The sequence below is a fragment of the Schistocerca piceifrons genome, chromosome 4 (assembly GCF_021461385.2).
Source record: "Schistocerca piceifrons isolate TAMUIC-IGC-003096 chromosome 4, iqSchPice1.1, whole genome shotgun sequence".
Lineage (NCBI taxonomy): Eukaryota > Metazoa > Arthropoda > Insecta > Orthoptera > Acrididae > Schistocerca > Schistocerca piceifrons.
The window spans coordinates 410940423-411936294 of NC_060141.1; the positions used below are offsets into that span (position 1 = coordinate 410940423).

Below are 995872 nucleotides of genomic sequence, written 5' to 3' on the forward strand. Positions count from 1 at the left end.
TCTCACTGCAAGGAAAAGCGTTTTATCTTTAACCCATGTTTACATATTTCCTGAGGAATGTGGCCACATTTACAAATTTGTTATACTTAAATATTTCGTCAATATAAAGATAATTAGAGATGAATCATTAATTCACATGGATAAGCAGGGCTCAGGAAATTTACGTCGAACTATCCCAAGACATCACGTTGAAATTCACGTGACATGTTTTTCCAATACTGCATAAAACATAAATCATGGCTAAATGTGGATATGACACCAGATTCTTTCGAATACCGTAAATGGTGCACTACTTTGATCTATAACATTGTTCAATAATTATGACAAAAGCAGTGAAGTGATATAGTGCTATATATATATATATATATATATATATATATATATATATATATATATATATATATATATGGACTGATTTCAACCAAATTTGGCGCATATAGTCCTTATTGTGTGGAAAGAAGTGCTTTAGGGCAAAGTGCCACCCAGCTCTGACAAGAGTGGGTTTGATAGTGAAAAAGTTTCGATAATGCTTGACATTTAGGCTGCCCTGCATGACTGGCATGTTGTGTGGCAAGTAGCAGAATGCATTCAGTGTCGATACACATGTGGATGGTTATGGCTGAGCAGTAGCGGGGGAGATGTTCAGACAGATAGTGAGAGGAGAAGTACGAGATGGACAAAGAAAGGTGAGAGAAGAAGGTGGACAGACATAGATGTGGAGGGAGAAATGGAGAGATAGAGGTGGGAGGATGAGATGGAAAAGAGAGAGGGGGGGGAAGCAGGAGGAGATAGACAGGGAGGCTAAATGAGGAGGAGCACAGAGGAGGGAGGAGGAGGTGGATAGGAAGAGGGAGAGGATAGAGAGAGGGTGAGGAAAAGATGGGCAGAGAGGGGTAGACATAAGTGGACAGAGAGAGGAAGAAGAAGAGATGTACAGAGAGGGGGGAGGAGGATATTTAATGAACAAGAGGGTGCATGAGATGATCAGAGAGAGGGTGATGGATGGGGAGAAGGCGAAGGAGATGGAGTAAGAGAGAGGGCAAGAGGAGTTGTGTGCTGTACTTGTGCTGCGCATAAATACAGGTGAAGCCACAAGTAAAAGAATAGAATCTCTGTATATAAATGGATGTATGTATGTTCAAGTTCTGCTCCCAAACTACTGGACTGATTTCAGTCAAATTTGATAGACATAATACATAGGTATTTTATGTGAGGGTAAGATTGACCTTGCTCCCTTCGAGGTGAAGGTAAATTAGTGGGCAGACAGAGACAGGTGGATAGTAGCGATAGACAGTGATCGGTGTGTTGCCCCAACAGACATGGAGAGTGAAGAGGAGGACAGAGTGAGGGGGAAGAAGAAGATGGACTGAAAGTGGGGGCAGGATGACATGGACAGAGAGGGGAATGGAGAGGATGGACAGAGAAAGGGTGAGGAAGAGACTGAGAGTGGTTGAAGAAGACATGGACAGAGATGAGGAGGAGATACACAGAGAGGTGGGAGAAGCAGATGGTCCAAGGGAAGTGGAGGAGGAGATGGACAGGAAAGGGGGGAGGAGATGAACAAAGGGAAAGGAGGAAATTGACTGACAGAGGTCATAGGACGAGCCTGACAGAGGCAGGTGGGAGGAGGAGTTGAGCAGAAAGAGGGGGAAGAGCAGATGGACAGAGAGAGGGGAGAGAAGGAGAAGGACAAAGAGTAGGAGGAGGGGATGGACAGATAGAGGGGAGAAGGAGATGGACAGAGATAGGTGGAAGGAGGAGATGGGTGGAGAGAGGAGGAGGAAGAGGAGGCGCACTGACTAAGGGGATAAGAGGAGACTGGTGTAGAAAGGGGGCAGGAAATGGACAGAGAGAGTGGGAGGATGAGATGGACAGTGACCATGGGAAGGTGAAGATGGACAGAGAGAGGAGGAGAAGGAGTGGTGGCATAGAGTAACGAAGAGGATAATGTGTGTAATATATGTAACATACACAAGTTAGGAGGGGGTCAGAAACAGGTGGATGGTGGTAATAGACATGGAATGGAAGACGAAACATACATGACGAGTGAGGAATAGGAGAAGGACCGAGTGAGCGGGAAGAAGCCATGGATAAAAAGCGAGTATGTTATAAAAATGGATGTATGCATGTATCTTCCACATCTCCTCCTAAATCACTGGATCGATTCAAACCGAACTTGATGCACATATCACTTATTGTCTGGAATGAAACACTATGCACTATGAGGGTAAGAATCACTTCCCATAGGAGTAGTGGTGGTGGTGAAAGCGGGTTGATATAGGAAACAGTGGGTGGAACAGATGGACAGAAAGTGGGGGGGGGGGGAGGAGGAGATAGATTGAGGGAGGGGAACTTTGTGGTGGACAGAGGGAAGCGGAGGAGGACATAGACAGAGGGGAGAGGGTGTGAGGAGATGGACAGAGATAATTAAAAATGATCGGAACCTATTCTATATACGAGCACGAAACTCGTACCAATATTGTTAACTTGGCTATGGGTGTAACTTCTCTGTGTTTGCATACATATCCTATAGATTGAATTTATTTTTGTGTGTCCTTATGAAAACGTTCTCTGAAACAATTAACTATCACAGTATAATAATATTCGTATTTTGAGTAGGTCTGAAATAACGTTAAATTACTCGTTGTTTCATTTTAAATAATACATCAGTGTCATTGAGAGTAAAACTAAGAGCCTTAACGGCGAGTAAATCAGTGCTTATCATATGCATTATGTTTCAAAACACAGAGATTGGGTAATTCAGATGAATGAAAAAATTCAGTCTGCATTCACAGAAACAGATTATTTAAATCATGGTGAATGATTGTCTGAGTTCTACAGCATCTATATCTGTCCTCTGATCTGACCTCTGGCAACAAAGGTAATCCATAACTAGAATTACAGGACTTACTGTAGTTTCAGATTAGAGTGGGTAGCCTACGAGATATTCAACACAATGTGCATCAGCAAGCTGCTTTCAGAGAAGTGGGCGGAAATGTAACAGCAGATGTAAAACAAGAAGAAGAAATCGATTAATCTGTTGCCAGTGATCAAATCATCGCATTCACACCGAAGTCCTTATACACTGTGTTATCAAAAGTATCCGGACACCCGCAAAACATAAGTTTTTCATATTAGATGCCTTGTGCTGCCACCTGGTGCCAAGTACGCCATATCACTGACCTCAGTAGTCATTAGACTTCCTGAGCGAGCAGAATGGGGCGCTCCACGGAACTTACGGACTTCGAACGTGGTCAGGCGATTGGGTGTCACTTGTGTCATACGTCTGTACGCGAGATTTCCACTGTTTTCCGATGTGACACTGAAGTGGAAACGTGAAGGTACACGTACAGCACAAAATCGTACAGGCCGACCTCGTTTGTTGACTGACAGAGACCGCCGACAGTTGAAGAGAGTCGTAATGTATAATGGGCAGACATCTATCCACATCATCACACAGTAATTCACAACTGCATCAGGATCCAGTGCAAGTACTATGACAGTTAGGCGGGTGGCGGGAAAACTTGGGTTTGATGGTCGAGCAGTTGCTCATAACCATACATCACGCCGGTAAATGCCAGACGACGCCGCGCTTGGTGTAAGTAGCGTAAATACTGGACAATGGAACAATGGAAGAGAAACGTTGTGTGGAATGACGAATCACAATACACAATGTGGCCATCTGATGGCAGGATGTGGTTATGGCGAATGCCCGGTGAACGTAATCTGCCAGTGTGCATAGTGCCAACAGTGAAATTCGGAGACGATGGTGTTATGGTGTGGTCGTGTTTTTCACGAGGGGGGGCTGCACCCCTTGTTGTTTTGCGTGGCATTGTCACAGCACATGCCTACATTGATGTTTTAAGCACCTTTTGCTTCCCACTGTTGAAGAGCAGTTCGAGGACGGCTACTGCATCTTTCAACACGATTGAGCACCTGTTCGTAATGCACGGCCTGTGGCGGAGTGGTTGCACGACAATAACATCCCTGTAATGGACTGGCCTGCACAAAGTCCTGGCCTGAATCCTCACTCATTGTAAAAGACGAGTAATTGTATAGGGACTCGTGAACTACACATTTGCGACAGTGGCAGAGCATACTGTTGCGTGAAGTGAGAGGTGTAACGCTGCGGTGTCAGTGGGGCCTACATGTGGGGATTCCGCCGACAACCGGCATAGAGTGATCTTTTCAAGTCAGTATACCGGCACGTGCGCTGCCTCAGTGCGGCCGGCCTCAGCGCCCGAACATACGGTCTATGGTATTCAAATCAGTTTGTTTCTTTGGTCGAATCGGACGACGATCTCAAGTACAAAAACTTGACTGTGAGAAACTCATAAGTTTAGTATAAGAAAGAAGTAGTTCGTCGCATCATGGCGATGACAATACTGATATGTCTCGGAATATGTGGTCTAAAACGTCTTCTTTATTAGGAATCACAAGTTTAGAGCCACTTATTCTTTTTAGTCATAGACCTTCGTCTGCCACGGGTTCCTCTTCTGTGCAAACATTCTCATTTCAAAGTAGCATTTGAAACCTACGTCGTCAATTAACTAAGCGCTTACTCGCCCGGCTGGGCTGTCTGTATATTTGCGACCCTACAAAATATATAAGCACGTCTAAAATTTGCAGATTATTCAACAATCAGTTGAGAATTGCTTCTTCCTGTTTACCTACACTGAAGTCCTAGTCGTTCCCTGCACACCCTCCCAGTACGAATGAAATCGGTGAAAGGAAGTTCGTACGGTCCCCATTTAAGGTCAAGATGATGCCTCATGTCAACGTCTGTTTAATGATCCGATCTATTTACTTCATATCTTTGAAGTGTGATTAATATTATTAATGTTTTCAGTGTTTAAATTATGTTAACGAGTTATTCTGGCTGTTGTAACGCCAGTTTTGAATTGTATATTTTTTCAGTGTTAAGATGCCGCTGGGCCGAATAAGTATTGTTAAATGCCTTTTGTTTTCCGGGTCCAGCAGTTTACAACTACCAGCTCCACGCTTCCCATCATTTCAATATCGTAGCCTGATTTCGCTTTCAGATCTGAATTTCCCACTATGCACATTAGATCTAGTACAAGCATACATTCTTCACAACACTCACGCGGTTAAATAAAAGTCTTGTTTCTCAAGTGTTGTTCGTAAAGCTTTTGTTGCAGTGTTGAGGCCAAAGTTTTCCCAGAAATCTATGAGAATGAGGCAAATAATAAATCATACTCTTTCTTCCGTTCTTTAATTTCATTCAAGGCTTGCAAATGTTCCAATGTGCTATAATCATTTCAAAAGCCAGAATCTTCCTTTGGTTCACTGAAATATGCTGCTTTTTTGTGTGATTGGTATGGCAGTGGAACAAGGAGAAGGGACTGAAAGGCTTATAACTTTTTATGTCTTGTCTACCTCTTTCCCTGTGAAGAAGAATAACTGCTGTTGCATTTTTATTTAAACATTATCAGCACAGAGCGTCTCTTCTATGTTAACGCCTTGTATGATTTCATACGCCTCATCATGTGTTATCCTCAGAATGCCAATATTTTAATTATTATTAGCGTTCCTGATTATCTCTTTAAACAATTTGAACAATTAAAGGAATTTTCGACTGATTGTACCAGTCTGTCGTTGCGTTTAGTTACTGTATCATCTTCACAAACAAAACAGGCATTGTGGTCGATTATAAATACTTTATTAAATAAGTAATTTGTATTGTCAAATGGGATAATGTTGACCTATTTTGTAATTTAAACTTAATTATTTCCGAAACCAATAAAAATAATAAATTGGTTTTTCTTGGTATGGGTGTTAGCTTGTAGTAATGAAATTTCTCTTCTTTATTACCTTTTCCTGTAACAGACCGGAAAATTGAAACAAAAAGAAATTGTGTAATTAACTTCAGCCCATGTGGGAGCGAATTTGACCGATTATCAACTGTGTGATATTTATGGATTGATTATGATCCTAGGGAGATAATAATTGTTCTGAAACCTTTTCAATAACTGGAAAATAAATCTGGAATATTATTTAGATCTTAATACTAATTTCAGAAAAAACATACGAAGAAAGTTAAAGAACAAAAGAGTCTGATCAAAAATTTGCTTTCTGAAATTCCGAAGAAACACACAGAAACATGTCTACTGTACACTGCACCCCTAAGATGTCAACTACAAAAGGGAAAAATCCCCCCTTCTTATAACTATTATGTATGGTAAATTATTTACAAAATCTGAAACCTTGTTTTTAACTTTGCGGTCGATTTCACCCCAGCGAACTTCATCCCAGTTGCCGGTAACATGTGAAAATAAACATCTAGGCTATATTTCTTCCATTCAACCGATTTACATTTGGACACACGTGGCGTTTAAACAATGACAACTCTTACGACTTCAGATGTATGGTACTACAAAATGAACTGTGGCCTCTTTGACAAATACATTAGTTAATAGACAAACACTTGTGGCAGTAATTCCTCCACTCCATGATTAGACTGTTATAGACAGTTGTTGCTGCATACACTGTATCACATTGTTTCAGCGTTCAATAGGTCACATTCTTGTCGCATTCACGAATATTTGTTCATAAAAGAACCGCTCGACAAAAGACAGTCAACTTAACCCCAAATTTCTCAGATGGTCAGCTTCACCCCAAATTTCTCAGATGGTCAACTTCACCCCGATTCCTCCAAGAGTTTGCGAAGTTTTATTTACTTGTCTGTAAATGGGCAAGTATACTAGATTAACATTTATTATTGCTCTAGTTGTCGTTGTGAAGGATAAATGCACGGCATACATCAGATCTAGGCACATCAGTTGCCTTAAAAGGCATTCACACGAAGAAAAGTTACAGCTCATCAAAAAAGTTTAAAAAATCAGTCCTTCTGAAAACGATTGGTATTCAGATACATGTTCAGAATACTATACATTGTACTATATCATAAATATAATACTTAAAAATAAAACAGTTTTCAGCGCCAATTTGTAGTTATTTAAAACAAATTTCTCTGAACTTTTCGGCCAACTTCACCCCAGCAATCAACTTCACCCCACTTGACGGTAATGTTACTGCTACAATGTACTTTCTTTCACTGCAGTTATGTAAGGGGAAAAATTTACTTAAGAACATCAATATCTATTTACTCATCAATACGATAATGTACTGGGAAGTTATAATTAAACTGTAGTTACTCGCAGAGGTCCAGTGCGAGCTGTAATTGTTGTGTGCCAGTGAAGATAATATGAAACCAATTTACGCTGGAAACAAATTAATTCGAAATTCGTCCACCAGGTGCAAGTCTGTCGCTGTGAATGCAAGAAACACGTATAGGAATGTCTCTATATGTAATATACTAGGAACAGGACACGGCCAGAAAAGGTCAAACGAATGAGAAAGACATAATGTTTATTTTATTATTAACTGTCGCTTACAGAACTGGTTCAGTATGAGCGCCGGAGATATCGACGAGATGCTGTATAGCGCCAGATTAACACCTGCTGGCAGAAATTTTAACCAATTCTTTTCCAGCGTAAATCGGTTCGTAATTAAGGCAACAGCGCATCTACCAAGTTTCGCGGCCATACGGTGATTACAGCCCACACCCGACCACAGTGAGTACCTGCACTTTAATTATAACCACCCAGTATATTCTTACAGATGGCGTACCATAGATAACAGCTAAAACTGACATTTTTGAAAGTGTAAAAAGAAGCAAAAGTATTCCAGTAAAAATGGGTCCGCAAACAAGCTGTTTACGAGATAATTGCAAATGCGTGGTTATGAATTAGCACTTACTGTAGTATTAAACGTTGTTCTAGTTAGTAATAATGTATTTGAAATAGAAGTCTTCCGATTAAGTTCCCGTTTAAGCAGGCTAAAATTACACCCATGGTCTGCCTTAACAATAATCGCAATGCCACTTGAGCACGTCACACGTTACAGTTTAGTGTACACTCGTACCCGTGTAAAGAGATGTTCCACGTGTTTTTCCCGCTTTCTGATGCAGTACTGCACTCACCTCTGCAGTGTGTTACGAATCCGTTCAAACATCCCCAGATCATATTTTGACCAGACTATACAGCTTCTCCTTCACGATATTAACGGCTTATGCTTATGAGATGACCCCAAACAGAAAAGCCTAGACGATTGAGTTAGTCTCTACTCGACCTATGCGTCTTGGTCCATATCTTCGTGATGGATGTCTCGTATCATCAAACGTCCTGCTTCCCCATAGTGCATATACCATATTCCCCAACCACGTATCGTGGGTGAAATTAAGCCCAATTCGATGGGGGCGTAACTGACAAGTTTGCTTTTCAGATACATTTACAGTAGCTGTGTCTATGTTTCATGGGGTGGGTGCGGGTAAAATTACGCATTTTTGGTTGCAGTAAATATCTAACAAATCTCGCAGCAATATTATATCAGTTACGCATGCAACCCCTAGTCTGACATCTTGTAACATTGTGTAAAATATTTATTGTTGTCCAATTGTTATTAGGGGAATAATAAGTTTTCCTAGAAAATAATTTTGCGTGCTGTTATCCCATGCTGTAGGGTGAGAGTACTCACACGTGGGGAAAACCCAAATAAAAGTACTACAAATAAACATATGGAAAAATAAATTAGGAACTCTTATTTTTCTGTGAATACAAAAAGTGAATGTCGTAGTGATCTGAGAGTAAGGCCGAAAAAACGTTAATCGATGGAAATGTCGTGCTGCATTATTTCTTGTTCTTCCTCCAACGCAAAAGGTTTTATGAATCGGCCGAAGTGGTTACTACCTTTGCCGGTTTTAAGACGTTTTGTTAAGGCAGCCTCTGAAGAGCAGGTAGCTTTGGATGCTTGCCGTACTGTGTCCCCATTTCAACAAGGCCAAGCTCTTGATGGAAGAGCGCCTCTGTTAATGGCTGTCGAGTTAATGTTCTCGGTTGGTTTCTGGAAAAGAATCTCTAGGTAAGACACAAGACGTGATTATATTCGAATAGTGTTTGAGAGGTAGGTATGTTTAAAACAAGCACCACCCAACGAAAGAAACTACGGAAGAGGAAAATTAATACTAATTCTCTAAGGCGGATAAAAAGGCATTCAAGGTGAATAAACACCAATAACAAATGCCTGAATACGCTAGAAGGGGCTAGACAAGTCAAGAGTACAGGTTAGGAGGTAAAAGTTCGCAAACAGTTTCTTGATGGAGTGAAAGTACGCTCTGCGAACATTTACTTCATTACACCTGCTTACTTTTACCCCATTCCGCCATTTTATTTTCGGCAATCTACAGATAACACACACCACTATAGTCGTGGAGATGAACAATGTTATTGGAAGTTAATAGGCGACAAATCCGGTATCTCGTGTATCTAATTTTTAAACAGATCTATGTTAGCCTAACACACATTCAAAAGTGTATACATTTTCCGTCGAAAACGTACAACAGTTGTTTACCGCATTTGCTCCAACTGTATGTGTCGACTGCCGCGAGGTTCCAAAGTACTAGAATTAAGGAGATGATGCCTTATGCACTGCTTGGTCGGAGAGTGATGAACTCCCTCTTAAGGGACTTGAGAACTTGATGTACACTTCTGTCCCATGCGTACTTTTATCCACAACATACTCTACTAATGACAGTGGCGGGCCGTAACCATATACAGAGAACATTCCCTAATACCCCTACCTCCTATGTTGCCAATTAATAGAGTAAGAAATTCGATATAAGAACAACAAGTATAATTTTGCTTCAATTAGGGAATAAATATGAGAGACTGGATTAAATCTTATGAACAAACAGTAAACTTAATGTTGTGTCTATCTGGATGAAATTATTCTTCAGTGATGTTCCAATCAAGGTAAGGAAATTTTCTGGTGTACACCCGTGACTCTCAACGGCTGACACTGAATGCTGGGCGTGCCTTTGGTAATCCCAGCCTCTCCGCCTTATACTAGATGACTTGCTACGTGTCAGTACAAGAGGGGCACGCCATCCGCTCAGTAGCTCGCTATCACTCGGGTTTTGCTGGCAACGTCCGCATCGTGATGTAACTACTGTTTGCAACGAACGTTGTTCAAAACATGCACCCTCTGGCTCGCAGCAGGCAGCTTTGCTATATAGGCTCGACAGCTTGCTGTCGGAAACACTTACCTTACTCACTGAGGTGACAAATATCGTGGTATACCTCCTAATATCGTGCCGGATCTACTTTTGCCAGGCGTAGTGCACCAACTCGACGTGGCACGGACTCAACAAGTCGTTGGAAGTCCCCTGCAGAATAACTAAGTCATGCAGCCTCTACAGCCATCCATAATTACGAAAGTGTTGCGGTGTTGAGGGCGAACTAATCTCTCGATTATTTCCCACAAATGTTCGATGGGATTCGTGTCGGGTGATCTGGGTGGCCAAATCATTCACTCGGAAGTCCATATGTTCTTCTAACCAACCGCGAACAGCCGTGGCCCGGTGAATGGCGCATTTCAGCCATAAATATTCCACGGTTGTTTGAGAACATGAAGTCAACGAATGGCTGCAAATAGTCTCAAAGTAGCCGAACATAACCAGGATACAGCCCATTCCATGTAAACACAGCCCACAAAATTATGGAGCCACCACCAGCTTGCCCAGTGCCTTGTTGGCAACTTGGGACCATGGCTTCGTGGTGTCGGTGCCACATTCGAACACAACCATCAGCTCTCACCAACTGAAATCGGGGCTGACCTAACCAGACCACCGTTTTCTAGTGACTTAGGGCCCAACCGATTTGGTCACGAGCCCAGAAGACCCAGATCCGTTCCGTGTGAACACAGCCCACACCATTATGGAGCCACCACCAGCTTGCACAGTGCCTTGTTGGCAACTTTACTCCATGGCTTCGTTGGCTTTACACCATACTCGAACCGTACCATCAGCTGTTACCAAATGAAATCGGGACTCATCTGACCGGGCCATGGTTTTCCAGTCGTCTAGGGTTCAACAGATATGGTCACGAGCCCAGGAGATGCGCTGCAGGCTATGCCGTGGGATTAGCAAAGGCATTCACATCGGTGGTCTGCTGCCACAAACCGTTAACGCCAAATTGCGCCGCACTGTCCTAACGGATACGTTCGGCCTACGTCCCACATTGATTTCTGCCGTTATTTCACGCAATGTTGCTTGTCTGTTAGCACTGAAAACTCTACGTAAACGCTGCTGCTCTCGCCCGTTAAATGAAGGACGTGGTGAGAGCCTGAAGTTTGGTATTCTCGGCACACGCTTGACCCTGTGGATCTCGGAGTACTGGATTTCCTAACGATTTCCAAAATGGAATGTCCCATGCATGTAGCTCTAACTTCCATTCCGTGTTCAAAGTCTGTTAATTCCCGTCGTTCGGCCCTAATCATGTCGGCAACCTTTTCACATCAATCACCTGGGTGCAATTGAAAGCTCCGCCAATGCACTGTCCTTTCATGCATTATGTACACGATACCACCGCCATCTATATATGTGCATATCGCTAGCCCTTGACTTTCGTCATCTCAGTTTATACTGGGTGAGGCAATTTAAAAGGGCCTCCCCAAAAATAGCTAGAATGACTAAATGTATCGAGGTGCGGTTTTCACCAATGTATAGTGGACATTATGGCGAATTTCATAACGGTCGCAAGTACTTTTTGTCATTCATACACTCCGAATCAGGACACAGACTTTGTTTTCCCTAATGAAACTAAATACTTTTTTCTGTGGCATTTGAAAGAAGCTTCTAATAGAACGTCAACGACATAGCGACTATGGGACTCGAACAAACAGTAGCAAGATAACACGTCCGCAAACCACTGTGCTGCGTCAGGAGCAGAGGTTTCACAAACGCCTGCCCTGTTGTATCAAATGTAAGCTAACATGTAACTCAGGTACTGTTCGTGTAGTTACTGTCACGGCTGTCGTGTCAAAGGCAGGTGAGTGTCCAGGGGCGGACACTCACCTGAAGATGGCAAAATATTGTGGCAGGAAGTCAACATGATGAGGCTACAATCCCGAAACCTCATCACTGCTCAAACTGTCGACCTCAAGCATTGCTACACGCTATAAATTGATTCTGGAGAAGCAATACTGCACATTAAATTTAGTCTAGAGCAAACGGCAGGCACGTGTTATAAGGCGTATCGTATCTTTGGGTGTCTTCGGTGTTTCCTAATAGACTTCTTGTTTTAATTTTCGGCAGAGATAGAAGTATGGAAGTCTGGTGAGTTTGCAGACCATATTGCGCTTCAAGAACGACCATTGTAATGCTATCCAAATGTTCTCTTAAGAGGGTCTATGATTACATGTGCGGAATGGGAGGTGTACCCGTGCTGCCTGTACCACAATGATAGCCTTATGTCCAGTGAGATACCTTCCAATAACTGCAGCAGCGGCATATCTGACGAGCCCTAAATACTCGAGTGTATTTAGAGTCCCACCAACAGAACAGGGACCAATGATGCAGGTCTTCAAAAACACGCACCAAATGTTGATAGACAAAGAGCGTTGCTTTTATGGAGTTCTTTGTGTCAGCGTGCATTTTCAACTGACGATTAGTGCATACTGCGAAGACTAATTTGTTCATGGTTTGTAAACGACGCTTCTTTCTTAAGCAAAATTTGGCATAGATATGGCACACCATTTTTCACTTTTAGTAAATAACATTCGGGGAACTGTAACCAATCTTCGAAGTGATAGCCATGAAGCTATAGACGTAGGTACGTTATTCTCCACACTTCCTGCTCCTAGGACGTTTTTCATAATGCTTTTCATCACACAACCGCACCGCTGCTCTAATAGTTTGTCGACATTTTCAGTAAACTTTATTCACTTTTTTTCACTGTGAGTGTCTGAATAGCTTTTTTGAGCAAGTTATCTGATTGCTACCACAGCAGAACACAGACTGATGGGCTTCAAGCTCACAGGTAAATTCACCATATTAGCAGCTGTAGCTTGGTGAAAACCGTACCTCGATACGTTTATTGTTTCTGTATATATCTGGGGTAGCCTATCTTAGGTGCTTCAGCCTGTATACACTGCTGAGAGGTGATTGTGGAGGTCAAGGCACAGACTGCACTCGAGTACCCATCTTAATCCTATCATCGAAAAACCAAAATTACGTAATTAATATTCTGCCTGTTTGGAGATCTGTGTCGGCACTTCTGATCCGCACAGAAATAGGCTCGCTACAGTACTTTAGTATGTTGTAGAGAAACCAAAAGGAAATGTCGGAGACCATTGATGAAACAGAGTGACGTGTGGTGATTAGTTTCCTACAGTTGGTTGGCAACAATCCCTCTACGATTCGTCCTGAGTTGGTGGAAGCGTACGGCAACAATTCACCGTCATACGTCATAGAGGTCCAGTGGCACAGATACTTCCAGTATACGTAAATAAGACCGAACGACGGAGAACGAAGCGGCAGACCGTCTCTCTGTGAAGAGAGAAGAAAAAAATAAAAGGAATCGCAAGAGGAGTCGCTAGTTCTCCAAGATCATGAAGCCCATTGTGTGACAATGTACACCAAAGACGAAAACGTCAAAATGAGTCATGGAACGGAGCTCTCACCGAAAGATTTAAGTGTTCGTTTTTTTCCGCAAGCTGTTCGAGAGTGAAACGACAGAAAAATTGACTGGAGGTGGTCCGATGAACCCTCTGCCAGCCATTTAATTTTGATTTGCAGAGTAGTGGTGTAGACGTAGATTTAGACCAGTTTTCAACACCGTGCACAACTTGTGAACAGGACAAAGGTCTTCGCCCGTTTATTCCCTCGACAGCTTCACAAGCACTCAAAAAGCCTGGTGAACCGAGGCGGGAGCGAAGATGCTATAGCCATGTCTGGCCAGTCCAAGTGACTTCTTTGGCCGCCTAATCACCACATACAAGTAGTGGATGTATCACTATCACAGCAACACAAAGCTGCAAAGCAAACGGTGGAAACATGGGGATTCGTCACCGGCGAAAAAGATGAAGACACATGCATCATCGAGCATGGTGACATCGAGTGTGTATTTGGACTGCCACAGTGTATGCTAACAGATTATGCTCGTAAGGGGAAAACCGTCACAGGAGTGTACCATGGAAATCTCCTCACCATCTGTGAAGACGAAATGTTGCGGAAAGCCGTCCGAAGGTGTGTTTATTGCTCCATAACAACGATCTTGATCCTAGCGCACAGAATGCAGACACCACACGGTGTTTTTGTGGGATATCAGATTTTACCTCAACGTGGCCTACGCTACTAAGTGACTCCATTTCCTTTCCTCAGATGAAGAAACCATTGCATGGCAGGCATCCCCAGAATGCCCATGAGATGATTGTAAAAGTGGAAGTTCCACAATCGAAGTCTCCTTCAAGTCTTCCCTTTGGAAAATGTGTAGCACTGAAGGGCGAGTATGTAGAGAAGAATTAACAGCACATTTCATACTCTCACCTCGATTGTTTCTAGATGACTAAACCTTTCTGACTACCCTTCGTGCCGGCCGCGGTGGTCTCGCGGTTCTAGGCGCGCGGTCCGGAACCGTGTGACTGCTACGGTCGCAGGTTCGAATCCTGCCTCGGGCATGGATGTTTGTGATGTCCTTAGGTTAGTTAGGTTTAAGTAGTTCTAAGTTCTAGGGGATTAATGACCACAGCAGTTGAGTCCCATAGTGCTCAGAGCCATTTGACCCATTTTGAACTACCCTTCGTAATGAGGCTATTCCCAATTTTTCATAATCTATTCAAGATATAGACATAAGGTTTCCCACAAGTAACTGAGCCAAGAAGAAAGATCAATTTTTGGTACATTTGTATCTTGTTAAAGTATTAGCTACTATGGTACAGAAGCAGCTGCTATTATTTCAGGGAAGAACTATACTTTGTTAATCAATAAGTGAGACCTTTTGAAAACTGAAATATAGCACTTAGTTGCCTTTTAATGTTAGCGAGGGGAAAGGCTGTAAGAATACAGCAACATGTTTCTGCAGATAGTAAATTACCTTCTTGAAGCCACGTTGAATGAGAAAATGGTTGGAGAAATCTAATAAGTGAAACTGTATACCAGACTTCACAACGGAAACAAAATCACTTGAAACGAGGTACTGAAGTGCAGGTCACATCCAAGTGATGATACGGATTCGCTTCATGCCCTAATGCTGATGAGCTCTCTTAAATTCAAACTAATGTGAATCAAGAGCAAAAGTGTTGGTAGAGTGATGCTGACAATTTCAGCAGAAATAAAATATTCTAAAGTCTTCGAGACTGTGGTAAGCAATAACTATAATTCAACTGAGGAGGAGCCCAGGAAAATGAAGAGGGAAACTACTGACGCCAGTGAGGTCATCACAGCTGGGAAATCCTAAGTGATGAAAAAACATCAGTTTGTCATTCAGAGAAGCAAACCTCAAGTGAGACAACAGTGTTTAGGATAGCCACCAGTGTACAGGGTGTATCATAATTAATGGCATTAAAGCATACAGTTGAAAATACACGATATTAGAAGGAAAAAAGTGTGATTCACGGACTCTAAAACGCATACCTTAAAATCTAAGAGCGCTTCGTCGATACCGTGAAAAGAATCTCTTCTGCTACAAGGTCTTTGCTTTTCATATTCTGGCAGGTGGTGTTTGCTGTGTCGACCGAACCATACATAACCAAGGCAAAAGCACCAAAGGCGCAAAGATGCGAGCTGCTGCCAGTGCCATGCAGACTTGCCACTTATGCGAGTTGCACCAGCACCACGGGCCAACTGCGGGCCGAGTACAATCCGCCAAAGACCAGACGACAACGGACAGAAGCCTGCTCGGAAGATAGGAGAGCAAGTCTCACCCACTTGGCTACAGATCATCGTCCAGGGCTGACCTAGACAGAAACTTCGTTTAGTGAACTCTTAGAGGTGAACAGGCAGTTGTTGTAAATTGCATTTGCTATGTACTGTGAAGTTTACCTACGATTATTTGCACTTAGCCATTGAGGGCCTCTTTTGTGTTACGCTACATGCAGTGCTGCAGATTTCATTATTCGACAAGTCACAAAAGATAAGTAAACCTTTTAAATTCATTTGTGTGACTTTCTTACTAATTTGTTGGTGGTTGTAGAACCTTCGTTCTCATATCCTGTTATTTGTTCCTGGGGCATAGCTGTGTGACAGTAGCAGGGAGAAATTGTCTTAGCGGTATACTGCACCAGAAGCCGTTTCACGAACTCACAAACTCGGCCTACCGTAACAACAATGGCAACTCGGCCTCCACAGCAGCAGTGACGAAGCCTTTACAAAACTGGCGACGAGAGTTAACAAAAGTATTATGGACCAAAACAATAAAAAAAGCCCCCGTAAATATCATCTCTAAAATGCATACGTTAAGAGCTATGCCTGCTTGTTCATCACCACTATTGCGAAACTCTCTCTCCTGTTAGACAAGTGCTCCTAGCATAGTTATGCATTTCACAGCCCATATTTATCACACAATTTTTTCTTGCTGTGGTCCATGCTACCTTTTCCCAAGCTATGGAAGGCAAAAATCTTGCAGTACTTATCGAAGAGTCTAAGGCGCTGCAGTCATGGACTGTGGGGCTGGTCCCGGCGGAGGTTCGAGGCCTCCCTCGGGCATGGGTGTGTGTGTGTTTGTCCTTAGGATAATTTAGGTTAATTAGCGTGTAAGCTTAGGGACTGATGACCTTAGCAGTTAAGTCCCATAAGATTTCACACACATCTGAACATTTTTGTATCGAAGATGTACTGCTCATAGCTCTCAAGATATGTATTCTAGAGCTAATATTTCCCAGATTTTTTTGCTTCTAGTATCAAGTACTTTCAACTATATGTGTTTACGCCATTCATTATGATACAGCCTGTATACTGCTAATGGGTGAAATACACATCATCAATAAGCGACATCGGAAGAACCAAGTGATCCCTGGTAAATTATTGGTTGTAGAAAGCATACACAAGATTAATTGCAGGTCCACAGAGTGAAAAGGAATATATTAGCTTGCAAAGGGCGGATGAGAAACAATGTCAAGGACAGAGGAGGGAGCAGACAAATGGAAAAATGTGTGACATGTGGACGTCATCTGGTCCACATGCCAGACAGGATGTTTACAGAGTCGCAATAGACGCTGTTAACTCTAACTGTTTTGTCTTTCTACGTGTACTCCACTGAAAATATCTGCACAACAGTCCAAGTATCGAAGATATGCACAGTGTATCTTGTTTGGAAACAAACTTGTTCCATTCACTCACGGTACTTTCTGTTGATAACAGCAACGCCTACTTTACTCTTCGTTCTCAGGCTTGCATTCAGTACTGCACGATTCTGCGTAGAGTTTGTTTTCTCCAGCAGTGTCAGTTGTACAGTAACGGCGAAACATTACAACGTCTCGTAAAGCTCTCATAACGATACGTCAACCCAACATTGCAGCAACCAGAGGTACATTTCTTCACCGGCAGATGGCCAGTCACCGGGGCGTTATTTATATGCGCCAATCGAGTCACCAGGAAGTTCGAGCCGGGGCCGTAACCAGATGGACGCCATGCTGCAGGACTCCACAGCATTCCCTGAACAGCCACTGTCATCACCAGCTTACCATACCAAGGTCCGGAGTTTGGTTCGCCATGCGCCCAGCCTTCAAGCTGCAGTCTTCGCTTACACTGGCGGCATTGCCAGCCACAGCGGTCTGCAGAAATGCCGTGCTAGCCTCAACCGGTCGCCTTTTCCACTCAGCGCCGAAGTCAGCGCACTGGCTGCCAGCACCATGAGTGGCATTCAGGGGCGTCCACCACTTCTACTGTACCAGCACGAAGACGCGCACGTGTATCTGCTCTAGCTGCTGCACAAAGAGTTGTCATGAAAGCTGTCTGTCTTGGTGGATCCACCTTCACCACCGAAAGATTCTCAGATTCCCTGCCAATCCATCAAACCCATAACATCCAGTTCAGAGAGCTGAAAGCCATCCAGACAGAATCGAAGAACAGCTCTACCACCACCCGCCGTAGAAATCACCACGTCCAAGGCCTCTACTGCAGTATGGAAAGGTTTAGTGTTGAAGAGTCGGTAAGTTTGCACTTACAAGGAGACTACCTGCCAAACGGATTTTTGTAATTTTTTGTATTTATGGTACGTTAAGTTCAGAACTAAAATGTCAATATCCCGAAGCAGTTCGATTCAACTTTCCTGATACAACCTTGCTGCTCGTCGCCCGTTGCCAATTGCCTTTCCGTAAGTAAACACCATGCCGGCAAGCTCTCGATTCGACTACGGTACCACTGTATACAACGCTGTATCACATCCACTACAGGGTGAGTCAGCAAGAGAAGTGATTCGGACACTGGATTACCAATTACTATGGCAGCAGAGGGCGCTAGGACACGACGTATGGGGAGCACAACCAGCCTAGAGGAGGAAACAATGCATACTGTAACTGTGGCTGCATGGCACGGCAGCAAGACCGCAGTCTCTACTAGGGTTTGTACCACCCTGTAGAAGACTTTCCTATACTATTAAAACAATTATGAGACATTGTTGTGTAAGTGACGCTCAAATAGTTTCCGTTCGAAGGCCATACAGTCCAGTATCGGTATGCCAATCGTGCAATAATGCCATGAGCACTGAGGCAAACGTCCCATCGGCGCACCAGGCTGAAGATCACGTATGGTAAAACACTGTGTCCTACAGTGTGAAGAATTGCGTAACTGCCTGCTGCACGTCCTTGTCCGAGAGGAATTTTCGACTCTTCAATGTCTTTTTTAATGGACCGAAGGGATGATAATCGCATGGGAAGAGATCAGGGATCCTGGGCGTTTCCTTGAGCGTCTTCCACTTGAGTAGTTGCAAATTCTGGATTACGATGTTTGCGGTATGGGGACGTGCGTGATTATGAACTTGGCCCACAGTTCCACAACTGTGGTTTCCGACAGATATGCTGTCCCATACATATTCTTCATGTCCGATGGATGTTTGCCAATGTGTGTCCAACTTCGAATGGCTCCAAGCAGTATGGGACTTAACATCCGAGGTCATCAGTCCCCTAGACTTAGAACTAATTAAACCTAACTAGCCTAAGAACATCACACACATCCACACCCGAGGCAGTATTCGAACCTGCGACCGTAGCAGCAGCGCGGTTCCGGACTGAAACGTCTGCAACCGCTCGGCCACAGCGCCGGCAATTTGTATCCTTTAGCAGCCGAGAAAAGAATAACATTACGTTGGTCCTGTTAGGACGCATTTAGTAATAACGTCGGGCATAGTTCACGTTTCTCCATTTACTGCACACACGTCGGAAAGACACGAATGACACACTAATCCTTTACCCTCATAGGGGCCGTCCTAAGTTGCATATACACTGCAACAACGTCCTCAAATGGATATTTTTTAATCGCCAATTTAAACGCCTGTTAACAGAAGATCGTATTGTATTGTATTGTATGCTAACCGAGGATCTAGAAACGACGGAGAGGCTTCGTCCCCGCCGCAACCGCAGTGGTACACAACCCCACGACGACAGCCGCAGTTCACCTCACCCCTCCGCCGCCCCACACCGAACCACTCTTTCAGTGTTATTGTGAGATTCGGCCCCCGGTGGACCCTCCCAGGGAACGTCGCACACCAGATGAGTGTAACCCCTATGTTTGCGTGGTAGAGTAATGGTGGTGTACGCGTACGTGGAGAAGTTGTTTGCGCAGCAATCGCCAACATAGTGTAGCTGAGGCGGAATAAGGAGAACTAGCCCACATTTGCCGAGGCAGATGGAAAACCGCCTAAAAACCATCCACAGACTGGCCGGCTCACCGGACCTCGACATAAGTCCGCCGGGCGGATTCGTGCCAGAGACCAGGCGCTCCTTCCCACTCTGGAAAGCAGTGCGTTAGACCGCTGGGCTAACCGGGCGGGCCTAACAGAAGATAGCCAGCTGGAATCAAGCACAACACAATTTTCATGAAACTCTCCCGAGAAGTGTCAGAACACGACCATCTTATTATAATAATACACTCCTGGAAATGGAAAAAAGAACACATTGACACCGGTGTGTCAGACCCACCATACTTGCTCCGGACACTGCGAGAGGGCTGTACAAGCAATGATCACACGCACGGCACAGCGGACACACCAGGAACCGCGGTGTTGGCCGTCGAATGGCGCTAGCTGCGCAGCATTTGTGCACCGCCGCCGTCAGTGTCAGCCAGTTTGCCGTGGCATACGGAGCTCAATCGCAGTCTTTAACACTGGTAGCATGCCGCGACAGCGTGGACGTGAACCGTATGTGCAGTTGACGGACTTTGAGCGAGGGCGTATAGTGGGCATGCGGGAGGCCGGGTGGACGTACCCCCGAATTGCTCAACACGTGGGGCGTGAGGTCTCCACAGTACATCGATGTTGTCGCCAGTGGTCGGCGGAAGGTGCACGTGCCCGTCGACCTGGGACCGGACCGCAGCGACGCACGGATGCACGCCAAGACCGTAGGATCCTACGCAGTGCCGTAGGGGACCGCACCGCCACTTCCCAGCAAATTAGGGACACTGTTGCTCCTGGGGTATCGGCGAGGACCATTCGCAACCGTCTCCATGAAGCTGGGCTACGGTCCCGCACACCGTTAGGCCGTCTTCCGCTCACGCCCCAACATCGTGCAGCCCGCCTCCAGTGGTGTCGCGACAGGCGTGAATGGAGGGACGAATGGAGACGTGTCGTCTTCAGCGATGAGAGTCGCTTCTGCCTTGGTGCCAATGATGGTCGTATGCGTGTTTGGCGCCGTGCAGGTGAGCGCCACAATCAGGACTGCATACGACCGAGGCACACAGGGCCAACACCCGGCATCATGGTGTGGGGAGCGATCTCCTACACTGGCCGTACACCACTGGTGATCGTCGAGGGGACACTGAATAGTGCACGGTACATCCAAACCGTCATCGAACCCATCGTTCTACCATTCATAGACCGGCAAGGGAACTTGCTGTTCCAACAGGACAATGCACGTCCGCATGTATCCCGTGCCACCCAACGTGCTCTAGAAGGTGTAAGTCAACTACTCTGGCCCTCAAGATCTCCGGATCTGTCCCCCATTGAGCATGTCTGGGACTGGATGAAGCGTCGTCTCACGCGGTCTGCACGTCCAGCACGAACGCTGGTCCAACTGAGGCGCCAAGTCGAAATGGCATGGCAAGCCGTTCCACAGGACTACATCCAGCATCTCTACGATCGTCTCCATGGGAGAATAGCAGCCTGCATTGCTGCGAAAGGTGGATATACACTGTACTAGTGCCGACATTGTGCATGCTCTGTTGCCTGTGTCTATGTGCCTGTGGTTCTGTCAGTGTGATCATGTGATGTATCTGACCCCAGGAATGTGTCAATAAAGTTTCCCCTTCCTGGGACAATGAATTCACGTTGTTCTTATTTCAATTTCCAGGAGTGTACTTAGAATCTGAAGACCGTTATTTAGCTACAAATTATTGCTTGTGTAATGAACACTAAAATGTGTTGATACTGTTGGGGCTTGGAAGGATCTCAGCAATTATGCAAGAATCAGCTTTACAAAAGTAAGGATGAAACACCGCTTCCTTCCTCTAGGCATAAGTTGAGAGTGATGAGCTGACTGAAATCGAGTGCTGGACTGCTAGGAAGGCATGCCTGAATGAATTAGATTTTATTCAATTTAGGTACAGAGCTGTTGTCGCCGCTAGAGTGGTGGCTATTGGCCACGGGATGGCGTAGAGAGCTGCACAATCTCAGCAAGCTGTCTTCAGCATGGCCACATGGACAGTGGCATGAATAAAACTAGTGTCACCGGCTGATGTCACAGCATGGCAGTAGCAACAGGGACTGTGTACCATGACCGATGAATGACAACCACGTACAGGCCACTTGCCTGCTTTGCGCCGTGGAATGTAGCACAGGAAAGAACAGTACTCAAACCATAATCCCCAGCATAGCTAACGTTGAAGCGGTGTGCCTTCCATGGGTGATGGTCAGTGACAAGGTGGTCGACAAGATCCCGAGTGGAGCGACAGGGTAGTCAGGCAGCTACCAGTCTGGACTTGAACACACGTCCCACCAAGCAGGTGGCCGTCCTGACGAGGCAATTACCCAGTTGGGGACTCGTTACAGTGATATCACCAGGTAATCTGCATACAACAGTCTGATGTGGTGAATGCCTGTAGCTTCTGTAGCCTAAGTCCAGGGTAAATGACTGGTTGCATAGCTGTACTGCAGTTAGTGATTCCCTCAGAGTTAGAGGTTGGCATACCTCAGCATCGCGAAGACACGTGGATACTGCCTGAGAACACTTGAACACATTGAGAAAGACGGTCCGATTCAAGTACTGTTTATGCAGACCAAGTTGGCTGGTGTTTTTCTCTCGCCAGTGCTTTAGCCTGAAAACTAAAACATGTCAGCACACTTGCTCAGCATTGTGAAGCAATGATGACTTCTCTTGGTGTACTTTCTCGTGCAGTCACTTTTCTGGACGTCTTGTCGTAGCTGAAAGTTGTCTCAAATTCACTGTTCAGAAGCTATGGAGGGTATACTTTGCAGCGTCGACATAATGAATAAGTGTTCTTGCACCCTAAATGTAGTATCTTCTTACGTCATGGTACATGGTCACCATAATGACAGCGTCTCCCTATGATGTCCTTTTGCCAAATTTCCTGGTAGTTCAGTGCTCCAGACTTGGTAAAGGCGCAAGACAACCATAATATTAAAATTATAGCATGCTTAGGCTGTGGGGCCAACTGCACTATTGTGGTCCCAGATGATTAATGAAAAAATGAAATTACTGATAATTGCTACAGTTCGAAAAGAAGTGCTAATGTGAGAACTGTAAAGGCAGTTTCGAATTCTTTATCACTAAATCAACAATGTTTACCCCATTTTGTTTCCATAACATCGTATATCATGAACAGTATTATCAGTTTGCCATCACTTTTTACTTTATTAATGCTTCATAAATCCTCTGCTTTTCGGAATCAGCAGCATGTCAGTTTGAGCAACAGTGGCTGATTTTAAATCTAAAATTCTAAGACGCGTCCCATATACTACGGAATGCAATTCCGTCTAGCTGAAATAGTCTGTTTGTTACTGTGGGTAACGTCAGGTTAATTAAAATTGTTGTAGCTTACACATAAAGCATTACATGGAGCTGAAATGTCCGCAGCCACGAGTACACCATGTTAACCGTATTACTCACTAATTTATTCTTTCCTATGATAAACGTTTTGCTCGTTATAAGGCCCCGTCCCCCCTATAAGGGTGCTTACGACCGCATGCGCCTCTTTCAGGAGAGTATGCGCTAGCTTTGTATGTTAGTGAATCATTAGTGAATCATGGGCTGCGGGAAAACCGGAAGAGAAGAGATTCGAAGTGTTTCAGATGTGATGCTATAGAAGAACGATGAAAATTAGGTTAACTGATAGGTTAAGGAATGAAAAGGTTTTCCGCAGATTCGACGAAAGAAGGAAAATGTGAAAAACTCTGACAAGAAGAACGAATAATTTGATAGCACATACATCAAGACACCACTGGTCCCGCATGTATCACGTCTCGCAGCCATCAATCTCCTCATAATAGATACGAGGCGGATACACGCTGTGTCGTCATCCGGGCCCATCTTTGGCCACAGGATTTACAACTACTTTGTCGCGGATGGAAGTCCGTTTCAGGGGGGAGGGGTTTGGGACCCTGGCCCGGCGATTTTGGCATCCCGCCGGACAGCACACAACTGTGTCTTCGCCGCTAGGCGGAGCTGCTGGAAACCCTGGTGCCAGCTTCGCTGTGCTATGGCGCTACACGCCATTCAGCCGGCTACTTACAGCTCGAGGCCGTCTTATAAGTTACTCCATGCAGCTGCACGAGGCTCAATGACGTATTCTCTTGCCTATCGTCCCGATGTCGTAACACACTGTTGGTCTTTGTCTCAGTTTTAGCTACGTCCCTACGTCTACAGCATACTCCGCAAGGCACTTAACAATGTGTGACGGAGGGTACTTTTGCACCATTAAATGAGCCCTCCATTCCTGTTGTTGGTAAGCCTCTGTATTGGCTCTAATTTCTCAAATTTTCTCCTCGTGGTTATTGCGCGAGAAGTATGCGGTGGGAAGTAATATGTTGACCTACTCTTACCGGAAAGCGCTCTCTCGAAATTTCAATAGCAAATCTCTTCGTGATGCGCATCGCCTCTCTTGTTATGTCTGCCAGCGGAGTTTGTTCAGCATTTCCGTAACGCTCTCGCGCCGGTTAAACGATCCCATGACGAAACGCGTCGCTCTTCGTAGGATCTTCTCTATCTCTTCGATCAGCGCTACATGGTAGGGATCCCAGACAGATCAACAATACTCAATAATCGGTCAACAAGCGCCTTAAAAGCTACTTCCTTTGTGGACAAGCTACATTTCCTTAAGATTCTTTCTACGAACCTGAGTCAGGCATCTGCTTTATCGACTATTTGTTTTATGTGGTCATTCCACCTAAGCTTGCTCTGGATACTAACTCCTTTGTATTTTGAGTTAGAGGGATACTATTTCCAGCGGTTTGTCATCGATAGTGTAGCTGTACATTAGTAAATTTCTTTTCCACTATATGCGGAATATTATGTTACATATATTTACATTCAGGGTCAACTGCCATAGCCAGCAGCATTCATAAATTCTCTGGATGTCACTCTAAAAATCGTTACTACTTTCTAGCGTTGCTACTTTGTTACAGACAACCGCATTATCTGTAGACAGCCTTAAACAGCAACCGACGCTTTCTACTATGTCATTTATATATACTGTAAACATTAACGGTCCTGTCACACTTTCTTGGAGTCCTCCAGAAATTACCTGTACAAGTGTGGATCTTGTACCATTAAAAGTGACATGCTGAGTTCTGTCTGCAAGGAAGTTCTGAATCCAGTCGCAAATGTGCTCCGATGCTCTATAGCTCCAGCTCGTATTTTTTTCACTAAACGGCACTGCGGGACGGCGTCAAATGCCTTCCTGACGTCTACAGCGTCAAACTGAGCGCCATTGCCTACAGCGCTGTGGATCTTGTAGAGGAACAGAGCGCGCTGACTTTCACAGGATCTCTAGTGGATCTCTATTGGCGGAATCCATGTCGATTTTTATAGAGAGGATATTCATTTTCCAAAAACGTCATAATTCGTGAGCATTAAACACGTTTCATAATTCTAAAACAGATTTATGTCAACGATATCGGTCTATAATTGTGTTCATCTGTCCTACGGCCCGTCTTAAAAACGAGAATGACCTGCGCTGTGTACCTTTCATTGCTCAAGCGATCTAGGCTAAATTACTGCAAGAAGGGGAGCAAGTTCTTAGGCATAATCTTTGTACAATCTTATAGGTATCACATATGGTCTTGACGCCCTTCCACTACTAATCGATTGTAGTTATTTTTCTATTCCGCGATCGGTTATCTCAACGCCTGTCATTTCGACGTTCGTACGACGAGTGAAAGGAGTTTCCTCTCTCCGGATTATTCGTTGGACTTCCTTTTTCCGTAATGCCGTCTCCATACCACCGTTTTTTTTAATGTTTGTCATGCCATTCGCCGATCCGTTCATCCCATATTGATGACCCCAGACCCACCGATCCAGCCTCACTGGGTTGCTGTTGCGTTGTTCTCGACATTCAGTCTAATCTAGGTCACAATAAATATCTCGATTAAAATCATTTGAAACGATTAGCGAAGCTTTCCACTGAATTCTATTCAGTACCTCTTCATTAGTTGCGTGATCCACCCATCTAATCTTGAGCATTCTTCTGTAGCACCACGTTCCGAATGCCTCTATACTCTTCTTGTCTAAACTATTTATGATCTATGTTTCACTTCCATGCACGTTATACTCCATAAAATTCTTTCAAAAAGACTACCTGCCACTTAAATCTATATTCGATGTTAACAAATTTCTCTTCTTCAGAAACGATTTCCATGCCATTGCTCGTCTACATTTCATATCCTCTCTACTTCGATCATCATCAGTTATTTTGCTCCCCAACCAGCAAAACTCCATTACTACTTTAAGTGTCTCATTTCCTAATCTAATTCACTCAGCATCACCCGACTTAATTCGACTACATTCCATTATCCTCGTTTTGATTTTGTAGATGTTCATCTTATATCCTCCTTTCAAGACACTGTCCATTCCGTTCAACTGCTCTTCCAGGTCCTTTGCTGTCTCTGACAGAATTACAATGTCATCGGCGAACCTCAAAGTTTTTATTTCTTCTCCATGGATTTTAATTCCGACTCCGAACTTTTCTTTCGTTTCCTTTATTGCTTGCTCAATATACAGATTAAATAACACCGGGGATAGGCTACAACCCTGTCTTACTCCCTTCCCAACCACTGACTCCCTTTCATGCCCCTCGATTCTTACAACTACCATCCGCTTTCTGTACAGATTGTAAATAGCCTTTCGCTCCCTGTATTTTACCCCTGCCACTTTCAGAATCTGAAAGAGAGTATTCCAGTCACCATTGTCAAAAGTTTTCTCTAAGTCTATCAATGCTAGAAACGAAGGTTTTCCTTTCTTTAATCTATCTTCTAAGATAAGTCATAGGGTCAGTATTGCTTCACGTGTTCAAACATTTCTACGGAATCCAAACTGATCTTTCTCGAGGTCGGCTTCTACCAGTTTTTCCATTCGTCTGTAAGGAATTCGCGTTAGTATTTTGCAGCTGTGACTTATTAAACAGATAGTTCGGTAATTTTCACATCTGTCAACACCTGGTTTCTTTGGGATTGGAATTATTACATTCTTCTTGAAGTCTGAGGGCATTTCGCCTGTCTCATTCATCTTGCTCACCAGATGGTAGAGTTTTGTCAGGACTGGCTCTCCCAAGGCTGTCAATAGTTCTAATGGAATGTTGTCTACTCCCGGGGCCTTTTTTCGACTTAGGTATTTCAGTGTTCTGTCAAACTCTTCACGCACTATCGTATCTCCCATTTCATCTTCATCTACATTCTCTTCCATTTCCATGTATATGCAGCAAAAATGAGAACCCTTGAAAACATTGAGGAATGTTTTTTTTATGCTTATGAGTGTGTTGCTTATGAGGAATGAATGGAGAGTGAAGTGGATAACATGTTCACGATAAGGAACCTTGTTTTCGTCAAGAAACTCTCTACCTTTCTGATAACTCATCTGATACGCTTTTAATTTCAAAATAATTTCTTTCATGCAAGATGATGGCTTCCAAAGTGGCCGTCATGTTGCTAAAATGACTAATACGTTTTCCTCCTCTCTCATGTAACACACTCTAAATTTCTGTTTATCCACCAATTTCAGTTTTAGAAGGCTAGTTCCAAACCTGTGTAACAGTTCTGCGACTGTGACGAGTGTGTGTTACTTGTAGTGTTTGTCTTGGTTCTCGCGACTGTGACAGAAGGGAAAGAGCAGCGTTAGTGCCTGCTCAGAGCCTATTCCTCGCGATTAACATCAAATGGACTACTACTCGTACGTTTAATGCCCCCTTCTGAAGGACGCATCTCCATCAAAAGTGTCGCATGCCTTTCTCTGGAAGATGCTGCGGAGAGGTTTGGAATTTAACCAAGAACTTTGGCGTAAGGTCTTGGGATCAATAGACTGATAATTTCATCTCTCCCCTCCTCTCCTTGCCAGCCAAATACTGGTGATGATTTTGTTTTTCACCACATGATTCGAAATAACTGTCTCCAGGAACAGCACCACCTCACGAGCGTGCGTTAACAGCTCGGCTACGCGAGTGTAGTAATATTCAGAAGACGCTCGGGATTATATGGGTTAACGGTGGGTCTATAATTTCATGAACATTGAAAGGATTGCAAGCGCTACTGCCAGTACGCATGGATAATCGATTTTTATGATTTGCCATGTCTCGCGTCCGGATCTCCATAAAGACTCAAAAAAATTGCACCAGCTGGAAGTTCATCAATAATCAACTACTAGGCGTGCACATAACCTCTTTATTTTGAATATAACAAGCTCAATTGACATAATAGTGCTACCGTCGAGATTTATCTAGGAAATGAATGTTAAAATTTATCATTATACTGCAGCCAAATAGTTACGACGTAGAGTCTCATTCATCATTAGTGTCTTTCTGTGTCTAACATTTTATTCTGCCTCCATGTATTACTTACTGTCACGGACACAAAAGCTGTATGTACACTACTGGCCATTAAAATTGCTACACCAAGAAGAAAAGCAGATGATAAACGGGTATTCATTGGACAAATATATTATACTAGAACTGACATGTGATTACATTTTCACGCAATTTGGGTGAATAGATCCTGAGAAATCAGTACCCGGAACAACCACCTCTGGCCGTAATAACGGCCTTGATACGCCTGGGCATTGAGTCAAACAGAGCTTGGATGGCGTGTACAGGTACAGCTGCCCATGCAGCTTCGACACGATACCACAGTTAATCAAGAGTAGTGACTGGCGTATTGTGACGAGCCAGTTGCTTGGCCACCATTGACCAGACGTTTTCAGTTGGTGAGAGATCTGGAGAATGTGCTGGCCAGGGCAGCAGTGGAACATTTTCTGTATCCAGAAAGGCGCGTACAGGACCTGCAACATGCGGTCGAGCATTATTCTGCTGAAATGTAGGGTTTCGCAGGGATCGAATGAAGGGTAGAGCCCCGGGTCGTAACACATCTGAAATGTAACGTCCACTGTTCAAAGTGCCGTCAATGCGAACAAGACGTGACCTGGATGTGTAACCAGTGGCACCCCATACCATCACGCCGGATTATACGCCAGTATGGCGACGACGAATACACGCTTCCAATGTGAGTTCACCGCGATGTCGCCAAACACAGATGTGACAATCATGATGCTGTAATCAGAACCTGGATTCATCCAAAAAAAAAGACGGTTTGCCATTCGTGCACCCAGGTTCTTCGTTGAGTACACCATCGCAGGCGCTCCTGTCTGTGATGCAGCGTCAAGGGTAACCGCAGCCATGGTGTCCGAGCGGTTAGTCCGTGCTGCTGCAAACGTCAGCGAACTGTTCGTGCAGATGGTTGTTGTCTTGCAAACGTCCCCATCTGATGACTCAGGGATCGAGACGTGGCTGCACGATCCGTTACAGCCATGCGGATAAGATGCCTGTCATCTCGCCTGCTAGTGATACGAGGCCGTTGGGATCCAGCACGGCATTCCGTATTACCCTCCTGAACCCATCGATTTCATATTCTGCTAACAGTCATTGGATCTCGACCAACGCGAGCAGCAATGTCGCGATACGATAAACAGTAATCGCGATAGGCTACAATCCGAGGATTATCAAAGTCGGAAACTTGATGGTACGCATTTCTCCTCCTTACACGAGGCATCACAACAACGTTTCACCAGGCAGAGCCGGTCGACTACTGTTTGTGTTTGAGAAATCGGTTGGAAACTTTCCTCATGTCAGCACGTTGTAGGTGTCGCCACCGGCCCCAACCTTGTGTGAATGCTCTGAAAAGCTAATCATTCACATAGCACAGCATCTTCTTCCTGTCGGTTAACTTTCGCGTCTGTAGCACGTCATCTTCGTGGTGTAGCAATTTTGATGGTCAGTAGCGTAAGTTGCAAAAGCTGTGAGCTACCTGTAATTCGCTATACTCATTTGTGTAACATGCCCTTGGATCGAAATAGCGCAAAAAACTGCATATTCCGTAAGGCGAGGGAAAAACTGCAAACAAAAAACGCCTACGTAGCCGAAGTCGCTAACTCACACATGTGCAGTGGCGCTCCATTCGAAGATTCCTAAATAGAAACCTCAAATTTTTTTCCGTCAGCGTTTGGACAGCATGAGAAGGAGATGGGTGGCATAGAGTTCCTGATCATCAGGTTTACGCTATTGTCCTGGAACAAATTATAAAACTTTCCAGAATGTCTCGTTCAGTGAGGGCACGTTTCGCTGTTGACAATGATCCGTCCACCTGATGGATGTGTTAACGTCGGCGCCCCGTTTCCTGATATTCAAGAAGAGTAGGTAATTTGTTCCATATTTTGCCTTCTATCATTACCGTGACGCAGATACGACACAAACACTGTACAAGCATTCATTAGTCACTTACAATCAATTTTGGACGAAATGAAATAGTATTTGGGATGTCTTAGCAAAAAATGTCAAACGACTCGTTCTTTTCTTTATCACAAATATACAGGCGGTCTACACAGCTGGAAGAGAATTAGTACACTTGGAAAGACGAAGTTGATTTTGATCTGATGACGGCATATACCTGGGGGATAGTAGATGTAATGATAATTGTTTCTGCGTCGTTCACCAACAGATAGCGTAGTGCGCCATCTGTGTCTACCCTTTAATAAGGAATGCTTAGAGCCAAAAGGCTCATGTGATGCAAGCGTGTGAAGCAAGTAGACAACCATGCCACGGGGACGCATTCGTACTTCCTACAGCCAACTGAGCGAGTTTAAAAGGGGACAAACTGTGGCCTTCCGAGTGGCGAGATGGTCCTGTCAGATAATCACCACACAAGATCGACTGCTGCGTCAGTCGTGCAACGATGCTGGTATCGGTGGTCACGTGAACATTCTCACACCCGTAACGAGATTCTGGACGTCCACACAGCACAGACGCCCGCCAGAATCTTCGTGTTGTAAGGGCAGCAGCGGCATATCGTATAGCTAATACAGCACGGAGAAGAGGGCTTCTGAGTTCAGACGTGTCAACACGAACTTTTTCGAACCGGTTATTAGCGTGGGACTATGGGCACATACATCTACAGCTCGTGTTTCACTCAAGCCACTGCATCGATGTGTAGGGCTCCACTGGTGCCGTCAGAGGATCGCATGGAAGAGTGAATGAGGTGCTGTGTTCTTCAGCGATGAAAGCAGGTTCTGTCTGCACGCAAATTATGGTCGTTTGCAGATACGCCGTAGAACTGGTGAGCGCTGCCTCGTGGAGTGCATTCGTCCAAGACAGACTGGTCCCACCCATCCCAGGCCTTCTGCTTTGGGGTGCGATAAGCTACAACTGTCATTCACCATTGGTGATCCCAGAGAGGTCGCTAACCAGCCCTCGGTACGAGTAGAATGTTGTTAAACCCTTTCCTGCAACAGGAAGGTGATGTACTGTTCCAACAGGATAATGCTCGCTCACACACTGCCATTGAAACTCGACGTGCTCTGCAAGATGTGAAGCAATACGCATGCCCAGCACGTTCTCAAGATTCGTCTCCAATTGAGAACGTGTGGGATATGATGCGACGAGAAACGACTCGTGCGACTCGTCAGCCAGCAAATCTTACAGAACTAGGTGAACAGGTCGAGCAGGCGGGGCTTAACGTATCCCAGGACGGTATTCGCAATGTGTAGCGCCTGCATTGCTGTCCGTGAGCACTAATATGGGCGTCTCAACATCGATCGATATCTGGTATGTCAGAACCGCTTGTGCTGTTGATCTGTAAATGTCATAATTTCATGTACTTCATATGCACTTCCACAACAATAAATCTTGAGTGAATAGGAAACCTCTAAAAAAGTGTACTAATTTTTTCTCTGCCAGTGTATTATCTTCCCACTTCCGGAGTCTCATAGCTTTATGATATTATTACTACCCTTCTGTAGCAGGTATTGGATATTTTATGAAGATAAGTGACAGCAGAGAAAACGAAAGATGAAGTGAAAGATTCCTGATGTATAATAAGCAAGATTTCCCAAGGTGCCGAAACAACGGAAGTGTGAGCGTAAACTGGTAGGGCAGAGAGTGTAACAACTTTTATAATGTCTAAGATTCACTTTTGACGGAAGTAAGGTAAGGGCTTAACGTCACTTCGACAACAAGGTCATTAAAGACAGATTGGAGAAAGATGGGGAGGAAAGTTAGTCTTGTCTAGTACTGCAAAACTACCGTAGATTATCGTAAGCAAGCGTAGACTACGGTAGTTTTCCTAGCAGCTTCGGTCTGTTAACAGTACTAATATGGGCGTCAGAACCGCATCTCGCCATCTACATCAGGAGGGTGACAGAAGATGAGTGCCCGGGAGTTGCAGATGTCAAACTTCTATGAGATGTTTGTATTAAACTTCGCAAAATGGAAATCTTCGACATTCACGACATGGGTAAAACAAAGCGTTAACTTGCACCATGAACACTGAATGAAAAATGTTGCACCACAGTTATCATAAAGGTTCGCACCATCAAAATTGAAGTTGCAAACTGTGCAGGACGTTCAGCTACATATCTATAATGCATACAGAGTAATATTGGTATAACAGGGTGTTGAGAACTGGTGGCACGCAACCGAATGCGAAACAGTCTGTCGTAGAGCTTATCGTGAAACTGGCTAGCCTTTACCAGTTGCTGTAGATAGTGCGATAATGTGTTTTATAGGCACAGAAAATAAAGATCGAGAGGTTCAATTTGTTCAGTAGTTCCAGGTAGTACGAATTGCAGAGTCACACAATTTTCAGGAGGGATAGTCTGTTCTAAAGAAGTGTGATTTTTATACGCAGACCGGGAATCAAGCAAAAGCAAGTTACTTTGACCAGCTATTGGCCAAAAGTAGTGGTAATATAGTTGTAGTTCTCTTACGCCCATTTTCCCACTCTTTCTTGCTCTGACGTAAATATTCCCCACATCCCTTGCAAGATTACGCATACGAGGAAGAATCATAGGGGGCAGAGCACCTCCAACATCTTGCAGCCCAATGAATAACTTTTCAGCCCCTTTACCATCCACATTAATATTCAGCTTAATTGTATACAAATGTGTTAAGACACAGATGTTAGTTGACCTTGATACAACTTTCTTGGTGCCTCTAATTTTCAGGGTTCCTTCCATATGCATTTCCTCTTCAAATACTGATTGGTGGGAGCTGAAAACATATTCCTTCCTGAATGGTGGGATAAATTTGTCTCATCTACAAATTTTCGTCTCGATTCCGCCGTTTGTTGTCCATTATCAAGCTGACACTTCGTTTGAATTTTTTTTTATCTTAGACCTTACAGTTCTGTGGCACTGTTTGAAAATATGGAACCATCCACTGCTTTCCTTGAAATAACTGTAAACTATGTACGTAACGTAGTAAATTGCATCGAGTATCTTTAAAACAGCAAACACCAGTTTTTGTAACAATTGCGCCTTGTCCTCCCTTGTATATACCTAGTTTTTCTTATGCGCTACAGAGTTATTCGAAATCTGTTCATAACTGTTTGTTTACTCTGCTGCGGACGGTCTTCCATGTGCGTAATTATGTTTAGTACCCGCTCCTTGGACATACATTGTCCTTTACTACGTTTCACTGGAGACGTGATATGTTGCTCCCTATCTGACAAGGATGATGAAGTACATGGCTCGATACTTGTTTCAATATCACTTTCGCTTGTTAAGCAGGTATCGTCATCAGTGTACAAGTCATGTACATTGCTCGCACAGTCGAACGTATACGCCACCACACATTCCACTGCCTCATCTCGAAGAACGGCTTATATTTCACATGCCACTTCTCTCTCACTCTGTGAAATTCCTTGGGCTACTTTCTGACGAAGTGTCAATTTCGACAATAGTTGTTGTAGATACAATGCGATGTTTGGTTTGTCGTTGACATAGCTCTCCTGTATATCAACACCACTAGCACTGTAACACTGTTGTGAGTTACTCGTCGAAGAAGCAGTTCAACTAGGCTCCGTAGCTTCATACTGTGCTACAGCTGGATACCTCCAATTACCGTCCCCTGTTACCATCGGCAGCCAATATTGTGTTTGCATGGTAGACGATATGTGGGGCGTTGAATACAGTGAACACCAGTGGTCTTTTGCGACCTCACACTTAAGGGATTCTTTATCCGTCCTGCTATTCGCATGTCCTGATTTTACGGAAGCTGTTAACCAAAAGGAGAATACGAGAACGTGGATTTAAAATATCGTTGTTGCAAATACGTTCCCGCGTCCTAACCACTGCTCCATCTCATTTTGTCTGTCCGGATGTGGTGTAGATATGGTTGCACAGGAGTCGATTTGGGAGGACCAGTGTTTGACTCTCCATCCAGTCAACCAGACTTAATTTTCCGTAGTTCTCCTAAAACAATCATGATGCCTGATCTTCCTTCTTCTCTAAGGCGTCTAGAAATACCACATCGGTTCTGCCCATTGAGGTAAATCATAAATAAAACAAACTGTTAGTGACAGGACGATCATCTAGAAGAGTTATATGAACCAGTTGCGGTAATGTAACAGGCCCTAGGTTTTATAGAACTGAAAGATACTAGAAGCTGCACTTTTCGGTACCTTCTGACCATATTTTTTATCATTTCATTCCCTGACATCCCGTAGCTGGAAATGTGATTCTTATTTGCACTAGACGAATCACTTTGAGCTTGCATTCCATCTGTTTCTAGAACGATTCAAGACGTAGAATCGATTGCTTTACAGTTGATAGAAGGCATAAGCCCACGTCTTGTGGGACAGGCAATGTCATAAAGTAGAGGATAGAATGATGGGGTGACTGTGCGTGCCCTGGCACTGTGTCAGTAAGTGTGAAGGCACAGCAGGAATGCTGAAAAGTGGTGGTTAATAGGTGAAGGTGCTGCTGCCTTGTGGGATGTGAGGTTGGCTCCGCAAAACTTAACGGAAGAAAACTCTGACTGGAGATTACCCATCCTCGTAGAGGTTGGACATAGAGCTGGCGGCACACTCCACAAAAAGAACTCAAGTCGCAGAAGTTCAACAACAGGAAGCTGTGCCGATAAATGGTGACAAACATGACAATGGAAAGGACAATCATAATGAACAAACAAGGGGTTTAAATATCAAGGTTCGACAGTCATCCACTCAAATGATACCTCACATAATATTTAACAGATATTATACCAAATTAACTAAAAGATTATTTGGTGGAAATCCAGGAAACTAAAGAGGACGTGGTCTACCAGGAAACAAATGGAGAGATGGAGTCACAGTGGGCCAGAATATTGAAAACTTCACCAGAATTGCGAAGTCTGCTCCAATAGGGCCAAAAATGGGTACAATGACAACGATTTGTATATCAAAATTGAAAAATTCAAAATGGCGGATCCAGTAAGGCGACAAGAAGCTGGAAAAAATAAATGAAGTGAACAAAAACTGTTCTCGGTGAACATTTACAATTTCAACCGTAAAATTTATCAGTAAGCTGCCCCTATTACTATCTTTATTACAGTGAATGTATGTTAGTAACAAAAATTGAAATATATAAAAGCTTTCTTAATGTTCCTCCTCTTGTGCTTCTTGTTCATCTTCAGTTCCTTCGTCATTTTCTTGCTCACCAACATTTCTCTCCTCTTCGTCATCCACATCCATGGGATTCCTTATAATACTCCGCAGAAGGTACCAAGCGGGCAACACTTTCCGATGACAAAGTTTTCATTTTCCTTGGGGCATAGTTTCTGCAAAGAAGATACGGTGTAATAGTAAAATATAGTTAAAAATAATTAAATTTATCAAGGAAAAGCTTATGAATATAAAATAATTATTTTACAAAGAGTACTTTTTATGTTTCTAATATATTTAATGTATATCTTCTGATATTGATTAATGGCGTTTTTATTTTGTAATAGCTTATTAGCAATGTTATAGGAATAACGATCGTATATTCGTGTGTGCATATGTGTTTTATCTGCCGGCCACAGTGGCCGAACGGTTCTAGGCGCTTCTGTCCGGAACCGCGCGACAGCTATGATGGCAGGTTCGAATCCTGCCTCGGGCATGGATGTGTGTGATGTCCTAAGGTTAGCTAGGTTTAAGTAGTTCTAAACCTCAGATGGTAAGTCCCATAGTGCTCAGAGCCATCTGAAGCATTTTTTGGTGTTTTATCCGTATTTTAGTAAATTTTTTTAGTGTGAATAACGGCATTTTGCAATTGTCGCTTAAAAAAGGACCCAAAGCCGGAGTTGCGACTAGTAGCTGGATTGTAAGGTTGAATCGCGTAGACAATAGTACATACTTAAGGACAGAATGAAAAAGAAGCCAGACAGTTGTGGAACCTAAAACTTCTCCTTTTTTCTCTTCCGTTCTTCAAATTTTTTGCTTGCATTACGGTAAGAAGTTAATGAACAAAAACCATTTGTTAATTAACGGCTAAAAATGACAAAAGTGTTTGTAATTAACTTCCATTTTTAAAAAACCGGTATGATTTCGTTCAGCAAAAATTTTTCACCCGAACGAAATTCGACCTTCGGAGGAAGCAGCTGGCCGCTTCTAAAACCGGGATTCAATAGTCCCAACGTTATTCTCGCCACCCTACTACACGAAGCTTCTTTATTCCGAACTTTATTTATGGTCACATTTTCTGGATTGTGCCCCAGTGTGGGTAGTGGGGGATCTGCAAAAAATCTACTGTATGGGTGGAAACCTCGAGCGTCAAATCGTGATAACTGGCGAAGAATTTTTGAAGAGGCCAAAGTTCACAACGAACTACAGAGCCACAGAAAAAGAGGAAGAAGAAATAGGCAGCGAGCAAGTAATTTTGTTGTACAGGTTTCTTATCTATTCTGTCAACAGAGATCCTGAAACTAGCTTTTTAAAATGGGAAATAGAATGACGTACTTTGTTAACGGCACTCGAAAGCTCTTGAACACACGAGTACGATGATATAATGTTCGTCAATGTTGACGTTTATGCTTTTCTTAAACGTGTCCGTGATATGTCCTAAAATTTAAAGGCAAGACGACCAGAATTCATTATTCTTGAGAAGAAATAGCTGGGTGTGGAACATACAGAAGTTTGGTGTGGACCTGGAAGCATGCTCGGATAGCCTGAATGGTAAGGCGAACGCTCGCGATAAGTGAGAAATCCGGGTTCGAGTCGTGTCGTCTTATACCTATTAAACTCGAACCCGGATTTCCCACTTATCGCGAGCGTTCGCCTTACCATTCAGGCTATCCGAGCATGCTTCCGGGCCTTTCAATGTATCAGCTGATACAAGAGTATATTACCCATACAACCAAATTGCGTGACATCCGCCTACTATCATTCGTCGAAAACTACGATTCGATATACTGAATCGTTGACGAATTGAAAGAGACACAAATTTTAAATGATTTGCTTTATATAAATTTTCCTTAAATCGACAAACATAAGATGAGAAAATATTTTATTTGAAAATAAGTCTTTTTTTCAAAATAGGAACTATACAGCCGAATGCTTGCAAGTAACGGTTGGTATAATCGACCTAGGTTTCGACACCTACTAAGGGTGTCTTCATCAGAATGAAATTTGGAGGAACCCTATTAAATAATACACTGAAAATTAAGAATGACTGAACACACATTAACCAAGATGACAATTGTCATGACGTACAAGTGTTACTTACATAAAATTACATAGCGAGAAAGCAGTGGTCGGAATGTAGAGCAGCTATTTTCTAGTCAAAAATAAAATAAAATACGTTCTAGCCTTGTCACGTACATATAGTAAAAACTATTGCAATTAATAATGGCTATGATCCCTCGATAGTTGACAAGGTCTTCAAACTTCAGACTGACACAAAAGTGACCACTTTAGGCATCAGTCCTGTTTCTGACAGTAACGAGCACAAAAATATTTTCTCGATTCGAATTCTAGTCCCTGTTTCTTATAAATGTCTTTGCCTTCTTACTAATAAATACGGATCCAAAGTTACCTTTTCCACTAACAATAATCTGCATAAAAATCGTATTCACAATGTCAAGTCAACAGCTACTCAAATGCACAATTCAGGAGTGATACGTGTCTCGTTTATTGTGTTGGACAAACTAGAAGATCTTTTAGTGTCTGGTAAAAAGAACGTTTATTGGGAAAAAGAGCAACTAATGTACATAATTCCACTTTTATTGATCACCTGTTAATTTCCAGCCACAAACCGAAAAGTGTTGAAGAAATTTCCATTTTACATAGAGAAAAGGAAGGTCATAGACTGGACGTACTCGAAAAGTTGGAGATTTTAAAGTATATTTCTAAGAGCGATGGTCTCATCCTCAATGAACAGTTAGTTACGTAACAAAATATTTTTCAATGGTTTTAATCCACTACTTGCAGAATTGTGATTTCTCTATTTTTTTACTATATTTTTCTGCTTCTAGTTCCAAAACATTATTTTCTTCGAATCTGCTATAGTTACCGTTATATGAATATATTTTTGATTGTAAAGCTGTTTATATAAATTTTCCAAATTATTCGTAATAGTAATTTTTGTAAAGCCTAATAGATGGCTCTTATAATTCATCTGTTGGACTACTAGGTAATTCTAAAAGTACATTAAGCTCCCTTTCTTTATAATTTGGTTCTATAATTAGCTGTCTTTTTTCAGTTATGTCTGTTATACGAGGTGCATTCAAGTTCTAAGGCCTCCGATTATTTTTCTAATTAACTACTCACCCGAAATCGATGAAACTGGCGTTACTTCTCGACGTAATCGCCCTGCAGACGTACACATTTTTCACAACGCTGACCCCATGATTCCATGGCAGCGGCGAAGGCTTCTTTAGGAGTCTGTTTTGACCACTGGAAAATCGCTGAGGCAATAGCAGCACGGCTGGTGAATGTGCGGCCACGGAGAGTGTCTTTCATTGTTGGAAAAAGCCAAAAGTCACTAGGAGCCAGGTCAGGTGAGTAGGGAGCATGAGGAATCACTTCAAAGTTGTTATCACGAGGAAACTGTTGCGTAACGTTAGCTCGATGTGCGGGTGCGTTGTCTTGGTGAAACAGCACACGCGCAGCCCTTCCCGGACGTTTTTGTTGCAGTGCAGGAAGGAATTTGTTCTTCAAAACATTTTCGTAGGATGCACCTGTTACCATAGTGCCCTTTGGAACGCAATGGGTAAGGATTACGCCCTCGCTGTCCCAGAACATGGACACCATCATTTTTTCAGCACTGGCGGTTACCCGAAATTTTTTTGGAGGCGGTGAATCTGTGTGCTTCCATTGAGCTGACTGGCGCTTTGTTTCTGGCTTGAAAAATGGCATCCACGTCTCATCCATTGTCACAACCGACGAAAAGAAAGTCCCATTCATGCTGTCGTTGCACGTCAACATTGCTTGGCAACATGCCACACGGGCAGCCATGTGGTCGTCCGTAAGCATTCGTGGCACCCACCTGGATGACACTTTTCGCATTTTCAGGTCGTCATGCAGGATTGTGTGCACACAACCCACAGAAATGCCAACTCTGGAGGGGATCTGTTCAACAGTCATTCGGCGATCCCCCAAAACAATTCTCTCTCGATCATGTCGTCAGACCGGCTTGTGCGAGCCCGAGGTTGTTGCGGTTTGTTGTCACACGATGTTCTGCCTTTATTAAACTGTCGCACCCACGAACGCACTTTCGACACATCCATAACTCCATCACTACATGTCTCCTACAACTGTCGATGAATTTCAATTGGTTTCACACCACGCAAATTCAGAAAACGAAAGATTGCACGCTGTTCAAGTAAGGAAAACGTCGCAATTTTAAGTATTTAAAACACTTCTCATTCTCGCCGCTGGTGGTAAAATTCCATCTGCCGTACAGTGCTACCATCTCTGGGACGTATTGACAATGAACGCGGCCTCATTTTATAACAATGCGTATGTTTCTATCTCTTTCCAGTCCGGAGAAAAAAAATCGGAGGCCTTACAACTTGAATGCACCTCGTAATGTTTCAGATGAGCACATGTCATTGTCCGCGTCCAATGGGTGGCGCTACTTGTATTGTTTTCGAGATAGCAATGTAAGCCACTGGTCCGATCAGTCAGATGTCGTTCCTAGCTAGGCGTACGTGATAGGACAGGAACGTATTTTATTTTTGACTTTAGCATAGCAGCTCTAAATTCCGACCATTGTTTTCTGGCAATGTAATTTTACGTAAGTAACGTTTGTACGTCAAGACGAGTGTAGTCTTGGTTCATGTGTTTTTCGCCATACTTAATTTTCAGTGTATTATTTTATAGGGTTTCACAAAATTGCATTCTGATGAAGACGTCCTTATTAGGTGTCGAACGCGGGTCAGTTATTTGTATCCGGTTGGCTGCAAAAATGGAAATGTCGTGTGGCTAGGGCCTCCGTCGGGTAGACCGGTCGCCTGGTGCAAGTCTTTTCAGTTGACGCCTCTTCGGTGACTTGCACGTCGATGGGGATGAGATTATGATGATTAGGACAACACAACACCCAGTCCCTGAGCGGAGAAAATCTCCGACTCAGCCGGGAATCGAACCCGGGCCCCTTGGCATGACAGTCCGTCGCACTGAGCACTTTTTCCCCCCTCATTCAGTTTTTTGGGTATTGTTTGTTTCGTTTGGTCTGGGCGGACGTCACATGACAGCCGTTCAAGTTGATAATTGATTTTTTTACTCAGTTTTTTTTTATTACAGAGCACAGTTGGCAATCTGACTAAACACGCTGAGCTACCGTGCCGCCACCACTCAGCTATCGGGGCACACGGTTGGCTGTAAAATTCCTATGTTTGAAAATTGTATACGATTGCTGAGAAACAGCCACGTTTAAAACTATAAAAAGTCTCCTTATTTTAGCATCCAATGTTGTGGAACGTCTGCACTTTGCGGTAGACGTTTATGCTTGTCTCACACCTCTGACTACGAAAAGAAAATATCTGAAAAGGACACGTTTTCGGTACTTGCTCTGTCGTTTTTCTTTGGCTCATAACAATCCGTAATTGCCGCTTTGTTTCCAGCAATCACTATATGGCGAAGATCTTCCGGTATGCTATTATACCAGTCATTCGTGTGCACTTGATTTGCTCTTCCAGTGAGCGTGTCTACACCTTTTATTTGTTTCCTTTGGCTATCAAGGTGAAGGTAACAGTCACCTACGTAATTACATCTTCCGCTTGCGTCCTCCATCCTCCATCAAAAAGGAGCAAATAGACGAGCTATCGTAATCTTCTATTTCAGGCAATGTGGGTACCATTTGCAATTTTTGTGTCCTTATGTTTTCTCTGCGTCGATTCTTGATGCATTATTCGCTATCCAGTGGTTCAACGATCAACAGACGTTCCTGACGGTATGTAGTACCTCATTCTTTCTGCTAAAGACATCTTTTGTTCCGCAGAATTTCGTTCACAAAATGTAAAACGTGCCGTCATACCATTTAGTGAACAGTAACATACATTTTGCGTTATAGTATTAAATACTATTAAATCTTACGCCCCTTTTTGTGGGAATCTGGCACAATAAAACATTTCCTCACACTTTTCTCCAAGATGAAGGTTCGATAGAGAGTGCAACAGAAAAACAATACGCAATACGGTGAACAATTAGATATTATCCGTGACTGTGTATTATCCGACCACGACATTATTGCACTTGGCCTCCCGTGGCCGATATCGGAAAGGCCCGTGACGTTACAACAAACAAGTACAGTGGTGACCAAGGAAAATGCATCGCATTGTGAGTTACTTCCAGACAGCTGTGCATACACTATCAAGTGGTTCAGCGTGTCCTCGTGAAATATCAGGACAAAAAATCGTGATAAGCCGACTGAAGTTCCCTAACACACTGGTGCAGTAATACTGTAGTCGACTTATAGGAACGTCACCCGCTTTGGTAGCTATAAGAGTGTCCCGCCGGTTCTTTCTCTTCATCAATAACGCAGACACAACACTAAGCTGTAAGCCTGCTCGTCAAGCGCCAGCATGAGAAAGTGCTAGTAACAATAACAGTACTCACAGTTTGCAAACCAAGACAGTCTTTATGTTTGGAAATAAATTAAACATTTATCGATTTACTTATCATATTCCGTAAAACCACCCAGAAAGAGACGTTTCTTCGATGTGGAACATATCATGTCATGTTAAGAGGCAAAACCAGCCACTACAAACTATTACTGTGAAGTATATTAACAACCAATTATGGATAGGATTGATCTACTCATACTGACATTAATGATACTGACAATTCAGTAAAGAGGGTGCGCAAAAACATGGGAAACACTACAAACACAACACATTGTCATGCCTAATAAGGGGTTGCAAAACTGTTGGCATTCAAATGAGCTTCCAGTCGTCTCGTAATTCCTAAATACAGGTCCTGTATGGTTTGCAGGGGAATATTATACCATTCCTCCTGCAAAATAATGGCAAGTTCAACTAACGATGACAGAGGGGGAAAGCGATCGCGCACTCTTCTCTACAAAGTAGACCACAAAGGATCAATCATATTGTGATTTGGTGACTGCAGAGGCTGACATAACCAGTCATGGACGATGCGAGTTGTGTGAACAGGGGCCCTGACCTCTTGGAACACAGCATCACGATTGGAGAACAAATATTGTACCATGTGATGGACCTGAACAGGCAAAATAGTCACATAATCCTTGGCAGTAATACGACGTTGCAGAGTAGCCATGGGGCCAAATCATCATCGAACTCCCGTCATGTTTCGCTTTTGGAGCGTAATCCCGGCCAGAAGCTGAAAACCATGTGAAACAAGACTCATCCGACCAAATTACATACTTTTATTGCTGCACAGTCCAGATTTCAACGTTTCGGCACCACGTTTTCCTGTTACGGGCATTTGCATCACTGATGAGTGGTTTTGAATTACAGCTCGCCCTGCAATTTTATGCTTATGGAGTTCCCTTCGTGTTGATTTGTTTCACGAGAGCGACATTCGGTTGTGCAGCGACTTTTGCAGCTCTTTCCCTCTAATTTTTTTATCACAATCCTCTTCAGTGACCGTCTGTCATGATCACTCAACATACAATTTGTCCGCATTGTGAGTTAGTGGATGATGTTCTGCTTTCCCTGTATGCGGTATAAATGATCTATACGATGCCTCTTGAAACACCAAATACTTTGGCTACCTTGGTTACGGAAGCACCTACAGTGCAATCACCAACAATTTGCCAATGTTCGAATTCACTTACCTTCGACATAACGCTCTTATTATGTAAGGTGGTGTGGTCTCCCGACCTTCATTTCTTACATATTCCGTCCTCACAATCGTATTCTGTGCATCAAGATGCTTCATTCGAACCCAAACTCGATAAGGTAGAGTCAATTTTGTATGAATTCAAGTAAGCGATATGCAAATCTAAGAAGTAAATCGCAAGTGCACACTGAGGTTCAAAAAGTCGAGGCTGGCGTACACGACATGATGGCCACAGGAATTTTCGTTCTAAAGAGGCAACCAGCCCACTGGGAGGCTCATCCCTTCAGAGGGGTGAGTGAAAACACACCTACTTTGGCTGGAACAACTGCCCAGAGAGTGGACAGCTTTTGCCAGAGCGAAGGGATAACGACCCTCGTGTTCGACTTAAAAGCAAATTCTGCTACATTGTGTAGGAGTGCCCAGAAGACGCATTTTTTGACGGACCGACTGCATGGTTATGGAGTTCTCACAGAAGGACAGTCTACACCTAACAGAGATGCTACATATTTCCGCATTGGTCAACTTAAACGAAACGTCATTCTCCCGTTTAAAAGAGCAACGCTGATTGGCGGAATATTTCTGATGCAAAGAACCAGAGGAGTGAGGGAAGACAGCGAATGATATACCCTTGCAATTTTTCCAGAAAAAGGGGCCGTTCCGTTGTCACTCTTGGAGCAGTAACACGTTACGAGAGCGAGTGCGTTCATAAGTGTACACAAAGAGCGAGGAACAAAGTCTCTCCTCAGTACTTCACTGGGAGAGCACCTCTGTCATTAGCAAATCGTAGTGATGCTCTATATTGAGTCGCTCGCGATTAAGCATTGTTCACTGTGTCGGCCGCCACCATTATTATGTGGTGTGAACACAGAGTACTAGTTAAACGCTTGTGAGCCAGTATTGAGTGGCATCGCGGTAGACTGGTTATCTGACCGGTGTACCACGCCAATCGTTAGACTAGGGGCGAATAGGAGTCGTTGACTTCATCAAGGCGTAGGGAGAGTTTGATTGGCAAAGGTCAATCCAGATAGAAGGAGATAGTTGTGTTATTTTTCAGCAGCAAGCGACCCAGGCAGCAGTCGTCACAGCTCACAGTATTGTGCGCTACAGTGTGTGCGAGCCCCATCTGTCCTCCATAACAGTACACTACATTACATTTCTCACGCAACAGCCTTGTCCGTACCTAGAAACATTATTCAAGTTGTGTAGGCTCGGGTCTCAGCCATTGTGCCAAGTCAATAAAATTCTTAAAGAAAAGGGAGAAAAGAACCTTTCCATACTTTGTAAGATAATAGCATTCCTATCCATAAGAGACAATCTACTGTTCCAAAAAGAACCCAGAAATTTATTAATTTATAAGAAAAAGTTTCACTTGATTTCTCAGAATTTTTTTTACAATGAGTAATATTTTTTGTTCATTTAAGGTTTTTCTTAGATTAACTAGCAATACTCCAGTACCCAAGTATTCCACTAGTTACGTAAGAATATAGAATATTTTGGTGTCTTTTCCTTACAGCAGATGACTCCAGAAGATATTTGTTGCTGAATGTTTTTCAAGCAGTTCTTGTTGGTACATCAGGAGTGTCTGTATAACTTCTGTAGTAGTGTGAGGTGGAAATTGTTTCTTGCATGAGCCAACGGGCACTTGTTGGATCAATCCATTGCACAATTTGACAGAAATAAAACCCACACACCTGCAATAACTACTCAGAACGCTGTTCTGACCGCTAGTGGCAGTCGCAAAGTTGTAAGGACATTGCACAGATGCTGTTCCTGGTCAAATACACCCAGAGACAAAAAAAAAGAAAAAATATGTACCACTATGAAGTTTCCTGACCGGCACAAAAATCGGTAGATGTGATATGCACATAGCAACAAACAAATGATTACAGTTTCAGAATAATTGGGTGATGCATTCAATAAAAAGGGCATCACAAATTGAGCAAGTCGGTATCATGTTGGTCGACTTCTGGCCCTTAAGCGGGCAGTTTTCGTCTTGGCATTGATTGACAGAGTTGTTAGCTGTCCTCCAGAGGGATATCGTGCCACATTCTGTGCAATTGGAGCGTTAGACCGTCAAACGGCTGAGCTGGTAGGGGGGGCCCTGCCCATAATGCTCGAAATGTTCTCAATTGTGAAGAAATGTGGCAAACTCGCTGGCCAAAGTTTGGTTTGGCAATCACGAAGACAAGCAGTAGAAACTCACGCCGTATGCAGACAGGTATTGGTTCAAAAATGGTTCAAATGGCTCTGAGCACTATGGGACTCAACTTCTGAGGTCATTAGTCCCCTAGAACTGAGAACTAGTTAAACCTAACTAACCTAAGGACATCACACACATCCATGCCCGAGGCAGGATTCGAACCTACGACCGTAGCGGTCTCGCGGTTCCAGACTGCAGCGCCTAGAAATGCACGGCCACTTCGGCCGGCGGGCAGGTATTACCTTGCTGAAATGTAAGCCCGGGGTTGCTAGCCATGAGGGGCAGCAAAACGTGGGTAGATTGTCATCGATGTACCGCTGTGCTGTAAGGGTGCCACGGATGACAACCAAAGTGATCCTGCTATGAAATGGCACCCCAAACCATCACTACTGGTTGTCGGGTCGTATGGCAGGTGACAATCAGTCATCCCACCACTTTACGGGGCGTCTCCGGACACGTCTTCGCTGTTCATCGGGGCTCAGTTCGAAGCGTGGCTCATCACTGAAGACAATTCTACTCCAACCAATGAGATTCCCGGTCGAAGACCAATGTAAAGTTGTTTCCCAGTTTCATATGTCACAAGTGTCTTACATCAAGCTTTTCATCCCGCCATGCCTTGCATCACTATGTTACTTTGCAAAAAGTTATCGTTTACACCCTGTATATATGTACGCCAAACTAAACATTTATAGGGCGCTGATAACCTCGACGTTGAGCGCCCCTATATCTCTCTCGCACACACACACACACACACACACACACACACACACCAACATAAACATCTTTGTAACTTTATTAATTTCAAAGAACGCTATCATCAGTGTGAATATGATTTCAGAGAGATACATCCTCAAGTACAACTACTCTGATAAACTATACGAGTGACTAGTAAGCTACTCGGTTAGCCCCCAGGAGCTGTGTGGTCAATGTGACAGAATGTCAATCCTAAGTTAGGTTAGTGGTGTTTTAACGTCCCGTCGACAACGAGGTCATTAGAGACGGAGCGCAAGCTCGGGTTAGGGAAGGATGGGGAACGAAATCGGCAGTGCCCTTTCGTCAATCCTAAGGACCTGGGTTCGATTCCCGGTTGGGTTGGAGATTTTCTCCGCTCAGGGACTGGGTGTTGTGTTGTCCTAGTCATCATCATTTCATCCCCATACGGAAATAACGAAAGACACTTCATATCGAAAGACTTGCACCCGGCGAACGATATACCTGACGGGAGGCCCTAGTCACACATTTTATTTACTCTGTTGCTTTGAAATTCTGGGCGCTTTACAATTTCCGCCTGATATTTGCTGGCAACTTACAAAAATCGTCTGCATCAGGATATAAAACTCCATTCTCACCGATAGATTGGTACGCAATGGTGTATGCAGAAATTATTTTTACTTCTTGTATTATTAGATGAATAACATTCAGGATGAAATGAAATGAACGGATCGATGGTGTTGAAGTCAATGAGTACACAGTGGTAAGAATTGATATCAATGAAAACCACAGAGAGAGGATGAACCATAAAGTAATTTTCGGACTTCCAGCATGCTGCAAATGGTAAATAGGTGAGCAACTTGTCTTATAATTGAAATAATTTGTTGTAGCTCTGACATAAGATGCATTAGGAAGTATCTTTTTGTATTTATTGAAGGTGAATAATTCAGGAAACCTGTGTCCATTTTCAAACTATCCGCATCGTAGGTATGACAGATATAGTCCTCTAATGTTAGTCCTATGTGATGTATTTACTGTAGTTGAGTCGGTTACAAGTCCCCTTTGATCATCCCTGTAAGATATCGCCTGCATTTGTCACACATATGACACGGATTGTTTGAAAATGGACACAGGTGTCCGAAACTAGACACCATCCGGAAATAACGAAAGACACTTCTCAATGCAGCTTATAACGGAGCTAAAAACTTTTACTTTACAAGTAATTTTCGGTCTTCATGGCTTACTTGTAGCAATGAGGTTGCGAACTTGAGAGATCGTTCTAAATTCACTCTCATTTTTAACCACAAATATCATCAAGGAGTATACAAGGTGCGATCAAAAAGTAAGGGGTATCTTCGTTTTTCTTATAGAATCTTTACTTCATCAACACCAACTTTGTCTCTTCCAAAGCAATCTCCCTCAGATATAATACACGAGTGCCAACGCATTTCCAATTCTTGGAAACACTTGTGCTACTCACTTTTCGTTATGGTTTTCAGCTTCTGTTGCGGGTCTGTTTTTATCTCGTAAATGGTGGCAAAACAACGTCCTTTCATGGTTCTCTTCAGCCTCGGGAATCAAAAGTAGTCGCAGAGGCTCACGTATGGCGAATACGGTGGCTGCGTCGAATACGATTAGCTGAGGCAATATAATGATTATGTTTTTTGCCAAAAAATCACGACCAAGCATTGAGGTGTGAGTGGTAGCATTAACGTGATACAATTTCCACGAGTGGTTTTGTCACAATTCTGGTCGTTTTCTTCGGATTGCTTCAGACAAACGGCACCTAACTTTCAGGTAGTATTCCTTACTGATCGTACGACCATAAGGCATGGACTTACGATGCACTATCCCATTTTAATAAACGAAAACAGAGAGGAGACCTTACATGTGATTCATCTTGTCGAATTTTTTTCGGTCTTGGCTTTTCAGGCAGTATTCATTGGGACAATTGGCCCTTAGTTTCGACGGCACACCAGTATATCCATGTTTTGCCTCATGTCATAACTTTCTTTAGAATTTCTGGATCGTTGTCGGCTTTATTCAGCAATTCCTAAGCGATGTCTACGCTACGTCGTTTTTGGTCGAAATTCAACAATTTCGGAATAAACTTTGTTGCTACACGTTCCATGTCCAAACAATCAGAAAAAATTGCTTGGCACGAGTCAAAGGATACGCTGACATCATCAGCAACATCTCTGATGGTGATTCGGCGATTTTCCAGAACCATTTTTACTTCTTCCACATTGTCGTTAGTAACTGATTCGCTAGGCCGTCCACGGTGGTGGTCGTCTTCGACGTCTTTTCGACCCTCTGTGAAACGTTTATACCACTCGTAAACTTTTATCACTCACAGAAAATTCGTCAAAAAGCCAAAGTTAATATTTCGAATGCGATGCTGCACTTTATTCCATTTTCCAAGCAAAATTTAATGCAAATTCTTTGAACATCTTTTTCGAAAGTAAAAACTGGATGAGCACTCGAGAACACGCATAACTTTTCTACTGTCAACAACATGCGAAATATTAAAAACAACTGAAAATGCAAACATACATCAGAAACACGTGTACCATCAAGTTAGAAGAAATTGCAAATTTGACGTATAATGTCTGAGAAATTAAAAAATTTCAGTTACTCTTTGATCACATCTCGTTTGTATTGAGAGATGAATGAAGGAATTCCAAGGTCTTGGAGATACCTCTCCATGATGTTCAGTATTCGATTTTACATAATATTCTTGCCACATGTTTCAACAGAATACCTATTTTTTTGCCTAAGCTATATTGCTCCAGAGTATTACAGTGAAAATGGTATCGGGTGAAGGCATTCAGAGTATGCTTTCACATACTGGGATTCAGTCAGAGTGCACCCTTTGATCCCTATATCTGGAACGCGTAGGTTAAGGTGAAGCTGGCTGTGTCAGATATGAATGTGCCTGACTTACAAACAGCATACTTGTCTCACGAGCAAACATCACTGTTTCTGAAGAGTCCTCCAATGTCTGCCAATGTGGGCCAAGTACCGAACCATAGGAGAGATTATATTACATGTTTCGCCACCCCATTTTAAATTTTGTGGTGTCAATTCTCAGTGTACTGCAGTATTTTCTGTCATTAGAATATGATTCAGATCCTTGAAGGAAGATGTCCTTAACAACATAACCTTTCCTTTTTCCTAGTAAAATTTGATGGTCAACACAATCGAAGGGTTGACAAGATTATAGGAAATGTTAACAGGACATTTTTTCTTGTTTAGGGCTACATCTATCATAACGGCGTATCTGCAGTCATAAATTACTTTCTCCGCATAAAGTCCTATAGGAAATGCAAATTGAACAGATTTTAAAAGGCTGTAGTCAGAAAAGTGGCTCCGTATGAACTTATAAATTACCTTCTCTCATTCTACGCGCTCGTGAAAAATGGTTCAAATGGCTCTGAGCACTATGGGACTTAAGATCTGTGGTCATCAGTCCCCTAGAACTTAGAAATACTGAAACCTACCTAACCTAAGGACAGCACACACATCCATGCCCGAGGCAGGATTCGAACCTGCGACCGTAGCGGTCACGTGATTCCAGACTGAAGCGCCTAGAACCGCACGGCCACACCGGCCGGCTCGCGCTCGTGAATGCACTTCTAGTTGTTAAAGGTGTAAAATGGTTGAAATGAATAGTGGTTGAGATTAAAGAATAGTTTACCGACGCGCAGTTCTTCGATCGCTTCGTGACTGTACTTTACAATGTATCTCACACTCCACGTTTGACAAAACGCTCTGCGTGCGCTGTTCGTCTAAGGCACACAATTCAATAATTTTTTACACAAAACTCTGCTTTGACGCTGAATTTATTCCTTACATTCCTGATTGGTTTCGTTAATGTCTTCATTTTGGCATGAAAATTTCTCCGCCTGTCGTTTTTTACAGATCGTCAAACCGACTGCACCTGCACTATCTCTAACTCCATTTTCTACAGATTATTTCATTTATGTTCCACCATAACTCGACTGCTTGAATTTTTATGATTCTCCCTCACACAACTTAATCCGCATATTCAGCGCCCGCACCCGCATTACTATTTCAATTCGAAAATACCTCTCTGCTACAAACATTTCATATTTTCTATAGACAGTTCATGTTTTCGACTATCTTCTTGGTATTTAGCAACGGTCTTTTCTGCTTGTTGGGCAGTTTATTATCGAGATTTTTTGCCCTGTTTCGTATGTTATTGTTTATATCTTTCTAGTGTCCTTTCCACTGCTTCGGCTGAATTCTCGCGTGACGCGATCAGAGCGCAGAACTGATACTAATTCACTCCCGCATTCTTCGAAGCTGTTCGCATTTGCCTTGTGAGACTGGCTGTTGGGCTTCCTGATCACGCCATTTCCCAAGAAACCGGAATCTCTAGTATGCTGCCGCGTTCTCGGCCTTAACCTGCATTCCCACTCATTTAACAGCTACTGTGTTCAGACCAGTGTCAGCATTACTTGAACGAGGCCTCTAACTACACTGCTGCAGATTCGCTTCAGCTCTGCCGGATGACATGAGGAGACTCGAACTCAGGAACTTTTGATGACCATAATAACGGTTCTGTCAAAGGATCAGTTAATCCTAAATTCTAACTCGGCAACCCTGTACGCCGGTAGCAGGACAACCCGGCTCTAGGTATAAGTGCACCTGGTGGTGTTCTTGTCCCTAACCGAACTCGTCAGTTGTATGAACGACAGCAGCTTGCCAACATCTATCCATAATCACACAGTGTTTGTTGAATAATTCATGTTGGTCATCGATGCGAGAGATATGGCAAAAAGTCACGTTTTTAACCTGTTTTTAGTGATCGTGGTAATATACATTCAATATGCGATAGTTATAAATTGAAACCTTACAAGAAAGTTGTGGCACTAGAGAACGTGGATAGCGATGCTGCGGAAAAAGTTCACTGTGTTCTGTTAAATTATTTGCAGTAGGCAGCGAAAACTTATTTTCGCATTCGGAAGTCACTCGTGAACACAGCAGTTCCAGATTACTTGTTAAAAGAAGAATGATAGCGAATTATGTTGAAATAAATGGTGAAGCTACGTACCAAAGGCTACCAAAGTTTAACGCATATAAGTACAAGGCAATTTGTCAGCCGAAGAATTTAACAAGAAAGAATGCAAGGTTCATTCGCAACAATATTACCCACACTCGTTCGAAGAGTATGCCGAAACTGCCAAAATCCGATATGCAAATTCGGGTTGCCTTATTGTAGACGGAGGTAACAACTACAAAAGTCGAAGCCTTGGTCGTTAATAATGGCACTGAAAATGGTCATGTTCTTTTCAAACGGTTTCCAAACAACAGTACCTATGTCAGCAGGAAACTACTCGTATACTGGTAGATGGTACTTTTCAAGATGCAGTTAAACACTTTCTCCGGTTACTTACGATCCGCAATTGATCTGGAGGTTCTTACATACCGTTAGGCTTCAGCCTTATAAAAGATAAGAAGAAGCAAAAATATTTGAAAGTTATACAGTGCGTTCAAGATGAGTGTTGGATGAACCAACTGTGCTTTAATCCAAAACCGGTGGTATGTGACTTCGAATGGTTCATACATGAGAGTATCAAGGTTGTCTTCCTGTCAGTCAAGATTATTGATTGTCGGATTCACCTGGCTCAATCTTGGTAAATACAATTGTAATTGCTATTCTAAGGTAACCATAATATTGTTGAGAGATAAACGGCCATAATTAGAATAGAATATTATTTCCCCTTTTTTAAATACTGTAGAAGATAGTTATTCCTAAAACTACGTTATTCCTAAAATTAGCTATACATTATTCATGCCACCAAGGGAGTTGTACATTGCTTAGGTCAAGGACCATACAAAACTTTTGCCTTTTAAACTACCGCACGCATTTCTGTTGTCTAAATATTTGAGGTAACGAAGAATGAAAACACTTCGTTTGGCTTAGATACACAAAGACCAGAACAGTCAAAAAGGCCAGTGGCTGCATTACATGGGATTAGTTACTTAAACCTTCAAGATGTTTCTGATGTCTTTTCTCACCTAGTCGGCATACAGCCACAAGACCAAAAACTCACCAAATTTGCCTATTATGTAACTGAAAGTTACATAGTTGACAAAGATGTGCTATTTCCTCCTCACGTTTGGCAGCAAACTGTGTTTCCTTAAGGAGAACAGATAACGCTTGTGGAAGCTGTCATTCCTGTTTCAGTGCTTCGTGTGAATCTTCTCACTCAAACATCTTCAAGTTTGTGAAATGTCCGCAGCATGAACCAACTGATATCTACATGAGAATTAACTCTGCAAGAAATGGTCACATCATCTAAAAGTACTCATAAACCAGAAAGAGGAAAGATTTCTTACAACAAAAATTAGATTCCCAATTTTGTCATAGATAGACGTGGCTGGAGACCGTGTATATAAAATAAAATAAATTGTTGGTAGTGAACAGACTCGCTCAGAATGGGTGAAATTGGCAAATAACAAGTCTTAATGTGAGAGCAGAACATAAGATAAAGGAAAAAGAACTGTTTTCAGAAAATATTTTTGTACGAAAAATTTGTAACAAAACCTTTGTGTTTATGCATAATTTTTTCTTTCACGTCTTATTCATTGTTTCAGAGTTTACCATATTATTTAAGAACGTTGTAAACAGTGGCGGAGGGAGTGCGCTTGCTCCGTTCAGGTTTGGAAGAGTTCGCCAAGTCTGTATGTTTGGACTGCCACGGGTCGGTGGAATCGCCCAGTTCGGGCGAGCCGGGTGGTCCGCATCGACTGCGATTGTTGACGATCAGTTATAAGCCTCGATATCCTCTAGACGGGTCCCATACTAGGTAGTTCCTTACCATCGGCCAGAAGTAATTATGTCAGGAAACTAAGATGTTGATAGAAGGAAGTCATGATTAAATTTTATCATCACAATGTATTCTGCTAATGGGGTAATCTACTGATAGAAGTGTAACATTCTCCATTGCTGCCTCATTCAGTCACAGTTTTAGTTTAGATTTGTGTCAAATTTACCCTGGTAACAAGTATCTACAGGGTGTTTCAAAAATGACCGGTATATTAGAAACGGCAATAAAAACTAAACGAGCAGCAATAGAAATACACCGTTTGTTGCAATATGCTTGGGACAACAGTACATTTTCTGGCGGACAAACTTTCGAAATTACAGTAGTTACAATTTTCAACAACAGATGGCGCTGCAAGTGATGTGAAAGATATAGAAGACAACGCGGTCTGTGGGTGCGCCATTCTGTACGTCGTCTTTCTGCTGTAAGTGTGTGCTGTTCACAACGTGCAAGTGTGCTGTGGACAACATGGTTTATTCCTTAGAACAGAGGATTTTTCTGGTGTTGGAATTCCACCGCCTAGAACACAGTGTTGTTGCAACAAGACGAAGTTTTCAACGGAGGTTTAATGTAACCAAAGGACCGAAAAGCGATACAATAAAGGATCTGTTTGAAAAATTTCAACGGACTGGGAACGTGACGGATGAACGTGCTGGAAAGGTAGGGCGACCGCGTACGGCAACCACAGAGGGCAACGCGCAGCTAGTGCAGCAGGTGATCCAACAGCGGCCTCGGGTTTCATTCGCCGTGTTGCAGCTGCGGCCCAAATGACGCCAACGTCCACGTATCGTCTCATGCGCCAGAGCTTACACCTCAATCCATACAAAATTCAAATGCGGCAACCCCTCAGCGCCGCTACCATTGCTGCACGAGAGACATTCGCTAACGATATAGTGCACAGGATTGATGACGGCGATATGCATGCGGGCAGCATTTGGTTAACTGACGAAGCTTATTTTTACCTGGACGGCTTCGTCAATAAACAGAACTGGCGCATATGGGGAACCGAAAAGCCCCATGTTGCAGTCCCATCGTCCCTGCATCCTCAAAAAGTACTCGTCTGGGCCGCCATTTCTTCCAAAGGAATCATTGGTCCATTTTTCAGATCCGAAACGATTACTGCATCTCACTATCTGGACATTCTTCGTGAATTTGTGGCGGTACAAACTGCCTTAGACGACACTGCGAACACCTCGTGGTTTATGCAAGATGGTGCCCGGCCACATCGCACGGCCGACGTCTTTAATTTCCTGAATGAATATTTCGATGATCGTGTGATTGCTTTGGGCTATCCGAAACATACAGGAGGCGGCGTGGATTGGCCTCCCTATTCGCCAGACATGAACCCCTGTGACTTCTTTCTGTGGGGACACGTGAAAGACCAGGTGTACCGCCAGAATCCAGAAACAATTGAACAGCTGAAGCAGTACATCTCATCTGCATGTGAAGCCATTCCGCCAGACACGTTGTCAAAGGTTTCGGGTAATTTCATTCAGAGACTACGCCACATTATTGCTACGCATGGTGGATATGTGGAAAATATCGTACTATAGAGTTTCCCAGACCGCAGCGCCATCTGTTGTTGACAATTGTAACTACTGTAATTTCGAAAGTTTGTCCGCCTGAAAATGTACTGTTGTCCCAAGCATATTGCAACAAACAGTGTATTTCTATCGCTGCTCGTTTAGTTTTTATTGCCGTTTCAAATATACCGGTCATTTTTGAAACACCCTGTACTTTGTTCATAGACCAGCAGCTCACTTACAGACTTTATTTTGCTATCCAGTATATTTTTACTGAATGTACTAAAAATTATGTAGTGACGCCACTATTGTTTAGGCGTTACCATAGAATGTAGCACTCAGTTTATAGCACCTGAAATCAACCAAAAGCACTAAAGCGTCAGCAGGCCAGCTTTTTATATAGAACGATGTAGGCTATAGTTCGGCCCGCCAGGTTACCGAGCGCGCTAACGCGCTGCTTCCTGGACTCGGGTAGGCGCGCCGGCCCCGGATCAAATCCGCCCGGCAGATCAACGACGAGGGCCGGTGTGCCGGCCAACCTGGATGTGGTTTTCAGCCGGTTTTCCACGTCCCCCTAGGTGAATACCTGGATGGTCCCCACGTTCCGCCTCAGTTACACGGCTCGCAGACATCTGAACACTTTCGCACTATTCCACAGATTACACTAGTCGCAGATAGTTGTGGTACACTAATTCCTTCCCGGGGAGTACAGGGTGGCTGCAGGAAGGGCATCCTGCCACCCTTTCAACTAACATTGCAACATCCGATTAACCATGCTGACCCTGAGTATCCGCGGGAAAAAAGGCACAAGCAAAAGAAGAAAAAAAAAGAGGTAGGCTATAGTCCATGAGACAAATGAATGGCGTTGACACCACAGGCTGTCAGAGAGAAATGTAATCGGATACAGGGTACAGTAACTCACACCCAGTCGCTACTACTCTAGTGGCAAAAACAAAAGCCAGCAGATCATGTTTGTACATGTGGACTTATCCAGAATTTCTATATATCATACATGAACTGGAAAAATTGATAAGACCTATTTAATATCTAATATGCTACAATATCATAAAGTGATTTATTATACTTTGCAATAAAAATAAAAACTATTTGTGCAGATCTTCAAACATTTTCATTTCTTGTTTTCATTCTGAAATATTTGCATTATCAATTAGTTATACAATGAGCAACAGAATAATATATTAATAGCTGTAACACAATGATGTGACAAAAGTTGTTGGATAACGATATGCACATATACAGATGGCGGTAGTCTCGCATACACAAGGCATAATAGCGCAATCCAATGGCGGCGCTCTAATTTATAATGAGGTGCTTCAGGCGAAAAGATTTCCGACGCGATTATGGTCGCATGCTAGGAATTGACAGACTTTGAACGTGGAATGGTAGTTGGAGCTAGATGCATGGGACATTCCATTTCGGAAATCGTTAGGGAATTCAAGATTCCGAGACCAACAGTGTGAAGATTGTGCCGAGAATAACAAATTTTAGGCTTCACCTCTCACCATGGACAACACAGTGGCCGGCGGCCTTCACTTAACGACCGAAAGCAGCGAAGTTTGCGGAGAGTTGTCAGTGGTAACAGACAAGCAATACTGCGTGAAATAACCGCAGAAATCAATGTGGGACATATTACGAACGTGTCCGTTAGAACAGAGCGGCAAAATTTGGCGTTAATGAGCTGTGGCACCAGACACACGACGGGAGTGCCTTTGCTAACAGCTCGACATCGCCTGCAGCGCCTCTCCTGGTCTCGTGACCATATCGGTTGAACCACAGACGACTGGAAAAGAGTGGCCTGGTCAGACATGTCCAGATTTCAGTTGGTAAGAGCTGATGGTAAAGTTAGAGTGTGACACATACCTCACACGAAGCCATGGACCCAAGTTTTCAACAAGGCATTGTGCAAGCTGTTGATGGTTCCGTAATGGTGTGGGCTGTGGTTACACGGAATAGGCTGGATCCTCTGGACAAGCTGAACAGATCACTGACTGGAAAATGTTCGGCTACTTGAAGACCATATGCAGCCATTCGTGGACTTAATGTTCCCAAACAGCGGTGGAATTTTTATGGTTAAGAATGCGCCATGCCACCGGGCCATAATCGTTTGCAAATGGTTTGAAGAATATTCTGGATACCTTGAGCGAATGATTTGGCCCTCCAGATCGCCCCACGTGAATGCCATCGAACATTTATGGGACATAATCGATAGGTTAATTCGTGGATAGAATTCTGCACTGGCAACACTTTTGTCATTACAGACAGCTATAGAGGTAACATGCCCAATATTCTGCAGGAGACCTACAACGACTTTGGAGTCCCTGTCACGTCAAGTTACTGCACTTCGCAGGGACAGTCGTCACTATATTAGGAGTCATCCTGTGACTTTTGTAAGATCAGTGTAATCTGAAGAAAGTATTCACAATGTCGTGAGAAGTCGATGGAATGTTCCCGTCTTACATTTCTGATTGTGTTGTAATTATGCTAATGGGAAGACAGAACTTAAATTGCTGGCAGAAACTAGTTTAAAATACGCCTGTGTTATTCCGAATTACTATACAATGTTCCTTCGGCCATGAGCATGATAGCTACCAAAGATACTCTCCCAGACAACAGGCCAAGCTCCGCAACAACGGTACTAAGAGGTAAAACGGAGATCTTGCAGGACGAGCCAAGCCGTTTCCACGCCATCTGGCCCCAAATTTGTTGCTCCGAGCACAACTGGAAACTGCGCGTCGACACTGACGGGCCGCGAATCGGTATAAATCCAGCAGCGCCTATGGGGACGAGAGAGCCACGCCCGATGACAGGGCGATATGGGATAGCATGCAACCACAAGAAATTCGGACCTCCAACAGTGCACCTTCTTCTAGTGCTCAATCGTCTTTCTTGGAGTTGGCCTTCTCCATCGGCGGGCCACCTCTTGGTCCACTCCTACAGCAGCCAGACTCGTACCCCGCAGGAGAGCGGGACTAGACCAGTGCGACAAAGGCTCCCGCCCTTCCGCGCTGTTGCGGGCACCTACGCGCCACATGCTGTCACTCACATTGGTGAAATCCACCACTGGTTGGCTGCCTTCCCCTAAAAGCAATCCAGCAGTCAGTGCCGCTGACTCAACCCGCAAGTGGCCGTGCCCCGCTAGTTGCAGCCCAGGCCACTGCGTAAGCTTCTGGAGTCAGCATTCCTGGGCGCCAGCGTTACAGCTCGGTAACCACCAGTTCGCCGCCATCACGTGCTGTCCTTGCTACGTTCGGTGAAGGGTCGTGGCCACCACCTCCACCGAGTTGCTACGTGGGTAGTCACGTAAGTTCAAATGGTTCAAATGGCTCTGAGCACTATGGGACTTAACATCTATGGTCATCAGTCCCCTAGAACTTAGAACTACTTAAACCTAACTAACCTCAGAACATGACACACACCCGGTCATCACGAGGCAGAGAAAATCCCTGACCCCGCGGGGAATCGAGCCCGGGAACCCGGGCGCGGGAAGCGAGAACGCTACTGCACGACCACGAGCTGCGGACAGTCACGTAAGTGTTAATGAAATGTTTCGAATTTTGATACTGTTTGTCTAAGCCTGCTCTCACGCCCCACCACTCCACAGCGACCCTACTTTGCACAGAAGCGGCCCTACGCTTGCGGACTGCTTCAGTTGTCAAAAATGCTAAAGTCGAATTTAGCTGGACTTCAATGCACTTCAGAAAGTCCGACCACCCCTCATCACAACATTACAGCCGTAAGTTTCAGTCGTTGTACAACGGGGTGAGTGAGTGAACTGTCGATTCTACTTGTGTGTATGGAAGAGATGGGGTCCAGACGAGAGGTATACGGGAACTTGAATGTTACGTTACTCAAATTAGCAGAACTGGCAGACGTGTTGAAGTTTCGTGGGGACCATATAGAGCACTATTTGCAACCTAGCAGGTATTATCAATTTAATCTGCTAGACGGTAGAAACCTTGTGCAGAATCACTGCCAGTATAATGTTTTACATGTCACTGTCATGACCATAGTACCAGGTGGCGTACTGCACCTGGCTGGTTGATAGTAAGGCACAGGGTACTATTTGATTTTGATACTGCGTACGTGCGAATTATTGTGCATTGATATTGTGTTGTACTTGTTGTGAATGGAAGTTAAATGTTTTGCAATGGCAGAGTCAGGGACGCAGGATTTTTCCAAGTGCTAGACTTTCAGGTGTTACTAGATAAAGTAGCACTGTAAACCACATATAAGTTACTAGGCCAAATGGCAATTAAGAACGAATAGTTAACGACAGTCCCATCGTCAGAGTAGATCCTGCAGTAGAACCGGCAGCCGTCAGTTTGGTTACTCCTTTTTCTGGTACGTCAGTTGAGAATGTATCGTCTTTCCCGAAGAAATTGTAAACGTCGACAGGGATCGGAGGTTGGTTAGACAGTCAGCAGTTGCAAATGAAGAAGTTACGGTTGGTACAAGAGGTAAAAACTTTTGTTAAATGTTTGGAGGTGTTGAAAAGTTCGAAGACATTTGGGCAATTGGAACAGGGCCTCCTGAAACAGTGTAGGAATCAAAACAGTGTGAAGTTTTTTCAGGAATGATTAAGCGAAATTATGAAAAGGTACGGTGTGCGACTGGAGGATTTCGCAGATGTGATACGTAAAATTAATGTACAAACACGTTATAATGCTGAGACGAATACGTTTATATTTCAGGAAGCCAAGCAAAGAGTGGTTGACGCCTTCCTGAGGAGGCTTTCAACTTATTTATCGAGTTAGGTTCGGACTGACGCCCTCAAAAGATCTGTGTCTGCTGCCATACTGGCTACAGAATTTGGGGGGATTGATATGGAACAGGAGTGTGTGGTAAACGCGAAGTGTTCTCCACTAATGTGTAGTGATATAGGTGTGACAAATGGGGCGTATCCAGAGACAGTGTTCACAGCCTTAGTGCGGTGGAAAGGGTGGTTATCAGCAATAGAATGGTGGAAGCAATAACAGAGTTAGGCATGGGGGAAATGGACAAGCGTTAAATGCGTGAAGGAATCCCAAGTCCGCTGAGTGCCGTTCCCAGTAAAGTTTGATGCAGCGAATACATATTCAGAGGCAGAATGTGCCATAAAAGGAATTGTGAAGGTTTTGTTGCATACAGGATGCATGTTTCGGTAGCGAGTAGTGACCTCGTGGGTCAAAAGCGATTGAACTCACCACTGTGTAAGTTGTGTGGGGTGAGAGACAATGATGTGAGGCCATCAGATTCAGTGGCGTTTAGTTTTCGCGTTGGGGCGGTTCAGTTTGAGCAGTTCGTGGAAGTAGTGACTCATGTAAGTGAAGAATACTGTATGATCCTAGGGTTGGAAACTTCCGAAAAGCCGTTGGCAGGTACGGCTCTGCGGGCTGTCGACGAATGTCTGAGCATAGGAATTAGGTTCCCTAATATGTGAGTAGCTCAAAGACTTCTTAAGTAATGGAACCCAGTGTGTTGTCCTCCACAGTAAGTTTTTATCACAGACAAGGGTATCGTCAGAATTGCCCCAGGGATGTGAGATAGGACAGTACTTATTCTCTGTATACATAAATGATCTGATGAATGCAGTACACAGTAATTTACAGCTGTTTGCTGATGACACTGTGGTGTACGGGAAGGTGTCATCGTTGAGTGACTGTAGGCGAATACAGGGTGACTTAGACAGAATTTCTAGTTGTTGTGATGAATGATAGTTTACTCTGAATGTAGATCAATGTAATTTAATGCGGATTAGCAGGAAAAACAATCCTATAACATCCGAATACCGCATTAGTAGTGTGATAATTGACTCAGTCTGTCTCGTAAACTGACATACGGCCGGGAGAGCGGTCTGCTGACCACATGCCCCTCCATATCCGCATCCAGTGATGCCTGTGGGCTGAGGTTGACACGGTGGACGGTCGGTACCGTTGGGATTTCATGGCTTGTTCAGACGGAATATAGTTTTTTTAGTTTAGTAAGTGACTCAGTCACATTGATTAAATATCTATGTGTAATGTTGCAAAGTAGTATGAAATGGGCTGCGCGGGATTAGCCGAGTGGTCAAGGCCTTGCAGTCATAGACTGTGCGGCTGGTCCCGGCCGAGGTTCGAGTCCTCCCTCGGGCATGGGTGTGTGTTTGTCCTTAGGATAATTTAGGTTAAGTACTGTGTAAGCTTAGGGACTGATGATCTTAGCAGTTAAGTCCCATAAGATTTCACACACACACACACACACACAGTATGAAATGGAATGAGCAAATCAGGTTGGTAGGAGGTAAGGCAAACGCTCGACTTTCCTTTTTTTGGGAGAATTTTGAGAAAGTGTAGCTCATCTATAAAGAAGACAGCAGACAGAGAGCTAGTCCGACCCACTTTTGAGTACTTCTTGAGTGTTTCGCGTCCCCATCATGCCGGATCAAAGGAAGGCATCGAAGACATTCAGGGGCATGCTGCTAGATTTATTACCCGTAAGTTTGATCAACATGCATGTATTACAGATGTGCTTCATGAACTGAAATGGGAATTCATAGAGAGAAGACAACGCTCTTTTTGCGGGGTATTATTGCGCAAGTGTAGGGAACTGGCATTTGACACCGACTGCAGGTCGATTCTACTGCCGCCAGTGTACATTTACGTAAGCGCCATGAAGATACCAAGGGAGAAATTGGGGGCTTTATGGAGGCTTACAGACAGTCGTCTTTCCCTGGCTCTGTTTCGAGTGGAACAGGAGAGAAAATAACTAGTAACTATATATAGTATGCTCTGCCATGCACCATATGGTAGCTTGCGGAGTATGTATGTAGATGGAGATGTATAACCATCATGCCAAAGTTGCGCAAACTTATATGGAACCAGCTGGGGGAAGCTGTCCTGTCTCAGGGTGCGTCTATCTAAAGGTACAAACCAGCTGAATTGCATAGAAAGACACTAAGGCTTGATTCACATGATATTGTGCGAGAGGACACCGGAAAGTTGCTTTGTGTGAGTGTGGAATCAGGGTTGCCTGTTGATATGTTGTTTCTAACAGAGCTACTAAAAGTTAACGTTTTATTGGGGGCATCAAGTTGTTTTGTAAAGAGGGGAATTGTACACATACAGGAGGAAGGTTGCCGGAAATTTGTACCTGAGAACCTGGATAACTTTGGCGCCGGTGGAGTGAGGCTAAAAAAGGGCCTTTAAGTAGTGAATTTCGACATCCTGAAGGGGAATGTTTGGGACACACCAGCTATGAACTATAGTCAGCCACAGGTCGATACTAAAACTGCATTACGTAAAAAGCTTGAGCATGTGGAATGAAAGAAAGACAGAAATGGAGAAGTTACTACTGGAGTTCAAGGGCTTGTCTTATTCTCTGGGTCCATTGCAAGTTATACCTGTGACACAACATCAAAGTCCAATGTGGAATGAAGCACCAGCACGTCATAAACAATATACCTCAGCATTTAGAGTCAATTACGGAGAATTTCATAAAGCAGTAGTTACCTGAAGAGATAATAAATGAGAGCACTATTAAATGGGGGCTCGCATTGTGGTCATGCAAAAAGATCAAAAGACGGTTCCAGGAAGTACAGGTTTTTCTGTGACTATTGCCATCTTAATAGTAAAACAGTAATCGACACATATTCCATACCCTGGACAAAGTAGGTCATTGGTAACTTGGAACAATGCCTGTAATTGTTACTACTGATTTATGGAGTGGGTACTATCAGTTATAGGTGGCTCCAGAAGACTAACCAAAAACAATAGTTTTGTTTCTTTGTAGTTATTACCGCTACCAAAGGCTGCCATTCGCATTGAAGAACGTGCTAGCAAAGTTTCAGCAGTCGCTGGACAGGACACTAAAGCTGTTAAAACCTCATTAGTTGTTTGTATACCTTGATGATATAATGATATAATTGTGTAACGATTGTGAAATGAACTTAAAAGTTTGTGGGCTGCACATCTGGTGTTGAGCATGGAAAAACGTCATTCTGCATTGCAGAAAATGGGTTACTTGGGGCATGTAATTAGCAAAGAAGTGGTATTGAAAGACCCAAGATTGATGCGAATGGTACAGGATTTTCCAGTTCCTAGGGGGCTCTAGGCACTATGGGACTGGAAAACAACGCTCTGGTGGGTGGTTTGTGGGTTTAAATCACCTCGGGGTATGACCATGCGGTGCATTTGACCTGCGGTGGTCGCGCGGTGGCGCTGGCAGCAATCAACATATGCAGAGGTGTGTTGGTGCATGTCAAATGGTTCAAATGGCTCTGAGCACTATGGGACTTAACATCTGAGGTCATCAGTCCCCTAGACTTAGAACTACGTAAGCCTTACTAACCTAAGGACATCACACATCCATGCCCGAGGCAGAATTCGAACCAGAGACAGCAGCAGCAGCGCGGTTCCGGACTGAAGCGCCTAGAACCGCTCTGCCACAGCGGTCGACTCCAGTTCCTAAGTCAATTAAAGAACTACAGCCATTTTTCGGGCTTTCAAGTTGTTATAGGAAATATGTGAAAGGGTTCACAGATGTGGTATCACTTCTCATGCACCTGTTTAAAGACTGCGTAAAATTTGAGTGGATATAGGAGTGTCAAGTGGCATTAGATAGACTGAAGAAAGCTTTGATGTCAAACCCAGTTTTGATTTTCCTGGACTATCAGAAGGAATTTGTGCTGTAATGTGACACATCTAGTCAGATGTTAATGTATTTTGAGTCAGGTGACTAATGGTGAGGAACATACTGTGGTTTATGCTTTGTGGCAGTTGAATAAAGTGGAGAAGAACTGTTCCATCGAAGAGAAAGAAATACTCAGATTGATGTATGGAGTTGGGTATTTTTGGTGCTTATTACATGGGAAAAGTGCTACTTACATGGAAAAAAATTTAAGGCAGTAACTGATCAAGCAGCTCCAAAATGGTTACTAGGGCTGAAGGACCTTTCTAGCAGACTGTCAAGATGGGCATTAAGACTCAGTGAGCTTGATTATGAAGTGGTGTTCAGGCTAGGAAAGCAGCACAGGAACACATGGGTTGGGCAGAAAGTTAGTGGTAATACAGGCAATGAAATGTGGCCTTGTAAACCACTGACACTCACTGGAAACTATGCATAACAAAGATACAGTTCAGTGTAGATGATGGTCTGATGTGTAAGTCAACAAGATTATTGCCATATGTGGTATTACTGGCTAAATTCAAGGGGAAAGTATTGAAGGAAGAGCATGATCACAAGTTTTCCAGACATGGGGGTTGTAGGGTAATGAGGCGGATGGTTGCAGAAAAATATTGGTGGAATTGGAGAAAGAGAGACGTGGACTAATATGTGAGGAGTTTTTTACAGTGTGTGCAACATGCAGACATGAAGCGTAAGCATGCACCACTGCAAAAGTTACTAGAAGCGACAGAAGCGTTAGAAATGACCGGGGCAATTGTGTTAGATCCATACATCCAGACTCCAATGGGAAAGCATTTTGACTTAACGATTACGGACCACTTCTCTCGTAATGTGGGAATGGCCACCTTTCCAAAGTAGTAAGCCACTGTGATGGTGCAAGCAATAGTTAACAACTGGTTGCTCATGTCTGCAGTCTCAAATCATGATCACGGTTCAAGATGCAAATGTCATGTTGGATTGATGAAACAACTGTTTCGTTTGCTACAGGTCTGACAATTAAGAACTAGTCCGCTGGACCCACTGGCCAGTGGCAGAACAAAGTGGGTACACCACACTATTGGTGGGATATTGAGTTACTATGTGAACTCTCACCACAATAACTGAGGTATGTATCTGTTATTTGATGTGAGCTTACAACTCGAAAGCCTACACTAGGAAAAGGCTATCCCCCACTGTGGATTCAGGGCTGGAAAGAAAGCCAATGTGCCGGGGGCCCTCATCCGACATGTGGAGGCGGCACACAGTCATGCGAAATACTTTTGAACACGTTTTCTGAGAACTGTCTTGAATAGCCCACACGCAATGGAAATATCTTAGACCTTGTCGCTACAAATAAGCCGGACCTTATCGACAATGTCAGTGCAGAAACTGGGATTAACAAATGATGTCATTATAGCAATTATGATTAAGAAAGTTAATAAATCAGTCAAGAAGTCTAGGAGAGTGTTTCTGCTAGATAGAGCAGATAAGCAGTTATTAACATCTCATTTAGACAGTTAATCGGCATCATTTAGCTCCAGTAAGATGGATGTAGAGGAATTATGGGCAAAGCTTAATCAGATTGTAAATCATGGTCTACAGAGTTACAAGTGGATAAAGGATGGAAAAGGTCCACTATGGTTTAAGAACGAAACTCGGCGGATGCTGAGGAAGCAGAGGCTGTTGCACTCTAGGTTCAAAAAGGGACACACAAATGACGGCAAACGAAGGTTAGTAGAGATTCGTGCGTCTGTGAAAATATCTATGCGCAAAGCATACAACAACTACCGTCGTCACACCTGAATAAAAGATCTGGCAGAGAAGCCAAGAAAATTCTGGTCCTATGTAAAATCGCTAAGGCTTCCATTGAGTACCTTGTTGACCAGTCTCGTGTGTCAGTTCAAGATAGCAAAACGAAAACTGATGTTTTAAATTACACGTTCAAGAACTCGTTCACATAGGAGAACCGTATAAACATACCGCCATTTGACAGTCGGGCAGACTAACGTATGAACAAAATAGAAATAAGCGTATCTGGCGTAGAGAAACACCTAAAAGATTTGAAAACAAATAAGTCCCAATTCGATTTTACAAAGAGTATTCTACGGCATTGATCCCTTACCTAGCTTGCAATTATCGTGAATCTCTAGCCCAGCTTAAAGTCCCAAGCGACTGGAAAAAAGTGCAGGTGACTCCAGTATATAAGGAAGGTAGAAGAACGGACCCGCAAAATTGCAGACCAATATCCCTAACTTACGTTTACTAGTGAACATATTCTCAGTTCGAATATAATTAACTTTCTTGAGACTAAGAAGCTTATGTTCACGAATCAGCGTGGTTTTAGAAAGCCTCGCTCGGGCTAAGCTCAGATTGCCCTTTTCTCACATGATATATTGAGAACTATGGATGAAGGGCAACAGGCAGATTCTATATTTCTAGATTTCCGGAAAGAATTTGACACGATGCCCCTTTGGAGGCTGTTTACGAAGGTGCGAGCGTATGGAATAAGTTCACAGATATGTGAGTGGCTCGAAGACTTCTTAATTAATACAACGCAGTATGTTGTCCTCGGCGGCGAGTGTTCATCAGAGACAAGGGTATCGTCAGGAGTGCCCCAGGGAAGTGTGATAGGACCGTTGTTGTTCTCTGTATTCATAAATGATTTGGCAGACAGGGTGGGCAGTACTATGCGGTTGTTTGCTGATGATACTGATGGTGTATGGTAAGGTATCGAAGTTGAGTGACTGTGGGAAGATACAAGACGACGTAGATAAAATTTCCAGTTGGTGTAATAAACAGCAGGTAGCCCTAAATGTGGGAAAATATATGTTAATATGGATGAGTAAGAAGAAAAAACCTGTAATTTTCGGATACAGTATTACTTGTGTCCTGCTTGACGCATCAAGTCTATTAAATATCTAGACCTAACGTTTCAGAGCGATATGAGGTGGAACGAGCATGTGAAAACAGTGGTGGAGAAATCTAATGTCGACTTCGGTTTATTGGGAGAATTTTAGAAAAGAGTGTTTCACTCGTAAACGAGACCGCATATAGGACGCTGGTGCGAGCTTTTCTTGAGTACTGCTCGAGTGTTTGGGATCCATACCAAATCGGATTGAAACAAGACATAGAAGCAATTCAGCGGAGGGCGGCTAGATTTGTTACCGGTAGGTTCGAACAACCCATAAATGTCACGGAGATGCTTCGGGAACTCAAATGGGAATCCCAGGAGGGAAGGCGACGTTCTTTTTGAGAAACACTATTGAGAAAATTTAGAAAATCGGCCATCTGTGCCTGACTGCCGAACAATTATACGGCTGCCAACATAGATCGCGTATAAGGACCACGATGATAAGATACGAGAAATTAGTACTCATACGGGGGCGTACATACAGTCGTTTTTGCTCGCTCTATTTGCGATTGGAACAGGAGGGGACATGACAAGCAGTAGTACAGGGTACCCACCGCCACGCACCGTACGCTGGCTTGCGGAGTATCTATGTAAATCTATATGTACACTACTTGCCATTATAAACGGGTATTCATTGGACAAATATATTATACTAGCACTGACATGTGATTACATTTTCACGCAATTTTGGTGCATAGATCCTGAGAAATCAGTACCCAGAACAACCACCTTTGGCCGTAATAACGGCCTTGATACGCCTGGGCATTGAGTCAGACAGAGCTTGGATGGCGTGTACAGGTACAGCTGCCCATGCAGCTTCAACATGATACCACAGTTCATCAAGAGTAGTGGCTGGCGTATTGTGACGAGCCAGTTGCTGGGCCACCATTGACCAGACGTTTTCTGTTGGTGAGAGATCTGGAGAATGTGCTGGCCAGGGCAGCAGTCGAACATTTTCTGTATCCAGAAAGGCCCGTACAGGACCTGCAACATGCGGTCGTGCATTATCCTGTTGAAATGTAGGGTTTCGCAGGGATCGAATGAAGGGTAGAGCCACGGGTCGTAACACATCTGAAATGTAACGTCCACTGTTCAAAGTGCCGTCAATGCGAACAAGAGGTGACCGAGACGTGTAACCAATGCAACCCCACACCATCACGCCAGGTGATAGGCCAGTATGGCGATGACGAATACATGCTTCCAATGTGCGTTCACCGCGATGACACCAATCACGGATGCGACCATCATGATGCTGTAAAGAGAACCTGGATTCATCCGAAACAATGACGTTTTGCCATTCGTGCGCCCAGGTTCGTCGTTGAGTACACCATCGCAGGCGCTCCTGTCTGTGATGCAGCGCCAGTCTTTGCTGTTGCAAACGTCGTCGAACTGTTCGTGCAGATGGTTGTTGTCTTGCAAACGTCCCCATCTGTTGACTCAGGGATCGAGACGTGGCTCCACGATCCGTTACAGCCATGCGGATAAGATGCCTGTCATCTCGACTGCTAGTGATGCGAGGCCGTTGGGATCCAGCACGGCGTTCCGTATTACCCTCCTGAACCCACCGATTCCATATTCTGCTAACAGTCATTGGATCTCGAGCAACGCCAGCAGCAATGTCGCGATACGATAAACCGCAATCGCGATGGGCTACAATCCGACCTTTATGAAAGTCGGAAACGTGATGGTACGCATTCTCCTCCTTACACGAGGCATCACAACAACGTTTCACCAGGCAACGCCAGTCAACTGCTGTTTGTGTATGAGATATCGGTTGGAAATTTCCTCATGTCAGCACGTTGTAGGTGTCGCCACCGGTGCCAACCTTGTGTGAATGCTCTGAAAAGGTAATCATTTGCATATCACAGCATCTTCTTCCTGTCGGTTAAATTTCGCGTCTGTAGCACGTCATCTTCGTGGTGTAGCAATTTTAATGGCCAGTAGCGTGTAATTTCTTACAAAACCTACTCTTAATGTTAGCTCGTTGTAGGAACAGGACATAATTTATTTCGTCATAGGTTTTTTAAAAACTTCGTAGTTAAAATACGTGAAGGCTTTACATCGTTTAATTAAAACACAGATGGCGTGACATTCTGCCAACTTTACACATAAGTGTTCTGAGCGCGACTGGAAGCAATATGTTGGCACAAAAAGTGATCCGTGAACCACTATAAGTGACCATTAATTTTAGCAGAGGAGAGAGCAGTCCAGCAGCACCTGTGGGGGATTTAGAAGAGGGTCACACTGGGCGGCCTGACGATACGGGACTGCATGTAGCCACTACAGGTCTGGGCCTCCACTGCTACACATTCAACTAGAGTCAAGTCCTGCTTCTTGGAACTGGCACTTCACCACCGGCGTGCTGCCTCCTGGACCACTCTTGCAGCAGCCAGACTCCTGCTCTGGATGGCAGTGAAAAGAGACCAGGACGACACCCTTCTGTGCTGGTGCAGGCACCTAGGAGCAACACTCTGTCGCGAACAGGGCGAGATAAACCACCAAGAGCTGGCTTCGCTGCAAGCAACCTGGCAGTCTTCAGCGCCAATGGCTCCATCCACGAGTGGACCTTTCCTGCTAACTGTGGCACTCGCCGCTGTGTAAACGTCTGGAGTTATCATTCCTGGGCGCCAACATCATGCCTCGATATCTGTCAGCTCGACATTGCCGTACACCATCCTTACCATGTCCTGTGACAAGATGTCTCCACTGCCTCCACAGATCTGCTACAAATGTAGAAGATTGATGTTCATAAAATGTTTTGGCAACTGATGCAGCTTGTCTAAGCTACCAATGGTCAGCTCCCACACTCCGGCAGACTGCCATGACTGTACCGTGCACGGAACTGGTCCTATATTCTCAGACCATTTCAGTTTGTTTTCCTGCGCTTGGTCGTCGTTGGAGACTGCATTACCTCACTCCCCCTTTTAACAGCACATCCATGCTACGTCTGTCTTTCCAGTGTACTCCTATCTTCACCCATGCCGATATTTAGATGGCTTCTAAACGGTGTTTTGACAAATCTTTCCACAGCAGACTCTGGATAAACTGTCCTCTCAATCACATATCCACGTGTGGGACGTTGTGGAAAGGAATTTTAGGGGAAACGCGTATATTTGAGAGATAAGACACCCATTAAACCAGTTTAATTCTTTTGTGTGAGTTCTGATTTGGCAAAGTGCAACTACATTCGTATTACTTTCAGTAACAGATAGTTGCAGAACTGGTGCTCATGCACTTAAGTCAGCTAGCGCTCTTTCAGCCAATGCCTACAGGTGACCAACATTATATAATATTGTTAACGAGTAAAGTCACATTGGTGGATCAGGAGTTATTACATCCTGATAGTCATCTTCATGATACAGTTTTAATTAATTTCATAAGCGTCAATAGCCACCTTTTGCAGAGCGAGACGTGCAGGAAGAGAGTCAGTGAGGTTCTGGAAGGTACTGACAGTAATTTGGAGCCATGGTAACTGAAATGCCGTGGCCAGCTGTGCTCGGTTTCTCAGCTGGAGATCCACGACACGAGCAGCCCGATCAAGGTGGTCCCACAGATTCTCGATTAGGTTTAAATCCTGGTACTTTGGTGGCTGGGTGAGTACGATTAACTCATCCCAATGCTCTTTAAATCACTCACCCACATTGCGAGCAGCGTGACATGTTACACTGTCCTGCTGACAGACACCATCACCACGGCGAAAAACAAACTGCATTTGGAGGTGGGCATGGTCCCCATGGATAGATGCATACTTATGTTCATCCTTGTTCCTTCCAGAATAATAAGATCACCCAAATAACACGAAAACATTTCCCAGACCATAACACTGCAGGCTGTTTGCTTTAAGACATTTCTGCCATACATGCCAACAGTCATCTCTCTGATGGAGCATAAGAACTCATTCATCTGAAAAGGCCAGTTGTTGCAGTAGATGCCCAGTTGCGGTATTGACTTCGTCGCCAATGAACAGCAGTCAGCATGGGTGTATGAACCATGCACCTGCTGTGGGGGCACATACGCAGCAACGTTCGTTGGAGGGTCGTTGACGAGGCACTGTTGGTAGCCCCTTTGTTCATCTGGTCAGCTGCTCAAGAGTTTTTATTCGCCCATACGCATCTCCACAGTCGTCGTTCACCTCTATCACCACTGTTGCCTTGGCGCCAGTTTTGAATAGCGTCATTTTGCATGGGGGGCATAGTTTAATCACAGTGGCACACCAACATTTTACGAACTTAGCCGTTTCGGATATGCTTCCACCATTTTCCTGGAAACCAATGATCATCTGCTTCCACCTACTGTCTGTGAGTGGTTGTCGTTGCACATTGATGTCGAACATAGGCAATTGCCACATCAGTGTGGCTGGACTACATAGCTAGAACAAGCTCGATTACTGTAGAGTAAATATTGTGAGTACTGCAACCTTACAAGATCCTTGAAGGACGTAGGACCTACTTGTGCTGCAGACTACTATCCACTTATGTTTTGATGACGTTATCGACTGTTTTGAAAGATCGTAAGGGGAAGATCATTCAGATAAATCAGTTGAAACTTTGGATGATTATATTAGAAATGGATTTGACCACAAAGAGTTTTAAAGAAATTACGAACGTGAACAATGACCTAATATTCACCATGCCAAGAACGACTGCAAAATAGATTGCAGAAAGTAACCTTAGACTCCATTATCTAAAAGGCCTCGAAATTCACAGTAATGTAAATAAAGTGCAAATGTGCAAAGTCAGCATCGATCTGACCATAGTCCACAAGTCAGCTGCCCATTTCACTATCACAGCACAAAGTAATATCTCCAAAATCCGCCTCAGTTGCGAAATGTTGCTGGTCTTTACCCAAGTTTCAGCTAGAGTAATCTAGTCTTCAGAAGCATAAAATAAACTAATACATGCCAGAATAAGGCATGGTCAAACATAACAAGCTAAAGTACCGTGGTTCCATGTCAAGCTACATTACTTATCTGAGGAACAGCCCCGGCCCCACTTCATGGAAAGCGGTCGGTTAGCCGCGGACGCTACGTTGGAATTGACTGTGGCACGCGGATATGTACCTAGCGAGCATAGAAAGTCAAGGGTGCCTGCCATTGGCTGTCTTTATGTTATGTACTGGAAAATTACCTACAATGTTAAACAGTAATTTGTGAGAGAACAAGGCACTAAGTAGATAGAATCCCGATGAGCATAAACTGTAAACCGGGACATTATTAACTGATAAGAAATTTACTTAGACGTTAAGCTCAGTGTGTTAGATTAAAAAAAAACACATATGATCATCGCTGTGTTGTATGGTTCCGCACGATCTCGTGTGGGGGTGAACAAGGTTATATGTCCGTAACGCGAGAATTTCTCAGGGTTAGGAGAAGGTGGAAATAAAACAATTTCCATTATACATGAAGTAATGCGTCGATTTCTTAACGCGAAATTTGACTAACGTTGTTATGTTACGGCACTATATTGCTACGCATTTATGATTGATTGGGTGTGTAAAGCTTAGGGCATCATTTATGACTTTATGCACAGATGGTCAACGTTGTGTTTAGGAAACCTGAAACAACTTAACCTAACATACAACAAATATAAACATTACGTAAGACCGTCCACTATATGTAGACACAAGGGTGACGTGGAACAAACTCTTAAGGCAAAAGATTAATTATTAGTTAGTAGGTTATGCCACCCTAACTGTCGAAATACACACTCTAGTGCATCAGATATTTCCTATCTACACTAATGTAGCTTGACATGGTACCACGGTATTTTAGCTCCTTATGTTTAACCGTGCCTTATTCTGGCATGTATTAGTTTATTTTATGCTTCTGAAGAAGGCTAGATTACTCTAGCTGAAACCTGGGTAAAGATCACTAACATTTCGGAGCTGAGGCGGATTTTTGACATATTAATTTATCACAGTTGCTGACAGGGCTGCAACATGTTAAAAATTCTTACAACACAAAGTGTCAATACTGCACGGCAAATGGACACTTCTAGTCGTCACAGCAGCAGGGCCAGCAGCAGAGTGTCCCTTTGTGTTGTGACCACGAGACTTCGATATCGAAATAAACCACCCAGCATTTTGATTGGTCGAAGCCTGACACAACTCACTCGTGCCATCGAGATATGCCTTGCAGTTCCTACTCAGAAATGTACCACGCTAGCAGACAGATAGGTAACTGCAGATCTTTGAGGCTGAGAAGTGACTGTCGTAGCACACGAGAACACGCTGAAGAAAGTAGTTTTCACCGAAGCAGATGCCTTTCTGATTCAGTACCGTATCGTTCTATCCCAAGGAGGTATTTAAGCCGCCCTACTCTTCGTCAGCGGCCCTCCTGAGATCATCTGAGGGGGTTCCTGAAAGGCCACAACCACATTTTCATATATCTAACCATGGTGAATAGGGTTCGTGTCTGCAGGTACCGCAGGCCATTCCATCCGATTGAGTTCTGTCTCGGGTACTCGCTGTGCTCGTGCTTCATCGTCTTGAGAGATGAACCATCGATGAAATGTTGGATGTAGGGGTGGACAATAGGTGGAGGATCTTCCCCAGATACTGCACAGCTTCCACTTGTGTAGCGATGAGAGGTGTCCAGCGTTTGTGCATCATACTGACCCGAAACATGACGACCCACATGCCTGTAGTACGACTGGGGCTGTAATCTGAGACGTGATTTAGATCATGGCCACATCCACACTCTTCTGTGATGGCCATCAGGCATCAGATAATTATGCACACCTAGATGAATAGAAGCTAACACCCTGATCCAGGTTCCCATTCGAGATTTTTCCCTGCCCCTCGTCTTCGAGGGGCACGGTACGACGAGTGGTTCATATCGTTTGTAGCAGACACGTACAAGCAAAACTGATCATGTGGAGACGGTTTTATAGTGTCGGGTTCAGAATATGCTTCCCACTTACCACCTAAAAGATTCTGTTGAAATATCTTCGGTGACCCACATGCCATAATTTGAAGGCAGCTGTCATCAGCTGGAGTTGTTGATCTCTGACTGTCGTCGATGTGTTGTATGCCAATTCTGTGGACAATTATCTGTGCTGACTTCGTACAATAAATTGACAACGCCTGCACGGTCAATGGTTATGCTTTTGAGGCATGAAGACAGACTGAACAGTGTTCATAAGCCTCTTTGTCCCATGCACAACTGGAGATAAAGCACATTCTACTAAACTTCACTGGGAACGTAAGTTTATTTTTATCTCTGACACACAGATAGCTTGTATGTTTCCTGTCAGACTTAGGAGTAGGATACCTTGTGAAAGTAAATCCGAATATGCCCTCTCATATACAAAAGTTTTAACCAATGAATCAAGATTAGTAGCACCATCTGAGTCGAAAGAAATAGAAATTTACTCTGAGAGTGACCACGTACATTAGGAGGGGAACAGTTTATAGTGCGCAAAACAGAAACTGAACTGAAGACGAACAATGTTATCAGTTATCTCAACTAGATGACAAAAGTCATGGGATAGCGAATGCAGGTGTAAAGATGGCGGTAGTATCGTGTACACGAGGTATAAAACGACAGTTGCACTTGTGGAGCTGTGATTTGTACTCAAGTGATTCAGGCGAAAAGGTTGCCGACGTGATTGAAGCAGCACCGTGGGAATTAACAGACTTTTAACACGGAATGGTGGCTGGACCTAGATGCATGCGACATTTCATTTCGGAAATCGTTAGGGAATTGAATATTCCGAGGTCAACAGTGTCAAGAGTGTGCCGAGAAACCCAAATTTCAGGCATTATCTCTCACCACTGACAGTGCAGTGGCCGAGGCCTTCATTTAGCGACCGAAAGCTGCGGCTTTTGCGTAGAGTTGTCAGTGTTCCTAGACTACCGACAATGCGTGAAATAACAGCAGAAATCAATGTGGGACATATCACGAACGAATCCGTTGTTGTTGTGGTCTTCAGTCCTGAGACTGGTTTGATGCAGCTCTCCATGCTACCCTATCCTGTGCAAGCTCCTTCATCTCCCAGTACCTACTGCAACCCACATCCTTCTGAATCTGCTTAGAGTATTCATCTCTTGGTCTCCCTCTACGATTTTTACCCTCCACGCTGCTCTCCAATGCTAAATTTGAGATCCCTTGATGCCTCAGAGCATGTCCTACTAACCGGTCACTTCTTTTTGTCAAGTTGTGCCACATACTCCTCCCCAATTCTATTCAATACCTCCTCATCAGTTACGTGATCTACCCATATACTCTTCAGCATTCTTCTGTAGCACCACATTTCAAAAGCTTCTATTCTCTTCTTGTCGAAACTATTTATCGTCCATGTTTCACTTCCATACATGGCTACACTCCATACAAATACTTTCAGAAACGACCTCCTGACACAAATCTGTACTCGATGTTAACAAATTTCTCTTCTTCAGAAACGCTTTCCTTGCCATTGCCAGTCTACATTTTATATCTTCTCTACTTCGACCATCATCAGTTATCAGTGTCTCATTTCCTAATCTAATTCCCTCAGCATCACCCGACTTAATTCGACCACATTCCATTATCCTCGTTTTGCTTTTGTTGATGTTCATCTTATATCCTCCTTTCAAGACACTGTCCATTCCGTTCAACTGCTCTACCAAGTCCTTTGCTGTCTCTGATAGAATTACAATGTCATCGGCGAACCTCAAAGTTTTTATTTGTTCTCCATGGATTTTAATACCTACTCCGAATTTTTCTTTTGTTTCCTTCACTGCTTGCTCAATATACAGATTGAATAACATCGGGGGGAGGCTACAACCCGGTCTCACTCCCTTCCCAACCACTGCCTCCCTTTCATGCCCCTCGACTCTTATAACTGCCATCTGGTTTCTGTACAAATTGTAAATAGCCTTTCGCTCCCTGTATTTTACCTCTGCCACCTTCATAATTTGAAAGAGAGTATTCCAGTCACCATTGTCAAAAGCTTTCTCTAAGTCTACAAATACTAGAAACGTAGGTTTGCCTTTCCGTAATCTTTCTTCTAAGATAAGTCGTAGGGTCAGTATTGCCTCACGTGTTCCAACATTTCTACGGAATCCAAACTGATGTTCCCCGAGGTCGGCTTCCACCAGATTTTCCATTCGTCTGTAAAGAATTCGCATCAGTACTTTTCAGCTGTGACTTATTAAACTGATAGTTTGGTAATTTTCACGTCTGTCAACACCTGCTTTCTTTGGGATTGGAATTATTATATTCTTCTTGAAGCCTGAGGGTATTTCGCCTGTCTCATACATCTTGCTTACCAGATGGTAGAGTTTTGTCAGGACTGGCTCTCCCAAGGCCGTCAGTAGTTCTAATGGAATGTTGTCTACTCCTGGGGCCTTGTTTCGACTCAGGTCTTTCAGTGCTCTGTCAAACTCTTCACGCAGTATCGTATCTCCCATTTCATCTTCATCTACATCCTCTTCTATTTCCATAATATTGTCCTCAAGTACATCGCCCTAGTATAGACCCTCTATATACTCTTTCCACCTTTCTGCTTTCCCTTCTTTGCTTAGTACTGGGTTTCCATCTGAGCTCTTGATATTCATGCAAGTGGTTCTCTTTTCTCCAAAGGTCTCTTTAATTTTCCTGTAGGCAGTATCTATCTTACCCCTAGTGAGATAAGCCTCTACATCCTTACATTTGTCCTCTAGCCATCCCTGCTTAGCCATTTTGCACTTCCTGTCTATCTCATTTTTGAGACATCTGTATTACTTTTTGCCTGCTTCATTTACTGCATTTTTATAATTTTATCTTTCATCAATTAAATTCCCAAGGAGTTCTACTAGCCCTCGTCTTTTTACCTACTTGATCCTCTGCTGCCTTCACTACTTCATCCCTCAGAGCTACCCATTCTTCTTCTACTGTACTTCTTTCCCCCATTCCTGTCAATTGTTCCCTTATGCTCTCCCTGAAACTCTCTACAACCTCTGGTTCTTTCAGTTTATCCAGGTCCCATCTCCTTAAATTCCCACCTTTTTGCAGTTTCTTCAGTTTTAATCTACAATTCATAACCAATAGATTGTGGTCAGAGTCCACATCTGCCCTTGGAAACGTCTTACAATTTAAAACCTGGTTCCTAAATCTAATTATATAATCTATCTTACCTTCTAGTATCTCCAGGATTCTTCCATGTATATAACCTTCTTTATGATTCTTGAACCAAGTGTTAACTATGATTAAGTTATGCTCTGTGCAAAACTCCACCAGGCGACTTCCTCTTTCATTTCTTAGCCCAAATCCATATATCACCTACTATGTTTCCGTTAGCATAGTGCGGTGAAATCTGGCGTTAGTGGGTATGGCAGCATACGACTGAGGCAAGTACCTTTGCTAACAGCACGACTTCGCCTACAGCATCTGGGCTTGTGACCATATTGGTTGGATGCTGCACGACTGGAAGACCGTAGCCTCGTCAGATGAGTCTCCATTTCAGTTGGTAAGAGCTGATGGTTGAGTCCGAGTACGGCGCAGACGACATCAAGCCATGGACGCAAGTTGTCAACAAGGCACTGTGGAAATTGTGTTGGCGCTATAATGGTGGGGGCTGTGTTTATATGGAACTGAACTGATCATTGACTGGAAACGATTGTGTTCGGCTACTTGGAGATCATTCGCAGTCTTTCATGTACTTCATGTTGCGAGAAAAAATGGAATTTTTGTAGATGACAATGCGCCATGTCGCTGTGCCACGTTTGTTCTGGACAGTTCGACCGAATGATTTGGCGACCCCGATCGCCCGACATGAATCCCATCGATCATTTATGGGACATATTCGAGAGGTCAGTTCGCGCACAAAATCTTGCAGAGGAAATATTTTCGCAGTTATGACGGCTGTAGAGGCAGTATGGCTCAATATTTCTGCAGGGGACTTCCAGACACTTGTTTAGTCCATGCCATGTCGAGCTGCTGCACTACACCGAGTAAAAGGAGGTCCTACACGATATTGCGATGCAGCCTGTGTATTTTGCCACCTCAATGTATAGCACCAAGTTTTCAAACAACGTGGCTTACAGCCTGCTGTGGTGCAATAGGAATGTGAGCACCAACCTGCTACAATAACACTCAAACACACAGCATCGAACATACGAGGGCAGTTCAATAAGTAATGCAACACATTTTTTTTCTCGGCCAATTTTGGTTGAAAAAGCCGGAAATTTCTTGTGGAATATTTTCAAACATTCACGCTTCGTCTCGTATAGTTTCATTGACTTCCGATAGGTGGCAGCGCTGTACGGAGCTGTTAAAATGGCGTCTGTAACGGATGTGCGTTGCAAACAACGGGCAGTGATCGAGTTTCTTTTGGCGGAAAACCAGGGCATCTCAGATATTCATAGGCACTTGCAGAATGTCTACGGTGATCTGGCAGTGGACAAAAGCACGGTGAGTCGTTGGGCAAAGCGTGTGTCATCATCGCCGCAAGGTCAACCAAGACTGTCTGATCTCCCGCGTGCGGGCCGGCCGTGCACAGCTGTGACTCCTGCAATGGCGGAGCGTGCGAACACACTCGTTCGAGATGATCGACGGATCACCATCAAACAACTCAGTGCTCAACTTGACATCTCTGTTGGTAGTGCTGTCACAATTGTTCACCAGTTGGGATATTCAAAGGTTTGTTCCCGCTGGGTCCCTCGTTGTCTAACCGAACACCATAAAGAGCAAAGGAGAACCATCTGTGCGGAATTGCTTGCTCGTCATGTGGCTGAGGGTGACAACTTCTTGTCAAAGATTGTTACAGGCGATGAAACATGGGTTCATCACTTCGAACCTGAAACAAAACGGCAATCAATGGAGTGGCGCCACACCCACTCCCCTACCAAGAAAAAGTTTAAAGCCATACCCTCAGCCGGTAAAGTCATGGTTACAGTCTTCTGGGACGCTGAAGGGGTTATTCTGTTCGATGTCCTTCCCCATGGTCAAACGATCAACTCTGAAGTGTATTGTGCTACTCTTCAGAAATTGAAGAAACGACTTCAGCGTGTTCGTAGGCACAAAAATCTGAACGAACTTCTCCTTCTTCATGACAACGCAAGACCTCACACAAGTCTTCGCACCCGAGAGGAGCTCACAAAACTTCAGTGGACTGTTCTTCCTCATGCACCCTACAGCCCCGATCTCGCACCGTCGGATTTCCATATGTTTGGCCCAATGAAGGACGCAATCCGTGGGAGGCACTACGCGGATGATGAAGAAGTTATTGATGCAGTACGACGTTGGCTCCGACATCGACCAGTGGAATGGTACCGTGCAGGCATACAGGCCCTCATTTCAAGGTGGCGTAAGGCCGTAGCATTGAATGGAGATTACGTTGAAAAATAGTGTTGTGTAGCTAAAAGATTGGGGAATAACCTGGTGCATTTCAATGCTGAATAAAACAACCCCTGTTTCAGAAAAAAATGTGTTGCATTACTTATTGAACAGCCCTCGTATACGCCTATTTGGAGAACAAAGCGTAGCACGAGGGTCGATATGTAAATTATCTGCTGAAAATCATGCAAACAGTGGGATGTACAATATTCAAGGATATTCATCATTTTCATTTGCAGCTCCTTGTGTTGGCCGTGTTTGCAGTTACAATTGCTGGATGTGAGGTCCGCCAGTTACGCAAAACACCGTTTTTCCTCAACACCCAAACATGTTTCGGCACCACGCACAAGTGATCCAGAAAATTCATGCACGCCAAATGTAAAGATTAAATAAAAACGAAATTCCACTGATGAGGGCACAGTGGTGCCGAAAAATGTTTGGTTGCTGAGAAAAAACGGTGTTTTGCGGAACTGGCGGACCTCACATCCAACAATATTCCATGAGACTGATATCAGCTTTGATGTAAATTGTATTAATAAACTAGTACCATTATTACCATATGCTGAAGGTACATGGTTCGTTTCGCACAGTGCTATTGTCTAGGGAATGGAGAGTGCAGCTTGCACCAATTATTTCAAACAGAGAAACGAGGTGGAAGAAAACTTGAATGGCAAGTGAAAGGTAAGGAGCGAGTAGCTAGGAGCAGAAGTTGCCAGGCCAAGAAAAACCATCATTCCCCCGGTGGAAACCAAAATTTTATTCACTCAGGACAGCACTGCAATAATCAGATAAGAAACACTAATAGTTGCTGAAAGGCTTACAAAAAAAGAAAAAGAAATAAACACACCCACACATACACTAACGACAAGGAGATAGCAGGTACGTTTACAGCAAGATGGATAGTCTATACAACCGGAAGACGGCCCCAGCCACCAGCACTGGACGCGAACCCTGCTCGGATCCCTGATTAAGTTCCCTTAGCAACTGGCTGTACCGTAACATTCAAGAAAACAGCTCATTAAAACTTAGCCATAACAACTTTACACAAATAAGCGTGGAGAAGGTTTTCATGAGCTCTTAAGCCCCAGAAGAATCTAAATATTATTAAATATCAATAAACATTAATGAAACTGCCTTCTCTCTAACTAATACAATCAGTAGAATGATTAATACACGGCAAACACCCAGCGGCTGGCCAGAGTGGACGAGCGGTTCTAAGCGCTTCAGTCTGGAACCGCGCAACCGCTACGGTCGCAGGTTCGAATCCTGCCTCGGCATGGATGTGTGTGATGTCCTTAAGTTAGTTAGGTTTAAGTTGTTCTAAGTTCAAGGGGAATGATTACCTCAGAAGTTAAGTCCCATAGTGCTCAGAGCCATTTGAACCAAACACCCAGAAAAATAACGAGATTACAATTCTGACTTTAGAAAAAAAAAAAAACAAAGTAAAATCAGTCAGTTTGCTAAGCTCGTAAACACGCAGCAAAATTAATGAGATAACAATACTAACTTCAGAAAAACACAAGATAAAGGTTAATCAGTTTGTTAAGCTCCAAAACACAGTATAAAATTAACGAAATAACAGTTTTGAACCTTAGGAGCACCAAAGGCGCTCTAAAATATAGAATAGGCCTCAATTAATCCCAGTTCAAAGCCCTCTACAGTGCGCGGCACCTAGTACAATACCAGAAAGAGTCGTTGCAGCAATTGAAAAAGCTTGACAGCCTAAACAAAAATGGCCAGGATAAGGTACGCTCTTCGGAACGTAGAAACGTCGCAATCAAATATTCAGAAACGTGATCAGCAGTTTTATGTGCCCTGGCGATGGCAGCCGGCGCTTGAGATGGAGGCAGCAGCTGAAGTCCCTCAGACTGTTCAGCCTCTGTCTGCCACTAGCCAGTGTTCTCGGAGTACCACGTATCGTTTATTTGCTGCAACGACGTCATAACTGGAAAACCATCGCTTTTCATATAGGTACGGAATGAAAATTTCCTTCAACTACCTGCTTGCAACTACTTTTCAAGGTCACCGATTTACACACCTCTCATAGGAGTTCAGTGACCTTTAAAAGTAGTTGAAACTGGGTAGTTCAAGGCAAGGCAACCATCGCTTCGTACTTATACGAAAAATTAAGATTTTCGGGTTATGACGTCGCAACTAATGAGCGATATTTTCGGAGTATATACTGATGCCATCACTTCCGCTCCCTCCTGCAAGTCTGCCCAGCTCAGGCGCTCAGCTCTCGGCAGGCACTGCCGTGTCCATCCGCTACAGTCCATACGCCGAAACAGAATAAATCTAGCCTGCACGGCGAGGCCTGTAAAAACCTCGCAGGCGGACAGGTCACGCCTTCTCATGGCACGTGGCCAAGCCCATTACTGGGTAACTACCACGGATAAAAGAGTGGACAACCTCTATCGATACAAGCCGTCACGGCCCAGCAAGAACATTTGAATACTCGTATAAACTCATATAATCGACTTCAGAAAAGGAAGTAAAAAACAATAGTACGTGTACTGTTAGCGCACAAGGAGCACGTTACATGCAGAGTTCCAGTACGGGAATAAATCAATCAAAAAAGGTTCAGTATAATTCCTAAGGCATTTACAATGATTCACTGACAGAGAGAGCAATTACTTTGACTGCACTACGGTCAGGGTGAACTGACACCAAGCAGGTTCCGTGCCAAGCGCAGAAATGAACTCGCTTTAATCAAGTTTTCTCAGGCTTCCAGTCGCGACAGGTGGTTAAAATCCCACGAGCTTTCGACCGAGCTCTCCCCAGTTCCGTGAGGCGTTGCTCCACTGTGCGTGCTGTTTGGCCGACGTAGTAACAGTCACACTGACGTGTATCTTACACACTCCAGGCGTTCTAAGCCCCTGATCGTCCTTTACAGGCCTGATGAGCTGTCCTATTTTTGCTGGGGGGCTGAACACCGATGAGATGTTATATCTCTTCAGGAGCCGGCTAATCTTTCCCGACACAGTACCAAAGAAAGCCAAAAACATAAGTTTCTTGCTTTCTTCTTCGGTGGTGTTCTCTTCTCTGTCTTCTCTGAGGTGCTTACGCCTATGCTATCTAGAAAAATCAGCCGTGGCAGAACACGCATTAGAAAATGGACACCGAATTCTGTTCGACAAAACATCTGAGGACGAAGGGATTTGGGGATAGCGTCATAAAAGAAGCTACTGAAATAAAAACCTCTGAAAACACCATCAGCAAGGACGGTGGTTTGCACCTCAGCACAGCCTGGGACCTGGCTATCGCGAGGTTAAAACGGGCGCGACGGACGCGGGATAAAAACATTACCATATACGGCAAGGAAGAGAGCACCAGTGACGTCACAGCCAGCAGTGCGGCTACTTAACGACGCGGCCACGGCGACACAGCAGTCAGTCTTACCACTTGACAATGACGGAGGAGAGTTCGGTCGAAAGCTCGTGGGATTTCAACCACCTGACGCGGCTGGAAGCCCAAGAAAACTTTATTAATTCATATCGCCGCGAAACCATGCATTCATACATGAACTCGCTTGACAAAGGAACCGATGTCTACATGTAGCGTGCGTGTCCACCACACGAAAGCTGTAGCAACTTCGTGATGCGAACTAAAAAATTATTTAAGCAACAACCAGACATTTCTCGTTGTAACAAAATCTTGTAGCAAGTACGCTTTCCATACCCACAGCTTAACAATATCTCACCACATCACTGACTAGCGATCAACGCCCTGCGCGCTCTGTCACTAACACGTCCTTCCACTATGCGGCAGTAGACAAGATTGTTCTTAATCAAACTCGAGCCCCAGCGTTCCTAGTTCGGCGGAGAGCGATTTGATTGGCTCCCTCCCCTGGAAACAAAAAGCCTACATCCCCTATGCTTCACAGACATCCCAAAACTAATCAAGCTAGTTAGCTAACGATACTTGTTTCAGAGCAGCGCCTTTGCACTGAGTCTGCAACGACTAGTGCACAAATAAATCAAATGTAGTAATGGCAAACTGAAAAATGAAAGTTACAAGATAACGAGCAACTTTCAAGCTGTACGAAGCTTGTTCTTGTGGTCAAAAGAGAAATGAGAAAGAATTTCCGAAGAAACTCAAACTAAGCGTATCATGAGATTGGTGGAAAATATTATTTGAGAAGTTTGTGAAGACATATTTTTTACTGAAAATCACAGACTTCGAAATTCTCCGTAAACACACACAGTGACACCAATGGTGGTGCAACCAAGCCAACTCAGGCGACCCGGTATTGATTACATTAGACATCATAAAAGCAGTCTCGCCACCTTGTTTATTGTGTAGTAAATCTTCGAAATTACACACAGTTTACTACCCAAACGAGTGTTTGTCGTCCCGGTGTGCAGCGTCAAGGTCGCTGCAGATAACGCAATGTGTTGTAAGAACTCATGCTGTGAATCACCTTTTCACCCTTCCCATGGCCATGTACAGTATCCTTCCCGGTTAAACCCATGTTCGTTATGTGCATCTTGCTTGGCCTACCCCAGCGCCGACCTCAGACATTTTGAAGCCCTTGGCGAAGAACGTCTTTCGCGGATCATAATAAGTTTTTTATTCGATAAGTTAACGCATCACAAGTTAATTTAATCATGCACAATATCGCAGAAAGTGGCGACAGAGAGCCAAAGCAGAGGACTCCGCCAGTACGTGGGACAGACTCTGGCAGAAGCAGACCCACTCATCGTGTGGGATATTTGATTATAAAAAAGCACAGCAAGTCAGTAATAATAACAAACATCATCATCGCAATTTTCGCATTTCAGCAACGTAGGTGAGGTTGTAGATAAGCCTCCTCCAACTTTTCCTGCTACAGCTGTTTCCGGTGCCAGTTGGCACTTCCAATTTTGTCCTTGAGAATCTGCTTACCTCAGCTTTCACAAGGTCTTCCACTTGTTCTCTTCACTGAGACACTTGGTGAAAGTAAGTCCGAAGGCTCCTGCGGGATGCCATACTTCTGCAAACGGCCGTACAATTGCAGTCCCTTCAGTTCAAAATGGTTCAAATGGCTCTGAGCACTATGGGACTCAACTTCTAAGGTCATCAGTCCTCTAGAACTTAGAACTACTTAAACCTAACTAACCTAAGGACATCACACACATCCATGCCCGAGGCAGGATTCGAACCTGCGACCGTAGCGGTTGCGCGGTTCCAAACTGTAGCGCCTAGAACCGCTCCGCCACCCCGGCCGGCAGTCCCTTCAGTTCACGGATCTCCAACCAGCTTCTTCCTAATTCTTGATATTAACACGCCCATTCCGTATTTTATCTACAGGGTGATTATAATAAAGTTAAACATTCAAAACACTGTAGAAATAACACCACTGTTCAGAATGACGTCAAACTACAACGGAATGTTATCGGAGAAGGAGGAAAACGTATGACAGAAGAAAAAAAAGTGTGAAAATTGATCAATAGATGACGCTGTATGTGTCAGAATACGTAAATGAAAACACTTGTCATGGGCACGACCCCCTGAAGTTGATATAAACACGCCGGGTACACGGCTTTTCCTCCTTTTCCGTCTGCAACGTTCGCCATGACTGTCTCAATGCAGGATCGCGCTCTGCTTGTAAAGGTGTATTACAACAATGATGACTGTGCACACGTCACTCTGCAGAAGTTCCGGAGACTGAAGAGTTTGAAAAAAAAAAGGCGATGGTCAGCTGACTACCATGGCTTGGCAGAAAACTATTCGGAAATTCGAAAAGTCGGGTTCTTTTGGTGTGCAACCAGGTAGAGGGAGGAAACGAATTGATTCGACGTCAGTGGAAGCAGTGGCCACAGCAACACAGGAGGAGACGAATGGTGGTGTGTAGACGTGTACTGCACAGAGAATTGCCCGAACATTGGACATACCCATGAGCACGGTGCGTAAAATCCTACGAAACATCCTTTTTTGTATCCATTCAAAACTACCCATGTGCACGAGTTGCTTTCTGTTGACCTGCCAGCAAGAGAGACCTTTGCTTTAGATTTCTTGGTCGCATGGAAGTGGACAATGATTGGCCGTGGAATATTTTGTAGACAGACGAAGCCCATTTCCATCTGACAGGATATGTAAATACATGGCATTGTCGAAAATGGCCTACGGAAAAGCCACACGTAAATCAACCAGTACCACTTCATCCTGAGAAGGTCACTGAGTGGTGCAGGTTTATGGCATCATTTATCATAGGTCCACAGGTGCTTCCGGTCCTGTTATCTGTACCTTCACTGGTAAGTACTTTGAGTGTATTTTGCACAAGCACGTCATTCCAACTCTCCAACAGCGTGGATCTGAGGATGGAATCATTTTTATGCAAGATGGCGCAACTCTGCACAGTGCAAATCCAGTTAAGCAGCTGCTGAAGCTCCATTTCGGAAATGCTAGAATTATCAGCCGCCATTTCCCAACAGCCTGGCCGTCCCGACCACCTAATTTTAATCCGTGTGACTTCTGGCTGAGGGGCTATCTGAAAGACGGTGTGTTCAGTGTTCCGATTACAAACTCGGCTGCACTGAAGGCACGCATTGCACAGCACATTCTGACCATGACCCCGGAATCTTGTGGAACACGCTGTTTCTCTATTTCAACTTGTTGCAGGAAACGGTGGACAGCAAATTGAACATGTTTTGCGGCAGTCACACAGAAATTAATAACCCGATTTGATTTTGATTTATGCTTTCTATGCGGTTCTTGGACTCAGGACAGTTAAAAACCGATGTGATTGGTGCTTTTTATGCGGTTTTTGGCCTCTCAGGACAATTAAAAACCGATTTTTCCCATTCGAGATGATGTGACCTTGCCGTGGTGGACGGGCTTACATAACTAACAGTATCAGTCTGTACACCCATGCGCACTCAGTAGTACAGTTTTTTTAACGTCAAACGTACGCCTTAGGCATTGTTGTCTGATTCATTCGTCATTTCTCAATATATTTAAATGATCTAATAGAAAGCGTCGGATGCTCTTTAAGGCTATTAGATGATGATGCAGCTGTTTATACCAAAGTAGCAACGCCAGAAGATAGTAAGAATTTGCGGAACGGCCTGCAGAGAATTAATGAATGGTGCAGACTCTGGCAGTTGACCCTTAACGTAAATAAATGTAACATATTGCGCGTTCATAGGAAAAGAAATCCACTACTATACTGCTTCACTACTGATGACAAACAGTTGGAGACAGCGTCTGCCGTAAAATATCTCGGTGTAACCATCCAGAGCGACCTTAAGTGGAATGACCATATAAAATCAGACACAAGACTCAGATTCATCGGAAGAATCTCAAGGAAATGTAACTCATCCATGAAAGAAGTGGCTTATAAGGCCCTTGTTGGCACGATTCTTGAGAATTGTTCATCTATCTTGGTTCCCTATCAGGTAGGACTGATAGAGGAGATAGAGGAAATCCAACGAAGAGCGGCGCGTTTGTCACGGCATCGTTTAGCTGGCGAGAGAGCGTGACGGAGGTGCTAAGGAAACTCCACTGGCAGACGTTACAAGAGAGACGTTGTGCATCACGGAGAGATTTACTATTGAAATTTCGGAGGAGTCAAACAACATATTCCATCCCCCCACATACATCTCGCGTATTGACCACGAGAAGAAAGCTGTGCACTTTAACTGTATGTACAAACACATCGTACAAACAAAGTAGACCAATAAAAAAAAATGTTTTGTCCCTTTGTAGTTACGTACAGTACAATACTGTTTAGAATTTAGCCTCTTTAAATATTCACCCCCGGCCCTCAGAATAGCTGTACAAACTCTTGGCACTCTGGAGGTATTGCAGAGAAGAGAACGTTTCTTGAACATACCTCTTGGATGTCGTTATCAGGAATTTCCTTGGACCTCGGACATCCCCATACATGCCTGCGTGGTACATGGTCACATGCTTTCTTGAGCTGTACTCTAGAAGAAATAGTTACAATACGTTAACAAAATATTAGAATTATGGTAAACAAGAAGCAATCATAATGATGCTGATTGGCTCTCAGACACCGTGTGATCCTACAGTGGTCAGCTTCTAGTCAATGTTATTTTCAATTCGTAGCACTACTCAAAATTTATGTTCGAAATCAGTGGTTAAAATTTTGCCACGACTGCCTAAAGATAACCCAAGGTTCTTTTAGATTCCGTATTTTTGTTCGACAGGGCTTGCGAGTGTGGCAAAAATCTACATTCCTCCAACCGAGAGGACGACACGATAAGCGCAATCCACCAGCAATAATAATAAAAATAACCATCTAACTCCTAATTAAGCTTCCAGGAAATTAGGATTAATTATGGGAACTAAGATATACGTTAACGAAGTAGAAACAGTTTTCGGTACCTGTTTTTGGTCTACAGCACTTTTGATATGTACCTGATTTTTTTTACGTTGCATAGGAAGGACTCTTCTAGTCCAGCAGGTCGGGCGCTCACTTGTCAGGCGCTCTCGTGGCCAGAAAAGGGGGTCCTTTCGTGCCGTTAGGTGAAACTGATAATAACGTAAGCTGACAGACCTACTTCGTGGAAGTTTTCTGGACATTTCCCAACATTTGGCTCACCCCCAAGTTTGGCGACCTTCAGGAATGTTAATGTCCACAAATCATTGCCTCACATACGCTGCTTCATGACAGGGTGCATTGTCATGTTTATAGGGTCATCATCCCTCAGCTGTTGTTTACAGTACGCAATGCACAATTTTTGTCACACTGAAGAGCCAAAGAAACTGGCACACCTGCCTAATATCGAGTAGGGCTTCGCGAGCACGCAGAAGTGCCGCAGTACGACATGCCGTGGACTCGACTAATGACTAAAGTAGTGCTGGAGGGAATTGACACCATGAATCCTGCAGGGCTGTTCATAAATCCGTAAGACTACGATGGGATGGAGATATCTTCTGAATAGCACGTTACAAGGCATCCCACATATGTTCAATAATGTTCATTATCTGGGGAATTTGGTGGCCAGCAGAAGTGTTTAAACTCAAAAGAGTGTTCATAGAGCCACTCTGTAGAAATACTTGACGTGTGGGGTGTCGCATCGTCCTGCTGGAATCGTCCAAGTCCGTCGGAATGCACACTGGACATGAATGGATGCAGGTGATCAGACACGTTTCTTATGTGTGTGTCACCTGTCAGTGTCGTATGTAAACGTATCAGGGGTCCAATTATCACTCCACCTGCACACGCCCCACACCATTACAGATCCTCCACCAGCTTGAACAGTCTCCTGCTGACATACAGAGTCCATGCATTCATGAGGTTGTCTCCATACCCGTACACGTCCATCTGCTCGATACAATTGGAAACGAGACTCGTCCGACCAGGCAACGTGTTTCCAGTCATCAACAGTCAAGTGTCGGTGTTGACGGGCCCCGGAATCGTAAAGCTTTGTGTCGTGCAGTCATCAAGGGTACGCTCCGAAAGCCCATATGGATGATGTTTCGCTGAATGGTTCGCTCCCTGACATTTGTTGATGGTTTTGCATTGAAATCTGCAGTAATTTGCGGAAGGGTTGCACTTCTGTCACGTTGAACGATTATCTTCAGTCGTCGTTGGTAACGTTCTTACAGGATCTTTTTCTGGCCCTGGTGATGTAGAACGTTCGATGTTTTACCAGATTCCTGATATTCACGATTCACTCTTGAAATGGCCGTACGGGAGAGTCCTCACTTGATCGCTACCTCGGAGATGCTGTGTCGCACCGCTCGTGCGCCGACTATAATATCATATTCAGACTCGCTTACATCTCGATGAGCTGCCATTGTAGCAGCAGTAACCGATCTAACAACTGCGCCAGACACGTGTTGTTTTATATAGCTAGCGCCGTATTGTGCCTGTTTACACATCTCTGTATTTGAATATGTATGCCTATACCAGTTTCTTTGGTGCTTTAGTGTATCTTACCCACAGTTACACATAATTTTTCACAGCATAGTCCACGGAGGGCAGCGACCTGATTCTATTGTTAAAAACGAACAGTTCAGATCGCAATAACCGGTTTCGGCTTATCTACAAGCAATCCTTCTCTCTATTGTATTTTTATATTTTATTTCATCCGTTAAATTAAATACCTAGTGTGTGATCCAAGTATTGGTACTGTGCGTTGTCATTTTGCCTACTCGGTTGTCTACTGCCTTCACTATTTCACCTCGCTAAGCTACGGATTCGTCTTCTATTGCATTCGTTTCCCATGTTTACTTAACGCTCCCTTTGAAACCTTTGCCAAACTCTCGTTCTTTCAGTTTCCTACATTTATGTAAATTTTTCAGTTTTAACCTGAAGTTCGAAAGTAATGCTGTAATTCAGTGTCAACATATGCCCATGGAAATATCTTGCAGTCCTAAAGAAATCTGTTTCTTGCCATTACACAATGCATCTAAAATCCCTCGGCGACTTCAAGTCTCTTCCATGTATACAGTCCACTCTCGAAACAAGTGTTAGAAACGGTTAAATTGCCATCATTGTAAGTTTTACAAGGTGGCTTTCCCTTCCGTTCATTTCCCTAGTGCAGTCCCTTACTACAGTTAAACTTTCGTCCACCTCCTCTGCATACTTCACTGTTGGCACTACGCAAAGTGGAAGGCAATGTTCTCCATGCATTTGCCAAACCCAACTCGTTCTATCGTACTGCCACATGACAGGGCGTGATTCGTCACTCCAAATCACTTGTTTCCAGCCATGCACTGTCCAGTGGCGTCGCTGTTTACACCACTTAGCACAGAGTACAGAAACGTGTGGCTTATGAGAAGCTGCTTGTCCGCTGTAACCCATCCCTTTTAGCTCCTAATGCACTGTCATTGGGCTAGGTGGACTGTTGGTAGTACTTTGGAACTCACGAGTGATTCCCTCCACTGATTTCATGCGGTTTTGTACAACCATCCACTCTGCTGAGTCAGTATTTATGAGCCAATGTTTGCAACTACCAAGTTCATTCGGGATGTTGGATATAATAATGCCTGTCAGAATGTGTATATATTGCTAAAATGAATGTTTATTAGTGCATATGCTTATTAGACTGTTTGGGTTGCATTCATGATATTTGTTATGAATTGCAAGTGTTATGCCAACTGTAGTTCTGTTTGAAACTTTCTGGCAGATTAAAACTGTGTACCCGACCGAGACTCGAACTCGGGACCTTTGCCTTTCGCGGGCAAGTGCTCTACCGTCTGAGCTACCCAAGCACGACTCACGCCACGTCCTCACAGCTTCACTTATGCCAGGACCTCGCCTCCTACCTTCCAAACTTTGGTAGAGCACTTGCCCGCGAAAGGCAAAGGTCACGAGTTCGAGTCTCGGTCCGGCACACAGTTTTAATGTGCCAGGAAGTTTCATATCAGCGCACACTCCGCTGCAGGGTCAAAATCTCATTCTGGAAACATCCCCCAGCCTGTGGCTAAGCCATGTCTCCGCAATATCCTTTCTTTCATGAGTGCTAGTTCTGCAAGGTTCACAGGGGAGCTTCTGTAAAGTTTGGAAGGTAGGAGGCGAGGTCCTGGCAGAAGTAAAGCTGTGAGGACCGGGCGTGAGTCGTACATGGGTAGCTCAGATGGTAGAGCACTTGCCCGCGAAAGCCAAATGTCCCCAGTTCAAGTCTCGGTCCGGCACACGGTTTTAATTTACCAGGAAGTTTCATATCAGTGCACACTCCGCTGCAGAGTGAAAAATCTCATTCTGTAGTTCTGTTTCTTCCTTTAAAATGTTTTCATTTGTGTGTGACTCAATAATATTCATTGGCATGGACGGGAAGGCAACAACACTGTTCCTCTTTGAAATAAAAAGATTATTGACGATGTGTGTTACCTTCCGAAGCTGTCTCACCGCCACGCTAATGCGTGATAAGCCGAGTATTTGTATGGATAATCTCTGATGAACCCTAAATAGAACGTGTACATTCCTAAACGCTATGAACGCGAGCAGTGGGGCTCGAAGACTTCACAATTGTCAGCAGTGTGCACATAACTCCAACGTGACGTATTCTAAAGAAGTGCCCTAGTTCTTATCAATCACACATTCCAACAGACATCACTGGAATTCGGAAATGAGTTGTTCGGCTCGTAACAGGTCGGTATAGTTCATATGAAGTGGTAACGAAGATGCTCACTATATTAAACGTAAATCTTTGGACTAAAGACGACTTTGCTCTCTCGAAAACCTGTTTGGTAAACATGAAGAACCGGCGTTTGTATAGGAATGAGCAACAATTCTGCTGCTCCCTTACATAGAGTGATTGAGAGTAACAGACGTAAGATTTGAAGGATATGCCGAGACATACAGTAGTTTTTCGCTCGCTCTAAGTTATACCTAAAAACAAAATTACTAATATTAGTGCGGAGAGTGGTTTAATGCGCATGTACATTAAGGTCGAAAACATGATTCCATAAAGCGAAGAATCTACAAGGAACGTTATCTTGTCTGAAGAGGTGCAATTAAACTGGACTGTAGTATCGAACACCACAATTGTGTGTACCGGCTCCTGAAAACCACACATTTCTATGGATGATGAAATTAATCTACTTATATTTAATACGTGACGTGGCCTATCATCGCTCGCTTCTTTACAATTATCACAACAAGGTGTATCTTGGCACGCTCCAAACAGCGTTTTTCCTCGCCATCCGAGAGTTTTTGGAAGTTACAACCAGGTGGTCTCTGTCACAGTACCATCTATTTATGGTCTTGGATGTCATTACCTCACGATGACGGATCGAAGTGATGTTCTTCCATACACATCGTTATTTCCAGAACAAAACCTCTCGATATCTGTGTATCTCTAAGGACGAAGTTCTTAGACCAATACTAGCTACACAAAAGAGGCTACGACAAAACATAAATTCCTCGTGTATAGCCGTCATATCTAATACTTCGACAAGCGCAGTTTATTCAGATTTCGGTGGCATTAATACAGTCCTGTGACTGGTGGTGGCCGTTTCTGGAGCCTAAAATGGCCCGACAATGAAGTAACTTCATTTTTTCACAAAACATTAAGAGAGACTACCTGTTTTCTTTATTTTGTTTTTCCTCTTTTATTTTCCCTTAAATGCTTAAGAGGGAAGGAACTATAATCCCTTACGTTTGCCCATCTCAAGAAGCTATAATGTGTTTCGGTAAATAAAATTTAACTGCTGCAAACAGGTTTTTATAGAGTCGTAAACGTTTATTTACAGTTGTTTCATATAAGCGTCTGTATTGCAATACCTGTGATTATTTGATGACTTGTTTGTCGTTATTTTGTGCTTTCAGATTGGTTATTGCCGTTAAAGACGTAGGTAATTGCACGTGATGTTACCAGAATTGTTTGACACTAAATCTATTTTAAATGATCCGCATCTCAACGTTGAGTGCTGGCTGTCGTCTGTAATTCCCTATAAGGTATAATTTTTTTTGTTCCTGACGGATATGTACACACACACACCCGGTGCCAACAACATATTTGGGCTCTGCGACGTGCGTCATAGCGGGAGGGTCACGTGATACTACAAGTCTTACGAGTTCCAGCTACCGTCTCCGACTGTGAGCAAGTTACGCCAATATTGCATACCAGTTTAATAACTCGTAAATATAACACATGACAAATTTAAGGCCATTAATGGGTTCATTACTATTCATTCATATCTCGATTTTACCAGCGTCATAAAACTTCTAATAATGTAAATTGTATTGCAGCACCTCCTCCTGCAGTTTTTCTGCAAGTGATAAAAACGAGCGAAAGCATATACTTCTGTTTCAAATTGCTTTCAGGTAGAAAACATTCCTGCATGTCATTGTACGCCGTTTGCAGCTCACTGTATATGAAATAGTTCCTGTCTGAAGCGAAGGTTACGGACAACAAACATAAAAAATAATATAAATACAGTACATGAATAAATGAGGTTACAAATGCCTCTGGTTTTCGTTTCTAACCACCGGAGTATCAGTAGAACTGGAAGCAAAGTAAAAAATTAAAGAGAAGAAGTTGAAAGAAAAAACTGTAGCCTCCAAAATCTACTAAACTCTAAGATCAATCAGTGACAAATTTTCTACGAGACATTCACTAATCACCGAAGTGAGCAAATAATAAATTCTCCACTCACAGACTGAGATAGCTTTGTGGGGATCAACAAAATTTTGTCAAACATATGCGGTCTCCTCCTTACCAAACCAACACAGAACACAAAAATCACACACACACACACACACAGAGAGAGCATATTAATTTATTTGCAGTAAGAAAACAAAATAAAATCATAATCATAAACATTTCAGCAGTTACATACTCATTCTTCAATCTATAGGCGAGTCCAATTTTTAAGTGCTTTTGAAGTGCTCTGATCGTCTATTCTTGCATCATTCATTATCTTCTCAAAGTTGTTGATCAGTATCTTGCATGTAGAAAGAGAGACATCTTTCATTTTGTCCAACAGCCTGTTGCAGAGCAAACAATGGCACTTAGTATAACTGAACTTACTTTTCGTTAATCTTGTAGTGGCTAAATTGAGAAAAATAGGTAGCTGTTTGGCATATGTAATAAACAGCTGAAGAGAAACGTTTAAAAGTACAGATATTGTATGCCACAAAAACCCAACAGTGAACACTACTTCCTCAGAGGCCAGAGTTAGTGTACCTCTGATCAGGTCCATAACAAAGTTATATGACAGGTCTCCTTCACTTCTTCATTTGTCTGCAGCCATAAAGTACACGTATCACACTTTCATTTTTACAGAAGTTATAGGTAGTAATCAGCGATGAAAGTATGACTAACGATTTCCATCTTACGCCACTTCCTACAGAAGTCCCCGGAACACTTGAAGACATTTCCACTGTCTCCAGACCTTGATCAAACGTACGATGAGAGTCCTTAGAATAGAAAAGCCTTGTGAAAGCATTTTGTACTGAAAAGGAAGAAATCTGTTTTGGACTTCACCGCCGAAATACCTGTTTCATTGTAACAAAACAGAGAACACTGCCTAGAGAGTACTAAATAAGCATTCAAAAGTGGGTAATATAAAAACAATGTTAAGTAGTTTTTCGTGTAAAAATACAGCAGTATCAAACTTAGTTACATATTAGTTGAAAGAAACCTAGGACTAACGAATAAGTGGATATCCTGGCAAGGTGAGTTAAGTGAAAGTAATTTATTGTTAATGAATATGTGAATAACATCCTGGAAGGTTGAGCTAATTGAAAGAAGTTTGTAATATGTCGTGAGTAACCAAGTAAGCTGTTGCTGTTTGTTTCTACTATTGGGTCGACACAAGGCTCGCTAGGTGCCTGAGCGTCAATGATTAATACAAAAAAATGAAAAGATCCTATGGCCTGTAGACTGACCGAGAACTATCTGATATTTTAAACAAGATTTGCACCATAGAATTGTCAGTCCGTCACCTACGAGAAGTATGGCTGGTGGCCTTGGTTAACCTATATTCAAAATGGCATGGATCAATTAACTACCTAAATGCTATCAAGCAGAACTCAATTGTTACACATTTATTTTACAGTATCTACACAAATAAAGAAACTGAACATGATGAACATCTTCGTTCACAAAAATTAAGAAACACATGAAGTATTAAACGTCTCAGTTACAACTAACGCATGTATGGTCGGTCCATAAGGTACTGTGAAACACGGTGTAAAAGAGGCATTACTTCCAGAGATCGAGACTGAATTTACTTTAAATGATGTGGCAGAAGTGACTGCTTTTCTCATGATAGTAAGGAGATGTTAGACATGTGGCAGAATTAATGTTTATAATGGGTGAGTTACATAGGAAGTCAATGGTAACTCAAGATTCACTGTAGCAAACACTGAGTCCCGCATCGCAAAAGAATTGAAATCAAAAGTTAAAAGTCATGCCTACTGTTCTGAAACGACTCTAACTTAATCGCAGGGTTTCTAAATTTCACACGATTCCGATCTCAGTTAAAGACTAATATTACTGCAGGGACAATACTCACCTTTCTACCTGCCATCTCATATCTAGAGCGAAACAAACTCCTCTACACTGATCTCCGACACTGACCGTTCTCTTTCCTGTTTCTCTAACTCTGCCGTCTCAACAAATATAATTCTGCGTCAGCGGACCAAGTCTCATGGTTACTCGTTTGACATACCAGAATGGAGAAAATTTTACCCTTCTCTCGTTTTACCAACTTCGGATAGATCTACGTCACATAAAGCGGTACAGTGAGAGGTCTAGCCTTGGCGTTAGCCTATGTGAAATTACAAAATGCTCGTTTCTCTCCCTACCATCCTGAACATTTTTTGAAAACGTCTTACCTCTTCCCGCCATATTCGTGAACACCTTTGGCGTCGGTATGTCTGCTGGGAGATAACTTCCTACTTAATCAGCTGCCTGTCAACTTTTTACTGGCGCCAGTATGTCGCCTGGGGTCATACACGATCGTCAGTTTCTGAGCCGCCTTTTCGGGGATGGGTCCATCGCCTCTGCAAGAGGCATGTCTCCACTGTTAACGATGAAGTATCCTCGCCCGTTCTATGACAAACCCCTAAGAGACTTGTAAAGCATATCTAATATCTAACTTGCTTGTTCCTTAACGTGTTTTGAGGAGTATCAAACTGTCTGCATAGGTTCTATTATAAGGAGCTAATTACGATAGTGACAAATTATTTCTGCTATATCCACACTGAAATGAATTGTGGAAACCGATATTAACTGACTTCTAATCAGAGCAGGCTGATGTCTCGGTCAAAATGCAAATAGTGACACACACGCTAGCATCTTCCGGTGTTCGTTTGATTAATCTACCTCTTTGTCACGTGTTGTCAGACTAGATTTTCATATTAGTTGGATTACGAAGGAAATGAGGAGTGCGGACCCAGATTATCTTTATCACATATGCAAACATAAATAAAACAATGGCATTCTTCTTTCCGAGAGGTCGGCTATTTTCGCAAGCATTGGGAAGTGGCAAGAGCCAATGAACAGTTTATGAAGACAAAAACGTGAGAGGGATCTGATAGATCTCTCATAGCAAAGTTATTTATTAGCCTTAAGATTTAAGTTTTACATTGCAGGTAAGAGTAACATCAACATGCGCTATGTGACTCCTCTGATGACGTTGTTACCCTCTGTGAAAGTGAGGAAAAATTTCGGGACCTGTTGTATGGATTGAACAGCCTACTGACGACTGAACGACGATGAAAATAAACGAAAGAAAGGTTTAATTATTGAGGAGCAGCACATAAAAGGTTAAAGTAAAAACAAAAGTGGGGCCACATAGTAGACGAAATGTACGACTTCTGCGTCCAAGGATGCATTAAGCATTACCAAAGCAGTAAGGAGAAGATAAGACCGACACAGGGAGATTCCTGACAAATGAAGTCAACGGCTGTCAAACGTAGCTCTTATTTCAGGAAGAAATTTGCTACGATGTGCTTCTGGGGCACAGTATTGTATGCTCGTGAATATTCGACTGTGTAAAATCCGAAAAAGTAGGGGAACCGAACATTTGAGATCTGGCATTACAGAATGAGGCTGAAAATTAAATGGACTGATAAGAAAACAAATAATGAGGTTCCTGACAGACTCGATGAGAAAAGAAATTGTGCAAAAACACTAGAATGAATCATAGGATGATAGGACATGTTAAGGCATGTTAAGACATCAAGATAAAATTTCCTTGGTACTAGAGAAAACTGCAAGGAGGAAAAATTTGTAGGGAATAAAGGGATTGCAATGTACTGACCAATTGATGGAATATGTTGGCTGCAAAAGTGTCACTCTAAGGGAAAGAGATTTTCACAGTAGAGGGATTCTTGCCAGAGTACGTGGCATGAGTCAGGTTAGTGACTTCCTAGAAAAACTTACACGTATGATTACAAAGGTTAAATCTTCGAAACAACCATCTGATTTTACAAGGAAAGCCTTTTTACATGCATGCAAATACGACCTCAAGATACATTTTCACAAATTCGTTTAGGATCGAAGTTTGCATTTCCCTTTCACAAACGTTCAGTGTTTCGTTCACGAAACGCACAACAAACATCTAGCAACAAAATAACTCCTTGCATATTTCTGCGAGCGTATCTGGTGTTACTGCGTTCGTTATTGTTGCTATGCGACGTCACAGTGCACACGAAGTTATAGTGGGTGGAGTTAAGCACAGGAGACATTCCCAAGCTCGCACAGATCAGGCGAACTTCGAAACCAATGGTCTGATTTGGTGCCATCGTCGTGTGCTTCGAGTTGTAGGAGGGTCAGCGCTCTACTTAAAAAGAGAGTCGTGAGGTACAGCTGCAACCGAATTACACGCATAAACGTTTCAAGTAAGTCAGCTCTTACTGCTATCAAATATTAAAGAAAAGACGTTTGAACATCAAAGCTTCTGTTTATTTATCGGCTGACTAATTTCGGACTGTGCCCACTTTCAAGAGCCACGTATTTGTAATCAGCATATGGTTAGTGTCGACATTTCCACTTACTCTCTTAAGACAAAACGAAGCGCCATGAATGGGATGAACATCGGCATGTCATGTACATGTACACACAAACAAATGATTGCAATTTCAAAAAAATTGGATGATTTATTCAAGACAAAAAGATTCACAAATTGAGCAAGTCATCTCCGGCTCTTATGCAAGTAGTTGCTTGGTTTAGCATTGGCTGACTGATTTATTTATTGGATGTCCTCCTGAAGGACATCCTGCCAAATTCTGTCCAACTGGCGCGTTATTTCGACAAACTCCCGGTATGGTTGCAAGCCTCTGCCCATAATGCTCCACGCGTTCTCACCTGGAGAGATATATACAGACTTGCTGGTCGTGGTAGGTTTTGGCAAGCGCGAAGACAAGCAGCAGAAACTCTGCCGTGCGCGAGTGAGCATTATCTTGCTGAAGTGTAACCATAGGCTTGCCATGTAGGGCAACAAAACGGGGCGCTGAACATCGCCGACGTACCGCTGTGCTGTGAGGGGGCCGCAGATGACAGCCAAAAGGGTCCTGCTGCGAAATGAAATGGAACCCCAGATCGTCAAGGCTGGTTGTATGGGCCGTTTGGTGGGCGACAGTGAGGTTGGTATCCCACCGCAGTCCGGCCCGTCTCCAAACACGTGTTCGGCCTGGAATCTCATTGACTGGAATAGAATTGTCTTCCGTGTTAAGTACCACTTTGTATTGAGTCCCAACGACGAGCGGTACGTGGACGATATTCTTCGTTCCGTTTTGTTGCCCTTCATGCCAAGCCATCCTGTGTTTACATCTCAGCAAGCTAACGCCCGCCCGCACGCGGAGAGACTTATTTACTGCTTGCTAAAGCCTGCCTTGGCCAGCAAGGTCGCCGGATCTCTCTCTAATCCAGAATTTATGGAGCATTATGGGCGGGGCCCTCATACCATTTCGAGAATCTGACTCTCTAATGCGCCAGTTGAACAGAATTTGGCACGATATTCCTCAGGAAGACATCCATCAACCTTATCAATCAATGTGTAGCCGAATCACTGCTTGCATAAGGGCCAGAGGTGGACCAACGCATTATTAACTTGCTCAATTTATGAAGCTTATTTTCTTGACTAAATTATCCAGTTTTTCAGAAACTATAATAATTTGTTTGTATGTACATGTACATCACATCTACCAATTTCCTTCCCACTCGTATAGTTCCTTCGATTTGCGTCTTTTTTTTCTTAGAGTGTATGTCATTACACACAACATATACAATAAATAAGCCAGCATGGCACACAGTATAGAAAATAAGAAAAATATTTTCCACTGTGTATACAATAGTGTTATCAGTGGATCACATCATGCAGGATAATGAAGATATGAGATACATTGAAGTGTGAGGACATAAACTCAACTGTCTGCATCAGCCCTAACCGAAATACAAATACGTGGCTTGCGAAAATTGGAAAAGCTTGAAACTAGTCAGCCAGTAAATAAACAGCAGCTTAGTTAGTTAGTTAGTTCATTGTGTGTTCCATTGATCAATTGCACGCAGAAGCCGTTATGACGTGGAACGTGTCAGCTGCTCAAGAAATACACATATGATACAAGATACATATATATATATATATATATATATATATATATATATATATATATATTACAGTACAGTCTTAAACATTAATATTTCTATTATTTATCCCATTCCCTTAAATGGCACAACATGCGTATACTATATTAATAGATTTATTTATTCCTATTCAAGAATTCATCTATGGTATAGAAGGAAAGGTCAAGGAGATATGATTTCAATTTATTTTTGAAGCTATTACTGCTGTATGTCAGACAATTCATTTCATCTCGTAATTTGGTAAAAAAATTTATAGCTGCATATTTTACCCCTTTCTGTGACAAAGATAGATTGAGTAAAGGATAGCGTAAGTCTTTCTTTTTTCTGATATTATAATCATGAATGTCACTTGTTTTTAAACTGGTCCATGTGGTTGAGAACAAATTTCATTAATGAGTAAATGTACTGTGAGGCTGTTGTAAGAACTCCCAATCTCTTAAAAAGATACCTACAAGATGTGCGACTATGAACCCCACACATTATTCTAACCACTTTCTCTTTTCCAGTGCATACTTTTTGTCTAAGTATTGAGTTACCCCAAAATATTATTCCGTATGACATCAGAGAGTGAAAATATGCAAAGTATGTTAGCTTACTTATTACAATATCCTCAAAACTGGCAATTATTCTGATTGCAAAAGTTACTAAACCTAGTGGCCTTAGAAGATCCAAAATATAAATTTTCCAATTAAGATTCTCATCTATATGTACACCCAAAAACTTAATATGCTCTACCCTGTCTACAGTTTTCTGTTGATGTGTTATATTTCTTGAAGAAACTGTGCTTTCTGCAGCAGAAAATTGGATGCACAGTGTTTTTTCAAAGTTTAGAGCAAGTCCATTTGCAGAAAACCAATTAATGACTTTTCCAAAGACCTTATATGTATCATTTTCAATTGGAGTTTCTTTTAGTGGATTAATAATGATTCTTGTATCATCAGAAAACAGTGTCGGTTCAGCTTCTTGTTTCAGATAAGAAGGGAGGTCGTTCACATATATCAAGAACAGAATGGGGCCCATGATTGAACCCTGTGGCACAGCTATTGCAATTTCACCCCAGTTAGACGAAGTGGCAAACTTATTTCAATCATTTGATCCAAATGAAGAAACTTTTGTTTCCTGTCCTGTAGGTATGATTTAAACCACTCATATGCTATTCCATTTATACCGTAGAACTTTAATTTCTGTAACATAATGTCATGGATCACACAGTCAAATGCTTTGGGCAAGTCACGGAAAATTCCTATTGGTAACGTTTTACTATTATGTGGACAGTGAAACTGTATGTTGCTGTCTCAGTGGAACAGCATTTTTGAAATCCAAACTGTGATTTACTAAGTATCCCATTACTGTTGAGATTGCTAACCACTCTTGAGTGCATTATTTTGGTGTTAAAATGGCTTTTCTTGATTTACACGTGTCGAAAGAGATGAAACAAATGCCCTTTGTTGCATTATTATTACCATACCAACTCGATGTATCTTGCACGAGTGAGCGAGCAAGCTGCATCCGAGAGTTTCTGTCTTCCTTTGCATTGTGAAGTCGGATGAATATTTTTGAAACATTGTGCTAATCTAGAGACCTGCAGAGTACTTGTATATATAAAAAATAAATGCTTGTAGAGCTAACTAAGCGATAAAAATGATGAAGTGATGAAAATTATAGAGAAGCAAGTTCTACTTATTAAGGAGTTTAAGTGTTGATACAGAGAATTCAAAAATAATCAGTATGCTTTATGGTAACAACAGAAGTAGACAACAATCTATTGCTGGTGCGAACAACATTCCCATTGAGTTAAAAACCTGAAAGGTCTAATGATAACGAAAGACGTTGTTGTCAGTGGGGAAAATAATTTATCGCAATGAGGTGAGTATTAGACTGCGGTGACAAAATTCATGGGATAGCTATATGAATGTATAAAGATGGCAGAAGTATCGCTTACACAACGTATAAAAGGCCAGTGCATTGGCAGGACTGTCATTTGTACCCAGGTGATTCATGTGAAAAGATTTCCAACGCGATTATGGACGCACGACGGGAACTAACAGGCTTTGAATGAGGAATGGTAGATAGTGCTAGACGCATGGGACATTCCATTTCGGAAATCGTTAGGGAATTCGAAAGTCTCAGATCCAGAGTTTCAAGATTATGCACAGATTACAAAACTTCAGGCGTTACCTGTCGCCACGGACAACGCAGTGGCCAACACCCTTCACTTAATGACCGAGAGCAGCGACGTTTGAGTAGAGTTATCAGTGCTGATAAACAGCAACACTATGTGAAATAACCGCAGAAATCAATGCCAAACCCCGTGTGACGAACGTACCAGTTACGGCAGTGTGACGACATTTGGCGTGAATGGTCTATGGCAGCAAACGACAGACGCGAGTGACTCTGATAACAGTACGACATTGCCTGCAGCGCCGCTCCTGGGTTCGTGATCATATCGGTTGGACCCTAGGCGAATGGAAAACCGTGACCTGGTTAGATGAGTCCCAATTTCAGTTGGTAAGAGCTGATGATAAAGGTTTGATTGTGGCGCAGACCCCACGAAGCCATAGACACAAATTGCAGCAAGGCACTGTGCAAGCTGGCGGTGGCTCTGTAATGGTGTGAGCAGTGTTTACATGGAATAGACTTGGTCCTCTGTTCCAACTGAACCTATCATTGACTGGAAATGGTTATGTTCGGCTACTTGAAGGCCGTTATCAGACATTCATGGACTTCATTTTTATGGATGACAGCGTGCCATATCATGGGGTCACAGTTGTTCGCAGTTAGTTTGAAGAATAGTTTGGACAATTCGAGACAATAAAATGGCCACACGGATTGCGCAACATGTATCCCATCGAACACTTATGGGACATAATCGAGAGGTCAGTTCATGCACAAACTCCTACATCGGCAACAATTTCGCAGTTATGGACAGCTATAAAGGCAGCATGGCTCAATACTTCTGCAGAGGACTGCCAGCGCCTTTTTGAGTCCATGCCACGTCGAGTTGCTGCATACGCTAGGCAAAAGGAAGTCCGACACGATATTAGCAGGTATCCCATGATTTTTCTCATCTATTCTATTCTATTCTATTCTATTCTATCGCTTGTGCCTTGTCCAGTGGTGACGCAGGGCCGGCCATGGTTACTGGATTTGGCATGTTAATTTTAAGGGGTGGCCGGATCCCCTTCCTGCCGCCACCCTGTACCCCCCAGGACCGTGTACCCCAGCTGTCTGTGTCGAGTGTAAATCGTGAAATAGTGTGAATGTGTTTCAGATGTCTGTGAGTCGTGTAACTGAGGCGGGACGTGGGGACCAGCCCGGTATTCACTTAGTAGGATGTGGAAAACCGCCTAAAGACCACATCCAGGCTGACCGGCACACCGGCCGTCGTCGTTAATCCGCTGGGCGGATTCGATCTGGGGCCGGTGCGCCTACCCGAGTCCAAGAAGCAGCGCCTTAGCGCTCTCGGCTATCCTGGAGGGTCCCATGATTCTTCACAGGTGTAGACAAGGAAGGTGTTCAAAAGAAGTTTCCCATTATCGAAAATATTCAGATGGATCACCATGGATGATAACGTACTCATCATTTCAATACTAGGCTTAAGAACGTATGAAAAATTTCTTTTTTTTTTTCTTCTCGTACCCTTCCTTTTTCACAATTTCTAAGGCTCTTATTTCATTAGAGCATAGGAAGCAGCAAAAAAAGCGGGGGAACTGTATGGCAATCTTACACTGTCTTGTCTCCAAAGAAAAGGAAGAGGATCATGTAGGTAAAGGAGAAAAAATTTGGAATGATCTAAATCATACTCGAACATGCAGCTGCTGGCTAGCAGCATCTTGTCTTAACAAGCGCAGTTAAACGGATCGGTAGCTGTTGACCCATCACAGCAAAACAAATGGTATGCGAGTCAGTGACTTAACCAGTAAACCAACTCGGTCGCAGGTACAGGTGGCGAAATGCCAAACGATGCTTAAGAACCTCATCTTTAGCAAACAGACACAGCACAGCTGGAAGCGTGCAAATCACTAGCTGACCCACACTTCTTTTCCTGTTCGGGTATTCTTCCGAAGCAGCTTCACGTGGTGGCGGATTCGCAGGACATCTCGGAGGAGCGCAGAATGAACGCGGCGCTTTAATTTCCCCCACTCGTCCTTGTACCTAATTGAAACAAAAGTGAGACTGCTGGTTTCCCAGCGTCTTGCCTTCGTGACGAGCCGCGGACGCTTTCTCGTTTTTCAGCGAGACGAGGCGACGATGAGGAAACAGCTGGCAGCAGCCGGGCAGGCTCTCTCCAAGGCCACCTCGCCGCCGTGCTGGGCGACCCTTCCTCTGGTTGTGGATACACTAAGCAGTGCCACACGCCTCTGTATCAGGCGTGTTAAGTAGCAAACCTCCCTGTAGCGTTCCATAGGGGGACTTACAATCGTAAACCTTCCATCATGTGTGAACACTACGTGGAAACATTTCAGGCATTCCGTTTCACTCTCGACATATTTTTAACGTCCCAAGCATACGCAATAACGAAACACTATACACTGAAGCGCCAAAGAAACTGGTATAGGCATGAGTATTCAAATACAGAGATACGTAAACATGCAGAATACGGCGCTGCGGTCAGCAATGCCTATATAAGGCAACAAGTTTCTGGCGCAGTTGTTAAATCGGTTACTGCTGCTACAATGGAAGGTTCTCAAGAGTTACGTGAGTCGAACGTGATGTTATAGTCGGCGCACGAGCGATGGAACACAGCATCTCCGAGATAGCGATGAAGTGAGGATTTCCCCATACGACCATTTCACGAGTGCACCGTGAATGTCAGTAATCCGGTAAAACATCAAATCTCCGACATCGCTGCGGCCGGGAAAAGATCCTGAAAGAACGGAACCAACGGTGTCTGAAATCCGCAAAATCATGCAGTGCTCGGCGATCAACAAGCGTCAGCGTGTGAACCATTCAACGAAACATCGTCGGTATGGACTTTCGGAGCCGAAGGCCCACTCGTGTACCTTTGACGACTGCACGACACAAAGCTTTACGTCTCGCTTGGGCCCGTCGACACCGACATTGCACAGTTGATGACTGGAAACTTGTTGCCTGGTCGAACGAGCCTCGTTTCAAATTGTATCGAGCGGAAGGATGTGTACGGGTGTGGAGACAGCCTCATGAATCCATGGAGCCTACATGTCAGCAGGAGACTGTTCAAGCTAGTGGAGGCTCTGTAATGGTGTGGGGCGTGTGCAGTTGGAGTGATGTGAGACAAATGATACATCTAGATACAACTCTGACAGGTGAAACGTACGTAAACATCCTGTCTTATTATTTTCATCCATTCATGTCCATTGTGCATTCCGACGGACTGGAGCAATTCCAACAGGACGATACCACACCCCAGAATTGCTATAGAGTAGCTCCAAGAATACTTTTCTGAGTTTAAACACTGGCCAAACAATCTCCCCAGACATTAACATTATTAAGCATATCTGGGATGCAACGTGCTGTTCAGAAGAGATCTCCAACACTTCGTACTCTTACGGACTTATGGACAGCTCTGCAGGCTTCATGGTGTCAGTTCCCTCTAGCACTACTTCAGACATTAGTTGAGTTCATGCCACGTCGTGTTGCGGCACTTCTGCTTACTCGCGTGGTCCCTTCAAGCTATTAGGCAGTTGTACCTGTTTCTTTGGTTCTTAAGTGTGTTTCACAAGGACACATGAGGTTCACTCACGCAATACACGCTCGACACTCTTCACTGAGAAAGGGATGAGGGGACACAGTTGCGAACAGGCAGTTAGTTATTGTCCCAATTATTTGGCTACAAAATGATATCTGTTTCATTCAGATTTCATGATTAGAAACGATTAATTTTTGTATGCTGTGTGGTAACTTAGTGCCACACCCACGTTTGCTCTGTCTTGCTGAGCAGTTACTACAGTACAGGAAATATTTATGTTCCAGAGCAGCAAAAGAAGCTTAATCATTCAGAATCCAACCCAACGCATATTGTTGCTGGTTCCGATCGCAGATGGCAGAAACGTGGACATGTATCTCTCAATGACACTGTGTCAGCAACCACTATTGATGCTGGAAAGTTTCTGGTTGTTTAAATAATTACTTAACTCTGTAACATCTGTAGCAAAAATCCCATTATGCAAAATTTGTGCAAAAAGGACTATAGTGTTTCTAGTGGAGGCATGGACGTGGCTGGTGTTTTTAACATTTTCAGAAGGTTTAAGTAGTCAAGAGGTGTCCTGTATATATACAGACTAGCTTGGAGATGGGAACAGTATCGCTTATCAAAAAATGGTAGAAAAGAAGCCATGTGGATCCACAGTAAAAATTAATAAACTGGAATGTATAGGGCGTGCACAGAAAAGAATGAGATCACGAGCCGGCCTGTGCGACCGAGCGGTTCTAGGCGCCTCAGTCTGGAACCGCGCGACCGCTACGGTCGCAGGTTCGAATCCTGCCTCGGGCATGGATGTGAGTGATGTCCTTAGGTTCGTTAGGTTTAAGTAGTTCTAAGTTCTAGGGGACTGATGACCTTAGATGTTAAGTCCCATAGTGCCCAGAGCCTTTTGAACCACTTTTGAGGTCACGAATTCTGTAGATAAGTAAGGAAAAAAACTACGTGCTGTAAATGGCCTGACAGAGGATGAAACAGCAGAGGCCAGAAGCAATGAGAAGAGCTATCTGGGCTATATTCTTTCATAAGATTTCAACTTACGATAAACCACAACATCACCTTCACCCACAGGCACCCGACAGTTGGTGCAAATTCAACAACCCAACTACAGTTTCCAATTATAAGAATAAACATACAGTTGCTGTCAAACCTGTTTTCAGAACATTACCCAGCAAGCGCTCTTAAAAATGTGTCTCCATGGTAAAACTCAGAATCAAAATGAAAGTCAAATTCAGTTATTTGGACAAGGCTACCAAAAGCTAGATACGAAGGACTAAAGTTTGGTGTTCATGATGAAGTCAGTAGTAGGGAGATGGGGCTATGGGTGCAATTTTGTTATCAAATTGCTATGCAAATTAATTAACTTGATCAATTAATCACCTTCTACCCTCGACCACACCCGCATCTGACCACACCCACCCACCCCTCCCCCAAATGATAACACGTGTTTTTCTCATCCTGCATGTGGGGCCCAGCACCCTCCCCCCTCCACATACTCCCCCTCCTCCAACCTACCCTATTGGTGGGAATTTGAAATTTTGACGGGAATTTCTTTGTCCCATGGCTGTGTTGATGTCCAACCCCCCCCCCCCCCCCCACCCCTAGGAATTGGCGGCAAATTAAAATTGGCAGTATCGTTTCTGTGATTCGAATCCTGGTCCTCCTGGACAGAAAGCGCAAGTGCACCCTCCTAACACAATTAAACTACCAGAGGCACTCGGAACGGATGGGAAATTAAAAATGGTGGTGCCCTTTCTGGGACTCGAACCCTAACTCTATTGGCTGGAAAGCCCAAGTGCATCCCCCAACACATGGAAACTGTCCAGATGCAGAAGAGGAAGGTTAGGTTAATGTACTTTATTTATTTTGGTGAGGAAACTAAAGTAAAGATAGGTCCCAATTATGTATTTGATCATAAATATTGGGCCTAATTACACACCTATATGCACAGTGCTACCAAGAACGGCGTAAAATCGCAATATAGCTCAAAAACTGACGATACCATACAACTGGTGTTATCCTGCTGGGAAAAATTTCGCAATACCACTCGAAACTAAGGACAGACACACACAACTCTACCCTTCACCGGTGGTGGGAAGAAGGCAGTGGAGTAAGGTACTATCTTAATTCTTTTTGGTGGGAATTATGTTCAACTGATGAGATGCCGGTGGGACAGAGAGCAGTTTAAAAAGTGTATTACCAGTATTACAGTATCTATCGTTGTATGATGTCAGAGTTCACTGCAGATGCCTATTCAAAAACCACCCTGCAGCCCAGCAAACTGAAGCCAATACATGATACCACAACTGATGGAAACATATGCATCACAGTTCTAATTACACTTCGAAATTGTGAAAAAAAACAGCACTCGTAATGAATGAGTGATAATGCAGCACATGTACATGGGAAAATCGTCGTCCTAAAAGACTGCAATGCAGCGTAGTTGAACGTCTGTTCTCCTCAGTGTACAATCACAAACTGCCGAAAATCTAGACCCGCTCCCCTCTCCCTCCCTGCACCTCTCCAGCCACGTACAGGGAGGACACATGCCTCTTCAAGCGGCCAGCTGCTCTGCCGACCGCCTCGCGGCAAGTGTAGGCCGCTGTCTGCCCTTTGCTGTTTTTTCTGTAGCTCAACTGCCACCCCTCTATGGCTGCTAGCCTCACCAGGCACTCCACCGTCACTTGCAATACGCATGATGCCTTGAGGTGAGGTTCCTAGACAACCCAAAATGGAAATTTTGAATCACAACCCTGTCCATTCGGAGAATGCTCCAGATGGCATTTTCAAAAGTCATCAGCTTGCAAAACATGAATCTCCTTCTGCCTAAAGCGACCGCAGCCTCACAGCACAGTGTCTTCAGTACAATGCTGTGTGGTCACGTTACAACAGAGTGCTAAGCCAACATCCCTGAGAACAAAGCCGTGATAAACGGGGGTATCCCAAACATGGGTTGTTTCTCGTAAGTGACAGCTGCTGCCTGTTACGGAATTCGCATGCAGCAGCCCACCATTCAGCTCTGGAGAACAGTTGTATTTGGCATCAACGCATCTATAATCAAACATCTATTAAATAAATGAAAACACAATTGCGATGATAATGAATGTCTTCTTTCCATGAAAATAGGCACAGTCCATTTATTTTTAGTTTTATGAGCAAAATCGGTATCGCTTTTACATTCAACTGCAAGATAGAATACGCATCTCATTATTTTGCGTCATCCAGCGAAGTGTGTCGCCGCCGTTTACATATGAACAGTAGAGACATGCCCACACTTCGTAAAGTCAAGAAAAAAACTTCGACTAATTTGCTGCGAAAACTACTGATCACCGCGGAAGATCCTCGTTATTTCGAAACCATAATCAAGATAAAGAAAAAGCAATAGTTTAAACTCTTAAGAAAAACATCTATATTAAGCAATTTCTTTCAGGTTGATCGACAAATAACACGACCTGACAATGTCTCTTGCGTTCAGTGTCTGTAAATAAACTGTCATGCACGTGTGTATTAAAAACACTTCAGACATGTGAAATAACATTAGACAATACAATCTTTCACACCAATGGCTCACATGTCGGAAAAAACACAATCATTTTACATTCGACAACAACTATCTATAATTCAAGAGAACATAACTGTTTTGTTCACTATGACAGGTACACTTTCACCAGCCCACACAGTTAGCCATGCGGTCTAATGCACAGCTTTCCAGATTGGGAAGGAGCGCCTGGTCCCCAGCACGAATCCGCCCAGTGGACTTGTGTCGAAGTCCGGTGAGCTGGCCAGTCTGTGGATGGTTTTCAGGCGGTTTTCCATCTACCTCAGTGAATGCGGGCTGGTTTCCCTTATTCCACCTCAGCTGTACTATGATGTCGATAGCTGTGCAAACAAGTTCTCCACGCACGGGTACACCACCATTACTCTACCACGCAGACGTAGGTGTTACACTCGTCTAGTGTGAGACGTTCCCTGGGGGGAGGCGGGGGGGGGGGGTCAACCGGGGGCCGAACCGCACAATAACCCTGAAAGAGTGGTTCCGTGTGGAGCAGCAGAGGGGTGAAGTGGACTGCGGTAGTCTTCGTGGAGTTGTAGACCACTGCAGCTGCAGAGGGGACGGAGCTTCTCTGTCGTTTCTAGGCCCCTGGTTAACATACAATACAATACCCGTTCACCAACGCAATGCTATATCATACTACAGTTTAAGAAACAAATCGCGAGGGCCGGTCTCGCCCTGTGTCGGTGGAAAGTTGAAATTTCGTTAAAATAAACCACTGCAATGAAAAAAAAAAAAAAAAAAAAGAAATGCCTATCAAGAACCATTCCTCTTAAACCCAACAAGTGACAAGTCATTATTGCCAAACTGATAGGCTAATTAATTAAATTGATCATGAGAGTCACTTTTCGTTGCGAGTAATTCTTTTTTCAGTAGTCACATTACACTCACTAGGTAGATCAAATGGGAAAATGGGAATCCATGGAGTGAAGACAATGTTATTTCGAGGAACACTATTGAGAACTGACATTCGAAGCTGACTGCAAATGGGATTCTACTGCCCACAACATACATTTCGCCAAAAGACTGTGCTATTAAATACACGATTTTAAGGAATATGTTACCATCACCCTGCATAAAAAGCAGTCTTGAGTTTACAGACACACACGGGGCGCTGGTAGTGTTACGCTTTCTGGTAGAAATGCTGTCCATGATTCGGAATCAAGTATATCTATTCAACCACATATTTGCATTGGATCCTGTAGAGACGTCTTTTAATAATTACAACCACTCTGGAATCATATTTATGCCACTCTCATATCTTTAAACGAGTCACCTTTTGCGAACATGTCTGTTTAGGACCCCATAGAGTAAAAACTGTTTTTTAGACAGTCCCTCTGCAACTTGTAACTGCTTCTCAGTCTCTGCCCCCACTATCCCGGCAGCTTCGTCCATGTGAGCGCGGTTTCACCACTCGGTGTAAATGGGAACATGTCGTAGCTCCACCAAACATGTACAGTGTGTAACGCCAGCACCAAACGAAGCTTTCCCCCGCAAAACGAGGTAGTAGAAAAGATAATACAAGCAGCGACGGTGGTGTTTCTTGTTGGGAAAATTAGGAAGACTCTACATCATACACAGTATGAAGGAAGAACGAGGATTTTGTACTGCATTGCAACCCATCTCCAAACTACATACAGATACTGCAGTCCTAAGGAGATCTGTGTCTCTAGGGGGCATTCATGTCTGTTGTTGTGGTCTTCAGTCCTCAGACTGGTTTGATGCAGCTCTCCATGCTACTCTATCCTGTGCAAGCTTCTTCATCTCCCAGTACCTACAGCAACCTACATCCTTCTGAATCAGCTTGGTGTATTCATCTCTTGGTCTCCCTCTACGATTTTTACCCACCGCGCTGCCCTCCAATACTAAATTGCTGATCCCTTGATGCCTCAGAATATGTCCTACCAACCGATCCCTTCTTCTAGTCATGTTGTGCCACAAACTCTTCTTCTCCCCAATTCTATTCAACACCTTCTCATTAGTTATGTGATCTACCTATTTAACCTCCAGCATTCTTCTGTAGCACCACATTTCGAAAGCCTCTATTCTCTTCTTGTCTAAACTATTTATCATCCATGTTTCACATCCATACACGGCTACACTCCATACAAATTCTTTCAGAAACGACTTCCTGACACTTAAATCTACACTGGATGTTAACAAATTTCTCTTCTTTAGAAACGCTTTCCTTCCCATTGCCAGTCTACATTTTATATCCTCTCTACTTCGACCATCATCAGTTGTTTTGCTTCCCAAATAGCAAAACACCTTTACTACTTTAAGTGTATCATTTCCTAATCTAATCCCCTGAGCATCACCCGACTTAATTCGACTACATTCCATTATCCTCGTTTGCTTTTGTTGATGTTCATCTTATATCCTCCTTTCAAGACACTATCCATTCCGTTCAACTGCTCTTCCAAGTCCTTTGCTGTCTCTGACAGAATTACAATGTCATCGGCGAACCTCAAAGTTTTTGTTTCTTCTCCATGAATTTTAATACCTACTCCGAATTTTTCTTTTGTTTCCTTCACTGCTTGCTCAATATACAGATTGAATAACATCGGGGAGAGGCAACAACCCTGTCTCACTCCCTTCGCAACCACTGCTTACCTTTCATGCCCCTCAACTCTTATAACTGCCATCTGGTTTCTATATAAATTGTAAATAGTCTTTCGCTCCCTATATTTTACCCCTGCCACCTTCATAATTTGAAAGAGAGTATTCCAGTCAACATTGTCAAAAGCTTTCTCTAAGTCTACAAATACTAGAAACGTAGGTTTGCCTTTCCTTAATCTAGCTTCTAAGATAAGTCGTAGGTTCAGTATTGCCTCACGTGTTCCAATATTTCTATGGAATCCAAACTGATCTTCCCCAAGGTCGGCTTCTACTAGTTTTTCCATTCGTCTGTAAAGAATTCACGTCAGTATTTTGCATCCGTGACTTATTAAACTGATAGTTCGGTAATTTTCACATCTGTCAACACCTGCTTTCTTTGGGATTGGAATTATTATATTCTTCTTGAAGTCTGAGGGTATTTCGCTTGTCTCATACATCTTGCTCACCAGATGGTAGAGGTTTGTCAGGACTGGCTCTCCCAAGGCCGTCAGTAGTTCTAATGGAATTTTGTCTACTCCCGGCGCCTTGTTTTGACTCAGGTCTTTCAGTGCTCTGTCAAACTCTCCAAGCAGTATCATATCTCCTATTTCATCTTCATCTACATCCTCTTCCATTTCTGTAACATTGTCCTCAAGTACATCGCCCTTGTATAGACGCTCTATACACTCCTTCCACCTTTCTTCTTTCCCTTCTTAGCTTAGAACTGGGTTTCCATCTGAGCTCTTGATAATCATACAAGTGGTTCTCCTTTCTCCAAAGGTCTATTTAATTTTCCTGTAGGCAGTATCTTTCTTACCCCTAGTGAGATAAGCTTCTACATCCTTAAATTTGTCCTCTAGCCATCCCTGCTTAGCCATTTTGTACTTCCTGTCGAACTCATTTTTGAGACGTTGGTATTCCTTTATGCCTGCTTCATTTACTGCATTTTTATATTTTCTCCTTTCATCAATTAAATTCAATATTTCTTCTGTTACCCAAGGATTTCTACTAGCCCTCGTCTTTTTACCTACTTGATCCTCAGCTGCCTTCTTCATCCCTCAAAGCTACCCATTCTTCTTCTATTGTATTTCTTTCCTCCATTCCTGCCATTTGTTCCCTTACGCTCTCCCTGAAACTCTGTACAACCTCCGGTTTAGTCAGGTTATCCAGGTCCCATCTCCTTAAATTCCCACCTTTTTGCAGTTTCTTCAGTTTTAATCTACAGTTCATAACCAATAGATTGTGGTCAGAGTCCACATCTGCCCCTGGAAATGTCTTACAATTTAAAACTTGGTTCCTAAATCTATTTGATACCTTTTAGTATCTCCAGGGTTCTTCCATGTATACAACCTTCTTTCATGATTCTTGAACCAAGTGTTAGCTGTGATTAAGTCATGCTCTGCACAAAATTCTACCAGGCGGCTTCCACTTTCATTTCTCCCCCCCAATCCATATTCACCTACTACGTTTCCTTCTCTCCCTTTTCCTACTACCGAATTCCAGTCACCCATGACTATTAAATTTTCGTCTCCCTTCACTATCAGAATAATTTCTTTTATTTCGTCATACATTTCTTCAATTTCTTCGTCATCTGCAGAGGTAGTTGGCATATAAACTTGTACTACTGTAGTAGGCGTGGGCTTCGTATCTATCTTGGCCACAATAATGCGTTCACTACGCTGTTTGTAGTAGCTTACCCGCACTCCTATTTTTTTATTCATTATTAAACCTACTCCTGCATTACCCCTATTTGACTTTGTATTTATAACCCTGTATTCGCCTGACCAAAAGTCTTGTTCCTCCTGCCACCGAACTTCACTAATTCCCACTATATCTAACTTTAACCTATCCATTTCCCTTTTTAAATTTTCTAACCTACCTGCCCGATTAAGGGATCTGACATTCCACGCTCCGTTCCGTAGAACGCCAGTTTTCTTTCTCCTGATAACGACGTCCTCTTGAGTAGTCCCCGCCCGGAGATCCGAATGGGGGACTATTTTACCTCCGGAATATTTTACCCAAGAGGACGCCACCATCATTAACCATACAGTAAAGCTGCATGCCCTCGGGAAAAATTACAGCTGTTTTTTCTCCTTGCTTTCAACCAGATATTCTCTTCCACCTCGGTATTTTATACCATCCAACATAGAAAACCTATGAACTACAAAAACTCCAGTAACGGCATCTATTAGAGAACTCGATGAGATATTACCACATCCCTGTGTTCTGATATATCTGAAACAAATACTGCCTGCTTTCCAGCATTGGCCATATGTGGCGATCCTGTTAAATATACGGGTACTGGTTCATGGGAGCAGGTGGTTTGTGATCGAAGTCGCTTCCACAGAGCAGTGTAAAATTTCAATATCTGTACTGTGGGATGATCATATCCAATAGACTTTCAATCACACGAAAGGTTTCCTCTATTGTTCCTTCATAAGCAATTTAATACATTGTTTTTTCAGTTGCAACACACCCAATCATTGTACACCACCATACACTTTGTTTTTTCTACCATGGCTTAGAGATCCCTGTCAGCTGATGCTAAACTGACATTAACACATTTAGATCCTCTGGCTCTCACAGAAAGCTGAACATTGCATGGCATAAACTTTACAGCTACCACAACACAGGCTGGTAGAAATAAAACACAGAGGCGATGTTTCTCATTGACAAAAATCTGGAAGACATCGCAACATATGGAAACTGGAAGAGTTTGCGGTACTGTAGAGCGTTTCCAACAGCTATTTGAAGGTGATGAACTGTACAGTAAATCTCATCTTCCCCATCAACAGGGTAGCAGATGTCTCAATGTTCCATTTCGAAAAGCATTGCCCCTTCGCTTTCCAGTCATATACATGATTACTGTTCCGGTGTTGACCATCGCCAGAAGGTGCTATTCGCAACAAGCGTAGGGTAGTACACATAAAAAGATGTACTGTCAACCTCCTCCCATGAACCATGGACTTCGCTGCTGGTAGGTAGGCATGCGTGACTCAGCGATACAGATAGCCATACCATAGGTGCAACCACAATGGAGGGGTATCTTTTGAGAGGACAGACAAACATGTGGTTCCTGAAGAGGGGCAGCAGTCTTTTCAGTAGTTGCAGAGGCAACAGTCTGCATGATTGACTGCTCTGGCCTTGTAACATTAACCAAAATGGCCTTGCTGTGCTGTTACTGTGAGTGGCTGAAAGCAAGGGGAAACAACAGCCATAATTTTTCCCGAGGGCATGCATATTTACTGTATGGCATCCAATTGGGTAAAATATTACTGAGGTAAAATAGTCTCCCATTCGGATCTCCGGGCGGGAATTATTCAGAAGGATGTCGTTATCAGGAGAAAGAAAGCTGGTGATCTATAGATTGGAGTGTGGAATGTCAGATCCCTTATCCAGGCAGGTAGGTTAGAAAATTTAAAAAGGGAAATGGATAGGTTAAATCTAGATATAGTGGGAATTAGTGAAGTTCAGTGGCAGGAGGAACAAGACTTCTGATCAAGTGAATACAGGGTTATAAATACAAAATCAAATCGGGGTAATGCAGGACTAGGATTAATCATGAATAAAAAAATAGGAGCGTGGGTAAGCTACTACGAACATCATAGTGAATGCATTATTGTAGCAAAGATAGACACGAAGCCCATACCTACCACAGCAATACAAGTTTATATGCCAACTACCTCATCAGATGGTAAAGAGATTGAAGAAATGTATAAGATAAAATAAATTATTCAGATAGTGAAGGGAGGCGAAAATTTAATAGACATGGGGGAGTGGAATTTGATAGTAGGAAAAGGAAGGGAAGCAAAAGTAGTAGGTGAATATGGAATGGGGGTAAAGAGTAAGAGAGATATTCTTCATAGAGCATAACTTAACCACTTCTTGGTTTGAGAATCATGAAAGAAGGTTATATACATGGAAGAGACCTCGAGACACTGGAAAGTTTCAGATAGATTATATGAGGGCTGGAACTTAAATAGTGGCATCTATTTATTCACAACCGATACAAAAGAGTTACATCTTTGCACCCGTTACTCTCCTTCAAAGTAGTCACCAGCGTTGTGTAGAACCCGTTGCCAACGATATGAAAGGCGTAGTATATCGTTAGCAGAGCCTGTTTTGTTGATGGTGCGAATGGGGCGGTCTATTGCCTGTCAAATCTCTGGAACAGTTCTGAAGCGAATGCCAGAAGTGGTTTCTTCACCTTCTAAATCAACTCAAATTCACAAGGACTTAAGTCTGGTGAGTATGGTGGAAGGTGCAGTACTTCCCAGTCCCATCGACCGAACAGAGCAGCCACAGCTTGCGCTGTATGCGCCCGTGCATTGCCGTGCAAAATGATGGGTGGGTTGCGCAGAAAGTGTCGCCGCTTCTTTCGCAAGGCTGGTCGCATGTGATGCTCCAAAAAGGATCAGTAATACTATGCTTTGACGGTCTGCCGTGGAGGAACGTAATGCGTTAGGATAACACCATCACAGTCGTACACGAGAATCACCATAACTTTCACCATACTGGGGCTCTGACGCACTTTCGACTTTCGCGGCGACGCATAGTGACGTTGGATTGGCGTTTCCGTTTTGGCTCGTTCGATGTGGCCCATGTCTCCTCCAGTGTTACGCTGTGGCTTAAGAAAGCCTCTGCTTCGCGTTCATAGCGCTCCAAGTGCGTCTGAGCAGCGTCATAACGCATCCATTTCAGAATTTCGGCCAAGTCATGCGGAACCCATCGTGATGCAATTTTTCGCATGCCCAGGCGTTCCTTGAGGATGCGAAGGACAGACGTATGTGCTAATCGTGAGTGAGCTCACGAATCGTATGGCGTCTATCACTGTCCACTAACGCGGTAAGAGCGTGTACTTCATCTTCAGAGACGCTAGGACGACCTGCTCGATGCATGTCATAAGTGACTGTGTTTTCCTCGGTTGTGTGCACGCTGGTGACGTGGGACGGGCGAGTCCATTTGCTCGGAGGTAAGGTAGGTATGTTAACAGAGTGTGCTATCAGCGACAATAGTAGATTCCATTGCATAGTGTCTCCTCAGCAGTATTACCACTATTTAAGTTTCAGTCTACGTACAATGGCAAGACGGAGATTTAGGAACCAGGTTTTAAATTGTAAGACATTTCCAGGCGCAGATGTGGCCTCTGACCACAATGTATTGGTTATGAACTGTAGATTAAAACTGAAGAAACTGCAAAACGGTGGGAATTTAAGGAGATTAGACCTGGATAAACTGAAAGAAGCAGACGTTTTAGAGCATTAGGGAACGATCGGCAAGAACGGGGGAAAGAAAAACAATAGAAGAAGATGGTTAACTTTGAGAGATGAAATAGTGAAGCCAGCGGAGGATCAAGTAGGTAAAAAGACGAGGGATAGTAGAAATCCTTGGGTAACAGGAGAGATATTGAATTTAATTGGTGAAAGAAAAAAATACAAAAATGCAATAAATGAAGTAGGCAAAAAGGAATACAAATCTCTCAAAAATAAAATCGACAGGAAGTGCAAAGTGGCTAAGCACGGATGGCTAGAGGACAAATTTAAGGATGTAGAAGCTTATCTCACTAGGGGTAAGAAAGATACTGCCTACAGAAAAATTATAGAGAACTTTGGAGAAAAGAGAACCACTTATATAAATATCAAGAACTCAGATGGAAACCCAGTACTAAGCAAAGAATGGAAAGCAGAAAGGTGGAAGGAGAATATAGAGGGTCTATACAAGGGCGATGTACTTGAGGGCAATATTATTGAAATGGAAGCGGACGTAGATGAAGATGAGATGGGAGATACGATACTGCGTGAAGAATTTGACAGAGCACTGAAAGACCTGAGTCGAAACAAGGCCGCGGGAGTAGACAACATTCCATTAGAACTACTGACGGCCTTGGGAGAGCCAGTCCTGACAAAACTCTACCATCTGGTGAGCAAGATGTATGAGACAGGCGAAATACCCTCAGACTTCAAGAAGAATATAATAATTCCAATCCCAAAGAAAGCAGGTGCTGACAGATGTGAAAGTTACCGAACTATCAGTTTAATAAGTCACAGCTGCAAAATACTAACGCGAATTCTTTACAGACGAATGGAAAAACTGGTAGAAGCCGACCTCGGGGAAGATCAGTTTGGATACCGTAGAAATGCTGCAACACATGAGGCAATACTGAACCTACGACTTATCTTAGAAGATAGATTAAGGAAAGACAAACCTACGTTTCTAGCATCTGTAGACTTGGAGAAACATTTTGATAATGTTGACTGGAATACTGTCCCTGAAGGTGGCAGTGGTAAATTACAGCGAGCGAAAGGCTATTAACAATTTGTACAGAAACCAGATGGCAGTTATAAGAGTCGAGAGGTATGAAAGGAAAGCAGTGATTGGGAAGGGCGTAAGAGAGTGTTGTAGCCTATCCCTGATGCTATTCGATCCGTATATTGAGCAAGCAGTAAAGAAAACAAAAGAAAAATTCGGAGTAGGTATTAAAATCCATGGAGAAGAAATAAAAACTTTGAAGTTCGCCGATGACATCGTAATTCTGTCAGAGACAGCAAAGGACCTGTAAGAGCAGTTTGACAGAATGGACACTGTCTTGAAAGGAGGATATAAGATGAACATCAACAAAAGCAAAACGAGGATAACGGAATGTAGTCGAATTAAATCAGGTGATGCTGAAGGAATTAGATTAGGAAATGAGACATTTAATGTAATAGATGAGTTTTGCTGTTTGGGGGGCAAAATAACCGATGATGGTCGAAGTAGAGAGGATATAAAATGTAGACGAGCAATGGCAAGGAAAGCGTTTCTGAAGAAGAGAAATTTGTTAACATCGAGTATAGATTTAAGCGTCAGGAAGTCTTTTCTGAAAGTATTTGTATGGAGTGTAGCGATGTATGGAAGTGAAACATGGACGATAAACAGTTTAGACAAGAAGACAATAAAAGCTTTCGAAATGTGGTGCTACAGAAGAATGCTGAAGATTAGATGGGTAGATCACGTAATAATGAGGAGGCACTGAATAGAATTGGGGAGAAGAGGAATTTGTGGCACAACTTGACTAGAGGAAGGGATCTGTTGGCAGGACACGTTCTGAGGCACAAGGGATCATCAGTTTCGAATTGAAGGGAAGCACAGTGGGTAAAAATCGGCGAGGGGGACCAAGGGATGAATACATTAAACAGATTCAGAAGGATCTAGCTTGCAGTACTTACTCGGAGATGAAGAAGCTTAAACAGGATAGAGTAGCATGGAGAGCTGCATGAAACCAGTCTCTGGACTGAAAACTACAACAACAACAACAACTGTCACCTTACTGGTGAAAAAAGTTTAAAAAATTAAAATAAAGACATGTGGAAAGCATTGCAGCATCTGGAAATAGGAGCAGTCTGTAGCACTGAGGAACGCTACCAAACAACTGCATGGAGGTGATGTCCTCTTCATTTAATCCCATGCTCCACAGTGGCAAGTAGCAGATATCCAGTGTTGTGCCAAGACTCCCTATCTCAAATGAGTTGTGTCAGTCAATCATTATGTGGTAATCATCAGCGTATGCATTGGATACTTGGAATGGGAAAGACATCATTGATATGGGACGATGTACTGCAGTACACACCACAGTTGATAGGGAGATCAATTGTACCCAGCAGTTGGAGAGAGCTACATGTACCACATTCTGCAACCCGTGTAGAACAGAGTGAGCTGAGTTAATGCTATAGGGCCGAGTTTTTTGTCTACTCAGTGGAAATGGGAACATGTTTTCATAGCTCCGTCAACTGTGCATGATATGTAAGGTCAGGACCAGACGAAGCATGCTCCTGCAAAAGGAGGTAGTATAAAACACACTACAAATAGTTAAAGTGGTGTTTCTTATCGAGAAAATTAGGAAGACTGAACATAATACTGCAGTCTGAAGCAGATCCGCGTCCCTCAGAGTCCATTCACGTCTATCACCCCAATATTCTATCATCGTTATTCTGTACTATCCAATAGAGAAGAGTTACGAAGCTCTGCTAACTTCATCCAATAGATTTTTACCGTATCTCTCGCTTCTGATATATCGAAAACAAATACCGTCTGTTTGCCAGTATCCAGCATATGCGGCGATCCTATTAAATATACCGCTATTGATCCATTAGAACAGGTAGCCAGTGATCGTCATCGCTTGCACAGACTGGAGTAAAGTGTCATCGCCTGTACTCTATGAAGACCATCTCCGACAGACTATCAGTCGCAGGAGAAGGTCACTGTTCTGTTGTTTGATACACCACTTTTCTGCTGTAACACACTTTGTACACTGCCCTACTTTTCGTTTTTTCTGCCACAACTTCGAGGTCTGTGTCAGCGTTCAGCTTATATTAGCATCTTCTGGTCCATTGGCTCCTTCAGAAAACTAGACATTGCACAGTGTAAATCATGTTGGTGCTGCTGATCCCACAACAGCCCCACACACTGGTTGATTGAAATAAAAGACGGTCACAACATAAAGAAATTGGAAGAGTTTTGAGGCATTGTGGAGCGTTTCCAAACTTTTGTCCAAAGGTGATTGACGACCTCTACATTTAAATTCATCGTTCACAGGGATGGGATAGCTGATGGCGCTGTGATCCGTTTGAGTGATTCGTCATATGGCTACCATGTATGCTATCACTGTTTCGAAGTTAGCCATCCCCGGAAGGTGTTGCCCCTTCCATGAAGACTCCTTCACCAAGACAAACAAGCGATGTCAGTCACTCATTACGTGGTAATCAACAGCATACCAGTGGACAGAGGGGATGGAAAAGACACCATCGAAGTACTGTAATAATAAGCATCACAGCTGATAGTGCGATCAGTTTTAACAATTTTACCATAGAACTTCATTGCAATGAAGTTTAAGACGACCGGCTGCAATCCTGAAATTTTTTTGAACAGCTGATTCGCCGGGAAAATTTCCAATTTTACAATTTTACCGTAATTTCAACACCGAACAATGACACGGAGCATGCTAGCCAATTTCTGTATCATCGCTAAACAGACCCTCCACTGCTTTGGAAGTACCTTTGCGAATGTAAATAGATGACTGTGCAGTATGTTCATTCATTGTTAATTCTTGAACATATACGCCAAAGTTTACCAGACGGGGACCTACATATCTATAGCACCTCGATCATAGTGCATAATTTACGATCTCTCTCTATGTGGATGGGGGTTATAGGGCATTCTCACATTCTTAGGATAAAATAAGAGACCGAAAGATCTCCTCGCATTGTCTTTGCCCAACGCTCCCTGCAGCACCGGCACCGATTTAATCTGCAGCTGACCGGAAGTAGACCACTACATTCCACGTTTCGTGTCGGAACAGTGCAAACCGAGACTGTAACTACTGTCGTGCACCCATCCATGTGCACAAGTTCTCCGGATCTGTGAATGTCGAGGAGGTTAGCGCCCCTTATCGGTGTATAGTAGATATGAATCTGTTGTGACGATATAACAGATGGTTAAGAAAAAGAAATGGGTGGTTTTTATGCATGATGGAGCTCCAGGTGGAAGGAGTTTGCTGCATTTTACGTAAATCTACTGCACTATCAATTATTGTTCAAAGTGTCTGGTGTCATTGACAAGAAGGTATTGGTAAGAGAGAAATAAACACATGCATTCCTAAGGCCACACGGTTCTGCACCTAAAACACGTATAATGTTAGATCGTTGCTTTTTCCGACCTATTAGTCGTATGGAATACAACGCTTTCACTATCCCAATGTAGAAATATATTTCCAATGCATGACACACATTCTCCTTGCGGGTTTCTCTATGCTGCACTAGGGTGATAAACTGAAAAATGAAAAACTACTTCCTTAAAACATCGATTCCTTGTGGTACATGTACAATATAACTTCCCAGACGTGTATAGCCCCCACAATTCGCATCCGATCACGGTTCAGAAATTATACTATGCTCGCATATGTAACATGATTGTTAGTAATGGAGAATGCCTCTTGCAAAGAAAGACACAAACGCATAGCAGCAGTGTTTGACATGCGAAATTGCACATCATGGCGCAACTACCTCCAGAAACAGGACATCTGTCAAGCAGATGTATACACGGGGATTGTAGTACCTCACAAACACCTGTCGCTAACTAAGAATCACCGTAGTTATGAAACTGAAGACTCGGTTTTATGCCCAAGATACAGCAAGGGAATGGAGTATGTCGCATAAATCTTCGTTCGCCTAGGAGAATGTGTCGAAACAAGATGGAATTCCTCTGATGACAGAGAGGTTTTAGCAAACTGGACTCGCATTCGGGAGGACGACGGTTCAATCCCGTCTCCGGCCATCCTGATTTAGGTTTTGCGTGATTTCCCTAAATCGTTTCAGGCAAATGCCGGGATGGTTCCTTTGAAAGGGCACGGCCGATTTCCTTCCCAATCCTTCCCTAACCCGAGCTTGCGCTCCGTCTCTAATGACCTCGTTGTCGACGGGACGTTAAACACTAACCACCACCACCACAGAGAGGTTTGCTGTTAACGATAGCAAGTAGGCAGTGCTCTAAGTCACACGCATAACACGTAGTTTTACGAGAGTCGAACGTAGGTTATGTCACATAACTGATGGATCCTGACAGAACGCTGGAAAAAAATGGTCAAATGACCTGTAGCAACATGTCCTTCTCTCTAGAACGCATTATCAGTCTACCATTAAATCCCACCTCATTACAACTCCATCTCAACCTTTCACTCCGTCCACTTTCTGTCACCCTTTAATGCATCCAGGAAAGCATCAAAGAGAACAGTAGTCAACTCGCCTGTGTCTCTATTACCTCAATAACATACAGTAGAATGCTGCCACGACGAAAAATAGAAGACTGTTTCCCCGGTTCGTGGTGCTTCCATCTCAACATTTTCCCGTATTCCTCTTGATGCCGTACGTCAGGTCCCATGCACAAGAATCGTTCTGTACCATTCAAAATACGTGCAAGTACTTCCTTAATTTCCCTGCATTTCAGCGTATTTTCCCTCATTTTATACATATTTTCCATCATTTTATCGATGTTATGTCACTTCTATCCATGCGATCATGACATCACTTTTCGTTCCGTGTTCTAAAATTGCTTGTAAATGTAGTACAGCTGCCAACATCTAGTGCAAATGCACTATTTTTCTGGTCGGGCGGCGTAGTATAGCACTGCAGTTGCAGCATGATCGCTCTGTTTTCTGTATGTCTGTATCTGTGCACTTACTTATCAAATTAATATCAGTGGCGTGCCACCTTGTGGGTAAAGGAGATGGCTAGGGCACCACAGAATGATTCTTGACAGGTGTTTCTTTTTTCTTTTTTTTTTTTTTGGGCCGATATCTTTTACCGAAATTTCAATCTCCCACCTACGAAGGGCGAGACAGGCTTTCACGATTTGTTTCGCAAATGTTAATATGATATAGCATCTCAATGGTAAAACGGGACCTGTCACAGTGTACAAAACAACTACGTCCCCTTGAATTATAGCTTGTTGTTGTCGAACGTAAAATGAACGTGTTTTTTTCCGACATAAGAGCCAATGGCGTGAAATGTTGCCTGAAATGTTTGTAATGCACATGTGCATGACATTTATTTACAGACACTGAATGCGAGAGACGCTCTCAGGTCCTGTAATTTGTTCAACAAGCTGAAAGAAATTCCTTAATATAGATTATTATTTTTTCCTTTGGAGTTTGAATTCTCGCTTTTTTTTTTTTTTTTTTTTTTTTTTTTTACTCCAATGACGATTTCGAGATAATGAGGACATTCTGAGGTGATCGGTAATTTTCGCAGCAAATGTTCCTGATTTTGCACAGCGTGGACATATCTCTGCTGATCATTTGTGATCGGCGGCAGTGCATTGAGCTGGATGTCGCAAAATAATGAGATAAGAATTGTATCCTACACTTGAACGTAAAAACTAAACACATTATGCTCATAAACCTAAGACAAAATGTGTCTATTTTCATGGAAAGAGGACATTTATTATTGTCGCAATTGTGTTTGCCTTTTTAAATATTTGTTTTATTATAGGAGTCGCGTTGATGTTAGAAAGTCCAGTGCTTGGAAAGTCATGGGGGCTGAGTCCCCTAAGAGGTTGCAGCTAGCCCTTTAGACAACAAACTCACTGTCCAGATAGGCCTTATTTGTCATGGTTTTGTTCTGAAGGATGCCTGCTTAACGCTCTGTTGTAACGCTGACTGTGCCTCAGCGCATTGCACTGGAGACACTGTGGACCATCTACACCGTTCTCCAGAATTTCATTGTTGGGGAGGCGTCTGGTCTCTCCGAGAAATACTTTTAACAGAGTGGAAGAAAGAGTTGTTGACATGAAATAAAACTGTTTTCCATCACAGGCCTATTGGAAGCATTGAGGGCCTGCCTAGTCTGTGTCAGGTCGCCGACGCAGGTGCTCTCCTTAACCGTTAGGGGCAGCTGTGTCACTATACTTTAGATGAACAAGTTGCGCTTGGGACAGCCGTTCTTTTATCTCTGATTGTTTAGTTACCTATTACCTTCTTTTGTGTCAGTGAAGGACCATCGGCTCAAGGCAGATAGTGGCCAGCATATGCTGTGACGCAGTCGGTGGAGTAGCTGGCCGTTTGAAGAAGACTATGTCTCCCTGTAGGTGGATGGAGGGAGGGGGGAGGGAGGGAATGAGGGGAGAGGGCCTCGATTTTCGGCAGTTTGTGATTGTATATCTAGGTGAACGCATATTCAACTACTGTCCCCTTTGCAGTCTTTTAGGACGACGATTTTCCCCAGTACATGTGCTGCATTATGACCCATTCATTTTGAGTTCTGGTTTTTTCACAATTTCAAAGTGTAATTACAATTGTGAAACGTATGTTTCCATCAGTTGTGGCATCATGTATTGGTTTTGGTTAGCTGGGCTGTAAGGTGGTCTTTTGAGTAGCTGTCTGTAGGAAACTCTGACATCAAACAACGATAGATACTGTATGCTTACAGATAATATACTTCTTAAACTCCACTATGTCTAACACTAGCATCTCATCAGTTGAACCTATTTCCCATCAAAAAAAAAAAAATAAAGATAGTAATGAGAGCTGGTTTCTCAGGATGGGGCAGGATAAGGTTATGATTGTGGAAGCGGCCATAATCATTTACTCTTGGTTACACAACAGATACATAAACTTTATTTAAATAAATTAAAATTTTAAAACAACCTCTTAAAAAAGCACAATTGACTATATGACGGCTGAAGACGTTAAGACAGAAAAAATTCCACAATTTCAGGGCTGAAGGCCACCAACAATAACCTGAATTAGAAGTCAGGAAAACAATTCCAAATAGCACACATCTCAACAAATACCTTGCTTTAAAAGAAGTTTGCATCAAACAAACTTACTATAACATGGCTGAAGGCCTTATTATGCAAGAAGTGAAATTATTGCTCAGCTGAAGGCCACACACAACTTCAAATAACAAACAGCTAAAGGCCTGAATTAGAAGTCAGAAGAATAATTTCAAAAAGCACATATTAAGATAAATACTTCGTTTTAAAACAAACTGTAACACAGCTGAAGACCTTATTATAAAAGAAGTGAAATTATTACTTGGCTGAAGGCCACAACAACAATAATTAGAAAATTACAAAATCCTTAAAACAAACATCACAATCTAAGGAATCAGGACAAACGGTTCTCAGCAAGTGTTCCAAGGGTCGGCCTGAGAAGGTAACTCAAACATAAGGTAAGGTGAGACAGGCAGCCAAGAATTGTACTCATGTAACAAGATGACAAGTCAAACTAGGGGCAGCTTAAGCACCGACCGACCAACTAACCAATCCGCCTAACGTCCGATCACTGGTACAATGATGGAATATTTTCAGGCAAGGGCAAAGATACAGACAGCACTACATCTTCAGAAAACACCTAACGCCGAAGGAAACACTAGAACCAAGGTAAACCTCCCAAAAAATATGCACAGTACAATACAAGAGGCTGTCGAACTACACGCCGTTTCGGACAGCATCAACATGACAAGGAAAGGTACACTGCCGGAAAAGAATGCTAAACTCCAGGACAGGTAACTGGGGAATTAGCGGCCACAGGTTAGAAAATACCGCTGGTTGCGTTTTGCTAATAAGAATAATACTAAATTCTATGATGAATAACAAATAGAGAAAGACGGCTGCAATATTTCACCACCTCAAAACACTTCATTCATTGCCGCCAAGCTCAGCGACCCTGGGAGCAACAACCCGCCAGCCAAAGGCGAGATCTCAGAATAGTCGAGGTTGCATTAGCAGTTAACTCTTCACCCAAATTAAACGTCCAGGGTTTGGTGTGCAATGAAGTCGCAACTACCCCTCCTTGATCCGGCAGTGGCAGCACGCCGCCAGTGGCCCCAGCTTGCCCTCGCGCTGCACGGACCTGCTCGCTGCTGCGCCCCAACCAAACTGATCTCCATTCGCAACCCCACTCTCTCCAGATCCAGTGCGCAGACAGCATTAAAATAACTGCTCATTCAGAACCACAAGTTACACACGGATCCGGTAAAACAATTCCACCAACAACTCACAATACTAAAACCAGTCACTATGAAACAACACGGACGAATTTTAAGTTGACACAAACACAGAGAAGCCAGAAGCGATCGGAAGACCAAATGCACGTCGTCCGCTACGACGACTGACGGAACGATCAACCAACAGTCATACCCACTCAAGTCAGGCATGGGAAAGATCCCAGTATAAATCGTCGACTGACAACTTATTGCCATGAGGTCACTTCAACGAGCTGACACACACAAAGTGAAGGTTGCACTACTCGAATATCACGGTCCATTCAACTAAAACTCGCTGAACCCAATCCTTGACGTGGTCGTGCACTCTCGCGCCCACATCCTTCCCTCGGACAGTGCACGTGTGTTGCCAGTGGTCGGGCGAGTACTCACCGTCTGGACCTCACTACTGCTCCGTCCCAGCTCATCTCACTCGACACACGACGACCTGGAAATACTAGACGCCGCTTCAAAGATGGTACCACAGAACACGCTATCGATAAGCGCTGCTGCTGCCATTCACGGACAGACAAGGCGAGCAAATGTAGTGGCGCCAGTGAACACACTAAGAAAACGAGACGCCACTATCGCTACTACAAGATGCCAAGGTATGAACGGCATCAACACGAGCCGCGCACGGCTCAAGTAACTTACACCACTGCCTGTTTCGCCGCGCGGGATTATCCGAGCGGTCTCAGGCGCTCCAGTCATGGACTGTGTGGCTGGTCCCGGCGGAAGTTCGAGTCCTCCCTCGGGCATGGGTGTGTGTGTTTGTCCTTAGGATAATTTAGGTTAAGTAGTGTGTAAGCTTAGGGAATGATGACCTTAGCAGTTCAGTCCCATACGATTTCACACACATTTGAACTGCCTTTTTCCCGACAGCTTATAGGTGAAGGATAAAGTTGGAGTGTGTCTGTCATTGATTTCGAGTGGTATTGCAAAATTTTTTCCCACCGGGATAAGACCAGTTGTATAGCATCGTCAATTTTTGAGCTGTATTGCAATTTTATGCTGTCCTTACGCAGCGCTATGTGTATGGCTTTATAATTAGGCCCAATCTATATAATTAATTACATAATTAGGATAGCTCTTTGAGTCAGTTTCCCAACCAAAATAAATAAAGTACACTAAACTAACCTGCCTGTCCTGCATCTGGACAGTTTCCATTTGTTGGGGGGGGGGGGGGGTGCACTTGGGCTTTCCATCTAGTAGAATCAGGGTTCGAGTCCCAGAAACGGCACCGCCATTTTTAATTTCCCGTCAGTTGTGTTAGGGGACTGACTTGGGCTTTTCATCCAGAATGACCAGGGCTCGGGTCCCAAAAAGGGTACTGTCAAATCTAAATTCTGGGTGGACGGGAGGGGTGCGAAGCCAGCACAGCCCTGGGACAAAGGAATTGCCCCCAAAATTAGAAATTCCCTCCAAAATTAGAAATTCCCGCCAATAGGGAAGGTTGGGGGAGGGGGAGCGAGAAGAGGGGGTAGGGGGCTGGGGCCCACAGTCAATCTGATAAAAGCAGGGATGGGCATTACCTGGGAATTAATTTGAAACGCCGCCTAAGAAAAATTTATGAATGACTGTGCTGATAAACCTCTTACGTTATTTGATTTTCAAACAGCTGAGCAAAACTGAACGTACTCAGACATTTCTCTCTTTACTTATTCTGGTCAACACTAAACTGACACACAATATTTTTAGCGCAACGCAATCGGACTTTCAATAATCCCTACAAAAGAATGGCCCTGACTAACAATAACCTATACCTTTCATAAATCACTTACCTCACAAAAAATCTTCGTTACTCGAACTACTGCAATACAGCGAGCGCCAATACTGCCAGCTAAGTAACAGATTCTAACTTCTGAAGGCACTAACTACTGATAGGCATAGTTCGCAAATGAAAGATTTTAACAGAGAACAGACAATGTATTTACCTTAATAGTGTTCAAAAATCACAATATATATATATATATATATATATATATATATATATATCAGTTCATGACATCCAGTCTTACAAATTTACTCTCTCTGATGGACACACGTCAATATCATCCGCTCTCAAAACTCCGCCATCTCACTCCCCACATCCACCACTGCTGGCGGCTCACCTCCAACTGCGCAACGCTACGCGCTGTTCACATCCAACTGCCCAACACTAGAATATTCCGATAATGCAAACCAGCCACAGACTGCACACAGCACAGCCAGTGATTTTCATATAGAGCGCTACGTGGCGTTACCAACATAAAAACTTAAACAGCCTACTTACAAATTGATCAATTTAATTAATTTGCATATCAATTTGATATCAAAATTACACCTGTAACCCCATCTCTTTACTATTGAACTACTACTCAAGTGACGTGCCTAAAGTTGGTGTGTCAAAGAAGACTATTGTGTTAAGGCTCTAGGGAACAAAGGATTGTATCTATACTGAAACAGGACTGAAAAGCATCGACATGGACCATATCTGCTATTTTGAAATTTCAACAGAAAATGCTACCCAGATGGCCAGGATAGCCACAACCGCAAAGAAAAGAAAATAAAGTGGATAAGGGTGAGCCAGAGTACAGTCCTGGAATGTCTTTCGATTGCGTCTGTGTGGTAAGGTACATTAGTTTCTTATTTGGAAGACTTTTCTATAGCTCTTCTCAAAACTACTTTTTTTTATGGCCAATAGCCTTGCTGCATTGTTAATACTGGTTGCAGTCAGACCACCAAAGTTAAGGGCTGTTGGGCATGACTAGCACTTGGATGGGCAATCGTCCGTTCTGCCGAGCGCCATTGGCAAGCGGGGTGCAGTCAGCCATTGTGAGCCAATTGAGGAGCTACTTGATTAGGAAGTAACAATTCTGAACACGTTAAACTGACAACAGCCAGGAGTATGGTGTGCTGACCACATGCCCCTCTACCTCCACTGACGCTATGGCTTCAGGATGACACGGCGGTCGGTCAGTACTTTTGGGCCTTCAAGGCCTCTTCGAACAGAGTCCATACAATTTTTATTATTCTGATATAGTTTCCTCAAAAATTAACACAAATAAAACATGAAACTTTTGGTATTTCTTGTTAATAAAACAATGATTAATCAGATAGAAAAGAGACCTATAATGGCACCAAGAAAAAATTTACAAGCTCCAAGGCGTTTAAAAAAGTTAGATTTCTTTTCAGTTAGACCAAAAAAGGCATTACTCATATAAAATACAGTAACCAATTTTTACTTGATTTGGAAATGGTGTTATATCTATATTCTGTAAAGTTTCGGGTTTTTATCTCTACAAGTTTCTTCAGAAAGCGTACCTGAAGTTTGGTCATTTTAACACCGATTGCTTATGACAGTTCCTTCTCTACTGTGTCCCCTTATTAAAGGTGGGTCTCGGAAGCACATTAAAATAAAAATTTATGTTCTGTATATTGAGGTCATACACTATGTGATCGAAAGTATCCGGACACTTGGCTAAAAATAACTTACAAGTTCTTGGCGCCCTCCATCGGTAATGTTGGAATTCAACATGGTGTTGGCCCACCCTTGGCTAGATGAAAGCTTCCACTCTAGCAGATATATGTTCAATCAGGTGCTGGAAGGTTTATCGGGGAATGGCAGCCCATTCTTCACGGAGTGCTACACTGAGGAGAGGTATAGATATCGGTCGGTGAGGCGTCGCACGAAGTCAGCGTTCCAAAACATCCCAAAGGTGTTCTATAGGATTCAGGTCAGGACTCTGTGCAGGCCAGTCCATTACAGGGATGTTACTGGCGTGTAACCACTCTGCCACAGGCCGTGCATTGTGAACAGGTGTTCGATCGTGTTGAAAGATGCAACCACCATCCCTGAATTGCTCTTTAACAGTGGGAAGCAAGAAGGGGCTTTAAAACATCAACACGCAGAACAATAAGGGGCGCAAGCCCCCTCCATGAAATACACCACCACATCATAATGCCACCACCTCCGAATTTTACTGTTGGCACAACACATGCTGGCAGATGACATTCGCCCACTCGTCATACCCACAACTTGTCATCGGATCGCCACATTGTGTACCGTGATTCGTCTCTCCACACAACGTTTTTTCACTGTTCAATCGTCCAATGTTTATGCTTCTTGCACCAAGCGAGGCGTTGTCTGGCATTTACAGGTGTGATGTTGGCTTACGAGCAGCCACTCGACCACGAAATCCAAGTTTTCTCACCTCTCGCCTAATTGTCATAGCACTTGCAGTGGATCCTGAAGCAGTCTGAAATTCCCGTGTGATGGTCTGGATAGATGTCTACCTATTACACATTACGACCCTCTTCAACTGTCGGCGGTCTCTGTCAGTCAACAGACGAGGTCGGCCTGTATGCTTTTGTCCTGTACGTGTCCCTTCACGTTTCCACTTCACTATTACATCGGAAACAGTGGACCCAGAAATGTTTAGGAGTGTGGAAATCTCGCGTACAGACATATGACAGAAGTGACACCCTATCACCTGACCACGTTCAAGGTCCGTGAGTTCCGCGGAGCGCCCTATTCTGCTCTCTCACGATGTCTAATGACTTCTGAGGTCACTGATATGGAGTGCCTGGCAGTAGGTGGCAGCACAATGCACCTAATGTGAAAAACGTATGCCTTTGGAATTGTCCGGATACTTTTGATCACATAGTGTACTTTGCCAAAACATAAAAAAAATAAAAAGATGCTATTAAATCTTCAGACACAGCAATGTATTTGGAAACCTGAAAGTTACAGTAAAAAGAAGGAAGGGTGTAACAGTTCAACATAACTTTAACTAATCTTAAGGAAAGCCACAAAGGAAATTCATCAAAACAATCATAAACAAATCAGGTAACATTGCTACTAAAAACATATGGCAAGCATTCACACGAAACTTGGATGAAGGAAAAATATAGCTGAAAATTGTGTTTGTGACAAGATACTTCCACTTTTTTGTCTTTCAGACATGTAATAAATACATGATTAGGCATATTCGAAGGGGATGATCAATTTACATATTTAATATCATGTAAAATCTTCTAAAATATTAATCATGAATTTAAAGCTTGGACCCGATGTAGAAGGAATGATTAGTTAAATAAGTTAAATATCTAGTATCCTACAAGAGCTAAAGTTTCCATGGATGATAAATCACCTGAATATATCTTCAGGTAGCCGAGAGGTCTAAGGCACTGCAGTCATGGACTGTGCGGCTGGTCCCGGCGGAGGTTCGAGTCCTCCCTCGGGCATGGGTGTGTGTGTTTGTCCTTAGGATGATTTAGGTTAAGTAGTGTGTAAGCTTAGGGACAGATGACCTTAGCAGTCAAGGTCAAAAGCTTCTGTTGTTCCTTTTCCTAACCTGTTTATTGTCCACATTTCGCTCCTGTAAAAGGTTCCTCCAAACAAACCTCTTATGAAAAAAAAACTTTCTAACATTTAAATTTATATTCGATGTCAAAGAAGTTCTCTTTTCCAAAAGCAGTTTTCTTCCTATTCCTAGTCTGAATTTTATATCGCCTGTCTACCTAACCGATTGAGGAATCTAACATTCCAATAGGCAGAATGTCAGTATTCTTTTTCCTGATAGCAATATCCTACTGAGTAGTCCCGCTCGAAGATCGAATGACGCACCACTTTATTTACGGAATATTTTACGCAAGAGGATGCCATCATCGGTAAGCCGTACAATAGAGCGGTATGTTCTCGAGAAATGTAATAGCTATAGTTTCTCCTTGCTTTCAAGCGTTTGCAATACCAACACAGCAAGACCATGTTGGCTAATGTTACAAGAGCGGATCAGTCAATCATTCAGACTGTTTTCCATAGAACTACTGAAGGAACTTCTGGACCTGTTCGAGAACCATATTTTACTCTGACCTTTCCACAGATACCCCTCAGTTTTCGTCGCGCCTACAGTACGGCTATGTGTATCATTGAGGCATGCAAGCTACCCCACTGCTACAATGTCCATGGATCGACGCTAACTGACTGCGTAACAGTGCATGCTATCGAAGTAGTGGCTACGACAAAAATTGTCCTTTGCAACGCTTTGGACCGTGTGCTTGTAATACGACGACCCATCTATCAAGTAGACTCTGCATGGGTAATTTATTTCCATTTACTAAATAGCACAATAGGATCAACCGAAAAAATCAACATTATTTATTTTCATATTAATAGAGATAAAAATTCAGTATTTGTGTAATATGTTTCATCAGTCTTCAATCGAAGTGTCGGCTCTACGCTTCCAACAACAGAAAATAAGCTGCGAAGAAGAAGCTCTTCTCGAACCGTTTTTTTTTTTTTTTTCACTCTTTTCCTCCAGTTCTGCGTCAGTGACTAGTTTGATGCAGTCCGCCACGAATTCCTTTCATCTCAGAGTTGCACTTGCCACCCACATCCTCAATTATTTGTTGGGGGCATTGGAATCGATGTCTTCCTCTACAGTTTTCTACCCTCTTCAGCTCCCTTTAGTACCATAGAAGTTAGTCCCTGGTGTCTTAAGAGATGTCCCGTCTTCCTGTCCTCTCTCCTTGTAAGCATTTTCGATACATTTCTTTCCTCGCCGTTTCTGCGGTGAACCTCCTCATTCCTTACCTTATCAGTCCACATAATTTTCAACATTCGTCTGTAACACCACATCTCAAATGCTTCGATTCTCTTCAGTTCCGGTTTTCTTCAGTTAAAAATTCCAGGATGAGAGGCCATGGTCGATGTATAAAACAGTTTCATCATGTTTTGTCTCCAACTTTTATCTAGCTTCAAACCTTCTTTTCTATTAAAATTATTGTGGTATTTATGAATCTCTACTGCTTCTGTATACATGCGTGCATAATAATGCGATGTCCTTGCTAAAACGCTCCTATCTGGAGAAACATGTTCGGCTATGTCGGAGTTTCCTTTATATCCCAGACGCAGTTCTTTTTGTGTTCGGCTATGCGGGTGTTGACACCTCTTCTCGTGGTTCAGATTTACACTTGCTGCAACTGCAGGGTATTTTATATGCCCCAGGCGTTGCTAGGTGGTGCCTTGCATCTTTACCCGTTCTTGAACATTCATTAATCTTCTTGGTGGTCTAAAGATTGTTACGCTCCCGTACTTGGCCAAAACTTTCCAGATGCGATCCGTAATTTTATTAGTGAACGGGAGAAAAACTTTTCCAGGTGACAGCCATTGTTGTTCACTACTTCTGGCTTCTTCTTTTATTTAATGGAGTGCTCAGTCAATCTCCTTACTAGCATATCCACTTTTCTTAAAGGCCGACCGTAAGCGATTTAATTGATCTTGGAAATAAACCGGCTCACAGATCTTTTTGGCTCTGTCCATCAACGTTTTAATAACACCTCTGTTTTGTCTAGGATGATGGTTTCATTCCTTGTGGTGGTATCGATCAATGTGTGTCCTCTTTGTATGCCTTATCACCCAGAGTCCCATTCACCCGCCTGATTAGATACATCTGGAAATTGAAATTGACCATTGCTCTCTTTGTCCATTGTAAATTGTGTCATTGGGTTAATACCATTGAGATGCAACAAGAAAAATTCCAGCCCCTCTTCACCGTGAGTCCATACTACAAAGGTATCGTCCACATAGCGGTGCCACTTAGCTGGCCTTTTACTGGCCGTGTGCAAACTGCAAGGCCCCTGTTCCAAGAACTCCAGAAATAAATTGGCAACAACTGGACTAAGAGGGCCGCCCATAGCTAACCCGTCGATTTGTTCGTAAAATTTATCGTTCTATTGGAAATAAGTTGTGATAAGATAGTGTCTAAATAAAGACTTTATATCAGTCGGAAAAATATCTGCTATCTATGAAATAGAGCTAACGTTAATCTCCTTCAGTTTTTCAATAAAATTTAATCTGTCAGCTCTGAGATATCGGGCCACCTCATGGGTGGGAGATCCTATGGCACTCACAGTCGGTCTCAGAGGAACATTTGGTTTACACACCGTTGATATGCCATGCAGTGTCTGGTTGGATAAGATTCTGTGCTACAGAGTTGCTTTTTATCTGCCAAAGAGAAAGAAGACTGTTTTACCAGTTGATTGGCGGTTCTCGAAAGTTTCATTGTAGGATCGCTCTAAAACTTTTTATAAGTAGTGGGATCCAAAAGTTTACTAGTCTTCTTGTGGTAATCTTCGCTCTTCATCAAAACTGTAGCATTACCTTTGTCAGCTGTAAGTATAATGATGCTCTTACCCGCACAGACCTCCCTCAGCGCCTTCCTTTCCTCTTGAGACAGATTACTGTTAGGTGGATTCGCTTTGCGTGATATTCTGGCCTTTTCTGTCCTAGTTTCATCAGCGGATTGTGGTGATAACAGACGGATTCCTGCCTCCACATAATTAGGAACGGCAAAACATGCACGGCACCTCCCAGCAACAACTGTGGTAGGGTAAGTCCGCGAGAGTTGGACCACTTTCTTCATTCAGCATAAAATTTGTGTTTTTTTTTACTTTTTTTAATTATGGCAACACGTTCGTGTGGAGTGTTATATAATGTTAAGTACAATATGTTATTGTGGTATTGCCACAGAAGATACAAGAGATATGATAAAATGAAAATATACATGGGTGGTCCATCTCACCCAAAGGTGTATTGGTGAGGTGGACCAGTGTACTGAGAGAAACAGACCATATAAAAATGACTATTCATGAACAAAAATATGTTGTAATGAGTATAGAATTACACTATTAAATATTTTGCCGAAAATAATTTTTTCAGTTTATTATAAAGCTTGAGTAAAAACTGACTTTTCTAGTGAATGGTTGGTTTTGTTCATGTAACAGCCCTGTCTTCCTCCCAGCAATGACACTTATTACCAAACGTTGAACATCACTCATGGGACCATCATGAAAAGGAAACACACCGATTCCAGCAGTCTTTTTATTAGTTTCGTAATAGGTTTAAGCACACCAACACATTCACCCGATTCATCAATGCTATTTTCGTGATCTCCTACAGTGTCTTCAATCTTATGTGACTTATGAACACAGTGAGTTATTTGCAGTATTTGTCTTTTTTATCTGCTTCAGCCTCTTTTTCTCTTCCGCAGTAATTTACGTTGATCTTTTTTGTTTCCCTTCTTTCATCACCCCTCTTTTTCTTTACGGTTTCAATCTTTGCAGCAGAGTATAGCACTTTGGATACAGTTGTTACCTTCCTTTTGATGGCCGTGCGGTTCTGGGCGCTACAGTCTGGAGCCGAGCGACCGCTAAGGTCGCAGGTTTGAATCCTGCCTCGGGCATGGATGTGTGTGATGTCCTTAGGTTGGTTAGGTTTAATTAGTTCTACGTTCTAGGCGACTGATGACCTCAGAAGTTAAGTCGCATAGTGCTCAGAGCCATTTGAACCAACTTCCTTTTAAAATTACTGCTTGTATCAATAGACGGAAGAGGTAATAATTTCCTCCAAACGTCTTGTATGTGTTGACTTAGGCGTAGTCATTTTCAAAGCGGTAATCTCGAAAGTTTTAGGTTTAGTGGGAGTGGTGCCCGAAGTTGTGTTTGCTTTTTTGATGCTCCTGAATTCACTAGGTCTTTTCACGAGCTGGAAATGGTTGGTTGGCCTATGTGTGAGAGTCAGCTCCTCCATTCATTAGCACTTAAGCATCTTTCGACAAATATGCATCGCCTGCTGACATACAGTGGTATTATTCCACTTTCCCTGCAGCCATTTTCAAAGTTGGCTGAGGTAGCCCGCGTTGATTTGAGCAGTTTTCGGAACTAATGATGGTTAATTTTCCTGGCTCAATTATTTGTCATGAAACTTGATGTGTTGGCAAATGTGCCAACACCTTGTAGATAGAGGAGGCTGAAATGCACGCTATCTAACGCAGACGGGCGTGAATTCTGGAACAGGATAAGTAGTAAATTCTAATAAGAAAAGTATGCAGCTCCTCGAATACTTAACTTTATATAGTTCATGTGAATACAGCATTCTTGATGAGACTCAGCTGAAGGCTATTCTAACTGTCTCTCGGCAAATGAGAGCAAAGACTTCGTCCGTATAGTCGCTAGCAATGTCGTCCGTACAACTGGGGCGAGTGCTCGCCCGTATCTCGAGACCTGCCTTGTGGCGGCGCTCGGTCTGCGATCACACAGTGGCGACACGCGGGTCCGACATGTACTAAATGGACCGCGGCCGATTTAAGCTACCACCTAGCAAGTGTGGTGTCTGGCGGTGACACCACAAAACTGTTGCAGACGTGGTAAAAATAGCTTTTCAATTGAAAACTGAGAGTTCCAGGTTGAGCAGCTAGTGGGATGTATGTGGTGGTAGACCCATTAAAATAATACATCGTTCCTCTGTAAACTCTGTTTCCAAACAGCTTGTTTGAGACCTGTGTCCATCAACTAAAAGCAATTCTTTTCCAGATGATTTCCTGGGCGTGACTTGAGTTTCTAAGCAAAACCAATACCAACTATGAAATACACGTGTTACTCAGTTCTTTTACAAAATATGAATTAAACTTCCATTACCACCTACGTTAAATTTAATTGTTTTCCACCTGTCCCATATTCACATGATACATCTCTCAAATAACACTGACCCATCTCTCCCGATTGTCTAGGAGAGATGGATGACCCTGATTTCTGTCTGCAGATAGCGAACTCGATGGCCTTTTACGTTACTTTCTAGCCTACACATCTGTCAAGCTCTCAGTAAAAAATGCATGATATTGTGCAAACTAACCATTGAAATTAAAATTATACAACTACGCAATAAAACTTCCGACTTACGAGAAAATAAAATGTAATTTTTCTCCAGAACTGACACGAAAAAAAAAAAAACAGCAACACTTCTGCACCATGTTCCTTCACAAAGCACTTGTAGCGGAGACTACTCACTAACGGGCGTTTGTGAAATACACCACTTGTCCCACCTCACTCAGTGATCCAGCTCTCCCGAACTTAACCTACATAAAATTACGTGCAGTTGCGGATTAGTGTGTATTGGAATCATGAAAAGAAGTGTCAACTCCCGCATCGCTGAACATAAATGAAACTTTCGTCTGAAAAGTCGGCCGTAGCAGAACACGTTTTTCGACATGGGAACCACGAAATAAAATTCAGTCACACAAGCGCTTTATCTAGGGCATCGCATTATTATCCACACATGTACAGGGAAGCAACAGAGGTATCATGAACACCTTAATAATTGTGATAGAAAGAAGGTTTGAAGTTAGAGAAAATATAGATGGCGATAGCCATACAATCGGCATCACGTGACGTAAGCTCCTCAAGCCCTAGTAGCAATAGCCGTTTTACCTCTGAAGATGTCCCCGCAGATGGAGACGATACGCCAGGAGGCAGTTATAATAATCGACCACGACCTCTCAGCCCGGAAGTTTTAATTGAAGACTAAAAATTCACTTCGAAAACTATTTCAGCAACGATTTTGATGGTTTTAAATGGATTAAAAATTAATTCAGAAATGCTCCTGAACCATCACAACTAAATATGAAAGAGAAAGAACATCTTATTGGTCTGACTTGTGATACTTCACTGAAAAGTAACTTTCACGAAGTGTCTTCGTTAAAGTTTTGGATACATGTTAATAAGGAATGCTGAGCCAAAATGCAATGAAGATCCTGATTTGTTCTGCAACAGCACACTTGTGCGAGACTGGCTTTTAGGCTTTAGCAGCTAAGAAGTCTAACTACTGTTCAAAGCTAAGTGCAAGCGAAGAAATTCGAGTGGCTGTTTCTGCTGTTATGTAACACATCTTGGGAAACTTAAAAGCAAGCTCATTCAACTCAATGAACTTTGTAAATTAAATTTTTAACGCTCTTGTAATCCATGTTTGATGAACTGTAAACATTGTTCATTTCACAGTTTATACATAAATTAAAAAGTGATAAAAGTAAAATATTTATTCCGTATCTCTGTTCTAATTATTCATGTTGTTTTGGTTTCTGGTGCGTAAAATTCTTCTAAACTGAATAGAGAATAACGCAAAGAAAATATAAAAAATGAATATTTTTGTTAATAAAATAGACTGGAGGGGCTGATATTTTTCCTTGTGAAGGGGGCCAGAGGAAAAGAAGTTTGAGAGCCACTGTTATATACACCACAACCACTAGTAAATCACAAATGCAACAATTGTTGCCCCTAATCTCAATATTCAAAACTACAGCCATAATTTGTAAAAATCCGGAAATAATTCGACTGGTGGCCAGCATGACGTTATTGATAGTACGTAAGCTGTATGGAATGAAAGAGGAGAAAGACTAATTGAGTTCTGTAACAAGTTTCAGCTAGTAATAGCGAATACCCTGTTCAAGAATCACAAGAGGAGGAGGTATACTTGGAAAAGGCCGGGATATACGGGAAGAAGATCACATAACTAATGAGGAAGTATTGAATAGGATTGGGGAGAAGAGAAGTTTGTGGTACAACTTGACCAGAAGAAGGGATCGGTTGGTAGGACATGTTCTGAGGCATCAAGGGATCACCAATTTAGTATTGGAGGGCAGCGTGGAGGGTAAAAATCGTAGAGGGAGACCAAGAGATGAATACACTAAGCAGATTCAGAAAGATGTAGGTTGCAGTAGGTACTGGGAGATGAAAAAGCTTGCACAGGATAGAGTAGCATGGAGAGCTGCATCAAACCAGTCTCAGGACTGAAGACCACAACAACAACAACAACATGGTCAGACAGAGATTCCGAAATCAGATACTGGATTGTAAGGCGTACCCAGGAGCAGATATAGACTCAGATCACAATATAGTAGTCATGAAGAGTAGGCTGAAGTTCAAGACATTAGTCAGGAAGAATCAATACGCAAAGAAGTGGGATACGGAAGTACTAAGGAATGACCAGATACGTTTGAAGTTCTCTAACTCTATAGATACAGCAATAAGGAATAGCGCAGTAGGCAGTACAGTTGAAGAGGAATGGACATCTCTAAAAAGAGCCATCACAGAAGTTGGGAAGGAAAACACAGGTTCAAAGAAGGTAGCTGCGAAGAAGCCATGGGTAACAGAAGAAATACTTCAGTTGATTGATGAAAGGAGGAAGTACAAACATGTTCCGGGAAAATCAGGAATACAGAAATACAAGTCGCTGAGGAATGAAATAAATAGGAAGTGCAGGGAAGCTAAGACGAAATGGCTGCAGGAAAAATGTGAAGACATCGAGAAAGATATGATTGTCGGAAGGATAGACTCAGCATACAGGAAAGTCAAAACAACCTTTGGTGACATTAAAAGCAACGGTGGTAACACTAAGAGTGCAACGGGAATTCCACTGTTAAATGCAGAGGAGAGAGCAGATAGGTGGAAAGAATACATTGAAAGTCTCTATGAGGGTGAAGATTTGTCTGATGTGATAGAAGAAGGAACAGGAGTCGATTTAGAAGAGATAGGGGATCCAGTATTAGAATCGGAATTTAAAAGAGCTTTGGAGGACTTACGGTCAAATAAGGCAGAAGGGATAGATAACATTCCATCAGAATTTCTAAAATCATTGGGGGAAGTGGCAACAAAATGTCTATTCACGTTGGTGTGTAGAATATATGAGTCTGGCGATATACCATCTAACTTTCGGAAAAGCATCATCCACACAATTCCGAAGACGGCAAGAGCTGACAAGTGCGAGAATTATCGCACAATCAGCTTAACAGCTCATGCATCGAAGCTGCTTACAAGAATAATATACAGAAGAATGGAAAAGAAAATTGAGAATGCGCTAGGTGACGATCAGTTTTGGCTTTAGGAAAAGTAAAGGGACGAGAGAGGCAATTCTGACTTTACGGCTAATAATGTAAGCAAGGCTAAAGAAAAATCAAGACACTTTCATAGGATTTGTCGACCTGGAAAAAGCGCTCGACAATATAAAATGGTGCAAGCTGTTCGAGATTCTGAAAAAAGTAGGGGTAAGCTATAGGGAGAGACGGGTCATATACAATATGTACAACAACCAAGAGGGAATAATAAGAGTGGACGATCAAGAACGAACTGTTCGTATTAAGAAGGGTGTAAGACAAGGCTGTAGCCTTTCGCCCCTACTCTTCAATCTGTACATCGAGGAAGCAATGACGGAAATAAAAGAAAGGTTCAGGAGTGGAATTAAAATACAAGGTGAAAGGATATCAATGATACGATTCGCTGATGACATTGCTATCCTGAGTGAAAGTGAAGAAGAATTAAATGATCTGCTGAACGGAATGAACAGTCTAATGAGTACACAGTATGGCTTGAGAGTAAATCGGAGAAAGACGAAGGTAATGAGAAGTAATAGAAATGAGAACAGCGAGAAACTTAACATTAGGATTGATGGTCACGAAGTCAATGAAGTTAAGGAATTCTACTACCTAGGCAGTAAAATAACCAATGACGGACGAAGCAAGGAGGACATCAAAAGCAGACTCGCTATAGCAAAAAAGGCATTTCTGGCCAAGAGAAGTCTACCAATATCAAATACCGGCCTTAATTTGAGGAAGAAATTTCTGAGGATGTACGTCTGGAGTAGAGCATTGTATGGTAGTGAAACATGGACTGTGGGAAAACCGGAACAGAAGAGAATCGAAGCATTTGAGATGTGGTGCTATAGACGAATGTTGAAAATTAGGTGGACTGATAAGGTAAGGAATGAGGAGGTTCTACGCAGAATCGGAGAGGAAAGGAATATGTGGAAAACACTGATAAGGAGAAGGGACAGGATGATAGGACATCTGCTAAGACATGAGGGAATGACTTCCATGGTACTAGAGGGAGCTGTAGAGGGCAAAAACTGTAGAGGAAGACAGAGATTGGAATACGTCAAGCAAATAATTGAGGACGTAGGTTGCAAGTGCTACTCTGAGATGAAGAGGTTAGCACAGGAAAGGAATTCGTGGCGGGCCGCATCAAACCAGTCGGTAGACTGATGACCAAAAAAGAAAAAAAGCTGTATGTTTGTCTTCGTTATAATAATCATTTTTTCCTGTAATTTTTGAGATGTATTTATTAATATCAATGTCATGCAGATTTATAATATTGCTGAGTCACCCGGAAACCATTCAATTTCCAGATATGAAGTAGACCTTGAATACTTATAATACTGTAGCTTTGTTTCTATAGCTGTTACACAGTTAGTGTGTGAAATTGATATTAGGATGTTCTTGATTAACACGAAACCATGTTCCGTTTCTCTTTACACTTTAAATGTTGCGAGAACATGTGAATTCAATCGCTGTTTACCAATTTTTTTTAGTTTTCCGACAATTTTGTATCTTCTAACATTTTGCACACTGATTCGTAGCGTTAACTGCGTTCACGTTTCTCTTGCTAACTGTCCCCAGAACAATTTGTATGTCACGGTTTAAAGCCTTTATACCTTTTTACATTATAAGTGGAATTCCTGATATTCAGAATACTGAATTAACTGTGCACATGCTTTACTGTTTCAGTGCATTTCTTTACGTTTTGATAAGCATTATTATTGCGTTGCTGATTGTTGTGATAGGAGTCTACTGATAGATTCAGAAATTTCAATATTCATTGATTATGTCCTGTGGCGAAGATGCTCGACAGAGGAAAATCACGCACGTAAGATCCGGTATGTTACTTGGCTCGCCAAGACAGCCGTGTAATTTTGTATTGCGGTCGGTATCTTGTCCGGAACTCTTTCGGAGTAAAAAGTTAACTAGTCTCTGACTTAACTAGCTACTGCCGCATTGCCCACGTGTTGTGGTTTCCCTGGCTAATATCTGATTCAGTGAAACTTCGAGAAACTACTTACGTTTGCACAATCTCTTTATTAGTGCCAGCAAGACTGCAGTTGACGTTTTTATCATCTTGTGTACCTTTTTTTCGTTTGGAGTGCGGTTAGCGGTATTGTCGTTAGGGATGATCAACGGGTATGGTGAATCATCATTAGCAAGAATTTAGCTCGGTCCTGGCCCAAAGAAGGGGGTATACAGTCACTCATGATCACATGCTGTATGAGCAGAATTCGCATGTAAGTTTACAGCGGTTTTGTGTTGTCGTGCATCAATTTGGTTGTCATATGGTGCTATAAGAAAATCTACCCCATTCTTCACTAGTAAGTTGATTATGACCAGTTGTTAATCGTTAATCATATGTTTACTAATACAGCTCAGTTTTAAGAGTTATCTGTGTACAACGATACACGCCTACTAATAATAATTTTACAATTGCTTAGAAAAAAAACATTAAATTCCTTTAAAACATAAGTTAATAAATTTACAGTAAAATTTGCTGTATTAACGCCCTAAGATGAGTGTGTCTCTAATGGTTTGTAGAGTTTGTGTTTAGCTGTATGATCTTATGTATAGGAACGACGCAACAGCAGTAGGGTGTGGCAATTTTCAGAGGACTGACGATTGGAGCTGAATGTAAATAAAACTAATTATTGTATCTGAATAAGCGAAGAGGGCCGGTACTGTTCTATTATACTTTTGACCACACATCGCTAGAAACAGTATCTGAGGCGATCTATAGTGCAATGACTACGTACAGCAAATAGCAGGAAAAGTGGCTGACAAAACACTTGTTCGACTGATGTTTATGTATTACTCATCAATCTGGGACCCTTAACAGGCTGCGTTAATGGAACGTCCAAAGGAATGGCTCTGTTGAATAACCACTTAAAACGGAAGACACACCGACGCTTTCCGCCGCAATAAAAACGCGATGAATAGTAGTAGTTTGTTCTGACTGCATCTAGAAATTACAAACACCTGAGAAAATACGCCTGACGACTATTACAAGGAATATGTTGTGTCTCCGATCGCTAAGGTATTGGTAGCGTTATTAGTAGATGTCCAAATTATTTTGAAGAGGTAGCTTATGAGGATTTTACATTGCGAAGAGTGTGGAAAATTTGTGCGAATGAATTTGTACTTCTTCTGCTGCCATGCCGCTGCAGCTGGCTTCCTGGGACTTGTCTTATATGAGAGCTGATCAGAAAAGACTGAGAATGACTTTTTTCCTGTAGATTCCATGATAGTTTCCTGTCTGTAGCGTGTACATTTGAAAACAACGGGTATTTATGTATAATGTCAATAGGCGGCAACACTCTCATATCGGTGGGTTGTTAGTAATGCACCACTTTGTAGACGCTCTTCGCATTTCGCATACCAGGCAATGGTTATAACGTGAGAGGAGGAGTATGGCGGGTAGGATTCTGTACATGAAATGTATAATGCGAACAACCATGAGATGTATAAGGGAATGACGACAATGAAAATTTGTGCCGGGCCTGGACTCGAACCAGGATGTCCCGCATTACGCGAGCGGCCGCTCTAACAGCTTTGGCTACCGATGCACGACTCACGCCCAGAGAAAAACTTCCCTATGTCGTCGCTTATGCGTCACACCCTACACTCGTATGCATTATGCAATTTCCGTAAAGGGGAAGGAGATTTTTAATTGAAATTCGCTGCCTGGTTTCGGCGGATAAATACGATACTCGCAACTGCTCGTATTCGCAACAGCGAATACCTTTCGTGTATTTCATAATGGCTTTAGTCTCCGCAGTGCCTGTTCTTTTGGACACGCGTGCATGTCTTCGTTTAAAATATACACCCACTGAAACTTATGAAAAGTTGCAGCAAGCGTACGGTGAATCACTGCCTCGTGCAGTAGTGTTTAGGTGGTGCAGGGACTTCAATGAAGGTCGATTTGTTTGTGTTAAGTAAAGTGGGACTGGTGTTTTGGCTTGTGTTGCGACTGAAGTCAACATCAAAAGAGCTCTTGTGATTATCCGTGATGATCGGCGGACCTCAGTGGAGTGTTGAGAATTTCATACGGCAGTGTCTTTGCGATTATGCGTGATCATCTTCATATGAGCTGTGTTTGTGGTGTTGAGTGCCATTCTGTCGAATGCTGAATAAAAATAATGGTATGAATGGAGACAAGCCGTGATGTGTTGCTTCTCTTTGCTGATAGAGGGGATGCGTTTCTCGAATCTATTATAACCAGTGATGAGCCATGGCTGCGTCATTATGATCCTGAAGGAAAGCGAGCCAGCACAGTTGGGAAATCGCCAGGTTCTCCAACACCAAAAGAGGCGAAAGTTGTTCCACCTGCAGGAAAAGTGATGGTGGTGACATTTTTTAACTGTCATGGAATGATTTCCCTGCATGTTTTTCCCCCACACACCAATGTTACAGCACCATACTACAAGTCAGGATTGGCTAAACTGCGGAAGCACATTGCAAGGAAACGACCGGAACTTTCTCACTCTGTATGGCGACTTCATCATGACAATGCATGGCCGCACGTCACAAATCAATTCGTGCAGTTTCTGGCTCATTTAAACATTACCTGTGTACCGCATCCGTCTTATGGGCCTGATCTTGCGCGCTGCGATTTTTTTATTCCCGTTACTAAAGGGAAAGCTTCGAGGCTTTCGATTTGCGACCTCTGTACCAGTGATCAAGGAAAGTGAGTCAAACCTCATGAACCTGGCAAAGTATGGTCTGCACTGTGTGTTCGACGCCTGGCAGAGACGCTACCAAAAGTGCATTCAATTAGCGGGGGAGTGCTTTTAAGACAATCATGTAAACATCGAAACGAAGTAATAAATATCTGTGAAAAACAATAAATCTCAGCCTTTGTATCAGACCTCGTATGGCGTGGTGTGGGGGGAGGGAGAGCGGGAGCTAGAGTTTGCAGAAAGCGTAACCTTTCGTGATAGCGCGGGCTGTGCAGAAGGCGGTGGCCTGCCTCTACCTGGAAGCACCTGTGATCAGTTTGTTTCTAACATCTGCTCCGGCGCGTTGTTGTCGGTAGCTGCGGTGCTTGTGTTCACTGTTTTTGGTAATGAAAATCATCGTAACTGGTATGTTCAGTTCTTATCTTACTTCTACCACTACTACTACACTTGGCGATACAGTGCAACTGGATGGAAAAGAAAAAAAGAAAAAAAATCAGTAATTATAGCTAATAACGCTGGAGTGAACTGCTTCATTTCGTGGCACTGTTCGATGTGCATGCAAGGGTACTCCATTGAGTCGTCTTTGCTTACATAAAGACGTTGCAATAACTCCTATCCTGTCCCAAAAGTTGTGGCAGTTGTTTAGACATTAAATATACGTATCACATGTGCTTATAATGTTGCCTGATGTGAGCTGAAGTTTTTTAAAAAGTTCCTGCTCCGTCGCTAGAAAGTGGGTAGTTGGATGACTTTGAAAAGTAGGTGAGGCTAGATATGTGAAAGCCATAGCAAACCTCGTTTCTTACCTACTTGATGTCATAATCTGAGGGTATTACGGAAAATCAGAAAAATTGTAACAAATAGCATCAAAACTATACATGAAAATGGAATAAGGTAGTCATACATATGACCACCTGTGGAAATGACATTGACAACTGTGGTATTGTCCAAAGATCGCGGTGCGACACCAAAGTGGGCAACGTGCATCAATGCTACATATATTACCAATGTCTCACTGCTATCTCCAAAGATGGATAGGAGGCGCTCCTGAAGACACGCCCTGTCTCTCAGCATCGCGGCGCCATTGCACAGAGGTCGGTTACTCGTAGTGCCGAGTATGCACCTGCTCAGCCAAGTTCGTGATCTCTGACTAAAGTCATTATCATCTTGTTGGGACATTAATGCTATTCAACTCTGAGATGGAACTGTTTTTTTGTAAGTGTTGAACTTGTGCTTCAAGTGTAGAGTCTGTAATTGTGTGCATCCAGTGATGCTTTAAACTTCAAAGGCAATTGTAAATACTCGACACGCTCCTGTGGCAATGGGTTGTATAAAATGAACTAATGTTTATATGTTGCACACATCAGCACCAACCATCTAGTTGTCTTTACCTCTAGTTTTCGTTTGTTGCTACTCTTGTTGTGCACAGACTGGTAGTGACCACTTCCCTTTGCTTTACGTCCATGTTTGCTCATATACGTGGTTTCTTTGTATCGTCGAGACTGTCATATGCGTGTGTGTATCATCTCCTTGAGTGTCATCCTTTTCTTGTCACCGTCGCCGTCGCCGTCGTGTCTGACCGCCTTCCCATCGTAGCCATCGCCACTGCCACCGCCGCAGTCCAGTCGCCGCCGCCGCCGCCGCCGTCTCCGTCTTCAGCGCCGCCACCATCTTCATCTGCTGACATCACATCACACGGGACTTTAGTACCGTCATACCCCACCATCCTGCCGACGCTCTGCCACTCGTAATAATCATCGACTTCTCTCATCTGCTCCCTTTGACCCACAATGGATACTCCAACCACCAACGTCATTTGCACCACCTGCCACCAATACATGGAGAATTTCCTCTGGCCCACCAAATACACACACCCAGCCCCCAACAGTTTATTCATAACCCACAGTTACATCAGCCGCCTTACTTCTCCTACCCACAACTCCCTCACTGCCCTGCACTTCTCTTTTGCCTATTCTCCACTCCAGACCTTCCCCACATTCACCACTGCCCCTGCAACACCTGCACAAGTTACATCTCGCCACGTCACCACCGCTACACCAGGTGCCACACCATCGACCACACCAGCAACCACACTGACTCCAGTGTCAGGGGCTGCCCAGTGCCATATCCCACTCTCTCCAATTTCTCAACCCCCACCCCATCCCATAGTCACCAAAAGACCCCAGAAGCGACTCAATGTAGCCACCACAGCCAGCATTATCACCAAAGAACCGCAAATCAACACAAACACCAACAAATACTAAGACACTACTCCTTCCTCTGCATCGTCCCTCCGGCTGTCCACGCCTTCATCCTATCTCACCCTGACCCTTGATTTATAAACGACATATCCCTTACCCTCAAATCAAAATGTATGTCCCCCACATTCCTATCACCCAAATCAACCTTTGCAAAAACTGAGTCCTCCTCAAATCAACAAATCCCAGTTTCCACACAGACCATCTCCTGAAAATCCCATGTGCTATATTTAGGTTGACCTCAAGATCACAGCAGAGGAGTTGTTTGCAAAACTTAATTCCAATCCTTCCATAGAAGTCCGCACCACCTGCCGTATCTACAGAGACTCTGACCCCACCTTCCCCATGCGAGTATTCACAGAGTATGCTCCCACCATCGATTGCCCCCTGAAAGACAGAGCCCTCATCTACAACTGCCATCAGAAAATCGAACCCTCCAGATCCATCTCTCCTAAGTCCACAGATGCCAGAATTGACTCCATTATAATGACTGCCATTACTGATGATTGTAAGAATCGTCCCACCTGCTTCCACTGTAAGAACTCCCACTTCTTTAAGCAATGTTCCTTCCTAGGTTCTCCTCCCCTCCAACACCTGCAATGATGCTGACCTACTTGCTCCACTGAGTGCAAGGCTAAACCCCCACATATCAAACCTGAATTAACTATACCTGCCCATCCTCTTGAGTATCCCATCCATCTCAACAACTCCCTCCACTCATCTTCCACTGACATCATCAGTCTCCTCATCATCATCATCCTCCAAAATAACCACCCCTTCCAACGATCCCACACCTTCAGTAAATCTCCCTTGCTGTCTGCTCAGGATTCCACCTGTAAACCCAACCCAAATACTCTCCAAATCAGGTCCATCCACTTCATTTCACACATCATGAGATACTCGTATAAAGCACTCCACCCCTAAGCCCTGCAACCCACTTCCTAGCCTCTCATCAAGACATAATAGCACTATAACATCCTAGATAGCAAAATCCTCTCCCTACCAAGAAGCCCCCTTTAATGCATTTCTTGTTGCAACACAAAGTCGATACATTCATCCTCAATTAATCATTCCTTCAACTAACCCATACCATCTGTACCTCTCCCATGTATCCTCTACCATACTGATGACCCTCTCCACCTGGCCAGAGGTTGAGTAGCAATTGCTACCACAAGAATATCCCCACTCAGCTACAAATCTGACTCAACAATCCACCAAACACGTTATTCTCAACCTCTTCTTCAAAACCCTCACTGTTACCTGCGCTACCACCTACATCCGACTTAACAGTCCTATCTCCTACGATTTTCTCACCCATATCAACTGTACCTTTTCGACCTATAATACTGCCACTGATCTCAACATCCATGTAGATTCCCTGCAGATTTCCGCCAGTGGCGTCATTTTACCAAATCCCTCCAAGGTGAAACTGTACTCATCCCACACCACAGCCATTCCAAAAGTAGCACCATCCCTGATGTCGTCCTAACATTTCTCAAGCTCCTTGGATGCCTCACTGCAATAGTCTTTGGTCCAATTGGAAGTGACCACCTACCTTTTCTCCTCAACATATCCTACACATGGTGCTACCCTGTCCTCAAGCACCCCATCCCAATTTCCATCTAAAAGTTGTTCACAACTACTCCCATACCACCTGGAATGCCTTCTGCCAATCCATAGATACTCATATTTGAAGCCACCCCATTAACCTTCCAGCGACCGGATGATAACCCCAATGCCGTAGCCTTCCTACCTCGTCAGATGGTATCTCTGCCCATATCCCTTATAAAGCTATGTATTCTCATTGCTTCAGTCTCCCACCACAAGCTGTACTCCTTTTCCATGAATCCCATTGCTGATATCGCTATTTCCTCCAGACTCATGCCAGGATACACTCACATGCCACCAGCAAATACAGCGACATATTAGAAATTTACTCAGTGCCACAAAACGCCAAGACTGGGGCCAGACATGCACCTGTCTCGATGCTACACTACCACTTAATTCTTCCAAAAACTGAAAGCTACTGACTTACTGGAACCTATCCCTTCTCTCACTGCCCGATCCTTCACAACAACTTTCCCTTACCTGACTACCTGAGCAAAGCCAATAATTTTTAATCCTTTCTTTCTGACATACTCTATATCGCTGATGACCCTCCGTTTTACTACTCCTAATTCTCTACTATCCATGAACACACAGAGGCCACAGTCCCACCCCTGAGTCCCAGGTTCCAGAACTTGAACAACATACCAGAAACAGAATTAAACACCCCAATCACAGCACAGCACATAAAACAAGTACACAGATCAAAAAACTTTTGCATCACCTCGGTTCCCAGTGTTCTGGAACCTGTACAGAAAATTAGAATAGAAATCAACATAAACATTATTTCCGCCCTTTTTATTGCTCATGAAAACCACATATTGCATTTTGGACCACCGTACAGTGAGACCTTCAGAGGTGGTGGTCCAGATTGCTGTACACACCAGTATCTCTAATATCCAGTAGCACGTCCTCTTGCATTGATGCATGCCTGTATTCGTCTTGGTATACTACCCACAAGTTCATCAAGACACTGTTGGTCCAGTTTGCCCTACTCCTCAACAGCGATTCGCCTTAGATCCCTCAGAGTGGTTGTAGGGTCACATCATCTATAAACAGCCCTTTTCATTCTATCCCAGGCATTTTCGATAGGGTTCATGTCTGGAGAGCATGCTGGCCAATCTAGTCAAGCGATGTCGTTATCCTGAAGGAAGACATTCACAATATGTGCACGATGGGGAGCGAATTGCAGTCCATGAGTACGAATGCCTCGCTAATATGCTGCCGATATGGTTGCACTATCGATCGGAGGATGGCATTCACGTATCAGACAGCTGTTACGACGTCTGTCATGACCACCAGCGGTGTACATCGGCCCCATATAATTCCACCCCAAAACGTCAGGGAACCTCCACCTTGCTGCACTCGCTTGACAGTGTGTCTAAGGCCTTCAGCCTGACTGGGTTGCCTCCAAACACGTCTTCGACGATTGTCTGGTTGAAGGCATATGTGACCCTCGTCAGTGAAGAGACCGTAATGCCAATCCTGAGCGGTCCATTCAGCATGTTGTTGGGCCCATCTGTACTGTACTGCATGGTGTCACAGTTGCAAAGATGGACCTCACCATGGACATCAGGAGTGAAGTTGCGCATCATGCAGCCTATTGCACACAGTTTGAGTCGTAACACAATGTCCTGTGGCTGCATTAAAAGCATTATTCAACATGGTGGCGTTGCTGTCAGGGTTCCTCCTAGCCATGATCCGTAGGTAGTAGTCATCCACTAGCCCTTGGCCAGCCTGAGCGATGCATGTCTTCGACAGTTCCTGCCTCTCTGTATCTCCTCCATGTCTGAACAACATCGCTTTGGTTCACTCCAAGACGCCTGGACACTTCCCTTGTGGGGAGCCCTTCGTAGCACAAAGCAACTGTGCGGATGTCATTGAACCATGTTATTGACCATCTAGGCATGACTGAACTATAGACAACAGGAGCTGTGCACCTCCTTCCTGGTGGAATGACGAACTGATCGGCTATCGGACCCCCTCCGTCTGATAGATGCTGCTCATGCATGGTTGTTTACCTCTTTGGTCGGGTTTAGTGACATGTCTCAACTGTCAAAGGGACTGTGTCTGTGATACAATATCCACAGTCAATGTCTACCTTTAGGAGTTGTGGGAACTGGGGTGATGCAAAACATTTTTTGATATTTGTAGTTCACAGGAAATGCAACAAATCCTCTGGTCATGACTGTTGAAAGGTGGCTACACTGTGCCACTGCGCCAGAGAGTGCGCCAAAGAGTACTATTAAGCCGCCTCCTCAGTGCTTGTTAAGAGATCGGAGAGGACAGTGGTTGTTGAAAGTTCGTAGAAGTCAGTGTTTGTTAAGAGTTCGTGGCAGTCAGTGCTTGTGAAGAGATCGTAGAGGACAGTTTTGTCGAGAGCTCGTGGTTGTTGTGAAGTTGGAGCAAGATGTTGTAGTAAAGAGTATAGTTCCATGTCTTATGCAGTTATTTGATGGGAGAGATAGCAGATGTTATTGTAATGAGTGCATTTCGTCAATATATATGAAGGTAAAATTTATAATGTTCCTTTATTAGTTGTGTATCTGAAATAATGTGTCACTACAGGTTCAGTCAACAAAGCATCTGGCTCGTGTTCTTGTATTAGAGTGAATTTTGGTTTTCTTGCGTAATTATAGTTTTTCTAAATTTCTTTTGTCACGTCGGTATAATTGGTATTTAAGAATTCTTGTCTTGTTTGAGAAGAACCGTGCCAGATGTGGACGTTGAGTCGCACTCCCACATACAGAACAGTTACTTTTGTGCTTATTGGTTTTGTTGGTTTTTTTGTTGCTGGGGACTTAATTAATTAACTGTGTTTACTGAAATTTTCTTACATTGTTCTCTGCAGTCAGATAGCGTAACAATTCTAGTCAGGGCCAACCGATTACGAGACACTGCGTAATCGGACATACTAAAATTAAAAGTACAATCAAATTTATTTAATTAAGCCCCCATGCACGTGGCGACCGCTGCTTCGGATCGTCCCTTGGATTCTTCTGATTGTGAAAATTGTAGACTGTAGTATTGTTGTAGTGATTTGTAGTTTATTAATTGTAGTCTATTTTGCATGTGTAGATTTGGTAATTGGCATTCTTCTAATGGTATTTTTCAAAATTTAATTTTTATTGCCTTGTACACGCGTTTGACAAATTAGTGCAATTATTTCAATTGTTCGATTGATCGTGTCTGAGGGAGACATTTCATGTGAATAGTATTGTTGGAGATAAGGAGGCATTGTGTGTAATTTTCGTACAGTGACGAATCTTTCGTATATTTTGTAAATGATTACGCGGTCAATGAAACAGGCAAAAATGATGAATAGTCAGAATAACGAAATTGTTAACATGGCGAACTCGCCAACAGAGGAAAACAGTGTCATGAGTAATGTAGTGGAAAACAATTCAATAAGCAAGGAAAATAGTCCGGTAACAGTTCAAAATGTTTCTCAATCAGAAAATTCACAGATTACGAGATTAACGACAGAAGAAATAGAGCAGTTGATGAGTGCAATATTAAATTTGGGATCTGTATTAAAAACAGAGATAAAAACATTTAGAACTGAGATGAAAGCAATGACAACACGGTTTTGCTCAAAAATAGGAACAATTGAAAAAGAAATAGGAACAACTAAAACCGAGATGAAAGCAGTGGGATCACAGTTACTATCTGAATTAGGAACTGATAGGGGAACAATGGAAACTCAGTTAGGCTCACGAACGGGGACATATTTCAAAAACATGAAAGACGAATTAAAGAGGGAAGTTAGAGAAGAAGTACAACCGATTTTGAAGGCTCACAATAATAGCTTAATTTCAACAGAAATCAGACAAGAGGAACAGGACAGAGAACAGGAAGAAAGAGATCGCGTGATAGTACAGAATTTTTCAGAGTTAAATTTACAACGTGCAAAAGATAAGGAAGAAATAATTGAAAGAATCGAGGAATCCGTACCGAATGACAGAATAAATAACTTAACGCAACAGTGTGAACAGTTAACTACCAAAAGTGACAACACCGAAACCCGAGTCGCGACATTTACGGAAGACGTAAATAAACAGAAAGAACAATTTGGTGACTTATCGGAAAGAGTTGAGGAAATTTCAGATAAATTGACAAATCTTAGTTTACATGGGGACAGAGATTCGGATGATACAGCCCCATTACCATTTGCAGAAACCGAAGAGTATCAGAACATAAATAAGCATGTTGAGAATCAGGGAAAATTTAATGAACGCGTGAAAAAGGAATTTGAGGCATTACGGAAGCAAGTTAAGCAGATCGAAGGCGAAATTGTAGGAAAAGATAGCAGAAGAAATTTAGACTCACAGGTAGCAGAGGGGTTTGAAGAAAATAATTTGTTTCATTTACGGGATGCAACAAGAGAGCGCCAGGCGCGCGAACTTTACAATAATCGACATTCGGACTGGGACAGACGCGGTAGGTCTTTGTCGCCACGAGGCGAAAACTTTGATTATAAACACTTTTTGACTGTCCGGAAATTTAAGATCTTCCGCAATTCTAAGAATGAGATACATCCATGTGCATGGTTAGCTCAATTTACGTACGCACTTCCGCCAGATGTGCCACAAGGTCACAAACTAGAAATTATGTGCAGCTATTAAGGTCCTCAGGGGATTCACTACTCTAAGTGAATATGTGCCGTAGCGAGCATAGGGCCCCGAGCTGTAGTGGTGCTATTTCTCTTTTAGTTTTCTGTACCGCTGCCTACTCTTTTACTATTCTTTGTATCTGTCAAACCAGTTCTTCGACTATCAATCTATCTAGTGAGTAAATAAACAATAACCTGATATGACTAATTGTACCCTAAAGAGATTTCGAAAATTACCGTTTGGACTTACTGTATCTTCAGCAGCATTCATTCGTAGCTTAAATGAAATTTTACCTGTTTATCTTCGTGACAATATTACTTCTTATGTTGACGACATTCTTATTGCTAAACGTTCTTGGAGTGAGCACAACAAAATTTTGGATTCATTGTTACGTATTTTTGCACGAGTTGGCATGACAGTGAACTTGGAAAAATCTGAATTTGGTCGTTCTCAGGTGAAATTTCTCGGTCACATTATTTCTACAGAAGGTATTCTTCCTGATCCAGAAAAATTAGATGCTATTCGTAATTATGCTGTTCCTACTACAAAACGTGATGTTCGTAGTTTCCTTGGTGTCTGTAATTTTCTTAGACGCTTTGTTAGTTTGGACGATTTGGCCACACCTCGTTTTTGCGATCTATCTGGAAAGTTCTTTTTAAACGAAAATCTGTCGACAACTCCGTTTGGTTAGTTTGTATTCCTGATGAGTGGGTCAATAAATTGATTTGGTATACGCATTTCAGTTATGCACACTTTGGTCCCCGAAAATGCTTTCATAAATTACGAGAAAATTGCTACTTCAGTAATATGGAAAAACGTATTCGATCTGTTCTTGCCAAATGTAAATTATGTCAAATGGCTAAGCCTCCAACGATTTCTCACAGAGCACCGTTGTTTCCCATCATTCCAGCGAAATTAAAGGAGATGGCTGCAGTCGATTTGTTTGGTCCAGTGGTTCGTTCTACTAATGGTTTTGCGTACATTTTCGTAGCAGTGGAACTGACATCAAAATATGTGTGTTTTACACCGTTACGCAAAGCAACAGCTCGTTCAGTATCTAACGCTTTTATCAAACATTTTCTTAAAGAAGTTGGTCATGTTGACAAGGTTATATCAGATAATGGATCACAGTTTCGTTCTAAAGTTTGGCTTCGTACTCTACAGCGTCGTAAAATTAAACCAATCTACATTTCACTTTTTCACCCTCAATCTAACGCTTCAGAGAGATGGATGAAGGAAATCAATAAATTGTGCCGTCTTTATTGTCATCAGAATCACAGAACTTGGGATCAGTATCTTCATATTTTTCAAAACATTCTGAATGAACTTCCTAATGATTCAACTTCTTTACCGCCTCTATTGATACTAAAAAATAAAGTACCAACAAATCGCATTTCTGAAATCGTTCCTTTTCCGCCTTCACGGAAACTGCGGCATTCTGAAGTTGTCAACCTGGCTCTACAAAATATTGCATCTGCGGCTGCTAGAAGAGAGAAATCAGCTAGACGTCCTGGTCGTTCAAAAATCTTGTTAGTTGGTCAAAAGGTATTAATTAAGTCTCACCGTTTGTCTCACAAAGGAAAAGGCTTGTGTCGCAAATTTTTCCTGCTTTATAACGGTCCATATAGAATTCGCAAAATTATACATGATAACACTGTTGAAGTAGAAACTCTTAAATCACGACGCTCTAAGGGAATACATCATATATCTAACGTTAAAATTTTTGTGGAATAACATACTTTGGAGAAACTAACAGCTACATGTAAACATGCAGAGAGTACAAGGATACCGCGCTGTGTTTTGGCGGCGGCACATACTCAAAGCAACAGTGAAGTCTGCGCGCCGCACAAGGCAGTCGTTGACCGCAAACAATTGCTTCCTACGTCACGCGCCTACAGCTGATCGAGCGCTCAGTGCGAACGCACTGACAGCCGTAAACAAATACACAGTGTAATTTCTCCGACTAAATTCTGTATAAAGCTATAAGGACTTGTTGAATTGTGTTATTAACATTCAGTATTTTGCAGGATACGGTGTATAAAGTATTTAAGACCTTCAGGTAAATTCTGTGCGTGTCCGACGTTAAGACGACTTGCTATCAAGAAAATTTCAGAACGAATGTAATTTCGAAGAAGAAACTAATAAACTAAAAAAGGTAACTGTTAATTGAGTTCATTTTTCAGGTAACATATTTCCACTTAGGTACGTACTTTAGACGTAATTTGCTGCTTGCGATTACGTGACTCATACTTTGTGCTAATTTCATGTTCTATGAATTTACGTGTGAAGCGACGCGCTTGCGCACAATTGCTGATTTTTGTCAATGTTTATTAATGAACAGGGTTGTTATTTGTATATATTATGCATCGCTTGGCTGCTATGCTTTTTCACTGATGTCATATTTTTTTATTATGTGTCTGCTGTGCTTATTTATTTAAATTATAATTGTAACCTGATTAATTGTGCTGACTGTGATTATGTATGTAAGTTATACTTTGTCATTTATCTGCTTGCGCCTTCATGTTTACTTATTAAGATGACATATGAACATTTATTTGCTTATGCTGATATGATGCTAATGACCTGTTTATTACGTAAGATATATGTTTACTGCTATGCGTATGGATTACATATTTACACATTTCTGTTTTGTTGCCATAACTGCTCTTTAATTTGGTATATAGAAATGCTGATATACTGTGTATGAACATAGAGTTTAGGTCACATTACTGTATTAATTATAGATTGTTCGCTTGGCAGAGCCTCGTTGTAGGAATTGTGCTGCATCCACTTGTTGACATTCTGTTCTTTACTGGTCTATTTACTCGCTATTGCTTGTTTTGCTTACGCTCAGTGCCTTATATTTTTAAGATAAGAAAATTCACTGCTATAATTCGACGAACGACATTAGTACAAGAAAGTCATTGAAGTCACATGAGCTGAGGTTTTATGGAAGCTGTATAATTTATGCTAATAAGAAGGAGGCTAACGACATGACATACCAATACTAGGTTTAGACCATTAACAGTTATTACACTGCATTTTTCGTGAGCAACTGAAATAGGAAGTGACACTTGACACAAAAAATACTCCACATGTTTGCTTCTGCTATGATTCTTGAAGTGGTGTACACACTGTGAAATATTATGATCATTCACACTCCGTAATCGTACTTAATTACTGAGAGTTATTCGAACTAAGTCTGTTAGAGGTCAGGTATGCATTTCTTTTATTTAATGATGGACAAGGAACCAAAATGTATCTTATAATTTATAATGAGTAGAAAATTTGGGTCAGATGGATTACACAGAGGTTGTGTGTTGACAATGTGTCTTCGGATTGTATGAGATGCTGACTTGAAGTTGCATTAGGATTTTATCTGTACTTGTTCGAGGAGACTGACTAGAGGAAAGAGTTGTGATGGAAGTGAGATGATATTGGTGCAGAGGTTTATATTTATCGACGTATTATTGAGGTATAGAGATTATATGAAGTTGAGTTGTTATGGAAGTGAAATGATATTGGTGCTGAGGTTTATATTTATCGACGTATTATTGAGGTATGATTATTGGAGTTTTTGTGGACAAGAGGTAAGGTAAATGATATTAATGATAAGACGTATTGAAGAGATATTATTGAGGTATGATTATTGGAGTTTTGGTGTATAAGAGGTAAAGTAAGTGAGGAGCATATTTTTTTTTTGTTGGTCTTATGGAACAAGGAGGATGAAGAGAGCAGACTAGAACACTAAAATAGAAGGAAGATAGTCTATACACACACTTTGTTAAATAACTAAGCAGTATATACTTTTTTTTTGGAGAGAGGAAGTAATTGCATATCTTGGCTCACTGCCAGTTGTTCAACAACAGTACATTTTGATCTGGCTTGGCAAACATTGGTCTTGACATGATGACTATGACGTTGACTAACTATTATTGACTGTTATACATTGCTGCCAGTACTACTTGATACACATGATGAACATCAGATTTTGACAGAATTACATTTACACAATTAACACTATTCAATTACACAGTAGTACTTAATGTGGATGAGAGATGAGTGAGTGTGTTTTGTGTGTTTTCCTTTCCTAATCCTAACCACCTATCTCCTAAATATTATTTTATTTGTTTGTAGTGGCTTGCACTGACACCCATAAATATTATAGGTTTATTGGTATTTGTGTATTGTAATAGATAAAAGGACAATTATCTGACATCATTTGTGTGTTTGTTATGATTTGTATGTTACTGTAAAAGCATTTGTATGTGTATTCCAACTATTGTTCATGCCTGAACTGTCTGATTAGTGAAGATAAATATTCTGAACTGTTACCTGCACTTTTCAACATGATGTGTGACATTAGGACATGTTTAATTTGTGCTCATAAACTCTGATGGACAGTGTGATCAGTGCTAGTGAGTTTGATCGAACTGCTTCTGCAGAGAGATGTGACTTTTTGCTGTCTGCACCTACTCAGTATTGCTGGGTGCCACTGATGGACTGCTTCTACTGAAAAGATGTCCCCTGTTGCTGTGTGCACCTGATCAACATTGCTGATGCCACTAATGGACTGCTTCTACTGAAATGGTGTCACTTGTTGGTGTCTGCACCTGCTCTCAACATTGCTGGGTACAACTGATGAACTGTTTTTACTGAAATAATGTCACTTGTTGCTGTCTGCACCTACTTAACATTGCTGGGTGCATCTAATGAACTGTTTCTACTGAAATGAAGTCACTTGTTGCTGTCTGCACCTGCTCAACATTGATGGGTGCAACTGATGAACTGTTTCTACTGAAATGAAGTCACTTGTTGCTGTCTGCACCTGCTCAACATTGCTGGGTGCAACTGATGGACTGCTTCTACTGAAATGGTGTCACTTGTTGGCACCTGCACTCAACATTGCTGGGTGCAACTGATGGACTGTTTCTGCTGAAATGATGTTGCTTGCTGGTGTCTGCACCTGCTCAACATTGATGGGTGCAACTGATGAACTGTTTCTACTGAAATGAAGTCACTTGTTGCTGTCTGCACCTGCTCAACATTGATGGGTGCAACTGATGAACTGTTTCTACTGAAATGAAGTCACTTGTTGCTGTCTGCACCTGCTCAACATTGCTGGGTGCAACTGATGGACTGCTTCTACTGAAATGGTGTCACTTATTGGTGTCTGCACCTGCTCTCAATATTGCTGGGTGCCACTGATGGACTGTTTCTACTGAAATAATGTCACTTGTTGCTGGGTGCACCTGCTCAACATTGCTGGGTGCCACAGATGGACTGTTTTTACTGAAATGGTATCACTTGTTGGTGTCTGCACCTGCTCTCAACATTGCTGGGTGCAACTGGTGAACTGCTTTTACTGAAATGAAGTCACTTGTTGGCGTCTGCACCTGCTTAACATTGCTGGGTGCATCTGATGGATTGCTTCTACTGAACTAATGTGACTTGTTGCTGGGTGTACCTGCTAAACTTTACTGGGTGCAACTGATGGACTGCTTTTACTGAAAAGATGTTACCTGTTAGTGCCTTTTTTTGTATAAACTAATCATTCAAAGCATTTTATGTGAACATTTGTATAAACTGATTTTTGTATATTGTGTTAACTATTATGTAAAGCCACATGCATGAAAAGAAGTTGTATTGCTTACTGTATTTCATATGTTAGGTTAGTGAAAGGTCAGTGCAAAGCCAAAAATTTTAACTAATTATGTGATGTTTAGGTATTAATATTATCTTTTATTTTTGTCTGTATTTTTGTGGACGAATTTGGTGGTATTTTCACCACCAATGCTGGCAAAAATACCATCAAATTCTGGCCTGTGGAGGAGGGGCATATGAAAGGTGGCTACACTGTGCCACTGCGCCAGAGAGTGCGCCAAAGAGTACTATTAAGCCGCCTCCTCAGTGCTTGTTAAGAGATCGGAGAGGACAGTGGTTGTTGAAAGTTCGTAGAAGTCAGTGCTTGTTAAGAGTTCGTGGCAGTCAGTGCTTGTGAAGAGATCGTAGAGGACAGTTTTGTCGAGAGCTCGTGGTTGTTGTGAAGTTGGAGCAAGATGTTGTAGTAAAGAGTATAGTTCCATGTCTTATGCAGTTATTTGATGGGAGAGATAGCAGATGTTATTGTAATGAGTGCATTTCGTCAATATATATGAAGGTAAAATTTATAATGTTCCTTTATTAGTTGTGTATCTGAAATAATGTGTCACTACAGGTTCAGTCAACAAAGCATCTGGCTCGTGTTCTTGTATTAGAGTGAATTTTGGTTTTCTTGCGTAATTATAGTTTTTCTAAATTTCTTTTGTCACGTCGGTATAATTGGTATTTAAGAATTCTTGTCTTGTTTGAGAAGAACCGTGCCAGATGTGGACGTTGAGTCACACTCCCACATACAGAACAGTTACTTTTGTGCTTATTGGTTTTGTTGGTTTTTTTGTTGCTGGGGACTTAATTAATTAACTGTGTTTACTGAAATTTTCTTACATTGTTCTCTGCAGTCAGATAGCGTAACAATTCTAGTCAGGGCCAACCGATTACGAGACTTACGTAATCGGACAGACAGCTAATAAAATCACAATCATATTTATTTAATTAAGCCCCCATGCACTGTATTACCTGTCGCCATTTCAAAGAATGCTCTATTTCCTTGCAACCCTGTATACTACTATCCTCTGCACCAGCTGCTATATCAACCTGTGGAAAACTTCCAAAATCCTACTTTTCCTCAAACTACACAAGGTTCCTACCGATACCTCCTCTTACTGCCCCATCTTCCTTGCGCCAAGATTTAGCAAGGTCTTGGAATCCATCCTCTCCCGACACAACCACGCTATCTGCACCAACATGATCTGTTTCCTGTTACCCAATGTCGCTTCTGTCCCTCCTTTTCTGCTGAGGATCTACTTCTGAAGCTCACCCATCTCTTATCACAACAGCTCAACAACTGGAAATCCGCCACCTTCGTCTCCCTTGACCTAGAGAAAGCATACAAATGCTTATAGCATTCTGATCTTCTTATGCACTTCCAATCAACTATATTCACCTGATTGCATCCTTCCTCTTCAATCCTCCATTCTATATCAGTGTTAACAACACAAATTCCTGTACCTTCCATCCCACTGCAGGAGTGTCTAAAGGTTCCGTTCTCTCCCCTCTCCTTTATCTCTTATACACTGCCAATATGTTCAAAGCACCTCCTGCTATCTGCCTTCTTCAGTATGTTGATCACACCAGTCCCTCGCCCTCTATCCTGCACTCCAGAAACTGCAAAAATCTCTCCAAATCCACCTCAGTCAGTTTACCTAGTGGTGTAACCAATGGCTCCTTTAGATTAACCTCTCCAAAACCCAGACAATAATTATAAGGCACACCAACCACACCTTCTGCCTCTCTGACTTCTACCTCACCATTTATGACTTCCCATCCAGCTAACAAACACGCTAAAATACCTCAGACTAACCTTTGACTGGCAACTAATATTGAAACCTCACCTACTAACCCCCAACAGAAAGCCCACAATAACTAAAATTACAAACCAGTCGAACATAGGGCTACACCCCTCCACAGTCCTTCATATGTACAAATCCCTGATCCACCCCATCCTTTGCTAACCAAAAGTTGCTTGGATATCCATCCCTCCTAGATTCTATAAGTCTCTCCAGATACTCAAACACAATGGTCTCCATCTAGTTCTCTGTGTCTGCTTACCTTCACCCACAAGGATCCTTTAACAACTCATAAAATTCCCACCCCTCCTGACTCACATTGGACACCTCTGAATAACCCACAACATCTATAAACTCGCTTCTGACAATCGTACTGTGTCTCTTACGTCATCAGTCCTCATCACCACCACTCTATCTCCCTCCACACCCACCCTTCTTTTCATCCACAATCTTCTGTCCCAGGCCAGGTCCTTCAAATTTGGTGAAAGTGCATGGTGCTCCGTTTACAATTGTCAGTGTATCTTCTGTTGTGTTCAGTGTTTTTCAAGTGTTTTTTAAAGTGTTTAGTGTTCTTCAAGTGTTTTTAACACTGTTGTCTGTCCACATTGTTATCACTGTTTTCAAACAATTCATGAAGCCCACATTCTGTTATTTATATTTCTCCCATTCATGTCATTTTTTCAAATAATTTTAAATTCGCAGTTCATATTTCTCCCTTTTTTTGTTTTAGCATCTAAGTTAGCATTAAGTTCGACTGACTGAAGAGCGGGTTATTTGTACTGCTGCCAGCTCTCCCGCACACTCTGTCCACATGGAGTGAAGGGGATGAAATGACAATAAAGAAAAACATAAGTCGTAGTTCCAATCAGCCATCTTCCAGAGCAATCAAAGAACAATACTCAGATGCAGATTTCAAAAAGAAAAGAAATTTCAGAAAAGGGCGAGGCACATGTCAGGTGTTCATATAAGGAGAACATGAGTGAGAAGTCTATCTGATGCTTAGTCATGAACCTTCCATTATGGTCAATAGGTTGCATGTAAAGAGACTCACACAATTGGCCTGATATCCCTGGTGTACATAAATTGAAGGTAAATTATTATAGTTAGGTAATAAATAATGCAGATAAAAGCATTACAACATTAACTACAGTAATTGGGTGATAAATTACATAAATTACGCTAACTGGAAAATAAATTGTGCTAGGTCATAAATAAAAGTGATTATGAGGCTGTGCCAAGTGGGATTAAAGAGAACAATTGACCCTTGTCTTAGGTACATGAAGGCAGGGGCGAGGGCGAGACATTAACTCCTGATCGTAGAGATAGAAACTGACCTTTGATCTTATATAATCTTGATTGTGCTCGTATACCCGTTGATTCACTAGTTCCATGACGTGATGCAGGTTTTGAGCAGGCACTCTTCTGGAAGAAAACATATCAGGACACAATTATCGACCTGGTGTAAAAAAAAAATCACCATCAATCCCAGTTTAGAGAGTGGACAAGCTAAGTATCTCTACATTACATGACGATTCGTGGACGTCCAACACCATGTCACCTGTTCAAGATTCCACCGTCTTTCAGCCACCTCCTGTAGATGCTCACGACAATAGCACGTGAATATCCATCCACGTTCACTATTTCCGAGATGCCTGTTGCCAAAAGCTGGATTATAGCAGTCTGCATTCTATTAAAACCACTTATGTCAATGGATTTCCCCATTTGCGGTTTGTATCGCCACTAAAATGATTCAAATGATTCCCCTTTCGTCTCTGCTTTGCTGATATACACTTACGTGCAAAACATAAGGGTGAAAGTAACTTTCGCATAATGTGTCACTTCCAAGTAACATAGCCCAATGAAACTTGGACCACACATAGAAAGAACTGCTACAGTAGTACAGAAGGTATCTGAAAGAAACACGTTATGAGACGAAATGAAATGACACTTTCATGTGAAGACAATAATTACACTGCAATAACCGCGATTTGTAATGGTTCCCTAGGCATAACACAGGGCAGGCCATGGTTCCTAATGGTTTGTGTGATCACCACGGATGCCAATGCATGTTTTGCAGTGCGCTCCCATCCTTACCATAAGCTTGGTAAGGAATTATTGTGATAGGATGTTCCATCCTCCCGCCACGAGACCTTCCTGGCTGTATACTCATTGGTGCATGTGAACTTTCTGCAATGCATCTCCCCACTGTACCCCACACCTCCTCGATGGGATTTAAGCTGAGGAAGGGGGAGGCCACTGGATTCGCCAAATATCCTCTCTTTCCAAGCACTACTGTCCCTGCGCTTTTCAATCTGGTCACACATTGTCATTCACATAAATGAAGTCACAGCCGAATGCACTCCTGAAAAACGCTCGTGGGGAAGGAGCACAGTGACAAAATAATGGTGACCAGTGAGTGTCCCACGTTAAAAGAATTGCAGCTCAGTATGCACATGAAACATAATGCATCCTCATACAATAACACCTGGATCACCAAAATGATCATTTTCGACAATGCTCCTGCATGCATTACATTTTCTCACCTTTCGCTGTGCGAGAGTGCGTCCGGAGTCGCTACTCAGACTGAATGAGCTTTTATCTAACAAGAGCACCTGACCCCGCTCTCCCCACTCCTCCAATCAAGTTTCCCAATAATTCTTCCACGTGTGAAGTCACCCAAGCGTTCTCTGTGTGACCTAATATTTCGTTAACTCTACTGAATTGCAGAGCATGGATCTGCCACCTGATCTCTGACCTGACAAAATCTATTTGAAGTATATAGTCTTATAAGATCCCAAAAAGATTGTATGGATGGAAAAATTCTCCATCACACAGAAACTAAAACATGATACTGCATTATCCAACATGTACTCGTACTATAACTGGATAGCAACCTGTGACAGTGTACACAATTAAGCTCTTCCAATTCCCACATGTTACAACTCTCATATATTCCCAGTGGTATGATAGGGTAACAGAAACCATCCCCACTAAAGAGAAACTGAGGTGCACTAGAAGCTCTAAACGATGATTCTAGTAGTTGCCATGGCTAGATGGCTGAGATCGCTGGAAACACTCGTATATACAGCCAACTCACCTCCCAGATGTCCACATGCAGCGCATCTGTCCACTTGTACACCGCCAGTGCCAACACTCAGAGGCCAGTGGAAACTGCCACACTCATGGCTACACATGAATGCAGGAGGGCACCATCCAGCCCATGGAGGGCGCTGAAGGATGATTGGAGTGGTAGGAATTTGGATGTTATCAATATGTCCAGCGCTAACACTTGGCAGTGATCGATGTTGAATTGCTCAATTTTTCGTGGAGAATACATGCAACACACGCAATCACAGAGACACCCTTGTAGCTCCCAACAAAAACCAACTAGCCGGACAGCCAGAACTTTTCTTTTTACCCACTGCCCACGAGAGCCTTAATCCAGAATGCCCATTTATTCTGCCCACGGGTTACATCCACAATGCACCCTGAATACCAACTCGTGTTGTCCTAAGAAAGCAGCCACAAATTTGTCACTGCAACTACAATTAAATATTACGATTGCAACCCCAATTTGATGACATTCGGAAATGAGTGTAGTGTAAGAAATACCTCCTCTTGATGGCTATGGTTCTGGAAATACCAACATCCCTCTTATGACTGGACATAATTTTACATGTTAAATCTTTCATCCCCCTCATGGCTATCAGTGCTCTGAAATCCCAATCTCTCATGTCGAATCCATACCTCCCTTATGACTGGACATAGTCATTTTCTTTGTACATGTCGGAACAACAACCACAGTAACTTTACACCCCAACACATACTTTATAAGTCTGCCAATCACAACGAATCTACCATACATCACCTGTTGTTGTTGTTGTCTTCAGTCCTGAGACTGGTTTGATGCAGCTCTCCATGCTACTCTATCCTGTGCAAGCTTCTTCATCTCCCAGTACCTACTGCAACCTACATCCTTCTGAATCTGCTTAGTGTATTCATATCTTGGTCTCCCTCTACGATTTTTACCCTCCACGCTGCCCTCCAACGCTAAATTTGTGATTCCGTGATGCCTCAGAACATGTGCTACCGACTGGTCCCTTCTTCTTGTCAAGTTGTGCCACAAACTTCTCTTCTCCCCAATTCTGTTCAATACCTCCTCATTAGTTATGTGATCTGCCCACCTAATCTTCAGCATTCTTCTGTAGCACCACATTTCAAAAGCTTCTATTCTCTTCTTGTCCAAACTATTTATCGTCCATATTTGACTTCCATACATGGCTACACTCCATACAAAAACATTCAGAAACGACTTCCTGACACTTAAATCTATACTCGATCTTAACAAATTTCTCTTCTTCAGAAACGCTTTCCTTGCCATTGCCAGTCTACATTTTATATCCTCTCTACTTCGACCATCATCAGTTATTTTGCTCCCCAAATAACAAAACTCCTTTACTACTTTAAGTGTCTCATTTCCTAATGTAATTCCCTCAGGATCACCTGATTTAATTAGACTACATTCTATTATCCTCGTTTTGCTTTTGTTGATGTTCATCTTATATCCTCCTTTCAAGACACTGTCCATTCCGTTCAACTGCTATTCTAAGTCCTTTGCTGTCTCTGACAGAATTACAATGCCATCGGCGAACCTCAATGTTTTTTTTTCTTCTCCATGGACTTTAATATCTACTCCGAATTTTTCTTTTTATCCCTTTACTGCTTGCTCAATATACAGATTGAATAACATCAGGGATAGGCTACAACCCTGTCCCACTCCCTTCCCAACCGCTGCTTCCCTTTCATGCCCCTCGACTCTTATAACTGCCGTCTGGTTTCTGTACAAATCGTAAATAGCCTTTCGCTCCCTGTATTTTACCCCTGCCACCTTCATAATTTGAAAGAGAATGTTCCAGTCAACATTGTCAAAAGCTTTCTCTAAGTCTACAAATGCAAAAAATGTAGGTTTGCCTTTCATTAATCTATTTTCTAAGATAAGTCGTAGGGTCAGTATTGCCTCACGTGTTCCAACACTTCTGCGGAATCCAAACTGATCTTCGCCGAGGTCGGCTTCTACCAGTTTTTCCATTCGTCTGTAACGAATTCGTATTAGTATTTTGCAGCTGTGACTTATTAAACTGATAGTTCAGTAATTTTCACATCTGTCAACACCTGCTTTCTTTGGGATTGGAATTATTGTATTCTTCTTGAAGTCTGAGGGCATTTCACCTGTCTCATACATCTTGCTCACCAGATGGTAGAGTTTTGTCAGGACTGGCTCTCCCACGGCCGTCAGTAGTTCCAATGGAATGTTGTCTACTCCCGGGGCCTTGTTTCGACTTATGTCTTTCAGTGCTCTGTCAAACTCTTCACGCAGTATCGTATCTCCCATTTCATCTTCATCTATATCCTCTTCCATTTCCATAATACTGTCCTCAAGTACATTGCCTTTGTATAGACCCTCTATATACCCCTTCCACCTTACTGCTTTCCCTTCTTTGCTTAGAACTGGGTTTCCATCTGAGCTCTTGATATTCATACAGGTGGCTCTCTTTTCTCCAAAGGTCTCTTTAATTTTCCTGTAGGCAGTATCTATCTCACCCCATTAAGTATAATAATTCGCCAGTACCTGAATTAGGGTGGTACCAAACAATATTGAACGAAAATCCGCATTGGGTGGACATGCCTCATTTGTTTTTCTTATGAGTGCCACCAGTGCATCTTAGAAGTAGGAACGTAATCGTCTTATAAACGACCAAATGTTGAATACACGATCGCAGCGAGCATGTTACTGTCACCCTGCATAAAAGGCGGTCTTGGTTCTACAGGTATCCACAAGTATCGCTAACGCATCTCATGTTAAAAGCTATACATGCTTTATAAATCGAGGTATGTTATTGCTTACAAATGGTGTGGTCTTCCACACAAATACCACAACATTGAATATGATAGAGGGTTGTGTATTAACAGACAAAGTGCAGCTGCATGTCACCAGCGGAGTAAGCTTCTAATAAAATCACACTTATCACCAAATTTAGAAACATTGGCTTTTCAAATCTATAGTGTTACGCTTTCTGGTAGAAATGCTGTCTCTGATTTGGAATCAAGTCTCTCGATTCAACCACATACTTCCTTTGGATCCTATGAAGATGGCTTTTTATTACACAACCACTGATGAATCATATTTGTGGCACTTTCATATCCCGAAACGAGACACCTTTTTCAAACTAATGACCCCATACAGCACAACTCCAGCGTATTCTTTTCGACAGTCCCTTTGCATCTTGTAACTCTTCCTTGGTCTCTGTCCTGCCCTCCCAGCAACTTTGTCCATGTGATCAGTTCAATTTAATTCAGAACTGAGTGGAAGCAGGAGAGTGCTATATCTAAGACCTGCACCCAGCGGAGAAACATAGTGCGGGTGTTTTGAACACTCAGTGGAAATGGGAAAATGTTGTCATAGCTCTGCCAACCATCTACAATTTGTAAGGTCAGCGTCAAAAGAAGCTTTTTCCTGCAACACGGGATAGTAGAAAAGACAATACCAGCAGTTACACTGGTGTTTCTGTCAGCAAAATTAGGAGGGCTCGACAGCTTACAGGAAGTGGAAGAAAGATGAGTATTTTGTTATTGCACTGTGGTGTGTTTCCAAACTATATACAGGTGGTGCACTCTCAAGGAGATCTGCATCCCTCAGGGTGCATTCATATCTGACACACAAACTTTATTTCTGTCCTCGTTATTTTGTACCATCCAACTGAGAAAAACTGTGAAATATAAAAACTCCACTAACATCACCTGGTAGAGAACTCGATAAGACGTTACCATGTCCCTCTCTTCCAATCTGTCTAAAACAAATACCATCTTTATGCTGATATCAGGCATACGTGTCAATCCGATCAATTGTTGATCAGTTGTTGATCCATTGGAGCAAGTGGCCAGTGATCAAAGTTGCTTGTACAGACAAGCGTAAAGCTTCATGACCTGTACTGCAGGAGGACCATAGCCCACAGACTATCAATCGCAAGAGAAGGTCTCTGTGTTGCTCTTTCATAAGCAGTTTGATACATTGTTTTTTTTCTTTCTGCTGTAACAGATCAAGTAGTGTATCACTACAGGTTTGTACACTGCCCTACATTTTGTTTTTCCACCATGACTTCGAGGTATGTGTCAGATGCTAAACCAACATTAACATGTTTCGATCCATTGGCTGCCACAGAAAGTTGGACACTGCATGCTGTTAACTATTATGCTCCCACAACACACAGGATGAATGAAATGAAAGACAGGGGCGGTGCTTCTTATTGACAAAAATGTGGGAAGACATTGGAACATTCTGGAAGAGTTGGCGGCATTGAGAATCACTTTCAAACAGCTGCCCAAAGGTGATAACTTTTACATTTAATCTTGGCTTTCAGAGTGATGGAGTAGCAGATTCCATTTTGAAGAGACCAAGAGTGTTGATTACTTACTTTGCATCCATGTACACGATCACATTTTCGGTGCTGGGGATCCCTGTAAGGTGTTGCTCACACTAAGATTCTCAAACAAGTGGTGTCAGTCAATCATTATGTGGTAATCAACAGTGAACCAGTCAATGCATGGGCTGGAAAACACACCATCGATGTAGTGTAATAAGCATCGCAGTTGATAGAGCGAAACATTTTAGCAATTTTACCAGTTTTTCTGTAATTTCAGTGCTTCCCAATTTCTTTGTAATTGTTAGATCACCCCTCAACTGCTTTGTGCGTACCATATACTAGATTGCAAATGAAGATGGATGGCTGTGCAGTACGTCCATTCATGGTTAATTCTCAAACATTCACACCAAAGTATACCAGACACATTGCTAGCACTTCGATCATAGTGCATAATTAACAATTATGCTTGCCTATCTTTCCCAATGTGGATGGGAGTCATAGAGTATTCTCGCATTCTTAGGATAAAGTTGGAGGTTGGAAGATCTCCCAGCACTGTCTCCGACCAACCCTCCCTACAGCTTTGTCAGCGATTTAATTTGTAGCTGACCAGAAATAGGAAGGTACTATACCCACAACTTTCCAAGTCTCGAGAAGGAACAGAGTGAGCTGAATCCATAACTACTGTTCACTGACGACTGTTCTGCATCAGTCTTATTTACGGCACCCATCCAAATGCATAATATATCTTCAGATGTGCACTTTTCGAGGAGGTTACCACTCCTTATTGATGTCTAGCAGATATGAGAGGACTGTGATGACATAACAGAAGGTTAAGAAGAAACAAGTGATTTATGCATGATGGAGCTTCAGATTCATGTAGTTTCAAACATTTTACGTAAATCAGCTGCGCTATCATTTCTGAAGGATTGTTCCAGTGTTTGGTGTCCATACCAAAAAGATATTGGAAAGAGATAAATGATCGTGGAACATTAACACATTCCAAGGGCTACACAGCTCTGCTATCAAACATGCTAGAGCAATGGGGTTTCTGACCTATTAGCCATGTGGAATGTAACGCTATTAATATTCCAGTGGAACAATTATATTTCCAGCGTATGACATACATTCTCCCTGCAAGTTTCTTTATGATAAACTATAGTGACAAACTGTAAGGTGATAAAACAAGTACCTTGCACACCAAAGAAAACATCAATTCTTTGTAACACAAACACCACATAGGTTTCTGGAGGTATATGACACCTGCTGTTTATAAAGTTCAAGCCAAATTACGGTTCATAAATCATGATATGTTCAGAATAGTCCCACAAATGATCATCGGCAGCTGAAAGTGCATACGAAAGAACAGTGACGTTTTACAAGAAAATAAACACCATGATCAGTAGCCACAGGAGATATAGCAGTCTCATTGCAGTAGTTTACCACTGCCCTTGGTAACCTTCTTCTTGCACATAGAAGTCATGGCCTGATGTTAGGTTGCGTTGTTCAAGTGTGGAATAATATTGCTGTTTCGCCATGTCTCTAGAATGCCTCTTCTTTCCAGTGTTAAGGTGCGTATATGTAGCATCAGTCTACTCTCCTCCTCCAGAACATGCAATTTTATTCATTTCGTTCACAGTTCATTTCAAGGCATATTTGTCTTATGTATTCTCAGTCAATTTCCACAATTTTGCTAGGTTTTCCCTCAATTTTGATGTATTTTCTGTCATTTTTCGTGATTTTATCGACTTCATGTCACTTCTGCCCATGCAATCACAACATCACTTTTTGCAATGTATTCTAAAATTGTTGTAATTGTAGTACAGTTGTCAACACCTAGTGCAAATACAATAGTTTTCTGGTCGGATGGCCTAGTAGAGCACTGTACTCGAATACATCCAAATGACCTCCAACCACATATTCTACACTTCCAGTGCATTTGCTGTTTTCTGTATGTCTGTGTCTGTGCCTGTGTCACAGATGGGTCCTATGATCCAGTCCCCCTGCTGGTGTATCCATCTTCGGACATAGAACAAACCTCCAAATGCAACACATGTCGTATCCACCTTCGAACAGCACGACATGGCCATTTGAGAGAGACAGAGAGAGAGAGAGACAGACAGACAGACAGACAGAGGTAGAGAGAGTGGAGGGAGAGAAGACATGTGTAATTTCTCAGGTATCATTATCAAAGGGTGCCGACCACCTGCAACTTTTGTTTGGAGGATTAGTGCAACCTCTGCTGTGCATGGGGCACTAGGCAGCTGGCTGTGTGGCACTCGACAGCAGTCATGGGAATATGTGAAGCAGCCAACGTTGTGTAGCATGCAGGGCATGGGATGCAATGCCACATGATCAGTGTGAAAGATTTTTAACAGCGTAATTTTGTCTTGTGAGTTATAATGATGGTACTGGCTGAAACAAGAAAAAGTGATCAGTTTAATTATTTCTTTTCGATGTATTTTACAAGAACTGCATCTTCCCAAACAACAGATAATGAAGAGCAAGAGAGATCTAGCCCCTAAAAATTGATTCTTTTTATAAATAAACAATTCCTCTCTGCTATGTAACACATTAATTGCTTAAATAAACAATATTCCACACAAGGACCCTGTCTACCAAAAACTGTTTAAACAATATTCCATAAAATTCAATCGATTCCCCACCAAATAACCAGTCAACTGAGTCTTCTGCCCCCCCCCCCCCCCAGTTTTCAGATGAGGGAGGGGATGGGGAGGGCTGTGGGGTTTCCCAGAGGGGAATTTAATAAACTATCCCGTTGATGTGATATCATAAGTGTGCTTGTATCGGCGAGGGGCTAGGGTTGGAGGTTTCCAGAGGGGGATGGGGGATTGGGATGGGGAGGGGGGAGAGGGAGGGGGCTTTGAGGTTTCTCAGGAGGACACATTATTCCCAGGTGGTCATAATCCACTGAAGAGAACAATAGGTTAAGGACCTGTCAGTCAAAAGAGAACAATAGGATGCCCTAAATGGATGCTTGATCGCGATGTAGCAACCTGCACTAACCAAATGTGCTGATGCTGGCCTTACCCTACAACTCAGGGCATTTACGAGATTGTTCAATAAGTAAAGCAACACGTTTTTTCTCGGCCAATTTCGATTGTAATATGTGGAATTTGCTGTGGGACATCGTGGAATATCCCTGCTTTAGCCCCTTTAGTTTCATGACGTTTCGCAAGAGACTCTCCCGCAAGCTTCTGGGACAATGTACTCTGTTTCAAAATTCACGTCGACAACCACACCAAGTGGTTTTTCACGAGCTCGGAGAAACAGCATTTTGACTGGGAAGTTGATGATGACGTCAGAAGACGCACTGGAGGGCATCTGTTCTCTTGTCTCGAAAACCGATAGGATTGGAGGAATGGTACTGTATGTCTCCGAAGGGAGGCTGTGCTGAGGGAGGAGAATTATACGATTGGCGTAAAGAAGTGCTGCCGCATTTCCACTGGTACTTCTAGTTTTTCCAAGAGTATTCCACGTGGGGTGTTTTTGGAAGTGACAGTGAAGAGGCTGAGTAACATACAAATATTCGGGATTTGCCTGTGAAGCGAGTCTGATCAAAGAGTCATGCGAGAGCCTTGATTTGTGTTAGACTGTAGATTTGGGTTTTATATGGAGACGCAGTCGCGGCTCCTGGAATGAGAGAAAGAGACCGAGTCGCCCGCTAAGAGCACTTCTCTGCACGTGGTGGACTGGGGAACATCCTCTGCATAAAAGTTGTGATCCAGTCTTCATAGGCCCTGACGATATATTTTTCTCTTTCTCATGACGGAAACTATTAAAGCGGTCTCTTTGCTATTTGCAGCCAGTGGGGACTGTCCACAAACTCAGTCCCACCACTGCAAATTATTCCGTGCAATTAAATCAGCCATTGGGGGAAGGTAATGAGTCAACTTTCTTACAAAAATGAGTTATATATTGGAATAAAGTTATGAAGAGTAGCTAGATTGCCAAGTACAGGAAGGGAAGTTGTCATTCTTTAAATAGGATCGCTGTCAGAGTCTAAAAGCCTCATTCCATGTAAAAAAATCATGAGTCATTGACTCATGCCCTTTTTGTAGTGGCTATATGGAAGTGTGTTGAATTGGAAGCAAAAGAGATTGGGGGTCTGTTGTTGCTTTCAGGTGTATTTTTTTCTCGTTTAGTCTGATAAACTGTAAAAATCAGATTAATTGTTCACCACAGAAGGTACAAAAAATGTTACAGAAAAATTAATGAAATTTCTGAACGTAGTGACAAGGAAATTTCTCGTAATGTCTGTGGGCTGAATTTTGGCTATATGCAAGATTTACCGTTAACAAATATTCCTGTTCGCGATACATTTTATTTGAAAAAGATACAGAGCAATGTTTTTGACATACGGAATGTGAAAAGTATCCACTCATATCTTTACAGCTGCCACGAAGGCGAAGCCATGGAAGGTGGAAATGAAATTTGCTCATTTATATACCACTACGCACAGAAACATATCCAATAAAATGTGAAGAAACTTCACCTGTGCACTAACGTGTATGCTGGTTAGAATAAGAATAACACAATGATGCACTTGTGTCACGTGGGACAGATAAGATGATGAGACATTACTTCGCTATAAATGGGCATAATTTCCTCCCAAATAATAGAGGTAGACCTGTAAAGAAATTGGTGAGCCATCGCAACAGAACCCCTATACTTGATCAAAATGGCAATGAGTAAATTCTCCTCGGAACTGTTGACGATGCTGCTATTTTAGCATTTAAAAATTGGTAGCCCATGTTTTTTTAAAAGTCTTGCCTCTCTGAATCAACCATAGTAAAATCTCCTGAGGAACATAAAATTTCTTTTTCCCCTTTTAAGTGGATGAATTTTTACTATAACGCACGTTATCTTAGGAAAGCGAAAACAAAACAGAGCAGTTCATTGATGCTGCTGTCACAGAGGTATTTCAGCTCCTTTACAGCTTCACTAAGGCTCCTGTACTTTCCAATTACTTACCATATTATGAAATGATGGTGTGCTTCAATGCGAAAAATATAAAAGATGTACTGAAAATGAAGAGATACATTGCAGTTGAGTATATAGATTTTTATGAGCAATTGTAAGAATGGCCAATTCGTAGAATAACACACGGTGATGATGATGATGATCAAGAAGTTTAACTTGTTTTATTATGTTTTGCTTCGGCATTGTTATAAGAAGTGAAGCTACAGCTCAAAATGTGAATAAAATAGTGATGGTCTCGTTTGAGTTTGCATTTCATCATATTTCCTGATTCTGTAATAAAATCAACATGATATCCAGGTATAGAACTGATTTATTGTGACGAATAGTTATTCATAGCTAATAGGTTATTAGTCAGAAATTTTTAAACTTACTTTTACGCTAAACTATAAATTACGAACACGAATGCACCAATCATTGAAGACTCAGCAACCACCGACATCGAAATAAACAATCAATTCACGTATGGTTTTTGCTGGAGAAAGTTTTTGCCTTCTCCTGTAAAATTTTGCTTTTGTGACTCATGACCTTTTTGAAAAGACCGATTCAATTAGATTTTGCTAAAAGCAGTCTGATGGCATAAATATTTTATTTAAAAAGGTGACCGATTTCAATCTATTGTAGTTAGATATCGGCCACAGTGCATTCCTAACTAGATACAAGTGCCCTAACTACAAACGTCGGTATAATCTGAATAATTAAAGTGAGGGAAAAGTGAGCCCAAAGGACTTGCTATCTTTCAGGCCAACTACAGCAGTGACGGGATACGATGCTTCGCCTTGCTCAGCGGCAATGCGCTGTAACTGTTCTGCTCGATAGTATACTTTATTTTTTCATATACTTTCCTTACTTAATAAAAACTGCTAAGGGATATGTAGATGATGTGTTCGAGTCTTTGATTGAGTTGAGTTTTTCTGGTGTCAGCTCGGATTATTAGTTTTTATCGAAGAGAAAGGTACCGAAATAGATTATTTTAGATTATGCCAGGTTTCCCACTCTGTCGCAATATTTTGAAATCCTTCCTTTTCTCCATCAACACTATGAAATTCCAGTCCCCATTACCTGTCATCAACACTTTGTAAACTTCCAAACATATACACCACTGATAACTCAAAAAGAAAATTATGTCTTTCAGTGTTACATTTACGATTTCGGCTTCTACGTCAGCGTTCCGTTATTGAAAAAGACTGTAATAGGACCGACAGGCGGAATGACGGATGTACGGAAGTCTATCTCTCTGAATGTTTGGTTACGTGTAGTGCAACATCCGTTGTCCGCTAACGATTCTCTGAACGACAAAGCCCAATCACATCTCAGTTGCCGAGCGATTCTAGGCGCTACAGTCTGGAACCGCGCGACCGTTGCGGTCGCAGGTTCGAATCCTGACTCGGGCATGGATGTGTGTGATGTCCTTACGTTAGTTAGGTTTAAGTATTTCTAAGTTCTAGGGGACTGATGACCTCAGAAGTTAAGTCCCATAGTGCTCAGAGCCATTTGATCATTTTGAACATCTCAGTTAAAAGTGTGTGCTTTACAATACTCTTAAAGGAAGACATGTTTTCGGTATTGAGCTCCAGTACGGTAATCTGTTCGGTGTTCTGCTAATCATTAGCATCGTGACAGAACGTCTTTCCAGCTGGCTGAATGTTGTATTTCCTCCTTCCATTGAATTTCGGCAATACATGCATTCAACTTGGCGGAAAGTTCCATCAGAATGTAAACGATTCCTCTAAGGGAACAGCTTCAAAGCAATGTCGCAGAATTGTTGCACACTTGATACTTGAAGCAAACGTAGAGATTGAAGGTAAGAAACCACATGACAGAAACCGCTCCTGAGGCCGATGTCTTACCTCCTGACACATTGTACTGAATATAAAATACACGTTTCTCAGTAAACTTACAGCACGGCGTTGTGTCGCAAAAGAGGAGTGACTGTTAAGGTTTGCTTGTCGTTACAACTAAAATGAGGAAGAATGTTTTATGGTAGTTTTTGAAGTGATTACGTTTGTTTGGATCGAGGTGTATTAAAAACATTTTACACAATGTGCGCTATTATTCCGCCACTCGTGTTAAGTCTTAATTAAACGCGCCCTGTCTCGCTCTGAGCACTCACAACCACACTGGTTATCGATGAACGTGCCTTGAAACGCGAATCTGAACGACCCGTCCGTTCATCCAGTTTTACTTCTTTTGAATGACAGACGGGATTTCAATTTCTTTCTTCATCTGAGGTCGAGATCGTTCAATTCGAAACTGATGGCAGCAGCACAAGTCATCTGACACACTTCTTTCTTTATGATAAGTTTCTATCGCTTCTGCAGTGTTTGTACATCCAGAATCAGGACTGCCTAGCATTTTTTCTGACTGTGTGCAGAATGAATGGCTGATGGTGTAATACATACAGCACAGCTGTTATTGTGCTAACTTATAAACCGTACTGGTTCCATGACAAACAGATCGAAGAGATAGTTCCCAGATAAAAGCTTATACAATGACGTGATAAAAGTAATGGTTTACCTCGTAATATCGTGTCGGACCTCCTTTTGCCCTGCGTAGTCCAGCAACTCGGCATGGCAAGATCTCGACAACTCGTTGGAAGTCTCCTGCAGAATTATCGAGCCACGATGCCTTTTTAGCCGTCCATAATTCCGAACGTGTTGCCGTTGCATGCTTTTGTGTACGAACTGACCTCTTCATTATGTCCCGTAAATGATCGATGGGACTCATGTCGGACGATCTGCGTGGCCAAATCATTCGCTCGAATTGTCCAGAATATTCTTCAGGCGCGAATAACCGTCGCCCAGTGACATGGCGCACTGTCACCCATAAAAATTCCCTACCATTAGCTCTTAGCAACTGAAATCGTCACTCATCTGACGAGGCCAGGGTGTTCCAGTTGTCTAAGGTCCAACCGATAGCACAGGCATTCGCGTCGGTCGTCTGCTGCCATAGCCCATGAACGCCAAATTTCGCCATGACCTCCTAATGGTTACGCTCTTCCTATATCCCACATTGATTTCTGCGTTTGTTTCACGCAGTGTTGTTTATCTACTAGCACTGACAAATGTCTCTGAGCACTATGCGACTTAACTTCTGAGGTCATCAGTCCCCTAGAACTTAGAACTAATTAAACCTAACTAACCTAACGACATCACGCGCATCCATGCCCGAGGCAGGATTCGAACCTGCGACCGTAGCGGTCGTTCGGCTCCAAACTGTAGCGCCTGGAACCGCACGGCCACTCCGGCCGGCTGGGGTTCTGTAATCTTGTTCTTGACAAGGTGTAGGATAACAATTTTCTTCCACGCTTAGTGTTTACTGACGAGGCAACATCCATTTAAATGGAAAGGTGAATCAACAACAATGAAAGAACGGAGACATTGCATAACAGCAGCTGCGGAAACTGTAACTTAAGACATGATCGCTGCAGTGTGGGAACAGTTTGAAAACCGCATTAACATATGCCATGCATCTCAAGAGGGACATATTTGAACACCTATGAAAAGATATGAAAAAACTTTTTGAGTTTCCTGTTCATCAACAAACAAAATTCATTGTATATGTTTATTGGTTTGAGGAATATAGACGTTCCAAATCGGATGATTGTATTTTAAACACCCTGTATAATCCTGGGAACCTTTCTTGTAGTTCTGGCCAATATTACCTACTGTAGGAGGATGTGACACTGTTTTTGAGCATCGTATACTTCTTAGCAGGTGGCTACATCAAATCATGCTATGAGTAACATTTCCTTGACACTCCTATTAGAAGATACCGTAGTAAGAGTATACTTACAGGCGGTAGGGTAAGCCATGAGATGGGGAGACGACATCCATTTTCTCTCCGCATGAAATTTGGCTTTCGGTGATATTACAAGATACGACTTGGACTAACAAAGGACTGGTTTAACAGCTCTTTTTTTCCTGTTTACTTGTAATGCCGAATCTGCATGAGATTACGTTTCCTGTTTGTAGCAGTGCTGCATGTAGTCTTGTCGTGTGACTAGAGCCGATGCGCTTGAAAGCGCCGAGTAATTCACGATAAACGTTTAACCTTAAAGTGTTTACAAAGCAGCCGCCCGCGTGCTTTAATTAACCTCTGCGCGCGCCAATGTCGGCTCTGTTGCTGGCGCCGGATGCCCGGCCAACACACAATGGGTTGCGACCGGACGCGCCGCGGCCATCTGCCGTGACGATCCGCGCGCCAGCCCCGCAGATCCGTGGCGCCCCCGACACCAGCAACTCACAGGATCCCGGGTTCTGGTAGTCACATTACTAAATCTCTTAACGAGAAAGATCTACAAATAGCCGAACTGCGGATGGTTTTGTAAATGTGAACACATCTGAACTGCAATATCCCCACATTCGCGGAACTACACTGTTGGCCATTAAAATTACTACACCACGAAGGTGATGTGCTACAGACTAGAAATTTAACCAACAGGAAGAAGACGCTGTGATATGCAAATGATTAGCTTTTCAGAGCATTCACACAAGGTTGGCGCCGGTGGCGACACCTACAGCGTGCTGACACGAGGAAAATTTCCATCCGATTTCTCATACACAAACAGCAGTTGACCGGCGTTGCCTGTTGAAACATTGTTGTGATGCCTCGTGTAAGAAGGACAAATGCATACCATCTCGTTTTCGACTTTGATAAAGGTCGGATTGTAGCCTATTGCGATTGCGGTTTATCGTATCGCGACATTGCTGCTCGCGTTGGTCGATATCCAATGACTCTTAGCAGAGTATAGAATCGATGGGTTCCGGAGGGTAATACAGAACGCCGTGCTGGATCCCAACGGCCTTGTATCACTAGCAGTCGTGATGACAGGCATCTTATCCGCATGGCTGTAACGGATCGTACAGCCACATCTCGATACCTGAGTCAACAGATGGGAACGTTTGCAAGACAACAACCATCTGCACGAACAGTTCGACGACGTTTGCAGCAGCATGGACTATCAGCTCGGAGACCATGGCTGCCGTTATCCTTGACGCTGCATCACAGACAGGAGCGCCTGCGATGGTGTACTCAACGATGAACCTGGGTGCACGAATGGCAAAACGTCATTTTTTCGGATGAATCCAGGTTCTGTTTACAGCATCATAATAGTCGCATCTGTGTTTGGCGACATCACGGTGAACGCACATTGGAAGCGTGTATTCGTCATCGCCATACTGCGTATCACTCGGCGTGATGGTATGGGGTGCCATTGGTTACACGTCTCGGTCACCCCCTGTTCGCATTGACGGCACTTTGAACAGTGGACGTTACATTTCAGATGTGTTACGACCCGTGGCTCTACCCTTCATTCGATCCCTGCGAAACCCTACATTTCAGCAGGATAATGCACGACCGCATGTTGCAGGTCCTGTACGGGCTTTTCTGGACACAGAAAATGTTCGACTGCTGCCCTGGCCAGCACATTCTCCAGATCTCTCACCAACTGAAAACGTCTGGTCAATGGTGGCCGAACAACTGGCTCGTCACAATACGCCAGTTACTACTGTTGATGAACTGTGGTATCGTGCTGAAGCTGCATGGGCAGCTGTATCTGTACACTCCATCCAAGCTCTGTTTGACTCAATGCCCAGGCGTATCAAGGCCGTTATTCTGGGTACTGATTTCCCGGGATCTATGCACCCTATACTATATTTGTCCATTGAATACCCGTTTATCATCTGCATTTCTTCTTGGTGTAGCAATTTTAATGGGCAGTAGTGTATTTGAGTTTCAAACGCGTGACTCATAAAATAAAACGTTACTGAGTTCACCAGATAAAATATTAGTTACTCCATTAAAGAAACACACTGGTCGCTTTTGACCACTGTAGATCGTGTACAAATGGTGCCATGTGGTCATACGACACTCCGCTGCTATCGTACGTCACGGCAGTGAAATGACGTTTATGCGCGAGACGGTTGTGTGTAACCAGTCCACTAGGATTGATCGTCATCGAGACGTGGCAGAATGGCAGGAAGGATCACACATATTTGGTCATCCCCTTCACCACACTGTAAACGAAGTTGCCCGATTTGTTCGTGTGTTCATCTCTATGCCGCCGCTCTAGTTACAGACGGGCCAATTGGGACCGACCGGCCGCCGTGTCATCCTCGGCAAGTGGCATCATTTGCATGGGGTATGGAGGGGCATGGGTTCAGCACACATTGCTGTCCCGGCCGTTGTCGGCGAAGTAGATCTTTGAGCCGCTACTTCTTATTCAAGTAGCTCCTCAGTTAACGTCATGAGGCTGAATGGAGCCCTTTACAGTCCTCCTACCAAGGCAAAAGCCCCACCAGTGTCAAGAGCTGTACCTGGGTCATCCAAATAGCAGTCATCTACGCTGCCACTCATGTATAGACGCGGACATGGCGTAAGTATAGAGTTCCTAAAAAGATCGTAACCGACAGGGCCAAAGACGATTGTCATGCCTTGTCACTTACATTCGACTGCGAAACCGACAGAAATCACTGCTGTCAGATAATGCAAGTCCATCTTCAACAGTTTAAGAGGGAACATTGCGAATGGAATTGCATGCAATGGACATTTAGAGGGGGTAACTGATAATAGGAAACTGTTCACAGCGACCACAGATGCAAGATGACTCTGAAACTTGACAGCAGTTGACAGCAGGCGTGAAGCGTGCACTGACGAGTAACAATTTTGCCTCTTTAAATGATACAAGGCGTCCAGCAGACCGGCGTCACAATGAAAAAGTTAAGTAGGAATGTGTGGAGAGTGTGGTTTACGTGGGAGGTGGTTCTGTGATGCTTTTGGTGCATTTTTCATATTGTGGCTTGAGGCCAGTCATTCAGATCACAGCAACGTGAACCATTACGTTCATAATACCATTGTCGGTGATCAAGTGTTGTCCATTGGCATCTTTTACCGCACCTAGCTCGAATGCTTTTTTCTAAAATGTTATATGGTACTTTTTGTTTTCTCATGCATACTATTGGGTGTAAAAATTATTATTAACTTCGGTCTCTTGCTTATTTTCAGTAACATACCTTATGTTGATCATGTAAAAGCTCGAAATCTGAGCACTGAAAAATAAAAAACCTTACAACCCAAGCGTTATTTTCAGTCTCTACTATAATGCTCAGTTGAGGATGTTCCTGAGGCAGGATTGTTTGTAAAAATGCGTGTAACTAACAGCTGGTGAAAAGTTGTAATCAACATACACTATGTGATCAAATGAAACAGAAGTGCACTCGCCCCAGGTATAAAAAAGGTAGGTGTTGTGTTCCGCGGGCAAACATGTCGAAGTTATGACGACCAAAGGGATGAGAAGGAAACGCCAGAATCAACTGCTGCTAAATCCAGCATCTGCACTCCCATACGACGTTGTTGTTGTTTTTTACAAGACGCGACTGAGCCATGTCTCTATATATTAACTTCATGGAAGTTGGAAAACTGGAGGAAGTGAAGTACACTTTTTCAAAAAACGAAAGTAAAATCCATTGAAAAACGTTGTTTATTAATCATCAAACATATCAACGCAACATTTTTAAAATATTCGTAGGTAGTGTCTAAACACTACCTGCAATGTACTTAACTAAGGCAGAATTGTTTGTAAGGGGTTTGTAGGCAAGACCTGTCCGTTCCCCCCCCTCCCCTTCCCTCCCCCATGAACCATGGACCTGGTCATTGCTGGGGTGGCTTGTGTGCGCCAGCGGTACAGATTGCTATATAGCAGGTGCAACCACGACAGAGGGGTATCTGTTAAGAGGCCAGATAACCATGTGATTTCTCAAGAGGGGCAGCACCCTTTTCAGTACTCTTAGTTGCAGAGTCAACAGTCTAGATGATTGATTGATGTGGCCTTGTAACATCAGCCAAAACGCCTTTGCTGTGCTGGTACTACGAACAGCTGAAAGCAGGGAGAAATTACAGCCATAATTCTTCCCGGAGGGATACAGCTCTACTGTGTGGTTAAATGATGGTGGCATCGTCTTGGATACAATATTCCGGAGGTAAAATAGTCGCCCATTCAGATCTCCGAGCGGGGATAACTCAGAAGGATGTCGTTATCAGGAGAAACGTAACTGGCGTTTTACGGATCGAAGCGTGGAATGTTCTCTTAATCGGGCAGGTAGGTTAGAAGATTTAAAAAGAGAAATGGAGAGCTTGAAGTTAGATATAGAGGGAATTAGTGAAGTTCGGTGGCAGGTTCAAATGGCTCTGAGCACTATGCGATTTAACTTCTGAGGTCATCAGTCGCCTAGAACTTAGAACTAATTAAACCTAACTAACCTAAGGACATCACACACATCCATGCCCGAGCCAGGATTCGAACCTGCGACCGTAGCGGTCCCTCGGTTCCAGACTGTAGCGCCTAGAATCGCACGGCCACTCCGACCGGCTTCGGTGGCAGGAAAAACAGGATGAATACAGGGCTATAAAAACAAAATCAAATAGGGGTAATGCATGGGTGTGTTTAATAAACAATAAAAAAATATAGGAATGCGGGTAAGCTATTATGAAGAGCACAGTGAACGCACTATCGTAGCCAAGATAGACACGAAGCCCAAAATCACCACAGTAGTACAAGTCGATATGCCATCTAGTCCCGCAGATGATCAAGAGATTGAAGAAATGTATGATGAGATAAAACAAATGGTTCAGTTAGTTAGGTAAGACGCAAATTTGATAGTGATGGGGGACCGGAATTCGATTGCAGAAAAGCAAGATAAGGAAAAATAGTAGGTGAATATAGAATGGGGGAAAGGAATGAAAGGCCGGCCGGAGTGGCCGAGCGGTTAAAGGCGCTACAGTCTGGAACCGCAGGACCGCTACGGTCGCAGGTTCGAATCCTGCCTCGGGCATGGATGTGAGTGATGTCCTTAGGTTAGTTAGGTTTAAGTAGTTCTAAGTTCTAGGGGACTTATGACCACAGCAGTTGAGTCCCATAGTGCTCAGAGCCATTTGAACCAAAGGAATGAAAGTGGTATCCGCCTGCTAGAATTTTGCTCAGAGCATAATTTAATCATCAGAAACACTTGGTTTAAGAATAATGAAAGAACGTTGTATACATGGAAGAGACCTGGAGACATCGGAAGGTTTCAGATTGATTGTGAAACGTTAAGATGGAGGTTTTGGTAGCAGATTTTAAATTGTAACACATTTCCAATGGCAGATGTGGACTCCGACCACAATTTATTGGTTATGGACTGTGGTGTAAAACTGAAGAAATAGCAAAAAGGTACGAAATTAAGGTGAGACCTGGATAACCTGAAAGAACCAGATGTTGTTTAGAGTTTCAGATGGAGCATTGGGCAAAGATGGACTAGAACAGGGTTAAGGAATACAGTCGAAGATGAATGGGTAGCCTTAAGAGCTGAAATAGTGAAGACAGCAGAGAATCAAATAAGTAAAAAGACAAGGCCTAGTAGAAATCCGTGGATAACATAAGAGATATTGAATATAATTGATGAAAGGAGAAAATTTAAAAATGCGGCAAATGAAGCAGGCGCTAGAAAATACAAACGTCTAAAAATGAGATTGATAGGAAGTGAAAAATGGCTAAGCAGTGTAACGATTCATGTTGAATGTTACTTAAGTTTCTTCTGCCTGGTCCATTGATGAACGAATGCGAAATTTTCATGCTTGACAAAAGTTATTCACATTATTTGACATCCGAACTGCCCACTCGTCAGGTAAACAAAAACACGGACAGCGTTCACTGATCTCTTTGACCTCCAAAAGCAACTTATAAAAGTGACTGACCCCTCGCAGCATCGCTGCATCGCTTTATATAGAATTTTAACAATAACTTCCAAAATAAAGCATTATTAATTTTGTACAATTTTGATGTTACAATTAAAATTTACAAAACGTAAAGAAACTGATGTTACAGCCGAATAAGGTATAAAATACAATATTCAATGACAATCTTTTATATTAATATCTTTAGTTTTCCATAAGAAAATTATTCTGAACTTTAATTACAATAATGTCTCTCGTATTATTTTAGTTACATAATTAATTACAGTTTGGATTTGGTGACTAATATTCAATGGTAGTACAGAGCTCGTGCATTGTTCGATTACATATATAAAATGCACATATAAGGACTCAAATTCTGGAAATTGGAAAACTGAGATATAAACAATTGTAGAGTTAATTAGAAATGTAATTACAAAGAATATTAATTACAGAGGAAGACATAAAAATAAATAACAAATGAAAATACATCGCTGGGTAATAACTTTTAAGTTGTTTTTCAAGATAGTGAGGTCTTCTGTTACTGGATTTTTAGATTACCGTTTTGTTAATTAGAAGCATAGATTTTTCATCATAACATCTCTGCAGTCTCTACTTATTTATTTCTAAGGACTTGTTACTTCAATTTCTTCATTAGTTATTTAATTTAGTACATGAACATAATTTTATCAATGAGAACAATCCACCGATAATTATGACAATGCACGTCCTTCCAGAACATTCCATGTGCTTTCGCAATGAATACAAAGTTTTTTATCAAATATGACAGAATGATATACATAAAGACACACATACAAGGCCTTAGGAAGCACTGAATTGTCCGATAGTTATCCGGACGCATATAAAAAAAAGGTGGTTCTGGACATTTCACATGAGTCCTGGGGGAGGCTCGTTATAGCAGTAATGGCCAGAGGACAAATGTAAGGATTTAGAAGGATACTTCACTAGGGGAAAGATACATATCCTACAGGGAAATTAGAGGCCTTTGGAGAAAAGAGAAGCAGCTGAATGAATATCAAGAGCTCAAATGGAGCTCCTAAGCAAAGCAGTGTAAGCTAAAAGTTGGAATGAGTATAGAGAACAGGGCCGGGCGCGGAATGCCAAACTTCTGGCATACAGGGTGTGCGGGCCGCGGACGGGCCGAAACCCGCCCTGCCTCGGCTTTGCTAGGTCCTTCTCGGAAGTAGCACAATTCTTTTAAGTTCGACAGAATCGTGGTGTCGGCGCTGCCTAGCCTTCTCTATTTTTTCGTGGTACGGAGGACGTTCGTAAGTCCAGTGGATGTTTGCACAAAGCGGCAGTCCAGCGATCTATCGACACAAGCCTTAAAAATTAATAGGAATAATGGAACAGAGAGATGAGAATTCTCAATATATATTATGCAGTCGTGTAAACGACAGGTACTGCAAATCTGCTATGAAACGGCACTACTATACCAGGCAGAAACAATTTAAACATTTACACTCCTGGAAATGGAAAAAAGAACACATTGACACCGGTGTGTCAGACCCACCATACTTGCTCCGGACACTGCGAGAGGGCTGTACAAGCAATGATCACACGCATGGCACAGCGGACACACCAGGAACCGTGGTGTTGGCCGTCGAATGGCGCTAGCTGCGCAGCATTTGTGCACTGCCGCCGTCGGTGTCAGCCAGTTTGCCGTGGCATACGGAGCTCCATCGCAGTCTTTAACACTGGTAGCATGCCGCGACAGCGTGGACGTGAACCGTATGTGCAGTTGACGGACTTTGAGCGAGGGCGTATAGTGGGCATGCGGGAGGCCGGGTGGACGTACCGCCGAATTGCTCAAGACGTGGGGCGTGAGGTCTCCACAGTACATCGATGTTGTCGCCAGTGGTCGGCGGAAGGTGCACGTGCCCGTCGACCTGGGACCGGACCGCAGCGACGCACGGATGCACGCCAAGACCGTAGGATCCTACGCAGTGCCATAGGGGACCGCACCGCCACTTCCCAGCAAATTAGTGACACTGTTGCTCCTGGGGTATCGGCGAGGACCATTCGCAACCGTCTCCATGAAGCTGGGCTACGGTCCCGCACACCGTTAGGCCGTCTTCCGCTCATGCCCCAACATCGTGCAGCCCGCCTCCAGTGGTGTCGCGACAGGCGTGAATGGAGGGACGAATGGAGACGTGTCGTCTTCAGCGATGAGAGTCGCTTCTGCCTTGCTGCCAATGATGGTCGTATGCGTGTTTGGCGCCTTGCAGGTGAGCGCCACAATCAGGACTGCATACGACCGAGGCACACAGGGCCAACACCCGGCATCATGGTGTGGGGAGCGATCTCCTACACTGGCCGTACACCACTGGTGATCGTCGAGGGGACACTGAATAGTGCACGGTACATCCAAACCATCATCGAACCCATCGTTCTACCATTCCTAGACCGGCAAGGGAACTTGCTGTTCCAACAGGACAATGCACGTCCGCATGTATCCCGTGCCACCCAACGTGCTCTAGAAGGTGTAAGTCAACTACCCTGGCCAGCAAGATCTCCGGATCTGTCCCCCATTGAGCATGTTTGGGACTGGATGAAGCGTCGTCTCACGCGGTCTGCACGTCCAGCACGAACGCTGGTCCAACTGAGGCGCCAGGTGGAAATGGCATGGCAAGCCATTCCACAGGACTACATCCAGCATCTCTACGATCGTCTCCATGGGAGAATAGCAGCCTGCATTGCTGCGAAAGGTGGATATACACTGTACTAGTGCCGACATTGTGCATGCTCTGTTGCCTGTGTCTATGTGCCTGTGGTTCTGTCAGTGTGATCATGTGATGTATGTGACCCCAGGAATGTGTCAATAAAGTTTCCCCTTCCTGGGACAATGAATTCACGGTGTTCTTATTTCAATTTCCAGGAGTGTAGTTGTCAATGAGAGAACCAAAAATTATAACGATCGACAGAAGGGATGAATTACTTTCTATATCAAGAAGGACTCTGTACTAAATTTGCTGGCATGGAGCATTTAAAACTCACTATTGTTGAATTAATGAAGGAGGAAGGACCGCAGGAACGAGAATTAGAAAATCCGCAATGGACTACAGAACTCACATTTTAAGTGGACTTGACTGCACACTGTCCACAGTATGACATAGCAAGCAGAGAAACAACTTGTTTCATATTTTTTGGGGATGAATTTAAACCGAAAATCGCGTTATAGGAGGGACACATTCTGATAAACACAGCCGAGTTCCCTAAGTTCATTAGCGTTAAAGAAAACGCGACATTCGAAGAACTCATTGTGGCCTTCAATGAATTATAATTTTAGTTTCCTACATGTTTTAGACCACTACCAATCTTACATCTGTTTTCGAGTTGTCTTCTAGACAGTGTGCCGTTTCAGTTGAAAGCACCCCTGTGCATGTGCAGATATAACTGACTGACCTGCAATGTAATTCCCACTTTAAAGACAAATCCCTTTCACATTAACACTCTGTAAGGCGCCTATACTGCATTCCTGAAGTAGAATACCCACGTCTCCATAACGAAGCTGCAAAACTGCTAGAATATTTCGATCAACATGTAGGTGTGAATGACGTTTTTTCGGTTATGAAATTAAATAAGTCACGATTACATGGTAAATTAAGTGCGAAAATCTGTGAAACTGTCTGCAACTGTCTGCATGCCGCCTGTTTGATTCAGATAAAAATTATGTGACCTCAGAGCAGCAAAAATAATTAAATAACACAGAAGACAGTATTGGAACAAAGTCAACTCTGCCCCACTCTGCACTGTTGCCAGATGTACCCAAGACGGCGGCGATGACGCCATCCAAGATGGCGGCATGTAGACTTGGCAACAGCACATGACATTATCCAATATGGCGGCCATGGCGTCATTCAAGATGCCGGATTTAAACGAGAAGTTTGAATTCTGGTGGGAAACTGCCACGCCCCCAACCCCTCCCCCAGAAAAACAGCGCGAAGATCAATTTCCAACAGGATAATGCATCACGCCACATTTATCTACACTAACCCAACAGAATTTTGGGAAGATAGAACAATTGAGCTACCTCCACTAACCTAAGTCACCTGACCACCACCTCTTCCTAGGAACTGGAACCAGGTTTCAATTTTGGCAGTAAAGACAGGTCACTTGGGGTCTCGCTACCAACCTAAGAAAATTGATGCAAAGGAAAGACACTTGGACTAACCTCAGTCACATGATCGCCAACTCTTCCTAGGGATTCATGGGGAATGGAATCAGCCTGCACTGAGCTGCTGGAGAGAGGAAGGAGTGTACTTTATTTATTTTCGAACAATTTATTTAGGGATGGGGTATATTTATCACAGTGATACAGAACACACACTCTGACATGCCACACAGCATACAGACCTGCAAACTACTCCTAACTAACTCATGTATAATGCTCTACACACGTGCCTGCTAGTTGTAAACTGTCAAAATAACGGATTAAACAGCCTACAGGCATGCAAACCACTTGTAAATAATGCAATACGTTTACATACAGAGAGCCACACAACTCCTAAGTTACCGAGCGAGATGGCGCAGTGGTTAGCACACTGGACTCGCATTCGGGAGGACGACGGTTCAGTCCCTAAATCGCTCCTGCAAATGCTGGGATGGTTCCTCTGAAAGGGCACGGCCGACTTCCTTCCCTGTCCTTCCCTAATCCGAGACCTCGCTGTTTGGTCTCTTCCCCCAAAAAACCAACCAACCAACTCCTAAGTTGTCAAAATAATAACCCATCTAAAAGACTTTGCAAACATGTTTGCTAATCGTCAACTGTTTTTTAAACACCTGGTCGATTACATCTCTCTTTGTAGTACAGGGCGATAGGACTTGCAAGAAAAAAACTTTGAGACTTGTCCACCCATGCCTAATTTTGTCTCAGTATTATTTCATATCGAAAACAATCAGCTATTGACGAAGTATTTCAATTAATAGTGGGCGATGCTTGACAGGTCCACGTTTGAGCAACAGGTTTATAAAAGTATGTGTTTGTGTAAAGGAAATGATTATGTCCAGTCGTAAGAAGGCTATGGATTTGACTTGGCGTACTGTCATAGCAAAGTAAAGAGTATATCGAGTCATAAGAGAGGTCGTGGTATTTATATTTGAAGAGCCACTGCCTACAGCAGGTTGTATTTCCGATACTTTGCTCATTGTCGAATGACGTTCAGTTGAGACCACGATCGTAATATGGGCGGCTTTTGTGATCAAATGGAAATTTGATAAGGTCGTGTATGGAGGTGCATTCGCGCAGGACCGTTATTCTCTCTCATGTAAATTATTCGGTTGACTGTTTCTGCACATTTTGCGCCTCTATTTAGTTGAGAGAAGATCGACTGTGTGTTTTCTCTAGACGACGGAAAGATGTTATATGACTTGTAAATTATAGAGATGATTTGGAATGTGTTACATCAGCGTGATCGGTATTCGCGAGTGGTAATATCATTTTTCATCTGTTTGTTTCTAGCTACTCAGTGGTCTAGAGCGCCCTCCACCTGGCTAAAGTTTCGGGTTTATAGAGAAATTATTTCCAATCTACATCTTCTGAATTACGTTGCGTGAGCAATCGGTTGGCTGCTGCAGTGTGCTTCATATCGAGAAGTACCGCGAAAATGGTATAATATTATTTTAAGCTATGCTAAAATACTTGTGTTCTTATATTCAAGCTCCTGTCATCAGAGGGAGAGCAGTGTAATTGAGTGAGAATCTTTCTGTATTGGACAATATGTATGGCAGCAATCGTTATATTTAATTGTAGTTACACTGATAGATATGTTCCTTGCTTCCAATATCCTTGTGAGTCTGGTATGTATTTGATGATCTATAGACAACGTAATGAGTTTGAGTGTCATTGCAATTTGGCGATGTGTTCAAATAGTTTTACTTCTGAAAGTGCCGTCTGCAGAAAGAAAGAACAGGTGGGTGGTGCACAACAGTAACTCGGCGGGTAAATTCGATAAGAGCCATTCATAATGCTCGATTCATTCACATCCTTTTTGCTGGGATATGGGAGCCTCTATATAGCGGTGAGAAGATTTGCGTGTATTGAGACCAGGAAGGTTATCACATGATGGAGTGGGTCCGTGAGGAAGACTGCATTCAATGTTATACTGCGTTATTTTCGTAAACAGGTTCCGTTAGGGCAAGAATTTTCGTGCATACAAACTGAGACATCAAGAAAGCGAGCGTTAACTGGGACACTATACAATTTCCGTGAGGTCGACTCAGTTCTTGTTTCTTATGCAGTCATGGTGACATTAGTATAAGATTGAGAACATTATTAGATGCGTTTGCGAAGGATTCTAGCTACTCTGTCATTAACGGTAAAGACACGTGCTGCCTGGAGGTGTCTCGCATATGGGGGCTGTGCCTTGGAGTTCTGTTCCATCTGAATAAAAGTGGCTGTATACCTGAAAATAGGTGCAACTTTCACAAGCACCTGCGGAGTCTCGGGACTGTGACGGCGCGCGCTTCCCTAGCCGATCGCACCAGCAGCTGTGTCTAGGTGAACACTTATTTAGACAGGTATTCCTCAGGTGCCAAGTATGAAAGGTGCGCCACTGCCTCATGTGTGCGGGACCTTAACGGGCATCTGTGTGCGGTTTGACAGCTGAAGACCATATGACTTGGCGGTGGGCTACAGGTAGCCTCCTGTGTCCTCTTGTGGCCAGCGGGTGGCGGACAGTTGTTGTGCATGTTGATTGCTTTATTTTGGGAGCGGGTCTGTAGGCTGTGCTATGCATTATGTGGACAGTATATGATATCGTATCTTCACATCTGTGTACTGCATTATTTAGGAGCAGTGTGCGGGTCTGTACTGACATTATTTCGGTAAAGTAGGAGTTGTTTGCATGTCTGCAGACCATGTATTGTGACCCCTAGCACATCAGGGAGAGTGTTTTGTGTCAGTGGGATAAATATATTCCATCCCTAAATAAAATGTTCCAAAATAAATAGAGTGCACTCCTTCCTTCCTCTTCCCAGCAGCCCAGCGCAGCCCGAGTCATTTTCGCGCCATTTTCCCCCTACAGACCACCACCTGGGATTAGGTCATAGGAGGGATGACAGTACCCTCTGGTGGCAGTAATGTGTACTAGGTCAGTTTTAGTCTGGATCTCAGGGTGGTTGCAATATACAAACTTATGTCTATAATAGGCAGAGTCTTTTCCCACCATTTCACCCACCATATTGGATGATGTCATGCACTGTACACATTAGTGCATGTTAGTACACGTTAGTGCACGTTAGTACACTTTAATACACGTTAGTACTCATTAGCCCAAAAGTATGGGTTGGTAATGGTATGTGGCAGATGATTGAGGATCGTGGTGGAGACTTTAACTTTTTCCTTCCAAGTTCAGGTATGTGTGGCATTCTCGAAAATTCATTCCAAGTCCATGGTAGCACTCTCTGGTGGTGTCAATACGTACTAAGCCTTGTGGTGAACACAATGTATGCCGCCATCTTGCATAATGGCAGCCGTGTCGTCAGATGTCGTCGCAGACGACACAGTCCTCTGCTGGTGGTAGTGTGTACTAAGTCAGTTGGAGTCCAGACCTCCTGGCGAACACAATGGATGGTGGTGCAGTCTATAATTGTTTAAATAAAGACTGGTGCATGATTTCGATATTTGACGATTAGCAAACATGTTTGCAGAGTCTTTTAGATGGGTTATTATTTTGACAATTTAGGAGTTGTGTGGCTCTCTGCATGTAAATGTATTGCATTATTTACGAGTGGTTTGCATGCCTGTAGGCTGTTTAATGCGTTATTTTGACAGTTTACAATTAGCAGGCACGTGTGTAGAGCATTATACATGAGTTAGTTAGGAGTAGTTTGCAGGTCTGTATGCTGTGTGGCATGTCAGAGTGTGTGTTCTGTATCACTGTGATAAATATACCCCATCCCTAAATAAATTGTTCGAAAATAAATAAAGTACACTTCTTCCTCTCTCCAGCAGTCAAGTGCAGGCTGATTCCCCTCCCCACGAATCCCTAGGAAGAGTTGGCGATCATGTGACTTTAGGTTGGTAGCGAAACCCCAAGCGACTTTTCTGTACTGCCAAAATTCAAACTTGGCTCCAGTTCCGAGGAAGAGGTGGTGGTCGGGTGATTAGGTTAGTAGAGGTAGGCAAAGTGACCCATCTTCACGTGATTTTCTTAGGATTTTTTTAGCGAAACCAGGTAGGCCAAGTGACCTATCTGCCCGCGATTTTCTTAGCTTTGTAGCGAAACCCCAAGTGACCTTTCTTTACTGCCGAAATTCAAACTTGGTGCCAGTTCCTAGGAAGAGGTGTCGGTCGGGTGACTTAGGTTAGTAGAGGTATCCCAAGTGTCCTATCTTCCTACGATTTTCTTAATATAGATAACTGTGGTGTGATGCATTATCCTGTTGGAATTTGAACTTTGTGTCATTTTTCTGTGGGTGGGGAGTGGAGGGGGCATGGCACTTTCCCATCAAAATTCGAACTTGCCACCAAAATCCACCATCTTGAATTATGTCATTACCTCCATATGGGATGATGTCATGCACTGTTGGCAATTCTACACGCCGCCATCTTGGATGACGTCATCGCCACCGTTTTGGATGCATCTGGCAACAATGCAGAGTGGGGTAGAATTGGCTTTGTTGTAAAACTGGAGATTTGTTTTGGTTTTTTATCTACGTTGTTGAAAGAGTAAAATATACAGACAAGTCTTACACAGAGCGACTGCATTGCTATTTAAATACGGCTCGTTTGCAGCTTCCCCCTCCTCACGCTGCGATAACGTGGTGTGGCGGTGGGAGAAACGTGCCAGCTAGGCTGAGTTCCATGGCACTCGTGTCAGGGTACGACCCACAGACCGAATTCATAGCCACCCTCGATACAGAATGTCTATACGAAGCAGATAAACTTAAAGACAATATTATATAACTGTAAGAGAACGTAGATGATGATGAGATGGGAGATATGATACTTCGAGAGGAATTTGATAGAACACTGAAAGACCTAAGTCGAAACAAAGCCCTGGGAGTAGACGACATTCCGTCAGAACTGCTGATAGCCTTTGAGGAGCCAGCCATGACAAAACACTTCCATCTGGTGTGCAACCTACGAGACTAGCGAAATACTCTCACTGTTAAATGATAATATAATCATTCCAGTTCCAAAGAAAGCAGTTGCTGACAGGTGTAAAATTACCGAACAATCAGTTTTATAAATCATAGTTGCAAAATAATAATACGAATTCTTTACAGAAGAATGGAAGAACAGGTAGAAGCCAACCTCTGGGAAGCTCAGTTTGGATTTGGGAGAAATATAGGAACACGCGAGACAATACTGACCCTCCGACTTATCTTAGAAGGTAGGTTAAGGCAAGGTTAATCTACGTTTCCAGCATTTGTAGACTCAGAGAAAGATTTTAACACTGTTGACTGCAGTACTCTCTGTGAAATTCTGAAGGCAGCAGGTGTAAAATACAGGAAGTGAAAGGCTATTTGCAACTTCTACAGAAACCAGACTGCAGCTATGAGAGTCGAGGCGTATGAAAGGGAAGCAGTTGTTCAAAAGGGAGAGAGACAATGTTGTAGACTATCCCCGATATTATTCATCTGTATATTGGGCAAGCGGTAAAGGAACCCAAAGGAGACTTCAGAATAGGAACTAAAGTTCCGGGAGAAGAGATAAAAACTTTAAGGTTTTGCCGATGACATTATAATTCTGTCAGAGGCAACAAAGGACTTGGAAGAGCAGTTAAACGGAATAGACAATGTCTTCAAAGGAGGATGTAAGACGAACATCAACAAAAGCAAGACAAGGATAATGGAATGTAGTCGAAGTCAATTAGGTGATGCTGAGAGAATTAGACTACGAAACGAAACACTCAAAGCAGTAGATAAGTTTTGTTATTTGGGCAGCAAAATAAGTGATAAAGGCCGAAATATAGAGGATATAAAATGTAGATTGCCTATAGCAAGAAAAGCGTTTCAGAAGAAGAGAAACGTGTTAACATCTGATATAGATTTAAGTGTTAGGACGTCTCTTCCAAATGTGTTTGTATGGAGTGTAGCAGTATATGGAAGTGAAACATGAACGATAGACAAGTTAGACAAGAAGAGAACAGAAGCTTTTGAAATATGGTGTTGCAAAAGAATGCTGAAGATCATATGGGTATATCTTGTAACTAATGAGGAGTTACTGAGTAGAACTGGGGAGGAAAGAAAAATGTGGCGCAACCTAACTAGAAGAACGAATCGGTTGATGAAACACATTCTGAGACATCAACGGTTCACCAGTTTAGTTTTGGAGGGAAATGGGGAGGGGGGGGGGGGGTGAGGGAGTAAAACTCGTAGATGAAGACCTAGAGATGAATGCAATAAGCAGATTTGGAAGGACATGTGTGGCAGATGAAGATAAAGAGGCTTGCACAGGATAGAGTAGTATGGAGAGCTCCATCATACCAGTCTCCGGACTGAAGACTACAACAACAACACACCTGCCAGGCTGCCGGGCAGGTAAAGCAAAGACACATGTAAATTCTTCCTACACAGCTGACTATTAAAACTGCAACACAATGAAGGCGGCATGCAACTGCTGTCAAGCTTGCATCAAACATACTACATGTTTTGATATGTGAATGATTAGCGGTTCACTGTAGCCCACAAAGTACGCAGGAACAACGAAATCTCCATTCTACATATAAAGAAAGGCTGCACAGAGGGTTTCACTTTCAGAAACCACATTTGAATGTTCGTTGTTTGTGAGAAGTACGTGTTATGTGTCCTCTGAGAAGGAGAACTGTCTGCCAAAAAGTGTCGGAAGCATTGTGACCTATCTAGTCTGTGGTTTACCGTATTTAGATACTGCTACTCGTGTCGATTTCACCACTTTAAGGTGAATATGGAATCGATGCGTTCAGGAGGGATACATTCAACGCAATACTGGATTTCAGTGGCCTCACGTAAAGAGCCCCCGAGAGGATACACATATTGACTTGACCGTGCAGCAAGATGAGTATCCATACGAACAGTACGATGCCGTCAGGAGCACTACGGACCGTTACTACAGCGACTGTTGGTGCTTCCCTTGATCCAGCAGCGGAGAGAGGTGGTCCGACACTGGCGCGCCCAATGAACTCAGTGGACACAGGAGTGGCATCACGTAATCTTCTCACACAAGTAAGCGCCTTGTTGGACGTTTCGGTGTGTGGAGACTCTGGGGACAATGAATGTTGCCACATTACATTCGCCATCGCATATGGACGCAGCACCTGGTGTGAAGAAATCAGTTGCCACTGGTTATATAGTACGATCTCCTGCGATGCACGTAACAGGTAATTTGGACGGCAGCTGCTACATCTCTAACGTGTTTAAGCCTATCGTATTAGTCTCTATGGTGTTATTTCAACAAAATAACGCAAGACCGCTTGACGCCTGTGCTGTCCCGACCTGCTTCCACCGAAAATATCTGATCATGGATCTTTGAGATACTGTCGCGCCAATACTCTCCGACCGCAACGATTGATCAACGCTGGCACTTAGCTGAATCAGGGTGGAATGACGTACCCGTATCTGTCAACTAAGCTCAGTTAGACTCGATAGCCACCCGACTAGAGCCTCTGTTGCTGCCAACATTGGCAGCTCTGTGTACCAAACTTCTCTCCCTATACACCATAACATCACCTACAAATATTCTTCCCACGAAATTCCGTTATTTGCAGTTTTAATGTCCAGCAGTGTAATTACACCGCCATTGCTATTCAGTTGTTAACGGTAGCCTGAATTCATGTAGAAACAGGTTTGAATAACTATACTATCGATAAAAATCTGCAGTGTTGACCTGAGCTTGTTTTCTTTCAGTCATGTTAGAACTCTACGGGGCCGACTTGGGTGCGGAAATACATGGTGCTTATAGCGATACAGCATTCATCGTATAGTAGACCTGAGCCATTAACAAATTTACTTGCGATGTAATGTATTTTTTTCCTAGACAGAGAGTAGAAAACATAATTACAGTGCTTGGATATTGTGATTGCGGCCGGGGCTTGAGATTTTAAATTCAACCATGAGATGTAATGTAAGAATGAAATCAAACTTCTTTTGACTAATAAAATCTTAACATCAACCTTGAAACATTTATGACACGAAATTTTATTCATCTCGTTTGCTTCTATGAGAAAACAGAGAAAAATTACTCAAATTTCCTCTATTGCGTTGTTTAGCCAATCCTCGGCTGCATTTTAAGTTTAAGAGAGTACCATACGTTACAGCACTTGGAGTCTACAGCATTGTCTACTTGACGTGGTGTGCATTGTTAAAGGATACGTATAGCCATGCTGAAAGTCCGTCTGTATGCTTTTCGAGCGCCTCGTCCAGGCAGTGAAGGCCCATAGGATGTCCACCGGCAGTCGCGTCATCTTCTGCGTTGCGGAGTCATGCGGATGCGGTATGAAGGCGCATATGTTCGGCACACCGCTCTCCCGGCCGTTTTGCACACTTTCCCAAGCGTGAACCCGCTACTACTCGGTCAAGCAGCACTTCCATTGGCATCACGAGGCTGAGGGCACCTTTGGCAGTACTGGGAATGGATCCTGGGTCCTCCACATGGCAGCTATCTACGCTGATCACTCAGAAATTTATCAGAACTGCGCGAAGAGGGGATCATCATCGGCTGATGGGACTAATACTTTCTGAAACGACATGTTTTGTTAACTGTTCGCTTGGGTCTGTCATGAACGTGGATTGTTTGTAGAAACTGCGTACTCCGTATGCCATTAACATACGAAGCGAGTGCCGACTACTACAGTGTAGGGATGTTCACCGACATACTACAGTGGAGCAGTTCGTGATCCAAAACACCACACGGCAACCACTTCTGCTTACCCCAACAGTCGAGCTTTCTCCTGCGCAAGGACCTCACATTCAGTCGTCGTTAGCACAGCAAATGAATTGGGCAAGCTATTTTCCGATTTACACAGACTAATCGAATATGAAAGATGAAATTAATGCAGAGTGTGCACTGACTTCAATGGGGAAACTGTTCCAGATTCCTCGAGAATCTTCTGTATTTACAGCCAAAACAGTTGCGTTAATAGAGACACTGGAGCTTGTCAGAACAATCCCAGTAATGAAAGTGTTCCTAATAACATACAGGATTCCTGTTGTGTAACTACTGTAAGATAGTAAGTGGTCCAGGCCAGAGAATCACTTCACTATGAAAACAGTAAAGGAGCTTATAGAATGCAGAAGCTGCAAACAATCAATAGAAGTAGTTTGGGTTCGCAGACAAGCGTATATTGGAACCACGAAAAGAAGCGTCAACAGCCACATAGCCGAACACAAAAGGAACTGTCGTCTGGGACATATCGGATACTCTGTAGCAGCAAAATGTTCTTAGAAATAGGACCCACGAACTAAAATTCAGTGGCACCAGCGTTTTAGCAAGGACATCGCTATATCATTCACTCATGAGTAGAGCAGCAATCGAGATTCATAAACACCATAATAATTTTAATAGAAAAGAAGAAATTGTGAAGTTAGATAAAGCATGAATGTAGACTTTGCACCAACAGAATGAGAGTCGATTATTTTTAATCGAGAACGATGACGCCATCCATAGATAATCACACAGATCGGCATCATGTGACATATGGTAGCGCCTTCTATGCGCTCTATAATTACGAGAGCCACTCAAGCCTTAGCAGTCCCCATCAGAGTACACTACTGGCCATTAAAATTGCTGCACCAAGAAGAAATGCAGATGATAAACGGGTATTCATTGGACAAATATATTATACTAGAACTGACATGTGATTTAATTTTCACGCAATTTGGGTGCATAGATCCTGAGAAATCAGTACCCAGAACAACCACCTCTGGCCGTAACAACGGCCTTGATACGCCTCGGCATTGAGTCAAACAGAGCTTGGATGGCGTGTACAGGTACAGCTGCCCATGCAGTTTCAACACGATACCACAGTTCATCAAGAGTAGTGACTGGCGTATTGTGACGAGCCAGTTGCTCGGCCACCGTTGACTAGACGTTTTCAATTGGTGAGAGATCTGGAGAATGTGCTGGCTAGGGCAGCAGTCGAACATTTTCTGTATCCAGAAAGGCCCGTACAGGACCTGCAACATGCGGTCGTGCATTATCGTGTTGAAATGTAGGGTTTCGCAGGGATCGAATGAAGGGTAGAGCCACGGGTCGTAACACATCTGAAATGTAACGTCCACTGTTCAAAGTGCCGTCAATGCGAACAAGAGGCGACCGAGACGTGTAACCAATGGCACCTCATACCATCACGCCAGGTGATACGCCAGTATGGCAATGACGAATACACGCTTCCAATGTGCGTTCACCGTGATGTCACCAAACACTGATGCGACCATTATGATGCTGTAAACAGAACCTGCATTTATCCGCAAAAATGACGTTTTGCCATTCGTGCACCCACGTTCGTCGTTGGGCACACCATTGCAGGCGCTCCTGTCTGTGATGCAGCGTCAAGGGTAACCGCAGCCATGGTCTCCGAGTTGATAGTCCATGCTGCTGCAAACGTCGTCGAACTGTTCGTGCACATGGTTGTTGTCTTGCAAACGTCCCCATCTGTTGACTCGGGGATCGAGACGTGACTGCACGATCCGTTACAGCCATGCAGATAAGATGCCTGTCAGCTCGACTGCTAGTGATACGAGGCCGTTGCGATCCTGAACCCACCGATTCCATATTCTGCTAACAGTCATTGGATCTCGACCAACGCGAGCAGGAAAGTCGCGATACAATAAACCTCAATCGCAATAGGCTACAATCCGACCTTTATCAAAGTCGGAAACGTGATGGTACGCATTTCTTCTCCTTACACGAGGCATCACAACAACGTTTCACCAGGCAACGCCGGTCAACTGCTGTTTGTGTATGAGAAATCGGTTGGTAACTTTCCTCATGTCAGCTCGTTGTAGGTGTCGCCACCGGCGCCAACCTTGTGTGAATGCTCTGAAAAGCTAATCATTTGCGTATCACAGCATCTTCTTCCTGTCGGCTAAATTTCGCGTCTGTAGCACGTCATCTTCGTGGTGTATCAATTTTAATGGCCAGTAGTGTAATAGAAAACTGGAAACCCACCATCTCGGAAGCAGCACTAGACCTAACACGATTCAAGGAGCGACTCCAGCGGCAGATGAGACGAGCTGACAACCCAGACCTAAAGAGACAATGGATTATATCAAATGCTAGAATCAAAAGACTAATATCTCAACACAGACAAAAACAATGAGACGACACATGCAGCAAATTGTACAACAGGAATGGGGGCAAGTTCAAATGGCTCTGAGAACTATGGGACTTAACATCTGTGGTCATCAGTCCCCTAGAACGTAGATCTACTTAAATCTAACTAACCTAAGGACATCACACACATCCATGCCCGAGGCAGGATTCGAACCTGCGACCGTAGCGGTCATGCGGCTCCAGACTGAAGCGCCTAGAACCGCACGCCCACGCTGGCCGGCTGGGGCAAGTTCTGGAACAGATTCAAAACAGTCACAGGGCAACGTCAGTCACACACTAACACCTTGATACTAAACAATGAACCTACAATAGACCCCCGTAAGCAAGCAACGGCCTTCAAAGAAACATTACAGGTAGTATACTCATTTCCAAATGACAACATATTCGACGACAAATTCAGACAACACGTAGACACGCAACTAGAAACCCTGCTAAGCTCCCTAGCAACTGAAACAGAAGAACAGCAGGCCCTCACCAAAGGCATCATGGACGCAGATATCGAAGATCCGACCTTATCAGGACGCAACTCCACTACAGCAGCGAATGACATCAGACGCATTCACCAACAGAAGCCTCCTTCCACACCATAATCCCCATCCTATCCCTCATTTTAACTACAGCCTACACAATGAGACAATACCAGCAAACTGGAAGACAAGCAAGACTATCATGATCCCCAAACCTGACAAACCTATGACAGACCCAAAAACATAAAGATCCATATTCCTACCCGACGTGATTGGAAAGACCTATGAACGAATAATAACTGACCGCCTAAGAACTTACGTTGAGACGAAAGAGCTATTTCCCCTCACACAAGCAGAATTCAGCACAGCCAATTGACTAACGACCCACTCCTCAAACTAACAGACAGTATTACCGAAGGGTTCAACCAGGGAAATCGCATACTCGCAGTGTTCCTGGACATAGAACGAACTTTCGACAAACTATGGCACCAGGGCCTGCTGTTCAAACTAATCAGCACGGGCATCCCAAGCAAAGTAGTAAGGCTAATCAAAACATATATCTCCAACCGGACCTGCAGGGTGCATGTCGCCAACAAGGTGCCGGAAGCCTTTATTCCACAAGCTGGCGTCCCTCAAGGTGGCATCTTGTCCTCACTTCTGCACACCCTCTACACTGCCGACGTACCTACCGTAGCAACTCCCAACGAAGCAACTGGACTAAATGCAGACGACACGGCCTACTGGTGTACATAATTACGTAAACGACACTGCAACGCAAAACGACTACATACCTCCACCGATTAGAAACTTGAATGGGAAAATGGAGAATACGATATAAACCAACAAAGACACAGACAATCCTCTTCAGACACAGACGCCTAACAAAGAAGATACAACAGAACGAACACGACGTACACTCTGGAATAGCCCCCTACAACTAAACGACACGGCCAGATACCTAAGAGTATACTTACATAAACATCTCAACTGGAAGATCCACCTGACGCACCTCCTCAACAAAACCCTACTCAGACAAAACCTAATACGGCATGTGCAGGCACGCTTCCACGGCAGCAACACACAAACCGCACTGCACACACACAAAACCTTCATTCGCCCAGTTTTAGCGTACGCAGCAGCCCCGCTGGAAGGCATACACGCACCAATTGCGAAAAGACTGTTTAGCGCAGACCGCAGACTCCTACGCAGTATCGCGAGGCTACCTTATATAACACCCAGAAACGAAGTCTGCGAAGCAACCAGATTGGAGTCATTACAAACCAGACTAGCCAGGCTGAAATCCAGATACGGAATCATATCCTAAACAAAAGACCAGATATGGAAGACACTATCACAGTTAACCACAAATAAACAGGACACCTAAATTCAAATACACGACACCCTCCCACACAATCGCACGCAACACAGCAAAGATGTACCCTGATCTCGCTCCCGCCTTGTCACCACTCACAACAAATACCACCATCCTCACGCACCTAGACGAAAGAACACACGAATAAAACACAAACATTACGATTCACACAAGAACAAGGCCCATTAATAGAACCACCAACGACATACCAAATAAAATCCCGACTCCCTTCCACTTCCCGCTCCCTCGCTCTGCACTCTAATCAACAAAAATGGGGAAAAAGCTGAGTGTAAACACAAGCATAATGTACAACTAAATGTAACAAACAAGAAGGGAAAATGCTACTATATACGGATACCTTCCTACCAACCACCTATCACGAGTATAAAATCCTCTCACTACTATTATTGTTCCTACTATTGCACTTATTAATTTCAATTTCCTATGTATGTTTCTACCTAGTTTCCTCTGCAAAAATTGAAATTGTAAAATGCATGTATTGTAATATTAATAAATTGCTTGTATTGTAAACTAGCTACAAATATGAATTATAAATGTTAAAGAACAAATTGCATTGTAAAATTAGTTAAAAGAACAAACTGCATTGTAAAATAAGTTAAAATATCATTGCTAAATGTTAAAGAAGCAAAGAAACTTGCACTGTATAGCAAGAAAAATGTAATAAATGAATAAAAATCGTTAAAACCGTGGCTGTAAAGGGCAAACAGCAAGCCCTCAAACAGCCAGCTCTGCCCCCTCAGGGCAGAGAATGAAAAGTGAAAAAAAAAACCTTAGCTGCAGTAACCGTTTTACCTCGGAAGATGTCTCCCGCATTTGGAGACACTGAGACGCAACGTCAGGAAGCGGTTTTATACATCGACCTCAGTCTCTCAGCCCCAAAGTTTTAACTAAGGAAAAGCCAAAACTAAAACTTTATAACGGTTAATGAAAACGCTCGTCAGACGACGAAGGAGGTAATTTCTAATGGGATATTTCTTGATATTAAGATTTCATATACAGAATTTTGTATCTGCCTTGCATCGAGAACCAGAAACGACTGGCGAGAACAACTGAACACCTCAAAACTTGTTCGGACGAAGGCGCTACACTGAAGTAGAATATATTATCCAGATCAAGATCTGTTTTAAAAATCGTATTTTTTCACTACGTTTAGACGCCACAATATGCAGAATGAGATTTGGACAAAAATCTTTCGTTTTTCTTGATGCAATAATTTACCAACAGCCGTATGTATTGTAGAAATTTATTTTATGAACTTCTTATGTGCTACCAGGTTCGGCATTACACTGATGCCATCTTCAGGCCCCACACGTCAGTCATAAAATCGTTGTACACGGAAGGATCCATATAACAGGATCCATGAATCAAATCGCTATGCAACAGCTCTTGGTGGCCAGGCGATTTGATTTACGGATTCAGTTATATGACTCCTTCCGTGTATAGCGATTTTACGATTATGACGTGTGGGGCCTGAAGATGACATCAATGTAATGCCGAAACTGGCAGCACATAAGAAGTTTATAAAATAAATTTCTACAGTACATACGGCTGTTGGTAAATTATTGCATCAAGAAATACATGCCAGCCGTTGTCCCACAGTCCATAATGGATCAACAAAGATTAAAAATCTTTCGGTCCCACTTGTATAGAATCAAGTTCAAGGGAGCGCAATTTTTTGACTGTAACAATAAAACCGACAGAGATCTAAATTGCATGTTGTTCTCTTACAGCATGTGTGAAGTTGCGTGGTAAAAACATATGCAGCAGTTCATCACATGTCCAGTTCCCATAGAACGTTATTTTACTTTTCAGTGAGAACAATGTGCAAATTTTTACAAAACTCGTTGAATTCATTTTGGAAAGCAATTTTACGCTTTCTACTTGAGTTTCAAAGTAATTTGATTGCTATCATCATGACACTGGAAGACGTACTTTTTTAATGTGTGTTTCATATGATATGTGTTTTGACATGTACGAGTATTGAGCAGTAAGTAGTGAGTTGAGTGTTGAGCTATCTAGCAGGTTCACTGCAGACTTGAGCTTAAAGTACAATGGAACTCGTTTAAAATACAATAACAATAATTAATTGTGCATTTGACAACGACAAAACAGCACGAATGTAAGGTCTTAGGGCGCGATGTCAATAAAATAAAATAAAAAAGCCCTCCGAAGCAGACATATAGTGAGTGCAGCCGTGCCAAGGGCAGCGCATCAATGAAAAAGAGCCGAGTGCGCCCACAGTATCGAAACCCTGGTACTTGTGACTGTCGATGGGAAGCCTTCTACTATGAGTACTGTTCCTGCTCCTGGTATCGAGGAATATCGGTGCATTCGGCGAGAAACGTCGGAAAACAAACAATAAATCACCATAGGACCTATGTAGGGAGGAGTTTCCAACATCTACATCTACATGATTCCTCTGCAGTTCACACTTTTGTGTTGGCAGAGGGTTCGTAGAACAACTTCGAGATTATTTATGCATCGTTTTAATGCCAAACAGCACTTGGAAAAATGAACACCTAAAGTTTTACAAGCAAGCTCTGATTTTTCTTATCCTATTATGATGGTCACTTCTCCCCACACAAGTGGGAGTCAACAAACTACTTTCGGATTCGGAGGAGAATTGTTAATGATTGAAATTTCGTGAAAATATCTCGCCACAACGATAAACGCCTTTGTTTTAATGTTTGCCACCCCAACTCGCTTGTCGTATCCGTGAGTCTCTCTTCCCCATTTTGCGATGGTACAAAAAAGGTGCCCTTATTTCTCTATTTTCAAAGTCTACCGTCAGTCCTGTATGGTAACGACTCCACAACGGGCAACAGTATCACAGAAGACGAGATATAAACGTAGTATTGACTGTCATCTCAGTAGATTTGTTGCACCTTCTAAGTGTTTTGCCATGAAAACTCAGTCTTCCGTTCACCTTCCCCACAATGTTTTCTACGGGATGGCTTCACATAAAGTTGTTCGTAATTATAAAATCCATCCATTTACTTGAATCTACGACGTTAAATTTATGTTACATACCGTGTAATAGAAATTTAATGTGGTGGACCTCCACTTTTTATACTTTAATGTCTTCTGCCACTTTTCGCACCACGCAAATATCTTGTCTAATTTATTTTGCAATCCGTTTCGAGCTTCTGATGAGCTTACTCGTCGGTAAAAGTCTCCAAAAAATCTGCTCAGCTTGCTCCTAAATCGTTTGCAGAGTATAAAAATAACAGAGGCTACAACACTTCGTTAACGAATCCCACATACAACTGTGGTTTCATCAGATTACTTCCCGTCAGATATTACGAACTGCAAATTTTCTGACGGGAAATCACGAATCCACTCGCACAACTGAGACGATACTTCTTAGTACGTTTAGAGGAATGTTGTCAAAAGCCTTCCGGAAATGTAATATATAACATCAACATGCGGCAGTCAGGAAGATGTTAACTACATTTCCTACCGCTGTGACAGAAAATGTCATGAAACTGCGAATCTGATGTAGCATGTGACATCTTTTGGCAGTGCTTTACCAATAAAAATGTAAAAGACATAAAAGTGTTTTAACACCTATATGATTTTATAAAAGGGGGACAAATAATAATAACGGAACAACTTTTTTTGCATTACACTTTAGTAAATGAATAGGTATGATTTCTGTTGTCAACCATTCTTCGCATTAATGAATGTTGGATCATTGACTTTATTAATGTACTGGATAGTTGTATTTTTAACAGTTCAGGTTCATGCATTTAAATGTTAAAAAAATCATACTGATGCTCGCTGTATGGGTGATTCCAAAAAGCCATTAACAAATGAGATCAGCTGTCGATAGTTCTCATTAATTTGTGTGAATAAAGATCCGCTTGCGTTTCACAAGAACGATATAGTCTGAATTCGTACTGATTACGTGCTGATACGTCGTTTTCCTCGAGGGTTTCTTAATACTAGAATACAGCAGTGGCGGATTTACATGTAGGCCCACTAGGCACGAGCATAGGGGCGGCACCTTAATGGGGGCGGCATTTTTTGCTCTGTACTCATTTTAACCTTTTATGTTTTAAAATAACTGCGCTTTCGAACGACAAACATTTTTAATATTGTTAAACAACTTGCTAATTTAACTAAGCCTTAAGAACGAGATTCGACAGTACAAGCTTGGAAATATACAAAGTTTACCTGGTGACTGAATGGAAATTTATCATTGGGTTTCTGTCTAGTACCATCCCTATGATTGTTCAAAATACTTTGAAGTAAGCTCTCAGGACGGCAATCTCCAATACAATGTTTCAAACGTTACTATTCCGAGAATGTTGTCGGCTTCTACTTAACCCCACCACATTTTCCCCGTGAAAATATCGGGACCCCTGGAAAGCTGTGATAAGCTAATCAGCAGTTTCTTAAATACTGTAACATCTGTGGACCTCGGTATGTAAAACCCGGCTCTACTTAAATTTCTTGTAGAAATTACGGGGAAGTATCAAGTCAGCCCTCCATTACAGTAATTAATGTGAAAGCTCTGTGGTCTTCGATATCTGGCTTCGTTTTAATGACACCCGTTTAATAAAACATGTTTATACTGGGAATGTTTTACATTTTTAAGCACATGTTTATACGAAATGAACATAAGCAGAATATCTAATAATGTGTGAAGTACACTTCACAACAGTTTAAAAATCTTATTTATGTATTACTTAGTTACTTTCTTTGGCAAAAAAAAGAAGAAACAAACTTTCGTTTGTCTCATTTACTATGCTGCAGCCTGCACAATATCAAAGTTCCCACTCTGTGCAATTGTATAGTACATTGCATTGCAAATTTTATGTTAAACTTCTTACCTAAATTTTTTTTCTTCGAGGAAAGGTTATTTTTATTTTATGTTGGAACAAAGCGTGCATTTGCGTGTAGACATAACAGCAGTGTTCACACAAATGACAACACACCACATCAACTGCCAACAAGACTACTTTAACTTTGTAGTCTGTCTTCTCCGCCCACAGAAACCGCTAAAATGTTATAAGAATAAGTGGGATAAGAGTCGATCCAGCACACCTCACTGCAAGAAATTGCAAAAATTATTTGCTTTTCAAATTAGAAAGACAGTGTCAAGAATATTCAGAACATATTTGCCTCCCAGCTAAAATTCCAGCGACGCGGGAAACAGAAGCCAAGAAAGGGAATGTCCCGTTTTCTTTACGAGACAAATTCCAGCCGGCAGGTGAGCGTCTAGTGATCACTGACAACAGAGAAACAGGCGACAATTAAATTAAATTATTCTGCATTGTCGTTCCTTCGTAGCACAGTTACGTCGAGTAATCCGAGTTGGTCAGCTCATCGCTCCGTGTTTAAATGAAAAATCTGTGTGCTGGTGTGCCATGTTTGAAGTAAAAAGCTTTGTGCTCGTGTACGGTGTAACACGATTGGAACTGGATACAGTCTTTCATTCTTTCCTTGTACTATTTTTTTTTTCTTTTGTTTTGACTCTTGGTTGACAATTTTGTGAGTACCTTAACATGAATGTCAATGAAAAAAGCAAACGTGCAAAATTAAGTGAGCCGGCATTTCGGAAATTATCGAAGGAAAGGCGAGAACGAGAAGCCAATGCTCTAAAAACGCTTGGCTGAGTTGATAAATTTTTCGCAAAAAAATTTTGCTGGTTCGGCTTCGAGTTCAAGTTGTACAGATGATATTTATGGCAATGCAGCTGTCGTAAAAGAAGTAAATACAGACGAAACAAAAGTTAAAAATGAAGAAAAGCAAATTGTTCCTGATTTCAAGTTTCACGAAAAACTAAGTGTCGAGTCAGACATTACAAAAAGAATTAACTTCGGTAGTGATGATCCTGCAGAATGGTGTGCCAATGAATCAACAGTCGACATGCTCTTACAACCCGGCATTAATAAAATTGTAACGGTGATTTTTCTAATTCAAGAAGATCAATAGGCGATAAAACCACATATCTGAACAAAAATATATTTTACCGTAAACTTTTAAATGGTGAATCAACCTTGAGTGATTTTCTAGTATACTCCCATAGCACTGGTACTGTTTTTGTGCAAAAAGTCACTTGGAACAATAGATAACCATTTCGAGTCATATGCTGAGACAGAAAAAATTTACTAGCGCAGTGTTGAAAAGGATGTTTACAGTTGTGAAGAAGCTAACAAGTCTTGGATTTACCCTACGTGAACACGTTGAAAGATTCCATTCATTACATATTGGTCAATTTATGATGTCTCTTGAACTTAATGGCGAGTTTGATCCTTTTCTCACAAAGCACATTGAACGATATGGAAATCCAGGGCAGGGACATACAAGTTATCTTTCTTCAACAATCTGTGATGAAATAGTAGAGCTTCTTCCTGAACGAATAAAAAGAATTATCATAAGTGAAATAAAACAGGCCAAATAATTCTCTATAATAGTACATTCTACTGCGGACATTTTATATATTGATCAGCTATCTTTCGTATTAAGATATATGAACGAGAATGGTGAACTTGTTGAACGTTTCCTTCTGTTTTTACCAAACCCGGGACACAAGTCCGAAAACTTAGCTGAGGCCATACTAAAAGTCCTGTCTACAAATTCAGTTGATATTACTGACTGTAGAGGCCAGTCACATGACAACGCAAGCAATATTTCGGGAACTTACACTGGTTTGCAGGCACGCATTAAAGAATGAAACCCGAAAGCTCTTTATGTGCCTTATGCAGCACATTCCTTGAATCTAGCCGGCACTAGTGCTGCGAGCTATTGTTGGGAAGCATGTTAATTTTTTAATGTAGTGCAAATCCTTTATAACTTTTTCTCTGCTTCTACACAGCTCCTTTCTTTCATGAAACCAGGAAGCAATACGGTAAAAAGTTTATCAAAAACACGTTGGTCAGCAAGAGAGTAAGTATATGTAAGTCTATATGAAAACTGGGAGGGCGTTATCAATGCCCTCACACATATTGCCAATAATACGTCTGAAAACCATTTGAGCGAAATGAGGCTTCAGCTTTATTGAATCAACTCAGCAGACTAGAAACAGTATTCATGAGAGTTTGGAAGGACATACTCCAGAGATTTAATAGTGTAAATCTGAAATTGCAAAGTGTAAATATTGATACTAAAATAGTGCATGAATTATATGAATCACTTGTGGGATTTATTGCATCTATATGTGGCATGTTCGACTATTATGAAAATAAAGCCATGGATATTGTGGCTGATGTAGATTATGAATGCACATATAAAAGATCACGAAAACACAGACGTCACGATGACGAAGAAGTGAGTTCTGAAGAAGTTTTTCTGACTGGAAGGGAAAAATTTAAAGTAGAAACATTTCTCCCAGTACTCAACAACTTGTACGCCGGATTAGTGAGGAGGAAGGAAAGCTATAGTACACTGTTGGACTCCTTCACAGTTTTCAGTAACCTTGAGAACAGTTCTCCTGATGATATTGCTGAACGTGCAGCAAAACTCCAAGCGTCATATGATACAGATATAGAGCCTTCCTTCCCTAGTGAATGTGTACCTTTCGCGGAACTTTTGTAATCTTCTGAGATTAGTGATACACCAGTCGAAATGAGTAAATTTTTACTAAAAGAGAGTTTACAGTCCGTGTTTCCGAATGTTGACATGACTCTCAGAATATTTCTATGTATGGCATTTACAAATAGTTCAGCAGAACGCTCGTTTTCGACTCTTGAAAGAGTGAAATCATACCTACGTTCTACGTTGTCTGAGGAGATACTGAACGCCTTGTCCATTCCTCACATCGAAGCCGACCTCCTAACTGATAAACTATGAACTATGAAGATACGATCAACGAGTTTTCTGCCGTCAAATCCAGACGCAAACTTTGCTGACTGGTGAGCTTGTTGATTTATTCATATTAGTTTCAAGAATTTAAGGTTATAATGTGATTTTTATGATAACATAGAGCACATTCATTGGGTTTACAAACTACATACTATCTGTTTATTTTACAATTGCCGATGGTAGAACGCGGAAGTAAACCTCGTTTCGGTTCTAGGCGCTTCAGTCTGGAACCGCGCGACCGCTACGGTCGCAGATTCGAATGCTGCCTCGGGCGTGGATGTGTGTGATGTCCTTAGGTTAGTTAGGTTTAAGTAGTTCTAAGTTCTAGGGGACTGATGATCATAGATGTTAAGTCTCATAGTGCTCAGAGCCATTTTTGAACCAAATCTCGTTTACGTGCAGACGTGACCGAAGGTTCCCGACAATACTAAACCATATCCGAATGACCCAGGCCGCTCAGCGCTGTACAGTCCTGTCATACTGATACTGTACTATATTACAAGTGATGCGTATTCTTGGTACTGCTGAAGTGTATAGTTATGGCGGAAATATACGTTACCGGAGAGTACGCTTGGATGAAAAAATGTTAGTAAATAACGTAGACCGAGCGAGATGGCCCAGTGGCTAGCACACTGGACTCGCATTCGGGAGGACGACGGTTCAATCTCGTGTCCGGCCATCTTGATTTAGGTTTTTCGTGATTTCCCTAAATCGCTCCACTAGTCTGTAAAATTATGTAATAGCAAATCCAGTTCTGCGTTTGTTCGTCTGTATTTAGTTATTAGTTCGTGCACCGAAGTCTCTATTTCATTTTCATTTCTTACGCTTTCCTATAATTCACGTACTGACCGCGCGAGGTGGCGCAGTGGTTAGACACTGGACTCGCATTCGGAAGGACGACGGTTCAATCCCGCGTCCGGCCATCCTGATTTAGGTTTTCCGTGATTTTCCTAAATCGCTCCAGGCGAATGCAGGGGTGGTTCCTTTCAAAGGGCACGGCCGACTTCCTTCCCCATCCTTCCATAACCCGATGAGACCGATGACCTCACTGTCTGGCCTCCTCCCCCAAAACAACCCAATTCATGTATTAATACCGAACGTGTTTTTTTATCTGCTACACATTCAAGTTATTAAATCGTGAAACGACAGTTTAATTTTAATTTTGAACGCATCTCTGTAGACGTACGTATTAATTTCTAATGTATGACGCGTTCGCTTCAATTTCTAGATCGTAACACAACTTTTTTATTTGCATTTTCAACGATTTCGTGTAAAGGAACATATTAAAAGTAAATGTATATCTAAAATACGTTGTTTCCTACACGCTCTGCTGTATTTTTAGGCCATAAAAGAAAAGTTATTTTCCTTGTGTTCGTTTGTGTTGTCTATTAAAATCGTCTTGCCTTGAAATCTGCCCTGCCTTTCGAGCATCTGAAAACCATTTCCAATATTGGAAATTTTGCGCTTTTCTGTGTACCATGGGATATCTGTTGCGCCTCTTGTTAATTTACTTGGTATAAAACTCTCTGTTGCCCTCAACACTATTTCTTTGACTTAACTTACATTTAGTCGCCTCTTACATACTAAGGAAGGAATGGAGAAGTCTGAAGTGAATTTTTACTTGACTTTTTAAATAAACACATTGAATTTTGGTGGATCTGGTTGTTACAACCTTCGATAACACTGCTACGACATTGAGGTCATGATTACGCTCTATATTTGCTCAGGATTGTTTTCAAAGATATCTAGTAAGTTATCAAAACCATTTACAGTTCAAGTGGGCTCCTGAAATAGCTGCTCATAACAATTTTCAGGGAAAACATTAGTACAATTCCGGACGATGTTTTTTGGCAACCACTGACTTTTAACAAAGACTTTCTACAACACATCCAGGGTAGATGGAAGTCACCACCGACTACAGTTTTATGAACTGGACTTATTCGAAATGAAACTCAGATCGCTGCTGAGTTTTACAGAAGCTTTCAGTACTGTAACAGCAAAGATCTCCTCATTATTCTGGAAATATGTCCTGTTGACGTCAGAATGAGGTGGTTCAAATGGCTCTGAGCACTATGCGACTTAACTTCTGAGCTCATCAGCCGCCTAGAACTTAGAACTAAATAAACCTAACTAACCTAAGGACATCACACACATCCATGCCCGAGGCAGGATTCGAACCTGCGACCGTAGCGGTCACGCGGTTCCAGACTGGAGCGCCTTTAACCGCACGGCCACACCGGCCGGCTCAGAATGAGGTATCTAGCCGCAACATATTAGTGATAGTGAGAGAACTTAGATAAAATGCGGAAAGAGATTACAAGTTTCACAGTAAACTGCGAGGTGGTCTACTGCTGAGAAGAATTTTATGCAAAATACAGCTGGTCTTCGAAACTACACACTTCACGTCGTTGCGAGCCGTGTTCACAGACCCCCATTCTGAGCATCAAAACTTCTAATGGATCATGCTAAACCCAGTAGATGCATGGTTCATTTATGACAAGAAACAGCCTTCCCCATCGTGGTGAAAAGCAGTTTTTAATGAGGAATACCAAGACCTTTACGTTACTGAGTGTTGTAATAAACAACATGTATGGGATTGAAATAAACAACTGTAAGAATAGATGTTAACAACACTAACAGAAAAACAAGCCTAGAATATGTCATAGATTGAGGAAGCAGCAGTGAGAAATAGTCTGTGGGTGATAGTCTAAGCAATGATTGATGACGTAGATATCGGTGATGGATGAGATGCGAGTATAACAGAATACATTGTTGTAGCAGTAAATTATAACCATGTTCTTAATGGCTTGTTGGTCCTTCTTATGAAAGCAAAATAGTAATGATACTGCATGGCATGGATTCAAAAAGTCCTTGCTATGTTTCTGGAAGAATGTGGCAACACATGCCTACGTGCAGGTCGTTATTTATGGGCTGGTGGTTTGTGATAGTGGATTCAGCTCAGACGAGTTAGTGGCTGACACATCAACGCAGTTTCCTATCATGTTCCTCAAACCATTGTAGCGTGTTTCTGCTCTCTGATACCGATAGTTGACCTGTTGGAAGATGCTGTCACCATCCGGGTAGATATCAAGCTTGAAAGCATGCAAGTGGACCACAGTAATGTTTATATAATCTACAGGTGTCATGGTATCTTCGATTACTGTCACAGGTCTCATGGATGCCAGCATGAAAGTCCCCAACAGCGTAGTACTGCCCTACTGGTTTATGTCTTTTGTAGGGTGCCTGTTTCGAGCAGCCATTCTCCAGGATGATGGTATATATGAACATGAGCATCGATCTGGTGTAACAAGAAACGAGAATCACTCGAATGCGCGACACGATTCCATTAATCCATGGTTGAATCATGATGATACCATGCCCACTGAAATCATTATTATCAATGTCACTGGGTCGACATGGGAACATGGAGGGATTTTCTGTAGTGGAGCTCCATGTTTAACAAAGTGTGCTGAAAGTGTCCTCTGAAATTGGAAATTTGTGGGAAGTGTCTATGGGACCAAAATGCTGAGGTCATCGATCCCTAGGGTTAATAACTACTTAATCTAACTTAAACTAACTTACGCTAGGGACAACACACACACACACACACACACACACACACACACACACACATGCCCGAGGGAGGACTCGAACCTGGGACAGTGGGAGCCTTTCAAACTGTTGCAAGGTGCCCTAGACCGCATGGTTACCCAGCGTGGCTGTCCTGCTAAACACTTGTGCCTCCACCAGCATTATAATCAGTCATCAGGCCTGCCACAAATCGTCATCTATCCTGCTTTACAGAGTGGTCAACCCTCTGACCACCATGTCTGTAGTCAGGTGTGGACATCCACCCAGCACACTATCATCTACTTCCACCTCCACCTTTACCAAGATGCTCATTCCCATTTTCCAGTCTGTAACAATCTGCTCATTGTCAAAGTGATTTATATCAGTAGATTTCCCCATTTGCAGCCCATATCGTCACTAAAGAAATCCCCATTCGTTTTTCTCCTCTTATATGAAAGGAGCGATCAAAAAGTTTCCATCTGAGGGCATTGCTGCTGTATATATGCAATACAGCGTGACTTCAATGCGAGTATATAAGGACCAATGTGTAGGAAAAGGGTTAGTGTGGTCTTCAAACAGAAGCTTTCTGATCGTCCCTTATTCTTTCCTTACCATGCCATGTGCCAGCAATACAGTGGGCAGTAACCATACTCTTTTGGCACTTCAGTATCTACTACAGACTAGTATTAGGACAATATGTTTTATCTTGATAAAAATTGCCTTGTCTCATATGAGCTGGAGAGTCAGTAATCTACATATATGGGTGTATACAACTGCATGTTATAAGAGCATGTACTGTATTCGCGTATGCATGGAATCTCCTCGCAAATCCCTTGATTGATTTCAATCTAACATGTACACAAACAAGGAACTTCAGTAGCTTCAGGGCTGTGGGGTTTGTAGCTTAGTAGCTCCAATAGAAGTGGAGATACGATAAAAACACAATTTTTTTAACCTCTGCTACATGGGCTACCCTTCAGGACAGGCTTGTAGAGTGTGAATAGTCCCGGCCTGAATTCTCAACCTGTTTTGTAGGGCAACCTGTGTGTCAGGGGCAAGTAAAGGTCCAGGCCCTGGCATAAAGGCTGCCCTGCATGACAGGAGTGTTGTGTTGGAGTAGTATCAGCCTGCCTTATCTCCCTGATTTGCATAAAATCCTATACATCAGGGGTACAAAACGAATTTCTCAGCCCCCTGACATGTAGGCCGCTTTTGACAACAGGGATATTGTGGGTGTAGTATCGATCCACTTTATCAATCTGCATTGTGGGGGTTCATGTGCAGATGGGCACAGCTTGAGGTGAATACAGCATGCAATAGACAGAGATAGGGAGCTGGAGTGGATGTAAAGAGAGTAAAGGGGCAGGGGGGAGGACAAACAAAGGGAGAAGGAGGAGAGGGTCATGAACAGGAAGAGGGGGAGGAATAGATCGATAGGGAAGGGGGTGGGGGACATGGGTGGGGTGAGTGTGTGAAGATATGGAAAGAGAATGGGGGTTAATAGTATGGACAGAGTGCGCATGGAGGAGGGGAGAAAGATGAGGAGGAGCAAATGCACAGAGATGGGGAGAGGAAGAGATGGACAGAGAAGAGAGGGTGGAAGGGTAAGAACAGAGAGAGAGCAGGGCAGAGTGGTGGAGAGAGGGGAAATGAAGAGATGGACAGAGAGATAGGGGGGATGAGATGGAGAGAGAGAGTGCTGAACAGGAGATGGACAGAGAGAGTGAGGTGGAGAGTATTGGGGAAAAAGGGAATGAGCACACTCTGCATTGTTGCCAGATGTTTCCAAGATGGCGGGGATGACATCATCCAAGATGTGTCGTGTTACTTGGCAACAGTGCATGACATCATCCAAGATGGTGGCGATGACGTCATTCAAGATGGCGGACTTCGGTGGGAAGTTTGAATTTTGGTAGCAAGATCGGTCAATTGGCCTACCTCCACTAACCTAACCCCCTCCCCCAGAAAATGGCGCGAAGTTAAAATTCTATCAGGTAAATGCAGCCTCTACTAACCTAAAAAATGATGGGAAGATAGGTCACTTGGACTACCTCCTCTAACCTAAGTCACCAGACAGCCACCTCCTCCTATGAACTGGTGGGAAGTTTGAATACTCGCCAGAAGGTAGGTCAATTCGCCTATCTCAACTAACCTAAGAAAACAGCACGAAAGAAAGGGCACATGGACTACTTCCACTAACCTAAGTCACCTTGATCGCCACCTCGTCCTAGAAAATGGCGGGAAGAGAACTCAACCTGTGATGGACATAAGTTTTTATTATTTTACATGCTCCAGTCTTTATTTAAACAATTATAGGCACTACCACCATTCAGTGTAGCCGTCATGGGGTCCGGACTCCAACTGACCTAGTACACAGTACCACAGCCAAAGTGCTCTCTCATCTGTGATGTAATCCAAGATGGCAACCATGACGTCACCTGATGATACAAGTACCGTTAGCCAAGATGGCGGGAAACAGTGTGATCGCCATGAGGTCTGGAACTAGTAGACAGTACCACCACCAGAGAGCACTGATGTCCATTCCATGTGTTATCCAAGATGATGGGGGATAATGGCGGAGCCGGCCGGAGTGGCCATGCGGTTCTAGGCACTACAGTCTGGAACTGAGCGAATGCTACGACCGCAGGTTCAAATCCTGCCTCGGGCATGGATGTGTGTGATGTCCTTAGGTTAGTTAGGTTTAATTAGTTCTAAGTTCTAGGTGACTGATGACCTCAGAAGCTAAGTCGCGTGGTTCCGGACTACAGCGTCTAGAACCGCATGGCCACCGTGGCCGGCTACAGCACTCTCATCTGTGACATAACACAAGATGACTGTCTAGGGGCGGGGGGGGGGGGGCGGGGAACTGACTCAGCATGGGCTGGGTTGCTGGAGAGAGTAAGAAAGGAGTGTACTTTATTTATTTTGGAACAATTTATTGAGGGATGGATTTTCAAAGATAGTATATTTATCACACTGACACAAAACACTCGCCCTGATGTGCTTGGGGTCACAATACACAGTCTACACACCTGAAAACTACTTGTAAATAATGCAGCAGACATCACTGCTAATTGTAAACTGTCGAAATAATGCAATTCACAGCCTACACACATGTTAACTATTACACCGAAGTAATTTCAGTACACAGCACAAAGACCTGCAAACTGCTCCTAAATAATGCAGCACACTGATGTGTAAACAGGCTCAGTACTTGTGAACTGTCCACATAACGCATATCACAGTCTACAGACCTGTAAACTACTCGTAAATAACGTTCTGCAGATACGCAAACAACTCCCAAATTACCGAAATAGTTTCAGTACAGACCTTCAAATTGCTCCTAATTAATGCAGTACACTGATATGCAGACATGAAACCAACTCGTAAACTGTCCAAATAACACATAGCACAGCCTACAGACCTGCTAGCAAAATAATGCAACAGACCTGCAATCAATGTATGCAAGACAGCTCCCACCACCCCCCGTCCAATGGACCACACAGGAGGCTACCGGCACCCCTGCGAAGTGATGCGGCCATTAGCCGTCAAACCATGCACAAGTCCCACAAGCATGAGGCGGCGACATCCCTTTCATACTTGACAGCTGAAAAATTCCTCTCGAAATACGTTTTCACCTAGGCACTGCTACTGACACGACTGGAGACCAGTGAAGATCTAGTTGCAGAGCGTGCAGACGCCGCTGCGAGTCACCAGCAGACCCAAGCCAACTCGAGCCACTACTCTCACGTCGCTGCTACCTCCAGCGAGTAGGTGAAAGTTGCTTCTATTTTTGGGTGTACAGATAGAGTTCTCCGAGTCTTATACTGATGTCACAGTACTCCAACGCGCACTCATGCCAGCCCCATATGGGAGACACCTCCGGGCAGCACGTGCACTGCTGATGTGATTCCTGGGGATACTGGTGTCACCAAATAGCATAGGGTGCATTGTTCCTAGCGCGACATGTGAGATTGTAAGGTGTCAGGCAAACCCAACACCTTCCATGAAATGCCTGACATGATAAGCAAATCCAGTAGTATGTCACATAGCTCCGAATCAATCGTGACATTAAATTAACCAAAGTAATACGAGTAACGAGTGAGCAAATGGAATACCACAGACTAACACAAGAATGCCTAAATGCATGTCATACCTTCCCACCGTGAGACAGACGCAGTTCCGAGGGGAGAAACGAGAACAGAAGCCGAGAGCACAACCGTGTTAAGCTAGAAGGCCCTACGATAAGGGACGGACGGACACCCACGTCGCCAGCTAACCGCTAGGACCACACCACCCGCAAGTTTTAGCGCGAGACTTTTTCGTGTCTCTGTTACGTCAGGACCACCCCCCAGCCCATGTTAAAAGCTAGAGCCCTCCAGAAGAACAGTATAGATCATACGATAACGCTAAAAGGACCACACCAGCTGCAAGTTTTAGCGTCAGACTTCTTCGCGTCTCTGTTACGTTGCAAACTTTAAAAGCATTGCCCCACCACGAAAAGTATAACGTTTCTCATTGGATAGACAGAATTTTTGTAGGCGGAGCTTAAGGTTAACATTGAGACCCTGATTGGTCAGATGAAAACACAGCCAGATAGTTTTTTTAAACCAACTTCGGTAAATTGTAGTAAGGAGAAGTTAGGAGAGAGTTGCTTCCGAGACGGTGAGGTGAGCGGAGCTGTGCTGCCCGCTGCCCCCTGACGAACACCGACAAGGTAATGAACTCACGCGATGCTGCATTTTTGAGCGCATAAGGCTTCACTCAGAACTGCAGAAGTCTCATCTGTTACATCCCCTTTTTGCGTAATACTAGTGTCGATCGTCAATTAAAGCTCATGGTGTTCACATTTGCCACCTGAAGTAAAAATCTGAAACGCGATGACTTTTCTGGTATATAGTTATTGAGAAGCCACATCAGCCAATGTAATTTACGACAAGTTAGATAAGTAATTAAAAATAATTGAGGGTCACTGTAGACCATCTTGACAGTTTTCTCTTTTGTGAAACTTAATTTAAACCTAGATTATAGATGTGATACGGCATAGGTCATCCTTCGATCCATTGTAGAACTTGGAAACCCATTCAGGGAATATTCGTTCACATTTTTGTTGAACGCAGTTGGTTTTTACCATTCTGTATTAAAACATTTTCTTTTATCAATAGTGCAATTTATAAACAATGTTTTGTGAGTAGAATAAAATTTTCAATGGTAAACTTAACTGCTTTTTCGACGTTATTTTACCAGCTAACTAAAAATAGGAAACCCTTGAACTCCTTCCACTAAATTTGGTTAGTATTAACATTCTTTTACAGGGAGTGCAGTGGAGCTGACGCTGAAATCATTTAGTATTTGGTTATATCATCGCTAGTCTAACTGAACTCTTCTGAATTCTACATGTCATGTGTGGTCTGACGTCTCCTTACCAGCAACAGGTCCCAGGTTCAAACTAGTCAATTCCCTAAAAAACACGCTCAGAGCGTCGTTGCGCGAAAGTGGTAGGGAGACACGATATAGAACAAACAGACACCACGCAGAATGTTAGAAGATGCATCTAACCGTGCTTAACTTCCCACTGTGACTGACGCAAAGCCACAAAGTCGGAAATTGACTAGTGTCCCAGAAAATGTTAATGCTCACTTTCTTGATTTCTCTGTTTGTATGCATGGAAATTCTTGCCCTAACAGAACCTGTTTACGAAAATAGCGCAGAATAATCTCAAATTCATTCTCCCTCGTGGTGCTAATGTAGCACCCCATCCATCACATGCTACCGTTCCTGCTTTTAACATACGAAAACGTTCTCATCCCTATTTAGAGACTCCTATATCCCAGCACAAAGGATGTCGTGTGAAAGAATCGAGTATGTTTGGCCCTTATCGAAATTACCCTCCGAATTTTTGATGCCACCAGTGTGGAAGCACCGTCCGCCTTTTCTTTTTTTCTGCAGACAAGACTTGTAGTGGGAAGAAAACTATTTTACAGAGATCGCCATATTGCACCGACAATTAAACCTTGCAAAGTGACCCAACATGTAGGATGATCATATCCCACGGACTACACTGTAAATTGCAGGAGATGCCCCCTGTGGCCCTGTCTCGTTGTTTGAAGCATCATTTGTTTCTGCTGTAGCACACTTTGTACATCGCCATACATCTTGTTTTTCTGCCACGACTTCAAAGTCTGTGTCAGGTTCTGGACTGACATTAAGATGTTCTGATCCATGGCCTCTTGCAGAAAACTAGACGTCGCACTATGTAAATCATGTTATTGCTGAGGCTGCCATAACACGCCACACACACACAAACACTGGTTGATTTTAGATAAAAGAGAATTACAACATAAGGAAATTAGGGGAGTTTTTGCAGCGTTGTTGATGGTTTCCAAACTACAGTCCGAAAGTGATTCACGAACTCTACATTTAAACTCATCTGTCTTAGTCATGGAATAGCTGATGACTCTACTTTCAATTTCGACTGATTCATCATATTGTAGTAATGTATGCGATCACTGTTTCGGTGCTATCCACCCCAGAAGGTGCTGCCATGCACCAAAACTCTTTCTCCAACTCAAACAAGCGATATCAGTCAATCTTTACGTGGTAACTAACAGTGTGCCAGTGCACAGATGGGATGGAAAAAGACATCATCGATGTACTCTAATAATAAGCGTCACAATTGACAGTGGAAACAATTTTACAGTAATTTCCTCACCGACCAATGATGTGACAGCATGTTTCTCAATTTCAGTATCATAGCTGAACCACCCCTTCTCCACTTTACGACAATCATTGCGAACGTAGATAGATGACTATGCAGTAAGTCCATTCATTGTTAATTCTCGAACACGTAGACCATCAAAGTATATCAGACAGTGCTCTATATTTTTCTAACACCTCGAGCATAGTGCTTAATTTACGATCTATCTCTCTTCATATGGGAGTCACAGAGCATTCTCACTGTCTTAGAGTAAAATTAGAGAGTGAAAAACCCTCCTCACACTGTCATTGACCAGCCCACCCTACAGCACCGTTACAGATTTCATCTGCAACCGACCAGAAGAAGACCGCTATATTCCACGTCTCGTGAATGAATGGAGCTTACCGAGTCCTCACCCATCCAAATGCACAAGATTTCTCAAGATGCGACCATGTCAAGGAGATTAGCACTCCTTGTCGATGTATAGTAATAGATTTGAAAGTGTCGTGATGAAATAGCAGACGTTTAAGAAGAACAAGAAACGTATGACTTTTATGCTTGATGGAGCTCCAGACGGACAGAGTTTGAAGCATTTTTTCGTAAATCAACCAAGCTATCAATTTTAAAGTATTATTCCAGAGTCCTGGATCAGGACCTGGAAGGTATTAGTAAGAGAGAAAACAAATGCATGCACTCCCAGGGCTACAACATTCTGCAGTTAAAACGGGCTATAATGTTAAATCGCTTGCGTTTCCGAACTGTCAGCCAGTATGGAATGTAGCGCTGTTAATATTCCAATGTAATTAATATATTCCAAGCGCATTACATACATCCTTCTTCCCGGTTTCTTTACGATAAACTATGTTATTGAACAGTAAAACGAAAAAACTACTTCCGTAAAACATTTGCTCTGCGTGATACGAGCACAATATAGCTTTCTGGAGATGTATAGCGTCCATTGTTCACATCCGATCAAGGTCCATAAATTATACAATACCTGCATCATCCTATATGAAATGATTGTTACTAATTGGGGATACCTCTTACAAGGAAAAAGATAAAACACATAGCAGCAGCGTCCGACATGTGAAAATTACAAGTCATTCAGCCACTAACTCTGTAAACACATCTGTCAGGCAAATGTACGCACAGGGATTGCAGTACCTCACAAGCACCTATCGTTAAATTAGTTATGAAGCTGTAGTCTCGATTTTACACCCAAGATGCGACAAGGGGATGGAGTACATCGAATAAATCAAAGTTTGTTTAGAGGAAAGTGTCACATTTCATCACACATGAGATGGAAGTCCTCTGATGACCGACTGTTAACGAACGCAAGTAGAGAGTGCTTTAAATCACATACAGAAGACGTGGCTGCAGTCGAATCACGTGGCTGATGCATCCTGACAGAACAGTGGAAAAACTTACCTGTAGCAACATCTCCCTCTCTAGAATGCATCATCAGTCTACCATTAAATAGTACCTCATTACAGCTCCATCTCAATCGATCACCCATTCCACTCTCTGTTATCCTTTAACGCAGATGCAAGTAAGTTTATAGGTGAATAGTCCTCTGTCTTCCTGAAAAGCGTCAAATACAGTAGTCAAGTCACGTGTATCACTGGCACCTCAATACACATACAGTATAATACTACCTTGAAGGAGAAAAAGTTGACTGCTTCCTGATTCGCTTCGCTTCCATGTCGACCTTTTCTTGGATTTCCATTGCTGCCGCATACTCGTCCCCATGTACAAATTGTTCTGCACGAACCAGAACATACGCAATTACTTCCTCAGTTTCTCCGTATTTCGGTGTATATTCGGTCAATTTATCCATATTCCCCTAAATGTCTTTACGTCACTGGCACACTGTTGCTTACCACATAAAGATTGACTGATATCGCTTATTTAAGATGGAGAAACAATATGATGAATCAGTCGAAAAGGAACGTAGCTATTCCATGACTACGACAGATGAGTTTAAATGCAGAGATCGTGAATCACTTTCGGACTGTAGTTTGGAAACCAACCACAACGCTGCAAAAACTCCCCTAATTTCCTTATGTTGTAATTCTCTTTTATCTAAAATCAACCAGTGTTTGTGTGTGTGTGTAGCGTGTTATGGCAGCCTCACTAATAACATGATTTACATTGTGCGACGTCTAGTTTTCTGCGAGAGGCCGTGGATCAGAACGTCTTAATGATAGTTTAGAACCTGACACAGACCTCGAAGTCTCGGCAGAAAACAAAACGTATGGCGATGTACAAATTGTGCTACAGCAAAAACAAATGAAGCTTCAAACAACGAGACAGGGTCACAGAGAGCGTCTCTTGCGATTTTCAGTGTAGTCCACAGTATACAATCATCCTCCTACAGTACAGGTGATAAAACCTTAAACTGGCCTCTGCAGTGGATCGAAAGCTGTATATTTAATAGGATTGTCTCACACCAAGGGCAGCAGTAGTTTGATGTGTAAATTTAGTGACAGACAGGCTATTCCGTTAGGAATGCTAGGAGGAATGCTATTCCGGTAAGCATTGCAACATCTCTCTATCCGCACTGGACCCCCACTGCAGCTATGGTAATCGTGCCAGCATTGGTGCCTAGGTGAGTTCTATATCAGAAGAAGATATTGGAGCTTTTATTGTTCATAATTTTTCTCTGTTGAATGGTACAGAATGATGATGATAACACGTTGAGCTAATACATGTGGATAGATGCGGATCTGCTTCGGGCTGTAGTATCTGTATCTGGTTTAGAGACACACCACAGTGCATGCATTTCCACCGAATGCTCAAAACACGATTCTGTTGCACTAACTCATGTCGTTCTGTTTCTACAAGTGTTGCAGGAGGTGGTCGATATGGCTATCTCCGACTTCTGCTCAGTTCTAACTTAAATTGGAACGATCACATGCGCTACGCTGTAAAAATGGGATCAATTGCAAGATGCGTGGGGTCTGACTAAAACCATGATGGAATTATACTGTAGCAGACAGGTTCGAGAAAGGTGACTCGTTTTGAGATATGAGAGTGCCAGAAATATGGATCAATAGTAGCTGTAATCATTAAAGGACTTGTCAATAGGATCCAATGCAGGCATGTGCATGGATGGAAAGACCTGATTCCAAATCATAGACTTCATTTCTAACGAATAGCGTAACACTAGAGATCTGAAAAGCTAGTGTACATTTCTTACGACCTCGATCAGTACACCATCTACTACTGCTTGTGATCCTTCTCAATCAGTCATCGCCTATAACTCAGTGGATATATCGCAGAACCTCTGACATGGTATCGAGACAGAATACATTATAAATACTACAGAAATATGTAGCAGTGTGAGGGAGCTACAGATAGTGGTTTCATACCACGTTCCTTAGCCGGATCACTTTCAAAATTCAGCGATTTTATCATGAGGTTGCATCGTGGGCTACGTATAAACAGGCTGCTGGTATGATAATATACACTCCAGCGATCACCGTCTCAGTACTTGTCTGGACAAAAAACTACCTCATTCAGAGGTAATGTCGTACCTCGATTTATGAAGCAAGTATAGCTTTTAATATAGATACTTGTGTGCACCTGTAGAACCAAGACCGCTTGTGACAGTAACATAGAGTAGTTGCTGCGATCGGGTTTTTTAACATACGAGACGATTACGGCTCCCTTTCTAAGACACAGTGGCCTCACTCATAAGAAAACTTATGAGACATGTCCACCCATAGCTGATTTTCTCTCAGTATTATTTTGTATCGTAGACAACCACTTATTGACGAAGTATTATATTTAATAGAAGTAGGGGATGCATGATAGGTACACCTTGAGCATCAGACTTATAAAGTATGTGTTTGTGTTCCGACAAGTGCAAAGGAGATGACTGTGGAATACTGTGAAAGCAGAGGGAAGAGTATGTCAGGTCATAAGAATGGTAGAGATATTTCTATTTCCAGCGCCACGGCATCCAGCAGGATGTATTTCTGATACCTCGCTCATTGTCAAATGTCATACAACTGAAACTGCAATCGTAACATTTAATTGTAAGTACAATGATAAAACGTTTATGTGACCGGTTTTCTAGGATGATTATGTCTATGTGTGGCCTTGACTGTAGATGAGTTAACTGTGCCATTCTCTAGACGGAAGAATAGAGAGCTAATACTTAGTGTTGGGCAGCTTTTGTGATCGCATGGAAATTTGAGAAGATTGAAAATGGAGGTGTGTTTGCGCTAAACGTTATTCCCTCCCATGTAGATTGTTAGGTTGACTGCTTCTGTACATTTCGCGCCTTTATTTAGTTGAGGGAACATCGATTGTGGTGTGTGCATCTAGCAGGTGAAAAACACGTTTTCTGGTTCTCTAGACATGAGAAACACATTAGTTGCCTTTGTAAATTATAGGGATGATTTGAAATCTGTTGCATCACAGACATCGGTATTTTTGAGAGGATATATCAGTTCCCTCTATTTGTTTCGAGTTCTCACGTAAAGGTCTTCACAGGCAGGCCAAGTTTCTAGTCACTCAGTGGTCTAGAGCACGTTCCATCTCGCTAAAGTTTTGGGTTTGTAAGGAAATAATTTCCAGTTTATATCTTCGGGATTATGTTGCTCGAGTGATCGGTAGGATGACGCCGTGTGTTTGATATCGAGAAGTACCGCGAAAAGTGTATAATAATATGGCAAACCACTCGAAAATACATGTGTTCTTGTAATACCCGAGTCTGGAGATGGGTGTAGATAAGTGAGCAAGCAAGCAGGTCCGGACCAGAAACAGTAACGCGTTTGTGCCAAGGGGAAGCGAGCCCAAATTTGTAGAACAGTTCTGAGAATGACTTTGATCCACTAAGGGTGCTCTGGTCACCTGTCAGCAGTGCATGACGGCCAATGTCACAGGAAATATCTAATGTTACGAGGGGTATATTTGATGCTGCCTGTCTTCGCGGTTTATATGCGAATGATTTAAAAGAAATGATTCTGTGTGGTACAGGATAGGAATTGTATCTTTACTGCATCGACACAAAACATGGTGATATGTTGCTGGGTTGGAGATCAGTTTCATGCGCTAATATTTAAGCTCCTGTCCTCAGTGGGAGAGAGATGTAATTGAGTAAGAGTCTTTCCAAATTTGATGATATGTAGGGTCACTTTGCAGGGTTTAATTGTCAGAGCAATATGGCGATCTGAGTAAAATAGTTTTCTTCCCACTGAAAGTCTTGTCTGCAGAAAGAACGGAAAGGCAGTCGGTGCTTCCACACTGGCGGCATCAAAATTCGAAGGGTAATTTCGATAAGTGCCAATCATAATTCTTGATTCATTCACACGACATCGGTCACCCTGGGATATAGGAGTCTCTACATAGCGCTGAGAATGTTTGCGTATGTTAAAAGTAGGAAGGGTAAAACGAGATGGATGGGGTGCTACGTTAGGACCATGAGGAAGAATGCATTTGAGGTTATTCTGCGCTATTTTCGTAAACAGATTCTATTAGGCAAGAATTTCCATGCATACAAGCTGAGACATCAACAAAGCAAATGTTAGCTATTTCTGGGACACTATACAATTTCCGACTTCGTGGCATTGCGTCAGCCATGCTGGGCAGTTAAGCACAGTTAGATATGTCTCACATGTCACACTAGGAACAATGCATCCTATGCTATTTGGTGACATCAGTATCCCTAAGTATCGATCTGCAAGGGTAAAACACATGTGATGCCTAGAAGTGTCTCGCATCTGGGGCCGGCATAAGCACATGTTGGATTTTTGTGATGTCTGTATAACACTTGGAGAACATTATCTGTACACCCTAAAACAGAAGCAACTTTCACCTACTCGCTGCAGGTAGCAGCGGCGTGAGAGTAGTGGCTCGAACTGGCTTGTGTGTGGTGGTGGCTCATGGTGGCGTCGGCACACTCTGCAAACAGGCCTTTGCTGCTGTCTAGTCGCATCAGCAGCAGTGCCTAGATGAACACGTATTTCGAAGGGAATTTCTTACTTGTCAAGTATGAAAGGGATGTCGCTGCCTCTTGCTTGTGGGACCTGTGGGTGGTTTGACAGCTGGCAGGCATGTCATCATGCGGAAGCTACCAGTGGCCTCCAGTGTGGTCCATTGCACAGGTGGTGGAGGGCGGTGTCTGCGTACTTTGATTGAGTGACTGTTGCATTATTTTGCTAGCAGGTATGTAAGGCTATGCTATGTGTTATTTGGACAGTTTACGAGTTGCTTTCATGCCTGCACATCAGTGTACTGCATTAATTAGGAGCAGTTAGCAGTCTGTACTGAAACTATTTCGGTAATTTAGGAGTTGTTTGCATGCCTGCAGAACGTTATTTAGAAGTAGTTTACAGATCTGTAGGCTGTGATATGCGTTATGTGGACAGTTCACAAGTACTGAGCCTGTCTCCACATCAGTGTGCTGCATTATTTAGGAGCAGTTTGCAGGTCTGTGTGCTGTGTACTGAAATTGTTTCGGTATAATAGTTTGCATGTGTGTAGGCTGTAAAATGCATTACTTTGATCGCTTATAATTAGCAAGTGTGTCTGTTGCATTATTTACGTGTAGTATGCAGATGTGCAGACTATGTATTGTGACCCCAAGCACATCAGGGTGAGTGTTTCATATCAGTATGATAAATATACTACCTCTCAAAATCTGTCCCTAAATAAATTATTCCAAAATAAATAATGTACACTCCTTCTTTACTCTCTCCAGCAGCCCAGTGCAGGCTGACTCATTTTCCCCCTAGACACTACTAGGTCAGTTGGACTCTGGACCCCATGGCAACTGTTCCAAAATAAATACACTCCTTCTTTGCTCTCTCCAGCAACCCAGAGCAGTCTGAGTCATTTTCGTGCCATTTCCTCCTCCAGGCCACCATCTTGGATTACTTCACAAGAGGGATGACAACACCCTCTGATGGCAGTATTGTGTATTAGGTCAGTTGGACTCTAGGTCTCTTGGTAGAGACACTGTCTGTGGCCATTATCCCCCATCATCTTGCATTACACCACAGATCAGACATCAGTGCTCTCTGGTGGTGGTACTGTGTACTCCGTCCAGACCTTGTGGCGAACACACCGTTTCCCGCCATCTTGGCTAATGGTACTTGCATCATCAGCTGACATCAAGGCTACCATCTTGGATTACGTAATGGATGAGAGTGCCCTCTGGCTGTGGTACTGTGTACTACGTCAGTTGGAGCCCGGACCACAGCTACACTGAATGGTGGTAGTGCCTATAATTGTTTAAATAAAGACTGGTGCATGCAAAATAATAAAGACTTATGTCCAGCATAGGCCGAGTCCTCTTCCTGCCATTTCCTAGGACAAGGTGACGATCAGGTGACTTAGGTTAATGAAAGTTGTCCAAGTGCCCTTTCTTTCATGCCATTTTCTTAGGTTAGTAGAGATATGCTAATTGACCTATCTTCTGTCCAAAATTCAAACTTCCCACCAGTTCATAGGAGTAGGTGGCAGTCGGGTGACTTATTTTAGTGGATGTTGTCCAAGTGACCTATCGTCTCGCCATTTTCTTAGGTTAGTAGAGATACATGAATTGACCTATCTTCAGGCCAAAATTCGAATGTCTCACCAGGTCATAGGTGGAGGTGGCGGCCGAGTGATTTAGGTTAGTGGAGGTAGTCCAAGTGACCTATCTTCCCACCATTTTCTTAGGTTAGTAGAGGCTGCATTATCCTGATGGAATTTGAACTTCCCACCATTTTCTGGGGCAAGTTAGGTTAGTGGAGGTAGCCCAATTGATCGATCTTCCCACCAAAATTAAAATTTACCGCCAAAACCCGGCAGCTTGAATGACGTCATCGCAGCCATCGTGGATGACATCATGTGCTGTTGCCAAGTCTAAAGGCTGCCATCATGGATGACGTTATCGCCGCCATCTTTGATACATCTGGCAACAATGCAAAGTGTACTCATACCTCCTTGCCCCAATACTGTGGTGGAGATGGACAGAACGAGGGGTAGGAGGAGATGGGAGGTGGAGAAAATGGGCAAAGAGAGGAAAAGATATGTACATTATGTGTAACATACACATATGCAAGAGTAGCTGTGAGGGTAAGGATGATAATATGACAGAAAATTTAACATTGATAACTAGTATGCGAATAGGATTATGTATAAAACCTGCTTGCAGCTTTGATGGCTCGAGAGATTCGGAGACGCACACTATACGCAAGGCTATTTATACTAGAATAGTGTAAGTAGTGTAATTAGTGATAATATCCATAGAAAATGCAAATGTAGCTGTAGGTCTAGAAAATTTTCTCACTGTGCAGGCAGTGCTCGAGATGTACCGAGATACCCACAAGACCAAAGAGCATCAATAGAATTCCATATGATTTGAAAATTATTATAAGCAACTGTTAACGCACACTTTGTTTTGTTTTTCATTAATTATTTTGTTTCGTTTCAATTTACTCTTTACAAACTGTGATATCCCTTTCTACACCTTTTGTTAAGTTATAATGATAAACTAATGATTTGAGCATTACGTTATAGTCTTTTGTGGCATTCCGTAGTTCTGTTAATCTGATTTGAAGTCACCCTTGTCCCATCTTGCTGCTGACTGTCCGCGAAGATCATGTTCACCACATGTACGTGATGAATGACTTCGCTGCGTCAATAGGATTTTCCACGTAGGTAATGCACCTTGACGTCCGGCTAGGAGTAATCAAAAAGGGCTGGAAGAGTGTGATCTTGACTCGCAAGTACTTTCCTGGTCTTCAATGTATTTAATTTTAACTCTTTTGTACATCTGCAGAGCGTGCCCCTCTTCATGTCGTCTGTCCGAATCCTCCCGCATAATCCTGTAGTAGGTGTGGGATGCATTATAGAAAGCATGTCTCCTTATGTTTATCAGTTCCTGTCCGAGCTACCTCAGAGTCATCTAACTGAGGCTAGTGCAGAGAATGGCGGCAGCTGTAGATACTACCTGGTAGCCATAATCAAGTAGTGTAACAGTATTTTCATGTTCAGCGATGAAAATAAACCTGGCCGTATTAGAGTTTACTAACTGGAGAACCCTTTCTTCAAGTTGCACTTCTCGTTACTCCTGAAAATCTGTACCCTTGAACAGCAGATGGGTGGCAAACTTGCCAGAATTCTCAGGTACGTTACTGAAAAGGACGTTCTAGGAACTAAGCTGTAACACAGAAGTGACATTTGTAGGTAACGCTGTCTATTCATGATAAGGATCACGTAAGCCCGTCTTATGTTTGTGTAATTCGACAGAGATTTTCCTGCACATTTCACTAATAACAGACTAACACAGATGACGTTAGTAAAGTTTTTATTCGTCTTCCAGATAACACCGTTCTTAGAACCGACAGTTCCTGCTGACGGCATATAATATTTCAGCGTATTGTTCCTAGAGGTGTGACGTTACTCATTATCTATTTCTGTCCTTCCGTGGATGACACATCTAATCTGTTTTAGCCACATTGTATCTCCAAGGTTGTGGTGGCATTGATAGAATCACCGGTGTATCATTTGAATGAAATGCAAAGCACGCAGGCATATAAGATTCCAGAACATTCTGGAAACTGATTTCTCGTACCAACGTTGTGACAGTCAAGTGCCATCGACAATGAGTTCGTGGTTCTGCGCTGGGGCTCGTTTGAAGATCAATGGGGGTCGCATGGGAGAGCATGGTCGGGCGAACACGTAGCGCCGTCGAGGGCACCTGATAAACACATTACGTTTCGAAACGCGTTTATTATATTTTTAAAATAGTATCGGAACAGCTATGTTGACGAGTAATCAAGGATGTAACTTCGTTTCGTTAAACATTACAAACATGTACTATTTTCATCAAACAAACGTGTAGTGATACATCCTCAGAAGCCATTGTTATAATAATAAGCAACCTCTCTTCATTAGACGACAGTATATTTTATGAGGGCGAGGGGAACCTAAATATTTTTAGGTGAAAACGCGAAACGTGAAAACCAGCAGAGACAGACTTCCAGACAGTAAAAACAGATATGTGTGGCTAAGATACGAATGATTATTAGACTCTGTGTGAATGATTAGGGATGTGATGAAATATGCAACAAAACTGGGCAAAACTGGAGGTCATTCCTTATAATTTCCTGAAATTGACGTCAATATCAAGATCTTCAGTAAGCATACATAACGCAGGTTAGTTAGCCATACACATGGAAATATTTGCTGTCATATGTGATTCGGATCTATCATCCCGCTCTTACGTCCAGCTGTCCCATTTTCCAGGGCGGTCTCTCTTTTGTATTCTTACTTACTCATATTGTTGAATGAGAGTGCTTCCAAAAACTAAGACTTCATTCACTCAGTCAATCAACCTAATTACGTATTCACCTTTGGAACCAGTCCAACAGAAGTCGTGAAACCTCAAGTCCTTCAAGTTTTAGACAGAGATTACGGCCGGCCGGAGTGGCCGAGCGGTTCTAGGCGCTTCAGTCTGGATCTGCGCGACCCCTACGGTCAAAGGTTCGAATCCTGCCTCGGGCATGGATGTGTGTGATGTTCTTAGGTTAGTTAGGTTTAAGTAGTTCTAAGTTCTAGGGGACTGATGACCTCAGCTGTTAAGTCCCATAGTGCTCAGAGATATTTGAAGCAGAGATTACGACCATTTCTCTATAAAATTCTTCTTGCACGTTATTTAGAAGTCAGAAAACTGAAAACGAGAGTTCTAAAATGCAAATGCGATTAAAAAAACATCGAAGCTAATAAAAAGTTTACAAAGAAGTAGAAAAACTAAACTCACAAGACGGGAAACACCTACACCTGAAAAAAGTACATCATCGCAATCCAGAACACGAAAATATTCCTGGTGGACAGAAAAATGTGGTCATCTTATAGAGCATGGAGAACAATTATGGCGTAATTGGTTATGTAACAAAAACCGAAACATCGTACAAGATCTCAGTGACGGTGTGAAAGTACTTATAACATCTCTAAGAGAATCCCCAAACAAAGAGAACACGAAAAATTATGCGAAATGTAAGAAGAAATAAAGAAAAGCAGTTCAATAAATTTCTACAAGACATTCTAACTGAACAAATGGTCCTCGCTGTCGCCCTAATCCGGAAACAAAGAAGGGGAAACAGGGCACTCTAGTGGCAGAAACGGTTAAATCCTTACAGAGGACTTTTTTATGGTACCGTACAGAGAAATATAACAAATGTCTCTTTCATGCCTCTTTCCATCAGAAGCGAGATTCAGAACCATCGAACATACGGAAACAAAACAAAAAAAGACCGACTCAAACAACTATCGTAAAATCAGTGAAATAGAAAGCCCTGTTCAACCGACCAGAACCAAAACTAGAGTCTAACACTGGTGAATACCAGACCCAACATAAAGAGAGGTTCACCAGCAAGCAAATTTAGCCATTCTTATTCCAGGTAGTTACCGCGTTAATAAAAAAATCTAGAGCAATTAAAATGTCACTAGAGCACAACACAGCCTTCTCCAGATTGCACATTATGCTAAGCTAATAGATAACGTCCTTTTTACTTCACTATCTCGTCAACCACACGCCTCCTTCCGAACACTCACTACCACACGCACTTCACCTAGAAGACTAATTAAGGCCTATAATGGGCACGATACGGCATGTCATTCGTATACAGGCAAAACTTTAGGTCCGGTTAGGTAAGAGCTCTCAGTGCTCCAAGGATCACAGCACCACAAGAGAACGACTTTAAGAGCACTAGTCGAGTAAAAGTTTCTTGCGTAACTTCGTTCCAAATGTTCACGCGATGCAATTCTGTTCCGAGTGAGGGTTCGGAAACGAGACAGTAAGGACCAGCATTGATCTCCTGCATCTATTACTCCCTCACAGCAAAGCGAGTTTCAACCACCATTCGGGCCATACACTAGCGGGATGATAATTAAATCAAGACCCTAAGCTGTCGACAGGCGTAGAAATACATCAACAGGACAGTTGAATCTTACCGAGTCCCGTAAGAGTTTGGGCAATGCGTGAGCATCCAACGCAGAAGAATGTGGTCAATGGCCGGTTAGCCTTAACTATATGAAGATGGTATCTGTTCTTTCGGACACTGTCTACTGTGAGCAATGAGTGTAATGGGCAGGGGCAGTACGAATGGAGTGTGTGGACATTAAGTTGGGAATGTGGATCTCACGAGGAGCGTGCAAGGGGTAAATCCCTGTAGTCGCTCTATCCTATGTGCCCTCGGTGGCTCATATGGATGTAGCGTCTGCCATATAAGCAGGAGATCCCGGGTTCGAGTCCTGGTCGGGGCACACATTTTCAACTATCCCCGTTGAGGTATATCAACGACTGTCGACAGCTTAGGGTCTTGATTTAATTATCATTTCATTCTAAGACAGCTGCATGGACACCGATGGTATCTGTTCCTTCGGACGTGTCCGAAAGAACAGAGACCATCTTCATATACACCAACGGTTCTTACACCAGTATGAGCGTCTGTCAGTTGCAATAGTTGCGTGGATTCATTGCAGAACAATGCAGTATCAATGTAGATGTAGATGTAGATGTAGATGAACAGAAAGTTTACCACAGCCAGTAAACCGGCATAGCTCCACAGGATGGCAAAATAATTTCATGTGACTCAGTGGTCGGGTGCAAGTCCCTATTGTACGGCAATTCGATGACCTGCGTGCCCAAAACTTACCCCCGTAAACCAGTCGGGGAAAGGGGACCTATAGTTTAACGTGGAATTGGAGCCACGTGTCGTTCCTGCCGACTCCTCACTAAGATTGTTCATATTTTAAAAATATCTGGAGTCTGATATACCGATACTTAAAAAAGAACCATTATCGGCTCTCAATATATCGAAACGTGTACTGACATACCGATAATCGACAGAAAAAATATCGACCTACATGTCTATAAAAATATCGGCTGCCAATTGTAAATATACTGCCTGTATTAGAGGTGTCATTTTAAGTACTGGTTTATTATTAGATATTCTGCCTCTATGAACCAAGGATCTTGCCGTTGGTGGGGAGGCTTGCGTGCCTCAACGATACAGATAGCCGTACTGTAGGTGCAACCACAACCGAGGGGTATTTGTTGAGAGGCCAGACAAACGTGTGGTTCCTGAAGAGGGGCAGCAGCCTTTTCAGTAGTTACAGAGGTAACAGTCTGGATGATTGACTGATCTGGCCTTCTAACGCTAACCAAACCGGCCTTGCTGTGGTGGTACTGTGAACGGCTGAAAGCAAGGGGAAACTACAGTCGTAATTTTTCCCGAGGGCATGCAGCTTTACCGTATAATTAAATGATGATGGCGTCCTCTTGGGTAAAATATTCCGGAGGTAAAATAGTCCCCCATTCGAATCTCCGGGCGGGGTCTACTCAGCAGGACGTCGTTATCAGGAGAAAGAAAACTGGCGTTCTACTGATCGGAGCGTGGAATGTCAGATCCCTTAATCGGGCAGGTAGAAAATTTAAAAAGGGAAAAGGATTGGTATAAGTTAGATATAGTAGGAATTAGTGAAGTTCGGTGGCAGGAGGAACAAGACTTCTGGTCAGGTGAATACAGGGTTATAAATACAAAATCAAATAGGGGTAATGCTGGAGTAGCTTTAATAATGAATAAAAATAGGAATGGGGGTAGGCTACTACAAACGGCATAGTGAACGCATTATTGTGGCCAAGATAGACACGAAGCCCACACCTACCGCAGTAGTACAAGTTTATATGCCAACTAGCTCTGCAGATGACGAAAAGATAGATGAATTGTATGATAAGATAAAAGAAATTATTCAGGTAATGAAAGAAGACTATAATGTAATTGTCATGGGTGACTGGAATTCGATAGTAGGAAAAGGAAGAGAAGGAAAAGTAGTAGGTGAATATGGAATGGGGGTAAAAAATGAAAGAGGAAGCCGCTTGGTAGAATTCTGCACAGTAGAAATACTGGAACACGTGAGGCAATACTGATCCTACGACTTATCTTAGAAGATAGATTAAGGAAAGGCAAACCCACGTTTCTAGCATTTTTAGACTTAGAGAAAGCTTTTGACAATGTTGACTGGAATACTCTCTTTCAAATTCTGAAGGTAGCAGTGGTAAAATACGGCCAGCGACAGGCTATTTACAATTTGTACAAAAACCAGATAGCAGTTATAAGAGTCGAGGGGTATGAAAAGAAAGCAGTGATTGGGAAGGGAGTAAGACAGGGTTGTAGCCTATCCCTGATGTTATTCAATCTGTATATTGAGCAAGCAGTAAAGGAAACAAAAGACAAATTCGAAGTAGAAATTAAAATCCATGGAGAAGAAATAAAAACTTTGAGGTTCGCCGATGACATCTTAATTCTGTCAGAGACAGCAAAGGACCTGTAAGAGCAGTTGGACAGAATGGACAGTGTCTTGAGAATATAAGATGAACATCAACAAAAGCAAAACGAGGATAATGGAATGTAGTCGAATTAAGTCGGGTGATGCTGAGGGAAATAGATTAGGAAATGAAACACTTAAAGTAGTAAAGGAGTTTTGCTATTTGAGGAGCAAAATAACTGATGATGGTCGAAGTAGAGAGAATATAAATTGTAGACTAGCAGTGGCAAGGAAATCGTTTCTGAAGACGAGAAATTTGTTAACATCGAGTATAAATTTAAGTGTCAGGAAGTCGTTTCTGAAAGTATTTGTATGGAAGTGAAACATGGACGATAAGTAGTTTAGGCAAGAAGAGAATAGAAGCTTTCGAAATGTGGTGCTACAGAAGAATGCTGAAGATTAGATGGGTAGATCATATAACTAATGAGGAGGTATTGAATAGAATTGGGGAGAAGAGGAGTTTGTGGCACAACTAGACTAGAAGAAGGGATCGGTTGGTAGGACATGTTCTGAGACATCAAGGGATCACCAATTTAGTACTGGAGGGCAGCATGGAGGCTAAAAATCGTAGAGGGAGACCTAGAGATGAATACACTAAGCAGATTCAGAAGGATGTAGGCTGCAGTACGTACTGGGAGATGAAGCAGCTTGCACAGGATAGAGTAGCATAGAAAGCTGCATCAAACCAGTCTCTGGACTGAAGACCGCAACAACAACATTCTGTACAACAACAAGCTAGTAGCCTGGCTACCCCTATTAGAGCAAGAATTGAAAGGAAAACGATGCACGTTAATACTTGACGTTAACCATTTTGCCAACAATGGCAACTGCATATAAATGGCACAAAAAAAGGTGCCCAATGGTTCTGTCGTTCTGTTTCGTCATATATTGGATTTGTCTGGCACACTTCACGTAGACTTCATTTCTGCCAACGTCAGCGTCCTAGCAACTGTAGTGTCAAAATTGTGTGGTGAAGCTAAACATTGCAGTTTCTGTAGGTAGCACCGAGCGCAAATTACGTAAGCATTTCCCCTCACACGTCTCCGCCCATTGCGTAGACCAGTCCTGTCATTTAGATTTTTGTTCATCATTTTCAGCAACTGTTTTTGAAGAATTGGTTCAAATGGCTGTGAGCACTATGGAACTTCTGAGGTCATCAGTCCCCTAGAACTTAGAAATACTTAAACCTAACTAACCTAAGGACATCACACACATCCATGCCCGAGGCAGGATTCGAACCTGCGACCGTAGCAGTCACGCGGCTCCAGACTGTAGCGCCTAGAACCGCTCGGCCACTTCGGCCGGCTTTTGAAGAAATCCGATGTTTTTTAACATAACTGGTGCGCTGTTTCTTCACATTGGAAATTATGTTATTCCATTCACACCCCCATCCCCCAATGCAATCGGACTTCTTTTTTTGCGTCACAAAATCTTGCTTTACATAGTCAAAGAAAAAGTTTGGGCGTGATGAAAGCTCAAAAAGTAGCAAGACTCATTGACAGAGTGATAGTCAAATTATGCTCTACTACAATTTCAAATTCAACTTCAAATATTTACCGAAAATTGTGAAAAAAAATAATATAAAATAAAAATATCGGCATTCGATATTGCCATTTTGATATCGATATGCCAGTGGATAAGTAATCGCCAGTACGTATCCCTAATCTTTTTAAAAATATCCATATTTTATCAACAGCCCTACTCCTCGCGTCTAGATCAAAGTCAGATTGAAAATTTGTGTGATCCGATGGGGGTTCCCCGGGGACTGGATGTTTGTATTGTCCTCATCATTTCATCATCATCATCATCATCATCATTCGTGGCAGCGGCTAGATTGGACCGTGAAAAAAATTGGACTGCGTAAAAATTTGGACTTTGTACGGGCACTGATGACCGCGCAGTTGAGCGCCCCACAAAGCATACATCATCGTCATCATCGAACTGGGTTCAATCAAACGACCTTACGGTTTCCAGGCAGGCGCTCCACCATTAGACCACAATATCCGACCACAGGTGGTGGATGATCTTTGTTAAGAAGCACTTTCGATCGCCCCGTGACATTGGCGTTGAGACGAAGTAACAAACATTCAACGAAAAAGGCACTGCGCTACACCATCTCCGCAAAGTCCTAAGATTACCTCTTCCGTACAGCCGTGTTCCGTCCTAGCTCTTTCCGCGGCTTACGCAGCCGCCGGAGTTAGCATTGGGTTGCAAAGGACAGGTGGTGATTTGGTGTCCGATGAGCGCAGATAGCGGCCTGCCAGCTGCGGCGTTAGGCGGCGGCAGCGGTTCCGCTCGTGGGGCGCCCGCATGCGTGCGCACGCGCGATAAGATAGGCTCACAGCCGCCGCCGCAGCAGCAGCTCGCACGGGCGTCGAGCGGCCGCTGGGATGGGCTAAACGCTCTGTTAAAGCGGAGTCACACGTGACGGAACATTACCGTCACGTCCGTCACGTCAAAAAGATTCTCCTCTGTAGTTCAAATGGTGACATTCACACATGCCGTCAACTGAACATCTTCGACACTTCACGTCACGTCAGCATCACGTCAAGATTTCTCGGGAGGAAATTTTAGACGGCCCACAGTGTAGCCTACTTGGCGAGCAACTGTTACATTAAGTACACAGTGTGAACTAATAGGAAAGAATTTGCCATTGACTGCTATTGCCACAGAGGTCTTCATATGTACTGGAAGACAATACTAAGCTAAAATATTTTATTTTGTACACTGAAGGAATACATTGCGAAATAAACGATACGCACCTTGTTCAATGTGCCTTACTCGCACTTTTTCCAGTGGAATAAGCGATAGAAAGACCGGGAGCAAAGCTGATGCGGCACGCAGAATTTTAAAACAGGATTCGTAATAAATTAACGACGAATAGCAGGTAGCAGAAACAGATGTAAACGTAGCTCAAGTACGCTAAAACGGCCAATCTAGACGTACCGTAGCCGAACCATCAGCTTCTTTCGACGTGGTATTTGATTCCTAAATCTTTTATTTCTCTTCGTAATTTTTATTTGCATTTTATGTAACATGTAAAAAAATGTTATTTAGAAATTTTGAAATATTTATAGAATGATGACTCCTCTTCCAGCTCCTTCTAAAGAGTGTGAAACTATCCTTCACAGTCTCGATTTTTTTAACATTTTTCTAACGGAGATTCTTTTTGCTCTCTATCCCTCATCATCATATGCAATCATTGCAAACTGCTTTAAATTAATAACAATTTGTCCATTTTATTTGGACTGTTGAGCTCCGTGGCCGTGGATAATGATACTTTACTATAAAAATACAGCGACCAGCCACTTTTTAATGCGTTTTTATTTATGCCAATATGCATTTCGGGTTTGCAACCATCTTCAGCTGGCAAATTACATGTATCTTCAGTTTCTACAGTGGTAAAATATCGACAGCAGTTTGGATGCTGCAGCTGACCTGTGCGAAAGCAACGATTCCAATCATTTACTTCAAGAAGAACATCAAGTAACAGACATATCCCATAACCTATAAGTTCTCCACCTAGCCAACAAAGGAAAAAAAATGAACCTCCTTGAAGAAATCGAAATTTATTCACATAAACATGCATCCCCTTCTGACATACTTAACGACCAAACACAGTTACCAAACCGAAATTTTCTGAAAAACTTCCACAGTCTACTTATCAAACCACTTACTAAGCACAATCAAGAAATAACATAATCTAATATAAATCCAGCAAATGCATGTACTAATATGCAACATAAAAATCTTAATTCTATCTTTGTTATGTTGTAAAAGTATGAATTACTGCTTTGTATAAATGTGTTATGTTAGTTTATTTACCTTCAATACTGCCTAAGCAACCAAAAAAAAAATTAAATTGTATGCATCGTACTTAGAATACTTCTATTACCCAAGTCAATGTTTAGTAAACATTAGCTTAGCTAGAACCTCAAAACTTTCGTAAAATATAACTCTGTCCATAGATAAACTGCTTGTATGTGAACAAAAACTGTCAGTCTACAACATGGCGGACAACGCAGAGCGCCTGTGTAAAATACGTGACAAAAAGTGTTTGTGCTGTTGCAAAAAAGAAGAAAAGCCAAGAAAAAACAAGGAGAGGAGAATGTAAGTAAAATGAACAACTGATAGTGCGTAACTTTAAACTCGCGAAATTGAAATAAATGATTGGAATCGTTGCTTTTGCACAGGCCAACTGCAGCATCATAATTGCTGTCGATATTGTACCACTGTAGAAATTGAAGATGCATGTAATTTGCCAGCTGAAGATGGGTGCAAATCCGAAATGCATATTGGCATAAATAAAACGCAATAAAAAAAGTGGCTGGTCGCTGTATTTTTATAGTAAAGTATGCTTTAAATTAAATTTCGGCGTTTTATGACGATCTACCATTAACTACGAAATAGCGCCTCTGGTGAGTATTTTATGAACCAACTGGAACGTCACGACGTTCTTTCGACGTTGACGTGATGTGTAGTGTGAATGCTCAGGAATTCCTCTGACCGTCGACGTTCAAAAACGTGACTCTTACGTGAAGTTGATACTCCGGAAAGTGTGAATCCACCTTTACGGACACCAGTCACTCATCACTCATTCGTGAAAGGTGTCTACACTGCCCCTCTGGATCTATGTACTAGCGTTCAGGAGTTGATAATAATCGGACTAAGACGGAAAATGAAAGCGAAATGGTCAGCTACGGCTGTAAACGACTGCCAGGCCAACTTCTCTGCAGTTCACATTCAAGCTCCTGGCAAACGCGTCACCGGACCACTTTCAAACCCTCTGCTCCACTCTTGAATAGCACGTGAAATAAACCAACAGGTAGCTCCTCCACTGTGGCCGGCCGGTGCGGCCGAGCGGTTCTAGGCGCTTCAGTCTGGAACCGCGCGACCGGTATGGTTGCAGATTCGAATCCTGCCTCGGGCATGGATGTGTGTGATCTCCTTAGGTTATTTAGGTTTAAGTAGTTCTAAGTTCTAGGGGACTCAAGACCTCAGATGTTAAGTCCCATAGTGCTCAGAGTCATTTGAACCTCCACTGTGAGTTCCGATTTCTCTTATATTACTCCTATAGCAGTTTCTGCTCTATTCATTTATTTTACTTTAAGTCCCCAGAATTAAAAGCAGCCTTAAATGTAACAAAAAACAGAAAAACTGCCGGCCTAATTGGCATTAATGCTGAATTAATCGAGTATAGAGGAACTACTCAATAATTTTACTTTCTCCATTTTTTAAATATTTGTTGGAAGACCTGTTCTGTACCTGATAAATGGAACACGGATAAAGTAATTTCTATACTTAAAAAGGCGATAGGAAATTGCAGAGGCATAAATTTACTAAATGCAGGATATAAAATTTAGGGGAAAATTCTTAATTAAAGGCTACAAACCATCGATTATCCAATAATCTCAGACGAGCAATGAGGCTCCAGAAAGGACCGTTCGTATAATGATTATTTATTTATAGTAAGACATATTAGCGAAAAACGTCGGGAATTTGCTTAGAAACGCATTTAGCATTTATTGATTTTGAAAAAGCCTTTGATGTCGTGACCCCTTTTGTCGAAAATACTGGAAGTAAAAATGTTTTCCTAAACATCGTATTAATATCATAAAGGTTCTCTATATAAATACAAAGATAGTTATAACTTCATGTTCTAAAATGTCACATGAAATTTTAATAAATCAAGGTACTCAACAAGGATGCAGTCCATGACCCATTTCCTTTAATTTATATATATATATATATATATATATATATATATATATATATATATATATATAAATGTGTGTGTGTGTGTGTGTGTGTGTGTGTGTGTGTGTGTGTGTGTGTGAAGTGGAAAGATGAGATACACTGAGAAATCAAAGTAGGACGTAGCGTACCAATAAATTGTTTTTGTATGCTGATAACTAAATAATTATACAGGGAACAAAAGATAATTTACAGTGAGCAGTATATAGACTGCGCCAAAACGCAATAAATTACAACTTAACTATATATGAAAATAAGACAAAGATAACGGCTTTCAAAGGAAAGAATCCAGTCAGATCGAAAATAATAATAAATGAGAAAATCTTAGAACAAGTATTCCACTTCATTTGTATTGGATGTGATATTAGTTTTAACTATGACAAAGACATTGAGAAGAAAGTTAATAAATATAAAAATATCTGCGAACAATTGGAACAACTTTTAGAAGAAAACAGAAAAAGCAACACAAACTTTATAAAGGTATGGCTGTACCAACTCTTGTAATGGTTGCGAATCATGGATAGTAGCAACGAAAGAAAAATCACGAATAGAAGCAGCAGATGAAGTTCATCAGATATGTAATAAAATGGGTAAAATAGGGATGAAACAATAAGATCAGATTTAAAAATCTTCTCAGTTAATGACAAGATAGGAGAGAACGGAATTAAATGGAAGGATCATGTTGATAAAATGACAGTTAATAGATTGCGAAAAAAGATTATGAATTAGCGGTCGACTGGAAAGAGAGAAGCAGGTAGTCATCGAAAGAGAAGGATGAATGTCCACGACTTAGATCATACAGGATAATAAAAATAATAGCATAATTCTACAAGGCACTGCTGATTTTCTGTTAGGTGGGTCGTATGCTCCAGGATTCCGCTCTCTTGATGGTCCTATCACTTGCTTCTGTGGTGCAAAGATCGGGCAGGTTTTCTGCAGAATAGAAGATGTTGTGGATCCTACAGGCCACCACATTCACAGACCATGAGGCCCCACTTCTTGAGATTCACCTTGCATCGTGATACTCCTGTCCTGAATCGGTTTAGTACTTTCCCCGCCACATACGTTAGATGACAGCCCACAGCAAATTCCTTGAGGTCTGCCCAACCCCTTCGATTAATGAATTCCACCACCGCTCTATTTCGTGAGTTCCGTGTGCTGATGGAATTGCTGGTTCTCTGTGCATGAAGCTCCTCCTTAACCTCGGCTTAGGTTTTTGTTGTTCACATCCAGACATTTCTTCCTTTGTAGGTGGCTGTCAACAAAATATTTTCGCGTTTGGTCAAGAATGCTGGTGATTAAAATTTCGAGAAAAGATATCGCCGCGACAAAAAACACTTTCTTTTTTCAATGTGTGTCACGCCAATTCACTTATCGTATTCCTGATCCTCTCTTTCCTTTTTCGCGATAATACGGAACGACTTGCCCTTCTATGAGCTTTTTCGATATCTTTCGTCGATCCTATTTAGTAAGGATTCAACAACGAGTGGTAATACAGCAGAGGAGGACGGACAAGCTTACCGTAGACAGTCTCTTTACAATATCTGTTGAATCTTCCAAGTGTTCTGCCACTCATGTGGATGACCTCACACTTTTTATTTTTTAAATCCAATTGCCGCTTTTCTCACCATACAGATAAATTGTCTAAATCGTTTTGCAATTGGTTTTGATCTTCTGGTGGCTTTACTAGACGGTAAACGGCAACGACGTCTACAAACAATCTAAGACGTCAGCTGAAATTGTCTCCTAAATCGTTTACATAGGTCAGCAACAGCAGAGGGCATGTAACACATCCGTGAGGAACGCCAGAAAGCACTTTCGTTTTACTCGATGACTTTCCATAAATTATTACGGACTGTGATCTTTCTGACTGTGACGATACTTTATAGGCAAAGAATTTTATAAGAAGCCAATTGTGAGGAACAATATCAAAAGCCTTCTCGAAATCTAAAAATTCAAAATCAATCTGAGACCCCTTGTCTGTAAAACTCCTTATTTCGTGTGAATAAAAAGCCACTTGCGTTTCAGAAGAACAGTATTTTCAAATTCCATGCTATGTGTCAATAGATCATTTTCTTCCAAGTAATAAGCATAAAACAACACAACAACGGAAGATATTAGGATACATTGGCGTAAATTTTGCATGACTGAAAATCTGAAATCAGATCATCATCATCATCATCATGTCTAAACGCTTTTCCTTATCTTTTCGATCACTCTTCTCTATATTGTGCTGTGCTTTTCACGATAATTTTCACACTTTGTTATTCCCCAAAAGATTCTGTTTCTTTCGTTCTTGATCTCCCCTTGGTATTCTTTGCCTAATTTTTTTCCTTCGAATAAGTCTGTTAAAGACTTATCATTTCTCAATAAGTGTCCAAGAAATTTCTTTTAAAAAAAATGGCTCTGAGCACTATGGGACTCAACTGCTGTGGTCATAAGTCCCCTAGAACTTAGAACTACTTAAACCTAACTAACCTAAGGACAGCACACAACACCCAGCCATCACGAGGCAGAGAAAATCCCTGACCCCGCCGGGAATCGAACCCGGGAACCCGGGCGTGGGAAGCGAGAACGCTACCGCACGACCACGAGATGCGGGCGAAATTTCTTTTTCCTTTGGTTTATAGCTGTTATGAGATTTCTCTGCTCATTTATCTCTATCAGATCATTTTCATTGGTTTTTCTTTCTGTCCATCTGGTTTTCATCAGCCGTCTATAAAACCGCATTTCCATTGCTCCTGAGTACTTTTTGTCTGTCTACGATTATTCAGCTTTCACAACCAGACACAAGTACAGTCCAAATGAATGGTTTGACGAATTTCCTTTCTTTCTTTCTTTTTTTGGAATGTTGCCATCATTAAAAAGTATTTATCCATTGAAAATTTTGTTCTGATTTCCATGTTCCCAGTAGCAAAGGTTCCAAAAAACAGAAATTCATAAACTTCTTCCATCACTGCTTTCAATTTTGATGTTAAACGAGCTTCTCATTTTTTATTTGCTTATTATCATAATTTAGGTATTTTTACACTTGTTTTAAGTTCAAATCCTTTCGTAACTGCTGCATATTTAAAAAATAAATTCTGCATATGTTTCTTACTATCATCCGTCCGAAAATCTTGTGTAGTGAATGATAATTCCCTTCACTTAAACTTTAGATGTCTTTTATAGCTCTTTCGATGAAGAGGTTAAGCAGATAAGGCCATAATCAGGGTCTTTGTCTTCCGCTTTTCCTATTTTTCCTTCAATTGTCCTCCATTGATCTCTATCCTTATACTTTAGATTTCGTATCTGTTTAATACTATTTTTCTATCTTGCTACTTTTAGTGTATTTATTTCAAGAGAGTGAAGAATTTTTTCAGTTACTTCTTTCAAATATATTTTCTAGTTCAAGGTAGGCGACGTTAATATTCCATAATTAGAACCTTCTTTCAAGCAAACTCTTGAGCGCTTTTATGTCTCTTTAGTCCGTGCATTTAGCCTAAAACCAAACTGATGGTCCCCAAGTTCTACTTCTACTTCGCTTTTTACATAATTTTTAATTACGGAAATCAGTATTGTTTCTTCATTTTAAAGTTTGTTTCATCGTTCTGTATTTGTAGCAATCTGTTGTACCACATTTTTTAATGAGGGTGTATTGTTCTACTTTCTACAAAATCATTTGCAAGAGACCCCTAGTCATAGCAACAGTTTATAATTTTGGAAGGTTCATCTTATAGTTTTCTTCTCAATTCCTCCTGCGCACACAAGGCCGTAAATCTGGACCTGTACTTAGTTTGGCCTTACCTCTTTCAGCGCTGCATCAGATTCCATTTCAATTTGCTAGTATTCTTTTCTCTCGTCTATGCACCCTTCTTCGATGGAGATATATATTCGTTTGTAAGGATACTCAATTCATTTCTTATGCCTGTTGGCAATTTTGTTTGCATTTAGTAATAGGTTTTCATGTTCAGGTCTGGAACAATAATTTTTTAATGTTTCTTGATGCTCGTCACTCGTTCCACTTTTTATGTATGTTTCCATGCCACTGCAAACATCATTCATCCACTTTTCTTTGTTGTTGTTGTGATCCATCTAGCCGTTTCCTACGCCTGGGGGCCATGATGAATGATGTTCCTCGATGGACTCATGGTCTTTGCTCTCGTCGTCAGCTCTTCCTGGGTCACTTCTGCGCCTTCTTTGATATTCACTATCCACTTTTATCTTTGTTTCCCTCTACATCTTCGACCTTCTGTTCTTCCGACGATTACATCTATTTCTAGTGAGTGTTCCTAGTAAGTCTTGCTCTCATGATATGCCCAAAGTACCTTAGCGTCTCTGAATTTTTGTAGATACTATTCTTTGCGATTCTGCATCTTTCTTGACCTTCTATAATGTCTCGTTTTCTGTATTTATTTATTTCTTGAATTAAGTTTGTTATATTATCTATCATCCACGGATTACGATGTTCTGTTTGTTTTCCCCAGTACTTCGTCTACAGTTCTGTCACAATTTACTACATTTTATTCCATTACGTTAAGATACAACTACTATTAGGGTGTTTGTACTTTTGCGTGTTCTCTGCTTACAGATAGTTCCTTTAATTTTTTCAGTATTCCACTCGGAAATCGATAACGTTTGGTTTTTTGTGGTTGGTTTTTGGCATTTTTATTTCGTTCAGCCTTCCATATTTCGGTTCCGTTTTCATCCATCCTTGGATAGAGTGGTTTTGTTTCATCAACAAAATCACTTCATCGTGATTTGTTCATTACTTTATTCTATTTGTTATTCAACACATTTTGAGAAGAATACATCTCAAAAATCTGTGTAGTACGTCTGTTACGTGTTGTCAACTTGCAATAATGACTTAGCTGTAGTAGTTCTGACTCTTTTGATGTACCGTATCGAAATGAGCAACGCATGTGTCACGTTTATTCAGATAATAACCCTGTATTTTATAGTTTTGCCAAGGTCAAAGACATAATGTTACATTATTTAACTCACATAAATTAACATGTTAAGACACACATTTCTGAGTATATAAGCAAAAAGAATAACGTGTTGTAAGCAAAACCTGTGAAACCATTACCGTAGTACTACGAAAAAAAAAAAACTGAAGATAAGTGTCTGATTTTCTTGTGTGGGTAGATGAATTTCCTTTCCAAATTTCTCTATGATTTCATTAACAGCTTGCTCAATGTCCAGTTTGAAATAATAGGGGTAGACAAAAACCCTGTCTCAATCCTTTCTCAGCCACTGCTTCCCTTTCATATCCTACGGCTCTTATAACTGCAGTCTGATACCTGCAAAAATTGTTGATAACCTTCTGCTCTCTGCGTTTATCAATGCTACCTTCAGAACTTCAAACAAGATATCTCAATCAATGTTTTCAAAAGCGCCCTCTATATCCAAAAATGGGTAGGTTTGTCTTTTTACATTCTATTCTGTTCTATAAGTCGTATGGTCAGTATTGCCTAGCGTGTTCCAACATTTATTCGGAAGTTAAACTAATCTTCCCCGGTGTCGGCTTCTACCATTTCTCCCATTTCTCTGTAAATAATCTATGTCGGTATTCTTTAACCACAATCGTTCGGCAATATTCGCACCTGTCAACATAGCGGGCGTAATCTCTCCGCCCTCCCACTCTCTTCCTCCTCAACAGACGTTTGCTGACAATCATAAGGAATTATCGTACTCACTCTTTTTGTTTTTTCAAAGAAATACAGAGGTCTGATAACCTCATCCCATCGGAGGAGGGTCAAAATGCTTCAAACGGCTCTGAGCACTACGGGACTTAACTTCTAGGGTCATCAGTCCCCTAGAACTTAGAACTACTTAAACCTATCTAACCTAAGGACATCACACACATCCATTCCCGAGGCAGGATTCGAACCTGCAACCGTAGCAGTCGCGCAGTTCCTGACTGTAGCGCCTAGAACCGCTCGGCCACCCCGGCCGGCTCATCGGAGGAGGGGGAGGGAAGAGAGGGAAGCAACGAAATTCGAACAACTGATTAACAGACCCCACCTGCGTGAAGAAAGTGGTATTCGGAATACCGATATTTGATCGGGATAGGAAAATAAATTCAGGGTTGTCATTTAAACATGACAGTGAAAAACGGTTTTCAAAATTCGAGTTTTACCTTCCGCAGATTGTGACACATGTGAACATGGTTACTGAAGATGTTACTACATCGAATTTAAATTCAGAAATCGATTGCAACCAAATTAATTTTGAAAGTCTGATTAGATTAGATTAGTACTTGTTCCATAGATCATGAATACCACACTTCGTAATGATGTGGAACGTGTCAGGTTAATAAAAGGTGTCTATACATTACACAAAATATTACATGACACTTAATAATTTTAATCTTTTTTTTGTGGTGCTGTGGGGAAATTACCCACTTACTATATCCAAAAATTCATTCAGAAACTCTTTTTATTTCCTTTTAAATGCTATATGGCTATCTGTCAGACTTTTGATGTTATTAAGTAAGTGACCAAAAACTTTTGTGGCAGCATAATTTACCCCTTTCTGAGCTTTACATTTAACCTTGAGTAGTGAAGAGCATCCTTTCTTCTAGTGTTGTAGCCATGTACACTGCTATTACTCTTGACTTTGTTCGGATTGTTAATAACAAATTTCGTAAGTGAATACATAGCCGGCCGCTGTGGCCGAGCGGTTCTAGGCGCTTCAGTCCGGAACCGGGCTGCTGCTACGGTCGCAGGTTCGAATCCTGCCTCGAGCACGGATGTATGTGATGTCCTTAGGTTAGTTAGGTTTATGTAGTTCTGAGTCTAGGGGACTGATGAGCTCCGATGTTAAGTCCCATAGTGCTTAGAGCCATTTGAAGCATTTGAAGAATTTGAATATATATATATTGTGAGGCTACAGTGAAGATCTCTAGCTCTTTAAATAAGTGTCTGCAGGACGATCTTGGATGAGCTCCAGCAATTATTCTGATTACACACTTTTGTGCACTGAACACTCTTTTACTCAATGATGAGTTACCCCAGAATATGATGCCATACGAAAGCAGAGAATGAAAATAGGTGTGGTAATTTACTGAGATGTATATCGCCTTTTGTGGCGGTGTTCGTAGCGACAAACACTTGGCTGTAGAAATGGCTTACGAAGTCACCGCCACACTTTTAATAGCGGCCGACCGGTCCGCTGGAACAGTAAACAGAAAGATGAAACCCCAAACACTCTGATTAAATAAGTCGGTACTTATCTTTATTCATGAAGATACAGAAACACAGTAGTGAACTCGGTGTCTACAGAAATCTGTCTAGTTCGAGTCGGAGCGGCTAGGTCAGCGTCGGCTGACGACAAACAACAACTCTGCTGCGATGAACACACAACTGACTAGCAAGTACACGATTCGGTGGCGAGTATACAACTGAGCGGCGAATACAGAACTGTCCTAGCGCTCGCGACTCCAGCGCTTAAGAAGCCAGAAGCCAGCCGTGGCGCGCGCAGACTTGCGGCGATTTCCTTTATCGCTGGCGCTGCTTATGCGGACGGCGTCCGGACTTTGATGCTGCCAACCTTTTGGCAGCGGGCTCGGTTGGCATTACTGGCTAGGACATAACATCGCCAAAATTTGCAATGACCCTAATAGCACAAGTAGCTGAACTCAAACGTTTCAGGAGATCTCCAGTGTGTTTTTTCCAGTTCAACCCCTCATCAATACATACACCTAGAAATTTGGGATATTCTATCTTAGCTACCGATTTCTGATCGAAGTCTATTAATGGTGTCATTCCATTTACTGTGTGGAACTGTATGTACTGTGTTTTGTCAAAGTTTAATGAGAGCCCATTTGCAGAGAACCACTTAATGATTTTCTGAAAAACATCATTTACAATTTCATCAGTTAATTCTTGTCTGTTGGATGTGATAGCTATACTTGTATCATCGGCAAAAAGTACAAGCTTTGCATGTACGTGAATATAGAATGGCAAGTCATTAGTACATATTAAGAACAGCAGAGGACCCAAGACCAAACCTTGCGGCACCCCATTCTTGATTGTTCCCCAGTTTGAGAAAGTACCAGTTTTTTGCATATCATGTGAAATGCTTATTTCAACTTTCTGCACTCTTCCAGTTAGGTATGATTTAAACCATTTGAGCGCTGTCCCATTCATACCACAGTACTCGAGTTTATCTGGAAGTATTCCATGATTTACACAATCACAAAAAATCACAACGGGTGACTTGCAGTTACTCAGAGCATTTAATATTTCTTTAGTGAAAGTATATATAGCGTTTTCGTTGAAAAACCTTTCTGCAAACCAAACTGACATTTTGTTAAAATTTTATTTTTACAAAGGTGTCAAGCTACTGTACAATACATTACTCTGTCAAGAATTTTGGTTAAGGCAGTCAGAAGGGAGATTGGGCGGTAGTTGTTGACATCAGATGTATCCCCTTTTTTATGCAGTGGTTTAACAATGGCATACTTCAGTCTATCTGGGAAAATATCCTGCTTCAGAGAACTATTACGCATGTGGCTAAGAGTCACACTTATCTCTTGGGAACAAGCTTTTATTGTCCTGCTGGAAATTCCATCAATTCCATGTGAGCTTTTATTCTTGATAGAGTTTATTATGTTACTAATTTCAGAAGGAGAGGTGGGTGGAATTTAAATTGTATCAAATTGCGTGGGTAAGGCCTTTTCCATTAACTGCCTTGCTTCTTCTAATGAACATTTAGATCCTATTTTCTCTACAACATTTAAAAAATGGTTATTCAAAATGTTTTCGACTTCCGGCTTGTTGTTTGTCAAGTTTCCATTCGCTTTGATGGGAATGCCGTCATCCTCTACTCTTGGTTGCCCTGTCTCCCTTGCAATAATATTCCAAATTGCTTTGATTTTGTTATCAGAGGTATTAATCGCAGACATGATGCACATGCTTCTGGACTTTTTATTAACCTTTCTTAATGTAGCACAGTATTTTTATAATATTTGGCTGTTTCTGGGTCTTTACTGCTCGTTTACTGCCTCCATTACTGAAGGTATTTGTAAGTTACAGAAAGAATGAGAAGGAACGTTTTGTTGCAGTCATTTGTTTTATTTGCCAAGATGCTCGTACGCAACATTAATACAGTCTCATAAATACAGTCACAACACTGGTGCGAAAGTTGTTACCGTTTGACAGCTGGAGCGACACTAGCGCTCCAAGCGGGGAGAAAGAAGACAGCTACGTGCGTCGTAAGGATAATGTTTGTTTTTAATTATTTGCTACATAATTAAGTGAATAATTTACATATTTTTGTGTTCCATGTGCTAGTAAGTTACCAAGAGTCATGAATTATCGTGAAATACATATAAAGACAGACGAATCACACTGATTCAGTGACATTATTACAACTCATTCGTGAAGAAATACTTTCTAATATGTCTATATTTCCAGCTTATTCTGTTGAAAGCAAGGGAATACAGCCATATCTCATGCATGAGAAGCATATATTTCTGTTGTTATTATCATTGGCGCTTTCCTTGATATTTAAATATTTTATGGAGTCCAATGATTTGCCCATTCGTCCACTTCACTGAATTTTCTAATACAGGAATAATTTTGTAAATGTAATTACTTTTGCTTCAAAAGAGGATGTGTTGAGTATTCTTGCCGTTTGTCGCTCAGACTTAGGAAAAATTGTGGAATTTGACTCTCTTGTGTTGGGAAATAGTTTTATTGCTTTTGATTATTTATTATCACGTTTGTATAATTTTCTCTTAAGCTATAGTTGAGGTGGCTTATTTGATACGTTAATAATGTGGGTGTCACGTCCCATATGGCTTTCCTGCGTTCCACACTCACTGATGTGGCTGAAAGCGTAGCAGACGAAACTCTGCTTTGTTGAATAGATAAACGACATATTTTCGTAAATGGTGAGGTCTTCTGGAGTTTACTAGAAATTTTTGTATTAAATGTTTGTATGTTACAAGAGAAACTTAAATAAACTGTGCTGTAGTGCACGGTTTCGTATCTCCCATGGTCCTTAGTACACTAAGGAATCACAAATGTGGTGTAATTTTTTACTTATTGTCGTTTTTTGTGGCACTACATACACTCACTATTGTAAGACATACTTTACAAATCAATATGTACGTTAGTATTCGCACTCATCCGATATCGTATTCAGAAGTGTCGCTTGTTGGCCGCTTGGCGCGTTGCTATCGCTGGAACTAACAAAACCGAGACGAGGTGTTGCGAGAGTTGACTGTGACAGTACGCTGGCGGTGTCTTTGCATACCAAATTAACATCTCTGAACCAATGATACTGAACGTATATCAGTAGCAAAAATTGCGGTATTAATATTCTCTACGTTGAATAGTGAATCTCGAATTTCGATGGAAACAGAATTTAGTAGCATTATGGAATTTTCTGTGCTTTTAATACAGTCAGGTAAGTTTTCACCGGCACAAGAAATTCGGTTCATTCAGGTGAGCAATTACAGTCCTTATGAAGCAACGAGAAACGAGGCTTTGAGTGACAAATGAGTATTCGTAGACGAATGCAGTGTACGGTAGCAAGTCATATTGCGCTTAAATTGTAGTAGTATTAGGCGTAGTGTTAGAAGTAGCAGCTTTAGTTTCATTCCTCTGTGCATCAGTTTTTAAGGATATTAGACATACAGGCATTTAAATACTTACAGGTTTAGTTTGACAAGACTGGGATACGTAGTCCACCGTGACCTTAGTGTAGGAACGATTCTAGCATTTGCCTGAAGAAATTTAAAGCAATCACGGAAAACTTAAATGAGGATGCCCAGATAGAGAATGGAACCTTCATCCCTCCGAATACAAGGTCTACCTGTATTAAGCTTCACAACCACATTTCTATTTACCTCTACTGTACAATACTGTTTTGCAAAGACGTTATTTAATAATATAAAAACAAGTGTTACGCTGTTCATTCGTTTCTCAGCACCTATCACCGCATACAGTACACACTACATTCAGACATAACTTCGTAATGTAACACTAAAAGTACTATCAGCTTACCATGACGACGATATTTAGTTTACGTTTTATGTATAGCAACTTTCGATTGTTTGCCTGGAACAATGGATCAGCATCCACACATAATGAGAGAGATTTTGAGGTCAGAAAGGGGATATGATGTTACTATTACCTACTGCAGAATTCTGGATAAAAAATATGCTCAAGTGCGAATGGGACTAGCATTCTGAGGGTTCGCGCAAACTTAATTATGTATATAAACAGTTCATCAGTCCCGGGAATAGAGAATATGTACCTGTAATGGACAGCGATACTGACAAGATTTCGTCTCGGGAATTCGCAGACTTTCGAGAACGTTTTAAGTTTCAAGCTTAAAGTTTTTGTGCAGTCTCGCATTTGCTATTATAGTTTCTGAGAAAAAAGGGATCGTAACAGATATACACACAGAGAGTCGCACAACAACTGGCCTACAAATCAGTTTTAGTGTGATATAAATACAAATTAACAACTTCCGGATTGTTTTCTTTGCTTTTACTGTGCAGCCTTGCTGCTTGTTAAAATTCGTGACTGTACATCAACGGGAAGGGTTTGACGAGTGAATTTGCGAGTATCAAAACATGTGACATAAATGGCCGTATCTTACGACTGCAATGACTTGCAAACTAAATTTTTTGCACCACAAAAGGACAGTAGATCTTAGTATGTGACACAATTTCATCTTGATACGCCCACCCTCTTCTGAGAAAAATGGATCTTAACAGACGGAAAGACAGACAATTGGATAAAAAATGTCAAAATGTGTTTTTTACGTGTGAGATAATTACAAGTTAATGATTTTCCGATTTATTCCTTTACTTGTACTGTGGACTCATGCTTCATGATTCTAGGTAAATGTGAAGTGCCGTATAGGTTTTGATGAGCGAGAATCAAAGTATCTGACATGCCATCAACCTTGCCACAGTGGTAACACCGGTTCCCATCAGATCACCGAAGTTAAGCGGTGTCGAGCTTGGCTAGCACTTGGATGGATCAACGTTCGGGTGTCCACCCCCGGTAGCTGAGTGGTCAGCGCGACAGAATGTCAATCCTAAGGGCACGGGTTCGATTCCCGGCCGGGTCGGAGATTTTTCTCCGCTCAGGGACTTGGTGTTGTGTTGTCCTAAACATCATTATTTCATCCCCATCGACGCACAAGTCGCCGAAGTGGCGTCAAATCGAAAGACTTGCACCCAGCGAACGGTCTACCTGACGGGAGGCCCTAATCACACGACCGTTCGGGTCTGACGAGTGCTATTGGCAAGTGGCACTTGCGAGGCCAATTGAGGAGATATCTGCAGAGAAATAGCGGCACCGGTCCCGGAAACTGACAATGACCGGGAGAGCGGTGTGCTGACCACGTGCCCCTCTGTCCCCACATCCGATGACGCCTCAGGGCTGAGGATGACACGGCAGCCGGACGGCATCGCTGGGCCAAGGCCTGTTCGCACAGTGTTTGTTTTAAACTATATGACATGAATAACCGCATCTCTCGAGTGGATTGACGTAGAAGCTTAATTTTTTTACATCGACACGGAACTATAGACGCTGGTATGTGACGTAAATACGTTTACCCCGTACTGAGAAAAAAATATTCCTAACAGTCGGATAGACAGACAGACGGACAACAAAACGATTCTCTAAGACTTCTGTTTTAGCCGACTGAGTGCAGAATCCTAGAAACCGTCTAGAACGACAGTGTGGTGCGAAATTAGAAAGAGTTATTATTATTATTTACTTAAGGTACATTTTTTACTACTCTTCTACCTAAGTAACCCCTTACTGTATAGAAAGTATTACTTAAGAAACATTATTTATTTGCATTGTTAAGTAACTTTGTTTACATATTTCTTTAATCTCCTTCGACAATTTACTGTGGAATTATAATCCTTGTTCAGAAATTCTGTTTTGAGTGTGACTAGGTTCGCCCCACCCGAACAGCGTTGTTCAGACGATTTGTAGCGCGTCTAGTGCAATCAGCTGGCGTCAAAACTTAACGGTCAGAGCAGGTAGCTGCCGATTAAGTCTGGCAATTTTGTCATGCCCCAGTCCCAACGCGAAGAAAGTTTATACATCATGTATGGCAGGGTAGATTGGTAGAAGTACTGACGTGCAGAAACCCGGGTTGACGATCGTCGGAGAGTATGGTGGTGACCTTGGAAAAAGTTCCAGTCTTCCAGTGTTCTGGAAGCGCACAACGGTGTTACTTCTGTTGTCATTGGTTATGGAGCTATCGGTTGTGACTACAGGTCACCGCTGGTCGCAACAGGTTATTTTCCTGTGTTAAAAATATGGTTCGGATTGTTGTTATTCCGAAAATTATAACACTCAAATAGCTTTTACGGTCAATATTCTCACAAAATATCCGTTATTTTTATGTAATTAAAGCTTAAAAATCATTAAATATCAAGATTTGATCACCTCATCGAAAGCGCTCTGTTATTGGCTGAAGCTCTGGAGTCGTCACAGACTAGGAATAAGACGAAGTTTACGTGTGTTGTAGAAGTATAAGCCGAAGTTACGAGGTTTTTACGTACTTTTCCTGCAAACAGTTCAGTGATGGAAAACGCAATTACAACTTTTAAGTAACAATTCAGAGGAAATTTGTGAACGCTGATAGTGGAAACCTTGCGAAAGTTGATGCGTTTATGCTCCACCCATTTAGAGCGTCAAAATGTGCAACGAAGGACATTCTTTTCCCTGTTCCCTGCAACATGGTTAAACGGGCTGAAAACTAGGGAATTGTCGAACTTTTGCAAATGTGTCCGTACATTATAACTAGATCGACGACTGTCAGTCATGAGCTACGGCCCAAAGTACAATAAAATTATTCCAGACAAATCTTATTGCTGATTTCCTCTCTAGAAGACACTCAGCAGAGGTAACACCCCTAGCAGACGCTCGGCGGCTTGTCGGATCCGCTACTAACTGCATATATAGAGGTCACATGTTTGAATCCTGCAAGGGTTATGTTTTTTAAAAAGTTTTACACGAAGCAAGAACTGATAGTAGCAGTTGTTTCTCTGGTGGAATGTATAATATATAGCTTTACGTAAGCCTTAGTTTGACGAATGGACATCAGAGGATTTACTTTGCGAATAAACAACTCACTTTTTTGGAAAGAATCGCTAGTAGTGAAGATATCACCATACGCCCACAGCACAATGAGGTGTAGGACGATGAGGTTTTCTACACGGAGAGATATAAATTATGTACAGCATGCAGATGACACAAAAGTAAGGGCTTAATGTTTGTGAGGTAAATTAATGTCAGTGTCTGAAGCAGACTCACTTCATTTTTATGTAAGATGATGAAACTTCAAAAGTTTAAACACTAAGGATACTAGCTGAACAGTGCGAAGATAAAAAACATTGTTTCTAATAAAGTAAAATAATACTTTGTTTCTGATCCGTGTGGTGAAGTTTTGTAACTGTGATTTGCTTTCCATTTGAGAGGAATGTCATTTTTCAAAAAGAAGTTAAAATATCGTTCTGGACTGGATTTGAACCGGCGATCTATGGAAGTCTTCTTCGAATATACGCCAGTCGACCGCTCAGCAACTGAACTACCTAATAATGTGCGTCAGGTTGGGTAAAACGACAATTTGCACTTAAGAGTTAAATTTCGTCAAAAGACGCTATCTTTCCTTGTTACAGTGGGAAAGCACATCTCGCAGGTAAATTAATCTTAACTTCAGAGTGCGAGACATTTTTAACTAAGTTAGTGAACTTGTGCGACGACCTGGTTGCATTTTTCCGTCACAGTACAGCCACTTTTTACGCATCTTCTCATTCTCTGGAAGACTCAAAAACCATTTTCCTGTAGATTTTAGAGATGTGTTTGTACATTATGGTACTACACACCATTGGTAACCCATTTTCCGAAACGTAAATTCCAAACGAGACATCACTGTGAATTATCATTACGACAGCAGGAACAGCGAGATAGCCAGTGACATCACAGGCATCACATAATTTGAATAGACTGTTTTAGCGGGCTATCAAATTATTTTAATTTCATTTCTGTTTTTATAAAGAATACCGAAATTGAAGAGGAAAACATGCATGTTAGGAACATAAAACGACATAATTAATCATTGAAGACAATTCCAGAAAACAGTCAAATATCCTATTGACGGAAGTCTGTCGGCACAATGATACTTCATACACAACCTGCGTCCTCATGTGTTATCAGTCTGGCAACAGTATTATGGTGCCATTTTCCAACAGAACAACGCGTATTAACACATGGCTTGTGTCTCTGTGAACTCCCTACACGATGTTGAGATACTCCCCTGACCAGAAAGATCCCCCTTTTCTGTCCCCGATAAAATACAAGTTGGACCATGTCTGGCGTAAACTCTGTCCCCCAGCATCCAGAATATCAAAGATCAGTGATAAAAGTTACTGTCCAGCTTGCCTCAGGAGAAGATACAACGGTTTTATGACACCCATCCAAACCGAATTAGTGCATGTGTCCATACCAGAGGGAGTACGTTATATTCGTACGGGCTCACACTGCCAAGTTCTTTGTAAATTTGACTCGATCTCATCAGTTCAACAATTTCACAACTTACTCTTGATAATTAGAATTATATTAACACCGTCAGCTGCTGGCAAGCGTTGATATATATCAAGGGGGACAGGTGAAAATGTGTGCCCTGACCGGGACTCGAATGCAGGATCTCCTGCTTACATGGCAGACGCTCTATCCATCTGAGCCACCGAGGGCACGGAGAATAGTGCGACTGCAGGGACTATCCCGCTCACGCCTCCCGCGAGACCCACATTCTCACCTTGTATGTCCACACACTACATTCGTAGTGTCCCACCCCAACACATTCATTACTCGTGGAAGACATTCTTACCAAGTCCCGTCAGAGTTCGGGGAACATGTGTGCATCGGCACAGAAGAAAAACGTCGTGACCAGTGTTGCCAGAACTATATACTTATATGGATACGGTGTCTATTCTTTCGCACATGTCCGAAAGAATAGACACCACTGATGACCAGCAGCCGTCTAGAACGAAATTATAATTATATATTAATACCTTCAGCTGCTGACGGGCGTTGATATATATCAAGGGGGACAGGTGAAAATGTGTGCTCCGACCGGAACTCGAACTTGGGATCTCGTGCTTACATGGCAGACGCTCTATCCATCTGAACCACCAAGATCACAGAGGATAGTGCGGCTATCGGACATGTCCGAAAGAACAGACACCATATCCATGTAAGTATATAACCTTGGTAAGGTTCATGTTTGACAAGGATTATTCGTATGTATACCTTAATTCGGGAAGAACAGCGGACGGTAGTTTTCTTAGCTGATTATGACTCAGGAATACTATTCCAGTAGTTAAAAATGAACATATCTTCGCTTAGTATTCTCGCCAAAAGATAAAGAAATATAAACACCAACTGTGTTATGCACATAGAAATAATAAATTCAGCCACATATACAAGTATTTTATTCCTTATTACACAAGCTTATATTCCTATATCACTACCATCGCCTGTTTCACTTATTTCCGATCATAGTTGTTATTAAATCACTTTCCAAATGGTCTCTTGTTTGTTCATTATTCAAAATGGCTCTGAGCACTATGGGACTTAACATCTGTGGTCATCAGTCCCCTAGAACTTAGAACTACTTAAACCTAACTAACCTAAGGACATCACACACATCCATGCCCGAGGCAGGATTCGAACCTGCGACCGTAGCGATCACGCGGTTCCAGACTGAAGCGCCTAGAACCGCACGGCCACACCGGCCGGCTGTTCATTGTTAACATAATTACTATCTTCTTCTTTCGCCCGACTGCATGGTTTTTTCCATGCTTCACTAGTAACAATTTCACGCTCTTCAGCAGAATCGATATTCCTTCCACTGTTTCGTTTTTCATGAACAGATCAAATTGAAAATTATCTCACGCTTCTGACTTCGAATCATTACCCTCTCTCCACTTTCGAAGACATTGTCGCAAGCAGCAAAAACAGTGCGGTTGGGAGCGAGTTCACCTGATCTGAGTTACGTACACCCCGTCTAAGGCCACTTACAGGTTTCATTCGAACTGTACGTGCGCAATCACACGTAGTATTTTGTGGAAGAGCCACACTCAAGGGGCGAAAGAACCACACGTGGCTCGCGAGCAGCTATTTGCCAACCACCAGTGTAGATTATCACAGGAGGTTTCTTTTTTTCCTTTTCTTTTACTGCTTGCTAAGGCGTTTTCATTTCTCTCTACTCTATAACGATGCCCTATGCCCTACAGAAGCTCCTGTCTAACTTTTCCCTCAGAGAACCATGTTATTGAGTGATCGCATCTAGGTATATATGTGGACAACAATGTAGAACCATTCCATGTGAACCCATAATAGCAAACTAACCCTCAAGCAGAAGTAACAGTAGAACTCTCTGAGGTGTTCACCATATAACTGCGGACGCGTATAACTCAATCGCCCCCTAAATTTGAAGGTGCGTGTGGCCGAGCTTTGGCGCACGCTGAAGCAATGACGTCTTCGCTCTGCCGGCGCCACCACCACCGCCTGCACTGTGCGTTCCCCTAGTCCCGGCGCAGGCGCACGCAAGGTCGCCGATTCGCGGTTCGGCCGCTAGATAGTGCTGGCGGCGCAGCCCCTCGCCCCACTTGGCGGGCCGGCGGAGTTGCGGCCAGTCTTACTGTGATCTGTGTTCTGTGTGCCTGCCATGACGATCTCCTACTCCGCCGAAGTCGCCAACAGTTCCAAATTCGGCTGCTTCTGGAGGATACTTTGCAAGTAAGTGCTGCCGCCGCCACTGCCAGCGCGGCGGCCCGCCGCGCTGACCCCGATACTGCGCTCTGCCCGAGCGCTTTTCTTTTCTTTTTTTTTAACAATTGCCTTTAGCTGGAGACGCGTCTCTGGGGGATGCTTCCTGGCTTCGCTTCAGCACCGGACAGTGACAGCGGCGCCCAATACCGAACACAGTGCCCCGACTAAGAAGAATAGAAAAAAGTGCATTTTGTGACTACGTTTCGACAACGGCGTGCTCGTAGCATATGCTTGTGTAACGTGCCGTATAATTAAATCACCCATTGCCAGTTACTGTACTAGCGTTAATCCAGCGTGGTATTAGTACACGAACGAAATAGTTTCACTCTCCCCTTACACTTTCTTTTTCTTTTGCCGCTGCTGAGCGAGTCTGTTATTAATATCTTTGCTGGTAGCTCGACGCGCTGCAAGGCGACTACCAGTTGCAAAAATGCCTCGTGACGTCACACAGTTCGCCTTTCACTCGAGTCGGGGCGCAACCGGCGCAGTGTTGTCTTGCTCTTTTCGCTTTCGGCATCATAACAGTCGCGCGACTTCGACAGTGAAATCATTTCAGGACCTCGGCCGAAGGGATACTAGCGCTGTGCGCTCTCGAATTGGCTCGCGCCAAACGAACTAAAAAGGTTCTTTAAGGTGCAGCAGCAAACCTTGTTATAATATGCTGTTGAACGAGTGATGTCAGAACTTCAGACCAGACACAATCTGTGGCATTATGTGACCTTGTACGTCCTTCACGAAATTCCTAGTGCATATTATCTGTATCTAAGGGACACGGAGATGTAAAGGCAGTGGCGGGTTCCTACGGAGGCTACAAGGAAGTCTGGGTGTACAGAACTCGCAAGGCAAGCGCTGTTGGCAGGTTTGCGGCTGGAGTCCTTGTCAGCTGAGTCGCTTTACTTTCGAGGTTGGCGGCACCGGCCTACAGCTGTTACGCCGTCTTGGCTCTGCAACGATTTTGTCGTGGACCACATTTTAGTCGTTAGCTTCACGGTGGACGTGCTTTCACACTATTTTTTCTATCACTCGAAGTTTTAAAATCGTTCCAAAAGGTTCAGCATGAGCCAGTAAACACCGAAATTTTGAGATAAATCCTCGGCCGCCTTTCGTGGTGATCGCTGTGTTCACATTTTTTTATCGGAGGATAAAAAGTGGGCAATAATAGCTCCCACGGTGTATCAAATAATTTAGCAGTGAGCAACAGGTTAAAGTAACAGGCGGTTACAATTGTTTCTTTGTTTATTTTTAGTTCTTTGTTGCCAACTTTATTCACTATAGTGTCGAATACTATTCATACCGCAAAAATAATTCACCATAAACGTTTTTGCCCTTTTTTAATTATTTATTGTTCTTTATCACAGTTTGTTTACATACATCCATATTGACAAGCTGATGGAATGTATTTTGAACTTTGAAGGACTTCCCTCCTTTAATAAGAATTTGATCGAGCTCCTTTTTTATTGTTGGCTTTTGTTTTGTCTACATTCTCCAAGATAAACAATCTTAACTTAGGTTCTTGTGGGTGTTTCTAGCTCTCTGCAAAAAAAGAGCGAGAAGCATTCATTATTCATATCATAATTTCGGAACCACATCAATCAGAACGTTTTACTATGAATTTATGTGGAGTATGTGCGTAGATAACTACATATAAAAATACTGCCGTGTTATTATGTTAGACTGCAAGTATTCAGACATCGAGATCACACATTAATTCACACAACTGTAGAAATTTGGAAAAATGTGACGCGAAAGCGTAAACTTTCAGTAGCAAGTCTGGGAAATAAAACAACTTTTGGGAGGATATGATACAATCACCCAGCAATCGATGACTAATTTATGCACCACAATAGACAAATACGTATATTTTAGCACATGTAAATATTCGAACAATGGACAGCTACGAATGCACGTTGTTTTATTAGCTTGTGCGTGTCTATGAAATGTTCGCCTGTCAACACAGTAAACGCGTGGCACAATGAATTCTTCTATATAAAAATAAAACTTAATTTTCACACACTCGTGATGCACTTCAGTAATATTTAAATCCTGCATTCTCCGCACTTTGGTAACGAAGTAATGTTGGAATAATTTCTAAATGTTTTTATGTCGCGATGTAAATTTTTAACAACAAAAATTGTTGTTTTTGATGACAATATTTCTACGAAAAAAAAGGAGACACTGAAGGCGGAGTGACTCAGCCGACAATAAGTCCTGTGCATCGTAAACTATTACTGTAGATTTTCATAGTTTGGTAACATGACAACTATGAAACAGTGATTCGCTCTGTTTCGGTTTTTCGTATTTTAGTGGTCTGTTTTCCATCTGCTTCTTATACATAATCTGCACGAGTAAGAGAGTCCACACTCAAATGCAGAACAGGTCTAGCAAAGACATTTTTCCAGAGTAAATCATTTGCTCCCGTGTAATGAAAAAGTTATGCCACATATAAATTTTCTTGTCTCACAGTGCTCATCAATAACTGAACGTGACAATTTCATGTGCGCACCGAACTGCAGATTAGCAATACGTATTTCCACATCTTAGTGGAGCCTTGTCCCAATGTCACCATCTTACCTTAAGTCTTCTTTTCAGTTCTAGTATGCTTTCAAGAAGAGAACAAATTCATGATGATGTGGAACTTTGTCACACTTGCTAAGATCAATTAATACAAATTGCATTACAGACCGTAAGTATTGTAAGTATCCAGCCAGTTTCCTCTGCGTTGGCAACAGGGTTTAATAATTTTCCGACATACGTTTGTACCCTATTTTTTCCAACGACAGACGAGCGCATTTATGTTGTGCAGCAATCAGGTATTTGTATTGTTAGATTGTTTCTGACATTTCGAAGGTGTGGAATGTAAGAGAGTTTATTATCATGTCACAGCACTGACCATCAGAGACTTACCTTACACACTTCACCACAACGCTCGTCGTGGTATTGCAGTTGCATGTTAATTAAACCATTCTCTGAAATATCAACTCGTGCAGATCAGAGGATGCAAGTCACCATAGAATACGACACACTACAGCTAGTTAGTTATTTGTTAATCACCATCGTAACTGATGTGAGGAACTGTTAAAAATTGCGTTGTGTAGTGGGTTTTTAATGTCATTGAAATACACATGTCAGTTTTTCTGTACTGAGTTAAGTATATATGTGATCACTTGGCAGATGCATTCTCGCGATTCCACTTTCACTTATGCTACATGAAGCAATACAAAAAGACGACTGATTTCTTCTTTCTGTGACAATCCTGTTTCTTGACATTAGTATCGGTAACCGATATGAGCCGCCAGGAACTCAAAAAGTTCGCGAAGCTCCGATTAATCTGTCGAGGTAAACAGGTCGTCGCTTACGAAATTTTCTCCGCGTGACGTCACATGGTCCTTGACCATTGACTGAAGTATTCTACGCGGAGGTCCGGGTGTCGATCTCCGGAGCCTGACGTCACTACCAAAGTCCGTGATCCTGCAATTCGCGTCATTCCTCCACATAGTGGTTACGAGCCTTAATGAGACACCTGATACTTTTGTCCCGAGACGGCAAATAATGTAAATCCGCCTACATTGACGGCAAGCTGATGGATGTCACTAAGCAAAGACTGTAAGGGAAAACTTGTTCGCTGTGTATCAATCTCGAGAAACAATTTCTGTTCACCCCTTTCTTTCCTCGACGAATTTTAGTAACACGAATCTCAAAGCGAGCAGAAATGACTTTGTAAGAAAATGTAAGTGCTTTCGCTTCCTCCATGAATACGCCGAACTGAAGCAGGTGATACTGTGGTCAAGATTTTGTACTTGTAATGAAGAACAGCGGGTTATAAACCCCTTTTAGTCACTCGACGTTAGTTTCTTAGTTGTTTCCATTAACCACATCAGGTAAAGCCCTCGAGAGTTCCTTTTAGAATGCACTGGTCGATTTTTCCCCTCTTCGTTGTCCAACTGAGCTAGTACTCCGTCGCTAATGACCTTGTCGTCGATATAACATTGTTCGATATTATTCCTTCCTCGTTGGTCATTGTTTTTTTAGTGTCCTTGTAAAACAGGGAAAGTTTCTGTAATTCGAGCGCTTATAATTTCGTAGGACTAATGCCAGAGTCCCCTATGGTTACCTTGATATACAAGATGTTAACTGACTCAGAAATATTACCAGGAAGACAGACACCTCATCTCTGATTAGAATTTAGAATAAGTTAATATAGCAATTGTATTCGACCACATGAATGTGTAGTCCAAACTTAAGACACTTTCAGTATGATTAGAAACATGAAAAATGTATGTTTACAGATTCCAGTCAGTCAGGATTTCCCGTCATTAGAGCACATCCTGTACCATTATAAAATGGTAAAAAGAAGAAAATAGGCTACAAATTCCTTTTTTTCTTTATTTCGTTCTTTCTTTACTTTTCTTCAGTATTTGAAATGTCCCACTTACGACGTTAACATAGTGGCGTAATAACTCAAGGTAGACGGTTAAATTTTATATTTAAAGTATCATTTTCAAATAGTGAACAGAACGTTTGATTGTCTCAAAAGAATTATTTAAAGTTATTCTATTAATAAAATTTGTCAATACCTATTGCTTTAAACTACGATTTAGATGCAGATTATTAAATGTGGTTAACAATATGTAGACAGTTTCTAACTGTATCCTGCATCGGGTGGTAAATGATACGTTACCGGTGTAGCTATTGCCTCTCCAGTATTTTCCCTTTTTTATGTAATTTCAGACGCGCACAGTGAGAAGTCATAAGTGAATATCGTTCTGTGTATGCTGTACTTTTTCTTGGTTGTGATTGTATACTGCTCAGCTTCATTATACAGGCTGTTTCGCAGTTCCTATTACAAGGTTATAGAGGTTGTAGAGGGGACTTGGTAGATAGTTTTCATGAGGAATCCATGTCTGCGTATGTATTGTTTACGTGTAAAGTAAGTTTGAAGATCGGATGTCTGCGAAACATACCACGTCACGGAACGCACACATCGGAGACATTGAGCTCTAACCCGTGTACTCTACAGGAGCACATGACATGGTCAGTGCTTAGAATCCTTGTCATCTGGTTAGCTTTTACGGGACGAAAGCTGCCCTCTTCAGAGTAGACAGTAAGACGCGTCCGTTGAGCACAACCGTCAACACGTCTATTTGCGAAAGTACCAGTTTCTGGCAACCATTGTTGTAGTCGGACGAAAACTGTGTTCGATGCCATAATTACAGAAGAAATCAAAGGCGTTGCCTCTCTTCTCAGTTTGTGTGCGTACCAAAAAGCGGGAGATTTAAAGTGGTCCTATCCTCGAACTCATTTTACATCCAAACGGTACATTGGTTTCTTAATAAAAATACCTAGAAGCCTGTAATAATAAATTGTGTGAAACGCCCTGTGTATAGCCATGCTGAACCTTCATCTACATCTACATCTACATCCATACTCCGCAAGCCACCTGACGGTGTGTGGCGGAGGGTACCTTGAGTACCTCTATCGGTTTTCCCTTCTATTCCAGTCTCGTATTGTTCGAGGAAAGAAGGATTGTCGGTATGCCTCTATGTGGACTCTAATCTCTCTGATTTTATCCTCATGGTCTCTTCGCGAGGTATACGTAGGAGGGAGCAATATACTGCTTGACTCTTCGGTGAAGGTATGTTCTCGAAACTTTGACAAAAGCCCGTACCGAGCTACTGAGCGTCTCTCCTGCAGAGTCTTCCACTGGAGTTTATCTATCATCTCCGTAACGCTATCGCGATTACTAAATGATCCTGTAACGAAGCGCGCTGCTCTCCGTTGGATCTTCTCTATATCTTCTATCAACTCTATCTGGTACGGATCCCACACTGATGAGCAGTATTCAAGCAGTGGGCGAACAAGCGTACTGTAACCTACTTCCTTTGTTTTCGGATTGCATTTCCTTAGGATTCTTCCAATGAATCTCAGTCTGGCATCTGCTTTACCGACGATCAACATTATATGATCATTCCATTTTAAATCACTCCTAATGCGTACCCCCAGATAATTTATGGTATTAACTGCTTCCAGTTGCTGACCTGCTATTTTGTAGCTAAATGAAAAAGGACCTATCTTTCTGTGTATTCGCAGCACATTACACTTGTCTACATTGAGATTCAATTGCCATTCCCTGCACCATGCGTCAATTCGCTGCAGATCCTCCTGCATTTCAGTACAAATTTCCATTGTTACAACCTCTCGATACACCACAGCATCATCCGCAAAAAGCCTCAGTGAACTTCCGATGTCATCCACAAGGTCATTTATGTATATTGTGAATAGCAACGGTCCTATGACACTCCCCTGCGGCACACCTGAAATCACTCTTACTTCGGAAGACTTCTCTCCATTGAGAATGACATGCTGCGTCCTGTTATCTAGGAACTCCTCAATCCAATCACACAATTGGTCTGATAGTCCATATGCTCTTACTTTGTTCATTAAACGACTGTGGGGAACTGTATCGAACCCCTTGCGGAAGTCAAGAAACACGGCATCTACCTGTGAACCCGTATCTATGGCCCTCTGAGTCTCGTGGACGAATAGCGCGAGCTGGGTTTCACATGACCGTCTTTTTCGAAACCCATGCTGATTCCTACAGAGTAGATTTCTAGTCTCCAGAAAAGTCATTATACTCGAACACAATACGGGTTCCAAAATTCTACAACTGATCGACGTTAGAGATATAGGTCTATAGTTCTGCACATCTGCTCGACGTCCCTTCTTGAAAACGGGGATGACCTGTGCCCTTTTCCAATCCTTTGGAACGCTACGCTCTTCTAGAGACCTACGGTACACCTTCCAGCTGCTCCGCTTAGGAAATGCTCTCCGTGTGACGTCTCATGGTCCTTGACCATTGCCTGAAGTATTCCTCATGTCCGCATCACACACAGCCGGTTAAAGATCAGATTACGTCGTTTCGTGATATACAAATTTCAATCTGTTGTGAATACTGACTCCATCGCGAATCGCTTATGTCATTAAAAGAAGTCGAGGAGCATTAGTAACGACTGGGCTATAATCAGGCGACTGCATGATTCGCAGGCCTTCGTCAGGTTTACAGGTTGGATAAGAAAGCGATAGTTAATAGTATAGTCATTTTCAGCGGAATAATTATACTTATTAGATAAGATTTATGGAAGAAGAAAATTAAATCAACTTCAGCTTGCACACTTTTCTAGACGTTTAGATCAAGTGACTACAAATAAAAGTCTAGACCACCTCTTCAGGAGTAAATTTCCGAGCTGCAAACTCGTTCTAGCGTTTACTGTTTTATTATCGTCATTTTGTCGTTAATTTTGAGCATAGGATAAACATCTTGTAGTGAGGTTTCACTTTATAAGTGCCGTTGTTACATTTCTAGACTTACTCACCGTACCTAGAAATACTTACGAACAACGCGTCTGTGTTCAAAGTTTCCATTCTGTATTGATACTGCGCTTGGATAGGATGATAATTTATTTACTTCTATGCGAGCTGTGGTTAAGTCTCATTTTATTATTTTCTGTTCCTGGGATACTGAAACGTCTCAAAACTAATCTGTGTAGATTGTTCCCTAAAAAGTTAGTCTGTAAGAGCGTCTACTATTTAAAACGTCTCAACGTTTATATGACAAACTCCCTCGACTCAAACAAAATTGTGGACATTCCCAATGTCTATTCTTATATGCTTAATGACCCATATTCCACTATACTTCTGTACTTTTTAAAGTATAAGAGGAACAAGGGGTTTATAAGAAGTAGTTTTGATAGCTTAACTCTGGTTTCCCAATACCATGCCAGTGAATCAAAGTCCATTTCATACTACAACGCTTTGCTACCATTTCAGACTGTTTTGTGATATTACAGACTGCGGTTGTCTTTCATGTGTAATCATAGGCTGTAAGGTCATTTAAATTTCTGTTCTCGTAGGTGAATTCATCATAAGGCGCATTAACACAAGCAAAAATGAAGTCACCTACGGTCTCTTTAAAGAAACTTTCTCAGCGTAAGGAATATACAGGTATGGTAAACGTAGGTAAGGGTAAACAGACCGGGAAATGTACAGCTTTTCTTCCTGAGACCAATCGAGAGTCGAAGCCACCTCATGAATTCACTTGACTTTTCTGTGAGGTCGTGGTGTTCTCGTGGGCAGAGCGTTAGAATGCGGCCGTTGAGGTCCCAGGTTCAGTCCCCAGTAGGAGCGGGAAAGTTTCCTCTTTCCAGTCCCTCCAAGACGGCTCCAGGTTCACCCAACCTGCTGTCAGACTACCAGGGATCTTTCCGGGGTGTAAAAAGCGGCGAGGCGATTAGCTTGCCAATGTCTCCCTCACTCTACTTGCACTCAGGCCAGAGGCCCGTTCACGGATTGAGCGCTGTGGACTTCACTTTTTCTTACTATGTACATAAAGCTGAATCCTGTCACTGCTTGCACCTCTGGCAATGTTAATATGAAAAATGCTCAGTTGCGGTGTGATGAATGTCTTGGGCAGGTCAGTTAGGAGAAAGATATGGGCACACAATCTTGAATTATACCATATCTAGTAAAGTAATGTGGTGTTCAGACGAATCTGCGCGTTGATCACAGCTTTATCTTATGAAGCTCAGAAACACACAGTACAGTATTGGTACATACTGTGCCCTCACTCGTCCAGTGACTGATCAAGACTTGGTTTTTATTGTTCGGAGAAGTGATTAAGTTTATTAGCTTGCCACCCTGATTCAGCTTTTCCGTTGCTCTAGATAAATTAACTGGGGCAAATGCTATGATAGCATCTGGAAAACATGTACTGTCGATTATTTCGCCCCGCACTTGCTCAGTGCCAGCTTATGCTGCGCCCCTCTAATGTTCTCGAGGCCGACTGTTCGCTGAACGGCCCCACACACGAGCGACGGATTGCAGCGATCCGTCGCATGCGATATAGCCTGCAATCGGCCGGTCACCTCCACACCCCCACATACCAGCGATTTGCCAAGCAACTTCAATCAGTACTACGAACTTTATTGTTTTGCTATGGAAAATGAGCTGCTGTGTTTAGCAGCAGTTGTAGTTGATATCCGCATCCCCACGAATACTCACAAAACATAATTTAAAGTAAACGAAACTTATAATTTATTAAACTTGCTTTTTAAACGCTTTTCTTGGGAACTACAGGTTACTTTACAGAATATATTACTCTTTCACTGACGCCAAATGAGTTGTGCACATCTTTCCAGTGTGCCAGTATAATTCGTTTTACATTTATTAGTCCTCAGTTACTTTTTGTTCATTAGTCTTCCAGTTTAACTGCAAGTAGTTACACAATTTACTCGATGTTTCTATATAGAGATTTTCAAGAGTAGCTCTACTGATTTTTTTTTATGTAACCTTTGTCATAAACTGTATGAAAAAGACTAAGATTATATGGAATGGCGAGGGACTTGAGTATAACTGTATAATAGATTTTCACTGAAAATTTAATTTAAAGTGCCCCTTAACATCACAGTACAGCAGGTACATATGTCATTCTGTTTAGAAATTAAAGTCTTTAATAATGCGCATAATTGTTTCATAAATAACCCAAAATCAGCAGGTGTCGCGACTATTACTGTGAATTTCCCATCAATTCTATTTCTATAGCACAAGATTAAAAATGCTAATCACTGTAAAATTAGATAGTGTATTTTGTATTACTTGTTGATACTTCGCCATTTATTTCCGAATATGTGGCGATTTCCGAGTGTGTGTTTAGGTCGGAACCTAAGAGGACAGCTTAAATTGCTTCCAGTGAAAAGATGAGCAATAACATTCATATTTTTACTTTTCACAAATATTTCGCACGTTGAGCATCCACAAACATATTTCTGTGAAGAGTTCTCGTTAAAACTACGAGATTCTCCTTTCACCAACACATCCATAAACATCAACTCGGAGCTGTAGCGATGGACAAATCGATAGCCTCGTTTCTGGTCGCCGTCACAGAGCCACTGCGTCACGATTACGTCAGTTCCTGGAAAAGAAAAAGTGTGAAACGTACTCGACCCGTGCTAACTAGCCAGGCAGGCCTATTGCGTGCATTAATCGCACGCGATCCATCAGTTTGCCTGGGATTTCCATGCGATCAGCAATCAGTAGTCGATCTCTGCGGTGCGTTCTACGAAGCGATCGGTCGAACGTGTGTGGGGCCCTTAAGCTCTGACATTCCTTCCCTTTCTAGCCGTCGTTTGGTAAATACCCCTTGACCCGAAGGATGAACATTAGGAGCTGTTAGGGGTAGCTCTGACGGCACAAAGGAAGTTCTTTAGCGACCTCCTGGCCAAACGAGCGCATCTGTCAGGGCAACCGGTACCTGGGGTTTCGCAGACACCGGTCTGGGCTGTCCACATGGACGTGGGCGGCTCACGGCCAACAGCTCCCGGTGAGGTCTGCGAACCAGCTATTGCTACCGCTGCTGCTGCCACTGCCGCTGCTAGCGAGAGTGGTCCAGCGCCGGCGTTAACACCCAGATCTTGTGCACCATGTCATTTCACGAGTGGTACCGCCTTCCCCAATGACTTCAGTGTTCAGTTCTGGTCTGCTTTTTCCTGTAATACCCGAAAATATTCAGGCTAATTTTTTTCGTCGATGCATTTATAGGACACGAGCTGACAAACCTGACACTGCGTGGCTATTCATTTTCAGAATTTTCTATTAGAAACAGAAACAAAAAATTAACTGTGTTCGTAGTGTAATATCGAAAAAATTTCATTTCTATATATTTGTGAAAACACCTTCGAAATTATGAAACAGTCGCACAAAGAAATATGCATAATGCACAAATGTAAAAGCACGGCTGCCTCGCGTGTCTACAATGCGATTTTGTAAACGTGTCTATGGCAACTACCGGGTGATCAAAAAGTTAGTATATATTTAAAAACTTAATAAACCACGGAATAATGTAGATACAGAGGTAAAAATTGACCCACATGCTTGGAATGACATGGGGTTTTATTAGAAGATTATATATATATATATATATATATATATATATATATATATATATATATATATATATATATATATATATATATTGCTAGACGCGTGAAAGAACTCTTGCGCGCGTCGTTTGGTGATAATCGGCGCTCAGCCCGTTATGCTTGGCCCCCCAGGTCCCCAGACCTTAGTCAGTGCGATTATTGGCTTTGGGGTTACCCGAAGTCGCAAGTGTATCGTCATCGACCGACATCTCTAGGGATGCTGAAAGACAACATCTGACGCCAGTGCCTCACCATAACTCCGGACATGCTTTACAGTGCTGTTCACAACATTATTCCTCGACTACAGCTATTATTGAGGAATGATGGTGGAAAAATTGAGCATTTCCTGTAAAGAACATCATCTTTGCTTTGTCTTACTTTGTTATGCTAATTATTGCTATTCTGTCGGACACTTTTTGAACTTTTGTATTTTTTTGGTTCTAATAAAACCCCATGTCATTCCAAGCATGTGTGTCAATTTGTACCTCTCTATCTACATTATTCCGTGATTTATTCAGTTTTCAAATTTATACTGACTTTTTGATCACCCGGAACTTTACATAGCTATATAGAGGCTGTTGTCTTCGCGTTCAGCCGTCTGCGCTTCGCAGTTGAAAGCTGTCAAAAGTGCTACTAGATATCAGGGATTTCTAAGTTGACTCGACTGAAGGAGTGTCTCAGTAGCAAAGAATAAATGTATTAAAACTACTGCATGATGCGGCGTTTTTTCCGCGCATCTCAGCGTTTATGACGTCATATCTCTTGGACTATGTAGAACGATGTATTTGTGTAAGTAAATTCAGCGGCATATGTGGATACTGTCTACGAAATATGTTGCGAATAGAGTTATTAGCAAGAAGTAATAAAAGTAAACGTCATGCATGATGCAGCAGTAAATATGATTACGGTACTGATCGGTTTCGACTGCTGAGCAATCTCAGAACTCCGTCATGCCTGCTGGAAGGCAACGTGTCACAACCACAGCATAACATCTACTTGACATAATCCGATTACGTAACGAAGACAATTTTAATAAAAATGCTACAAATTGGAAATTTCTTATACTTTTATGTAGCGAGCAACAATTAAAAGGGACACAAGTCTGAATGAATGTGCTTCGCTGCTAATTTCTCCCGCTGTCAGTCTAACACATTCTTCGTGAAATATGGCGGTTCAAATTCCAGTCTGACCGCAGGTTTTCCATGTTCCTTATATCGCAACGCATAAGGAAAATGCTGCGATGGTACCTTTGAAAGGGTGCAGCAGGTAACTTTCCCCATCCTTCCCAAATACGAGCTCGTGTTCTGTCTCAAACGACTACGTCCGTTAATGTGACTCGACAACTTAACCTACCTTCCTTTCGAACATGTTCACTTTAAATCAGCGCCTTCCCCACTACCCGTAGCAGTCGGTTGGTTATAAATTTCATCTGCAAATGGCATCGTCTTCCCCGTAATCAGTGAGGAATAACCGCAAAGTAAAATTTAATTTACTGCCGAGTGGACGGAACCTCGTCATGTGATTTTTACGCCTAACATGATTGTAAACCTGCTCTAGCTCATTTTTATCCTGCAAATATTATAGCTGCATCTTAGAGCGTTTTTAAACATCACAGCACTTAAGATATTACATGTTCGCATTTTCTATCTTGAACTAACAAGCTTGAAGGAACACAAAGGGCCCCTTCATGACAATAAGAAACAGCCACAGAGAGTTAGGTGGCGTGTTTGTACAGACACTGGACGCGTTTTAGGGACAAGCAGGACTCTAATCGACGACATTACATTAGGAATAAGAATTCCCTGGGCTCCCTAAATTACTGGGGATATTAGGTTTCGATTAATTTAAGTATTTTTTCTATTACCTAATGTCTCTTCGCAGTTATCATCCTTGCACCTGTATTTGTCAGTACAGCTTCTGTGATTGTCCTCTTTCGAAATATTCATTCCTCTTCAACTGAACTGCATACTCTGTGGTATTCCTTATTGCAATATCTATATCCCCAGAGAACTTCAAACGTATCTTATCATTTCGCAGTACCTCAGTGTCCGTCTACTTTGCCCATCGATTCTTTCGTGAGAGTCTATTACACATCAGCTTACTCTTGACCATTACTACTTTGTGGCCTGAGTCTATACCTGCTCCTTGGTACGCCTTACAAACCAACACCTGATTTCGGAATCTGTCTGACCATGATGCAATCCATCCGGAATCTTTCAGTACGTCCATCCAGTTTTCAAGTACACACCCTTCCTCTTGTGACTTTTGAAGAGTATTTGTTATTACTAGTTGAAATTAATTTCAGAATGTAATTAATCATTCTCCTCTACCATTCCTATTACCGAGCCCATACTCTCCCGAAACTCTTTCTTCTATTCCTTCCCAAAACACCATGTTTCCAGTGGTCCATAGTCATTAAATTATTAGCTTATTTCATATACTGAATTATCCGTTCGTTACTCTCACATAATTTCTCTAGTTGCCGGCCGCGGTGGCCGTGCGGTTCTGGCGCTGCAGTCCGGAACCGCGGGACTGCTACGGTCGCAGGTTCGAATCCTGCCTCGGGCATGGGTGTGTGTGATGTCCTTAGGTTAGTTAGGTTTAAGTAGTTCTAAGTTCTAGGGGACTTATGACCTAAGATGTTGAGTCCCATAGTGCTCAGAGCCATTTGAACCATTTTTTGAATTTCTCTAGTTCTTTATCGTCTTCTTGATAGTGTTGGTTTGCTATCGATCTGGTGAGAACAGCATCATCACTGAACTCTTCGCAGTAACTCACTCTGCTGACCTACTTTCCTGTTTATAACGGATCCTAATCCCGTTATTATATTTTCTGTCGCTGTTGATATTACCTTACATTCGTTTGACTAGAAATCCTTATCTTCTTTCTATTTCATTGAACTGCCCTCCACCATGTCTTAACCGAGCTTTTACATTTCACTTTCAGGATTTTTTAGCTGCTCTACCATGTCCAAACTTCTAACATACAACTCTCTCGCTTGTAGTTAACCATTTCGTTGCTTATTCAACCTTTTTCTCGTCATTGTCATCCCCTTGGTTGTCCCTTTCCCAAGATGCAAACAAGGGATTAAGCCGGAATCTTTTGCAGCCCCCCCTCCCGCCGCACACACACACACACACACACACACACACACACACACACAAGAGCGCGCGCGCGCGCTTCGTGCCTTTAAAGTAGCGATTTCCATTGTCATCTGCATCCTCCTGCCGCGATGATCATTGCTCGTCCCTCAGAGTCGTGCGGGAAGCTCTGCTCTGAAATGTCTCTTCTCCACCCCTCCCCCACCCCTCCCTCTTTTACAAGGCCGTTGGCAGAATGAGGATGATCCGCTTACACTTGAGATCCAGTGCTGAGTACGTATCCGGAACGTAAGACGTTTTTATTACCAGTCAGAGGCTACCCCTAGATGACAGGCCCACCATGGATACAGACTGAATACAAACCATAGCGCACTCTTTTTTTATCTGCCGTTACAACTGGATTTTCTGTTTTCAAACGAGAATAGCGTTAAGCCGTCCAGATTCACCAAAACAGCAAAAACTTACGTGGTATCAGTTGCGCGATAATGTAATGGGACGTCTATTGCAGTTATACCATTACAGTAAAATATTAAAAATTGGAATACTGGAGAAGCTTTCAGCCACCCTGCATATGTAGCGGCGAACAGACCGTTGCAGCTACCACTGCGGGTGTGCATGCAGTGGCGCAGAGTGGCGATGTCGCAACTTCGGGGCTGTGGAATGTGCGGACTGCGGTAGGCTCGGTCTGTGCCAACCATCGGCGACCGTACGGGTGTTTACGCACCGCAAGGCAAAATGGCACTTGCCTGACAATGGCGGGGCCCTCAAACTCGTTAGCACCACTTTGTGGCAGCTACCCATATTTACCGTTACACAATGAATCTCTTCCAACTAAAGATCTATTCACAAGGGAAGATTAGGGTTTGGCGTCGACAGCGAGGACATTAGTGACTGAGCAAAGCTTGAAATAAACAAGGAGAGTGAATGAAACCGGTCGCGTCCTTTCCAAGTGACCAATCCCGGCGTCTGCTTCGAGCCGTCTGTGGAAAGCGCGGGGAATTTTAAGCTGGCCGGGCGGGAATTTTGAGACCGCTCCTCGTGAATGGCAGTCCATTACCATTGCGCTACCTCGTTCCGTAGATTGTTACCTGTAAATCGATGCACGTTATTTCAAATTAGACTTTAGAAACACATCAGAATTGAAAAGTTTCTGCAAATTTTCAGTGAGCCTGGAGCCGCCTCTATGGCGGATGTCATGCAGTGGCGGACGACTTGGAAGTAATAGATTCGGATCCTGGTGCCGGAAGACGTTTTTGTCACAAGTATCTGACCAGTAGCGGGAGGAGATATGATGGTGCAGAGTTCGATATCACTTGAATTCGCGTCACTGTCCTCGGTTACATTTAAGGAAATTCGAGACACACAACTGCAACAGTATTCATTACGAACCGGTTTCGGTCATCGTCACGGCATCTGTGCAAACAAACAGGTGCGGGTTCGAGTCCCAGTCCGGCCCACGTTCTAATCTTCCAGGAAGTTTTGGATCGGTGCACGCTCCACTGTAGAGTGAAAATTCATTCTGGAAACAATCCCTCAGGCTAGGACTACGCCATATCCCGCAATGTCCTTTTTTTTTCAGGATGCCACTCTTACAACTTGCGCATTTTCAGGCTGTTTTAGTTTTATTTCTAGACCATGCCCTCTTAGACAAATTATAGATTTAGGTATATCTTCTGAAGAATGCTCAATTATTTGGGCTGAAACCTAGGTAAAGGTTGGTTTCATTACCGCAATCGAAGCTGATAGTTTCTTATATATTACGCAGGAGCACTTAGCCGAAATTTGAAAGGTAGGAGATGAGGTACTGGAGGAAGTAAAGCTGTGAGGCGGGGTCATGAGTCGCAGTTGAATAGCTCAGCCATAGACCACTTGCCCGCGAAAGTCAAGGTCCCAGGCACGCATCGTTAATCTGCCAGGAAGTTTCAAACAAAGCACAACTTACAAAACTATACCATAAAGTTTTTAATGTATGCAAAATATTTTGTAAGTTTCAGAAAAATTGTCATCGCGCTAAAAGCAATAGGAATAGAAGTAACATTACTGAAAACATGTTTAAAAAAAACATGTAGTTATAAGACCTTCTGATAAATTTAAAGAACGATAAACCAATGTCATGTAGCTAAAAGTTGATAGCCAGAACTGATGTGGCCTATAATAAAATGAGTATACGCTCAGACTAGTTAAACTTGAATACGAGGCACAAACATCCGTTCTTAGTGTCTCTGTGTAAAGCAATGTTGTAGTGCGTTTTTGTAATGTTGTTTGTTTATGCAGATTCCGTGATGGTGGTAAATGACTGAAAGCGGTCGTAATACAGTAAATACTCATACAGCGGCGTGCCATGAATTTCTTTAAATAATAATTGAACTGCCACTAGCAAAACCAACAAAAGACAAACGCACCTCGAAATAGCGAATAAAACATATGAAATGGCGAGATGACAGTGATACTTTTCAACACGGAAACGTGAATATATTTAGTGCAATGAAAGTGGTGTGTGCAAAATTCCAACACATACACGCGGAACAAGAAGAAGAAGAAATATGAAGTAAACAACAAAAAATCGTTAGTAACGAAAAGAATGAAAACTTTTTATAGTAGTAAGTAAAGCGTGCGAACTGTACACGACCATAGCAAACAAAATTTTAAGAGAAAGAAAACCATATTGTTAGTGACCACAGAAGATGCTTTAGAATAACGTGGAACTCGTCTGGTCTTAATAAACCTTTTATTACAGATGCAAAGACGGTATTAACATATACATGTTGTATATGTGCAACTGCGGCAAAAGAGGCCGGAAAACAAGAGACAATATGCATAGTAACCATACTCGTTGATGATAGGCACATACTTGGATGGATGGATGGATGGATGGATGGATGGATGAGCTGTTTCATGTACACATGATGTACTTTCAGATGTATTGTACATTGTTTCCTCATTATGTGCCTGATGATAAGGCTTTGTGGCTTAGAAGTCGATTACAGTGAAAGTGGAAAATAATGAGTTCAGATGTTTGGACTTAAGAATCAAAAAGGGAAAAAGTAGTATGTATTTTCCACCGTGAAAAAGTGTAACAACTGCCGAACCACCTCATCCACAACACTGTAACCTTAAAGGTCTTATTTAATTCTGGGTAGAAAATTTATTCAAATACGTCATTAGTTAATTTGTCCACCAAATGTACTATCTTTTGTCTATAATGCAGCTTTTTTATACCAACATCACGGATATAAAAAAGAAAAGAAATAATAGCCAAGCGTATTGCTGTAGTGTTGTCCACGGGCTTGTGCGCTTCGTAAGTGGATAACCAGTCACAAATTAAGTTATTTCAATTGTTATCTGCGGTATAATGAGGCAAACTATGTTCTTCATCCTGCTAAGCCTCTTTATCGAGGGGGAAATTCAGTATTAAAATAAGACTGCAGAAGTACATGCACAATCTGCAGCTCGCTGTAGATAACAAACGAACGAGCAACTAAATTCGTTGCAGCTTACTAGCCGTGACATTGAATGGGCCCAGTGAAAACACAGGAGTCAAGGATGATAGATGTGTTTACAGGCTACACACATCAGCTATAGCAGTCTGCTAATGGTATATGCGTATCTCACTGCTAGATCTGTGTCTCCCACAACTGACTGACTTCTCCCGAATGGCCGGATGGGCACCACAGCATTAAGATTTTTTTTTTTAAATAAAAGCTTCGGTAGACTGCTTGTTTGAAAGTGCAACATAAAATGAGATACTGTCGAGTAGTATTTAAACCAAGTAGCATCATGGAAATGAATTCTCTCTTTGAACCTTCGAGAGCATTTGGACCGTTGGTTCCAAGTGTGGCCAGTTCTTCCTTCCCTTCCGCCATGTCAGCACAGTCTCCGCCTGCGACTCCCTGTGCCCTGGCAACCTCATTCCAGGACCTGATAAGGACAGTGTGGGAGCCACTTAGCGCAGCCGATTACATCTCTCCAAAGCGAGGTTTTGCTTGTTTGCTCTTCGCGGGATATAATAGCATTGTGCCATTCGCGTAATAGCCCTTTCGTCACCGAACACAGCGCCGTGCATTATCGAGCGAATTACGAGAAAATGGAAAACTCTGGTATATTGCGACCAAAGCGTGCAAAATATCTTTCTTCGGCAAAATTCCTGCAGCAAGAGTGTAGCCGCATAACTCGTTTGGACGTTGGTAATTTGTAACTACACGTTTTGTACAAAGGAGCAGCACCAAAATTGGAGAAAAAGAAAATAACATTAAAGAGACCGTTGGTATAGTGGTTGCCGAGCGTTTCTTTCACTGGTAGAGAAACATCTACATCCATGCGCTGTAGGTCACCCATTGTGTAAGTTTAGGACAACATAATACACCCCACCCTTTCTATATATTGATTCCGCCGCTAGAAGAGCGACTGTTGTTAAGTCTTTGTAACCTCGAATTTCTCTGAATTTACAGATGTGCTCATTTTTGTGAGACATATATGCAAGGCGATAATCTTACTCGATTCTTTGGTAATTTATTAATTAAATTGTCTGTCATGCGTAACATTGATTTTATGGCATCGCCTGCTTGGCTGAGTGGTAACATGCTTGCCTCCCATACAGCGGGCCCGGGTTTGATTCCCGGCCGTGTTGGAGATTTTCTCCACTCGTGGACTTGGTGTTGTGTTGTCCTCGTCATCATTTCATCCTCATTACCGGCGCACAAGTCGCCCAATGTGGCGTCGACTGAAATAAGACTTCCATTTGGCGGCCGAACCCGAATGGGGCCTCCCGGCCAACAATGCCAAACGATCATTTCATTTCATTTGCAACTGGGTTTCGATACACAGATACTTCAGCAGAGTAATTCTCCAATTCTAATATACTTTAAACAAGTGCATAGTTCACTGCCACTACAGAAAGCGGGGCCGTACTCTGAATAAATAGAGAGGCTGGAGCAATCGTAAAAGATGATACCGATTGATATGAGAGCATATTTTAAAACAACAAACTATTACTGTAAATATTTTAACCATAACTTTTACAACGAAAAAACTGTTCTCACTTTTTCCTTTCAAATGTGACTTCATTCTGGTTAAAGACATAAGCCACAAATAAGCACAAGAATGTCACGCCATTCAGACCACACGCTAAAGTCCTCTGTTTTCTCTTGGCGCCTCATGGAGGTTATATTATGGCAAAGTCATTGTTTCTGCAACTGCTGGTTGTGAAGTAGCTAATTAACAGGTAATAAAGGTTTCAGAAGAAGGCCGTTCGTGGTGGAGTTTGAGCAACATGAATTACTGTAAGGTCTGACCTTTATTGCGTGATGTCAGGGCACCGTTCGTTCCAGGACTGTGTTTAATTAGTGAGTTCAAGTGCAGCGATAATTGCTTATTAAAGACACACATTTATAGCTCGTGTACTCACTGCTACATTCGATACATATAATTTATTTCACTAATACTACATGACAACCTTTCCAACTCACGAGAGCACTTACGACAAAATCTCCAGTTTCCCTGCCTCGACATAGTTTACTATGGAAGTTTCTGAGGAAGAACTTATAGCTTCCTGCAAATCTCTGAAGTATGAGAATGATTTAGCGTCCAGTTAAGTGTCCATAAATATCACACGTAGCAAAATAATTGTTGGTCTCTTAGAATATCGCGTTGAGATTATGAAATAGTGATATTATCGAATCTTCCAACCCTCCCTCCCCTTTTCCTGATCACAGGAAAATCTTCAATCTTTTTTTTTACATCTAGGTAATTATCATACTGCTGTTTTTTCGGTGGTGTTAGTTGCAATCGTAAACATTAGTTTAAATAATTCTTACTCTTTTCATGAGTCAGTGTATACACATAACCAATAGTTTCTAGTAATATAAAGGCTCCAGAAGCATTTTACTGTACTCAGTTTTGTTGTTTAGCTCGGATGCTATCTAACCGACATGCAGGCGTTTGTACATAGGACCCAAACTGTCACATCAGTCGACGACTTTGGAATCTTATCCGAACGAGGAGGCGCTGTGATTAAGGTGGTGGACTCGCATTCGGGAGGGCCGAGGTTCAAATCCCAATTCGGCTACCCGTATTTGAATCTAGCGTGAGATTCCTAAATCACTGTAGGCAAATGCTGAGATTGATTCCTTGAGTAGACTGTGACCAGTTTCCTTCCCGATTTTTTTCAACTGAGTTATTGGAAATGATGAAATGTCTATTATAATTGTGTGCGGTACATGACTATAAACGCCGTTTGTAAAGAAAAATTATGGATTTCTTCACGTAGCTATGTAATCTAGAAGACAGGGGTGAAGGAGAAGAACGAATGCGTGCATAGGCCACGAGTGCTCGCTGCTTTCGTCGTTCATGGCGCGGCCCACGAGAAATACGGGTCCAGCAACGAACTCGTGACGTCACACTAGTTATCTTGTACCACCATACTCCCCGAAAGCTCGGCTCTGTGCAGGACCCACGGGAAATCAATACGTCAATGAGAAGGTACCCGCTAAAGATCTTAACTTTGTCGTGGGCTATCGAGAGCTTGCTTGCATTCGAAAGCGCATTTAAGAATTATTAAACTCGCCTGTTTAGTTACTTCCTGCCCGCCGGATACTTAGCACTCGTAAGACCTGCCTTGTCACGTGCTGTGACGTACGCGCCGCGGCCTGTCTTTCTCGTGGGCCTCGGTTTGCGGCTGCTGACTCCAGTGAAAGGCGAGTAGCTGTGCGAATCGTGAGCAGCAGAGCAAACCGACGGGTAGACCTTCCCTCGGCGAAAGACAACGAGCAGAGGGAGACAGTACGCCGTGCTGCGTGGCCATCCGGAACTAACATAGCTACATTTAAGCGGGATTTCTCACAGGCCTATCTCCCTCTGCGTCCACAGTACTCTAGACACTTTATGGAGTGTTGCGGTGGGTACATATTATCCTGTTTTATTCATAGCGCGGGAAGCAGGACCGCCGGTAAGACTGTACATGGATTCGAATTCCCTGATTTTAATGTCTTCGTCATTGTTCGATATATCTGTGGCAGAAAGCAATACGTTTGCCTCCTCTTGGAACGAACGCTATCGGAACTTTAGCCTTAAATTTGTCCGTAAGGATCTCTGCAGTGCACACCACCTCTCTTGTAACGTCTGCCATTTCCTTGACGTTATGGTTCTAAACAAAGTCGTGATGAATCGCGTTACTCCTCTTCTCAATCTCGTCTTAGTCCATGAGCCAGTGACAGTTTATACTGCTTGATGTTCTAATATGCTGTTATTGACGGGTTAACAAACAAAAGTCTGTTATCAAAAGGTCTGGATTCTGGGACAAGCGACGCCCAAGCACTTTCAAACGTGTCGTAAAATATAGTGTCCGTAAACTACCTTACATTAGCTCAAACTTTTTTATGCGTTATTAGAAACATAAATGGTTGATAGAAGTCAACAAGCTGTATACTCTTCAAATAATAGGCACTGTAATGAATGTTATTAATAATAGCAGTATTGCATTGTAAATATTGAAAAATAAACTTAAGTTGATAATAGACGTTTATTTATTATCATAAATACTTAAAACAATAAAGCTTGAAAAAAGTACTACATAAATAAGGAAATTATAATAAAAGCAGCGAAACTTAAGCGCGTCGCGCATCGCGCGCGTCCTCACTTTCAGCGGTACTGACTGTCCGAATCCCCAAAAAATTCTGTTTTCTTTTTTTTTATAATATCATGAGAAACGGTCTAAAATAGAAAAGTTGCAAAGACTAAAAAGCTAGCACTGTACTTTTTTTGACACTTTGGTACTTTGCTTACAACGTTTGTGCTATTTAGGTTCTTGCTGATTTTTCTATCAAAAACTGATGTTGCGAATAATGCATAAAAACGTTTTCGGAAATTGCATTTCACGGCACGTTTGAGAGCGCGTGAGTATCGCATGTCTCAGACTCCAAAGTTTTTGACAATAGGCTTTAGTTCGTTAAGTTGTCAGTAACAAGATATTAAAACATCACGCACTATAAAATAGTTTCACTTTGATCACGGGCTCTTAGACTACGAATCCTACCTGGTAAGGGTCCCACACTGTCGAGTAATTGGTCAAGAGAGGACCTTGTGAACTACTACATTTCGTGTTAGCTGAATACGGTCACACTTGCTTCAGATACTATCTCATCGAGTAAGGCTTAGGTTTCGAGTTTGTGAAAAAGAGCATCTACACTGTGGTTAAGATTCCACGTTGATCCGTCTTTTCTCACTTGTATTATGGTCGGCTAACTGTCACGTTGATGATAGCTTCACTTAAGCACAAAATTGTGTCAACTTTTCTCACATAGAATAATAGTTTACTTTCGGCTACAATACACTAGCATGCACGTGGTGTCTACTTATCAGATACCGTTACAAACTGCATCTCTGAAAAGTATCCTTATCGGTGACATATCTTGTTACTTATAGGTGTTGTTTTGGTGAAGAAAGCTATTCCTTTGTTTAAAGTATGTGCTAACGAAAGATGCTGGTACAAGAATTGATAACAGAGCACTGTTGCCATAAACTTTCATTATTAAACAAATAGCACTGAAAATCATTAATGTTGCCTAGCATCAACCTTTTATTTTTTGCCATGAACCTTTTGTAGATTTCTTTTCCGACTACTATCTTCTTCGCACGCACTTATTATTGATGTCTTTTATATTTTCCATCGTTCCTTAGTTACTTCTGTATTCTTGGATATGTGGTCCAAAGGCATTTTCTTTTGGGCCATACGCTTTTCGCTTATTTTTATTTATGAAACACCACCAGCGGTTTGCAATACGTGTTTGTTCATGTACCTATTTGCGCTACACAATGGTTCCGGATACGTTGCTGTATTACAAGTTGTTGTTATTTTTGTTAGATAAAAAACAACTTTTTGGAATTAAGTTTCACGAGGTTAATTTTCTGTTTGGTTCTACTTACGATTTCGTGATCTTATTAGCACATAAGGGCCGTCCTTGAGTTTCAATTAGCCTGCGTACATCAGGGTGTCCAAATTTCGGTACAAGCGTAACAAAAAACACGTGGACAAACAAAAACCACACAGCGATAAATGACAATGTTGTGTACAGTAAACACAAATAATACACACACAGTGAAAGAGTGAAAGTGACGTGTTCAGCTGAAATGTGTTGGGATGCGCTGAAAATCGGACTTCCTCGAGTACATAGGCCTATTAAATTGAACTACAGGACAACACATCGTATAAAGAGATCACATAATCGTAAGCAGAACAAAAGAGAATTTAACCTTACGAGATTTGTGCTAGAAAATACTGTTTTTTTATCTAACAAGAAAATACTGTGATACAGCAACTTACCTGGAATCATTATAGGACGTAGTTATTATGTACATAAGCAAACAGGTATTACAGGCCACCGAAGATGCTTCATAAATGAAAAAAAGCGAAAGGCGTATGGTGCAAAACAGTCTTTGATTTAATTTCAGAGACGGATCCCATGTCCAAGAACATTTAGTATTATTTTTGTAAGCAACATATTTTCTTCAAAGGAATTAAATGTATGTCCTTTAGATGTGAAGCGTTCCTTTCGTTCGTACCCCGGAGCTTCCGTGGCATCGCGCAGTCACACTCGTGCGGTCGCGGCCACAGTCTTCGCACGAGTGGCCATGTGCGGCACGCGAAACAATGTACACGACGTACTGCTCCTCAGATTTAATTGGAAACGTTTACTGGCGTACCTATATTAAGTCTCTGCTCTGCTAAACATGTAAAATCAACGTAACTGAAGGTCGCCAGCCTCGCTTTCACTCGCGAGACGGAGTTAAGCTCCTCCCAACTCCGAAGTCGATAGTAGAAGCCCAGTAGCTACTAAGCTGCTTTCAGGATTCTGATAACCGATCTGTAGGCTGTAATATGTTCAGCGTTAACAGTTCATACTCCGCCTCCATCTAGCCACTAGCAATTCTCGCTGATAGTCACCGCAAGGACAAAACCGGAATACAGTTTCGAGTCAACAAGAATCACTCAAAATCATAACTCCCAAATTAGTATGGAAACAGATGTAATTTGATGATATGAATTAACTGTGGTCAAGTCCATCACTTCGATCCAAAGTCACCTATAGCTTTCTGATGACTCCGTGCTCTTCTCCGAGGTCTGTCGTTCTACAAAAACAGGTCCACGCAAAATAATCCGAAATACTAGCCGAAGAAAACACGTTAATGCGTACGCAGAATCCTCGACCGCACCTGGGAACGCACTCCCGATTCTCTACGACTTCCGTACCGCGCAAAATTACTCAGTTGATAAATCAGGATCATATAATCCCTTCTGAAACATACTCCGAAACACCACGTCCGCCCCGGAGGCACACCAGCTCTCTACCTACGACGCCGCCGGCCAACTCCTCGATTTCACGAGCTCCAATCCACTCCACGAAATTATGTAACATTTAGGCCGTTTAGCCAGTCCGAATCAGAAGCAGAATGTAGGCGTTTTCATTGGCCATTTTCTTCTCCAGATAACAACACTCGTGTAAGGTGATGCTTCCTGCGACGACTTTTAGAATTTTCCCTGTGTGTATTTGAAAAGTCAAACCATCACAAGAATTGCTCGCCCTTGAAGTAACCCTAGTTGCCTCCGGCCACCACCCATTCAGGAGAATGGGAAAAACCGGCCCATCAACTCCAGGCTGAGGAAATACATCTTCCCCAGAAGCCGACCCTGTCGTACACAACAGCATCGGAAATTCATAAAAATGCAGCTATGAAATGGGATGTTACAGGTGTGTTATGTCAGGATTGTCACACGCTGAGAATCAAATTTGCTTATTAGGACTGAGACTCTGTTCTCTGCAGTTATTTTTAATCATACCTTCAACCATACTTTACTCTCGACTGTATTAAATAGCATATAGGATGAACATCAACAAAAGCAAAACAAGGATAATGGAATGTAGTCGCATTAAGTCGGGTGTTGCTGCGGGAATTAGATTAGGAAGTGACACACTTAAAGTAGTAAAGGAGTTTTGCTATTTGGGGAGCAAAATAACTGATGATGGTCGAAGTAGAGAGGATATAAAATGTAGACTGGCAATGGCAAGGAAAGCGTTTCTGAAGAAGAGAAATTTTTTAACATCGAGTATTGATTTAAGTGTCAGGAAGTCGTTTCTGAAAGTATTTGTATGGAGTGTAGCCATGTATGGAAGTGAAACACGGACGATAAATAGTTTAGACAAGAAGAGAATAGAAGCTTTTGAAATGTGGTGCTACAGAAGAATGTTGAAGATTAGGTGAGTAGATCACATAACTAATGAGGAGGTATTGAATGGAATTGGGGAGAAGAGGAGTTCGGAGCACATCTTGACTAGAAGAAGGGATCGGTTGGTAGGAATTGGCTCTGAGCACTATGGGACTCAACTGCTGAGGTCATTAGTCCCCTAGAACTTAGAACTAGTTAAACCTAACTAACCTAAGGACATCACAAACATCCATGCCCGAGGCAGGATTCGAACCTGCGACCGTAGCGGTCTTGCGGTTCCAGACTGCAGCGCCTTTAACCGCACGGCCACTTCGGCCGGCGGTTGGTAGGACATGTGAGGCATCAGGGGATCACCAATTTAGTACTGGAGGGCAGCGTGGAGGGTAAAAATCGTAAAGGGAGACCAAGAGTTTAATACACTAAGCAGATTCAGAAGGACGTAGGCTGCAGTAGGTACTGGGAGATGAAGAGGCTTGCCCAGGATAAGTAGCATGGAGAGCTGTATCAAACCAGTCTCAGGACTGAAGACAACAACAACAACATACCTAACTGACATTTACTAGGATTTCGAATAAGCTCATTTAATGTACAGATATGATCATTGCGGATTGTCAGAGGGCCAGGTTTGAGCTCAAACCACTAAAAGTTGTTGGCATATACAGAGTTTCCTCTGTGTGCACTCAGCACGACGCTGCGAAATGCGTCATTCTGCTCAAGCTGTTATTTCCCATAGTTTGTCTAAGAAAGTCGCGGCAGAACTTTGTGCGGGATGGCTTTTGCTTTATGTAAATGAACGAGCTAACAGCCTTCACTTTAAGGTGCAGTGCGCTTACTTCTGGATGAAAAAGAAAATTTAAGTGTACTTCCAGGAATTCATCGCCCTTGGTTAGGATACTGCGCACTGAAACTACTTCTCTTTGAATGCTTTTTTTGCAAGGTCTATGGGAGCCGCAGACACGTGGAAGTAATGAAAACCTTAACCTTGAGCAGAAGCCTCTCAACCGCGAAACAGCAGTTTCACGTCTCTCATCACTATCTGCGACTCGTGGACATCAAGAGGAAAGGACTGCCCACAAAGTACCTGTTACTGCAGTCTCCAAGGCGACGTAAGTAAACATGTCACTTCTTAACAAGTGGTTCTCTTCACGATTCCAACGGAATCAAAGAACCAAATGCCATCTTAATACCGACACCGAATAATTCATTTTATCAAAGAAAATTGGGTTCCAAAACAAGGCTAGTGCTTGGCGCGTACGTTTGAATGTGAAACTGCATGAGAAAGACAAAAGGTTATTCACAAGATGAAGATGTGCCCAACTGTAATGCTGTAATTTACCGTCTAGTAAGGTCATCCGAAGACCAGTATCAGTTGCAAAGCGATTTAGAAAAGATTGCTGTATGGTGTGGCAGGTGGCAGTTGACGCGAAATAACGAAAAGTGTGAGGTGATCCACATGAGTTCCAAAAGAAATCCGTTGGAATTCGATTACTCGATAAATAGTACAATTCTCAAGGCTGTCAATTCAGCTAAGTACCTGGGTGTAAAAGTTACGAACAGCTTCAGTTGGAAAGACCACATAGATTGTGGAGAAGGCGAGCCAAAGGTTGCGTTTCATTGGCAGGACACTTAGAAGATGCAACAAGTCCACTAAAGAGACAGCTTACACTACACACGTTCGTCTTTTGTTTGAATATTGCTGCACGGTGTGGGATTCTTACCAGGTGGGATTGACGGAGGACATCGAAAGGGTGCAAAAAAGGGCAGCTCGTTTTGTAATAGGGGAGAGAGTGTGCCAGATATGATACGCGAGTTGGGATGGAAGTCATTAAAGCAAAGACGTTTTTCGTCGCGGCAAGATCTATTTATGAAATTTCAGTCACCAACTTTCTCTTCCGAATGCGAAAATATTTTGTTGAGCCCAACCTACATAGGTAGGAATGATCATCAAAATAAAAAAAGTGAAATCAGAGCTCGAACAGAAAGGTTTAGGTGTTTGTTTTTCCCGCGCGCTGTTCGGGAGTGGAATGGTAGGGAGATAGTATGATTGTGGTTCGATGAACCCTCTGCCAAGCACTTAAATATGAATTGCAGAGTAGTCATGTAGATGTAGATGCATATATGTAGTGTCCACACCCCTCAACACTCCACTGTGGAAATCACACAAGCAGAAGGGGTCCACACCCTTACATACCTACAAAAGAAGTTCTAAAGTTAGTAACTGAGAATATTCGACACAAAAAAGCCGTGCTATTATTCTCTGCAATAGTAGTACTGCATCGTCTAATGACACTACTTTTGTTATTTGTCTTTCTCGCTGTTCCGTGAATCATTTCAGCCGAAGCTTCTTGGTCACGAAAGGTATCACTAAATACATAATTTACAGAATTATTATTACAGAAGAATCTCAAAAATAGGAAATTTTCGTTAGTACGTATGTCTGAGAAATATGGTACTTTGAAGTGCAAAAACTACAACGAGCAGCTCCTGTATGTGATAAAAACGTTGTGCTGCAAGGAAGCCTTTCATTTCAGATATAAAAACCACGGGATTATCATTAACACTTTTTCGGTTCTGATGGTAGTTTACCAATAAAACGGCAGAATAGTGCACACCTTTCTGAAAAATTGTTAAGGTAATTTTAGTAAATGGCCATTGTTTCTCAGACTATTGTTCACGGAGGAAATTCATTTCTTTCTAATGCTTACATATCACTATCAACAAATGCTGTTATGGAATACACGAGTAAAGTGTGATATTGTTAAGAATTTATGAACCTCTAACAACGGCGCCGCAGATCACTCTGACCGCGGTTTTTGGGCTCTGAACAAGTTTCTTCAATGCACAGACTCACTGGAATATGAACAGTAGGAAATGAACCAAGTAAGCGCGTTATCTTGTTCATGTCACTGACCGTGGCGTTTGTTTGGTCAAGCAAGTACCACTCATTTCCTACACATGATCTAGAATATTACATTTCCAAGAAAGGTTTTTATGCACTGTCCGTCTAGTAAGTTCAGAGACTGATTTTATTGGTGGCGTATGAGAGCTGTCAGCGCATAACTGCGATGGGAGCTCGGGCTAACAACTGTAAACAACAAATGTCCATGGTTTAGTCAGTTATGAGCAGGCAATGTTAAGTAGTGGACGTCGGATCGTAGTGTGTCAACGTTTCATCACAAATCTCATTGGAGCAACATCTCTAAATCATGTGGTCGACATTCTCCACAATGTTTTGTAGAAGACAAAAGTGTGTGCAAAGCTTGCCCCGAACACCTTGACGCCTGCCCCCAACGATCCTGCCGCAATGGTAACTCCGGTTCCCGTCAGACCACTGAAGTTAAGAACTGTCGGGCTGGGCTAGCACTTGGATGGGTGACCCCCGGTCTGCCGAGCGCTGCTAGCAAGTGGGGTGCACCCAGCCCTTGTGAGGCAAACTGAGGAGCTACTTGATTGAGAAGTAGTTGCTCCTGTCTCGGAAACTGACATACGGCCGGGAGACCAGTGTGCTGACCAAATGCCCCTACATACCCGCATCCGGTGACGCCTGTGCAATGAGGATGACACGGCGGCCGGTCGGTACCGTTGGGCCTTCATGGCCTCTTCGGGAGTAGTTTAATTTAGTTTAGTTTATGGACGCCTTCCGCGACTTGATTGAAATACAAAACGTAGACAATTCTACCCTGGAAAAAGTCATCACGGGTGACGATATGAACCCGTGACAAATCGCAGAAATTCGCGTGAAGGTTGAAGACGTTTACAACGTAACCGGTGTTTAAGCCAACGAGACGCGCAAGGTAAACAAAATCCCACAACAGGACTTTTCTAACAGTTCATCGTAGTTGTATGAACGTTCTGTGCGTTGTACCCAGTGGGGGAAGACTATTCAGAACACCCGAAACGTTAGAACCACCAATTTGAATTTTCTCTATTGTTTTTAATTAATCCAGTCTTGAAATTTTGGACGGACGGGTATATATCCAGTACTACGAATTAAAAAAATGTTCGGTCACGGTGGTTATTTGATGGTATTCTGCGGCTCTCCGCTGTCACTTCCTCTCGATTGCCGCGCGGGATTAGCCGAGCGGTCTTAGGCGCTGCAGTAGTGGACTGTGCGGCTGGTCCCGGCGGAGGTTCGAGTCCTCCCTCGGGCATGGGTGTGTGTGTGTTTGTCCTTAGGATATTTTAGGTTAAATAGCGTGTAAACTTAGGGACTGATGACCTTAGCAGTTAAGTCCCATAAGATTTCTTGAAGTGTTCTGGGGCTCTGAAGTGGTTCACACCGACTGGTGATGGTAATGTTGGCTTCGTCTTCATCCACAGAGGACATATTAAACAGCATTCCTTGCCAGGTGGGTGCAGTGTATTCACTCCAGAGCTGGTGGCCATCTCTCGTGCACTTCAGTATATCCGTTCATGTCCCGAGGAATTGTTCCTTCTGTGTACTGACTCCTTGAGCAGCCTACAAGCTATCGACCAGTGCTACCCTCGCCGTCCTTTGGTGGCGTCCATCCAGGAGAACATCTGTACCCTGAATCTGTCTCGTCGTTCAGTGGTGTTTGTGTGGACCCCAGGACACGTCGGCAGCCCAGGCAACGAACTTGCCGGCAGCCTGGCCAAACAGGCTACGCGGAAACCGCTTCTGTAGATGGGCATCTCAGAATCTGACCTGCGTTCTGACTTACGCCGCAGTGTTTTCCGGCTTTGGGAGACGGAATGGCATAACAGTACGCACAACAAACTGCGTCTCATTAAGGAGACTACGAATGTGTGGAACTCTTCCATGCGGGGCTCTTCCAGGAAATCAGTTGTCCCCTGCCGGCTCCGCATTGCCCACACTTGGACGACCCACGGTTATCTCCTGCGCCGTGAAGACCCGCCTCAGTGTCGGTGCGGCGCCCGGTTGACAGTAGCCCATATACTGGTGCACTGTCCCACTTTGACTGCCCAGCAACGAAATCTTGGGCTACCAGACTCGTTACCGCTCATTTTATTTGACAACGCCTCATTAGCTGATTTAGTTTTGCTTTTTTTCGTGAGCGTAGGTTTTATCATTTGATCTAAGTTTTAGCGCATTTCCTTTGTCCCTCTGTGTTCTCCATCCTAGTGCTTTTAGGGTGGAGGTTTTAATGTGTAGCAGAGTGGCTGGCTTTTCCTTTTTACTCTCGTGGTCGGCCAGCCACTGTAATCTGCTTTCTTGTTTCACTCTCTCCTGTTTTTAGCCTCTCTGTTGTTTTCTTGTTCTCTTTTTGTTCCTTTTAGTGTTCGTTGCCTTTCCTTCGTTCTTGTGGTTTCTTCCTTTCTTTCAGTTTCGTGTTAAATGTCTCGTCTGTTTCATTCTAACACTTGTGACATTGTTTTATTAGCAACAAGGGACCGATGACCTCGTAGTTTGGTCCCTTCCCCCCTCTTTAAAACCAACCAACCAACCTCCCTTGTCCTGACTGGTGTGCGAGAAACAGGGGTTGGACAAAAATGTGGAAATACAGCTGCTATCAGATGCTAGCCACGCCTGCAGTTTGCACTGCTGTTTTTGACTACGAAGGGTACCTGTACGGTGCCCTCAATACGTCGCAAGTATCAGTCGTGATCAGCACAGTGATCTGTGCAGTTGTGAGTGGACAGAGGTTAATGAGTTCGAACATGGACAAATTGTTGCCGGCCGTGTGGCCGAGCGGTTCTAGGCGCTCCGGTCAGGAACCGCGCGACTGGTACGGTCGCAGGTTCGAATCCTGCCTCGGGCATGGATGTGTGTGATGTCTTTAGGTTACTTAGGTTTAAGTAGTTCTAAGTTCTAGGGGACTGATGACCTCTGTCCCATAGTGCTCAGAGCCATTTGAACCAGTTTAGGAAACCGTACTGTGGTATTCCGTGGAATGCCAAGTAGGTTCGCATTACTACAAAGGACTTTGCGACCATTCTTGATGATCAGGACCACCTCTTCGTATAATATATGATTCTTAGTGGCAATGCTGTGGTTCCAAGTCACAGGGAGCCTGTTCACACAGTTCGTACCATCCCGGACTGGTTTTGTGAGCACGAGAATGAATTTTCGCGTCCCCTCTGGCCGCAACAGTCACTAGATCGCAGTACAATTGAGCCTTCGTGCTGTATTTTGAAGAGGAGGGTACATGATCGCTATCCACCTCCATCGTTGTCGCCAGAACTTGTTAAGATTTTGCAGGAAGAATAGTGTAACGTTCCCATAAAAAACTGTAGAGGATCTGTATTCAGCCACGCGGTCTGAGGCGTCTTCCGACGGTTCACGCGGCTCCCCCAGTCGGAGGTTCGAGTCCTCCCTCGAGCATGGGTGTGTGTGTTGTCCTTAGCGTAGGTTAGTTTACATTAGATTAAGTAGTATGTAAACCTCGGGACCAATGACCTCAGCAGTTTGCTCCCGTAGGAACTCACCACCACCACCACCACCACCACCACCAGTATTCATTCTTTCCGAGACGACTGGAAACTGTATGGAATGTCGCCGGATTTCCTACATCGTATTTAGCATGTTTATGTGTTGTGTCTTTGGTGTTTGCATGTTTTTTACACTTCCTCTATAAGGAAGTATTATATTGATTGACTCTTTTATGTTCGTATGCTTTCGAAATTTTTGGCAATACTGTACACAACGCGTCTCTTGTAACTGCTGCCACTTGAATTGATGACTCATAAGAACCTAGCCTCCTCTTCCCCTTCTTCCTTTCTTCGTTTTCCCCCTTAAAAAGCGCTATTAAACTTGATGTTTGGTTTGATGATCTATGTCCTGTAATATTTCTTAACACTCCATAAATTCACACTGTTACTTTTCCCTTTATCTGAACATTTGTTCGGCTCAGTGAATGTGTGCATCGTAATAGCGTTCTAAAAGCCAGATTTGTTAGGATAGCCGTCTGTCGCTCAGCTTTCCTAATTTCTTCGGACTGGTTGATTTTAGCTTTCACTGAATTCTGAGCATTTGAAGTAGGTCTTTGGGGGAGAGGGAGGGGAGGGGAGGGGAGGTGATGTTAGTGCTCCTTCCTGTTAAGGATGTGAATGTCAGATGATCTCTCTTTCGCTCAAATCCCATTTTCGTGTGCGGGCCCGTATAGTTTTCCTAAGAATTTTCTTATATCACAGCTATGATTTCTGACACACACAGTGTATCTGGTAAAACAATCACCTTGCGAGTACGTCGTTTAGCATTCTGTGGTTCCAAGTGAGCTCTTACACTGTTTGAAATATGGTGGCTCATAAGTGGCGCTTCTGTAGAATCCTGATGTCAGTATGAGCGCTGCAATGTATATGAAGGAAGTATAGTGTCTGATCAAAAGTATCTGGGCATCAACAAAAGCAAAACGAGGTTAATGGAATGTAGTCGAATTAAGTCGGGTGATGCTCAGGGGATTAGATTAGGAAATGAGACACTTAAAGTAGTAAAGGAGTTTTGCTATTTGGGGAGCAAAATAACTGATGATGGTCGAAGTAGAGAGGATATAAAATGTAGACTGGCGATGGCAAGGAAAGCATTTCTGAAGAAGAAAAATTTGTTAACATTGAGTATAGATTTAAATGTCAGGAAGTCGTTTCTGAAAGTATTTGTATAGAGTGTAGCCATGTATGGAAGTGAAACGTGGACGATAAATAGCTTGGTCAAGAAGAGAATAGAAGCTTTCGAAATGCGGTGCTACAGAAGAATGCTGAAGATTAGATAGGTAGGTCACATAACTAATGAGGAGGTATTGAATAGAACTGGGGAGAAGAGGAGTTTGTGGCACAACTTGACTAGGATAAGGGATCGGTTGGTAGGACATGTTCTGAGACATCGAGGGATCACCACTTTAGTATTGGAGGGCAGCGTGGAGGGTAAAAATCGTAAAGGGAGACCGAGAGATGAATACACTAAGCAGATTCAGAAGGATGTAGGCTGCAGTAGGTACTGGGAGATGAAGAAACTTGCACAGGATAGAGTAGCATGGAGAGCTGCATCAAACCAGTCTCAGGACTGAAGACCACAACAACAACAACAATGGAAATTTTGTAACGGCGGCTCCATGAAGTTCGTAGGCACGCACCAAGGTTGGGAAGCTGATGGTCAGCAACAAGGAGGCGAATAACAAGGAAAACCAAAGGTAGGAGACAGCGGACGTCACGCGGCGAAACTTAATTTCGTGTGCCTCAAAGGCGTGGCGCAAGTCTTTTCGTGGGACACGACTTGTGGACCGGCTGATGTGACCGAGCGGTTCTAGGCACTTCAGTCCGGAACCGCGTTACTGCTACGGTCTCAGGTTCGAATCCTGCCTCGGGCATGGATGTGTGTGATGTCCTTAGGTTAGTTAGGTTTAAGTAGTTCTAAGTCTAGGGGACTGCTGACGTTAGATGTTACGTCCCATAGTGCTTAGAGCCATTTGAACCATTTGAACTACTTGTGTGTTCTTAACCTGTCACGGTTATTCAGTTGGGGAAAGAGAACCTACAGTTTAAGGTGCATTCCGAACGCATGTTGTTTCTTGCGACTCCTCACATCGTTGAGAGCTTAAAAATATGTTAAAACGACGACTGCAAAATTCGTGGTCCAACCGACATTGGATTCCGCGACGTCTCAATTGCCAGGCACGCACTTTCCCGTTTAATGGTTGTACGTATATTTATTTACTACTCATAAATTAATAAAGTTTTAAAAATTTCTGCTATATGGAATGTGTAATACTAAAACGTCTATGTAGCCTCTTGGATGCCTAATTATCCTTCATCAGGCCAGAGTTTATCTAGCAAGTTTTGAAAGTATTTCCAAAATATTTGAATTTTCACAGTCGCCGTAATCTGAAAGAGAATTGTGCCGGAACGTCTCATCTCTCTTCTGCTCCGCGCCGCTGATGTTGCTAGACTCCGTCAGTCTCTGAAACGTTCTATATTTACACATCTTCGCTGAAGAAATACGTGACTACGGGGTAGGTGCAGCAGCACATTCCGATGATCCTCGAATGCAGGCGTCAGACTGGGGGAAAATTACTGATAAAATTAAAACAGTTCCGATGGGAGGAGACCTATTCCGACGGAACTGGACTGTGCACGGGCTCGAACCAGCACCCATTCATCAAGAGCGACGACTGACTATGCACGTGCATGTTAACACTTACACATTCCAGTGAAGTTCGTGCTTTTCACCAACGATTATTTATTTAATCTTCTTGTGGCCTTTACTAACATTTAATTACATTTAAGCTGACTTTCATAAGTCTTCGCGCTTAAATAAACTTATATCTTCAACAGATATCGCAATGGCTGCTTGTCAAGGACAGCAAAATTCCCGCATACTCCTCGACGTCTATTGTCGCCATCCGGTGAAGACAAAAAGTTGGAATCTCTGTTGCATCTCTTCTCATCCCCATAACCCCTCAGAATACTCCGCAATGCAGCTGACAATGACACACTGACAGTTACGCAAATATTGTGATCTTCATCCATGCTCTCACCGCTTAATAGAAAAAATGTAAATTAATGCAGATGAATAGGAAAAAGAATCCTGTAATGTTTGAATACTCCATTAGTAGTGTAGCGCTTGCCATAGTCACGTCGATTAAATATATGGGCGTAACATTGCAGAGCGATATGAAGTAGGACAAGCATGTAATGGCAGTTGTGAGGAAGGCGGATAGTCGTCTTCGGTTCGTTGGTAGAATTTTGGGAAGATGTGGTTCATCTGTGAAGGAGACCGCTTATAAAACACTAATACGACCTATTCTTGAGTACTGCTCGAGCGTTTGGGATCCCTATCAGGTCGGATTGAGGGAGGACATAGAAGCAATTCAGAGGCGGGCTGCTAGATTTGTTACTGGTAGGTTTGATCATCACGCGAATGTTACGGAAATGTTTAGGAACTCGGGTGGGAGTCTCTGGAGGAAAGGAGGCGTTCTTTCCGTGAATCGCTACTGAGGAAATTTAGAGAACCAGCATTTGAGGTTGACTGCAGTACAATTTTACTGCCGCCAACTTACATTTTCCAGAAAGACCACAAAGATAAGATAAGAGAGATTAGGGCTCGTACAGAGGCATATAGGTAGTCGTTTTTTTCTCGTTCGGTTTGGGAGTGGAACAGGGAGAGAAGATGCTAGTTGTGGTACGAGGTACACTCCGCCACGCACCGTATGGTGGATTGCGGAGTATGTATGTAGATGAAGATGTAATTCGTTTATATACAGTTCTTACAAGAAATATTTAATGCCATTGACACAATATTTCACGACAGTTGCATTTCTCATTGTCAACATGCAGATGTGTCATTCATTACAACCGTTAGACTTCCAGGCCCGGCTTAATGCTTCACCTGAACGGATTCGATTTACAACAGCGTTTGCAACGTGCGAAAATAGCGACTAGTTACATAAAGTCAGCAGGGTTATATAGTTCATGCAGCGGCAGACCACGCCGCTGCGTAATGGGGACGAGAAAATGTCGCCACTGAGGAAGCACGTGTCACAGAGCCCTGCTCCTGCAGACTCCAGGCGGGAGACAGGCGGTGATCTCATTACGTAAGCCGGGTTGCGAAACGGAGCGGTCGTTCCGCGGCCGTCGCGCCGATGCTATCTGTCCGGTAATTGCAGCCGCCGGCCGGCGACGGGCCACGAGCCACGACCACGGGCCCCAAGTCCAATACGATCCACACGTGGCTCAGCCAGCAGGCGTCTGGGGCCACACGGCGACGGCCTGCGGCCGTCGAGACGCGACCACGGTCGTCCCTCTGTCTCTGGACGATCCCTGGTCTCGCGTCCTGCTATCACTACTGTCTACGCCCACTATTTCTTCCGCTCTCACTTCAGCGTGCAAGTTGCCCGGTCTTTTGGTTCATTGTATGGACCGTTTATTTGAGGATCGTAGTACAAAAGACGCTGAAGTCCATTTCTTTCGATTTTCTTATATCGATGTTTTTTATAGTATTTTCCGCGCTGAATCGAAAGGTACCTTACTGTCAGAAACAGGCGAAAATGCTATAAAAAAAACGTTTAAAATTGTCTTTGCTTCAGAAACGGCCTAGTCCTAGAAGGTGTTTCAAAACTGACCACTCCATCAATATCCAATCATAACGCAGGACTCGGTATGCGGCGCCCATCTTGTTCTGTTTATTTACGTTATATATATATATATATATATATATATATATATATATATATATATATATGTTGTTGTTGTTGTGATCTTCAGTCCTGAGACTGGTTTGATGCAGCTCTCCATGCTACTCTATCCTGTGCAAGCTTTTTCATCTCCCAGTACCTACTGCAACCTACATCCTTCTGAATCTGCTTAGTGTATTCATCTCTTGGTCTCCCTCTACGATTTTTACCCTCCACGCTGCCCTCCAGTACTAAATTGGTGATCCCTTGATGCCTCAGAACATGTCCTACCAACCGATCCCTTCTTCTGGTCAAGTTGTGCCACAAACTTCTCTTCTCCCCAATCCTATTCAATACTTCCTCATTAGTTATGTGATCTACCCATCTAATCTTCAGCATTCTTCTGTAGCACCACATTTCGAAAGCATCTATTCTCTTCTTGTCCAAACTATTTATCGTCCATGTTTCACTTCCATACATGGCTACACTCCATACGAATACTTTCAGAAATGACTTCCTGACACTTAAATCAATACTGGATGTTAACAAATTTCTCTTCTTCAGAAACGCTTTCCTTGCCATTGCCAGCCTACATTTTATATCCTCTCTACTTCGACCATCATCAGTTATTTTGCTCCCCAAATAGCAAAACTCCTTTACTACTTTAAGTGCCTCATTTCCTAATCTAATTCCCTCAGCATCACCCGACTTAATCAGACTACATTCCATTATCCTTGTTTTGCTTTTGTTGATGTTCATCTTATATCCTCCTTTCAAGACACTGTCCATTCCATTCAACCGCTCTTCCAAGTCCTTTGCTGTCTCTGACAGAATTACAATGTCATCGGCGAACCTCAAAGTTTTCATTTCTTCTCCGTGGATTTTAATACCTACTCCGAATTTTTCTTTTGTTTCCTTTACTACTTGCTCAATATACAGATTGAATAACATCGGGGAGAGGCTACAACCCTGTCTCACTCCCTTCCCAACCACTGCTTCCCTTTCGTGTCCCTCGACTCTTATAAATGCCATCTGGTTTCTGTACAAATTGTAAATAGCTTTTCGCTCCCTGTATTTTACCCCTGCCACCTTTAGAATTTGAAAGAGAGTATTCCAGTCAACATTGTCAAAAGCTTTCTCTAAGTCTACAAATGCTAGAAACGTAGGTTTGCCTTTCCTTAATCTTTCTTCTAAGATAAGTCGTAAGGTCAGTATTGCCTCACGTGTTCCAGTGTTTCTACGGAATCCAAACTGATCTTCCCCGAGGTTGGCTTCTACTAGTTTTTCCATTCGTCTGTAAAGAATTCGTGGTAGTATTTTGCAGCTGTGACTTATTAAGCTGATAGTTCGGTAATTTTCACATCTGTCAACACCTGCTTTCTTTGGGATTGGAATTATTATATTCTTCTTGAAGTCTGAGGGTATTTCGCCTGTTTCATACATCTTGCTCACCAGATGGTAGAGTTTTGTCAGGACTGGCTCTCCCACGGCCGTCAGTAGTTCCAATGGAATATTGTCTACTCCGGGGGCCTTGTTTCGACTCAGGTCTTTCAGTGCTCTGTCAAACTCTTCACGCAGTATCATATCTCCCATTTCATCTTCATCTACATCCTCTTCCATTTCCATAATATTGTCCTCAAGTACATCGCCCTTGTATAGACCCTCTATATACTCCTTCCACCTTTCTGCTTTCCCTTCTTTGCTTAGAACTGGGTTTCCATCTGAGCTCTTGATATTCATACAAGTCGTTCTCTTATCTCCAAAGGTCTCTTTAATTTTCCTGTAGGCGGTATCTATCTTACCCCTAGTGAGATAGGCCTCTACATCCTTACATTTGTCCTCTAGCCATCCCTGCTTAGCCATTTTGCACTTCCTGACGATCTAATGTTTGAGACGTTTGTATTCCTTTTTGCCTGTTTCACTTACTGCATTTTTATATTTTCTCCTTTCATCAATTAAATTCAATATTTCTTCTGTTACCCAAGGATTTCTACTAGCCCTCGTCGTTTTACCTACTTGATCCTCTGCTGCCTTCACTACTTCATCCCTCAAAGCTACCCATTCTTCTTCTACTGTACTTATTTCCCTCATTTCTGTCAATTGCTCCCTTATGCTCTCCCTGAATCTCTGTACAACCTCTGGTTCTTTTAGTTTATCCAGGTCCCATCTCTTTAAATTACCACCTTTTTGCAGTTTCTTCAGTTTCAATCTACAGGTCATAACCAATAGATTGTGGTCAGAGTCCACATCTGCCCCTGGAAATGTCTTACAATTTAAAACCTGGTCCCTAAATCTCTGTCTTACCATTATATAATCTATCTGATACCTTTTAGTATCTCCAGGGTTCTTCCATGTATACAACCTTCTTTCATGATTCTTAAACCAAGTGTTAGTTATGATTATGTTGTGCTCTGTGCAAAATTCGACCAGGCGGCTTCCTCTTTCATTTCTGTCCCCCAATCCATATTCACCTACTATGTTTCCTTCTCTCCCTTTTCCTACACTCGAATTCCAGTCACCCATGACTATTAAATTTTCGTCTCCCTTCACAATCTGAATAATTTCTTTTATTTCATCATACATTTCTCCAATTTCTTCGTCATCTGCAGAGCTAGTTGGCATATAAACTTGTACTACTGTAGTAGGCGTGGGGTTCGTATCTATCTTGGCCACAATAATGCGTTCACTATGCTGTTTGTAGTAGCTTACCCGCATTCCTATTTTCCTATTCATTATTAAACCTACTCCTGCATTACCCCTATTTGATTTTGTGTTTATAACCCTGTAGTCACCTGACCAGAAGTCTTGTTCCTCCTGCCACCGAACTTCACTAATTCCCACTATATCTAACTTCAACCCATCCATTTCCCTTTTTAAATTTTCTAACCTACCTGCCCGATTAAGGGATCTGACATTCCACGCTCCGATCCGTAGAACGCCAGTTTTCTTTCTCCTGATAACGACATCCTCTTGAGTAGTCCCCGCCCGGAGATCCGAATGGGGGACTATTTTACCTCCGGAATATTTTACCCAAGAGGACGCCATCATCATGTAATCATACAGTAAAGCTGCATGCCCTCGGGAAAAATTACGGCTGTAGTTTCCCCTTGCTTTCAGCCGTTCGCAGTACCAGCACAGCAAGGCCGTTTTGGTTATTGTTACAAGGCCAGATCAGTCAATCATCCAGACTGTTGCCCTTGCAACTACTGAAAAGGCTGCTGCCCCTCTTCAGGAACCACACGTTTGTCTGGCCTCTCAACAGATACCCCTCCGTTGTGGTTGCACCTACGGTACGGCTATCTGTATCGCTGAGGCACGCAAGCCTCCCCACCAACGGCAAGGTCCATGGTTCATGGGGTAGGATATATATATATATATATATATATATATATATATATATATATATATATATATATATATTACAATCTATCACAAAGCGAAAAAAGTGGTCCAACTAAAACATTCATATTTCTTTACGTACTACACGAATATGTAATAAAAACGGGGGTTCCTATTTAAAAAAAACGCAGTTGATATCAGTTTGACCTATGGCAGCGCCATCTAGCGGGCCAACTATAGCGCCATCTGGTTTTCCCCTTCAAGCTAGACAAGTTTTCCGTCTTCGTATTTTTCTCTTGTTTGAAGCTTATTTCATGAGATATTTGGCCCGGTCACGATCAATGGACCACCCTGTATATATATATATATATATATATATATATATATATATATATATATATAATGTGTGTGTGTGTTAGCGCTGTTTATTGTTGTGTTGAATTTCAAGTCGTCTTTTTTTTTATTATGAAAATGAATGGTCCAGAAATTCCTCCAAATGAGGCACGCAAAACAAAATGTAAATATGTATATGTGGTGTCTGTTGTTTCGGACATGTCCGAAAGAGTGGCTCTGAGCACCATGGGACTTAACATCTGAGGTCATCAGTCCCCTAGAACTTAGAACTACTTAAACCTAACTAACCTAAGGACATCACACACATGCATTCCCCAGGCAGCATTCGAACCTGCGACCGTAGTGGTCGCGCAGTTCCAGACTGAGGCTCCTAGAACCGCTCGGCCACACCGTCCGGCATGTCCGAAAGAACAGACACCACATATAAATAATTATGACCAGGACAACCAATGATATCCTTAGTGCGGACGCACACCAGGCTCTAACTCTTACTGCAGTCGGCGAAATGCCGTGAGTAATGAGGCTAGTGGTCAAGGGACGCTGCATTCGTAGTGCATGGATAGTTTGAGATTCTGGGTATGACGGGAGGCGTGCTAGGGTAGTCTGTGGAGTTGATATGACCACTGTGTCCGGATAGAGCAGTGGCCAGCGCGTCTGCTTTGTAAGCAGGAGCCCCGGGTTTGAATCTTGGTCTAGCACTAATTTTCAACCTTTCCCATTGATTTAAATCAATGCTCGCTCGCAAACAACGTCTGTAATTCTTTTGCGTTGAAAACTTAAATATTTGACACCTTTCTGTTTCAAGAGCAACCAGTGGCAAAATTCATGTTAAAGAAACTTACTCTTTATTTGTAGACGATTCAGTTAATAGAGATTTCGATTTGATCGTTCAGTGATTTTTTATTCAAATATTTCCACCCTTTCTTTGTTGTATGTTTATTCTACATTAACTTCCAATAGGGTCATCCGTAAACCGACTGGATGAAGCATGGATAGTTAAATTTAAAAAAAAGCAGAAACTGATTTAAGAAGTACGAGGATTCAATATGTTTTAGTCTTAAAAGCAGACAGATCCAGACGTTAGTAGCAAAGCCGGCTAAAAGTCCATCTTTTGACTCGTAAAAATGACTTAACTGTTGATTTTTGCCACGTCACTGAAAGTCAACTGTTTGACATAAAAGGGAGCAGACAAGAATTTCACAAGCGTGGGTATTATGGTAATACGTTTTCCAGCTGTCGAAATTATTCTTGGCTGGTTTTCATATTAGGCTCCTCATTTTCTTCACCTATTGTCTGCTGTCGTACTTATTCGACGACGGACTACTTGCACATAGCATTACCGCACAAACTTTCTCCTGAGATACATGTATCATAGTAACGACGTCCATGTAGATACGTGTTCTTTTAGTCAGTTATTTGTATTGTCCAGCATAAGTCTCTCTAAGTATACTACGCGGAAGAAGTCATAATGAAATTAAAGTTTATGATTAACTCTGTGTTTATTACGTCTCTCGTTCGCGAAGGTCCCTACATCGATTTCACTCAGTTTACACGAACGCTAGCACTATTTTAGCCATTACTCTTCAAGATTCATTTCGATCGCCGTAACGAATAAATATACTGATTCATGCTGCACAATATTAATCATGAAAGAAATATTTCGCCCTGCTTTTCGGATCAGTGGTACCACACCCCGTCTCGTACTACTTCACTTCTTGCACCTACGCTTCGTCTCTGCAGACCCACTACGTACAAGGGGAGACCACGGCGCTGAAATCACAGATTTACTTCAAACTTTGCACACCTTCAGTAGGCCATTGAAACAACATAACCTGCAAGTAGTAAGGTGCACTACTTTGGCAGTTCCGAGAAAATCGCAAGAAAAATTTTACATGTGACGATAGATCGCTAGACGCGGTTTTCTACGCAAAAAGCCACTGGGCTTGTAGACATCCTTCATACCATGAACAGATAGCGAAAGCTAAACAGCACTAAAACCACGATTCTTCCAAAATGAAGAGAGTTGTACCGACCGAAAAAAATTCCACAGCGCAATACACAATGAAATGTTGCGCTGTTCCGGGTATTTCTGAGAAGCACCGAGCAGACCGGGCGTTGGTCCGCACACGGACTGCGCACCGTGCAGATGTGAAGTTTGCCACACCGTGACTGGCCTTGTTTTATATCGTCTCTACTTAGGTCATTACCACTTACTTTGACGCTCAAATAGCAAAACTGAACCACTACTACTATTACTTTTGTCTCATTTCCTAATGCAGTTCCCTCAGCGTTGTCTGATCAAATTCGACTATATTCCATGCACCTTGTTTGCTTTTTTTGAAGCTCATCTTGTAAGTTCTTTTCAAGACACTATCTATTTCGTTCAACTGATGTTCTACATCCCTTGCCCTCTCTGGGAGAATTACACTACTGGCCATTAAAATTTCTACACCAAGAAGAAATGCAGATGACAAACGGGTATTCATTGGACAAATATATTATTTTAGAACTGAAATGTAATTACATTTTCACGCAATTTGGATGCATAGATCCTGAGAAATCAGTACCCAGAACAACCACCTCTGGCCGTAATAACGGCCTTGATACGCCTGGGCATTGAGTCAAACAGAGCTTAGATGGCATGTACAGGTACAGCTGCCCGTGCAGCTTTAACACGATACCACAATTCATCAAGAGTAGTGACTGGCGTATTGTGACGAGCCAGTTGCACGGCCACCATTGACCAGGCGTGTTAAATTGCTGAGAGATCAGGAGAATGTGCTGGCCAGGGCAGCAGTCGAACATTTTCTGTATCCAGAAAGGCCCGTACAGGACCTGCAACATGCGGTCGTGCATTATCCTGCTGAAATGTAGAGTTTCGCAGGGATCGAATTAAGGGTAGAGCCACGGGTCGTAACACAACTGAAATGTATCGTCCACTGTTCAAAGTGCCGTCGATGCGAACAAGAGGTGACCGAGACGTGTAACCATTGGCACCCCATACCATCACGCCGGGTGATAACGCCAGTATGGCGATGACGAATACACGCTTCGAATGTGCGTTCACCGCGATGTCGCCAAACACGGATGCCACCATCATGATGTTGTAAACAGAACCTGGATTCATCCGAAGAAATGACGTTATGCCATTCGTGCACCAGATTCATCGTTGAGTACACTATAGCAGGCGCTCCTGTCGGTGATGCAGCGTCAAGGGTAACCGCAGCCATGGTGTCCGAGCGGTTAGTCCGTGCTGCTGCAAACGTCGTCGAACTGTTCGTGCAGATGAATGTTGTCTTGCAAACGTCCCCATCTGTTGACTCAGGGGTCGATACGTGGTTGCACGATCCATTACAGCCATGCGGATAAGATGCCTGTCATCCCGACTGCTAGTGATACGAGGCCGTTGGGATCTAGCACGACGTTCCATATTACCCTCCTGAACCCCACCGATTCCATATTCTGCTAACAGTCATTTGATCTCGACCAACGCGAGCAGCAACGTCGCGATACGATAAACCGCAATCGCGATAGGCTACAATCCGACCTGTATCAAGTCGGAAACGTGATGGTACGCATTTCTCCTCCTTACACGAGGCATCAGAACAACGTTTCACCAGGCAAAGCCGGTCAACTGCTGTTTGTGTATGAGAAATCGGTTGGAAACTTTCCTCATGTCGGCACGTTGTAGGTGTCGCCACTGGCGCCAACGTTGTGTGAATGCTCTGAAAAGTTAATCATTTGCATATCGAAGTTATCTTCTTCCTTACGGTTAAATTTCGCGTCTGTAGCACGTGATCTTCGTGGTGTAGCAATTTTAATGGCCAGTAGTGTAGAATGCAGTTGGCAAACTTTAAGGTTTTAAATTTTAATAGTGACGACGGTATAGCAAAATAATTACAAGCGCTGCACTTCCGGTCTTTGCGGTATCATTTTTACGCGCTGAAAAGGGGTTCTTACGATTTCTGGAAGCCCTATGAGCCCACAGCGTGCCCTGAGATTAGCTGCTGCAACATCTGGGAAGTGGCACCCGCGACCTTGAGCGGGCCGGCGTGTTGCTGTCCTACAAATGTCAAGGCATGCCGGCTGGCGCGGCGATCCATCCGCGCTGGTGGCCGCCCATAACTCACCTCCCGGCGCTGCCGGCAGCGGGGAAACGGATCAGCGTACCTCTGCGACAGGTCTGATTCCACCATCGCTCAGGGCCCGCCAACTGAAACAAAATAACAGTATGCAGAATACCGTGTATCTGTGGACAGGTTTGTGTGGGTACTGCTGAGAGAGAGGCGGAAAATGAATAGATGAGCCTTAAAATAACTGTTGAAGGAGGAAAATGTCCGGACGTGATTTCACAGACTCCAGCTTATAAGATTCACGTGCTGCCAGGCAACAGTAGTTAGTACGAAGCGGGTTCAATAAATAATGCAAAACTTTTTTTTTCTCTGCCAATTTCATTTGAAAAATGTGGAATTTCTTGTGGGACGTCGCAGAATATTGACACTTCAGGCCCTATAATTTCGTGAAGTTACCGTAGGTGGCGGCGCTGTACGTAGCCTTCAAAATGGCGTCTCCAACGGAGGTGCGTTCCGATTAGAGACTCTCCTTGAGTTTCTTTTGGTGGAAAATCAGAGCGGCGCAGATGTTCATAGACGCTTGCAGAATGTGTACGGATACCAGGCAATGAACAAAAGCACGGCGAGTTGTTGGGTGAGGCGTCTGTCTTCATCGAAACAAGGTCACGCTAACTTGCCCGATCTCCGATGTGCAGTCGGCGACCACAACTGTGAGTCCTAAAATGTTAGAACGTGCGGACACTCTCACTCGAGATGATCGACGAATGCAAACGAACTTCTCCGTGAGAACGAAATGCCTCACACAAGTCTGCGCACCCGAGAGGAGCTCACAATTCATAGGGTTGTTCTTCCTCATCAGTCCTACAGACCGGATCTCGCACCTGTCGACTGTCATCTGTTTGGCCCAATGAAGGATATAGTCCACGGGAAGCAGTAATTGCACGGTGGTGAGTTTATTGATGCAGGAAGACGTTGGTTCCGACGTCGATCAGTGGAGTGGTATCATGCTGACCTAACGTGCCCTTCTAGTGAGGTGTGGTAAAGTCGTCGCATTGAGCGATGTTGAAAAACAGGGTTTTGTAGCCAAAATAGTGGGCATTATTGTGGTGTATTGGAATCCTGAATAACACTACATGCTTTCAGAAAAAAATAAGCTGCATTACTTATTAAGACTGTGCAATGAGGCAGTAGTGATTTCCAAACACATCATTTTCGGCAGGGAACAGGATTGCGACAAGAAGAGGAAGACTGGCACCACGCTTCCATCGTGGGACGACAAAAATTGATAAGGGTGTTCGAATTTCAAAAACATGCAGGCCTACCCCCTGGACGCTGATGTATCTCGCTACGAAATGTTACTTCAATCAGAACTGAGCCACTGTGTGCAGCAAATGAAACTCATGATCCTGCCCTGAAGATATCATGCTTAGATGGTGACAGAACACTGGATTTATGGTGAAAATATAGGGCTTACTAGATCTGTAAACTTTTAACAATTGTAGCTCGGGAACAAGTCATAATAAAGTGAAAAATAACAATCAGCCGCAATCTTAAGAACTGGCGTTTTAATAGTTTGGACGAGAAAGTCAGAAACGTTAAGCCTTTTAGAGTGTAGACTGTTGTACAGGTGTGGTTGTCTAATCGTTGTTTTCAATTTTTTTTTAAAACGCTATATTTTGCAGTTAGAATTCATAGTCGCTTATGTGTGGAGTAAGATCTCCGCCATTTCCTCTCCCGAACTGTTAAAAATGAATCTGTCCCGTCTGGAGTCGTTGTCAGCCAATAGGGAAGTTGGGGAAGGAATCACGTTCGTCTAGTGACCGCCACCTAAGAACCTCATCCCAAGTCGTGAACAGTACCTTACATCGGCCTCTTGCTAGCAAGGAAGTGTCCGTTCCTGACTTCTGCGTGAACACAGGTCCTAAATGGGCAAGTTTTCATTTCTAAAAAGTGATATCCTCTCGGCCCTGCCAAAACTGTCTGGTGAGTATATAGTCTTTCTGGGTCGAACAGATTGTGCTCGATACAAAAACAGGCTTTTGGTGTTCTGATTAGTAATTTGTCGTCTCCTTTAACGCTTTCTGTGTATGTCCGTACCTAGTATATTAAAGCCACGCACATTCTGCACATGACCGAGCGGGGTGGCGCAGTGGTTAGCATACTGGACTCGCCTTCGGGAGGACGACGGTTCAATCCCGTCTCCGGCCATCCTGATTTAGGTTTTCCGTGATTTTCCTAAATCGTTTCAGGCAAATGCCGGGATGGTTCCTTTGAAAGGGCACGGCCGATTTCCTTCCCAATCCTTCCCTAACCCGAGCTTGCGCTCCGTCTCTAATGACCTCGTTGTCGACGGGACGTTAAACACTAACCACCACCACCACCATTCTGCACATGCAAAATTTTCTATTCACAGTACTATGCGCTTGGTGATACCCGAATGAAGTTATTGTACCTATCAGTGCACAAATATGTTGTCCGATTGAGAAGACCGCAGTTTAAAAATTTTGTGCATTTGCACATTTCTGCGTATAGATTCGTCATCTGCATCTGTGCAACCGCCTAGGACTATGCGGCGAAGGGCATTTCTTGTACCACTGTCACCTTCCCCCTTCCTTCTCCAGAAACGAATGTTCCAGGGAATAACGATTGTTGGTAAGCCTTTGTGTGAGCTCTAATTTTACCTTCATGGATTTTCCTCTAGATATACGTAGGAGTAAGCAATACATGGGTTGACTCTTCTAGGAATGCACACTCTCAGAAATTTAACAGTAAACCACACCGTGATGCAGCACGCTTCTCACGCTACGTCTGCCATTGGAGAGGCAGAACATATCGGTTATGCTATCGCACTTACTAAATAAACCTGTAACGAAACGCGCTCCTCTTCTTCAGATCTTCTCTAGTTCCTCTATGAATTCCATCTCGTACAGATCGCAGACTGACGAAGAAAATTCAGGTATACGTCAGACAAGGGTTTCGTAGACTAACTCCTTTGTGGGTGCGCTAGACTTAGTGAGGATACTCCTAGGGAATGTTTTATCTGCCTTACCTGCTATTAGTTCTATGAGGTAGTTCCACCTTAAATCGATCCGTACGCATACTACTACATATTTTATGTAAGTGACGGCTTCGAGTGATTGTTCTGCAATCGTGTAATCATACTTTCAAGTGCTCCCGCCTCAGTCGATAAGTACGGAACCATTATAAAATCGCTTGGTTGGCAGTCTGCCTGTCTGCCTGTCTGTCTGTCTGTGTGTCTGTCCGACTATTAGAAACCCTTTTTCTCAAAAACGGGGAGATTTCTGTAGTTGAAGTTTATCTCACATACTGCGATTTACGGTTCCTTGTCAGTGTTAAAATTTGGAGCTTCAAAGTCAATGCAATCAAAAGGTACGGGAATTTGTCACATATGTTGATACTCACTAACTCACTAATCAAAAACTATCAGGTACTTCCCATTGCTCTACAATAAAAGTGAAGGAAAAAATTCGAAAATTGTTAATTTGTTATTAAATCACACGAAAAAATGCGCTTCATTTGTTATCAGACGCCAAAGTTGAAATTAAAACAATCAGCAGTTCTACATTCAGGCTGACTGGGTTGCAAAGGTAGAAGTCAAACTTCAGGTTTCGGAATTTATCCAGTCATCAAATACCCAGTAACGGTTACTGCACGTAGCTATGGCGTTTCAAGTTGTATGTGAAACATACACAGACGAGTCTCCGAATGTTTGTTTCAGGTACAACTAGACACGCCATATCTATGTGGAGTAATCGCTACTGGATAGCTAATGATTGAATAAATTCCGAAACGCTTCATATGAGCAATAAAGTCATTCCTTGCCTGACGTCTGACTTTTAGCGTTGCGATCGAGCCAGCCTGGATGGCAACCTACCGATGTTTATAATAATGGTCTCCTGCCTCCTACGTCACTTCGTAACATTTATATTATTGGAATCAAAACATTCTCGAAAATCTGGGAATCCCTGGGATCGATACCTTGCCAGTACCAATGTCAAGCCGGCCGTGGTGGCCGATCGGTTCTAGGCGCTTCAGTCCAGAACCGCGCGACTGCTACGGTCGCAGGTTCGAATCCTGCCTCGGGCAGGGATGTGCGTGATGTCCTTAGATTAGTTAGGTTTAAGTAGTTCTAAGTTCTAGGGCACTGATGACCTCAGATGTTAAGTCCCATAGTGCTCAGAGCTATTTGAACCAATGTCGACAACAGGGCAAAATGATAGGGATTATCGATTCCCGAAATGGAAGAATTATGTTTGCACGTTACCTTCAATGCGCGAGTCCTTCTCGCACCTGACCAGTTTTTTCTTCTGGTGATTTCTCCTCAGTGTTGAGAATGACACGCTGTGTTATTTTCGCTAAAAACGTTTCCATCACACCGCTAGTCTGATATTATGTACGCTCGTATTTTGTTCATTAGGCAGCACTTCTTCCGGAAATCAAAGTACATGCCACTCACCAACCTGGTTGGCGGTATCTACTGCTTTCTGGTTCTCGTGGACGAATAGAGCGAGCTGGGTTTCACACGACCGCTGTTTTCGAAACCCACGTTGATTCCGACAGACGTAATTTTTAGTCTCCAGAAATTTCATAATACTCAAGCATGAAACACGTTCCAAAATCTACAACAGACCGACGACAGAGACATAGGCCCGTAGTTTTGTGCTTCTGTTCGATGACTCTTCTTGATACGGAAATAACCTGCGCTTTCTTCCAAACACCAAGGAACGCTTCGCTTTCTAGCGACCTACTGCCACTGCTGCCAGAAGGTGAATCAATTCTTTCGCGAAGCCTATGTAGTATTGTATTCGTATCCCGTCAGGTCTACTGGTGCTTCCTCTGTTGAGCAATTTTCTCTGTTGAGTCTCCCAGTAAATAGCTGGTAAGTCGCCATCTCCACGTAATAGTGTAACATGATCAGTAAGTTCATAGGAAATATTCCCCTCAATTGCTCCGCCACTACTCTTGCTGAGTCAGAGGGTCTATAAAAGCATTTGAAGACCATTTTTGATCCATGTCTAACACTTACGTTCACCCAAATTATGTCTAGTTCGAAACATCTATTAACCTCACTAGATATTATATTTCCTACTGCTATAAACATGCCTCCACAACTGGCGTCCACCTATTTTAGCGATAAACATTCTAGTTAGGATCTCTCTTGTTATTAACAACGGGTTTGTCAGCTTTCCGTCCCTAGTATTGCTTGGGCACTGGTGCCACTTATTATAATTTTATTTTTCCGATCTGCCGTGATAGATGGTACACTCTTTAGTTAATTTCACTGAATGTTGGTAAGGTACGATAGTGCTTTAGTCTAAGGGATCTTGGGATCGGATACTTGCAGCAGTTCTAGAGTTATAAAACTATCATAGGGTACCGTAGATTATCGTGAAAACTACAGTAGTTTTCCTAGTAGCTTTGGTCAGTTAAAGTCTTATCCACGTTGCCTTTGTGTTAGGTGTGTTGTACACCTGTCGGACGTTACCTCACAACGATCGTTTTCTGTACTTATGCGGTCAATGTAAGATTACCCCACAAACCGGAAGTGGCGTACCATCTAGAAACTGAGTGACCCGGTAACTTACGGAACGCTTTCGTTCGACACAGTTATCCCCCTGACTGTTAACTAAAAATAAACAGCATTTATTGCAAAACTGAAATCGTCGATGTTTGATTTAGGCTTTATTCGAATATTGTTGATTTGTACCGTGAAACAGAGAGATGTTGTAGTAAAAGTAAAGAAAACAATACAGATCTACGATATAGTGCTACATCAATTTCCTCAAGAAAACGACAAAATTAAAAAACTCAGAACAATAATGTATCCAACATCGCATGAGTACCTGCCAGGGTAGACGAGAGCCCTAATACGCTGCTTCCTGGACTCGGGTGGCGCGCCGGCCCCGGATCGAATCCGCCCGCCGGATTAACGACGAGGCCCGGTATGCCGGCCAGCCTGGGTGTGGTATTTATGCGGTTTTCCACATCCCGCTAGGTGAATACCGGGCTGATCCCCACGTTCCGCCTCAGTTACACGACTTGCAGACATTTGAAAACGTTCTTACTATTCCATGGCTTACACTAGATGCAGACAGCTGAGGTACACTCTTTCCGTCCCAGGAGGTTCGTGGTGGCGACAGGAAGGACATCGGCCACCTTCTGATCCTAAAACTGCCAAATCTATACAAACAAGGCCGACCCCGCGTTGAAGCGGGACAAAGGCCCAAAGAAAATGATGGTGATCCAACATGGCTTCAGTGCTTTGTCGAACTTGAGTAAAACATGTTTTCGTTATTCGTAAACAACTTTCGCATTTATCAATAACAACAAGAAAATATTACCCTTGATCATAATGAAGACCGTTCTGTTGAATACAAAATAATGACAACAATTACCAATATTTTTTATGTTTGTGTGTGTAAACAGTACTTGCATCAGAAGTAATTGCTTTGGTTGCATAAAAGCGCAGCACTTACGCTACCATCTACTTTTCATTATTTAAAAATGCAATTTATATTCTGTAAGGATATAAAATACGCAGTGGACTAACAATGAACGACGTGCGTTTCTAATTATGTAGAAAATAAACAAACAAGTAAACAAACAAAAAAGTAGAGAGAAGTCGTCGGCTCCCAGCTTCTCTGTTACGCATTCATTTGTGTGTCTTTCCCTACCAACACTATCGGTAATCGTATTATTTACTGCGTAATTTATGTTGTATAGCAGAACTATCGAACCGTAATTTTGGTAGAGAGCAACTCTTAGCAAGTACACATATATGAAAGGGGCAAGTATGCTTGCTGTTAATGGCATTCTGAATTGCACTTGACAAGTCAGCCGGAACACCTAAACAGAGATTTCGAGTGACAAAGCTGCCTTTCCATTATCTACGTGACTATCCGCCAAAGTACTTATTCGTGATCACGACAGGCACGCATGACTCATTATTGTGTCACTCCGAAATCGGCGAGGGAATGACGTAAGTCTGCAGCTGCAAGTCTTTGATCGCACGCCGGTGTGCAGCGGAGGAGAGAGAAGCAAATCTCGGGACGAAGCTGGGTACGGGCGTGGCAGCATGAGCTGGCTCTCCAGTGCGTTTGCCCCTGAAGAGTGTGCAGAAGCGGAGAGCAGGTATCCGCCGTGGAAACTGCCGCCGGCTGCCCTCTGTGATCTGCTTCCGGCGGGCAATCACACGCGTGGGCGTGCCGCGCCAGGCTGTTACGCCTCGCCTATACGGCGCTCTTCCGGCGCGCGCGCTGCCTGCCGATCGCTGGCGGCTCCTCTGCCCGCGTGTGTGTGTCCGCCGCCCGCTGCTACAGCAGCACGTCCCGTGTCGCAGCCAGCGAGCTGCTTGCATTACACGAGAGGACGCCACACCCTGCACCTCGCAGATTCCTATGAGCTTCAACGCAATGCTGTGGGAATACTGCGAAGTAGCGCAAGGAGATGGGTAGTTCGCGAACGAACTGGTGCAAAGGACGGTTCACAAAATGAACGAAAGGACCGAGGAACGAATTCCAAGGAACGATCGGTTCATAGTTCACTTCGGCTCGGCGGTCTACTTATAGTTCGCGGGAACGAGGAAAGATCGGTTCATAGTTCACTAGTTCACTTCGGTCGCGGCGCTCACTTCGGCAGTTCTCGTTCCAGCCTCGGTCGCGTGCTCGTCTCAGTCTCGGTCTCCCTCGGCCGCATTCGTCGTTCTTCGCATGACCATCTGTCTCAGTTCCACTGCTGACCTCTATTAGTTAGTTCGGTATCCAGTTGTTCGTTTCGTTCACTGCGCTCGCCCATTTTACATGTGTTCCAAACTTTTCTTGCAGTTGGGCCTGGCTATTCAGCGTCAACGACCGGTAATCAAAAAGTATTTTATAGTTACGTAAATTACATAAAAATTACGTTGTGTGTAATAGGTACGTCTTTTCAGGTAACAAAAGGGCATATCGGCCCACTTCATTATATCGATGTACAGCAGAAGACATACTTATAACAAGGCAAGTTCTTTTTTTTTTGTTATTCATGTATTTTTTTGGTTTCATCGACTTTATTTAGCAAATAACTTCCAATAACTTGCTTAATTTTTAGTGTAAGAAAATTCATATAAAACGATTTTCGTGTGTCTTTCATATACAAAACATTACATTTAGGAAGGCTCTAATTATTTTTAAGTTTGGTTGTTTCCAATTTGCATTACCTGCTAGTTTGGTTTCTTTGAAAAAAATAAAAAGTGGGTTGTGGGTCATTTGGCTCAGTAGGAAAAGCGGTGCCTCTCCATTTGAAGAGACATAGATTGACATAAAATCGTATTTACTTCTCTCAAAAACATTTGGTAAGAAGGAGCCTTCAAACCAAAAACTGTATTACTGCGAACTTCATTATTATTATTATTATTATTATTATTGTTATTGATGCATTAACTTTAATAATGCAACATAAAAACATAATTTTTGCTGAGCGTGTGACGCAAGTATGATGAGAAAGCCACATTTTATTTTATGCTTCCATAAAGTCTACTTCGCCTACGACCTCAGAGACAACGTGAAGTATATATAGGGTGTAAACGATTATTGTTTACAACGTAGCATAGCTATGTAGTGGAAGTCGAAACGAAGAATATTATACAAGACACTTGTGGTCTATTAAGTTGGGAAACAGCCACCAACAGGTTTACAAGACTACATGTGCTATAGCCCATGCACGTCGCGTAGGATTTTAATGTCCTCTTCTCCAGCTCTCTACACATCGTCATCGACTGTTTCGCCATTGTTGCTTGCATTAGCTTGTTATTTCTTCACTGCCTAATTATTACATGTTTGTCTGTTTGTTGTATCTGCTCGTAACGGGCAACACATCGTCCGTAATTGGCGAGCAGTTTGTACTCTGCGCCAGCCTATATTATTTCCCTGCGATCAGCCACACAACGCTACAATTGGCTAAACGAGAGGTTCTGCAGAATCACAGAAATTACTTCTAAAAGTGTGTAAGAATTCTGTAATGAATAAAAACTCTATACTCCAGGAGGGAGGCAAGTGCCCCCTCTTGGTGCCCCCCATCCTTCAGTCACCTGCAGTACTAGTTTTCAGTTTTTCATAAGAACCATATACCAAGCACAAATGAACGGTGAACGTGTTAAAATGAACGGTTCTCAAATAAGAACGATCAGAAGTGAACTAGTTCCCAAGTATGAACGAGTTTGCTCATCTCTACAAGGAACGCTTATGTTTCCGGAGAAAAAAAAAAGTCAAAGGTCACGAGCGAAAAATTATTTTAAGTCTCTGAAGATTTTTGTTTAATTTTAGACGCCTTTGAACAGTTATCTAGACAAAAGCGTGAGCATTTCAGAAAAGACGACAAAAGTTTAATTTAAAGTTATTTCTTATGCATAAACACTGTGCAATCACATTAATGTGACCACCATCGATATTCGACATCAACTTACAATAACCACTTGCAGACGGTAGAGCCGGGCGTGGTGGCCGAGTGGCTCTAGGCGCTTCAATCTGGAACAGCACTGCTGCTACGGTCACAGGTACGAATCCTGCCTCGGGCATGGATGTGTGTGGTGTCCTTAGGTTAGTTAGGTTTAAGTAGTTCTAAGTTCTAGGGGACTGATGACCTCAGATGTTAAGTCCTATAGTGCTCAGAGCCATTTGAACCATTTTTTTGGCAGACGGCAGGTGGCCACACAAGCTGTGGAGGGTATATAAAGCGTGTCGGAGGGACACGGAAATCAGTCTTTTTTTTAGTAGAGATGGGGCCCCTCCACGCCGACACCAACGTGGTGACCAAACCAAAAGTTCTACTGTCACCTCCGTCAACATGTTAGTTATCTAATAGGTGGATCACAGGATGCTGGGCTGTGATGTTATCCGTGCGTCTGGGTAAGACCACGCATTAACACGGTCCATCAGGTGATAGATAGTGGACGAAACGGTAGCAATTTGAAGAGCAGAGGGGAAAAAAGTGCCAAGGGTCGTGCCGTGAGAAAAAAAACCTCTGCGACGGTGGGATGAGTAGTAAGAGCAGTAGTGGCTTACTAGCTGCGATAATTCATGCAAGGTTGGGTTTGTTAGTTCGGGTATCATGCATCATTACCGTGGCAGGCGATGCCGATGTATCCGAGTTTGCTGCAGCCGCTGCATTCCTGGAACAATCAGGATCGTTATATATTAGTGGGAGATCGGCCATAGATCATCTCACTGTGTGGGGGACGTGTGGAGCTTGTCTGCATGTAGTGTACGGTACGGCTTCCCTGCGTGGTGCCAGTTATTCGGCAGGTGTGTTCCAACTGGATATCCAGTAATGGTGGCTGATTAGCAGGGGCTCACCTGTACCGTTGTGTTTGCGTGTGCTTGGCCATAGATGTTAGGTCCTTACAAGCATGTCTTTTGGTCTTTTATGTTTCCATCTATGGTTGCGGTCGTAGTTCCCCAGATTCAGAATAAACGGGTTCTGCGAATGTCTGGAGTTTCTGTATAGTCTTGCGGTGAGTTTGTGGATTACCTCCGTGAGAGTCTCAAGTCGGTATTCCCGGTGAAGGTCTGTGATGCGTGTGTATCGTAGAGCATTCCGTATGATTTTGAGTACTTTTTGTATGAGCTGCAGACGGCGCAGGCGTGTGGGCGCAGCGTATCGCCAGACGGGGCCTGCGTACGTCATCAGGGGTCGAATAAGTGTCATGTACATGGACCTCGACACCCTTCTGTTCAGTGTGCTACGCCTGTTGAGCATAAGGTAGAGCTACTTGAGCCGCGGAAACAGAGTGATTTATCTGAAGTTCTAAAGGGCATGATCGTTGGCTTTCGAACTGCAATTTTCACTTCACTTTTGAACTTCCTTTAAAATGCTTGTATTGGTTGATGCGTTCTACGTAATATGACTCATCGTATCAGAACAATGCTTACTCAATTCTCAACGTATTTAATTCATACTTCCACACTAATACTCCGCCCGAACAGGCCCTGAAGGCCCAACAGTTACCGACCGACCGCCGTGTCATCCTCAGCCACAGGCGTCACCGGATGCGGATATGGAGGGGCATGTGGTCAGCACACCGCTCTCCCGGCCGTATGTCAGTTTCCGAGACCGGAATCGCTACTTCTCAGTCAAGTAGCTCCTCAGTTTGCCTCACAAGGGCAGATTGCACCACGCTTGCCAGCAGCGCTCGACAGACCGGATCCATCCAAGTGCTAGCCCAACCCGACAGCGCTTAACTTCGGTGATCTGACGGGAACCGATTCCATACTAATACCAGTATGATTAATTGCGAAAGTAACTACCTCTGTTACGTTTTTACGACTCTTACTGCTGAACCGATTCCGATGGTATTTGCTATGGAGATCGCTTGAACGTTGATTAAGACCGTAGGCAACTTCAGAAAATTGTATCTTTTTGAGTATTATTAACATTTTTAACTGTGTAATACGTAAGTGGCATGCAGATGATGCTGGCGTGATGATCGGCGACACTTAGTATCTACAGATTATCCCGTGACAGAGCAAATCCAATGTGTTGTGCTTGTAATTTATGGTACTGAGTTCCTACGCAACCTGGCATAGTTGGAGCGTTTTGCTGGACATACAAAAATAAAACCGGACGGTAAGCTCGAGAACCATATTGAAAACCATCGCTATAAGCCTCGCAAACGTAAGTATGATCTAACGCGTTCTTCTAAGAGAGCTCAAGCTACGAAGGTTACTCGAATCCAACAAACCACAGAGCAATCTCATGTCCGCCGGAACTTGGATGTAGAACGTCACAGAGACTTTAGAACAGTCAGAAGGCTGTCCCAGTTTAGAGGCCGATCGTCACGCGTCTCTTACTGCTTCTAAGACGCGTGAAGACTCAGAGCGACGGCGTCATTTAAAGGCTGTACGATAAACATGTGGAACGTGGGAGGCTTTTCGTGAGGTTAAATTTGACTATGCCGGCCGCGGTGGTCTCACGGTTCTAGGCGCGCAGTCCGGAACCGCGCGACTGCTACGGTCGCAGGTTCGAATCCTGCCTCGGGCATGGATGTGTGTGATGTCCTTAGGTTAGTTAGGTTGAAGTAGTTCTAACTTCTAGGGGACTGATGACCAAAGCTGTTAAGTCCCATAGTGCTCAGAGCCATTTGAACCATTTGAAATTTGACTATGATAGACTAGCTGACTATGTTAATCATAAATTAGTCATCATAGTGGGATGGATCAAAAATGTAGACACCATAACGCGTTAAAATGGAAGGGAGAAACGGTTGGTATGTGTTGTTCTGGTGGCAAAGTCTCACATCCAGTACCAGGTAAGCCAGAGAAACCCCTTAAAACTCTACTTCCGCACGAATGTAATGAATAGAGGCATTTTTAAATATAATTAGAAACTGTATTGCATGCTTTCAGATTCGACATACGGCAAAATAATAGAAACACATTCACTAGTTACCTTCATACCAGCACTGCATCATACATTTTTTTATGCTACACCACTATGTACAGACACATCTCGTTTTCAGAATAAGTCAGCTGTTTTTGTGTGCTGGTTCCTCGCTGAGATGCGACACGGACGTAGCCCTTCAGCCAAGCCAAAATAACGATCAAAGCGAAAAGAAGCAGAGAGACGTGCACCAAAAAATGCGAAGTCAGTTTCGTCAACCGACGGGCTATTGTGTCCTGTGGGACGCAAAGGGGTTGTTCTTATTGATTACCTTGTAGAGAGTCAATGAGCAACTCACTAAACAAGACTAAATGGATGAAAGAAAGCAGAGCCGAAAGGCTTAGGCTGGCTAAAAAGTCATATTTCGTCGTGATAATGCATCTACCCACAAAAGTTCTTTGTCAATGGAAAAAAACTCAAGGCTATAATGTCCGAGAAATTGGAAAATCTATTCTAAATGGCGTATTTGGAACCCTATAACATGTATCTATCCCCACGTTTAAAGACATTTGTAGCTGGAAAATCTTTTAGACTTATGAAGTGGTTATGTAGGCGCAGATGGATATTTTGCCGTCCTTTGGGAATCGCACATCAGAGGTGAAATATAGTCACTGAAAAAAGATTAAACAAAGTACATTGGCATGAAATGAGGCTATGTTGGAAACTACGTGCATGTTTTACCCAGCAGGCACTGCTGAGCAGAGGATATTTCTCGTTGCTTTGGTATTAATGTTTGCTCAGATTGAATAAGTTGAGTAGAGTAAAACTGTCGCTATAAATAGTGTAGGAAAAAATTTCTGTGTTCACGTTCCTGAGAACAGTATATTGCTCATTATTTTATACACAGTCAGTTTGCTCTGTCTTCCGTAGAGCTACATTTATATTCTCTAATGGAATTATAATACGCATTTACGATAGGTAATTACATGTGTCAATCTTAATATTTACGGTAAATGTTTTGAACAATATGCTTCCCATTAGAGATGTAGCATAAAAGAGAGCAAAATATACGTTCTCAGTAGTCGTAACAGTCACATTTAATCCTGAAGAAATTGTCGCCGCCAGTGTGACATTTCGCAGATAACTGTCATAAAAACAACGAACAGCAGTTAATGCACCTTACAACAATCAGAGGTAACAAGGCTACCTTAGGTACATGTTGTACGTCCGTTGTAGTAACTTCAGTCCAAAACGATTGCACATTTCGTAAGTAAAATAAATAAAGGTCTCAAAATATCTAGAAATTTGAGACAGCAGTGCCAAAGCGAAGAAAATTCATCACAATTAGGCTGTTATATTTCGTGAATGCCAGCACAAAAATTTGTGCGAGAGCTCTAAATCGCCAACTTAAGAGAGGAATAGATACAACTCTAAGTTTCTTTGTGGCAGAAGTCACATAACTTTTATTACAAGCCACAACCGTTTGCAGAAATGTGATTCGGGAGCTCGGGGGGGAGTCGGTCAAATTCCCGTTTGACTGTCCAGATTCAGATTTTTCCATAACATCCCAAAATTGTTCAAGACAAATGACGGAACGGATCCTTTGAGAGGGTACGTCCGATTTCTCTCCCCATCTCTCCCCAGTCCGACATATGTTCCATTCATAATGATTTCGTCATCGACAGGACGTTAATTTCTGATCTTCCTATCTTTTCACTGAAATACTCTATGCTAATGATTTTTACTCTCGAGTACTACGAGACAGTCATGATGATGATGTCTGCAGTTCAGAAAAGGTTCAGGAAGCGCTTTTTTTTAAGTAATTACTTTACTAATGATTGTACAAATTAATATTACAAAACGGTTTACCTTTAGATGTATCTCTTCAGTAGAAGAGATGTGTTTCACAGTAGCGAAGATGAACATGTGCTCATAGGTCTTAAGATACCCAATTTAGCGCCCATGTTTACCGGACTTTTTTTCTTATTTTGACGTAAGTCTGTCTCGCAATTTTTAAAACGTCATTCAGAAATACCCTGCGTAAAGAATAAATTATAACTGAAGAGCACAGTATCACAAAGTAACGAAAGATTTAGTTAACATGATGAAGTAAGAATGTGCTAATTTACTGCTTTCTAAATATTGGTTGATGTGTTTGTAAGTATATATTTCCTCGAGCAAATAAATGTAGATGTTTAGAAAAGTTTTAACAATGCTCTTTCTGTTCTTTGGGTTCTCAGGTGTGTGAATAATCTGTCATTCAACATTTTGCTTTAGTCATCAGCAAGCTCTATTATCCTTGCTCGATCCTACATCCTGTTAATATCTCTATTTTTTCGTAAAAAAGAGTGCCTCTCATAACCAGCAATTAGTTATCACCCTGCATAGCATACAGCTTTCTTAACGCACGCAGTTTTGGCATTGCCGTTTAAGACGAAAATGACCTCACGTGACAGATGACTGACGAGGAGAACACGGCAAGTTCCCAGGAACTTCGTTCAGTGGAAGAGGAGTCAAAAAATACGAATACATTTATCAGCTTATACGTAGATACTTGACTGTTTGTGAAAAAACGACTGTAAAAGGCACATAAAGTTTCTGGAAAATACGTTTAAACCTTTGACCGTCCTTTTTTTCAGAAACAGTATATACGAGTAAGTTGAGATACACGTTTGCTCTTGTCTTGACCCCTCTTCCACTGAGCGAAGTTTGTGGGAAATCAGGTTATGGCACTTGCCGTGTTCTCCTCCTCAGTGCAGAAATAAATCGCCAGGGTCGCTGCAGAGGACTCACTTGCCGCAAGTAGTCCACTGAGACAAGAAGGTCGCTCGTGTAAAAACGGTTGTTTTGGGCAAGATGCGGAGTTCGAGTGACGAGCATGGAAAAGTTGCGGAATTCGTGTGAGCCGCCACCTTCAACAGGGATTGGGCGACAGCTCCGCTGAATACACAGAATCCCGTAGGCAGCGTCCGCCCCTGCCTCGGTTCTCGCGTCTGGCCAGGTAGCAGCAACAGTGAGTGAGTGCCCCAGGGAGGCTGAGGCCCAGGTGAAAGTGTGCGGTGGCCGCCTGGGTGGCTGGCCCGCTCCGTACCGGCCGCATTGTCTCCGACGGAGCGCATCGCTCAGCACAGCAGGCACGTCGCGTCCTCTCCCACAGCTCAGAGCAGCCGAGTCCTAGCCGCGGCGCCTAGTCCCTCCTACCTGCGTACCGTTAGCGCCAAGGCGGCGGCGGCGGCTGCTGCTCCACTTCGGGAGTTTGCTGTCGGGCGCGCCAGACTGTGGCGGCTGGCCAAGCCCTTACAGAAGTAAACACTGCCTGTACAGCCCGCAAGGCCGTTTGCAGGGAAAGGTACTGAGAGCCATTTACATGGTTTGGACAAAAATACGAAAAAACAAATACAAAATCGCTTTCCAACATACACTGAGGTGTCAAAAGTCATCAGATACCGCCTAATGCCGTGTCGGAACTTCTTTTGCTCGGCGTAGTGCAGCAACTCGACGTTGCATGGACTCAACAAGTTGTTGGAAGTCCTCTGCGGAAATATTGAGCCATGCGGCCAGTATGTTGTTGTTGTGGTCTTCAGTACTGAGACTGGTTTGATGCAGCTTTCCATGCTACTCTATCCTGTGCAATCTTCTTAATCTCCCAGTACGCACTGCAGCCTACATACTTCTGAATCTGCTTAGTGTATTCATCTCTTGGTCTACGACTTTTATCCTCCACGCTGCCCTCCAATACTAAATTGGTGATTCTTTGATGCCTCAGAACATGTCCTACCATCCGATCCCTTCTTATAGTCAAGTTGTGCCGCAGACTCCTCTTCTCCCCAATTCTATTCAATACCTCCTCATTAGATATGTGATCTACCCATCTAATCTTCAGCATTCTTCTATAGCTTCTATTCTCTTCTTGTCCAAACTATTTATCGTTCATGTTTCACTTCGGTGGCTACACTCCATACATTTACTTTCAGAAACGACTTCCTGACACTTAAATTTATACTCTATGTTAACAAATTTCTCTTCTTCAGAAACGCTTTCCTTGCCATTGCCAGTCTACATTTTATATCCTCTCTACTTCGACCATCATCAGTTATTTTGCTCTGCAAATAACAAAACTCATTTACTACTTTAAGCGCCTTATTTCCTAATCTAATTCCCTCAGCATCACCAGACTTAATTCGACTACATTCCGTTATCCTCGTTTTGCTTTTGTTGATGTTCATCTTATATCCGCCTTTCAAGACACTGTCCATTCCGTTCAACTGCTCTTCCAAGTCCTTTGCTGTCTCTCTGACAGAATTACAATGTCATCGGCGAACCTCAAAGTTTTTATTTCTTCTCCATGGATTTTAATACCTACTCCGAATTTTTCTTTTGTTTCCTTTACTGCTTGCTCAATATACAGATTGAATAACATCGGGGAGAGGCTACAACCCTGTCCCACTCCCTTCCCAACCACTGCTTCCCTTTCATACCCCTCGACTCTTATGACTGCCATCTGCTTTCTGTACAAATTGTAAATAGCCTTTCGCTCCCTGTATTTGACCCCTGCCACCTTCAGAGTTTGAAAGAGAGTATTCCAAGCAACATTGTCAAAAGCTTTCTCTAAGTCTATAAATGCTGGAAACGTAGTTTGGCTTTTCTTAATCTAGCTTCTAAGATAAGTCGTAGGGTCAGTATTGCCCCTCGTGTTCCAATATTTCTTCGTAATCCAAACAGATCTTCCCCGAGGTCGGCTTCTACCAGTTTTTCCATTCGTCTGTAAAGAATTCGCGTTAGTATTTTGCAGCCGTGACTTATTAAACGCCCGCTGAGGTGGCCGTGCGGTTCTAGGCGCCACAGTCTGGAATCGCGTGACCGCTACGGTCGCAGGTTCGAATCCTGCCTCGGGCATGGATGTGTGTGATGTCCTTAGCTTAGTTAGGTTTACGTAGTTCTAAGTTCTAGGGGCTGATGACCTTAGAAGTTAAGTGCCATAGTGCTCAGAGCCATTTGAACTTATTAAACTGATAGTTCGGTAATTTTCACATCTGTCAACACCTGCTTTCTTTGGAATTGGAATTATTATATTCTTCTTGAAGTCTGATGGTATTTCTCCTGTCTCATAGATTTTGCTCACCAGATGGTAGAGTTTTGTCAGTACTGGCTCTTCCAAGGTTATCAGTAGTTCTAATGGAATGTTGTTACTCCCGGGGCTTTGTTTCGACTTAGGTCTTTCAGTGCTCTCTCAAATGCTTCTCGCAGTATCATGTCTCCCATTTCATCTTCATCTACATCCTCTTCCATTTCAATAATATTGCCCTCAAGTACATCGCCCTTGTATAGACCCTCTATATACTCCTTCTACCTTTCTACCTCTGTAGCCATCCATAATTGCGAAAGTGTTGCCGGTGAAGGATTTTATGTATGAACTGACCTTTCGATTATGTCCCACAAATGTTCGATGGCGTTCATATCTAGCGGTCCGGGTGGCCAAATCATTCGCTCGAAATATCCAGAATGTTCTTCAAACCAATGGCGAAGAATGCTGGCAGGGTGACGTGACACATTGTCATCCATAAAAATTCCATCGTTGAGTGGTCTCAAATTAATCTAACGTAACCACATCCAGTCATAGACCGGTCCAGTTGGACCAGAAGACCCAGGTCCGTTCCGTGTAAACGCAGCCCACACCATTATCGAGCAACCACCAGCTAGGACAGTATCTTGTTGACAACTTTGCTCCATGGCTCCGTAGGGTTTACACCACACTCGAACCCTACCATCAGCTGTTACCAAATGAAATCGAGGCTCATCTGACCGGGCCACGGTTTTCCAGTCGTATACGGTTCAACAGATATAGTCACGAGCCCAGGAGAGGCGCTGCAGGCGATGTCGTTCTGTTAGCAGAGGCACTCGCGTCGTTCGTCTGCTGCCATAGCCCATTAACGCCAGATTTCGCCGGACTGTTCTAAGAGATACGTTCATCGTACGTCCCACATTGATTTCTGCGGTTATTTCATACAGTGTTGCTTGTCTCTTACCACTGGCAACTCTACGCAAACGGTGCTGCTCTCGGTCGTTAAATGAAGGTTGTCGGTCACTGCGTTGTCCGTGGTGAGAGGCAATGCCTGATATTTGGTATGTTCGGCACACTATTGACACTATGGAACTCGGAATACTGCATTCCCTAACCATTTCGAAATGGAATGTCCCATGCCTCCAGCTCAAACTACGATTCGGCGTTCAAAGTCTGTTAACCCTGTTAATCACGTTTTCACGTGAATAATCTGTGTACAGATGACAGCTTCGTCAATGCACAGCACTTTTGTACCTTGTGTACGCCGGACTATCGCCATCTATTTATGTCCATATCTCTATTCCATGACTTTTGTCACCTCACTGTAAACTCTGATGCTAGCCAATCCTCTCAGTCGCGCTATTGTCTTTGACCACGAACGCCATCTGTGCAATTTCCTCAGTGCGTTGTAAGTCTGTTGCAGTCAGACTAGTGTCCTGTGTAGTTGTGTTCGCATTGTTTTGGAGCTAAGTGAATTCTAACATGAGAAAAGTGTTGGGTTTCGTGTCGTGGGTGCTTCCGTGAGAAAGGTAACGGAAGCGTTTGATGTTTCAAGAGGCACCATAACGAAGAATTATTCCGCATACAAGGAAAGCGGAAAAACGTCATCCGCTAAATCACAACGTGGACGAAAATACGTGTTGATTGATTGAGACGGACGGTCATTGAAGATAACTGTGACGAAAAATAGGAACGACGTCAGCTACAGTAGTCACTGCATGACTGAATGTTCCATTCGCCAACTCTGTCAGCACAAAACAGTACGAAGGCAGCTCCTTAAGCAAGAGATTTTAGGGCGAGCTGGAATTGCAAAACTACCCATTAGTGATACAAATGCCCGTAACGTGAAAACATGGTGCTGTGGCCATAAAACCTGGATTATGGAGCAATGGAAAAAGTTACTCGGTCGAATGAGTCTTTCTGCACTGTGTTTCCAACTTGTGGCCGCGTTTACGTTCCAGGTGTATTATATCACAGGTGTTCGGTGGCTATTTGTGTTTCCACATCGTTTTATTCCATGAGCCCCGTTGTTACCCCACAAGACCGCGTTGATGTCAAGTATTATATGGCCATTACGGCTGATCAGATCCCTCACATAGTACAATCATCATTCCCCAGTGGTGAAGCTGTGTTTCAAGACGACAGAGGAACGTTGTCCAGGACTGATTTTAAGAGTGCATGGATGAATTGTCTCATGTCCCTCGGCCACCGTAATCACCAGATCTCATTATTATTGAGCCTCGGGGCCCACTTTGCAGAGAGGGTGCTTGATCGCTATCCATTTCCTTCATCGTTATGTGACCTTTGCATTATTTTACGGTGTGAACGGTATAACATGCCTTGAAAACCATGCAAGACCTGTGTTTGCCCACTTAGAGACGATTGGAAACGGTTTCGAATGCCAGCGGTTTTCTTACACCAAATTAGACATGTTTGTATATTTCGTTTGTGATGTTTCCATATTTTGCCCACCCCTTCTGTTTCGTAGTTTAGTTTGCAAAACCGAGCCCCCTTCAACTTATTCTCATAAAATAGAAATCGTGATTTTATTTCAGTGCACGATGCATTTCGGTTCCCGGGGGCTCATGTTCAGGCCCTTGATTAGCCTACATGATCTTTCGAATTTAGATTACTACTGGCCCTGTTAGGAGCACTTAGGTATATTACAAGGTGGCACATTTTGACTACAATTTTTACACAACTAAGACAAAACCAAAAAAGTTACTTATGGTTTTCAGTAGCAATTGCTAAGTTTTTAAGCACGTTACGAGTAGACATATTCATATAAGTATACACTCTTTTTGTCTCGTAGCAGATTTGTGAACAAAATTCGAACAAATCAAAGAATATATAAGAATAAAGATGTTAAATTTCTACATACACACAGGTGTTGTTATTTCTAAGATGATACAGTTATGTTAAAAATTAACAACCACCACAATTCCTGCCATATTTCGTACAATCAGGTGGGACTTCATAAAAGCATCTGTGCGGTTTAGGTTACCAGCGTTTCCCAAGAGAACCTTGAGCGATAGAAGAAAAATGGGTATTGCACTCGTTAGTGGTGTAAATTGTTATCTCTTGTTTTCTCTGAAGAGTCTCGTTGCCCGACCGCTGAAATGTAGAGTGGACGCTTAGCATTGATATTACGAGATAAAAAACCGCGAGCGTTCCAACATTTCCACATTCAGTGACAAAGTTTTTGGAATGACAACAATTATCACAGTCCAATGTCAAAGTACGGACTTTAAACGCGTAGTGATAAACAAACACAATTTGTTAAAACAGTGTACAATTATTTCCGCCATGAAGTATATAATGTGTTCAGTACTCTGAATGGGTAATATACGTAGTAGTTCACCACAGAAAGTAGTGCCTCAATCGAGGGCATATGGCTTGCCCAGTTTGCTGTAATCCTCTCTTTACTACCAAACGACAGCATGAAATCTCTTGTAGGGTAAAGGATGGAAAGGCAGTAATTGTGAAGAAGTAGATGCTAAATAGATCTGAGGTGAAACTGCACACATCATATTCATTAAACGTGCGTACATACACCGTTACAGTTTACCAAGTTACAATTAATTCGCTTACGGTACTTGTGTCCAGACGACAGTGAAAGCAGGCCAAAATACCCTGAACCAACACCAATCGACAGCATAGCTTAAAATATTCTATCTAGTCACGGTAATAATAACAATAATAATAATAACACCGTTCGTTAGCTGATACGAAGAGAAAACAGCTCAGAAGCTCACAAAGTTAAAGAAAAATGCAAAAGTTCAACGATTTGTAGTTGATAAACTCGTGCACACTCGATCTTTGATTTTTTTCTAAGCTCTGTTAGCACATTAATTGCTCCCACTTGTCAGTAATTTTAGGAATGCAGACCTACTTCGGAACTTACGTGCACTTAATACATTTTTACACGAAACCAGTATTGTCACATCGAATCAAACATCTAATACTCTTTCATTGGCAGTCTTAAATCTAGCGCAGGCTTCCATAAGGACAATTAAACAATTACCGAATCACTTTATTGTAGATGCAGGTTTTATTGGACCTGCTGTCGTATGGTTCAAAACGCTAGTCTGAGCGAGTAGGTGAGAGAGACTGTCATGGAATCCAAGTTGACTGTTTGCCTGATACGCCGGCCAGCCCTAATGTCCTTTTCAGTTAGTTTTGCACGTTTGTTTAGACAGTGCTCTGTTGATCTCAAGCCTTCACCTAAAAAATTCACAATCAGTTAAAACACGTTAACACATACAGAACAGAGATTACACGGTTCTTTCCCTTTGGTTAACTGATCAGTGTCGCGACTATAAGGGCATCCAGCCACAAAGTTAAAAAAAAATCCAAATCATGAAAAACAGCTTACCTCGTACAGCAGAATGAAAGAGAGAGATACAGATCTTATTGAATCATGCGCGCTCCTGTTTTCAATAATTTAATCTTACTCCATTTAGATATTATTGCTTTCGTCACTGGATAGTGCACCAAAGTTCGAAAGTTCTATCGTTTCGGTAGTGCCATCCAGAGGGATAGTGCAGTAAGACAACATTCGGGAGGGATGAAGTTCAAATCCCTGTCTGTTCTTCCAGATCTAGAGTTCTTCAGTTTTCTTAAACTCATTAATGTTAAGTTCGAGATGATTGCTTTCAACAGGACTCGACTAATTTACTTTTGATGAAAGCTTGTCCTCTTTCTTTAATGACCTCCTCATCGACGAAACATCAAACCTTAATCCCCCTTTCAAGGATACAAAATATGATGTAACGACACTTGTCTAAAAATATAAAACCAAGTTAATGGGACAAGGGAGATGGAGCAATAGCTGTGTGCAAATAAAATTGATAACAAACGGTTGGCTGTCAATCGTCAAGTATTTCACCAATCACGGTAGATATAGAGAACTCAGTTAAGTGATTTTCCTAAGTAGTTTGCTGTCCCTGATACTTTATGTCCGTGTTGGTAATGTCAGAGGTAATTACCTAAAATCAATCACGACGATAATAAATCTAGTGGTGACCTTTCTAAACGATGGAAGTTGGAACGAGTTCGTGATTCTAGGTACAGGCGAAAGTAAATGTCAGAAAGTGATTAACAGAATTCCAAAGACTTCGTGAAATGCATTCTCTATTATTATGAGCCTGTCTGAAAGGTTTATCTGGTCTGCAGGGATGTAATACAGAGCGACTCAAAATAACGTGACAGGACTCGAATGTAACAGCCAAGTCAATCGTTTCAGCAGACTGCATTATTGGCAAGGTATTCTAAAGTATATGTAGCGCTAATCTAGGATTTCTGAGAACTGTTTCCGGCTAAAAGTATAAGAATGTCTAGATTGTCTTACTTACAATATCTGCAAAGCTCATAGTAACAGCTGTGTAAGCCTGCTCAAATCTACGTAAGTCAGATCACATTCATCAGCTCGCACAACAGTTACTATTGCTTTTCGTCCCGAGTGCTGGCCTCGACTGGGATAATAAGTGGTACACCATGTATTGTTGGGAATGTAGTGTAGCATAAAATTACATGAAGACTAGGGACCGACCGATAGTCGTGTCATCATTTGTCAATGACGCTATTGGATACTGTCTGGAGGGTCATGAGATTGGTACTGCTCTCTCGGCCGGTGTCGGAGCTAGTGTAAGGTAGTTTACGGACACTATATTTTATGACACGTTTGAAAGTGCATGGGCATCGCTTGTCCAAAAATCCAGACCTTTTGATAACAAACTTTTGTTTTCCAAAGATTTAAATAATTTCAGCTCAGGAATAAAGTGAGTTTATGGAGATTCATCTTGCCTTCCCGGCCATCTGTAATAATCTAATCGTTCGTGTTCTGGACATCAACCCCTAACCATCCTCCTTTACAGTTTTACAATGTCTTACGCCACGCTAGATGCAGTGGAAGGGTATTTACGTTTGTTGTTGCTAGGCCGTTGTCTGGCAACAGCCCCGAGCTGGGTGTCCGGTGCAGAACTGACCCGGCACTTCTGGGGGCAGCGGCTATTGCGTAAGCAGGCGCTGCACAACGCCCGCGCAGCCCAGTCGTCCATACTGCTGACTACAGGCACCCCGACAACTCTGGTTTGTGGTAAGGAGGGCAAATGGTGGACTCCAGTTTGTGAGAATTCTAGGAAAGTGTGGTTCATTTGTAAAGGAGACCGCGTACAGGACGCTAGTGTGAGTTATTCTTGGGTACTGCTCGAGTGTTTGGGATCCGTATTAGATCGGTTTAAGGAAGCCATCGAAGTGATTTAGAGGCGTCCTGCTGTATTTGTTACTAGTTGGTTCAAACAACGCGCAAGTGTTGCAAATATGCTTCAGGACCTCAAATGGGAATCCCTAGCGGAAAAACGACATTATTTTCGAGGAACGCTGTTGAGAAAATTCAGAGAGCCGGCAATTGAAGCTGCCTGCAGAGCGTTTCTGATACCTCCAGCATATACTGCGCATAAGACGTCGAAGATAAGATAGACAAATTAGGGCTCATATGATGCCATATAGACAGTAGTTGTTCTCCCGCTCTGTTTGCACCCAGAGCACGGGGCCCGGGGTTCGATTCCCGGCGTGATCAGGGATTTTCACCTTCGTCGAGATGACTGGGTGTTTGTGTTGTCCTCATCATTTGATCATCATTCATGAAAGTGGCGCGATTGGACTGAGCAAAGGTTGGGAATTTGTACGGGCTCTGATAACCGCGCAATTGAGCGCCCGATGAACCAAACATCATCATCATCATCATCTGTTTGCAACTGGAACAGGAAAGGAAATGATTAGTAGTGGTACGGGTACCCTCCGCCAGGAGCCATACGGTGGATTGTGGAGTATCGATTTAGATGTAGATTCAGGACTGCGATCCGTTTTCTGACCAAAAAATCTCGCACGATCATCGCGTTATGGACTTGGGCGTTGCCATGAAGGACCGACCATGAAACTATCTCTCGGTATTCGTGTCGAATTCGACGAATTCTCGCACACATACAAAAATTAACACAAAGCTCGATGTCGCCTCGCTGCTCCACCACCATTTTCCGACGAGCATCACTCACATACTGTTATATTCGCCGTCAGGACGCCTGCTTCAACAATGCTAGTGCTTTAACCTTCTGTACGGCTGCTGTTGAAACTTCAAGAATCGTAACGCAGCAACTCGCCGCGAGAGAGCATTGCAGTTTGGAATTTTACACGCTCAGTCCTTACGGAACTGGGACACATCATTTACTGTTATAGAAAGAAGCCACCTGATTTTTTTGCGTCAGTTTGTAGCTTCTTGTAGTGTTCTCTGAATCGAGGGCTGATACACCAGCTGTCTTGGCCATTATCTGCTCTGTAGAGATGTGCTGTCAATTACGGCGGGTCCCGTTCCCAGTCAGACAGAAAACCACGAGGTTCCCCCGTCGATGAGGCTGTACGTCATTGTACTTTGTCTCTTGTTTACGTGATTCACTCGTTACTGGCGCACGTCAACGTTACTTTATACTCTTACCTCAAATTACGCCTTTCGCTTGTGACACTGTTCGTCTACGTGTCGACCTGATTGCAAATACGGATTTCACTGTGTTCTTCACAGCAACTGACCCGTTGTCACAGTAGTCCAGCTTCACTACTGTGTTGTGATCACCACCACATTGTGCAACGACCGCCCTACTAGATACATTTTTTTTTCCTTTTCTTCTCTCCTATAAAATATAAACAGCGTGTTTCGCGCCCACCAAACTTTCGACGAAACAGGGATTTATCGCTTTACGCTAGAAGCGAAATGGCAATCATGGTAGTGGGCAGAAGGGTAGAGTCCGCAGGCATAAAGGCTAGGTGAATTTCATCCGTCAGCAGACGATGATCGGTATTTTCAGAGATGTATATAAGATTCTTCCTGGTTACTTTGCGAAAGATAAAACAACAACTCGAGAATAGAATAAAAGTTTTCTAGACCAACTAGACGAATACTTCAGCCAAGACCTGCATTACGTATTAAACATAACTTTCATTAGGACAATGCGTCCTGCATACGAACTTCGACCATTGAAAAACTTTGAGAACTGATGTACAGATTGTTGGAATACCCAGCACATTCCATTGATTTAACACACTGTGACTCCCGCTTACTCCCCACACACAAAGAAATCTGTTTATGTAAAACACTTTGGGCAAAATAAAGGGAGTGTTGCAGTTGTAGACTATCTTTTTCATCATTGCTCAGAATCGCACGTGGTGACGGAGTGCAGTGTCTATAACAACACTGGGCGCTATGTATTTACCTGAGGAAAACAGTGCATCAAGAGGTAAGAGCATTTCTGTTCAAAAATGGTTCAAATGGCTCTGAGCACTATGGGACTTAACTTCTGAGGTCATCAGTCCCCTAGAACTTATAACTACTTAAACATAACTAACCTAAGGACATCACACACATCCATGCCCGAGGCAGGATTCGAACCTGCGACCGTAGTGGTTGCGCGGTTCCAGACTGTAGCGAGCATTTCTGTCAACATACACGTAGTTCACTCTCACATTTGAAAATTATCTCCTTTCCTGGTGTAAGTTGCGATGATCATACGTGATAAATAAAGTGAGCACTGGACTGGAAGATGAACTCCAAAATATGGCTTTGCGGGCAGTGCTCCTAACTTAGGCACAGTAACTAGTCGCCGCCGTCCGAATGTGTAAGCTAGCGACTTGCTCTTCGCTATTCCATACTAAGCAATCTTATGTGGAAGCTACAGATAGAGATGAGTGACAAACTGGACCTATGAGACGATCGCAAGGCGTGTTCAGACTACCAACAGCACTTCGCATCTGCGTGACATGGATTCAGTGAGATTATTGATGAATTCCTAAATGAGTACTGAAACGACGTGGAAAAACTGACATAACTGCAGTAACTTTTATAAACTAATATCATAATAGATTGCTAGTGCAAGTATGCTTGCCACGGTGCTCGAGCGTTAAAAGTTGGCCATCGACTAAGCTATATATAGACAACCATTGTCCATAAAAGAGGAAATAAGTGCAAGATCAGTACAGAGAGGCATAATATCTCGACACTACAACTCAAGAGATTTCAAAAACCATTTAAAATGACGCAAAGATCATAATGTCTGCAATGCTAATTTCCGTCCACGCCATCAGTCATCTCGATACTGGGTTTATTCGCTGTGCACGCTCTCGCTGAAGTCTCGTATACTCGGATGTATGCCTGTCGGAACGTTCCACATGGCGTAGAACACTGGTCTTATGATGTGTACGTCTACACATACTCGGCCATGCATCTAATGCTGCGTGGCAGAGGGCATTTTCTGTGTCACTGAGTCGTCCAATCCCATTCCGCACACGAACAGCGCGTGGAAAGGAGGATTGTCAGTAAGCGTCTGTATTGGCTCTAATTCCTCGAATTTTCTCCTCGTGATCATTACGCGAGACGTATGGGGGGGAGAGGGGGGAGTAATATGTTGTCCGACTCTTGCCGGAAAGCACACTCTCGAAATTTTAATAATAAATGTCTCTGTGATGCACAACGCCTCTCCTCTAACGTCTGTCAATGGAGTTTGTTGAGCATCTCCGTAACGCTCTCGTGCAGGCTAAACGATCCCACAACTAAACGCGGCGCTCTTCGTTGGATCTTCTCTCTCTCCTTTATCAGTCCTACCAAGTAGGGATTCTAGATAGATGAATAATACTCAAGAATAGGTTGAACAAGCACCTTATAAGCCACTTCCTGAGTCTGGCATCTGCTTTTCCACTGTTTGTTTTATGCGGTCATTCCACGTATGGTCGCTCTGGATACTTACTCCTAGATATTTGATGGTGGATACTGTTCCTAGCAGTGTTTCATCAATAGTGAAGCTGTACAGTGGTGGATTTCTTTTCCTATTTATGCGCAATATGTTACATTTGTTTACGTACAGGGTCAGTTGCCAGAGCCTGCACCATTCATTATCTGGAGGTCATTTAGCAAATAGTTACTATCTTCTGGCGTTGCTACTTTGTTGTAGACAACCTTAAAAAGCATCCTACGTTTTCTGCTAGATCATTAACATATATTATAAACCGCAACGGAACCCGAAAATTAGCTTTACACCTTTCGATTTTGTTCCGTTAAGAGCGACATGCTGAGTTCTGTCTGCAAAGAAGTCTTGAATCCAGTCGTAAATCTGCTTCGATACTCGATAAGCTCGCACTTTTTTCACTAAACAGCAGTGCGGGACAGTGTCGAAAGTCTTCCTGAAGTTAAGGAACACGGCATCAACCTTGAGCGCCGTTGTCTACGGCACTGTGGATCTCGTAGAGGAACTTAGCCACATGTATCTCCATACCGTATCTTCTGACTCTGTGGTGCGATATCGTTAGTCGGGAGTGGAGCGGAAGCGTGGGGTTGCTGGTGTTCTGTTGCTATCTGCAGGGGTCGCTGCAAACACCTGTTTCCTGCTGTTTGTCACGATGGTCCGTGAGCAAGAAGTGAAGATATCTGGTTGCAGTTGAGTATGTTCTGCTTATCGTCACTGAGCCCATCTCATTATTGTCTGCCGGCCTTAGTGGCCGAGCGGTTCTAGGCGCTACAGTCTGGAACTGCGCGACCGCTACGGTCGCAGGTTCGAATCCTGCCTCGGGTATGGATGTGTGTGATGTCCTTAGGTTAGTTAGGTTTAAGTAGTTCTAAGTTCTAGGGGACTTATGACCTCAGCAGTTGAGTCCCATAGTGCTCAGAGCCAACCATCATTATTGTCTCGTCACTGTTTCACGATAAAGCAGCTCCCGGTAAATCACATATGAAACGTTGCATGGTCTGCTTCCTTCTCAAACTGAACTACGGCTTCTTGTGATTGAATGTGTTTCATTTGTCAGTCTCATGGTGAGAATGACCTCTTTCGTCACCTTGCCGTTGTTTCCCTCGTTTCCACAAATATCCCAAACGCTACAGTCTGCACATGAATTGACGCGTTTTGAAAAAAGGACAGTCAGAGGCTGCAAAAAATGCAGACAAAAGTATTAAGTTTTCCCTACATCATTTATAATGGTAGATCGTGAACCACAACAGTTTCAATAAAACCTAACCGTACTGGCTTGAAACGAAGAAAGCGCAGCGTGTTAACTGCGTAGTGGTTCTAGCGACAAACATGTTTGTGAAGTTGGCAAGTTTCCTCCCCAGAGGTGGCAGCAGCTGTACTAGCTGTTCCGATTGGTCTTACGTGTGTAATTTTCCCCGGCATGTTTTAATGCTTATGTAAGAAGTTACTCGAGTTTTAGGGCGGAATAAGTGCTGCTTGACATGTAGCAGGCCTAACAGAACTTTCTATCCGTAGTAGTGAACAGTACCGGCGGCATTCATACCGGAGCGTAAATACACGCTCCGTAATAATCTGAGCGTTAACCACATTTTACGAGTTACCTAAGAATAACATTGAAACGTTGCTTTTTCCGAAACGTTAAAAGTGACCTCGACTCTTTGCTGCACACTGCTGGACGTTTTGTAACGGTCCGCTAACCGAATTACCGGACGTAGACTTTTCACAATGGACCTGTAGTATACTAGCTTGCTGGTCTCCGCTTCCTCTCGCTGTATCGCCGTTGGGAAGTAAAGGGAACATTAACTATTGCTTGGCATACTAGCTCGTCTGTCATAGTTTAAGGCCCGTTTTGTGCGAGCGACTTCGTGGTCAAAATCGACTACTCTAAGTCTGTGCGCTTTCGTGCCTGAGTGTAAATCAACAGCAAACCACGTCGCAAATGTGTCTATGACGCCAATGATCTATAGATAGTGCCGACCGAGTTCTAAATTTTTGAGAATTCGGCACACCTTGGTTGCACAGAATCATAGAACTGTGCACTGCGTCGTCAAACATCGGTAGTGAACCTAATCCAGCCAAGCTCATTTCCAGTATAGATGTGTATTTGGTGCTTTCACGTCTTCTTAACCTCTATCCTGGTGTTTGAGTTTGTTTTGTTTTCGAAACACATGGAAAAAGTTCCACGAGGTCCTAGTATTTTTCCTACTAGTTTTCTCCAACGAGAGAGACGAAATACCTGAAAACAAAAAGGTACTTAGGATTTACAGAGAAAAAAAACCTAAACTGTGCGTACATAAGAATATAAATAAATAAATGCGTTTTTACGAAAATTATTTTAACAATGAAAATATCAGAAGTACTCAGAGAGAAAAATAGTTTTAGATGTTATTTGGCACTTAGCAAGAAAAAAATGCTACAAAGGATAAATTAAAAAGACGCTATTTACTTTCTGGATATTGTTTTATGTGTTTCAAAGTATCTATTTATTTCAGCAAAAATTTAGATGCTTTGAAATATTTGTACGACACTTTTCCTCTTCTTTGTAGAGAAATTACCGTGCGATCTTTGACGAGTAAATACACTTTGAATTTTGCTTTGATCATAAATAATCTCTATAATCATTGCTGTTTCCTAATATTGCTAGTGTATTTCGAATTTTTTCGAAAAAAGGATAATCCCTCATGACTTGACATTCACCGTTCAGGTGCCGAACTGCGCAGCAGACAGCTCTCACAATACACTCAGTTTTAGCCCTGACTACAAGCCATAATGACCGCACGAGACTCAGTACAGGTATGAAACGCCGGGGGAGCTATAGCAGATGCACTTGTCTCTAGTCAGTCGAGACAAAATCGATCGTGTTAAAAGGGTTGATTGGTTTAAATTTGGGGGGGGGGGGAAGGGGGAGAGGCGGAAGGAACCAAACTGCGTGGTCATCGGTCCCTGTTGAAAGGGCTTAAGACTTAGTGATGAAAGCAGAGTACGTACGTATCATTTGCACGACTGTGCAGTGTTTATCTGATGTGCTTTAATGCGTTGACGGGTAACATTGTAGACTGCTTTTATAGATAAGCAGAACATGAATAACTCTAGCCTCATGTTTCGTATGGTATGTGTTTCATATTTATTTCAGGCTGTCAACAATGCCAATACCAATGTATCTCCAAAATGCCTTCGATGTTCATAAAAATGAATCATAATGATTGGAGTTTCGATGATCGTGAGTGCTCCAACACTAATAATCCTAAGGATTCGTCCTAGGTTTGAAAGGCGCTCGATATTAAACTAAACAAGCGAGTGGTAATAAAGATACGATCGTAAAAAATATCATCTCAAATTTGTGAATTCCGGCCGGTGTGGCCGTGCGGTTCTAGGCGCTTCAGTCTGGAACCGCGTGACCGCTGCGGTCGCAGGTTCGAATCCTGCCTCGGGCATGGATGTGTATGATGTCGTTAGGTTAGTTAGGTTTAGGTAGTTCTCAGTTCTAGGGGACTGATGACCTCAGAAGTTAAGTCCCATAGTACCCAGAGTCATTCGAACATTCCGGACATTTCGAGCGAATGATTTGGCCACCTATATCGCCCGACATGAATCCCATCGAACATTTACGGGACGTAATCTAGTGCGATTATTTCTGGAACACAGCTCCATTATTAGGAGTCGTTTCCATGTAGATGCTGAGAAAACCGAGTCGTGCTGCTGAGTTAGGCGGAATTATCCGTACCAAAATAAGAGAGAAATGAATAAACAGCTGAAACGGGAATCAAATGGAAGAAATAGGGTGCTGTTCTCAAAAAATCGTGTTGTATAAAATTTAGTGAATCGGTATTGGAGGAAGATTGTGCTGCCTTTATAAATTCGTAATGTTGATATCGGGAGGGTAAGACTAGGGAGGTTAGGGAGTGCTTAATATGGGTATGAAATATCTTCCATCCATTACCGTGCAGTATCTTACTCTGCATATGTATAGATGTAGATGATTATACTGAAAATAAAGCTTTGAATCACGTTTAAAGGGAGCCGGACTGTCCTTTCATGTTAAATTTTAGAAACATTTTCTTTTACACTGCGATTTCTATTAAGATAATTATATTATTTCGAGGAGGCGGTGGATTACATCCTCTAGAAGTTTTTGGAAAATGATTATTTGCCCATAAATGTGTTGCAGCTTTATTAAACAACTAGTTTCCGCCAGAAACGCACAAATTTCATGTATAATGTGACATCGTAGTCAGATGCATGACAAACCATAGCTATTACCAAGCGTCATGCCATGAACCAACATTTTAAAGAAGATATAACACACAGAAGGTAATGCGAGGAAGCACATAGCATGGCATGATTTTTAATATTCCGTACCTCAATAGGCAAAAGTGGATCCCTTATAGGATCACTTTGTTGTCTGTCTCTCTGTCCGTCAGTTAATACTCCTTTTCTCAGGAATGGGTGGAGGTATCAAGTTGAACTTTATGCAAAATGCAAAGGTCTACGGTCTCTACGCGGTGTAAAATTTAAGCTTCTAAGTCAATGCAGTCAAGATATACGGCCCTTCATGTTACATGTTTTGATACTCGCAAACTCACTCATCAGAGCCTGTAGACGAACTATCTACATCCATAATGACATTCGTACTGGACACTCAGAGCGCGGGTATTACTCGCACTTGTTCGGTTTTTTCTGTTCTTCATTCATTTGTTTTGACATGTTTTGTAACAGCTCCAACAAAATGTGTAAGCTCATATGCTATACAAACGCTGCGTTTGTCTCCATTAGTCCACTTGGAAGTCGCCCGTACACAGTAAAAAAGCACATTTGCGTGAAGTGCTGTGTGAAGTTTGAACAATAGTAAACTGAAGTCCTGGGCCTTAGCGTGAATCTGCTGAGTCACTGTACAACTCTTTATCTATGAGTCTTTTAGCAGCTTTCTCTAATTTTCGTCTCCAAATTATTCTGTTTCCTCTTAGCATTCCTCTTCTCATTGTGGATGACAAAGCACCGACTTTGTATTTTCTAGCGCACATGACACACAGTAATATTTCCTCTGTTATATGTGGCAGTAGCATCGTAAACTTTAAACTATAGAGTATGATATAATATAATCTTGAAAGGGGCCAGACTCTTGGCACAAACAGAAAAGATACCAAGGATCAGAGCATGTTTATACTCGTAAGTACAGTCTACCAAAAGCTGTCCTGAGAATATAAAACCAATTTTCACGTGTATATTTGATGCTGAGTTACTGAACAAATGTGTTCATGGTCAGTCAGACAGTCAAGATGAGACTGTAAACAGTGCGGTTTGGACTAGAAGTCTGGTTCTCAGATTCATGAATGCACTTCGCACTTGATATCTCCTCACACAAAACCTCACTGTTGCTAGTAGCATTCTCTTTATCATCACAACAAACTGTTATTGTTCCGTTGCGTATCGTCCAGTAGATTTCTTCCTCAAAAAAACTCCATTGCACACTTGTAATAACTAGCAATACAATTTAGAAAGCAACAAGAAGAATGAGTGGTACGTTAGTTTTGAGACTTCCCATCAAGAAAGGAAACATTGTCTGTGGTATCGTGTCGACCAAATGTGAGAATATGTTCCACAAAAATGTCGGAGAAATTACGGAATAACAGGTTTTTCCAGAGAACAAGTTGCGACAAACCAAGGTCAGTGAATATTTACAGAGTACCGTAAATTAAATGTAACACCAATGAAGCTAAATAAAAAACACGTACATCTTTTTAAAAGAATGTCTCCAGTATTTCAGGATACTAAAGTTGCAAAAACAAAATTTTCGTCGTATTCTGGACCAGGGTGCCTTTAAATAAGAAAAGGGTAGTGTATTGCAGCTGTTATGGAGAGTCTGCGACGCGTCCGTTTTGCCCTCTGCAGAGGTGCTGAACGCGCTACCCGTTGCTACTCGGGCGCCTTGCCCGCGCCTAGACCCAAGAGAGCTCCTTCAACACAGCCCAGATCCATGCTATGGGACCCAGAAATTCCTGCGACAAGTAGACTGCTCGCTGGCGGCTTTGTCCTCCAACGGAACGTGGACGCGGCAACGTTGCCTGGCGTTGAGCTTGGCATACATTTCCAAGACAACCTCGGATCAAGGCGAACTTTAGCATTCGACATGCGGCGGACGTACAACGCAAATTCCGCGTTCCCTTCTTTTCAGAGAGAGAGAGAGAGAGAGAGAGAGAGAGAGAGAGAGAGAGCAGAAATGTCAGGCTCTTACCGGTGGCGGTTGGCATTCAGTTTCTTCATGAAAACTGTGCTGCATCGAAACCTAAGAAATCAGTTTAGATGTGGACGTCACATACTGTGTAGGGAATGCATTTGAACTCTGTTGAAGACTGTGGAATATAACTATAGCGTTCGGCACGAATCTCGTTCGTCTCTCGGTCTAAAAAGGCAACTGGCTGGACAAGAGATTGTTTTACCTGAGAGTTGCGGTTAGTTGTATGATGCAAAGTAATAGAAACAAATTCCAGCTGGCAATCTGCACCCTCCCTCCCTCCCTCCTCCCCCCCCCCCTCTCTCACTCTCTCTGTCTCTCTCTCTCTCTCTCTCTCTCAGCTACATCTACGCCATATTCTACATTACTATTACTTCACACATTATTTTTGTAGAATTTATATTTTACAAATCAATTAACAATCTAAACAAGGTATCAAATGCAGTAGTGTACAGGAATGATTCTGTAGCTCCTGTGACGCTGTTAAAGCAACTCCTGGCACTATACTATCGCCAGACAGCCACTTAGCTTCTACCAGGCCTATCCAAACTGCACAGAGCATATCAAAGAAGCGTCAGTATTCATGATTACCGCAGTACTTTCGTATGATTATCGCAGTACTTTAAACAAAAATTTCAAACGGATCAAACTTGCTGTTAACGATTGCTCTGTCAGTATAGTATATGGAGAAATAACAGTTTGCAGCTGTACCAGACGTTATCATTATAATTTTAAGGCTTAAACAACGTTGCAAATCAAAGAGGATCATGACAAAGCCATCACATCACAGGCACTGAAAACTATTTCTTTCTTTGCTAACGAGTTATAAATGCTTACAGAAGTTGTAACTGCACAAGAAACCAACTAATAATTTGCTAATATAATAACCAAATATGGCAGAAGGAAAGTATGTGTGAAAGGTGATATTGCCACTAACAAAAAAGTGCGCTGTACCGAGCTACGTTTGTGGCGTGGTCTGAAGAAACTTCAGTGATTTAAGCGAAAGCCCCCATAACGGAATATTTTGCGGAGATGTATAAAACCTGTATTTCCCTGCGACATAAAAAGTTACTTTCGCTGCACCTACTGCGTAATTGTACAAGAAGAATGTATACTTACCGAACTACCTACGTAACTGCCAAAAAGTTGCAATTTTTTTTTACGTACATAGAATAAACTGATAGTAACGACAGAGCATTGTTTCTTCACTGCACATGCTTCAGAAGGACCAAAGGCTAAACCGCAACATTTATGAGAAAACACACTTGCCGCAACCAGTTACGTAAGCGTGAACTGAAGTTCAGCAACGGTGGCTGCCGGTATGTTAGCAACGTCAGTTATATCGATCGCACGATCTAACCGGTTCTGGAACCGTGCAGAGCCATCGGACCTTGAGGGGACCACATGCAGTGGTACACCTCGGTCTCCACGACCAAGGGCGACGAACCCGCCGGCTGCGGCCGAGAAGGGCTACTGTTCTACCCGTGCGTCGAAGTTTCCCAGCTCGCGAGCCCGCGCGTCGAGTGGCTTCCGGGCATGGCTCTACGACCTCGCTGAGTCACAGCTGCGTGTGCTGGAAGGCCGCCAGAAGGCGACTGCCATTGTGCGGCATGCAGTCTCCAAAATAATTTACTGCTTTCTTGCTGCTTATGTGACACCTATTTCAGACATTTCCAGCATAAGGGGGTTCGCTGATGTAATTCTTGGGTTACCTCATTCGGTTTTTTATTTTTTATTTTTTGCAGAAGTACTTACTTGTGTAGTCAGAAATGTAGGGAAGTTTCGTGGAAGAAAGTGCTTGCAGCTCGAATATATAGGTGGAAATAGCGCTAGTTCTTCGTTTCTAATAGCCCAGACGTCAGTTAAATGTGAACCTGTAATACCAATAGGGAGTCACTGAAATGAACAGTGGCTCCTTTATGCCTGGGTTCTAGCACTTACTGACTGAAACTTAATAATAACCATAAGAAACGTTACAAAATATGGCTCAGTGAACTTACATCAGTTGTGCGTCCAAACAACTTTATCGCATAACAAATCTTCAACGTTAGTGAGAATATTTCGGCTGTTAAAAATCAAGAGAACACACACAATACAACCAGTAGCCATTTATAATTCGTTATAATTAAATGCCCAATTTCAAACATTTTGTATTACATTTTTCCTATCATTTACACTAATAGCAGTCGCAGATTACAACGACTAATCCAACGGATTGTGAGTCAACTTTTCGCAAAGTCAAAACGAAACTTTTTTTCTGGAGTTTCAGCACGCTGGGTTAATGACTAGACAGCACCTTGCGTTAGTCAATTCTGATACAGAAACAGCCAAACTAGCAAATATTTGTTTGTCCTTCCACTATTCGTAGAAAAAGCCGGCCGGAGTGGCCGTGCGGTGCTAGGCGCTACAGTCTGGAACCGAGCGACCGCTACGGTCGCAGGTTCGAATCCTGCCTCGGGCATGGATGTGTGTGATGTCCTTAGGTTAGTTAAGTTTAATTAGTTCTAAGTTCTAGGGGACTGATGACCTCAGAAGTTAAGTCGCATAGTGCTCAGAGCCATTTGAACTTTTTTTTGTTATTCGTAGAAAAACTTGACTTTGATGAACGTGTATGTACATTCTCGACATGGTTTGCATGAAACAATGGAAAATAGTTTCGTCTATCTGTATGATTTGAAAATGGTTTCAGGTAACCTGAAACTTGTCATCAACTAAATAAAATAATTGACTTCTGCAACTTTGGCTGTTTCTATAGCAAAACTGTTTCTCGTTGAATGGCTTTAAAAAAACTTTCATATGTGGATGAAGGACAATGACACCGATGCCTACAAACTGGCGAAGTTAATTTCTGCAAATTATGCGACGTTGGTTTGTCACTTCTAAAAGTTCAGTGGAATCCACGTTGTGCTCGATAGGACTGATATGTAGTAACGTTTTGGTCAGGGCGTTAAGACTGGTTGTTATCCAGTTCCTCAAGCCAATACGGCAATATCGGAAATTTTCCTGTAGAGAACTCCCATGCGGAGCTGACAAATAATAGCCACACATCTCAGCGAGATCCTGTTAACAATTGCGTAATACACTGGGCTACTTTCTGCCCACAGTACACGTGTTGAACAACTATTTCATGCATATTGGTTTTTCTGGTAAGGCCATGGACCTGATGGAAGGGGTTTCATCTGGCCAGATAACGCTTTTCCACTTAAAATTCTCCCCTTATCAACTAGAGTGGTAGGATAGGATGATAGGGTAGGCATACGAGCCGCCTGCTGCTGAGCTTCGTTTTGTCACGCAGTTCTCTCAGAAATATTACGTTATTGTCGGGAGCAATGGTAATAGTACCCGAGGAATCTCTGGAGATTTTGACTGGTTTTTGGGATGAGCGAAAAAATAATAGGATTTGGTTGGCAGATGAAGAAAGAAAAGGGTTAGGGAAAGTTAACAGTGCGATAGAAATACAGGTTCGAGATTGGACAGGAGGAAAACATTTGAGACATGCCGAGAGAGAAGTTAAGCTGACAGTAACAAATAGTTTTCGTCCACTCTTGAATGCTACGTGATTCTGGACCAGACACAGGTTACCAGATAATGTGGGTGAAATGAAGAAGTAGGTAAAGGCTGTGTGCTTAACTCAGGTACAGCCCTGATCCTGGACGTCTCAGATTACTGCACTTATTGAATGATTATAGGTATGTAATATGTGAGGAGAGGTTTTGAAGACTTAATGCACAAATATTGCTTTATAAACAATGCAGATTTCGGGTATCATAGCACCTGAATACAGGTGTCCGACGCCTTGTCTCATCTAAGCGGTTTCACCATCGTAAGTCCACTTTCTGCAGGTGATTATGACGCTGTTTCCTTAACGCTTGTCAGGTACCATACAACAGCAAGATTCTCCCTGGAAAAATGATTCAAATAATTCGTTCTCCTGTTCTGTGCACATAGTATCAACCGAATAGTTCATACACACTGAATCTTTATATTTCACAAATCATGCTTAGGAAGATGCTAAATTAGTAATTTGATGCGGAAAATTTTTGTGTTAAAACAAAAAACAACTTCCATTTCAGCTATTATTCTGTTTCTCGTCTATTATATAAAAGTATATAATTTAAAAACGCCTTTCAACTATAGAAAGACGTACCACAAAACATCGATCAGGGAATGTGTCGTCCGCAATTATTTCTTCCAGGAATTATTTCGGGCTGTCAGGTTTTAACACTTCCTGCATATGTGCATTTATTTTTACGTACATTAAAGAGGTATTAATTTATGGAAATAAAAGATATATGAAGTAATTGAAACGAATACAACAGACTGATAAGAGAGCAATTTTTCTAGTATGATCACGATAATGACACCTTGTCATTATATGTTACGAAGTGTTTGGACATTGCAACATCGTTAACAAAGTTAAGGTGATTGTTACATAATGAAATTACTGTCGGTAGCTTGATGGCAAATGTCATTAAGGGCAGCTGAAAACTAGCTTCGGAACAGCATTCTTGGTCAGACAAAAATTACCTGCAGCCGAAGGCTATAAATCGAGATTTGAAATCCATTTTGCGAAAGCGAGTCCCATATCTATAGCGAGAAATCTTACTGCGCCTGCAGAAAGAGAAAGCAAAATTCGGCACAACCAAGCGCTCCAATGACCCTCCTCGCAGCTACACGAGAGTAGTTCCACAGGAGAAACTGTTCTCCGTGTTTGGAAGTCAAGATAGCCATGTTGCTCGATAACATTAAGAAGGAATGCTTACAGATTACCTACAGCGGCGGCCTATCCATTCCAAAACAATTTACACAGAGATGCCTTGAACTTAGAGTCGACGGAATTGCTTTATCTGAGATTTCATTGCGTAGTCCACTTTGTAACTAAGTAACCCTCCTCCGATATGTAAAGTGAGTTATGTTGCGATGCTTTTCGTTTCTGATGCGAAGAGCTATGCCAGTCTTATACTCGAACTTAAAATTTTTGTTTCTCGCTATGTTCCGAGCAAAATTATGTTAATGTATTACTTCTTCACAGAGATATCCATCCTGTCATATAAAGACTGCGTTTTCTCAGTCATGCTGTTTACCATATCGTGAACGGGAGAGGGGAGGGGGGAAGAGGAGAGAGAGGAGCTGAGAAGGAACTATATATTATTTGGCAAATTGAATAGTAGCTCGGAAAACATTTTTTTGTTAATTATAAAACGGCTCACAACCGATTACCGACGAGTACATGATACGGCATTACTGCTACAGTAACCCGGGTCCTCCTTACCTAGCGATGTGGCGTGCTGCTTATCTCTGAGTTGGCGCTCGGAAGGACAACGATTAAAATCCGCGTCCGACTCTCCGCGAATTCCTGAAATCGCTTAGGCAAAAGACAGGATGTTTCCTTGGTAACGGCACGGCCGATTTCCTGCTCCCTCCTTATTCAATCCGAGGTTGTGCTGCGTCTCTAATGATCTCGATGTCGCCGGGATTTTAAAGATCTTCCTTCCTTCCTTCCTGGTTCCTACCAATCAACAGTGATCCCCCTTGGTTAGTAATCACTAAGTGACGTCGTGGAGCAATAGCAACAGGATCCTTAGCAGCTGTAACTCAGCAGCAGACATTCTTTAAGCCAGCGTTACAGGAAGTGAGGTTTGCTGTTACATGACTTGACGCCTCAGGTGCCACAAGCAGACTCCGTTGACTGCTAGCCTGTTTGCCTTTTCGGACTTCTGCATATTTTCAGGAGATAGCTATGGTGTTATTTTCCTTGTCAGCTTCTTTGAATATTATGTGCACTCTCCATTCAGACTTCCTACTGCGTCTGAACTCAGAATCTGAAAAGCCGGCCACGATAGAAAGAAATGCGTTCGAACTTAGTCACAGGGCCTTTTAATTACCCCTAAGGAGTCAAGACGACATTGTTGCTTTAATTCATTCATGTAAGGAAGAATTATGCTTATAGTAACCAGAAGCCGCAGTAATTTTGTTCTATGGTTAACGCTCCCAACTCTCATGTTGACGTAGGTACTGAACCAAGCAAGATTTTTCAAAAATGGAATGATGGACCTTCTTTGACGGCAATAAAACCATCTTAAAAAACAGTGATGTGAGGTTTGATGTTGGTGCTGAAACTTTTCGCAACAGTATCGGTGAAATGTGCTAGGTCTGCGAGGAAATGTGCCTGGAATGAGTTACTGGGCTTTAAGTTCCGCTATGTGGATCTCTCGTGCCAGGCTACGTCATTATGTGCAGCACAAAGATAAGCGTATGCTACTAAGTAACAAAAAAATAATTTCTCCTTGGCCATACATTACGCGACGTGGATACAGAATTAGCTACGATTATTGTGAAGGGAAGCTTCACTGTATAAGAAGGGGATAACAAAAACTCTTTCAAATGTATTTACATACTCGTATTTAAGTGAACATTTGTTGTGGAAAAAAGTGATTGTCGAAAACTTTTGGTGTAGCTGAGCATGGGAGCCCTACTTTGCAGTGTTTCCACCGTAATATCCGATTCTGGACACCTTGATTTTCAATTTTAGCACATTCGGCGGATATGTTTGCGAAAATTTTCAACATTGACTTGTGCTCCGCCTCTAATGACCTCGATATCGACGAGACGTTAAACCTGATCTTCCTTCCTTCCTTCAGGTTTTGATTGCTGTTAACATTCCATTTTAAAAAAATCATACTTGCGTTAATGCCTCGATTAGAGAAGAGTTGAGAGCATTACCCGTCAGCAAAATTATGTGGCTATATGCCACGATCCTTCGCTGAACACCTTGTTTCTATGTCTATACTAGTTCACGAAACAAAAGTTATGCAAGTTTTTAGATGGTGCCCCTGAACACTCTGAAAACGCTATAAATTATTACCATAGAGCTCTATCTACTGAAGCTCTGGAAAGAGCAAAACTTGCTGCGTGTATAGTACGGGCCAAGTACATCTCCTTCCAGCGTTTTCCCTCTCTGTCCAAGTTCTCGAGCGATCTTTTTCTTCGCTCGTTAGTCTAAATCGGGGCGTAGCTCAGTGCTGAAATAGGTAGCGATCTAAATTAAAGCCGTGCATCGGCACTTGAAGCGGGTACTTTTTCAACAAGTAATTGCCGCGGAACTTACATCGTGTGACAACTTCTGAAAGCAAGTTAGCTATCTCATCCGTCTGCTATCCAACAAGCATGCACACCGTTGAGCAAAGTTTTACAGCGAAACCTACTTTTGGGTGACAAGAGTCATGGGATACCTCCTGCTATCCTGTCGGGCCTTCTTTTCCCCGGAGTAGTGCAGCAGCTCGACGTGGCAAGGACTCAACAAGTCTTGGTAAGCCCTCTGCAGAAATATTGAGCCATGCTGTCTCTATAGTCGTCCATAATTGCGAAAGTGTTGCAGGTGCAGCATTTTGTGCACGAACTGACCTTTCGAGTACGTCACATTCATTTCGGCCGATGTGGGTAACCAACAAATTTCTCGAATTGTTCAGAAAGTTCGTCAAACCAGTCACAAAGAATTATGGTCCTTATAAGATGGCGCATTGTATTCAATAAAAAATCTATTGTTGTTCGGGAACATGAAGTTCATGAATGGCTGCAAATGGTCTCAAAGTATCAGAACAATGATCGGTTCAGTTGGACGAGAGGACCCAGTCCATTCTGGATAAACACAGCCCACACCATCATGGACCAACCACCAGCTTGCACAGTGCCCTGTTGACAACTCGGGTTCATGGCTTCGCGGGGTCTGCGCCACATGAGAACCATAACAGCGGCTCTTAGTCGCCGCCGCGCGGGATTAGCCGAGCAGTCTAGGGCGCTGCAGTCTTGGACTGTGCGGCTGGTCCCGGCGGAGGTTCGAGTCCTCCCTCGGGCAGCGGTGTGAGTGTTTGTCCTTAGGATAATTTAGGTTACGTAGTGTGTAAGCTTGGGGACTGATGACCTTAGCAGTTTAGTCCCATATGATTTCACACACATTTGAACATTTTTTTGGCTCTTAGTAACTGAAATCGGGACTCATATGACCAAAACAGTTTCCCGGTCGTCTAGGGTCCAACCGGTATGATCACGAGCCCAACAGGCGCTGCAGGCGATGTCGTCTGTTAGCAAAAGCACTCGCGTCGGTCGTCTGCTGCTATGGCCCATTAACGCCAAATTTCGCCTCACTGTCCTAACGGATATGTTCTTCGTACGTCCCACATTGATTTCTGCAGTTATTTCGCGCAGATCTGCTTGTCTGGTAGCGTTGTCTATCGGTCGTTAAGTGAAGGCCATCGGCCACTGCGTTGTCCATTGTGGTATTCCCCGTACACTCTTGATACTGTGGATCTCGGGATATTGAATTCCCTAATGATGTCCGAAATGGAATGGCCCATGTGTCTATTAATTCAGGTCGTGCGGCCATAGCGACATCGGAAAACTTTTCGCGTCAATGGCATTAGTATAAATGAGAGCTCCGCCAAAGCACTGCCCTTTTATACCTTGTGTACGCGATACTACCGCCATCTGTATATGTGCATATTGCTGTCCCACGACCTTTATCACCTCGGTGTAACTGAAAGGACGAAATGGGCTTTTAGCATGGCAAAGAGTACAGTGTTTTGTCAATCACGCAGATCGTGAGTAGAAAGAAATCTTCCTGGAGCAGAATTTTCAAACCCCCTTGTTTTTAAGCAATGTAGAACTTCCCTGGTTCCGAAAACTAGCGGCCTGTTTAAGCCTCCTGCAAAGATTTGTGAAGGGCCACGTTGCTCGGCAGCAGACCTCGCGGCCGGCAGTGTACCGTGGCGAGGCGGACCTCGGTAGGGTGGTCTGGCAGAGGGCGGAGCCGCGGCTGCATTGCCGGCCAAGGCAATGCGATTCGCCACAGGCCGCTAGTCGGCCCGCTCCGGCTGCGAAAATAGGAATAGCAGGAGTGTCTGCTCACAAAGGATCCCCCTGCAGCGGGGACGCCAACGACCGCGCAGCCCACGACCTTGCCGCTCGGCGCAGCACCGGCAACGGCCGCGGGGGGCCCGCCTGACACTCCCAGGCTCTGCAGCGAGCAAGGTGGCTGCGTCAGGACGCACCCTAATTTCTCACCGCTCTTTACATGCAACGAATGCTCTCAGTTGTCACAGTGTACCTGAAACAAAAATGACACAGCTGGGTACGACTATCACTTGAGCCCAACCTGCAGTTGGGTGTATCGAACCTACTGGTATCGGACGTACGAATCAAACTCTCACATAAACATGTGACAGGAAGAAGATGCTGTGATATGCAAATGATTAGCTTTTCAGAGCATTCACAAAAGGTTGGCGCCGGTGGCGACACTACAACGTGCTGGCATGAGGAAAGTTTCCAACCGATTTCTCATACACAAACAGCAGTTGACCGGCGTTGCCCTTGTGAAACGTTGTTGTGATGCCTCGTGTAAGGGGGAGAAATGCGTACCATCACGTTTCCGATTTTGATAAAGGTCGGATTATAGCCTATCGCGATTGCGGTTTATCGTATCGCGACATTGCTGCTCGCGTTGGTCGAGATCCAATGACTGTTAGCAGAATATGGAATCGGTGGGCTCAGAAGGGTAATACGGAACGCCGTGTGGATCCCAACGGCCTCGTATCACTAGCTCTCGAGATGACAGGCATCTTATCCGCATGGCTGTAACGGATCGTACAGCCACGTCTCGATCCCTGAGTCAACAGATGGGGGACGAACAGTTCGACGACGTTTGCAGCAGCATGGACTATCAGCTGGGAGACCACGGCTGCGGTTACCCTTGACGCTGCATCATAGACAGGAGCGCCTGCAATGGTGTACTCAACGACGAACCTGGGTGCCCGAATGATAAAACGTCATTTTTTCGGATGAATTCAGGTTCTCTTTACAGCATCATGATGGTCGCAACCGTGTTTGGCGACATCGCGGTGAACGCACATTGGAAGCGTGTATTCGTCATCGCCATACTGTCGTATCACCCGGCGTGATGTTATGGGGTGCGCCGGCCGTGGTGGCCGTGCGGTTCTGGGCGCTTCAGTCCGGAACCGCGTGACTGCTACGGTCGCAGGTTCGAATCCTGCCTCGGGCTTGGGTGTGTGTGATGTCCGTAGGTTAGTTAGGTTTAAGTAGTTCTAAGTTCTAGGGGACTGATGACCTCAGATGTTAAGTCCCATAGTGCTCAGAGCCATTTGAACCATTTGATGTTATGGGGTGCCATTGATTACACGTCTCGGTCACCTCTTGTTCGCATCCACGGCACTTTGAACAGTGGATGTTACATTTCAGATGTGTTACGACCCGTGGCTCTACTCTTAATTCGATCCCTGCGAAACCCTACATTTCAACAGGATAATGCACGACCGCATGATGCAGGTCTTGTACGCTCCTTTCTGGATACAGAAAATTTTCGACTGCTGCCTTGGCCAGCACATTCTCCGGATCTCTCACCAGCTGAAAACGTCAATGGTGGCCGAGTAACTGGCTCGTCACAATACGCCAGTCACTACTCTTGATGAATTCTAGTATAGTGTTGAAGCTGCATGGGCAACTGTACCCGTACACGCCATCCAAGCTCTGTTTGACTCAATGCCCAGGCGTATCAAGGCCGTTATTATAGCCAGACGTGGTTGTTCTATGTACTGATTTCTCAGGATCTATGTACCCAAATTGCGTGAAAATGTAATCACATGTCAGTTCTAGTATAATATATTTGTCCAATGAATACCCGTTTATTATCTGCATGTCTTATTGGTGTAGCAATTTTAATGGCCAATAGTGTATTTTGAGTGTGCACTGTTTTTTGAAACGTAGCTCGGGATGAAAATTATGAAAATTGATGGTGAAAGGGAGCGAGACAAAAGCAAAGGGAAGGAATTAATGATGTCAGCTGCATCGGAGCTTTATGCTTAAACAGCAGTGATGAGTGATAATGTGGGCCGGACTATGACTCGAACCCGGGATCTTCTGCTTACAAGGCAGTTGCGTTGACCACTACGCCATCCGTACACAATGTTCATCGCAGACTACCTCAGCACACCTCCCGGTCGATGCACTGAGCGCCACCTATCTGCAGGAGATCCTGGGTTCGAGTCCCGCAGTACTGACTCGTCGCCGCTGATTCAGCGAGAAGTTCCGATGCGGCTGATATCGTCCCTTTCCTTTCTTTTTGACCCCCTCTAACTTCAATTTACGTAATATATATCACAGGTTCAGATTTCGCGTAGTGCCTGTTCTCTCGGACGCATTCATAGATAAGGGTGAGAGTCTCATCCTTAGGGTAACCTGAAGTCTAGATTAAAAATTGAGGCGACACTTTGGTTGTGACCTAGTGAAACCAGTGAATGCGATATCATGAGACCAACTATAGTTCTTATTATCGCTTGTGTTTTGCGTATAGTGATTTACCATGTATGCTTTATTATCGCCGTTTATATAACCTCACGGGCCAAACCAGATGTGCGGTAACAACAAGTTCAGTTCCTGTTACTCTATATCTCTCACGATGACTGTATACCGAGATTTGCATTGTAAATGGAATGAAATAAGTTAAAAGTGAGATCTGGATGCGACTAATGAGTATCAACAATATCGTGAACTAATATGGGGAATTTATCTCCAGATTTTTTCAGCCTCTGTCACTAGAGCTAAGTGCCTCGAAAGAACCGGTCTGTCCATTATGTAATTTGTTTGTATATAGGCTAAGAAACAGCATATTTTCAGGAATCGTAGTTTACAGCGTGTACGATAACATTTTTTTTTCTCTGAACGTATACTTTGCTGAACATCTGTTCCATGACAAAATGGTGGGAGAAAATTATGGTCATGACACAGATCAGCGGCGATCAAAAAGTTTCCGTTCGAAATCCGTACATTCCAGAATCGGTAAATCGATCAGCCAAAATCGCTGTGAGCATTGAAGCAATCATTCCACGGTCACACCAGGTTGAACATACCCGTTTGGTAGAACACCGTGTCCTGATGCATGAAGTAGTCCGTAACTGCCTGCTACACGTCCACGTCCGACAGGAATCGGCGATCCTTCAGGGCCGCTTTTAAAGGACAGAGGGCACGTTAGTCGCATGAGGAGAGATCAAAGCTATAGGGCGGGTGCTCGAATGTCTCCCGCTTGACTTGGCGTAAATTCTGCATTACCACGTTTACGTTGTGGGGACGTACGTTATCATGAAAGAAAGATGTGGTGCCCCATGCACATCCTTCATCTCCGATGCATGCTTACCGGTGTTTGAGAGCCAAGAAAAGAATAACAGCACGTTGGTCCTGTTCGGATGCATTTGGCAATAACGTCTCCATAGTTCGTTTCCGCGCTTACGGCACGCACGTCGGAGAGTTCGGAGTCGGGCTACATTGCATATACCCTGCAGCAACTCCCCAAATGGAATCGTTTTGATGTGGTGACAATTTATTTGGTAGCAATTATTGTTTTAGGCCAAATTGTGAACATATTGAGTTAGACTTACTGAAAATTGAATTCCTGCGGCTGTCACTGGAGAGGGTGTATTGTTCCAGAAGCAAGACTGGACTAAGACTCTTAGTCCTCTTGGTCAAGTGAGTGGTGGGAGAGAGAGAGAGAGAGAGAGAGAGAGAGAGAGAGAGAGAGAGAGAGAGAGATTGAGAGAGAGAAAGAAAGAAAGAAAGAAAGAAAGAAAGGAGGGGGGGGGGGGGGCAGGAGGAGGGAACAGCAGTCGTTACTGCAGTAGTAGCAGCAGCAGTCGCAGTAGCAGCAGATGAAACTAGGTAGACATCGAGGAGGATGGAGGTACTAGCTTGACAAGTGAAAGCAAATTTACAGCAAACGTAACCCAGGAATATCTGTTACAGTGAATGTTAAAAAAATGGCTCTGAGCACTATGGGACTCAACTGCTGAGGTCATTAGTCCCCTAGAACTTAGAACTAGTTAAACCTAACTAACCTAAGGACATCACAAACATCCATGCCCGAGGCAGGATTCGAACCTGCGACCGTAGCGGTCTTGCGGTTCCAGACTGCTGCGCCTTTAACCGCACGGCCACTTCGGTCGGCCAGTGAATGTTATCTTGTGAACAGTTGCACTACTCGCCAGTACAGGAAGCGCCTGAGATATGACAGCCAGTACAGTGTTAAGTCCGCAGAACGGTACGGCAGCTGCTGCTCTCGAGGTACCCGCTGCGGGGGATTTACTTCCGATAGGTGACATGGATCTGCCAGCAGCAGGCATGCCTGTGATGGCAGTAGCAGCGGGGGACAATGGCGGCCGTTAGCGAGCTGGGAGCACCGTTACTCGCGATGCCCCTCCCTATATTTAGATCCTCAGGCTACAGCCGGCATCTTACTGGAAAGCCCCAAGCTGACAGCGGCCAACGTTGTCAAAGAAATGTACGATGTTCACCTGTTTCTCCTGTCTGCGCCTACAAGCGTGCTCTGTAAGCTACTGGGAGGGAGACGCAATATTTTCACCGCACTTTGTATTAATATTTCCTTCTACTCCGATTGCGGTGGTGAAACGTGTCGACGGCCTCCTTTTATTGGTATTTTATGCTACCAGTTACGTACAAGTTTGTTTCGAATTATTTTAGTATGATTGTGATTGATTTTCAAACCTGTTTTCAAACTTCCTCTTTTGGAGTCCCTCCATGATGTTTACCTGCACCGGAGGCAGGCAGAGGAGGAATGTTATCAGCAAAACTAACACGTAAGTAAGTTTAGATATGTTCCATTAACCTATTCTCCTTCTTCGTTTTCCTAGTTCTAGGATGTCATCTAGGGCGGATATATATTTCAAATAAAATGAAGTAGAACCAGAGTATGAGTTTTCATGTTTAATCTTTTTTGAATGTTTGGGTCTACAACCGCTGTAATTTTCTTAAAAGAAGTAATTTTACTGCTTAAACTGTTTTTGCACTCTTAACGTTACAGTTTATTCCATTATGTAGAAATTAGCTAATTTAGGCCCCTTGAGCATTATCAAGCCACGACCAGTGTTCAATAAGTAATTCAACACATTTTTAGTCGGCCAATTTCGGTTGAAAAAAAAAATGCGGTATTTGTTAAGGAACACTGGAATGTTCCGATAGGTGGCGGTGGCGGCGTTATACGTAACCTTCGAAATGGCGTCTGTAGCGGAGGCCCTTTCCAAGTAGAGAACTGTCATTGAGTTTCTTTTGGCGGAAAACAAGAGCATCGCAGATACTCATAGACACTTGCAGAATATCTACGGAAACTTGGCAGTGAATAAAAGCACGGCGTCTGTCACCACTGCAACAAGTTTGGGCAAACCTGTCAGAATCCCCGAGTGCCAGCCGTCTGCAAACAGTTGTGATTTCTGCGATGCGGGACACACTCTTTCGAGGTGATTGACGGGCACAAATAAACACCTTGCTGTTCAGTTGGTAGTGCTGACGCACTCATCCACCAGTGGGGGTTCTGTTCCTCCTGATCCATCTTACAGCCTGGATCGTGCGCCTTACAACTTCCATCTGTTTGGCCCGACAAAGGATTCACCCTGAGGGAAGCGGTACGTGGATGATGGGGACGTTATTGATGCAGCAATACGTAGACTCCGATGTCGACCAATAGTGTGGTATGCCTCATAGAGGCCCTCCCAGTAAGGTGGCGTAAGACCGTCGCATTGAACGGAGATTATGTTGAAAAACAGGGTTTCGTAGCTAGAAGAGTGGGGAATATTATGGTTACTGGAATCCTGAATAAAATCAGTCTGCTTTCAGAAAAAAATACTTCGCGTTACTTATTGAACGCTTCTTTACATGATGGTAAAAACAACTAAATTTATCAGTAGCTTCAAATAAAACAAAGCAATACTTAAACAAATGTAGGAAATATAAAAATACAGGCCTCAGTTGCGTACTCATCGTGCTTGCAGCGTCTCATAGTCCAGACATCGGTGAGGGGAAAAAGCAACTATGAGATTCGCGCGACCCTAATGCATGCGGGCACAATCTGTACATACTTCAACATTTAATGTAATTCACGCTAAAAAGACAGCAAATGAAATTAATATTTTTTACGGAGAACTTCTTCCGTACGGCAGAATTAGTGTTAAAAATGTATACTTCTGTTATTATATTAGTTTTTCCGTGTCAGCATGCAGCTGAAGGCAAACAAGAATAGCATGGCACTTGACTCATTATACGTCGTTGCGATACGTCGTACAAATGACTCGTGAAAAACATAACTAACAAAGTTTGCAGCAGCGCTACGTCCGATACGCAACCTGAAAAAAAAGTCTAAGATTTGACCAATCCCGAGAGCCTCAATGTCTCATCTCTGGAATGGGTGTGTCGCCGCTGTGAACCTTGTCAGGCGGAAGGACAGAGCCCACCCAAGGCCTACGTGGTATATGCCGTAGGTACGGCCGTCGCCTTCGGTGTTATGCCGTACCTATAACCTTGGAACATTACGTCATTACACTGGAACGAGCATCTGTATTAGCTGACTACTGGCGACATCTATTTGCAGCCGACTTCTATATATTGTCCAATCTATTTTACCATAGTTGTAATATTTTCAGCCAAGGATTCCTTATAACAGCGACGAAACCTTGTACAGGATTTGGTTGCACCGAAAGATATGTGAAAAGCAGTAATACAACATTCCACAAGTAATTGTTTTAAAAAAATAAAAAATAAAATTGAAAACACTTGTCGAGATTAAGTCAGTAAACTTACAGGCTCAAAGGAGCGGTACTGTTACCAAGCACACACCAATGGTCTTGTATTTATGAGTATTTGTGTAAGTAATACCAGTTCACTATACGGGAAAATTTCATCATCTCGTAAGAATACGTTGGTCTTTATATCTTAAAGTCGAGAGTGGCAAAGATTTTGAGACGGCAGAATGTTAATATCTACCTCAATATAAGAATTTTCTCTACAATCACAGGTTTCTAGTATATTTTGCTTCTTACCCTGAAACTGTTTCGGTATCTATACTGGATTAAGCAAAAGCCATAAAACATAAATTTATTTTGTGCAAAAACCAGACATAGCAGATAGAAACGGATGTAATTTCTTATTAATGCATAGTTAAAGCATTTCACATTGTTGAGGAATCGTCAAATAACTAATATGTACCAAGCTGATATTTTCTCTTCTACTCGTGTGGAAGTAATGTAAAAATTACTGGAATCCACTGAACTGTAAATCTGTCGCTTGTAAAATGAAACTATGAGTACAATCTTCCAAACTTCTTCTTAACTTTGCACCTGACCAAATGTAAAATCGAGAACTGTCGCATTAATATTGCGAATTTCGGAGGAATTATGCTAATTGTACTACTACATCTGCAACACTAACACAGTAAGTCGTTCAGATGCTAAAATTAATGTTTGGTTTTAGCAGTAAATGAGAAAAATTGTCGACTGCAATTCGCATAATGCGTAACAGAAATTCAGGCTCCGTAAACTTTGCCGGCGTAATAGTCGGCTGTATTCATGTCTGATCTCCAGCCGCAACATATCATCTGGACAAATGACGATATATTCCGGCTGGAGACCCGACACGAATACAACAGAAACTCATTTTTGTGCACTCTGTCACGTGACTCACAAGAACAACACAGCAAATGCTATAACCCGATTTCCGAGAAACTTCGCTCATTGGAAGAGGGGTCAAAACAAACAAACATCTGTCTCGGCTTATCGATCCTCGACCGTTTCTGAGAAAACTACGGATTTAGATGCCATCTAGCGCGCTGTAATCTCATCTGAACTGGTGGTACAGTGGCTAGATTCGCGGCCTTTTCCGCCCCGTGTTCAAAATACGAATATTGATTTCATTTTATTTTACATTTATCTACTCATGTCCGTTGAAGGTTACTACACGAATGTTCTTGTCAAGTTGGGGGAAACAGGTGTCATACTAATTGTAAAATTACAATCTCATTTCACGATATGACTTTTCTGCAGACTAGAAATCTACTCTGTAGGAATCAGCATGGGTTTAGAAAAAGACGATCGTGTGAAACCCAGCTCACGCTGTTCGTCCACGAGATTCAGAGGGCCATAGACACGGGTTCCCAGGTAGACGCCGTGTTTCTTGACTTCCGCAAGGCGTTCGATACAGTTCCCCACAGTCGTTTAGTGAACAAAGTAAGAGCATATGGACTATCAGACAAATTGTGTGATTGGATTGAAGAGTTCCTAGATAACAGAACGCAGCATGTCATTCTCAATGGAGAGAAGTCTTCCGAAGTAAGGGTAGCCGGCCGCGGTGGCCGTGCGGTTCTGGCGCTGCAGTCCGGAACCGCGGGACTGCTACGGTCGCAGGTTCGAATCCTGCCTCGGGCATGGGTGTGTGTGACGTCCTTAGGTTAGTTAGATTTAAGTAGTTCTAAGTTCTAGGGGACTTCTGACCAGAGATGTTGAGTCCCATAGTGCTCAGAGCCATTTGAACCATTTTTTTTTAAGTAAGGGTGATTTCAGGTGTGCCGCAGGGGAGTGTCGTAGGACCGTTGCTATTCACAATATACATAAATGACCTCGTGGATAACATCGGAAATTCACTGAGGCTTTTTGCGAATGATGCTGTGGTATATCGAGAGGTTGTAACAACGGAAAATTGTACTGAAATGCAGGAGGATCTGTAACGAATTGACGCATGGAGCAGGGAATGGCAATTGAATCTCATTGTAGACAAGTGTGATGCGCTGCGAGTACCTAGAAAGAAATATCCTTTATCATTTAGCTACAATATAGCAGGTCAGCAACTGGAATCAGTTAATTCCGTGAATTATCTGGGTGTAGGTATTAGGAGTGATTTAAAATGGAATGATCATATAAAGTTGATCGTCAGTAATGCGGATGCCAGACTGAGATTCATTGGAAGAATCCTAAGGAAATGCAATCCGAAAACAAAGGAAGTAGGTTACAGTACACTTGTTAGCCCACTGCTTGAATATTGCTCACCAGTGTGGGATCCGTACCATATAGGGTTGTTAGAAGAGAGAGAGAAGATGCAACGGAGAGCAGCGCGCTTCGTTACAGGATCATTTAGTAATCGCGAAATCGTTACGGAGATGATAGATAAGCTCCAGTGGAAGACTCTGCATGAGAGACTCTCAGTAGCTCGGTACGGGGTTTTGTTGAAGTTTCAAGAGCATACCTTCACCAAGGAGTCAAGCAGTTTAAAATCAGAGAGATTAGAGCCCACACAGAGGCATACCGACAATCTTTCTTTCCACGAGTAATACGAGACTGGAATAGAAGGGAGAACCGATAGAGGTACACAAGGTACTTTCCGTCACACACCGTCAGGTGGCTTGCGGAGTATGGATGTAGATATTGTCAGACATTTATTATACTCGTAAAATATATGTGTATATGTTAATTTCAGCTGTTACAATCCTTTTAAACTATCGTATTCTTATATATCATTGTTATAGAAATGTTTATATTAGTTCTTATGTTTATTTTACAGGGAGATTTTTTACATTCCGTTGTATGATACCGATCGAAGAAACCTTCTAAAAATAGAAATTGTGACACAAGCATCGTGCAAAGGCAGATTTGCCACAGCGACATTTCTTCTTATGAATCTCCCTCGGGAAAGATACGTTATCAAGCGTTGATAATTTCGCGGCAAACCACGCATAACGAATCACCAAAGACGGGCGGTTGTACGAGTATTTGATAATGAATCCAGAGATACTACAGAAATTTCACCGAAAACAATTTCAAATATTTTTTTCGTTCATTTGTTTTTCTTTAATTCATTCACCAAACACACCATTAGTACACCAATAAGGAAAACATTGGTGTAGTATATATATGTATAGACAAATGAAAAATAAATAAAAATAATAATCGTGTTTCAAGCACGAGGTGTAATAGTGTGAAGCCGCGACGCCAGCCACTGTGCTACTGCTTCGACTGAACTACATCCTCGCTAAAAGGCACACAAAGTCCGTCGAAAACATTGAACGTCGTTTTCTCAAAAACGGTCGAGTATATACGGATAAGTCGAGACACGTGTTCGCTTATTTTGATCCTTCTTCCACAGAGCAAAGTTCCTCGGAGATGGGGTTATGGCACTTGGCAGAGATACGTGCGTGCGCGATCTGTCTGGATCTGTGGTCTTACGCCTACAGCAAGCACAGTGTATGAGAGATTTGGTGCAAGCAGAACAGGTGGAGAACAGCAAGTGGTGGGGTGGGCTGAGTACGGCGACGCAATGTTTACCTGCTGGCGGTGAAGGTCGGGGCGGACTGCGGACCCCCATTAGGCCGGATAAGGACCGCCACGCGCCGCACAATGAGCCATCAGCCGCACATCCGAGCTGCGGCCGCGACCTCGCCTAAACGCCTGCCATACGCTACGCATCAGCAAAGCGTGGACTCGCGTGCACGAAAGCCTTCCGCGGACCGTAACGTGAAAACCGAAGCGTAACTTCGCACTGCTGAGTGTGTGATTCTTATTGACGTTAAAAACCTCCGAAGCGACGTAGATGACGCCGAGACAAGTAATTTAATATAAGATAGTTGCCAGCTCCAACACTCGAAAACACAAACCCTTACGATTTACACAAAATGGTAATTTTTGAAGGGGCTCACTTTTTTTTATCGATTTTCAATTAAAATAGTGAGCTATAAATGTCTGCCTGCCGGAGTGGCCGAGCGGTTCTAGGCGCTACAGTCTGGAACCGCGCGACAGCTACGGTCGCAAGTTTCGAACCCTGCCTCGGGCATGGATGTGTGTGATGTCCTTAGGTTAGTTAGATTTAAGTAATCTAAGTTATAGGGGACTGATAACTTCAGATGTTAAGTCCCATAGTGCTCAGAGCCATTTGAACCACTATACAGGGTGTTACAAAAAGGTACGGCCAAACTTTCAGGAAACATTCCTCACACACAAATAAAGAAAAGATGTTATGTGGACATGTGTCCGGAAACGCTTAATTTCCATGTTAGAGCTCATTTTAGTTTCGTCAGTATGTACTGTACTTCCTCGATTCTCCGCCAGTTGGCCCAATTGAAGGAAGGTAATGTTGACTTCGGTGCTTGTGTTGACATGCGGCTGATTGCTCTACAGTACTAGCATCAAGCACATCAGTACGTAGCATCAACAGGTTAGTGTTCATCACGAATGTGGTTTTGCATTCAGTGCAATGTTTACAAATGCGGAGTTGACAGATGCCCATTTGATGTAGCAATTAGCACGGGGCAATAGCCGTGGCGCGGTACGTTTGTATCGAGACAGATTTCCAGAACGAAGGTGTCCTGACAGGAAGACGTTCGAAGCAATTGATCGGCGTCTTAAGGAGCACGGAACATTCCAGCCTATTACTCGCGACTGGGGAAGACCTAGAACGACGAGGACACCTGCAATGGACGAGGCAATTCTTCGCGCAGTTGACGATAACCCTAATGTCAACGTCAGAGAAGTTGCTGCTGTACAAGGTAATGTTGACCACGTTACTGTATGGAGAGTGCTACGGGAGAACGAGTTGTTTCCGTACCATGTACAGCGTGTGCAGGCACTATCAGCAGCTGATTGGCCTCCACGGGTACACTTCTCCGAATGGTTCATCCAACAATGTGTCAATCCTCATTTCAGTGCAAATGTTCTGTTGCTGTGTGTTTCCATTCCATGATTATTGTGATTTGAAGAGAAGTAATAAAATGAGCTCTAACATGGAAAGTAAGCATTTCCGGACACATGTCCACATAACATATTTTCTTTCTTTGTGTGTGAGGAATGTTACCTGAAAGTTTGGCCGTACCTTTTTGTAACACCCTGTATAAATATATCTTTACTGTTGTAAGGCTTTGTTAATCTATAGAAAAAACTGTTAAAGTAATTGGCTCGTACTGATTATTCTATAAACTGAATTCCCTTGACTAGCAGTGCCAACCACGACACAAAAGTGAAAGGTTCTTTAGGAATGCGTAGCAGCGATGGAATGTAAACGTAATGACATAAATCGTCGTGTTCCGCTCAACACCAGCAGGAGTGGTAGGCGTCTGTAAAAGAAATTACTGACATACAGTAGCAACAGTCAGTGGGGAGAAAAACCTGTCCAGAGTTTTCTGCCCAAGGACTCGTAATCTGGTAGAGCGAGAAAGTCTTACACTTTATCGATGCACGTAGTACGCTGTTAGCAAGATGTATTCAGCAGACTGGTTGCTATGTGTTTGAGGTCGTGCCTCTCAAATTAACTATATACACACGTCCATGGTAAATACACTCGGCTTATTCTCTAACAGCATAGAATTTAAGATGTCATTCATCCCTAGGCATAATCTGTAGACCCCATCATGAAAGAAAAGAAAATTAAAGGTGGGTTATCTGAATTGTTCACTATCACAGAGATGAAAAGTAAGGTAAACTACCTGTATGCATTACATTAATAACAGTTATTAAAACGAGAAGACCTGTGTCACTTGCTAAGCGCACTTCCCATTCACAAGGCGAGGCCACGGCGTTGGATCACAGAGTTATTCGAACTTTGTACGCTTTTCGTAGGCCATTAAAACACAATAATGTGCAACTAGTAAGGTGCACAAGTTTGGCAATTCCGAGAACATTGCCAGGAGAAGTTTTACACGCCTATTTCGTAGTTTATGTATATGTGCACAGAAGCGGGACGTTTGAGTTCATGGGGATTATGTGATTAGCGATCGAACTTAGTGTAAGAGGCGACGGTTCGATTCCCACTCAGACTTAGGTGCCAATTTTTGTTCATCGCTGGTCATTTATTTAGTTTGACATTTAAGAGTAATATAACGAAAGAAACAACCACATGTATTTGCATGAAGTTTCAGTTTGTTTTCCATTGTCTGTGTGACAAATACCGTCCTCAACGCATGATGTCGAGAGCACATTCGCCGAGTGACCTTCAGCGGCATTTTCTCGGAAAATACCCAGCGAAAAGGTATCCCAGTGCAAAATTTAACTACATTACATTATCTACGAAAAGATTGTGTTCATTTTTACAGTGGGACTAAAATTTGCGTGTGGTCTGGCACTTTGTGACTTACTGCATTGCTGATTGTGAACAACACCATCCGCATCATTGTTTATCGAGGTTTTACTTGGGGTTTTCAAGCCTGTCCCTCTTCCTTGACAGTTTATTACAAATAGTAATTAGTCAAATAACATATGAAATTTACTAAAAGTTCTTGCAAATACACGTGGTTTTTTCCGTTATATTACCTCTCAAATGTTATATAAATGAAATAATTTGACCAGTGATGGAAAAAATATAGGTAAAAAGCAGTGGCATTTTATAGTGCTTGCCTTCGCACAGATACATCAGTTACATAACAGACGCGCAAAACTTGTCTTTCGATTTTCTACGAGTTTAGAGCGTGGCGCACCTCATTACTTGCACTGTAGAGGAAGACAGAGATTGGAATACGTCAAGGAAATAATTGAGGACGTAGGTTGCAAGTGCTACTCTGAGATGAAGAGGTTAGCACAGGAAAGGAATTCGTGGCGGGCCGCATCAAACCAGTCAGTAGACTGATGACCAAAAAAAAAAAAGTTGTTTTAATGGCCTACTAAAGGTGTGCAAAGTTTGAAGTAAATCCGTGATCTCAACGTCCTGGCCTCCCCTTATCAGTATTCACACTTCCGAAATTGCACATTCTCGTCTCGTGTACCCTTGATGACTGCACGACACAAAGCCTTACGCCTTACCTCGGCCCGTCAACACCGACATTGGATTGTTGATGACTGGAGATATGTTGCCTGGTCAGACGAGTCTCGTTTCAGATTGTGTCGAGCGGATGGACGTGTACGGGTATGGACACAACCTCATGAATCCATGGACCCTGTATGTCAGCAGAGGACTATTCAATCTGGTGGAGGCTCTGTAATCGTGTGGGGAGTGTGCAATTGGAATGATATGGGACCCCCTGATATGTCTAGATACGACTCTGACAGGTGACACGTACGTAAGCATCCAGTCTGAACACCTGCATCCATTCATGCCCATTGTGCATTCCTACGGACTTGAGCAATTTTAGCAGGACAGTGCGACACCCCACACGTCCGGAACTGCTACAGAGTGGCTCCAGGAACACTCTTACGAGTTTAAACACTTCCGCTGGCCACCAAACTCCACAGTCGGGAACATTATTGAGCATATCTGGGATGCCTTGCAACGTGCTGTTCAGAAGAGATCTCGACCCCGCGTACTCTTACGGATTTATGGACAGCCCTGCAGGATTCTTGGTGTCACTTCCTTCCAGCTTCTACACGTCAGAGTGCTCGCGGCCTGTTGCCCGTCAAGGCATAACCAATAGTAAAAAGGCACCTAGTGCTGCCGGGTACTGTCAGCGAATATTTTATCTGTTTTCACAGCCATTTTCACACAGCCTTTGAACCATGGTGCAGCTGTCTAATATTCTTCCGATACTCGTAAATATAAATAAAAGTTCCAGTTATAAAAACGTAGCTGACCGTGTATTTTCATTTGAGACAAAGGGGAACTAAATGTAGTCAGCTGTGATTGTATAGAAGGTGATACATGCAAGCCACAACATCTTCAAAAACTACATGCCAGATTTTCGTATTGTGTCGCTTGCTACACGCAAATTTTAGTCCCACTGTAAAAATGAACACAATCTTTTCGTAGATAATGTAATGTAGTTAAATTTTGTACTGGGATACCTTTTCGCTGGAGCCACGGTTCTTGTATTTTCCGAGAAAATGCCGTTGAAGGTCATTGTCATGTTTTTTTCCGAATAATTCGAAAATTATGGCCACTAGGAAAAAGGTATCAGAATACAAAATTTAACTACAAAAGAATGCTTTTCTCTTTTCTACAGGACTAATAGTTTGTGTATAGCGAGCGAGAGGATATGGAAAGGTAGCATGTGGTTTTTGAGGGTGTTGCGAGTTGCCTAAAACCCACAGTTAAGGGCAGCTGAATGACCCTGTACATGTAATTAACTATGATCTTTGCAAAATGGAACTATGTGTTAAGATTCAGCACGTCAGAAGAATCTTAGAAAGACATTTTCACATACGTGTATGACATAACGTTTAACATAGGCCACATGTAACAACGGAACATCATATGGGAGCCTCACTTCTTTATTATGCAGCGGCGGATACCGAGTGAATTGTTTCTCAAATACTTGTAGCAATAATTTAAACACCTACATTAATGAGTGTTATATCACTGAATCCTTTGTTTTTCCCAGAGGAATCGAACACTATTAAGAGACTATACAGTACAATCTGCAAAAACCATATTGAGTCGGAATCTTGGTTAAAGGAACTGACAGAATAACAATGCGTGCTATCAGATTCCGGAAATCTAGTTTTGATATCTTGACTCATACAGGAAATAAGAGATGTATATATATAATGTGTGTGTGTGTGTGTGTGTGTGTGTGTGTGTGTGTGTGTTTGATTTTGAAAACAGAGGAGGAGAGAGCAATCTATACGTACTTCAGAGGAGCCAAACCTTTTACTTGAAATGAAACTTCTGAGTAGGAAATCAACTCAGTGTCACTAAAATACCATTACCGTGTTGGAGCAGAACAGTTCTGGAAAACACAGAAAAATGAACATCGCCGTGGCAGCATTGTAAGCCGAATAGATCCTTTGTTGCGAAGCACCGCTCTATGCCGAACGAGCACACGAAATACCGCAGGAAATGGCGCACATCCGACGTTTTGCAACTCTCCGTTAGAGTTGTCTAGCAACTTCTGTGTGCTAAGTCGAAGTGGCGAGTAAAACTTCACAGCCTTGACTTATTGCTGGCTGCCGTTTTCCTTATTTTATGTTCCATGTTACAGCCACCAGCGTCAGCTGCAACTCGCCGCCTCTGATTTATGTGAGCTGCCGGGCTACCGTCGGTGAACAGGGCAAAGTGTGAAGATGAAACACCAAAAATTTCCGATCTGAATACCACAAGAGATTCGTCAACCAAAAGTACCCAACACTATTATTTGAAGCTGCCGAAAGTGAACAACCAGAACTGTTACATCCAAAGTTTGTCTCCATAATCAGCATAACAACAAGGGAACAACGAAAACGTTACAACCCTCTTTTCATTAAGATGCATATTGCTTCATGCTTCCTTGTTGAGTTCAGCGAGTGATGGGTGACTGTTAACAGGAATGTCACAAAGTCACAGAGATTTTAACGATTTGCAGAAATAGACTGACTCGTGAAATCATGACTTTGCCGAATGAATATTAATAATATACTCGTACTTTAAATTAGCACACCAATAGAAATCGCATCATATCTTTGTTTGAACATACGCTGTACAGTGCAGTTTATATAAACAACAGGCTGTACAGCGCAATCACTCACAATTTTACGTGTTAGTATTCTATGATGACAGTAGGTATTTCTTAATATTTCATCTTCAGTTACATAAGCTTGTGATCCGTCTGAATGCCTTGTCGAAACGCCTTACGATCACGACCAGCCATCGATCATTTCTGATGATGCAAATGACCAACACCAGAAGATGTGGTATTAGGGGTTGGAAATTCGTTTTGCAGTATTAGTTGTTAGTTATTCAAATGCACTACAAACATCTTAGGTCATTCTTTTGTCGAAGAGCTTACTTACAAATAAGAAATCTTGCCAAGTTAAGATTCTGTGCGTCCTACCAAATCCACACTACTAAGTCTACATACAATTATTATACGTTATTCGGCGCTTAATTTGAAGCATTGTAATAAAACAACAGGTAGCAATATTTCTTTATTCGGTTGTTTTATTTTATTTCTACTGAAACAAAATATGGATGAAAATATTTCTAGCTACGTTTTACTTGCAACAAAAGGTAAATAAATTTGCAATGAGAATTCAAAATTTTCCATGTTTTTTGGTGTCTTCCTTGTTTTGTGTCCTATCGATTTCTACCTAGTTACTGTGCTACTGTTCAGTTTGCAGTGGCTTTTATGTCCAGTACTGCATACGGTCTTTATTTTATGTTTACCGTTCCGCTCTTTCTGACACAAATGTTGCATGTATACAACCTTTTGTGTCGTGTGTGAGTTCACTATGTACAAAAATTTCGGAGGCCCATTTGACACTACGCGATAATCTACTGTGGGCATTTAGTGGTAAATAATAGTTAAGAACATGAATATCATATAACATAAACACCACCGGAATACGCACAGAAATATATTAGGGGTAGTCAAATGAAAATGAGAGATTTGGAAAGCAAGTAAGTAAATTGTTTATTATTTCAAAACTTATCACCATAACAGTTAATACATTTATTCCACTGCGGTCAATGTCTTCATGGAAAAATGTTTAGTGTTGCTTACGGAACCGTGGCGGTATACAGGCGAACACTCCTTCTGAAGCAAATCGACGGCCAGGAATGTCTCTCTTCAGGGATCCATGTGGGTGGGCCCACATGTTGCCAAGGTTGTTTTGAGTACACTGCAGAAGTTTCGCTGGGAAGTTCCGACACATGATCCAAACAGTCGCAATCTCTCCCCATGCGATTTCCATATTTCTGGAGCCTTGAAAAGAAAGACATTCGTGGCCGCCGATTTGTCTCGGTAGAAGAGATGCACGCCTGCGTAGAATCTTGGTTCAGTAGCCAAACGCAAATATTTTTGCATGACTGTTGACCATATTATCCCACAGTGGAATAGTTGTATTAACAGTTATGGCGATTAGTTTTAAAATATAGATAGTTTACTTACTTTTTTCCCCATCAGTCTCGTATTTTACTGCCACTTGTACATAGCGACAGGTTAAAGTTTAAATAACTGATCATCGCTACCGGGCTACTTCGAGAATGTTTCCCTCTGAAGCTCTAATGTTAACCATTATGTCTCGTAACGTTACTGTTTGTACTGTGTCGTTTATAAATACGTTGAAGAACGATTTTCTCTAAGAGTAACGTTAAATTTGTTCGTTAGTCTCTCTTTCAGTCCCCCTCCAAACAGATGTTTATTTTTTTTGACAACTTCCTGTGAACATACGATGTTATCTCTCGTATGAATTCTTTAGATCAAAGAGCAGACGAAGTAATTTCCTTTTACAGATGGTAAGCTCATTAAATGTTAAAAAAAAACGAATGCACTTGCATAAATTGTGATGCCACGTGCTTCATCTCCCAGGCCGAGATCGCTACTTAACTCTCTTACAGTGTTACGTTTTCCGTAACAACATATTTTCTACAAAGTTATATGTAGGTTGCACCGTACCTGTCTATAGTGTTTTCTTATTTTATATGAAGAACATACCATAATGAAATTTTCGCCTGCAGCGAAGTGTGCGCTGATACGAAACTACCTGGCATATTAAAACTGTATTCCGGACCGACACAAACTCGGGACCTTCGCCTTTCGCGGACAAGTTCTCTACCGACTGAGCTACCCAAGCACGACTCAAGACCCGCCTCACAGCTCCAATTCCGCCGGTACCTCGCCTCTGCCTTCCAAAGTTCGAGTTTTGGTCCGGCACACAGTTTCACCCTGCCAGGAAGCTTCAGGAACATACCAATTTCTGGTTTGAGTAAATAAAGCCAAGGCTGTCGAAACCGAAAACCTAGTTGGTTCAATCACAGTGACAGGGCACGTGTTGACCGCTAGATACCGAAGATGACCGCTCTCTCCACTCCTGTATTGCTTCATAAGCTCCCGTTCCAACCAAGAGAACTGTAAAAACATGTTTTAAGCGAAAAACTGAAGATCTTCGATTAATGGAAGTTGAATGCAGTGTTTTAGTGCGTATATGTTGCATCCGAATTTTCAGTAAGTTCAGTATTTTCTACCTGAAGCACTTATAATTGCGGGAACGCACGCCCTACTGTTGTAAACTTTGCATACCGAATTTTATTAGTAGAGACTGGTTTCATGTAGATCAACACTATCATCCGCTGGCAGCAAGCAGCGCGCTGTTCCTCTAAACTGCGTGTAATGCTGGGTAATAATCGAATCACGGAGCCGAAATGACCGTGAACAACAGCTTCTCGTACGGACGGCGGAAGGCACTTTCTCCTCTCGAGGTGAGCCAGTGTGACGTTCGTTTGACACTAAGTTTACTTCCGGTATATGTAACTGTTTGTGGCATCACTGCCCTTACTTCATAGGTGCCTTTTGTGACTAAGAGTGTGTCATAAGCCGTTGGTTGCATCTGCATACCTGTATCCTCATTTCCACCACCAAATGCTTGGAAAAACGTTTACGCTATCATTGGGCGCATCTATAGTGAGATCTCAAAATTCTGAGAACTTGAAATGTTACCTGTGTAGCTGCTGAGTCACAAATAAGTGAAAAAATTCTGTCAATTTATATTTTAGGATTATGTCACCTAAATAAGGATTAACAATGTATGTTAGCGCTATAGGCGATTGTGGCGTAGCAGATCGTAAATTAAGTTCAATTACACATTTTTTTGTAGTTAAGTAATCCATGTATTAGTCATCTCTATATCAGTCCAGTAAATGTAATTACTGTATTTTATGCGAAATAATGAATATCACGAATATCGCAATTCTAAGTAACTGCAATGTTAACGAAGGTATCATTTAACGTACTGTATTGCGTATTTTCACTCAGGACACTTGCGAATAACACAGGCTAGATTGAATATGCATCTGCCTACGATTGACGATAATCTGTCTTAGCGCAAAGCCGTTAGATGTCTAAATAATTTAACTACTCACGAGAAGGAATTGTTCCACCTTGCATCTGTAATAGAGCTTAGCTGTCTGTCAGCTTTTGAAATATTTCAGAAACTGTTCCATCATAAAAGCAAACTAGCGTACAATGAAGGCTGCTCAAACAGCGCAGCTTAGACGATACCTATCTTAGTAGACACTAAACACTTTGAAGTGTTGCGCAGTTTAGTTTCCCTAGTGTTTGTTTTGTTATTTGCAAGGAACTCTTGTCTCTGCAGGCAATGTTTTCATTTGCTTTTTCCTTCACGCCACGGCTATAGTCGGGCGAAGTGGACAGGGTGCCTGGCGATGAAAGGTACCACGAGGTGGTTTTGTAGTTTGGAGCAAAACATGAAGCTTGTCCTGTGATCCCACGATAAAATGTAACCGTAAAAATAACCTCTTACTGTCAGCATATCTCTTCTCTTCGGATGCATACTACAATCGTTTTCTTTCTTATTTTGGTAACTTTTCAGAGAAAGCTACAAGAGCAGATATTATGAACTTGTCAGATTCGTCAAGAACTAACCTTCTGGATCACAACTTTCATTGATAACCACTTTGAATTGCAGACTGGGATCACCTTGAGATCGCACACAGTTTTAACATAGACTTGAAAAATCCGTGAACTGGCAAATGAATACGGAAGTGCGGCCATATTCTCTCAAAAATAATTGTGAAACCTGAACAGAAATTAGATAGGGATGCCAATTTGACGTTCACTGTTACCTGCAGGAATGTATCGTACACAGCTGAACCATCCACTCTTACTCTACATGATGTGAAAAATTTTCACAGTTTTATAGTAGTGTAACATATCCACAATGGCTTTCGTCGAGAGTCCAGGCAGACTACCGAAGTGGTAAGAAGCATAAGTATTGATTGTGTTCAGCACGAAAACGACTGGTTAATATGCAATCCTGCAGATTTTCTCCAGTTTCATTACCTTTTTTTCTCTAAATAAAAGGAAATACATGGCTGGTACAAAATATTTGTCAGGCACTAATTATTGTTGTCATAACTCATTTTTAACGTCATTATGTCGGTGATATGTTGGAAATAAAAAGAGGCGCTAAAAATATAAATTTCCGCGACACTCAGCAATGGAACTCCGTTAAAGAAAACGTAAATTCAGTGGTGGTTGGTATCAACCGGCGTTGCGAAGAGGCAGCATGGCGGGATTACGTAAGCTGGTGTGCTGAGGATGAGGCATGAAACGCACGTCGAGTTAGCCCGCCAGCGGGTCAATGCTGCCATGAAGGCTGATTCTCCCTGTGAGGACATAAGGCACGCTCGAGGCACCTGCCTGCTGCTGGTTACTGAGATTACCTCGTACATTCCCTCATTCTCAGCTCACATTTTCCTATAGTTCAGTCTCCTTTCCCTCCAGCCCCACTTGCTTCCTTTATCTCCATGATTTCATCGTTTCATAACCACCCAGTTCTTACTTTCGGCAGAGGTCTGCGCGGATAAGAGAAAACAGATCCGAATCAGCAAAGGCCTTATCCGCATCAGCAAATCTTTTATTCACATCTCCTGATGTTAACATTTTTTAATTCACTACAACGGGTTCGGTGAGATTGAGATCTGGCTGTAGGTTTGCCACAGGACTAAATTTTCTTCTTCTGAAGTCGGACCGTATAATATACTGGGTGATCAGAAAGTCAGTATAAATTTGAAAACTTAATAAACCACGGAGTAATGTAGATAGAGAGGTAAAAATTGACACACATCCTTGAATGACATGGGCTTTTATTAGAACCACCCCATATTGCTAGACGCGTGAAAGAACTCTTGCGCGCGTCGTTTGGTGATGATCGTGTGCTCAGCCGCCACTTTCGTCATGCTTGGCCTCCCAGGTCGCCAGACCTCAGTCCGTGCGATTATTGGCTTTATGGTTACCTGAAGTCGCAAGTGTATCGTGATCGACTGACATCTCTAGGGATGCTGAAAGGCAACATCCGACGCCAACGCCTCACCATAACTCCGGACATGCTTTACAGTGCTGTTCACTACATTATTCCTCGACTGCAGCTATTGTTGAGGAATGATGGTGGACATATTTAGCATATACTGTAAAGAACATCATCTTTGCTTTGTCTTACTTTGTTATGCTAATTATTGCTATTCTGATCAGATGAAGCGCCTTCTGTCGGACATTTTTTGAACTTTTGTATTTTTTTGGTTCTAATAAAACCCCATGTCATTCCAAGCATGTGTGTCAATTTGTACCCCTCTATCTACATTATTCCGTGATTTATTCAGTTTTCAAATTTATACTGACTTTTGGAACACTCGGTACATCAAGTGGACTAAGAACTTAGGGACTGATTATGAACTCGTTTTAATAGGACATTTTTTTAATAGGCTGTTTAATTAACAATATTAATTTAAACATTCCTTGAGGCAAATGAAAGAAAAAACGTTTTGTAAACGTTATGCAGCAGCTAAACACGCCTACAATTCGATCTAAACCCTTGCAAGCACAGCACATTCGTAGTAAGAAAGCCAGACAAACAAAACGATTTAATTGTTAATTTTGTGCTGTTAAAATCAACAAAATTGTGAAGTAATATTTACAAAAAGGTCAGTTTTACAATTTGTAAGTGCGCGACCAAGCCAGCGGCTTAATAGCGCAGTCAATGAAGACCAGAAAATGTGGAATATGGGAAGCAATTTGTGTAGGGCCAAATTTTTATACAGTGGTAGGAGGGAGTGCCATGCAAAAGTACAAAAAATCCTGACTGCTAGCGGGTGTTCAGTAGTGGGCGTGCATTTGAAGGTCACTTCTGTATGTTTCTATTTATTAACAGCAAAATCACGACGTCTAGCGAACACGGATCCCGGCATAAAATCAAACTACATTAAATTTTCTAGAAAGACGGTCTACCAACAGTTTGTGCGAAGCGAGGGAGAGACTAATGAAATTTTCGCGCATGCGCTGCAGCTGAAGCGGCTTTTGTAGACCAATTTCAGATGGTTTCCCCACTTACCAAACCACAAATATCCGGTATTAAATTGCTCATGTCGACTTCTTTTACGCCACTGTAGAATGTTGTAAACAGTTAATCGTTTACACCTGTATACACAGGCTGTCTCTCCTAAGAGTCTTCAGCCGCATTTTCTATGGTGTTTCGGTATATGTCTGCAGTTTCTTTTTCGGAACGTGTAATTGGAGTCAGCCCAAACAAATACTGCTCGTCAGCTCTTTCATGCTACACTTAGCGTCGATGGGAAGCGACGGTTTGTTTCAAGTTACAAATAAAATTATTTTGAAAGTGGAATTTTCATCCCAATTCCACAGAATGTCCAAATTCCTTTTACCGATGCGTATTAACGGTATTAACGGAGACAGTAAAAGGCGAAGAATAATAGTCAGTGGCGCAGCAGCGACAGCACCTCGCTGTCCAGCACTGAATGCCACTGTCATGCAGAAACGCTGCTGTGTTGATGCTAGAGTCCTGATTATTCATGGTGTTTTACTGTTCCACTTAATACATTCCGATAAATTAGAATAATTTGGGACCTATCAAATCGGCACGTAAAATTGTACTTAAAAAATAATTTTGTTTGTGTTGGGCGTCGTATGAAAGACATCATGAACGGGATTTGCTTGGGCTGGCTCCAGCTACACGCTTCAAAAGCGGAACTCCAAATCTCCAAATATCTGCCGACTCATGAGAAAGAGACCCGTTGCAGAGTATACAAGACACCAAATCTGCACTCTGTGGAAGCAATAAAGGTATCTCGAGGAAAACTTTGAAAACGAGAGAAGAAATAAAATCTTTGAGGCTGGCCAACGACGTCGTAGAGGCAGAAAACGACTTGGAAGATCATCAGAACGGACGTGACAGTCTTCAAAAGAGGTTAAAAGATGAATATCAACAACAGTAAAACAAAGTCAATGGAATAATAAAGGCGATTCCGCAGTAATTAGATTAGGTTCAAATGACTCTGAGAACTATGGGACTTAACTTCTAAGGTCATCAGTCCCCTAGAACTTAGAACTATTTAAACCTAACTATCCTAAGGACAGCAGACACATCCATGCCCGAGGCGGGATTCGAACCTGCGACCGTAGCGGTCGCGCGGTTCCAGACTGTAGCGCCTACAACCGCTCGGCCACCTCGGCCGGCTATTAGATTAGGAAATGAGACACTAAAATTAGTAATGTGTCTTGTTTGTTTGGGCAGCAAAATAACTGATGGGAGAAGATGAGAAAATGTAAAATCCAGACTGCCAATAGTAAGAAAAGCCTTTCCGAAAAAGAGTAGTTTGTTGACGTCGGTTATAAATTTAAATGTTAGTAGCCTTTTGCTTTGCGGTGAAGCGCAACGTTGTACGAAAGTGAAACGTGCACGATAAACAATTGAGAAACCATGGGAATAGACATTTTTGAAATGTAGTGCTGCAGGGGAATACGGAAGATAGAATAACTAATGACGACGTTCTGAATCGAATTGGGAAGAAAAATTTATGGCATAATTTGACCAGAAAAAGGGTAGTTTGACGGGAAACACTCTGAGTCAAGAAGCAATATTCAGCTTGGTAGTGGAGGTAAATGTGGGGAGTAAAAATTGTAGAGGGAGTTCAAGGCATGACAACAGTAAACACCTTGAAACGGTTGTAGGTTGCTGTATTTATAGAGATATGAAGAGACTTGCTCAGGACAGACTAACGCGGAGAGCTGCACCAACCCAGTCTTGGGATTGAAAATCACCATCAGCACAATGACAACAACAATAACAATAATATTTTTTTGTATTTATATCATCTCGATCTTGAACCGTAAACTCCACGTTTAAATTCCAGAACCATAGCTGTGCCCGAGAAGGGCCTCGAACTCGTGACGAGTTATCAGTGCATCACCGACGCAGAGTCCAGTAGTCAGGAAGTTGGGAGTAGTTTGCACGCTGCGACGAAGCAGCAAGCACACTGTTATGAGATGAGCTGACGCTCCCTAGGAGACTAGAGGAATGGGGCAATACGACGCGCAGTGAATCTGTTGCAATTCTTGTGCAAAAGCGGCAGCGGCGGCGGCCACGTGATGGGTTAACGGTCAACGCGTGACGATGGAGTTCTGTGCAACGGCGCCTGGACTACACTCTACCTGCTCGTTTATTCCAGCCCAAACGATGTGACCCACTTCCATGGCCGTCGGTGTGTATATTGAATTACTAGAGGAGAGCCTCACCCAACTTCTCAGGATGTGACGTCTCACTCGTCCATTCTGTAATGTGATGCAACGTATTTAAGTAGGCTTGTTTAACGTGCTGGCATAATGGTAACCCCCGGCTTGGCTGTAGATCTGACGATAATCTTAGCCGACTAGAGCAACACTGTAACACCCATTCACAAGTATGTTATGCGTAGAGCTTTCAGTGGTTGGCTCGCATCCCTCCCCCATGTACGCCATCTGATCAAAACTGTTCGGACATTTATTAGGTGTGTGTCCGCCCTTCGCCATCGACTAACCTCTGCTGGGGACACTTTCAATAAGGTAGGACATGTCCTCAAGAGTGGAAACCGAAGAGGAGGACGCACCCTAACAATGAAAAATAACCCTATACCGTAACAGCACCTCCTCTTAACAGTTATAAGGGGTATTTACTATTAAAAACAGGCTTGATCACAATTTATTTATTACGGTGGCCGGTATTTAACAGTAAATATCTGTAACACATTGATCACTGTCACTCCCATAATGTATTCAAAAGTAAGTTATAAGGGGGCCAAATTACGCTACTTATAGCGCTCTAGATTTACTGGAGAGCATTTACTTGCGGATCCAGATTAACCGCCGGCCGGAGTGGCCGTGCGGTTCTAGCTGCTACAGTCTGGAGCCGAGCGACCGCTACGGTCGCAGGTTCGAATCCTGCCTCAGGCATGGATGTGTGTGATGTCCTTAGGTTAGTTAGGTTTAATTAGTTCTAAGTTCTAGGCGACTGATGATCTCAGAAGTTAAGTCGCATAGTGCTCAGAGCCATTTGAACCAGATTAACCCTCCGCACTGCTACGATATTAAGTCAATCCAAACAAGGGTCGCCAGTCTTGCTTTGAGCCGCGAGACAGGGTTAAAATTCCAGAATAAGATTTTCACTCTGCAGCGGAGTGTGCGCTGATGTGAAACTTCCTGGCAGATTAAAACTGTGTGTCGGACCGAGACTCGAACTCGGGACCTTTGCCTTGCGCGGGCAAGTGCTCTACCAACTCAGCTACCCAAGCACGACTCACGCCCTGTCCTCACAGCTTTACTTCTGCCAGTACCTCGCCTCCTACCTTCCAAACTTTACAGAAGCTCTCCTGCGAACCTTGCAGAACTAGCACTCCTGAAAGAAAGGATATTGAGGAGACGTGGCTTAGCCACAGCCTGGGGGATGTTTCCAGAAAGGCAAAGGTCCCGAGTTCGAGTCTCGGTCCGGCACACAGTTTTAATCTGCCAGGAAGTTTCATATCAGCGCACACTCCGCTGCAGAGTGAAAATCTCATTCTGGAAACATCCCCCAGGCTGTGGCTAAGCCATGTCTCCGCAGTATCCTTTCTTTCAGGAGTGCTAGTTCTGCAAGGTTCGCAGGAGAGCTTCTGTAAAGTTTGGAAGGTAGGGGGCGAGGTACCGGCAGAGGCAAAGCTGTGAGGACGGGGCGTGAGTCGTGCTTGGGTAGCTCAGTTGGTAGAGCACTTGCCCGCGAGAGGCAAAGGTCGCGAGTTCGAGTCTCGGTCCGACACACAGTTTGAATCTGCCAGGAAGTTTCAGGGTTAAAATTGTTACAACTCATTTGTCACTAATTAATGCCTCGGACCAATCGAATTACCTTCAAAGGGCTGACAGATCCGACCACTTGGGAAAAGACTGCCGCTACAGTGCCTTATACTGGTTGTAGCAACTCCCGCCGATGATCTCCTACATTAATAAAACACGGGACAAGAGTTAGAAGTCAAAGAGTAGCAGAAACAAATAGGAACATCATATTTCGTGTTTCCATGAGAATTGCAGCCTCGTTGTACCTTGCTCGTGCACTCTCACTAAACTGCAACACGAGCATAAACAACTGGTAAAGTTAATAAGATTCCACATCCACACATAAAAACGCACTAGTGATCTCTTTGACTTTCTGCACTAGCAGGACAACGTAAGTGATTACCGAGGAACATCCAGTCGCGACTTGATCTAAATCTCCATCTACATTAATACACTACAAACCACATGACGGTGTGTGGCCTGGGGTACTTCCGATACCACTCCTTTATCCGCCCTTCCAAGTTCCATTCGCGAATGGCGCGTGGGAAAGAATGACTGTCAGTAAGCGCCTGTATTAGCTCTAATTTCTCGAATTTTCTTGTTGTGAGGAAGTAATATGTTGCCTGACTGTTTCCGGGATGTGCTCCCTCGACATTTCAATAATGAACCTCTCCGTGATGCACAGCGCCTCTCTTCATACGCCCAACGCCCTTAAAACGGTAAGCGTTGACCCACAGGGCCCACGACTCGCCTACTACCCTCGTGAGGGCTCCAACAGACTCCTCGATTTCATGAGCTCCTTGCAACTCCACGAAATTATTTTGACATTTACACCTTTCAACCAATCAGCCTCACGGACAGAATTCTGACATTCCATAGGTCACTTCTTGTTCATGTCAACAGCACTCTTCAACGAAGAGCCCTTTCCTTTCAGACCTTTTCAAATGTTTTTCCGACGAGAAAACAGCTGTCTTCATAATAAATTCTGTAGCCTCCAAGCCAGCATTTTAGACCCAAAGCACAACCCATGAAAGACCTACCTGTCATCTCCAGGTTGGACCGAAGGGGGTTGGAACACTTGGACAGAGAGACGTTTCTTCAGAGCCTAACATTCCTGCTCGGATAAGCGGCTTTTATGTCTATGTTAGTCTGGAAGGTAACAGCTTTAAATTGGTGAAACCAACGAATGTAAATGCAAAACACATGGTTGTGGTGCAGTGATCTGTAGCTTAGCTCGAGGCCTAGTTTAGGTTGGGTTGTGACACTTTGTTGAGAATTGGCGTAGCCAACGAAAGTGGAAAAAAAAATTACTTTGTGTGTTGGGTTCCACATAAATGTCAACACATTCCGTATCTTCACAGGTGTCATTCTGCTTAACTGCCAGAAACTTGGACAGAAGCACCCACCACCCAGATACCAGAAACGACCATGGCGCCCACAATATCCTCAGGCGCAGCGCACCTGCGCGGCCTTGAGTGGTGTGTTACAACTAGCTCTCTTTTTTCCAACAATAGAGGATTTCCCGAAAAAACTGTTCACACAGTACACTTTTAGATTATGGGATCGGTCCTGTTGTAGAAATGGCCTGTCAACTGTACAGTTTTTGGATGTTGCAAACACGAAACAGTTTCTGCCTTATCATAAGCAACACAGTAGAGTGGTGGAGCCGACTGACTTTGAACCCAGAGTAACTTGTGTCTGTAGGTCCAACAAGAATGAGCTGGAAATCAAATTGGAAAGCTGCAGAAATACTTTGGAAAACAAATGAAAATCAATAACAAGAAAACTGAGTTCATGTGCCTTTGGGACAAGGGAATAAACAGTCCAATTGCATGGACAAAACTTGGCGAACGCTGTTTTAAACTACTTAGGATCAACAGTGTATAGTGACGGCAACTCAAATATGGCAGTAGCTTCTAGAATGCATATAGGCTGGATGAACTGGAGAAAATACTCTAGTTGTATTATGCGATACAGGTCACGAAAACTGACAACGGCCGGGTGAGCAGTGTGCTGACCACATGCCCCTCCGTATCCGCATCCGATGACGCCTAAGGGCTGAGGATGACACGGCGGCCGGTAGCGTTTGGCCTTGAAGGTCTGTTCGAACTGTGTTTTTTTTGTCTGTATTAACCAACTGATGAATAAATGAATGGTGTATGTCAGAAGTGAGATCCACAACGCTCTATAGAGCAGAGACATAGGTACGAACTTGTAGGGAAACGGATGTGGCTGAAGTGAGACTCTTGATAAGAACGTGTGACGTCACAAGAGCGAATAGCAGCCGAAACGAGAGAAAAAGAGGCAACGTTGAAGTGTCTGAGATATCAAAGAAGGTTGAAGAGAGAAGACTGCATGGTACGGACACGTCATGGGTTGAGAAGACATGTGTGTTTGCAAGAGATTGGTAGACATGGCAGTATGACAGGGAAAGAGAATGACCAAGACGAAAGAAGTGGACTGTGTAGGTGAGGACTAATTGAGAAACATGTAAGGGAAAGGCAAGTATAGGACCGAGAAAAATGGAAAAGACTTGACAAGAACGTCAACCCCACATGAAAAGAAGAAGGTTCTGTCAACGGACGATGTTGTAATGGGTACCTTGAGGCTGGCCGTAGTCATTTATTGAGCTGTTGCTATGGACCGAAGTTGTTGCTGAAGGTGTAGTTCAAGTCGATAAAAACACACAATATTTCCTCCGACCATTAGCTCGTTGTCTGTTCAAATGGCTCTGAGCACTATGGGACTCAACATCTTAGGTCATAAGTCCCCTAGAACTTAGAACTACTTAAACCTAACTAACCTAAGGACATCACACACACCCATGCCCGAGGCAGGATTCGAACCTGCGACCGTAGCAGTCCCGCGGTTCCGGACTGCAGCGCCAGAACCGCTAGACCACCGCGGCCGGCCGTTATCTGTTTATGGTCCTCTAATTTACGTATAATTTTGATCCTAATTTTATTTATTTATTTATTTATTGTTCCGTGGGACCACATTTAGGAGAAGTCTCCATGGTCATGGAACGAGTCAATACATGAAATTATAACACGATTGTAGAAACAGATAAAATGAAATATAAGAAACATATTCAGGCGACAAGTCGTTAGTTTAAATAAAGAAAATCAAGAATGTAACACTGGAATTTGCTTAATTTTTTATCTCTTCCAGGAGCTCCTCGACAGAATAGAAGGAGTGAGCCATGAGGAAACTCTTCAGTTTAGACTTAAAAGTGTTTGGGCTACCGCTAAGATTTTTGAGTTCTTGTGGTAGCTTATTGAAAATGGATGCAGCAGAATACTGCACTCCTTTCTGCACAAGAGTCAAGGAAGTGCATTCCACATGCAGATTTGATTTCTGCCTAGTATTAACTGAGTGAAAGCTGCTAACTCTTGGGAATAAGCTAATATTGCTAACAACAAACGACATTAAAGAAAATACATACTGTGAGGGCAATGTCAAAATTCCCAGACTATTGAATAGGGGTCGACAAGAGGTTTTCGAACTTACCCCATACATAGCTCGAACAGCCCGTTTTTGAGCCAAAAATACCCTTTTTGAATCAGAAGAATTACCCCAAAAAATAATACCATATGACATAAGCGTATGAAAATATGCGAAGTATGCTACTTTTCGTGTTGAAATGTCACTTATTTCAGATACTGTTCTAATGGTAAATAAAGCGGCATTTAGTTTCTGAACAAGATCCTGAACATGGGCTTTCCACAACAGCTTACTATCTATCCGTACGCCTAGGAACTTGAACTGTTCCGTCTCGCTTATAACATGCCCATTCTGTCTGATTAAAATGTCAGTTCTTGTTGAATTGTGGGTTAGAAACTGTAAAAACTGAGTCTTACTGTGATTTAGCATCAAATTATTTTCCACAAGCCACGAACTTATATCATGAACTGCATTATTTGATAATGTTTCAATATTACACACAATATCCTTCACTACCAAGGTGGTGTCATCAGCAAACATAAATATTTTTGAATCACCTGTAATACTAGAAGGCATATCATTTACATAAATAAGGAACAGCAGTGGCCCCAGCACCGACCCTTGGGGAACGCCCCATTTAACAGTGCCCCATTGGGACTGAACATCATTACCACTCTCAATATTGCGGAGGATTACCTTCTGCTTTCTGTTCTTAAAGTAGGAGGCGAACCAATTGTAAGCTACTCCCCTTACTCCATAATGTTCCAACTTCTGCAGTAATATTTTGTGGTCAACACAGTCAAAAGCCTTCGTTAAATCAAAGAAAACACCTAACGTTCGCAACCTTTTATTTAATCCGTCCAAAACCTCACAGAGAAAAGAGACTATAGCATTTTCAGTTGTTAAGCCATTTCTAAAACCAAACTGTACATTTGACAGCAAATTATGTGAATTTAAATGCTGCAGTAACCTTGTATATACAACCCTCTCGATAACTTTAGCAAACACCGATGGCATAGAAATACGTCTATAATTGTCAACATTATCCCTGTCTCCCTTTTTATAAATTGGCTTCACTAACGAGTACTTTAATCGGTCAGGAAACCGACCACTCCTAAAGGAAAAGTTACAGATATGGCTAAGTACTGAGCTAACATACGTGGAACAATACTTCAGTATTCTGCTAGATACCCCGTCATATCCATGAGAGTTCTTGGTCTTTAGTGATTTAATTATTAACTCAATCTCCCTCTTGTCAGTATCATGGAGGAGCATTTCAGGTAACAGTCTCGGAACACTTTTTTCTAAGAGCGCTATATGATTCCCTGTTGGGACTAGGTTTCTATTTAGTTCACCTGCTATATTCAGAAAGTGATTATTAAATACTGTACGTATATGCGACTTATCAGTAACACAGACATTCCCACTATGCACTGATTCTATATCCCCGACCTGTCTCTGCAGACCAACCACTTCCTTTACGACTGACCATATGGTTTTAATTTTATCCTGAGACTTAGCTATTCTATCTGCATACCACATACTTTTTGCCTTCCTAATAACTTTTTTAAGCACCTTACAATACTGTTTGTAATGGGCTGCTGCATTTAGATTGGTTAGGGAAATCGTGTAGTTCACACGCTACTTACAGGACAGACACAGTGGACATGCCAAGAGCATAGTTGGGCGCGAGTGCGTGTCACAGAGCCGGGGGCTGTGGGCGCGACGCCAGCGCGGCGACGCCCTGCGCTCGTAATGACGCAGGCGAGGACGGCGATGCGCCGTTGCGTCAGCCGGTGCTTCCAGGCGCCTGTTGGCGGTCTCGCCAGGATTTCGCTATCCCTTCCTTTCCAACACTCGAGGAACCGCCCGACATCCACTTACCAGAAACAGTCACGCCGACGACCTTGCAAATTTGATTCGGAAGCTCCGCGAGGCCTTTTTGTCTCACCTAGGTGAAGCGGTGGCCTTGCATACAATACCTGCTGCAGCGTCTGTCTTTTCTGGAGCCTATTGTTAAACTTGTCAAGGTGATTGGTACCTGTCACAAGATTCGTGGCGGATTCGCGCTTTTCTTTGGCAAATAGCCGGGACACGAGCCTTTTCTCAGGGTTACAACATCTGCCAGAAAGAAAGGCAAGATTTCAAATTTTTATTTATTGCATGAGGGCAAGTTTAAAAAATCTCGGGGTTTGATACCAACCAATAATACACTGGTGAGCCACAACATTATTACCACCTGCTTAATGTCTTGTTTGTTGATTTTTAGAACGAAAACATGGCGTATCAGGGAGCCGATAGTTCGTTCGTAGGTTTGCCGAGCGAAGTGGCGCAGTGGCTAGCATACTGGACTCGCATTCGGGAGGACGACGGTTCAATCCCGCGTCCGGGCATCCTGATTTAGGTTTTCCGTGATTTCCCTAAGTCAATCCAGGTAAATGCCGGGATGGTTCCTTTGAAAGGGCACGGCCGACTTCCTTCCCCGTCCTTCCATAATCCGATGAGACCTCGCTGTCTGGCTTCCTCCCCCCAAAACAACCAACCAACCATCGTTCGTAGGTTTGTAAAGGTATATGACATTAAATTTCCACTCACAGGTCATGTAATTCGCGTAAATAACGGGCAGCTGATTTGCGTACGTGGTGATCCAGATGTGTTCCATCGGATTCGCGTCAGGCAAATTTGGTGACCAAGACATCACCGTGATTTCTCTATTACGCTCTTCAAACCACTGTAGCACGATTCTGGCTTCGAGACACGGGCAGTTATACTGCTGAGAGACATCAAGCATAAAGGGATGCATGTTGTCCGCAAGTGGCATATTCTCTTCGAATACTAAGACAGGTCCCATGAAAGCGCAAGGGAATGTCTATCATAGCATATAATACTTTTCCTACCAGTCTGCGTTCGTGGCACGATGCACCTTTCGAGCTGCCGTTCTCGTGGATGATGGTGTTTGTGGCGACGACCATCGACCTGGTCTAGACAGAAACGTGTGATTCATCCGCCCAGGTGAGACGTTTCATATTGGTCCGAGGTCCAATCCTGCTGATCCCGTTTCCACTGCAACAGTAACTGACGATGTTGTTGGCTCAACATAGTAACACACAGGGGTCGTCTGCTGCAGAGCTCAATGTTCAACGATGTGCGCTGAATGGTGTGTTCAGAAGCACTTGTATTTGCACCAGCACTGTGCTCTTTCGCCAGAGGTGCCGCAGATCGCCATCTATCCTATTTTACCGAGCAGACAAGCCTCCGAACCCAACGTTCTGTGAAGAGTCGTCGAGGTCCAACCATTTAGCTCCTTCTACTTCTTTCCGTAGATACTCACGACTGTAGCACGTCGATCGACTTCGTCATTTTCGAGATACTCGTTAACAGGCTCTGCGTAATAATAATCTGTCCTTTGTCAGAGTCGCTTATGCCAGGAGATTTCCTCATTTGCGGCCCGTATCATCGCTAGGATAATACCTCGTCCGTGTCTGCTCCGCTTGAATAATTTTGTTATCGCGTCACGTACCAGCAACGCTACTACGCCGCATCCAACCTCACGTGGTCCGCCCCGGTAGCAGAATGGCAATCCTAAGGGCCCGGGTTCGATTCCAGGCTGGGTCGGAGATTTTCTCCGCTTAGGGACTGGGTGTTGTGTTGTCATCATCATCATCACCACCACCACCGTCATCATCATCATCATTTCATCCCCATCGACGCGCAAGACGGCGGAGTGGAGTCAACTCGAAATACCTGCACCCGGCGAAAGGTCTACCCGATGGGAGGCCCTAGCCACAGATTTATTACCTCACGTGGGCAGTGGTCGTAATGTTTTGGCTCATCAGTGTACACATTTTCCTTTTCAGGTCGGTTCATGCTGCGCATTAAGTTAATGCCCAACTGATTTATGTAGCTGTTTAAAATAGTTGTACAAGTTTTCATATGTACAGATAAACAAAATCCCGAGTTTTTTGACGGTTTGTCTCCAATAAACGTTCATCCAAAATTGATGTCCGTCGATACGAAGTTTGCTCCTTTATTTTTAACGTGTGGGGAGTGGGCGCCGAAGCGAAAACTTGAAAATAACCTTGTAAATAATATCCAAAAAGTTCAGTCAGAGATGATTACCACAAAAAATGCAACTGAAATATGGTGTGGCCCAATGGCCTACGTCTTTCGTGTCCCTAACCTACCGGGGAAAGGAGACCCACCCTCTAACGTGGAACCAGAACCACGTGTCGTTACTGGCGGATCTTCACTTGAATTACAGGTGAAGGCTAAGTTAAAGGCAGACTGAAAAATTCCATGTTGCGAGCAGGATTCGCAAATTTTTGCTTTCCGAGCACGTGCCTTATTGCTAGACCACCAGAAGCGACATCGCTTCTAGTAATTCTACAATATGGAATTCGACCATAGGCAGTTCTTGCTGTAGGGAACGGCAGACGCCACATTCGCAGCAGAGGATACACTACAGTACATTTTAAATGCAAAATTAGCTATGATAAAGCTTTGTGCGAGATTTCGTGCTTTTAAAAGAAATTTTGAACACCAGTTTGCCTGTTATGTCTGAGCTGCTTTAAAAGGAATCTAATTTGTCCGCCAGTCCGATATTCTGGAAGAGACGAGGATGTAAAATGCAACTCACAGTAAAGGTGAGGTCGATGTCATCTGCCGGAGGAGCTACGCACAACATGGACAGTGCTTTCGTTGGAAAAGATGTAACTGTAACTGGAAATTATTATTCTGTTCTTCTGCACCAGCTCGCTGGAAAAAATTCCTGATCTGAGGTCAGGATTGCGAAAGAAAATCATTTAATCCATTGAACCTATCCATAAAACTTGTCTGGCAATGGGACGTAGTAAAGGGGCGTTTTAAGAGGAAACGTGAGGAAAGCTGTGGGTGATACAGCATTACGACGACTTCACTAACGATATGCAAATGCTTTTACGAAAATAGCGTAAAAAATTCCACATTCATTCTACTGGCATTTCATTGTAAACTGTAGTATGACAGTAGATAAAACACAACACCTACACCGAGCGAGGTGGCGCAGTGGTTAGCACACTGGACTTGCATTCGGGAGGACGATGGTTCAATCCCGCGCCCGGCCATCCTGATTTAGGTTTTCCATGATTTCCCTAAATCGCTCCAGGCAAATGCCGGGATGGTTCCTTTGAAAGGGCACGGCCCCCCTCCTTCCCCATCCTTCCCTAATCCGATGAGAACGGTGACTTCGGTTGTTTGTGTGGTCTCTTCCCCCAAACAAACCAACCCAACAACACCTACGTATTCGTAGGGAATGCATGATCCTTTCTACCACCTCACTACGTTTGCACTTTTGTTTCCGACAGGTAGTACGAGCAAACTTCAATATGAGAAGAAACTAACCATCTCTGCGTACAGCTTAATTTTGCAAAAAGTCGCTAACGCTAGTCTTAATTTTATACGATAAACTGTGATCACTTCTTTGGATCTGGTAAAAATCATTCTTAGACCACCACTGGACATACAGTACTTCTGAGAATAGAAATAACGTGTAATCGGAAGAATCATCTCACTGGGTTTCAGAACACTGGGAACTCGTATAGTCGAGGTGGCACAATACGATCCGATGGAAGGAATATTAGGGGAGACCCCGTCGAAGACATGGTCATTAGTGCCGGAGCGCAAGCTCGGATTGAGTAGAGGACGGAACTTTCCTTAAAATTCCGTCATTTATGGCTTCTCGTTATTTCTTATGAAGAACACAACCCAGCATTTAACTGTGATACTAACTTTTTTTTAAAATGTTTGAAATTCCTTCTTCTGGATTACAAATTTCCAGCTTCGTTGAATGTTTAGTTTTTTCCTTACAATTTTTAATGACTATTGGATTTCGCAAAAAAAATATAAAAGTTTATCAAAGTCAGAATAGATTTTTTACCATTCTACTCCCCTATTCTCCTTTCAGTAGTTGAAAACTTAGTCTCAAACCATAATTATAAATTGTTACACTTTTTTTTTCACATAGTATACACTTTGAAACAAAACTCTTTGCATATGTCGATTTTGCACTCGCTGCCAGTATGATGGGTCTCTTACTGCATTCTTTCCTGTTTACCTATAACAAACAAAACATGTGTTTTATGATTTAGGAAATGAAGAAACATCAGAAAAGAAAAGAAACAGTTGTTTCGGCAGACGTTTAAGGAAGTAAAAACGAGGTATACTAGCTTGATGTTTGATGTAATTATTATTGCACAAAGACTGCATCATCATATGAATCGTGGGTATCATCATCCTCACAAAATTTTGGCCCAAATGACGTAAAATTTGGTCGTCCGTAAAAAAAAAAAAAAAAAAAAAAAAAAAAAAAAAAGAGGAACCATAGGTTCCGTTTCTTTACATAGTGAACGAACAGCAGCCGCCCTCCATCAGCTTAGTCTTAGTTGGCAGTCAGTGTTAACACCACTAGAACTATAGAACTCGTCAGTCTTTTTACCGTGTCCACGCTGTGCAGCTGCCTTCATAGCGGCGTAAGGCGCCGTGAAGAACTCTGAAGGTGTGCGCCGACGTTCCAGGCTCAGAAGCATTGCGGCTCGCTACGTAAGGTGTTAAGGCGCCGGTGTGACATTGGGTGTGCGACGCCCTGTACACAGCTCTACACGACTTTTCTCGCTTTTCCAGGAAGCGCTGCGTGGTGATAGGTGTCACCGGGGTCGTATGTGGGAGCAGCCGTAACAGTCCCGCGGTTTGCTCCACCCACTCGTCGCGACTCGCTCGTTACCAGCTTCCTTGTGAGCTCGCCGCAGTGGGTCTGTAGCGTGAAGACTCCCACCCAAGAAAACGTGCAAGGCTCTCAGCAGAAACGGCAGGATATGAAGCTTCTCTGCTCCGTACTACTTTACACTGTCACAAGTTGCAAGGGAACTCTGCTTGCGATGATCGTTATTTAAAAAAAAAAAATGGTTCAAATGGCTCTGAGCACTATGGGACTTAATTTCTGAGGTCATCAGTCCCTAGAACTACTTAAACCTAACTAACCTAAGAACACCACACACATCCATGCCCGAGGCAGGATTCGAACCTGCGACCGTAGCTGTCGCACGGTTCCGACTGTAGCGCCTAGAACCGCTCGGCCACTCCAGCCGGCTGATCTTCATTCGCTTTGAATTAAATAGTGTAGATGCATTGCAACAATTAAGTTTGTTTTCAACATTGAGAGAACTAGGCATCGTATATTGAAAATATCACCAGCGAAAACCGGAGCGGAAATCGGTAGACGTGATATATATGTACAGACAAAACAAATGATTACAATTTCAGGAAAATGGATGATTTATTCTAGAGAAAGAGTGTCGCAAAATGAGCAAGTCAGTAACGCATTGCTCTACCTCTATTCGGTTTGACATTGATTGACAGTTGTTAGATGTCCTCCTGAGGTATATCGTTCCAAATTCTGCCCAACTGGCGCGTTAGATTGTCAAAATCCCGAGATAGCTGGAGGTCCCTGTAGATAATGCTCCAAACCTTTTCAACAGAGGAGAAATCCGGTGACCTTGCTGGCCAAAGTAGGGTTAAGCAAGCAAGAAGACAACAATAGAAACTCTTACCGTGTGCGGGTGGACATCATCTCACTGAAATCCAAGCCCAGGATGGCTCGACATCAAGGGCAGCAAAACGGGGCGTAGAATATCGTCGACGTTCCATTGTGCTGTAAGAATACCACGTATGACAACCAAAGGGGTAATGATGTGAAGTGAAATAGAACCCCAGACCAACGCTACTTGTCGGGCGACAGTTAGGTTGGTGACCCACTGCTGTTCGGGGCGTCTCCAGTCAAGTCTTCGCTGGTATTCGGGGCTGAATTCGAAGCAGACTCATCAGTGAGGACAATTCTACTCCAATCAATGAGATTCCATGCCCAGTGTGCCCGATACCATTGCAAACGGGCTTGTTGGTGTACAGAGGTCAATGGTAGTTGTCACAAGGCATGCTGTGAGCTCAGCTCCCTCTCTGTGATCCGCTCCATTATTCCTTTCTAGTGACTTAATCACCACATTAGAAGAAACCCACAGTACGCTTTAGAGTGCTGTAGATGGAGTAGAGCTGGTACTAGGCGGTCACGTGATCTACGGAAGTGAAGTGGGGTGTTTGCGTGTCAGTCGGTTGTGTGGAATCGGTGCAGTAAGCGGGTCGACGTGACAGAATGGAGCTATCGTGTTTGGACGTGCCCATAACCACGCAGTGAATGAAGTGCCCGGTTTTGTTGGTGTATCTTAGTGTGTACATGGGATGGTGTACCACTCGCAGCCATGTAACACAGCGAAAGAACAATTGTAAAAAGGTTTAATGTTTGGAATGGGCTTCGTTGCTAAAGGTCATGGCTCACAGCAGCATATAATGCTGCGCGTCTTCAGTGGATCAAATGACATAGAAACTGGACAGTAGTTGACTGGAGACGCGGTTGGATGAGTCTCGATTTTGCCTCTTGCCAGATGATGCCAGACGCCGGATGCACCGAAACCTGCCGAAGATGGTTATCTGCTGTTCTAGTGCTGGTTTTAATACCATGGAACTGTCTTTCACGAGAGTGAACATTCCAATCTTAGAACATAACAGGCGTCGTCACAGTGCTTCATACGTACGTTCCTTGTCTGACGAACATTCAGGCACCCTGACGGTCTTCGATTCGACTGGCCTGCTACATCTGCCGATCTTTAAGTCCATGGGAAAAATCTGAAAATCTTTAGAATAGTAGGTGCATTGTAGCTATAAGCATCCTCACAAATTGATAGCTCTACAGGATCTAATCATCAATGAACAGCTTAAGCTGGGTATAGCATACCCGAAGTAATTTCGTGGCTCTCTTCCTCATAGGTAAGGTGATTTTTCAAGAGTAGAGACGGTGCCCAACTCGGTATTGACGTTGACGTATCCTTGGGGTGATGGTTTAGTCCAGTGTGCTTATAGTCCTCAAACAGATGTCGGACACGAACAGAAATTTCCCGTTTTTGTTAAGTTTGTCACGTAGGCGATGATTTTTTTAGAAACTGAGCACAAGATCACTTCAACATGGCGGAAGAGATGAGCCAATTGTAGGAGAAACCACTCCAGAGTTTCCATCGAGCGCTTTACAGAATCTTTGAGAAACCTAAGCCATATGCCTCGAATCTGCACGAACATAGCTTCTCTAGATGTGTGTACAGAGGGAACAGCAAAACAGAAAAGCTACAAAGAGCCCATAGGCGAGTTTATGTGAAGATGCTTTGTTCTGTATGTAAAATCATCAATTTTTTAGTGACAATTTCAAGATGTGCAACGTAAATTTCCGCCACAAAAGTCTGTCTTGTGATCGTTCTGTAGTGATTGAAGATTGTTCTTCAGTGTGGACTCTGTACTGAAATTTTTTCCTATCTTCAAATTTCTTGAGGTTAAAATTTGACTGGTGCGTATCTTCCAAATGGCAGCGGTTTAGTAGCTGGCATACTCGCATAATGCTGTAGTTCGCAGATTAGCAATTCCAGATTTCTTGCCCCTCTGGGGAGGGGGGGGGGGGGATTTCCAAGTTATACACGACATTAAAACTGGCAAAATTGCACCGTCTCTACTACTTCTGTACCGTTTACCGCGAGAGGCTTCTCAGGAAAGGTCACATCACGAGTGGATGTTCTTATTCTTCCAAAGAGGAATTTTTAGTTTTTTCCAGACATTTGCTTTGTTAAATTTCCAAATGGGTGCCATGTATAGCATCAACAATCGTCTCAATGACACATTGTTTTTATCATGCATAGCTTACATCTACTGGTTAAAATCAAGGCACTTCCTGGGGTAAACAATGTTCATTATATTATGCAAAAAAAAAAGAATCAAGGATATGGAGTCAGCTACGCAGGAGACTCTCGTTACGCAATCTATCACTGTTAAAACACTTCCATCAACACGTTTCGGATTGCCAGGTGAATGAAAGGATAGAGCTTAACCTCCTTTCGACAACGAGGTCGTTAGCGCAAGAGTGAGAAGAAAGAGGAGGAAAGACAGGTGGAATAGGTCGTGCACTACAGAGGGAACCACCCTTGTAGTTTCTTCAGGTGGTGTAAACAAACTATGGAAAGCCTAGTTCACAATGGCCCGGAGAGGATTTGGATTGGTTTCCACTCTGATACATTGGGCGATGTGGCGGAGTGGTTAAAACACTGGGTGTACAGTCGAGAGGGATAGTGTCCAAATTCGCATTTAGGTTTCCATGGTTTGCTTAAAATGTTTGTGACGAGTTTCAGAGTGGTTCCTTCGAAAAGGAAGTGGCAGATTTCCTTCGCGCCGCCGCCGTCTTTTTAAGAACTGAGCTCCATCTCTAATGACCATGACGTCGACGGAACATCAATCCTAACATTCATTTCTTCTTTTCCACCCGAATATCAACTGACATGATTGTCGAGGTGTATACTTATTTTTGCTGTGTTGTGGGCTGTAAGAGAACTTGTCGCGTTAAATAATTTGCTCTTTCAAATTTAGCGTCCCTCTAGGAATAATGCCAGAAGCTCCCCAGTTTGGAAGAATGAATGTGTTCAGCTGGCGTTGAGTTTGTGCCCGAGGCTGCCAATCGCAGAGGGTGTAAATAAAGCATAGCGGAATCGAAGTTGTCCAGCCAGCAGTAGGCGCACAAACCGGAAAGTGCGGCAATTAGTTCAAGGCGACTGCAGCCAGACAGCGCTAACGGTGCCCAGCCAACTGATCTGCCCCGTGTGGAGACGGCTTGCCCGCCATTTCTACTGATCCGGGGTACGATAGGAGCACCAGCATCTCTCTAAATTCACACCAGGTAGAATCGCTCAGCTTGTGACGACGCTCGTCAATACACGTGATTTAACCAAAACTGATCTGTGATCCGTCTAAGACATTGTCTGTGCAAATCACAACGTTCGTCTGGAGAACCTTTAAGTTCCTTGAAGGGTAATGAGTAAGTGATTCATTTCATATTTAACAGGTAAGAAACAAAGAATCATACTAGATAGCTCATGTAACACACATGATAAATCCTCTTCGCAATGGGAGTATACTACTACTGCCGTTCCACAGTTTCAATTCAGGGACCAATCGTGCTCTTGCTACATGAAAACGATCTTCTATATTGCACAGATAAAGCAAAACTGTTGCTCTTTGGTGATGATGAAAGCTTCAAAATCAAGCCCAATAGAGTTGTAACAGCAGAACGGGCAATAAATGATATATTCAAAAGCTTTATTGTTTATATTTCGGTAATAGTCTATCACTCAATGTACAAAAAAAAAAAAACACAGTTCATTCAATTAATGTAGGTTAATTCTTACAAAGAAGAAAACAGCAACCAGCCACTATTAATACTGCTATTTATTTAGGTAAATAGCGCCGTTACCGGTTTCGAACTGGCAAGTTCATCATCAGACGGCTGTTCACATGATTTTCAAGATATACTTTACATTGTCGTCCGTTTTCGATTTTTATTATTCCACTGTGGCGAAGTATTTTTGGTGTGTTGTTGCCGTCGAAAATTCCGCGAGAGTTTGTTGCGAAGTTGCAGCATTGTATTTTTCGAATATTCCTAAGTATATCCAGAACTTACGTAATTTGTACATCACCATATTGTGCAAAGCACCACACACACACACACACACACACACACACACACACACACACACACACACACACCAAAAAGAATTTGCCACATGTGAAGTTATCACAAAGATTACAGATTTACAAACACAGCACACCAAAAAAATCGAAAACGGACGATAATGTACAGTGAACAACCGTCTGATGATGAACTTGGCAGTTCGAAACCGGTAACGGCGCTATGTATCTAAATAAGTAGTAGTATTAATAGTGGCTTGGTGCTGTTTTCTTCTTTGTAAGAATTAACCTACATTAATTGTACACAGCCACGGTCTCACAAAGTCAGTTTTAGACAACATAGCACACTTCATTCAATTCTCTACAAGGCAAGATACCTTCGTAAATAACCACCATTATCTAAAACTTAAGCTTACTCTTGCCCGGAAAGAAGCAAAGTATAAAGACATAAAAATATTTGACATCATCTTGACGAATTAATGGTACTGACAGACAATAAAAGTTTTCAAAAGAAATTGAAACATTTTCTACGCCGCAGCTTCTTCGAATCCATAAATAAGTTTGGACTGCATTTTTCAAACTTTCTGTAGACTAAGATTGAAACAAAAAAGTCTAGTTATATAATTGGCGAACATGTAGCCATTTTTTCACAGAGAAAATTTATATTTGTGAACCTACTAACACGTTTCACATTATGGCGAGCCGTTGCGAATGTGATCTGCGGAACACGTAAGAAACTAAACTCTAGTTCTGTCACGAACTAAATGCACGCTTTGTTAAAATAACAATTTAACAACGATATAAATTGTTAAGTTTACTAGGCATAGAGGGGATGTAACATTTGTGCTGACAACCGAACCATGTCACTGAAGAAAGCAAAGAAATCAAATGGTTCCCTTGTTTCAAATGCGGCTACTTCGAGGTGATAAATTTGCAACGTTCTCGAAGACTATCAGACATTGACGAACACCTTCTGAATATGGTAATCCGTGATTAACACAGTCATTCATTCACAAAAGTAAGACTTAATGCTTTATGACCAGTCGGCCATTGTCAGATATTTCTTTCGACCGGGAAGGTTCAGACATCAATTGTATGAGAACCATGCGCTTGAATTGCAAATTTCAATAATCCTGGGGAAGCAATCTGCACTGTTCGCCATGTTTTCTCTGATGAGTATCTCCGACGATCGCTAGTAAATGTTTCAGCCAAAAAATACAGAATTTTTGCGTGTATAACAAATGGTTCAAATGGCTCTGAGCGCTATGGGACTTAACATCTGTGGTCATCAGTCCCCTAGAACTTAGAACTACTTAAACCTAACTAACCTAAGGACATCACACACATCCATGCCCGAGGCAGGATTCGAACCTGCGACCGTAGCAGTCGCGCGGTTCCGGACTGAGCGCCTAGAACCGCTAGACAACCGCGGCCGGCTGCGTGTATAGCAGACGCAGTTATAACATGATACGTACAAATGACACCAACTCGAGACCAGTTACTCAGGTGCATGGTTGATGTGATTTTATACTCTTCAGTCTATAAATATTATGCTTTCGTGAATCATGTGTAGTTCTCGGATCAATTGTTAAAGAACACCTTCTATAGATAATATAATTTCCCAACTTCAAAAAATGGTTCAAATAGCTATGAGCACTATGGGACTTAACATCTGAGGTCATCAGTCCCCTAGAGCTTAGAACTACTTAAACCTAACTAACGTAAGGACAGCACATAACACCCAGTCATCACGAAGCAGAGTTCCCAACTTCGCTTGACGACAAACTTTAAACTGGTTAATGTCTTGAAGTGTCTGATGAAGAAGCCTTATTTTGGAAAAAGTTATGAATAATATACAATCACATTTTATGTATTAATTTCTGGATGTTGGGTTGCTCGAATTCAAGTTCAGTCATAACCTGGAAAGCTGAAAAATTCCGTTATCAAGCGAATAATATTCCCAATATCTGCAATACCATTGGTTTATAACATAGGAGATTGTGATGAACAGGATAAAGAATCTTAAACTCTCTTGCAGTCAAAACCACCAAGACTTTCTAGGTAACCACGGAGTCCGCCTAGAACTAATTCAGCAGAATGGGTAGTGAAAGAAGAAACTCAGTTGATGCTTACCGCTGTTCCGGAAAAACCTTCCGTAGAGATAAGACTACCTGGCGCTTAGATAATGCTGACGATTCACATATAAGCTTTCAGAATACATGTATGTTAATCAGTAAATCAGTAAAAATTCTAGACCACCGTCAAAATGGTAGAAATTGTTTAGAGATTGTGAAAGAAAGGATGCTTAACTTCGAGATGTCTTCAATGTTAAGCGAGACGAAAAACGTTTTGTCATAGGAATGTCGCACTATTCGATATCAAATTTTCAACTGTTTGTATATGGTTGTGATCCTAGAGCGTGCAATAGGTAGCAGCATAAATATTATTCGCTGTATTAGCGTTACGTAAAGAGTTATTGCCACCTACGTTAAGTTCGAACTTGTTCACCGTAATTTATTTCTTGATAACTATATTCGTGGTAAAGAACTAGAGCACACATATTTTTCACTATGATACCACGAAGTGGCAGATTTTTAGATATAGCGCTCTACTGTTTTCACATACGAGTACATACCACATTTACGAAACTTTGTCTATTTTTGAGTTAGAACGCTTAAAATCATTAAACATTCACAAACACAGTTACATTAAACGGATGAGGACTTTCTCGTTGTAAAATTTGTTTCAGTTTTTACGAATGATTGATTTACAGAGCAGTATTGAAACCAGTACGTGAAAGTGTGTGATACTGAGAAAATTTCAGTGTAAGATTTTGCACGAAATTTTCCTGACTTACTAAATCCAAGGAGACTAAACAGAGACACGATATAATTCTCATCACCTCTGGTTTCTTCAAGTCAAACAAAGCAGTAATTAAAACACAGAACCTTTATTCGGAAGTAGTGCGGTTCAAAATCTGTTCTCCATCCCACAGCCATATTGATTAAAGTTGTTAGTAGGTGCCATCGGTCGATTGAGACGGACGAAGTAATGCTGCCTTAAGCAAAGCCGTAGCGAATTTCCTGTTCCTGACTTGTGCAGCTGTGCTTATGCCTCATTTGTGATGATCTTAACATCGATAGCGCAATAGGGCAGGACAAACAATACTTGCTATCGAACGGGTCAGAGATTTCCCGATAAGCCGCAGAGCTCGATACGATACCTAGCACTGCTCTAGCAATCACGTGACATGTGAATGCTAGCCACGAACGAGAAATTACAAATTATCCACAACATGAAGCTGAAACTCTACTTTAAAATCGGCAGTATCGTAAAATACAGGAGACATCATTAACTCTTACCATGGTACGAACTCCTAATGTATTTAAACAAGAGTTCTCATACGACATGTACAAATATATAAAAAATTACCGTTATTTTCAGGTATAGTGAAAGACAAAAATCTTGTACGTCAAACAATATAGGTGACCCTTGACTCTGAACCGGCCACAAGAGAAAATAAAGTTTACTTTCGTCACTGGAGCCCATAACAGCTTAGCAAATGTGTTGGAAACAAACGTTTCTGTCAAATACTTTTTAGTCTGCTTGAGAACGAGATTGTATCATTCACCAATAAAAAATAGGAATTAAATGCCTAATAAACCAAATAAATCATTCATTGTCTGTAATTCCAATCGCGAGACATAAATTCCAGCGACATGACACGTAGTGAGGATAGCATCAACAGACGGCACTAGATAGTTGGACAAGCGAAAGTTATTAGGATTACGATGAATAGTGACTGTAATCTTTGTTACTAGTGATGAAACCCGGTGTTAATAGCTGTGCGTCCACTCCCGTACCACGCAATGTCTGGCGTTGCGCTTAATATTTATGACGTCATATCTCCTGAAGTATGTGTCGTACAATGATATAATTCTGTAGGTATTTACAGCAGAATATGTGGATGCTTTCTGCAAAAAGCGTTGCGAATGGAGTTAGTAGTAACGAAGTAATAAATTTAAATGTCATGCACGACGCTGCAGTTTTTCACGCATCTCACTGTCTATGACGTCATATCACCTAAAATATGTATATTACAATCATGTAATTTTGCAGTTATATTCAGTGATATATGTTCATACTGTCTGTAAAATGTCGCGAATATAGTCAGTAGCAAAGAAGTAACAAATTATAACTTCGTGCTTCATGTGATACTTTAGCTGCGTGAACAGTCGAAAAGTAGTAAACGATAAACATTTCTCCTTTCATAATTTTTTTAGGGATTATCAGCGACAAAAAAATCCTAGAGGTTTGAAAAAATAAAGTTTGTTGCTAGACGGTAAGTGCTATTATTCTCAAATACTGGATGAGTAAAGCCTGGGAATCCACGCGTCTTGGGCTACGCTTCTTTTCCACACATCCCCATCCCACCCCTTCGATAGGTAGGTTGTTCCTACCCCACAGCGACCGTCGCCTGATAGTAAGGAAGGTGTGTGTGAAGTTTGGTTGAAATTGAAAATTAGTCCAGTGGTTTAGGAGGGGATATGGAAAACACACACACACACACACACACACACACACACACACACACACACACACACACGAATACATCTACATTATTATTAGGTTCCATCGATTATCAATAAAACTTTCTTCCGTTCTTACTTTCTTATATGCTTGCTTACCCACTTAAACTGTCTTGACTGTTTAGCGCGGAAATAACTGTAATGACGAAAATTACATTGAAGCAGCAAGACACGTCGTATGAATAGTGCCAACAACATTCTCTAGACCGCGAAGTCAACAAAGCTTAAGCAGACCTTGTGATTTTCTTATGTTGAGCTGCGACGTGAAGTGATCAAGCTGCTTGAGTAATGGTCAAGCACAGTTCTACGGGACAATAAACAGAACAAAATTACATGTCGTCAGTCTGAGACATTTTTAACTACGCATCTGTGGATAATTCAAAAATGGTTCAAATGGCTGTGAGCACTATGGCACTTAACATCTGAGGTCATCAGTCCCCTAGAACTTAGAACTACTTAAACCTAACTAACCTAAGGACATCACACACATCCATGCCCGAGGCAGGATCCGAAACTGCGACCGTAGCAGTCGCGCGGTTCCGGACTGAAGCGCCTAGAACCGCTCGGCCACCGCGGCCGGCATGGATAATTCCACAGGAAACATTTACCAGTTGCGTTTTGATCCTCAGACATTTATTTGTGCATTAACTAGCTTTCTAGCTTAAGTAGGCTCACCGTCAGTTGGAGAAATGCACATTCACAGTGTAAACGCCGTCTAATTCTAGCAGAAATTGTAGTACTGACGAAAACAGAGATCTTCATTTCGTATCTGTTACTACGGGAAACTAGGATCAAAATCGTCATTATGTCTTACGCGTCGTAGAAGTGAGGGGAATGCGCCAAAATAATTAACAACTTACAATATTCAGTTATTTGTACTGTATAGTGCTTTTGATATAAACCAGTTAGCAGGCTATTGCAGCGGAATGTTCCTTGATACGAAACTTCCTGGTAGATTAAAACACTGTGGCCGGCCAGGTCTCGAACACGGGACCTTTGACTTTCACGGGAAAGTGCTCTAACCAAATGAGCTACCCGTCCTCGCAGATTTACTTCCGGCAGTACCTCAGCACTTGCACGTGAAAGGCTAAGGCCCAAGGTTTGATTCCCATACACTTTTAATGTTCCAGGAAGTAGTGTAATATGATTTCTCGCTTCATTTAGGTGAATTCCCTGCTGGTTCCAGCTTCTGATATCGTGGAGCAACGGAGGTTTAGTTGTCAATTAGCTTTATGTTCAAATGTGTGTGAAATCTTATGGGACTTAACTGCTAAGGTCATCAGTCCCTAAGCTTACACACTATTTCACCTACATTATCCTAAGGACAAACACACACACCCATGCCCGATGGAGGACTCGAACCTCTGCCGGGACCAGCCGCTCAGTCCATGACTGCAGCGCCCAGACCGCTCGGCTAATCCCGCGCGGCAATTAGCTTTATGCGTCAAACATTGAACACGAATAGAGTGTGAGAGAGAGAGAGGGAGGAAGGGGGGGGGGGTGGAATATGTTGTGCAAGTCTGCTGTCTGCTACTGTAGTAAAATCCATTCTGCAGAATGACAACAAACATTGCCGTCGTAGCTGTCCTCGATTGCTGCATAAAGTTTGCAAATGACCCTCCTGTAGGTCGACTTAACCCTGGAATGATGCCAGCGGTGCTGTTCCACAGCAGCTGCAACAGTAACAAAAACAACAACAACAGTTGTGGGTACAGCCTGAACAAACGTGAGGTGCTAAGGGCAGCAATGTGCTGCGTTGGTTTTCGGGGATGGGTATGGGAGCAAGGTAGGGAGAGAGAGAGAGAGAGAGAGAGAGAGAGAGAGAGAGAGAGAGAGAGATCGACATCGAGGACATACTCGATTTCAAGCAGTAAATTATACTTCATTTTCCCAGTCACACGTTTCCTGGGTTAGACTAAACCTAGAACTAATGCCAGAGTGGTGTCTTAAATGGGCGACGGCACACTGGCTCCCCATCCTTGTCTTATCCGAGCTTGTATTCCGTCTTTCACGAGCTCATCATCTGCATTGCGTCTTTCTTCAAACGTTGCATTCCAGATCCGACAGATATTCCTCTGTGTCGTCAACATCAGTTGAAACGTACACGAATTTATGTGCTTGTGTATGCGCGAATGTACGTTTGCATGTAATTGTCGATCTTGAGACAACTTTAGCAGTTTAGAGGGTAAGAGGGAGGAGCTACTATCAACTGAACATTGATATGTATCGCTGTCGAAATGACTGTCAGAAAAAATTTTCCCTGGGCGATAGGGAATAGTGAGAAAAAATCTTACCAGCCGTAAACTCGAAGATGAACCTAATAAATGAGAGTGGGACTATTGTATTTGACTTTATTCTGTTGTCGTGAAATGTGACACAGCTGAATGATGCAAGAAGCTTCAATACAGAAGTTATTCTAACTTTTCGTTGGTAGATACATTTAAGTTCATTACCGCTGATGAGTCAAACTGAATTTGCCTCCCGATAGTGCAGGTCATCCTGCTGTGTACAGTACGTCGCTAAATAAAGTAACTCTGTTTGTTGAAGCTAACAGTATCTTCAACGTCTCTCTATCCCTCATGTATAGGCAAATGAAGTCCTGAGATGACGGGAAAAGTTTTCTCTGAAGAAACACTTAGATGTTTGAGCTGTTCTTCCGCGAACCCGTACTGACGTTATGCAAACACCAACCTGAAAGTAAAGACATCTGGCCAGCGAGTGGACTTTCCCATTGCTTCAGTCGAGTTACACGGCTTGAAAAGTGTGACAGATTCACGTGAAAGATATATAGCTAATGTAGGCGTATTGTGTTCGTTGGGTTTATCCTAGTCGTCCTCGTTTGCAAAGGACATGCAACCGAAAATTTAAATTAAATCCCATAATACGTAAGATCTTAATTTATTGATGTCTGAAAAAATAAGATTTATTACGAAAAATACATCATTTGAAAATATGGCCCATAGTGACAATTTTTTATCAGTTCTACCATTTTCCTTGATTATAAGTTTGCCATTTGCGAAACATTAAATTTTGTGAAGGTAACTGGAGAGTTAACAAAATCACTTTTCTTTAATTTATTTCGGGTGTGTGAACAATATTTCGACGCAACACTATGTGAGTATTTGTAGTTTATATCAGGTGTGGAACCAAGGGGCAGGGGGCACGAGTGAGGGGCACCCAGGAAGCAAAACCGCTGTATTAAGCAACGATGAAAACAAGTTATTCTGATTATATTGGATCATTTTACATATTTTGTTGTCGTTGTCGTTAAAACGCTAGGCTTTTGTGACACATGAAATGTGGAGGTGACGACAAATTATGTACAAATAATTTTTTTGGGAGGGTAAAGGGGAAGCACAGTGAAAAAGTAACACCACCCCTCACTCCCTCCTCTTCCTCCTCCTCCTCCTCCTCCTCCTCCTACCCAGAACTGATTCCTGTATCGTACCTGATGTGTATCGTTGTCCTTATCATGCATACACTCGTGTCTTCTTGATTGAGGCTCAATAACACGGCACACGTTACTTCTAGCATCACACCCATAAATAGCATATCTCCTGTACTACTTTTTGCTGCATCGTTTACCAATTTAATTTCCTCAGCGTCTTCTGATTTAATTCGGCTACATTCCATTATCTTTGTTTTGCTTTGTTGACTTTCATCTTATCTCTTTTGGACACATTATACTCTCCGTACAACTACTCTTCGCAGTCCTTTGCTCTCTCTGACAGCACTACGTCAGTGGCAAAACTCATAGTTTTTGTTTCTTTTCCCTGAATTGTTATTCCCTTTCCCTTGTTTCCTTTTGTTTTTCAGTGTAGAAATTGAATAACGTAGAGGATACACTACAACACCCTCTCATACTCTTCTCGACCACTTCTTCTCTTTCAGGTCCTTCGACTTTTATAAATGCAGTTCGGTTTCTGTAGAAGTTGTAAATAGCTTTTCGCTCTCTTTATTTTGTCCCTGCAACCTTCGAAATCTCAAAGAGTGTATTCCAGTCAACATTGTCATAAGTTTTCTTCAAACACACAAATGCCGTAAACGCAAATTTATCCGTCTTTAAGCCATCTTTCAAGATAAGTCGTGGCGTCAGTATTGCCTCAGGTGTTTCTACATTTCTCCGGAATCCAAACTGATCTTCCCCGAGGTCAGCTTCTACCGGTTTTTCCATCCTTCTGTAAATAATTCGTGTTAGTATTTTGTAACCAGGACTCATTTAAGTGACAGTTCGGTAACATTCACACTTGGCTTTTTTTTAAATTTCGATTATTACATTCTTCTTGAAGCTGAGGGTATTTCCCCTGTCTCATTTATTTAGCATACCAGATGGAAGAGTTATGTCATGGCTGGGTCTCTCAAGGATATCGGTAGTTTTGACGGAATGTGGTCTACTCCAGGGGTCTTGTTTCGAATGAGATCTTTCAGTGAAACTTCCTGGCAGATTAAAACTGTGTGACAGACCGAGACTCGAACTCGGGACCTTTGCCTTTCGCGGGCAAGTGCTCTACCAACTGAGCTACCCAGGCACGAGTCACGCCCCGTCCTCACAGCTTTACTTCTGCCAGTACCTCGTCTCCTACCTTCCAAACTTTACAGAACCTCTCCTGCGAACCTTGCAGAACTAGCACTCATGAAAGAAAGGATACTGCGGAGCCTCTTACATTTTTATAATACTGCCTTAAATTTAATTTCCCTTGTGTGGTCCCTGTATATATTCCTTTCAGCTTTTCATCTTTGGGTAGTATTGGTTTTCCATCTGAGCCTTAGATATTCATACAGCTGCTTCTCTGTTCTCTTAAGGTCTCTTCAATTTTTCTGTAGGCGTTATCTACCTTACCCCTAGTTACACATGCTTCTAGAGACTTATATTTGTCATCTAGCCATTCCTGCTTTGTCATTCTGCGCTTTCCTTCAACCTCATTTTTATGCGTCTCTATTCCCTTTCGCCTGCTTCGTTTTCTGTATTTTTGTATTTTCTCCTCTTGCCAGTTAAATTCAGTGTCTCCTTTGATATCGAAAGGTTTTTCTTTCATCTCTCAAAGCTACCCACTCGTCTTCTGTTCTATTCATTTTCCCCTCTTTCAGCCGATGGCTGCCCGACGCTCCATTCGAAACTCTCAACCATCTGTTTCTTTCCATTTATCCGTGTCTCCTTAGTATTCCTACCTTTTTGCAATTTCTTCAGATTTTAATCTTTCGCTCATACCTCCGCCAATGGGCTAAGCAGTGTACAATTGCGTAGTGTAACTTCCTCATTTAGAACATGCTTTCCTTCTGCTATTGTCCTCTGTATGTGGCCGCTTTCTTCTGTGGTGCACTCAGTGGGTGCTCCTGAGGTGCTAACGTGACGCCGTCTGGCGCGGGCGCCCCCTGGAGGCCGTTGTCCGGCGCGCCGCAAGCGGCCTTGACCCTCTCCCCCCCTCCCTCCTTCACCCAGTGGGCGCCTATGCCGCGCCGTGCTGCGTTGCCTGGCAACAGGCGCTCACCTGTTCCTTCTGATGCACGCACTGCACCCGCTCGTGACAAATGACTAGCGTAGAAATCCTACAGCCGTGAAAGCAGTAAAGGAAACAAAAGAAAAAATTGGAGTAGGAATTAAAATCCACAGAGGACAAAAAAAATTGAGGTTTGCCGACGACACTGTAGTTCCGTCAGAGACAGCAAAGGACTTGGAAGTACAGTTGAACGGAATGGACTGTGTCTCGAAAGGTGGATATAAGATGAACATCAACAAAATCAAAAGGATGATAACGGAATGTAGTCGAATCAAATCAGGTGATGCTGAGGGAATTAGATCAGGAAATGAGACACGTAAAGTAGTAGATAAGCTATGCTATGAGGGAAGCAAGATAACTAATGATGGTCGAAGTAGAGAGGATATAAAATGTAGACTGGCAATGGGAAAGAAAGCGTTTCTGAAGAAGAGAAATTTGTTGACATCGAGTATAGATTCAAATGTCGGGAAGTCTTTTCTGAAAGTACTTGTATGGAATGTAGCAATGTATGGAAGTGAAACATGAACGATAAATAGTTTACACAAGAAGAGAACAGAAACTTTTGATATGTGGTGCTACAGAAGAATGCTGAAGATTAGATGGGCAGATCACGTAACTGATGAGGAGGTACTGAATAGAATTGGGGAGAAGAGGAATTTGTGGCACAACTTGACTAGAAGAAGGGGTTGATAGGACACATTCTGAGGCATCAAGGGATCATCAATTTAGTACTGGAGGGTAGCGTGGAGGGTAAAAATGTAAAAGGAGACCAAGGCATGAATACACTAAACAGATTCAGAACGATGTAGCTTGCAGTAGTTGCTCGGAGATGATGCAGCTTGCACTTGCACAGGATAGAGTAGCAAGGACAGCTGCATCGAACCAGTCTCTGGACTGATGACCAACAACAACTACTAAACCCTCACCTCTCGTGTATAAAAAGTCATACTCTCGAACCATGTATCTTACAATTGCATAATTTTGCATGTACGTTCAATGGTATACATGGTTACCGTCTGCAAAGTGAATTGCGAATAGAGTTGGTAGTTGAAACGACTTTTCCAAAAATATAAAAAGCTCTTGCAGTATTTATCAAAATTTATGTAGTTTCTAGCGTAAAAAATGCCAATGTAGTTCATTTAGAAGTCAAAGAAACACTCTTTGGTCCTCAGGTTCTTTCTTCATTGAAAACACTATACCTCAATTTTTTTTCACGTGTAATACCACATCTGTCTGATCGAAAAAGTAAAACACATCATAGAGGTTATTACACAGAAGAGAGCTTTATGCGCAGCACCTTTCAGAAAAAAAAACGTACTAGTAGCGCTCAAAGACAAAAGAGCCAAATATGAACTGCTGACAGATTGGCTCCCAGCTCCCGACTGACTGCGACCGTCGTTCGGCGGAAATTTCGGTGCTGTTTATTACGTTTGCGACCTTTAGCAGATAGGATCAATAAAAGACGCAGAGAAGATCCAAAGGAGAGCAGTGCGTTTTGTTACATGTTCGCTTAGTGATTGCGAAAGCGTCATAGAAATGACCATCCACCTCTAGTGTCAGACGCTGCAAGACAAGCGTTGTATATCACTGTATGAATTAGTGTTACAGTCCCGAGATCGTACGATCCTAGGAGGTGGTACTGCTACAAATAGCCCACGAAAAGGAGATGAAGGTAAAATTTGAGAGATAATAGCTCATACGGAGGCTTTGTTGTTCATACTGTGCATCCTTCGGGACTGGAACAGAGAATGGGGTATGTAACAGTGATAAGTCAACTGCCACCCAGAGGACGTGTAGTGGGTAGCGGGGAGAGACAAACTGTGAGGTGGATTACGAAGTATAGACGTTCGGTTAGGATCGGCGATACCTGGATTATTTGCAACTGTATAAGAGTACAGGCGCTACACACATGCATGCAGATTGATGAAATTATGTGAAATTGTTGAGCACAAAATGCGAAGCCAGTAACATAGTATTACCGAAACCGGTTATCGAAGTAAATACTTTACTACCGATCTTGGCTTTTTCTCAGCTTTCGTTCTGAGTTTATTACACCGCAGGTGGCCCCCGTTCTTGCATTGCATCGGGAATATATAACGCTATGCACATAATCAGAGATGCAAATACGATAGTTACATATATTACAGTTTGTCTCAGTCTTCGCATCAGACGTCTAGGGGAAAGGCTTTTGTTAGAGGCAAAATGTTCGCTTACTGTTTCCGATGACAATTGGAGTCCTGAGAGGCGGCAGGTCATAGGAACTTTCATGCAGCGTGTTGCCTATAATCCAGTCATCCGCTCCGTGTGATAACGGATAGGCTGAGCAAAATAAAAGTTCCTGATTTGCTTCTAAATTATCTTCCTCCGCTCTTGGAGACACTTACCCATAAGGTGTTCTTGTTGAAATCACTCTGTGAATTATTGCGGTAGATGGTATGCAGATGCTGCATACCTGGTTGGTAGACAGTGCTAGTTCCGTAAAATGTCGTCGTCTCAATGCCGGTTAATTCAATAAAAAGACCCCTAGCGCTGCCAGGAGAGTCAGCAAATATTTTGTCTCCAACAAAAGTTGTTCCTCGTGACGTGACCCATCACCCCAAGACATTTGATGCAGAGACTTTGAAACAACCTGTATATGTAGGTAGTAATGGTTATAAGTGGAAATACTTTTATATGTAGTACCTTAATATGTATACACATCAGCGTGTTCGTTGTTTTTTCTCTGCGTCGAACACTCCTCCCACAAACTTTAGGACCTGACTTTTTCTGCACGGTCGTTCTGCACCACTAAGTGGACTACCCCTTTCGATATAGACTAACCGTTTTGCGTCCACAGTTCAATATCTGAACTGCTCCGCAGGTAGAAAATAAGCATTAATGGCTTGCTCTTGCTACATGTACAGGGTGGCGCACGAAATGTGTTACCAATTGTTTCTTTCACAATTTACGACGCACATTAGATATCCCGCTGGGATCTCTACAGCAGTACCAGCAGAGCTTGGAAAAACAAATGAGTTACAAAATGACGTGTAATTCACGATACTGCCGCTAGGAGACTAGTAAGCTGCAATGGCTGACAATGGGAGACTGACGACAGAGCAACGATCGGCAATTGTGTTACTTTTTGATGAAACGAAAAGCCTTGTTGTGACTCAGAGGCGTTTTCGGCAACAGTTTAACACACGATGGGTCCTTTGCAAGAAAACCATCCACAGGTTGTACGATAAATTTCTACAGGAAGGAACAGTATTGGAAGCGAAGCGACCTCGGCCTAAGCCTGTTTGTTCGCCGGAGAATATTGAAGCGGTAGGAATCGCTGTACAGAGAAGTCCCTGGAAATCGTGTAGAATGGCAGCAGTGTAAATGGGAGTATCCAGACGCTCCATTCAACGCATTCTTAAAAGTGACCTCCATATGTACCCATACAAGATGACCTGTGAACAGAAGCTCACTGAAGAACACAAGCAGCAGAGACTACTGTTTGCTCAGTGGGCGGAGGATAGGGAAGAAACTCTCAACAATGTTTGGTTTTCAGACGAGGCGCATTTTCATGTAGACGGTGTGGTTAACAAACAAAATGTACGCTTTTGGGCCACTGAAAACCCACAAGTGCTTCATGAACGACAACATTATGCTCCGAGGATTACAGCGTGGGCAGCAATTTCCAGTCACGGACTTATTGGACCCTTTTTCTTTGAAGAAACTGTGAACAGCGAGCGTTATTTGAGCATGCTTTGCAATAGCTTTATTCCATAGCTTCTTGCTACTGCCTTGCCCTTCAACACGCAGTGGTTCATGCAAGATGGAGCAAGGCCACATACTGCAAACACTGTGTTGGAGTTTTTACACTCAGGTTTCCAGGTCGCTTCAATGACGGACAAAATTGGCCCCCCCCCAATAGTCCAAACCTCAATCTATGTGACTTTTTTCTTTGGGGGCACCTAAAGGAAAAAATTTTCCCGAAGCGTCCACGTGGTTTAATGGAGCTCAGAAGACTTATTCTTCAAGCTTGCAGTGAAATTACGGAAGACATGTGCCGTAGGGTAATCACTAACTTCAGTGTTCGTTTGAAGGAAATTAGGAAACGAAATGGTGGACATATTGAGCATGTGCTGAGTTAGAACAAATCTCCATGGATTGTCACTCATTGTAGTATATGATCCTTTCAGATTGTATTGACAATAAAGTTTATATTCAAAAACAAAATGGTAACACATTTCGTGCGCCACCCTGTACTTGGAGGTACTAACCGACCTAAAAGCATACGGCTTGTAACTGCCACAATTATTAGTCTGGAAATGGCGTAAATAGTGATGATGTGCCTCAAGACGTGATGCGACCCGCCCTAAACGTTTGACGCAAAGACTGTAACACACTCTCTCTCTCTCTCTCTCTCTCTCTCTCTCTCTGAAGCACAAGGCTGCGTACTATAATTTAGTTAGTCGCTTTTGTTATGTTAACTATGATGTGGCTAAAGTGTAGATAGGGACGGAGTGACACTGCACTAGCCCAGTTAACAATTTTCCCTAGCCTGCCAGGCGAGCTTGTATCGTGCCGACGCGTAGTGCAGACTGGAGCTACAGCCGCGGGGCCGATCCGGTGCAGGAGAAACGCCAGGTACATCGCATGCGGCGGGTTTCCCCATGCCGCTTGGCGCCGCTGACGTCAGAGGCGATGCTCCAGTGTCCCTCGCACGCCGGAAGGGGCGTCGCTCGTGGGATGGTGCACTCGGCTGCTGCACAGTAGGCGGGGGCTTGGCTGGCTGGCATACGCGTTATCGAAAAAAAAAATTCTGTCTTCTAGCTGCCTGCTCTTGACTGGCCTAACCTCAACGATGGCGTGAGCTAGATCATCTAGTCCTGTCTGCCAAGACCTGTCAATATTACCGGGTCTCCCGTTTAATACACATTGTTTGCTTCCATATTCTCTTACCCAGTGTGACTCAGTGGTTATGTGCAATACTACGAATCAATCCGTGATGAGTCCAGGGATCTCTGTCTTTCGCTTATCACTTCTTTTACTTCTCGTAATGTCTGTTAATGGATCGTGGTTTGGTGTCTACGTTACATTATATATCGTCACATAACTGGCTGGGTAATACAGTTCAAAGATAGGAGTGAAGGCGAGGGCATACGATATCCGGTATGGCCGGCAGCTGTGGACTAGCGGTTCTAGACGCTTCAGTCTGGCACCGCGCTGCTGCTACGGTCGCAGGTTCGAATCCTGCCTCGGGAACTGATGTGTGTCATGTCGTTAGGTTAGTTAGGTTTAAGTAGTTCTAAGTCTACGGCTCTGATGACCTCAGATGTTAAGTCCCATAGTGCTTAGAGCCATCTGAACCATTTGAACGTCCGGTAGGTCCGCGCCTAGTAAAGCGCTGTGGTGTTCCACCTAGCGTTCGGGAAGACAGCAGCTTTGCCTTTTTTATCGTGTCCTAGGGAAAGCTTACAGAGCCTTAACGTCGGAGATGCTTTTTTACAATCCATTTTAGCACACTGGACTCGCATTCGGGAGGACGACGGTTCAATCCCGTCTCCGGACATCCTGATTTAGGTTTTCCGTGATTTCCCTAAATCGCTTCAGGCAAATGCCGGGATGGTCTCTTTGAAAGGGCACTGCCGATTTCCTTCCTCATCCTTCCCTCACCCGAGCTTGCGCTCCGTCCCTAATGACCTCGTTGTCGCCGGGACGTTAAACACTAATCTCCTCCTCCTTTACAAACCATTTCAGTTTGTTTGTTTGTTTGTTTGGTTGGTTGGTTGGTTGGTTGATTTGGGGGAAGGGGACGAAACAGCGAAGTCATCGGTCCCATTGGAATAGGGCAGGATGGGGAAGGTAGTCGGCAGTGCCCTTTCAAAGGAACCATCCCAGCATCTGCCTGAAGCGATTTAGGGAAATCACGAAAAACCTAAATCAGGAAGGTCGGACGCGCGTTTAAACCGTCGTCCTCCCGAATTCGAGTCCAGTGTGCTAACCACTGCGCCACCTCGCTCGGTCACTTCAGTTTTAATTCAGTAGCTGTGACGCTATGCATCAGCATTATACAGGTTGGTTCAGGAGGAATGGTCGATATTCAGGGACATAACAGTAAAGATCGTTTGAAGCAAACAAAGCTAATAAACATAGGCTCTAAAATGCATATCTTAAGAGGTACGAGCCCTTGCTCATCTTCGCTTCTGCGGAACCCATATACTGAACAAGTACTCATAGCTCTTCAGCTGTGCGTTTTTGAAGCCCGTGTTTACTCTAGTTTTCTGCTTCGAATGATCGTTCCTGTCATGTCCTTGAATATTGAGAATTCCTCCTGGGACGCTATGTGTGCGGCCAGAGAAAGATGACTGCCCATAACTCAAAAGCCTCTTACCGCTTCCGAGCGTGTTCTGATACCATACTTCAGTCAGTGAAAGAGTTAAACGAAATTTCCTCAATCAAGGTACCACGCGCAGAGGTTAGAGACAAGATGGGTTTAAAGCCCCTGACGACATCAAAAAACTAGCCATCATCTGGAGTCACAGAGCTGTTCCGAGTGTTCCATACTCCTATTAGTGCTTCTCTAGCGACAACACAGTCCTCCCCGCGTCCTTTTACATTGTTGGGTCCGCCTTGCGTAACATGCGGTGATGAATTGTGCATTAAGTAGGGGTGTTGGGATACTTGTCGTCAGATAGCGTATGCAGTTTTTTGTGTTCTACGCTTTGGCGAACGGCGTCACAGACTAATAGTTCTTGCACCATCTCTGGCTCCTTCCTTCTCGCGTTGCCTCTCCAGCGGCGCCCGCTCTCGCCGAGCCCAGTCCTCCCCGGACACTGTGGTTCAGCGCGATCAGAGCGCGGCCTGCCTCGTGCCTAGTGCGTGGTGCGTGCCCAGTGCCCACGTAACGGGCCGCGGTGCGTCGCTGGCGCGCTATCGCGGCCACTGGGTCGGACGTGTACGTGCGGCCGCGCCGAGCCCTGCCGCAATTCCTCACTCCTCCCATTGTTGTTACACACGGCTTTTCATTACCCCGATGATTCGCCTTCACCGTGTTACTGGCGCGCTACATACTTCCCGAGTCTGGGAACACGCAACTGTCACTACGTCAGTGTCCGGGGACCTGGATCTAACAGTCGGTTTTAATACGGCCTCCTTGCGTCGGTTCTTCGTCTACGCAGGCCCACTTTACGGGGTTGGTTCAAATGGCTCTGAGCACTGTGGGACTTAACATCTGAGGTCATCAGTCCCCTAGACTTAGAACTACTTAAACCTAACTAACCTAAGGACATCACACACATCCATGCCCGAGGTAGGATTCGAACCTGCGACCGTAGCGGTCACGCGGCTCCAGACTGCAGCGCCTAGAACCGCAAGGCCACTCCGGCCGGCGATCTGTATGAGAACATGTTACCATTCTTCTGGTCGACGTCGGAGCCTGCGTCTTGCTGCCTCAATAATCTCCCCATCATCCCGCGGAGTGAATCCTTCGCAGGGCTAAACTGATGGAAGACGGCAGGTGCGAGATCCAGGCTGTGGGTTGGATGAGATAGAACAGCACCCCATGTGGTGGACGAGTGTGTCAGCACTACCAATAGAGACGTCTAGTTGAGCACCAAAGTGTTCCATTATGAACTGTCAGTCACCTCGAAAGAGTGGTCCGCACATTCCAGCATCGCAGAAATCACAACTGTTTGTGGGCGACTGGCAAGCGGGAGCTTTGACAGGTTTGCGTGAATTTGGTGCAGTGACGACAGACGCCTCGTCCACCGACTCACCGTGCTTTTGTTCACTGCCAGGTCCCCGTAGACATTCTGCAAGCGCCTATGAATATCTGCGATGCTTTGGTTTTCCGCCAAAAGAAACTCAGTAACACTAACTACTCTGCTCGGAAAGCACCACCGTTACAGACGCCATTTTGAGGGCTATGTATAGCGCCGCCACCTATCGGAATCTCATGAAACTATACGGGAAGAAATTCAGCATTTTTTCTACCGAATTTGGCCGAGAAAAAAATGTTTGCATTTCTTATTGAGCGCCCCTCGTAGAAGAAATGGCCACACTTGGCCACCGAGAATGTTGAATGAGTATTACAGTTCACAATCACTGTAACCGAATGAGTGCATCCAAGAAACGTACGGAAAACACACCCAAAACATTACTGAACCATCTCCGGCTTGAACTATACCTTACACGCATTGCGAATTGAATGCTCCCTTGGGTCGACGATTCACTCGAACCTTTACATCATTTGAAACAATGCCAAACTACACGTCGAACCACACTACACGTCTCCAGTCAGCTACGGTCTACATCTACATCTACATGGATACTCTGGAAATCACATTTAAGTGCCTGACAGAAGGTTCATCGAACCACCTTCACAATTCTCTGTTATTCCAATCTCGTATAGCGCGCAGAAAGAATGAAGACCTATATCTTTCCGTATGAGCTCTGATTTCCCTTATTTTATAGTGGTGACCGTTCCTCCCTATGTAGGTCGGTGTCAACAAAGTATTTTCGCATTCGGAAGAGAAAGTTCGTGATTGAAACTTTGTGAGAAAATTCCGTCGCAACGAAAAACCCCTTTCTTTTAATGATGACCAGCCCAAATCCTGTATTATTTCTGTGACACTCTTTCCCATATTTCGAGAACATACAAAACGTGCTGCCTTGCTTTGAACTTTTTCGATGTACACCGTCAGTCCTATCTCGTAAGAATCCCACACCGCACAGCAGTATTCTAAAAGGGGATGGACAAGCGTAGTGTACGCAGTAGGCCTGTTACATTTTCCAAGTGTCCGTCGCTACAAACAATGGCTTTTTGCCATATACCTGACTCCAAATGTTCATTGTATGCAGTCACCATTGCTCATAAACTAGACCTGCATTCACTGACACCAATTCCCGTAGGACTTGAAACTAACTATCATTTAAAAGGAGTGGTACTTGTCTGCAGTCCATCTTGACTGGGCTATTTATAGATCCACTTTTCTTACACCATTCCATGCAGATCCGTTAGAAAGTCCACACTGATACACCAACAAATCGGACAGCTTACATCACGGTGTGCCCATGGGCACACCCAACACTATAGTTCCTTTCTAGCATTCTAACACGTATCCACACTAGACTCATTTTACTGCTCTGATTCCATACAACCGATTGATATACACTCACCCCACTACTCTGTCTTTACTTACGTCAGCGTTGGAAGATTACATGACTGCCTGGTACCAGTTCTGCACCGCCTACAGCGATGCAGAGCTAGACGTGATGTCTTGCGAAGGCTAATGTTTTCCCTGGTGAGCTTATGAAGCTGTAGCTTGATCTTTGGCGGGGCTGTGGTGGTGTGATGTACACAGAATGCCGCATTTCAACCTGTGAAACGTGATACTACAGTTTGCGTGCATCGATCTGCTGGCTTGCCACTCTGAAGTGGAATCGTATGGTGATGATCTGCGCATTTGCTTTGATCATAATACACTATTGGCCATTAAAACTGCTACACTAAGAAGAAATGCAGATGATAAACGGATATTCATTGCACAAATATATTATACTCATTGGACAAGTATATTATATTAGAACTGACATGTGATTACATTTTCACGCAATTTGGGTGCTTAGATCCTGAGAAATCAGTACCCAGAACAACCACCTCTGGCCGTAATAACGGCCCTGATACACCTGGGCATTGAGCTTGGCTGGCGTGTACAGGTACAGCTGCCCATGCAGCTTCAGCACGATACCACAGTTCATCAAGAGTAGTGACCGGCGTATTGCGACGAGCCAGTTGCTCGGCCACCATTGACCAGACGTTTTCAGTTGGTGAGATATCTGGAGAATGTGCTGGCCAGAGCAACAGTCGAATATTTGCTGTATCCGGAAAGGCCCGTACAGAACCTGCAACATGCGGTCGTGCATTGTCCTGCTGAAATGTAGGGTTTCGCAGGGATGGAATGAAGGGTAGAGCCACGGGTCGTAACACATCTGAAATGTAACGTCCACTGTTCAAAGTGCCGTCAATGCGAACAAGAGGTGACGGAGACGTGCAACCAATGGCACCCCATACCATCACGCTGGGTGATACGCCAGTATGGCGATGACGAATACACACTTCCAATGTGCGTTCACCGTGATGTCGCCAAAGACGGATGCGACCATCATGATGCAGTAAACATAACCTGGATTCATCCGAAAAAATGTTTTGGCATTCGTGCACCCAGGTTCGTCGTCGAGTACACCATCGCAGGCGCTCCTGTTTGTGATGCAACGTCAAGGATAACCGCAGCCATGGTCTCCGAGCTGATAGCCCATGCTGCTGCAAATGTCGTCGAACTGTTCGTGCAGATGCTTGTTGTCTTGCAAACGTCCCCATCTGTTGACTCGGGGATCGAGACGTGGCTGCACGTTCCGCTACAGCCATGCGGATAAGATGCCTGTCATCTCGACTGCTAGTGATTCGAGGCTGTTGGGATGCAGCACGGCGTTCCGTATTACCCTCCTGAACCCACCAGTTTCATATTCTGCTAACAGTCATTGGATCTCGACCAGTGCGAGCAGCAATGTCGCGATACGATAAACCGCAATCGCGATAGGCTACAATCCGACCCGTATCATAGTCGGAAACGTGATGGTACGCATTTCTCCTCGCTACACGAGGCATCACAACAACGTTTCACCAGGCAACGCCGGTCAACTGCTGTTTGTGTATAAGAAATCGGTTGGAAACTTTCCTCATGTCAGCACGTTGTAGGTGTCGCCATCGGCCCCAACCTTGTGTGAATGCTCTGAAAAGCTTATCATTTGCATATCACAGCATCTTCTTCCTGTCGGTTTAATTTCGCGTCTGTAGCACGTCATCTTCGTGGTGTAGCAATTTTAATGGCCAGTAGTGTACAATATGATTCTTCCCATTCAAAATGAGTCATCGTACGCACTGTCCACTCACATTAACGTGACCACCTGTCAAAAGCTTGAATAAGCATCTTTTGTAGCGCGGACGCTACGACACGTGCAGGAAGGGAGTCAGTGAGATTCTGGAAGGTATCGACAGAGATGTGGAACCATGCCGACTCCAGTGCTGTGACCAGCTGCGCTGGGTTTCTCGGTTGAGGATCCATGGCACAAAGAGCCGGCTCGAGGAGGACCCGCAGGTTCTCGACTGGGTTTAAATCCGGGGAATTTGGTGGCCAAGGTACTGCAGTAAACGTATCCTGTTACTCTTCTAACTATATACGTACACAGCGAGCTGTGTGACACTGTTATTTTTCCTGGTGATAGAAGCCATCTTGCCGAGGAAAAACAAACTGTGTGTGTGGGTGGTCGTGGTCCCGAGAACAGATGCACACTTGCGTTGATCCATTTTGCCTTCCAGAATGACTGGACTCGCATTCGGGAGGACGACGGTTCAATCCCGCGTCCGGTCATCCTGATTTAGGTTTTCCGTGATTTCCCCAAATCACTCCAGGCAAATGCCGGGATGGTTCCTTTCAAAGGGCACGGCCGACTTCCTTCCCCGTCCTTCCCTAATCCGATGAGACCGATGACCTCGCTGTCTGGTCTCTTTCCCCAAACCAACCAACCAACCTTCGAGAATGACAAGATCACCCAGGGAATAAATACTTCCTCCTCCGGGCGGACCCTGCCGACCACTGTTGCAGGGTGTTGTTTTCTGGCGTTTCGCGCCGTACACACCAACCTCCATGGTTCCGACGAAGCATAAAACGTGATTCATCTGGAAGGATCACCTGTCGCCGCTCAGTGGACGTGCAGTTGTGGTATTGGCGTGCCAGTTCGAGGCTGCTGCGAAGGCCCATACATAGCAACTTTTGCTGAACAGTCTATGAGAAGACAATTTTGGTAGCCTCTTGGTTCATCTGGGCGGTCACTTCCTCAGTAGCTGCACATCTATGCGCCCATACACATCACCGCAGCCGTCGCTCATCCCTGTTATACATGGCCCGCAGTGCACCACTCTTGCCTCGGCGCCGGTTTTGGATAGCGCTGTTGTGTCATGGAGGTATACTTTGTCCATGCCGCCAAACGAATTGTTTACAAACTTAGCCATTTCGGAAATGCCGCTCCTCTTGGCCAAAAGCCAGCGATAATACACTTCTGGACAACAGATAAATCGCTCCAGTTCCGCATTACAACGACTGCTCTGATTTTTTAAACTCTTTCTCGTGGAGGAAACAGCGGTCTGGCTAAAATACTTCTAAAATAGTATCACCGCGAAATAGGGGAGAGAGTGCCATGAATATGATACACGAATTGGGATGGCAGTCATTAAAAAAAGACGTTTTTCGCTGCGGCAGAACGTTCTTATGAAATTTCAATCACCAACTTACTCCTCAGTTTGTTGTTGGCGTCCACCTACGTAGGGAGAAATGATGATCATAATAAAATTAGAAAAATCAGAGCTCACACGGGAAGATTGAAGTGTTCGTTTCTCCTGCGCGCTTGTCGCGAGTGGAACGGTAGCGAAGTAACCTAAAGGTGATACGATGAACGCTCTACCAGGCACTTAGTTGTGAATTACAGAGTTATGATGTAGATCGCAATAAAAATGTTCAAATGTGTGTGAAATATTATGGGACTTAACTGATAAGGTCATCAGTCCCCAGTCTTACACACTACGTAACCTAAATTATCCTAAGGACAAACACACACACCCATGCCCGAGGGAGGACTCGAACCTCCGCCGAGACCAGCCGCACAGTCTATGACTCCAGAGCCCTAGACCGCTCGGCTAATCACGCGCGGCAGATCGCAATAAAATATTTATTTCCTGTGGTTACAAGTTTCTGTCTGAATGTGACCAACTTCACACCATATATACCTTGACGGTAGGCGGCGGCTGTGAACAGTGTGTTGAGAATTCACGAGCAGTTGACGTTCGTGGAGTCCAGACACCTGTTCGATTCACCGCCACCACCTATCATCAAGGTACGAATGATCTTTAAGTTGGTCACATTCTCAGGAACCCGGTAAACACTGTAAATAAATATTTTATTGCGATCAGGACTGTTTTTAATCCATATTCAAAACGACTGCACTGTTTTCGTATCCCTCGGACACGCTTTATACACCCACCACTGCCAATACTGTCACATGTTGTCAGTGAGTGGTTATTGGACGTTGTCTTCGAATATAGGCGGTAATCACGTTAATGTGACTGGACCGTGTAGTCTTGTTGCAACCCTTGTTCACTCAAGTACGAGCAGCCCTTAGCGGCTCGCCATCTTATTCATGACGTCGCCTTTCCTGCTTAGATTTTTTAAAATGTGGCTTGTAAGTACTGCATCTCTTTCCAGTCAGTACAAACTTTAATTTTATTAATGTATTATATACCTAATTTGTTTTAGAACAGTTAGTTTAACTCTAAAGACGACGCTCATTGTGGCGTCGAAACCTGGTCAATTTTGACCTAATATTTGTGACCGAGGGCTTATTTGTTCTAATATATTACTATCATTATTAATATACAGAATAACAGGAAGTATTTCAGAATAAAAACACTGTTTGTTGCGAAATTAAATATGAATGACGCGTTCATCCTTTTGGGTCATCATTAGACTGTGTAGAAACCCAATTTGATGATGCCCCAAAAGGATGAAACGCGTCATTGATATTAAATAATATCGCAACCAAACTTTTTATTCTGAAATAATTCGAAACTGGTTGCTATAGCACCCTGCCGCTATGGAATGGAATAATTTTTAAATAACAGGAGCGCCACCATGTGTGTTGGGAGGGAAGCTCGGTCACGCTAGGTGGCGTAACCTTGTCGATGCATGTTTAATGAGCGCCACATTGTTTCATGACTAATATTACATTGATTAAAAAAAACTGCCGAAAGCGCAGTTTAGGAATTTGTCTTTATTCTATCGTAAAGTCAAGTGAACTAGATCTTTTAGAATGAAGAGTTAACGTTACAAGATCTTTCGACAACACAATTCGCTTGAGGTTACGACACCTGCAAACGGTGAAGTTTTGCGACGTCCGGGTACAGCGAACGCGCGCGTGCTTGGTCGCGCGACCCCAGTTCGACCTCGGCGGTTCGCTTTCCCTAAATCGGAACACACACATGCGCTGGGACAGGTTGTATCGACTGCAAGGCCGTGCCCTGCTGCTCTCCAGTCCATACCGGAAAGGAAGGAGGCGACTTTCCAATTATAGTGTCCTGTCAGCACCCGCTGGTCATTCAGTAACAGCTGCCAGCTGGGTGCACTTGCATAAGCCGGTCGAGGGTTCGGCTTGCCACATGAGAAGACATTGCTACTGAATCCAGAAATGGAGTGATGGAAGATTGTGATCTCGCTTGGTATGCAACAGACTGAACCGTAATGTCAGTTGTGATTCTCTTTCTTGATTCCTCCCTTAAACTACAAAGACACAGTATATTCATTACAGCAAGCATCGTTAGCTAAAATCGGGACAAGATAAGAGGACGCAGGAGTTTTTGCTCCGCCGGTGTCGAAGTCATTAGAGAGAGCACTGCTTCAGTCGGACACCGACGGAGGACAACATTGGTGTGGCCATGATGGGCGGATCCGCTCAACATTCCCCCCCGATGTACCTTAGCGAAACTATAGGAAACATACATCAAGAAGCCGGCCGGTGTGGCCGTGCGGTTAAAGGCGCTTCAGCCTGGAACCGCGTGACCGCTACGGTCGCAGGTTCGAATCCTGCCTCGGGCATGGATGCGTGTGATGTCATTAGGTTAGTTAGGTTTAATTAGTTCTAAGTTCTAGGCGACTGATGACCTCAGAAGGTAAGTCGCATAGTGCTCAGAGCCATTTGAACCATACATCAAGATGTAAATGTAAATGTGTGACTAGGGCCTCCCATCGGGTAGACCGTTCGCCGGGTGAAGTCTTTCGATTGATATAATGGTAATCTAAGCTACACTTCTAAATATTGTTCTCGTGTCTGAACTACCGCCTCCATCTCACCCGGTATATTAATATGGATCTCTCTTGCCTTTCAGCAGGAACCTTGCACTCTGCTGAACGGTGACTACGTTAGCTTTTGGCTTTACATTAAATGTTTGAGGTGCTACAGCGAATGTTTTGAAATATCTTACATGAAAGAAGTAGAATACGAAAAATAAATACTGAGAACGCAGTTGCCCAGCTATAAGTAGGTTTTCATTTTAACGTCACAACACCAGAGATCGAAAACTGCAGTTTTGGCGCCCTTTTATCAGTGGCGAACGCTGAGAGCGCAACACTTTCACTATGATAAGGCGAGCACTGAAGCTAACTTACTAACTGCCCTCAGTTTCAGCCGACGACACCTAAGCAGCGAACCTAGTTTTACTCTTCACCTGACAGTGCGTCTCGTATAATCGCATCTGAAAATCAGACAATATGGTCTTTCAGGCCTCTGGATAGAGTTGCCTGATCCCTTCGCAGTCATCGACACGGGGGCCTCTGGCTGCTCACGGCTGGTGGGTTGGTCTGAACCCCTCTTCTAATTAATTTGTATGCTACACCCATCATCATTTAGCGCAAAGGGTTTTACCTTATTTACTGCTTCCATCTTACAGACCTGACTATCTCAACAGTTATTTTATAATAATTAGCGACCTGTCTGTCGCTCATGGGAGGTATGCCACTTGACATGCCCCGTAGGGCCTTTCTTTCCTTCCCTTTTGCTTTCTTCCTCCTCCAAAACTATATGCTACTGGTCGTTTTGGCTGTCCATCTCGTTCCTTTCAGGTTTTTTTTTTCCACTGCCAGGATGGAGGGACCAGAGACCTAACAGTTTGGTCCCTTAACTCCATCAATCGCATCAAATATAAGTCGAAACACACAAAAGACCATCTCAATTGGAGAAGGGTGCCAGAAGTAAACGGCCATTGCGCCTGTAAAGAAATTTCCACGCATTCGCTGAACTTGAAAGACCGAAAACTGAGTACAACACCTTTAGTATTAACCACTGCGTCTCTCCGCACGAGGTAATACACAGGACAGTTATTCCGTCGTGCATAGAAGGAAGATGACATTTGTCATTAATATAAACAAAACATTTGAAAAACATGAAGGTTATTACTGTCGAATTGTTTCAATCTTTTCCATAAAAGAAGCAGCCTCAAACTTAGCATTGGCTATTGCTTCACAAAAATAAAATCGTTGTTATTCAGTGTGCTGATTAGTCGTAAGCAGTCAAACATCGTCAAACACCAGAAAAGACTGAGGTAATACACGCTTCTCCGTTTCAGGTTGACGTAAGTTATCCGTGAACAAAACGTACCAACCCACCTACCTGCAGAGATGAAGCGAGCGTTAAATAATTTCATGTTCCTTCGACGAAATGCTGGTCTAAAAAATTTGAACGCTGTCCTTACGATACTTAAAACCAAATGTGTCCATTAAACCAGTCGTGAACATGTTCCTCGTTTCGGAACACGAGTTGTCTGCGCTCGCTTCAGAGATGGTTGTGGCGAGGTAGCTGGTTTCAGAAGAAAATCGCAGAGCCAAATCAAAGTAATACCTGGCTGCGTGGGTTCTTACCTAATCTGGAGTAAAAACTAAAACATTAACCGTTAGTCCTTTATAGTCTGTGAAAAGCCTAATTACGAAGGCCTACATACGAATAGGTTTACACTGACTTTTCTTTTAATTGATGAATTGTAGTTACAAGAGTTTACTCCGTGTTATGCTTAACGGATGCAAAGCTATAGTCACTACTAACTGCACAGCTTGCTCGTTTCCAGAACATCTGGAGCACAGGCTTATGCAGTAGTACGTAACGTATCCGTAGGGTCCTGTCGAATAACCAATTTAAAAAACACTAACAAAGTTAGAGGAGATGCTTCGCACATAGGGAAAAAAATCTTGTCGTCAGTTTCTGAACACACTACAGCATTTAACGTTCCTAGCGAATTATTTTTGCTGATAGACAATTTTATTTCTTCTTATACGATTGATTCTTTTTATTCCTTTTGATGGAATATGAAAACTGCGGATTTTAAGAAAAGTAATTTTGACTGTAACTTATTGAGTCAGTGTAGATGCAACTTTGGTTGTTTCACCTAAAATACAGACGAATATTAGCCTCAGAATTTTAACCACAAGTGATATCTGCTGCGGTAAAGTAGTGGCTTTTAGTACCATAGGCCTGGATTTTGTGGTACTTTGAAACTTGAGTGCACTGTAGCTGGATGTATAGTGAGGTATTACCCAACATACACTTAAAACATTTAAATTAACATTTTCTCGTCTTTATGACTTGTTTGGTCTTCAGTTTAGTTGATAAACATATCCCCAATGAAATAATCTCTTTTAAATTGCTGCTGGTGTTTTATAGCATAGAGAGAGAACAAATACATTAATATCATACAGAACTGAATGTAGTGGTTACACCTCCCGTCAGAACTGATGTAGCATTACCTAGAAGAAGAAAATTATGAAACTGCATGATATTGTCGCACTCCTTCTCTGCCTCCGCGTGCTCCGTATGAACAGGGGAGATTATAAATTAATCAGTGAGTCGTTCTTTATTATTTCCCCTCCCTCCCTTCCTCATGTTTGTTTCTCATGTCCCGAAAGAGGACGGATATTTCAGAATGTGTCAGCAATATCGTTAGGGAAAGTCGTAGAGCCTTACCTAGTTGTTACTGTGACGGATAGGCCATGATATTCCATTAATCTTTTATCCAGTTGATTACAAACACTGAAGGCTTTATTTCTTGTTACGTCACAGATGTTTAGGTACTACCTGCTAATAGCACTTTTTCTAGCCTCTAATGAAGTGGCATGTTGTTGAATGTACAGAGATTTCTAAATATTTTCTGTCACACGTGGATGGACTATGCTACCACCAAACCGATCTTAGACAGCTAATAGTTGTAGCGTACTAGTGATTTTTGTCCATATGAGACAAAGGTTCAGCCTATCACGTATTCATCATCTAATCTATGTCTATACTCCTCACGCCGATTTAAGCTGTATGGCAGAATACACTCCCACTGCGACTCACACTGCTCTGTCGCAAATGGTGCGTGGGAAGAGCACATGCAGATAAGCCTCCGTTTGAGTACTAACGTCTCTCGTTTTCTCGTCGTGATATTTTCGCGAAATCTATGTGGGAGGAATTTACATGTTGTCTCACTTTTGAAACGCACACTCTCGGAATGTTAAGTCTGTTTTATTCTTAACGTATGGTCACAGCTAGAAAGTTTAGCTCCTATTTCTGCTTAGTCCATACAACGTACCTCTGCTCCCCTTTGCGAACAACGCTCCTATAGTCATTTTGTTAATGTATTTCCTAATGGAGTGACACCGTCTGTTCTCAAGTTGTCGTTATGAATCCCCGCAGAAAAAAATGAATCGTACAGGTAATCCTAAACAGATTACTGCAGCAAGAAAGTCAAACGGTCAGACTGCCTTTCTCAGACTTTACGTGGCTGACTTTTCTCCAGGTCTTGCGCAGACTTTCATTAGCAGTCGCGTTTTCTGCCAGTGCTAATGGATAGTCTTTGATCACTTCGGAGGGGCTTTCAACGATCCATACATGGAGGTGTAGCTTTCGCCCTGCTTCCGGAATGCGTTCCTGCTGTTTCCGCGAAACCCGCAAATCTTCGTCGCGGGTAAGTACGACTGCTATTTGAGATCTTGGTATCTACGAATCATATTTCCCCTAATTGGCAGCCAGATTCATTTCGTGTAAATCCGCACACTGTAAGCAATTATTCTATAGCCTGAAGGGGTGACGAACAGATCAATCGATTGACTTAAGTGCCAAAGTGGATATTTGTAACAACATTGAGGAGACTTCCATGATTTACAAATTCAAATATTTGTAACTTACTAATATCACATTGTAATTGTTCCTCAGTGCTTTGATGACAAACATACACACCAATATGATCTACGCCTGAAATTTCTTAGCACACTGAAAGAAAAAGACGGGCTACAGTTTGAAGTACTGTTTACGTGTGTGTCATTAGACATGGAACAATGACGGGGAAGGAAATAGGCAATGTCCTCTTCAAAGGATTCGTTTCAGCATTTACATTAAACTGTTTAAGAAGACAATAGGAAACCTAAATAACGGTGGTCGCACAGGGACTTGACCACACTGTGCCTGAATGTCAATCTAGTGTCTTCACCAATGAGTCAATTTTCTCCGTTCGCATCGCGAGTAGAGGTCCCGTCTCCTGATTCAAACTGATTTCAGCTGATACAGAGTTTAAGGATATTGGCTCTCAGACCAGCCGCGGATCCAGGGCCACTAGGATTTTGATTTATAGAAATAAAAATGTAAATGTTCGTTTGTTCAAAACAGTGTATCTTCGAAAGTTCTTGATCGATTGCTTTGAAATATTGACACAATCTTGTATTGTAATACCTATTCTGGTACCTAGGTACCTTTTTCTGTAATATATGTATATTTTAATGCATATAATTTATAAATACTGTATTATGTATAGTAAATAATGTTTAAATAGCAAACATCAATAGGGAAAAGCTCAAAACGCACTTTTCCCATTTGCCTCAAATTTTTATATGGTACTGTAATAAACGTTTGTTTGTGAAAAGTTGTTAGCAAACAGGAAAGTTGTATTTACGGCTTAGTGGCTTATGATTAGGATGCTACTACAGACTCTGAATTCGCAATAACAGTAAACAAGGAGACACGAAAAGCGGGAAGGGGAAGACGGGCAGAGAAAGTAGCAGGAGGAGATGACGAGAGACGGAGAGGGAGATGAGGAGCAGAAGATGGGCACAGAAAGGGGGGAGGACGTGATGGACAGAAAATGGGGGAATGAGGAGGAGATGGACAAAGGAAGGGGAAAGGAAAGATGGACAGAGACAAGGGGGAGGAGGATATTAGGACGTACATCTAATTCCCATACATATTTGAAACGTATGCTTCCTCTTTTCTTGCTTTTCAGTTTAAACGGAGTGAGCCACAGCAAAGCATGGCCGGGTACAGTTAGTAAAGTATACGAAGTGTTCCTGGAGAAATAGTCATTATCCAAGGACATAACAGGAACAATCATCCGAAGCAAAAGACCTTACTAAACATGGGCTCTGGAACGCATACTGCAAGAGCTATGAGCTCTTGTTCAGTAGAAGAGATGCGTTCCGCAGTAGCGAAAATGAAAAAGTGCTCACAACTCTTTAAGGTATGCGCTTCAAAGCCCACGTTTACTGGACATATTTTCCTTGTTTTGGTCCAATTTGAGAAATCTCAAAATGTGGGAGCAAAGAGCTTGCAGAAGAGATTTGTTTCACAGTATCGAAGATGACCGACGTAGCTCTTAACATACACATTTTATAGCCAATATTTACTAGACGTTTTTGCTTCGAATGGTCGTTCCTGTCATATCTCTGAATATTGGCCATCGCTCCTGGGACATCCTGTGTACAACGTAATAACAAATAATAATAATAATAATTTAATGACTATAATAATTTGTTTATATCAGTTCTTGGTATCGAAAGACATTTTCGAGACGTTTGGTTTTTATGTCACTTTGGTCTCATGAAGTTAGCTGAGAAACTTTTGAAATTTGCACAAGTAAAAGTATAAATGCTAATTCTCTCCCTCTCCGCTTTCGTCCCTCCAAATTTAACTACTCACACGAATAATTTTATTTCTATTTCCAGTGGTTATTTTTTGCTTGTCCGCTTTTCTCGACCGTTGATGGGCGAAGTATGACCTTGTTTGGATCAGACTAGACTAGAGCAGCACAGCACATAATGTGCAATCGAATACCGTGAAACTGTTGAGTCATTGTCTCTTGTTCGGCTCCCGTGAACCCGTACTTTCTATATTGCCCTTGATAACAGTTCTCTGATTTTGTTACTTAACCGTTTCTAAGAAGAAACGCTCTTGGAAAACCCATTTTCAGTGTTCTATTCCTGATTCGCGGTGTCGGCACATCTGAAGTATAAAGGTGTGGGCATTGTCTACATCGTCACGCTTCTTCAGTCACCTCAACAATCACAACGTGTGATACATAAGCTCACCGACATTCTGTTGTAGGATCAGTTTTGTGTGTGTGTGTGTGTGTGTGTGTGTGTGTGTGTGTGTGTGTGTCCCTGTCTCATATCTCCTCCTAAACCACTGGACCGATTTCAGCCAAACTCGGTACAAACATACCCTACCGTCAGGTGACAATCGCTGTGGTGGTAAGAACCACCTATTTATCAATGGAACGTAACCCACGACGCGTGAATTACCATACATTATTAATCTATTATTTGAGAATGAGAGAACTTGGCGACTCGCAACAAACTTCGCACACAGTTTCAAACCTCAACGAAATTTTTTTCTTGACGAGAACCCCTACAAAATAATGAAAGAAAAGAGGTTATCGCTTACTACTTTTCCGCTTTTCATGCAGTAAAAACACCGGATGAGGCATGACGTTATATTTCATGACTTCTGTACTACTTACTGTATTCGCGACACGTTTTACAGACAGTATGCATATATAACACTGAAAGTAAATGCTAAATCATATCATCGTACGACACACAGTTCAGGATATATGACTTCATAAACAGTGACATGCTTGAAAAATTGCTGCATCGTGCATGACGTTTAAATTTATTACTTCGTTGCTTCTAACTCCATTCGCAACACATTTTGCAGACAGTAGCCGTATATGTCGCTGAAAGTACCTACAAAATTATATCATACTACGACAAACAGTTCAGGAAATAAGACGTCATAAACATTAAGCGTATTGCCGGCTAATACATTTCGTGTGTATGTGTGTCCACACATTTCTATTCTTAGCTACGCTTCCTTTTCAAGAACGCAAACTGTCTGCTATTGACAAGCTGAGGCCGCGACGCTGGGATCACGAATTTACTTTAAACTTTGTACACCTTTAGTAGGCCATTAAAACATCAGAATATGCAAGTAGTAACGTGCACTTCTCTGGCAATTTCGAGATAAACGCAAGAGAAGTTTCACGCATTTGTTACATAACTGTGCGAAGGTGCTGGCTGTAAGCAGTCGTTGTGGTCAAGTGTGTGCGCACTGCAAGAAGCTTGAGGAAGAGACGACGTTTCGAATCCCGCTAACAATTATTTTTTTAAACTATATATTTTTTTCATTACTGCACACATTATTTAGTTTATATGATACTTGAGAGGCCACATAACAAAAAAACAAGAACCACGTGCGTTTTCATCCAGTTGTAGTGAATTTCATATGTTATTTGACTAATAACTATTTGTAATGAAATTTTCAAGGACCAGAAATAGGCTTGGAAAGCTGAAGTCAAACATCGATAAATAGTGATGCAAATGAAGTTATTCACGATCAGTAATACAGTAAGTGACAATGTGCCAGACCACAAGAGTATTGTACAATTACTCGTCGGATGTGCTGTCGACATCACACGTTGCAGGATGATATTTGTCATGCAGACATGGGAAACATAAATTGAAACTTCATGCAAATATATGTGTTTCTTTTTAAGTATGTGACTTCTCAAATGTCATATAAATTGAATAATACCACCGGTGATGGAAAAATAAATTAATAATTAAGTTTGAGCGGGAGTCGCACCGTCGCCTCACAGACTTCCGTCATACGAAGCTCGAACGCCAATCATTTGACCATCATGAACTCTAACGTCCGGCACCTACGCAGATGGAGTGGCCGAGCGGTTCTAGGCGCTTCAGCCTGGAACCGCGCGACCGCTACGGTCGCAGGTTCGAATCCTGCCTCGGGCATGGTTGTGTGTGATGTCCTTAGGTTAGTTAGGTTTAGTTAGTTCTAAGTTCTAGGGGACTGATGACCTTCGCTGTTAAGTCCCATAGTGCTCAGAGCCATTTGAACCTACGCAGATACAGAAGCAACATAATATGCGCGTAAAACTTCTCTTGCGATTTTCTCGGAAATGCCAGAGTATCGCACCTTACTACTTATACATTATGTTGCCTTAATGGCCTACTAAATGCGACCTTCATGTCTTGGCCTCTCCATGTGAGTATGTCGTGATTTCTAAACTTTTTCCCCCTCGAGACACTCTTTTGCTCAATATCGGCGGCTTTTTACGTCTATAATATTATGCCATAAACTAAAGATTCTCAGTCTGCCTTTTGCATCATTTCAAGCTAAAAATAGTAGCTGACGTCTGAGAAAATTAAACCACCTTAATTGCTTTTCTGCATTTAACATATATTCTTTGATCCGAACGAGTAGCCGAGCGTGATTAACGCACCGCCTGTGCGATTTAGGAAGCGAGCCTGACCCGGATCGGTTCCGATTAACTACGAGCCCTGGTGAGCCAACCCTTCTGGATGTGGTTTTTAGGGGGTTTCGCAGATTCAGCTAGGCAAATATATGGCTGGTGCGTACGTCTCACCTCAGACAGGCGTTACGCAAACATTTGTAAAACTTTCTCACTTTTGAACATGAGACTGTCTACACGCAGACAGCCGAGTGGAAGGAGTGGCGTCAGGGAGGACATCCGGTCACTGTCACTAACATTGTAAAAAACCCAAGTAACAATACCAGCTCATAAAGAAATGGGAAAAGGCATGGATTATTATTATTATTATTATTATTATTATTATTATTATTATCAGTAGTAGTAGTAGTAGTAGTAGTATTTGACATATTTTAAAAAATGGTTCAAATGGCTCTGAGCACTATGGGACTTAACATCTGAGGTCATCAGTCCCCTAGAACTTAGAACTAAGTAAACCTAACTAAGGACACCACACACATCCATGCCTGAAGCAGGATTCGAACCTGCGACCGTAGCGGTCGTGCGGTTCCAGACTGTAGCGCCTAGAACCGCTCGGCCACTCCGGTCGGCTGACATATTTACTACTATTTAAATTAACAAAACATCTCTGAAACATTTTGCTTCATATTGCCTCAGTCTCGGGAAGCATATAGATCATTGGCAAATGAAGCAACAAGTATTACTGTTTATCGCAGTAGACGTTGCTGTGGTCCTGCAACGAGATAAACTTGCGAATATGTTTCATTTCAATAACTGTGCCTAAGTGCCTGAAGATGAAATCATAAAAGGGGACGAAACTGGTTGCAGCTAAAGTAAATAATAAACACTGAGTCAGTAGAAAATAAGAATGAAAATGGCCTTTGTGCTCCAAAATTAATTAATTTGCAGTTGACCGATATCCAGCGTGAGGAACGCAACAAAATCAGCACGAAGTAGACATCTGAGTTAATCTTCTGAGATCCGGGAGGCGGCCAATGGCTCACCGTGCAGCTGTCGAGCGGGCCAGAACAGCTCATCAAGCGGATCGCATCGCACCGCTTTGCGGAGGCCTCGGCTGCGTCACCGGCGCATAAAAGGCAATTTCTAGTGAACGGCGACCTTCGATTCGGGAAACTTCCGCGAGACAAATGGCGTTGCAGCCCCTTTCTGTCTGCCACATCAGCTCCGACCTCAAGGTATTGAGATCCACAGGCAGCACCACTCTGACGCCGGCAGTCAGCGTAATCTCTCTCTCTCTCTCTCTCTCTCTCTCTCTCTGTCACACACACACACACACACACACACACACACGCACTGGACGAATCGCGCTGGCTACCTGGCTAGCGACTCTCTCTCCTTTTCTTACGCGCCGTCACATGGCAACTTCCCGGACGCTCGTAATGGAACGACCAAAATGGACCGAAGAGGCTTCTATACAACGCCGGCGCCGTGTCGAATGAAACTTATCGCCGCTTTCACAGTGTCTCGGCGTTCCAGTTATAATTCGTTAGGCTATTCCGGGATCTGGGGCCCCAATGAAATCTGCAAGTTGTATCGCAGACCGGTTAACAGGCGACCGGTACACCCTTCTATCGGAAGGGAGTGAAACCATTACACAGTCATTTATTACCTTTTATCTGTTGCAATGGCAGAATCCTGAAGAGCCTCGAAAAGCGGGATTTCAGAAAACAATAGGTAGACAGTCATTCAAATACACTACTGGCCATTAAAACTGCTCCACCAAGAAGAAATGAAGATGATAAACGAGTATTCATTGGACAAATATATTATACGAGAACTGACATGTGATAACATTTTCACGCAATTTGGGTGCATAGATCCTGAGAAATCAGTACCCAGAACAACCATTTCTGGCCGTAATAACGGCCTTGATACACCTGGGCATTGAGTCAAACAGAGCTTGGATGGCGTGTACAGGTGCAGCTGCCCATGCAGCTTCAACACGATACCACAGTTCATCAAGAGTAGTGACTGACGTATTGTGGCGAGCCAGTTGCTCAGCCACCATTGACCAGGCGTGTTCAATTGGTGAGAGATCTGGAGAATGTGCTGGCCAGGGCAACAGGCGAACATTTTTTGTATCCAGAAAGGCCCGTACAGGACCTGCAACGTGCGGTCATGCATTATCCTGCTGAAATGTAGGGTTTCGAAGGGATCGAATGAAGGGTAGAGCCACGGGTCGTAACACACCTGAAATGTAACGTCCACTGTTCAAAGTGCCGTCAATGCGAACAAGACGTGACCTGGATGTGTAACCAGTGGTACCCCATACCATCACGCCGGGTGATACGCCAGTATGGCGATGACGAATACACGCTTCCAATGTGAGTTCACCGCGATGTCGCCAAACACGGATGTGACAATCATGATGCTGTAATCAGAACCTGGATTCATCCAAAAAAAAGACGGTTTGCCATTCGTGCACCCAGGTTCTTCGTTGAGTACACCATCGCAGGCGCTCCTGTCTGTGATGCAGCGTCAAGGGTAACCGCAGCCATGGTGTCCGAGCGGTTAGTCCGTGCTGCTGCAAACGTCAGCGAACTGTTCGTGCAGATGGTTGTTGTCTTGCAAACGTCCCCATCTGATGACTCAGGGATCGAGACGTGGCTGCACGATCCGTTACAGCCATGCGGATAAGATGCCTGTCATCTCGACTGCTAGTGAAACGAGACCGTTGGGATCCAGCACGGCGTTCCGTATTACCCTTCTGAACCCACCGATTCCATATTCTGCTAACAGTCATTGGATCTCGACCAGTGCGAGCAGCAATGTCGCGATACGATAAACCGCAATCGCGTTAGGCCCCAATCCGACCTTTATCAAAGTCGGAAACGTGATGGTACGCATTTCTCCTCCTTACACGAGGCATCACAATAACGTTTCACCAGGCAACGCCGGTCAACTGCTGTTTGTGTATGAGAAATCGGTTGGAAACTTTCCTCATGTCAGCACGTTGTAGGTGTCACCATCGGCGCCGACCTTGTGTGAATGCTTTGAAAAGCTAATCATTTGCATATCACAGTATCTTCTTCCTGTCGGTTAAATTTCGTGTCTGTAGCACGTCATCTTCGTGGTGTAGCAATTTTAATGGCCAGTAGTGTACTATAGAGAAGAGGATTTTGGATTGGAATGAAAGAAGAACAGAATTCCAGTAAGATGACGCATCAAAAACAATTAATGCGAAAGTCTGTGGTGCAAAACCTGACTGCAGGTGGAGTGCAGAGTTTCGTGCGCCGTGGCGCTAGGAGGGGGAGGTGGCGAGCTCATCCCCCGTTCCGCCTGCAACCCCCTGGCACTCAATTTGGTAGCAGGTTGAATGGACCTGGAGCCATCCTGGAGGGACTGGAACGGGGAAAATTGCCTACTTGTACCCTTTATTGAACCCGCGACTCCAAGGCCGGAGTCTATCGCTGTACCCAGTACGGCTACTTGTCACCTTACGTCATAATCGATACATAAAAGTGCGGGTAGCGTTGATTGCGCACATGTGTTCATCAAGCACAATTTACTTTACAAGACTGTCAAACTGAACTGTAATAACTTGTCTGTATAGTCTAAGATTTGCAAATCCCTACGCAATCTTAAAGTGCTTTGGAAACTCCCATCTCATAATTTCTGTACGTAAGAGTTACCTAACATAAAAATTAACTAACGTTGTTTTTGTCCGCGTTGGCAACTACACCACTTTTCTCCAGGATAACGTGTAGGGATAGCAGGAAGAGTAAACCTTGCTATTCGAATGGGTAATGAAACTAGGCTCCTCCACATTTTGTTTAGCCACCCCCTGTTTTCATTGGCATTCTTTTAGTAAGAAAGAATGTGGGTAGCGGTGGTCAGATCAGAATATGCCTTGGACAGCTCTGTAAACGTGTTATTATTCTGATCGAATGTGGATCATAATATTTATTATAAAGCTGGAAAAATAAGTGATTTCTGTGAGATATCAAAGTAAATGCTTCCGATTCCGGTCTGGAAGTGGAGCGCGATCAATTATAATCTTACGCGAATGAGTATTTCTTCTATGGGGTCCGTACACAACAGTATATATAAAACACAAGTACGAACTGTAGAAAACAAGTAGAGAACATAGTTTGTAGAGAATATTTTAGTCTTTATGTTGGTATTTAGAAAGACACCTATCGTAGGATATCGTGGTGTGGTCGGGAAGGCGAACATCACAAATTTGTCGCACGTGAGCTGTCGGTACAGTGTGAACTCTTATAGGTAACTGGAAGCACAAGGGCCTGAAGCCTGAACTAGAATCTTTCAGATCCAGACAGAAGATTTTTTGTAGTGCTTGGAGAAACGGCAACGTCGTCTTAAAGGTTCGAGCGGTAGTCGTTTAATATGTGCAAGTTCTTCGCTGACGAATAAAATGTTACCTGTGTACCGTTTAGCAGAGAATCAGTATGCGAGGACAGTAGTAGTTGTGTATTGACAACTTTTCACAACTTAACACGTGTCAGGTAAACTATCGATCGTAAGAGTTTCTCGATTCAAGAAATGTCTTTCCAGTGACGTTATGGTATATATTTTATCCCGATAGGAACAGTTTACTGTTTAGTTCAGTCAGAAACATGAGAGTTTGAAGAAAAAGTTCTCGTATATTGTGCGTAAGCACACTTCCAGATGCTTATCGTCGGTAGCGACACATCAAAGATTCTGAACAGCTGCAATCTACAAATATCAAGTCATAGTTGGTCATATTCCAGTAATATGTAAGGAAGGAAAGAAGAAAATGCAGAATTTCATTTAGCGAACTATCTTTAGCTCAGTGTGATAAGGATATGAGAGTAAGCCACCACGGACGCTTGAAGGAACCACCATGGCACTACCCTCAAATTAACTTGGGATACCGTGGAAAAGAAGAATTAGGATGGCTGGACGGAGAACTTTATTCCTCCCGAGTATACTTGCAGCGTCTTACCGTTGCATCATCTCGGCGAGCTATCGGATATACATAATACGTAACTATTAAAGTATAGTTTCATTTTATTCGGTTGTTAAGGAAAACACTATCATGTCATACTAAAAATAATGTTTTTTGCTGCTAAAGATGACTGAGCCTAAAAGAGTACACTAGCCTACGAGCTGAAAGATAAGAGATAATTTGAGCGTGTAAGTGTTATTCCGTATACCACACCGGTTAGCCGTGCAGTCTAACGTACTCTCTTCCGGGCGGGATGGCGTGCCGTTCCTCGGCACGAATCCGCCTGGTGGATTAGTGTCGAGACCCGGTTTGCCGGCCAGTCTGTGGGTGGTTTTTAAGGCGGTTTTCCATCTGCCTCGGCGAATGCGGTCTGGTTCCCCTTATTCCGCCTCAGTTACACTATGTCGGCGATTGCTGCACAAACACTTTCTCCACGTACGCGTACGTGTACACCATAATTACTCTACCACGCAAACATTGAGGTTACACTCGCCTGGTATGAGACGTTCCCGGATGGGAGGAGGGGATCCACTGGGGGCCGAACCGCACAATAACCCTGGGTTCGGTGTGGGGCGGCGGTGGGGTGAGTGGACTGCTGTAGCCTGTAGTGGAGTTGTGAACCACTGAGGGCTACGGCGGGGACGAAGCCTCTCCGTCGTTTCTAGGTCCCCAGTTCCATAAAACACCACACCATAAAACATTATATAAAATTTCTCTCCATTCTTGACAAACAGTATTAATATGATCCTGTAGGATTTCTCGATAACAGAGTGGTCGGAGAGAATCTGACGACTACAAAACTATATATACAATAAGTGATCAAAAGTATCCGGACACCTCCCAAAACATACGTTCCGTATTCCTATACATCCCTAGATCCACTGTTTAAGAAGTGACAGTAAAGTGGAAACATTAAACGACGCGTACAGCACAAAAGGGTACAGGCCGACCTCGTCCACTGACTGACAGAGATCCCCGACAGTTGAAGAGGGTCGTAATGTGTAACAGGCAGACATCTATCCAGACCATCACACAGGAATTCCAGACTTAATCAGAATCCGCTGACAGGAGGGAGGGAGATGAAAAAATCTGTATTTCATGGTCGAGCGGCTGCTCGTATGCCATTCACCACGCGATCCGATGGCAGAGTGTGGGTATGGCGAATGCTTGGTGAACGTCATCTGCCGGCGTGTAGTGCCAACAGTAAAATTCGGAGGCGGTGGTGTTATGGTGTGGTCGTGTTTTTCATGGAGGAAGCTTACACTCCTTGCTGTCTTGCATGTCACTATCACAGCACAGGCCTACATTGATGTTTTAAGCGCCTTCTTGCTTCCCACTAAGAGCAATTCGGGGTTGGCGATTGCATCTTTCAGCACGATCGAGCATGTGTTCATAATGCACGGCCTGTGGCGGAGTGGTTACACGACAATAACATCCCTGTAATGGACTGGCTTGCACAGAGTCCTGACCTGAATCCTATACAACACTTTTGGGACGTTTTGGAACGCCGACTTCGTGCCAGGCCTCGCCGACCGACATCGACACCTCTCCTCAGTGCAGCGCTCCGTTCAGAATGTGTTTCCATTCCCCAAGAAACGTTCCACCACCTGATTGAACGTATGCCTGCGAGAGTGGAGGCTGTCATCAAGGCTAAGGGTGAGCCAACATTGACTTCCAGCATTACCGATGGAGGGCGCCACGAACTTGTAAGTCATTTTCAGCCAAGTGGCCGGATACTTTTGATCATATATATAATCACAGAACACAGATGTTTCGGAAAAACTGGCACACTCTTAACTCTCATGAAACTGAGTACTAAGTGTAACTCTCATGACACTGAGTACTAAGTGAGAGCAGGGTGACAATTTTCACCTTTTCCACTGTTCGTTTGAAGATTTATGTCTACAAGAGGTGAAGATCACATCTTGTTTACATCATAGGCTCGAGTTGACAGCATGGCTATTTTTGTGTACACATTCCAGTTTGGTGGTCATGACGTGGTAAGGTGCCACCTGCTTCCTATTAATAGTTCCTGACATCATTCCCACGCAGCACTGATGCAAACATCCCGTAATTTCCAGCCGATGACACGTTTTTACTTCTAAGAAAGAAACTACTGAATAAAATAAAAAGTATGATTCCTAACAGCGACCTTTCGTTTTCCTTTTCCTTTTCCTTTTAGGTAATGTCTGCATCCTCTCGATCAAATTTCCATACGGACATTGCTGAATTATTTATGTAATTACCAGTTATATGCTCTCCCTGTACCATAACCACGAATGTTAGTTGCCGTAACGAACCCAAAGCTAGAAACCGTCTCTGCCATTGTGTGGAGTCCTGGAGTGTATGGACTAGGCCAGTGAGGACGGCAAAGCGCAACTCTCAGCGGCTGAGTTTCATAATTGTGAGCTGCTTTACGTAAGTGACTTTACGAGGTGTGTCGCTGTGGTTTCACGCCTCAGATGCTACCGACTGTGACTGTGTACCTGCCCACACTGTGAGAAATCACGAATGGCGTACTACGGCACGCAATTAAACACCGCACCTGATACTAAATGAAGACTAACCGCAATGCCTGCAGTAAGCGCTATGTCAAATTAGACAGGAATATCACCAAAGATAATTAAAAATTGTCATTTTACTATAACATTGTACAATAACAGTGCCACATTAGGACCAAGGCGTTAGAATGTCGGTGCTTCGTGTACGGATAATTCATAGTCCTTCAGAGCCGTCAAATCTATTCACAACCAGCTGATTCGGCAGACATTATCCTCTCCAAATTACAATAAATTGGTTCTGATCGTTTTGTGAATTTGTAAAAAGCAACTGGAAATTTGTACGCAAGGTAAAAATGAGAATTAACCACATTTTGAGGGTTTATTATGTATATTAAGACGTTGACTGTGGATATTCAGTTTGAGAATTAGTACATTCAGAAGGATGCATATGGGAAATTTTAGATGAGAGATGAATTCTATCCGTATTACAGCGATGTAACACCGCAGATGTGTGATATGCCTGGAATGCGATCCACCTGGAACCATGCGGTTTTGTTCTAGAATATAATTCCCAGTTGAATAAAATCACATTTCTATTTCGCTTGCAAGATCTATGTTAAAGTAAACAATCAAAACAAAGAAATGCCGTATTTGAATTGCTTTGCTGTGGCATAATCATATCGCTCCTTGCAATGCTTAATGATACGACTTTTTTGTTTTGTTGTCGGGCTCGTAAACAGAGCTGATTGGTTACCGACGCAGAAAAGGTCGACATATAATTTACCATGCGAGAAGCATAGATTTTCAAGGTTAATGCCATAAAAACTCAAGGACCGCCATGGTGATTTGTTTAGTGTCATCGTGCACACAAGCCGCACCGGAAATGCAAACGTTTTAAGGCGAATGGAATGTCAGTGGGATAACTGGGATGCGTGGTATCAAACTGTTTTACCCATTACACATTCCTTTAAGAATTTTGTTGCTTTGATGACGTCCCTCATCTGTTTCTTCACTGCAAGCCGGATACTATTATAAAGACACTATTGGTTGATACTTCCCAACGTTATGATTACTGATCCAATTTTCAATTGGAGACTGTGAAACGGCAATCCGGACAATTCCAGTGAGTTAAAAATTACGATTCAACAGAAAATAAACACCTGAATCAGTTTTTCGTCGTCGTTTAACCGACTGGCTTGATTCATATTTTGACAATCGGCTGTCAAACGACAGTTGCATGCGTAGTAGCGAAATAAATTGGAATAGAAATTAAATAACTCCATATGTTGGACGATCGCGAAACAATAGAAAAGTAAAAAAAATAGAACATTGTTTTAAATTAGGCTGGCATCTCCAGATCTTCCAGATTTTTTGAATTGAAAACATTCAATAAAGTTATTTCCATCTCGGGAGTAAAGAAGAAAACAAAATAAGAATCAACCAAATACGTCGTTTCTATCGTCATTCGTGATCGAGAGTGCATGATTTTTGTGATTTGTCCGAATTTTCCGAATTTCCTTTGTCATTGTCCCGAATTTTTTCCTGAAAACTTTTCAGTAGCATAGTTAATAAAACAAAAAAGAATTACGTATATCCAATGCATAAATCGTGAATTCACACAAAAAACCCATAGAAAAAAATCACTTTCAGGTTTTCCCAAAATTTAGAATTTTCTGAGCAACTTTTCCGATTTTTCTTTCCCTAAAAACCCTATTCGGACTGTCGCGAACATTTCTTTATAAGAATTAGCCAAATCTGTCCAGCCGTTCTCAATTGGTACGATTACTACGAACAGCATTTGATTTTTATTTATATGTTTTCGAGGCTCTGAAATTCCTTGTTAGACATCTTCCTTTATCATACTTTATTAGATGGGAGTTACGTTAATAAAGGACGCAAAGAAGATTAAAACTGCTTCATTAAAATAAGTGTCGCGGTATTACGACTGTCACACAGCTTCCCGTTATCAGGAATCACTCGTGCCCAAATTTGTTTATTTTTAATGTGTTGTTTCCTTGAACTTGGGCGTCAATGACTTCATGTTTTATAAGAATGTTTTTGTGAACCACAGAGTGAGGTTTGAGGCGAGGGTACCCTAAACTGTATAACATTCATCCTTGTTTGTTTATTTATTTATTTATTTATTTATTTTGACATAATGCCACAAATTTTGTATCTCAAATGAATTTAAATCACGGCTGGACGGTAAATTTCCTTCTCTTGGAAGACAAATCCTTCTTCATACATTCTTAAATAATGAATTGTGTGTGTGAGCACTGTTTTCATTTATTGGCTAACGTTTCACTTAATGACAGAAATTAGCTTATAACTAATACCGAAGTTCTATGTCTAAGAACAAAATTAAGAAATAAATCATAGAAACTGAAACGAGAACAAAAAGTAACAGAGAGTAGCAGACACCTTCAGCAATAAACCCAACTACTGCCTCGTCTTGAACCGCTGGTTTAGTGTGGCCTCGATATAATGGCATGTTCTTACGACGACCTGTCTGCTTTCATCTATTCCTAAACTACTCTATGCTGAAATCAGCTACTACACATGAGTACTACCCATCTAATAATGAAGTGTAACAAATGTAAACTGTCCAAATATATTAAACGAAACTCGGCTGCCCAAAAATGTGGACTTAGGTCCTTAAAAGTACCTAGTCTCCTGAGCGTGCGTCTTCTAGAGGTCTTGTGTAGCCCTCTTGCGTGACGTCGTTCACCCCTCCGTGTGACGTTGAGGATGATCGGCTAGGTAGTAACCACAGCACTTCCACTGTAACAGTTACTTGTACTCACCGTATCACTGGGAAAAAACTATGCAGAGGGAGGAAACAAGGGAGGGTTTTACTAAGCATGTGGACTAACTCCGCATATAGCTGTTTCCAGACATTGTGAGTCAGTTTGGTCTAATCTAATGGACAATCTAGGAGCACCGAAAGTTTCGTAAACTGATGTGAAGAGCTAAACTGTTTGCCAGGTCTGTCAGAGTCGTGTTGTGTACTGTGAATTACTGCACAGCCAGGAGACCCCGTTGCATGATATTCACAGGTTCTTCTGTTTCTTTGTGTTCTAAGGAAACACTCTAAAGTTAGCCGTCGTATCTCATTAATACATGTTAAGCGATGCATGCCTCAGCTGCGATTCACATGATTCACTTTTAATCTTTCCTGATAGCCAGCAATAATGAGTAAGCTCTTAGCATTTACAATTTATAGCTTGTATTCTACTCCCTGTGCCACACAAGCGTCCCTCACATATACTTCATGTTGTTATCGTAGTTGTTATAGGACTACCTTGCGTAACCAGTACCGTGGAGTGCACTCTCCGATAGTTATGTCGAATAGTTAAGACTTTATGTGCTCGTACAGTGGCCTGAAAGACTGTGATTGCGCTGCGGTATACCCGAACTGTTGGTGCGAGTAGCCTGTACGTCGACGTATCAGCGCTAGACGTTTTTATCTGGAGTTTCCATTTGAGTACTGAGCGACGGAGAAATGATTGACTATACGCCCTTGAATGCGCCGTAATCTCTTTTACCTCACTCTTGTTTAGAGATAAACTGTACGGTGCACGACAGACGGTGCTTTGTTCCAATATTAATGATTTTGAGTCCTATTCCATGCGCGTAATGATCAAGGGAAATGAGGCTATCGCCACGATACTACTCGAACCACTCCATCACACACGTGGCCTTGTTACACGGCGCATTATCTTGCTGAAAAATGACATTCCCATCGGGAAACAGGTGAATGTTCCCCAGAGCATAACGGAGCAGCCGCCAGGTTGTCTCCGTCCCGCAGTGCAGGTGTCAGGAAGCTGTTCCCCTGGAAGACGATGGATTCACGCCGTACCATCGGCATGATCAAGAAGGTATCGGGATTCGTCAGATCATGTAACGCTCTGCCACTGCACCAACGTCCAGCGCCGATGGTCACGTTCTCATTTCAGTAGTAGTTGCCGATGTCGTGGGGTTAACATTTGCACCTCCATGGGCCGTCGGCTGCGGAGGCCCATCATTACGAGTGTTCGGTGCGCTTTGTGTTAAGACACACTTGTACTCTGATTTTAGTTTCGCCACAGTTCCCAGTCTGTCCTGTTTTAGCAGTCTGACCAGCCTACGACGTCCGATATATGTAATGATGGATGGCTGCCTAACCCCACGACTCTGGGCGTGGTTTCATCTTGGTTTTGTCACGTATTGATGGCACCACAGCATTCCTCGAACACCCGACAAATCGTACAGTTTCCGAAATGTTCGTTCCGAGCCTCCAGGCCATCACAATCTGCCCTCGGTCAAATTCGATAGATCGCGCGCATTCTCGATTCTACACACAGACAACATGCTCACCGATACTGCATGCACCGTGTGTGTGTCTGACTAGCAGTCATTCCTCGGCAGGTAACGCTGCTATCGCCTGGACGAGCTTATATCGACAGTAGATCGGTGGTCATAATGTTCTGGCTCGTCAGTGTATACGACAATGCCAATATAGAATTATTCCACAGTCTTCCTCCACAGGCAGCACTGTAAATTTATCCAGTATGGTTTCAGGGGAGCTACGTTGTCTTTCTTCCAGAGTATTCCATCCAAGTTTTGTCAAGCATGCCCGTAATACTTTAGTATGAACTATACCGAACTTTTAACAATCCTAGCTGCTCTTCTGTAAATTCGTTCGTCTGCTGTCATGCCCGTTTTATAGAGACTTCAAGCCCTGCGGCCACAATTAGTTGCACTATTTCATTTCACTTACAAATGCACTAAATATTCCCAGAATCTCTCCAACAAGCTAAAGTCTTCCATATTCCTTCCCTGCTACTGATTCTGTGTTCTTTCCATTTCACATCAATTCTCAGTTGCACCCATAGACGTTTAAACGATGTAGCATGCTCCAGATTTCAACATTAATCCTGTAATAAGATACTGTGCAGTCCTTTCTCTATGCAATGTTCATTATTTTACATTTATCCAGATTTAAAGAGAAATGCCGTTCATTACATCAAGAGGAAAATTTTGTCCAAACTTCTGTATTTTCTTACGGTGATCAAGGATTATACTGTAGACGACAGCATCATCATCGAACAGTCAGAACGTGCAGTTGACGTTATCTGATAAATCATTTGTGTGTATTGGGGATTTACACTTGTTCGGAACACACGAGGTAGCTTCGGATCTACTGTAACATACAGTGAAAACGCCGCCTATAAAATCAACTTTTTGCGAAGACACTGCTTACGATCGCATCTTCGTTGATAGGTGATTTGTGATTCAGTGTTGAAGACCTTTCGTCATTCCAGGGAAACTCGATCTACCTTCCCATATGGATATCGCGTTTGTATAAAGTAAGTTTTGCTTCCCTTAAGTGTGTTTTCCTGAACTACAGATAGTTCTTTTCCTTCAGAAATTTAATAAAGTTAGAACTTAAAATGTGCTCTTGGGCTCTACAATAGAGCGACTTAAACCATTTCAATCTGGAATTCTGTACATCTATTCTTTTATCGCATTGTGCAGGCAGGTGTGACAGCTATTCCTTTCCAGCCACACGGAGACTATTCACAGAGGGAGAGACTCTCACTCTCAGCATCAGTTAGGGCTGGAGCTTATTCCACAGCGTACGCAAAGTAAAATCTGATGGGACGTCCTTTTGGATATTGTCTGTTGCACTCTTACAGTTCCATAAAGAGGGATGATATTTCAGTATCTCTTATTTGTCTACCTTGCAAAACAATGTTCAGCGCATGGCAGAGGGTGCTTCTCATTGTACTAGTTATTGGGGCTTCTTTTCGTTCCACTCTCGTACGAAGGGAGGGATGAATGATTAATTAAAGCGCACACAGAGACATTTAAAAAGTTTAATATCACTTTCGCTGTCCCTTCGAAAGCGATACATATGGGGCCGTATTGTATTCCTGTTTTTGCTTACTTAATACTCTTTCTTTAAACTCTGTAAGTAGCGTTTCGCACGAAAGTTGGCATCTCCCTTCAAGCGTCTGTTCAGATTTTTCAGCATATCCGCGACGCTCTCCCATGGGACCGACAAACCTGCATTTAGACGTTGTGCTCTTCTCTGTATACGTTCCATATTCTCCTTAGTCCTACTTGGTATGGATCGCGCACACTTGATGCGTATTATAGAATGCGTCGCCCTAGTGTTTTGTAAGAGATCTTCTTTGTAAATTGAAAGTGCTTGCCCAGTATATTATCAATGCACTGAAGCCTGTCACCTGTTTTACCTCCTACTGAATAGATGTGATTCCTTTTATATCCTTAAAAACTATTACACTAGGGTATTTGTGTGAACCTACTGGTTCTTAGAGACTGTGACACTTTGATATAGTCGTCTGTCGATGATTATCCGTCGAAGATGATACACTGCGTCCTTCCTACTCAAAATTCCTAATCCAATAAATTTCGCTTGATGTCGCATTCTGTCACACTTTTAAATAGAAATTTCTCTTATTACAACAGGAAACCTGGGGTAAAATTGACTGATTTTTTAAAATTTTATTCGAAATATAAATCAATGAATTTCGTATTTTTTTTAATTTTACTTTTTATTTTTGTTTAAATATTCGACGTTGTGATAACTAACAAACCTGAAAATAGCGGAAATTTATAATAAATGAATGCTATACACTCCGGTTGACGGGGGAAACTCAGTGTAACACGTTATGATACTTGCAATACTCGACACCACAGTCGACATCATAAGAGTGATGTTTCCATGGCGTTATTACAGTTTCAAACACGTTAGAGAGTGTGCGAAGTTTAAAGATAGCAGCAGTAATACTGCCATAAGTGAATGCATCTGTACATGCGAAATTTGGCAGTCGGTGGTCAGGTTCACATAACGAACGAAGGTTCAGCTGGATGTCACAAATTGAGGAACACCAGTGTGACAAAATTTTTGAGAAGCAGCATTTAAGTCACTGGTCGTTTTTTCAAACCACTTGAGGCGAGGGTCGGGAACCTTCTTACGCGAAGGTCGCAGCCAACTGCAAAAGACAATCTTCACCTTAGACGAAGCATTTGGTTGGGCGTGGACAGGACGTCAAACAGTAAGCTTCATAATGTCCTCTTCTAAATTCAAGCACTGATTACCACCTGCGACATGTCTACAAACGCCATTCAGAAAGTCAGTCAGGTACAGAGGACGTCACTGCTACCGCAGTGGAACAGGAGCGTCGGCCGGCGACTGGCTGTGAGGGCCCAGTGCAGCACCTCGGTTCGCGCCGGCACGGCACGCTTTCGCGCTTATGTCACGTGCGGCCGCAGCATCGGTTCGCCGCTAGAAAACGACTCTTACAAAACGGCGAGAGCGGCTGGCCTTAGCCTCCCACACCGGCAGACTGCCCTGGCGGGCCGTTAGGAATTCAACAACGGAAACTTCTTTAACCACGAAAACGACTTTTGCTTATTGACTTGTGTTTGATTTTTTTCTCATTACTCACGGCTCGTGCAACTTGTAACCAGCGTGCTTCAATGTGGTGGCCTATAGTCCTTTGACTTACAAGGGCAGTAATCGTAACTAAATTGAATATATTAATTTTACGTATGGAAATTGAATTGTTCAAATCAATTTAAATTTTATTATTAATCGTTTAACATTGCAAGGAATAAAATAAAATGGAAAAAAAGGATGGCAGTAGTAGTATGGATCCCGACTCAACAAAATTATCAGTCTACGCACTTAATCGGTAGGCTAAATATCTAATATGTGTACTGCTGCTCGAAAATTCCCCGTACTCTATGCTCAGAGAACTGAACAGCTGTTGGCGTGCTTATGCGTCCTGTTTCGTAGACCCTCTCACTGTTCCTTTCTGTTACTTCCGCATCTCGGCGAATAAAAAAGTTTCGAGTATTTACCGTAAAATATAGGTGCCTCTTTACGTGATATCATTTGTAAAAACACTTCGTTTCGATATCTTGAACTGTTTACGAAATATGACTATTATTATTACCACTTCATTTCCGATGCGCAGGGACAGAAATGGGCGCATCGCGCGCGATAGTCTGACGTGTACAGAAACTAATATCTCGAGAACGAAATGTGATATCGTTCTGCTCTCAGTTCCAAAATAAAATTTCGAAGTCTTGTCTACATTTCACACATAGCAATGAGTGGCCAAACTACTTAAAATTCTGTGCTCTGCTTCACTTAGTTTCATGCACAACATTAAGTATGACGAATAACGAAAAAGTAATTCAGTTCTTTATCGAATGAAGATATCACATTATAAGATGAGCATGAATAAATTTCTCCCAGCAGAGGTAGCAGCATTAGGCGAGCATTACAGCGACAACAAAGCTGCTCTGAGCACGGAATCTAGGAAGCATGTCTGTAGAAAAAGGGTTAAATTTTATAATTAATAGTCTAACTTTGTGAGGAATAAAGCAAAATGAAAAAAAAATATTTTTATGGCAGTGGGATCCGAAACCGAGCTGCCGAATTACCAGCCTGTAAGCTAAACCACTGTAATAAAAAACTGAGTAAAGGAATCAACGATCAACTTGAACGGATGTCTTGTGACGTCCACCAGGACCAAACGCAACGAACAATACCGAACAAAATGGAAAAAAAGCACTCGGACACAACACCATTATGACAAGTTCTGCTATAAAATCGCTCACACTCTACGACTGCACAATATTTTACATGCAGTGCTTAAAGATAAGCCTGGAGCTGTGAGCAACGCAGCACCATCAGTGCCAGCAGAGATGACGTCACATCAGAGCATGCTCAGTCGGAAACAGACAGCTGCATTCCTTCTCTGAATTATCGTAGTGCGGCTGACTGTCATTACGGCACGCGACACTGGCGTGTAGTTACCGTGGAGAGAGTGCTACAAAACGTGTTTCTGTTCGTTCTGTTTGCACACCAGCACACGTTCCAAGACAGCTAGCGTAGTTTTAGTGGGTTTTCCGGCTCGAATTCGAAGAGAGATGTAATTTTAGTGCTATTTCTGGCTTGCATTCAAAGCGAACTGGCGTAATTACACTGTCCTGTAGCACATCAACACATGATCACCAGCGGCCACGGCTTTTCATCTCTTTCTGCCAGTTAGTTTGAAACTACTGTTAATTTTACATTGACTACTGAGACTTGTAATTGAAACTAAATCCTAGTTTTATCTAATGAGGCAGATAAGTTCAGTACAATGAGGCATAATTTCGTCGACGGTGTGTTGTCAGCATTTTTCGCCGTATCACGTGAGGGGATCTGTAACCACAGCGTTCGAAACAGTGAAGGCAATACAGTTTTAGTCCAGGTACACTGAATACTAACCGTGATTTTCTTTGTATGTGCCAAATGCTGACTTCTACGTTGATTAAATGACTGGTCAAGATGGCTAAATGGTTACCACGGTGCATTCATAATTGGAAGGAGAGTGGGTTCCAGATCCTCGAGTTATCTTCCTGATAAACCATTTGTTTCCCCAAGTCACTTCAGATCATTGGCAAGGCGATGCCTTCAGAGAGAGAGCGACCCATTTTCGGTGTTTTCCTTATCCATATAATCTTGAGCTCCCCTCAAATGACCTCGATGTTAACTTTGGCCTTCGGCTACTCCTGTAGAAATAGGCTCTGCAGAAAACGATCCATGAAAGGATAAGGTGCAAGAACGGTCATAGGACATATGGCCGGAAATGCGTTCCAAGGGAGGTACACTCATCACTATGATCCAAGTATCAGCACAAGGTGGGCGGAGCACCAGCATGGGTAAGCCAGACGGCCGTGTGTAACATCCTCCACGACTTGCTGCCACTATCCGTATCACTCACGACAAGACGTGCTGGCCTTATTATCATCGGAGTTGGCTACGTGGTGATTTGTCACTGATACGTCGCTCAGGCCGCCACGGTGCTAGGATTACTTTTGTCATCCATCCTAGTCACAGATGAGGCTACCTTTACGAGGGGTGGTATTGTTAACCTTCACAACACGCTACTCTGGGCTACGGAGAATCTCTATGGTGTGGTGGCAGTAAACTGCCAGCACTGGTTCATCCTCAGTGGGTGGTTGGGGACCTTTGGAGACTGCTTCGTGGCACCTGTCGTCCTCCCACAATGTCTCACAGCGACGCTTTTTCGCACTTGCTGCGGGCGACCCTGAGTCCTCTGCTGGAATAGTGCCTACGATGGTATGGAGGGTAATGAGGCTACTAAACTATCTTGCTCCAGCTCGCTGCCCTCTTGAGCAAGGACTAGAATACTAATACAGGCAGAACATTCCGGCTTACCTTTTGTGTTCTCATGTGTGCATTCAGTCATTCAACCCAGCACTGTCGAAAAATATTTTATCTCCACTTTTAAGTGGGTGTAGACCCCAAAATGTTATTCCTTCCGGTTCCTATCTTGTAGGGAGTGCGGAAAAAATGCTGTGTAAACGCCTCTGTATGTGTGTGATGAAGTACTGTCACCGACGGGCACACCGTGATCCTACCAGTCATGAATGGTGCTCCAGTCTATTGGATTTCAGTTCCGCTCAGTGTTATACGTCTTGCCCACTGTCCAGTTTCCACAGATTGGTCACAAGTGGAGCCACGTATAGAAGTAATTAGTAATAACATAAATAATGTGTCGATAGTAAACTTTTTTTGTTGGTCTAATGTTTGGGAGGAGTAAAACCAAGATTCCCAGGAAATTATGCAATGCGTTTTCATCCAAAATTTACAGCCAAACGAATGATGATAAATGGACAAATCTGGTATCAAATTACAAAATAAATAACTAAAAATAATTGCTAGAAAGTGATCAAGGTACTTAAGAAAAACTGTCAGGTGGAGGAAAATATTGTAGAAATAAGAGGGTTGGAACTTCAATAGTGGCAAATATTTATTTACAGCTCGCACAAAATAGATACGTGTTTCAAAATTTAACTGACCGTGAAAATTAGTCACCAGCATTGTATATATCCCGTTGCCAGCGATGTGGAAGTCGTAGGCCAGTTGTATTGACAGTTCGAGCGGCGCGGTCTATTGCCTGACGAATTTGTAGCAGTTCTGTGGTGAATGCCGTGAAGTGTTTCCTTCAGTTTAGAAATCGAGCTGAACTTACGAGGGCTTAAGTCAGGGGAGTGCAGTAGGTGGTATAGCCCCATCGATCAAACAAATCAATAACAGCTTGCACTGCAGGTGCTTGAGCACTGTACGTGCTTGAGCATTGTCCTGCAAAATAATGGTCATATCCTGCAGAGAGTGTCATCACTTCTGTGTCTATGCTGTTCATTTTTGGAACAGAACCTAAGACTGTTCGTCGAAATGGGCATAAGACCTAGCGACTTCCGCTGGTACAGCACTTTCGGACTGCCGTTAGCATGAGCTACTGTTGTGGGATTGCAGAATACAGGGTGTTACAAAAAGGTACGGCCAAACATTCAGGAAACATTCCTCACACACAAAGAAAGAAAATATGTTATGTGGACATGTGTCCAGAAACGCTTACTTTCCATGTTAGAGCTCATTTTATTACTTCTCTTCAAATCACATTAATCATGGAATGGAAACACACAGCAACAGAACGTACCAGCGTGACTTCAAACACTTTGTTACAGGAAATGTTTAAAATGTCCTCCGTTAGCGAGGATACATGCATCCACCCTCCGTCGCATGGAATCCCTGATGCGCTGCTGCAGCCCTGGAGAATGGCGTATTGTATCACAACCGTCCACAATGCGAGCACGAAGGGTCTCTACATTTGGCACCGGGGTTGCGTACACAAGAGCTTTCAAATGCCCCCATAAATGAAAGTCAGGAGGATTGAGGTCAAGAGAGCGTGGAGGCCATGGAATTGGTCCGCCCCTACCAATCCATCGGTCACCGAATCTGTTGTTGAGAAGCGTACGAACACTTCGACTGAAATGTGCAGGAGCTCCATCGTGCATGAACCACATGTTGTGTCGTACTTGTAAAGGCACATGTTCTAGCAGCACAGGTAGAGTATCCCGTATGAAATCATGGCGGTGAATTGAGGAAGTACAGTGCATTCTGACGAAACTAAAATGAGCTCTAACATGGAGATTAAGCGTTTCCGGACACATGTCCACATAACATCTTTCCTTTATTTGTGTGTGAGGAATGTTTCCTGAAAGTTTGGCCGTACATTTTTGTAACACCCTGTATAGTCACTGATATAGCAGGAAGCAGCCTACCTTGCATCATGCAATATGTTTAAGAAATGGAAGAATAAGGGAAGAAAACGGAGTTAGTATCCGGCGTTACGAGATACGAAGCAGTCTTTCAGTCAGACTAAGTGTACAGTACCTTATTGGTCACACCGTAGCAGAAGACACACCGCTGGCATTTACATGTTGGCCAATACCCTAGTATACGTGGATTTGAGCGTACGGCCTCCGAATAACGCGATGTCTTGTTACGTTACCTCATCTGCATCGGAGCTAATGGAATATAAGATCTTCGATAATGTACTTTTGTACGTCTGCAATATCCATTTATTCTATGCAGGTCATGGTTGCAGCGTTAGCATCCTGTACGTTGAGGTGCAACAACTAGGTAATTAATTCGACAATTACCGGAATCACGTCAGTAAAACGATATTTACTGTATATTAGTGATATATAACCATCTTCATTGTCATCGTCATCATCATAACGGTATCCATTTGAGTTAGCCGTGGCAGTAGATGGGACAGGCGGTGCTGCGTGATGAATGGGTGGGTGGAGGCAGGCAGTACGGTGCCAGGCGGCCTGGTGGTACGGCCACGGGCAGGGAGGGGTACGGGTCCGCACGCTGGAGTGGCAAGGCCGCGACACTCGATCGCAAAAGGAGCCGCCGCAGCGCCAGCCGCCGGCCGGCCTTCAGTGCTGACGTTACGCTCGCACGGTCGTGGCGCTAGCAGCTGTGGCCGGGGAAGCCTTCCCTTCTGTCATCAACCAGCTGATTACTCCGCCCGTATTTACATTTCCCCTTCTCCCTACCCCTCCAGTACTTATAAAAGTGCGAATATTCGAATATGCGTTTATAGGAGTTGTCAAAACACACTTGTTACAATGATTTGTTGCACTTTACTTCGTCCCATAAGTTATTGCAAATTCCGAGAATGGTTATACAGAGCTCTCTTCGTCGTCTTAGAATGTACTAAGAGTTAAGTCTCCTTTAGAAATATCACAAACAGAACAGACTACCAACAAGCTTTCCGGGCGGGAAGGAGCACCTGGTCCCCGGCACGAATCCGCCCGCGGGATTTGTGTCGACGTCCGGTGAACCGGCCAGTCCGTGGATGGTTTTTAGGCGGTTTTCCACCTGCCTTGGCGAATGTGGACTGGGTCCCCTTATTCCGCCTCAGTTACAATATGTCGGCGATTGCTGCGCAAACAGATTCTCGACGTACGCGTACACCACCATTACTTTACCATGCAAACATAGGGGTTTCACTCGTCTGATGTGAGACGTTCCCTGGAGGGTCCGCCGGGGGCCGAACCGCACAATAAACCTGAGTTCGGTGTGGGGCGGCGGAGGGGTGAAGTGTACTGCGGATGGGTGAAGTGTACTGCGGTAGTCGTTGTGGACCACTGCGGCTACGGCGGGGACGGAGCCTCTCCGTCGTTTGTAGGCCCCCGGTTAACAAAGAATACAATACCAACAAGCTGTGATTCAAGACTATTTTTACATACTTACCTGCTTTCTTTCCACTCTACCCTTCCCCATCCGTCGCCCCACCCAAGCATACCTTAGAGGTGCTAAGTGTGTTTTACCGCCACAATAGTTTCTGCCGATTGGTAAGCCACAAGTAACCCTCCCTTCCTCCCCCCCCTCTCCCTCATCCCCCAACCCCCACCACGATTCTTTACAGAATCGAACTCCAACGTGTAAAACTGCATGGATAGTGAAATAAGGGATAAAGTTACGAGCGACGTACAGTAAGTAATGCAACACATCTTTTTCTGAATACAGGTTGGTCTTGTTCAGGATTGCAGTACACGATATCAATCCCCACTTTTTTGGTTACGAAACCCAATTTTTCAACCTAATCTCCGTCCAATGCGACGACCTGACGCCACCTTACTGGGTGGGGTGTGTGTTCGCATGTGTACCACTCTGCTGGTTGACGTCGGAGCCAGTGTCTTGCTGCGTTAATAACCTCCCCCGCGGAGTGCACCACTCATTGGACCAGACAGATGGAAGTCGTAAGCTGAGAGATGTAGGCTGTAGTGTGTATGAGGAAGAAAAGTCCAATGACGTCTTGTGAGGTACTCTCTTGTGTGCAGACTTCAGTCAGGCATTGGGTTGTCATAGAGATGTAGGAAGATAGCACAATACAGTTCAGAGTTCAAATAGTTCAAATGGCTCTGAGCACTATGGGACTTAACATCTATGGTCATCAGTCCCCTAGAACTTAGAACTGCTTAAACCTAACTAACCTAAGGACATCACACAACACCCAGTCATCACGAGGCAGAGAAATAGTTCAGAGTTGATCGTTGCATCATGAGGGAATACATCCAACAAAATGACCCGTTCAGTGTCCCAGCAGACCACAGCCGTTATTTTACCGGCTGAGGGTTCGGGTTTGAACATTTTTTTCGGAAGAGAGGCGTTGTACTGCCCTTTTGTTTACGGTCCGAACGGGTAAACCCATGTTTCGTCACATGTGACGATGCTGGATCCAAAAGTGTCTCAGTCAACCTCGTAACGCGCAAGCAATTCCGTGCAGACGGTATGCTGTTAGGTGGGGAGGAACCCACTGCGCACACACCGCCGAGTACCCCAACTGGTGGATGAGTGTGTCAGCACTGCCAGGGGAGACGTACAGTTGTGCAGCGATGTGTTTGACTGTGATCCATCGAAATCCTCGATTGTGTCCGCACGTTCCAACATTGCAGAAGTCACAGCTGCGTGCGACCGGCCGGCACGCGGATATCGGGCAAGTTTGCGCGACCTTGTTGCGATGGTGACAGACGCTTCGCCCAACTAGTCACCGTGCTTCTGTTCACTGCCAGGTCTCAGTAGACATTCTGCAAGCGCTTATGAATATCTACGATGCTCTGGTTTTCCGCCTAAAGTAAGTCAAAGACACCTCTGTGCTTGAAACGCACCTCCGTTACAGTCGCCATTTTGAAGGCTAACAAGGGAAACTCTTCATCCTCCCCCCCCCCCTCCTCCTCTGATTCAGTATTAAAATGGTCCAGTGAATAGCCTGCCAAAAACTGAACACAGATCAAGCTTGAAAACAGGAAGAAGGTGTACTAAACTGTGAAAAAAAAAAAAAGAAGCAGTGAACGGTCCAAGCTGAAGACGTGCTACATCGAGCGAATGTAAAGAAGACTGGCGTCGTAGTTGAGTGGTCACGGTGTTGGACTACAAAGCGGCGGTTCCATGTTCAAATCTCCGTCGTGCCTCATCATTATTTTTTTTTTCCTTTAGAAAATTATGAACTTCCCGTCCGATCTTTCACGTTGTGTTCTCCTCCTGTAGTCTTGGTAATTGTCATACTATACACTGGTTATAGAATATGTGTCACGTGAAAAGAATGTATTACCGTCGCAAGTAAATATGATGAATTTTGAGAGCAGGCGAGGTGCAGCATAGACCTCTCACAGCTGGGTAATTTGACCATTGTCTTTTATGGTGCCTCAAGATAAGTAATTTCCAACTGAAGTACATGTGTTAAAACTCTAACGAAAGATTAAACCTCCTAATGAGTAGATAATGACAGAGTTTTAAATTTCGAAATTCGGCCAGCAATATATGAAACGTAGAAAATCAAAATTTTATTTTCGCTGGAAGGCTTGAAATGCGCAACCTGCAGTTCGGATCGGGTGATTTCAGCCATTTAGTAATTCTGATACTGAAACAGTAAGTAGGCTGCTGTCGCAAACGTATCTACAGAACGATTGTATGTGTAAACATTACAACACGTACATGATATTTTCCACTTGTAATAGGACCACGAAATTTAGGATATAAAACTGGATTGAGTTATCGCCGTCTCTGAAAAGCGTTCTGAATGCACGTCTAAATTTAGATACGAGTGTGTTAGCATTTTCTTTTTATCGAAAACTCGCGTATCTCCAGTCTTAAGTTTACCGCTTATACATTTTCGCTGTTGACGCTGTAATATTTAAGCATGCGGCGAGACATTGACTCATATGTAAAGTAATCAGACGTTTTAAGCTATTTGATACATAGGAGTTACATTGGGGGTGGGAGGGGGGTGGCGGAGGGGATACTAGGAACAGTGAAATCAGCTACAGCTGGTGGAAATTTAAAAGTGATGTCTTACGGGAGGCGTTTACTGCCTCATTCACGTTCCCCGACGGTCTGGCTTTGGTGAGCTTTCAGAGATAGATGCTCTGAACATTCACGCATTCGGCCCTATGAAGACTAAGTCTAGCGCGGCCAATTGTAGCAGTCTGGAACCGTCGCGTGGGCCTGTTATTCTCGATCGGTTATTCTCGATCTGAATTATCTCGATAATCGATACCTCGATTATTCTCGGCGTATGTTGCTTTTCTGTGAAACACGTGAAATCGTCAATAAAATTCTTCTAGGTTTGAGGCCGCACTGTCAACTATAAAATTCCGGCGCTTCGGCGACTGTTGCAACACGCCTTCCTCAGGATGTACTACTAACTGTTTGCAGAAGAATTTTATCGACTGTGACACTGGCCGCGGAAGCCTACGTTTACACGTGAACTCGTCGTCATACGGTCGTCACTTAACTGCCATCATTTCTGCATCTTGGCTCGTAAACGCACAACAGCATTCCGTGACAGGACGTTGGTTGGACATTCGAGAAGGCTGACATCGGAGGTCGGCTGATGCAATTACAGAAGGCGCTCTCAAGGTTTAAAGGCCCCTGACGGCTAAACACGGGCGCCACTAGTGTACAGAGCTCCGCATTAGCAAGGTTCACGGCTGAGTAGCTACTTAATGGTCGTTTGTTTCATTAACTCACTCGCTAATTAAATCTTTCACTCTCACTGTACAGTAGTGTGCCTCAGTCTCTGAAACAACAATCTCTCTTACAACAAGGTAAAGCAGTGACATTGTGTTAGCAGCAAGCGGTTTACGAGTTTTCTAGTAGCCTACAATCTTTATCTCCGTATGCTTCTCTTTGCTACTGCAGTGCTAAATAATAATAATAATTGTATTCGTCGACTTCAAGAAGGCCTGCGACTCCGTAGATACAGAAACACTCTTCAACACTCTGGAAGAAATGAAGGTGGACAACAAAACCAGAAAGCTAATCCAGGAAAAAGTAACAAATATAACACTTAAGTGAAGTTCATGGGAGAGATCTCGGAACCATTCGAAACCAAGACAGGGTTGAGGGAGTGAGATGGCCTGTCACCCATTCTGTTTAACTCGGTTCTGGAGAAAATAATCAGAACATGGGACAAACGAATCAGTGGGGTAAAACCGGGGAGACACAAGGATAGAACCGTTAACATAAAATCTCTAGTCTTTGCCGATTATATAGCCATTATCAAAAAATAATTGAAAAGAAGCCAAGGAAGATCTAGACACACTACACGAAATCTCAGTCAAAAGAGAACTACAATCTCAGATGAAAAAACGCAATACATGGACACACAATCCACAGACAGACACCCCACTGGCAAGAAAGTATGTAAAGATAACAGAAGTAGAAATTATACAGAGATTATACAGAAAACAGGACTAAACGCGATATGCAGTGAAGAAAGAGTAATAAAACTACAAGAAGCATAAAACTTCCGTGAAACCATTGCAACAAAAGTAGTAGCCCAATCAATCACTACAGTACGGTAGTCTTACCACAGGCCGTGTATGCCTCAGAAACAACAGCAATCGAGTGAAGAATGAAAATCAAAGAGATGGAAAAACAAGAGAGGAAAATAGTGGAAAGGTCTATGGGCCAGTTCAGAAGGAGGGGATATGGACAAAGAGGCCGACAAAAGTACTGTACGAACATACAGAGACGATTACAAATAACATGAAAAGAAGAGCAAAGTCCTATGGTCGCATACATAAGGTGAACGAAAATAGATTGACCAAGAAAATTTTTTTAACATAGTGACAATTAATATGTGAAAACAAATTGGGTAAACGAAACCATGAAAGTCCTCAAGAAACTGAACACCTCCATAGCAGACATAGCAGAAAGGAAAAAATCCAGAGAAAAAAATCTGAAAACAGACATTTCAGCAAATCCCCAAGGAGAATAAAACAGGAAAGGAGTGGACAGTAGACAGCAAGAAAAAACACAGTGAATATATGAAAGGTTTTCGGGAGAAAAAGGAGACGGAAAAAACGCCTTGGAAACTGTGTTTTAACGCTGTCCTTAACGGGGAATTATTATTATTACAACGCTAATAAAGAAAAGCATATGAAGATATTACTTGTGATTAACACATATACTAATAGAAAGCTCGTAAGCCACAGTTCGCTAATACTATTTCTCAATTTTACCGTGTTCATCACATTCTGCAGACACTCATCTTACTCTGTTACCAACCCATCCCGTATAGCTGTAACAGTGAATAACGGACAGTTATTAAATTGTATAAAATAACACAGACTTGTATCGATTCATATCACAGCTTAGCTGAAAGCTGGGTTTTTTCTCCATTTCTTCGGACATTATCTACTCAGTCAGCCTCCAATACATGATTTGTTACAGTTTAAAAGATACACGATGCGTTCAAATGCCAAAAAGTGATGTAAAGGGTGTCTCTCTTAAGAGTCGCTAGGCGCATTTTCTCTGGTGTTTCGGCAGATGTCTGCAATTTTGTTTTTGCAACGTGTAGCTGTAGTCAGTCCAAACAAATGCTACTCATTGTTGTTCAAATGTGTGTGAAATCTTATGGGACTTAACTGCTAAGGTCATCAGTCCCTAAGCTTACACACTACTTAACCTAAATTATCCTAAGGACAAACACAAACACACACACACCCATGCCCGAGTGAGGATTCGAACCTTCGAACCTCCGCCGGGACCAGCCGCACAGTCCATGATTGCAGCGTCTCAGACTGCTCGGCTAATCCCGAGCGGCCCTGCTCATTGTTCATAACGTCTTACACGCGAGGCCCAGAGTCGACGGGAAGCGTCGGTGGGTTCCCCGTGTCAAACAAAATGATTTTTACTTCGGAATTTTACTTTCCCATTCGACATAGCGATCCCAAATTAATCTAGTGCGACATTCATTTCATCGATACGTGTTAACAGAGATAGTAATCACGAACAGTAACGAGTATTCCAGCAGCGGCAGCACCGCCGAAACCAGCTATAAGTTGCAAAAACGAAATTGAAGATATCTGCTGAGGCACCAAAGTAAATGCGTCTAGTGACACTCTTAAGAGAGACATTTTGTATGTGTGTATACAGTGAGACGTCATGCGCTGCGAGTAGTGACCTTACACTGGTAGGAAGCTATTATCTACTAATCACTGCAATCGGTTGTCGCATGGGATAGCAGTGGGCAGCCGAACATGATGTCGATGTCCCCTGCACTGCACTCACATACGGGCGAATTAATCAGTTGTAGCCTACAGCGGTGCAGTCAGAATCTTCCATAGTTAAAGCGGAGACAGAAGATGGTAACCAGAAACTTTATGAGGTACCTGTCGCGGAAGTACCACGATCGGGTATTTGTCCTGTTGTGAATGGCATTCTTAGCGACAGCGTCGACAGTTTCATTGCCCCTGATACCATGATGCCCCTTTATCTACAGCATGATTATTTTCTTGTTAAGACGCTGTAGTGCTGTAATACATTCAATGGTCTGGTACACCAAGTAATTGCCTGTATTATTGACAACATGATTCCATATGAGCAGCAGTGCTAATCGCGAGTCCGTCAGAATAGTGAGTGTCTCTGTATCTACGCTTTCAGCATATTTAAGACCCTCGGAGTATTGCGGTGAACTTTGCTGTAAGTTCCGATACTTTCGGAGGGAGCTGGCACTGGGTACTGTGATGGTTCATAATCAGCGCTGGCTTAAACCGTCATTTAACACATGCGGGCTCACATTATGTTGTATACGTGATGTATCCGTTCGAATGTCTAAATTTGCTATCGTATTCCTGTAATACGTCATGAAACATGGATGGTGCAGAACCGTTTCGATTCGTTGATACAGTGGTGAAATGTCACGAGGACATCCTAATATTGGTAAAAAAATGATCTTGCCCAAATTGTGCACGTTTGAATATATATTTAGATGCATGTCTGAATGAACAGACGACTGGCAGTGACGACTGACAGCCACGAAATTAATTTAAAATAAATTCACAGGATGCGAATATCTTGGCAACAGCTGTTTTACGTATATACTACCTATTAGTGACATGGGAAAATTTGTGCCGGACCAGGACTAAAACCTGGATATCCCGCTTATCATGCCGTATAGCCTTAACCACTTCGGCTAGCCGTGCACACCTGCCGCACCAACGCAAACTTCCGTAGGATGCGCTGTCTACTCACATACCACACTCCCCTACATTCGTCAGTTCATACTCGCACCTTCACTCTGTACTCCCGCATCAATGAGAAAGAGATTGAGGAATCGAGACCGCTGATATTATGGTCTTGTACCCAACTCGCCATGTAACATTTACTTGTATGTCTGGCCGAACATAAATTAATGACGATTGACAGTTGCGAGCATTAAGTGATGACTGGAGGGATAGTACGGGGTGCAGACAGTGTGACGTATGGAAATTCAAAATGTTCAAACGTGTGTGAAATCTTATGGGACTTAACTGCTAAGGTCATCAGTCCATAAGCTTACACACTACTTAATCTAAATTATCCTAAGGACAAACACACACACCCACGTCCGAGGGAGGACTCGAACCTCCGCCGGGACCAGCCACACAGTCCGTGACTTCAGCGCCTCAGACCGCTCCGCTAATCCCGTGCGGCGTATGGAAGTCTGTGTCGGACCAGGAGGCGTGAGCGAGTAGCCAATGTGCTTAAGGCGACCGCTCGCGATAAACGAGAAATCTAGGTTCGAATCCTGGTAAAGCATAAATTTTCACAAGTCACTAACAGGCAGTATATATATACCTTACACAGCTAGTGTCAAGATATTCACATTCAACAAATTTATTTCGAATGGATATTTCGAACTAATAAGTTTGAGTGGATGCTCATTAGCTTCGACAAAAGGAACATTCGCAGGGTTTGACCACAGAGCACACAAGTAGTATGTGATGGCTTTATGCTGGCATCTCTCAAGCATATGTAGGGCAGAATCAGCTGCCAAAACATATCAAAAGCAACGGTAGTCCATATATGACCGGATTAGGTACGATATAGTCATACATACGCTTAGGTCGGCTCCCCGACTACTTCCCTTAATTAAATATATAATATAAACTGGCTTTTCCCTTTCGTTGTAGGATGTACTCATCCGTGAACCAAGTAAGCTTTCAGTCGATATACGGACCAAGGTATTTGACAGTTTGTTCAACTTGTATGCCAAAATGATCCAGTAACGTCTTTCTTGGCGCTTGGCATCTATATTGGCTGTAAAGGCAAGGCACAGATTTGGCTTGCGACTTTCCCAAGGAACTCGGACATCGAAATTTTTCCGTAGCGAGTGACATCTGAAGCCGACGTTACAAGAGGCTAACGCTTCTAGTGTAGAAGTACTCCGGTTCTCTCGACATACTTAGTGTGAGAGTACCCGAATGTATGGACCAAGAATGCGAGCACTTTCAGTGGATCTGGGGTGGACGGAATAGGAGGTGCGTGGAGAAGAGTGGCGTAGTTCTATTTCAGTGAATCAGTGAAAGAAAAGGGGACGCAGATATCGTCTAACTGCGCTACTCCTGCTGTACGTTAGATGCATTAACTCCAAAAAGTAAAACTGTCCCATTTGAAATACAAACCAACACTGACTCTTGATTCCCATGGTCATCATACACTCCTGGAAATTGAAATAAGAACACCGTGAATTCATTGTCCCAGGAAGGGGAAACTTTATTGACACATTCCTGGGGTCAGATACATCACATGACCACACTGACAGAACCACAGGCACATAGACACAGGCAACAGAGCATGCACAATGTCGGCACTAGTACAGTGTATATCCACCTTTCGCAGCAATGCAGGCTGCTGTTCTCCCATGGAGACGATCGTAGAGATGCTGGATGTAGTCCTGTGGAACGGCTTGCCATGCCATTTCCACCTGGCGCCTCAGTTGGACCAGCGTTCGAGCTGGACGTGCAGACTGCGTGAGACGACGCTTCATCCAGTCCCAAACATGCTCAATGGGGGACAGATCCGGAGATCTTGCTGGCCAGGGTAGTTGACTTACACCTTCTAGAGCACGTTGGGTGGCACGGGATACATGCGGACGTGCATTGTCCTGTTGGAACAGCAAGTTCCCTTGCCGGTCTAGGAATGGTAGAACGATGGGTTCGATGACGGTTTGGATGTACTGTGCACTATTCAGTGTCCCCTCGACGATCACCAGTGGTGTACGGCCAGTGTAGGAGATCGCTCCCCACACCATGACGCCGGGTGTTGGCCCTGTGTGCCTCGGTCGTATGCAGTCCTGATTGTGGCGCTCACCTGCACGGCGCCAAACACGCATACGACCATCATTGGCACCAAGGCAGAAGCGACTCTCATCGCTGAAGACGACACGTCTCCATTCGTCCCTCCATTCACGCCTGTCGCGACACCACTGGAGGCGGGCTGCACGATGTTGGGGCGTGAGCGGAAGACGGCCTAACGGTGTGCGGGACCGTAGCCCAGCTTCATGGAGACGGTTGCGAATGGTCCTCGCCAGGAGCAACAGTGTCCCTAATTTGCTGGGAAGTGGCGGTGCGGTCCCCTACGGCACTGCGTAGGATCCTGCGGTCTGGGCGTGCATCCGTACGTCGCTGCGGTCCGGTCCCAGGTCGACGGGCACGTGCACCTTCCGCCGACCACTGGCGACAACATCGATGTACTGTGGAGACCTCACGCCCCACGTGTTGAGCAATTCGGCGGTACGTCCACCCGGCCTCCCGCATGCCCACTATACGCCCTCGCTCAAAGTCCGTCAACTGCACATACGGTTCACGTCCACGCTGTTGCGGCATGCTACCAGTGTTAAAGACTGCGATGGAGCTCCGTATGCCATGGCAAACTGGCTGACACTGACGGCGGCGGTACACAAATGCTGCGCAGCTAGCGCCATTCGACGGCCAACACCGCGGTTCCTGGAGTGTCCGCTGTGCCGTGCGTGTGATCATTGCTTGTACAGCCCTCTCGCAGTGTCCGGAGCAAGTATGGTGGGTCTGACACACCTGTGTCAATGTGTTCTTTTTTCCATTTCCAGGAGTGTAGTTTGTAATTTCTGGCCCACATCCAGCCGCAGGCTTAGTCGCGCTAAGGCGCTGCTAGACAGCTGGAGATTTCGTGGTATGCAACAGGTTCGTCAAACGTTGAACATTGATTTCTCCAGACCAGAGCAGCATTTGTTACCTCTAAGTACGTAATGAAGTAATTCGAAATACATGCAAAATCGGTAACAGGATGGGTGTATCCTTCCCTTGTAAAGAAAGTGTCTTGTCGAGGTGGTTGATGCAAGTAGATGAATCCGAAAAGTCAAATGATGTCGTCCAGTGTTGAATGCTTTCTAGTCACTGCCTAACAGATAACACCATGTTCTGAGCGTGTTGAACTAGAGAAGTAGAAGGCACACGGAGTTAACGCCCATTGTATGCGTTTAATGTGTGTGTGTGTGTGTGTGTGTGTGTGTGTGTGTGTGTGTGTAGTCGAGCATTTTATTTATTGAGACGTTGGGCTGGATGCCAACCGGCATGGCGTGATAAGTGACGTGTCAGATACCTGGTATGTACGTGACTCGACAACAATAGACGTGATTTGGCGTTATTAACGTGGCTTCGTGCCTTCTTTGGATGGCGAAAGTGTCTGGAATTAGCCGATATAATTATTGTTAAGGGGATACGGAATCGGATTTTGGGTTAAAAAATCGAATTTTTTTTTATTGGCGTATTATATTCTGCCATGTTTCCTCTTTAAAATGACGTATCATACATAGCTCTACTACAATTATAACTATTTTATTTTTATATATTTGTGAGATCGGGTATTGCGCTTTAGTTATACACGTCTCTCGTGGTTGACCATGAACTTTTTGGCAGTACCTTTAAAGTGACATGAATTCAAATATCCCGGTTTCCAGCGACTATTTATACACTAGTTGCCCGAAAATGTTTCTCTCTGGTTTCCTCAAGTTACTCTTTGACTTTGTGGCGGGACTGTTTTGTAAACAGTGTGATATAAGAAAGTAGTTGTTGTTGAGTTATTTCGTATTTAGTGCTTCATTTTTCGCAGTGAAAATGCCTAGAGCTAAAGCAAAAGTATTTAAAAAGCGTGTGAACTGGCAAAAGAAAAGAAATAATGATTCATTAGCAAAGCAAAGCAGTTCATCATCATCACTGTTGGAAAATGTGAATCCACTTATTACTGATTTGCCGAACGAACTTACACCAAATGAAAACAGTGCTTCTCATAAAAAACTAAGAGATTTGGAAGAGAAATATAATTTACTTGATAGAGGGAATGAAGTTTTTGAACTCATTGATACGAATATATTGTGTGAAGCTCTTGAAAACAGTTTGTGCTGCAAAAAATGTCATGGAAACGTTTCTCTGAAAGTAGAATCCCATGTTGGCCTGGCTGCCCAGTTTAATTTAATATGCAGTGTTTGTAAATACAGCTGTAAGTTTCCAAGTTCGGTTTCAGTAACTGTAAATAATGGATACAAGAAAACTGAACTTTATAGTGTAAATATTAGGTTAGTTTATGGATTGCGAGCAATTGGTAAGGGCAAAGCAGCTGGTGATATGCTATGTGGTGTTCTAAATCTTCCAAGTGCACCTTCAAAGTTTGAAGCTTACAATTATGTACTAGGATCTGCAGTTGAAGATGTAGCACAGAAGTCAATGCAGGTTGCTGTGGAAGAAGCAGTGGAAGAAAATGACGGCGGTCGTGACCTCACAGTGGCGTTTGATGGCACGTGGCAGAAAAGTGGCCACACCTCCAACAATGGTGTTGTAACAGCAACTAGTGTTGATACTGGCAAGGTTATTGATGTTGCAATAATGTCTAAATACTGTAGGTGCACAGGCAGGCTGAAAAATGAACACAGTGATGACTGTATTGCTAATTATTATGGTAGTAGTGGTGGCATGGAGGTTGCTGGGGTGAAGAAAATTTTTCATCGCTCTTCACAGTGGTATGATGTTCGCTATGTCAAATATCTGGGAGATGGTGACTCTAAAGCATTCAAAGAAGTTTTGGAAAGCAAACCATATGGGAACAATGTAAATATAAGCAAACTTGAATGTATAGGACATGTGCAGAAGAGAATGGGTGCCAGGCTGAGAAGGTTAAAATCAGTTATGAAAGGGAAAAAACTAGATGATGGGAAAACCTTGGATGGCAGAGGAAGATTGACTGATTCCATAATAGACCACATTCAGAACTGCTATGGCCTTGCAATCAGGCAAAATACAGGCAATCTTGAAGAAATGAGGAGAGCTATATGGGCTTTATATTTCCACACCGCATCCACGGATGAGCATCCACAACATGGTTTGTGCCCCAAAGGTGAAAACAGCTGGTGTAAATACAATAGGGGACTAACAACAGGAGAGAAATACATTCACCACCACAGTCTACCATCAGCCATCATGGCAGAAATAAAGCCCATTTTCAGAGATCTGGCTGACAGAAGTCTTCTGATGAAATGTCTTCACGGAAAAACGCAGAACCCCAACGAGTGCTTGAATAGTGTGATATGGCATCGTCTCCCAAAAACAGTGTTTGTCGGAATTAATACACTACATTTTGGTGTGTATGATGCTGTGGCAACCTTCAATCTTGGAAATATAACTAAATGCCAGGTCCTTCAAAAGTTGGGTATGTGTGTTGGTTCCCGTACGGTACGTGCTATGTTCTTTTTAGATCAGCACAGACTAAGGCATGCTGATAATATAATCAAGACATTAGTGAAAAAAGCAAGACAGGTGCAGAGGGGTGCCAAAAGAAGACTTGAAGATGATTATGAAGACTGTGAAGGGGGTATTAGCTACGGATCAGGAATGTTTTAATCTTCTTTCTCCGTTTCCCGTAAGTTTACTTTTTACTTCATCTAGGAACATTATCTCAGGTACTGGTCAACCTAGAAGTCTGAAATTTTTATGACGTAGTGACATAGGTTCCTATTACATACTGAAACAACGATTTTTTAATTACTTGATTTACAAAAGACTTAGGGGTGATAGTCTAGTAAAAAGCGATGGAAAAAATTTACTTAAAAATAAATGTACAATATCTCTGTAAGCAAATACTTTGACAATAAACTGTTGTTTCAGTATTGTTGTAACATATGAATGCACATACAGTAAAATTTTTACCTCTCTGTCTCCAGTAGTTTGTGAGAAAATGTTCCCTATAGTAGGCATATATTAACATTGCGGGGATAGGTGATTCCGTATCCCCTTAAAAAGTCTAAAACACGTTGCTGGATACATCGTTCCTGGCATGCTAATGTGAATTAACTTGGTGCTTTTAAGCTGTTTAAAGAGTTGAATATGAGCTCTGAAAGATTTCAGTCACTTAACGGGAAGGGAGACTACTGATTTGTTTTGTAGAAATATGAGGCCATCAGTTTTTAAATAGGATCCCAATTTCACTGCCTCTGTGAATGCAGAGGAGCAGCCGTTGGTAACTTTTAAGATAAGCTAGAATTAATGAAAGTTGATCTCAAGAATATTTTCAGTTTCACTTACAATTATAATTTCTGGAGAGTAAACAACATTGTTATTCCATGTAAATATAGAATTCTGACTTGTTTCACGCGGCCGCCACGAGTTTCTCTCCTTCCAACCTCTTCATCTTAGAGCACTTGCAACCTCAGTTATTTACTGGATGTATTCCAATCTCTGTCTTTCTTTACAGTTTTTACCCGCTACAGCTCCCTCTAGTGCCATGGAAGTTATTTCCTATTATCTTAGCAGATGTTCTGTCATCTTGCTCCTTCTTCTTGTCAATGTTTTCCTTTCCTGGCCAATTCTGCGGAGATACTCCTCATACGTTACCTTACCAGTCTCCCAGATTTTCAATATCCTTCTATAGAACGACATCTGAAATGCTTCGGTTCTCTTCGCTTCCGTTTTTATGCAGTATTAACTGAAAAAAATGGTTTTCACACAATGTCCGCTGTGTTGTAATCGTAATTTTAACAGTAATGTTGACATTAACGTTATTAGTTTTCATCAATTGATTTCTGGGTATGCGCGCTGTGTTCCTGAAAATGGATTACTTCCCGTATTCTAGCGGTAGTAGGAGTAACAGGAAAGTGTACTTGGTATTTAATGGGCATTTACAACAATTTAAGTCCTCGCAGTACAGATCTGCTGATTGCCGTATTACCGCTACTTGCAAAAACTCTTTCAGCGCGCCGCCACTTTTTGTCTGTAACAATACAGAACTGGTTTGCCACGCCTTGTGCACTTAAGATGAATTTTTTTAGTTGGCAGCAAAGTTTATATTACTGCGATCGTAGCGTAGACACGTGCGTATTTCTCCTTAAGACAAAGACAAACAAAATGAATACTGAACTCGCTGGAAACCGATACAAATAACACCACCAAAGAGAAACTGTCAGTAGCACAAACGTGGCGCGTGGCAAAAATAGAACGCCCCGGTCATCTGGTAGCGGCGCGGCATGGGATACGAGTCAGTAACCTCGCTTCGGTTCGGTAGGCGCTTCTATACTAGACTGCGTTTCTTCCATTTGAAGATGCCAGTCCCTCTGCCCCGCGACGCAAGATCATTTGCTGTATCTCTTCGGTGGAAGCCCTGCATTAGGCTAAATTTACACTGTCCGCTATGCGATGCGATGCGATGCCGAACCGAGCGGAGCGATGAAGCGCTGAAATCGCGTGACAATGGGCAGGCTTGGTTTAACAGTGGCAACAGAGCGGTGCCCGTTTAGACTGCAGGCTGGGCCGAGCGATGTGATGCGATGCGATGACTCCGCTGTAGTCGCAACCGAGGTTGCGTTTCTCGCGAGTGTTTGGAGCGATTGCTTTTTTGCGCTTGCGTCTGAAGTAATTGCTTGCTAGCGATGGACGTCGAAAGACTAATTAACAATGTGCGTCAACACCCCGTGTTGTGGAACCAGAAAAATAAATATTACCACAATAGGGATTTTGTTCGTCAAGCATGGAATGAAATAGCTGAAGATTGTGGAACAGACAGTAAGTACAAAAGAGTAAAATAAATAGCTACAAGACTCCAAGATATAAGTAACACAAACAACTTCGTTTATTTTCTAATTTTAATTGTGTATAGATACTATTACAGTATTTTGATAATGAAACGACGTAACAATAGTTACAGTATTTGATAATTTCGACATGAGATATATTTGCATTAATGACTGTTGACATAGTTTTTGAAGGCCTCTCTGACACTCCTCGCTCTTCTTGAAGCACTACTGTTTGCTCTGTCATTTTGGAAGCATGCTGCTAAAGCACTGTGTTCTGTTATGCCCTGGTCAATAGTCAATTGCAATGGCCCGCACACAATTCGGAAAATTCCAGTTGGCATACATGTGTTTTGCAGCGGTTTGAAGCAGTAGTATAGTAGGAGAAGGCAGGTGTACAGGGCTCCGAATTTCACATATTGTGGCGCACGTTTCATGCACACATTGTGCGACTGTAGTTAGACCCATCCGAAACGACTGTGACAGTGCATGGAAAGACATCCCAACCGACAAATTATCTGAAACAGAATGAAATGAGCGTAATTGAAGGATGTGTGGGATCTCCGTAGGATTTGCAGTTAATGTGCTAAGGGCAAAAAATGTATTAAGTATACAGTGTACTTAATTGTTTACGCATATTTTCACGTCTATATTTTCAGGCGAGGTACTGAAGAATAAATGGAAGAACTTACGTGACACTTTCCGCTCTGGACTCAAAAAAACTCGTGTTGAACGTTCAGGAGACGAAGGTGGCATGCCGCCTTTCCAATCCAATTGGCCGTGATACGAGTTAATGACCTTCCTGACTGACATTATGACGCCACGGAAGACGAAGACTAATGTTCATCACAGTAAAAGAACAGCATCGCAACACGAGGACGCACACGACGACGTATCATTTTCACCAGCTCTTACAGAGAGAGAGAGAGAGAGAGAGAGAGAGAGAGAGAGAGAGAGAGAGCGAGCGAGTGAGAGCGAGCGAGTTTCACCTGATAAAACCAACCAAGCCATGTCTTCAAGACTGTCTGTAAGTTCAGAGGGTGGCGTTTCGATGCCTCCTCCCTCACCCACCCTACACACAAACCAAAACAAGAGATCCAAGAAATCGACAAACTGAGTTGCTAAATATAGAGAAGCAAAAGTTGAAGCTTATTGAGCAACCAATGTTGAAATCAGAAACGCAAGATGACAGCTATCATTTTGTAGTGAGTTTGCTACCAGCAATGCGAAAACTATCACCAGCAGCTCAGTAGAGAGCCAGGATAAAAATTCAGCAGGTTCTTTTGGAAGAATTGGAACAATCAACCACTTCCACTGCACATTCGTTGATGTCACCCTACGCACCTGAAAATTCAGTTGAAATCGTAATTGCTGGAAATCCGCAGAGTGAAATAGTCATTTCTGAAATTCAACCTGATGTCATTGTTATTTCAAGCTACCAAGATTCTGAAAACTTTGATACTTAAGTGAGTGAACTGTGATGTATTTTACTTCTCATTGTCAACTACGTCAAAATTTATTTAAAGAAAGTTTGAATCTATCACAATTTGTACATTTTTCATAATAAAATGATTGCTGTAAACTTAATATTGTGTACTTACCTGATGGTGATCATAACTTTCTCTTCAGGGGTAACAGCCATTCTGAAATTTGTGTTTTGCTTCTGTAATTTATTTGAAACAGACGACACTATATAATCAAATGTCTCTGTACTCATTCTGAAATAATTCCAAAATTTATCCTCATCTTTTCTCAAGTCACTGTACAAATGATGAAATTCTCCTAAAGCCCTCCTCTCATTGTTGATTTCATGCACCCATTCACGACTGCGTTGAATTCTCAGAGCACTGTTTTCTAATAAAAAAGAATTTACTGGGTCGAGGAAAAACGACATCGTGCCGAGACTGCTCAATTGCTGGCCAGATCGCGCGCGCTGTATCGTGTGCAATGTGAACGCTCCATCGCATTGCAGCGCTTTGGCCATTATGCCTCGCATCGTGTCGCGTCGCATCGCATCGCAGACAGTGTAAACGTACACTTAGAGATGGAGTTGTCTGCTAGCTAAAGTTGGTAGCAATCAAATGCGGTAACCAGAAATGGGTTCAAATGGCTCTGAGCGCTATGGGACTTAACATCTGAGGTCATCAGTCTCCTAGAACTTAGAACTACTTAAACCTAACTAACCTAAGGACATCACACAACACCCAGTCATCCCGAGGCAGGATTCGCACCTGCGACCGTAACGGTCGCGCGGTTCCTGACTGAAGCGCCTAGAACCGCGTAACCACATTTCGATTTCTATCTACTGAAATACTCCCATCAGTCACCTCGCCGGGAGGCCTCCTAGAGTGAGCCTATAGTACGGTGGGGCTACAGAGGCGAGCAGTTACACAACGCAGCCGGCCGCAGAGAGTACGAGTAATTGCGGTGGCTGACAGTGGCCCGCGGTGGCCTCGCGTGCTATACATCTGCCGCATTAAAACAAAAGCGCAGTAAAAACGAAGCTAAGGCCGGCGGCTAGGACGGCCGCAGTCGCAAGGTGAGCGCCGCTTAATAGGAATGAACCCCCCGTGACCGATGTGGATCAAGAGCGCCGACGGGGAAGCGAGCCTCTGCGCTAAGGACGCGCACGTACTTAACCTCAAACTGCGCTACGTCCTCCGGCAAGTAGTCGCTTATTAGTACTGCTTCTGGCACGGCTACCACGCGAGTATTTGTGTCAAACTAAGATTTACTCTAACAATCCTCAGGAGCTCAAGTCCACCCGCAAGGGAAGTAGCGTGCAAATCCCTCGTTCGACCAATACTCAAATGTTGCCCGTGAGTCTGGGATCCGTACCACATAGGAATGATAGAGCAGATCCAAAGGGGAGTAGCGCGTTTCGTTTCAGGTTGTTTTTTTTTTTTTTTTTTGTCATCAGTCTACTGACTGGTTTGATGCGGCCCGCCACGAATTCCTTTCCTGTGCTATCCTCTTCATCTCAGAGTAGCACTTGCAACCTACGTCCTCAATTATTTGCTTGACGTATTCCAATCTCTGTCTTCCTCTACAGTTTTTGCCCTCTACGGCTCCCTCTAGTACCATGGAAGTCATTAGCAGATGTCCTATCATCCTGTCCCTTCTCCTTATCACTGTTTTCCACATATTCCTTTCCTCTCCGATTCTGCGTGGAACCTCCTCATTCCTTACCTTATCAGTCCACCTAATTTTCAACATTCGTCTATAGCACCACATCTCAAATGCTTCGATTCTCTTCTGTTTCGGTTTTCCCACAGTCCATGTTTCACTACCGTACAATGCTGTACTCCAGACGTACATCCTCAGAAATTTCTTCCTCAAATTAAGGCCGGTATTTGATATTAGTAGACTTCTCTTAGCCAGAAATGCCTTTTTTGCCATAGCGAGTCTGCTTTTGATGTCCTCCTTGCTCCGTCCGTCATTGGTTATTTTACTGCCTAGGTGGCAGAATTCCTTAACTTCATTGACTTCGTGACCATCAATCCTGGTGTTATGTTTCTCGCTGTTCTCATTTCTACTACTTCTCATTACCTTCGTCTTTCTCCGATTTACTCTCAAACCATACTGTGTACTCAGTACACTGTTCATTCCGTTCAGCAGATCATTTAATTCTTCTTCACTTTCACTCAGGATAGCAATGTCATCAGCGAATCGTATCATTGATAACCTTTCACCTTGTATTTTAATTCCACTCCTGAATCTTTCTTTATTTCCATCATTGCTTCCTCGATGTACAGATTGAAGAGTAGGGGCGAAAGGCTACAGCCTTGTCTGACACCCTTCTTAATACGAGCACTTCGTTCTTGATCGTCCACTCTTATTATTCCCTCTTGGTTATTGTACATATTGCATATGACCCGTCTCTCCCTATAGCTTACCCCTACTTTTTTCAGAATCTCGAACAGCTTGCACCATTTTATATTGTCGAACGCTTTTTCCAGGTCGACAAATCCTATGAAGGTGAAGGTGTCTTGATTTTCTTTTGCCTTGCTTCCATTATTAGCCGTAACGTCAGAATTGCCTCTCTCGTCCCTTTACTTTTCCTAAAGCCAAACTGATCGTCACCTAGCGCATTCTCAATTTTCTTTTCCATTCTTCTGTATATTATTCTTGTAAGCAGCTTCGATGCATGAGCTGTTAAGCTGATTGTGCGATAATTCTCGCACTTGTCAGCTCTTGCCGTCTTCGGAATTGTGTGGATGATGCTTTTCCGAAAGTCAGATGGTATATCGCCTGACTCATATATTCTATACACCAACGTGAATAGTCGTTTTGTTGCCACTTCCCCCAATGATTTTAGAAATTCTGATGGAATGTTATCTATCCCTTCTGCCTTATTTGACCGTAAGTCCTCCAAAGCTCTTTTAAATTCCGATTCTAATACTGGATCCCCTATCTCTTCTAAATCGACTTATCTCTTCTAAATCGACTCCTGTTTCTTCTTCTATCACATCAGACAAATCTTCATCCTCATAGAGGCTTTCAATGTATTCTTTCCACCTATCTGCTCTCTCCTCTGCATTTAACAGTGGAATTCCCGTTGCACTCTTAATGTTACCACAGTTGCTTTTAATGTCACCAAAGGTTGTTTTGACTTTCCCGTATGCTGAGTCCGTCCTTCCGACAATCATATCTTTTTCGATGTATTCACATTTTTCCTGCAGCCATTTCGTCTTAGCTTCCCTGCACTTCCTGTTTATTTCATTCCTCAGCGACTTGTATTTCTGTATTCCTGATTTTCCCGGAAAATGTTTGTACTTCCTCCTTTCATCAATCAACTGAAGTATTTCTTCTGTTACCCATGGTTTCTTCGCAGCTACCTTCTTTGTACCTATGTTTTCCTTCCCAACTTCTGTGATGGCCCTTTTTAGAGATGTCCATTCCTCTTCAACTGTACTGCCTACTGCGCTATTCCTTATTGCTGTATCTATAGCGTTAGAGAACTTCAAACGTATCTCGTCATTCCTTAGTACTTCCGTACCCCACTTCTTTGCGTATTGATTCTTCCTGACTAATGTCTTGAACTTCAGCCTACTCTTCATCACTACTATATTGTGATCTGAGTCTATATCTGCTCCTGGGTACGCCTTACAATCCAGTATCCAATTTCGGAATCTCTGTCTGACCATGATGTAATCTAATTGAAATCTTCCCGTATCTCCCGGCCTTTTCCAAGTATACCTCCTCCTCTTGTGATTCTTGAACAGGGTATTCGCTATTACTAGCTGAAACTTGTTACAGAACTCAATTAGTCTTTCTCCTCTTTCATTCCTTGTCCCAAGCCCATATTCTCCTGTAACCTTTTCTACTACTCCTTCCCCTACAACTGCATTCCAGTCGCCCATGACTATTAGATTTTCGTCCCCCTTTACATACTGCATTACCCTTTCAATATCCTTATACACTTTCTCTATCTGTTCATCTTCAGCTTGCGTCGTCGGCATGTATACCTGAACTATCGTTGTCGGTGTTGGTCTGCTGTCGATTCTGATTAGAACAACCCGGTCACTGAACTGTTCACAGTAACACACCCTCTGCCCTACCTTCCTATTCATAACTAATCCTACACCTGTTATACCATTTTCTGCTGCTGTTGATATTACCCGATACTCATCTGACCAGAAATCCTTGTCTTCCTTCCACTTCACTTCACTGACCCCTACTATATCTAGATTGAGCCTTTGCATTTCCCTTTTCAGATTTTATAGTTTCCCTACCACGTTCAAGCTTCTGACATTCCACGCCCCGCCTCGTAGAACGTTATCCTTTCGTTGATTATTCAATCTTTTTCTCATGGTAACCTCCCCCTTGGCAGTCCCCTCCCGGAGATCCGAATGGGGGACTATTCCGGAATCTTTTGCCAATGGAGAGATCATCATGACACTTCTTCAATTACAGGCCACATGTCCTGTGGATACACGTTACGTGTCTTTAATGCAGTGGTTTCCATTGCCTTCTGCATCCTCATGTCGTTGATCATTGCTGATTCTTCCGCCTTTAGGGGCAATTTCCCACCCCTAGGACAAGAGAGTGCCCTGAACCTCTATCCGCTCCTCCGCCCTCTTTGACAAGGCCGCTGGCAGAATGAGGCTAAGTGCGAAAGCGTCATGGAGATGCTTAGCCAACTCCACTGGCATACACTGTATCGGAGACGTTCTACATCAAGACGCTGTTTATCGTTAAAATTCCGAGAGCTCACGTCCCTAGAAGAGTCAACCAATACATTTCTTCGGCCTTTTTAAATGTTGAGAAAAGACAATGAAAGTAACATTAAAGAGATTTCTCCTCGCAGGGGCCTACGTTAATCCCGTGGACCATTTACCAAAGAAACAGAAAAGAGGGGGAATGACTGTGGGAACCCAAATACCCTCTACCACCCACCATAAAGTGGCTTGTGGGGTATACATACAGATGCCAATGTGGATATTCTTTCTTTCTTTCTTTCTTTCTTTGTTTCTCGTGTTAGTTGAAACAACTTATTTGCAGAAAATTTCTGTCGAAATGGCTTTGTCATTAAACTTTGAAAATACCTTTTGTTGTTCAAGGCTCACTCAGACAGCGACACTGCTGGAAGTGGCCCCGATCTTGAGGCTCGCCGCAACATTCGCATAGCGCATTTCCTTCATGCAGGAGCGGCCCCTGCTTCTGCGGGTTGGTGTTGCAGCATCGCCTCCCATCCTCAACCTGTCCAAAGTTGGCCACACAGGGCAGGGTAGTTCCTCCATCTTTCCACCCACTGCTTCTGATAGGGATCCACAAAGGCCTTCGTCCATTGCATTAAGGTTACCCTGGATCGCAAGTGTATCTCAACGTGCTGCAGTCTGTGAAGTGGGTGATTGACATAAAATGTGGGTGCCCTTGAGCAGGTGGTGTGGTATCTTCCAGAGATCATGGTGCCACAGCAAGTCGGCAACGCACATCGATAACACAGACGATCGTGAAGTCTCGCTGGAATTCGCAACGACGAATGGCAGAGCCTAAAGAAGACACGCCCTCTCTCTTCTCACGGCAGCGTCCTCACACAGAGGCCAGTGTAGAACTGAGCATGGAAGTGCTCTGCCCCAGTTCATGACCTCAGCTGAAGCAGTTAAAATCGTCGAGTAGGAATAAAAAATTATTAAGGTCTCAGATGGAAATGTGCTTTCGTAAAAATTAGTGCATCATGTGATGCTTTAACAGTCAATGACATTTTTAAATTAACAAGAACTCCTGTGGCATAGGATTGTATCAAGTTAAGTAAATCTTCTTTATCATTCATATAAGCAGACAGAGTTAATCTGATCTTTTGCACAGGACATACACGGTTTGTATCTAGTTAAGAACTGGTAAAAGTTATACCAGATGATTATATAACAGAACAAAATTGGAACGGATGCAGCACAACTAAGACAAGGACCCTACATATACATAAACGATTTGTCAGATCTGTTCGTGACCACTATCCTGTTGTTCCCCTATGATATCCCCGGTGTTGGAAGGTCGAAAGCAAAAAGTCTGCGACAAAAGTACCACTTGCTGTAATGAATGGCAGCTCTGTTTAAATGTGTGCAAATGGAAAGAATACGCATAATAAGCAGAAAGAATCCGGTAGTATCCGATTACAAGGTTAGTCGTAATCATCTGGAGCACGTTACATCGTTTAAATATTTACGAATAGTACTAAGAAGTGATACGAAATAGAGCAAACACGCATCAGCATTACGAAGGAAAGCGATTAATACTTCGATTTTTCTGGTAGTATTCTGGCAAAGTGAAGGGAATACGTAGTGGGAGATGTATACAGCTGCGTTTGGAGTTCTAATCTATTAAGCACGGAAAGTGATGTCGAACGAATTCATAGACGCGCTGCTAGGGTCGTGACTATTGGTACAGCCCATGTGAAAGTGTGACACAATTGCTTCAGAGACTTAAATTGACATATATTTTACAGAAACGCTACTGGATAAATTTGAGGAAGTAGTATTCCAGGAAGAATGTGTTTCACAGTTTTATTACAAGCTGTTAATGGGTGTAGAGGGAACTTTGATTAGGAAACCAGGCCCATGGACGTAAAATAAGTATGACGATCGAATGACTTTCAAATCCTCCGCTTCACGCTACGGAGGTCTGACCTGTGTGCTCTGCAGATAATTCACGTGGTGACCGTGCTGTTCCCTGCAAAACGTGTATCTGCGACGCGTGCTTTCACACACGCTCCAAAAACACTGGTGCGTGTCCGTAAAGCACCGCAGTCAACCCTGCTGGTTGCCAACATATTAGTTCCTCACAGCCGACTTTGCAACTGCACGGAAATGGACTGAGGAAGTTTGGTAAACGTTCTCCTTACGTACAAGGCGCAGCTCTTGACTTTGAAGCGGGAGACTTGAAAATGATCGATCGTCAATTGATTTTGTATCCAAACGGTACATACCAGGACATGCGTTGTTTATCAGAACTTGTCTACGGAGTCTCTTCTACAGCCCTTAGAAGCCTGTGAAATACCCTGTACGTCCCATGCCGTTTATAAGAAAAACACAAACTTAGGGCGTGTACAGAGGCGTGTATAACAAATGCCTCTCTCCCTCTCTTCAGGTTCCTTTCATCTTAATAGCAGTCTCTGATGATGGCAGTAGCCGGAACGACATAATAAATGAAAAAGTTTTAACAAGCGGTCTGGACGGTTTTATTCACAAATCGTTCACAAGCGTTGTGGATTTATTTGTTTCCGTTTTCAGAGCCAGCCTCTGAGGAACACCACAGTCTGAGAGAACGCACCCTAATGAGGAGATGACAAACGGAAGTAGTGTAAAACCAAATAAACAACTTAGAACAGTTTTTAGTTTCTCTTACCCCAAATTTACCAAATCAAACTAATACTGTATGTATTGGATATGTTTTTAAATAATACTAAACACCTTCCGTTGATCTAGGGACTTACTTAACTTGCCATAGGTGTCACAACAAGGATGTTACTGTCAAATCTACGACTACAGACAAGGTCACAAAGCCGAAAACGAATAATATTGATCTTTGCTGTGCTGAATTTCACTACTTTATTACGTAACTGCGTCCATTGCAAAGGTTTGACACTTCTTGTATCGTGGTGCCAAATTCTGTGTAGTCTTGTCATAGAAATTAACAGACTCTAAAAATACCTAGTCAGCTGATTCATATTTCTTTCGGCACGTTGTCCAGCAAGGGTTGTTGAGAGATGCTGAATGCTTCATCGTTTCTCAGTCAGCAGCTGTCAGAAAAAATGTGTGTGAAATCTTATGGGACTTAACTGCTAAGGTCATTAGTCCCTAAGCTTACACACTACTTAACCTAAATTATCCTAAGGACAAACACACACACACACCCATGCCCGAGGGAGGACTCGAACCTCCGCCGAGACCAGCCGCACAGTCCATTACTGGAGCGCCTTGGACCGCTCGGCTAATCCCGCGCGGCGGCAACTGTCGGTTTTGACGGTTGTCCGCTACGCTGCTCATCGTGAACATTTTCAGACTTTGAACTGAACATTGGCCTTCACATACGGGCCACTCATACAGTCATTGCCTCGTATCCCTAATATTCACAGGTATCACAATGACCATCTATTGTCCTATTGTATAGCGCACTCAACTGAACAATTTACTGTGCTAATCTCTTATACTAAATCTACATATTAGAGTACACAAGCCAGGGTTTGGTGCTTGACGGAGGGTTCTTAGTTCTAGCATTAACAGCTTTGTATCCTACGTATGTGGAGCGAGGGAAAAAGTGCTGTCTATTTGTTATTGATAAAGAAAATGAATTTCCTGTATGGGTCCGCGATCATAGTGAATGTTTTGCCCTCGTTTTCTCCTTCCTGTGACCTGACTAACGCAGATCGTTTTGGAGAGACCTACACACTGCCAGAGATAATGGAAAGATTTTAATGGAGGTAAAATGAAGGAGTGCCGAAACTTTTTGGATTTATGTTTATGTGTACTGTTGTGTTATTTAGCTGCATTAACTTAGAAATTACATTCAGCAACCCGAAACGGTTTCTGAATATTGGGTAGTTTTTTATGACTTTATTTTGTTTATTGTTGTGAAATAGCTTAATGCGTGTTTCCTCAATACTTGCTCGTTTTGTAGTTGTCTTAACTGCGAGTTCTTAAACTGCGCTGTCGCCGAGCGCCGGAACGTCTCGTGCGCGAATCTCATAGCTTGCGAGGATAGGATAGGAAAGAGATATAGCGGGGAAGTTCACTCGCCTCTGTAATTTATTAACGCCTCTCGGCATGAACTGTTAGCAAGTATATTGCGTGTGTGGCAGATTTAAAGCGATCCAGTGAGGGCAGTTGGAGGGGGAGGTAGGACATACTGCTTGCATATAAGCAGAGATAAGAGCCAACACGAGCGATACATTTTACGAGGATACCGTTAAGAGTAGGTTAGGGACCGGTCGACGATACCGAGCGTTGGAACAAACTGGCTGCAGTGGTGATGTTATTAATCCTGTAGAGATGTCTAAATTTTCTGCATGCCATTCTGTTACCTTCTTCATACGCTTAAAATTATATTCGGATTCTTTGCCGACTAGAAGTATCAACATCCATAATCGTACACTGCAAGCCACATAATGGTGTGTGGTATAGGTTCTTTTGTGTATCACTATCACTTCCTCCCTTTCTTGTTCCAGTACTGGAGGAAGACTGCTGGTAAGCCTCCGTGAGCTTTAACTACTCTAATATAACCTTCATGGTCTTTTTCACCAATTATACGTAGGAGAAAGCATTCTATTGCTAGGCTCTTCTAGGTACTTATGCTAGGTACCACGCCGCTAGGCACAACCCTCTCTCGTAGCGTTTGCCAATGGAATTGGTTGAGCGCCTACGTGCAGCTTTCGTGGTTACTGTGACGAAACTCGCTGCTCGTCTTTGGATCTTGTCTTCCTGCACTTTGATACAATTTTCTAGTGTTGCGACTTCTTTATATATATGAGGCGATGAAAAAATTTTCCGTTTGAGGGTGTTGCTGCAGAGTACATGCAACGTGACGAGAGTCGGATGCAGGTTCGTAAATACCGACATACGGGCAAGGGCATTATTGTGGCACTCGTGTCTTTCCGTGAACTGTGGCCACGTTATTTCCGCCAAAACAGGTCCCAACGTGCTGTTTATTCTTTTCTTCGCTGCCGAAGAACAAACACCTGTAGGCATCCATCGGAGAATGAAGAACGTTAAGGGGTGGCGTATCGCAAACCTCCTTTGTGGAATTGTGCGCTAAGTTTATTGCAACGCAGTCCCTATATCGAAAATTCCTGTATGTCTATCTTTTTGGCGATGGTTGCGGGACTTGGCTGTTCGATAGAGAATGTCAAATTAAACGCCTTTCAACCGTCAATTTTCGACCTTATTTTATTGGGCAACCAGTTTTATGGTTTTACTATGCCATCTTCAGGCCCCTGACAGACGTTTAGGAATAATTTACCTAGCTTGTGATCAAAACAGGGGCCAGCAATACTGATATTAGTACATATTTGTTGCAGTGACCACTTCAATCATCACCTGCCGATACGCTGAAACTGGTTGCCCAATAAAATAAGGTTGAAAACTGACGGCTGGAACGCGTTTAATTTGACGTCCTCTATATCGCAAAAGTCGTAAAGCTGAAGTTACGCCTACTGAAGTGGGAGTCACTCGAGCACCTTCCCTGTAGTTCTAATCTCTCCCCGTGCGATTATCACGCCTTTGATTCCCTAAAAAGGGCCCTGAAGAGTCGACGATTCTTTTCGGAAAGTGATGTGCAGCAGGCAATTACGGACTTCTTCACACAGCAGGACACGCTTTGGAACCATTCGAACATACAGTTTTCAGCCACCCTTCGTTTCTCGTGATATATTTGAAAACAAGTTCACTCTTTAACTCGACAGAACCCTACATCTCGAGACTTCTGTGAACTCAAAATGCCTAAGATCTATCATGGCTCTAAAAACAGGCAAAAGTTGGTCTACAATTTAATAAATTTTGTATCAAAACTACATACAGCCCCAGTGGTTTCATTTCGAAATCACTCCTACAAGCAGTACTACAAACTCAAAGCTGCGTTACAGTAACATTATATATATTTACTTTCTCTATCAGTAACCTCTTCAACATGCCTACTACAAAAAAAAGCACGTGTCATTTTCTCCTACAATTCGTAGCACAAAATCCGCGCCGACTGTTACTTTGAACACTATAAGTGATGGCTACAGTCCACTACATTCGTCGAACTCAATTTACGTTGGAATTTTGCTTGGTGGTTTTTCGGCCACTATCGGTTTGTTTATCGATTGTCATTTTTTATTAGTAGTTAATTGTTGATATTTGAATTTACATATTGTCATTTGGAGACAGTGAGTGGAGCTGTGGACACTATAATATAGAAGTCCAAGTGGAGAAATCGGAACATTTCCGACATATTCTTGTGTTTGACTTCAGCAGAAGGATGACAATAGCGGAGGCAGCCAGAAATATTTGCACCGAGTATGGGGATAATCCCACTGGGCAGAGCACGGTAAGGAAATGGTTTTCGCTGGTGGTCATTTAAAAGCATTAATTCACAAGGATCCACGTCATTGTTCTCGAGAACAGAGAGATATGATGGACTGTGATCATTCCACCACTGTGCGACATTTGCATGCAACTGGGAAGATCCAAAAATCGGCTGTATGGGTACCTCCTGCTAAAAGCCGAAATCACAAAAATCAGCGGATGGCCATGTGTGCGTCTGTGCTTGCTCGTCATGAACTGGCTCGTGAACATCTCTGACCATTCCTATCGAGTATCGTTACTGGTGACGTAAAATAGTGTCTTTATATATAACGTAAAGAGAAGATCGGTGAGTCAAAACAAAGCATCAACTCCCCGTACAAAGATCTGCGCTCTTGCACAAAGACAATGTTACGCAGCTGGTGGGGCAGCGACAGTGTGGTGTACTACGAATTCCTCTTCCGAGGTGTAACCATCACTGCTGATTTATTGTCAGCAACTGAGACGTCTTGCAGATGCATTCCAAGAACGACGACCAGGAAGACTGCGTAAAGAGATGTTGCATCACTATAACGCCTGCCTACACTCTGCTAGGCACAAAAACACTATACAGGAGTTTGGTTGGGAAGTTATTCCGGACCAACTTTACTCACCTGATATTGCGCCTTCGGGGGTTTTCACGTTTTCCGATCTCTGTCAAACAAACTTCAAGGAACTTCCTTCCCGGATGTAAATGCCCTCCGAACATATGAGCTCTTCGCCTAAAAGCCACGTAATTTCTACAGTCGCAGGATCGAAAAGTTACCCCGGGGTTGGCAGACTGTTGTAAACAGTGAAGGAGAATATATTATTGACTAACAGAATCTCTGTTACGTATATTTTTTGGGTTTATTACACTTACGGTTAAATGCTACGAACTTTACGCACCAACCCAGTACATCAGTCTACCACCCGAAGTTCAAATGGTTCAAATGGCTCTGAGTACTATGAGGCTTGACGTCTGAGATCATTAGTCCCTTAGAACTTAGAACTACTTAAACCTGACTAACCTAAGGACAACACACATACCCATGCCCGAGGCAGGATTCGAACCTGCGACCGTAGTGGTCGCTCAGTTCCAGACTGAAGACTCTGTAATAAAGATACTGAATGAACGGATCAACGATGAACTTGAATAAGTGTCACGGGACGTCCGCCTCGAACAAATACAACGACCTATAACGAAGAAAAGAGAATTAAAAAAAGTAAGCAAGATATCCCACGTTCGAATCCCGTGTTTGGCACAAATTTTTACTCGTCGCCGCTGATTCCGCATTAAGTTCCGAGGTAGCTGATATCATCGATTCTTCCCTTTCCTTTCCTCCTCCCCCTTCCCCGCCCCCCCCCCCTCCACCTTCAATTTACATAGCCCCTATGTGCGATTAGTTTCCTAGATGGAAAAAAGCAAACACGTAAAGTGCATAAAACACGTTTCTTTTAATTTTAGAACGACTTTGAGACACAGTTTTTACAAATTTATTACATCAGACTTTTGAGTAGGAACATATGAAAACCAGCATAAGGAATGCAATGAAAGAAACTTACTACTCCTAAGCAGAGACATAAAAATATCGCGACACTTCTGACATGTATTCGCGACACGGTAGTTGAGAATCGCTGGTTAAACTGTACTGAGCTGCCTCACCTGTCTTTATTTTTATGATCGCCGATTTGTTGCGTATTTCACGCTCGGATTATGCGAAACGCGTCTGTGTGGTGGGTGTCGTCTCATCAATGAAGACGAGCCGCAGCTATGCACGTTGATATCTGACGTTTAAAAATAGGCAGCTGCATTCTTGGCGGAACCTTGCCCAGTTGTCGGACGCTTTGAACGTATGGCGGTCTGCGGTTGCTGTTCGTATTTGTTGAGTTTGACCTTGTTCATTTTTGTCATATATGTTTCGGCTGTTTCCTCGTTACATCAGTTTCCCCCGATAGCGGTCCTACGCTCCGCACTTACAGCCTTCAGATTTTCTGCACCGCTGATGTCTGCGTTTCTGTGTTTAACGTATATCTTTTGGTATGAATTGTGGTACTGTAGTGCCGGTTGACCTGCTGAATACTCAGTCATGGGCTCTGAACATCGTCAACACTGCGAATGCAAAAATTTCCATAAAAAAAGAAACACACAGCTATCCTCGACCGAAAGTTTGATTTGAACACCATACTGCTTTCCTAGGCAAGGTGCTGTTAACAATGGCCTTGTCTTTCTCCAATTTTGGACTACCGCAGCTAGTTACGGGAAGGAAGGGGGGAAGGGGTTACAGCTTAATTGGAACTCTCAATCAAGATGCAATTTTCATTTTTACGTACAAACAAGTCATTGCGTGATATCGAAGTAGTAATGAGAGACAGATAAGGTTTAAGACACACTAGCAACTGATCCTCAGTTTCTTGGGTTTGTAGTCTCATACCCACGTATGACCGAGTAATATGTCTACTGTTGTCTGCAACGTCCAGTCATCTTGTATGTCTGTTCATGTAAAGCCACCAAAAACCAACATCAAGTATGAGTGACGTGCCGTGTAACAGCCTAATAACAACCTTGGTCTTGTGGCTTTACTGTCAGTCAGTCTGAGTATGCTGAACACGGCGGAATATTACGACGGCTTTAGGGAGCTCAACAGCGCTTTCAGCTGTCAAGAACTCAAATGGTTCAAATAGCTCTGAGCACTATGGGACTCAACTTCTCAGGTCATTAGTCCCCTAGAACTTAGAACTAGTTAAACCTAACTAACCTAAGGACATCACACACATCCATGCCCGAAGCAGGATTCGAACCTGCAACCGTAGCGGTCTCGCGGTTCCAGACTGCAGCGCCTAGAACCGCACGGCCACTTCGGCCGGCGTCAGGAACTCAGATGTGACGTAAACCCAGAGTTAAAGAAGATGGAAGCAGGCACGAATTAAGAGTTCGAGACACACTATCATCAAACCCCCAAAAGCTTATGTGTCAATTACATTACTTTTTGATAAATCGTTGTATTCAAGATAGCTTCCTTTGGTCGGCACGCCATAATTTCAGCAGTTGCTTATCTATCTAGTTCCCTGGTGTCAAACACAAACAAATTAGGTAAGTTTTGTAAGTTTTTATTACAATGGGCACAGTGGCTGTTGCATCGTGTGAAGAGTCAACAAGGATTCGTGGAAAAACTTACGTAATTCCGTAAGCTCAGCTGATAGAAGGGTCGTACTGTATCCTGGTGAAATTATACACTGTGTTCTACCGACTGGATCAACTGACATGGGTCTATACCGAACGTTAGAAAGAATACGACTCTTTGTAGCATTGAAATTTTAGGCTAGAATCTCTTTTAGGTTGTAAACGAGTTTTGGCACACATATTACATGGCTTGTTAAGCCATATTATGTTCATCACAATTTGATGTCACGTTTGTAGCGCGCTGAATCAGTTTGTGTATTGAATGTACACATCGCTAAGTTTCTGGAGCCCCTATCACACATTGTTCACTGTTTACTTCGGTATGTATGTTTTCTTGCTTTCTGTAGGCCATTAGGGTTCTCAAGGAATCGGTGTACCCAGCTGACTTTCCCTCCTGGAGCCCTGGCTTGAAAATCTACTGTACACTTCTCATTTGGTTTGTTATATGGGTACGTATGTAAGTGTGCGAAGTAAAATGGAAAAGCGGATTGAGACTGACACAGGATGTTAGCAAATGGAGGCTATAAAGATGGTACTTCAGGGGAAAGAAAGGGTGAGTGGTGTTAACCGCAGCGTTAGGTAGGTACGTGGGTGGACGAGGAGTATCTCCCAGAGGGTCGCACGTGGCCGGGGCACGCATTCACAGCTGCATGCCGGCACGCAGGGCTGTCCAAAAGGCACCTCGCCGCACTTCAGGCTTCATTCCGATACGCACACGATCTGCGCTCGTCATGGACTACCGTTGGGTGTCGTGGAAAAAGGCGAGTGGTGGTAGATTCACAGTGTGTACCATTTCCAGGCAACAAAATTCTCCCAAGGTGTACTACAATTTATTACCATGTAGTTCTATACTTGTCTTCGACTATTAGAGGTTTTTAGCTATCGAGTGACGTGTTGTTATAGTTTAGACATTGGACTATCCTTGGATGAAGTGGACCTCGATTTCGACTTTAGCTCCCTCAACATAGTTTTCGAATCGTCTATCTACACTGACGAAAAATGGAAGGTGTTACACCATGATGCACCAGTCCAATATTTATCAGACTTTGTGCAGATCATCACAAAAGGAGCGTTGAATGATTAAATTTTCAATCCATTCAGAACTGAGCCTACCATGAACATCAGTATGAGGTGTGGTCTCAGGCTCGAATACACTATTGTAGACCTTGTGGCACGGAAGCAAATAATCGCTGAGCGTCACCTTGAAGAATTTCTTGTCTTGCCTGAAACACGTGCTTTGACACATTGCTGGGTGGAGACTGATATGAAAGCAATACGTCTTCCCATCGCATCTTAGACATTATCTGTGGCTAACAAATCACGTAGGCCAGTCAAGGATTCGTACATTCCTCAAGGCTTTTGTGGTGTGAAATGCATTGTGGGGCCTTGCGTTATCCTGCAAGAATGTGGAACTTGGTACCCTGGTCATGAAGGATGTGACACCAGAGCTTATCATTCTTGTCGCACATTGACTGTATTCAGCCTCGCTTCAACAGTTACCAGATAAGTTCTTTCGTCAACTCCAACAACTCCCACTTCATGATTCCAAGAGTTGGAGGGTGTGGGTCTCGAAAATCGCCGATTCCTGTGACTTTACTTGAGATCATCCACGGACGCTTTACCATCGATCTGACCGTCACAGGCTCATCACTGAGCACAGAACGCCACAGTATGCCCCAGTTGGCTTTGACTGTAAACAGTGCAATGCTCTGCTGTGTATGGTACGATGTCACGGGTAAATGACACATGACAAATCTACATCTCAACCCAGCTTCCAGTAGTTTCATCCCGACGGTTGGAGGTGACCTCTGCCCTGATTCAGCTATCATCCGTCTATTCAACAGAGCCAGTCGAACAATCTTACAATTTTCTCGCGGTGTATTCCTACTGTTCGCCACAATGTTGTTCTGTGTTCACGTCGTCGTCAATCGTTGTTTGGTTGTTTGATTCGGAGGAGGGGACCAAACAGTGAGGTCATCGGTCCCGTCAAGTTAGGGAAGGGTGCCCTTTCAAAGGACCCATCCCGGCATCGTCATTCGTCCTGAAGTTATTGCGTTACAGTCTACCTTCTGTGCAGTCTGTCGGTATAATGCTCTCTTGTCCCTCATGGCAACGACTCAATCCTTTTCAAACTCTGAAAGTGTGCGATAAGCTACACGTGCTTATCGTTTGGATAGTCTCTGGTGTAATCTCCACCAAAAGAGGACCCGGCTACGCTATAAACAGCGAGTATGGGGAATGGGGAATGGGAGCTGGCTGTTGGCAAGAGATCTGCTAGGAGAAGAAGATTTTCAGATAGTTTTACTATTGGTGTTTACAATAGATATGACCAACTGTCAGAGTCTAGTGGAGAGGAATCTCTAGTAGCTGTAGATGTAGGAAGTATGCAGCGGACCTCAGTAGTTACTGTGCCTAGAACAGTTGCAAAGTCGAAGAGGAAGAAGAAGGTTCTGTTGTTAGGTAGTTCTCATGGCAGAGGTGTAGGCCAGCGGTTGCAGGAAGTGCTGGGGAGTGAGTACCAGGTCACCAGCATTGTGAAGCCTAATGCAGGGTTGGCTCAGGTGACTTAACGTAGGGGGGTTATGTAGGGATTTTACTAAATAGGATCAGGTAGTGATTGTGGGTGGGGCTGGTAATAGTATTGGTAGGGATGGGGAGTATAACATAGATGGTGACCTGGAAAAGATAACCACTCAGACTGGCAACACGAATGTGCATTTCGTGGAGCTGTTTCAGCGTCACGATCTGCCTCAATACAGCCGTCAAGCGTAATAACATGAGACTTGGGGGTGCGCTGATGACAGAAAGCATGGGTCGCATTTCAGTGGTGTCGGTGGAGTCTATCAGCAGGACGGGTTTCACTAGACATGGCCTGCACCTCAACAGGTATGGGAAGGGGAGGTTGGCAAAGCTTATAGGTGACAGCATAGGTGGGGTTGGTGGGATCACTCATGGGAAAATTCCGGTAGTTGTGGGTGTTAGAGCTGTACCTTTTTTAGATTGAAGTCAGCTGACAGGTATTCCTGCTTAAGGGAAATCTCTCTAACAATCGAACCACTTTCGACAAAATTTCATCAAAATATACAAGGTATTAGAGATAAAGTTAGTGAACTGCTTATAGATGTTGACTCTGAAATTATTGGTATATCTGAACACTTCTTAAATAAGGAGATAATTCAGAGGCTTCCTTTACCAGGATACAGGTTGGCTGGCAGCTTTTCGAGGAGCTCTTTGCGGTGTGGGGGAGTAGCCATGTCTGTGAAAAACGGCATCCCATTTGAGTCAATTGATGTTTCAAAGTACTGCACTGAAAAGGTGTTTGAATGTTGTGCAGGTGTGGTTAAATTTAACGGAGCTAAACTTCTAACTGTTATTATTTATAGATCCCCAGACTCCGATTTCACAACATTTTTGTTAAAGCTAGAGGAGGTTCTTGGTTCACTTTATAGGAAATACAAAAAGTTAGTTATATGTGGTGACTTCAATATTAATTGTATAAGTGATTGTGCAAGGAAGAGGATGCTGGTAGACCTCTTTAATTCATATAATCTTATGCAAACCGTATTCTTTCCAACGAGAGTGCAAGGGAACAGTAGAACAACCATAGACAACATTTTTGTTCATTTCTCATTACTAGAAGGGCATTCTGTTAGCAAAAAGGTGAATGGCCTTTCAGATCATGATGCACAAATTTTAACTTTAAAAGATTTTTGTGCTGCAACACGTGTTAAATATAGTCATGAGCTGTTCAGGAAATCTGATCCAGTTGCTGTAGAGACCTTTGTAAACCTTATAAAGGAACAAGAGTGGCAAGATGTTTATAGCGCTGATACAGTAGACGATAAATATAATGCTTTTCTCAAGACTTTTCTCATGCTCTTTGACAGTTGCTTTCCGTTAGAACGTTCAAAACAGGGTACTAGCACAAACAGGCAGCCTGGGTGGCTGACTAGAGGGATAAGAATATCTTGTAGAACAAAGTGGCAATTGTATCAAAACGTTAGAAACAGTCAAAATCTTAATGCAGCAGCCCATTACAAACAGTATTGTAAGGTGCTTAAAAATGTTGTTAGGAAGGCAAAAAGTATGTGGTATGCAGATAGAATAGCTATGTCTCAGGATAAAATTAAAACCATATGGTCAGTGGTAAAGGAAGTTGCTGGTCTGCAGAGACAGGTCGGGGATATGGAATCAGTGCATAGTGGGAATGTCCGTGTTACTGATAAGTAGTATATATGTACAGTATTTAATAATCACTTTCTGAATATAGCAGGTGAACTAAATAGAAGCCTAGTCCCAACAGGGAATCATATAGCGCTCTTAGAAAAAAGTGTTCCGAGACTGTTACCTGAAATGCTCCTCCATGATACTGACAAGAGGGAGAATGAGTTAATAATTAAATCACTAAAGACCAAGAACTCTCATGGATATGAAGGGGTATCTAGCAGAATACTGAAGTATTGTTCTATGTATGTTAGCCCAGTTCTCAGCTATATCTGTAACTTTTCCTTTAGGAGTGGTCGGTTTCCTGACCGATTAAAGTACTCGGTAGTGAAGCCACTTTATAAAAAGGGAGACATTGATAATGTTGACAATTTTAGACCTATTTCTATGCCATCGGTGTTTGCTAAAGTTATCGAGAAGGTTGTATATACAAGGTTACTGGAGCATTTAAATTCACATAATTTTCTGTTAAATGTTCAGTTTGGTTTTAGAAATGGCTTAACAACTGAAAATGCTATATTCTCTTTTCTCTGTGACGTTTTGGACGGATTAAATAAAAGGTTGCGAGCGCTAGGTGTTTTCTTTGATTTAACGAAGGCTTTTGACTGTGTTGACCACAAAATATTACTGCAGAAGTTGGACCATTATGGAGTAAGGGGAGTAGCTTACAACTGGTTCGCCTCTTACTTTAAGAACAGAAAGCAGAGGGCAATTCTCCGCAATATTGAGAGTGGTAGTGATGTTCAGTCCCAATGGGGCACTGTGGGGCGTTCCTCAAGGGTCGGTGCTGGGGCCACTGCTGTTTCTTATTTATATAAATGATATGCCTTCTAGTATTACAGGTGATTCAAAAATATTTCTGTTTGCTGATGACACCAGCTTGATAGTGAAGGATCTTGTGTGTAATATTGAAACAGTAACAAATAATGTAGTTCATGAAATAAGTTCGTGGCTTGTGGAAAATGATTTGATGCTAAATCACAGTAAGACTCAGTTTTTACAGTTTCTAACTCACAATTCAACAAGAACCGATATTTTGATCAGACAGAATAGGCATATTATAAGCGAGACGGAGCAGTTCAAGTTCCTAGGCGTTCGGATAGATAGTAAGATGTTGTGGAAAGCCCATGTCCAGTATCTTGTTCAGAAGCTAAATGCTGCTTTATTTACCATTAGAACAGTATCTGAAATAAGTGACACTTCAACACGAAAAGTAGTCTACTTAGCATATTTTCATACGCTTATGTCGTATGGTATTATTTTTTGGGGTAATTCTTCTGATTCAAAAAGGGTATTTTTGGCTCAAAAACGGGCTGTTCGAGCTATATGTGGTGTAAGTTCGAGAACGTCTTGTCGACCCCTATTCAAAAATCTGGGAATTCTGACATTTCCCTCACACTATGTATTTTCTTTAATGTCGTTTGATGTTAGCAATATTGGCCTATTCCCAAGAGTTAGCAGCTTTCACTCAGTTAATACTAGGCAGAAATTAAATCTGCATGTAGAATGCACTTCCTTGACTCTTGTGCAGAAAGGAGTGCAGTATTCTGCTGCATCCATTTTCAATAAGCTACCACAAGAACTCAAAAATCTTAGCAGTAGCCCAAACACTTTTAAGTCTAAACTGAAGAGTTTCCTCATGGCTCACTCCTTCTATTCTGTCGAGGAGCTCCTGGAAGAGCTAAAAAATTAAGCAAATTCCAGTGTTACATTGTTGATTTTCTTCATTTAAACTTACGACTTGTCACCTGAATATGTTTTTTTATATTTCATTTTATCTGTTTCTAATATCGTGTTATAATTTCATGTATTGACTTGTTCCATGACCATGGAGACTTCTCCTTAATTTGGTCCCACGGAACAATAAATAAATAAATAAAATAAAAAAATAAAGTAGCCATCGTATACTCACTCATTCTTCACCTGTAAAAATGACCTTTTTCCTTTGCTGAAGATACTTAACATAAGAATGAAAATTTAATCAATACATCCACCTTGGAGCATCAGTTCTGAAGCACTCGGTCATGATGCTCCTGGTCTGACACTCCCCGTTTTCGTCAGTGTACGTCACACTTTTAGAAACCCACCATTACGTGATTCCACGTTCTTTTCAAGAAAGGTGCTGACAAATATCGTTAACTTTGTCGTAAGGAAAGTTCTTGTCAGTGCAATGACTACGCTTTAATGGAATCCCTTTTCCGCGTCGTTAGGTATGAGCGAAACAGATGTGGGAAAAACTCCATTCTTTCAACGTCACTTCCGTATGTTGTAACGGACTTGGGCTGGGGGGATTCTCGCCCAATTCGATATTACTTGATGTCGCGGTGCCTCTTAGGTAGCGACGTTAACGCCATCGTTCGTAACCCTAAGGTACTATGTACTGCAGCTCACATTTTTCTTTCTTTCTCTGGAAGCGTTAAAGGTGATACCTACTCGTGAACATGGTTTCTTCGCCTCTTAAATGTAGTGTTAACGAGGTGTAGTGCACGGCCTATGGGCGTCTGAAGCTGTTTGGAAAGTGTTGACCACGGGCTGTCCTGAACCTCCCATGGCGCCAAGCTCTGTAATGAGGATCCTTCAACGCAGTTATGAAAACAGAGGTAGAGCGCGGTAAACATCGCGCTGATGAAACAGCTTGGAGCTGCAGAGCGGGAAATGCAAATAAATGTTTCGTCGTTCATATTGCAGCGTCCGCGAAACTAGTGGCCGATAGAACAGCAGTCACTTCGGAGATCATTTACTGTAATCTAAATCCTAGAATATATACACAATTTTCTATCTTGTCCTGTTTTGCAAGCATTGATGGTACTGTTTACCTCGACGTGTTCTTCATTTTCATGAATGGCTACTTCATTGAGAGGTCGTTGACTGATGACTGAGGGCGCTGCGCGACATAGCGGCTGATGTGCGGACGTCATTAATTTCATTAAGTGATGGCTTCCCTTATTCTCCCCAGCGGAAATCGTAAAGCTTTCAAATCAACAAATTCCCTTGATAAACTCTAATTATTTCCCAGGGATACTGATTCCGCTTGGTTCAGTGGACTGGTGCAACATAAATCCCTCCGTATATGCGTAACTTCTGTCAAAGTTTGAGATTTTGTGCCCAGTCAAAATGTTTCTTTTTTGCATGCTGTTCAGCTCTCAGTATTTCACTGCAATTGAAATCACAGTTATCAATAACATGAATTCACTTTAGCCACTTAAGTAAACTTTCAATGTCAAAGATATTTTAGATATTACGTATATAAATTGCAGAATCTTTGTATCTTATCCCTTGCCCAAAGAAAAAAGCAGGACACCATCATTTGCAGTCAAATATACATTTTGTGGAAATATTAGTGGTACCTAGCATATTTGTGGAGACATATGTCACCTGTTTGTCACAGACATCATCGGCAGCTGTTGATAAACTAGTCTGTGCAATTCTATAACAGTGTGGGGGACGGGAAAGAGAGAAGGTTTGATATCAGTTACAACGAATTGAAGTTGTACTCTTTATGACGACGGTGTAGTATTCTGGCCATGCTGTAGTTGAAGATAGGTTATGGTTTTCTACTTTCAGTTGGATGACTGCCTGATTGGTCCCCATATCAGACGTTTTACAGAGTTTTCGCACAAATCAACGGATATTCTGTAGAGAATGGGCCAAACATCATTGCTCCACGCAAAATATGCAGTGGTATATTCTTTGTTTCGAAATGCCTTTTCGGCCAGCTACATTTTCTTCTTTTTCGTTAGCGTTTGTCCCGCCTGGTAGCAGAGTACACTGAGTGGGTTCGCGGTTTCCATTTCATTCGGTCATGGCCATGTCTGGACGAAGATTCAAAGCCTTCAGATCGTTATGCAGAGTGTCGGTCCACCACTGTGTAGGTTGTCCCTTGGGTCTCTTTCCCATAATGTCAACTGTGTATGCTGTTTTGCAGTGGTTTCTTCCTCTGCGCTTAGCCCATGTCCAAACCATCGTAGACGATTTTCTTGTATTTTCTACTGGATCAGTGCGACCCTGAAACGTTGGCTAATAATACCGTTCGAAACGACATCCTGTCGAGTGATGCCACCTGCCCATCTAAGCATCTTTTGTAACTGGCCAACACTCGGTGACGTAGAGAGTAACAGGACGGATGACAGTCCGGTAGATCTTTCACTTCAGACGACCCGTAATCCAGCGATCGCAGATGAAGCCTGTTGTCTTTCGCCATTTCATCCAGGCTAGGAGCCTGCTTGCATTGACCTCGTCTGTAGGACGGCCACCGCTAGAGATTGTAAAACCGAGATACTTACATTTTTCTACTCTTGGTAAATCTCCTCTGTCAACCTTGATGGTGCCAAAATATCGTGGATCTGACATCGTGTACTTTTCTTTCTGTTCAGCCGAAGGCCATATCGCGCGAGTCGGTTGTTCCACTCTTTTATTTGGTGCTGGAGATCAAACTTGTTCTAGACAGCCAACATGATATCATCAACACTGAACAGCGTCCATGGTAGTGGCATGCGCAGGTTCGATGTGACCGTGTCCAACACAATAATAGATAGTAGTGGTGATAAGGCCAAACCTTGGTTAACGCCTACTGTGATCCGAAAGTCATTTGACGCTGCTCCAGCCGCTTGGACATACCTCCTCGGTTCTACATACAGAGGCCGTATCCAGTTAACAAGGTACTCCAGAATGCCATGGTCTCGAAGCGCTGACCATATTAGGTCATTTGGTACCCAAACGAAAGCCTTTTCGAGGTCTAGAAAGGCAAGGTCCTATGGTTTGTTCTTTTCACGGTATTTTTCAACTAGCAGCAGCACAGCATGGACTGCACTCGTGCCACAATTTTTCACAAATTCGGCTTGGTTCCTTGTGATGTGAGCTATCTCGCGAGTCCTGTCGTTGAGAATCCGTTCAAGGATCTTCACTGTGTGGCTCAGTAACTGGAACACTCTGCAGGACTTCTTTTGTTTTTGAAGATTGGTACAGAGATGCTCCGCTGCCGATCAGTTGGTATTCTACCTTCTCTGATGTTGTGGTCAAAAAGATCTGTTAGTCAACCTGACACATTCCACTGTTGAGAACACCGTAACTCTGCTAGGAGTCATTGGGGCCAGTGGCTTTCCCTCTCTTCACCTTCTTCAGAGCAGCCTCGACTTCGGCAATGTTGATTTCCTTGGCTGGTCCTTCAAAAGCTTGCGTAGTTAGTATTGGCGAATGGGGAAATTCCTCGGTCGAAATTCTCAAAGTAGACAAACTGCCTGTTGGCTTCTGTCTCGGGTTCTTAGGCCGACGTTCATCTTATGATTTCACTGACCTTTCGCCAGCACGACTGGCTGGCATTGTGAAAGCTTCACCCTCCATTGCCGGTGGTCAACTGGAGCCGAGCTCGCGGCCGCCGACTGTATGTTATCTGGCGCGGCAACGTCCGCGGGCTTCTCCTCGGTCATTTCCGGTGCGGTTCTCCTCTTGCTGCCTGCGACGGTCTTTCGCTGCAGCACGGGAAGCCAGGATCCGTTTAGCTTTCCTCTACTGCTTCTCTGAACAAGCGCGTGTGATAGTGCTTCTTTACAGCCCGAAATTCCGTATCTCAAAGTAGCAACGCCAGCGTTCCCTAGCTTCCTTCCTGTCGACCAGCAGCTCTTCCAGTTCGTCACTGATGGCGTAAGCGTGTTGTATGTCTTCTGTTTTCCGATGTTGTGGTTTGACTAGTCCGATGAATGTCACCCTATCCTTCGTGTGTGTCTAGTTTCGTGTCGAGATCTGAACAGTTGTCTGCTTTTGTTACTGCAGTGATCTTCTTAGCCTCTCTATGCGCCGGCCGGAGTGTCCGAGTGGCTCTAGGCGCTACGGTCTGGAACCGCGCGACCGCTACGGTCACAGGTTCGAATCCTGCCTCGGGCATGGATGTGTGTAATGTCCTTAGGTTAGTGAGGTTTAAGTAGTTCTAAGTTCTAGGGGACTGATGACCTCAGTAGTTAAGTCCCATAGTGCTCAGGGCCATTTGAACCTCTCTATGCGCCTGTTTGTAGGCATTGCAAAGGGATAGTGTTTTGTCTGCAAGGAACTCATGGTACAATTTTTTCAATTACATCAAAAAATGTTTCAATTGGCTCTAAGCACTGTGGGACATCTGGGGTCGTCAGTCCCCTAGACTTAGAACTACTTAAACCTAACTAACCTAAGGACATCACACACATGCATGCCCGAGGCAGGATTCGAACCTGCGACCGTAGCAGCAGCACGGTTCCAGATTGAAGCGCCTAGAACCACTCGGCCACAGAGGCCGGCTCAACTGCATCATACGTTACATTTAATCGAGTAACACTTTGTACTGTCTTCAGCACTTTCTCCGAGTTTTCATCTGTGGTAACTGTTTCGGGACGTCCTTGAATTACACCATTTTCAAGAGGAAAAAAATCATTTTTTAGTCAAACGTCTTGTACTTAACTGTTGAAAATAAGGAAACAGAATAGTCATAAATCGTTCTTCCTTTGTTAGGAAGCCAGAATGATACCCAAATTCGTTTTTATGGCGGTACGAACTCCTAGTTCATCCATCTGAATTACATACACCCTTATAAGAGTTTCTTGGACAAAACTATTCCGTAAAAATAGAGCTGACCCTTGGCTTATGTTATTGTGCAACGTCTGCCTTCACGACCGTTTTTTATATCAGCGCCAACACTGTCAAGCAGACATTTTCTACATGCCCTCGAATAGGTCGCACGTCTCGTTACATATTGAGTGCAAAGTCATATTGGGGAAGCCTTATTGCCGTCTCCATTTCTTACTGCGTAACCAAGCGACAGATCAAGTACGAGTGGAATGGCCTTGGCCAGATCGTGCAACTATGTGACGTTCCTATGCGAACGGCTGAGAGGACGTTGCGCGAGTATCGTAGCGCCAGGACGGCTTCCGAGGAATGCCCAAGGAATCGGGAGAAGGACCCGTAATACCGCGCACCATGTCAACAGCTAGCCGTCCAAGCTGGTCAAGGGCGCCGAGGATGAAGCCGTGAATTTAGTCGCGCCGTGGGTTTCGCGGGAATGAACGGCCGAGCGGCAAGGCCGACTAGGAAAGTTCCACAGGCCTCTGTGAACCGGCCGCTCCACCTCAGTGCTGCGGCGGAACAAACAACACCTCCGTGTCACCTGCGCTCCAGAGATGCTCTTCTAGGCTTAGTTCGATGATAAGGCAACTGCGCGCGCGAATTCTCTGTATTAAAATATTATTGCCTCCTGTGAGGTTTAAACTCAAGACCCCTGGTTTACGAGACCAGTGCTCTGCCACTTTTTTTTAATATAAAAACATTTATTAAATAAACAATGTTACACATTCCAAATATATACTAAGATCTCGCGGAGAGACCATGAGGATAAAATCAGAGACGTTAGAGCGCACACAGAGGCATACCGACAATCCTTCCTTCCACGAACAATACGAGACTGGAATAGAAGGGAGAACCGATAGAGGTACGCAAGGTACCCACCGCCACACACCGTCAGGTGGCTTGCGGAGTATGGATGTAGATGTACTAACGATGGACACATGTTATACATGAAGTTACTTAATCAAAAACAGTTTGATCATTTTAATTATGCTGATTTTAAAGAAAGACAACAGAAGATTGTGTTACTCACTAAATTACCAGAAAGAATTAAGTTAAACATCAAGAAAAGTTTTTTTAATGACATTCAAACTTCAACATGAAGAAATAAAATCTGCACGCTATCGGGGCGGACTGAACGGGAGGTGTACTAGCGGGAGTAAACCACTGCGAAAATGAAATCTTTATCGAATAGTTCATCAGATATTCTGCCCTTAACGGCTTGGAGAAAATGTTATTTACATTACTGAGATCACAAGAGTGCTATGAAATAAACTTTCTTTGGAGACGGAATGAAAATGAGTAACGAGAGAGGAAAATGACGACTGGAAAGAGACAGTTTGTACTAGTAAATCCCGATTCTTTAAAGAATCAAAGTCCCATGTGTAAAACTGCTCCCTACTTATGTTTACGTTGCAAACGAGTGTGTTACTTGTTAGACGCTTAGCGTGTAAAAGAGAGAGAAGTTTCGTAGAGGTTTGAAATTATGTGTAAAATTATTAGCAAGTCACTAAGCTCTCTCGTTTTCTAATACCGGATGAATATTGTCGGAGTATTTGCGTGCTGTGAGTTAGGCTGCCTATAACCGTCATACTCGTCGTACTGTGTTAACCCTTCAGTATAACGTTTTACCTCTCAGTGAGGAGATAATGACAGCATTCCACATTTTTACTTTCGCTCAGCATTGTATACAATATTGAAAATCAAATTTTTGTTGTCCCTGGAAGACTAGAGACAAACTGCAACTGGTACTGGATCCATGATCCGGTTTAGCCATTTAGTAGCACGGATTGTTATCTGAGGGGAATGGCGGAAAGTATTTGTCTTGCAGCAGCTTAGAATCTGAAGCGTTTGATAAATGATGAAAAAGGGAAATGGTGAGAGGAACAATATGAAAGCTGAAAAACAGTTGTATGTAAGACAGGCTGTGGTGGTTTGGTTTCAGGAACAAGAAACGCTGTAAGACACGAATTAGAATAATAGTTATTAACAAGTAAGTTGCTGAAATGGTGAGACTATGTTTACATCATCAGACAATAAATCGTAAAACTGCCGCTATAGTCTCTTAGTTACACTGGACGTGACTGTGCTATTCATGTTGACAATGACAGTTGCCTTGCGCGCAGTTTTTATTAGTATTGCTGAGAAAAGAAATTGGAACCAAATTAGTACTGAACGCTCACTGTCTGTCGGAGAACGCGAGACGTAAGTGCGCATAACATGCTTAACTCGACCGCCATCGTTCGTGACTTCGAATATAATGTTTTTAAAGATTACTGGCGCTAATAACACACACACCAAATTTTACCAGGTAAGTCTCCAGCACGCTATGAGCTCTCTGGAGCTGTTGTGGCACTTACCTTGTTTCATGTTCGCTCTTTCAGTCGGCACATAGTTGGACGGGAACAAGCTTTTCGATGGTGCCCCAGGGAAAACTTCCCAGCAAGTGCCGGCGCTGGTATCTCCAGCTTGTTGCATTGTCTTGCTTTTCTCCCACAGCGAAGCTTAGCGCGCTGCAGCTCTTCTCTTTGCGAAGTAGCTTTACTGTCCTTGGAACGACCCTCGGAAGCGGTTTCGACACTTAATAGTAATTTAAATGTTACTGCTTCCAATAACACGGATGCTCTCACTTTGGCAATGGTGCTCATGTTCAGATGTTGCAAGGTTCATTAAGTTGCTGACAGAGAATAATGTGAAAGGTTGTTGCCCTTAATGATACAATTAAGGTCGTGGAGAACTGTTCAGCAAGTAATTTAATACATTAAGGCCAGTGTTGCAAAATTGTAAGTGGCGAGGCTATTTGTCGAGAGAACTTACACATCACAGAAGGCAGCACGTTAGACAGTCGCTCTTCAAAGAAACTCATTCTTATTCGAAGTCATCTAGCGCTGTGGACTTCGGTCATCCTTCTGTCAACGAACGGGAGACTGGTTTGAGACAGCTCTCCACCCCATCCTGTCCTGTGAAAGTCTCTTCATCGGTGCATAACTATGCAGCCATGACAAAATTCATGGAATGGCGGTATTACCGCCTATACAAGGTGGACGAAGCTGTCTTTTGCACTCGGGTGATTCATGTGAAAAGGTTTCCGACGTGATTATGGCCGCATGACGGGAACTAACAGACTTTGTACGCGGCCCCAATAGTATTTGGAGGTAGACGCAGGAGATATTCCACATCGGAAATAGTAAGGGAATTCATTATTCCGTGTTCCACAGAGTCAAAAGCGTGCCGAGAATACCAAATTTCTGGCATTACCTCTCATCACGGACAAAGCAGTGGCCGACGGCCTTCTCTTTACGACCGAGAGCAGCGGCGTTTGCGTGGAGCTGTCATGACTAAAAGACAAGCTACACTGGCTGAAATAACCGCATAAATCAAAGTGGGACGTACGACTAACATACCTGTTAAGACAGTGCGGCGAAATTTGGCCTTAACAGGCCATGGCAGCAGTCGACCGACGCAAGTGTCTTTGCTAACAGCACGACATCGCCTGCAGCGCCTCTCCTGGACTCTTGGCCATATCGATTGGACCCTAGATAGCAGAAAACCGTGGCCTGATCGGATGAGTCCCGATTCAGTTGATAAGAGTAGATGGTGGGGTTCGAATGTGGCGCAGACCCCACGTAGCCATGGACCCGAGTTATCAACAAGGCACTGTGCAAGCTGGTCATGTCTCCGTAATGATGTGTCCCGTGTTTACATGGAATGGACTGGGTCCTCTGGTCCAAGTGAACCAATCACCGACTGAAAACAGTTCTGTTCGGTTACTTTGAGACCATTTCATTGACTTCATGTTCCCAAACAACTTTGCAATTATCGCGGGGCCACAATTGTTCGCGATATGTCTGACGAAAATTCTGGACAATTCGAGCGAATGATTTGGCCACCCTGGTCGCCCGAACTAAATCTCATTGATTATTTATGGGACATAATCGAGAGGTCAGTTCGTGCACAAAATCCTGTATCGACAACACTTTCGCAATTACGGACGGCCACTGAGACAGCATGGTTCAACATTTCTGCATGGGACTTCCATCGACTTGTCGTGTCCATACCACGTCGAGTTGCTTCACTACGCCGGGCAAAAGGAGATCCGACACAGTATTAGGAGGTATTGCAAGACTTTTGTTATTTCAGTGTACATCCATTAGGACTGGCTTACTGTAATCAATCCTTGGTTTTCCTCTACCATCCCCCGCCCGCCACGCTTCCCACCATTTCCAATCTGACAATTCCTTGATACACTACTGGCCATTAAAATTGCTACACAACGAAGATGACGTGCTACAGACGCGAAATTTTACCGACAGGAAGAAGATGCTGTGTTATGCAAATGATTACCTTTTCAGAGCATTCACACAAGGTTAGCGCCGGTGGCGACACCTACAACGTGCTGACGTGAGGAAAGTTTCCAACCAATTTCTCATACACAAACAGCAGTTGACCGGCGTTCCCTGGTGGAACGTTGTTGTGATTTCTCGCGTAAGGAGGAGAAATGCGTACCATCACGTTTCCGACTTTGATAAAGGTCGGATTGTAGCCTATCGCGATTGCGGTTTATCGTGTCGCGACATTGCTGCTCACGTTGGTCGAGATCAATAATTGTTAGCAGAATATGAAATCGGTGGGTTCAGGAGGGTAATACGGAACTCCGTGCTGGATCCCAACGGCCTCGTATCACTAGAAGTAGAGATGACAGGCATCTTATCCGCATGGCTGTAACGGATCGTGCAGCTACGTCTCGTTCCCTGATTCAACAGATGGGGACGTTCACGAGACAACAACCATCTGCACGAACAGTTCAACGACGTTTGCAGCAGCATGGACTATCAGCTCGGAGGCCATGGCTGCGGTTACCCTTGACGCTGCATCACAGACAGGAGCGCCTATGATGGTGTACTCAACGACGAACCTGGGTGCACGAATGGCAAAACGTCATTTTTTTGGATGAATCCAGGTTCTGTTTACAGCATCATGACTGTCGCATCCGTGTTTGGCGACATCGCGGTGAACGCATATTGGAAGCGTGTATTCGTCATCGCCATACTGGCGTATCACCCGGCGTGATGGTATGGGGTGCCATTGGACATGTCTCGGTCACCTCTTGTTCGCATTGACGGCACTTTGAACAGTGGACGTTACATTTCAGATTTGTTACGACCCTTGGCTCTACCCTTCATTCGATCCCTGCGAAACCCTACATTTCAGCAGGATAATACACGACCGCATGTTGCAGGTCCTGTACGGGCCTTTCTGAATATAGAAAATGTTCGACTGCTGCCCTGGCCACCACATTCTCCAGATCTCTCACTAATTGAAAACGTCTGGTCAATGGTAGCCGAGCAACTCTCTCGCGCAATACGCCAGTCACTACCCTTGATGAACTGTGGTATCGTGTTGAAGCTGCATGGGCAGCTGTACCGGTACACGCCATCCAAGCTCTGTTTGACTCAATGCCCAGGCGTATCAAGGCTGTTATTATGGTCAGAGTTGGTTGTTCTGGGTACTGATTTCTCAGGATCTATGCACCCAAATTGCGTGAAAATGTAATCACATGTCAGTTCTAGTATAATATATTTGTCCAATGAATACCCGTTTATCATCTTCATTTCTTCTTGATGTAGCAATTTTAATGGCCAGTAGTTTACCTTTCTCTCAATCAAGTTCTGTCATGAATTTTTTTTCTCCCAAATTCCATTCAATACCTACTCATTAGTTATCTAACCTTCAGCATTCCTCTGTACTCTCCCGTTTCAAAAATTTCCCTTCTAATGCTTTCGTAACTGTTTATCGCCTATTTTTCACTTACGTGCAAGACTGGTCTAGACAAATACCCTCACATGCCTATTTTACCTCCGCGAAGAAAAGTCTTACTAGATATACACCTGCTAAACTGTCTGCAGGAAGAGAAAAATTCAATGTTTCTTGTGTCGTCCATGAAGAACTATTTCAGCTACGTGCATTCTCCTAGACGTCGTTCTTTGATATCTGTGTCTGCTGATTTGAATTCGTAACAGCATAACGTGTCATTTATTTTTATGCCACCTGTAGACGTAGAACAGTATGGCCTATGCTAGAAATACATTTTTGACCTTGCAGCTGCCGGACACCATATGCGTCCTAGCATAAACTGCGTTTGAGGCTCCCAATCATTCTTAAGCACAGTATTTGTTCTGTATCAGTAGTTGCAATATAAACTGCCGGAATAAATCGCAACGCCAAAAATTTTCTAATTTAGAATGATGAAATTTCGGGAATACGTTTGTCTAATAAGAGGTTTAAGTTATTAACATAGTAAGATCGGGGTTAATGTAAGCGCGAGATAAGCCATTGCAAATGTGAAATGTTGATACATTAATGACCGGTGTAGCCGCCAGAATGTTGAATGCAAGGATGCAGACGTGAACACATTGTCTCCAGAGGTGCAGAATGTCAGTTTGTGGGATAGAAATCCTTGCCTGTTGCAGTTGGTCGGTCAATACAGGTACGGTTACTACTGTTAGTGGATGACGCTGGAGTTTTCGTCTGATAATGTCCCATATGTGCTCGACTGGAGACATATCTGGTGATCGAGCAGGCCAAGGCAACATTTCGATACTCGATAGAGCATGTTGGGTTCCAACAGCGGTATGTGCACAAGCGTTATCCTGTTGGAAAACACTCCATGGCAAGCTGTTCACGAATGGCAGCACAACGGGTCGAATCAACAGACTGACGTACATATTTGCAGTCAGGGCGTGTGGGATAACCACGAGAGTGCTTCTGCTGTCATACGAAATCGCACCTCGGACCATAACTCCAGGTGTAGGTCCAGTGTATCTAGCACGTTGTCAGGTTGGTTGCAGACCCTCAACTAGTCTCCTCTTAACCAACACACGTCCATCACTGGTACCGAGGAATGACCAGCTTTCATCAGAAAACACAACAGACCTCCACCTTGCCGTCAAATGAGCTCTCGCTTGACACCAGTGAAGTCGCAAATGGCGGTGGTTTGGGGTCAGTGGAATGCACGTTACGGGGCGTCTGGCTCGAAGCTGTCCTTAAAGCAACCTATTAGTAACAAATTGTTGTGTCACGGTGGCACCAACTGCTGCTTAAATTGCTGCTGCAGTTGCAGTGCGATGCGCCAGAGCCAATAACGCGAATACAATGGTCTTTCGTCTCGGCAGTGCCACGTGTCCGTCCGGAGAGCGGTCTTCTTGCGACGCTATATTCGCGTGAGCACCGCTGCCAGCAACCATGTACAGTGGTGACATTCCTGCCAAGTCTTTGTGCTATATCACAGAAGGAATATGCAGCTTCTCGTAGCCCTAGTGTACGACATCGTTCAGTCTCAGTGGTGTTGATGATGGCGTTTTTGTCGCCTTAAAGGCATTCTTGACTAACATCAGTGCACCATTTCCAATCCCAAAGGTAACTATCGTTCACGACCGTTACAGTGTGTATTTAAACCAAACTTGATTTGCATACTCGTAGCGGCGCTATTAGCGCGGCTCTTATACGACTGGCTCGAAATATGAGTGGACGTCATCTTTCAGATGTAGAAACAGGCGCTTCAAATTTCGTTGATGGCTCATGAGTCCTCCTTGGTGTAGTGATTTTTTTTCAGTTAGGTACTTTTCTTGACGCTGCAACTGCCAGACATCATATGCGTCCTGGCATAAACTGCATCTGAGATCGCCAAAGTTTCTTAAGGAGTATCTGTTCTGTACCAGTTATTGCAAAATAGCGTAATACATTGGGTGGTGGACGCAGTACGTTGACGAGATTGCTGACGTAGTTATAATTTTTGGTTTCATGAATTGTTCTTTTCCTGATTTTTTTTCTCGAATCCGATTTCTGGATATTTCTGTCAGTAATGTCACCACATGTTCTTTATGTCATCAATACAAATACTTGCTAATCCTACTGCCCTGGTGATTTCATTTTCCACAACACATTATCTCCTGATACATAGTATTGACGATCGACAGATTATTTAATACGACATGTATAGTGTAAGTTGTACGAAAGAATTGTCTTCCAGTGTAGTGGCTCATTCCACACGTCCACCTGTGAGGAGTGTTCTCTAAAAGTTTCTGTCGCTGCGTTGGAAGATTTTCTTGCAGCCACCCTCAAGTTCGGTTATGTTTTCGTTTCACTCGATGTTCCAATTCGCGCAATACTTAGCGATTAACCCAACTTACGTTCATCATCTGTGATTCAAACTATTACGATAAACTAACAGTTCCACTGTAAATTGAGCAAAGAGGTAGTGCTCTCCCCTGACGAAATGAAAATGGATAGCATAACACTGCTTCATTTTTTTTAGGAAATTCACTCTCTTCGTTGTTATCAACAGACACATCCCTAGAGTAGTTGTAAATTCATATTGTTAAAGTATGGTAATTTTAGACAAGGTAACGAAAACGTGCTAATTATGAAGTCTCGCATTATAGAAAACAAATTTAGGCAAGCGCCCGCGTTCTTGGTACTGTGAAGAATATTACGTCTGCAATTATCGCACCAGATCTGCTCCACAGGGCAATTATGTAGATACCCAGAAGTGACACAGTTATCGTTCGACAGTGCGCGAAATCTGGAAGATCCGTAGGCTGCAGGCTGAGGCTTGTTGCTGGCCCTGTAAGCTGCGTCGCATTGGCCCATTTAGCCTGTTATTCTAGCAGTTATATTGTATGCTAATAGGGCCTCCATAATTTCTTCTCAGAAGGCGCAGTGTAAGCACAAATAAAACAGTGACCTCTCCTCTTGTGTTACTATGGCACCATTTCTCTCAGGGTACCTCACCATATGTTAAAAGCAAATACGCTACGTAGTCAGTTCCATGAGGACACGCACCTCATATTTTACTTACACTGCTGGTGCGTTCAAATAAAATTAAGAGACTTGTTTAAATATGAAGCCATTAGAGACTGAGCACAAGGTCGAACTGAGGAGCATTTGGGCCGGGAGTCTGTCGTACCCTTTCAGAGGAGCTACCTCTTCAATTAGCTGTAGGAAAATCGTCGAACCCTAAATATGGATGGCCGCACAGGATTTTAAAGCAGCGCTCTCCCGAATACGAATTGAGTATCTTACCATCGCGACACCTCAGTCGGGTGATTTCAAATAGTGCCCAGGGTCATACCTTTGACTTTGTTATACTAATCATTATATCGTAATGCATATGTTGAGGAGTAGGAAACCACTCTTCGCGCGGACTGCAGTAAGATCTGGTACCGATCAAATGTAAAAAAAAAATTAAAGAAATGTTCAAATGTGTGTGAAATCTTATGGGACTTAACTGCTAAGGTCATCAATCCCTAAGCTTACACACTACTTAACCTAAATTATCCTAAGGACAAACACACACACACCCATGCCCGAGGGAGGACTCGAACCTCCTCCGGGACCAGCCGCACTGTCCATGACTTCAGCGCCTTGGCCTCTAGGCTAATCCCGCGCGGCGACCAAATGTCAATCACCAAACATAAATACTTGTTCAAATGGCTCTAAGCACTATGGGACTTAACATCTGAGGTCATCAGTCCCCTAGACTTACAACTATTTAAACCTAAACAACCGAAGGACATCACACACATCCATGCCGGAGACAGGATTCGAATCTGCGACCGCAGTAGTAGTGCAGTTCCAGACTGAAGCGCCTAGAACCGCTCGTCCAGAACGGCCGGCTTTTTTCCAGTCCGTACTTGAGCTGGAATCAGTCTAACGCTTCGTCGGTGACTGGACGATAAAATTTATTGTATAACCCGAGATTACATTGTCTCTCCGAAATCTTGGAAATGAAACACTATGTCAGTTGCTTATGGGTCGAGGAAGCAGCTGTCCTTGTCCAGAGAACCATCTCTGCATTTGTCTGAAGTGATTTTCGAGAACTACGGACTGTCTAAACCAAGATGATCTAGCACTGAATCGAACCCCTCCCGTATGTCAGTCCAGGTTAGGCATTGCTAGAATCCGTGATGGTACCGATCACAACTTGGAAACTTACTCACCTCCACCATGAGCAGATCTGTGATTCATTAGCTCACGGAACACCTCTCCGCTGTTCCTCGGTCCTGCTGAAGAGGTCCAGTCGCACTACACCGACAAATTTTAAACTTTTTTATTTCTGGTGCTCTTAATATTTCAGAATTATTCCACAGCTTCCATAGTTAAAACAGTGCTGTGCTTAACGCGGTTGAAGTTGTTAAGTTAGCTTAAATTTTATTAAATTTAAATTCACAAAGTTTATTTACCAGATTTGTCACTATCGTGATCTCGGAATGAACCTGGTTTATTACCTGTTCACTACTTGTTTCGTACCGAGCGAGTTGGCGCACTGATTAGCACACTAGACTCACATTCGGAAAGACAACGGTTCAAACCCGCGTCCGGCCATCCTGATTTAGGTTTTCCGTGATTTCCCTAAATAGCTTCATGCAAATGCCGGAGTGGTTCCTTTGACTTCTTTCCACATCTTTCCCTAGTCCAATGGGACCGATGACCTTGCTGTTTGGTCGCCTCCCCCAAATCAACTAACTAACCAAACAACTTGTTCCGTGATAACCTCCACACGATCAGAACACTATGGCACGTATCTTCCAGTGGAATATAAACATCAGCTCGTCCTCTCTGAATCCGTTACTATTGCAGAATGTGTCTAATATTGGAAAATTACGCGGTACGTAGATTGGGAACCGTTGGAGTAATGTATAACTAGGAAGGAGCTTCTCACTTTCGAATTCTTTGCTTTAAGTATCGTGCTCGGAATACGGATGAAGTAGGAAAAGCTACAAATTTAGTGTAAAATAGGCTGTCAAATCGACAGTTTGCTATTGATACTCACAGTGGAAGGTTGCAGCATTCAGTAGCTTTTACCACTGTATAATCAGAAATAGAGTTGTCACATTGCTCACAGAACCGTATTAAGCCACAAGAGGAACTATAGTAAAATGGTGGACCACATTTCCAATTTATCACTGAGCTCCACTTTTTTTCCCTCCTCTAGTGGTATGCTTCGGTACTACAGTGCAGGGATTTCAGTGTGTATAGCTCTACCATGTACCAAATCGCATTCTTGTCAATTCTGGAAAAGCGGCTGCCTCAGCTGATCTGCATTCAGCGTTCTCGTTGCCCATCTCTTTACCACATAACGTGGTACCACACTCTTCGTGCACCGTATATGCAGGAAAAGTTTTTCATAATGAGATACATCTGGTTATATACAGTGTCATTAAATTTCTACCGGAAAATTGAAGTTAGGAAGCAAAAATCTAATTTAAAACTATGCCTGACAAGGTTTAGGAACCATTATCTATTTCAGTCCCACAGTAAAGAGAACGGAAAAGGAGTGGGGAAACATAACTTCAAGTATTTCACAAAGCTTCGCCCCTTCACAAAGATGTGGAAGGAGCAGGAAGGAACCGATAAACCATTTTCAGATGACACGTGTTCTGTATCTTACACTGTCACCATATTAAGGTTGTCTACTATGTTAAATGTTAACGCCTTTTTTTAATATAACATTTCCTCCGTTTCAGTAGTCGAATTGCACCTTCCCTATAGTTTGCTGGCCGTTCAGAATGGAAGCCCCACCACTAGCGATGTCCGCTATACTATTGTGCCGTCTGCGCACGCAGAGACAAAGTTATATTGTACGCGCTCTACCAGGACTAAACACATTAACCTTCAAACAGACAACAAATAAACCACGTAACTTTATTTTTTAGAGATGGTGATTAAAATTTTGTCTAAATCCACAGTTGGCAGCAGTCACCATTGTTATTTTACACACACACACACACACACACACACACACACACACACACACACACAGACACACACACACACTGCAGCATAAAACAAGTTAACTACAGGATAAGGTAGCGGAATTTCTGCTGCATCAAGTAGAATGGCTGCTGCGATTAGGGCTGTCAAATTCCCGGCTTTTTACGAACATGTCCAGCCAAATGTATAGGCCTATAAGTTCGGCCTGTCCGGCCTGTTTAGGGTTTCCAGCGATAAAGTAGAGAACGCATAGCTAAGGCAAGTTTGAAGCTAATTACATAAGCGCGAGGAATAAGTACAAGGAGGCATATAGAGATATACCGTAAGGATAACGTAGGTATGTCACCCAGTGGTATTCTTATGTCTGTGCGATATGTTTTCCTCCGTAGAAACTATGGGGTTTCTTGTCCTGAAACAAAAACACTTTAGGTTGGATGTCAGTGAATTCTTTGATCAGCGACAAAGTTTCCCCAAATTCACGCTACAAAAAGCTTTTGGAACATCCAAAAAATAAAAAAAATGAAAAAAAGGTTTCAAATGGCTCTAAGCACTATGGGACTTAACATCTGAGGTCATTAGTCCCCTAGACTTAGACCTACTCCTAACTAACCTAAGGACATCACACACATCCATGTCCGAGGCAGGATTCGAACCTGCGACCGTAGCAGCAGGGCAGTTCCGGACTGTAGCGCCTAGAACCGCTCGTACACAGCGGCCGGCGCACATCAAAAGGGACAGCTTATTTCCAATCACAACATAACGAAGATTTTATTCAGAATTATTGAAGCTGACAAAATATTACTTTCCAGTTGCAGGCCTTAAAGCCACTGTCGGAAGAGTGTTCTCTTTCATAAATGCCTACTGGAGAAAGGAAAGACTGCAAACCGACGCATTCACAATGATGATGATCGTATTGTTGTTGTTGTGTAATATAAAATCATCGTAGCGAGAGCTACACGAAATGATTTCCAAGAAAAAAAAACTTTCTTGATAAAGTGGTATCAAATGAGAAATATTAGTATTTTAACATATTGTTTTTGTTTCTTTGTAAGTCTAATTGGAAATAAAACTTTCATCCAGTCTGGATTTGGAACACTGAGACTGTCTTGTTAAAGGTTTCAGGAATTACTGCAACAAATCGCCGTTTTTTCTTCAATTTTTATTTTTTCATGTTCGGTTTCGAATCGCCTGACGATTCATCATCATATGATAAAATTTAGATTGGAGTATTGTGGGGGACGTGCAGTGCCTGCCACAAGAATAAAAGCTATGCACGACCCCCACAATACTTCAAACTAAATTGTATCATATGATGAATCGCCAGGCGATTCGAAACCGGCCATGAATAAATAGAAATTGAAGAAAAAACGGCGACTGGTTGCAGTAATTCCTGAAATCTATAACTGGAAATGACCAAAGTTGTTTCGATATATTTCCGTTTCCCTATGGAGTAGGATATGTAACTATTTTATTCAACATTTAGTTAATTTTGACATTCAGTTTATCTTAGGCAGAAGTCACAGCAATTAAGACGACTTAGCTCTTAGTTGCTATCTTAATTGCCATGTTATAACGATGTTTATGATTATTTTTTAAGTCGTTTAAGGTTGACCTCGCAGTGGGTTATTAATACACTGCCCGGTGTGGCCGTGCGGTTCTAGGCGCTTCAGTCTGGAACCGCGTGACCGCTACGGTCGCAGGTTCGAATCCTGCCTCGGGCATGGATGTGTGTGATGTCCTTAGGTTAGTTAGGTTTAAGTAGTTCTAAGTTCTAGGGGACTGATGACCACAGATGTTAAGTCCCGTAGTGCTCAGAGCCATTTGAACCATTTGGATACACTGCTGGTAATTCCCAACTGACTCTGTTTCTGTTAACAATAGGTAGGCTTTTAGAACAGAATTTCCAGCTAAATGTGACGCCTAGTCTGGCTTTCCTATTCTTGGATCTGGCAATACTAGCTGCGACAGATTAACGCGCGGTGTAGAGATCTGGCTGATGTCCATACAGGTATAGAATATGATATAGAAGTGGGAGATAAGAGCATTAATGAAGTCTGGGTGTGGGCGCAATTAATCACAACAAGACCTTACGCAAGACGGTCACGCTTGTCGGAGCGGGACCACCGCTCGACGCCGGCCTTCGGCCGAGACCCTGGAGCCGGAGGAGGCGGGGCGCTGCTGACGTAGGGACGGACGCCTCGGCTCTCGGGGGTCCGCGCCGTTCTCGTAACGCGCTGACGGACGGCCGGACATCTCACTGCTGCCCGCGCAGAGTGCGGTCTCATCCGCTGTTTTTGCGCCGCTCCGCGGATCCGCCGGCTGTTTGTTAGCTGCCTATGAGCGGTGGCAATCACAACAGCAGCCAAGGCCGTGACTAGAGGATTACCTCTGGAAAATTGGCTGCCTCTTCCCCTACTGTAGGAGGGGTCGGAGGCTGGAGACGCTTCTGCGCAGTTGATTCACGCGCCGTAGGACGTAAAAGCGATATCACCTACCAAAACGATTCGGCCCCACTCTAGCAGCAAATAACAGAGTTGACAAGCGTCTTCTAACCAAACTGCGCGCCTACGGAGTATCGCCTCAGTTGCGCGACTGGATTCGTGATGTCTTGTCAGAAAGGCCACAGTTCGTAGTAACAGACGGAAAGTCATCGAGTAAAACAGAAGTAATATCCGGCGTTCCCCACGGAAGTGTTATACGCCGTCTATTGTTCCTGATGTATATTAACGACATTGGAGACAATCTGAGTACCCGTCTTAGATTGTTTGCAGATGATGCTGTCATTTACCTTCTTGTAAAGTCATCAGATGATCAAAATGACTTGCAAAATGATTTAGATAAGATATCTGTATGGTGCGAAAAGAGGCAGTTGACCCTGAATAAGGAAATGTGTGAAGTTGTTCACATGAGTACAACAAGAAATCAGCTAAATTTTGATTACACGATAAGTCACACAAATCTGAAGGCTGTAAATTCAGCGAAATACTTAGGGATTAAAATTGCAAATAACCTAAACTGGAACGATCACATAGATAACGTTGTGGGTAGAGAAAACCAAAGACTGCCATTCATTGGCAGAACACTTAGAAGGTGCAACAGTTCTACTAAAGAGACTGCTTACACTACGCTTGTCCGCCCTATTATGGAGTATTGCTGTGCGGTGTGGGATCCGCGTCAGGTAGGACTGACGGGTGACATCGAAAAAGATACATAAAAAAATGGTTAACATGGTCTGAGCACTATGGGACTTAACTTCTTTGGTCATCAGTCCCCTAGAACTTAGAACTACTTAAACCTAACTAACCTAAGGACATCACACACATCCATGCCCGAGGCAGGATTCGAACCTGCGACCGTAGCGGTCGCCGGTTCCAGACTGTAGCGCCTAGAACCGCTCGTCCACTCCGGCCGGCGATACATAGAAGAGCAGCTCGATTTGTATTATAGCGAAATAGGGGAGATAGTGTCACATACATAGTACGTGAATTGGAGTGGCAAACATTAAAACAAAGGCGTGTTTCGTTGCGATGGGATCTTCTCATGAAATGTCAGTCACCAGTTTTCTCCTCCGATTGCGAAAACATTCTGTTGGCACCCACCTACATACGTAGAAATGATCATCACGATAAAATAACAGAAATCAGGGCTCGCACAGAAAAAATGTAAGTGCCGTTCGAGCTTGAAGGTGGTTCATTGAACCCTCTGCCAGGCACTTTATTGTGAATAGCAGAGTAATCACGTAGATATAGAAAGTCACGGGATAGCGATATGCACGGATACAGAAGGCGGTAGTATCGCGTACACAAGGTATAAACAGACAGTGCAGTGGCGGAGCCGTATTTGATCCTTGTGAAAAGGTTTTCGACTTGATTGTGGTCTCACGACAGGAATTAAAATTTTGAACACAGAATGGTAGTTGGACTTAGGTGCATAGGACTTTCCATCCCGGAAATCGTTAGAGAATTCAATATGCCGAGATCCACAGAGTGAAGAGTGAGTCGAAAATACCAATTTTCAGGCATTACCTATCAACACGGACGACGCTGTGACCGACGGCCTTCACTTAACTATCGAGAGCAGTGGCGCTTTTGCAGGGTTTCCAGTGCCAACAGGCAAGCAACACTGGAAGAAATAACCGCAGAAAGCAGTATGGGATGTTCGGCGACGTATCTGTCATGACAGTGCGGCGAAATTTGGTCTTAATGGGCTATGGCAGCAGTCGACTGACTCGAGTGCTTTTGCTAACAGCAGGACATCGCCTGCAGCGTCTGTCCTGGACTCGTGACCATACCGTGACTCTAGACGACGAGAAAACCGTGGCCAGAAGACTTTAAAACCGATTACTGTTGGTAACAGCCGTTGGTGGGCTTAGTGTGTGGTGCAGACCCCTCGAAGCCATGAACACGAGTTGTTGTCAATGCATTCTGAAAGTTGGTGGTGGCTCCAAAATGGTGTGGCCTGTGTTTACATATAACTGACTGGGTCCTCTGGTCCAAGTGAACAGATCGTGGACTGAAAATGATGATATTCGGCTACTTGGAGGCCATTTGCAGCTATTCATTGACTTCGTTCCCAAACAATGTTGCAATTGTCACCGGGCTACAGTTGTTCACGATTTGTTTGAAGAACATTCTGGACAATTCGAGCGAATGATTCGGCCACCCAGATCGCTCGACATCCATCGAACAATTACGGGACATAGCCTAGAGGTTAGTTCTTACGCTCTAGGTGTCATTTCTCTAATGAACAGATGGACAATTATTTATAGCATATATAAGAAGAAGAACAGCCTATTACTGGAACGACAGCCGGTGGAAGAAGGAATGGAGAATAGCATTAAATTCCTTTGGACTAGAATGAATGACAGTGCGTTGTAGTGATTGTGGACAAATAGGACATTATGTCGATATTGTTGCCCAGACTTTTCACAAGTTCTGCACTGACTGCCTACGTTTATAATCTAATAGACTGAAACAATAATCGATACAGTAAACTATCTCGTTATTTGTGGTAATTAAATCAAAATCGTGTTGGTTACTGATTAAGAAAAACGGGAAAAATTGTTGAGCTTATAGACAAGATTGTGCCTGCAGGTCATTCCTTGCATAGAATCCATACATACATGTTACAAAAACGAATGTTTGTATGTTCCATACCCCCTCCTAAACCACTGGGTGGATTTCGACCAAACTTGATACACACGTCCTTTCTGTCATACCTATCGTAGTCCAGGAGATATGACGTCATAAACACTGAGACGTGTAAAAAAAATGCCGCATTGTGCATGAAGCTTTAATACATTTACTGTTAACTACCAAGACACTCCTACAGTCGAGTCATTTTAAGGAAATGTCTGACACAGCTTTCAACTGCGAAGCGCAACCGGCTGTAGGCAAAAACAATAGCAGTCTGTAGAACCACGAAGAGGCGTTGCCATCAAGACGATTACTAAATCGCGTTGTAGACGCATGAAGCAGCAGCGCTAAGCGTTCAGAAACAGCCCGGGATCTTCGTACGACTCTTTCACAATGTGAGACGTATTTTCACGAATACATGGAAACAAATTTTTTTGGATATTGCATTACAACCACAGTTCATTTTTTTGTTTCGTTTCTAATAGAGAATTGGCAAAATGAATACCGGGGCAATGCTGGTTTTTGTCGGCTATGTTACAATAAACTTCGACGCATCTGCACTAAATAGGACGATTATTTCAGTTTCATATTCAAAAATATATTCCAACGAAAGTGAGCAAAGGATGCTGAAATTAGTAATTTTATTTTTCCATTTTATGTAAGTAAGGAAGATGTAAACAGGCGAAACGTATTTAGAAAAACACTAAGAGTTAACCGGCGAAAAACATAATTAATTTTTTCAAGACATTGTTCGGCTCCTGGCTGTCATGTGGAGGAATTGTGTTCGATCCCCGATACTGCCAACAATTCTTCTTGGTGAAGGAACTGGGACTGGGTCTGCTTAGTCCCCCGTAGCCAACTGAGCAATTCTTACTTAATGTTTTTTTTTTCTTTTTTTGTAAGTATGTGTTCTTCGTTTCGCTAATTATATATATATATATATATATATATATATATATATATATATATATATATATATATATAGAGAGAGAGAGAGAGAGAGAGAGAGAGAGAGAGAGAGAGAGAGAGAGAGAGAGGTAGCGTTTATCGCATTATATATACATATATTTTAGAGTTACGGAAACCAGTACTAAAGGCTGAGAGTACAGGTTGCTGGTCTCATGCCCCTCCAGTCTCTGGTGGCACTTGAGAGAGAGCACGAACCACCGATAGGTCGACCGGTTAATGTCTAATGTCCTTAAAAGATCACAGCGTCTCGGTCTTCATTTAAGATCAAAAATGAACGAAAGATCACACGTCAAGCATTCATATGACCACGGGGCTTTAAGTGTGTGTGTGTGTGTGTGTGTGTGTGTGTGTGTGTGTGTGTGTGTGTGTGTGTGCGCGCGCGCGCGCGCTATGATGCTGCTTTATTAATTAGTCTGCCTAGTATCAGTGAGGGGATCATTCGCATCCTGACAGGCTTGTGTTGTAGTGTTTTGCAGTTTGATATACCTTGTTTTAAAATCTCTCGATCAGACAGGTTACTGCTGCCGGCGCTATTAACGCTCAAGCACATGATACTTTCTAGCGCTTCATCGGCAGCAGCATCACAATGGACGGCGGGAATTCTCACGTCATTAAGCGCCCGGCGAGGTTACTTCTCACCGCACATACTACCAGCTGACTTTCACAGTCCGCTTTACGAGTCGCTGGGATCGCGACTTTCGATCGCTGCAAGCCCTCTCGCCTCACCTTCGCGGTGCTCATCGCTGTTTATTGCTAGACACTCAATGTAATCCGACTTTCACTTCAGAATTCCACAGATATGAAGAATAGTCACTGGTTAGTTGATCCATGAGGCCTACTTTCGCAAAAGAGTATTGCCATTGATATGCTCGTCACGAAATTCTTACCCCAGTCTGACATGTAGTTTTAACTTTAAGTCTGCGGCCCAAGCCCGTCACCGGGGTATTTGGTCTGACAGGTGGAATGCAGCCTTTCTTCACCGCAGCATTAGGAGGGAGAGGGTGCATGGTCCAACGTCCGGCCGCCTTTTACCTCTAGAAAGATACACGGGATCGTCCTGAGCGTAGTGGAATGACGAAAATCCTCCCTCCCGCAGTCTCTCAGTAACTAAACCCAGAACTACAGGACCGAGGTCTAGTGCCCTACCCGTAGACCACGACGACTACAAAGTTCTAATTTCTCACATAATCAAATTTTAGTAAATTCTGAGATGCTCGGAAACTACGTAAATTACGATTCGCAAATCGAAGAAACAGGATTTGACGCCTAGTTTCTTCCAGGTTTGTCTAAGTATACTATTGTATTGTACTGTATGTTAGCCGGGGACCTAGAAACGATGGAGAGGCTCCGTCCCCGCCGCAGCCGCAGTGGTCCACAACCCCACGACGACTACTGCAGTCCACTTCACCCCTCCGCCGCCCCACACCGAACCCAGGGTTATTGTGCGGTTTGGCCCCCGGTGGACCCCCCGGGGAACGTGTCACACAAGGGTTACACTCACCCCTATGTTTGCGTGGTAGAGTAATGGTGTTGTACGTGTACGTGGAGAACTTGTTTGCGCACCAATCGCCGACATAGTGTAGCTGAGGCGGAATAAGGGGAACCAGCCCGCATTCGCCGAGGCAGATGGAAAACCGCCTAAAAACCATCCACAGACTGGCCGGCTCACCGTACCTCGACACAAATCCGCCGGGCGGATTCGTGCAGGGCACATGGCGCTCCTTCCCGCCCGGAAAAGTATACTATAAGACAACACAAAAACGATGCACCACAAAGGAATCCGTAGACGTGATTTACATGTACAAAGAACTGACTACAATTTCAGAAAAAATGGATGGTTTATTGAAGAGGCTTCTCAGTACTACGAAACTGCTACGTGTGCCTCCCCCAAAACTTTGATCGAAGTTATGAAGAACCTCGTAAATTCAAAAAGTTGATAGAGCCATTTTTTATACTAATGAAGGAGGACAAATTAAACAGTGAAGAATTTAATTTTTTGTTATTGAAACGTTTGCATCAACTATCATTTCACAATTTTAATGAAAGATTGGTATCCTACAGCTGCCTAGGGCGCCTACAGACTCGCCTGTGGCCAGGAATCTCATTGACTGTCTTCAGTGATGAGTCCTGCTTCGAATTGAGGCCAGATGACCAGCGAAGACGTATCTGGAGGCGCCCTGGACATCGGTGGGATGCTAACCCGAATGTTGACCTCCATACTGCTCGACAGCCAGGAGTGAAGGTCTGGGGTGGTATTTCTTTTCATGGCAGGACCCCTTTGGTTCTGCCGGCCGGGGTGGCCGAGCGGTTCTAGGCGCTACAGTCTGGAACCGCGCGACCGCTACGGTCGCACGGTTCCAATCCTGCTGTAATGTCTCTTGCACCGGTCTCTCCGCGATATTTTCAGAAATTTTTATAAATTATATAACTCAGTACATGTCTCGAAATATCTCTTCTTATCTTACCGATTCCTGAAGTTTAATATACGATGATTATCAATGCAGAGTGGTTTCAAGCCCTATTATTCCTTGGAGCGTGCATTTACTCCATGGAACAGCTTCTCTGCTATCTATGTTTTCTCTTATGAAAAGAATGACTGAGATCTTGCGGATTAGGAAGATGTATATGTATGTATTGTTGAGGTAGTCGCCATCTTCATGAGATTCTGTATGAGAAGGAATTTAATACGTGAACTAAACTAAAGTAAGTGTGTTCGCGTATTATTTAACTGGTTATTATTCACAGTGTCTGCTTACTACGCTGTGTTGCACGGGATCAGTGGGGAACTTCTGATTTACACTGAACGAACCTGCCGTTTTGTATGCTCAAGATATCCAGTTTATTACTTCCAATAAAGAGGCTAACACGGTCTTACCAGCAGATCTCAGGTGTTCCCCATGTGATCACTGAAAGTTAATAATTATTACAAATGTTTTCAGGAGATCGACTGACAATTTTCGTCGCACCGAGACTTCGAAATTGCTTCACTGCCTTATGGAATTTAAGTTAAGCTCAATTTAATCAAGATAGAACACTATTGAACTGTTTGAATATGATAATGCTGCTTTGTGAATGAAAATTCCCTTAATATACGCATGTTTTTTACTATCCTGAGCAGTGAAGCTAAATCAGGCCGGTGTGTGAGAGGTTTTTAAATTTTAGATCCCACAAAAAATATTAAACTGCCTCGGGCATGGATGTGTGTGATGTCCTTAGGTTAGTCAGGTTTAAGTAGTTCTAAGTTCTAGGGGACTGATGACCTCAGAAGTTAAGTCCCATAGTGCTCGGAGCCATTTTAGGCCATTGGTTCTCATCCGTGGCACTGTTACAGCACAGCGGTACGTCGACGATATTCTACACATCCATCTTGTGCTAATATTTCAGCACGATAATGGCCGCCCGGACACTGCGAGAGCTTCTACTGCTTGTCTTCGTGCTTGCCAAACCCCACCTCGCCCAGCGAGGTCGTCGGATCTTTGCCCAACTGATACAGTTTGGAGCATTATGGGGCAGGGCCCTCCAACACTCTCGGAATTTTGATGAATATTCTTTCTTCCAGCGTACCAATTGCGGAAACATTTTATGCTTACGCACCAAGTACCCTTCGCCACGTAGCGACGGCAAGCTGCGGAGTTCAGATGTAACCAAGCGCAGTTGAAATTCTGATGCAGCAGCTTCCAGCACGTTAAAAAATATCAACGCCGCACTAAGGAACTGCACATACCTGCGTGGCAGAGGATCTTTTGTTAGGGGCAGCTGACAGAAGAGAGAGAACTGAAGCTATATACCGACAAATTCTGAGAGGCTACATCATGTAGCCACTTGAAGAAATCCTAGTGGCAGTTTGTCAGCATTATTCACTTGTTCTAAGAGCGCTCCGAGGGCGGAGTGGCCGGTCGGAAAATGCGGAGGACTTTCTGATTGCGGGACGCTGCCGGCATCGACTCGGGCACGCAGAATGGCCGCGGCGGCTGGACCCGCCCGCCGGATGTCCTGTCCCGTCGGCCGCGATGGTCGCCTGAATGACAAAAAAACGCGCCGTCCGTGGCGTGACGCGCGCCCGTCTGATGACTACCCCGCGAGTCGCCTGCCGCTTACGTAATCTACATCTCCGTACCCGTCGCTCCTCCACACACTTGGCAAAATCTGTCTCTTTTGTGTGGTCTGGTTCGATTTCTCCTTACCACCAGTAGCTTATCCACGTGTCCACTACTCGACATCCTATGTCCTCCATACCACCCCCCACCCCCCCTCCCCTTGGGTATGGCATTAGGTGAGTTCAGAGATACACAGTGCCGACTAGAGAAAAACGATTAATTCCGGTTAATCGATTAATTATAATTATTACAATAATCGATTATGGGTATACTGATGCTTTCTTCACATCGATTAATTTTACAACATCTGTAAACTTTCTATGTAATTTACCTGTACACAAAATACTTAACATTCTTTTTCAAAAACCTTCTCCTCGTATAATGTCTCCTTAAGGGGAGACTTCACAAGTAAGAGGGATTCTTTGATTAATTTTGCACAGCATACAAACCATACTTACAAGTGTCCGAAACTCTAGAATCCATTTAATTTATGAAAAAATGAATGAGCTGTTACTTTTTAAACTTTGTTTAGAAAAAAATCAAATTTTGTAGTTAATTATCTCAATTTTTACCACAGTTTTTAATAGATTTGGAAAATTCTAGAGTTTCATACACCTGTAAGTATGGTTTGTATGCTGTGCAAAATTCATCGAAGAATCTCTCGTACTTATGAAGAAAAATGTACCTATAGCAACAAATGCAGCCAATAGTAAGTGAAAAAAATCTTAGCGAAGTGCAGAGATCAAAATAATGAAAATGAATCTAATCAAACCCCAAAAGAAATTAATTGTGTGCTCATTGAAAACTATTTAACTGAAACTCAGTACTGAAGTGCGTTATGAAAGTTAGGTTGCATGAAGTGCACTGTTTGAATTGAAATATCCACTAAATAAAATGCTGCTGAACTCTGAAGAAAATAACTTCACTGTTCAGTGCAAATTAATCTGCTTGCTTATCAGAACACCTGACAATTCTGACTATATACTGTTTGCCCACAAGAATGCAAAGTGAGATCTACCCTGCATGAAAACTAACTTAGCTCTTGCTCAACACGTTGTTTTGTGTGTGGTGTACTGACATTCTCGGAAGCACATTGAAATCAGCGAATTCAGCAGCTAAAGAAAAGTAATCTTCTCACTACTAAATTTTTCTTCGACTGTCAGAATCAATCTGTGGCTACCTGTGGCGTAATGTACAGTGTACATACGACAAAATATTTGAAACTTTACTAAGCGTGATGGACGAGGATTTTACTTTAAAGAAAAGCGTTCTCGAAAAATTAAACTTTGATTATTGTCAAAAAGACTGTACAAAATGACTCTAAGAATTACGGAATTCCCTCATTGCAAAACTTAGAAATTTAAAACAATTGCGTTATTTGTGACATAATGAAAACAGAGATCAAATTGACACTAATCACGAATATTTTTAATTATCTAAGGGGCAAAGATTTCCTTCAATTAATAGTTCTGACAAACAAACATTTCATTCTTGCCTGTGCATTGGTTACCTTGAAACATTCCTCCAAAAACCTTCTACATCCATACAGTCAAGAAAATATCTTTACAAACAAGTTGTCATCCCATGATAAAGTACTCTATTTCTCCAAGATTCACAAATATCAGCTCTCCTTCTTTAAAATTCATCTGCTCCCTACTATGCCTCTATCAAGAATGTTCCAGCGCTGCACAACAGACCGGCCACAGAGCGCACCACAGATGACATTAAACACAGAGTCAAGGGCAGTCCCCTCATGCAACTTTGTCGCAGTACAGTAAAGGTGGAATGTTTACAATGGTGGAAAACATACGAAAATCTCATAAATCGATTAGGCATACGATTCATTAGTTCAGTGTAAGTAATACCATTCGTTCATTTGTTGCCAAGAAAGTTAATAGACACAAATACTTCGACTCTAGAATGTAAATGACTCGGAGAGAATGAGCATGAACAGTACCAAAGAAGCTTTCTGAACGAACAGAAGTCCAAATTGTTGGCATTCTGCACGATTAAAACTGCTCCATTTTGAAGATCTGTTGGCAGTAACTGCTTCCGTTGCTGGTTGATATTAAATGTCATTGTTCAGAAGAAGCCGAAGCAGAAACAGATATTAATCCCAATCGAAGAATAACCAGTACAGTAGCGACTACTATATATAATGATTTTTGGAGCATTTATGAGGTATTAACATCTGTTCAGCGGGAGGAGAGCCCTATCACAGTAAGAGCAAACGACCAGGACTTTGTAGCTGAAACAGAGTGATGTGGCGCAGTGGTTAGCATTCGGGCGGACGACTGTTCAAACCCGCGGGCGGCCATCCCGATTCACATGATTTCCCAAAATCGCTCCAGGCAAATGCCGGGATGGTTCCTTTGGAAGGACACCGCCGATTCCTTCCCCATCCTTGACCGATCCGAGCTTGTGGTCCGGCTCTAATTATATCGATGTCGACGTGGCGTTAACCCCAATCGTGCTTCCTTTTTTTTAGTCGCTGAAATTAGACTCTGCTGAGTGTGGCTCGTAAATATCTGGGAATAGCTCAAAGACCGTTTCGTTGGGTGGAGTACACAGCAACAGCTTGCCGTTCGGGACTCTGTGGAAAAAGATCACATACATTGGCGTTCGACATTTCACTTCCTGAAATAGTTTGGTGCTTGTAGGAATATTCACTGCAGCATCTATCCTGAAAACAACTAAATTAATTGTCTTTACTTGTAAATGTTAAATAGGAATATATTGCTGCTAAAAATAAAAAGAGAATTACATATTTCATGAAACTGAGGAACTACTGTTAGTTACAAAAAGTGAAATAAGAGTATTATAACATCGCTTTATCATAAACAATAATTTTAAGGAACTGCTTTATAAACCTAAAAATAAAGACGTAACAGATCAGTTACACAATAATAGAATCATTTAAGTAATCGAAAAGAACACTTGGAGGTGCAAACGAATTTTAATGTCACATTCAAGTGTTTGTGTTTGTAATCTTATTTAGTAAATTACTGTTCCAAGATTCAGCTGAAGAATACACTAACGTGCTTTATTCTGTTTTGTTCACAGATGGAGAGGAAGCGTGTACAAATTAATATGGCGGGATTTAGCTGTGTACCTGTTACTTTACTACGCTTTAAACGTCGTTTACCGATTCGCGTTAAATGACCAACAGAAAACGTAAGTATCACATTACGTATAGCAAATTTTTAAAATATTGTCAGATTTTTTAAATGGTTGTGTTTCGCTTTCAACAATTTTTAACTCATTTTCGTATTGTTGCACAATTTAGACATTGGGCCATTCTCAAGTGCCTGGAAACATTTGTCAGCTATCTGATAGTGGTACGAAAATAACCCAAAAAGTAATAGTTACAGGCGACATGGAATCGTGCAAAAAATTGTTAAATTAGCAATTGTGCATCTGTGGTGTCACAGCCAGACACCACACTTGCTAGGTGGTAGCCTTTAAATCGGCCGCGGTAGGACCCGCGTGTCGCCACTATCAGCGATTGCAGACCGAGCGCCGCCATACGGCAGGTCTAGTCTAGAGAGACTCCCTAGCACTCGCCCCAGTTGTACAGCCGACTTTGCTAGCGATGGTTCACTGTCTACATACGCTCTCATTTGCAGAGACGACATTTTAACATAGCCTTCAGCTACGTCATTTGCTACGACCTAGCAAGGCGCCATCTTCTTCAAGAATGTATTCTGAACAGATTATATTGTGAGTTATGTACCGTCAAGAGCGACGTTCATCATTAATGGATTAAAGTTAAATATCAAACTAATTACGTCCGCTTTCTGAATTCTAATTCCTTGTCGTGTTCCAGACCTCACGTCAGTACGGTTCTGCCCTCCTCACGCCAGCCTGCGTGAGCTAAAACGCGTGCATTTCGGCATCCCCTAGTAACACGGTGTTGGCTCTTCTACCAACACAACAGCATCCAGTTTTAAAGGAAATGTGTCAGATACGGAAATAGAGATGTATTAAATAGTTTAAACGGAGCCAACATATCTTACTCGTGGTTATAAATCTCAAGAGTATTTCCTCCTAGCAGTGTCATAGAAAAACGAAGGTCTTTTTTGAAGATTATTAAGGATTTTTAAAAGCAAAGATTCCTCATTTGTAGTTAAATATCATCAAATATCCTTTGTATTTCTTATGTAAGCGAGTGTAAGCACACCCTGGTATTTTTGCGAAAGAATAATACATCTAGATAACTGCTCAGAATCTGAGAGTATCAGCATTTGTGAATTCTCTGAACTGGAAACTGAGGAAAGTCTCATCAAACATTCTGAAATTACGAGCAAGAAATAAAGTTCTGGAAGGGACCCGAGTTCAGATGTATACTGACAACAAAAAAAAAAGAAAAAAGAAGATCGTAACACCAAGAAGATAAAAGAAAGTTGGTAGGCATGTTTCTACATCTGAAAGATGATGTCTATTCAGATTTCGCGCCACTGACCTAAGAATGGCGCCCCCATGAGGATGGAAATCAGATTTGGTTTAAATATGCGCTGTAAATGCTGCGTTCGTTAGTTATCTTTGAAACTGCACGTTGTGAGTTGATGTTTGTCAAGAATTCCTTTAAGGCGACAAAGATGGCGTTATCAACACTTCACTGATTTTGAAAGAGTCCTGTAGTAGGGCTACGAGAAGATGGACGTACCTTCTGCGTTACTGCAGAAGGCCTTGGCAGGAATATAGCCACTATACACGATTGCTGGCAGCGGTGCTCACGAAATGTAACGTCGCAAGACGACCAGGCTCCGGACTGCCACGTGGCAGTACGGGGAGGGAAGACTATCGATTCGGGGTATGACTCTGGCGCATATTGCTTGTGCAGCAGCAATTTGAGCGTCAGTTGGAACCACAGTGACGTAACGCACCGTTACAAATCTGGTACTTCAAGGACAGCTCCGAGCCAGACGGACTGTAGCTTGTTTTCCACTGACCCCAAATCACCACCATGTGCGACATCAGTAGTGTCAAGCAAGAGCTCATTGTGTTTCCTGATGAAAGCTGGTTCTACCTCAGTTCTAGTGATGATCGTGTTCTGGTTAGGAGGTGGCCACTCGAGGACCTGCAAACAATCTGTGTGCGTGCTAGACACACTGGACATACAACTGGAGTTATGGTCTGGGGTGCTATTTCGTATGACAGCAGGCGCACTCGCGCAGTTATCCCGTGCCTCCTGACTGCAAATTTGTACATCGGTCTGGTGATTCGACCTGTTGTGCTGCCATTTATGAACAGCTTTACAGTGGAGCAGCGCCTCTGAGGAAGTCCAGCGCAGTCCTGGACGAAACGTAAGGAGCAGAAAAGTTCTTGGACCACGGCCGGCCGGAGTAGCCGAGCGGTTCTAGGCGCTACAGTCTGGAACCGCGCGACCGCTACGGTCGCAGGTTCGAATCCTGCCTCGGGCATGGATGTGTGTGATGTCCTTAGGTTAGTTAGGTTTAAGTAGTTCTAAGTTCTAGGGGACTGATGACCTCAGAAGTTAAGTCCCATAGTGCTCAGAGCCATTTGAACCACGACCTCACATCCCGTAAAGTATATCAACAGCCTTTACAGTGTACGTTTTCAAACAGGATAACGTTCGCCCACAAACTGCTGTTGTAACCCAACATCCTCTATATACAGTAGGCAAGTTGCCTTGGCCTGTTCGACCACCAGATCTGTCTCCAGTTGAGCACTTACGGGACGTCACCTGACGACAACTCTAACGTTATGCACAGACAGCATTAACCGTCCCCTATTGGCCGACCAACTGCAACAGGCATGGATCTCCATTCTATAAAATGACACCCGGCACATGTACGACACAATGCATGCACCTTTGCATTTTTGCATTCGACATTCTGTCGGTTACACTGGTCATTAATGTATCAGAATTTCACATTCGCAATGCTTACATGAATGTGTGTTAATCACTTAAATACGGTACGTAAAGAAATGTATTCCAGATGTCTCATTACTTTACGTTAATTATTTTTTGGTGTTGAGATTTTTTTTTCGGTCACTGTATTTGTGAACAAGAGAAACCAGTAACAAATTCTTCGAAGTAATGTAAGTCTTCCAGAGACACTAAGCTAAGATAAATACATACCTAAGATGTCAGTTAAAATTAATGAATTAACGAAGTATCCGAAAACAGGACGTGAAAAATTTTTAAATGGCGAAATTTAGCATTTTAAACACTCATGCTATACTACATTGTCATTTACCATGTGAAAGAGTAAATAATTTCTGATTTAAATGTGAAAAAATATAATTCTATATTTACTAGTGTTTTCATCATGGGTACAGCTGAAACATGAGTATGTGGAAAAAACCACCCTTTTTGCTAATTCTTTTACTAACTATTTTCAAATTAGTACTTTTTGCGAACTTATTAGTCCATCATCTAGAATAACTGACGAAGCCATCCTGCATAACAGCACAAACATAAACAGCTAAGAATTTACAATCACCAAAGGAAATTGCTAAGAATAAATGTACAAAATAATCAGTTTTAGTGTTCCGTAATCGTAAATTTTTATCAGTTATTCTAGACAATAGAGTAATAACCGAAACCTCGGTCACAAGAGAGAAAAAGTGCGTCTTTTTCATGTGATACCCGTGTCTTTCGCTTTCGAAAGATGCAATATCCAAAATAATTTGTTAGCAGTACAGATATAACGAAGTTCAATAACTCTTCCTGAAATTGTAATATAGTGGCATTCTTAAGTTCCTTCTGCGTGATCCAGTTACATACACGTCCACATACAGTGATCTATTGCTGAAGAGGTCGATAGCCATCTATTTTCTGCAGCGTATTTGGATCACACGAATTACACTAAAAGACCAAAGTAATGCATTCTTCATTTGTGAAATATTAATACGGTTCGTCAGAAAACTTTAGCATACATTAACGTGCATTCTTGAATAGCACATTGCAGTGTACTGTGTCTGTTGGACAACACCCAAAAAGAGAAATAACTAACTATTGAAAATGTTTACTGCAGAGTGTATATGCATATTTAACGACCTCATTATCAGTGCTGTTGTGGCACTATATACTATAAATATAGTGGCACTATATATAAATTCAAAAGCTTGGGGATTGATCCAACGTTGTCAGTTGCTACGATTTTCAGTATTTTCACTGTTATCAATGTATTTACTAAAAATCCATAGTTTAACTTTGATTGGAATTACATGTTGAGATGATGTCCCCCATTATTGAAAGTTAACTATCATTCAAGTATTATAAAGGCAAAGGTTTCACCAGTAATAAGTCCAGGCCTTATAACGCACGGTATCGGTCTGATTGTTTTATTGGATGATCCATTGTAACACTGGATGTCAGGGTGCTATATAGAGCTCAAAATAACACCCGCAAATTACTTGTGCTATTAGTAAAAACAACTCGGTGAGCAAAACTGCACAGACTTCTTGAACTATAGCTACACTTTTCATTGGTCTGTCACGTACGTTCCAAAGTTCTATAGTTGCACTGAGCTTCATGCACTCTGTCATGCACCATGTCATGTCCGCGATATATTATCACTGACAGCGAGTTGCATTAGTTAAGTGTCTGGTCCAGTAACGAAATTCTCAAAGACTGTTTATTGAATTTTTGCAGACAACCTACATAATTCCGCAAACATTTTCTGAGAAGACGATGCTATTGAGATAGTGACGACACAGTATCATACATCTTCTTTGGAATGTCGTTTTGTCATTCTTAACTGAAACTACTTTGTCATACTGCCCATAGACTATTCGTTATAGAAAACTAGAATCACCTGTACCTTTCGCGAAATTTCTTCGGAACGAATGACTATAGGCCAGCTTAATTTCGGGTGGCTCTGAGCTGGGAAGAGGAAAAAAAGAATCAGAAATTGTGTAAAACGCCACATTATGTTAATACATATGCATTTTATAGTTTTTTTTAATGGGCATAGTCAGGTGGCTTATGAACCAGCAAAGAGTAATGTGAATAAGTGAATTATAATAACCGGTCGATATGTGTATTTATTTGTAATTAAGTCGTTCAAGGGAATTAGCATTATCATCTTTTTCGCAGTACCCTGTCGTAAATTTTTATTGACTACTTGCCTGGTATTTTGTCAGTCAGTATTACACATTTCGTCATTGGTTGCGCCTTGGAATACTGCAATTTGTAAACTTACCATTTTCTGCATAATGACGTAACTAGAATGTATTTTGAGATGCCCCATGTCGCAGTTGTGTAGCAGTTTTCTGTTATTACAAAAAAGTAAAGGAAGAAGTCTATTTCCTGCTGCTCTTTCTGATGGTGTTTTGCTGGGAGCACCTGCTGCTAACCCTGGTAGAAGTAGATTGTAATTGACGGCAGTCATTATGTTAAGAATGAAAGACTCTTACATCGTGACGTTGCTTGTTTTAACTGCCAAGAGATGTAGAACATATCGTCGTTCCTTAAATCGAAAGAAAGAATTCATCAGAAAAGCCATAGAACGTTTCTTCTTTTAATCACACTTACGGAGGCACGTTATATGTTGGTAAAGAATTAAGAGTAGAGAAATCCAAATACACACCATGCAAGTACTACTCGTATGTGTCTGCCTGATTGTGGTGCAAACTTTGTTTAACGGTTTCCTCGTGTGAGCAAGAAGTGAGTTTATAGACTCATTAGTTGCGTATCAGAAAACTGTAGCTCCTATGAAATGATAGTAACGAAATCATTGCCGGACGTATCCTAGAGTTGCGATGATGTGCGTTCAGGATATTGATGTGATTATTGACTGTATAGAAGACATCTTCGGGCGCAGTCTACAGCTTTGCAGTGAGATGCGAAATGCTAAGTAATTCGAATTAGTAGGCGTTTGAAGAAAGATATAAATTATTTGACCCCGATAATCTTCACAACAACAAAACAGGAATAAAATTTAGACAGTTGATCTAACACATTCGAGCACCACACTTCACGTTTCCACAGAAACAAACGGAATTTATTGGGTTCAGTTTTTGTTCATTTGTTGCCACCTCCACATTGTTACTGGACGTGCGATCTGAAGCATGGTCTCTGCGCGTAAGCCCACAGAGCACGTGCAGGCTCGTATAGCCGTAACACCCGCCCACGAAAAGATTAGATGGAATTCTGGTCCCACATACAGGAAACGAAGTTACAAACTCTCTTAAGCTTTCCATCTCGAAAATCAAAGTTGCTTGATCATCAGGAATCGCTGACTGCCAACTTCCGAAAAATACTTCCAAACACCTGCTTCACAAGAGAGCACAAAAGACGTCGTCCTTCAACATCAAGGGCAGTCATACGAATTTTCTTTTCGCGAGCTCCAAAATCGCTTTAAGAACCTCCTATAACATTTGCGACTTTCTGGCAATCATAACCAGGAGGCCCCAACAAAGTTGCCATTTTCTGCTTCCGCTACTACCAATGCTCTTCGGTGTGCTGCTTCACGCCAGAAATCAGTTGTTTTTTTCCAACGGGACTTGAAAACACTTGTCATCACAAGCCGTTAGGCGAGCCTAGAAGGATCAGACCAAATGGTATTTAGGATTACGCAAAGACAAGCCCTTCATATTGAGGCTAGACAAAAGCCTACTTTCCCGGATACCAGCATCTGGCTGTGGCGGACACAATAGCCGAGATCGTAGCACAAACCTGCAGGCAGGAATAGTATTTTACAAGATATTTGTACGTAAGATGTTATAATGCAAATTTTTTTGTAACACAACCTCAAAGTGTCAGATGTGGTCATTAAGTTCAGTAAAATATGGAGCAATTGTCCATGAGCAAGAGAGCGTGTTAGGGAAAATTAACATGAGTCCACTTCCACCCGACTGAAACGTTCGTTTCGTCCGTCCTTCGGAGCTTTCGTGGCTTCGTGCGGAGTCACACCTGCGGGCGTCTGAATCAATGCATTCTTGGCTTTGCGTGGTATGCGAAACAAATAGCGCTACGAACTGCTCCGTGGATTTAATGGAAACGTTTACATTCAATCCCTGATTAATTTATTACACTTCCACAAAGGTAAAATAGATCTAAGTAACTGCTGCCAACATTGCTTTGGCCTGCGAATCGCGGTTAAAACTGCTTACTAGTTCAAAGTCACTAACGAAAAGTCGTGTAGCAGTCTAACCACTTTTAGGCGAACGTCATCTGGACCTATAAATTAAAAAAAAAAGCTGTCGTCTAGGACCTATTCGTTGAAGAAGAAACAGTTGGGAGAAAATACGCAGAATTTTCGGAGAACCGCCAAGAAATTCAAAAATGGTAAATAATTTAATATTGACAGAATGACTGCAGAGATGGAACTCATCAGGCACAGGAAGGATAACGTTTCACTTGGTTCTGATGTGATTGAAAGGCTGAAGATGACGTATTTTGAGCCAAGCAGGGGACTAGTCCAACAAATTTCCAGACAAGGGCCGTCTCCTACACATGAAAATAGATTTGGTAAAGGGATAACGACCAGCTGTGAGTGTGACGAAGTCGGCGCACCAGATCGTGTCCTATGGGAAATCCCCCAGATGTAGTAATTACTAATACACAGGCATTAAGAGATGAGACTGGTTTATTACATAATTAGCTGAAAAGAGGACTTTGATACTTTAAATATTGTAACTGATCCTGTCTTAGAAAAAGCAAGGCCTAATTACAGTCGACAGACGAGTAAGGCCTATATGCAATTGTAGGGAACGTGAACGAAGCCGGATAGCTCTACGATCACAGGGCCCTGTACTGGAATGAGTGAAGGTATGCGGCGACAAGGTTGCTCAAGAAGACCGGCAGGGACCAATGATGATCAAGCGATACGCCCTGATGCCTCCCCATGCAGCCTGGAGGCAGCAAGATATTGCTGGAACTGATGGGGGTGGCTGATCTGGTACGGAAAGTCGAGACAAACTATGGTAGATAAATTTCGGTAGTACTAACATTATATGTATGGATGTGTGTCCATCTCAGATTACGATAAAGACAAATAGCGATCATATTAGCAGAAATATCGGAATATGAGTATTAGTGTTAGTAACAGCAACATATATTTCAGAAGTAGAAGCATTTGCAGAAGACGACCCGACTGAGGGTGAATAGAGGTGCCACAGGAAAACGATAGGTAGGCACCTAAATGTTAGAGTGATGGCAGTACAAAAATTAAAAACAAGGAGAAATAGCATTATAGACAATGTACATTTAATTCATGTTCAGAAGTGGGAAAAGAGATGGAAAGCAGAATATGCCCAAGCAGAAGTCAAAGTCCGCGCACGGGAACGCACTTTCGAATACTTTGTAAGCTTTCATCACCGGAAAACTAACCTCGCTGGTCACAAAGGATTACTACAAACTTTCTAAATGATCAGCAGTTAAAAATACGAACTTCGTGCCCAGAGGACCTACGCACGACTTTCTGTCTCAACTCCACGAGGAGTGTAGGCCGACTCTCGTTTTCGTGAGCTCCAGACCGCTCCACGAAATTATTTAACGTACAGGCTGTTCAGTCAATCAGAGACAGGAGCCGAATGTAGGCGTTCTCTTAACCATTTCTTGTCCATGCTCACAGTGCCTCTGTAAAGTGTTCCCTTCTGATAGGATTTTAAGGTCTCTTTTTTTACAGCGGATTTTGGAAACAGCACACGTCATGAGGATATTAATCTCCCTGTAATCCTACCATGTAGGCTACGGCCACAACTTATTTAGGAGAATTTTGGAAAAACCGGCCCATCAGCTCCAACCTGGAAAAAAATCGTTTCCCGCAGCAGTCGCATACTGGCCCAGGCAGCTACAAGCAAACGACCCCTGGCACCTGTGGGCAGCCAAGAACAGACATGTTACGTCAACAGCAGAATATCCGTACCGAGCAAATTGTGGTAGTAATCAGCATACAGCATTCGTGAGGGTTGTGTGTCAAACCACCCTGCGGCTGTCCCGACTAAGATTTTCTGTGCATTCCCTAACCTACTTAATGTAAATTGCTTCTTTCAGAAGGACGCTTTCACATTCCTCCCCCGTTATTTCAGCCTTGTGCTCCGTGTCTCATGATCTCGTAGTCGATGGGACGTAAAGTCCTAACCCTTTCAGAACATTTCTCGTGGATTGTTGTGTAAGGGGCTATGAAAATAAAAAAAGAGACAGATGGAAGAAAACGTTAGTAAATTGTCTATTATTTCAAAAGTAATCGCCATAACTGTTAATACATACATCCCATCGTGAGACCAGGGTTCAGCACCTTCATAGAAAAATGTTTGCCGTTGGCTACGGAAGTATGATTATACCCAAGCGTGTATCTTTTCGCCCGACCCAAATCGACGATCATGAATGTCTTTCTTCAGCGCTCCAACTAATTGGAAGAGAGACCGGGGCTATCTAGAGGATGTGTAAGGGCTTCAGCGAAACCTCTACAACGTAGTCGAAAGAACATTGGTAGCATGTGACCGGCCCTTATTTTGCAACAGAACGATGCCTTCCTTCAACATTCGTGGCATTTGGACCACGTTGCAGAAGTTTCGCTGGGAAGCCATTGCAGATCTTTCACAGAGTCCCGATCTCCCCCCATGCGATTTCCATATCTTTAGAGTCCTAAAGAAAGACATTTGTGGCCGTCAGTTTGCTTCGGACGAAGTAGTGCACGCCTGGATCCAGTGATGGTTCCATAGCCATGTGCGAACATTTTTCTATGAAGCCACTGACAGTCTTTTCTCACAATGAGATAAATGTATGAATGTTACCGTGATTACTTTTGAAATAATGAACGGGTTACTTAGTTTTTTCCCGTCTGTCTCGTTTTCATTTGACTACTCCTTATACTTCATCAAGGCATTTTTTTCATTTGACTACTCCTTATACACTATTTGTAACCTGTAGTCTATGCACAAACACTACTCAAGACGAGCAAAGCTCGAGGCGCGTCGCAATGCGTTGAAATAAAACACGTCAACAACGAAATGAATGTCGAGGAAATAGTAATATTGTTGCTCGAGATAGACAGCACAACTGGCAATGAATGGAAGTTCAATGTCACGGCGGCACGCGAGTGGACTCTCACGAGCACGCAATTCGCAATGACATCACTGCGCCGCTTAAGGACGTTGTGACTTAACGCCGTGAGCTGTGCAACAGGACAGATTTAACAGCCGTTTCTCCTCATCGGCTAATCGGGGCGGTCGTAAAGCAAAGCAGTGAAAGGGCGCACGCCAACCCGCTCTGAATGGCAGATTTTGAGCTGGCAACCACAGCCGCCGCCGCCACACGGCGACCTCCGTCGCCGGGCGCCGGAGAAACTCGGCCTCGCTCGTCTGCTCCCGGGGCACCGCCCGAAAAGTATACAGGATGTCCATTTTAACTGAAGACATTGAAATATCTCAAAACTTACTCTTCGGATCAAAGAAAGTTATAATGCCAATATGTTGGTCTCGGAGGGGGACGTCCAATGACATCCCACTCGACACCCACCCCACCCCATCTCAGGGTGGCGGGGGACAACTTTGAAATCTTCAGTGGCAACCCCCGTTCATTGCAGGTTACGACTCTACGGCAAAAATCTGCATATGTTTTGTCTGAAGCATTTTTTGTTTCGCCACAGATGGCGCTGTAATCGCAGGAATGGAAATGGGTACTAATCGTAATTTACAACATACTACTCAATGGTTCTATCCAATATCCAATGGCACGTGGGCCCCCACGTCCATGCTGCGAGAGTAGGACAGACCAGTAATTCGTAACTTCTAATAACGAAGCCCACTCCCAAAGTTGTATTTCGCCTACATATCGAACAGGGGACTTCTCGACGCGCAACTGTGGCCGTGGCTTGAGGCGAATGTTACTCTACTTTTCCAATTACAGTTAATGTTCAAACTTACTACCGCAAACTCCAATGCGCTTAGTGATCTGTTTTTCAAATGACAGTGCTCAGGACGTAAGCATATCTGCGGGAATGTCAGCACAGGCATTTCTAATACGGTCGACCGGTTGGCACTTGCTGGTACACCTTACCTTCTAAATACTCCCACAGAGAGAAATCCAGCGACCTAACGGACCAATTATCCACTGCCGATCCACCGTCCAGTGTAATGCGTTGGGCAACCGTCATGCTGAAACCACATACGTTCTCGAACGTTCAGGGTAACATTCTGCAGTAGTACCGGTAGTTCTTATTCCAAAATCTTTAGATATTTGTGTCCGTTCAACGTGCTGTCGATAAAATGACAGATGAATTTGATCCCCATGATGCCACACCATACATTAACCGGCCAACGACGTGAAGGTCAACTTGACGTAACCAGTGGGGATTGTCTACAGTCCAGTGATGCATGTTATGCTGGGTAATGCTACCATGGTTTGTGAATGTAGACTTATTGGAAAATAGTACCTCGGCAGAGAACCTATAGGTCGTTTGCATTTGTTGATGTACCCATTCACAAGACACTACCCAGTTATGGAAATCAGAGCCATGAAGTTCTTGATGCAGTTACACGTGGTGTTGCTGGCACTTATGACGATGTGGTGTTGCGACAATACTATCTACGGACGTATGGAATTCCGGTGGTCCGCAGCTCGTGGTCGTGCGGTAGCGTTCTCGCTTCCCGCACCCGGGTTCGATTCCCGGCGGGGTCAGGGATTTTCTCTGCCTCGTGATGACTGGGTGTTGTGTGATGTCCTTAGGTTAGTTAGGTTTAAGTAGTTCTAAGTTCTAGGGGACTGATGACCATAGATGTTAAGTCCCATAGTGCTCAGAGCCATTTGAACCATTTTTTTGAATTCCGGTGTTATTGCCGGGCGCTTATCCGTGGACTATGGTGCATTGCCGCTAGTACAGCTGTTTCATTAGCTTCTGCTGTAACACGTTTGCTTCGTTTCCTTTTCCAGTTTGTAAATTGCCATCAGACGTCAAGGCGTTCAGAACCTTGTAAAAGAAAGATTGGGAGCAAGCTTTCTCTGAAAAACGCTCGGCATACAAGGCAACTGTAGCCTCAACATGACTTCATTCTCCATAAATCAGGATCATTTCAGTTTTTTCTTCTGTGGCTGTGACATTCTTCATCCACTTGCACATCTGTTCTCCAGATGATAGGTAGGTGTGTAGGCGATAAAGACTGCCCAAGTAATGAAATGTTTAGAGCTGCTGTCTGTTGTACATCTGCACCCTACGTGTGCTCCGGTCGCAGTGTACTGCCTGTTAGGATACGTCGTAGTTCGCTACATGGCCACGGTGGCGCGTCGAGTAGTCCCCTGTTCGATATGTCGGAGGAATAGAACGTTGCGAATGGGGTTTCCAGTTAAAAGTTACAAAATACTGGCCTGTGCTAACCTCGCAGAATGGAGGTGGGGTCTCACGTGCCGTTGGATATTCAAGGCCATTGAGGACCATGTCGTAAATTACGACTGTGTATCGATTTCTATTCCTCCGACTACAGCGCCATCTGTGGCGAAATGAAGAAAATGCTTCAGACAAAATATATGTAGATTTTGCGTAGAATCGGAATCTGCAATAGAAAACGGGGTTCCCATTGAAGATTTCAAAGTTCCCCCGCCACCCACCCACGCACGGGTTGTTGTTGGGGGGGGGGGGGGGGGGAGGGGTCGAGTGTGCTATCTTTGGATGCTCCCTCGGAGACAAACAAAATGGAATTATAACTTTTTTTAATCCTATGTGTAGTTTCCGAGATATTTCAATGTCCTCAGTTATAATGAACACCCTGTATACAGGGTGTAAATTTTAAGTTGACAAACCAGAATATACGAATAAAATAAGCTTAGCACGAAAAAAATGTGTAGAATCCAAAGTTGATTATTTTCGAGGGGGACATATGCTGGTGCTAAAATTAGAATGCCACCCCAGCCCCCTGCGGGTGGGGCGGGAGGCAACTTTAAAATTTCAAATGGGAACCCCCATTTTTTATTGCAGAATCAGATTCTACATAAAAAACTACGTACATTTTGTCTTAAACATTTGTTTTGATTCTTGGTAGTTGGCGCCGTAATTCAAGAAAATCTGCGGGAAAAATTCATATTTGGGCGAACATTTGTAAAACTCTAATTTCTCTCTCTCAAACCCCACCCTATGGGGAGAGAGGGAGAGTTTTAGTTTCAGCGAATCAAAATTTACGAAGTAAATAAGTATTTTTTATTCATCCATAACCATTTTCCACGCAAAAATGAGATCCACTGCAGAGTGAAAATCTCATTCTGAAAAATGAAATTGTTTAGAAATCTCTCGTACGACTCATCCTAGAATGCTGCTCAAGTTTGGGAGCCGTATCAAATAGGACTGACAGGGAAAATTGAACATATACAGAGGAGGGCAGCACGAATGGTTACGAGTTTGTTTGCCCGGTGAGAGTATGTCACTGGGGTGGTGATACAACTGAGCTGGCAGACTCTCGGACATAGACGGAAACTATCCCAAGAAAGCTTAACATTAAGGTTACCAAAACCGGCATTAAATATAATGTGACATGCTACATATCGCTGTCATAGGGACCGTGACGATAAGATTACATCAATTATAGCACCCACAGAGTCATTTAAAAAAAAAAAAAGTTTTCCTAGCGTTCCATGTGTGAATGGAAGGGGGGAAAACCGTAATAACCGCTACAGTGGGACGTACCCACTACCATGCACTTCACAATACTTTGCAGAATATAGATGTATATGTACATCTCGAAGTTAGGGCCTAGTCACCCGCCGAAACACGTCAGAAACGTAACAGCTGAGAGAACCAAAGATCATTGTCTTTACCTGATGGTAACCCGTACAATCACATCAAATGCTGCACCCACCTAATGTTCACGAATGCAGAACGGGGGCGTTAGTTCTCCTCGGAGCCTCAACGCACGGCTACGTCCATCGTGATGCTGAACGCTGATTCGGGACTCTTCTCAGACGACGACATGTGGTCACTCCTGCGTCCAGGATTCTCGTTGGACGCACCGTTGTCGGCACGCCTTTCTCTAGCGCCGCGTCAAGAGAAGTCTTTTGTCTTACTGCAAATAAGCTCATTTCCTCGCTCTAGGTACGTGATGTGCCTGTATGATTCTGCATGGCCAAGCGATTCTGTCCTCTCGAGTACTAGACTTGTGGGGCTGCCAAAGTCCTTCGCGGAATTGAATACGGCTCGCCTGAACCCTTAGATTCCATGTTCACATGGCAGTCATGGAATCCTGATCAACGCCAGCAGCGGTATAGCTGAACGATAAACTGCAGTCTCGATAGCTCACCATCCAGCCGTTGTCGAATTCAAACACGTGCTGGTATACGTATCTTCTTCTTACTAGAGAGATAACTCGACCTTCTGACAAACAGCCAACATTCAAATGCGATTTCTGAGTGAGACACCCGCTGCGTAATCTTTAGCTATACCTTGTGGTTATAATTAAAGAGCAGCTACCCACGGAGGTTCAATGTGGGCTGTAATTTTCATATGGCAGCGAAACGTGGTGGATGTTCCAATCTGTTAATGTAGGACCACTTTACACTGGGAAAAAAAAAAAGTAGTTCCACCTTTGCCCAACAGGTGCAAATCAGGCGCTGTGAATACGAGAAAGACGTATACGAATGTTTCCTTATGTGACGGATCAGGAACAGGACGTGTGCAGAAAACGTCAAACCAGTGAGAAAGGCAGAATGTTGATTTTTTTAGTAACCGCCACTTACACTGTTCAGTATGATCACCAGAGACGTCAACGAGATGCTGTACAGCGCCAAATATTCACCTGGTGGCCAAACTTGGAACATTTTTTTTCCATCGTACTCGTAAATTGGTCCTACATTAACGCTTTAGAATATTTATCAAGTTTCGCTGCCATACGATAATTACAGCCCATACTGGACCTCTGTGAGTAGTTGCACTTAAATTATAATCACCAGTTATATGCAATGTAGGTGGCGTTACTCGCATCTATCTTCGTGCGGTTGCGATAAAATGCTAATCATTTGCATGTCCAAACATGTACTACACTTCATGCTGATTTGTGGTTTATTGTATCGCGTCTTCATGGTGTAATTATAATGACGATCACTAAACTCTGGTTCAGCAAAGCAAAACTAGTAAAAAAAGAGCACAATGTTATTCTTAATAGGGCACCTAGCCTCAGAAGCAAATAGAGGTACTGAAGGAAACAATTCTTCTTGCTGCCTTGCTTCAAGTTGTTAAGTATTTAGGTGAAATCATTAATTCATTGCGGAATACGGGTTGCCTACCTTTCGTCATCAAAGACATAAAAAGGAAGAAAGAGAAAAAAATTCGAGCGGTATTCGTGTAGTGACAGTTGACAATTAATTTGAGTACTACGGCAAGGTCGGTCTCTCCACATACCACGCTCGCTCTCGTAACCTTTTGTTGAGCTAGTAAAGTGAATTTTCATAAGAAAGTACTACTTAAATACATATTCAACGACAGCAATCAACACGGTTACTACATGTTATAATAATGTTGTGTGTTTATCGCTGTTTTTCACCAAATCACTTACCGTTTTTTCCATTAATTATGGCGAGTTTCACAATCCTTTCGAAGCGAAATATTTGGTATGTAACTTTCGTTGCTGTATTTATTTCCAAAAAGTCGGTATGGTTAGGTTACGTTAGGTTAGAAATAGCACTGCTCTGGCCAATTTTAAATAATATATGAACGCTTTGTTTAAACACCAATGACTCGAGGTACGTGTCAAAATTAAGGACAGAACATGAGTAAACAGCGCTTGGCAAACTTATTTTTCACGCACGCTTAGTTTCATTCACTGGTATGCTGGGGAAGGTAACCTCCATATAGTCATCAGTTCACTGTCGTTTGCCTTCGCAAGAGTGCGGGTTAAAAATTTGTGTAGTATCAAAATATCCAGTTGCCATAATTGCACCAGTGACTAGATTTTTGAACGCAAGAGCCCACGATGCTGTGAAATACACAGTTAATTATGCGAAACATACGGGCATACGGCAACAGTAGAGGAAGACGTGAGACAATGACTTCGTAAGTTAAGCGAAGGGGGATTTAATGTTCACGAGGAGCAGAAAATTGGTACGTCCAATGTGCAGACAGACGAGCTGTTGAAATAACTGACACGTTACAAAGAATCGTTACACCATTTAAAAACCGAATCACTGACCGAATTTAAATGACTTTGTTGTCGGGATTTGTTGTTGTTCGTCTTAACACGGTGTTGTGAAGATAGACGACAATAAACCTACACTCCTGGAAATGGAAAAAAGAACACATTGACACCGGTGTGTCAGACCCACCATACTTGCTCCGGACACTGCGAGAGGGCTGTACAAGCAATGATCACACGCACGGCACAGCGGACACACCAGGAACCGCGGTGTTGGCCGTCGAATGGCGCTAGCTGCGCAACATTTGTGCACCGCCGCCGTCAGTGTCAGCCAGTTTGCCGTGGCATACGGAGCTCCATCGCAGTCTTTAACACTGGTAGCATGCCGCGACAGCGTGGACGTGAACCGTATGTGCAGTTGACGGACTTTGAACGAGGGCGTATAGTGGGCATGCGGGAGGCCGGGTGGACGTACCGCCGAATTGCTCAACACGTGGGGCGTGAGGTCTCCACAGTACATCGATGTTGTCGCCAGTGGTCGGCGGAAGGTGCACGTGCCCGTCGACCTGGGACCGGACCGCAGCGACGCACGGATGCACGCCAAGACCGTAGGATCCTACGCAGTGCCGTAGGGGACCGCACCGCCACTTCCCAGCAAATTAGGGACACTGTTGCTCCTGGGGTATCGGCGAGGACCATTCGCAACCGTCTCCATGAAGCTGGGCTACGGTCCCGCACACCGTTAGGCTGTCTTCAGCTCACGCCCCAACATCGTGCAGCCCGCCTCCAGTGGTGTTGCGACAGGCGTGAATGGAGGGACGAATGGAGACGTGTCGTCTTCAGCGATGAGAGTCGCTTCTGCCTTGGTGCCAATGATGGTCGTATGCGTGTTTGGCGCCGTGCAGGTGAGCGCCACAATCAGGACTGCATACGACCGAGGCACACAGGGCCAACACCCGGCATCATGGTGTGGGGAGCGATCTCCTACACTGGCCGTACACCACTGGTGATCGTCGAGGGGACACTGAATAGTGCACGGTACATCCAAACCGTCATCGAACCCATCGTTCTACCATTCCTAGACCGGCAAGGGAACTTGCTGTTCCAACAGGACAATGCACGTCCGCATGTATCCCGTGCCACCCAACGTGCTCTAGAAGGTGTAAGTCAACTACCCTGGCCAGCAAGATCTCCGGATCTGTCCCCCATTGAGCATGTTTGGGACTGGATGAAGCGTCGTCTCACGCGGTCTGCACGTCCAGCACGAACGCTGGTCCAACTGAGGCGCCAGGTGGAAATGGTATGGCAAGCCGTTCCACAGGACTACATCCAGCATCTCTACGATCGTGTCCATGGGAGAATAGCAGCCTGCATTGCTGCGAAAGGTGGATATACACTGTACTAGTGCCGACATTGTGCATGCTCTGTTGCCTGTGTCTATGTGCCTGTGGTTCTGTCAGTGTGATCATGTGATGTATCTGACCCCAGGAATGTGTCAATAAAGTTTCCCCTTCCTGGGACAATGAATTCACGGTGTTCTTATTTCAATTTCCAGGAGTGTATATTCCATAAAATACTAATGCGTATCATACTGCAACAGGTCTCATCGACGACACATTCTCATCACATTAAGAGGAGGACAGTACCCCCTAAAATGTTTTATTTGCTCTGTATGTTAGTGTCGCGTGAAAGCTGGCCGTGTGTAGGAGAACCGTCTGGAACGACACTCTCCTTGTAGTAGAAAGCTGCCAGCAGAATATCAACCACCGACCATGAAGTAAATTAACTAGTAAATTAGAGCCAGCAATACGGTTCTTTGGCAGCATACATTGTGGAAAAAGTGTACACTATAACTTGAAAATGTTCGCGCTGATTGCTTTCCACTGTCCGCCGAAATACGGTCTGTAGAGCATTGAACCTGGTTGCTACTGCAGACTTGTCTGGTCTATAATTTCAACGTCATATACTGGTAGCTTGTTACTTTCTGATAATATGTAATCGTTCGGATGTCTGCCTCGTTTTGTGCCGATACGTTTAAATTCAACTGACAATTTAACAGGAGCTACGGAGTGACACGTTGTGTAAGCACGAATCAGTTACTTTTAAGTAAGGTGACGTAAGATACCGTTAGCGGAGAGAGAGAGTGTGCTGAGTCCCATGAAGTTGCTGTTTAGAGAAAGGTAGCTCCCAGAATAGTGGCTACATCCCTCACCGGAATTAAGGATGAGGCCCCACTTGGTCCAAGGCCCAGCATGTTCTTATATTTAGAAATCGAGATCCTCTATTTGTCTAGGTTCCCGTCTTGTCGAAGAACGCATTGTACATCTACATGAACAGCAGCGCTGACGTTTTAGGATCGTATTTGAAATCAACCTGATCTGAGGGTCGTTTTGTTCTTCCCTATCCCCCCCCCCCCCCTCCACCACCACTATTTTGTTCAGAACCAGTTTTGTAATTTGCACATTAAAGCCATTTTTACGCATAATTTGATTTATCAGGAACCAGAATCACTATCTGTTCTTACTACCGAAAGTTCTTACAACCAGTGTGCTCATCTGATGTCTTAAATGTACACGTTGAAACAGTATTTGAAGAAATGTGACGCTATTAGAGCTCGGACGAGATTTACAAAGATTCTTCGCAATTCATTAAGAACTCTTACTGCTGGCTCTTTTTATGACCTTCGACAGATTCCATGGAATACGTATCAGGCACTAATGCGACAATTAAGGATTCTAACACAATGTTTTTTATTGGCATTTGATGCAGTTACACACGGTTCACAGTATATGTTATAATTCCCTGACCGCATAGAAACTTGCTTAACTAGCATAGTGCCGCTTTCATGAACTGTAAACACTGCCTTATTTTTAGCGATCCACCTCGATTGCTTCCTTCATAAGAATACTTCAGACATTAAGATAATGAGCCGGAATTACTAAACTGGGGAGAATTTGACTACTGGTAGTAACGACGCAGACGAGTTGCGGGGACCTTTTATTCAGCTGAATTTCCTGCTAGTGCATATAAACACATTTATGTCTTACATCCATGTAAATACTGCTCTTTAACTCGCCCTCACACATTTGAAATGCGCGAAGGTAGTGAATCTCGAATGTAGACTATTGTTGTAATTCAAGGCTATTAAAATTTATTTATTATAGAATTGCGATATTTCATGCATTCGTAGTTGTAAATTGCATCCTGAAGTGGCGTCTATGGCGCACTGACTAACAAACATTGTCAGCTATACGTAAAGTGTAGCGCTAGAAAGCTTGGTGAAACCTGAAATTTCTCTTCGTCATGTATTGGCGCCCAGCTGTACTCTTTCATTAATTAGAACTTGTTTTATTTGTGGTTGTCAGTGCTACACAAGTTTTATGCTGTCGCTAAATCATCATCATCATCATCATTTAAGACTGATTATGCCTTTCAGCGTTCAGTCTGGAGCATAGCCCCCTCATAAAATTCCTCCATGATCCCCTATTCAGTGCTAACATTGGTGCCTCTTCTGATGTTTATTACTTCAAAATCATTCTTAACCGAATCCAGGTACCTTCTCCTTGGTCTGCCCCGACTCCTCCTACACTCTACTGCTGAACTCATGAGTCTCTTGGGTAACCTTGCTTCTCCCATGCGTGTTACATGACCCGACCATCTAAGCCTGTTCGCCCTGACTGCTACATCTATACAGTTCATTAGCAGTTTTTCTTTGATTTCCTCATTGTGGACACCCTCCTGTCATTGTTCCCATCTACTAGTACCTGCAATCATCCTAGCTACTTTCATATCCGTAACCTCAACCTTGTTGATAAGGTAACCTGAATCCACCCAGCTTTCCCTCCCTTACAACAAACTTGGTCGAAAGATTGAATGGTGCACAGATAACTTGGTCTTGGTACTGACTTCCTTCTTGCAGAAGAGAGTAGATCGTAGCTGAGCGCTCACTGCATTAGCTTTGCTACACCTCGCTTCCAGTTCTTTCACTATGTTGCCATCCTGTGAGAATATGCATCCTAAGTACTTGAAACAGTCCACCTGTTCTAACTTTGTTCCTCCTATTTGGCACTCAATCCGTTTATATTTCTTTCCCACTGACATTACTTTCGTTTTGGAGATGCTAATCTTCATACCATAGGCCTTACATTTCTGATCTAGCTCTGAAATATTACTTTGCAAACTTTCAGTCGAATCTGCCATCACAACTAAGTCATCCGCATATGCAAGACTGCTTATTTTGTGTTCACATATCTTGATCTCACCCAGCCAGTCTATTGTTTTCAACATATGATCCATAAATAATATGAACAACAGTGGAGACAGGTTGCAGCCTTGTCTTACCCCTGAAACTACTCTGAACCATGAACTCAATTTACCGTCAACTCTAACTGCTGCCTGACTATCAATGTAAAGACCTTTAATTGCTTGCAAAAGTTTGCCTCCTGTTCCATAATCTTGTAGAACAGACAATAGCTTCCTCCTAGGAACCCGGTCATATGCCTTTTCTAGATCTATAAAGCATAGATACAATTCCCTGTTCCACTCATAACACTTCTCCATTATTTGCCGTAAGCTAAAGATCTGGTCCTGACAACATCTAAGAGGCCTAAACCCACACTGATTTTCATCCAATTGGTCCTCAACTAATACTCGCACTTTCCTTTCAACAATACCTGAGAAGATTTTACCCACAACGCTGATTAAAGAGATACCTCTGTAGTTGTTACAATCTTTTCTGTTTCCATGTTTAAAGATTGGTGTGATTACTGCTTTTGTCCAGTCTGATGGAACCTGTCCCGACTCCCAGGCTGTCGCTAAATAACATACCTAATTATAGGCCACTATTTACCTAGTTGGAAGTTCTTTCATTTACACATACAGTTGTGTGATGGTGTCCGTAGAAGAGAAGACAACGTTCCAGGATTGAGTAACACTTTCGAATTCACTAGTTGCTACGTTCTTGGGAACGGAAATCGCTGAACAGCTTCAAATATGTCGGCGTTACATGTGTTAGCTTAGTTAAATTAACACGATTAATGTAGTACACAGTTCAGTGAAGCACAACTTGTGATTTGGCGAGATGCGAGCTACTGGTAAAAAGTGGAAATTATCGTATGGCGTCAGCGGCCGGGATTTCCCAGGCGGGAAGTTCAGCCGCCAAGTGCAAGTCTTATTGAGTGCGTCGTCACATTGGGCGACTTGGGCGTCGACAATGGGGATGAAATGATTTTGATGACAGCACAACACCCAGTCCCTGAGGGGAGGAAATCTCCCACCCCAGCCGGGAATCGAACACGGGGCACCGTACGTGGAATTCCAACGCGCTGACCGTTCAGATAATGGGGCGGACAGAGCTACTGGTAAAGACGTGGAAATGATTTAAAACCTGCAGCACCGGTTTGCAGAAAAATAGAAACGTGCTGCAACTGGGATTCGACTGTGGCATCACGTCTCTTCCGAACATGCGTTAGTGATTGTACTGGGCACCTATAAAGATGTTTTATTTCTGGATGACACAAAAATGACTGTTACATACACCAGTGAGGAATTGTGTAGTAAAGCAAATAATGATGTGAAAGAATTTGTTCAGTAAAAATGGAGCTCCATGCATTCTGATAGGTGTGACTTTCTACTTTAAAGTTGCAGCATAAACGGTAAACTTGGGACACAACACTTTTGACACAGCTAATGGATGCAGAACACTCATAAGGGCATTTACTGTGTTCATGACTTACTCCAGCAATAGCTGCCTTTTGCGGTCAGAATATTGTCTACTATCAGTGTCTATAGAGTACTAATGTTGGCTTTTCTGAAACCTGCAGGACCATTGAGGGGTCAGCATCTCATTTTAAATATCCTTGCAATGGATAGAATTACGCACCATACAAAGTATTCATTTCCCTTTTTCAGGAGAATTTGTTTAGTACATTTGATATGACTACACGAATTCCTGCATTGTCGACTATTCTATTGTTCTACTGCTTGCGCCCTTATCCCGCGGTTCGCAGGGTCGGTATTGCTACGTACGGATTTGGCAAGGTTAATGTTAAGGGGTGGCTGGGTGCCCTTCCTGCTGCTATCCCGGACCTCCAGGGCAGAATTAGTGTACCCCTTGCTGTCTGCATCTAGTGTAATACATGGAAAAGTGCGAACGTGTTCAGATTTCTGCGAGTCGTGTAACTGAGGCGGAACGTGGGGACCAGCCCGGTATTCACCTATAGGGATGTGGAAAAACGCCTGAAAACCACATCAAGGCTGGCCGGCACACCAGCGCTCGTCGTTAATCGGCCGGGCGGATTCGGTCCGGGGCCGGCGCGCCATCCTAGTCCAGGAAGCAGCGCATTAGCGCTCACAGCTAACCTGGCGGGTTATGCGTTGTCTCTTTATGTGTAGCGAATACATCCCAAGGGATAATTCGTACCAGAACGTTAATGCATTCATCTAATTCTTCAAGTGTGTGTGTGTGTGTGTGTGTGTGTGTGTGTGTAGAAAGGGGTGACATGCCATGATGTCGGGACATCCGTCACACAATTCGTGTAGTTGTTGCCACCCCAGACAAAGACAAAAGTTGTTGTCCAGCCACTCACAAACATTAATGACTAACCAGGACCTGTGCCAGCCAGTCGTAAAATAATTTCTACAACATTGTCAAATGGAGGAAGCAGTCTTCATATACCGTTATACAAAATTTTCAAGTACATTTCAACATCCATGATATCTTGTAAGAGCACGGGGTCAGTGGCACGGTCCATCTTCATGCCACATTGTTTTCAGCTTAGACTGGCCTTGCCTTTTTTTTTAGTTTGTTGCTTCTGGTCGTGTGATACGTCCATTAATGACAGTTGTTGATTTGTAAAACCATCCACCTACTAACGTTAGGAGACAGATACGGCGAGCCATTGTGGGAATCAAGCACTGTTTTTTCATATTCTAAGTGCCTGCCACAGCCTTCAAAGTCTGGTGATTTGGCGGGTCAGTCGGTGTGGGATATGACGCCGAAGTGTTTGTCAGACCACGGCTATTGCCGTCCTGAAAGACGGTAGCGTCCTAGCGTAATCTTCGTGTAGATGTAGAAGAAAGGACAACGATTGGTCACCGAGAACGCGGGAATAAATATCAATGTTCATTTTCATGATAACATAAATTATTGGATCAAGCCATGCAACGAAAAACACCTCCAAAACATCACGGAAACACCTCCGACCTGAACCTTTGCACATTGCATTTTAAACGCGTCATTAGGACGTTGGTGCTCTTAATGGCTTACATCATTTGAAAAGAGGCTAAATCGTCTCCAGTCTGCTACTGTCCAGTTTCTGCGTTGTTGAACCATTGAAAGCGTGCAGCATTGAGCTGCGGTGAGAAATGATCCTCTTGAGATACCCGACTCAAAAAGTCGATTCACATTGTTCCCTTCGCAACGTTCGTACGGAAACTCATTGATATGGACCTGCACTCTTTGACAGCAGTAATTTCTGTCGAGTTTGAATCAGATTGTCATTCACAAGAAGTGAAAATTGTTTTCGGTCAAGGTCACTTATGATCTCAAAAAATGGTTCAAATGGCTCTGAGCACTATGGGACTCAACTTCGGAGGTCATTAGTCCTCTAGAACTTAGAACTAGTTAAACCTAACTAACCTAAGGACATTACAAACATCCATGCCCGAGGCAGGATTCGAACCTGCGACCGTAGCAGTCTTGCGGTTCCAGACTGCAGCGCCTTTAACCGCACGGCCACTTCGGCCGGCTATGATCTCCATATGTCCACTGTCCTCAGGCCGTGTTACACGGGTGCGAGTGGTACACTAGTCCTTTTAGACCTTTTGGACCGCATTGATACACCAACAGATCGTGGAAATTCGTTCACGAAGTGGCAGCGGGCACGTCCAAAAAAGACGGCCCCGTTTCGGCATTCTCTCACGTCTCCCATGTCGAACCATCCTGTTGCGCTGATTTCATGCACCCCAGTAGCACATATACCAGCATAGTGCTAAGATATATTGGTGTTGGAAGGTCACATGACTACCTGATACCAGTTTCACACCACCTACAGCGCCCCAGAGCGACAAGTGTGATCTTTTAAATGGGTGACAAATATATTGTCCGATGAGTTCATTGATTTGAGCCAGAAAGGCGGTAGTAGATGAAACGCGCCCCTGCCGTTAGCGCAGCGTTGCCTCGCTCGGCATCTCCTTGGCCGGCGCCGCTCAGCCTCGGGTGCTATCGCCGCATCGACTTGGCAGCGGCACGTCGCCTAATTGTCACTGTCCAGAGGCTCAAGTGCACCTCGTTAAGCATTCTGCATTCGCCATCCTGGCTATTGCCAGCTGCGTTCCCTCGCATCTACCGCTGTGTCGTGATGGCGAAGCACAAGGACCGGCACCTCTGCGGCGCATCGGGTGTGGCGACACAGTGTCGGACGAGTACTTCGAAGGGTCACGGGGTGGCGACTGAAAAGAATAAAGTCTCCGTACGGCCTCTTTATGATGAATTCTGATGAGGCGGTTGCAAGGATCATCACTTTTAGAGTTGGAGGGAGGGAGATGTGTGTAATTTCTGGTCATGTTTTAACTTTAGAAACACAGACAATTTCACAGCTCGCAAAAGCGAAGTGTTAGGCTGTCTAGAAAAGATTAGAAAGGAGGAATCTCGCCATTGCTATTCGGGGCCGATCCTGTGACCCTTTAGTAAGGTGCCACACGTCCTGGCACTTGATATACCCAGAGCTTTTGATGGTCCTTTTACTAGCTTCAGCAAACAGAAGAGGTGAGCGCGATCGTATACCGGCGTGTGTCATAATGAATTTCACGAACAGACTGCAGTCTTTTCTTGTCTCCTTTAGGTTGTCGAGAGTGCTGTAGGTACCGTGAACCTTCTTTCCACAGCAAGCCAGGAGATTAACTCCAGTACGAGCATTCACAGTCACACATATGCAATCCAGATTCACATCGCCATACTGAATTAAAAAAAAATGTTCAAATTTGTTTGAAATCTTCTGGGACTTAACTGCTAAGGTAATCAGTCCCTAAGCTTACACACTACTTAACCTAAATTATGCTAAGGAGAAACACATACACTCATGCCCGAGGGAGGACTCGAACGTCCGCCGGGATCAGCCGCACATCCCATGACTGCAGCGCCTTAGACCGCTCGGCTAATACCGCGCGGCACTGAATTTCCTCTTGTGCTTCTTCTTCTTCTTTAGTGTGTCCATCTCCACTGGAATTCTCCTAGCTGTTGGTAACCAGCTGGAGGCTCTCCGTGGTGTTCTGTTCTGAGCATTTTCTTTCACCTACTTGTATGTTCGTCCATTTCCAATGTTGTCCATCATTTCAATTATATTCCTACCTCTTTCTCTTCTTCCTTTCACTTTTCCCCTCCATAATTATTTGTCGCAGACAGTTCACACGCTGTGTATATCCAAGGCAAATTTTTTCCATTTTATGGTCAGTTTTCGTTTTTCCTGACTTACTTTCTTCATTGAATCATTTTTCAACCTACTTCATCTTAATCATTCTTCCCCAACCACATTTCAAAACTGTCAATATATACTTCTTCTTTCTCTGTATAGTACAACACTGCAGACATAACGTTAAGAAAATCATTTCGTTACCTCCTTTGGAGTTCTTTTAACTGTTAGAAGCCGGCCGCGGTGGTCTCGCGGTTCTAGGCGCGCAGTCCGGAACCGTGCGACTGCTACGGTCGCAGGTTCGAATCCTGCCTCGGGCATGGATGTGTGTGATGTTCTTAGGTTAGTTAGGTTTAAGTAGTTCTAAGTTGTAGAGGACTGATGACCACAGCTGTTAAGTCCCATAGTGCTCAGAGCCATTTGAACTGTTAGAAACTGCTTCACCTTTCCAAATGCTCACTTTCCCATCGATATCCTCCCAGTTTTCTTCTTAGACAGGATAAACCCATCCGTTGCATAACATCTAATTACTTCTGTTCATGGTAACAAATCTGCTGCTGCTCCTGCTGATATTGCCATCGTCAGTATTTTTAATCTGTGTGGTTCAGCAGTGGAGTTGTTTCAAATTGAGATCATTTTGACGTGAGCAGTTCATCTCATCTCACGGGGATTCTATTGATATTTCATCAGATGAACCACAGGTACTCGATTCTGGACCTCCATTGTAGGTAAGGCCAACCTGATGTGTTATGACAAGGTAGTAGTCATCTCTTACCCTAAATTGTGATTGTAAGTGGTAAGTAGAGACCGGATTATGTGCATTTGTATATTGCCTATGCATTTGCATATTTGGCTCCTTTTCGCCGGTTATTGCATATTTTAACGAAAAACTAGTGACGATGCATATTTTCGCTCTGTGTTAACCATATTTTAAAAATTTAGACGGGCGGTCTCTAGCTCGATCTAGTTTTAATGTCTCACAGATTGACAGCAATCTAGAACTGCGTGTAATCGCTGACCGAGAGGCCGCTGCCTAGCGAAATCATTACAGAAGAGAAACAGGAACAGGCAGACAGAGTCAATGCTCCTGCGCCCTCCGCTGTCATACCGTACGCGTCGGTAACAATTAAACTACGCTAGTTTTTAGTCACAAGTCCAGTTTTAGTTTAGCTTTCACTTGTACACAGTTTAACGTGTCTACGACGTGTAGTGTGTAACGTGTTGTGCACAATGCCGTCAGAAAAAAAGAAACGTCGTTTCGTGGATAGCAGACCATCCTGGTACATTTATATATGACGGAATTGTTTTATATTGTCGAGTTTGCGAGGAAAAGCTTTCGTGCAAAAAAAGAAGTTTCAAATAGACCAGCATGTCACGACGAGTCTTCATATCGCAGGAATGCAGAAGAAAGAACCACGGCAACCACTTCTGACAGCAGCAAGTTGCAGTAGCAGGATTTGTCCAGAGGTAACCAAAAAAGTCCGTTTGATATGGATCTGTGTGAAGCATTCATTGCAAGCAATCTTCTTCTTCACAAATTTACAAACACTACCCTCAAAGGCTTCCTGCGCATTGCTTAAATCAAAACATATTAGATGAATCAACATTGCATAAAAATTACATACCGACAATTTACGTGAATGTTCTGGAAGAAATACGCAGTGAGCTCAAGGAGAGCATTACCTGGATTTCAGCTGCGAAGCTACAGACATTTGTGGCCGTTGCATTGCAAATTTAACTGCTGGCGGTTAGAAGAGCCTCCTTCTTCCTTTTCAGCGGCCTGCAAAGAGCTTGAAAAATTAAATCATTCTACGACCGCCATATTTGTGAATGAGAGTATTAGAAAAATACTTCCACAATTTTCTGCAGATGAAAGGGTGTTTGTCTTTATTTCAGATGATTCAAATGGCTCTGAGCACTATGGGATTTAACATCTCAGGTCATCAGTCCACTAGAACTTAGAACTACTTAAACCTAACTAACCTAGGGACATCACACACATCCATGCCCGAGGCAGGATTCGAACCTGCGACCGTAGCGGTCGCGCGGTTCCAGACTGAAGCGCCTAGAACCGCTCGGCCACAGCGACCGGCCTATTTCAGTTGCGGCTCCCTATATGATCAAAGCAGGAAAACCCCTCCGAGTATTTTATCCCAATTTGATTCACGTGACGTGATTTGCTCATGGAATACACCGCCTTGCTGAGGATGTACGTTCCACGTTTGCGAATGCAAATAAACTGATTTCATCCACAAAGAAAGCGTTTCTGAAGGCTCCTGCTCGCATTTAGACCTACAAAGAAAAACTACCAAATGTGTCTTTACCTCCCGACCAGTAGTAACTCGTTGGGGTACACGGGTCGAAGTTGTGTTGTTTTACAATGAACATTTCGAGGCCATTAGCGGGGTCGACTTCGACAGTGCAGAGGCTTTGGCAGTTTGCCACTGAAAGGAAGCTTTTAATGATTCCGGTATTAAAAAAGACATTACTGTGATTAGCACTCATTTTTACCACATACCTGTAAGTACTAAAAAGACTTGAAACTCAAGATTTGGCGTTGAATGAGTCTATTCAGTAAAAAAAATAAAATTATTGTAGTGAACTTCTCATTGCCGGAGGTATTCCCAAGAGCACTTAAAGAAAAGTTTGAAAACATTTTAAACGATAACCCAGGCTTTGAACCCATGTGCCAAATTGATAGTTCTATTAATGGGTCGGGTGAACTTTTGGCGGAAACAATTAGCACTAACATAGCACCCAGATTCAAATACTGCCATTTCCCTCAGTTGATGTAGAACGGCCCTTTTCTGCTTATAAAAATGTTTAGAGTGATCGAAGACACAATCTTACTACCGAACGTTTGGAACAGGTTCAAATGGTGCTGAGCACAATGGGACTTAACTGCTCAGATCATCAGTCCCCTAGAACTCAGAACCACTTAAACCTAACTAACCTAAGGACGTCACACACATCCATGTCCGAGGCAGGATTCGAACCTGCGACCGTAGCGGTCGCGCGGTTCCGGACTGTAGCGCCTAGAACCGCTTGGCCACTCCGGCCGGCGTTTGGAACAGGACTTGGTCGTTTATGTTTATAGTAGTAGCAAAATGTAAAATAAGTTGTAAACGATGCTTTCGTCCAATAGTATGAATTAAAAGTTAATGCTGTTCAAAAAAAATCATGATTGTATGTTTTTTTAAATAAAATATAACGGAGCTTTTTAGCTTGCCCCTCTGAGTGCGATATATCTCGAAGTTGGTCCTGTACATATCGATTGTTTCGCTGCGACACTCGCATCGCATCCTCTTGTTAACGACAGTAATAGCAAAGAAGGAGCAATTCTTGAAACACGGTAAGCGTCCCCATTTTGCAAATTTTTATAAAATAATCCCAGAAACGTCCCCGTCCCCTTCCTTGCCTCTACCAGAAAGTATTCAGCAAATGATATCAGCGTTCTAAATGTACCGATTTTTCGCGTGGCCGGCCCTCTTCCTCGTAACTGATATGCAAAGGTTCGACTTTGAGATATAATGCACGCATTAACTACCATGTTTTTTATTATTTGATCTTCTACGTTGTCATGCATTTTAAGAGTATTTTAAGGGGTATTTGTCATGTACTGGTAATGCACACCGAGTGAGGTGACGCAGTGGTTAGTACGCTGTACTCGTATTTGGGTAGATTACAGTCTAAATCCCCGTCCGGCCATCCGTGGTTATGTTTTACATAATTTCCCTAAACAGCTCCAGGCAAATGCTAAGACGGTTCCTTTGAAAGGGCACGGCCAGTTTCCTTCCCCATCATTCACTAATCTGGGCTTGCGCTTTGTCTCTCAAGACCTCGTTGTCGACGGGGCGTTAAGCACTAATCTTGCTCGTTTCCTTTCCGTAGTATGTTAAAAGCGAAGTTCCATGCTGATCATATATGAAATGTGTCAACAGAGTGGCTGGCTCGCCCAAGTTTTTTGTAAGTGGTCAGCCAGTCACATTTCCCTGTGCTGATGTTTTAGCTCTTCTGTGTTTGCCGGCCTGAGTGGCCGAGTAGTTCTAGGCGCTTCAGTCGGGAACCGCGCGACCGCTACGGTCGCAGGTTCGAATCCTGCCTCGCGCATGGATTTGAGTGATGTCCTTAGGTTAGTTAGGTTAAAGTAGTTCTAAGTTCTAGGGGACTGATGACCTCAGCAGTTAAGTCCCATAGTGCTCACAGCCATTTTTTTTCTTCTGTGTTTTGTTTTACCTCTGTTTTAATTTCTTGATTAGCTATCTTGCCTTCTCATTGGATTTAGTGCATGTGAGAATGCCTGTGCATAGAGTAATTCTGTGGTCATTTCGTGTGCATGCGTGTACGACAGTTTTCGTTCTTATCCACATTCGTTTATTTTAATCATTGTTAGGGCGCTGATAACCTCGCCGTTGGGCGCCCGTAAGATCGCCAAACCACACACACACAAGTTTACATGCAGTGAAATACATCGTTTATGACTGTGTAGAGGTGTCACGTACCTTCGCTAAGGTTCATAATTCGTGGAAGTATTTAGCGTCCTACTTTGATATTCGTCCTTGTTGTGAAACTGGGTGTCCTGTACAAGTGACGCACGTGAAAGTTTGAATGGTCTACCTAGAACTTGGGGAAACGGCTGTCAACGGGAACCGGTTAGCCCACGGCGGACGGAACTGTACCTGTTTGTTTACCAAATTCCGCAGCTCCACCTCGACCCTTCTGAACAGGTTGGGAGAATCTGCCTGCCACACTTAAACACGTCAGCGGTGTCCGCTGTCGTCATGGCAGTTCATCTAAGGAAAGTACCATGAAACACTAGGTTCTTATAGGCCTTTTAGTTAATGATAATTTTACTCAGAAGACTACAGCAGCGGATTATAATGTCCAGCAATTGTCTAGATTTTTGTATGAGAGGTGCCCAAATAGTCGATGGAGTTCCAGACAAAAATAGTTATTCTCATCTCAAGATATTATACAATCTTTCTTCAATAATACACTTGTGCTTTATCAGTCACGTACAGGCTCTACTCTTAAGGTTGTCGATATTCTGATGTGACCATAGTTACCTTCAAGGTCGCTTTACCATCAGACGGCGTCTGTATCTGGGATATTTATTCCCGGAACTGAGAAATCCATTTACAACGATCTGTTTGATACTGCGCCACACACTCCAAGAAAAACACAAATAAATAGCAAAAACGTTAAGCAGCTGACACGAGAGGAGAACCTCGCAACGATCTTGATTGGATTTGGGCTATTGGAAATACAGTACTTTGAATTGTTGCTGAAACAATATTGTCCTGAGTAAAAATATGTAAGTCTGATGTGCGTTCGTGTAGTTGTTTGAAACATACCGAACGTAAAGTCGATGGCAAGTTTTACACGAACTCAAGCGTACCTGTTTTTGTGTGTCCTTGCGAAGCCGACAACTACGTGTTTAAGAACAGGACGGCAGGCAGCTACGTCGGATTACGTGAAAGTATAATCTACGCACAGTACTGCGATGGGCTGATCAAACTTCAAACGGTTGTGTGTTCTTCGTCATTAATAGATTGCAGTGATAAGTTCTAAACAGGTTCGGCATTTCGGAGATTCAGCCAAGAATGTCAAATGGCTACGACACTTATTGACGACCTGTCTTCGCTGTTATGCGCTGGAAGAAATGGGATCCATATCGAGCAGCAACTGCCCTAGCTGCATCCACTGAAAGGATAACACCGTCCTGTGGTGTGCCCATAAGGATTCCCAAAAGTGTACGTCAACGAGACGACCAACATGATGTTGCGGTTGGGGTCTCCTGAACGTACTGATCCCGTACGTTGGCTTTACCTGTGGCGTGTGACGTCGTAAGTGTGCAATGGATGGAGCAGAACACTTGTATTCATTTTTATTCTTTTTTTTAATGTAAGTTGTGGTGACAAACGTCTGCAGCGTAGCTCGAGATCTAATTTAGATTGGAAGATGAGAATTTGGCTGTGAGATGGCGAAGCAAAAAATTTTGACTCGGAACTCTTAGGTGCGGTGACATACTGCCATATAGTGGAGCCCCAGCTCTCGGCTTGGTGGAAAGGTGAAAGTTTACCAGTCAGTTGGCGGAGCTAACGAATGATATGCCACGAGGATAACTGTGATTCATATTAAGGCCAGTTTCTTTTACACATTTTTCGATTTTGATTAATAGTTATCTGCCATCTTTATGATGTCACAGCTGAAATCAGAGTGGCGGTAGTGACATATTTATTATTTCTAGAGTATCCACTGGGAATGCTGTGTACACTGGATTTCGTCCCAACTGAGAACGGAATATGAGTTCTGGGTTAACTTGGGCAGCAGGCTTGTTTCTATTTGGTGAAAAGGCAGAACCCGCTATAATCAGTCAACCGGAAACATCTGTGAAAGGGCGAGACCAAGTTTTTGAGATTTTTATTATTAGCTGAACTCTTACACACGCATTTTTTTTCCACATGTAATTATGACGCTCTGAGTCACTAGAAATGACAGACTCGACATTTCTGACATCCTTACGTCGGGGTGTAATGGCTGGTAACTTCACCCATTCTGCGAGATGAGCTAATACTGTAGACGAATATTTGTAACAGCAAACAATTCGTCGGATAGAGGGACGACCTCCATCTCCATACACGAATCCCATGAACAGATTTTCCTAGGACACATGATGCTATTCACGGTTATTTCGCTATCTACTGACTCTGTCGTCACTACAGAAATATGAACCAACAATTCTTTATATTTGAAACATGTCCTAAGAATATAAATTTTTTTAATGAAAATGCTTCACGTTTTATTAGACGTTTTCATGTATTCTACACTTCAGCTCATTCAGCACACAAAAATTTTAGTTATCACCATGTATGTGAATTTTCCTTGATTCACGAAGTCACCTTATTGCTGATAACCTTATTGTAAATAATATTTTTTGTTGTTTATATTAACTGATTGTTGTTGGCTTAGTTTTCCGTTTCCTGTTTTATCAAGAGATATGTTAGCGTTTATTTTAGTTCTTTATTTTTAGATTGTTTATCAAGATTCTCTTTCCATTTAACAACAACAACAACAGCGGTTTCGTTTTAAAAATAAATGAATAAATAAAAGTAAGGAAATAGTATTGCACACTTCGTAACTGTAGATTAGTCTGCCGGTTTTTACAGAAAGGTATGATATGATATGACATGATGTGGTAAGCCAAGAGGGAGTTCTGGCGTTCGGCCAGTCAGTGTTTTCAACATTCTTAGATCTATTATAAATGTACACTAATGTTTATTGACTGTTGTGATAGAAGCGTAAAGAAACTTATAATATCGTTGTTTGGAACTGGTGATTTTTCAACCTCTTCATATCGTCGAGTGTTTTACGATGTTCGTTTCATAGCCAAAATCGTAAACTGCCGAGATAACAACTTTGTCTTCCCTGCTCTGCCTTATTTCCCCTTTATAACTCTGCGCACAGTTTATTTTCTTATAGTCTGCTGGAATTTGGCCTGTTTTCTTTCCTACCTTCCACAGAGGCGAAAATATCTGTAGAAAAAAACATGGGCACACATTTACCGTCTCTTTATTGCCATTCTGTGAGATTCGTAATACGTTTACATTCTGCGAAATTCTGCCTTGTCTTTCAATGCCTTCCATTTGATACACAGCGTCCCTGTCAATCGTTTCCATACAGGGACGAGTAAGTTGGGACTGCAAGAGGACCTCATTTTACATGTGTATCTACCTCCAGCGTATTAAGTTCGTTGGCGACTGAATTAAATCTTGTTGCAGACAGTATCTTTCATAACGAAAATCGAAAAACTTCATATTTAAACGTAGTCCGCATTATTAATAACAGAGGATAGGTATGTTTCTCCGGCGTTGGCTTCCAGCCGCAATTTCCCCGGCGTATTTTTCACGGCGGTGGAGTTGACATAAAAGTAATTAGAAACACTTCTCATATTTCATCATAAATGTAAACTGAAAATCTCTTTCTTTCCTGCACTATTTTTCATTTTGTTTCCTATTTCTTGTGTCTATTTGTGTACAGTGTCTGTTCAATCCTGGCACTGCCCTTAGTCTATCACTTATGGAGAGCCGGTTTAAGCTTCTTGCTGTTCTTTCGCCTCCTACTTAAGGTGCCATCACTATACTTCAGTGCTTCCTTCCGTCATAAAATTCTCACACAAAGCTGACTGCTGTTGCGTGCCTGGTAACGAGAAATAGTTGCATATCACATGGAATGATATAAAGGCGCTTAACATAAGTACTGTTTCTTGTAATCTCACCTTTTTTATTGTTTTTAAGATGTCGTGTATGAAGAAAACAAGCACTGTGTCACACGAGTGTTTTTTTTCTGATTTTGTACTATTTCTTCGAGAGAAGTTTGTTTTCCTTTAGGAATGTCATAATTTTTAAGCTTAGAATATTCTCGGGGAATTCTACAGCGGAGGGACGTCAGCGGTATTGGTCCATATTCTGTGCATCCGATGTATTACCCTCTTCGTAAACAGGAATGATCGGCGGTGGTTTCCAGTCACACGAAACAGTTCGCTGCACAAGCGAGTCTCGATAAATATGAGGTACGATAGGGGCTAATAGTGCGGGGTATCCCATGTAAAATGTAACTGGACTTCAGTCAGGACCTGCCGCCTTCTTCTCGTTTAGTAGTCGCACAACAGTACTGGGAGTGATAGTAACGATATCGCTCATCTGCAGGTTTGTTATTCTCAGCTCGAACATAAAGAGTCTTCTTGAGATCGAGGGGCTTATATCCACGAATCAGCACTGTTTTTGAAACCGTCGCTCGAGCGAAACTTAGCTCGTCCTTTACTCAAGTGATTTACTACGAACTATTGATGGAGGGCAACAGACAGATTTCATATTTCTCGAGTTCCGGAAAGCTTTTGAAACATGGCTTAACTGCAGACTGTTAACGAAAGTACAATCATATTATGGAATAAGTTTCCAGGCATATGAGTGGCTGGAAGACTTCTTAAGCAGTAGAACCCACTATTTTGGCGTTGACGGCAACTGTTCATCAGAGACAAGGATATCGGCAGGTGTGCCCCAGGGAGGTGAGAAAGGACCGATGTTATCATTCGTGGTGTTGTTGTTGTTGTTGTTGTTGTTGTTGTTGTTGTCTTCAGTCCAGAGACTGGTTTGATGCAACCCTCCATGGTATTCTATCCTTCGCAAGCTGCTTCATCTCCAAGTAACTTCCGCAACCTACATCCTTCTGAATATGCTCAGTGCATTCATCTCTTGGTCTCCCCCTACGATTTTTACCCTACACGCTGCCCTCTAGTACTAAACTGGTGATGCCTCGAAGCATGTCCTACTAACCGATTCCTTCTTCTAGTCAAACTGCCACAAAATCGTCTTCTTCCCACTTCTATTCAGTACCTCCTCAATAGTTAGGTGATCTATCCATCTAACCTTCAGCATTCTTCTGTAGCACCACATTTCGAAAGCTTCTATTCTCTTCTTGTCCAAACTATTTATCGTCCATGTTTCACTGCCATACATGGCTACACTCCATACAAATACTTTCAGTAAAGACTTTCTGACACTTACACCTATACTTGATGTCAACAAATTTCACTTCTTCAGAAACGCTTTCCTTGCCATTGCCAGTCTACATTTTATATCCTCTCTACTTCGACCATCATCGGTTATTTTGCCCCCCAAACAGCAAAACTCATCTACTACTTTAAGTGCCTCATTTCCTAATTTTATTCCCTCAGCATCACCTGATTTAATTCGACTACATTCCGTTAGCCTCGTTTTGCTTTTCTTGATTTTCATCTGGCATCCTTCTTTCAAGACACTGCCCATCCCTTTCAACTGCTTTTCCAGGTCCTTTGCTGTCTATGACAGAATTACAATGTCGTCGGCAAATCCTCAAAGTTCTTATATCTTCTCCATGGATTTTAATTCCTTTTCCGAACATTTCTTTTGTTTCCTTCACTGCTTGCTCAATATACAGATTGAATAACATCGGGGATAGGCTACAACCCTGTATCACTCGCTTCCCAACCACTGCTTCCCTTTCATGCCCATCGACTCTTATAACTGCCATCTGGTTTCTGTACAAATTGTATATAGCCTTTCACTCCCTGCATTTTATCCCTGTCACCTTCAGAATTTCAAAGAGAGTATTCCAGTCAACATTGTCAAAAGCTTTCTCTAAGTCTACAAATGCTAGAAATGTAGGTTTGCCTTCCCTTAATCTCATAGGCTCAGTATTGCCCCACGTGTTCCAACATTTCGACGGAATCCAAACATTATTTCACCTCCAGAATTAGATTTTTACTCTGCAGCGAAGTGTGCGCTGATATGAAACTTCCTGGCAGATTAAAACTGTGTGCCCGACCGAGACTCGAACTCGGGACCTTTGCCTTTCGCGGGCAAGTGCTCTACCAACTGAGCTACCGAAGCACGACTCACGCCCGGTACTCAAAGCTTTACTTCTGCCAGTACCTCGTCTCCTACCTTCCAAACTTTACAGAAGCTCTCCTGCGAACCTTGCATAACTAGCACTCCTGAAAGAAAGGATATTTCGGAGACATGGCTTAGCCACAGCCTAGGGGATGTTTCCAGAATGAGATTTTCACTCTGCAGCGGAGTGTGCGCTGATATGAAACTTCCTGGCAGATTAAAACTGTGTGCCCGACCGAGACTCGAACTCGGGACCTTTGCCTTTCGCGGGCAAGTGCTCTACCAACTGAGCTACCGAAGCACGACTCACGCCCGGTACTCAAAGCTTTACTTCTGCCAGTACCTCGTCTCCTACCTTCCAAACTTTACAGAAGCTCTCCCGCGAACCTTGCATAACTAGCACTCCTGAAAGAAAGGATATTTCGGAGACATGGCTTAGCCACAGCCTAGGGGATGTTTCCAGAATGAGATTTTCACTCTGCAAGGGAGTGTGCGCTGATATGAAACTTCCTGGCAGATTAAAACTGTGTGCCCGACCGAGACTCGAACTCGGGACCTTTGCCTTTCGCGGGCAAGTGCTCTACCAACTGAACTACCGAAGCACGACTCACGCCCGGTACTCACAGCTTTACTTCTGCCAGTACCTCGTCTCCTACCTTCCAAAGTTTACAGAGAGCTTCTGTAAAGTTTGGAAGGTAGGAGACGAGGTACTGGCAGAAGTAAAGCTGTGAGTACCGGGCGTGGGTCGTGCTTCGGTAGTTCAGTTGGTAGAGCACTTGCCCGCGAAAGGCAAAGGTCTCGAGTTCGAGTCTCGGTCGGGCACACAGTTTTAATCTGCTAGGAAGTTTCATTATTTCACATGTCTCATACATCTTGCTCAGAAGATGGTAGAGTTTTGTCAGGGCTATCAGTAGCTCCAATGGAACGCTGTCTATTCCCGGGGCCTTGTTTCGACTTAGGTCTTTCAGTGCTCTGTCTAATTCTTCACACAGTATCATATCTCCCATTTCATCTTCACCTACGTCCTCTTCCATTTCCATAATATTGCTCTCGAGTACATCGCCCTTGTATAGACCCTCTATATACTTCTTCCACCTTTATGCTTTCCCTTGTCCGCTTAGAACTGGTTTTCCATCTGAGCTCTTGATATGCATGCAAGTGGTTCTCTTTTCTCCAAAGGTCTCTTTAATTTTCCTGTAGGCAGTATCTATCTTGTCCCTAGTGATATATGCCCTTACAGCCTTACATTTTTCCTTTAGCCAACCCTTCTTAGCCATTATGCACTTACTGTCGATCTCATTTTTGAGACGTTTGTGTTCATTTTCGCCTACGTCATTTGCTGCATTTTTATATTTTCTTCTTTCGTCAGTTAAGTTCAATATCTCTTCTGTTACCCAAAGATTTCTACTAGCTCTCATCTTTTTACCTACTTGATCCTCTGCTGTCTTTACTATTTCATCTCTCAAAGCTATCCATTCTTCTTCTGCTGTATTTCTTTCCCCCTTTCTGGTCAGTCGTTCCGTAACGCTCTCTGTCTGAAACTCTATACAACCTCTGGTTCTTTCAGTTTATCCAGACCACGTCTCCTTAAATTCCCATCTTTTCGCAAGTTTCTTCAGTTTTAATCTACAGTTCATAACCAATAGATTGTGATCAGAGTTCACATCTGCCACTGGAAATGTCTTACAGTTTAAAACTTAGTTCCTAAATCTCCATCTACCATTATATAATGTGTGTGAAACCTTCCAGTGTCTGCATACATAAATCATCTGGCGGACAGTGTGGGCAGCAATCTGTAGTTGTCTGCTGATGGTGCTATGGTATACGGGAAGGTGTCGAAGCTGATTGAATGTAGGATGGTACAGAATGACTTACACTAATTTTCTAGTTGGTGTGATGAGTGACAGCTAACTCTAAAGGCAGAAAATTGTAATTTAATGCAGATGAGCAGGAAAAATAATCCCGTAATGTTCGAATACAGTGTTAGTAGTGTGCAGCTTGAGACAATCACATCGATTAAATATCTAGGCGTAACAGAGAGAAGCGGTATGAAATGGAACAGACATGTGCGGATTGTGGTAGGGAAGGCGAATGGTCGACTTCTATTTTTTGAGAGAATTCTGGGAAAGCGTGGTTCATCTATAGAGAGACCACATATAAGGCGCTTGTGAGACCTATTATTGAGCACTGTTAGAGTGTGTGGTATCCGTACCAGGTCGGATTAAAGGAAGGCATAGAAGCAAGGCAGAGGAAGGCTGCTAGATTTGTCACCAGTAGATTCGAGCAACACTCAAGTATTATGGAGGTGCCTCAGGAACACACATGTGAATCTATGGAGGGAAGGCGACGTTATTTTAGAGGAAAACTACTGCGAAAACATGGAGAATCAACATTTGAAGCTGCCTGCAGAACCATTCCGCTTTCGCCAACACACACATCGCGTAAGGGCCACGAGGATAAGATACGAAAAATTAGGACTCATACGGAGGCGTTTAGACAATCGTTTTGCCCTGACTCTTTTTGTGGCGTTCCCTAAGGTAGTGATAGGCCCTTTGCTGTTCCTTATCTATATAAACGATTTGGGAGACAATTTGAGCAGCCGTCGTCGTTTATTTGTAGATGACTCCTTCGTTTATCGACTAATAAAGTCATCAGAAGATCAAATCAAACTGAAAAACGATTTAGAAGAAATATCGGAATGGTGCGAGAAGTGGCAGTTGACCTTAAATAACGAAAAGTGAGAGGTCATCCACATGAGTGCTAAAAGGCACGCGTTAAACTTGGGTTACGCGATAAATCAGTCTAATCTAAAAGCCGAAATTCAACTAAATACCTAGGTATTACAATTACGAACAATTTAAATTGGAAGGAACACACAGAAAATGTTGTGGGGAAGGCTAACCAAAGACTGCGTTTCATTGGCAGGACACTTAGAAAATGTAACAGGTCTACTAAGGAGACTGCCTACACGACACTTGTCCGTCCTCTTTTAGAATACTGTTGCGTGGTGTGGGATACTTACCAGATAGGACTGACTGAGTACATCGAAAAAGTTCAAAGAAAAGCAGCACGTTTTGTACTATCGCGAAGTATGGGAGAGAGTGTCACAGAAATGATATAGGATTTGGGCTGAAAATCATTAAAAGAAAGGCGTTTTTCGTTACGACGGGATCTTCTCACGAAATTCCAACCACGAACTTGCTCCTCCGAATGCGAAAATATTTTGTTGACACCGAACTACATAGGGAGGAACGATCACCACGATAAAATAAGGGAAATCAGAGCTCGTACGGAAAGATATAGGTGTGCATTCTTTCCGCGCGCCATACGAGATTGGAATAATAAATAATTGTGAAGGTGGTTCGATGAACCGTCTGCCAGGCACTTAAATGTGATTTGCAGAGTAGCCATGTAGATGTAGAATGAAAAAGGAAAGGAAATGACTAGTAGTGGAATTCATAATTTCTGCTTTCTGTCTTATGATCATTAGTTTCGATGCCAGAAGGAGCTTCGAAAGAGTGAACCAAGGTTTCATTAGCTTTACGTGTGACCAGAACATCCTAGGATTTTCTCATACATATTGCGCTATGGTCTGACTGTAAAAACACACTTTAGGGTTAGGCGTGAGCCTTCTTGCAGGTGGACGAGTTGCTATTAACGCTTCTGCATCAGTATCTCCGCAATCTCTTTTGTGGCGAAAGTGTAGTAATTCGTGGTTTCGCAACATTCTACGAATGAGGCGATTAAACCGTCTTCGTTTACTTTACTTGGAACCTACTAACCCACACTGCGGTTTATAGCGTGTCTCAACTTTTAACGACAATTATTGTTGTGTGTTTGCTAGATATGAACTAAATATTCTCTGTTCGTTTTTTAAATAAGTTTAGAATGACTCTCTGAGTAAAAAAGTTTTCCGTAATCTTGAATCACAACTAAAATTGCAATCCCCACATCTTCCTTCTAGAATAAAATTATAAAGATACTTTCTTCATGTTGAAGAAAAGATACTCTCCATTCAGTACGTTGGAAGTAGTATGAGGGTGAGTCAAATGAAAACCTTAAATATTTTTTTAAAAATATTATTTATTGTGCAGAAGTGGTACAAAGCTGTATCACTTTTCAACATAATCTCCCCCACGCTCAATGCAAGTCCTCCAGCTGTTAGAAAAAAATTCTTTTGATAGTCCGCGCAACCACTCATGCACCGCGCGGCGTACCTTTCATCAGAACGGAACTCCTTTCCTCCCATTGCGTCTTTGAGTGGTCCAAACATATGGAAATCACTTGGGGCAAGGTCTGGTGAGTATGGTGGGTGAGGAAGACTCTCAAAATGCAGGTCTGTGATTGTTGCAACTTTTGTACGGGCAGTGTGGGGCCATGCATTGTCATGTTGCAAAAGGACACTTGCTGACAACAATCCTCGTCGCTTTATTTGATTGCAGGCCGCAGATGATTTCTTAGGAGATCTGTGCATGATGCACTGGTGACAGTGGTCCCTCTAGGCATGTAATGCTCCAAAATGACGCCTTTTTCGTCCCAAAAGAGAGTCAGCATAATCTTCCCTGCTGATACTTCTGTTCCAAACTTCTTTGGTTTTGGTGATGAGGAATGGCGCCATTCCTTGCTCGCTCTTTTCGTTTCCGGTTGGTGGAAGTGAACCCAGGTTTCTTTTCCCAGTAACGATTCTTGCAAGGAAGCCATCACCTTCTCGTTCAAAGTGCCGAAGAAGTTCTTCACAAGCATCAACACGTCGTTCTCTCATTTCAGGAGTCAGCTGCCGTGGCACCCACCTTGCACACACTTTATGAAACTGGAGCGCATCATGCACAATGTGGTGTGCTGACCCATGACTAATCTGTAAACATGCTGCAGTGTCATTCAGTGGTTTTCCTTCACTATGGCTTCAACTGCTGCAATGTCCTGTGGAGTCACAACTCGTTGTGCCTGACCTGGACTAGGAGCATCTTCCACTGAAGTCACACCATTTGCGAACTTCCTACTCCATTCGTAGACTTACTGCTGTGACAAACATGCATCACCGTACTGAACCTTCATTCGTCGATGAATTTCAATAGGTTTCACACCTTCACTACCCAAAAACCGAATAACAGAACATTGTTCTTCCCTGGTGCAAGTCGCAAGTGGGGCGGCCATTTTTATACCGATACTGCGACGGCATGTGCGCATCTGAACTATGCTGCTACCTACAGGCTATTCTGCACGCTGTTTGCAGCACGCTTACCAACTTACAGGGTAACGGAGCGAAATTTCGCTTTGTTATTACAAATTTAAGGTTTTAATTTAACTCACCCTCGTAATAATCTGTGAGGAAGTTACTAACTAACGATAAGTAGCAATAATTGTTTATCGATTTCTTGTATCAAAACGTACGCAAGCCACACGTCAAAGAAGCATCCGTTGAGGAATATTGTTTAATGAATTAGAGAAGTTAGTGCGCCTTGAGTATTTCTGCATGTATTAGAGACGCAGTAGGACGGTGTCACTCTGCTAGAAACAACCGACAGGAAGTGTAAGAGTGACTCACGTTGTTTCACGGGAAGTGACCATCACTCAGAAACGAAGTATGCGACGAGTTCGGCAGTTAAAGAGATATTCCTAGCAGAGTCTCAAAGAAGCGCGACGTTATCTGGAAGTGCCACATCGGCCACGTCTCCGCTGCTTTCCAGGAGGTTGAATCGGTCGGCGTCGCAGGATGTACTGGTAGCGTTGCAGATAAGAAGTTCGGATGTCTGTCCTACAACAGTACGTGGAAACACTGGCTTAGACATGAATTCTTGTGTTAGAGAAGAGTAACGGAAAACCTACACAGAAATACGTATACATGCCTTCCAGAGAGACTGGAAGCACGGCATTTATAATTTCGTAACAAAAGCGAAGAGGCGGTTGAAACCCTGCATTCTTGTTTCTAACGAGGTTTCTTGAAATGTCTCTCCGGTTATCCGGATTTAGGTTGTCATGCGCTTTTCTTGTGCTTCCTTGTCTTTGCACATTTGAGTTAAAATGGTGCTATTACGACACATTAAGGTAACAAAACTCGGTTCCAGAATGAACCTTTCATCAGCAGTGGTGCACTATTATAAAACTTCCTGGCAAATTTTACTGCGTGCCAGAGCGAGACTCGAACCCGGAGCTTTTGCTTTTGCGGAAAGTGTTCTTACCGACTGAGCTATCCAAGCACATCTCACGAGCCGCCCACCGTATCTCTGCCCTACATTCCGAACGTCACACTTGTTCGGCATACCAAGTAGGACTAACACTTTTGGAAGAAAGGATATACTGCGGAGAAGTGACTTAGCCGCAGGTTAGGGGAATGGATCTTTCGCTTTCCAAGGGAATTTGCGCTGTTATATTTCCTGGCAGATTTAAACAATGCAATTTCTTCTCTCCCAGGAGTGCTAGTCCCACAAGATGTGCTGGAGAACTCTGTGAAGTTCGGGCGATAGGAAATGAGGTACTGTCGGTGGGCAGGTCCTGAGTTGTACCTGAATAGTTACGTCGGTAAGAGCATTCTCCTAAAAAGCCAAGATACCGGTTTCGAGTCCCGGTCCGGCACAAAATTTTAATCTGCTAGGAGTTTCGAAAACATTTATTGTTTGCAGAAATTGTCCTGCAAGTAACTTTACCAGCTTAATGTTCTAGTCTGGTTTGTAATTTGTATCTTCCCTATTTGCAAAATTCTTATGAAAAGTTAACATTTCAGAGCAGTGAGCTCTTTTTCTGAGTGAGTTATAAGAAGATGGAATAAATTTCTTCTCTCTGTTGTGTGTGCAGCGAAAGTCTTTGTTTTACAGTTCTGTCAAATATCTGTTAAATATGTAAAATACGAGTATATTCTAACATTGATTGCTTCATAAGAAAATGAAGTGTAGCCTTACCGAATTATATTTTCTGCAGCTAAGAACAATATACAGCCTAGAAAAGTTGGTCAACTCATTACGGGTGCGCTCTACAGGCAATTACTATCTGGCGATTACGTTTCTCAGATTCTACTTCAAACACGTAACATACGATATATGATAATGGAACATTATAGGAGATATCATTTGAGAACGACTAAAAGCTGTAACTTCGTTTAGAAGCACAAATAGTATGCTTGATTTAAAACAGGCGTCATCCACGTTACGTTTGAAAGCAAGAACATGGTTTCTCTCTGTCTCGCATATCGATGATAAGTTTGTAGGACAGCGTGTTTTATCTGAGTGGGTCTAGGACAAATATTTTACGCTCGAGTGAAAGTCTTACAACTTGTCTCCGAGAACGTACCTATTTACCTCTTTTCGATGCCATGCTCTGTGGGTGTTTGTAGCGTAAGTTAGATTTGCAACATAAAGCGCTACAATAAATGGAGTCGCGTCGTAAGTTGGAGTAAGACTCTCGCAGCCAGTTGCATACAATTACGAGTGACTTGCGTAATAGCAACGATAGTTACCCACGTGGATGTTTACTTCTCTCTCCCTTTCATTTTTGTACCAACAATCTTCTGACTGGATTGATTCGACCCGCCACTAATTCCTCTCCTGTGCCAACTTATTGATCTGAGAGTAGCAGTTGTTCCCTTCGTCCTTAATTATTATTGGGTGTATTCCAATCTCTGTCACTGTCTTCTAGACTCCCGTTAGTACCGTGAAGTCGTTTCCTGATCTCTTTAACACAAGTGCTATTACCCTACCCGTACTTCTTGTCATCGTTTTCCACATGTTCCTTTCTTCGCCGATTCCGCAAAGACCTCCTTCAATCTGTATCTTATCAGTATATTTACTTGTAAACATCCCTGTGTATCACCACATCTCAAACATTCCGATTCTATTCTTCTCCAGTTTTCCCACAGTCCATGATTCACTACCGTGCAATGCTGTGCTACAAACACATATTCTCAGAAATTGTTTCCTCAAATTAAGGCCGATGTTTGATATTAGCAGTCTTCCTTCGGTCAGGAATGCTCTCTTTGTGTGTGCTAGTTTGCTTTTTGTGTCGTCTTTGCTTCTTTTGTTGTGTTACCGTTCTTCCAAAGTAGCAAAATTCCTTTGTCTACTTTAATTATTTGTAGTTCGTTTCTATCTCTTGAATTTGCCCATTTTAGATAGTTCCCCTTGTACTGCATTGTTAAAATGGTTCAAGTAGCTCTGAGCACTATGGGACTTAACTTCTGAGGTCATCAGTCCCTAGAATTTAGACCTACACACATCCATGCCCGAGGCAGGATTCGAACCTGCGACCGTATCAGTCGCGCAGTTCCAGACTGTAGCGCCTAGAACCGCTCGGTCACTGCGGCCGGCTATTGCGTTTTTACTGGCTCCACGTCTCACACATATTAACAACTTGGCACACGTAATCAGTGTGATTGTTGTTAAAACTGTTCAAATATTAATACTGAATTAAAAAGTGGCGGCCTTCTTGCAAGAACACAATAATTGGAACACTGCTTAAAATTCCAATATGATATCTTCAAACATGCTGAAAGAAATTGTTTCTGTAATAGATTTTGGCGAGCAGTTAAAAATGTGATAATCGTCTTGCATCAGGGATTCACGATGCTAAACCTCTAAGGTAAATTAACCGCGCTCGTTCTTCCAGTATGCTTATAGAGTCAACTATTTGCCGATCGTCCAGTTTCATATTGCGTATTTTCTCAGTATTCTCGTCTGATTTTGTTGTTTTCAAATGTCCGTTAGATGGATTATCTTAAAGAAAACTACGGGCTTATACGAATGCAGCCGCTAGTCTCTTAACTGTAGAAAATTAAAGGAATCCGAATAAATATTCAGCAACTTTCAGTGGATCATAAATCAACCAAGTAGACGGATTTTTCGACGGACTAATAATTCAGTTTACTCCTTTCTAATGAAATAATTCTACTAGTTAAATAAAATGTGAAAAAACATTGTTCTGATGATAAATTAGAGACTGATTTATGTGTAATATTTCTAATAATAATAATTAAAAATAATAACAACAATACGTATGTTTTTGGATGGGATCCGCCTTTGGCAAAACACAATTTTGTTTTCTGTCCCAAACATGTTCCACTGCAGTTGCAGCATCATTAGTGGATTTTTTATTTTATGGCTTTTTACCACATGGTGTGGTTTTCCTGTTTTTACAGTGCCTGTTTTCTTTTACAGTTTGTCGTGTTTTCTTTTTTCCTCGTCTTCTTCACTGAGGAGTTCTGTGTATTGAGGTGTCATTGTCACACTGTTTACCAGCTGCGTATTCAGCTGTCACTGTCTCTGTTTCACTGTTTACCAGCTGTTGAACAGTGAAACAGTCACAGTGACAGCTCAATACACAGAGCTCCACAGCGAAGATGAGGAAAAAAAACCATGACAAACTGTAAAAAAGACACTGTAAAAACATAATACACACTGTAAAAACAGGAGAACCACACCATGTGGTAAAGAGCCATAAAATAAAAAATCCACTGATGATGCTGCAACTGCAGTGAAACATGTTTCGGATAGAAAACAAAATTGTGTTTTGCTAAAGGCGGATCCCATCCAAAAACATGTGTATTGTTAAAACAAACACAGTCAAAAGAACTTCAACATAATAATAATAATAATTATTATTATTATTATTATTACTATTATTTCGTGTGGCTCAACGGTCTCGCGCAAGTCTTTCAATTTGTCGCTCCTTCGGCCGCTTTCGTGGCCTTAACCTACCTCAGTTATCCATCCGGGGAAAGTGGACCTACAGTTTGACGTGGAACCAGAACCACGTGTCGTTCCTGGCGAATCCTCACATGGTTGAGAGGTAAAGGCCAGGCAAAGGCAGGCTAAAGAAATCCGTGGACCGACCGGTATTCGATCCCGCGACATTTCTGTTTCCAGGCACACAGTTTACGTCAGGCGACAAGACGTGACTCATTTGCGTTGTTGCACATATACCAATGTAAAAAAGGTCGTAGATATCAGCCCTCGTCACAGTGTATTGTCGACAAATTTTGTCGTTCCATCTTAGTGGATTCTGTGCGTAGGCATTCATGGTTTGCAAAGTTGGAGTAGAAGATAAGAACCGTAGAACATATTATCGAAGAAGTGCGGTGTTAGGGATAAGGAGACTGGCATTGTCCAGAAATGCGTGATATCTGACGCCAAGATCACTTGTTGTGAAACAGTTTATTTCATGACCAGTTTCGACAGTAACTAGCTCTGTCTCGTCAACTTACTAAGAACATGCTTCGATTATAATAATGCAGCTCCACCTTAGTTTCTCGAATATATAAAACATGCTAAATAACATAGCCATAACACAATAAGGAATACAGGAGCAAAAATATGTACACTAGTAAAGATTACCTATTACCTGGGTTTGTTCGTATGCTCCTTATTGGAGCTATAGATATTTTATTTAGCATGTTTTATATATTTGACGAATTAGTGTGGAGCTGTATTCTTATAATCAGAGCATGTTCTCAGTATGTCGACGATACTGGTATGAAGTTATATTTCTGGGAGATCTAAAATCTGAGGAGGACAGCTAGTTACTGTCGAAACTTGTCATGAAATAAATTGTTTCACAGCAAGTGATCTTCTCTTCCAATATTATATATTACAACATTGGATTCCCGCTACAGTATATGTACATTATATAGACAGAAGGAAGAGGGCTCAAACAAGTTGAAAATTTGAATGGTATATACACTAAAGAGCTAAAGAAACTGGTACACCTGCCTAATGTCGTGTAGGTCCCTCGCGAGCACGCAGAAGTGTTTTAACACGACGTAGCATGGACTCGACTAATGTCTGAAGTAGTGCTGGAGGGAACTGACACCATGAATCCTGCGAGGATCTTTTCTGAACAGCATGTTGCAAGGAATCCCAGATATGCTCAATAATGATCATGTATGGAGAGCTTGGTGGCCAGCGGAAGTGTTTAAACTCACAAGATTGTTCCTGGAGCCACTCTGTAGCAATTTTGAACGTGTGGGGTATCGCATTGTCCTGCTAGAATTGCCCAAGTCCGCCGGAATGCACAATGGGCATGAATGGATGCAGGTGATCAGACAAGATTCTTACGCACGTGTCACCTGTCAGAGTTGTATCTAGACGTTTCAGGGGTCTCATATCAGTCCAACTGCATACACTCCACACCATTACACGGCCTTCACTATCTTCAACAGTCCCCTGCTGACATTCAGTACCCATGGATTCATGACATTGCCGCCATACCTGTACACGTCCATCTGCGCGATACAATTTGAAACTAGACTCGTCCAACCAGGCAGCATGTATCCAGTCACCAGCAATCCAATGTCGCTGTTGACAAGCGTAAAGCTTTGTGTCGTGTAGTCATCAAGGTTGCACGAATGGGCCTTAGGCTCCGAAAGGTCATATTGATGATGTTTCATTGAATGGTTCGCTCGCTGACACTTGTTGATGGCCCAACATCGAAATCTTCAGCAACATGCTGAAGTGTTGCACTTTTGTCAAGCTGAACGATTCTCTCCGGTCGTCGTTGGTCCCGTTCTTGCGGGATCTTTTTCCTAATATTCACGGTACACTCGTGAAATGGTCGTACGGGAAAATCCCCGCTTCATCGCTACCTCGGAGATGCTGTGTCCCATCGCTCGTGCGCTGACTTTAACACCACGTTCAAACCCTCTTAAATCTTGATAACCTGCCATTGTAGCAGCAGTAACCGTTGTCTTATTTTGTTTTCTACATCTGCATCTACATGATTACTCTCCAGTTCACATTTATGTGCTTGGCAGAGGGTTCATCGAACCACAATCATACTATCTCTCTACCATTCCACTCCCGAACAGCGCGCGGCAAAAACGAACACCTAAACCTTTCTGTTCGAGCTCTGATTTCTCTTATTTTATTTTGATGATCATTCCTACCTATGTAGGTTGGGCTCAACAAAACATTTTCGCATTCGGAAGTTGGTGACTGAAATTTCGTAAATAGAACTCGCCGCGACGAAAAACGTCTTTGCTTTAATGACTTCCATCCCAACTCGCGTATCATATCTGTCACACTCTCTCCCCTATTACGTGATAATACAAAACGAGCTGCCCTTTTTCGCACCCTTTCGATATCCTCCGTCAATCCCACCTGGTAAGGATCCCACACCGCGCAGCAATATTCTAACAGAGGACGAACGAGTGTAGTGTAAGCTGTCTCTTTAGTGGACTTGTTGCATCTTCTAAGTGTCCTGCCAATGAAACGCAACCTTTGGCTCGCCTTCCCCACAAAATTATCTATGTGGCCTTTCCAACTGAAGTCGTTCGTAATTTTAACACCCAGGTACTTAGTTGAATTTACAGCCTTGAGAATTGTACTATTTATCGAGTAATCGAATTCTAACAGATTTCTTTTGGAACTCATGTGGATCACCTCACACTTTTCGTTACTTAGCGTCAACTGCCACCTGCCACACCATACAGCAATCTTTTCTAAATCGCTTTGCAACTGATACTGGTCTTCGGATGACCTTACTAGACGGTAAATTACAGCATCATCTGCGAACAACCTAAGAGAACTGCTCAGATTGTCACCCAAGTCATTTACATAGATCAGGAACAGCAGAGGTCCCAGGACGCTTCCCTGCGGAACACCTGATATCTCTTCAGTTTTACTCGATGATTTGCCGTCTATTACTACGAACTGCGACCTTCCTGACAGGAAATCACGAATCCAGTCGCACAACTGAGACGATACCCCATAGGCCCGCAGCTTGATTAGAAGTCGCTTGTGAGGAACGGTGTCAAAAGCTTTCCGGAAATCTAGAAATACGGAATCAACTTGAGATCCCCTGTCGATAGCGGCCATTACTTCGTGCGAATAAAGAGCTAGCTGAGTAGCACAAGAACGATGTTTTCTGAAACCATGCTGATTGCGTTCCCTTCGAGGTGATTCATAATGTTTGAATACAGTTTATGCTCCAAACCCCGACTGCAAACCGACGTCAAAGATACAGGTCTGTAGTTCGATGGATTACTCCTACTACCCTTCTTAAACACTGGTATAACCTGCGCAACTTTTCAATCTGTAGGTACAGATCTATCGGTGAGCGAGCGGTTGTATATGATTGCTGAGTAGGGAGCTATTGTACCAGCGTAATCTGAAAGGAACCTAATCGGTATACAATCTGGACGTGAAGACTTGCCCGTATCAAGCGATTTGAGTTGCTTCGCAACCACTAAGGTATCTACTTCTAAGAAACTCATGCTAGCAGCTGTTCGTGTTTCAAATTCTGGAATGTTCGTCTTCCCTGGTGAAGGAATTTCGGAAAACTGCGTTCAATAACTCCGCTTTAGCGGCACAGTCGTCGGTAACAGTACCATCGGCACTGCGCAGCGAAGGTATTGACTGCGTCTTGCCGCTTGTGTAGGTGTTATCGACCGCAGCGCCGTATTCTGCCTGTTTACAAATCACTGTATTTGATTACGCATGCCAGTACCAGTTTCTAAGCAAACACTAACTGCATAGTACCCCTAAGTCGTCGTTGCCCTGAGCATTAGCCATGCCGAAATAAAACTGGGCACTGTGGAGAATATTTCGTTGTGTTGCTGGTTATGGATGTTCCGTTCCGGCGCTGATATGGTTGTTTTGTATGTGCAGGACGTTCGAGAAGGTGCGGAACTACTTCGCGCAGCAAAGCGAGAGCATTCCGATGTCGTTCGTGCTCGGCTTCTACGTGAGCATGATCGTGAAGCGCTGGTGGGAGCAGTACCGCCTCCTGCCATGGCCAGACTCCCTGGCGCTCTTCGTCAGCGCCGCCATCCCCGGCGTCGTAAGTACCATCTGTCCCAGCTGCAAGTGCCTTCCGCTGCAGGCGGCATTAGTGTTGTGCCGCGAGCGGTGTAGACAGAGCATCACGCCTCCGGCAGTAGACATGAGAGCGGCAGGGTAGCCTTGCTTGTCGTCCGCCGCGCGCGCTGTTAAACGTAGAACACCGGTTGAGTCAAGGTGGCCCCATTTCACATGGCTATATCTCATGGGCATATCTGTATGCATGCGACAACATGCGTACCTAATATGTTCCTAAACGCCGGGCATAAAAACGGGATTTTCCAGTACTCAAATAATCGGGTTCTGTCGGTGATTGATAGGTAGGGTCAAATGTTTTTGGATAGCCCATGAGCTAGGGACTATTTGTATACCCAGCAGAAGAATCGTCTTAGTGCCACTATTATTGATATATTTACTAAGATGGTATCTGTTATTTCGGACATGTCCGAAAGAACACATACCATCTTAGTAAATATATAGTTAAGGCTCACCGTCCACTTGACCATCTTCTTCTGTGCGAATGCACAAACAGTGCCCGGGAAACGGTAACGCGCCGCGAGTAATGAGTATAATGGGCGGGGGCACTACGAATGTAGTGCGGGACAATACGTTGAGAATGTGGGTTTCGCGGGAGGCGTGCCAGAGATAAATCCCTGCAGTCGCGCTATCCTCTGTGTCCTCGGTGGCTCAGATGGATGCCGGCACGGTAGCTCAGCGTGTTCGGTCAGAGGGTTAGCTGCCCTCTGTAATAAAAAAAACTGAGCTAATCGATCAACGAAGAACTTAAACGGGCGTCTTACGACGTCCGCCCCGAGCAGATGAAACGAACGAAAGCAAACAAAATGATATTAAAAAAAAAGAAAGAAAGAAAGAAAATGGATAGAGCGTCTGCCGTGTAAGCAGGAGATCCCGGGTTCGAGTCCCGGTCGGCGTACACATTTTCATCTGTCCCCGTTGACGTATGTCAACGCCTGTAAGCAGCTAAGGGTGTTCATTTCATTGTAATTCCACTATTATTGAATTTATGATGGAGAAGGGGGTACAGAAACGAAAATTAGTACATCTGGAATGGATTGCAGGCGTCGCATTTTAATTGAACTTAACTGCACACCGTCCACAGTAAGACATTGCAAGGTAACTTCTTTCCGATTTGGCATAGATGCATTTAAAAAGAAAATAGCCTTCTAGAAGAACGAATTCTGACAAAGACAGTCCATAAGCTCACTGCCCTTAAAGAAAGCGCGAGGTGTGAAGAATTCATTGTGGCCTTGCAAGAATTACGACGATAGTTTTATAAAGGTTTTGAGGACACTGTCAAGCTTACATCTGTTTTCGAGACCGTTTGCCATTTCAGTCGAAAGCGCCCCTATACATGCGCAAATGTAACTGATTGACCTGCAAGTTAATTCTAGTTTTAATTACAAATCTTTCCAAGTTAAAACTGTCCAGAACGTCTGCAGTGCTTTTCCCACGTGGATTCTTCAAGTCTCCATAATGAGGCTACAAACGTGCTAGAATACATTGATCGACATATTTGTGTGAAAGTGCTTTTCCGGATATGTAACTAAATAAGTGACAGTTACATGGCACCTAGAGAGCGAAACTCTCTGAAATTCTCTGCGTTTGTCCGTATGCCGACTGGTTGTGCCAGATAAAAATTATGTCTTAATAATTAATTTTATACTGAATAATTAATAATTAATTAATACTGCAAACTTGTTTTGTTTGTTATCTATGTTATTGAGAAATGTGAAAATAAAACCAGATCGTATGCAGTACGACTGTACTGCCATTTAAATGCGGCACGTTCGCTGTTTTCCTCTCTTCCCCCTCCTCTCGCTCAGACAGCGCGGTGTGGCAGTGGGGGAAATGTGAAGTGAGGCTGAGCGCTTTGGCACTCTGGCCCGGGCATGGCCCGTGCGCCGAAATCTTGGCCACCCCTTCTTTAGAGCCTTAGGATTTGGGACGAGCTGTAAACTATAGTCCGATTAAAATAACTTGATGATTGACACTTAACGCGTTGTAGCTGGTTTCCATCAATCAAAGCGCTAAACGTCACACCAAAACCACTTCCTGTTGCCAAACAGCCATAACAATTAGTCAGTTCACTTCTAACTCCTTGTCCACCGTTTTCCTTGATGTGTTTGGTTCCCGAATTCTGGGTCTGACCCTTGTGTTTAATATCTCATCACATATGATAACCACACGATAAAACACACACACACACACACACACACACACACACACACACACACACACACACACACCGATCCTAAGAAATACACAGCACTAATTAAGCAGTACTGGATCCATCTGCACGAGACGCGATTCAGCACCTCACGTTCAGTTATTGTAATCAAAGAGGTCGGCTTACACGACACTGCTTGAAGCCTAAATTTTGAAGACTGCAATCAGTCCTTACAACTGCGTCACCAGAGTCATAAATACAACAATCTTCTCTAGAGAAATGACATTACTTAATGCTCAGTGTATAAACCTGACGTGGAGGGAGGTCGTAAGTTCGAATCTCGTCAAATGCAGTGAATTTTTTTATTTTTCTAAATCTAATCAAAAGACTTTTGTCATCATTTTTACCTAATTAATCGGTTTAAATGTAATTTTTTATTTCTTATACTTTGCCGTGTCATTTTCATCATCGTATTGACTTTTTTCATTTGCTCTTATTTTTCTTCCTATGATCCTTTTTCCCTTTGGAATATGCTTATATCGCGTACACTCTACAACCTAGTGCCAATCAGGACTCTCCGTCAGTTGGTAACACGGTATCCCGTGTAACCAGTGTGAGGATATTTCAGGTAACCAATGGCAGCGAGAAATTACAGTTTGCTTTTAGCGCTGAAACTGAAATTTTGCTGCGGAAAATGGCTACGCAGAGAAACATATTACGAAACTTGTTGGCGTTTTAGAGGATAAAGTGCACATCACGAAGCTGTGGTTAGCCTAGGAGACGAGTTTAAATTCAGGGACACAAAACGCGTCGTCTGCCGCAGTTCAGTCACTGGTCACTTAAAATCAGCAGCCGACAGAGCATCTCCCATTTCCGTCATACATTACTGGCCAAAAAAATTGCTACACCACGAAGATGACGTGCTACAGACGCGATATTTAACCGACAGGAAGAAGATGCTGTGATATGCAAATGATTAGCTCTTCAGAGCATTCACACAAGGTTGGCGCCGGTGGCGACACCTACAACGCGCTGACTTGAGGAAAGTTACCAACAGATTTATCATTCATAAACCGCAGTTGACCGGCGTTCCCTGGTGAAACGTTGTTGTGATGCCTCGTGTAAGGAGGAGAAATGCGTATCATCACGTTTCCGACTTTCATAAAGGTTGGACTGCAGCCTACGCGTTTGCGGTTTTTCGTATCGCGACATTGCTACTCGCGTTGGTCGAGACCCAATGACTGTTAGCAGAATATGGTATCGTTGGGTTCAGGACGGTAATACGGAACGCCGTGCTGGATCCCAACGGCCTCGTATCACTAGCAGTCGAGATGACAGGCATCTTATCCGCAATAGCTGTAACGGATCATGCAGTCACGTCTTGATCCCTGAGTCAACAGATGGGGACGTTTGCAAGACAACAACCATCTGCACGAACAGTTCGACGACGTTTACAGCAGCATGGACTACCAGCTCGGAGACCATGGCTGCTGTTACCCTTGACGCTGCATCACAGACAGGAGTGCCTGCGATGGTGTACTCAACGACGAACCTGGATGCACGAATGGCAAAACGTCATTTTTTCGGATGAATCCAGGTTCTGTTTACAGCATCATGATGGTCGCATCCGTGTTTGGCGGCATCGCGGTGAACGCACATTGGAAGCGTGTATTCGTCATCGCCATACTGGCGTATCACCCGGCGTGATGGTATGGGGTGCCACTGGTTACACGTCTCGGTCACCTCTTGTTCGCGTCCACGGCACATCGAACAGTGGACGTTACATTTCAGATGTGTTACGACCCGTGGCTCTACCCTTAATTCGATCGCTGCGAAACCCTAGTTTTCAGCAGGATAATGCACGACTGCATGTTGCAGGTCCTGTACGGGCCTTTCTGGATACAGAAAATGTTCGACTGCTGCCCTGGTCAGCACATTCTCCAGATCTCTCACCAATTGAAAACGTCTGGCCAATGGTGGCCGAGCAACTGACTCGTCACAATACGCCAGTCACTACTCTTGATGAACTGTGGTATCGTGTTGAAGCTGCATGGGCAGCTGTACCTGTGCACGCCATCCAAGCTCTGTTTGACTCAATGCCCAGGCGTATTAAATGGGTTCAAATGGCTCTGAGCACTATGCGACTTAACTTCTGAGGTCATCAGTTGCCTAGAACATAGAACTAATTAAACCTAAATAACCTAAGGACATCACACACATCCATGCCCGAGGCAGGATTCGAACCTGCGACCGTAGCGGTCGCTCGGCTCCAGACTGTAGCGCCTACAACCGCACGGCCACTCCCGCCGGCCAGGCGTATCAAAGCCGTTATTACGGCCAGAGGTGGTTATTCCGGGTGCTGATTTCTCAGGACCTATGCACCCAAATTGCGTGAAAATGTAATCACATGTCAGTTCTAGTATAATATATTTGTCCAATGACTACCCGTTTATCATCTGCATTTCTTCTTGGTATAGCATTTTTAATGGCCAGTAGTGTACCTCGCGGCGGCTGCTTCCAGCACTGATCCACGTTACACATTTAACAACGTTTATGAAGCGATACGCCTTGTTTGTCTGTCGCCTGTAACCGAGCGGTAGCCGGTAGCGGATGTGGCAGCACTGAAACACAAGTGACAGACTATCAAGTAATTTTAATCGGACTACAGTCTGATTTATCTAACAATACTTTTTGGCCTGGGAACAAAGACAGACAGAGACCGTGCCAAAGTTTGGCGGTAGGTGACTGGTTGTACGGTGAGACCACACTGGTGAAAGGCCTGCCGTCGTGAATGGGACCGCAGCCGGAAAGAACTTTGGACTCCAGAGGTTGTCTGCTGGCTTATTCCCGCGGGCCTTGAAGCCACGGAGGGGCGACCTTGCGAAAGAGGTTGGTGCAGGTCACGCCGAACCGTGGTACAGAGTCCATTCACATCACTGTGACGACTGCCTAAGTTCGACATCAGCGTAGATAACAATTCAGACAGCGGGTGGCAGCACTAGCAGTGTAGGGTATATAACACTTGTATGTATGTGTGTCTGAGGGGGTGGGTCGGGGTGGAGGGGGAGCGGGGGGGGGGGGGATGATGCAGAATACAGTGCAGTTGTCGTCGTAATGCGGAAACGGAGTGATTTATCTGACGTCCAGAAGGGTATGATCATAGGCTTTCAGTCCAAGTGGGGAATCATTTTCGTAACGACCAAGTTTTTAAACTGTTTGCGTGCCGCCTTGTTTAAACTATACCAGGCATGACAAAATGGCACTATCCAAAACTGGCGTCGAGATAACTGCGGGCCGTAGATGACAGGGGGGAACGACGGCTGCGGATACGTGTACTGGCAAATAGACGTGCAACTGTCGAGCGGCTGACAGCCCAGATGAATCAAGGGGCAACCAACAGTGTCTCTTGAACGACCGTTCAGCGAATTTTGCTGCGTGTGTGCCCTCCACAGCAGGCTCTGAATTTGTACGCCTATACCGCGTATGTTTACTCAGTGGTGAGGGGTAGCCTTTTCAGACCACAGATGGCCATTGGCGTGCTCGGCGTGAAACTTGTGAAAGCAAACACCCTGCAACAATTGTCGGGAGGGTCCTGGTCGGAGGAAGGACCGTTGTGGTTTGGCGAATGTTTTCGTGGCATTCCCTGGGTGATGTCGTCATTCTGGTAGGCAGAGTGGATCAACACAAGTATGCATCTCTCCATGGGGACCATGTCCACCTCTACATGCAGGTTGTTCTTCCTCAGCACGATATCATATACGCATCGTGTCAGACAGCTCACAGTGTACTAGGTTGGTTCGAGAAGCACCGGAAGGCGTCTACTGTACTCACATGACCACCAAACTTCCCGAATTTAAACCCAACTGAGAATCTGTGAGACCACCTCGATCGGGATGATCGCGCCATGGAACCTCAACCGAGAAACATAGCGGATCTGTCCCCGGCACTGGAGTCAGCATGCTTCCAAATCACTGTCGGTACCTTCCAGAACCTTATTAACAGTTTTCCTGTACCTTTTTCACCGAACCGCGCTGCAAAAGGTGGTTATTTCGGCCTTAGACAGGTGGTCACGTCAATGTGATTGGACAGTGTAGATCGCCCATCCAAATATTCCAGACGTGCACAGCGGCCACGTCTCACTACGAGCATAGGAAACAGACAAGGACAGCGAATAATTTCAGATTTATAGTTGACATTCGGAAACAAAAGAAAAATTCGGAGTAGGAATTAAAATCCATGGAGAAGAAATAAAAACTTTGAGGTTCGCCGATGACATTGTAACTCTGTCAGAGACAGCAAGGACCTGGAAGAGCAGTTGAACGGAATGGACAATGTCTTGAAAGAAGGATATAAGATGAACATCAACAAAAGCAAAACGAGGATAATGGAATGTAGTCGAATTAAATCGGGTGATGCTGGGGGAATTAGATGGAAAGTGAGAGGCTAAAAAAAGTAAATGAGTTTTGCTATTTGGGGAGCAAAATAACTGATGATGGTCGAAGTAAAGAGGATATAAAATGTAGACTGGCAATGGCAAGGAAAGCATTTCTCAAGAAGAGAAATTTATTAACATCGATTATAGATTTAGACGTCAGGAAGTCGTTTCTGAAAGTATTTGTATGGAGTGTAGCCATGTACGGAAGTGAAACGTGGACGATAAATAGTTTAGACAAGAAGAGAATAGAAGCTTTCGAAATGTGTCGGTACAGAAGAATGCTGAAGATTAGATGGGTAGATCACGTAACTAATGAGGAGCTATTGAATAGGATTGGGGAGAAGAGAAGTTTGTGGTAGAATTTGACTAGAAGAAGGGATGGGTTGGTAGGACATATTCTGAGGCATCAAGGGATCACCAATTTAGTATTGGAGGGCAGCGTGGTGGGTAAAAATCGTAGAGGGAGACCAAGAGATGAATACACTAAACAGATTCAGAAGGATGTAGGTTGCAGTAGGTACTGGGAGATGAAGAAGCTTGCACAACTTATAGTAGCATGGAGAGCTGCATCAAACCAGTCTCTGGACTGAAGACCACAACAACAAACAATTGACATTCCTGGCTCTGTGAGACATTTTATTCGCTCCCAAGCCTCAGATAGTAATTTAGTATGTAAATTTTAGCTGATGTAAGAAGTGTTTATTAAATTTTTTAAATATTTATGTTCTCACTTGATTAACATTTAATACAGTGATCCTCAGTAGTAAGACGTCATACAAAATTGAGATCATTTTCATTAACTCTATTCTTTAATAGCTTTAATACTGTATAACGCAAACGAAGCGCCTTCTGCGCTCCAATAGTGTAAACCGAGCGAAGTGTTTCGGGCTGACTATAGTAGTAACAGTCCTGGACGGCGTCGAGTGGGCGCGCGCAGTTAGAGGGGCTAGTTGCAACGGTGGTAGGCGGGAGGACGCACATTTAGCCACTTACCTGCGCGTCGTCTACGTAAATATTTAAATGTATCGCTTCTCTGAGAGCAATGCAGAGTAGAATGTGTAAATAGGTAGTTTAAATTGTTTTGAGTGTTTTACGTAAAGTCTTTCGAACAAGCACCTTCTGCCAGGCACTTAAGTGTGATTTGCAGAATATCCATTTGGATGTAGATTTATTAAATGTTAGCAGTACATGGATTTGTCTAGTATGTCTTTTCATTTAACAAAATCCGTTGTCGTCCTACTTCGGAAATTGATCTCTTCACCCAGTAAAATTCAGAGATTTAGCCCACTCGCAAGTAAGTTTCTTAAGGCCTCACATCAAGAAACAGAAACCAATGAACTGAATACTTTTTCCTGGCAAGGACATCTGTATAAGACGCAATGTGGGTGAAAGTACAAATCTGGACAGGCGTGTGCAATGTGCAGTAATACAGAGAAAGGAATACGCAGGACGCTAGTCGCAACGAACATTGACTCTTGTGTCCAACCGATATAAAAATTAATTGATCAGTTTCGAAACAGTTGACGCTCCCCCCTGTCTCCGTATTATTCCACCGATAAAACAGGAAGATGAAAGGAATCTTATGGCTTACGTCCCATCGATGACAAGGTCTTTACATATCCAATACCAATTCAGATCTGACAACGACGGGAAATACGTTAGGTCGGGTCCTCTACCAAAGGGACGCTATGCATTCCTATCATATTTCCTCTCCCCTAACTTGATTTCTGTTTCCAAATGTCTCCTTGGTTTCTTTACTGTCTGCTCAGTGTACAGGTTGAAGACCACCGGGGAGAGGCTACAACCCGGTCTCACTCCCTTTTCAATCACTGCATCCCTTTTACCTGATTCGACTCTTTTAACCACATTCTGGTTTTTGCCAAATCTTTAAATAACCTCTCCCTCCCTGTATTTTACGGCGTTACCTGAAGAATTTCACCTTATGTATTCCATTTAATAATGTCAAAAGCCGGCCGGAGTGGCCGTGCGGTTCTAGGCGCTACAGTCTGGAGCCGAGCGACCGTTACGGTCGCAGCTCGAATCCTGCCTCGGGCATGGATGTGTGTGATGTCCTTAGGTTAGTTAGATTGAATTAGTTCTAAGTTCAAGGCGACTGGTGACATCAGAAGTTAAGTCGCATAGAGCTCAGAGCCATTTGAACCATTTTGTCAAAAGCTTTGTCTAAATTTACAAGTGTTATAAATGTGAGTTTGCATATCTCAACATATCTTTTAAGACAAGCCGTATATTCAGTACTGCTGCGGGTGTTCCTACAGTTCTCCAGAAGGCAAACTGATGTTCCCCAAGGTCGGCTTCTACTAGCTTTTCCCTTCTTCTGGAAATAACCATATCATAAAATTGATGTTTTGGAAATATTCACACCTCTCAGCACCTGCAACATTTTAAGCCTGATGATATTTCACCGTTCTCAAATATCTTGCTCGCCTTGTGGAATAGTTCTGTCATGGCTGGCCCACCAACCAGTGAGTCTAAGTAGCGCACAACCAGTGTTTTGTGTCTTACAATAAGGGTTGATTCTTCGAATAACATCGCTGTGGTTTGTCATTCGGCGGGTAGCTTCCAGTGGTGACACACTTTTCCTCGTAAATTGGTAATATGCACTGGTTGCTGTCTCCTGCCCCTTAATTCCTACCTTCAACGTGCCACAGAGGCCCAGAATTTTAATAATTGTAATAAAATGTATAAAAATATTTTAATATAAACAATAATAATTTGTTCAGGTCGTAGCTTACTACGTCGCTTAACTGTAACTTCTTAGAAACTGCAGTTGAGAGAAATACAGCATTTGAAAGGAATTCGTCCAAAAATAAGTAAAAGAAGTAAGTGGCTCATGGCACCGACTTAAGAAGTATAACAACTTTGGCAGTGTTAATATTTACACGATACGAAATCTGAGTGTTTCCACCATTTCCAGTATTTCACGTAGCCCTACGACTGAAAACATAACTTTACAGGTAACGGCAATATGAGCATGGATGTAAGGGGAACGTTCTTTCATTTATTCCTTTTCACCTATTTTCGGACAGTCTATCTTTCTGTCAGTCATTACTTAATGAAGGTTCTTCCTCTTTCTGTGTTCCTCACTGAATTCCTGTAGTGTGCCCATCCTCGTTGTCGACACTCGAACCATTTCTGGTTTGTTGTTGGCAGCAAGAGCTGTGAGGTCGTGAATGGTAGGCCGCACTCAAGAAATTGAGAAGTACTGTGCTTGTACCACAGTGCCTAATTTCTAGGCTTCCTTGTCATTTTCGAGGGCCTTCGTTGTTTTGCTTATTTATTCTCCGGAAGTTAAAAGTGGTTCACGTGGTTCTGAGCACTATGGGACGTAACTTCTAAGGTCATCAGTCCCCTAGAACTTAGAACTAATTAAACCTAACTAACCTAAGGACATCACACACATCCATGCGACCGTAGTGGTCGCGCGGTTCCAGACTGTAGCGCCTAGAACCGATCGGCCACCCCGGCCGGCTCTCCGGAAGTTAGCTGAGAAATTTAGAGATCGATGTATGTAAAATATAAACGTTTTTACTAAAAAGTTCTTTTCGGGTGCGGTGTTATGATATCCGCCATTGGATCAGCTGCGGAGCCTATGGCTGTTACTGTGTTAGCGGATTTTCGCAGCTATGTATAGGTACGCTAACGATTAGTTTCCTTTCTCGCTGTGTAGCACAGCATGCTGTGGTGTACGCATGTTAGTAAGAATTAGTTTCGATACACGTTGAAAAAACTGCAACCGGTCACGTTTTTATGATAATTTTGCCTTCACAAGTCAAGCTGATTTGTCCGTCTTCAGACGAGATCTAGGTTAGGGTGATACGTGACAGTTTGGTTGTGAGTTCGCAAGGCCAACGAATATGAAAGCAAAGAACTACTCTAAGTGTCTTGGACTCCGCAGAAATGTCATTACATTCCGTCTCTGCGGAACCTTCATCAACCAATGCCTGCGAGTTACGCGCGCACGGCCAAAACTAGAATCTATTCCTAGAGCCGTATTGACGAACTAAAGAGTATACACAAGACGGATGATCCAGTTTACGACGCGTCTGTGCCTCATTATACTGAATTGCACGGACAAAGCAGGTTTACCTTTACCATCAAAACACAGGTGGTTCTACATAGCGATTTCTTATGGTCCAGAGGATATTGAGAAAGAGGTTTCTGATCTTAAAAAAAAAGAGAGAGAGAGAATAAATATAAAACACGAGCTACACGCTGGACTCAATAGATGTAGTTGAAAAACAGATTATTAGAGAAGTAATGGGTGCAATATACAGCATCGGTTGTTGGAAGATCTACGAAGATTTTTCTTTGTATACCCTTATCGAAGGAATCGGAACAAGGAAACAGATATTCCCGTCTTTCTGGAGAAAGAAGTCGACAATAGCATGGATTACATTAATAAGAAAAGAACTTGAAAGAAATGTCAAGTAATCCAAAGTAATAGAAAGAAAAATTTTGAAGAATAAAATACCGGGTGATTCAAAAAGAAAAAATTGTTTATTGCAGACAAACTATAAAAGATAAAAAACATTGCGCATGTCACTGGATGGAGGAAGGTTCAAAGTTTTGACAAAGTTGCGTGGTTATTTGAAGTAACACCACAAGAGAAATCGTTTTCTGTGTTGAAATTTGCGCGAAGAAAATCCATTGTTAAAGTGCAACATGCATTCCGCCGTCGATTCAGCAAGATACCGCCTTGCACAAGGAGATTTATGACTGGGATTCAAAATTCTTAGAAGTTGGGGTGCAAAACGAAGAGCACTCGTCGCCCACGCACACACGTTTGATGAAAATGTGGAGCGTATCTGAGTTGCGTTCTTAAAGAACCCTCGGAAGTCCACTAAGACGGACAGACGAGGAACTTCAAATTCGTCAAACAATCAAACAACAGAGTGGCGTGTTCTGGAACGAGGCATGCATATGAAACCTCACTTTCACCCTGAGGTGTGGTGTTCCCTAACACCATCATCCCATAACATGTATTGGAAGAGGTGGACAAGATCCTGCAAGAATGGGACCGACGAATGAAGGGAATCGTTCAACGTGACAGAAGTGCACCTCTTCCGCAAATTGCTGCAGATTTCAGTAATAGGCCATCAACAAGTGTCAGCGTGCTAACCATTCAACGAAACATTACTGATATGGGCTTTCGGAGCGAAGGCCCACTCGTGTACCCTTGATGATTGCACGATACAAAGCTTTACGCTTCGTCTGGGCCCGTCAACACCGACGTTGGACTGTTGATGGCTAGTAACATGTTGCCTGGCCGGACAGTTCTTGTTTCAAATTGTGTCAAGCAGATGGACGTGTACATGTATGGAGACAACCTCATGAATCCATGGTCCCTGCATGTCAACAAGGGACTGTTAAAGCTGGTGGAGGCTCTGTAACTGTGTGTGTGTGTGTGTGTGTGTGTGTGTGTGTGTGAGAGTGGAGGGGGGGGGGGGGGGGGCAGTTGGAGTGATAAGGGACCCCTATTACGTCTAGATACGACTCTGACAGGCGACACGTACGTAAGCATCCTTTCTGATCACTTGCATCCAGTCATGTCCATTGTGCATTCCGTTGGACTTGGGTAATTCCAGCAAAACAGTGTGCGACACCCCATACGTCTAGGATTGCTACAGAGTGGCTCTAGGAACACAATTCTGAGTTTAAACACTTCCGCTGCCCACCTAACTCCCCACACATGAACATTAATGAGCACATACGGAAGGTCTTTCAACATGCTGTTTAGAAGAGATCTCCATCCCCTCGTACTCTTACGAATTTATGGACAACGCAGCAGGATTCACGGTGTCAATTCCCTCCAGTACTACTTCAGACATTAGTAGAGTTCATGCCACGTCTTGTTGCGGCGCTTCTGCGTGCTCGCGGGGCACTAAACGATAATAGGTAGGTTTACCAGTTTCTTTGCCTCTTCAGTGTAGAAGAAAGTAGTAAGACAACATGGGAAGATCATCTTTGGTCAGTAGGAAGATAAAAGAATAAAAATCACGAACAATTGCAAATAACGCGGGTGTGACTAAACTTCACTGAGCAGTTTATCTGATCTGTTTCTTCTACAGCTCACAAGATTATATCACACCGCCGCCTCGTGGCTGCTGTTTCCAACCGCAGACGAGTGGCGGCCGCGATGTCATACGGTCCAGGGTAGTCGAGTAAGGTGCGCATGCGCACGGAAGCACGCAGGTGTGGCGTGTCGCCGCGCTGCCGCGGAGAAAGTGGGCTCGTCCTTTCTCTTGGCAGGCGGGCGGCCGGCTGCCGGCCGGCCGGCTGTTTCGGCCGCGTGTGGCCCGTGTGCTGGAGTGCGGGACCTCGGCGCCTCGTCAGCCAGTCATCCCGGCGGGCCACGCCCACGCTGCGCGGCGCCAGCAGCCAGACGCCTGCGCAGGGCAGAGCGGAGCGGCACGTGAAGGAACGCGCTCCAGCTTGATTGCTTTCTACCCATACGGATTTCACCTCACCTCAACGTGCATGCCGTCATGTCCTCCATTTTTCGCAACACTTCACAACCACTCCAAGTTTATCAAAAACTACACTATCTGATAAAAAGAACCTGGACGCCTGTTATTGGATATCATTAGATAGGCGTAGAGATTTTGTTTGGTATGTTGCTATTCCGGTAGCGATGTGTTAGTTTATCGATTGTCATTTTTTACACTACTGGCCATTAAAATTGCTATACCACTATGACGTGCTACAGACGCGAAACTTAACCGACAGGAAGAAGATGCTGTGATATGCAAATGATTAGCTCTTCAGAGCATTCACACAAGGTCGGCGCCGGTGGCGACACCTACAACGTCCTGACATGAGGAAAGATTCCAACCGATTTCTCATACACAAATAGCAGTTGACCGGCGTTGCCTGGTGAAACGTTGTTGTGATGCCCCGTGTAAGGAGCAGAAATGCGTACCATCACGTTTGCGACTTTGATAAAGGTCGGATTGTAGCCTATCGCGATTTCGTTTATCGTATCGCGACATTGCTGCTCGCGTGGGTCGAGATCCAATGACTGTTAGCAGACTATGGAATCGGTGGGTGCAGGAGGGTAATACGGAACGCCGTGCTGGATCCCAACGGCCTCCTATAACTAGCGGTCGAGATGACAGGCATCTTATCCGCATGGCTGTAACGGATCGTGCAGCCACGTCTCGATCCCTGAGTCAACAAATGGGGACGTTTGCAAGACAACAACCATCTGCACGAACAGTTCGACGACGTTTGCAGCAGCATGGAGTATCAGCTCGGAGATCGTGGCTGCTGTTACCCTTGACGTTGCATCACAGACAGGAGCGCCTGCGATGGTGTACTCAACGACGAACCTGGGTGCACAAATGGCGAAACGTCATTTTTTCGGATGAATCCAGGTTCTGTTTATGATGGTCGCATCCGTGTTTGGCGACATCGCGGTGAACGCACATTGGAAGCGTGTATTCGTCATCGCCATACTGGCGTATCACCCGGCGTGATTGTATAGGGGGACACTGGTTACACGTCTCGGTCACCTCTTGTTCGCATCCACGGCATATCGAACAGTGGACGTTACATTTAAGATGTGTTACGACCCGTGGCTCTACCCTTCCTGCGAAACCCTACATTTCAGCAGGATAATGCACGACCACATGTTGCAGGTCCTGTAAGGGGCTTTCTGGATACAGAAAATGTTCGACTGCTGCCCTGGCCAGCACATTCTCCTGATCTCTCACCAATTGAAAACGTCTGGTCAATGGTGGCCGAGCAACTGGCTCGCCACGATACGCCAGTCACTACTCTTGATGAACTGTGGTATCGTGTCGAAGCTGCATGTACACGCTATCCAAGCTCTGTTTGAATCAATGCCCAGGCGAAACAAGGCCGTTATTACGGCCAGAGGTGGTTGTTCTGGGTACTGATTTCTCAAGATCTATGCACCCAATTTGTGTGAAAATGTAATCACATATCATTTCTAGGATAATATATTTGTCCAATGAATACTCATTTATCATCTGCATTTCTTCTTGGTGTAGCAATTTTAATGGCCAGTAGTGTAATTGTAGTTCACTGATGCTATCTGGGTTTAACTATTGTCATTTGGAGATAGTAAGTAGAGCCGTGGACGCTAGAAAATTGAGTGCCAAGTGGAGAAACAGCAACATTTCCGACAATTTCCGCTGTTTGACTTCAGCAGAATGATGACAGCACCGTAGGCAGCCAGAAACATTTGCACCGGGTATGGCGATAATCCCACTGGTCAGAGCACAGAAAGGAAATGATTATCTCCTTTGAAGGAGGATCGTTCTGACGTAAGCGATTCTCCACGTTCAGGAAAACCTTCAGTGTTTGATGATGATCATTTAAACGCATTAATCCACAATGATCCACGTCAGTGTACTCGAGAACTGGCAAATGCGATGAACTGTGATGATTCTACCATCGTACGGCATTTCCAAGCAGCGAAGGAGGTTCAAAAATCGGCTGTATGATTACCGCATGCTCTTAGCTAAAGTCACAAAAATGAGTGGGTGGACAGATCTACATCTCTGCTTGCTCGTCATCAATTGGCTCGCTAACCACACCGACCATTCCTGTCCTGTATCGTTATTGGTGACGAAAGATGCTGTGTTTATGCTAAAATAAGGAAACGAAAAGACTGGTTGCGCTCAAACAAAGTAGCAACTCCCGTACAAACACTTGAGTGCGTCTACATGAGATAAGGTTACGCATCTGGTGGAACAGAGACGGAGTGGTGTACTATGAAATGCTTCCCTGAGGTGTATTCACCACTGATGACATTTATTGTCAACAATTGAGACGTCATGCAGACGGAATGCAAGAACAACGACCAGGAAGACTGCGTGAAGTGATGCTACTCCACGATAATGCACGCCCGTATTTTGCTAGACTGACGAAAAAAAACCTTGTACTGGAATTGAGTCGGTAGGTCATTCCGCACCTGACCTTATTCATTTGTGCACTTAGATTTTTTACTTTTCCGGCTCTCTGTCGAACAACCTTCTAAGACCTTCCTTTCTGAAAGAAATTGCGCTCCGAACACAAATCGACGAATTCTTAGCCTCAAAATCAAGTGACTTATATAGTAGCGGCAACGAAAAGTGCGTTGGCAGACAGTTGTAAATAGTGAAGGAGAATATACTATTGATGACTAAAGTTTCTATGATGTGTGTTTGTTCTGTTTATTAAGCTTATGGAAAAACTCTACGAACTTATGCACAAACCCAGTAGTGAGGGGTGTGTCCACCTATCGCCTTTGGCATGTCGACTCTGTTGGGGACACTTTCAGTGATGTGGCTGAATATCTGTGGGGGTATAGCAACCCGTTCTTATCCAAGAGCCAAATTGAAATTGTAATTCATCCCAAAGATGTTCCATTGAGTTGGGAATTTGACCAGGCCAGTCCATTTCACGATTGTTACTGCCCAACAAACCATGGTATTTGGAAATTTGTGGGAAGGTGTTAAAATGGGACCAAACTGCTGAGGTCATCGGTCCATAAGCCTACACACTACTTAAGCTAACTTACACTAACTTATGCTATGGACAACACACACACGCACACGCCAGAGGTAAGACTCGAACCTCCTTCGGGGGGAGCCGCACGGACCGTGACAAGGGCCCTAGACCGCGCGGCCACAAACCGTGGTCACACATATCTTAATTTATGACAAGGCGCAGTGTCATGCTGACACAGTCATTGTCTCTGAGCTGTTCCTCTACTGTACGCAGTAGACAGTGCTATAAAATGTGTTTATACTCTACTGTATTTAGCGTTTTCGTAAACACAGCAAGGGGACCACACCCGAACCAAATACCTTAACACGGCCTCCTCTGAACGTCGCTGTTGGCACCACACATGTGGACAGGTAACTTTCTCCAGGGATTCACCAAATACATATCCTTTCATAGGATTGCCACAGATTATAGCATGATTCATCAGAATAAACCACTCGTTTACAGTCTGGTGTCGCTCTTTACACAAGTTCAAGCGTCAGTTAGCACTGACTACAGAAATGTGTGGGTTATGACGAGCTGCTCCACCATTCTTTTTAACTCCCTGCGCACAGTCATTGTGCTAGGCGGACGGCCAGTGGTACTCTGGAACTCAGGAGTGATTGACTCCGCTGATTTCATGCTATTTTTAACAACCACTCTACGCAATGCTGGGCGTTCCCTGTCCCTCAGTACATGATATCTGCCTGGTATTGAGGTACCTGTAGTTGTTCCTTCGCGTTTCCACGTCAGTCACGTCACCAACAATCGACATCGGCAGTTTTACAACGGCTGAAATGTCGCTGGTGGATTTATTGCTCAGGTGATATCCAATGACTAGTCCACATTCCAAGCTCTGCTCGCCGACCCATGCTGCTGTTACTGCCACTCCACTAACAACACAGTACCCTACATCTACATCTACGTGATTACTCTGCTATTCACAATTGTCTGGCAGAGGGTTCAATGAACCACCTTCAAGGTGTCTCTACCGTTCCACTCTCGAACGGCACGCAGAAGAAACGAGCACTTAAATTTTTATGTGCGAGCCCTGATTCCACTTATTTTATCGTGATGATAATTTCTCCCTATGTAGGTAGGTGCCAACGATATGTTTTCGTAATCATAGGTGATTGAAATTTTATGAGAGGATCCCATCGCAACGAAAAATGCCTTTGTTTTAATGATTGCCACTCCAATTCACGTATCATGTCTGTGGCACTATCTCCCCTATTTCGTGATAGTACAAAACGAGTCGCCCTTCTTTGAACTTTTTTCGATGTCATCCATCAGTCCCACCTGATGCTGATGCCACACCGCACAGCAGTACTCCAGAATAGGGCAGACAAGCGTGGTGAGACTCTTCGTCTCCTTCTACGGTATTCTGTAGGATCCGTCTCTCCTGATGTCTACTGATAAATTTTGAATTGCGTATGACTGTCAGCGCACTTTCGATCGGATACTATAAATACAGTTGAGTAAAATACACAAACTGATGAGATACTCTTAAATCATTACGATATTTTCCGTTGTAACGAAAGGTGTTCTAATTATATTCACCATCTCAAATATCTCCTTGTGCAGAAGCAAAATGAGAAAAATGAGTCAAGCAGATGTTGTCTGGCTGCAATAGGCGGTCTAACCACCATAACTGCATTTCTTGTGGTTTTGTTCGTTACGAAAATATGAAAGCAATATTTCTTTCTTAAAATAGTGCCCTATATTTTTTATCAGTATTTCACTACTTCTCCACAAGACCGATCCAAAAACGAATCACAATGTACCATTCAAGAAAACGTGACGTTAAGACGTAACACAAGATCGACTTTGACTCTCGTGTAGTAACGCGAAATGCAGGGGTAACGTGACTCGTCGACTCGCGGACGTTCAAATGGCTCTGAGCACTACGCGACTTAACTTCTGAGGTCATCAGTCGCCTAGAACTTAGAACTAATTAAACCTAACTAATCTAAGGACATCACACACATCCATGCCCCAGGCAGGATTCGAACCTGCGACCGTAGCGGTCGCCCGGTTCCAGACTGCAGCGCCTAGAACCGTACGGCCACTCCGGCCGGCCTCGCGGACGTGCTGGGGTTGATAGTCGACAAATGGGAACAAGAGTTAAATGTACAGCAGTCATTCAGTCAACCATCCTCAATTGAAGACTTATGAGAGTACAGTGTCCAACACCGAAGAGAAGGTAGGAATGCAATTATCTCTGGAGAATGTAAGTTAGCAGAACAGTAATTGCAGTAATGTTTGCTTTGTTTACTGTTAACTCCAGCTTGTTATGAGTTAGTGGTAGTACAAGAGGATCAAAGTAATTTTTGTGTTACGTTTATTAAAACGTCATGTTTACTTGATCGATAACCTACAATAGGTTTTTGAACAGGTCTTGAGGAGAAGTGCATTACCAGAAGTACATAGTCTGCTACCTAAAAAAGACGTACTGCTGGCCAAATATTCCTGGCATAAAAACTTATAAGAAAGGCAATTGTAGGTATTTTGATTTGAGAGATCCTTGGTCTCCGGTGATTCGTTACATGCTGATTCCACTCCGTCTGATACATCATCCCAATTTACCTAAACTGAACTGAAAATACCAGCACAGGAGTCCAAATGTCAACGATATTCCCAGGGTGTCTTGTTCGGTAACAACCATGTTCCATTCACTCCTGGTACTTAGTGTGACAACAATAATGCCCACTTCAACCTTTACTCTCAACCTTGCATTCAGTAATGCTCGATTCTGTCCTGTGTTTGTCCTTCAGGCAGCGTCAGTTGACGCCAACAACAACAACAACAACAACGATGCACAGCAATATGGATAGGTCTCCAGATGAAGGATTGACCGTTATGGACGGCGGGCCGTTTTTCACTGAATGCAGTGGAAGAGTGGTTCGGCGTAGCTATGTTTAGCGACGGCAATCGCATCAAAATATTTTCGTATTCTTCTGAGATTCGTTGCATTATTCTCTGTTTTGTTGTTGTACGTTTTTGTAGTTGCATGTTAAAGCCTTTTTCAATGTTTTCAAGGTATTTTCATGGAAATGAAGGTAACTAGGATAACAGACGGAATTAATGGTAACTGCATTATTACTCTGTAACGAACCGCCAGATACCACGGGATTCTGATATCAAAATACTAAGAAAATGTCTCCGACCAACCTCAAAAATGTTGTTTGTGGAGTTACCCGTTAATACACGTTACTATTCTGCGTCTGGCTGGCTGTGAACGTTTTAGATTGTGAATGTCCGCCAAGAAGTAACTACACTCCTGGAAATGGAAAAAAGAACACATTGACACCGGTGTGTCAGACCCACCATACTTGCTCCGGACACTGCGAGAGGGCTGTACAAGCAATGATCACACGCACGGCACAGCGGACACACCAGGAACCGCGGTGTTGGCCGTCAAATGGCGCTAGCTGCGCAGCATTTGTGCACCGCCGCCGTCAGTGTCAGCCAGTTTGGCGTGGCATACGGAGCTCCATCGCAGTCTTTAACACTGGTAGCATGCCGCGACAGCGTGGACGTGAACCGTATGTGCAGTTGACGGACTTTGAGCGAGGGCGTATAGTGGGCATGCGGGAGGCCGGGTGGACGTACCGCCGAATTGCTCAACACGTGGGGCGTGAGGTCTCCACAGTACATCGATGTTGTCGCCAGTGGTCGGCGGAAGGTGCACGTGCCCGTCGACCTGGGACCGGACCGCAGCGACGCACGGATGCACGCCAAGACCGTAGGATCCTACGCAGTGCCGTAGGGGACCGCACCGCCACTTCACAGCAAATTAGGGACACTGTTGCTCCTGGGGTATCGGCGAGGACCATTCGCAACCGTCTCCATGAAGCTGGGCTACGGTCCCGCACACCGTTAGGCCGTCTTCCGCTCACGCCCCAACATCGTGCAGCCCGCCTCCAGTGGTGTCGCGACAGGCGTGAATGGAGGGACGAATGGAGACGTGTCGTCTTCAGCGATGAGAGTCGCTTCTGCCTTGGTGCCAATGATGGTCGTATGCGTGTTTGGCGCCGTGCAGGTGAGCGCCACAATCAGGACTGCATACGACCGAGGCACACAGGGCCAACACCCGGCATCATGGTGTGGGGAGCGATCTCCTACACTGGCCGTACACCACTGGTGATCGTCGAGGGGACACTGAATAGTGCACGGTACATCCAAACCGTCATCGAACCCATCGTTCTACCATTCCTAGATCGGCAAGGGAACTTGCTGTTCCAACGGGACAATGCACGTCCGCATGTATCCCGTGCCACCCAACGTGCTCTAGAAGGTGTAAGTCAACTACCCTGGCCAGCAAGATCTCCGGATCTGTCCCCCATTGAGCATGTTTGGGACTGGATGAAGCGTCGTCTCACGCGGTCTGCACGTCCAGCACGAACGCTGGTCCATCTGAGGCGCCAGGTGGAAATGGCATGGCAAGCCGTTCCACAGGACTACATCCAGCATCTCTACGATCGTCTCCATGGGAGAATAGCAGCCTGTATTGCTGCGAAAGGTGGATATACGCTGTACTAGTGCCGACATTGTGCATGCTCTGTTGCCTGTGTCTATGTGCCTGTGGTTCTGTCAGTGTGATCATGTGATGTATCTGACCCCAGGAATGTGTCAATAAAGTTTCCCCTTCCTGGGACAATGAATTCACGGTGTTCTTATTTCAATTTCCAGGAGTGTACATAGTTCCTACGTGAAAACCCGTCTTCTTGAAGTTAGGTTGACTTTGTCCTACAATGTTAGTAAAATGAATACTAGGCATGAAAGCCACGAACGTAGGTTTGTTATTCATGTTAACTGATATGGGAAACTGTCTAAAGCAACGCCCAGGTCGGGCTGATTGTTATAAACCATTATTTGGCGTCACCTAATGCCAAACACTGCATTCGTCATCGTCGTAGTCGTCGTCGACGTCATCATATCATTATAATTAGCAGCAACACCGGCAGCAACAGTGGTAGCAGAAGTAATTTCACAGCACCAGTGTCTGGCTCATCCAGTTGCCTGGCTAAACTTCTACCCTGAAGCACGTCTGTAAACCTTCTTTTCGAAAAATGGCTTCTGTACTTAATTTCAAAGGAAAATATCCACTTGTGCTGCGTGGACTATTGTTAAACTGTTTCTTTAATCCACAATGAACATGTGTTGCTATGGAAGTACACTCATTTTGGCTTCTGAAGAATAATGGAACTAGATTCGAACCGTAGTCCAAACGTCTAGACTTAGGTTTTTTACGATTTCTCGAAATCTCTACAAACAAATGACAGACTGGCACTTTTAAAGAGGCCACAGTCGGTTTCCTACTTTCATCTTAGTGAAACGGAGTTAGTGGTTATAGTGATCTTTATATTAAGGGGACGTTAAATACCTTCGTTCCCTCTTTCTCCATAAATAAAAGACTTTTTTTCCTTCTTTTTTCTTTTCTTTCTTCGCTCTCGGTAACGGTCCTTAACTGGCAAAATCTCGGGGGGAGGAATTGTATTTCACCATGCAGAATGTATTGTGTCTAATTTCAGCTACATTCGCGTAGACAAACCGTAGATAAGTACCTCTTTAATTATGTTTCCATGTCACTGTCTTTAGATGCAAAGTTACCGGTACCATACGAGACATAGTCGCAGCAGTTACCAATAATTTATATTGAACCGAGTTAGCTTAAGTATTGTGTCGAAATACCAAATAAGCGAACAAAAATGAGTGCATATTTTTCGTCGACCATTTCATACTGAGATAATGATTCTCCTCCGATCCTCATAACAAGTGCATGGTTAGCTTCCATTCTTGATCCTTACCTAAGATTCAGTATAAGATGTACAATATCGCGTGTTTCTGTACTTTATCAACTCCTCATATTAATCTTACATTGTGATTGTTCATTTCATCATCCATTTCAGCATAAAATGAAATTCTTCCAGCGCTTTACCAAACGCTTTGGGAACATTAAAAATGACTTCGTTCGATGAAAATAAGTAAGCAACCGTAGAATTCTGCGAAGCACTATTGCTTGTGGTAACAAGGTACCCCCAAGCACAAGCTACCGCAACAACAGAACTTCAGATCCTTTTCCAAGAATCTCTTCAGATTACAAACCCTCGGTTACGTCTTTTGCGGTCATGTGAATCCCAGAGCTATTACTTAAGGAATTCTTGTAATCGAACAGAACAAGCAAATGTGTTAGGACAGCGTGCCATCCCTCAAGCGACTCGTCAATACTTCAGTCTTCAGTGGGTGTAGTAGCAGCAGATCGGATGACGTTGTATTCGACTTCCAGAGAAGTCTGGCGAAAGAACTGGCAGTCTTTTTTACTTTGTTCAAACTATTGCAAGAAACTTATAGTTCTACAGCATGAAGTGTTAATTAGAATAGCCTGATCTGAATTTGAAGGCCAGTTTTACAGTCACCGCACCACGTTTTATCAACTGCTAGTGTACATAATGCCATTGCGAAGCTTGCCGTTAGTATAGCCGAATTGTGATACTATCACTTACAGGGAAAATATGTCATACGTACTGTAGGTATCCGGAAGATTCCATTAAAGAGGGAGGACTGAGACGAATCGAGATATATGTATTCGAAGATAATGTTGTAGAATGCTTAGGCCATTAAACTTGCGTGCACTCCATTAGTAAATACAATCGTTTAGAATGTCCCATATTGTGCTGTAATACGTGATTACCTACTTTGTTGAAATTAATAGCATTTGTTGTATGGATATAATATTTTTTGTTCTGAGTGCCGGTGTTCATTTAAATTATTATTGTTTAAGGACAAATAAATGTATTCCTCTAATTTTCCGTTTGCTCGAGATTACTAGTAAATAAGTAGGAAAAAAATAGGATCGGACTGTCATATGAAATAATATCATCTTTATAGTAATAGATTTACTACAAAATAACCCCTTCGACTATGTCACGTTTTTGTTTCTATTTATTTCATGCACGACGCGTTTCGGTAAATAATTCCCATTTTTATGTGCGTTTTCGTGTATTGTGCTATTTTATGTGTGTGGTTTTGTAGGTGCTGCATTGTTCTTTCGGCTTTAGTGATATATTGCCACGAGCTAAGGTGAGGTGCCGCAGTGTAGCCTAGTGATTAGCGTTGGTGGCTGGTGTGCTGCGAGCAGCCAGTTAAAACCCAACCACCGGCAGTTACTCGTTTTTTAGTATTTATCATTTCTGGCAGACTGTTGAAATACCTTATGTTTTTAATATTTTTAATTCTGGAATATTCGATGTGTACGTAAATAACAGCATTCTGGAATAATCGATGTCGGTATAAGTAGTAGGAGTTGAGTTCTGTTCTCGATTACTGTACGTTCGTGTTCTAAGTGTTGTGCTTCTTTAACAGCCCTACTTTCAGGTTTGTCTTGATTGTGATTATGCCGTGACGATACATAAACACACGCAATTGTTTTAGTTAATGATCAGCCTTTATATACTGTTACTTGCAAAAAACTTTTACTTACTGTTTTCTAGTACGCCATTTACGCTGAAGCTTTCACGTACCAAACAGCACTCACACAGATTCCAATTAACAGTACACGTTGAAGACAGCAAACCTACGAAAACAAAAAAAGAAAATCACTAATATTTTTACATGCAGTCAGCGAAGATAACGCTGTAGATCGTTTATACAGGGTGTTACAAAAAGGTACGACCAAACTTTCAGGAAACATTCCTCACACACAAAGAAAGAAAATATGTTATGTGGACATGTGTCCGGAAACGCTTACTTTCCTCGTTAGAGCTCATTTTATTACTACTCTTCAAATCACATTTATTATGGAATGGAAACACACAGGAACAGAACGTACCAGCGTGACTTCAAACACTTTGTTACAGGAAATGTTCAAAATGTCCTCCGTTAGCGAGGATACATGCATCCACCCTCCGTCGCATGGAATCCCTGATGCGCTGATGCAGCCCTGGAGAATGGCGTATTGTATCACAGGCGTCCACAATACGAGCACGAAGAGTCTCTACATTAGGTACTGGGGGTGCGTAGACAAGAGCTTTCAGATGCCCCCATGAATGAAAGTCAAGACGGTTGAGGTCAGGAGAGCGTGGAGGCCGTGGAATTGGTCCGCCTCTACCAATCCATCGGTCACCGAACCTGTTGTTGAGAAGCGTACGAACACTTCGACTGAAATGTGCAGGAGCTCCATCGCGCATGAACCACATGTTGTGTCGTACTTGTAAAGGCACATGTTCTAGCAGCACAGGTAGAGTATCCCGTATGAAATCATGATAACGTGCTCCATTGAGCGTAGGTGGACGAAATTAAAATGAGCTCTAACATGGAAATTAAGCGTTTCCGGACACATGTCCACATAACATATTTTCTTTATTTGTGTGTGAGGAATGTTTCCTGAAAGTTTGGCCGTACCTTTTTGTATCACCCTGTAGTACAGTATGCTATTCTTCCGTGCCTAAGCTATTTTTCTTGTGTAATCTTTGTCATTATTTGTTTGTAAATTATTTACAAAGATACTTATTTCTGCGTAACACTATCCGCTTATTTAACGATATCTTCGAAGCATTTGAAGATATTCACCGATTCAGTTCCAAGTTTTTCGTTTAATATTTTCTATTCACATTTTTTATGATGTGAATATATCTCCAGTTCTTCCAACAGATCCATTTTACGATCTCTCTGTAGTCGACGGAGTACTTTCAAATTTTGCTATGCATTTACAAGTTGATTCCTGCGTTTTGTATGTATGTATGTATGTATGTATGTATGTGGTTATAGCTGATGCTGCGTGTTTAGGTTCTTATTTCCTTTTTGTACCTGGTGTGGAAATCTCGGGCTGTTTGCCCTAAGAGTATTTCTGTGGTGTTATTTTGTATATTCCAGAAGATGAATATGGGTCATGGTTGCATTTCATGTTACGTATTACTTCATCTTACAGTTTATTAGAACTAGAGTAACCAATTTTTATCTTGTGCTTTCTTGAAGATTTTGCAATCTTTCCTGATGTATTGTCAATTTTGGAATGCTAGATATACATTTGGTTTTTCTTCTTCTTGTGTGGTTTGGACCTTTCATTCCTTCACCAAATACTGAGTCAGCCGTGAACGGAAGTCCAAGTAAATAATACTGTTGTCTCGTTCGTGTTCCACTGTAAGTTTAGCTCTTTATGTAGACTATTGAGGCAGTTTAAAAAGTCTGTTATGTCTTTGACATCCACTTTTAGTACCAGTATCGAGTTATTTTCACATCCTATAAAATACAATTTGCTTTAGGCAGCTTTTTGGCTATTAGTTTTTTGCAGCACACATAAAATGGTATAATACACGAATAACGCACTTGAAAATAGGAAATTTCCGAAAAAGCCTCGTCATGTAATAAGTAAAAGATAATCTTAACTGGCAGCGGAGAGTTATTTTTTAATGAAACCCAGTGTTTTTACAGTCGCAGGCCTTCGCCAACCATTTACAATCTACAAAATAAAAAAAACCAACTTTTTAGTAAAATGCAAATTATAGAGTTCAAAATCGTGACATTTTCGTAAACCGTTTGTACAAATAGCTCTATAACACAAATGAGTGTCTCATTTACTGTTTATATGGCAGGTTATGAAGATGTTATGACGTAGGTATCGTAGGAGCATCAAATTAATACCTACGTAACCACAGGGATTATTCATGCTTACTGAGAGTCAAAAGCACATGGTGTGAATGCTTTGCTAAAATCTTTTCTTTGAATTTTTCGGCTAGTGGGCAACAGCTTGTAACTTCACTTAAAGAAATGTTTTGGCATTGGTGAATGGGTACTATGGTACTGTGGTTCTCAGGAATCAGTGTCAACTTTCGTCTGGAACGATTTAAAAAGACAGCAGGAATGTTGGTTGAAGATGCTTCAACAGGATTCGAAACACTTTCTTCTAGATTGCAAGTCCACAACTTAATCACTAAGGCACTGGAAAGGTCTAGCTTTGAGTACATCCAAAAACTCGTTTGAAGTAAAGCACATAAACAGTGAAACCTGAATCAAAATATTTCAAGTGTAATGTCATTGACGACGACAATGACGGCACATTTCCTTTTTTTGTGTCACATATAAACGCGAATTGCATGTAACACGTCTCTCATTTACTACATTCCGAGAACTGGAACCATTTCATTGAAAGAGCTGATCATTTCTTAGGACCCTAACATGAGAGCGGCATATAAAGCACACTGAACATTCATAAACTTGTTATTAGCATGTATTACTAGTGAGCCGCATCGCGCATAAATACAGGAAGAACATTGCGAACATAGAAATCAGGTTTCGCCACTTGCTTATTTCCTTTTCCTTCGGCGCTTTCATTTCCGCAGCGTTTCTCCAATATGACATTAGAGCTATTGCCACACATTATACAACACGCTCAATCAAGAGTAACTGCTGCTTGCAAAATAATTGCCAGGAATGTTCGGAGCTCCCACGAAACCTATATGGTGGAGAAGAGAGGGGCTACTCTTTATGTGGTTGCTTTCATGAGCGATGGCGTCACATAAACATAAACAAACAGTTCATGGGGAAGCACAGACACGCATATATGTTCTACACATCAGCAGACGAGTGAGTTTCCTTGCTTGTAGGAATTCAGCGCCATCCATTACGTCGTAATTGGTGTACTCGCATGTATAGCTGTATACTACAGATGACTGTTTTATCACTGATGGACGTAGTATCCTGCAGGAGAGATACAAACTGATGCAAGCTCGCAGCTTCCTACAGGTGATGCATCACTGGACAAGACCCAGGCGTAGCGTCCAATACAACAGGCATATTATTATTGATGGTCAGTCATTCCCTGAGACAACGAAGGACGTGAATTGGAAACCTACGTCGTCATGCCAGTGCAACTAGATAGTACTGCTGAGAGCGCATATTTTCTATAAAGCGTGTGTGATGTCCCAACGTAGAGCAATGAACAACAACAAATTGTGCTAACTGTACTTTAAAATATGTCAAATTTTTGTTGAAAAGTGCGTAAAGTCAGATACAAGCAGTGGAAATAATTTGTGTAACTCTGTGTACGAAATCTAATTCGTTCTTCAAACCGTCCTTTCTCTTCTTTTACTTGGACCACAATCATGTAGTGGTCTTACCTTATTTCTTCGATGTGTACGTACTGCAGCGTTAAAAGATTATGAATCCACAGCGCATTTGTCGTTGTCATTTAAATTCTCTGTGTGATTAAACCGTTTGTTCGTGTTGGCATCCTTAACGTACGTTGCCACACCCATCACCAACTTTGTTGCGCAAGTTGTGTGTGTAAACAAAGTTGCTCCAAGTAAATTCGATTCTTAGGACAGTGCTACGTGTTTTATGATATCGGTGTCTAATCTTTCTTGATTCCCTTATTTCCCTTAGACAAATATTCCTTAAGAACATTTTAGAAATCTGAAGCACTGTTATTTTTATTCTCTCCGATTTTGTTACGAGGCTAAAATCCTAATTTCGCTACGTATATGATCTTGTTAACAATCGACCATTCAGAGTTCCTCAGTTTACTTCGCGGAAGTCCGCATAAAGTACGGTAGTATGACAAACAAAGTTGTACAGAAATCTCTGGCTATACGAGGTGGCCAGAGTGGCCGAGTGGTTCTAGGCGCTTCAGTCTGGAGCCGCGATACCGCTACGGTCGCAGGTTCGAATCGTGCCTCGGGCATGGATGTATGTGATGTCCTTAGGGTAGTTAGGTTCTAAGTTCTAGGGGACTGATGACCTCAGATGTTAAGTCCCATAGTGCTCAGAGCCATCTGAACCATTTTCTGGTTGTACGATAGAAAACAAGTACCCCTTTTGGCTGATAATCTCGAATGTTTATTCGGCAAATACGACACTACACTGAAGCGCTAAATAAACTCGTATAGACACGCGTATTCAGATAAAGAGATGTATAAACAGGCAAAATACGGTACAACGGCCGGTAACGCCCGTGTAAGACAAGTGTCTGGCGCAGTTGTTACATCGGTTACTGCTGCTACAATGGCTGATTATCAACGTGGTGTTATAGTCGGCGCACGAGCGATGGGACACAGCGACTCCGAGGTAGCGATGAACTGGGGATTTTCCCGTACGACCATTTCACAAGTGTACCGTGAATGTCAGGAATCCGGTAAAACATTGATACTCTGACATCGCTGTGGCCGGGAAAAGATCCTGCAAGAATGGGACCAACGACGACTGAAGAGTATCGTTCAACATGACAAAAGTGAAACCGTTCAGAAAATTGCTGCAGATTTCACTGCTGGGCCAACAACAAGTTCAGCTTGCGAACAGTTCAACGAAACATCATGGGTATGGGCTTTCGGAGCCGAATGCCCACTCTAATATCCTTGATGACTGCACGATGCAAAGCTTTACGCCTCGCCTGGGCCCGTCAACTTCGACAATGGAATGCTGGTGACTGGAAACATGCTGCCTGCTTGGACGAGTCTAGTTTCAAATTGTATCGAGCAGAAGGGCGTGTACAGGTATGAAGGCAATGTCATAAATCCATTGATCCTGAATGTCAGCAGTGGACTGTTCAAGCTAGTGAAGGCTGTGTAATGGTATGGAGTACATGCAGTTGGACTGATATGAGACCCCTGAAACGTCTAGATATGACTGACAGGTGGCACGTGCGTAAGAATCCTGTCTGATCACCTGCATCCATTCATGTCCATTGTGCATTCCGACGGACTTGGGCAATTCGAGCAGGACAATGCGACACCCCACACGTTCAGAATTGCTACAGAGTGGCTCCAGGAACAATCTTGTGAGTTAAACACTTCCGCTGGCCACCAGACTCCCCCGACATGAACATTATTGAGCATATCTGGGATGCCTTGCAACATGCTGTTCAGAAGAGATTTCGATCCCCTCGTACTGTTACGGATTTATGAACAGCCCTTGCAGGATTCATGGTGTGAATACCGTCCAGCACTACTTCAGGCATTTAGTCGAGTCCATGCCACGTCTTGTTGCGGCGCTTGTGTGTGCTCGTGGGGCCCTACACGATATTAGACAGGTGTAACAGTTTTCTTTGCTCTTCATTGCATAACACTCCCAAAAAGAATGTTATTTGGGAGTGTTATAGGACCATTGTTTTCTACAATAATTACAAATTGCCTAATGGATAAATTTGGAACTTCCACGCGCCTTTTTTCGGATAATGGAATTTTGTACAGGGAAGTCACAGCGCTAGCAAAATTGTTGCGAAATGCAGGAAGACCTACAGAGGATCGACGCTTGGCGCTGGGAGTGGCAGTTGAGCCTTCACATAAACAAATTCAACGTATATTAAAAAACTAGAAACCCGCCTCGATTGCGAAAAAAGCACCTAGTGTTAACCCAGGTTTCGGCGTAGGTAACTACACCTTCTTCAGAACAATAAAACCCACAAGTGCCTAAGAAGACCTTTGTCAATGATTAAAAGGTCTAGTTTTTTACTATATTAACCAACGATTGCTGACGCGCTGCGATGTTGAAGGTTCTTAAATTCAACGTAATGCGCGTTCATGGACAAAAGACCCATTGCTGTATGATTACATGAGTGGAAGGACCACACAAAATTTACCTCAGGTAAGGCAGATCCCAGATTGAGATATTGGGAGAATCATCAGCAAATGAGTCCATTCACAAAAGAGATAGCTTACAAATCTCTCGTTGAGCTAGTACTTCAATATTGCTCGGCAGTCTAGGATACGAATCAGATAAGATTAGTAGAGGAAGTACAGAAAATGTAAAGTAAAGAGCGTCTTGTTACAGGTTCATTTCGTAAGCTCAAAAGTGTCACGGATATGTGCAACCAACTCCAGTGGCAGATACTGCACGTGAGGCGGCGGAATCACTGTGTGCATTACCGTTGAAATTCCTTGACTGAACGTTCCTAAAACAGTCAACCAACATATTGAACCCTCCTACGCACATCTCGTGAGAAGACCATGAAGGTAAGGGACACCCGAGCTCACACGGAGGATTACCACCAATTGTTCTCATTTTTAAATTTTAGCAGTACCTCTTCACGATACACAACGGCTCTCTTGCAGCGTCTGGAGTAGACTAAGCACCTACGTGAAGCTGTTGCGCTAACTAGTCGATCCCGTCTCGACACGTGTTGCTCCAACTTGTCTACTGACGCAATTTGCTTAGGTTCCCATATTAAAGGAATAAAAAAGAAACCAGTCAAACGAGTGTTTCATAAGCTACCTCTTTCACGGATGAAATACAATTAATGACGATTCATCCAATAAATCATTATGGTATCTGCTTTTCCTATAGTTAGCAAACAAAGGCCAAGTTCAGTGATAAACGTAATATTTATTTAATGCTTGACGTCAGTCAGTTGTCGAGTTACCCACGGTAGCAATTCCACATTGTGTTCTGTAGTTATAAAAAGGTCTCGTTAATATAATCTCGATTTGCTTGAAAATTACGGACAATCGCAGAAATCTGCCAGACTGTTACGCCGAGAGAACAACTCTACAACATACGTATTTGAAATTGTCGAATCACTGTTTTATCAGTTACACTCTAAAACCTCGGGCTGGAGTAAGACGGTAGGTGAGCTAACGCCGACTCGTGGCTGCTTTACGACAACGTTCCGCGTCGTCAGGGTGATAGGCTTTTATGGTTACTGTCGTGAACTATGAAGAACTCGCTTTCATACTTTGAAATGCGACGCCTGCAGTAGTAATAAAGTTTCACAGCTCCAGATAAAAAAAGCGGCCGAGGAAGGGATGGGGGCTTCTTGCTGCAACCTTAGGGCTTTAGAAACCTGCGATACGAAGTTCTCAGTTACTGGATATTTTTGTCTACCCAAAGAGAGCTGTTCCGCGATCACCATCACTAAGCATTGCGATGGTGAGTGACTTTATGTGGATGGCTTGTTGGCCTTGGTGGAGTAGGGAGATCAGAAGAAACACGCAATCTAGCCGTGTCTATTCTAAATCTGCTCTTCACGGAGCCGGCCGGAGTGGCCGAGCGGTTCTAGGCGCTACAGTCTGGAGCCGCGATACCGCTACGGTCGCAGGTTCGAGTCCTGCCTCGGGCGTGGATGTGTGTGATGTCCTTATGTTAGTTAGGTTTATGTAGTTCTAAGTTCTAGGGGACTGATGACCTCAGCAGTTAAGTCCCATAGTGTTCAGAGCCATTTTGCTTTTCACGTAATATTCATTTATTTTCTTGCCCAACAACTGCAGTTTTAAAGAACCACATTGCGTATGTCGGACGTACATCTTTTAAATCAGCGATCCAGTTGTAGTGAAACAATAGCGAATTTCCTTCGTAGATTACAGGCGATAGAACGCGATCTGTTAGTAGTCTACTGGTACATGCTTGAAACAGAGTAACATGTGTAATGATTTCTTCGAGGTCGTCTGACCCATGTCTTTAGTTTTGAAAATGCTGGGCTAGTTTTTCTGGTTCTGGTTCGGCCGGTAGAGACAGTATTGTGCAGTAAACAGTGCGAAAAGCAGTTTCGGGCGCTCACGGAACCATCTGTATCTTGACTGACGGTTGCTGTGAAACCGCCAGGATTGAAAGTGTCATTATATCTCGAATGATCGCAGTATATGGGCTAGTTTGATATCGCTGTGTCAATTTTATACACACACACACACACACACACACACACACACACACACACACACACATATGTATGGCGGGTGACTACGGCACCTTATACGAGTGACTATGGTACCTTGTCCAGTATACTCGCTCTCACGTTTGCATGCAGTCCAGTATCACACGCGAATGCCCCACAAATCTGGATATACACTATCGATCAGAAAGCCAAATGGAGACCCACATTGAGAACCCTTTCAGACTGTCAAGCGCTACTAAAGCTATCTCACACGATTAAGTGGCATGTCTACGTCCTTCGCAGTAATTATGCAACCCAACATCTGTCGTTGTTCACGCCCCTTACATACGCTACCAGCCCTGGCAACAGTACTAAACACAAACAACACTATGCATTTTGGTGACCGTTGTGTCTGTCACAAACAGTTGCATCTCTGATCACTTTCATGCTCGCTGACGTTGCTGTAGTTGCATTCGCGTCCGACCATGTCTTCTAGATGCTTCACTTTTTTTTTTGTCAGGTAGTGTGTATTGTATTCTTCACAGGAAGACATTCGCTGCACGTAACCCTTAAAATCCTTGGCACCGCAGTCTTCTAAACTTTCGCAAAAATGGGCGAATGTGCGTGAAAGCGACGGAAGAGTGTGCCAAACAGCACGCATTTCGGCTTGTAGACGTATAACACGTAGCCGGAAGCATACATTAGACGGCTGCGTCGTCAGAGTTACGCAAGGAGAGCACAGTACGAAGCCACAGGTGTGAGGTCGTTTCTCGATTGGAACGTGAAATGAAACGAGATAACTCTCTTGAGTTTCACAGCAGTTGTTTGTATGCCCATATGAAATGCGGTAGTGGAAATATAGGGGAAAGTTTATTTGCAGAATTTCTTCCTGTATCAAAGCGATTCTCTAAGTACCAAAGGTTCCAACAGGCAAACAAATACGCAGATACTGTTGTACCGCTCTGATTCAGTGTCCCACCAGTATTCAATACTTTTTCCACGTGAGCACCTCTTTCATGCCATCGCATCTTTACTGTATCGTAGCTGCATAGAGGAAATTTGAATCAAGCCCCTGCAGCACACGATGTGAGTGTGCTGAACGTTGGTATCAGCTTTGAAAAAGAAGTGTCCTCCAGTATTTCAAGGAATTCATACGTTGGTAACAAACTCGAGTTTATAGGGAGAGTGGTCCATTATGCTGCACACGACACTGTCCAACAAATCACCTACATATAAATTCTGCGAATCACTAAAAAATATATTGCAGAGTGTGCTTCTTATTATATCATCCATTATGGTTCCTTTCAGTTTCATTCGCGGATACAGTTCCCCACAGTCGTTTAATGAACAAGGTAAGAGCGTATGGAGTATCAGACCAATTGTGTGATTGGATTGAAGAGTTCCTAGATAATAGAACGCAGCATGTCATTCTCAATGGAGAGAAGTCTTCCGAAGTGAGAGTGATTTCAGGTGTGCCGCAGGGGAGTGTCGTAGGACCATTGCTATTCATAATATACATAAATGACCTTGTGGATAACATCGTAAGTTCACTGAGGCTTTTTGCGGATGATGCTGTGGTATATCGAGAGGTTGTAACAATGGAAAATTGTACTGAAATGGAGGAGGATCTGCAGCGAATTGACGCATGGTGCAGGGAATGGCAATGTAGACAAGTGTAATGTGCTGCAAATACATAATAAGAAAGATCCCTTATCATTTAGCTACAATATAGCAGGTCAGCAACTGGAAGCAGTTAATTCTATAAATTATCTGGGAGTAGGCATTAGGAGCGATTTAAAATGGAATGATCATATAAAGTTGATCGTCGGTAAAGCAGGTGCCAGACTGAGATTCATTGGAAGAATCCTAAGGAAACGCAATCCGAAAACACAGGAAGTAGGTTAAAGTACACTTGTGCGCCCACTGCTTGAATATTGCTTACCAGTGTGGGATCCGTACCAGATAGGGTTGATAGAAGAGAGAGAGAGAGAGGATCCAACGGAGAGCAGTGCGTTTCGTTACAGGATCATTTAGTAATCGCGAAAGCGTTACGGAGATGATGGATAAACTCCAGTGGAAGACTCTGCATGAGAGACGCTCAGTAGCTCGGTACGGGCTTTTGTCAAAGTTTCGAGGACATACCTTCACCAAGGAGTCAAGCAGTATATTGCTCCCTCCTACGTATATCTCGCGAAGAGACCATGAGGATAAAATCAGAGAGATTAGAGTCCACATAGAGGCATACCGACAATCCTTCTTTCCTCGAACAACACGAGACTGGAATAGAAGGGAGAACCGATAGAGGTACTCAAGGTACCCTCCGCCACACACCGTCAGGTGGTTTGCGGAGTATGGATGTATATGTAGATGTAGCCTGAGAAAAAATGATTGCTTGTTCGCCTCTCTGGAATCTGCTATTTGTCCTGTTTTATCTGCACGATGTCTAGCATCGGTATTTAGGAGGCTGAAGATGATTCGCTGTCTTCGCCGGGACCACCTTCTAGTGTCTGCCAGCTACAATTTTTCAGCATTTCTGTTGCACTCTCTCGCCAGGTAAACAACGCCATTACCATTCGCACCACGACTTTCTTACGTATTCAACAATTCACTTTCCTCGATGGATGTTCCCTGTTAGCGGCCGTTCGAGTACCACTTTAACACAAGTCGATTCACACCAGATACCGGCTTTTAGCACGGTGTCATAATGCTTTAAGTGGCTGCTTGCCACCTTTCTCTGTGAAGACAGCTGATCGGGAAGTGTTCTGATGGAACAACTGCCGGCACAAATAAGTGGTGCTGTTCAAAAGTAAGGAACACCAGTGAGACGTACCATTACAATTGCCTTGGAGTAAAGTTTCTACATCAGAGCTCTTGGGACCATATCCATAGTTACGAGTTGATTTTCTACGGTACATAAGAAATAAAAGCGACTGCAAAAACTGAGATGCAACCCTTGTCTGGTTTGAAAACTAGGGTTGTGTGTGGCATTAAGTAACTGGACAGAACTGATGAGATGCATGCTACGTACTGTGTATAATTCTGTACAGGCAGTAGCTTTACAGGACGACGAAATCTGGAGGTACAGGGTCGTAACAGAAACAATTGTTGCCCACGTATTCCTGAAGGATCTATCTAAAAAAACTCCTATAAATGGTAGAGTCCAAATCGGGCTAACTTGAGACCAGATCATTCTTTGGAACTGCCTGGGATGCATTCCAACGAAATTGTATTATGCTTGTCCTACATTATCGTGATGTAATTTCCCACCGCTTACATGTATGTAAACTGTTGGCAGGGATGCATATGATCTCCACGCAGTACTCCGCAGAGTTTTAACGCATACCATAAGGGACCTATGAGTGGTGCAGTAAGTTGCTGGAAACCAAGATTTGCGATCTAATACTTTCCGCGCGACTGTGGATCAGTGTCAGGTGCTGAACAAACGGTATCGCGATTCGTCTATCAACACAACAGTGAGTCACGTCACTGTTCGAAGCAGTACCTTTCCTGTGCTGCGGAAAGCATACCCAACTGTCACTTAACCTGCTCCCGTTTCACAAGGAAGATAATGGGTGCTCCATTGTCATGCATGCTACCTGCGGCAAACACTTTTCGTTGCGTTGATAAGTGTGGTTTCTCAAGCTGATGTTTACAATTAGTATTAGAATTGGTGATGACTGTTATGAAATTGGTATTATCGACGCTAATCAACAGAGACTGGTGGTTAGACATCCATTGCGCTATTGATCACATGTCTTCAACATCCTCGAGAAGGCCCCGCGCGTTTTCGAAGGAAAACGTCCCGTCCGTCTCACCCCCCCCCCCCCCCCCACCACCACCACCACCACCACCACCACCACTAAGCACTGTTCAGGCTCAGGCTGTTCACACCGTCTTCCGATAAAGAACAAAGCGGTCATCGCTGCACTTGAAAGCATTAACGGCAATGTGCTATTTTTTCTGCAAGATGTTGACTGAATCGTACTGGCGATTTACGGTGATTTTCATCTTGTCAGTATACAGCGTCATCCTTTTCACTTCTCCAACCAGGGACAAAACCGTACAAGATTCAGTTCAAATCGACTTGTCGTTACCTTAAGTATATAGTAGTCGTGTTCTGCCCCACGTAAAGCTTGCGTCTCTGCAACTTTTTGTCGGCATAGTGAAATTTCCCGACAATTTAATAGCAAGTCCAGAGCGGAATTCTCATTTTTTTCAGTGCAATCATGTTTACGTATTTTATTTGCTGTCAGTTTTTCACAGTTTCGCTGTTCAGTTTTCAACAATTTCTCCGGAGTCTATCCTGATTTCACCACAGTTCGGCTGCGCTGTTCTATTTGTATCCTTACGGGTACAACAGTAAGTATGTGGTTGGTGTCTTCGTCACAGAGCGACAAAAACTCGATGTTGCTTGCTCTTATCTATTTGTAGAAAAACAAAACCTGCAGGAATGTAAAAGGTACGTTCTGGAATTCCTTGCATTGCCTGTAGGTGTTACGATCTCATCGTTTTTGTTCCCATAACCTTGTGGCTTGATGAACTTCACCGCAATAAAAAGGGTCGTATGCGGTTGGTAATACTACAAATAATTCTCAGTAATGATCATAGCAGTTGATGTGAAGACTTAATATCGAAGGAGGGGGGGGGGGGGGGGGGGGAGAGAGAATAAACCAGATTTCATTTACACCGATTGTTTATAACGTACAGCATCAACCATGTACAATTCGGTTTTGATATATTTATTGTAAAACGGCTTGCAAGCTTTTACCTGGCTCGTGAACCTACGTACCAGGTGTCTAGGTAAAAGCATGCAAGTCTTACGATGTATATAGCAATTAGAACCGGTAACAACGCTTTTTCAGTAAAGTAAATTGAAACCATATTGTAGGTGGTTGATGCTGGATGCTATAAACTTTGTGTCACTTTCGGAAGGAAGGAAGGTCAGGGTTTAACGTCCCGTCGACATCGATGTCATTAGGGATGTAGCGCAAGCGTGGAAATTTCAAGGACGATGAAGAAACACGGTCATGCTCTTTCGAAGAAGCCATCCCGGTATTTGCCAGGAGCGATTTAAAAATGGATGCCCGAACGCTGCTTTGAATCGTCCTCCCGAATGCGAGTCTAACGTGCTAACCATTGCGCAACCTCGCAGGGTTATCACGTAAGAGCCACAGTTTTCCAATCATACTTTTCCAATAATTCATTATTTCACAAAACAGTGTTTTATTTAAACACAAAGACAAGTAGGCAGGAAAACGTTCTCCTTTTGTGAAATTCATTTCTTGTGATGTATGAGGAAACTGTCAAGATGAACATCTTCAACTTTTGTAGTCCTGTCTTCCTCAGTTGCGTGTAGTATTACGGTATATCGATAATTTTTACTTTATGGACCGTTTGACAGCAACTGAATGAAACACAATTTTAGTGCCATACACGTTTCGACTTTATTTTCTGCAAGGCATCTTCAGTGGCCTGGAATATGTAGATATGTTTGCTATTTCATTTACATTTTGGTCACTATACCTACAGGCTATAAACAGTTCTGGTGGTTGATATTTTCTATTAATCAGTAATATTTTGAACTGTTCTTACATGTTGCGTGGACGATTTCCTACATATTACGCCCCTGTTGCATTTTGTGTTGTTCTACTTCTCCCTACTACACTTAATAAAAGAAATGATAAGATAAAAAAATCGTCCCTCTCACACAACCAGGAAAAAAAACTCTTCCCCCCCCCCCTTTCGCCATCTGGACACACACACACACACACACACACACACACACACACACACACACACACACACACACTAATACATGCACAAACAGAACACAGATTCTTCAGTAATTGTTCTCGAAAGTACGGCAATAACATTCGATCTTTGACAGTAACATGTGACACTCGGCAACACAAACCAAAACATTGCATCGAAACAAGTGTTCAGTTCATAGTGCTGTGAAATGTGGGAAAAAAAACCGCAAATTGGCATTTAGAAGAAGAACAACAACAACACCAAAGACGCAACAGGGGCGTAATATGTAGGAAATCGTCCACGCAACATGTAAGAACAGTTCAAAATATTACTACTTAATAGAAAATATCAACCACCAGAACTGTTTATAGCTTGTAGGTACAGTGACCAAAATGTAAATTAAATAGCAAACATATCTACGTATTCCAGGCCACTGAAGATGCCTTGTAGAAAATAAAGGCGAAACGCGTATGGCACTAAAATTGTGTTTCATTCAGTTGCTGTCAGACGGTCCATAAAGTAAAAATTATTGATATACCGTAATGTCAAGATGAAGACTTGCTTGGTGATGGTGCTTGTTGGGAGAAACCAGGAAATGAGTTTCACCTCCTGTGCTGTCAACGAACAAAATTAGACTGCTGTACAAAAATAGACATCCCATATAGATAAGAATCCTTTTAATGGCGACCGGTGTAAGAGAACTTTGGGCGGAGCTTTTTAAGATGCCACTCTCTTTTATGGCCGCGCCCTGTTTTTTCCTACTATTATGTGTCTGTATCTAGAGTATATGAGGTGGATGACTTGAGAAATTCTTTTCGTCCGCAGCAAACAGCACTTTCTCTCCCTGGTTGCCCCCAGCGGCGGAAGGAAATGGGCTACAGTAGTCCCGCGGCTACGCGGGCTCAATCACCACCCACACGACGAGATCTTGGCGTGCGCGCCGTGGCACACGGGTCGGTGTGAAACATTGTCGCGTTATTCAGCTTCTTTAGTCCAAAACAATGTCACCGAAAAGTCTTCTAAGTTAGATTCATCTTCCTTCAACTGCTGCTATCCTTTACGTGAATTCCTTAATTATTGCTCTCTACTAACTTTCCGTTTTGTCATTAACCTAGAGTATCACAAATTTAGCATTGGAGGGCAGTTTGGAGGGTAAAAATCGTAGAGGGAGACCAAGAGATGAATACGCTAACCAGATTATGAAGGATGTAGGTTGCAGTAAGTACTGGGAGATGAAGAAGCTTGCGCAGGTTAGAGTAGCATGGAGAGCTGCATCAAAACAGTCTCAGGACTGAGGACCACAACAACAACAACAACAACAACAACATTTCGGCTAGTGAACCCAGTCGTCTTCCGTATGTGTTTAAATTATGAAAAGGTTTTGATAGACTTGCTTCGTTACTGTAGCTGTAAGGGCCAGCCGTAGGAATGTTGATTTTAAAAGTTCTTTAACAAATGGCTTTTGACAAGTATTTCCTCGCACTTCCTCTCTTGTTCAGCAGCTGTTTCCGTCCATTGGTGTTCCTATAAAAGAGCCCTGCTCTGTACCTTTTGATATTCTTTTTCTTGTCTGTTTTGCTGAAGGGCTCCAGTATCCGATGAAACTGATGGTATGTGTCGCGTCCAATTAACTAATGTAGTAGAGTCAAGCAGATGTCTTCCGTTGGCGCCCGAATGAAGAAAAGCTAGTAACCATAGAGTAAATATTTAAATAACCGATCCTAATTTAGAATATCCGTTTCTGTTCGTTCTAAAACATTCTAGATGCTGGACATGGCAACGGGAAATATTCTTGGATAAAAAACATATAACACTTGTTGCAAAGAAGCTTGATCAGCTAATTACTCAATGACCGCTACGTACATTATAGAAAAGCAAAACTAAATGTAGCTGTAACTGCATAACCGGTAGTAAAGACTTATCTCAAAGTATCTAGACTTTACGGTTTTTGTACAGGGCAGAGAGACGATGTCTGCACTAACTGCTGGTGCTAGAACTGTGGGACGTCTATCTTGTTAACGAAGAAGAAAATGATTTGGATTGTTTGAGGGAGGAGACCAGACAGCGAGGTCATCGATCTCATCGGATTAGGGAAGGACGGGGAAGGAAGTCGGCCGTGCCCTTTCAAAGGAACCATCCCGGCATTTGCCTGGAGCGAATTAGGGAAATCACGGAAAACCGAAATCAGGATGACCGGACGCGGGATTTAACCGTCGTCCTCCCGAAAGCGAGAAGAAGATAAGGTTGCAGGCTAAAAAGCTTCCACTGTGCCACAGGTAGACAATTTGTCTGATCTCTACTGATGTTAGTGTTGACTAGCCCCTTCTTCCTCTTTTATTCGGAATGATGGCATAATAGATGTGATAGTGAAGGCTTGACTACAGTAAGCAAGTCCAGATGGATGTAGGTTGCAATAATTATGCAGGTATGAAGTTGTTTGCGTAAGGAGCTGAATCGAACCAGTATTCGGACTGAAGACTATAACTACTACTATTACTACTACTGCTACTACTACTCTTGAAAGCACACTAACAACGTAATGCGCACCGATACTAATTAAATGAATACAATGGCATCCTTTGAACATGCTTTCAACGGCGTGATCAGTGCAACGCTCTAGTAAGGTATCGGTCGCAAGTTCGAATCCTGCTTCGAGCATGGATGTGTGTGATGTCCTTAGGTTAGTTAGGTGTAAGTAGCTGTAAGTTCTAGGGACTGATGACCTCAGATGTTAAGTCCCATAGTGCTCAGTGCCATTAGAACCATTAGAAAGAGTATGGTCGCGCCTGACTGTTAGGGGCCTCTTGGAATCCTGACGATGGAGAAATTTTCATATTCGGGATTTTGCTGTCAAGAGGAAGAGGAACGGTGATATACAGTTCATAATCACTAGGCGATTTGCGAGTGTTTTAAATTAAATGTCAACATCTCTACTCACCCATAAAATAAGAGATGTGATGCAATGTTAAACTAGGCGAGCAGAGGAAGAGACTTTGTAACTGCACAGTTTTTTCACCATTATCTACCGCACAAATAAAGCACCATTCATCAGTCGCCTATGTGTCAGTGAGACATTGTGCAGTCTCGCTTGGTGCCTGTCGGTCCTTTAGGCTCCTTAGTCCAGGAACTATAGACGTCTCTGACTGCAATGGCCTATTAAACCTAGTTTCCAGAGTGTAATGTGCCAGCACTGGGGTGAGTCCTGCTTCTGCCTATGTTACAGTGATGGCGACTTACATGTTAGACAGCCGTCGAGACAGTAGCTTGGGAGCCTGAATTGCTTGTCATTGTAACTGACAAACATCAAGGATAATGCTGTGCGTGAGCGATTGGATGGTACTCATTGACTCAACTTCTGAGTATTTAAGGGGGTAGGACGTCAAACGGGCCGACCTGGAGCAGGAGAGGCACCACAGAACATATTTCCAGTGCCTATACTTTTACAAATAAATTCATAAAACTTTGCCAGCATGACCAGGAAGGATTCAGGATTCACACTCGTAGCAGTGGAAGTTCAAAAAAATAACAATTTTTTTTTACATGTGAAAATTCATCATTTTTTTCACTTAAAATTGGCTGCATTTGTTGCTATAGGTACATTTTTCTTCACAAGTTAAGAGAAATTCTTTGATGAATTTTGCACAGCATACAGACCATACTTAACAGGTGTATGAAACTCAAGAATTTTCCAAGTCTATTAAAAACTATGGTAAAAATTGAGATAATTAACTACAAAATTTTATGTTTTTCTAAACATAAAGCTTAAAACGTAAGGGCTCATTCAGTTTTTCATAAACTAAATAGATTCTAGAGTTTCAGACACCTGTAAGTATGGTTTATATGCTGTGCAAAATTCATCGAACAGTCTCTCTTACTTATGAAGAAAAGTGTACCTATAGCAACAAATGCAGCCAATAGTAAGTGAAAAATGATGAAATTTCACACGTAAAAAATTTTATTTTGTTATGTTTTTGAACTTCCGCTGTTATTAGTGTGAATCCTGAATCCTTTCTGGTCATGCTGACAAAGTTTTAGGAATTTATTAGTAAAAGAATAGACAGTGGAAATTAAAATGTCCTGTGGTGCCTCTCCTGCTCAAGTCGGCCCGTCTGACGTCCTACCCCCCCCCCCCCCCCCCCCCCTAATGACAGCCTCAGCATCAGGAAATTTCGATACTGTTACTGCATCAAACAATTCTAGGTGCTACATTCCGACAGAACCAGTCCCAATCACATGCGACGAGAAATGTGCAACATTTCTTCGACGAGCGACGCCTGTGGGACGAACTTTCCCTTGCACTGCGGTATGTGTGGTCAGCAACTTTTTCATCGTCTACTGAACGGACGATCACTTTGCAACGGGGTGTGCGCTGACTGGGATATTCCTGGCTAATCAAAACTGTGTGCGCGACCGGGACTCGAATACGGAATCTTTGAGTTTCGCGGGTAAGTGCTCCACCAGCTGAGCTATCTGGGCACGACTAACTCCCTCCCTCATTACTACTATCTGTATCTGTGTCCTGCCTTCCAGCATTTTTCCGCGAAGGCATAGCTTTTGGGTTAGAGCTGTACACAGTTTTAATCTGCCAATAAGTTTCAAATCAGTGCACACTACCCTACAAAATGAAAATTTGTTCTGAAAACAGTCCTCTAGTGTTCAACTAAGTCATTTCTCTGCAATATCACTTCTTCCAGGAGAGTGAGTCCCACAAGGCACGCAGGAGAGCTTCTACGAAATATGGAAAGTAGGATAGAGGTACTGACGGTAGAGAAGCCGTGTGGGGCAGGTCTCGAGAGCTACGTGGGTAGTTTTTCGCCATAGTCTGCCAGCAAAAGACGCTCTGTAGACAAGCACACATAAGAAAAAATTCTGTATGAGTAGGGTTACGCAATTGTATCAAAAATTTTCAAAGGCTGCCATTCATGCCTTTTCAAAATCATTTCAACACGAACTCACTAACAGAACTTTTACAGAGTAAAAATAGAAAACTGTGAAATAGATAATTAGTAGAACGAGATTTTCACACTGCAACGGAGTGTGTGCTGATATGAAACATCCTGGCAGATTAAAACTGCGTGCTGGCCATCGTCTCGTACCTTCCAAACTACTCGAAAGCTCTTCTGCGAACTCTGCAGAACTAGCACTCCTGGAAGAAAGGATATATCGAAGACATGGCTTAGCCACATCCTGGGGGATGTTTACAGAAGAGTACTTGTCCGCGAAAGGCAAAGGTCCGGTCCGGTACGCAGTTTTAATCTGTGAGCAAGTTTCAGATAGTTAGCACATTATGTTTGTTACTACTCTGACTTCTTTTGAGTTTGCATGTCTCATCTGAAGTAGCAAACAAGACTGAGAAACAAGGTCTCAAAACAGACGGACTGTAGATATGATTGTTAATGTATTCAATGTGTAACAATTCCCAGTAACGCAAATTATCTCCTCCTACGCATTATCTCAGTAAACATATAACGGTAAATGAAAACAATGGCATCTTCTGGTTGGCTACAAAGTATGTTACTCGCGCATTAAATACTGACTTAATTTACACTTGCAGGCAAAGAAATATAGATTATTTGACATTGATTTACATCTTCATTATCTGATAAACAGTATCCGGATACCTATTAGTGGTCCTTGGTCGCCCTTCACCCTTCACCTTCGACGGCTCGAACTCTGCCCTGTACACTTTCATTGAGCCCTCTGAATGTCTGTGGAGAAATAGCAGCTTATACTTCTCAAGAAGCGAAATTGGAGGATGCAGCGACGTTGGACACTGGGCTCTGGAGGGAAATCGACGTTCTAACTCATCACTAAAGGTGTTCCATTGGATTCACGTTGGGACTCTGAGCTGGCCAGTCCATTTCAGGAATGTTACTATCCACAAACCATTGCCTCAGATGCTGGTTTGTAACAGGATGCACTGCCATGCTGATCCAAACTGCCATCGTCGCCAAATTGTTCCTCTACCGTATTCAGCACACAATTCTCTAAAATGTGTTCATGCCCTTCCGCATTTAGCGTTTTCTTAAGTGCAATAACTTGACCGCACTTTTCTCCACGAAAGACACGCCCATACCGTAACACCACCACCTCCATACTCCACTGTTGCCACTACACTTGCCGGCCGCTGTGGCCGAGCGGTTCTAGGCGTTTCAGCCTTGAACCATTTTGAACCACTACACGCCATGTCAAGTAGCGTTCTCCAAGCATTCACCAAACGAAAACCTTTCTGTCGAGTTGTCACAAGGTATAGTGTGATTCTTCGCTCCAAATCATTTGTTTCCAGCCATAGACTGTCCAGTGAGGCCGCTGTTCACATCACGACAAGCATCGCTTAACAGTGACTACAGGAGTGTGAGACACATGAGGAGCTGCCCGACCACTGTACCCCATTCTTCTTTACACCCTAAGCACAGTATTGTGCTGGCTGGACTCCTGGTAGCATTTTGGAACTAGGGAGTGATTCCTTCTCTTGATTTCCTCAATGTTCGACTTTCCCCGTCTGTCAGTACATGGGGCTCTGCCTGGTCTTGGTTTAGCTGTGGTTGTTCCTTTACGTTCATTTCACAATCAGAACACCAACAGTCGACTTCAGAAGCTTTATAAGGTTTGAAATGTCCCTGATGGACTTGTTACTCAAGTGGCATCGCATCATTAGCCCATATTGGAAGTCACTGAGTTCTCATGACCCATACTTTCTGTTGTTACTGCTTCTCTACTGACAACACAATACTCGCCACCTCCTTTTATACCGGCAGGTCCGCCTCCCGTGACACCTTGTCGTCAATTCCGCATTCGTAGGGGTGTCCGAATAATGTATTTCATGCGTAGGTTGGAACTTAAATAGTGGCAACACTGCAATGGACACACTATGCAATGGGATCTACTATTGTCGCTGATAGCACACGTTATTGACATACCTACCATACCTCCGAGCAAATGTACTCGCTCGTCCCACGTCACCGGCGTGCGCACAATCGAGGGAAACGCAGTCACTTGTGAGCGAGCGGTCTAACGTAGCAGTGTCACTATGTTTTCGAAGCAGGAACAACGGAAATGGAGCAAGATTGAATGTGCCAGAGGTCGTACAGCACGACAGTGTCATCAAGGTCTTCAAGAGCTGTGCGGGGAATCGGCATTGCCGTACAGAACAGTGGCACGTTGGGTAAAAGCCTTCAGAGAAGGTCGGCAAACTGTGGCAGACATGCATCGGGCAGGTCGTCCTAGCGTCTCTGAAGAAGTAGTGCATGCTGTTGCCGCGTTAGTGGACAGTGATCAACGTCAAAAGATTCGTGAGCTCGCCCACGAAACCGGATTAGCGCATACGACTGTGTTTCCCATCCTGAAGGAACGCCTGGGCATGCGAAAAATTGCATCACAATGGGATCCAGATGACTTGACGGAAATGCAGAAATGGATGCGTTACGACGCTGCTCAGACGCACTTGGAGCGCCATGAGCGCGAAGGAGAGGCTTTCTTACGCCGTGTCGTAACACTGGAGGAGAAATGGGCCACATCGTACGAGCCAAAACTGAAACGTCAATCCAACGAATGGCGTTATTATGGGTCGTCGTGAAAGTCGAAAGTGCGTCAGAGCCCCAGTATGGTGAAAGGTATGGTGATTCTCGTGTACGACTGTGATCGTGTTATCCTAACGCATTACGTTCCTCCACGGCAGACCGTCAATGCAGAGTATTACTGTTCGTTTTTGGAGCATCACCTGCGACCAGCTTTGCGAAAGAAGCGGCGACACTTTTTGCGCAACCCACCCATCATTTTGCACGACAATGCGCGGGCGCCTACAGCGCAAGCTGTGGCTGCTCTGTTCGGTCGATGGGACTGGGAGGTAGTGTACCATCCACCATACTCCCTTGACTTAAGTCCTTGTGACTTTGATTTGATTCCGAGGATGAAGGAACTACTTCGTGGCACTCGCTTCAGAACTGTCCCAGAGATTCGACAGGCAGTAGACCGCTCCATTCGCACCATCAACGGAACAGGCTCTGCTGACGGTATAATACACTTTACACATCGCTGGCAACGGGTTCTACACAACGCTGTAGACTACTTTGAAGGACAGTGACAGATGTAAACATGTGACTCTTTCGTATCGGTTGTGAATAAATAGTCGCCACTATTTCAAGTTCCAACCCTCGTACGTTTACATAGAGAAACAATAATAATCACCCAGTCTGACTGCGGTCGAACGCCGTCCACCTACAGATAATGCAACAGTTAGCTTCACATCTTCAAAATGGATACTTCATGATCTAGACTAGTTATATGTTTTACGAATTTCTTAATTACAGGAAAAGTGCAACGAATACCTGGGTTATCATCTGGATATAAGTAGGTGTGTGTCTTGGTAGGACATGGCTGATAGTCGGGCTCACGTGTAACAACAGTTACGAGACGATCGACGGCTAGAAATCAAATTCTTGTCTTACGTGGCAGTGGTATGCTGTTTATCCGAAGTCTGTGAGGGTGTGGCGCAGGGAAGACGGGGCATAACCGTGTCGACACCGTCACCGCCCGCCCTCACAGAAAGCGCCTTCTAGGAAGCCGCGTGGCTATAGGTCGAGCTGCCCGCACACCGCACATGCGCCGACTGTCAAGCGGCCCCTGATTTACAGGACACCCAGGCTAGGCCGGTGACGCCACGGAGCAGCACTTCGGACCCCTACCAAATGGTGTTTTAGGCGATCTCATAAAGTTGCATCTGTGCGCTACACGAGCTCGAAATCGCTGCTTCTCCTGCCTAAACTAAAAATTCTGTTTAAATAAAATCTTCTCGGGATTCTAGCGGTTTGCAATAGCTACAGTTCCACGGGCGTTGTCTCCAACCCTCAGGCTACTGTCTGATAATAACTGCAAGAGCTCACCAGACAAAATATTAGTGACTTTGTTCAAATAGAACTCTGGTCGCTTTAGTGAGTTGTAATTGGTGTAACATTGGTTCTAGGCTGTGGTGTGAGGAGTGTTGTCGGAAGAATTTCGTAACCGACAGGGACCGACGATAGGAGTGACGCCTTGCCAATGACAATCGGTTTAAAACACGACAAGGATCTCTGTCACCAGTCAATGACGGTCCACCTCAGTCGGGTTCCGAGCGAACATAGAGAAGGGAGCAGCGTGCAGTGCACATTTGGAATCGGACACCTTGTAAAATATCGTTTACAGCAACAGCACATTTTCGATTGGCTAAACCAGTGGTCGCGAATCTCGCTAGTCAAAAGCGCCATTTATCAATAGAGCAACGATGGAAATTCCTTTTGAGAGCCAAATTTAGTACACTTAAAGTGTGTCTACAAGTAATTTTATTTGTTACTGCACAGGCTTATATTTGTCCCTATCAACGTCTGTTTCACTTATTTCAGGTTCATAGTTGTTACTAAGTCGTTCTCCAAACAAATTTTCGTCTTTCGGCCGATCGCACGTTTTTTGCCACACTTCACGAGAAACAGTTTCACACCCTTCAGCTGAATAGATACTCTTTCCACTGCTTTGTTTACATGAACTTTGGCACGTTAAAAATTATCTCACACTGACTTAGAAGCATTATTCCACCCCCACCCCTTCCCCTGTCCCACGAGTAGAGGAAGTGGCGCAGGCAGCACCATGTGGAAGTGGACTGAGTGGTCTATACCCTCATAAACGCCACTTCTTCCACATAGACTCGCCCAAGCTGCATGCATATTTCTATGCAAAGGCCATGAAGTTTCATTAAGACTGTACATGCTCGCCCGCACACGGTATTTGTGGAAGGGCCACACTCAAGGGGCCAAAGAGCTGCATGTGGCTCGTGAGCCGGAGCCAAAGAGCTGCATGTGGCTTATGAGCTGCAGTTTATGGACTACTGGGCTAAACAACACAGAAACTGGACGGCAGTTTACTGGAGGCGATTAGTGTTATCGTTAAAGTCACGAGTTTGCCTATTCAAATGACGAAAGCTGTCAAGTGCACTGACGGACCAATGAGGCATTCACGTCGTAGTGCATGGAGGGTGTAGGCCACACCAGACGTAGTTCTGTGATATTTTGGTGGTGTCTTTCATGTAATGACATTAGTTGAGTTATTCAGGTTATTGTGAACAAGAACCACGATGTTTATTTCAACATTCTCGGTGATGTTGTCCTTCATTCTAAATTGCCGTGATGAGTTTGGTATGGACAGTCTCATCGTCCAAGATGCGTTCCTACTTTAATGAACACTCAGGCAAACTATCGTACTTCGAACGACCCGCCAATCAGTTTATCCTAATGCCATGGAAAGTGTCTGGCGTTATTTGGAACAGCGTGTGAAATGTAGCAATCAAGTGGTTGCTCTGCAGTATGTAATACTCAATGAGTGGCCTCAACTTCATGAGGCACACTGAAGAAACTTGTTTGCTGTGTCCATTATCGAGGGTAGAGGCGTTGTTCCACGGTATTATTGCGATGTCCTTGGGGTGGGCCGGCCAGAGTGGCCGTGCGGTTCTAGGCGCTATAGTCTGGAACCGCGTGACCGCTATGGTCGCAGGTTCGAATCCTGCCTCGGGCATGGATGTGTGTGATGTTCTTAGGTTAGTTAGGTTTAAGTAGTTCTAAGTTCTAGGCGACTGATGACCACAGCAGTTAAGTCCCATAGTGGTCAGAGCCATTGTGTGTTTCCTTATTAAATCGCTCTACAAGTCTTTGCATTCATACAATGCCTGTTGTACTCTTCATTTTTGCTGTCTGTTGTCGATGCCATTTTTGGCTGGAACACCGAACAGACATACTTAAAAGTTCGAAGTGGCTCCATCTCCCGATTCACATGCAACGTTTTCCATACTTCATTCGACCATAGATCTTACTGCAAATTACTGGTAACATATATCTATGCGCTGCACACCAAGGAAAACTGTGTGGTAGTAAACACACTGCAAGACGAATAAAAAGGCGCACCATGAAGCAATGATCCGAATGGGACTGAAATTGGTAGAAGTAATGTACATTTACAGACAAACAAATGTTCATAATTTCGAAAAAATTGGATGTTTTATTCAGGAGAATGTCTGCAGCTGGTGGTCTAGCGGTAGCGTTCTCGCTTCTCGAGCACAGGGTCCCGGGTTCGATTCCCGGCGGGGTCAGGGATTTTCACCTACTTCGAGATGACTGGGTGCTGTTCTGTCGTCTTCATTATCATCCCCATTACGTTCGGAGCAAGGCAATGGCAAACCACCTCTGCGAGGACCTTGCCTAGTACAGCGGTGCGCGTCTCCCGCATCGTCCCCTTCGCTCTGTCAAGGAGTAGGGGACTTCATCATCATCATCATTCAGGAGAAAGAGTGCCACAAATTGAGCAAGTTAATAACGCTTTGGTCCTCCTTTGGCCCTTATGCAGGCAATTTTTCGGTTTGGCATTGATTGATAGTTGTTGGTTGACTTTCTGAGGAACTTCGTGCCACATTCTGTACAACTGGCGCGTTAGATCGTCAAAATCCCGAGCTGGTTGTAGAGCTCCAAACGTTCTCGATTGGGGAGAGATCCAACGACCTTGCTGGCCAAGGTGAGGTTTGGCAAGCATGAAGACAAGAAGTGGAAACTCTCGCCGTGTGCGGGCGGGTATTGTCTTGCTGAAATGTAAGCCTAGGATGGCTTGCCATGAACGGCAGCAAAACGGGGTGTAGAATACCGTCGACACGCAGCTGTGCTTTAAGGGTACCACGGACGACAACCAAATGGGTCTTGCTATGAAATTCAATGGAACCGCAGACCTTCACTACTGATTGTCAGACAATATGACTACGACAGTCACGTTGGTGTCCCAACGCTGTCTGGGGCGTCTCCAGACACGTCTTCGCTGGTTATGGGGGCTCATCTCGAAGTGGAACTCATCACTGAAGACAATTCTGCGCCATTCAATGAGATTCCAGGCCGAACGTGCCCGATACCGCAGAAAATGGGCTTGTGGGTGTACAGCGGTCAGTGATATTCGGCTCAAGGGGCGCCCTTTCTGTGAGCAGCCTATTAAAGGTCTTTGCGGTCACTGAAGCACCAGTTGCACGTTGGATCGATGAAAATGGTGAATCTGGGTCTCTGAGTGCCTCTCCGACGATTGCTCGGTCTTCAGTTTCTGTCGTCACTGTAGGTCTACCACTTCCTGCTTGACGCTATGTTCGCCCATGATTCAACCATTCCGGCAAACATCGCTGTACTGTGGCTTCGCTCCTACTTATATGTGGAGCGATTCGCCAATTACTTCACCTGCTTCTTTGAGAGAAACTTCTCGTCCTTTCTCAAAAGCTCACATCTGGGAATATTATTCAGTCGCCTGTCTGCGAGGCATAGTTTCTGTCCAACTGAGTACAAGGAATGAAACTGGCAAATACTTCATACGCTGGTATCAGCATGTCCTCTGTTGACCATCCTTACTAAGTGCGCGGTGAAATTGCGCAGCAGTGTCATACACACATACATCCATCGGCCGCCAAAGTTGAAATTTTTTCGGACGATATCTCTATGAATATAGATTTTTATTTTATATATATTTTTGTCTTAGTGTATTAGCGGTTGCTCTGCTTACGATTCCGACAGCTGGAAAAGTCTTGATGGCAATTTTTGCCAAAGGGCCAACGATTTATTCAGAAGCATAAGTGAATACTAAGAACAAACTCAAGACTAGTATCCTATGTGTATGGTCCCAGAAGAATCTTGCTCTAACACGACAATGCATGCCCACAAGCAAGTATCGGAACCCGAGGACACATCACCAAATTGAGTTGGGCATCGCTGCCTCATCCGCCCTACAACCCAGACCTGGCTTCCTCGGACTTCCATCTGTTTGGTTCACTTCAGGATTATCTACGTGTGACACACTTTGAAGATGATGACGACGAAATTCATGCAGTGAAAACATGGCTAAGAGTACAGGATTAATGTTCGGAGAGAAAAATTGTAGCCCATTAATCCTGAATGACACTCGACCATTGTATTGCCATCTGTAGCCTGAAACATACATCACTAGATGGCATAGACGTTTAGCGCCCATGCTAAACCCCAATAACCTCTGTGTTTTCTAAGTGGGCAATAATAATTGGAATATCGGCCGCTCATTCCGCTTGAAGTTGGTAGTTTTCATGACTCACTGCCTGGCGATTGCTGTCATTTACCGCAGCTTATTCGGTTATGTACTGCTTTTATCTTAACATTCCTGTTTAGGAGCTACAACAATAGTTATTGATTTAGTTAAACTTGCAGAACTGATTAAAAAACGATCTGTACGAACAGGGTTCTCGTTTGAACGCGCTCACTTTCGTACACGCACTGTACCACTTTTCACTTAAGAATAAAAGTTTCTAGTTCTACACTGATACCTAAGTTCATAAAATTTTTTACAAAGTTTTGAATGTTACGGAGACATAAAGATACTTTAAGGTAAATTTTAAAATGAGAATTCGACGGTTAATTTTCATTTTGCACTGCTTCTACTGAGTATCATAGTTTAATTTTGATTCTGTTTACAATTCAGCTTTTTTCCGCGTAAAATGGTTACAGATTGTACAGGGAAAAGTAAAAGGGAACAAAGCAGTTACGTATGTGCTTGAATGTTTCATAGTTTATGAAAGATTTATGAAAGACAGACAGAAATGATCAGCAAGTTCCATGTAGTGCTAATGTTTCTCTCAGCACTTAGCTATTTTTGTTGCATGCATTTACTGCCTCTTCTGTGGGATCTGGTTACTCGTCCCACAGTGCAAACTGCAGCACATCGTAATTCCGCCGTAGCATTACAAATGATGCAACGTGTCTAGGGAATGCCTTACAGATGAAAAGTTACAGGGCATTAGCATTACTAATGAAATGATCATAATTTACGATAATAAAACAGCAGTTCATCACCTTTTATCCGTCCCACATCAGTAAGCTAACTGTTTAAAAGATTACCATATCGTTTACAATTCGTATATGCGGCGACCTTGGCATTAATTATGCCATACACTTGTTAACAGACGCTTGGTTACGATCTTTTGTACATAAGGCCTACTCTCTTGATGTGTTTTTTAAAAATCGGTTGTGATTGGTCATTTTTAATAAATTGTTTCAACAACAGGCTGTATGCACTGGAGACTGAATTTCGTTATTTGATCTTCTTCTCGGTTTAGTGCGTCTAAATATGCACACAGAGGGAAGAGACTGAAGTTTCCTGGCGCGATTAATAAACGCTAGGCTTTGAAAGTTCCTTGCCGAAATATCGGTTCTATTATTGTCCACAATTTATAGGCACTGCCTTGAGCGTTTACCAACACTGCGAGCGGCGGTCGTACGTGTTTTTGTTTGTTGCCCAGACTCGAATCGATCTAAGTTCACCCGACGAAATATTGGGCACTCCACTTGTGAGGTATGGCTATAAAATTACGGGACTATGTTGTAAAACATGTTTTTTCAAAGACATTCAAATTTAGTTATACTCACACTCAATACACTCCCCTCCTCTATCCCTACAACACTCTATGTGAATTTTTCATTGATGAAAACACCTTCGGAAGGTTTTCTCTGAGTTTTTTGATGACACGTGCTACTTTGCTTTCACTGCTTCAACAAACGGAAATCTTGTTCCTTTTAATGTAGGTTTGACCATGGGGTACGGATAAGTCACAGTGTGCTAGGTCAGGCGCATAAGGCGGTTGGTCTAACACTGGGATGGTGATTTAAATCTTGATAACCTGCCATTATAGCAGCAGTAACCGAGCTAACAATTGTGCCAGACACTTGTTGTCTTGTATAGGGGTTGCTGACCGCAGCTTCGTATGCTGCCTCTTTACATATATCAGTATTTGAATACGTATGCCTATAACAGTTTCTTTTTTTTTTTTTTTTTTTTTTTTTTCGCGCTTCGGTGTATATTCAAAGTGCTGCCCGCATACGTTCATGCTTTGGCGAACACTCAGGCAGCTCAATGACCTGCTAAATCAATCGATCGTAATCTATACAAAATGTGAGGTACTATTTGCTGCAGCAATCAGCGTACCCGCAGTTTAGTGGTCTACGGAGTATAACCATAAATTGGTGGCTTCAACTAGATAAGTACTACCTTAAGAATTTTTTGCACTGAGACCATTATCAACGTTAGATGTAAAGTGAAACAACGTATGTTTCCGGGTTGTCTAGTGTGCTTTGGACGGTGTCTTCTCCCGTAATGTGAAATTTTTTGCTCTTTATTTCTTCTAAACTTGATAACGAACACGGTGGTGTCACGTGTAGAGCGGATTTTTCTATAGCCACGGTGCTGATTGGCTAAGGAGCCTAAATGACCGTAGCAAATTACGAAAGGTGCCCTGAACTCAAAAAAATCTGCGAGTAAGTTGAGAGTTCTTGACACTGATGTGGTGGGATGCAGATAGGACCAACATGGCATGCCAGCGGAATTTTACGGGCATTTACGAGCTTCGTAGACGATCACTTTAGGATATTTCCCCGTGATTTTACGTCAGCTTCACTTTAGTAACTGCTAATTGACACTAAGATTTTCAGTTGAGATTCTACATCTGATAGCTACAAATTGAGGTCATAGCGGCCGTTGTGAATTACAACTGACGGTCTGTTTGATTTTGCGACTGAGAACCAAACCAGTGCTTTCGCTGATAACAGAGAGATATTCTTCTTCAGAGAAGAGTTCTTTTTTCCTCTAGAGGTTATAAGACCATAAAATTTTAGGTAACCTTCTACTTGATTTAGAGGTACTTTACGTGGTTTGGAACTAGATGATAGGGTGTAAAATTTTGAGGAAGTCGGATTAGGTGTTTGCCGTATGTCTAAGGGAATTCCCCGTCGCGTCATTGTTATGCGTCTGAAACTGCCGCAGTTGTGAAGGCGAGAGAAGAGAAACTGTCGCGGACCGTGCTCCACAGCGCAACATAACGCGATGCGGCCGGCGTGACAAGCAGTAGCTGTGTGGTATCTATTGGGCAACTCGGCTCAGTGCGGTGACTGTGTGATCGCTTAGTTCTGAAGGGAAACGCAAGAGGACGCATTGGGTGCATCGTCGGGTGGTGTGACGACGAGGAGGAAAGTTAAAGCCACAGGGAGTTTGTCGTCAAAAAAATGTTCGCACAGAAAAATTTCAGACAACAGTATTGGAACATGTGGGGAAAGAATCCGCCAGTAAACACGCGCAAAGTTTCCCGTGAAAAGTTCACTTCTAAGAATACATGTGCAGAGTACAGACCTAGTTGCAATCAACACCTCTGTTATGAACGTTCTTTCTTAACTTTCCGTGTCCACTGAGCACTAAATCTTTCCTCTCTAGTAGTAAGTTAGTTTCTGAGCATTGCCCTTTCGTTAAACTGAGTCTTGCAAATTTACTGCTTCTTCCAAGACTGTGCAGAGAAGTAGGTGATATGGGATATCCTACACACAACCCCGTATCTTCAGGGAGTTAGCCGATTGAGTGTTCTCCACGAGGAGTATGATTCAAAATGGTTCAGATGGCTCTGAGCACTATGGGACTTGTCATCTGAGGTCATCAGCCCCTAGAACTTATAACTACTTAAACCTAACTAACCTAAGGACATCACACACAACCATGCCCGAGGCAGGATTCGAACCTGCGACCGTAAGGACATCACACACAACCATGCCCGAGGCAGGATTCGAACCTGCGGTCGCAGCGGTCGCGTGGTTCCAGACTTTTGCTGCCTCATTGAAGGCAACATTTACTTGCTTTCAAAGAGCGGACGCTTCCCATACCAGTGATGCATGCTCTCCTGCTGTGAAACCTAGAGGCATGCCAGTGGTCCTTAATACCTCTGTATGAACTCTCTCTCTCTCTCTCTCTCTCTCTTTCCCCTCCCCATCTTCAGTTCTCTATCACCCTAATGTTTTGAGAATCCTTGCATAAGCAATTCCACTACATTCTGACCCTGCTTTTATGTACAAAATTTGTTCAGCCTTATATCTGGTAGTTTCTGCCGGGCATAACAAAACAGGATTTTAAACGCCTGGCAGCCACCAGTCGCATCGCAGTAGGCATGTACTCGGTCATTCAAAGGAAAGATCTTTAAATAGTCGTTGTTGTACATCGAACGTGCTTACGTGGATATTATCTAGCTGGCATTCAACACGTACGCAAACAAGCAAAGAAGCTGACAGCCGACATGTGGGGGTGAGGTAAGAGATGCGCAGCAGATAGGTGACGGCAGGTCACGTTTTCCCGGACAAACACAGCAGCTGATGGCTCACGTGTTGCAGGACGAGCGAGGCCGGCTGATGCGCAGGAATATCGTGCGGTACGCCGTGCTGTCGTACGTCATCACTCTACAGAGGGTCAGCTTCCGCGTCAAGAAGCGATTCCCCACCTGGCAGCACATGGTCGACGCTGGTAAGTGCTCAACTGCGCTCTTGTTGTTGAAGTTGTTGTTGTTGTTGTTTAGACTGTCACTGCAAGAAATACCAGGTGGTTTTAATCCAAGGGCAGCTACTCACAGAGGTCCTGTGTGGGGCGTAATTATCGATGGCAGAGAAACTTGGCAGATATTCTGATGCGTTAATGTGGAACCGATTTACGCTGGAGAAAGGTTAATTCCAATTTTGCCCACCAGGTGCAAATCGTGTTGTGAATGCAAGAAAGACGTATAGAAATGTTCCATATGTAATGGATTAGAAGCGGGGCGTGGTCAGAAAAGGTCAAATAAGTGAGAAAAGCATGGTGTTATTACCAACCGCTGCTTACATAATTTGCCCAATATGAGCACTAGAGACGTCGACGAGATGCTGTACAACACCAGATCTACATCTGGTGTCCAAAACTGGAACTAATTTTTGCCAGTGTAAATCAGTTCCGCATTAAAGCGTTAGATTATCTATCAAGTTTCACTGCCTTACGAGAATTATAGCCCCCATTGGACATCCGTGAGTAGCTGCACTTTAATCATAATCACCCTGTCCTATATCCTAATGTCTTGCTGTTATAGTCATGTCTCTATTCTAAGTATTTGTAATCTCCATCACCTACTATTGTGAATGTAGTAACTCAATGTTGCTATTAATTCAGCCCAAACATCCACGGTATCACAAAACTGTTTCCCTGCTACGATTCCTTAATGGTAGCTGATTTGAACACTTGCAAATAAACAATCGTCCAGTAGGGCGGCACTATAACAAACACTTGGGGAGACAGTAACAAATAACATTTATTAACAGTATGTTACAAAATAGTACTTTGGTACAGTTAAATCTGTGTCACTTCATGACCAAAACCTGACATGATATGTAACTAACTTCGCTGTCTCTTTGCAATCTGTGATATTGCATCACTGAGAGTAATGTCGTAGTTCCCCGAAGAAACTAATTCTTAGTGGGAAAATAGTCTTCAGAGTTCTATACTGAGCTATATGCATGCTTTAAAGTGAACTGTCTGACTGTTGATTGGAAACTCTCTGTGTGCTTGCGGTACATTGCATTTTGTGCCTGTCGGCGGAATTATTTCCTTGTCCGCCTGTACGAGGTGGAAGCAAACCAGTCTGTAGTTGACAGCGTTCCCCATTGGCTGTCCACACCATCGGTGGACGTACACACAGCATGCTGTAGGAAAGTGACACGGAAGCAGAAAGATGTCCTTACTCGTGAGAGCCGTCTGGGGGATGCAGCATGGAACTGAGAAACGCGAGGCGAGTGGTTGTGCCTGCGTTGTTGACGGCCTCTCATTGTATGTATTCTTTCTCTCTTGCCTGGCACACAACACTAAACTATTGCATTGAGACATCAGTTAATTGTGCTTGAGACATCAGTTAATTGTGCTTGAGACATCAAACTTACAAATGTTGTTTTGGACAGTGGAATTATACCAGACGTAATTTCGATAGCTTTATAATTCTTTAATTAGGCATTCCGTTTTAAGAGAAGTTGTTGCTTGATATTTTGCAAGAACTGTTACAGTAAACCAGATGACTCACATATGCCTTCCATCCAACAGCTGAGATCTGTTTGTTCTCGAATCTAATACGTTCTATTTATTCTCTTGGAACTACAATAGATACAGAACGCAAAATTATAGAATTAAACAGAACAAGGTTTCCACTAGATACTTTCAACTTTCCACATAGTCACCATCATTCGTAATTCACTATTGCCAGCTGTAAACAAGAGCCCGAATGCCGCGCTCGTAATAACGTTAACTGGCTGATACAACCCACCGTCTTACAGCCTTGATGGCACATTTAAGTACGAAGAATATCGTCGTTTAGCCCATCCTTCATAGGCACAAAGAGATAGGAGTCTGCAGTTGCTAAATCAGGAGTGTGCGGTAGATCCGGTAGGACGGTCGAGCCAATTTTGGAAATGAGTTCCACCATCCCAAAACTGTTATGGGGGCTGGGGTTATCGTGTTAGAAGTGAGAAGGTTCAAATATCACTACTGTTGTAAGATACTCTGGGTCAGATTACCGGGAGGAGAGACTTTCCTGGAAGAGACACTATCGAATTTACGTAAGTCACTAAATTGAGCGGTCAAAAAAAAAGTTCTATCTGCAGGCACAGAATTACAAAATGACTTTATTATTTATGTCACAATTATTCGCGAAGCACCGAAAGTTCTTCGTAAACAGTTTAAACACCTACCCTGGTGACGCATGTTCCGTCCACAGTCACACGTGCCCTCCCACCCCCACTCTCCCTCTTCACTCTAACCACACAGTTTCCAATTCCATAATCAACATCAAATGTTTGGAGCTGCTTACGTTGTTAAGTGAAGCAAGCAATGTTATGAGGCGATTTGAGATGGAGCAATATTTCGGACCGAACAACTACAGTGCACATATACTGCCACGCCGTGTGTGAGATAACCAGCAATAGCATGAAAGATTAAGGAGTACCCCAGAAAACCGCAATGACGAGACGACAACTGGAATTTCCCACCTGTCAAATACGAATTCATGAATTACTTTTTACTATTTTCTGCTACCAGTCACTTTTATTTGTTTTATGTTCAATTTAAGATATTGTAAGCGTTTCGAGCATGTTCTGCTCATCTTCAGGCGTTTATACAAACAGTAAACTGTTACTTACAAATAAAATGTCATAAACTAAATTAACGTAGAAATTTTTGTTTACTTTTCGCTGCTGGTGTGGCTGTTGGTGTATTCGGAGGGAGGTGGTTGGCCAGAAATTGATGCCCACTGCTGGTGTGGAGCTGTATTTAGTTGTCCATTATAACTGAATGACAGTGACTATTGTGTAAACCAATGAAAGTGTTCCCGATGGATCGCGGCACACTGGAAGCAATACCAAGAGCTCTTAGTGGGCACTTCAAAACCAATGACATTGATTAAATAAAAAATGGTTCAAATGGCTCTGAGCACTATGGGACTAAACTTCTGAGGTCATCAGTCTCCTAGAACTTAGAACTACTCAAACCTAACTAACCTAAGGACATCACACACATCCATGCAGAATTCGAACCTGCGACCGTAGAGGTCGCGCGGTTCGAGACTGTAGAGCCTAGAACCGCTCTGCCACCCCGGCCGGCTTGATGAAATACCCACGTGCTTGGATGAAGGGCAGCTGGCAGGTACCACATTTCTAGATTTCCAGAAAGCGTTTGACACAGTGCCTCAATGCAGAATGTTAACAAAAGGTCCGAGCAAACGGAATATCTTCGCAGGTGAGTGAGTGGTGGGAAGTCTTTTTTTTCCATAGAATCCAATACGTTACCCTCGACAACAAGTGTTCATCGCAGTCAAAGATATTGTCATGAGTACCCCAGAGAGGTCTGACAGGATCGCTTTTGTTTTCCGTATACATAAACACACTAATGGATAGCGTGAGCAGTACTCTGTTACTGTTTGCTGAGCTTTAAGTGACCGCTGGAGGATACACGATGACTTGGACAGAATTTCTGTTTGGTATTATGAATGACAGCTTGTTCTATATGTAGGAAGATGTAAGATAATGCAGAAGAGGAGGAAAAACAATCATGGAATGTTCGAACAAAGCATTAGTGATGTGCTGCCTGACACAGTCAGCAAAGCGATACGAAATGGAACGAGCACGTAATACGGACGGTCGTAGGGAAGACGAAGGGTCAACTTTGGTTTATTGGGAGCATTTTAGGAAAGTGTAGCTCAGCCGTAGAAGAGACCACATACTGGACATTTATACGACCTGTTACTGCGTATTGAGTGTTTGGGATCCCCACCAGGTTGGATTAAAAGAACGCCGCGCGGGATTAGCCGAGCGGTCTCGGGCGCTACAGTCAGGGGCTGTGCGGCTGGTCTCGGCGGAGGTTCGAGTCCTCCCTCGGGCGTGGGTGTGTGTGTTTGTCTTTAGGATAATTTAGGTTAAGTAGTGTGTAAGCTTAGGGACTGATGACCTTAGCAGTTGAGTCCCATAAGATCTCACACGCATTTGAACATTTTTTTTATTAAAAGAACAAAAGTGAAACGATTCAGAGGCGCGCTGCTAGATCTCTTACTGATACGGTCTATCAACAAGAGGATATTACTGAATGCTACGGTAACTCAAAGAGGGATCCGTGGAGGGCAGAAAACGTTCTTTTCGTGAAACACTATTGATACAGTGCAGAGAACGTTCGTTTGCGGCAGACTGCACAACGGTCCTACTGCCGCCAACATAACTTTCGCGTAAAAACCACCAAGACAAGACAACTGAGTCCTGGTATGGAAGCATATAGATAGTCATTTTTCTCTCGTGCCATTTGTGAGAGGAATAGGAAAGGGAATGTCAAGCAGCAGTACACGTTACTATCCAGGAGGCACCGTACGATGGCTTGCAGACTGAGTGAGTAGATGTAGATGTAAACTCACCCACCGATATGTCACCCAACACAAAACGCTTGTAAAATGTGTGCCCAGCAATAAAAAACGAAATACAACATAGTGTCGTCATTTACTATGTTTGCTGTTATAACAACAACAACAACAACAATAATAATAATAATAATAATAATAATAATAATAATAATATACATTTAGCATTCCTTCTTCGTGACTGACACCCATGCGGAGAAACCAAATTTCTATTTTATAATAATAATTATATACGAGCAGAATTCCTTCTTTGTGACTGACGCTCATGCGGAGAACCAAATTTCTATCCACGGCACCGTCGAGAAATTTTCTTTAGTGACAGATCCTCTCAATCTCGAGAAAACAAATCAGAAAGTATCAGTTCCAGTTTTCGGAGCTGACATTAACAACCTGCATAGCCGTGTACCGTCTACGTGCCCCTCCAATATTGTCGTCCAGTGATTCACAGAATGAGTCAGCAGTAGATTGGAAGGTCAATATCATATAAGAATATAGCGCCATTGAGTTCATTCACTTTGGTAAAAGTTGCAGAATTTACTTTCTCATCTGTATCTGCTAACATTTTGACAGTCATTGACAAAATATTACTGACTAATAGTTAAAAGGCGCTGTCTTTACCGGTGGTTCAAAACTGCTATGTCTGTGCAGGTTTCGAGTCTTAATGTTCATTGGTATGAGTATTTTCAGTCTTTCTGCCTGTAGCTGCAGTAAAACGTGGACTGAAATATCACATTTAATGAGACTGTAGTCTGTATCATTGATCAGTTAATTCCTGAAGTTTTGTGAAACTGTGACGGTCCAACTCAACCAGTGAACACCTCGGCTGGAACCGAGACACAACTCAAAACGCAATACTTGAGAAAACTCGACTTAAAGAATTAATTCTACAAACATTTTATTGAAAAAGTATAAGCTTCTTTTAATTTTCGAGTAAGCATTGTTGGTAGTAAATTCCATTACATTTTTCGAACATATTGGGCACTTCACACACATTTTTCAGCGACTTCAACTAAAGATGCCGTTTTATCACTTGTCACTTTCTTGCTGGCGTACCACATGGATCTTGCGCTGCTGTAGAATCAATTCAAACATACTGCTGTTTCATAAAAACATCCAGTCAGCCGTACGCTTGTTCCGCGGCTGTAAATACTGCACGTGCGGGTTGATCCTTGCAACGTGCACTCTCTCACACGTTCCCTCGTAGTCTTCAGTTTCACAACTGCGTAACTGTGTTTGCCCACAGCCAAATGTCAACAAGCGTTTCGCGCATCGCTTGGGCGTGGTGCTGTTGGGAAGCGGTTCCATACTTGACTCTCCGGAATGAAGTCACACAAAGGAACCGTAGTCTTTTTTCACGCTAAATTGGATGTGATGTACTGGGAATGGGCTACAGACACCTAAGAAAACGCGAAGGGCACACTATTGTCCCCTTTTGGGACTAAACGATAAGTTCAACGTTGAAATTTTACGAGGAGATTTTCGTGGCGTCGGGTGCATGAAGCTGCAGGGGTGCCTGGTATTTGAAATTTAGTATGCAGTCTAACCTATAGCGTCTGTATTGCACAAATCACATAAAGAAACTGACGGTAACTGCCGATTTTGTAGACTTTCTCAATTGCCTACGAGCTGCTGCGAATTGAAGAGGCTGCGAATAAGAGAAAAATAGTTCGATTACATATCATGCTTATAACATTTAGTGGTGGTCTTGAACTGTCAAAATAGTATGATTAATATCCACAGATAACATTTTTTAATTATTTTAGTGCACGAGAAAAAACCAACAGTATCTGTTGTTAACCTACGGAATGCGGTAGTGGTGATGTCGATTGTCTTAAAGATTTTATAAATAGATGAGACAGAGCTGAAATGCAGTGTGTGCTGCAAATATCAGATCGATTAGAGTAGGCTGCTTTTTCACACTATCACTCGAGGAACCCGTGTTTTGATTCCTATTGAAGAGCTGCACAGCCTCCGAAACACAAAGATGTGAACGATATGACGTGTGGCGTTCTTGTGCGGGGTTACTCAGAATTCTGCCAATATATTTAAATTGTTCATCTGCACTCCCTATACTTGTGGTTTGTATCGCGTCACGACACTACACGTAGAATATAAAATACGTGTAGAAACCCCTATGAAATCTAGTAAAAAAAAAAGGTGATATTAAGGTATATCTGGAAATATCTACTTTACCAGCTAAATTTTCATACCTACCTAAACAACAATGCTATAAATGTTACACGGTACATTCAAAATAGTGTTAGATGTGTTATAGTGCTGAACCCCCCTGTCTTAAGGCATCCTCAGATAGGTTGGATTAGGAGCTGCTGAAAATCGCAAACCGCTTGGAAACGAAGTCGGAGGCGACGCGTTCATGGAAGACATTTTGACACATAGTAAATTCTGCAGACAATTCTTACATACTACTGCCTGCGTCGTCAACTGCCTGCTGCCTTATTGAACGCCCCCTCGTGTTAGTTCGTATGGCATCCCACTCTGCAGCCGAGTTCGCTTGTGTACTCTTGCGTGGTGCCTCTCGCCTTGCGTGTAAGCGGTTAGAATCCTGGCGGTCTAAGAACTTATCATTACCAAATTTTGTTCCATTTGCGACAATTTTTGACATCAGCTGTATTAGGTATGGAAGTAATACCTATTGGTGACACTTTAAAATTTGGCGGATTGGAACTCGTACCCGGTTTTCCTGCATATCGCGAGCGGTAGCCTTAACCACTTGTATATCCGTGGACACTTCCAGTACCGATCCAAACATGCATATGCCACAGTGTTTACGCTCCCTAGTGTTCGGTGCTTATCTGGAGTCCCGCAACAGGGTTAATGAGACAAACGTGTGCAATGTTAGTATTATGGTCGATATGCCCGTCGAGGCTGTATTACGTATGTATAGAAAACGTCAGAATAAGAAATTTTCATTGCCCGGCTCGAAGGGGACGAGAGTTGGTGGACGGGTCATTACTACGAATACTTACGCCTACGTATATTCCTCCTGACAGTGTCCAATGGAGCGCGGACTTATGACTCAAGATAGTAATCCCTCTGTCGGATGGGAATCTAAGTCCGTTTATCGTATTTCAGAGGCGTTGACTGTACCTCATCAATGACTTTCAGCCTCGACGTTGTTTTCATCGACGGTAGCAAAGTTACAGCACTACACTTCACCGGCACTCATCCACACGATGTAGACACAAACAGTACGAAGAAAGACAACAGCATGCTACCTTGACTGGACCTTGCGTAAGACGGCAACATGTTATTCAGATATCTGCTCACGAGCGTTCGTGTTTTGAATATTGGACCTGAGTTTCAAGTTTTGCTGTTGTGTGGGAGCATGCAGACAGGTTGTCATAAGTTGTTTGGCTGACGCAGTTTCTTGGTTGTTCACGACATTAATTGTAACTCCAACCGAAACACTGGTGAATCATTCGATGCAAGCATAAAGTGAATACTCTCATCAGCACACACAATGATTCCGTTGTCCTTGGTCAATCTGTAAACGAGCCATTTCCTGACATTTTAATATTTCTTAATTGTCTGTATATGATCAGTCTAGCCTCAGAGCATACCACACACGTCATTAATACTATGAGGTGTGGCGTGCACTAGACAAATTGCCTGACTTACTGATAGGCTGATTTCATCGGAAACTTTTACAAGAGGACGCCGATTACTTTTCTACACTGCTACACTTGCACTGCTAATCTGAATACGGGTCGCCAGCCTGACTTTGACCCGCGAGATAGTGTCAAGAGTGGACAACTCACAAGTAATTAATTAAAGCCCTGTAGCTACCCAACTACCCTGAGGAATACTCAGAGATCCGACCTCTTTGCTGAATTTTTACACCACCATCACTTCATATATCAACTCTGCTGACTACTACTTAGGCCAGTAATCTCCAATATGACAAAACAGGAATACAGTTCAATGTCAGTGCGTTAAAAGATACGCAAAAAGAGCATGAAAACAAACTTAATTTCCAATACAAATGTATTTCCGTCAGTGAGAGGTCGTCAAGTCCATAAAATCTCACCTCTAGCCAGCTAATGACTGCAGAATTTGATACCATCATCTACATCTATACTCCGCAAGCCACATTATGGTTTGTAGCTAGGGGAACTTTATGTACCACTATCACTTCTTTCTTTCATATACTTATATATGGATATGGTGTTTGTTCTTTCGGACATGTCCGAAAGAACAGAAATCATTAATGACCTACAGCCGTCTAGAACGAAATTAGACTACATATTAATGCCTTCAGCTGCTGACGGGCGTTGATATATATCAACGGGGACAGGTGAAAAGTGTGCCCCGACCGGGACACGAACCTGGGATCTCCTGCTTACATGGCAGATGCTCTATCCATCTGAGCCACCGAGGACACAGACTACTGGGACTATATCGCGCACGCCTCCAGAGAGACCCACATTCCACCTTATATGTCCACGCACTACATTCGTAGTGTCCCTACCCAATACTCGTGGAAGACATGCGGGTGCACACATATTACCCGAACTCTTACGAGACTTGGTAAGAATGTCTTCCACGAGTAATGAGTGTGTTTGGTAGGGACACTACGAATGTAGTGTGTGGACATATAAGGTGAGAATGTGGGTCTCGCGGGAGGCGTGCGCGAGATAGTCCCTGCAGTCGCACCATCCTCTGTGCCCTCAGTGGCTCAGATGGCTAGAGCGTCTGCCATGTAAGCAGGAGATCCCAGGTTCGAGTCCCGGTCAGGGCACACATTTTCATCTGTCCTCGTTGATATATATCATCGCCCGTCAGCAGCTGAAGGTATTAGTATGCAATTCTAATTTCTTTCTTTCATGTTCCAGTTGCGAGAGGTCCGCAGGGGGAAAAAAGGAAATGCTGCTAAGCCTCTGTGGGAGCTCGAATCTCTCTGCTTTTACTTTACTGATCTTTTAGTAAGATTTAAGGTGCAGTCAACAATATATTGGTTGACTCTTCCAAGAACGAACGCATTCAGAGTTCTGACAGTACCCCATAACTTGATATACACTGAGGTGGCAAAAGTCATAGGATATCGATTGTTACCTTGTCGGACCTTGCTTTGCCCGGCACAGTGCAGCAAATCGGCATGGCAAGGACCCAACAAGTCGTTCGAAGTACCCTGCGGAAATATTGACCCATGTTGCCTCTATAGCCGGCCATAACTGCAATTGTGTTGCTGGTATAGGATTTTGTGTATGGACAAACCTCCCGATTGCATCTCATAAATTGAAATGGGTGACCAAATCATTCTCCCAAATTGCCCAGAATGTTCGTCAGACCAATAGCGAACAATTGTGGCCCGGTGACATGACACATTTTCATTCATAAAAACTACATCGTTGTTTGGAAACATGGAGTCCATCAATCGTTGCAAATGGTCTCCAAGTAATCAGTCATTTCCAGTCAATAATCGGTTTTGTTTGATCACAGGACCCAGTTCATTCCATGTAAACACAGCCCACACCATTATGAAGCCACCACCAGCTTGCAAAGCGCTTTGTTGACAACTTGAGTCCATGGTTTCGTGTGCTCTGCACCACACTCGAACGCTACCATCAGCTCTTACCAATTGAAATCTGGACTCATCTAATGAGGCCACTGGTTTACAGTCGTCTAGGGTGCAACCGATATGGTCACGAGCCCGTGGAGAGGTCCTGCAGGCGAAGTCGTGCTGTTAGCAAAGGCACTCGCGTCGGTCGTCTGCTGCCATGACCCACTAACACCAAATTTCGCCGCACTGTTCCTACGCATACGTTCCTCGTACATTCCACATTTATATCTGCGGTTATTTTACGTAGTGTTGGTCGTCTGCTAGCACTTTTAACTCTTCGCAGACACCGCTGCTCTCGGTCGATAAGTGAAGGCCGTCAGCCACTGCGTTGTCTGTGGTGAGGAGTGATGGGTTAAATTTGGTATTCGCGGCACGCTCTTGACACTGTGGACCTCGGAGTATTGAACTATCTAACGGTTTCCTATGTGGAAAGTCCCATACGTCTTTCTCCAAGTACTATACAGAGTTCATAATCTGTGTTAATCCCGTCGTGCGGGCATAATCACATCGGAAACCTTTTCATATGAATCACCTGGGTACAAATGACAACTCCGCCAATGCACTACCCCTTTTTACCTTGTGTACGCAAGACAACCAAAAATGGTTCAAATGGCTCTGAGCCCTATGGGACTTAAAAGCTGAATTAATCAATCTCTTAGAACTTAGAAGTACTTAAACCTAGCTAACCTAAGGACAGCACACACATCCATGCCCGAGGCAGGATTCGAACCTGCGACTGTAGCGGTCGCGCGGTTCCAGACTGAAGCGCCTAGAACCGCTCGGCCACAACGGTGGCCGCAAGATACCCGCCATCTCTGTATGTGCATACCGCTGTCCCATGAGCACGTCTTTCATTTGAGGTGGCTGAGCTTCTGCGTGACGCCTTCGCACTGACTAAATGGACCCGCAACAAAACGCGCTGCTCTTCTTTGAATCTTCTCTATTTCCTCTATCAATCCTATCTCGTACGGATTCGAAACTGAGGACCTTCAACCATTGGTCGAAAAATGGTTACCTAAGCTACTTCCTTTTCGGGTGAACTACATCTTCTGATGATTGTTCCAATGAATCTGTATGGCATTGGCCTTTCCTGCAATTAATTTTAAGTGACCGTTCCATTTCAAATCGCTCCGTATGCATACTCCCAGATATTTCATGGACGTGAGTGCTTGCTATGATTGTTCTCCAATCCTGTAGTCTTAATGAGTCCTTCTACCTTTTTTTTATGCAATGCGTTACGTTCGTTTATGCTGAATGTCAAGTGTCAATCCCTGCACCAAGCGTTGATGTAGGTCCTCTTGCATTTCGCTACAATTTTCTAACATTTCGACTTCTATGTGTACAACAGCATCATTCACGGAAATCCCTATGGCCTATCCGATCTCATTCGTAAGGATACTCACATACAGTCTAAGACATAAAAAAACGACGCACTGCGAAGAATTTATATGAATGGAACAGAAATCTGTAGGTTTCTTGTACATGTACAGATAAAAAATAATTAGCATTTCAGAAAAATTGGATGATTTATTTAAGACAAAAGTGCTTCACAAATTGGGGGTCTGGCCCTTATGCAAGCAGTTATTCGGCTTGACATTAATTGACAGAGTTGTTGTATATCTTCTTGACGGATATCGTGCCAAAATCTGTGAAACTGCCTCATTATAGCGTCATAATTGCGAGCTGTTCGAGGGCACTGCTCATAACACTGGCCAAGATAGGGTTTGGAAAGCACGAAGACAGACAGTGGAAACTCTCGCCGTTTGCGGGCGGGCATTATTTAGCTGAAATGTAAGCCCAGGATGGCTTGCCATGAAGGCCAACAAAACACGGCGTAGAATGACATCGACGCGCTGCTGTGCTGTTACGGTGCCGCGAATGACAACCAAAGGGGTCCTGCAGTGAAATGAAATGGCACTCCAGGTTGTCGGGTCGTATGACGGGTGACATGTTTCTATGCCTTCGCTGTACGGGACGTCTGCAGGACACGTCTTCGCAGGTCACGGGAGCTCGGTTCGAAGTCGGACTCATCAGTGAAGACAATTCTATTCCAGTCAATGAGATTCCATGCCGACGACATGTCTGGAGCAGTGGGATAACAACCAGACTGTCGCTTGCCATAAGGCCCGACAAACAGGAACGATGGTCTGTGGTGCCATTTCTTTCCTTAGCAGGATTCCTTTGGTTGCCATCCGCGGCACCCTTACAGCACAATGGTACGTTGACGATATTCTACGCCCCGTTTTGTTGCCATTCGTGGCAAGCCATCTTGGGCTTACATTTCAGGTGGATAATGCCCGCCCGCAAACAGCGAGAGTCTCTACTCCTTGTCTTCATGTTTCCCAAACCCTACCTCTGGCAGGAAGGTCGCCGGATCTCTCCCCAGTTAAGAAAATTTGGAACATTACAGACTGGACCCTCCAATCAGCTCGAGATTTTGACGATCAGACCACCTATTGGGCAGGTATCCCACAGGAAGACATACAACAACTCTATCAGTCAGTGGCAAGGAGAATAACTGCTTGTATGAGGACCAGAGGCGAACCAATGCGTTACTGGCTCTGAGCACTATGGGACTCAACTGCTGTGTTCATAAGTCCCCTAGAACTTTAAACTACTTAAACCTAACTAACCTAAGGACATCACACACATCCATGCCCGAGGCAGGATTCGAACCTGCGACCGTAGCGGTCGTGCGGTTCCAGACTGTAGCGCCTTTAACCGCTCGGCCATGCGTTACTGACTTGCTCAGTTTTTGAAGCCCTTTCTTCTTGAATAAATCATCCAATTTTCCTGAAATTGTAATCATTTGTTTGTCTGTACATATTCACCACATTTACCGATTTCCGTCCCATTTGGATAATTCCTTCGTGGTGCGTCGCCTTTTTGTGTTTAGTGTCCTTTCACAAGCCCAAGGAGTACGCCCGAAGTTACTTTTACATGTGTAGATTTCTCTATGTTAAGAATAACATGCTACGTTCTGTTGGCTACCAACTAAATGCGTACACCCTAAACCCCACCATTGCTGACGCAAACTGTAGAATTACTCACGCATTCACACTCGAGCGCAGGATAATGCACTTACTAATTCTTTCAGTTTTCTGTAATCTGAACAAATAGTTCGCATATCACACTGGATCACTTAATGTCGGAACTCAGAAATGAGTAATACTTTCCAATCAGCACCTCCGCCCCAGAGACCAAATGACTCCAACACCCAGGAGAGCTGCTGCTCGACATGCGTTTACGCGAACTCCAAAACCACTCCACGTATTAACATGTACTTAACATTCAGACCTACCAGCCAGACAGAGGAGCAGACTGTAGATCTGTTGACTGCTATTTCGTGCTCCCATTGATTCCTCTCTTCTGCAAAGTGCCTCTCTCTGCACTGGACTCGCATTCGGGAGGACGACGGTTCAGTCCCGCGTCCGGCCATCCAGATTTAGGTTTTCCGTGATTTCCCTAAATCGCTCCAGGCAAATGCCGGGATGGTTCCTTTCAAACGGCACGGTCGAATTCCTTCCCCGTCCTTCCCTAGTCCGATGAGACCGATGACCTCGATGTCTGGTCTCCTTCCCCAAACAACCCAACCCAACCCTCTCTCTGCCCGGATGTTTCAAGTTCCTTTCCAACTGATGGTGAGCGACACCTGCCACCACAAGAAAATCTCAGCCCCTAGACCAGCCTTTACCACAATCCATTTAAAAGGAGTATCGAAATGTCAGTCCATGATCTTCAGGCTCAAAAAAAAAAGAAAACGAGGAGACCGGAAGCCGGCCGTGGTATCCAATGGCGCCCAGGACAAATTGACGGGTGGGGCCAAGAAGTAATGTCACACCCTCTCCGTCGGAGACTGACTCCCGTTGGCGGCAGGTACTGCCTTCGTTCAGTCACGTCTCCTTATACGTTGCCTGGTCACAAGTATACGGAACCGCTGTGTAATGTGGAATTCACCACTAGATATCACAACAAGTGAAGCACAAGTATAAAAGTAGACAGTGAGTGTTGTATAGTCAGTAGATAAGCAGTAACAGTAGAATGGATCGGTGAGGAAACTTCAGTCGCTTCGAACGTGAACTAGTCATTGTACACTACTGGCCATTAAAATTGCTACACCACGAAGATGACGTGTTACAGACGCGAAATTTAACCGACAGGAAGAAGATGCTGTGATATGCAAATGATTAGCTTTTCAGAGCATTCACACAAGGGTGCTGACATGAGGAAAGTTTCCAACCGATATCTCATTCACAAACAGCAGTTGACCGGCGTTGCCTGGTGAAACGTTGTTGTGATGCCTCGTGTAAGGAGGAGAAATGCGTACCGTCACGTTTCCGACTTTGATACAAGTCGGATTGTAGCCTATCACGATTGCGGTTTATCGTATCGCGACATTGCTGCTCGCGTTGGTCGAGATCCAATGACTGTTAGCAGAATATGGTATCGCTGGGTTCAGGACGGTAATACGGAACGCCGTGCTGAATCCCAACGGCCTCGTATCACTAGCAGTCGAGATGACAGGCATCTTATCCGCTTGGCTGTAACGGATTGTGCAGCCATGTCTCGATCCCTGAGTCAACAGATGCGGACGTTTGCAAGACAACAACCATCTGCACGAACAGTTCGACGACGTTTGCAGCAGCATGGACTATCAGCTCGGAGACCATGGCTGCGGTTACCCTTGACACTGCATCACAGACAGGGGTGCCTGCGATGGTGTACTCAACGATGAACCTGGGTGCACGAATGGCAAAACGTCATTTTTTCGGATGAATCCAGGTTCTGTTTACAGCATCATGATGGTCGATCCGTGTTTGGCGACATCGCGGTGAACTCACATTAGAAGCGTGTATTCGTCGTCGCCATACTGGCGTATCACCCGGCGTGATGGTATGGGCTGCCATTGATTACACGTCTCGGTCACCTCTTGTTCTCATTGACGGCATTTTGAACAGTGGACGTAACATTTCAGGTGTGTTACGACCCGTGGCTCTACCCCTCATTCGATCCCTGCGAACCCCTACATTTCAGCAGGATAATGCACGACTGCATGTTCCAGGTCCTGTACGGACCTTTCTGGATACAGAAAATGTTCGACTGCTGCCCTGGCCAGCACATTCTCCAGATCTGTCACCAATTGAAAACGTCTGGTCAATGGTAGCCGAGCAACTCTCTCGTCACAATACGCCAGTCACTACCCTTGATGAACTGTGGTATCGTGTTGAAGCTCCATGGGCAGCTGTACCTGTACACGCCATCCAAGCTCTGTTTGACTCAATGCCAGGCGTATCAAGGCCGTTATTATGGTCAGAGGTGATTGTTCTGGGTACTGATTTCTCAGGATCTGTGCACCCAAATTGCGTGAAAATGTAATCACACGTCAGTTCTAGAATAATGTATTTGTCCAATGACTACCCGTTTATCATCTGCATTTCTTCTTGGTGTAGCAATTTTAATGGTCGGTAGTGTACATACGCTGTGTGTGTTCTGTCGGATTCGTCTAAAAGAACAGACATTACATGCTAATCCTATTGTGTGTACAGTAGAGGAACGGTTCGGAGATGATCGTTGTTTGTATCACCATAGCGATGCACCCTGTCGTAATATTTGTGAGGCAACAGTGTGTGGGCAATGACATTCCATAAATGGACTCCTGTGTCCAGTGTCTGTACCTGAAGCCAATGGAACATCTTCGGGATGAGTCAGAACGTTGAGTTCACTCCAGACCCCAGCGCGGAACATCACTGTCTTTTCTGTTGCCAGCTCTTGAAGAGGGCTGCCATTCCTCGGCAGACATTGACAGCTCATTCAAAGTATCCCCAACAGGGTTCAAGCCATCCTAAAAGTAAAGGGTGGACGGATCCACTGGTAGGTGTCCGCATAGCTTCGTCACGTTCAAGGAGCAGTAATCTCTTTTTTTTTTTTTTTTTTTTTAAAAAAAGTCTTTATTCTTCAATATATATGATACATAAACAACCCGCCACCTTAAACAATTAGTGGGTCGTAACTGATACAATTCAAGTGTTATTACTACAGCTTTTTCTATGGTTAGTTCTTCTACTCACACTATGGGCACTACTATTGCGTCTAGATTCTTTTAGCCTGTGTAATGTTGTTACTTTAATTTGCTATGTAAGCGGTGCTGCTCGACAATAAAATCGGTTAAAACTGTGAGCTGTCTGGGGAAGTTAATCTTGCATTACTGAGCAACTGTTTCACCAGGTATCCTGTCGAGCTTACCAAATTCCCAACCAGACGAACATTAATTATAATCTTTTAATAGTCATACGACAACCGGTGATATATATATATATATATATATATATATATATATATATATATATATAAAAGAGAATTTAAATAAAAAGAAATAAATCAGTTTATATTTGGAAATTTATTTTAACATTGATCATTGAAATTTCAGCATATTAAACGTGAGTTATAACTGAGCTGGTGCCTTATTTAGGACTGTGAAAATGTTTGTAATCTTACGGAACACATCAAATAGGGAGCCAAGATTGGGAGACTACATACAACACTGCATTCATAAAATAACACACAAAGAACGTTGAAATATATGCAAGAAGAAATTAACCACAACCAACCGATTCAATTTTCGCCCAAAGAAGTTACGTTCGTAGCGCAATCCTGTCCGTCATGTAATTACCACACACTGGTATACTAAATTCATACTAACTCTCTGTGAAATCTTCCCGAAAAGAATAGCTGAGGGCTACTTTGATGATTACACCACATGCTTCACGTGGTCAACTTGGTTTGCACAAAGAGTGTAACTCCACAATAATTTTGATAATTAAAATAAATTAGATCGAAAAGCAATTTACAAAAGAAAAACCTCGAACTGGTTACTAACGTCTTACTATTAACCTGATGGGTCAAACAATTGTATAAGCACGTGGTAATGGTCTCACAAAGTACACCCCACGTGGGTTGAACATAAAGAAAAGTTGCTATATTGCAAAATATTGTCAAGACGAGACGTTATAATCTCACGCACATTCGCATTTAAGATTGATGATCTTAGTTAGAGTTACTGATCAACACGTGGTTCCACTTTACTCACAAAGTAGTGACAAAGCAACTACCGGAAAATAATCTGAACTTCACACGCGAGTTACACTGCGTTGCAATTTAAGATAACATTAGATATTTTAGAGCTAAACCTGAAATAAAGGTGATTAAATTTTCAGTTAGGCTGAACTTAAGAAATCCATTGTCCTACGGACTTAGCAGACACGCGCTTAGCCGGAGATCTTACCACTTCAGACGCTCGCCACGGACAGACTGCCTGGTCCCTTCCTGAGGGGTGGCTCACAAATACAAACGGAAGTGGCCAGAGGGGCAGCTTCCTGTACCAACACGACAACGGACGGACAGGACCATACTAAGGATAGAAACCTCTTTGCTTTTAGAAAGCGTAGCTACCTGTTCCGACGTTGGTCCTACTGTTCTCTAGCAGACAGGCTTGTCTGCTACCCTCAAGCATGCAACTAGAAATACATTTGCTCATTCATCCTCTCACACAGAAGGGAAGGGGGATGACAGTATCTTATCATATACAGTATATAAAAGAAAGCGGATGTAGGTTCCGTATGAGACTGTGAGACCTGAATTACATAAAAACTGTGTTTTAAAGTGTAGTAGTGTGACAGATCGTTCTTGTTTATGTGTAAAAGTAACACGTTCCACTACTCAGTCTCCTCCCAGATAGTCAGAAACGCCACAGTAAATTTAGAAGAGGAATTTATGCCGTAAATGACAACAGATTTAAGAAATTAAACATGAAAGGAATCCAACAGAGACCTTTCACCTGTTTCTTCTTATGCTAATCTACTTTACCTGCAGCGTTACAGGTGTGCCAGCATTTGTATAAACCTGCGTTGTTGGCCGTGTTCATCGAGCTAATCCCGGTGAACATGCCCCTGGCACCGGGCTGGCCCGGAGTGGTTGATCGCTGCAGTACTATACTAGTGTTGCTATCCTAGCTTATCCTACATCTAACCTAATATTTAACCTAATGTCGAATTCGGTGAGTGTCTAAATCGGTAAGAAAGGCGTACCCTTCCCCTAATCCCAGACGTGGCGGATTCCAGCCGTGGAGCGGCTGGCCATGTCCACGCCTCGGCGGTACGGGACGAGTGCACGGAGTCAAGTCAGTAGCAAAGTGAGATCTTAATAGTTGTTCCTTAGGAATTCCTTTATGACTTTGTGTGGGATTCCGTTTGCCAATTTGTTCAAGATTGAGAAGTGGTCCTCATGCCTGAGCAGGTGGTACGTGTCATGGTTGGGTAACTGGTGACGTAATTGTGCCACTACATCGTCGAAGAGGTGGCGCTTATACACCACATGTTCTGGGGTGCCTGGTGTGGCCCCACAGTCACACGCTGGTGTAGCCCGCTTCCCAAATTGATATAGGTATGTCGGGTAGGGTCCAAACCTGTAAGAAAGTGCAGCAGTCCTCTTGAAAGTTTGAACTATTTTAATTGCAGTCGCTCCCTGATATTGGGCAGTAATTCGTGTGTTCTGCGATCGGTTTCTTCATTGTCCCACTGTTCTTGCCAAAGCTCTTCCCCCCTGCGTCTCATTTCCATTTTGCTTCCCACGTGATTCCCCATTAGTTCGATTATCTTATCCCTGTTTCGCTTTTTGACCCAGTACCATATCGCTTGTTCTCTGATCTTTGAGCGGACAGAGGCCCCTTAGTACTTAGCGCTCCCCCCGTAGTTATTCTGTATGCCCCTAGTGATCTCAGGAGCATATTTCGCTGCACTCTCCTTACAGCCGTGGCAGGTATGACCCTCGTGAGCACTATTCTTGGTGGAGGACTGAGATGCGGCGTGCTCGCGATGCGTGTCCCGGCGCAGGGAGAGACTGGCGGCCAAGGTGACCTCGCGGTGCGGTAATTTGCGGCCGCAGCCGTCCGTCAGACTGCACAGAGGAGAACGCGTCACGTGACGAGGGCTCGTCGCAGCCTGTGTTTGCGCAGCCGCACGCACGTTGCTTCTGCCTGTGTTTACAGCCGACGGGCTCACGCGCTCACGTACACGTGCGCGACACAGGCCTGGCAGGAGAGTCTGCGGCAGCTCCTCCTGCCGTCTGCACTGCTACTGTAAGGCTTGCAAGCTGACACGTTCGTTAATATTGTAAAGCCAAAGCGATCTCTATGTCGATCGGCAGCAAACTTTCTGGCACATTAAAGCACTCTCTCGCACCAGTGATTCAACCTGGAGCTTTGTCCTTCGCGGTCTAGTGCATGTTTCTAACATGCCAGGAATACAGTAGTAAAACTACCGTAGGCTATCAAAGTAAGCGTAGACTACGGTAGTTTTTCTAGTAGCTTTGGTCAGTTAAGATCATACCCGAAACTTCCTAGCAGATTAAAACAGCCCCAGGCTATGGCTATGCCATGTCTCTGCAATATCCTTTCTTTGAGGAGTGCTAGTTCTGCAAGGTTCGCAGGAGAGCTTCTGTACAGTTTGGAAGGTAGGAGACGAGGTACTGGCAGAAGTAAAGCTGTGAGGAGGGGCCGCGAGTCGTGCTTGGGTAGCTCAGATGGTAGAGCACTTGCCCGCGAAAGGCGAAGGTCCCGAGTTCGAGTCTCGGTTCGGCACACAGTTTTAATCTGCTAGGAAATTTCATACCAGCGCACACTCCGCTGCGGAGTGAAAATATCATTCTGCAAGATCAGCCCCGCGTTACCTATAGGTTAGGCATTTTGCATACCTACTTGCGGTCATTATCTTAGTAGATTCCCTTAAAAACGGAAACTGTCTAAATACTGTGCGGGAGTCTCTAAAGGGCTGGGTAACCTAAGAAACATTTTTGTTTTACATAGTTATCCACTTGCCTGTTAATTAAAAATAAACAGTATTTATAGCAAAATTGAAAATGTCAATATTTAATGCAGGTTTTATTCGAAATTTATTGACTGTAACGAGAAACATAGGGATGTTGTAGTAAAAACAAAGAAAACGACACAAATTTATCATACATTGCTAGAAAACGCAATTTCCTCAACAAAAAGGTAAAATTAAAAAAAGCAAAACAAAACTATATAAAATATTCCTTCAATACTTCGTCGAACTTAGATAAACCTGTTTCTGTTATTCATAAACAGCTTTGGCTTTTATAAATAACAACAGTTAACTCTTGTCTTTGATCATGATGAGGAACGTTGTATTGAGTGAAAAACAACAACACCAATTATATGTTTTTTATGTTCGTGCATGTAAACTGTATATGCATCAAAAGTAATTGCTTTGGCTACATAAAAGCGCAGAAGTTACTCAATCAACTAATTTTTGTTACTTATAAAATGCAATTTATATTTTGTAAGAATATGAAATACACAGTAGAAAAACACTGAATGATGTGAGGTTCTATCTATGTGCCAAGTTATGGGCTCTCATTTTCTCTCTTACGCATTCATTTGTTTCTTTCCGCACCAGTGCTACCAATACTACCGGTAGTCTTCCCATTTACTACGTCATTCATGTAGCGTACCAAAACTACAGAACCCTTTTTTTGGTAGAGAGCATCTCTTGTCAGGAACGTTCATTGTGCTCTCCTGTTGTTACTTAAACATAGTTTGCCTTTTTAAAACTTTCTGTGGTAAGGCATATGGTCTGTTTTGCCTCTAGTGTTTCTACATTCCTCTGGAACCCAAATTATTCTCCTACGGTTTCAATCACTCGTTAATCCTAATCAAGAAAATAATGGAACCATATTGAGAAACCAACCCGCTACACTGCCTTCAAGAGCATCTCTCCAGCAGACGCGCTTGACACGGTCCGCAGTAGAGTTTGTCTGCCCGTTTGGTTACAGTTCAGTTACAAATTCCATTGAGGCTGTGCGATAATCTGCATTTGTCAGATTGCTCTGCGCCTTGTTTTGGCGGCGGCTGATAGTAACTCGTAAGCTAGCCCGCTTGCTTTTGGGGTTTTTCATTGTTCTTGAATTTCTTACGGGGATCGGTAGTATTCTATGAATGTTTAGTAAATTTCCTTGAACTCTTGCAGCTCGAGAATACCGTAGAAAGCGAAAGTTGTGTTATGATACAGTTTCCGAATACATCAGCGCCAGAAATGTCATCGTCAGTTCACTAATTATTCGTTTTAACGCATAGGGAAGGAAACTCTAAGCTAGAACAAGTCCATTAAGTTCTCGTGGGGCCATGGACGCTTTTTTATCTTAGAAATACTTTATCCTCGCTATCTTTCCTGTGTATGTGACACAAAATATGACACACACACAGCTATGCGTTACCATGACAGATGGCGCAGTACTTAAGACATTCGACTGGATTCAAATCCTCAATTTGCTTAAGTGATCTAGATTTTCTGAAGTTTATTTCAAATTGCTCTAGGTGAACGACGGGATTGTTCCTTAGATTATACCACTACCGCCTGCTTTCCACATTTTTCTCTAACTGAGGTAATCTTCTTTCTTTGCTGACTTGGTCGTCAATAAAACGTTCTAGGCTAGTCTTACTTCGTCCCTTCATCTGTGTGTTTGTTTCAGCAGGGAGCAGGATCCCATCATCTACTGTAACGTCATAAGATACAGTTTCTATCCGGTCTCACAATTTTAATATTATCGTAGACATGATTCTAGAGTAAGCTCTCAGAAACTATAAAAGATTTAAACGTTTGTTTTTCCTGAGCGCCGTTCAAGAGTGAAACAGTAGAGAAATAGCTTGAAGGTGGTTCGATGAACCCTCTGCCAGACACTTTATTGTGAACTGCAAAGTAGTCATGTAGATTTAGATCATCATGCAGTAAGGTGTGGCAATGGTCAGACATCAAGTTCATATTGAGGAATGACACTAATATTCCAGTGTACCTCTGTCAATTTAGAGATCCCGTTTCACTTGAGAAAGCGTTAAGACATACCAGTTAGATTTGTTTATAAGGACACTGCTGATAATGCTGGTGTTTTTACTAGTAAGGCGGTGTCGGGAAAACAAAACTCCACTATTTGCACGTAACGAATAATATTATGGATGTTTTTGTACACGTGAGTGAACATGTCCCTCGATCTCGACATCGATTGCAGAATTTTCTCCATTTAGAAAGATGCTGACTAGTCAAAACAAATCGAGCGCTGTTGTCGCAAATGACTATTCTTTAGATTCGGTCTAGTGTTTGTCGTATTTATAACCTCGAGCCACGAGTTACTTGTTTCTCTTAACGCTGCTGTCGGTTTTAAATGATAGATTTTATATTCAGCACAGAAGAAACATCTTGGTGAATCGCATGCATGAGATCATCAGATCGCTTGGTATTTTCTCGTGTTTCCATTGCCCTTGAATCACGGATATACCGATGCCATCTGCCTCCTATTTACTTGTTTTCTTCGTTCATTGTGAGTTGCTACTGGACATCTCAGAATGTCACGCAGCCGTTGCTTAAGTGGAAAACACGTTCTGTCCAATTGCGTTTTGATGAATCTCAAAGAGAATTAAAAGCCAGTTTAAGTATTGATACGTTTTTCCAGTTGTTTATTTCTATTTTATATTTGCAGGACAGCAAAATCTGGTGCAGCATGCTTAGAAAATTATGTCTCATACCTTTCAGTGTAACGTATGTTGAGGCAGCATCCGTGCTTGTCTCTATTAGGAGTACTGTTTGTTACATTATGCCTACTGCGAAATATCTTTTTATTGCTTGCAAAAAAATGAGTGCAAAGAGAGACTTTTGAGCCTGTTTTACACTGATCAGTCAGAACATTATGACAACCGACCTAATAGTCGGTATGTCCACCTTTGACACGGATAACAGCAGCGACGGTCGTGGTATCCTGGCAATGAGGCCTGGAGGCACCTGGCACCACAATCGTACACACAAGTCACCTAACTCCCGTAAATTCCGGGAGGGGGCGATGAGCTCTGACACAACGTCCAGTAATATACCAGATGAAACTTCCTGGCAGATTAAAACTGTGTGCCAGACTGAGACTCGAACTCGGGACCTTTGCCTTTCTCGGGCAAGTGCTCTACCAACTGAGCTACCCAAGCACGACTCACGCCCCGTCGTCACAACTTTACTTCTGCCAGTACCTCGTCTCCTACCTTCCAAACTTTACAGAAGCTCTCCTGCGAAACTTGCAGAACTAGCACTCCTGAAATAAAGGATATTGCGGAGATATAGCTTAGCCACAACCTGTGGGGGATGTTTCCAGAATGAGATTTTCACTCTGCAGCGGAGTGTGCGCTGATATATGAGGACGGGGCGTGAGTCGTGCTTGGGTAGCTCAGTTGGTAGAGCAATTGCCCGCGAAAGGCAAAAGTCCCGGGTTTAGAGCCTCGGCCCGGCACACAGTTTTAATCTGCCAGGAAGTTTCATATCAGCGCACACTCCGCTGCAGAGTGAAAATCTCATTCTGGAAACATACCAGATGTTTCTGATCGGGTTCAGATCAGGCGAGTTGAGGGGCGGCACATCAATTGGAACTCGACGCTAGAACTACTCCATCACAGCCGGCCGCGGTGGTCTCGCGGATCTAGGCGCGCAGTCTGGAACCGTGAGACTGCTACGGTCGCAGGTTCGAATCCTGCCTCGGGCATGGATGTGTGTGATGTCCTTAGGTTAGTTAGGTTTAAGTAGTTCTAAGTTCTAGGGGACTGATGACCACAGTAGTTGAGTCCCATAGTGCTCAGAGCCATTTTTTTACTCCATCACACTGCTGGCCTTGTGATATGGCGCATTATCTTGTTGAAAAATGCCGCTGCTGTAGGAAACGTATAGTCATGAAGGAGTATACGTGGTCTGCAACCAGTGTACGATATTGCTTGGCCGTCATGGTGCCTTGCGCGAGCTCTACTTTACCCATGGATGCCTACTAGAATGTTCCCCAGAGCATAATGGAGCCACCGCCAGCATGTCTCCGTCCCATAGTACAGATGTCAAGGAGCAGTTCCCCTGGATCCACACACTCCTATCGGCATGATGAAGAAGGTATCGGCATTCATCAGACCATGCAACGCTCTACCACTGCGCCGACGTCCTGTCCTGTTTTACCAGTCTGCACAGCCTACGACGTCTGACATCTTTTATGAGGGGCGGCCGCCCAACCCCAAACGTCTGGATGTCGTTTCACTTTGGTTTCGCCACGTGTTGAAGACACTCCCACAGAACTCCTCGAACACTCGATTAGATTCCGAAATGCTCGTGCCGAGCCTCCGGGCCATCACAATCTGCCTTCGGTCAAACTCAGATAGGTCGCGCGCCTTCCCCATTCTACCCAGGGATAGCACGCTCACCGATACTGCGTACAACGTGCGTGTGTCTGACTAGCGGTCATTCCTCGCCAGGTGACGCTGCTATCGCTGGACGGGTTCATGTCGATAGGTCTGTGGTCATACTGTTCTGATTGACCAGTGTGCGTAAACTGAGCCTACTCAGAGATAAGGTCATTACGCAAAAAGGGTCAACAGTTGCCTAGTAATTACCCCTTCCTTACACAATAACTTCGAGTCTACAACGGGTGTTCCTAGTAGTGAAAATTAGACATCCACGATTTGACAATTACTTTTACTTTAATTCTGTTCAAAGGGTTCAAATGGCTCTGAGCACTATGGGACTTAACTTCTGAAGTCATCAGTCCCCTTACTTAAACCTAACTAACCTAAGGACATCATACACATCCATGCCCGAGGCAGGATTCGAACCTGCGACCGTAGCGGTCGCGCGCTTCCAGACTGTAGTGCCTAGAACCGCTCGGCCACCCCGGCCGGCTTTAAATCTGTGACCTGATGCTGTTCCTGTCGCCAAATTTCTCACTTGCTCTAAAGGATAATACTAATGTGTGTTATGTGTCTCGAACCGTGTAAACTCCTTCTGTGTCTGCTCGTGTGATAATGTTGGTGCTCGTGAAGTCGAGATTAGGGAAGGAGAGCCGCATCTGCCTAGACAAGTATGGAAAACTGCCTAAAACATTTCGACTGGACGGTGTAACACTCTGACGGACGCTAATTTGGCATACGAATTCCATTTGGGTCTCGTTCGTCCCACTGTCTTGCAAACTAGCGCTCCTATTACAGTGAATCGTTGTAGTAAAGATAAATTTAAAAGATTAGAAGAAATAGCGGTGCAGACTGAAAGTAAATTTAAAGAAATATTGCCTTTGAAGGAAGTGCAACGTTCTGCGCGGGTGTAGCGTATGTTTTATGTAAACGACACCCATTGGTGCCACTCCTTTAATATTCTAATGTTGTCGACCCCCTATCATTAGACAGTAGTCTTGACCTTTTCGTATCCTGTACTGCTGTTAGTCATTTCCTTTCCTGTTCGATTCACAAATAGAGCGAGGGAAAAACAACTGTCTGTACCTCCGTATAAGCCCTAATTTCTCTTATCTTCGTGGTTCTTACGTGCAATGTATGTTGGTGGTAGTAGAATCGTTTGGCTGTCAGATTCAGGTGTCGGTTCTATAAACTTTTTCGGTAGTGTTTCTTGAAAAGAACGTCGCCTCTCCTAAAGGGATTCCCATTTGAGGTAATACTTACGTGTTGTTCAAATCTACTGGTTACAAATCTAGCAGCCCGCCTCTGAACTGCTCCAATGTCTTCCTTCAGTCCGACGTGGTACGGAATTCAGCAAAGAACCCCCTGCTCCCTCTACAGCCGTCCATAATTATGAAAGTATTGCCGGAGCAGGATTTTGCGCACGAACTCGCCTCTCGATTGTATCCCATAAATTTTCGATAGGATTCATGTTCAGCGATCTGGGTGACCAAGTCATTCGCTCGAATTGTCCAGATGTTCTTCAAACCAGTCCACGAAGAATTGTGGTCCAGTGGCATGTCACGTCGTTGTTTGGGAACATGAAGTCCATGAATGGCTGCAAATGCTCTCCAGGTAACCGAAAATAACCATTTACAGTCAATGTCTGTTCATCTGGACCAGAGGACCCAGTCCATTTCATGTAAACGCAGCCACCAACATTATGGAGCCACGACCAACTTGCACAGTGTCTTGTTGACAACTTAGCTCCATAGCTTCGTGGGGTCTACAGCACACTCAGACCCTACCGTCAGCTCTTATCTACTAAAATAGGGACTCATCTGACCAGGCCATGATTTTCCAGTCGTCTAGGGTCCAACTAATACGTTCACGATCTCAGGAGAGGTGCTGCAGGAGATGTCGTGCGATTCGCAAAGGGACTCGCGTGGGTCCCTTGCTGCCGCAGCCCATTAACGACAAATATTGGTGCACTGGCTTCACGAATAGTTCGTCGCAATCTCACATTGATTTCTGCCGTTATTTCACGCATTGCTGCTTGTCTGTTAGCGCTGACAACTCTATGCAAACGCTGCTGCTCTCGGTCGTTAAGTGAAGACCGTCGGCCAATGAGTTGTCAATGGTGAGAGGTAATACCTAAAATTTGGTATTCTCGGGACACTCTTGACACTGTGGGGCTCGGAATACAAATTCCCTGACGATTTCCGAAATGGAATGTTCAATGCGTCTAGCTCCAACTTTCATTCCGCATTCATTGTCTTTTAGTAACCGTGGTGCTGCCATAATGACGTCGGAAACCTTTTCACACGAGTTATCTGAGGACAAATGACAGCTCCGTCAATGTACTGCCCTTTTATACGTTGTGTATGCGATACTACCGCCATCTGTATATGTGCATGTCATTATCACATGACTTTCGTCACTTCAGTGTATCTCCCTCTGGTATCTGTAGCGAGGCCAGATTTTGGGGATACGGCCAGGATCCTATTCCTCGGAGTGCATACAAGCAAATATTGGTACCCATCGTAGGTCTTCTCACTCCTGAATCTGAATCTTCTGAATGCTATAGTATATCAACAAGAGGAAGCCCAGTACTTAATCACCTTGCTACGACTGTCTCCATTCGACATGAAAATGGTTCAAATGGCTCTGAGCACTATGGCACTCAACATCTGAGGTCACCAGTCCCCTAGACTTGGAACTACTTAAACCTGACTAACCTGAGGACATCACACCCATCCATACCCCAGGCAGGATTCGAACCTGCGACCGTAGCAGCACCGCGGTTTGGGACTGAAGCGCCTAGAAATAGCTCGGCCACAACGGCCGGCCATTCGACATGACTCCACTGTTCATCCAGTAAATGACACCTCCACTACCTTCGACTGTAGACGTCCTTCTGCAAACAAACAAACAAACAAACAAATAATTACATTATTTACTTTTTTCGAGGTGATAATTAAAACTTTATGACTACTATATGATAGTTGAGTCTCTAAGATACACTTCTGCCGCATACAGATGGCGCTTGTGAGATTTCAGTGCCTTTTTTTGTGTATGGTAGTAACAACCGACTCAACTTTCAGTTTAATTGCTATGTTTACCAGGCAGCTGCTTTTATTACTATTTTTCTATTCGTGATTTATGGAAATAAATGTCCTGCGCGTAAGACGTAGCGTAAACAGCAATTCTGATGTGAAAGGGGGTGACGGAAGGGGAGGGGGATTGAAATTGTAGAGCACAAAGTCATATCACTGGTCTGTATTGAAATACAAAGTCTTATCATAACGTTTGAAGTCTGTCTTCCTCACGACTGCCTGTCGCGATAGTTTAAACCTCACCACAGTTACAGTCGTCTCCTGCCTCAGTGACAAGAGTCGTTTCGTCGAGTATTGCCTGCATGAGGCTTCATAGTGGTACACACGCCAAGTGACGTTGAATCGCTTAACGCTCATCGCAGAGGAACATTTGCATATTCTAATGAACTGTCTAGAAATACCTCGCACAGTAAATGTCACTCTGACTGGATCACACTCATTAAGGTCTATTCACGTCTGTGTGTTACTGAGTGAGGTCTGACGGTCTAGCGGTAAAGCTCGTGCCTGTTATACTGAGATGTCGGGGTATCGAATCCCGGCCGGAACTCGGACAGTTTCGGTCGGTCTTTAATCTAGGCTTTACCTCTCAGCTACGTGAAGCATCGCCACGAACGACACTTGGGTTAGATTCGACGTTAAGACTTGGGTCACCTTTCCCCGGTTGGATAACCGGGGTAGAGCAGGGAAACGCAAGTCGCCGAAATGGTGTCCAATTAAAAGACTAGCACTCTTCCATTGATTCACACGAAATTATTGTTAGTAATATTGCTGTACGAGTTTGAAATTCTAATTGTTTATTTATATCAGTATCTGTGAAATAAATTTCATGATTTTCTGCTTCATTGTATTTCAGTCGTGTCGTCCAATAACGTGAGTGTGTGGTGGTTTAGTAACATCCCTAGTTTCTCTTATTCTTCCTCACTGTTGCAAACAAAGCACACGACAAGCTTTATGAAATTATTACAGTGGTTAGTTTTGTTCAGCCAGCTTTATCACAAAGTTTAGCCCACGGACAAATTCGTTGCAGTTTGCGGGTGGTGGAGAGTTGCGGTACAGCCTTTTGCTGTGTTACACGATCGTTTCACGTATAGGTCGTCTGCACAGAGTGAGTGTGCTTTGAAAATTGTGGTGTTCTCTCCTGTATTTGGAGAAGAGTAGAACTTGTTTTCTTATGAACTGGGAGTTAATGGAACGTTAAGCATTCTCTCTTTTTACAAAGCTCAAAGACGACCTGGTGATATTGCACCTGAAATAGTTCGAGAAAGCACCGTTGACATTGCAGGTGCGCGTACTTGGTCGACCTGCAGCTCGTGCCTCGTTCGTAATAAACATTGAGCAAAAGCTTACGTTGAAGAAATTAACTGATGCGAAAGACGAATTACGTTGCAGTTCAAAGGTATTTAAAACAGCGGGTAGAACAAGGTTACTCCAACATAAATATAACGTTGTTGAGTTGATCAGAGTACCACTGATTGCCTGAAGTGCATTGTTATAGAACTGGTGATGTGTGATGTTGATTTAAGACAGTCAAAACAGCTGTGAGAGTTAGCAGGGAGGCCTAGTATTGAAGCAGTGAGACAGTGTCTTTTCTTTACCACAGTGAGTATGTGTTTTGTTTAGTAGAGTGCAATAAGTGACTGTGAAACAGTGTTTACATTATTCTGGATGATAATGGAAATGAAAATGAGACGGAGATAAGGTGAAACGTGGTACGATCCTGAAATCTAGCCATTTCGAGTAGAACCCACGTGGCCACTGAGCTTGGCGTCCCTTATCTGACACACTTTGGGGTAATTTGAAATGTGATTGAGAGCAAACTATGTTCTTTTGATTGTGTTCCGCAGCGTTGATAAATGGCACTGTGTAACATCTTACGCTGCAGTAAGCGAACGATTCCGGTCAAACACAATTTTCCAACGTAGCTTAGACTGACAGTAAGAAATAAGAAAGCATATTTACTCCCTGTACTATTTCTCCTCAAATTTTTGTCACTGCGCTCCTTCTTTGAAATAGCTGTATTCCAAGGAACTTCCGCTTTTAATCCAAGCCGTGCTGAAACAGGACATTTAACCGAAACCGGTGGCTTATTAAAAAACACTTTTAACATCAACTTAAGATGCTACATGATGTCATTTCTAAACTTAACTGAGGACACCGATGCGCGGTCTAGGGGTGAGGAACACGAAAATCTCTCCTGCCTTAGATGACCGAAAACAACATGAGTAGAAACGACTGCTTCCGGGTCGAGCCCCGTCACATTTAAGTGCGTAATCAACCTCGAAAGCTGAGTCGCGTTGATGATTTACTGCGACGGGCAGTTGAAAAGCTGCTAGCGCAGCAGAGAGGGCGGAGTTGTCAAACTATCCAGTGGCATCTTTCGGCAGTCTTGGACTGCGTTAGAAGTTTCGGTTCGCACAAGTGCCATTCAGGTTGGCAGTAAGAACCGCGTGTATGTAACATTTGCCAACAATAAATGAATCTAGAATGAGATTTTCACTCTGCAGCGGAGTGTGCGCTGATACGAAACTTGCCTTTCGAGGGCAAGTGCTCTATCATCTGAGCTACCCAAGCACGACTCACGCCCCGTCCTCACAGCTTTACTTCTGCTAGTATCTCTCGTCTCCTACCTTCCAAACTTCACAGAAGCTCTTCAGCGAATCTTGCAGAACTAGCACTCCTGAAAGAAAGGATATAGCGGAGACATGGCTTAGTCACAGCCTGGAGGATGTTTCCAGAATGAGATTTTACTCCGCAGCGGAGTGTGCGCTGATATGAAACTTCCTGGCAAATTAAAACTGTGTGCCGGACCGAGACTTGAACTCAGGACCTTTGCCGAAAGGCAGATGAAAATAAACATACAAACAGAACTACTATCACCATCGCACTGCCTAGGTTTGAGGGTTATATTCCTATAAAAACATATTTCTCCGGCGTTTGGTTGTGTCTTGTTTCTTACATTTACACATTATTATTATTATTATTATTATTATTAATCATATTGTTTATAACAATAAACGCCACATATTTGTTCACTATTCTGCATTTCGCATTTTATCCCTAATCGGACATCTTACAAGTGCCTGGGACTGCGTGACATTTGGTGTAAAGTAGCTTTTGTAGTCGTCGGATGGACATTTTATCAATACCAGAGATTTTAAAGGACCCACTAAGAACTGTCGGCACCGCCCCCGGCGAGCTCAGAACCACCGGGAGCACTTCCACCGGTTTTTCAAGTCCTCGTACCTGGCAAGTTTTTCAAGTTTTTTTCTCGTCGCTCCTGCTGTCTCTCGTGAATGATCCACACTTTCTTTTTCTTCACTACTGTGATATCTGGTGTACTGTGTTCTAGCACTCGACCTATCTGAATTCGGACGTCCTACAGTAATTTTGCATGTTTGTTTTCGACAACTTTATCTGGCTTGTGGCTCCTCAAGTTCCTGGCCACTGGTTGATGGTAATTTTGGTGTAAGATTCAGTGGATCATGCGTGTCACACCATTGTGCATCTGCTTGTAATTAGTCTGAGTAATCTTTGTGCAACATCTCGAGATATGATTAGCTGTTTCGTCGGCTTCTTTACTAGCTTTGATGGTGTGAGTTCTGGTAACTTCTTCTTATGACCCAGCAGTCAGTCCTTAAGTTTACTTTTTAAGCGTTCCGTTCGTCAGCGAAGACCAGGTCTTTATCACTTTTGCTTTCAGTCTTCTAAAGAAGAAGAAAAAGAAAAAAAGCCCATGCAATATTTTATTGTGCACACTGCCAGTCTGGCACTGGAGTATAGATTCCCGAAATTGATTCTTGGTTTGCTGTACCTTGAGATGCTTAGAATTTAATACGTCTTTTTCGTGCAAGTGGGGTGAACCGTTCAGGCATTTATTATTATTATTATTATTATTATTATTATTATTATTTATTTAACATGCTCCATTACAGGGCTGTATTACATTTTGTACGTAAATTACAATGTTATCTATAGAAGAGTAGATTAACAAAGATACCACGGATCGCGGGCTTCATCAGGCACCGTCCATTCTTAATAGAAAAATAATATGTATTAAGACTTGACACTTCACTTAAGTGTCATCTGTATATGAACATATAGAGATCATTGTCCTCTTGCTACTAAAATTAAATTCACCATCGAAATTTCGATATATGTAATTTTATTATGTGGAACAATCTAATAACTGTGTCAATGACTGTATAAGTAATGGTTACGAATCTGTTAACCTTATTGCGTCCATTCAGGTTCGTCAACGTAAGCATGAAGTTACAGTTAAAACCAAAGTATTGTCATATAATTGCAAAGCTTAATGAATTACAGAAATTGTAAAAGCTGTTATGAATTTATGAACTACATCTGACTTATAAATGGGCCGTCTTCCCCATTTTTCAGTTATTTGCTTTTTGAGAATGTCCCTCTCTTTCGATAAATTACTGCCGGCTAATAGCAGGTCGTCGATAGTTTAGTCTTCTCCATTACACGTAGACAGTGCGTCTTGAGTTATTTTGAAGGATTTATAATAGGTTTTCAGTTTTACGTGGTCTTTTAACATGGTTGTGAAGTACGTTGGTTGTGGTAGATTAATCGTCAAACGTTGGCGGATCGTAAGTAAAAACGGCATGGGGGTTCCCCCGCTTTTAGTTCGTTGCCATTCAACCTCTCATTTGCTTCTGAACTCTTAGTTTTTTTTTTTTTCTTTATTGCATTTCCAGATATTTTACTATAGATTACAGTTTGCTGTGATCGGCCAGGTTTCAAAGCTAAATTATCAGCTAGCTCATTGCCCCACACCCCCGTACGAGCTTTGATCAATCCGAAATCTGCCTGGCAGTGGTGGATTTGCAATCTTCTGATTCTGCATCGTATTTCTTCAAACACTGAATTATCTTTGTTTTGTACTCCGATTTGCGTTTCTTCATTAAATCACGACAGACCGTGTGCTGCAGCGCCGTAACCACGGCGTTGGTGCAGGAAGTCACGAGAGGTTCTCAAGAGGCGCAATTAACGGTCACGTGTCTGGAAAATGCGCCGCTCTTGTCGCCGACAATGGAACACAGATTACGACGTCTTCCTGACAAGCATTCCAGGAAGGCTTTGCAGACTTCTCGGTCTGTTTGCAACGCGATTGATGCCGGCTGCTATGAGAGTGGTGTGCAGTACGTGCATCTCGGTCTCTCTACCTACAGAAGTGTCACTGGACGGAACGTCACAAAACTACTTAACACTTGATAGTCATATCTGAGGGTGACTTTTTCAGCGACAAACTGTCCTCCAGGGGGAAAGAAAACTGGAATGTGGAAAGTGATTACAGCTCCCTGTTATCGTCAAGAGTGCCTCCGGGAAGTGTAGGACCACTCCTATTCTCTGCACTGTATACATAAATGATCTACGGATGACGATGAGATGTACGGAAAGGTGTCCTCGTTGAATGACTGGAGGAGGACAGCAGATTACTTAGACAAAATTTCTAGTTAGTGTGATGAATGGCAGCTAATTCTAATTCTAGAAGAATGGGAGTTAATGCAGATGAGCAGGACAATCTCGCAACTTTCGAATACATCGTTAAGAGTGTGCTTCTTGACACAGTCACGTCGTTTCATCTACACGCTACTCCGAAGGCCAGCGTATGGTGCGTGGCGGAGGGTGCCCTGTCCAGTTCCACTTGCAAATTGAGGGGAAAAACGACAATCTGTTTGCTATCTCTCAGATCTTCATGGCCCTTCTGCGAAATGTATTTTGGCGGCAGTAGAATCGTTCTGTAGCCAGCCTCAAACGACGGTAATCTAAATTTTGTTAATAGTGCTCCTCGAAATGATTTGTTTCCGGTAGGTTCTATCAACATGCGAATATTACAGAGATTCTACGTGAAATCAAATGGGAACCCGTGGAGGGAAGACGGCGTTCTTTTCACGATACACTATTGAGAAGATTTAGAGGACCAGCATTTGAAGCTGACTGCAGAACGAGTCTACGGGCAACAGCGAGCGTTTCGCGTATGAAGGATGACGATAAGATAAAGGAAATTCGGGCTCGTACGGATGCATACAGAGTGTCGTTTTCCCGTCACTCGATTTGCAAGTGGAACAGCAGAGGAAATAACTAGCAGAGATACTAGTTTCCCTCCACCACTCACCATATTGTAGTTTGCGGAGTGTTTATGTAGGCATAGATTAAGGGAGGGTAACCGGGAGGAGTAGGACTCAAAGTCGTCCTGATTCCTGTATCCTACATTTTCCCCGAAGTCACTTCTGACTACTGCCAAAATATTTGCTCCAACAAGATGACGGAAAATTTCTGTCCCCTCCTTGTCCAACAAAGATAGCGCTCTGTTTCTGACGACCTCGATAATCAAAAGGCATCAAATTCGGAACTGGCTACCTTCATTACCGCCAAATCATCGCTCTGGTGTTGGAAGACGTCAGAAATGATACGCAATACATCGTTATTGTTTTCTTATATTTGTCAGTAGCTTTAAACTCATTTTGCTGTGGTCGATTATAGATTATTACCAATTACAGGTTATTGGTAGTTCTTCTCTCCAGCTCGTCATTCGTTTTAAGACCCACACCAGTGTAATTCCCAAGCTGTAACTCCTGCAAACCTTTAATGCAGATATAATCAGGCAATTGGAAGAAAGTATATTCATTCACTACGACTTGTCTCGGAGTAGAATGGTCGTAAAATAATTACATCTGAACGTGCACCTCTTATTTGAGAAGGGCCCCAGACTGACGGCCAGGTTCTTGAATGACACTCGAGTCTCGGTCGAGCGAGGATTTTATATAAGCTGCCTCCTTTGTAGGTAGACTACATACACTACGTGGGTCAAAGAGAGTGTACCTACCGTTATTCACAGTGATATTACAAGCCTGAGAGTTCACAAAATTGATCAGGGTCCGCCAACAAAATTTCCGGTGTAATTGCTGTCATCTTCCTTTCGTAAGAGTAGTTTTGATTGATGGTTCCACTTTAAATCGCAAAAGTTCGACGAATGTTCTTCACAATGGGATTTGAGACGAGTTACACGATGAACTCATCTTCGTAGATCTTTTATGGATGTGACTGCTTTCAGTGGCTGTTCTCTAATCGTGTAATCATACATTAACGAGTTTTCTGCCTATGTATGGGCAATATGCTAAGTTTGTTTATGGTGAAGGGCAACTTCCAGTCCCTGCATCAAGTGTCGGTCCGCATTTCGTTAAAATTTTATAGCACTTCGTCTTTCTATATACAACAGCCGCTTATTCTAAATAGCAGTGGTTTCCATAACACTCCCTTACGGTAGGCCCAAAATTACTTACATGTCTGAAGACTTCTGTCCATTAATAATGAATTAATGACATGCTTCATGGACTGTGCGGCTGGTCCCGGCGGAGGTTCGAGTCCTCCCTCGGGCATGGGTGTGTGTGTTAGCCCTTAGGATAATTTAAGTTAAGTAGTGTGTAAGCTTAGGGACTGATGATCTTAGCAGTTAAGTCCCATAAGATTTCACACACATTAAAAAAATTACATGCTGTCTTCTATTTGCGAAGAACGGGATGAGTTCCAATCTCGGTTCTGCCTTCTGCCAAGAATTCTTCCTTGGTAGGAGGACTGGAATTGCGTCCATTTAGCCGCGTGGTGTCCTTGGAGGAGCTGGTTGAATGAGGAGTATTAACACGGCACGACAAAGGCCGGGAAAGCGGTGTGCTGACCCCACGCAACCCATACCGCATCTATATGGCGCCATTGGCTGGGGATGACATGGTGATCGGACGGACACGATTGGTCCATCTGTGGCCGTAGCTGCGACGCTTTCTTTTTTCTTCGCTCCTCTATCTAATCACACACCTGGTCTGATATTCTGGAAGCTTATATTTTGTCCATAGAGAGGCACCGCAGCATTGTTTCGGTCAACTACGTAGCCACCAAATCAAACACCAGCGTTGTGAACTGACAGATGACATTTTGTACCAGGACCAGGGTCCGAACGTGGATTTCCTGCTTTCCCTGAGCACTCTTCTTTCATTTCCGAGGGTATTTTCATTCTGTCGTTGCAACTACAAGAATTTTTTTCCCCCCAACATACGCGTTTCACTTTATTGGTGTAAAGCATCGTCACTGGTCTGTAATTAAGGATATTCACAATTTGATTTGTTTTTAAGGTCGAAAAACAGTTCGTTAACAATACATTGGTCTTTACTGGCGGTGGTTTCTGCTTGGTATGTCGCCTACATCGAGAAATGCCTTTTTTTACACGCGTTTCTTGTAGTTGCAACGACAGAACGAAAATAACCTCACGAATTGTGAAACAATTACCTACAATATGGCCACACAAATAAAGGATACTCTTCTTTCAGTTTGGCTGTCCAAGCCAGCAGGTTTGCTTCAGATGTTTAATGATAGAGAGACTGCTTGCGGAATCAGAAAACTAAGATTCGTAACGTGGTCCTGCCATAAATTTTTAACTGTCACTTGAGAGTCATGTTTAAAGTTTTCCATCGTAATCGTGTCAGAGGTGAACGAAAACTCAGAGAGGCGAGGAGCCACTTCGTCCTCTTCGTAAGGAGTTACTCTTGTATTTCCACCGCGTTGTCTGGGACGCATTGTCACGGTTCGCGCGATTCCCCGCGTCGGAGGTTAGAGTCCTCGTACGCGCGAGCGCGCGCGCGCGCGCGCGCGCGCGCGCGTGTGTGTGTGTGTGTGTGTGTGTGTGTGTGTGTGTGTGTGTGTGTGTTGTTCTTAGCGTAAGTTAGTTTAAGTTGGAAAAAATAGTTCAAATGGCTGTGAGCACTATGGGACTTAACATTGGTGGTCATCATTCCCCTAGAACTCAGAACTACTTAAATCTAACTAACCTAAGGACACCACACACATCCATGCCCCAGACAGGATTCGAACCTGCGACCGTAGCGGTCGCGCGGTTCCAGACTGAAGCGCCTAGAACCGCCTCGGCCACACCGGCCGCCTAGTTTAAGTTAGATTAAGTAGTGCTTAAGCTTAAGGACCGATCACCTTAGCAGTTTTCTCCCATAGGCTCTTACCACAAATTTTGCAAAATTTCTTGTGTTTCCGGCACCGGAACAACGTTGTACTCGAATGTGTCTCGTTAGAGACGAGGCCCCATTCCGAGTGCAGGCTGCAGGTGAGGGAGCCCCCGCACAGGCGCCGGCCATTGTCTGCCGTGGCGCGTCGCCCACGCGACCCAGCCGAGCCTCCCACAACGCCGTCCGCCTGTGGGTGGCTGCGACCAGGTGGGACTTCCATCTTCAGCTGGGCAGGTCTGCCTCGTCAGCATTACGTCAGGCAGGCGGGAAGTAGCGAGGGCGGCGTGACGACAGTACACCATCTGTTCCGCGACCAGTGACGTCTGTTCCTCTATTGTCCTGTATGCAGTGCTTTCGCGTGCGAATGTAAGGCGTTAATGCGTTTAATTTCCGAAAGTTACTTCTGGCATTGTGCCTACTCATTTTAACAGAACACAACCGGAGTGAATAAGAAAGAGCACGCCTTCATTGCCCATCTAAAACTATCAGTGATACTCTTCTCATCGCACATTCTCTCTGTCTCTCTCTCTCTCTCTCTCTCTCTCTCTCTCTCTCTCTCTCTCTCTCTCTCAGGTAGAAACATACAGACAGAGAGAGAGAGACTAGTCTGCTTTCAAATGCAATCAGTAGACCCTTTTGCAGCATACACTAGCTGTTCTACAAAGTATGTGAGAAAAGTGTCTCATATTCTTACAGACCTTAGTGTTGGTCAGAACAAGAAAAAAAGGGAGTCCTGTAAAAATGTGTCTGAAAACAATTACCTGCGTATCTATGAACTAAATTATTTGGGTGCAGACTACTTAGTAACATGGTGTAATTTTTTTTTTCTTTTCGTTTAATACGCTTTCGCCCATTCAGCCATGTGAAGAGTGAAATATCAATTATGACGATACGAACTTAAACACAACAAGACACCCAGTGCTCCAGCTGAGAAAATCTTCAACCCGGCCGGGAATCGAACCCACACCCCTTCGCTTAGCAATCCGCCGCCCTGACCGCGCCGTTACCGAGGCGGACTACAGTGGTGTAGGTTGTCTTCCTATTCGAATTTGTGCCTCGTTTCATGTTGCTTATCTCTAATTGTTTATTTATTCCACTGAGCGTGGTGCTAAGTTACAGTTACCGGTCACAAGAGTTCAAATATTCTCAATTATGTGCCATTCCTTGCGCACGCTACTGAACACTGGAGATGCGCTGACCATAGCTTGCATTTTATCTGCGAATTAGAAGAGATTAATACAGAGAATAATAATAATAATAATAATAATAATAATAATAATAATAATAATAATAAAATACCAAAATGAGTTGTGGGTATATGCAGAACCCCTAACGATCCTGAAAGCAAAACGTAAGTTGGTTTTAGTGCCCATGTAACAGACTCCTTGCGTCGTGTGCTATGCTGGACGCTATAGCAGATGCTGTTTGTCAACACTTTGTGCGGAACAAATTACTCAGGCTATTGGGGAGCGTTAGCCTCGCAGAAACGTAATGGTTGTGGCTTACGTTCGACAGGGTGCCAAAACAGTTTCTGCGTTCTTGATCAAACAGTAAGAGCAATGGACTGATCGACATTCAGACAGTGTACCTTCTCTGTTTACGTACAGAATGCATCGGATCTCCGAATATGGGACGTTTAAAAGCATTGGTGTAGGGCACATCCAACGACAACGTGTTCACGCTAAAAAGGCTGTGTGTGTGGCGTGCAGGTGACCGTATACGACGGCAATCGCTTGTGACTGCATGAGTTGTATTCTTTGAGAAGGATGTATCAGATTGTAACCCACATGGAACACCTCTCGCGGTGTCAACAGGTAGATGCCAATATCCGAATTTTTTTGTTCCTGTTTACGTGGCTCTGAGCACTATGGGACTTAACTTCTGAGGTCATCAATCCCCTAGAACTTAGAACTACTTAAACCTAACTAACCTAAGGACATCACACACATCCATGCCCGAGGCAGGATTCGAACCTGCGACCGTAGCGGTCGCGCGGTTCCAGACTGTAGCGCCTAGAACCGCTCGGCCACTCCGGCCGGCCCTGTTTACGTGTTATGTCCGTTGGTATATCCTGTAAGGAAATGGGAGATCTATTTTTAAACACGCTGTATAACGGGGTTCTTCGCTGTACTTCAGACTTCCTTTGTTAATGTAGAATTTGTATTGATATACTAAGACAAATCGCACTCTTTTATAATGAGCAGTCTGATAATAATGTACAGAGTAATTCATTTTGTAATCGATATAATTTTAATCTCCGCACATCCGTCTGCCGATAGATCATGGGGACGACAGTTGTTAGTGTATCTTCATGTAACAGGGATGGCAGCTTCACCTGTGTTTGTAGATCTTATGTTACTTGTAAACGATTTCGGCACTGCATTACGTCATTTTCAAACTCCTATATGACATCAGGTGATCATGTGGATACTGAGTAATTATTGTAATAGATTTCGTAGATGGTACAAAAACATACGTTGTTTGTGCCGAACCTTCTTTCCTGCTTGTGGTGTGAACGGTGGCAACAATTGTTCTTGCAGGCATAGAGGTACTTCAGGTAGTATAAGCCTTCTTTACAGGCACGTTGCAACCTCTATGTTCTGAACTATGCGCTCGTCTGAGCGAGCCACACTAACACATACCACGAACCGACTCGAAGCTAACTTGGCCCTAGTTCTGGTCTGGCACATAACTTAAAGTTGCTGTAAATGATCACATTCATACAATAAGATAGATACTAAATGGTACTCTGTTCCCAATTTACAATTAATTCTGAGGTGAATCATTACATGTCCCTCCACGAAAGTGGCAGAAACCCGGAAAACCTGTACAACGATCATTCGGGTTAAGGAAAGAAGTGTATAACCTTAGCTGGTTGGTATTAGTCACCTAGAGACAAGCGGGGAAGCCAAATGAGCGTATTCCACACGCACTGTGGTCGCTGACGCACCCAGCCCAGTAACAAGGAAAGTGAAAATCCCCGACCGATAATGGAAGCTCTGAGTACATAACCAGGGGAAAAGTTATCAGAAGCATGCACGGAAGTAGTCTCCAGTTTGTTACGTCGTCAATGATCTGTGGAATGCGTTCCGGTGCTTATTTGTCAGCGCCTCAAACTTCCGATTTTTCCTAAAGGACACAGTTGCTACAATGTTGTTGCAGTTCAAATTTAATCTCCCATGGCTCTCGTGGCTTATATGCCAGATACTACGTTCCTGTCCAAACTTTTTCTCAATAGTATTTTATATGCCGCTGTCATTAAACTCGCCAGAGACTAGAAAGATTGATTGCAGAAGAAAGGAGGAAGCAAATGCCTTCGGCGTAGACTAATGAGTAGTCATTTATTCACTTTTTATAATTTAGTGAACTATGAAGATAGCTACGACCGTTACAGGGACTACGTTTGAACGCTGTTGTTAAGTTCTGAAGTTCATTCACTTTTTTCGCTGTACTTTCAAACTACACATAAACAAAACCTGCAAAGTACTTTACAAAAGCATATAACAACAATCTGAGATGCAAATTGGAGAGAAATGTGCGTTAAGAAGAATGATAGACTTTACTGTAGCCAAGGGTTGTTGCCAGTAAGGAGAGGTCACTTTTCTTAATTTTACAAATCTTCTTGTAACAGTAGATCGTAAATAACGAAGATAGATAAGAACTCATTATGCTTTTACGCACTGCACCTTTAATTGGCCAGAAGTATGTCGTTAAAACACACATTCGAATCCTTGATTAGTAACAAATTTCCTGGAAAATATTGCTCAACTGACACAAAAGTCTGCTCTGCTCTGCTCTCTCTCTCTCTCTCTCTCTCTCTCTCTCTCTCTCTCTCTCTCTAAACTAATGCTGATGGTCCAGCAGCACATGAGGAAGGCGTATTTGAACTGCCAATACTCCATCTAGATATGGTAGGAACAGTAGCGTGAAAGAAATATGTATTTATCTCAATGTCATTACTTAGTTGAATTTCATTTTAATAATTAATTATACTTTTTAATTAAAATCAGTGATTTCACACGTCAACTAAAGATGTGGCGATGGAAATTAAAAGACCAGTAGAACAAATGAAATATAGCGATGCCAGACGAAGTAATAAGTACGAAATGAAACTGGATAAAAAACGAGCGCACAGAAAGAGTAAATTATTGTTGAACAGTATTTTACGACTGGGTACATTAACTATTCAATGAATGCGTTACATAGAAATTACCATCCCAATCAGCATAAAGTCTGTTAAGTACAGGCGGCAATCTAGCACGTAAGCATACAGCAAAATATATAGCAAATATTTGTAGCTGTAAAATAATAAATCCCTTTTTGCAAAAATGATGAAGGAACGTTAAGCAGCACATAGTCTACTTAGAACCTAACTTTCTAATGTAAAAAAAAATCAATGTTCAAATGGTACAGCTGATACAACATGTGACTTTAAGTTAAGGACGTAGATTAGGAAGACGAGGAATGCCAAAAGGTGGCGCAGGGGTAAAACAGTAGACTCGTACTCGGTTAAAATCCCCGTCTGGTAATCCACATGTTGGTTTACCGTGGCTTTCCTTGACCACAAAAGGCAAGTGTAGGGAAGGTTCCTTCGAAAAAGACACGCCCAATTTCCTTTTCCATCTATCCACAGTCTAAAAATCTGAATGTAACTCCATCTTATGGTGGAGTGTGGGACTACGGCTGTTCAATGTTCAATAAAAACAACGCCAATCGCCGCTATATAGGTTTATTTCTAGGCAACCAGTTTCGACGTTACACTATGTCATCTTCAGGCCAAAACTGCTCCAGTCCAGTAATCTTCGTGTTGCACATATAGCAGTGCCTTTAACTGGTCTCTTAATAGCTATTACGAGACCAGTTATAGGCACTACTATATTTGCAACACGAAGATTATTGGATTGGAGCAGTTTTGGCCTGAAGATGACATAGTGTAATGTCGAAACTGGTTGCCTAGAAATAAACCTATATAACGGCGATTGGTATTGTTTTTACTGAACATCCAAAAATCTAGTCGTAAAAGTGGTATTAACCCCTAATTTTCTTTCCATCCGTTCGGGTAAAAGAAGCTGTATATTTTGGTTCAGCGACAGGAACTGAGGAAAGTTAAAGTTGCATACGAGATGGCTCAAATGGCTCTAACACTATGGGACTTAACATCTGAGGTCATCAGTACCCTAGACTTCGAACTACTTGAACCTTACTAACCTAAGGACAGCACACACATCCATGCCCGAGGCAGGACTCGAACCTGCGACAGTAGCAGCCGCTTGGTTCCGGACTGAAGCGCCTAGAACCGCTCAGCCACCGCGGCCGGCTGCATACGAGCGATGCAAGATTGAAACGAGGGGTATTCAATAAGTAATACACCACATTTTTTTCTGAGAGCAGGTTGGTTTTATTCAGGATTCCAATACACCTTATTATTCCTCACTTTTTTGGTTACAAAACCTTATTTTTCAACTTAATGTCCGTTCAATGTGACGGCCTTAGGCTACTGTACTGGGAAGGTCTGTGTGCCCGCATGGTACCACTCTTCTTAGCGACGTCGGAGCCAACATCTTGCTTTATCAATAACCTACCCATCATCCACGAACTGCTTTCCACGGAGGGCACCCTTCAGTGAGCTGGCCGGTGTGGCCGAGCGGTTCTAGGCTTCAGTCTATAACCGCGAGACCGCTACGGTCGCAGGTTCGAATCCTGCCTCGGGCATGGATGTGTGTGATGTCCTTAGGTTAGTTAGGTTTAAGTAGTTCTAAGTTCTAGGGGACTGATGACCTCAGATGTTAAGTCCCATAGTGCTCAGAGCCATTTAAACCCTTCATCGTCCCATTCGTCATCGATTTTCTGTTGGGCGGCGTGGAGCCCAGTACCCTAGCTGGGCGACGAGTATGTGAGCACTATCGACAACGTGCACTTGAGCAGCAAACTGTTTGATTGTGATCCATCGAGCACCTCAAATGCGTGTATCCGCACATTCCAACATTGCAGGGGTCAGAGCTCTCTGCGGCCGGGCGACACGCGGAAGATCCGACAGATTTCCGCGACCTCATTGTGATAGTTACAGATGCCTCGCCCAACGGCTCTCCATGCTTTTGTTCACTGCCAGGTCTCCGTTTGTAGAAGCGCCTATCAATGTCTGCAATGCTAAGCTTTTTCGCCAATTGAACCTCAATGAGAACACTCTGCTTGTAAGGTACCTCCTTTACAGACGAAGGCTACATAGAGCGGCACCACCTACCGGTTCATCATGAAACTAGTGTGGCTAAAGTGGCAGTATTTCACAATACCCCACATCAAATTCTGCATTTTTTCAAACGAAATTGGCCGAGAAAAAATATATGTTGCATTACTTATTGAAGGCCCCTCGTACTTCAGTACTATTTGGGTAGTAGCATGAGTATCTAAAAACCAAAAACTGTCTAAAAATGCACTGAGTACGTAACCAGCGTCGTGGGAAGAAAGGTACAGGAGAAATGGCGCAACGTGTGAAATTGACAGACGCTCAGAGAAATTACTGTATTTTGTCTTGACAAAGATGGGACAAAGGTGCCCACATAGACTCTCTCTATATCATTCCGAAAAAGACGAGTATGGAGAAGAAAATAACAAAAAATCCCAAACACAGACGTCTTTAGCAGCACTGGGTGAAAGGAAGTTCAAGGAATCGCTGCACAGAGATCCCTTGTATTGCAAGAGAGAGCTAAAGCGGTACGAAGCGAGTCCGGTAACGGTACAGCTGCAGGCGCGAGACACTTGTTTGTGTGGCGAGGCAGCTGTCTGACGAGCGAGTCACTGGCGGAGCGCCTACGCGACAGGCTGAGGCAGGGCACTGCGACCAGCGACCGGCGTCCCGGTCGCCCACCCACAAGGACGCTCGCTAGTATCCTAAACTGTGTTGCTCTTCCTGTCTCTCCCACACAAAAGTGACTACGACCACCGCCTGTGTTCATGGCTCCGAGGAAACAGTTTTCGTGCTATCAGTTACATGGGATGGTCAATCTTGCTGCATTTCCAATGGAGCGTTCGTGATGCACAGCGGAGGTGTAACGGTACGACATTTGCTTACTTCTCCACGGGCTGCGGAACATTTACAAGTCTAAGCAAAACGATTGGAGATTTATCTCTGATAAAGACGCTTCTATGCTAGTACCTTTGCACGGTTGCAAGACTAATTGCAGCTATAGTAAACTGTACCCCAAACTGAAATTCTTTGGAAACAACAATCTGTCCAATGCGTATGGTTATAATGATATAAAGTGTACAGTATATACGATGGGACATCAAAAATAAGTTATACATGTCGTCCTACGATACACCATTGCGCAACAAGAACGGCGCATTGTCAGGATTGTTGAGACAATAATGTATCTGTTGCCGTGTGGCATCACCTATCAGCCGATGCTTGTAGCCCATGCCGGGTTCGATTCCCGGCGGGGTGAGCGATTTTCTCTGCCTCGTGATGACTGGGTGTTGTGTGCTGTCCTTAGGTTACTTAGGTTTAAGTAGTTCTACGTTCTAGGGGACTGATGACCATATATGTTAAGTCCCATAGTGCTCAGAGCCATTTGAACCATTTTTTTTACGTTTGTTACTTAAAATAACAATGATAAATTGAAAATCGGCTATTTCAGAAACGGAACTTTTGTGCGGGTTTAACCGTCAGGCTAAGCCGGAGATGAATAAACGGGTGTAAACGAAAACCGGGTGTTTCCGCAATAACCGCCATCCATAAGTGGCATTTCTGCTGTGGTACGAGTAAGTAGTGTTTCCCAGTGTGGGAGTAAAATGGTGCGGCAGCCGGAACATAATTCAAAGTTGAAATACACTAGACAGTTCGAGTCTTATGAGCATAACGACCAAATTACACACAGATTCAACGTGAAATGCCGGAGGCGTATGGACCAAATCCAATGTCGCACCCACCCTAATGAAATGGTACCAACAATTTGACCGTGGACGCACAAACGTGAGTGATGCTGATCGAGAGGACAGGCCATCAGCATCGACGATATCGTGGTGCCCGATTTGTTAAGAAGAATGATGCAATATTCCTTCGAACATGTATGGATGTCCGAAGGAACAGGAATTGCGTCGACTACAGCCGTTTATGAAGTACGTGAAATGTATAAGTAGTTGCGAATACGGACTACCTCTAGCCGTATAAGGGTATGACGACTGTGAAAATTTGTGCCCGACCGGGACTCGAACCCGGATTTCCTGCTTCTAGCGGTCGCCGTAACCGTTTTGGCCATCCGTGCACGACTCAAGGCCACACGCAAACTTCCATATCTCGTCGTTCTTGTGTCACAGCCTCTACTCGTACACATGTTATGTAACTCCCTTACACGGGAGGACATTTTAGTTGGAAGTCGCTGCTTGGTATCGGGGGATAAATACGATACTGCAGTGCCCGTGTTGTTAAGAAGAACGACGCAGTGTCCGAAAGAACTGAACAATTGGAAGAACGTTCCGACTGTTGTTTACAGTTGGTGGCTATGTTGAAAAGTGATGTCGTGTACCTGTGTCCCTTTGAAGTATAGTCAGCATTCAGTAAAAGTTACTTAGTCTGCCATAACAGTGTGTAACTTATTCTTTGAAAAAATAAAACTTTTTACATTCGTGTACAAATATTAGTTCAGGATGAGCTGTTCCTCTGCCTTTGACAAACATTGAAAGATATCCTTGCTTATTTAACCCGTAACTGGTACACCTATAAATTGTAACACATAAGGTACATCTGGGTCCTCGGGACCCACCCAAGTTTTGAGTATATTTTGGTAAAAAAAACACATTTAAATGAAATTTAAATATGAAACTTTTATTAATGTTTTGTTACTAATGTTTTAAAACCACATTCCTCATTTATGGTCATACCTTAAAGATGTTACAAAAAAGGACAATAAACTGCATAAAATACGAAATGTGAAAAATATACTTTTGGAAAGTCCTGCACATCAGTTACAAATAGTAAGATAGACAACTGAAACTTCACGTTTAAACACAAAATGTACTATGCTTCACAACAGTAAGCCAGAAGAAAAGTTCAAAATCAATATAAAAATTTCTGCAGGCACAACTTTTGGATAAATTTTAGTACATTTCTCAGCTAAATGACTATGTGATCTTTGAAAATAGCAGAAATTATGACAAAATATTAGGTTTCAATTATACAGCATCTTCACCAGTCCATTTCAGTTATTTCATTCATCCAGACTACCGAAACAGTTTGGACATAAAGCAGTGGAACATTCCAAACATAATGGTGTTCGACATCTGGCACACGCCCGGGATGCTTTCCTGTCTTTTTTAGATGGGCACACTGAGCATCTTTTCCTCTTCGATTTAGTAGCACCAGCTTCACTGTGAACCTGGGATGTTCCTGATGCCTTGGAGGGGGTCATGCCTAGAATATCACAAATGGAATTTCGGATATCTTTTCTCAAAAATGGAGAATCCAATCTTCTTTTCATACAATCACTTATGAGTTGTGTACCTAGTTCAATGAGGAATTCTCTGCGTGTCACATCATCAGTATCTTCTTTCCCATGGTACAAAACAAAAGCATTTACACCTGCTATATCTAGCATAGTGTAGAAGACTGCCATAGGCCACCGCCTTGTTCTTCTAGAAGTCGTGTAATTATGCGTCTTTTCGTCAAGTGCGTCAACTCCACCTTTTGTTTTATTGTAGTCATGGATTATTTCAGGCTTATTTTCCACCATACATTCTCCATGGTGCATTGTCGATATCAGGTTGACAACCTTGTTCTTTTTGGGGACGTGTGAAAGTATTGTTACAGAACCAGAGTATCCGTAGATTGAAGAAGACACATTTCTGCCCTTTGCTGTTGAAAAGCTTGGTGGTAGCTCAGCCTTGTTCTTTCTCATGGTGCCAATATAAGTCAAATTACAGTTCGACAACTCATTGACCAACTCCACACTTGAGAACCAGTTGTCCCCTGTCACATTTCTGTTACTTCCCTTGATTGGTTCAACCAACCGCATGACAACAGCTGTTGGTAAGAGGACACGGCGCGGGATGGCTACAGCTGATTTTCCCGAATATATCTCTGCATTCAAACAGTAGTGCATTTTGGCATCAGCTAGAATAAATATTTTTATACCGTATTTCCGTGGCTTGGATGGAATGTACATCCTAAATGGACATCTACCACGGAATCCTACAAGCATTTCGTCAACAGTGACGTACTCTCCGACTGAATAGTTTTCTTGACAAGCTTCTATCAATGAATTGAAGAGCCAAGAGATGTGGTACAGTTTATCTGTGAGTTTCCTTGCGTCACGGGTTGCTGCATCATCAAAACGAAGGCAACGTAATAAAAACAGCAAACGTTTCAAGGGCATAGTTGCCCTAAAAATTGGTCTACCAGTGCCGTTTGTAGCATATAAACCATTCAGATCTTCGTTGTTTGACTTGAAGGCTCCCCACAAATAACAAAGACCTATGACAGCTTTTATTTCAGTACTGTCTGTTAGATTTGAAAAAGAATTCTTTTTTGACTCAGGTGGCAATGACATAATCTTTTCATTGGTTCTGAGTACTACCTCTGCAATCATTTCTTTGCTGAAAAGTAGTTCCCAAAATGCTAGAGGGGTCTTTTCTGTTACCTGTCTAGCTGCATTACGTATGCCAGGAAAGTGAATTGGAGCAATGATGTTGGTTTGAGAGGTTCTTCCACGTATGCTGGGTGTTGTTGACCACTTGAATCTGTTTCTTCCATAGATATAATTAGTTCCAGATTGTTCGTTGTTACTGTCTCCATCATCACTTTCATCACTTCCAGTTTCATGTTCACTAATTTCATAGTCACTGTCGCTTCCACTTATGTCTTCAATATCACTGTCCAATGGTTCGTTCAGATTATCTGTAGTATCTTCCTCGCTCATTTTTCTGAAGCACTACACCGTAAATCCAAGATACCGGAAATAATGCCACGAAAAGAAAACTTTCACTAACGGTACACCTGGGTCCACGGGACCCGATCACCTTTATAGAAACAAAACTAACAAAGAAACGCCTGCAACAATGTTGTGGGCTGGTAGCCAGTTGATTGTTAGGAGAGTACAGGGAGAGGGAAGTCAGTGCTACCACACACATCACGGAGCTGGAAAAAAGAAATTTCGCTCGGGTCCCTGGGACCCAGGTGTACCAGTTACGGGTTAAGAATTAAAAATTTTGTTCCATCTTTTGTTGTTCTCTGAGATCTTGAAAATACATAAAATAGGTGATGATTCCCGGTGAAAGCAATATGAAATAATAGGCACTGTAACAATGAGTGAACGTATGATCAAAGCACAAGTTTCCGTTTTTCCTTAATAATGGAACTGCCCAAATCTTACCCCTTTCAGAGCAGCGCAGAACGGGTACGGGAATGCCGGAGTGCTTCCTACTTCACCGTCGGCGGCACTGTTTTGCGCGAAGACTTGCAGCGGAGGTAGCGTCCTCGCAGGCAAGAGTCCGCCGTTCGAATCCGAGACATGGTTTTGTTGCACGCCGGCAGCAGCCGGCCTGCGGTCGTTTACCCCTGCAGCCATCACGCCGTGTGTGCAAGGCTACGTCCAGTTGCCAAGCGGAAGGGATAGGCGCCATATAGTTGACTTACCAGCTGCGAAACAACTAGTGGAACAAGATATGCAATCAACTCAATTCTGGAACTTTCTCGTCTGTATTGTTAAACACCAGCGTATATTTGAGGTGTGTTGCATGTATGCATGCCTACAAAGTCTTTGGGTCTTCGGTATAGTGTATTTCTTAGCTAGCCGTATGAATTACCCATGTTAAGGCAACGCACCTTAGCAATATACAGGCTAAGATCCTAAACCCTTTATAATTATTTCGGCTTTCCGTAGTTTCCAAAGCCTCATCATGTGTAATTCCATTAACAATGCAGATTCTCGCACCGTTTCTTGTACAACTGAACCACGTTACACCGTTTCATGATATGCTTTCGTAAGAGCATATTTGCAGCTGAAAACCTCTAAACACACCTCTATTTTTCCTTCTTCCACTGTGTGCGTAGAACTTTGTGGAGACTGGACGAAACAATGAAAAAACTGGCGCAAGAATTTTTAGTACGTAATTATAGTACATGCTGTAGCTTTTGCGAACATCAGTCGTTGACAAGCAACGCACATAAAAATTCGCGTAGCACTGTAACAAAATTCGTAAGATCTATTCGATTGGAGACGCTTGTTGGCTCGATGTGGAAGAAGTAATGTTTGTGAAAGACAGTGGCATCGTGCAGACTAGATGCTACATGAGCGATACACTACTCCAAAACCAGACTCCTTAAATCTGCAGGGCAGATATTCTTTTGCACACATCTGAATGCAAGAGTTAACGTCACATGATACATATGTTCGCAGTTAAGCGTTCATTGGACTGGCAGACCGCAGGAAATGCAAATGAATTAGGACGCCTATCAGAGACATTAAAAAAAAAAGAAAAACAAAAAGAACATATCACTGGACTTGCATTCGGGAGACGACGATTCAAAACCGCGTTCGGCCACCCTGGTTTAGGATTCCGATGATTTCTCTAAATCGCTTCAGGCAAATGTCGGGATGGTTCCTTTGAAAAGGGCAGGCCGACTTCCTTCCCCATCCTTCCCAAATCCGATGGGGCGGATGAACTTGCTGTTTGGTCCCCTCCTCCAATTCAGCCAAAAAGAACATGTACGATCTATATACTGTGTGAAAAATTTAAGGATGTGTTGGGACGTTCCATTCCTCAACAAGCGCGACAACTGCAATGGTCATGGGTGCATGTAGATGTGCCGCAGTACGTCTTCTCAACGCATCCCGCACGAGCTCGATGGGATTGAAGTCAGGGAAACGGGCACGCCGGTCCATTCGCCCGAAAATCCAGTCATGACAAGAGCTCCTCTATCTGCACAATTCGATGCGGTGGTGCATTGTCATCCAGAAAACTGAAGTTTGGGCCGCATGTATCTCCGAAAAGAAGCACAGGACAATGAGTACGTCACAATTACGTTGACCGATGAGTGTACTGTTTTGAAAGATTTGGTGGTGAGTACGCCTATGCAACATTATGTCTCCCCACCCCGTAACACCTGAACCACCAAACGATCATGTTCCACGAAGTTACTAGGTGCGTTACCTGTTCCCATCTCTCGCCATTTGAGGGTACGTGCAGCATATTATGGGATATATTCAATATTTCTCGACTGTAATAAGTCTTCCTTAAATCAGATGCGTTTCGCTTCATTTCAAACCGTCTTCAGTGGTCAACTTTATTCTTTTCGTCCTCCTACTTCATTTCCTAACTTACTTCTAGAGGCAAGTGTTTCATTTTCAGCACTGACGCAGAACACGTTTTTATTTTCTTGTCTCGTAAATCCACATTCACCTTGCTTTAAAATGAAGCGAACACGCGTCTAGTCTGAAGACAGTCGAGAAAGGCTGAATACATCACACGTCACATGCAAAACTGCGACTGCGTAACACAAGCCAAAAAATCGAAAAAGGTAACATGTAGAAACAGTCTTGTTAGTTAAATGCCGTCCGGGACTTCACTGACTGACAAAGGCAAAACCCAGGTTTATTCTCGATGGAACATTGCCGAAACTAATCACCATTCGACCACCATGACTTACATTTTTAGTTCTTTGCTTAAATAACTTGAGGAGAATGTCGGAATGACTCTTAAACGAAACAGGGACTGATTTCATTTCCATCGTTCTGCAGCTCCGCCTACTGCTTTTTCTCCAGTGTCTCCAGTTTCTCCGTGGTCCACGGGATATTAGAGCTAGCTTTCTTTTTTATTTCAATCATGTGCTTAACCTCAGAATTTTTGTTTTTTTGTTTACTGATATATGCGTTACAACGTTGAAACGACCAAGCAATCGCTGTACGTAAAATTACAAAATTCTTGTAGGCAATTCACAGTGATGTAACGATATACCTGTTGACCGGGAGACATTTCGTACCAGTCATTTCCCTCGCTGTATGCCCTGTCGCACGGTCCTTTTGCCCGCATCTCGTGGTCGTGCGGTAGCGTTCTCGCTTCCCACGCCCGGGTTCCCGGGTTCGATTCCCGGCGGGGTCAGGGATTTTCTCTGCCTCGTGATGGCTGGGTGTTGTGTGCTGTCCTTAGGTTAGTTAGGTTTAAGTAGTTCTAAGTTCTAGGGGACTGATGACCATAGATGTTAAGTCCCATAGTGCTCAGAGCCATTTGAACCATTTTTTTGAACGGTCCTTTTCAAAACATCTTGGTCACTCGTTCTGTTCAAATGCTACCGACGAGAACGCTCTTACTATATTGCAGTAACATATTCCGTCCACCATTACTGACTTTCTACCCACTTTCTCAAACGAAGTACGATATAATCTAAAACCCACACGAAAAAGTAGTGGTTCAAAACTTACTCGTGTGCTTTTTGAGTGTCCAATGCAGCATGTCTGCGTGCTGCAAAAACCGCTGAAAAGAAAATTGATCTCAATAATGAAGATTATTTCACTATGTTTTTCAGACAGTCTACGCACTTAAAATGATCTGACAAGTAACGCATTGAGTACGACATCGCAAAAGGGCGATGACGTTTACGGAATTCCGTGCAGCCACGATGTTGGCTGCTCATGGCAAGTGGGGGCCGGACTTACGGTATTCAATGGTGAGCATGGCCTGAGGCTACCCAGTGTGCTGGGACTTCATAATCGACGACTAATACTCCAGCGCTACAATGCTAGTGGAACTGATTCAAAGCAGAGCAACGGCAACAATAAACACAGCAAACATTGTATTATATCTACAACAACAGTTGCGGAAGTTGAAATTTCGTCAGAAAGGAAACAAAGGAATTTCACAGAGTCGAACATTTGCGTTTCTACAAGATGAATCAGTGGAATGTGTGGTGTTTTATACGCTCGACTGTGTGGACAATGTACATGAGTAATACAACGAAAACGACACCTGCTCAACAAGTGAAAGCGATATTGAAAAAGGTGTCGAGCCATGTAGTTCATCATCCTGGTCGGACAGAGAGCTCCAAGTCCCCTCTCCAGTGAAAAGTAGTGAAGGACAACCGTTGTCCAAGCAGTGGGTATTATACATAATTACTTTCCTGGAGTATTATCCGCAGCGTAGCAAAAAAAAAAAAAAAAAATTATGAAGAGATTTCGAATACGTCCGCTTGAAATACGACCGTGCAGTGCACAAGAAAAACTACGGATATTCAAAGGGAGGACAAGGGCGATTGATACAAAAATTGTTTTTTGCGTGTTTCAAGGATGCTCGATAGTGATCTACTACGTTATGCGTATCATATTGCTCGCGACATAGATTACAGGGATTTCAAGGGAAGCAAAGCATGGTTGTTTAACTCCAAACAGTGCCTCAGAAATGGAAGACGAAAGAACGAAATTTCAAACAAAGCGTCACGTGACAATTCACGAGAAGTTGCGGAATTGGACCGAAAGTTTGTAGATGAGATAAAAAAAAAATTCCAGTCGCCGAGTAAGGAATTCGTTTCCAACTCCGAGCAACCAGGATTTGAAGAGGAAATGAATATGACAGGAACCCGGCAAATTAGAGGTACGAAGAGAGTTGTCTCAAGATCAACTAACATCAATGCCTCAACGAATTCGTATACAATTATGTCGACTGTTAAACCGGTTGGTAAATTGGCTGGAAAGTTATTTATTGTACAGCGAGAAGTTGGAGGTGCTCTGCTCCTGCGATTCTTTGTCGTGTGCGTGATCTTGCAAGGACAGTGGGGAATAGCCGGCCGGAGTGGCCGTGCGGTTCTAGTCGCTACATCTGGAGCCGCGTGACCGCTACGGTCGCAGGTTCGAATCCTGCCTCGGGCATGGATGTGTGTGTTGTCCTTAGGTTAGTTAGGTTTAAGTAGTTCTAAGTTCTAGGAGACTGATGACCTCAGCAGTTAAGTCCCATAGTGCTCAGAGCCATTTGAACCATTTTGAACAGTGGGGAATATTTACGTCACAGCGAGCAGGAGTGGGGAAGATGGGAGTAAGAGAACCACGACTATTGTACGAGCACTGCTTTTGGCCAATAGATGGTTAAAATAGCTTGCTTTTGCTTGATTCCAGATCTGCGTAAAAAAATCATAGTCCTTTAGAGCAAACTATCCCTCCTGAAAAGTGTGTGACATTGCAATTCGTACAACCTGAAACCAATGGACAAATTTAGCCTCTGGATGTTTGTTTTATATTGTCAAATTATTTGCAGCTACGCCTTAAAGGATAAACAGTTTACGGTAAGCTCCACGACAGACTGTTTCGCCTTCAGTATCATGTCATAACATTCCACCAGTTATCATCACCCCTTTACATGTATTCTTTAAGATTGGATACCTATCTGAGCGTCCTGCACGGTTTGTAACTCCCAAGGAGTTGTTCTTCGATCTTGATGGTTCGAATCTTTCTGATCACTGTGGCGCCCGATTTTTCATTTGATGTTCATGGTGCAAGTTAATGGTTTGTTTTGAACATTTTTTGAATGTTGATGATGACCGTTTTGTGAAGTGTAATAGATACATCCTTTAGAAGCTTGATTTCTTCACCTCCCGGACACTCAGTTTCTGTCGCCCTCTTCATGCACATGGTGAGTCACTAGCAGCTAATATTTTTCCTGTCTTAAATGTTAACACAACACTTTGAAATGGACCTTACTAAAGATTGAACTTGGACCTCGCACTCAATGAGTTCCTTTTGAGACCCAATGAAACCATTGGGTTCCTGCTGCGAATTTCATTTTGGTGATCCGCACCCACACGACTAGGCACCGATGACTTTTCCTCGTATGACGCGACGCTCGAATACGGTCGCGCGCTCACCTCGAGCCCGTCGTGTCACGGAATGCGCTGAGTAGCCGGCGTAAGCACAAAATATTTTTCTAGACGGCCACGGGTCGTCTCCCTGCCGCTCGCCGCTCATATACAGAGCTTTAATCGCTACTAAACATGAGGCCGTCCTTGGCGCGCCTTCTTCAGCCTACAGCGTCGTAACCCTTTGAAGTCCCCTGCTAGGAATAACGCACACAGCATTGCTAGAGTGTTTCTTTTGTGGACGATCGCTTGGTGGCCTTCATTGTAATGGTAAAAGGAGGATGGTAGGTTAGGGTTTAACGTCCCATCACCTTCAAGGTCCTCAGACGCGGAGCAGTAGCACAACAGGCAGAAGAACTGACTGAAAATCGTCCCCGCCCTTTTTAAACGGATAAGCGCTTCAGGTAAACCAGAAAAACTTAGTCAAGACTACTGGACAAAGATTTAAATTCCTTTGTTGCCAAATACGAATTAAGTGTCTGAACTACACAGTTACAAGTCACCATTTATTGTTTATAGGATATTTTAGCCGATGTGACACAGACACTGTTTTGTCGAAGAAAGACATTTCTGTGAAGCCTTTTTGTAGTGCAATATATTACAATTCTAGCTAAACCTAATTTATCCATAGCAGCAACCAGTCTGACAGAATCTTTAAATATTTTCAGTTCTTGCTGTTTTCCGTCTTAACAATCCCGTAGGTACACGATTATTTCAATTTCCATCTATGTTCGTCTGCATTCAGCCATATCCTATTCATTCTCTTTATGACAGCATTATTTTCTTGACAGGCTAGACTTAATTTTCTGTTGAGCTCCAGTGTTTGACAATATTTATATCCGATGCATCTTGTTCTGTTACCCCTGTCAGATTAAGGCCTTTAACCGCATCTTTGTACGATCTACTCCTAAGTTCGCTTTTCAGCTCACAAACTTGTCAAGAGAATTCTTATCAGTTTACTGTTACTCATGCACAATACCTAGCTGAAGAAGTTGACTCTTCTTTTTTACTTTTTATCATTCCCATGATGTTATGTACTTAATCAGTGTTCCTGAATTTTCATTCTTCTGCTTCTTCACAGGCCATAAATGCTTTCCCTTGATTCTGCGTTCGATGGTCCAAGATTTTTTAGAAATCCTTTTACCCAATTTCAGTGTTGTTGCTGTAAATAGAACATGTAGTCTTACAAGAGTGTGGTAATGTCGTATCTTGGTTGCTCATTATAGTTCATTCACATTACAGTTATGAAGGGCCCTAATGTAAAGTACTTTCTCAATCCTCACTTTCAGCTATTCTCCTTTCGAACTTTACGTGTCTTCAAACATCACCTTACTGTCTTTTTACCTTGGTCTGTCCTTAACTTCGTGTTTTTAGTTCTCATTTTAATTCTATTTTACCTGTTTGATTGTATGGTTGTTCCAGTGGTCCGAAAAGGTTAGGTAATGTGTGTCCACTCTGATTTTGGGCCCTCTGAGTCCACATTTTTTCCAATTTTTCCATTTCCTGATAACCTATTCTAAGGCAAGTTTGATTAGAACATGTAATAAATCATTCCCTTGCTAGATTCTCGTATTGTACAGGCCACACAATAAACAAGAAAGGAAAGCCAAATATTCCACTAAATTATAGACTCAACTCAATAACATCAGTCTGTAGTAGGATTCTGGAACATCTACTGTGTTGCACCGTTATGGAATACCTCTAAGAAAACGATCTATTGACGCATAACCATAACGGCTTCAGAAAATATCATTCATGTGGCGCACAACTGGCTCTTTACTCACACATAGTAAAGAGTACTATCGACAGGGAATCCGAAATTGATTCCATATCTATAGATTTACAGAAGGCTTTAGAAACCATTCGTCACAAGCGGCTTCTAATCAGATTGCATGCTTATTGAGTATCGTTCCAGTTGTACCACTGAAATCGTCATTTCTGTCAGTAAGCCCACAGTCTGTGGTAACTCACAGGAAGCCATCTAGTGAAATCCAACACATATCTGGGGTTTCCCAAGGAAGTTTTATAGGCCTTGTGATGTTTTTAATCTACATAAATGATTTCGGAGACAATTTTTGCAGCCCTATTAGCTCATTAACACAAGATGCTGTCGTTTGTCGTCTAGTAAAATCACCGGAAGTCGAAAATGAATTGTAAAATAAGTTAGAAAAGATATCTGCATCTTGCGAAAAGTGGTAATTGACCTGAAACATTAAACACTGCGAGGTACTCCACATGAGGACTAAAAAATAAAATTAAATTTCGGTTAAATGAAAAATCACAAAAGTTCAAAAGTTGTCAATTCAGCTGAATACTTAAGGATTAGAATAACGAACAACTTAAACTGGAATGTGGAAAATGTTGTGGGGAAGGCGAACCAAAGACTGCGTTGTATTGGCAGGACACTAAGAAGATGGAACAAATCGACTATAAAGACCGTCTGTATTACGTTTGTCCGTCCTCTTCTGAAGTGCTGCTGCGCGGTATAGTATCCTTAGCAGATAGGATTGACAGAGGACTGAAAAGACTCAAAGAAAGACCGTTAGTTTTGTATTATCGCGAAATAGGGGAGAATTTGTCACGGATTTCATAAGCGAGTCTGAGTGGCCATCATTAAAACAAAGGCGTCTTCAGTTGCGAGATATGTTGACTAAATTTCAATCACCAACTTTCTCCTGCGGATACTAAAATATTTTCACTCGCATAACCATCGTAATAAATTAAAATAAATCTGAGCTCGCACCGAAAGATGGCGTGGTCGTTTTTTCCACATGCTATTCGACAGTGCAACGGTCGAAAAATAGTTTGAAAGTGATTTAATGAACCCTCTTCCAAACACGTGTCGAATGCAGAGCACTCGTGTAAATGTAGAAAATGGTGAAACGCACGTTCGTGGAAAATAACATATTGTTTGCTTTCTAGTGGTTAAGGAATACAAAGTTCTAGCTGAATGGTGTGCCTCTGATACAACACTTGCTCACAGATTAAGCTTTGTTAACATTGCTTGATTCGCTGCAGGTATTATACACTGAAGCGCCAAAGAAACTGGTACAGACGTGCGTATTCAAATACAGGATATGTAAACACGAAGAATACGGTGCTGCAGTCGGCAACGATTATGTAAGACGACAAGTGTCTGGCGTAGTTGTTAGATCGGTTACTGCTGCTACAATGGCAGGTTATCAAGAATTAAGTGACTTTGATCGTGGTGTTATAGTCGACGCAGGAGCAATAGGACACAGCATCTCCCAGGTAGCGATGAAGTGGGGGATTTTCCCATACGAATATTTCACGAGTATACTGTGAATAAGAGGAATCCGGCAAAACATCAAATCTCCGACGTCGATGTGGCCGGAAAAAAGATCCTGCAAGAACGGGACCTACGACGACTGAAGAGAATCGTTCAACGTGACAGAAGTGCAACCCTTCCACAAATTTGTGCAGATTTCAATGCTGGGCCATTAACAAGTGTCAGCGTACGACATATTTAAGGATACGTCGATATGGGCTTTCGGAGCAGAAGGCCCAATCGTGTACCCATGCTGAGCGCATGACACAAAGCTTTACGCCTCGCCTGAGACCATCAACACCAACAGTGTGATGTTGATGGCTGGAAATATGTTGCCTGGTCGGATGAGTCTCGTTTCAAATCGTATAGAGCGTATGGACGTCTACGGGTACGGAGACAACCTCATGAATCCATGGAAACAGCATGTCAGCAGGGGACTGTTCAAGGTGGTGGAGGCTCTGTGGGGCGAGTGCAACTTGAGTGATATGGGACCTCAGATACGTCTAGATACGGCTCTGACAGGTGACACGTACCTAAGCAACCTGTCTGATCACTTGCATCCATTCACGTCCATTGTGCATTCCGACGGACTTAGGCAATTCCAGTAGGTTAATGCACACGTCCAGAATTGCTACAGAGTGGCTCCAGGAACATTCTTCTGAATTTAAACACTACCGCTGGCCACCGAACTCCCCAGACATGAACATTATTGAGCATCTCCGGGATGCCTTGCAACGCGCTGTTCAGAATAGATCTCGACCTCCTCGTACTCTTAACGAATTTATGCAAGACCTTCAGTTTTCATGGTGTCAATACCCTCCAGCACTAGTTCAGATTTTAGTCGAATGTTGCCGCACTTCTGCGTGCTTGTGGGGACCCGATACGACATTAGGCAGGTGTACCAGTTTCTTTGGCTCTTCATTCTACATTCATGTGGCATAGCCATATTAGAGAGGTTCATTGAAATGTTTGTAGCGTTCTTAACACGACACAATGGAAGGAACACATGAAGAGGTAAGGCTATTGAAATTGGCAGTACTTAGCCGAAAGCGCCGAGGCAGTTTGGTATTGACTCTCCAGGCTTGCTACATCCTCTTGCGTTTGGGACACCCCGCTGCCGAATCGAAGCAGGTGGTAATCAACACGTTAGGCATTAGCTGGAAAATCGAGTCAGCCGACATGTGTGTTTTCCCCGGAGGTCGGTCCGCTGCCCTGCCCTGCCGTGGCGCGCCTCCGACAGCAAGCAGCTTGGCCGTGGCCTGGACCGATATCTCGGGCACAGTTGATTAACAGGCGCTTCGCCCTTCTGGTACAGCTGAGCGCTCGCCTGTGAATGTAGCAGAAGGCCCCCTGCTCGGCCCTGACCGACGCGCCGAACGGTGCTTCCCCTTCCGTCCTCGGTTGGACTGCAACGGTACTGTGTCGTAACGCGATAGTCGTCAGGAAGCTCCATCTATTTATCCGGGAAACACTTGTCTCGCAACTGCCTTTCATTACTTTCAGACAAGAATGACCACTGCTAGCAAAACTATTCGTTACAGGTATACACAAATTGAATGTCGCAATCGTGTTGCAACTACAGGGTGATTCAAAATGTTGCACGGAAATCGATGTAATCAGTAGTGTGATCAAAATGCAGGTACCCTATACGCACTCGTCCAGGACGAAACTCTGCGCCGATGAACGTCTGGAGTGACACCTGACTCTGTTAATTCTACTTTTTTTTCTTTTTTTGGGATGGGCCAACTGAGGTCCCTGAATCAGTTACACTTCCTTATTCGGTGTCCTTTTCCTTTCTTCCAGTCCTCTTTCACGTGTTCATTATATTTTTTTCTTCCTGTCTGAACACCATTCAGACTACTTTTTTTTAAGTCTCCTATCTTGCTGTCCTTCCATATTTGATGATTTTTATTCGCTAAATACTTCTGTCATTGTTTCTTCAGCCTTTATATATATATATATATATATATATATATATATATATATATATATATATATATATTTCTTCTTCGTGGATCAGACTTTTTTCAAACTGTGTAAGATGTATTCATTGTAGTGAAGTTGGTCCGGAACTCTCCATAATAAAGCACGTAGGACTTGCTAGTGAAATACAACTGAAATGTGATAAGTGTTCATACATGACCACCCTTTGGAACAGTGTTGCAGTAACTGCAACTGAAGAAAATGGTAGCAAAATCTACGAACACAACAACGAACGATGCTTGCTTTAGACAAGGAACGCCTTCGGGCTGCAGACAGGGCTGTAAAGAGTCTAGAAATACAAGCAAGAGTAAACAGGAGGAGGAACAAGAGGAAGCTGGAGGAGGAGTTTGCAGAGGATGAAGATAATCCATCCTATGGACCTGGAATGCACTAAAAAGTTAATCCAATCTTTGTCGCTCGATTCCCAAAACTTTTATTTTCTCATGCTAATTACATGTTTTCTAAGGATCTTCCAAACATTTGTTTCAAACTTTCGGTAAATGTTACACAGTACCTTCTGCATAATTTAACACAGCCTTTTTCCAAAAAACTGTATATTTTTGAATATATAAATAAAAATTGCAAAAAATGTTGTGAATTTTCATTACAATTGAAAAAAAATTATCTTTAATAACTGAACTAAAATTTTGTAAAATCCCTGTGTTAAGTTGTAGCCCATATTCCAATAAATAATCTGTAAAAAGTTCAACTTCCTACCTCAAATACTTTGTGAGGAAAGATGTAATTTATAAGCGTTATTTTAACATTGCAAGTACAGGGCGTTCCGGAGTCCCTTAAAAAGGTAGTCCGACTATATATCATACCGAGTCCGGCTTTTCTAGTTTGAGGCCTGGCAACCCTGCCGACTACCAGCTGTTCTAATCTTTCCACAACCTACGGACTCATCCCGTATGTTGAGACTGACCCCATTCATCCAGTCTCGACATAAGAACTAACGTATCGACTCCTCCTCCTCCTCCTCCTCCTCCTCCCATATCCTTGAATATTGACCATTCCTCCTGGGGCACCCTGCATACAATATAAAACCTTACAAGCAAACATCTAGAGCATTTATGTAATCTGTCGACTTTGGAGTAGTCAGCAGGAAGTCTCTCGGTCTACCAACGTACGATTTTGTGGGGCATTGTTATGTGATGTTTCTGATGGTGTGCGGTTCTTCGCAATCAGAAAGTGGGAATGATTGCTGTTCCACATTTGTTCTAATTATCTTTAGCAACGGCCCCGTTTTGCGTGACAAGTCGAATCCCGATGATTTTGGGTTGGCAAGTGTGATGTTATTAAATTGCCGGCCGGGGTGGCCGAGCGGTCCTAGGCGCTACAGTCTCGAACCGCGCGACCGCTACGGTCACAGGTTCGAATCCTGCCTCGGCCATGGATGTGTGTGATGTCCTTAGGTTAGTTAGGTTTAATTAGTTCTAAGTTCTAGGGGACTGATGACCTTAGAAGTTAAGTCCCATAGTGCTCAGAGCCATTTGAACCATTTGTTATTAAATTGGGTGTCTACTTCATGCTTAATTTCGTGCTCTGGTGAGGATGAACTCATCTTCCACAGTGATCTTCTTTGTTGCTAGTCGTCTAAACGGAGTCGTTTATGATCTGTGTCATCGATATCTTGATGCATTGGTAAATTTTTACTATATACAATACTGATGTGGTGGAAAATGGCTTAGTACTGATAGCCATTCTGTAGGTGTTGATTCTATAACACCAGCAATAATCATAACGCTACTGTTTAGCTGGGCATCTATTTTTTGTGCATGTTAGCCAAGCTGCGGTACAATATTTACCGTCTGAGAAGACAAGAACCAGAGCATAGGAACGTAGGTTTCAAGCCGATGCACCACAGATTGTACCACATAGCTTTTGGATGATGGTGTTCCTTGTTTTCAGTTTTAGGATGATTTTGTTTGGTGCTCTCTGAAACATATGGTTCTATCAGGGAGTAATTCGACAAAATAGGACATAGGAGTTGGACTATGAACACCTGTCTCTCCCACGCGCCGCTCACCAGCTGAACGGGAAAAGCAATGACTGCTGTGATTACTAAGTACCGCCCACCAGACACTGGATAATCAGTGTGGCATACTGATGCGGCTGTAGACAACGGCGCGAGCACATGTTTTATTCAAAAGTGACTAACGTTCACATTTCAAGTCGCATACTAACTCACAGTCGTCATCTATTACCAGAAAGTGCTTATGCATGTAGTATTCGTAAAGGTTGGGAAGTTGAATCACACAAGAAAGATATTCATAGAAGGATGTACTGTGTCCATACTGTCTTTCGGCCAATGATTGAGCAAGCTCCTATTCCTGATAGTTAGATTCTGTCCTCAAAGCTACACTGTCTGATTAAAAGTGTATGGACACCACTATATACTGCGGAATTCACTACTAGATGTCACGAGAAGCGGACATGCCGATATAAAAGGAGGCGGGGGGTGGGGGGAGAAGTATTGTGTTGTCAGTGCCGGCCGCTGTGGCCGAGTAGTTCTAGGCGCCTCAGTTCGGAACCGCGCTGCTGCTACAGTCGCAGGTTCGAATCCTGCCTCGGGCATGGCTGTGTGTGATGTCCTTAGGTTAGTTAGGTTTAAGTAGTTTTAAGTCTAGGGGACTGATGACCTCATATATTAAGTCCCACAGTGCATAGAACCATTTGAACCATTTTTTTGTTGTTGTTGTCATCAGTAGAGAAGCGGTAACAGCATTATGGGTCGGTCAGGAGAAATTGGTGACTTCGAATGTGGACTACTCGGTGGATCTCATTTGGGTAACAAATCAATCAGGCTCATTTTCGTCCTTCTAAATCTGCCCTAGTCGCCTGTATATGTATTATGAAGCGGATAAGAGAAGGAAAAATTGTAGCTAAACAAAGATCAAACCGACATCACGTACTGACGGACATGGGCCGTCGAGCATAACGGTGGGATGATTGTAAAAAGTCGCATTAAATCAGCGGAAGGAATCAGTCTGGAGTTCCAAAGTGCTACCAGCAGTCCAGCTAACAAATCACTTTGCGTAGGGAGTTAACAAGTATGGGGTGGAGTGGTTGAGCTATTCCTCATAAGCCAGATGTACACGAAGAGCCAAAGAAACTGGTAAACCTGCATCATATCGTGTAGGGTCCCAGCGAGTGCGCAGAAATGCCGCAGCACGACGTGGCATGGACTCGACTAATGTCTGAAATAGTGCTGGAGGGAAATGGCACCATGAATCCTGCAGGGCTGTCCATAAATCCGTAGAAGTACGAGCAGGTGGAGATTTCTTCTAAACAGCATGTTGCAAGGCATCTCAGATATGTTCAATAATCTTCATGTCTGGGGAGATTGGTGACCAGCAGGAGTGTTTAAATTCAAAAGTGTGTTCCAGGAGCCACTCTGTAGCAATTCAGGCCTGTGCGTTGTCGCAGTGTCCTGCTGGAATTTCCCAAGTCCGTCGGAATGCACAATGGTTATGAATGGATGCAAATGATCAGACATGATGCTTATGTATGTGTCACCTGTCACGGTCGTACCTAAACGTATCAGGAGTCCCATATCACTCCAACTGCACACACCCCACACCATTCCAGAGCCTCCACCAGCTTGAACAGTCCTCTGCTGACATGCAGGGTCCATGGATCCATGAAGTTGTCTCCCCTACCCGTACACGTCCATCCGCTCGATATTTGAAACGAGACTCGTCCGACCACGGAATATGTCTCCAGTCATCAACAGTCGGTGTTGACGGGCTCAAGCGAGGCGTAAAACTTTGTGTTGTGCAGTCATCAAGGGTACACGAGTGGGCCTTCGGGTCCGCAAGGCAGTATCGATGATATTTTGTTGAATAGTTCGAACGTTGACGGTTGTTGATGGCCCAGCACTGAAATCTGCAACAATTTACGGAAGGGTTGCACTTCTGTCACGTTGAACGATTCTCTTGAGTCATTGGTTCCGTTCTTGCAGGATCTTTATCCGGTCGCAGTGATGTCGGATATTTGATATTTTACCCGATTCCTGATATTCACGGTACACTCATGAAATGGTCGTACTGGAACGTCCCCACTTCATCGCTGCCCCTGAGATGCAGTGTCACATCGCTCGTGGCTCGTGCGCCGACTATAACACCACGTTCAAACTCACTAAAATCTTGATGACCTGCCATTGTAGCAGCAGTAACAGATCTAACAACGCGCCAGACACTTGTCTTATGTAGGTGTTGCCGACCGCAGCGTCGTATTCTGCCTGTTTACATATCTCTGTATTTGGAAACGCATGCCTGTACCACTTCGTAAGGCGGTTAGTTTATATGTAGTTAGTGTTAAGCGACGTTTGAGGGGGTGTAATGAACGACGCTGGTGGACCAATGGAAACGAATCATTTAAAGTGGTGAATGGCGCTTTACGCTGTCGACTGCCGGCGGAAGGATTTGGCTTTAGCGAATGGCTGGAGGTCATTACATGCCGTCCGGCGTAGTGCCAACAGTGAGGTACGAAGGGGGTTGCGTTACGGGGTGGGGGATTTTCCCGTGGTGATGCTGTGATATTCCTGTTTAGCTTAAGAAAACTCTAATTGCGGATGGATGTGATCATATTTTACAGCCTCAGACGTAGAGTAGAGAAACAGTTTGGAGATGATTGTTTATATCACCATGAAAATGCAACTTGTCATGAAGCAAGATCTGCGAGGCAGGAGTCTGTGTGCAATAATATTCCTGAAATAGACTGTCTGCCCAGACTCCCGACCTGAACCCAATGGAACACAGCTAGAACGAGTTAAGACGTCGACTTCGCAGCAGCATGACCAGGAAGGCAGCCTCGATTGAGTCTATTGTAGTTCATTGCAAGAACTGCGTTTAATCAAGCCATTCGGCTAATTGTATTTCAGTCCTGCATTGTATGTGTACTTCCATGTTCTACTTATCTGCTTTAATTCATTGTGCTCCTCGCGACGAACTTGTCTTCGTTTATCGATATCGCATTCGTCTTTGGAGCCGACAGAAAATATTTACGGACCGGGTTATCCAGAAACGTCACCCAACCAGCCCACACAGTTCCATTTCTAATAGCACTTCTTCCCTATGACAGAAGTGAATCAGTGAGGGCGAGTCATGGATTGCTCACTGTGTAAGAGCATTGTTCGTGAAAGGCGAGGTTCCGGATTCATTTCCGGGTCCGGCACCCAGTTGTAATTTTCTAGAAAGTTACCAAACAGCGCACTCACTGCTTCAAAGTGAAAGATTCATCCTGGAAAGTCTGACATCTCTTGACGAGTTTCAGATGTGAGCTCTTGACGAGTTTCAGATGTGAGTTGTATGGCCATCTACAGCACAGTCACAGTTAGCTCCCAGTGATTACCACCTGTTTCTCAAGACGATGGTAAAAAAAAAGTACTTTCGTCACCGCATTTCGCACGCGATGGGTATCTTTGCGAGGCCGCCGAATAATGGTTAATGGCTGCACAGTTCTTCATCTAGGACGTGTAGAGACTAGCCCACCGCTCCTATAAGTACCTTAGTATCACAAGAAAAATTAGTTTGAGAAGCAGCTTGAGATAGTAACTTAAATATATTTACCACAGAAATCGTACATTAGTGTCAGTCATTTTAATAATCAAATGAACAGTGCCGTCCGAATTCTCCTCCTACATACATTACTTGAATGTATACTGAAACTATATAAATAACGGATATGCATCTTGCAGCTTAGCGTAATATTCAATGAATAACGTGCCCTGAATACTGCTTAACAAACAGTTCGTGGCTGCCAAGGATCCGCATTTTCTGAGACGAAAGACTTATGCATATTCACTCTGCAGGCGCTCCTGTCCACGATGCGAAAATCAGCCAGAGTAGGTACGTCCAGATATGTCTCAGCACCTCTTTATCAACACCTTTGGTACAGGGCACCAAGATTCTAAGTATGGTAACAGTAAAAGTTGTTAGCATGGTTTTTCTTTTTCCTTTATCAATTTTTTGTGTATAAATTTATGTGAAAACCTCATTTTAGTTAGGAAGCTCGTTACCTGCAAAACAGTTTACCGGAAAGTGGATGAAAATTAACAAAAGCACCTTTGTAATGCAGAATTGATCACTACATGTGAAACTTCCCCTTTGAATATTTCTACATGACTGTGCTTAAACTGACACACAATATTTTGTTAGCGCAACGCAATCTGACTTTCAAAATTCCCTACAAAAGAATGGCCCTGACTAACATTAAACTATACCTTTCACAAATCACTTACCTCACAAAAATCTTCGCTGCTCAAGCTACTGCAATACAGCGAGCGCCACTACTGCCAGCTAAATAAAAGATTCAAACTATGGAAGGCACTAACTACGGATAGTGATAGTTAGCAAATGAAAGATATTAATAGAGAACAAACAATGTATTTACCTTGATATCATCATATATAAATATAGCAGTTCATGACAAATTTCAAAACTCCGCCATCTCTCTCCCCACATCCACCACTGCTGGTGGCTCACCTCCAACTGCGCAACGCTACGCGCTGTTCACATCCAGCTGCCCCTCTACAATGGCAGACAACAATGCAAACTAGCCACAGGCTGCACACAGCACAGCCAGTGATTTTCATACAGAGGTGGCGTTACCAATAAAAAAGCCTAAACAGCCTACTTACATAAAGAAAACATAAACAGCCTACTTACATAGCCCCCATGCTCCCCACAAAAAATTTTTACAAATTGGGTTGGGCAGTGGCCAATACAGATTTGAAAAAATTTTTCATAATTGCAATAACAAAGATATCCAATGCACACACTTACTGATACAATGTTGGTCAAAAGCTAAAAATTTCTCACAGTCCATAAAGACAGTCCAGATTCTTCATCACAGTAAAAATGCAGAGATTTTCTCAAAGTCTGAGCAGTAAAAGAAAATGCACACAGACGTAGTGGATTTCCATGCAGTCTTGAAGAAGTAGTGTTGTCCTTCCAACGGAAAGACAGTGCCGACTCGACATGCAGACAGGTAATGGGCCACAACAGAGTAAACCCACAGCAGAGTCAGTCGACGTTTTGAAGAATATTGGTAGTTAGGTCATCACAGAGCAGACCCACTGTAGTCCTGGTAGAAATTACGGTACTGGTGGGCCACCAGAGGTGCAGACCCACTGCAGTCCTTGTAGAAATAATGGTATTGATGGGTCATCAAAGATTCAGACCCTCTGTAGTCCTTGTAGAGATGGCCAGCACCCATCTGTTGTGACTGTGCAGGTGCACAATCACCATTGAAGAGTCTTGCGGATAATATAGCAAGTCCATAACCACCACTTGTGCACTCACAAAGTTTTTGGAATTGTCCTTAGACCCAGCAATGCTGTTGTCCAGTCCCTTGCTGAATTATTAACACACGTGCAAACACTATCAGTCCCTACTTCTCACATATTGTCCATATACTATGACCAACAGAAACGTGTGCAGTGAAATGTAACGTACAAGTTACTTAATTAGATGAACCGGTGTCAATTACAATTTTATAGCAGAAGAATACAGTAACAAAGGTACAAAATACATCGTTAAAAACATAATAATACAGATAACATTTGTAGTAATAGGGGCTTTACAAAAGAATAGAAATAAACATATACATCAGTGGAATTATGACATGAGTACATACATAGAAGATCAGAATAACTTGCGAAACATCAACTTCACACATGAGCATTTAAACAGAATGAATAATGTCTAATATCTTTACAAAGTAAATAACATATTATTAATGCCAATTATATTTGAGGATAACAGTATTCCTCATCATAGTGAATGTGGCTTAATATTAAAAGAAGAAAAAATTCTATGAAACTACACAGAGACAGGAAGAAAACAAATACTCAAGGGTACACAAACTCATAGTGGGATAACACCAATAGGAAAGGACAGGGTTCGTTTTCAGTGTAACATTTGGTACTGCAGTCCAACCCAAAACTTCATATATCTTTCCTCTTATTTCATCCTTTGTTTCCACCAAAAAAATTCTAACTAAGCATGCTTTCTGTGTTTATATGTTCACACGTTTCTTACCTCATTTTTATTTTCCATTATCTTACCTCATCATTTATTTCCAAGAAAATCCTACCTAAACCTGTTTTCTCAATGCATTTCTTCCAATTCATCGCAACTCATTCTCTTAGAGGCTACCCCCTCTTAAGCTAACTTAAATCTACTGAGCTCAGATGCTAAACTAAGGGACGAGGCAATGCAGCAGCACAAAATAAGTAACACAAACAGCAATGACCAAAAAATTGGAAAATTGCAAAGCAAGCTACAGTAAATCTAAATTAACAGATAAAATGCAAAATTACAACTAATATGAGCCAATGAGCAGCAACAAAAAAAAAATCAGTTGTAAAACTGGCTTAACAGAGTAATGTAATGTGAAATTTAGTAGCACTATGCCTGGCAAATAGCAACAGCAAATGCAATAACTTATATCTAAACATGACATAGCTCAAGCAGAAAAAATAATACAGTAAAAACAACAATGCAGATAAGGGAAATGTATATTCACATCTTAATATCTATGTAATTAAAGTGGTGCACCACAACAACTTAATGTAAAAGAAATATTACCATGTACTTGAAAAGAATATTATGTATGCAGTTACTAGTTCCTTCTTATTGTTCTTTCCTTTCCAAGTGCTCCTTTTTTAAAGAATGTGGATCATAAAATAATTATTTAATAGATCTGTTGACAGAAAGTGTTCACATTAGCAAATGCATTTTATTTTATAAAAGCAATGCTGCAACACAGCTGGAAACCAGATATCAAGTGAAATAAGCAATTACGCAAACCAAAGCATAAAAACATCCTTCAATAGTCATGTGGCATTTCGTAAGTCAGTAGCTCTCAACTCTCATAGAAAGACACTTGTCATAATCAGGTGTGCAGATGTACGAATATTTCCCATCAATTCATAAGCATTTCAGCAATTAGCACAAAGTGCGAGTAATCATATGTTTTCAAGTAACGAGGGTGTCGCATTAGCGATGAAAGGCACACCCTAATGGCTTGTTCTCCAGGTGTTTTCCTGTGCTCTGAAAGGCACGCGCTAATGGCTTTTTCTCCAGGCGTCTGACACAGCTGGGTGCCCACGACGCATTATGTGTAGGTGGTCCGTTAACTTTCTTACGGAAATATTTACGACAGCAGTTTCCGCTACAGAGACAGTCGCATATAAAAATATTTCACAGGTCAAGAATTTGCGTTACAAATCTGTAGAAACAAAATGCTATTGATATAACAGTGTCCAAAAAAAATTTTCGTCTGCATTGTAATACATTCACGAATATACACACACATTTCATAACTCTTAAAGTACGTTTCTTGGTTCCCAACATCCTTTTCATAAATCAGAGTCCCTAAACACTACTCATTATTCCTTACCTCATTATACATATACATATTCGTCGACACTTCTTCAATATTTCATCATGAGAAATACGTAGCATAATAAACATTCCTCAACAACATAATACACATCGTCGTCGTAATAATAACATCATAACACCTCAGTCAAATCTCAAAATCGTCGTAACTTCCTCCAATAATTTCTAAGCCTAAAAAAATTCTCTGCTCATGTCAAAAGTGTCAGCTGCCTCAAACGTACTTTAAAAATCATGATCTCATACCAAATACATCATTCAAAGCTCTCATAGTGTCACAATGATTCCGAAAAAATATGAACAGTTTACAAAGTACTGACAAAATACAGTTTCATAAGTGTGAAGTTATCCAACTGTATAATTGCGTAAACATGTGTCACTGATGTAGTAAAATAAATGTTTGTCTCTCTCAGTTAAATAATCAGATAGCTGTGTAATTTGTGTGTTAGAGAAATATGGTACCGATGTGTAAAGTTGTATAAGCAAATACCATATTAGCTAGGGTTCCTTGTGGTTGCCACACACATGGTACACAAAGTAAGCGTGTACCCCCCTGAGGATTAATGTAATTATACCCTCAGGTGTTACAGATTACAGCAATGAAATGAAATGTATCGCTGAAAACTTTCTTTGTAATTCAAAAAATCTTTAAAAATAAACGTTTTAAGTACAAAATTAATCACTCTAATACGTGTCCTGTAGCGCTAAATGTGCGTCTTGCTGTAAGATAATTCTGTGGAAGTGTCGTACTTATCGTCCTCCGAAAGCTAAGTTCTGCAGAAGTCAATGTACTTACCTCATGATAAACAAAAGTGAAATGCTTTGCGTATAGATATCTTAGTTATTACGCTTATTGTTGTGATGAAGAAATTACTGTGCTGTAACGTATTGTTGTGCTACGGAAAAGGCTGTCTCATTGTAGCTATACCACAAAAGTTACTATTAAAACATGTTTTACTTTCCGGAATAATACAGAAAAACTGTGCAGATATAAAACAGAAACACTACAAAAGCAACATTGTAAATTGTCACACATTAGTAACGTCGTGATAAAAATCGTGTAGCTGTCACATAAACTAATCACTCTGTCGTCTGGTATCTCACAGAAAGTACTTTAAACCCAGAATGTATTTTCAAGTAAACCAAAATGTTGCATTAAAATCTCATTAGCAGTACCAATATAGTATGTGTCCTAAGTATGTAAGCCTGATAGTCGTTACGTAATCGTGCAACTAACAAGCAAGAATGTACAAATACAGCACTGTGTCGTCTGTTCACTATAACAATGCATTCGTAATTTCTGTTTAAAAATGTTCCCTAGGTTCTAGACTGGATATTTAACTTCAAACATTGTTACATGTTAACAGATTCTAAATCTGACAAAGCATATTAGTAATGTGAAGCGAAAAGTTTTATGGCAATGACAAAGTTAAAAAGCAGATTATCTTTCAATAAACGGTTTTACATGTGAAATGTGGTGTAAACCTTTACTCTTCCTAGTACGCAGAGTTTCAACTTCAACACAATTATCATGTGGTATACGTCGGATTCTGTAAGGTCCATTGTAAACTAGAAAGAATTTGTGACTCAAGTGTTTCTTCTTATGTGACAATGAATGAGCTTTAATGAGAACTTTCTGACCAATATACAATTTCTTTGTATTTGCTTTACCGTGTAGTTTTCTCCTTTTGTCTGCTGCAGATTTTATATTTTTAAGAGCCAAATCAATTATGTCTTTGTGTCGAAGTTTACGTGTATTTGGGAAAGGTACAAGCTCTCTGATTCTGTTCGGTGGTTCTTCATTCTTCAGTACAAGAGTAGGTGGTAAAGCAGTGGAATCATGAGGCATTTCATTCAGCACATTTTGAAATAAGTGTAAATATCTGTCCCAATGCTGATGCTTTCTGTGACAATAAAGTCTGCAAAGCTTATTGACTTCTTTCATAATCCGTTCAGACGGGTTACAATGTGGTGAGTACAATGAAATAAAAACAGGTTTGATTTTATGGTTGCGAAGCATGCGTGACCAAACAGCAGATCTGAATTGCGGTCCGTTATCTGAAATGACTTTACTAACGTGTCCAACTTCACGTAAGAAATTTTTAACAAAGGCGTTGGATACAGACCGTCCAGTGGCTTTACGTAACGGTGTGAAAGAAACAAATTTTGAAGTAAGTTCAACAGCGACTAGAACGTACGAAAATCCATTAGATGTTCTGACAAGCGGTCCCAAGAGATCAACAGCAGCAAATTCTTTTAATTTAGAAGGAATGATAGGAAACAACGGAGCACGATGTGAGACAGTAGATGGTTTCGCCTTTTGACAAAGTTTACAAATAGACAAGACTCTTCGAATTCGCTTTTCCATATTGTTAAAATAACAAGTCGTTCGAAGAATATGATAACATTTTCGTGGACCAAAATGTGCGTAGCTGAAATGAATGTACCAAATGAGCTTATTAACAAAATCGTCAGGAATGCAAAGTACCCATAGCTTGTCATCAACAGTGCAGCGTTTGAACAGTATGTTGTTTCTAACCAGATAATAATGCCGAATCTGTGTGTGTGTCCTTTCATGCCATTTGCTCTTGATGTCTTTCCAAATCGGATCTTTATCTTGTTCATGAGCAATGTCCTTTAAAGATGTGGTGATGAAGTTTTCAAAGGCGACTTTCTGAATGTAAAGAATACTGAAATTTTTCTCGAGGTTGCCTTCTGTGGTACTTTTCTCAAGCCCAGCCGGTGCGCGTGACAGTGCGTCCGCAACAATGTTCTCCTTGCCGGGAATGTAGACTATTGTGAAGCGGAATTCTTGCAGAAACAATGCCCAACGTTTTAACCTGTCATGATTTAATTTTGAAGACATAAGAAATTGTAATGCACGATGATCACTGTATACTTTTACGTGCTTACCAGAAAGAAAGAAACGGAATTTGTTAAATGGCCAAACGATAGCTAAAGCTTCTAATTCAGTAACGGAATAATTTTTTTCAGATTTGGTTAGCACTCGGCTAGCAAAAGCAATGGTTTTCTGAATGGTAGTGTCATTTTCTATGGCTTCTTGAAATAAATGGGCACCAAGACCGACTTTAGAAGAATCCGTGCTAAGGCAGAAATCTTGTGACAGATCTGGATGAGCTAAGATTGGCGCGTGAAGTAACGCTTCTTTCAAAGAATTGAATTCCAATTGTGCTTGTTCGTCCCAGTTCCAAATAGTATTTTTTCCAGTGAGAGAGCAAAGTTTTGGTGTAACAAGAATTTGCATATTCAGAAAACGACGGTAAAAATTTACGAGACCTAGAAAACTGCGGACTTGTCTTTTTGTGGATGGAACTGGAATGGCTCTGATTGCTTCTAACTTTTCAGGATCCGGCTGAATCCCTTCAGAAGAAATAATATGTCCCAAAAACTTCACCTTTGTCCTACCGAATTCAGACTTTTCCAAGTTAACTGTAATTCCAGATTCTGCAAAAATACGTAACAAACTGTTGAGGATGCGATTATGTTGTTCCCATGAAGCTTCTGCTATCAGAATATCGTCCACATACAAGGTGATGTGACGTTTTAAGAACTCAGGTAATATGGAATTTAACCCACGAATGAATGCTGCCGAAGAAATGTTCAAACCAAAAGGAAGTTTCCGAAACTGATAACAAACGCCGAAACAAAGGAAAGCTGTGTATTTTCTACATTCTGGATGAAGTTCGATCTGATAAAAGCTGGATCTGAGATCAATGGAAGACAACACTTTTACACCATTAAAATTTTGAAGAAGTTCTTCTAACGTTTGCGGCCTGTCTGTTTCAGGAATAATGATCGTATTGATTTGTCTCGAATCTAAGACAAGCCTGATCGATCCATTTTTCTTCTCAACAACATGTAATGGATTGTTGTATGAGCTTACTGCAGGCTCAATAATGCCCTCATCGAGCATAGATTGTATTTCTGTTCTAACACGGTCCCTATAATGTGCTGGAATTACATATGGTCTAACACAAAATTTAGTATGCTCACGAACACGAAATTGGTATTGAAATCCCTTGATTGTTCCTGTTTTATGAGTAAAAACTGTGGAATGTGCTTGTAAAATCTCAAAAAGGTCCTGCCTATCAGTGTCATTACAATTCTCAATTGTTTGAATTTTATTCTGAATTAACTTATTAGTGTCAAATGCGCCGTCGATATCATCCCTGTCAGTACTTGCAGAGTGATTGTTAGTGTCTAGTTCCGTAGAAAATTCCGAACTGTTGTCTAACAGAACGTAAAGCCGATTAATTTCCTCATCATGGTTTGAGAGCCAATCTTCAAATTTCAAAGCTATTGACTTACCTTCTTTTTCTAAAGTTATTTCAGCATCGTGAAAGTTTAAGATTGCTTTGTATTCATTCAAAAAGCCTACTTCCAGTATAATTTCCGTCGACAATAATGGAACAATAAGGAAGTTCGTAGAGAAGCTGTGGCTTTGACAAAAGAATTCTAGGTTGGTTTGTTGGCGTACATCTACACTTTTTCCAAAGATTGCACCTTGTAATTTAATCTTACGTAACGGAAGTGTGGGGCAATCGTTCGATTTGTTGCATTTGCTAAAGGCTGTTTCACTGATTACTGAAATGGGACTGCCAGAGTCAAGTACTGCCGTAAATTTTACGTCATTTACTGTAATGCAAATCACAGGATATGCAACGTTGTTATGTTTTACGTCGTGTTCTTGGAGTAAGATGTCCCTAATATCTTCCATTTTTACGTAATTACTAGCTACGGCAGCTGCGTCGTTAGTGTCATAAGAACGTTTTGTGGCTGCTAGCGGTGTGAGTCATTGCCTATTGTCTCTTTGTTGGCGCGCGTCGTTATTGGGGTTTGGAGACCTAACTTCTACAAATTTACCGTGACGAGAGGGCCCTGCTCTGTTTGAATCCCGCCAGTTCTGATGCAATTCAGGTCTGTCGTTACGATCATATCGTCTGTCGTCATGTCGGTAGATTCCATAGTTTCTTTCTTGTCGGTCACATGGTGGAGAATTTCTCCCTGAATCGTAACTGCGCGCTGGTCCGTTGCGTCTAAAGTTATTCTGTCTCCCTTGATAGTATTTATTTTGGTTCCCATATTGTCTGTTTCTCTTATTGTCTCTGTGATAGTCATTACCACGGAGAGGTGATCTTTCCCTGTAGTTATTACTACTCTGCCAACGGTTGTCATACGGGTGGTGTCTGGTTTGGTCACGATTTGTGTTGTGAGAATAGCCTTGTCGTGTCAAGTTATTACTTCTTTCATCGCGGAATTGCGACGGATGTGACCTGTAATTGTTGTGTTCCTGGTTTCGCGTTCCGCGATTGTCAGTGTCAATTTCTAATTCTTGTAACAGTCCCTGAAATGCTTCAATGTCGTCTTTGCAACGCCCTGCCAAAATAATGTGTCGTAAATGTTCAGGTAATTTGATTAAGCAAATGCGGATGAGTTCTGAGGGGCTGTATGGGTTTGACAGGTACTGATTCTTGTGCAACATGTCTTCAAAATATTTCACAAGACTGGAAAATTCAGATTGTTCGAAATGTTTCATCATTATGATGCCATGTTTTACGCGGTCTTGTGTGGCTTGAGACCAATATGCTGAGAGGAAGGCATGGTAAAATTCTCCTTCACTGTGGCAATCGTGAATGACCGATCGCATTCTTACAGCTGGTTCATTCTCTAAGTAGCCACACATAAATTCTAATCTGTGCTCCAATGACCAGTTGGGAGGAAAACAATGAGAGAATTGATGGAGCCATGCTTGTGGATGAATGTCGTTGCCAGAATTCTTAAATGTTTTGAATTTACATGTAGTAATGAACAGCTTATAGTCAAAATCATCATGTCGGCGAGTCGCATATCGGTCATTGTTAGGTCGTGTCGGCCGTTCCATCTCAAAATTCGGTGCACATTCCCAATTTCTTTCATTACTTCCGAAATGCCCTGTGTTATTATTTTGCAGCTTTTCCGTGTTTCTAAGTCCCTCTTCCCGTGTTGGGGCGCGAGTGTCCTCTGAAATACGTAATTCTTGTACTACTTGTGCCAACTGATCTTGCACTTCGCGGATTTCTCTTTTGTACTGTGTATTGATTTGATTTTGATTTTGTTTGAATTTTCTAATTTGTTCATACTCTTCAGTGTCCATGAAGGCTACAGGTGTTGTGTCATTCAGATCATCATCTACCTTTGTAGATAAGTTAGTGAATTGATCCGAAAGTTCGGCTACTTTATCCGATAGTGAAATCATTTCCTCTCTATGTTTTTCTGAACCAAGTTTCAGAGTGTCCATTTGTGTTGCAATCGTGTCTACTGTGACCTTTAAGTTTTCCTGAGTTTTTGCAAGTTTCGTAACCGAATCGGTAGATGCAACTGAGTCAAATTTAGCCCACAAGGTCTCATGATTTTCATGAACAATGGTTTGCAGCTCTTTTATGGCTGCTTCGTGATTCTGTAATGCATTTTCATGCCGCGAAAAAATAGGTTGAAAATGCTCACAAATTTGTGTTTTTACGTCATTACAGACTTTTTGACATTTCGATTCAATGTTATGTAACTCAGTAGTTAAATCTTCACGCGTTTGTTCAAGAGTTTGTTCCAATGAGTCTAACTTTTGAAGCTGTTGCTGTGTTTGTCTCTGGTGTTGTTCCATTGTGTCTAACTTTTTAAGATTTTGTTCCACTGTGTCTAACTTTTTAAGATTTTGTCCCATTTGTTTCTGATTTTGTTCAAGTGTTGTGTCTAACTTTTGTAGCTTTTGTCCCATTTGTTGCATTAACTGTAATAACAATGCACTGGTGTCTGAAACATGTTCCTCAGTGCTTTTCGGCAGTGAATTTGCACCGGCAACATTGACATTTTGACATGCAGAAAATGTGTCTTGACTTATTTGAGAAAACGGCGAGAACCCAAAACCTGAGTCTACAGTATTCGCAAAATTGTGTCCTGACATTCCCGATTCCTGAGGCAAGCTGTTGCCGACCGATCGATCGATAATGCGTCCCTCTTCACTAATTGTTTCACTGTCCACGCCATTGTTTGCCGCCTGCTCCATTTCCCTATGAACAGTTACCAAATTACTACTTTGAACATCAGCTAATTCATTACTCGGTGGCGCTAACACACTGCTTTCATTTTCACTGTCATTTCTCAGTTTACTTTGGAGCCTAGTATTACGTTTTTCACACGCCATTATTGTCACAGTATTTCACACGACAACACAGAAAAACACAATTTGAAGATCAAAAATAAGAGAACACATTAACATAGCACTGAAAATAATATCTAGTTAATTGCAAGCGCAGCTGCGAAATACTTGGTGCAAATCTACATGCATGCCACAACTGTTTTACTGTACAACAATGAAAAACTACAACTACAAAGGAAATTCTCTCTATGATTACGCGCTACCAATAAACAATAGCTACACCAATTACACAAACTACAAGAAAAAATCAGAAGATTCCAGTGAGGTATCCTCGGCTAAGGGTCGACATATGAAACTTCCCCTTTGAACAATTATACATGACTGTGCTTAAACTGACACACAATATTTTGTTAGCGCAACGCAATCTGACTTTCAAAATTCCCTACAAAAGAATGGCCCTGACTAACATTAAACTATACCTTTCACAAATCACTTACCTCACAAAAATCTTCGCTGCTCAAGCTACTGCAATACAGCGAGCGCCACTACTGCCAGCTAAATAAAAGATTCAAACTATGGAAGGCACTAACTACGGATAGTGATAGTTAGCAAATGAAAGATATTAATAGAGAACAAACAATGTATTTACCTTGATATCATCATATATAAATATAGCAGTTCATGACAAATTTCAAAACTCCGCCATCTCTCTCCCCACATCCACCACTGCTGGCGGCTCACCTCCAACTGCACAACGCTACGCGCTGTTCACATCCAGCTGCCCCTCTACAATGGCAGACAACAATGCAAACTAGCCACAGGCTGCACACAGCACAGCCAGTGATTTTCATACAGAGGTGGCGTTACCAATAAAAAAGCCTAAACAGCCTACTTACATAAAGAAAACATAAACAGCCTACTTACACATGGCGCGAGAGACGGACCCGCGAATAGAAAATGAGGGGAGGTATTATTATGCTGTCAGTAGAGCAGATTGGGTCAGTCGGGAGAGTTTAATGACTTCCAACATGCAATGGTCATTGGGTGTCACCTCTACAACTGCGTGATTACTCTGCTATTCATAATAATGTGCCTGGCAGAGGGTTCAGTGAACCACCTTCAAGCTATCTCTCTACCGCTCCACTCTTGAACGGTGCACGGGAAAAATGAGCACTTAAATTAAGTAACAGATCCGACTTTCACCTTTCAACCGTTCTACAGCGGCCCAAGTCGACTACTGATGATGTGATGGTTAAGTGGAAAAGGGAAGGAACGAACATAGATACATCAAAACTATGTACTGACGGACAGGAAGTGTCAAGCATTACGATGCTTGATTGTAATAAGTCGTATGAAATCAGCGGAATGAATCACTCCTGAGTTCCAGAGTACTACTAGCTGTCCACCTAGCACAATGACTCTGCGCAGGGAGTGAAAAGAATGGAGTATAATGATAGAGCAGCTCCTCGTAAGCTACTTTTTCCTGTAGTCAGTACTAAGCGACTCTCGAGGCGGTGTAAAGAGTGATACCAATGAACAATGAATGAGCGGAGACGCGTGATCTGAAGTAATGAATCGGTCTGTACCTTGTGGCAATCCGATGGGAGGGTTTCGGTTTGGCGAATGCCTGGGGAACGTTACCTGTCATGATGTGTATTGCCAGTAGAGAAGTACGGAGGGAGTGGTGTTTCAGTATGGGGTGTTTTTCGTGACGGTGTACCCTTATTGCGCTCAATGAAACGCTTAATGCGGATAGGTGTGTACATTTCTTTTAGCATTGTGTTGTGCATACAGTAGAGTAACTCTTCGGAGACGATGATTGTTTGTGTAACCATGACATTGCATGCTACCATAAAGCCGCATCTGTGACTCAGGGTTGTGGGAAACAGCTTTCGTGAAAGGGACTGACCTGCCCAGAGCCCGCACGTGAGCCGTATGGAAAACGTCTGGGGTATTAGAACGTAGACAAGTCCAACATCACTACCTTCTCTGCTGTCGCCTCTTGAGGAAGAATGGGCTGTCATTCCTCCACAGACATGTAGACACCTTTTGAAAGTGTTCCCGGCAGAGTTCAAACCGTCTTAAAGCGAAGGCAAACCATATTAATGTCCATTAATAGGTCTCCGGGTACTTTACATCAGATAGTGCATTTTCGTTAGTGCTTTCAGCTTTATTTGATGCTATTGTCTTCATAGTAAACAGAGAAGATATTTTAGTCTGCTAAAGTAGTAGAAATCCATTTCCTATACTATTGCTTATTTATTAATTTCAGGGTTGCAATACATCTTTCCACCAGCGTCCACAATGGGCAGTACTAACCCACTATTGTAATATTAAACATAACTCAATCGATATGTACTGATATCTGTGCAGTAAAAACAATTATGTTTACTGTTCTTTAGATACAAGTATACGTCTTCGTTTATAGTCATTTAACTTAGTCCAGATACATTTACTATCCCAACTAGATGGAGATGCTGATTTGAGACCAGTTATCGCGATTACAGCTTAGAAATCACGTCGACAACACACAGCTCATGTTTTGATTACACAACTGAACATCCGTATGACTCTTAAGTTTGTACGAAATATTTTTTTTAGTCTTTTGAAACAAACACTGTGATCTGTTATGCAAAATGATGTACACATACTACATCCAACCCGCACTGACATAAAATCCTCCTGACAAAGGTTGTCTGCCTGACCGAAACGCATAGTGGAAAGACAGCATGAATGTGACTTGTTACAGCAGTTTTTATTTTTATTTGTCATTATAACGATTACTGTCACTAAATGAAATTATATGATTCCAGATGCCTTTTCAAGTCTCAAACACCTATGACGTATATACGCAGACCGAAGCGAAGAATGAAAATTTTTACCAAGGCCAGGATTCAAAGCTGTGTCTCCTGCTCAGTAGGCAGATCCGGAAACCACTACACCACCCTGGCACAGTACCTTCGCACGGCTGCACGGACTACCCCAACGCGCTCCGTCTTCAATCCAAATTCACATTCACGCCTCGGTTCACTTGACATTCCCCCTAAACTCGAACACCATTGCAGAGGCTCTCAAACTGTGTTGGAATAGCACGTCAGCATCAAACGAAATGGGGTTTCTGCGTGGAACCCAGTCGTAGGTCATTTAAGCAAATGAAATATATGGTTCCAGAGACGTTTTCAAGTCTGCATATATACATCATAGACGTTTGATACTTAAAATGGTCTCTGGAATCATATGCAGTATCCCAAGTGGGCTGACGTGTGAATGGGAATTTGTATTAAGGAGAGAGGTGTGTTAGGATAGTCCTCCCAGTTGTGCAAAGCCACTGTGTCAGGGTGGCGTAGTGGTTAGCGCGTCTGCCTAGTGAGCGGGAGACCCGGGTTCGAATCTCAGGTTTGGTGAATATTTTCATTAGTCGCTTTAGTGTTCATATGTAAATCAAAGATTACTGTCATGCTTGACCCAAAATGTTAAGAGTTACACAAATTGTTTTGAGAGACACTTGTTTAAGTATAAAAAGAGTACTTCTTGAAGAAAAAAAAACGCTTCCACTATGTAAACTTTGCGAGCTCTTACGTGCACTTCTGCATCGTGGAAACAGGATAACAATAAGAGTGCCGTTCGCGAAATATTTGCGATTATAGATGTAAAAGACTGGGCCTACAGAATACCTGAATTAATTCTCATAAAATGCACACTCGAGCGTCGCCAAGGGAATTAAAACGTCAGTTAAAGCCGTAGCTGACCGCTGGAAGCCCACTGGCGGTGGCGCGGGCTGCATACCTCTCTGGCGATCACACCGCACGGCTGGCCACTTACTTTCGCGACTGAGTCACTAGTTTACGGGGGAAATCGCCGCCGCGTAACTCCGTAATAAGATCCGACGAGGTGATAAACGAGCGGCCGTTATGGGCTTTCGCCGCTGCCCGCTAAGGACCGGCCGGCTGGGAAGTAGCGGCCAACAGCTGTGCGCAGTGTTGACACGGCAGTTAGCAACCGGGATCCACTCCGAAGCGGTTTGGCTGGGTCAGCACTCGGCACCTGGCCACCCACAGACCTTATTGTCTCACCGGCGCGCTTGCGCCTGTACTCAGTGCCGTGCCACACAGCGCACGATTTTCACGACGACTCGCTTGATTGATTCGCTCAGGAATTTTGACAGCTACTTGCAAATTTCATAGCTTTAGTTGGAAAATGGTACTAATGAAAATGAAATACTTGTGCTATGCAAGTGTGCCATACAATAGTTTTTTCCTACTTTAATTTCCAAACTACGACGGGTTATCATTGTGTTTTAATTATCACCTCGAAAAAATATAGTTACGACTTTTTTTTTTAACTTCTCGGCAGATTGAAACTGTATGCCGGACCGACACTCGAACTCGGGACCTTCGCCTGTTTGAGACAAGTGCTCTACCGACTGAGCTACTCAAGCACGACGCGCCGATTATTACCGCCAGTACCTCATCTCCTACACAGAAGCAGGAGCATGCCTACACTCTTGGTACACAGTGAAATCTCAGCCCCACAGCACCGTAACACGCCGCTAGAGGAATGGAGTAAGGCTACACCATTTGGTTGGGTTGGGTTGTTTTGGGGGAAAAGACCAAACAGCGAGGTCATCGGTCTCATCGGATGAGGGAAGGATGGGGAAAGAAGTCGGCCATGCCATTTCAAAGGAACCATCCCGGCATTTGCCTGGAGCGGTTTAGGGAAATCACGGAAAACCTAAATCAGGATGGCTGGCAACGGGATTGAGCCGTCGTCCTCCCGAATGCGAGTCCAGTGTGCTAACCACTGCGCCACATCGTTCGGTCACACCATTTGGTTTTGACTTCTCTGGCTGCGTGTTACGGTTCTGTGGCGCGAACATTTTAATGTGTACCACAAGTGCAAATATGTACATGGAATCAAAAAAAAATTAATTACGTAACTTTATATTTTCGAGGTTATCATTAAATAGTCGTGTCTACCTGTAGTAGACACAATTAGCGCGAGTGTTGTTCAAAGTCGGGAGCTTTGGCTTCCCTTTGCTCTACTTTTACGCATTCGAGTATTATACACGTCTGTTGCTGGGACATTCTTCTCTTAGCATAGGGACAGGGAACATATTTCCTAACGACTGCCTCCTTCGACGTCTGTCTTTAACTGGTGTAGTGCTCAGGCTCCAAAGAATATGACGTCTTTCGCAGGTGCAAGTAAATTTCTTTCGTATTTTGTAGGAGCAATAGCGACACCTCGATGGCATCGGAGGAAATTTACTATCTCCAAAGATTATTCCTCAGTAACACCGACAAAATGATGGGTATCTGCAATAACATGTGCGGCCTCTCAGATCAGAATATGTAAAGAACATTCTGACTGATCAATGTACTTTCTACCTGTGTAATGCACAATATATCCTTGCTTAGTATTAAGAATTATTTACACAATTATCAGATTCCGTGGGATCACGCGGGTCAAAGCTAGTTAATGATGGAAAGAGTCAGCACGTGGTTTACAAAATGCTGATTAAAATATTACAAAAATAAATAAGCAATAAAACGAGAAAACATTGAGAATATTCTAATGAGCACCACATTATAAGGAAATCTTTCAAGTGCAGTAATCAATTCCTGCAGAGATGTGGAGCACTGTTCACAAAGAAGCTTTTGAACTTAGATTTGAAGAGTTGAAGTTTATCCAGTCACTCTTTCAATTCACCTGGTGGAAGCCTGTTGAAAATTAAATCTTGTGCGTAGTGCACGCCTTTCTGTACAATGCATAAGGAAGTGTTATTCCAGTGCTAATTGGTTTTTCGGCAAGTGTTCAGTGAATGAATGTTGTAGTCTCTTCTGTATGAATCAGCATTACTAACAAAAAAAAATCTTTTGATGGAGTGTATGTACAGGGGTGGCAGATTTAAAACTTAGAAAAACCTGTAGAACATGACATTCGCAAACTCACACAGTAGATTTGCACGGCTGTCTTTTTCAGTGCTAAGAATATTCTTCGTACACTCAAATGGTTCCAGTTATGATATCACAGGAGGTAATAGAGTGAAAGGAAGCAAAGTAAACGAACTTCGGTATTTCATTGTCATAGAGTGTCAAGATTATTGTAGAGAAGAAAGCAGCAATTAGTTTCTGTACAAGGTCTTGGATCTAGTACCTCCACGCAATGATTAGCACATTCGACAATCGTTCGGGAGGACGACGGTTCAAACCCGTGTCTGGACATCCTGGTTCAGGTTTTCTGTGTTTTCCCTAATTCACTCCAGGCAAATGTGGAGGTGGTTCTTTCGAAAGGGTGCATCAGATCCCCTTCCCCATCCTTCACACACTTCGAGCTTGTGCTGCGTCGCTATGGTTCTTTCGAAAGGGTGCATCAGATTCCCTTCCCCATCCTTCACACTCTCCGAGCTTGTGCTCCGTCGCTAATGACCTCGATATCGACTGGACGTTAAACCCAGTCTTCCTTCCTTCCTGCAGATTTCCAAAAAAAGCTCTTCACCTACCCTGAACGTATCATTTACGACGGATTATTTATCTTTCGTGTTTTCAGATCTATAGTCATCTGCGTTTTTTTTTAAATGGAACTCGTCACATTCCCGCACAACGTACTTGTCGGGTTATTGCACAAGACGCTGCCATGCAGAAGGGAGTACGGACAGGTAGGCAAAAAGCGCGTGTCTCTCCTTGCCGTCCTTGGGCCAGCGAGGCTACGCACATAGTAGGCCGATTCAGCTGAGCTATGCTTCCGCCCGATACGAATCCTCGTGGGTTGCCACGTGACATATTCGATTCTTCAACATGCAAAATGGCTGACAGCTCCACTCTCGTATTTTTCTTGACTTCTTCAGTGTTGTCAAATCGGTGTCCTTTCATACCCCTTTTCATGCGTGATGAGAAAAAGCCGCACAGAGTCGCGTCAGACGAGCAAGGTGCATGGGGCAGCGGAACCAAGCCATTTTTCATTTTTAGCTAAGAGCTGTCTAACAGAGATGGCTGTGTGTGTGTGCAGCTGCGTTGTTGTGGTGGAAGAACCAGTCGTACTATCTCCCACAAATCGGGTCATTTCTGACGAACACTGTTGCACAATCTTCTTAAAACTTCCAAATAAAATCTTTGAGCACAAGCTCTTGTATTCTTTCAATATTTTGGTCGATTCCTGCAGTTGATGTACTCTCAGAAAGAGGTTTGTGATCAATCGACATGTCGCAATTTTTAAACAGAGCAAACCACTCGTACAAGTGATTTTTTCCCATAGCGTCATCTTGGTAAGCTGTTTTCAACATTAAAACAGTTTCAGCATCATTTTTACCGAGCAGAAAACAAAATTTTACAGCTACACGTTGTTCACTTGGTGTAACTAGGTAAATCAGTTCAACGGTCGGAGGAAGGCTCTTCCAGTACAACTGCGGTGTTCAAACTAGCTTTCAGGTTGAGGGTAGCTTTATGGTTTACCATGTTTACTAGTGAAACAAGAAACAATTAACTTCAGTGCTAAATCACAGCTCAAACGCAATATCGACTTGAATGCGTGACTATAAAGAGGTAGCTGAAAAAGTTACTTTACCACAGAACACAGAACTGCACAATGTAAAGTATACTTAGTGGCATGTGCCAAAACATAAGGAGGCGGCGGAGGGTGGGGTGGTGGTGGGGGTGGGGGGGACAAGGAACCTGAAAACGTCCAAAAAATTTGAAACATGTCATAACTACATAAAATGAAAGCAAATATCTGACTTCTGTGTAAAGACTTCATACATCCAGTTCACTTCTGGATACGGATCAGCTCACAGATGAAACGTTTTATTACACTGGCATGCTGCCGATTGCGGCGCTTTCAATGTATCCTGCTGCAACAACATACACAACTTGTTTCATGCAAAAAGAATCAAAGTGTCCGTTACGTAATAGGGAGGGATTCCCAGTCTCCGAGATACATCCAGTTCTTGGAACTTCATCCTTCGGCCCGACTGGTACAACTATTCTTAGAATTGCGACAGCGAGATACACTCATATCCCACCAGGTTGCGGTTGCGCTGGAGGTTGGGAATCCCGCCTAAGCTCCGACTCGTTCTGCTTTTCCCCAGAACTGTGGTGGAGTAATATGAAATCATTGCACTTAATCGACACAGCAGCGCCCCCCCCCCCCAACTCTCTCTCTCTCTCTCTCTCTCTCTCTCTCTCTCTCTCTCTGCCTCTGCTACATCACCTACTTTAAACACAATCGAATGGACCGTGCTTTTTACGCAAAAAGTGCACTCTGTGACCTGTAGCAGAGGTTGATACATTGGATTCGTACTCTGAGGAACTCAGTCGAAAACCCGGCGTGCCTGTTCAGATTTAGGCATCCTTCAAGAAGGCCACAGAGGGGTCCTTCCAACATCCTAGTCCGAACAAGTTATTTTCCGCGTACTCGACTCCGATGCCGACTGGGTGTTAAACTCCTCCCGACGTTCCACCCTACAGTAACTGACTCAGTATACCATCTGTTAGTGTCAGATAAATGTCACACCGTAGAGAAATGTGAGGCGAGAACTGCCATAATGCGAATGTCTTTCTTCAGAAAAACTCCCTTAAGGGATTACCTATGAATGCACGAGTATCCAGAACTGAACATCTGCGAATACCCTTTTTCTGTAATTTTCATTGTGAGGGACGATTCCTCACAGTACTAAGAAGCTGTGTCTGAAGTTTCTGACAGCTTAAGTTCTTAAACACATGCAGCTTTTATTAGTCATTAAAAATGTCGCTTCGATCCGTACCTGCTCACAGGAAATCCTGTGGGAACAGTGAATGCACAGACAACCGTTAGGCTTCCACTCTGACGGTATTTCTTTACTTGAAACCTGTTACAAACGCATACTCCCGGGTACGGTAAAAAATAGAACACTCTTTACCAAGCAGTAAAAGAATAAAGTACCGGCATGCCCGAAGGAAGAATTTTCTCCTTGTCTAGAATAATTCATGGATGCAGATTGAAGCAACCAATAGAAATTTGAATCAAGGCTGCGATTCGAATCCAGGTCTTCGGTCTCCTGCTCGCTAGACGAAGTCGCTTTAACTCCCTCCCCCCCCCCCCCACACACATATATATACGAGATTACTGTGTAATTCACAATAAAGTGCCTAGCAGAGGCTTCAATGAATCACCTTCAAGCTGTATCTCCACCATTCCACTCTCGAACGGTGCACGGGGAAAACGAACACTTACATTTTTCTGTGCGAGCCCTGACTTCTCTTATTTTACCGTAATGATCATTTCTCCCTATGCAGGTGGGTGCCAACAGAATGTTTTCGCAATCGGAAGAGAAAACTGGTGTTTGAAATTTTATAAGAAGATTCCGTCGCAACGAAACACGCCTTTGTTTTAATGATTGCCACTCCAATTCACGTATCATGTCTGTGGCACTATCTCCCCTATTTCGCGATAATACAAAACGAGCTGCCCTCCTTTGTTCTTTTTCGCTGTCACCTGATGCGGATCCCAGGGCGGACAAGCGTGGTGTAAGCAGTCTCAGATCATAGATCTTTGAGACTTAAAAACGTCTCTGGAACTATTTCGTTTAGTTTAATTCTCCTTTATTTGTAACATTATTTATATCATAAATTATAAAAATTACAGTTGGAGTTGAATTATTTATTTCTCAATTCGTGTACATTCTAAACGAATGTCTTAGATATTCTTTAAGAATTGATCTTCAGCATTTTCTTCTTCTTCGCCATGCAGCCCGCAGCATGCTATGTAGTATTGTAGAAATCTCTAAAGCATTTCTATTATGAGTGAAGAATCTTAATAGATCTACATCTACATCTATACTCCGCGAGCCACCTTACGGTGTGTGGCGGAGGGTACTTATTGTACCACTATCTGATCCCCCCTTCCCTGTTCCATTCACGAATTGTGCGTGGGAAGAACGACTGCTTGTAAGTCTCCGTATTTGCTCTAATTTCTCGGATCTTTTCGTTGTGATCATTACGCGAGATATATGTGGGCGGTAGTAATATGTTGCCCATCTCTTCCCGGAATGTGCTCTCTCGTAATTTCGATAATAAACCTTTCCGTATTGCGTAACGCCTTTCTTGAAGTGTCCGCCACTAGAGCTTGTTCAGCATCTCCGTAACGCTCTCGCGCTGACTAAATGTCCCCATGACGAATCGCGCTGCTTTTCGCTGGATCATGTCTATCTCTTCTATTAATCCAACCTGGTAAGGGTCCCATACTGATGAGCAATACTCAAGAATCGGACGAACAAGCGTTTTGTAAGCTACTTCTTTCGTCGATGAGTCACATTTTCTTAGAATTCTTCCTATGAATCTCAACCTGGCGCCTGCTTTTCCCACTATTTGTTTTATGTGATCATTCCACTTCAGATCGCTCCGGATAGTAACTCCTAAGTATTTTACGGTCGTTACCGCTTCCAATGATTTACCACCTATGGCATAATCGTACTGGAATGGATTTCTGCCCCTATGTATGCGCATTATATTACATTTATCTACGTTTAGGGAAAGCTGCCAGCTGTCGCACCATGCATTAATCCTCTGCAGGTCCTCCTGGAGTACGTACGAGTCTTCTGATGTTGCTACTTTCTTGTAGAGAACCGTGTCATCTGCAAATAGCCTCACGGAGCTACCGATGTTGTCAACTAAGTCATTTATGTATATTGTAAACAATAAAGGTCCTATCACGCTTCCCTGCGGTACTCCCGAAATTACCTCTACATCTGCAGATTTTGAACCGTTAAGAATGACATGTTGTGTTCTTTCTTCTAGGAAATCCTGAATCCAATCACAAACCTGGTCCGATATTCCGTAAGCTCGTATTTTTTTCACTAAACGTAAGTGCGGAACCGTATCAAATGCCTTCCTGAAGTCCAGGAATACGGCATCAATCTGCTCGCCAGTGTCTACGGCACTGTGAATTTCTTGGGCAAATAGGGCGAGCTGAGTTTCACATGATCTCTGTTTGCGGAATCCATGTTGGTTATGATGAAGGAGATTTGTATTATCTAAGAACGTCATAATACGAGAACACAAAACATGTTCCATTATTCTACAACAGATTGACGTAAGCGAAATAGGCCTATAATTATTCGCATCTGATTTATGACCCTTCTTGAAAATGGGAACGACCTGCGCTTTCTTCCAGTCGCTAGGTACTTTACGTTCTTCCAGCGATCTACGATAAATTGCTGATAGAAAGGGGGCAAGTTCTTTAGCATAATCACTGTAGAATCTTAAGGGTATCTCGTCTGGTCCGGATGCTTTTCCGCTACTAAGTGATAGCAGTTGTTTTTCAATTCCGATATCGTTTATTTCAATATTTTCCATTTTGGCGTCCGTGCGACGGCTGAAGTCAGGGACCGTGTTACGATTTTCCGCAGTGAAACAGTTTCGGAACACTGAATTCAGTATTTCTGCCTTTCTTCGGTCGTCCTCTGTTTCGGTGCCATCGTGGTCAACGAGTGACTGAATAGGGGATTTAGATCCGCTTACCGATTTTACATATGACCAAAACTTCTTAGGGTTCTTGTTTAGATTGTTTGCCAATGTTTTATGTTCGAATTCGTTGAATGCTTCTCTCATTGCTCTCTTTACGCTCTTTTTCGCTTCGTTCAGCTTTTCCTTATCAGCTATGATTCGACTACTCTTAAACCTATGATGAAGCTTTCTTTGTTTCCGTACTGTAAAATAGTACGCCGAGAGCATAGAGGGTTAAATATTTTAGGGATCGATATTTACAGTAATTTCATTTTGACTGATTTTCTACATCATTTGAGAATAATAACCATGTCGCTGAGACTATTCATGGATTAAACAAGTACGTCTGGCAAGAGTTTCTGTTTTGGCAAAGGAAGCTGGTGAAAACTCGTGTTAGGTTTGTCACCGAAACGTCTCTTGAGTGGCAACCGCTACACTACCTCAAGAACTGGGAGCGATTTCAACAGAAACTCGTAATTTACATTTTATGTCGCATAGTAATCTATTTAATTATCACGCAGAAGACAATAGAGGGAGATCAGTTGTGGAACGTAATTTGTGTGGGTTACATTAAATTACAGTGGAAATTAATTTAAGCCGCCCTGCTGTTCCGTTTGTCGTCGGTAATTTTGCTGTGGTAGATCGTGTGAAATAAAACGCTTGTTATCGCTCCCTATCCTACGGCTATGCGCCGTTTACTGCTCGCGTGTAGAATAGGGCAGGCAATTTCTCTTTTACAAGTCTTCTGGAGCTCTCAACTGACAGCATATAAGTGTCGCAATTACCCGTTATATAACGGTGAACTGATACACTGACGAGCGGCAATAAAATTTCCATATCCCGTTTGCCAGTCTCGTACAAGTTCAGAGTCTGAAGTAGAGCATTTTCCTTTCTCGCTGATAGAAACACTCTTCGTTTGTCTTTAGCAAATGAGTATTTTGTTTGTCTAAATTTCATAAAAATTGTTTTTAGTTGTCCAGAAAGAAAATGAAAGTATTCTTAGTCTGACACTTATTACACGTGTCTCTGTAGGAACCCGAAATTAGACATGTTTCTTCTAAAATACCACTCACTTTTTTGTGTCTTACCTCACTTTAATTACAAGGGCCACAGGTCAACCGTCTCTCAATGTGCATCTGACCTTTGCCGGCTGGATGCATTTTATAACGTCATCTTAAAGTTAAGTAGGGTGATATGGCGTAGTCCATCAAATCGCCTTCAGGTTTTCCACTGACTTCCTATAACACATTAGACAAACGCCAGGATGATTCCTTCAGCAAGATGACATCGAATTTCCTGTATGACCCTTATCCAGGTGGTCCTGTGTGCAGTGTATAACGATCAACATCGACTGTACTTTAAGTTCTAAAACCCCTCTCCTTATTCGCAGAATGAAGTACAATTACAATGTTGGTAGGCTCGCCAGTCATGTCCGTATTTCGATTACGACGTTATTGAGTAGAATGATTGGAACCCTGTTTGGTAGTGAGGAAACTTTTATGACTGGACGCAGTTAAAACTCGCATTGGTCCGAAACAGTGCAGAAAATGATATGAAAGATAATACAGCTGAAAAATAGTATTTGGAATTATCTGATAACATCCTGCCAAGCTACTTCTGTCGAAAAGTTTTGAATATTTTATTGTTTTCATAGTAATATGAAAAGAACTAGATGATTTCAAATGCCAAAAACTTTTCTTAGCAATAACGAAGTGAATCATATTGTAAATCTCTAAAGATAAAAAAATTGGCCACTTTACGGTAGGTTTATTTTTAATTTCCCTTCGGAAATCACACTTGGCCGGCCCTGTGGCTGAGCGGTTCTAGGCGCTTCAGTCCGGAACCGCGGAGCTGCTACGGTCACAGGTTCGAATCCTGCCTCGGGCATGGATGTGTGTGATGTCCTTAGGTTAGTTAGGTTTAAGTAGTTCTAAGCCTAGGGGATTGATGACCTCAGATGTCCCATAGTGCTGAGAGCCATTTGAACCATTTGAAATCACACTTGGGTAATTCTCAAGAGGATCTTGTCTTGTGTCCTATTTCTTTCAGTCTTCCTGTATAGGAATCTTTCTGACTGCTGTGTACTTACATATAAATCCTTTAGCAATAGAGTAGGCAGCGCTTTTGTGTCCATTCCTAAGTCTTGAAATCATTATTTCAATTTCAACTTCTGTAATACTGTTGGTGGTGGTGGTGGTGGTGGTGGTGGTGGTGACGGTGACGATGACCAAGATATATTTCCTTGGGTGCACGACAGCTAGGTCTCTGACACGCGTATGTCGTGAGCACTTCTTCATTTCTAACCCTGATCGACTGTTGATATAACAGCTGACAAACCCGGCATTCATTTTGCCAATTTTCTATTAGAAACGAGACCTCATGTGTATTCCTGCAGTAGACTCGGTGTCAGATTATCCCGGACAGTTTATGTACGCTGGGCGCAGTTGCTTTGCGTGTCTACATCGCGATTTTGTACTCTATGGCAACGCCTCTTCTAGTTCTATAGACGGTTGCTGTTTTCGCTTACAATCGTTTGCGCTTCGCAGCTGAAAGCTGTCGTAAGTGCTGACAGGTGTCAGAGATTTTCTTAAGTTGACTCAGCTGTAGAAGTGTCTCAGTAGTAAAGAATACAGTAGTAAAACTTCATGTATGATGTGGAATTTTTTCACGCGTCTCAGCGCTCATGACGCCATGGTTCAAATGGCTCTGAGCACTATGGGACTTAACGTCTGAGGTCATCAGTCCCCTAGAACTTAGGACTGCTTAAACCTAACTAACCTAAGGACATCACACACATCCATGCCCGAGGCAGGATTGGTACCTGCGAGCGTAGCGGTCGCGCAGCTCCAGACTGTAGCGCCTAGAACCGCTCGGCCACTCCAGCCGGCATGACGTCATACCTCCTGATCTATCTATCAGACAACGATATAATTTTGTAGGTTCATTCAGCGGCACATGTAGATGCTGTCTGCAAAATGTGTGGCGAATAGAATTCACAGCAAAAAAGTAAAATTTAAACGTCGTGTGTAATGAGGCAGTTTTTCACGAATCTCAGTGTTTGTAACGTTATATCTCGTGAACTATTTTGATACGATGATATAACTTCGTAGGTTTATTTATCGGTATGTGTGGATACTGTCTGCGAAATTTATTGCGACGAGAGTTAGGTTCACATAAGTGATAAATTTAAATGTTATGTTAAGATGCGGCAGTTTTTTCACCGCATCTTATTGTTAAAGATGTCATATCTCCTGAGCTATGGCAGATAGGTGGTTCTTACCACCCCATCGATGGTTGCGTGATAGTAAGGGATATGTGTACCAAGTTTGATTGAAATTGGTCCAGTGGTTTAGCAGGAGACGTGGAAAACACACAAATATCTGTTTTTATTATATGTATGGATTTGACTGGGACAGTCTTCCTCCTTCCGAAGTATTGCCAACTTAATTGCCAATACCATTGGGTTTATTGGCCTTCTCCCTAATAGCCAAGTGTTATGTCTTTCTGCAGACGTTATTTTTTATGACGGCGACCTCGGTACGCGCTTAAATTGTTGCGTAAAGCTCATGTTCTTAACATTATCCACAAGACCCAAAAATTGGTTTTATCTGTGTGAGATAAAACAGTCAGACATCAGCAAAATAACGATCAATCTCAGTGACCAATAGAGATTCCCATCTTCGAAAATCTGGCACATAAATAGACGTTATCCAACTTTTTATGCCTGAAACTTATTTTTAAAAACAGCCGGAAGACGTAAAAATAAATCGTTTTAACATTCAATTCATTAAATGTGAATTTTGATGTCACTGTTGCGGTTATTAGGGTGTGTTCACTTAGTTATTTAGGAGTCTACTTTTAAAGATGGTACACCATAAATTGAAAAGCTTGTAAATGAACAACGACATGTAGGCTCGTAGATTAAGAGGCACTGGCAGGAAACGCGTGCGTGGGCCTCCGTGGTGGACCTATTCCAGCTTCTTCCATTCGTCTTCCATCTCGCTGCTTATCCAGCTTTATAGTACCACATTCTGTTATGTCTGGCTAGAAACGTGCGAAACCATTCTTCATATGTATTTATACGCTCTTGATTCTGTCGTATGTGTCAGGGTCATAACTGTCTCGCATATAATCATGTAGTCGTAGACTTACTGCGTCTATGTGTCGTGTTCTCTTTTTCTCTCGTTATTTCTTAGTAATTCCCTAGATACAACTTCAGCTGTTTCTCTTTTGCCTTGATGCAGATACATTTACGTGTCCAGGAGCAAGTAGTTTGTCTCACCGTTAATATTTAGCGCGTATCAAATGATGCAGTAACCACGATAGGTCTTGTGTATGTTTCCTTATTTTTTTCTTCAGTCCATTCCACAGTTTGTGCTGGTACTTCTCTCAATACGATAATGAGATAGATTATTGTACCCAGCAATATCTTTCTTACTTCGGAAGGACTCTTTGTTTATTAACCTTTCGACAAACACTTCGACATTTTAGTAAGTCAGATGGTGTTAGACCTCATTATTCTGGTTGTAGATCAACGGTTCGAAATATTTTTTTGTATAAATAACAACAAATAAATACGTGTCCTTAATAAGTCTTTCTTGTTTTTGTATATTGGCTATGTATTTGTCCGCGTAATTCATCTAGTTTTCCCATGTCTTTCGATCTCTTTTCACCTAAGTGATAAGTAATCTCTTGTTTATCGGTTAGCTATGAATTTCATGTTTTCATTCATCCCCTACTTTCATAAATACTATCTTCTATTGCATATTCCCAGCCTCTTACAGTCCCTGAAACGATACGTAAATGATTTTTCTGAAGAGCGTCGTCATAATGTTAGCATGTTCAAGTGCTTTTGGTCAGCACGTCATTTTCTGCGGTCTCGTCCTACTGCAATGCCGTTACTAAGCCGAAAAATTACGATAAGTGATTCAAAGGAAACAATCTTCCTCTAGACTTCATTCGTAGGAGCGACATCTACCTGTATGTATGCAGCGTCATTGAAAAGATCGAAAATCATTTTGTAGTCCGCACGTGACACTACGACCGTTGCATTGCCCTTGTCGGCTGGCAGAACTACAGTTTGCTTGTCCTCCCACAGACTTCTCAGCGCTAGTCGTCTTTCGGAGATGTTTGATCCTAGCATTGACGCTTTGGTGAGTGTTCCACAGGTTTCGCTTCGAACCTCTTTTGCTGCTTCCGGTGGTAGAGAAACCACAACAAACTCTATGGAGCTTATTAGTGTAGGTTGCGAGACGAAACTCTGCCTAGATTTCTCACTGCTATCCAAAAACGAGGTGAACGATGAAAACTCGTTTCTCTATTGGCGTATCCTATCCTATTCAAAGTTTAATATGGTCCAGCGACGAATGTATTATTTGCTTAATGAGTACCTCTCAGTAATAGTGTTGTTTTATTCTAATCTTCTATTAGTCCATCTCCTCTTTCTCCCTCCGTCTGTCTATGTCTCTACACATCTCTCTCTCTGTCCGTCTCCTCATATGTCCTCTCTCTGATCATCTCCCCTTCTTCCCTTTCTCTATCAGTTTTCTCCTTCCACTCTGTTTATCTCCTCCTCCCCCATTTCTCTGCCTGTCTCTTCCAACACCTGTCTCTGTCAATCTCCCCCCATTCTCCTTCCTCTGTCCGTCTCTCCCCTCTCTCCTTCCTCCGTCCATCTCCTCCTCCCCCATCTGTCCTGTCTGTCCATTCCCCCCCTCTCTCTTTTCTCTCTCCAGCTCCCCTTCCTCTCTTTTCTCTCTCCAGCTCCCCTTCCTCTCTTTTCTCTCTCCATCTCCCCTTCTTCTCTTTTCTCTCTCCATCTCCCCTTCTTCTCTTTTCTCTCTCCATCTCCCCTTCCTCTCTTTTCTCTCTCCATCTCCCCTTCCTCTCTTTTCTCTCTCTCCATCTCCCCTTCCTCTCTTTTCTCTCTCTCCATCTCCCCTTCCTCTCTTTTCTCTCTCTCCATCTCCCCTTCCTCTCTTTTCTCTTTCCATCTCCCCTTCCTCTCCTTTCTCTCTCTCCATCACCCCCTCTTTCTCCTTTCTCTGTCGATTTCCCCCTCCTCGTATCTGTGCCTATCTCCTGCTTTCTCCTTGCTATCTGTTCATCTGCTCACCCTCCCGTCTCTCGCCACGTTATCACACTCACCGCAATAGGAGGCTGGTGGTTCTTAACCTACAGTATTGCTTTCCAGATTGTAACAAATATGTGCACCAAATTTGATTGAAATCGTTTCAGGGGTTTCGAATGAGCTTTTTACCCATGGCTTTGCTCGCATACACAAATGTCAAATATATTTCACATGTAATTAGCATATTTCACACATATATGTACGCATATTGGACCTATATGTCTAACGAATTTCGCAATGCAGTTTCATTTTCACGGAACTCAATGTTAATGACGTCGTAATCCTTGAACTATGATCTGTAAAATGATGTAATTTTGGAGGTAAATCCAGTGGCATATGTGCCTACTATCTGTGAAATTTGTTGTGAGGAGAGTTAATAGTAAAGAAGAAACAAATCAAAACGTCGTGAATGATGCGGCAGTTTCTCACGCATCTGAGTGTTTATAACGTCATAGCTCATGGACTCTGTGCCGTACAGTTATATATTTATATATTTACATTCAGCGGCGTATGTGGATACTGTTTGTGAAAAGTGTTGCGAACGGAGCTAATAGCAACGAAGTAGTAAATGTAAACGTCTTGTCTCATGCGGTAGTTTATCGCGCATTCAGTGTTTGACGTCATACCTCCTGAACTTAGTGTCGTGCAGTGATGTAATATTTATGATACCTTCAGTGGTGTATGTGAATACTGTCTGCAAAATGTTTCAGGAATGGTAGTAAAGAATTAATAAATAAAAATCTCATGTTTCAAGTGGCAGTTTCACTGCGTGAACAGTGAAACTGTAGAAAGGGATAAACTTTTTTTCCATTTCATCATTTTGTGGGGGTCGTCAGCTAGACAAATTTTTTTAAAGGTTTGAAATTATGTGTAAATTCAGTTGCGAGTCTCCAAGTGCTCTCATACTCAAATAGTGGATGACTAAAGTATAGGTATTCTTGCGATATGGGCTACACTGCTTTTTCACCCCCACCCTTTGAGAGATGGATGAGTCTTTTCCCCATTGCGATTCTTTCCAAACAGTAAGTGATATATGTACCAAGTTTGGGTGAAATCGGTCCAGTGGTTTAAGAGGAGATGTGAAATATACATACATACATACATACATACACATCCATTTATGTAATTTGTAAGGATTTACATTAAATCTCTGTCGTCCGTTTTGGAGTTTTGAACCAGGCTAAAACTTACAAGGGAAGGGTGATAAGCGTACACAGACAGACGCACACGAATCGAACCGTAGCTAAGACAGTTGTGCTGATGGAGAACGTGTGTTGTGTGTTGCAGGCCTGATGATGGACAGCGAGAAGAAGATCTTCGAGATGATGGACGAGAAGTCGGACATGTCCAAGTACTGGATGCCGCTCATCTGGGCGACCAATATCATCAACCGGGCGCGGCGCGAGGCGCTCGTCACCAGCGACCACGTCGTCCAGTCCATGCTGGTCGAGCTCTCCGACATCCGGCGCCGGCTCGGCTCGCTAATCGGATACGACACCGTCTGCGTGCCGCTCGTCTACACGCAGGTCCACTCTCTCTCTCTCTCTCTCTCTCTCTCTCTCTCTCTCTCTCCGTATCCTATGAATAACGTGCTCATTTACTGCTTTCTAACGCTTGTTCACTCTTACAATAGAACTGAGCAACCAGCATTGCCCAGGTATGTATTTATTCCCATTCCATCAGCCCATCTCCTCCTTACCTCTCGTCTCTGTCCACCTTCTTCTCCCGCTCTCTCTGTCCATCTCCTTCTCTCGCTCTCTCTTTCCACCTTCTTCTCCCGCTCTCTCTGTCCACTGACCCCCCCCCCCCCCGACCCCAAATCTCTGTCCATCTCATTCTATCGCTTTCTCTGTCACTCTGCTACTCCCCCCTCTGTCTGTATATCGTCACCACCCCACTCTGTCCATCTGCTCCAGCCTCCTCTGTCCATCTTCTCCCTCCCCCTCCCCAAGTCCTTCTCCTCCTCTTTCCTTCATCTGTCTGTCTGCTTCTCTGCCTCCTCTATCTTCTCCTCTTCCCTTTGTCTATTTCCTCCTCCACCTCGCTGTGTCCATCTCTTTCTCCCTCATATCTGTGTCCATGTCCTCCTTCCCCCTCTCTGTCTGTCCATATCTTCCTACCCCTTCTGTCTCTGCATTGTCACCCCCACTCATTAGAGTAGTGGTTGCTGGTTGCTGGTACTGGTCCCCACAGCATTTCTTTCCACATAGTAACATGTGTACCACGTTTACTAGAAATCGATGCAGGGTTTAGAAGGAGCTTTTTAACCGCAACTTTGCCAGAGTACACACATACCACATACATTTTTACATATTTCACACTTATTTCACATGTATTTGTAGCGAATTTTGCCCTGCAGCTGAATCTCCAGGACGTCATATCTCCTGAACAATGAGCCGTACAATGCTGTAAATTTCCGGATATACCGGGCGATCAAAAAGTCAGCATAAATTTGAAAACTTAATAAACCACAGAATAATGTAGATGGAGAGGTAAAAATTGACACACATGCTTGGAATGACATGGGGTTTTATTAGAACCAAGGAAAAAAAGTAAGTATTGCTAGACGCGTGAAAGATCTCTTGCGCGCGTTGTTTGGTGATGATCGTGTGCTCAGCCGCCACTTGCATCATGCTTGGCCTCCCAGGTCCCCAGACCTCAGTCCGTGCGATTATTGGCTTTGGGGTTACCTGAAGTTGCAAGTGTATCGTGATCGACCGACATCTCTAGGGATGCTGAAAGACAACATCCGACGCCAATGCCTCACCATAACTCCGGACATGCTTTACGGTGCTGTTCACAACATTATTCCTCGACTACAGCTATTGTTGAGGAATGATGATGGACATATTGAGCGTTTCCTGTAAAGAACATCATCTTTGCTTTGTCTTACTTTGTTATGCTAATTATTGCTATGCTGATTAGATGAAGCGCCATCTGTCGGACATTTTTTGAACGTTTGTATTTTTTTGGTTCTAATAAAACCCCATGTCATTCCAAGCATGTGTGTCAATTTGTACCTCTCTGTCTACATTATTCCGTTATTTATTCAGTTTTCAAATTTATACTGACTTTTTGATCACCCGGGATATTTTTATACTGTTGCGAAATGTGTTGGGAATGAAATTAGTAGTAAAGACGTAATAAATTAAAACGCCATGCGTGATACGGCAGTTTTTTTATGCACCTCAGTGTTTATGACCTCATATTTTCTGAACTATGTGTCGTACACAGTAAAATTATGCAGGCAAATTTAGTAGTATATGTAAATACTGTCTGCAAAATGTGTCGTGAAAGCAGGTAGTAATAAAGAAGTAATAAATCAAAATGTTGTACTGCATGAACAGCAAAAATGTAGTAAGCGATAAGCGTCTTCCCGTTAATCATTTTGTGAGGCTTGTTAACCAAAAAAGTTTACTAAAGGTTTGAAAATATGTGCGAAGTTTGTTGCACGTCAGTAAGTACTCTCATTCTCAAACAACGAGTGAGTAAAATTTGCAAATTCGCGCGTCAGGATCCACATTACCTATCCGCCCCCATCCCCGCCATTTTCACAAGCAGGTGGTTGTTACCCCCGCATTGTTTGTCTTAAGATAGTAAGTGATAGGCGTACAGATTTTAGTTGAAATAGGTCCAGTGGTTTAGGAGGAGATGTGATACATACATACAGGGCGCAGTCTGACGACATATGGTTTCTTGCTCCAGCGAGAACACCCTCCAGTGTCTTTGCTGTCTGTGTTTTGTATTCCGACAAGAGGGCAGCGGCTAATTAACATTCAGCCCTTCCCTCTGTTTCAGCTGAAACTGAAGATGAGGAGAGTGCAGTACAACTTAACATTCTGTCAAACGTGCGACGTGCTGCCTAAAATATTATGGAGGAATTTTTAATGTGTAATGAGGGTGACTGATTCATGCATGTTGTCTGTAAGTGATCAACCAGCCGCATACCCCAGCATCATTATTTTAGGACATTCGTTTCTAACCATTTTGGTTTACCTGGCCATGAATGGTAAATCTGGCTTCATCCCTAAACAAGATACGTGATACATCTGGAGTATCCTGTCTTAATGCCAGTGTACAGAAGTTAACACGATTCTCATAGTCGTTTCCATGCAGCTTTTGATGGAAAGAGATGCGATAGGGATGGAACCAATGTCGATAGAGAATACTCGTGCAACTTCCTCGTGCGATTTCGCAGGAGCTAACGTGCGGATCAACAGTAATTTCCCCCTCTTCTGTCGTCACTTGTTTCCTTCTGTTACGTCGTCTAGGTGTTACACTACCACTTTCACGTAAGTGACCGAAGAGGCTGATAAATAACTGCCGAGATGGTTGACGTCTATTGTGGTATCTTGCCGCATACACCGTACAAAAACGAACTGCATTCTTCCTACACTCTCCATGCACCATGAGCATGTCGTCCTTTTGTGTATTGGTAACTCCCATCGTTCACTCACGGCCTTCTGCTTGGACTGCCACACTCTGGCTAGCAAGGTCGCAGTGCCCTCTAGGAACACAGAAGCACACTGCAAGGGAACGTAACAAGATCGTACCTAGCAATTACGCAGGTTGATGGCACAAACAAGTATCAGTGTGAAAACTGTTGAAAATACCATGTCTCGTAAATGGCTCTCACTACAGTCCTGAAAGAAACACCACTGACATCCTAATTTACTCTACTCTTAGTTTGTTAATGTCAGTAGGCAGTGATCAATTTAAAGTGTGTGTTTGCACAAAACATATACTTGCTAAGTATTATTACGATCTGTTTATTGGATAACAATACGAAAGCACCAACAACACTTCCATTAGCGCAATATATGCGGTGCAAGTCTTAGATAATTCATCTGTATACTCTAAAGCCACGTTGTTGTGTTCAGCTACTAGTAACGTGACTAAACTCCATTTGCGGCATAAACAGCTGAGATATTGAGATGTTAATGGCACTATCAGGCACTAGATAGAATTCTTACGGTTTACTTTCTAATTTAGGACTCAATGATCATTCAAGCCTTCGCTGACCATGTCCACCGTCGTTGCCAGTAGTTGCCTTTAGTGTCTGATGCTACCGTGATATATTATCATGTCGCCTGGTGTAACCACGCAAAGGCCAAGAAATTTACTACTAGGAATTACGTCGATGTCTGCGGTGCAGTAACGCAGCCGCTATGCAAGGAGTGCCTGCACCCAGCGAGCTGGCGTAATAGTAAGGCACCGACTTCCTGTCCGGGAGATCCCCATCCAGTCTTGCAGACTGTGGTTTTCCGTAATTCCCCGAAACTCCTTAACTCAAATGTAGAGGTGGTGACCTTGAAAGGACTTGGCCGATTTTATTCCCCGATGTTGAGCTATTTCCTCTATAATCTCGTCATCGACGGGACCTTGGCAGCCTGCTGCCCCTTCCTTTGAACACCCGTTTCGATGCACCATTAATGCTTGAAGTTACTGTTGTTGAACAACCTAACCTCCCAGTAGATCACTGCTTGAAACAAGAATTTTGTCTCAACAAGCATAAAAGGGGAGAAATAAAAAAAAGAAGCACCGCGAGAAATACTTTCGTTAAACATAATGCTGATGCTCGCGAAGACTGCAGGCTGTGCTATTGTATTTGAACATGAACGACATATGCAATGTCCTTAATACGTTGCAAGTGTCAGTCATGGTCAGAACAGTGTTCTTTATACACTGAGGAGCCAAAGAAGCTGGTACATCTGCCTAATATCGTGTAGGGCTCCCGCGAGCGCGGAGAAGTGCCGCAACATGACGTGGCATGTACTCGACTAACGTCCGAAATAGTGCTGGAGGGAATTGACGTCATGAGTCCTGTAGGGTTGTCCATAAATCCGTAAGAGCACGAGGGGGACGAGATCTCTTCGGAATAATAGATTGCAAGGTATTCAGTTCATGTCTGGGGCGTTTGGTGGCCAGCGGAAGTGTTTAATCTTAGAAGAGTGTTTCCTGGGGCCACTCTGTAGCAATTCTGGACGTGTGGGATGTCGCATTATCCTGCTGGAATTCCCCAAGCCCCTCGGAATGCACAATGGACATGAATGGATGCAGGTGATCAGGCAGCATGCTTACAAACGTGTCACCTGTCAGAGTCGCATATAGACGTATCACGGGTCCCATATCACCCCAACTGCACATGGTCCACCATTACAGAACCTCCACCAGCTTGAAAGGTCCCCTTCTGACATGCAGGGTTCACGGATTCATGAGTTTGACTCCATATCTGTACACATCCATCCGCTCAATACAATTTGAAACGAGACTCGTCCGATCAGGCAGCCTGTTTCCGGTTATCAATAGTCCAATGGCGTTTTTGAAGGGCCCAGGCGAGGCGTAAGGCTTTGTGTCGTGCAGTCATCAAGGGTATACGAATGGGGCTTCGGCTCCAAAAGACCATATCGATGATGTTATGTTAAATGTTTCGCACGCTGACACTTGTCGATGGCCCAGCATTGAAATCTGCAGCAATTTGCGGAAGGGTTGCACATCTGTCACGTTGAACGATTCTGTTCATCTGCCGTCGGTTCAGTTCTTGCAGGATCTTTTTCCCGACGCAGCGATGTCGGAGATTTGACGATTTACGGGATTCCTGATATTCACGCTACACTCGTGAAATGGTCGTATGGGAAAATCCCCACTTCATCGCTATCTCGGAGATGCTGTGTTTCATCGCTCGTGCGCCGACAATAACATCACGTTCAAACTCACTTAGATCTTGGTAATCTGCCATTGTAGCAACAGTAACCGGTCTAAAAAACAACCACGGCACGCACTTGTCTTATATAGACGTTGTCGACCGCAGCGCGGCATCCTGGCTGTTTTCATATCTCTGAATTTGAATACGCATGCCTAGACCAGTTTCTTTGGCGCTTCAGTGTAATTGTAAAGAGCATTATGTCGGAACTAAGTGAATTCGAACGTGGGAAAAGTGTTGCTTCTCGCATGGTGGGTGCTTCCGTACTTGGATAGCCGAAGTATTTCGTGTCTCAAGAGGCATCGTATGGATGGTTTTTTACCGCATACAGCGAAAGCGGAAAAACATCATCTTCTAAGTCACAACGCGGATGAAACGAGTGTAATGCGATCGTGACGGACGGAAGAGTGTTGTTACGTAACATAAGTTGACGACAGCTGCATAAGACACAGCAGAACTGAATGTTTCAATCGCGAACCTTGTCACCATCAAAACAACACAAAGGGAGCTCCAGAAGCAAGGGATTTCAGGGCGAGTTGGAATCCCAAAACCACGCATCAGTAATGCAAAAGCCCGTAACAGATAACCGTGATGCCTAAGCCGTAACATATGGACCATGGAGCAGTTGTAAGAAGTGATTCGCTGGGATAAGTTTTGTGTCACACTGTTTCTAGCTTGTGTCCGAGTTCACGTTCCAAGAGTGAAACTTGGCAGTGATCCCGTGATAATTTGGACAGTCTTATCGTGGTATTCCGTGGACGCCTTGGTTACTCTGCAAGGTAGCATTACTGACAAGCATTATGTGAAGTACCTCCCCCGGTTGCCATAGGCAACAGGTCTCAATATTATTGAGCCTTTGTGGTCCACTTAGGAGAGAATGGTGCCTGATCTCAAACCATCTTCATCGTCGTTACCTGAACTTGTCACAACTTTGCAGGAAGAATTGTATAAGAGTCCTTTGAAAACCATTAAGGAGCTATATTTATCCATTCGGAGGCGACTGGAAGCTGTTTCCTACACCTTATTAGACATGATAATATCTTGCGTTTTTAGTGATTCCATATTTGTGTCCATTCCCTGTAACTCTGTTAGTTTGTGACGCGATCGCTGATTTACAAAAATATCTGTGTCAATGTGGTGTCGCGTATCTGCACAACGTTCCAACACTGTACACATAAGGAATGACAAAGGTAACAGAAGCACCGCTCCGCTCACATGAACAGTTACTAATCTCAGGAATTCTGACACCCAGAATGGTAATCACGTTTTTCTTCTTAGATGATCAGAATATAGGTTGAATGCTTTCCCGTCCAGAAACTTAGATGTAGCCCCGAAGCAAGGAAGGGGTTCTAGGAGGCTAATTTTACGATAGTTGACCGTTAGCACTTCACCGTTTCTTATAGAGAGCAAACTTCGTACTTCGCCAAACAAGGTAGGGCAATGATTAGCGTACTGGACGCTAATCCTGAAAAACAGCAGTCCAAATCTCCGTCCGGCCATCCACATTTAGATATTCTGTGGGTTCTCTGAATTGTTCAAGGTACATACCGGGATAGTTCCTTTGAAAGAACAAGACCTATGTCCTACTTCCGTAGTCTCTGATCAGCCCGTTGTCGATGGGACTTAAAACCGCAATCATCTTTCTCGTTTTCATTACGAGCCCAACGTCTCACCGCTGCACTAGTTAATTATTTCGGAATACAAAGCACTAAACAAAATGTGTGTGCAGGAAGTAGTTAAATAACAAAGTTATCAACGATCCGTGGCTTCAGAATTAAGAACAGCGCTGAGACTTGTGGAATGACGAGAACCACAACAAATTCATGTCGTTGAGATAAGGCCAGGAACAAAGGCGTCGTAAACGGCTGTATGTGAACATACAGTGAAAGATGGAACATATGTTTTGAAGTTTCTTTTTACGACAGTACTTTCGGTTTAAAGAAAATGTGTGTTAAGCGTTGACAGACTCGCGTGTGCACGTGCACAACGCGTTCGAATTTTCTGAGGGGTTTCGGCGTCCCGTATTCGGTTCTGTCGTAATTTACATGTCTACTATTGTTGGAGAGAACTGTCTCTGGAGATCCCTGATTATCATGACTGATTTGAAGCTGAGAAAAATTTGGTTTCTGGTACCTCCTTGGTACTTTTTCTTGTTCTCAGTTTAGCTTATGAATTGGTCTTCCTTCTACCCCTTAAAACTGTATAAGCGCTTGAATAAAATAATAGTTTAGCTAAAATGACGTCAAATCTCTTCTTCGTCGACTTATTCTGTTTCCTTTTCAATATCAGGAATACTGCTCGTTCATGAGTTCTTCGTTGCACCTAATTTTTGAGGTACTACTGCAGGCTTTTTCTTACCACGTTATCGTATGGAAGTAATAGTTCGATTATCCGTAGCTGTTATACGTTGCATAGAAGACATTATAGTTTAAGTCGAAGATGCAACCGTTTTTTTTTCCTTTACTTCAATACTAGTTTTTACTTGTGCTGATTACCACCTGGTAAATCGTATTTAAGTCGTTAAAATGCGCACAGAGTCGTGGTTGCTAAATTAGTATTTTGGTTAAACAGATTTCCACGTCTTAAAGACGATGTACAATTTATAATGATCACTGCTCGAAGCCAGTAGTGAAAATAGACACATAACATTGCAGCTTTGTTGGTACTACGTCTTACATGAATGATGTCTTTTCTTATTCTGAACCGGCCTTTGTGATTGCCTGGAAATAAGTAAGCGAACGGCACACTTCATCCATAAAATATGTTACTCAGAAGTTCATTTACTCTTTAGTGACGTACGGCGTGAGATTATCGGCCTGTAGCACCCTGTCTCCCTTTCCCATTCACACGTCGAATTGAGAACATATATTTCTAATAACTACAACTTTGATGAAATATTACATTTAAACATTCCTTACAACTATGAGGAGAGACTTATTCCTTAAAAATTACCTTATCGGTTGTATGTTTATAATATTGTACTTGTAAATAATGTAATAGAACTAGAATCCCGTGCAACAACAGGTAGAGATTTTTTGTTCTTTTCCTAAATCGATGTAATCGATCAGCAGACTTTAGCAAGATCTTTCTTGCCCAGTCAAGTATGTATTCCGTTTCTGAAGACATCATTGCATGGTTCACGTGCTAATAACCAATTCATCGCTTCCTTAGTGTTTAAAATATTCAGTTGTCTTTCGGGAATCATCAACTACGTCTCTTTTAAAACCACAATAAATTTCAGAGGCGTCGCTCATGGCGTAGGCTTCCGCAAGGGGCGAAAGTCTGGGCACTTTCCCGCTCCCGGAATCTGGCGATAGAAAATTTTGTTTAGTTGTAAAGTCTCACTCATTTACGGCACTGACTGTGTGCAATCACTGAACTACAGATGACACGTTGCCGAGTTCGAGGGGAAATACTGTGAGTTTGCAGTCACTTTTTTTCGCCAGAGCTAATGTTGTTGTGCAGTCAAGATAAATAACAGAACAGTCCATAGTCGTCTTCCCCGTGCAGCCAATATCAAAGAGGGGGCGTATACACAGAGAGGCTGCGGTGCCACACTCAACCATTATCCGCCGTACTTTCGGAAGTCTCTGTGTTCGAGTGACTAAAATGAGGAAGTACTGTCGTGTTCAACTGGCTTCGGAAATCGGTCACGTGGCGCCATTGCACTTGCTGTGTGGTGCGATCTTTCTCTTGACCGCCAGATTTACCAAAGCGTTGTTAAGGATTCCATGATATCTATATATTTGTGACAAGTAAGATCATATTTATGACTGCTTCTCGTTTAATTTGCATCAATTCAAGCTGTGTTCAAAGCTTCTTTCTATTCACACTCTCGGAAATCCCACCATATTCGGAAATAAACAGCCAAGTATTTGTGACATGAAGGAATGTAAATTTAATTGCTGCTCGTTTCTCTCGCAACAGTTACATTAGATTCCTGTACAACAACCACCTTTAAAATCGCGAAATATTCTGAGAAAACGGCCAAATGTTTGTGACAAGAATAAATATAAGTGTCATTGTTCCACTCGCAGCAGCGGCACCCTTCGTTTTTTAATCAGTGTCGAGTCACAAAATCGAAGAAACTTATTCCTTATATGCTGACAACATCGAACGTGGCAGTTTATGGTTCAAATGGTTCTGAGCACTATGGGACTTAACTGCTGAGGTCAGCAGTCCCCTAGAACTTAGAACTACTTAAACCTAACTAACCTAAGGACATCACACACATCCATGCCCGAGGCAGGATTCGAACCTGCGACCGTAGCAGTCCCGCGGTTCCGGACTGAGCGCCTAGAACCGCTAGACCACCGCGGCCGGCACTGGCAGTTTATGACACTGTTACATGAATAAGGAAGTCTCAGAGTATGTTACAAACGCGAAGATAAAAAAAAGCGTGTACCAGGATGCTAACATACTTTCTTCGACTCCCCTAACGCACATCACGGGGTCCCGGGTTCGATTCCCGGCCGTGTTGGAGATTTTCTCTGCCCGGGGGCTGGGTGTTTGTGTTGTCATCATTTCATCTCATCATTCGTGACAGTGGCTATATTGGACGGTGTAAAAAAAAATTGGATTGTGTAAAAATTGGGCCCCACAAACCAATCATCACCACCCTATCGTACATCTCTAACGCATAATCAAAGCGATCGGTGACAGTTCCGAAAATTATTATCGTTCGTTTTAGAACCTCCAAGGACTTTTGCAGTTCACGTATCCTTAACTGACATGTAGTTATAACAAATCGTATCCAAACGTGTTTGGGACAAATCATCGATGCGACATTGCTCTGAAACAGCGTACTGTCATAACACACAAGTTATAATACGGAAACAACGAAATACCATGATTCTTCTCAAAATTAACGAGCGTGGAATGTCAAGAGAGTGATTACCGACGAATACCAGTGAAAGCAGTTGTGGCTCCTCATTTTAATCACTCGCCATTCTGTGGTTATTTTAAAAGCGAAATAGTACGTGTGCGAGCTTGTAAGATATGCTGTTTCCGAATTTCTTTTCGAGATCACGCCCAAAGTTTGTGCAGTTTATAGCCGGCCGATGTGGCCGAGTGGTTCTAGGCGCTACTTTCTGGAACGGCGCGACCGCTACAGTCGCAGGTTCGAATCCTGCCTCGGGCATGGATGTGTGTGATGTCCTTAGGTTAGTTAGGTTTAAGTAGTTCTAAGTTCTAGGGACTGCTGACCTCAGATGTTAAGTCCCACAGTGCTCAGAGCCATTTGAACCATTTTTGTGCAGTTTATAACCGAGCGCGCAGAAGCAGTGAAGCTAAGAATATACCTCACTTTGCGTGCGTATTGTTTAAAAGTGTTATCTATTGTTGGTTTTAATCGTTTCTGTTATACACCACCACAGAAATAACTGTCATGTGTGTAACTTTGCGTGAATATGTGAATTTATTACTTTCGGCTAGGTTTCGCAATTTCTTTACACACTATCACGTACACTATGTGATAAAAGTATCCGGGCATCCCCAAAAACAAACGTTTTTCATATTGTGTGCATTGCGCTGCCACCTACAGCCAGGTACTCCACATCAGCCACCTCAGTAGTCATTAGAGATCGTGAGAAAGCAGAACGGGGCGCTCCGCGGAACGCACGGACTTCGAATGTGGTCAGGTGATTGGTAGTCATTTGTGTCATACGTCTGAACGCGAGATATCCACACTCCTAAACATCCATAGGTCCACTGTTTCCGATGTGATACTGAAGTGGAAACGTGAAGGGAGACGTACAGCACAAAAGCTTACAGGCCGACCTCGTCTGTTGACTGACAGAGACCGCCGATAGTTGAAAAGGGTCGTAATGTGTAATAGGTATACATCTATCTAGACCATGTCACAGGAATTCCAAAATGCATCAGGAACCACTGCAAGTACTAGGACAGTTAGGCGGTAGGTGTGAGAACTTGGATATCATAGTCGAGCCGCTGCTCGTAAGCCACAAATCACGCCGATAAATGCCAAACGACGCCTCGCTTGGTGTAGCGTGCTTAAACATTGGACGATTGAACAGTGGAAAAACGTTAGGTGGAGTGACGAATCATGGTACAAAATGTGGCGATTCGATGGTAGGGTTGGGTATGGCGAAGGCCCGGTGAACGTCATCTACCAGCGTGTGTAGTGCCATCTGTAAAATTCGGAGGCGATGGTGTTATGGTGTGGTCGTGCTTTTCGTGGAGGGGGCTTGCATCCCTTGTTGTTTTGCGTGGCACTGTCACAGCACAGGCCTAAATTGATGTTTTAAGTACCTTGCTTCCCACTGCTGAAGAGCAATTCGGGGATGGCGATTGCATCTTTCAACACAATCGAGCACCTGTTCATAATGCACGGCCTGCGGCGGAGGATGGGCCAACACCATATTGAATTCCAGCATTACCGATGGAGGGCGCCACGAACTTGCAAGTCATTTTCAGCCAGGTGTCTGGGTACTTTTGAGGAAATAGTGTACCATGCCCCTTTGTTCTGACTTCCAAAAACATTGCGGAGGATTGTTTAGTTTGCTTCACTGTAATCGCGGTGTTGCCTATCTGTGGTATTCTCTTTGGCCCTTATCGAGCTGTCCAGAGAGGATAGATCCAACACCCTGGGGTGCGTATTCCCTTCCAGATCCAAAAGTGACAGCAGTATACCTTCACGAGCGATCACCCGTCCGCAAACCACACAAGGGCTCCCCCTGACTTCTCTTCACAACGGAACGTTTGAATGTGGCCGATGACACGTGATGGCTTGCTGATTATGTATTGCTTTACACAGTAGAGCAATTGTATAAGGATCTATCAAATGAAAACAAGACAAATGAGAAAAAAAAGTAAGTTTATTACTTCAAAAATATTCGCCATAACTGTTAATACATTTATCCTACTGTGAGACAAGACGGTCAGTGCTTACTTGGGAATAATGTCTGCAGTTTCCTAAGGAATGATGATTGTACCCAGGCGCACACATCTTCGTCGGAAGCAATTCATCGGCCACGAATGACTTTCTTGAGGCTCCAAAAATATAGAAATCGCATGGGGACAGATCGGGACGGTATGAATGACGTGTAACTGCTCCAGCAAAACTTCTGCAGCGTAGTCGAAACAACAGGCAGCAAGCTCTGGGAAAATCATGATAACCTTTTCCTTTGCCTGCACGGACCACCTGCTCATTGACTTTCTGAAACACGGCGCCACAATTAACGCACAGCGGTACGTGGACGCTTTGCAAAAATTGGAGCGCGCCATAAATTCCGGACACCCAGGAATGTTGACGATCGGCATCGTTCTGTTGGAGGATAATGCCCGCCCACATGTCGCCGAGATTTTACAAGACTTTCAGTCGTGTAACTTTTTTCTTCTGTCATATTTTTAATATTCAGTTTCAAGCTAATGTTAATGTAATATGAATAAAGATCTTTTGTGAATATTTTCTAGCTTTCCAACTTTATTTCACAATTCGTTAGATATTCTGGAATTAATCATATGAGAATGTAATTTCTCAACGTTAAATTAAAAAAAAATCGACACTTACATTAACAACATAAAAAGCCGTACTTAACCTACACTCTAAGTTTGATCAATGTTAAGTTGTCAAGGTAATCTACCATAAAAATTCTAAGGTTATTTCTATCAGTCGTTTGACATACAGTACGTTTTGTGTGCTTATTGTGAAAAGTAATTTGTGGAGCTCGAAACGTTCGTCAGTTATATCGAGAGTGACTGTTTTAGAAACTTCTGTGGATAAATTTCTGCGGATGCCCTATCTTAGATCAAACATCATACAACTTAATGATTGGACGCAGATGGATTCTTGTATTGCAGTGACTTTGTCAGGTCATTCAGTCCGCATATGTTGAAGAAATATCATGTCGCGCAACTAGAAAGTTTTATAACGAATAATGGAAAAATTTGATATGTTTGATGATGTGTTTGTTTTACAGTGTGGACAAGGCGAATAACTTGAAACTAGCTTACGCGAAGAAAGAAAGAGTATCGTACACAATGTGTAAATAATATTCTATTTGACCAGAAAACGCCTTAGGGAAAGAAAAGACAGCTACTGGATACATGGTGTAAGTGCCTACTATGATCAGCCGTTTCCTGCTGAGATTTGGGTTGCTTTCTAACCACAGATATCGAAATCAAACAGCAAATAAGAAAAATTAAATTGTGTAATATTAAGAAAAAATCACGTCTGCTATAGCACTTGAGTCATGTTCGTGAGAAGCATAGTTCGAACTTACTTTTAGATATCCTTAGATTTTATGTCCTACGCAAAGTCACTCAAGGCAAGTAATGGATTGGTTACTCAAGTAAGTTCATTCTTCTCCTACTTACCTATCGTTACGTGTCAGATAGCCACTACGCAGACGGCGTAATAAACTCTAAACTTTATTTCCTTACGCATAGTGCTTATATCTCTGCACCGATACGACCCTCCATTGCACTTCAGCGGGACAATGCGAACAGTTTGTAAGGCGCTCTACAGCCGTTCTTAGCCACACGCGTTAAAACTGTCACTAAAAAGTCGATTTGTTCAAAGTAGCTGTTGCCGTGCAACTCAGCATTTTTCAAGCGATCCAGCAACTAATTTCCCATTGGCTTCCCGCTCTCCTTAAAATAATACACAATTGAAAGCCATTTCATTATCTTGACTGTCGTGAGGGTAGTCCTGGTTCCAGCATAGCTACCAGGACCTAATTCCAAAAATCTCTCCCGCCATAGATGTCCGATATCCCTGCAGTGAAAATGCAGCATCATTCAGAAATTTTGAATCACACGTTTCTCTTTTAAATTTGCAAATACGAAAAAAATTAACGTAAGTAATGCTACATGTATACTTCGTAGCCATCTACCTACCTACTTGCTACCCACCTATCCACCCTTCCTCTTCTCTCTCTCTCTCTCTCTCTCTCTCTCTCTCTCTCTCTCTCTCTCTCTTCCTTTCTTTCTCCTTTTCTTTCTCTCTCTTTCTCTTTCTCTCTCTCTCTCTCTCTTTCTCTTTTTCTTTTTCTCTCTCTGTTAATCATACTTGGCTTGGTAAGGATCCCAAGAAGACAAACAGTACTCAAGAAATCATCGAACGAGCGTTTTGTAATTGACCTTCCACGTGGCTAATTTAAAGTGGCTGTCAAAGCTTAAAAGCTCAGCGGGCAGATTCTCCCAGATACCTGGCGTCCGTGGCTGATTCCGGCAATTTATCTGATCGTGTAAGCTCCTTGCACGGCCCTTTTACGTGTTGCGTCTGCTACCAGATTTTGTAGCAAGTGCTGAACATCGGCATAACTTCCTGCATTTCGTAACAGCATCTAATGACATCACCTCACTGTTTACCAACTGCGTCGTCTGCGAATTGCCTCATAGCGTTGCAGACTTTTTCTGGCAGTTTATTTATATTTTTGCGTCCTCTACATCGTCCGCTGTGGTATGGCACTTACAGTGTCTAGCTGGCTTCGTGTGAGGTTCGATAACCACCACCTGTAATTGTTTTGTGGAACGTCCTGATTCTAGTCAGTGGTTCTTACTATGACGGCTGAAATGGATCCCTCTTCCTGGTGGTGTCACGTCCTCATAGTCAAAATAATTGCAAGTAATGAGAATCGAACTGGGGACCCGCATGTCGAGAGACATGCGGCTTGTAGCAACGTACGTTGTCGGTAGTAAACCCCCGTTCAATGAATCTTGAACTTTATCGTCATTATGTGGATAAACTAGTGGCTTACACCCGATGTGTTATGTAATTACTCTGTTCAGTCACGGTAATTTGACCACCTGTTTAAAAGCCTGAATAACCAACATTTGTAACGCAGATCGCTGCGAGACATGCTGGAAGAGAGTCAGTGAGATTCTGGAAGATACCAGCATAACCGTGTCGAGACCAGCTGCGCTAGGTTTCTCTGTTGAGGATTCATGACGCTAACAGCTCTATCGTGATAATCCCACAGATTCTCGACTGGGTTTAAATCCGCGGAGTTTGGAGGCCAGGGTAGTACACAGTAACCTCATCCTGGTGCCCTTCTAATCACGCACGTCACTGCGAGCCCTGTGATACGTTGCATTGTCCTGCTGGCAGCTGCCATCGTGCCAACGAAAAACAAACCGCATTTAGGTGTGGACATGGACCACAAGGATAGATGCACTCCTGTGTTGACCCAGTGTGTCTTCCAGAATGAGGTGATCATCCAGGGAATGCCACGAAAACATTCCCCAGACCATAAAACTAGCGGCTGTAGCCTGGACCCTTCCGACCATTGTTGCAGGGTGTTGCTTTAAGACTTTTCACGCCGATGGAGTTTAAAACGTGATCCATCTGAAAATTCCATCTGTCGGCACTCAGTGCAGGTCCAGTTGCGGTATTGGCGATCAAATTCCAGCCTTCGTCGCTGATGGACAGCAGTCAGCATGGGTACATGAAACAGGCACCTGCTACGGAAGCTCATACGCAGCAACGTTCGCTGTATGGTCGTTGAGGAGAGACTGTTGATAGCTCCTTGGTTCATCAGGGCATCATTTACCCAACAGTCTGTACATATTTCCGCAGCCGTCGTTCACTCCTTTCACCTGTGGCCCGTGAAGCACTGCAGTTGACTCGGCGCTACTTTTGGTGAGCGCCTTTTTGCCATGCACAGTATAATTTAACCACGGTGGCGCGCGAACAGTTTACAAGCTTAGCCGTTTCAGAAACGGTTCCACTCTTGGCTCGAAAGCCAATGGTCATACCCGTTTGGAGGTCAGAGGTCAGACAAATCACCCCCCCCCCTCTTCCTACACGCCTTATATACCCTCCGCTGCTGCTGCTGCTGCTGCCGCCGCCGTCACCTGCCATCTGTGAGTGGTTATTGCACATTGAGTTGAACATGAGCGGTGGTCACTTTTATGTGACTAGGCCGTGTAACATAATATGGCGAGTTTGTTTTGGTAACCTGGTGCGATCCACGCTATTGGAAACAACAGGCATTACACACTGACCGGCACGAAAAACGCAACACTTACTAAATCATGTGTAATTATTGGGTAGTTATTTAATCAAAGTGAAGCACTTCAACCAATTTTTTAGATGAAGTATATTATTGGCACTGCTTTGCGAAAAAGCAATGAAGTGTTGATTGTTTATTGCACTAACCTCAATTGATATTTCCCGCGCCACCTATAAAACACATCAATGAATGTGAGCGAATAATGTCTTCCCCCCCTCTGGTAGCGCTTATTGTTCCACCCTGAATTGTTCCCCTTTCAGTCACACGTGTTTGCAGGAGTTTTCTGTGATGGTCGTAGTTAGCTTTCTGGAGTAAACATGCCGTTAAGCAAAGGTGGAAAAGCTTTTGATTTGGTGGAAGATGGCCGCAGCATGTATTACATTGCAGAAATGTTGAGGACTACACCTCCCACGATTTCTGGAAATGTACGAAGGTACAGGGAAACTGGAGGCTTTGTAAGGAGACCAGGCCTGAGAAGAGAACATCGGACAGAGATGACCGCTTCTTACAACTTCAAGTTCTCCAAAACCATCACACCATCCCATATGAAGCATGAAATAGACTCCACCAGATTCGAGTGGTCGGTGTTAGCGAGAGAACCGTTTGGAGAAGACTGGCAGAAGCTAATCTTCAATCCAGAACACCTGTTACAGGTCCGGAACTCACCAGAGAGCACTGCACAGCTTGACAGCGTTTCGCAGGGAAACATCTTGGCTGGACAGTACAACAATGGAATAAAGTGTTACTCACTGATGAGCCGCGATTTGGCCTCAGATCACCTGACGGAGTACAGAGGTTCTGGAGAAGGCCAGGGGACAAGTATTCGGCTTGCACATTCTCATCCAGGTCGCCTTTTCAGGACGGTTTTGTGATGGCGTGGACAGGAGTCAATACGGCTGCCAGCGCGGATTCGGTCTTCGTGGAGCATGAGAGCCTTACAGCACATCGCTATGTGGAGGAAATCCTTCTGGAGCATGTTATTCCTTTTGCTCCATTTACTGGTGATTATTTTACACTAATTCACTACAATGCAGGGTCACATGTTGCGAGAATTGTGCAAGAGTTCTTGGATGAGCAGGGATTCATGCTACGGATTGGCCTGCTCGAAGCCCTGAATTGAATCCTATTGAGCACGTTTGGGACTGGCTGGGAAGAAGAGCCTGTCAGCACCATCTAGACCCTACAGAATCTACGGAACGTCCTCCTCGAATAATGGGATGTGATTCACCAACACGGCATTACCACATTAATCAAGAGCATGCCTGATCGGTTGAATGCCGTCATTTCTGCAAGGGGTGGCAGTACACGCTTTTGAAGGTGCGAACAAGGGTCTACTCAATCGTTTCCGAGGTCTGTGAAGTATAGTGTGAAGTGTATTAACATCCTTTATGAGCTTACTCAAAATGTCCTTGAAGCGTGCATCTCTGACTTAATTTGTTAAATTCTTTTATAATAGTCTTTTTTTTATTCATTGTTGGACACTTAGATGGGACATTACCTCAATATTCCATCATAAGATAGTGGATTAGTGTCATAAAAGTGTCACAAATTTAAAATAAATTTCAGTTTTTCTAAGCAATTGAAGTGTTGCGATTTTTTGTGCCGGTCAGTGTACCTTGACTGACCGTCGCAACTGCTACGGAACGACGGATAGCCGCGAACACGTCCCCTTTAATTGCCCTGTCTCCTCAGCTCGGATGTCGTCAGGGCGAGGTCTAGTTCCTGGATGGCCCACTGTGGGAAACCTCAGTTTCCCACGTGCGGAAACGGCGCCTCGCGGAACCGGAGACAAAACACAGATGAGCTCACCATTCCTGGAGCGAGTTAACACCTTATCTGTTACAACCAAAACCTCAACACATCCGCGTCCTGCACGCCAGAGCTATTTTTACGCGCCGCTAGCCAGGGAAACAAACAAAAGCGTACCAGTGACATATCTTTTTCTCGGAACAGCTAACAGCATTGCTCCTGCATTCCCGAGTAAATGGAATTATTAAAATTCTCGTTGTACCAAGGTATTTGAAACAGTCGTTGTTTTCTTTATTCTTTTTTTGTCGTGTTGTTATTGGCTGACACCAAGAGGTCCGCGGCAGGCAATGACATGAGTACAGCCACACGATAATATGAGATATCGCTTGATTACAAGGACGGTGTTCAGTTACTGAGGGAGCTAACGCAGTGGTTACCACACTGGACTTCTGGTGCAAATGGCTCTGAGCACTATGGGGATCAACATCTTAGGTCAGAAGTCCCCTAGAACTTAGAACTACTTAAACCTAACTAACCTAAGGACATCGCACACATCCATGCCCGAGGCAGGATTCGAACCTGCGACCGTAGCAGTCCCGCGGTTCCGGACTGCAGCGCCAGAGCCGCACGGTCACCGCTGCCGGCCACTGGACTTCTAGACTTGCATTCGAATGGACGACGGTTCAAATCGTCGTCCGGCCAACGAGATTTAGATTTTTCTGTGATTTCCTGAAATCGCTTAACTGCTAAGTGCTATACCACCTACTGTACTCCCCTGACTTAATCCCTCGTGAATTCAACTCGATTTCTAAACTGAAGGAAACACTTCACGGCATTCGCATCAGAACTGCTGCAAATTCATCAGGCAATAGACCGCGCCGCTCTAACTGTCAACACATCTGGCACTGCTAAGAGTATCCTACGACTTTCACATCGCTGGCACCGGATTATACACAATACTGGTGATTACTTTGTAGGTCAGTAAAACTTTGAAACACGTATCTTTTTTTTTCGAGCTGTAAATAAATAGTTGCCACTATTAAAGTTCCAACCCTCATATGTTAGCTTGATAACGTGGCAGAGGTTGGCGAAGCGGAAAGATTATAGAACAGTAATGCAACGTCATGGGATCGAGTCCCTACGACGGACTTCTTTGTATTTTCAGTTTTTACGTTACTTATAAATCAAATAAACAGAAATAATTCTCGATATATTGTATTTGTTAATATTTTTGTAAAACACATTTGAAGGAAAGGCAAAGGAAAATTTAGGATTTCAAATAAATACCTGATGAGGCATTGTAAAGCTTACACGAAATTTCGCATATAAAAATTATACACTTTTGTTTATTTTACAGTTGATGATATACACGTATTGGGGTAATACTCATCCTAAAACTAGACAAACTAGTAATTCTGTCGGCGTCTTACTCATATTATAAACGTCGCATTTTTCAATTACACGTTGTTTTAAAGTTGCTGTACAAGAACAAATTTGGTGTCCGTTGATAAAAGGTTCTCTCTCGCCGCACAGTTTTGCAGCAAACCACACGTAACGCGTCATTCCGCCAAGCATTGGCTACGATAGCATCTGATGTGCAACCGAACGAATTGGGTTCAGTCTTCTCGGGATGTGAGTTCTTTTTCTCTCTCGATGAGATACGAGCATTTTTGAAGATTTCTGGCCAAATTCTCTAGCTGAGGGTAAAAGTTGATGTCGTAGAGTTGCACTAGTGGAGTGCATTTGTACGGGGGGAGAGATCACTTTAATACTGCACTAAGGGGACCTTCATTATTCTTGGAAAATGTCGCCGTATAATTGTGGGATTATCTGTCCTTTCAAGGAGTGAATTAATAAAAGAAATTGGTTCTTGTGCACATACGGTCTCATCACATCAAATACGATATATTGAACATTATCTCGATTTATTTGCAGCGTACGTGACGTAAAAATTGAAAATAAAAAGTGATACTTCCACATACATACTCGATCGACGACCTTCGGATAACTGTTCAACTGTTCTTGTATTCAGAATGAAATGTTCACTCTGCAGCGGAGTGTGCGCTGATATGAGACATCCTGGCTGATTAAAAATGTGTGCCGGAGCGAGACTCGAACTCGGGACCTTTGCCTTTCGCGGGCAAGTGCTCTACCATCTGAGCTACCCAAGTACGACTCACGTTCCGTCCTCACGGCTTTAATTCCGCCAGTACCGCGAAAGGCAAAGGTCCTGAGTTCGTGTCTTTGTCCGGCACAAAGTTTTAATCTGCCAGGACGTCTCATATCAGCGCACACTCCGCTGCAGAGTGAAAATTTCATTCTGAATACAATAACAGTTTCATATCGGCGTACACTCCGCTGGTTCTTGAATTCTTTCCGATGCGCCGTCCGCTGCCTGATTTTGTAACAGTGTCACATCATTGATCTGGTAGCTGTTAAATATTTCTGCGTATTTATTTCTAGCGCGGATGATTTGTTTGTATAATTTTTTTTTAAATAGATGTTCTTGAGAAACAAAGGTGGTTCACTGAACCCTCTACCAGGCACTTTGTTGTGAATAATAGAGTAATCACGTAGACGTAGAGAACTTTTGTTGAAATTTTCGTTTTCCTGTAAATGTGACAGTTGTGCTTCTGTCAAGCAAAGCTGTCAGATGTTTAGCAAACGCAAATTTCAAAGAAAATCACTCAGCAGCAGCATCTTAGTTTAAATAAAAGCAACTCAATCAGCGTTACAAATATAATACGCAGAAATATTTGACAGCTACAACATCAACGATGAGATATGGAAGTAAGTACACGAGACAATGTTACACAACCAGTCATAAATAAAACGTAAATATTGTATATACTAACAACGCTTTATAACTGCAGATACCTTGAAAATGGGATTGCAGCGGAAATAAGCTTGTCCCCAAACTGTACAACTCTTGAATAAAGCGTAAAAAACTAGCAGCGTTCTGGTATAATACACATACAGTAAACTTGATAATTTGCTCTCCGTTTTAAGCAAAAGCTAGTTTTTCATTCATCTCAGTAGTTAGGTTTATCTACTGAACTGTGCGTTGTACAAGGACAGAATTTTGCAGGTACATTACGTGATATACGTAGATACTGTAAGCTAAGTTTGTTGTGAACAGAGTTAGTAATAAAGGAGTAATAAATTAAAACGTCGTACCTGACACTGAAGTTGGTCTGCATGAACATCGAAATTATTGCGGTAAGCGTTAAACAGTTTCCATTTTTATCATTTTTCCGGGTGCGGCAGCGAGAAAAAGTTTCATGACAGTTTTAAATTATGAGTAATTTCAGTTGGAAGTCAATTCTGCGGCAGATGGCCATGCAAACAAACATTTTCGTTGGAAATTGTTAAATGCTGTCTTTTCAAATACTGGTTTAATGAAGTCCGTGTATTTGTGCGTCATTATTCACTCTGCCTCAGGACAAACTCAAAGTCTTTAACCGTAATACTTGTCTCACTGTGTTAAATTCTTTTGGCGGAAAACCAGAGCATTGCAGATATTCATACGCACTTGCAGAACTGGTAGTGGCCAAAAGCACGGTGAGTGGTTGGGCGAGGCGTCTGTCATCATCGCAACATGGTTTCGCAGAACTGCTCGACCTCCTGCGTGCCGGCCGGCCGCACACAGCTGTAATTCCTGCAAAGTTGGAACGTGCGGACACTCTCATTCGAGGTGAGCGATGGATCACAAACAAACACATTGCTGCACAACTGGACGTCTCTGTTGATAATGCTGACACTCATCTGTCAGTTGTTCTTTCTCATCCACCCTACATCCCGGCCCTCACACCTTCCGAATTCCACCTGTTTGGCCCAATAAAAGAAGCACTCAGCGGAAGCAGTACGTAGATGATGGGAGGTCATTGATGCAGCAGTACTTTGCCTCCCTCGTCGACTCGTAGAATGGTATCAAGTGGGCATATAGGCCCGCCCAGTAAGGTTGTGTAAGGCCATCGCACTGAACTGATATTATGTTGAAGAAAAATAAAAAAATAAAAAAGAGAGAGAGAGAGAGAGAGAGAGATGGTGGTGCCAAAAGAGTGGGGAATAATATGGTGTATTGGAATCCTGAGTAATATCAGCCTTAAACCTGCTTTGAGAAAAAAAAATGTGTTGCGTTACTTATTGAACGTCCCTCGTAGTTTACACGACAGAGCAAGTGATTGTCGAGTAGTGTCTCTTTCGTTTAGCCGCACGTACTACAGAGTCAACGCAGACGTTTCGGAATGGAATAACAAGTGTTCACATCTCCTGAGACGATTATGGGCTTAGGCCGCATTGAAGTGGTGTCGTTGTCTGCTGTAGGGTATGCTCTCCACCTGCGCCAGCCACCCTCCGGCACACAAAGTGGGCAGACCTGTATCTTTTTTGGAGCCATAAATCGGGAGATAAGCCACGGGGGGGCAGGAGACAAGGCGACAGCGGCAGCCTGCGGCCTGTCCTTGGGCGTCTGTCTTTGTCGCAGGTGAAGTGCGTGGGCGGCGGAGGCGGCGGACAGCTACTCCGTGGCTCGGCCCGGCAGACTTTAACTGGCCGTATATCTACCAGGACAGCTGTGCCACCACTGTTCCTGCCGTCAGCCCACGGGATTATCTCTCTCCACGAAAGACAGTACACGGCATAACCGCCTGCTGGATAACTTCAGAACATACGTTGCCAACACCAAGGCCAAACAGAGACTCATTCAGTCTCGGCTTTTCATTACTCGGCTTCATTGTTACCTTAGGTCGTATTGTCAGCAGAAGACTACGTTAACAGTGCAGCTATCGCTAACGTTGCTACGAAAATATGGAACTGTACATCGGTGCCATTCTAAATTAATTCAATGATTTCATAAATGCTCATAGTCAGAATACCTTATTTTCAGCTACTTACTGTATGTTCAAGAAACAACAGTTTCCAGAATAAAATTTTCACTCTGCAGCGGAGAATGAGCTGATATGAAGCTTCCTGTCAGATGCCGCCCTATCTACTGAGCTACCTAAGCACGATTGACGACCAGGAAGTTTCAACAACTGCCAGTTTGGCGTTTATCCCTTACCACCTTAAAAAATTTATCAAACATTTTGGCGTGCGAAGATATACCCATTTTTTTATCCTGAGGGAGAACAACACAGTGACAGTGTAAAAGAGAAGGAAAAGTAATGAACAGTGGAAGAGAGCAGACAGTGGTTGTGGTACAGAAAGAGCGAAGACAATGATGGTGTGAGAAAAAGAGAGGGACACAGTGGCAGTGGAACGTTTGAGACAGGGCCAGAACGGTGCTAGAAAAAGAGCGAAGGGGACAGTGCCATTAGGAGAGGAATAAAGAGAGGGAGAAAGTGGAAGTGGGTTAGAGCCAGTGATAATGAGATACAGGGTCTGTGACAATGACAACGATCGAGAGAGAGAGAGAGAGAGAAGAGACAACAGCAGTGGAAGTGAATGAATGAGGCAGTAGCACAGAGGAGAGCAAAGGAGGAGGAGGAGGAGGAGAGAACGAAAAAGATTGGCTGTGAGATGGGAGACAGTGACGGATAGACACAAAGAGATAATGACAATGACATAGGCTCAATGTATGAATGAGTGAGAATGGACGAGTCGCAATGGATGGGTATGAGCGACTTAAAGCGATTGACTACTGGAAGTGAGCGAGTTACAGTTATGGTAGCTTGTCGGAGTAATATGTGAGTTGCATGTTAAAAAGAGTTCGAATGTGTTCGCATGCCAAAATTTTTAATGGAGGAGGCAGCTGATACCCCACTTTTCTGTCAGTCTTTTAAACAGAAGCATTGTTGCCTTTTTGTGCTCCGATAGGAACATTTTTCCGCTGGTCATTTCATTATTCTGATCCAGGCATAGAGTGTAACGTTCCACGAAAGACAAAGTCTTCAGGGACCGAACACAAATCTATATGGGACGCGGACGGTGGCAAGAATTTGGATGCGGTCGTTTTGAATGATCCATTTCGATATTCGACTTAAGCTGGGGAAACCATGGAAAATCTAAATCCGGACGAGAGCTCTGTTCGAGCGCGAGTTGCGTTGAACATCCATCACTGTCTCTTAGCCCAAAAGAAAAGAAAAAACACTATCCGCCGTAAGGACTGTAAACAGCCAACTACCTCGTGCTCGCTCGTCGGTAAACCATCGCAATTTGATGACCTCTGCCTCGCAGCAAAAAGAAAGAAACAAGTAAATAACACAGTATATGACAGCCATTCTATGACACTCGAGGATACGTGCGCGGAAAGCAGATCCCTTTCTGCGGGTGGTGCGTCTGATCTCGGGGATCTTGCACTTGCGAAACAGCGTGGCGCCACGATCCGTACCAGCGGCGCCCCAGAAACAAAATGAAGAAAAACGAGTTAGAAGCAAATAGTAGCCTCCGGCGTGCCCATAAAGGTTAACGGCCGCGTCTACACCAGCCGCCATTAGCTCCCGCGTCCTGCTAGCTAACCTACATTGCGCTGTGTTGCTACACGTGAAATTCCTGCTGAGGTAATCACCACCGCAGAAGAAAAGCCCTTGGCTGATAGCTGCAGTTCTCCCGGATTTCGCTACTCCGTGTCCTTGGTACACTGTGAGCGCCCTGGGGCGGGGGAGGGGCAGTTCAGCTGGAATCGACTTACCGATATGCCTCATAGCAATTATCTGTATCTGTATCTGTATCTAGTAACCGCTTTATACAGGGTGAAGAAAAACTCGCGCACTCTGACTTCGCAGCGTGATTTCTCACATACTGGCAACACAAAAATATGTCTCGCAAAATTTCGTCCTGTTTGTCTTTCGGGCTGTAAATGGACGTTAAAAATTGGCAGTCTGGAAACACTATAGTCGCATGTACGTTAACTACCTCTGTCAGCAGATAGAGCAATGCTGTGCAGCGTTTTGGGTTGGCATACAGGAAGGCGAGGGTTCGATTCTGGGTCGAGTCATATTTGGTTTTATTTGCTAAAAGTAGTCTGCGTCGTACAGTATCTGGCGTCTTAATCGTCATACAGAGATTGCAGTTGGTCTTCTCCAAAACATTAGCAGTTACATACTACTGTACAAACATAGATATGGAAGTACAACTGCTTTCATAGGTGAGCTTTTAAAGTGGCCTTTTGCACGTCATGGACGCGAATTGTATCGCGCCACTGCCACTACTAGATTCCAAACCTGTTTACTGTGTCGAAATTATTTGCAAAGCACGTTGATAGTCCTACTGGTGACGTAATACCCTAACGGATTGTAATGGACCTGAACGTGGCATGAATAATGGTTGATTTTAATTGATGGGACCATTGGGGGGAAGGTATACACAAAACGTGTTTGGAAAATAGTAGATGCAGTGGTGCGAAATAATTCGTGTCCACGACATGCAAAAGGTTTCCTTAAAAGCTGACCCATGAAAGCGACTGCATTTCAATTTATGTTTACAATACGTAACTGCATATGTTCTGTAGAAGATCCACTGTAATCGCTATATGACCATTAAGACGCCAGATACCGTACCAAGCAAACTACTTTTAGCAAATAGAAACAAATAATCCTCAACCCAGAATCGAACCCTTGACTTTCTGCATGCTAACCCAAAACGCTATCTATTGCACCAACTGCACAGCTCTATTAGTGTACGCTGACAGAGGTAGTTACCGTACACGTGATTACAGTGTTGCCAGATTGGCGATCTTTAACGTCCATTTACTGCCCGAAATTTTGTCAGAGACATTTTTGTACTGCCAGTATGTGAGGAACCGCGCTGCGAAGCCCCAGTGCGTGAATTTTTCTTCACTATGTGTACACAAACAACGCAGTTCATACTTCTGTGCCGCTTGAATGTGTCACTGATATTAACTGCTTTCTTTCGTCAAAGACGGGTAAAGCAGCAATGTAGTTTGAACACTACAGTTATTTACTAACCACACTGGAGCTGGAGGTTTCTGCTTTGGAAAAAAAGGGACAGCGATATTTTTCCTACCCATCCTGAACTTGTACCCTGTCAAATGGGACGTTAGGAGTCTTCTAACCTGAGAACCAGGTCTAGGACCTACTTTACAGTGCAGCGTAGACGCCAGTATATTTTTAATACATTCACATACCATTCCCTGTGGTGAAAATCATATTAACTCAGAGAAGAAACTCCAGAGACATTTCAGAAAGTCTGCTAAAGATATCCACGTCACATCAAAATAAAAAGATAACGCTCTCTCTTGCTACTAACCTTTGCACTAAACCATTACTAGCGAAGTTTGTCTATTCTCTCATTTTTATATTTCCTGTAATAATCAGTAAACATGCAGTGTAACATCACGATTCTGCAAACTGTGGGTCACGCAGGAGAAGAGATACAGTATTCTCAGTGCTTTTACTGCCAGAGTCTTGACGTCATAGTCGTGGGGAAGGCAACCTCTCCGTTGCGTCTTTCTTCCCGGGAGTTCCAGACTTACAGCGTCGGTAGCGAGGCTCACAAGAGCTTGGAAAAGAATGGAGAGCGAAGGTACATAAAAAAGTTCCCAGCCTGGCATTAAGACTCTGCTTTCCCGTAAAAAAAATGATTTTCAGCATGTTCTTCTTTTAGGTCAATGACAAGGCTCTGCGATTGCCAGGGGGTACATAAAAATTCTGGAGTGTTATTTTAAAAAAGCTGCAGAACAGCCGTCTGCTCCCGTCATCGTCTATTCGTTGGACTGAAATCCTTTTTCAGCCAAAATTGTGTTTTTAATTAAGGAGTGGAGGGGAGGACGGGGAGGGGGGGGGCGGCGGAAGTCAGAATGTGCCAAATCTGGTGAATACTGTGGATGTTCGTACTTCACATATGCCTTTCCATTGCCAAAACACCATTAAGGCATGTGCATTGTTCTGAAGAAATTGGTTCTTTTCCTTTCCATTTACATTTCAAATCACATCTCGATAGAATGAAATTTTCACTCTACAGCGGACTGTACGCTGATATGAAACTTCCTGGCAGATTAAAACTGTGTGCCGGACCGAGACTCGAACTCGGGACCTTTGCCTTTCGCGGGCAAGTGATCTACCGACTAAGTTACCCAAGCACGACTCACACCCCGTCCTCACAGCTCTAATTCTGCCAGTACCTCGTCTCCTACCTTCCAAACTTCACAGAAACTCTCCTCGCAGGGTAGCCCAGTCGGTAGAGCACTTTCCCGCGAAATGCAAAGGTTCCGACTTCGAGTCTCGGTCCGGCACACAGTTTTAACCTGCCAGGAAGTTTCACATCTCGATAGTTTTTCAACCCGTATCCCCCGAAAAAAGTGTTTTATTCACAAGCAGTATTAGTAGTGGTAGTAGTAGTAGTTGTTGTTGTTGTTGTTGTTTCGTTTATGAACGCTGAGCACCGCAGTTATCATCGTCAGATGGATAGTTTTCGTGTTCATATAACATCTTACGCCTTAACATGTTTGTAAAAGTTGCTTCTTTGAATCTCCGTTTCGTATTGATCTTCGGTCAGCATTCATCAAATGTGGCACCCATCTTGCGCAAAGTTTTCGCATGGTTTATACTTCACGTAAAATATAACATACTCTTTTTTTTCTGGTATGAGTATGATAGGTAGCAGCTTTTTCACACTTCTGTAATCGTTGGTCCTCCAGTACAATTGTTTCACTATCTCAATCTTTTCGTTTGTTGTTGAGATAGTCAGGTGCTATTAACGCGGATCATCCTAAAGAGAAGTACGGTCACGTTAAATTCAGCCATTTCGCGTTAAATTCAGCCACGCAATTCGTAATTGTTGAACATTAAGGAACGAGCTTATTATAACCCTTCATAAGCACTGTATTAATCTAAGCGCACTACAAGTAATCAAAAACAAATGCTTTTATGAAAGAACTGTATTCCAACTGGAACGAAAGGCGAGTTAACGTACAGTGGTTCAAATGGCACTTAGCACTATGGGACTTAACATCTGAGGTCATCAGTCCCCTAGAACTTAGAACTACTTAAACTTAACTAACCTAAGGACATCACACACATCCATGCCCGAGGCAGGATTCGAACCTGCGACTGTAGCAGTTGCGTGGTTCCAGACTGAAGCCTAGAACCGCTCGGCCACCGCGGCGGGCTTAACGTACAGTATTCTAAATACAGCTTCTTCTCAGTTCGAGATGATATTTGATATACGCTATTCCACAAATATGTATCAGTGTATAGCTCCATCTATGTTCCAAGCTGATGATTTTCTGTCAGAGAAGTCACAATTCGTAATAATTGATCAAAAGTCATCGAGTAAAACCGAAGTGACTTCTTGCGTTCCTCAAGGTAGGGTTCTAAGTTCTCTGGTGTTCCTTACCTACACAAACGATTTAGGAGACAATCTCAGCAACCGTCTTAGGTTACTTGCATATGATGCTGTCGTTTATAGTCTAGTAAAGTCATCAGAAGATCAAAGAAATTGCAAAGCCGTTTAGAAAAGGTATCTGTATCGTGCGAAAATTGGCAATTGACTCTAACTAACGGAAAGTGTGAGGTCAATCACGAGTGCAATAAGGAAGCCGTTAAACTTCGGTTACGCGATAAATCTGTCAAATCTAAAGGTCGTAAATTCAACTAAATACCTAGGAATAACAAGTACGAGCAACTTCAGTTGGAAAGAACACATAGAAAATGTTGCGTGGAAAGCGTAACAAACGCTGCGTTTTATTGGCATAACAGTTAGAAAATGTAACAGATCTACTAAAGAGACTCCTACACTACCCTTGTCCGTCCTCTTCTGCAGTACTGCTCCGCGGCCTAGGATATTTACCAGATATGATTAAAGGACTACATCGAAAGTTCAAAGAAGAGCAGCACGTTTTATGTTATTGCGAAATAGAGGAGAGAATATTACTGACATGATACTCGATTTGGGATGGACACCAATAAAAGAAAGGCATTTTTCGTTGCGGCGGAATCTTCTCAAGAAATTCCAATCGCCAACTTTCTCCTCCGAATGTGAAAATATTTTGTTGATGCCGACCTACATAGAGAGAAATGATCATCATAATAAAATGAAATCGGAGCTCGCACGGAAAGGTATAAGTGTTCGTTTTTTCCGCACTCTGTTCGAGATTGGAATAATTGAGAATTATTGTGAAGAGTGTTCGATTAACCTTCTGCCAGGCAGTTAAGTGTGATTTGCGGAGTATCCATCTAGATGTACTGCATAATACTGGGTACAGCGCTATCGAACAGGCCAGTAGTCATCAACAGTTTTTGCTCAAGAGCCGCTGCTAACATTATGGGACGGCACCTCGGGCAGTATATGTACCGATCTTATAATAAGTTAGAATGTTAAAAAAACCAACAGACTAGCTACAGTAAGGGACCGAGACGTTGGCGAGCGGCCCCCAGGTACTGACCGTTGAAAGTCGGCACTATTTGGAACGCGGGAACACATCTTCTCGATTGTTCTGTTTCAGATTGCTGCTGCCCTTAGCTGCTCGAATGTTGTGATACTGTAATTGTCAGACGACGTATTGTGTTTTCTGTCTGAGCGGATGATAGATTGATTAATAACAGTAATTGTACTTAATTGTACACCGAGCGCCGCGCGGGATTAGCCGGTCTAGGGCGCTGCAGTCATGGACTGTGCGGCTGGTCCCGGCGGAGGTTCGAGTCCTCCCTTAGGCATGGGTGTGTGTGTTTGTCCTTAGGATAATTTCTGTTAAGTAGTGTGTAAGCATAGGGACTGATGACCTTAGCAGTCAAGTCCCATAAGATTTCACACACATTTTTTGTACACCGAGCGAGGTGGGGCAGTGGTTAGCACACTGGACTTGCATTCAGGAGGACGCCGGTTCAAACCCGCGTCCGGCCATCCTCATTTAGGTCTTCTGTGATTTACCTAAATCGTTTCTGGCAAAAGCCGGGATGGTTCGTTCTCTAATCCCATGGGATCGATGACCTCGCTGTTTGGTCCCTCCCCCAAATCAGCCAACCAACCAACATACACATTCAAGAGCCAAAGAAACTGGTACATCTGCTTAATATCGTGTAAGGTCCCGCGAGCATGCGTAAGTGCCGCATCACCATGTGACATGGACTCGACAAATGTCTGAAGTGATGCTGGAAGGAATTGACATAATGAACCCTGCAGGGCTGTCCATAAATCCGTAAGAGTACGAGGGGGTGGAGATCTCGTCTGAACAGCACCTTGCAAAGCATCCCAGATACGCTCAATAATGTTTATGTCTAGGGAGTTTGGTGGCCAGCGGAAGTGTTTAAACTCAGAAGAGTGGAGCCACTCTGTAGCAATTCTGGACGCGTGGGGTGTCGCATTGTCCTGCTGGAATTGCCCAAATCCGTCGGAATGCACAATGGACACGAATGGATGCAGGTGGTCAGACAGGATGCTTACTTACGTGTCACCTATCAGAGTCGTATCTAGACGTATCAGGGGTCCCACATCACTCCAACTGCACAAGTCCCACACCATTACAGAGCCTCCACCAACTTGAACAGTCCCATGCAGACATCCAGGGTCCGTGGGTTCATGAAGTTTTCACCATACCCGCACACCTCCGTCCACTCGATAAAATTTGAACAGAGACTCGTCCGACCAGGCAACATATTTTCAGTCATCAAGAGTCCAATGGCGGTGTTGACGGGTCCAAGCGAGGCGTAAAGCTCCGTGTCGTGCAGTCATCAAGGGCACACGAGTGGGCCTTCGACTCCGAAAGCCCATACCGATTACGTTTCGTTGAATGGTTCGCACGCTGACACCTGTTGATGGCCCAGCATTGAAATATGCAGCAATTTATGGAAGTGTTGCACTTCTGTCACGTTGAACGATTCTCTTCAGTCGTTGCCCCGTCCTTGCAGGATCTTTCACCGGCCGCGGTGATGTCGGAGATTTGATATTCACGGTACACTCGTGAAATAATCGCACGGGAAAATCCCCAATTCATCGTTAACTCAGAGATGCTGTGTCCCATCGCTCGTGCGCCGACCACGTTTAAACTCACTTATATCTTGATAACCTGCCGTTGTACCAGCAGTAACCGATCTAACAACTGTGCCAGACACTTGTTTCCTAATATAGGAGTTGCCGATTGCAACGCCGTATTCTGTTTACATATCTCTGTATTTGAATACGCCTGCCCGTACCAGTTTTTTGGGCGCTTCAGTATACTTAAGTGCATAATGCAACATGTCATATGATCAAAAAATTGTAACTAATCTCAGCTTTCTTCTATTCAATCCTTTGTATTACAGCAGCCTCAATTAAATTCCATATTCCTTGTTAGAAATTTGTAGTGCATTTGAAAATGATCGTCTCTGTAATGAGAGTTCACGCATCGCCGGCCGTTGTGGCCGAGCGGTTTTAGGCTCTTCAGTCCGGCACCGCGGCCCTGCTACGGCCGCAAGTTCGAATCCTGCCCTCGGGCATGGATGTGTGTGATGTCTTCAGGTTAGTTAGGTTTAAGTAGTTCTAAGTCTAGGGGACTAATGATCTCCGATGTTAAGTCGGATAGTGCTCAGAGCCATTTGAATAATTTTTTGTTCACGCATCCACGTTAGTTCCGCGTCAAAATATGTACCGTATCAGCTAGATACGAATCGCCCACTGGGATGTGAGTACTGGAAGACAAACAATAAAATATTCAGGCCTCTCACATCCTCTAACCTCGCAGCGGTTGCGATACCCACCGCTCTGCCTGTATGCGGCCAACTTTACTTATCCCACGGCCGAATTCACCATCGTCACTTAAAATTAAGCATATTTTAAAATATTACTGTCCCCGTAAAAAATATTTTTCTTACTGGGCAGGAAAATTAATCTCATTAAAAGCTCCTAACAAAGGTGACGTTCTGGGATTCGGCTATGACGCACATTGTTATGAAATACGACCTAGAACCGTGGGCCGCACGAATGCTTTCCACGAGCTGCAGGCGACTAGCGAGCCGCAGTTTGACGACTACTGTTGTAACCTCTTCATTGACAAAGGAGAAAATATAGTCTAGGCCGAATGACTAACGTGCCTTGTACCTATTTAAAAACGGAATAGCTCATATACCCTTTTGTTTGGCATATGAACCGAAGTTTCAGTTTAAGCTTCAGGAAGCGCCTTCTCTCTCAAAACGAAAGATATCGTTTACTACCGTATGTCTTTCCATTCTCTGACTCTGCAAGTAGTTTCAAAAGGGGATGGGTCTTCTGCAGAATGCATTAAGAGTCCGCATTAACATTTTTAGTGGTGCTTGAGTAAAGTTTGTAACCAGCTGCTGGCCTTACGTCAGCGCATATTGTGGGGGGAGATTTTACTGAAGCTTAATATCTGAGCCAGGTGTTAGAGGCAGTGTGAAGGTTGCGGAGCCATCACTCAGAACGAGCGTGGCGTTCATCTGCGGACCAGAGTGGAGCTTGTGTGCCTCTTGCTAGCAGCGCGCGCCACACTGTGTTCCGTAGCGTTCTCTTTTTTCCTATCACTACGACTCTTCCGACCCTTCTACGACATGGACGATGTGTAAGGCCACCTCACTTACACCGCCTCACTAGCGATTCACTGCCGACATGTAAAAAAAAAACTTACTCGCTACTTCCGCTTCCTGCAAAATTTTATGTAACAAAATACAGCGTGTCCCAAAAAGAATGACCTAATTTTAACTTGTAATAATATTGAGACAAATGTCACTAGGTTACCGAAACATCGCTAGATCTAATCGTCATGGTCTAGAGATTCAGAAAAAATCCGCTAGATGTCGCTACGAGCGCTTACCTGGAGCGTGCAGCCAGTCTCGCGCAATATGGCGTCCGCGCAACAGAAGGCGTATTGCGTTATTGAGTTTAGTTGGCTCAATCAGTGACCGCAGATCAGCGGGCGTTTCGTATTCGATTTCGTGCTACACCACCATCACCAAAGAACATTCGACGGCGGTATAAACAGTCTGAAGAAACAGGGTGCCTCTGTAAAGGCAAAAGTCCTTGCCGGCCACGCGTTGCTGAACAAACAGTGGAACAAATTTGACGAGCATTTGAACGGAGCCCCCACAAGTCTACGCGTCGTGTGGCTCTGACAATTTCATCTATCTGCACCGCCGCACTGGCACAACAACGTGCGCAGTTTCCTCAATGCCAACGTGCCTCAACGTTCAATAGGGCGTACAGGACAGCGAGAACAGGCTTTACACTCTTGGCCTCCTTGGTCCCCTGACTTAACACCATGTGATTTCTTCCTGTGGGGATACGTTAAACAATGTGTTTACCTTCCTCCCTTACCTAGTGACATTGATGAACTAAAAACCAGAATATCAGCCGCTGTAGCTTCACTGACAGAAGACACCTTACGTTCAGTTTTGGATGACTTCGGCTATCGGCTAGATGTCGTCTGTGCAGCCGATGGAGGACATATATGGACATTTATGAAGGATTTTTATAAACTTCTGTCTTTTCTGAGTAATTAAGTATGCAATTTGTTGGTGTTAGGCCCTTCTTCCTAATAAATAATTCTATTTAAAATCGGGCCATTCTGTTTACCGTCACCCTGTATACTATCGTGTTCAACGATACAGAAACTAATAAGGTCAGCAATAGCATTCGGAGTTGTGTGCTATTCTTCTCGAATTCTGTTCCTCCCGGTAATACTTCAGCTTCAGAGTTCAGAAGCTACTAAAAGTGTGAAGCATCACAGTCAAGTCTCTTATATTTAATTCGACAGCAGTAAAACACGTGGAGCGTGCAGAAATAAAAACAATAGTCCACTAGCCCGAACTCAGCATTTCTGCTTTGCCGACTATGTGCTTACTAAACGATTAGTCGTGCCTACACATCTACACTGAGGTGACAAAACTCATGGTACAGCGATATGCGTTAGTATCGCGTACACAAGGTATAAAAGATCAGTCCATTGACGGAGCTGTCATTTGTACACGCGCGATTCATGCGAAACCGATTCCGATGTGATTATGTCCGTATGACGGAAATTAACAGACTTTGAACGCATTGGACATTTCCATTTGGGAAATCGTTAGGGAATTCAATATTCCGAGATACACAACCTCAAGAGTGTGCAGATTATACATTACTTCTCACCACGGACAACGCAGTGTCCAACTCCCTTCGCTTAGGCCGCTATTACACTATCAAATTTCTTTGTCAAAGATTTGATCAAAGATGTGATCCAATATTCCGTCCAATATATTTGACAAAGATCTTTGACGTAGCGCTAGAAGGGGTATTACACTGTCGTCAAATTTTTCGTCAAAGTTCAAGATGGCTGACAACAACTTGTTATTAACTGCAGCAGTTGTACGTACCCCAATTGCATTGTGTGCACATGCGGAAAAGAAGTGGGGGAAAAAATGGAACCATACATACGAGGTTGACAGTCTTAAAAGTCCGGAGATTACAACTTGATAATAAATTCAGTTGGGAGGAGCACACCACAGAACTGCAGAAAGGCCTTAACAAAACTGTATTTGCAATTCGAGTGTTAGCAGACATAGGCAACATAAAAATGAAAAAGCTTGCATACTTTGCTTACTTTCATTCCATAATGTCATATGGGATAATATTTTGGGGTAAATCTTGAAGTCAAACAAAAGTTTTCTGAGTCCAAAAGCGTGTAATACGTATTATTTGTGGAGTAAATTCACTGACGTCCTGCAGAAACCTCTTCAAAGAACTGGATATACTAACTACTGCCTCTCAGTATATTTACTTCTTAATGAAATTTGTCGTAAATAATATATCTCTTTTTCCAACAAACAACTCAGTTCATACATACAATACCAGGAACAAAAATGATCTGCACAAGGACTTAAAAGCACTTACTTTAGTTCAAAAAAGGGTCCACTACTCAGGAACACTCATCTTCAATTATTTGCCAGGAAACATAAAAAAATTAGTTAGAAATAAAGATCAGTTTAAAAGGAGCCTGAAAGACTTACTACTGGCCAACTCCTTCTACTCCATTGGCGAAATTTTTAATAGAAACAAATGATGTATTGTATTTATTCATACTATTAGTATTGTTATTTCAGCTTAAAAAAATCGACATGTTCCACATCCACGAGGATCTCCTCAGCACAGATCTATGGAACGAAAAACTAATCTAATCTGGGTGAAGCCGTGGGTTTTACAACGACACGATAAAAGCATTCAACAAAACTTGTTACGTGAGCTTACAGTGGAAGACGTCAAGTCGTACATCAATTACTTAAGAATGGATGAGCATACATTTCTGTATGTGCTCAATGAAGTGTATCCTCATATCACAAAGCACAATATTCACTTAAGAACTGCTACATCTTCAGAAGACAGGCTCACTGTAACACTCCGATTCCTTGCTAGAGGAGAGGGTTATGTTATGTTAGGTTAGGTCAGGTCTCCAATCTTATTAATCTATTTTTGTATTCAGGGTGCCCCACGTTGTAAAGCGCCTCATCAGCTTCAGACATCTCAATTAATTTTGTAGTTGTCAGCACACACCAATTGTATTTACCGGCAATGGTTATAAAACCACTACAGACGACAGAACGCTGCAGCGATGCTAGCGCTCCATGTGGTAACATGTCACATTGCAGTGAACAGAAGACAAGCGGTTTCTTTGATCAAATATACAGCGAGGCCCTAGATTTGATCAAATATTGGACGGCATTTGACAAAGTCCCTATTACACTATCAAATATCTTTGACAAAGATATTGGACAAAGAAATTTGATAGTGTAATACCGGCCTTAACGACCGAGAACACTGACTTTTGCGTACAGTTAGTGGTAACAGGCAACCAACACTGCGTGAAACAACCGTAGAAATCAGTGTGGGACGTACGACAGTGCGGCGTTAATGGGCTACGGCAGCAGACGACCGACGCGCGTGCCTCTGTTACCAGCATGACATCACCTACGGCGCCTTTCCTGGGTTCGTGATCATATCGGTTGGACCGTAGACGACTTGAAAACCGTGGCCTGGTCAAATGAGTCCCGATTTCAGTTGGTAAGGTTCAAGTGTGGCGCATACCGTATGAAACCATGGAGCCAACTTGTCAACACGGCACTGAGGAAGCTGGTGGTGGCTCCATAATGGAGTGGACTGTATTTACTTGGAATCGACTGGGTCATCTGGTCCAACTGAACCGGTCATTGACTGGAAATGTTTATTTTACGCTACCTAGAACCAAAATGGTTCAAATGGCTCTGAGCACTATGGGACTCGATATTTGAGGTCATGAGTCACCCTAGAACTTAAGACTACTTTAACCTAACTAACCTAAGGACATCACACACATCCATGCCCGAGGCAGGATTCGAACCTGCGACCGTAGCAGTCGCGCGGTTCCGGACAGAAGCGCCTAGAACCGCTCGGTCACCGCGGCCGGCACTTAGAACCAATTGCAGCAATTCGTGGACTGACAATGTGCCACGTCACCGGGCCATAATAGTTCGTAATTGATTTGCAAACTTTCTAGACAATTTGAGCGAATTGTTTGGCCACCCAAACAGCCAGTATGAATCCTATCGAACATTTATGGGAATTAATCGAGAGATCAGTTCGTGCACAAAATCCTGCACCGCAACACTGCCGCAATTATGGACGGCTATAGAAGGTAGCATTGCTCAGTATTTCTGCAGGGGACTTCCACGACGTGCTGAGTCCATGCCACATTGAATTTCTCACTACGCCGAGCGAAAGGAGGTAGAACACAATATTAGATGACGGCCCATGACTTCTGTCATTTCGTTGCATTTCACCAACAGATACAAATAATGACACGACAGTTTTTAAAAAAATTCGTAAAGGAGAAATCTGCAGTTTATTAGCTTTTTCAGTTGCAAATATTTTCGCTATATAGCCATTTTTGAGCAAATATAACAGTTATCTGATCAAAATGCAGTGAATGTGTCTTCCGTAAGAAAGTGGTGTGCCATAGTCAATGAAGCAATAACAACACAACCAAGATCTTGTTGTGTTTTGGTGTTAAAGATACACAACAAATACCACAAGAGACCGCCACCACACGGGCACAATCACTCGCTGGATATCTCTCAGTTCTGTTCAGCAACGTCCAGATGGCGCTCGTAAACCCGGACTTCTTTCTCCGCCTGCGCCTTCAGCGCGTCGTATAGTCGTCCAATAGCGTGGACACCCACCTAACAGAACGCTGCCAACCGTGGACTACATTACTTCCACCTCGTACTTGCGGACATGAAAATTCATCTGCCAACGGGGCACAAAACATGACACGCCGTGAACACCCGCACAGTTCTGAAACAGCAGTTTGACAATTCAGTTCAGTGACTGCAGTCAGCTCACTATAGTTCCCGCAAGACTAAATTCCGACTTATCACTCGCTATTTACGGAGTGTTAGGACAATAAAGACTGTCTGCATCATTAGTGTTAGTTACAAGGACAACATCATATACTGCCAAGAGACAGCAAGGTTATATAGATTCCATTGTATTAGGTTTAGGAAACAAGTGCCACTCATCAAACTGCCCCACAGTTAATTACTATTTTGTAACATGCTCTTAATAAACGTTGTTGGTGATTTGTTGTGTTACCACATTTCTGTTACTCTGCCGTCTTGTCAAGCAAGTGTTTAATTGGTAAGCGTGCAATCTACCAGCTTTAAAGAACTATAGCAGTAAATTGCTTCTCTGCTACCGTCGATTTTTGGGCTGAATTAATAGAAGCATTCAGTTACAGCATTCATAACAAACTCAAAGTATTCTAAACCTCACTTCGACCATCACTCGTAAAACTGACTAGAAGGAAAATTTCGACCAAGGAAAAGAAAAAGGGGGGTGGGGGGGGGGGGATTGGCGTTCAACCCTGGACTCGCTGTACCTCAGGAATTTCAGTTATGAACTGCCCAAAACTATTTTTAACTCGCACAGTTTTTTTTTCGGCAATCTTTGAGCTGACCACTGGAAATAGCTACCTGTGTAATGCCAGCAAAAATTAGCACATCAGTAGAACGTGCTGTTTCCAGTTGTGAAAGAACCCTGCACGTTTGACCTCATTGTCTCTATTTGTCAACATGCGTCGAAGGATTATTCCAAGCTTAGACCATGCGCTCATCATTTTTAGACATGGTGGGTTGTAAGGACGAGAAGTTACGAAACTAACATACATCACCGTGGCGTGATTCTACGTTTCAACTGCTATCGTGAGCCACAAACCATTGCACATCTGTTTCATAGTTTCGGCCGTAGTCAACAAAGCTAGCCGAAGACCATGAGCGCTAGCAAGTGTCACGAGAAGTATGTAACAGGACTGCGCGCTGCAATATTGGAGGCAACTAGGAGGTTCTGTCGACGCAGGTAGCACGCAACACTCCCAACACGATCAGTTTGGTAATTATTACAATTTACGTGCCCCCATCCCATCCCTCCCCCCCCCCCCCCCCCTCCCCAAATATGATGCGCGAAGATCCCCAAATACGGTGCGTGAAGAAGACCGGAAAGGGAAGAGGTGAATGGAAACTAGGTCACTGGCGAATCCAGGATTTGTCAGTTGCCTGATGATCATCGTAGAAAAGTGACCTTTTGGGCAGCATTCCAAGGAGGATACAACGACGTTACGAGACGGTATGGAGCAACACTGTTTTGTGTGTTCAGTACCCTGAAAACGAATAAACAACTTGTCATACTTCCCTAGTTTGTCAAACTACTTGACGTCCGCAGCTCGTGGTCTAGTGGCTAGCGTTGCTGCCTCTGTATCACGGGGTTCCGGGTCGGGTTCGCGGCAGGGTTGGGGATTTTCTCTGCCCGGTGACTGAGTGTTCATGTTGTCCTCATCATTTCATCATCATCATCATCATTCGTGACAGTGGCTGGATTGAATTGTGCGAAACTTGGACTGCGTAAAAGTTGGGGCTTTGCACGGGTGCTGATAGCCGCACAATTGAGCGTCCCACAAACCAATCATCATCAAACTATTTGACAATTTGCGACTTTGTTTGGTGTGTTTCTCGAACATTGACTGCGTTATAAGTGTTTCAGAGAAATTTTGATTGACAGCCGATTTGATAAGATGTAATGAAGCTTTGCCGCACATGTATAACAAGAAAGAGTTTTCATTACAATTTACCTCACTGTATCGTGAATTTCCATAGGTGTGGGTACTATGATAAAGGGTGAAAACAAAAGAACACTAGCAGCTACCAAAATTGTTGAAGTGGTGCGTCCTTCCCAGCCATATATTCTACGCAGAACATAGAAGCGCGAGTACAATGCTGTATTTGTTCTGCCCCCTTATGATATTGTTATGAAATTTCATTAGAAGACCAAGCAGAAGAGAATGTATTTTCATATAACTGCGTCGTCTTCGCCTTCAATGTGAGTGAGAAGTAATTCTTACAACTTATTAAGAGTTTCACTGTTTATACGGAGAAAGTTGATGAAACCATCAGCTACCGTACCGACCGAAAGGAGTGTTATCCTCTGCCTGGAGCCATTGGCTGCGGCACGAATGGGCGTGGTCAGTTTTGGTAACCTGGAGCCACTATTGGCTCAAATGGCTCTGAGCACTATGGGACTCAACTGCTGTGGTCATAAGTCCCCTAGAACTTAGAACTACTTAAACCTAATTAACCTAAGGACAGCACACAACACCCAGCCATCACGAGGTAGAGAAAATCCCTGACCCCGCCGGGAATCGAACCCGGGAACCTGGGCGGAGCCACTATTACTCGGTCAAAAACCTCTTCGATTTGCATCACGAGGCTGAGTGCACCCCGTTCCAGTGCGCCCACCAGGCAGTGCTGGGAATAGAACCCTGGGTCTTCCATATAGCATTAAGATGCACTGACCACCCAACTGTGTAGGAGGACGTAATCATCAGATTCTGAATGCAATATTTCCTTTATAATTATCTTTCAATTCCAATAATTTCGTGGATGCGATACGCACTGTGTAACAGCTGCTTCAAAAGTGCGTTTAACAAGGCCCACTACTTCTGAAGAAGATATTTTTACAAATATTGATTACTGGGCCGGCGTGTGTGGCCGAGCGGTTCTAGGCGCTTCCGTCCGGAACCGCGCTGCTGCTACGGTCGCAGGTTTGAATTCTGCCTCGGGCATGGATGTGTGTGATGTCCTTAGGTTAGTTAGGTTTAAGTAGTTCTAAGTTCTAGGGGACTGATGACCTCAAATGTTAAGTCCCATAGTGCTCAGAGCCATTTGAACCATTTTTTTTAATCACTAGGTCAAGGGCTTTATTTGCAACTGGTTGGCTGATTTTTCAGTCTCTTCAGGTTTCTACAGCTTCTCTTTCGCAGCCATGTTTAAGATGTTGACTAGAGCCTCTACCTGTGGGCATTTACTAGTGAGCATTCATTCTGAAGTACGATATCTGTAATCTGGTTGCTATTTAAAGCCATGGCTTGGGATGATTCTTCTTTTGTCAATTTTGTTTATGACAAGAGCCGCTCGGCTTTATCTAATCTAATTTACCATCATGTGATGTAACAAGGCCCACAACTTCTGAAGAAGATATTTTTACAAATATCGAAATCTAGGTGAAGGGCTAAAAAACCAATATTTGCAACTGGCTGGCTGATTTTTCAACCTCTTCAGATTTAGACAGTTGCTGTTTCGCACCCACGTCTAAGATTTTGATTCAGTTTCGTCGTATTTTCTTTTAGTGAATGTGTGTGGCTGGTTTTAAGGTACCAGAATCCGTTAAAAAGCGTAGTTTGAAAAAAAATTGCATGTGTTGAGTTGTGTTAAGAGAGTCGTGAATTATTCTTTGCTGCCTACTGTACATACTGTAAAAATTAGTACCGACCACTTGCGATTCGGAGTTTCCGCGTCTCGCACTGGGCCGTCCGCTGCCCCGCAATGGGAACGTTCTCAGTCCTGGCGAGGCCGCCTCCGGGCCAGTCCACTTGCGTCGATAACCGGGTCCGGCGGATGGGCTCGCCCGAGCGCAGCTCCGAGGGAAGCGGCGTCTACATCTTTATGTGGACAGCGCTAATTTATACGGTATAACGGCGCCGCCGAGGCTGTCGGCTGGCCGACCGTTAAGGGTAGCGCCGCGCTGGACCACAATTGACTCCGCCGATGGCGCCGTCGCCCGGCGCCGTCGACGCTACCCACTCGTCCCTCCGGCGCAGCTAAGTCGGTAACCGGTGGCCGACCGGGTTTCGCAACCTCGGCTCTAGAGGCCGCTCGGGACAGACTTGGAAAGCGCCGGAAGTCGATACACAGAAGGCTAGCACACTATCATTCGCAAGTGACCGTATCGGTAAGTTCTGGTTTCGAGATACGTAAAACGAGCGTCCCTGAATGTTTTCCCTGATTTAAAAAATTTACAATGCCACAATGAAGAGCCAAAGAAACTGGTTTAGGCATGCGTATTCAAATACAGAGATATGTAAACAGACACAATACGCGGCTGCGGTTGGTAATGCCTATCAAGTGTTTGGCGCATTCGTTAGATCCGTTACTGCTGCTACAATTATAAGATTTAAGCGAGTTTGAACGTGGTGTTATAGTCGGCGTGAGACTGATGGGACACAGCATCTCAGAGGTAGCGATGAAGTGGGGATTTTCCCTTACGACCATTTCACGTGTGTACCGTGAGTATCAGGAATCCGGTAAAACATCAAATCTCCGACATCTGAAAAGATCCTGCAAAGAACGGGAGAGAATGCTGTAGATTTCAATGCTGGGCGTTCAACAGGTGTCGGCGTGCGAACCATTCAGCGAAACATCATCGATATGAGCTTTCGGAGCCGAAGGCCCACTCGTGTATCCTTGATGACTGCACGACACTAAGCTTCTCACCTCGCCTGGGCCAGTCAACACTGACATCGGACGGGTGATGACTGATAACATGTTGCCTGGTCGAACGAGTCTCGTTTCAGATTGTATGTAGCGGATGGAAGAGTACGGGTATGCAGACAACCTCATGAAAACGTGGACTCTGCATGTCAGCAGGGGACTGTTCAAGCTAGAGGAGGCTCTGTAAAGGTGTGAGGCGTGTGTAGTTGGACTGAAATGGGGCCCCTGATACGTCTAGACACGACTGTGACAGGTGAAACGTACGTAAGCATCCTGTCTGATCACCTGCATCCATTCATGTCCATTGTGCATTCCGCATGACTTGGCACTTTCAGCAGGAAAATGTGACACTCCACACGTCCAGAATTGCTTCAGAATGGCTCCAGGAACACTCTTGTGAATTCAAACATTTCCGCTGGCCACCAAACTCTCCAGGTATGAACATTATTGAGCATACCTGGGATGCCTTGCAACGTGCTGTTCAGAAGAGATCTCTACCCCCTCGTACTCTGACGGATTTATGGACAGCTCTGCAGGTTTCATTTTGTCAATTCCCTCGAGTACGGCCCTACACGATATTGGGAAGGTGTATAATCAACGCCCCCACAGACGAACTACGCTGGCGGAAAAAAATAGCAGCACCAATAAATAATTAATGTGTAGTAATGTACTTTGGAGAATATATTTGTCTAGGTAACTTATTTAAGTGATTAACATTGCAAGATCAGGTGAGAGATAAGCCAATTAAGATGTGAAATACTGGTACATTAATTACCGGTGTAAACGCCAGTATGTTCAGTGCAAGCATGGAAACTCGCATGCATTGTGTTGCAGAGGTGTCGAGTGTCAGTTTGTGGGCTGGAGTTCCATGCTTGTTGGTCGGTCAATTCAGAGACGGTTAACGCTGTTTGTGGATGACACTGTAGTTGTCCGATGATGTCCTATATGTGCTCAATTGGAGACTGAGCTGGTGACCGAGAGGGCCAGCGCAACATGTCGCTGGGTTACAACAGCGGTAGGTGGGCGAGCGTTATCCTATTGGAAAACACACCCGTGGAATGCTATACACGAATGGCAGCGAAAAAGGTCGAACCACTAGTCTGACATACAAGTTCGCATTCAGGGTGCGTGGAATAACTACGAAAGTATTTCTGCTGTCATACGAAATCGCACTTCAGACCATAACCCCAGGTGTAGGCCCAGTGTCTTTAGCATGCAGACAGATTGGTTGCAGGCTCTCAACTCGCCTCCTCCAAGCTGACGCACGACCTAAACTGGCATCGAGGCAGAAGCAGGTTTCATCAGAAAACACAACAAACCTCCACCCAGCCGTTCAATGAGCTCCCGCCTGACACCGCTGAAGTAACAATTGGCGGTGATGTGTAGTCAGTGGAATGCACACTACAGGGCATATGCTTCAGAGCTGTCCTTGAACGAACCGATTTGTTGCAGTTCGTTGTATCACTATGGTACCAACTACTGCTCAGAGTGCTGCTACAGACTCACTACGATCCGCCAGAGCCATACGCCGAACACGATGGTCGTCCCTGTCGGTAGTACCACGAGGCTGTCCACAGGCCGGTATTTTTGCCACCGTACATTCTCGTGACCACCGCTCCCAGTAATACAGTGCCTACATTACTGCCAAGTCTTTCTGCAGTATCGCAGAAGGAACATACAGCTTGTCTTAGGCCTATTACACATGATCGTTCAAACTCAGTGAGGTGTTGATAATAGCATCTGTGTCGCCTTAAGGGCATTCTAGGCTAACATCGCCGGCCAGGGTGGCCGAGCGGTTCTAGGCGCTACAGTCTGGAACCGCGCGACCGCTAGGGTCGCAGGTTCGAATCCTCCCTCGGGCATGGATGTGTGTGATGTCCTTAGGTTAGTTAGGTTTAAGTAGATCTAAGTTCTAGGGGACTGATGACCTCAGAAGTTAAGTCCCATAGTGCTCAGAGCCAGTTGTTTTAGACTAACATCGGCTCACCACTTCCAATCTCAAAGTTAACTAACCCTCACGACGGCTAGAGCGTGTATTTACATCAGACTTGATTTGAATCATCATAGTGAAGCTACTAGCGCCCTCTTATGCGACAGGCGCGAAATCTGAATAGACAACATCTTTCAGATGTAGAAACACGCCTGCCAACTTTCGTTTATGTCGCACAACTCCTTGCTGGTGATGCGATTTTTTCTGTCAGTGTATGTCACACGTACATACGCACAATCGCATTTTTTTCAGTTTTGTGTAACTTCATTCACTGCATTCAACGTGAGCACTGCTGATAGCACATAGAACATATAACGCTACTGTATCTTACACATTTTGTAACAAGTGAGGGGTGACACTTTCAACAGCTTGAATGAAGTATGACGCAATGTGCGCATGTCCGGCACAGGTGGTCTGGCGATCTTGGTGCCTGTGGGATTAGGTCATCCCTTCCAGTCCACCGCTACGGAAATTTGTCATCCAAAGACTCTCATATTTCGCAATGAGGTGGTACTCCGTCCAGCTGAAACATTGCATGGGACTAAATCTCCTGGAATTTGTGCCTTAAAAATTCTGAACCATATTCGAGCCGGAGGCAAAGCGACAGTCAATGGCATGGTGTTCATCGACTCCCCTGCCGACAAGTCGGCTGACAAAATCCAAGATTAAGACAATTTAGATCGTCTTCTTCGATAAAAAAGGACTTCATGAATTTCTACACGACGGAGGTGGGGAGGACGATGAACACCATTGCTCGCTACTTGGTCTCCAGATCGTATTTATAGCATCAGGGTTCACCTTCTTAATGATGTTGTTATCCAACAACGCGTGACCATGGTGCTTCGAGTGATTCCCAAAGAAGGGTTTGCTAACAGTTTCCAGCAACTTAACCGATGTCAGAAATGTCTTGTAGATAATGGTGAGTACTTTGATGGCCGGTGAAGATATTTTATTTGTAAACCTTGTTTCCTCTATTTTCTGAGACCATTCACCAAACTATTCAGACCTACGTTGTGTAGGACACATGCGTAGGCGGAAGAAATCGCGGGCAGCAACCTGGACTTTTTTTTTATAAAATAATGTTCGTGATGGAAGTGCAGTATGAAGTCTACAGTCCATGGTGCTCTAGCTTACTAGTGGGAGTTTTTAGGTTCAGATAAAATAGCGAGACCAAGAGCACGTTTCGCAAACTACATCCCTCCTAAGAATCGTCATGCAGATTTTCTCTGGTGTTTCGGCAGATTTTTGCAATTTCGTTTGTACATTATGTAGCTGGAGTCAGCCCCAAAAATCACTGTTCATGAGGTCTTTCATGCGACGCTCAGTGTCGATGGGATAAGTCTGTTCGTTTACTCTTACAAAATGATTTTGAAAGCGGAGTTTTACTTTCCCATTCGATAGAGCAGTCCCAAATTGGTCTATCGCGATATTCGTTTTATCGATATATATTAGGTTTGTGCATAAGTTCGTAAGGGTTTTGTTTTGCATGTTGGTATATCGATTGCTATGAGTTTGCTTATCGATTGTCATGTTTTATTTGTAGTTTATGTTGCTGTTTGAGTTTACATATTGTCATTTTTTTTCATTTGGATATAGTGAGTGGAGCTGTGGACGGTAGAAAATGGAGTGCCAGGTGGAAAGTCGGAACATTCCCGACATATTCTACTGTTACAGTTCAATAGAGGCGTGGCAGCAGCTGAGGCAGCCAGAAACATTTGCGGAGTTTATGCGGATAATGCCATTGGACAGAAAACGGCAAGAAAATGGCTTTCTCGTTTTAAGGAGGATCGTTTTGACAGTAGTGACTCTCCCCCTTCAGCAAGACCTTGGGGGTTTGATGAAGATCGTTTAAACGCATTAATCCTCAATGATCCACGTCATTTTACTCGAGCACTGGCCAATTTGATGAAATGTGACCATTCCGCCATCAAGCGACACTTAGATGCAATGGGGAAGGTTCAAAAATCGGGTGTATGGGCACGGCGTACTGTAAGCCAGAAACAAAAATCAGCGGGTGGTCATAGGTGCATATCTACTCAGTCGTCATCAGTTGGCTCGTGAACAACACCGACGATTCCTATCCTGTGGCGTGTTGTTACTGGTGACGACAAATGGTGTCTTTATGCTAAAATAAGGAGTAGAAAGGAATGGTTGAGCTCAAACAAAGCAGCAATTCCCCGTGGATCCACAAAAGACAATGTTATGCATCTGGGGGAACAGCGACGGTGTGGTGTACTACGAATTGCTTCCCCGAGTTTTACAAATCAGTGCTGACATATGTTGTTAACAGCTCAGACGTCTTGCAGAGGAAGTCGAAGAAAAACGACCAGGAAGACTGCTTGAAGTGATGCTACTTCACGATAACGCACGACCGCATTCTGCTGGACTGACGGAAAAGGCTATGCTGGAGTTGGTTTTTGAAGTCAGTTCGCATCCACCTTATTCACTTGATCTTGTGCTCTTAGATTTCACCTTTTCCGCTCTCTATCGAACGGCCTTCAAGGAACTTCCTTTCCGAATAAAAATGTGCTCCTAACATGGCTCGACGAGTTCTTAGCCTCAAAACGACCTAATTTCTACAGTCGCGGAATCGAAAAGTTGGCACACTTTTGTAAAATGTGAAGCAGGATATACGGGGTGTATCAAAAAGAGTCATGTCCGATATAGCACATTTATATTTCTGATATTAATAAAAATACACAATGAATTTTGTTTTTTGATGAACGGGAAACCCAAAAAGCCTTTTTCATACCTTTTCATAGGCGTTCAATGCGGCCCCCGTGAGATGCAGGCATATCTCAATGCGGTATGCAAATTGTTCCAACACTGTAGCTTCCACAGCTGCTGTTATGCAATGTCTCAGTTCATTCATAGTTGTTGGTAACGGAGGCACATAAACAGTCTATAAAGCCCCACAAGAGATAATCACATACAGTCGGGTCCGGTGACCGTGGAGGCCACTAATGTAAAGTTGAATCTTTGGTCCAGTGCGACCATCCACCACTCAGTAATCCTTTGACTTAAAAATTTCCGCAGTTCCAGATACCAGTGTGGCATAAAAAACCTAAGCACGTAAAACTCGAGAGTTTGCTCTTTCCGCCGGCCGGTGTGGCCGTGCTGTTCTAGGCGCTTCAGTCTGGAACCGCGTGACCGCTACGGTCGCAGGTTCGAATCCTGCCTCGGGCATGGATGTGTGTGATGTCCTTAGGTTAGTTAGGTTTAATTAGTTCTAAGTTCTAGGCGACTGATGACCTCAGAAGTTAAGTTGCATAGTGCTCAGAGCCATTTAAACCATTTTTTTTTCTCTTTCCAACAGTACGTTGTTCACGCACATGTCTCAAATAACATAATAGTTACGATTTTTTAAAATCGGACGATTCCTTTTGATACTCCCTGTATTTTTGTTGATTTAAGTGTTACGTGAATGTGTTGTGTTTATTAAACGTACGGAAAACGCTAAGCACTTATACACCAACCTAATATGAACACAGTAAAACACGAAGTATAACCGGTACTCATGTAGTGACTGAATAGCGCTGCTGCATGGCGATGGCAGTTAACGCAGACCAGCTCGATGTTCTCGCTGCTGCAGTACTGCATATTCTTTGTGTTTTACTGTCCTTGTTAATACGTATCGATGAAACTAACATGACACTGTAATTTGAGACCCCTCTGCCGAATGGGGTCCTAAAACAACACTTTAAAGATAATTTTGTTTGTGACGGGGAACAATCCGACGCTTTCCGTCCACAGTGGGCGTCACATGAAAGACGCGATGAGCAGTATTTTTTTGTGCTGACTATCGCTACACACACCAGAGCGAAATTGCAAATGTGTGCCGAAACACCAGAGAAATTGCGCCTGACGGCTGTTTAGGAGGGCCAGCATGTTTTGTCCTGCCGCTATTAGAGAGAAGCACCTCCGTCCGGAATGAGGTTGGCGCACGTGAAGGCAATGCACTCCCGTACGCGGGTCATACCGCCACTGGAGCGTAACTAACGCCGCAGGAAAAAAAGACAGAATGCTCCCGTTACAGGCGGCGCCAGCGACAGACCAGGCGACAAGGTCCATTGTCTTCCCAGAAGTTGCACACAAGAAGCCAGTCGGGCACTGCGCCGCCTTTCCTAGAAGCTGTCAGCCGAAAATGCGCGCAGGGATGTCTTAACGGGCCGGTAACCGAGGCACGCATGACCGCGGCCGATCTTAAAAGCGGATTTCTGGAACCACTCGCTCCGACGTCAGCGCCGAAGCGACAATGGCAGGCGTGCTGCGGCGTTCGTTCCGAGACACTGCACCTCGTTGACGCCGCTTTAATTGTAGCTGAGGCTGGTAAGGGGCGCCGGCAAGTCAGAGCGGTTAACGGGAGACGGGATGGAAACCCAATAAAGCCCTCTTTAGCTTTTAATGCTGCGGGTGGAGAGAGAGAGAGATAATCTCCCATAAGTATAAAAAAAAGTATAAAAAGTATAAAAAAAAGTATAAAAACTGTCGATAGGGTGATACGTACTGGAACATTCAATTCTGCTTTTGAGATTGTAAACCCACACACTGGTGTACACATTAGAACTTCACGGTCTGTTCTGGTGGTAGAGTAGATCTCTTGCTACATCTGCATGCATCGGAAGGCTTTTGATCTAAGTTGATAAACGCTTCCAGTGTCAATATACATACGTTGGTTGGCCACTCACAGTGTTTGTTTGACGACAAAGGCTAATTTCACTTTCGTCATTCATTTCTAAATCATCTTTAGGTGGTTCTTCTTCACCAAAACTTCTTGATTGTTTCAGTGTTTTGTTTGTTTAACGACAAAATGTTTTGAAAATGCTGCCTTGCGCAGAACACTAGGTTTTATTTTATTTTATTTTTCTCTAGCGACACACATTTCGTTGATGTCACGGTAGGGCAACCAGACGACAAGTATTTCACGGGATCGTCCCTTATTTAGCGTAATTGTAATAATTATAAAAAATCCGCCTCGATTGCACAAACTACCTGGTGTTTACCTAGGTTTCAGCGCCTTCTTCAGAACAAATATAAAACAGTTGGCCTAAATAGGCATAGTCAAAGGCAAGACCCCATAATTTTTTTTTTTTTTTACAAATGCACGGTACATATGTACCAAGTCAATAATATTACTTATGTCAACCCTGTGTTCGCTGCCTCGCCCCAGCCACCGTACGATGGTGACAGGCTCACATGCGCGGCTATCGAAATCACTGCGCATGCGCGCGGCCAGGAAACGCTCTTGGTAGTTTGTGCAATCGAGACGTATTTTCTAGAATTATTTCGATACTTAACGATTGCTGACGCGCTGCAATGCTGAAAGTTCTTAGCTTATTAGCTTAATTGTCCCGTCAAAATACACCCTGTGCATTGTCTGGTTTTCTATTAACAATACCATATATTTCGAAACAGCTTGCTTTTAAGTAACATGTAGCATAACCAAATGAACAAATAGGAGCATACCCAAAGACTAAAGAAAATATACCTTTATAGGTAAGCAGTGTATCTTCTAGAATAGAACATTTGTTCCAGAAAATACACTGACGCGCTACTCATTGTTTGACTGCACCAAGCTGATCGAGGTCTATCATTTTCAACTTCCTTGCATCTCAAAATACCTGCTGCAAGAATTTGCAACTCCTTACTTGATTTTTGCTAGCTCTACCTGGCACTAATGCTGCTACACAAAGTGTGTCCTCTATTACAAATGCTTTATGGACTGATGAAAAGAGTACTTTATAGACATAGACTACTGTATAGATACAGTATTACAGTATTAACGGAAGGTTCCACAAAATTCATTTTAACTTCTAATTTGGATCCCATATTTTGAGTTCGGAAGTCTGGTCGTCCTGTGTTTACCATCGCCTTCAGATCAACTCCGTAGCCAAACTGCAAGCGTCGCTGCCTATGGCGTGGAGGGACCTGAGATAGATTTCTCGTACCTGTTTGAGATTTTTGGAATCTAGATGGTGTGGAACGGCGTCCACTCAGTCTCGTGAGGTCAAATGAGGAGCTGCTTGACTAAGAAGCAGCGGGAACTTCTGAATTCATCTACTAGCAATAACGGCTCACGGAGTGGCGACATGCCGATGATAGGTCTGAAAACCATAAGTCTCTCGCTCCTCATACTACCTTGTAGGCAGTGGTCAGTCAACAGGAACATTCGTAATCAGTTAGTGGTGTTACAGCAACATTAGTGCATTTCTCTTTATTTTACTGTACAACGATAAGTATATGGTAGACGCGAATATAGATAACTTGAAATTGAGATATATACTTCTGCTGAAAATTTTGCAGTACAATGACAACCCCAAAATATCTACTTTCTCATCTAACATAATATATAAAACTAGCGGAGTACCCGGCTATTCTCATATATTTATTTTTTCCAACCTTCTTTTAGTCCATCGCTTCTCCCCCTATCTCTTTCCGTCTCATCCTCCACCTATCTTTGCCCATTTTCCTCCTCCTCTCTCTCTCTCTCTCTCTCTCTCTCTCTCTCTCTCTCTCTTTCTCTCTTTCTCAGCCATGGCCATCCACACACATATCCCCTGGCATCCCCCAAAACATACATTTTTCATATTAGGTGCATTGTGCTGCCACCTACTGCCAGGTATTCCACATCAGCGACCTCAGTAGTCACTAGACATCGTGAGAGAGCAGAATGTGGGGCATTCCGCGGAACTCACTGACTTTGAACGTGGTCAGGTGATTGAGTATCGCTTGTGTCATACGTCTGTGCGCGAGATTTCCACCCTCCTAAATATTCCTAGGTCCACTGTTTCCGATGCGATAGCGAAGTGGAAACGTGAAGGGACACGTACAACACAAAAGCGTACAGGCCGACCTCGTCTGTTGACTAACAGAGACGACGATAGTTGAAGAGGGTCGTAATGTGTAATAGATAGACATCTATCCAGACCATGTCACAGGAATTCCAAAATGCATCAGGATCCACTGCAAGTACTATGACGGTTAGGCGGGAGGTGAGAAAACTTGGATTTCATGGCCGAGCGGCTGCACATAAGCAACAAATCACGCTGGTAAATGCGAAACGACGCCTCGCTTGGTGTAAGGAGCGTAAACATTGGATGATTGAACTGTGGAAAAACGTTGTGTGGAGTGACGAATCACGGTAGACAATGTGGCGATCCGATGGCAGAATGCACTACTTGACCCCGGATGGTTTATACTGTAGTTTCTCGCTGTCTGCGCAGAACGTCCGTTGTATTGCAGAATGGCATCAGCCCTAGTCTGAAAATGGTTTTACGAAGTAACGTAGAAGTACAGCACTTTATTTTTCTTTAAAAAATTAAATACTTGTTTGCTATTTCTACGAAATAATAAAAGAGGAAGGAAATTACGGAAACAGTAATAAATTGTGTCTACGTAATGTGCCCATGACTGCTTGTAGCCCTTGAAAATGGACAAATTAACACAAAAACAGTTGTTCAACCTTAGTTCTCACCCTCTAGCACTGACGATTTGTAATGCCCAAACTGTGGTATGATCCCTGATTACAACTTCAGTTTTGAGCAGATCTTCAGAAAACTGGAATAAGTAGGAAAATTTTGGTGGACAGGTTAACAAGGAGAGGCCACGACCATAAGGTCACACCTTCAGTAGGCGATTAAAACGACAAATATGGAAGTAGTAAGGTGCACTACTCTGGCGATTCCGAGAAAATCGCAAGAGAAATTTTACGCGTCTGTTATGTAGCGAATGTTCCTGTTCGTAGGTGCTGGATGTTAGAATTCATGTAGGCGAAGTGGTTGGCGGCACAGTAGCTCAGCGTGTTCGGTTAGAGGGCTGGGTTCTCCCTGTAATAAAATAGAGTGAAGGGATCAACCATGAACTTGAACGGTTGTCAATTGGCGCCCGCCCACTACCAGATTCAACGAAAAAAAAAAAAAAGTGTTTAGCGGTCGAGCTTCGCAAGCCGAACGTGTATGAGACGACGGTTAGACTCTCGCTGAAATTTAATTTTAATCTTTATTTTTTTTTCATTACTGGTCATGAAATTCGAGAAGTGATATAAAAGCATGTGTATTTGCATAAAGTTTTAGTGAATTTAATGTTATTTGACTACTCACTATTTTTAATTAAAATTAATTTTTAGAACTAACATATTTATAGCAATCGACATTAAATGAAGAAACGTCTAGTTTCCCTGAAGATGTATGCCTGTCGCGATTTACGAAATCCCTTTTACATGGGCCGACCGGGGTGGCCGAGCGGTTCTAGGCGCTACAGTCTGGAACCACGTGACCGCTACGGTCGCAGGTTCGACTCCTGCCTCGGGCTTGTATGTGTGTGATGTCCTTAGGTTAGTTAGGTTTAAGTAGTTCTAAGTTCTAGGGCACTGATGACCTTAGAAGTTAAGTCCCATAGTGCTCAGAGCCATTTGAACCTTTTACATGTAATCTGGTAAGGGACCCGGAATTACTTTGCACCTCAACGCATCGAGCTGCAGACAAAGCAGCAGGCCCCATTAGGCAGTTAATCTGCCTAGCAGTGAGACGTTACTGACGTAGCAAGAACGAATTGTGTAGGTGCCAAGTTTTTGAATATCACGGAATTGACACTTGCACTACCAAAATGAAGGTTTAAGCGGGAGTCGAACGTTGCCTCATACATGTTCTCTTACGAAGCTCGAATGCTGACCACTTTTTCTTTATTTTGTTCGGTGTTGTTCGTTGCGTTTGTTCTGGGCGGACGTCACATGACATCCGTTCAATTTGATCTTTGATTCCTTTGCTCAGGTTTTTTTTTTTTTTTTATTATTACAGAGGGCCACCGCCTCTCTGACCGAACACGCTGAGCCACTGTGCCGGCTTACATCAGTCACATAATAGGCACGTAAGACTTCTCTTAAAATTTTCTCGGAATTGCCAGAGTAGTGCACCTTACTGCTTGCACATTTTTTTTGTTTTAATGGACTACTGAAGATGTACAAAGTTTGTAGTAAATCCGTGATCCCAACGTCGTGGCCTTCCCTTGTAAGTTTTCTTTTATTGTCTGTTTAATATTCTTGGTTCTATGTATTTTGAAACTGAGAGAGTCAAAAATTTCCAACGTTTGTTCGATTTCTGCGTTTATTACAGGAAATAATAAGAATAAAAAACCGAAAGTGGGTTATTTCAGAAGCCGGATACTTTAAGCGCTTTTGACAGTCATGTTAAACTGTCGAGGGAAAAAAAAACGATATAATCAAAAGCCGGTTGTTTCGGTGATAATCGCCATTCCTACGTCCTTTCCCGCGGTCTCACCGCCGGCTTGATAGAGCTATCAGAAGCAGTGCGCGGCTGTGTGCGACGCCCGGACTCGGACGGCGGGCGGCGCTGACGGCGCATAGGCCAGGCTTACATAGGGCGAGCGCCGCTGCCGTCGCGACGTCGAGGTGGCCGGCTTTACGCACTCCGATAACAAAGGGCTGTAAAGCTGGCTGTTTAAAACGTCCTACACGTTTTATTGGTCGCGCCGGCTATAACTCGTCCAGTTACGGCGCATATGCGCGACGCGAATCTCGACGGTTTTACGTCTCCCAAGAGTACAAGTCTCTGCCGTTCTAAGAGCAGGATCAGCTCGCGCGGCAACTAAGGGAATCGCGGCTTTAGTGCTAAAAATACTAGCAACTTACGCAGATGCTCCGGTCTTCTACTTTCGATGACGACCACACCCAGCTGACGTTTGTATGGTCGCGTTACGATCGAGCAGCCAGTTCCAAACACAGCTGGACTACGTACGCAGAACCTCACGCGAATGACCTGCTCATGTTTTCTCTGTTGTCATTGCTAACATTTGTCTCGTAAGAACATATGAGCGAATCAGCATGTAACATAGCGACATCGATATTCCAAAAGAAGTTTCCAATTAATTAATGCAATACTGCAAAGACTTCACCAATATTCGTCCCTAAAATACATTAGATGCATGTAGACCTTATGCTCATCAGAGTCAGTAATGTAGCTATACAGGTTGGTCCATTGATAGTGACCGGGCCAAATATCTCACGAAATAAGCAGCGAACGAATAAACTACAAAGAACGAAACTTGTCTGGCTTGAAGGGGGAAACCAGATGGCGCTATGTTTGGGCCGCTACATGGTGCTGCCATAAGTCAAACGGATATCAGTTGCGTTTTTTTTTTTTAAGTAGGAACCTCCATTTTTTACTACATATTCGTCTAGTACGGAAAGAAATATGAATGTTTTAGTTGGACCACTTTTTTCGCTTTGTGATAGATAGCACTGTAATAGTCACAAACGTATAAGTACGTGGTATCACGTAACTTTCCGCCAGTGCGGACGTTATTTGCTTCGTCATACATTACCCGTGTTAAAATGGACCGTTTACCAATTGCAGAAAAGGTCTATATCGTGTTGATGTATGCTATTGTGATCAAAATTACCTACGGGCGTGTGCTATGTATGCTGCTCGGTATCCTGGACGACATCATCCTAGTGTCCGGACCGTTCGCCGGAGAGTTACGTTATTTAGGGAAACAGGAAGTGTTCAGCCACATGTGAAACGTCAACCACGACCTGCAACAAATGATGATGCCCAAGTAGGTGTTTTAGCTGCTGTCGCGGCTAATCCGCACATCAGTAGCAGACAAACTGCGCAAGAATCGGAACTCTCAAAAACGTCGGTGTAGAGAATGCTACATCAACATCGATTGCACCCATACCATATTTCTATGCACCAGGAATTGCATGGTGACGACTTTGAACGTCGTGTACAGTTCTGCCACTGGGAACAAGAGAAATTACGGGACGATGACAGATCTTCTGCGCGCGTTCTATTTAGCGACGAAGCGTCATTCACCAACAGCGGTAACGTAAACCGGCATAATATGCACTATTGGGCAACGGAAAACCACGATGGCTGCGACAAGTGGAACATCAGCGAACTTGGCGCGGGGTAATGTATGGTGCGGCATTATCGGAGGTAAACCGGCATAATACGCACTATTGGGCAACGGAAAACCACGATGGCTGCGACAAGTGAAACATCAGCGAACTTGGCGCGGGTTAATGTATGGTGCGGCATTATCGGAGGAAGGATAATTCGCCCCCATTTTATCGATAGCAATCTAAATGGTGCAATGTATGCTGATTTCCTACGTAATGTTCTACTGATGTTACTACAAGATGTTTCAGTGCATCACAGAATGGCGAAGTACTTCCAACATGGTGGATGTCCAGCACATAGCTCGCGTGCGGTTGAAGCGGAATTGAATAGCATATTTCATGACAGGTGGATTGGTCGTCGAAGCACCATACCATGGCCCGCACGTTCACCGGATCTGACGTCCCCGGATTTCTTTCTTTGGGGGAAAAAAATGGTTCAAATGGCTCTGAGCACTATGGGACTCAACATCTGAGGTCATACGTCCCCTAGAACTTAGAACTACTTAAACCTAACTAACCTAAGGACATCACACACACCCATGCCCGAGGCAGGATTCGAACCTGCGACCGTAGCAGTCCCGCGGTTCCGGACTGCAGCGCCAGAACCGCACGGCCACCGCGGCCGGCCTTTGGGGAAAGTTGAAGGATATTTTCTATCGTGATTCACCGACAACGCCTGACAACATGCGTCACCGCATTGTCAATGCATGTGCGAACAATACGGAAGGCGAACTACTCGCTATTGAGAGGAATGTCGTTACACGTATTGCCAAATGCATTGAGGTTGACGGACATCATTTTGAGCATTTATTGTATTAATATGGTATTTACAGGTAATCACGCTGTAACAGCATGCGTTCTCAGAAATGATAAGTTCACAAAGGTACAAGTATCACATTGGAACAACCGGAATAAAATGTTCAAACGTACCTACGCTCTGTATTTTAATTTAAAAAACCTACCTGTTACCAACTGTTCGTCTAAAATTGTGTGCCATATGTTTGTGACTATTACAGCGCCATCTATCACAAAGCGAAAAAAGTGGTCCAACTAAAACATTCATATTTCTTTACGTACTACACGAATATGTAATAAAAAATTGGGGATCCTATTTTTAAAAAAACGCAGTTGATATCCGTTTGACCTATGGCAGCGCCATCTAGCGCCCCAACCATAGCGCTATCTGGTTTCCCCCTTCAAGCTAGACAAATTTCGTTCTTTGTAGATTTTTTGTTTGACGTTTATTTCGTGAGATATTTGGCCCGGTCGCGATCAATGGACCACCCTGTATAGTCACCACAGGTATCCCTTTCATCGATCACTAAGTGCAACAAATAAGTAATTTCACGTCACCTCTTGAGCGGTAGATAAAGAAGTTGTCTTTCGTACAGGCATGTATTGGTGCTGACGTATCATCATCAGTGGGTTATTTTATTTATTTCCATGTTGGGTTTCAACTCTCATCTTACCTGGGCTTGGCTTGACGAATCAGATTAGGTCTTTCTCTGTGCAGTACGCCAGTTTCACTTTAATGTTAAGCAAATGCAGACACACAATAGTGTGAAACACTTTCTGTTTAGTCTCGTTTCACATACTTTATTATAACAGTACGACCTACAGTTCGAGTTATAAGCCCATTTTTCAGTACAAAACTAATGCCATGTATGTGAACCAAGCAAAGATAAACATGAAACTTCCTGGCAGATTAAAACTGTGTGCACCGGCCGAGACTCGAACTCGGGACCTTTGCCTTTCGCGGGCAAGTGCTCTACCATCTGAGCTACCGAAGCACGTCTCACGCCCGGTCCTCACAGCTTTACTTCTGCCAGTATCTCGTCTCCTACCTTCCAAACTTTACAGAAGCTCTCCTGCGAAGATAAACATGTCAGCATCATAATCTTTCGATTCTTCACTCAAACTATAAAAGTTCTTACTTTTGACACAGTCAAACATGGATTTACAAAATTCATTAGGACAGCGATTATAATACTTATGACTAAACATACATTGGAGTAGAGCTATGGACAGGAAAGGGAATTTATTTTATTATTTTGGTGTAGTTTGCGTTTCCTAAGTACAACTTCAATTAGGACAAGCATCATTTTAAAGGCAAAGGGTTTCTCTGTGATGTTCTAAGTCCCATGGATATTAGGTAGAGGTTCTTCAGTTCAACGGTAAGCAACCAGGCATCATGAAAACTGGGACTTATAAATTCATCTGCCAAGAATGTTGTCCTTGCTACAGTGGACAGGCTGGGGGGCCAATCTGTGCTAGGCTCAAGGAACATCATAGAAGCTGGAGATTGATGAAGCCAGATTCATCCTCTGCCGAACATTGCCTGAACGTAAACCACAAATACATATCAGACGTAGACGTCGCACACAGAGAGGGAGAGGGTGTAAATCTCATTCGTTTAGAAGCGTTAGAAATTAAGGGACAGATTAGTATATCCCCACTTTTATTACTGAATGAGCTAACTCAGTTCAATTATTCACCCCTTTTGGACAATGTTACAACCTCTACATGGGAGAAGACCCTTAGTGTTTTCATAGATAACTAGATAATGACAAAAAACTCCCAATGCTGTGTTTAGCTCTAGTCCAATGTATGTTTAGTCATAATAACTGTAAACGCTGTCCTAATAAACTTTGTAAATCCATATGTAGCTGTGTCAAAATTGTCAGTAGAGAAACTTTTACAATGTAAGTCAAGAATCAATGGATTAAGAAATTGACATATTTATCTTTACATGGTTCTCATCTTTGGGATTAGTGGTGTGCAAGAAAATGGGTTTATAACCCGAAACCTAGGACTCACAGTAACGAGTTTTCAACTGTTTCTACCCTATGGGAGAAAAAAAATGAGCACTGCCACCATTAGAAAGGTTGGATTAAGGGACCAGTAGTTACTTTTCCAAAGGAATCACCGTGGTATTCGCCTAAAGGTTTTTGGCAAACCAAATGGGACTTAAATCTCTGTTACAGAACGCTATTTAAACTACCTCTCGATAAGTTCAAAATGGCTCTGAGCACTATGCGACTTAACTTCTGAGGTCATCAGTCGCCTAGAACTTAGAACTAATTAAACCTAACTAACCTAAGGACATCACACACATCCATGCCCGAGGCAGGATTCGAACCTGCGACCGTAGCCTCTCGATAAGTGCCCAATGCGTATTTACTGCGCCAGTTCGCTACAATTTCGCGTAAACTAGGCAGAATTTCCTAAGCAGACAACTATATTCTTGTAAAAGTTGCCTTTTGTTCTGATTTTGATCCTAGCCTGCTCTCCTTATCACCACCAACCCGACCTTCAATTCAGTCCCCTCCCTAATTCCTCTTTCCATCACTTTGGCTCCTATCGATCCCGTACGTGCTGGTGAAGATTTCCTCCCGTTCTCAAAGAAATCTTCACCAGCGATGTGCAGAAAGTATAGTTGCATTGAAAGCCCCCATTCGCACCCCCTACCACTTTACGATTTCACCTTCATATAATCATCCTGATTCATATTTGGAGTGATGATACTTAGGACTATCTTCACTATATTTGCTAACATGAAAGCTACTAGCTAAGGAAGTTCCACCCGCCATGTAAAATTGTTACTGCATTCAAAATCTTTGTGGTCGTTCACCGTGGCTCATTGTTGTTCATTCAAACGTATTTACATTTTATGTATCCGCAAGAAATATGATGCTTACACGTGCATCTCACAGAAGTAACGCTAAAATTTTGACAATTTTCATTTACAATTTGGAAAGTATTCTTATCTCCAGGGAACAGCAGTAACTGAAAAACACTGTCACGTACCGTATGAAATTTTATAGAAACATGAATATAATGTAGGAAAATACTTGCAACTTACACAGATTTTCATAAGTTTAGGAAGAAAACAAAAACGTAGAGAGGAAGGAGACAGGAGCAGAGGGTTTCTTCCCAAAGGAGTCCTGTGCTCAACGCACATAGCCCCTCCCACCAAGTGCCCGCATATTTTCTTAAACTTCCGTCTTCTGTGTGGACGCTTTCGCGTAATATGTGGCCTTGGAGTTCCATTCTAAATTCCTGTTCCGTGAACGGTAAGAAGACCAAACACTAACCTCGCTACGTGCCTCGACTCTAAACTGTCGAAGCCTGTCCTCGCTAAATGTAATAGCGCGTCACTAGCGTGAAAGGCCCCGTCATTAACTTACGTAATCTTCGCCAAAATATGTATGTCAGTATTTACATTCCTCTGTGATCTTTCTTTTTGAGTTTCAACAAACTGCTGCTGAAATGAGAACTTTATCTATTAGTAGTTATTAGCGTCGACTTGGCCTTCATTTTGTTTATTTCTGCTGTTACAGCACTGGGTTCGAGTTGGGAGAAGTGTAGTTAAAAATCGATATTTTATATTCATGATTTCTCTACCCAACTTCGTATACCAAATTTCTGTTATATTAATTTCTACATTTAACTGTCAAAACTTTGAAAGTAGTCTTACGCCAACAGTTCGCTCAGTTTTATACCATACATAAGTAACTTACACTGATTATCTAAAACATTGTGACTATTGTGAGATTCGATTCTGCGTGCCATGGACTCGTCAAGTCCATGATAGGTTTCAGGAGAGTGGCGCCAGATGCCTACGCCCAAGTCACGCAAGTTTCGTAAATTAGGCGTCAGTCGTTTGTGGGTGCTGCATTGGCGCCCTTTAGCGTATCAGATGTACTCCATCTCAGACACGATCATGAATCCACTATCACGTTCGTCAAACAAGTGTGGTACGATTCTGGCCTTGTGACACGAAAAGGAATTGAGATAGAAGTTGCCATCACCGTTAGGGAAAACATCAAACATGAAGGGATGTGAATGGTCTGCAAAAATTTTTACGTAGTCCACAGCTGTCACTGTGGCTTCGAAGATCCGCAGAAGCCCATCTGAGTGTACCCCGTAGCATAATACTGCACCCATCGATTTGCGTCCATTGCACACTGTTTCGAGCAGCCGTTCTCCTTGCTGACGGCGTATCTGGACCCGACCATCGGCCTGGTGTATCTAGAAACGTGATTATCCGACGAGGCGACAGGTTTCCATTGACCCACGGTCCAATCTCGATAGTCACATGCCCGCTGCAATCGTACTGGACGATGCTGTTGGGTCAACGCGGGAACATCTAAGGGTTACCGTGGCGGACTTCCTTTTGCTCTGCGTAGTGCAGCCAACTCGACTTGGCATGGACTCAACAAGTCGTTGGAAATGCCCTGTAGGAATATTGAGCCATGTTGCCTCAATAGATGCCCATAATTGCGAAAGTGTTTCCAGTGTAGGATTTTGTGCACGACCTAATACCCCGATTATGTCCCATAAATGTTCTATGGGATTGATATCGGGCGATCTGATTGGCCAAACCCTTCGCTCTCGCTGTCCACAGTCTTCAAAGCAATAGCGAACATTTTCATCCATAAAAGTCCCATCGTCGTTCGGGAACATGAAGCCCGTGACTGGCTGCAAATAGTCTTCCAAGTAGCCGAACATAACCATTTCTAGTCAATGATAGGTTCAGTTGGACTAGAGGACTCAGTCCGTTCCATGTAAGCACACCCTACACCATTATGGAGCCACTATCAGCTTGCTCAGTGCCCTGTTGACAACTTGGGTCCATGGCTTCGTGGGGTCTGTGCCACAGTCGAACTCACCTTCAACTCTTACCATCTATAATTGGGACTCATCTGATCAGACTACGGTTTTCAAGTCGTCTAGGGTCCAGCTGATACGGTCACGTTCCCAAGAGAAGTGCTGCACGCGATTTCGTGCTGTTAGCAAAGGCAATCGCGTCGTTCGTCTGCTGCAATAGCCCATTAACACCAAAAAATGTTCAAATGTGTGTGAAATCTTATGGGACATAACTGCTAAGGTCATCAGTCCCTAAGCTTACACACTACTTAACCTAAATTATCCTAAGGACAAACACACACACCCATGCCCGAGGGAGGACTCGAACCTCCGCCGGGATCAGCCGCACAGTCCACGACTGCAGCCCCTTAGACGGCTCGGCTAATCCCGCGCGGCATTAACACCAAATTTCGTCGCACTATCCTAACAGATACGTTCGTCGTACGTCCCACGTTGATTTCTGCTGTTACTTTACGCTGTGTTTCTTGTCTGTTAGCACTGACAACTACGCAACCGCTGCTGCTGTCGGTCGTTAAGTGAAGGCCGTCGACTACTGCCTTGTCTGTGGTAAGAGAGAATGCCTGAAATTTGGGTTGCTCGGCACACTCTTGACACTGTAGATCTCGGAGTATTGAAATCCTTAATGATTTCCGATACTGAATGTCCCAAGCGTTTAGATACAATAACTATTCCGCGTTGAAAGTCTGTTAATTCCCGTCATCCGGCCATAATTGCGTGGCAACGGGTTCAAAGGAATAGAGTTGAGTCCAAATGACAGCTCCACCAACGCACCCCCCTTTTATATCTTGTGTACGCGATACTACTGCCATTTTTGTATGTGCATATCTCTACCCAATGGCTGTTTTTACCTCAGTAGATGTGCATCGAACCTTCTGATGTGGAACCTTTGTGTTTGCACCAGCAGTGTACTCTGCCGTCAGATCTGCCACGGATCGCCGCCTATCCTATTTTACAGAGGGGCAGGTCTCGGACATCCACGAGGTCCAGCACCCTGTCGCCTATTCGTGGTTTCGCCATTTTCGAACACCTTCTAAAGACCGTCAAAACAGTGGCGTTCGAACAGCAGACCAGACCAGCTTCGTCGTTTCCGAACACCTCTATCCAGACGCCGGACCATGGCCCATACCAGGCTGACCCATGGTTTTCTTTTGCGTGATGATCCACCGCCACTTTGTGGTTGTGGAGCCTTCCAGTCAGTAGCCCACATTTTGGTTGAATGCCCCCTTCTTTTGGCTCTGCGTGCTAAGTACAGACTCCCCCGCACTTTACCTTTGATTTTGGCTGACGATTCCCGGATGGTCGACCTGGTTCTCGGTTTCCTCTGGGAAAGTGGTTTTTATTCTCAGTTTTAAGGTTTTTACTCTCACTGTGGTGTTGGGGCAGGGCGGTGAGCGTTGGGGTATCTCCCACTGTAAGCTGTGTTTGGAGATTCCCGACGCCCCTCCCTGGCCGCGATCCTCTTTTCTTCCCCCTTTTACTCTGTTTTTATCACTTTTCAGGATTGGTTAGTCTCCTCTTCCCATATGCACTTCTACATTCTAGCGGTTGCACGCTTTTAAGTCGCAGCTGGTCTTGCCTCTACTGCTTCAGAGGTGGGATATTTCCTGCCTCTAGCATAGCGTTGGGGTCGCTCTCTTGCTGACTTACCTCATTTTGTTTTTACCATTGACGACATGACTGCACTTTTACGTTTTTTAGCCTTTTCTCTTTTATCGTTCTGACTTCTCTGAGATGTCTCACTATCTGAATGGACCACATCAGGAACAATGGACTGATGACCTTGCTGTTTGGTCCCTTTAACCCCAATCAATCAACCAACCAACCAACCAACCAACCGGACCATGGCAGCCTGCCCTTTTCCGAAGTCACGTATGTCACTGGGTTCCCCCGTTTGCGGCCATTATCGTCGCTAGAATGATTTCCTATTCGTCTTTGCTTGGTTTATATGCTTTTCTTATCGCATCACGTGTCCGTGTTCACAGCGCCACCAGGCGACATTCCATCTCGTGATGGGCAGAGGTCACATTTTTTTTGACTCATCAGTGTAAGCTAGAATGAAACGATTTCTCTGACAAGTCACTTGAAACTGATTAATCACTATCCAACATTTTATGTCTGCTGGCAGCTATTTAATACGGGGGAAAATATTCGCTAGCGTGGGGTGTCCGGAGGTTTTGCTTTGTGTACCCCGCGCTAAACATCGCCCTTTCATTAGGATTTTACAACGCATTCCTGAACAGAAGACAAGGGGCTTCAGAGTCAACACAGCACAACATTGTAGACTTTAACTGTTACAGACGTTAGCTGTTTCCGTGCTCAGTTTCGTACACCGCTGGGCTTTCAGGAGGAAGAGCACGAAAACTGTCACACCCTGTCGAAAACTGGAGTAAACAAAAAGTTGATCTGCAGACAATGCAGGACCTCCTACTGTGCTTCGCTTCCGGTTTCTGACCCTGCATCACACGCGCATAATTGTGTTTATGATTACATGTAAGGGACAGTCAAATGCAAGAGAGACAGATGGAAAAAAGTAAATAAACTGTTTATTATTTCAAAGCAATCACCAAAACTGTTCATTCACTTATCGCACTGTGAGAAAAGGCGGTTAACGCCTGCATGGAAAAATGTTTGTACTTGCCTGCTGAAACATGATTGTGCCCAACGCGTGCATCTCTTCGTTCGAAAAAAAATCGACGGCCACGAATGTATTTCTTCCTTCAGGGACCTAAAAATGTAGAAATTTTGGGGAGACAGTTCGGAACTGTATGGAGGACGTGTAAGGGCTTCCCAGCGAAACTTCTGGATCGTTATCGAAACAACCGTGCTAACATGTGCGTCGGCTATTTATCATAAAAGTATTAACAGCTGAGCCGATTACTTCTGAAATAAAAGGCGGTGGTTTACTTACTTTTCTCCATTTGACTCGTTTTTATTTGACTGCGTGTATTATCGGTCCGAGGGGAGGAAAGAAAGCATGGAAGAAGCGGAGAAATAATGCTTACATTTTAACGTTCCGTCTATCTCATTAGAGGTTGGTGAAATTTGTAGAAGACGAGACAGGAATTAATTAGTTAAAGAAGCATCCCTGCATTCGTGTAAGAGACAAAGGAAATCGGTCCTCTCGAATTAGACGTTAGTGCCTTAGCCAGAATCTGTGATTGTCCTTTCACGTGACGACCCCTGAACTTTAGACGATACATGTATAGTTTAGTCACTTATCGAACTTCTCTTCCTGAACCTTCCTGACAAAATGGTTCAAATGGCTCTGAGCACTATGGGACTTAACATCTATGGTCATCAGTCCCCTAGAACTTAGAACTACTTAAACCTAACTAACGTAAGGACAGCACACAACACCCAGCCATCACGAGGCAGAGAAAATCCCTGACCCCGCAGGGAATCGAACCCGGGAACCCGGGCGTGGGAAGCGAGCACGCTACCGCACGACCACGAGATGCGGGCTAACCTTCCTGACAGATCAAATCTGTGTCCAGGATCGGCACGACCCGTCCTCCACCTTGTACGGATGTCCATACTTGGAGTCCAAGGCACATCTTTATTTTTCTTTACCGGAATTGGTGGTAATTGTTCCTACAGCATCGTGAGACTTCTGGAACCCGTATTTAAATGAACAGCTAGAGTCACAGTATAAAAATTTGCCATGACTTTCTTTTCTACTCACCCGCGATTAAAAAACTTTACTCAATGGTAGACATGAGGACATCTAACAATGAAAAGTACAATTTGTTTTGTAAGGAACCGACGACAGATCCTGTCGTAATATCACCTACTTCAGACAGGTTCATTGGAACTCTTCCCTTCTTTACAATCTATTGTCCAACGTTTTTCTGCATGTTCTTTTCTACAAAAGTGCATTCGTTTCTTCCGTCCTTGTGCATAAACCATCTGTTAGTGCAGTAGTTGATGGGATGCTGAAATAGGACTCAGCCTTCACGATGTCCTGTGCATCGTATCCGTACATTACAGTAACCTACTAACAGTGATTTCCATGTAGTTCCCGCAGCCGAAGGATACAGCTGCATTGTTTGCGGAGGTTCTCCGTCGAGCCTCTAGCTAGCCTCTCACAATGGCATATCCTTGCACATATTTGCCTTATGCAGATTTCGCCCTCACTCCGTCTTCAAGCGTATAATAGTAATTTGCCGACAATGTCTAGCCTAAGAGAACAAATCTGAATTACTCAAACGAAAGTTTGTGAAGGAAAAAAGAAAAGAACGCGACAGGTACTCAGGAGAAGTACAAGAGCACTATTTAACTGTTCTCTAGTTCTTGTGTGAACGTTTATTCATTTGTTCATGAGTAGATACGGCTACGTTATCCTGCGACGAGCACTGCTAACGATACATTAAACAGTGTCGAGGTCTTTCATGAACTGTTTCCAGTTCAACTAATGTTTTATGCGATTACTGTTGTGCAGAATGATATTCGTCTTCACAGTAACGAAAATGGTCAGTGGTACTTTTACCTGACAAATAATTGGCAACTAATTTTCTGTTATGTCATTATGAAACTCTTTGTACCTAGTAGCTCGGAAAACATGGATGGATATCACACGTAACCTTATTAAGGGCAACCCTCTGACATTTGCATAGAGTACGAAGCTGCAGAAATGATATTTACTAAGAATATTGCACTGTTACAACAAGAATTTAATTATCAACAAGCTGACGGAATTTGAAAAAATAACGATCTTCATAATTCCCGAGTGGATAGAACACCACCACTCTATTCGACGAGTCGTTCTGAATGCCAGTGGAGAGCACAAAACACCCCCCTCCCTCCCCCCCTCCCCCCTTCCCCTTCACCGACTCGTTCGGCCCCTTTCCTTTGTTTCACGTTAGCCTATCGCACATCACGCAGCTGTTTTATTTTCAATTTTCAATAGTGGTGTGTGTGTGTGTGTGTGTGTGTGTGTGTGTGTGAGTTCACAGACGTGAGCTAAATGTCCTGTTTATCAAAAAACTACACTCGACAAATGACTAGAGGTCTGTACGGATAAAGCTGATGCTATCCTCACTTGCAACAAGTCCACAAGTGGATTACGTGCCTCCTAAGGTCCTTGATCTGGATTTGCATTTGGAAGTATCAGAATATTGTAAACCATTTTCGCTTGCTCACTGTGACGAAGCTCCAACGGCAGGCTTGCACTTGCTCTAATTTTTTTCGTCTACTGAAATGAGATTCCGAAATTTATTATTTGCTGATTAAGAAACAAGAGACAGTTCATGACTGCGTTTTAATACAGCATAGTCTGTCATATTATTGATACGTTTATTAAGCTACAAGAAGACTGAACACCTGTTAGATGATCATTTTGACTTTAGGAAAGCTAAAGGCACTGGAGAGGATGTTCTGACATAGTGTTGTTAACGGTAAGAAGACGTAAGAGAAATCAAGACTCGTTCATAGGATTTGTCGACATAGGAAAAGTGTTAGGCAGTGTAAAATGGTGCAAGGCTTTCGAAATTCTCAGAAAAATGGGAGTAAGCTACAGGGAAAGACGGGTAATATACAATACGTACAAGTACCAAGAAGAAAAAACAAGAATGGCAGACCAAGAACGAAATTCTCGAAATAGAATGGGTATAAGACAGAAATCTAATCTTTCGTCCGCTACTGTTGAACCAATACAGCAAAAATGCAATTACGAAAATAAAAGAGAGATTCAGGAGTGGGTTTAAAATTCAGCGTGAAAGGAAATCAATGAAAAGATTCACTGATGACATTGCTGTATTCGTGAAACTGAGGAACTATTACAGGACCTTTTAGTGGAATGAACAGTCTAATGAGCGCACACTTTAGATTGATAATAAAACAAAGAGAAGCACTGAGGAATACCAGAAATTACATTAGATCAAGTTAACATCAAAATTGGGGACCACGAAGTGAAGGAAGTCTACTGCTACCTCGGAAGAAAGACAACACATGACGGATGAAACAAGAACAACATAAAACGCGCACTAGTACAGGAAAGACGGCATCCAGGGGCAAAAGATATCTACTAGTACCATATATTGGGCTTACTCGTAATTTGAGGACGGTACTTCTGAGAATGTGTGTATGGAGCACAGCATTGTATGGAATTGTGTCGTGGATGGTGGGAAACCGGAAAAGAAGACACTCGAAGCATTTACTATGTGGAGCTATACAAGGATATTGAATATTAAGTGAACTGATAAGACAATACATGAGTCCTCCGCAGAATCGGCGAGAAGTGGAACATCTGGAAAACGTCGACAAGAAGAAGGGTCAGTATGACAGGACATGTCTTAGGGCTTCAAGGAATAATCTCCGTGGTAGTTAAGGAATCTGTCAGGGTAAAAAGTGCAGGGTGAGACAGAGACTGGAATACATCCAACAAGCGATTGACGTCGGATACAAGTGCAATTCTGAGATGAAGGTGTTGGCACAGGAAAGGACTTTCGCGGTGCACCACATCAAAGCAGTAAGAAGACTGAGGATCCAAGAAAAAAGTTAAGACTTCCTCACGTAATTTGTAAGATTTCCGCAGCACTGAGAAACCAAACGCAGTAGTGTTAAAAACTGTCTTCATTCCTTACTTGCTGTTCATTGTTGGTAATGCAGTTCGTTTATGAAACGTACTTTAATTTATCATAATGTAAAATTATTGTAACATTCTGTACTGTTTAATGTAATAAATGTTGCAATGAGCACTTGCAAATATAAAGTATGTACAAAAGAATAATAGATTTACAAACACTGTTTATGTATTTGACATACAAATAGGCGAAAATCGCAAGATTGAAGTGTCCTTAAATTTTTAACATCAAATTAGTGTTGCAGATACCCGCATGCACACATGGATATCAACATGGCCACAGGCTTTTTCCGCAAAGCAACTATTACTGCGGATTTCCCCAGTTATTGTATCCACATACACATCTAACCAAATATGATACCTCGAGAAACTTTGGTGATTGTAACCTTTCTGAGTGTGCATGCCCACAGTTTGATGAGGATGGAATGATGATGCAGTAGTGACATTGATGGTGAGGGGGTCATGGTGATGAAGATAGTGGTACTGATGAGGACAAAGATGTGATGATGATTCATATGATGATGATTTGGGTGATGACTCAGATGATGATGATGGTGGTGGTGAAGATGGTGATGGTGGTGGTGAAGATTTTAATGATGGTCGTTATTTGTATGATGGTGATGGTCATTTGGCTTGAGTTTATTATTATTATTATTATGTTGCAGGTGGTGACATTGTCGGTGTACACGTACTTCATGTCAGCGCTGATGGGGCGGCAGTTCGTGGGCACTGAGGAATCGGCGAGCGGGCTCGACATGTACGTCCCTTTCTTCACTGTGCTCCAGGTGAGCGGTCCCTCCCACGAGTGTGGAGATTCTGATGCTCGTGGTTCGTGCGTACGTACCGCCATCGTCGAAAAATCTAACAATCACTTCTATGTCGCAGTCAGAATGGAAGGCTAGTGCCTAGATGGATCGTAAATACTCAGATTACTCCAAATAAGAACTGGTTTAACACCGTAGCCGTTCCAGTACTGGCTACTTTAAACAGTATATACATTCAGTACGTAAATGCTATTTGTTTTGTCACTTGTTTAGTGGGGAGCGCCAGATCAGTCCGGTTGACAAGGTTGTCAATTGTACAGTCTTGTCAAGATTTACGACATGAGCCGGAAGTGTGTAAAAAAATTCGCCCAAGGACTATCTTAACAAGAAATAGAACACTGCATCAGCACATTACAAGTTTCAATTTACGTATACAGTTGTACCTATTAAAGAAGGTGTTACACGTGTCGTCATTGCATTTGAATGCAATAGGCACTCACCATTTTAGAGGTGATTCAAACATCCACACGCCGCACTGTCTACATTCCCTAATGCTCGCACGTTACGTGATTCCTGCGTCAGGGTAAGAAGAAGACTTTTATCGTCGTTTTTGCTCGTCGATGCTTGTAATACTTATATAAATAAACAAATTTGTGCTTCTGTTACCGTATGCTTTCGCCCATGTCAGTTTTCGGTATTAATTAGGATACAAAATTTATGTATAATGTCATGCTTGGACGTACTTCATATTTTCATGGAATCGACTCAGTCGAAGTAAACTCCCCATGTAAGACCCACTCTCGCTATATTTTTGTGAGCTCTTACTCCATATTGTAGCTTGTCAGTCAACTAGATAGTAGCATCAAATGTAGTCATAGACATTAACTGGTTTCACTTTGTCACCAACTGCACATGACAAATATTGCGTTCGATTGAAATAGTTTTCTTGATCACATTACGGTACTTCATTAATACGTCACGACATGTAACAGAATTTTGACAGTGGAAAATCTATTACAGTATTTACTGACTTATGCCGACAAAAACACGTTAACCAATCGGGATACACACAGTTCCCTTCGAGCAAAATTTGTGTATACCTGTCGAGAAAGATTATTTGTTTGTTATAAGTCACAGAAAGGTACCACTTATCAGTTTTGTGCTTTCGTTACCTCAAGGTTGAGCACTGTCTCTTAGGATCTCCTTACCGAATGAATATCATTGCATTAAGTGCATTATGTTCACGGAAAAGCTGTAAACTGCGGGCATTCATGGAACATTTTTGAAGAAAGGTGCGTTTTTATGTATACCGTTTATAAATTTTCAAAATCGCAACAATTTCGTTTGGTAGAGAATAAAGCAAACAGATTAAATAAACTGCTAGTAATAAAGTATAAGCTCCAAAGACATAGCCACAGTGGAAACATTCGCACAGTGGCTGCTTATGTTTTCTTTCTTGTTAAGGAAAAATTGGGTTAGTTAAGGTCACACTTTGCATAAAATACGGTGCTGTTTAAGCCAATTCCTCTGCAGTTGTAACGGTAATGGGGCTGAAACTAGCTCGAAATAACTTCACCGTTGTTATGACTGTTTCAGTTTTATAAAAATGCTAATAGTTTTAAAGAAGTAACTGCGGAAAGGCTTTTAAATAAGCTTACAGTTTACAACTTGACTCCATTGAATACTGAGGATGGTAAGAAAATCTAAAGAAACCTATTAGAAATTAGAATAAAGATGAAAAAATGCACAGTGTTAAATTTAGTGATTCTACAGAAAATCGCGGTGAGGTACAAGAGGAAATCGAACAGATTGGTTTGAGGAAAACCAAACCTCCTGGGAATGTTATTTCTGTGCAGCCTTGTTTTGCATTACCCTTAGCTTATCAAAGACAAATATTCGACAGAATAGACCCACATTTGAACACTGACCTTCGCTTGCAGTTCTGCTTCTACATCGGATGGCTGAAGGTCGCGGAGGTGCTCATCAATCCGTTCGGTGAGGACGATGACGACATCGAGCTTAATTGGCTCATCGACAGGCACATCAAGGTGAGTCAGCTCCACGTTTAGTGTGTACTTCATCTTCAACATAGTTTTGAAGGCGCCACGGGTTGGCTGACCCTCCCGATTCCTTTCCTCTGGTTTGACATTATTTTCCTTCTGTGTTGTCTTTTGGAATGGAGATCGTCTTAACAGACTGATCTGTAGCGTAGCCAGAGTTCTGGGTGAGGTTGAAAGGTGACAATTTAGTTGTGGGATGGAGAGGCCAACACAGGTGGTGTAATGACAATTGCTATAATAAGTGTTATACTGTATCCAAACTAGATTTTGATGAGTAGTTTGTGTTCTCTCGTTTGACGACGTAAGGATCGAAACATTAGGTTGGTGCTTAAGTTAATAGTGTTTTCGATTTGCATGTTGTTATTCCGGTTGATATGGGTTTATTTATCGAGTCTCATTTTTTTTTATTTCTAGTTCACTGCTGCTATTTGAGTTTCCGTATTGTCATTTCGTCATTTGGAGTACTCAATGGAGCTGAGGACACTAGAAAATGGAGAGCCAATTGGAGAAATCGAAACATTTCCGACATATTCTTCTGTTTGAGTGCAACATAGGGTCGACAGCATCAGAGGCGGGCAGAAACAATTGCGCAATGTATGCGGATAATACTGTTGGATAGAGCACGGTAAGAAACTGGGTTTCCCGTTTTAAGGAGCATCGTTTCGATATTAGTGACTCATCACTTTCAAGAAGGCCTTCGGGGTTTGATGAAGATTGCTTAAAAGCATTAATCCACAATGATCCACCTCAGCGTACTCGAGAACTGACAAATGTGATGAATTGTGATCACCCCACTACCGCGCGACATTTGCATGCAATGGGGAAGGTTAAAAAATCGGATGTAAGGGTACTGCATACTCTAAGCCAAATTCACAAAAATCAGCGGATGGCCATATGTACATCCCTGCTTGCTCGTCGTCAAAAATGGTTCAAATGGCTCTGAGCACTATGAAACTTAACTTCTGAGGTCATCAGTCCCCTAGAACTTAGAACTACTTAAACCTAACTAACCTTAGGACACCACACATAATCCATGCCCGAGGCAGGATTAGAACCTGCGACCGTAGCGGTCGCGCGGTTCCAGACTGAAGCGCCTAGAACCGCACGGCTACACCGTCCGGCCGTCATCAATTGTCTCGTGACCAACACCGACCATTCCTACCCTATATCGTTATTGGTGACGAAATATGGTGTCTCTGTGCTAAAAAAAGAAAGGAATTGTTTAGTCAAGCAGATCAGCAACTCGGCGTACAAAGACCTGCGCGCATCCACAAAAGATTTTATGGAACTGGTGGAACAGTGACGGTTTGGTGCCTAAGAATTGCTTCCCCGACGTGCAACCATCACTGTTGACATTTATTGTCAATAACTGAGACGTCTTGCAGACGCAATCCAGGAACAACGACCAGGAAGACTGCGTGAAGTTATGCACGCTCGTATTCTGCTAGACTGACAAAAAAACACCATACAGGAGTTGTGTTTGGAAGTCAGTCCGTGCCCACCTTATTCACCTGATCTTGCGACCGCTGATTTCAACATTTTCCGCTCTCTGTCGAACAACCTTTAAGGAACTTCCTTTCCGGATGAAAATGCGCTCCGAACGTGGCTCGACGAGTTTTTTGCCTCAAAACTACGCGATTTCTACAATCACGGAATCGGAAAATTACGATAGCGTTGGCAGACTGTTGTAAATAGTGAAGGGGAATATGTTATTGATGACTGAAGTATCTGTTACGTGTGCCTGTTGCGTATATTAACCTTACGGAAAAACGCTACGAATTTATGCACCAATCCGATAAATATGTGGTATCGGCAGGTTCAGTATGTCCGAGGCTGCTTTAGTGGCACAAATCTGTGACTCTCATTGCGCATATCTTTTGTGCAAACACACACTACTGGTTGATGTTACTCGCCTTAAACAGTTACAGGAGTCACAAAAGATATTTCTGCAGCAACCGTAACAGCTTCTACTGCAAAAGGAAATTAAGTGGCAGTTTTGGATTGCATACGCTACGGGCTCATGACTCTACAAACTGGAAACCTCTTTGCCGGCCGGTGTGGCCGAGCGGTTCTAGGCGCTACAGTCTGGAACCGCACGACTGCTACGGTCGCTGGTTCGAATCCTCCTTGGGCATGGATGTGTGTGATGTCCTTAGGTTAGTTAGGTTTAAGTAGTTCTAAGTTCTAGGGGACTGATGACCTCAGAAGTTAAGTCCCATAGTGCTCAGAGCCATTTGAACCATTTGGAAACCTCTTTTGTCGTTCACTTCTCTGTATACCAATTGTAGTTCTTTACAGTTAACGACTTTGTCGAGTGCTTGTAGGGTAAAGTTCCGTGTTCGTTTTTGATGTGTATAATATTTTGTTTCCTAACAAAATAAGGTCCCGCAGAGACACTAGGAATTTCACTCGGTACACACATACATAGGCACACAGGCGACTGACGAGGAACTGTATGTACGGTTGTTAGTATGTGCGACACATGAAATATGCTGCCAGCTCCTGAAGATGTGCTATTTTTGAGCCATTATAGTACCATTAGGAGCTTTATTCTAGAGATTGAATTATGTACGAAATGTACTGTAATACCTAGTTTTGCTGAAAACTACTGCAAATCCACATAAAACTGTACTCCTAGAAGTGTAAAAGGCCGAAAATCTTTAAACTTTTAATAATGCCACTCTGAGGACTGGTAAGCGATGAAGGCAGATTAAAACATTAAAATGGATTAAAGGTTTGTAAAATTTTAAAATTGTATGATGAAGAGAAGACAGACCCAGTAACTGCCTTTCCACGCGACGCACTTAAGAGTCAGTGAGTCGCACATAGGTAGCTCATGTTTGATTCACACATTACATCATCTCACCGCATACACGGCTAAAGAGGAACTACATTTAATCTTGTTCGGATAAATTACTCCACAGACATGTATTATATCTCCTCAAAATCATTTCTTACATAACTTAAAACATAAATAACATCTCCCATTGAAAAGTGCAGTAGTGGTGCTTTTCCTTTTTTTAAAACATTTAATAATTGAAAGTTTAATTACACCAGAGAAAACGTAAATAGGCTGAATTGGGTGTATCGATGATTTGGTATCTTCATTTGCAGATTTATTTAGCGAGAGTATACGATTAAGTTGTGAAATCCACGAGAAATGTTGCAAGCTTCAGCAAACTTCTTCCTTCTTTAGTCGCTATGAAACACGTTCGCTTCTGGCCCCTTGTATTGTTTCTGCTCTCCCTGCGTGACGTACGTGATGTGCAACTTCTCGTCAAAAAGCAGCCTTTTTTATTCATTTTTTTATTAATTAGTGCGTTACACCATACAGCCAGCTTGTTCTTGTATAAGGCACAAAGGTATTATATCATTACTGTTAGGAAATTAGTACACACACACACACACACACACACACACACACACACACACACACACACACACACACACGTTCTAAGACAGAAAACTTATAGTTACAGACAGAGCAATAGAGTATAATCATTGTGAATTCAAGTGTTATACAACACTTTTGTATAGTCCCTTGACCGTAATGTTCTGGTGTTAGATGCGGTCAACTGCGGCAACAGTGAACATGTATCTCGCTTAGAAAACTCTGTGATCATTTCCGTAACAACGCCGTCAAGCAAGTTGGCAATGGATGACCTATCTTCAAGTTCTTGTAAAAGGATTGTAGTACTTCTTTGTAGCCGGCCGCGGTGGTCTAGCGGTTCTAGGCGCGCAGTCCGGAACCGCGCGACTGCTGCGGTCGCAGGTTCGAATCCTGCCTCGGGCATGGATGTGTGTGATGTCCTTAGGTTAGTTAGGTTTAAGTAGTTCTAAGTTCTAGGGGACTGATGACCACAGTTGTTAAGTCCCATAGCGCTCAGAGCCATTTGAACCATTTTTGAACTTCTTTGTAATCTGGGGCACCCAGAATAAAGTGATCAGCGTCCTCGATTTCCCCAGAAGACCAGAGAGGTGTGTCTGCGATGTGGAGCTGTGGATATGTTTACGGAAATATCAATGGGTGTGAAATCTTTTGGGACTTAACTGCTAAGGTCATCAGTCCCTAATGTTACATACTACTTAACCTAAATTATCCTAAGGACAAAGACACACACACCCATGCCCGAGGGAGAACTCGAACCTCCGCCGGGACCAGCCGCACAGTCCGTGACTGCAACACCTTAGACCGCTCGGCTAATCCTGCGCGGCGGAAATATCAATGGTTAAATGAGAGTAGTGTTAATGTAGCATTAGACATTGATTCGAAAGAATAGTTGTGTTTTTGCCTTGGCTTACAGTGCGCAGACTAACGGACATTTAACTGCATATCTTTTTCTCACAAAACGTGCTGGCCGGCATAGAGCTTCCTGCGCTGTATATTGGATCTGGAGGCTGATGATGGCAGGCAATGAGCGCTCGCAATGGTCTGTGTTGGGCGTGGGCACCTGTCGCGAATCTGTGTCAAGGTCACGGGCTGCGGCGTGCGACCTTCACCTCGAGGGGCCCACTAGCAGCTCCAGCGTCTGAATCGGCACCGCGCTTCCTCGCTTGACTGAACAACCGGAGAGTTTACCCGATGTTCAGTGGCGAAGGAATAGTGGCCAAAGACGTGGACTCTGCAGCGTATGCAACAGACACGTAAAAAACAGTAGATACCGGCGCGCAGGTTGATGCCTATTTCCTTGACACGTTCGATGATGTTCCACGCTGTCGCACAGTTAAAAAAATAATACGAGCATATGGAATTTCAGACGAGCCGTGTAATTGAGTTGGTAATTTCCTAGTAATTAGAACACACAATGTCATTCCTAAGGATGAGAAATCTTCAGCCGTTAACTCTAGCAGTACAAAACCATTTTCCATAATGCATATTACCGTGGGAGGGGGAGGGAGGAGGGGGGATACCTCATGCCCATCTCAAAAAAATTGAAAAACAAAGCAAAATTCGTTATTTGTTGTCGACTTATATCAAAAACATTATTTTTAAAGACGTACTGATGTATAAGCAGGGTCCAGAACCGAAAATATTGTTCAGCACAGCCGGCCGCGTTGGCCGAGCGGTTCTAGGCACTATAGTCTGGAACCGCGCGACCGCTACGGTCGCAGGTTCGAATCCTGCCTCGCGCATGGATGTGTGTGATATCCTTAGGTTAGTTAGGTTTAAGTAATTCTAAGTTCTAGGGGACTGATGACCTCAGACGTTAAGTCCCATAGTGCTCAGAGCTATTTGAACCATTTTTGTTCAGCACACACTTAGGAACATCGAAATTTGAGTTAAGTTTATTTCCATCTGGAAGGGGGCTGTGGGTACTTTACATCCACTGTAAAAAAATTAAAAATGTAACTTTCTTTAATTGTTGTTTTTTATTCACAAAGTACAGATGCGTAAGTAGATTCCTGAACCTGAAAATACTGAATATGACATTCACAAGGAAAGTGACCTTTACTTCTAAGACTTAAAATTTTTGGGTTAAATTTGACTGAAACGTATAAAACATTATAGAATCCCATAGAAGAATTCATTAAAAACAATAAATATTCTAGAAATATTTAAATTATAAAGTAACTGCGTAGATTACAGAGTTTTCAGAAAGTGGGCATAAAGTACCTCCCCCCCTCCCCCTCGGTGTTGCGGGGGTTAAAGTAACTCCTGTCTACTCCGCGTGTGTGTTATAGTACCATTCCTCTTTGCAGTTTATATAAATAAACTTAGTGGATAACGTCGGAAGTTTCATTATAGTTTTTGTGGAAGATGCTGTTGTTTAGAGAGAATTCGCAACGCTAGAAAGTTATAGCGAAATGCTGCAAAACCTACAGAAGATCGACGCATGGTGCGCCGCATTGGCAGTTAACTCTCAACATAAACAAACGTAACGCATTGCGTATAAATATGCAGATAGAATTATTATTGTCAGATAACATGACTGCACTTCAGCCAAATCGCTAAAATATCTATGAATATGTGTACAGACTGATTTAAAGTGGAACGGCCACATAAAACTAATTGCAGGAAAGGAAGGTGCCAGACTGAGATTCACTGGAAGGATTGTAAAGAAGTGTACCTCACCCACAGAGAAGATAGCTTACAAAACCGTCGTTCAAGCAATACCTGAATGTTTTTCGTCAGTCTGGGATTCGTACCATATGGACTGATAGAAGCGGTAGATAATATTCGTATAACAACAACACATTTCGTAAAGAGTTCATTTACTAACAAGGGAACTCCCCATCGCACCCCCCTCAGATTTAGTTATAAGTTGGCACAGTGGATAGGCCTTGATAAACCGAACACAGATCAATTGAGAAAACAGGAAGAAGTTGTGTGAAACTGTGAAAAAATAAGCAAAATATACAATCTGAGTAGCCCACGGGTCGCGTAGGCAACATCATGGACAAAGTGAGCTCAGGAGCGTCGTGGTCCCGTGGTAGCGTGAGCAGCTGCTCAACGAGAGGCCCTTGGTTCAAGTCTTCCCTCGAGTGAAAATTTTATTTTCTTTATTTTTGCATAGTTATTATCTGTCCGTTCGTTCATTGACGCCTTTGTGCACTGTAATAAGTTTAGTGTCTGTGTTTTGCGACCGCATCGCAAAACCGTGCGATTAGTAGACGAAAGGACGTGCCTCTCCAATGGGAATCGAAAACATTTCATCGCAAGGTCATAGGTCAACCGATTCCTCCACAGGAAAACACATCTGATATATTCTATATGACACTGGTGACGGCATGTGCGTCACATGACAGGAATATGTTGTCGACCCACCTAACTTGTACACTTGGCGAAGGGGTAAAAAGATTCTTCTACCTTGCCCGATTTAGGTTTTCTTGTGGATGTGATAATCACTCCCAAAAAAGTGATGAAAACATAAGAGTTTGTCACATTAACTGAAAATAAAAAATTAAACTTTTCACTCGATGGAAGATTTGAACCAAGGACCTTTCGTTCCGCAGCTGCTCACGTTGCCACGAGACCACGGCTCTCTTGTGTTCCCAATGTCCTTGACGTTGCCTATCTTCCCATGAACTACTCAGTTTGTATATTTTGCTTATTTTTTCACAATTCCACACAACTTCTTCTTCTTTTCTCAATTGATCTGTTTTCAGTTTTTCAAGGCCTACCCACTGTGCCAACTTATAACTAAACCTGAGGGGGGTGCGATGGGGAGGTTCCCTTGTAAGCGTGAAAGCGCCACGGGCAAATCTGCCAACCCCAGCGGCAGACGTTATTAGAGAGACGTTCTGCATCGTGGTGTGGTTTACTGTCACAATTTCGAAAGCGTGCATTCTCAGAAGAGTTAACTAATACACTACTGGCCATTAAAATTGCTATACCACGAAGATGAAGTGCTACAGACGCGAAATTTAACCGACAGGAAGAAGATGCTGTGATATGCAAATGATTAGCTTTCCAGAGCAATCACACAAGGTTGGCGCCGGTGGCGACACCTACAACGTGCTGACATGATGAAAGTTTCCAACCGATTTCTCATACACAAACAGCAGTTCACCGGCTTTGCCTGGTTAAATGTTATTGTGATGCCTCGTGTAAGGAGGAGAAATGCGTTACCATCACGTTTCCGACTTTGATAAAGGTCGGATTGTAGCCTGTCGCGACTGCGGTTTATCTTATCGCGACATTGCTGCTCGCGTTGGTCGAGATCCAATGACTGTTAGCAGAATATGGAATCGGTGGGTTCAGGAGGGTAATACGGAACGCCGCGCTTGATCCCAACGGCCTCGTATCAACTAGCAGTCGACATGACAGGCATCTTATCCGCATGGCTGTAACGGATCGTACAGCCACGTCTCGATCCCTGAGTCAACAGATGGGGACGTTTGCAAGACAACCACCATCTGCAGGAACAGTTCGACGACGTTTGCAGCAGCATGGACTATCAGCTCGGAGACCATGGCTGCGGTTACCCTTGACGCTGCATCTCAGACATGAGCGTCTGCGATGGTGTACTCGACGACGAACCTGGGTGCACGAAAGGCAAAACTTCATTTTTGCGGATGAATCCAGGTTCTTTTTACAGCATCATGATGGTCGCATCCGAGTTTGGCGACATCGCGGTGAACGCACATTGGAAGCGTGTATTCGTCATCGCCATACTGGCGTATCACCCGGCGTGATGGTATGGGGTGCCATTGGTTATACGTCTCCGTCACCTCTTGTTCGCATTGACGGCACTTTGAACAGTGGACGTTACATTTCAGATGTGTTACGACCCGTGGCTCTACCCTTCAATCGATCCAATCGAAACCCTACATTTCAGCAGGATAATGCACGACCGCATGTTGCAGGTCCTGTACGGGCCTTTCTGGATACACAAAATATTCAACTGCTGCCCTGGCCAACACATTCTTCAGATCTCTCGCCAATTGTAAACGTCTGGTCAATGGTGGCCGAACAACTGGCTCGTCACAATACGCCAGTCACTACTCTTGGTGAACGGTGGTATCGTGTTGAAGCTGCATGGGCAGCTGTACCTGTACACGCAATCCAAGCTCTGTTTGACTCAATGCCCAGGGGTATCAAGGCTATTATTGCGGCCAGAGGTGGTTGTTCTGGGTACTGATCTCTCAGGATCTATGCACCCAAATTGCGTGAAAATGTAATCACATGTCAATTCTAGCATAATATAGTTGTCCTCTGAATACGCTGTTATCATATGCATTTCTTCTTGGTGTAGCAATTTTAGTGGCCAACAGTGTATATTGCTCGCGCCAGCTTATATATTACGAAAAGACCATTAAGCTAAAATTAGAGAGATTCGAACTCTCACAGCGGCTTACCACCAATCGTTGTTCCTGTGGACTACTATGACTAGAACCGAGAAAAGCGGAAGTGACAATGACGCACAAAGTACCCTCCGCCAAACACCATAATGTGACTCGTACATTGTAAGTAATCTGTTTATGGGTTTAACCGTCCAGCACAGTGTCAGGCCACTCCACAAATCAAAGAATCGCTCTGACAGCGTGTGGAAGTGAGGTGCACAGACATAAGTTATCACTTGTGAAGAGCGTATTAAATAGACAACTACAGTGTGACCTCTCGGCATCATACAAATCGCAGGGCAGCCACTTTAATCAAGAAAAGGTGGGTCGTTTGTCGCCTTTCCCTGAATGTGAATGTTCTTCATGTCCCTCTCAATTCCGCTGTTGAGCAGGACGCGTCAGGTCACTAGGGGGAATCGAAGTTTCTGTATAGGTTTGCACGGGTAAGAGAAATGCATCCGCAACTGCATCCGTAAGCCTCCTCTCCGACCGCCGTTGCATTCCGTACAACAGCCAGGCATGTACTAAGTTCTTTAAGTACCCGCAACAAAGGGGAGTGGAGGGCAGACAACAAAAACGAGTATTGTCACGAGGAATAGCTGAGGATATTCCGAGAAGCTGACCTTAACCAATGGGCTGTTGAAATAAGCCAGGTGTTGTACGCTATACAAGGGCGCAACCGTGGAGAGGTAATTCATTCGGTTTACCGCAGGTCTGTCAACATGCTTCAACCTGACCTGAATTATCGTCTGCTACTATGGATTTCAGTGCTAATAATATCAAATTTTAGCTCATTTCGCTCTGCATCTAAAAGTGGTACAAAATATTTTTGTTCCTTATTTAGGTTTAAACCTTTCGCTGAGAAGAAACTTCGTATGTATTTCTTTAACATGGGGCAAATGGATCTCTTAATTTACGTTTCGTAAAATAAGAACGTAGAGGCCTGTCATGGCTGCACTTTAATAAAACATTGTGTGGTGTGCTGGTTGGTTGGTTCGTGGGATTAAAGGGACCAGACTGCCACAGTCATCGGTCCCTGTGTGGTGTGCTGCTTTTTGTTGTTGTTGTTGTTGTTGGTGGTGGTGGTGGTGGTGGTGGTGGTTTTCAGTCCGGAGACCGAGTACGCCTGCCCCCCCCCCCTTCCACACACACACACACACACACACACACACACTCTGCACTCCTTGATGTCACAGGATGTATCGTGTCACTTGATCCCTTCTTTTAGTCCAGTTGTGCCATATTTTTTTCCCCCAGTTCAATACAGACCCTCCTCATTAGTTATTCGATATACAGACCCTCCTCATTAGTTACTCGATTTATCCAATCAGTCTTCAGAATTACGCTGTAGCACGATATTTCAATAGCTTCAGTTCTCTTCCTGTCTGCACTGTCTGCAGCTCGTTGTGTAGCGGCTAGCGTTGCTGCCTCTGGATCACAGGGTCCCAGGTTCGATTGGGGATTTTCTCTGCCCAGAGACTGGGTGTTAGTGTTGTCCTCATCATTTCATCATCATAATTTCATCATCATCATTCATGACAGTGGCTAGAATGGACTGCGTAAAACTTGGACTGCGTAAAACTTGGACTGCGTAAAACTTGGACTGCGTAAAACTTGGACTGCGTAAAACTTGGACTGCGTAAAACTTGGACTGCGTAAAACTTGGACTGCGTAAAACTTGGACTGCGTAAAACTTGGACTGCGTAAAACTTGGACTGCGTAAAACTTGGAATGCGTAAAACTTGGACTGCGTAAAACTTGGACTGCGTAAAACTTGGACTGCGTAAAACTTGGACTGCGTAAAACTTGGACTGCGTAAAACTTGGACTGCGTAAAACTTGGACTGCGTAAAACTTGGACTGCGTAAAACTTGGACTGCGTAAAACTTGGACTGCGTAAAACTTGGGACTTTGTGCAAGCGCTTCTGACCACGCAGTTGAGCGCCCCACAAACCAAACATCATCACCTGTCTGCAGTCCTTTCGTCACTGTTTCACTTCTGTACAAAACTACACGTCAGACAGGTACCTTCAGACAAAGACCCAAATGGCTGTTTCAAATGGCTCTGAGCACTATGGAACTCAATTTCTGAGATCATTAGTCCCCTAGAACTTAGAACTAGTTAAACCTAACTAACCTAAGGACATCACAGACATCCACGCCCGAGGCAGGATTCGAACCTGCGACCGTAGCGGTCTCGCGGTTCCAGACTGCAGCGCCTAGAATCGCACGGCCACTTCGGCCGGCACAAAGACACATTTACAAGTTGTATATGCCAATTGCCGTCTTTAGCAACTGTAATAAAGGTCTTCAGAACAGACGCCTTTCGCTTTATTTTAAAGCATCTTCAGTGGTCACTGTGACAATATGGTTTTTTCTCTTACAATTTTGTTTGTTATGATCATTACTTAAATTCGTTGTTAACAAACGCCTTTTTTTTCAGAAATGGTTTTTCTTACTATAATGAGCCTGCACTTTATATTCTCTTTATTTCAGCCACCATCATTTATTTTTCTATAGTAAAACTCATCTACTGCATTTAGTGCCTCATTTTCTAATCTAATTTCTTCAACATCGCCTGATTTAATTAGACTACAGTCCATTACACTTGTTTTATTTTTGGTGATGTTCATCTTATAACCTCTTTTCAAGACACTGTCCATTCCGTACAACTGCTCATCCAAGTCTTTTGTCGTGTCTGACAAAAACACATTATTATTGGCAAATCTCTAAGTTTTTGAAACTTTGACGTGATATCATGTGGAAATAAATCAAGGATAACTGAGTTACGAATATTATTCTAATATTTTGATTGCTGTTTTTATTTTTTGCCATGGAACTTTACCCTCTTTCCAAATTTCCCTTTGGTTCTTTTACTGCTTACTCAATGTACAGATTGAATAACATCAGAGATAGGCTACATACAACCATGTCTGAAACCTCTGCTTCCTTTTCATGTTCTTCAGCTCTTATAACTTGCAGATACATTACAGAAATTATAGCATTATATCCTAGTTACTGAATCAGATTTAGTGAAATTTTGTGTCGTACATTTCCGCAACACTGGGAACTCAAATGAAGTTGTGGTACAATGCGTTACACATAGGATTTTGTTAAATGTTAGTAACATAGTTCGTTTGTCACATGTACGTCAATTCACCATGATAGTAAATCACGTCAGACTACTACACTTCCCACTACAACAAACATTGCTTCATGCAGTCGTATTCATTGATAGCAAGTAACACGAAAATCATATAATAACTTTGACGACATCTGTTGATATACCAGCGAATATCTGTCTGTATCCACACAAGTTTCTCTCCGTAAAATAACTTAGTGTTATTGCAGATATCTGCATATCTGAATATCTGACCATCCCTACACTGCGGTTTCGTACGGCGACTGCCACAGAATTAAAAGACCTTACAACAGCCTCTGGAGCTGCAACGTCCAACAGTAGTAGGAAACAGCTTGCAAGAAATAAGTTTCTGGCCCACGAATTCTGTGCCTCACGTAAGAAAGTAGCACTAGACATCTCTCCTTCATCTGTTCGTACGTCAACAGCAGTTACTAAGCTGAAGGTCTGTTTCGTTCGAAGACGAGTCAAAATTCCTTTTCACGAAAGATAATGGGCGTATAAATGGCTCTGAGCACTATGGGACTTAACATCGGAGGTCATCAGTCCCCTAGACTTGGAACTACTTAAATCTAACTAACCTAAGGACATCACACACATCCATGCGCAAGGCAGGATTCGAATCTGCCTCGGGCATGGATGTGTGTGATGTCCTTAGGTTAGTTAGGTTTAAGTAGTTCTAAGTCGAGGGGACTGATGACCTCAGATGTTAAGTTCAAAAATGGCTCTGAGCACTATGGGACTCAACTGCTGAGGTCATCAGTCCCCTAGAACTTAGAACTAGTTAAACCTAACTAACCTAAGGACATCACAAACGTCCATGCCCGAGGCAGGATTCGAACCTGCCACCGTAGCGTCAGATGTTAAGTCCCATAGTGCTTAGAGCCATTTGAACCATTTTTTGAGCCATAGTCACCATGTCTCCCAACGAGAGACCAGTTTGTTGATAACGTCACCGTCGAATGCTTGACGGAGCCACAATCCCACCTCTGCTTACACCGCCTGATCACTATCGGAGTGATGTCATCCAAGGTTTTCTTTAAGTATCGGTGACAGATGAGTATCAGATGGGGCCAAGTCGGTACTGTATGGAGACTGATCGATTACAGCGAACCAGCGACGTAGGGTTCTTGCAGATGTTGCACCACTCGTGTGTGGTCGGGCATTGTTATGCTGAAGGAGACGGCGCCAAAAGATTACGTTATGCATCTGGTGAAACATCGACGGTGTACTGCACTACGAATTGCTTCCCCGAGGTTAAACCATCAGTGCTGACATTTATTGTCAACATCTGAGATGTCTTGCAGACGCAGTCCATTAACCAGGAAGACTGCGTGAAGTGATGCTACTCCATGATAACGCTCGCCCGCATTCTGCTCGACTGACAAAAATACACTATACAGGAGTTGAGTTGGGAAGTCATTCCGCATCCACCTTATTCGTCTCATCTTGCACCCTCCGATTTTCACCTTTTCCGCTCTCTGTCGAAGAGCTTTCAACGCTCTTCCTTTCCAGATAAAAATACTCTCTAAACATTTCTCTCAAAACCATCTGATTTCTACAGTCTCGGAATCGAAAAGTTACCTCAGCGGTGGCAAACCGTTGTAAATAGTGAATGTAAATATACTGCTGATGAATAAAGTCTCTCCTGTGTGAACCTGACGACCCTCTGCACCACACCAACACATTCTGAATACAACGAAAGAATACACAGCTGGTTTCCCTTTCAGTAATCGCATTTAGTTATTGTTTGCTGATAAGATCACATTGTGCCTTATATAACGTCTACATGCGTGTGTCGGAAACAGACAATGGCAGGGTAGTTGACGTATCGTCCCGCGATATTGCTGCTCCCGTTGTTCGGGATCCTATGACTGGGATCCTATGACTGTTACGTGAATGTGGAATTTATGGGTTTAGGAGAGCCATACTAAACTCCTTGCAGGACCTCAACGGCTCGACGATTCTAGCGCCCGACAGTACAGACGTTGCTCGCTCGGCCGTACAGGATAACAAAGCCACGTCACGTACCTTGAAACAAAAGATGGCCTTGTTTACAACAATACAAGTATCCACTCGGGCAACACGCACTGTCAACACGGTGATCTCTGTTGCAGTTTCCCATGACGCGGCAGCAGAAAGAGTCGCGTCTGTAGCGGAGTGTCCATCGACAACACTCGACGCTACAGTGTCACCAGATATTCATTTGTGACTAGTCCCGATACATTACTGTACTGCATCCCTGTGTGGTGACTCACTGCAGAACAAACGTTGCCAATTGCATCCACCGTCGTCATACAGCCCTTGCACCTGGCTTAATGGTATGGTGTGCCACTGGATACATAACACACATCCGGTAAATGGTGCAGGAGGCGCTATATTCATAATTTATTATGGCTAGAGACAGTACCTATCTTCAAGGTTTCAACATGATATCGCAGGACCGCGTGTTCAGTGTGCTGCCATGACATACCTCGATGCAGAAGGTGCTATGCTATCGCCGTGGCTAGTACGTTCTTCTCATCTCGTACCTACTGTTCAGATGCAAGAATTAACCAGTGTACAGGCATAACTTTTTTTTGTTGTATGCTTACTTGTGGCGTCCTGGCGACCAACTCGCCCTCTGTATTCGAGTTGATATGATTGTTTTACACGTACTGAATTTGAGGCGTGACAGGATTTTCTTGTTGCATGAGATGAATGCGACCTTTCGTCTTGTAAGATTGCACTGATTTACTCGAGTGCATTCTGCATCGTTTCGCCAATAGGTCGGAGTGTGAGAGGTCACAAATAGCTGATTCGTGGTTTAGACGATTGACTCTTCATAATTTAATAGCCATGCCCTTAGTTCGTAAGCTGCATTTAACTGCATTTCTTCACTCTCAAGTTAAACCAGTTGAAGTGTAACTTCACTTTGTTGAATCATCACAGTTTCAGTGGGCAGCATGAAGCAGTCAGCAAAGAGCACTGCCTACGTATGACATGTTCCCATTATTTAAAAAAATAAGAAATAAATTCAGTTAAGGGTGGCAAAGCAGACTTCTATTATTGTCCTACTCGACTGACGAAAACTCGGTTAGTGCCTGTTGCACTATAAAAGTATCTTGCGGTATTACTGTTAAGCTTCAGGATCTGGTGCACATATTTTCGTAGTATATCGCATGCTTTCATCAGATACCATACTAGTTCACGAAAAACTGCATAGAACGCGTTCTCTATGTGCGGAAGAGACAACTCTATTGTCATATCCTCCTCTCAGTGCTATTCCAGTAACAGGTGCAAGTTCAAATGGTTCTGAGCACTATGGGACTTAACATCTGAGATCATCAGTCCCCTAGAACTTAGAACTACTTAAACCTAACTAACCTAAGGACATCACAAACATCCATGCCCGAGGCAGGATTCGAACCTGCGACCGTAGCAGTCGCGCGGTTCCGGACTGAAGTGCCTAGAACCGCTCGGCCACGCTGGCCGGCTAACAGGTATTAGTAACTCTGACCGCTTGCAAACCTATAAGATTTGTATACAATGCGTGTCTCAATTAGTACCGAAAGTGAGAAGGGTGAAAGTGTACGCGGAGAAGAGGGTGGAGTGGGAGGGGAGGGGGCACCGAATGATGAGCCATTTGTATGTTCTCGAACCAGCCCTGCTGCCAGTACTATTTGGACTGCGGTGCGACATGATGGGCGTGGGCAGTCCACGGTGCTAACAGCCTTGAAATCACGCACGCCAGTAGTCAAACACATCACTTGACCTTCGATGTAGCTTTTCGTTTTCGTCCTTGATGATAATGACACTGGGCGAGGTGGCGCCTTGGCTAAGACTCTGAGCTCATATTCGGGAGCTGTGGGGCTCGAAATCTCGTCTCGCTAACATGATATACACATTCCCGTAAACAGCATTACGTGAACAACATAACTTTACCTTTAACAGTGCCACTGTCGTGCTATACCTGTCCTTGTTTAGTGACATTTAGTACTCCGTCTCTAATGGCCGTGATGTCGATGAGACGTTGAGCTGCAACATATATTTATGAGTATGTTGCATTAAAGTGCCCTGTCATTAATACTACAGTGATACCCCTTACCAGAGTCTCAAATGCTGCGTCCCGGGTTCGATTCCCGGCGGGGTCGGGGATTTTCTCTGCCTCGTGATGACTGGGTGTTGTGTGCTGTCCTTAGGTTAGTTAGGTTTAAGTAGTTCTAAGTTCTAGGGGACTGATGACCATAGATATTAAGTCCCATAGTGCTCAGAGCCATTTGAACCATCAAATGCTGCAAGTCCACCATACTGCCGAATATATCTGTTCTGCTACAGTGGCATGGTTTACCGTTGCTTTTTGATGATGTCCACAACTACGTTGGCTTTGGTGGTTTTCCTGTTTCTATAGCTATTCTCTCTTCCCATTCTTATGATTTTCACTTACCCCTATCGCTACATTAATGTATTTATGAGTGTTCTGGAGGTCTCATCATGACAGTAATACTTTAAGAATGGAAGGAGTTAAATGTAATAAATAATGTATACAGTCGACTATTAGAAACTAAGTCTGTCAACAGGGTTAAGAGCAAAATACCTTTAAACTGTTATATATTATTTGTGTCTACAGGGGTTAAATTTAACGTAGTAGAATTAGCAGGAAAAGTTGCTACTAAAAATGCTGTAGGCAAAAAGTTAAGTTTTTATCTACGTCTTACGTTTTGCAAATATTTTCCAATGTTCTGCCTGTAAATGCTCCTTCACACTGGGATCGATACATTCCGTCATGCAAGATCTAAACCTAACAACTCAAGGTATCCAGAATCAATATTTCACTCAGCAGCGGAGTGTGTACTGTTTCGAACCTTCTTGTCAGATTAAAACTCTTTGTTGGACAGGGACTCGAATCCGGCACATTGATTTCCGTGGGCAGAACTCTTACTGCCTGGGAAATCTACGCACAACTCATGACCTCATAGCTTTCCGACGGCCAGTACCTCTAAGTGTCTTCGATCAGTGTCATTGGTTTCACCCATTGCATAAAAAATGAATATCTCTATTTTGAATACTATGTTGGTTGTTTCACCTCTTCACAAGTGATACTGTAATACATGCAACAATGATCCGTGACTTAATTTGTGTCACACCAGTCTGAAGGTAACCCAGATGGAGAAAGGAAGCCGACACATGAACTTACCAAAATCAGAGAAACACAACCTAGAAGAAACACAATAATTTACATTCTCTTAAACAAACGTTATTTTTAATAACTATCAGAAACTGAAAACGACTATCCCATTGAAGAATATGTAGGAAAAGATTGTGAAAATTTGGTTTGTACATTTATGACAATCGCTGCCTAAAGATAGTTATATATCAATCTTTCTTTGTCATACATCTCACAGAACCAGACTTTATCACAAAGACAATAGTACAAGGTCAATTGACACAATGACAATTACAAAAGGGGTATGCTACATAGAACTCTACGAAAACGAAGCTGAAGTAAAAACAAGAGAAAGCAGCTAAACAGAAACTAAACTACTGACATGCACGATATGTAATCAGAGGATCTAGCAGAGAGCAAGCATACAGGTCTCAGAAAGAAAACACATAGAACAAAATACAGAAGGACAACACAAACAAGAAGACCGCTTGTGCCTTCACTATTTCCGGTCGTAGCACCGTTCTGCCCTTCACCCTTGTCCATACTCTACTCCTTCGATTCCTCCACTCCTTCTTTTCCAGTTGAACTCCTCTTCCTCCTCGACTCTGGCCCCTACTAACTCTCTTTTTCCCCCAGTCCCTTCCGTGCTCTCCACTCTCTTATTGCCCCAGTTCCTTCTCTGTTCTCCTTTCTCCTCCCTCTCTCCTTCCCCGTCATTGCTCCTCCCTCCTGCTTCACTACTTTCGCATTTACTTTTCTGCCCTTTTCCTTCACCATTCTCCCCTTCCCTTTCACAGCTTCCCCCTTCTTCCCTACACCTTGTCCCTATCTCCCTTCAACCCTTCACTCTGTCTCTACTCTCTATCCACCCATTTGCCTTGTTGCCCACCTTCACCTCTCGCCTCTTCCCCCTCGACTCTGGCCCCTACTGACCTCTCCTTTTCCCCCAGTCCCTTTGTTCCCCCCTCTCTCCCCTGTCCCATTCATCATGTCACCTTCTCCTCTCTCCTATTCACTTTACCTCTCTCTACTCTATCTATTTCTTCCACCTCCCCTGTGCCTTTGGCAATATCCCTCTCCCTTCACGTTATCCTCCCCTCTTCCCTCTGCCCTTGTCCTCCCCTCTGCCCTTGTCCTCCCCTCTCCCCTCTGCCCTTGTCCTCCCCTCTCCCCTCTGCCCTTGTCCTCCCCTCTGCCCTTGTCCTCCCCTCTCCCCTCTGCCCTTGTCCTCCCCTCTCCCCTCTGCCCTTGTCCTCCCCTCTCTGCCCTTGTCCTCCCCTCTGCCCTTGTCCTCCCCTCTCCCCTCTGCCCTTGTCCTCCCCTCTCCCCTCTGCCCTTGTCCTCCCCTCTCCCCTCTGCCCTTGTCCTCCCCTCTCCCCTCTGCCCTTGTCCTCCCCTCTCCCCTCTGCCCTTGTCCTCCCCTCTCCCCTCTGCCCTTGTCCTGCCCTTGTACTCCCCTCTCCCCTCTGCCCTTGTCCTCCCCTCTCCCCTCTGACGTCCTCCCCACTGCAATTCCTTGTCCTCCCCTCTGCCCTTCACCATGCCCTCCCCTCTGCCCTTTACATTGTCCTCCCCTCTGCCCTTCACCTTGTCCGCCCCTCTGCCCTTTACATTGTCCTCCCCTCTCCCCTCTGCCCTTTACATTGTCCTCCCCTCTCCCCTCTGCCCTTTACATTGTCCTCCCCTCTCCCCTCTGCCCTTTACATTGTCCTCCCCTCTCCCCTCTGCCCTTTACATTGTCCTCCCCTCTCCCCTCTGCCCTTTACATTGTCCTCCCCTCTCCCCTCTGCCCTTCATCTTGTCCTCCCCTCTGCCCTTTACATTGTCCTTCCCTCTCCCCTCTGCCCTTCTCCTTGTCCTCCCCTCTGCCCTCCCCTCTCACCTCTGCCCTTTACCTTGTTGTCCCCTCTCACCTCTGCCCTTTGCCTTGTCCTCCCCTCTCACCTCTGCCCTTTGCCTTGTCCTCCCCTCTCACCTCTGCCCTTTACCTTGTCCTCCCCTCTCCCCTCTGCCCTTTACCTTGTCCTCCCCTCTCCCCTCTGCCCTTTACCTTGTCCTCCCCTCTGCCCTTTACCTTGTCCTCCCCTCTGCCCTTTACCTTGTCCTCCCCTCTGCCCTTCTCCTAGTCCACCCCTCTGCCCTCTGCCCTTCTCCTTGTCCTCCCCTCTGCCCTGTGTCGTCCCCTCTCCCCTTTACCTTGTCGTCCCCTCTCACCTCTGCCCTTCGTCTTGTCGTCCCCTCTCACCTCTGCCATTGCTTTGTCCTCCCCTCTCCCCTTTACCTTGTCCTCCCATCTGTTCTTCACTTTCTCTGCCGTAACATCCTTAACTCTTCAGCAGAAAAATACAACTAAATATTTTTTATTTGCTAGCAATTCGCGAAATCTTCCCTCTTCTCTACAGCTACTTACAAATGGAGATAAACATTTTTCTGCCCTGCTATAGTATCCTAACCACCTTGTCACAGTCTCTGAAATCGTTAGGAAGCTGTCATTTGAGCTGATGCCCAACAGTTGGAAATATCTGTTGTTACTCAACATGACATACATTAACTTTCAGTTTGGCAACGAAGTGCACCAAGCTCGGGCGTCACAAGTTAATGATGCTTAGAAAGTGAGATGAATTGTTAACAGTTGTTTTTGGGGAACAAAGTATGTTATTCAAGTGGAAGCCTATCATTCTTCTAAATGAAAAAAATGCACATTTCCCAATCTTTATATTGCCCTGGCGGTGACACGAGACCGTTAGGCATCGGCACACTTGTAGAGAAGGTGGAGACGCGTCCTCGTCGACAAACTGCCGCCGCCGCTCCTCCTCAAGGCAGCCCGGCGGCCGACGTGCCACGAGGGGAAATCTGGTGACAGCTGGGCGGGCATCCAGCGGCTCACGGCCGTGTTTACAGCTGGCGAAGCGGCGCGTGAGCCTTTTCGCTGATGCCAGCCGTTGGGGGCGTGCGAGGCTGCGACAGCGGCTGCTGCTGCCGCCCGTCTTGTGAAACGCGAACCGCTCATAACTGGGCATTGTCTGGCAGCCGACGCCGTGCCCCGCATGCGTCGGACGTCCGATCAGCCGCGGCTTCCCTGACCCACATGCGGCGGCACTTCACAGTACTGTGTGTGCCCTGCGTCGCATCATCCGAACCGGTGTCGTCATCTCTGTTCTGTTTCCGCTGTTGTAATAGGATGGGTATTTTCTTTAATTTACTGGCTTTCAGGAAGTTTCCAGACAACCATCTCAACAGTGGAATGTCCATCATGACGATACGAACATAAAAACAACACAACAGCCAATCCTCGAGCGGAGAAATCTTCGACCCGGCCGGGAATCTTACCAAGGCCCCTTCGGTGTGCAATTCAGCGCGCTGACCGCGCAGCTACCGAAGGGGGCCACGAGGAGTATTCGTATTGTTTCAACTATCACCACGAAAAAAAAATGCTGCGTCATGAAACTGGTTGATGATGTTAGTCCTTGTCTACATATTCACCCTTCCATGCCACAAATTTTTACCAACGATAGAGAATGGCAGAGACCCCGCTTTTAGAAGTCTGCATTATAGCTGATCACGAAAATTTCGACCTCGAAAATAGTGCCGTTGTCAGTATGGAAATGTTCAGCATGCACCGGCTTCTTCATACGAGGAAACAGGAATTAGTCACATGGTGGTCAAGGGAATATGGGGTGGAAGTAAAGTTTGAGAGCCGAAAAAAGTGATATGTCTCACTTTCTCTCATGCAGAATTAGGTGAGTCATTGTCGTGGAACAAAAGTTCATCCTTGGACAGCTTCCTGTGATCTCATCAGGAGATTTCGGTAATATGCTACTAACAAGATTTGCGCTTACGAGCATAATCTTGTTTACACCTCACATTGGCAGTCACAAAAAATAGCCATTCAGCATCAAATTCCCCGATAATGATTGAGTAGGCCTATATTCAGCTTCTTCGGCGGTAGTGAATTCACATGTATCCCATTGCTTACATTGTTCTTTCATTTCAGGGTAATACCGATGTTCCCAGCACTCGTCCACGGTGATTAGATGCCTGAAGAGGTAATCTGTTTTGGCTTGCCACAGCTGCAAGATTTCCAAATTATTCGCTGAACGTGAATTTCGTGACATGAGCTGCAATGGATTTGGATGTATTATCCAGCTGTGACACTAAAATTTTTCGCGGACCGGGACTCGATCTCGGTTTTCCGCTTATCGCGAGCAGTTTTACCTTGACCACTTTTCCATTTTTTTTTTCCTAAGGTGAAAAATTTCGGATGAATTGGGATGCGAACCCGCATCCGATTTGTTTTTTAATTTTTTAAGCGGTCGCCTTACTATTATTTTTTATTTTCATTTTTTAATCCGAGTCTGGCTTGCCTCCCAGTCTAGGAAGCGTGCAAGCTGCCGGTTTGTTAAAAATTAGTTTTACTGCAATTAAATTTCATAGACCGGTTTTCAGGATTACAGAATGCAATACCTCAGTTAGGTGTGCTGATAACAAAACAAATTTATATATATGGTCATAATAATCATAGTTCTTACTCTAAAATTGAAGTTTATCCATTAACTAGAAATTACAGGCTACAAGTAAATAAGGAAACAGTTTTGTGTGGGTTTCTTTTAGTTGTACAGTGTAAAAAGAATAATATAAAACTCCTTTAATTAACATAGGACGCAGTGACAAAAATAATTCAAAGATACTTCTGATGTACGGAAACGTACCTGCAACCACTCGTTTTGAAGAAGCCGTTTCGTGACTTGCTTCGTAAAGCTATCGCCGAGCCTATGATTTGGTCATGACAAAATAACTTCACCTGTCTAACCCACTCACTGGGGAGGTTCCATCTGCAGGGCGGGTTGGAGGAAATGCCGTCTTGATATTTAGCAAAAGTAAACTGGTATTTATTGTCTTTTCTCATTATGTGGTGCCATGTTAGCAAAAATGTCCAAAAATTCGGTCTCGTTCTTGGGCCCATTTCTGGAAAGATAAAGAACGGCCGTACCCTTTATCCAGGTGACGGGATCCTCTCGTCCGGACACAAGATCATAATGGGGGCGATCATGTGCGTTGCCGCCCGGAGATAAAGGACAGTACCTGTTGGAGAAGGAATCATACGTCCGCCACCGAAGACGGTGTTCGTCCGTGTCGTCTACATTACACCCAAGCAGAGGGGTTGTCCAACAGGGCGATGACATGGACTTTGTGTCGCGTCTGGTATTTACCGGTAACAGCGATGTACCAGGTAGCGCTCGTTTCCGTGGTGTGGTGTGGTGTGGTTGATGAACTGCGAGCCACACCACCGCCCATCTATGCCTGTGGATGACGCTCTTCGATAGCATTCGTGAGATGAGTCCGCATTAAGAGATGATAAATACCTCGCGTAGTGGGAGCCCTAGTGCGAGGAGAGTCTGAGTGGACATGTATTCCAGAAGAAAAAAGTTTGATACGTGATAGCGCTGGTGCAATGTGGGCCAGGGCGATCGGCGGCTGACATGATGTAGGTGCGAGTTCGTCGACCAAAAGTCCAGTGAGACTGTTGAGGCTGTGATCCCATAACCTCAACATCGTACTTACGTAAAGAACTGTTGCGCGCACATGGACAATGACCAGGGCGAGACCCCCTCCTCGTTTGCGGAGTGAGACGCTGTCGTACTTGACCTTGAGTATGTGACCGGTACTGACAAAATAACCGAGGGCCGCTTGGATACGACGCCCCATCACTATAGAGACAGGTAAAATTTGTGCGATATGTGTTATACGGAATGCAGTATAAATGTTAATAAACAGCACGTTTTAACGTGTCCACTGCTCGTAATAACTGGCATCGAACGCACGTCCTGTTGTTCTGAATAAGACGCAGGGAGTTGATTCCCGTGGTACGACGGATGTCTCGAGTAAAAAAGATTCCTAGACGCATAGCGTCTCTATCGTCCTGAACGGAGCCATACTTTCATCAGGGAGTTCCCTTCCAGTGGTCATCGCGCAGGATTTGGCGAAGTTCGTATATCTGCCCGCACTGCTTCCGTATTGTTCGATCCACCGTGTTGCCTCTTGAACCACCTCGTTGATACGTACGATGAAGACGTCATCTCCATAGGCGCGACATTTGAATGTGCGTTCTCCCTAGGTGAGCTCTGATAAACCTCAATGCAGGTCGCAGAGAAGCGTACATGATCGTTGAAAGGGAGCAACCTGACCTTGCGATCGATATTGATGTTGTCATCCGTCCATTGACCATCACCCTCGATGAAGCGTCACGAAGTAGACGCATAATTAAGAGGACGAAGGCAGATGAGAAAGCCATTCGTTCCATCACCTTCGCAAGGAAGATGTGTTTCACGTGATCGAATGCCTGATCGAAATCTACGGAAATCATGGCTCCCTGCAGTCTATAGACAGTTGCAATGGCGATGACGTCTCTGTAATGACATGGCGTTGATTGTACGTTAGTATCTACGCCCAAGGATGTCTGTGCAGGAGATAGGACCACCACTTCGGCTGTCCCTGCGTGCTTCCCGGTCCGAGTCAAATCTCCATATGTCACAGTCCACGTCCTTATATCGTAGTCTTACGTACGTCTTCCTTTAAGGTCGCGACATTACTTGATTCCCGCTTAGGAAGAATGACGCCATCACACACAATCAGGGCCCTTTTTATCGTGGTATGCCCAGTCTCGGGTTATGAAACTTACATTTGATTTGTATACTTCTTTACTGTATGTTCTAAAATTCATCTGACACGTGCCTGAAGAAGTTAGTCCTTCAACAACATTGCTTCTGATGCCTTTTCCTGTCAATTTCCAACTAACTAACTTGGTGTCCCACCTCTGGTTACGTAAATGTTGACGGGATGTGTTACTCTAAGTTTTCCTTCTCCTCCGCAATACGAAATTTATCTAAAAGCAACAAACTGTTTACATAAGTGTGTTCTTCGTCTCGTTGCCTTATATACCTAAATTTCAAATAAACGAGTAGTTGCGCCTAGTAGACAGACCGCACGCAACACGATTTCAAGCATGCTGCAGTGTTTACGAATCAGCGACTGTATTTACTGACGACAGGGCAACTTGTTATGCAAAGACAACTCCGTTTATAGCTGGAATTGATACCAGACGTTTCCTTGACCCTCGGGCGCAGCAGATGCCTCGTACGAGTATCATAAAAATCCGCATAAACAGGAGCTATGAATTTAATAGAACGGCAGCATTGTGACGCAGGCAAAGTAAGCGATTTTGTTTATTATCTTACGAAAAAAGGATCAAAATTACATTGTTATTCAACTGTTATTACCGGTTTCGGCCAAATAAGATCATATTGAGATTTAAAACTAGAATAAAGATAATAAAAAATTAGTTAGTTCCTATCGCCTCAGCTATTTATATATACAAATAAGAAAAGGTTACCTAAAATATAGGAGGACTGTTACTACCTGTGGTGTTTGCTGTTTATTACTTAGGCTAAAATACCAATAAAAATTAGAATATAACAATTTAAAAATACGCAGGACTCAATGATAATTATGTCTCAAGCTTCTACATTTTATGTAGCTTCGTTTTGTTTTTTATTGTGTGACAAATATAATGGAGAAACTTTTTAAAATATTATACTATCGCAATAATGAAACTATAGCAGAATAGTAGCTCCATTTCATAATTTTTTAGTTGCTAAATTTTAATATATTTTATAGATATTTTAACCTTGGTAATAAATGTACCAGCAACACAACAGCACACATCAATAGGTATTTAATTTGTTGCTGGTACTCTGTCGTAACAATAACATCAAGTTTGACATATATAACCAATGAGCTTTTTGTCTTCTCAGTTATAACGACGGCATACCCGCTGTTTGAGGTAGCAATCGCCCTGTATTTCACGTAACCTGGTATACTTATTTCTCTTTATTCTAGTTTCAAATCTGAAGAAGGCTTAATTCGGCCGAAACGGGTAACTACAGTTTAAAAAAACGCGATCTACACTGTTGGGTTCGTAAAATAGTTTAATTTAAAATAAAGTTGACATAATACGATTTACGTATGTAGTATGGTGGGTCCATTATAGTCGTTTACAACCAAAGTGAATGAACTGTGGCAACCACGTCGGCTACATATTGAGAGAGAAAGACACACAAACAAAAACATAATAATTAAAAATATTACATAAAATTAACATTATTATTTTTATATGTTATTTGTTCTTATCTCCTAATAGAGTACGTGACAGTTGAGCGGAGTTGTGCGGAAGTAGAGTGTGTGGACATTGCTACAGAGCCCAAGACACTTCAGGAAGTCTTCTGCTTTCACGTTCGTTGGCTTCGGCAACTAACAAACAGTGTAACACATTCCAGTCTAACATGGACCTCGTCTGAGGATGGGCAAACCAGCCTGAAACCATTGAATGTGTATTAAAAGTAACTAGTAATACATATCGCGCCCGCCCGGTTGGCAGTGCGGTCTAACGCACGGCTTTCCTGGCGGGAAGGAGCGCCTGGTCCCCGGCACGAAACCGCTCGGCGCAAATGTGTCAAGGTCCGGTAAACCGGCCAGTCTGTTGATAATTTTTAGGCAGATTTTCCATCTGCCTCTGCGAATGCGGGCTTGTTCCCCTTATTCCGCCTCAGTTACACTATGTCGGCCATTGCTGCGCAAACAAGTTCTCCACGTACGCGTACACCACCATTACTCTACGACGCAAACATAGGGGCTACACTCGTCTACTGTGAGACATTCCCTGGGGGGTCCACCGGAGGCCACAATCACCCTGGGTTCGGTGTGGGGCGGCCGAGGGGTGAAGTGGACTGCGGTAGTCGTCGTGGGTTGTGGACAACTGCGGCTGCGGCGGGGACGGAGCCTCTCCGTCGTTTCTAGGTCCCCAGTTAACATGCAGTACAATACAATACATATCGCAGACTACAACACACAATACTACACTGCCAGACAGGAACTAAATTCTTAGTGCGGCTGTGTGCTACCTGGAAAACGCTGTCTATCCTAGCAAGAGCTCCAGGCTGCATGTAAAGGTATTACTGTTCGCCTATGCAATCGGAACATCCACGTAACTTTGTACTGAAACGTTTTTTGTATTTTTTCTTTGTTTTATACTGCTGCCAGATGAATCCTAGTGATGGTTGTGGTAAAATCCTCCGAAACGTCTAGTGTGAACGGTTGCATTGTGAATTGAAGCGGCAAGGCGACTGACTCGTGGTGTGCTCATGTCCACAGGCGGCCTACATGATCGTCGACGAGATGCACGAGGAGCACCCCGAGCTGCTCAAGGACCAGTACTGGGAGGAGGTGGTGCCCACGGAGCTGCCCTACACGCTCGCCTCGGGACACTTCCGCCGCTCGGAGCCCAAGGGCTCGGCCGAGACGTTCGTCGTCAAGGAAGCCGACTCCATGTACGCCAACGTGCCGCGCTCCAAAGTGCCCGTCGAAGACTACGCGGATTACGTGAGTAGCTGCCGCCGGAACTGCACCGCTTCCAGGACCTTACATACACTTTCCTTTCCCACGATTTCCTTGTATCGATATGTTGCAGATTATGACACAGACCAAAGTACGGTATTTCCTTTCATTGTACATTACGTTAACGTCGTTCAGCGACCGTCTTGAGTGTTGTGATCAACAAAAACATCGTTGGCTTTAATACATAATGTGTTTCAAAAGATCCATCTGATTTCACAAGACATTGCACTATCTGATCAAAAGAATCCGGACACCTATTATATCGGGGAGAAGATGGTACCAAGTTCAATGAACATACAGTTTTAGGGAAAGCCAATGAAAAGTGGAGGGGGGGGAGATAAGGTTCATAGATATAAATCTGGAAAGATATCGCAGGTTAAGGACGAAATCACGTACGTAATTCTGTGACACTATTCAAATGTTTGGGGTTATTATAGGAGTAGATAAATTGTGAGCAGTCAGTTTGCACCGAAAGAGTGTCACAAATGCTCTGTGATCTCAAGGCAGTCGTTGAGAGCGAGCGAGCGACGTGTTCGAGACAGTGTTCGCATAAATTCGAGACAATATGATTGAGGTGCTGTTCAAAAGGAACTGTGCTTTATGTGTCTTATCTCTTAGGATAAGTATGTGGAGGACAAGATAAGAGATAAGAACGTGCCTGGGGGTGCTCATAATAGACATCAGCTCGCGCTCTTCATGAATGGGACAGGAAACAAAGACACTAGTCAATGCTTGTGCCAAATACGATCCATCACACACTGCTTGTAGAATGTGCACTTCTGCAGATTCGAGTCAGGCTTGTAAAGTTAAAGCATGACAAGTACTGTATTTCCAGTTCAGTATTTCAAAGAACAGCATTATATAAGATGTGCAATGCAGAAACTTTTCATCCAAGTTGCTCTCTGGCACCAAGTGCAGTCAAGGCTAATGTCGACGTTACCATAAGGTCACGTGACCCGCTACAATTGACGTAAGTTATGTCAGTGACGTGGGTGTATCAGGCTGGCACAGTGAAGTGGGTAAAAGTGGAGACATAACAAAATGGTAAAAGGGGCTATTGTGTTTAGATGTGCCTTTGATCACACGACGAATGAAGTTGCCTGGTTTTTAGTACATCAAAGTGGACTGTCCAACGTGTCTGCAAGAATAGTGTACCGCCCTTCAGCTAAGTAACATGGCGTAAGAATAGTGGTCGTAAGAAGGTTCTGTCAGGGAGTGGAGAGAAGCATCACACCTTATCGGTGATTATCGGCTTCAAACACGACATGAATTGTTGTTTTCAGTGAATGCAGGTCCTTCTTAGACGAGTCTCTAGGTGCACGATGCGAAGGGAACTGCTTACAATGGACATTTAGAGTGTAATACCTCGCAATACGCCCTTGCGCACAAGGCACATAAAACTGCATGTCTTCACCAACTCAAAAGCTAGACAGCAGGTGACTGGAAGCGCGTAGCGTCGTCCATCGAGTGAAATTTTTTCCTTTAAAATGACGCAAGGTGTCGAGTGCACCAACGCCCAAGGAGGCGTTTATTGTGTATCGTGTAGAGGATGTAGATCGGGCTGGAGACAGTTCTGTGATGTTTTCGTGGTGGTGTCATGACTTGGGTCCATTCGTTCAGATAACGTAAATATGAACCAACATGTTTTTTGCCACATTCTCGGTGACCAAGTGTCGCCCGTTCTTCTGCATCTTTAGGATGAGTATTCTGTGGACAATCCAGTCTTCCAACATGACAACAGCTGTGTTCACACGGTTTCTTGCATACGTTCCCAGTTTGGCGAATACTCAGGTACCATATCGCATGGCCCGCTAAATAACCCGATCTTAATCCCATACAGTATGTCTGGGAACAGCGGGCGAAACTTAGAAATCAAAACCCTTAAATATGGTGGCTTTACGGAAGGGGCGGATAAGATTTCAACACTATCTCCAAGCTCAATCGTTCCATTTGCTAAGTCCTAAACTGCGGAGATGCTCACTCTTTCGCAGGCAAGCTGAGTAAAGAACGCCACGTCCGCACTCTAGGCAAGCTGGGAACGGAAGACCTCTACAGAGACTTCTCACAGTCCGCTCTTCGCCTCGGTTTCCCCTCCAGCAAAATCACTTACGCCAATTGCAGCGCAAGTCGCGTTAATTATGCATCGCTTGCCAGCGCCGACCAACGCCTGCTCTGGGAAGTGAGCAAATTCCCACAAAATTTCCCTTCCTCTCAACTTCTGCTATTTCGCTCATTCCAGGCCACCCATCAAGGTTAGCGTCTACACAAACACCAATTTTTCCGGAATTCTGACTCCCAGACTTCAAATTCCTGGGTCCTACGTTCCCATCGGAGGCCGGCGTATTTCATTCCGTCGCTCTTCACCTGATTTGCTTCAGACTCTGCGGACCGTGAATTCGGCGTGAAGTTGCTATAGTCACGAACACGCATATTTTGACCTCTGTTGACCGCTCCACCGTAGCTTTGCGCGGCTTTCTCGCATGTTTCACAAAAAACGGGACGACGGACATTTATCAACAGGTGTACAAATTCTCCGTTTGCCTCCTGGTACACCAGCATGGGTCAACCACCCACTCACTGTCACTCATCTTAAGGCGGCTGGAGGCCGCGCTCCGTTACCGCTTTCTCAGAGCTTGAGCCGGCCTAAGCTGCCTATTGTCGCTTCCCTTAGCCGCTCCCCCAGTGGCCATGGTCAATTCTGAGTACTTCCCTGGAATGAACTAGCCTTCAGTAAATCGACGCGTTTCCACAAAGTTTTCATGTCGTGCGAATTACTTTAAAACCATCACCCGACATTAATTATTCCAATACGTCCATACTATACCCTCTACAAGATGCATTGTGCCTTGTCAGTCATTTTTGTTCAGCCCTACTGTTCGCTCAACGTGAGTTAGGTGATCTTTAATGATTTCATGTAAGGGGCATAGTTCTTGCCATCTTACAAGGCAATCACATAATGTTACAAGTGTTGGCCCACACGTGGCCCGCACAGTCGGCACGCCACAGCCGGCCTTGCTTTATGGAACCTCCTCACTATTGAGTGGCTTAAGTTGGGTACGGCATGCCCAAGAGAAGTTTTAGACTCACCTCCTCGCGTAATTGAGGCCATTACCGAGTCTAAGACGCGGTGTTAGACGGTTTTTAGCACGATATCTCCGGGTGGTGGGGTGTAATCTTTTGTGCGGTGTGCCTGTGACTGGCTCTGACAGTGCGACTGGCGTGTCGCGTGCACACAGGAGAGCGTGGACACGCCGCTGGTGGAGCGGCGTGGCAACTGGTTCCGGCGGCAGCTGCAGCGCATGGGCTCGGGCCGGTCGTCGGGCACGACGTACGCGACGGCGCCGTTCGGGCGCACGCGCCACAACTCCGTCTACTCCAGCCCCGAGTGCGGCGGCATCGGCGTCGGCGTGGTCAACGGCGGGGGCGGCCAGCCGGCCAACGGCGCGCACCACCCGCACAAGATGTCGCTCTACGACCGCCTCGTCGGCCGAAAGTCGGGCCGCCGCGTCAGCAGGTCAGGTGAGTTCGCCAGCGCCGCTCCGCAGTCCTGCGTCTGCTTCTGCACACGTTCAGTACGCTGCGGGCCACTGTGCAGTGCGTGGCCGCGGGTGCTTCTTACCAGTATTATCCAGTTTCTCCTATACAGCGAGGGAAGAAGAACTGCGCCTTTTCGCTACTAGCAATTTGAACTTTCTATCCTGTTCCCTGGAGGTTAAAGGCTCAAGTTCAAAAGGAAATAGATCGCATGTTGAAATGGGGTTTGATCGAACCCTCTACAAGCCCATACTGCTCCCCATTGTTAGTCGTGCCAAAATCAAATGGGACTGTTAGACTGGTACTCGACGCCAGAGAAATAAATAAAATCATAATTCCAGTGAGAACACATCCGGAAAACAAAGACGAACTTATACAACGGTTCCAGGATGTCAAATATTTGACGAGCATTGATTTGCGGAGCTCTTATTGGCAAGTCAAGCTGAATGAGTCATCAAGAAAGTATACGGCTTTCATTTATTCCGGAAGAAGTTACCAATTCACCGTAGTTCCTTTCGGACTCAACATTAGTGCTGGAATCTTTATAGCAGCTCTAGATTATGCACTAGGCCCAGAACTCAGAAGCAGGATAACAGTGTTTGTTGATGATTTCAAAAATGGTTCAAATGGCTCTGAGCACTATGGGACTCAACTGCTGAGGTCATTAGTCCCCTAGAACTTAGAACTAGTTAAACCTAACTAACCTAAGGACATCACAAACATCCATGCCCGAGGCAGGATTCGAACCTGCGACCGTAGCGGTCTTGCGGTTCCAGACTGCAGCGCCTTTAACCGCACGGCCACTTCAGCCGGCTGTTGATGATTTGCTTATTGCATCGAAAACTTGGGAGGAGCATATTACCTTACTGAACCGAGTGTTGGACGTGTTCAAAACCACGGGAATAACTGCTAACCTACAGGCTCATATCCTGGTGTCAAAACTTAAAGCAGTACGTACATACATACATACATACATACATACATACATTAATCCTTGTTCCATAGATCATGAATACAACATTTCGTAATGATGTGGAACGTGTACACTTAAACTAGTAAATTAGTTTTGCTATTTGGGGAGCAAAATAACTGATGAGGGTCGAAGTAGAGAGGATATAAAATGTAGACTGGCAATGGCAAGGAAAGTGTTTCTGAAGAAGAGAAATTTGTTAACATCGAGTATTAATTTAAGCGTCAGGAAGTCGTTTCTGAAAGTATATGTATGGAGTGTAGCCATGTATGGAAGTGAAACATGGGCGATAAATAGTTTGGACAAGAAGAGAATAGAAGCTTTCGAAATGTGGTGCTACAGAAGAATGCTGAAGATTAGATGGGTAGATCACATAACTAATGAGGAGGTATTGAATAGGATTGGGGAGGAGTTTGTGGCACAACTTGACTAGAAGAAGGGATCGGTTGGTAGGACATGTTCTGAGGCATCAAGGGATCACCAATTTAGTATTGGAGGGCAGCGTGGAGGGTAAAAATTGTAGAGGGAGACCAAGAGATGAATACACTAAGCAGATTGAGAAGGATGTAGGCTGCTGTACGTACTGGGAGATGAAGCAGCTTACACAGGATAGAGTAGCGTGGACAGCCGCATCAAACCAGTCTCAGGACTGAAGACCACAACAACAACGTGGAACCTGTCACTTTTACATAAGTTTTCTTTACACAAAATAATTAATTTTTTTACAGTTACTACTTCATATCTAAAAATTCATCTATTGATTGGAAGGAGTTGTCATTCAGAAATTCTTTTAATTTGCTTTTAAATGTTGGTTGCTTATCTGTCAGACTTTTAATACGATTTGGCGAATGACCAAAGATTTTGTGGCAGCACAATTCACCCCTTTCTGTGCCAAAGGGAGATTTAATTCAGAATAGTGAATATCATCCTTTCCTCTGGTGTTGTAGCTATGCACTTCGCTGTTATTTTTGAATTGGGATGGATTATTAATGACAAATTTCGTAAGTGAATATATGTATTGCGAAGGTACTGTGAATATCCCGAGTTCCTTAAATAAATGTCTGCAAGGTGATCTTGGGTGGACTACAGCTATTATTCTAATTATACGCTTTTGTGCAATGAATACTTTCTCCCTTAATGACGAATTGCCCCAAAATATATCATACGAAAGCAGTGAATGCAAATAGGCATAGTAGGCTAATTTACTGGTATGTTTATCGCCAAAATTTGCAATAACCCTAATAGCATAAGTACCTGAACCTAAAAGTTTCAGCAGATCATCGAATTGTTTCTTCCAATTCAATTTCTCATCAATGCACACACCCAGAAAATTTGAGTATTCTACCTTGGGAACAGACTTCCATAAACCGCTGTTTCTCCGTCCTGTGTCTGATTCACGATATAAACATACAAATTGTCAACAGACGTCCGTACGTTAGTGTTCTGGACGGAAGATGGCATTTCGGTCTATATGTGGAAAAATGTAAGTTAATGCCGATGAGCAGGAAGAACAAACCTGTAATGTTTGGTTACAGTATTACTAGTGTCCTGCTTGACACAGTCAAGTCGTTTAAATACCTGGGCGTAACATTGCAAAGTGATATAAAATACAACGAGCATGTGCGAACTGTGGTAGGGAAGGCGAAAGGTCGACTTAGGTTTATTGGGAGAATTTTAGGAAAGAGTGGTTCACCGGGAAAGGAGATCGCATGTAGGACATTGGTGCAATCTGCACGACTCTTTTGGATCCGTTGAAGGAAGACGCAGTTGCAATTCAGAGGCGCGCTTCTAGATTTGTTGCCGGTAGGTTCGAAGAACACGTGTCAAGGAGATGCTTCGGGAGCTCAAATGGGAATCCTTTTCGAGAAACACTATTGCAGAAATTTAGAGAACCGGCATTTGAAGCTGACCGTCGAACGATTCCACTGCCGCCAACACACTCTGCTCGTAAGGACGAGGAAGATAAGATTCGAGAAATAAGAGTTCATACGGTGACATGTAGATAATCTTTTTCTTTTCCTCCATTTGAGATTGGAACAGGAAAGGAAATGTCTACTAATGGCACAGGGTGCCCTCCGGCTTGCACCGTATGGTGGCTTGCGGAGCATCTATGTAGATTGTATTGTATGTTAACCGCGGACCTAGAAACGACGGAGAGGCTCCGTCCCCGCCGCAGCCGCAGTAGTCCACAACCCCACGACGACTACCACAGTCCACTTCACCCCTCCGCCGCCCCACACCGAACCCAGGGTTATTGTGCGGTTCGACCCCCGGTTGCCCCCCCACGGAACGTCTCACACCAGACGAGTGTAATCCCTGTGTTGGCGTGGTAGAGTAACGGTGGTGTATGCGTACGTGGAGAACTTGTTTGCGCAGCAATCGCCGACATAGTGTAATTGAGGCGGAATACGGAGAACCAGCCCGCATTCGCCGAGGCAGATGGAAAACCGCCTAAAAACCATCCACAGACTGGCCGGTTTACCGGACCTCGACACAGATCCGTCGGGCGGATTCGTGCCGGGGACCAGGCGCTCCTTCCCGCCCGGAAAGCCATACGTTAGACCGCATGCCAAACGGGCGGGCCATCTATGTACATACGTGAATAGTCCTACTGGGGCACTAAATTTGCTATCTGACACCGAATCCTCACCTACTGTCTACAGTAATCTAAGTTCCACATCTCTGCTAGCAAAAAACTGCAGACAGTGATCCATCAACAGCAAACAATAATCAATATTCCCTGCACACGAAATATTCATGTAGTTAAAAAAAAAAAAAAAAAAAAACTGCGTAGCACCCTAGGCAGAAATAAAAGCTTCGCACACTCGCTCAAATTCTCGCATCACTCAAAAAAAAGTGAAGTACTGAAACTAATCCTTCACATTTATTCTGGAAACGCATGTGGCCTACAATTATTGCGCTTCATTATATCTATCTGCCTATCTATCTATCTATCTATCTACTTACCTACCTTTAACTGAAATTCAATTTATATCAATGTATATTAGCTTGGCCTGGCGTATATAAGAAGTTTCATCATTCGTGAATGGATACATGACAAAGACTGCTGCTTCACAGTTTATTTCAAATGGCCCTTTTTCTCAGTAAGAGCATGTGCATGTTCTGCGCTGCCTGGCGCAGTACTATATTGCAATTATCACTCACGCCTTCTCCGTCCAGGTACTCCACACCCTTGGCTCAGTAGCTATTACTCGTAGAGAATATGAAAGCTGTTTTGCAAAATAGGTAACAACATGATTATTCCCCACTTATAGCCCTTTTACATTGCTCCGCAAACGTTTTTACCACGTTGATCTAGCACTGCTACTTTACAGGCAGAAACAAATAAGTGCGTGTATGGCAGTGTATTTGGACACACACACACACACACACACACACACACACACACACACACACACAATGTAAGTGCCCGTCTTCACTGACAAATTTGAAGTAAATAAGATGCGAAAAGTACAGTGACACAAATAGCCATTTGACTAGTTGCATTCACAATTGTTACTATGAACAAAGTGTTAATATCAATCAGTATGCACTATGAACTGCCCTTTTCTCAATATACTAAGTGCATGCGAACAACGAAACACGACATAGCAAGTCTGATGATGAAGTCTACTAGTTGGGCATTATTTTCAGGATGGCTACTACGACCGACTCTGTGCTGTAATGGAAGGGAAGACTGCTAAAGGAAGGGCTGTTTCCTGCACCCCGCCTCATCGCTCGCAGGCTTTCTTTTAACGTGTCCACTCTGTGTACCTCTCTTGAGAGCGGGCTGAGACAGCGTCGTAGCCAATCCCTAAAGGTCTGTGCGGATGTGGATCTCTGTGAATACATACAGACTGATATTTACTTTTTTCAGACAGAAGCCTGCACCGATGCAGACATTCTCGGTTGTATATGCTGATGTGCAGAAGAATAATTACTCTGTGAAAATTTTTTCTATAAACTGTGCTGAATAACTTCAATCATCAAAATTTGCTTTGCTGTGTGTTTATTTGGAAAACCACTTTTGGGTACCATCATTCCAGGTTGATGCAACATATTCTGACACATCAAACAATCATCCATTTGGTAATGGGATGGAAGTATGTGTGTGTAGGAGGTGGGGGGTGGGGGTTGAAATAATAGAGGGGTACCAATGCTTCAGCACTGTAACCAGGTTCAAATGGATGTAGGATGTAGTAGCTCTGTAGAGATGAAAAGTTTTGCAAAGGATAGGGTAACATGGAAAGCTGCATAGAATCAGTCTTTGAACCGAAGATCAGAACAAAATATGCGTCTGTACCTACTCTAATCCTCTGTTTTCATGATGCCTAAGTGAGATACAAGAGGGTGATAACAAAGCTGTAGCAATGTCTTGTTGGGATACAAGCTATATATACAAATTTAACATCACCTTTCTCCCAAAGATTTCTATTTATTCTGATGGAATTAAATTTTACTGGGGTCATGAGTCTCAACTTTATCTTTGATAAAGATAGAAGCTGAAGTAATGAATTAAAATTTATGCCGTGACCAAGACCTGCACCCGGGACTCCTGCTTACTAGGCAGATGTGCTAACCACTACTCCACCGTGGCATTTTTGTTACTACTGCTGCACAGACTACCGTAATCCAGTGCCCTCCCTAACACAAACTTCAATTCACACCTTCAGCCCATTTTCCCCTTCTTAAGTCGTCAGTATTGCCAAGGCTATCCGATAACTAGGGTGCTATTCCAATACCGGAGAGCCTCGGCAGTACTGACGTTTTAAGATGAGGAAAATGGGCTGAAGGTGTGAATTGAAGTTTGTGTTCAGGAGGACTTTGGAGTAGGGTAGTCCATTGCAACTGTGGCAACCACAAGGCCACGATTGTGTAGTTGTTATCGCATCTGCCTAATGAGCAGGTGACGCAGGTTCAAGTTCCTTCCTTGGCACAAATTTTAATTCATTATTTCAACTTCTATCCATACTGCCATTTAAGCTCACTGGGCATCTGTGGTTATCCTATCATATGGGGTGTATCGATTGTTACGGGCCTAGCAGCATGTCTCTAAATTCATTTGATGTCTGTTGTCATGCATACCCCATAAGGATTCCAAAAGGTGGAACAATGCTCTAGAATTGCTCACATTAGCGATTTGCTTTACAAACGAACTGCACTTTCCCAGAATCCTTCTAACAAGCCTAAGTCTTCCATTCACCTTCCCTAATAATGATTGTGTGAGTTCACCCCATTTCATATCGCCTCTTAGTCTTATCCTCGAATACTTGCACGATGTTACATGCTCAAGATGTTCACCACTAATCTTGTAATCTGTACGATTGTGTTGTTTCTCTTTATTATCTTACATTCATCAACACTTAAAGAAAGGTGTCATTCATCACATCAGCTGAAAGTTTTGTCCAAGTCTTTCTGCATTTCCTTAAATCGTCCAACAACGATACCTTCCTGTAGACAACAGCGTCGTAGCAAACAGCCTGATAATGTTGCTGACGCTAGCTGACAGATCGTTTATGTATGTTGGTAACATTACAGGTCCTTATCTTAAAGATTACTCGTTCGTTAAGCTCTGACGTATTTTTCGACCATGATGCAAGTAACACGATATGTTTGAAAGAGATCTCATAAATTATGCAACACAATTAACTCTGAAAGTGAGTTGGTTTTATTCCAATACACCATATTATTCCCCACTCTTTTGCTACAAAACCCTATTTTTCAACATAATCTCTGTTCAATGGGCCAGTCTAACGCCTCGCATAGTACCACTCTACTTTTTGACATCGGAGCCAACATTTTGCTGCATTAATAACCTCCCCATCATCCACTTACTGCATCCCGCGATTTGCATCCTTCATTGGGCCAAACAGACGGAAATCGGAATGCGCGAGAAACGGGCTGTGGGGATGAGGAACAACAGCCCAGCGAAGTTTTGTTGACGAGTGTATCATCAATACCAACAGAGACGTCAAATTCAGAAGCGAGGTGTCACCTCGAATAAGTGTGTCCGCACATTTCAACATGGCAGGAGTCATAACCGTCTGCGGTTGGCCGGCATGCGAGAGTGTGGACAGGTTTGCGCGACCTTGTTGCGATGACGACAGAATCCCCCAGCGACTCACCATTCACTTCGTCTCCGTAGATATTCTGCAAGCGTCTATGATTATCTGCGACGCTCTGGTTTTCTACCAAACTCAGCGACAGCTCTCTGCTTGGAACGCACCTCCGTTACAGACGCCATTTTGAAGATTACGTATAGGGGCGCTACCTATCGGAATTTCGTGAAACTATGGGGCTGGAACGGGAATATTCCACAACGTTCCACAACAAAATCCGTATTTTTTCCGCCGAAAGTGGCCGACAAAATAAATGTGTTGCAATACTTATTGAACGCCATCCGTACATTAGTGACTGTATGGACCAGTATATAGGATGAAACGTTCCTTCCTTGTCCTTCGCAACGTCGGTGCGTAGCGCGAAATCAAGCAGAACCCATGGTCGTAATCCATCCGGTCATTTCAACCTGCAAGCGTCCTTCTATTTCGCGCTGGTTCTTCCATGATGCTACAATGCCTTCCGGAGAAGGGATAGAGTAGTGTTGATGTGTGAAGCGATTTCGGATCGCGCTGCTGGAAAAGCGTCTACCGGAGGGACAAGCAGCTACAGTCCAACAGATGAGGTATTTTCCTTTGTCTTATTTGGGATTGAATATATCACCGACACAGAATGATTTCTTCATTTTAGAAACAGTAGTATATGGTGTTCGCACTGTTTAAAAAAGACACGAGATCTGCGAGCACTTTTTAATTCCATTGCTTCCAGTGAACGATTTTTTTTTTATTATTATTCTTAGCCTATTAAGTTTCTAGCAACGCGAGGAAATCGTTGGGATGCTTGCTAAAAATTATTAGAGAAACTGTAAAAACCCTAAGTTAGTATTTCCAACTTCGATTTAAGCACTGCTTCTCCAGAATAAGCGTTCAATGGTTTAACCACTGCGCAATTTTCCTCGGTTCCAATTCGGAATCAAAGCGCATTCGGCGCACTCGAATAGCGCTTATGACACCTGTAAGAAAATAAGGTAATTATTCTTAATAGCGAGAACGTGGTGTCTATGTTAAAGTACACGTTTACACCGAAACGAATTTGATATTAGTCGTAGATTACAGAGCTGCAGAACTGTGATTCTAAGCTTACTGCCGTCTACCTCAACTACTAATTTCTGCTCGAGAGCCAATACGTGTGGCAAGGGTAAACGGTGTCCTGCATCTAAGGGATCTTTAGCAAGTAATGCACTGATCCTACATCTAAGAAACGTCCTTGCAAGTATGGAATAGTAATTATTATGCGACACTCCAAACGAAATGTAAATTTCCGCGCCAGCCAGTGTGGCCGAGCGGTTCTAGGCGCTTCAGTCTGGAACCGCGCGACCGCTACGGTCGCAGGTTCGAATCCTGCCTCGGGCATGGATGTGTGTGATGTCCTTAGGTTAGTTAGGTTTAAGTAGTTCTAAGTTATAGGGGACTTACGACCACAGCAGTTGAGTCCCATAGTGCTCAGAGCCATTTGAACCATAAATTTCCTCAGCACTATTTCGGGTTCAGGGAGTTAGAAAAATCCATTATCTTGAAAGATCAGTTGTCCTTTTTACAGTACTTTCTTCCATCGAAGATCACTCAAGGAAATTAACCATCGTCATTACTCTTCGTACATCCATATTTAAATATGTGGAGCACGTATTGGTCTCACCGCGGACTTCTAGTACTCAGCCACACGCAATTGATATCATCAAATTGTACGGGCCTGAAGATAGCGTTGACGCAACGTCGAAACTAGTAGCCAAATAAATATGAAGTCTTAAGTACAGCTGGAGGTGTTCCATTTTTAACAAAAATCGTCATTACTTGTCAGCGAAAATATACTGTTGTCCAAGAATTTCATACACAGGTCATATCAGGAGAACTTGTAAATTTGTAAGCGGTTGCTAGACTGCAAATGTAGAAAAGAAAAGTTCATATTTGTTATGTCTTCGTAAAGCAACTAAAGAATGGCAAGCGAATTTCTGTCGCTAAGGACTTAGTTGCAGAGCAAGTAATCGTCATTTGATGTCAGAGCTTTTAAAGATACTACTGAAGGCCTTGTTGTTTTAGTGTAACGGCAGCTACATATTTGACTCTTAAGTCTATTCGAACAAAAGGCTTCTGTATTATCGAGGATTCATTTTTGTGTACTGCATAAAGAATCGGACATTCATATTGAAAAACGTAGCGATCCAGCAGAAGTATATGCTGTTTGGGAAGCGGGAGAAAGGTACGGATGCAACTGAATTGTTAAGGTGGTTCGCGAGTCGTGCCTCGATACCTCAGTCGGTAAGATCGCTGTCTGAGAAAGATAAGAATACTGGTCCGAAACCCGATTTTAATCAATCAGGAATTTTCATGACAGCGGAAATTCCACTGCGCAGTGATTGTCTCATAGCGCCATCTACACAGCACACAGTATACTGCTCCAGTAACAACTGTCGGGACCTTGGCCACATACAGTTACCGTTACGGTTTAAGTTTCGCATTTGTGCACTTTGGATGTATGCACCGCCGAAATGCAATTTGTTTTTACTTTAGATTTCACAGTAAACAAAAATTTAACCATGTGGTGTGCAATTTGCAGGTGTATCACGTGATAACTTCTTACCATAAAAGTGGCTATCGGCATTGTTCACCACATTCACATACATGTTTGATCGGCTGTTATGCAGCATACAATTTCTCCATAGGTGGTGTTGTCATGTCCGCACTCACTTTCGCAAATATTATTGGCTCTTTTGGACGTGCATGATTACTTGCCACTTAACAAATCAGATACTGGTGTGTTCTTCACTCCGAAGACTGGTTTGATGCAGCTCTCCATGTTAATCTATCCTAACTACTAACTACTGCAGACCACATTCATGTGAACTTGCTTACAGTATTAACGCTTAGATCCACCTCTACAATTTTTATGTCCTACACTTCCCTACAAGACTAATTCTTTGATGTCTCCGAATGTGTCCTACCAAACGAAATCTTCTTTTAATCAAGTTGTGCCAAATTTCTTTTCTCCCCATTTGTGCTCAGTACCACCCCCTCCCCCGCCCAATTAGTTACGCGATCTACCCATCTACTGTTCAGGATTCTTCTGTAGCCCCACACTTCAAAATCTTTTGTTCTATTTTTGTCTGAACTGCTTATCGTCCACGTGTCACTTCAGCACAAGGCTACACTCAAGACAAATTCCTTCAGAAGAGACTTCCTAACACTTAAATTTGTATTCAGTTTTAAGAAATTCCTCTTTTTAAGAAATTCTTTGCATGCTATCGCCTCCCTGTATTCATATTCTTTCTACTTTGTCCATAATCATTTATTTTGTAGCTTAAATAGCGAAAGTCATCTACTACCATTAGTGTCTCATTTCGTAATCTAATTCCCTCAGCATCACTGATTTAATTTAACTGCATTCCATTACCCTTGTAATTCTTTTGTTGTGTCCATCATCTTATACGCACCTTCTAAGACACTACGCATTCCATTCTACTGCTGTTTCAAGTCAATATCATCGGCAAGCCCCAAAGTTTTTATTTCTGCTGCTTGAACTTTAATTCCTTTAAAACTTTTTGTTCTTCGCTGTTTGCTCAATCTACAGATTGAGTAGCATTGAGGATGGGCTACATCCCTGTCTACCGCCCTTCTCAACTACTGCTTCCCTTTCATGTTCTAACACTGCCGTCTGGTTTCTGTACAAGCTGTAAATAATCTTTTGCTCCCTGTATTTTACCCACGCTACGTTCAGAATTTCAAAAAGTGTGCTCCAGTCAAAATTATCAAAAGTTTTCTCAGTCCCTACAAATGGTACAAACGCAGGCCTACCCTTCTTTAAACTATCTTTTAAGATAAGTTGTAAGGTCAGCACGAGCTCGCGTGTTTCTGCATTTCTCCGGAACTCAAACTGATCTTCCCCGAGGTCGGTTTCCACCAGTTTTTCCATTCTGCTGGAAATAATTCGTGCCAGTATTTTGCAGCTATGACTTACTAGACTAATAGTTCGGTAATATTCACGCTTGTCAGCATCTGCTTTCTTTCGAATTGGATTACACCGATATGTTGTCTGTATCGCTTATAATACTTAATAATGCGCTGTTCTTTCGTTCAATATGGCTACTTTTCCAGGCAAACCCCAAAATTATAGGCTGATTATTAAGGAGGCGTGGTAACAGTTTGGCGTATCAAGTCCGTACTTGGCTCAGTGGTGTTTACTGTTGACCATTTTGGACATTCCGGCACGGTGGAGCTGCCGAGTTCCAGCATCTGCGTGCCTCGGCCTACCATTATTAGACTCGTAAGCAGGCGAAGTAGCGGCGGTTTTTGCTCGGCTCAGCTGCGGTTTGGAAACCTGCGGCGCTCGGCCATCCTCTCCTCGTTACTCGCAATTGCGAGCTACCCTCAAGGACGCGGCTATAAATGAACGGAGAAAACTCGCCTCACTCCCTTTACAGCGATTGCCTATTTGCTGTTTTTTCCCTTAGGACATCGACCTCGTTTCACATTTTCTCCGTTGTGCCTGAAAGCTACACCTGGAGAACATACGTACCGAATCAGTAATACAGTTGAGAGCGGTCCACAATACTATTACATCGTGTTAGGTTCTCCAGGCAGCGACGATATGCAGATGAGATAGCCACCTTAAAATAAGATTCCAACAGCTCTAGGATGCCTGACTGCGAGTGCAGTGTTAATCCAGATATCCACCCGAGCATATTTGATTCCATCACAGCAAGTCGTAGTTCCATCTCTTTTGTTGAAGACCAGCATTCAGCACCGTACAATGCAGCTGTAAGGGTCACAGATCGGTATAGTTTCGACTTGAGCCAATTTGGAATCAGTACACAGAAACTCTTTTGAGCCACGTTCTGCTCTGGCGGTTAGAGATATCTGGACTGAGATTTCCATCAGCTGCAGTTATACAGCTTAGATACTTAGAAATCGTAATTGTTTGGAGATCAATACCATTTATTCTATTGGTACCCGAACCATTTCGATCTGTGGTGAGCTACTACATTTTCTTATGTTGAGACGTAGACCTACTTTCCTGCAAGGCAGTCGTTCCAAGGCTTCGACTTGACATTGCAGGTCAATCTTCGTAGCATCAGCCTAAAGTAATGTCCAAGGTGCGGTTTTATGGAGATCTTGCATGAAAATATTTGTCATTATCGTTAATATTCTGTGGATGGTTAACAGTCCAACATTCGCCTGGACCAGTGTGGAAACTCTGCGTAAAAACCATACTCAGAGTGTCCGGCAGAACCGACTGTAAAGCTAGAAACGGATTTTACTTGAAAACGAAGAATGAATAATTCAGTCAGTATGAAAAAACTACAACGGACTGTTTCGGCTATTTTTACTCTGTTGCTCTCACAGGTTGGTCTCACTCGAAAGAGTGAATGAGAAATTATTCAACCGATACGTTACTATTACCGACTGAATCTATTGTTTTAATTGTTGCCATATTTTAAACCCATGGATGTTATGCATCGAACAGCTGGTTGTATTACCCTGCTGGCCGCGGTGGTCTAGCGGTTCTAGGCGCGCAGTCCGGAACCACGCGACTGCTACGGTCGCAGGTTCGAATCCTGCCTTGGGCATGGATGCGTGTGATGTCCTTAGGTTAGTTAGGTTTAAGTAGTTCTTTTTTAACCACAGTAGTTAAGTCCCACAGTGCTCAGAGCCATTTTTTTTTTTTTTTTTTTTTTTTTTTTTTTTGTATTACCCTCATTGTTCCAGTAGAGCAATGTTTGTATGTCCTTTGCGATTATTTTCATATTTGGAGCTGTGTAATATGGTTCCATCCACTACGGGGAGACAGACTTACTAAAACTTACCTTCAAGTAAATTATGAAACTTGGCTTTTGAGGTTCTACGCGCAATTGTGTTCACTGAAGATAGCAGTTCAGGGTTCCTTAAAGTGATTCAGACTTCCTTAATAGGCACTCTCCCTAAAACATTATGTACTTATCGTCAGTGGAAATACTGATTTTACCTTGTCAGTAACCGTAGCGTTTTTTGGACTGGTAGCAAGATGGACGAGGTGTGCACGAGGATCCACGCGGATTCCCACGCGATATGGAATCTCTGCTAGAATAAAAATAGATACAGTCTGCAAAAAAGCTTTTCTATCAGTATCTGGTGGACCGTAGTAATCAATAATGCCGTTCATGGTTAGATAACACTTTGCATGAGTCTTAAAAATGGAAAAAGGAATGACAAAAAATTAAGGTTCTGTTAAGTAGAACATTTCAAATTATTCGAAGGCGTTCGGATTCGAAATCTCCTGAGGCGTGGCGCCACTCACAACAGCGGGCTTCCAAGGCGTGACTGGACGGTGTCCAGTCCATTCGGTCGCGGCCTGCCAGGGAGATGAAACGGAACGAGGAAGCGCGCCCACTTTCTACGGAACAGCTCTGGACGCAGCCGGCGGTTGCCAAGGCGACGGTTATCGGCCTGCTCTGGGAACAGCTGAGCGCCGAGTGCCGGCAGTTTCCTGCCGCCGCGCCGGAAGTGCGTGGCTGCGCGGGGCGCGCCAGCCGCGGGGGGAAAGCGGCGTTTACACCGGCGCGCCGAGGACGATGCGACGCGAGGGTGCCCGAACGCCAGTAGCGCCTTTAGAGCGGTTATCTCAACCTGCTGTGACTTCCGTCATGTGACGACGGCTCGATCTGAGCGAGATTTGCATACTGTCATCCACACAAAGAACGTTTTACATTCCGTGATTTAATCATCGTGCCAAGGAAGTCACTATACGTTTACGAACCTAAATATGAAATATTCGAAGCTTGGAAATGGTAGAGTACGCTATGTAACTCTAGAATACCGTATGTACAGGGTTTTCGGAAATTCCTGTTAAAAACTTCCATGACTTGTAGAGAATAATGAAGGTTCCCTTAGTGCTGTATTAAAGTGATCTCTCCGAATGCACTCCACTAGTGTAACTCTACGACATCAACTTTCACCCTCCGCTACAGAATTTGGCCAGAACGCTTCAAAACTGCTCTTATCTCACCGAGAGAGAAAAAGAACTCACATCCCGAGAAGACTGAATCAACGAACGTTCGGTTGCACATCACCTGCTATCGTCGCCAATGCTTGGCGAAATGACGCGTTAGATGTGGTTTGCTGCGAAACTGTGCGAGGCGAGAGAACCTTTTATCAACGTACACCAAATTTGTTTTTGTACAGCAACTTTAAAACAACGTGTAATTGAAAAATTCGGCGTTTATAATGTAAGATGCCGAGAGAATTACTGTTTTGTCTAATTTTAGGATGAGTATTACCCCCAAAACGTGTATACCATCAACTGGAAAAAAGTGTATAATTTTTATATGCGAAATTGCGTGTAAGCCTTACAATCCCTCACTGGGTATTTATTTGAAATCCTAAATTTTCTTTTGCCTTTCCTTCAAATGTATTTTACGAAAATATTAAATACAATACATCGAGAGTGATTTCTGTTTATTTGATTTATAAGTAACATAAAAACTGAAAATAAAAAGAAGTCCCATGACGTTGGATTACTGTTCTATAATCTTTCCGCTCCGCCAACCTCTGCCTCGATATCAAGCTAACATGCGAGGGTTGGAACTTTAATAGTGGCAACTATTTATTTACAGCTCGTGCATAATAGATACGTGTTTTGAAGTTTTACTGACCTTCAAAGTAATCACCAGAATTGTGTATAACCCGTTGCCAGCGATGTGAAAGTCGTTGGATAGTCTTAGCAATGCCAGTTGTGTTGACAGTTCGAGCGGCGCGGTCTATTGCCTGACGAATTTGTAGCAGTTCTGAAGCGAATGCCATGAAGTGTTTCCTTCAGTTTGGAAATCGAGTTGAAGTTACGAGGGTATAAGTCAGGGGAGGCATTTCTTCTTGGAGAAATGGTGCGTACTGAAGTGTCTGTAAACTAGTAAAATAATTAGCCGTAATAGTAGTGAATGACAAGGTGTAGGTACAATAGTACTTCCTATGGCTTTAGGCGGCTTCGTTTACGTGATCAGGATTTATATGTCCCTGCTCTGTGTGAAAAGAGCAAACTAATTTATGAACCTGTCACACGAAGAGTAGAAACTGTCCGCATAAAGCTGTCATCGTAGCAGACATCCGGAATAGTTATGAAAGCAGTCACGCAGAAAACATTCCTTATGTAAGCAACTCGGGTACCCGGAAACGGCTTAGAGAGATATATTGATGAAGAGTTGCGCCTTTTTATACAGCGAAGTGCGGAACTCTCGTCTTGTTGGAAATGTTGAAACTGGCCTGGCGCTTAGGTTAGCGTAACGCCGATTTCAGTGTGGCAGTCATTCTATGTTATAAAAAATACCAAATTAACCACCGATCCATCCGCAGATTTTCAGTTTAGACATAAAGATTTTTCAGTTTAGACATAAAGATGCAAAACACTCCGCACACTTACCTAGTTTAAATGAGGTCTGTGTTGTGACCAAGTTCCTCTAAATCAGCGACAACGAAGAATTTTTAAAAACTATGAAGGGTGAAGAGAACAGCGATTCGTAGACCTACTCCCAAAAGAGCAAAAGTTGCTGAAATTTTGCACAGTTACGAATACACACTCAGATAACATTGTTCGTGATGGCATGCTCCCATTATCGGTGATGAAAACTTAAATGGACAAACTGGAACAACAGTCTGTTGTAGAAATCTATGATAGTCTGTGGATAATACTAAGATGTCGTAGCGACACTAAAATAGACTTCCGTTGTTGCGAAAACATAAGTTGCGCCACAGCTTCGATCCATTGTTAAACTCTGCAGTGCTCCAGATTTAAGTGGATGCGCTGTGTCAGCTCAGAGGAAGGTAGGGCTATACCTCTTTCTTGAATAGTAAAGCATGGCAGAATTGAAATCAATCTTACAGATAATCGCTTTGCGTGCGACCACTGAAGACTAAAAATCTTAATTAGAAGTCCTGTCACAAGCACACAGTTATTGCTAGTTTGTTTCATCGCCTTCGATTATGTTACTAATAGGACACAGAAACACCTAAGAACCTCCGAAAGTGTCCGTAATAGCCAACAGCTTCAGTGTTTCATCTATTTATTTCGATGTCAACATGGTGGTGCCGAAGATGCTACAGTAGTTTGCTTCTACATTGATAGGATTCCCCCTGTGTAACACCCTCAGTACGAACTGATCGAAAAAATGTAGACGCTATTTAAATTCAGATGACCGTCATATAAATTAAAACTTAGTTTATACAAAGTACTAGTTCTGTTTGTAATACTTTAAAAGTGTCGCACTTGGAGAATTCGGAAACAAGGTTTCCATCATTTTACATTAGAAGAAAAAAGAAAAATGTATTGAAGGAAATATATGGATCAATTAAGGAACCAGCTACTGCGCGATTAAGAGCCTTTTTTTTTTTTTTTTTTTTTCTTTTCTTTTTTTTTTTTTTTTACGACAAAGCGTACATTCCTAATATAAGTAACTATACATAGTATCATTAGTTGTCGGACCACAAAACTAAGTGTACTTTGCGTTAAGTATTTGACAGAGGAAGCTAGCAGTAATCAAGTGATGTATCAGGAGTGTTGCTAATGATAGAAAGTCTCAATTGTTAACGATTGTGCATTCCCACTACTTTCAAAGAGAAACGTGTTATTTTAATTTAAAAATTATATCCCAGACACAAGCACAAATATACAGAAATTCTTATTTAACTGGAGCAACATTTATTCCCCTACGTGGGTTCTACAAGACAGTCACGTTGGCTTAAGAGTCACATGTACACATTGGCTGTTTGAAGAACGGGAACCATAGTAAGCGCCTGTGTAGTGACAGGCTTCAGTCACACAGCTGTCAACAAATCTAGTTTTACTCGACTGAGTGCGCTTCCAGTACATCATTGGATTATACGTTAAAAACCAGTTACTGCGTCACCTGCCGATCACGCAGACTTGTAAGACACGAGAAATAAGATTCCGCATCAATACCTTCTCTCTTCGGTGACCAAAACGCTGCCTCCTCCATTTCTCTCCACCCCACCTCTCCCTTGATGTTTTCCGAACAAAAACTCTAAACTAAGTCGTCTTATAACTTGTTACACACGAGTTGGTTCATTTCATATTAAGTAGAGCACTTCACGTCCTTCAGACCCAACACATCTCTGAAACAGAGAGTTGAAGTCTTGTAAGTTCCTGTGTATGGTAGAAGGCCCAAGACACCATTCAACTCTACCCGAACATTATCTTAAACATTTGGAAAATCACGCAGAATCGATGTCACCACATTAATCACCAATGGACGTGAAACACGCTGTAGTCTACTTACAGTGAGGCAAATAGCCTGGTTATGGGCTTGGGCCTCAGACCACAGTACTTTTCCGTAATATCTCGTTAACGAATGAAGTTAGGTATAAATGGTTTTCCCCATCTTCACAAGCTCAAGAATCCGCGGCCGGCGACAGCAATTAAGAAGTCTTATATCTTGGCTTGAATGAAACTGAGAACAGGAGATACCGGCTTCCCGTGAAATGGAAGCCGCATCGAACAGCCAGTATCCCACTAACAATTCCTTTAAAAGTCTTGGCGGTGTTACCTACTGAACTACCATGTGCCTGACCGGGCGGCAATGGCAATTTGAAGCGGGAGTGCGCGGTGGTTGAGAGGTGAATGCCTTGCCAGGCAAGTCCGTACAGAACAATTGCATCTACATTTTTTACGGTTATAAGTGGGTCCCTACACGACTGTACAAAGGCAAAAACTTCTGTTTACGAGGGACGTTCAGTAAAGCCTGGCACTAATGTGAATACAACAGATTATTGTAAAAATGACTGATACACAATTTTGCCCCTCTCAAAATACTCCCCCTCCCCCTCAATGCAATGCACGTGTGCTTTGCATTCCTGGAAGACGTGTAGGAAGCCATTCCTTGACATCCTCTTCAGGGTCGCTACTAATGCTTTCACCGGCTGTTTAAGAAAAGAGTCACACGTAGCCAGGGCGGGACTATAAAGTGGGTAGGGTACAGCAGAGATATGTTTTTGTACCAGAAACTTGATAACAACATTATCAATATGTGGCCTGGCATTATCGTCCAATGAGGTTCCTTCGTTTATTGGGCGTGTGATACTTTACAAATCGCTCTAGGATGTTCTTACAGTAACCTGCTGCGACGTTAGTGTGTATTAGAACTCTGAGTATGTACACTAGATCATGTTAATAAAAAAAGAAAAGAAAAAGAAAAATGCTGACCGTAGCTTTACTGGCTGACTTTTGCGATCGAGCCTTTGTGTTGGTGATTGACCATTTTACATACATCCTGTGCTGCTCCGCTTCATCTCTGGGTCATAACAGTACACTCATGTTTCATCAGCAGTGATGACATTTTGCCACCAAGCATCGTCCTCGTCCCCAAAACATCATTTCCAGTAGCGGCACATATCGATGCGAGCCTGGATTTGCTGTGGAGTATACACACAATGGGGGCAATTAGCTCTGATCTGTGCGCTCTACAGAAGCTGTTCCACAGCATGAACACTCTGTTCGTTACTCAAGGTGTATCTGCAAAGCTTGCTTCGGTATGCACGATCCACAAGCCCTGATACGTGCTGAATAATTTCTGCTCTGCCAGAACTCATGTAGTCTCATACACAAAACTCTTCATAAAAGGCCGAGAAGAGTTAACCTTGTTGACCGCAGAGTTGGACCACCTTGATCTATCCACCTTTCACCATATCTTAGGTTGAAATGTTCGTGCACGCCATTTGCAAAAGGCGCGTGCGCACCACCGTATCAGAACCATATTTGTTGACAGAGTGACAGTGGTAAATCTTCCAATAACTTCGCGAATTTCTCTTGCTGTCTTCTCAGTTTGTGTGAGTACTGTGAAGTGGGAGATCTGAAAGTGATCTGATCTTCAATCTTATTTTACACACAAATTGTATTTTTATGGACATGGTTTCCTTATCAAAACATTATCCATTAATTCCCCTCTACAATTTCCAGAAGCCTTAAATAGTGATGGTGAAACATCCTCTACATATGATAACATGTTCTAAATGTTTTTTGGATTGTGTAACTGAGATGTGACATGGTCATCAGCCCAGTATTCGCCCAGTGAGATGTGGGAAACCACCTAAAAACTATGTCCATACTGGCAGGCACCCAGCCCTCATCATTAGTTGGCTGGGTGAATTCAACCTGTGGCCTCCTCGAGTCTACGAAGTAGCAGGCAAATGTGTGTGGTTATCTGGACATGTTATTTAATGTTTTAATATATTCTTCTTTTGCTTGTGCCTTTGTCAAGCATTTTTGATGGGTCAGCATGGCTATAGTTGGATTAGGCATGGTTAATTTAAGGGGTGGCCAGATGCCCTTCCTGTTGCCACCCTGTTGGATGAGATGATGACAACACAGCACCCAGTCCCTGAGTGCAGAAAACCTCCGACCCAGTCGGGAATCGAACCTGGACCCCATTGCATGGCATTCCATCATGCTGACCACTCAGCTATCGAGGCATACTTGTAATGTTTTAATATAACAAGAATAATTTGTTTACATCAACGGACAGAACATCACTTTAACATAACATCTAATAAATTGCGAATCAGAGAAATACATTTGAAAGGGTACATCTGAAAGATTGTGCTGTACAGTTAAGAATTATATTAGCACAGGAAAAAGCTGTCACAGCTTTGACATTCCCATAATTTACACAATGTGAAAACCAAGTGTGCAGTCATCATTAAAACAACACAGGGAAAGTGAACACAGGTCTGCAAATTATGGCTGTGCGAGATTGTAAACAAGGGGACTATTTTTCATTGCCCTCTCTTGGATCCATGCCATGTTACAAGGCCTTGCACGTCATTTACATGTAGGAGAGATCACATTGGGCCACAGCAGGAGCTATGCAGGGCATCATGGCCGTCACACTTCTCAGTTTGCCTGTATTGCTATGTGATTTCCTTCCACCTTTCAAGCAGGTATACACCCTTTTCTCCAATGTGTAATATGTTATATTTGAGCCAGATCTTGTTGGTGGAGGGGGCACTAGACAGTTTGATCACAATGCCCAATATAAGAAAACAGAGACTGAGTTTGTGGAGAGCAGTCAGCAGCGAGAGAAATGGCTGACAAAATTGAGGAAGCAATGCTCTTCTGTTCGCAGGCACCGGTAAGATGAATGGAGCAGCCGTGCCAGTGACACTGAAGAACCGGCCACGCATTCCGACGCCAGATGTGACAAAGGAGGTGGTGGACCGCGAGCACCGGCTGGCCAGCCTCGGAGGCGGTGGCGCTGGAGGCAGCGGGGGTGGCGGGGGCCCGGGTCAGGCACTGCAGTCTGGCTACCAGTCAGAGCTGCCCGTGCTCCAGGTACACATTGGCATTCTTGTGCCCTAAAAGGTTGCTTCTCTTTGCTGCTGGGGCAGTAGCCCTGCATGATGTTTTTCCTTCTTCTTTATCGTCTGCTTCTTTCTTGAATCTCTCTGCTTATGCAGGTAACACAAAGCCTCTTCCAATCTTCTCTTTTCTCCCACAGATAATCGTTCATCATTTCTTTTTGTTGTAGTCCTCTTCAATCCACATCACCCTTTGTATGGTCTTTCCATTTTGTTCAAGGTCTCTCAGTTAGTTTTCTTGCAGATTCTGTCCATTCTAGACATCTTCCTGGTAGAGTTTCTTTCCTAATTTCAACCTGTTTTTCTCCTTAGTTTCTTTTAGGGAACTAACCTGAAGTTTGTTTTGTATTGTTTCATTTCTTATCCAGTCCATTCTTGTCCTTAGTAGAAAGCACATCTCTCTCACTTACATTCTACTTGGGTCTTTCTTTATCCAGATTGAATTTCATGATCCTTAAGTTAAAACTGGTAGATAATGTGATTAATGCTTCATGATCTTTGCTTTGGCAGGTATGTTCCAGATCATGATTAGGATGTCTGATACACAATAATAATATTCTGTCCTCTGAAATTTCTTCCTCAGTGTATCTTTTTGTGGTTAACATACTTCCAAGATACTTGAAAGCATCTCCTTCTTTAATATTTTTTTCCATTACAACTTACTTCCTTCATTTTTTCCATTTTCCTTCCTGATTTTCACTACCTCACTTTTTGCGATGCTTATTTCAGTGCCTGATTCATAAATTACTTTCTGCCAGGTATTTAGCCATTCTTCCAATTTCTGAGCGTTGTCTTCTCATATCATCATTACATTATCTGCATAAGCTATGATTTTCATCCCCTTGGTGGACTTTCCTTGTCGTGTTCTCCTTGATTATACTGAAGAGTGCTGGTGGCACCACACTTCACTGTCAAACCCTTCTATTTGTTCTAAAACATTTTGTATTATTGCCATCTATAGAAAATGCATGTGAGGCGGTGGCCTTCTAGTGCACAACTAAATATTTATGCAAAGATCTACGAAAGGCACGCCGGCCACTGTGGTCGAGCAGTTCTAGGCGCTTCAGTCCGGAACTGCGCTGCTGCTATGGTCACAGGTTCGAATCCTGCCTCGGGCATGGATGTGTGTGATGTCCTTAAGTTAGTTAGGTTTAAGTAGTTCTAAGCCTAGGGGACTGATGATGTCAGATGTTAAGTCCCATAGTGCCCAGAGCCATTTGAATTTGAAGTATTAATCACCTTCCTTCATATGTTGATGCGTGTTTGATTTCGTACCACTTCTTAGAATTATGAAAGGCCCAGTAAGCCAGTGGCAGCATCACCATTGCTTTGAACAAAGAAATGAGACCTAAACGTACTTATTTCTGGGCCTGATATACAGTTGTCATAGATACCAATGAAATATTGTTTTGTTAAATTGCTAGCTGTTGTGCAAAAAACTTAAGTCAGTGCTCAGATTGATATACATGATAGTTTTGTCTGTGTAGCATGTGTTTCATTCAGATGGATAAATTGGAATATTTTATGATCATATGATTATTTCCCCAGACAGTTAACTTCTGACAGAAATGGACACAAAAAATTCATGTAGATTTAAGAATTGGTTCCTTTGACTTGAGAAAGGTACAAAGCTGCAACTGGATTCAAACATGATGTACTTTTCTTAAGGATGTTCCACATTCCTAAACTGACATTTCAGATGAAAGATTAAGAAATTGCACAATTTGGTATTGCTTAATCAACCACTGAATGTGTGTGAAATAGTTGATACTGTGTGCTTATAGGAGAAAAAGAGTGGTTCATTGTGCATCAAGAATTAACAATCAGAAAGCATGGTGAAAGGTGAGTGGTGAATTTTTAGAATGTTCTACAAAGACAAATGCTAAAACATATTTCCTTCCAATGTCAGAGCCACATTAAAAGAAAGCAAACTCATTTCATGTGCTCATGTGTTATTAGGCATGAGGTGTTATTAGCCATGAGGTGTGGGAGCACCACTTCATGAGAGAAATAAAACAGTCATCCAAGCAGTGGGCAGATAACGGCTGTCCTGCACAAAAGAAAGCCGAAGTCGATTTCTTCAATCAGTGCATTCCGGATACAGGAGATATCATTCTTATTGGTTGCTTTGCAAAGGATAGAACTTCTACGTGATATGCAATGTGCAAGTCTCCTGGTCTAACGGGATGAAAATAAAGGAACCATACACACAATACCTGGATTGGGAAGAGAAAAAAAGACGACAAAGTCGAAACAGAGACACTTGGAGTGCAGATCACTGAAATATCCTCTATTCATCAGATTTTTCACCTTCTGACTTGCATCCATTCCCACATCCTATAAAATTATGGAATACTGCATCACAGTCAGACAGTACAGGGTTTACTGCAAAATCAGCAACAGAATTGGATCACATGCGAAGTAATGGAAAAATGTGCTCTTGACAAATGAAACCCTCTTCAGCTTCCTGAATGTCCTATGGAACATGTAATTACCTAAGTAGCAATTTTTGCTTTGTTCTGTGACCTTTCAGGCAATAGCTTTCGTTTCTGGGAGTGCCATGTCGACATAGAGAATACACCACCATTTCGATACACTCAACTTGGCCTCTAAAACAATTAAGAACACCAGCACCAATGTATGCGAAGAAGTTGTGCAAGGGATCATCTGGAATAGAACATGGACCAAAGGTGTTAGGTTCCTTTCCCTGGAAGGTGGGGATTTGTCCAATAGCTGATCTTCATGGAAGAGTATGGAGATGACCAGGCATGCAATTACAGGCATTTGTCAGGAAGATGTGTCGGTCAAGTTTCAGGTTGATATTATGTAGACATATCGCACATCTCTCATGGCTATTGAGGTTAATTTGAGGGCTGTGCAGTATCAGTCCAGAATCCTCTTAACTTACTGTCTGAACGTACTTCAGCATTTCAACAATAGGTTCATTTTTTGAGATAATGCAAGAACATACTGTGCCCACATCATGAACACCATCCTCCAAGAGGCAAGACTACCTGCAGTATCTGCTGACATGAATTCAGCTGAATGTGCTTGGAAGCAGCTGAAAGTTGGAGTGCATCATTGTGTGAATCAGAATTCTTCTTGCACAATATATGAACTCGGGAGAACTGAAACTGAAGAGTGGGGCAACCACCTTTTGCTCAAGAACGATGCAAGTGTTTTGCAACACATAGGGTCAAACCACATGGTACTGAATGTTGCCCAGGAGCAGAGTTTCACTGCAAAGATGTGTACTTTCAAACATACTGCCTTTATTTTTTGCATTGTTTTTCATTTCACAACTAGCTGTACCAGGCTAGGCTTTGCCGTAGCCCAGTCTGCTGAAATGTAAAAGGAAGAAAAAAGAAAGCACACATTTCTAATGTGTATGGCAATTGGATGCACATCCTAATCTCCTTCTCTCTGTCCATCTTCCATCTCCCTTTCTTTGCCCATTTCCTTGTCCTCTCCCCCCCCCCCCCTCCCTCTCTCTTTCTGTGTGTGTGTGTGTGTGTGTGTGTGTGTGTGTGTGTGTGTGTGTGTGTGTGTGTGTCTCCATCACCTCCACCCCATCTCTCTGTCCATCTCCACTTCCCCCCCTCTCTCTGACCCTCAGCTTCATTTATCGTTATTGCAAATTCACATTCTGTAGTAGTATTCTAATCATAAACCAATATGCCATAAATACTTTCCTGTTTTCTAAAAATGTTTCACTATGTGTCTGAAGGTTTATTACATTTAACATCTAAAAATCTGAAATAAATCAGAAAGGAAAATTTTGAGATTTAAGAGAATTTTTGGAGATTTGAGACTTTGAAGAAACGAATATCTATGTTTGTACTTATTCGTGTACAGAAAATGTAGATTTTCTTAATTGCAATTCTCTGATAGTTTTTTACCAATTGCTTTTAAATCCCTCCTCCTCTTGAATAAGCGTATGCATTTTGCAGTTATGTATGTAATGCAAAACAGTTTTGAGGAGTTCATGCATGCACAGCCTGTAAAGTGACTCATTTTACAGCATTTTTCTATAAACTTTCCTGCTCTAGCATTCTTTTCTAGCTTCTGCTTAAGTTTCGGACATAGTTGTGGAAGTGCTATTGTTGATGTTAGCTGTGGCTCTTTCTGTAGGTGGTACTGTCACCTATCAAGGAGCTGGGTGGAGAGGGTGGGGTGGTGGGCACACCTAGTTCAGTGCCACCATCAGCACTGCCCTCATCTGTAACAGCGAGCGGAGCTGGGGGTTCATCTACATCCACAGCAGCGCTGGCGCAGGCTGTGCTCTCCCCTGCACTCACATCGGCTGGACTCAGCCCTGTGCCTGTCCCGGTATCTGTACCAGTTGCTGCTGCTGCGGCTGCTGCTGTCAACGGGCGCAAGGTCAGTCTGGCTTTTATGTTAGCTCATTGTCTTTGATATTCCAGTGTCACTTGTGCAGAATGAGTGTCATTAGTTGAAAAACCGCCTCATGGTATGAACCAGTAGTGGCACAATGTTCATACTAAAATTATATAAAGAAGGGATTTGATTAAGGAAATTTGCCCTTGTTCCTTGTGATATAGTTTTGAAGACTGTGTTCTGTCAGTAGACACAGAAACTGGTTTCCTTCATTTGAAGACAAAGACTAAATCATTAATGCTGCAAGAAAAATTTCAGAATTTCTCAGCTAAAGCCATATTTGAGCTCTGTTGTAAGTGGCCTACATCTGCCTCCACCTACGTCTGCCACCACAGCTTAATGACATCTGCTACATGTACATAGTCTTTGCTCAAAATATCTCTGGAGATAAACTAAAAGGTCTTCTAGCTGCAATACTCTTGTTCACAGATATAGTGGTTTGTTATTTGACTGCATATAACCTCCTGCAGTGAATGTTGTCAATTTAGACTACTGTTACAGAACAACGTGTTTAGACTCTATTATGGTGAACAATATTTCCTGCAGTGCCTGATCCAGTACTACATCAGATGATCACCTGGCTGGGTACTCAAAGGTGCCACGGGGTGCTGTAAAAAGTTGCTATGACCCTTTATTCTACATCTAAATATATACTCTGAAAGCCACATTACAGTGGTACCACTATAATTTTTCCCTCCACTACTCCATTCATGTTTGGTACATAGAAAAAATGACTGTCTAGAAACTTCTCTCTGATTTTCTTGTCATAGCAATTTTGCAATGCTTTGTGTTTGGATGCAGTGTGTTGCCTCTTTAAATATTGTTTTCTCTCTGTCACTACCAGTTGTGCGTTGGCAAAATTATAATCATTTTTGATTTCCATCTAGCTGTTGTAATTTTCATAAACAATAGGTTACATAGAATTGCCTGCCTTGTTAAAAAAATAAAATCTTTACATGTGTCCTCAGCACTACGTCCTCCAGTGTATATAACAGGAAAGATCTTCAAAAAATGAGAAGAGAGAGTCTGTACAATGTATTTTAATAAATAATAACTCCTTTTTTTTAAATTTTAGGTGTTGACTACAATGACAATAACACCAGTGACGATGAGTGGAGCACCACCTTCACCAGCACTGGCATTACAACCCATTACACTGACGGATGTAACATCAGGGTCAGAGGATGACAGTGGGGTTGCTAGTGATCGCAGCAGGAAAACAAGTGTTGCTTCTCAATCACAGACTAAGCGTGGTGAAGTGTATGTTTAGCAGCTGATGTCGCCACCTATCCATCACTCGGCTTCCTCCACACTCGAGCAGAGGAAGACACGATTTGTGACAAAGCAGTAACACTGCTAAGTGATGCATGTGCTTCCATTTTATTTTTTCAAAGACTGAAGTTATGTGGTTGCACAAGATTAATTACATATAATATTGACAGTCAGGAGAAACCAATAAATGTGTTTGTGAGTGAGTTGTCAATTTTGTTCAGCTTCTATGAAATGGACTAAAATATATTGGGAGTAGTATCTCCTGAGGACACAATGAACATTAGTATTTTTGACACTGTGCCTTTTGTAGTTTTATGTATATTTACAGTTGTTTTATGGCAAAGATACGAATTGTACTTAGAGGTTTAGACTGGGAAAATCTGCAGGTGAACATATCATAAAGTCTAGCATTGATTACACATACTTGTTGATATCCAAAGTTAGAATAAAGCTAGTATTGTTTTGTTTTTGGATACAAACACAATGGTACACATACATTGTGGAAGATCTGTGATAATGCAGTAACAAATAGTCTTCAGTAAGTGCCTGTAAGTGTAAAAAGAGTGTTTGTAGTAATTGTTTGAATTTGTGAAAATATTGTATATTTATCTGATTTTTTTTGTTTCCAGAGCAGGTACATTCAGTGTTGCCAAGTGTTAAAATAAAACTACATAATGTATAGACCTATTTATCAGCTAAATGCAGTACAATGGTTAAAAGATTGCAGACACATAGGACACAGATCTAACATCATGCAGTCATTCACAGGACTAAAGTGCTATCTGTCATGCAGCCACTGACATTTGGAACAGTATAATTCCAGCTTGTGTTACTGTAATTGGAGGTGAGACTCAAAAGAAGCTGCAACAGCACAAAATAGGACATGGCTTTGAATGGCAAGAAACATTATGTGATGATATGCTGGTTTCAGCTTATTGCTAACCTTCTATTTCCTCACATAAGTGCAGAACAAGACTTTCCTATTCATGCCTATAAAACTACAGCCACTAAAAATATCAGTATGGCAACAAAACCTAATGAAGCAGCAAATGTAATGGAATTTTGTGAAGGAGTGTTACATTATTTTGTGATGAGTATTACTGAGAGGTAATGTGATAATGGTTGTCTGTGGCAAGCAATGTTCTTGTTTGATTTTATCTGGATGCACAGAAACCCAAAAAAACAGTACAATACAGTAAAATTTTTATGGTGATTTTCAAATGTTTTCTAATGAAGCTGTATTGTCCAGCAGAAATGGGGAAAATACTGTAATGTCTTGATGTTTTTCATATCCCTTGGGTCCAGTTCTTGCTCAAATGGAAAATGTTAATGACAAAATATGTGAGTAATTGGCTTTATTGAAAGGATGCTCTGCATGCATGACCATGCAAAGCATTTACAACAGATGCTATAATCCCATCAGGACCAGAAATAAAATTTTTATAAATTGTATTTTTCTCTAAAATATGTAATTTGAAATAAAAGTGAATTTGGGAAAGTATTTTATGCTTTCTGTAATTTTACTGATCCATTAAATGATTTGAGATATTTTCAAAGGAAAATTGTGTTGTTGTATCAAACTTCCTGCACAAGTACTAGAATGAATTTAAAGTATGAGGCTAGAGATATTGCCTTCAAAAGAAATCTGAGTACCATAACAATTTTCTATAAAAGTAAATGATACTCACTCTGCACTCCTTTCAGTGCATACAGTTCCACTCACACTGGCAAAGTGAATATGCCATTTATCAAAAATACTCTGTATGTTGCTGTGTTAATTATTGTTAAGTTGTGCTACTAATTATTTTTCTTTCAGCTCAACTTTAGCCATCTGTGTGAGGAAAATTTACTAAGAAAAGTATGAAAGTGCAAGAAGACAGAATGGCTGGTCATTATGTACTTTCTTCTGTCAATCCAGGATTGGGCCTTATGTCCTGTTCTGTCACACCATGTCTTCCATGTTCTTCCTATACTCCTCCTTCCAATGGAATTGTATTCCATTGCTTATCAAGAACTTCCCTGAGATGACATACACTATATGTGCTTTTCCAGTCCTGCTTTTGTAGACTGCTTTTTCAGTCAATGGCCGTACCCCCAGTTCTTTCCTTATTTCTTCATTTCTTATTTTGTCTTCTCATGTGCACTCTTTCACAAATCTACGGAACTTCATTTTTGGTTTTTCAAATTTTCTTATGTCTGTTGATCTTAATATCCAGCTTTCTGCCCCTAATAATACTTTGTGTAGTGTCATTACTTTGAAAAACTTAATTTGGGTTTCTCTTCTTGTTTCGCTTTTAATGTTCTTATCATGCCATATACATGTTGCAGCACTAATATTCTTGTTTATGTTCTCCTCTTCTTCAGAAGTTATGTCACATTCTAGACGTTGGATATGGGGCACCTGTTATATTATTATGTTATTAATGATTGCTTTAATGCTCACAGGGTATTTTCCTAAAAAGGTCGTTGTTTTTTGTTGTTGACATCTTCACATTATAATTTTAGTTCATGTTGCTTAATTTATGTTTTACAATATCATTTACAATATTGTGGACTAAAAACTCACATTTTCATGAGATTCCATTAAATAAACATTATTATCCCTGCTGAAGGACAGATAATTGCCAAGCAGTACTTATCAGGAGGTAAAATTCTGAGCACAGTCTTGGAGGAGGTTAGAATGGAAGGGAAGGTCATTTGGAAGAGGGCCCTTCCACTGTGGCACAAGGGTGAGTGGGTCTTGGCTGACCTGACTCTTCTTTCTGACCTTCTGCAACCTAACCCTCTTTCCTCCCTAAGGAAGGTATTATAAACTTTAAAAGCTGGAAGAGTAATTTCTCCTTTTATGTGTGTCTGTCCACATTATTTAGAATTTTTTTCCAGTAGGTAGTATTGGTCAGCCATTTTCTGTCCTTCAGGAAGGAGATTAATATTTATGTAATGAAATCTCATGGAAGTGTATGGATGTTTAGTCCACCATATTCTGACATAGTGAGTGAGTGAATCACACATATTGTAATGCTATGATTACACAGTCATACTTTATTTTTCACGCAAAATAAGTGTTCTTATTTTTCTGTAGATAGCTGATAGAGATAACCCTACAGCGCATTCGTACAGAAGCAAAAGGAATCTGCTTAATCAACTCATGTGATGTCTTTTAAAGAAGATCCTGTTTTCAGCTTGTATAAAATTGGCAATCTTAATTATTGTAGATCTAAAACAAAAAAAGAAAATATTAGTTGTAGGGAATATTATTCAGAAAATCAGCAGTCTGTGATGCAAAGATCAAACATTTTTTAAAGCCAATAGACACTATCCTTCAATGAGAGAATCTTCATTATGGAGAAAACCTTGTTATAGCTGACAAAAAAAGAAATCTTCTTCTTCTTCCTCTATAGTGTTACAGCCCTTGGTGAGTCTTGGCTTCTAAAACTAATTTCTTCTGTGCTTCTCAGTTTTATACATCTTTTTTTCCTCCCATGGACTTTCATACTGGTGAGACCTTCTGTTACTTCAACAAATCACATTCTGTCTAATAACATAAATCACACCTTACACCATTGTTTCACATTCTTATCCTCTGCCATTCTCCCCATGTATCCTAGCCAACATAGCCATTGTGATATGTAAATTTTACTGTATCTCTTCTTGTATTAATGCTTGTAGCTCAGTGATGTGTATCTTCCACACTACTTCCTCCCTTTATTGGACCATAAATTTTACACAGTATTTTTGCTCGAAAGTTCTTAAAGCATTTTTGTCATCTTCTGCCAGTGTACATACTTCTAACCTACATGTGACAACCAGGCAAACTAGGGAGTTGTACACTAAGAGTTTCTTTCTTCTTGTAACAAGTTTATTCCCTGCTTGTATTCTTTCCCTTATAGCACTTACAATGGTGTTATAATTTGATATTAAGGCTCACGAGTAACTAAAAGAGGGCACTTCTTTAAAACATTTCCCATTTATATTTAGATCTTTAGGATTTATTCTAGCCTCAGAGTGTGACATTACCATAAATTTTGTTTTATTTTCATTTGCAATGAAGCAGATTTTTAATGCACCTGTTTCCATTGCCAGGTATGTTTCTTCAAGTGTGTTGATATTTCTTCATACTACTCCAGCATCATCAGCATATGCATTTATCTCCTACTTTATATAAATATAACACTCATTTCATTGATTTTATTTGTTATATTGAGCTACACTGATAATATAGTGGATATACTATCACACTGTTTCACTCCTTTATTAAAGACAAAGCTTTCACTTGTCCTGTTGAATATCTTTGCTTTTACTCTCGTCTTTATCATTCTCATTCTGATTAGACTTACTGGTTTAGCACATATGTCTACTTCTTTTAGCATTCTGTACAGTCTTTGCTGATTTATGCTGTCAAAGACATGTTTGAAATCAATGTATAGGAAGTACAGATCAATATTATGGTCACAGAACTTTTCAGTCATTCGTATGATCACAAATTTTTGGTCATTTGTTCCTCTATGTGGTCAAAAACAACACTGATAATCTCCAAGTATGTGTTGTGTGAACTTTTGTATCCTTTCATTTAATATAATTGTGTGAAGATCTTATTTAGTTATGCTTCATAGTGTTATACCTCTGTAGTCTTCACATGCTGTAGTATCTCTTTCCTTGTAAATGGGGATTACGATTCCAGTTTTCCAGTTATCCAGCATGGTTTCAGTTTCCCATATGCCCAGTATTAGGGTGAGCAGTTATTTTATTGCAGCACCTCCACCACTTAGACTTTGCCATCTTCACCAGGTGCTTGACTGTTTCCCATCTTGAGGACAACCAGAGAAACCTCATGCAGTGCTGGCTTCCTTGCCTCATTGCCTGCCACCAACTCCAATATTTCTTTCTGTGAGATTATTTGTTGTTCTTCCAGGCTGTCATTTTGCATGTCTTTGATGTTTTATGCCCATTTTCCCATTGTCTATTCTTCCTGTCTTATATTTTATCATCTTTACTTGAGCTTGCCTTTATTTTTGGCTGGAATCTGCTCCTTATTTTGCATGCAGCATGGTAGAATTTTCTTATTTCATTTTGTTTCATTAGCTCTTCTTAGTCCATTCTCATTTCTTCCTCTTGCACAATCTGTTAGCTCTTCTTCTTAAATCTCTACATTGTTCCATATTATCTCTGGTTTCTCTTTGTAATGATGTCATTCTTCCCCTATTCTTTTCCTTTACTGCTAACCTGAAATGTTCATCAAATCATTCCTGGTTTCTTCTGCTCCTTCTCACACCTGTTATTTCTTCTGCAACATCATTTATGAAATAATGCATGCACACTCAAATGCACGTGCAATAGCAGTGTGCTATCATCTGAGAGAGTGTGCTGTGAAAGAGCAATACTGTGAACTTCCAATAGAGCCAGCCATGGGCGGGTGCCTATTTAAACCCTGCCACACTACGCTCATGCTCAGTTAGCATGTTATTACTGCTTACATACACTGCCTTGTGGTCAGTGCATGTTAAGGTGATTGGCGTACATGCCACAGTCTAATAAAGTTGAGTCCAAGTTACAACAGTTAATGGCTTTGTCAATCCCGATCCACCTTTCGCCTGTTCCTGCTGGTGGCTCTTCATTACTCAACTTCCTATTTAGCGTTAGTATTTTTTAAAATTTGATCTGCAATTTTAAGTTTGTCTTCATTCTAGTTCATGCTCTGTTCTCTTCTATTGCTATTTTACTGAATGCTGATAAACCAATAATGTCAATATATCCCTAGGACCAAAGGTACAGTTGTAACAAACACTCTGCTTGCAGCAGCCACCGGAAAGATCGCAGGAGGCACACATCGGCACGGCGCATCCAAACCGACACCTCGATAAAGAGTTTGCGTGCTGATGCGTCAGGAGCCTGGCCCGATGAAACTTCCTGAATGTCAACGTCTATGTCCTCTGTACCTGCTTCCTTCGATTCTTTTGAGGCTGAGTGGCAAACCTTAGCAATGTGTCCTTTTTTATTACATTTGCGACAAATGGCCCAACGCTGGGGGCACTCTGACCGATCATGATGTATATAGCACAACGCACAGGACGGTAACAGGGGCCGTCGGCCGGAACTCTGTCTAGGCACCGTGCGGGAGCAGTCATAACAGCCAGATTGTACCGCTTGCACGTCGTCCACCCCGGACACAGTGGACGTGGGCGCGCCGCCCTGAACTGCCGCAACGTCACACCATGCTTCCAACTGTTGACCTGCAGTGTGAGAGACTTCATACGATTGAGCAATGGACAGGACTTCCTCAAGGGAAGGGTCTACCAACTGCAGGGCCCGTTGCCGGACCTCCCTATCAGGGGCCGAACGAACAATGACGTCTCACACCATAACGTGGGCATACGACTCTCACAACTGCTCTGTGACAAAATGACACTTGCGACTAAGACTGTGCAGGGTAGCGGCCCATGCCCGGTAAGACTGTTGGGGCTGTTTCTTGCATCGATAGAACTCGACCCTAGCCACCACAACATGCATGCGGCGGCGATAATAGGAACACAGCAATGAACACAATGCGTCAAAAGACAAGGACGAGGGTTCCTGCTACGGCGCTAGCTGCCGCAAAACTTGATACAGCGAGGGAGATATCCAAGACAAGAAAAGAGTACAACATACCTCCGCATCAGCAACATGAAATGCCTGGAAATGCTGCCGAAGGTGATGTTCATATCCTCTGCCGACTCGTCACATGGGGGAAAGGGAGGAAGGAACGGCGCTGGAGCAGACTGCATGGAGAGCAACGCTGGAAGCGCTTGTTGCATGGTTGCCATGAGCTCTGTCTGCTGCTCAACTAAAACCCGCACTAAATCCTCCATGCCATGGATAAGCTGCGAAACCAGAACAACGACGCAACACGCGAAAGAACGACCCTACTCATCGCCAATTGTGTAGTAACACGATTCACATTGTCCGTCGCACTTCACATAGTGTAGACTGGGAACTGTCTGCTAGGTATGTCCGATATAAAACTGACTGAGCACGGCCCGTGCTGCCTGAGTTGTTGTTGTTGTTGTTGTTGTTGTTCCGCCGGCAGAGGGTGCGGCCGAATTCTTGCATGCCCTCTGGTGGATGGGACTTTAGTTGCGGCAACTACTGTCTGTGACGCACCGTGCCGATGTGCGCTTCCCGCGACCTTTCCGGTGGCTACTGCACTGCTTCTATAAAAGCTACTGATGTGAGTGTGGTTGACAATGACATTGAGCTCACAAATATGTTTAAGTAGTCATAAAATGAAAGATACAAAGAACAGGCACATATGAGGGGATATTGCACCAAAATACTGGTATGCCAGGGACTTGATTTGAACTGAAAAGTTAATCAAACCAGTGTAAGAGAACTGTGGGCTAAGAATGACATGGGAATGAAAACTACAAAAGAGAGATACCAATTAAAAGGGATCTTTTTTCTTTATATGTCTTTTGCGTGATACAGCGAGGGAGATATCCAAGACAAGAAAAGAGTACAACATACCTCCGCATCAGCAACATGAAATGCCTGGAAATGCTGCCGAAGGTGATGTTCATATCCTCTGCCGACTCGTCACATGGGGGAAAGGGAGGAAGGAACGGCGCTGGAGCAGACTGCATGGAGAGCAACGCTGGAAGCGCTTGTTGCATGGTTGCCATGAGCTCTGTCTGCTGCTCAACTAAAACCCGCACTAAATCCTCCATGCCATGGATAAGCTGCGAAACCAGAACAACGACGCAACACGCGAAAGAACGACCCTACTCATCGCCAATTGTGTAGTAACACGATTCACATTGTCCGTCGCACTTCACATAGTGTAGACTGGGAACTGTCTGCTAGGTATGTCCGATATAAAACTGACTGAGCACGGCCCGTGCTGCCTGAGTTGTTGTTGTTGTTGTTGTTGTTGTTGTTCCGCCGGCAGAGGGTGCGGCCGAATTCTTGCATGCCCTCTGGTGGATGGGACTTTAGTTGCGGCAACTACTGTCTGTGACGCACCGTGCCGATGTGCGCTTCCCGCGACCTTTCCGGTGGCTACTGCACTGCTTCTATAAAAGCTACTGATGTGAGTGTGGTTGACAATGACATTGAGCTCACAAATATGTTTAAGTAGTCATAAAATGAAAGATACAAAGAACAGGCACATATGAGGGGATATTGCACCAAAATACTGGTATGCCAGGGACTTGATTTGAACTGAAAAGTTAATCAAACCAGTGTAAGAGAACTGTGGGCTAAGAATGACATGGGAATGAAAACTACAAAAGAGAGATACCAATTAAAAGGGATCTTTTTTCTTTATATGTCTTTTGCGTGATAACATTAATTAATAAGAAATGAAAGAAGATTTCACACTAAGTTGGTTGCAGTATTTTGCAACACTTTTAGGGCAAACTGTGAGAATATTTAAACCTTAATACATTTCTTAAAGTTGGCAAAAACTTCATACAGACAATGCAGCTTTGTCCAGTATATTCAAAGTCAATTAGCCATTTTTGCTGCCAAGTTAATTATGCCCGCAGATGGCAAAACTTTCAGCACCAGCCATAAAAGCATCAACGGTTGGAAGAAGCCACTGCAAGCAACGTCTGTAAAGTATACTTGCAAACTGTTACAAATACTGCTAATCTACTCAAAATTATAGGAATTAATTCTACATTAATATATTTTTTTAATGTTAGTCAAAAAGTAGGTACTTTTGAAAAAGCCAATAATCCTAGTCTTGCATTATTCAGCTGCTGCTTTTGTATATTACTTGATTTCTGTTAAAACACCTTCACAGCACTTGAACAGCTTGTAATATGCAATCACCCAGCAATGCACAAGAAAATGCAGAGTAATGAAACATTTAAAGAGTCACAAAACAGCTGTTTGGCTTGCAGTTAGTGTTTGCACAATGCAATGGTTTGATTTGCCAATTGTGTGTGACACATTCTCTTCCAGACTGGGTGTTCTGTTGTACCTAAGTATCATCTATTCTAATGTGGAAGGATCTGGTTTTTCATAGGCATCTATGTACAGATGCATAAGTATTGTGATGTGGTTGTTGTCACTATGGGAACAGCTCAACATAATGTTGTTGTGCCACTCTTTCATTGCTTAGAGTGAGCCCATACATAAGATGTATAATGGACAAGTCTTCTTCAGCAACCCTATACATGATGCTGTGTGTCACTGTTAACACACAATGAACACTGCTGGAAAAACAAACCTAAACAGTATTGAATGCAAGCTTGAAGATGAAGAGTAAAGTGGACATTAATGTTGTCAATGCCGGCCACTGTGGACGAGCGGTTTTAGGTGCTTCAGTCTGGAACTGCGCGACCGCTATGGTCGCAGGTTCGAATACTGCCTCGGGCATGGATGTGTGTGATGTCCTTAGGTTAGTTAGGTTTAAGTAGTTCTCAGTTTAGGGGGCTGATGACCTCAGATGTTAAGTCCCATAGTGCTCAGAGCCCATGTTGTCAACAGTAAGTCCCATGAGGAAATGGAACAATTTCACAATTTTTTTCCAAACCAGATGCACAGCATGGACTGTCAACATTTGCACATTTGTTCTGATAAAGTGCAATATAGACACAAAGATTAAGGGGTGGGATGGGCAGTGGGTAAGAAAACAAACTAAATGCAATTTCCCAGTATTGAGCCACCAGAGATCATGGGTCCATTACACCAAAATATTCACAAGATATCCCTGAACAACCATTGCTTTTTTATCAGTGGAGTTTGGTTTCCACCCCCACCTTCCCAATAGCCTCACTCACTTTTCTCACACACAAATAAACTTTTGCACCACCTGCATATCTGCAGTGTGCAGCCATAGATTCAAGGGGAGTCAGAAATGAGAGAATGAGCTCATGAAACTATAAAAAAAAGAACTTCTCTGTGAAATATAAACAAAACAATAATAAAAATAAGGGCTGTTTGCTTAGATGAGCATTTCTGTGAAATCAAAATCTGCTGCTTCCTATATTCATGACCATGTTCTTCCATCCTGTGAATTATAAAATGCTTTGATCCTCCTCAGCATGATCTCGACAAGGTCACCAAGCTATTGCTGCTCAAATGAGACTCACTCTTTGATGGTGAACATCCTAAATTGATCTAATGTGTGAGGAGGGTTCTGTGATGACATGCTGCAGGTTTCAACTGAACACAAAAATTCTCAATTTGGCGCATACCAGCAGATACCACAGACTATTCCATTTGGTTGATTCCTGCCTGCTGAAGGAAGGTGTTCATTAGATGGATGCTGTATGCTTGTGCACAGATGAATGTCTTACCAAAATGTCGACTGTGGTATTGGACAATATCTAGGAGGATTGTGTCTGGATATCACATAGCCCTTAAGTAACCTTGATAGTGCTGAGAGGCATCCATCATCCATACCTAACAGCATCCCCCAAAATGTGACAGATCTACCTCCCTACTGAACCTGTCAAATTGCGTACCTGAACTGGGCAATTATATCTAGACACTCTACAGTCTTCTATGATGGTGCCTGGCAGGGGAGGATGGGAGAGAGAGAGAGAGAGAGAGAGAGAGAGAGAGAGAGAGAGAGAGAGAGGGTGTGTGTGCATGTGGGTTTTTTTCACTCTGAAATCAATAGCATACAGTGAAAAGCAATAAACACAGTTGGTTGGACATAAAATAATAATAAAATTGGAATAAGCAGTTTTTATTCTCTATAATAAGAAGATAATGTAAACTGTTTCTGTCAAGGAAACATTTTTTGCATTTGCCCCCACAACAAAGAAGTCTGTCAGGTGAGTGAATATATAAAACTGTCAAGTGGAGGCTGCCAAACTTCCAAGTATTGTTTGGGGGTGATGATGGTCTAGAGTGTTACAGCAGGGGCCTGGGATATTAGACTGAGGGTTTTCAATTGAAAATAAATATTTACACATGGATACATCTGGATGAATGGTTTGAATCAAGAAAAGTTTATTGTAAAAATGGCATTAGTGTTTATGTGCATAGATGTTCAGTTACTTAACAAATGATAATTCAACAAGGAAGCAAAATAAATGAAATCGAGATGAATAATGTGATATGTCCCATACTTCAGTTACGTCACAAGTATACCATTGAACAGTTTTATTTGCAACACAAGAAATAACATCACAAATTTGGTATTAACATGATAACGAAGAAAAGGAAACATACAAAAACTTCCATGACTGAGTGAATGTTCAAATAACTTAGCTCCAAATGTAACAGTCACAGGCTGAATCCTTTAGCGTCTGTATGAATGAAGTTTGTTATAGTGGTACTAAGTCCACCACTTTCAGCGTGTGGGAGATGTAGTAAAAACAGAATACTAAGTCCTCTCCACTTGGTGGTGTCCAATTGGCAGAGTCACACCTCATGTTGATGGCAAAGAGTAGAGGAATTAATCAGGGTAGTGCATCATCGAGGAGAGTTTTTCCTGATGCAGCTGGCTGCACTGGAACTGCTGGCTGCCATCATGATATAGGCCTAAATAGCCGTCTCATAGAGTGACACTTCTGTTTGATTGGCTCAAACTTAGTTTCAGCAAAAGTAGGAAATAGTTTTGTCTGCATGCACTCACAGGGGCTGTGTATGTACCTTTGAGCTGCTGCTGTTGACCTGCTAGCAAGCTGGTCAGTTTGAATTTCTGCTTCTCACAGGTTGGAGTACGGTCACCACAATGTATGTTGTGCAGGTAGCTGTTGCCATCTGTTGCACTTATTGCCATAGCATAACGTTAACTAACAAAAAATAACTGTGTATACCCACCTGCTGGGTACAGACATAGTCAATATTTAAGAATTTCATGGGATTGTAAATGACATACTCATCTTCAGAAAAAAGAAACTGTATTAATTTTTTTATGAGGATTACATGGCGAAGATTGCTGGTAATGGGGATGGGGGGTTAAGGGCAGACAGGGAGGTGGCGGGCATGAGAGAAAGTAACTGCAGTAGTCCCAGGCCCATCTCGGGGGAGAACAGTAGTGGAAAGATAAAGACTAAGCATTTAGCATACACTCTGAAAGTGACTTGGAAAATGAGAGCTCTATTTTTTGGTCACAGCTCTGAGAGCTGATCATCTCACAAGTCAGCTGAACCTGTGATATGATTAGATTGACATAGTGACTTTCCTGATGATGATTCACCCTCTTCCAATGAGAACAGTTGTCACATCAGTGGAAAGGCATAGGCAAAAAAGGAGGTCATTTTGTAAAATTTAAGTAATAACTACTGCTCACATTTGTAGCCTGGGGGGGAGGGGGGGGGGGGGAGATAAGAGGGTCTGGATACAAAAGTCTGATAGTAAGGAGCAAAAAGTCATCATGATCTTCTTCTTCTTCTTTTAAATAAAAATTATGGTTCAGAATCAAATAAGTCTTTAAGTCTTTTTCACAATGGTAAATAAGAGACTTATAATTCTTTGTTTTATCCTCAGTTTTTGGATAGGCCCAGTGCTACTTCTTATTCATGATGGGATACCACAGCATGCAGAGCCATGACTGTGTCTTTCTGCCAAATAGCCACATTTTGAAATGCCATGCCACAAAAAGGTAGTAGTCATGCAACATGGAGATACAATGAAACAAATGATAGCTGTGCCCTGAAGTAGTGTCCCACTTCTTCCCAACATCACTATGCACACAATGGATCTGAGCTAGCCTAGGCTGTAATTCACTGTCAAGCAAGCAGTAAATTTTGTATAGTTTGTGGAAGGCAAAGCACTTGATGTTACAGAATCTACCAATGTGGAAAATAGTAAAATTGCTCAAAAAAAGAAAAAGAAGAAGGAGAAGATTAAAAGCTTTTCTGGAAACAATTCTTCTGTGCAAAAGACAGAAAATTACCATAAGAGGATGCCATGATTCTGCAGATGTTGGAATAAATGAAACCACAAATAAATTATGGTAATTTCATTGCACTACTTTGTTTCCATGCTCAGTCCGGCAATGCAGCAATAGAATAGCACTTACTTAGACAAAACCTTCACAAATCCAGAATGATGATATTGAACTGTGTGTTAATGCTGGCTGACAAAGCAGAAGACATATCAAGGCGAGAACAACAAGTGTTATGTTTATGATGTGCAGACTATTCATCTGGTGATTCGGAAAATTGATTATCAGGGAAGATTTTCTGGAATTTATCTACGTGGAAGATGTTTTCACACAAGCATCGATAATGAAGATCATAAGATATGCATTATCTTATTACTTGGATACGGATGGATTGCCTGGGAGGGCTCTGACAGTGCTGCAGTGACGAGTGGTTGATCATAAGGCATGAGAACAGTAATTACCAAACAATACCCACAAGCACAGTTCATAAATTGTGTGGTGTACATTCTCAATTTGGTTCTATCACATCAGAGAGATATCTGTGATACAGAACTGATTGGAATCGCAAAAGATACAGTAAACATTTTTTGACAATGTCCACTTTGGAATACCCTTCGGAAGAAAATTTCAGATCAAATTAACTCATCTCCTTCAATTCTTATCTCCCTTTTGTGAGCTGAAGTGGACCAAAAACTTGTGGCCGTAGAAAAATTTGCAGAAATGCTTCTAGTAGTACACACAACACTTAGGACACTTAAAGGTGCTGCCAGTTGAAATGATATCACTCAAGCATACCAGCTACAGAGCACCATGGCTGGTTTATAGTGCTGATAATTATACTAAGAAATGTTTTTTTCACATACAGTGAACCTAAACAATGTAATGCAGGAGGACAATATGGACCTGACCAATACTTGCAGTTACAGAAAAAAAACTTACTTTACAAAATACTCAGAATGAAAGTCAGTTCTCAGTACTTTCTGAACAGGAAAAGAAGATGAGTTCAAGTGACGTAGTTGTTCCAAATCTAGCACAGCAACGTACCAGGAGAAACTGCTGAATATATTATTGTCAAACCATATTTTAGTCTTTCATTGAACAGATGATTACAGAACCACATGAAGAAATGATTGAAAGGATTCAGATGCTTCTGCCTGAGAAAACCAATAATGACTCCAGAACAACAGAAAGTCTTAAAAAGATAGCACATGTATTTCTCGGAAAATGTAGGCACAGTATTTCTGAGTGAATATGAGTTATGACACAATCACTGGAAATCTGTACATCAAAAAAATGTCACTGTAATAGGAGCTATTGATCGACACTATGAACAGTTTTTTCCCCTTTTGATAAAAAATCTTCTTATCATTTTAGACAATGTCCCAGCTTTCGCTGCAACTCCTGAAAGATCTTTCTCCACTCTAGAGAGCCAAAAAACTTACATTAGAAATAAAATGAGAGATGAAAGACTTAACTGGTCTTGCTCTAATGAGTGTTCAGTGTGATCTGGTAGTGTAAACAGATCTGAAGAAATTAGAAGTTGTTAATGAGACGTATAAGGCTACATATAATATTTTAAGTTCAAGTTTGTTATTTATTGAATTAAATAATTTAAGACTAAAGTTATGGCTGTATGCCAAACCATCACAAACGTAAATACGAGGGTCACTTCAAAAGAAATGCACACTATTTTTGTAAAAGTACAGTTTTCGTTCTGCATGTGTGAAAGTTTTACAGTGTGTAGATACATCCTTCCCACTTGTTCTCAAACTTAGTTCAACCTGTTCCCGTGAGTGGCACCATCACAGCATGCCTTCAAGAAGGCTGCTACACTTGATGTTTGTCAGAAGCAATGTGCTGCCATAGAATTCCTGTACAGTGAATACGAGACAGTGGGAAACATCCACAAGAGGTTGAAAAAGGTGTATGGAAATGCTGCTATCGATCGCAGTACAGTTAGTCGGTGGGCAAGCAGGTTAAGTGATGAAAGTGGGCACGGCAATATTGAGGATTGTCCTCGCAGCGATAGGCCTCGTACTGCACACAATCCAGACAATGTGCAGAGAGTTAACAAATTGGTGACTGCTGACAGACGCATCACAGTGAAGAAATTTGTCACGCTACGTTGGCCAGGGGAAGAAAGTGTTTGCAGAATACTGAAAGTGTAGGCATTACAAAAGGTTTGTGCCAGGTGGGTTCCCACGATGTTGATCGTGGCTCACAAAGAAACAAGGAAAAACGGTATGCTGCGAACTTTTGGAACAGTACGAGAATGGTGGAGATGAATTTCTTGGAAGAATTGTGACAAGTGATGAAACATGGCTCCATCATTTTTCACCAGAGATGAAGAGCCAATCATTGGATGGCATTATGCAGATTCACTCAAGAAAAAAAAATTCAAAACCACACCTTCTGCTGGAAAAGTTATGGCTACAGTGTTTTTCGATTCTGAAGGACTCCTGTTTGTGGACATCATGCCAAGTGGAACCACCATAAATTCTGATGCATATGTGACGACACTGAAGAAACTTCAAGCCCGATTGAGTCATTTTCGACCACATCGGCAAAAGCAGAATGTTTTGCTGTTGCACGACAATGCACAGCCACATGTCAGTCAAAAAACCATGGAAGCAATCACAAAACTCGGATGGACAACACTGAAACACCTGCCTTACAGTTCTGACCTGGCTCCATGTGACTACCATCTCTTTGCGAAACTGAAAGACTCTCTTCATGGAACAAAGTTTGAAGATGATGACTCCCTTGTGCACACTGCCAAACAGTGGCTCTAACAGGTTGGTCCAGAATTTTACCGTGTGGGTATACAGGTGCTGGTTCCAAGATGGCGTAAGGCAGTTGAGAGGGATGGAAATTATGTGGAGAAATGAAAATATTGTTCCTAAAGGATGTATCTACACACTGTAAAACTTTCAAACATGTAGAATAAAAGATTGATTTTAAAAAAAATAGTGTGCATTTCTTTTGGAGTGATCCTCATATAAAGAGAGAATAATGTAATAACCTTATAATATTGTACAATATAATATAGTTAATTATAGAATCTAATTATATATAATTACCTACAGTTCCGGGTTTGTCTGTTTTGTCATAAACAAATACCTTAATACAACATTACATACATTTTATTAAAGGTGCCTTGATTAAGCTTTACTTGCATGTGACATGGATTCTAAGGTGAGTGTGAAATCTCAAACTGACCAGTTTTATTGGTGTTAACAGCAGTCTTTTTGTGGCATGAATGAAATTACAGATAAAAGCTAGTTGCCTTTTCTAAAGGCAGTCTTGGACACTCCACCCCAGTTTTCCCCAATGTAAAAGGAACAGGTATGTCAGTAGGGCACATTGTACATCTACTCCCCCCTCCCTGAAAAAAGTTAACCATGGGGGAATTCGGCAACCTCAGTGGGGCCTTAAATCTCTGGCTAACAATACTTTAATTTTAATTAACAATTAAAATCTTGAAATGTGAATACAGTTGTTGAATTACCATGTGGTGAATACAGTCAGTGACACAGAATGGTTTTAGCATTGGTGTTATAAGGGTAACTGAAGCTGTTTTCTGAGACAGTTTTAAGCAGTACAAGCAACTGAAGCAACTGAAGACTACACAACAAGAATTACAACACAGTGTGAACATAATCAATATGTGTTTGCATATCAGTTTTTAAAATTAATAATGGAAGTGAATGAGTGACTTCTAACATAATTGGAGAAGGTAAAGAGGCTGTTGTGATTTGTAATAGGTTTGGGATTGCATGATACTGAAAAGCATCCTCATCAGACTGCAGGCAGTCTTTTAGGGCAACACAGACATGCAGTCTCCAACATCCTTACAGTGACTGGGTAACCACCAGGATGGCACCATTTAGTTGCCAACCTGAAGATAAGAAAGACTGAAATTATGGAACAGGATTTTGAAACACAACAGCTTTTTTAATGTAATCAGGAAGGACTGAAGCTTCATAAGTAAATTTTTGTTTCAAGTTAGTTAACACCACCAATTACATCCTCTAAGTAATGTTGTAACTGAACTTGATTGACCAGAGAAAAGTTATGAAACTCAAAACATGTTAATGTGCAGAAGCCATCAACTAAACAGCTTTCTGAGCATAAACCAGAATGACAAATGAAATTAGATAGGATTAACCAACAAAAGTACGAAATGACACAAATGTGAAGACACTTCTCAGTGCAGCTTACAAACAAATAATAACTCAAAGGAACAGTAATCATTTTATTACAGCAGATCTACACTATGTGACCAAAAGTATCCAGACACCTGGCTGAAAATGACTTACAAGTTCGTGGTGCCCAATGCTGGAATTCAATATTGTGTTGGCCCACCCTCAGCCTTGATGATAGCCTCCATTCTCGCAGGCATACATTCAATCAGGTGCTGGAAGGTTTCTTGGGGAATAGCAGCCCATTCTTCATGGAGTGCTGCACTGAGGAGAGGTATTGATGTCAGTCAGTGAGACATGGCATGAAGTCGGCATTCCAAAACATCCCAAAGGTGTTCTTTTAGGATTCAGGTCAGGACTCTGTGCATGCAAGATGTATGACACAAGTGACGTCCGATCACCTGACCAAGTTCTGCAAAGTACCCCATTCTGCTCTCTTATGATGTCTACTGAGGTCACTGATGTGGAGTACCTGGTAGTAGGTGGCAGCATAATGCACCTAATATGAAATACATATATTTTTGGAGGTGTCCGTTGGGGAGTGTCTGGGTACTTATGACCACATAGTGTAGATTTCAACTATTATGTAGTCGTCTTCAGTGCACATAGCAAAAGATTACATTACTCCAAAGTGTCACATAGTAAACAATATTGGTTGGTGTGGAGTGAACAGTAGTCTAACATGAATGCAATATCCTAAGATCATAAGTATTCCAATCTTATTAAAATAATAACTCATTTAGATTCCTTCAGCCCAAATTTATGTGATTGCAACAGCAAGATAAGTAGGTTCAATTCAACTGAATACAAACTCTGGAAAATAAATCATGGCAGTAAAATGTCAAAAGAATTAATTTTCACAATAATAAAAGACTTCCTTAAAGCAGGTACAAAAGTATTTTGTTTATGAGACAAATTCAAAATAATAGTTTTACTTAGAGAAAACAATAATAAGTGGCTTTACAATTGATTACAAAATTACAGTTCATGGTAGCAGAAAAATAAATATTTTCATTAACTCTGCACTTGACCTCAGTACAATTTATCAAACTCCAAAAAGGGACATGATCAGCTGGAGACGCTGTACATGTTTGATTACATACTTGTTTGTGCAGTGGCAGTATACAGTTATGCTCAGCATCAGAACAGCAAGCTTGGTGGAGGCCACTGCAGGAACAGTTATTGGTACAGTACTGATAACTACGGTACTGCTCTGGTGAAATGCTGTAATATGGGCATCAGTGTGATTTGTTGCCATTTCTGTGCCATCAATCAATTCAAGGACTGGAACAATTTGGTGTTATTAGTATCTAGAAGAACTGATAAGACAGGATGTGTGCCAAGAAAGGATTTAAATTTGGGGATGAAAAACAGAAATGGTTCAACAAAACCAAAAAGCTTGTGGAAAACCAAAAAGCTTGTCCCAGAATATTACAATGATCTGCTTTGAAGAGAAGTCTGCTATTATTCAGCAATATTAGGTATGTATGTGGAGTGTTGGTCTGATCATAGCACACACCATGAAATCAAAATGGGGTATAGGATGGTGCATAACCACCCGGTTCTGAAGCAGTAGAACAAAGGTTGCCTTAATCAACTACCAGTCAAGGACACAATGGTGGTCTAGTTTCTGCTAATAACAGAGATATTTTACAAAAAGATGTGTTGGTGTATCAAGTTAAATCAGTACAAGTATAGTTTGATCTATACTGGCAATTCTGTAACACTCCAGCTCATAAAGTAGTACCCAATTGTCAATGTGGCTGACAATTACGGGTCGTGATTTTATTGTTAGGTTATGCACTTGTGAATAAATTTCCAGGACATAGAAAAGGTGTAAAGCTTGTGTCCTTGCAACTCACAATTCAGACAAAATAAGTATCTGCAAGTGATGAATAATTTTCAGGTAATGCTGAGTCAGCTTCACTTTAATGCAGTTGTGCTACAGTGGTACAAAGCTATAAGTGCGTGGATATATCATTTGAAGAGAGGCATGTAGTTGTGTTGAAATATTCATAAGGGTACAAAGCAAGGAATCACGAGGAATTAAAATTGAACTGAGCCTATTTTGTAGGCCAATCTGTATGGCCAACATTAATATACCCACTTGGTCATCAACAGAGTTTATGTTGTAAAACATGGTTTTTAGAATCCTAAATATTGCATTACTAAGTTGTTTTTGAATATTATCTATATCTGATTTATTTGTGAAGGAGTTCATAATGGATAGCAGCTGGGTAGTGATTAGTCAAATTTGTTGCATAATAGAACATAAATGGCTTCAATAAGCTCATTGGACAAAAATAATTGTCACCATAATACGCCTTTACAGATGGCGCAGCAGTCAAGTCTTGAACTCAACTGCACATCTATGCCTCTACGTGAGCATAAGGCAATAGAGATCAGTGAAACCTGTATGTTCCAAGTGGACACTGTATGTAAATGTGGGTAAATGTAGGACATAAGAGTGGCAAAAAATAGCAATCATGTTTGCTCACACACACACCCATGGTCATGCAGAGTGTAAAGGTGCTGGATTTGTCACAAAACACGATGTTGGGATTGTGGTCAGAGAAAGATCCTGACTGAGAGGGACCAGGGGCATGTTTCACAGCTTGTTCAGCAAAAGCCCTTCAAAATTTCACAGGAATTGCTGTGGGCAATGAATGAAGGTCCATCCCACCTGTGTTAGCAAGGTAACATTGTGACAGGAACTTCAGGCAATGATCATTTGGAGTCAGTTCCCTCGCAAGAGGCCAATGCCTGCACAGGTATATAAATATGACAACAGCAAAGTTCATCAGGCTGGAAGAGTATGTGGCTGGTTTTCTAAACACTTCCACACCCTATTACATCTCTATTGGCCTGCAAAATCGCCTGACTTGAACCCCCATAGAAAATCTGTGAGGCATAATGAAACAGTGGGTAAAACACAGACATCAGCATCCCCTCAATTTGGTGGAACTGAGTAATCAAATGCTCAGCAACTGGCTTAATTTGGATGTGAAGTCCCTGCACAGCTTTGTAGACACTCCTAGCTGAATCAAGGTGGTTATCACATCCAGTGGCATAATTACATGGTACTAATCTATGCCTGCAATAATTTCTCTAGAGATGACAAACTTTTTGTCTGGTGAGCTTATGTTCCAAGCATATGGTATTGTGTATGATGGTAAATTATGTATGTTCAGCTAAGGTAGAGGCTTACTGCATTTCAATGTCCCATCATGAGGCATCTTTGTGGTCAGGTGTGCAGAACAACTGCTTTAACGAGCTGAAACATGGTCGCAAACAAACAGTGATCCAGAAAGTGTAGAATAAATTTCTTTATTCCATCTATGATCACAAACTTGTTAGGCCCTCAGACTACCAGTTTCAAATAACAATGACCATCTTCAGATATGTATCAAAACAAGAGAAAAACACAAATACAACTAGCAGATTGGCTACAGCTTAAAAACAATAAAATAGGCCATAATGAAAAGTATTACTGACATGCATGTAAATATTATAAGCTTTAACTCTGATGTGGCATACCTAATATGCCTAATATAGTACTGTATAATGTAATGTAGCCACACTGGTATTGTTAAAAGATATACATAAAGTCAGCATAGCATACACAGGCGCGCGCGTGCACACACACACACACACACACACACACACACACACACACACACACACACACACACACACACCGGACCCACCTCCTCTTCCTCAAAATCACCCTCTCCAAACCTTCCAGGAATTTCTGACTTGCAGCCTTGCCTCTCAATCCTTCTTAAAAAACCTTAATCCTACTCCCAACATCACCACTGCTGAAGCCCAAGCTATCCGTGATCTGAAGGCTGACCGATCCATCGTCATTCTTCCGGCGGACAAGGGTTCCACGACCATGGTACTTGATCGTCGGGACTATGTGGCTGAGGGACTGCGTCAGCTTTCAGACAACACCACAACAAAGTTTACCAAGGAATCCCATTCCTGATGTCCAGGTGGAGCTTCAAGGAATCCTCAGAACCTTAGGCCCCCTACAAAACCTTTCACCTGACTCCATCAACCTACTGATCCCACCGACACCCCGCACCCCTACCTTCTTCCCAAAATTCATAAACCCAACCATCCCGGCCGCCCCATTGTACCTGGTTACCAAGCCCCCACAGAGCGTATCTCTGCCTACATAGATCAACACCTTCAACCCATTACATGCAGTCTCCCATCCTTCATCAAAGACACCAACCACTTTCTCGAATGCCTGGAATCCTTACCCAATCTGTTACCCCCGGAAACCATCCTTGTAACCATTGATGCCACTTCCTAATACACAAATATTCCGCACGTCCAGGGCCTCGCTCCGATGGAGCACTTTCTTTCACGCCGATCACCTGCCACCCTACCTAAAACCTCTATCCTCATTCCCTTAGCCAGCTTCATCCTGACCCACAACTTCTTCACTTTTGAAGGCCAGACATACCAACAATTAAAGGGAACAGCCATGGGCACCAGGATGGCCCCCTCGTACGCCAACCTATTCATGGGTCGCCTAGAGGAAGCCTTCTTGGTTACCCAGGCCTGCCAACCCAAAGTTTGGTACAGATTTATTGATGACATCTTCATGATCTGGACTCACAGTGAAGAAGAACTCCAGAATTTCCTCTCTAACCTCAATTCCTTTGGTTCCATCAGATTCACCTGGTCCTACTCCAAATCCCATGCCACTTTCCTTGACGTTGACCTCCACCTGTCCAATGGCCAGCTTCACACGTCCGTCCACATTAAACCCACCAACAAGCAACAGTACCTCCATTATGACAGCTGCCACCCATTCCACATCAAACGGTCCCTTCCCTACAGCCTAGGTCTTCGTGGCAAACGAATCTGCTCCAGTCCGGAATCCTTGAACCATTACACCAACAACCTGAAAACAGCTTTTGCATCCCATAACTACCCTCCCGACCTGGTACAGAAGCAAATAACCAGAGCCACATCCTCATCTCCTCAAACCCGGAACCTTCCACAGAAGAACCCCAAAAGTGCCCCACTTGTGACAGGATACTTTCCGGGACTGGATCAGATTCTGAATGTGGCTCTCCAGCAGGGATACGACTTCCTCAAATCCTGCCCTGAAATGAGATCCATCCTTCATGAAATCCTCCCCACTCCACCAAGAGTGTCTTTCCGCCGTCCACCTAACCTTCGCAACCTCTTAGTTCATCCCTATGAAATCCCCAAACCACCTTCCCTACCCTCTGGCTCCTACCCCTGTAACCGTCCCCGGTGTAAAACCTGTCCCATGCACCCTCCCACCACCACCTATTCCAGTCCTGTAACCCGGAAGGTGTACACGATCAAAGGCAGAGCCACGTGTGAAAGCACCCACGTGATTTACCAACTGACCTGCCTACACTGTGATGCATTCTATGTGGGAATGACCAGCAACAAACTGTCCATTCGTATGAATGGACACAGGCAGACAGTGTTTGTTGGTAACGTGTGATACAATACGTCATTCTCCAGGGCTGCATCAGCGCACAGGGATTCCATGCGACGGAGGGCGGATGCATGTATCCTCGCTAACGGAGGACATTTTGAACATTTCCTGTAACAAAGTGTTTGAAGTCATGCTGGTACGTTCTGTTGCTCTGTGTTTCCATTCCATGATTAATGTGATCTCTGGAGTTCGGATAGGTTGGTGTTGGTGGGAAGTATCCAGATAACCCGGACGGTGTAACACAATACGAGCACGAAGAGTCTCTACATTTGGTACCGGGGTTGCGTAGACAAGAGATTTCAAATGCCCCCATAAATGAAAGTCAAGAGGGTTGAGGTCAGGAGAGTGTGGAGGCCATGGAATTGGTCCGCCTCTACCAATGCATTGGTCACCGAATCTGTTGTTGAGAAGCGTACGAACACTTCGACTGAAATGTGCAGGAGCTCCATCGTGCATGAACCACATGTTGTGTCGTACTTGTAAAGGCACATGTTCTAGCAGCATAGGTAGAGTAACCCGTATGAAATCATTATAATGTGCTCCATTGAGCGTAGGTGGAAGAACATGGGGCCCAATCAAGACATCACCAACAATGCCTGCCCAAACGTTCACAGAAAATCTGTGTTGATGATGTGATTGCACAATTGCGTGCGGATTCTCATCAGCCCACACATGTTGATTGTGGAAATTTACAATTTGATCACGTTGGAATGAAGCCTCATCCTTAAAGAAAACATTTGCACTAAAATGAGGATTGACACATTGTTGGATGAACCATTCACAGAAGTGTACCCGTGGAGGCCAATCAGCTGCTGATAGTGCCTGCACACGCTGTACATGGTACGGAAATGTCCAATGGCCAGCTTCACATGTCCGTCCACATCAAACCCACCAACAAGCAACAGTACCTCCATTACGACAGCTGCCACCCATTCCACATCAAACGGTCCCTTCCCTACAACCTAGGTCTTCGTGGCAAACGAATCTGCTCCAGTCCGGAATCCCTGAAGCATTACACCAACAACCTGACAACAGCTTTCGCATCCTGCAACTACCCTCCTGACCTGGTACAGAAGCAAATAACCAGAGCCACTTCCTCATCCCCTCAAACCCAGAATCCCCCATAGAAGAACCAAAAAAGTGCCCCACTTGTGACAGGATACTTTCCGGGACTGGATCAGATTCTGAATGTGGCTCTCCAGCAGGGATACGACTTCCTCAAATCCTGCCCTGAAATGAGATCCATCCTTCATGAAATCCTCCCCACTCCACCAAGAGTGTCTTTCCACCGTCCACCTAACCTTCGTAACCTCTTAGTTCATCCCTATGAAATCCCCAAACCACCTTCCCTACCCTCTGGCTCCTACCCTTGTAACCGCCCCCGGTGTAAAACCTGTCCCATGCACCCTCCCACCACCACCTACTCCAGTCCTGTAACCCGGAAGGTGTACACGATCAAAGGCAGAGCCACGTGTGAAAGCACCCATGTGATCGACCAACTGACCTGCCTACACTGTGATGCATTCTATGTGGGAATGACCAGCAACAAACTGTCCATTCGCATGAATGGACACAGGCAGACAGTGTTTGTTGGTAATGAGGATCACCCTGTGGCTAAACATGCCTTAGTGCACGGCCAGCACATCTTGGCGCAGTGTTACACCGTACGGGTTATCTGGATACTTCCCACTAACACCAACCTATCCGAACTCCGGAGATGGGAACTTGCTCTTCAATATATCCTCTCTTCCCGTTATCCACCAGGCCTCAATCTCCGCTAATTTCAAGTTGCCGCCACTCTTACCTCACCTGTCATTCAACAACATCTTTGCCTCTGCACTTCTGCCTCGACTGACATCTCTGCCCAAACTCTTTGTCTTTAAATATGTCTGCTTGTGTCTGTATATGTGTGGATGGATATGTGTGTGTGTGCGAGTGTATACCCGTCCTTTTTTCCCCCTAAGGTAAGTCTTTCCGCTCCCGGGATTGGAATGACTCCTCACCCTCTCCCTTAAAACCCACATCCTTTCGTCTTTCCCTCTCCTTCCCTCTTTCCTGATGAGGCAACAGTTTGTTGCGAAAGCTTGAATTTTGTGTGTATGGTTGTGTTAGTTTGTGTGTCTGTTGACCTGCCAGCACTTTCATTTGGTAAGTCACATCATCTTTGTTTTTAGATATATTTTTCCTACGTGGAATGTTTCCCTCTATTTTTTTATATATATATATATATATATATGTTTGTGCTGTAAGCTCTTTAGATGTTGCTACTGTAGGCGAACACATGTTCTTCAATCATATAACTGTACGATATGGAATAAAAAAAGAATACCATCAGTAAAGCCTGTAGAGGGCTTACAAGGTGTATGTCATTATAGAAATAAAATGCAATAAATTAGAAACATCACCAAAGCTAGATTGTTAAAACAGAAAAAGTTAAGTGACAACTTACTTTGCTTTGTTTGACAAAGTTCTACTTTAATCACTGAATGCCTCATTTACCTATGTCTTGCCTCTGTATTTACCTACTATAGAGTGTTTTACACATTTACAGGGCTATTACAAATGATTTAAGCGATTTCATAAATTCACTGTAGCTCCATTCATTGACATATGGTCATGACACACTACAGATACGTAGAAAAACTCATAAAGTTTTGTTCGGCTGAAGCTGCACTTCAGGTTTCTGCCGCTAGAGTGTTCGAGAGCGCAGTGAGACAAAATGGCGACAGGAGCCGAGAAAGCGTATGTCGTGCTTGAAATGCACTCACATCAATCAGTCATAACAGTGCAACGACACTTCAGGATGAAGTTCAACAAAGATCCACCATCTGCTAACTCCATTCGGCGATGGTATGCGCAGTTTAAAGCTTCTGGATGCCTCTGTAAGGGGAAATCAACGGGTTGGCCTGCAGTGAGCGAAGAAACGGTTGAACGGGTGCGGGCAAGTTTCACGCGTAGCCCGCAGAAGTTGACGAATAAAGCAAGCAGGGAGCTAAACGTACCACAGCCGACGGTTTGGAAAATCTTACGGAAAAGGCTAAAGCAAAAGCCTTACCATTTACAATTGCTACAAGCCCTGACACCCGATGACAAAGTCAAACGCTTTGAATTTTCGGCGCGGTTGCAACAGCTCATGGAAGAGGATGCGTTCAGTGCGAAACTTGTTTTCAGTGATGAAGCAACATTTTTTCTTAATGGTGAAATGAACAGACACAATGTGCGAATCTGGGTGGTAGAGAATCCTCACGCATTCGTGCAGAAAATTCGCAATTCACCAAAAGTTAACGAGTTTTGTGCAATCTCACGGTTTAAAGTTTACGGCCCCTTTTTCTTCTGCGAAAAAAAACGTTACAGGACACGTGTATCTGGACATGCTGGAAAATTGGCTCACGCCACAACTGGAGACCGCCAGCGCCGACTTCATCTTTCAACAGGATGGTGCTCCACCGCACTTCCATCATGATGTTCGGCATTTCTTAAACAGGAGATTGGAAAACCGATGGATCGGTCGTGGTGGAGATCATGATCAGCAATTCATGTCATGGCCTCCACGCTCTCCCGACTTAACCCCATGCGATTTCTTTCTGTGGGGTTATGTGAAAGATTCAGTGTTTAAACCTCCTCTACCAAGAAACGTCCCAGAACTGCGAGCTCGCATCAACGATGCTTTCGAACTCATTGATGGGGACATGCTGCGCCGAGTGTGGGAGGAACTTGATTATCGGCTTGATGTCTGCCGAATCACTAAAGGGGCACATATCGAACATTTGTGAATGCCTAAAAAAACTTTTTGAGTTTTTTATGTGTGTGCAAAGCATTGTGAAAATATCTCAAATAATAAAGTTATTGTAGAGCTGTGAAATCGCTTCAATCATTTGTAATAACCCTGTACTTCATTTTCACATGTTGGGCATAATACTCTCATCTTTTCTAGTCCCTTCTCTGTTTATATAATATATTTCATTAACAACAATATCTTGTTAAGTGACTGGTACAATGTTTTATCATTCTTTTCTTAAAATAGTGTGTCACAGGTACGAGGGGCCCACTGGCAGTTAAGTTCCTCTGAGCACTTTTTGCCTAGACGGCTTTCTGGCAGTCATGCCAACAGAGAGTGCTGATTACTTACTACAGTCTATTTTCATTCATTTGGGTACTTTCTCTATTTATTTTATCATTTTTGTATTATTCTGTGAACTCTGCAAGCTTGTTCTTATGTATTTCATTGTATTTTTATCTAAAATTCGCCACAAGAACATATCAGAAGCATTGTCATTTAACTATTACCTTTTTAATAGCCTAACTTTTGTCATGTTCTTAATTTATTACATTTTATTTCTGTAATGACTTATACACCTAGTAATCCCACTAAAGACTTGACTGATCATATTCTTTTTATTCCATATCATACAATAAAATGATTAAAGAATATGTGCACACCAACAGTAGTGGCATCTAATGAGTTTATGACACAAACATTTTGTGGCTGCTGTACAACACTTTGTTAAGAACAGTAGTGCTGTTAACAAGATGACTCTAGTATATACCATATTTTATATATGTGCGATGATGCTAAGCTTATTTTGTGTTTATCTTTTCACACTGCCACTATGTCTCCATTATATTAGGACATGTTTTTAAAACAGGTGTGATTCATCATATTTAAACTGCATATTTTTCACATGTATGTCAGTAATACTTTCTGTTATGGCCTATTTTATTGTTTTAAGCTGTAGACAATCCACTAGTGCATTCGTGTTTTCCCACATTATGCTGTATATCTGAACATGGTCATTGCTGACAAAAACCATTAGTCTGAGGACCTAATAAGTTTGTGATCATGCATGGAAGTAACGAAATTTATTCATCTGGTTTAAGATGATGCCTCCAGCATTAAACCAGGCTTGCTTGGTGTGTGCATGGGGGACTATTTCTGACATGCGATAAAGTTGCACTTCTTAACTGATCAATAGCCTTGTTTACTTCTTTTACTCCGTGAAAAATATCTGAGTCTGATGAATGCTAGAACTAGTTCATACACCCACTGTGACAGGTATTCAAGTTGTCTTTTCTCATCATCAAAACACGATGAACCGGCTATAGTGGTTAATTCACTAAAATGCAGTCTGAATATAACACTGGAAATGCAATCAAATAGTGCTTACAACACAGACAGGTAAATCCTTAAGCATGGCTGAGTGAAACCCATGGCAAGTGATAATGCAATCAGTACTAAATGAGGAGGTGACATGTATGGTACACTGCAGTGATCATTTTGGATACTAACTGTTCCTGTAAAACAACAAGTGTAATTTACCATGACACATGATTAAGTGCTACTGATAGCCTCTTCCATAAACTTATAAGCTAATACTGGAAATTTTGCAGGGTCAAACAAACACAAAAACCAAATAGAGATAAATGTCAGTGCTTTCATTACATGTAGTATATGAAACTCTCGATAACTACAGACATAATGAAATGAAACCTTGTCCCTGGGAAATAAAATAAATGCATAGGAAGCTGACAAGGCACTTAGGTAACATGCAGGGAGTTAGAGAAATTAATTAGTAACATCATCTTTTCCTGCACAAACAATCAAGTTTTTTTTTTTTTTTTTCAAAGAAGCTGTAGTACTGGCATAATGACAACAAAGAACAAAGAAAAAATAGATGATACAACAAGTCTTAGAATCAAAGTAGTGCAAGAAAATTTCACAACAGGGAGACAAAAGTAGAACTGATGGACATAGAAGGATGTGAGAGATTATCAGGAAGTTAATGTTACAAATAGCATGTGCGGAAGTCAGTGAAACTTGTACAAAAATTCTGTACTTACACAGTCTCCATATCACCTTTCATGATCCATGTCAAAAACTTCCTTTAGGTAAGGCAGTAACTTCCATCACGAGAACTGTACTCAAGGGGAGGTGATACATTGTGTATTGTCAACTGAACAAAACATAGAGCATGGGTCTGTGTGATCGAACATGTGGAAGGATAGGTAGATAATGAGCCATACAAGCAAGATTATTTATAAACTCAAGGCTAATCACCTTTTGAAGGAAAAAATACATTTGAGAAACACATCTGAAATGGAAAATGGTAAACTTTTGCACCTCAGGACAATTAGTGTAGCTACATAAACTCAGACTGAAAAGGGCACTATACTATCTGTAACAAGGAAAGTACCTGAAAAGAGAAACTCTCACCACCAGTCACTGCAAAACTTCTTAGTTGGTAGCAGAAATGGAGTCTAAATAAGATGATGGATTGCTTGCAAGTGTTTATTTGGAGACTGGACATTTGCTGTGGTGCTATGTTGCACTGATTCAGCAATGGTTGAACAATAGGCATTTCAATCCATTAAGGACAGGGCATATTTACATAGATTCCTTCAAAAACAGTGTGGCAGCTTTCTCTACATTGGTGACTTTAGTTCTGCACTTTCCTAGTGCAAGTTTTCATAACTTCATAAACTTTGAACATAACTTTGCCATGCCATGCAATGGTCAAAAATATTTGACAACAAAGCCACCAAACAGCAAAAATATGACATAGCCATTCAGTAGTAGTAGAGATGGATATTAAAACATAAATAAACAATTAAAAGGTTGAAATGAGGCTGAGAAGGGCATACCAGTTAATTCTGGGTTGTTGTTGTTGTTGTTGTGGTCTTCAGTCCTGAGACTGGTTTGATGCAGCTCTCCATGCTACTCTATCCTGTGCAAGCTTTTTCATCTCCCAGTACCTACTGCAACCTACATCCTTCTGAATCTGCTTAGTGTATTCATCTCTTGGTCTCCCTCTACGATTTTTACCCTCCACGCTGCCCTCCAATACTAAATTGGTGATCCCTTGATGCCTCAGAACATGTCCTACCAACCGATCCCTTCTTCTGGTCAAGTTGTGCCACAAACTTCTCTTCTCCCCAATCCTATTCAATACTTCCTCATTAGTTATGTGATCTACCCATCTAATCTTCAGCATTCTTCTGTAGCACCACATTTCGAAAGCTTCTATTCTCTTCTTGTCCAAACTATTTATCGTCCATGTTTCACTTCCATACATGGCTACACTCCATACAAATACTTTCAGAAATGACTTCCTGACACTTAAATCAATATTGGATGTTAACAAATTTCTCTTCTTCAGAAACGCTTTCCTTGCCATTGCCAGCCTACATTTTATATCCTCTCTACTTCGACCATCATCAGTTATTTTGCTCCCCAAATAGCAAAACTCCTTTACTACTTTAAGTGCCTCATTTCCTACTCTAATTCCCTCAGCATCACCCGACTTAATTAGGCTACATTCCATTATCCTTGTTTTGCTTTTGTTGATGTTCATCTTATATCCTCCTTTCAAGACACTGTCCATTCCATTCAACTGCTCTTCCAAGTCCTTTGCTGTCTCGGACAGAATTACAATGTCATCGGCGAACCTCAAAGTTTTTATTTCTTCTCCATGAATTTTAATACCTACTCCGAATTTTTCTTTTGTTTCCTTTACTGCTTGCTCAATATACAGATTGAACAACATCGGGGAGAGGCTACAACCCTGTCTTACTCCCTTCCCAACCACTGCTTCCCTTTCATGTCCCTCGACTCTTATAACTGCCATCTGGTTTCTGTACAAACTGTAAATAGCCTTTCGCTCCCTGTATTTTACCCCTGCCACCTTTAGAATTTGAAAGAGAGTATTCCAGTCAACATTGTCAAAAGCTTTCTCTAAGTCTACAAATGCTAGAAACGTAGGTTTGCCTTTCCTTAATCTTTCTTCTAAGATAAGTCGTAAGGTCAGTATTGCCTCACGTGTTCCAGTGTTTCTACGGAATCCAAACTGATCTTCCCCGAGGTTGGCTTCTACTAGTTTTTCCATTCGTCTGTAAAGAATTCGTGTTAGTATTTTGCAGCTGTGACTTATTAAGCTGATAGTTCGGTAATTTTCACATCTGTCAACACCTGCTTTCTTTGGGATTGGAATTATTATATTCTTCTTGAAGTCTGAGGGTATTTCGCCTGTCTCATACATCTTCCTCACCAGATGGTAGAGTTTTGTCAGGACTGGCTCTCCCACGGCCGTCAGTAGTTCCAATGGAATATTGTCTACTCCGGGGGCTTTGTTTCGACTCAGGTCTTTCAGTGCTCTGTCAAACTCTTCACGCAGTATCATATCTCCCATTTCATCTTCATCTACATCCTCTTCCATTTCCATAATATTGTCCTCAAGTACATCGCCCTTGTATAGACCCTCTATATACTCCTTCCACCTTTCTGCTTTCCCTTCTTTGCTTAGAACTGGGTTTCCATCTGAGCTCTTGATATTCATACAAGTCGTTCTCTTATCTCCAAAGGTCTCTTTAATTTTCCTGTAGGCGGTATCTATCTTACCCCTAGTGAGATAGGCCTCTACATCCTTACATTTGTCCTCTAGCCATCCCTGCTTAGCCATTTTGCACTTCCTGTCGATCTCATTTTTGAGACGTTTGTATTCCTTTTTGCCTGTTTCACTTACTGCATTTTTATATTTTCTCCTTTCATCAATTAAATTCAATATTTCTTCTGTTACCCAAGGATTTCTACTAGCCCTCGTCTTTTTACCTACTTGATCCTCTGCTGTCTTCACTACTTCATCCCTCAAAGCTACCCATTCTCCTTCTACTGTATTTATTTCCCCCATTCCTGTCAATTGCTCCCTTATGCTCTCCCTGAATCTCTGTACAACCTCTGGTTCTTTCAGTTTATCCAGGTCCCATCTCCTTAAATTCCCACCTTTTTGCAGTTTCTTCAGTTTTAATCTACAGGTCATAACCAATAGATTGTGGTCAGAGTCCACATCTGCCCCTGGAAATGTCTTACAATTTAAAACCTGGTTCCTAAATCTCTGTCTTACCATTATATAATCTATCTGATACCTTTTAGTATCTCCAGGGTTCTTCCATGTATACAACCTTCTTTCATGATTCTTAAACCAAGTGTTAGTTATGATTATGTTGTGCTCTGTGCAAAATTCTACCAGGCGGCTTCCTCTTTCATTTCTGTCCCCCAATCCATATTCACCTACTATGTTTCCTTCTCTCCCTTTTCCTACACTCGAATTCCAGTCACCCATGACTATTAAATTTTCGTCTCCCTTCACAATCTGAATAATTTCTTTTATTTCATCATACATTTCTTCAATTTCTTCGTCATCTGCAGAGCTAGTTGGCATATAAACTTGTACTACTGTAGTAGGTGTGGGCTTCGTATCTATCTTGGCCACAATAATGCGTTCACTATGCTGTTTGTAGTAGCTTACCCTCATTCCTATTTTTCTATTCATTATTAAACCTACTCCTGCATTACCCCTATTTGATTTTGTGTTTATAACCCTGTAGTCACCTGACCAGAAGTCTTGTTCCTCCTGCCACCGAACTTCACTAATTCCCACAATATCTAACTTCAACCTATCCATTTCCCTTTTTAAATTTTCTAACCTACCTGCCCGATTAAGGGATCTGACATTCCACGCTCCGATCCGTAGAACACCAGTTTTCTTTCTCCTGATAACGACATCCTCTTGAGTAGTCCCCGCCCGGAGATCCGAATGGGGGACTATTTTACCTCCGGAATATTTTACCCAAGAGGACGCCATCATCATGTAATCATACAGTAAAGCTGCATGCCCTCGGGAAAAATTCTGGGTAGTGGTGGAAATTAGTGGGTTGCCGTGTAACAGTTTTACTGCGCATTTGTTTTTGTACCAAACAATTATTTATCTGTTTTGCTTGATCCATAATGCCTGGTTAAGTGACGAAAATGAATTATATAGTCTTCTGATCTGGGAGCTGTAATCCAACATGGACAGGTGATGAGAAACAGAATTGTCTGTCCCAGGGGCATGTATAAATTCCTTAGCTCTGCCTGGTATCACAGCAGTTTGTCGTAACACCACACAGCCTTCTATTTAGAAGAAAGGCTCCAAGCACTCTTTCATATACAGATCTGTTTCCTTCCACATTGCAGATACATTGTTCTGCTGAACTCTCTTCAAAAATACTTTAATCTTTTAGCCAGGTGCTTCACTTTGTTGAAATTCGTGCTAGGTAGCCGTTTCTCAAACTCAAAAGGGGAACATGTTTTGGGGCCATAAATGATCTCATAGAGAGTTAAACATGTTTCTTCATTTAGCCTGGCATTGTACCATAAAATCACACACTGTTATAGATGATCCCAGGCCAAGCCATTCATGTAATACGAAACATTTTTACTACCATTTTATTTATTGTTCAATGTTTCCATTACTCTCAGGGTAAAATGGCATAATGGTCTTTTCCTTTACTTGAAGTACTTGACATATCTGTACCATAAGGTTGAACATAAGGCTTTTCCGTTGATCTGATATAAAGATACTATTAAATGAGTTATGAATGCATTCATAACTGTCTTCAGTTGTTATTATGATAAGATAGTGAGAGAAATGATCAATGGTAGATAAAACATATCTATAATTCTGAAATGTTATAGGGAACGGCCACAAGACACCAAATGCTATGATTTCAAAAAGTCCTGCTGCCTCAGATAAAGTTTGATGAAATATATTTGGTCTTCATTCTTGCACTCTCTTAGTGCAAAGGAGACAATTTTGAATGTAATCATCCACATCTTTATTTTGCTGTGGCCATCAGTAATGGTCTGCAACCCACTCATGCATGGTGCATTTCCATTCTGACACACCTGTATGCTATTACGCCACTGTTGTAGTATGCACTTGCAGATAGTCTTTGAAACCATTATCCAATGAGAATTTTCTGATATAAAATGTCATCTCTCGTAATAAAATATGGCAAGGTACCAATTTCTTGAATTCGGCATCGGATTCCTATGCCTTTTTAAATTCCTCAACAAGCATGTCTTCTACTTGTAGGATCTTAATTTTCTCACTCAAGGCATCTGCATTCCGATTTATTTTGGCCAGCTTGTGTTTTTGCATTCATTGCCACTCACTGGAGACACCCAGGTCACAAGCCACCTGCATGCTACACAGATTAAAAATGTGCGCTGGTCTGGGACTCAAACGTGAGAAATTTACTTTTCACAGAGAAGTGTTCTACCAACTGAGCTATCCTAGTATCACTCATGACCTGCCTTCCATCAGTACCTCATCTTTGGCATTGTGTGAGCTATGCTCGATAGCTAAGTCACTAGAGAAATTGCCTCCAAAAGGCTGAGGCCCATGTTCAAGTCCTAGCTTGGCACACAGTTTTAATATGTCAGGATGTTGCAAATCAGCACACACTCCTCTGCAGTGTATAAATTCAGTCTGGATATTTAGTCATATTTACTGAGTTTTAAAGCCCACTTAACAACTCTTTTAAACTTAATGTCCAGATAGGTGTCCAGTGTCATGATCTTATTGGCAGCTCTCATGTCTATGCCGATGTGATAAGCCATTTACTGGTTTTCTTTGGGATTATCACTATTGGTGTATCCCAGGGACTGAAGGATGGCTGAATTACTCCTGATTCCTGTACTTCTGAAGTATTTTTTTCTACTGTAGGCTACAAGTGATAAGTTATGTGACATGGTTTTCTGCCTACAGGCCTACCATAACCCACAGGAATGTCATGGAATATTGAGGAGGTTGCCTCTATTTTTCAGACACGTTAGCAAATTTAGCTAGAACGGGGTACTACACACTCATACCTGCCTTACATGTGTGTTTAAGTTTCTTTTTAATTTCTGCTTTTATAGGTGAAGTGTGGTGGAATTTATGTAAAATTTCATTTCAGGCTGTTTTTATTGATGTGCTGTTATCTCATCAGCATTTACTTCATGCACTCCAAGTATGGCACCATGGGCAATTTTAATGTCTCTGCTTCTAAAATTATCTATGTCCTCTGGCGTAAGCATACCCCATCTGACACAGTCTTTCAAGTTAAACCATTCTTCCTCATGCACCTGCTTACAATCTAAAAAATTAATTTCTTGTCAGTGGATCCACTAAGAAAATATCTCCTCTTAAAAAATCTTTCCTCACCTCTATCTGAATGATACTACCTGAACTGCCTGATATTATCTTGACTATGTTTAATTTTGACAGTAAGTGGTTTAGTGGATTGTCAGAATGTGTCCATTCATTCTGGAATCCTTTATATTCATCTACTGGGAACATTAACAAAGGGTGTAATTTTCTCTATCCAATCTCCCAATTTAGACTTCCTGTGTTCAGAAGCTAAATATTCCTTGAAAATAGCACAGGAAATCATTACCTATGATGGCACCAAAGTCATGGTCACACTACCACATCATTTTGGATGTAAACTGGTACTATTCGCATTTCCACATTTTGTGAACCTATTGAGTAAATTACCTCTTTTCCAATCTACTCAGTCAACAATTCAGTGGTTTTTGTTCTTGACCCAAGTGGATTTAAATACTTATTTGTGCACCTGCATCAATGGTACAGGCAGAATGTTTACCATCAGTTTTATGTTGCAAGGTTATGTTTGCCACCTGAGCAATTCTTATCAGTTTTGCTGGACTTTTGCAGAAGAGGAGTGAGGGGCAATGGCAGACTCTCTCCTGTTTGTGTTTCCCGTACTCACAGTCCTACACACATTTCCTCAGGCACCTTGGTAACCTATATGTTAGCAGAGTGATACCAGAAAGTAAAAAAAATTTGCTCTCTCGTATTTGGCTTCTCTATGTAGCCACATGCTAGTTCCAAACACTCAGGTCTCTTGTGGCCTTAGTGTTTCCAGTGAGTGCAGCACACTTTGGCAATGAATGCATGGGCAAATTACTGAGCCACTTTGTGTAAAAACATGACTCACAAGGCATCCTACAGTGTATTCAGCAATGCACACTTCACCTCAGCATCTACAGGTATGTGTGGCTCACAAATGAACATATCCACACAGTGTATTTTTGCTTAACTGAGTAGCACCTTGTTCCTTTCCTTACTTTTCCTAGGTACAAATGTTCAGCATTATACAATTCTTTTTCAATCAGCAAAGTGCTCTAAATCCTCTCCAGAATTTTGGCATAGGGTGGGAAGCTTGTCTATGTAGTAGCTAACATCTACATCTACGTCTATATCTATATTCTGCAAACCACCATGAAGTGCATTGCAGATGGTATGCCCCATTGAACAAGTTATTAGGGTTTTTTCCTGTGAGTGCAGGAAGAATGATAGTTTGAATGCCTCTGTGCATGCAATAATTATTCTACTCTTATCCTCACAACCCCTATGTGAGCGATATGCAGGGCATTGTTGTGTATTCCTAATGTAATCATTTAAAACCAGTTCTTGAAATATTGGTAATAAACTTTCTCATGATAGTTTACACCTATCTTCCAGTTCAGTTCCTTCAGTATCTCTGTGACACTCTCCCACAGATTAAACAAACCTGTGACCATTCATGCTGTCCTTCTCTGTGTACAATCAATATCCCCTGTTAGTCCTATCTGGTATGGATCCCACACACTTCAGCAGTATTCTAGAACTGGTTGCATGAGTGATTTATAAGCAATCTTCTTTGTAGATTGTTTGCACTTCCCCAGTATCCTACTGATAAACCGAAGTATCCCACTTGCTTTACCTACGACTCAACCTATATGATCACTCCATTTCATATCTCTACAAAGTGTTACACACAGGTATTTGTATGAGTTGGTCGATTCCAACAGTGACTCATTCATATTATAATCACAGGATACTATGTTTTTTTGATTTAACGAAGTGCAAAATTTTACGTTCAGGAAGTTTTAAAGCAAGTTTCCAATCTCTGCACCACTTTGAAATCTTATCAAGCTCTGAATGAATATTTATGCAGCTTCTTTCAGATAATATTTCATTACAGGTAACTGCATCATCTGCAAAAAGCCTGGTTTTACTATTGCTATTGTCTGTAAGATCATTAATATACAACATGAACAGCAAAGATCTCAACACACTTCCCTGGGGCACACCCGAAGTTAGTTCTACATCTCACGATGACTTCCCATCCGAGATATATGCTGCATCTTCCCTACCAAAAAGTCCTAAACCTAGTCACAAATTTCACTAATACCCCACATGATCATACTTTTGATAATAATTGTAAATGCGGTACCGAGTCAAATGCTTTTAGGAAATCAAGAAATTCAGTATCTACCTGACTGCCTTGATCCAAAGCTTTCAGTATGTCATGTGAGAAAAGTGCAAGTTGGCTTTCACATGATCAATGTATCTGAAAACCATGTTGATTGGCATTGAGGAGGACATTCTGTTCAAGATACCCCATTATGTTGAGCTCAGAATATGTTCTAAGAGTCTATAACAAATTGATTTCAAGGATATTAGCCAGTAGTTTTGTGGATAGCTTCTGCTCCTCTTCTTTGTACATCGGTGTGACCTGTGCTTTTTCGCAAAAACTGAGCGAAGTTTTTTTGTTTGTGTTATCTATGATGGATTGTAGTCAGAAGAGGGTCTAACTCAGTGCAAATTCAGTATAGAATCTGACAGAAATTCCATCGGGCCCTGAAGATTTTTTCAATCTTAAAGATATCAGCTGCTGCTCAATACCTCTGACACTAATAGTTATTTCATTCATCTTTTCAGTGGTACAAGGATTAAAATTGGGGCATTTCTCCTGGGTTTTTCTTTGTAAAGGAACATTTGAAAGAGGAGTCAAGAATTTCAGCTTTTGCTTTGCTACCCTTAATTTCAGCTTCTATCTCGTTCACTAGGGACTGGACACTAACTTTGGCACCACTAACAGCCTTTACATATGACCTGAATTTATTTGGGTTCTGTGAAGGATCACGTGATAATATTCTGCTACGGTTGTTATTAAAGCCTCACACATTGCTCTCTTAACAGCCAAATGCACTTCATTCAGCATCTCTCCACCTATATCCCTACACTTTGTTTTACACCGATGGTAGAATCCTGCCCACTCGCCTAATATAGGGTGCCTAGGAAGCTGTTTTCTCAGATCGCTAGACAACAATTCAAGCAAATCATATTAATGGAGTTTATTACAGTAAGTAAAATTGACAATACTGAACTTTGTGTGTTCACAAAGGTGGATCGCAAGCAAATGGCAACAGGCAAATAATCAATGTTCTTCGGTATATACAATATCAATGCACGAAACAAAACCGTTCATAAGTCACTGTGTGGAGTTTGTATGCTGCAGCCAGGCGGCATGGCACTTATATTCTCCTCATATAGATGCTGCTCCTGTTGTGGTGTCATCCTAGTCAGAGTACTATTGGCTGACATCATCTCACAGCCTTCTCTGCCATTCCATTCTTCATCGTCCGTTCTTCATTGTCCATTCTTCATCGTCATGCTGGCACTTGTCGTTACGCCAGAGCACGTATTATGCAGTGATCTCTGTTTCTTTAGAAATTTCTTCACAGTGACTGTGTACCATGAAGGTTCCCTCCCATTATAAATTGTTCTACTGGATACACATCTGTCCAGTGCATGGTCAAATATTCTTTTAAACTTGAGCTAGAGTTCCTCTACGTACACCCAACCTGTGCTGAAAGTTTCAAGTTCCTCATTGAGATATGACACTAATGCTTTTTATCTAGTGTACTGAACATATATATTTTTCTGCTTGTTACCATAGTCCTTTGTACTTCGGTGATCATTGTTGCGACAACTGCATCCTGGTCACTACCAATTTCGATGTGGATATCCTCAAAGATGTCAGGCCTGTTTGTTGCCATTAGATCCAATATATTTACATTGTGAGTGGGGTTCCTAACTGTCTGATCTAGGTAGTTTTCAGAGAAGTTTCACAAGATGTCTTATCACAACCACCACTAACAAAGCTGTAATTTTCCCAGTTAACTGTTGGACGATTAAAGTCTCCACTGATGATTATAGTAAAGTGAACTGAGTTTTTCTCTAAAGTTGACAGTTACATTAGGAGATGAGTCTGGTGGGCAACAGAAGGACTCAATTATCATTTTATGCCCACCCCCTGTTACTGAGTCTTGCCTAAAAAATCTCACAGGCAGCTTCAATTCCTACCTTGATGGATTTAAGTTTCTTGTCTACTGAAACCAATACACCACCTCTATTTCCCATTCACCTATCATTTTACTATACACTTAAATCTTCTGCAAAAACCACAATTTGCTTTTAATTTCAGGTTTCAACCAGCTTTCTGTACCTAGTATTATGTGAACTTCACTGCTTCTCATATGTATTCCAACTTTGGCACTTTGTTGCGAATGCTTTGGCATTAGGATTTTAATACTCTCACATGTGGGAGCACTTCTTTCGATCTTACTCGATCTTACACTGATACTTGTGTGTTTCCTACAGCTAAAAAAAGAATGAACTCGGAGCCCCAATGACAGGCATAATTTGTTCCAACATGTGCCACAATCTGCAGTCGGTTGCATTCTGCCAGAATAGCCTCTTCAACATGCTGAATGAGGCGCCCTGGCATACACACTGAGTACATCTTGTGTCCTTTCCTGTCCCTTGCTGCCATTTAGCCTAAGAGGTACCACCATTCACCATACATTTGAACTGCCAACAATTAATAGACCACTACCCTATGCTATGCTTATCTCCATATCAGTCCACTAGTCCTTTTTCTAAGGATGCTAAATGGCTTGGTATTTTTCAGCCCATCCACAGAATTTACATAAGTGCGAGCCTCTCTTTGCAATTTAACATTGGCAACTCCTACCAACACTTTGTCACTCCACACAGACATTTTTTTCTACACATGTTAAAATTTGTATGAAAATGTGGACATTTTAACTTGGTTTACCAGTGAAGGTGAGAATCAGCAAACCCAATGCAACATCAGTTCCAGGTCAGTATAGAAAAGTCTGTGGGAACTCTGGAAATGGGGAAATGAGGCTAGGTACAGGCAGAGCGCTACTTTACAATTTAACATTCAATAATGTCTCATTCAGGCATCTTTGCAGATCTTTATTCTCCACCCAAATTTGCTCCATCCTCACTTGCAATTCTGGATCCATCTCCAGTTTTCCTTGTGACCTGCTTGTGGGCATCCCTTTGAACTATACACATCAAAATAAAGAAAAAGTGGCAGCTCTCAATGATGTCTGTGGTGCCATCAGCTATACTGGAATCTTCTCCCAAAAGAAAAGGTTGCCATTTACATTTTCTGGCTGATGATTGATGTAGCAGTGTCATGTAGTGACAGAGCACCAGTATCCAGCAACATGGTGGTGCTGGGTCATTGTATTCGTGATATGGCCTTGTGCAAGGATGGTGGGTGAGGCTGGACACCCTCACACAGCTGCAGCAGCAGTTATGATGGTGACATTGTGTGGACTGTGGCAGGTACCCCGGACTGACTGTACTAAGCACTTATCCACTGCACCTCAGTGTGGAGCCAGGTGGCCTCGCATGATGGTTTAATTCATCTGACCATGGCTTAGTAAATTTTTATGTGGTGCATCATAGACAAGAACAGAGTGAATCAGGCATCCCACTTCTGACACTAGTTTGTCCACTTGGTGGGTAGGGGTGTAGTCAGGATTTAGAAGTGATGTGGTCTTAGAACTCATTTACAGACAAAGGAAACTATAATGGTTTAATTTTTTATGGAGATTACATGGTAAAGACAGCTAGTGGGGTCAGAGAAGGTAACACCAGCAGATGCAGACACATCTCCAAGGAAAAGGAAAGTAAAAAGATAAAGAAGACAAATCAATTTAAAGTTTATTCTGGTGGTGACTCGTAACAGAAGAGAGCTCTGTTTTGTGGCCAGAAATCTGTGAGCTCCCTATCTCACAAGTCAGATGATCATTTAGCATGACATGAGTGGCAAGGGGCTTCGCTGATTATGTTTTAACCTGCTTCACCATGAACCAGCCAACATTGCATCAGTGAAAAGGGTAAGGATGAAAATGGTGGCTAGTTTGTAAATTTCAATAGTAAAAATTTCTCACATTTGGAACCTGGTTGCACATTGCACAACTGAGAGTGAAACCACTTGCCATACAATCTAAGGTATTGAATGAGGGACACACATGTGAACAAAAACTTGAACAAAACAGCTCAACTTATAAACTTCAAATCACACACTCATATATTATACCGCCACTGTAGTCTGACAGTGAACTAAAGAAAATACATTTATACATGGTATCTAGTAGGATTTGTAACTAAATGGTGAAGAGTCATTCACAGATATGGAAGTATTTCTGAAACCTAAGCCCCATAAAACAAGTGTGGGGTGCTCTAAAAATATGCATTTCACCAAAAACTGCACTGAGGGGGAAATGAGGCACAATACTTAGCAAAGTCTATATGAAAATTATTTTTCCATCTTTTATTCTCATTGTGCACAGTTTCACTGTAACCAATCTTTATTATGATCAATAAAACCTCATTAAGGAGTATATGTGCTAGGATAGGGTGACCAGATAACCTGTATTTCATGGGAACATCCCATATTTAGTTTAAGTGTCTCATTGTCCTATAAAAACACATGTGTCACATATATTGTCCCATTTCACATTAACTGTTCTGTACATTTTGAATTAACTTGTTTTTAAGTAACATGTAGCATAACTGAATGAAGAAGAAATGTGAGCATACCCAAAGGATAAAGAAAATACACTGTTGTAGCACTCCGTTGTAAGGCCACGAGTGGCTTACCGGGACCATCTGACCGCCATGTCATCCTCGGTGGAGGATGTGGATAGGAGGGGTGCGGGGTCAGCACACTGCTCTCCCGGTCGTAAGATGGTATTCAATCGAGTAGCTCCTCAATTGGCATCACGAGGCTGAGTGCACCCCGAAAAATGGCAACAGCGCATGGCGGCCAGGATGGTCGCCCTTCCAAGTGCCGACCACGCCCGACAGTGCTTAACTTCGGTGATCTCACGGGAACCGGTATATCCACTGCGGCAAGGCCGTTGCCACACTGTTGTAGGTCAGCAATATATGTTCTGAGCAGAACACTCTGTTCCAGAACATACACTACTATGCTACTCACTGTTTGATTAAACCGAGCTGAACAAGGTCTATCACTCTCAACCGTTTGTGCTAAATCCCTCTGGCACTAATGCTGCTGCACAAAGTGTATTCTCTATTACAAAAGTTTTGTGGAGTGATGGGAGAAAATATAAAAATACACTAAATGAAGTGGGCAAAAAGGAATACAAATGTCTCAAAAATGAGATCATCAGGAAATGCAAAATGGCTAAGCAGGGATGGCTAGAGGACAAATGTAAGGATGTAACGGTATATAACACTGGGGGTAAGATAGATATTTCCTTCAGGAAAATTAAAGAGACCTTTGGAGAAAAGAGAACCACTTGCATGAATATCACGAGCTCAGAAGGAAAACCGGTTCTAAGCAAAGAAGGCAAAGCGAAAGGTGGAAGGAATATATAGAGGGTCTATACAAGGACGATGTACTTGAGGGCAATATTACGGAAATGGAAGAAGAAGTAGATGAAGATGATATGGGAGAAATGATACTGTGTGAAGAATTTGACAGGGCACTGAAAGACCTACATTGAAACAAGGCCCCGGGAGTAGACAACATTCCATTAGAACTACTGATAGCCTTGGGAGAGCCAGCCTTGACAAAACTCTACCATCTGGTGAGCAAGATATATGAGAAAGGCAAAATACTCTCAGATTTCAAGAAGAATATAATAATTCCTATTCCAAAGAAAGCAGGTACTGACAGGTGTGAAAATTACCAAACTATCAGTTTAATAAGTCATGGCTGCAAAATACTTTACAGGCGAATGGAAAAACTGGTAGAAGCCGACCTCGGGGGAGATCAGTTTGGATTCCGTAGAAATGTAGGAACACGTGATGCAATACTGACCCTGCAAATTATCTTAAAAGATAGGTTAAGGAAAGGCCAACCTACATATCTAGCATTTGTAGACTTACAGAAAGCTTTTGACAATGTTGACTGGAATACTATCTTTCAAATTCTGAAGGTGGAGGGGTAAAATACAGGGAGCTAAAGGCTATTTACAATTTGTATGGAAACTAGATAGCAGTTATAAGAGTCAAGGGGCATGAAAAGGAAGCAGTGGTTGGGAGGGGAGTGAGACAGGGTTGCAGCCTATCCCCAATGTTATTCAATCTGTATAATGAACAAGCAGTAAAGGAAACAAAAGAAAAATTTGGAGTAGGAATTAAAATCCATGGAGAAGAAATAAAAACATTGAGGTTTGCTGATGACATTGTAATTTTGTCAGAGACGGCAAAGTACCTGGAAGAGCAGTTGAAAGGAATGGTCAGTGTCTTGAAAGGAGGGTATAAGATAAATATCAACAAAGAAAAAACGAGGATACTGCAATGTAGTTGAATTAAATCAGGTTATGCTGAGGGAATTAGATTAGGAAATGAGTCACTTAAAGTAGTAAATGAGTTTTGCTATTTGGGAAGCAAAATAAGTGATGATGGTTGAAGTAGAGAGGATGTAAAAACTAGACTGGCTATAGCAAGGATAGTGTTTCTGAAGAAGAGAAATTTGTTAACACTGAGTATAGATTTAACTGTTAGGAAGTACTTTCCTGAAAGTATTTGTATGGAGTGTAGCCATGTATGGAACTGAAACATGGATGATAAATAGTTTAGACAAGAAGAGAATAGAAGCTTTCAGACTGTGGTTCTATGAAAGAATTCTGAAGATTAAATAGGTAGATCACATAACTAATGAGGAGGTACTGAATAGAACTGGGGAGAAGAGGAGTTTGTGGCACAAAATGACTAGAAGAAGGGATTGGTTGGTAGGACATGTTCTGAGGCATGAAGGGATCACCAATTTAGTATTGGAGGGCAGTGTGGAGGGTAAAAATCGTAGAGGGAGACCGAGAGATGAATAGACGAGGCAGGTTTAGAAGGATGTAGGCTGCAGTAGTTACTTGTAGATCAAGAAGCTTGCACAGGATAGAGTAGCATGGAGAGCTGCATCAAATCGGTCTCTGGACTGAAGACCACAACAACAACAACAACAACAACAACGGCAGCAGCAACAATGAACTGATGAAAAGATTAAGTTTAGTGCAGAAATTGTTAAGGAAATAATTATAACTAATACTAATTATGATACTTCATGAGCTGATTTTTGTAAAATTCTGTTTGAAAATATGGAAGTCATTGGTGACATATTCTTCTGCAAAATATAGCAAAAAAAAATCTTTCAGAGTCTACCCATGACAGCACTTCCAGGCTAATTGAGAGTGAAAAATAAGTAACCTGTGTAAATAATAACCATTTTCTGCCATAGTTAAAGACCTCATTACATTAAACTGACATATTGTGTCTGCTTTTGACAACAATAAAATATTTATTCTGTTGGTAGTGCAAATCATTTTGATGTTCTTTTGTGTGTGTGTGTGTGTGTGTGTGTGTGTTGTGAGTTTTAACTAAGAGGTATGAGCCATTCAGGCTACAGTGAACTGTGGATATTGTAGAAATTTGGCCAGTTCTGCAGAAAGTCCAAACACTTCAATAGTGACTCTTACATTTAAAAAAGTCTCCAAATTTTGAACTCTTTCACATAGCCCAATGGGAATAACTGTCTTTTGTCTCTAACTGATCTCTGTGCATTCAACTCTGGTCACCTTTTTTTGGATCCCATCACAGCTTTAAAGAAATTATTTTTACAGCCCACTGGGTTAGACACATTGATATTAGCTCTTGAACTTGGATTTGTTGTGTTACACTGAGAACAACATCTGCTACACTTTTTTTTGCATATTCCAGAATTGTGTTTGAGACATCAGTCACAGTTACCAAGGCCTTGTACAATGGACCACAGCTTCTTGAAAATTATGAGTACTAAATCTAAACACTGATCTCTTTGGTGAATGTAACTGCTCTTTAGTTGGTTGTGAAGAAGGATTTCTTCTCTCCTTTGTCCCATCCTAACATATGAACTGCACCATCGAAACAATAGGGCCAGAAACTCCATTCCAAGCGAGTCTCAGCAGGATGTCTCTAATGATAGTTGCAAGTATCTGTGTCCCAGAGTACAGTGGATGTCCCAGAGTCTAGTGGACTATATAAATGCAGAGAAAATTCATCCAAGCAGCAATTTTGCCAATTAGAACTTATCAGCCAGTTTACTGCATATTTAAGATACATAAAAAGGACAGATAACACAGTTGCCAATTTTTTTTCAAAGCTGAACAAAATTTCACATGCCACTGATTTTGATATATTGCGGTGCAATGCCTCTAGGCAGCCTCCTAGCCTCCACAAGCAAGTGCACAACCTCACACATCCCACAGCTTAACAGCAGAATTAAGCTCACCAAAGACAGGTACATTTGAAAAGATTGTTGCTAGCAGCATGAAAAAAGATTGTCACTAGCAGACTAAATTGTGTGTAGCATGCCAGGCACCCAAAATAGCCCACCATGTTTACGAACCAACAAGCCAATTCACAGAAATGACACACTGTTTCTCATATGTCCACACTGATTTGGTGGTCCTGCTGCCTCTGTCTGAGGGATTCACATATATTTTCATGAACATTTCTGCAGATACAACAACTACAACATTCTTTATTACATGGATTACCCAGTTCAGCTACACAGTACATGTCACAACAGATCAACAGTGTCTGTCTGACTCTACCGTATGTCTTGAACTCACTAAATTATGTGGGTTCCAACACCATCACATCACTAGTTATCACCAAGCCAGGAACAGGATGGTAGAGGACTGTCATGACACGAACTGTCTCTATCCTGCCATAAATCAAGAAATCAGTGCATTAACAGCTGCCCGTTCACACTACAATCCCTTACTCTGGCCCTTACCAGGTTTTGGAGCACAACAAAAATACTATGCAACTCTTATGCAATGATAACACTACGACAGTGTCACTCAAAAGAGTAAATCCAGCTTACATGTTAAATACTGATGACCTGCCAGCTTAGTGCCCATGCCCTTCATCACCAGATGAGATGAGCAAGATCTACAAACCACCCGTTTTAGCAATGCCTACACCACCGCCATACCAGCAGCCCCCAGCATAACCTGGTAAAGAACTCTGCTGACAGTTTATATGAGGGCCAGCAGATGATTTCAGCATCAGTCCCTCTACATTCCCTGATCTCCATTCTGTTATGAGGGGGAAGGAATCGAGTCCTGTGTGGCAGTAGAAGATCAACTAGTGCTTTGAGTGTAGTGTGTTGCCTTTGAATGATACAGTGAATCACTGCTCAGTTAGTCTTTGGCACTACTTGTGATCACTCATGTTCTGTAGGTGCATCAGTGCATCTGTTAAAAACTACCGTATCTGTTCACCTCTCAGTAGAAATTAATATTAGATGTATTCATCCTCCCTGTTTATAACAGCTTGAACTGTCTGAAGTGTATGAATGTCTGAAGAAATGGCAGTCCATTCCTTCTCAAGAGCTGGAACCAGAAAAGAAAGTGATGCTGGATGCTGGGCTCTGGAGCAAAGTCAACATTCTGACTCACCCCAAAGGTGCTCCACTGGGTTCAGGTTGGAACTCTGAGCTGGCCAGTCCATTTCAGTAATATTATTGTCTACAAACTGTTGTCTCACAGATGAGAGGGTTCTTTGTACTGCTGATACAATCACAGTCTCCAAACCATTCTCCTACAGTACACACTACATGATGCTGTAAAATATGTTTATATTCTTCCAAATTCTGCATTTTCTTAAGTGGAATAAGGTACACACATCCTAAATATGATAAACACCACCATTCTGCAATACCACCTCCTCTGGACTTCACTGATGGCACTAAACATGTGGGCACATAACGTTCTCCAGACATTCGCCAAAACTAAACCCTTCCATCGGACTGCCACAGGATACAGAATGATTCATCACTTCAAATCACTTGATTCCAGTCATTCACTGCCCAGTGGTGGGTACTCTTTACATCACATCAAGCATTGCTTACATTAGTATTGACTACAGAAATCTGTGGAGCTGATTGATCATTGTGTTCCATTCTTTTTAACTTTACATACCCAGTCACTGTGCTAGCTGGACTGCTGGTACCACTTCGGATCTCATAAGTGATTGCTTCTACTGAATTAATGTGATTTTTTTAGAGATATCCTTTGGAATACTCAACCGTCCCTGTCTGTCAACACATGAGGTATGCCTGGTATTAGTTTAGCTGTGGCTGTTCCTTTGCATTTCCACTTCATGATCAAATCACCAACAGTCGACTTGGGCAGCTTTAAAAGGGATTAAATGTTCCTGATGGACCTGTTACACGGGTGAGATGAGAAAATTTGAGATATTAGAGCTAATACAAAGTCTTAACTGACAACAATTCTTCTTGTGTCATTTGTATGTGGAACAGAGATAGGGGGATCAGATAGTGATACAAGAAGTACCCCCATCACACACCATTAGATGGCTTGCAGAACATTCAATGACAAGTCACTGACCTCTCCTGACTGACCTATTCTGCTGTTACTGCTCTTCTACTGACAACACGAAACTCCCTGCCTCCTTTTACATTTGTGGAGCCACCTCTTGTGACACCTGTTGGTCAGTTCCACATAACACAGGGGTGTCTCAATACTTTGATTACATGGTGTATTTACTTATCTGTAAGTTGTAAATTAATTGTGTTCTTACTCTTTCAATTTGTATTATTTATTGTGGTTAATGTACCTGCATACTTTTAATAATGTCTGAGGAGCAAATAAAATCTGTACTTTATTATACAGAGTGGAGAGAAATTGTGTCACAAAATTTTAACCCTGGGCAGCTGATGCCAGTAAGAACCAAAATTACTAATGTTGTTTAGGTCAACAATGCACAATTTTTAAACTACAGAAACTTGGCACCATGCACTCCAATTGGCCGTGGGATTGTCCTGTTGCCAGATGCTCTGGACAACGTACGACCGTGAATGCTTTGCCTGCCAGAGATAGCGATGTATCGAAGGTGGCCCGCATGCTCAGTGCTAGAGCACCGGACTTCCACTCTGGGGGTGAATCTGCTGGGGAACTGACAAATCCATTGTAGTTTCATGATAAGACTTACTGGGAACAAATCCATCAACAGCAGTTAGTTCATGTATAGAAAGCCTTTTACAAACTGTGTCGGCCCTGAAAAGGGCCTTTTTTGCAGCTAGGACATTATTTACTTAAAGCAGGTTCTCGAACTGGTGATCCTCTGATGTGACACAAGCTTGGTAATGTCAAACGGTATTTTGCCAAACTCTTTCAAAGATTCCTGGCATTGCCCTGATGTGACTGGTGGCATGTTGAATGCGATCCATTAATTTCTCTTCATTTCTAGGTGGTTCACGTCCAGCTAGGTGAACTAGAACCTTGAAGAATCCCCACAGGAAAAAGTCCAGTGGTGTGAGGTCTGGTGATCATGGGGGCCATGTTGTAGAAGTACCTCTGCCAATTACCTGGCCATCAAAGAGTTCATTTAGATATCCGCGCACAGCACGACTGTTATGTGCAGGCGCCCCATCGTGCTGCAACCGCGTGCATAGCTGTATGTCCAGGGGAACATCTTCCGGCAGGCCGGGTAGAGTTTCTTGCAAAAAGTGAAGGTAATTTGCTGGGTAAGTCGAGGAGGTAGACAGACTGGCCCAATCAGATGGTCACCCACAGAGCCTACCCAGATGTTGAGAGAAAATCATCCCTGGTATCCATGAAAGTACACAATGTGAGAATTTCCCCTTGCCTAGTAATGAACATTTTGAGTTTTGTAAAGGCTGTCCTGATGGAAGGTGCACTCATCAGTAAACAACACAATTGTGGGGAAGTCAGGATCTGGTGCAACACGTCACAGGAACCACCGGCAAAACCCTAGCCTGTGTTCATAGTCTGCCACAGGATTTAGGTCTTGGACAGGGTGGAAACTAAATGGATGCTGCCCATCATCCCTCAAAACATCCCAGACTAAACAATGACTGACCCACATGTCATTTCCAACTGCTCGAGTACTTGTCGTAGCTGCTTCCTCAAAGCACTCAAGAACAGTCTCTTCAAATGCAGCATCCTGTCGTGTCTTCCAGCATCACCATGATATCCCACTAATGAGCCTTTTTTGCCAAGTTGCCAGTGAATTGCCGTAAACATTTGTGGATGTGGGTGACGTCTTGCTGGGTACCATTCCTCATGCAACCATCAAGCTTCATGAGCATTACCATCAGCTAATCCATAAACAAAAACTATATCTCGTAGTTCTTCAAACGAATGCTGTGCTGCCATGCCTACTGTATGACTACATCGCAGGTGATGTGTGTGTGCTCCGAAGTGAAGCTTACGTGTGAATGGCTCTGACATGATGTGGAGACAAACAAAACCTTTCGACAAATGTGCGTATCATGTTGGGATAGTGATGGGGCAAGGGTCGTTTGTATCTGTGAACCAACAACCATAGCGCTGCTTGTCAACCAACGAACACCAACAGGGCAATCTCACAGTCAATCGGAGTGTGTGGTGCCGAGTTTCTGTAGATTAAAAATGGTGCAGTGTCGTCCTACACAACATTAGTAATTTTGGTTCCTACTGGCATCAGATATCCAAGGTTAAAATTTCGTGACACAATTTTTCTCCACCCTGTATGTCATACTAAAACTAATTTAGGCCTACAGTAGCTGATGTAAACAATAATGTCAAGATTTTGTCTTAATTTATTTTTTTAGAAAGTTTATTATTTATTTTTCTTATTAAGTTTATACAGTTTATAATTTACTGGCATTACTGTGAAGAACTGTACTCATACATTGCCTGTAGTGGAAACATGTTCAAGCAGTAATCGAGGACTCTCCAAAACTTTTGTTTCTCGCATCATTTTAACAGTGAATGTAGAAATTATTCTAATATCAAGGTCTCATTAGGAAAAGGATGGCTGTCGAGCCTACTAACAAGAATGTAGACAGCAAATTTTAGATGGTGTAGAATATATTTCCCGTGGTAAATAGGTAATAACAATTGAAGCATTGCGTCGAATACAACGAATTTTCAAGTAGGCGCAATCATTAATTTTTTGCGTGCAAAAATAACCGTATTGGACCATGTGCTTTTTTAATTTTTTTCTCCCTGCTCTCTATCTTCTTTTTAATGTTACACGTGGAAAAATTCTTATTTTAGCAATAAATCGAATTATCCATGATCGTATAACAAGTGTTCAGACACCAAGTATTTTAACATTCTACGAAGTTCGTGGCTGAAATGCTGTGGCATCATCAACATGAAGAGGGCACTGTAAATTCGAGGTGATGCGACATTTACATCATCTGACACAGAAGACTGTAGTAGAGCGTACATTATATAAAACTGTCGTAATCAATTTTCTGTCGTTCGTTTTTGCAGCTGTTTAATAATTAGTTCTACTAATTTCAATCGGCTATTTACGGCCTGGCTATCGCAACGGCGATCCCGTTTTGACGCACTCGCTGATGAAATCATGGTTTATATCCTTAGAGATATCTCCGTGGCGAGTGACACTACAGTATTTTCTAAGGCACCTATAAGTGTTTTTAGGAGCTCTAACATTTTCGTTGCCCATATTACCTACCAGGTCACTTGACTTCGGTACAGGATTATTACAAACGTGTTAGCTTCTCTATGACAACATTACAACAAACGAGAAGGTACCTGTGTCTGAACTCTGAAGATAAAATTTACGTCGAATTGTATGAAATGTATCACGTGTCGTTAGGAGTAACACGGTATTTTTTATTGTATAAAGATATCTTTTCCTATTTCGGAATTATTTATTTACTGCAGACGAAGCTGTCTATAAATTAGAAAGTTTCGTGAATATGGTTGAAAATCAGTTTTGAAAGGTGTAGTGTTTACAGGCAGGCAAAAAAACCGAAACTAAGAATGCTCACCCTAGAAGATGAAAGTGTACACATCTTAATAAAACGAAAGAACTGAAAGAGAAATACGAACTGAGTCAACACGATCAGCCATACCTGCACAAACTGAATGACAAGCTGTGGGTTAAAGCGATCAATGCCTTTAGGCTAAATCACTCTTAAAACAGAGAGAAAGTCCTAACACTTTTAAAAGTTCAACGGTTTACATCCTGTAGCTACATCTATAAAACATGCAACAGCGGCAGATACAAAAGTTTTGAACGATGGACACAGACGCGCCGTGTTGATCTAGCGTCCCTGACGTAAAACTTCCTTCCTGCAGTATTTTCCTGCATAAATTTAGCTATCGTACTTTCATAAATTTTTATGTAGGTTTAATAAATGGAGCTTTATCGAAAAATTCTAAATGAACTATGTTGATGGAAAAATACTGCAACCAACATAACGTTTTAAATGTACCATTGCACGATACGACAATTATCTGGCAGCCTGGGGCATAAAATTACGCACTCAAAAGACCATATTGTGTTGCAAGCAAAGTATCCAGTCTTTAGAGAGCCAATGATGAAAGAATAAATAATATTTAGTTATGGACTCTGCATCGAAAGAAAATAGTGGAAGGAGGCAAATAAATGATTGGAAAGAGTGTAAACTCTCAGACGGAATTTCGGAGCTAGTCAAGTTCCCGCGATTCGGAGGGAAGCTTTTCCCCCCTCTTTTGACCGCAGAATTATTCTAGTGTCCGAAATTCTTGGGAGAGAGAGCTAACTTGAAGTACGGTCTCGTTATACATACCAGTTCCGAAATCTGATGAAAGCATTTCGTAAATGAAAGATGGGTAAGTAGGCTTCAAGACAACATGTGTTATGATTAATATAAAAATAAACTTCTAATTATGTCATTCATGTTTCTTCCGATAATATGTGGCAACATCTTTTATTTACACGGACGTTTATCAAGAATAACACTCTGTGGACATGTAAGTCTGTTGCCCAGTACGAACCTAGATATTTGTTATACAGGGTCGTTGGCAGGGTCAAACTGTTTAAGTTATTTCTTAGTGGATATTTGTATTGGGAGTGCGACCAGCCTGTGTATGCCAGTATAAATCGCGCCCTGTTTTAATTGTAGTCGCAGTGTTCAGGATATGGGATGACTAAGATAAAAATTATTTCTTATTCTAATTTTAAGAACATAAAAAAATAGATTGTGGCGATAAACTAATTTGTAGTACGTAGTGTGAAGTAAATAGGTCGGAAGGTGACAAATTGCTTGTGAAATATCGAAGCAAACGTACTTAAAAATAAATAAATAAATAAATCACATGAATACAGAAGAAAGGTTTGCCCATAACCATAATCAATATTTTTTGATACTATGACCCAGTGGCGGATACAGAAAAACTTCAAGCAGGAGGCGCTAAAGATATCTTGAGCTACCTTTACTTTTTCATTCTTAATATTTCTGCTCTGAATGTAAACTATGTAGGTTGGAACTTAAATAGTGGCAACACTGCTGTGGAGGCACTATGCAATGGAATCTACTATTGCCGCTGATAGCGCACATTGTTGACATACTTACCTTACCTATGAGCAAATGGACTCTCCCGTCCCACGTCACTGGTGTGCGCACAGCCAAGGGAAAAACAGTCACTTGTGAGCAAGTGGTCTATCGTAACTGTGTCACTGTGTTTACAAAACAGGAATAATGGAGTTGGATCAAGATTGAATGTGCCAGAGGCAGTACAGCACGACAGAGTCATCAAGGTCTTCAAGAGGCATGTGGAGGATCGTCATTGACGTACAGAACAGTGGCGCGTTGGGTAAAAGGTCGACAAAATGTTGCAGACATGCATCGGGCATGTCGTCCTAGTGTCTCTGAAGAAGAAATGCATGCTGTTGCCGCATTAGTGGACAGTGATCAATGCCATACGATTCGTGAACTCGCCCACGAAACCAGATTAGCACATACGACTGTGCTTTGCGTCCTGAAGGAATGCCTGGGCATGTGAAAAATTGCATCGCGATGGGTTCTGCATGACTTGATGCAAATGCAGAAATGGATGTGTTACGATGCTGCTCAGATGCACTTGGAGCACTATGACCATGAAGGAGAGGCTCTCTTACGCCATATCGTAACAGTGGATGAGACATGGGCCACATCGTATGAGCCAAAACTGAAACGCAAATCTAACTAATAGTGTCATTATGGGTCACAGCGAAAGTTAAAAGTGCATTAGAGTCCCAGTATGGTGAAGGTGTGGTGATTCTCATGTACGACTGTGATGGTGTTATCCTAACACATTATGTTCCCCCACGGCAGACCGTTGGTGCACAGTATTACTGTTCATTTTTTTAGCATCACCTGCGACCAGTTTTGCGAAAGAAGCGGCAACGCAACTCTCCCATCATTTTGCTCGACACTGCATGGGCACATACAGTGCAAACTGTGGCTTCTCAGTTTGGTCGATGGGTCTGGGAAGTACTGTACCATCCACCATACTCCCCAGACTTAAGCCCTTATGACTTTGATTTGATTCCAAAGATGAAGGAACCACTTTATGGCATTCGCTTCAGAACTGTTCCAGAGATTCGACCGTCAGTAGACTGCTCCATTCGCACCATCAACAGAACAGGCTCTGCTAATGATATACTATGCCTTCCACCTCGCTGGCAATGGGTTCTACACAACGCTGGTCACCACTTTGAAGGACAGTAACAGGTGCAAACATGTAACTCTTTTGTATTGGTTGTGAATAAATAGTTGCCACTATTTAAGTTCCATCCCTCGTAGCTTCCTATTCGGCAAATAGCCCATATTTATAACGCTACATATCGAAGCTTCTCTGTACAAGAAAACAGTAGAATATTCACAACTTTTCTCGGACAAATACCAGACAGAATAGTGTATCGAGATCACTAGAATGGCCGCTACTTTTCTCGTAGGTACTGTTAGCTATCAATGTGCCAGACAGAAGCGTATAAAATACGATGATGCAGATGCGTGTGTTACATAGGAAAGTACAACTACTCAATAAGTCGATTCAGTTGAGTCGACTGATGAAAGAAACAAACGAATAGCGTGCGGGCTGACTGGCGGGGGCGGCGCGGGTGGCAATGCAGGCGGCCCCGCATATGTATCCGTCATTGCTACGACCATATGTGAATCCCGCTCTGTGACTGGTTTATCCAATTCTAATTTAGGAAAGAGTTCATCATTCCCAACATATGTTCCATGTTTAAGCAAAACCTACTCATAGAATACCATGTTACAAGCATTGTGAAATCTAGTGACATGCTTAGCCAGGTGTCAGAGAACATAGGGGCCTTGTGTAGAGATTTTGATGATGAGGATAAGGTTCTTTTTGTAGGAGGAGCTGGAAACAGTCTGGTTAATAATGTGGGATAATGCATTAAACACGACCTGGGGAAAATGGGAGCAGCAACAGCCCACAGTTGTGTGGAGTTTGTCAGAGTGTTGTTGCAACATGACCAGCCCTGAGTTAACACAGCTGTTAGCCATGTCAACAAAGAGGTGAGCAGGTTGCTTTTGACTGAAAGAAAGTCTTATATCTCTACCCTGTGCTTGTTGGGGTGAATGAGAGATGTGAATATCCTAATCATGGCCTGCACCTAAGTAGTAGGTTGAAGGAAAGATTAGCTGAGCACCTTGCAGAAAGTTAAGGGACACCACAAGCACACAAGACAAAATCCCTGTGATTACTGGAGTCGAAGTGGCACATTTTTTAGGTTACAATCAGGCTATGGATAGAGAGTATTGAAAGAAGTTTGAGTGGTACAAGACCATCATACATGTAACAGTTTCTAGAAAAATAAAATTAATTTCTTTTATCACAACATTAGAAGGTTGAAAATCAAGATAGATGAGCTTATTGCATGTCTAGAAGATGACGAAAATTCTGAAGGGATAGATGTTGTGCCTCCGTGAACACCAAGTAACCACAGGGATAGAGAAGTTAAATATCATGGATTATAGACTTTCATTATTTTCATGTAGAGTTAACTTGGAAAAAGAAGGAGATGCAACATATGTAAAAGTTGAAAACAAAGTCAAAAATATTGAAACAAATAGATTTTGTGTTCATCAGAACTTAGAAGCATCTGCTTATGAGTTGTTACTGCAGAATACTTCTTTGATAATTGTTAACAGTCTACAGATCCTCTCTAAGAAACTTCCAACTATTTATGAGAAATCTAGATGCATTATTTAACTACATGTCAGACAAGATGAAACAGTTAGTAGTTTGTGATATTTCAATCTAGAATTCTTAAAAGATACAGATGGGAAAAATGAACTAAAATTATTATTTGGGTATATCGGTTTAATTTCAGAAGTCAGTTTTCCAGCTCGTGTACAGCAGAGTAGTAGGACACAGACTAATAATATTTTTATAGACAATGCTCAAGCTGAAACAATTACAGTGTATCCAGTTGCTAATGGAGTATCTGATCATGATGCACAATTAATGGAAATAAACAGTATGGCATCTTACAACCCAGAGGTAGGTTCATAAATAGCTGAGGCTCGTTAATGAGAACAGGGTAGAGTGTTTTAAGGGTAAGCTAAAAGGGGTGGTATGGGATGAGGCGTGTGTAGAAAGAGATTCTAATGTCAAATTTAACTTATTCCATAGTAAATTTGTGTCAGTATTTGAAAGTTGATTTCCTAAAAAATTACCCAAGAGCTCCATTAAAATTTCACATGTCACATACTCAAAATTTGCCCATGGATCATACATATCTGAATAAGAAATAAATCTAAACATCTTGTAAATCAGAATCAGTTCAGAATCTGAAATGGTAATAACACAAATGAGGCAGTTTTCTCATTAAAATATGTGGGTACAGCAGTCAATGTTTGTGTTATAGATTACAAGAATGCCTTTAACAGTGTCAAGGGTGAAAAATTATTAGGGATTCTTTAATAAACTAGTGTTGATCACAATGGTGATCACTAACCTATACTGGGATCAGATAGCAGATGTCAAACTGCTCAAGGACTTCAACAACGATCTCAGTCATGAAAGGTGTTCATCAAAGCTGTATCTCCTATTCTGTTTAATGTTTGTTCTGTGGCAGTTTTCAAGAGAACATTCTAGAGGGGTCTCAATAAATAGGAAAGTTATTAACAACATCATATGTGTGGATGAAACTGTCATCATTGCTATCTGCTTTTCAGTGCATGATAAACAGCCTATTTCAGTGCAGTGGAGAGCCTGGCCTAAATATTAACCTTGCAAAAATAAAAATAAAAAATAAAAAAACTGGTATTCACTAAAAGATAAATCCAAACTAATCTCACAAGGTAATGCAGCTGAATAAGAGCCCTGAGTCACAGACAGGCACAACTAAAATACTGTCAGAAAGTGAGCTCTCGACCACCAAGATCAGAGAAACAGACAAAACACACACACACACACACACACACACACACACACACACACACACAGGCGTGTGCACGCATGTGAAAATGCAATGCACACACACGACCACAGCCTGTGGCTGCTGAGGCCAGACTGTGAGCAGCAGCACATGTTGGGAGAAGCAACTGGGTGGTGTAGGTAAGAAGGAGGCTGGGGTGGGGAGGGGGAGGGATAGCAGGGTAGGAGTGGGGGACAGTAAAGTGCTGCTTGTGGGAGCATACATGGATGAAGCGGAGAGAGGGTAGGGCAGCTGGTGCAGTTGGGAGGTTAGACCGAGGGTGCATGGGAAAAGGGGGGGGGGGGAGCAGAAAAGGAGAGAAGTAAAAAAAACTCTAGGTGCATTGGTGTTATAGAGGGCTGTGTAGTGCTGGATTTGGAACAGTGAAAGGGCTAGATGGGTAAGGACAATGACTAATGTAGGTTGTGGCCAGGATGGTTGTGGGAAAGTAGGGTATATTGCTGGGAAACTTATCACCTGCACAGTTCAGAAAAGCTGGTGCTGGTGGGAAGGATCCAGATGGCACTGGTTGTGAAGCTGGTATTGAAATAAAGAACATCATATTGAGTGGTGTGCTCAGAACTGGGGTAGTCGAACTCTTTCTTGGCCACAGTCTGTCTGTGGCCACTCATGGAGACAGACAGCCTGTTGGTTGTCATGCCTACACGGAATGCAGCACAATGGTTGCAGCTTGGCTTGTAGATCACATGACTGATTTCACAGGTAGTCCTGCCTTTGATGGGGTAGGTGATGCCTGTGACTGGCCTGGAGTAGGTGGTGATAGGAGGATGTATGGGGTGGGTTTTACATCTAGATCTATTACAGGGATATGAGCCATGAGGCAAGGGGTTTGAGGCAGGGGTTGTGTAGGGATAGATGAGGATATTGTGTAGGTTCGGTAGGCAGTGGAATACCAATGGGGGAAGGGTGGAAGGGATAGTGAGTAGCGTATTCCTCATTTCAGGACAAGTGAATCCCTGGTGAAATGTGATTCGGTTGTGCCAGTCCTGGATGATACTGACCAAATGGTGGGACTTTGGGGGATGATGATGACTAGTGAGACAAGACACAGGAGATCTGATTTTGTACAAGGTTGGAAGGGCAATTGTGATTTTAGAAGGCCACAGTGAGACCTTCTTATATTTCGAGAGGTTTCACTTGTCACTACAGATGCAACAGCAACAGGCTAGGCTGTACGGTGTGGAATAGATAGCAGCTGTCAAAGTGGAGGTATTGCTGGTCGTTCGTAGGATTGATTTGGACAGCGGTACTGATGTAGCCATCACTGAGGTGGAGGTCAAAATCGAGGAAGGTGGCTTTTTGGGTTGTGTAGGACCAGGTGAAGTGAATGGGGGAGAAGTTGTTGAGGTTCTAAAGGAATGTGGAAAGGGTGTTCTCACATTTGATCCAGATCATGAAGATGTCATCAATGAGTCTGTGTGTTTAGGAAGGATTCCTCTAGATGGCCCATGAATAGGTTGGCATAGGCTGGTGCCATGTAGGAGCCCATAGCTGTACCCTGGATTTGTTTGTAGGTAATGCCTTTCAAAGGAGAAGTAATTGTGGGTGAGGATATAGTTAGTCATAGTGACTAGGAAGGAGGTTGTAGGTTTGGAATCCTTCGGGCATTGGGAAAGGTAATGTTCAAGAACAATAAGGTCATTCGCATTAGGGGTGTTAGTATAAAGAGAGGTGGGATAAATAATAATGAGCAGGGCACCATGTGATTAAGGAACAGGAGCTGTGGAGAGTCAGTGAAGGAAATGGTATCTTTTATATGGCAGGGCAGGTTACTGGTAATAGGGTGAAGATGTTGGTATATGAGAGCAGAGATTCTCTCAATCACGGCACAGTTACCAGCCACAATGGGGTGTCCTGGGTGGTTTGGTTTATGGAGTTTAGGAGGCAAGTATAAGATAGAAGTGCTGGGATTGGTAGGGGTGAGGAGAGAGATGGACTCCAGGGAGAGGCTCTAGGATGGGCCTAAGGATTTGAGGACAGACTGGAGATTGCTGGATTTCTGGAATGGGGTCATTGTGTCAGGGTTTGCCGGTGGATGAGTCTGACAGCTGGCAGTGTCCTTCTGCCAGGTAGTCCTTGCAGTTCAAAATAACATTAGTGGAACCTTTCTCAGCAGGTAGGATTATAAGGTCAGGATCATTTTATAGGTGGTGGGTTGCAGTTCTTTTAGCAGATGTAGGGTTAGTTTGCATGTTGAGAGATTTGGGGAATGATGGTGAGGCAAGATCAGAGGTTAAGAGATATGGGGAAATTAACAGGGGTGGTGTTGGTGCAGTGGGAGTGGATCACAGTTGGATGAAGGAGTGAACTGAGTCAGGTAGGGTTCAGTGTTAGTCTTTGGTTGAGTCTGATTGGTAGGGTTGATGGTGAAAAGCCGTTTCCACTGTAGGGACTGGGAGAAGGAGAGAAGTTCTTTAATGAGTCCTGCATGATTGAATTTGGGAGTAGAGCTAAAGGTGATGCCTTTATAAAGGACTGATACTTCTGCAGGGCTAAGGCTCTTGCAGGAAAGTTTCATGACTGTTTTTTGGGGTTTGTTTAGGTGCTGGATTCTGTATGGAGGTGGGAGGGAGTTTTTGAGGGTGGGGTAAATGTAGTAGGTCTGTAAGTAAGGGTTTATCAGCTAAGAGGGGATTTTTGGGGGGGGGGGGGGGGCAGGTTGAAGGTTGTTGTATTGGTGGTGGATAGTGGTAGTCAATGTGGGAGTTCTAAGTGAACGTGGTGGAGTGTTTTTTGAGGTGGTGTTGCATGTGTTGCTCTAGTTCTTGGAGGACAAGAGTTTCAGGGATCCAGGAATTTGGGACTGCATAGCAGGAGAATTTTACAGATGGGTAGGAGGTATTGCAGGGAGGTTTGGGCGTGATTGATATGGTTTTGCGGGACTTTGTTGGTGAGGGTTAAGGACTGGTGAAATATTAACAAATGGAGGTCATTGTGAAAGGAAGGGTGGCAGCCAAAGATGTGTAATTTGATGGTAAGGTCGTTTGGGGGGATTGCATGAGCCAAGCAACAATGAAGGAACAGTATGTGGACAGGATTCTGGCTAGGGATAAGGAAAATTTTCTGTATTGACACAGATGGAAAGAGCAAGGATTCATGGTGGAGGATAAAAACATGTAAAAACATATAAATAACATAGAAATACATCAGAAAAAATTTCCAAAAATACACCCAGACAGATGGGAAAAACCACAAAAAAGGGAAAGAAAATGAAATCTGAGTGAGCAGGTCAATAGTGAAAGGCAAAAGCCAACTGATTGGTGTGGAGACACAATGAGATCAAAGAAAAAATAACATGAATAAATACATGAGAGTGACACAGGAAGAGTGATCAGTTTGAAGGTCTAGGATTAATGATACCAGAGGGAGTAATGTGGGTCATGAGATGCTGCACCAGCAATCAGCGCGATTTTGTAGCCAGCTGTTGTTCATGGCCAAGATGGTTGATACAGAGTGGCTCATAAGTAGAGCATGCAGTGCAGTTTGTAAGGTGACAAGAGAATCACAGGTGAGAACAGAAAACTGGATGGACACTGAGTATAGTAATGCATAGAAAATAGTAACAAAAGAAAACAACATTAAGTTATGGGATGGAAGAAAAGCTGGAAAATCCTGGATAGAATGTAAAAATATTATGGAAAGGATGGTTGCTACTCACCATATAGTGAAGATGTTGAGTCACAGATAGGCACAACAAAAAGACAGTCAGAAAGTGATCTATCCCTCCCTCTCCTTGCCCCACCCTCCTCCTTACCCGCACCAACCTGTTCTCCCATCATGCACTGCTGCTCACAGTGTTGCCTCAGTATCCAGAGACTGTGGTCATGTGTATATGAGTTGCGTTTGCGTGAGTGTGTGTGGTATTTGCCTATTTCTGACAAAGGCCTTGTTGGCCGAAAGCTCACATATTGCACATTGAAACTATTTCCCTTTAGGAATTAGAGCAACATGCATTAGAGCAACCTCAAAAAACACTCCGCCCAACTCACTTCCCACTCCCACCTTGGACTACCACTATCCACCACCCCTACAACAATCTCTAAACCACCCCCACATCCCCTCATAGCTGACAAACCATCACTTGCAGACCTATTACATTTTACGTTTAACCTACACTTAAAAACTTCCTCCCACCACCATACAGAATTCAGCACCTAAACACCTCTCTTTACACTAACATCCCTAATGCCCATGGCCTTGCAGCTCTTTCCCATTGCCTGACAGATTCCAAACCTACAGCCTCCTTCCTATTCACCATGGCTAACTATATCCTCATGCACAATTACTTCCCCTTTGGAGGTATTATCTACAAACAAATCTGGGGTAAGGCTATGGGCACCTGCACGGCACCATCCTAGGCCAGTCTATACGTTGGCCATCTAGAGGAATCCTTCCTAAATACCCAGAATCCTAAACCCCTCACTTGCTTCAGACTCATTGATGACATCTTTGTAACCTGGATTGAAGGTGAGGACACCCATTCCACATTCCTGTAGAACCTCAACACCTTCTCTCCCATTCGCTTGACCTGGTCCTACTCAAACCAAAAAACTGTCTTCCTCAATGTTGACCTCCACCTCAAACATAGCTACATCAGTTCCACTGCTCATATCAATCCTACCAATATGACCCCTTCAACAGCAGTCAACCATTCCTTACCAAGAAGTGCCTTCTGTTCAGCCTAGCCACCCATGACTGTTGCATCTGTAGTGATGAGTAGTCTGTCCAAAAATACATTGAGGGTCTCACTGAGGCCTTCACAGACCGACCATAATTACCTTCCCAACCTTGTATAAAAGCAGATCTCCCATGCCTTGTCGCTCCAGTCACCCACCACCTCCAAAAGTCCCACCATTTGGACACGGAGGAGCATTCCCCTCATGACTCAGTACTACCCAGGATTGGAGCAACTGTGTCACATTTTCCACCAGTGTTTCGACCACATCTCATTGTGCCCTGAAATTTCCTATCAACTATTCTTCCCACCCTTCCCACAGCAGTATTCTGCTGTCCACCGAACCTACACAATATAATCATCCATCCTTACATAACCCCTGCTCCCAATCCCTTGCCTCATGGCCCATTTCCCTGTAATAGACCTAGATGCAAGATCTGTCCCATACATCCTCCCACCACCACCTACTCCAGTCTGGTCACTAACATCACCTATCCTATCAATGGCAGGGCTACCTGTGAAACCAGTCATGTGGTCTGCAAGCTAAGCTGCAACCACTGTGCTGCATTCTATGTGGATATGATAACCAACAAGCTGTCTGTCCGCATGAATGGCCACCGTCAAACTGTGGTCAAGAAACAGTTGGTCAACCCAGTTGCTGAGCATGCCACCCAACATGATGTTTTTTATTTCAATCACTGCTTCACAACCTGTGTCATCTGGATTCTTCCCACCAACATGAGCTTTTCTGAGTTGTGCAGATGGGAACACTCCCTGCAATATATCCTACCTTCCCATAATCCTCCGAGCCTCAACCTTAGTTAGTCATTGTCCTTACCCATCTAGCCCCTTCACTGTTCCAAATCCAGCACTACACAGCCCTCTATAACACCAATGCCCTTAGTTTTTTACTTCTCTCCTTTTCTGCTACCCCCCTTTCCTCTGCACCCTCGGTCTGACCTCCCAACTGCACCCAGCTGCCCTACCCTGTCTCCACTTCATCCATGTATGATCCCACAAGCAGCACTTTACTGTCACCCACCCCCCTTAGCAGCCACAGACTGGCCGTGTGTGAGTTGCATTTGTGTGTGTGTGTGTGTGTGTGTGTGTGTGTGTGTGTGTGTGTGTGTGTGTGTGTGTGTGTTTTCTGTTTCGACCAAATCCTTCTTGGTCAAAAGTTCGTTTACTGACAGTCATTTTGTTAATCTTATCTGTGACTCAGCATTTCCACTATCCACTATATGGTGAGTAGCAATGATTCTTTTTATAATATTGTTACATTCCATCCTGGATTTTCCATTGCTTGAGTAAGAGTCTTCATTCTCCTTAGGCATTGTTTTAGGCCAACAATGCAACTCCAAGTGAGTGATAAAATCTCAAATTGAACAGGTCAGGAAATAATTCATCATCATTAGAACATTCTTTATGACATCAGATCTCAGTTTCCGAATGAAAATCAGTACGGTTTGGTGCCATGTTTTCTCTATTTTCCTTTATGGCTGTGAAAATTGGACCTTGGGTATGAACATGTTCCATAAAAATACAAATTTATGGCTTTGAAATGTATTTGTATGATTGTCTCATCTGAATACCCTGTATATTGAAAATAATAAATATCAAGGTCCATCATTAGGTGAAAAAATACATAACCCATCAATGATAAAATCTACAGACATATCAGATCTCAAAAACGACAGAACATATGAGAAAGATGGCTTCATCCCAGAATTACTGAAACACACAGGGACAAATGTACTCCAGGAACTTACACAAAGCATCACTGATAGTTGGAAAACTGTAAAACTGCCAGAAATTAAAAGTGTGTACTTATATACCTATTCCGCAAGAAAAGTTACAGGACAGGCATAAATAACTATAGAGGGATCTGGCTTCTTCAGGTTATGTGTAAGTTGTTTTCAGCTCATTTGCTTTTAAGAATGCAAGCACAGTTTGAAGATGAGATGGGCTTTCAGACAAGGCACTTACGTGCAGAACAGTCCTTCAACCTAAAAAAAAAGAAGATAGAAGACAGGCTGAGACAGTCCAATCATCTGCACCACTGCTGATTTCAAGAAGGCACCTGACTGCCTTCATTTACAGACACAAAGACCAAATATCAGAGCCCTTTGCAATTAAAGCTGGTGTCACCAAGGAAGTGGACTGTTACTACTCCTCTTTAATATCAGACTAGATAAAGTTGTTATGGTATGGGAAGAGAATTAAAAAACTAAATTCTCCAGAAGCCCACTCAACATGGATGAACAGAAGATGACATTAAGATCTATTGCTTAGTTTTCATAGACAGTTTAGCAATGCTAGCAGGCTGTGAAATCACAGGAGCTAAACAGAAAGAGGTCCTCGGAGAATACACTGAAAAAGCTTGTCTACAAATCTCTTTTGTAAGAAATAGTTTATCTGTAATAAATTTATCATTCAGAAATCAAACATGAAATATGTACAAATCAAAAAGGCCTGGCACTTCAGGCATATCAGTGAGGTAACAAAACCAGTAGGGCTAGAAAAGGAGCCACAGAGATTTTGCTTACAGAGAATCAAGAGAGCATTTGGAGGAATGCATGACATGTACAACAGAATTATGTAGATTTACACATTCAAAGGTTAGACACCACAACACAGTGATAAAAACTGAAGCTCGGTACATTAACAAAACTTTGATTCATAACAGAAAACGAAGTCCAGAAAGCATCATGAAAAAGGAGTGAAGGATTATGAGGCAAATTCTTGGACCAGAAAAAGTGGAGGACAGATAAAAGACCAAATTTTCATAAAAATGCAGAAATTATCATGTTTCAGCAGAAATTAAAAAACAAAAACTAAAATTTTTTAGTTGTGTTCAAAAACTATGAACAATGAGGCTAACACACATAATTATGACAAATACCAGTAAGGGAAAATTAAGGAACACACCATGTATCCAACAAATTAAGAAGGCCTTCAAGAAAGCCCAGATATGAGTAGAAGCAGTGGAAGTAGAAGACTGGAATCTGTTCAGTCAAAAGGTAAACTGTTGGGTGGCACAGCCAGCAAATGAGCTTAAAAAAAAGGAATGAAGTGGACTAAAAAACAAAAAGGAAAAATAAAACCCCACAGAATGAGAATGAAAGCCTTATGGAAGAAATCTAAACCCATTGGACTATCCAACAGGGTCTACACGCTGAGGTGACAAAAGTCATGGATTAATGATATGTACATCAACAGATGGCAGTAGAATCATGTACAAAACGTATAAAAGGGCAGTTCATTGGCGGAAGTGTCACTTGTACTCAGGTGATCCATGTGAAAAGGTATCCAATGTGATTATGTCTGCACGATGGGAATCAACAGACTTTTAACACTAAACGGTAGTAGGAGCTAGATGCATGAGACATTCTATTTTGGAAATTGTTAGGAAATTCAATATTCTGAGATCCACAGAGTCAAGAGTGCGCTAAGAATACCAAATTTCAGGCGCTACCTCTCACCATGGACAACACAGTGGCTGACAGCTGGCACTTAATGACAAAGAGCAGCACCGAGATTTGACATATGGCAAATGTATCTACTATGACAGTGTATCAAAATTTGATGTTAATGGGCTAGGGCAGTAGATGATCAATGCGAGTTCCTTTGCTAACAGCACATCACCTGCAGCACTTCTCCTGAGGTCATGACAGTATCAGATGGACCCTAGATGACAGAAAAACTGTGGCCTGGTCAGATGAGTCCTGGTTTCAGCTGGTAAGAGCAGATGGTGGAGTAAAAGTGTGGCGGCAGACCCTATGAAGCCATAGATGCAAGTTGTCAACAAGGCACTGTGCAAGTTGGTGGTGGCTCCATAACTGTGTGGGCTGTGTTTATGTGGAATGGACAGGGTCCTCCGTCCAACTGAATCCATCACTGACTGGATATGTTTATGTTCAGCTACTTGGAGACCATTCACAACCAATAATTGACTTCATGTTCCCAAACAATGATGGGATTTTTATAGATAACAGTGCATCATGTCATAGGGGCACAGTTGTTTAGGATTGTTTTGAAGAACATTCTGAACAATTCAAGCAAATGATTTGGCTACCCATATCGCCCAATACTAATCCCATGGAATATTTGTGGGACATAATTGAGAGGTCAGTTCATGTACAAAATCCTGCATTGGCAACTCTTTCACGATTATGGATTGCTATAGAGGCAGCATGGCTCAGTATTTCTGCAGGGGACTTCCAACAACCTGTTGAGCCCATGCATGTTGAGTTGCCAGACTATGCTGGGCAAAAGGAAGTCCAACATGATATTAGGAGGTATCCATGACTTTCGTTACCTCAGTGTATACGTAACTTGTTACATTACTACCTATTGTTAAAGAAAAGATACATTGAATTCTAAGATGAAAATGCTCTACATCAGAATAATCTTTTGATTCTGCATAATCAAGAGCAGAGCTAGCTATGTCAATCAACAGTCTTCTATTGTAACCATCACTTCAGGACCAACAGCATTTATTGAACCCAAATAAACTTTCCGTAAAAGCAAATTTAAATTGTCTGGTTATCCACAAACCAAACAATAACAGTCTTGATAGAAATAATATAAGTTGTAGTCCCCACTAGAAATTTATACTGCTTTGTTATGCTCATGTGTGGAAATTATGATTTTAAGCAAAACTCCACTTAACCTTGGGATAATAGCAACTAAGAGTGAGCCAGCCTCTGTGCTGCAGCCTTATATTTCTCTGCTAGGGATGTTCATGTAACAAGCCTGTGATATAGGTGACTTTGGTGCCACAAGTGCCCTGGATGGATATGAGCAATGTTACCTCTATTGGTATCTCCATATCTTCCATTTGCACATTTGGTGAGGTTATTAAATTTACTCATAGGACCAGTACCTGTCTCACTGGTGTGGCAGAGGACAACATGGTGTAAGTGGTTGCGATCTGGGCAACGCCATGATCAAAGTCTCCTGAGAAATACTGGTAGCAGTTGTTCTGGAACCGGAGTGTCTTGCATTGGCAAAGAGATTTTGAGCCGTCTGACTGATGTCATGAACATGTCTTTCAGTTCACAGGAAGGGTGAACCAGGCTGTCACCCTCTATGGCCCAGGTATGGAGAGAGCTACTATTTTTTGTTATTGGAGGTGACTGAGGACTGACCAGGGTGCTGCAACCAGAGAAAATGCATCTGATACATGTTCCAGAAGTGGAAGAAGGAGTTTCCGAAGCATCATGTTGGGTGGCAGTGAGGGAGTTCCAATAGTCTTTCACCATTGATGGACATGGACTTTTAAGAAGCTAGGCAAGTGATTAGAGCAGAAGCTGATGTAACAACCCTGAAGGCTTTTAACATTTGAACTTTGAATGTACATACAAACAATTTTGTCAGCTCGTTTGAGGATGGCTGCAAAGGGGCTGTGGTGAGATGTTTAATTCCACTGTGGGAGCAAACATTTTTGAAATTGGTCAAAGAACCAGCATGTGGGGTGCACCCTCTATTGTAAAGACCCACTCCAAGGCTCCCACCATGTCCACCATTGTTATCTACTGGAGGCGGAAGACATATGGGAAGTGAGAGACAGGGGACAAAACTTGTTGTTGTTCAAGTTCTTACTGCAACCTGCTGCACTGTATCACTATGGCCTTGGGCCACACATGAGATATAAAATTCCGTTGAAAAAGTTTAATCAAACAATTGAAAATCCAGGTTGGAATGTAACAGTATTATGAAAAGGAAAGTTGCCACTCATCATATAGCAGAGATGCTGAGGCACAGATAAGCCCAAGAAATGACTGTCACAAATAAGCTTTTAGCCAGCAAGGCCTTAGTCAAAAATAGACAACACACACACACACACACACACACACACACACACACACACACACACACACACACAATTCACACACACATGACTGCTGTCTCTGGCAACTGAAGACACCACACTGCGAGCAGCAGCACCAGGGCCTGATGGGAGTGTCGACTGGGTGGGTGTAAGGAGGAGGCTGGGGTGGGGAGGGGGAGGGATAGTAGGGTACAGGTGGGAAACAGTGAAGAAATTCTGGAAAAGTTAATAGGGGGTGATTTTTTGGGGGGGAGGGGGGGCAGTGGGATGGATCACCCCCACTGCCCCCATATCACCCACCATCAACTTTCCAGAATTTCTTAGCCTTGAACTTGCCTCACCATCATTCCCCAAATCCCTCAACATGCAAACTAAACTTACCACAAAAAGAACCCTAGTCCACCATCTAAAAACTGATCTCAAACTTATAATGTTACATGCGGACAAAGGCACCACCAGTGTTGTTTTGAACCACAAGGATTACCTGGCAGAAGGACTCTGCCAGCTGTCAGATACATCTACTTACAAACCTTGCCATGTTGATCCCATTCCAGAAACCCAGCAGGATCTCCAGTCGCTCCTCAAATCCTTATGCCCACCCCAGAACCTTTCCCCGGAGTCCATCTCCCTGCTCACCCCTACCATTCCCTGCACTCCTATCTCCTACATGCTTCCTACAGTCCATACACCCAACCACCCAGGATGCTCTATTGTGGCCAGTTACTGTGCCCCCACTGAGAGAATCTCTGCTCTCATAGACCAACATCTTCAACCTATTACCCAGAACCTACCATCCTATATAAAAGATACCAACCATTTTCTCCACTGACTCTCCACAGTTCCTGTCCCTTTACCTCATGATGCCCTGCTTGTCAATATTGATACCACCTCTTTTCACACTAACATCCCTAATACCTGTGGCATTACCACTATTGAACACTACCTTTCCCAACACTCAACAGATTCCATACCAACAACTTCCCTCCTAGTCGCCATGGCCAACTATATCCTAACCCACAATTACTTCTTCTTTGAAGGCATTATCTACAAACAAATTTGGGGTATGGCTGTCGGCACCCTCAAGGCACCATCTTATGCCAACCTACTCATGGGCCATCTAGAGGAATCCTTCCTAACACCCAGAATCCTAAACCCCTCATTTGGTTCAGATTCATTGATGACATCTTTGTGATCTGGATCGAGGGTGAGGACACCCTATCCACATACCTCCAGAACCTCAACAGCTTCTCCCCTATTTGCTTCACCTGGTCCTACTCAACCCAACAAGTTACCTTTCTAGATATTGACCTCCACCTCAAATTTGGCTGCATCAGTACTTCTGCCCATGTCAAACCTACTAACCACCAACAATAATTCCACTTCGACAGATGCCAGAAGTCTCTCTGTCCAGCAGCAATAGAGGGGCATTCCCTTGTAACTCAATACCACCCAGGACTGGAGCAACTGAATTAACTTTCTCCGTCAGGCTTTTGACTACCATTTGTTTTGTCTTGAAATGAGAAATGGCCTGCCCACTATCCTTCCCACATCTCTCACGCTGGTATTCCATCATCCACCGAACTTTCACAATATACTTGTCCACCCCTACACAACACCTGCTTCCAATCGCTTTTCTCATGGCTCATATCCCTGTAATAAACCTAGATGCAAGATCTGTCCCATACATCCCCCCATCACCACCTACTCCAATCTGCCCACTAACATCACCTATCCCATCAAAGGCAGGGCTACCTGTGAAACCAGTCATGTGATCTACAAGCTAAGCTGCAACCACTGTGCTGCAGTTTGTGTAGGCATGACAACCAACAAGCTGTCTGTCCGCATGAATGGCCGCCGACAAATTGTGGCCAAGAAACAAATGGACCACCCTGTTGCTGAGAATGCCACCCAACACGATGTTTTTTATTTCAATGACTGCTTCACAGCCTGTGCCATATGGATCCTGCCCACTAACACCAACTTTTCTAAACTGCACAGGTGAGAACTTTCCCTGCAAAATATCCTATGTTTCCCTAACCCTCCTTGCCTCAACCTTTATTACTCATTGTCCCACCCATCCAGCCCCTTCGCTGTTCCCATTCCAGCACTACACAGCCCTCATTCCACAATCGCATCCAGACTTTTTACTTCTCACCTTTTTTTGCTAACCCCCCTTCCCCCACATCTCCCCTGCCATCTGTCTGACCTGCCAACTGCACATAGTTGCCCTATCCACTCTCCACTGCCCCAATCCCTACCATACTATTCCTGCCCCTCCATGCCCCAGCCTCCTCCTTACTCCCCTTACCCCAATCTAGTTGCCACTCTCATCATGCACTGGTGCTGCTGCTTGCAGTGTGGCTTCTGTTGCCTGAGACTGTGGTCATGTGTGTGTGTGAGATGTGTTTGTGTAAGTGTGTGTGTGTTTGTCATCTATTTTTGATGAAGCCCTTGTTCTCCGAAAGCTTATTTGTGATAGTCTTTTTGTTGTGCATCTGGTGTCAGAAGGTGCAGAAGTTGAATGAGCTCCAGAGGGTATGGACCTGGATACCCACTAGGGTTCTCTGCGCTCTGGCAAGCGTCTGCACTGCGAGCATTGCTGTGCAAGTGCACCACTCTCTGTACCATATGAAGTCCATGGCCAATCACATTTTCCACGGTCTTGTATTTAGTTGGCTGTGCTGTGCTACCCCGGCAGTCTTGTACTCACCGTAGTTTGCGTGTGCATCTCAACCGTACTGCTTTCCAGTTCTGTGTGTTGAGATACATACTATTGTTGTTTGGAGTTTTCCTGCATTGTTGTTGTCTCACTGTGTTTATCATCTCAGTTCTTACAGTTCTTTCTTGCTTGCCTCGTGTTGTATACTGGTTGCTCGTAGTGTCTGTCATCCCATACTTGGACCAGGTGCTAATGACTGTAGCAGTTTTGGGCCATAAAAAAGAATCGCCTACTTGTTCGTCTGTCCTGTCTGTTCGTTGTTAGTGATACCTCCAGTGGCTCCCCCACCTGTTGGCTTCACATCTCCATTCTTTACTATGCACCGCTCGCTGGTTGTTCGTGGCTATCTGCGACTCAGCATCTCTGCTGTATGGTGAGTGGCAACTTTCCTTTTCATAATATTGTTACTGAAAAGTTTTTTTGTGCAGCTTGCAATGCACACACAATTTGTAATATTTCAGCCAGGGAGGGGTCAAACTGGCCTTAAGGCCTGTGTGTGGAGCTCCTTATCCGGAGCTAAATGAATTACTACAGCATGTATTGAGCTTTTGCATATGATTGACAACACACAGACAGATATATGAATTTACATTGTCTACTCAACCCCTGCAGATCTGCAATCCAAGAGCATCTGACATGCAGTGTTGTAAGAATTCTAGCCTCACCACTACCACTTCCTTTTTATTTGAAAAGTGGTCACATAATAAAGGGAATATGTCAGACAATGGTAACACAATGGATCAGATAACAGAGTTGACCTGTGAACCAAGTAATATAAGTGTGCATTTGTAGACAGCAAAAATCCCCTTTTATGATCCAGGCATTTGATATCACTAGCCTGAAGGTGCAGCTGAAGAAGTTTTCTTGGGCATTATTGCATAGATAAATGCCTTGATGGCTGGCAGTGCCTGCGACTACAGCAGTATAGAAATAGTTAGATGCCTGACCAATTCCTAGTGCTGGTTCAGCTTTTACTGCCAAAGCTCAAGAAATTTAGCATCCATGGTGACAACTAAAACTGGGACATCCTCAGCACCAGTACTATAATACCCAGTTTCAGAGCAACATCATTTATTTAACACAAATGGATTTAAATTGTCTTTTAATCCTCAATGCGAACAGTAATATTTCTTGATAGAGATGACTTTACAGGCGCCAAGCTTCTGATAGGAATAAGATGAGAAATTGTTCATAACAGAAAATTATATAAGTTCAAGCACTGTTATTTTATTATGCATTCATATAAAATATAATGTTAAGAGAAGTTCCACTTAAGCATGGTGGTGCTGGAAACCACACACTCGTCAGCCAAGGCATTGTATAACTCAAGTCTAAATCGGTCCAGGTAAACAGTAATGACAGCTGTAGTTCACTGGTAGAGATGAAGGCAGGTAATAGCAACTGAGAGCAATCCAGCTACTTGGTGGCCTCATATTTACTCACAATGGAAGTTTATGTGACTGGCCTGCAATATCAGTGGCTCTCTTGCTGTAAGTGCGCTCACTAGACGTGGGTGTGTTACAGTGTTACACATGTTGATAAGTCCATACATCCTAGAAGAAGAAGGAGAATAAGAAGAAGAAGGAGAAGAAGAAGAAGAAGAAGAAGAAGAGTTTTCTGTATAATTTAGTAAAACATTCCAGAAATTCATTCTGATTTTAGATATTTATATAGCAGAGCTGAAGAATATTAAAGGGAAACAGTAGTTGAGAAGGGATTGAGACAGAGTTGTAGATTAACCCAGACATCTTCCAGCCTGTGCATTGAAAGCTGGGAAAGAAACCAAGAAGAAATTTGGAAAGGGATTAAAGTTTAGGGAAAGGAAATTAAACTTTAATGCTTTTATTATAATTATGTCAGAGATAGTGAAGAATTTGGAAGAGTAGTTGAATGGAATCAATAGTGTCTTGTAAAGAGATGATACTGTGAACATCAATAAAAGTAAAAGAAGGATGTAGCTGAATTAAATTGAGTGATGCTGGGGGAAATATACTGGGAAGTGAATCACCATAAGTAGTGGATGAGTTTTGTTGTTTGAGCAGCAAAATAGATGATGGTGGTTGATGATGGTGTGAAATGGAAACTGATAAAAACAAGAAAAATATTTCTGAGAAAGATAAATTTATTAACACAAAATATAAATTTTAGAGTTGGAAAATCTTCTCTGAAGTTTTTTTTATGTAGTCTCATATGGAAGCAAAACATATATTATAAACTGGTATACAGTTTAGATAAAAAGAGAATTAAAGAAATGTCATGCTACAGGATAATGATAATTAGGTGAGCAGATTGCATAACTAATTATGAGACACTGAACTGAATTGGGGAGGAAATAAATTTATGGCACAACTTCACTAAAAGTGGGATCAGATAATGGGACATATACTGAGGCATCAAGGAACCATCAATTTGGTAATAGAGGAAAGCATGGGGGGTAAAAATTGTAGAGGGAGACCAAGGCTTGACTGTAGTAAGCAGCTTCAGATGGATGTAGGTTATGGTAGCTATGCAGGGATGAAGAGGCTTGCCTGGATAGACCAGTGTGATGAGCTGCATCAAACCAGCCTTCATAATGAAGACTGCAAAACAACAACAAGATAGATAAAAGTGTGTTAAACTTGGTTTAGTTGATCCAAGTTCAGGGGGAGACAAAGATAAACCATCTGTCTCTCCCGTCATCCTCACAACAAGCAGGTCCCTCTCATCCTGGCATCTGAGTGACCTACCGTTCCTTTATGGGTCAACTATAGTGTGTGATTTCACTTCTCAGCTTTGAGCCATTATATCATGTGAGACCCCACGAGTTTATGTTGTGAAGGATGTAAGGAGCTGGTTATTAAATGTTATCTGTGTCATCTTGCTGTATATTCTTTGCAGTATAAGGTGTGTTTGATCAGTTGGTTGTGATTTTGATTGAGCTTTGTGTCTGTATTTGTAATGGCTAAAACTAGTTGTATATTGTGGGATAAGATGCAGGCTCTGGAATCTGCAGTGAAATTTCTACAAAAGTTGGGTGTTATTGTGGAATATTGCAAATACTACTTATGTGGCAATGACATGAGATTGACCAAGGTTCCCTGCTCATGATTTCCTGACAGCTCTATGTGGCAGGGCTGAAACGGTAATTTGTGGCACTAGATTAGATGTGGATTGTGGTTTGAGAAACCAAGACTCAGTTCATATATGCTGCTGTTCACTACTTGTGTTATCAATTGTCTGTGAAGTATCATGTGTATGGAATGAGAGTTTGTGAAACTCCTGTAATTGACTGTTTTTCATTTTGTGGAGAGATGTGTGCAGAGTTTATTAAGTATAGGACATCATAGAGGGCTGGGGTCATAGTGGAGGTATGTGTATCAGTCCGGATACCCCACTGATTTTGAATTTTCTGTCTAGTGAGTCTGAGTTTTTTGAATGAATGTAGTTTTTTTATGTGTAGGTTACTGTTTTTCTGTTTGGATGTCGGTGTCTTAAATTGTGTTATATACCTGAACTCATTTTAAATATTGATACTGCATTCTTTTAAGTTTCCTTGATTCTTCGATAGATGTGTAGAAGTATTTTTTTTTTTTTTTATCAGTGTGTCAAGTTGAGCCTTATTGGTCAACTTGGGTGATCAATACGGTTTTATTTTAGTTTTGGTAATTTTTCTCTTTGTGTGTAGAGCTGTTTTTCTGTAGGCCTATTGGAATTAGTCATTAGAGGTGAGCTGTATAGCTCAACTTTTTTTAGATTAGATTAGATTTACTTTCATTCCAATTGATCCGTAGTGAGGAGGTCCTCCTGGATGTGGAACATGTCAGAAAAACAACAATACATGACAAATATTTACAACTAAAACAAATAAGCTAATGTACCATTCCACAGGTCCCAAGTGGAATGATCGTCATGTTTAATGAACACTAAGAGTCATTTTACAAATACTAATGCACTGAATTTAAAATAAAAAACGTTTTTTATTTATTTATAAGGTAATAAACATGTAATACAACTACTGTAATAGTTATTTACAATGAACACATTACTGCACTGAAATGGTGCAGAAGTTAGATTATACTTACACACACACACACACACACACACACACACACACACACACACACACACACACACACAAATTTTCAGTGAACACATTACTGCACTGAAATTGTGCAGAAGTTATGTTGTACTTATATACAAATCAGTTGGTTTTACTAAGAAATTCATCAATGGAGTAGAAGGAGTTGGCCACCAATAAATCCTTTAGGCTTCTCTTAAACTGAATTTCATTGGTTGTTAAGCTTTTTATGGCTGCTGGCAAGTTATTGAAAATGTGTGTTCCTGAATAATGCACACCTTTTTGTACAAGACTAAGTGACTTTAAATTCTTGTGAAGATTATTCTTATTTCTAGTATTGATTCCATGAATTGAGCTGTTGGTTTGAAAAAGTGATATATTTTTAATGACAAATTTCATTAAGGAATAAATATACTGGGAAGCTGTAGTTAGTATCCCTAGTTCCCTAAACAGGCTTCTGCAGGATGTTCTTGAGTTCACACCACATATAATTCTTACTGCACGTTTTTGTGCCCGGAAAACTTTAGCTTGGCTTGATGAATTACCCCAAAAAATAATCCCATATGACATTATGGAATGAAAGTAAGCATAGTATGCCAGCTTTTTCATTTTTATATCCCCTACGTCTGACAAAATTCGCATTGCAAACAGAGATTTGTTAAGACGCTTCAGCAGTTCTGTGGTGTGCTCCTCCCAATTGAATTTATTATCAAGCTGTAATCCCAAGAATTTAACACTGTCCACTTCTTCTATCTTCTTGTCATCATATGTTAGACATATACTCTTGGGACACCCCTTACAAGTTCTGAACTGCATGTAGTGTGTTTTTTCAAAGTTTAGTGACAAAGAATTGGCTAGGAACCAGTGATTAATGTCCACAAATATTTTATTGGCTGATCTTTCTAAGACTACACTTGATTTGCTATTTATTGCAATGTTTGTATCATCGGCAAACAAAACAAACTTGGCATCTGGTAATGTTACTGATGAAAGGTCATTGATATACACAAGAAAAAGTAAGGGCCCCAAAATGGAACCTTGTGGGACCCCACATGTAATTAGTTCCCAGTTGGATGATGCCTGATAGACATGTATCAAGCTCTTTCCTAATAACACCCTTTGTTTCCTGCCAGAGATATAAGATTTGAACCATTTTGCAGCATTTCCTGTTACACTATAATATTCTAGTTTACTTAAAAGGATATTGTGATTTACACAGTCAAATGCCTTTGATAGATCACAAAATATACCAGTTGCCTGCAATTTTTTGTCTAATGAATTAAGCACATTTTCACTGTAAGTGAAGATAGCCTTCTCAATATCAGAACCTTTTAGAAATCCAAACTGTGACTTTGACAGTATGTTATTTGAGATAAGATGGTTATAAAGACGACGGTACATTACTTTTTCGAAAATTTTTGAGAATGCTGGTAACAGTGAAATTGGACGGAAATTTGATGCTATTTCTTTATCTCCCTTCTTAAACAGTGGCTTAACTTCAGCATATTTCAGCCATTCAGGAAATATTCCACTGATAAACGACTGGTTACACAGATAGCTTAATATGTTACTTAGCTCAGAATCACATTCTTTAATTAACTTTGTTGATATTTCATCATACCCACTAGATGTTTTTGATTTTAAAGATTTTATGATGGACATTATTTCTGTTGGGGTAGTGACGGTCAAATTCATATTATGGAAATTGCTTGAAATGTCTGGTCTAAGGTAATCCATAGCAGCATCTACCGAACCTGACAACCCCATCTTTTCAGTAACAGTTATAAAATGTTTGTTAAAAAGTTCTGCAACACTATACACATCTGTCACCAATGTATCATTTACTCTTAATGCTATTTGTTCCTCTTCATGTCTGGTCCTACCGGTCTCCTCCTTCACTATATCCCATATTGTCTTTATTTTGTTATCTGATATGACTATCTTTTCCTTGTAATATATTTGCTTTGACATCCATATTACAGTCTTTAATATTTTGCAGTATTTCTTATAATGTGCTATAGCATCAACATTGGAAATGTTTCGGATTGACAGATACAGTTTTCTTTTTGTTTTACAAGATACCCTTATTCCTCGAGTAATCCATGGCTTCTTTGTAGATTTTCCTCTAACCTTGGTAAGTTTTGGGGGAAAGCAGTGTTCAAATAAGGTAAGCACTTTATTAGCAAAAATGTTATATTTTTCATTCATGCCATGAGCACTGTAAACATCAGTCCAGTGAATGTCTCTGAGGAGTGTCCTAAAATAATCAATTTTTGGCTTACTGATTACCCTCTTGAGCTCAGATTTAACAGATTTTATATCCTGTTCAGTATTAACATTTAACAGAAGGAACTGCATGTCATGGTCTGAGAGGCCATTGGCTATTGGTTTTGTAATATAATTTTGTTCATTGGACTTTTCTATAAAGATATTATCAATGGCTGTTTGTGAACAAGTGGCTATCCTAGTGGGGAACTTTACTGTGGGAATTAAGTTGAATGATAGTGTTACTAACTCAAATAAGTTCTTATTCGGAGAGTCTTTAAGGAAATCTACATTGAAATCACCAGCAACCACTATTTCTTTGTTTTTGGTTATTAAATGGGCCAGTACAGCTTCAAGGTGGTTTACAAACAGATTAAAGTTACCTGCAGGTGCTCGATATACACTTAATATTATGAAAGATTTTTTGTGAAAATCTAATTCTGTTGCACATGCTTCCATATGCTGTTCTAGGCAAAATTTATGAATGTCTATGTTCTTAAATTTATGACAGTTCCTGATGAATGTGGCAACTCCTCCTTTCTCCATTTCTGATCTACAAAAGTGAGATGCTAACCTAAACCCTGTAACACTTAAAAGTTCTATACCAGTGGTCACATGATGTTCAGAGAGGCAGATTATGTCAGCTGGGTTTGAAGACTCTAATTCATCTATGCATATAGTTAATTCATTAATTTTATTTCTCAGTCCTCGAATATTTTGATGCAATAAAGATAGCTGACATTTCACATTGTCTGAGTTAAAATTGGGTGGAGTTAAAATATCTGCTGACAGTTGAATATTCTTAACCAATGGCTGTTTATGCTGACGTAATAAGCTGGAATTATGTTTTTTGATTTCTTTTTCAAACTGAAGGTTTGTCTCAGTTCTAACCTCTCTTAAAATTTGCTTTCTTTCTGTCCTCCCTACCCTAAAAAAGGGTCTTTTCTGAATCCTATAACCACTGGTATTTTACCACTCATGACAGTGCCTCCCCCCTTTAACTTTCCTGCTATTTCCCCAGCCAATTTACCCTTCCCCTTCCTGTTGAGGTGAAGGCCATGCCTAGTATAATCCCACCTACTGAGAGAATCAACATGAACCACACCAATGTGTGACCCCGCACCCGACATGAGCAGCCGTTCCAGCTCCAAATTAACTCTCTTGACAGAAGAGTTCAAATGAGGTCGGTCATGGCACCCAAGAACAGATACAAACTCAACACTAGTATGCTTCGATGCTGATGCAATCTTCACCAGGTCACACTCTATACTGTACCCAGGATTTCTGTCAATACTGTTACCTGCCCCACCCACTATAACCACGGTGTCTTCCTTAGTGAAATCTTTGCAAAGTGATCCTAAATCCTCTGTCACCTGCTCCAGACCAGCACTAGGTTTAAAAAAATTGGTGACCTGGTATTCTGATCCTAGTTCATCCTGCGAGAGTTGGCCAACACCTCTTCCATGGGAACTACCTAACAACAACACTTTCTTTCTCTTTTCTGATTTCCCTACATTCTTACTTTTCAATCTGCTGCTGAAAGTTTGTTGTGCCCTGTCTACACCTGCAACTGCTTGAGGCTCACCAGCTTCTAACTGAAGCAACAGGTCAAATCTATTTTCCACATTCACCATAAAGCTGTCAGACAAAGTTCTAGGCCTGTTCCTCCTGTTGCCTGTTGCCTGTTGCCACTTCCCACCTCTCTTTACCCTTCTCCCTCCTTAACCTGTCAAGATCTCCCCTGGCCTTGTCTAATTCAGCCTGAAGGGCAGCAATTTTCCCCTCCTGTTCCAGTATCTTCCTATCTCTACTACAAATCCTACAAAACCACTGATGAGTCTCATTTACTTCCCCTATTCCCACGCCACTACAGTCACCCACATGGAAAAAACTACAGCACCCATCACACCAAAGCCCCGACCTAACAATTCTACGGCAAGTCAAGCACTTTTCACTCATGATAAACGTAATAGTTGATTAAGAATAAGTCAGTTAAATTACAGATAAACACGAAAATATGGTTACACAAATTTGGCCTATACGCAACTGTGTGTAAACAAAAACAAAAGTGCAAAGTTTCTGAAACAACAAGTTAAACTTTACGCTACTTTCCGGAAATGCTAGTTAAATAATGAAGAGGTAAGCTAAGTTAAATTGCTGGAGAGAGCAAGGAACAACTAAGCGAAATTCTATAGATTTGCTGCAGCAGAACGTAAACAAAAAATACGACTGTACGGTCTTTTCGCGTTTCCTGCTATATTACGTAAAGAAAAGTGAAACCTTTAATGGTACACTTAAACGGCACACTAATACACTTATTTACCATGTAATCAGTACTAATCTATATGTTTTATAATCTAAAATAACTTATCTTTACGAGAACACCAAAACTCGCGCTAGTCGCCTGGCTGCAGGGGGAGGTTTGTGGTTTTTTGCTGTATTTTGTTTCTTTCATTTTTCCATTTTGTATTTTTCTGTTAATGTGATTTTGTGATTGTTATGTTAGATGTTAGTTTCTCCCAACCCAAAAGCACCATTATTCCACAGTTGTCCCAGAAGTGTCTATATTTATTAGTTTCTCCCCACCCAAGACTCTCTTATCTCAACAGTTATCCTGTTAGTTTCTGTAACGATAAATAATAATTTTCACAATTTTATAGTTCATGGCTATATTTGGGTGGAAACAATTACCATTATGGTTGCCATCTTGAAATCTTGTGTGTGTGTTGCATCTTGGGTTGTGGTGTGACATCATTGCTCAAAGCTGATGGGTGATATCATATGCCTGGTTTATCCTCCTCCTCAACCTTCCTCAACCTGTGCCTGTATCCTCCATGAGGAAGGGAATAATAATTCTGAAAGTTACGGTAATTTTTTGTACTTTTATATGTGTCTTTTGACAGGAGTGAAAATTTCACATCCTAAATATAAGTAGTGTTCAGCTATTCTCTCTTAATTTTTTGGTGTATGTACTCTGCAGTACAAATTTTTAGTGGGCCGTCTTGTAGTTGCAATCTGTCATAATGATTTTGGAAGTGGCGATATGAGTCTACATGTACAGTGTCTGACAGAATGATTAGTAGAATATAAAAAGGACAGAGTCTGGAAACAAACTGACCAGTTTGTTTAAACATACATTGAAACAAAGAAAAATCTATGTCATTAAATGCTACATGCATCCTTTACTTTGATTTCAATATAACACCATACAGATGGTAGGCCCACTTTCTGTGCATTCCTCCAGGTGGTGAATGGAAGCTTCCATCAACTGCTTCAGCATTATAAATGAGACCTTCTACACAGCTGTATGTATCCTTTCTTGGAGTTCACCCATAGTATGAGAATGTGTAGCGTACAGTTGACTGTTAAAGAATTCCAACAACAGAATATCAGGGAGATGTCAAGAAACGTACAGTGAAGGTTCATCGCACAACTCTCATAAGCGGAAATCAGGGAGAAGTCAGAAAGCTTAGGGTGGAGGTTTGTTGCTCAACTTTATCCTGTTTGTTTAGTTTCTGTATGACCTGCATTTTGTATGGGTGGATTTTGGTTATCAATGGATGTTGCACTGCAGCACCATGGCCTCTCTGGCAACAGAATGGTGAGGACTTTGATTGACTGCTTGATACACCTTCTCCACTGACTCTGTGGTCCACTGCATCCTTCTTCACCCAGGACTTTTCTTCGTTGCACAAATGTGGTAAACCTGAATAGCTGCATCCATTGTACAATCATCTGACAGTCTGTGACTATCATGCTGTTTCAGCTTGAAATGGAGACAAAAGAGTTGCTTAATTGTGATGAGGGACTAGTAATTTTTTAAGTATGCCTCAACAGTGAATGCTGTATACTACGAACCACAATGTTGGAAATATAAATGGCAGTCTCTCCTTAATGCAGCACACTCAGAAATAATTCTCAAAAGTACAAGAACAGTGCCATGCTACGTGATTCAAAATCTGCTATTCATTCTTTTGAGAAGCTTCATCGTATTGTCATGCTGGACTCACAGTAACATTCACAGATGCTGTTTTCAATGCTGAAGCTAAAGATATTATGAAAGTTGGAAATTGCGAGGAAATATTCAACGGTTGCCTGTTTAAGTTATATTAAAAAGAAACCATTTTAATGGTACAAATAATTTAACTGTTTCCAGAAAACATTGAGCTCTAAAATGTATACATTTGCATGTGTTTAAACCAATTTTGGAAACATTTTTTGCACTCTGATGTTGGTTCCCCAAAAACAAATGATTCAACAAGTTCTTCAAGTGATGAAAATCACTGTCTGTGGCAAACAGATTGTTGTATACCAGTCAGTATTACCTGCTTTTTGATCTTGTAAAGCCACTGTCATGGCATGTCCAGTGTAACCAGAAAAACAAGCAGTCATTCTCTTGGAACTGTTTTCATGAACAAGTCACTTCTATGGGTTTTGGCTCATCTATAGATGTCCAAACAGTGGACTGCTATCTGGTTTGCAGCTCATATAAATATATTCAAGTTGCATATTTAGTTACATGTTATGCACAGAGTTTTCATTCTCTCACTCAGATTTCCTTACACGAGCCTGTGTTTGAGTGTTGGCCAAATTGTGTGGGATCCATTGTAAACAGATCTTCTTCAGAGCTAAATGTTCATACAAAATCAAATGTACTGCAGCCTTCAGAATTCCTGAAGAAGGCTATCTCACAGTAAGTCACATGCTGAGTCTGTTCAATCAGTTGTGCACAGCGTCAATGTTTTTTGGAACATCAGCCAATTTTGGTTGATCTTCGTGAAATTCATCAGTGATATAAGTATGATCATTATGAAATTCTGCAAACTAATTGCAAGCAGCCTTTTTTTGAAGGTGACTGAATACCAAAAGTGGAATTAAGCTATTTGATGCAATGTGAGTGAGTTAAACTTTACAAAAAATGTAAGGATCATCCAATGATAACTGTCATGTGAATTTTCCATTCCTTCTCAAGTTCCTTTATACACTCACTGTAAACAAACTGCTTGGCCTGTTTCTGAGTTGTCATTGTTTTAACAATAACAAATGACAAATTTTGAAAACTTAGAAAACTCAGAAAACTCTTACATTTCAGTCATCTCAGAGTATGTTACCCTTTTAATACTTTCAGATTCTGAATATGAAACATGTAACTGGTGTAAGAACGAATAGTAACAAGCTGTTCATAGTTTATTGTCAGTATAGTGACAGATTAAGTTTGTACAAGTTACTTTTCTTTTGTTAATGTATGTCTTAGCTTGTACCACATCCCTGAAGGTTGTCCTTGATATACAGAAAACAAAAAGTGAATGAAGCTGAACATGTTTGCTAAGCTCTTGAACCTGGTTGTTCATCCTTGCACACACGCATGCACCACTTTTTGAAAAATTCACATTGTCTGCAGATGAGAGAGTAGCACATTGTTTTCCTGAGGACTCATTCTTTATTTTAGTCAATGATACAAAAAGTGTAAGAGTTTTTTAAAATTCTGAGTCAACTCACAAGTCAGACCGCTATAGAAGACTGTGCAACTTTCCCCAAACAAATGATTCTAGTCATCGATAACAAGAAATATTTAGAACCTTAGATCATATTTTTTAATATTTTCATACCCTTCATTAGTACACTGCCCACTGTATAGAATTTCCTATTTTGGTACTCACAAATTTGTTGTGTGTCTTTTAGCCTCAGTGCATTTGCTTCCATTTGGGTAGAGACTCCACTTCTGTGTCATGGAAGTATACATACTGCTGACTGTTTTGAACACTTAAACATCACCAAGGACTGTGTGGACCACACCACAAGCATGACTGATCATGTTCAGAGTCATCTGTTAAACTAATTTAGAAAATAATCTGTCCATTATTGGAGTATGACTTTTTGCTTCTACAAGGGACTGGCAGAAATTCAAATGCTGGCCAGCTGCTGAGAACTGCGAGCTCTGTAATCTATGGTCCACACTGTTGCTCAATTTCATATTGTCCATATTCTCATGTTACCTTAAATAAACCATTTGTGTTTACATTATCCCTCTCAGGCCTTAAGAGTTGCTATTTTTATGGTGCAGGCATGCAGATTAATTTAATGTTGGCTGTCTTGAGGAGTGACACAATGTTGGGTGTCTTGAGACACCAGCTAATCTTTCTAGAGGTTAAATCACAAATGCAATAAATGCAAGTTTCTTAGTCTAATCTTCAGGTGTTACCTACACTACTGGCCATTAAAATGGCTACTCCAAGAAGAAATGCAGATGATAAACGGTTGTTCATTGGACAAATATATTACACTAGAACTGACATGTGATTACATTTTCATGCAATTTGGGTGCATAGATACTGAGAAATCAGTACCCAGAACAACCACCTCTGGCCGTAATAATGACCTTGATACGCCTGGGCACTGAGTCAAACAGAGCTTGGATGGCATGTACAGGTACAGCTGCCCATTCAGCTTCAACACGATACCACAATTCATCAAGAGTAGTGACTGGCGTATTGTGACGAGCCAGTTGCTCAGGCACCATTGACCAGACGTTTAAAATTGGTGAGAGGTCTGGAGAATGTTCTGGCCAGGGCAGCAGTCGAACATTTTCTGTATCCAGAAAGGCCCGTACAGGGCCTGCAACATGCGGTCGTGCATTATCCTGCTGAAATGTAGGGTTTTGGAGTGATCGAATGAAGGGTAGAGGCACGGGTCATAACACATCTGAAATGTAATGTCCACTGTTGAAAGTGCCGTCAATGCGAACAAGAGGTGACTGAGACGTGTAACCAATGGCACCCCATACCGTCACGCCGGGTGATACGCCAGTATGGTGATGATGAATACAGGCTTCCAATGTGCGTTCACCGTGATGTCACCAAACACAGATGCGACCATCATGATGCTGTAAACAGAACCTGGATTCATCCAAAAAAATGATGTTTTGCCATTCATGCACCCAGGTTCGTTGTTGAGTACACCATCGCAGGCGCTCCTGTCTGTGATGCAGCGTCAAGGGTAACCGCAGCCATGGTCTCCGAGCTGATAGTCCATGCTTCTGCAAACATTGTCAAACTGTTCGTGCAGATGGTTGTTGTCTTGCAACGTCCCCATCTGTTGATTCAGGGATCGAGACGGGGCTGGATGATCCGTTACAGCCATGCAGATAAGATGCCTGTCATCTCGAGTACTAGTGATACGAGGCCGTTGGGATCCATCATGGCATTCCATATTACCCTCCTGAACCCACCGATTCCGTATTCTGCTAACAGTCATTGGATCTCAACCAACGCAAGCAGCAATGTTGCAATACAATAAACTGCAACCACAATAGGCTACAATCCGACCTTTATCAAAGTCGGAAATGTGATGGTACACATTTCTCCTCCTTACATGAGGCATCACAACAACGTTTCACCAGGCAACGCCAGTCAACTGCTGTTTGTGTATGAGAAATCAGTTGGAAACTTTCCTCATGTCAGCACGTTGTAGGTGTCACCACCAGCACGAACCTTGTGTGAATGCTCTGAAAAGCTAATCATTTGCATATCACAGCATCTTCTTCGTGTCAGTTAAATTTCACGTCTCTAGCACGTCATCTTCGTGATGCAGCAATTTTAATGGCCAGTAGTGTACTTATGACACCTCCCGTCACCCTTTCTTCTACTGGCTGTAATTTCGTTGTTGTGTGGTCTTCAGTCCTGAGACTGGTTGATGCAGCTCTCCATGCTACTCTATCCTGTGCAAGCTTCTTCATCTCCCAGTACCTACTGCAACCTAAATCCTGTTGAATCTGCCTAGTGTATTCATCTCTTGGTCTTCCTCTACGATTTTTACCCTCCACACTGCCCTCAAATACTAAATTGGTGATCCCTTGATGCCTCAGAACATGTCCAACCAACTGATCCCATCTTCTAGTCAAGTTGTGCCACAAACTCCTCTTCTCCCCAATTCTATTCAATACCTCCTCATTAGTTATGTGATCTACCCATCTAATCTTCAGCATTCTTCTGTAGCACCACATTTCGAAAGCTTCTATTCTCTTCTTGTCCAAACTATTTATCATCCAAGTTTCACTTCCATACATGGCTACACTCCATGCAAATACTTTCAGAAACACTGGCTGTAATAGTCTAACTGTAATAGCCTGCAGTGTATGTATGTGATTATAACCATTGATACAGAAGACCCTTAATGAACAGCTCAGTCCTTGTGGTAGGTTTACAGTGTCTGAGACAACTCATACTCAGTGCATTAGATTTCTCAGGACAGTGTGTTTCTCTGGTGGATGATGGTACCCAGATATTGGCCTTTAAGAGAGTTTCCTACAAACACTGTGACTGTGACAAATCGTGAGTCTTTTCCTGGGTAGGACATCAAGGAAAGGAAAGGCACTTTTATCTTTACCTCCATCATGGACTTCATCTCATCATGAATTCGTGTTGGGGTGTAACTATAAATCTCCAAGTCATGATACTGCTGGTACACATACCTATAAAAGAATGTAGGCATCGTGAAAACTGTGTCCAAGGTGATGACCCCAAAATTCCTCATGGAGAGCTTTGCTATGGATGGAGTTAATGGACTCCCCATCTCAACACTATCCATTGGCCATAACGCAGGGTTTCTCACAAAATATGCCTGGGAGAGGTCTGCGGGTTGCATGGTGTGTTTGCTGGCTGTTGCCGCTGTGATATGTGTCTGCCGGTTGTTGCTATGTGTAGTTCTCAGACACGAATACTTTGAGCATGCCCCTTACACTGTGTGACTGAGTGTACCGGTGTTTTCTTTTGAGTCTTTTTGGCAAGTTTAATCACTTAAAATATTGTTGCTAGATGTCATTATTGCAACTGTGCTTTGCCGGCCCGTTGTCACTGGGCCCAGTTCTCAGGCAGAAACACCATGCGTGTCTCTTCTTTACTGTGCAACTGAGTGTTTGAATGTTTGAGTTTCCATTTGGTATGGTATACACAAAGGATCAACAAGTGTTTCTTGTGTTGAACTATGCAAAAACAGAATCATATGTGGAATGTCGGCTTGAATTCATACAAAAATTCCCCAGTGTGCATGTTGCTAATGATTTGACAATATGCAGATTAGTGAAGAAATTTCAAGATACTGGAACACAAATGGAGGCCTAAAGAATCTAGTGTTTTAACCAACAATAAATTAGTTGAGGTAGGGGAGGCCTTGGAAAGAAGTCCAAGAAAATCTCTGTGCCATGAGACTCTTCAGACTGGTGTGTAAAGAGCAACTCATGTACTGTTGCTTGACGTCGTTATTGCAACTGGCTGTTACATCCTGTGTATAATGGCGAAGTTGATCATGAGATGCTTTTTTTTCCTCTGGACAATTATGGCTCCATTTGTCAGTGTATGTAAATTCTCAGAACAATCGATGCTGGAGCTCCAAAAATCCTCATGAATTACATCAGAGCTCCGAAAATCCTCATGAATTACGTCAACAACCTCTGTTTGATGTGAAAACAGGAGTGTGGTGTGCAATTAGTGCAAGATGAATTATTGGACCAATCTTTCTCCACAAAACAATACACTCTCACAGGTATGTGAACAATATACCGCATTTTTTTTTTTTTTTTTTTCTTCGAGAACCAACACCTAACGAAAATATGTATGGTTATTTCAAATGCAAGACCACTCATCATCAATGCTTCTATGACAGCACTCATCATCAATGCTTCTATGGCAGCAATACAAAACGTTTTTGATATAGAATAGTTGACTGGCTTCCTCAATCTCCAGATCTCAGACCATAGTGGAGTATGATATTTACCAAAACTGCTATGAGACTTAAGTTCAAAAATAACCAACAAGACAGACAGACAAAATAATTATAATGATTTACCAAAAAACCAGTCATATCAGTTAAAATAATAAAGAACACATGGAAACTTTTCAAGCAGTTGCTTCTAGAAGCACACACCTAAAGAATCTCTGCATCTACATACATACTCTGCAAACCACTGTGAAGTGCATGACAGAGGGTACTTAGCATGGGACCACATATTAGGATTTCTTACTGTTCCAATCATTTGTGGACTGTAGGAAGAATGACTGCTTAAATGTGTCTGTACATTCTGTAATTAGTCTAATCTTGTTCTCACATAGGGGACTGAAGAGTGTATCTAGATTATTCACTCAATACTGGTTCATGAAGTTTTGTATGTAGGCTTTCAAACAATAATGTATGTTCAGGGATAATATGCTGTCCCACACATACCAAGAAATCTTCCACCCAGCCACAAATTTTGTTTTATATCTCAAACAATAATGTTTTTGCGATAAATGTTGGTGTGCTCCCCACTCAAATGCTGTTTGGAAGTCTGCATGCAGCTGATTTGCTTGAACCATGGCTCTCATGAGAGAGAAGTGCAAGTCGGCTTTCACATGACTGATATTTTTGAAGTCCATGATGGTTAGCATGGAGGAGGTCATTCTGTTTGAGTTGTAGGATTCTTCACCTGTTGGACATCAATGAGATTGGATGGCACTTTTGCAAATTACTTCTGTTTCCCTTTTTGTAGGCAAGTGTGACCTGGACTTTTTTTACAATCACTGATCACAGTTTTTGTTCAAAAGATCTGCAGTATACTTTGATTAAAATGTTAGTTAACTCAGCTGCAGATTCTGTGCATAATCTAACAAGATCCCACTATGCCCTTAAACCTTGTTTAACTTTAGCTGTTTCTTACAACTAATATTTCTTTCACACACACACACACACACACACACACACACACACACACACACACATATATATATATATATATGTGTATGTGCCCCTGTATGGCACAATGCAGGAGTGCTGTTTGGCAGGTGGACTAGGTTGGGGTGAAGGGAAAGTGTCAGGTTGAGTGGGGAGTGTGTTGGGTGAGGTGTGTAGAGGGAGAGAGAGGTGGGAGGCAGGAATAGGGGTTATGGGGAGGGGTAGCAAATGGCTTGGAGGAAGGCATACAGTTTACTGGTTGGGAATATGGGAGGGAGGTGTGGCAGGTGCATGCATTAGGTATGTGATTCATGGGTGTCAGAGCCAGTGGGAAACAGTGCTTGATGAATGTGACATGGAGAGGTGAATTGGGAAGGGGTGACAGAACAGAAGAAATGAAAGATGTTGAATGGAGATACAGTTGCTTTGAGAAGATGCAGTTCCATGAGCAAAGGATATATTGCAAAAATAGCTCCCATCTTTGTAGTTCAGAAAAGCTGGTGTTGGGAGAAGGATCTAGATGGCTCAGATTATGAAGCAGTATTTGAAATCGAGCATGTTGTGCCCAGCTGCATGTTGTGCCATTGAGTGATCAATTTTGTTCTTGGACACAGCTTGGCAGGGCCTTCATACTGGTGGACAGCTGGTTGGTTGTCTTATTGACATAAAGAACAGTGCAGTGATTGCAGTAGAGTTGGTATGTGACATGGTGGCTTTACCAAGTGGCCCAACTTCTGATGAGGAAGGATAAGCCTGCAAAAGGAGTGGAGTAAGTGATGCTGGGTGAGAGGGTTAGCCAGGTCTTACATCTGGATCTTCCACAGGGATGTGATCCCTGTGACAAGGGGTTGGAAGTTAGCAAGGCATAGGGATGGACTAAGTGTGGTGTGTGTACTGTAAGACCTTCGGTACACACATCATCAGATTATTTGACTTGTCGCTCTAACGAAGTAGGCGAGTGTCAGCAATATGTCTCGTGGTCTTATCGTGGCGTGTTTATCTTCTGCCGTTAGGTCAGATGATAGAAATGCCACTTGCACGCTTAGAGTAGCAGATTGACGGTGACCAACCTTAAACAGAACTTGGTTAATTTTCACACACATTTATTAAAATAATAACAAGCATAAAAATAACTTAACTTGGTTCTGGATGCTATTTACGATTGACAATCTGAAGTTCCTTTGGTCTTGGTACGTTAATCTTATTCTCACATATCTCTGATACTTGACAAAGTGTCTATTCATTTATCTTCATGGCTATGTAGAGGAATACGATAATCTTATTAGGCACAGACTGAAACTTGACTATAGACTGGTACAGACTAATGTAGACTAAGGCAGACTGACTAAATGGAGGTCTGTACACTCGTTATAATACCTCGCGCGATCAGGTATCACTGCGCGAGTGTGATCCGCAAGGAGAAAAGGTTCTATGTTAGCAGCAATCTCATTGGCTGCGTTACATATTAATATGCGGATTGGCGGAAGCAGAATTTGGCCCGTTTCTAGGACAGCACCATCTCGTAGTGCGGAGACGGACGAGCACTGCGCCTGCGCTGTTGTGCTTAGCAGGGCGCGCTCTATTGGGAAAGTTGTGTACGCACCGACTACACGGAACTATGTACACAACACTAAGTTCTTGTGAAAGTTGAATGGGTGACAAAGCGGCACTTTAGCAGAGGTGGGAAGGATGTCTGGTAGGTTATCCCTCATTTCAAGGCATGATGATAGATAATCAAAGCTCGGGTGGTATTGTGTGACGAGGGGGCACTCTTTTGTAGCTGATTCTTGGGGTGGTGGGAGGTTTAGTGTTGTATGAGGATATGGCACAGGAAATCTCTTTGCAAACTATGTTTGGAGGGTAGTGCCTGTCTGTGAAGGATCTCGTGAGATCTTCTGCATACTAGACAAAAGGGGTTCTCAACACTGCAGATATGGCATACACAGGTGGCCAGGCAGTATGTGAGGGACTTTTTGCTGAGGAAGGGATGACAGCAGTTGAAATGCAAGGACTGTCAGTGGTTAGTGGGTTTAACATAGACAAAGGTTGGATGGAGTGATCAGAAAGGTGGAGGTCAACATACAGGTAGGTGGCTCATTGGATTGAGGAAGACCAGGTGGAGTAGATGGGAGAGAAGGTCTTTATGTTGTGAAGGAATGAGGATAAGATATATTGGCCATAAACCCAGATGATGAAGATACCATCAGTGAACCTTAACCTGATAAGGGATTTGGGATTTTGGGAAGCTAGGAAGATTTCCTCTGGATGACCCATAAAAATGTTGGCATAGGAAGGTGCCGTGTGGGTGCCCATGGCTGTGTCACAGATTTGTTTGAATATGTTCTTCTCAAAGGAGTAATTTCATCTCAGGATACAGTTGATAAAGTGCATGAGGAATGAGATAGTGGGTCTGGAGCCTTAAGGATGTTGGGAGAGGTAGTGTGTGATAGTGGCAAGGCCATGGGCACAGGGTGAAGTTGGTGTATAGGAAGGTGGTATCAACAATGACAAGTTGAGAGATGGGAGGTAAAGGGATTGGGATCATGGAGAGTTGAAGGTGGTCGTCAGTGTCATTGATGTGAGAGGTTTTGTTTTGAGCAATTGATTGGAGGTGTAGGTCAATAAGAGAAGAAATTCTTTAGTAAGAGCACAATAATGTGCTGCAATGGGGCACCCAGGATTGCTGGGTTTATGTATTTTGCAAAGCGTGTAAAAGGTGGATGTCATTGGGTAGTGAGGGAGGTGGACTCTGGGGAGAGATCTGGGAGGGCCTGTGGATTTCAGTAGGTGTTGGAGGTTACATTGCACTTCTGGGATGGAGTCACTATGGCAAAACTTGTATGTGAAGGAGTCAGACAGTTTGTGGAGGCCTTCTGTCAAGTAGTGACTGCAGTTCATGATGACAGTGGTGGAGACTTTGTCTGCAGAGAGGATGACTGTTTTGATGTTTGTACGGCTGTCCTTTCTTCTGGTGAAAGGTTAGTGTTTTTAGGAAGGGATCAGGGGAAGGATGGTAAGGTCAAGTTGGAGGCAAGAAATACAGCCTGGAAGTTTACTAGGAGATGATTAGGTGGGTGGTGGTGGGAGGGGGTCATGGTCCGATGGCAGTATGAACTGAGATAGGCAAGGTTCAGTGTTGAGATTAGGTTGGCTATAGTTGGAAGGATTAGTGGCAAAGATGTGTTTCCATCGTGGGAGAAGGAGAGTAAGCTTTTGACAAGTCCAACATGATTATACTTGGATGTAGATCTGAATGTGAAGTCTTTGGATAGAATGGAGACTTCTGTCGGATTGAGGATTTTGGTTGGAAGGTTAAAAACAGTGTTTTGGGTTCTGGATTTTGTGGAGTGTTGAGAGGGAGTTTGGTAGGACTTGGCCAATTTGAAAATGTCAGCTAGGCAGGGTCTGGGTGCTAGGTAGTGGTCCCATCCCAGAAGTCCAACATAATCTCTAATCCCTATTGAAATCCATAGGCCCATCACAGAACCTCCCCCCAACATGTACATTTCCCTCTCTGCCCCAACAACCCACATTCTACATGCTCCCCAAAATCCATAAATCCAGAAATCCTGGATGGCCATTTATAGCTGTTTATTGTGCTCCTAGTGAAAGAATTTCTACTCTGGTTAACAAACACCTCTAACCAATTGCTCAAAACCTAGTTTCTCACATCAAAGACACTAATGACTTCCTTCACCAACTCTCCACTGTCCCCACCTATTTACCTCTTTAATCCATACTTGTCACTGATGAAGCCAGCTCCCTATATACCAACCACCCCTGTAAGTGCATATATGTGTGTGTGTGTGTGTGTGTGTGTGTGTGTGTGTGTGTCAGTTTATCTTTGTACTCTAGCTCGAGAAAGGATGTAGTCCAAAAGCTAGCAAATTTTCTGTCTTTTTTTGCGTGTGCCTGTTGATGACCCAATCCTTCTGCTTTTCAGTGAATGGTTTCCCTTACCCCTAAAGTATTTTTATTCTACCTGAACTTCCATTCTATAATTCTAACTTACAATTCATTGCTGCTAAATGAGCTGAAGAATTCTTGTGAATGAAGGAAAAAATCATAAGGAGGAATGAGGTCTGGCAATCGTATTTGATTTGGACTATCAAACATTTTAACACTTAGTGAAAGAATTCAATATCTACTATTCTACATGGAGACATGAATTCTTCATTAACAGTGCCACTGCTATAAAAAAGGGGATCTACATCATTTTTCACCCTGCAATTTTGAAGTGCAGTGTTTTATCTTGGCGATATTCAATGTTCCATTTGGAAGTTATGTTGTTTTGTTTCAATATCACAGGAAAAAAAAGTCTCGTTACCAATAATAATCATGTCTAAAATATCTCATCACAGTCAGCTCAGGATAAGAAGACTTGACAAGCTTCAACATGACAACCATTTGCACCTGTGTTGGAGCATATGACATTGATCTAATTGCACTAATTTGGAAAAACTGCTGTACCCTACAAATTTCCTAGTTGTTCTTCATATTTCTTCATAGAAAAGGCAATTATCAGATGCTGACCAGCATGTAAATCAACTATAGATTGAATTATGGGCAATGAAGAGCTTCTGATAGAATCCTGTTAAAATCACTAGTAGAATAGTGGAAACTCATTGTGAGGCACATTTTGCTTAATAGCTACTATAAAATGCAAAATGATGAAATGCAGAGGTTATTATACAAGACAAATCTGAAAACTGTTTTAGTACAACACATTTTAAACAGAAAAAACTAAATAGAGCTGTGCATACATTTAGTTATTAGTTTGCTTCTTCCTACATAGAGTTAATGCATTTCTTTGGTTACATATGGGTCTTCACAGCAAACAGCATATACTGTTTACTCAACTTATTACCAGAATTGTAAGAGGTTCAATGACATAGTGATGAGTGTTTCACTGCCAAGCCAGGCCAGACCATGGAATCAAGTGTGATGATTTGACTGTGGCCACCAGCAGGCACACAACTTCAGGCATATGGCTCTACTGTGGCCAGTGCTGGCAACATGATAGTTAACATGCTATTTGGTAGATAGTTGATGTCTGAGCTTTAATGCAAATTTTTAAGCTGTGTTAATACCTCATACTCTCACTATACATCCTACTTTGTCTCTATATTATTCTCGTATGTTAAAAGTGTATTTTGTTTGGCTTCATTTCCACTGTTTTTGTGTGTTTACTGTGCTGACGGTGTATACATATAATTTCTTTGGTCATTAGTTTTAGGAGGTGACTTGTTCTCCTTTACCGACTTAATAATGAGACCCTGCTGTTTATATTTCAGGGATTTGTGTGCAAAAAACCTGACTGGGTATCAATATAAATTTAAAACTGCGCTGCTAATTATTCTTTCCAACCAAACATCATTTGTTGAAAGGTGGCCAATATACAGTATATCTGTGAAAAAACCATTATTGATTGAAATACATACCCAGTTGAGACTTCATTCATTTTGAAGTTGGGTTCTTGTTCTTATTGTTAGTAAATTATTGTTTGTAAAATCATAATACTGGAAGAGTGCTTCAGCAGTTTTCTTTATAAAGAGCAAGGAATGCCCAAATGTTCGTAGATTTTTTGGTTGTACTTATAGGTTTCATGACTGGTTTATTGGTATTGGTACTATTTTATCATGCACCAGCATGTATTGCACTACAAATTTGTTTTGTAAAGCTGTTATCACCATAGTTGTATACTGCTCAAAGTTTTCAGTTGAATTTTCATAATTACTTAAAAGTACAAAACGTAGCTATTGTAATTTTAGTTACCCAGGCAATGTTGTGTAAAAATGATGATGATAAAATGAAATCAGTCCAAATAAAACAATGGTAAGCTCACTATTTTATGTCTGATATGATATATTTAAAAAAATGATGAACATATTTTTAATTGAAAAATGTAATTCTCATTAATTTCATTTACATCACTTGTCATAGCAACATTTAGCAACTGGTATTTATCACTTGACAAAGCAGTGTTAGTCCAACAGTTTCATTGGAGATTTTCATGGCACAGCCTCAAGCTCGTAATGTGATTCCTTGGCTGTAGGGATTTGCTCTCTTGGCTTCATTGGTTAAGCTGCCATGGTAAACAATTCCTCTGGCCCCAGTTGTGCCAGTATGATGGCATAATGCAGAAAATCTTGTCTCATTATGCCAACATACCAGGAAGGCTACATAAATTAAAAGATGTGTTTTATTATTTTGCAGCTTCACCGCATGTTTAATGCTGTGCCATGTTTCCTCCATAAAGAGATACAGAGGTTGGGCAAAAATTTGGAAACATCAAAAACACGTACCATACCTAATACCATGTACAAAACCAGTTTGCATTCAAAACAGCTTCACGTCATCTCAGAATGGACAAATAAGGGTCCTTTGTGGTTTTCAAGTGACTATTACACTGTTCTTGCTGCAAAATAGTGGCAAGGTCGGTAACAATGATGGAGGTGTTAGTGATCATGCACCCCTTTTTTGCAAAGTCAACCACAAAGGCTCAATAATATTGAGATCTGGTAAATGTGGTGGCAAGGGAAAACATGAAAATTCATCCTCGTATTCACAAAACCAGTATTAGATGATGCAAATTTTGTAAACATGGGCCCTGTTCTCATGGAACACAGCATCACTATTGGGGAACAACCATTGTTCTGTGAGATGGACCTGATCAGCCAAAATGGTCACGTAATCATTGACAATAGTGTGACTTCAGAGGGTAACCATGGGGCCCATGGAACACCACAGTATGACTGCCCAGATCTTCACTGGACCACCACTGTATTTCACTTCTGGGAAGTGAACTCATTCGAAGTTGGAAACAGTGTGAAACAAGACTCATCCAACCAAATGACATTCTTTCATCATGCCATACTTCAGGTTTTATGGCTTTGGCACCACATTTTCCTGTTACAGGCATTTGTGTTGCTGATGAGTGGTTTTGGAATTCCAGGTCACCCTCCAGTTCCCTGCTTATGTGGATATCTTCATGTTGGTTTTGTGCTGACAGGTTTTGGGGGTCTGACATTCAGTTCTGCAGTGAGTTTTGCAACCGCCATTTTCCTATTTCTTGTCATAATCCTCTTCAGTAACCATCTATTACAATCACGTAGTGCACACTTTCGTTCGCATTGTGACTTGGTGGATAATGTTTTTCTGCTTTCCTTGTCTGTGGTATGAGTCCTTAATATGGTGCCTCTTGAAACACAAAGCACCCATCATATAAGCATCAATAATTTGCTCACATTTGAATTCACTTAGCTCTGACATGATGCACTAACAACTACATGGGGTACTGTTCTGGCTATGACTAACACTTACACTGTATCAAGGACATTGTACAGATGTCATTCGTGTTCAAATACGAACAGTGCAACCTGCAGGCTCAGCTAGCATCTGCATTTATGTTTAGATATGCTTTTCTTACAATGTTTTCATACTTTTGACCAACCCCTGCTCATTATGTATGAATCCACAATCTCTCGATAATATGAATTAAAATTTTCTTGATCTCCAAGAATTTCAAGTGGTTACATATTAACACAAACTTTTGCCCTATTATTGCCCAGTGTTTGTCTTTAAGTGGTACTTGACAGCCATGTGACTGATAGTCTAATCCTAATATAGCCACATTTCAGCTATGTTGTCAATGTACTAAGTGTATTGTCATAAAATGCAATGTTTTCACTTTGGATCTGCCATGCTGTTTTCAAAGTTATAACAGCCTGTTTCTAAGCTTTACAAATCTTTAACCAGCCACCTACATTGAGATGGTTTTGAGATATTCTGATCTGTCACTTACTTTATTATTTCATTAATTAATATCATCAAGAGACCAGGCATTCATAGATGATCATTGGTGGTATTAGGAATTTATGTAAATAGAAACGTTTGTCATCTTGAGACAGAGTACAACCTCAGACTGGGGAAGGGTAGGAAAGGGAAATGGCCATTTTCTTTCATAGGAACCATTCCAGCATGAGCTTTAAGTGATCACTGCTGAGATCAATGTTTCATCAAATTTTGAGCAACACAACTATATTGTGGAATACATCAACAGATCTGAGTACTAGAATTCCCTTGCTGCATTCCCAGGGAGTGTCTCAAGCTTCTCGTCCAAGATTGTCACCAACCTATTTATATTAGTGAACCAGATGAAAAACATATTCAGAGTATACAAGATTTCCTCTCATATTTACAAAGGCACATTTAGGCATTGTCAGTTTACTGGGTACCAGGGTACATGAACCTTCCAGGAAATAATTCAGCTGATAGGCATTTTTTATACAATGCACATCCTATCAAAATGGATAGTATTCTTGTGTGGGATCAGCATGCTATTGGATCACAGGACTGCTTCAGTGGAAGGAAGAATATTTGAAAGTGAATGATACCAATAATTGGCCAGAGAAACCAGCAACCTAGCAATGGCATCCCTCAAAACATCACTGAGATAATGTGAAGCATTCTCAGTACACTGATTCATTCTTCATTCAGAAAACCTGCCAGAATGCCGAAGTTTTAGTGTACATTTACCTGTGTGCCTTATTTTGGAAGAATGTATTTTGTTTTCTGAAATGAGGCCGGGAACTTGCTATCTACATTGTACATGGTGATTCAAAAAGAAAGGACAGATTTCAGTTGTTTATTACAGACAAACAGTAGAAGATAGAAACACATGATGCATGTCACTGGATAGACAGAAGGTTCAAAGTTTTGACACGGTTGTGCTGTTGTTTGTTTGTAGTAACATGGCAATTACACCACAAGAGAAATCATTTTGTACAAAGTCAATCCATTGTTCAAGTGCAACATGCATTTTGCTGTCGATTCTGCTGTGGCCACCCACTTCAGACATCATAGCACCTACTGCATTGGCATCCCACTTCACGTCTAACCAACATGGGATGCCTGCATCACAGGATATATATTCACCAGAAAAACCTATGTCGTCTGTGTTGTCAACACAAATATTTACCAGCAGCCACAATACAACACGACACCATGTCACCACCAGTGGCCGCCAGGGACTGCTACCCATTCGCGGAAAATGCAAAACAGCGTCACCAGAGATCACAGCTAGCCCAGCAACTTCCTTGCTATGCCAGGCACGTGATCACAAATAGTTACAGCAGATACATCTGCGAAACAGGCTTTATAGGGCGGCGCACAGCCAGCAAAGAGCAGTTTGACACACCGCTTGGAAGTATGCAGAGCTGCCATCCCAGCAGCCACCACCAGACGCCTCTTCTAGCTGGCCAATCTCTTGCCCATAGACTTAGTACAATCAATGAACACCTTGACATTGTATAATTGTTTGATTGTGATCCCTCCCCATGAAGTGTTGGGTCTTTTTTATTAATATTTGTTATTGTATATTGGTGATGATATGCAGTTGGGATTGAGTCTGTTGTTCGTTTGGAAATTGTATTATTGTTTGGTTTTGGTGAGTCCAATTAATTGTTTTTGGACTTGTATTTTCTGCATTTCTATTCTGCTAGTGCAGTAATTCAGATTCAGCAAGAAGTCGTCACCTCACAAGCAGATTTATGACTGGTATAACACAAAATTCTTGTAAGTTGGTTGCATATTCAAAGGAAAGACAACTGATTGGCAATGCAAGTCTGATGAAAGTGTCTAGCTTATCTGAGATGTGTTCATAAAGAGCCCTCAGAAGTCCACAAACAGGCAGGCCAGGAACTTCAACTTCCTCAGACAATGGTGTGGCCTGTGGTCTGTTCTGAAATGATACCTGCATATGAAGCCTTACAACATGCAGCTATTGCAGCAATTGCATCCCAGTAACCACAATAGAAGGTATGAATTATTTCAGTTCTCCAATATATGACAGAGGACTCTTTTTTTCTGAATGTTTCATCTTTTCAGATGATTTGACATTTCATCTATTGGGTAAAGTAAACCGCCATTATGTAAGAACTTGCGGGTCACAAAATCCTGGTGTCATCGAACATGAAACTCACTGAAACTGAATGTGTTTTGTACTGTTTCTGTTCACAAAGTTTATGGACCTTCATTTTTGCAGAGGAAACTGTGACAGGCATGTCATACTTGGACATGCTACAAAATTGGTTGTTTCCTCAACTTCAGCGCTCTGCCTCACTTTCATCTTGATGCATGGCAGTGTCTCAACAATACCATCCCACAATATTAGATTGGAAGAGATGGACAACAAGATCTTGTTCATTGCTTTTGACCTCCCAGATCATTTTTTGTTGTGGAGGTACATAAAAGACACAGTCTTTGTCCCACCTATAGCATTTAATCTTCAAGAGAAGAGAAATCATATTGTTGAAGCTGTCAATTAAATAAACAGGACCTGTTGATTCATGTAGGGAATGAAGTGGACTACCATTTTGAAGTTTCCTGAGCAATGCTTGGTGCTCATGTTGAGTATATAGTATAGTGCCTGTCTGTGCAAACATAAAACTTCAAGCATTTCTCTATTCAGTGACATGTGCAATGTGTTTCTATCTTTTATAGTTTGTCAGTAATAAACAATTGAAATCTGTTGTTTCTTTTTGAATCACTCAATATAGTAAAAGTGTTAACACTCTCTGTACCAGGCCTATTTTATGCACCCGTCCCTAGAAACCGGGCAATTTTACCAATATTAAAGAAATTACTGCATCAAATCTACTGTTTGGATTGTGGCAAATTTGGTACCATCTTGAAGCTGCACATTTCTACTTTAATTCTGAGTGAAAGAAACTACTTTACAATGCACAGCTTTAAGGTACAGTTATAGAAATCACTTAGATGTTTTAAGAATTTAGAAAAAGTCATACGAATAAGGGAATACAATTGTGATTTATTTTTAACCAAAATTGTGGCACTACATTACATGTTTCTGATAGTATACAGTATTACATATAAATTTCACACAGAATCATATTGTTTTTTAGTGTGGAAAATTTTAAAGCAAGGTTCCAGGCAGAGTGCAACGCCACACTGTTCACATTCGTATCGTGTCTCTTTGCGAGAAGCCTTGCCACTCTGTTTCTTGCTCCTGGAACTGCACACGTGACACACACGAGCAGCATACTTCTTAGTAGTTGCAGGTATGTGCTGCAAAAAATGTCTCTTTGTTAGCCGACCTACAGTTCCTTCATTTCTTGGAATGAATTCAAGTGTGTCGTCTTCAACAAGCTGAACTGCAAGCACTGTTATAAAGTCTGTTATTGTAATTTTCTTCCTGTGCACTGCATTGTACAGCCAAAATGCATTTGATACTCCCATAAGCAGCAAATGGAAATATAATTTTCGCCACCATTTCACAGTTCTGTGCTGGAACGGATTGTACTGCAGGCGTTGGTCTCCAATATCCACTCCAATTTTATTGAGGTTGTAATCAAGTACCTGAAGTGGTTTCAATACTACAGACCCATTTCTCTTAGTATGCGTACCAAATGTTGCTTGATGCCTTGTAGACAATGTATACACATCTCTCTTATCTTTCCACTTCATTGCCAATACATTATCTTTACGCCGAAAAGACATTTCGCCCTTTTTCAGCTTAGCAGATACTAAATCTTTAGGCAATCCTTTCCTGGATTTGTTCACAGTACCAACAGCTCCAGTGCCTTTCTCTGCCAGTTGCTGAAATAGCTCTGGACTGGAATAAAATCGATCTAAATACACAGTGTGGCCTTTGTTCAGCAAGCTGCTGTCAGACAACAATCGCAAAATAACCGCAGACGAAGAATTGTCAACAATATGCTTACCAGCATAAACTTCAAAATTTACAACATAGCCACTACTGGCTTCAGCAACAGCATATACTTTCAGTCCATACTTATGAGGCTTATTTTGCATGTAAACACGGAAACTCACACGACCTCGAAATGGGCAAATTCCTTCATCAATTGTCACTTTTTCTGAGGGACGATATGCCTGGATACATCGCTCCTTCAAATTATTATAATATGGCAAAACTTTGTAAAGTGGATGAAATCCATCTTCGCCTGGTTTTTTCTGATTTGAATTGTCAACAAGATGCAAGCATGACAGTATCTGAGTGAAACGCAAACGGCTCATGACATGGGGACAAAAGTTACAACTAAGAACAGGATTAGTGCTCCAATGGTCCGCAATTTTGGGCTTTTTCGAAACACACATGTGGAAAATAATACCCAAGAAACGCCTCATCTCACTTATAGTCACTGGCTTCCACGAACTCAAAACTGAATGGGGCTTCAGATTATTTCCTCTTCTTTTCTTCTGTATTGTCTGTGATGCATACAAATTTGTCTGTCTCTTGAGTTCATTTACGTCACTGTCAGTAAGGAACACTTTACTGCAATCCAGTACAGAACTCGACTCATCAATATCCACTAGTATCTGCCTGGGTGTCGTGTTGACAGGCAGAGGTCGGTAGGTGTCAACTGCAGTCCACTCACTGTCTTTCGGATACGGCACAGCTGCTGGATTTGAAGCAACACCTTCAACATCATTCTCGTCTTCATCTGAAGACAAACTGTCATCAATCTCGTCTTCTAAAAAGAATATCACATTATGTGTAACTACATACATCGTTTACACATGTTCAACAGATATGTGCGTACTGCACAATTACGTGGAAAATTCGGAAATACGTACCTTCAAACACACCATTGCATTCAGAATCGTCTGAATCACTCTCTACATTATCCAGAGTGTCGCTATGATTGATCAAATCCGCAATTTCTGCGTCTGATAAACCGCGCCGAAACATGATGACAAACAACTGAATGATATACAGACTGAGAACGCAAAGATAAGTTTTAACATGAATTACAGCGCTGCCGTGACATCTATGGACGCATTTTGTTAATAAACATCTGAAAAACGTATAGCGCTGGCCAAACCCGTAGAAATAACGTTGCAGTGTTTTGAATGAAATTAAATGTAGCGGCCCGTAAATTTTACGGGCTTGGTGATTTTCGCGCGATCCCAGGCCCGTAAATTTTACGGGCTTGGCGCTTAGAGTGTTAAATGCCTTCCAATTTTTAGTGTGAAATTGCATTTTATGCCTAAATTGTTAGGAAGTAAAACTTAAGGTTTTCTGCAGATAGTTGATTTTGACCACATAGTAATAAATCAAATTACAAAATAATATAAGCAAAACAAGAAATGGTAACGGAAAATGAAATACTATATACACAAATGAATAAAGGACTTCTTATTTTGAAGTCCTTTATTCATTTGTGTGTATAATATTTCATCTGCTTTTACTATTTTCTGTTTCACTTATACTATTTTGTCAGTTGATTTACTTGCTTCTTCATTGTCTGTGTTCTGCATGGATGTTAACAGCTATATTCTTCCAACTGTCATCATAATGTCTCATATATCATCAGTACTTATTTTTAATACAATTTTTAATTAGTATGGTATATTATTTTTATTTTCAGCAGGCACACAGGCAAAAACGGGTGAAAGAGCTTCAAAGGTGAAATGGGAACCAGCAAAACCTTTAAGGAGACCAGACTTCATTCAGTCCTCTGAATTTGGTCACCGAAAGCACTTCTATCCAACATATGAGCAGGTAATTAGTGTGGAAATTCAGTTCATGGCTTTTATCAGTATTCTTTTTAGCCTAGTAAGCAACAAAAGCTACTATCCACAGTATGGTAGCTCTCATTTCTTTGATTTTGTATCTCTTGCCTGGCTGTGTTATCACAGAAAATAACAATATTTTTTAATTGTTGCATCTACTTACACAACAAGTATCTCAGTGGGGTTTCTATACACAGGCAGAAACAGCTCCTTAAGTAATAGAAACACAATGAACATGTGTTGGTAAAACAAGTGCAAAACATTTTGAATTCAGAAATACATCTATCCACAAATATAAAAAAGGGATTGAAAACCACTGACAACACAACTGAGATAAGATTCATCCATATCAGAAGACTTTTTACTCCTATATTTGCTCGTAATAATTTTTTTTCCTTACATAGGTCATTCCTTCTCATTAGATCATATGAAAATAACCTGTGGAAAATATATACCAGGTGATTCCAAAAGAAAGAACAGGTTTCAGTTGTTTATTACAGACAAACTATAAAAGACAGAAACATATTGCATATGTCACTGGATAGAAGAAGGTTCAAAGTTTTGTTCCATGTATGACAACTACTCTCCAAGAGCTGAAAAATCGAACTGCTGAAGCTGTCGATTAAGTAAACAGGGGACTGTTGATTTGTGTGTGGAATGAAATGGACTATTGTTTCACTGTTTATTGAGCAATGCGTGGTGCTCATGTTGAGTCTCTGGTATAGTGGCTTTGTGAGCATAAAACTTTGAACCTTTCTCTATCCAGTGACATGTGCAATGCATTTCTTTCTTTCTTGCCTATAATACAGGGTGTTTCAAAATGAACATACTGGTTTTAAGGCATTGTAGCATCTATTAAGTTCAACTTACAGTTGTAAATAATATGCCAAATGAAAGAGCAACTCTAACAGTTTCATTCGTATACCTATACGCAATGGGAAGAGTATAGAATGACAAAGAGTGACTGAAAAAGTGATGAACGAGTGCGTGTCTTTCACTCTTAGCCCCAAGAAATATCCCCATGGAAAGTTTATGGGCCTTTCTTTTTAAGTGAATCAAATGCAACTGATGTTTCTTATCTTGATGTGCTACAACTATGGCCAGTGCCTCAATGGGAAGAAGCTGAACAACATATCTTTATTTGGGAGCAAGATGGTGTGCCGCTTCACTAGCATAACTCAGTACACAACTGGTTAAACGACGTTGTATCCGACCGGTGGATTGGGCGCAAGGGGCCGGTTAACACAGCATTTTATGTATTACCTCCACGTACACACACGATCTGACACAATCATGTGTATGTGCCTCCAATACCAGCTGACCTATCCAACTTTAGAAACAGTGTTACTGCAACAGTTACTCCTGAAGCACTGATCTAGGTTTCAGAACAACTTGTCTAGTGACTCGATATGTGATCGGTGTCCACACTGAATAATTGTAAGAAAGACTGTTTGTTTTTCTCTTTCATTGTTTATAATTGTAAGGTGAATGTCACATGTTCTACAAAGCCTTAAAACCCGTATATTCATTTTGAAATGCCCTGCAAATTAAATCGGTTTTTGAATCAATCTGTACATCAGTAAATGAGACTATAATATAGTAAAGGAACTGTAGGCTCAAATGGCATTGGCTGTGATAGATCTTCCTTTTAACAATATCATTAAATCTATAGCACTTTTACTTCAGGGCCAAAATTGCCTCAGTAATTCATGTGTTGTGTTCATAGATCTGAGCATTTGAGAGAACCATTAGGGATGTGGATCAAGTCGAGATGTGCTTTATAACTGAAATGTAATTGTAATAAACTGTGATTGCTTGTTGAACCAGAACACCACTGACAAAATTTCATAGGTTGTCCAGGGATATTTTTCTGACTCTTTTGGTGTTAAATCTTTGGTAATGTAATTGATTTATTTGGTTTGTTACCCTAGTTACCTTTTTCTGTGAATTTACCTTCACAATAGTGAAAATTCTGTAATATACGCTCACCAAAACATAATTTCACTCAATTCCCTCAGCATTACTTTTGACTTAATTCAATTAACTCCATTACACTTTTTTTCATGGTCATTTTATAACCTCTTTTCAAGACACCATCCATTCCGTTTAACTGCTCTTCCAAGATCTTTGCCACATCTGACAGGATTACAGTGCAGTGTCACCAACAAACTATAAAATTGTTTATTTCTTCTTCCTCAACTTCAGATCCCTTTCCAACTCTCTCTTTTGTTTTCTTTACTGCTTGCTCAGTGTACTGATAGAATAACATGGGAGATAAGCTATAACCATCCCTTACTCCTTTCACAGTCATTCCCTGTCCTTTCATGTTGTTTGGTATGGGGGTGGTTATTGTACATGTTGTACATAACTTTTCAGTCCCTGCTACCTTCAGAATCTTAAAGTGTGTATTCCAGTCAACATTATAAAAGGCTTTTTCTAAATCTCTAATTTATGAGGAATTTATCTGATAAGATATTCTATTTATCTGTCTTCAAGTACTAATTAATCCACTGTCACTCACCAAAGCAACTAATCCCCAACAATAGCTAATGCTTTCAGCTAGAATAAAACACTGTAATACTAGAAGCAATTACATTAAAGAAGAGAGCAACAGATACCAAGTATCGTTTTCTGTTTAGTAGTGTTACAGCTAATGCTTATGTCCTTCTATAGGTTGCACACAAAAATAGTCTTTAGCTGGAAAATTCTGTTTTTTCAAGAACAGTCATATAGTTTCCTCATCCATTCAGTCATTTGTTTTTGTGTAAAGTACATGATAAGGAATTGTGCACCTTCTAGTGCCAAACAAAAATAACATGAAACAGTAATATACAAATTGTACACTGCATTTGATCATGTTCGCAATGTGATACACCCTAAGGAATATTGTCATGAAAAACTATTTTAGTATGTTGTATAAAGTGCTCACATCAGTGGAGAAAAAGTTTGGTGATTGGACTGACACAGAAAGCTAATAATATATTGGAGAGTATATTGGACAATTTGAGAAAATACATGCTTTGCTTGTTATTTTGGAAGAGTGCATTTCCAGAGTACTATAGGAACAGCAAGAGAATATACTGTAAGATATTCTGGATGTATCCTGCTCTGTTCAATGCTTTCAGCATACAGCAGAAATGTATGGTCAGTGTAAGCTGTAGCTCCACACTTTATCTCACTATCTTTTATCTGCAAATATAAAATATGTGCACAGCCAGTCAGAAAAGCCAAAAGAATTTCTAAAATTTTCTCTTATGTGACAGGATCCAGTTGATATGTTTTATCTTATTGGTATGGAATATCAACGAATATGGGCTAGAGAAAGGACTGCATGGGAAGAGCAATACTATCCCATACCCACAGAACGTAAAGTGTTAAAAATCAGAGCAGTAAAGAAACCAAAGACTGCAGCAAAGAAAGCTCAGCCTGCCCCATTTAAGATGAAGAAGTAAGTACTTATGACATACAGTAGCATAAAAACTGTGAAATATATAGTGGTAGTAGACACGAGTCTGATCTTTTCTTTTACCAAGCAAGTTTGACTACTACTTTCACTGATGATAAAAGAAATGTACATTGAAACCCTGGTCTTTTCTATTTCTGTTCACAGGTTTCAGAATATACCTGCAAGGACAGATCACCAAAGACCTCCAAAGATTGCACAGGCAGAGCAGAGAGGAGATGCACTGAAACCTTGTACTTGTGACCCAGATAAATACAAGCAGGGTGACCAGAATGCAGTTTCTAAAGCACTTACACCCAAACGTACTGCAAGAGAAAAAGATGATGAAACACAAACAGATACAGAAAATGAAAAAAAGTTGGAATCTGCTAGTTGTCATTCAGATCTTCAGAAGCCACATGACCACAGTTCAGATTGCAAGTCACATAAATCTCACAATTCTAAAGATGAATGTTCACATACACACATGAAAGGAGAAGAAGCAAAGGATTCTGTTTGTTGTTGTGACATGCAGAACCAAGATGCTCAGGAACCAGTTGGTAATTGACAGGAAATGCCACAAGTAAAAGTATAAAAGTGACTAAGATTGTACTGTAAAAGTATGAAAATAATTACAAATTCTGTTGAAAATGAAATTAAAAATCAGGAAATTTTTGCGTGTTACAGAGTATGATGTGTACATATTTCAGTATCTTTTTCGTTCAGCTGTAAACAGCATTTGTAAACTTCAAAGGTCTATATTATGCTGTGCTCGGATGCCACATTTAGACCTTTAATCATACTACTACAAGTTTTATGTGACTTTGTGTTTGATTGGCGGCATAACATGTATCTATCAAGGCAGAATATAAACTTCAAGAGCATGCAAACTAGGACCAAGTTCTTAAATTTAATAAGAATTTTTCAGAAATCTCAATAAATTAAACATTTAGGATTAATGAAGACAGTGCATCAGCTCATACAATAGACGAAAATACATAACAGCAATTTGATTTTACCACTGTGGGTGAAAACCAGAGATGTCCTAAGAGTTGTTTACATCAGCCTCTGTTTAAATTGTCCAAATAGCCATTTAAGCTTCATCTACATCCAGTCCCTGGAAGAATTAATAATACATTACAAAGCTAAACAAGGACATATTTCTGTTTAGATAATTTTTAGTGCAGTTTTTCAACGTCCACATTGCTACTTTCAACAGAAACACAATATAGACATGCAAAAATTGTCAGATTTTTTTTACATACTTTAATTAGACTTTTGTACTTATATGTCAAACAGAGCACACTTGCAGCAAAACATTGTATTTCTTTAGTGTATTAAAGTTACACCATCAGTGGCCACAACCATCATGTGGCTTAAAGGTGAACAACCTGCAATTCCTCAGACTACCAAAACTACAGCTGAGCTGCATTCACTATAATTTAAAACACCAAATTAATGTGAGAAATATGCATTTAAATTGAATTGTATCAGATTTCTCCACTGTAAATTAAAAGATGAAACCATTAATTGTCTATGTATCATTTACACTTCCTGCCCAGAGCCACATAACTACTATAGGGACTGTACTCTGTTCACTTCTTAATGGAGAGAAATTACGTGATTAATATTTTCCTGCAGTTGAATGTCAATCTGTGTGAAATACAGAGCTGGTGCAGTGTGAACACAAGTTTTAAATGATGTATGCAGTTGCATTGGTATGTTGCTCCCAATCTATGCTATTATTTTCATTTATGCCATTTATTGTTGTATGGTCAGACTTATTCAGAAAACAAGCAGGAATACAGTGGACCAGCACAGCCAGAAACAGAAAGGAGTGGAAAAAATGAGAACTAAATTAAGTGATCATGTGTAATTCAATGTGTAGTGTGCATTAAGTGTGGTACCCTCTTACGCAGACTAGCTCACCATGTGAGTCTTTAAAAGCAGCTACCCCTACTTGTAGGAGGCCTTTGCCCTCAATGGGACAACACAGGCTGCTTTCATTCATTCATTCATTGATTGTTGTATGAGTGCATAGTGATATGGCCTATATTTTTAGTTGTATGTAATTTTAGTGGCATTCATATAAGCTGTATAGCTTTGGCATTAGTGATATTAGAAAACATTATGTTTTCTATGACAATCTTTGTAACAGTTGGTACAATGATGGCTAGTTTACAGACAGTGATGTGCAGCATCTATGATAGGTCCACCTTAATTGACATCTTGTGACTTGTCAGGAGCGGAGGTAAGCAAATGTTATTAACCTAACTCTTACAATATTTATCAAAATATTTGGACTCAGGAGTGTAATTCCAACAAATGCTAATCTTCATATTAAACAGATTTTAAGTTATCCAATAGATCAACAGCTGGTAGCATTCTTTGAAATCATTAAAAATACATAAACGTTTGGTACGAAGTAGTAGATAAAAACAGCAGCTGAGTAGCATACGGGGAGCTTATTTCAAAGTAGCTGCTTTCCCACTAATGTACATAATATTCTGACTTATAGACCTTAAAAATAAGAAAGTAATTCCTGTAATTAATAATGTGAGTAGATTAGCATTATATTAATTGGTTGTTAGTGTATAGTACATAAGTAGTTTGAAATGGCTGCTTTTACCTGCTCCTGTAGATCTTTACTCATTCTACATCCCTGAATACTCTCCTTCATTATGTGGTCTATAGAATGTGCCATGTGAATGAATGAATGAATGAAGAGTAGAATTATGTTTGACAGGATTTATAAAATAAATGACACCTGATATTGCTACTAGTATATAACTTCCAGTAGTATCAACTGTTTCAAAAGGACATGTAGAATTACTATTCACAAAATTTACAAAAGGATCCAGAATAATCATGGCTGAATAATGGAATATGACAGATACAAGAGAAAAGATAATTCCCACATCCATTAATGCTTACTGGAGAGATTAATTCCTGTGTGAATGGCACATGTATTGCCAGCTCCAGCTCATGAGCTTATTAAGCATGAAACTGCAAACTGCAGTTATGGTTCTGCATCAGCTGTAGAATATTTCAGAACAGATGAAAATTTGTTCTAGATTGGGACTCGAATATTGATTTCCCACTTGTCGCAAGCAGTTGCCTCAACCATTTCAGCTCTTTGAGCATGCCTCCAGGAGTGGCCCAAATGTCCATTTGTCCTGGTGTCTTCATTCCTTTGTGATCACACTGTATTACCACGAATCTCGCACAGGGTGAGAAACTGTTTCCTCTCGTCACTGCCTTGCTATGGCATGAAATACTGCAGTGCAGTGTGAGACTGCACTGATGATCATCAGTTGTGTTCGGTTAAGAATGAACTCTCAGATTGCAATTATGGTGCTGCATCAGCTGTAGAATATTTCAGAACTAATGAAAATTTGTGCTGGACTGGGACTGGAACCTGGATTTCCCACTTGTGATCAGGTAGTCTAAGTGGCTGAGGTGACCACTCATGACAAGTAGGAAATCCAAGTATGAGTCCCGGTCCAGCATAAATTTTCATTTGTTCTGAAATATTATACAGCTGATGAAGAGCCATAATTGCAGTTTACAAGTTCCTTCTTAACTGAATACAGCTGTTGATTGTCAACACAGTGTCTCACACTGCAATACAGTTATTTCATGCCATAGCAAGGCAACAGTGAAAAAAAGCATATGTCTCACCCTGTGATAGTCTGAGCACAAATGGAGATTTTGGCCACCCCTGAAAGTATTTTTGGAGAGCCTAAGTAGTTAAGCCAACCATTCATGACAAGTAGGTAATCTGGGTTATAATGTACAGCTGATGTGGAACCATGACCACAATTAGCAAGTTCATTCTTAATTGAATATGACTGTTGATTGTCAATGCATTGTCTCAGACTGCACTACAGTATGAGATTGTTGCCATTATCTATAGAAATTAATGAATGAATTCCATGAGGACATATACATATATGGGTAAAACTGGTAGCATTCGTTGTGTTGTAAAGGCAAACCCACCTATGGTAAATTTGTGTATAGCCAGCCCATGATACAAAATTACCATACTCTGCTCCATTTAAGTGCACTAACTCTCATAATATCATGTTGCGTGAAACACAGCATGTACTGTGTGTTTAGAGGAAAGGAAAATTCAAGAACGTATGATGACCAGAAAAAATCCTTATGGAGGATATGAAAAAGTTTTCAAGGCAATGATATCTCCAAGTTTTATGGCACAATGTACTTCTACCAAGATGGAATTGATACCTAAAGCTAATGCTGCAACACAGATGTAGCAAATCGGAATAAGCACTTATATTTGTTGTTTTAGTTGTGTTGGAATACGTACTACTGCCCTTTTGTAACTGCAAAGAGTACAGAAAGTTGTTCCATATGATTTTGGGGTTGCAAGTGGATGAAGGTTGGGCTTGATGGTCTAGTGGTAAAGTGCAAGCAAGTAGACCACAAATTTGTAGGATTAAATAGTGGTGAGACAGTGAAATTTTTCAGTCTGCCTTTATGCTAGCTTTCACCTCTCAGTAATGTGTGGGATCCTTACCAGGTGGGATTGACGGAGGACATCGAAAAGGTGCAAAAAAGGGCAGCTCGTTTTGTATTATCACGTAATAGGGGAGAGAGTGTGGCAGATGTGATACGCGAGTTGGGATGGGAGTCATTAAAGCAAAGATGTTTTTCGTCGCAGCGTGATCTATTTACGAAATTTCAGTCACCAACTTTCTCTTCCGAATGCGAAAATATTTTGTTGAGCCCAACCTACATAGGTAGGAATGCTCATCAAAATAAAATAAGAGAAATCAGAGCTCGAACAGAAAGGTTTACGTGTTCGTTTTTCCCATGCGCTGTTCGGGAGTGGAATGGTAGGGAGATAGTATGATTGTGGCTCGATGAACCCTCTGCCAAGCACTTAAATGTGAATTGCAGAGTAATCATGTAGATGTAGATGTAGATGTAGATGTAGATCAAAAGTAGCTGGACACCTGGCTGAAAATGACTTACAAGTTTGTGGCACCCTCCATCAGTAATGCTGTAATTCGAAATAGTGTTGGCCCACCCTTAGCCTTGATGACAGCTTCCACCTCTTGTAGGCATAGGTTTCTTGGGGAATGGCAGCTGATTCCTGATGGAGTGCTGCACTGAGGAGAAGTACCAGTGTCGGTCAGTGAGGCCTGGCACAAAGTTGGCTTTCCAAAAGATCCCAGATGTGTTCTATAGGATTCAGGTCAGGCCTCTGTGCAGGCCAGTCCATTACAGAGTTGTTATTATCATGTAACCACTCCGCCACCGGCTGTACGTTATGAACAGGTGCTCGATCGTGTTGAAAGATTCAATTGCCATCCCCAAATTGCTCTTCAACAGTGGGGAGCAAGAAAGTGCTTAAAACAGTAATGTAGACCTGTGCTGTGATAGTGCCACACAAAACAACAAGAGGTGCAAGCCCCCTCCATGAAAAACATGACCACACCATAACACCATCGCCTCCAAATTTTACTGTTGGCACTACACATGCAGGCCGATGAAGTTCACCGGGCATTCGCCATATCCACACCCTGCCATCAGATCACCACATTGTGTACCATGATTCGTCTCTCCACACATTGTTCCGCTGTTCAATCGTCCAACCTTGCTTAACTAAGAGAAGTATTGTTTGGATTTACCGGTGTGATGTGTGGCTTAAGAGCAGCCACTTGACTAGAAATCCTCCCGTCTAACTGTCATAATATTCCTGATGCAGTTTGGAATTCCTGTATGATGGTCTGGATAGATGTCTGCCTATTACACATTATGACCCTCATCAACTGTCGGTGGTCTCTATCAATCAACAAAGAGGTCGGCCTGTACACTTTTGTGCTGTACACGTCCCTTCACATTTCCACTTCACTATCACATTGGAAACAGTGGACCTAGTGATGTTTAGGAATGTGGAAATCTCATGTACAGACATATGACACAAGTGACACTCAATCATCTGACCACATTCGAAGTCTGTGAGTTCCGTGGAGTGTCCCATTTTGCTCTCTCATCATGTCTAATGACTACTGAGGTTGTTGATATAGAGTACCTGGCAGTAGGTGGCAGCACAATGCACTTAATATGATAAACGTATGCTTTGGGAGTGTCAGGATACTTTTGATCACATAGTGTATACCAGGAACAACATGTGGTCTAGATTCGACATTAAACTGTAGGTCCTCTTTCCTCGATAGGAAAACTGGTGTAGCCCAAGGATGCACAAGTCACCAAGAGGCACACAATTGAAAGACCATTCACACAGGTGACTAAACATGCCTCTTCAAGGACTCTCAGCCAATCATGCAATACAAATTTACTTGAAGTTGATGATGTTGACTTCTTGTCTCAACATTTTACTTGCTACAGGCAGCCATCTTTGGGTCAAATTTACTACTGAAGCCTACTAATCCGTGCATATAAACCTTGAGTGAAAGACTGCTGTTTGTCAGATTTAGTGCCCACTGTGGAATTATGCAGCATTTGAGGCATTCTGGTGCATGGGTAATGGTGTTACTGCATGCTGTGTACCAAGCAAGAGGCCACGACCATACAGATGCAACTGCTCAACTGGTGCCTCTCACCTCTGTGCAGCAGACTCCAAATGGTGTTTTCACGAACATGGACCTTTTCCTGCTTCTGCGCCGCTTGCTTAGGCATGTTGTGTATGCCCACTGGTAGTGCAGACAGCCAACAGGCAGTGCTGTCAACCGTGGTCCATTTTGCGTCTACCTTGTACAGGCAGACATGGATATTCTTCCATCAACAGGCTCAAATATAATACACCATGGACGCTGACACAGTTCCATCCCAGCAGTCGGACAGTTGACTTCAGAGCCTGCAGTTAGTTCAGTTTAATACTCTGAAGGCTACCTTCCAACATAGAAGTCACTATTTATCGAACATTATGATCAGTAACAGAGTATCTGCTCAGTTACAATCTGTTGTGCAAGAACAATATCATAGAGTGCCAAGAGACAGCAAAGTTGGTTAGATATCCTTGTATTAGGATTAGGACATCAAGTGCCACATGTAAAATAGTACCAAAGTTAAGTACAAATTTGTAACATACCCTTAATAAATGTTATTTGTTATTTCTTGATGTATTGTCACATCTTTGTTATAGTGCCACCCTGTCACAGCAAGTGTTTACCCAATAATCACAGCATGCCATGACCATCAATAAGGAAGTGTTTTCTACTGTTGTGCATGTATGGGCTAAGTGAAGAGTAGCGTTTAGCTACTTCATTCACAATGTATTTGGGGTCGGGACCAAAGCACTCAGATTGTTAGTAACAACTCTCACCAGTACAGTGAGAAAACCAGTCCAAAGTTGCAAATTTCACTTTTTTTATTCACTCGATGACTAGTTTTGGGCCAGGACCCATTTTCAAACCATTGTAACATAGTCAAAAATGCTATTTCCGAAAATGCAAATGAACAGTTACAACACATGCAGTTATCTCTTTGCACTCTAACTGTTAGTTTGCACATTTGTGACATGTTTTTTACATTTTCAGAAATAACGTTTTTTACTACGTTATAATGATTTGAAAATGGGTACTGGCCCAAAACTAGTTATCGAGTGAAAAAGAAAATTGAAAAATGCAACTTTGGATGTTTTCATTGTACTGATTAACAGAAGTTGCTGACCCATCAGCTATTCCAGCGTGCTGGAAGTTTGTAAATCCTCACCAGTCTAAATATTTGGTGATGAGGTAAGAAGTAGTGACAGCAATTTTCATTAGTCAATATTTTGCAACATGAAAAAAAAAGACAGAATGGAGCAAAAGAGAAAAAGCTACAATTACTAAGTAGGAAAATTTTTATTTTGAGTGCATTATCATTTCACTGATATTTGTGGCAACACTGCCCAACTTTATTCTATGTTTGTTACATTTTAGGATTACTAATAAGTTTTCTTTTCAGGAAGATTTTTGTGAATTTTATAAGCTGTTCTAAGCATATTTTTCAGGCATGATACAACTGGAATTTGACCTACAACCAGTCTTAAACTAATTGCAACTACAGTGAGTCAGGCGTTCTTGGTGGTATGCTTGACTCAACTTGAAGAACACAAAGACAATGACCAACAAAAACAACGACTGCAAATAAAAATGTCACTTCCACCCTTTCTGGCATTCAGTCGGAAAGTTGTGTCCTGGAACAATTACATCCTGTGACTTTAACGGCATTCTGCTGCGCATGAGATATCAGGTTATGTGGTCTGAAAATCATTTTTATTTGCATATACAGGCCCCATTGTATTTCAACTTCTTCAAAAATTGCTTCCTGAGAAACAATGACTCTCTCATATAGTGACATTAAAAAAAGGCTTGTGATTGTTTCAGCTCACAAGTTATTGCTGCCAGATGCAGATTTTCTCAATGTTTCAAGAAATCAAATCAAAGCTATAAACAGTGGATTACTCAATTACAGGACCTGACTTGAGAATGTAAATTTCATTGTGAAATGTTCACTGTAAGAAATGTTATGCAGACTTGCTAATTTGCAACAGGCTTATCAAGCACTCCCCTGACAAATTAAAGAATGACCTGCTTAGGCTAACAAACTCATCTTCCAAAATTGTGTGCTATTGATTCGGACATATGAACAAACACATGTATCTGCTGAAGCAATAAAGTGCGAGGACGCTGATGTATTCACTACGCATCAACAGCCCGCACGACCTAACAACGAGGCCCAAACTGGAAATCACAGGGGTATGCATGCTTATTGACTGAAACAATCAGTAAATAAGTACAGAACTTCTGAATTATGATCTTGTTCATAATTCTCTCAGGCATAATTCTACAGGAACTCTTACAAAATTTGGAATCTGTTTCCAAAATTCTTCAAGTGGCAAATTTGAAATGTTGCAACGATAAGTACACCTTCTGTCAACATGAAGTGCAATACAATTTAAACCATAAGACATAATTGTTTCTACTGCAACATACATTGTAATTACTGTGAAAAGAGTATACATGGGGTTGAAGTGTGCAAAACAAAGCACAACCAACAAAAATAGCAGACACTCAAGTGTTTGACAATTATTAATAGTAAAAATACACATACCATTTATAACCATTAAGTGCAAATTAAAAACTTTCATGGCCAAAATGTCATGTGAATGCCATCTTTGGTGGAGATAACAAATCATCAACTGTAACTCTTGGAGTTAACAAAAGGCCAGTCAGTTTTCAAATTTATATGGGCTAATTAATTTCAACTGTTAACCTGCAGCCATACCAAAAGTTACAAATGTCTTAGTTATCAAACTCCAAATGTTCACCATTCAGTTACAGCAATCAGAAGATTACAGTTAAAGGCCAATTTTCAACAAAAGCTATGTATAAGCAGTTTATGAAACAGGCTACATTCGTTGTTGCAAAATCAAACAAAGCAATGAATTTACTTAGATTGTATCTCCTCAGTACTTCGAGCTTCACAATTTTAAGAGGGAGAAAATCAAATTTAAACTGACATTTTGAATGGTAAGTTAACAGCTGTTGAACACCAATGTAGTTGTACAGAAACCGACTGACTAACTTCACAGCTGCAGAGAATTCAAAACAACAATTGGTTCTTAATCTGTTATTGATTCAATTCTATTTCCAAGTGAACAATTGATTTCAAAACTAGCTGGTGGTGTGTACTTTGCAAAGTTGGATCTTGAAGAAGCATATCTGCAAATTCCAAGGTACCAAGTGTAATCATATAGCAGATTTTACAGAATCAGAAGACCTAAATGCAACCAGCTGTCAGAGGGAATTCCGATGCAGCTGGTAGGGATGGGCTATGATCGTGCTCAAGAAACACGCGATGCGAAGGCAATTTCTCGAGAAGTTTACAGTGCTGCGCTCTCTGAGAAATTGCGCAAACCTTCAGTACACGAAGCACTGAGCCACAGCAGTCGTACTCGTCGTATGTACATGCACGGAAAACTTTGAAATTCTATGATCTACCGTTATTAATGTGTACTGAAGTATTAGTATATGTCTCGTCAGACAAAAATCATAGAAGTGTTGTTTAAAATAAAGCACAGAATTCGCATGAAACAGGAGCTTTATTCTTAAAAATAAATTACCTTGTACGTTCTGCACGTATGCTTAAATGTAAAAGAGTAGTGCTATAGGTTTTTATATACAGAAACTGCGTACATGCGTTTACTTACTGAAGGAAGAAAGGAAACAAAAGTTGTTCAGCAGAAGGCATTTTTACATCCCAATGCTGCACTGCCATCGATCTTTGTTTAGAAATATGATTTTATTAACCAATTGGCCTTTTAGTCTGCTTCTTTGTTTGTTTATAAGTAGTCCTGTTTTCGAAAATATTCTTTCACTGGGAACAGAAGTTGCAGCAGGTATTGCAAGATATTTTTTTGCCACGACAGTTAGACCAGGGTAACTGTTTTCATTTTTTCCGGTAGTGTAAAGGATTATCCGTGCGTTGTAGGTACGATTCTTCCAAATATCGTTGTACCTCCAGGTCTATGCTATCACAACCGCTTTTCATTAGATTTTTATTGGAAATCTCTTCATCGAAAGAAGCCCATAAGGAACTACTGGCGTTTTGTACGAAATGGTACTCATGGTTAGTGTCATTAGCAGCTGAATGAGTAGATCGTACGGTCTCTATCACCTTTGTGCATTCTGGAATTAGGCTTGCAACGGGATGTTCTGAATGAATGAGATTCGTAAATGGTAACATTTTGAATCTTGGGTCGAGAACTGTGGCAACGGAATGTACTTTGTTTGTTTCTATTAATCCTAGCCGCACTATTAGCGAATTGTGCAGATGTTGCTGTAGCTCTTGCACTGTTGTGGTAGCCCACTTCCCATTGCATATGGTTAGGATTAGCTATCTGATTATTGGAATAGCTTTTGAAAGAGAGGTATGGTTTTCAGTTGATATTTCACTTGTTACCACTTCACATGGCTCCAGTAACATAAACATTCGCTCAAAATTCGCCACTCGTCAGCTATGAGGTTCTCTATACCTGAATACAAAGATGATAACCAGGCTGCAATGCATTCCTTTTGCTCCACTCGACGTTGTAGCATATAAAACGTACTGTTCCACCGGGTTTCGGTTTCCTGACTCAATTTATGAATAGGTTTTTTCATTAGATCTTGAATCTCATAGAGTTTTTCATTAGCACTGCAACTTGTTTTAAAATGATGTGATTCTTGAGTTTCTCCCGGCGTATTTGATAGTCAAAATATCCATGGGTATGCTGCCGGTCTATAGTGTCCAACGGGCACAATATTTCGGCGATCATACATGTCGCCATCATCAGGTGAACTGACGGACTGAACTCCTGTGAACGTGCCGGCACGGAGATCCGTACACTATGGCTGCTCAGAGGCAATTGGGTTCGGTCGCGGCGGCGGCGGATTTAAATACCCTCCGCCCGCAGCGCGCTCCCTCCGCCTACCGCGCCCCGCGCCACAGTCGCGCGGTGGAACAGATTGCGACGGCGTCTGAGATGACGTCGGTGTGATGGCTCTGTCCGCCGTGGTCGTCACAACTATGTATTTGCTCGATTTACTCTTGATTAACCCGATCGCTGGTTCCCAAGCCTTGCTAAGATTATAGCCACAGTCACGGTTTATGAGGTCGTCATTGGTGCGAATTTCGATGGCCTCTCTAACAACGCTGTCCCAGTATCTCGACGTCTGTACCAGAATCCTCGTGCGGTCATACACCATGGCATGATTTTCCAACAAACAATGTTCAGCGACCGCCGACTTGCTCGGATACATCAGTCGAGTGTGCCTCTGGTGTTCACGGCATCGATCCTCGACGGTACGCATCGTCTGACCAATATACGACTTGCCACATTGACACGGAATCTGGTACACGCCGGCCTTCCTCAAACCCAGGTCATCTTTGGCGCTCCCCACCAGTGCACGAGTTTTATTTGGAGGACAAAACACAGTTCCGACCCGGTGTTTCTTCAGAATGCGGGCGATTTTCCCCGAGAGTGCGCCTGTGTATGGAATAAATGCAGTGCCCACCTCCTGCCTCGTGACTTCATCCATTTCAACAGGTTGTGCTGCAGTGGTTGGCCGGAGAGCACGTTGAATCTGCCACTCCGAGTACCCATTTTTTCGAAATACAGTTCTCACATGTTCCAATTCCTGGGGTAGACTCTCTGCGTCAGAGATAGTGCGTGCCCTATTTACTAAAGTTTTAAGTACCCCATTCCTCTGTGAAGGGTGGTGGCAGCTGTCTGCGTGTAAATTGGAACAGGAATTGGAACATCTGAACACTGTATTTCGAAAAAATGGGTACTCAGAGTGGCAGATTCAACGTGCTCTCCGCCCAACCACTGCAGCACAACCTGTTGAGATGGATGAAGTCACGAGGGAGGAGGTAGGCACTGCATTTATTCCATACACAGGCGCACTCTCAGGGAAAATCGCCCGCATTCTGAAGAAACACCGGCTCGGAACTGTGTTTTGTCCTCCAAATAAAACTCGTGCACTGGTGGGGAGCGCCAAAGATGACCTGGGTTTGAGGAAGGCCGGCATGTACCAGATTCCGTGTCAATGTGGCAAGTCGTATATTGGTCAGACGATGCGTACCGTCGAGGATCAATGCCGTGAACACCAGAGGCACACTCGACTGATGTATCCGAGCAAGTCGGTGGTCGCTGAACATTGTTTGTCGGAAAATCACGCCATGGTGTATGACCACACGAGGATTCTGGTACAGACGTCGAGATACTGGGACAGCGTTGTTAGAGAGGCCATCGAAATTCACACCAATGATGACCTCATAAACCGTGACTGTGGCTATAATCTTAGCAAGGCTTGGGAACCAGCGATCGGGTTAATCAAGAGTAAATCGAGCAAACGCATAGTTGTGACGACCATGGCGGACAGTCGCAGTCGCAGTCGTCTAAATCACGGACGTCATCTGTCCGGAGATGGTGGAGGCTAAGCAGCAGTGCTGCTGTTCCTCCTTTGTCAGCTCTGTTGTCATCAGTGTGGCCTCTCGTTGGAATGGGCCTCTGGCTACCTCGCTGAGTTTAGTCTAGCGAAATAGTCGATTGCTGCTTGGTCTTCTGGGGCAGGCTGACGCCTGCTGGAGCGCCACTCTTCCTTCACTCACTTCTCTGTGACCTTATAGATGTGGTCCCAGTCCGAAGGGGTGAAGATGGGGCGGCTGTTCAGCAATATGAGCTCCTTCCTCGTCACCGCCTCGCGCAACATGCCACGCGTGTGGTGGAGGTCGCACGGCACGTGAGGGAGTGGCGGTTTCACGTGCACCGGCGTGAAAGGGTACGGGTTGTCCCCGTGAGGGTACGTCCCGTCCTTCAGCGACGCCGCAATCTTCTTCAGGAAGGGCTGCACACTCCGCTCCTCTGGGAGCGGAAGGGGCAGCCCTTCGTCGGTGTCCGTTTCTTCATCGTGCGAAGAGGCGGACGGCAACTATTCCTTGGTTGGTTCTTCTTCTGCATCTGTCTCCAGGTGAGAAGACGGTGCAGGCGTCCCGACGTCAACTTCCATGCGAGACGCCGCCTCCATTGCTGCAGGAGGCTAGTCGGTGGACGTCTGGGTGGCGGCATCTACCCCCAATGGCCGCCTCACAGGGGCGGGGGGAGCTGGCACAGGCGGCGCCTTCTTGAGAAGCCGCAGCTCCTCCTGCAGCTGTTGAAGCTGTCGGTGGACAGCCACTAGTTCGTCCCTGGTTGCGGCCCTTTCGGCCGCGATGGCTGCTTGCAGGTCGGCCAGCGCTTGGTCGGTTGCCGCTTCGACGCGGCACGAAGCGCGCCCCTCGCCGGAGCGGGGAGGCAGTGCGGCCGACTTGGCGGCAGGCACCTCAGAACTTGCTGTGATGTGCTGCCGACGGTAGCTGCAGCTACGCGAGTTGGCGGCGTGAGGTCCGCCACAGTTCGCGCATCTGCTGGTTGCTCCGCGTGGTTTGGGGCAGTTACGGGTGTCGTGTGCCGCCGCGCGTTTTAAACACACGACTGCATTCCGGCAGACACCCGCCACATGCCCCAACTGCTGGCACTTGTAGCACTGCACGTGTTGCAGTGATCGCTGCTTGTGCTTCGGCTTCTGTTGTCTCGCCTGCAGCTGCGGGAGCTCCCCAAGGCAGTGATGAGGTGATACAGCACGGCTGCTAGCTTGTTGCCTCTGTGTCCTGCCATAACTTGTGGTTGGAACAAAGGCGTGCGCAAGCGACGGTGTAACGGTGCGAGCCGCAGCGAGTCGAGCAGCGGAGTCATGCGTGTGTGCAGGACGGACAGAGCCATCACACCGACGTCATCTCAGACGCCGTCGCAATCTGTTCCACCACGCGACCGTGGCGCGGGACGCGGACGGCGGAGGGAGCGCGCCGCGGGCAGAAGGTATTTCAATCAGCCGCCGCCGCGACCGAACCCAGTTCCCTCTGAGCAGCCACAGCGTACGGATCTCCGTGCCGGCACGTTCACAGGAGCTCAGTCCGTCAGTTCACCTGATGATGGTGACATGTATGATCGCCGAAATATTGTGCCCGTTGGACACTATAGACCAGCAGCATACCCGTGGATATTTTGATTGTTTTAAAATAGCTAACATTTTTTCTGGCCTTTTCCCGCATTATGGAGAGCTGAGTGTTGCTGTTCAAAGAACTTTTCACAACTAAATTGATGGTGTGTGCTAAACAAGGCACATGTTGCATATCTATGTTACCACTGTGAATAAGTTGTACGCCTGCCGTCACGTTACTGGCATTGTCAGTTGTGATGCTTACAACTTTGTTTTCAATGTTCCATTTTGAAATCACGTTATCTAACACCTCACTAATATTTAACGCTGTATATTTTTCTGGGAAATGGGATGTCTCGAGAGCTAAAGCTTTCAGGCACCAATTAGTGTTAATGAAATGACCAGTTACAGCAATATATGCCTCACTATTGAATGAGGTCCAAATATTGGCCGTTAAAGAAACTCAAGTAGAGTCTTCCACAGCCAAGTTTACAGCCTCTTTCTGTTTATGGTAATAGTTCTCAATCATGAGGCACAACTTTTTTGGATTTGGTATCGAGTATTGTAGGTCCGACAGTGAAACAAAATGTCGAAAACCAGTGTCCTCAACAATTGAAAGCGGTTGAAAATCGTCTGTTATCATGACCACTAGTGCTTCATCTAGCTGTTGTTGCCGTTTACTTCCCTCTATGAAGAGAAACGTAAGATTTAGATCAGTGCTCCTGCAAGGGGATACGTTATGCTCGACAACTAGTCCAATAAAATTACATATCGTATCGTGCAAAAGCTAGGATAGTATAGGTTTGATTTTGGGGTATGTAGTATGTTATCAGAGTACGATTAAAAACTCAATGTTTTTTTAAGTTTGGCGGACCGCTTTGGACACTATCCGAACTTTTGCATGGAATTCACCATTTGTACCATACGTACCTTGATATTTTGTCTGCCTCGCACTATTGGAAGAGTGAGCCTCTGCATCCACGGACGTCACTGTTGTATTACTCAATAAATTGTGCAGTTTAAGATGTCTAATCATGCCCATTGTATTTTTTGATACATTACGGAGATTTTTACAACAAATGTTGCAAGTAACGTTATCTCCATCCTCCGTAAAGTATTGCCAGCACCATGATGTTCGTTTTCGAGTGTCCATATTGATTTGAATAACAACTTTACTTGAATGAAATCTGAGACATACTAGTTATGAGCACAGCGAGCAGTCAGTGTGTTTGTCTAGCGGCGGCATTCAATTCATAAAACAGCGGCGCGGCATGTGTTATCGCAGCCAGCTGGCGCGCAGCAGCACATGCCGCCGAGCCGTTTCTCGTGAGCTTCTCGAGAATTGCTTGAGAGCTAGAGGCTTGAGGAATTCTCCATGCGCTTGAGTCGCCGCACCTCTCCATCCTATTACTGGCAGTTGGTAGCCACCCCGACAGCGCCTCCAGTGGTGAACCCCAGCCTGCGACGATCCAATGGAAGGACTGGACATCATGTCACCCACCTCAGTCCAGCTTACAGACATTGAAATGACAAATGCTTGATCAGACACTCCCCACTGTGATACTGTGTGGGTTTCCAGTGCTGCTGCTGCAGGTGAATGCCAGGAGTAGCAATGTACGAGTTCCTACCAGATATGCACACAGGCAAGCAAGGAAGGAAGCAGGATGCTGATGAAGTCATCTGGCTTCATCAGGGTCCCCTAGGGAGGGATTTTATGAACCAGGCAAGAGGTTCACAACAAATTGTGCAAGGGGCACCGCCACACAGGCACAACCACTCTCCTGGCATCTCTCAGCTCCATGCAGGATTCTCCAGGTAGCACTCACACACATGGGCCTCTTTCCGCCTCCACGCCACTTCCTTACACATGTCATGTATGCCCATTGATAGCAGTTTTTGTTGTGGTCGTCAGTCCAGAGGCTAGTTTGATTCAGCTCTCCATACTACTCTATCCTGTGCTGGCCTCTTCATTTCCAAGTAACTACTGCAACCTACATCCTTCTGAATCTGTTTACTGTATTCATCTCTTGGCCTCTCTCTTCGAGTTTTACCCTCCACACTTCCCCCCAAGACTAACTTGGTGATCCCTTGATGCTGCAGAACATGTCCTACCAACCATCTACATCTACATCTACCTTTATACTCTGCAAGCCACCCAACGGTGTGTGGCGGAGGGCACTTTACGTGCCACTGCCATTACCTCCCTTTCCTGTTCCAGTCGCGTATGGTTCGCGGGAAGAATGACTGTCTGAAAGCCTCCGTGCGCGCTCTAATCTCTCTAATTTTACATTCGTGATCTCCTCGGGAGGTATAAGTAGGGGGAAGCAATATATTCGATACCTCATCCAGAAACGCACCCTCTTGAAACCTGGCGAGCAAGCTACACCGCGATGCAGAGCGCCTCTCTTGCAGAGTCTGCCACTTGAGTTTATTAAACATCTCCGTAACGCTATCACGGTTACCAAATAACCCTGTGACGAAACGCGCCGCTCTTCTTTGGATCTTCTCTATCTCCTCCATCAAACCGATCTGGTACGGATCCCACACTGATGAGCAATACTCAAGTATAGGTCAAACGAGTGTTTTGTAAGCCACTGCCTTTGTTGATGGACTACATTTTCTAAGCACTCACCCAATGAATCTCAACCTGGTACCCGCCTTACCAACAATTTATTTTATATGATCATTCCACTTCAAATCGTTCCGCACGCATACTCCCAGATATTTACAGAAGTAACTGCTACCAGTGTTTGTTCCGCTATCATATAATCATACAATAAAGGATCCTTCTTTCTATGTATTCACAATACATTACATTTGTCTATGTTAAGGGACAGTTGCCACTCCCTGCACCAAGTGCCTATCCGCTGCAGATCTTCCTGCATTTCGCTGCAATTTTCTAATGCTGCAACTTCTCTGTATACTACAGCATCATCCGCGAAAAACCGCATGGAACTTCCGACACTATCTACTAGGTCATTTATATATATTGTGAAAAGCAATGGTCCCATAACACTCCCCTGTGGCACGCCATAGGTTACTTTAACGTCTGGAGAAGTCTCTCCATTGATAACAACATGCTGTGTTCTGTTTGCTAAAAACTCTTCAATCCAGCCACACAGCTGGTCTGATATTCCGTAGGCTCTTACTTTGTTTATCAGGCGACAGTGCGGAACTGTATCGAATGCCTTCCGGAAGTCAAGAAAAATAGCATCTACCAGGGAGCCTGTATCTAATATTTTCTGGGTCTCATGAACAAATAAAGCGAGTTGGGTCTCACACGATCGCTGTTTCCGGAATCCATGTTGATTCCTACATAGTAGATTCTGGGTTTCCAAAAACGACATGATACTCGAGCAAAAAACATGTTCTAAAATTCTACAACAGATCGACGTCAGAGATATAGGTCTATAGTTTTGTGCATCTGCTCGACGACCCTTCTTGAAAACTGGGAGTACCTGTGCTCTTTTCCAATCATTTGGAACCCTCCGTTCCTCTAGAGACTTGCGGTACACGGCTGTTAGAAGGGGGGCAAGTTCTTTCGCGTACTCTGTGTAGAATCAAATTGGTATCCCGTCAGGTCCAGTGGACTTTCCTCTGTTGAGTTATTCCAGTTGCTTTTCTATTCCTTGGACACTTATTTCTATGTCAGCCATTTTTTCGTTTGTGCGAGGATTTAGAGAAGGAACTGCAGTGCGGTCTTCCTCTGTGAAACAGCTTTGAAAAAAGGTGTTTAGTATTTCAGCTTTACGCATGTCATCCTCTGTTTCAATGCCATCATCATCCCAGAGTGTCTTGATATGCTGTTTCGAGCCACTTACTGATTTAACGTAAGACCAGAACTTCCTAGGATTTTCTGTCAAGTCGGTACATAGAATTTTACTTTCGAATTCACTGAACGCTTCACGCATAGCCCTCCTTATGCTAACTTTGACATTGTTTAGCTTCTGTTTGTCTGAGAGGTTTTGGCTGCGTTTAAACTTGGAGTGAAGCTCTCTTTGCTTTCGCAGTAGTTTCCTAACTTTGTTGTTGTACCACGGTGGGTTTTTCCCAACCTTTCTTCTACTCAAATTGTGCCATAAATTGCTCTTCTCCCCAGTTCTGTTCAGTACTTCCTCATTAATTATGTGATCTACCCATCTGATCTTCAGCATTCTTTTGTAGCACCACATTTCGAAAGCTTCTATTCTCTTCTTGTCTATGCTGTTTATCATCCATACTGCCTACACTCCATACAAATACTTTCAGAAGAGACTTCCTGACGCTTAAATCTATACTCAATGTTAACAAATTTCTCTTCCTCAGAAATGCTTTCCTTGCCATAGCCAGTATACATTTTATATCCTCTCTACTTCAACAACATCAGTTATTTTGCTCCCCTAATAGCAAAACTCATTCACTACTTTAAGTGTCTCATTTCCTAATCTAATTCCCTCAGCATCATCTGATTTAATTAGACTACATTCCATTATCCTGACTTTGCCTTTGTTGATGTCCATCTTATATCTCCCTTTCAAGTCAATGTCCATTCTGTTCAGCTGCTCTTCCAGGTCCTTTGCTGTCTGTGACAGAATTACAGTGTTGTCAGAAAACCTCAATGCTTTTGTTTCTTCTCCACCGATTTGATTTCCTACTCCAATTTTTTCTTTTATTTGCTTTACTGCTTGCTCAGTATACAGATTGAATAACATCGAAGAAAGGCTACAACCGTGTCTCACTCCCTTCCCAACCGCTGCTTCCCTTTCATACCCCTCGACTCTTATAACCACCATCTGGTTTCTGTACAAATTGTAAATAGCCTATCACTCCCTGTATTTTACACCTGCCACTTTCATAATTTGAAAAAGAGTATTCCAATCTTCCAGTCAACATTGAAAAACCTTTTTCTAAGTCTACAAATGCTAGAAATGTAGGTTTGCCTTTCATTAACCTATTTTATAAGATAATTCTTAGGGTCAGTATTGCCTCACATGTTCCAACATTTCTACAGTTTTTCCATTTGTCTGTAAAGAATTCGTGTCAGTATTTTGCAGCTATGACTTACTAAACTGACAGTTCAGTACTTTTCAGACCTATCAACACCTGCTTTCTTTGGGATTGGAATTATTATCTTCTTCTTGAAGTCTGAGGGTATTTCACCTGTCTCATACATCTTACTCACCATACGCAAGAGTTTTGTCATGGGTGGCTCTCCCAAGGCTATCAGTAGTTCTAATGGAATGTTGTCTACTCCCTGGGCCTTGTTTCGACTTACGCCTGTCAGTGCTCTGTCTATTCTTCACACAGTATCTTATTTCCCATTTCATCTTCATCTATGGCCTCTTCCTTTTCCATAATATTTCCCCAAAGTATGTCACCTTTATGTAGATGATCTATATACTTCTTCCACCTTTTTGCTTTCCATTCTTAGCTTTGAACTGGTTTTCCATCTGAGCTCTTGATATTCGTACAGGTGTTTTTCTTTTCTCCAAATGTCTCTTTAATTTTCCTGTAGGCAGTACCTATATTATCCCTATTGATATATGCATCATTACATTTGTCCTCTAGCCATCCTTTCTTAGCCATTTTGCACTTCCTGTCGATCTCTTATTTGAGACGTTTGTATCCCTTTTTGCCTGCTTTGTTCACTGCATTTTTATATTTTCTCCTTTCATCAGTTAAATTCAATATCTCTTCTGTTACTCAAGGATTTCTACTAGGCCATAATTTAACCATACAGTAAAGCTGCATGCCCTCGGGAAAAAATTACAGCTGTAGTTCCCCCATGCTTTCAGCCGTTTGCAGCACCAGCACAGCAAGGCCATTTGGTTGATGTAACAAGGCCAGAACAGTCAATCATTCAGACAGTTGCCCCTGCAACTACTTAAAAGGCTGCTGTCCCTGTTCAGGTATCACACATTTTTCTGGCCTCTCAATAGATACCCCTCCACCATTGTTGCACCTACGGTACAGCTATCTGTATCACTGAGGCATGCAAGCCTCCCCACCAATGTCAAGGTCCATGGTTCATGGGGGACCACCGATAGTATGGACAGCCAAGAGGGAATACTGTGGACTATGGGCCACTTTGTGTCCCCTTTGTATGAACAGACATGGATATTCTTTTATTCTTTTGCCAACTGGCTTCAAACACAGTGCACTGAGGACACCAACACAGTTTCGCGGCAGCAATCAGTATACTTCAGTGACTGCAGTTAGCTCAGACAGTACTCTGAAGAATGCCTTCCAACATAGCAGTCACTATTTACTGAGAACTAGGATCAGCAAGACTGTCTGCTCAGTTACCATCAGTTATACAAGAACAATATCATAGTCTGCCAAGAGATAGAATATTGACCTAAAAGATGTAGAAAGGGCGTATTTAATGAAAGTGAAAATTTTCAGTAATCGTAAAAATCTTTCATATAGTTTGAAACACAAAGTTTCCACATGAAACTTGTCTGAAGCTTTCGATCATGTTTTGCCACAATTCTGAAATGAAAACTACTCCTACATGTGATATATCAGGCAACTATTGTGCATAATATGTGCTGTATTTATGCACGTTTTGCAAAGTGTGACTTATACAATCTTAGTAATTTAAAAAGATTAATGAAGTAAACAATAAACTAACAGAAAAATGTGTATAATATCATTTCCCATAATGAAATTAGGAAAAAACACATTGTTGTAGTTGTGATCTTTAGTCCGAAGACTGGTTTGATGCAGCTCTCCACACTACTCTATTATGTGCAAGCTTCTACATCTCCAAGTTACTACTGCAACCTACAGCCTTCTGAATCTGCTTACTGTATTCATCTCTTTGTCTCCCTTTATAATCCCCCTCCCCATTTGCTGCACACACACACACACACACACATATATGTTCTTTTCCTTTCAATATTAAGTTGGTGATCCTCTGTTTCAGAATGTGTCCTACGACCCTAGCCATTCTTTTACGCAAGTTGTGTAACATATTTCTTGTCTCCTTAATTTTAATTCAGTATCTTCTCATTAGTTACATGATCTACTTGTGTAATATTTGGCATTCTTCTGCAGCACCACATTTCAAAAACATCAGTTCTCCCCTTGTCTAAATCGTTTATTGCCTTTGTTTGACTTCCATATGGCTACACTCCAGATAAATATCTTCAGAAAAGATTTCCTAACACTTAAATCTACATTCAATGTTAACAAATGTCTCTTCTACAAAACTCTTTGATTTAATTTGACAACATACATCCATTATATTTGTTATGCTTTTGTTGATGTTCATCTCATATCTTCCTTTCATGACACTGTCCATTGTGCTCAGCTGCTCTTCCAAGTTCTTTGCTGTTTCTGACAGAACTGCAATGTCATAAGCAACCTCAAAAGTTTTTATTTGCTCTCTCTGGACTTTAATTCCTACTCCAAATTTTTCTTTGGTTTCCTTTACTGCTTGTTCAATGTAGAGATTGAATAAGATCGTGGATGGGCTACAACCCTTCTCACCCCCTTCTCAACCCTGCTTCCCTTTCATGCCCCTCAACTCGTATTACTGCCATTTGTTTTCTGTACAAGTTGTAAATAGCCGTTCGCTCTCTGTGTTTAACCCCTGCTACTTTCAGAATTTCAAACAAAGTGTTCCACTTGCCATTGTCAAAAGCTTTCTTTAAACCTACAAATGCTACAAACATAGGTTTGCCTTTCCTTAACTTCTAAGATAAGTCTTAGGGTCAGTACTGCATTGCATGTTCCTGCACTTCTCCGGAGTCCAAGCTGATCTTCCCTGACGTCAGCTTCTACCAGTTTTTCAATTCTTCTGTAAAGTATTTGTTTTATTATGATGCACCCATCATTTACAAAACTGATAGTGCGGTAATATTTACACTTGTCAACACCAGTTTTCTGTGGAATTGAAATTATTATATTATTCTTGACGTCTGAGGCTATTTCATCTGTCTCATATATCTTGCACACCAGATGGAAGAGTTTTGTCATGGCTGACTTGACCAAGGTTGTCAGTAGGTCTCACAGAATGTCGTTTTTCTCCTGGGACCTTGTTTTGATTTAGGTCTTTCAGTGCTCAGTCAAGTTCTTCATGCAGTGTCATGTCTCTCATCTCATCTTCATCTATATCCTCTTCCATTTCTATAATATTGCTTCTAAGTTCATCTCCCTTAGATATATCCTCCTGAGACGTGGCAAGGTAGGATTAGGCAAAATGCAACAGGGAATAACAATATTAATGTGCTAATAGTAAACTGCACGAGCATCTATAGAAAGGTCCCAGAACTGCTCTCATTAATTAATGGTCACAATGCCCGCATAGTACTAGGGACAGAAAGTTGGCTGAAACCAGATGTAAACAGTAATGAAATTCTAAACTCAGATTGGAATGTATTCTGCAGAGACAGGCTTGAAAGTGAAGGGGGAGGCGTGTTTATAGTGATAAGAAGAGCAATAGTATCGAAAGAAATTGACGGAGATCCGAAATGTGAAATAATTTGGGTGAACGTCAAGGTTAAAGCAGGCTCAGACATAGTAATTAGATGTCTCTATAGGCCCCCTGGCTCAGCAGCTGTTGTGGCTGAGCACCTGAAGGATAATTTGGAAAATATTTCGAGTAGATTTCCCCACCATCTTATAGTTCTGGGTGGAGATTTTAATTTGCCGGATATAGACTGGGAGACTCAAACGTTCATAACGGGTGGAAGGGGCAAAGAATCCAGTGAAATTTTTTAAAGTGCTTTATCTCAAAACTACCTTGAGCAGTTAAACAGAGAACCGACTTGTGGCAATAACATATTAGACCTTCTGGTGACAAACAGACCCTAACTATTCGAAACAGTTTACGTAGAACAGGGAATCAGCGATCATAAAGCGGTTACTGCATCGATGATTTCAGCCGTAAATAGAAATATTAAAAAAGGTAGGAAGATTTTTGTTTAACAAAAGTGACAAAATGCAGATTTCAGAGTACCTGCTTGCTCAACACAAAAGTTTTGTCTCAAGTACAGATAGCGTTGAGGATCAGTGGACAAAGTTCAAAACCATCGTGCAATATGCGTTAGATGAGTATGTGCCAAGCAAGATCGTAAGAGATGGAAAAGAGCCACCGTGGTACAACAACAGAGTTAGAAAACTGCTGCGGAAGCAAAGGGAACTTCACAGCAAATATAAACGTAGCCAAAGCCTTGCAGACAAACAAAAATTATGTGAAGTGAAACATAGTGTGAGGAGGGCTATGCGAGAGGTGTTCAATGAATTTGAAAGTAAAGTTCTATGTACTGACTGGGCAGAAAATCGTAAGAAATTTTGGTCTTATGTCAAAGCGGTAGGTGGATCAAAACAAAATGTCCAGACACTCTATGACCAAAATGGTACTGAAACAGAGGATGACAGACTAAAGGCCAAAATACTAAATGTCTTTTTCCAAAGCTGTTTCACACAGGAAGACTGCACTGTAGTTCCTTCTCTAGATTGTCGTACAGATGACAAAATGGTAGATATCGAAATAGATGACAGAGGGATAGAGAAACAATTAAAATTGTTGGTGCAGGGAATGGCAATTGAATCTCAATGTAGACAAGTGTAATGTGCTGCGAATACATAGAAAGAAAGATCCCTTATCATTTAACTACAATATAGCAGGTCAGCAGCTGGAAGCAGTTAATTCCGTAAATTATCTGGGAGTATGCATTAGGAGTGATTTAAAATGGAATGATCATATAATGTTGATCGTCAGTAAAGCAGATGCCAGACTGAGATTCATTGGAAGAATCCTAAGGAAATGCAATCTGAAAACAAAGGAAGTAGGTTACAGTACGCTTGTTCGCCCACTGCTTGAATACTGCTCAGCGGTGTGGGATACGTACCAAGTAGGGTTGATAGAAGAGATAGAGAAGATCCAACAGAGAGCAGCGCTCTTCGTTACAGGATCATTTAGTAATTGCAAAAGCGTTACGGAGATGATAGATAAACTCCAGTGGAAGACTCTGCAGGAGAGATGCTCAGTAGCTCGGTACGGGATTTTGTTGAAGTTTCGAGAACATACCTTCACTGAGGAGTCAAGCAGTATATTGCTCCCTCCTACGTATATCTCGCAAAGAGACCATGAGGATAAAATCAGAGAGATTAGAGCCCACACAGAGGCATACCAACAATTCTTCTTTCCACGAACAATACGAGACTGGAATAAAAGGGAGAACTGATAGAGGTACTCAAGGTACCCTCCGCCACACACCGTCAGTTGGCTTGCGGAGTATGGATGTAGATCTAGATATAGATGTACCCTCTATACAAGATGTTACAAAAAAGGTATGGCCAAACTTTCAGGAAACATTCCTCACACACAAATAAACAAAAGATGTTATGTGGACATGTGTCCAGAAACGCTTAATTTCCATGTTAGAGCTCATTTTAGTTTCGTCAGTATGTACTGTACTTCCTCGATTCTGATGATCAAATTGTAAATTTTCACAATGAACATGTGTGGGCTGACGAGAATCCACATGCAATTGTGCAATCATGTCATCATCACAGATTTTCTGTGAACATTTGGGCAGGCATTGTTGGTGATGTCTTGATTGGGCCCCATGTTCTTCCACATACGCTCAATGGAGCACGTTATCATGATTTCATACAGGATACTCTACCTGTGCTGCTAGAACATGTGCCTTTACAAGTACGACACAACATGTGGTTCATGCACGATGGAGCTCCTCCACATTTCAGTCGAAGTGTTTGTACGCTTCTCAACAACAGATTCGATGACCGATGGATTGGTAGAGGCGGACCAATTCCATGGCCTCCACGCTCTCCTGACTTCAACCCTCTTGACTTTCATTTATGGGGGCATTTTGAAAGCTCTTGTCTATGCAACCCCGGTACCAAATGTAGAGACTCTTCGTGCTCGTATTGTGGACGGCTGTGATACAATATGCCATTCTCCAGGGCTGCATCAGCGCATCAGGGATTCAATGCGACGGAGAGTGGATGCATGTATCCTCGCTAACGGAGGACATTTTGAACATTTCCTGTAACAAAGTGTTTGAAGTCACACTGGTACGTTCTATTGCTGTGTGTTTCCATTCCATGATTAATGTGATTTGAAGAGAAGTAATAAAATGGGCTCTAACATGGAAAGTAAGCGTTTCTGGACACATGTCCACATAACATATTTTCTTTCTTTGTGTGTGAGGAATGTTTCCTGAAAGTTTGGCCATACCTTTTTGTAACACCCTGTATACTCTTTCCACCTTTAAGCTTTCCCTTCTTTGCTTAGTACTGGTTTTCCGTCTGCGCTCATAGCCATTTCTGTTTTCCCCAAAGGCCTCTTTAATTTTCCTAAAGGCGGTATCTGTCTTTCCCCTAGTGAAATATGCTTCTGAATCCTTACACCTGTGCACTAGCAGTTCCTGCATAGCTATTCTGCACTTCCTGTATATTTCATTTTTTAGACATTTGTATTCCCTTTTGCCTGCTTCATTTTGATGTTTTCTCCTTTCATCAGTTAAATCCAGTATCTCCAGAGTTATCTAAGAATTTCTATTAGATCTTGTCTTTCTACCTATTTGAGCCTGTGCTGCCTTCACTATTTCACCTCTCAACACTACCCTTCATCTTCTGTTTCAACTATAATTGTTGGCTAATGGTGTTCCTCAAACTCCCAACAACATCCAGTACTTTCAACTTATCCAGGCCCCATCTCCTTAATATTCTGCCTTTTTGCAGTTTTAATCTACGCTTCATAACCAATAAATTGTAGTCAGAGTCCATATCTGCCCCTGGAAATGTCTTGCAATTTAAAATCTGCTTCTGAAATCTTTGTCTTAGCATTATATAACCAATCTGAAACCTTCTGGTGTCTCTAGGTCTCTTCCAGATATACAATATGTGAAAGTAGCCAGGCATCTGGCTGAAAATGACTTACAAGTTTGTGGCACCCTCCATCAGTAATGCTGGAATTCAGTTTGGTGTTGGCCCATTCTTTGCTCGATGAAAGCTTCCACTCTCGCAGGCATATGTTCGATCAGGTGCTGGAAGGTTTCTTGGGGAATGGCATTCTTCACAGAGCGCTGCACTCAGGAGAGGTATCGATGTTGGTTGGTGAGACCTGACATGGAGTCGGCCTTCCAGAGCATCCCAAAGGTGTTCTATAGGATTCATGTCAGGACTCTGTGCAAGCCAGTCCATTACAGGGATGTTATTGTCATGTAACCACTCCGCCACAGGCTGTGCATTATGAACAGGTGCTGGATCATGTTGAAAGATGCAATTGCCATCCACGAATTGCTCTTCAACAGTGGGAAGCAAGAAGATGCTTAAAACATCAATGGAGACCTGTGTTGTGATGGTGCCACACAAAACAATAAGATGTACTAGCCTCCTATATGAAAAACACAACCACACCATAACACCACCACCTCCAAATTTTACTGTTGGCACTACACACGCTGGCAGATGTTGATCACCAGGAATTTGCCATACTCACACCCTGCCATTGGATCGTACCATGATTCGTCACTCCACACAATGTTTTTCCGCTGTTTAATTGTCAAATGTTTATGCTCCTTACACCAGGCAATGCATCATTTGGCATTTGCCAGCATGATGTGTGGCTTACGAACAGCCACTCAACCATGAAATCCAAGTTTTCTCACCTCCTGCCTAACTGTCGTAGTACTTGCAGTGGATCCTGATGCAGTTTGGAATTCCTATGCGATGGTCTGGATAGATGTCTGCCTATTACACATTATGACCCTCTTCAACTGTCGGCGGTCTCTGTCAATCAACAGATCAGGTTGGCCTCTACGCTTTTGTGCTGTATGTGTTCCTTTACGTTTCCACTTCAGTATCACATCGGAAATTGTTGACCTAGGGATGTTTTAAGAGTGTAGAAATCTCGCGTACAGACGTATGACACAGTGACACCCAATCACGTGACCATGTTCGAAATCCATGAGTTCCGCGGAGCGTCCCATACTGCTCTCTCACAATATCTAATGACTACTGAGGTCACTGATATGGAGTACACGGCAGTAGGTGGCAGAACAATGCACCTAATATGAAAGCATATGGTTTTGGAGGTGTCTGTATACTTTTGATCTCATAGTGTACATCCTTCTTTCATGATTCTGAAACCAGACATTAGCAATGATTAAATTATGTTTCCATGCAAAATTCCACCATATGGCTTCCTCTTTCATTCCTTTCCCCTAATCCATGTTAACCTACTATTTTTATTTCATTTCCTTTTCCTACTATTGAATTTCAGTCGCTCATCACAATTACATTTTGTACCCTTAACTATCTGAACAATTTCTCGTATCTCATCATACGTTTCCTCCATCTCTCATCACATAAGAAGCTAGTTGGCATATAAACCTGTAATACTGCATTTGGTGTTGGCTTTGTGTGTGTCTTGGCTACAATAATGCATTCGCTATGCTGTACACAGTAGCCTATCTGCATTCCTATTTTGTTATTAAACCCACTCTTGCACTACCCCTGTATTACTTTGTATTTATAACCCTGTGCTCACCTGACCAGAAGTCTTCTTTCTCCTACAACTGAACTCCACTAATTCCCTTTATATCTAACTTCAACCTATCCAGGTCCCTTTTTAAATTACCTAACATGCCTGCCCGATTAAGGTATCTAACATTCCACACTTTGATCCATTGATCGCCAGTTTTGTTTCTCCTGATAACAACATTCTCTTGAGCAGTCCCTTACCAGAGATCCAAATGGAAGACTGTTTTACCTCTGAAATATTTTACCCAGTAGGATGCCATCGTCTTTTAACCATGCAGTAGAGCTACATGCCCTTGTGTAAAATTAAAGCTGTAGTTTCCCCTTACTTTCAGCCATTTGCAGTACCAGCACAGAAAAGCTCTATTGGTCAGTGTTACAAGGGCAGATCGGTCAATCATCCAGACTTTTGCCCCTGCAAGTACTGAAAAGGTTGCTGCCCCTCTTGAGGTGCCACATGTTTGTCCAGTCTCTCAACAAATAATCCTGTGATGGGTTGCACCTATGGTGTGGGTATCTATATTGCTAAGGCACAAAAGCCACCTCTTCCTGCCTGCAAGGTCTGTGTTTCATGAATAGAGTAATTACAGGAAGTTTCTCTTCTCATTTGTTGTCTTTTTTTTTTGTATCTTGTGGGCAATTTGAAAAGTGGCTCATAAAACTCTCTGTCATGCAGGAGTATTTGTCCAAGTTTTTTCAGGTTCTTCACTTTTCAGTCGTTTTTTGGAACACTACCACCAATGTTCGTATTCTCATGAGGCAGACTTTGAGGGATATTGTAGCATTTAAAAGAAAGTGTGTGCTCAGCAAGTCCATCATCATACTCAAAAGTGACAGTCTTCCCTGTCAAAACTGATTTATAATCAATATACAACTGAAGTGTTGAGAACTATAAGGGCCTAAAACACACTATTGTCAGTTTTGATATTGTAGCTGTTATGAATGTTCCTGATGTCTGTTGATCTTATGATGAACCAGCTATCTCCACTGTAGGCCTACACTGTATTTATTTCACTTTTATGAAAAGCTGTCTCACCAATTTCTCTGATATTAACTTCTATAAGGGCCCAAAGCACATTGTGCTGCTCAATTGTTATCTAGGGTTTTCATCATAATTTAGTGTCTACACCACACATGTAGTAGTAATTTGTCATTGAAGGTAGATTAGTGATACTGTTTCTTTTGGATAGCTGTTGTAGATGGAGGTTATAGTTTATAATGATGAAATGGTGCAAAATAAAGGTGAAAAATGTGTAAAGAATGAAAATCAGTGGAAGGGCATGTCAGACAGTAGAAAAGAAACCGTGATGAAGAGTATGTGAATTCTGTAAAAACGGGGTGATCCCACAGAAAGAGCACATAACTGAATGCGTATGTTACCAGCCAGACAAATTTGAGGTTAAACTACTCTGGTAAGTTTTGAAATTTTTGGACAAAGGAAAGACAACTTACTTTGCTGAATTTTACAAACTCATGAATTTTAATTTACAGAATGCATTGCTGGCAATGAAGTGAAGTATACAAGTGAGTATATTAAGAATTAAAAATTACAATCAGAAAGTTTCTAAGTGGGTAGTGAGCTATGAATATTACTAACCAAGTAATGATGGGAAATTGCATGTCTGTCAAAATGCTCGGTTGAACATGTTAGCCATCTCATATGAACACCCTTGTGTAAAAAGACAACAGACCAAGAAAGGAAGTTCAGGTATGCGTAGGCCTTGTATTTGGTTCTTATCTTGTTAAATTTGCTACAGACAAAATGTTGCAGTTTGTTGTTGTGTAGTTAGTTAATGAGCACTTTCACATTGTTTTATGTCTTGGTAGAGATGACAGTGATGATGTGGATTGTGAGGAAGGTATACTGGATTGGACAATAGTAGATACATTTCCAAAAGACAGACACATTTTCATGTTGCAGAAGGAAAATTAATGAAGGATTGATTTTGTTGTGCAACACAGTAATTCTGTATCAAAATAACAGAGCCACTACTCAAGATCAAGAAATTCCAACAAAAAAATATATCTCTGGCCTTACTGGTGGTATTACTGAGTTGTACAGACTATACTTAAAAACATGTGAAGTTAATGTTGTTGTATCAGTGAAAATGGAGCTATACCAATCTATTTTTAATACAGAGTTCAATATTGGATTAAAATTGCCACAAAATGAAACATGCAAAGTTTGTGACTGTGTTCAAGATAAGAATGTAGGTAATATACCATAAGTGCATAACTGCACCAAGCTAAGGCAACCAGTATGTTGCAACTGGATACCATACTAAGTAAAAAGGCAGACAATAGCATTTGTGTGACAGCGGTTGATCTGCAGAAGGTTATGCCTTGTGCCATGCCAAACACAGAGACTGCATTTTACCTTAGAAAATCGTGGCTGTGTAATTTATATATTCTTAGATGCTCAGTGTTGCCTACATGTGTGTCAAAAGTGAGAACGTGACAGTGTGAGGAAGTGGCAAAATAGCATCTTGTTTATTGAAAGAAATGCAAAAATAAATAAATAAATAAAATAAATAAATCATTACTGCTTTGTTCTTCTTTGGATTAGTTCACAATGGACAATTTGAGGAGATGATTCATAAATCTTTAGTTCCCGGCCACACTTTTCTGCCATATGATACTGACTCTGATCAGATCGAAAAAATGAAGAGGAAAAACCATGTCAGTTTTTTCACCTGATGCTTGGTTTCAAACTATACAGAAGTCAAGGCACACTAAAAGTTTTATTGTGTGTAAAAGAGATGCTGAGGATTTCAAAAGCTTTAAGAGTGTTACCAACCTCACTACCAAACCAAAAGTTGATGTACATGATAACAATGTACATTTCAGAAATTTTACAATGGTGGAGTTTTCAACAAGTTGTTGGGAACTGTTCTTTAAAGTAACATATTCTTCATTAGAGTCTTGGGAGAGTATCATTTTTTAGCAATTCACATCAAGGGAGACACACATCTTAGCATTTCTCTATAGTCTGTAGAAGCTTTGCAAAATCTTATGCCCAATACGTAGGAGGAAGACAAATAACAAACAAAGCCTCAACAAAACAACTAGATTTCATCCTGGAAGTGGACAGACAGTCTTATCTGAACCTCAAGCCACAGAATTTGCTTAAAGAAAATGATGATAACACATACTATGTAGTGCTGGAAAGGTTCATAATTCTGAGAGCAATGCATCTTGTATCTGTTCTTTAGGTTCTCATTCTAGTTTCACTTTAATTACAAACTTAATAGCTGTCAAAAATTCACTATTGTCACAAGCCTTTATACAAAAGTTTATGAATTGACATTAATAATAACAATAATAATAATAATAATAATCGTCATCATCCTAAGTATTAATTAAAATTCCATAACATTAAATGGGTTCATAGTCTCTCATAGAAAATGTAGGATATTGAGACTTTGTTAACCCTTCGACAACCAATTTTATTTCAAAACAATGTGTAGGTAATGTAATTAATGTTTCAGTCAGCAATAACAATATGGAAAGAATATTTCCTGCCATTTCATTTTCAAAGGGTTTGGAGGGTGACGGCTAGGACACACAGGATTATTCATATGTACCTCTCGGATTTCAGAAGATGACTGCACAAAAGCAGACACACATCAATAGACAAAGCCTCTCACCAAGTTTGTAACTCACACTACATGTGCTCAATATGGTCTCTTGTTTTCATGGGTGCAAGTCAAGGAAAGCACTTAGGCAACCTGTTTTGCTAATATAGTAACTAGATTGCCTATAAGCAGGTGTGAACTAATTCCGTGTGACAGTATGAGGATAGGGGATAACAATGGAACTTGAGCACAGCACAACCAACAGGTCCAATGTGTAATTATAAGAATCATGCTAACCACTAGTAGGCTCCACTTTACCAGTGGGACTCTGATACATAACAGTAACATGCAACAAATTACAATTGCTTCTCTGATAACCTATTGTGGGATACACATGTCCTGTGGTTAGTCATAGGGCTAAAAGAAAAGTCAAACCTAAGGTACTGGTGGTTTATCTACAGACTCGATTTTCACAAACATCTGTTTTTCTCAAAACTTTAGGTCTTACCATTCTCAGTGCCTCAACTGAAAAGTAATTTTATTTTCATTATGAATACTTCTTCCAGTTGTCTCATCTAGTGCCTGGGCCATCATTCCTTGAGAGCTAGAATATCATCTGACTTCACAGCTTAAAGGAGTAACTCACTCCTTGTGGTTCTCCACAACCAACTCTTCCCAGCCTCATGGAATTATAAGCAGTGAGCCTGCTATGAAGTTGAACTACAAATGCAGAACAAACATATTTACTTTGTGGAAATGAAACAATTGTTCTAGATATGTCCCTTCTGCATCTTTCATGACAATCAACAGCCAGGGAAATTATGTTCCAGTGTGACCCTTCTGCACAGTACTCCAGCTACAGGTGGGTGCAAAAAAAACAAAAATTTCAAATTTTGTTATATATGTCCTTTCTGCATCATGTAGGTCAGTTAGGTATCATAGTATTATATTTAGGACATCAAGTACCCTGCTTCAAATTGTACCAAAGTTAAGTGTCATCTTGTAACATACTCTTAATAAATGTTATTTGTTTTAATGTGTTGCCACATCTTTGTTATACACTGAGGTAACAGAAATCATGGGATACCTCCTAATATTGTGTTAGACCTCCTTTTGCTGGCGTATTGCAGCAACTTAACGTGGTATGGACTCAACAAGTTGTTGTTGTTAGTTACTTTCATGTTCCATGGATCAGTTTGCATGATGCGGAACAAGTCATTACTCTAATCACCACCATATAATTATTATTATCCCCCCACCCACGAAATGAAAACAAGATACACAGATTGACTTAACAATTCCTACCCACCACCATTTATACATTACAAACATAGAAGTTCCTCTACAGAATAGAAGGAGTTGTCAGGGAGAAACTTTTTCAGTTTATTTTCAAATTTTACCTTGCTGTCTGTTAGACATTTTACATCACTGGGTAAGTGGTCAAAAATTTTTGTTGCAGCGTTGTGCACCCCTTTCTGTGCTAAAGACAGCCTTAATGTTGAGTATGAATGTCATTTTTTCTTCTAGTATTGTAATTATGTACCTCATTGTTCTGTTTGAACTGTAGTGGATTATACTGTGAAGCAGTAGTCAGAATGCCCAACTCCATAAACACATGTCTATAAGATGATCGCGGGTGAGCACTACATATTATTCTTACAGCACGTTTTTGTGCAATGAGGACCTTTCTTAAAGGTGAGTTACCCCAGAACATTATTTCATATGGCATTACTGAATGAAAATAAACAAAATATGTCAACTTACTGATTTCTCTCTCCCCAAAATTTGCTATGATTCTAATTGCAAATGTTGCTGAACTAAGTGGTTTTAGGAGTTCGAAAATGTGTTTTTTTAATTTAAATTCTCATCAATATAGACACCCAAGAATTTTGAAATTTTCACCCTATGTATTGTTTCGTCACCATACATTACACTTATCATTGGTGCAGTACCCCTAGAGGTGCAGAACCGAATATGATGTGTCTTTGTGAAATTCAGGGTGAGACCATTCGCAGAGAACCAGTCAATGATACTTTCGAGAACTTGGTTCACCATTTCTTTCATTTCTGTATGTATACCGGGAGTGATTACAATACTGGTGTCATCTGCAAAAAGAACTAATTCTGCTTGTTGTCCATTAGATGGTAGATCATTTACATATATGAGAAACAGTAGTGGACCTAAGATTGAGCCTTGGGGAACCCCATATGTGATTTCTCCCCAGTCTGATTTATGTCCCTGGATTTTGTTGGCTGAATTATTACTACGTACAACTTTCTGCATTCTTTTGGTTAGTTATGAGATGATCCATTGGTTGGCTACACCATCAATCCCATAAAACTTCAATTTATCTAGGAGTAGATAGGTTGCAGAAAATACCTACTGCTGCTATTTTGTTATTTAATGCTTGTAATATCTGGTGTGTGAACATGTAAATGGCATTTTCAGTAGAGCAACCCTTCTGAAACCCAAACTGTGATTTGCTGAGGATATTATTGTTGCCAAGGTGAGATACTATTATAGAATACGTCACCTTCTCAAAAAGTTTGGAAAATGATGTCAGCAGTGAAACAGATCGGCAGTTACTCTGACATCTCCCTTATTACCTTTCTTAAAGAGAGGTTTAACAACAGAATGTTTTAGTCTCTCTGGAAAAATGCCTTGAGTTAGTGATGTGTTACATATTTCGGACTATACCAGACTTACTACATGGGAACAAATTTTTAGTGCTCTATTGGAAACACCATCAAAACCAGAAGAGCTTTTATTCTTGACAGATTTTATGACCCTAATAATTTCAGAAGCATAAGTTGGTGGTACATTCATATGATGCAATTTTATGAGACTTACTTCTTCAACTTATTGCTGTGATCTTTCTCTTGAACTGGTGGTCCCTATGCTTTCTACTATGTTTAAGAAATGATTATTAAATACATTTGCTACCTGTGACTTGTCATTTATAACCCTTCCATTCAATTCAGTAGTAATGTTATCCTCTTCTGTGGTTGGTTGTCCTGACTCTTGCTTCACTATATTCCGTATTGCCTTAACTCTGTTGTCAGACGTACTGATTTCTGACATTATGTGCACGTTTCTTGATTTTTTTTAATAACCTTTCTTAGTAAGTTTGAGTATTTCTTGTAATGTGCAACTATTGCAGGTCTCTACTTGTTCTTGCCAATATATATATATATATTCCCTTTTCCTTTCCCAAGATACTTTAATCCCCTTAATGATCCATGGTTTTTTACATGGCTGTTTAATGTCCCTTCTAATGGGCTTACATGGAAAGCTATTTTCAAATACTGGTATAAATTTTTCATGGAATAGATTAAATTTTATATTGGCATTTGGTTCTTTATAAATTTCATCACAGGTTGTTTCTTGTAAACTACTCTTAAAAACATTTGCCCTGTTGTCATTAATGATTCTGACTGACTTCCACTGAGATGCATCCACACTGTAAGGCACTATGTCATTTATCCTGCAGAAATACTGAGTCATGCTGCTTCTATAGCTGTCCATAGTTGCAGAAGCGTTGCAGATGTAGGATTTGGTGCACAAACTGACCTCTTGATTATGTCCAATAAATGTTTGCTGGGTTTCATGTCAGGTGACCTATGTGGCAAAATTATCTGCTTGAATTGTCCAGAATATTCTTCAAACCAATCACAAACACCTGTGGCCCAGTGACAGGGTGCATTGCCATTTATGAAAACTCCATTGTTGTTTTGAAACATGAAGTCCATGTATGGCTGCAGATGGTCTCAAAGCAGCCGAACATAACAATTTCCAATCAATGATTAGTTAAGTTGGACCAGGGGACCCAATCCATTCCATGTAAACACAGCCCAGACTATTATGGAGCCTTCACCAGCTTGCACAGTACCTTGCCGACAGCTTGGGCTTCATGGGGTTCGCACCACACTCTAACCCTACCATCAGCTCTTACCAGCTGAAATCAGGATTCATCTGATCAGGTCACAGTTTTCCAGTCATTTAGGGTCCAACCGACGTGATCATCAATCCAGGAGAGTCACTGCAGGTGATTATGTGCTGTTAACAAAGGCACCATGTCGGCCGTCTGCTGCCGTAGACCATTAAAGCTAAATTGTGCCACACTGTCTAATGGATACATTTATTGTACATCCCATATTGATTTCTGTGGTTATTTCATGCAGTGTTGCTTGTCTGTTAGCACTGACAGCTCTATGCGAATGACACTGCTCTTGGTCATTAAATGAGGGCTGTCAGCCATTGCGGCATTGTCCATGGTGAGAGGTAACGCCTGATATTTGGTATTCTTGGCACACTATTGACACTGGGGATTTCAGAGTACTGAATTCCCTGACAATTTACAAAATGGAATGTCCCATGCACCTGGCTTCAACTACCATTCCTCATTTAAAGTATGTTAATTTTCTCCATATGGCCATAATTACATTGGAAACCTTTTCACATGAATAACCTGAGTACAAATGACAGCTCCACCAACGCTCTGCCCTTTTACACCTTGTGTAAATGATACTACCACCATCTGTATATGTGCATATCACTATTTCTTGGCTTTTGTCAACTCAGTGTGGTGTCTTCCTGTCACAGTGAGTGTCTGCTTCATAATCACAGTGTGTTACAACAACCATAAAGAAATTTTAGCACGAAAAAATTTTTCAATTACTGTACTTGTTTGGACAGAATTAAGAGCAGCATTCGGTTACTACATTCACAACTTTCTCCATCTAATTGCACTCATATCCAGTTCATCACTGTGTTTGAAACTCTCTAGGAACATTGGACAGTTACTTCAAATGTCATAACCACCAAGGGCAATCTTTCACTAACAAGGGGGGGTTCCCAGTGGTGCGATCAACTCTTCAAAACAATCTACACGGGGATATACACTATGTGATGAACAGTATCTGGACACCCCCAAAAACATACATTTTTCGTATTAAGTGCATCGTGCTGCCACCTACTGCCAGGTTCCTCAGTAGTCATTAGACATTGTGAGTGAGCAGACTGGGATGCTCCGTGGAACTCACGGAATTCGAAAGTAGTAGTTAATTGGATGTCAATTGTGTCATATGTCTGTACACAAGATTTCCATACTCCTAAACATCCCTAGGACCACTGTTTCTGATGTGATAGTGAAGTGGAAATTTGAAGGGACACATACAGCACAAAAGCATACAGGCTGACCTCATCTGTTGACTGACAGAGATAGCCGACAGTTGAGGAGCGTCATAATTTGTAATAGGCAGACATCTATACAGACCAACACACAGGAATTCCAAACTGCATTAGGATCCACTGCAAGTACTATGACAGTTAGGCGGGAGGTTACAAAACTTGGATTTCATGGTTGAATGGCTACTCATAAGCCACACATCACCCGGGTAAATGCCAAACGACACATTGCTTGGTGTAAGGAGTGTAAACATTCGACTATTGAATGGAAAAACATTGTGTGGAGTGACAAATCACAGGCCTATATTGATGTTTTAAGCACCTTCTTGTTTCTCACTGTTGAAGAGTAATTCAAGAATGGTGAGCATCTTTCAATACAATCAAGCACCTGTTCATAATGCACGGCCTGTGGCGGAATGGTTACACAACAATAACACACCTGTAATGGACTGGCCTCCACAGAATCCTGACCTGAATCCTATAGAACACATTTGGGATGTTTTGAAACACTGACTTTGTGCCAGGCCTCACCGACTGACATCGATACCACTTCTCATTGCAGCACTCCGTGAAGAATGGGCTGCCATTCCCCAAGAAATCTTCCAGCACCTCATTGAATGCATGCCTGCGAGAGTGGAAGCTGACATCAAGGTTATAGTGGTGGGCCAACACCGTACTAAATTCCAGTGTTATCAGTGGATGGTGCCGCCACAAACTTGTAGGTCATTTTCAGCCAGGTGTCCGGGTACTTTCGATCACATAGTGTAGTTTAAGATCCAAGGAATCTCACCCTGGTGGGCCCTGGTTTACAAATAATCGATGAAAACCAATTTTGGAATTCCGCATCAGGCTCTGTAGGTTTTTTTTTAAAAAAAAAAAAAAACAGTTTAAGGTCTGTTTGTACAGCATAATGGTGAAGGTACTGATCACACACGCAAATGGTTGTGGGTTCGAGCCTTGTCGGATGCTTTAAAGTCTATTTTTAAATCGTATTAAAATGACATTGATAATTTTTTATTCAATTAATTAGTTTAAATGTATTTTTTTCTATTCCTTTGTCATGCCATATTAGTCACAACATGAAATCATGATTTGCTTTCAGTTTTCTGCCTATCAGTCTTTTTTCACTTGGAATCCTCCTCCTGCAATTTTTATTATTGTTGATACATTAACTTCAGTTTAATTGCTTCCATTTTATTGTCTTGCATTTTCATCAGTTTTATTTCATTCATTATTTCTGTGTGTCATTTTGCTTGAAAAGGGTTTTACTTACAATCCCTGCTTTTGTGTAAATCGTCATCCACATTATTTTGTCCTTAGTGGAATAAGAACCTGTGTTTTAAATGTTTGTATGACAATTGCCATCCAAAAAGATGTACACCTTGTAACGAAAAATACATTCTTAACACCACTGCACTGTCAGTATAAATAGATAATTTCACCTCGTGTTTTTTACCAACAGATAGGCATTTTCAAATGTTTAAACATTGTGATAGATGAATAAAAATAATTAAATTCACATGCAAAGAGATTCGAGTAGAGAAAGAATGATAAGAAGAAAAAATAAAAGCAATCGAAGAAGTTAAAATATTGATTAAAATGATGTACCTAAGGAATAAAAATAAAATAAATTGAGTGTAAACCAATTAATTGAATAAAAATAGTGATCAAAGTCATTTCGATAAAGATATGAAAGAAAAAAAATTTGTGTTCCGACAATCTTCTGGATGTTAACCATTATGCTATGTAAGCAGTCCCTAGATTGTTACTTTTTTAAACCTTTGTAAGGGTCTATGGATTGCGCGCAGCCATACGGTACGTAACACATGCTCACCAGCCAACCTGTCTGGAATGCTTACAATTTGCTTGGTCAGTAGACGCGCGTCCGCCCGCACTGCGACGCAGAGTATGCCACTGGCCGCTGTCTGCAGCACGCAGTATTAACTAGCGTGGCCTCGGGCGCGAATATGTCTCTTTTTCTTAGCTCACCATGGAGCCTTTTGATACGACCGTAATTAGGATGTCAGATACAGTGATGATTGGTGTACGTAGTGTGTGTGTTTTATAATCAGCCTTTGTTAATAAAACTGTTTAAACTTACTTCTCGATGTTCGCGTATTTCCATACCTCAAGGACCCACCGCCTACAAATCCTGACAAAATATTCATGTAATCATCATCTGGGGCAACAACACAAACTAACCCCTTATAGAAGTGGTATCAGCATGGGGATAATTATGGAAAATCTACAATCCTGAAGAGGTGCAGCACAACGTGAACATTGAACAGCAGCATGACACCTTCCGATAACGCGGGGACATCCAACGCTGGAATTCAGGTTGATCTATTCCAGTTTGGCTAGAATATGAAAGGCAGTGATGGATTTTTATTTTACATTTGAGTGATTCATTGGCGTTAAATTAGACAAAATGTCGCAATCCAGTCAGAGTTGTCGATCTACAAACTGTTATTAATGAACGGCAAGAAGAGGTTCGGCAGTTGAAAGCAGAAAGAAGCAAGTGTAACATTCCAAAAGACTTGTCAAATGTTAGTTCATGCAGTACAGATACAACTACAATAAAGAATTTTTCATTATTGCTATCATTACCAGCGTTTAGTGGGAAACTCGAAGATGATGTGAAGGTCTTTTTTTGTAAACTTGAAGGTGTCGCCCTGTTAGGATCCTCGACAGATTCCAATAAGCTAGTGGGTGCCAAATTAAGAATTCAAGGAGCAGCACAAGATTTCATTGGCGTGGAGCCTACTTGTGTGAGAACAGAAGATTACAATGAGTTTAGAACGATTGTTGTTCAGAGATTTAAACGTAAAAACGCGATCAAATTTTACAGAGAGCAGCTTCACAGTTTGTGAATGTGATGAGACGAATCTGTCGAGCAGTTTACTGACAGAATTTGAAACATCAATGCTCAAGTGTATGAGTTAGTAGAAGATGAAAAGAAAATTGCATTCAGTTGTTCAAATCCGACCAGAGAGCCTTGGACACATTCAATCATGGGTTGCAAGGAGAGGAAGTAAGCAAAGCTGTTGAATTGGCACAATGTAAAATGTTTCAGGAAGCAATAGAATCAGATGTTGGTTTCGTTGAAGCGCTAAGATGACTGAATGAGATACAGAAACAAGAACACAGAGTTTTCAACATAACAGTACAATGCTACAGATGCAATAAACTGGGTTACAAGCATAAGGATTGTACAGAGAATCAAATCTGCTATCATTGCGGGAGATTGTCGCAACAAGAAGAAAGGTAATGCGAACAATTTGCCAGATCTTTAAATGATTACGGGGATGTACGGGCCATCACTCCGTCTGCCCCTCGCCAGAGACAGCGATACCTGTTAGTTCCAGCGAAAATCAGGTCAAAAATGACTCCGTGATAGGTGCTGTATATCGCAGGAGAAACATCAAACTACTTATTGACACATGAGCACAGACCTCATTAATGTGGTGTTGCATAGATAAACGGGATAAATTGAAACTGCCGCTATTAAAAGTGCGGGGATTAAACAAGGGAAAACTACATAGCTATGGAGAAGTTGGCGCAGAATTAATTCTTGTCCCAGGCCAACATGAAGGTGAAAATAAAGATAAAGATAAATACACAGCAAGGGAGCAAGTAGTTTAAAATAAGGAAACACATTACGACAGTGTACTTGGATTCGATTTCTTCATCTACATGATTACTCTGCAATCCACATTTAAGTGCTTGGCAGAGGGTTCATCGAACCACAATCATACTATCTCTCTACCATTCCACTCCCGAACAGCGGGAAAAACGAAAACCTAAACCTTTCTGTTCGAGCTCTGATTTCTCTTATTTTATTTTGATGATCATTCCTACTTATGTAGGTTGGGCTCAACAAAATATTTTCGCATTCGGAAGAGAAAGTTGGTGACTGAAATTTAGTAAATAGATCTTGCCGCAATGAAAAATGTCTTTGCTTTAATGACTTCCATCCCAACTCGCGTATCATATCTGCCACACTCTCTCCCCTATTACACGATAATACAAAACGAGCTGCCCTTTTTTGCACCCTTTCGATGTCCTCAGTCAATCCCACCTGGTAAGGATCCCACACCGCACAGCAATATTCTAACAGAAGACGAACGAGTGTAGTGTAAGCTGTCTCTTTAGTGGACTTGTTGCATCTTCTAAGTGTCCTGCCAATGAAACACAACCTTTGGCTTGCCTTCCCCACAATATTATCTATGTGGTCTTTCCAAGTGAAGTTGTTCGTAATTTTAACACCCAGGTACTTAGTTGAATTGACAGCCTTGAGAATTGTACTAATTATCGAGTAATCGAATCCCAACGGATTTCTTTTGGAACTCATGTGGATCACCTCACACTTTTCGTTATTTAGCGTCAACTGCCACCTGCCACACCATACAGCAATCTTTTCTAAATCGCTTTGCAACTGATACTGGTCTTCGGATGACCTTACTAGATGGTAAATTACAGCATCATCTGCGAACAACCTAAGAGAACTGCTCAGATTGTCACTCAGGTCATTTATATAGATCAGGAACAGCAGAGGTCCCAGGACGCTTCCCTGGGGAACACCTGATATCACTTCAGTTTTACTCGATGATTTGCCATCTATTACTACGAACTGCGACCTTCCTGACAGGAAATCACGAATCCAGTCGCACAACTGAGACGATACCCCATACGCCCGCAGCTTGATTAGAAGTTGCTTGTGAGGAACGGTGTCAAAAGCTTTCCAGAAATCTAGAAATATGGAATCAACTTGAGATCCCCTGTCGATAGCAGCCATTACTTCGTGCGAATAAAGAGCTAGCTGCATTGCACAAGAACGATGTTTTCTGAAACCATGCTGATTGCTTATCAATAGATCGTTCCCTTCGAGGTGATTCATAATGTTTGAATACAGTATATGCTCCAAAACCCTACTGCATACCGACGTCAATGATATAGGTCTGTAGTTCGATGGATTACTCCTACTACCCTTCTTAAACACTGGTGCGACCTGCAAAATTTTCCAATCTGCAGGTACAGATCTATCAGTGAGTGAGCGGTTGTATATGATTGCTAACTAGGGAGCTATTGTATCAGCGTAATCTGAAAGGAACCTAATAGGTATACAATCTGGACCTGAAGACTTGCCCGTATCAAGCGATTTGAGTTGCTCCGTAACCCCTAAGGTATTTACTTCTAAGAAACTCATGCTAGCAGCTGTTCGTGTTTCAAATTCTGGAATATTCCATTCGTCTTCCCTGGTGAAGGAATTTCAGAAAACTGCGTTCAATAACTCCGCTTTAGTGGTACAGTTGTCGGTAACAGTACCATCGGCACTGCACAGTGAAGGTATTGACTGCGTCTTGCCGCATGTGTACTTTACATACGACCAGAATTTCTTCGGATTTTCTACCAAATTTTGAGACAATGTTTCATTGTGGAACCTATTAAAGGCATCTCGCATTGAAGTCCATGCCAAATTTCGCGCGTCTGTAAATTTTAGGCAATCTTCGGGATTTCGCATTCTTCTGAACTGCGCATGCTTTTTTCGTTGCCTCTGCAACAGCGTTCAGACCTGTTTTGTGTACCATGGGGGATCAGTTCCATCTCTTACCAATTTATGAGGTATGAATCTCTCAATTGCTGTTGCTACTATATCTTTGAATTTGAGCCACATCTCGTCTACATTTGCATAGTCAGTTCAGAAGGAATGGAGATTGTCTCTTAGGAAGGCTTCTAGTGACACTTTATCCGCTTTTTTTAAATAAAATTATTTTGCGTTTGTTTCTGGTGGATTTGGAAGAAATGGTATTGAGCCTAGCTACAATGACCTTGTGATCACTAATCCCTGTATCAGTTGTGATGCTGTCTATTAGTTCTGGATTGTTTGTGGCTAAGAGGTCAAGTGTGTTTTCACAACCATTTACAATTCGCGTGGGTTCGTGGACTAACTGCTCGAAATAATTTTTGGAGAAAGCATTTAGGACAATCTCGGAAGATGTTTTCTGCCTATCACCGGTTTTGCCAACATATCGAGGGAAGGTTGAAGTCCCCACCAACTATAACCATATGAGTGGGGTATTTATTTGTTACGAGGCTCAAATTTTCTCTGAACTGTTCAGCAACTATATCATCGGAATCTGGGGGTCAGTAGAAGGAGCCAATTATTAACTTAGTTCAGCTGTTAAGTATAACCTCCAACCATACCAATTCGCACGGAGTATCTACTTTGACTTCACTACAAGATAAACCACTACTGACAGACACAAACACTCCACCACCAATTCTGCGTAATCTATCTTTCCTGAACACCATCTGAGACTTCATAAAATTTTCTGCAGAACTTATTTCAGGCTTTAGCCAGCTTTCTGTACCTATAACAATTTCAGCTTCTGTGCTTTCTATTAGCGCTTGAAGCTCAGGGACTTACCCAGCACAACTACAATAATTTACAACTACAATCCCAACTGTTCCTTGATCCAAGCACGTCCTGTATTTGCCATGCACCCTTCGAGATTGCAGCCCACTCCGTACTTTCCCGAGGCCTTCTAACCTAAAAAACCGCCCAGTCCACGCCACACAGCCTCCGCTACCTGTGTAGCCGCCAGCTAACGAGGCAGAGATATTTGTCACAGAAAGAAAGATCAGACTAGGCCGTAGCAACTACAACCTAGGAAATCATTCTTCAGATTGTACTCAAAGGAGCAGCAATACTGACGTCATGGGAATGGACCACTCAAACGATGCATCAATTCAGACCGTCTGAGTCGATGTGCAAATTGATGAGCATCAGCAAATTCCAAAGGGAGCAGGAAAGACAATCTACGTTGAAGTTAAGTCACCCCGATGCAAGGAAGGAACTTTTTTATTAATTGAGCAATCCGAGAAAAGAGTGTTACTGGGTACAATGCATTGTTATTGTAGTGTTGGCAGAAGAGCCAACACTGTGTTGCTAGAGGAGGCTGAAATGCACGCTTTTAAGCTCACGCAGATTGGCGTGAGGTCTGGAACAGTTAAAGGAATTAATAGTAGCAAATAAAGTACGTAGTTCTTGGAATACTTAACTTTAATCCACAATTGGTGTACATCGCTCTTGACGGTACATAATGTCCATTTCAATATAAACTGATAATGGCGCCAGGTCGTAGCAAATGAAGTAGCTGAAGGCTATGCTAACTATCGTCTCGGCAAATGAGAGCGTATTTGTCAGTGATCCATCTCTGGCAAAGTCGGCTGTACAACGTCTCTCTAGACCTGCCGTGTGGTGGCGCTCGGTCTGCAATCGCTGATAGTGGCGACACGCGGGTCCGACGTATACTACCGGACCATGGCCGATTTAAAGGCTACCACCTAGCAAGTGTAGTGTCTGGCGGTGACACCACAGTTATGTTGCTAGAAGTGTAGGTGTCGCTACAATGGTGAGACAAAATGTCGCAAAAGTCCTGGTTACAATAACGAATATGAGCAATGAGGATGTTGTTTTGCCATGAGGAACAAAAGTTGCTGAAGTGTTGAGCATAAGTAAAAGTGACGTAGTACAGATTCCAGATGAGGTAACAAATGTTGCAGTTATAAACACAGATTTTCCTAACAATACTGCAAAATTACGAGGAACGAAATTAATAATGAACTGAAGCTCAAGATTTGGAAAAAGATAGAACTTTTAATAGCTAATAAACAGAAGATTTTAGTGCCTGTTTTTGTTGGAGTATGCAGATTTATTCCGAGAACGTGCAAATTTACCTGCCACTCATTTAGTTCAGCATTGTATTCATACAGGATATGCAGCCCCAATCACACAGAAACCTTACCGAATACCATTCAGTCAAAGAGTGTTAGTAGAAGACATGTTTAAAGAACAATTAGAAGCCGGAATTATAAAACCAAGAGATCCTTCAGACCCACTGTGGTGTTCGCCTGTTGTTAATTGTAAAGAAGAAATTAATTTCTGGAGAACCACACCCGACATTTACCCTTACCAAATTTAGTGGAAACCTTGGATTACTTGGGCAGATATCGTATTTTTTCAGTATGTGATTTAACATGTGGTTATCACCAGTTAACAGTGCATCCAGATGATCAGACTTCATTTGTAACGGCAACAGGAGTATACAAGTATCTTCGTATGCCGTTTGGACTTCATAATGCTCCAGCTACATGTCAATGCCTGATGGATTCAGTTTTACGAGGGCTCACCCCAACACAAGCACTTGTTTACCTTGATGATGTAATAACTTTTGGTGAAAACATGAAGCAGCATACTGAGAGACTACAAGCTGTTTTTGAGAGTATAAGAAGCGCAAACCTGTCTTTATCAATAGATAAATGTCATTTTGCACAAAGTAAAGTTAACTATCTTGGTCACGTTATAACCAGTGAAGGTGTTCGACCTGATTCAAAATTAATTGAAGATGTAAAGAATTTTCCTGAACCACAGAATTTGAAAGAACTACAATCATTCTTGGGTTTGTCAAATTTCTACAGACGATTTATAGCCGGTCATGCGAATATAGCACGTCCAATGACACAGCTACTGAAGAAAGAAGCCACATTTAATTGGTCAACAGAGTGCAAAAAGGCAATGGAAGAACTTAAAACTGGTCTAACCACAGCCTCAGCCTATCTGGATTTCAGTAAACCTTTTATTCTTTCAACAGATGCATCCAATTTTGCCATAGGTGCAATCTTGTCTCAAGAAGTTGATGGTCATGAACATCCAATCTCATTTACTTCCAGACAATTAAACAAAGCAGAATGTAATTACATTACTACTGACAAGGAGCTTTGTGCTTTGGTTTTTGGTACAACACATAACAGATGTTTCTTAACAGGAAGAGAATTTACAGTTATTACAGATCATGCCACACTTAAATGGTTATTGAACTTAAAGAATCCAAGTTCCAGATTAACAATATGGGCATTAAGACTGAGTGAGTACCAATTTAAGGTTTTTCACTGACCTGGTAAACATCATGTGAACACTGATGCAATGAGTTGAAAAGTCAATGTGTGTGTTACGGTAAGTCGAGAAAAAGAGTTAAATGCAGCTCAAGAAGAAGATCCACAATGCAAATTATGGAAAAATGATCAAGATTTTGTTGAAATAGGTGGATTATTGTACAAATTCACTAATAAAGAAAACATGAAAGAGCAAATCATGAGAGAACGACACGATTCTTTATTATCAGGACTCTGAGGTAAAAAATCAACAAACATTAAAACACCTCAAATGTTTTGGTGGCCGAGCTGAAAAGCTGATGTTTTTGAGTTTGTTTCATAATGTGATTCCTGTAACAGACAGAATAATGTAGGAAAAAGTAGAGCACCTTTGCAAGAACTGCCAGAGACAAGTGAACCATATGAATGAGTAGGACTAGATGTTGTAGGACCGTTGCCTAAGACTAAAGATGGAAACAAATACATATTGACACTGTTAGATCATTTCTCTAGGTACCTTCTCATGATACCAATACCTGATCAGAGCACTGAGACCATATATAGCTAAAGTTTTTGTAAAAGAATAGATTCTTAAGTTTGGATAACTTTTATGTATAATTAGAGATCAAGGAACAAATTTTATGAGTGAATTACTTAAACAGACTTGTAAGCTCATGCAAATAACTCAGTTAAGGACTACACCAGCACACACTGAAGGAAATGGAAGAGTTGAGCAAGTCCACAGAACAATTATTAAAATGGTTAGCCATTATGTGAGTGGCAAACACGACAATTGGGATGTCTGTTTACCATACTTGGTAAGTTGTTACAGTGCCCAAATGCACAGCTCAACTGGCCTAAGTCCATATGAGATCATCTACGGAAGAAAAATGCATTCACCTTTGGACTTTGCACAATCGACTGCCAGAATCAGCAATGAACACGTAATGCAAGCTAAAGGAAGCATGGAGGGAAGTGAAACACCGAAACCATCAATCCTTTCTTCAGCACGCAAGAGAACATGACCGCCAAGCAGCAGTGCCACAGTATCGAGTTGGAGATCTTGTCTATCTGAGCAATGTGGTGTTAAAGAAGAGTCAAGTCAAAAAGTTTCAGAAGTTTTGGAAAGGACCATATCCAACTTTCGAGGTGTTGTCGCCAGTCATTCTTAAGCTCCAACTGCCCTTTCTTTTGATTGTTGTTCATTTCAATCATGGAAGGCCATTTGTGGGTAGATTTCCTGGAGTATCGCAAGACGATAAGGACCGACCAAGAGGCAGACATGCTGTTCTCAAACCCAGGAAGCGAGAATCGCGAGCTCGCAGTCCAGACTTCGAGGCTGAGGCATCATCACATTCCGAGCAATCCTGTTCCAGACACCCCTAAAATCTGCGTAAACGTGTGTGGTGTGTGAGAGTGCAATGCGTGTGTTTATCCCAGCCATGTGCTTATGTGAATGTGTTGTGAAAATTTAGTATTGAAGCTATTGCACAAGTGCACAAGTGAAACTAAACGTTTTATTCCACAGGTTACCACAAGAAACTCATTTATTTTATGTTCATTGTTAACTCTAGTATTTAGAGCTAATTAACCATGTTCATTTTTATTCTAATGTTTGATATGATAGCGTATTCTACTAATGCTGTGGTAATAGTATCACAGAGTACAGGTGTTTTGTTTGAACTATGATCAGACATGGTAGTTTCAACAAGTAATACAAACCTTCTCCTCAAGTACAATCTGAGTGAAATCCAGCAACAGTTAAATTCTGTAAAGAAGAAAATTGATCTAATTTGTTTCGTTAAGGGTAATGATACAATTTGGAAATGGGTACATCTTGGTATAATAACTAGAGCACAGCCAAAATGCAGGTAGAGTCTACATTTGCTAGTTATGAACAAGAGATTTACTGTTTGTTAAAGCTTTTGCCACACAAAACTTTTATTAGGCATAAACGTGCTGGCTTTGATTTTGGAGGGCATATCCTTTGCACTATATTTTGTACTTTAACTAGTCGAGATCTACTGGAACTACAGTCCAGTACAGATTCAACTAACCTCTCTAATGAAATTATCGTATTAAAGAATATGCAAAGAACCATTACTAACCACACAGTTTTCATTGAACAGATTGTAAAGCAATTTATCTCATATTTACACATAATTTGTAATAAAATGAATGCAAATATCCAAGAACTATTCCAAGGATTAAATGCTGTGAGCACACACACAGATTTTGACACTCTTTAGTTAAGGTTCAAATGGCTCTGAGCACTATGGGACTTAACATCTGAGGTCATCAGCCCCTAGAACGTAGAACTACTTAAACCTAACTAACCTAAGGACATCACACACATCCATGCCCGAGGCAGGATTCGAACCTGTGACCGTAGCGGTCGCGTGGGCCCAGACTGTAGCACCTAGAACCGCTCGGCTTCTCCGGCCGGCTTTTGTTAAGGATTATTGATAGTTTATCAAATGCTAGAATTGTTGCTCTTAACTTAAGAACAGCCTTAGAAAGTAGTTCAAACGATTGTTTCAGCAGTGTACTACTACATCCAGAACAATTTTTACAGATCCTACTATCAATTGAACAAAAGCTAGATGCAACATATACTATGATTTACGCTGTTAACTCTTACAATTTTATGCTTACTACAAGTTAACCACCACACACTCTTTAATGATTGATGATGAATTAACTGTTATTGTTTCTATACCCATTGCTAGATCAAAGCATAATTTTGAAATGTATAAGATAAACACATACCCTGTGAAACAGAGACAGGCTAGTATTCATGTAAAGTACGTACTGAATGACTAGCTACTGATAAGCAAAGATCAAAGATATTTTGTGTCCCTAAATGAAAATGATTTGCATATGTGTAAATGTAGTCATAAGTTAATCTGCCCTGAATCTTCAGTATTCTTAGATAATAGAGTGTACAGCTGTGAGAAAGAATTGTTTATGAATCATCCCCCAAGAGATGATTGCCCTAGAATTTTAACACATCTTTATCATCCATTTCTTAAACAATGTTCTGAAGGTATAATTTTCTCATTTAACTCCACCCTTGATGTCACATTTACATGTAAAAATTATGATACACCTGAGCTACCCTTTACACTCAAATTGAATAATAGTGGATTAATCTTGAATGCTACACATTGTGATTTATCATGTGATCTATTTGCCTAGTGTATTGCCAACTACATTTCATGCAACTGGACATTTGCCATTAATGAGAATGTTATCTGTTTATTACAATGATTCATACACATTAACATTTGGAAAGCATTCCTTATCACGTTTTTCTGAAGACAATAATTTAATTAAGGACATCCTCGAAAATGTAATCTCTTCCAATAATGAGTTAAACTTCATTGAAGCAGCAAATAATATTAAGTCCTTCGATTCATCCAGTAATGTTAATGCATACTTGATTGCCAGTATTGTGTTTTTATTGCTTTTATTGATTTGTATTTTGTCAACAGCATTTGTCATGTATGAAATTGTCATCCTGAAGTCACATTTCTCTGTACCGAACATTACTGTGTCAGCAAATGAAATACATGTTGCAATGCCTTCTGATGCCACAAATGGCGAAATAGATTCATAACACCCAGGAGGTCGTTTTGAGCTACCTATGGTTGCTCTTTTTCTCTGGAGAGAGTGATGTAAGGGTCTACGGACTGCATGCAGCCGTACACGCACTCACCAGCCGACCTGTCTGGAATGCTGACAATTTGCTTGGTCAGTAGAAGCACGTCCGGCCTCACTGCGACGCAGAGTACGCCACTGGCCGCTGTCCACAGCTCACGGTATAAACTAGCACAAGCCTCGGGTGTGGATATGTCTCTTTTCTTAGCTCACCATGGAGCTTTTTGATAAGACCGTACTTAGGATGTCAGACAGTGATGATGGGTGCGCTATGCATGCGTGTTTTATAATCAGCCTTTGTTAATATAACTCTTTTTAAACTTACTTCTTGTGTTCGCGTATTGCTGTACCTGCAGGACCCAGCGCTTACAGATCCTGACAAAATATTTGTGTAATCATCATCTGGGGCAACAACACAAACTACCCCCTTGTACCCATTACATAAAAATCCAATTTTTTTTTTTCATCGATTACTCGCAAATGAGGGTCCACCAAGGTGAGTGGCAAAGTCAATCCCATTGCTGGGGATCTCTCCTAGTTAGCTGAATGTTTAACAGTTGACAACAGGTATGAGCATCAGTCTACACATAAACAATCATAGTCTGCAAACTACTGTGAAAAGCAAGGCAGAGGGCACTTCCTGTAGTTCAAAAAGTAGGGTTTCCTCCCATTCCATTTTTGTATAGAGTTCAGGAAGAATGACTGGCTCTTTGCGCACTGCAGTTAATCTTGTCTGTGGTCCCTATGGGACTGATACACAAGGGGCTGTAATGTATTATTGGATTTATCACTTAATTTTGCCTCTCGAAAGTTTGTGCGCAGGCCTTTCGGGATGTTGGCATATATCTTCAAGTCCATTCTGGTTTTTCAGCACACCAGTGATGCTCTCCTGTGGGTCTAGCAAACCTGTAATGATTCTAGCTTTCCGTCTTTGTATAGATTCAATATCTGCTCTTAGGTCCCTCTCGCATAGGTCCCACACAGTTTATCAGTATTCTAGGATGGATCACATGAGTGTTTTGTGAGCAATCTCTTCTGTAGACTCATTGCATTTTCCCCAGTATTCCACCAACTGTAGTCTACCAACCTTTTGCTGAGCCTATGTGATTATTTCATTTCATAAATGTACAAATCTCCCCCCCCCCCCCTCCCCCCATGAACCATCGACCTTGTCACTGGTGGGAGGCTTTGCATGCCTCAGCAATACAGAGAGCTGTACTGTAGGGGCAACTACAATGGAAGGGTATCTTTTGAGAGGCCACACAAATGTGTGGTTTCTGAAGAGGGGCAGCAGCCTTTTCAGTAGTTGCAGGGGTAACAGTCTGGATAATTGACTGATCTGGCCTTGTGACATTAACCAAAGCAGCCTTACTGTGCTGGTACTGTGAATGGCTGAAAGCAAGAGGAAACTAAACCCGTAATTTTTCCCGAGGGCATGCAGCTTTACTGTATGGTTAAATTATGATGGCGTCATCTTGGGTAAAATATTACAGAGGTGAAATAGTCCCCTATTTGGTCACTGGATGGGAACTACTCAGGAAGATGTCATTATCAAGAGAAACAAAACTGGCATTCTATGGATCGGAGCATCGAATGTCAGATCCCAGAAATTATTCAGAGTGTTAAGGGAGACGAAAATTTAATAGTCATGAGAGACTGGCATTCAACAGTAGGAAAAGAGAAGGAAAAGTAGTAGGTGAATATGGAATGGAGGTAAGGAATGAAAGAGGAAGCTGTCTGGTACAATTTTGCGCAGAGCATAACTTAATCATAGCTAACACTTGGCCTAAGAATCATTTAAGAAGGTTGTATACATGGAAGAGGCCTGGAGACACTGGAAGGTTTCAGACAGATTATATAATGGTAAGACAGAGATTTAGGAACCAGATTTTAAATTGTAAGACATTTCCAGGGACAGATGTGGACTCTGAGAAACTGAAGAAACTGCAAAAAGGTGGGAATTTAAGGAGATGGGACCTGGATAAACTGAAAGAACTAAAGGTCACAGAGAGTTTCAGAGAGAGAAATTAGAAAACGATTGACAAGAACAGGGGAAAGAAATACAGTAGAAAAGGAATGGGTAGTTTTGAGAGATGAAATAGCGAAGTCAGCAGAGGATCAAGTAGGTAAAAAGACGAGGGCTAGGAGAAATCCTTGTGTAACAGAAGAGAGGTTGAATTTACCTGATGAAAGGAGGCAGTTTAGAAAATTTAGAAAGGGAAATGGATAGGTTAAAGTTAGATATAGTGGGAATTAGTGAAGTTCGGTGGCAGGAGGTCAGGTGAATACAGGGTTATAAATACAAAAGCAAATAGGGGTAATGCAGGAGTAGGTTTAATAATGAATAAAACAATAGGAGTGCGGGTGAGCTACAACAAACAGCATAGTGAATGCATTATTGTGACCAAGATAGACACGAAGCCCATGACTACTACAGTAGTACAAGTTTATACGCCAACTAGCTCTGCAGATGATGAAGAAATTGACTAAATGTATGATGAGATAAAAGAAATTATTCAGACAGTGAAGGGAGATGAAAATTTAATAGTCATGGGTAACTAGAATTCGACAGTAGGAAAAGGAAGAGAAGGAAACGTAGTAGGTGAATATGGATTGGGGGTAAGAAATGAAAGAGGAAGCCTCCTGGCAGAATTTTGCACACAGCATAACTTAATCATAGTTAACACTTGGTTCAAGAATCATGAAAGAAGGTTGTATACATGTAAGAAGCCTGGAGATGCTGGAAGGTCTCAGATAGATTATATAATGGTAAGACAGAGATTTAGGAACCAGGCTTCAAATTGTAAGACATTTCCAGGGGCAAATGTGGACTCTGACCACTATCTATTGGCTACGAACTGTAGACAAAAACTGAAGAAACTGCAAAAAGGTGGGAATTTGAGGAGATGGGACCTGGATAAACTGAAAGAACCAGAGGTTGTAGAGAGTTTCAGGGAGAGCATTAGGGAACGATTGACAAGAATGGGGGAAAGAAATACAATAGAAGAAGAATGGGTAGTTTTGAGAGATGAAACAGTGAAGGCAGCAGAGGATCAAGTAGGAAAAAGACGAGGCCTTGTAGAAATCCTTGGGTAACAGAAGATATACTGAATTTAATTGATGAAAGGAGAAAATACAAAAATTCAGTAAATGAAGCAGGCAAAAAGGAATACAAATGTCTCAAAAATTATATCGACAGGAAGTGCAAAATGGCTAAGCAGGCATGGCTAGAGGACAAATGTAAGGGTGTAGAGGTGCATATCACTAGGGTAAGATAGATACTCTCTACAGGAAAATTAAAGAGATCTTTGGAGAAAAGAGAACCACTTGCATAAATATCAAGAGCTCAGATGGAAACCCAGTTCTAAGCAAAGAAGGGAAAGCAGAAAGGTGGAGGGAGTATATAGAGGGTCTATGCAAGGGCAATGTACTTGAGGACAATATTATGGAAATGGAAGAGGATGTAGATGAAGATGAAATGGGAGATATGATACTGCGTGAAGAGTTTGACAGAGCGCTGAAAGACCCGAGTTGAAACGAGGCCCCGGGAGTAGACAACATTCCATTAGAACTACTGACAGCCTTGCGAGAGCCAGTCCTGACAAAACTCTACCATCTGGTGAGCAAGATGTATGAGACAGGCGAAATACCCTCAGACTTCAAGAAGAATATAATAATTCCAATCCCAAAGAAAGCATGTGTTGACAGATGTGAAAATTACCTAACTATCAGTTTAATAAGCCATGGCTGCAAAATACTAACACGAATTCTTTACAGACGAATGGAAAAATTGGTAGAAGCTGACCTCGGAGGAGATCAGTTTGGATTCCGTAGAAATGTTGGAACATGTGAGGCAATACTGACCCTACGACTTATCTTAGAAAATAGATTAAGGAAAGGCAAACCTACGTTTCTAGCATTTGTAGACTTACAGAAAGTTTTTGACAATGTTGACTGGAATACTCTCTTTCAAATTCTGAAGGTGTCAGGGGTAAAATAGAGGGAGCGAAAGGCTATTTACAATTTGTACAAAAACCAGATGGCAGTTATAAGAGTTGAGGGGTATGAAAGGGAAGCAGTGGTTGGATAGGGAGTGAGACAGGGTTGTAGCCTATCCCTGAATTTATTCAATCTGTATATTGAGAAAGCAGTAAAAGAAACAAAAGAAAAATTCAGAGTAGGAATTAAAATCCATGGAGAAGAAATAAAAACTTTGAGGTTCGCCGATGACATTGTAATTCTGTCAGAGACAGCAAAGGACCTGGAAGAGCAGCTGAACGCAATGGACAGTGTCTTGAAAGGAGGATATAAGATGAACATCAACAAAAGCAAAACGAGGATAACGGAATGTATTCGAATTAAATCGGGTGATGCTGCGGGAATTAGATTAGGAAATGAGACGCTTAAAGTAGCAAATGAGTTTTGCTATTTGGGAAGCCAAATAACTGATGATGCTCAAAGTAGAGAGGATATAAAATGTAGACTGGCAATCACAAGGAAAGCGTTTCTGAAGAAGAGAAATTTGTTAACATCGAGTATGGATTTAAGTGCCAGGAAGTTGTTTCTGAAAGTATTTGTATGGAGTGTAGCCACGTATGGCAGTGAAAAGTGGACAATAAATAGTTTAGACAAGAAGAAAAGAAAATAGAAGCTTTTGAAATGTGGTGCTACAGAAGAATGCTGAAGATTAGATGGTTAGATCACGTAACTAATAAGGAGGTATTAAATAGAAAATGAGAGAAGAGAAATTTGTGGCACAACTTGACTAGAAGAAGGGATTGGTTGGTGGAACATGTTCTGAGGCATCAAGGAATCACCAATTTAGTATTGGAGGGCAGCGTGGAGGGTAAAAATCATAGAGGGAGGCCAAGAGATGAATACACTAAACAGATTCAGAAGGATGTAGGCTGCAGTAGGTACTGGGAGATGAAGCAGCTTGCACAGGTTAGAGTGGCATGGAGAGCTGCATCAAAGCAGTCTCTGGACTGAAGACCACAAAAACAACACCAACATGGAATTTTAATAGAAGTAAAGATAGAATTTCTAATAGGAAGATATAAACCAAAGACTTTACTGTTACTAGACTTTTATGTTATGCACTCAGCCACCTGCAACTACGTTTACAGGCTCAAAATTGGTTATACTTGACAGTGCATAAAAATCTTCTAATCTCGAATGGAGGATTTTTTTTTTTTTTTTTTGAGAGTTGTATCTTACTGCTTTTAAAAACATGTCCAGACATTGGCCTTCAAACTCTATGAGCATGAAGAAAATCTAAGAGGGCCAGTCCCTAATATTCTCCAGCAAGTAAAGATTGCTAATCTTATCACAATAATATCAACATTATGAGGTAACAGGAAATTCTATGCTGACTCGTAGAAAAAGTACAGCAGATAGAGGGACTAGAGAACCAATTTACATCAAGAAAGTGTACTCTCATGAGTATTGTTTAATGCACATACTACTGACACATCCAATCGTCACAACAGCAAGTCTTTTCTACTCTTGCTCTGGCTGCACAACACTACAATTTTGAGGATGCAGAGAGGACTCTTGACTCTGCAACTACAAGCCTTCATGAACACTAAAATCATAATCAGCTGACCCTCAGTCCATTAAAAAGATAAAAGTATTTGCAACCCACCTGTGAAGGTTGGAGAAACCTAAGCATCACTTCAAATGGATCCACACTGCCGAACACAGTCTTACCAAGGCCCTTGATAGGCCCTTTATCTTCAAGAAACACTGAGAAATTTAAGCAGAAGGTTCAGAGAAGAAATAACTTACTTTGCAAACTTGTCAATTCATCATGGGGAGCAAGGCCCATATCATTTAGACTTCCTTGCTCTGCATTATCCTGCAACTGAGTACGCTTGACATTTGCAGGCACACTCAGACCTTGCAAAGAAAACTGGCATTGCACTAAATACCATATGCTGGCTGTCTTGTTAAACTTTACTTCACAATGTAAATTACTTCTCCAGTCATCGCAAGAAAAGTCAAGTCTATACTGACATGTAATTTACAATGAAACTAAATACCACAAATGACACGGGGGAAAATAGTGACGACTACAACAACTTGTCACATAGTACGGAAATTTTTTTTATTATTATTATGGAACATGCTAGACGTTCCATTTCAGAACAGATATGTAGCATTTTGTACTTTCTTTGCTACATAAAATTAATGTGAAAGTAATAATGTGCAATAACTTATAAGTTAGAACATTAGAATCAACAGAAATATATATGTGTAACTTAGCCACAGATGCCCAATGTTTGGGTCCACAAAAAGGATTAGAAGTATATACTTTATTTGATCATTTCTAGTCCCATGACGTTATTTCCATCTACAGTGGAGCTCACTCGCCAAAACTCATGCAGCATGAGGTCACATTGTGGGCTATGGCTAGAATTTAAATGTTAACAGATTGAGGACTGGAGTGGGCATATCCAGAGACAGTCTGGTTAAAATGAGTACACTACTAAGACCTTTATCGGTGTCACATATTTTAACCCTTTAACGTAGAACTCTCGTGTAATCTCATCGTCATATGTAAATTGAAGGAAATATTGATGTTAGCTGCACTGGGACTTTATGCGGAATCAGCAGCAAAGAGGGAAAAAGTGTGCAGGACTGCAATTTGAATTCAAGTTCCCCTGCTTACTAGACTGTTGGATTAACCACTGCTCCATCTGGACACAGTGTTTATTGTGATTCTGCTATCTTGGCATGTTGGCACACCTCCTGGCTGAACCACATTCCCTCTTAGCCACCTATCCTTAGTTCTAGCTCGTGTCCTCCATGTTCGCTACTTGGAGGTGGTCGAACATAATTGTGCATCGGCACTGTAGGTGGTGGATTCATTGTCCATCGAAGCAAATCAATTATATGACTACATTGCATGTGTTCTTTGAGAGATGGCCAATAGAACAGACAGCACATGGAATCTGCAGCTGTGATGGGCAATGAATCCACCACCTTCAGTGTAGAAGCACTTACATTCAACCTTCCAGAGGAATCTCCAAGTAGGAGATGGACCATGACTGCGGATAGGTGGTGCTAGGTGAGAATGTGGGTCAGCCGAGATGGTCCTCACAACTGCACTAAACTGTCCGGATGGTGCAGTGGTTAACATAACTGCCTAATAAGCAGATGCTGAGTTCGAAACCCAGTCTGGCATACATTTTCACTCATCACTGCTGATTCCAGCTAAAGTCTTGATGCAGCTGACATCAATAGTTCCTTCATTTTCCTTTCTTTTCTCCCCCTTCTCCCTTCAGTTCACTTGATATGTATCACAGCCACAGATTCCAGGTGTTGTCTGTCTTTCAAACATGACCAAAAGAACAAACACGTCGCATTCCCTTAATTCTCATTTTTATCATTTTGACAGGAAATCCCGAGTATTCTTGAGTAACTTAAAAATACACTCCTGGAAATTGAAATAAGAACACCGTGAATTCATTGTCCCAGGAAGGGGAAACTTTATTGTCACATTCCTGGGGTCAGATACATCACATGATCACACTGACAGAACCACAGGCACATAGACACAGGCAACAGAGCATGCACAATGTCGGCACTAGTACAGTGTATATCCACCTTTCGCAGCAATGCAGGCTGCTATTCTCCCATGGAGACGATCGTAGAGATGCTGGATGTAGTCCTGTGGAACGGCTTGCCACGCCATTTCCACCTGGCGCCTCAGTTGGACCAGCGTTCGTGCTGGACGTGCAGACCGCGTGAGACGACGCTTCATCCAGCCCCAAACATGCTCAATGGGGGACAGATCCGGAGATCTTGCTGGCTAGGGTAGTTGACTTACACCTTCTAGAGCACGTTGGGTGGCACGGGATACATGCGGACGTGCATTGTCCTGTTGGAACAGCAAGTTCCCTTGCCGGTCTAGGAATGGTAGAACGATGGGTTCGATGACGGTTTGGATGTACCGTGTACTATTCAGTGTCCCCTCGACGATCACCAGTGGTGTATGGCCAGTGTAGGAGATCGCTCCCCACACCATGATGCCAGGTGTTGGCCCTGTGTGCCTCGGTCGTATGCAGTCCTGATTGTGGCGCTCACCTGCACGGCGCCAAACACGCATACGACCATCATTGGCACCAAGGCAGAAGCGACTCTCATCGCTGAAGACGACACGTCTCCATTCGTCCCTCCATTCACGCCTGTCGCGACACCACTGGAGGCGGGTTTCACGATGTTGGGGCGTGAGCGGAAGACGGCCTAACGGTGTGCGGGACCGTAGCCCAGCTTCATGGAGACGGTTGCGAATGGTCCTCGCCGATACCCCAGGAGCAACAGTGTCCCTAATTTGCTGGGAAGTGGCGGTGCGGTCCCCTACGGCACTGCGTAGGATCCTACGGTCTTGGCGTGCATCCGTGCGTCGCTGCGGTCCGGTCCCAGGTCGACGGGCACGTGCACCTTCCGCCGACCACTGGCGACAACATCGATGTACTGTGGAGACCTCACGCCCCACGTGTTGAGCAATTCGGCGGGACGTCCACCCGGCCTCCCGCATGCCCACTATACGCCCTCGCTCAAAGTCCGTCAACTGCACATACGGTTCACGTCCACGCTGTCGCGGCATGGTACCAGTGTTAAAGACTGCGATGGAGCTCCGTATGCCATGGCAAACTGGCTGACACTGACGGCGGCGGTGTACAAATGCTGCGCAGCTAAAGCCATTCGACGGCCAACACCGCGGTTCCTGGTGTGTCCACTGTGCCGTGCGTGTGATCATTGCTTGTACAGCCCTCTCGCAGTGTCCGGAGCAAGTATGGTGGGTCTGACACACCGGTGTCAATGTGTTCTTTTTTCCATTTCCAGGAGTGTAAATCTTCAAAAAAATAAAAGCCTGCTTATACACCTTTCTTCACTGATAGTTAACTGTTTGGTCAACTACGGAGACTTTCCTGGTGTATTAATAGATCAAATTCTTGTTGGGTCTTCAACCAGATCAAACTTTCCTCTGCGCACAATGTTTCCATGGTCCACCTGGGTGCCAACATCAGGTGACAAAAGCTAAGCCACCCTCATTGATGACTGATTCTAACTGTTCATGGTAGAACCTTTATATGCAGCAAAAATATGAAAGCACGTGCGCTAAGATGATGCCCAAGAACTTAATCATTGCTGCTGCCCCGCTGGCACAAGGAGAGTTGCCTTGGCTACAGAGGTTAATACTGCTGAAAAATGATATATCGTTAAAAATTCTTGGTAATAGCTGGCTGATTCAAATGCCGTTGTTTCTTCATATCTGATAAAACAGGATTCCAAGTTTTACTTAGTGGGTATCCATTACGGAGGTTAATGATACTGTTTGTTAGTCTGATTTTGACAGATTCTTTTAAAACACAATCCCAGGTAATGCGAGGCATTTGCAGCCACTTGTGTCTCATTGTATAGCTCCTATGTCCCTCTGTACGGCAGTGCTCAGCCATAACAGGTTTGTCAAGTTGTAATAATAGCACATTGTGATAATGTACAACTCATCTGTTATTGATAGTATGAATAGTTTTTACAATGTATATTTTACTGCACTCTCATGGTATTTTTTAAACACCAGGCTTCCTCAAACCTAAATTGTCCTTAACAGAACCAAGAAATGCTCTAACCTTAGCTGGTAGATGGAACACACATATGATTTCGTGATTCTTCAAAACCCAACCTCTCTTGGTACACACATTCCTAGCATATGGAAGCAAAGCACAAACCTGAAAGTATCTTCAGCTGGTTTAGGTAGTGGTCCAAACTTAAAAGCACATTGAATCTGTCTGTCCATACAGCCATTACGATTCAACATATCCTTCAAATGTTGCAGCTCTTGCTAAACTCTCAGCATTCACAGCTAATGCTCCTTTGATCAAGGTCAGTAGGATTCCTGTGTATTGAAACAGTGGTTGGTAGGTAGTAGCACGTAAATACCTATCAGTGTGTGCCGGTTTCCTATAAACTCTGTGTCTAAGAGTTCTGTCATCTTTCTTATAAACAGTCCATCCAAAAAGGGTAACTTCCCCTCCTTTTCAATTGCCATCATGAATTTGATGTTAGGATGAAGACAATTAAAATGGTCCAATAACTGGTGCAATCAATCTATTCCATGTGGCCAAACATTGCCAACATACTTGAAAAAACATGTAGGCTTCAAAAAAGATGTTTCCAGGGCTACATCCTCCATGAAAAGATTAGTGACTATGGGGGAACATTGACAGTGTGTTCAGAATATTTGTCATTGAATAAAAAATAGGTGGATGCCAATACATGATGGCAGAGCTTCGTCATTTCCATATCTAGTTTATCATTAATTACAACCAGGGACTCTTCTTGAAGAAACTGAGTAAAAAAAAGAGACACCACATCTAAACTGACAAGTAAATCAGAGGGACCAAGATGATGAAATTTTAAACGCCGAATAAAATCCATGGAATTAGAAATATGGTGTTCACGTTGATCCACATGAGGGCTGAGGACTGACACTAAATATTTTGCCAAATTGTAACGGCACATCCAAAGTACTAACAACTGGCCATAAATGCATCCCATCTTTATGGACCTTCAGCAGTCTGTATAATATAGGTGGAAAGGCTGCATCAGGATGAAGTTTTTAAATAATGTCCTCAAGTAATAAGCTCTTCTTCAGAAGTGAAGATGTCTTCCATTTTATGCGAGTAATGGGATCCTTCTGCAATATACAACGGATCCTTAAGTAAATCATACATCTCATTCACATAATCTGCCTTTGAGATTGAAACAGTAGTGTTGCCTGTGTCTGCTGGTAAAATAAATAATTCAGGGTCCTCCCTAATAGACCAAATAGCTGCCTGTTAATCTGAGGAGATGTTACTCTGTGGAGACCGTGCCTGACGCAAAAGATGAGAAATATTCTGTCTGATCTCTTCCGCCCAATTAAGCGCTTGCGCATTAGCTTAGCATGTGCGCTTTCATATTTTCACAGCATATAAAGGTTCTGCCATTCACAATTTGAATCAGTTATTGGTGACAGGAGCTTATCTTTTCTCACCTGACTATAGTGGCCAGATGGGCCATGTAAATAACGTGTACAAGTGACAGTTTAATCTGGCTGAAGACCCGACAAGAATTCAATCTGTTAATAGGCGAGGAAAGCCTACATAGTCACATAAAGTGCCTTAACAGTGAGGATATGGTTCAACACATCAGTAAGTTTGATAAACTTCGTAAGAAGAATGGGAAGCTGCTGAATGCCCCCGCCTTTTTACTGAGATGTTGGAACAAAGGTATTATACCAAAATTTGCCAGATTTGTCCATTACATTAATACAAGAATGGCCAAAAATATTAAGAGTCGAGCTAGTTTTGCCTTAGAGAATGCATCCATTTTACTTCTAGACAATTTGATATTATATCCCAAGAATTATTTTATCCTCATTTGGAGATTTCTTCACTGCTGTCTGCAATATTCTGGAAGTGGGTCAATTTTTCTTCCTGGCCATTATCAGACTTGGTGCCTAGCATTGCTGCTAGGAGGCAATTCTCTAAATTTCAGCGTCTTTGTTGTCACCCTTGATACTGGGAAGTGAAACTTTTTGATGGACTGTGATAAATCTTTCAAGTAAAGAACTGGATGTCACAGTTTCAATATTGGAAAAAAGGTTTAAACCTTGAATTGCTGCCTTGGAGAATTCCCATCATGGAATTAATTTCTTCTGTTAAGCAAGCACCAACATGTCTTCTGCAAGAACGGGTGGAACAGATCAGACAGGAGATTTCTCACCTTTTGCATTAGGCTTGGCCTTCACAGAGATACATTTCCTTGGCTGAACGGGCAGCTATTCGGTCAAATAGATTTACCAGCAGACATAGGCAACACTACTTTTAATCTCCAAGGCTGATTATGTGAATAAGATGTACGATTTACTTAAGGATCCGCCGTATATTACAGAAGGATCCCACAAATGACATAAAATGCATGACTTCACTCCTTAAGAAGAGCTTATTAACTGAGGACATTATAAAAAACTTTGTCCTGGTGTGACCATTCCACCTAGCTTACATGGAGTGCTGAAGGTCCATAAAGATGGGATCCATTAGGCTCAACTGTTAGTAATTTGGCTGCTCTGACTTATAACTTGGCAAAATATTTATCATTGGCCCTCAGCCTTCACCTAGGTAAATATGAACACAATGTTTCCAATTCCATGGATTTTACTCAGTCATTAAAGTCACTTCATCTTGCTCCCTCTGACTTACTCGTCTCTTTTTACTCACATCCCTCATGAAGAGTCATTGATTTTAATTAATGAGAAACTAGATATGGAAATGATGGAGCTCTGCTGTCATGTACTGTCATCCACCTATTTTTTATTTGATGACAAATATTTTGAACAGACTAATCTTTTTATGTAGGACGTGGAGGATATGGCCCTGCCATCTTTTTTGAAACCTACTTTTAGGTATGTTGATGATGTTTCTTGTTTGGCCACATGGAACAGATTCTTTGCATCAGTTATTGGACCATCTTTATTGTCTTCATCCCCACGATCAAATTCATGATGGAAATTGAAAAGTAGGTGAAGTTACCCTTTTTGGATGTACTTTTCATAAAAAGATGACAGAACTCTTGGACTCAGAGTTAATAGGAAACCTACATATACTGATAGGTATTTACACGCTACCAGCTGTCATCCACAGACATACAGGGGCATGTGCTATCTCGGATGCCGAGAATTTACAAGAGCAGTGACATCTTAAGGACGTGTTTCATCATAACAGCTATACGGAGAGACAGACAGATTCAACATGATTTTGAGTCTGGACCATTACCTAGACCAGTTGATCATTTTGTGGCAGTCCTTACACATGCTGGGAATGTATGTGTCGAGAGAGGTAGAGTTTTGAAGAATCATGAAATCGTGTGTGTTCCATCTACCAGCTAAGGTTAGAGCATATGTGTATACCGTCCTCCAGCTAAGATTAGGGCACTTCTTGGTTCTGTTATGGATGATTTAGGTTTGAGGAAGCCAGGTGTTTATGAAGTACTAAGAGTTCAATAAAATATACACTGGCCTAAGTATTCATACCATTGATGACAGATGTGTTGCTTATCATTGTCATGTGTATTATTACAATCAGACAAATCTGCAGTGGCTTAGCACTGTCTTAGAGAGGGACATAGGATGCCATACAATGAGACAAGTGGTTGCAATCACATTGTGTTACTGAGATTGTGTTTTAAAAAAATTGCCAAAATCAAGACTAATAGATATCATTAACGATATACGGTTTTTCAACAATATTCACCACTGAAAGCACTGCAACTCTTCTTGAGCTGGGCATGCGTTTTCGTATTCTTGCTGCATATAAAGGTTTTGTCATTCTTGGTTTAAATGAGTTATTGGCGAGAGCACTATAGATAGCTTTTCTCACCTGATGTTGTCGGCCAGGTGGACCGTGGAAATACTGTGTGTAGATGAAAAGTTGATCAGGCTGAAAACCCATCAAGAATCCGATGAGTGTTCTGTCGCTAGAGAACATCTGGTCCTACATTTGGAGCCTGGCTGTCAAGTTTTGGTTGAGTTGGTTGCCACCAGACATCATCTTTACCGTGTGCAGTTTTGTATACTCGACTAGAAAATGTACACTTTTGGCCTCTGTTCTGTATTATTGTTTAGGCAATGCTTACAGTAGACTATGGTTCTAGTGATCCAAGAGTTTGAATTTAGTAGCTCAGTAAGTGAAGAATGTGATGTTACTTCACTGGAGACTGAAAGCAAAGACAGTTCTTCATGTGGGTGGCCAGTGCTTGCCAGTGGTACAAGATAAATACATCTACTGTGCTCCAGCTACCTCCTTCAAGATTTGTGCTCACAGGAAACTGTTGGGAAATACATGGTTAAGTTTCATAGCTCCAAAGAAATTAAAGATGACTTCAAGATTCAGGATATTTTAGTCAAAGTTCAGTGCACAAGTGTACTTTGCATTTTATTATTGATGATGTTCCAAATTTTGTAACTCATTATTTTGAGCTTCAAAAGCTATCTTTATTTGTCTTTATGTAATATCATTCATTATAAGATGTTTTTCATCAATAAAAGCTTTTGGAACTGTGTGTGTGTGTGTGTGTGTGTGTGGGGGGGGGGGGGGGGTGAAATCTATGTTATGGGTTAACCTCCCTCGGAATTCACTGAACGGCGACATGCTAGCTAGGTCTACTGCTAGTTATTAACAATGCAGTAACACTGGCAGAAGCTACTGTAAATAATGTTTCTATATTTGTGAGTGTAAAATTTTGTGTTTTGTTAAATTAAGTACAACTGTTTCTTAGATTTTCATAAACTATATATTGCTACTGCTTGCAATGGATACAGCACGAACACTAGCAGTATAACATTGTATAAAAATTTAAGCTGCTGTTGAAAAATTTCTTAATGGCTGAATGTAAATGTTAATGGTCTGTTAGATTAAGCATACCTGTTTCCAGGATTATATAAAGTGTACTGCTTCTGACATAAAATAAATACATTATTCCCTATTGCCTCTTGACTGAAGCTGGCACCAGTGATTTGTACACTATCTTGATGAACAGTAGTCTGCAAGCATAGAATGTCCAAATGTCTAAAAATTTCTGTCATCTCCGACGCTGTACTAAAGCAAAACGTTTGATCAAGTTGTATGTGATAGTGATGATAAGTAAGGTATCTTTACTTATTTTAGATTATATACCTTAAGGAGTTTAATAAATAGAAAATTATTAAATCAGCCCAATTTTGCAATACTTCTTTAAATAACTCCACATAATCAGAATAATCCCTTCCTTCACATAAGTTGCAAATTTTACTGTCATACCAATCATGGTTTCATTGTTGCAAATGGGAACAACTAACTCATTAATTTAAAACTGAAAGCACGTTTACAATAGATAGCCTGCATGAAATTTACAGGCATTTACAACACTATTCTTAAAATGCATTAGCTGTCACTATATGCAGCGATCTCAGTTGTGAAAACAGACCACATGTAACACCAAAACATGCATATTACCTTCCTGAAAACAGTCTTCAAAGTCCAAATCAAACAATGGAAAATTCAGGATGGAATGTAACAGTATTATGAAAAGGTAATTTGCTACTCACCATATAGCAGAGTTGCTGAGTCGCAGATAGGACAACAAAAAGACTGTCACAATATAAGCTTTCAGCCATCAAGGTCTTTGTTGAAAACAGATGACAGGCACATGTGCCCTCCTCACATACAAATGCAATTCACACACATGAATACACAGGGGGCCTTCAGCTGCGGTCGTGTGTGTATATACAGGGTGTTACAAAAAGGTACGGCCAAACTTTCAGGAAACACTCCTCACACACAAAGAAAGAAAATATGTTATGTGGACATGTGTCCGGAAATGCTTACTTTCCATGTTAGATCTCATTTTATTACTTCTCTTCAAATCACATTAATCATGGAATGGAAACACACAGCAACAGAACGTACCAGCGTGACTTCAAACACTTTGTTACAAGAAATGTTCAAAATGTCCTCCGTTAGCGAGGATACATGCATCCACCCTCCGTCGCATGGAATCCCTGATGCGCTGATGCAGCCCTGGAGAATGGCGTATTTCATCACAGCCGTCCACAATACGAGCACGAAGAGTCTCTACATTTGGTACCGGGGTTGCGTAGACAAGAGCTTTCAAATGCCCCCATAAATGAAAGTCAAGAGGGTTGAAGTCAGGAGGGCATGGAGGCCATGGAATTGGTCCGCCTCTACCAATCCATCGGTCACCAAATCTGTTGTTGAGAAACGTACTAACACTTCGACTGAAATGTGCAGGAGCTCCATCGTGCATGAACCACATGTTGTGTCGTACTTGTAAAGGCACATGTTCTAGCAGCACAGGTAGAGTATCCTGTATGAAATCATGATAATGTGCTCCATTGAGCATAGGTGGAAGAACATGGGGCCCAATCAATACATCACCAACAATGCCTGCCCAAAACATTCACAGAAAATCTGTGTTGATGACATGATTGCACAATTGTGTGCGGATTCTCGTCAGCCCACACATGTTGATTGTGAAAATTTACAAATTGATCATGTTGGAATGACGAAACTAAAATGAGCTCTAACATGGAAATTAAGCGTTTCCGGACATGTCCACATAACACCTTTTGTTTATTTGTGTGTGAGGAATGTTTCCTGAAAGTTTGGCTGTACCTTTTTGTAACACCCTGTATATATACATACAGGCCCAATTGAAGGAAGGTAATGTTGACTTCAGTGCATGTGTTGACATGCGACTCATTGCTCTGAAGTACTAGCATCAAGCTCATCAGTACGTAGCATCAAAAGGTTAGTGTTCATCACGAACGTGGTTTTGCAGTCAATGCAATGTTTACAAATGCGGAGTTGGCAGATGCCCATTTGATGTATGGATTAGCACGGGGCAATATCTGTGGCACGGTACGTTTGTATCAAGACAGATTTCCAGAACGAGGATGTTCCGACAGGAAGACGTTCGGAGCAATTGATCGGTGTCTTAGGGAGCACGGAATGTTCCCGCCTATGGCTCGTGACTGGGGAAGACCTAGAACGATGAGGACACCTGCAATGGATGAGGCAATTCTCCGTGCAGTTGACGATAACCCTAATGTCAGCGTCAGAGAAGTTGCTGCTGTACAAGGTAATGTTGACCACGTCACTGTATGGAGAGTGCTACGGGAGAACCAGTTGTTTCCGTACCGTGTACAGCGTGTGCAGGCACTATCAGCAGCTGATTGGCCTCCACGGGTACTCTTCTGCGAATGGTTCATCCAACAATGTGTCAACCCTCATTTCAGTGCAAATTTTCTCTTTACAGATGAGGCTTCATTCCAACGTGATCAAATTGTAAATTTTCACAATCAACATCTGTGGGCTGACGAGAATCCGCACGCAATTGTGCAATCATGTCATCAACA

The 995872-nt window shown here is 42.7% G+C and overlaps 1 protein-coding gene, 1 non-coding gene and 1 pseudogene across 2 annotated transcripts; 1 reads left to right on the top strand and 2 right to left on the bottom strand.

The window, feature by feature from the left end:
* The first annotated feature begins 253589 nt into the window (after window positions 1–253589).
* LOC124794954 (bestrophin-4) lies at window positions 253590–828025 on the top strand. Its single transcript, XM_047258669.1, has 12 exons — window positions 253590–253726; window positions 502209–502319; window positions 551604–551775; window positions 606452–606581; window positions 700551–700789; window positions 768229–768348; window positions 770268–770375; window positions 796663–796890; window positions 800142–800424; window positions 820623–820828; window positions 824986–825234; window positions 826328–828025. Exons 1-12 carry the CDS (start codon window positions 253656–253658, stop codon window positions 826520–826522), a joined length of 2112 nt encoding a protein of 703 aa, XP_047114625.1. The 5' UTR covers window positions 253590–253655; the 3' UTR covers window positions 826523–828025.
* On the bottom strand, window positions 757030–757103 carry Trnas-cga. Its single transcript has one exon. It is a non-coding gene; the product is annotated as a tRNA-Ser (tRNA).
* Window positions 828026–867822: 39797 nt separating the features above from the next.
* LOC124797041 lies at window positions 867823–867940 on the bottom strand (annotated as a pseudogene).
* Between the last annotated feature and the right edge of the window lie 127932 nt (window positions 867941–995872).

Bases quoted from the DNA above. Each gene is read 5' to 3' on its own strand.
- LOC124794954 (XM_047258669.1), top strand. From the start codon at position 253,656: ATGACGATCTCCTACTCCGCCGAAGTCGCCAACAGTTCCAAATTCGGC. The intron at 768,349-770,267 runs GTGAGCGGTCCC...CTTCGCTTGCAG, and splicing joins CTTTCTTCACTGTGCTCCAG to TTCTGCTTCTACATCGGATG. The intron at 820,829-824,985 runs GTACACATTGGC...CTCTTTCTGTAG, and splicing joins CAGAGCTGCCCGTGCTCCAG to GTGGTACTGTCACCTATCAA.